Source organism: Anabrus simplex, chromosome 2 (assembly GCF_040414725.1).
Source record: "Anabrus simplex isolate iqAnaSimp1 chromosome 2, ASM4041472v1, whole genome shotgun sequence".
NCBI lineage: Eukaryota > Metazoa > Arthropoda > Insecta > Orthoptera > Tettigoniidae > Anabrus > Anabrus simplex.
This window is the reverse complement of record NC_090266.1, coordinates 5,001-863,260: the sequence shown is the minus strand read 5'-3', so window position 1 is coordinate 863,260 and position 858,260 is coordinate 5,001. Positions and strand designations below refer to the sequence as shown.

At 40.2% G+C, this 858,260-nt stretch overlaps 1 protein-coding gene and 1 long non-coding RNA gene across 2 annotated transcripts; one reads left to right on the top strand and one right to left on the bottom strand.

Moving 5' to 3' along the window:
- Positions 1 to 54,488: 54,488 nt before the first annotated feature.
- Positions 54,489 to 56,604, bottom strand: LOC136864959 (uncharacterized). Its single transcript, XR_011017869.1, has 4 exons — positions 55,032 to 56,604; positions 54,851 to 54,941; positions 54,672 to 54,762; positions 54,489 to 54,585 (listed from the first exon to the last, which is right to left on the bottom strand). It is a non-coding gene; the product is annotated as an uncharacterized lncRNA (long non-coding RNA).
- A 98,624-nt stretch (positions 56,605 to 155,228) lies between these two features.
- On the top strand, positions 155,229 to 785,109 carry LOC136863905 (acidic amino acid decarboxylase GADL1). Its single transcript, XM_068226511.1, has 10 exons — positions 155,229 to 155,366; positions 281,310 to 281,494; positions 319,489 to 319,595; positions 365,978 to 366,093; positions 366,185 to 366,436; positions 453,360 to 453,424; positions 556,472 to 556,550; positions 696,791 to 696,990; positions 781,931 to 782,075; positions 782,166 to 785,109. The coding sequence occupies exons 1-10, from the start codon at positions 155,229 to 155,231 to the stop codon at positions 782,346 to 782,348; spliced, it is 1,470 nt and encodes a 489-aa protein (XP_068082612.1). The 3' UTR covers positions 782,349 to 785,109.
- Positions 785,110 to 858,260: the final 73,151 nt, after the last annotated feature.

Below are 858,260 nucleotides of genomic sequence, written 5' to 3'. Positions count from 1 at the left end.
TGCTGCCATCTTTAGCTAGATACCTTTGAAATGTGGTGGCGGCAAATTGAAAAATTCCACGTGCTCTTGTTTGGAAACAAACTCACGTGCTTTTTTGACAGCTACCATCCGCCATCTTTAATCAACAGAGCATAGTGCTGCCCTCTTTAGTTAGATACCTTTGAAATATGGTGGCGGCAAATTCCACGTGCTCTTGTTTGGTAAACATAGCCATGTGCTTTTTTGACAGCTGTCATCCGCCATCTTTAATCCAGAGAGCACCGTGCTGCCCTCTTTATCGTAGTAGATGTAAATTCGTCACCTGTCATCCGCAGTGCTGCCATCTTTAGCTAGATACCTTTGAAATGTGGTGGTGGATAATTTAAAAAGAAAAATTCTACAGCAGCCCTCTCTCGACGCTAATTGCAAAAGATGGCGGCTATACATGACTCCTTAAGGGTGCTTACGGAAGATGGCTGCTATACACAGGTTCTTATGAGACTCCCTTGGGATGCTTGCGCAAGATGGCAGTTATACATGGCTCCTTATGAGATGCCCTAGGGATGCTTGCGCAAGATAGCGGCTGCTCTTATGGGACGGCTTAAGGGTCCTTGCACAAGATGGCTTGAGACGCCCTAAGGATGCTTGCGCAAGATGGCGGACACAAGATGGCGGCTATACACAACTCCTTATGAGACGCTTTAAGGGTGCTTGCGCAAGATGGTTGCTACTCTTATGAAGAATGCTAGCTTAGAGGCTAACGTGTCGTGCTAGTTCGATTCATTAAATTTAGGGCTTAAATGCAAAATGTTAAATATATCGAAAAGGGTGCACCGTAGAGCAAAACGGACAAAATTTTTCTGCCTAATACCTAGGTTCGCAGTATGAGGAACAAGAAAACTATAGTCTAATGATGGGATCAACGGTTCTGTTCCTACTTAGGCCCCTTGGCATTTGCTCTGTTTTAGCTTGTATTGAAGCGAGTCTTCGTAACATGATCAGGTCTAGCTATGGTAGAGAGTATAACGTACCGTGCTGGTTCGATTCATTAAATTTGGAGGCTTAAATGCAAAATGTTAAATATCTCGAAAACGATGCATCGTAGAGCAAAACGGACAAAATTTTTCCGCCTAATACGTAGGTTCGTAGTATCAGGAACAAGAAAAAACATAGTCTAATGATGAGATCAACGGTTCGATTCCTACTTAGGCCCTTTGGCATTGGCAGCTATCTATTTCTATAAGATGGTGGCTGCTCTTATGAGAAACAAGATGCCTTGAGACGTCCTAGGGATGCTTACGCAAGATGGCAGACACAAAATGGTGACTATACATAGCTCCTTATGAGACAGCCTAGGGGTGCTCGCACAAGATGGCGGCTACTCTTATGAAGAAAGCTAGCTTAGAGGCTACTGCGCAAGATAACAGCTGCTGTTATGCATGCGGTGGAGGGTAATTTGAAATTCTATATGCTTAATCAACAGAGCACCCTGCTGCCCTCTTTAGCTGAAATGTGGTGGCGGATAATTTGAAAAATTCTTTTGACAGCTGTCATCTTTAAACAATGGCGACTATACATAGGCTGTTAAGGCCTTATCATTCTCCTCCTCCTCCTTCTCTACCTCCTCCTCCGCCTCTTATGTCAAGGCATAGTTTATATCGAACAAGTTTAAACCTGCATCGCGAAGGCAAGCGTGTGCAGCGATAACATTATTGTGCATGTTTAGACTTTCGAAACATAAGAAGAGTAGAATCAAACGCTGTACTCCATACGACATGTGATCAGAACATTGATTGATGCGTTCAGAAAACAAAATAAGTGATCAAGACTAGAATCGAACACTGTACTCAATACATCATGTGTTTAGAATATGTCAGGGGATACCCTTGTTCTAAGAAGATCAGATTGAAACATAACAAGACTAGAATAGAACACTGTAATCGATGTTGTTAACTTCAACATGTGATCAGAACATTGATTGATGTGTTCAGAACACAAAATAAGTGATCATGACTAGAATCGAACACTGTACTCGATACAACATGTGATCAGAACATTGATCGATGTGTTCAGAACACAAAATAAGTGATCAAGACTAGAATCGAACACTGTACTCAATACAACATTGTTTAGAACATGTTAGGGGGTACCCTTGTTCTAAGAAGATCAGAATGAAAACATAACAAGACTAGAATCGAACACTGTAATCGATGTTGTTAACCTCAACATATGATCAGAACATTGTTTGATGTGTTCTGAGCAAAAGTACAATTTTGATGATTTGCTTAGTGTAAAATCAAAAACTATGGAAATACACTGTGCACATATCGCGTAGCTAACTCACTCAGTAAGCAATATTGCAAAACTACAACTTCAATGATTTGCATAGTGTAAAATTTAAAAACACACTGTACCCATACTGCGCAGCTAACTCACTCGGTAAACGATATAGCCAAAGTATAACTTCAAATTATTTACCTTCCATCATTCGTCTTGTGTGAAAATCAGTCGAACAAGTTATCGCATAAACATGGCTGAAACAAAATCGTGATAGGGTATGGAACCCAGGGGTTACATCTTATCAGAAGGGCAAAACGGATGAAAGGACTCTTCCTCCTCCTTACCGCACATTCCTTGTAGGGCTAATGGGCAAAAGGGCTAATGGGCTAAAGGGCTAATGGGCAAAAGGGATAATGGGCTAAAGGGCTAATGGGCTAAAGGGCTAAAGGAGCAACAACCTCATCGATCGCTATCAGCAAGAACGCTTGTACTTTGTTAAGTGTAGAAAATTAATCTTTATTGGTAAATGGTTTTATGTTCAGAACCAGGAATGGAACCTAGGGGTTACGTCTTACCTAATAAAATCCCTGAGGTGCGATTAGTTACGTTTTTCTAACTAGTGTTTAGAACACTGAACTTTTCAAGATGGCAAGAGTGAGGTTAGCAATGTTCTGTTGTTGGATTTTAAATTCTACGCTATAACATGCGTAAGGTGGCAGCCTTGAGGTTTACCGCCGTAAGGATGGCAAGAGTGAGGTTAGCAATGTTCTGTTGTTGGATTTTAAATTCCCCGCTATAACATGCATAAGGTGGCAGCCTTGAGGTTTACCGCTGTAAAGATGGCAGCAGTGAGGTTAGCGACGCTGTATTGTCCTCCAAAGTGAGGTTAGGGTTCGGCAAGGAGACAGCTGTCAAAAAAGCACGTGGCTATGTTTACCAAACAAGAGCACGTGGCTGTGACGTCACGGTCACGTAATCAATCCTTAGCTCTACGTCGTTAAGAGCAGCATTAGTATTAGCTGTGCTTAAAAGTCTTGGGAACAGAGCAGCAGTATGAATAGCCATGTTTTAAAGCGTGTACACATCACCTATCGATTTTACATGCATCGACTATCGTACTAAACTTCTTCCGCTAGATTGTGCTGCTATCTTAGCATAACCTATACCCATAAAGTTAAAGTACAAAGAATAGCCATGTTTCAAAGCGTGTACACATTACCTATCGATTTTGTATACACCGACTCTCGTATCAAACTTCTTCCGCTAGATTGTACTACTATCTTAGTATAACCTATACGCATGATCTTAAAGTACAAAGAATAGCCATGTCTCAAAGCGTGCACACATTACCTATTGATTTTACATGAATCGACTATCATGGTAAACTTTTTTCACTAGATTGTACTGCTATCTCAGCATAACCTATACGTATGAAATTAAGGTACAGAGAATAGCCATGTTTCAAAGCGTGCACACATTACCTATTGATTTTACATGAATCGACTATCAAGCGTGCACACATTACCTATTGATTTTACATGAATCGACTATCATAGTAAACTTTTTTCACTAGATTGTACTGCTATCTCAGCATAACCTATACGCATGAACTTAAAGTACAAAGAATAGTCATGTTTCACAGCGTGTACACATTACCTATCGATTTTGCATGCATCGAATATCATACTAAACTTCTTCTACTAGATTGTGCTGCTCTCTTAGCATAACATATACGTATGAACTTAAAGTACAAGGAATAGCTATGTTTCACAGCGTGCACACATTACCTATCGATTTTGCATGCATCGACTCTCATACTAAACTTCTTCCGCTAGATTGTACTGCTATCTTGGCATAACTTATACGCATGAACTTAAACTACAAAGAATAGCTAAGTTCAAAGCGTGTACACATCACATATCGATTTTGCATGCATCGACTTTCGTATAACGATCGCATATGTGTATTGCTAACGTACGTGTATAAAGGTAAACTTCTCCCGCTAGAGTGTACAACGATCGCATATGTGTATTGCTAACGTATGTGTATAAAGTTAAAGCACAAAGAATAGCCAAGTTCAAAGCGTGTACACATCACCTATCGATTTTGCATGCATCGACTATCGTACCAAACTTCTACCGCTAGAGTGTACAACGTTCGCAATTGTGTGCTGCTACCTATGTGCGTGAACTTAAAGCACAAAGAATAGCGTGTACACAACACCTGTCAATTTTGCACGCATTAACTCTTGTTCTAAACTTCTTCTACTAGAGCGTGCGATCATTGCTTGTGCATGCTGCAATCTTAACATAACCTATGTGCGCGAACTTAAAGCATAAAGAATAGCCAAGTTCAAAGCGTGTACACATCACCTATCGATTTTGCATGCACCGTCTTTCGTATTAAACTTTTTCCACTAGAGCGTGCGTCAACCTTATAACTATGCCGCTAACTTAGTATAACTTATACGCATGAACTTAAAGCATAAAGAATAGCGATGTATAAAAATCTTTTGAACATAGCAGCAGCAGTAAGAATAGCAATGTTTTTAAAGCGTGTACTAGATTACTAAACTTCTCCCGCTAGAGTGTGCTACTATCATAGCATAACCTATGTGCACGAACTTAAAGCACGAAGAATAGTTAAGTTTCAAAGTGTGTACACAACACCTATCGATTTTGCATGCATCAACTATTATACTAAACACATTCCGCTATAATGTACAACGTTCACATGTGTTTGCACTGCTACCTTAGCATGACCTATGCGCACGAACTTAAAGCACAAAGAATAGCGATGTTTAAAAATCTTGCGAACATAGTAGCAGTAAGAATAGCAAGGTTTAAAAGCGTGTACATATCACCTTTTGATAATGCATACATCAACTATCGTACTAAACAACTTCTACACGAGCGTTCGACTATCGTTTGTACGTGTGCTGCTACCTTAACATAACCTATGTGCACGAACTTAAGGAATAAAGAATAGTTATGTGTAAAAAATCTTGTGAACATAGCAGAGTGTTAACTACGTAGGTGTAGACATTGAACTTTGCATGCTGAGGCAGCATACTACGTGACCGTGAAGTCACGACCACGTGCTCTTGTTTGGTAAACATAGCCAAGTGCTTTTTTGACAGCTGTCTCCTCGACGAACCCTAACCTCACTTTGGAGGACAATACAACGTCGCTAACCTCACTGCTGCCATCTTTAAAGCGGTAAACCTCAAGGCTGCCACCTTATGCATGTTATAGCGGGGAATTTAAAATCCAACAACAGAACATTGCTAACCCCTAGGTTCCATTCCTGGTTCTGAACATAAAACCATTTACCAATAAGGATTAATTTTCTACACTTAATAAAGTACAAGCGTTCTTGCTGATAGCGATCGATGAGGTTGTTGCTCCTTTAGCCCTTTAGCCCATTAGCCCTTTAGCCCATTAGCCCTTTTGCCCATTAGCCCTTTAGCCCATTAGCCCTTTTGCCCATTAGCCCTACAAGGAATGTGCGGTAAGGAGGAGGAAGAGTCCTTTCATCCTTTTTGCCCTTCTGATAAGATGTAACCCCTGGGTTCCATACCCTATCACGATTTTGTTTCAGCCATGTTTATGCGATAACTTGTTCGACTGATTTTCACACAAGACGAATGATGGAAGGTAAATAATTTGAAGTTATACTTTGGCTATATCGTTTACCGAGCGAGTTAGCTGCGCAGTATGGGTACAGTGTGTTTTTGATTTTACACTATGCAAATCATTGAAGTTGTAGTTTTGCAATATTGCTTACTGAGTGAGTTAGCTACGCGATATGTGCACAGTGTATTTCCATAGTTTTTGATTTTACACTAAGCAAATCATCAAAATTGTACTTTTGCTCTGAACACATCAAACAATGTTCTGATCATATGTTGAGGTTAACAACATCGATTACAGTGTTCGATTCTAGTCTTGTTATGTTTCCATTCTGATCTTCTTAGAACAAGGGTACCCCCTAACATGTTCTAAACACATGTTGTATTGAGTACAGTGTTCGATTCTAGTCTTGATCACTTATTTTGTGTTCTGAACACATCGATCAATGTTCTGATCACATGTTGTATCGAGTACAGTGTTCGATTCTAGTCATGATCACTTATTTTGTGTTCTGAACACATCAATCAATGTTCTGATCACATGTTGAAGTTAACAACATCGATTACAGTGTTCTATTCTAGTCTTGTTATGTTTCAATCTGATCTTCTTAGAACAAGGGTATCCCCTGACATATTCTAAACACATGATGTATTGAGTACAGTGTTCGATTCTAGTCTTGATCACTTATTTTGTTTTCTGAACGCATCAATCAATGTTCTGATCACATTTCGTATGGAGTACAGCGTTTGATTCTACTCTTTTTATGTTTCGAAAGTCTAAACATGCACAATAATGTTATCGCTGCACACGCTTGCCTTCGCGATGCAGGTTTAAACTTGTTCGATATAAACTATGCCTTGACATAAGAGGCGGAGGAGGAGGTAAAGAAGGAGGAGGAGGAGAATGATAAGGCCTTAACAGCCTATGTATAGTCGCCATTGTTTAAAGATGACAGCTGTCAAAAGAATTTTTCAGATTATCCGCCACCACATTTCAGCTAAAGAGGGCAGCAGGGTGCTCTGTTGATTAAGCATATAGAATTTCAAATTACCCTCCACCGCATGCATAACAGCAGCTGTTATCTTGCGCAGTAGCCTCTAAGCTAGCTTTCTTCATAAGAGTAGCCGCCATCTTGTGCGAGCACCCCTAGGCTGTCTCATAAGGAGCTATGTATAGTCACCATTTTGTGTCTGCCATCTTGCGTAAGCATCCCTAGGACGTCTCAAGGCATCTTGTTTCTCATAAGAGCAGCCACCATCTTATAGAAATAGATAGCTGCCAATGCCAAAGGGCCTAAGTAGGAATCGAACCGTTGATCTCATCATTAGACTATGTTTTTTCTTGTTCCTGATACTACGAACCTACGTATTAGGCGGAAAAATTTTGTCCGTTTTGCTCTACGATGCATCGTTTTCGAGATATTTAACATTTTGCATTTAAGCCTCCAAATTTAATGAATCGAACCAGCACGGTACGTTATACTCTCTACCATAGCTAGACCTGATCATGTTACGAAGACTCGCTTCAATACAAGCTAAAACAGAGCAAATGCCAAAGGGCCTAAGTAGGAACAGAACCGTTGATCCCATCATTAGACTATGATTTTCTTGTTCCTCATACTGCGAACCTAGGTATTAGGCAGAAAAATTTTGTCCGTTTTGCTCTACGGTGCACCCTTTTCGATATATTTAACATTTTGCATTTAAGCCCTAAATTTAATGAATCGAACTAGCATGACACGTTAGCCTCTAAGCTAGCATTCTTCATAAGAGTAGCAACCATCTTGCGCAAGCACCCTTAAAGCGTCTCATAAGGAGTTGTGTATAGCCGCCATCTTGTGTCCGCCATCTTGCGCAAGCATCCTTAGGGCGTCTCAAGCCATCTTGTGCAAGGACCCTTAAGCCGTCCCATAAGAGCAGCCGCTATCTTGCGCAAGCATCCCTAGGGAATCTCATAAGGAGCCATGTATAACTGCCATCTTGCGCAAGCATCCCAAGGGAGTCTCATAAGAACCTGTGTATAGCAGCCATCTTCCGTAAGCACCCTTAAGGAGTCATGTATAGCCGCCATCTTATGCAATTAGCGTCGAGAGAGCGCTGCTGTAGAATTTTTCTTTTTAAATTATCCACCACCACATTTCAAAGGTATCTAGCTAAAGATGGCAGCTCTGCGGATGACAGGTGACGAATTTACATCTACTACGATAAAGAGGGCAGCACGGTGCTCTCTGGATTAAAGATGGCGGATGACAGCTGTCAAAAAAGCACGTGGCTATGTTTACGAAACAAGAGCACGTGGAATTTGCCGCCACCACATTTCAAAGGTATCTAACTAAAGAGGGCAGCACTATGCTCTGTTGATTAAAGATGGCGGATGGTAGCTGTCAAAAAAGCACGTGAGTTTGTTTCCAAACAAGAGCACGTGGAATTTTTCAATTTGCCGCCACCACATTTCAAAGGTATCTAGCTAAAGATGGCAGCACGGTGCTCTCTTGATTAAAGATGGCGGATGATAGCTAACAGAACTTTTCAAATTGCCCGCTACTACGTGCTTAAGGTAGTAGCCACAAAGAGGGCAGCATGGTGTCCTGTGGATTAAAGATGGCGGATGACAGGTGATGAAATTGTCCGCATGATAGCAGCACGGTGCTCTGTTGATTAAAGATGGCGGATGACAGCTGTCAAAAAAGCACATGGCTTTGTTTCCAAACAAGAGCACGTAGAATTTGCCGCCACCACATTTCAAAGGTATCTAGCTAAAGATGGCAGCACTGTGTTCTGTTGATTAAAGATGGCGGATGACGGCTGTCAAAAAAGCGCGTGAGCTTGTTTCCAAACAAGAGCATGTAGAATTTCCGCCACCACATAGAGGGCAGCACTGTTCTCTCTGGATTAAAAATGGCGGATGATAGCTGTCAAAAAAGCGCATGGGTTTGTTTCCAAACAAGAGAATGTAGAATTTTTCAAATTGCCGCCACCACATTTCAAAGGTATCTAGCTAAAGAGTGCAGCACTGAGGTTTGTGATGCAAGATGGCGGATGATAGCTGTCAGAAAAAAGCACGTGAGTTTGTTTAAGAGGGCAGCACGGTGCACAAAGATGGCTGCTGTCAAAAAGCATTTTTCAAATTATCCGCCACCACATTTCAAAGGTAAGTAGCTAAAGAGGGCAGCACTGTGCTCTATAGATTAAAGATGGCGGATGACAGCTGTCAAAAAACACGTGGCTTTGTTTACCTCGCGCTAGTTAGGTTAAGTTGGTAGCACTAAGGTTTAGACCCGACAAGATGGCAGCACTGCCGATGACAGGTGACGAATTTTGCAGCTACTGCGATATAGAGGGCAGCACAGTGCTTTGTGGTTTAAAGATGGCGAATGACAGCTGTCAAAAAAGCACGTGGCTGTCAAAAAAACACGTGGCTTTGTTTACCTCGCGCTAGTTAGGTTAAGTTGGCACTACTGAGGTTTAGGCCCGTCAAGATGGCAGTACTGAGGTTAGCGATGCGTTGTTGTCTGTCAAAAAGCACGTGGCTTTGTTTACAAATTCAAATCTCCCGCCAAAATTCAAATCTCCCGCCAAAATTCAAATTTCCCGCCAAAATTCATATTTCCCGCGCCGCGGGCGGCGGAGGAGGCGGCAGAACCCGCTTATTATACTACTAGTACTATCCCATACAATATATCCCTCCGTTCATTTGTTGCACGTAAGTTATTTTCTTTCCTTTTCTTTTCATTTTTTCCGTAAAGAATGGCTAAAGAGTGCAAGTGTAGGAGCTTTGCGTGTGGCGAGGCATTGAGGGGGTATGAGGGAGGAGTTGAGAGTTTGAGGGAGATCATTAGGATTCTCACAGAAGACAGCAAGGAAGATAGGCCTCCCTCAAACAATGTAAGGGTTACAGTAGGTGTACAAAAGAAAGAGGGAGGAAAGGGGGAGTTGTAGAAGACAGGTGGTCTAATGTTATAAGGGGAAGGAGATTGCAGGCTAAGGGCTCTATTCCTTAATTGAATTCAGGACAGGTGTCTGTGCGAAATCGGTACGAATCACTGCAGGTAGAACAAAAGAGGGAAGCAGTGAGAGAAGATAGGGCTGACCAGGAGGGGAGGGGATCAAATGAGGTGGGTAGGGTTGAGGCAATGGTCATGAGGGATTCCATCGTTAGACATGTGGGGAAAGTGTGTGGGGGAGAGGGAACCAGGGTACAGTCTTATCCAGGAATTAGGTTGAGGCAGATGTTGAGGAAAGTAGAAGAGAGGGAGGAGGGGAAGGAGAAGGTGGTAGTGTTTCACGTTGGTACTAACAACGTAAGGCAAGCTTATATAAGTACCAACATAGTTGGAGATGAGTGAAATCTGGTAAATGCAGCACACGTGAAGGTTAAGGAAGTGGAGATTGTTATCAGTGGAATATTGTGTGGGAGGGATACCGACTGGAGTGTGATTGGGTATTTAGATGAGACTATGGAGTGGGAATGTGGGAAACTGGAGTGAAATTTCTAAATTCTAATGGGCGGGTAGGAGATAAGGATCTGCGCTCAGATGGCCTTCACTTAAACCGCAGTGGTAAGTATAAGTCAGTAAATTTGTTTGGAAAGGTAATAGGGAGGTACATTCAGGGAGTCGGGGTTGTCTAGGGAGCGGTGATTAGTGTACAGAGATCTGGAAGTCAAGTAGGGATGACATACAAATGTTAGTGTTGAACTGTAGATGTATTGTAAAGAAAGGAATATAAATAAGTATTTTAATAGATATATATATTTACCAGATATTACAATGGGAGTTGAATCATGGATGAGAAATGATATAATTAATGCAAAATCTTTCTCACGGAACTGGAGTGTGTATCTTAGAGATAGGATAGGAATGGTGAGAGGGGGCTATTCATTCTGGTGAACGAATAAATTGTAAGCTACGGACAAATGAGAAACATGAAATTCTAGGCGTAAGGCTCATTTCTACAGATTTTAGGCAACTTGATGTCTTTGGAGTGTACAGACCGGGAATGGGTAGCGCTGACACGGATTCAGAATTATTTGATAAGTTAATCAGCTATGTGGGAAACGACGTGGAAAGGAATGTGATTGTAGCGGAAGATCTGAATTTACCAAATGTCAATTGGGAAGGAAATTCCAATAACATTAAGCATGACCAACAAATGGCAAATAAGCTAATATGGGAAGGACAGCTGATACAGAAAGTGATGGAACCAACCAGAGGGAGAAATATCTTGAATGTGATGCTGGTATAACCAGATGAGCTCTATAGAGAAATCGAAGTACGAGTAATAGATGGCATTAGTGAGCATGAAGCTGTTTTTGTCGTAGTTAAAAATAAATGTGTTAGAGAGGAAAGTCTCATAAGTAGGATTATCAGGCAGTACCATATGGCTGATAAAGCGGGCATTATGCAGTTTCTAAAAAGTAAATGACCGGTGGAAATGGCAAATAAGAATGTAAACCAACTCTGGGATGGGTTTAAAGCAATTGTTGAGGAATGCGAAAACAGATTTGTACCTTTAAAGGTGGTAAGGGATGGTAAGACCCACCTCATTATAATAAAGAAATAAAGAGACTAAGAAGAAGGTGCAGGTTTGAAAGGAATACAGTTAGAAACGACTGTGGATGTAAGAAGAAATTGGAGGAACTAACTAGGAAATTGAATCTAGCAAAGAAGTTAGCAAGGATAACATGATGTCAAGCATAACTGGCAGTCATACAAATATTAGTGAAAAATGGAAGGGTGTGTATAGATATTTTAAGGCAGAAACATGTTCCAAGAAGGACATTCCAGGAATCATTAGTGAACAACGGGAGTGTGTATGTGAGGATCTTCAAAAGGCAGAAGTATTCAGTCAGCGGTATGTAAAGCTTGTTTATTACAATAATAATGTCCAGATAGAGGAGGAGACTAATGTTAAAGAAGTGTTACAATTCACCTATGATAACAATGACATTTACAATAAGATACAAAATTAGAAAACTAGAAAAGTGGTTGGAATTGATATTTCTGGGGATATTCTAAAGACTAGGGGTTGTGATACAGTACAATGTCTGAAGGACTTATTTGAATATTGTTTGGTTGAAGGAGGTATACCAAATAAATGGAGAGTTGCTATAGTAGCCCCTGAGTATGAAGGAAATGTTGATAGAGAGATAAAGCTGCAAATTACAGGCCAGTAAGTTTGACATGTTTTGCATGTAATCTTTCGAAAGGCATTCTTTCTAATTATATTAGACATGTTTGCAAAATTAATAACTGGTTACAAGTAACTAATTTCATTTTGTTCCGTATTGAAGATACAATAAGTAAATAAGTGAATTTCAAATTTTAAGAAACCTACTCATTCACCCATAACTATTAAAGTTTCATCCTTACATCCTAAGACCCAAAAACCTGCTGCCTACCATAGTCTAATATACAGGGTGTTAAGTGTATACGTGCAGATATTAAACTAGTCGGCAAAGAAAAAGACTTCTCACAATATATGCTATGTACTTTTCATTTTGTCCTATTAGTTTTCCCATAACTGAGCCAAATATTTCAGGACCTAATGTGTTTTGAACGGCCGTAGCAGGATATGCCGGTTACGTCATTCTGTCCACGCGTAGTGGAAGTACAGTAGCAGAGTTTCGGGCTTGTTGAACCTGTTTCTTATCGCAGGCCAACACATGTTGCTGTGCACTTCCCCTAAAGGCTTGGCAAGTAGGAGAGGATGACTCACGTGCCAGGCCACTTGCTGTACTCGAAAACCGGTCTAGGGTACTCTGTGTGAAATGTACACAGGATCCTTACAGTGACCTCGAAGATACGCACCAGCACATACGTGCGAATAAAGTATTGTGTAGTTGTGTGTGATTTATAAGACGTCAATGGCATTACTCAGTGATCCAAGCTGACAAAATGAAAGGAAATAGTTAATAAGTAAATGAAAAATGAGCGCAAGATTTCTGTGCTCTTATTGCGACAGTCTACGATGAATTTCTGACAATAGACAATGCGAGTTGTCTATGCTTATTCATAAACTTTTCAGGTCAATGAAAGGATGGTGGACACTGAAAGAAAAGGCTGTAAGTATTCAGTCATATTGTTATTAATGAGACAGATGTCAAAATCCGTAGTTGCAACCATGCGTGAACATTGCTCGAAGGAAAAATAGCTACTGTGGATTTTTTTTGCTAGATGCTTTACGTCGCACCAACACAAATAGGTCTAATGGCGAAGATGGGACAGGAAAGGGCTAGGAGTGGGAAGGAAGCGGCCGTGGCCTTAATTAAGGTACAGCCCCAGCATTTGCCTGGTGTGAAAATGGGAATCCACGGAAAATCATCTTCAGGGCCACCGACAGTGGGGGTTCGAACCTGCTATCTCCCGAATACTGGATACTGGCCGCAGTTAGGCGACTGCAGCTATCGAGCTCGGTCTACTGTGGAATTGCCGCCGGGCATTTCTAATAGAATGCTTATTCTTCTTTTTCCTAATTTGTGTACCTTCCAGGGTTGGTTTTCCCTCGGACTCAGCGAGGGATCCCACCTCTACCGCCTCAAGGGCAGTGTCCTGGAGCGTGAGACATTGGGTCGGGGGATACAACTGGGGAGAATGACCAGTACATCGCCCAGGCGGCCTCACCTTCTATGCTGAACAGGGGTCTTGTGTAGGCCTTACGGGGGAATGGGGAGATTGGAAGGGATAGACAAGGAAGAGGGAAGGAAGCGGCCGTGGCCTTAAGTTAGGTACCATCCCGGCATTTGCCTGGAGAAGTGCGAAACTACGGGAAACCACTTTCAGGATGGCTGCGGTGGGAATCGAACCACCTCTACCCATTTGACCTCCCGAGGCTTAGTGGACCCCGTTCCAGCCCTCGTACCACTTTTCATATTTCGTGGCGGAGCTGGGAATGGAACACGGCCCTCCGGGGGTTGGCAGCTAATCACACTAACCACTGTACCACAGAGGTGGACAGAAGGCTAATTACTGGACAGTAAGTGCCGATAGGTAATGTAACGGACCCGTTTAATTAAAACGTCCGTAATAATAATGTTACTACTACTACTACTACTACTACTACTAATATCTTTACGTTCCACTAACTAATTTTCACGGTTTTCGAAGACGCTGAAGTGCCAGAATTTTGTAAAGCAGTACTTTTTTAAATGGAAGTAAATCCACAGACACGAGACTGGCGTATTTCAGCACCTTCAAATACCACCGAACTGAGAGGCCATCGAACCTGCCAAGGTGGGATCAGAAGACCAGCGCTCTATCGTCGAGCTACGCAGACCGGCATTGGAGCTTAGAGTAAGTTGATCGTGCGGTTAGGGGCGCGCAGCTGTGAGCTTGTATTCTGGTGATAGTGGGTTCGAACTCAACTGTCGGTAGCCGGGAAAATGGTTTTCCGTAGTTTCCCAATTTCACATCAGGGAAACGCTGGAACTGTACCTTTATTAGACTTCGAACGCTTCCTTCCCACTTGTATCCCTTTTCTCTCCCATCGTCGCCGTAAAACCTATTTGTGTCGGTGCGACGTAAAACAATTTGTAAGTACATGCTTCGGTAATTTCGGAGACATGTCTGCAATTATAATACTGTATTAATAATAATTCGGACCTGTTAAAAGTTCACTATTTTCTTTAGTATTTTCTGACAGATTTCGAGCTACGAAGTTTGAGTGGGGCGATTAACATTTATTTGCATAATAGTCAGTAATAATAGGCTAACGCAGTTTTTATAATAATATTGTTAGTGGCTTTTCGACGGATGCAAGCTAATCGCACGGCCAACTCGCCCAATAATAATAATAATAATAATAATAATAATAAATCTTCACGTGCCAATGGAGACGCGCGGTTTCGGAATTTTGCCCACTGGTATTCTTTAACGTGCCCGTAAATCTACCGATCAGAAGTGGGCGTATTTGAGCACCTTCAAATACCAGCGGACTGAGCCAGGATCGAGCCTGCTAAGTTCATGAAACCAGTGCTTGAACCGTCTGAGCCACTCAGCCTGGCAACGTTTATTTTGATACGTTGAATAGGCACTGCAAAATCAGCAGTAAGCTAGAAGGTTCTCATTTATATTTAAACATGTTTTCTTCGGTTGGAAGCACGAAAGGAAGGTACGTTTAATTAATTTATGTTTATAACATGTCCCTTACTGGTATGAAGTAAAACGTTTTGACATTTCAATTCCGATACTACTCACTTTGAAATTCTATCCCATGCATTCTTTCGTTGACGTAATAAACTTTATTTACGTACACGTCAACACGGGTTGTTTCTGCATACGGCGAGTTGGACTCCCAAAAGACCATGATATTGAAATCGCACTGTGGGAGAATATTCCACGTAAGCAGTTCGACAAAAGCACTAGACCTTTCACGTGCCGGTTGTCTGCTGTTCCTAGCGACGGGGATGTGGCTGGACGGGTTCCCCACCCCTACATGAAACCGGTCTGTCTGACCTTGACCTGAATAACAGCTGTCAGAGATGCGAATTATCGTCCGTACTAGTACGCGAGTTACTTCGTAGTAGTAGCGTCAGTAGTAGTATTTGAATAATGCCAGTGTATGAATACCACGAATACCATTATATGCTGCTAGTGTATCGTGTGGCAGAACAGAACACGGGTCGCCCATCATGAATCTATCGGGAAAGGCTTCCAGCAATTTATATTTTGTTTCTTATTCCCTACGAGTTAAAACAGAGGACACTTTGAGTTTTTAAGGGCCGATGACATTAAGACAGCAATCATCATCATCATCGTCGTCGTTGTCGTCACGTATAAATATTCAATAAAATAATCGTTTTATATTCATCATTACTGAAATAGGAACTATAAGTTAACATTTAACTTAAGAAGATTGCCTAGAGTGTTTTGTTAATTTACAAAAGAAAGTTTAACATTTCTTTTAATTCAATCTGTACGTTTTTTTCTAGACTGTTGTACTGTAATGTTTAACATAGGTACATTATGTTGTTCACAGGCGTTTTCGTGTACGTTCGTAAATCCGTACTTTTCTATTCCAGATAGTCTTGTTACCGTCCAGCTGGAATTACGGAGCCCGTACTGTATGTTAGTTCATTATTTTTCTAGAACAGAGTGTTACGAATGCGACTGTAGTTCCCGCGATCACGCCACTCTTATGTCTGTGTCACTAATGTGCACTTTGTTCAGCTGTGTGCTGCTTGACTATGAGGCTCTCGTTACCTTCTTCTTCCTCTTCTTCTACTGCAGCCTTATGTCTTAACAGGTATACTGTATTCTACCGACATCATCTCAACACGCAGTAGCGTAATCTGCTGGATTTACCGAGCTCGATAGCTGCAGTCGCTTAAGTCCGGCTCCATGGCTAAATGGTTAGCGTGCTGGTCTTTGGTCACAGGGGTACCGTGTTCGATTCCCGGGAGGGTCGGAAATTTAACCTTAATTGGTTAAATTTGCTGGCACGGGAACTGGGTGTATGTGCCATCTTCATCATCATTTCATCCTCATCACGACGCGCAGGTCGCCTACGGGAGTCAAATCACAAGACCAGCATCTGGGGAGCCGAACTTGTCCTCGGACACTCCCGGCACTAAAAGTCATACGACATTTCATTTCAGTGTGGCCAGTATCCATTATTCGGGAGATAGTGGGTTCGAACCGCACTCTTGGCAGCCCAGAAGATGGTTTTCCGTGGTTTCCCATTCTCACATCAGGCAAATGCTGGTGCTGTACCTTAATTAAGGCCACGGCCGATTCCTTCCCTGTCCTAGCCCATTCCAGTCCCATCGTCGCCATAAGGCCTATCTGTGTAGGTGCGACGTAAAGCCAATAGCTGCTGCGATTTGTTATTAGCACCATCATAGTAAAATGTAATATAGTTGTGGCGGAATCTGCTTAGATATGTTCGACATCTGTGGATTGTGTATAATTTGATAACTCATCTGTACTCATGAAAGCGACCGTCGGCCTGGCGTTCAGGTTAATAGCTACATGTCTCTAACGTGTAACCTTGTTTATGTTTCTTATATTTGTTGATGTGTATGTTTGATGTTTATACACAATACGATATTACAGCTGACTCATCCCCACGAGCTTGACCTGGTTCTCGTTTTACGCATAGTAATCTGTAGGTAACTACTGCGACCGATGCTAACTCACGTGACATACATTTCATCTTGTTTCCTTTTAAACCACGCATATTTTACTATTTTCCTCCACGTATTTCAGCCTTTAATGACCTAATAATAATAATAACGTTAAGTGCTTTACGTCCCACTAACTACTTCTACGGTTTTCTGAGACGCTGAGGTTCCCAAATTTAGTCCCACCGGGCGAGTTGGCCGTGCGCGTAGAGGCGCGCGGCTGTGAGCTTGCATCCGGGAGATAGTAGGTTCGAATCCCACTATCGGCAGCCCTGAAGATGGTTTTCCGTGGTTTCCCATTTTCACACCAGGCAAATGCTGGGGCTGTACCTTAATTAAGGCCACGGCCGCTTCCTTCCTTCCTATCTGTGTCGGTGCGACGTAAAGCCCCTAGCAAAGAAAATTAGTCCCGCACGAGTTCTTTTTATGAACCAGAAAATCTGCCGACACGAGGCTGACCTACAGTATTTGAGCACCTTCAAATACCACCGGACTGGGCCAGGTTCGAACCTGTAAAGTTAGAGTCAAAAGGCCTGCACCTCAACCGTCTGAGCAACTCAGCCCGGAAGGAGGCACGAAATGTAGGTACGTTTAATTTATTTAGTTGTATAACATGTCCAATATTCCTTTGAAACTAAACGTTCGATGTGTTTTGATAATTCAATTCCGATGCTACTCATTTGGGCATCCCATGACTGCTTTCGTTGGCGTAAGGACCTGCCAACTTTCTTCTACCTTTACGCAATGCACAACGGGGATCTACTGTATTTCACGTCCCGGCGCGCCTATCCCAACCAATAATTATATCACACGCTCGTACAGGTCCCGCACCGATTCAGGTTTTCAGGTCATTTCCATACTCACTAGACCATGGGGCTGATGATCACGCATATCCCAATCCCTTAAAGGACATAACAGCAAATGAACCATTATTAACGCTGAGAATTCGGTACATCTCCAGGGTCCGAAACCGATGACCAGGGTTGTCTGAAGCCCCTAAGACGGAAACTGAATACTGACAACTACGAAACCAGTCTGGCGAGAATGTAACGTAACAAGGCATACGCTACTGTAGTAGCCACTTTAAGCTGTTATCGTAGCTCAGTTGCTCTTAAACATAAAACCAGTTTGACAAGTATGTTACGTAACATCTCGTGCGTTGCATAAGTAGCGTTCAGCTGTTGTACGTAAACATAAACAGAAACCAGTTTGGCACGCATGGCGCGTGACTCGCCTGTTCTCAAAGGGAAGCTATTCATTCTCAAGAACAAGGCATACTACCTATTTTGAAAACATCGTATCTCTTTGCTCTCGAAAATAACTTCCGAGAATTACTAAAAGTTCGTCACATCGTTCTCTATTGCTAGAAGAAATATCTGCAGGTATACACCTAACATTCTGTATAGGGCACTAAAATGTCCTCTTTCCCAAAAAGTTTGGAAATAGAGTTAAATTACATAAGACAGTTAGCTCAGTTCAATGGCTTTAAAATAAATGTAATAAATCGGTTAATTCCAACCTAAGCCCAGAGAAATCGAAGAACAACAGCTACGCCACATTTACGTATAATAGCCCGGCTATCCATCAGATCACTAATGTTTTAAAAAACACAACGTTAACATAGCCTTCAGGACAGTTAATTATAACCAGAACATATTCCTCAACCACAATAGAGTCAACAACAACAACAACAACGTTTACACAGTGTCTGGTGTTTGTACATTGATTTGGTTCAAATTAATAATAAAAATGATAATCTTAACGACGTCATTGAAAACAAAAATCCGTTATATGAGGCAACTTCGAGGTTAATCCAAGCCGTAAATCAGAACAAAGTCCCCAGCATGTTTAAATCACAGCACGCATGCGCTCTAATAGCCACGCCTAATGCTGGGCCCGCCCAATCCAATTCAAGTAACGCCTCTCAAACAACAACACAGACGCATAAATTGAAACTCACTCCCCCTTCCACTCTACGCTCCACATCAATACATCACTAGAAGTAGTAAGGTTAGTCTTTCAGACGCAACCGGAACAAGTGTTTTCAGCTAACATCGACAAGACAAGTAAGTTCGTCCACTTTTATGGGGTAAACACTTTCACTTCACAATTATTATTATATTGGGCGCTACATTCAGCATTCTAAATTCCTTTTTTCTCTTATTCTGTTACAGACAACTCATAATTCATCCCAAGGTTGAACAATGCACCAATGGGATCGTTGATCGACAAGAATGGCACAATATTTCAAATTTTTTATCAGATGAGCACTAATGAACAATATCAACAATGTGCTTCGAACATACATGCTTTAACCTATAAAACAATACCATCCAGCCATGCTTCTTTCTAAAGGAATATTCAAACCCAATAGATCGGCTTTAACCACGGTTCCGGTTTTGTAACAATATACATACGGCATAGGTGAGCATAACCACCATTGAACGAACCAGCTGTAAAACCTTCAACTTAAAGTTCATCCATAAAGTTGGAGAAGCCCCAATTCATGCTGTGATCAATCTCTAGTCAATACAGTTGGAGAAGCCCCAATTCACGCTGTGATCAATCTCTAGTCAATATATACGTATTTGCATAAAGTTTCATCCATACAATAGAAGAAATACAATCTGCACTTTGGACGTTTTCTAGTCATTGTAAAACAAAATAATTTATTTGCTTCCTTGTTCACAAATTCTGGCTTTTAGTTAAAGTACATATTGTAAACTATGTATACAGATACCTGCAGATATTTCTTCTAGCAATAGAGAACGATGTGACGAACCACTATATATCAAACTTTTAGTAATCCTCGGAAGTTATTTTCGAGAGCAAAAAGATACGATGTTTTTAGAATAGGTAGTATGACTTGTTCTTGTGAATGAATAGCTTCGCATTGGGAACAGGCGAGTCACGCGCCATTCGTGCCAAACTGGTTTCTGTTTATGTTTACAAGCAAGTGTGCTACTGTAACACCTGAACGCTGCCAATGTATTGCACGAGATGTTACGTAACATACTTGTCAAACTGGTTTTATGTTTAAGAGCCACTGAGCTATGATAACAGCTGAAGGTGACTACTACAGTAGTGTATGCCATATTACGTTACATTCTCGCCAGACTGGGTTCGTTGTTGTCAGTATTTAGTTTCCGTCTTAGGGGCTTCAGACAACCCTGGTCATCGGTTTCGGACCCTGAAGATGTACCGAATTCTCAGCGTTAATACTGGTTCATTTGCTGTTTTGTCATTTAGGGGGTTGGGATATCTGTGGTCATCAGCCCCGTGGTCTAGTGAGTATGGAAATGACCTGAAAACCTGTATCGGTGCGGGACCAGTACGACTGATATAATTATTGGTTGGGATAAGCGCGCCAGGACGTGAAATACGGTACGATCCCCGTTGTGCATTGCGTAAAGGTAGAAGAAAGATGGCAGTTCCTTACGCCAACGAAAACAGTCGTGGGATGCCCAAATGAGTAGCATCGGAACTGAATTATCGAAACACATCGAACGTTTAGTTTCAAATGAATAATGGACATGTTATACAACTAAATAAATTAAACGTACCTATATTTCGTACCTCCTTCCGGGCTGAGTGGCTCAGACGGTTGAGGTGCAGGCCTTTTGACTCCAACTTCTGGCCCAGTCCGGTGGTATTTGAAGGTGCTCAAATACACGTCAGCCTCGTGTCGGCAGATTTTCTGGTACATAAGAAGAACTCGTGCGGGACTAAATTCGGGCACCTCAGCGTCTCAGAAAACCGTAGAAGTAGTTTTTTGCTATTTTGCTTTACGTCGCACCGACACAGATAGGTCTTTTTGCTAGGGGCTTTACGTCGCACCGACACAGATAGGTCTTATGGCGACGATGGGATGGGAAAGGCCTAGGAGTTGGAAGGAAGCGGCCGTGGCCTTAATTAAAGTACAGCCCCAGCATTTGCCTGGTATGAAAATGGGAAACCACGGAAAACCATCTTCAGGGCTGTCGACAGTGGGGCTCGAACCCACTATCTCCCGATTACTGGATACTGGCAACACTTAAGCGACTGCAGCTATCGAGCTCGGTGTAGTTAGTGGGACGTAAAGCAATTATTATTATTATTATTATTATTATTATTATTATTATTATTATTATTATTATTATTATTATTATTATTATCAGGTACCGTAATTAAAAGTTGAAATACGTGGAAGAAAATAGTAAAATACGCGTGGTTTAAGAGGAAACAAGATGAAATGTATGTCACGTGAGTTAGCATCGGACGCAGTAGTTACCTACAGATTACTATGATTAAGACGAGAACCAGGTCAAGCTCGTGGGGATGAGTCACCTGTAATCTCGTACTGGGTATAAACATCAAACATACACATCAACAAATCTAAGAAACATAATCAAGGTTACGCGTTAGAGAGATGTAGCTATTAACCTGAACGCCAGGCCGACGGTCGCTTTCATGAGTACAGATGAGTTATCAAATTATACACAATCCACATATATCGAAGGTATCTAAGAAGATTCCGCCACAACTATATTACATTTTACTATGATGGTGCTAATAACAAATCGCAGCAGCTATTGGCTTTACGTCACACCTACACAGATAGGCCTTATGGCGACGATGGGACTGGAAAGGCTAGGACAGGGAAGGAAGCGGACGTGGCCTTAATTAAGGTATAGCCCCAGCATTTTCCTGGTGTAAAAATGGGAAACCACGGAAAACCGTCTTCTGGGCTGCCGAGAGAGGGGTTCGAGCCCACTATCTCACGAATAATGGACACTGGCCACGCTGAAATGAAATGTCGTATGGCTTTTAGTGCCGGGAGTGTCCGAGGACAAGTTCGGCTCGCCAGAAGCAGGTCTTTCGATTTGACACTCGTAGGCGACCTGCGTGTCGTAATGAGAATGAATTGATGATGAGACAACACACACACCCAGCCCCCGTGCCGGCAAAATTAACCTATGATGGTTAGAATTCGCGACCCCGCTGCGTATCGAACCCGGGACCCCTGTGATCAAGGACCAGCACGCTAACCATTTAGCCAAGGAGCCGGCCTGAAAGCCGGTGATGTTGTGGTACATAAGCACCTGTATCCACGACCTGCGCGTCGTGATGAGAATGAAATGATGATGAAGATGGCATATACACCCAGTTCCCGTGCCAGCAAAATTAACCAATTAAGGTTAAATTCCCGACCCTGCCGGGAATCGAACCCGGGACCCCTGTGACCAAAGGCCAGCACGCTAACCATTTAGCCATGGAGCCGGACTTAAGCGATTGCAGCTATCGAGCTCGGTAAATCGCAACAGATTACGCTACTGCGTGTTAAGATGATGTCGGTAGAATAAGACATAAGGCTGCAGTAGAAGAAGTGGCAGAAGAAGGTAACGAGAGCCACATGGTCAAGCAGTACAGAGCCGAACAAAGCGCACATTAGTGACACAGACATAAGAGTGGCGTGGTCGTAGGAACTACAGTCGCATGAGTAACACTCTGTTGTAGAAAAATAACTACCATACAGTACGGGCTCCGTAATTCCAGGTGGACGGTAACAAGACTATCTCGAATAGAAAAGTACGGATTTACGAACGTACACGAAAACGCCTGTGAACAACAAAATGTACCTATGTTAAACATTACAGTACAACAGTTTAGAAAACAAAAACATACAGATTGCCTTACACTAAAAGAAATTCTAATTTTTCTTTTGTAAATTAACAAAACACTCTAGGCAACCTTCTTAAGTTAAATGTTAACTTATACTTCCTATTTCAGTAATGATGAATATAAAACAATTATTTTATTGAATATTTATACGTGATGATGATGATGATGACGACGACGACGATGATGATGATGATGATTGCTGTCTTAATGTCATCGGCCCTTAAAATCAAAGTGTCCTCTGTTTTAACTCGTAGCGAATAAAAAACAAAATATAAATTGCTCGAAGCCTTTCCCGATAGATTCATGAAGGGCGACCCGTGTTCTGTTCTGCCACACGATACACTAGCAGCATATCATGGTATTCGTGGTATTCATACACTGGCATTATTCAAGTAATACTACTGATTCTACTACTACGAAGTAACTCGCGTACTAGTACAGACGATAATTCGCATCTCTGACAGCTGTTATTCAGGTCAAGGTCAGACAGACCGGTTTCATGTAGGGGCGGGGAACCCGTCCAGCCACATCCCCTTCCCTAGGTACAGCAGACAACGGAATCGGCACGAGACACGTTTAGTGCTTTTGTCGAACTGCTTACGTGGAATATTTTCCCACAGTGCGATTTCAATATCATGGTCTTTTGGGAGTGCAACTCGCCGTATGCAGAAACATCCCGCGTTGACGTCTATGTAAATAATGTTTATTACGTCAACGAAAGAATGCATGGGATATGATTTCCAAGTGAGTAATATCGGAACTGAAATGTCAAAACACATCGAACGTTTTACTTCATACAAGTAAGGGACATGTTATGAACATAAATGAATTAGACGTACCTTCCTTTCGTGCTTCCAACCGAAGAGAACTTTAAATGTAAATGAAAGCCTTCTAGCTTACTGCTGATTTTGCAGTGCCTATTAAACGTATCAAAATAAACGTTGCCAGGCTGAGTGGCTCAGACTGTTCAAGCACTGGTTTCATGAACTTAGCAAGCTCGATCCTGGCTCAGTCCGCTGGTATTTCAAGGTGCTCAAATACGACCGCTTCTGATCGGTAGATTACAGGCACGTTAAAGAATACCTGTGGGCAAAATTCCGACACCGCGCGTCTCCATTGGCACGTAAAGATGTATTATTATTATTATTATTATTATTATTATTATTATTATTATTATTATTATTATTATTATTATTATTGGGCGAGTTGGCCGTGCGATTAGGAGCGCGCAGCTGTCAGCTTGCATCCGTCGAAAAGCGAGTAACAATATTATTATAAAAACTGTGTTAGTCTATTATTACTAACTATTATGAAAATAAAAGTTAATCGCCCCACTCAAACATCGTAGCTCGTAATCTGTCAGAAAACACTAAAGAAAATAGTGAACTTTTAACAGGTCCGAATTATTATTAATATTATAATTGCAGACATGTCTCCGAAATTACCGAAACATGTACTTACAAATTGTTTTACGTCGCACCGACACAAATAGGTCTTACGGCAACGATGGGAGAGAAAAGGGATACAAGTGGGAAGGAAGCGTTCGAAGTCTAATAAAGGTACAGTCCCAGCATTTCCCTGATGTGAAAATGGGAAACTACGAAAAACCATCTTCCTGGCTGCCGACAATGGAGTTCGAACCCACTATCACTAGAATACAAGCTCACAGCTGCGCGCCCCTAACCGCACGATCAACTTACTCTAAGCTCCAATGGCGGTCTGAGTAGCTCGGACGATAGAGCGCTGGTCTTCTGATCCCACCTTGGCAGGTTCGATGGCGGCTCAGTTCGGTGGTATTTGAAGGTGCTGAAATACGCCTGTCTCGTGTCTGTGGATTTACTTGCATTTAAAAAAGTACTGCGGTACAAAATTCTGGCACTTCAGCGTCTCCGAAAACCGTGAAAATTAGTTAGTGAAACGTTAAGATATTAGTAGTAGTAGTAGTAGTAATAGTAGTAGCAGTAGTAGTAACATTATTATTACGGACGTTTTAATTAAACGGGTCCGTTACATTACCTATCGGCACTTACTGTCCAGTAATTAGCCTTCTGTCCACCTCTGTGGTATAGTGGTTAGTGTGATTAGTTGCCACCCCCCAGAGGCCCGTGTTCCATTCCCAGCTCCGCCACGAAATTTGAAAAGTGATACGAGGGCTGGAACGGGGTCCATTAAGCCTCGGGAGGTCAAATGAGTAGAGGTGGTTCGATTCCCACCTCAGCCATCCTGAAAGTGGTTTCCCGTAGTTTTCCACTTCTCCAGGCAAATGCCGGGATGGTACCTAACTTAAGGCCACGGCCGCTTCCTTCCCTCTTCCTTGTCTATCCCTTCCAATCTCCCCATTCCCCCGCAAGGCCCCTGATCAGCATAGAAGGTGAGGCCGCCTGGACGGGGTACTGGTCATTCTCCCCAGTTGTATCCCCCGACCCAATGTCTCACGCTCCAGGACACTGCCCTTGAGGCGGTAGAGGTGAGTCCGGAAACCAACCCTGGAGGGTAAACAGATTAGGAAAATGTCTCACGCTCCAGGACACTGCCCTTGAGGCGGTAGTGGTGAGTCCGGAAACCAACCCTGGAGGGTAAACAGATTAGGAAAAAGAAGAATAAGCCTTCTATTAGAAATGCCCGGCAGCAATTCCACAGTAGACCGAGCTCGATAGCTGCAGTCGCTTAAGTGCGGCCAGTATCCAGTATTCGGTAGATAGCAGGTTCGAACACCACTGTCGGCGGCCCTGAAGATGGTTTTCCGTGGTTTTCCATTTTCACACCAGGCAAATGCTGGGGCTGTACCTTAATTAAGGCCACGGCCGCTTCCTTCCCACTCCTAGCCCTTTCCTGTCCCATCGTCGCCATACGACCTATCTGTCTCGGTGCGACGTAAAGTAACTAGCAAAGCAAATCCACAGTAGCTATTTTTCCTTCGAGTAATGTTCACGCATATTTGCAGCTACGGTTTTTGAAATCGGTCTCATTAATAACAGTATGACTGAATACTTACAACCTTTTCTTTCAGTGTCCACCGTCCTTTCACTGACCTGAAAAGTTTATGAATAAGCATAGAAAACTCGCATTTTCTATTGTCAGAAATTCATCGTGGACTGTCGCAATAAGAGCACAGAAATGTTGCGCTCATTTTTAATTTACTTATTAACTATTTCCTTTCATTTTGTCAGCTGGGATCACTGAGTAATGCCATTGACGTCTTAAAAATCACACACAACTACACAATACTTGATTCGCATGTATGTGCTGGTACGTATCTTCGAGGTCACTGTAAGAATTCTGTGTACATTTCACACAGAGTACCCTAGACCGCTTTTCGAGTACAGCAAGTGGCTTGGCACGTGAGTCATCCTCTCCTACTTGCCAAGGCTTTAGGGGAAGTGCACAACAACATGCGTTGGCCTGCGATAAGAAACAGGTTCAACAAGCCCTATACTCTGCTACTGTGCTTCCACTACGCGTGGACAGAATGACGTAACCGGCATATCCTGCTACGGCCGTTCAAAACACATTAGGTAATGAAATATTTGGCTCAGTTATGGGCAAACTAATAGGACAAGGTAAAAAGTACATAGCATATATTGTGAGATGTATTTTTCTTTGCCGTCTAGCTTAATATCTGCACGTATACCCCTAACATCCTGTATATCACCTAAAACACAACTTTGTAGGAAGCGTAAGACCATTGTATTTAATATTTAGCATTAACATAAGTTTAGTATTAAGTTCCAATGTTAATAGATTGAAGACTTGACCTTAAGATTAGTAATAGGCTAAAGATGCCCAAAACTAGGGCGAAATATGTCCCTAACTAGTGTTTATAATTTATGTAGAAAATAATCACTACAAAAAATCAATAACTGGTTCGGTAGAAGGCAGTTCGGTTTCAGGAAAGGTTATCAATCAATCAATCAATCAATCAATCAATCAATCAATCAATCAATCAATCAATCAATCAATCAATCAATCAATCAATCAATCAATCAATCAATCAATCAATCAATCAATCAATCAATCAATCAATCAATCAATCAATCAATCAATCAATCAATCAATCAATCAATCAATCAATCAATCAATCAATCAATCAATCAATCAATCAATCAATCAATCAATCAATCAATCAATCAATCAATCAATCAATCAATCAATCAATCAATCAATCAATCAATCAATCAATCAATCAATCAATCAATCAATCAATCAATCAATCAATCAATCAATCAATCAATCAATCAATCAATCAATCAATCAATCAATCAATCAATCAATCAATCAATCAATCAATCAATCAATCAATCAATCAATCAATCAATCAATCAATCAATCAATCAATCAATCAATCAATCAATCAATCAATCAATCAATCAATCAATCAATCAATCAATCAATCAATACTGATTTGCATTTAGGCCAGTCGCCCAGATGGCAGATTCCCTATCTGTTGTTTTCCTAGCCATTTCGTAAATGATCTCAAAGGAATTGGAAAATTATTGAACATTTCCCTTGGTAAGTTATTCCAACCCCTAACTTCCCTTCCTATATACGAATAATTCCCCAATTTGTCCTCTTGAATTCCAAATTTATCTTCATATTGTGATCTTTCCTACTTTTAAAGACACCGCTCAAATTTGTTCGTTCACAGATGTCCTCCCACGCCATCTCTCCACTGACAGCTCGGAACATACCACTTAATTGAGCAGCTCGTCCCCTTCCTCCCAAGTCTTCCCAGCCCAAACTTTTCAACTTTTTGAAACCCTACTCTTTTGTCGGAAATCGCACAGAACAAATCGACCTGCTTTTCTTTGGATTTTTTCAGTTCTTGAATCAAGTAATCCGGGTGAGGGTCCCGTACACTGGAAGCATACCCTAGTTGGGTTCTTACCAGAGACTTATATGCCATCTCCTTTACATCCTTACTACAACTCTCTCATAACCATGTGCAGAGATCTGTACCCTTTATTAACAATCATATTTATGTGATTACCCCAATGAAGGTCTTTTCTTATATTAACGCCTAGGTACTTACAATGATCCTCAAAAGAAACTTTCATCCCATCAACGCAGTAATTAAAACTGAGAGGCCTTTTCCTATTTGTGAAACTAACAACCTGACTTTTAACCCCGTTTATCATCATACCATTGCCCACCGTCCAGCTCGCAACACTATCGAGGTCAACCTGCGGCCGCTCACAATCTTCTAACTTATTTATTACTCTCTACAGAATAACATCATCTGCAAACAGCCTTATCTCTGATTCCACTTCTTTACACGTATAATTGATATATATGTAAGAAAACATAAAGGTCCAATAACAGCTGAATGGCGGATAGTGTATACTCACAAAACACGAGGCTCGTCGTTTGTGCGGCATTATGAGGTGAATTTTAGCAGTTTGACAGTCGTAAGTGTGTGCATTACTCTAACTTGTACAGTTATTCACGTCAGAGTGTTCGTGAAGTGTTCAATGAAACCTGAAGCGAAATATCTACAAAAGCAACCATGCCCCCAAAGATAAAGAGGTGTCAATGGAAGCCATTGTGAAGCAAGCAGTGCAAGAAGCGCTGAGCAGTAAGGAAACTCTCAGCACGCTTGCCAACCTCATCCAAGATCAGGTGACGAAGACGGTTGTAGAGCAACTGAAGGAAACCATAAATTTCAATGCGAGTGTGATCGAGGAACTAAAGCGTACGCTGGAAGGCGACCACGTTGAGATAGACGCTTTCGGACCCGCCAAAAGTCAGGAGCGAAATCCATCCATATCTCCGAAATCTATGATCGTCAGGAGATCATATTCGATTCAGTATATATTCCAAATGAGGGGATTAATTTGAGATAATTTATAATTTCCAGTTCGGAGTGCAAGTGCCGATTTGAGAAATCCGCCCCCCTCTATCTCAGACATGACGTGAGTGGAGCCACGTGGAAGACATTCACAGTAGTATAATGGGAGAGTTCGGCCGCCACCTCCACCTCAGGCTCCCAGTGGCCACCTCCACCTCCACCTCAGCCAGAGGCCTCCCAGTGGCCACCTCCACCTACACCTCAGCCAAAGGCCTCCCAGTGGCCACCTCCACCTCCACCTCAGTCAGAGGCCTCCCAGATGCCTCCTCCAACTCCCGCGGGAAATTTGAATTTGTAAACAAAGCCACGTGCTTTTTGACAGACAACAACGCATCGCAAACCTCAGTACTGCCATCTTGACGGGCCTAAACCTCAGTAGTGCCAACTTAACCTCACTAGCTCGAGATAAACAAAGCCACGTGTTTTTTGACAGCCACGTGCTTTTTGACAGATTTGTAAACAAAGCCACGTGCTTTTTGACAGCTGTCATCGACAACAACGCATCGCAAACCTCAGTACTGCCATCTTGACGGGCCTAAACCTCAGTAGTGCCAACTTAACCTCACTAGCATGAGGTAAACAAAGCCACGTGTTTTTTGACAGCCACGTGCTTTTTGACAGATTTGTAAACAAAGCCACGTGCTTTTTGACAGACAACAACGCATCGCTAACCTCAGTACTGCCATCTTGACGGGAATAAACCTCAGTAGTGCCAACTTAACCTAACTAGCTCGAGATAAACAAAGCCACGTGCTTTTTGACAGCCACATGCTTTTTGACAGCTGCCATCCGCCATCTTTAAACTACAGAGCGCTGTGCTGCCCTCTTGCGTCACCTGTCATCGGCAGTGCTGCCATCTTGGCGGGCCTAAACCTTAGTGCTACCAACTTAACCTCACTAGCTCGAGATAAACAAATCCACGTGCTTTTTGACAGCCACGTGCTTTTTTGACAGCTGTCATCCGCCATCTTTAATCCATAGAGCACAGTGCTGCCCTCTTTAGCTACTTACCTTTGAAATGTGGTGGCGGATAATTTGAAAAATGCTTTTTGACAGCAGCCATCTTGCATCGCAAACCTCAGTGCTGCCCTCTTTAGCTAGATACCTGTGGTAGCAGACAATTCCACGTGACAGCAGCCATCTTTAATCAAGAGAGCACCGAGCTGCCCTCTATGTGGTGGCGGCAAATTGAAAAATTCCACGTGCTCTTGTTTGGAAACAAACTCACGTGCTTTTTTGACAGCTACCATCCACCATCTTTAATCAACAGAGCACAGTGCTGTACTCTTTAGCTAGATACCTTTGAAATGTGGTGGCGGCAATTTGAAAAATTCTATGTGCTATTGTTGGGAAACAAAGCCACGTGCTTTTTTGACAGCTGTCATCCGCCATCTTTAATCAATAGAGCACCGTGCTGCTATCATGCGGGCAATTTCATCACCTATCACCCGCCATCTTTAATCTACAGAACACCGTGCTGCCCTCTTTATGGCTACTACCTTAAGCATGTAGTAGCGGGCAATTTGAAAAGTTCTGTTAGCTATCATCCGCCATCTTTAATCAAGAGAGCACCGTGCTGCCATCTTTAGCTAGATACCTTTGAAATGTGGTGGCGGCAAATTGAAAAATTCCACATGCTCTTGTTTGGAAACAAACTCACGTGCTTTTTGACAGCTACCATCCGCCATCTTTAATCAACAGAGCATAGTGCTGCCCTCTTTAGTTTGAAATGTGGTGGCGGCAAATTCCACATGCTCTTGTTTGGTAAACATAGCCAAGTGCTTTTTTGACAGCTATCATCCGCCATCTTTAATCCAGAGAGCACCGTGCTGCCCTCTTTATCGCAGTAGATGTAAATTCGTCACCTGTCATACGCAGTGCTGCTATCTTTAGCTAGATACCTTTGAAATGTGGTGGTGGATAATTTAAAAAGAAAAATTCTACAGCAGTCCTCTCTCGACGCTAATTGCATAAGATGGCGGCTATACATGACTCCTTAAGGGTGCTTACGCAAGATGGCTGCTATACACAGGTTCTTATGAGACGCCCTTGGGATGCTTGCGCAAGATGGTGGTTATACAAGGCTCCTTATGAGACACCCTAGTGATGCTTGCGCAAGATGGCGGTTGCTCTTATGAGGCGGCTTAAGGGTCCTTGCACAAGATGGCTAGAGACGCCCTAAGGATGCTTGCGCAAGATGGCGGACACAAGATGGCGGCTATACACGTCTCCTTATGAGACGCCTTAAGGGTGCTTGCGCAAGATGGCTGCTGCTCTTAGCTTAGAGGCTAACGTGTCGTGCTAGTTCGATTCATTAAATTTAGGGCTTAAATGCAAAATGTTAAATATCTCGAAAGCAGTGCACCGTAGAGCAAAACGGACAAAATTTTTCTGCCTAATACCTAGGTTCGCAGTATGAGGAACAAGAAAATCATAGTCTAATGATGGGATCAACGGTTCGGTTCCTACTTAGGCCCTTTGGCATTTGCTCTGTTTTAGCTTGTATTGAAGCGAGTCTTCGTAACATGATCAGGTTTAGCTATGGTAGAGAGTATAACGTGCCGTGCAGGTTCGATTCATTAAATTTGGAGGCTTAAATGCAAAATGTTAAATATCTCGAAAACGGACAAAATTTTTCCGCCTAATACGTAGGTTCGTAGTATCAGGAACAAGAAAAAACATAGTCTATTGATGAGATCAACGGTTCGATTCCTACTTAAGCCCTTTGGCATTGGCAGCTATCTATTTCTACAAGATGGTGGCTGCTCTTATGAGACACAAGATGGCTTGAGACGTCCTAGGGATGCTTACGTAAGATGGCGGACACAAAATGGTGACTATACATAGCTCCTTATGAGACGGCCTAGGGGTGCTCGCACAAGATGGCGGCTACTCTGATGAAGAAAGCTAGCTTAGAGGCTACTGCGCAAGATAACAGCTGCTGTTATGCATGCGGTGGAGGGCAATTTGAAATTCTATGTGCTTAATCAACAGAGCACCCTTCTGCCCTCTTTAGCTGAAATGTGGTGGTGGATAATTTGAAAAATTCTTTTGACAGCTATCATCTTTAAAAACAACGGCGACTATACATAGGCTGTTAAGGCCTTATCATTCTCCTCCTCCTCCTACTCCTCCTCCACCTCCTTCTCTACCTCCTCCTCCGCCTCTTATGTCAAGGCATAGCTTTATATCGAACAAGTTTAAACCTGCATCGCGAAGGCAAGCGCGTGCAGCGATAACATTATTGTGCATGTTTAGACTTTCAAACCATAAGAAGAGTAGAATCAAACGCTGTACTCGATACGACATGTGATCAGAACATTGATTGATGCGTTCAGAAAACAAAATAAGTGATCAAGACTAGAATCGAACAATGTACTCAATACATCATGTGTTTAGAATATGTCAGGGGATACGCTTGTTCTAAGAAGATCAGATTGAAACATAACAAGACTAGAATAGAACACTGTAATCGATGTTGTTAACTTCAACATGTGATCAGAACATTGGTTGATGTGTTCAGAACACAAAATAAGTGATCATGACTAGAATCGAACACTGTACTCCATACAACATGTGATCAGAACATTGATCGATGTGTTCAGAACACGAAATAAGTGATCAAGACTAGAATCGAACACTGTACTCAATACAACATGTGTTTAGAACATGTTAGGGGGTACCCTTGTTCTAAGAAGATCAGAATGAAACATAACAAGACTAGAATCGAACACTGTAATCGATGTTGTTAACCTCAACATATGATCAGAACATTGTTTGATGTGTTCAGAGCAAAAGTACAATTTTGATGATTTGCGCAGCTAACTCGCTCGGTAAACGATATAGCCAAAGTATAACTTCAAATTATTTACCTTCCATCATTCGTCTTGTGTGTAAAAATCAGTCGAACAAGTTATCGCATAAACATGGCTGAAAAAAAATCGTGATAGGGTATGGAACCTAGGGGTTACATCTTGTCAGAAGAGCAAAAAGGATGAAAGGACTCTTCCTCCTCCTTACCGCACATTCCTTGGCTAAAGGGCTAATGGGCTAAAGGGCTAATGGGCTAAAGGGCTAATGGGCTAAAGGGCTAAAGGGCTAATGGGCTAAAGGGCTAAAGGGCTAAAGGTGCAACAACCTCGTCGATCGCTATCAGCAAGAACGCTTGTACTTTGTAGAAAATTAATCTTTATTTGTAAATGGTTTCATGTTCAGAACAAGGAATGGAACCTAGGGGTTACGTCTTACGTAATAAAATCCCCGAGGTGCGATGAATTACGTTTTTCGAACTAGTGTTTGGAACACTGAACTTTTCAAGATGATAGCAGAGAGTTTAGCAATGTTCTGTTGTTGGATTTTAAATTCCGCGCTACAACATGCATAAGGTGTCAGCCTTGAGGTGTACTGTCGTAAAGATGGCAAGAGTGAGGTTAACAATGTTCTGTTGTTGGATTTTAAATTCCGCGCTATAACATGCATAAGGTGGCAGCCTTGAGGTTTACCGCCGTAAAGATGGCAGCAGTGAGGTTAGCGACGCTCTATTGTCCTTCAAAGTGAGGTTAGGGTTCGTCAAGAAGACAGCTGTCAAAAAAGCACGTGGCTATGTTTACCAAGCAAGAGCACGTGGTCGTGACGTCACGGTCACGTAATCAATCCTTAGCTCGACGTCGTTAAGAGCAGTATTAGGGTTAGCTATGCTTAAAAGTCTTGGGAACAGAGCAGCAGTATGAATTGCTATGTTTCAAGGCGTGTACACATGACCTATCGAATTTGCATGTATCGACTCTCGTACAAAATTTCTTCCGCTAGATTGTGCTGCTATCTTAGCATAACTAAGATGCATGAACTTAAAGTACAATGAATAGCCATGTTTCAAAGCGTGTACACATCAACTATCGATTTTGCATGTATCGACTCTTGTACTAAACTTCTTCAGGTAGATTGTACTGCTATCTTAGCATAACCTATACGCGTGACCTTAAAGTACAAAGAATAGCCATGTTTCAAAGCGTGTACACATTACCTATCGATAATGTATGCAACAAATATCGTACTAAACTTCTTCCGCTAGGTTGTGCTGCTATCTTAGCATAACTTATACACATGAACTTAAAGTACAAAGAATAGCTATGTTTCAAAGCGTATACACATTACTTATTGATTTTACATTCATCGAATCTCGTACTGAACTTCTTCCGCTAGATTGTGCTGCTATCTTAGCATAACCTATACCCATGAACTTAAAGTACAATGAATAGTCATGTTTCAAAGCGTGTACACATCAACTATCGAATTTGCATGTATCGACTCTCGTACTAAACTTCTGCAGGTAGATTGTGCTGCTATCTCAGCATAACTAAGACGCATGAACTTAAAGAACAAAGAATAGCTATGTCTCAAAACGTGTACACATTACCTATCGATGTTGCAAGCATCGACTCTCGTACTAAACTTCTTCCGCTAGATTGTGCTGCTATCTTAGCTAACCTATACGCATGACCTTAAGGTACAAAGAATAGCCATGTTTCAAAGCATGTACACATTACCTATCGACTTTGCATGCAACAAATATCGTACTAAACTTCTTCCGCTAGGTTGTGCTGCAATCTTAGCATAACTAAGACACATGAACTTAAAGTGAAAAGAATAGCCATGTTTCAAAGCGTGTACACATTACTTATTGATTTTGCATTCATCGAATCTTGTACTAAATTGCTTCTGCTAGATTGTGCTGCTATCTTAGCATAACCTATACCCATGAACTTAAAGTACAATGAATAGTCATGTTTCAAAGCGTGTACGCATCAACTATCGATTTTGCATGTATCGACTCTCGTGCAAAACTTCTTCAGGTAGATTGTGCTGCTATCTTAGCATAACTAAGATGCATGAACTTAAAGTACAAAGAATAGCCTTGTTTCAAAGCGTGTACACATTACCTATCGATAATGTATGCAACAAATGTCATACTAAACTTCTTCCGCTAGATTGTGCTGCTATCTTAGCATAACTTATACCCATGAACTTAAAGTACGAAGAATAGCCATGCTTCAAAGCGTGTACACGTCACCTATCGATTTTGCATGTCTCGTACTAAACTTCTTGCGCTAGATTGTGCTGCTATCTTAGCATAACCTGTACGCATGATCTTAAAGTACAAAGAATAGCCTTGTTTCAAAGCGTTTACACATTACCTAATGATTTTGCACGAAACGACTATCTTACTAAACTTTTTCCACTAGATTGTGCTAAAATCATGTAAGTGTGCTGCTATCTTAGCATAACCTATCGATTTTACATGCATCGACTATCGTACTAGACTTCTTCCGCTAGAGCATGTAGCAATCGCTTTTGTGTATCCCAAACCCATGTGCACGAACTTAAAGCATAAAGATGAGCTATGTTCTAAAGCGTGTACACATCACCTATCGATAATGTATGCATCGACTGTCGTACTAAACTTCTCCTGCCAGAGCGTACGAGTATCGCTTGTGTGTGCACGAAATTAAAGCATAAAGAATAGCAATGTATAAAAATCTTGTAAACAAAGCAGCAGCATTACGTATAGTCAAGTTTAAATGCGTGCACACATCATGTATCCATGATGCACATAGTACTAAACTTATTCCACTAGAATGTTCAAAGTTCGCATGTGTTTGTGCTGCTATCTTAGCATAGCCTATGTGAATGAACTTAAAGCATAAAGAATAGTTATGTGTAAAAAATCTTGTGAACATAGCAGAATGTTTACTACGTAGTTGTAGACATTAAATTTGGATGCTGAGGCGGCATACTACGTGACCGTGACGTCACGACCACGTGCTCTTGCTTGGTAAACATAGCCACGTGCTTTTTTGACAGCTGTCTTCTTGACGAACCCTAACCTCACTTTGAAGGACAATAGAGCGTCGCTAACCTCACTGCTGCCATCTTTACGGCGGTAAACCTCAAGGCTGCCACCTTATGCATGTTATAGCGCGGAATTTAAAATCCAACAACAGAACATTGTTAACCTCACTCTTGCCATCTTTACGACAGTAAACCTCAAGGCTGCCACCTTATGCATGTTGTAGCGCGGAATTTAAAATCCAACAACAGAACATTGCTAAACTCTCTGCTATCATCTTGAAAAGTTCAGTGTTCCAAACACTAGTTCGAAAAACGTAATTCATCGCACCTCGGGGATTTTATTACGTGAGACGTAACCCCTAGGTTCCATTCCTTGTTCTGAACATGAAACCATTTACAAATAAAGATTAATTTTCTACAAAGTACAAGCGTTCTTGCTGATAGCGATCGACGAGGTTGTTGCACCTTTAGCCCCTTAGCCCTTTAGCCCATTAGCCCTTTAGCCCTTTAGCCCATTAGCCCTTTAGCCCATTAGCCCTTTAGCCCATTAGCCCTTTAGCCAAGGAATGTGCGGTAAGGAGGAGGAAGAGTCCTTTCATCCTTTTTGCTCTTCTGACAAGATGTAACCCCTAGGTTCCATACCCTATCACGATTTTTTTTTCAGCCATGTTTATGCGATAACTTGTTCGACTGATTTTTACACACAAGACGAATGATGGAAGGTAAATAATTTGAAGTTATACTTTGGCTATATCGTTTACCGAGCGAGTTAGCTGCGCAAATCATCAAAATTGTACTTTTGCTCTGAACACATCAAACAATGTTCTGATCATATGTTGAGGTTAACAACATCGATTACAGTGTTCGATTCTAGTCTTGTTATGTTTCATTCTGATCTTCTTAGAACAAGGGTACCCCCTAACATGTTCTAAACACATGTTGTATTGAGTACAGTGTTCGATTCTAGTCTTGATCACTTATTTCGTGTTCTGAACACATCGATCAATGTTCTGATCACATGTTGTATGGAGTACAGTGTTCGATTCTAGTCATGATCACTTATTTTGTGTTCTGAACACATCAATCAATGTTCTGATCACATGTTGAAGTTAACAACATCGATTACAGTGTTCTATTCTAGTCTTGTTATGTTTCAATCTGATCTTCTTAGAACAAGCGTATCCCCTGACATATTCTAAACACATGATGTATTGAGTACATTGTTCGATTCTAGTCTTGATCACTTATTTTGTTTTCTGAACGCATCAATCAATGTTCTGATCACATGTCGTATCGAGTACAGCGTTTGATTCTACTCTTCTTATGTTTCGAAAGTCTAAACATGCACAATAATGTTATCGCTGCACGCGCTTGCCTTCGCGATGCAGGTTTAAACTTGTTCGATATAAAGCTATGCCTTGACATAAGAGGCGGAGGAGGAGGTAGAGAAGGAGGTGGAGGAGGAGTAGGAGGAGGAGGAGAATGATAAGGCCTTAACAGCCTATGCATAGTCGCCGTTGTTTTTAAAGATGATAGCTGTCAAAGAATTTTTCAAATTATCCACCACCACATTTCAGCTAAAGAGGGCAGCAGGGTGCTCTGTTGATTAAGCACATAGAATTTCAAATTGCCCTCCACCGCATGCATAACAGCAGCTGTTATCTTGCGCAGTAGCCTCTAAGCTAGCTTTCTTCATCAGAGTAGCCGCCATCTTGTGCGAGCACCCCTAGGCCGTCTCATAAGGAGCTATGTATAGTCACCATTTTGTGTCCGCCATCTTGCGTAAGCATCCCTAGGACGTCTCAAGCCATCTTGTGTCTCATAAGAGCAGCCACCATCTTGTAGAAATAGATAGCTGCCAATGCCAAAGGGCTTAAGTAGGAATGGAACCGTTGATCTCATCAATAGACTATGTTTTTTCTTGTTCCTGATACCACGAACCTACGTATTAGGCGGAAAAATTTTGTCCGTTTTCGAGATATTTAACATTTTGCATTTAAGCCTCCAAATTTAATGAATCGAACCTGCACGGCACGTTATACTCTCTACCATAGCTAAACCTGATCATGTTACGAAGAATCGCTTCAATACAAGCTAAAACAGAGCAAATGCCAAAGGGCCTAAGTAGGAACCGAACCGTTGATCCCATCATTAGACTATGATTTTCTTGTTCCTCATACTGCGAACCTAGGTATTAGGCAGAAAAATTTTGTCCGTTTTGCTCTACGGTGCACTGCTTTCGAGATATTTAACATTTTGCATTTAAGCCCTAAATTTAATGAATCGAACTAGCACGACACGTTAGCCTCTAAGCTAAGAGCAGCAGCCATCTTGCGCAAGCACCCTTAAGGCGTCTCATAAGGAGACGTGTATAGCCGCCATCTTGTGTCCGCCATCTTGCGCAAGCATCCTTAGGGCGTCTCTAGCCATCTTGTGCAAGGACCCTTAAGCCGCCTCATAAGAGCAACCGCCATCTTGCGCAAGCATCACTAGGGTGTCTCATAATGAGCCTTGTATTACCACCATCTTGCGCAAGCATCCCAAGGGCGTCTCATAAGAACCTGTGTATAGCAGCCATCTTGCGTAAGCACCCTTAAGGAGTCATGTATAGCCGCCATGTTATGCAATTAGCGTCGAGAGAGGACTGCTGTAGAATTTTTCTTTTTAAATTATCCACCACCACATTTCAAAGGTATCTAGCTAAAGATAGCAGCACTGCGTATGACAGGTGACGAATTTACATCTACTGCGATAAAGAGGGCGGCACGGTGCTCTCTGGATTAAAGATGGCGGATGATAGCTGTCAAAAAAGCACGTGGCTATGTTTACCAAACAAGAGCATGTGGAATTTGCCGCCACCACATTTCAAACTAAAGAGGGCAGCACTATGCTCTGTTGATTAAAGATGGCGGATGGTAGCTGTCAAAAAGCACGTGAGTTTGTTTCCAAACAAGAGCATGTGGAATTTTTCAATTTGCCGCCACCACATTTCAAAGGTATCTAGCTAAAGATGGCAGCACGGTGCTCTCTTGATTAAAGATGGCGGATGATAGCTAACAGAACTTTTCAAATTGCCCGCTACTACATGCTTAAGGTAGTAGCCATAAAGAGGGCAGCACGGTGTTCTGTAGATTAAAGATGGCGGGTGATAGGTGATGAAATTGCCCGCATGATAGCAGCACGGTGCTCTATTGATTAAAGATGGCGGATGACAGCTGTCAAAAAAGCACGTGGCTTTGTTTCCCAACAAGAGCACATAGAATTTTTCAAATTGCCGCCACCACATTTCAAAGGTATCTAGCTAAAGAGTACAGCACTGTGCTCTGTTGATTAAAGATGGTGGATGGTAGCTGTCAAAAAAGCACGTGAGTTTGTTTCCAAACAAGAGCACGTGGAATTTTTCAAATTGCCGCCACCACATAGAGGGCAGCACGGTGCTCTCTTGATTAAAGATGGCTGCTGTCACGTGGAATTGTCTGCTACCACAGGTATCTAGCTAAAGAGGGCAGCACTGAGGTTTGCGATGCAAGATGGCTGCTGTCAAAAAGCATTTTTCAAATTATCCGCCACCACATTTCAAAGGTAAGTAGCTAAAGAGGGCAGCACTGTGCTCTATGGATTAAAGATGGCAGATGACAGCTGTCAAAAAAGCACGTGGCTGTCAAAAAGCACGTGGATTTGTTTATCTCGAGCTAGTGAGGTTAAGTTGGTAGCACTAAGGTTTAGGCCCGCCAAGATGGCAGCACTGCCGATGACAGGTGACGCAAGAGGGCAGCACAGCGCTCTGTAGTTTAAAGATGGCGGATGGCAGCTGTCAAAAAGCATGTGGCTGTCAAAAAGGACGTGGCTTTGTTTATCTCGAGCTAGTTAGGTTAAGTTGGCACTACTGAGGTTTATTCCCGTCAAGATGGCAGTACTGAGGTTAGCGATGCGTTGTTGTCTGTCAAAAAGCACGTGGCTTTGTTTACAAATCTGTCAAAAAGCACGTGGCTGTCAAAAAACACGTGGCTTTGTTTATCTCGAGCTAGTGAGGTTAAGTTGGCACTACTGAGGTTTAGGCCCGTCAAGATGGCAGTACTGAGGTTTGCGATGCGTTGTTGTCTGTCAAAAAGCACGTGGCTTTGTTTACAAATTCATATTTCCCGCGGGAGGTGGAGGAGGCATCTGGGAGGCCTCTGGCTGAGGTGGAGGTGGAGGTGGCCACTGGGAGGCCTCTGGCTGAGGTGGAGGTGGAGGTGGCCACTGGGAGGCCTCTGGCTGAGGTGGAGGTGGAGGTGGCCACTGGGAGGCCTCTGGCTGAGGTGGAGGTGGAGGTGGCCACTGGGAGCCTGAGGTGGAGGTGGCGGCCGAACTCTCCCATTATACTACTATTCACCGATAAATATGAGCACAATGAACGCTCGGTACTTAGTTACTTGTGAAAGCTTGTTGACGCTAACTCGTGTAGTAGTTACTTCTGAATTCATGTTGGCGCTAACTCGTCGTGGAGCTTATTCTGAAATTTTACTTTGACGCTGAATTAACTTGCAGCTTGTACGAACGACCGCATGTACTTACATGATGCGCTCGTGTGTGGGCGAAGTGACTTGTATTATTTACGTCTTGTTCCAGTCAGTAGAGTAAATTTAAACATTCCGAATCATGCTACGATTTGAGACTTTGAGATTTATATTGTGTGAAGTTTAAATAGTAGATAGTGTTTCCAAGGAGAGAACATACTTTCTTTTACTAAAAACGGTAAATGCAGAGTTACGCTACTGTGTGACGAGCAGTACAAGGAAATAACATTAAATTAATGGAACCTGTACGATAGGAATCGAACCGTCATCTTGATAAACTCTTCAAGAGTACGACGTGAGTTGGACGGGCAAGACAACGCGAAGAGCGTCGGGCGTGTATATTAACACTCCGCCGTTGTATTAAGTCCTTTGTGCGGAAGGAGGACGAAGAGATACCAGTGTATATCAATTAAAATGGGTCCAGGATGATTAAGTGTTATGATAGTATTTCGGTGAATACCAACAGTGTTTATATTTGAAGTGATAAATGTGTAATAATTTAATAAGTATGGCGGAATGCCAGGAAATCACTTGTGAATACAACCAGCCATTATAGAGGGATAAACAGCAGAGAGGGACAGGTGGGTCTCTCATCTGCTGTGCCGCCAAAGATGACAACTACAAAGATGAGTACCAAAATGTAAACTTATTTGGGGATGTCATTATGATCCAGGGAAAGGTAATAATTTGATTTTGACTTGGTTACCTTACGTAACGAAATGGGTCGCTTCTCGATCCTATTCTAAATTTGTATAACGAACGGGATTAAATAATTTTAACGTAAATGTCGGGTCAAAGTATGGATTCATTTTGTTGTACCTATAATTTCTGTAGATATAGGATAGTAGTTAAGTCATGCATGTATTACCAGTATTTCATAGTCGAGATTTTTCGACAAGTTTTGATTTTGTGTAGTGTTCAATTCGACCCGAAGTTTACAGTTATGTTATTTCATTTGACGACAAGTTGTATAATAATCTTGATGGAAAATTCAGCCTTGTGTCAGGCCAGCTGTGTTTGTATTGTTATGTTAATAGTCTCCGTTTGACGTTAGTAGTATAATACAGGGATTCGGGCGCCACCGCCACCGCAGGCTCCCAGAGGCCACCTCCACCACCACCACAGCCAGAGGCCTCCGAGAGGCCTCCTCCACCACCACCACCGCCAGAGGCCTCCCAGAGGTCTCCTCCACCACCCGCGGGAAATTTGAATTTGTAAACAAAGCCACGTGCTTTCTGACAGCTATCCACGACAACAACGCATCGCTAACCTCAGTACTGCCATCTTGACGGGCCTAAACCTCAGTGGTACCAACTAAACCTAACTAGCGCGACATAAACAAATCCAAGTGTTTTTTGACAGCCACGTGCTTTTTGACAGACAACAACGCATCGCTAACCTCAGTACTGCCATCTTGACGGGCCTAAACCTCAGTAGTACCAACTTAACCTAACTAGCGCGAGTTAAACAAATCTACGTGTTTTTTGACAGCCACGTGCTTTTTTGACAGCTGTCATCCGCCATCTTTAAACCACAGAGCACTGTGCTGTCCTCTTTATTGCAATAGCTGCAAATTCGTCACCTGTCATCTGCAGTGCTGCCATCTTGGCGGGCCTATACCTTAGTGCTACCAACTTAACCTCACTAGCGCGAGATAAACAAAAATCCACGTGCAGCTGACATCCGTCATCTTTAATCTATAGAGCACAGTGCTGCCCTCTTTAGCTACTTACCTTTGAAATGTGGTGGCGGATAATTTGAAAAATGCTTTTTGACAGCAGCCATCTTGCATCGCAAACCTCAGTGCTGCCCTCTTTAGCTAGATACCTTTGAAATGTGGTGGCAGACAATTCCAAGTGGCAGCAGCCATCTTTGAACACAGTGCTGCCCTCTTTGTGGTGGCGGCAAATTACACGTACTCTATAAACTCACGTGCTTTTTTCTGACAGCTGTCATCCGCCATCTTGCATCACAAACCTCAGTGCTGCACTCTTTAGCTAGATACCTTTGAAATGTGGTGGCGGCAATTTGAAAAATTCTACATTCTCTTGTTTGGAAACAAACCTATGCGCTGTCATCCACCATCTTTAAACCACAGAACACCGTGCTGCCCTCTTGCGTCAGCTGTCATCCGCTATCTTTAAACTACAGAGCACCGTGCCGCACTCTTGCGTCAGCTGTCATCCGCCATCATTAAACTACAGAGCACCGTACCGCACTCTTGCGGGCAATTCCGTCAGCTGTCATCCGCCATCTTTAATCAAGAGGGCGCAGTGCCGCACTATATATGGTGGTGACAAATTCCGCATTCGCCATCTTTAATCTACAGAGCGCCGCGCTGCACTCTGTGTTGGCGGACAATTTGAAAAGCTGCCAAGAGAGCATCGTGCTGGTATCTTTATTCTTTGACATGTGGTGGCGGATAATTTGAAAAAATGCTTTTTGACAGCAGCCATCTTCAATCAACAGAGCACCGTGCTGTGCACTCTTTGTGGTAGCGGTAGACAATTTAAAAAAACATGTCAAGGAATACCTTTGTTCTAAGAAGATATTACAAGAGAAGTGATTAAGAATATAATCGAACACGGTACTCGATACAAAATATGATTAGAACATCGGTTGATGTGTTTACAACATATCTGGTGTATACCTTTGTTCTAAGAGAAAAAGTGAGACCAAAATTTTGAACAGCTTGCGTAAGATAGCAACTCTTATAACTTCCTTTACTTTGCTAAGGAATAGCTTTATCGAACATACAACGCAATCTTATGCATAAGGCAATGCACATATCGCGTACCTGCATGTTTATACTTGAACACATACTGCTGTTCATAGTTCGATGTTGTAGAACACTGCATTGCAAGACTAGAATCAAACACTTTTGAGGAAAAAAATTCTGTTCTCGACATACTTACCGAACTAGACGATACTATACTTACGAATCTGCTCAACACCTTCTTTCTTGCTTTTCTTCTATGAGTAATAAACAAAAACTCTATCTTGCATATAAGGAGCGGGAGGAAGGTAATACCTAATCTAAAATAAAAGAATATGCTAATTCTACATTATTTATTTACATCTTGTATGTACAAGTTTTATCTCGAATCGTTTTACCGTAGTGATGTTTGCGTACTTCTCCCTTCTCAACACAATTCTTGTATGTACAAGTTTAAACTTGAATTATTTGCTGTTCTATACTCTCAGCGTACTTCTTATTATCTTTATACAATATGTACAGTGAATTGTGATGTAAGACAGCTTAACGTATATATTTTACAAAGTATACACCTCTAGCATAATGTTTACACACACACACACATGCATCTGCTTTATGTAAAGTAGTACCGATCAATACTACTATGCCCCCAGGCTAGAGTGTTGGTAGAATTTGGAATGACAAACCGTTTGCAATCAACATTATTAAGGGCTACCTTACTAATTAAATGAGTGTACAACTGGTGCTTATTGCTTCTAATGACAGACATTTGCTTATGCAAAATAGGTGGATTACTTTTAATGCAATTGTTATAGTTTTCAAAACTTAGCTGATTCTCAACTACATTCTTTTTAATCCCCTTCAATCTCTTTATTTGTAGTTCATTTAAGAGTTTTATGCAATATGACTTGGATTTAGTACCTACAAATGAATCGATAATATTCCCAGCACATTCATCTTTCATTTTACCTAGGACCTTTTTGTTCACTAGCGGTAGATGATATTGATTATTTGCAGGATAGTTACTTGTATCAAACCTACCCAAGTCTGGCTTTATATCATTGTAATAGTCATCAGTTTTGATTTGATAAATAAACGAATCGGTATCTGTGTAGAGCAATTGCGCATTATGCGCGTACTTCTTCATCATATAATCGTAATGGAATTCATACATGAGTGTTTTAGCCAATTCAAGTACTGCAAAGCCGACGTAGGTAGGTTTGTCATACTTAACCTTAACACGATTCATCTGTATAATAACTAAATTCTCATGTATGATGGTGCAGCTGTGGAAATTTGGTTTACTTATTAAATAGTTAGCACAATACCTTTTCTTAATATTTTCCCAGTTTGTAATCAATTTTACATCAACGCGTTTGTCAACATTTTCCATAGCCTTACCAAACACGCTGTTATTCATGAGCTTGTAGAAATCTTTTTCAAACTCGTTAACCGCATTCGTTCTTAAATTATTGTTCAGATCGATATATGGCTTTAGCCACGGTGACTGATTAAATTCTAGTACGCGATGAATTTTGGTTAACTTCAAACCATGCTGCAAACACTGTTTTAAATTTCGGTAATGAATGATATACTTAGATTTATCACACAAATTAGCAATTAGCATTTTCGTCGTTGATGCGATGTACGGGGACTTCATATTTTCAGGGCAGAACGGTAAGTCATTATGAGAAGTGTGTAACTCTTTAAGATACTGTAAGTCAACTTCGAGGAAATAGCCTTTATCAGCTTCATCGCCTAGGGTGTGTAGCTGTAAAGCATCAATTTCGCACTGCGTTAGCCAGCGGAAACCACTCACCCGTAGATGCTGACTCATCGCCCACCCATACTGATTATTAGCATCGAGATAAACGATATACTGAGATTCCTGACTAGAATCGAAACTCGGCATGTACTTATTATTTGCCTTGGAATACCGCCCGCTGCACTGACTTAGACCGCCTCGAATAGATGATTTTATAAAGTGCACCATATCAATATCAGTTAGCAGTTCCAAATTCACCTGCGTGTATTTTAACATCGCATCCCAAATTAACCCAGGCGCAGTAAAATACTGACATGGGTCAAGGCTGTAGGTTTTCTTACAAACACAGCGAAAATTTTCAAAAACATCAGCTAACAAAAGTACATCCGTCTTTAAATATAAATCGGAGTATTCACCCAGCGTTTGAATGTGGAACTACTCCCAGATATGTTGTGCATGTAAATAGTCATCATCACTAATATCTGCTGAATTCAGCGAGCTGTAAAAGGATTGTTTCGATGGTAAGGCACGTTCTTCGAGGCGTTCTAAGCAGTCAAGATATTCATAACAAAAAACGCCCTTCCGCCGAAGTAAATTAAACTGCGCTTCTTCAGGAAAAATGCGTCGAATTTCCGTAAATTGTTCTGGCTGTAAATGACTAGAACGTTTATCGAGGCTACTCGCCATAAAGCGAAACGAGTCAAGGAATCTCAGTTTTATAGAATGCTCCGCATCTACTTTTACAGACTTTGCAAACGCAATGTACCGCTCTTTATTCTGAGGGATTATATCTACTTTTTCATCTGAAGCTCCAAATTGTGAAATGATGAAATGTGAGTCGTAACCAGATAAGTTATGAAAAATTACAGGGATAAATTTAGGAACTCTGTACTTAAGATTACAGCTATAATGAGCGGCACATCTGTAGAAACCAGTTAAATGATCATGATCAAAAACTTTAGGGTCATTTTCGGAAAATTCCCCATCACAAATGTTACACTTTGTAGCACGTTCATGATCATTTAACTGAATTCCGGTGAGTGGCTTCATAGGAATATTACTATTTAGAATACGACCAAGACGAACTGCATCACTTTCAAGTCTTTCTAAAAATACTTTAGCAGCATCATGTCCTCGATACAGCTCTAACTTGTTAAGCGTACTATCATAACTACACTTGATGTAATACGCGAAGCTATACGGGACATGCATGTGCGTAGTATTAGTGAAAGAGTTGTCAGGATTAGGTAAGCATGTGTTGCATGGCGTGAGGATGGCTTCAAAGTCTGCATAAATCACGAAAGGTACCCACATCTGCTTGTGAAAATTTGTAAATTTTAAAACATTATTGCCTGTAGTAGGTATCTCTGTACGTACATGATTGCAGTCATTCTTGGAATGCTTCGTTAACTGATCTTCAGTTTTAAAATACTGCAAACATCCATCACATAGCCACTCTTTACACCTTTCTTTGGACAACTGACTACCAACAAGTCTACTCTGATTTTTAATCCAGCAAAAGTGGCTATTTTCACTGTTTTCAATATAGAGTAAGTTAACATGAGTACTCTTCTTATGACATGTATAATACAGAGGACCTACTACAGACTTTTTCTCTACACCATACACATTAATGCTAATGTTATTTAGTTCCTCAAAGAGCTTAATATCCTTTATCTGCACAGGAAATTCCCTACTATCGAAATTTAGCTGCGTTGAATAGTGTGGATACGATGATGTTCTATTCGCTACATTCCGTTTCACAGGACTTAAAGCCGACATCACCGCCCATGCAAAACATGCCTCGTCATTGTTTTGGATGTTTACAACAGCTTCTTTTCGCTGAATCCATGTCGGCAGCTCGATGTACGATGAACCTCGCATGGGATTGTACTTATTGATGTTAACTTCTAGATACATTATTTCAACTAAAGCCCACCCTGATTCCTTTTCCTGAAATTCCTCGCTCTTAGTTGAAATAATGTTAGAGACATCCCTAAGTACATCACCAAAATTAGTTGACTGACTTATGACAAAATTCTTCGTATTAAATGATTTAATGTCCCTTATTTCGGATTGATCCGTGCTTTTAATGTACAAGGCGAAAAGTTCAAAATTAACTTTAAATAAATTATGATTGGACAAAGATTTAGCAAGAAGCTGTTGTACATCCGGTTGAACACAATTTAAAAAGTTTGAAGTGCTCTGAAACTTTTGACTGGTGCGAATTCTGTAACTAGAAATCCTACTTTTAAATGCAGTATTAATTTCCTCGATGTTTGCATTACAGCCACTTCTACACGCATTATTTTTATGTGCATTACTCCGTAAGTGTCCCTGAAAATGTGAAGATGGTACATCAGTGTTACAGTGCTCGCAGTGAATAGTTTGAAGATCATTTTTCCTAGGTTTTTTACTACTAGTACTTTCTACAGCTACATCAGTAGCTGCCCGCTTTTTCCCTACTACCTGAGGGCAAGTAGATATTTGTTGTACCTCTGCTAAGTGAGCCTGATATTGCTCTACATTAGCGAAGTACAGCCCGCAAACATCACATAAAGCGGATGTTATGCTAGGGTGTTTTGATTTAACATGACGCGTAAGGGTATCTACCCTCGTAAACGTCGCCTCACACTGCTCGCAGGAGAACGTATCGGACGCCTCACGATGTTTCGATTTTACATGACGCGTAAGGGCATCTCGTCTTGTAAAAGTAACATCGCACTGCGAACAGGGAAACATCCGAAAAGAGAACAACCAATAGAGATTAGCCTAAAGTTGCGATGATCAACTTATAGAGGTCGGACATGACTGTGAGTTTGAAATTATACTATTAACCTCTTCTATAGCATGCGGATTAAAGAAAAAAACTATTTATCAATAGACTAAAGTTACGATGTTTCAGAAGAAACCAAGTTTCAGCCTGTTGAGGTCAGACATAGCTATGTGTGCGTTTGAAATTATAAAATTAACCTCGTCTATAGCATGAGGATTGAAGAGAATGACTATTTATCAATAGACTAAAGTTACGATGTTTTAGAATAAACCAAGTTTCAGCGTGTTGAGGTCAGACACAGCTATGTGTGAGTGTTTGAAATTATAAAATTAACCTCGTCTATAGCATGAGGATTGAAGAGAACGACTATTTATCAATAGACTAAAGTTACGATGTTTTAGAAGAAACCAAGTTTCACCCTGTTGAGGTCAGACATAGCTATGTGTGTTTGAAATTATAAAATTAACCTCGTCTATAGCATGAGGATTGAAGAGATCGACTATTTATCAATAGACTAAAGTTACGATGTTTTAGAAGAAACCAAGTTTCAGCCTGTTGAGGTCAGACATAGCTATGTGTGTGTTTGAAATTATAAAATTAACCTCGTCTATAGCATGAGGATTGAAGAGAACGACTATTTATCAATAGACTAAAGTTACGATGCTTTAGAAAAAACCAAGTTTCAGCCTATTGAGGTCAGACATAGCTATGTGTTTGAAATTATAAAATTAACCTCGTCTATAGCATGAGGATTGAAGAGAACGACTATTAATCAATAGACTAAAGTTACGATGTTTTAGAAGAAATCAAGTTTCAGCCTGTTGAGCTCAGACATAGCTATGTGTGTGTGTTTGAAATTATAAAATTAACCTCGTCTATAGCATGAGGATTGAAGAGAACGACTATTTATCAATAGACTAATGTTACGATGTTTTAGAAGAAACAAAGTTTCGGCCTGTTGAGGTCAGTCATAGCTATGTGTGTGTTTGAAATTATAAAATTAACCTCGTCAATAGTATGAGAATTGAAGAGAACGACTATTTATCGATAGACTAAAGTTACGATATTTTAGAAGAAACCAAGTTTCAGCCTGTTGAGATCAGACATAGCTATGTGTGTGTGTTTGAAATTATAAAATTAACCTCGTCTATAGCATGAGGATTGAAGAGAACGACTATTTATCAATAGACTAAAGTTACGATGTTTCAGAAGAAACCAAGTTTCAGCCTGTTGAGGTCAGACATAGCTATGTGTGTGTTTGAAATTATAAAATTAACCTCGTCTATAGCATGAGGATTGAAGAGAATGACTATTTATCAATAGACTAAAGTTACGATGTTTTAGAAGAAACCAAGTTTCAGCGTGTTGAGGTCAGACACAGCTATGTGTGAGTGTTTGAAATTATAAAATTAACCTCGTCTATAGCATGAGGATTGAAGAGAACGACTATTTGTCATTAGACTAAAGTTACGATGTTTTAGAAGAAACCAAGTTTCACCCTGTTGAGGTCAGACATAGCTATGTGTGTTTGAAATTATAAAATTAACCTCGTCTATAGCATGAGGATTGAAGAGAACGACTATTTATCAATAGACTAAAGTTACGATGTTTTAGAAGAAACCAAGTTTCACCCTGTTGAGGTCAGACATAGCTATGTGTGTTTGAAATTATAAAATTAACCTCGTCTATAGCATGAGGATTGAAGAGAACGACTATTTATCAATAGACTAAAGTTACGATGTTTTAGAAGAAACCAAGTTTCAGCCTATTGAGGTCAGACATAGCTATGTGTGTGTTTGAAATTATAAAATTATCCTCGTCTATAGCATGAGGATTGAAGAGAACGACTATTTATCAATAGACTAAAGTTACGATGCTTTAGAAGAAACCAAGTTTCAGCCTGTTGAGGTCAGACATAGCTATGTGTTTGAAATTATAAAATTAACCTCGTCTATAGCATGAGGATTGAAGAGAACGACTATTTATCAATAGACTAAAGTTACGATGTTTTAGAAGAAATCAAGTTTCAGCCTGTTGAGCTCAGACATAGCTATGTGTGTGTGTTTGAAATTATAAAATTAACCTCGTCTATAGCATGAGGATTGAAGAGAACGACTATTTATCAATAGACTAATGTTACGATGTTTTAGAAGAAACAAAGTTTCGGCCTGTTGAGGTCAGTCATAGCTATGTGTGTGTTTGAAATTATAAAATTAACCTCGTCAATAGTATGAGAATTGAAGAGAACGACTATTTATCGATAGACTAAAGTTACGATATTTTAGAAGAAACCAAGTTTCAGCCTGTTGAGGTCAGACATAGCTATGTGTGTGTGTGTGTGTTTGAAATTATAAAATTAACCTCGTCTATAGCATGAGGATTGAGGAGAACGTCTATTTATCAATAGACTAAAGTTACGATGTTTTAGAAGAAACCAAGTTTCAGCCTGTTGAGGTCAGACATAGCTATGTGTGTGTTTGAAATTATAAAATTAACCTCGTCTATAGCATGAGGATTGAAGAGAACGACTATTTATCAATAGACTAAAGTTACGATGTTTTAGAAGAAACCAAGTTTCACCCTGTTGAGGTCAGACATAGCTATGTGTGTTTGAAATTATAAAATTAACCTCGTCTATAGCATGAGGATTGAAGACGACTATTTATCAAAAGACTAAAGTTACGATGTTTTAGAAGAAACCAAGTTTCAGTATGTTGAGGTCAGACATAGCTATGTGTGTTTGAAATTATAAAATTAACCTCGTCTGTAGCATGAGGATTGAAGAGAACGACTATTTATCAACAGACTAAAGTTACGATGTTTTAGAAGAAACCAAGTTTCAGCCTGTTGAGGTCAGACATAGCTATATGTGCTTGAAATTATAAAATTAACCTCGTCTATAGCATGACGATTGAAGAGAACGACTATTTATCAATAGACTAAAGTTACGATGTTTTAGAAGAAACCAAGTTTCAGCCTGTTGAGGTCAGACATAGCTATGTGTGTGTTTGAAATTATAAAATTAACCTCGTCAATAGTATGAGGATTGAAGAGAACGACTATTTGTCAATAGACTAAAGTTACGATGTTTTAGAAGAAACAAAGTTTCAGCCTGTTGAGGTCCGACATAGCTATGTGTGTGTGTGTGTTTGAAATTATAAAATTAACCTCGTCTATAGCATGAGGATGGAAGAGAACACCTATTTATCAACAGACTAAAGTTACGATGTTTTAGAAGAAACCAAGTTTCAGCATGTTGAGGTCAGACATAGCTATGTGTGTTTGAAATTATAAAATTAACCTCGTCTGTAGCATAAGGATTGAAGAGAACGACTATTTATCAATAGACTAAAGTTACGATGTTTTAGAAGAAACCAAGTTTCAGCCTGTTGAGGTCAGACATAGCTATGTGTGTGTTTGAAATTATAAAATTAACCTCGTCTATAGCATGAGGATTGAAGAGAACGACTATTTATCAATAGACTAATGTTACGATGTTTTAGAAGAAACCAAGTTTCAGCCTGTTGAGATCAGACATAGCTATGTGTGTGTGTTAGAAATTATAAAATTAACCTCGTCTATAGCATGAGGATTGAAGGGAACGACTATTTATCAATAGACTAAAGTTACGATGTTTTAGAAGAAACCAAGTTTCAGCCTTTTGAGGTCAGACATAGCTGTGTGTGTGTTTGAAATTATAAAATTAACCTCGTCTGTAGCATGAGGATTGAAGAGAACGACTTTTTATCGATAGACCAAAGTTACGATGTTTTAGAAGAAACCAAGTTTCAACCTGTTGAGGTCAGACATAGCTATGTGTGTTTGAAATTATAAAATTAACCTCGTCTATAGCATGAGGATTGAAGAGAACGACTATTTATCAATAGACTAAAGTTACGATGTTCGGAAGAAACCAAGTTTCAGCCTGTTGAGGTCAGACACAGCTATGTGTGAGTGTTTGAAATTATAAAATTAACCTCGTCTATAGCATGAGGATTGAAGAGAACGACTATTTATCAATAGACTAAAGTTACGATGTTTTAGAAGAAACCAAGTTTCACCCTGTTGAGGTCAGACATAGCTATGTGTGTTTGAAATTATAAAATTAACCTCGTCTATAGCATGAGGATTGAAGAGATCGACTATTTATCAATAGACTAAAGTTACGATGTTTTAGAAGAAACCAAGTTTCAGCCTGTTGAGGTCAGACATAGCTATGTGTGTGTTTGAAATTATAAAATTAACCTCGTCTATAGCATGAGGATTGAAGAGAACGACTATTTATCAATAGACTAAAGTTACGATGCTTTAGAAAAAACCAAGTTTCAGCCTATTGAGGTCAGACATAGCTATGTGTTTGAAATTATAAAATTAACCTCGTCTATGGCATGAGGATTGAAGAGAACGACTATTAATCAATAGACTAAAGTTACGATGTTTTAGAAGAAATCAAGTTTCAGCCTGTTGAGCTCAGACATAGCTATGTGTGTGTGTTTGAAATTATAAAATTAACCTCGTCTATAGCATGAGGATTGAAGAGAACGACTATTTATCAATAGACTAATGTTACGATGTTTTAGAAGAAACAAGGTTTCGGCCTGTTGAGGTCAGTCATAGCTATGTGTGTGTTTGAAGTTATAAAATTAACCTCGTCAATAGTATGAGAATTGAAGAGAACGACTATTTATCGATAGACTAAAGTTACGATATTTTAGAAGAAACCAAGTTTTAGCCTGTTGAGATCAGACATAGCTATGTGTGTGTGTTTGAAATTATAAAATTAACCTCGTCTATAGCATGAGGATTGAAGAGAACGACTATTTATCAATAGACTAAAGTTACGATGTTTCAGAAGAAACCAAGTTTCAGCCTGTTGAGGTCAGACATAGCTATGTGTGTGTTTGAAATTATAAAATTAACCTCGTCTATAGCATGAGGATTGAAGAGAACGACTATTTATCAATAGACTAAAGTTACGATGTTTTAGAAGAAACCAAGTTTCAGCCTATTGAGGTCAGACATAGCTATGTGTGTGTTTGAAATTATAAAATTATCCTCGTCTATAGCATGAGGATTGAAGAGAACGACTATTTATCAATAGACTAAAGTTACGATGCTTTAGAAGAAACCAAGTTTCAGCCTGTTGAGGTCAGACATAGCTATGTGTTTGAAATTATAAAATTAACCTCGTCTATAGCATGAGGATTGAAGAGAACGACTATTTATCAATAGACTAAAGTTACGATGTTTTAGAAGAAATCAAGTTTCAGCCTGTTGAGCTCAGACATAGCTATGTGTGTGTGTTTGAAATTATAAAATTAACCTCGTCTATAGCATGAGGATTGAAGAGAACGACTATTTATCAATAGACTAATGTTACGATGTTTTAGAAGAAACAAAGTTTCGGCCTGTTGAGGTCAGTCATAGCTATGTGTGTGTTTGAAATTATAAAATTAACCTCGTCAATAGTATGAGAATTGAAGAGAACGACTATTTATCGATAGACTAAAGTTACGATATTTTAGAAGAAACCAAGTTTCAGCCTGTTGAGGTCAGACATAGCTATGTGTGTGTGTGTGTTTGAAATTATAAAATTAACCTCGTCTATAGCATGAGGATTGAGGAGAACGTCTATTTATCAATAGACTAAAGTTACGATGTTTTAGAAGAAACCAAGTTTCAGCCTGTTGAGGTCAGACATAGCTATGTGTGTGTTTGAAATTATAAAATTAACCTCGTCTATAGCATGAGGATTGAAGAGAACGACTATTTATCAATAGACTAAAGTTACGATGTTTTAGAAGAAACCAAGTTTCACCCTGTTGAGGTCAGACATAGCTATGTGTGTTTGAAATTATAAAATTAACCTCGTCTATAGCATGGGGATTGAAGACGACTATTTATCAATAGACTAAAGTTACGATGTTTTAGAAGAAACCAAGTTTCAGTATGTTGAGGTCAGACATAGCTATGTGTGTTTGAAATTATAAAATTAACCTCGTCTGTAGCATGAGGATTGAAGAGAACGACTATTTATCAACAGACTAAAGTTACGATGTTTTAGAAGAAACCAAGTTTCAGCCTGTTGAGGTCAGACATAGCTATATGTGCTTGAAATTATAAAATTAACCTCGTCTATAGCATGACGATTGAAGAGAACGACTATTTATCAATAGACTAAAGTTACGATGTTTTAGAAGAAACCAAGTTTCAGCCTGTTGAGGTCAGACATAGCTAAGTGTGTGTTTGAAATTATAAAATTAACCTCGTCAATAGTATGAGGATTGAAGAGAACGACTATTTGTCAATAGACTAAAGTTACGATGTTTTAGAAGAAACAAAGTTTCAGCCTGTTGAGGTCCGACATAGCTATGTGTGTGTGTGTGTTTGAAATTATAAAATTAACCTCGTCTATAGCATGAGGATGGAAGAGAACGACTATTTATCAACAGACTAAAGTTACGATGTTTTAGAAGAAACCAAGTTTCAGCATGTTGAGGTCAGACATAGCTATGTGTGTTTGAAATTATAAAATTAACCTCGTCTGTAGCATAAGGATTGAAGAGAACGACTATTTATCAATAGACTAAAGTTACGATGTTTTAGAAGAAACCAAGTTTCAGCCTGTTGAGGTCAGACATAGCTATGTGTGTGTTTGAAATTATAAAATTAACCTCGTCTATAGCATGAGGATTGAAGAGAACGACTATTTATCAATAGACTAATGTTACGATGTTTTAGAAGAAACCAAGTTTCAGCCTGTTGAGATCAGACATAGCTATGTGTGTGTGTTAGAAATTATAAAATTAACCTCGTCTATAGCATGAGGATTGAAGGGAACGACTATTTATCAATAGACTAAAGTTACGATGTTTTAGAAGAAACCAAGTTTCAGCCTTTTGAGGTCAGACATAGCTGTGTGTGTGTTTGAAATTATAAAATTAACCTCGTCTGTAGCATGAGGATTGAAGAGAACGACTTTTTATCGATAGACCAAAGTTACGATGTTTTAGAAGAAACCAAGTTTCAACCTGTTGAGGTCAGACATAGCTATGTGTGTTTGAAATTATAAAATTAACCTCGTCTATAGCATGAGGATTGAAGAGAACGACTATTTATCAATAGACTAAAGTTACGATGTTCGGAAGAAACCAAGTTTCAGCCTGTTGAGGACAGACATAGCTATATGTGTTTGAAATTATAAAATTAACCTCGTCTATAGCATGAGGATTGAAGAGAACGACTATTTATCAATAGACTAAAGTTACGATGTTTTAGAAGAAACCAAGTTTCAGCCTGTTGAGGTCAGACATACCTTAAAATCTTCGCGCTGCAAACTGTTGCTCGGATGAATAAAATGCGTGCGTTCAAGCCTGAAACTCGAATGATAATATTCTGGTCGTACCTAAAAAAGAAGAAACATATATGAATGTAGTGTAGGGTACATCAGCTAGCCTAGCTATCTTTACAACTCAAAGTTCGAAAACACACCTTAAAAATGCACGTGTTGCAGACTGTTACTCGGATGAATAAAATGCGTGCGTTCAAGCCTGTAACTCGAATGATAATATTCTAGTTGTACCTAAAAAAGAAGAAACATATATACGAATGTAGTGTAGGGTACATCAGCTAACCTAGCTATCTTTACAACTCAAAGTTCGAAAAAATACCTTAAAAATGCACGTGCTGCAGACTGTTACTCGGATGAATAAAGTGCGTACTTTCAAGCCCGTAACTCGAATGATAATATTCTCTTTGTACCTAATAAGAAAAGAACAAACATATATGAATGTAGTGTAGGTTACATCAGCTAACCTAGCTATCTTTACAACTCAAAGTTCGAAAACATACCTTAAAAATGCACGTGCTGCAGACTGTTACTCGGATGAATAAAATGCGTACTTTCAAGCCTGTAACTCGAATGATAATATTCTAGTTGTACCTAAAAAGAAAAGAACAAACATATATGAATGTAGATATCTATTACCTAGCGTAGAAGTTGCTTTGCAAACAGTAACTAACAATTCTGGCTTACCTTAAGATAAAGGCTGAAGAATAATATTCACAGCAGACAGTACTTAGACGGGAGATGTGTACGCAATAATCGCATACAGAGAACTGTGAGCGCTTCACGCAGACTGCAATGAGTAAATATGTTCCTTGTTACCAAGCGGATATCAAGAATTGCATACGTTTGCGGTACAGTCGGAACGAAATGTTTATGCAACAAGAGCTCTCCTGAGTGCCTTACGCCGAGTTCTGCAGGCTGACGTATTTAAGCCGGGATCGAACCTGCTGTTGATGCCGATGTGTCAGAATTTAAGAGTTCTGCAGTGGATCGAGCCTTGGAAAGTTAGCACTTGATTGCAATGTTTGAGGAAAAAACTAAGTTTCAACATATAGAGGTCAGATATTGCTGTAAGTTTGAAATTACAAGATTAACCTCTGCCATGTCTACACCTTCTAATCCTAGAGTAGATATGTGAAAGTGAGGATCCTGGCACAAGTAAGTAGAAGCAATGTCAGGACAAAACTAAGGACCTCGTCATCAATAGAAATTAGCTAAATGTTACGATGTTCGGAAGAAACCCAGTTTCAACCTACTGAGGTCGGACATTGTCGTGAGTTAAGCTAAGTCTACATCCACAGTACCTCCCCCCCTACCTGTTAGCAACAACACGAAACGCTGAGGTACCGAAATATACAAGTTCTACAAGCAGGCGTATTTGTACTATGATTAAACGGGAAGGTTTGAGCTCAGCTCGAGAAACTGCTAATAATTTTAATGCGAACTGTACGCGTGTAGCGGACTTTGTACTCTGCTGAGGCAAACGCATTCCAGGTAGGAGCTGGCTAGCCGGATGCAGCTTGAGTGCGCGCGTGTGTGTAGGCATGCTTCAAAAACACATCCCAGATATTTTTTCTCGTTCTAGAGTCTGCTTATTCTAAATCCGGTGCTAGTACATAGCTACTCGTAAGGCATAACACCTGAAATGCACTAGGAAGCAGCTAGCCGCTGCTCTCCTCCTGTTTTTACATGAGATTTTAAATTGTAAGAACCTTTTTTACGGCCAGATGCCCTTCCTGACGCAAGAATCTGTTTTACTGCGGTTTGCCCTTCCTGACGCTGAAAGACCAGGATTTAGCCAGTTACCCTTCCTGATGTAACAAGACTAGGATTTATTTTTTAAGACTGCACTTAGCTAGAAATAGCCACACGAAATTATTATATAGAAAGAGAATTACCGGCTCCTACAGTTTGGTTTTGTGTGCTTGCCTCTCACCCGGCATTCTCGGGTTCGATTCTCTTGGGATTAAAAATATGTTTTACAGCCGAGTGCCCCCTCCTGACGCAAGAGTTTAAATCGCAAGAATCTGTGTCAATAAAGCATGTTGATTTGTTTCCAAACAAGAGCAGGTAGAATTTGCCGCCACCACATTTCAAAGGTAAGTAGCTAAAGAGGGCAGCACGGTGATTAAAGATGGCGGATGACAGCTGTCAAAAAAGCATGTTGATTTGTTTCCAAACAAGAGCACGTTGACTTTGCCGCCACCACATTTCAAACTAAAGATTGCAGCACTGTTCTCTCTAGATTAAAGGTAGCGGATGACAGCTGTCAGAAAATCATATAGGTTTGTAAAGCACGTGGAATTTACCGCCACTAAAGAGGACAGCACTGCGCTCTATAGATTAAAGATGGCTGGTGACAGCTGTCAAAAAATTCACGTGGCTTTGTTTATCTCACGCTAGTGAGGTTAAGTTGGTAGCACTAAGGTTTAGGCCCGTTAAGATGGCAGCACGGCGGATGACAGGTGACGAATTTGCAGCTACTGCCCACATGTCAAAGAATAAAGATACCAGCACGATGCTCTCTTGGCAGCTTTTCAAATTGTCCGCCAACACAGAGTGCAGCGCGGCGCTATGTAGATTAAAGATGGCGAATGTAGAATTTGTCACCACCAGATAGAGTGCGGCACTGCGCTCTCTTGATTAAAGATGGCGGATGACAGCTGACGGAATTGCCCGCAAGAGTGCGGTACGGTGCTCTGTAGTTTAATGATGGCGGATGACAGCTGACGCAAGAGTGCGGCACGGTGTTCTGTGGTTTAAAGATGGTGGATGACAGCGCATAGGTTTGTTTCCAAACAAGAGAATGTAGAATTTTTCAAATTGCCGCCACCACATTTCAAAGGTATCTAGCTAAAGAGTGCAGCACTGAGGTTTGTGATGCAAGATGGCGGATGACAGCTGTCAGAAAAAAGCACGTGAGTTTATAGAGTACGTGGAATTTGCCGCCACCACAAAGAGGGCAGCACTGTGCTCAAAGATGGCTGCTGTCACGTGGAATTGTCTGCCACCACATTTCAAAGGTATCTAGCTAAGGAGGGCAGCATTGAGGTTTGCGATGCAAGATGGCTGCTGTCAAAAAGCATTTTTCAAATTACCCGCCACCGCATTTCAAAGGTAAGTAGCTAAAGCGGGCAGCACTGTGCTCTATAGATTAAAGATGGCGGATGTCAGCTGCACGTGGATTTGTTTATTTCGCGCTAGTGAGGTTAAGTTGGTAGCACTAAGGTTTAGGCCCGCCAAGACGGCAGCACTGCGGATGACAGGTGACGAATTTGCAGCTACTGCGATAAAGAGGGCAGCACAGTGCTCTGTGGTTTAAAGATGGTGGATGACAGCTGTCAAAAAAGCACGTGGCTGTCAAAAAACACGTGGCTTTGTTTACCTCGCGCTAGTTAGGTTAAGTTGGCACTACTGAGGTTTAGGCCCGTCAAGATGGCAGCAGTGAGTTTAGCGATGTGTTGTTGTCTGTCAAAAAGCACGTGGCTGTCAAAAAACACGTGGCTTTGTTTACCTCGCGCTAGTTAGGTTAAGTTGGTACTACTGAGGTTTAGGCCCGTCAAGATGGCAGCAGTGAGGTTAGCGATGCGTTGTTGTCGATAACATCTGTCAAAAAGCACGTGGCTTTGTTTGAAAATTCAAAACGCGCGCCAAAATTCAAATTTTCCGCCAAAATTGAAATTTCCCCCCAAAATTCAAATTTCCCGCGGGTGGTGGAGGGACCCCTGGGAGCCCGGAGGAGGTGGTTGCGCCCGAATCCTTGTATTATACTACTGACGTTGTCAAAAGTTGAAGGGAATGCCACTAACAATAATCATAAATGTAATAATAATTCTTGAGATATCGTATTTCGATGTGAAGAGCGATTAAGAGTAAATTCTGTGTGATGATATGTTGAAATTATCGGGAGTCGTTAATGACGGACTTAATATGAATGATAATCTAAATTTGTGAATTAATAACTATGAGTAATGATATCGGTGCTAATAATCCTTATATGCTAACAGACGTATTGTTTAAATTACGATCCAAAATATTTTATAAATAAATGTCAGATATTTCATTTGCAAGTACTAACCGGAACACGTAGGGTGATGAATTACGTGATCATGATTTTCAAATGTTGGCAATATAATTCCAGGTTGTTGCGATGAATTTGTGGAGAATGACCTCAGAAATAAATCGAATGGGAAGAGAGATATTATAAAGATCACGCAGTCAGGATATAAAAATGTCGTACGATGCCATAGATGAAAAATATAAGTCAGTTGATAACTCTGTGAGAAATAAATGAATAAAAGAATGTTGAGATAGAAAGAGATATAAATTCCGTATGGGAAACACTTAGCATATTGACGAAGCTGTGTTGAAATAATATGATACGAGGAAATGTATGAAATTCATGATGAACACGGAGAAATGTGTGTAATATATACGCGCAATGTCACAGAGAAATACTGAATTGCGTAGCGGGCAGGATTCGAACCCGTGACAGCATTCACGAAATTAATAGACTGCGCAGCTATTCGTTGAAATACTACGGACCTAAAGATAATGAGAGGTTCAGATTCCACATAAATGATCGTATGTTGTGATAGTTAAAATAACGAGTGATGATAATAATGATACCGTAATAATAACAAATATTTCAGATCGAGAAGTTGGACCGTGTTAAATAAATAAACGAGAATAATTGTGTTAATGAGGAATATAACTGATTGTGTGAGACCGATATAATAGTAATAATAATAACGTTAGAACGGTGATAAATCGTAGTGATCAATATCATAATAATTATCATAAAATAATAATAATCACATTTGGTTTGGTGATCATAGTAGAGACGTAATGTAAGCGGTATGTTGAGATGTATGCGGACGTGACGAACGCGTAACCCATAATAATAATCATATGAGTGATATCATAATAATATTAATAATCACATGAGTGATAGTATAATAATAATAATAACAGTAATAACACTCGTGTTTTGCGTCCCGTAATAATGAAGATCATAATGAAACGTGGCGGTGTCAGGAATCATCTAATAATAATAATAATAATAATAATAATAATAATAATAATAATAATAATAATAATAATAATAATAATAATGGTTGTTTCCCCATTTTAACACCAGGCAAATGCTGGGGCTGTACCTTAATTAAGGCCACGGCCGCTTCCTTCCCACTCCTAGCCCTTCCCTGTCCCATCGTCGCCATAAGACCTATCTGTGTCGGTGCGATGTAAAGCAACTAGCAAAAAATAATGGTAATTTCATGGATGGATGATTATTCTAATAATAAGGAATTAAAGAATTGACGACGACATCATTCAGTTCGTGATATCGTCGGAGTAATAATCACATATTTTCCTCTAACTAGCTGGCTCAGGCATGAGTCATGTTACTGTAATGCTTGGTTTGTTTATTTTCTGCTTGCGGGGCGAGTGGAGTTCATCGGCCGGTAATTCTCAATACTCCTCATGTTATCTCGTTCGAGACACTAACCTACTGATACCATGTGGCCGAGTTGGACAGTATTTAGATTATGTGTAAATAATTTGTAGATGTTAGTTCCAGTGGCATAGCATCAGCTGGATATAAAATAGAACCCGTTCGTGATAATGCTTTCCTTTGATCATAGGACATTTTCCATCCTGAGTGCCGAGTCCAGGAAATGTAGATAGTCGGAGGTACGTCATCTAATTTAATACGAGAAGCCTACAATAAACATGGTTTATCCTCGGGCTCTCTAGTCTTAATGACATAGGTTCGATCCTCATGCGATCGATAAGTGAAATATACCCCACAACTGTCATTCTTTTCAAGGATGAACATCATCAGCATATTGTTACCACCATTCAAACATGTTTCGGCTCGTTTGAGCCATCTTCAGTGAAAAATGATGGGAGCTTTGAAATAATTTACATAATATAAGTTGAAAAATTCTAAAAAACATAATGAAGGAGCAAATGATAAAACAAACAAAGGAGAGCCTAGACGGAAACAAAATTAGTACAAATATACAATATTTACATCAATATGCGGAGCAAAAATAACTCACTGCGACAAAATTCAGTGAAAAGGTGTTAATTTAAAATAATAATTGAAACTAAAAACTGTGTTAACCTAAGAAAACAAAGGAATGAAAAACAAATGATGCAGACGGAAATGAACAATAGTAGGACATGGTGAGGCTGTGGACCTCATAGTTTACAAAATATTGTTTAGTAACAATAACAAACAGGTTGAAATCACTGTCGAAAATCATCCTTGTAGAAACCCATCACATTAAATTGGTCAGGAGGGGAGCGGGAGCAAACATTTTTGAGAAACCAAGCCTGATATGACGTGCAGGCGAAAAGCCTGTGACAAGGAAAAAACACCATTGAAATTTAAAGCTTTAGAAACAACAGCATTCTCAAAATCTTCTCAATCTAGCGGTCCCTTTCTTGATTATTGTTTCATGTTGGCTGGTATCTTGCCTTATTATAAAGGGTCGGAAGGGCCGCGATAAAAAGTTGAGAAGCTATGTTAGGCAGAAGACAGATGCATAGTAAACTGTAAGTGATCTAGCGGAAACCGTCCATGAAGCTCTAATCTGCAATGGAAAAATGAGGTTGTGTGAGAAACGTGGGGTGATAAGTAAAAAGTGTAGAATGGGTGTGAAAAAAGCTTACGGTGTTTAGCAGGTGGTTGTCCTCTCAAATGGCCTGGCCTCTCAAAGTAATGGTCTCGTTTGCGTGGTCGAGTCTATTGTTGGTTCGACTGTGTTTGCTAGGATGGAAGGAGCGGAGGGGGAAGGGGTGGTCCAGGGCTGGTGTGAGGAGGGGGGATTGGTGGTGAGTTGGAGAGATGGAGGTGGGGTTTGTTTGTGTTGTGGAAATTCTGACAAATATATGGAATGAATGTTTCAAGTAGAATGTTCTTTTTCTCGCTGACTTCATTTAAATTGTGAGAGGGGTTCATAAACTGATCTAAATCGATGTGGATGCTCTCGAGAACGTTGAGCAAGGTGCCTTTTTGCTCGTAATGCAAGATCTTGAGGTCTTTATCTATTGAAGTGTATTTGTGGCTGGATGCTTTATGATGTTCACTCATAGCTGAGAAACGATTATATTTGAGAGCGGTGCGATGTTCATGTTTACAATTGAGCTTTCCCCATTTTATTTTTAGTTGCCCCGTTCACTCCCGTGTTCACTGATGCCTCTATATTTATATATTTTATGACTTAAATAATGAACCGACGCCCCTGAGGTAAATGCAAGTCTGGGACTCGGGAGGTGGACGGGTACAATACGGGATGATGTGAAGTATACGGTGATATTGAAATTCCCCAGTGAGTTCTCCAGTTGTCCTGAATTCTTGTTCGTTGAGCTCATAATTCGCGGTACGAAGTGCTTGCTTGGTGTGGTATATTTTCCACCGAAGACTGGTAACATCACAAATCTAGAGGAAGCCCTACATGATCTAACACCCACATATGAGCATATGATTTTAATTGGAGGCTTTAATACAGACTTAAGAAACAAATCTACCTTAACAAAACGATTGACTGAGACGTTTTCATCCATTAATTTGACAATACTACCCCTAAACCCTACACACCATGTTTCCAACTCACGTACGCTCCTCCATCCAATAATTACTAATAATACCAACCGAATCCTAACTCATGGACAAATGCCCGTTCCCGGTCTCTCCCGGCATGACATTGTTTACGCTGCATATTCCTTGAAGTGCCCTAAATTCAAGCCGAAATTAATTACATATAGAGATTTTAAACACTTTAATGAAGACGCATTTCTTGAAGATGCTCTTAACACACCATGGCACAACATTCAGTTCATAAATGACATTGACGGAAAAGTAAATCATTTTAACGAACTACTTCTGAGTCTGTGTGACAGACATGCACCACTACGCACTCTTAGGGTAAAGAGACCTTCAAACCCATGGCTCTCCCAAGAAATACGCGACCAGTTGAAAATAGGGGACGCAGCCTATAATTATTACATGAAATATCCTACATATGACAATTTCGGAAAGTATAAAATACTCCGAAACAGAACAACACAGTTAATTAGAAATGCTAAATTACGTCACTCTTATGATATTTTAAACACTCAAAACTCTAGTCAGATTTGGAAATCTCTTCGGGAAATGGGATTATGCAAAAACAAGACAAATGACAACAACTGTAATGTACCACTAGCTGACCTAAACTCATATGTTAGCTCACGATCCTCTCAGATTGACGAATAGACTAAAGCAGCAGTAATTAACAGAATATCCTCAAAAGCAAGACATAATGGCGAGCAGTTCTAATTTTCTCATGTGACCCCCAGTGACGTTAGGGAAGACTTCAGTGAAATAAAGTCAGGCTCCACTGGCCGTGATGAAATCAACCTGTCTCTTTTAAAAATAATCATAGATATCATACTTCCAACGGTCACGCATATCACTAATAACTCACTCATGAATGGCGTCTTTCCTTCGAACTGGAAACATGCAATCATCCGAACTTTCCCTAAAAACAACAACCCAAACAGTCCCGAAGATTATCTTCCTGTAAATATCCTTCCTATATTCAGAAATTTAATATGTGAAGGACAGCTGATTCAGAAAGTGATGAAACCAACAAGAGGGAAAAATATCCTGGATGTGGTGCTGGTAAAACTAGATGAGCTCTATAGATGAACCTAAGTAATAGATGGTGTTAGTGATCATGAAGCTGTTTTTGTGGTAGTTAAAAATAAATGTGATAGAAAGGAAGGTCTTAACTATAAGGCAGCACCATATGGCTGATAAAGCAGCCATTAGGCAGTGTAGATAGAGACATATTACTCGCTAAACTTAAGGCGCTGACATTTTCTTACAGTACTTTAACCTGGGTACAGTCCTATCTTAGTGATCGTCAGCTGCGTGTATCAGTGGGAAACGATACATCTTCGTGGAAAGCCACTAAGATGGGCGTGGCTCAGGGAGGAGTATTGTCACCATTTCTGTTCTCATTGTACATGAACGACTTATCTGAGACGCTGACCAATTTTAAATATCACCTGTATGCAGATGATATTCGATTATATATTCACACAAAGCCTAATGACTTATGCAATTCAATCAATAAGTTAAACGAAGACCTAGCAATTGTTAATGACTGGACTAGCAGACATGGCCTGAAAGTGAACCCATCAAAATCACGGGCCATCATAATTGGCACGTATAAATCTCATGCTAAAATACAAAACACATATATACCCAGTGTTATGCTCAGTGGAATACCAGTAACATTTAGCGATCATGTAAAAAACCTTGGGAGTAGTACCTATTCGAAAAAATATTTAAGTTGGTCGGAACATGTCACAAAAATATGTTAAAGAGTATTATACTCATTACATTCTGCAAAAAGGATGAGGGACTTCCTTCCAAGAAACACAAGAAAATTATTAGTACAGAGTCTAATATTTCCAATATTTGACTACGGAGATGTAGTTTATAATAGCATGAGCAAAACACTTTCATGTCGACTACAGCGAGCCTACAATGCTTGTGCTCAATTCGTATTAAATATCCCAATACAAACTCATATTAGCCCTTTCCTCTCCCAGTTGTCATGGCTAAGATTGACTGAACGACGTAAATACCACGCTGTTTCCCTTCTCCACAGTATTCTGTAAACAAGCAAACCAGACTATCTTAGAACAGACTTTAAATACCTCTCCCCTTCCGATGGAGCTCCCTGAAAGTCATCCACTCTTTCCCTCTTGTCCATTCACATTCCCTACAGTAACTCGTACAACAACTCATTCATACCTGCTACCATACGTTCATGGAACTCAATCTCAGCTGAAATTAGAGGCATAAGAAATCCGAGGCTATTTAAAAGGAAATGTTTTATGTGGTACTCAAATATGTAAAAAGTAGATTTACGTAAAAACTCAAAAATTAGCTCTGAATTATCAATAAGGATACAAAATTATAGAGGTTAAGTAAATTAATTTTAGTGATTTTTAGAAATATGTGTAAAAATGATTTTATGTACATTATTCTGTAAATTGTGTAAAGCTGTTGTATAATATGGTTTGGCATAATAGCAGGCTTCATAGCCTGAGCCCCGCCATATAAGAAAGGCAATAAACAATAATACTGCCTTGAGGAATTCATCTGTTAATTATTACAGGGTCATATAAAACTTCGCCTACTCTAATTCTCTGAGTTCTATTTTCTTGAAATATAGCCACCCATTCAGTCACTCTTTTTCCTAGTCCAATAACACTCAGTTTTGCCTGTAGTTTTCCATGATCTACCCTATCAAATGCCTTAGATAGGTCAATCGCAATACAGTCCATTTGGCCTCCTGAATCCAGGATATCTGCTATATCTTGCTGAAATCCTACAAGCTGAGCTTCAGTGGGATAACATTTCCTAAACCCAAACTGCCTTCTGTCAAACCAGTTATTAATTTCGCAAACATGTCTTATGTAATCAGAAAGAATGCTTTCCAAAAGCTTACATGCAATGCATGTCGAACTTACTGGCCTGTAATTTTCAACTTTATGTCTATCACCCTTTCCTTTATGCTACTATAGGAACTCTCCATTCATCTGGTATAGATGCTCCGACCAAACAATTATCAAAGAAGTATTTCAGATATGGTACTATATCCCAACCATTGATGCAGCACGGGTGAAGTTTAAGAAAGCGGAGATTATTATTAGTGGAATAATGTGTAGGAGGGATACTGACTGGAGGGTGATTGGGGATTTAAATGAGACTATGGAGTGGGTATGTGGGAAACTGGGAGTGAAATTTCCAGATCCTAATGGGTGGGTAGGGGATAGAGATCTGCGCTCGGATGGTCTTCATTTAAACCGCAGTGGTACGTATAAGTTAGGAAATTTGTTTGGAAGGGTAATAGGGACGTACATTCAGGGAAACGGGATGGCCTAGGGAGCGGTGAAGAGGGAACAGGGAACTGGAAATCAAGTAGGGATGACATAAAATTGTTAGTGTTGAACTGTAGAAGTATTGTAAGGAAAGGAATAGAATTAAGTAACTTAATAGATATATATATTTACCAGATATTGTAATAGGAGTTGAATCATGGCTGAGAAATGATATAATGGATGCAGACATTTTCTCACGGCACTGCAGTGTGTATCGTAGAGATAGGATAGGAATGGTGGGAAGGGGAGTGTTCATTCTTGTGAAAGAAGAATTTGTAAGCTACGAAAAAGTTAAAGATGAGACACATGACATTCTAGGTGTAAGGCACATTGCTAAAGATAATAGACAACTTGATATATTTGGAGTGTACAGATCGGGAAAGGGTAGCACTGACGCGTATTCGGAATTATTTGATAGGATAGTCAGCTATGTGGGAAACGACATAGAAAGAAATGTGATTGTAGCGGGAGATCTGAATTTGCCAGATGTCAATTGGGAAGGAAATGCGAACGACAGGAAGCATGATCAACAAATGGCAAATAAGTTAATATGGGAAGGACAGCTGATTCAGAAAGTGATGGAACCAACCAGAGGGAAAAATATCCTGGACGTGGTGCTGATAAAACCGGATGAGCTCTATAGGGAACCTGAAGTAATAGATGGTGTTAGTGATCATGAAGCTGTTTTTGTGGTAGTTAAAAATAAATGTGATAGAAAGGAAGGTCTTAAAAGAAGGACCATAAGGCAGTACCATATGGCTGATAAAGCAGGCATTAGGCAGTTTCTAAATAGTAACTATGATCGGTGGAAAACGGTAAATAAAAATGTAAACAGACTCTGGGATAGGTTTAAAGAAATTGTTGAGGAATGCGAAAACAGGTTTGTACCTTTAAAGGTGGTAAGGAATGGTAAAGGCCCACCTTATTATAATAGAGAAATAAAGAGACTAAGAAGGAGGTGCAGACTGGAAAGAAATAGAGTTAGAAATGGCTGTGGAAGTAAGGAGAAATTGAAGGAACTTACTAGAAAATCGAATCTAGCAAAGAAGGCAGCTAAGGATAACATGACGGCAAGCATAATTGGCAGTCATACAAATTTTAGTGAAAAATGGAAGGGTATGCATAGGTATTTTAAGCAGAAACAGGTTCCAAGAAGGACATTCCAGGAATAATTAATGAACAAAGGGAGTGTGTTTATTTGGATCTTCAAAAAGCAGAAGTATTCAGTCAGCAGTATGTAAAAATTGTTGGTTACAAGGACAATGTAGAGATAGACGAAAAGACTAAGGCCATAGAAGTAATATTATTTGCATATGATAAAAATGACATTTACAATAAGATACAAAAGTTGAAAACTAGAAAAGCGGCTGGAATTGATCAGATTTCTGGGGATATACTAAAGACACTGGGTTGGGATATATTACCATATCTGAAGTACTTATTTGATTATTGTTTGGTCGGAGGAGCTATACCAGATGAATGGAGAGTTGCTATTGGAGCCCCTGTGTATAAAGGAAAGGGTGATAGACATAAAGCTGAAAATTACAGGCCAGTAAGTTCGACATGCATTGTATGTAAGCTTTGGGAATGCATTCTTTCTGATTATATTAAATATGTTTGTGAAATTAATAACTGGTTCGATAGAAGGCAATTCGGTTTTAGGAAAGGTTATTCCACTGAAGCTCAACTTGTAGGAATTCAGCAAGGTATACCAGATAGCTTGGATTCTGGAGATCAAATGGACTGTATCATGATTGACCTGTCTAAAGCATTTGATAGGGTGGATCATGGGAGACTACCGCCAAAAATGAGTGCAATTGGACTAGACAAAAGAGTGACTGAATGTTTTGCTATATTTCTAGAAAATAGATTCAGAGAATTAGAGTATGTGAAGCTTTATCTGACCCTGTAATAATTAAGAGGGGAATTCCGCAAGGCAGTATTATCGGACCTTTATATTTTCTTATATATATAAATGATATGAGTAAAGGAGTGGAATCGGAGGTAAGGCTTTTTGCGGATGATGTTATTCTCTATAGAGTGATGAATAAGTTACAAGGTTGTGAGCAACTGCCTCGTGACCTCGATAATATTGTTAGATGGACAGCAGGCAATGGTATGTTGATAAACGGGGTTAAAAGTCAGATTGTGAGATTCACAAATAGGAAAAGTCCTCTCAGTTTTAATTAGTGCGTTGATGGGGTGAAATTTCTTTTTGGGGATCATTGTAAGTATCTAGGTGTTAATATAAAGAAATATCTTCTTTGGGGTAATCACATCAATGGGATTGTAAATAAAGGGTACAGATCTCTGCACATGGTTATGAGGGTGTTTAGGGGTTGTAGTAAGGATGTAAAGGAGAGGGCATATAAGTCTCTGGTAAGACCCCAACTAGAGTATGGTTCTAGTGTATGGGACCCTCACCAGGATTACCTTATTCAAGAACTGGAAAACATCCAAAGAAATGCAGCTCAATCAATCAATCAATCAATCAATCAATCAATCAATCAATCAATCAATCAATCAATCAATCAATCAATCAATCAATCAATCAATCAATCAATCAATCAATCAATCAATCAATCAATCAATCAATCAATCAATCAATCAATCAATCAATCAATCAATCAATCAATCAATCAATCAATCAATCAATCAATCATTCATTCAATCAATCAATCAATCAATCAATCAATCAATCAATCAATCAATCAATCAATCAATCAATCAATCAATCAATCAATTTGTTCTGGGTGATTTCCGACAAAAGAGTAGCGTTCCAAAAATGTTGCAAAATTTGGGTTGGGAAGAATTGAGAGATAGAAGAAAAGATGCTTGACTAAGTGGTATGTTTCGAGCTGTCAGCGGAGAGATGGCGTGGAATGACATTAGTAGACGAATAGTTTTGAGTGGTTTTTATAAAAGTAGGAAATATCACAATATGACGATAAATTTGGAATTCAAGAGGACAACCTGGGGCAAATATTCATTTATAGGAAGGGGAGTTAGGGATTGGAATAACTTACCAAGGGAGACGTTTAATAAATTTCCAATTTCTTTGAAATCATTTAGGAAAAGGCTAGGAAAGCAACAGATAGGGAATCTGCCACGTGGGTGACTGCCCTAAATGCAGATCAATATTGATTGATTGATTGAATGCCGCTACAGTTGAGCACTAACAATTTTATGTCATCCCTAGTTGATTTCCAGTTCCCTGTTCGCTTAACACCGCTCCCTAGGCCACCCCGTTTCCCTGAATGTACCTGCCTATAACACTTCTAAACAAAGTTTCCTAACTTATGTGTACCACTGCGGTTTAAGTGAAGGCCATCTGGGCGCAGATCCCTGTCTCCTACCCACCCATTAATATCTAGAAATCTCACTCCCAGTTTCCCACATACCCACTCCATAGTCTCATATAAATCCCCAATCACCTTCCAGTCAGTATCCCTCCTACACAGCATTCCATTGATGACGATCTCCGCTTCCTTAAACTTCATCCGTGCTGCATTTACCAGATCCCACATATACCCAACTATGTTGGTACTTATGCCAGATTGCCTTGCGTTGTTTGTACCAACGTGAAAAACTACCACCTTCTACTTTCCCTCTTCCTTTTCTACTTTCCTCAACATCTGCCTCAACCTAATTCCTGGATAACACTCTACCCTGGTTCCCTTTCCTCCACACACTTTCCCCACATGTCTAACGATGGAATCCCCCATGACCAGAGCCTCAACCCTACCCACCTCATTTGATCCCCTCCCATCCTGGTCAGCCCTATCTTCTCTCACTGCTGCAGAAGCTACTTCCTCCTCCCTTTTCTCCCTCCCATGAACCTGTTCCACCTGTCTTTTCCTTTCCAGTACACTACATTTCCCTTTCCTACCTTTTTCCCTCCTTCTACTTCCACGCAGCTCAGCAACAGTTCCCTGTTCCTCATCTTCCCTCGGTTGTTGTACCTGCAGTGACTCGTACCGATTTCTCACAGACACCTGTGCCGAATTCTGATTCTGAACAGAGCCCTTAGCCTGCAATCTCCTTCCTCTTAAAACATTAGACCACCTGTCTTCTACAATTCCCCCATTTCCTTCCCATCCCTACTTTACACGTACTGTATCCTGTACATTATTTGAGAGAGGTCTATATTCCTTCATGTCCTCTGAGAGAATCCTAATTATCTCCCTCAAACTCTCCAACTCCTCCCTCATTCTCCTTAATGCCTGGCCTCACCCACAGTGCCTACAGTTGCACTGCTTAGTCATTATTAACAGAATAATGGGAAAAAAGGAAAAATAAAATAGCTCATTCTGTGCACTATTCCACAGAAGGTCAACTTGAAAGATCCCAGCAACATATCGCATATATCTTGGATTCAGGTTGTCAAATGGACTGTATCGCGATTGACCTGTCTAAAGCATTTGATAGGGTGGATCATGGGAGACTACTGGCAAATATGAGTGCAATGGGACTAGACAAAATGGTGACTGATTTGATTGCTATATTTCTAGAAAATAGATCTCAGAGAATTAGAGTAGGCGAAGCTTCATATGACCCTGTAGTAATAATGTACCTTTATATTTTCTTATATATATATATATAATGTTATGAGTAAAGAAGTGGAATCAGAGGTAAGGCTTCTTGCGGATGATGTTATTCTGTATGAGTAATAAATAAGTTCAAAGGTAGTGAGCAACTGCAACGTGACCTCGATAATGTTGTGAGATGGACAGTAGTCAGTGGTATGATGATAAACGGGGTTAAAAGTCAGGTTGTGAGTCTCACAAATAGGAAACGTCCTCTGAATTTTAATTACTCCGTTGATGGGGTGAAAGTGCCTTTTGGGGATCATTGTAAGTATCTAGGTGTTAATATAAGGAAAGATCTACATTGGGGTAATCACGTAAATGGGATTGTAAAAAAATGGTACAGATCTCTGCACATGGTTATGCGGGTGTTTAGGGGTTGTAGTAAGGATGTAAAGGAGAGGGCATATGAGTCTCTGGTAATAACCCAACTAGAGTATGATTCCAGTTTATGGGACTCTCACCAGGATTATTTCCTGATCAAGAACTGGAAAGAATCCAAAGAAAAGCAGCTCGATTTTTTCTGGGTGATTTCTGACAAAAGAGTAGCGTTACAAAAATGTTGCAAAGTTTTGGCTGGGAAGAATTGGGAGAAAGAAGACAAGCTACTCGACTATTTGGTATGTTCCGAGCTGTCAGCGGAGAGATGGCGTGGAATGACATTAGTAGACGAATACATTTGTGTGGTGTCATTAAAAGCAGGAAAGATCACAATATGAAGTTAAATTTGGAATTAAAACATACAAACTGGAGCAAATATTCCTTTATAGGAAGGAGAGTTAGGGATTCTAATAACTTACCAAGGGAGATGTTCAATACATTTCCAATTTCTTTGAAATCAATTAAGAGAAGGGTAGGAAAACGACGGATAGGGATTCTGCCACCTGGGCGACTGCCCTAAATGGAGATCAGTATTGATTGATGATTGATTGGTTGATTGTGGATGAGGAGACATTGGATGCTGACGAACAACTAAAGATGGTTTAATATCATCACTAGTTAATAAATCAGATACCATTGTGGAAGAGGCAATCTGACTCGATGAGGTAGGTGTGTTAGAAAAACATATTAGATCCGCAGAGGTAAATCTGGCGGGCGAAAATTCCTGTAAAATGGAGGGGAGGAGAGGTATGTTCATCCCCTAATGGGAAATTATCTGGAAAACTCGTTATAGTTACAGATTAATAATGTAGTATGTATAGCGAAAAAGCTATGAATTAATTATAATTAAAGAAATGTTCTGCTACCATGTGTCGGGTAGGATATCTAGAGGTGATAGCTGATTCCCTTTTGTTTGTACTTATTTACGCCTGCTAAGTTGGTGAGCAAATGAAGGGGAAGCCTTCTTGCCAGTAGAATAGAACGCAACCTCCTGTGTCATAGAAATCACAACATAATTTAAACACACTCACAGTAAAGCCAATAACGATGCGATACCATTCAAGAAACTCGCAAGCCTCGGCAGGACGTATGGATCGAGAATCGAACCAAGTGGACATTAGCACACAATTTTCCAGCGGAGTTCATTATGCGTAGGAAGAAATACTGTGGTACAGACCCAGGAGGTGAGGCCGTGGTGCAACAGGAGAAGAAAAAGGCCTTTTTGTTCTTGGACAACCAAAAGGCAACAACAATAATATTTTGAAAATACTTATAGAGAAATTTACAACAATTAGGACTAAAAGAAAAGATTTACAGTATTTTTCTTCTATATACCGGTAATGCTCGAAAACATTTTCACAACACCCAAGACCAACAGGTCCGTTCATAAAACGATAGCCACACAATGCTTAGGCATGACAATGAGTCGGACTAGAATATTTGCAGGCCTCACGCGTTATTGGAGCAAACATAATTTGCAATAAAATAGACGGTACACGAACAGTCAAAGGGCATGGCACGAAACAAAGTGGGAAATTTGAACAACAGTCAGTGCTCGTAATTTTATTTGGAGTAAATACGCGGTGTGAATTATTCTAAAGTGACATAAACCACCAGGTTTGCACGAAACATTTCTGAAGAACAAGGGCAATTTCAAATTCAAAGGCAGAGTAATACGCACTTCTCACATTAAAAAGTATAAATCGTGGTAAATACCATTAGAAATGGAGCAGCCACTAGGTTTGTACAAACATTAATAAGATATAGAAAAATTTTAAGTCAAAAATGGATTAGTAAGCCACTTTTCATAATTTCCACAATATAATCTCATTTCAAACCACTCGAAATAGAATGTCCATAAGGGCCATACAACTGATTAATGAAGAATAGGAACAATTTTTACAATCCACCCGTTTTTTACGAGAAATGGAAAGGAATGGACACACGAGAAGGGTGAGGAGGTAGGATTGGGAAATTCTGCTCAGTCAAATCCTGGATAGTTTCCAGTAGCTTAATAACGTACCGAAATAGGCACGACAGTCCCAAGATCTACGAGACACCCCTAGTAAAGTTGAGAGTTAAATGTCCGCAGTTGGAGATACAGCCGCAATACAGTTCAAAATGTAATATTCACGAGGCGATAAGTGCCTCAAAAATGGAGAGTTCAACTTCAAAATAAGTTTTGACGGGTTGAAGTTTTAAATATCAGGCCAGAGGGATGAGACCAATAGGTTTAACAAAACAAGTTTTTGTGCATGTTGGTCGCTCACCCACCTCCACGTACAAATAAGTCCCGTTGATGACTAGCAGTACAGTCCAGATGTACAAGGACAGACAATCCCTCCTCAAAAATATCACTCCATAACCCAACTCAGCGCTGATTACACCAACGCGAGCTTTTATAGGCCGGAGGTAGCGAGTGCAGAACATACGAGAAAGGTGACGTGAGCGGAGGAGGGAGGGAAGCAAAGTCATGAACAGTAAGCGTAGAGCCGGCCGGGTGAGGAGACGAAGCAGCTGACCAGATGCGTTACACAGCAGCAGGCGGCTCGCAGAATGTATAACAGCTGGATGACGAAATATGCAAGGTGGGCGAAGAAAGGCAGAGTCCAAGATTATTCAATGAAGCGGTGAGAGTAGATGACAATCTATTATAGTAAAAATAAAACAATATATCATTTTTGTATTATTCATTATCATCATCGTCATCATTATTAGTGATTATTTGGAAATTGCAAACAATTATTATTATTATTATTATTATTATTATTATTATTATTATTATTATTATTATTTTTACTATTTGTGATTTTATATAAATGTTATAATTTTTGAAAAATGCTTTACTTACTTATTATTCTTCAGAAATGAACATAGTTTTACATATTCAATATGTGATGAAATTAGAAACTAAAAAATAATTAAAAACACTTAGTGATTTTTGTATATTGCAGACATATATATAATTAATATAAAAATGATAACAAGTCTGATTTCTTTTTTAAATAATGCAGATAAATAAAGAAATCTAGGGAATATATATTTTACATAATTTTACATGATGAATATAGAAATAAAAGTAGAATTTTAAATTAAATGTTGATGTAATAATATTTTTTGTTTAATTCTTTTTTAATATTTTAGTTTATTTCCCCTTTATTTACACATAATCATTATAATAACAATAATGAATGTTTCATGAATATTATTTACATAAAAATTTATGGCATAATAAACAGCTAAATGTTTTTGTACCCCTATAGTATACTCGTAAGAGAATTACTTTTCTACTTACGTTTATTATGAAATGGAATTAATGAACATTTATTCTACTTTATAGTAAAACATGATGTCTGCGTGATTGTATTCTTATCTGCCTATGAAATGCAGATTTTTTAGATGGTAGTACATTACGATAGTGTTGAACATGTAAATGGCTAATTACACTTGAACGTACGCCTTTTGCCGTTTTTCATAGATTGTGAATTTTCTGTCACATATGCAAACATTTTGGTGCTAAACCAATACACTCTGTTATAATATTCTTACTACATTTATCTTTTATAAGACTAATGACTTTCTTATTAAGTGGCTTAATGTCAAATTGATTACATGGTAAAAAGTGTTGAAGTATTCAGAATGGATACGCATTACGTTGTAGACGTCTTGTAGGTAGAGATAAGGATTGTAATCTACAGAGTTAGTGTCGGCGGAGGCAATTATTATCACCGTTAATATTACTTATAATTTTGAATATTCAGGCCGCAGCGACGAAAGCTCTCTAAGAAACCCGCTGTTATTGCTCTTGTCTGCATGCGGTTGAAATGTGAAACTATACAATCTGACCATTTATTATAGTGTTTATTTCAAATCACATTATCTTTTATATTTTGTAAAAAAGGAGCGGAGTGTAGATTAATAAAAGTAATTAATGTTATTTGCTTTACGTCCCACTAACTACTTTTAAAGGTCTTCGGAGACGCCGAGGTGCCGGAATTTAGTCCCGCAGGAGTTCTTTTACCTGCCAGTAAATCTACCGACACGGGGCTGTCGTATTTGAGCACCTTCAAATACCACCGGACTGAGCCAGGATCGAACCTGCCAAGTTGGGGTTAGAAGGCCAGCGCCTTAACCGTCTGAGCCACTCAGCCCGGCGATTAATAAAAGTAAACATTGTTATGATGTAAGCATTGAATAAGGAAATGCAGGATTTACTATCTCAGGCTGCTTGTAGGTAGAGATAAGGATTTTAATCAACAGAGATGGTGTCGGCTGAGGGTCAGATCTTTCTTTCTTTATTCAAATCAGAAGTACAATAGAATAGTACTACATTTAAATGAAACAAACAATATACACAAATATATACAAGTATGTGTACAAGAATGCTTCATGTGCTTCCTTTAATTTGTCGTGACCTACCTGTCCTGTGAGACATTCTAGTAGGTTAGTCACCAGGCCGTTGGAGTTGGCATATTACCTGTCCTGCCGAGCGGTAAAGTAGGGAGGTAAATTGTAGGTGTGAACTCTGTCCCGCAACTCCCGAGATGGATTAACTTCGCTGTACTTTATTACCCAGGACGACTATGTACACTATTTACAAGTTCATTTACAGATTCTGAATAAGTCGGTCTGATGAAATGAAATGTCGTATGGCTTTTAGTGCCGGGATATCCCAGGACGGGTTCGGCTCGCCAGGTGCAGGTCTTTCTATTTGACACCCGTAGGCGACCTGCGCGTCGTGATGAGGATGAAATGATGATGAAGACAACACATACACCCAGCCCCCGTGCCATTGGAATTAACCAATTAAGGTTAAAATCCCCGACCCGGCCGGGAATCGAACCCGGGACCCTCTGAACCGAAGGCCAGTACGCGGACCGTTCAGCCAACGAGTCGGACAGTCGGTCTGATGAGAGCTTGCTTCGCAAGCCTACCCTACGGCTATGCGCTAATTCCGAATTCTTCCCTACGGCACTTATGTACAACTTCACTGTCACGACTGACTGCTCGAAAGAGCCCGATCCTACGTGTACGAATTACTGGTGAGAGAGAGCCCCGCGCCATCTTAGCTTGGGGTTTATATCTGCTCTCCTAGAAGCAAAGGTCGGTCCCTTCCCACTACCTTAGGGGTTGGGTCCATGGGCGTTACCTAGCTGCTCGCCTTGTAGGTGGTACCCTCAATTGCTATTCTGAACTAATTGTCTAAGTAGCTGCTGCCCTCCGGGCACTACTGTCTCTGTCCTACTCTTGCACTCTTGTTTCCTTGTATCTACTAGAGTACAACTGTACTGGCTTTGTGTTCTTTATCGGCGAGCCGCCCGGCTCCTATACCAACTATTAGACTCCGTTTGTCGATACACAATCAAGCAAACATCCGCTGTTGTAAACATATTTTCGTTGGCGCATTCCGCAAGCCCTCTGCACTCCACTGCTTGTAACTTCACTGAAAAGCTTCTTCATCCTTCTAATTACTAAATCTGAATATAATTACCGTACAAATATTCTGACACTACAAGATGTTCCGTATTACTGGTTATTATTACTCTGACACTGATTTATTTCCCTTGATATTCTGAGATCGAATCTCGGCTGCGAATCCCGGCTGCCGTTTGTCTGACAGTCCGCCGATTCGAGCCCTTGGGAGGTCGGTACACGACATCTCCCCCTTAGGGAAGAAATGGATGTAACCTTACGTTGCGTCCATTTCTTTCCTACACTATTCACACTCTGATGTCGCTTGTGCGCAAGGATCGGCGACTCTGTGCTGAAGGGGAAGGTTGTTCTCTAAACTGATTAAAACTTGTATCTATTTCTACTGCTTCTATAGACCTCACAGGCGTCCCCAGTAGGCCTGGAGTGTAATTCCATGATTTCATCGGACATCTCCGAGCGTCCCCGGACCCACCTGGGTTTTTGGAATATAGTTAAATCTTTGTCTGAAGTCTTAACCTTATCTCCCTTCGTAATAACCGTTTGCTTTACACAAGTATTTGGGCAATGAGCCCGTGCATCATCGAACCATCTCTGTGCTGGAAGCCCTAGTTTCGGACAGCAACAATTACAACAATAACATCCAAAAATTAAACCTATGATACTAATGACTATCCCCACACAATATATTTGTACACATTAATATGCTGATAAATCATTTGTCTTTGCATTTCCTCTTCCTTTTGTTTCACCATTTATTCCACTTCCTGTGTCTTATGGGTAGCCCATTTTAAATCGTCATTGTGATTTAACAGGTTATTCAATGACAGCTTATTCGTTTCAGGTATCTGTTCTAATTTGATTTCACTACTTATTCTTTCGCAACAGTCATAATCAAGCGTTAGTTCTGGTACAAAACCTTTACTCTGTGTAGTGTTCACTTCACCTATACCTTGTATTTTACTATGTGGGCCATATGCTGTACAGCCTGCACTTAAAACGAGAGTACCAGTGCCTGCTAACCTAATATCACTGGTGGTATCTTTACACATACCTGTTACCTTGGTTTCTTCCTGGGATATATATATTCTCTCTAATAGGTATCCACACGAGCTGCTGCACGGAAAGTACTTTTTTCACAATTATCTGGAATCTGACTCACTCCACTGATGAGCTTGACTGCGCAACTCTTTTGAGTGTACACTGTATTAACGGGGAATTTAACATGACATAATTTCCAACTGGGTGTTACTACTTGCCTTGTAGGTGGTGCCCTCAATTACTATTCTGAACTAATTGTCTAAGTAGCTGCTGCCCTCCGGGCACTACTGTCTCTGTCCTACTCTTGCACTCATGTTTCCTTGTCTATACTAGAGTACAACTGTATTGGATTTTTGCTCTTTGTCGGCGAGCCGCCCGGCTCCTATACCAACTATTAGATTCTTTTTGTCGATACACAAACAAGCAAACATCCGCTGGTGTAAACATATTTTCGTCGGGGCATTCCACATTTCTATTCTTATCCTTATCTAGTTGAACATAAGTTTGTTTTTCTTTGTCCATAATGATATAATCCTTGGTCTCTTGAAGATAAACAAAATGGCGTGGATTACTTTTCATATACGTGGGGAATGGAATCATGTGATATAACGTGTATGTTACTCTATCTGTAAGGGGTGTCTTGATGATATACACTAGATAATTCTTATTTGCGAACACTTCCACTGCGGCCACTTTGTAAATCAAGTAACCGTAAGCTGATTTTAAATCAAATGGCAGGGACAATCCTTTAGGGAAATCTCCCTGAGCTTTCTTATAACCTTTAATGATATCATCTGGTGAAATTATTTGCACTTGAATAACTCCTACCTGCGCATTCATTATACCTGACAATACAACACTGTGATGCTCATACAGTTGTATGAGAAGGCCTTCAACCTCAATCAAATGTCTATTTACTGAATTTTCCCATTCCATTTGTTTAATTGCTTCTGTAATCTGAAGCGTACTATTGGCAAGATAAGATCTAATTTATGCAACATCTGAGTTAATCTTTGCTCATTTGCTGTGACATCATAAATGGTGCTGTTCATAGATTGCAATGTTGATTTTACGACTATCATTTGGTCTTTTGCAACTTTCATAATTGATTGTTGTTCTTGTTCTAACTCACTAATTTTTTACTTATATTTTTCTGCATCTTCCTGACTTAATGTTCCAAATAACGCCATTGCGATGGAACCTACTGCGTTAAGTAAGCCTCGCTTTCGCCTAGTGTTATCAGTTTCCCCTATTGGTTTATTAATCCGCGTAATTAATTGATTTGATTGATTAATCTGAGTTAATCTTTGCTCATTTGCTGTGACATCATAAATGGTGCTGTTCATAGATTGCAATGTTGATTTTACGACTATCATTTGGTCTTTTACAACTTTCATAATTGATAGTTGTTCTTGTTCTAACTCACTACCGTCTGTTGATTAATTGATTAATTTGATTCCTAAATTCTCTCTAATTGTGAACTTAGCATTTTAACATCCTGCTGACACGTTAAATTAGTACTTCTTTCTAACTGTGTACATATTGACTGAGTCCAGTCTATGTGTCTTTTGACATTCGAAAGTACATCATTTAATTTATTTAGATTCACATAGGTAACTAGTGTCCATTCAGTATGGTATAATTGTATCTCACCCTGATTGTCGAAGTATGTCCCTGGAGTGTTCTCATATGGTGTCACCTGGACATCCAGTACTTCTCCGGTTATTCCATAGCAGTGTGACGTCACGACTATCACTGCTACTATGATGGAGAACAATCCTATCATTTGTGGCATATCTCGCGCCATGGTAGACAGAAGATCATGGCTACTTCTCTACTGTGGATACTTTTGCTTCCCAATTCCTATTTATCCATCCACAAATACAGCTTCAAACGGTTCTTATGTACCTTAACACTTTTTCCTTTCTTATTCAACTGTAGGGTGCAGTTCACCCCTGAAACTTCTACTATCTCGTAAGGACCTTCGAAGGGTGGGCTTAGCTTCCTAGATTTTCCTCTTCGCAATGCATCATTTCGCAAAAGAACCTTGTCACCTACCTGAAAGGTGATCTCATTCTGCTTTTTGTCATAGTGTTCCTTCTCTAATTCTTTTCACTCAATTAAGGTTTTCTCTGGTGGCCTCGTGATTTCGCCTGAGTTGTACCATCTGTTCCTCCACCACGTTCTGGTGTTCACTGTAACTCATCTCGGGTGGCTTTTGCAGCACACCTGGGATATTTGCTTTGCTTCCAAAAATTAATTCGTAGGGTGTGAACCCTGTACTCGTGCTTTTCGTGGTATTATACACAAAGCTAGTTGTGGCCAAATACTTGTCCCAGTCATTTTGCTCCCCTGAGCAGACATAATGCCTTAGGTAGTCCGTGAGCATCTTATGGGATCTTTCTACGCTACTGTTCGACTGCGGTCTAAAGGCCGTGGTATGCGTTTTTCGAATGCGCAGCGTTTTACACAGCGCTTTAAACACATCACTCATGAAATTACTGCCCTGGTCAGTGAAAATCCGCTCTGGTATCCCGTAGATACTTATCACATTATTGATTAGCGTCCGTGCCACGGTTTATGCTTCTTGATTGGGCATGGCACTCGCCACTATGTACTTTGACAGCTGATATCTTGGCATGTCAGAATGTACCTGTTTCCAGCCTCCGTCAACGGGAGAGGTCCAACCACGTCTAGGGATATCTTTTCTAAGACCGTGCTAGGACGTCTGGTCTAGTCCCTTTATTGTTTTGGCAGGAGGGACATGTGCGTACATAGCGCTCAATGTTCCCTTTCATGCCCTTCCACTGAATTCGTTCACGTACCCTAGCGTACGTGCGCGTTATTCCTTGGTGCCCTCCCACCAGGGAATCATGACACTCTTTCAGAATGGCTTCGTCTAATTCGTTCCCTTCCTCAGATGAGCTACTCTCGGAAGAAATTTCCTCTGCGTTAGCGTCCTCGGAAACCTCGCTACCGTCCGCTTCAAGTCCCTCTGCCATAGCGTCCTCGGGTTTTGAAGACAGTACCTCCTCTGTTGCGAACGACGAAACAACATATCGGCCGCACATAACAAAGTTCAGTTCCATAGGCGCACAAATACAATTTTAAAACAAGTCAGATGGAGGACCAGACTGCCCTAAACGAGCAGACACAAACACATCACTCAGAAGGTGATTCAAACATTTATTACACATGAATAAAAGACTGCATATTTACACCTATGTACAACAAATTCAGAGGTACACCAAAACACGTGTACTGCTGCCGGTTGCCATGTTCAGTGTGTCTGTATAAAACAAAAACGCAGCAGCACGGTGCCAACTGTATTAACTGTATTAAATGAAAATGCGGCAGGCGAGTATCAACACAAAAGCCGCAACACACTCCCCCTTTGAGGGATCTCAATACTCAAAATCAAAGTCAAGTATTTATGCTCATCACAGACAAATGAATAAAAAATCGAAAACTCAGATACAACACATACAAATATACAACTATACAACATCCTTGGGTAATGGACACAATTTCACTATGGCACGGAACAAAAGACCAGTTTTAGTCTTTACACTGACCAAACGAGTAATATTGACACAGCCAGGATGGAGCTGCTGGATTATACCAGTCTTCCAAACCAGAGGAGGAAGGTTATCCTCCCTTAGAAGCACCAAATCTCCCACAGTTGGAGTCCACTTCCCTACGGAAGACCATTTACGTCTTTGTTGAATTGATTGTATGTATTCCTTTGACCAACTCTGCCAAAAATTGTGACACAGCTGTTTCACTAAATTCCATTTAGTTAGATAGGAGCGGGAGCTGTTGGATATGTGTACAGAGGGGATAGAGGTCAATCGTCCCCTACTAGAAAATGTCCAGGTGTCAAATAGCATTGATCATTGGGGTTATCAATCATTGAACAGAGTTGTCTTGACTTCGACACAGACTCAATATGATACAACAGAGTACTCAGCTCTTCAAAATTAAGAATGCATTTTCCTAGGGTCCGCTTTAAAAGCGATTTTGTGGACTTTATTCCAGCTTCCCAAAGCCCACCGAAATGAGGACTGGAGGGAGGAATAAACTTCCAATTCACATTCAAATTAGATTAATATTCCTCTATTTCAGTAGAGCTATCCTTAATAAATCTTAATAACTCATTGTTGGCTCCAACAAAACTTGTGCCATTATCACTCAAGATGAGATTCTAAAATCCTCTACGCGCCGTGAATCTTCTAAATGCGGCGAGGAAGTCCTGAGTCGTTAGACTCTTCACCGTTTCAAGATGTATTGCCTTAGTGACAAGACAAACAAAGAGAGCAATGTACGCTTTAAACTTTATCTTACCTTTTATGATGACTTGGCCACCATAGTCAAGACCAACCTTAACAAAGGGTAACGATGGTTCAATTCTACATGAGGGTAACTGACTCATTATATGAGTGGTGAGTGGAGGTTTGCTCCTAAAGCACTTATAACATGAATGGATCACACCACGAACAACTGTCTTCCCACGTGGAATCCAAAATCAGTTACATAAGGAAAACAATACAGCCTGGGGGCCGGAATGCAATAGCATCTCATGATCATGTTTAACAATCAATTTAGTAACAAAGTGTTTCGGAGGAAGAATGATGGGGTGTTTTTCATTGTATTCCAACTGAGAACTCATGAGTCGACCACCGAATCTCAACAACCCGTAATCATCGAGGAATGCATTCAAAGTTTTCAATGAGCTCGAAGAGGCAACTACATTATTAGACCTCCAGTCATGAAGTTCCTTTCCACACTCACTAGCTTGCATCAGACTTATTATTTTCATTTCACTAATCCTCCGTTTTCAGGGGTGAGTGGACCAATGACTCGAGCATCGTTAATGGAGCGAATATTAGTAATAAATCTCAGAACATAGCTGTAAACTCGCTTAAGTTTGAGAAAGGACGAAAACTTCTCTAACTCCTGTGGGTGCATGTTAACTAGCAGGACTCTCAAAGAGGGTTTCGATTCTGCATTCACAGCAGATGGTGTGTTACTAGCAACAAAATCAGGGTACACTGGGGACAATTAGTGCAACTGGAAGGACCATGCCACCATACATCAATAGAAAACATTTGTGAGGGTAAAACACCTCGAGACAAGTGGTCAGCTGGATTGCTGTGGGTAGGTACGTGTCTCCAATCTGAGACTGAAGTGAGGGATTGAATTTCAGCAACTCTCCTAGCGACAAAGGTTTTCCAACAATTGGCGGGTTTCTGTAACCAACACAGAACTATCCTGCTATCAGTCCAGCAGTATGTGGAGAAAGGAATGTGCAATTTCAGTGATTCAGTGACCTTACTCATAAGGGGAGAAAGCAATGGAGCAGCACAAAGCTCTAAACGGGCAATATATTGCTGTTTTAATGGAGCAACTCTCGATTTAGAAGTCGACAGGATCACAGATACCTCATCATTATCAGATACTGTCCTAATTTATACACAAGCACCATAGGCAGCTTCTGAAGCGTTAGAAAAGGCATGGATTTCAATAACCTGATTCTTAGCAAAGGGCATTACATTTCTTTGCACTCTGAGTTCGTTAAGCAAGGGGAGCTCACTGTTGATAGCATTCCAGGTGGCGATTCTCTTCCTTCTTCTCGTACAGTAGAAGCTGAAACTGACAAAACAATTTTAGGAGGTGATCCGTACACACATGCGATGAATTTAGAGATGAAAAATACGTAAATTATTTTATGAAAATCTGACAAACTCGTTGATCCAAATATTAATGAAGGGTGACTGATTGTACTGCCGAATAATTAATCCAAGAAGAGTCTGCGTCGTGAATGTAAGAGCATCGGAGCAAAATAGCACGTCGAAGCACACGGCAGCAGAGAACGTCGAAGTACACCGCAGAAGAGAACGTTTCTTCTAGAAACTCCGGTATTCAAGCATATCCAGCACAAGGGGCGTGGCACTATAATTGTCCGTAATTGGCCGTCGTCTAGCGTTTCAATTCTAGAAAGTCCTTCCCTCTGAGAATTGACATGCGCGATTCATATCGAGGTGACCTTTTTTCTCCTCAGTAGGTCACGTGGTGACAGCTGACGGCTCAATAAAAATCAATTCATAGCTCCCTTCGCCAACAAGACCGGTTCTGTACAAGTGAAACCGTCTCTGTAACACAGGGCTGGAGAATATAGTCCGTGCTAATGAAATGATAATCTTACACTCGCAGACACAATAATTATTTATTGTGGGCCAAATTTGAAGGGGACAATATATCACCCCTATAGAGTCAGATAACAAGAACTAGGCTCAAAATATGCTAGAATATTTAATATTGGCTAGAACACAGTGACAGTTTTCATACCAGTTAACAATAATGTACAGAGCAGAAATTACATACAATTTTTCCAAAATGATAAGACCAAGGCTACTACATCGCAAAAGCCAACAAATAAATTTATGATCAAAATTTTGCAATTATCAATGATCAAGATACAATCAATTTATGACGGACAGAGCAGGCATGCACCTAGACCAAAGGAGCGGTGATATATTAACAATTAAATAATTAGGCGCTAATAGCGCAAGTGAATGTATGCACACTTCCCACGAACCGCAATCACATTTTCAAAATACGATGCTAACAACAACTACACTGTAGTAAGTTACTACACAGACATTAAGATTCACCGGAGGCATGAATGCAGAAGATTAGGTGCAGGTCTTGACACGTGGTAAATAATTCGCAGCCTACTAAGCAACCTCCTTTCTTGGACAGAAAAAGTAGATAAGGTCAAGAAGCAATGCCCAAAACACTCTAAAACAAATACAGTACATGAGGGAAAAAATTACTAGATTAAAATCACACCTCACCAGAATATTTACATAATAACCTAAAGGTAATCAAACAAATTTGCTCACTGAAATACAGTTCTCATCCGCAGATCCAAACCCACATTAACCTGATTTTAACTGGGATAGGTGAATCCGTCTAATCCTCTTGGCGATGGGGTCCCTCACCAGCACCGACACGTGAGATAAAAACTGTAAAATATTACAGGGATCTTGGTATCTAGGAGCAAGTTTAGCAGAAAATTTGCTAATGGCTTTGCTAACGGGATAGGACCTGACAAAAACTTGATCACCAACCTTCAACCTAGGTGACTTTCTACCCTTGTTACACTTAACTCTGCCTCTCTCATAGGATACAGACAATTTCTTCTTGGCTTCGTCCCAGATGTTCTGAACGTCATTGGGCTTAGACAAATCTGGAAGAAGATCATCAATAACCAGTACGTTGGACATAGGAGAATACGGGGTTTAACAGAACATAAGTAACATGGGGGTTTTACCATGAGATTCGTGTGTTGCAGTATTGAAGGCGTGGGCCAAGCAGTGTAGACTAGAATCTCACTTGGATTGGTTATTGTGATGATAAGCAATTAGGGCGGACTTTAGGTTCCTGTTCATTCTCTCGGCGTAAGAAGTGTTTGGATAGTATGGAGTAGTGGTGACATGGGAAATGCTCAACTCAAATAGGTACTTCTTAAACAAGTGGCTAGTGAATGCACTGGTATAATCAGAAACCAGAAACGTGGGGGGCAAAGGATCTAAAGATAGAATAAAGGCAACTTATAGACGTACGAGAAGTCGTAGATCAAGTGGGAATAATCCAGAAAAACCGAAAGAACGCATCAATACCAACAAAGATATGAGGGAGCGGATCTACAAAACCGATGAATAACCGTTCCATCGGGCGAGAGGCTTATGAAGATGATAATAAACCCACACGATTGTTAAGTTAGGTTTGCTGATAGCACACGTTTTACAGGACTTAACCATGTTTCGAATATCACCATCCATCATTTTCCAAATGAAGAATTGTCTAATTTTCTGCCTAGTTTTAAAGGTGCCTAAATGACCACCAATTGGACAAATTGATAGTACTTGAAGATGACTCGCACTAGGACTTTGGGAACAACAATTTTGAAATTAGCACCACTTCGGGCCTTAAAACACAGGACACGCTTCACCAGAGAATAAGGTCACTAATTTTGTCGATGATTTCTTTCAACTCAGAATCAGCTTTTTGATGATCGCCAAACTCATGGTATAACAAAAGCAGATCTGAAAGAATGGCACCCATTCTAACAGCATTGGTTTCATCAATTTCTTCGACTTCATATTTTGCATCAATGCCAACACTCCCATCATTCTACTCAAGCTGTCAGCGATGACATTCTCCGAACCTCTGATATGCTTAACTTGAAAACTGAAAGCGGAGATCCTAAGCGCCCATCTAGTGATTCTGCCCGTTCTTTTGGGTCGGTTCAAGACCCACGAGGGGGCCTGATTATCTGTTTCAAGGCCGAAATTTATATGTTCAATGAAAGGTCTGAATTTTTCGACTGCAAACAGCACTGCCAAACATTCCAACTCATAGATGGAGTACTTTCTCTCCAGATTATTGAGGATCCCAGACACATAGGCAACGGGTCTACGACCGTCCTCATGTTCCTGCAAGAGTACACCAACAACAACTTTTCCAGAGGCATCAGTTTGTACAATGGAACGTTTACTAAAGTCGGGTATGGTCAACAAAAGAGCATTCGATAAGGCAAGTTTCAGGGTTTCAAAGGCTTCTTGCTGGGCGGGGCCCCAAATGAACGCCTCAGACAGTTAAGTGGTGCGGTTACCTCCGCAATGTTGGGATACATTTGCGGAAGAAGTTCACCATGCCTACAAAGCGAGCAACCACTTTTACGTCCTTAGGTGGTTGGAGTTCCCTGATAGCCTGGGTTCTTGAATGATCAACTGAGACTCCGTCGGGCGTCACGACATGGCCAACAAAGGACATACTCGGTTTGGCGAAGGTTACCCTGGATAGTTTCACAGTGATAACGGCCCTTTTCAAACGCTCCAGGACTTCCCGGACATGATCCATGTGCTCTTCAAAGGTGTTCGAGAAGATCACAGTTCGTCGAAGTAATTAAAACAAATTTGAATGTTATATCCCCAAGAATAGAATTCAGTAATCTAGTCAAAACAGCTGCTCCGCACGATAAACAGAACGGCAAACGGAGGAACTCATAAATATTCCAGTCCGTGATGAAGGCGGTCAGGGGAATCGAAGCTTTAGAGAGCGGAATCTGATAATAGGCTTGAATGAGAAAATCTGGCTCCGGAGAACCACCCAAAACAAGTATGTAAATCAGTCAAGGGAATAGATTGCAAGCTGATCTTGCGGTTCAGGAATCTGTAATCGACAACGGCACGGTATCCTCCAGTGGGTTTAGGTAACAGAACAACCGGAGATGCGTAAGGAGAAGTGGACGGTCTGATGACCCCATCGGCAAGCATCTGGTCGATAATCCTTTTGAGTTCTAACATCTTAGGAGGTGAAAGACGGTAAGGAGGGGATCTAAGAGGTTGGTTGTCAGATAGTTCAATCTCGTACTCCAATACATCCGTCAGACCTAACTTTTTGGTGAACACCTCAGGAAATTTATGGAACAGGTTACGGACTTGATTAGCTTGCTGATAGTCCAAATGATTAACATGCAACTGATTTATTTCATTGTTCTCCCTGGTAACGACCTACCTACACAAGAAACTCTGAAGGTACCAGGGGGAGCATCAACAATATCAAATTTACAATTTGGGGGAAATTTAAAGTAGAATTTTCCGGTCCTTGTCAAGAAGTCAGTGCCTAAAATCATGCTACAAGCTAGTTTTGGAGTTACCAAACATTGAACCTTCCAAGTAAAATTACCAATACGCAATTTCACGTCAACAGATCCTAAAATTTCCATATTATCTTTATTAGCCGTGGCACATGCAACTTTGACTTTCTGCAACTCAGGCAGTTTACAAGGGGTCCTCATTTCATTATACTAACTGGTATCAATTAACGTGACGACACTACCCGAGTAAATTGAAGCAACAATCGGTTCATTATTCAGCTCAACCTTCGCGAAAGTGCTTTTAGACTCAACCAAAGCGGAGATTTTATTACATTCCTGCGTAAAAATAACTCTTTCAGAGTCTACAGAAAATTCAGGGGCAAGAGATTCGCAAGTTTTCTTATTAACGTTTAGTCATTGATTGCGTTTTTTGAAAGATGTTGGGCAATTATTCTTAAGATGCTGCCTCGAACCACACAAATAACAGCAAGGACCAGTACTACGCTTAACTGATGGGCACGCATTCCTAAGATGATCACGTGACCCACAACTGTAACATTTTTAGAGTACCACTATCCTCAGGTTGAGCCGAAACTGGGTTCACAGGAGGTGGAATAGCAGATAGGTCTAGCAGCATCCCCGTGTTTCACATCTTCAGCAAAGGTACAAGCAGCCTCTAATTCAACAAAATTAGTCGGACTCTTCGTGAGGGAGAGGAAGGACGGGTAGGCAGGGGAAATACCTTTCAAAATACGAGCCACCATTTCTTCTTCCGGCACAGAAATCCAAAATACTATGCAATAAATCCTCAAATCTAAAATATAGCTTAAAAGATTTTCGTTGAGCAGTTGGGTTCTAAAACAATATTGAGGAATCAAACTTTGCAATGCCAAAGAAGGGATAAACTTCGATAATACAAGCTAATGAAATTTCGTAATCTTTAAGTTTCTTGAAATAGCTTCAGAAATTTCACGTTTCAGTATCCCCCTCACATTGGGAGAACAGGGCACGGAAATTTTCCAAGTCATCGATGGAATATATACTACCAGACTCGGTCATTTCCACCAGGAACCTCAGAAATCTGGTACTTTCTTCAATTGAATTGACTGAAAATTTTAACTCCATTGAAGAGGTCCTTTAATGAGGAGTGAGAAGGAGTGGAATTTAAACGGGCTGACAGATTTTCTAAAACTGGGGAGACTGAACAACATGCACCTTGATAATTAGAGGAGGCATCAACAGGATTAGTAGCATTACTAAAGGGAGGAAAGGAGCAGCTTCCCCTTTCAACAACCGATAAGTTCTCCATATCCTTACTTGCTAACATTATGTCTAGTTCAGCAGAAATACTAGAAGCAATGATCAACAGTTTAGTACATTCAGAAATAAAGCTAGGATCAAGACTTATTAATTAAATCTTGGATGCTACCTAAATAATGCCACACCCTAGACTTAAGTCGGTTAATCTTCCCCTTTGTGGGGGAGATTTAACACGTTGAGTGCCAGATCGAATTTCATAGGACTGCCACCAAGTGCCGTGAGGTAACAACATCGAGTTACTCCCTAATGCCAAAACGTTCACAGGCTTAACCAAGCAAATGATCGCTGAAATGAGGATGTATTTATGATATATTAGGTCAACTTATTATATATATTAGGTAAAATATTGCGACCCTATATGGGGTCGTATTGATCATTACGAATTGCACACGAACACGCGCCCCCATATGGGGTCGCACGTATACAGTAGTTACTGTCCCGACGCTCGGTCATACTTACCTTTTCCTTTGCAGGGACGCGTTATATGCTGTTAATTATGAGAGATGTGTTAGCTTGTTCATACTGGAGCCGTAAAAATGTACGATCCCCGATTTTGGGTCAAAACATTTGTGTAAAAGGCGATCTTCCGATTTTAGGTTAGGAAATTTTCGTATTAAATGTTGTTAATATAAAGTAGTGAAATTCATATAAATTTGGTTAATTAGGATGTAACAGAATATTATTATAAGAAGAATTAATAGTTACGGAATGTTGAATAAGTATATAATTTTATTTGTATAAAATTTAATATGAGTAAGAGAACCTAGCGGCGATGATTGTGCAACATGGGAAACCAGTGACTATATCATAGTAGACGGTCATAATTGTTGCAACAGGTGTCTTGGAAACCTGGAATACATCAGCGATGTGTATGCTGAAGACTGTAATTTATCAATATGTATGAACGTGCGAGATAGCTATTTGCTCTCTACTGGCTTCAAAGTCACGGTAACTATACACTTCGTTTACATCATTGTCCGACTTGTTCGATATATGGTCGAGACTATCTGCACTAAGTATTTTACTGCTCGATTTACTAGTAACGACTTAAAAAAGAAAAGGAAACTCACAGCACTGCACACTTACATAAACAATTCGTGCGCCAGATATTCAATGTTTTTGTCACCCTACAAAGCACTCTTGACGTACCCGTATGGGGTCGCGCCAAAACAGGAATTGAAGAATGGAAGGTGGACTATGCACGTACTTAAATAGACGACCAGCAGATGGCAGGAAGAGAACTTACACAGCTTCGAATCACATACTTACTGCGCACCCAAATGGGTTCGCACAGTTCTCGATTTAGAACGAACGTACGACCCCATATGGGGGCGTGAAGTTCAAAAACTTGACTACTGTCACGTAACCATATGGGGTCGCTTGGCACTCAACGTGTTAAGTGAATTCCTCTCTAATTATCTCAATGTTAGTTAAGACATTAGCAATAAAATTCAATGACTCACCAAGTTTGCTTATCTTGACAAAATCGAGATTAATAGGAACCTGGACATGCGAGGTCAATAAACCAGCACACTCCGGGACTGTGTTAGCAGGTTTGACGCCCCGGATATTTAGTTCGTAAACTAACTCGGATTTCTTGAGCTGATGAGGATACAGAACCGCACTCGACATCGTTGTGGTACATGAAACAACAAGTTAGCACATTAATCCAAATAAAAGCGTTCCTTTCACAGGAAGATACGTTACAAGATTCAATTCTTACTCTCTTTGAATCCCCAACTAATTTAAAATTACACAACGACCGGCTTTTTAAAGGGACAATGCAATTAACCCACTGGTAGTCAGCACAAACAGAAAAGATAACAAGTTTAAAGAAAGGGTTATTAAAGCATATAGCACGCAGTTAGCTACGAGCACTGTAACAGCAAATGAATAAACCATAGCTCGGCTACCACTCACTGTAGCACTTAGCGCAATTAACTACTCAATTACTCTAAGTGACAGCACAAATTCTCTGACCATACCTAAAAGATACAGATCAGAGTTGTGGAAACGTACAAACCAACAAATATAAAAGAGAAAAGAACCAGAACTCACCGTTTAATGAACCGGTAACACAAGAGGGGTGGATTAAATGGAGACCTGGTCATCTTAAAATGTTTACCATTTAAAAATGAACACAACCACAAATTGGAAACAAAGAGAAATTTAATGATAAACCATAAGAAACTTACACATTAATTGAAAACTCCTCGCTGGAAATAAACTACAAACAAAACATAGCACTTAAAAATTGTTTTAAGAAAAACCTATGGTCGACCGATTTGTTAGAAGTCAATAGAATAAATAAAATTTATTAATTAATTAAAAAATTAATTAAGGCCATATGACATATTGAAACACTTCTTCCACCTCTTAGATATAGTGTAAAACCAATACACCTCACTCCAAAATTGATATTGCCATAATATACTTGATATGAATTTTAAGAATCGAGTTCACTTAATTGCCTTTTCTTTTTTTAAACGAAAATGTTATTTGAAGTACATCCCAACAAGCAGTTCCTACAAGGAAAGGGTAATGTCACTATCGAGTGTCAAGAAATGTTTTCCCCAAAATAAATATAATAATAAAAATTATGTCAGCGATACGGGGTAGGAAAACATGCCAACCGGGAGAGGAAAGGGCCAAATATAATTAAAGGGAACAGTTTGAACCACCCACAAAAACAATTTTATAACAGGAACATCAAATCATTTCCATCAACATCCATCAACAATTAGCACCCCCCATAACAACATTAGCGTTCCCATAGCAACGAACACAAGCTAGGTCAGTTCAGGGAAGGGGCCAATCACTGGCCGTCAATAAACAATAGGCAAAACATTTTGAGGGATAAAAGATAAACAGGACGCTGAAATACCAACAAAATACAAACCAAATAAATAATAATTTTAGGTTAAGAAGCCGGAAAATAAGTTAGAATGAATATAGAAAACGAACGTAAAACCCACATACTTGTAGTAACTCGCTTGGTTAGTAACCTTGCCCAAAACTTTGCGTTAACCACTGCCTATCGAGCCTAGAAAGGCCACCACCAAACGTTAAATTTTAAATTAACAACTTAATAGATATATAACAGTAGACGCAAGTCCTTAGTGAACAGAAGAAGTTGCCACACAATTACTTCTTTTTTCCTTTGGAATCCGAAAAGGAAGAATGTTTGAAAACCACAAGGTTAAAAAATTATAGAATTTATATGACACAAAGCTTCATTATGTTCCGGAGTGCACTCCACTTTTCGAAATTTTCAGTTCACCGTACGGAATCAGGTGAAAGGAGCGTAGTAAAACACTTACATGGTATCAGCTTGCTGCGGTAGAGAAGTTGTTCCAGAACAAGGTGTCACAATAAAATATACGTCACCCACCGGCAGAATCTACAAACACGGGCGGCAACAATCAAATGAAAACATCAGCATAATGGAAACGTCACGAGAAACACACACAAATTTAGCAGAAAAAAATAAATAATATAAAAAATAATTTGGGAAAAGTCCAAAACACGCCCAGAGTTCTACAGACATCACAATGCAAACACGCTGGCTCCAAATACAAGTCCCATTACGAAAATGAACGCACACACAAAATTTAGGAAAACAAAACCAGGAATAAATAAGATGCAGTACTTACATAAATGAAGAACACTAAATTACCAAATAATCCATAATGAACAGTGCACCAAGCAACCACCCGTCACACAACAAAATTAATTCTACATTAAACACTACATCCTTATCATCAAATTAAAATTTAACTACATATTCATATTCACAACTAATCCCTCAAAGGGATTCACCACATCACTTTATCCGATTCCCGTAGCAATGAAATACATCTTGCAATATATCGTAGACATTACAAAGCGTCTTACTCCAGTAAGTTCAAATAGCAGACAAGTAGACAATCGTTTGCGGAGCGCTCAGCGCAACAGCCGACAGTCCAGTGAGTCAGGCGCTATCTGTCTAACAGCGTTCACACTCACCTCAAGTTCCACTGCGCGCGCATAGATGGCGTTAACGTACACATTTCGGGCAGTTGAATACACAGCTACCAACATAGAAGTATAAAATGTGCCGTGCATATGGTCCAAGAACACATACGAAAAGCCCAAATATATTATGCAGATACACGAAAACGTACACCGCCAGATTTCAAGTTTATTTAATAATAACGCCTCAAGGGGATCAAATGAGGTGTGTAACGTTAAGGCTCTGCTCATAGGGGACTCCATGGTTAGATATGTGGGGAACGTGTTTGGAGAAAAGGGAACCAGTGTAGAGTGTTATCCAGGAATTAGGTTGAGGCAGATGTTGAAAAATGTAGAAGAGAAGGAGAAGGCGATGGAGAAGGTTTTAGTATTTCACATTGGTAATGAAACAGTACAATGTTCTGAACGGCTCATTGACAGCATCTGTGTCTTGCTACACTATTAAAATCATTTCAAAATCGCATCATTTGTAGCATGATGAGCAAAAGGGACATTCGCGGGACTCGAGAGCCGTGTGGCTGGAATGAGACCCGCGAAAGATCGGCTGAAAAACAAAGGAAAGGTGGGGCTGAAGCCAAGCCCTCGTGAAAAAGCCCTCTCAAATTGTAGACAGAGTTGGTGATACGACGCGACGCAATGATAGTCTAATACGCCCAGAGGTGTGGCCTATTTTCTCAGGGTTCCGCCCAACCAGAAGGAACTTCCGGTTTTTTAGGCACGTTATTACAACGTCGAATTTTGGCGCGTAAAATTACATGATATCTTGATCCAGATATAGGAAAATTATGGGAGGCACACCAATGAACAGGGCTGAATTTTCTGCATATCCCAGACTGAAAATATGGAATACTTTATTCAAGGGGCGACGCGAGGTCATCAGATGTCCAGCTGTAATGTATTACTAACACATGTGAATGTAGAGCGTCTCCCAAGCCAGGAAGTGCGCTCGAGGGATGTCTCCACCCCCAAATGGACCCGTGTTAGATAATTAATGGCGGGAGCCTAATTACGTAAGTACTGCCACCTGGCTCAAATGAAAAAAGGAAGTCGAGGGTTACAATTCGCACCCTTTAAATATCTTGAATTCCCGTGATGAACAGAGCCGATTTCCTTAATGGTGCGTGAAAGGCTTACACCCCCAGTCTTCTGGCGTGGAGACAATATAAGTCGGCCCGGCCCTCTCAGGGGGTAGTTCATAGTGGGAAGTTGAGAGAGGACAGTGTGTTACATTTTGTTACAGTTTTTACAGTTTATCGTCTATTGACTGCTTACAAAGACAAAGTTATTGTGTCCGTCGCGGCCGTGAATTATGAAAATCTTGTGAATTGTCGTTAGGAAGTCGAATAATGGCCAAGAGACTCTAGGAAAATGTCTCAGTGCCGCGTGTCAATTAATTAGGCTGCTAGAATAATTTGTTAACGAGTGGCGGGAGTCGGCTATGAACTGTGCGGGCCTAAATTAGTACGTGGTATCAATAAATTGTTGATATCCACTCCGCTATTCAGAGTCCGGGTACTCAAGTCCTATGAGCCACCCGAATCATTCTGTGAATGCGTGCCGCTTTTGATTACAATGACCTGCCTGCATAAGGAAGAATCTTGTGTAAATTCTGTGTGTGAGTCGCTGTAGACAGAGGAACGTGTGACGAGTTGTGGAGTTGACACCCCTTTTGGATTATTGTAAGATTGTAGCAGTGAATGAGCCAACCAGGATGGCGGACCCTTGCAGATCAGGATCGAAGTATAACACACTCGTCTCCAGCGCCGAGGTGCTGGAGCAGTAAACTCTACCATGGGTTTCCCGTGGAAGGAAAAACGGCCACCAGACATATGGGTTGATGTCATTTATAATCTCTCTGCACGATAAAGCATAACTGGGGTCATAGAATATGGTTTTTCTTTTGTAATACATAAATGTTGTAAATAATGCATGTCCTAATATGGAAATTTTATTGTTCTTTGTCATGACAACTAAATTCAAGGAAGCTAAGTCTCCGGACAACCCATTATTCCTTAGTGATTAGTTTTCTTGAGGAGTAGTTATTATTAATATGAATAATATCCTCGCAAGTATGAGAAACAACGATGGAAGAGCATTTTGATTTCCCCTAAGGCGGGTGGAAACAGTAGTATTGATGAGCCAGGAATACCATGTCCAAAGGTTGTTATTAAACGTCCAATGTGGCTATCGCATATGCTGGGGAGCTCACGGGTCAGTTAGACAATGCAGACTTACCTGATTCGTACAATTAAGGCATGAACACCTAGAAATAAGACGTCCTTACTGAGAGAGATACTGAACTGTGTTATTTAGGTAAATTATGTGAGGGGCAATATTCAGTTTCCCTTGATTTTGATTATTTGACCAGAATTTGTCTGGAGCGTTTTTTGTCCGTAACCAGTGTGAGATTCGGAGAGGCTGGAGGCTTGAAGAAATGGTCAGAATATTTTTTTGTTGTGATGAGCAAAGAGGAATAAGGATGGTCAAGAGAGGAATCATGAGAGCCCTATGCCCCAAGGAATTAGGATACACGATATGGGATGTAATGAGTGGGCCGAACGTAAAAAATAGTCTACAATGATATTCGAATTTTAAGTTGCCCCACACTCGGCGCTCAACGTGAAGAATGAGAGTGTAGAGAATAAATGAATTTTTCTTGGGAATTCTGCGGTAAAATGAAATAAATGGAATAATCAGATGAAGTGGGCAAGAAATATGTGTATCCGTGAAAGGTGAACTGGCCGTTATAATTGTGAAGGGTGAGGAACCTCGCGCAGCTATTGAATAATTTGACCCAGTCGCGCACAATGACCTTCCCTTTCGTTTTTCTCTCCCCTAGAAGCAGAGCGGCCTACCATGTTACTTAAGTTAAAGGCTCTGGACTCTGGATTTCACACTGTGTCTTGTTTTTTCAATCAAGATGATTTAGAGGGTAGTTAATAAATCAGTATATATCTTCCAATATCCGGTAGTATGAGGCCACGGATTGTCAAGGGACTTTCAGACATGTACTTCTCAGTCGGAAGGCGTCCATTTCGAGCCCAGATCAGTGTGGGTGGGCTTTTGCGAGCTTACATTGAGCTTGCGTTGGGGCAGAAAAATTTGGCAGCCATGTTTTACTTTCAGGACTTGCCCCATTTATACATGATGTGTACATATGACTGTGTTTAGTGTTGAGTGCGTAATTCTTTGAGTTAAAACAGAACCGATGTCCAACGTTGTCGGTCTTGGTGTCAGATTAGGGTGTCCAGGGAGTCGAGCTCAGTGGTGTGTGTTTCTTTGTGTGTTATGTAAATATTGTCTAATATGTCAATTATGTAGCCCACGGACCGGTTAATTACGTGCTAAGAATAGAATGTGTTACGTAAGGGGACATCTTCTCATATTACACGGTGTGATCGACAGAAGAATGAAATTAACGACAGAGGTAAGAAATTAATGAATGATAGATAGACGATATTAGTCGCCAGACCTCAATTATACCTGTGTGCCAATTGAAGCTTATGCTGAATGAGGTCAGGAAACGCACCCAGGCGAGTCAATATGAAGTGCTTATTTATTTTATTTTCCCTCCGTATGCGGAGAATTTATTGTATAGGGTGTTTTCTTTTATGTCACAATTCAGAATAAATTAAACTTTTGAGTCAACATATTCCTATTGACCAAGCTGGTTTTAGGCAGAATCGTAGATGTTGTGACCAAGTCCCTGCACTCACAACATGCATTGAAGCAGGTTTTCAGCAACAGTTGAAAACCTCTGCTGTTTTTCTGGATCTTTCTGTTGCTTATGGCACGGTTTGGTGAGAAGGGCTGCTGGATAAACTTCTTCAGGCATTACCATTCAAAACCACGGTACAATTAATTGGAAACATGCTTAATAATAGACTCTTTCAGGTTGTTCTAGGGAATAGGACTAGCAAGCTGAGAAGATTGAACAATGGTCTCCTCAAGGATCAGTCTTGGGTCCTCTCCAGTTCAATCTGTATGTATCAGATTTGCCACCAACGAAACCTATAAAATTTTGCAATGCTGATGATATAGCTTTAGCTACAAGTCATAGTAACCTGAAAGAAACGGAGAAAATTTTGACTGATTACATTTCCATTCTTAGTGACTATTTTCGGAAATGGAGACTCCAACCAAGCACCAGCAAAACTGAGGTGTCCTGTTTTCATCTAAATAAAAAAATGGCAAGTTGTACTCTCGAAGTGTCTTTTAACGGTAAGGTCCTCAGACACAATAATTACCCAAAGTATTTACGTATAACATTAGATCGGACACTCTCCTTCAGGCAACATCTAGTGAATACAGCAGCAAAGATTAGGAGTCGTAACAACATTCTGCAGACGTTGTGTGGTATAACCTGGGGTGCTTCTGCAACTACCTTGAGATGTTCTGCCCTTGGTTTAGTTTTCTCTGTGTCAGAATATTGTGCTCCTGTGTGGATCAAAGCTGCCATGTGAAACTTGTGGACACTCAACTCAACAACACAATGAGGATTATTTCAGGTGTAATAAGATCAACTCCTACCCACTGGCTTGAGCAACATTATGCCTCCTTCATTCCGTAGAGCACAAGCACTATTGAGAGAATACTCCAACATAAATGCGAACCGTGACTTGCCAATTCACTCTAATATTCCTGACCTTCAGAGGAACCGGTTGAAATCTAGACATCCGTCATTTAAGTTCGCTCAGAAGCTGACAGAAGACAATTTCAACCCCTATGTCCAATGGAAGGAAGATTGGATCTTAAAAACAGTTGAACATCTCTGGCCTTTCTTCCCACCTAATTCGAGGTCTGATCTCGCAAGAAGAACTTGGATCATCCTTAATAGGATTCGATGTGGTCATAGTGTCTGTGCTGCGTCCCTGTATAAATGGGGAAGATACAATCCCCCGAGTGAGACTGTGGTGCTCCTTTTCAAACCATCGAACACATTGTAAAGGAGTGTAGCAGAAGAGCCTACTCTGGAGTTTGGTTTGATTTTCTAGAGGCCAATACAGAGGCTCTAGAATGGATAACATCTTTGGACATTGCTTCCTTTTTTCTGTATATATATATATGCCATACGATAAATAAAAAAAATCAGAATAAATTAGTCTTCGTAACCCCGTTACATAATTCTTGTGATTTCTAATAGTGCTAAGCAATATCCAGTAGACAGTTGAACCCAGAAGTCCTACTTTCATATTAGATAATGCTCCTTCTTGAGCTTTCTTCTCCTTTCGAACGTACCCACCTCCCAAGTACTCGAGTTGCCGAGGCTAGCACAGAAAGTAGTGTAGGTAATTCGGGTCGCTCTTCAGTATACTCTCATCTGTGGTTGTTTACCAGGTTACGCTGAGGCATTATTATGCGTGGGTCTTCCATTCGAAGCTCGTTAGGGTACATTCTTGGCGTCCAGCGTGGTAGGCATTGTTCATATTTTGGACTGTGACCGTTCATGACATCGTCATATGTATATAGAGACATCCTGCATAGAGAATCTGCCGTTTTCCGCGCAGTTCTACATTAAATAGCTGCCAAACGAGGATATTCTTGACGGTTCCGGGATTCGAGCCGCCCCCGTAGAGTCGCGTGATCCTCCTCTCGTTGCGCGCAATTGAGAAAAGAGGGAGTACAAGCGCCCGTAAGTGGAGTTCGTTCTCTCTCTGAGCGAGAGAGCTGGAGCAAGCAAGATGTCACATGACTGAGAAGTGAGGTCACGAAACAGCCTCAAAGAAATCGTCTCAACATACGAGACGATATCAACCCATGTATTCCCCTAGATATCTAGTGGCACCAATGCGTAGCTGTCAACTGTTTCGAGGGTATTAACGTTAATAACTCGGAAATACATGATAGATAATTTCGAGTTACAGCTTCGGTGAATGAGAAGATTTTATGCGGATTTATCATGCAGAAAACCATTCTCCATAATGAGAATAACAGGAAGTACGCAGATAGTTGATGGCATGAAGAGAGTAAAACCAGATGCCCAATTCTGACAGGACCAGGAAAACAAAAATCCCCGGAGTCAGGCTCCACCTACTAAGAATTGATACTGACGCTTTGATGATTACAGACGAACCCGCGAAGGACTTGAATCGAAAATTGATCAGTGGAAAATGGGATGTACAGGCTTTAATTTGATATAAAATTCAACATGTAAATATATCTGCCAGCGGACCGATGTTTGACAAGGAGGCGTGGACTGATTCCCCTCTAGAAAATAAGGCTTTCCACTATAAAGGTGAGTGGCAAGAAGGCAGTATATTCCAGTATATCCAGTGCATTCGGTCTAATCAGCAGACCTATTCGTTAGTGAACAGTCAGTTTTAATATTCAGTGTTTCACATTGTGATGATTCCTTATCGAACAGTGTTATATAGTGATAAATGACAACACACAGTGAGTGACAGTGCGCTGCGTGCTAAATATTTGTTACTTCCTTAATGCAGTTTGCTATGACCTGGATGTGGTAAAATTTTACTTTGATTATGTGTCAGAGAGGCGCGGGATGGTAAAAAGAGGTGATCGGTTGAAGTAAATTATTACGTGCACAGTTACGAAACTGATTTAAGTGAATATAGTGGACTGTGTCGCATTATGGGAGATATATATAAACGATGGTATAAACGAGGTTAAATGAAGGAAGTAATCCAATAAAGAGATAGTTCGATCACAGTGTTACAGTAAGGCCTGAACCAACGCTAACAGCGAGCGGTTTATCAGCCATCATTTTTGTAGATCGGGCAGCACCCTCCGTATTCTCTCAAACGCAGTGAGTTGTACATCGTATCAATGATTAGTGAAGTGGAGTGGGTCGATTGATGACCGACAAATTTTTTAATACCTAATATTCATATCCTGTGAGTGCGACTGGTTACTGTGTGGTACTCCGAGATCAAACTAATTGTGGAGAACTAGTGTATGCAAATGAAGGTATCGATATCGGCTGCAGGACAAATACCGATATGGGGCTAATGTGCTTAAATTTATGAGTATCCTTAGTCATATCAAAGTTATAATGCATGACACAATTAGTGCATTTATAACAAATTAGTTCTTCCTCATTTGCATATTTGACCTCCGAGAGCTTCGATTTTGAAGAGAGCTGGTGAGCGGCCCGCCGTACAGTCACTCCATCAGGGATACTCTGGACCTTCTGACGCCAGCCGCGGATTCAACCAGCATGCAGGCGAACCGACATAGGACGACTCTGGAAGCCTTCGCAAGTGAAGACGTCCCGATGACAGTTTAAGGTCATGGCTGTACTCCGTGAGGAAAGCTGATTGCAAATACCTGAGTATTGAGTACATTTGAATTTCTTTGGCATGACAGTTAAAGTCACATTCATATAGATAAATGGCTTGTATGAAAATACTTTGAATATTATTTGAGTGTAACAAAAGTTTCAGAGGGATTATAGTATGTAAGACTTTTTCTGTGAGATTTTCTTCGTGGCTTGAACCACTCACTTCATTAATTAGGGGATATAGTTATAAGGCCCTTGTATAATTTACAGGCGATGTGACGTAAATAAAAGGGAATAAAATTTCGTAATATGATCTGATCGTCCAAGGATAAATTTAAATTCCCGATTAGTTATTCTGGAAGGCATGTCACCTAATGGTAGAAATTCCTCCTGTATAGATTTAAGACTGCATACTTCAAGACGACAAAAAGTCAACTGTGGGGTGCAATTGAATTACATAGATCGCGATTAACCATTAAATTTTTTTATCCTGAAGGCTAGAGTCTTCTATTTAAATGTGCATGGTTCCGGGATATGAGGATTGAAAGGACGGTACATGATTTGTAAGCTCGTGAGTATGAAAGTACAGTGGTGTTTAAATATGTGAATTCCCCTGTAGAACATATATTTGGGACGATGGATAATGCCGTCTCGTGAACAAGATGATTGAGGCCATATGTATGATGTTACGCTGATAGCGTTAATGAATCGCAGAGAGAGAGTTATTTTGCGATAATATGAATGTTTTAAAATACCAAGTAAAGTGAGAAGCTTTGCTTTGCGGGGAAGGAAAAAAGAAAAAAAGGAACGGGCGAGCCGACCCGTCTGACAGTTTTATGGCCTAGGGAGCGCGAACAAAGTTGGCTGACCACTTTGTAAGGAGATGCATTCAGTTCATTCTTTCTTTCCGTAGTAGAACTAAGGCATGCATAAATCAAGAAATTGACATCGTCGTACATATCTCAGATTTGACAAATGAATGAAATCCTCCCATTTTTGTTATTTTCTTTTATTAAAAATAATAGGGCTTCCAGGTTATTATGCCCCACACGCCGAAGTCCCTGAGTTCGAGTCCCAGAGTCTGGCGAGGATCGTTGCCCACTCGTGGCAAATGAGATGTGCCTTGCCAGATACTGCTCTTTCCATGGACATAAAGTGCAGAATATTATATCATTTCTTCAAGTGGATTTTCCTTCCACGTCATATAATGTAATGTAATGTACTGGTTATTGAGTTGCTGTATGTATTGTTTTTTTTAGGGACACCGTTGAAACGGAATGTCGCATGTTATATTACTGCATAGGCAATCCCAATGAAACAGGTGTTATGCGGGAGTTAGTACTTCACACGATAAGTGTGGTGAATTCATTAATGTAAACAATGTGACATAACTGTCATGTGTCATGCGTCAATTCATGTCGTGAAGAAGATATGCCTTTGTGGGAGATGTGTATAAAGTGTTTTTAATATAATATATGATTAGATCTTCCGTGTGCTAAGTAGTTCTGGAAGGGGACGCCCTTTCGATGTATTTTCAATTATTTGAAGGTTATGAAGCAGTAAAAGCTAATCTGATAAGAGACAGAAAAGGACATTCAAAGATCAAACCTAATTTATCAATTAATGTTATTGAATATGTAAATATCCTGGCATATCTGTGTCTAGCATGTTTCCTTAGCTAATTCAAGGTGTTTGTGCAAAAATAGACGATTTTTCCTCTCGTTAATGGTATGTTCGTATTCCTCTGATGTCCGAGCCTCTTTCCCCCTACTTATGATTAAAGAGTTTAAGCCCCTTTCCGGACATAGCACGTACCCAAGCTCTTGAGCAAGCCGAGGAAAGACTCAAGTAGGGGCGATGGACTTCGACTCCAGGGACTGTTAAAGGGTCTCGTCAACTAAATCCTTACAGCCACTTCGTAAGCCAGTCAAGATAAATTGTTATGCACTGGAACCCTGGACAGGTGCAGGACGCTGGAGCATTTTTAGTAGTAGATAGACCACCAAATGCCACGTGGAACGTCACATTCTTGGCGTCCCAATCTTAGGGTAGTATTGTTGTTTGTGGGCATATGTTATCCGCGTTCAACGTTACATCTAGACGCCCAACGGGAAGTATAGTGTGCTATGATGGATTCAAACCGCCAGGTTCGTGCCACAATCTGATTACACTTGGTATCGAACGGGATGGCAGTTAGTTGACTTGGAGTACCCGTCACGTAACCGAACGGATGGAGACATTATGCAGATGTCCGAAGTGCTAAGATTCGGACGGATAGGCTGAATACTGCAGTCGTTGATCAGATTGCGTGATACTTAGCATGATTTTCAAGGTTATCGTACGGGTGTGCGGAAGTCACAACTCGAGATGATAATTCACACGAGATGAGCCACGAGAAGGAGCGATGTGTATAATAAATAGGATGAAAAATTGACAAGAACAACAAAACCATGTGTCGAGTTTAAGGGGAAATCCACATGAGTGTTGCTCATAAATTAAAATTGATACCTGGGACAGACTTTGGAGTTGTCAGTTCTTTGGGAGACAATGTTATGATTCTCTCATGGTGAGGTTAAAACGGCCGGTAAAATTCTTCAAATTTCGCCAGCTACAGGTGTCAGCCAAAGATTGAGCGCTAAGGTATCAAACTTTGGTGATTGGAAATATTTTTTTCGAAAGGACATTTAGATGCCGCGGATGAGAGAAGAGTACCTCAAACCATGCGCTAATTTTCCTCAGTGACGGATGCGATGTTGCCAGTTTAAGACGGGTATTTATTTATTTATCGTTTGGTTTAAAATCACATCACAATGAATGTATTTTAAAATTATTTTCACGTCTGAACGCATTAAATCACAATGTCAGATTGTATCTCTAATATAATTTAAACCGTTTTGAGTAGCCATCAGGAACTCGACTGGATCTCCTGAGAAGGCTGATAGAGGGCATTCTTGGATAATATGCTGAACAGTTTGTCTTTCAGCACCACAACTACACTCGGGAGATGGAATTTTCTTCCATTTATAAAGGGAGTCTGCACATCTACCACAATTAGTTCTGATTCGGTTTAGAGTACACCAAAGTTTTCTGGCGAGCTCAAAACCTGGTGGCTTAGATGTGATGCGTGGCATAGCTTGCTGTTCTGGTGTTGCAGACGTCTTCCATAATTGCTTCCATCTGTCAATCATGTTGAAATTACTTTCAGCAAGCTTCCTTGCAGTATTCAATGGAGGGTGGCGAGAGCGAAGTATCTTCCTGTTAATAACAGGGAGGTCAAGATGTACAGGAAGAGAAGAATTGTTGCACATATTGTGGCAGTTTCAATAGGCCGGATGGCTTGAATATGTGGATGGAGTGGCATATCTTCGAACTAGTACTCTTTGGAGTCTCAATGAATTCACCTGTGAGCATAATAATTTTCGAATTAATGGTTTAAGCTATAAAACTGTATTTTGATGTCAAAGACTAGCAGTAACCGTCCAAGAAAGAAAAGAAGAAAGAAAGAAAGAAAAGAAAAGAAAGAAAAACAGAGCGCGCATCGCTAGCATTCGAGAAACTTACAGTTTCACACCGGTCATAACAAACCATATGAACGATTTGTGATACTATCAGAATAGCATGATAGAAAATTAATGTGTATGTCAAAATAACGATAATAATAATAATGATAACAACGCTCCTGAACATTAGTTTACAAATGAAACCAGTGTGGAAAATTATTACTATTGCTAACTTGACTAGAGTTCCGGCTCGAACGCGCGTGCGTGGAGTATCAAGGATTCCAACCGGTCAGTTGAGAAGAGAAGTAGGTTATTGGGTTAGTGTGTCTGCCAGTCGCCGGACTTCAGTGGAGCTTGACACGCTGTTGAAATAAGTCCTTGGTTCGAGAGCGGACGGCGATAATTAAAGTTTGAATTGTGGAAGTTGGACTGTATTAACTTAGTTGGACCATTCAAATATACTACTCAGAATATTATTCTTGTCAACGTACGTAACATAGCGGACGTCAAGTTAAGTTGAGCTGCCTACCGTGTGTAATATTTGAACGATATCTACAGGAAGTGTTGTGTGGTAAATTTACTAGTCTTTCTTGTACTAGTTTCAGCCTGAAATTCAAGAGGATAGTGATGAATATCATCATGGTATTGTCACATACTGCTATATGTGTTGGTGCTGAAATGGAATCTTAAACCCATGTGACCAGCTGACAGGCAACATGATGAGAGGAAGGCACCTATGACTATATTATTGCTGAGGACGACCAGTCATTCGACATCGTGAAGACGCCTTAAAGCTAAGTCGACACAATTGTCTAAGATAATCTGTTTGGTAGAAGTGTAGTTACGTAGTAGTAATTAGTAAATGGTATGGCAGTATATTTTAGTTATGTTGTTGTAGTACTTTACCATATTATAATGACAATAGAAGATCTTCACATAGCCTATTTATTCTTGTCAGATAATAAGGTGATATTGGAATGGCGTACACGGCTTATGTGTTATAGTGTGTCAGGTAGTGACAATTCTCGGAGTGTGTCTTACAGCTTTATTAGAGCCACGATTGGTGGGAATAATGTTAGAGCATTCGTTTATGTAAAATAGATGTTTCTGGATGTACAGTCATCGTACAGAGATGAGATTTAACTGTGCATGGTATCTATTGGGTGTATAATCGTAAAATATTGGAACTTAAAGTCTTAAAAGAGAGATGATTCCGTCATTTTGGATCAGAACCCGTGTAGATAATCCTGCGGAACAAAGATAGTTGAATCCAGATATGAGAACCGGTAGGTGGATTGAATCTTCGAGAATTATACACGCGTAGAACTTGTTATGTGATGTTAGATTGAGTTTGTGATATCCCGGGGTGGATCACAAATGTATAATTGTATAGTAGGAATCGTTATTGGAGATTTTGCTACGGTTAATGCAATAATTTAGTCTTCGAGAGAAGTGATATTATAACGAATAAGCGAAGTAATTCTTCGAGAGTAGAATCACGCCATATAGTTATTGAGGCAAGTGATAAGTTGATAGTGGAGTATGATAGATATTTGCGTGATTTAGGATATGGAACCTACGTCTGTTTGAATTTGTGTACGTTTTCGAAGAGGTAATCTTAATTAGATTTATTCCGAGTTCTCTATAATTCACGACTTTAATGTTCACGATAATTTGCAATGGTTCTAGAACTCCATTCGAGACTTTGCCTGAACTCGAGATTTTCCAGAATATTCGAGGATTTTCATTCAGGTCATCGGATTAAACTTTAGAAATTTCACGATACCTTCAGCTATGATAAACTTATACAATGACACTCTGACAATATGATCAAATTATTCAGTAATACTCTGACAATATGATCGTCTTTATGTAGCCACATGTGTAGATAGTGTAAAATAGGGTGTAAATAGTAGTGTAATTTTGTATTATCGTATGGTTATGGTATTTTGGAGTTAATTTTCTTTTGTCTCAGATATTGTTACACGATGCGGATGATGTTAATTTCTTCGTTATTTGCATTTAGTAGTTGTGATGTGGCATTGAAGAAATTGAATTTTGAGTTACGCAGACCATTTTGAATGTGTATTACATTTCCAGACATCAGTAATTTATCTATTTAATTTTGTTAATCCAGTAAGCGACTGGTAATGGAACAGATTATTATTTCATTGAGCCGACTCAGTTTTAAACTGAAATTGAAGCATCAAATTATGTAATTGTAAAGAATCGTAAATTTTTGAATCGATAAGTGGAAATTTAATGGGATTTTGAGCAAAAGTTAATTCAAATTTTTTCTTTTAATATTTCAGAGCTGATCGTCTGAATCCAGAACTTTCAATAAATCAAACGGAATCTGTCTATCTGATCAAAATATTAAATGGATATGTAATTATGATTTGCTAGGACAAGATAGGGTGTGAAATCATGTACCACCCCATTTGATTATTTCTTTTGTACTTCAAGAGATACATTTTTAATTCGTTAACGATCATTTACATCATCACAAGTTAGGAGGATGACAATTTGAGAGTATTTGGCTATTAATAAACCATGCCATATATTAATTTTATTCTGTATTTTATTTGTTATATGCCACAATTCAGTCATATTCCCTATGCATGCTACATCCTTCGATTTGTTATATGTGCGTCTAATTTATGAACTGAGCACACCTGAGGTGTCTCGGTGTTCTCCGACTGTAGCTTACGGTTGCAATATTATTGTACACCTTGAGAAGTGCTTGTTCTCTTCTCACGGATGGAGGTGGTATGTGACTTAATGATGGCAGCCAGTATGTTGGAGTACATCTGATTGTCCCTGATATTAAACGCACGGTTTGGTTGAGCTGAGTATCAACAAGCTTAACATGAGCGCTGTTTATCCAGATTCGAGCACAATATTCAGCCACGGGATAAACTAGTCCAACGGCAGAAGTCCGAAGTGTAGAAACTGTTGACCCCCACGTAGTGCCGCACAGTTTCTGCAGGATATTATTTCTGCTTCTGAGTTTGGCGGAAGTTCTGCTAAGATGTTCTTTGAAACTTAGAGTCCTATCTAGAATGACTCCTAGAAATTTTGGATAGCTGGTATGTGAGAGTAATCTGCCATCAAAGTGAACTTTCAGTTCTCTATTCGCTTGTTTATTGTTGAGATGGAACGAAGCAACTACTGTCTTTGCTGCGCTTGGCTGTAACCTCCAGTCACGAAAGTATCGTCCCATAGTAGATAGGTCTCTGGTTAGAATATCCTCGGTAACTTCGAAGTCTATATGCCTAACAGCAAGGGCCCAGTCATCTGCGTACCCAAACTTCCTAGACGTAGTCTCTGGCATATCTGCTATATATAAACAGAACAAAAGGGGAGCCAGCACAGAACCTTGTGGGAGACCATTATTAAGATTCCTCAGTGAGCTCATACTATTGCCAATTTGAACCAGGAAGTTTCTGTTACTGAGCATATTGTTAATAAGATTTCCAATGTGCAGGCATGGAATGATTCGTAGAAGTTTGAGAATCAATCCTTGTCTCCACACAGTATCATATGCTGCTGTTTGATCAACGAAGGCAATTGAAGTTTTCTGGTGTTTCTGAAAGCCTCTATGAATGTTGTCATAGAAAGGACCTGATCTGTACAGCTTCGGTGCGGGCGGAAGCCAGCTTGTTCAACAGGTAAGTTATTGAAAATGATATGGCAAATACAGTTATAAATAATTCTTTCCAGAAGTTTATAGATCATGCTAAGCAGAGCAATGGGCCTATAGCTTTGAGGTTCGTTGTTAAGTTTGCCAGGTTTAAGAGTAGCAATGATTTTTGCCCTCATTAATTCATGGGGTATATTGCCTGATAGAAGAATGTCTGTGAAAAATTTAGCTAACCATATTCTTACATTTTTACCACAGTTGAGAAGGAACTCTGGATGAATACCATCGAAACCTGGAGCCTTTCCTGCTTTCATATCTTTCAGTGCTATTGTAAATTCTTCTGGAGTGAATGGAGTGGAATATTCAGAATTCGAGGTGCATATTTTCTTGAGCTCTCTTAATTCCTTCTTACTTTGATCGTGTGTTGTTTATTTTGAGGAGCCCTTGAAGTGTTGACTATGTTGGACGCAATTTGATTTGGTGTAACAGCTCCGTTAGTACGGTGTGATGGTTTGCCTCCACCAAGCTTCCTAAGGAGAGACCAGGCCTTTCTACTTGATTTTTAGAAGTCCATGGATTCAACAGTCTCTGTCCATTTAGCACATCTTGCAGCGTCAAGTTGGCATAGCAGTTCATCAGCTATTTCTCGGTCGTTACTTGCACAGAATTCCTCATAAAGTTTCTCACATTTCTCAGTCCAGCCAGGGACATATTCCCTACGGTAGCCTCTTGGGACACATTTCTTTGACGTACTTATGATAGCACCAACAAATCGCTTGTAATTGGACTGGTAATTTCCTGCTAACGCCAACTTGCCAATCTCAAAGTGATAACATCCATTTGTGACTTGAATATACCATGTTTGCGGCATACGTACGATCGAGCCCACGATAGGTCGCGCGCGAGACCGACAAATTTATTACAAGTTAAGGGCTAAGGTATAATAATAATAATAATAATAATAATAATAATAATAATAATAATACATTTTAATGTATTATAATAATTATATTTTAATTATAATAATAAATTATTATTATTATTATTATTATTATTATTATTATTATTATTATTATTATTATTATTATTATTATTATTATTATTATTATTATTATTATTATTATTGTCGGCTTGATGTGATGAAATTTCCCATACACTGAAAATGTGATAGGAGGCATGACATAAGCCATTTGTATGCTCACTTTGGATTGATTTTTGGAATTTCAAATAAATATAGGTCACGCCGAAATTTATATTAAAACTTAAATGTATCTATGCTTTCTGTCGATCACCGGTGGTCAATTTTGTGCCTACGGGAGACCCACTTTCTCCAAGATCGAATCCAATATGGATGTGCAGGCATGATGGAGATGATGCGCCAATTAATGGCAGAACGCGTGGAAAGTGCAAAGGAACAGAGGGAACTTCTAAAGGAACAATTAGAAAGGCTGACAGAACGTGCGGATTAGCGGGCAACAGACGTTAAAGCGCAGTTCGAGAAGCAGGGGGAGCTTTTAGAAGAACAATTAGACCAGCAGACAGGTGTTTGCGAGGCTTAGGCTGTTACGAATAAGGCTTCGTTAGACGAGCTCGCAGATTATGTGAGATTAGGTCGTGACCGTAGCGACGAGAAAGCCGCGAGATTGGAGGCAAAGACGACCGAGGCGTTAGAGGGGAAGTTAGATGACGTTTTCCAGCAATTAAAGCAAGTGGAGATTAGGGTGACAAATAGGATCGACCTGACGGGCGCCATGGTAAGCGCATGCGAGGAAGAGATGGAGAAGGTGACCACTCGTGTAGAGGACGTTGCGAAGAGTGCATGATGCAAAGGCGGAAGTCCGAGAACTAAGGACGCAGACGGCAGAGTCCCTCGACAAAGTCGTGAAGCCCCGGAAGGAGATGACCGAATAAATGAAAGTAAAACGAAAGTGTCTGCGGAGCATGCAGCGAAAGGAGATAGGGACAAAGAAGTAGAGAAGGTGGCCACTAAAGGGGATTCCGAAATAAACGTATCCGAAATCCAGGGTGACGTCAAGATAGATGAATCTGACGTACGGCGACCACCAGGCTCGGAGATAAGTGACATGACTGGTGGAGTGTACTCAAGAGTGGAAAGAATAATGAAGGAGACGATAGATGATGTAATGATAAGCCATCTGGAGTCAAGGGAGGAAGTAGGAACTGAACTGGTAGGAGCAGGAACAGCGGGAACGGCTAATGACATAGAAACGACAGTTGATGGTACTGTGGAGTCGAACTCAAGACTAGAAGATATGGAGCCACTTGTACTTCAGGCAGAGATCGAACTCAAACCACAAGATTTAGTGGAAAGGGGTACGAACCCAGAAATTTCGAGACGAGAGGGTTAGATAATAGAGCCAGGGAGTGTGACTTACTAATGGACAGAGCAGTAGCCGTGGAACGTAGGGACACAAACTGTCGGGAGCAGGTAGTGAACTCCAAAGAAGAAAGCAAGTCATTGGGTCACCCGGGAGCAAAGCTGGAAGAAGGGGACGAGCGGACTTTAAGTACCCAGGCCATTCTGAATCGACAAAATAAGACAGGCGTATCCCAAGCTTTTAATAAAGAAAAGACCGCAAATGGGAATGTGAAGGGAGACGTAAACACGAACGCTAATTCTCGTGCGGAGCTAAGTGAACAGGTGCTGGAGAAGAAACAGTTTCAACCCGCTGGAGAGTCTAAGTGTGTACCTCAGCTTAGGTGAAGGAAGAAAGATGGTTCAGGGCGAAGTAAAGGACGATACCGCTACAAGTACGGATGGTTCAGTAGACGGAGAAAATTGCAGTTAAGAACAGAGGAGCGACGTTACTGAAGAATCATGATATGGCGACCAGTGCAGCGCACCTTACGTAATACCAGAAATCGGAATAAGGAGAACCGATGCAACAACGGGAACGTTAGCAAGGAAAGAAGAAAGAAGGGAAGAGTTGTGGACCTTACCGTAAGGAAAGCAGAGGCAGGGGTATCCAATTAGAGCCCCATGTCTCAGGTGACGGTCCCGCAGGACGAAGGGAGGACCTACAGGATTGATAGCGAGCTGTGGTCGCAAGTGGAACTGTATATTATGTAAATAAATTTCACCATGGTTGTAAGCATTTCCTTTGTCACACATTTTTAGGGGTCTCAAATATATTAATTATGCATCGGATGGAACTACGTTGGAAATAACGTGCTCCCGGAAAGAGTGAAACTGAACTTCGTGTGAGGGCAATTGTGCAAGATGTCCAGGCATAGGCCGAGAAGAGTATGAGAGCAAGGAATTGTTACCACAAGTTTGCAGAACTTTATATCGGGCCATGTAGGATAATCCAGAACCTAGTGATAACGCTTACAATGTGCAGTCAATGGACGGAATAACAGAGACCAATTACAATACTGCTAATATCAAACTTTACCACGCCCCAGGACAGCACCCTGAAGAAGGTCCGGAATAAGAAGAACCCGAAGAAGCCGAAGATGACGAGGAAAACCCGGATCCGGTGGAGGAAATGGAAGCCGATGAAGAAGATGACACCGTGAATCACATCGTGATGGGATAAGGGAGCGCGTCTGAGGCATCAGCCTGTGAAGAGTGTTCAGAATGCATTGAGAGGGCCGATCTTAGGAACTATTTCATCAAACTGTGTTACTAAGTCTAGCTCGAGCACACAGAGTTAACTGAGAAGGTCAGCAAGTTACGTGAACATCGCCGGCAACTACATTTGCGAGAGAGTTGAAACGGAAAGAAAAATCCCGAGTTCGTGATTTTTCTTTGATGAAGCAGGGGCAGTAATGAAACCGTACAGTGTCCTGTACGGCTCATTGACAGCATCTGTGTGTTGCTACACTATTAAAATAATTTCAAATGTCACGTCATTTGTAGCATGATAGGCAAAAGAGACATTCCCGGGATTCGAACGGCGTGTGGCCGGAAAGATCGCCGGAAAACAAAGGAAAGGTGGGGCTGAAGCCAAGCCCTTGTGGAAAAGCCCTCTCAAGTTGTAGACAGAGTTGGAGATACGACGCGACGCAACGATAGTCTAATACGCCCAGAGGTGTGGCCTAGTCTCTCAGGGTTCCACACTTAGCAGAAGCAACTTCCGGCTTTTCAGGCACGTAATGCCAACATCGAATTTTGGCGCGTAAAATTATATGATATTTTTATTCAGATATAGGATCTTTTATGTCACAATTCAAAATAAATTAGTCTTCGTAATCCTATTACATAATTCTTGTCATTTCTAGCAGTAGACAGTTGAACCCAGAAGTCCTACTTTCATATTAGGTAAGACTCCATGTTAAGCTTTTTCTTCTTTCAAACGTAACCACCCCCCAAGTGCTCGAGTTGCCGAGGCAGCACAGAAAGTAGGAGGGGAGCGGTTCGAAGCTCGTGTTGGTAATTTGGGCCGCTCTTCAGTATAGTTTCATCCGTGGTTGTTTACCAGGTTAGGCTGAGGCATTATTATGCGTGTGTCTTCCATTCGAATCCCGTTAGGGTACAGCATCAACAACGTAAGACAAGCTGATATAAGTACCAACATAGATGGGGATATTTGGGATGTGGTAAGTGTAACACGGGTGAAGATGAAGGACGCGGAGACTGTTATCAGCGGAATAATGTGAAGGAGGGATACTGCCTGGAGGGTGATTGGGGATTTAAAAGGGAGTATAGAGTGGATATGAGGGAAACTGGGAGTGAGATTTCTATAATATTTAGGGTGGGTATGAGATAGAGTTCTGCGCTCAGATGGCCTTCACATAAACAGCAGGGGTACGTATAAGTTAGAACACTTATTTGGAAGGGTTATAGGGAAGTACATTCAGGGAAACGGGGTGGTCTAGGGAGCGGTGATAAGGGTACAGGTATCTGGAAGTCAAATAGAGATGATATAAAAATGGTAGTGTTGAATCGCAGAAGTATTGTAAGAAAGGAATAGAATTAAGTAATTGAATAGATACAGTATGTACTTACCGCATATTGTAATAGGAGTTGAATCATGGCTGAGAAGTAATATAATGGATGCAGAAATGTTCTCACGGAACTGGAGTGTGTATAGTAGAGTTAGGAATGGTAGGAGGGGGAGTATTAATTCTAGTGAAATAAGAATTTGAAAGCTCCTAAAATTTTAAAATTACAAACACGAAATTATAGAAGTAAGGCTCATTTCTAAAGATAATAGGCAACTTGATGTTTTGGAGTGTACAGACCGGGAAAGGGTAGCGGTGACGCTAATTCAGAATTATTTGATAAGATAATCAGCTATGTGGGGAAAGACATGGAACGAAATGTGACTGTAGCGGGAGACCTGAATTTACCAAATGCCAATTGGGAGGGTAATGCGAACGACAGGAAGCATGACCCACAAATGGCAAATAAGTTAATATAAAATGAGTTTTATCTGTACATTGCTCAGAATTTAAAAAGGATGGTATTTCTGTATCAGTCGTGCCCACAGTAACATGGAAATGGACTTTTTACTTTTCCGTAATTTCTGTCTGTCTATCTGTCTGCCTGTCTATATGTATGTACACGCATCACAAGAAAACGGATGAAGAGAATTCAATGAAAATCGGTATACAAAGTCGGGTAATAAGTCGCTACAATATAGGCTATAAATAATTTTATTCACGCTGACTCAAATGGTAGTTTAGGGGAAGGCCTAAAAATAAATTCACAAATAGTTATGACATTAATGGTCATATCTTAATGAAAATCAGTATACAAAGTCGGGGAATAAGTCTATATAATCTAGCCGATACATAATTTTAGTCATGCTGAGTGAAATGGTAGTTTAGGGGAAGGCCTAAATTTAATCCTCAAATATTTGTTATTAATGGTCGTATCTTAACGAAAATCGGTAGGGGAAGTCGAAGAATAAGTGGCTACAATCTAGGCCATAAATAATTGTATTCACACCGAGAAAAATGGTAGTTTAGGGGAAGGCCTACAATGGGTTTCTCAAATATTTATGTTATTAGTGGTCCTATCTTAATGAAAATCGGCATGCAAAGTCGGTGAATAAGTCGCTATAATCTAGGCCATAAATAATTTTATTCACGCTGTATGAAATGGTAGATTAGGGGTAGGCATAAAATTTATTCCCAAATAATTATGTTGTTAGTGGTCATATCGATAAACACTACGTAACTAAAGTTATATAGTATTATGTTTCTGATCATTTATGTCTCATACATTGTTACCATACCGGCTATGATCACAGATGTTCATGAATTTGAATTTTTGTTACTAAGTCCTTATCAGCACCGAGTCATGAGAAAATGGGTAGACAGGATTTAATTAAAATCGGTATGTAAAGTCAGAGAATAAGGAACAACAGTCTACGCTATGAATAATTTTATAAGACGCTTTAAAGTAACAGAGTCGAGAGAAAACTAAATGTATAGGCCTACAATGAAATGGCCGGTAGGCGACCCGCGCGTCGTGATGAGGATGAAATGATTATGTAGACGACACATACACCCAGCCCCCGTGCCAGCGATATTAACCAATGATGGTTAAAATTCCCGACCCTGCCGCGAATCGAACCCGGGACCCTTGTGACCAAAGGCCAGCACGCTAACCACTTAGCCATGGGGCCGGACTAGGCCTACAATATAGAAAGCTCATAAAATTGATCAACAATAGCATTACATTGACCATTGATTGTTGTGAAGTGCTTTCTCTTCTGTTGCCACTAATCTCCGATAAATAGGATTAATGCTGCATGCCGAGTATTTTTCTTTTAATTTGCCTTACGTCACACCGACCCAGTTAGGTCTTATGGCGACGATGGGATAGGAAAGGGCTATGAGTGTGTAGGAAGCAGTCGTCGCCTTAATTAACGTACAGCCCCAGCATTTGCCTGGTGTGCAAATGATAATCCACAGAATAACATCTTCAAGGCTGCCGACAATGGGGTTCAAATTCACTATCTCCCGGATGTAAGCTCACATCTGTGCACCCCTAACCACACGGCCAACTCGCCCAGTCGTACGGGTGTAACAGTCTGCCTACATAGTTTCTGAAAGTAGCTGGGGAGTTAGGTAACTTTCTTCTTTAACATGCCATTCCTCTGTTTCATAAATTTTCCGATACTACTGGTACGTAACAACCTGGTTCATTGTAGCATTTGAGTTATTCAATCCCTACTCTGAGGCACTGATAGAAATCAGAAGTGTGAATATTTAACGGAATAATGGCAGAGAAGTGTTCACGGCTGTCTGCGGCCTGGTTAATCCAGCTCTGGAACATTGGACTGTTAGATCGACACCGTAGTACTGTTCGCTAAAAGTGAGAAAATGTGCAGGTTTTCATTTGATCGAGTATTTTATATGATAACATTGATTTTCATCGCTACATTCCTACTGACGTTTTTGTAATGACCTACAGTATATTGCCTTCAGTTAGGAAAATAACAAGGTCAGTCTCTCTGAGAATCCCGTATCGAAGCGTGGTGCTGGTAAAACCAGATGAGCTCATTAGAGAAACCGAAGTAATGATAGTATTAGTGTTTTTGTCGTACTTAAAAATAAATGTAATATGAAGTAAGGTGTTAAAAGCAGGACTACTAGGCAGTACCATATGGCTGATAAAGGAGGAATGTGGGAGTTTAAAAAAAGTAACTATGGTGGGTGCAAAAAGTACATAAAAATGTAAACAGACTCTGGGATGGGTTTCAAGCAACTGTTGAGGAATGTGAAAACAGATTTATTACCTTTCATGTTGGTAAGGAATGGTAAAGACCAACCTTATTATAATAGAGAAGTAAAGAGACTAAGAAGGATGTGCAGATTGGAAAGTAATAGAGCTAGAAATGGTTGTGGAAGTAAGGAGAAATTGAAGGATCTTACTAGGAAATGGAATGTAGCAAAGAAGTCAGCAAAGGATAATATGATGGCAAACATAATTGGCAGTCATACAAATTTCAGTGAAAAATTGACGGGTATATATAGGTACTTTAAGGCAGAAGCAGGTTCCAAGAAGGACATTCCGGTAATCTTTAATGGACAAGTATAATGTGAATGTGAGGATCTTCAAATGGCAGAAGTATTCTGTCAGCAGTATGTAAAGATTGTTGGTGTCAAGGATAATTTCCAGATAGAGTAACTGACTAACTTTAAGGAAATATTAAATTTTGCATATGATTAAAATGGCATTTATAATAAGATACAAAAGTTGAAAACCAGATCAGCGGCTGTAATTGATAATATTTCTGGGGATATACTAAAGACATTGGGTTGAGATATAGTACCATATCTGAAGTACTTATTTGATTATTGTTTGCATGAAGGAGCTATTCCAATGTAATGAGGAATTGCCATAGTAGCCCCTGTGTATGAAGGAAAGTGTTATAGACATAAAGCTGAAAATTACAGGCCAGTGAGCTGCGTTGCGTGTAAGCTTTTGGAATACATTCTTTCTGATTATATTAGACATGTTTGTGAAATTAATAACTGGTTCGATATGATGAATTTCGGGTTTAGGACAGGTCATTCCACTGAAGCTGAACTTGTAGGATTACAGCAAGATATAGCAGATTTATTTATTTATTTATTTATTTATTTATTTATTTATTTATTTATTTATTTATTTATTTATTTATTTATTTATTTATTTATTTATTTATTTATTTATTTATTTATTTATTTATTTATTTATTTATTTATTTATTTATTTATTTATTTATTTATTTATTTATATATTCAGGATCAGCAACAGCATAACGCCGAATTACAAAGATCTGAGCTATGTACAATAGATATGAATCTAAAATGAAAGATATAAATATTTACAAAGGACGCAAATATACACAATAAAACTGTACAATCATATATAATACATATTTACATAAACAAGGATATTAAAAAAGAAAAGTATATTTACAGTAAAAACAGGAGTAGAACGGGAAAGAACAAGAAGGAAAATTAAGTTATATTAGAAATATCGTGACAGAAGGAAGGAAAGGATACGAAGATGTCTAGGTTCTTGTTGATAGATAATGTATTAAACATTGCTGGATTACGTATAGAAAGGGACCTTTGGGTGAGAGAAAGCCGGGAGTAAGGAATATGGAATAGTGTCTTCATTCTGGTACTACGGGATGGGACGTGGAGAGGGAATAAGGAAGCTAAATCTGGAGACCCAAACAGCTGCTTTGTATAGCAGCTTTAGGTCGGCTACTTTCCTCCAAGCAGAAAGAATCTTGAGGTTCAGTTTCCCAAGCACTTGGATAGTGTTAAGGTTGAGACGTGCAGGGACCCTGGCTCTGACGATAGCACAGAAAAAAAGATTGTACACGGTCAAGGTGGCAGAGGTTTGAAGAAGCAGAAATGGACCAGACTGGAGAGGCGTATTCAACAATAGGTAAGATACAGGAAACGTAGAATGTTCTGAGGGCATTTACATCTGTGATGTCAGAAAACCTTTAGAGTAAACCGAGGAGTGACATAGCACGTGAGGTAACCCTGTTTATGTGCGAGACAAACAGCAATTTACTGTCAAAATGCACTCCCCTTTTTGATTGTCAACAAGAGCAATCGGTTGGTTCAGTAGGTGATATTCTTGTAGAACAGGGGATTTACGAAGTGTGAACGAAATGGTGGAACGCTGGGAGGGATGAGGTTTAAGACACGATGTAGTACACCGACCTGACAGTGAATCAAGTGCATTTTGCAATTGGATTGTATCTGTAGGAGAACCTATCTGCTTGAAGATTTTACAATCATCAGTAAAGAGAAGGATTTCACATGAATGGTGGGAAACAGTATCGATAAGGTCATCAATAAACAGGGCAAAAGGAAGTGGACCTAGGACACTACCCTGTAGGACACCAGAGAGTGTGGTGGTGGAAGAAGAACAGCATCCATCAAGGACCACGCGCTGTAGTCTTTCGCTCAGAAAGCTATTAATTAGAGCTAGGAGTCTTCCATGCACGTTAAACCGTTCAGAAAGTTTGTGTGCAAGAAGCGTGTGATCCACGGTATCGAAGGCCTTCGCGATGTCGATATAGCATACATCAAGTTGAGAGCCCGCGTGGATGGCAGACGTGACATGATGGAGGAAGATAGCCAAGTTAGTCACGCAGGAGCTTCCAGGAAGGAAACCATGCTGCTGAGGGGATATGGAATTGTAAACGCAAGCAAATGCTGATGTTCCTTTCACAAATGATTGATAAAGCAGGTACTATAGAGACCGGCCGATAATTTGCGATATCCGCCCTCTGTCCATCTTTAAGAACGGGTGTGATATAAGCAAGTTTCCATGAGCTCGGAAAGTAGCCGACTGAGAAGCTCCGATTGAATATCACACTAAGAGTTACTGCTGTATTCTTAAGGAAGATAGGAATGAGACCATCAGGACCAGTGGGTTTATTTTCTGACAAAGAAAAAAGCAGGGAGTACACTTCAGATTCAGTGGTAGAAATATTACTGAGGCTATGGGAAGTAACAGGTTCGATTTTAGGAAAATCAGCATACTGCACAGGTTTAACCAAATTAGAGGTAAAATATTCATTGAATAATTCAGGTCTGTCTGCTCCACTGGCTACAGATTGGTCCCAGGTTTCTACTTCCGGTATTCGTTTGTTGTCTCTTCTGTTATTTATAGGCGACCAGAACCTGTTACTGTTGTGTCTTACCTCAAGGCAGGCTCCGTTAATATATTCTGAGTAATCCCGCCTTAATAAATACTTGTGATGTTTGCGAAGGTCAGAGAATATTTTATAATTTCTCTCGGAGGGTGCATTCTTCCATTGTCTTCAGGCTACCGATTTTTTTATTTCAGCCCTTTTAGTATCACTCTTCTTCCATGGGGGGAATTTCCTGGACATCGAATGAGTAGGAATGAGGTCACGGATCACAGCAAGCGTCCAATCATAAAATAAGTCCACCACATCTTGAACTTCACCCACAAGCAACAAATGCCATGGTAAAAGGGACAGGGTACGATTCACAGTCTGCCAGTCAACTTTACACCACACAGGCACAGAGCTCCTAAGGACAGGTCGATGTCATCTCGGAGCACGGGGAGGGATGAGAGTGAAAGCTGCTTCAACAGATTTGTGGTTGGAATTAAAAATATTTCGTCCCACAGAAACAGATGAGGGCTCGTTATAGGAAAGCAGGTAGTCAAGAAGACTATTTTCGCAGGTGTTTTCCAAGACATGCTGTTTGAAGTTCAGTCCAGTAAAATAGTGGTCCATATACCATTTATCAAGGCTATTAGAAGGCTGACCTAATGAAGGGGAAATCCTGGAGACAGACAGATTAAAGTCTCCTAGTATGACAATGTTATTTTTGGAATGAACGGCTTTAAGCACAGAGGAAAGAAACGCTTCAGAATAGTTGAGATAAGAACGAGGTGGTCTATAGAAACATGCAAATAGATATTTTATGTTATGAAATGTAACTTCAACCCAAACAGCTTCACAGTCATTCATCAGGTCGGAGCGTAGGGTCGCATGCCATTTAGATTTGACAGCGATTAAAACACCCCCTGCCCGGGATCCATTTCTACGATCGGCCCTGAATAAGGAAAACTCTTTAGAGAGTGGGATTTCAGAGTCTAACACAAAATCCGTCAACCAAATTTCATTTAAGGCGATAACGTCGAAAGCAGCTAATTCTTGAACATGAAGTTCACAGTCTGTAATCTTATTTTTTATGGACCTGATATTTTGACAGTACACTGAAAACTCATTATTCGTTGTCGGCCCAGGGTTAATTTGCACATCACCAGACAGGAGTAACAGTGTTAGTAAGAAACTTAACGGGGAACGGCGCGCATGACAGCGTAATTTCAACGAATCGTGGGTCCATGTTGGGACCGTAAGAAAACAAGACAGATTAGCCGTCGGTAAGGAAGGAAAATAAAACTTACGATCAGAAGTTAACCAGTCTCCTGCCTGTGAAAGAGAGAGGGAAGTTTCCGCGTTCCATTGCGTACCTGCAAGCGGATCACTCGCAGCAGTTGAAGTGTGCGTAATCTTGTCACAGCCCGACCACGTGGCGCACAAACACAATCTCATTATATCGTCACAGATCGCCAACTCACTACACTCAACATCACCACTAAATTCCAACACAGTTCGAGACAGCAAATCCTTGATTAACCACACATATTACTAAAGTAGTACAGGGGATACCCACACTGAGACATACAAATGTGGGTATGTGAATGCAATTGGACTAGAAAAAAGAGTGACTGAATGCGTTGCTATATTTCTAGAAAATAGATCCAAGAGAATTACAGTGGCGAAGCTTTATCTGCCCTTCTAAGAATTAAGAGTGATTTCCTCAAGGCAGTATTATTGAACATTTATGTTTTCTTATTTATATAAATGATTTGAGTAAACGAGTGGAAACATAGATAATTCTTTTTGAAGATGATGTTATTCTGTACAGAATAATACATAAGTTACGAGATTGTGAGCAACTGCAAAATGACCTCGATAATGTTGTGAGAGGTACAGTGGGCAATGGTATGATGATAAACAGGGTTCACAAATACGCGAAGTCCTCTCAGTCTTAATCACGTCGTTGATGGCGTGAAGGTTGCTTATGGGGATCACTCTAGGTTTTAATATAAGGAAAGATCTTCATTGGGGTAATCACACAAATGGGATTGTATATACAGTGTACAGATCTCTGCACATGGTTATGAGGGTGTTTTGGGGTTGTAGTAAGGATGTAAAGGAGGGGGCATATAAGTCTCTTGTAAGACGGGAACTGGAGTATGGTTCCAGTGTATGGGACTCTCACCGTGATTACTTGATTCAAGAACTGGAAAACTCCAAAGAAATGCAGCTAGATTTGTTCTGGGTTATTTCCGACAAAAGAGTGGCGTAAAACAATGTTGCAAAGTTTTCGCTGGGAAGACTTGGGAGAAAGAGGACGAGCTGTTCGACTATGTGGCATGTGCCGAACTGTCAGTGGAGAGATGGCGTGGAATGACATTAGTAGACGAATAAGTTTCAGCGGTGCCTTTAAAAGTAGGAATGATCGCAATATGAAGATAAAATGGGAATTCAAGAAGACAAATTGGGGCAAATATTCGTTATAGGAAGGGAAGTTAGGGATTGGAATTACTTACCAAGGGAGCTGTTCAGTAAATATATAATTTCTTTGAAATAATTTAAGAAAAGGCTAGAAAAACAGATGGTGAATCTGCCACCTGGGCGACTGTCCTAAATGCAGATCATTATTGTTTGATTTGAATATGATTTACTATCATTCAAAACCGAGTGGTGTTGATACTGCAATTACTAAAATATATTCCGGTCTTGATCATCTTAGTGACTATGCAAATAAAAAGCGGTTTATTAATAAACCCAAATAAAACTCAAGTTAACATTATCGTACTAGTAAAAACGAATATCCCCTCAAGAACAGATCATATCCCCAATAAAATCATACCCTACTCTACTTCAGGGCCAAACTAAGAATTATTATGACTAAGACCCTAAATTGGACTTAACAGGTGATAAGAACATGTAGTAAGGTACACAAATGCTTATATCCATTGAAACGGTTCTGTAATGTTCCACTTAAAGTACAAATAATTCTCTCTCTGATACTACTTACATATTTGACTATTGTGATACTGTGTTGACTGAAATAACCTGCGACAGTACCCTGAACAGCTGAGTAGGATGTATCTTTAATCTTCAATATGATGCTCATATATCACCTTATTATAAGGAGTTGTGACTTCGAGTGCACCAGCGCCGTGGACTTCACATGTTATCTCTTCTGCACAAAATATTACCAACTATCTGTCCTCATCTTTTTCTTACCTGTCGTCCTATCATGACCACTATACAAGATCTGGCTCCTCCCTTGCCATAACTATAAATGTCACGCCTTTTTACAACCGCTCCTTTATAATCTCCTTGTCCAGGTAATGGAATTCGCTACCAGCGAACATTAGAGACTATCCCTCTCATCGCAGGTTTTACGTGGCTTGCCGCGGGAATTTGCTGAATAGGTCCCGCTGACTTGCTGGATAATTGCTGAGTGAATGATGTAATGAACGAATGAGACGAACGAATCGCGTACTGTAGTTGCGTCATTTAAGTTTACTTTATTTTGCGTATTTTTAACTTAAGGATTCTATCATTATTATTTTCATTAATATTATTTCTATTATAATTATTTGTTTTATTTGTATTTGTACTTATGTGGCTAAGTGTAAGAGAGGGTCTTGAGCTCACCTTCGCCACCAATAAAGACATTATCTAAGCACAGGAAATACTTACGTTGTGTATGAAGTTTTATATGATGATGCTGGATTTAGAATGTTAAACTAGTAGTATTTCTCGTAATAATATCTTTCCATGGAATTACTCGTCGCACTCCTGTTGTTTAAGTTGCTGTTGGGTACTTTACTTTGTTATCACTTGCAAAATTAAGCTGGTAGTAAGCCGTAATGTTAAGCACTGGATATTATTAAGAATGCTAAACCAGTAATATTTCTTGTAATATTTTCTTTCCATGGAATTGCTTGTTAAAATTTTCTTGTTGTACATTTGTTTTTATGTTGTTTTTGTTGTTGGGTAATCATTTTTAACTTAACCTCACATCACACTACTGCCAGTGGTCATTACCACCGGGATAATTCCGCATTGCGATGCATTTCTTATTATAATAATAGTAATAATAAAAATACGATTATAATAACACCTTATGTAGCACACATGGGGAACCATCATAGCAGTATAATTGGACAGTTCTGCCGCCGCCACCGCCACCGGGCTCCCAGAGGCCACCTCCACCACCACCACAGCCAGAGGCCTCTCAGATGCCTCCTCCACCACCACCACAGCCAGAGGCCTCGCAGAGGCCTCCTCCACCACCCGCGGGAAATTTGAATTTGTAAACAAAGCCACGTGATTTTTGACAGCTGTCATCGACAACAACTCATCGCTAACCTCAGTACTGCCATCTTGACGGGCCTAAACCTCAGTAGTGCCAACTTAACCTAACTAGCTCGAGATAAAAAAAAGGCCACGTGTTTTTTGACAGCCACGTGCTTTTTGACAGACAACAACGCATCGCTAACCTCAGTACTGCCATCTTGACGGGCCTAAACCTCAGTAATACCAACTTAACCTAACTAGCGCGTGGTAAACAAGGCGACGAGCTTTTTGACAACCACGTGCTTTTTTGACAGCTGTCATCCGCCATCTTTAAACTACAGAGCACTGTGCTGCCCTCTTTATCGTAGTAGATGTAAAATTCGTCACCAGTCATCGGCAGTGCTGCCATCTTGGCGGGCCTAAACCTTAGTGCTACCAACTTAACCTCACTAGCGTGAGATAAACAAATCCACGTGCAGCTGACATCCGCCATCTTTAATCTTTAAGCACAGTGCTGCCCTCTTTAGCTACCTACCTTCCACGTGCAGCTGTCGTCCGCCATCTTTAATCTATAGAGCACAGTGCTGCCCTCTTTAGCTACTTACCTTTGAAATGTGGTGGCGGATAATTTGAAAAATGCTTTTTGACAGCAGCCATCTTTGAGCACCGTGCTGCCCTCTTTAGCTAGATACCTGTGGTGGTAGACAATTTCACGTGACAGCAGTCATCTTTGAGCACCATGCTGCCCTCTATGTGGTGGCGGCAAATTCTACATGCTCTTGTTTGGAAACAAACTCACGCGCATTTTTGACAGCTGTCAACCGCCATCTTTAATCACCGTGCTGCCCCTCTTTAGCTACTCACCTTTGAAATGTGGTGGCGGTAAATTCCACGTGCTCTTGTTTGGAAACAAAGCCATGTGCTTTTTTGACAGCTGTCATCCGCCATTTTTAATCAACAGAGCACCGTGCTGCTATCATGCGGGCAATTTCATCAGCTGTCATCCGCCATCTTTAATCTACAGAACACCGTGCTGCCCTCTGTAGTAGCGGGCAATTGGAAAAGTTCTGTTAGCTATCATCCGCCATCTTTAATCAAGAGAGCACAGTGCTGCCCTCTTTAGCTAGATACCTTTGAAATGTGGTGGCGGTAAATTGCACGTGCTCTTGTTTGGAAACAAAGCCATGGGCTTTATTGACAGATGTCAGCCGCCATCTTTAATCAACAGAGCACCGTGCTGCTATCATGCGGGCAATTTCATCAGCTGTCATCCGCCATCTTTAATCTACAGAACACCGTGCTGCCCTCTGTAGTAGCGGGCAATTTGAAAAGTTCTGTTAGCTATCATCCGCCATCTTTAATCAAGAGAGCACAGTGCTGCCCTCTTTAGCTAGATACCTTTGAAATGTGGTGGCGGTAAATTCCACGTGCTCTTGTTTGGAAACAAAGCCATGTGCTTTATTGACAGCTGTCAGCCGCCATCTTTAATCAACAGAGCACCGTGCTGCTATCATGCGGGCAATTTCATCAGCTGTCATCCGCCATCTTTAATGTACAGAACACCGTGCTGCCCTCTTTATGGCTACTACCTTAAGCACGTAGTAGCGGGCAATTTGAAAAGTTCTGTTAGCTATCATCCACCATCTTTAATCAAGATAGCACAGTGCTGCCCTCTTTAGCTAGATATCTTTGAAATGTGGCGGCGGCAAATTCTACATTCTCTTGTTTGGAAACAAACCTAAGCGCTGTCATCCACCATCTTTAAACTACAGAACACCGTGCTGTCCTCTTGCGTCAGCTGTCATCCGCCATCTTTAAGCTATAGAGCACCGTGCCGCACTCTCGCGTCAGCTGTCATCCGCCCAGCAATTCTCTTTCTACATAATAATTTCGTGTGGCTATTTCTAGCCAAGTGCAGTCTAAAAAAATAAATCCTAGTCTTGTTGTATCAGGAAGGGTAACTGGCTAAATCCCGATCTTTCAGCGTCAGGAAGGGCAACCGGCCATACCGTGAAACAATAGTGTATGATGTAAAATCTAAGAAGAGCATCTAGCTGTAAAACCCCGATTCTCGGGTTAGAAAGGGAAACTAGATGTAAAACAGATTCTTAATCCCAGTTCTTTGACGTCAGGAAGGGCAACCGGTCGAAAACAATAGTGTATGATGTAAGAAGCTAGATACTACCAGTTTTGCGTCAGGAAGGGCGACTAGTCTTAAAACAAATTCTTGCGATTTAAAATCTTACTTTTGCGTCAGGAAGGGCATCCGGCTGTAAAACAATAGTTCGTGATACAGCTATTTAAAATCTAAGAAGTGCATCTAGCTGTAAATCCCCGATTCTCGCGTTAAAAGAGCATCTAGTTGTAAAACAGATTCTTAATCCGAGTTCTTTGACGTCAGGAAGGGCAACCGTTCGAAAACAATAGTGTATGATGTAAGAGGCTAGATACTGCCAGTTTTGCGTCAGGAACGGCAACTAGTCTTAAAACAAATTCTTGCGATTTAAAATCTTAGTTTTGCGTCAGGAAGGGCATCCGGCTGTAAAACAATAGTTCGTGATACAGCGATTTAAAATCTAAGAAGAGCATCTAGCTGTAAATCCCCGATTCTCGTGTTAAAAAGAGCATCTAGTTGTAAAACAGATTCTTAATCCCAGTTCTTTGACGTCAGGAAGGGCAACCGGTCGAAAACAATAGTGTATGATGTAAGAGGCTAGATACTGCCAGTTTTGCGTTAGGAACGGCAATTAGTCTTAAAACAAATTCTTGCGATTTAAAATCTTAGTTTTGCGTCAGGAAGGTCATCCGGCTGTAAAACAATAGTTCATGATTCAGCGATTTAAAATCTAAGAAGTGCATCTAGCTGTAAATCCCCGATTCTCGTGTTAAAAGAGCATCTATTTGTAAAACAGATTCTTAATCCGAGTTCTTTGACGTCAGGAAGGGCAACCGGTCGAAAACAATATTGTATGATGTAAGAGGCTAGATACTGCCAGTTTTGCGTCAGGAAGGGCAGCTAGTCTTAAAACAAATTCTTGCGATTTAAAATCTTAGTTTTGCGTCAGGAAGTGCATCCGGCAGTAAAACAATAGTTCGTGATACAGCGATTTAAAATCTAAGAAGAGCATCTAGCTGTAAATCCCCGATTCTCGTGTTAGAAGTTGTAAAACAGATTCTTAATCCGAGTTCTTTGACGTCAGGAAGGGCAACCGGTCGAAAACAATAGTGTATGATGTAAGAGGCTAGATACTGCCAGTTTTGCGTCAGGAAGGGCAACTAGTCTTATAACAAATTCTTGCGATTTAAAATCTTAGTTTTGCGTCAGGAATGGCATCCGGCAGTAAAACAATAGTTCGCGATACAGCGATTTAAAATCTTAGTTCCTGCACTAAGAAGAGCATCTAGCTGTAAAACCCCGATTCTCGTGTTAAAAAGAGCATCTAGTTATAAAACAGATACTTAATCCCAGTTCTTTGACGTCAGGAAGGGCAACCGGTCGAAAACAATACTGTATGATGTAAGAGGCTAGATACTGCTATTTAAAATCCTAGGAGAGCATCCAGTTGTAAGACAGATTCTTGTGATTTAAAATCTCGCGTCAGGAAGGGCAACCGGTCGTACCGTAAAACAATAGTGTATGATGTAAGAGGCTAGATACTGCTTTTTAAAATCCTAGAAGAGCATCCTGTTGTAAAACGGATCTTGTGATTTAAAATCTCGCGTCAGGAAGGGCAACCGGTCGTAAAAAATTCTTGCGATTTAAACTCCTGCGTCAGGAGGAGGCACTCGGCTTTAAAACATATTTTTAATCCCGGCCCTGCTACGTTATGAACCACATCTAGCTGTAAAAACAGGAGCTTCAAACATGTACAGTTTTAAGCTTTAGGAACGGGTTATGGGTAACATTTTTTGTTCTACTGCATAGAACACTATCTTTGAAGTTGTATCGGCACAGTCATTCAGAGCGAGGTTCGGAATGTATGTGTTGGCTGAAATTGTACACTCATATTCCGGCTGTAGTAACCTTGAACGAAGACACTGTGTGCTGATAAGCCACTTGTAACTCACGTAGCTCGTGTAAGTTCCTAACATAAAATATCATGATTGTACGGAGAGGTTAAAACACAGTGTGTGCATATAGCCCACTAATATCGAAAGAGCCTGCACGACGCCGGCATGTAGGCTACTCCTGTTGAAGGAGCCTGTACAAGGTTTAACACCCCTCCATCAACAGGCCTTACTTAACGCTGGCTTTTTGCACGCCCTCGAAACTACCTAAGAATGTAATATACTACCGTAGGGAGAGGGTAAAACCCGGTGCCGGTACATAGACTACTCCTACCGAAGAAGCCTGCACAAGGCTTAACGCCTCCATCCGACAGATAAATCACCCTCAACATCTTATACTCATAATCATTTTCGAAGGAGTCTGCACAAAGTTTAACGTCCCCATCAACAGCCCTTACTTAATGCTGGCTTTTTGCATGCCCTCGAAACTACCTAAGAATGTAATATACAATAGTAGGGAGAGGGTATATCCCGGTACCGGCACATAGCCTACTCCTACCGAAGAAGCCTGCACACAGCTTAACGCCTCCATCCGACAAATGAGTCACCCTCAACACTCTTGTACTCACAATCATTTTCGAAGGAGTCTGCATAAGGTTTAACGTCCCCATCAACAGCCCTTACTTAATGCTAGCTTTTTGCACACCCCGCCTCGTAGATCATACACCATAGTTTTACGACCGGTTACCCTTCCTGTCTAGGATTTTAAATCGCAGTATACGCGATAAATTTGTTGTAGCGGGTTTTATAACTAGATATCCCAGGGCCGGCGCATAGCCTACTCCTACCGAAGAAGCCTGCACACAGCTTAACGCCTCCATCCGACAAATGAATCACCCTCAACACTCCAGTACTCGCAATCATTCTCGCTACTTCGGAAGATAGCGGGTTCGAACTCCTACTGTTGGAAGCCGTGATAAATAGCAATTGCTAGGCGAGGGGCCTGCGCGATCGTCATAACGTGTAATTACATGATCTAGCTAAATGTAGTTTTAGCTCAATACCTGTAAGTGCCTACAGGTAAGGAATACCGCGGATGTAGCTTAGTACCCTCCCGTTTAAGTCCAGAAGTCGAGGATCGCGTGCTAACTTTCCAAGGCTCGATCCGCGGCAGAACTCTTAAATTCTGACACCTCGGCATCAACAGCAGGTTCGATCCCGGCATAAATATGTCAGCCTGCTGGACTCAGTGTAAGACCTTCAGGAGAGCTCTTGTTGCATAAACATTTAGTTCCAACTGTACTGCAGTTGTCAGCGACTTTCACATCCGCTTGGTAACAAGCAGCATATTGACTCGCTGCAGTCTATGTGAAGCGCTCACAGTTCTCTGTATGCGTTTATTACGTACACATCTCCCGTCTAAGTACTGTCTGCTGTGAATATTATTATTCAGCCTTTATCTTAAGGTAAGCTAGAACTGTTAGTTACTGTTTGCAAAGCAACTTCTACGCTAGGTAATAGACATCTACATTCATATATGTTTGTTCTTGTCTTTTTTTTAGGTACCGTTCGAGTTACAGGCTTGAAAGTACGCATTTTATTCATCCGAGTAACAGTCTGCAGCACATGCATTTTTTTAAGGTATGTTTTCGAACTTTGAGTTGTAAAGGTAGCTAGGCTAGCTGATGTACCTACACTACATTCATATATGTTTCTTCTTTTCTGTTTAGGTACGACCAGAATATTATCATTCGAGTTACAGGCTTGTAAGTACGCATTTTATTTATCCGAGTAACAGTCTGCAGCGCGAAAATTTTAAGGTATGTCTGACCTCTATACGTTGAAACTTGGTTTCTTCCGAACATCGTAACTTTAAGCTAATCATAAATAGTTGTTCTGTTCAATCCTCATGCTATAGCTATAGCAATGTCCGACCTCTATACGTTGAAACTTGGTTTCTTCCGAACATCGTAACTTTAGTCTATTGATAAATAGTGGCTCTCTTCAATCCTCATGCTATAGGCGAAGTTAATTTTCTAATTTCAAACACACACATAGCTATGTCTGACCTCAACAGGCTGAAACTTGGTTTCTTCTAAAACATCGTAACTTTAGTCTATTGATAAATAGTTATTTTCTTTAATCTGAATGTCATAGAAGAGGTTAATCTTATAATTTCAAACTCACAGCAATATCCGACCTCTTTACGTTGAAACTTGGTTTCTTCCGAACATCGTAACTTTAAGCTAATCATAAATAGTTGTTCTCTTCAATCCTCATGCTATAGACGAGGTTAATCTTATAATTTCAAACTCCCAGCAATGTCCGACCTCTATACGTTGAAACTTGGTTTCTTCCGAACATCGTAACTTTAAGCTAATCATAAATAGTTGTTCTCTTCAATCCTCATGCTATAGACGAGGTTAATCTTATAATTTCAAACTCACAGCAATGTCCGACCTCTATACGTTGAAACCTGGTTTCTTCTGAACATCGTAACTTATTCTATTGATAAATAGTTATTTTCTTTAATCTGCATGTCATAGAAGAGGTTAATCTTATTATTTCAAACTCACAGCAATGTCTGACCTAGGCAGGTTCAAACTTGGTTTCATCCGTACATAGCAACTTTAGTCTATTGATAAATAGTTGTTCTCTTCAATGTTTTATGCTGTAGAAGAGGTTAATCTTATAATTTCAAACTCACAGCCATGTCTGACCTGTACAGGTTCAAACTTGGTTTCTTCCGAACATAGCAGCTTTGGTGTATTGATAAATAGTTGTTCTCTTCAATCTTTCATGCTGTAGAAGAGGTTAATCTTATAATTTCCAACTTTCAGCAATATCTGACCTCTGTAGGTTAAAACTTGGTTTCTTCTGAACATAGCAACTTTAGACTATTGATAAATAGTTATTTTCTTTAATCTGCATGCCATAGAAGAGGTTAATCTTATAATATCAAACTTACAGCAATGTCTAACCTCTATAGGTTGAAACTTGGTTTCACCCGAACGTTATAACATTAGTCTAATGATAAATAGTTGTTCTCTTCAATCCTCATGCTATAGAAGATGTTAACCTTATAATTTCAAACTTACAGCAATGTCTGACCTGTACAGGTTCAAACTTGGTTTCTTCCGAACATCGTAACTTTAGTCTATTGATAAATAGTTATTTTCTTTAATCTGCGTGCTATAGAAGAGGATAATCTTATAATTTCAAACTCACAGCAATGTCTGACCTGTACAGGTTCAAACTTGGTTTCTTCTGAACATCGTAACTTTAGTATATTGGTAAATAGTTATTATCTTCAATCCTCATGCCATAGAAGAGGTTAATCTTATAATTTCAAACTTTCAGCAATGTCTAACCTCTATAGGTTGGAACTTGGTTTCTTCCGAACGTCATAACATTAGTCTAATGATAAATAGTTGTTCTCTTTAATCTGCATGTCATAGAAGAGGTTAATCTTATAATTTCAAACTCACAGCAATGTCTGACCTGGACAGGTTCAAAGTTGGTTTCTTCCGAACATAGCAACTTTAGTCTATTGATAAATAGTTGTTCTCTTCAATGTTTTATGCTGTAGAAGAGGTTAATCTTATAATTTCAAACTCACAGCCATGTCTGACCTGTACAGGTTCAAACTTGGTTTCTTCCGAACATAGCAGCTTTGGTGTATTGATAAATAGTTGTTCTCTTCAATCTTTCATGCTGTAGAAGAGGTTAATCTTATAATTTCCAACTTTCAGCAATATCTGACCTCTGTAGGTTAAAACTTGGTTTCTTCTGAACATAGCAACTTTAGACTATTGATAAATAGTTATTTTCTTTAATCTGCATGCCATAGAAGAGGTTAATCTTATAATATCAAACTTACAGCAATGTCTAACCTCTATAGGTTGAAACTTGGTTTCACCCGAACGTTATAACATTAGTCTAATGATAAATAGTTGTTCTCTTCAATCCTCATGCTATAGAAGATGTTAACCTTATAATTTCAAACTTACAGCAATGTCTGACCTGTACAGGTTCAAACTTGGTTTCTTCCGAACATCGTAACTTTAGTCTATTGATAAATAGTTATTTTCTTTAATCTGCGTGCTATAGAAGAGGATAATCTTATAATTTCAAACTCACAGCAATGTCTGACCTGTACAGGTTCAAACTTGGTTTCTTCTGAACATCGTAACTTTAGTATATTGGTAAATAGTTATTATCTTCAATCCTCATGCCATAGAAGAGGTTAATCTTATAATTTCAAACTTTCAGCAATGTCTAACCTCTATAGGTTGGAACTTGGTTTCTTCCGAACGTCATAACATTAGTCTAATGATAAATAGTTGTTCTCTTTAATCTGCATGTCATAGAAGAGGTTAATCTTATAATTTCAAACTCACAGCAATGTCTGACCTGGACAGGTTCAAAGTTGGTTTCTTCCGAACATAGCAACTTTAGTCTATTGATAAATAGTTGTTCTCTTCAATGTTTTATGCTGTAGAAGAGGTTAATCTTATAATTTCAAACTCACAGCAATGTCTGACCTGTACAGGTTCAAACTTGGTTTCTTCCGAACATAGCAACTTTGGTCTATTGATAAATAGTTGTTCTCTCCAATCTTTCATGCTGTAGAAGAGGTTAATCTTATAATTTCCAACTTTCAGCAATGTCTGACCTCTATAGGTTGAAACTTGGTTTCTTCCAAACATAGCAACCTTAGACTATTGATAAATAGTTATTTTCTTTAATCTGCATGACATAGAAGAGGTTAATCTTATAATATCAAACTTACAGCAATGTCTAATCTCTATAGGTTGAAACTTGGTTTCACCCGAACGTTATAACATTAGTCTAATGACAAATAGTTGTTCTCTTCAATCCTCATGCTATAGAAGTTGTTAATCTTATAATTTCAAACTTACAGCAATGTCTGACCTGTACAGGTTCAAACTTGGTTTATTCCGAACATCGTAATTTTAGTCTATTGATAAATAGTTATTTTCTTTAATCTGCGTGCTATAGAAGAGGATAATCTTATAATTTCAAACTCACAGCAATGTCTGACCTGTACAGGTTCAAACTTGGTTTCTTCTGAACATCGTAACATTAGTCTATTGGTAAATAGTTATTCTCTTCAATCCTCATGTCATAGAAGAGGTTAATCTTATAATTTCAAACTTACAGCAATGTCTAACCGCTATAGGTTGAAACTTGGTTTATTCCGAACACCGTAACTTTAGTCTATTGATAAATAGTTATTTTCTTTAATCTGCATGCCATAGAAGAGGTTAATCTTATAATTTCAAACTTACAGCAATGTCTAATCTCTATAGGTTGAAACTTGGTTTCTTCCGAACGTCGTAACATTAGTCTAATGATAAATAGTTGTTCTCTTCAATCTTTCATGCTGTAGAAGAGGTTAATCTTATAATTTCAAACTCACAGCAATGTCTAACCTGTACAGGTTCAAACTTGGTTTCTTCCAAACATAGCAACTTTGGTCTATTGATAAATAGTTGTTGTCATCAATCTTTCATGCTGTAGAATAGGTTAATCTTATAATTTCAAACTCACAGCAATGTCTGACCTGTACAGGTTCAAACTTGGTTTCTTCCGAACATAGCAACTTTAGTCTATTGATAAATAGTTATTCTCTTCAATCTTTCACGCTGTAGAAGAGGTTAATCATATAATTTCAAACCTACAGCCACGTCTGACCTCTATAGTTTTAAATTTGGTTTCTTCCGAACATCGTAACTCTAGGCTAGCACACTTACCCTTTTATATCCTATTATTACTATGTATGATGCAAGTGCTAACGCTACATTTATATATTTGTTCTTTTTAGAAAAAACCATGGAGAAGATTAACCAGCTAGGTCATATTTCAACTCCTACTACTAAGCCGTTAACAAGTCTACCGCTAAATGAGCAATTTAAAGTAATTTCACTACGAAGATTAAAAACGAAATTTGGAGAAAGGATTTTATGTGTCTGCAAAGACTTTCGAGTTTTTTACCTAATAGATTTAGCGTGCTAACTGATTTAGATATAGAAGAACTAAATCAACGTTCTATTTTCATTATATATCGCGGCATGGAGAACAAATCTTGTGTTATTAGTTTTACTGATGCGTAAAAGCATGTACATACAAGAATTACATCGAGAAAGCAAAAGAATGCAAACATCACTACAAGTAAAATCATTCATGATAAAACTAGTACATACAAGATGTAAATAAATACTGTAGAATTGGCATATTCTTTTATTTTAGATTAGGTATTACCTTCTCCTCCTACTCCTTCCTCTCACAGAAGAATAAGAGCAAGAAAGAAGATGTTGATTAAATTCGTAAGTATGTTATCGTCTAGCACAGTAAGTATGTTGAGAAGAGATTTTTTTCCTAAACAGTGCTTGATTCTAGTCTTGTAATATAGTGTACTACAACATCGCACTATAGTATGTGTATATATGTTTTTTGAACGGTAGTATGTATTCAAGTCTAAACTTGCACACTCTCGCTTTGCGATGCATATTCGATAAAGATGTACCTTGGCAGAGTAAGTAAAGGTAAAGGAAGTTATACACATCAATTAATGTTCTGATCACATGTTAAGGTTAACGACATCGAGTGCAGTGTTCGATTCTAGTCTTGATCACTTATCTAGTGTTTTGACCACATCAATTCATGTTCTGATTACATGTTAAGGTTAACAACATCGAGTGCAGCGTTCGATTATAGTCTTGCTATGTTTTAATCTCATTTCATGTTCTAATCACATGTTGAAGTTAACAACATCGAGTGCAGTGTTTGATTCTAGTCTTGTTATGTTTTACAATCTTGTTTTTTGCAATGCATGTTCGATAGAGGTGTACCTTGAAAGAGTAGGAAGAGTTCGATTCTTGTCTTGCTATGTTTGAACCTGATTTAATGTTCTAATCACATGTTGAAGTTAACATCAGGTGCAGTGTTCGATTCTAGTCTTGTTATGTTTTACAATCTTGCTTTTGCAATGCACGTTCGATAGATATGTACCTTCACTGAGCAGGAAGAGCAGCTCAGTAAGTATGTTGAGAAGATAATTTTTTGTTTTTCTAAACAGTGCTTGATTCTAGTCTCGCAATGCTGTGTTCTGCAACATCGAACTATACTATGCGATTCTAGTTGTAATAGGTTTCAAACAGCAGTATGTGTTCAAGTCTAAAAATGCATCACTCCAGTTACGCGATATGTATAAAGGTATTCTCAAACATGTCGTATCGTGTTCTATTCTAGTCTTGATCACTTATCTAGTGTTTTGAACACATCAATTAATGTTCTGATCACATCTTAAGGTTAACAATATCGAGTGCAGTGTTCGATTCTAGTATTGCTATGTTTTAATGTTCTAATCACATGTTGAAGCTAAGCAAACAATAGCTATCTCACGCAAGCTATTCAAAACTGTAGTCTTGTTTTCTCTTAGAAAAATCGATGTTCTAATCATATGTTGTATTGAGTACAGTGTTCGATTATATTCTTAATCGATTCTTTTTAAATTGTCCGTTACTGCTATCAAGAGCATAGCACGGTGCTCTCAGATAGCGGATGTGGAATTTGCCACCACCACATGTCGAAGAATAAAGATGCTAACATGATGTTCTCTTGGCAGCTTTTCAAATTGTCTACTACCACATTTCAACTAAAGAGTGAGGCACTGCGCTCTCTTCATTAAAGATGGCGGATGACAGCTGACGAAATTGCCCCGCATAGGGCAGCACGGTGCTCTGTTCATTAAATTATGGCGGATTACAGCTAACGAAATTGCCCATATGATAGCAGCATAGTGCTCCGTTGGTTAAAGGTGGCAGATGACACCTTTCAAAAAAAGCACATGGCTTTCTTTCCAAACAAGAGCACGTGGAATTTACCGCCACAACAAAGAGGGCAACACTGTACTCTGTTGCTTAAAGATGGCGGATGATGGCTGTCAAAACAGCACGTGAGTTTGTTTCCAAACAAGAGCGCGTGAAATGTTTCAATCTGCCGCCACCACATTTCAAAGGTATCTAGCTAGAGAGGGCAGCACGGTGCTCTCTTGATTAAAGATGGCGGATGATAGCTAACATAACTTTTCAAATTGCCCGCTACTACAGAGGGCAGCACGGTGTTCTGTGGATTAAAGATGGCGGATGACAGCTGACGAAATTGCCCGCATGATAGCAGCATGGTGCTCTGTTGATTAAAGATGGCGGATGACAGCTGTCAAAAAAGCACATGGCTTTGTTTCAAACAAGAGCACGTGGAATTTGCCGCCACCACATTTCAAATAAAGGGTGCAGCACGGTGTTCTGTAGATTAAAGATGGCGGATGACAGCTGATGAAATTGCCCGCATGATGGCAGCACGGTGCTCTGTTGATTAAACATGGCGGCTGACAGCTGTCAAAAAGCACATGGCTTTGTTTCCAAACAAGAGCACGTGGAATTTACCGCCACCACATTTCAAAGTTATCTAGCTGAAGAGGGCAGCACTGTGCTCTCTTGATTAAAGATGGCGGATGATAACTAACAGAACTTTTCAAATTGCCCGCTACTACAGAGGGCAGCACGGTGTTCTGTAGATTAAAGATGGCGGATGACAGCTGATGAAATTGCCCGCATGATAGCAGCACGGTGCTCTGTTGATTAAAGATGGCGGATGACAGCTGTCAAAAAAGCGCATGGCTTTGCTTCCAAACAAGAGCACGTGGAATTTACCGCCACCACATTTCAAAGGTGAGTAGCTAAAGAGGGGCAGCACGGTGCTCAAAGATGACTGCTGTCACGTGGAATTGTCTACCACCACGGGTATCTAGCTAAAGAGGGCAGCACGGTGCTCAAAGATGGCTGCTGTCAAAAAGCATTTTTTAAATTATCTGCCACCACATTTCAAAGGTAAGAAGCTAAAGAGGGCAGCACTGTGCTCTATAGATTAAAGATGGCGGACGACAGCTGCACGTGGAAGGTAGGTAGCTAAAGAGGGCAGCACTGTGCTCTATAGATTAAACATGGCGGATGTCAGCTGCACGTGGATTTGTTTATCTCTCGCTAGTGAGGTTAAGTTGGTAGCACTAAGGTTTAGGCCCGCCATGATAGCAGCACTGCCGATGACAGGTGACGAATTTTACATCTACTACGGTAGAGAGGGCAGCACAGTGCTCTGTAGTTGAAAGATGGCGGATGACAGCTGTCAAAAAAGCACGTGGTTGTCAAAAAGCACGTGGCTTTGTTTACCACGCGCTAGTTAGGTTAAGTTGGTACTACTGAGGCTTAGGCCCGTCAAGATGGCAGTACTGAGGTTAGCGATGCGTTGTTGTTTGTCAAAAAGCACGTGGCTGTCAAAAAACACGTGGCTTTGTTTATCTCGAGCTAGTTAGGTTAAGTTGGCACTACTGAGGTTTAGGCCCGTCAAGATGGCAGTACTGAGGTTAGCGATGCGTTGTTGTCGATGACAGCTGTCAAAAATCACGTGGCTTTGTTTACAAATTCAAATTTCCCGCGGGTGGTGGAGGAGGCCTCTGGGAGGCCTCTGGCTGTGGTGGTGGTGGAGGAGGCATCTGGAAGGGCCTCTGGCTGTGGTGGTGGTGGAGGTGGCCTCTGGGAGCCTGGTGGCGGTGGCGGCGGCAGAACTGTCCAATTATACTACTCATCATCATCAACAGGACAGCCAAAATAACGGCAATATGCTCGTTTAAAAGCTTTGTTAAAGGTCGACGCGAATTTTGTTATAGTGAGCTGCTCACACACGTAACAGAAATTATTTGGCGAATTTAGGCCTACACAAGCACGACGAGATTTCCTCATTGCAGAGAAAATAAAATAAAATATCACAACAGCAGCTTGAAACCAAACCACTTTTCATGTGCAAGATGAAGCTTAATCTGAATCTAAAATATAAATGTTTATAAAGGGACCTCACCATCTTGCTGATGTGGTGCCTAGAGGACTCATCCCTTTATCGTAAGCAAGAGAAGAACTTTTTTTGAAAACATCTGATGTTTTAATAACTTGATTTTTGCTTGTTTTGAAATATATTTTCGTGATTTCCAAGAAAATTGTGGGTGATGGAACATGTTCATATCTGTTAATAGCTCATAAATCTTGACTTAATATGCCCTATGTGACAAAAACCTTGTTGACTTATGTAATTAGACCAATCTACTGCAGGGTTTCTCAAACTTTTTTCGTTCGCGGCACACTGTTTCGCTATGTTGAATATAGCGCCACACTTCAACGTACAAGAAACTATGCCTGTTTTAGGGGAATTTCGAACACTACAGAGCAGTCCCGAAAGAATGAGAACCCTCGCGGAGGGTACATGAGCCACTGGAACGTTTCTAGATAAATATTTCGATCACCCCCGAACCCTAGTGGAGCATAAATTAACCAATCAACGCTCACCTGCAGTTTGTTCAGTACTTCAGTTGGACACGGAGAAATGTTTAAATGTAGTACACAACTTAGTGCAATTTGATTGTCGAAAAAGTCGCAATGTTCGGTGTTATTATAAAACTGAAGAAAATGTACAGATATTGTGTTGTAATACGGAGAAGTTTTTAATTAAACGCCAACGATTAAGCAGTATTGAAGGACATCATAGTGAAAACAGAACCAGTGAATCACCCGGATCTAGTTTTAAATGAGAAGCTACTTCAGTATCAGGATTCTTATTTAAGCTTCGGATTTACATTTACTGAATCTGTAAATCGCGAATTGCCTGAGTGTGTTTGAATGAAGGTTTGGTTCCAAGCAAACTAAAGAGACACTTCAAAACGGAACACAGTCACTGGAAAATAAAGATGAAGCTTATTTCAGTCCTTTACAATCATCTCAAATTAAGGAAGGCAATGCAATGAATAAAATACTTACAATTTCAGAAAAAGCGCTAGTGGGTAGCTATGAAGTAGCAGTAATACTTGCCAGGGATATGCAGTCACATACAGCAGCACAAACTTTGATTTTACCTACTTGTAAATATGGTTTGGTTATTTGTTTTACGTCGCTTCGACACAGATAGGTCTTATGGCGACGATGGGATAGGAAAGGATTAGGAATTGGAAGGAAGCGGCCCTGGCCTTAATTAAGGTACAGCCCCGGCATTTGCCTGGTGTGAAAATGGAAAACCACGGAAAACCATCTTCAGGGCTGCCGACAATGGGGCTGGAACCCACTATCTCCCGATTACTGGGTACCGGCCGCACTTAAGCTACTGCGGCTATCGAGCTCGGTTACTTGTAAAGAAATAGTTAAATCCATGTTACGAGAGGCTATATATCCAAAGTACCTTTATCAAACGATACAATTGTTGATGTTAGCGGATATTAAAGAGTGGAAAAATCACATGATGGTAAAAAATTTGCACATCAACTGTACGAATAAACATAAGTAGTATAATACAGGGATTCTGCCGCCGCCTCCGGCTCTCGGGAGAGCCCTCCGCTTCCCGTGGGAAATTTGAATTTTGGCGGGAAATTTTAAGTTTGGCGCGAGATTTGAATTTGTAAACAAAGCCAAGTGCATTTTGACAGCTGTCATCGACAACAACGCATCGCTAACCTCACTGCTGCCATCTTGACGGGCCTAAACCTCGGTAGTGCCAACTTAATCTAACTAGCGCGAGGTAAACAAAGCCACGTGTTTTTTGACAGCCACGTGCTTTTTGACACACAACAACGCATCGCTAACCTCACTGCTGCCATCTTGACTTTCCTAAACCTCAGTGGTACCAACTTAACCTAACTAGCGCGAGGTAAACAAATCCACGTGCTTTTTGACAGACAACAACGTATCGCAAACCTCAGTACTGCCATCTTGACGGACCTAAACCTTAGTGGTACCAACTTAACCTCACTAGCGCGAGATAAACAAATCCACGTGCTTTTTGACAGCTGTCATCCGCCATCTTTAAACTACAGAGCACCGTGCTGCCCTCCTTATCGCAGTAGCTGCAAATTCGTCACCTGTCATCCGCAGCGCTGCCATCTTGGCGGGCCTAAACCTTAGTGCTACCAACTTAACCTCACTAGCACGAGATAAACAAATCCACCTGCAGCTGTCATCCGCCATCTTTAATCCATAGAGCACAGTGCTGCCCTCTTTAGCTACTTACCTATGAAGTGTGGTACGTCACAGCTGTCATCCGCCATCTTTACTCCATAGAGCACAGTACTGACCTCTTTAGCTACTTACCTTTGAAATGTGGTACGTCACAGTTGTCATCCGCCATCTTGTATCGCAAACCTCAGTGCTGCATTCTTTAGCTAGATACCTTTGAAATGTAGTGGCGGCAATTTGAAAAATTCTTTATGCTCTTGTTTGGAAACAAAGCCACGTGCTTTTTTCGACAGCTGTCATCCGCCATCTTTAATCGACAGAGCACCGTGCTGCCATCATGCGGGCAATTTCGCTAGCTGTCATCCGCCACCTTTAATGAACAGAGCACCGTGCTGCCTCATGCGGGCAATTTCGTTAGCTGTCATCCGCCATCTTTAATGAACAGAGCACCGTGCTGTCCTCATGCGGGGCAATTTCGTTAGCTGTCATCCGCCATCTTTAATGAACAGAGCACTGTTCTGCCCTCATGCGGGGCAATTTCGTTAGCTGTCATCCGAAATCTTTTAATGAACAGAGCACCGTGCTGCCATCTTTGTGTTGGCATCTTTATTCTTTGACATGTGGTGGCGGCAAGTTCTACATCCAAAATTTGGGAGCACCGTGACGTACTCTTCGTTGTGGCGGACAATTTAAAAAAGAACATGTCAAGGAATACCTTTGTTCTAAAAGAAAACAAGACTAGGGTTCTGAACGGCTTGCGTAAGATAGCGATTGTTATAACCTCCTTTTCCCTGCTCGGTTAAGGCATAGCTTTATCGAACATACAACGCGATCTTACACATAAGACAGCATGCATATCACGTACCTGCAAGTTTAGACTTGAACACATAATACTTCTTATAGTTCGACGTTGTTGAACACTGCATTGCATGACTAGAATCTAGCACTGTTTAGAAAGAAAAAAGTTATCTTCTCAGCATACTTACTAAGCTGCTCTTTTTCCTCTATCAAGCTACATCTCTATCGAACACGCATTGCTGTAAAACATATTTTGAATCCCAAGAGAATCGAACCCGAGACTGCCGGGTGAGAGGCAAGCACACTAAACCAAACCGTAGGAGCCGGCAATTCTCTTTCTATAAGATAATTCCGTGTGGCTATTTCTAGCCAAGTGCAGTCTAAAAATAAATCCTAGTCTTGTTACATCAGGAAGGGTAACTGGCTAAATCCTGGTCTTTCAGCGTCAGGAAGGGCAACCGGCCGTACTGTGAAACAATAGTGTATGATGTAAGAGGCTAGATACTGCTTTTTAAAATCTAAGAAGAGCATCTAGCTGTAAAACCCCGATTCTCGTGTAAGAAAGGGAAACTAGTTGTTAAAACAGATTCTTAATCCCAGTTCTTTGACGTCAGGAAGGGCAACCGGTCGGAAACAATAGTGTATGATCTAAGAGGCTAGAGAATGCTATTTAAAATCCTAGAAGGGCATCCAGTTGTAAAACAGATCCTTTTGATTTAAAATATCGCGTCAGGAAGGGCAACCGGTCGTAAAACAGATTCCTGCGATTTAAACTCTTGCGTCAGGAGGAGGCACTCGGCTGTAAAACATATTTTTAATCCCGGCCCTGCTACGTTAGGAACCACATCTAGCTGTAAAGACAGGAGCTCCAAACATTTACAGTGTGAAGCTTTAGGAACGGGTTATGGGTTACATTTTTTGTTCTACCGCATAGAACACTATCTTTGAAGTTGTATCGGCGCAGTCATTTAGAGCGAAGTGCGGAATGTATGTGTTGGCTGAAATTGTACACTCGGCTTCCGGCTGTACTAACCTTGAACGAGGACACTGCGTGCTGATAAGCCACTTGTAAATCACAGAAGGTTTTCTTAGCCGTGTAGCATTTAGCTCGTGTAAGTTCCTAACATAAAATATTATGATTGTACGGAGAGGTTAAAACACAGCGCCAGAACATAGCCTACCCCTATCGAAAGAGCCTGCACGGCGCCGTCATATAGGCTACATCTTTTGAAGTAGCCTGTACAAGTTTTAACACCCCCCCGCCATCAACAGCCCTTATTTAATGCTGGCTTTTTGCACACCCTCGAAACTGCCTAAGAATGTAATATACTACCGTAGGGTGAGGTAAAACCCGATGCCGGCACATAGCCTACTCCTACCGAAGAAGCCTGCACAAAGCTTAACGCCTCCATCCGACAGATGAATCACCCTCAACATCTTATAGTCACAATCATTTTCGAAGGAGTCTGCACAAGGTTTTTAACGCCCCCCCATCAACAGCCCTTACTTAATTCTGGCTTTTTGCACACCCCGCCTCTTAGATCATACACCATGGTTTTACGGCCGGATACCCTTCCTGACGTTAAAGAACTAGGATTTTAAATCGCAGTACACGCGATAAATTTGTTGTAGCGGGTTTTATAACTAGATATCCCGGTACCGGCACATAGCCTACTCCTACCGAAGAAGCCTGCACAAGGCTTATTGCCTCCATCCGACAGATGAATCACCATCAAAGTCTTGTACTCACAATCATTTTCCAAGGAGTCTGCATAAGGTTTAACGCCCCCCATCAACAGCCCTTACTTAATGCTGGCTTTTTGCACACCCCGCCTCTTAGATCATACACCATAGTTTTACGACCAGTTACCCTTCCTGACGTTAAAGGACTAGGATTTTAAATCGCAGTATACGCTACCTTTTTGTTGTGGCGTGTTTTATAACTAGATATCCCGGTACCGGCACATAGCCTACTCCTACCGAAGAAGCCTGCACAAGGCTTATCACCTCCATCCGACAAATGAATCACCCTCAACACTCTTGTACCCGCAATCATTCTCGCTACTTCAGGAGATAGCGGGTTCGAACTCCTACTGTCGGAAGCCGTAAAAAATAGCAAATGCTAGGCGAGGGGCCTGCGCGATCGTCATAACCTGTAATTACATGATCTAGCTAAATGTAGTTTTAGCTCAATACCTTTAAGTGCCTACAGGTAAGGAATACCGCGGATGTAGCTTAGTACCCTCCCGTTTAAGGCCAGAGGTCGAGGATCGCGCGCTAACTTTTTAAGGCTCGATCCGCTGCAGAACTCTTAAATTCTGACACCTCGGCATCAACAGCAGGTTCGATCCCGGCTTAAATACATCAGCCTACAGAACTCGGCGTAAGACACTCAGGAGAGCTCTTGTTGCATAAACATTTCGTTCCGACTGTACTGCAAACGTCTGCAATTCTGATATCCGCTTGGTAACAAGGAGCATATTTACTCGCTGCAGTCTGCGTGAAGCGTTCACAGTTCTTTGTATGTGTTTATTACGTGCACATCTCCCGTCTAAGTACTGTCCGCTGTGAATATTATTCTTCAGCCTTTAGCTTAAGGTAAGCCTGAACTGTTAGTTACTGTTTGCAAAGCAACTTCTACGCTAAGTAATAGACATCTACATTTATATACGTTTGTTCTTTTCTTTTTAGGTACAACTAGAATATTATCATTCGAGTTACAGGCTTGAAAGTACGCATTTTATTCATCCGAGTAACAGTCTGCAGCACGTGCATTTTTAAGGTATGTCTTCGAACTTTGAGTTGTAAAGATAGCTAGGTTAGCTGATGTACCCTACACTACATTCATATATGTTTGTTCTTTCCTTTTATGTACGACCAGAATATTATCATTCGAGTTACAGGCTTGAAAGTACGCATTTTATTCATCCGAGTAACAGTTTGCAGCACGTGCATTTTTAAGGTATGTTTTCGAACTTTCGGTTGTAAAGATAGCTAGGCTAGCTGATGTACCCTACACTACATTCATATATGTTTCTTCTTTTTCAGTTACGACCAGAATATTATCATTCGAGTTTCAGGATTGAACGCACGCATTTTATTCATCCGAGTAACAGTTTGCAGCGCGAAGATTTTAAGGTATGTCTGACCTCTATACAATGAAACTTGGTTTCTTCCGAACATCGTAACTTTAAGCTAATCATAAATAGTTGTTCTCTTCAATCCTCATGCTATAGACGAGGTTAATCTTATAATTTCAAACTCACAGCAATGTCCGACCTCTATACGTTGAAACTGGGTTTCTTCCGAATATCGTAACTTTAGTCTATTGATAAATAGTCGTTCTCTTCAATCCTCATGCTATAGACGAGGTTAATTTTATAATTTCAAACACACATAGCTATGTCTGACCTCAATAGGCTGAAACTTGGTTTCTTCTAAAACATCGTAATTTTAGTCTATTGCCAAATAGTTATTTTCTTTAATCTGTATGTCATAGAAGAGGTTAATCTTATAATTTCAAACTCACAGCAATGTCTGACCTCTATACTTTGAAACTTGGTTTCTTCCGAACATCGTAACTTTAAGCTAATCATAAATAGTTGTTCTCTTCAATCCTCATGCTATAGACGAGATTAATCTTATAATTTCAAACTCACAGCAATGTCCGACCTCAATACGATGAAACTGGGTTTCTTCCGAACATCGTAACTTTAGTCTATTGATAAATAGTTATTTTCTTTAATCTGCATGTCATAGACGAGGTTAATCTTATAATTTCAAACCCACAACCATGTCCGACCTCTACACCTTGAAACTTGGTTTCTTCAGAACATCGTAAATTTAGTCTATTGATTAATAGTTATTTTCTTTAATCTGCATATCATAGAAGAGGTTAATCTAATAATTTCAAACTCACAGCAATGTCCGGCCTCTATAGGTTGAAACTTGGTTTCTTCCGAACATTGTAACTTTAGTCTATTGATTAATAGTTTTTCTCTTCAATCCTCATGCTGTAGAAGAGGTTAGTCTTATAATTTCAAACTCACAGCAATGTCTGACCTCTATAGGTTGAAACGTGTTTTCTTCCCAACATAGTAACTTTCGTCTATTGATAAATAGTCGTTCTCTTCAATCTTTGATGCTGTAGAAGAGGTTAATCTTAAAATTTCAAACTCGCAACCATGTCTGACCTCTATAGATTGAAACTTGGTTTCTTCCGAACATCGTAACTTTAGTCTATTGATAAATAGTTGTTCCCTTCAATCTTTCATGCTGTAGAAGAGGTTAATCTTACAATTTCAAACTTACAGCCATGTCCGACCTCTATACGTTGAACATCGCAACTTTAGGCTAATCTCTATTGGTTGTTCTCTTTTCAGATGTTTCCCTGCTCGCAGTGTAAGGAAACGTTCAGAAGACGTGACATCCTCACACGTCATGTAAAATCGAAACATCATGATGCATCTGATACGTTTTCCTGCGGGCAGTGCAACGTTACGTTCGCAAGGCGAGATAACTTTATGCGCCATATAAAATCAAAACACCCTACATAACATCTGATTTATGTGAAGTTTGTGGTGTGTATTTCGCTAACGTAGAGCGATACGAGGCTCACTTAGTAGAAGCACATCAGGTATCTACTTGCCCTCAGGTAATAGGAGAAAAGCGTAAAAAACGGATGTAGCTGTAGAAAGTACTAGTAGTAAAATACCTAGAAAAAGTCATGAACTTCAAACTATTCACTGCGAGCACTGTAACATTGATGTACCATCTTCACATTTTCAGGGACACTTAAGGAGTAATGCACATAAAAATAATGCATGTAGAAGTGGTAGTAACGCAAACATCGAGGAAATCAATACAGCATTTAAAAGTAGGATTTCTAGTTACAGAATTCGCACCAGTCAAAAGTTTCAGAGCACTTCAAACTTTTTAAATTGTGTTCAACCGGATGTACAACAGCTTCTTGCTAAATCTTTGTCCAATCATAATTTATTTAAAGTTAATTTTGAACTTTTCGCCTTGTACATTAAAAGCACGGATGAATCCGAAATAACGGACATTAAATCATTTAATACGAAGAATTTTGTCATAAGTGAGTCGACCAATTTTGGCGATGTACTTAGGGATGTCTCTAACATTATTTCAACTAAGAGCGAGGAATTTCAGGAAAAGGAATCGGGGTGGGCTTTAGTTGAAATAATGTATCTAGAAGTTAACATCAATAAGTACAATCCTATGCGTGGATCTTCGCACATCGAGTTGCCGACATGGATTCAGCAAAGAAAAGCTGTTGTAAACTTCCAAAACAATGACGAAGCATGCTTTGCATGGGCGGTGATGTCGGCTTTAAATCCTGCTAAATCAAATGTAGCGAATAGAACATCATCGTATCCACACTATTCAACGCAGATAAATTTCGATAGTATAGAATTTCCCGTGTAGTTAAAAGATATTAAGCGCTTTGAAGAACTAAATAACATTAGCATTAATGTGTATAGTGTAGAGAAAAAGTCTGTAGTAGGCCCTCTGTATTATACATGTCATAAGAAGCGTACTCATGTTAACTTACTCTATATCGAAAACAGTGAAAATAGCCACTTTTGCTGGATTAAAAATCTGAGTAGACTTGTTGGTAGTCAATTGTCCAAAGAAAGGTGTAAAAAGTGGCTATGTGATGGATGCTTGCAGTATTTTAGAACTGATGATCAGTTAACGAAGCATTCCAAGAATGACTGCAATCATGTACGTACAGAGATACCTACTACAGGCAATAATGTTTTAAAATTTACAAATTTTCACAAACAGATGTGGGTACCTTTCGTGATTTATGCAGACTTTGAAGCCATCCTCACGCCATGCAACACATGCTTACCTAATCCTGACAACTCTTTCACTAATACTACGCACATGCATGTCCCGTATAGCTTCGCGTATTACATCAAGTGTAGTTATGATAGTACGCTTAACAAGATAGAGCTGTATCGAGGACCTGATGCTGCTAAAGTATTTTTAGAAAGACTTGAAAGTGATGCAGTTCGTCTTGGTCGTATTCTAAATAGTAATATTCCTATGAAGCCACTCACCGTAATTCAGTTAAATGATCATGAACGTGCTACAAAGTGTAGTATTTGTGATGGGGAATTTTCCGAAAATGACCCTAAAGTTTTTGATCATGATCATTTAACTGGTTTCTACAGATGTGCCGCTCATTATAGCTGTAATCTTAAGTATAGAGTTCCTAAATTTATCCCTGTAATTTTTCATAACTTATCTGGTTACGACTCACATTTCATCATTTCACAATTTGGAGCTTCAGATTAAAAAGTAGATATAATCCCTCAGAATAAAGAGCGGTACATTGCGTTTGCAAATTCTGTAAAAGTAGATGCGGAGCGTTCTATAAAACTGAGATTCCTTGACTCGTTTCGCTTTATGGCGAGTAGCCTCGATAAACGTTCTAGTCATTTACAGCCAGAACAATTTACGGAAATTCGACGCGTTTTTCCTGAAGAAGCGCAGTTTAATTTACTTCGGCGTAAGGGTGTTTTTGTTATGAATATCTTGACTGCTTAGAACGCCTCGAAGAACGTGCCTTACCATCGAAACAATCCTTTTACAGCTCGCTGAATTCAGCAGATATTAGTGATGATGACTATTTACATGCACAACATATCTGGGAGCAGTTCCACATTCAAACGCTGGGTGAATACTCCGATTTATATTTAAAGACGGATATACTTTTGTTAGCTGATGTTTTTGAAAATTTTCGCTGTGTTTGTAAGAAAACCTACAGCCTTGACCCATGTCAGTATTTTACTGCGTCTGGGTTAAGTTGGGATGCGATGTTAAAATACACGCAGGTGAATTTGGAACTGCTAACTGATATTGATATGGTGCACTTTATAAAATCATCTATTCGAGGCGGTCTAAGTCAGTGCAGCGGGCGGTATTCTAAAGCAAATAATAAGTACATGCCGAGTTTCGATTCTAGTCAGGAATCTCAGTATATCGTTTATCTCGATGCTAATAATCAGTATGGGTGTGCGATGAGTCAGCATCTACCGGTGAGTGGTTTCCGCTGGCTAACGCAGTGCGAAATTGATGCTTTACAGCTGCACGCCCTAGGTGATGAAGCTGATAAGGGCTATTTCCTCGAAGTTGACTTACAGTATCTTAAAGAGTTACACACTTCTCATAATGACTTACCGTTCTGCCCTGAAAATATGAAGTCCCCGTACATCGCATCAACGACGAAAATGCTAATTGCTAATTTGTGTGATAAATCTAAGTACATCATTCATTACCGAAATTTAAAACAGTGTTTGCTGCATGGTTTGAAGTTATCCAAAATTCATCGCGTACTAGAATTTAATCAGTCAGCATGGCTAAAGCCATATATCGATCTGAACAATAATTTAAGAACGAATGCGGTTAACGAGTTTGAAAAAGATTTCTACAAGCTCATGAATGACAGCGTGTTTGGTAAGACTATGGAAAATGTTGACAAACGCATTGATGTAAAATTGATTACAAACTGGGAAATTATTATGAAAAGGTGTGGTGCTAACTATTTAATAAGTAAACAAAATTTCCACAGCTGCACCATCATACATGAGAATTTAGTTATTATACAGATGAATCGTGTTAAGGTTAAGTATGACAAACCTACCTACGTCGGCTTCGCAGTACTTGAATTAGCTAAAACACTCATGTATGAATTCCATTACGATTATATGATGAAGAAGATGTACGCGCATAATGCGCAATTGCTCTACACAGATACCGATTCGTTTATTTATCAAATCAAAACTGATGACTATTACAATGATATAAATCCTGACTTGGGTAGGTTTGATACAAGTAACTATCCTGCAAATAATCAACATCATCTACCGCTAGTGAACAAAAAGGTTCTATGTAAAATGAAAGATGAATGTGCTGGGAATATTATCGATTCATTTGTAGGTACTAAATCCAAGTCATATTGCATAAAACTTTTAAATGAATTACAAATGAAGAGATTGAAGGTGGTTAAAAAGAATGTCGTTCAGAATCAGCTAAGTTTTGAAAACTATAACAATTGCATTAAAAGTAATCCACCTGTTTTGCATAAGCAAATGTCTGTCATTAGAAGCAAGAAGCACCAGTTGTACACTCATTTAATTAGTAAGGTAGCCCTTAATAATGATGATTGCAAACAGTTTGTCATTCCAAATTCTACCGACACTCTAGCCTGGGGGCATAGTAGTATTGATAGGTACTACTTTACATAAAGCAGATGTGTGTAAACATCATGCTAGAGGTGTGTACTTACGTTACGCTGTCTTACATCACAATTCACTGTACATATTGTAGGGAGAGGTACGCTGAGAGCGTAGTACGGCAAGTTTAAACTTGTACATACAAGAATTGCGTCCAGAAGTACGCAAACATCACTACGGTAAAGTGATTCGAGATAAAACTTGTACATACAAGATGTAAATAAATAATGTAGAATTGGCATATTCTTTTATTTTAGATTAGGTATTACCTTCTTCCCGCTCCTTATTTTCAAGATAGATTTTCGTTTATTACTCAAAGAAGAAAAGCAAGAAAAAAAGTGTTGAGCGGATTCGTAAGTATGTTATTGTCTAGCTCATGTTGAGAAGAGATTTTTTTTCCTAAACAGTGCTTGATTCTAGTCTTGCAATGTAGTGTACTACAACATCGCACTATAGTATGTGTATATATGTCTTTTTGAACGGTAGTATGTATTCAAGTCTAAACTTGCACACTCTCGCTTTGCAATGCATGTTCGATAAAGATGTACCTTGGCAGAGTAAGTAAAGGTAAAGGAAGTTATACACATCAATTAATGTTCTGATCCCATGTTAAAGTTAACAACATCGAGTGCAGTGATCGATTCTAGTCTTTTTATGTCTCAATCTGATTTTCTTAGAACAAAGGTATCCCCTAACATGTTCTAAATACATGTTGTATCGAGTACAGTGTTCGAATCTAGTCTTGATCACTTATCTAGTGTTTTGAACACATCAATTAATGTTCTGATCACATGTTAAGGTTAACGACATCGAGTGCAGTGTTCGATTCTAGCCTTGCTAGTTTTAATTTCATTTCATGTTCTAATCACATGTTGAAGTTAACAACATCGAGTGCAGTATTTGATTCTAGTCTTGTTATGTTTTACAATCTTGTTTTTTGCAATGCATGTTCGATAGAGGTGTACCTTGAAAGAGTAGGAAGAGTTCGATTCTTGTCTTGCTATGTTTGAACCTGATTTAATGTTCTAATCACATGTTGAAGTTAACATCAAGTGCAGTGTTCGATTCTAGTCTTGTTATGTTTTACAATCTTGCTTTTGCAATGCACGTTCGATAGAGATGTACCTTCACTGAGCAGGAAGAGCAGCTCAGTAAGTATGTTGAGAAGATAATTTTTTGTTTTTCTAAACAGTGCTTGATTCTAGTCTCGCAATGCTGTGTTCTGCAACATCGAACTATAGTACGCGATTCTAGTTGTAATAGGTTTTAAACAGCAGTATGTGTTCAAGTCTAAAAATGCATCACTCCAGTTACGCGATATGTATAAAGGTATTCTCAAACATGTCGTATCGTGTTCTATTCTAGTCTTGATCACTTATCTAGTGTTTTGAACACATCAATTAATGTTCTGATCACATCTTAAGGTTAACAATATCGAGTGTAGTGTTCGATTCTAGTATTGCTATGTTTTAATGTTCTAATCACATGTTGAAGCTAAGCAAACAATAGCTATCTTACGCAAGCTATTCAAAACTGTAGTCTTGTTTTCTCTTAGAAAAATCGATGTTCTGATCATATGGTGTATCGAGTGCAGTGTTCGATTATATTCTTATTCGCTTCTTTCTAAATTGCCCGTTACTACGAAGGCTCTCAGATTGTGGATGTAGAACTTGCCGCCACCACATGTCAAAGAATAAAGATGCCAACACAGAGATGGCAGCACGGTGCTCTGTTCATTAAAAGATGGCGGATGACAGCTAACGAAATTGCCCCGCATAGGGCAGCACGGTGCTCTGTTCATTAAAGATGGCGGATGACAGCTAACGAAATTACCTCGCATGAGGTCAGCACGGTGCTCTGTTCATTAAAGGTAGCGGATGAGAGCTAACGAAATTGTCCCGCATGAGGGCAGAACGGTGCTCTGTTCATTAAAGATGGCGGATGACAGCTAACGAAATTGCCCCCGCATGAGGGCAGCACGGTGCTCTGTTCATTAAAGATGGCGGATGACAGCTAACGAAATTGCCCGCATGAGGCAGCACGGTGCTCTGTTCATTAAGGATGGCGGATGACAGCTAGCGAAATTGCCTGCATGATGGTAGCACGGTGCTCTGTCGATTAAAGATGGCGGATGACAGCTGTCAAAAAAAGCATGTGGCTTTGTTTCCAAACAAGAGCATAATGAATTTTTCAAATTGGCGCCACTACATTTCAAAGGTATCTAGCTAAAGAATGCAGCACTGAGGTTTGCGATACAAGATGGCGGATGACAGCTGTGACGTACCACATTTCATAGGTAAGTAGCTAAAGAGGGCAGCACTGTGCTCTATGGATTAAAGATGGCGGATGACAGCTGTGACGTACCACATTTCAAGGGTAAGTAGCTAAAGAGGGCAGCACTGTGCTCTATGGATTAAAGATTGCGGATGGCAGCTGCACGTGGATTTGTTTAACTCGCTCTAGTGAGGTTAAGTTGGTAGCACTAAGGTTTAGGCCCGCCAAGATGGCAGCGCTGCGGATGACAGGTGACGAATTTGCAGCTACTTCGATAAAGAGGGCAGCACGGTGCTCTGTAGTTTAAAGATGGCGGATGACAGCTGTCAAAAAGCACGTGGATTTGTTTATCCCGCGCTAGTGACGTTAAGTTGGTACCACTAAGGTTTAGGTCCGTCAAGATGGCAGTACTGAGGTTTGCGATACGTTGTTGTCTGTCAAAAACACGTGGCTGTCAAAAAGCACGTGGATTTGTTTACCTCGCGCTAGTTAGGTTAAGTTGGTGCCACTGAGGTTTAGGCCCGTCAAGATGGCAGCAGTGAGGTTAGCGATGCGTTGTTGTGTGTCAAAAAGCACGTGGCTGTCAAAAAACACGTGGCTTTGTTTACCTCGCGCTAGTTAGGTTAAGTTGGTACTACTGAGGTGTAGGCCCGTCAAGATGGCAGCAGTGAGGTTAGCGATGCGTTGTTGTCGATGACAGCTGTCAAAATGCACATGACTTTGTTTACAAATTCAAATCTCGCGCCAAAATTCAAATTTCCCGCCAAAATTCAAATTTCCCACGGGAGGCGGAGGGCTCTCCCGAGAGCCGGAGGCGGAGGCGGCGGCAGAATCCCTGTATTATACTACTAACATACAATAAAAAATGAGGTAATGAGTTATATGAGATTTTTAAATGAAGAATCACTTACTGAACAGTTCCTATCCTGCAAATAATTATCTCTGACGTCATCAGGATCAGATGTATATAATTCTACTACAGTGACATTGGAAGAAACAATTGACTTTCAGTGTGCACTGATGGAGCCCCAGCAAAGACTGGTCGAATGAGAGGTTTCACTTCACGGTTGAAGCAAGAGTTTTCCACACATTGGATCCAGGCATTGTTTTTACATCGGGAAGCATGTGTCAAAAACCAAAAATCGAAGCTTGGTGTTCCAAAGTTGCATAACTAGCTGATATCTTTGGACATTTGAATAATCTCAGTAGCAGTATGTAGGGAAGGAAAGAGAGCACCTGACAAGCTGAATGGGTTCTTAAGAAGAATTCAACTGTGGAAGTTGAAAACAGTGATGTTGAAATGTTTCTGTTCCAGTCTGAGTTTGGAACATCTTCCTTTCCTCAACGTTAACGAATGTCGTTACTGCTGACGAGGCATAAGAATTGGCTTAACTTCAAGCCGATTGAACTTTGAAGTTGAAATTTAGACCAGAAGCACTACTTCAGTTCTGGATTTCAGTGAAAAGAGAGTTCTCAGTGTTATCACAGTATGCCATATCTATATTAATATTTTTCAACAGCATATCTGTATGAACCAACCGGGATTTTCGGTACTGACCTACATTAAAGGGAAGAAACGCGAGCGACTACTGTCTGAATTACGGGAGTGTTTTTCTGCGATTCCTCCTCACAACGAATTAAACAAGCCCACATTTCCCACAAAACTGCAACAATAATGTAATATTATTGACAAAGCACGTTATTTGTTGAGTTCTTACCGCACGTAGACTTGCATTGCTTTACACCGACTTACTCTTAAGAAAAACGATCAGGTCTAAACATGCACAATGACGTCATCACAACTGCACGTGCTTACTCTAGCTTTCCCGATGCATGTTTAAACTTGTTCGAATTTACCACTATCACATTCCTTTACACCGACTTACTCTTAAGAAAACGGACAAGTCTAAACATGCATGATGACGTCATCACTGCAGCACGTGCTTACTCTAGCTTTCCCGATGCGTGATTAAACTTGTTCGAATTTACCGCCACCACATTTCAACTAAAGAGTGCAGCAGCGAGGTAAGCGACGTAAGATGGCGGTAGCTAAAGATGGCAGCACGGTGCTCTGTTGATTAAAGATGGCTGCTTGTCAAAAAGATTTTTTCAAATTATCCGCCACCACATAGAGTGCAGCACTGAGGTTTGCGATGCAAGATGGCGGGTGACAGCTTGTCAAATAGATTTTTTTTCCAAGGTAAGTAGCTAAAGAGTGTAGCACTAAGATTAGCAATGCAAGATGGTGGATGACAGCTGTGACGTAAAATTTACCCGCAAGATAGCACCACGATACTCTTTTCATTAAAGATGGCAGCTTGTTAAATAGAATTTTTCAAATTAACCGCCTCAAAGGTAAGTAGCTAAAGAGGACAGCACTGTTCTCTCTGGATTTAAGATGGCTGCTTGTCGAAAATAATTTTTCAAATTAACCGCCTCAAAGGCAAGTAGCTAAAGAGGGCAGCACTGTTCTCTCTGGATTAAAGATGGCTGCTTGTCGAAAAGAATTTTTCAAATTATCCGCCACCACAAAGAGGGCAGCACGGTGCTCTCTTGATTAAAGATGGTGGTTGACAGCTGAAGAGCGCGTAGAATTTGTTTCCAAACAAGAGCACGTGGAATTTGCCGCCACCACATTTCAACTAAAGAGTGCGGCCCTGTTCTCTCTTTATTAAAGATGGTGGATGACAGCTGTCATAAAAGCGCATAGGTTTGTTTCTGAACAAGAGCACGTGGAATTTGCCACCACCACATTTCAACTAAAGAGTGCAGCACTGTTCTCTCTGGATTAAAGATGGTAGATGGCAGCTGTCAGAAAAGCACATGGGTTTGTTTCCAAACAAGAGCACGTGGAATTTGCCGCCACCACATTTCAACTAAAGAGTGCAGCACTGTTCTCTCTGGATTAAAGATGGTGGATGACAGCTGTAAAAAAAGCACATGGGTTTGTTTCCAAACAAGAGCACGTAGAATTTGCCGCCACCACATTTCAAAGGTAAGTAGCTAAGGAGGGCAGCACGGTGCTCTCTGGATTAAAGATGGCGGATGATAGCTGTCAAAAAAGCGCATAGGTTTGTTTCCAAACAGAGCATGTAGAATTTGCCGCCACCACATTTCAAAGGTATCTAGCTAAAGAGTGTAGCACTGAGGTTTGTGATGCAAGATGGCGGATGACAGCTGTCAGAAAATAGCACGTGAATTTGTTTCCAGACAAGAGCAAATGGAATTTCCCGCCGCCACAAAGAGGGCAGCACTGTGCTCAAAGATGGCTGCTCTCACGTGGAATTGTCTGCCACCACAGGTATCTAGCTAAAGAGGGCAGCACTGAGGTTTGCGATGCAAGATGGCTGCTGTCAAAAAGCATTTTTCAAATTATCCGCCACCACATTTCAAAGGTAAGTAGCTAAAGAGGGCAGCACTGTGCTCTATAGATTAAGGATGGCTGGTGACAGCTCTCAAAAAGCACGTGGATTTGTTTATCTCACGCTAGTGAGGTTAAGTTTGTAGCACTAAGGTTTAGGCCCGCCAAGATGGCAGCACTGCCGATGACAGGTGACGAATTTTACATCTACTACGATAAAGAGGGCAGCACAGTGCTCTGTGGTTTAAAGATGGCGGATGACAGCTTTCAAAAAAGCACGTGGCTTTGTTTACCACGCGCTAGTTAGGTTAAGTTGGTACTACTGAGGTTTAGGCCCGTCAAGATGGCAGTACTGAGGTTAGCGATGCGTTGTTGTCTGTCAAAAAACACGTGGCTTTGTTTACCTCGCGCTAGTTACGTTAAGTTGGCACTACTGAGGTTTAGGCCCGTCAAGATGGCAGCACTGAGGTTAGCGATGCGTTGTTGTCTGTCAAAAAGCACGTGGCTGTCAAAAAATACGTGGCTTTGTTTACCTCGCGCTAGTTAGGTTAAGTTGGCACTACTGAGGTTTAGGCCCGTCAAGATGGCAGCAGTGAGGTTAGCGATGCGTTGTTGTCGATGACAGCTGTCAAAAAGCACGTGGCTTTGTTTACAAATTCAAATCTCGCGCCAAAATTCAAATCTCCCGCCAAAATTCAAATTTCCCGCCAGAATTCAAATTCCAAGCGGGAGGAGGCCGCCGAACTCTCCAATTATACTACTGACGGTGTTGTAATGTTAAGTTCAACCTATAGTATCGTAAGTCCAAGTTGTGATGCCTGATGATTTAATAGTGGACGAGCTGCTCGTTCATCAATCAATCAATCAATCAATCAATCAATCAATCAATCAATCAATCAATCAATCAATCAATCAATCAATCAATCAATCAATCAATCAATCAATCAATCAATCAATCAATCAATCAATCAATCAATCAATCAATCAATCAATCAATCAATCAATCAATCAATGATCTGCATTTAGGGCAGTCACACAGGTGGCAGATTCTCTATCTGTTGTTTTCCTATCCTTTTCTTAAATTATTTCAAAGAAATTGGAAATTTATTGAACATCTCCCATGGTAAGTTATTCCAATCCCTAACTCCCCTTCCTGTAAATGAATATTTGCCCTAATTCGTCCTCTTGAATTCCAAATTTATCTTCATATTGTGATCTTTCCTACTTTTAAAGACGCCACTCAAACTTATTCGTCTACTAATGTCATTCCACGCCATGTTCCGCTGACAGCTCGGAACATACCACCTAGTCGAACATCTCGTCTCCTTTCTCCCAAGTCTTCCCAGTCCAAACTTTGCAACATTTTTGTAACGCTACTCTTTAGTCGGAAATCGCCCAGAACAAATCGAGCTGCTTTTCTTTGGATTTTTTCCAGTTCCGGGGAGACCCTACTGAGTTTTTCAGTCAAAAATGGTCCAGAAACCGAAAATGAGATTTTTCCATCAGATGATATTTCATTCCTTGCCGCGCATTGTGATATAATTTTTTTGCTTGTACGGCCATTTTTAAATGCTCTGCGGGGGCGTTAAAGTGACACGTGCACTTCAGTTTGAATGGACACGCCCACTTCCCTGCAGATAAAGTGGCATAGCTCAAAGATTCTTTTGTGTTTCAACTTGATTCTTGAGCATGATGTTTAGGAATGGCCTAGTGCTGCCATCTGTTATCTTATTTTTGATGATTTGTTGAAGAGATGTATTAGGGAAAAAACTCAAAATCCAAATGAGAGTTTACAACCTGTTATTTGGCATAAATGCCCTAAACAGACCTTTGTTTCCAAAGCAAGGGTGGACATGGCTGTTGTAAATGCTGTGGGGAAGTTCAATATGGGTTCCGTAGCCTGTCAAAAGGTCAAAATGGCAGTTGATGGCAGACAATTGAGTGAAACCACTTACAAAGTGGGTCATGAACGTGACAGAGACAGGAAGCAGAAAAGTGCCATGAATAGTAAAGAAGACAAAAAAACTGTTAGCAAGAAGCAGAAGCTGTCAAAATCAGTTGCTGAAGAGAGAAAAAGGGCTAAGGAAGGAGAAACATAGGTGCTGGGAAGTTCTGATTAAGGTATTATTACTTGACAGATGTTTATTTATAAAAGTATCTTTTTCTCAGAACTAACAATTTCAGAAGTTTAAAACATTCCTTGCACAACAGTTTTTGCACAATTACCTTCAAACTGTGTCCACACACTCTACATTATAAGGTTCATGAAACTTAGTATCCGTTTTAAAATGTAATTTTAATTTTCAGAGATATTGGGTGTGAAATCCAAAATTTTCATAGGTTTTAACATGGTTATGAGGTGTAGCGAGAAAAATGGAAATAATTGGATAACCAATGGATTGTTTTGGAAATGAATACCAATTATTATTAAAATATGTGTTGTGACTATTGTAAGAAAGTTTCAAGGAAATATTTTCAAAAATATTGTGCATGGGACATTTTGAAAATGATGTACTTTTTTCAAAAAAATTGTTATAAATTGAAAAATATCCATTCAAATTCATTCAAATGTTATAATTAGCTTAAATTTACTTATCTCAATGTACTACCAAAATTTGGTGAAAATCAGATAAGAATTGTAGAAAAATTAAAACTCAGTAGGGTCTCCCCTTAATCAGGTAATCCTGGTGAGGGTCCCATACACTGGAACCATACTCTAGATGGGGTCTTACCAGATCCGAGCTGTCAGCGGAGAGACGGCGTGGAATGACATTAGTAGACGAATAAGTTTGACTGGCGTTAACCAATATTCATCGTCTTCAAGGTAATTAGATCGCCAAATAGGGGAATTGAATTCTTGAATTATCCAGCACGTACTGAGATCAGTTCAATTGTAATTTTCTTTCGAACCAACGTTTAGTTTATACCTTCTGCGGTTACACTGGATACAGTGTTGTGAAGGACGATTATTCCTGTGTTCACCATGACTTCGAGCTCAGCCTCACCCCCGGCACCACTCATATCACAGTCACAGTGGGAGGTATGCGGATAGTGTGCCTGAATGGGTACGATATCACGAGGCGCGGACGATGCTTCAGAAACACGTATAAATGAATTTTAATGGTGTTATTAGCTCTGAGATAAATGGTCATGTCATTGTGGCCCGTCTTCTAATCCCAATGGTGATAGTGGACTCTCTTCCCCTCCACACCCACTGTCCCGCACGGAGATAAAGGGAACCCGCATCGTAGCGAAGGTCAGCGACCACGAATGTTTATTCATTGTGCTGTAGCCATGGCTGAAGCTTGCAGCAGTCAGGATGAGTCTGGTATATTCCTTTCTCAAATATTGCGTATCCTGAGGGAGGAAGGAGCCATTGGAACACAGAGGAATATTCCCGTGGTAAACTTCAAGCATCCTGTCTCACTTCAGGTAGGTTGTTACTATGATGAGTTTTATTTAGGGTAAGGATAGGCCCTACATTAAATATCATCTGTCTACATTATATAGAAACTATATAATAACACGTGGGATGAAATGGATATTTAACTCCCGAAGTTTCACTTGAAGGGTAGAAACCACGGAATTACACACGTCTTATTCAACAGATGCGATGGGTTTTTCTACTTTGTTCCATGACATATACTGTATGAAATTTGTGATCAGTAGCAGTTCTGCATACAAAGAAATTAATCGTTAAGCATTCTTCAATTGACGGTGCTCGAAAATACTTCACTGTAAAGTGAATATTATTCTGGAGGTGTGTAAGATATATTTGGAATTAAGGAATGTCCAAACGAATGCTAATTTGTTATAGTCCAAAATATTGTACATCACGGGCACTAGAGAAGGAAACATTAAAGACTACAACGAAAAGTTCGTTGACCCCCACCTATATTGCGATAATAAATATTACAAATTAGTTACGCTACTTCCTATCAGAAATGAACATAACCGTGTCCATTAAGTTCTCTCTTGTATGGTTTCGCGAAGTTCAATCTAAAAATTATTATGTAATAATGAATTGTGGTTTTTTAGAGACGTATGTTCTGAGGTGTATACATGTATTATTGAAATTAGTTCATTGTTTAATATTAGACGTTAAATGAGTTATAGCCGTTTTAAAGACACTGGCGTTAACTCAACTTACACCAGACTTTAAGTGAAAACCTTTTCCTGCCACTTACCGTGGGTCAAGTTAGTGTTCAAAGCGCTGAATCAGGTGGCCGGTTCCCTATCACATGTAAACCTAGATTTTTCTTAAATGTTTTCAAATAACTTGGAAATCTAGAGGATATTATACTACGTTCTAGAAATACGTCGTATAAATGAATATTTGCCCCAATATGTACTTTTAAATTCCAAATTAATCTTCCTATAATGACTTTTCCTAACTTTAAAAGCTACGCTCAAGCTTATTCGTCTTCTAATGTCATTCAAATTCATGTCCCCACTGACACCTCGAAACATACCACTTAGTCGAGCATCTCCCAAGTTCCCAATTTTCGTAAACTACTGCTTTGTCGGAAATCACCCGGAACAAATCATGCTGCTTTCCTTTGAATATTTTCCAGTTCTCCTATCAAGAAAGGTAAATTCACAGAGGCTTGCAGACTGTACGCTGAAAGGCATAACAGTCTATAATGATTTTTTTTTTGATATTTGCTTTACGTCGCACTGACACAGATAGGTCTTATAGCGACGATGGGACAGGGAAGGGCTAGGAGTGGGAAGGAAGCGCCCGTGGCCTTAATTAAGGTACAGCACCAGCATTTGCCTGGTGTGAAAATGGGAAACCACGGAAAACCATCTTCAGGGCTGCCGACAGTGGGGTTCGAACCTACTATCTCCCGAATACTGGATACTGGCCGCACTTAAGCGACTGCAGCTATCGAGCTCGGTCTATAATGATAATGTATGTAATGTATGTATGTATGTATGTATGTATGTCCTGTCAAGAAGTCCTGGTGTGGGACCCATACTCTAACTGTGGCCTTACCAGAGACTTCTTCTTTACATACTTACCACAACTCGTAAATACTCTCATAACCATTTGAAGAGATCGGTAACCTCGTTAATATGATTACCACCGGGCGAGTTGGCCGTGCGCGTAGAGGCGCGCGGCTGTGAGCTTGCATCCGGGAGATAGTAGGTTCGAATCCCACTATCGGCAGCCCTGAAGATGGTTTTCCGTGGTTTCCCATTTTCACACTAGGCAAATGCTGGGGCTGTACCTTAATTAAGGCCACGGCCGCTTCCTTCCAACTCCTAGGCCTTTCCCATCCCATCGTCACCATAAGACCTATCTGTGTCGGTGCGACGTAAAGCCCCTAGCAAAAAAAAAAAAAGATTACCCCAATGAAGATCATTCCTTATATTAACACCTGGATACTTACAGTGTTCCTCACGAGGTACTATCACCCCATCAACACAGGTATTAAAACTGGAAGGACTTTACTTCTTGGTGAGACTTACAACTTGACTTTTCGTCCCATTTTATTATTATTATTATTATTATTATTATTATTATTATTATTATTATTATTATTATTAATTTTGATGTTAGTTTTCCCCTTCCTAACGAGTTTTTCTGTCTTGTATTTTTTACTGCTAATAAAGGAATACATTGTTGCGTCTTGCTGCGTGTAGGCTACACCGAAAAAGTATGAATAAATTTTAAGGAGCGAGTTGGGGGTTCGAGTTTGAATGCCACCGCCGACAGCTTTTCACCTTCGTTGTGTTAGTGAGATCGTTATTATAAGTGGGTTCATACTAAGCGCTCAGGAAGTCTAGAAGGCGTCCAATTAAAATATCTGCACACGGCATCTGCGGCTTTTTAACAATTTTAATTAAGAAAACATTTCATTACAAATTCTTTCACGTCGCACCGACACAGATATTCCTTATGGCGACGATGGGCTAGGAGGAAGAAGGATGCAGTCGTGGCCTTAATTAAGGAACAGTCCCAGCATTTGCCTGGTGTAAAAATGTAGGACCACGGAAAACCATCTTCAGGGCTGCCGACAGTGGGGTTAGTACCCATTGTCTCCCGAATGCACGCTCACAGCTTCGCACACCTAACCACACGGCCAACTTGCTTGGCGAAAATCATGTTAAATTAAACAATAGCTATAGGGCATTACCAACGAAATATACATTTTTTACGGCTGATACGATCCAAGGAAGGTTTAGATTTTTAATAATTTCGTAAGTCTGTGCACCATTTACATTTCTGCTAGCTATGACTCTAATTCATCCAGAAGGGAATGTGAGGAACGTAGAGTTTAGTTGTACCATACCAGCGACTTCGTTTTCGTAATTTGATAAAAGTAATCGTTACACTAAGACATTATCTGGAAAACCCTAAAGTTAAAAACTCACCGAAAAATCGAGTTTTATTTACCCCCTGAATCTCTTTGTAAACCACATCTGGGGTTACGTTGACCAGGTTACTGGCAGACCTAACTCTGGAACATGCGACATAGAACTGTAGGCTACATGGGAGGAACCCACCTCTGTAGTTGAAAGCAAAAAAAATACGTATTCATTTATTCTTCAATGAGAATACAAATACCTTAATCCTCGTTTGCAACATCTTCAGTTTTTGAGAAATAAGTATCCCCATAAAAAGAATTTAAGGCCTTTATCAGTCCCTAACCCCCACCCTGACACTTAACCTAAGTGGATTTTCTGAAAACAAAGAAATCATGTTCCTTCATTTTAAAGGAGATTTCAAATACCAATTTTCAGATCTGTAACATCTTTAGTTTTTTAGAATTAATTATATTCATAAATATAATTAAACTCATTCTTCACTTCTTTCCACCCCCACCCAGTTATGTGGACTTCCCGAAGAAAAAAGAATGCGTTTTTCTTTATTTTCAAAGGATATTGCAAATACTAATTTTAACGTATGTGACATTTTTAGTTTTTGAGGTGTAAGTGCCCTAATAAACATAATTCAACCCCTTCCTCACTTCTTTTCACCTCCTCACACTTAAGTCGATTTTCTGAACGCAAAAAATATGCGTTTCTTTATTTTTAAAGGAGATTCCAAATACCAATTTTAATGTATGTAACAATTTCAGTTTTTGAGATGTAAGTACCCTCATAAACGGAATTAACTCCTTCCTCACTTATTTTCACCCGCTTCCCCTTAAGTCGATTTACTGAAAACAAAAAATACGTGTTTCTTTATTTTTAAAGGAGATTCCAAATACCAATTTTAACGTAACATCTTCAGTTTTTGAAATATAAGTATCCTCTTAAACAGAATTCAACTCCTTCCCTTTTTTCACAACCCCCTCTTAAATTGATTTCCCATAAACAAGAAAATAAGTGTTTCTTTGTTTTTAAAGGAGATTCCAAATACCAATATTCACGTCTGTAGCATGTTAAATTTATGGGATATGAAGTAGATATACAAATTTTAAAAATTCATCCACTTTTAAAATGTTTTCAACCCTTAAGTGGATTTTCCGTAAACAAAAACTAGGTGTTTCCTTATTTTTAAAGGAGATCCCAGGTACCAATTTTTACAACTGTAACATATTCAGTTTTTGAGACATATGTATTCTCATGAAAAGAATTCAACTCCTTCACCTCTTTTCACCTCCCCCCCATTAAGTGGACTTTCCTAAAAACAAAAGTATATCTTAAATTTCTTAGGAGATTCCAGGTACAAAGTTTCATGTCTGGAACATCTTCAGTTTTGGAGATATAGGTATTCTCCTAAAAATAATTCAACTCATTCTTCACTCCTTTTCAGCCCCTACCCTTAAATGGATTTTCAGAAAACAAAAATACGCGTTTATTTATTTTATAAAGGGGATTCATCTTCAGTTTTTGAGGTATAAGTATCCTCACACAAAGAATTCAAAATTATTTACTCCCTCCCCCTTCTACCTCTAAGTGGACTTTCCGGAAACAAAACACATACATACATCTTCATTATAGACTGTTATGCCTTTCAGCGTTCAGTCTGAAAGCCTCTTTGTATTTACTAATTGCCGCCAAAATCCTCTATTTGTAACTAGTTCTGTGTCCTCGTTTAGTTCTGCACCTCTTAAATCATTGGAAACTGAGTCTAACCATGGTCGTCTTGGTCTACCTCTACTCTTCTTACCCTCCATAACAGTGCCTATTATTTTCCTAGCTAACCTATCTTCCTCCATTTGCCTGACATGACCCCACCACCGAAGCCGGTTAATGAGTACAGCTTCATCCATCGAGTTCATTCTTAACTTAGCCTTTATTTCCTCAATCCGAAATCCCACCTGCCATTGTCCCCACCTGCTTGTACCAGCAATCATTCTCGCCACCTTCATTTACGTTGCTTCTAGCTTATGAATAAGATATCCTGAGTCCACCCAGCTTTCACTCCTATAAAGCAATGATGGTCTGAAAACAGACCGATGTAAAGAAAAAATTCATGTTTCTTTGTTCTTAACGGAGATTTCAAATACCAATTTTCATGTCTGTAACATCTTCAGTTCTGAGATATAAGTAACCACATTATACGAATTCAACACCTTCTTCTGTAATTTTCACCCCCTCCCTTTAGATTGATTTTCCTGAAAGTACAAAAGTACGTGTTAGAGGAGATTTTTAAGGAGATTCCAAATTCAATCACTCACGTCTGTAACGTGTTACATTTTTATATATAGTGTAAATACACTCATTTAAAAAATTACCCTCTTTTTCAACTCGTTTTATCCCTTCAATTGGATTTTCCAAAAAAAGTACATATTTCTTAATTTATAATGGCGTTTCCTAATATCAATTTTTGCGTCTGTATCATCTGCTTTTGAGGTATAAGCATTTCAATTAAATGATTCTACCTCTTTTTCAGTCCTTTTCACCTCCCCACTCCGCATATGTGGATAATCGGAAGACAAAAATAATACGTGTTGCTTTATTTTAAAGGAGATTCCAAATACCAATTATTACTTCTGTAACCTGTTAATTTTTTAGATACACTCATTTTAAAAATTCGCCCACTTTTAACTTCTCTTAACACCCTTAAATGGATTTTTCCGAAAGCAAAAAATACGTGTTTATTTAAAGGAGATTACAAATACCAGTTATTACGTCTGTAACGTGTTGAGTTTTTTAGATATACTCTTTTTTAAAATATACCCATTTTAACCTCTGTTAACCCTCTTAAGTGAATTTTTCCGAAAGCAAAAAAATACGTGATTCTTTATTTTAAAGGAGATTCCAAATACCAGTTATTACGTCTGTAACATGTTGAGTTTCGTAGATCATACTCATTTTTAAATTCACCCATTTTTCACTTCTTTTAGTCCCTATAAGTGGATTTTCCGGAAGAAAAAAATGTTTTACGTTATTTTTAAAGGCAATTCGAAATACCAGTGTTTGCGGTTGTAAAACGTTCAATTTCTGTGATATACTCGTTCTAAAACTTCACCACTTTATCAATTCTTTGCGAAAACCAAAAATGTTTCTATGTTTTTAAAGGAGATTCCATGTACCAATTTTCAGGTCTGTAACATCTTCAGGTTTTGAGTTATAAGTATCCTCATAAAAAGCATTCAACCCCTTTCTCACTTATTTTTAGCCGTCTTACGTCGATTTTACGAAAACAAAAATACACGTTTCTTTATTTTTAAACGAGATTTCAAATATCAATTTTCACATCTTTATACTACAAAGTTCTTGATATATATTCATTTTTAAAATCCCTCCCCCACCCCGTTTTCACTCGCTTAGCGACCGAGTATCCAAAACTCCTTCTTTAGTGAGCACCTAAACTGTTAAAGAAATGAAATTTTGGGGATACATTTATATATGTCCAGTAGTTTCGGGAACGGAATGCCGTATCGACAAACGGATTGCGCCACCGGACTGTCCTTTTAGTATCCTACATGTTTGGTCCTAGGATATTTTCACGTATATTGGCGATTTATAGTATAGATAGAAGTAAACGTTTCGATCCGGGTCAAATTTCGTAGGTTTTTCACAAGTTGAGAAATTATTTTCGTCACTTATTGGACAGCTACAGTCTTGAAATTTCGGAGGGGCATCGAAGTTGAAACGATATATAATTTTGGTTCTTGGACGTTTTCTTGTATCTACATCGGGTACGCCTTAGATTGGTAGAATCGTAGATTAATCTTAAATTTGAGTAGAGTTTCCACATATACCTATTGTTTTTCCATACTTACACAGCAGTTAGAATCATGAATTTGGCTTGCAAATGGCCCACGTGCGTAGAAATGAGCCTGCCGAATTTTATGATCCTTTAAGTATTATAATAGTGCCAAACAGTATAATTAATTAATTAAGAAAAATGTTCAAAATTGACGTAATATCGGAAAATGCGGCTCTGTCTGAGGCATAAGTGATCGAGATACGACTGAAAGTCATAGCGACAAAGTTGTAGATCTCTTCACGTTCACTGCCGAATGTGTTTTCCGTTTCGCGATACGATTTACTTTTAGCCACAAAATACCTCGGAACGGTGGTCTGTACCGTCAGAAAAATTGCCTCGACATTTCGAAAAGGTAAACATAGGAACGTTTCGGATTTCTTTGTCCGTTGCAGACAGTTTTTCCAATTCTTCCAATTCTTCCAATTTTCAACTTTATAGCATACATTGAACTTTATGTCGGAAAATTTGTTTCAGGGGAGGTGGGTAAAATGTAAAATTTGAACTTTTTAAAATTGTTCCTTAGGTTACAGACTAACAGCTATTAATTTTCCAAATTTAAAGTTTCTACCTCAACAGGAAGTGGTGAACATTAATGTGAATGAGGGAGTGAATAGGTGATTGATATGATAAAGGAAGAAATGAATAGCGGAAGAATGTGCACGCATGATAGTACAGACCTACATTTGGAAATTTTCTGCGGCGAAATGGTAAGTTGTATCGACAAACAGTTTGCGACATCAGACGGCCCCTTTAGTGCCCTACATTTCTGGTCCTAAGATATTTTGTCGTATAGCGCCTTTTTATTATTTTATTTAGGCAAAATTTCGTACGTTTTCACAAGTTGAGAAATTATTTTGCCAACCTAGCAGACACAGCTAGTCTTGACGCTTGGCAGGCGAATCGACGAGTGGGAGTGATTGAAAATATATATAGTACTTCTAGCTTGATGAAACACATGTTCACGAACATATATCTGTGCATTTGTACATAGATAGGCGTCTGCTTGAGCGATTATATGAATCGAAATTGAAATTTGAATGAACGTGGCAAGGGGCCTGTTGAATTCTGTGATCCTACCTATGTGTTTCAAGTGTTTCGCAGTAAATGTCATATGGAAAAAGAACAAAATTGACCAAAAAGAGGAAAATGAAGCTCAATCTAAGGTAGAGGGAATCGAGATACGACAAAAAGTCATAGGACCAAAGTTGTATATCTATTCAGTCTAGGACTGGAAAGTGATATCCGTTTTCCGATAGAAATAACCGTTTAGCCACAAAATACCTCGAAACGAACGTCTGCACCGTCATTAAATTTGCCTCAGAATATCGATATTTTTCGGGGCTAAAAGTGAAAAATTTGATCATCATTGAATTTCCCCATGGTTTATAGGCTAAGAGTTTTAAATAAGCCCAATTGTAATTTTCTAGGGCACTGCAACATAGCGTCCACCATTTTGTTTAGAGAATGGGGGGGGGGTCTCCCAAAGCTGTTTCACGTAAGAAGTTAAAATTTAATGATGGTTGCTTCCTAGTCCTAAATATTACACAGAAGAGGGTATTAAAACATTTTCCCCAGTTGTGAAGTGAAGAGATCAGCTTAAGAAAGAAAAGGGACATCAAAGGTAATAAAATCAAAAGACACCTACTATCACGAAAACCCAGTCGCCCAGGTGGCAGATACCCTATATGTAGTTTTCCTAGCCTTAAATGATTTCAAAGAAATTGAACATCTCCCTTGGTAAGTTATTCATCCCTAACACCCCTTCCTATAAACGAATATTTGCCCCAGTTCGTCCTCTTGAATTATATTGTGATGTTTCCTACATTTAAAGACATCACTCAAACTTATCCGTCTACTAATGTCATTCCACGCCATCTCTCCGCTGACAGCTCGGAACATACCACTTAGTCGAGCAGCTCGTATTCTTTCTCCCAGTTCTTCCCAGCCCAAACTTTGCAACATTTTTGTAACGCTACTCTTTTGCCGGAAATCACCCAGAACAAATAGAGCTGCTTTTGTTTGGAATTTTTCCAGTTCTTGAATCAGGTAATCCTGGTGAGGGTTCCATACACTGGAACCATACTCTAGTTGGGGTCTTACCAGAGACTTATATGCCCTCTACTTTAAATCCTTACTACAACCCCTAAACACCCTCATAACCATGTGCAGAGATCTGTACCCTTTATATTCAATCCCATTTATGTGATCACCCAAATGAAGGTCTTTCTTTATATTAACACCTAGATACTTATAATGATCCCCAAAAGGAACTTTCACCCCATCAACGCAGTAATTAAAACTGAGAGAAATTTTTAGATTTGAGAAACTCACAACCTGACTTTTAACCACGTTTATCAACATAACATTGCCTGCTGTCCATCTCACAACATTACCGAGATCACGTTGCAGTTCCCCACAATCTTGTAACTTATTTATTACTCTATACAGAATAACATCATCTGGAAAAAGCCTTACCTCCGATTCCACTTCCTTACTCATATCATTTATACATATAAGAAAACATAAAGGTCCAATAATACTGCCCTGAGGAATTCGCCTCTTAATCATTAATCAGAGTAAGATAAGGCTTCGCCTCTCCGAGATCTACATCCTTACTACAATCCCTAAATACTCTCATAACCATGTGCAGAGATCTGTACCCTTTATTTACATTTACATTTATGTGATTACCAAACTGATCATCTTTCCTTATATTATTACCTAGGTATTTACAATGATCCCCACAGGGAACATTCACCCCATCAACGCAGTAATTAAATCTGAGATGACTGTTCCTATTTGTGAAACTCACAACCTGACTTTTATCCCTTTTTATCACCATACCATTGCCTACTGTCCATCGCACAACATTATCGAGGTTGCTCACTATCTTGTAACTTATTTATTACTCTGTACAGAATAACATCATCTGCGAAAAGCCTTATCTCTGATTCAACTTCTTTACACGTATCATTGACGTATATATATATATAGGTAAACATAAAGGTCCAATAATACTGCCTTGAAGAATTACCCTCTTAATTTTTACAGGGACAGTTAAAGCTTCACCTACTCTAATTCTCTGGGTTGTATTTTCTGGAAACAGAGCCACCCATTCAGTCACTCTTTTGTCTAGTCCAATTGCACTCATTCTTTCCAGTAGTCTCACATGATCTACCCTATCAAATGCCTTGGACAGGTCAGTCGCGATACAGTCCAATTAACGTTCTGAATCCAGGATATCTGATAAATCTTGCTGGAATCCTACAAGTTGGGCTTCAGTGGAATAACTTTACTAAACCCAAACTGACTTCTATCAAACCAGTTATTAATTTTGCAAAACATGTCTAATATAATCAGAAAGAGTGCTTGTTCATGAGAGTATTTAGAGGTTGTAGTAAGGATGTAAAGGAGAGAGCATATTTGTCTCTGGTGGGACCCCAACTAGAGTATGGTTCCAGTGTATGGGACCCTCACCAGGATTACTTGGTTCAGGAACTGGAAAAAATCCACAAAAAAAAAAGCAGCTCGATTTGTTCTGGGCGATTTCCAACAAAAAGAGTAGCGTTACAAGAATGTTGCAAAGTTAGGGCTGGGAAGGCCTGGGAGAAAGGAGACGAGCTACTCGACTAAGTGGTATATTTCAAGCTGTCAGTGGAGAGATCAAGTGGAAGAACATCAGTAGATGAATAAGTTTGGATGTTGTATTTAAAAGTAGGAAAGATCGCAATATGAAGATAAAGTTGGAATTCAAGAGGACAAATATTTATTTTGCCCTTTTGCTAGGAAGAGGTGCCCTTTTGCCTTTTTGTTATACGGATGAGGAGAATGAGGAAGAGAGTGGCTATGTTCCTTCAGAAGAGGAAGAGGCCATAAGAGCATATGTATAGTCGCCATATTGTGCAGTAGCCCCTGGGCTAGCTTTCTCCATAAGAGCCCGTGTATAGCTGCTATCTTGCGCAAGCGCCCTTAAGACATTTTCTAAGAGATAGAGAGGGAGAGACACATAGGGAAACAAGAAGCTTCTCATTCACAAATGAAGATATTTTCAGAGAAATCTAACTGCTTCAGCAAGGAAAAGCAGCAGGAAGTGATCAAATTACTGGGGAGATGTTAAAGACAATGGGGTGGTACATAGTGCCTTATTGAAAATTTATCTTTGACTATGTCATAATAGTGTAATACCAAAAGAATGGAAGGAATCTATAATAATGCCAATTTATAAAGGAAAGGGTGGTAAAAGGAAACCAGAAAACTACAGACCAATCTGCCTGACCAGTATAGTTTGTAAAATACTGGAGAGTTTAATAGCAAAGTACATCAGAGGGATATGTGATGATAAAAATTGGTTCACGAGGAGCCAGTATGGATTTAGAAAGGAATTTCCTTGTGAGGCACAACTGGTGGGATTTCAGCAGGACATAGCAGATCAGTTGGATTCAGGAGGCCAGTTAGATTGCTTAGCCGTAGATCTTTTCAAAGCCTCTGATAGAGTGGAACATGGAATATTATTAAAGAAATTGGAGGGAATAGGATTGGACGTAAGGGTTATACGTTGGATAAGAGCATTTCTAAATTCAAGGGTTTGGAAAGTCAAAGTAGGAAATAATATATCGCTGGAAGAGAAAGTTTGGAAGGGAATTGCACAGGGTAGTACAATCGGTCCGTTACTTTTCTCAATGTACACAAATGATTTAGGTAACAATATAACATAAAAATAAGATTGTATCCAGATGACAAAATTGCTTATAGGGAAATAAATAAAATTGTGGATTGTTCAGAATTACAAAGGTACCTTGAGAGTATCCAACAATGGGTTGAAGAAAATAATATGAAGGTTAATGGAGGCAAATCAACTGTTACAACATTTACAAACAGGAGGTTTAAAACTGAATTTGAATATACTTTGGATGAGATAGTTATCCCTAAAGATGGCAAGTGCAAATACTTAGGTGTGAGATTTGAAAGTAATTTGCACTGGAAGGGTCATGTTGATGACATTGTTGGGAAAGCATACAGATCGTTACATGTCATAATGAGGCTACTTAAAGGATGCAACAAAGAATTAAAAGAGAAAAGTTACTTAAGTATGGTTCGTCCATTATTGGAATATGCAAACAATGTTTGGGATCCTCACCAAGAATACCTAATAAAAGAAATATATAGCGTGCAGAGGAAAGCAGAAAGATTTGTAACAGGGGATTTCAGGAGAAAAAGTAGTGTATCAGATATGTTAGAGGAACTTGGGTGGGAAACTTTGAGTAAGAGAAGGGAGAAAACTAGACTTATAGGATTATATAGAGCCTATACAGGAGAAGAAGCGTGGGGAGAAAACCATGAGAGGCTTCAGTTGGAAAATAATTAAATCAGCAGAAGTGACCACAAGTATAAAATTAGAAGGAATTTTAGCAGAAGCGATTGGGGTAAATTTTCATTCATTGGGAAGGGCGTGAAAGAGTGGAACAGTTTACCAGGGGTAGTGTTTGATCCATTTCAAAAATCCATACAGATATTCAAGAAGAGAATAAACGGCAACAGAGAAAGTAAATGAAGTGTTAAAGGGCATTCGACCAGTGCAGGCTATTGTAAATAAAAAATCTGTGTGAAAAAAATTAATTACATCCCCTGGTCCATGGAGTTCGGACAGCCAAATTAGGGGACTGCCTGTAGGGGTGAAGTACAGTGGGGACTTCGAGGGCCCTGGGACCGCTACGGTAGCTGTGAAGGCCCTTCAGGAACTCTGAAAAGTGCTGGGAAAAGGGCTTTGGTTAAGACGCAGCAGGTCGTTATGCTACTTAGGTTCCAAAATGGGTAAAAAAGTAAATAAATGCAATGTAAATTTTAATATTATACCAGTTGCATAGTATTGTTTGAAGTATTCCACATACTGTACATGAGTTGGCTATGATTGTAAGTATAGGAGATATTATAAGTGGAATTTTGTAAACAATATAAATTTATTAAGGATGATATGTTTGTTTAATAGAAAAAATTGTTAGCGTAAAATGTATATTATTTTATTCTAGAAAAAATTATATTCTTCTCTTGTTAATTTAAAATTTAGTGCTTGACAATAATGTATTTTAGTGTACCATTTGCCACCGACGTAGAGACCTCATTTGCAAATAAATATATTTTGATTTAATTTTTTTGATTTGAAATCCAGCCGCCAACTTGCGTAGTAACCTCTGACCCAGTTTCTAGGCCTTAGCCTCATTAGAGGCTGTATATAGTCGCCATCTTGCGCAGTAGCCTCTAAGCTAGCTTTCTCTATATAAGCCTGTGTATAGACGCCATCTTGCGCAAGCGTCCATGGCCATCATCCTTCTCCTTAAGTGCCCATGTATACCCGCCATCTTGCGCAATCGCCCATGCCCGGCTTATTTCTCCATTAAGAGCCTATGTATTGCCACCATCTTGCCCAGTACCGGTAGCCTATAAGCTAGCTTGCTCCATATAAGGCTGTGAATAGCCGCTATTTTGCGCAATCGCCCATAGCCGTCTTATAAGAGCATCTGTGTAGCCGCCATCTTGCGCAAGAGTCCCTAGGCTGTCTAGTAAGAGCTTACGTACAGCCGCCATATTGTGCAATCGCCCATGCCCGGCATCTTTCTCCATAAGAGCCTATGTATAGCTGCCATCTTGTGCAAGCGCCCCTAGACCGTTTCATAAGAGCCCATGTATATGCGCCATCTTGTTCAATCGCCCATGGCCGGCATCTTTCTCTATAAGAAGCCGTGTATAGCCGCCTTCTTGCGCAAGCGCCCTTGAGCCGTCTCATAAGAGCCCATGTATACCTGCCGTCTTGTGCAATCGCCTATGGCCGGCTTCTTTCTCCATAAGACCCCGTGTATAACAGGCATCTTGTGCACTTGGCGTCGAGAAGGGCATCTTGCCGTAAAACTAAGGCCCTGTGTAGTTTAACTCCTCCATGTGCTTACTTATTATTCTGTGCCATAAAGAGTTGTATAAAGCGGCCATCTTGTAAAATTAGCGTCGGCAAGGGCATCTTGATGTAAAATTACTGCCCTGTGTAGTTTGACTCCTCCATGTGTTTACTTATTAACCTCTCTCATAAGGAGCTGTGTATAGCGGCCATCTTGTGAAATCTGCGTCGGGAAGGGCATCTTGCCGTAAAACTACGACCCTGTGTAGTTTGACTCCTCCATGTGTTTACTTATTAAGCAGTCTCATAAGGAATTGTGTATAGCGGCCATCTTGTGAAATTAGCGTCGGGAACGGTATCTTGCCTTGAAACTAACTTTAGCCCCCTTCAAAATGGCGGATGTGAGGTTAGGCTCGCTCTCTTATCCAAAATCCGCAAATTGTCTTTGCTCTTGTGAAGTAACAACACAAGCTAGTCTCCTTTTATTAACAATCCCCCAGACTCAGACTCTACATAAACACACACACACAGACGTTACAACAACCGCTAGATAGCGTGCGGTATCGCCTTGAGTCCGTCACATCTCCTCCCCACCCTGGTCGATTTCCAGAGGAACGACCAGCTGCACCGGTCGTCTGATTCTGGAGCCGTCTGACTGGCGTAGGATGATTCCATCTCTCCCTGAGAGAAGCTCCTCTATTCTCGCTCGTTTCCATACGCGGCGTGGCCTAGAGTCCTCCTGGAGGAGGGCAACGTCTTCGATCCTTGGCGAACCCTGTTGATTGTGTAGTATTTTCACCTCGTGGTAGTTTCGCAACTGGAGAAGATACTCTGCTTTCCAAAGTTTCCAAAAATCTTGAAGAACTCGCTGCCTCGTCTTAAATTCCGATGTCAAATTTTTCCCTATGGTGGGCTCTACTCCAAGCGGGATGGCTGTTAACCTTTTTTCGACTAGAAAGTGAGATGGGGTCAGAACATCGCCAGTGTTTGTGTCCTCGGTGATCGGTCTGCTGTTAAGGGCGGCTTCTATGCTGACAAGTGTTGTGTACAAGCCTTCCTCATCCACTGTGAGCGTCCTAAAACCTTCCTCAGGCATCGTTTGGTAGAACCGACCATTCTCTCCCAGAATCCTCCCCACCAAGCCGCCCGTGACGCGATGAACTTCCATTGGACTCCTTGGTGAGCACAGTAGTGATGCATACTGGGGTCTACCAAGACGTCTTCGAGGGCCATGAGTTCTTTATTCGCTGCAGAGAAAGTGCGTGCGTTGTCCGAGTATATGGTGTGGGGTATACCCCGTCGGCTAATGAATCTTTGCAGAGCCATCAGAAATTTTTCTGTTGACATTTCGGTTGATAGTTCTAGGTGGAGTGCGCGATTGGAGGCACAAGTGAACAGAACTATGTACGATTTCTTAACTTCTCTGCCCCATTAACATACGGGGGCCAGCGAAGTCCACACCTGTTACAGAAAATGGTTCTGTAAGTTGTACACGATCAAGTGGTAGGGGGGCCTCTATCTTGCTAAAGCGAGCGTTTCGAGCTATCTTGCATGGTAGGCATGAATGGAGTACTTTCTTAATTGTTCGTCTAGCTTGCAGAATCCAGTATTCTTGTCGTAGATCTCCTAATGCGATGCGAACTCCTAAGTGGTGCTGTCGTATATGGGTGTGTCTAATTAGCAATTTTGTGAGGTGGTGTTCACCATGCAGTATAATTGGTGCAGTATAATTGGGTCTTTCTGCTCATTGGTCAGCTCCGCACATTGGAGTCTCCCACCTAGTCGAATTACACCTTGTTCCATGAAGGGGTTGAAGCGTGCAAGCTTAGATGTATTGGGCAGCTGTACACCTCGCTCTAGTGCGCTTATCTCGGCAGGAAATTTTTCTCGCTGGAAGTTTTTGATCCAGTATGTTCGGGCGGTTTGCAATTCTGCGGTTGTCAATGCGTTAGAACGGGTTGTTTTATCTTTAAGAGCTTGGATGAATCGAAATACCCAAGCTGTGACATGTAGTTTTCAGTAAGCGCTGAACCTTAGTACATCTAGGACGGGTTCAGTAGTGGTGATTACGAACACATTTGGCAACTTTCTGATCTCTGGAAGTGGCAGGTGTTCCGTTTTTACGTCAGGTGGCCAAATATCACTGTGAGTAAGCCAGCAGGGACCACACCACCACATTTCTAAGGATGGTAGCTGGTCTGCGTCTATACCTCGCGTGAGATAATCTGCAGGGTTTTGGTCTCCAGGACAGTGTCGCCATTGGCTGGGAGTTGTGTGGCTAATTATCTCTGTTACACGATTGGCAACGAAGGTCTTCCAGTTGTATGGGTCGTTTTTTATCCACCACAACGTCACTGTAGAATCGCTCCACAGAGTGGCCCTGTTGAGGTCGAAACCTGTTTCCTCACAAAAATAGCGCAGGAGGCGAGTGCCTATAAGTGCGGCAGGCAACTCTAATCTTGGAAGCGTCATCTTCATCACTGGTACTAGTCTGTTTTTGCTGCAAAATATGCGAGCGTGTGTAGTATAGTCCCGTGTTGACGTCACATAAATAACTGCTCCGTATGCCCTGTCAGAGGCATCACAGAATACGTGCACATGCGATTCGTCATTTGTTTGCCCCATCCCGATCAATCTGGGAATGTTTCTAGATGATAGGAAGTGAAGTTTGCTAATCCATGAATGCCAATCCTTAGCTATATCCGGAGGTAGTAACTCCTCCAAAGTTAAACCTCTAAGTCAGGTGTCTTGAAAGATTAATTAGGAACAATTCCCACTGGTGCGAAAAGTCCAAGAGGATCGTAGAACTGGGCGGTGGCACGAAGAATGTTTCTCTTGATTCCTGGTTTGTGCATAAGATCGCTAGCAATCTTCTCCTTGTTGGTGAAGAGACAATCTTCAACAGTATTCCAGTCTACTCCCAGAACGGACGTCACTCTTCTTTCCTCCAGCTTTTCCTTGCGCCATAACGTCTTTAACGGTTCCGAGTTAGTTGCCTACTTGGAGTGTGGGAGTTTAATCTGTTGTAAGAGCGCGGTGAGTTCCTGATATATAGCGATTACCTTTGAGTCATCATTAACACTTGCAGTGAATTCATCCATAAACATAGATTTGTCAACTAGCTCTGATGCAACTCTATACCTGTCCCGATTCAGTGTGGCAGTTTCCCTTATAGTGGCCGACAGGAGGGATGGATTAGATGTCAGTCCAAAGGGCAAGCGTTTAAAGCGATAGGATATCAGCTCGTTTGATGTGTCACAGGTTCCGTCCTCCCTCCGCTCGACACGATACCATAGAAATCTCGTAAGATCTCTATCATCCTCATTGAGTGTTAATTGTAGGAATGCTTGTTGGCCGTCGCATATAATTACCTTGGAGTGTTTTCTAAATCTTAACAATGTATCTAGAATTTCCGGTAATAGGTTAGGGCCCATTTCCAGCACGTCGTTCAGTGATGGAGAGTCTCTTTCGTGGGAGGATGCGTCGAAGACGACTCTCTATTTTGTGCTATTCGCGTTGGATTTCTTCACAACGTGGTGGGGTAGCTAAAATACACCACCAGAACAGTTGTTGTGAGGAACAGCGTCTACTTGATCTCCCCGTATATAATCTAACATGTGTTTATGGTAAATGGACTTCATATTCATCATTCCTTTGTAGTCTATTTTCTAAGGATGAGAATCGCCTTTCTGCTGTGGTGAAGTTGGAGGAAAAGAGAACGCCCTCTTTCCTAGGCAGCGAGACGACTCTCCTTCCATCTTCCTTACGGTAGGTGTTATGGAAATCTTGGAGAATGGCGTGATCCTTGGGTGACAGTGCTCGCCCTTGATGTTCCTTAATGCCGATGGTTTCCAACTCCCAAAACTGACGTACACTGTCATCGGAGATTTCATCTACAGAAAATGAAATATGATGGACCAGTATCTGGTTGACTGTAACGACGGATCTGTTTCCGCTAACGTCGTATCCAAATATAGTAGGCAGTAGAACAAGAGAATGGGATACTCTCATTGGTTGTTTCATAGTCACAATCTTCCAGTAGTGGTCTGCGCCTATGAGAACTTCTATCGGAAGTTCTCTTTCGTCCTGCGGATCTGCTAGTTTGAGTTTGTTGAGTGAAGCTAGGACCGTTATGTCATGCGGTGGCGTCGGTTGTGGTGTATAGGTGTTGTGACTTTCGAAAACACCGACTGAAATACGAGCAATAGTCAAAAATCCCATCATTTCAAATGAGACGTTCCTTCTTGAAGTTAAAGTCCTAGAAAGTGATTCAAACGTGGTTAACTCCAATGTCTGGCTATGATTAACGTTGAGTTCCAATGAATCTATCAGAGAATGATAAATAAAGCTAGACTGACTACCAGTGTCCAGGACACAACGGGTAAGTTTCAATTTTCCTGTCGGTCCTTTGATCCACGTGCGAATAGTCTGAAGGTATGTGAAGTTAGAAGCGGTGACCTCTACTTTGCCAACGGAAGAAGGCAGGGTTTCTGCTTTACTGCAGATAGATACGTGATGGAGACCCTTACACTGGTTGCAGGATGCCTTTCCTCGTTTGAAACTCTTATCCTTATTGTGACCTTTACTGAGACACAGGAAACAACGTTTTGCCGTCTTAAGTTTATCAGTTCTAACCTTGGTGTCTTGTATTTGTTGACAGTCTTGGCCCCAGTGCCCTTCATTTTCACAATACACACAGAACGGTGCCGTTTCTCGCTTGCTTCTTTTCGCAGCATTGTTTGCTTTTGTGTTCACCTGAAAATCGGCGGCTGTAGGTATACGGGGCGCTGCAGGAAAAAGATCTCCCCGTATTTTTTGTGCGTTAATAGCACCTTCGACCTCTTCATTAAGGAATTCCATTAGTTTCGAGAGATTCCCTTCTTGCGTGTTGTGTCATTTGGCGTGAATGAGCCAACGGCGACAGATGTCTTCCGGAAAGGCACGCAGTAGCTTAGGAGCGAGTATCCTTCCGTATAAGTCCACGTCCTCTCCTAATACCCGCAAGGCTGGAATTCGCCTGTGACATTCGATGTACGTATTGTTTAGTATTTCCGGGCTCTCTGAAGCTGCAACCTCAAGATTTTCTAAGAAATCTAGATGTGACTGGATAATTCTATTTTTATCCCCATAGCGTGATATCAGAATCTGCTTAGTTTGTTCGTATGTGTCGCTTGTAACGGCTATCCCGTCGACTAGCCGCTTTGGTTCCCCTTCCAAGTATCCGCGCAGAAAGACGTGTTTATTTATTGCAGAGACTGATGGGTGTCTGACCACGGATGCCTCGAATTGTTCCCAAAACCGGGAACATTCCTCGATTTTTCCCGTGAAAGATTGTATTTTTTATCGTTGGTAACCTGACCTCGGGGAAAACGTTGTGAACCGTTGGATTTATAGAAGATTGGGTGGCGATATTCGTGCTATTTCCAACTTGACTCTGTTCAAGAAGATGTTTTGACCTTCTAATAGCTCGTTTGCTTTTGTCTGTGTACTCTTCACATGCTGTTGTATCTGCATTGTATTCTACGTCATCGAGCAGATCTTGAATAGAATCATCTAAGGCGAGTAAGTTGTCCAAAGCTTCGCGTAAACGTTCACTGAAGTGCTCTATTTCGTCAACAGGTGTGGAATGATCGAACGTATTTATTTGATTTATGAAGCGTGTGGCATTTGCTCGATGAGTTATCCGTTTACGTTTTAATTTTGAAAGATGCCATTCAATTTCAGTCACGTTGATACTGGATTCTCGTTTGTACGTAATTTAGAGTAGAAATGACGAATCTTCGTATTAGGTTTAGTTCCTAGAAAAGTGACAGATGGCAGCACCAGTCAAGATGACCAGCATGGATTTGTGGTATCAAGTCTTCTCTGTCACAAAATGGCGCCTTCGGAATCAAATGATGGGTTCAAGTACTCATACAACTAAACGCGTACCTAAACCAATCATTACGGTACTAAAGGGAAAAACAACTATTGAGCCAAGCCCTACTTGAATGTCAATAAGTATTACATTTGGCTAAGAAAGAGGGTGAAGCTTGTACGTATTCGTCGTGTTGAGGCTAAACGTGATGACGTGAGGTTAGTGATTTACCCTTTTCAATAATCCTTAAGGAGTGAACTTAACATCACCGCTTTCTCACAGAAACGACCAAATATGTTTCGGAAGCCGATAGTATTCGTGGTTTGTGTAAACTCTTAATATTCTCCCGGGTTTCGGCACCAAAATTGTGAAGTAACAACACCGTGTTTATTACAAGCTAGTCTCCTTTTATTAACAATCCCCCAGACTCAGACTCTACATAAACACATACACAGACGTTACAACAATCGCTAGATAGCGTGCGGTATCGCCTTGAGTCCGTCACAGCTCTACTACTATACTAGGGGTCAGTAACCTCGGGTTGATTATCGCGGGGTGAGAATCAGCTTAGGTATATTACTAGGGACAATGACTTCCCGTAGGATTCACATTTCTCGCGCCGATGGCGTCAGAAGTCACGTGACCCGCTCCGCAGCCTCTGATTGGAGGGCCGTGGAAGCCCAACTGTCCTACTACTACCCTTCAAATCGTGCGCACTATGTAATAACTTCAGTTTCCATTAACAAGCTGAACTATCTTCAACACGTTACGACTACAATGCCTTGTTGTATATCGAATGCTTGATAGTAGTAAAGGGTTAGCACCGATATCTTCTTTACATAGGCTTGTATAATTAACCTAGAACCGGTCAGTGAAACGCACTACTACATATTTCTCTCAATGATATTCGTAAGATCACTCTTTTGATAGAGAAACATCACTCTTCTTTCACAGCAACAGAACTTGGACTTGTATTCTGAAATAATATATAATTTGTTTAGGCAGGTGCTTCAAAAGGAACATTATATGTATAAAATAGCATGTCATATTGAATCTCAATTAATTTAACTGCCTATTTAGTGTTATTAAAATTGACGAGCTGTTTCCAATATAATTTACCAACCCAACCAGTATCTTACGAATGCTTGACGGAATTTGTAGTCCTAATTTTCTCCATGTGAGCCAGTAACAGATTGCCGATAATACTCGCCATGGAAATTCTAGTATTATTTCGACTGAATAGGGGGGGGGGGGGCGAGTGTGTTGATTTGATCTATTGACCTCTCACCCGAAAGGTTCCAGCACTAATGACTGACGAATTCGTTGCGTAAAGGAAATAGTTATCAATGAGCAGTCTCACGCTGCCGTTTATATTCTGACATACTTCCGATAACTTACAGGAAAAGTACAGAGTCTGTTTTCATAGACAAATGTTCTGAACTGAACTACTCACATCAGACGAGGTCAGCGGAAGATAACCATCGGCCGCACTTGGAGATATTGGAGAAGTTATTACTACTTCTGACTGAAGTCCAATGAAAGCTTATATATTTGGAGGACAGGCAAAACAAGGCGAACTGTATTATCAGTGCCTATAGTTTTCATCAGGAATATCGTGATGATTTCACACATTTAAATGAGTTCATGAATTATGCATGCCAGAGACGCAGGTTTCTCCATTCGAGAGAAGGTGCATCGCACAAGAAGCACTAATTCTTCCTAAATTTTAGAGCACAAAATAGTAACGAATCTCCGTCATCTACGTTTATCAGCTGTTGGCTAAATTAGTTCATCATAGTGTTGAACGATCTTTCCGTTTTATTTATATTAACATTCTCAACCAAACTAATTTCGCCTCGTTTAATACAGACTCTTCCTTGGCATTTGAAAATCTCCCATCTGTCATACCGTACGATGTTTGCATGTAAAAGATCTCATGACACATCTGGCGTTTACCCCACCAAATTCATTAAAACTCAAACGCCCAAGAGAGATTTGGCTTACTCTGCATCTAGTAGGCCTAGAGCAAACCCGAACGCCGAAATGGGCGGGCAGATAACCAGAAGGCGTCAAATTAATATGTCTGGACACGATTATTGAGGCTATAGGATTATTATTATTATTATTATTATCATTATTATTATTATTATTATTATTATTATTATTATTATTATTATTATTATTATTAGAAATCCCCACAATACTCCAACATGGAAATAATTAAGGAGCAAATAGGTTAAAGCAAGTACGCAGACATGAAGAGAATCAAATTGAGCTAGCTTAGTTCAGCAATTCTGAAGATATTCATAACTGAAGCTTCCACAACATACGATAAATCGTATTAGAATGACCGACAGTGTGGTACAGGCTGTACACTGTGTTGTTCTCGCTGATAGTGGATGAAGTATTTCAAATGGTTCCCACTCTGACAACAAGACTGAACAACAGTGGTGGAGTACAGAAGCCATTACAGTAGCTCTTGAATGGCTATTAGAGGCACGTTACGTCGCAAGATTCAAGTGTGTCTCCAATGCTTGATACAATTGTGGTCACTAAAGGAGATTCGTCAATCCAGAGGAATGGAATTATTTAATATGTTGTGCATGCTTACGGCCGTTGTTACCCATATCAGTGTATTGTACTCTTGAAAATCCTGGATGGTAGTGTCTCATTACCCGTGGCCTGTCACAGAGCAACCATTACAAACGTACATAAGCCCTGCATGAAGTCACCACAGATGAAGGTGTCGCTTTTCAGTGCATGAAACTTGTCCTCGTATCTAAACACGGCAGGAATAGCCTTTAAGACTGAACATCAACTGCCCACTATTCTCTGGTCCAATCAAGATGTCCTCTGTACCTCAATAACCGGTCAGTTTCGTGAGAAGTAGATGAAGGGAAACATTTCATAGGTTCTGGAGAGTGACCTTCGATATAGTGAAAGCGTCGGTACTCACAGAAACCCGTGGCTATTCAAACCAAAAACGTCCGCTGTACTATGATTGCATCGTCTTGTGTTCGGGCGAGAAATAATTGTCTCTTATTGTCCCACGCAATATACTGTATATTCAATACTCCAGTCTCTGAAAGAAGTTCCAATCGGAGAGAAGTATCAGTCGTTGAATGATGTAACTATATTAAGCCCTTAATCCACTGCCGTTTATATCTCGCAGCAATGAGCAGACTTTATGGCCGTAACCGCGTCAAACTTAGCCCACTGAAACAGTAACTCTAAGTTGTGGGTATGTTGTAATTTACAGATTACGCAAGTTGTGACACAGTGCTGTCTTTTAACAATAATACAAATATTAGCATGCTGCACTTCTGTATAATTGTATTTCATGTATTACATCTTATCAATCAATGAATACTGATCTGCATTTAGGACAGTCGCCCAGGTGGCAGATTCCCTATCTGTTGCTTTCGTAGCCTTTTCCTAAATGATTTCAAAGAAATTGGAAATTTGTTGAACGTCTCCCTTGGTAAGTTATTCCAATCCCTAACTCCCCCTCCTATAAATGAATATTTGCCCCAGTTTGTCCTCTTGAATTCCAATTTTATCTTCATATTGTGATCATTCCTCCTTTTATAAACGCCACTGAAACTTATTCGTCTACTAATGACATTCCACGCCATCTCTCCGCTAACAGCTCGGAACATACCACTTAGTCGAGCAGCTCTTCTTCTTTCTCTCAATTCTTCCCTACACAAAATTTGCAACATTTTTGGAACGCTACTCTTTTGTCGGAAATCACCCAGAACAAATCGAGCTGCTTTTCTTTGGATTTTTTCCAGTTCTTAAATCAGGTAATCCTGGTGAGGGTCCCATACACTGGAATCATACTCTAGTTGGGGTCTTACCAGAGACTTACATGCCCTCTCCTTTACATCCTTACTACAACCCCTAAACACCCTCATAACCATGTGCAGAGATCTGTACCCTTTATTTACAATCCCATTTATGTGATTACCCCAATGAAGAACTTTCCTTATATTAACACCCAGATACCTACAATGAACCCCAAAAGGAACTTTCACCCCATCAACGCAGTAAATAAAACTGAGAGGACTTTTCCTATTTGTGAAACTCACAACCTGACTTTTAACCACGTTTATCAATATACCATTGCCTGCTGTCCATCTCACAACATTTTCGAGGTCATGTTGCAGTTGCTCACAATATTGTAACTTATTTATCACTCTATAGAGAATAACATCATCCGCTAAAAGCCTTACCTCCGATTCCACTCCTTTGCATATGTCATTTATATATATAAGAAAACATAAAGGTCCGATAATACTGCCTTGAGGAATTCCCCTCTTAATTATTACAGGGTCAGATAAAGCTTCACCTACTGTAATTCTCTGAGATCTATTTTCTAGAAATATAGCAACCCATTCAGTCACTCTTTTGTCAAGTCCAATTGCACTCATTTTTGCCAGTAGTCTCCCATGATCCACCCTATCAAATGCTTTAGAGAGGTCAATCGCGATACAGTCCATTTGACCTCCCGAATCCAAGATATCTGCTATGTCTTGCTAGAATCCTACAAGTTGAGCTTCAGTGGAATAACCTTTCCTAAAACCGAACTGCCTTCTATCGAACCAGTTATTAATTTCATAAACATGGCTAATATAATCAGAAAGAATGCCTTCCCAAAGCTTACATACAATGCATGTCAAACTGACTGGTCTGTAATTTTCAGTTTTATGTTTATCACCCTTTCCTTTATACACAGGGGCTACAATAGCAACTCTCCATTCATCTGGTATAGCTCCTCCGAACAAACAACAATCAAATAAGTACTTCATATATGGTACTATATCCCAACCCATTTTCTTTAGTATATCCCCAGAAATCTGATCAATTCCAGCCGTTTTTCTAGTTTTCAACTTTTGTATCTTATTGTAAATGTCATTGTTATCGTATGTAAATTTTATTACTTCTTTGGCCTTAGTCTCCTCCTCTATCTCGACATTATCCTTGTAACCAACAATCTTTACATACTGCTGACTGAATACTTCTGCCTTTTGAAGATCCTCACATACACACTCCCCCTGTTCATTAATTATTCCTGGAATGTCCTTCTTGGAACCTGTTTCTGCTTTAAAATACCTGTACATACCCTTCCATTTTACACTAAAATTTGTATGACTGCCAATTATGCTTGCTATCATGTTGTCCTTAGCTGCCTTCTTTGCTAGAATCAATTTTCTAGTAAGTTCCTTCTATATCTCCTTACTTCTACACCCATTTCAAACTCTCTTTCTTTCCAGTCTATTGATATTAGGAGGTAAAATTGATTGATTTTGTGATTTTCCAGTCCTTTAATTCAGACATACAATTGGGTATGTGAAAAATATTCGGAAACCAAGCTGATTGTGACATTATAAAAAGTGAGACTCTCCTATTTAATGATTGTGATGAAGGAGAACACATTTACAAGAAACTGAAGAATTTTAAATTGAGTTTGTGGGCATCATTGCTATACCAGACATGCTATACTGCTATCGGTCTAGTAAGGATGGTGGGTTCAGTGGCGTTAGGTTTGGAGTTTAACGTTATGTGGTAGAATGCAGAACAAATTATGGGAGCTGAGGAACTTGTGCCCAGCATTCTCGCCTTGCCATCTAATATTTCGTGGATGCGTTGATCGCTCATTTTCATATCTATTTCTGTGATAGGTTTCCGATGTCAGTAGTCTACTCAATGGTTATATATCTACATTCATTTGGAACATTGCTGTACCAGATACTAAGTAATTGAATACCTCCCCGGAATGAGTGTAACTAACAAATGTTTGAAAAATGAGATTTCAGTGAAAACAGGGTGTATGCTGTGGTGTCATCTTAGTTCTTACATTTGAACTTCAAGCTGCTTTTGCAGCCAGCAGAACTTTGTCTTTCGTGGTGTAATGATGGAACATCAGTCAAGATGCTGGACAGTGCTTATGCTACTTCATCAGCAGGTGTATTGTCCGGCTTCATGGCTAAATGGTTAGCGTGCTGGCCTTTGGTCACAGAGGTCCCGGGTTCGATTCCCGGCAGGGTCGGGAATTTTAAGTTTAATTGGTTAATTTCGCTGGCCCGGGGGCTGAGTGTATGTGTCGCCTTCATCATCATTTCATCCTCATCATGACGCGCAGGTCGCCTACGGGAGTCAAATAAAAAAGACCTGCATCAGGCGAGCCGAACTTGTCTTCGGACACTCCCGGCACTAAAAGCCATACGCCATTTCATTTCATTTCAGCAGGTGTATTAAATCATATCAGTGAAGGCTATGGACGAAATCAACCCTATATTTTTAAACATTTTCTTGGTATTTTTAGTGTTATAGTTGTTACATTTATTGTTACGCTAATTTTATTTGCTATAATTTGTGTTCCTAGTGAATATAGAAGATTTCTCTTTTGTTATATACAAATGTAAGACATACCTGCAGATTAGAATAGAATAGAATATATTTATTTATTACCTACAGGTATCCCAATTACAGATGATATAGTAGAAAATTAAATAAAAATTAAATTAAAAATTATGTTTGTGGGTTACTGTAGTCACGTCCTAGTTCGTGAACCATGCGCAACGGCTGAGTGGCCTAGTAAATGGTCCTGAGAGTCGGGATACCAGTTGCTATGGAATGGGAGTGGGCATCTCGGACATATTCGGAGTCCTGGCCCTCCTTGTGCTCAGGCGGCTAGGACTATACAATCCACCGGTGGTCCGTGACCTGTTAGAGGAGAAATCCTCACTTGGACTATGTGCAAGTAGGGTAGCATACTGCTTCATGAATTTACCGAGCTCAGAACATGTTAAGCAAGCCTCGGACCTATGGGAGTAATGGAGTCCCACTCCCGTTTGACAGGCGAGGGACTCCTTGGAAACAACTTGGCGAACGAAATGGAATTCGATGGGGAGCTATCAATATTAATGGCTTATGGAAGAAAGAAAGTAGAACTGGCTGAGTCAGCAAAGAGGATGCATCTGTATGTGTTAGGAGAAAGTGATATCCGGATAAGGGGAGATAACGAGGAAGAGATAGGAGATTATAAAGTGTACTTGACCAGTGTTAGAAAGGGAAGGGCAGAGTCTGGGGTAGGGCTCTTTATCAGGAATACCATTGCACGGAACATAGGTTCTGTTAGGCACATAAATGAGCGAATGATGTGGGTAGATTTTCCCTTGGGAGGAATTAGGACTAGAATTGTGTCCGTGTATTCACTATGTGAGGGTGCAGATGAGGATGAACTTGACAGGTTTTATGAAGCATTGAGTGACATCGTGTTCAGGGTCAACAGCAAGGATAAATAGTGCTAATGGGCGATTTCAATGCGAGAGTTGGGAATAGATCTGAAGGATACGAAAGGGTGATTGGTAAATGTGGGTAAGATATGGAAGCTAATGGGAATGGGAAGCGTTTGCTGGACTTCTGTGCTAGTATGGGTTTAGCTGTTATGAATACATTCTTCAAGCATAAGGCTATTCACCGCTACACATGGGAGGCTAGGGGTACCAGATCCATAATAGACTATATCTTAACAGACCTCGAATTCAGGAAATCTGTTAGGAATGTACGAGTTTTCCGGGGATTTTTTGATGATACAGACCACTATCTGATCTGTAGTGAACTGAGTATCTCTAGGCCTAAGGAAGAGAAAGTGAAATCTGTCTGCAAACGAATAAGGGTAGAAAATCTCCAGGACGAGGAAATTAGACGGAAGTACATGGATATGATCAGTGAGAAGTTTCGAACAGTAGACAGTAAGCAGCTTCAGGATATAGAAAGTGAATGGGTGGCATACAGGGATGCTGTAGTAGAAACAGCAAGGGAATGCCTAGGAACAACTGTGTGTAAAGATGGGACAAGGCGAACATCTTGGTGGAATGATGAAGTGAGAGCAGCTTGTAAACGTAAAAAGAAGACTTATCAGAAATGGCTCCAAACAAGGGCCGAGGCAGACAGGGAATTGTACGTAGATGAAAGAAACAGGGCGAAACAAATAGTTGTTGAATCCAAAAAGAAGTCATGGGAATATTTTGGTAACAGCCTGGAAAGGCTGGGTCAAGCAGCAGGGAAACCTTTCTGGACAATAATAAAGAATATTAGGAAGGGAGGGAAAAAGGAAATGAACAGTGTTTTGAGTAATTCAGGTGAACTCATAACAGATCCCAGGGAATCACTGGAGAGGTGGAGGGAATATTTTGAACATCTTCTCAATGTAAAAGGAAATCATCCTGGTGGTGTTGTGAACAGCCAAGCTCATGGGGAGGAGGAAAATGATGTTGGTGAAATTATGCTTGAGGAAGTGGAAAGGATGGTAAATAAACTTCATTGTCATAAGGCAGCAGGAATAGATGAAATTAGACCTGAAATGGTGAATTATAGTGGGAAGGCAGCGATGAAATGGCTTCATAGAGTAGTAAAATTAGCATGGACTGTTGGTAAGGTACCTTCAGATTGGGCAAAATCAGTAATTGCACCTATCTATAAGCATGGGAACAGGAAGGATTCCAACGACTATCGAGGTATCTCACTGATTAGTATACCAGGCAAAGTATTCACTGGCATCTTGGAAGGGAGGGTGCGGTCAGTCGTTGAGAGGAAGCTGGATGAAAACCAGTGTGGTTTCAGACCACAGAGAGGCTGTCAGGATCACATTTTCAGTATGCGCCAGGTAATTGAAAAATGCTACGAGAGGAATAGGCAGTTGTGTTTATGTTTCGTAGATCTAGAGAAAGCATATGACAGGGTACCGAGGGAAAAGATGTTCGCCATACTGGGGGACTATGGAATTAAATAGAGATGATTAAAAGCAATCAAAGGCATTTATGTTGACAATTGGGCTTCAGTGAGAATTGATGGTAGAATGAGTTCTTGGTTCAGGGTACTTACAGGGGTTAGACAAGGCTCTAATCTTTCACCTTTGCTGTTTATAGCTTACATGGATCATCTGCTGAAAGGTATAAAATGGCAGGGAGGGATTCAGTTAGGTGGAAATGTAGTAAGCAGTCTGGCCTATGCTGGTAACTTGGTCTTAATGGCAGATTGTGCCGAAAGCCTACAGTCTAATATCGTGGAACTTGAAAATAGGTGCAATGGGTATGGTATGAAAATTAGCCTCTCGAAGACTAAATTGATGTCAGTAGGTAAGAAATTCAACAGAATTGAATGTCAGATTGGTGATACAAAGCTAGAACAGGTCGATAACTTCAAGTATTTAGGTTGTGTGTTCTCCCAGGATGGTAATATAGTAAGTGAGGTTGAACCAAGGTGTCGTAAAGCTAATGCAGTGAGCTCGCAGCTGCGATCAACAGTATTCTGTAAGAAGGAAGTCAGCTCCCAGACGAAACTATCTTTACATCGGTCCGTTTTCAGACCAAGTTTGCTTTACGGGAGCGAAAGCTCGGTGGACTCAGGATATCTTATTCATAAGTTAGAATTAACAGACATGAAAGTAGCAAGAATGATTGCTGGTACAAACAGGTAGGAACAATGGCAGGAGGGTACTCGGAATGAGGAGATAAAGGCTAATTTAGGAATGAACTCGATTGATGAAGCTGTACGCATAAACCGGCTTCGGTGGTGGGGTCATGTGAGGTGAATGGAGGAGGGTAGGTTACCTAGGAGAATAATGGACTCTGCTACGGAGGGTAAGAGAAGTAGAGGTAGACCAAGACGACGATGGTTAGACTCGGTTTGTAACGATTTAAGGAGGTATAGAACTAAATGAGGCCACAACACTAGTTGCAAATCGAGGATTTTGGCGACGTTTAGTAAATTCACTGAGGCTTACAGACTGAACGCTGAAAGGCATAACAGTCTATAATGATAATGTATGTATGTATGTATGTAATTAAGTTAAATAAAAATAAATTAAATAATATACATACAAATATATATATTGAAACAGGAACGCCCGTACTTCAGTTTTGCGGAGAGCATGGATAACGCCAAGGCGTGTACGGTTCATGCTTCAGAGAGTACGAGAGAAGGGTTGTGAACTGAGTTCATATTTAAAGTGGATCTTGCAGTTTATTCAAAAGAAATGCATAGAAATTATATCATTTTACATACGAATCGTTTGAATGCCCTTGAAGATGTGGAGGAGGCTTCGTTCTGCGGCGTCGACGTCGTCTCCCGTCGTCGGCGCCGGCGTCGTACCATGTCGTCGAAGTCGTCCCACGTTGTCGGTGTTGACCCACGGCTGTTGTCAGCCCTTGATGTTGACGGAGACCCGAACCTGGGGCGGTCGTCTGATGATAGTGCCGCTTGGAATAGTTGAGTTTGTATTCCACTAAGTCCCATAAAAGGGGCAGAGAAATGTACAACTTTCGCACAGAATGTCAGTGGAATCTGATACGACACTGCACTGTGAATTAAGGCGAGGCACTGTTTACTGGTAGAATAGGTTCCACTATAAATAGTGTTGGACGCACGTTTGAAAGAAAAGATGAATTCAAAGTCACAGTTCTGTGAGAATAATGCAATAGTCACTGTCGAACTTGAAGTGATAAGCAATGAAAATAATCTGGAACTTTCTGAGATTCCATGGTTTACCACTTCACTCAGTCTCAAAATAAAATAAATTAAGTCCTTCGGACACAGTCTGTGCACTGTCCTAGCACACACACTCGTAGAAATAAATTATAAAGTTTCTGCGAAGACAGAAAGAAACAGTTTATAACACAGTCTTGTGAAAGAGAACCAAATTCTGTTACGACTCAGTCTTAACAAAAATCACGTAACTTCTCAGAGGTAAAATTATCACTGAGGTACAATATTACACGTAAAATTAGACATAGTCTTTATGAAGAGAATTGACATAGTCACTCGAAAAGAAATAAAGGTACCGTATTCTACGAATCAGCACTGTCCTTGAAAGGAAATATCGGCACAGTTTTATGAACGTAAATATTAGCACAGTTCCGTGAAATGGATTGACACAGTCTTTTAAAAATGAAGATTGGCACAGTTTTATGAAAAGAAAATGTCGACACTGTTTTTCTCACGGAGTGATTGACACAGTCTTTGGAAGAGAAGTAGGCACTGTTCTTTACGAAATAAAGTGGCACTGTCCATAAAAGCAGTGTCCTGTCACAATTTTACGAAATAGCCTAACACAGTCTCTTGTAGAGGGAACAACTAAAGCACAGTCTTTATGCCCTAAGTCCTTTAAGCACCGTTTCAAAATGTACAGTCTCTTCACAAAACGAAATGAAGTTACACAGCTCGACAGACTGAAATTAACAAGAATAAGCTTTTGCTTACACGCGAAGTTAGAGTCCACAGAGAAGGCTTTCAACACTAGTATTACGTACTTTCGAACCCCGGTCCTAAGCCGGACAAAGTAACAAACCTTATCACATAGCGAGGCGACTGGTTCACGACGATGCGCTCGCTCGCACACACACTGACCCATCCAGTGACACACTGACACACTCAAGGCTGGCGACCGCCTTTTATTGCCCAAGGTCGGACGGCGAGACTGTAAATGTGAGCATCTTAAAAAATTCATATCTCGGCCATCCTTCCACCGATTTATTGAAATTTTGGGTAGTAGCATTTGTTGTCCAGGCCCACAAGGTGACGTTCTCAAAATTATGATTTAACCTTCCGTTCGTGATGAAATGTCATGGAACAGGAGAGAACTTTCGCTGTGACGTCACTTGGCCTTGGCTGGCACTCTGGAGCAGCGCGAGCTTGCATGCTGTCTCCCACAATACCTGCGCGCTCGGCGCTCGTTTTGAATGCATACAGCCGGGTGTTAGCGAATTCCCGTCAAGAAATACATGAACGCGAATGCTCGCAGGGCATTCCCGTTTCAATATATATATATATATATATATATATATATATATATACAAACAGATAAAAATCTTCACATTTTTTCTACAGATTATTTACATAATTTACAAAATTATCACTTTGCATACTTGAAAACAACTTTCCGAATTGCAGTGGAAGGGTGGTGAAAAATGTCGAGTGACCCTTCCAGCTGATTTATTGTCCTAAGGGCTTGCATGAGCCAAGCTCATGTGCAACCGTCCCACATTTGGGCAGGTGGAATGCACATTTCTGCCTTCTTCGTCTGCTTGGAACATGAAGTGGGATCAACCCCGCTATAGTCGGACAGTCCACTTTACTCTTCAAGCATTTAATCGCTAACATTGCGTTCGCACATTTTCGGCGCGTTGCCAGCGTATTCATACCAAGAATGTTTACAAATTCTTCATACATGCTTGAAGACTGTGGCATTCCCAGGAATACCAAACTAATCCACTTCATGGACCTTATTTGTACTCTCTCAGGATGGTGTATGTGGCCTTTCTGATACGGGAGCCACACATCACAATCATACTCGAGACAGGGTCTCGCCAGGGAACAAAACATAGTTTTTACACGTGCAATATTACTGAAAATTTTACAATTCCTTTTGACAAACTCCAGGAGTCTGAAAGATTACACCTAGATCATTAAACTCCTCCACACGATTTAAACTTTCTCCACTGATTTTATATCTATAAAATACAGGTGTTAATTTCCGAGTAAATGACATGACACCACACTTGAATTTATTCACTTTAAGGGACCACTTATCACACCACTAGCATATTTGCTTCAGATCCTCTTGTAGATAATCGCCACCACTGTCTTCTTCTATGACTGTATAGTTTCAAGTCATCAGCGTACAAGAGACATTCACTGCTCTGAACGACTGTAGTAATATCATTTAGGAACAAAACAAACAGAAAGGGCCCTAACAGTGATCCCTGTGGGACGCCAGATAAAGGTTCATAGGGGTTAGAGATCAAACCCTCGGACTTGACAAAGCATATTCTTATTGTCAAGTAGCTCTTTAGCCACTCGAAAATACTCCCGGATACTCAATACGCTGATAACTTTCTCAACAAGGCTTCGTGTTGTAAAGAGTCGAAGGCTTTGGAGAAATCAGTAAACATGAACCTGTTTACCTTTGTCTACTGCATCGGAAATTGAAGATAAATAAAGTGCCAGATTGGTAACAGTTGACCTGCCTTTAACAAATCCATGCTGTGATGGGTATATGTACTGACTAAAAGAGTCTTACAGGCGATTATATATAACTTTCTCCTCCACCTTCGATAAAAGTGAGAGCAGCACTACTGGTCTATAATTATCGAACAACACCTTATCACCTTTCTGAAAGATAGGGATTACGTAACACTTTTCCAACTCAGCTGGAAAACACCCACACTTAAATGATGTATTTATAATTTCACATAGTGGAATTGCCAGTTGGGAAGCGCATTCATGGAGGACGATGCCAGGTATCTCGTCAGGCCCACATGATTTGTTGATATCCACCGATGACAGGATCCGTGTCACCTCTACCACAGAAGTTTGAATAGACACTGGATCTATTGAAAATGGGGGGGGGGGGAGTTGAGTTGCAGGGCTCGGAGAATGGTACTTCGGGACAGTTTGCGCAAATTAGTTTAGAATTGTATCTTTTTCGTGGATTTCAGTTCCGTTTATTCGCATAGTGGGAGGCAGACGGGAAGATCTTCTTTTATTATTATTATTATTATTATTATTATTATTATTATTATTGTTATTATTGTAATTATGTTTTCAATTGCATCAATTCCTTTCACACATTATTTTAAAAATCTTAGTTATAACAATAAAGTAATTTTTAATAGATGAACTCATTTGTAGAATTTCATATGCAATAGATTCACATAGTGTGTACCATGAAATAAAACTCAAAAATAATTTTCTCCTCTCTTGAAAAATTGCTGATTATATGGTTACATCGTTCGGAAGGGGGTGGTCACAAATAACCTTCGCAAAGGTGTGCGCTCCAGTTTGTTTGTTTGTTTGCTCGAAAGTTTGTACATCTTTACATAAATACGATTATTTAAGGAAGGCTTTGGCAATGCATGTACGAGTTATTTTCGTGATTTGAAGGAATCCTCTGGCGAAAACAAAACTAACACCGGTCAGCACTTTGTTACAGTTATAGATATTTTAAATTAATGTCGATGCCTTCGACACGGACTCATCAAACGCTAACAGCAAGATTGAAGGATTAATTTTATTTGAGGGCCGCTTTTCATGGATGAGACATACACTCAGTTGTTGGAGAAACGTACTCAACGGAACTGTAAGAGCTCAATGCGTTCTTCTTCAACTGTATGTAAGCTTTGGGAAGGCATTCTTTCTGATTATATTAGACATGTTTGTGAAATTAATAACTGGTTCGATAGAAGGCAGTTCGATTTTAGGAAAGGTTATTCCAATGAAGCTCAACTTGTAGGATTCCACCAAGATATAGCAGATATCTTGGATTCTGGAGGAGAAATGGACTGTATCGCGATTGACCTCTCTAAAGCATTTGATAGGGTGGATCATGGGAGACTACTGGCAAAAATGTGTGCAATTGGACTAGACAAAAGAGTGACTGAATGGATTGCTATATTTCAAAAAACAGATCTCAGAGAATTAGAGTAGGTGAAACTTTATCTGACCCTGTAATAATTAAGAGGGGAATTCCTCAAGGCAGTATTATCGGACCTTAATGTTTTCTTATATATATAAATGATATGAGTAAAGGAGTGGAATCCGAGGTAAGGCTTGTTGCGGATGATGTTATTCTCTATAGAGTGATAGATAAGTTACAAGATTGTGAGCAACTGCAACGAGACCTCGAAAATGTTGTGAGATGGATAGCAGGCAATTGTATGTTGATAAACGGGGTTAAAAGTCAGATTGTGAGATTCACAAATAGGAAAAGTCCTCTCAGTTTTAATTAGTGCGTTGATGGGGTGAAATTTCTTTTTGGGGATCATTGTAAGTATCTAGGTGTTAATATAAGGAAATATCTTCTTTGGGGTAATCACATCAATGGGATTGTAAATAAAGGGTACAGATCTCTGCACATGGTTATGAGGGTGTTTAGGGGTTGTAGTAAGGATGTAAAGGAGAGGGCATATAAGTCTCTGGTAAGACCCCAACTAGAGTATGGTTCCAGTGTATGGAACCCTCACCATGATTACCTGATTCAAGAACTGGAAAATATCCAAAGAAAAGTAGCTCGATTTGTTCTGGGTGATTTCCGACAAAAGAGTAGCGTTACAAATATGTTGCAAATTTTGTGTAGGGAAGAATTGAGAGAAAGAGGAAGAGCTGCTCGACTAAGTGGTATGTACCGAGCTGTCAGCGGAGAGATGGCGTGGAATGACATTAGTAGACGAAGAAGTTTGAGTGGCGTTTATAAAAGTAAGAATGATCACAGTATGAAGATAAAGTTGGAATTCAAGAGGGCAAACTGGGGCAAATATTCATTTATAGGAAGGGGAGTTAGTGATTGGAATAACTTACCAAGGGAGACGTTCAATACATCTCCAATTTCTTTTAAATCATTTAGGAAAATGCTATGAAAACAACAGATAGGGAATCTGCCACCTGGCCGTCTGCCCTAAATGCAGATCAGTATTGATTGACTGATTGATTGATTGATTGATTGATTGATTGATTGATTGATTGATTGATTGATTGCAGAAGATAATTTCAGCAATATACACTGACTGATAGAGCAAATGCAACACCAAGAAGGAGTGGTCAGAACTTTATGCCAATTTCAGGGTAGACTGACGTCACTGAGGTATGCTCATGATGTGAAATGCGCCGCTGTACTGCGCACGTAGCGAACGATAAATGGGACACGGCGTTGGCGAATGGCCCACTTCGTACCGTGATTTCTCAGCCGACAGTTATTGTAGAACGTGTTGTCGTGTGCCACAGGACACGTGTATAGCTAAGAATGCCAGGCCGCCGTCAACGGAGGCATTTCCAGCAGACAGACGACTTTACGAGGGGTATGGTGATCGGGCAGAGAAGGGCAGGTTGGTCGCTTCGTCAAATCGCAGCCGATACCCATAGGGATGTGTCCACGGTGCAGCGCCTGTGGCGAAGATGGTTGGCACAGGGACATGTGGCACGTGCGAGGGGTCCAGGCGCAGCCCGAGTGACGTCAGCACGCGAGGATCGGCGCATCCGCCGCCAAGCGGTGGCAGCCCCGCACGCCACGTCAACCGCCATTCTTCAGCATGTGCAAGACACCCTGGCTGTTCCAATATCCACCAGAACAATTTCCCGTCGATTGGTTGAAGGAGGCCTGCACTCCCGGCGTCCGCTCAGAAGACTACCATTGACTCCACAGCATAGACGTGCACGCCTGGCATGGTGTCGGGCTAGAGCGACTTGGATGAGGGAATGGCGGAACGTCGTGTTCTCCGATGAGTCACGCTTCTGTTCTGTCAGTGATAGTCACCGCAAACGAGTGTGGCGTCGGCGTGGAGAAAGGTCAAATCCGGCAGTAACTGTGCAGCGCCCTACCGCTAGACAACGCGGCATCATGGTTTGGGGCGCTATTGCGTATGATTCCACGTCACCTCTAGTGCGTATTCAAGGCACGTTTTAAATGCCCACCGCTACGTGCAGCATGTGCTGCGGCCGGTGGCACTCCCGTACCTTCAGGGGCTGCCCAATGCTCTGTTTCAGCAGGATAATGCCCGCCCACACACTGCTCGCATCTCCCAACAGGCTCTACGAGGTGTACAGATGCTCCCGTGGCCAGCGTACTCTCCGGATCTCTCACCAATCGAACACATGTGGGATCTCATTGGACGCCGTTTGCAAACTCTGCCCCAGCCTCGTACGGACGACCAACTGTGGCAAATGGTTGACAGAGAATGGAGAACCATCCCTCAGGACACCATCCGCACTCTTATTGACTCTGTACTTCGACGTGTTTCTGCGTGCATCGCCGCTCGCGGTGGTCCTACATCCTACTGAGTCGATGCCGTGCGCATTGTGTAACCTGCATATCGGTTTGAAATAAACATCAATTATTCGTCCCTGCCGTCTCTGTTTTGTCCCCAACTTTCATCCCTTTCGAACCACTCCTTCTTGGTGTTGCATTTGCTCTGTCAGTCAGTGTATGAAGATGCTACAGCCAAAACTAATGCCGTATACCCACCTGATTATTGATGTAAGAGATGGTTTAAAATGTCTTCCTGGTCTATTTTGCCTAGTTTATTTTCAACATTCTGTAATCGAGAGGAATTCGAGTAATTGATTTTGTATCAACTTAGGCAGATTATAGAGTAAGTAATAAAACATTACATCAATATCAAAATGATAAGTAGTCTACGTTTTCTCTTAACTCTTCTTCACTCATCAGCAGCACCAGTGGGTGCGATGTCGGCCGGTAGAGATTGCATGTCGACTATTATACGTTACCTAACATTCTTCGTAATGTGACGTAGTTATCTTGTAATGCCACCCGTCTCTACTTCATTACATGAATTCATTAATAAAATTGTAGGGGAGGACATACAAGTAATAAGATGAAATAATTCTTGGATTGTTTGGAAAGATGCTAGTATATATTTAGAGAATAACGAAGTTAAATACGGGAAGGGAATGCTCCGTGTACAGTGTAATACAATCACGATGAAAATAAACGAGTATGTAATTCTTAAGATGTCTGGATTGATTAATTATCTCGACCAATAATGAACAGCTTCCTACGCAGCAACAATAGACTCGTCTCGGACAACAATTTAGTCTAAGAATTCCACTACATGTCCGGCTCGTAAGTATTCCAGTCATAACAAAATAGAAATAAATTCACTGTTTCAAATATTACTCAAATAACGATTAGAACATGGCCATTTAATTTAACATGATTCATAAATAATTTTGTTTAGAAGGTACCCATACCTTTCAGTGTCTATTTAGTTAATGTAACGTTAAAGATTTTCAGTCTGTCAAAAGCACAAGTTAAAACATATATAACACTGTAACAAACCTGTAATAAAATGAATACTCTTTAACGAAGACTGACATGCTCCCTTCTACAAGAATATCCTCAGATTCTGTCAAATCACTTTAAATCACGGGCATTTATGTACAATATTGTTTACGTTGCATAAACTAGTCAATGGTTATGATTTGGTGATTATATATGTATATATGAATGTAGTACTCCTCCACTGTACATCAGAAACTTATGGATATTTTCGGTACTTATCTTAGCTGCTATGGTCCGTTAACTTCAGCACCTCTATTTGGACTGCAGGCAGTTTCCTATCTTTGGTCTCGGTCATGGTAGGCAAGTAGGGGGTGAGGAGAAGTTTGTAAGTAACAACTCCGCTTTGTGGAGGAAGGCGGGAAAGCAGGTGGTGAGGGGAATATTGCTCGAATAGACTTAATGCATTCTATAGGGGAGTAAATGTAAGTTAATGATTCTGAAGAAATGAAAGTAAGGATACCTTGCAATACGATTACGTAATTCTTGAGATGTTTGGATTGATTCATTATTCATGTAGCGATAAATAGTAACTTACGTAGAATCTTCGATTGGCGAAAACGCTACGTAAATTCAGAGAATTTACTATATATAAATATTTCCGGACCTTAAAATCACTATGGGGTTCATTAAGCGCTAATGGATAACGTGTGAAATTACGTTCTGTGGCAATAATTTTGTTTACTTTAGAGAGGAGGGGAAGTGGGGGTTGCGGTGAAGATTGTTAGCGTTGATTCTGTTCAGCTATGTAAACAATAACACATAAATATAGCTAATATTTTCGTCAAAAATCTGAAGGTAACCTTTAGAATGAGCGACACACTGCAAAGTCGCATCAGCAAATTCAATCTAAAAAAAAAAATCCTTTTCTGCAAGTCCGGACTTTATCAACTCAAATGTCAAGAGCCAAACTTTAACGCCACATATGTAGGTCAAAGGAAACATAATTTCCACACTAGGTAGAAAGAACACAAAAATGCTGTTAGACACAATCGGCATTCAAATTTCAGAGAACACGTGTACGATAACCACAACCATTTCAAAGTCGTGGACACAGATCTAATAAGTTTACACATAGAAAATACAAGCAAATCTTTGAACATTAAGAATGCTAAACAAATTTACATCGCAAAAATCATAATCAAACCAACCTCAATAATCACACACATCAAAACACCTGATCCTTCTTCGCCCTAGTAAATTCTTTTACTGACAATCTTCTTCTTTTCCTACCGTTTTTTCCCACACTTGTGGGGTGGCGGGTGCGAACTGCGTCGCACATGTGGATTTGGCCCTGTTTTACGACCGGATGCCCTTACTGATGCCAACCCTACATGGAGGGATGCAATAACTATTGCGTGTTTCTGTGGTGGTTGGTAGTGTCGTGTGTTGTGTGAATATGACTAGGAGAGTGCTGGGGCGGTCATAAACACCCAGTCCCCGAGCCAGAATAATTAATCAGAAACGATTAAAATCCCCGACCCGGCCGTAAATCGAGCCCACGACCCTCTGAACCGAAGGCCAGTACGCTGACCATTCAGCCAGCAAGTCGGCAATTCATTTACGGAAAATAATTTAACTTTCTGCTTTAGTACTTATTGAAACCCACAGGAATAGGGTTAGGATATTCTCATCTATAATAAGTTCTCTAAATTCACGCAGCGTCTTCCTCAACGGAGACGTTTCGTAGGTTATTATTTACCACTAAAAATAAAGTCTTAACAGTTTCGTTCTAATTCAATTCCACATGTTACTTTATTATTTACCACTAAAAATAAAGTTTTAAAAGTTACGTTTCAATTCAATTGCACACTTCACTCCATCAAATTCTTAGACTTGCACTTACTACCTAATACACAAAAATACTCCTGTGCCGACAGTGTTCTCCTAACCCGGCGCTTGTTCTCCCCTTTCCACGAAACAGAGTTCTTGCCTACCAAATCCTTTCTCATGTCAAACTGGGCTAGGAAACTGGCTGCAGTCCAAACAGAGGCGCTGAAGGCAACGCACAAGGAGAAGTACAGACAATTTCCATAAGTCACTGAAGTACAGTGGAGAACTTCTACACTGATATATTTTTCGTATTTGTACAGTACATAACATCACAAATTCATAATAACTGAAGAGTTTACACAACTAAACACATTTTTATTAGATTACTGAAAATTATCGAGGCATCCACAGGGACTATGCATTACAAAGGCACAACACATGTGCTGATAGAAGATTGGAAACATTATCACATTATTATGTAGCAAATAAGCGATTTCGTAAATTCTCGACACATCTCTTAACTGCGAGGATTGCAATATAATTTGTGATATTATTAGGGATCCCCAGCATTTTTCAGGTCTTTACAAAAAGGCTAGGTATTGTTCCACGAGCACCCAAACTCCTCAATATATTCAAGATTGTACTTGTTTTTATGGTAAGGCACCGTAGGTTCGTAGATGCCCTTCTTCTAGTTGTCAAACTTCCTGTGGCTGGTCTGAATTCAATTCGAATTTAACGGTTGGATCTAGTATCTTTAGTCGGGTTTAAAGGCTGTTCGCCTCGTGCTCCCTTACGTCCTCATGAGTGGTGTATCTTCTCCTTTGAAAGAGTCGGCTAGCATGTAACGAATGGTGTGGTGAAGGGCATTGCGAATAGTTTCACCGTGCGGACAAACGCCAAGGACGTGTGGGAGGGTTTCGATCTCTCTGTGGCAATGCCGACAGTCGTTACCATCAGGACTTCTCCCTGGCACAGCTCGGACAGGAGCAACCTTACACGTCATATTGAGGGCATCCTCCCACATTGTACATATCTTTGGGAGAGAACAATAGTGACGTAACTCAAAATTAGCAGTTCTGAGAAAATTGCCTTCGAAGTTTAGGCATAATTTCAATCTTTCATTCCGCCGTAGTAGTAGGGCAGTTGGGCACCCACTCCCGGAAAAGAGTCACCATTTTTCTGCAGCGTCAGCACCAGAGGTCACTGATCCTGGGTGAGCACATGCTCTTGCTTGTAAACAAAGCCACGTGCTCTTGTTTGTAAACAAAGCCCGTGAATTTTTGACAGCTGTCCGCTGCCATCTTTAAAGAAGGGAGCACCGCTAAGCTCAATGCTGCCATCTTCACGGCGCTAAACCTCATGGCTGCTACCTTATGCACGTGGGCGCGCGAAATTCGAATTCCACCTGCTTTGTTGACAGCTGTCAAGGTGACAGGTGCCATCTTTACACAAGAGAGCATCGCTAACTTCAGTGCTGGCATCTTGAATGGCCTAAAACCTCATGGCTGCCACCTTATGCACGTAGCGGCGGGCAATTTGAAATTCCACGTGCTTTTTTTTGACAGCTGTCAAGGTGACAGGTGCTATCTTTAAGCAAGAGAGCATTGCTAACATCAGTGCTGGCATCTTGACGGGGCTAAAACCTCATAGCTGCCACCTTATGCACGTGGGAGACTACTGGCAAAAATGAGTGCAAGTGGACTAGAAAAAAGAGTGACTGAATGGGTGGCTCTGTTTCTAGAAAATAGAACTCAGAGAATTAGAGTAGGTGAAGCTTTATCTGTCCCTGTAAAAATTAAGAGGGGAATTCCTCAAGGCAATATTATTGGACCTTTATGTTTTCTTACATATATCAATGATATGTGTAAAGAAGTGGAATCAGAGATAAGGCTTTTCGCAGATTATGTTATTCTGTACAGAGTAATAAATAAGTTACACGATTGTGAGCAACTGCAAAATGACCTCGATAATGTTGTGAGATGGACAGTAGGCAATGATATGATGATAAACGGGGATAAAAGTCAGGTTGTGAGTTTCACAAATAGGAAAAGTCCTCTCAGTTTTAATTACTGCATTGATGGGGTGAAAGTTCCCTTTGGGGATCATTGTAGGTATCTGGGTGTTAATATAAGGAAAGTTCTTCATTGGGGTAATCACATAAATGGGATTGTAAATAAAGGGTGCAGATCTCTGCACATGGTTATGAGAGTATTTAGGGGTTGTAGTAAGGATGTAAAGGAGAGAGCATATTTGTCTCTGATGAAACCCCAACTAGAGTATGGTTCCAGTGTATGGGACCCTTACCAGGATTACTTGATTCAGGAACTGGAAAAAGTCCAATGAAAAGCAGATTGATTTCTTCTGGGCCATTTCCGACAAAAGAGTAGCGTTACAAAATTGTTGCAAAGTTTGAGCTGGGAAGACTTGGGAGAAAGGAGACGAGCTGCTCGACTAAGTGGTATGTTCCGGGCTGTCAGTGGAGAGCTGGCGTGGGAGGACATCAGTAGACGAATAAGTTTCGATGAGGTCTTTAAAAGTAGGAAAGATCACAATTGGAATTCAAGAGGACAAATTGGGGAAAATATTTGTTTATAGGAAGGGGAGTTAGGGATTGGAATAACTTACCAAGGGAGATGTTCAATAAATGTCCAATTTCTTTGCAATCATTTAAGAGAGGGCTAGGAAAACAACAGATAGGGAATCTGCCACCTGGGCGACTACCCTAAATGCAGATCAGTATTGATTGATTGATTGATAGATTGATTGGTGGTGGCGGGCAATTTGAAATTCTACGTGCAGCCATCTTGAAACAAGAGAGCATCGCTAACTTCAGTGCTGGCATCTTGGCGGGGCTAAAACCTCATGACTGCTACCTTATGAACGTGGCAGCGGGCAATTTGAAAATCTACGTGCTTTTTTGACAGCTGTCAAGGTGGCAGCTGCCATATTTAAACAAGAGAGCATCGCTAACTAAAGTGCTGATAACTGGACATAGCTAGGAGGTCTAACGCTGACCTTCTTATCCGCTCAAAGATTTTATTTATTTATTTTATTTATTTATTTATTTATTTATTTATTCATGAAGCACAAGATACAGCTACACTGAGCAAATTTCACTTGCACTGTCAACAGACTATTTAACAAACGTAAACTTTCATAATAAAATATAACAAACATAAAAAAATATAACAAGATCAGGTACACATCCTACTAATAACTGTCCAAATCGAAAACCATGAGAATGTCCATGTTCATAGCCAAGTCGTCGTGGGTCAAGATGGCGGTATAATCCCTTCACATCAACTTATCTTTAAGATACTACTGACACACCTCTCGAATACACTTTTATTTGATGCTATATCAAGCTCTTGTCTCCTATTAATATTGTTAAAGAGCGTAGGAAGGCGGATTAGGAAAGATCGTTGAAGTATTGAGTGTTGAGTGTGGGGAATGTGGAGAAGGTCTTTGGTTCTGGTGGAGCGGGAAGGAACGCGGAGAGAGAAGAGAGAAACAAGATGCTCCGAGCGGTAATGTCCATTTAAGATCTCGTGGAGGAAACTCAGGTCAGCTACCTGTCGCCCGATGTGCAGTGGTGACACATTAATTGCCATTAATACCTGCTGCGTAGACAGATTTCTGAGCTTGGGATTTCTGTTCCTTACAATTGCAGCAAAGAAGGACACTGCTCTGTCTAACTGCTTAGTATTGGAGGGGGTGGCTGTTGTCCAAATCGGAGAGCAGTAGTTTAAGAGAGGTTGAACGATCGTGAGGAAGAAGTAACGAAGAGGAATGGGGTCAGAAATTTCTGTGAAGCGATAGAGAATGCCTAGTAATTTCATAGCCTTGGTTGTATATGTTTCTATATGGGTCTTAAATTGTAATTTTGTATCGAATATTACACCTAGGTCGCGCTGTTGCGTGACCACGGTGATGGGCTTGTCGAGTAGGTAATATGATGTCGGTAGAGGAGATTTACGCAGTGTTATGGTCATGTGGCTGCGTTTCTGTGGATTGGGGATAAGTTTCCAAGTACGGCACCAGTTCGAGAGGGCATTAAGTGAGGACTGTAGCAGAGCTGCATCTGGTGGATTCCTGATCTCCCTAAATATCTTGCAGTCGTCAGCAAAGAGTAGGGTATTCGCTGGTTCGTTGAGTTCGGACGGCAGATCGTCCATAAACAAAGAAAACAGCAAGGGGCCAAGAGTACTGCCTTGTGGGACACTGGAGGTGACTGGTAACCATGAGGATGAAGTGCCTGATATTACCACTCTCTGCCAACAGTTATGTAGGAAGCCAGCAAGAAGGGTCAGAAGACTGCCATATATATTAAATCGTTCGGAGAGTTTATGGAGCAACAGAGTATGGTCAACAGAATCGAAAGCTTTCGAAATGTCTACGTAGCAGATATCCAGCTGTGATTTAGCTGCAATGGCGTGTGATGCAAAGCTATGCAGAGTGGCCAGGTTTGTTAGACAAGAGCCACCTGGTAGAAAACCATGCTGCTTGGTTGAGATATACGGCAAAGTGAATGCGAGGAGACGCTGGTATATACTTTTTTCAAAGATAAAGGATAGTGTGGGGAGAATAAAGATTGGTCGGTAAGATGAAACATTAAATTTGTTTCCTGATTTGAGAAGTGGAACAATATTTGCCTGTTTCCAGGTAATAGGAAAATAGTCCGCATCTGTTAAATAATTTAGAGAGAGGGACGCAAATAGTGCTGGCAGTATTTTTTAGGAAAAGAGGACCTATAGTGTCGGCACCGGTAGCTTTGTTGGTGCGAAGAGTTTGAAGAAGGTTATGAACACTTGGTGTGGTAGTTATGCTTGATAGGGTTCTGTTTGAAGCTGTACCAACGGGAGGGAGCGGTTGGTTTTGTAAGGGATGGGAGAAGTTGGAGAAGAAATACCTGTTGAACAGTTCATTGCGATCGGCGCCATCTGCTGTTGCATCGTTGTGGTTCACGCTGACAGGAATCCGCTCCGTCCTTCTCCGTGTGTTGATGAGTCTCCAGTAGCGCTTGGGATTGCTGCGGACGTTTTCAGTGACAGTGTCTACGTGTGTTTTGTAGTCTCTTCTGACCCTAAACCTCGCGTGACGGCGGATTTTAACGAAGGTATTGTGAGTGTGTGGGTTAGGGAAGTCTTTCCACAGACGCCAAGCTCTCTTCTTATTAAATAGTATCAGTCTGGTCTCTTGTGATATCCAGTGTTGATGTTTGCTAGTAGTATCCCGTTGTGCAGTTACGAAGTCTTTAATTGAAGCTTGCAGCCAGTCGTACAGCAGGTCAAGAGCCGATTCGATATCAGCTATTTCGAGCAGACTCCAGGGAAGGCATTCCAGGGCACGACACATTGTAGGCCAGTCGGCACGGCGCCAGATGTAGGTAGGGCGGTAGGATGTCATGCTGTGAGGCATTGAGGAGGGGTGGGGAAGGAGGAATGTAGCATCGAGGGACTGGTGGTCGCACAGGAAAAGGTTTCTGCCTGGGGTTATTGTTTTAAGTTCTAATGAGGAGAGTATGAAGTCCAGGGTGTTGGGTCCACGGGTTGGGTACATATTAAACTGTTTCAGTCCGAGGCCATTAATAAAACTGTCTATAAAGTATGTGTCACAATTATTAGCTGACAGTCCGGTAGTTGGAGAAGACCACTTTATAGACAAGTTAAAGTCGCCCATTAAAATTACTTCACCATGAAGGAGAGCTGCAATGACTGAGTCCAGGCACTGTTCAAGGTCACTCGAATGGGCTGTTTGGTGGTCTGTAGTAACATCCCACAAGTACAGGGCGTCGAGGAAAGAGTAGCTCCACCCACACTAACTCACAGTTCCGTTCGAGATCTGTCCTTCGTTTACATGGTAACGCACTGTTTACTGCTAGCATCACTCCACCACCTAGAGTAGCGCGATCACGACGGAAAATGCTGTAATTAGCGCTGAGTGGTAGTTCACTGTCACTAGCCCAAGAGAGCCATGTTCCAGTAAGTCCAATCACGTCAACTTCTCTTAGGTCTGGCTGGGATAGTTCACAATCAGACAACTTATTGTTAGGCAAATGATACCGTGGAGCCTAGTGCGTTGTCGCCTGAGCTAGTACTTTCAAGTTAAGAGCGCCTTCAATCAATCAATACTGATCTGCATTTAGGGCAGTCGCCCAGGTGGCAGATTCCCTACCTGTTACTTTCCTAGCCTTTTCCTAAATGATTTCAAAGAAATTGGAAATTTATTGAACGTCTCCCTTGGTAAGTTAATCCAATTCCTAACTCCCCTTTCTATAAATGAATATTTGCCCCAGTTTGTCCTCTTGAATTCCAACTTTATCTTCATATTGTGACCTTTCCTACTTTTATAAACGCTACTCTAACTTATTCGTCTACTAATGTCATTCCACGCCATCTCTCCGCTGACAGCTCGGAACATACCATTTAGTCGAGCAGCTCTTCTTCTTTTTCTCAATTTTTCTGAACCCAAATCACCCAGAACAAATCGAGCTGCTTTTCATTGGGTTTTTCCAGTTCTTGAATCAGGTAATCCTGGTGAGGGTCCCATACACTGGAACCATACTCTAGTTTTTCTTATTGTGTGTTTTTTATTCCTTGTTTAATAATGTGTATTTTTACAGGTATGTTATAGTGTAATATTGATATTGAACTCGTGTTTTTGACAAACTGAAAAGCTTTTCATTTACATTTATATTTCAAAATCTGAAGAGATCTTTTCCAAATCCTTCTTGAAGACACTTCTGTCTGACCGTATTCTAGCGTTGTTTCCTGAGGTGATCCAGAAACGCAGTTAATGTCGCATTTGTAGGCTGAGTGGACGTCTTGATGTTGTAGTGAATGGCTCCAGATATTATCCATTTTTTTATTGTCAACATAGTATATTACAATACATATAATTCAAACGCAGTATACAGTACTTCAAACGAGAAGATTGCTAAACAAAAAACACACACCTTTTGTGAGTCAATGACTAACTGGAGTATTCTATGCCAGCGAACACAATATACTGTACAATAAGTGAATAAAGGAGCGAGGGCGAGGGCAAGGGACCAATTTGTTTAAATCATATGATGTATGCTATTACAGAACTGGATGCCGAGTATCTTAATCTCATCAGTTACCTGCATCCATGAGGGAACAATTTCGGAAGTCCTGCTTCGATACCCTATCCGCATAGTTTTAGTTTTTTGGAAGTTGAGATGTGCACCGGAATAGTGTCCAAAAGTGTCAAGCTCGGTGAAAAGACGCTGGTAGTCAGCATTGCGGTCCAGAATTAATGTGACATTGTCAGCGTAGACAAAGACATCGATCATACCAGGGGGGAAGGTACGTGATATATTGACAATAAAGGGTTCCAAGGATAGCACAAAAAGCATCATCGATAAGGGACAACCTTGCCGTACTCCTCGTGTAATTTTGATAGGGTTTGAAAGGTAACCGTTCACAGTTATTTTAGAAGAGCCGCCATCAGAGTGGTAAAAGGCATAGTGAAACCTAATGCTTTAAACACTTCGATCAAATAACCATGGTTAACTCTATCAAATGCGTGATCAAAATCCAAAGAGAGCAGCTGTCGCCGTTGCTTCTCTACGAGTGACTTACTAATTAAATCGCGAATGGCACAGTCAGTGTTCAAAATACTTCTTCCCTGAACAGCTCCTGACTGTTGGCTGGAGGTTACGTCTGCTAAGAAGTTGTTGAGCCGTTGTTTCATGCAGCGAGTAAGTAACGTGTAATCAAAGTTGAGGAGTGTGAGAGGTCTAAAGTCGGCTGGGGTCGTTGGTTTCCCTTTCTTTGGAATTAGAACTATTTGACCTTCCTTCATCTTTGTAATGTTCCTGTCAGGTTGCAGGGCGTTATTTAGTATCAGCACAAGTTCAGCTTTGATGATGGGCCATAGCTGTACATAGAACTCCTTCCCCTGTCCATCTATTCCTGGTGATTTATGGGATGCGCTCTGCTTGATTGCTTGATATATTTCGTCTTCCGTTAACTCAGCCGTCAGACTGTCTTGTTCACGGTTCTGAATCCTTGCACGAATTCCATCGAAAAAAGTGTGTCGGTGATCAATATGGGTTACCTCGCCTTCTCCATACAAGTCTTGAAAGAAGTTTTCAAGTGTTGCCTGTATTCGTGGGTGGTCTTGAACAATTTGGCCGTCCTGGGTAGTAAGCTGATGAATATATTTCTGTCGCCCCCTGCGACATTCTCGAAGGAAGTGATATATGGAAGGAGCCTATTCGCTGTTATAATGGTTGTCTCGAGCGCGAATTTTCAAACCTTCTTGGTATCGCCTGTGCAGTGTCAATATCTGGGCTCGTACCTGCTTAATGCGCTAGTACGTTCGCGGGTTGGTAGGATCTGCAGTGTAGAGCTGCTGTAAACATCTGTAATAAAAGTCCGTAGTCTGGTTGAGTAGCCGTCGACGTTGGGAACTGTAGGCCTTCAATAACCCTATTGTTCGAGGTTTAGCATATAACAACCACCAATCTAATATATCTCGATATTGGTGTATATGGCGTTTCCATCTTTCCCGTTCTGTGGAGAAGCGGTCCTGTAACTCCTCTTCACGCAAAATATTGCAGTTTAACTTCCATGTACCCCTTCCACGTGCCGGCCCCATAGCCGGCTGTCTGACCTACAAATATAAGCACAGTGATTCGAAAATTCCACCGGGCATAAATCAACTTCACGTAGCTCGTCTTGTAACTGTGTACTTATGTAAATGCGGTCCAAGCGAGATGCTCCCGTGTTGTAAAAATATGTGTAGCCAGGGCTGTGGGGTTTCTTCAGTTCCCACGTATCTTTCAATTGTAAACCTTGTATCAGCGCAGCTAACGCAGGGCAGCCCTGAAAGTTACCTGTTCGGTCTTTAGGCGAAAGTACTGCATTAAAATCGCCTCCAAGGATCATGTTACCCTTAAATTGTTGAAGAAGGGGTAAGATTTCTGTCGTAAAAAAGGTCCTTCGTTCGAGTCTTGCGTTCGAGCCCGATGGTGCATAAATATTTACTATTAATAGATCGTTAATACGAATACTAATTCCGCGAGAGTTTAGAAGCAGAACTGTATCGGTGTATTGGATGTGATCTTTGATGTATACAGCAGTACCACGTTTGTCTTCGTTAACATTTAAGATTTTCTCATATCCAGGCATTGATTGCAGTTCCTCTGTAGCTACTTCTTGAAGAAGGGCAATATCAACATCCTGGTCACGCAGAAGTTGCCGGAACAGAAGTTGTTTACTAGGAGCATGGATACAGTTTATGTTAAGAGATAATATCGTGTAAGTCAGCAGCATGATCCTAAGAGGGGCCATTGTATGTCGTCTTCCTAGTAATTATGGGAAGGAAAGTGGCGAGTATTCGTCGCAGTCTTGGACGATTGTGTTTAGTGTTTACTAGCTGGCATCCCATTCAGTAGTGTTATCTTCATTGTATAGGTTGACAGCCTTAGCATTCGAGGTGATATTCCTGATAGGGCAAAAGAACAGAGGGGTGAGCTGGGGGGGGGGGTGTCAGGGAGAAACTATCTTCGTTCTACAATTCTACTCCCGTGTAGACGCGGATCTCTTGTCGTGTAGGGCTTGTGGGTTTCTTCCCGCGAGTGTCGTTGTGTTTTCAATTTTGGTGTGATTTTCGCCATGGTGGCGTCTTTTAGTGGTGGTTCATCGACCTGTATGCTTGCTGGGGTCCCTGACCCCGTGTCTTGAGTTTCCATAAGGGTAGAGGTATCGTCTTCTATTTCTGCAACCCACTGCATGCTAGTGGTCACTGGATCGGGAGTGGGGTTCTGACTCGGGGGTGGGACATTTATGTCCCCCTCCCCAGCTGTCTCTAGTACCGGAGCAGGCAATACACTCTCCATGTCAGTGTTGGTAGGTGCGCTGCTAGTTCCTTCTGGAATATTGTTTATAATCGAGCTGTCTGTTCCTACAAGGCTGTCTATCTGTGGCTGAGTATTGCCAGATGTTTGGTATTGCTCATGTGTGTCCAGCTTTGACTGTTGTGGTTGTGACTGTGTACATATTGCAGTTTGGGAGTCGACCCGGCTGACTGGTGTCTGCGAGCCGTGAGGTGAGTCATCCGTTTGTTGTTGTTCTGCAACTTGTGGTTGGACCGGGACCGGGTTTTCTACGTGTGTGTGGTACTTGTGGACATCCGCGGGAGTCGACCCGGCTGACTGGTGTCTGCGAGCCGTGAGGTGAGTCATCCGTTTGTTGTTGTTCTGCAACTTGTGGTTGGACCGGGACCGGGTTTTCTACGTGTGTGGTACTTGTGGACATCCGCTCTGACTCTAGTACAGCCAGGGAGTCACTGTGACATTCATTATCGGCAACTATCTCAATAAGCAGTCTAGGCCCCGATTTATTTACTTTCTCTCCGCGCCGTATGGGACAGTCCTGTCGAAAATGATCTGTAGCATTACAGAAAAAGCAGGATTTCGGTTGCCCTTCGTAAACTACCTGCGCCCTGTATCCCTCTATAGATACAATGGGGGTATGGCAGTTTTTAACTCTATGCGCATGGCCCTAATTCCACTGTATATATTATAAATATAGGTGGAGGACCACCTCTCATTCCGCATTTCTCTTACTTTGCCATACTTGCTAAAGAAAGACATTATTCTTTCATTTGGCTTTTCTATGGGGAGGTTCATTATTCTCACTAGTTTACTATCCACGTCTGCACATGTTATCACCACATCAGATATACAGCCATTAAATTTTCGTAACTGTGAGTGTCCATTGGTCGTGAGTAGGATCTTCTCCATTAACAGTTTACTGGTTAACTTGATGTAGACTGCCGTTTCCAAATTGTCCAGTTGTATGGCCTCCAGTTGGTCGACATTCAACTTTAAAGTTTGCTGTATCCACTCGTGTATTTCCGCAGGGCCGGGTTTATTTGCCTTGTCAGGGAAAGCACATTTAATTGTATTTTTCCGGATGCCGTTGGTTGCCATTTTCACTTTACGTAATTACACTATAGAATAAGAGAACACTACACGTCACACGCAATGAAGCAGAGTTGCGCGAACCGCCTCCTGCCACAGCTCAAGCCGGACTGATAGTTGGGGTCTTACCAGAGACTTATGTGCCCTCTCCTTTACATACTTATTACAACCCCTAAACACCCTCATAACCATGTGCAGTGCCCTGTACCATTTATTTACAATCATATTTATGTGATTACCCCAATGAAGATCTTTCCTTATATTAACACCTAGATACTTACAAAGATCCCCAAAAGGAACTTTCACCCCATCAACGCAACAATTAAACCTGAGAGGACTTTTCCTATTTGTAAAACTCACAACCTGACTTTTAACCCCATTTATCAACATACCCGCTGTCCATCTCACAACATTTTCGAGGTCACGTTGCAGTTGCTCACAATCTTGTAACTTATTTATCACTCTATAGAGAACAACATCATCCGCTAAAAGCCTTACCTCCAATTCCACTCCTTTACATATGTCATTTATATATATAAGAAAACATAAAGGTCCGATAATACTGCCTTGAGGAATTCCCCTCTGAATTATTACAGGGTCAGATAAAGCTTCACCTATTCTAATTCTCTGAGATCTATTTTCTAGAAATATAGCAACCCATTCAGTCACTCTTTTGTCAAGTCCAATTGCACTAATTTTTGCCAGTAGTCTCCCATGATCCACCCTATCAAATGCGTTAGACAGGTCAATCGCCATACAGTCCATTTGACCTCCAGAATCCAAGATATCTGCTATATCTTGCCGGATTCTTACAAGTTGAGCTTCAGTGGAATAATCATTCCTAAAACCGAACTGCCTTCTATCGAACCAGTTATTAATTTCACAAACATGTCTAATATAATCAGAAAGAATGCCTTCCCAAAGCTTACATACAATGCATGTCAAACTTACTGGCCTGTCATTTTCAGCTTTATGTCTATCACCCTTTCCTTTATATACAGTGGCTCCAATAGCAATTCTCCATTCACCTGGTATAGCTTCTCCGAACAAACAATAATCAAATAAGTACTTCAGATATGGTAGTATATCCCAATCCATTGTCTTTAGTATATCCCCAGAAATCTGATCAATTCCGGCCGCTTTTCTAATTTTCAACTCTTGTATCTTATTGTAAAAGTCATTGTTATCATATGTATACAAAAGCAAAGCTTACTTCAAACGAATAATATAGAACATAAATAAATCACAGTACCGTGTACAATGATTACACCGGGCATGTTGCTTCTTACATGTTACTACAGCGGACGAGCTGTGTACAAATTCTGTTGACGTGCAACATTCTTTACTGTGTATAATGTTTGCTCTGTTCCCACGGAAAATCCTTTCTAGACCTTGTACTAACTGTGAGATCTACGTAAGCATCTCTGACTTGGAGAGGAGTAGACTACAGGTCTACGAAAAAACCCCTGACTTCACCGTCACCCCTTACCCTTCTAAGCGACTCGCTGCTCAGCTGGAAGGCCTCCAGATTATGAGGTGTCGCACGAAAATCCTTTCTAGAGCGGGACCGTTAAATACTTCCGGTGTAGACCTTCTACTAAACGTAAGGTCGACGTAAAATTGCTGACGTAGGAGTAGACTACAGGTCAATGTAAAAATCAAGGGCTAAAACCTTATAGCTGCCACCTTATGCAGTGCTGCTATAATATGAGGTGTCGTGTAGTTAGCCTGATGAATCCTACTTGCTGTTATTATGGGCTTTTTAGACTGGGAAGCGGTAGATTTTTGATAAGCTAAGTAGACCTAAATAGAAAAGAGTTAGGGTACGAACCTAACCTTATCTTGGCAGAACATAGTTAGGGACACTGCTTGGTTTACTAAGCGACATGCTGCTCAGCTGGAAGGCCTGCAGAATATAAGGTGTCGCACAACAAATCCTTTCTTGGCATAGGGGCCGACTTAGCCTGGAATCGAACCAGGAATAGCTAAGTAGACTTTAAGTATACGTAAAAGTCCCTAACCTCGAACCGACTGTTAGGTGTACGTAAAAATCCCTGCCCTGGCTAGGAATCAAACTCGCAGCTTTCGGGTTGCTCGTTAACACACGTAAAAAATCTCGGACTTAACCAAGAATCGAACTCGGAATAGTTCAGTAGAATTTAAGTGTAGGTAAAACAATCCGTGATCACAAACCGACTGTTGGGTGTACGTACAAAGATCCCTTCCATAGCTAGGCATCAAACTCGGAGCTTTCAGGTAGGAGGCATCAACAGACGTAAAAGTTATAATCCCTGTTTTGGCTGAGAATCGATAAGCTGCGACAGAGTCTTACAGCAGCATGCCGTGTAACTTTCGCACTACCAAAATAAGAATGTCCACTTTGTAAATGCAATACACCGCTCTTTGTTCTGAGGGATTATATATATTTTAGCTCATGCGGAAAGTGAAATTAAACACAACGCCTAGTGCTATAAGAAATACATTGGTTACATTTAAGCCCCTAGCAGTCGAACAAATTGTCGGATTAACACGTAACATTAAACTTTTGTTCGGGAATATACTATTTGAATCTCTCGGCATATGTTATTTCCTTGTAGCTCATGCGGGAGCGAAATTAAACAGAACGGCTAGTGCTGTAAGAAATACATTGGTTACATTTAAGACCCTACCAGCCGAACAAATTATTGGATAAACATGTAATTTGAACTTTGGTTCGGAAATATACTATTTGAATCTGTTGGCATAGGTTATAAGCTTATAGCTCATGCAGGAGCGAAATTAAATAGAACGCTTAGTGCTAAAACAAATATATTGGTTACATTTAGGCCACCAACGGTCCAACCAATTATCGGATAAACATGTAATATTCAATTTCGGTTCAGAAATATAGTATTTGAATCTGTTGGCATAGGTGATAAGCATGTAGCCCATGCGAAAAGTGAAATAAACAGTCCGCGTAGCGCAACAAGAAATGCATTGCTTACGTTTAAGGCCATAGCAGTCAAACAAATTTTGCGCATGAACATGTATCATGGAATTTCGGTTAATAAATATATTATTTGAATCTGTTGGCATGGGTTATAAGAATGTAGCTCATGCGGAAGGTGAAATAAACAGTTTGCGAGGCGCTATATGAAATGCATTGCTTATATTTAAGCCCCTAGCAGTCGAACAAGATATCGCTTAAACATGTAACATGAAATATCGGTTCGAAAACATATTATTTCAATCTGTTAGCATAGGTTAATTAAACATGTAACATGAAATATCGCTTCGGAAACATATTATCTCAATCTGTTGGCGTGGGTTATAAGCTTGTAGCTCATGCAGGAGCGGAATAAAACAAAACGCCTAGTGCCTTGTGCCGACAAAATTCGTGCTACACACAATATAGGGAATGGAACATAGGGTTCACGTCTTATTGGAATGGCAAAATGGATAAAGGACTTCCCCTCCACCCCCTCCTTCCCATTCTCCTGCTTTTCCTCACCGCACCCTCATCCACCTAGGGCTAAGTGGCTAATGGGAAAATGGGCTAAGGGCCTAATGTGCTAATGGGCAAAAGGGCTCCACCTCTTCTTACCGCGCCCTCCTCCTCCTCCCCCTAGGGCTAAGTGGCTAAAGCGCTAATGGGGTAAAGGGCTAATGGGCCAAAGAGATAATGGGCTAAAAGGCAAAAAATGCTCATCCTCCGCCACCTCAACGCGCCCTCCTCTTTCCAGAAGGAGATGGCTGAACTAGGTTTATTTTTGACAGCAGAAACGCCCTTATCGATTGTTATCTGCAAGAGCGTTTTCACTTTGTTAGGTATAGAATATTAACCTCGATTAGTAAATGGTTTATCTCCTGTAACTTCAAACTCGTGACGATGTGTTACCTCTATTGTTCAACACTTAGTTTCTTCCGATTTTAACTTTGCAACTAGATGTAGACACGCTTACCGATTGTTATCTGTAAAAGCGCTTCTACTTTGTTAGGTATAGAATATTAATCTCTATTGGGAAATGGTTTATCTCTTCTAAATTCAAACTCGCGACGACGTGTAAGTTCTATTATTCACGATCAATGACTCTTCACAATGTATCTTACAGTAATGTAATCTATTTGTGTTGTGTATAACTGTGGTTATTCTTCAGTAAACAAATGCATTGAATGATCTACCAGACTTAAGGTCTTGATATAGTCCTTTTACTATGAATAGTTACAACCTAAACTGCTTAACATTTGTATTATTTCTAGTACAAGTAAGCGGAAAACTGATACTTGTCTCGCCCTAAAAACGAAAAGGTTACCGTACTAATGATCAAGAGTTAAAACTTTGTGTTCAAGACGGAAGAAATTCATGCTGCACATAACAGGGAATGTAACTCAGGGGTCTCGTCTTATCAGAATTACCTAATAACGAACAAAGTCCCCGAACTATTAGTTGTGCACTGAGATGCGTTTTTATAACAGAAATCAGTATTTCCTCGATAGTTTTTTTAATGTTTAGAACAATGATTTTAACATTTCATGCTTAATTGCCCGCCACACATACGTAAGGTGGCAACAGTGAGGTTTAGCCACAACAAGATGGCAGCAGTGAAGTTAGCGATGTTCTGTTGTTTAAATTTCCGTGCCCACGTGGTTAAAGATGGCAGCTGTCATCTTGATAGGTGTCAAAAAAGCACGTGGATTTTAAATTTTATGCGCCTACTTAGCTAGGATGACAGCTGCTATCTTAGCATGTCCTATCTATGTGCACTAACTTAACAACGTAGTGCGCGGAATTTAAAATCTATGTGCTTTTGACAAGTTCTAACTATGTGGGCGTGGATTTTGATCTTCGGATGCTGACGCAGCATACCACGTGACCGTGATGTCACGACCACGTGCTCTTCTTTGTAAACAATGCCACGTGCTTGGTCACGTGCTTTCTAACAGCTGTCTAAGCGACAAATGTCATCTTGACGGACCCTAACCTCACTTTTAAGGACAATATATCATCTCTAACCTCACTGTTGCCATCTTAACGGCGCTAAACCTCATTGCTACCACCTTATGCACGTCGTGGTGCGGAACTTAAAACCCACGTGCTTTTTTGACACCTGTCAAGATGACAGCTGCCATCTTTAACAACGTGGGCGCGGAATTTTAAACATCCGTACATCGCTAACCCCACTGCTGCCATCTTGACGGGGCTAAACCTCACTGTTGCCACCTTACGCATGTAGTGGCGGGCAATTAAGTATGACATGTTAAAATCAAAAGTTCATTGTTCCAAACACTAAAAGACTATCAAGCAGATACTGATTTATGTTAGAAAAACGAAACTCAGAACACCACGATTAGGTCGGGGACTTTATTCCTTATTAGGTAATTCTGATAAGACGAGACCCCTGAGTTCCATTCCCTGATATGTGTAGGATGAATTTCTTCGGTTCTGAACAAAAGTTTTAACTCGTGATCATTAGCACGGTAACCATTTCTTTTCTTAGGACGAAACAGTTATCAATTTTCCGCATACTTGTAGTAGGAATAATACAAATGTTGAGCAGTTTAGGTTGTAACTTGTCATAGTAAAAGGACTATATCAAAACCATAAGTCTGGTAGATCATTCAATGGAGTTGCTTACTGAAGAATAACCACAGGTATACACAACACAAATAGATTACATTACTGTAAGATAATTGTAAACAGTCATTGATCATGAAGGATAGAAGTTACACATCGTCGCAAGTTTGAATTTAGAAGAGATAAACCATTTACCAATAGAGATTGATATGCTATACCTAGCAAAGTAGAAGCGCTCTTTCAGATACCAATCGGTAAGCGTGTTTACATCTAGTTGAAAATTTAAAATCGGAGGAAACAAAGTGTTGAACAATAGAGGTAACACATCGTCACGAGTTTGAAGTTACAAGAGATAAACCATTTCCTAACAGAGATTAATATTCTGTACCTAACAAAGTAGAAGCGCTCTTGCCGATAACAATCGATCAGGGTGTTTACATACAGTTGCAAAGTTAAAATCGCAAGAAGCCAAGTGTTGAACAATAGTAGTTACACATGAAAAGACGAAGAAATAAAGGAGACAAACACTCAAATCCAACAAGCTGCAACAAGCTAGCATCATTCCAAAAGAGTTGCAAAACCATGCAAGAGTTTATTCACCAAATTGAGAGGAATACGCAGTTAATATAAATTCAATACATCCCTACACCAAAGTACCACCAATACATTATTATCACAATACAACAACATTAAGAATACCCAGAGAAATGTGTCAGCCCAATGGGGTAAAGGTATGACAACCTCAACAGCATGCTCCGTAGTCAAAAATTAATTCCCAATAAGTAATTTCTTGGTACTGTGCCATATCATATATGCCCAAAAAGTAAAGTAGGTATATGGTGTAATATTGTGCATTTAGTACAAGACGGAGTCATGGTGCAATATGAAAGTTGCGTAATGCAAGATCTCGGCAGCGCGTGCTATCAGAAATTTGTTATCTTCCATAGTAACAGCGTGCAGCTCGGGTATTTTATATCATTCAATCGGCGAAAGTAGTATAATACAGGGATTTTGCAGCCTCCTCCCGCGGGAAATTTGAATTCTGGTGGGAAATTTGAATTCTGCCGGGAAATTTGAATTTTGGCGGGAGATTTGAATTTGTAAACAAAGCCACGTGCTTTTTGACAGCTGTCATCGACAACAACGCATCGCTAACCTCACTGCTGCCATCTTGACGGGCCTAAACCTCAGTAGTGCCAACTTAACATAACTAGCGCGAGGTAAACAAAGCCACGTATTTTTTGACAGCCACGTGCTTTTTGACAGACAACAACGCATCGCTAACCTCAGTACTGCCATCTTGACGGGCCTAAACCTCAGTAGTGCCAACCTAACCTAACTAGCGCGAGGTAAACAAAGCCACGTGCTTTTTGACAGTTGTCATCCGCCATCTTTAATCCATAGAGCACCGTGCTGCCCTCTTTAGCTACTTACCTTTGAAATGTGGTACGTCACAGCTGTCATCCGCCATCTTGCATCGCAAACCTCAGTGCTGCACTCTTTAGTTTGAAATGTAGTGGCGGCAAATTCCACGTGCTCTTGTTTGGAAACAAAGCCACGTGCAGCTGTCATCCGCCATCTTTAATCCAGAGAGCACCGTGCTGCCCTCTTTAGCTACTTACCTTTAAAATGTGGTACGTCACAGCTGTCATCCGCCATCTTGCATCGCAAACCTCAGTGCTGCACTCTTTAGCTAGATACCTTTGAAATGTAGTGACGGCAAATTCCACGTGCTCTTGTTTGGAAACAAACCTATGCGCTTTTTTGTCAGCTATCATCCGCCATCTTTAATCTAGAGAGCACAGTGCTGCCCTCCCTATGGTGGTGGTAAATTCTACGTGCTCTTGTTTGGAAACAAACCCATGTGCTTTTCTGACAGCTGTCAACCGCCAGAGAGCACCGTGCTGCCCTCTTTATGCCGGTGGCAAATTCTACGTGCTTTTTGACAGCTGTCATCCGCAAGAGAGCACCGTGCTGCCATCTTTAGCTAGATACCTTTGAAATGTGGTGGCGGCAAATTCCACGTGCTCTTGTTTAGTAGACAAAGCCACGTGCTTTTTTGACAGCTATCATCCGCCATCTTTAATCAATAGATCACTATGCTGCTATCATGCGGGTAATTTCTTCAGCTGTCATCCACCATCTTTAATCTACAGAGCGTCGTGCTGCTCTCTGTAGTAGCGGGCAATTTGAAAAGTTCTGTTACTTGTCATCCGTCATCTTTAATCAACAAAGCTTCGTACTGCTATCTTTAGCTACATACATTTAACATGTGGTAGCGGATAATTTGAAAATTAAAAAACTTCCGTTAGCTATCATCCGCCATCTTTATTCAACAGAGCATCGTGCTGCTATCTCTAGCTACATACATTTAACATGTGGTGACTGCAATTTGAAATTCTATCTAGATGCCATCCTTAATCAACAGAGCACCGTGCTGCTATCCCTTTGAATTGTGGTGACGGATAATTTGAAATTCCGTTAGCTATCATCATTAAACATTAGTGCATTCGTTAACCTAACCTCTCATCTATCTTGAAGGAGATTATACGACACCCCCCCTACCACCTCCGCCTCCTCCTCCTCCTCTGTCAAGGCATAACTTTATCGAACACGCATCGCGAAGGCAAGAGTGTGCAGCGATATGCATGTTTAGACTTGCGGATTACGAAAGAAACATAACAAGACTTGAATCGAACCCTGCACTCGATGTCGTTAACTTCAACATGTGATTAAAACATTGTCTGGTGTGTTCAGAATACTACATAAGTAGAATCGAACGCTGTACAACATGTTAGGGGATACCTTTGTTCTAAGAAGATCAGATTGAAACATAACAAGACTAGAATCGAACACTGCACTCGATGTCGTTAACCTTAACATGTGATCAGAACATTGATTGATGTGTTCAGATCACTAAACAAGTAGAACCGAACACTGTACAACATGTTAGGGGATACCTTTGTTCTAAGAAAATTAGATTGCAACATAACAAGACTAGAATCGAACACTACACTCGATGTCGTTAACCTAAACATGTGATCAGAACATTGATCGATGTATTCAGATCACTAAACAAGGAGAACCGAACACTGTACAACATGTCAGGGGATACCTTTGTTCTAAGAAAATTAGATTGAAACATAACAAGAAGAACCGAACACTGTACAACATGTTAGGGGATACCTTTGTTCTAAGAAGATCAGATTGAAACATAACTAGACTAGAATTGAACACTGCACTCGATACAACATGTGATCAGAACATTGATTGATGTGTTCAGATCACTAAACAAGTAGAACCGAACACTGTACAACATGTTAGGGGATACCTTTGTTCTAAGAAAATTAGATTAAAACATAACAAGACTAGAATCGAACACTGCACTCGATGTCGTTAACCTTAACATGTGACCCGATACAACATGTTAGGGGATACCTTTGTTCTAAGAAAATTAGATTGAAACATAGCAAGACTAGAATCGAACACTGTAAGAACATATTTTGATGTGTTCAGAGCAAAAGTAGAACTTCAATGACTTACCTAGTGTAAAAATCAAAAACACACACTGTGCGCATATCGCATAGCTATCTCGCCTATCACTTGCCTAGTATGAAAATCAAAAACACACTGTGCACATATCGCATAGCTAACTCAACAACACTTCAAATGATTTGCTCAGTACGAAAATAAAAAAATCTATACCGCGTAGCTAACTCGTTCATCACACTGCTAAGACGCTTAGTAATTGCAAATACACTGATATATGTCATACGAAAATCAAGAAAGCACACTGCGTAGCCAACTCACTCGGGTCACTCGCTTAGTAATTGCAACACGACTAGAACACTGATACACGTTACTCTTTTTTTTCTCGAAACACATACACATATGGATAAGATGTTGCGAGATACTACATACTCACATGTTCTTTTAAAAAAATAGGGGGATGAAAGATCATAAATTATATGTACACATGTTGTCTCCTCGAAGTTGTAAGACGAAATAGACGCAGTACTGCGAGTTTCCGCTCTAGCTGGCGAACGGAAGTAGCATGATATCTCAGGAAAAAAATATGCGTGAGCTTGCATACACGCAAGTCAGACACAATGATGGATACCGCGATTCAAATCCTGGCAACTTATGCCGTCAGGAAGGGCATCCGGCGAGCACCTAGCTGTAAATCCCCTATTCTCATGTTAGAAAGGGCAACTTGTTGTAAAACATTCTTAATCCCAGTTCTTTGACGTCAGGAAGGGCAACCGGTCGAAAACAATAGTGTATGATGTAAGAGGCTAGATACTGCCAGTTTTGCGTCAGGAACGGCAACTAGTCTTAAAACAAATTCTTGCGATTTAAAATCTTAGTTTTGCGTCAGGAAGGGCATCCGGCTGTAAGACAATAGTTCGTGATACAGCGATTTAAAATCTAAGAAGAGCATCTAGCTGTAAATCCCCGATTCTCGTGTTAGAAGTTGTAAAACAGATTCTTAATCCGAGTTCCTTGACGTCACGAAGGGCAACCGGTCGAAAACAACAGTGTATGATGTAAGAGGCTAGATACTGCTAGTTTTGCGTCAGGAAGGGTAACTAGTCTTAAAACAAATTCTTGCGATTTAAAATCTTAGTTTTGCGTCCGGAAGGGCATCCGGCTGTAAAACAATAGTTCATGATACAGCGATTTAAAATCTAAGAAGAGCATCTAGCTGTAAATCCCCGATTCTCGTGTTAGAAGTTGTAAAACAGATTCTTAATCCGAGTTCTTTGACGTCAGGAAGGGCAACCGGTCGAAAACAATAGTGTATGATGTAAGAGGCTAGATACTGTCAGTTTTGCGTCAGGAAGGGCAACTAGTCTTAAAACAAAATCTTACGATTTAGAATCGTAGTTTTGCGTCAGGAAGGGCATCCGGCTGTAAAACAATAGTTCATGATACAGCGATTTAAAATCTAAGAAGAGCATCTAGCTGTAAATCCCCGATTCTCGTGTTAGAAGTTGTAAAACAGATTCTTAATCCGAGTTCTTTGACGTCAGGAAGGGCAACCAGTCGAAAACAATAGTGTATGATGTAAGAGGCTAGGTACTGCCAGTTTTGCGTCAGGAAGGGCAACTAGTCTTAAAACAAATTCTTGCGATTTAGAAAGTTTTGCGTCAGGAAGGGTATCCGGCTGTAAAACAATAGTTCGTGATACATCGATTTAAAATCTAAGAAGAGCATCTAGCTGTAAATCCCCGATTCTCGTGTTAGAAGTTGTAAAACAGATTCTTAATCCGAGTTCTTTGACGTCAGGAAGGGCAACCGGTCGAAAACAATAGTGTATGATGTAAGAGGCATCTTAGTTTTGCGTCAGGAAGGGCATCCGGCTGTAAAACAATAGTTCGTGATACAGCGATTTAAAATCTAAGAAGAGCATCTAGCTGTAAAACCCCGATTCTCGTGTTTAAAAGAGCATCTAGTTGTAAAACAGATTCATAATCCCAGTTCTTTGACGTCAGGAAGGGCAACCCGTCGAAGAATACTGTATGATGTAAGAGGCTAGATACTGCCAGTTTTGTGTCAGGAAGGGCAACTAGTCTTAAAACAAATTCTTGCGATTTAAAATCTTAGCTTTGCGTCAGGAAGGACATCCAGTTGTAAAACAATAGTTCATGATTCAGCGATTTAAAATCTAAGAAGTGCATCTAGCTGTAAAACCCCGATTCTCGTGTTAGAAGTTGTAAAACAGATTCTTAGTCCGAGTTCTTTGACGTCAGGAAGGGCAACCGGTCGAAAACAATAGTGTATGATATAAGAGGCTAGGTACTGCCAGTTTTGCGTCAGGAAGCGCAACTAGTCTTAAAACAAATTCTTGCGATTTAAAATCTTAATTTTGCGTCGGGAAGAGTATCCGGCTGTAAAACAATAGTTCGTGATACAGCGATTTAAAATCTAAGAAGAGCATCTAGCTGTAAATCCCCGATTCTCGTGTTAGAAGTTGTAAAACAGATTCTTCATCCGAGTTCTTTGACGTCAGGAGGGGCAACCGGTCGAAAACAATAGTGTATGATGTAAGAGGCTAGATACTGTCAGTTTTGCGTCAGGAAGGGCAACTAGTCTTAAAACAAATTCTTGCGATTTAAAATCTTAGTTTTGCGTCAGGAAGGGCATCCGGCTGTAAAACAATAGTTCGTGATACAGCGATTTAAAATCTAAGAAGAGCATTTAGCTGTAAATCCCCGATTCTCGTGTTAGAAGTTGTAAAACAGATTCTTAATCCGAGTTCTTTGACGTCAGGAAGGGCAACCGGTCGTAAAACTATGGTGTATGATCTAAGAGGCGGGGTGTGCAAAAAAAAAGCTAGCATTAAGTAAGGGTTGTTGATGGGGACGTTAAACTTTATGCAGACTCCTTCGAAAATGATTGTGAGTACAAGAGTGTTGAGGATGATTCATTTGTCGGATGGAGGCGTTAAGCTGTGTGCAGGCTTCTTCGGTAGGAGTAGGCTATGTACCAGCACTGGGTGTTACCCTCTCCCTACGGTAGTATATTACATTCTTAGGTAGTTTCGAGGGCGTGCAAAAAAAGCCAGTATTAAGTAAGGGCTGTTGATGGCAGGTGTTAAACCTTGTACAGGCTCCTTCAACAGGAGAAGCCTACATGCCGGCGCCGTGCAGGCTCTTTCGATAGGAGTAGGCTATATGCTGGCACTGTGTTTTAACCTCTCCGTACAATCATGATATTTTATGTTAGGAACTTACATAGGCTAAATGCTACACATTCCGTGGCAGAGCCGGGAATCGAACTCGGGCCTCCGGGGTAGCAGCTAATCACACTAACTACTACACCACAGAGGAGGACTATTTCAGTTTTACAGAACAGAATATTTTACAACCTTAATACGCTTATAATCTAGCAATAAGACGTTCTATGAGTTACAAGTTGCTTATCAGCACACCGTGTCTTCGTTCAAGGTTAGTGCAGCCGGAAGCCGAGTGTACAATTTCAGCCAACAGATACATTCCGCACCCCGCTTCAGACTGCGCCGATACAACTTCAAAGATAGTTTTCTATGTAGTAGAACAGAAAATGTAACCCATAACCTGTTCCTAAAGCTTACAACTGTAAATGTTTGAAGCTCCTGTTTTTACAGCTAGATGTGGTTCCTAACGTAGCAGGACAGGGATTAAAATATGTTTTAAAGCCGAGTGCCTCCTCCTGACGCAGGAGTTTAAAACGCGAGGATTTGTTTTACGACCGGTTGCCCTTCCTGACGCGAGATTTTAAATCCCAAGAATCCGTTTTACAATAGGATGCCCTTCTAGGATTTTAAAAAGCAATATCTAGCCTCTTACATCGTACACTATTGTTTTCGACCGGTTGCCCTTGCTGACGCGAGATTTTAAATCACAAGAATCTGTCTTACAACTGGATACCCTCCTAGGATTTTAAATAGCAGTATCTAGCCTCTTACATCATACACTATTGTTTTCGACCGGTTGCCCTTCCTGACGTCAAAGAACTGTTTTACATCTAGATACTCTTTTTAACTTGAGAATCGGGGTTTTGCAGCTAGATGCTCTCCTTAGATATTAAATCGCTGTATCACGAACTATTGTTTTACTTCGGGATGCCCTTCCTGACGCAAAACTAAGATTTTAAACCGCAAGAATTTGTTTTAAGACTAGTTGCCCTTCCTTCGCCAAACTGACAGTATCTAACCTCTTACATCATACAGTATTGTTTTCGACCGGTTGCCCTCCCTGACGTCAAAGAACTCGGATTAAGAATCTGTTTTACAACTTCTAACACGAGAATCGTGGTTTTGCAGCTAGATGCACTTCTTAGATTTTAAATCGCTGAATCATGAACTATTGTTTTACAGCTGGATGCCCTTCCTGACGCAAAGCTAAGATTTTAATTCGCAAGAATTTGTTTTAAGTCTAGTTGCCCTTCCTGACACAAAACTGGCAGTATCTAGCCTCTTACATCATGCAGTATTGTTTTCGACCGGTTGCCCTTCCTGACGTCAAAGAACTCGGATTAAGAAACTGTTTTACAACTTCTAACACGAGAATCGGGGATTTACAGCTAGATGCTCTTCTTAGATTTTAAATCGCTGTATCACGAACTATTGTTTTACAGCCGGATGCCCTTCCTGACGCAAAACTAAGATTCTAAATCGCAAGAATTTGTTTTAAGACTAGTTACCCTTCCTGACGCAAAACTAAGATGCCTCTTACATCATGCACTATTGTTTTCGACAGGTTGCCCTTCCTGACGTCAAAGAACTCGGATTAAGAATCTGTTTTACAACTTCTAACACGAGAATCGGGGATTTACAGCTAGATGCTCTTCTTAGATTTTAAATCGCTGTATCACGAACTATTGTTTTACAGCCGGATGCCCTTCCTGATGCAAAACTAAGATTTTAAATCGCAAGAATTTGTTTTAAGACTAGTTGCCCTTCCTGACGCAAAACTAGCAGTATCTAGCCTCTTACATCCTACACTATTGTTTTCGACCGGTTGCCCTTCCTGACGTCGAAGAACTCGGATTCAGAATCTGTTTTACAACTTCTAACACGAGAATCGGGGATTTACAGCTAGATGCTCTTCTTAGATTTTAAATCGCTGTATCACGAACTATTGTTTTACAGCCGGATACCCTTCCTGACGCAAAAGTAAGATTTTAAATCGCAAGAATTTGTTTTAAGACTAGTTGCCCTTCCTGACGCCAAACTAGCAGTACCTAGCATCTTACATCATACACTATTGTTTTCGACCGGTTGCCCTTCCTGACGTCAAAGAACTCGGATTAAGAATCTGTTTTACAACTTCTAACACGAGAATCGGGGTTTTACAGCTAGATGCTCTTCTTAGGTTTTAAATCGCTGTATCATGAACTATTGTTTTACAGCCGGATACCCTTCCTGACGCAAAACTAAGATTTTAAATCGCAAGAATTTGTTTTAAAACTAGTTGCCCTTCCTGACGCAAAACTGACAGTATCTAGCCTCTTACATCATACACTATTGTTTTCGACCGGTTGCCCTTCCTGACGTCAAGGAACTCGGATTAAGAATCTGTTTTACAACTTCTAACACGAGAATCGGGGATTTACAGCTAGATGCTCTTCTTAGATATTAAATCGCGGTATCATGAACTATTGTTTTACAGCCGGATGCCCTTCCTGACGCAAAACTAAGATTTTAAATCGCAAGAATTTGTTTTAAGACTAGTTACCCTTCCTGACGCAAAACTAGCAGTATCCAGCCTCTTACATCATACACTATTGTTTTCGACCGTTTGCCCTTCCTGACGTCAAAGAACTCGGATTAAGAATGTGTTTTACAACTTCTAACACGAGAATCGGGGATTTACAGCTAGGTGCTCTTCTTAGATTTTAAATCGCTGTATCACGATCTATTGTTTTACAGCCGGATGCCCTTCCTGACGCAAAACTAAGATTTTAAATCGCAAGAATTTGTTTTAAGACTAGTTGCCGTTCCTGACGCAAAACTGGCAGTATCTAGCCTCTTACATCATACACTATTGTTTTCGACCGGTTGCCCTTCCTGACGTCAAAGAACTGGGATTAAGAATGTTTTGCTGCAAGTTGCCCTTTCTAACATGAGAATCGGGGATTTACAGCTAGATGCTCGCCGGATGCCTTCCTGACGGCATAAGTTGCCAGGATTTGAATCGCGGTATCCATCATTGTGTCTGACTTGCGGGTATGAAAGCTCACGCATATTTTTTTTGCTGAGATATCATGCTACTTCCGTTCGTCATCTAGAGCGGAAACTCGCAGTACTGCGTCTATTTTGTCTTACAACTTCGAGGAGACAACATGTGTACATATAATTTATGATCTTTCATCCCCCTATTTTTTTAAAAAAACATGTAAGTATGTAGTATCTCGCAACATCTTATCCGTGTGTGTATGTGTTTCGAGAAAAAAAAGAGTAACGTGTATCAGTGTTCTAGTCGTGTTGCAATTACTAAGCGAGTGACCCGAGTGAGTTGGCTACGCAGTGTGCTTTCTTGATTTTCGTATGACATATATCAGTGTATTTGCAATTACTAAGCGTCTTAGCAGTGTGATGAACGAGTTAGCTACGCGGTATAGATTTTTTTATTTTCGTACTGAGCAAATCATTTGAAGTGTTGTTGAGTTAGCTATGCGATATGTGCACAGTGTGTTTTTGATTTTCATACTAGGCAAGTGATAGGCGAGATAGCTATGCGATATGCGCACAGAGTGTGTTTTTGATTTTTACCCTAGGTAAGTCATTGAAGTTCTACTTTTGCTCTGAACACATCAAAAATGTTCTTACAGTGTTCGATTCTAGTCTTGCTATGTTTCAATCTAATTTTCTTAGAACAAAGGTATCCCCTAACATGTTGTATCGGGTCACATGTTAAGGTTAACGACATCGAGTGCAGTGTTCGATTCTAGTCTTGTTATGTTTTAATCTAATTTTCTTAGAACAAAGGTATCCCCTAACATGTTGTACAGTGTTCGGTTCTACTTGTTTAGTGATCTGAACACATCAATCAATGTTCTGATCACATGTTGTATCGAGTGCAGTGTTCAATTCTAGTCTAGTTATGTTTCAATCTGATCTTCTTAGAACAAAGGTATCCCCTAACATGTTGTACAGTGTTCGGTTCTTCTTGTTATGTTTCAATCTAATTTTCTTAGAACAAAGGTATCCCCTGACATGTTGTACAGTGTTCGGTTCTACTTGTTTAGTGATCTGAATACATCGATCAATGTTCTGATCACATGTTTAGGTTAACGACATCGAGTGTAGTGTTCGATTCTAGTCTTGTTATGTTGCAATCTAATTTTCTTAGAACAAAGGTATCCCCTAACATGTTGTACAGTGTTCGGTTCTACTTGTTTAGTGATCTGAACACATCAATCAATGTTCTGATCACATGTTAAGGTTAACGACATCGAGTGCAGTGTTCGATTCTAGTCTTGTTATGTTTCAATCTAATCTTCTTAGAACAAAGGTATCCCCTAACATGTTGTACAGCGTTCGATTCTACTTATGTAGTATTCTGAACACACCAGACAATGTTTTAATCACATGTTGAAGTTAACGACATCGAGTGCAGGGTTCGATTCAAGTCTTGTTATGTTTCTTTCGTAATCCGCAAGTCTAAACATGCATATCGCTGCACACTCTTGCCTTCGCGATGCGTGTTCGATAATGTTATGCCTTGACAGAGGAGGAGGAGGAAGAGGAGGAGGAGGAGGCGGGGGTGGTAGGGGGGTGTCGTATAATCTCCTTCAAGATAGATGAGAGGTTAGGTTAACGAATGCACTAATGTTTAATGATGATAGCTAACGGAATTTCAAATTATCCGTTACCACAATTCAAAGGGATAGCAGCACGGTGCTCTGTTGATTAAGGATGGCATCTAGATAGAATTTCAAATTGCAGTCACCACATGTTAAATGTATGTAGCTAGAGATAGCAGCACGATGCTCTGTTGAATAAAGATGGCGGATGGTAGCTAACGGAAGTTTTTTTAATTTTCAAATTATCCGCTACCACATGTTAAATGTATGTAGCTAAAGATAGCAGTACGAAGCTTTGTTGATTAAAGATGACGGATGACAAGTAACAGAACTTTTCAAATTGCCCGCTACTACAGAGAGCAGCACGACGCTCTGTAGATTAAAGATGGTGGATGACAGCTGAAGAAATTACCCGCATGATAGCAGCATAGTGATCTATTGATTAAGGATGGCGGATGATAGCTGTCAAAAAAGCACGTGGCTTTGTCTACTAAACAAGAGCACGTGGAATTTGCCGCCACCACATTTCAAAGGTATCTAGCTAAAGATGGCAGCACGGTGCTCTCTTGCGGATGACAGCTGTCAAAAAGCACGTAGAATTTGCCACCGGCATAAAGAGGGCAGCACGGTGCTCTCTGGCGGTTGACAGCTGTCAGAAAAGCACATGGGTTTGTTTCCAAACAGGAGCACGTAGAATTTACCACCACCATATAGAGGGCAGCACGGTGCTCTCTAGATTAAAGATGGCGGATGATAGCTGACAAAAAAGCGCATAGGTTTGTTTCCAAACAAGAGCACGTGGAATTTGCCGTCACTACATTTCAAAGGTATCTAGCTAAAGAGTGCAGCACTGAGGTTTGCGATGCAAGATGGCGGATGACAGCTGTGACGTACCACATTTCAAAGGTAAGTAGCTAAAGAGGGCAGCACGGTGCTCTCTGGATTAAAGATGGCGGATGACAGCTGCACGTGACTTTGTTTCCAAACAAGAGCACGTGGAATTTGCCGCCACTACATTTCAAACTAAAGAGTGCAGCACTGAGGTTTGCGATGCAAGATGGCGGATGACAGCTGTGACGTACCACATTTCAAAGGTGAGTAGCTAAAGAGGGCAGCACGGTGCTCTATGGATTAAAGATGGCGGATGGCAGCTGCACGTGGCTTTTTTCCAAACAAGAGCATAAAGAATTTGCCGCCACTACATTTCAAAGGTATCTAGCTAAAGAGTGCAGCACTGAGGTTTCGGATGCAAGATGGCGGATGACTGCTGTGACGTACCACATTTCAAAGGTAAGTAGCTAAAGAGGGCAGCACGATGCTCTCTGGATTAAAGATGGCGGATGACAGCTGCACGTGGATTTGTTTATCTCACGCTAGTGAGGTTAAGTTGGTAGCACTAAGGTTTAGGCCCGCGAAGATGGCAGCACTGCCGATGACAGGTGACGAATTTTACATCTACTACGATAAAGTGGGCAGCACAGTGCTCTGTGGTTTAAAGATGGCGGATGACAGCTGTCAAAAAAGCACGTGGCTGTCAAAAAAGCACGTGGCTTTGTTTACCTCGTGCTAGTTAGGTTAAGTTGGCACTACTGAGGTTTAGGCCCTTCAAGATGGCAGTACTGAGGTTAGCGATGCGTTGTTGTCTGTCAAAAAGCACGTGGCTGTCAAAAAACACGTGGCTTTGTTTACCTCGCGCTAGTTAGGTTAAGTTGGCACTACTGAGGTTTAGGGCCGTCAAGAATGCAGCAGTGAGGTTAGCGATGCGTTGTTGTCGATGACAGCTGTCAGAAAGCACGTGGCTTTGTTTACAAATTCAAATCTCCCGCCAAAATTCAAATTTCCCGCCTGAATTCAAATTTCCCGCGGTAGGAGGCCGCAGAATCCCTGTATTATTCTACGGGGAATTTTCGAGAATGTTTGAGAGCGGCCAATTCAAAAGAGACCAATCACAGTCCTGGAAGCGAAATTGCGGAATGAATGGATATACAGAACTAATGAAGTCAGAACTACCAACTTCAGAGATTTACAGTGCTGCACTATTCTTGATGTAATTAGGCAATCTGTTATAAAGCCACACTCCACGTTCTTGATATGAAATAGAAGTATGTCATATATTAAAATCTACCTGTAGACAGTTACAGTACTTAATTCTGGACTAATAAAGTAATAAATATATTTCTATTGAGTCAGCCTTTTACCGAGCAAGCGGCTGAGTCATGGCGTCATCACATCAGTATGGTATTTCTAATGGTATGGTATGGTATTGTATTACTAATACCGGAAGTTTGGTGAACGCAGTAGCTTCAGGAGGTGGGACATTCATTCTGCTTTAACGTTGCATACAGCGTGGATCGGTGTATCTTATATTAAGTCAGTGCTATATGGCTGTAACATTAACAGTGACGATATTATCAACCAAGTAGACATACTTATTGTGAAAGTTGAAACGTTATTTTATGAGAATATGCATTATCTAAATGCAAGTGATATTATGTAATTACGAAAGTGTATTGTACAGTTAACAAAGCAATTACCTTTGATATATATAAGATCACGTATGATGTTGCAGTATGCCAGAGTGCGGTTTTGGCACGGGATTGTTAATAACTAAGACGATATTTATTATCCATATCTCCAAACCCGTGTATGGTATGTAATTTGCATCCGTATAGTGTAAATACTGTGATCGGTACGCGTCCGGTATCGCGAAGAACGTGTGCGAATCGTCGTATATCGTTTCGGCACAAATTAATCTTGTGTGCGAGGCACCATTTCTCAAAGATGATGGAAGAAGAAAAGACCAGCAGTGTATTTTGTAACGCCATGTAGTTTGTTGCAATAATGGCGTAATCTACGCAGACGTAGCGGCCTAGGACCAAGAGAATGCCCAGACGACACCAGATAAGTTTATCTTAAAAGTTATAGGCATGCTTAGATAAGAAAATTAGGCTAATTCGATCCTATTTAGTTTAAATCTAAATGTCAGTCCTTTTGTGGCTGAGCTATGTTTCCTTTCTGTAAAGTAATGTCATATGTCAGGGAAGATGCATGTTTGAACCCTGATGTTTGTTTATTATTTTATTCCCCTTATATATATATTTTATTAAACACATTGTGTACAAGGATGTCAGCTGTCGAAAAAGCACGTGGGTTTGTAAAGCACTTCGAATTTGCCACCACCACATTTCAACTTAAGAGTGCAGCACGGTGTTCTCATGATTAAAGATGACTGCTGTCAAAAAAGCACGTGAGTTTGTAAAGGACTTCGAATTTCCCGCCACCACATGTTAAAGGTATGTAGCTAAAGAGGGCAGCACGGTCCTCTCTTGATTAAAGATGGCGGATGGCATCTGTCAAAACAGCACGTGAGTTTGTAAAGCACTTCGAATTTGCCGCCACCACATTTAAACTAAAGAGTGCAGCACGGCGCTCTCTTGAATAAATATAGTAGATGACAAAAAGCACGTGAGTTTGTTTCCAAACAAGAGAATGTGGAATTTTCCACCACCGCATTTCAACTAAAGAGTGCAGCACCGTGCTCTCTTGGTTAAAGATGGCGGATGACAGCTGTCAAAAAGCACGTGGATTTGTTTCCAAACAAGAGCACGTGGAATTTTTCAAATTGCCGCCACCACATTTCAAAGGTAAGTAGCTGAAGAGTGCAGCACGGTGCTCTCTTGATTAAAGATGGCGGATGACAGCTGTCAAAAAAGCATGTGGGTTTGTTTCTAAACAAGAGCACGTGGAATTTGCCACCACCACATTTCAAAGGTAAGTAGGTGTAGAGTGCTGCACTGTGCTCTCTTGATTAAAGATGGCGGATGCCAGCTGTCAGAAAAGCGTTTCGGTTTGTTTCCAAACAAGAGCACGTGAAATTTGCCGCCACCACATTTCAAAGGTAAGTAGCTGAAGAGTGCAGCACTGTGCTCTCTTGATCAAAGATGGTTGATGACAGCTAACCAAATTGCCCGCAAGAGGGCAGCACGGTGCTCTGTAGCTTAAAGATGGCGGATGACAGCTGACGAAATTGCCCGCTACTACATGCGATCAAGAGGGCAGCACGGTGTTCTCTTGATTAAAGATGGAGGATGACAGCTGTCAAAAAAGCACGTTGATTTGTTTACCTATTCAAGTCCCGCGCTAGTTAGGTTAAGTTGGTAGCACTAAGGTTTAGACCCGTCAAGATGTCAGCACTAAGGTTAGCGATGCGTTGTTGTCTGTCAGAAAGCACGTGGCTGTCAAAAAGCACGTGGATTTGTTTACCGAATCAAAGCTCGCGCTAGTTAGGTTAAGTTGGCAGCACTAAGGTTTAGGCCCATCAAGATGGAAGTACTGAGATTTGCGATGCGTTGTTGTCTGTCAAAAAGCACGTGGCTGTCAAAAAGCACGTAGATTTGTTTACCGATTCAATCTCGCGCTAGTTAGGTTAAGTTGGTTCCACTAAGATTTAGGCCCGTTAAGATGGCAGTACTGAGGTTAGCGATGCGTTGCTGTCTGTCAAAAAGCACGTGGCTGTCAAAAAAGCACGTGGCTTTGTTTACCAATTCAAATTTTCCGCGGGAGGTGGAGCAGGCCCCTGGAAATGCCTCCCGGGTGGTGGTGGAGGAGGCCCCTGGGAGCCCGGTAGCGGTGGTGGCGGCCGAACTCTCCCATTATACTACTGGCTGTCACCTCGACAGCTGTCAAAAAACCACTTGGAATTTCAAATTCCCCGCCTCCACGTGCCTAAGGTGGCAGTCATGTGGTTTAGCGCCATAAAGATTGCAGCACTGACGCTAGCGATGCGCTCTTGTTTAAAGATGGCAGCTGTCAGCTGTCAAAGAAGCACGTTGCTCTGTTTACAAACAAGAGCGCGCGGCTTTGTTTACAAGCAAGAGCACGTGGAAATCAAATCTCGCGCGTATCGAATTCAAATTTAGCGCGCTGCTGACTCAGCAGTCACGTGACCCGCTGCGCTACCGCTGATTAAGGGGCTGTGGGACCCCCTTAGCCCTTCTACTGCAGGCATCAGCGTCAGGAGGCAGTGGTCGACCGAGGGGCCACAACAGCACGGGCAGACAGTGCGATTGTCATAACAGCTGTCACAGCACCGGAGTCATCGTTATCAACGACCCAGCGTGTGATCCGCACTCGTTTGTCCGACATAACCATCAACAGACGCCTGAGCGAAAAGAATTTGCGCTCGCGCCGCCCGTTACGCCGCTTACCACTCACGCCTGTTCACCGTCACACCAGATTACTGTGATGCCGCGCTCGAGCAACGTGGAACTGCGCTGGCTGGGGACGTATAGTCTTTAGTGACGAATCCCGTTTCCAACGGTGCCCTGACGACAACCACAGACGTGTTTGGAGAAGTCCAGGCCAGCCTTGGGTTCCTGCCTTGAATATCACACGCCACCCAGCCCCACAACGGGGTTGGATTATCTGGGGTACCATCTCCTTTGATAGCCGAACCCCTCTGGTAGTCATTCCTGAGACACTGACAGCACAGCGGTATGTTGATGACATTCTACTGCGGTTGTGTTACCATTTCTTCAGCGACATCCATGCCTTACTTTCCAACAGGTTAATGCCCGGCCGCACACGTGACATGTTGCTATGAACTGTCTTCAAGCTTGCCCTATCCTTCCTTGGCGAGATCTTTCGCCGGATCTTTGTCCTATAGAGCACATATGGGACGTCATGCGAAGGCGATTGCTAACATCCCGTAATGTCGCCGATTTAGCCCAACAGTTGGAGACTATTTGTCACGAAAGTTTGCAGGACACCATCCGAGAACTTTATCAGTCTATGCCACGTCGAGTGACAACTTGCATCCAGGCCAGTAGTGGACCAACACCTTATTGACGTCCTCACTTTGTAACGCTCTAATTCTGCAATATGTCATCCGATTACTCTGCAGTTTTGACCATTTGTTGTTCTATGTCTGCTCCCAACGTCCACCGACTTTTATCGCCATCGGACAATTCCTCCCTGGTGCTTCGTTTTTCCTTTTTTTGTTATACAGTGTAATTACTCCATTTATGTTATCAATATGATTAGGCCTAGGCGGAGAAATGTGATAACGGCTCAATGCATCTTCCCTGAAATATGACATTACTTTACAGAAAGGAAACATAGCTCAGCCACAAAAGGACTGACATTTAGATTTAAACTAAATAGGATCGAATTAGCCTAATTTTTCTTATCTAAGCATGCCTATAACTTTTAAGATAAACTTAACTGGTGTCGTCTCGGCATTCTACTATAATAGTCAAGTTTGTAAGCTATAGGAAAAGGAAGGAAGCCTTTCGTAAAAAGCGCAGGTTAGCAGGCACTGGAATCACTATTAGGGAGGACGTGACTGCGGCTCGCACTCTAGTATTAAAGGCGGCTGTAGGAAAATTTGGAGTGAGAAATGTCTGGACCATACAGGGACGCATTGTTGTAAAAAGAGGGAAAACCAGAGACAACATAACAACAATGGATGAACTGAACTCTCTCAAATAAATGAACAATACAATTGTGTAGTTTTTATCTCACCCTGTGTCTGTAGATTCTACTGTGAAATAGCTTTCTAGTTCCTTAACTGTTGTTTCCTATGTGATTTCTTCATTTGGAACAAATTCATAAAATAGTCATATGGCATTCACAAGTTCCACCCACATCTACAAACTCTTTCTCTTCTACTTATTTCGGAAATGCTCGCCGGCAGGTGCATTTAAAGCCTGGGGTACAGCACTTTAGCAAAACCCTACTCTAGACTAACTTCTCGACTGTATATTAGTGTAATTTTATGAATATCCTTATTCTATCCTTATCCTTAGCATTATGATTATTATTTCTATTCTTTTATTTGTCTATTGAAATGTTCAGACCTATGCTATGTGTATGTAATTATTTGTGTGTGTCTGCCAGTAAGGGGCTGCTCGGCTGAGGCGGTAAAGGCGTGCTCGGTTCGCCCGGAAGGACGTGGGTTCGAATCCCCGTCAGGAAGTCGTAAAATATAAGAAACGGGATTTTCACTACCGGAGGTGCATATGGCCCTGATGTTCACTCAGCCTACACCAAAAATGAGTACAAGTTTAATTCCTGGGGGCAAAGGCGGCCGGGTGTAGAGCTAACCACTCTACCCCATCACGTGGCGCGGTTAACACTGGTGGAAGCCTTTACCTTCCACTCCTCCAAGGGCCTTCATGGCTTGTACGGAGGTGAGTTTTTCTTTTTTTGTGTCTGCCGGTGTGAGTGTGCTATCAGTGTGTGTTCCAGGAATGTGTCACCTACCCTTTAAACATGTCTGCAGCTGATGTCCTTGAAACTACTGTTAAGGTAGATGAGGCATTCCTGAATGTCATTGATCCGAGTGTATTCCAAGACGAAAATAACCCTCGTGTACTTTCACCAACTGCCTCCAACCCTCAGCCTGCTGAACTGCTATTGAAACAACCTCTGTCTCAGTTCTTGCGAAGTCTACAGTGTTGCCATATCAATTTTCTCTCACTCCTCAGTCACATAGATGAAGTTCGTTCGATAATATCGAGCTGTAACATGCATATTATGTGTATTACTGAAACCTGGTTATCTGATAAAATTAGCTCTACCCTTGTAAATCTACAAGGATATACTCTCTATCGGCATGATCGCACTGCGAGGCGCGGTGGTGGCGTAGCAGTATATTGTAGAGATGATATAAAATGTAGAATAATTATCAAATCATCATCTGGCATCACCCCACATACCGAATATATGTTTGCTGAGACCATAATTAACCGTCAAAAAGTATTGATAGGAGTTGTCTATAAACCACCGAATGTTACTAATATCTCTGACCTTCAAGCTGACCTTCTCAAACTAGTACCAATCTACGAGCATATACTACTTCTTGGTGACTTTAACTCAAATATCTTAGCCCCGACTGGCAAATCAGAACGAATCAGCAACCTACTTACCTCCATCGACATGACGATCTTACCACTAGATGCAACTAATCATGTTCATACACTTAAATATACAAGCCATACTGGAATTGACCTCTTGATTACAAATAGCCCACATAAAGTACTGAAGTACGGCCAATTTCCTGTACCTGGCATCCCAACTCATGACTTAATTTACCTGTGTTACTCTCTACGTGTACCAAAACACAAAGCTAAATACATTAGTTATAGGGATCTGAAAACTATCAATCTACAACAACTCCAAAATGATGCGTACTGTTTACCTTGGGAAGATATAAAGCAGTTTCACGACACAGACATGAAAGTTACAAGATTTAACTCTCTACTCATAGGACTATATGACAAGCATGCTCCAGTTAGGCAAGCTAGAGTAGAGCATCACTAACCTCACTGTTGCCATCTTCACGGCGCTAAACCTCATTCCTGCTACCCTATGCACGTCTTAACGCGGAATTTATAATATAACAACAGAACATCGCTGACCTCACTGCTGCTATCTTGAAATGTTCAGTGTTCCAAACACTAAAAGCTATCAAGCAGATGCTGATTCCCGTTAGAAAAACGCAACTCAGTGCACCACTAATAGATCCGGGATTTTCTTTTATATGAGGTAATTCTGATAAGACGTGACCCCTGGGTTCCATTCGCTGTAATGTGTAGCAAGCATTTCTTCTTTTCTGAACACAAAGTTTTAACTCATTAGCACGGTAACGTTTTCGTTGTTAGGACGAGACATTTATCAGTTTTCCGCGTACTTGTATTACCAATAATACACATGTTTTGCAGTTTAGGTTGTAAATTCTCATAGTAGAAGGAATATAATAAAACCATTAGTCTGGTAGATCATCCAATGCAGTTGCTTATTGAAGAATAATCACAGATATACACAACACGAATAGATTAAATTAGTGAAAGAGACATTGTAAACATTTATTGATCATGAACAATAGATGTTACGCATCGTCGCGGGTATATATATTAATTTGCTACATCTAACAAGGTAGAAGCGTTCTTGCAGATAACAATCGATGAGGGTGTAGCTGCTGTCAAAAATGTACCAACTTCAGCTAACTCCATCTGGGAGGAGGTGGTCACGGTAAGGTAGAGGAGAAGGAGGAGGAGGAGCAATTTTGCCCTTTAGCCCTTTAACCCATTAGCTCTTTAGTGCAATAGCCCTATAGCTACTTAGCCCTAGGAGGATGAGGAGGGCGTGGTAAGAAGAGGATCTCTTTAGCCCGTTAGCCGAATAACCCATTAGCCCATTAGCCCTTTCCGTAGGAGGAGGAGGAGGAGGAAGCATTCAGGAGGCGGAGGAGCAGGAAGAGTCCCTCCATCCTTTTGCCCTACTGATAAGACGTGACGCTTGGTTTCCATTCGCTCTCATGTGTGTAGCACGATTATTTTTCAGTTCAGAATTTCGCAATCATCTTGCATAGCAGCCGTCTCCTGCACAAGCTACATGCTTGTAACCCATGCCAACAGATTGAAATAATATGTTTCCGACCTGAAATTTCAAGTTACATGTTCATCCCATAATTTGCTCGACTGCTGGGGACTTAAATGTAACAAGTGTATTTTTATAACACCAGCGTTCTGTTTAATTTAACATGCCGCATGAGCTACATGCTTATAACCAATGGCAAATGATTGAAACAATATGTTTCCGAACTGATATTTCAGTGTATAGCAGGTATCTTGTGCAATTAGGCAGCCGCCATCTTGCGCAAGCCTCCTTGGCCGACTAAGCCGACACTTAAGGATCTGTGTATAGCCGCCATCTTGTGCAGTTGGCGTCGGGAAGTTCATCTGGCCGTAAAACAGAAGTTAGGCCCCTCCATGCGGTTAGGTGTGCTCTCTTATTCTAATCTCAATTGCCCTACTACTCAAGATAACGTTTCGAGAATACCCATTGCCCTACTACTCAAGATAGCCTCAAGAAAGGCATCTGGCCGTAAAAATGAAGTTAGGCCCGTCCAAGATAGCGGATTAGAGGTTAGGCTTGCTGTAAATAGTAAGTAATGTTAACCCCCTCCAAGGTAGCGTGTGTGAGGCTAATCTCGCTCTTTTAAAGTCAGGAAGGGCATCTCGTCGTAAAAGTGAGGTTAGGCCCCTCCATGAGGTTAGGCTTGCTCTCTTACGCGTAAAAGGTAAGATTAAGCCCCTCCAATGGAGCGGATGTGATGTTAAGCATGCAGTCTTAGCTATTATAGAATGTCCTTGCCAGAGGTCAATGCGGCGGAGGGCTCTGCCGTGGGCCTATGGAGGTGGCGGCCGCCGAACCCCTCGAAAGTATCTACTGATGATGATGATGATGATGATGATAAGGATCAGCATGCTGATAATAATAGTGATAATAGTAAAGGAAGAAGAGAAGAAAAGGAGGAAAAGAGGATCTCAGTGTTTCTTTTCCATTAGATTTTTATGATTTTATTTAATTTTCTAAGCCTTCTACACGTTCTGTCGCCGTGCAAACTTTTAAAGAAGAGATACAAGATGAAGTAGAAGAAGATTTCAACGCTTCTTTGCTATCGAAACAAGTTACGTTTGTACCTGGAAGCGCTACTCAGAAGCACGTATTACATCACAACACGTTCCTTCACATCAACTGTCTGCATTCAGGCTCAAAGTTCACAACAAGCCTCTGTTACTCCATGTAGACGTAAGATAAAGTAAAGACCCGAACGTACTCGTAAAATGTTTGCAACTGCTAAGAGCCCTTCTAGATGTTGTTTACACAGAGTATAAAGCAGATATTATTGAAATAGAGCGTGAATTACGTCGTGTGGGTGTTATTGAGTAATAGCTCTTCAAAGTGAAGACCATACCTGTAATCTCTCTCTCTCTCTCGACAGTACAACAGCCTAAACACCATCCTACAATCCCAGCCCTCACCCACAGATTCACCTGTCATCCTTCTGTAGCATTTAATGGATCGAATAGCTATATTGGTACAGACTATTTTCCAGAATTCTCCCTTCCTGAGGGTGTTAACTCCACCTCTAGATGTAGAGCCGTTCTCAAGCTCGGATAAAGAGAGGAGAGGCACCCTAAATAACAAAAAAAATGTAAGCCTTTTTGCCCTTAAGCGTTTTGCCATTTTGCCCTTTAGCCCATTAGCCCTTTAACCCATTAGCCCTCTGGCCTTTTAGCCCATTAGCGCTTTAGCCCTTTAGACTACTAGCCGTTTACATCATTAGCCCTTTATCCCTAGGAGGAGGAGGACTAGGAGTAGGGAGGAGGAAGAAGAGTCCTTTCTTCTTATTGCCCTTCTGATAAGACGTGATCCCTGGTTTCCATTTCTTATCGTGTGTGTAGCACGAATTATTTTGGGTTCTGCATTTTGCAATCCTACACTGAATTAACTTTATCACTTCTAACAGATTATATTGTAAGGTTATACGAACATTGTATGTTTATCTTCACCTCATCATCCTTCCTCGAGAGCCCTAGTGCAGCTCTCCACTAGGATTAGTCCCATAAGAGCCTAAGTATACGCAAGGGCCCCTGCGTTAGACTGATTTTAGGAAGGGTATCCTGTTAGGAGGATTAAACCCCTGCATTACCCAGAACTCGAAAAGCCCTAGCATAATTCTCCCCCCATATTAGTGCCATGAAGCTCATGTATCACCAATAGCTCCTGTGCCAGACTAAAGTTATGAAGGGCAGCTGGTGAGATGGGTGAGCGATAGCCCATCTCCTTAAAGTTAGTCTATTATAACCAATGTACAGCGGCTATGTTGCCTCGTAGCCCACCTGCCCCAGTACCCCCAAAGTTAGGTGATAAAACTAATGGGTCAAAAGTTACAAGTTGTGAGTCCCCGAGGTAGCTCTCTACAGTTCGGTCCATGAGAATACAGTATAGCAGCCATATTGCACAGTAGCCCCTGCTACAGATCCCGAACGTTAGGCTTGTAAAACTAATAGGTTATATGTTACAAGTTGTGAGCCCTTGAGGCAGCTCCCCAGTTAGGTCTATATGAATAGAGTATAGCAGCTATCTTGCATAGCAGAACTTGCTTCAGTTCTCGAATGTTAGGCTGATAAATCTAATGGGTCATCAGTTATAAGTTGTTAGTCCCTGAGGCAGCCCACTTGTTAAGTCTAAACGAATACTGTAGAGCAGCCATCTTGAAAAGTAGCCCTTGCCTCAGTTCTCGAATGTCAGGCAGATAAAACTAATAGGTCATAAGTAAGAAGTGTTGAGCCCCCGAGGCGACCCTCTGGTTAAGGTCTATACGAATAAAATATAGCAGCCACCTTTCATGGTACCCCTTACCTCAGTCCCCGAATGTTAGGCTGTTAACAGTAATAGGCCGTAAGTTACAAGTTGTGAGCCCCTGAGGCAGCCCTATAATTAGGTCTATACGAATAGAGTACAGCAGCTATCTTGCATAGCAGCCCTTGTCTCAGTACTCATTATGCCTTTGCAATCACAGATCAAGTTATGAAAGTTGCTCCAAAACACAACATAACAGGCTAAAGCAGACCAAATATCAAAGAGTGTAAGCAGGAATCGAACCGTCGATCCCGATATTAGCTCACTTCTGCTTATGCTGTCATGTTCCAGACCGACCGTTCCAGCATATTAAGGGGTGAAATTTTGTCCGTTTTGCTCTCCGATGTACCGTTTTCGAGTTATTTGACATTTTGCTTTTAGGCCCCAAGTTTGACGAATCAGGGTTAGCTTTGAAGAGTTAGGGCTATAAGAACAATGTATCGCTATGAGCTCCTGGTCTATCTCCTTAAAGTTAGTCTTATATAACCAATATACAGCGACCATTTTCTACCTTCTTCTATATATTCTTTAGCGTTCTTAAGTTCGGTGCTAAGTGTATTGAGCTTACCAGGTGCACCCACTGTTCTGTAGTGTGAACTATTATTTCTTATTATGGAGACAAGCGGATGCCTTAGGACTAAATGGAAGCACAAAATACATTTAAAGTAAATACAGGCTTCTCAAATTATTATGGAGACAAACGGGTGCCTTAGAACTAAATGGAAGCACAACATACATTTAAAGACAATACAGGCTTCCCTAATTATCCATTGAACGAGATAATGTCATCAAAACAAAATAGAACTTGACATCCAAGGAATACAATCTATACGGACCTTCACAGTGTTCATTAGTTACACAAAGGAAAATGTGTGCGTTCTCAGGTTCAGTCTGGTCTTATCTATCACCTAATGGCTTGCTCACGACTAAAGATCACTTTCGCCGTGGTGATCACTTAAGGGGGCACGTGCAGCTTGTTATATGATTTTGTTATATGATTTTCGATTATAATATTCAGTGTAATTCCATGAGAGAATTACGTCAATATCTGAAATAGTTATTGAGTTATTGTGATCCCTGCAGCTCTGTGGCTAAACATAATCTGCATTATATAAATTATATTGGTGATGGTAGCCCAAATGTTGTAACCATCAGCCATATGGTTATCACAAAACTGCAATGTGTTCGTCATGTACAGAAAATAATGGGCACTCACCTCAACAAATTAAAGCAGGATTGGAAGGGGAAAATTTTGAATGATGGGAAGCCACTTTCAGAGAGGAATCGTCTGACAGATGCTATAATAAATACCTGACTGTTTACTATGGGAATGCTATCAGGGAAACTGCAATTCTGTAAATGAGATAATGAAGACTACTTGGGCTGTATGGTATCACAAAGTATCCTCAGATGGCAAGCCATACCATTAGCTCTGCCCAAAGGGACCTAACTCTTGGTGCTCTTACCAAAATACCATTATGGAACGGCAAGTTCAGGCTAACAAACACACAAGTAACATATCCTTTTCTATAATGGAGGTGGTCAAGCCTGTGTTTAAAGATTGTTTAGAACCGAATTTCTGAAGAGTTGTGTAGAAGGCCACAATCAGAACAATATGAATTCTTAAAATCCAAAATGTGGAAGGAACAAAGTGGTAGGTATAGCAGTAAATGATGCTGTTATGACCTTCAGTGATGATATGCAGAGTAGATTGAAAGTTCTTGAAGAGCTAGGACTTGTTCCTGCAGAGTACTGCTTCCAGGCTTTCAGCCATACCAATGCTCAACGAGTCACTTACAGCCTTAAATAGCTGAAATATCAACAAAGGAGGCTAGGAAAGTAAGGAGAAGACTAAGCATGGAAGAAGCATCCCAGAGAAACTCACAAGAGGGAATCATATATGCATCAGCGATGTTCTGGAGTTCATTCACTTCAGTTGAAAGTTTAACGCTCATTTATCGCAACTTGCATTTTGCAAAATAGAACTTGACATCCAAGAAATACAATTTATACGGACCTTCACAGTGTTCATTAGTTACACAAAAGAAAATGTGTGCGTTCTCAGGTTCAGTCTGGTCTTATCTATCACCTAATGGCTTGCTCGCGACTAAAGATCACTATCGCCGTGGTGATGAACTGTTTTCAAGATATGAGCAGTAAAGTTTGTATTTTACATCAATTTTTAGTGTTCTAGAAAGTGAATTAGTTTTGCAATAATACCATGGACAGATCCTTTTTAAAACATTTTTGGAAAAATCTCTAAAAGTTAACGACGTAAGTATTGTTTTAAAGATATTACTTAAAAATAATGTTTTAGAGGGCCAATTAATTTTGTTCCTAAATTTTTTGGGAGTATACAAAATTGAAAATTATTAGAATCGGTCCAAAATTGTTAACGATATAAGGGAAACGGTACCCTTGTGTTAAAAATTGCCAAATTTTAATGTCCAAAAACCTCCTTAACAATTTTAATTTTCTAAATATTGATAAATATTTACCTTTACAAGGACTTTGTATTTATGCATGCAAAAGCATAGCTAAGAAGCCCCTATGGAAGCTGTGAAAATTGAAATTGAATGTTAAGTATTTTAGATAGATTTGAGCTGTATGTGCCTTCTTAATGGTCGAAACTCAAGCAACACATTCGGGAACCATAAGAAATATATTCTTCACCCAATGTACCCTTATGTCTGCATAAGCTGGCGTCATCCGGATTCTTCTCTCAGCATCGGCGCAGTAGAATACTCACCGTTGGTGACTCGCTTCATGGTGCGGACCGTCCATTGGATTCGTCTTCTCGTGTACATGAGGTAATCTACTCCACGGGCTAAGCTACTATCGCTTACGTCCAAAAACATCTCATTACTCCTCTCGAACTCCTCCAAATTTAACCCTGCTAATTTAGATGTAATTAAAAATCAAAGTATAAAATTGATGGATAATTAAACGCTATGTTTACTACTATGTAAAAGATCTGATAGAATTTATTGTATATAAATTTAACTCTGGGTATCACTCTTCTCACTTAACAGATTTTGAAAAATTTACATGGAAATAAAGTGAAATATTAGAATGAGAAATTCACAAAACTTGAGATGCTCTAAGACAGTCATCTACAACCTTAGAACACACTCAATTTTGGAGTCAGTGCTCTCGTTACTGAACTTTATTGAGATTATTCGACTTGGACTCTGTGGCCTCTAATGCCTCATTGTCTCCATCGGACTTCATTGACCAGATCATAAAACACTCTGCTTACAAAGGAATCTACCCAAGCTAAGTCACATAAATAAATCCCATGATGCTGGTCTTCACTGAAGAATACACTCCTCCATGAATTTACAATGAAATTGTTAACTTCCTAACTTTATTAAGTTGCCATTCAATAGATGACGCCTGATATCAACCCATAAAGACTTTAAAATTATTGAAGCATCTCATACGTTCGATTAATACCATTTAATCAAATAATTGACATTACTTTAATTAATGTCGGAGACAGACAATTATCCACAACTTAATCAAATTGAAGAATTAATCATGAAAGTTACTGAACTATCTCGTGTGACATTCCTAACAAGTAATAATAATAATAATAATAATAATAATAATAATAATAATAATAATAATAATAATAATAATAATAATAATAATAATTTTCCAGAGACGACTGTACTTCGAATATGGTCTGATTAATTCTCTAACATGAAATCGCAATCTTACTGGTTAAAAAAACAATTATTACTTCTACAAATCTGAAAACATGATCAAGTTGAGAACACAAAAAATCACATTTACATCTGTAAAATAAGGCGATAACACTGTCAAAGGTGTGGATCAAAGCTCCACGAGCACTTTTTCATTCTCACACACTGGAAAGCACACGCAAAGTAAAATTTTACTGCATGCTTGCCTTTCAAATATCTCCTATCTTATTGTTACTGACTTTAACGATTTAACATTACCTCCATTACTTCCTGTAAAATATAAGTTAATCCCGAGACATATAATGCATCTCAATAATAGGCACACTGTAAAATATAAAGCAGAAAATCAATCAAAAGAAATTAAATAATTTACAAATTCCGCTAAACTAGCTAAACTACTCTCCGGGCTAAGCTACTTGAAATAAGGTAGACCAGACTGCTTTAAATAATTATTGTATTATCAAAAATTAAATGAAAATAAAGTCATTGAAATAACAGATAAAATCAGCGAAATAGCTTGAAAGTAAATGAAAATGCTGTGACTCCATGCAATAGTCATTATTGACTGTACAAATTTACAAGTTACATGAAAAATATACCCTACATTTAAAATAAGTTAGGACATCATCCTGCGAAGTATATCTATAAAACTAATAAAAAATTAAACTATTCCCTCAGCCATTAAGTAACGTTTACACTTCAGAAATTCATTAAAAGTTTGTACTCATCTCTGATGCCTCACCACTCCGGCTCTGGCTAGGGTGGGTCCATTGTTTTAGTGACGGAACATCATCACTGCGGGGTCAGCAAACAAGAAGATGAAGTTCCTGCGGGTCTCCACTTCAGCACTCGAAGGTCGATCCTTTGTCTTCTTACTGAGCCACGATCGCTGGTACTTGACCCATCTCATACAGCACTGAGATCTAAACTTCAGCGATCACCACCAACAGTCCTGTTACCCTTGACCTACTAAACCAGTTCACTGTTTACGTAACATAATTCCAAATGCTACCCACTTATCTCTCAAGTTCAAGTCTCGACTTCTCGACTCTAAATGACGTGTTAGTGTTCCATGACATTTACTCCGTTAGTCTGACACACTCGAGTTCCTTCCCACATCATTACCGCTTATTAATATCTAAGCAATTTTAACTGTCTGTTTGTTACTGATCTCTGCTTCGCAACACGGGCTTTGCTAACGAAGTCAATAGTTTCTCCCGTACATCCCTCGAGTTAACTGGTTTCTAACTCCCTCGATATTGAAAATTTGAAGAGAATTCCAGGTTGCTGGACACTTTACCCTAGCTTTACACTCTGGAATTCTAAGTAATTATGAACGATATTTCCATTACACTGATACAGATCGTTCACGAATGACTCATGCCTTCGGAAATACTAAGATAACACACGACTGAGAATTTATATCTGATCGACTTACAAGTAAGAAGTGTTAACACACAACCGACGACCAACAGTTTCACTTGAACCAATACTCTGAAGTATGCAGATGACTCTATTTCCCTATAGGGTTACATCCGATGTTCACACCAATCATCTTGGACCACGCCTATTCTAGCCTACCAGGCCTCTGAAATAGTAATCGTTGCCATCTTACTGGGTTTCTCCTCGTCTCGTCACCTAAACATGGACCAACGAATTCTGCACCTTTATCCTTCAAAGACCAAAGGCCTTGTTGTTCCATGCTCCCAGACAACTGGGGCCATGAGTTTCCGCTCACATTTCCTCGTATTTTACAGTGAGGAATGACATTATGAAGACTCCCAATAAATATAATAGTTATAGTCCCATTAAGTTAGTATATTAATTCACATGAGCACCGCAGTTACACATGTTATCAGACAAATCTTCGCACCTACTTAATTCATGTGGTTATTGACCTGCAAGGTAATATCTTGATCCAAGCATACCTGGGTGGGGCAATTTTTACCCATGGCAAAATTAATAATTGTGAATAGTTCTTGTTCTGGCAGGTATCCTGGTATGGCCACTAGCTGTAGATTGATGAGGTGAACGAATTTGTATTATAAAGTTTCTATTAAAGGACAGAATTACAAAATTGTTGATCAGGTCTACACCTCTTACGTTGAAATTATGAGTTGAAGAGGAATTTATACCTCCTCAGCATTTAGAAGATGTGGTTTCTTTTTGAAAATATTGTCCTGTAATTCTCGGTACGCAAGGACTCCGCAATTTACTAAAATTGTGCTTTAAATCTTGGAAGGTATAGTGGAAATACTTAGTAATAGCCCTCCGTGGGAATCGTCTGCGCATGTACGTACCTTTGGGCAATCGAGGGTGCAGCCTTCATCTGCACATCGTGCTACCCTGACATTAGAGTGTGTGGCGGTGGCTCCTTGCTCGCTCCATGACCGAAATGTTAATTCCTTGAAAAGTTTCAATACGCGTTGTGTGCTAACTCACGGCCAGCGAGTTGGTATCTGTTGTGTATGGAGATGCGGATTAATGAAAGTAATGTTTACTTCGCCCTTTGTATTCTAAATTTGCTCTAAAAATTGCTATTTTAAGTATCTTTCATAAGAGGGCAGCAGTGCCCAATATAGCGATTTTTTAAAACATTTTATTGTCTCAAAGTTTTGCTCCTTGACGGGGCGATTGGTGAGTTGTGTGGTGGGAAAGATGGAACTGTTACTTTGCCTCGTAGATTTCGCGGAGTATTACAATTTATTCCATCTTTTTAAACAGAGATGTACTATGCGATTCACCTTTGACGCTCGGATAATCTTATTTTGATTCATGACATTCAGGTAACATCTTATAATATGGCGTCTTCTGTTTTTAGCACCCATCTGATTTTCGGTGGTGTCTTGCATGTTTCGATGGAGGCTATTTAAAGTTTTGTTTACATTTTTCTCCTACGTTTTATCTAGGGGATTAGTCTGTCTATCCTGGCCTGTTTTATCTATTAAAGTTGTGTAAAGAATTGTTTGAAATGCCTTCCCTGTCGTACGGCTATATACGGGCTAACGTTGTGTGTAAAAATGTGTGAGTGTTTTGGGGTTACGAGTCGGTTTGTTGTTTTTCACACTATACTCTCTGATTCTGGGATGATTCTGCAGTGTTGATATTTGCGGAGCTTTATTATGATTATCCCTGCCGGCTGCTTCGAGTGAGAATTTCTCCACATCGCTTCGAGGTAAATTTCGTCGAGATGACGCTTATAAGTTGAGGTGTCTAGTGACATCTTTTTCCGATGACAAGAGTTGATTGTGCTCATATCTTTGTTAAAAGGGGACAAGGCTGCGGTAATCTCAAATCCATGAAATGCACGAGAGTTTTATTTTGCACCTTTCTTTGGTTCGATCGCCGGGTCGTTTTATGAATGGGATTGTGTGAGTGATAGGTTGTATGAATAATGTGCTTCCAAGGAGGCAAATTCCATTCATTTGCTTTTAAATTATTATTATTATTATTATTATTATTATTATTATTATTATTATTATTATTATTATTATTATTATTATTATTATTAGTAGTAGTAGTAGTAGTAATATTTTTAATCTATGTGTGACTTTGCCTTATGGATCCGTATTTTGTATTTTACCTTCATATTTATTACTACAGACGCCACTGGAAATTTCGCATGTGTCTTATTTTGTACTGTGCTAGTTTTCCCCTGGGAGAATTTTGGACTACATTGTGGGGATAGTTACACGCATCGCTCCGAATTATGTTTTGTAACGTTGAATCGCTCTGAAAACTACTGCTGCCTGGTATGCTTTGAGTGGGCGTATTGTACTGATGCACAATTACAAACGATGTGTCGTGTCGGCAGTCGGTGGGTTGCATTCGTGATTACCGGTGAAGGTAATATTAGCTCTGATTGAATTTTCCCTGGCTATTTACTTTGGTTTAATTTTTTTTTTTTGCTAGGGGCTTTACGTCGCACCGACACTGGTTTAATTTTAATGAGTGTTTAGTGGTCCAATTATATTCCTCTTTCTTTTGGTTTTAAATGAACCCCAAATTTAGGAAATAGCGGGTACAATTCCAACTGGTTCTCAGGTCGGTCTTGGTCGAATTACGAGGCCCAAACTTTGGTAGCCAGGTTACTTTATCTTCTCTCCCATGCTTCTGCTATTATTAATTTAACTGATTGCTTTCTTTTGGGGTTGTTAACCTATGGTATTTAGAGATTCCTCAGGCTACTCCTTGTTCTTACTTGTCAAGGGCATTTATGGGCTCCGTGCAGGTCTTGGTTCTATAGTTTGGTTTGGAAGTGATCTAAGCTTATATTTTGATGTGACTCAGACTTTAAATTTCACATTGTTCAGATTTAGAATTGTTAGTTGTTGCATTTTATTGCGAACTGCAGTGAACATGACATTCATTTCCCCATAGATACCTGGGTGGCTCTGCTAGGGGAGGAGAATTTTGTAGTATATACAAACATTCGTATAACGGTAAAACGTATAGCCCGTTTTTCTTTAGCAGAGGTACACATTATATTTACTTTTAGTTTGTTTGGTTACAACGGAAGTGTACCGTGAACAGGGCTTTTAATATTCGAAATACCTTATAACTCTGTGTTAAGCTCATTGTCTGCCACCTTCCCAGTCCTCTCCCCGATTACACACACACATATTAGTACAGTCACTATAGTTGCAAGGTTACCAGAAAAATCTTCACACCTACTGAGTACATTGGGTTGTACATTTTGCTGTCCGAAGCCCCGATCATTAAACGGCAACATTATATGTGCATTAATTTCTTCATACTGCACCTGTCCAGGGCTCCAGTTAATGGACAAATTACATACATACATACATACATACATACATACATACATACATACATACATACATACATACATACATACATACATACATACATACATACATACATACATACATACATACTTACATACATACATACATACTTACATACATACATACATACATGATGATGATGATGCTTGTTGTTTAAATGGGCCTAACATCGAGGTCATCGGCCCCTACATACATACATACATACATACATACATACATACATACATACATACATTATCATTATAGACTGTTATGCCTTTCAGCGTTCAGTCTGCAAGCCTCAGTGAATTTACTAAACGTCGCCACAATCCTCGATTTGCAACTGGTGTTGTGGCCTCATTTAGTTCTATACCTCTTATCTTTAAATCGTTAGAAACCGAGTCTAACCATCGTCGTCTTGGTCTACCTCTACTTCTCTTACCCTCCTAACAAAGTCCATAATTCTCCTAGGTAATCTATCCTCCTCCGTTCGCCTCATATGACCCCACCACCGAAGCCGGATTATGCGTACAGCTTCATCCATCGAGTTAATTCCTAAATTAGTCTTTATCTCCTTATTCCGAGTACCCTCCTGCCATTGTTCCCACCTGTTAGTACCAGCAATCATTCTTGTTACTTTCATGTCTGTTACTTCTAACTTATCAATAAGATATCCTGAGTCCACCCAGCTTTCGCTCCCGTAAAGCAAAGTTGGTCTGAAAACAGACCGATGTAAAGATAGTTTCGTCTGGGAGCTGAATTACTTCTCACAGAATACTGTCGATCGCAACTGCGAGCTCACTGCATTAGCTTTACAACATCTTGATTCAATCTCACTTACTATATTACCATCCTGGGAGAACACACAACCTAAATACTTGAAATTATTGACCTGTTCTAGCTTTGTATCACCCATTTGACATTCAGTTCTGTTGAATTTCTTACCTACTGAATCAATTTAGTCTTCGAGAGGCTAATTTTCATACCATACTCATTGCATCAATTTTCAAGTTCCATGATATTAGACTGCAGGGTTTCGCACAACCTGCCATTAAGACCAAGTCGTCAGCATAGTCCAGACTGCTTACTGCATTTCCACCTAACTGAATCCCTCCCTGCCATTTTATATCTTTCAGCAGATGATCCATGTAAACTACGAACAGCAAAGGTGAAAGATTACAGCCTTGTCTAACCCCTGTAAGTACCCTGAACCAAGAACTCATTCTACCATCAATTCTTACTGAAGCCCAATTGTCAACATAAATGCCTTTGTTTGATTTTAATCATCTGCCTTTAATTCCATAGTCCCCCAGTATAGCGAACATCTTTTCCCTCGGTACCCTGTCATATACTTTCTCTAGATCTACGAAACATAAACAAAACTGCCTATTCCTCTCGTAGCATTTTGCAATTACCTGGCGCATACTGAAAATCTGATCCTGACAGCCTCTCTGTGGTCTGAAACCACACTGGTTTTCAACCAACTTCCTCTCAACGACTGATCGCACCCTCCCTTCCAAGATGCCAGTGAATACTTTGCCTGGTATACTAATCAATGCACCGAGCTCGATAGCTGCAGTCGCTTAAGTGCGGACAGTATCCGGTATTCGGGAGATAGTAGGTTCGAACCCCACTGTCGGCAGCCCTGAAAATGGTTTTCCGTGGTTTCCCATTTTCACACCAGGCAAATGCTGGGGCTGTACCTTAATTAAGGCCACGGTCTCTTCCTTCCCACTCCTAGCCCTTCCCTGTCCCATCGTCGCCATTAGACCTATCTGTGTCGGTGCGACGTAAAGCAACTAGCAAAAAAAAAAAAAAAAAAACTAATCAATGAGATACCTCGATAGGTGTTGCAATACTTCATGTTCCCTTGCTTATAGATAGGTGCAATTACTGCCTTTGTCCAATCTGAAGGTAGCTTACCAACACTCCATGCTAATTTTACTACTCTATGAAGCCATTTCATCCCAGCCTTCCCACTATACTTCACCATTTCAGGTCTAATTTTATCTATTCCTGCTGCTTTATGACAATGGAATTTATTTACCATCCTTTCCACTTCCTCAAGCGTAAATTCACCTACATCTTTTTCCTCCTCCCATGAGCTTGGCTGATCGCAACACCACCAGGATGATTTCCTTTTACATTGAGAAGATTTTCAATATATTCCCTCCACCTCTCCAGTGATTCCCTGGGATCTATTATGAGTTCACCTGAATTACTCAAAACACTGTTCATTTCCCGTTTCCCTCCCTTCCTAAGATTCTTTGTTACTGTCCAGAAAGGTTTCCCTGCTGCTTGACTTAGCCTTTCCATGTTATTACCAAAATCTTCCCACGACTTCTTTTTTGGAATCAACAACAATTTATTTTGCTCAATTTCTTTCATCTACGTACAAATCCCTGTCTGTCTCGGCCCTTCTTTGGAGCCATTTCTGATAAGCCTTCTTTTTACGTTTACAAGCTGCCCTCACTTCATCATTCCACCAAGATGTTCGCCTTTTCCCATCTTTACACACAGTTGTTCCTAGGCATTCCCTTGCTGTTTCTACTACAGCATCCCTGTATGCCACCCATTTACTTTATATATCCTGAACCTGCTTACTGTCCACTGTTCGAAATTTCTCACTAATCATATCCATGTACTTCTGTCTAATTTCCTCATCCTTGAGATTTCTACCCTTATTCGTTTGCAGACAGATTTCACTTTCTCTACCCTAGGCCTAGTGATACATAGTTCACTACAGATCAGATAGTGAATTAGCGTGGATAAGAATGTTGTGGTTGGATAGAATATCTTTGATGTGACCTTCAAAAAAGCCCGGCGTCGAAGTCCCATCTCCCCTACTACAGTATGTCCCCGGCTGGGCTCTGGAAAGCAATTCGGGTCACTGGGCCGTCCGGAATGGGGCACTAAATTAATTATCTCTATAGCAGAGTAACCTTAACTTATGAGAGGAATACAGCTGCACGAAGAAATGAGAAGAATGATTCTTTCATAACATCATTTTGATAGCTATGGAAGCACAAGTATACTATTTGCACAGATATGCCGTACCATTTAAAATACATGAAATTATATACACTTAAATTCTCTTGAGTGATTCTGTGTCTCTATAGTCTCTTTCTAGATTCGCATTACACTCTGTAGCATTAGAAACCTGAGAAGGCGTCCTCTTTCTGACCATTAAACTATCGAAAGCACTTGTCACACTTTACAGTACACTTGCATCACTATACACAAAGATAAATAAACAAAGGCATACCTTGCGATGTTTCGTCTTGATTATATCGTGAACTAATTTAAATAACAAATTACCAAACATGTTGTCAAATTAATTGGACTGTATGGTAGATTTTATGAGTACATTTCAAGACACATGAAAGTCGTATCTCAGCATTCGCTTGGTAAAACATATCTGTATATCTAATACATCATCAATCTTATATTTCGCACGTTTCATCGGGATATCACTTTAATACTAATTCACATGCAGGACATTTACAACGCTGTTTCCTGAAACAACACATATAGTGAAACGAAACCAGTACAGAACATATTAAACATCACGTCCTGAAAATTAAAGACCAACAACAATAGTGCCTTTCTTATCCATTTAATGAATCATTGATGGTATAGTCCATTAGCATTTGACTACAGTGGGCGTGTCAACCACTGCTGCCTGGGAATGAACCATGTTCCTCTGACTACGTGGGGCGTGTAGTTCACCTGTAATACCTATACGCTTTGATATAGATCTAAATAAAATGAACGGACATCCTCTCATCTCAAGAACTGCAAATCTATCCAACGGCGGTAGTCTCTAAATGATAGAATGTGGTTTGTCATACCGTGAATTGAGAGCGAGCCGGCCTGCGAAATGTCCCCCAGTGCGGTAAAGCAAGCATTTCGCTCCAGCTGTCATTCTGACGGCCAGCCATAAATTAGACAGACTGCCTCCCTTTCTACTCTCCCTTTCAATATATAACGGTACACTGCAGCCTCTACTGGCAATTCTCTCGCAACTCATAATTTAATTCCTTTAATTTCCCGTGGATGCTATGGGCATCAAAATCGCATATCAGCTCTAATCTGGCCTTAATCATATTCCTGGTGCGGGATCCCGCTCGCAATGATCAATTATTAACTTGGGTAAAATTCATATTCTCACATAACATCGCACATAGACTGTAATCTGCACAAAAGCTCCGCCTCTCTACACGGTGAACCAAACACCTGCAAACTTAAAGAAGAAAATCCTATCCCTTCTGGACAAATGAACGTTAACACTCGGGGGCTGGTTCAGCAATCTTACACTACATGGGATGAACTGCCTACAACTTGTGTGAAGTGTAAAAGAAATAATCTCAGAATCTTTTGGACGTCATATGCTGATATATAAGATGATGTTAACTGGAGTCATTTTACTGAATGTCATGATCCCTCAAAGATATTAAAACGCTTCACACATTAATTTAACCTAAGGCCTTAGAAACATGCACTACATTTCCGTTATTGAATAAAATAAAATAGGTCATCCGACCAAGAAGAAAAATCTTTATAAACACTAATCGAATACCTATATCCCTCCCTTTGAAACAGCGAAACGCTAAACTACATTTTGAAGTATTTACATTCAAGTTAATGATTTTCATTTTAATAAATAGATACGACTGCATGCATATGGAACTTGAAATGGTATTCAACACTTTCTGTAATTACGAACAGCTATCCCGGGGAGGCACATCATGGATCTACTCGAACATCACGGAGTCTTCAGCGGCGCAGAGTCCAGGGTTCAGCAGCTGATGAGGTACTCGCATGTTGGCTGGGTCCTCTTGAATTCCAACTTTATCTTCATATTGTGATCTTTCCTACTTTTAAAGACACCACTCAAACTTATTCGTCTACTGATGTCCTCCCACGCCATCTCTCCACTGACAGCTCGGAACATACCACTTAGTCGAGCAGCTCGTTTCATTTATCCCAAGTCTTCCCAGCCCAAACTTTGCAACATCTTTGTAACGCTACGCTTTTGTCGGAAATCACCCAGAACAAATCGAGCAACTTGGGCAGCGTTTCGATTCTTCAACAAGTAGTAGGGCAGTGGTGATTCAACAGCCCGCTAATCTGAGGCCGCACAGCGGGTCAGGTGACTGCGCGCGGGGAATTTGAATACTGTGACGTCACTGCTGAGCCAGCACCCAGTAATATGGCGATGTACTTTTAAACGTGATGTCATTGACCCCTTAGTTGTGTAGTAGGGCAATGTACGTTCACGAATTTTGCGTAGGAGAGCAAGTCCAACCTTACAGTCGCTATCTCGAGGGGCCTAACCTCACTTTAACGGCTAGTGGCTCTTCCTGACGCGTAAGAGAACAGGCCTAACCTCATTGAGCAAGATGTCGGCTATACATAAGCATTTTTGAAACGGCCCAGGAGCGCTTGCGCAAGATGGCGGCCATACACAGGCTCTTATGGAGAAAGATGACGGCCATGGGCGATTGTGCAATCTGGTGTCTATACACGGGCTCTTAGTAGAACGCCTAGTGCCATAAGAAAAACATTGGTTACAATTAATTCCCCAGCAGTCGAACAAATTATCGGATAAACATGTAACTTGAAATTTCGGTTCGGAAATGTATTATTTGAATCTGTTCGCATGGGTTAAAGCATGTAGACCATGCGGAAAGTGAAATTAAACAGACCGTTTAGTGCCAGATGCCCTTCCTGACGCCTAAGAGAGCGAGCTTAACCTCACAGACGCTATTTCGGAGAGGCTTAACGTTACTTTTTACGCGCAAGAGAGCACACCTAACCTTACGGTCGCCATCTTGTAGGGGCCTAACCGCAGTTTTAGGGCAAGATTCCCATCCAGACGCCAATTATAAAAGATGGCGGCTATCTACAACTCCTTATGAGACGGATTAAGGGCGCTTGCGTGATATGGCTGCTGCTCTTATAAGATGGTCATGGGCGCTTGCCCAATATGGCGGCTATCTAATTCTACCAGATGGCTCCTATACATAGGCTGTTATGAGGCGGCTTAAGGGCGTTTGCGCAAGATAACTGCTATACGCGGGCTCTTATGAGACGGCCAAGGGCACTTGCGCAAGATGGCGGATATACACAGGCTTATATGGAGAAAGCTAGATGAGAGGCTGCTGTGCAAGATGGCGGCTATGCACAGGGTCTTATGAGGCTGATTCCTAGAACGTGGGTCAGAGGTTACTGTGCAAGGTGGCAGCTGCTCTTAGAGACGGCATAAGGGAGTTTGCCCAAGATAGCGGCTATACACATGCTCTTACGGAGAAAGCTAGCCAAAGGGGCTACTGCACAATTTCGCAGCTATACATAGGCTCTCCTCCGAAGGGACACGGTCGCCCTCCTCCTCCTCATCCGTATAGCAAAATGGCAGAAGGGCACCTATTCCTAGCAAAATGACAAACATCTATAAAGAACACAGTAAAACTTATCAAACAGCTAGACGACTTTGCACTTCAACCATATCACTCTTTACACTCATTTGACATCACTAACATGTATACAAGTATGAAACCAAAAACTCTTGCATATTATTCCTAAAAAGTTACGCACCCACAGTCAACTTAGTCAACTCGAAATTACTGACTTCATGTCTATTTCGAATCTCTTAATCAGTAATAATTACTTCACATTTGATAAAACAATATACAAGCAGGTCGGACTAGCCATGGGCTCACCTGCATCCGGCATCCTAGCAGAAATATACCTAGATTTCTTAGAATACACAAAAATAGACAGTAACGTAACTTTTAACAACATACATCTCAGGTCTAGGTATGTCGATGACGTATTCATCATAATGGACCAATGTTCCATAGACGCAGTTACTACTTTAGCACATTTAAACACTATCGATGCAGACATTAAATTTACATTAGAGTCCGAAGTCAACAAAACCATTAATTTCCTAGATCTTACTATCACTAGGCTCCCCTCTTCCTTCAAATATAAAATTTACAGAAAACCTACGCATACTGCTACAACAATAAGACATGACTCCATTCATCCCCTTAATCATAAACGGGCAACTTACAATAGTCTAGTATATCGAGCCTTCAACATACCTATGTCCAAATCAGACCTCAATAAAGAATTAAATACCATACGCAAGATAGCATTCTCTAACGGCTACAACAAGAGTTTTATAGAAAGTATAATTAGCAAGTTCAAATATCGCTAAAAATCTAACCTACTTAAAGAAACTACTAAATTAAAAACTTTTGCAGCCTTCGCCTTTGACAACAACATAAATCCAATTACAAACATATTTAAAAACAGAATATCAACATCTCTTTCAGAACCGATAGTAGAAACCTAGACATTCTACACAATTCTAACTCAATCAACACTTCCAACCCATTTGAAAAGTCAGGTGTATATAGATTTCATTATAACAACTGCCTCAGTACTTATCTCGGACATACCGGTAGATCATTCATAATTAGATATACAGAACATGTAAACGCTATCAAATACCGAAGATTCTCTGCAGTAGGACAACATATAAATGACTTCGAACACACATTTCAAGGCTTAGACCAAGACATAGACATCATCGAAATAATAAACAAAGGCCCTGCACTCGATTTAACAGAACAATTCTATATATCACTTGATCAGTACTATAACCCTGATTATAATCTCAATGACCTCTCTGAAAAACCTACGATCTTGTTTGACACGTTCATTAAAATTTTAAATAATCTAAAAATACCCAAAAATCAATCAGTCTTCAACACAATACATAACACGCTCAAGTACTACCCCTACCGCCCTCCGCGCCCACCTGATTATAGTCCCGCCTCTATCGCCCTTCCCCTCCCCCTCCCTCCCACTTAGAAACTCCGCCCTTCTCTGCACTCGTGCAGATCTGCCTTTACTTTCAGTTAGTCCGTTGGTTCCTCTCTGAAACACCTAATACTGGATTAGCATCCGAGATGAGTCTTCTAATATTTTATTAATAATATACATTCCTAGCTTACGTAATTCTAAATTCGCGGATTATATTTTCTTATAGGTTCCGTCTTGGTTCAAGATCTTTCTCGAACAACCTATGTACTCGCAACTCAAAGCACAAGAATCTCTTCAATATCATCACAATAGAACTGCACTTAATCCAAAATGATCTATCCACTAATATGATATAAACATACAAAATTAGAGTACAAAAAACTTATACATAGAGTCTACCAACGGACATCCTATATGCCAACATCAACGTGCAGTGACATCCAATCTAGTAAGTCCAAGCTCAAGCCACATTCGAATACTTTCTAGATTTTACTGTACATACTTTCATGTAGAAACACTCATAAATAAGCATGTGTCTACTTCTTTTATAAAGTTAAACATGGCTGCAAAGCCTTCATAAACATAACCCTACTGTTCAACAGACAAATATGTCACTAAAAGCTGATTATTACACTTCACTTTAAATACTTTCTCCTTTTTTAACTAAAATACTAAGGTGTACACCTTATAAAAACAATCTTTTATCGCACTGACTGTCAGCTTATATATGTATATACTTTTAATTATATTCATGTTTATATTCAATACTATTAATGTAATATTACTGTAGGAGTCACGATTAATGTAATATATCTTTGTATAGTTGTCCTGGCTGATGATGACATCAAACATTGTCGAAACCGGTACCAAATATAAATAAACGTGATGTTTTAAATGCAAACCTTCACGTAATATATTGTATTGAAAAGGTGGATATTAACTTTCCCATTTCTCTATTGTTTATCCGACAAGACAAAACGTGTTGACTACTAAACAGATACTTTTATCGGTACTGTGCTATATGTTTCTATTCGTCATGACAAGTTACACTTAGCACACACTAGAAATGATTGTAGAACAAGAAGAATCATGTTGGCTATCAGTGTTCAGAACAGAAAAACGTATAACGCAAAACATTATAAGATTAAATTCTCTGTTGATAAAATTTCACTTTTATGCAACCAGCGCGCACACATAGAATTTCAAATCTTGTATACTTCCATAAGACCTACTTCTTCCTAATCACTGCATATAAAATAATTTTACTACTTATCAGGGGATACATTTGTCCTAAGGAGATGCATTTTTGGTGGGATTCGAATGCATACAACAGAAAAAATCTGTACAGATTTCGAACTCTGATTTAGTTACAACAGAAGAAAACACAGGTTCAAACCCTGCTCTCTTATCGCAAACACAGAAGGTGAAATTATATAGAACGCCGGTGCTATGAGAAATACATTGTTACATTTGAGCCCCTAGCAGTCGAACAAATTAACGGATAAACATGCAACTGAAAATTTCAGTTCGGAAATATATTATTTCAATCTATTGGCATGGGTTACATGCATGTAACTTGTGCAGGAGAGGGCTACTATGCAAGATGATTGCATAATGCTAAGCCGAAAAAATTCGTGCTACACATATGATAGGGAATAGAACTCAGGGTCACATCTTATTAGAAGGAAAAAAGGGCAAAAGGACTCCTCCTCCTCCTCCTCCTCCTCTTCCTTCTCCTCCTCAACGCGTCCTCTTCTTCCTAGGGCTAAGTGGCTAAGGGGTTAATGGGCTAAAGGTGTAAAGGGCTAAAGGGCTCCTCCCCTTCCTGCCGCGCCCTCCTCCTCCTAGGGCTTAATGGGTAAAGGGCTAAAGGGCTAATGGGAAAAAGGGCTCCTCCTCTTCCACCACCTCACTGCTCCCTCCTCCTCCTAGAAGGACTTAGCTGAAATTAGTACATTGTTGACAGCAGCAACATTTCATCGATTGTTATCTGCAAGAACGCTTCTACCACGTTAGGTGTAGAAAATTAATCTCTATTGTTAGATGGTTTTGTGTTCAGAACCGAAGTAATTCATGCTACACATAACAGGGAATGGAACCCATGGGTTACGTCTTATCAGAATTACCTAATAAAGAATAAAATCCCCGACCTCTTAGTGGTGCACTGAGTTGCGTTTTTCTTTAACAGAAGTCAGTATCTGCTTGATAGTTTTTAGTGTTTGGAACACCAAACTTTTGATTTTAATATTTCATGCTTATAGATTTGAACTCTGGAGACTTTCAATTACCTACTGTAATGTTGAATTTATTTAAAGATTAAAACTTAACGTTCAGAACCAAAAACTCGTGCTACACAAAATATTGAAAGGGAAAAGTGGAGATCTGCATTTAACACACCCAGTCCATTCGTCAATACACGAAGTTTAAAATCCACGCCAAAGTGGTTAAGTTAGCTCACATAGGTCATGCTAAGATAGCAGCACACACACACACATGCGATCGTTGTAAACTCTAGCGGAAGGAGTTTAATATGATAGTCGATGCACTCCCTTACCGCTGCTATGTTCGCGAGGTTTTTAAACATCTCTATTCTTACTGCTGCTATGTTCACAAGATTTTTAAACAACACTATTCTTAGTGCTGCTGTTAACGACGTAGGCGCGAAATTTAGTATCTATGTGTTTATTGACGAATTCTAACCACGTGGCCGTGGATTTTGAACTTCGGGTGCTGACGGAGCATACCACGTGACCGTGACGTCGCGACCACGTGCTCTTGTTTATAAATAAAGCCACGTGCTTTTTTGACAGCTGACACCTTGACGGACCCTAACCTCACTTTTAAGGACAATAGAGCATCCCTACTTCATGGCGCTAAACCGAATGGCTGCAACATTATGCACGTCGTAGTGCGGAATTTAAAATCCACGTGCTTTTTAACACCTGTTAGCTGCCATCTTTAACCACGTAGGCGCGGAATTTTAAACTACAGAAAATCGCTAACTTCACTGCTCCAATCTTTACTATGTTAAATCTCACTGTTGCTTCCTTATGCAAGTAGTGGCGGACAATTTAAAACCAACGTAATCTTAACTAGCCACGTGCTTTTTGACAGACAACAACGTATCGCAAACCTCAGTACTGCCATCTTGACGGGCCTAAACCTTAGTGCTACCAACTTAACCTGACTAGCGCGAGATTTGAATCGGTAAACAAAGACACGTGCAGCTGTCATCCGCCATCCTTAATCCAGAGAGCACCCTGCTGCCCTCTTTATCGTAGTAGATGCAAATTCGTCACCTATCATCAGCAGTGCTGCTATCTTAACGGGCCTAAAGTGCTACCAACTTAACCTCACTAGCGCGAGGTATGAATCGGTAAACAAATCCACCTGCTATTTTGACAGCAGTCATCCGCCATCTTTAATCTATAGAACACAGTGCTGCCCTCTTTAGCTACTTACCTTTGAAATGTGGTGGCGGATAATTTGAGAAATGCTTTTTGACAGCAGCCATCTTAAATCCAGAGAGCACCGTGCTGCCCTCTTCAGCTAGATACCTGTGGTGGCAGGCAATTCCACGTGACAGCAGCCATCCTTAATCAAGAGAGCACCGTGCTGCCATCTTTGTAGCGGTGGCAAATTCCACGTGCTTTACAAACACTCGTGCTTTTTTCTGAAAGCTGTCATCCACCATCTTGAGTCACAAACCTCAGTGCTGCACTCTTTAGCTAGATACATTTGAAATGCGGTGGTGGCAATTTGAAAAATTCTATGTGCTCTTGTTTGGAAACAAAGCCACGTGCGTTTTTGACAGCTGTCATCCGCCATATTTAATCAATAGAGCACTGTGCTGCTATCATGCGTGCAATTTCGTCAGCTGTCATCCGCCATCTTTAATCCACAGAGCACGGTGCTGCCCTCTGTAGTAGCGGGCAATTTGGAAAGTTCTGTTAGCTGTCATCCGCCATCTTTAATCAAGAGAGCACCGTGCTGCCATCTTCAGCTAGATACCTTTGAAATGTGGTGGCGGCAAATTGAAATATTCCACGTGCTCTTGTTTAGTAAACAGACTCACGCGCTCTTTGTCAGCTGTCATCCGCCATCTTTAATCTATAGAGCTCAGTGCTACACTCTTTAGGTACATACCTTTGAAATACGGTGGCGGATAATTTAAAAAGAAAAATTCTACATCAGCCATCTCTCGACGTTAATTGCACAAGATGGTGGCTATACATGACTCCTTAAAGGTGTTTATGCAAGATGACCGCTATACATAGGTTCTTATGAGACACCCTTGGGATGCATGCGCAAGATGACGGTTATACAAGGCTTCTTATGAGACTCTCTAGGGATGCTTCCGTAAGATGGCGGTTGCTCTTATGAGGCGGCTTAAGGGTCCTTTGCACAAGATGGCTAGAGACGCCCTAAGGATGCTTGCGCAAGGTGGCGGACGCAAGATGGCGGCTATATACGACTCCTTATGAGACGCCCTAAGGGTGCTTGCGCAAGATGGCTGCTGCTCTTAGCTTAGAGGCTAAAGTGTCGTGCTAGTTCGATTCATTAAATTTGGGGCTTAAATGCAAAATGTTAAATATCTCGAAAACGGTGCATCGTAGAGCAAAACGGGCAAAGGTTTTCTGCCCAATACCTCGGTTCGCAGTATGAGGAACATGATAGCATAAGAAAAACATAGTCTAATGATGAGATCAACGGTTCGGTTCCTACTTAGGCCCTTTGACATTGGCAGCTGTCTAATTCTACAAGATGGCGGCTAGACATAGCTTCTTATGAGACAGCTTAAGAGCGCTTGCACAAGATGGCTGCTGCTCTTATGAGACGCCCTAGGGGTGCTTGCGCAAGGTAGCAGCGACAAGACGGTGACTATACACAGCTCCTTATGATACGGCCTAGAGGTGCTCACATAAGATGGTGGCTGCTCTGATGAAGAAAACTAGCTTTGCATCGTGCAGGTACCTTTACAGCACTAAACCTCATACCTTTGAAATGTGGTGGCGGGTAATTTGAAAAATTCTACGTGCTGTTTTATTAACAGCAGCTATCTTTAAATCATAGCGGTTATACATAAGCTGTTAAGGCCTCCTCTTATGTCAAGGCATAGCTCTATCGGACAAGTTTAAACCTACATCGGGATATCTAGAGAAAGCACGTGCTGCAGTGATGACGTCATTATGCACGTTTAGACTTGCAAATCACTAAAGAAACATAAAAAGACTAGAATCAAACACTCCACTCTACGCCGTTAACTTTATCATGTGATCGGAACATTGATTGAAGTATTTAGAACACTAAATAAGTGATCAAGACTAAAATAGAACACTGTACTCGATACAACATGTGTTTAGAACATGTCAGGGGATACCTTTGTTCTAAGAAGATTAGATTACCGCACATTCCTTATAGGGCTAATAGGCTCAAGGGCTAATGGGCAAAAGGGCTAATGGGCAAAAGGCCTAAAGGGCTAAAGGGCTTATGGGCTAAAGGGCTAGGGTGCTTCTCCCCTCTTTATCCGTGCTTGAGACCGGCTCTACAACTAGAGGCGGAGTTAACACCCTAAGGAAGGGAGAATGTTGGGAAATAATCTATACGAGTATAGCTACTCGATCGACTATATACTACAGATGGATGACTTAGGTGAGGTTAAGCGCTTACTTAATAATACCTACACGACGTAATTCATGCTCTATTTCAAAAATATCTTTTTTGTACTGTGTCCTTATCTTATATCTACATAGGGTAACAGAGTCTTGTTGTGAACTTTGAGTGTATATGCAAACAGTTGATGTGTAGGGACTTGTTTTGATGTAATACGTGCTTCTGCAGTAGCGTTTCAAGGTAAAAACGTAACTTGTTTCGTTAGCGATGAAGCGTTGAAATTTCCTTCTTTACCTTGCATCTCTTCTTGAGATGTTTGTACTGCGACAGAACGTGTAGTAGGCTTAGGAAATGAACTAAAATCATCAAGCTGTAATGGCAATGAAACATTAAGATATTCTTCTTCTTCTTCTACTTTCCCTTTACTACTGTTTTAATCAACATCATTATCCTTATTATCATGATCATGATCTTGCCTCTCTTTATCTTGAAGTTTGTGCTTAGTAACAGAACTTGCAGCAGGCCTAGACAACAAGGGAGAATTAAAAATATCTCGCAGATGTGTACTTTTTAAACATAAATCAGTGTTCCCTTGAATATGGTTGAGCTCTTTGTATTTTGTTCCCGATGAAGCTACATTACACGCGGCTTCATGACGTTGAGCGTTGTGTGCGTTCTTGAACTCTCTTCTACAATGTTTGCATTGAAAAATTGTCCTACATGATATCTCATGACGTCTCTTGTGATAGCTTCGGGAAAATGCTTTTCCACACTCTTCGCAAATATACCTAGAAATAGGTTTTTCCATGACGGACTTTTATCCTCTGCTAACAGATTCTTATTTAAATCTACTTGACATTTGTTACTCTCTACTTCGATGATGCGAACAGCTTAGCGATTAACAATAAACTAACGCAAAAGCGTATAACCAAGGTAGCAACAGTAAGGTTTAAGCCCATCAAGATGGCAAGAGTGAGGTTAGCGACGTTCTGTTGTTGGATTTTAAATTCCGCGCTATAACATGCATAAGGTGGTATCCTTGAGGTTTACCGACGTAAAGATGACAGCAGTGAGGTTAGCGACTCTCTATTGTCCTTCAAAGTGAGGTTAGGGTTCGTCAAGAAGACAGCTGTCAAAAAGCACGTGGCTATGTTTACCAAACAAGAGCACGTGGTCGTGACGTCACAGTCACGTAGTATGCTGCTTCAGCATGCAAAGTTCAATGTCTACACCTACGTAGTAAACACTCTGGTATGTTTACAAAATGTTTACACATAACTATTCTTTATGCTTTACGTTCGTGCACATAGGTTATGTTAAGATAGCAGCACACGTACAAGCGATGGTCGCACGCTCGCGTAGAGGTTGTTTAGTACGGTAGTTGATGTATTCATTATCAAAAGGTGATATGTACACACTTTTAAACCTTGCTATTCTTTCTGCTACTATGTTCGCTAGATTTTCAAACATCGCTATTCTTTGTGCTTTAAGTTCGTTCGCATAGGTCATGCTAAAGTAGCAGCATAAACACATGTGGATGTTGTACATTCTAGCGGGATGTGTTTAGTACGATAGTTGATGCATGCAAAATCGATAGGTGATGTGTACACGCTTTGAAACTTAACTATTCTTCGTGCTTAAAGTTCGTGCACATAAGTTATGCTAAGACAGCAGCACACTCTAGCGGGAGAAGTTTAGTACTCTAGTTGATGCATGTACAATCGATAGGCAATGCGTACACGCTTTTAAAACATTGCTATTCTTACTGCTGCTGGTATGTTCATAAGATTTTATACATCGCTATTCTTTATGCTTTAAGTTCATGCGCATAAGTTATACTAAGTTAGCAGCATACTTAGAAAGTTGTCGCACGCTCTAGTGGAAGAAGTTTAATAGGAATGTCGATGCATGCAAAATCGATAGGTGATGTGTACACGCTTTGAACTTGGGTATTCTTTGTGCTTTAACTTTATGCACATAGATTATGTTAAGATTGCAGCACACACACACACACACACACAATCGATGATCGCACGCTCTAGTAGAGGAAGTTTAGTACAATAGCTAATGCATGCAAAATTGACAGGTGATGTGTTCACGCTATTCTTTGTGCTTTAAGTTCACGCATATAGGTAGCAGTACACAATTGCGAACGTTGTACACTCCAGCGGAAGAAGTTTAGTACGATAGTTAATGCATGCAAAATTGACGGGTGATCTGTACACACTTTGAAACATAACTATTCTTTGTGCTTTAACCTTATACACATAGGTTAGCAATACACATGTGGAATCGTTGTACACTCCGGCGGTAAAAAAACAGTCGATGCATGCAAAATCAATAGGTGATGTGTACGCGTTTTTAAACATCGTTATTTTTTGTGCTTTAAGTTCGTGCGTATAGGCTATGCTAAGATAGGAGTACAATCTAGCGGAAGAAGTTCAGGGTGATGTGTACACGCTTTGAGACATGGTTATTCTTTGTACTTTAAGTTCATGCACATAGGTTATGCTAAGATAGCAGCACAGTCTATCGGAAGAAGTTTAGTACAAGCGTCGATGCATACAAAATCGATAGGTGATGTGTACACACTTTGAAACACGACTATTCTTTGTAGTTTAAGTTCATGCGTATAAGTTATGCTAAGATAGCAGGACAACCTAGCGGAAAAATTTAGTATGACAGTCGATGAATGAAAAATCGATAGGTGATGTGTACACGCTTTTAAACATGGCTGTTGCTTGTACTTTAAGTTCATGCGTATAGGTTATGCTAAGATAGCAATACAATCTAGCGGAAGAAGTTTAGTACGATAGCTGATGCATGCAGAATCGATAGATGATGTGTACACGCTGTGGAACATGGCTATTCTTTGTACTTTTAGTTCGTGCGTATAGGTTATGCTAAGATAGCAGCACAATCTTGTAGAAGTAGTTTAGTGTGATAGTTGATGCATACAAAATCGATAGGTAATGTGTACACGCTTTTAAACATGGCTATTCAGCGTACTTTAAGTTCATGCGTATAGGTTATGCTAAGATAGTAGTACAATCTAGCGGAAGAAGTTTAGTACGATAGTTGACGCATGCAAAATCGATAGGTGATGTGTACACGCTGTGAAACATGGCTATTCTTTGTACTTTAAGTTCATGCGTACAGGTTATGCTAAGATAGCAGCACAATCTAACGGAAGAAGTTTAGTATGATAGTCGATTGATGTAAAATCAATAGGTAATGTGTGCACGCTTTGAAACATGGCTATTCATTGTACTGTAAGTTCATGTGTAAAAATTATGCTAAGATAGCAGCACAATCTAGCGGAAGAATTTTATTACGAGAGTCGATGCATGCAAAGTCGATACGTAATGTGTACACGCTTTGAAACATGGCTATTCTTTGTACTTTAAGGTCATGCGTATAGGTTATGCTTAGATAGCAGCACAATCTAGCGGAAGAAGTTTAGCACGAGGGCATCGATGCATGCAAAATCGATAGGTAATGTGTACACGCTTTGAAACATGACTATTCTTTGTACTGTAAGTTCATACGTATAGGTTATGCTAAGATAGCAGCACGATCTAGCGGGAGAAGTTTAGTACGAGGGCAATGATGCATGTAAAATCGATAGGTAATGTGTACACACTTTAAAACATGGTTATTCATACTGCTGCTCTGTTCCCAAGATTTTAAAACATAGCTATTCCTAATGCTGCTTCTAACGACGTAGAGCTAAGGATTGATTACGTGACCGTGGCGTCACGACCACATGCTCTTGTTTGGTAAACATAGCCACGTGCTTTTTTGACAGCTGTCTTCTTGACGAACCCTAACCTCACTTTGAAGGACAATAGAGCGTCGCTAACCTCACTGCTGCCATCTTTACGTCGGTAAACCTCAAGGTTACCACCTTATGCATGTTATAGCGCGGAATTTAAAATCCAACAACAGAACGTCGCTAACCTCACTCTTGCCATCTTGATGGGCTTAAACCTTACTGTTGCTACCTTGGTTATACGCTTTTGTGTTAGTTTACTGTTAATCGCTAAGCTGTTCCCATCATCGAAGTAGAGAGTAACAAATGTCAAGTAGATTTAAATAAGAATCTGTTAGCAGAGGATAAAAGTCCGTCATGGAAAAACCTATTTCTAGGTATATTTGCGAAGAGTGTGGAAAAGCATTTTCCCGAAGCTATCACAAGAGACGTCATGAGATATCATGTAGGACAATTTTTCAATGCAAACATTGTAGAAGAGAGTTCAAGAACGCACACAACGCTCAACGTCATGAAGCCGCGTGTAATGTAGCTTCATCGGGAACAAAATACAAAGAGCTCAACCATATTCAAGGGAACACTGATTTATGTTTAAAAAGTACACATCTGCGAGATATTTTTAATTCTCCCTTGTTGTCTAGGCCTGCTGCAAGTTCTGTTACTAAGCACAAACTTCAAGATAAAGAGAGGCAAGATCATGATTATGATAATAAGGATAATGATGTTGATCAAAACAGTAGTAAAGGGAAAGTAGAAGAAGAAGAAGAAAATCTTAATGTTTCATTGCCATTACAGCTTGATGATTTTACTTCATTTCCTAAGCCTACTACACGTTCTGTCGCAGTGCAAACATCTCAAGAAGAGATGCAAGGTAAAGAAGGAAATTTCAACGCTTCATCGCTAACGAAACAAGTTACGTTTTTACCTAGAAACGCTACTGCTGAAGCACGTATTACATCAAAACAAGTCCCTACACATCAACTGTCTGCATATAGACTCAAAGTTCACAACAAGCCTCTGTTACCCTATGTAGATATAAGATAATGTAAAGACCCCAACGTACTCGTAAAACGTTTACAACTGCTAAGAGCCTACCATGATGCTGGTTACACACAGTACAAAAAAGATATTTTTGAAATAGAGCATGAATTACGTCGTGTAGGTATTATTAAGTAAGCGCTTAACCTCACCTAAGTCATCCATCTGTAGTATATAGTCGATCGAGTAGCTATATTCGTATAGATTATTTCCCAACATTCTCCCTTCCTTAGGGTGTTAACTCCGCCTCTAGTTGTAGAGCCGGTCTCAAGCCCGGATAAAGAGAGGAGAGGCACCCTAGCCCTTTAGCCCATTAGCCCTTTAGCCCTTTAGGCCTTTTGCCCATTAGCCCTTTTCCCATTAGCCCTTGAGCCTATTAGCCCTACAGGGAATGTGCGGTAATCTAATCTTCTTAGAACAAAGGTATCCCCTGACATGTTCTAAACACATGTTGTATCGAGTACAGTGTTCTATTTTAGTCTTGATCACTTATTTAGTGTTCTAAACACTTCAATCAATGTTCCGATCACATGATAATGTTAACGGCGTAGATTGGAGTGTTCGATTCTAGTCTTTTTATGTTTCTTTAGTGATTTGCAAGTCTAAACATGCATAATGATGTCATCACTGCAGCACGTGCTTACTCTAGCTATTCCGATGTAGGTTTAAACTTGTCCGATAGAGCTATGCCTTGACATAAGAGGAGGCCGTAACAGCTTATGTATAGCCACTATGATTTAAAGATAGCTGCTGTTAAGAAAAGAGCGCGTAGAATTTTTCAAATTACCCGCCACCACATTTCAAAGGTATGAGGTTTAGTGCTGTAAAGATACCTGCACGATGCAAAGCTAGCTTTCTTCATCAGAGCAGCCACCATCTTATGTGAGCACCTCTAGGCCGTATCATAAGGAGCTGTGTATAGTCACCGTCTTGTCGCTGCTACCTTGCGCAAGCACCCCTAGGGAGTCTCATAAGAGCAGCAGCCATCTTGTGCAAGCGCTCTTAAGCTGTCTCATAAGAAGCTATGTCTAGCCGCCATCTTGTAGAATGAGATAGCTGCCAATGTCAAAGGGCCTAAGTAGGAATCGAACCGTCGATCTCATCATTAGACTATGTTTTTCCTATGCTATCATGTTCCTGATACTGCAAACCAAGGTGTTAGGTAGAAACATTTTGTCCGTTTTGCTCTACGATGTACCGTTTTCGAGATATTTAACATTTTGCTTTTAAGCCCCAAATTTAATGAATCGAACCTGCACGGCACGTTATACTCTCTACCATAGCTAGACCTCAATATGTTACGAAGACTTGTTTCAATACAAGCTAAAACAGAGTGAATGCCAAACTGCCTAAGATGGCAGCACGGTGCTCTCTTGATTAAAGATGGAGGATGACAGCTAACAGAACTTTCCAAATTGCCCGCTACTACAGAGGGTAGCACCTTGCTCTGTGGATTAAAGATGGCGGATGACAGCTGACGAAATTGCCTGCATGATAGCAGCACAGTGCTCTATTGATTAAAGATGGCGGATGACAGCTGTCAAAAAAGCACGTGGCTTTGTTTCCAAACAGGAGCACATAGAATTTTTCAAATTGCCACCACCACATTTCAAAGGTATCTAGCTAAAGAGTGCAGCACTGAGGTTTGTAACGCAAGATGGCGGATGGCAGCTGTCAGAAAAACAGCGCGAGTGTTTGTAAAGCACGTGGAATTCGCCACCGCTACAAAGAGGGCAGCACGGTGCTCTCTGGATTAAAGATGGCTGCTGTCAAAAAGCATTTCTCAAACCGTTGATCTCATCATTAGACTATGTTTTTCTTATGCTATCATGTTCCTCATGCTGCGAACCGAGGTATTGGGCAGAAAAATTTTGACCGTTTTGCTCTACGATGCACCGTTTTCGATATATTTAACATTTTGCATTTAAGCCCCAAATTTAATAAATCGAACTAGCACGACACGTTAGCCTCTAAGCTAAGAGCAGCAGCCATCTTGCGCAAGCATCCTTAGGGTGTCTCATAAGGAGTCGTGTATAGCCGCCATCTTGCGTCCGCCATCTTGCGCAAGCATCCTTGGGGCGTCTCTAGCCATCTTGTGCATAGGATCCTTAAGCCGCCTGATAAGAGCAACCGCCACCTTACGCAAGCATCCCTAGAGAGTCTCATAAGGAGCCTTGTATAACCGTCATCTTGCGCAAGCATCCCAAGGGCGTCTCATAAGAACCTATGTATAGCGGTCATCTTTCATAAGCACCTTTAAGGAGTCACGTATAGCCACCATCTTGTGCAATTAGCGTCGAGAGATGGCTGATGTAGAATTTTTCTTTTTAAATTATCCGCCACCATATTTCAAAGGTATGTACCTAAAGGGTGTAGCACTGAGCTCTACAGATTAGAGATGGTGGATGACAGCTGACAAAGAGCGCGTGAGTTTGTTTACTAAACAAGAGCACGTGGAATATTTCAATTTGCCGCCACCACATTTCAAAGGTATCTAGCTGAAGATGGCAGCACGGTGCTGTCTTGATTAAAGATGGAGGATGACAGCTAACAGAACTTTCCAAATTGCCCGCTACTACAGAGGGTAGCACCTTGCTCTGTGGATTAAAGATGGCGGATGACAGCTGACGAAATTGCCCGCATGATAGCAGCACAGTGCTCTATTGATTAAAGATGGCGGATGACAGCTGTCAAAAAAGCACGTGGCTTTGTTTCCAAACAGGAGCATATAGAATTTTTCAAATTGGCACCACCACATTTCAAAGGTATCTAGCTAAAGAGTGCAGCACTGAGGTTTGTAACGCAAGATGGCGGATGGCAGCTGTCAGAAAAACAGCACGAGTGTTTGTAAAGCACGTGGAATTTGCCACCGCTACAAAGAGGGCAGCACGGTGCTCTCTGGATTAAAGATGGCTGCTGTCAAAAAGCATTTCTCAAATTATCCGCCACCACATTTCAAAGGTAAGTAGCTAAAGAGGGCAGCACTGTGTTCTATAGATTAAAGATGGCGGATGACAGCTGTCAAAAAAGCACGTGGATTTGTTTACCGATTCAAACCTCGCGCTAGTCAGGTTAAGTTGATAGCCCTAAGGTTTAGGCCTGTCAAGATGGCAGTACTGAGGTTTGCAATACGTTGTTGTCTGTCAAAAAGCACGTGGCTGTCAAAAAACACGTCGATTTGTTTACCGATTCAAATCTCGCACTAGTTAGGTTAAGTTGGTACCATTGACGTTTAGGCCCGTCAAGATGGCGTACTGAGGTTAGCGATGCGTTGTTGTCGATGATAGCTGTCAAAAAGCACGTGGCTTTGTTTACCAATTCAAATTTCCCGCGGGTGGTGGAGGAGACCTCTGGGAGGCCTCTGGCTGTGGTGGTGGTGGAGGAGGCCTCTGGGAGGCCTCTGGCTGTGGTGGTGGTGGAGGCCTCTGGGAGGCCTCTGGCTGTGGTGGTGGTGGAGGAGGCCTCTGGGAGCCGGTGGTGGTGGTGGCCGCCGAACTGTCCTATTATACTACTAGCCCTTTAGCCCATTATCTCTTTAGCCATTTAGCCCTAGGAGGAGGAGCAGAAGGGCACGGTAGCTAGAGAGGGAACCCTTTAGCCCTTTAGCCCATTAGCCCTTTAGCCACTTAGCCCTAGGAAGAAGAGGGCGCGTTGAGGAGGAAGAGGAAGAGGAGGAGAAGGAGGAGGAGGGGGAAGAGGAGTCCTTCTGCCCTCTTGCACTTCTAATAAGATGTGACAATCAGTTCTATTACCTATCATAGGTGTAGCACGATTTTTTTGGCTTAGCATTATGCAATCATCTTGTATAGTAGCCTTCTCCTGCACAAGCTACGTGCTTGTAACCCATGCCAGCTGATTGAAGTAATGTTTCTTCTTCTTGAGGCGCCTTCTCCTAGTGGAGGTTGGACGTGATGTTGCAGCATGGAAAGCATCTTCTGAAGTGCAGTTGTGAGATCTTCGGGTGTCCTTCAGCCATGAATTCTTCCTCCTGCCAACAGACCTTTTCCCCTGTATTTTACCATCAATGATGAGTTGTGATAGCTGGTACTTCTCGCCTCTCATAATGTGACCTAGATATTGGGTTTTTCTTTTTTTAACATTAAGTAATAGTTCTTTTTGTTTGTTCATGCGAATTGAAATTTTAAGTTACATGTTTATCCGGAAATTTTTCTTCTGCCAGGGGCTTAAATGTAACTAATTTATTTCTTATAGCACTAGCGTTCTGTTTAATTTCAATTTCCGTGTTTGCGATAAGAGAAGGGGGTTTGAATCTATGTTTTCTTCTATTGTAACTAAATCAGAGTTCGAAATCTGTACAGATTTTTTTCTGTTGCATGTGTTCGAATCCCACAAAAAATGCATCTCCTTAGGACAAAGGCGTAACCTGCAAAGTAGTAAAATTATTTTATCTGCAGTGATTAAAAAGAAGTATGTCGGATGGAGATATACAACATATGCAATTCTCTGTGTGCCCACTGATTGAATAAAAGTGCGATTGTATCAACAGAGATATTAATTTTATAATGTTTTGCGTTATAAGTTTTTCTGTTCTGAATACTGATAGCCAACATGTTTCGTCTTGTTCTACAATCGGTTCTGGTGTGTGCTAAGTGTAACTTGTCTTGACGAATAGAAACAGATAAAACAATAGTGATAAAAGTTTTATGTTTAATAGTCAACATATTTTGCCTTGTCGGGTAAAGACATACAGCATGTCAATTCTATATTTTTACAATTGCATTCTGTAACTAGATTGAACCTGTTTTGTCTTGTCGGATACAGCATTTGCTTATCCTACACTACTTTTGCGTGCTGAAGAATGTGTTACCTTCTCCTTGCCTACTCCTCCTACCGATTTCTCAACAATAAAAAAACTTATGCGACGAGGACAACGCTTCAATACGTAGTAGATTTGTTTGTAATGTAATGTTTAACTGAAGAAAGAATCTGTCTGTAAAAGGAGGGATGGAGCTAACCTCAGTAACTGTAAGAAGGAGTAATTTTGCTCCTTTGCCAGAAGGAGGAGCCCTTTTGCGAGGAAGAGGAGCCCTTTAGACTTTTTGCCAGGATTAAGAGCTCTTTTGCCATACAGATAAGGAAGAACCTTTTTGCCTTTTTGCTAGGAGGAGTAACCGTTTTGCCGTTTTGCCAGGAAGAGTACACCTTTTGCCCTACAGATAAGGAGGAAGTGTATTTTTCGCCCATTTGCCCTCTTGCTAACAGGAGGTGCCCTTTTTCCCTTTTGCTAGGAGGAGGTGTCCTTTTGCCCTTTTGCTAAGAAGAGTAGCCCTTTTGCCCTACAGATGAGGAGGAAGTGTTCTTTTTGCCCATTTGCCCTTTTGCTGTGAGGAGGTGCCCTTTTGCACTTTTGCCAAGAAGCTCATTGCCCATTTTTCAGGAAGATTAGCCCTAGAGATGTTCTTTTTGCCCATTTGCCCTTTTCTTAGGATGAGGTTCCCTTTTGACGTTTTGCTATACGGATGAGGAGGAGAAGGGCGGCTGTGTCTCTTCGGAGGAGGAAGAGGCCATACCAGCCTATATATAGCTGCCATCTCGTACAGTAGCCCCCTGGGCTAGCTTTCTGGATACGAGACTGTGTACAGCCGCCATCTTGCATAAGCGCCCTTAAACCGTCTCCTAAGAGCAGCCGACATCTTGCACAGTAAACTCTGACCAACGTTCTACGAGTCAGCCTCACAAGAGCCCCAGCTGAGCCGCCATCTTGCAAAGCAACCTCTAAGCTAGCTTTCTCCAAATAAGCCCGTGTATAGCCGCCAATTTGCGCAATCGCTCATAGCCGTCTCATAAGAGCTCATGTATAGTCGCCACCTTGTTCAATCACCTATGTCTGTCTCATAAGAGCCTATGTACAGCCGTCATCTTGCGCAAGTGCCCTTAAGCCGTCTAATAAGAGCAGCTGCCATCTTGCGCAGTAGACACTGAGCTAGCTTTCTCCATATACGCTTGTGTATAGCCGGCATCTTGCGCAAGCGCCCTTGGCCGTCTCATAAGAGCCTCTGTATAGCAGCCATCATGTGCAATTAGATAGCTGCCATCTTGCGCAAGCGCCCTTGGCCGTCTCGTAAGAGCCTACGTATAGCAGCCATCTTGCGCAAGCGCCCTTAAGCCGTCTCAGAAGAGCCTGTGCATAGCAGCCATCTTGTGCAATTAGACAGCCACCACCTTGCGCAAGTGCCCTTGGCCGTCTCATAAGAGCAGCAGCTATATTGCACAAGCGCCCTTAAGCCGTCTCATAAGAGCAGCCACCATCTTGTAGAATTAGATAGCCGCCATCTTGCGCAAGCGCCCTTAAGCCGTCTTATAAGAGCCTATGTATAGCAACCGTTTTGTAGAATTAGATGGCCGCCATCTTGGGCAAGCGCCCTTATGCCGTCTCATAAGGAGCTGTGTATAGCCGCCATTTTGTGCAATTGGCGTCAAGAAGGGCATTTTGCTGTAAATCTGAGGTTAGGCTCCTCCATGCTGTTAGGTGTGCTCTCTTATGCTAATCCCCATTGCGAGAATCGCCATTTCCCTACTACTCAAGATAGCATCGAGAAGGGCATCCGGCCGTAAAACGGAGGTTAGACCCCTCCAAGATAGTGACTGTAAGGTTAGGTATGCTCTCTTGCGCGTAAAGAGTAATGTTAAGCCCTCCGAAATAGCGTCTGTGAGGTTAAGCTCGCTCACTTAAGCGTCAGTGAGAGCATCTTGCCGTAAAACTGAGGTTGGGGCCCCCACGAGTTTAGGCTTGTTCTCCTACGCGTAAAAAGTAAAGTTAAGACCCTCCAAGATGGCGGATGTGGGTTTATGCGTGCAGTCTTAGCCAGCATAGCAATGACCTCGTTTGAAGTCAATGCGGCCGAGGCTTCTGCCGAGGGCCTGTGGAGGCGGCGACCGCAGAACCCCTGAAAAGTATCTACTCGTTAGCAATCGAACAAATTATCGGATAAACATGTAACTTGAAATTTTGTTTCGGAAATATACTATTTGAATCTGTCGGCATGAGTGATGATAAGCATGTAGCTCATGCGGAAGTGAAATAAAACGGGACGCCTAGTGAGATAAGAAATACATTGATTAATTTATAACCCTAGCCGTCGAACAAATTATCGCATAAACATGTAACTTGAAATTTTGTTTCGGAAGTATACTATTTTAGTCTGTTGGCATGGGTTATAAGCATGTAGTTCATGCGGAAAGTGAAATTAAATAGAACGCCTAGTGCTATAAGGAGTGCATTGGTACATTTAAGCCCCTAGCAGTCGAACAAGTTATTGCATAAACATTTAACATGGAATATCGGTTCGAAAACGTATTATTTCAATCTGTTGGTATAGGTTATAAGCTTGTAGCTCATGCAGGAACGAAATTTAAGAGTACGCCTATAGGAAAAGCTAGCCCAGGTGCCACTGCGCCTGATGGCGGCTATAGATAGGCTCTTATGGCCTTTTCCATCTTTGACGGGACACATCCGCCCTCTTTCTCCTCCTTCTCCTCGTCCGTATAGCAAAAGAGTAAAAGGGCACTGGACATATCTGCCGTGCTCCTCCTCCTTATTCGTATAGCAAAAGGGCAAAAGGGCATGTACACAACCGCCCTCTTTCTCCTCCTCCTTCTCATCCGTATAGCAAAGGAGCAAAAGGGCTCTTCCTTTTGGATATACATAGGCACTTATAGCCTGCTCCTCCGACAGGACGTAAGAGGGCAAGAGAAAACATGTTGACTATTGAGCAGAAAAAACTTATAACACAACAGTTACTGTGCTATATGTTTTTATTCAATAAGACAAGTTGAATCCTGTTACAACTAGCACACACTAGAATTTATTGTAGAACAAGAGGAAAAATGTTGACTATTAGCGTTTAGAACAGAAAAAAGTATAACGCAAACACTACAGTTACTGTGCTGTATTTATCTATTTGACAAGTTCAATCCTGTTACAATTAGCACACACAAGAATTGATTGCAGAAAAAGCTAATGCTGTATGTCTTCATCCAGCAATAGAAAACATGTTGACTATTAAAGAGAAAACTTATAAAGCAAACACCGTGATCACTGTGCTGTATGTGCCTATTCGACAAGACAATTTGAATCCCGTTACAATTAGCACACACTAGAATTGATTGTAGAACAAGTTAATACTGTATATCTTTATCCAACATAACAAAATAGGTTGACAAGTAATGTTGAGGACAAAAAATCTTTTAACGGCACTGTGCTCTATGTGTCTATTCGGCAAGACAAGTAACAATTAGCACAAACTAGAATTGATTGCAGAACAAGACGAAACATGTTTTCAATTAGTGTTTAGAATAGACAAAATTATAACGCAAAACATTATAAGATTAATCTCTCTGCTGATACAAACACACGTCTGTTCTAAGGAGATCGATTTTTCTGGATTCGAACACATGCAACAGAGAAAACATCTGTATAGTGATTTAGTTACCATTACAGAATAAAAATCGTACTATTGTACAGATAAAATTAGTAGTATAATTGGATGTTTCTGCGGCCGCCTCCGCCTCAGGGCTCCCAGGGTCCCTCCGCCTCCGCCTCACGGGAGGCCCTCCCAGAGGCCTCCTCCGCCTCCACCTCCCGAGGGGCCTTCCCAGAGGCCTCCCCCGCCTCCCGCGGGAAATTTGAATTTGTAAACAAAGCCACGTGCTTTTTGACAGCTGTCATCGACAACAACGCATCGCTAACCTCACTGCTGCCATCTTGACGGGCCTAAACCTCAGTGGTACCAACTGAAACTAACTAGCGCGAGGTAAACAAATCCACGTGTTTTTTGACAGCCACGTGCTTTTTGACAGACAACAACGCATCGCTAACCTCAGTACTGCCATCTTGACGGGCCTAAACCTCAGTAGTACCAACTTAACCTAACTAGCGCGAGATTTGAATAGGTAAACAAATCCACGTGCCTTTTGACAGCTGACATCCGCCATCTTTTATCAACAGAGCACAGTGCTGCCCTCTTTAGCTACTTACCTTTGAAATGTGGTGGCGGATAATTTGAGAAATGCTTTTTGACAGCAGCCATCTTGCATCGCAAACCTCAGTGCTGCCCTCTTTAGCTAGATACCTTTGAAATGTGGTGGCAGACAATTCCACGTGACAGCAGCCATCTTTGAGCACCGTGCTGCCCTCTTTGTGTTGGCGGGTAATTTTTACGTCACAGCTGTCATCCGCCATCTTGCATCGCAAACCTCAGTGCTGCACTCTTTAGCTAGATACCTTTGCAATGTAGTGGCGGCAATTTGAAAAATTCTTTATGCTCTTGTTTGGAAACAAAGCCACGTGCTTTTTTGACAGCTGTCATCCGCCATCTTTAATCAACAGAGCACCGTGCTGCTATCATGCGGGCAATTTCGTCAGCTGTCATCCGCCACATTTAATCCACAGAACACCGTGCTGTCCTCTTGCGTCAGCTGACATCCGCCATCTTTAAACTACAGAGCACCGTGCCGCATTCTTGCGAGCAATTTCGTCAGCTGTCATCCACCATCATTAAACTACAGAGCACCGTACCGCACTCTTGCGGGAAATTCCGTCAGCTGTCATCCGCCATCTTTAATCAAGAGAGTGCAATGCCGCACTCTATGTGGTGGTGACAAATTCCACATTCGCCATATTTAATCTACAGAGCACCGCGCTGCACTCTGTGGTGGCGGATAATTTGAAAAGCTGCCAAGAGAGCATCGTGTTGGTATCTTTATTCTTTGACATGTGGTGGCGGCAAATTCCACATCCGCCATCTGAGAGCACCGTGCTGCGCTCTTGATCGTAGTAGCGGACAATTTAAAAAGAACATGTCAAGGAATACCTTTGTTCTAAAAGAAAACAAGACTACAGTTCTGAACGGCTTGCGTAAGATAGCGATTGTTATAACCTCCTTTTCCCTGCTCTGTTAAGGCATAGTTTATCGAATACTTAAAGATTATATTACAAAAGAAGTGATTAAGAATATAATCGATACAACATATGATCAGAACATTGAATGATGTGTTTGGAGTGCACCTTCGTTCTAAGAGAATCGAACCCGAGACTGCCTGGTGAGAGGCAAGCACACTAAACCAAACCGTAGGAGCCGGCAATTCTCTTTCTATATAATAATTTGGTGTGGCTATTTCTAGCCAAGTGCAGTCTAAAAATAAATCATAGTCTTGTTACATCAGGAAGGTTAACTGGCTAAATCCTGGTCTTTCAGCGTCAGGAAGGGCAATCGGCTGTAAAGCATACTTTTAATCCCAAGAGAATCGAACCCGAGACTGCCGGGTGAGAGGCAAGCACACTAAACCAAACCGTAGGAGCCGGCAATTCTCTTTCTATGTAATAATTTCATGTGGCTATTTCTAGCCAAGTGCAGACTAAAAATAAATCCTAGTCTTGTTACATCAGGAAGGGTAACTGGCTAAATCCTGGTCTTTCAGCGTCAGGAAGGGCAATCGGCTGTAAAACAGATTCTTGCGATTTAAACTCTTGCGTCAGGAGGGGGCACTCGGCTGTAAAACATATGTTTAATCCCAAGAGAATCGAACCCGAGACTGCCGGGTGAGAGGCAAGCACACTAAACCAAACCGTAGGAGCCGGCAATTCTCTTTCTATCTAATAATTTCGTGTAGCTATTTCTAGCTAAGTGCAGTCTAAAAATAAATCCTAGTCTTGTTACATCAGGAAGGGTAACTGGCTAAATCCTGGTCTTTCAGCGTCAGGAAGGGCAACCGGCCGTAAAAACAGATTCTTGCGATTTAAAATCTCATGTTAGGAAGGGGCACTCGGCTGTAAAACATATTTTTAATCCCGGCCCTGCTACGTTAGGAACCACATCTAGCTGTAAAAAAGGAGCTCCAAACATTTACAGTGTTAAGCTTTAGTAGCAGGCTATGTGCTCACACCGGGTTACATTTTTTTGTTCCACTGCTTTTTTTGTTCTACAGTCTTTGAAGTTGTATCGGTGCAGTCAGTCAGAGCGACGTGAGGAATGCATGCGTTGACTGAAATTGCACACTCGGCTTCCGGCTGTAGTAACCTTGAACGAGGTCACTGCGTGCTGATAAGCCACTTGTAACTCACGGAAAGTTTTCTTAGCCTGTAGCATTTAGCTGGTGTAAGTTCCTAACATAAAATATTATGATTGTATGGAGAGGTTAAAACACAGTGCCAGCACATAGCTTACCCCTATCGAAAGAGCCTGCACGGCGCCGGCATATAGGCTACTCCTGTTGAAGGAGTCTGTACAAGGTTTAACACCCCCATCAACAGCCCTTACTTAATGCCGGCTTTTTGCAAACCCTCGAAACTGCCTAGGAATGTAATATACTACAGTAGGGAGAGGGTAAATCCCAGCGCGCGTTGTAAAGGGGATCCCGAGGTATCCCATGTTCTTAGTGTCCGGGAAAGGAATGAAGAATGTATATCTACATTAAGTGGACTAGATACAAGGCCGAGAGTGTAAAATTTGTGAGTAGAATTTAGGGTGGAAATTATTCCAGAGTGCAACAGTTATTTTATTTGTTTTCATTCAAAATGTGTAAAGTTGAAAAGGGTCAAGGATTAATTCTTCAGGCTGGCATGAATACCAGTGGAATGCAGGGCTAAGACTGGACGGGGTCTGTGCTTCTCGTCCGGCTTAGCAGACTACAAAAAGAGATGAGTAACCTTTTCAAATATTTGTAGATTGCTATCGTTAGGGGGAGGAAATCATATTATTTTATCATGGTAACGTTTCCGGCTCGTATAAATTCAAAGATGGATAGACAAAGGGACAAATTAATATGTACATGTTTAGATCGAGCACTCATCATAATTTTGATTATTAAATAGAGTAGAGGAGGATTGATTTGTTCATTCAAGTGCTTGAGTTGTTTGATATGATACGGAGCACGTTTCACGTAAGGATAATGTTAATATTCATTTTAGAAGTGCTTCCAAAGTGTTTTTCCGTTATCGGATGTTTTATAGACATTAAGGCATGTTGTTAAGATAATCCAGAGGTGGGGTTGCCAAGAGATTTAAATTATTGTGGGACGGAATGAAGTCCATTGATTTGTTTGTAAATATCGCGAAGTTCGCCAGTGGACAAAATAATAATAATCTGTACAAGTGTCGAAATAGTTACATTAATATTGGGTAATGTGTAAAGGCGTGTTTAATAATAATCTTTGAGAATAAAGTCACGGGCCTAGTTGGATAGAATGATTGCAAATCAAAGTAATTTAAATGTGGAGATATTATGTGGCATGAATATTTTATTTGGGCAGTGAAACCGATTTTAACACTAATTTTTGATTTAACGTTTTTGGGCTCCATAATAATCATAAATAAATTTGGTTGAAACGAGATAGGCATTTTGATAATATGGTCACGTCGTCGCCATAAGACCTATCTGTGTCGGTGCGACGTAAAGCCCCTAGCAAAAAAAAATATGGTCACGCTATGTTTGAGGCCCAGAGCGATGAGCCCTAAAGTTAAAGGTTGGTGTGTCCCGTTCAACCCTGTAGTACTGATTGGATGGCGCCCTTACATTTAGTTTGAGATGTTATATCCCAATATAATTGTTTTTGTTTATGAGTTGCGATAGATTCGGACCGTAACGCTCCCTGAGATAAATGCTGGTTGGGACTCAGGCTTTGAGCGGGTACAGTACTCTATATCACTGTATCTCGGAGATTAAAGAAAAATTCTCACTCATATTATCAATAAACACTTCAGTCAGTAACTAACATTCATAACGAACAAGTCTAAACATGCATAACAATGATGGCGTCAGCGCTGCAGATTAAATACAAAATAATAGCACGTGCTCACTCTAGCCTTAAGCATAAGATCGCGTCGTTATAGTAATGCATGTTTAAACTTGTAGGAGAGAGACGTAAAGCTATGCCCCGACAGAGCAGGAGGAGGCCATAACAGCCCATGTACAGACGCCATCTAGCGCAGTAGCCTCTGCACTATATTTCTCTATAATTGCAGCCGCCATTTTGTGCAGTAGGCCCCTGGGCCAGCTTTCCCTATAAGAGCCTGTGCATAGACGCCATCTTGCGCAGTAGCCTCTAGGCTGGCTTTCTCTTCAAGAGCAGCCGCCATCTTGCGCATTAGGCCCGTGAGCCAGCTTTCTCCATAAGAGCATGTGTATAGCCGCCATTTTCCGCAAGCGCTCCTAGGCCGTCCCATAAGAGTAGCCGACATCTTGCGCAAGCGCCCATAGTCCGTCTCAAAAGAACCTATATGTAGCCACCATCTTAAGCAAGCGAACCTAGGCCGTCTCATAAGAGCCTATGTATAGCCGCCATCTTGCTGACCGCCCATAGGCCGTCTCATAAGAGCAGCCTCCATCTTGCCCTGGCTTACATAAGCCGTCTCATAAGTGTATGTGTATAGCCGCCATCTTGCTGACCGCCCTTAGGCCGTCTCATAAGAGTAGCCTCCATCTTGCGCTAGCGCACCTAAGCCGTCTCATAAGAGCCTATGTATAGCCACCAACATGCGCAAGCGCCCGTAGGTCGTCTCATAAGAGCAGCCGCCATATTGCCCAAGCGTCCCCAGGCCGTCTCATAAGAGTCTATGTATAGCCGCCATCTTGCACAATCGTCCCTAGGCCGTCTCCTAAGAGCCTATGTATGGCCGCCATCTTGCGCAAGCGCCCCTAGGCCGTCTCATAAGTGCCTAGGTATAGCCGCCATCTTGCGCAAGAACCCGTAGGCCGTGTCATAAGTGCCTAGGTATAGCCGCTGTCTTGCGCGAGCGCCCTGAGGCCGTCTTCTTATAGCTGCCCCCTTGCGCAAGCGGCCCTTAGTCATTCTCATAAAAGCCTATGTATAGCCGCCATCTTGCACAAGCGTCCCTAGGCCGTCTCCTAAGAGCCTATGTATGGCCGCCATCTTGCGCAAGCGCCCCTAGGCCGTCTCATAAGTGCCTAGGTATATCCGCCATCTTGCGCAAGAACCCCTAGGCCGTCTCATAAGTGCCTAGGTATAGCCGCCATCTTGCGCGAGCGCCCTGAGGCCGTCTTCGTATAGCTGCCCCCTTGCGCAAGCGGCCCTTAGTCATTCTCATAAAAGCCTATGTATAGCCGCCATCTTGCGTAAGCGCCCCTAGGCCATCACATGAGGAGCTGTGTGTAGACGCCATCTTGTGCGATTGGCGTCGCGAAGGGCATCTTGCCGTAAAACTAAGGATGGTGCCTTCAAGATGGCGGATGTGAGGTTAGGCCCGCTCTCTTAGGCGTCGGAAGTTCAACTAGCCGTTAAAGTGGGATTAGGCCCCTCAAGATGGTGACTGTGAGGTTAGGCTCGCTCTCTTATGCAAAATCCGCAAATCGACATTGCACACCTGCTATACTAGGGGTCAATGACCTCTGGGTCAGAACCCGCTTAGGTACACTACCAGGGGCAAATGACCGTGGGTGTTTGCGCAGCAAAAGTGCTGACTCAAAGATTTAGAACTCTCATAACCCCACTGCTACGAAGGCATCCACTGCTAAGTAGTAAAATAATTTTATCTGCACAGTAGTATGATTTTTTATTCTGTTACGGTAAGTAAACAGATTTTCTCCCCTGTTGCATGTGTTCGAATCCCGCAAAAACCCATCTCCTTAGGGTAAAGGTATCCCCTGGTTAGTAGTAACTTAAATAATTTTATCTTCTGTGATTAAGAAAATGAAGTATGTCGGATAGAGATATAAAACATTTGCAATTCTACGTGTGCGCGCTGATTGCTTAGAACTGCGTTTGTTTCAACAGAGAGATTAATCTTAAAATGTTATAATTTTTTCTGTTCTGAACACTAATATCCAACATGTTTTGTCCTGTTCTACAATTACGGTGTGTGCTAATTGTAACTTGTCGAATGGAGACATACAGCACAGTAGCTTTAAAAGTTTTTGTGTTTAATAGTCAACATGTTTTGTCTTGTCGGATAAAGATATACAGCATTAGCTTATTTTACAATCAATTCTAGTATCTGTTAATTGTACCAGGATTGAACCTGTTTTGTCTTGTCGGATAGAGACATACAGCACAGTAGCGATAAGTGTTTTCTGCATAACAGTCAACATGTTTGTCTTGTCGGATAAAACTGTACATCATGTCAATTCTATATGTTTGCAATTGCATTCTGTAACTAATTTTGTCTTTTCGGATACATCATTTTGCATGTTCAAAAAAGTATTTCTTTGTCCTTAGCGCCTCCTCCTCCTACCGCTCCCTCCTCAATCGAAAAACTTATGCGACGAAGACAACGCTACATAACGTAAGTATATTTGTTTGTGACGTGACGTTCAATTCAGGAAGGTATCTGTCCGTAGGAGGAGGGATTGAGCTGACGTCAGTAACTGTAAGGAGGAGCCCTTTTGCCCTTCTGCCAGGAAGAGGAGGAGGAGGAGGAGGAGGAGCCCTTTTGCTAGTAGGCTTAGACTTTTGCTAGGAAGAGGAGCCCTTTTGCTTTTTTGTCAGGTGTGGGAGCCCCTTTGCCATACGGACGAGGAGGTGCCTTTATGCCATTTTTCCTGGAGAGGACCACTTTTGCCCTTTTGCTAGGAGGAGGTGCCATTTTGCCAAACGGATGAAGAGGAGCCCTTTTTCCCGTTTGCCAAACGAATGAGGAGGAGCTCTTTTGCCCTTTGGCCAGCCTATGTATAGCCGCCGTTTTGTGCAGTATCCTCTAGGTTAGCTTTCTCCATACGAGCCTGTGTATAGCAGCCATTTTGCGCAGTATCCTCCAGGCTATATTTCTCCTTAAGAGCCTGCGTGTAGCCGCAATCCTGCGCAAGCACCCCTAGGCTGTCTCCTTAAGTCATGTATCTCCCCGGTGCCAGCTATCTCCATAACAGCCTATGTACAGTCGCCACCTTTCGCAGTAGCCCCTGGACTAGCTTTCTCCATAAGAGTATTAGTATAGCCGCCATTTGCGCAAGCGCCTCTGGGCCGTCTGATAAGAGCCTACATATAGCTGCCATCTTGCGCGAGCGCCCCTGAGCCGTCTCATAAGAGACTATGTATAGCCGCAATCTAGGTCAAGCGCCTCTTGGCTACATCATAAAGGCCTAAGTACAGCCGCCATCTTATTCAAGAGCCCCTTGGGCGATCTCATAAGGGCCTATGTATAGCCACCATCTTGCGCAAGCGCCCCTAGGCCGTCTCATAGCCGCTATTTTGCTCAAGCGCCCCTAGGCAGCCTCGTAAGAGCAGCCGTCATCTTGCACAAGCGCCCCTAGGCCGTCTTTGTATAGCTGCCATCCTGCGCAAGCGCCCTCAGGCCGTCTCATAGCCGCCATCTTGCGCAATTGACTTCAGGAAAGACATCTACCCGTAAAACTGAGTTAGGCCCCTCCATGTGGTTAGGCTCGCTCTCTTAGGCATTAGGAAAGGCATCTAGCCATAAACTGAGGTTAAGTCGCTCTAAGATAGCGAGCGTGAGGTTAGGCTTGCTCTCTTATGCAAATCGGCACAATCGCCATTGTACACCTACTATACCAGGGGTCAACGACCCCGGGTCAGAACCCGCATAGCTACTCTACTAGACCTCATGTGCTGACTCAGCAGAAAAATTCTGGCTAGGGACCCGCTTTGCTCTACTACTAAAGCTCATTCTTTCATTTTCTCACTGGTCGATTTTCATTACGATCGCATCGTGGCTTTGTTTATAATTATGAAAGCGTCACCTGGTAGGCGGAGCCTCAACACGGGGAATTCTTGAGTTTCGTCCCGTAGCCCACTGTCAACACCTGGAAGTCACCTGGCTACAGCCTTGTTTACTTCGTACTCATTACTATTTCAATCATGTAAAACACTTCTTAGTGTTATAAATTAGAATAAAATTCACTGATTCTAATGATCTTAACTCATAAAAATTCATCGCGTATTTCACAATTATTATTATTATTATTATTATTATTATTATTATTATTATTATTATTATTATTATTATTACAAGTGAACTATGTAGCATGAGTGGAATGTAATTTTTTTAAGACTTTATTGGCGAGGTACTATATAATGTTTTATTTATCATGACCTAACCTGTACTGTCATTTGTAGAGCATACGATAATTTAATGACCTAACCTGTACTGTATAATGTTGTAACATAGGTATTTGTAAATAGTAGAATTCTGTCTATAGTTCCTGGAAAGATCCAGAAAGTTACATAACTTTTGTACAGGGTGTGTTACTTTGTGGGTATGTGTTCTAGAAAGTGTGTTCTGTCTATTCTGGAAAAATACGACTTTCGCGATCATGCGTATTCTAGAATGTTAGTCAAAGTTCGCGATCGAAAGTAAGGTTGTGATTGGTGAGTCTAGGTGGCGATAGGGAACACGTGCACGCTGATTGGTTGCCTCCAAGGCCAGTAATTCCTATATATAGTGAGCGAGGCAGTGTTCGAATCAATTCTGTATCCTGAATTCTGTCGGTCTCGGTTTATCTGTCTGTGAGCAGCCTATCTGGTTGACGTCCCCCGGCTTCGGGGATGGCACTCTAGTCGGGTATGCACTCTTGAATTCCGTTCCTGCTAAAATTTCCGTAATATTCCGATTTGCTTTTCATACAGGAGTCTGCCCTAACCTCGCCTAGATTCACCAAATTAGTTACTTATGACGCCTTAGTTTTTCTGCTGGACTTACCTGTTCCTTTCCGAGGCATTCCCGTTTTGTTTCACTAAAATATGTATATTGTAGTTTAATAGTATTTCCCTTGGGGTTTGCCTCTGATAGTTCTGTATCACTTTAGGTACGCTAGATTTTGGATAACCTGTAAATTGCATTGTACTACTGCATTGGTAACTAGATGTACAGTTGATTTGTAATTTGAATTTACAGTGCTACGAATAACCTATGTATATCACTGAACTTATAGCTCATATCTTGGAATGTATTTGTGGAATTATCTTGTAAATAATATTTTTAAAAACTAAGGATCACGGTGATTCATTTCGGAAACCGCTATCTAACCCATGTCCATGCGTTTGGTTGGTTCCCAGCCCTTTCCATCTTCCCGGTTTGTTGTTCACTAGTTGGCCCTACTGATGTTTACATACATATGTTTTGTTGGAGATCCGCGTAATGCCAAACTACTGTTGCGAGTGTGTAGTGATTTCTTATATTGTGTAGTTTGCTCTTACCTTCCGCTTTTAACTCTGTTTTGTGCCTTGTTTTGTGTTACCCCTGTAGTTGAGGTAACAATTATTTTTATTATTTCCAGAACCAGTTGATGATTATGGATTGGTACGAGTGAATATGCAGGAAAGTCTGCAGAGATATACTATTTCCAGTGTTTGAGGCTTAATTCCGTGACCTACATTTGCTGCTTCGCTTGGCGTGCCTCGTTTTCTCTTCGTTCCTCAGGGAAGGAGCATTTTTCAATTACTCGCTAGCGCAATACTGGATTTAGCTACTTGGGCGTAACGAGAGCTCGGCGTCTCGGGCTGTAGGCGAGTCACTCGCATCCCGGGACGGGTTAAAGTGCGCTGATTTGGGCACTATTTGTCTTAAAGTCGCATGGAAAACGGCATATTCAAACTGCAGGGAACAATAACATCTTCAGGATGATGTGATGAACGATCACAATATTAAGTTAAAAAAAGCCAGGGAAGGTAATATCCTTATCCAAGCGTCCGAGAACGCGGTGTATTTTCACCCATTTTAAAATGAATTGTGAATAATTCTTAGTCTAGCAGGTACTCTTCATTCGACCCTTCACTACCTCCCAAATGGACTCTTGATAAGACTCCATAAGTCTGTGGTATTCGAGCTGTTGACGCATTTGAATGCTGATTTCAGTGTCGGGTGATTTATATCCAGCGCATTTGCTAGTATGAGTATATAGAGGTCTAATTTCTATCATTCACTGTTCCCAAAGCGATAATTACTTGATGATGAAAAATATTATGAAATTTTCACTGGAAGTGACGAGTGACTTCTTTATGAAAGTGGCTATATAAACGATACCTACTTGAACATCTGTGTGTCAGACAACAAGGTTTTTCTTTCAATGAATCTCTTCATGGAGTTTAGAGGACTAAACCTCGTATGCTATGAGACGTAATATTCATAGACAAATTAACTTCTCAATGTGAGGTGTAAATATATGCTTAGGTAGTAATAGGGCCCATTGGCGTTGTAAATAGTGATTAATATTAAAATAAATATTGAAATAGCCCCTCTTATTATGTTTATGTTCCATCTGTCCAATATCAGTCTAAACGGTCGTTAACGTTGTTTATTGTGTCATCAATGGTATCCTAATTATGCATCTAACAAGTAGTATAAGTAGTTCGTGTGATAGAATGTTTTGTCTATTAATATAAATTACTCCTTACAAAGTTTCTACGAACTCCCTTGGGTGTCATGCAATGCAAGGATTTATGTATCGCATTAACGTCTTGCCCATGGTGAATTACTAGATTATTAAAGGTACGAATAGATATGGCATTTTACTGTTACAATTTAAAAGGTAGTGGACCTAATCTACAGGGCGTTTTACACTGATAAACTGCTCAGTAAAATTTACGGAGTGTGCGCTCATACGTCACATAAGTATGCGCGCGTCTTGAAGGGTTAGAATATCCTGCTTGTGGACCTTAAAGTATTTATTAGGCGTAACTGTAAACGTCAGCTGAATTGTGCATACGTAGTAGAAACTTTGTAAGGAGTTATTTGTTTTAATAGACAAAACATTCTATCACACGAACTATTTATACTACTTGTTAGATGCAACATTAGGATACCATTGCTGACACAGTAAATAACGTTAATGACCGTTTAGACTGATATTGGACAGATGGGACATAAACATAATAAGAGGGGCAATTTCAATATCTATACGTAGGTACATACGTAGTGGCTGAACACAACGTGTCAACAAGCGAGTTAAGAGGGAGCGAGTCGGGAAGAGAGAGGGAGTGCCCTAAGCATATCTCCTACCCTATGTAAATGACCACAACCCACCGGTCGCTCAGAAGGACGTTTACTAAGTGTTTGGACTATAACCGGTAATTTTATGTGTGTTCAATGATATGTGAAATCAAACGTATACTGATATTTGTTCTACATTTTCAGGATATTCTATCCTTGGATCTAGAAGAGAGAGGGTCTGGGGATGAAAAGCTCTTGTCACTGAGTCGTGAAGTCATTCAGTATTCAGTTAAGACCAATCATCCAAATTTTCATAACCAACTGTATGCCGGCGTAGATCCGTACGGCTATGCTGGTGCATTAATTACTGAGGCTCTCAATACCAACCAGTAAGTTAAGACAAAACTATATTGTTAAACATTCATGTCAGTTTTGATTAGTTATGATAATTGAAAGTGTAGCTTGAAGTATGACATTAGTTTTTGGTGTTATATATAGGTAAGAAGGGAGTGTGAAATAAAAAAAATTAATATAAATAAATTATGAATCCTGTAAAACAAAATAAATAGATTTTTGTGGTCCTAACCGTTTCAACCTTTCAGGCGGCATGTTGTTGTTGTTTGAGCCATTAGTCCATAGACTGGTGTGATGCAGCCCTCCATGCCACCCTATCATGTGCTAACCTTTTCATTTCTACGTAACTACTGCATCCCACATCTGCTCTAATCTGCTTATCATGTTCATACCTTGGTCTACCCCTACCGCTCCAACCGCACACACTTCCCTAAAAAACTGCACAAGTCTTGGGTGTCTTAAGATGTGTCCTATCATGCTATCTCTTCTCGTCAAATTTAGCCGAATCGATCTCCTCTCACCAACTTGATTCAGTATCTCTTCATTCGTGATTGATCTATCCATCTCACCTTCAACATTGTTCTGTAATACCACATCTCAAAAGCTTCTATTATGTTTCTGTCTTAGCTACTTATCGTCCATGTTTCACTTCCATACAATACCACGCTCCACACGAAAGTCTTCAAAAATGTATTTATAATTCCTGTATCAATGTTTGAAGTGAGCAAATTTATTTTCTTAAAAAAGGCCTTCCTTGCTTGTGCTAGTCTGCATTTTATGTCCTCCTTACTGCTGTCATCGTTAGTTATTTTACTACCTGAGTAACAATATTCATCTACTCCCTTTAAGACTTCATTTCCTAATCTAATATTTTCTGCATCAGCTGACTTCATTCGACTGCACTCCATTACTTTTGTTTTAGACTTATTTAATACCATCCTGTACTCCTCGTCCAAGACTCTGTCCATACCATTCAGCAATTTCTCCAGATCGTCTTCAGTCTCAGATAAGATAAAAATATCATTGGCATAAGTCTGGTTTTTTATTTCTCCTCCTCGGTCTGTGATTACCTTTCCACATTCCTTTCCGATTTCATATACTGCCTGTGGTATATAAACGTTCAACAGGACGGGGGCAAACTGCAGTCTTGATTCATTCCTTTATGAATTGCAGCTTCTTTTACAAAGGTCACGATGATTATCACTACCGACTGATATTTATAAAGATTGTAGGTAATTCTTCGTTCTCGATATACGATCCCGATTACTTTCAGAATATCAAATAGCTTGGCCCAATCAACATTGTCAAATGTCTTTTCTAAATCAACGAACGCCATGTATGGTGGCTTGTCTTCCTCAACTCGATCTTCTAAGATCTAATGTAAAGTCAGGATTGCTTCACGTGTTCCTACATTTCTTCTGAAGCAAAACTGATCTTCTCCCATCTCAGTTTCAACTTGCCTTTACATTCTTCTGTATAAATAATAAGTGTTAAAATATTGCAGGTATTAGATAATAAACTAATGTTGCGGTAGATATCACACTTGTCATCGCCGACTTTCTTGGGAATAGGTGTAACAATATTTTGCGATCATTTAAGAAAAGGCTAGGAAAACAACAGATAGGGAATCTGCCACCTGGGGGACTGCCCTAAATGCAGATCAGTAGTGACTGATTGATTGTCGAAAATCGGATTTCATGTCCCCTGTCTCATATATCTTACCAAATGGAATAACCTCGTCATGCTGGATTCTCCTTAAGTGCCTTGTTTCTCATTAGGTTTCTGGAACGTCTGCCGAATTCTGACCTCAAAACTGAGTCTCCCATTTCATCAGAATCAACAGCCTCTTTTTGTCCCAGAACCTTATCGTCCACGTGTTTACCTTGATACATCTGCTTGATATGTTCCTGCCATCATTCCGCTTTGTCTTCTTTTCCTAGAAGCGGTTTTCCATCTGAGCTCTTAATATTAATACACCTAGTTTTCCTTTCTCCAAAGGTTTCCTTGATTTACCTGAATGCAGCATGTACCTTTCCGAGGACCATATATCCTTCAACATCCTTGATCATCTTCTTCAGCTATACTTCCTTAGTTGTCCTGCACTTCCTATCCACTTAATTCTTTAATCGACTGTATGATTTCCTTCCCTCTAATTTTTTTGCATTCTTGTAGTTTTTCCGTTCATCAGTCAGGTCTAATACCTACTGAGTTATCCGTTGGTTCTTAGTTGATCATTGCTTTCTTCCTAACATTTCTTCAGTAACCCTAGAAACCACATGCTTCATGACTATCCGCTCTTCCTCTATTGTGTTTCCATCTGCATTTCCATTTAGTCCCCGTGCAACATGTTCCTTGAAACAAGCCCTCTCATTATTTTCTTTCAATTTGTCTAGATCCTATCTTCTTTCATTCAATCCGTTATACAATTCCTTCAACTTCAGACGGCATTTCCGTGGTCAGAGTCCACGTCTGCTCCTGTGAAAGTTCCGCAGTCCAACATATGTTTTCTGAATCTCTGCTTAACCATAATGATGACTATTTGATACCTTCTAGTGTGCCCAGGTCTCGTACACGTATACATCGCCCGTTTGTGGTGTTTGAGCCAAGTATTAGTAAGGACTAAATTATGATAGGTTCAGAATTCAACCAGTTTGCTTCCTGTTTCATTCCATTGTCCCTATCAGAATTCTCCTACTGTATTACATTCTCTTCATTGACCTACCACTGCATTCCAGTCTCCCATCACAATTGCATTCTCGTTACCTTTTACATATTGTACTAAATCATCTATCTCTTCATATATCCTTTCGATTTCGTCATCATCCGCTGAACTATTAGGCATATAGACCTGCACTATAGTCGTGGGCATTAGTTTGGTGTCTATCTTGACAACAATAATCCTTTCACTATGGTGATCGTAGTAGCTTACGCGCTGCCTTATTTTCTTATTCATTATTAAACCATCTCCAACATTTCCCGTGTTTGATTTTGTTTTGATAATTCTGTAGTCACCTGACCAAAAATCCTGTTCTTCCTGCCAACGTACTTCACTTATACTAACTACATCTAAATTTAGTCTATCCACCTCTTTTCTCAGATTCTCTAACCTACCACAATGATTCAAACTTAAGTAATCAACGCTCCGACTCACAGAATATCATTATCTATCTTTCTGATGATTGCCACCTCTCGTGTAGTCCACACCCGGAGATCCGAATGGGGACTACTTCATCTCCGGAATATTTTACCCGGCCGGAAGTCATCATCAGTTCATCATTCATACAGAGAGAGCTGCATGCCCTCGGGTGGTAGTTTCGGCTGTAGTTTGCCGTTGCTTTCAGCCGTGTAGGAGTATTAACAGAGCTAAGCCATATTGAGTATTATTACAAGACCAGGTCTGTCATTCATCCATATTGCCGCCCTTGCAACTTCTGAAAAGGTACTGTGCGCCTTCCGATGAACCATTCGTTAGTCTGGTCTCCTGACAGATATCCATCCGATATGGTTACATCTGCGGCTCGGCTATCTGCGTCAAGAGGACGGACAATCCTACCCATCGCGGCAAGGTCACAGGGCTCGCTGGGGAAGTAGAGCGTCATCTGTCTTTAAATTATTTCGAGCCACGCCTCCCACCTGCCTCCTACTAAATGTTGGAGTTTCTCTTGTATTTAAGATTTAAAATTGTCTGCTTACATTTTGTTTTAGCTGTAGGAAGGAATTGGCTATCCTGTGTTTTTCTTATTCCTGCGTTTGTTTGCTTATTTGCGCCATTTTGTTGGTTTAAATGTTAGATTTTGTTGTGAGATGGAGACTGCTTTATTTTTATGTCAGTGCCTGCTGTTTTGTAATGTTGTGTGGTTAGTTAAGAATGTCTAAAAGCAACTAAAAGCAATAGAGTATATTCGGAACATAAGTTTCGTGGGATTTAACACATGGATTCAAAGAACGTAACTAACATCCAATTTCTTTGAAATCATTTCGGAAAAGGCTAGGAAAGCAACAGATAGGGAATCTGCCACCTGGGCGACTGCCCTAAATGCAGATCAGTATTGATTGATTTAACATGGGTTGTAAGATCAGAATGTGAAAGTATAAATACCTTTTCTAAGAGAAAGCCATGTTATTTATAAAAGGAAAGTGAACAAAGCAGTGTAAATAATATTTTAAAAAGCCGGAAAGTAGTATCGGTAATGTAAATAGTGGTAATATTATGATGATTCCTGAACTTCTCTCTAGTTTCATAAACAATGATACCCCGAGCAGACACTTTAAAGCTCTTGGATCCTTGTACGTAGAAGGAAACACAAGTGGAGGACTGGGATTGGGCACTCACGTTACTCTAAATCGTACAAAGTGTAAACGAGTTTATCCTGACAGAACATTAGATAGTACCATAGCAATACTAACATAAGGCTTGTTCATGGTAAACTGTACTTTAGGAATGGGAAGAATTATTATGGGGAACGTTGAATTAGCTGTCATCACCACCTCCAACGTTTAGTACCTACACTGATTTAGTGTGTATTTGATACCTCCTAGTGTGTCCAGGTCTCGTACACTTATTAATGCATGAACGTTTGTGGTATTTGAACCAAGTATATGAAAGGCCTAAATTATGATTGGTGCAGAATTCAACAAGCCTACTTCCTGTTTCATTCCTTTGTCCCAACCCGAATTCCCCTACCTTCTCATAATACACATACACAGAACCAAAATTAAAGTTTTAATCATTGAGTTTGGGAAGCGGTACCAAAGAAGTGCCTGAATAAGGTGGAGCCAATGTTCGATTTTCGGAGGAACAGCAATAATACCATTGTCATAATGGGCTGTATATCAGGCAATAGCAACAATCATGGTAGTAAGGACATCACTGTTGGATCCTGGCAGAAGAGATGCTTCACTTCTCACCAGGGTCTTTGCTACTTCGGATGATACAGCTTAAAATCTGGGCGTGAACTGTTGATTAACCATTGCAGAATTTGCACCAGTAATGAAGGCCATGAACGTAATTATTGTCTAAGCTGCTGTGGGGGTATGGACTCTGCTGGGGCTGCAGAAATTATTACAGGGTCGGTTAGAGATAAAGAAGTGATGTATGTGAATTACGTAGGGGACGGAAGCTCCTAAGCATACAAAATATTTTGTGACAGGTTTGATACCTTACGGAACTGATGAGGTAATTGGAATGCTAGAGTATATCGGTCGCGTACAGAAGAGGTTAGGCTACAGAGTGAGGCATCTGAATACGGACACGAAGGGAAATGAACTGATAGAAAATTCCTCGATGGTGCTGGTCACCTGACAGATGGAGAAATTGGCACTGAGAGGAACTGCAACTGCTATGAGGTGAGCTGAGAGGGCATCCATTATTCATGAGACATCTACTGATGCGAGCCCTCATGAATAAATTGTACGTATTCGCCATACAACATGTGTAGCCGCCATCTAGTTTTCAAGTCAAGCTTCCACCAATCTCATTATCAAAGCCCCCTCCATTCCTTTTTTTCAGTAGCGGATTGAGCTGTTAGGTTACACTAGTCTTTGGTCCAAGAAAAAATATAGTATTCGATTGCCTGGTTATGTTCAGCTTCAGCCTACGTTTGCTAAATAATGGTTCTTAATTAAGTTAGACGTAGTAATTGTGAAGTATTTAAGATAACAAGTGACTCAGTGAAGTGCAATATTTGAATTGTATATTGCGAGGTTAAGTTGTGATAAAATCGATATATATATCGAAGAAGTGATTATACATATGTTGAGTGTATTAAGATAACTAATGAAATTATAATTATTTGCGAGAATGAGTGTAGATTTCACACAGTAGAATGAGAGTATTTGCGTGTATTAGATTTCTTAAATGGGTTTGGAAGCCGACCACGCTAATTAAGCGTGAGGCAAAGCCAACTCCTTACTCCATTAACATCATGTAATATTAAGCCTACACCCTTATGCGATTAGCCTCGGTATCCAACTTAGGCAGTAGTATAATTGGATGGTTCGGCGGCCGCCACCGCCACCGGGCTCCCAGAGGCCACCTCCACCACCACCACAGCCAGAGGCCTCCCAGATGCCTCCTCCACCACCACCACCACAGCCAGAGGCCTGACAGATGCCTCCTCCACCACCACCACAGCCACAGGACTCCCAGAGGTCTCCTCCACCACCACCACAGCCAGAGGCCTCCAAGAGGTCTCCTCCACCACCCGCGGGAAATTTGAATTTGTAAACAAAGCCACGTGCTTTTTGACAGCTGTAATCGACAACAACGCATCGCTAACCTCAGTACTGCCATCTTGACGGGCCTAAACCTCAGTAGTACCAACTTAACCTAACTAGCGCGAGGTAAACAAATCCACGTGTTTTTGACAGCCATGTGCTTTTTGACAGACAACAACGCATCGCTAACCTTAGTACTGCCATCTTGACGGGCCTAAACCTCAGTAGTACCAACTTAACCTAACTAGCGCGTGGTAAACAAAGCCACGTGCTTTTTTGACAGCTGTCATCCGCCATCTTTAAACTACAGAGCACCGTGCTGCCCTCTTTATCGCAGTAGCTGCAAATTCGTCACCTGTCATCGGCAGTGCTGCCATCTTGGCGGGCCTAAACCTTAGTGCTACCAACTTAACCTCACTAGCGTGAGATAAACAAATCCACGTGCTTTTTTGACAGCTGTCATCCGCCATCTTTAAACCACAGAGCACTGTGCTGCTCTCTTTATCGCAGTAGCTGCAAATTCATCACCTGTCATCCGCAGTGCTGCAATCTTAACGGGCCTAAACCTTAGTGCTACCAACTTAACCTCACTAGCGCGAGATAAACAAATCCACGTGCTTTTCTGACAGCTGTCATCCGCCATCTTCAATCTATAGAGCACCGTGCTGCCCTCTTTAGCTACTTACCTTTGAAATGTGGTGGCGGATAGTTTGAAAAATGCTTTTTGACAGCAGCCATCTTTAATCTAGAGAGCACCGTGCTGCCCTCTTTAGCTAGATACCTTTGAAATGTGGTGGCAGGCAATTCCACATGACAGCAGCCATCTTTAATCAAGAGAGCACCGTGCTGCCCTCTATGTGGTGGCGACAATTTGAAAAATTCTACATGCTCTTGTTTGGAAACAAACTCACGCGCTTTTTTGACAGCTGCCATCCGCCATCTTTAATCAATAGAGCACTGTGCTGCTATCATGCGGGCAATTTCGTCAGCTGTCATCCGCCATCTTTAATCCACAGAACACCGTGCTACCCTCTTTATGACATGTAGTAGCGGGCAATTTGAAAAGTTCTGTTAGCTGTCATCCGCCATCTTTAATCAAGAGCGCACCGTGCTGCCGTCTTTAGCTAGATACCTTTGAAATGTGGTGGTGGTAAATTGAAAAATTCCACGTGCTCCCGTTTAGTAAACAAACTCACGCGCTTTTTTGTCAGCTGTCATCCGCCATCTTACATCGCAAACCTCAGTGCTACACTCTTTAGGTACATACCTTTGAAATATGGTGGCGGATAATTTAAAAAGAAATATTCTACAGCAGCCATCTCTCGACGCTGATTGCACAAGATGGTGGCTATACATGACTCCTTAAAGGTGCTTATGCAAGATGGCCGCTATACATAGGTTCTTATGAGACGCCCTTGGGATGCTTGCGCAAGATGGCGGTTATACATGGCTCCTTATGAGATGCCCTAGGGATGCTTGCGCGAGATGGCGGTTGCTCTTATGAGGCGGCTTAAGGGTCCTTGCACAAGATGGCTAGAGACGCCCTAAGGATGCTTGCGCAAGATGGCGGACACAAGATGGCGGCTATACACGTCTCCTTATGAGACGCTTTAAGGGTGCTTGCACAAGATGGCTGCTGCTCTTATGAAGAAAGCTAGCTTAGAGGCTAACGCGTCGTGCTAGTTCGATTCATTAAATTTGGGGCTTAAATGCAAAATATTAAATATCTCGAAAGCGGTGCATCGTAGAGCAAAACGGACAAAAAATTTCTGCCCAGTACCTCGGTTCGCAGTACGAGGAACAAGAAAAACATAGTCTAATGATGAGATCAACGGTTCAGTTCCTACTTAAGCACTTTGGCATTCGCTCTGTTTTAGCTTGTATTGAAGCAAGTCTTCGTAACATGATCGGGTTTAGCTATGGTAGAGAGTATAACGTGCCGTGCAGGTTCGATTCATTAAATTTGGGGCTTAAATGCTAAATGTTAAATTTCTCGAAAACGGTGCTTCGTAGAGCAAAACCTGATACCTAGGTTTGCAGTATCAGGAACATGATAGCATAAGGAAAACATAGTCTAATGATGAGATCGACGGTTCGATTCCTACTTAGGCCCTTTGTCATTGGCAGCTATCCAATTCTACAAGATGGGGGCTATACATAGCTTCTTATGAGGCAGCTTAAGAGCGCTTGCACAAGATGGCTTCTTCTCTTATGAGACGCCCTAGGGGTGCTTGTGCAAGGTAGCAGCGACAAGACGGTGACTATACACAGCTCCTTATGATACGGTCTAGAGGTGCTCACACAAGATGGTGGCTGCTCTGATGAAGAAAGATAGCTTTGCATCGTGCACATATCTTTACAGCACTAAACCTCATACCTTTGAAATGTGGTGGCGGGTAATTTGAAAAATTCTACGTGCTTTTTCTTAAAACAGCAGCTATCTTTAAACAATAGCGGCTATACATAAGCTGTTAAGGCCTCCTCTTATGTCAAGGCATAGCTCTATCGAACAAGTTTAAACCTGCATCGGGATAGCTAGACTAAGCACGTGCTGCAGTGATGACGTCATTATGCATGTTTAGACTTGCAAATCACTAAAGAAACATAACAAGACTAGAATCGAACACTGCACTCTATGCCGTTAACTTTATCATGTGATCGGAACATTGATTGAAGTGTTTAGAATACTAAATAAGTGATCAAGACTATAATAGAACACTGTACTCGATACAACATGTGTTTAGAACATGTCAGGGGATACCTTTGTTCTAAGAAGATTAGATTACCGCACATTCCTTGTAGGGCTAATAGGCTCAAGGGCTAATGGGCAAAAGGGCTATTGGGCAAAAGGCCTAAAGGGCTAAAGGGCTAATGGGCTAAAGGGCTAGGGTGCCTCTCCTCTCTTTATCCGGGCTTGAGACCGGCTCTACGACTAGAGGCGGAGTTAACACCCTAAGGAAGGGAGAATGTTTGGAAATAATCTATACGAATATAGCTACTCGATCGACTATATACTATAGATGGATGACTTAGGTGAGGGTAAGCGCTTACTTAATAATACCTACACGACGTAATTCATACTCTATTTCAAAAATATCTTCTTTGTACTGTGTGTAACCAGCATCATGATAGGCTCTTAGCAGTTGTAAACGTTTTACGAGTACGTTGGGGTCTTTACAGTAGCTTATATCTACATAGGGTAACAGAGGCTTGTTGTGAACTTTGAGTCTATATGCAGACAGTTGATGTGTAGGGACTTGTTTTGATGTAATACGTGCTTCAGCAGTAGCGTTTCTAGGTACAAACTTAACTTGTTTCGATAGCAATGAAGCGTTGAAATTTCCTTCTTCTTTACCTTGCATCTCTTCTTGAGAAGTTTGCACTTCGACAGAACGTGTAGTAGGCTTAGGAAATGAAGTAAAATCATCAAGCTGTAATGGCAATGAATTTTCTTCTTCTTCTACTTTCCCTTTACTACTGTTTTGATCAACATCTTTATCCTTATTAACATAATCACGATCTTGCCTCTCTTTATCTTGAAGCTTGTGCTTAGTAACAGAAGTTGCAGCAGGCCTAGACAACAAGGGAGAATTAAAAATCTCTCGCAGAGGCGTACTTTTTAAACATAAATCAGTGTTCGCTGGAATATGGTTGAGCTCTTTGTATTTTGTTCCCGATGAAGCTACATTACACGCGGCTTCATGACGTTGAGCGTTGTATGCGTTCTTGAACTATCTTCCACAATGTTTGCATTGAAAAATTGTCCTACATGATATCTCATGACGTCTCCTGTGATAGCTTCGGGAAAATGCTTTTCCACACTCTTCGCAAATATACCTAGAAATAGGGTTTTCCATGACGGACTTTTATCTTCTGCTAACAGATTCTTCTTTAAATCTACTCGACATTTGTTACTCTCTACTTCGATGATGCGAACAGCTTAGCGATTAACAGTAACCTAACACAAAAGCGTATAACCAAGGTAGCAACACTAAGGTTTAAGCCCATCAAGATGGCAAGAGTGAGGTTAGCGACGTTCTGCTGTTGGATTTTAAATTCCGCGCTATAACATGCATAAGGTGGCAGCCTTGATGTTTACTGCCGTAAAGATGGCAGCAGTGAGGTTAGCGACGCTCTATTGTCCTTCAAAGTGAGGTTAGGGTTCGTCAAGAAGACAGCTGTCGAAAAAGCACGTGGCTATGTTTACCAAACAAGAGCACGTGGTCGTGACGTCACGGTCACGTAATCAATCCTTAGCACTACGTCGTTAAGAGCAGCATTAGGATTAGCTATTTTTAAAAATCTTAGGAACAGAGCAGCAGTCTGAATAGCCATGTTTTAAAGCATGTAGACATCACCTATCGATTTTACATGCATCAAATATCGCACTAATCTTCTTCCGCTAGATCGTGCTGCTATCTTAGCATAACCTATACGTATAAACTTAAAGTATAAAGAATAGTCATGTTTCAAAGCGTGTACACATTACCTGTCGATTTTGCATGCATCGACTCTCGTACTAAACTTCTTCCGCTAGATTGTGCTGCTATCTTAGCATAACCTATACGCATGACCTTAAAGTACAAAGAATAGCTATGTTTCAAAGCGTGTACACATCACCTATCGATTTTGCATGCATCGACTATCATACTAAACATCTTCCGCTAGATTGTGCTGCTATCTTAGCATAATTTATACACATGAACGTAAGGTACAGAGAATAGCCATGTTCCAAAGCGTGTACACATTATCTATCGATATTGCATGCATCAAGTATCACACTAAACTTCTTCCGCTATCTTAGCATAACCTATACGCATGAAATTAAAGTACAAAGAATAGCCATGTTTCAAAGCGTGCACACATTACCTATTGATTTTACATGAATCGACTATCATACTAAACTTCTTGCGTTAGATTGTGCTGCTATCTTAGCATAACCTATATGCATGAACTGAAAGTACGAAGAATAACCATGTTATAAAGCATGTACACGTCACCTATCGATTTTGCATGCATCAAATATCGTACTAAACTTCTTGCGCTAGATTGTTTTGCTATCTTAGCATAACCTATACCCATGAACTTAAAGTACAAATAATAGACATGTTTCAAAGCGTGTACATATTACTTATCGATTTTGCAAGCATCGACTCTCGTACTAAACTTCTTCCTCTAGATTGTGCTGCTATCTTAGCATAACCTATGTGCATGAACTTAAAGTACAAAGAATAACCATGTTTCAAAGCGTGTACACATCACCCTGAACTTCTTCCGCTAGATTGTACTCCTATCTTAGCATAACCTATACGCACGAACTTAAAGCACATAAAATAACGATGTTTAACAGCGTGTACACATCACCTATTGATTTTGCATGCAACGACTATTTTTCACCGCCAGAGTGTACAACGATCGCATATGTGTATTGCTAACGTATGTGTATAAAGTTAAAGCACAAAGAATAGCTATGCTCCAAAGCGTGTACACATCACCTATCGATTTTGCATGCATCGACTATCGTACTAAACTTCTACCGCTAGAGTGTACAACGTTCGCAATTGTGTGCTGCTACATATGTGTGTGAACTTAAAGCACAAAGAATAGCGTGTACACAACATCTGTCAATTTTGCACGCATTAACTCTTGTACTAAACTTCTTCCACAACAGCGTGCGATCATCGCTTGTGTGTGCTGCAATCTTAACATAACCTATGTGCACGAAGTTAAAGCACAAAGTATACCCAAGTTCAAAGCGTGTGCACATCACCTATCGATTTTGAATGCATCGTCTTTCTTACTAAACTTTTTCCACTAGAGCGTGCAACAACCTTATAAGTATGCTGCTAACTTAGTATAACTTATACGCATGAACTTAAAGCATAAAGAATACTGGTATATAAAAATCTTGTGAACATAGCAGCAGCAGCAGCAGTAAGAATAGCAATGTTTTAAAAGCGTGTACGCATTGCCTATCGATTATACATGCATCAACTAGAGTACAAAACCTCTCCCGCAAGAGTGTGCTGCTATCTTAGCATAACCTATGTGCATGGATTTAAAGCACGAAGAATAGTTAAGTTTCAAAGTGTGTACACAACAGCTATCGATTTTGCATGCATCAACTATCGTACTAAACACATCCCGCTAGAATGTACAACGTTCGCACGTGTTTGCTCTGCTACTTTAGCATGACCTATGCGAACGAACTTAAAGCACAAAGAATAGCGATCTTTGAAAATCTTGCAAACATGGCAGCGGTAAGAATAGCAAGGTTTAAAAGCGTGTACATATCACCTTTTGATAATGCATGCATCTTCTACTAGAGCACGTGACCTTCGCTTGTACGTGTGCTGCTATCTTAACATAACCTATGTGCACGAACTTAAAGCATAAAGATAGTTATGTGTAAACATTTTGTGAACATAGCAGAGTGTGTACTACGTAGGTGTAGACATTGAACGTTGCATGCTGAAGCAGCAAACTACGTGACCGTGACGTCACGACCACGTGCTCTTGTTTGGTAAACATAGCCACGTGCTTTTTCGACAGCTGTCTTCTTGACGAACCCTAACCTCACTTTGAAGGACAATAGAGCGTCGCTAACCTCACTGCTGCCATCTTTACGGCAGTAAACCTCAAGGCTGCCACCTTATGCATGTTATAGCGCGGAATTTAAAATCCAACAGCAGAACGTCGCTAACCTCACTCTTGCCATCTTGATGGGCTTAAACCTTAGTGTTGCTACCTTGGTTATACGCTTTTGTGTTAGGTTACTGTTAATCGCTAAGCTGTTCGCATCATCGAAGTAGAGAGTAACAAATGTCGAGTAGATTTAAAGAAGAATCTGTTAGCAGAAGATAAAAGTCCGTCATGGAAAACCCTATTTCTAGGTATATTTGCGAAGAGTGTGGAAAAGCATTTTCCCGAAGCTATCACAGGAGACGTCATGAGATATCATGTAGGACAATTTTTCAATGCAAACATTGTGGAAGAGAGTTCAAGAACGCATACAACGCTCAACGTCATGAAGCCGCGTGTAATGTAGCTTCATCGGGAACAAAATACAAAGAGCTCAACCATATTCCAGCGAACACTGATTTATGTTTAAAAAGTACGCCTCTGCGAGAGATTTTTAATTCTCCCTTGTTGTCTAGGCCTGCTGCAAGTTCTGTTACTAAGCACAAACTTCAAGATAAAGAGAGGCAAGATCGTGATTATGTTAATAAGGATAATGATGTTGATCAAAACAGTATTAAAGGGAAAGTAGAAGAAGAAGAAAATTCATTGCCATTAAAGCTTGATGATTTTACTTCATTTCCTAAGCCTACTACACGTTCTGTCGAAGTGCAAACATCTCAAGAAGAGATGCAAGGTAAAGAAGAAGGAAATTTCAACGCTTCATTGCTATCGAAACAAGTTAAGTTTGTACCTAGAAACGCTACTGCTGAAGCACGTATTACATCAAAACAAGTCCCTACACATCAACTGTCTGCATATAGACTCAAAGTTCACAACAAGCCTCTGTTACCCTATGTAGATATAAGCTACTGTAAAGACCCCAACGTACTCGTAAAACGTTTACAACTGCTAAGAGCCTATCATGATGCTGGTTACACACAGTACAAAGAAGATATTTTTGAAATAGAGTATGAATTACGTCGTGTAGGTATTATTAAGTAAGCGCTTACCCTCACCTAAGTCATCCATTTATAGTATATAGTCGATCGAGTAGCTATATTCGTATAGATTATTTCCAAACATTCTCCCTTCCTTAGGGTGTTAACTCCGCCTCTAGTCGTAGAGCCGGTCTCAAGCCCGGATAAAGAGAGGAGAGGCACCCTAGCCCTTTAGCACATTAGCCCTTTAGTCCTTTTGGCCTTTTGCCCAATAGCCCATTTGCCCATTAGCCCTTGAGCCTATTAGCCCTACAAGGAATGTGCGGTAATCTAATCTTCTTAGAACAAAGGTATCCCCTGACATGTTCTAAACACATGTTGTATCGAGTACAGTGTTCTATTATAGTCTTGATCACTTATTTAGTGTTCTAAACACTTCAATCAATGTTCCGATCACATGATAAAGTTAACGGCATAGAGTGCAGTGTTCGATTCTAGTCTTGTTATGTTTCTTTAGTGATTTGCAAGTCTAAACATGCATAATGACGTCATCACTGCAGCACGTGCTTAGTCTAGCTATCCCGATGCAGGTTTAAACTTGTTCGATAGAGCTATGCCTTGACATAAGAGGAGGCCTTAACAGCTTATGTATAGCCGCTATTGTTTAAAGATAGCTGCTGTTAAGAAAAAGCACGTAGAATTTTTCAAATTACCCGCCACCACATTTCAAAGGTATGAGGTTTAGTGCTGTAAAGATACGTGCACGATGCAAAGCTAGCGTTCTTCATCAGAGCAGCCACCATCTTGTGTGAGCACCTCTAGACCGTATCATAAGTAGCTGTGTATATTCACCGTCTTGTCGCTGCTACCTTGCACAAGCACCCCTAGGGCGTCTCATAAGAGAAGAAGCCATCTTGTGCAAGCGCTCTTAAGCTGCCTCATAAGAAGCTATGTATAGCCCCCATCTTGTAGAATTAGATAGCTGCCAATGACAAAGGGCCTAAGTAGGGATCGAACCGTCGAACTCATCATTAGACTATGTTTTCCTTATGCTATCATGTTCCTGATACTGCAAACCTAGGTATCGGGTTTTGCTCTACGAAGCACCGTTTTCGAGAAATTTAACATTTTGCATTTAAGCCCCAAATTTAATGAATCGAACCTGCACGGCACGTTATACTCTCTACCATAGCTAAACCCGATCATGTTACGAAGACTTGCTTCAATACAAGCTAAAACAGACCGAATGCCAAAGGGCTTAAGTAGGAACCGAACCGTTGATCTCATCATTAGACTATGTTTTTCTTGTTCCTCGTACTGCGAACCGAGGTACTGGGCAGAAATTTTTTTGTCCGTTTTGCTCTACGATGCACCGCTTTCGAGATATTTAATATTTTGCATTTAAGCCCCAAATTTAATGAATCGAACTAGCACGACGCGTTAGCCTCTAAGCTAGCTTTCTTCATAAGAGCAGCAGCCATCTTGTGCAAGCACCCTTAAAGCGTCTCATAAGGAGACGTGTATAGCCGCCATCTTGTGTCCGAGATCTTGCGCAAGCATCCTTAGGGCGTCTCTAGCCATCTTGTGCAAGGACCCTTAAGCCGCCTCATAAGAGCAACCGCCATCTCGCGCAAGCATCCCTAGGGCATCTCATAAGGAGCCATGTATAACCGCCATCTTGCGCAAGCATCCCAAGGGCGTCTCATAAGAACCTATGTATAGCGGCCATCTTGCATAAGCACCTTTAAGGAGTCATGTATAGCCACCATCTTGTGCAATCAGCGTCGAGAGATGGCTGCTGTAGAATATTTCTTTTTAAATTATCCGCCACCATATTTCAAAGGTATGTACCTAAAGAGTGTAGCACTGAGGTTTGCGATGTAAGATGGCGGATGACAGCTGACAAAAAAGCGCGTGAGTTTGTTTACTAAACGGGAGCACGTGGAATTTTTCAATTTACCACCACCACATTTCAAAGGTATCTAGCTAAAGACGGCAGCACGGTGCGCTCTTGATTAAAGATGGCGGATGACAGCTAACAGAACTTTTCAAATTGCCCGCTACTACATGTCATAAAGAGGGTAGCACGGTGTTCTGTGGATTAAAGATGGCGGATGACAGCTGACGAAATTGCCCGCATGATAGCAGCACAGTGCTCTATTGATTAAAGATGGCGGATGGCAGCTGTCAAAAAAGCGCGTGAGTTTGTTTCCAAACAAGAGCATGTAGAATTTTTCAAATTGCCGCCACCACATAGAGGGCAGCACGGTGCTCTCTTGATTAAAGATGGCTGCTGTCATGTGGAATTGCCTGCCACCACATTTCAAAGGTATCTAGCTAAAGAGGGCAGCACGGTGCTCTCTAGATTAAAGATGGCTGCTGTCAAAAAGCATTTTTCAAACTATCCGCCACCACATTTCAAAGGTAAGTAGCTAAAGAGGGCAGCACGGTGCTCTATAGATTAAAGATGGCGGATGACAGCTGTCAGAAAAGCACGTGGATTTGTTTATCTCGCGCTAGTGAGGTTAAGTTGGTAGCACTAAGGTTTAGGCCCGTTAAGATGGCAGCACTGCGGATGACAGGTGATGAATTTGCAGCTACTGCGATAAAGAGAGCAGCACAGTGCTCTGTGGTTTAAAGATGGCGGATGACAGCTGTCAAAAAAGCACGTGGATTTGTTTATCTCACGCTAGTGAGGTTAAGTTGGTAGCACTAAGGTTTAGGCCCGCCAAGATGGCAGCACTGCCGATGACAGGTGACGAATTTGCAGCTACTGCGATAAAGAGGGCAGCACGGTGCTCTGTAGTTTAAAGATGGCGGATGACAGCTGTCAAAAAAGCACGTGGCTTTGTTTACCACGCGCTAGTTAGGTTAAGTTGGTACTACTGAGGTTTAGGCCCGTCAAGATGGCAGTACTAAGGTTAGCGATGCGTTGTTGTCTGTCAAAAAGCACATGGCTGTCAAAAACACGTGGATTTGTTTACCTCGCGCTAGTTAGGTTAAGTTGGTACTACTGAGGTTTAGGCCCGTCAAGATGGCAGTACTGAGGTTAGCGATGCGTTGTTGTTGATGACAGCTGTCAAAAAGCACGTGGCTTTGTTTACAAATTCAAATTTCCCGCGGGTGGTGGAGGAGACCTCTGGGAGGCCTCTGGCTATGGTGGTGGTGGAGGAGGCCTCTGGGAGTCCTCTGGCTGTGGTGGTGGTGGAGGAGGCATCTGTCAGGCCTCTGGCTGTGGTGGTGGTGGTGGAGGAGGCATCTGGGAGGCCTCTGGCTGTGGTGGTGGTGGAGGTGGCCTCTGGGAGCCCGGTGGCGGTGGCGGCCGCCGAACCATCCAATTATACTACTTTAGGTCTGTAAGGTTAACGTCCTTGGACGTGGGATTGAACCTGGGATCGGCGTGCACTTTGTCGTTATCGAACTTGGGGTCTGTAAGGTTGAGCCTAGGATCAAACCCGAGATATGTAAGGTTAAGCCTGGACACCTAGACAGCGTAAGGTCATGTGATTTTAAGAGCGCGCTCTTAGCCAATATGGTTAAGGGCACGCTCTTAACCAGCAGCCCACACCACGCTGGACGTCATCCATCGGATCAGGCCTTGTCGACGGGCGGGTGGTTTTAGGTGGCCGCAGAACTCTCGAAAACACCCTAATGTAGTTGACAGCTGCAATCGGCTGACAGAGTCCCCTTGGTCTTTCAGTGCAGCCACAATAACACAGGAATGTCCCGTCCGTTCGCTCCTCTTCTAAACTGACTGGGACTTGGGAGACAACCAGATAGGCACATTGACATAACCACAAACAGCAGAAAATTTCCCCCAGACAAAGCGAGTCCAGTGTCGAAAGAAGTTTGAAGTTTAGCGAGGATTATTTGTTACATGAATACATTTATGAACGAAAAGTTCTCTTAGGTTTTTAATGTCTTTGTGAGATGCTGAGGAACAATCTATATTTATTTCAACGTTTCGGTATTGGCTCCGATTCAGCTCATGAGAACCTCACAACAATTTTCTTACTTTCTGAGCCCAGCAGAGTAGTATAAGTCAGGGATTCAGCCGCCACCACCGCCACCGATCGTCCGCAGAGGGCTCCTCGTAACGCGGGAAATTTGAATTTTGGCGAGAGATTTGAATTTTGGCCCGAAAATTGAATATGTAAACAAAACCATGTGCTTTTTGAAAGCTGTCATCCGCCATCTTTAAACAACAACACATCGCTAACCTCAGTGTTGCCATTTTGACGGGCCTAAACCTCAGTGCTGGCATCTTTACGGCAACGGGCGGGAAATTTGAATCCTAGTGCGAGATTTGAATTTCCACGTGTTTTCTTGACAGCCACATGCTTTTTGACAGCTGTCAAGTGGCTATCTTTAAATATCAACGCATCACTAACCTCAGTGCTGCTATCTTGACGGGGCAAAACCTCACTGTCGCCACCTTATGCATGTGGTAGCGGGTATTGAAAAAATCCACGTGCTTTTGTTTGTAAACAAAGCCACGTGATTTTTTGACAGCTGTCATCCACCATCTTTCATCGCTAACCATCGTGCTGCCATATTTAGGAACTACCTTTGAAATGTGGTGGCGGCAATTTGAAAAATTCCACGAGCTCTTGTTTAAAAACAAACCCACGCTTTCTTTTGACAGCTGACAGCAGCCATCTTTAATCAACAGAGCACCCTGTTGCTATCTTTACGGCACTGCAGCCAATTTGAAAAATTCCGTCAGCTGTCATCCGCCATCTTGCATTGCAAACCTCAGTGTGCTATCTTTAGCTACTACCTTTGAAATGTGGTGGCGGGTAATTTAAAAAATCTACAGCAGCCATCTTTAATCAACAGAGCACCGTGCTGCCATCTTTAGGTACATACCTTTGAAATGTGGTGGTGGGCAATTTCCACGTGACAGCTGTTATTCGCCATCTTTAATTAACAAAGCAAACAAACCCACGTGCTTTTCTGACAGCTGGCATCCGCCATCTTACATCACTTACCTCAGTGCTGCTAGCTTTAACTACTACATTTAAAGTGTGGTGGTGGACAATTTGAAAAATTCTACGTGCTCTTGTTTGCTTGCGCAAGTTGGCGGACACAAGATGGCGGCTATACACGGCTCCTCATGAGACTCCCTAGGGGTGATTGCGCAAGATGGCTGCTGCTCTTATCAAGAAAGTTAGCTTAGAGTATAACGTGCAGTGCTAGAAACAACGGTTCGATTCATTAAATTTGGGGCTTAAATGCTAAATATTAAATATCTTGAAAACGGTGCGTCGTAGTGCAAAACGGACAAACTTTTTCTGCCTAGAACGTAGGTTCGCAGTATCACGAACATGATAGCATAAGAAAAAATAGTCTAATGGTGAGATCAATGGTTCGGTTCCTAATTAGTCCCTTTGGCATTTGGTCTGTTTTAGGTTGTTATGTCGTGTCTTGAAGCAAGTTTCCGTAACTTGATCAGGTGTTGGTGTGATATAGAGAGTAACGTGCCGTGCAGGTTCGATTTATTAAATTTGGGGCTTAAATGCTAAATGTTAAACATCTCGAAAACGGTGCGTCGTAGAGCTATATGAACAAACGTTTTCTCCCCACTACATAGGATCGCAGTATCAGGAACATGATACCACAAGAAAAAAGATGTCTAATGATGAGTCAATGGTTCGGTTCCTAATTAGGCACTTTGGCATTTGGTCTGTTTTAGCTTCTCGTATCTTGAAGCAAGTTTCCGTAACTTAATCAGGTCTTGGTATGGTATAGAGTATAATGTGCCGTGCTGGGTCGATTCATTAAATTTGGGGCTTAAATGCAAAATGTTAAATATCTCGAAAACGGTGCGTCGTATAGCAAAACGGACAAAATTTTCCCGCCTAGTACGTACGTTCGCAGTATCAGGAACATGATAGCATAAGAAAAAGTAGTGTAATGATGAGATCAACGCTTCGGTTCCTACTTCGGCCCTTTGGCATTGGTAGCTATCTCATTCTACAAGACGGCGGCTATACATAGCTTCTTGACTGATAGAATTCTAGTACGCGATGAATTTTTGTTAACTTCAGTCCATGCTGCTAACACTGATTTAAATTCCGATAGTGAATAACATACTTAAATTTGTCATATAAATTAGTGATTAGCATGTTTGTTGTTGATGTGATGTACGGAGACATCATATTTTCAGGGCAGAGCGGTAAGTCATTATGAGGAATGTGTAGGATACTCTAAGCCGACTTCAAGGAAGTACCCTTTATCAGATTCATCGTCTATGATGTGCTGCTGTAAATCGACAATTTTGCATTGCGTTAGCCAGCGGAAGCCATTTAATGGTAGATACTGACTCATTGCCCACCCATATTGATTGTTAGCATCAAGATAAACAATATACTGCGATTGTTGACTAGAGTCAAAACTCGGCATGTACTTATCATTAGCCTTAGAATACCGACCACTACACTGACTTAAGCTACCTCGAATAGACGATTTTATGAAGTAGACCATATCGATACCTGTTAGCAGTTCCAAATTCACTTGCGTGTATTTTAACATAGCATCCCAACTTAACTCAAGCGCTGTAAAATACTGGCTTGGATCAAGGCTGTATGTTTTCCTGGAGATATAGCGAAAATTTTCAAAATCATTAGTCAGAGTATTCGCCTAGCGTTTGAATGTGGAACTGCTCCCAGATACGTTGTGAATGTAAATAGTCATAATCACTAATATCAACTGATTTCAGCGGGCTGTAAAATGATAGTTTTGGTGGTAAGGCGCGTTCTTAGAGGCGTTCTAAGCAGTCAATATATTCATAACAGAAAACACCCTTACGCCGAATTAAATTAAACTGCTTTTCTTCAGGAAAAACACGTTGAATTTCATTAAACTGTTCTGGTTGCAAATTACTTGAAAGTTTATCAAGGCTACTCGCCATAAAGCGAAACGAGTCAAGAAATCTCAATTTTATAGTATACTTCTCATCTACTTTTACGCATTTTGTAAATGCAATATACCGCTCTTTGTTCTGAGGGATTATATCTATTTTTCATCTGAAGCTCCACGTTGTGAAATAATAAAATGTGAGTTGTAACCAGATAATTTAAGTAAAATTGCAGGAATAATTTTTTGTAACTCTGTACTTACGATTACAGCTATTATGAGCTGGGCATCTGTACAAGCCAGTTAAATGGTCATGATCGTAAACATTAGGGTCATTTTCTGAAAACTCACCATCACAAATACTACATTTTGTAGCACGTTCATGTTATTGTAACTGAATTTCAGTGAGTGGTTTCATAGGAATGTTAGTATTTAGTATATGGCTAAGACGACTGCATCACTTTGAAGTCTTCCTAAAAAATACTTTAGCAGCATCAGGTCCTCGATACAGCTCTAAATTGTTAAGCGTACTATCATAACTACGCGAAGCTATACGGGACATACATGTGTGTAGTATTAGTAAATGAGTTGTCTGGATTAGGCGCGCATGTACTAAATGGTTTGAGGATGACTTCAATGTCTGCGTAAATAACAAAAGGCACTCACAGCTGCTTGTTATAATTCGTAAATTTTAAAACATTTTTGTCTGTAGTAGGTATCTCTGTACATACATGATTGCAGTCATTTTTAGAATGGTTTGTTAACTGATCTTCAGTTCTAAAATACTGCAAGCATCCGTCGCATAACCACATTTTATATTTTTCTTTTGACAACTGACTACTAACAAGTCTAGTCAAACATCTAATCCAACAAAAGCGACTATTCTCACTATTTTCTATACAGAGTAAGTTAACATGAGTACACTTCTTATTACTTGTACAATACAGAGGACATACTACAGACGTTTTGTCTACATCATACATATTAATGCTAATATTATTTAGTTGTTCAAAGCGCTTAATGTTCTTTAACTGCATAGGAAATTATTTACCATCTAAATTTAGTTGTGTTGAATAGTGAGGATACTATGATGTTCTATTCGCTACATTCGATTTCGCAGGATTGAGAGCCGACACAATAGCCCATGCAAAACACAACTCTTCGTTGCTTTGACGTTTACAACAGCTTTTTGTCGCTTAATCCATGTCGGTAGTTCGATGTTTGAGGTTCCTCGCAAGGGTTTGCACTTATTGATGTTAACCTCTATATACAAAATTTCAACTAAAGTCCACCCTGATTCCTTCTCTTGAAACTCTTCATTCTTAGTTGAAATAACGTTTGAGATATCTCTAAAAACATTACTAAAAGTAGTTGACTCACAAATATATTCTTAGTATTAAATGATTTAATATCTGCTAGTAGTATAATTGGACAGTTCTGCGGCCGCCTCCGCCTCAGGGCTCCCAGAGGCCCCCTCCGCCTCCGCCTCACGGGGGGCCCTCCCAGAGGCATCCTCCGCCTCCGCCTACCGAGGGGCCTTCCCTGAGGCCTCCTCCGCCTCCCGCGGGAAATTTGAATTGGTAAACAAAGCCACGTGCTTTTTGACAGCAGTCATCGACAACAACGCATCGCTAACCTCACTGCTGCCATCTTGACGGGCTTAAACCTCAGTGGTACCAACTTAACATAACTAGAGCGAGGTAAACAAAGCCACGTGCTTTTTGACAGCCACGTGCTTTTTGACAGACAACAACGCATCGCTAACCTCAGTACTACCATCTTGACGGGCCTAAACCTCAGTAGTACCAACTTAACCTAACTAGCGCGTGGTAAACAAATCCACGTGCTTTTTTGACAGCTGTCATCCGCCATCTTTAAACCACAGAGCACTGTGCTGCCCTCTTTATCGCTGTAGCTGCAAATTTGTCACCTGTCATCCGCATTTCAGCCATCTTGACGGGCTTAAACATTAGTGCTATCAACTTAACCTCACTAGCGCGAGATAAACAAATCCACGTGCTTTTTTGACAGCTGTCATCCGCCATCTTTAATCTATAGAGCACAGTTCTGCCCTCTTTAGCTACTTACCTTTGAAATGTGGTGGCGGATAATTTGAAAAATGCTTTTTGACAGCAGCCATCTTTAATCTAGAGAGCACCGTGCTGCCCAATTTAGCTAGATACCTTTGAAATGTGGTGGCATGCAATTCCACATGACAGCAGCCATCCGTAATCAAGAGAGCACCGTGCTGCCCTCTATGTGGTGGCGGCAATTTGAAAAATTCTACATGCTCTTGTTTGGAAACAAACTCACGCGCTCTTTTGAAAGCCATCATCCGCCATCTTTAATCAACAGAGCACCGTGCTGCTATCATGCGGGCAATTTCGTCAGCTGTCATCCGCCATCTTTAATCCACAGAACACCGTGCTGCCCTCTTTATGGCTACTACCTTAAGCATGTAGTAGCGGGCAATTTGAAAATTTCTGTTAGCTATCATCCGCCATCTTTAATCAAGAGAGCACCGTGCTGCCATCTTTAGCTAGATACCTTTGAAATGTGGTGGTGAATAATTTGAAAAATGCTTTTTGACAGCAACCATCTTTGAGCACCGTGCTACCCTCTATGTGGTGGCGGCAAATTCCACGTGCTCTTGTTTGGAAACAAAGCTACATGGTCTTTTGACAGCTTTCACCCGCCATCTTTAACCAACAGAGCACTATGCTGCTATCATGCGGGCAATTTCGTTAGCTGTCATCCGCCAACTTTAATGAACAGAGCACCGTGCTGCCCTCATGCGGGGCAATTTCGTTAGCTGTCATCCGCCATCTTCAATGAACAGAGCACCGTGCTGCCCTCATGCGGGGCAATTTCGTTAGCTGTCATCCGCCATTTTTAATGAACAGAGCACCGTGCTGCCCTCATGCGGGGCAATTTCGTTAGCTGTCATCCGCCATCTTGAATCTACAGAGCACGGTGCTGCCCTCTTGCGAGCGCCATCTTTAATATACAGAGCATCGTGCTGCCATCATGCGGGCAATTTGAAAAGCTGCCAAGGGAGCATCTTGTTATCATCTTTATTCTTCGACATGTGGTGGCGGTAAATTCCACATCCGCCATCTGAGAGGACCGTGCTGCGCTCTTGATCGTAGTAACGGATAATTTAAAAAGAAGCGATTAAGAATATAATCGAACACTGTACTCGATACAACATATGATCAGAACATCGATTTTTCTAAGCGAAAACAAGACTACAGTTATGAATAGCTTGCGTAAGATAGCTATAGTTTGCTTAGATTCAACATGTGATTAGAACATTGAAACATAGCAATACTAGAATCGAACACTGCACTCGATATTGTTAACCTTAAGATGTGATCAGAACATGAATTGATGTGTTCAAAACACTAGATAAGTGATCAAGACTAGAATAGAACACGATACGACATGTTTGAGAATACCTTTATACATATCGCGTAACTGGAGTGATGCATTTTTAGACTTGAACACATACTGCTGTTTAAAACCTATTACAACTAGAATCGCGTACTATAGTTCGATGTTGCAGAACACAGCATTGCGAGACTAGAATCAAGCACTGTTTAAAAAAACAAAAAATTCTCTTCTCAACATACTTACTGAGCTGCTCTTCCTGCTCAGTGAAGGTACATCTCTATCGAACGTGCATTGCAAAAGCAAGATTGTAAAACATAACAAGACTAGAATCGAACACTGCACTTGATGTTAACTTCAACATGTGATTAGAACATTAAATCAGGTTCAAACATAGCAAGACTAGAATCGAACTCTTCCTACTCTTTCAAGGTACACCTCTATCGAACATGCATTGCAAAAAACAAGATTGTAAAACATAACAAGACTAGAATCAGACACTGCACTCGATGTTGATAACTTCAACATGTGATTAGAACATGAAATGAGATTAAAACATAGCAAGACTAGAATCGAACATTGCCCTCGATGTTGTTAACCTTAACATGTAATCAGAACATTAATTGATGTGCTCAAAACACTAGATAAGTGATCAAGACTAGAATCGAACACTGCACTCGATGTCGTTAACCTTAACATGTGATCAGAACATTAATTGATGTGTTCAAAACACTAGATAAGTGATCAAGACTAGATTCGAACACTGTACTCGATACATGTATTTAGGACATGTTAGGGGATACCTTTGTTCTAAGAAAATCAGATTGAGACATAACAAGACTAGAATCGAACACCGCACTCGATATTGTTAACTTGAACATGTGATCAGAACATTAATTGATGTGTATAACTTCCTTTACCTTTACTTACTCTGCCAAGGTACATCTTTATCGAACATGCATTGCAAAGCGAGAGTGTGCAAGTTTAGACTTGAATACATACTACCGTTCAAAAAAAAAATATATATACACATACTGTGGTGCGATGTTGTAGTACACTACATTGCAAGACTAGAATCAAGCACTGTTTAGGAAAAAAAATCTCTTCTCAACATACTTACTGTGCTAGACGATAACATACTTACGAATTTAATCAACATCTTCTTTCTTGCTCTTGTTCTTCTTCGAGAGGAAGGAGTAGGAGGGGGAGGTAATACCTAATCTAAAATAAAAGAATATGCCAATTCTACAGAAGATTAACCTCTTCCACAGCATGAAAGATTGAAGAGAACAACTATTTATCATTAGACTAATGTTACGACATTCGGAAGAAACCAAGTATCAACCTATAGAGATTAGACATTGCTGTAAGTTTGAAATTATAAGATTAACCTCTTCTATGGCACGAGGATTGAAGAAAATAACTATTTATCAATAGAGTAAAATTACGCCGTTTTAGAAGAAACCAATTTTCAGCCTGTTGAGGTCAGACATAGATATGTGTGTTTGAAATTATAAAATTAACCTCATCTATAGCATGAGGATTGATGTGAACAACTATTTATGATTAGTTTAAAGTTACGATGTTCGGCAGAAACCAAGTTTCAACGTATAGAGGTCGGACATTGCTGTGAGTTTGAAATTATAAGATTAACCTCTTCTATGACATGCAGATTAAAGAAAATAACTATTTATCAATAGACTAAAATTACGCTGTTTTAGAAGAAACCAAGTTTCAGCCTGTTGAGGTCAGACATAGCTATGTGTGTTTGAAATTATAAAATTAACCTCGTCTACAACATGAGGATTGAAAAGAACGACTATTTATCAATAGACTAAAGTTACGATGTTCGGAAGAAACCCAGTTTCAACGTATAGAGGTCGGACATTGCTGTGAGTTTGAAATTATAAGATTAACCTCGTCTATAGCATGAGCATTGAAGAGAACAACTATTTATAATTTGCTTAAAGTTACGATGTTCGGAAGAAACCAAGTTTCAACCTATAGAGGTCGGACATAGCTGTGAGTTTGAAATTATAAGATAAACCTCTTTTATAGCGTGAAAGATTGAGGAGAACAACTATTTATCGTTAGACTAATGTTACGACGTTCGGAAGAAACCACGTTTCAACGTATAGAGGTTAGACATTGCTGTAAGTTTGAAATTATAAGATTAACCTCTTCTATGGTGTGCAGATTAAAGAAAATAACTATTTATCAATAGACTAGAGTTACGATGTTCGGAAGAAACCACGTTTCAACCTATAGAGGTTCGACATTGCTGTAAGTTTGAAATTATAAGATTAACCTCTTCTATGGCACGAGGATTGAAGAGAATAACTATTTACCAATACACTAAAGTTACGATGTTCAGAAGGAACCAAGTTTGAACCTGTACAGGTCAGACATTGCTGTGAGTTTGAAATTATAAGATTATCCTCTTCTATAGTATGCAGATTAAAGGAAATAACTATTTATCAATAGACTAAAGTTACGATGTTCGGAAGAAACCAAGTTTGAACCTGTACAGGTCAGACATTGCTGTAAGTTTGAAATTTTAAGATTAACATCTTCTATAGCATGAGGATTGAAGAGAACAACTATTTATCATTAGACTAATGTTATGACGTTCGGAAGAAACTAAGTTTCAACCTATAGAGGTTAGACATTGCTGTAAGTTTGATATTATAAGATTAACCTCTTCAATGGCATGCAGATTAAAGAAAATAACTATTTATCAATAGTCTAAAGTTGCTATGTTCGGAAGAAACCAAGTTTCAACCTATAGAAGTTGCTGAAAGTTTGAAATTATAAGATTAACCTCTTCTACAGCATGAAAGATTGAAGAGAACAACTATTTATCAATAGACCAAAGTTGCTATGTTCCGAAGAAACCAAGTTTGAACCTGTACAGGTCAGACATTGCTGTGAGTTTGAAATTATAAGACTAACCTCTTCTACAACATAAAACATTGAAGAGAACAACTATTTATCAATAGACTAAAGTTGCTATGTTCGGAAGAAACCAATTTTGAACCTGTACAGGTCAGACATTGCTGTGAGTTTGAAATTGTACGATTAACCTCTTCTATGACATGCAGATTAAAGAAAATAACTATTTATCAATAGACTAAAGTTACGATGTTCGGAAGAAACCAAGCTTCAACGTATAGAGGTCGGACATTGCTGTGAGTTTGAAATTATAAGATTAACCTCGTCTATAGCATGAGGGTTGAAGAGAACAACTATTTATGATTAGCTTAAAGTTACGATGTTCGGAAGAAACCAAGTTTCAACGTATAGAGGTCGGATATTGCTGTGAGTTTGAAATTATAAGATTAACCTCTTCTATGACATTCAGATTAAAGAAAATAACTATTTATCAATAGACTAAAGTTACGATGTTTTAGAAGAAACCATGTTTCAGCCTGTTGAGGTCAGACATAGCTAGGTGTGTTTGAAATTATAAAATTAACCTCGTCTACAACATGAGGATTGAAGAGAACGACTATTTATCAATAGACTAAAGTTATGATGTTCGGAAGAAACCAAGTTTCAACGTATAGAGGTCGGACATTGCTGTGAGTTTGAAATTATAAGATTAACCTCTTCTATGACATGCAGGTTAAAGAAAATAACTATTTATCAATAGACTAAAGTTACGATGTTTTAGAAGAAACCAAGTTTCAGCCTGTTGAGGTCAGACATAGCTATGTGTGTTTGAAATTATAAAATTAACCTCGTCTACAACATGAGGATTGAAGAGAACGACTATTTATCAATAGACTAAAGTTACGATGTTCGGAAGAAACCCAGTTCCAACGTATAGAGGTCGGACATTGCTGTGAGTTTGAAATTATAAGATTAACCTCGTCTATAGCATGAGCATTGAAGAGAACAACTATTTATGATTTGCTTAAAGTTACGATGTTCGGAAGAAACCAAGTTTCAAAGTATAGAGGTCAGACATACCTTAAAATCTTCGCGCTGCAGACTGTTACTCGGATGAATAAAATGCGTACTTTCAAGCCTGAATCTCGAATGATAATATTCTAGTTGTACCTAGAAGGAAAAGAACAAACATATATGAATTTATTGTAGGGTACATCAGCTAGCCTAGCTATCTTTACAACTCAAAGTTCGAAAACATACCTTAAAAATGCACGTGTTGCAGACTGTTACTCGGATGAATAAAATACGTACTTTCAAGCCTGTAACTCGAACGGTACCTAAAAAAGAAAAGAACAAACATATATGAATGTAGATGTTTATTACCTAGAGTAGAAGTTGCTTTGCAAACAGTAACTAACAGTTCAGTCTTACCTTAAGCTAAAGGCTGAAGAATAATATTCACAGCGGACAGTACTTAGACGGGAGGTGTGCACGTAATAAACACATACAAGGAACTGTGAGCGCTTCACGCAGCGAGTAAAAATGCTCCTTGTTACCAAGCGGATATCAGGAATTGCAGACGTTTCTAGTACACTCGGAACCAAATGTTTATGCAACAAGAGCTCTCCTGAGTGCCATACGCTGAGTTCTGCAGGCTGACGTAGTTAAGCCGGGATCGAACCCGCTGTTGATGTCGAGGTGTCAGAACTTAAGAGTTCTGCAGCGGATCGAGCCTTGGAAAGTTAGCGCGCGATCCTCGACCTCTGGACTTAAACGGGAGGGTACTCAGCTACATCCGCGGTATTCCTTACCTGTAGGCACTTAAAGGTATAGAGCTAAAACTACAGTTCGCTAGATCATGTAATTACACGTTATGACGATCGCGCAGGTCCCTCGCCTGGCATTTGTCATTTTTACGGCTACCGACAGTAGGGGCTCGAACCCGCTATCTCCCGAAGTAGCGAGAATGATTGCGGGTACAAGAGTGTTGAGGGTTATTCATTTGTCGGATGGAGGCGATAAGCCTTGTGCAGGCTTCTTCTGTAGGAGTAGGCTATGTGCCGGTACCGGGATATCTAGTTATAAAACCCGCTACAACTTATTTATCGCGTATACTGCGATTTAAAATCCTAGTCCTTTAACGTCAGGAAGGGTAACCGCTCGTAATACTATGGTGTATGATCTAAGAGGCGGGGTGTGCAAAAAGCCAGCATTAAGTAAGGGCTGTTGATCGGGGGCGTTAAACCTTGTGCAGACTCCTTCGAAAATGATTGTGAGCACAAGAAGTTGATGGCGATTCATCTGTCGGATGGAGGCGATAAGCTGTGTGCAGGCTTCTTCTGTAGGAGTAGGCTATGTGCCGGCACCGAGTTTTACCCTCTCCCTACTGTAGTATATTACATTCTTAGGTAGTTTCGAGGGCGTGCAAAAAAGCCAGCATTAACTGAGGGCTGTTGATGGGGACGTTAAACCTTGGGCAGACTCCTTCGAAAATGATTGTGAGTATAAGATATTGATGGTGATTCACATGTCGGATGGAGGCGTTAAGCTGTGTGTAGGCTTCTTCGGTAGGAGTAGGCTATGTACCGGCACTGGGTTTTACCCTCTCCCTACTGTAGTATATTACATTCTTAGGTAGTTTCGAGGGCATGCAAAAAGCCAGCATTAAGTAAGGGCTGTTGATAGGGGCGTTAAACCTTGTGCAGACTCCTTCGAAAATGATTATGAGTATAAGATGTTGAGGGTGATTCATCTGTCGGATGGAGGCGTTAAGCCTTGTGCAGGCTTCTTCGGTAGGAGCAGGCTATGTGCCGGCACCGGGTTTTACCCTCTCCCTACGGTAGTATATCACATTCTTAGGCAGTTTCGAGGGCGTACAAAAAGCCAGCATTAAGTAAGGGCTGTTGATGGGGGTGTTAAACCTTGTACAGGCTCCTTCAACAGGAGTACCCTATATGTCGGCGCCGTGCAGGCTAATTCGATAGGGGTAGGCTATGTGCTAGTACTGGGTTTTAACCTCCTCCCGCACAATCATAGTATTTTATGTTAGGAACTTACACGAGCTAAATGCTACACGGCTAAGAAAACGTCCCGTGAGTTACAAGTGGCTTATCAGCACGCAGTGTCCTCGTTCAAGGTTAGTACAGCCGGAAGCCGAGTGTGCAATTTCAGCCAACGCATGCATTCCGCACTTCGCTCTAACTGACTGCGCCGATACAACTTCAAAGATAGCGTTCTATGCGGTAGAACAAAAAATGTAACCCATAACCCGTTCCTAAAGCTGAACACTGTAAATGTTTGAAGCTCCTGTTTTTACAGCTAGATGTGGTTCCTAACGTAGCAGGGCCGGGATTAAAAATATGTTTTACAGCCGAGTGCCTCCTCCTGACGCAAGAGTTTAAATCGCAAGAATCTGTTTTACGACCGGTTGCCCTTCCTGACGCGAGATATTAAATCACAAGAATCCGTTTTACAACAGGATGTCCTTCTAGGATTTTAAAAAGCAGCATCTAGCCTCTTACATCATACACTACTGTTTTACGGTACGACCGGTTGCCCTTCCTGACGCGAGATTTTAAATACAAAGAATCTGTTTTACAACTGGATGCCCTCGTAGGATTTTAAATAGCAGTATCTAGCCTCTAACATCATACACTATTGTTTTCGACCGGTTGCCCTTCCTGACGTCAAAGAACTGGGATTAAGATTCTGTTTTACAACTAGTTGCCCTTTCTAACACGAGAATCGGGTTTTTACAGCTAGATGCTCTTCTGAGATTTTAAAAAGCAGTATCTAGCCTCTTACATAATACACTATTGTTTCACGGTACGGCCGGTTGCCCTTCCTGACGCTGAAAGACCTGGATTTAGCCAGTTACCCTTCCTGATGTGACAAGACTAGGATTTATTTTTAGACTGCACTTGGCTAGAAATAGCTACACGAAATTATCATATAGAAAGAGAATTGCCAGCTCCTACAGTTTGGTTTAGTGTGCTTGCCTCTCACCCGGCAGTCTCGGGTTCGATTCTCTTGGGTTTAAAATATGTTTTACAGCCGAGTGCCCCCTCCTGACGCAAGAGTTTAAATCACAAGAATCTGTTTTACAGCCGATTGCCCTTCCTGACGCTGAAAGACCAGGATTTAGCCAGTTAACCTTCCTGGTGTAACAAGACTAGGATTTATTTTTAGACTGCACTTGGCCAGAAATAGCCACACCAAATTATTATATAGAAAGAGAATTGCCGGCTCCTACGGTTTGGTTTAGTGTGCCTGCCTCTCACCCGGCAGTCTCGGGTTCGATTCTCTTAGAATGAAGGTGCACTCTAAACATATCATTCAATGTTCTGATCATATGTTGTATCGATTATATTCTTAATCACTTCTTTTGTAATATAATCTTCAAGTATTCGATAAAGCTATGCCTTAACAGAGCAGGGAAAAGGAGGTTAACATAATCGCTATCTTACGCAAGCCGTTCAGAACCGTAGTCTTGTTTTCTTTTAGAACAAAGGTATTCCTTGGCATGTTCTTTTTTAAATTGTCCGCTACTACGATCAAGAGCGCAGCACGGTGCTCTCAGATGGCGGATGTGGAATTTGCCACCACCACATGTCGAAGAATAAAGATGCTAACACGATGCTCTCTTGGCAGCTTTTCAAATTGTCTGCCACCACATTTCAACTAAAGAGTGCGGCACTGCGCTCTCTTTGATTAAAGATGGCGGATGAGAGCTGACGAAATTACCCCGCATGAGGGCAGCACGGTGCTCTGTTCATTAAAATATGGCGGATGACAGCTAACGAAATTGCCCCGCATGAGGGCAGCACGGTGCTCTGTTCATTAAAGATGGCGGATGACAGCTAACGAAATTGCCCCGCATGAGTGCAGCACGGTGCTCTGTTCATTAAAGATGGCGGATGACAGCTCACGAAATTGCCCGCATTATAGCAGCATAGTGCTCTGTTGGTTAAAGATGGCGGATGATGGCTGTCAAAAAAAGCTAGCGGGTTTTTTTCCAAACAAGAGCATGTAGAATTTGCCGCCACCACATAGAGTGTAGCACGGTGCTCAAAGATGGTTGCTGTCAAAAAGCATTTTTCAAATTATCCGCCACCACATTTCAAAGGTAAGTAGCTAAAGAGGGCAGCACTGTGCTCTATAGATTAAAGATGGCGGATGACAGCCGTCAAAAAAGCACGTGGATTTGTTTATCTCGCGCTAGTGAGGTTAAGTTGGTAGCACTAAGGTTTAGGCCCTTCAAGATGGCTGCAATGTGGATGACAGGTGACGAATTTGCAGCTACTGCTATAAAGAGGGCAGCACAGTGCTCTGTGGTTTATAGATGGCGGACGACAGCTGTCAAAAAAGCACGTGGATTTGTTTACCACGTGCTAGTTAGGTTAAGTTGGTACTACTGAGGTTTAGGCCCGTCAAGATGGTAGTACTGAGGTTAGCGATGCGTTGTTGTCTGTCAAAATGCACGTGGCTCTCAAAAAGCACGTGGCTTTGTTTACCTCGCGCTAGTTATGTTAAGTTGGTACCACTGAGGTTTAGGCCCGTCGAGCTGGCAGCAGTGAGGTTAGCTATGCGTTGTTGTCGATGACAGCTGTCAAAGAGCACGTGGCTTTGTTTACCAATTCAAATTTCCCGCGGGAGGCGGAGGAGGCGTCAGGGAAGGCCCCTCGGTAGGCGGAGGCGGAGGAGGCCTCTGGGAGGGCCCCCGTGAGGCGGAGGCGGAGGGGCCTCTGGGAGCCCTGAGGCGGAGGCGGCCGCAGAACTGTCCAATTATACTACTTCTGCTATTTCACTTTCATCTGTGCTCTTAATAGATAACGCAAAAATTCAAAATTAACTGTAAATAAATTATGATCAGACAATGTTTTGTTAAGAAGCTGTTGCACGTCCGGTTCAAGGGAATTTAAAAGTTTTCAGTGTTTTGAAACTTCTGACTAGTACGAATTCTGCAACTCAAAACCCTACTTCTATATGCACTGTCAATTACTTCGATGTTTGTATCAGGTGCAGTTCTGCAAGCGCATTACATCTTAAGTGACTTTGAAAATGTAGAGATGGTACATTAGTGTTCGCAGTGTATACTTTGAAGTTCTTTACTGACTTCAATTTCCTAGGTTTTTTTTACTACAACTTTCTTCATGTACATCAGTATTTACACGCTTTCTTCGCGAAGCCTGAGGGTTATAGTCGCAATTAGGTTCCGGAGACTGGTGATGTTACTAAGTGAGCCTGGTACTGTTCTAAATTAGCAAAATATTCCCCACAAACTTCACATAAAGCAGATGTTATGCTAGGATGTTTTATTTTACTATGATGTGCAAGGCTATCCCGTCTTGTAAACGTAGCCTGACACTGCCCGCAGGGGAACATAGTGTCACTGCGTTTAGCATCTTTATGTCTAACAAGAGCGTCACGCCTTGCAAAGCCCCTAATGCATAGATCACACTTAAACATAGTCGATGCTGATATAAGTGCTTCAGTTAACTGCTGCAGCTCTTTAAATCTCTTCGAAAAACATGTACATGAAATTTATTATTCGCAGGCTACCTTATAAAAGAGAACAACCATTTACTAATAAAGATTAAATGTAAGAGTAACGCAGACACAAATTGTTGCAATGTTCGGAAGAAACGACGTTTTAACCTATAGAGGACAGATATTATCGTCAGTTTAAAGTTAGAAGAGACAAACAATTTACAAATAGAGATTAATTTTCCATACCTAGCAAAGTAGAAGCACTCTTGCAGATAACGATCGATGAGGATGTTGCCGTCGTTGTTAAAAATGTGTCAACTTCAGCCAACTCACGCTCTTCAGTTGAATGTCCTCTCCATTCGCAAGGTTCAACAAATAGAAGAAACGAAAATTCAATTAATAAAGGTCATACACAGTAACCAGCTTGAAGTTTGAAAAGAAAAACAATTTATCAATAGAGATTAGACGAAAGAGTTAAGGGTTACGTATAGCTGCAATGTTCGGAAGAAACCAAGTTTTAATCTATAGAAATCAGACATTGTCGCGAGTTTGAAGTTACAAGAGACCAACCATTTACTAATAAAGTTTAAATATAAGAGTAACGGAGACACACACAGTTGTAAAGTTCAGAAAATACTAGTTTTAACCCATAGAAGACAGATATTATCGTAAGTTTAAAGTTAGAAGAGACATACAATTTACTAATAGAGATTAATGTTCCATACCTAACAAAGTAGAAGCACTCTTGCAGATAACGATCGATGTGGGTTTTGCCGCCGTTGTTAAAAATATATCAACTTTAGCTAACTCAAGATCTTCAATTGAATGTCCTTCTGTTGTGTCGCAAGGATAAACCTAAAAGAAACGAAAATTCGATTCGTAAAGGTTTAATACAGTAACGAGCTCGAAGTTTGAAGAGAACAACAAGTTATCAATAGATATTAAATGTAGGAGTAAAGAGTTAGTCGTAATGTTAAAAACCGTCAAGCATGATTTAGTAATAATAAACCGGGCGAGTTGGCCGTGCGTGTAGAGGCGCGTGGCTGTGAGCTTGCATCCGGGAGATAGTAGGTTCGAATCCCACTATCTGCAGCCCTGAAGATGGTTTTCCGTGGTTTCCCACTTTCACGCCAGGCAAATGCTGGGGCTGTACCTTAATTAAGGCCACGGCCGCTTCCTTCCAACTCCTAGGCCTTTCCTATCCCATCGCCGCCATAAGACCTATCTGTGTCGGTGCGACGTAAAGCCCCTAGCTAAAAAGTACTAATAAGAAGAACGTACCTTACCAAGTTTCCTGAGAGTAATAACTCACGCTGTTAATAACCCCGACTTTAAGTAGCACTCCAAAGTACAGACGTACGCATATTTCTTTCTTCATTCAGGCTGGACAATAGCATGTACAAACACCTGCATCTGAAACGTGAAACTTCCTGTCTGCTTCTCAGCATTAATTGCGAGTCTTTTAGTTGCAACACATTAACCGCTTTGCTGTCTAACAACGTATATAATAAACACGTCTTTATTCAAGATTTTGTAATTTCCAGCTTGGTTAGGAATGTTTATTTGATCATTCTGATAATACGCGACTCCTGCGATATTAAATTCTGGTAACAGGTTATTTTTATGTATCATGTTGAGTATTTAGTACGAAAGTGAGTTGGATCTTCTAAATTATTATGGTATGTGTGTATGTGTAAAGGAGCTGTAGAATAACACCGACGGTATCCCCTACCTGTCATAACAGGTGACTAAAAGGAGCCCCCAGGGACTTTGAAATTTGGAGCGTGGGGTTCACGTCTACGAGAGTCCTTAGATGAGTCCTGACATTGCTTCTATTTTTTCCCATCCTATCCGACCTTGGTTGTTCTTCCCCGACACCAACGGTCTAAGAAGATTTTTCACGCCTTTCGTAGCCCTTGTCTTTCTTTGGCAAATACCTTGCGCGGTTACTCAACACCCCAATCCACAAGATCGCTTTTTCCACCATCTCCCTGGTGCCATGTCAAGTCCTGGGAAATTAATGGGTGGTTAGCGCAATGTTAGGCCTGCAAGGGTATCGAGCATGACGTGTAGGTAGACAATACGCGAAATCCTCCAGCGCTAAATTCCTGCACCCACATTAGATATTCAGTATGATGATAAGCTCCTGCATGTATGTACCCAAGTCGCGAACTTGTAGAAACAATGAACTTTGTATTCCGTGTGTCAGCAAATACTTCCAAATGGCCTGTGCAGTATTGCTGATATGTGCATGCTAGGTTGAAAGTTAAAAAGAACCAATGAACTCGCTATTTCATGTCGCTACAAAAATGTCCTGACAAGTATTTTTCCTGTTACAACTTGACTTTAGCAGCTAAAATGTGCCCCCAACGAGACCCGATCTAATCTCTGTCTACGTCCTACTAAATATGTTTTAAAGTTGGAATCTAGCCCAGCAGTAGTTCAGACTCACTCTCCCCGTCAGCTTGTACCAATCTTGGCACCTAAGTCCCTGGATCATGTCTAGTTAGAATGAGCCTCAAACTTGAGAGTCTAACGTCCTTTGGCGTTAAATGTGTGGGTTAAGCTAGCACTCTTAACCATAATCACCATACAATACTTCCAACTGGCCTGTGCAGTCTTGCTGATATTTGCATGCTAGGTTAAATGACGGCTGACAGCTGTCAAAAACCACGTGGATATTTTCAAATTGCCCGCTACCACGTGCATAAGGATGAGGTTTAGTGCCTTAAAGATGGCAGCACGATGCTGTCTTATTTAAAGATAGCATAATAACCATAAACAGTGTTCACAACAGCAGCTTCGTAAGTATGCGAACAAAGTCTTAGATTGTTGAAAACAACAGCTTGGTTTAAATACTAAGTTCTCTGAAAGATGTTTCTCATGCTAAGCAGTAAACATGTTCTGAACAGTGTTCTGAACAGTGTTCTGAACGCCTGTTTTTCGATTCTATTCTTGTTGCAGTAAGCAATATATTCTTTTCTGTTCGAATCTGTCTACAATTGTATCTCTTGCACATGTTCTGGACACTTGATGTAGGCAACAGGAGCTTCGTAAGTATGTCAACAAAGTCTTAGAGTGTTGAAAACAGCATCTTGGTTTAAGAGCTAAGAAAATAGTATGTTGAGAAGGACACCTTGCTATGAGATGGCGGTGTGTCGACAAGTAGTAGCTTGCTTGCTTCTCCTGTTAAATTCCGCGCTATAAAGTTACTTCCATCAATATAGTAGCAAGCCATGTGCAAGTAGTTAAAGATGGCGGCTGACAGCTCTTAAAAACCACGTGGATATTTTCAAATTGCCCGCTACCACGTGCATAAGGATGAGGTTTAGTGGCGTAAAGATGGCAGCACGATGCTGTCTTGTTTAAAGATAGCAGCTTGACAGCTGTCGAAAAAGCACGTAGCATTGAAGAGCACGTGGCTGAGGTATAAAGTTTTGTGCCGTAAAGATAGCAGCACGATGTTGCCTTGTTTAAAGTTGGCCGCTGTCAGCTGTCAGAAAAGCACGTGGAATTTTTCTAATTGCGCGCTACCACGTGCATAAGGATGAGGTTTTTGCCGTAAAGAGAGCAGCACGATGCTGTCTTGTTTAAAGATGGCAGTTGACAGCTGTCAAAAAAGCAAGTGGAATTTCAAATTGCGCGCGACCACGTGCCTAAAGTGGTAGCCATGAGGTTTAATGCAGTAAAGATGGCAGCACTGAGGTTAGCGATCGTCTGTTGTTTAAAGTTCGTACCTGACAGCTGTTAAAAAGCACGTGGAATTTTTAAATTGCCCGCTACTATGTGCCTAAGGTGGTAGCAGTGAGGTTCAGGGCGTAAGGATGGCAGCACTGCTTGCGATCGTCTATTGTTTAAGGATGGCAGCTGACAGCTGTGAAAAAAGCACGTGGAATTTTTCAAATTGCCCGCTACTGCGTGCATGTAAGGTTCAGTGCCGTAAAGATGGCAGCATGGTGCTTTGTTGATTAAAGCTGACCACTGAAAGCTGTCAAAAAGCACGTGGATGTCAGCTTCGCAGCTTTCAATAAAGTAGGTAGCTTTGTTTACAAACAAGAGCACGTGGCTTTGCTTACAAACAAGAGCACCTTGCCAGAGGTCAATTGGTGGAGGCCTCTGCCGGTGGCCGGCGGTGGCGGTGGCGGATGAACACGTGAAAAGTATCTACTGATGACCTTAAACATGCCGTTCTGACGCAATAAAAATGATGATTACTTTTTCAAGGGAGAAACACTAATTTTATGGAACTGTACGTGTACTGATACTAAGAAGGATTGTTTTATTTTGTGGGCTTAAGATGAATTTCCTGAGAGAATGATGAATCATCCCAGATTAGTCCAAGTTTGAGACGAAGTGAGTTTGGGAGTAACTGTGTACGGTTAAGCAGTCACAAGAAAATGTGACTTATTGAGTACGGGGTTTAGTAACTGGTGACCTTATTTTCTCCATTTAATTACTATTTTTACAAAACAGGTCCAATGTTAATAAAAACCCTTTTTGAATATAACAAGCTGCAATTTTTCTTGTATTACTACAAAATTGTAATCAATTAATTATCTTTTCAGGTACACGTTTGAAGTTGCTCCTGTGTTCACGTTAACCGAGCATGCTGTCCTGAAACACATTCTTAAATTAATTGGTTTCTCTGATGGAGACGGAATATTTTCCCCAGGTATTCATTTACTGAGTATTATTTTTCGGTGAGAAGACGTACATTGTGTTCAAATACATTATGTGAATTTCGTAATTGTTAAGTAACAAAAATATTAATTTCAACCCAGTGAAATGCCAGAATTCATATCGCTTTGTTAAACATCTAGTAATTCCCTTCGTATTGTGAAGTAAACAAAATGAGATATAATTTTTAAGTAGAATTGATGAACTTGGCATATAATATGGACGAAATGTCGTCAGTTGCCATGAAACATCTCAAGAGGATAGCGACAAATTCCTCATTAAAACTCGTCAAAAGAGAGTAAAGGGAACATCTTTAATACTCTTCGATCTCACAAGGGAGGGGAGAAGCGCGTGAAAGCTGAGTGACCATGGAGGTTCCAGTAATAACTCCTGCAAATTAATTTCAAATTCATGGTATAATGAGCCATTTTGGTGCGGTTCACGTTTCAACTAATCTCGAAGCTTCATGGCTAAGATTACAATGTTTGTAGTCACGTAGAAAGGGGCTTCCTTTATTTTAATCTCTCAGTTTCGCTAACAAACACTATATTAGTGGAACAATCTTGATGTAAAGTAACTGCGTATGATTTTATAAGCAACATAAACTGGGTGACATACTTTTTGTATTAGCTTAGAAACCTATATAGCCCATTACGGCGCACTGGACTACAAGATGTTTGAACATGTTACGACGCATAGTCTTCAAATTAAGAAATACTCAAAATCGAAACAACTACAAAAATGGACTTTCGGAAGACTTTCATCTCAGTTTCCCCTTAGTTATCCCTTCTGTTTCAGTGTTGGTACTGTTTCGTTACCGTCCTAAATTAGTCTACCGGCGCCGTCGGTGAGCTGCGTGTTCGGTTCACAAAAAACAAGATCAGGGCTAAAATAAGTCAAAAATCTGAGGCTAAATATACCATAGGTATGTGAACAAGAAACAGTAACATAATTTCGTGAGTAAAATGCAAAATAGGGAGTAAGATAGATTTATTGTCTAAGAACATTATGGCAAATTCGCAAAATAAACAAATTAATCAGTAAAACGTTTAAAATGGCTCAAACAAATACCAAAATTACAAATATGTGCCGTGCACATTGTTAACAATTTATTAATGCTTTACATGAAAATATGGGCAATATTCCGTATTAATATAAAATATTCACAAAATAAATCTGGGAAAAATACACAGTTCGCTTCGATTCGGCGCATTTAAATTTATCTTAATAAATTCTGACGGATATCATTTCAATAAACGTTTATAAGACATACCGCGACAGAATAGGATTATACTAGATCCGATCCATATTATAAGTTATATTAACAACATTTACAAACAATTCACTTTGTTCCAGTGGTTCCTACTTAAAACTACACTGAATTTACAAAAGACCGTTCTGCTAAATTGGACAGCTTAAATAGCCGACTTCCCAAGAAAGTGAGCTTCGGGCTCAAATGTAAGAAACAAGTCTTTAACAACGATGACAATGACATACATCAATAACAGTATGACAGAAATCAGCATAAATGAAGAACTTCAAAAAGCCTGTAATTATCACGCAAAACATTATCCGAATAATACTGTGTACCCGCATGTCTCAAATAAATTTATGAGATGCTAAACTCCTTCTTATTAGAAATTACAAGGAAATCTTGGCTCAGTTAAACATGTTGAAGGCAGATCATCTTGCACGTTGTATCATACATTTCCTGACACTTTTAATTCTCCAGCTATGAGACAGCCTGCCTCGCAAGAGATGACATCAGCTAATTGGATTCTTAATTCTTGCCAGAGAGATTCTAATATATCGGGGGAACATATTAACGCCGCAAGTCACTGCTCTATTCATTATACAAACAATAGACCTCGAACTCAATGCTTTTTCAATACGCATTACTACGGCCTTAGTTACACATTTCAATTCAACACGGCTACTTTATATGACGCACGGCACATGTGGCCTAACACCTCGTGGTACAAGAGTTTGACTCTCGTAGTATCAATGAGCATTCTAGGCCAATCAAGCCTTTAACTATGCAGCTAACATCATTATATTTTCCCCTTATATTAATTAGCAGGCACATCCGTCCAGTCTTAGTACACATTTATACAAATCTCAGTTTAACAGGCTAATCTTGCCTTTCTCTCGTAGTATCACAACGCATTCACAATTATCTGGTCCTCTTTGCCTATCTGAAAGACACTAACTCAACGATGCACTTTCAAGCTGGTTATATCTGCCATGCAAACACATATAAGACATACTACAAGCCTTCAAACAAACTATTCCCTGCTAAAATTTATTCCCATATAACCTTTAGGCTGTGCAGCCTCCTTAATGAAAGAGTCTACATCTCGTAACATAAATTGGATGCCGTTATGCATCAGTAGACTAAGCGCCATTTGACGAAAATTGAGATTTTAGCGCCATCTTGTAGAGGAAGGCTTGAACTATTTATAAAAAATTCCCCACTGCATTACAAGAGGCCGTAAGTTGTTAATAAACAGAAAACCTAAGCGACAAAGCGGGAATCAGTAAAAATGTATATTGCATCAGTAGACTATGCGACGTTCCAGTTTGCATCATTGGACCAAGCGCCACATTCCTCACATTGCGCGCGGATGACAGCGAAGGAGCCCGCGTTTTCGATAGTGCTGACATTTTTACGTGCTGATACACTGAGTAGTTTATCAAGTGACGAAGTTCAGCGATGTATCAAGTACTTCCAAAAGTAAGGAGAAGGACAATGCTACTTCTGCAGCTTGCTAAGAAGGTTGAGTCTGAGAATCACTCTCTAGAATTAGATGGTGAATCTCAGGAAGTAAATCTAAATAAGTCAAGACAGAGACGACCACGGGAAAGTAGAGTTCCCTTTCACCAGGCATTAATGCCATTTTGGCCAAAAGGAAAACCTATTATCTCTGAAGCCAAACTAAGAGACTTTGGTTCGCTGATGCACCTAATACCTGCAGATGCCAAACAATTTTACCAGAATCTTCAAGCAGGTTCAGACATCGTGGATGACGTAGATAGGTTTAATGGATATCCTGATTTCGAAATTGAATGGACTGAGAGCAACAATATTATTGCCTATCCAGTGATTTGTGTGTATATATGGGAGAAAACATCTTTAATCACATTTTCTGTCTCAAGCAGAACAAAACAAGGCTTAAAAATATCACGTCAATAGTGTACTCTCAGAACATAATAGGACCATCGTGAAGGAAAATCCATTCAAAAATTGTACAGACTACAATGGCTCATGTCTTACCAATGTATTTGACTCAGATATGTTGAAATTCCTCAAATCAGTAAGTCGTTATAGCAACGAATTTAGAGAATAGCTTTCCTTCTAGAATTTCTCCATCTAAAACTTGAATAATGTACCGGAGTTGTGGCGCGGCTCGTGGTGGATCAAGCACTTAGCGGGCCTTTTCAGACAGTAGGAGATTCAGTTTTTAATCGTGGCTGCCGCCACGTTGTATTTTTTGAAGTTTTACTCAGTAGATACTCAACAGTTGAGGGTTTTCGGTGTAGCATCGTGATACATTATTCGCACTTGAGAAAAACCTTAAATTGCATCAGTAGACTAAGTGCCATTTCTTCAAGAAAATCTATGTAGTGCGAGTATAAAAATGTTGAAATTTGGTGAGAAGGTACAATCTATTATCCTACAACACCAGTAATACCATATTTAGTAAAATTATGTTCGCTCGAATTTACACATAGAACCAAATTTAAACGCGATTATCTCGCAACCAACTTTTGGCGCTTGGTCTAGTGATGCATAACGGCATCCAATTGGAATACACAGTAACTTCATGATAAACACATATTCTTATCTACACCTAATCATTTTCCTCTTTTCCATCTAATAAAGAGATAAAATAATAAGAAGAAAACTTCAGGGTTCGAACATGCATTTCCCCTGAAATATAACACAACTTTACAATAAGAAAATGATACCTCAGTTACAAAAGACTGACATTTACAATTAAAATACATTAGGATCGAACTAGACTAATTCCTCTATCTAAGCATGACTAAAATTTAAGATAAACTTAACAGGTGTCATCTCAGATTTCTTAATGGTCCCCAGGCCGCTACATCAGCGTAAATTACGCCACCATTGCAACTCACTGCATGGCGTTACAAAATACACTGATGATCCTTGTTTCTTCATCACCGTCTTTGAGATATGTGCTCCCGCACACACACCATTAATTTATACCGAGCGGTGAATAACGATACGCACACGATCTTCGCGATCACGGAACGCGTACCGATTACAGTTTTTGCACTACGAATGAAAACTGAATACGCGGGCTTGGAGATATCGATAATAAACACCGCCTTAGTCATTAACAATCCCGTGCCAAAACAGCACCCTGGCATACTGAAACGTAATACATGATTATATATAGCAAAGGTAATTGCTTTGTAAATTGTACTGCACACTTCCGTGACTAAATAATATCACTTGCACATACATAATGCAATAGATCGAAATTAATTACTGTTTCTGAATACAGATACTTTTAAATACACGAATTACTTCTTTTAATCTCAAAAACGTGGAGTATGGCTTTATAACAGATTGTCTAGTTAAATCAATGGTGGTGTAGCACTGTATAAATTGAAGTTTGTAGGTCTGAATTCGTTTATTCTGTAGATCCCTGCATTCCCCAATTTCGCTTCCAAGCTTGTGATTAGTCTCTTTTAAATCTGCCGCTCCCAAGTAATCTCGTAAATATCCCAATTGGCTCATATAAAATATGCGAACTGCTCGCTTTTACCATCGAAGATAACGACCTATTTTTAATGTCACGCGCTCCCGAGAGCTTGCATTGCGCAACTTCCTGTTTACTCCAGACCTTCCTTCTTGCAATGAGTCCACAGTATTACACAATATTACATATTTTACTGTTGGGGCATATGTAATATGGCACAGTACTACGTCATCTTTTACCAACCAGTGAATGACGCTAGTGAGCACACATAACTTTCCTGAGTGGAGTATTTCAATCGTAGCGGTTATTACCCTTGTTCGCAGAATGAAAGAAGTGTGTGGAATTGATTATCTGAACAAAGCATAAATCAGTGTTTTAAGTATTAATAACCAATTATGAACAAAAATATTTTCCTTCTGTTCAAAAAGAAGGTTAAAAATTAATCACAAGTAAATAAAGTTAACAGAGTAAGAGAGAGAGAGAGAGTCGGAGAGAGAGAGCAGGAAGTTCAGATAATGTGATAAGCATTAATTTTGAGTAATTATTACAATGATGTAATTTGTAATCTCAAAATTTTCGCAATAGGAGAGCTCGTAAACACTGAATAACTTACATTAGGGAACTCAGGATAAATTACATAAATGACCATGAAAGTCCAGAAACTTTAAATTTCAGGGGGAGGAGATTCCCGTATTTAATTACACGTTCAAATTTTTCTGAACTTGCAAGTCTATTTGAAAAGGAGGCGAGCATTTACAGTATTCAATGAGTATACTCAATACGAAAAAAGCGTAGTTTCTGCAACAATTTTACATAATACGGGTTTCCAATCCCTAGAGACCAAATGACATCTTTAAAAAACGCCCTGTTTTTCCTAAGTAGATTATGTTAATTACAATTGTGTGAACGCACAGACTCTTGAAACATAAGGGGCATCTTTACCAGATAGTAAGTTACTACCATTGGTACCCTCTTTGTTAGGGTGGATACACACAGATACATAATATACACTGGCAGAAGGCCCATACTATAAGACCATGAACGAGAACATCACTACTGAGGGTTAAGTAGGATAGGACGACAACCAAAATGAAACCGGGGGCGGAAATCAAGCATTCCAAAGAAAGAAACATACGATCCCTAATTGGGAATAAGGACCTCTGAAACAGCGGCTAAGCCTGGATACAAGGTGACTATGTTCTCGAAAATACTACATGCCGAATAGATAATACATTTTGGAAAGTTAGAAAAACTTAGTTACCTTAAATGAAGTCGGGAAAAAGTGATCGAGAGTAGCCACTCGTGCTTCCTTACATTTTACAAGTTCTCATAAGGTAAGTTGACTTTAAATTCCAAATACCGGCAAAGAAACCGATATTTAATTTAAGTTAGAAACGTGGAAAAACTACATTTAAATTTAAGAAGCCGAACCCTGGTTTTTACATGCTAAATGGGTACGTAGGAATCTTCCCTATGATCACACACAGAAAGTTCACATGTTTAATTTTCTTCCATAACTTGTTGAAATTGCTTCCTCATGCTGCCTTGCAGGTTCCTATTCTCTAGCACCTCCTCCCTAGGAGATCTCTCCTTCACGTAGCACACTCAATATTCTCAGAAAATCTTACTAGTTAAACAGCACACCGGCAGAGATATCCATAATAATAAGCTAGAATATTTGTGACTGGAAGATAGGATTTGAGTGTCAAGCTGTGTGTATGGTGGATCGATGTACAGAGATGGTGACAGCAAACAAATATAAGGCAGATTAAATAACCAACCTGACAGCAATAACTTTCTCGATTGTGGTTAGAGTTCATAAACAATAGGTTTCTCTAATAAACAGACACTGGAGACATCTGGAGACAGATGAAACTGCTGCAGTATGATAATTAATGTAGTAGAACACGGATTGCATCCTAGCAGAGGCTCGGCGCTAGATTTAACTCATGGTTCATCAATAATTGTTTGAAAACCACATACATTATGATGATGTATAAGGATAGCTCTGAACTGAACTGTACCTTTCAGCGGCCAAGAAAGGTAAAATACACAGTAATTTATTATTTGATCATTATCATTATGAAGAAGTGCATTAATTTCATGATATACATTTTCTTCATTGAATGAAGTTAGGTTTCGAGAATGCCAGACTAGTATGCTGGAAATCAGTTCTTACTTCCAGGTAATATGGTTTCTGCATGACGCTGAGTGTACATTTCAGGTTACTGAATCCTTTACACCGAAATCTTCATGGTTTAAATTAAAATGTTAGATGTTTACAAAAGTTGTTCATTATTCTAGGGCCGGAAATTAGACAAACTTATGTGACATGGAGTAACACACCACAAAATACTGACAGGTGTGAAGTGTGTTCATTAGTTGAACATTTCGTTTAAATTTCCTTTCTCTTGAAATAAATTTGCTCAATGCGTGTGAATGCAGAATTAACTATTTATTCTGCCTTTGGGAAACCGAGCCGTGAGACTTTTAACCAAAGTCATGTATTAACCGCCTTATGCCTTTCACAAGATGATACGAAACTGAGGAGTTTTTGGATCCCCTGGAAGAATGAGTGGGTTGTTCCACGTTAGGAAGCTGCGAAATTGAGAAACAAGACTTTCAGTTTTGCAGTTGCATATTGGCTTCACATTTAGTCAGCACCTATCATTAGTGAGCGCTGCGTTAACTCGTGATGATATTAAGGATGTAATACGTCAGCCTCGTGTCGGTAGATTTAATGGCACGTAAAAGAACTCCAGCGGGACTAAATTCCGGTACCTCGGCGTCTCCGAAAATCGTAAAGGTAGTTAGTGGGACGTAACGCCAATAACATTAAATTATTTTATTATTATTATTATTATTTATATTATTATCATTGTTATTATTACTATTATTATTATTATTATTATTATTATTATTAGTAGTAGTAGTAGTATCGGAATAATTTGTGAGAATAACACGAAACATTTTGAACAACAAAGGGTACCTAGAATGAGAAAAACAAAACATATTTAACAAAGCCATTCTGACAAAACTTGGTATGTGAAATATATCATGCTTTAGCAAACCATAACCTGCAATGCTCAAACATATCGTTGCTTGCCATTTACCTTTATTCCATTATAATATTGAGTAAAAGTATCATCTTTTGGTGGAATATGGAGCACATGAAGTACTACCAGCATCTGGAGAACAAAAAATTAGCAGATTTTGGACACACAAACTTTTGGCGTTTCACCGCAGAATTGGTGTTGAGGTTATTTCCAGATCTGGAGAGCTACATTCATCTGACGTTTGCCTAGCTCAGATCACAAATGTGTGCCAGAGTTACTTAGTTATGAAACAAAGTTGCTGAGTTTCCTTTCACTTCTAGAAAGACACTTTGGTCTGATATTCGTTCACCTCACATCGGAAATGATTTGAAAGCTGCTAAGTACTTATCCTACTTAGTTCTGAGATTCCTTCCACTTCCAAAGCGGAGGTTATATGTCACGTCTGTCCACCTCACATCAGATGTTAGCATTAGGGCTCAATACTTATCCCACTTAGTACTGAGCATACTTCCACACCAGCAAAGGCAAATGGAAATGACTCCATGTTAACCCATTTTACAAGAGGCTAACATATGTCATAATTATTACCGTTGTTCAGGTTACATACACAGCTCATATCAATGGTGTATCTAAGGGCTGATTAATGGCTGCGACGTTTATTCATCTCATAGAAGAAATGATTACGGGAGATGATTATTTTTTCACATCTGGAGTTGAGGTTACTTATATTTTTGAAGAACACATGCATCCGAATTCCTTGAGTTCATATAAGAAACCTGGTCTAAGTACATATCTTATTTAGTGAATAGCGTACCTCCATTGCAGGTTTCGCAAATGAGTCTGGCGTTTTATCAGATTATATTAGATGTATGACGGTAAAATGCACGTCAGTAGGTACAAAACGCGGATACTGGACCAACATCAACTTTTAAACATTCCCTCATAATTGCGCTTTTTTTTCTGGGAATATCATATCGTTTTCCAAAAACACACATTGTAGTAAAATTATCTAAAGTTAATATGCCTAAAAAATTTAAAAATCATCAACATTTTTAGGAAAAAAGATAAAAATAATAATGTTTTAAAAAAGTCGGATCCCGGACCACCATCACCTTTTAACCATTCCCTCATAAATTCGCGTATTTTTTCTCGGAATTACAATTTTTTCAAAAAAATCACCTAGTTTAGTAAAAATTACCCAAAGTTAATATTTCTAAAAATACAAATAAAAATCATCAAAAATTTGAGGGGAAAATTATAAAAATAATATATAAAAAAGGCCGGATCCTTGACCAACATCAACTTTTAACCATTCCTTCATAATTTCACGTATCTTCCTCGGAATTTTATATCTTTTTTTTAAAATCACCAACTTTGGTAAAATGATCAAAAGTTAATATTTGTAAAAATAAGAAATAAGAACATCGTCCCAAATTTTAGGAAAAAATTAAAAATAATACTTTTTAATGAAGCTGAATCCTAGGCCAACTTCATTCAACTTTTAACTTTTCCCTCACAATTTCGCGTATTGTTTCTAGGAATTTAATATCTTTTTCCAAAAATCACCAATATTTAGTAGAAATTACCAAAAGTTAATATTTCAAAAAAATAAAAAATAAAAAGTCATCAAAATTTTAGAAAAAATAACAAAAATACTACTTTTCACAAAAGCCCGAACCTGGACCAACATCAACTTTTAAACATTCCCTCATAATTTCGCGTATTTTTTCTCGGAAACTCATATATTTTTCCGAATATCACCAATTTTTGTAAAAATTTACAGAAGTTAGTATTTATAAAAATAAAACTAAAAAGTCATAAAAAGATTAGAAAAATCATAAAAATGATACATTTTAAAAAGCCGGATCCTGGACCAATACCAACATTCAACAATTCACACACAATTTTGCGTATTTTCCCAAATTTCATATCATTTCCCCCAAAATTACCCCCTTTTCGGGTAAAGTACCAAATTAATATTTCTATAAAGTAAAAAATACAAATAATTAAGAATGTTAGTAAAAATAATAAAAATACATATTGTAGTAAAAATCACAAAGGTCGATATTTCTATAAAATAAAAAAATGTAAAAATAAAAATCAAAACAATGAAAATTGTTGTTTTACTGTAATTATATTATATTTTTGTTGACGAAACGAATTCAAATTCGATTAATAATTATTGAATTAGCATGTATTTATCAACCATTTTCTCTAGCATAGTGGGAGGTAGTATCTTGAAACAGGAAATGACTCGCAGATATGAAGGAGCCTAGTAGGAGTGGTTTATATTGAATCACAAAATAATTCGCCGATAACATAAGCCGATAACATAAACAGACTCTGGGATCGGTTTAAAGCAATTGTTGAGGAATGTGAAAACAGGTTTGTACCTTTAAGGGTGGTAAGGAATGATAAAGAACCACTTTATTATAATAGAGAAATAAAGAGACTAAGAAGGAGGTGCAGGCTGGAGAGAAATAGAGCTAGAAATGGCTGTGGAAGTAAGGGGAAATTGAAGGAACCTACTAGAAAATTGAATATAGCAAAGAAGGCAGCTAAGGATAACATGATGCAAGCACAATTGGCAGTCATACAAATTGTAGTGTAAAATGGAAAGGTATGCATAGGTATGTCAAGGCAAAACAAGGTACCAAGAAGGACATTCCATGAATAATTACTGAACAAGGGCAGTGTGTGAGGATCTTCGAAAGGCAGAAGTATTCAGTCAGCGGAATGTAAAGATAATGTCCAGATAGAGGAGGAGACTAAGGCGAAAGAAGTATTCAAATTTACATATGATAACAATGATATTTACAATAAGATACAAAAGTTGAAAACTAGAAAAGCGGCTGGAATTGATCAGATTTCTGGGGATATATTAAAGGTAATGGGTTGGGATATAGTACCATATCTGAAGTACTTTTTTGATTATTGTTTGGTTGAAGGAGTTATTGTAGCCCCTGTGTATAAAGGCAAGGGTGATAGACATAAAGCTGAAAATTACAGGCCAGTAGGTTTGAGTGCATTGTATGGAAGCTTTGGGAAGGCATTCTTTCTGATTATATTAGACATGTTTGCAAAATTGATAACTGGTTCGATAGAAGGCAGTTCGGTTTTAGGAAAGGTTATTCCACTGACGCTCAACTTGTAGTATTCCAGCAAGGTATAGCAGATATCTTAGATTCAGGAGGTGAAATGGACTGTATCGCGATTGACCTGTCTAAAGCATTTGATAGGGTGGATCGTGGGAGACTACTGGCAAAAATGAGTGCAATTGGACCAGACAAAGGAGTGACTGAATGGGTTGCTATAATTCTAGAAAATAGATCGCAGAGAATTAGAGTAGGCGAATCTTTATCTGACCCTGTAATAATTAAGAGGGAAATTCCTCAAGGCAGTATTATTGGACCTTTATGTTGACTTATATATATAAATGATTTGAGTAAAGGAGTGGAAGCAGAGGATGTTATTCTCTATAGAATAATAAATAAGTTACACGTTTGTGAGCAACTGCAACGTGACATCGATAATGTTGTGGGAAGGACAGCAGGCAATGGTTTGTTGATAAACGGGGTTAAAAGTCAGGTTGTGTGTTTCACAAATAGGTAAAGTCCTCTGAGATTTAATTACTGCGTTGATGGGGTGATAGTTCCTTTTGGGGATCATTGTTAGTATCTAGGTGTTAATATAAGGAAAGATCTTCATTGGGGTAATCACATAAATGGGATTGTAAATAAAGGGTACAGATCTCTGCACATGGTTATGAGGGTGTTTAGGGGCTGTAGTAAGGATGTAAAGGAGAGGGCATATAAGTCTTTGGTAAAACCCCAACTAGAGTATGGTCCCAGTGTATGGGACCCTCACCAGGATTACCTGATTCAAGAACTGGAAAAAATCCAAAGAAAAGCAGCTCGATTTGTTCTGGGTGATTTCCGACAAGAGAGTAGTGTTACAAAAATGTTGCAATGTTTGGGCTGGGGATAACTGGCAGAAAGAGGACGAGCTGCTCGACTAAGTGGTATGTTCCGAGCTGTCGGCGGAGAGATGGCGTTGAATAATACTAGTAGACGAGTAAGTTTGAGTGGCGTTTATAAAAGTAGGAAAGCTCACAATATGAAGATAAAGCTGGAATTTAAGAGGACAAACTGGTTCAAATATTCATTTGTATAAATAGGAGTTAGGAATTGGAATAAATTACCAAGGGAGATGTTCAATAAATTTCCAATTTCTTTGAAATCTTTTAGGAAAAGGCTAGAAAAACAACAGATCTGCCACCTGATTAATTGATTGATTGATTGATTGATTGATTGATTGATTGATTGATGGATTGATTGATTGATTGATTGATTGATTGATTGATTGATTGATTGATTGATTGATTGATTGATTGATTGATTGATAAATAAATATAATTGCTGCCGATAACACAGTCGCTGCTGACATCTCACTGAAATAATAATAAACGTAAATGCGCCATCTGTTATTGAAATTAGAAACTGTAAGAAATGAGCCATCTATCGGATTATGGAGGAACTACTGAGTATTCCACAGATATCTCAATTCATATATCATACTAAAGCAGTTTTGCGGTAAGTCAGTGATAGACGAGTGGTTATAATATTAACTTAGTATTCTGTACATTGATGCTTCATGGTGTGGGTTACTGTAGTCATGTCCTAGTTCGTGAACCATGGGCAACGGCTGAGTGGCCTAGTAAGTGCTCCTGAGTGTCGGGATACCAGTTGCTATTGGATGGGAGTGGGCATCTCATACATATTCTGAGTCATGGCCCCCATTGTGCTCAGACGCCTAGGACTATTAAATCCACCGGTTGTCCCTAACACGTTAGAGGAGGGATCCCCACTTGGACTATGTGCGAGTACGGTAGCGTCCTGCTTCATGAATTTGCCAAGCTCAGAACATTTTAAGCGAGCCTCGGACCTATGTGAGTAACGGAGTCCCACTCCCATTTGACAGGCGAGGGACTCCTTGGAAACAACTTGGCGAACAAAGTGGAATTCGATGGGGAGCTAACAATATTAATGGGGCTTATGGGAGAAAGAAAGTAGAACTGGCTAAGTCAGCAAAGTGGTTGCATCTGGATGTGCCAGGAGTAAGTGATATTCGGGTAAGGGAAGATAACAAGGAAGAGATAGGAATTTATGAAGTGTTTTGACGGTTGTTAGAAGGAGAAGAGCACAGTATGGAGTAGTGCTGTTTATCAGGAATACCATTGCACGAAACAATCCTTAGTTTCTGTTAGGCACGTAAATGAGCGAATGATGTGGATATGTTGGGCAGTTGACGGAATTAGGAGAAGAATTGTCTCAGTGCATTCACCATGTTAGGGTGCAGATGAAGATGACAAGTTTTATGAAGCATTGAGTGACATCGTTGTCAGGGTCAACAGCAAGGATAGGATAGTGTTAATGGGCGATTTCAATGCGAGAGTTGGAAACAGAACTGAAGGATACGAAAGGGTGAGTGGTAAATGTGGAATGATATGGAAGCTAAAGTGAAAGGGGAGCGTTTGCTGGACTTCTGTGCTAGTATGGGTTTAACAGTTACGAATACAGTCTTCAAGCATAAGGCTCACTGCTACACATGGGAGGCTGGGGGTACCAGATCCATAATAGGCTATATCTTAACCGACTTAGAATGCAGGAAGTCTGTTAGGAATGTATACGGGGATTTTTCGATGATACAGACCACTACCTGATCTGTAGTGAACTAAGTATCAGTAGGCCTAGGACAGAGAAAGTGAAATCTGCAAACGAATGAAGGTAGAAAATCCTCAAGGACGAGGATATTAGACAGAAGTACATGGATATGATCAGTGAGAAATTTCCAACAGTAGACAGTAAGCAGGTTCAGGATATAGAAAGAAAATGGGTTGCGTACAGAGATGTTGTAGTAGAAAAACAAAGAGAAAACCTAGGAACAACTATGTATAAAGATGGTAAAAAGCGAACAATTTGGTGGAATGATGAAGTGAGGGCAGCTTTTAAACGTAAAAAGAATGCTGATGCAGGCAGGGAATTGTATGTAGATGAAAGAAACAGAGCGAAACAAACAGTTGTTGAATCCAAAAAGAAGTCGTAGGAAGATTTTGGTAATAACCTGGAATGGCTAGGTCAAGCAGCAGAGAAACCTTTCTGGAGAGTAATAAAGATTCTTAGGAAGGGAGGTGAAAAGGAAATGAACAGTGTTTTGGGTAATTCGGGTGAACTCACAATAGATCCCAGGGGACCACAGGATAGGTGGAGGGAATATTTTGAACATCTTCTCAACGTAAAAGTAAGTCATCCTGGTTGTTTCGCTATCGCCAAGCTCATGTGGATGAAGAAAATGATGTTGGTTAAATTACGCTTGAGGAAGTAAATAATGGCAAATAAACTCCATTTTCATAGAGCAACAGGAATAGAAGAAATTTGATCTCAAATTGTGAAGTATATTGGGAAAGGAGGAATGAAATGGCTTGATAGTGCAACCTTACCAGAAATGCACCAAACAACAATGAAAACAAAACACAATACTTACCATAAGGGCAGTAGGACCAAATACGAAGCGTGGAGGGCAAAATAGGGAGTGAAGAAGGCAGGATCTTACATTGACATTTGACAGGTTGGCAGGTCAACATTGTTAACTACTAAATGACAGACGAAATAAAGTTGTCAATAAGATGTTTACTTAAAGAGAAAAAGAAAAACAATTCATAGCATTTATAGTTAAATAAATACTTTCTTTCTTTTAAAAAAATATAAAGGGTAAATAACTTTCTTTCAAAACACTTAACATTTAAATAAATGAACTGAATTCATTAAAACTTACAGTAAGGTATTCCTACTTTCAAAACTTTAATAATTAAAGAAGCAATAAGGTTAATAAATGAATATAATATTACTAAATGTACTAACTCAGAACAGTAGCAGAATTATAATACAGAAGAGGTTTACAATCTCATTAACAAATCCCTTTTGTAAAAATATTATTTTTAATTTTAATATTAGACTTTAAACTTTAAGGTATACCTTAGTAAATTAATTACTGGCCATAGATAATTAACTTTTTGCAACAAGGATTCAATCTTCTTTTTGTCAATCACTAGGCAATACACACCATGCACACGAACCCGAAATATGTGGCAAGCAGAACCAAAATTACAAAATAAATTAAAGAAACGAACCAAAAGTTAATAACTAGGAACCAGAAAAATATTCCCCAAATTCATACAATATTACAAGGGGAGGAAAAAAATTATGTTCCACAATATAAACAGAACAACACTCGCTAAAGGTCAGCTAGCAACTCACGACCCAAGCTATTAAAATTTCATTTAATAATAGGCAAAGCCTGCCAAAATTTTAGCGTTTACCAGATAATAAATATTTAGGCTAGTGACGTAACAAAACTACGTAAGAAGAAGGAATGTGAGCGTTAATCACCTCGGAGTTCATGAGCCGGGCAAAGAAATTTCAGATTTCTACAACCGAGGAGTACTGACATGACTAATAATAATAATAATAATAATAATAATAATAATAATAATAATAATAATAATAATAATAATAATAATAAAATTATAAATACATATATCATGAGATTAAATTCATAGAAGGTGGCATTTCCAATAAGGAATAATTTTACAAAAGACAAAGATGGTCGTTATTAAATTAACTACGAGGTGGCCTTGGAACCACGACAATGAGCACATGAGATAAGACCGAACGCGGGAGATATCGGCAAGAAAGGATTACATAGCAACAAGACACAATTTGGAATATCACATGAAATCAGATACAATCAGAGTACGCATTTCAAAATCAGAGAAAACAGGCAGTGAGAGAAACACACGGTGCAATAATAATAAAAATAACCATACGGACAACCAGAACTATACGCACACCGTATATGGAGCAGAAAACAGAAAAGGTACAACAATCTCAATAAAGCAAGGTAGGAAGGACACAATGCACATATGCTCACCGTGAGTGTCCAATTAGCCTCGTAATTAAATTTACATATCACTTTTACATGATAATTTTATCAATAGTGATTTAAATTTTTCAGTCGGCTATTAAATTTCCAAATATCGGGTATAGAGTTCAGATTCAATTCACACTACATTGGGGATAACTCGAGGTAGGCCTAAAATCAAATAACAGTGATAACGTTGGTTCGTAAACGGACAAGATAATGTTTTTGAAAATTCCAAGACGACGGCTGTGAACAATAACTCCTCCAAGTAATCCACTGAAGTTGACGTTGCTCCAAAATAATTTTTGAATAAATATTACTTACATGCTGGTGGTTTTGTATCCAAATTAGTGTAATCCTTTATCACAAACTTACACCAGAAACATGTTTTCAGAGGTAATCTGCCTGCCTTGGCACGCAGGCCCACACTCAACACTCATATAGTAGAATTAAAAGAATCAGTAAAATACCAAATCACTATCACTAGAGGAACATAAGATTGAAAACGTATTTAGGCGTATTGCCTACTGTATCTCCCGCCTAACCGGGAGTATCCAGCTCCATTTCGTTACTTTTCAAAGTCTTTTAAGGAACAAGGCTAATGGCGTCCATCTCACAGCTCGCTCAGAACAAGACTCCTCGCTCGCTAGTTGACGAGACAGAAAAACAACTGCAGAGCGCTCCGTTTAAGAGAGACACTACGCATGCTCAAGTCAAGGATTAGCTTATTGGGCCAATAAGAAAAATCAAAATTATTGACGTAATAATGGATTTTAAATGCATTTTAAATAGCCACAGTACCGGCACATAAATTAACGGCAATGCAACAATACCCGATAATTGCAGATAAAAGCCCCCACACACAAATATATATGTTCAACAAATGAGGGTATCCTAAATTATTGTCACACATAGAGTAGTAAGATTAGCATGAAGTGTCGGTAGTGCACCCGCTCACCTCCTGAGTCCCAGACTAGCCTTAATGTAAGGGGTGATCAGTTCATAAAATATAAAAAAATTAAAAAAAGTCATAATATATATCGGCGCACCAAATGAACACAGGGATGAACAGGGCATGCAAATTAAGGTAACGGGGGACGGCTCATTCATGGACATAAATTATAGACTCCACAATAGGACTGGGAAGTGACAACTTAAATTTCATGGGCATACTGGACTAACTACGATAAAAAGATATGGAAACTGTTTCCTATTGAAATTGCAATAAGGAGCAATTTATTGACTTATTTTGCAAAACTGCACATGATGACAATTATTACATTGGGAAAATTCCATCCTGAAAAATAAATGACATAATACTTGGATTCACCTCACTACTCTGTTAGTGTACAATATTTGGTGAATTCGCTCCATTAGTTACTGCGGGTCGAATCCACATCCGTATGAGTGGACGTTTCACCGCTGGAGATATTGTTTCGGAGACGAAGGCATGAGAGTGACTATTTACTGTCATCTCCCCGTTCCGTAGGACATGAGTCACTTCCGGTATGTACATTCTGGTGAGCCGGATCCCCACCGTGGAAATGTTATCGTATCTAAAACGGGAATTTATAGAATGGTCAAACTCTAGCCTATTATTTCCAGATTCACGAACATGCCAGGTATAGCCCTTTAACTCAAAGCTTAACTCAATATTTACATTTGTCAATACGACAAGAACGTACAGAAAGGTTCATTACTATGTTCTGACAATGAAGACATGTGCCGTCCGTGGTTTAATTCGTATCTACCGCTAACAATCTCCCCCGTGAAAACCCAACATCTGGTTCTGACCAGTTCGACACATGACGACTGTCCCTATCATATCCAACTATGATTATTACATAATATCATTATCATTCTTTATCTGATCATTATCATATTCTTTGATTACCATCTATTAATTTATTATTATCATTAATTTCAATTATAATCCTATATTTGATTATTATCATTTGTCATCCGGGATGATTATATACTAACCCTTGCCGACGTTTCAAACGAAGGGTCGTTCTTCCTCGTAATTTATCCGCACGAATTAATGATCAGTTTCCTAATAAATTATTATTATTATTATTATTATTATTATTATTATTATTATTATTATTATTATTATTATTATTATTATTATTATTTCCATCAGTGGAGATTATCATTATCGCATCACTTATTCATCATGTGTTTAATTTTTTACATTGATCTCACCATAATTATTCTCAAATTAATCGAATAAATTCTTCCTATGATTGTTCCTCTTCATATTATTATTATTATTATTATTATGGTAACTCAATTTCACGTGTTACACTACCGTTAGCGATATTTATGGTTAAATGCATAAGATTTTACAATTTCGGTCTACTTTGGCACTAAGCAATTGATTTAAGACAAGATTCACTTGGATTATTATTATTATTATTATTATTATTATTATTATTATTATTAGTAAAAATGGAAAGTTGATATTTTAATTTCCACTCTTTAGAATTCAGTCACATATGTTAAATCCCGTTATGAACCACCAAGATCTGCTTTATGTCGGTTGGGACAACACGGTATTCAGGACCGTACCTTCATGTTCGTATTGCCGTTAATTTTATGGGGACACATGTCCTCCCAAGACACATCTCACAACCTATGGCACATCGCGGCTGGGCAAATACATCCAATGCCGGCGATTGCTAAACTATTCCTTCCAATTCATTCGAAGTCCATCTTTTTTATATTGGAATTCTTCAAATATTTAATTCGTAAATTAACCCTCGGTGCGTGGATTCTACCACTCATAACACCGGAATCGGCATTTTATATCATCCTAGGCCTTGAGATTCATCTATTTCATCATTGCAAACAGTACGGCTCAATTTTATTTCAACCCGGATTTGACTTCCAACTCTAAATATGGGCTCAAACCACTCTGGGATTTCCACATATCGTGACCATTCTAATTCACGTGCCTTTATCGCTATTAAACAAATTGTAATGGTTAAGATAAAGTCCAAAAACATGAAATCAACAATTTACGTAAAATCAAACTGACTACCTGAATTAAATTCTTTAACGCTATATGTCATCTCCACATTGATTATTATTTGCACTAGCCAACTCACGCAGCACTGTCATTATTATTATTATACTTTATCTTGCAAACGCACAAAATATTATTATTATTATTATTATTATTATTATTATTATTATTATTATTATTATTATTATTATGATTATTAATAATTTTCTTTCGTTTGCCAACTCAAAAACATTATTATTATCTCTCACTCGCAAACACACCCAGCAGGATTACTATTATTATAGAACTTGCGAACGCAGAAAGCACATAAAGCAGTATTATTATTATTATTATTATTATTATTATTATTATTATTATTATTATTATTATTATTATTATTATTATTATTATTATTATTTTGACCTTCCGTACGTAACACAAAATTTACTCTCTGGCACTTTCATAATCTGGCTGTCTGGTAACAAATATTCATACTAACATACAAATAATCACCGCAGTGATTGAAAATCAAATAAATGGGTTAGCACAAAAAGAAATCTAACACTTGAATTGAACTTAAATCAAAGTATACACAAACAGCACGCATTAATTGAAAGAAATATCCCATATTTACATTATATACAACAAACAAATACTCAATTAATTAATCTAACCAATTATTACGTTAATATAAATTAGTTCGTCCGTCTAACAAAAAAATTAGATCATGGATTCGGGAGGCGAACCATGTTAAGTAACCATAATTAATCTATATTGAACCCCGTTTATTCGCGATAACATCCCCAAATATTAAATTTGTGTACTCATTCCTATGTAGAAGTCCATAGTCTCGTAGCGGATGAGAAGCCTCATGGCCCCATGGTAATTTTACTCGTACTTCATATCGCACTTTATAAATTTTACACAATAAAACACTTATGGGCCACTAAACATGATTAATACCTCACTAGAGTATTTATAATTTATACAAGAGTAAAAAACACTTATAGGTGCCTCTAGACCCATTACATTTGCACAATTATTCTTCCTTGAGCCCGAAACACACGTCGTGACACATTGTTGGATGCGCTTGAGAACGGTTGGCTATTGAGAGAGCTCTTGCATTATTGTAGTGATAAAGTAGTGAAAACCTATTGAAATAGCTTATTTTTGTGTGAATCTGATTCATTTAGTGCTGTTTATTTAGTGGTGTTTAGTGCTTGTTGGTAGAAATTGGGAGTAGTGGTATTTATTTAAATTTTGTAACAAGTAATTCAGTTGGTCTTCAGTAAATTACGTTTTCTAGGTTAAGTACGCTAGCTAGGTGTACCTTGTTTCGAATTTAGGTTTAGGAAATACTTAGGTAATAATATTAACATTAAAAATATTTGTAAATATCTGTAGGTTCGTTGGTTATACTTACAAAGGCAGATTATCATAAGGAATAATACCGTAATTTCTGCAGCAACTTCTCCGGTATTTCGTATAGATATCCGTTCAAACTATCGCGAAGATAATAATTTCCTACATTAAAAAAATCACGATACGCCTGTAAACTTCCATTTAAAAAGAAGTTAAAGAGATTACACGGTAATAGTTAACAGTCGTGGTATTGTTATTGATTATTGTCGCTCCTCATATTCAAATATTACATTGTTGGCTACAGTCGTGAACAAAGGGTGTAGTTTAGTCAAGTAAATATAAATAAAAATCAGCTGACCTTGTATTCCATTCACTGTACTTCTGAGTAGGTAGTTAAAGTTTCCGTAATTTATATTTCGCTCCCTCGATCTTTCAGTATTTATGAGCGGTTAGCAAATAATAATAAAGTTCATATATCCCAGTAATTGCAGTTCATGTCCCTGGAGTAGTAGTAGTAGTTTTGATAGAAATATTTGAGAAATTATTGTAGACAACCTCGTATTTCTCAGTAGGCCTAATTAAGGACACATTTATTCCCCGTCCCGTGGAGTACGGAAAATAATAGTAACCCACAAAGCTGTAGTAATCACATAACCACATTTCAGTAGAACCGTAGTGAAGATAAGGTATAATATATTAGATAGTATCTTGCCAGTTATATTCGTGTTTCTCTTCGTGTACGGCAATCCTTTCGATACTTAAGCATTTAACCAAACGCAGTGTAGTATAGATACAGTATATTTAGATAGTGCCGTATCTTGCCTGCTATATTCCTGTGTTATCTTTCGTGTGTATCTATTAGACCGTAGTACTAATAATAATTTGTCTAAGCATTTAGCTTCGTTGGTAACCTTTGAGTACAGTAGTTCTTGCAAATTTCATTTCTGTTGTGTTTAGTAGTGACATACGGTACGGTACCGGTATCTTAATTAGGATACGTCTGAAAGTAGTTTAAAATTACTGTAGTGTACTGTACTGTAGTATTCGAGTAATATCCTATTAGAATTTAGTGTGATTATTTTATTATTGTAAAATATTTGTGTAGTACTGGTGTAGTAGAGGTATCCGTAGAAACTCTTACTAAAATACTGTTGTTGTAATTAGGATAGGCTTAATTGCAGTTTGGAATTGTGTAGTTCTTGTGTATTACCTTCGATATTCAGTAAATTACAGCAGTTTTTATCCTGTTAGGGGTTGTAGGATATAAAAAAATAGAGCAAGACTAGGTAGTAATGTAGTGTAGTCGTATATTAATTACCTTATTGTTGTGTACTATCCCAGACAATATATCCCTCCGTTCATTTATGTTTTGCAAATAAGATATTTAATTTTTAATTTCATTTTTCCCCGTAAAGGCCTAAGGAGCGCGAGTGTACTTACTGTGGGTGTGGCGAGGCGTTGAGGGGTATGAGGGAGGAGTTGGAAAGTTTGAGGGAGATAATTAGGATTCTCACAGAAGACAGGAAGGAAGATAGGACTCCCTCAAACAATGCACAGATTACAGTAGGTATACAAGAGGGAGGAGTTGTAGAAGACAGGTGGTCTAATGTTCTAAGGGGAAGGAGATTGCAGGCTAAGGGCACTATTCAGGATCAGAATTCAGGACAGGTGTCTGTGCGACATCGATACGAGTCACTCCAGGTAGAACAACACAGTTAAGATGAGGGACAGGGAACTGTTGCTGAGAGGTGTGGAAGTACGAGGAAGGGAAAAGGTAGGAAAGGGAAATGTAGAGTAGAGGATAGGAAAATACAGATGGAACAGGGTCATGGGAAGGAGAAAATGGAGGAGGAAGTAGCTTCTGCAGCTATCAGGAAAGATAGGGCTGACCAGGAGGGGAGGCGATCAAATGAGGTGGGTAGGGTTGAGGCTCTGGTCATGGGGGATTCCATCGTTAGACACGTGGGGAAAGTGTGTGGAGGAATGGGAACCAGGGCAGAATGTTATCAAGGAATTAGGTTGAGGCAGATGTTGAGGAAAGTAGAAGAGAGGGAGGAGGGGAAGGAGAAGGTGGTAGTATTTCACGTTGGTACCAACAACGTAAGGCAAGCTAATATAAGCACCGACATAGTTGGAGTTGTGTGGGATCTGGTAAATGCAGCACGGGTGAATTTTAAGAAAGCGGAGATTGTTGTTAGTTTAATAGTGTGTTGGAGGGATACTGACTGGAGGGTGATTGGGGATTTAAATGAGACTATGGAGTGGGTATGTGGGAAACTGGGTGTGAAATTTCTAGATCCTAATGGGTGGGTAGGAGATAGGGATCTGCGCTCGGATGGCCTTCATTTAAACCGCAGTGGTACGTATAAGTTAGGAAATTTGTTTGCAAGGGTAATAGGGAGGTACATTCATTGAAACGGGATGGCCTAGGGAGCGGTGATAAGGGAACAGGGAACTGGAAATCAAGTAGGGATGACATAAAACTGTTAGTGTTGAACTGTAGAAGTATTGTAAAGAAAGGAATATAATTAAGTAATTTAATAGATATATATTTACCAGATATTGTAATAGGAGTTGAATCAAGGCTGAGAAATGATATAACGGATGTAGAAATTTTCTCGCCGCACTGGAGTGTGTATCGTAGAGATAGGATAGGAAGGGTGGGAGGGGGAGTGTTCATTCTGATGAAAGAAGAATTTGTAAGCTACGAAAAAGTTAAAGATGAGACACATGAAATTCTAGGAGTAAGGCTCATTTCTAAAGATAATAGGCAACTTGATATATTTGGAGTGTACAGAACGGGAAAGGGTAGCACTGACGCGGATTCGGAATTATTTGATAGGATAGTCAGCTATGTGGGAAACGATATGGAAAGAAATGTGATTGTAGCGGGAGATCTGAATTTGCCAGATGTCAGTTGGGAAGGAAATGCGAATGACAGGAAGCATGACCAACAAATGACAAATAAGTTAATATGGGAAGGACAGCTGATTCAGAAAGTGATGGAACCAACCAGAGGGAAAAATATCCTGGATGTCGTGCTAACAAAACCTGATGAGCTCTCTAGGGAAACTGAAGTAATAGATGGTATTAGTGATCATGAAGCTGTTTTTGTGGTAGTTATAAATAAATGTGATAGAAAGGAAGGTCTTAAAAGTAGGACTGTTAAGCAGTACCATATGGCTGGTAAAGCAAGCATGAGGCAGTTTCTAGAAAGTAACAATGATCGGTGGAAAACGGTAAATAAAAATGTAAACAGACTCTGGGCTGGGTTTAAAGAAATTGTTGAGGAATGCGAAAACAGGTTTGTACCATTAAGGATGGTAAGGAATGGTAAAGACCCACCTTATTATAATAGAGAAATAAAGAGACTAAGAAGGAGGTGCAGACTGGAAACAAATATAGTTAGAAATGGCTGTGGAAGTAAGGAGAAATTGAAGGAACTTACTAGAAAATAGAATCTAGCAAAGAAGGCAGCTAAGGATAACATGATGGCAAGCATAATAGGCAGTTATACAAATTTTAGTGAAAAACGGAAGGGTATGTATAGGTATGTATAGGCAGAAACAGGTTCAAAAAAGGACATTCCAGGAATAATTAATGAACAAGGGGAGCGTGTATGTGAGGATCTTCAAAAGGCAGAAGTATTCAGTCAGCAGTATGTAAAGATTGTTGGTTACAAGGATAATATCGAGATAGAGGACGAGACTAAGCCCAAAGAAGTAATAAAATTTACATATGATAACAATGACATTTACAATAAGATACAAAAGTTGAAAAATAGAAAAGCGGCTGGAATTGATCAGATTTCTGGGGATATACTGTAGTAAAGACAATGGGTTGGGATAGAGTACCATATCTGAAGTACTTATTTGATTATTGTTTGGTCGGAGGAGCTATACCAGATGAATGGAGAGTTGCTATAGTTACCCCTGTGTACAAAGGAAAGGGTGATAGACATAAAGCTGAAAATTACAAGCCGGTAAGTTTGACGTGCATTGTATGTAAGCTTTGGGAAGGCATTATTTCTGATTATATTAGACATGTTTCTGAAATTTATAACTGTTTCGATAGAAGGCAGTTCGGTTTTAGGAAAGGTTATTCCACTGAAGCTCAACTTGTAGGATTCCAGCGAGATATAGCAGATATCTTGGATTTTGGAGGTCAAATGGACTGTATCGCGATTGACCTGTCTAAAGCATTTGATAGGGTGGATCATGGGAGACTACTGTCAAAAATGAGTGCAATCGGACTAGACAAAAGAGTTATTGAATGGGTTGCTATATTTCTAGAAAATAGATCTCAGAGAATTAGAGTAGGTGAAGCTTTGTCTGACCCTGTAATAATTAAGAGGGGAATTCCCCAAGGCAGTATTATCGGACCTTTATGTTTTCTTATATATATAAATGATATGAGTAAAGGAGTAGAATCGGAAGTAAGGCTTTTTGCGGATGATGTTATTCTCTATAGAGTGATAAATAAGTTACAAGGTTGTGAGCAACTGCAACGTGACCTCTAAAATGTTGTGAGATGGACAGCAGGCAATGGTATGTTCATAAACGGGGTTAAAAATCTGGTTGTGAGTTTCACAAATAAGAAAAGTCCTCTCAGTTTTAATTACTGCGTTGATGGGGTGAAAGTTCCTTTTGGGGATCATTGTAAGTATCTAGGTGTAAATATAAGGAAAGATCTTCATCGGGGTAATTACATAAACGGGATTGTAAATAAAGGGTACAGATCTCTGCACATGGTTATGAGGGTGTTTAGGGGTTGTAGTAAGGATGTAAAGGAGAGTGCATATATGTCTCTGGTAAGACCCCAACTAGAGTATGGTTCCAGTGTATGGGACCCTCACCAGGATTACCTGATTCAAGAACTGGAAAAAATCCAAAGAAAAGCAGCTCGATTTGTTCTGGGTGATTTCCGACAAAAGAGTAGCGGTACAAAAATGTTGCAATGTTTCGGTTGGGAATAACTGAGAGAAAGAAGAAGAGCTGCTCTACTAAGTGGTATGTTCCGAGCTATTAGCGGAGAGATGGCGTGGAATGACATTAGTAGACGAATCCGTTTGAGTGGCGTTTATAAAAGTAGGAAAGATCACAATATGAAGATAAATTTGGAATTCAATAGGACAAACTGGGGCAAATATTCATTTATATGTTGGGGAGTTAGGGATTGGAATAACTTGCCAAGGGAGATGTTCAAGAAATTTCCAATTTCTTTGAAATCATTTAGGAAAGAGGCTAGGAAAGCAACAGATAGGGAATCTGCCACCTGGGCAACTGCCCTAAATGCAGATCAGTATTGATTGATTGATATAGTGCCTAGCACGCGTTTTGTCTTGCTTCCCCATAAATGAGTGTAATATCAACGTTTTCCTCTGCTGGACACATGCTGGTAGTACGGCGAGAGTAGAGTACATACGCCATCCGGTTTGGTGTTTAAGACATTAATTACTGCATTGTTACCCAGTGTTCTGCATTGATTACCCTCTCCGTTACACCCGGTCATGAAGCACGAAACATTAACATAGTTACATTGTAAAAGGACGTTGCTACATGATTTCAAGGCGTCATGTTTTGCGAGCGGTGATATGACATTTCTCTAGGGTTCAGAATCGTGCGCTAAATGTGCTCACTGAACATTAGTACCTTACAGTACGCCTGCAGAGAATAGCACCCCTATATCCATGTGCACGTTAGTTTATTCATAATTTGCAAAGAATATTGCGATTATTTTAGAATCATTCTGTACGTCTTCTCTTGCAGAAAAGAGTTTACGTTCGTACACCCCTTCGTGGTTTACAATTCCATTACTCTATAACCGCTTTCGTTAGAAAACTGTTCTTTAGCTTAGTATGTTACATTATACCGGCTCTACATCTAAATATTTTGTTCGTATCTTACATACGTAATTTTCCAAGAATATGGTGAAGGTTCGGAATAAATCAGTATCAAATATATATGTACGGTATATAAACTCACCCTTGTTTATTATCAAAATTTGGGATAAAAATTAATCACTAGAACCGCTTTTGTTAGACAACTCTTTAGTTTGAAATATATCTAACATACTCGTTTAACGCTTTATATATATATATATAAACACACCCTTATCTGTTTTTCTTTTCAATTTCGGGCTAGAAATAATCTCCAACTTCAGAAAGGAGTCTCGGATTATACGTATTTTTACTTTTAGTGAAAAAACACGTTGGGGTTAAAGGCACCGCTTAACATAAAAATCCAATTATCTTCCAAATATATATGTATAAATTCACCGCTGTTTCCTTCCAGCCTTTCGGCTAAAATAACCTCCAACGTTAAATAGCATTCTAGCATTATACTTCAAATTACTCTTAGAGAAAAAATGCGTAGTTGGGTGAAAACATTCCTTAAGTTAAACATTCATTATCTTCCAAACTGGTAGTCCTAGAAAAGTTTTCCTTAGTTTAGCATATTACATTTTAACGGTTCTACATCCATTCGTAGCGTTTGTATACTTCATACGTATTTTATTAATAATGTGGTGTAGGGGTGCTAGAAAATGATCAGTTTGTTATACATTCTTGGTTTTGTATGTCTTTATGCATGCTCTTACATTCATTTTGTCTTGAAATTTTTTCGTAATGCAGATAATCGTGAGTTGACACTTTTACCTAGTTGTAAAAATAATATTGAGCAGAATGTAATAAAATAAATCAATATCAAAAAAGCAACAAATAATTTTATTCAAGCTTGCTGAAAAATGTCGAGGCGTCACTGGGCAGGAGTAAGTGGAAACCCATAGTATGGACATGGGGATAAAAGTGGAACAGGTTTAGTTTCCAAATATATCGCTGAAGATTGTCGTCTTTTGAATTATGCTTACGGGAAGTCTTATTCGACTGTTCCATATAGGTAACAGATTAATTAGTAGTGGACGTAGAAGTATCAGAAAATGGTGTCAAATCATTTCAAAGGTGTGGTGAATTAGGAAGACAAGGCACTGCACTATCCGGAGACCATGAAAGAAAGATAGTTTAATAATATTATTGGGCTAAATAGCTTTCTCTAAAGGCAGAGATAGGAATGATCCATCAAAGAAGAGAGACCGGACAATATTAAACACATAAAAGAAATATATTCTGATCCAAACACGACAGTTTTAATAAAGATACATTCTCTAAACCTGTAACATGACTAATTTCTAAATGAAATCTGTTTATACCATCAAAAGGATACAAGAAACGTTTCTAACTACCAGCGATCACAGTACATAATAAATAACAAGCCCTTTGAATAAAAATTGCTAATAAGAAGGAATGTATTAAATGACAATCAACTTTTTAAAGGCTAGGATAAACGTATAACATGATTATAGACGACAAACTGATCCCTCAAGTGGAAAACCGATAAAATACCTTCAAGCAAAAGTAAGACAAGATAACCACAAAATTATCTTGCCCCATATTACTTTCGTTAAACAGGAGCAGTACTTTTGGAACTGTAGTGAAGTACACTAAACACTGAATCCGCTTTAGCTACACTTTTATTTTACATCACAATTATCGTTACACAAATTTACTAAAAAACAGCTCACTCCATCTTTAATTTTTTCTGCTGCATTTCTCACTCGGCAATCTACGGTTTTTTAGTTCAGTCAATGTCGACTAGGGGCGGCCTACACCTCTCCCCCTCCAGTAACCAAGTTACGATTCAAAGACAATATAAACATAAACAAAATATACACATAATTACAAGAATATTAAATATATACATCATCTAAATGGCGAGTGGGAAACCTGACAGTCCTTCCACTACGTGATTTTGTTACCACTTTCTCCTTTCTGGGTTTGTCCTGGGAATCCGCGGTTGATCCATCAAGGTGGGGGGGCAGAGGCCTTACAAGATACCTGGTCGTTCCTCATGACGAGCTGTAGAAGTTTCATCATCTGCTGCTATGAATTAGGCTAGTTTCAGGCGATCAATGGAGACATTCACAGATTTATTTTTTATGGTAACCGCGAAATTTTTATTTATTTATTTATTTATTTATTTGTTTATTTATTTATTTATTTTTTATTTATTTATTTATTTTTATTTATTTATTTATTTATTTATTTATTTATTTATTTATTTATTTATTTATTTATTTGTGCCTTTATTAAGTGGCGAAGTTTTGGCAGTTACCAGGAAAGGACCTTCATATGGGGGTTCTAAAGGTTCTTTCACTCTATCAATTCTCAGAAATACATGAGAACATTTACTCAGGTCTTTATGGATGAACACTGTTCGGGAATGTTTGTGCTTAACTTCCACAGGCCTGAGTTGCTACATGTGCTGCTGAAATTTGGAGACAAATGTGTCTGGTTCGGTATGAGATGGAGGGTTATCAATGAATTCACCTGGAAGCCTAATATGCGTGCCATACACCATTTGAGCAACTGAACTGTTCGAGTCCTCACTGAGTGATGCGCGTAGACCTAGCAACACAGTCGGAAGGGTGTCTGTCCACTTTGTATAGGCGTGGGCTTTGACAGCAGTTTTTATTGTTCGATGCAGACGTTCAACTTAACCATTGCTCTGCGGATGCTAGGGTGTCGTAAGTTTAAGCTTCACACCACACAATTCGGAAAGATTCCTAAAGATCTGAGTTTCGAACTGTCGGCCTTGGTCAGTAACTATTTTTTTTGCTAGTTGCTTTACGTTGCACCGACACAGATAGGTCTTATGGCGACGACGGGACAGGAAAGGGCTAGGAGTGGGAAGGAAGCGGCCGTGGCCTTAATTAAGGTACAGCCCCAGCATTTGCCTGGTGTGAAAATGGGAAACCACGGGAAACCATTTTCAGGGCTGCCGACAGTGGGGTTCGAACCTACTATCTCCCGAATACTGGATCCTGGCCGCGCTTAAGCGACTGCAGCTATCGAGCTCGGTGGTCAGTAACTATATTTGCTGGGTCTCCAAATCGCTTCATCCAATGATCATAAAATAATTTTGTTACCGTCTCTGCTGTTATATTTTGCAATGGTATTGCTTCCATCCAGTTGGTGAAGCGATTTATACATGTGAGGCAGTAGGGATAGCCATCAGAAGGTGATAGAGGGCCAACAATATGTATGTGAACAGTTTAACAGTGCTGGACCTCTCATCAGGTTCTTGAAAATGACTGACTGGCGATTTGGTATGTCTTGTTATTTTGTTTTTTGACATCCCATGCAAGCTTGCGTCCATTTTCTGACGTCATTCTTGATACCAGGCCAGATAAACTTGGAAGTCATCAGTATAACAGTAGTCTTTTTCCCTGGATGCGCAATGTTGTGGATCTGAAGAAAGAATTATTTACGAAATTCTTTTGGAATGTATGGCCTTATGTTGTTTGTGGAGGTATCACACCACAGTAACTTTCCAGAAGGCAGTAGGTGGCTCTTGAACACGAGTGACTGAGTTTCTTCTTGAAGTTGTTTAAGTTCACTGTCTTGACGTTGGCTTTCAGCGACTGTGTCGTAATCGATGACAGTCATAGATTCAATCCGTGACAGGTTATCCGCAACGATATGGTCCTTGCCACTAATGTGTTGGATGTTTGTTGTAAACTGGGAGATATACTGAAGATGTCGCAGCTGCCGTGGAGATGCCTTCTCATTTTTCTGATTAAATGCAAAAGTGAGTGGTTTGTGGTCCGTATATATTATGTAGTCTCTTCCTTCGAGAAAATGTTTGAACTGCTTGACAGAGAGGTAGATTAAAACAGTTCACGGTCATAGGTGCGATATGCTCTCTGTGTATCGCTTAACTTCTTCGAAAAGAATCCAATAGGTTTCCATCCTTTTTCTTCATACTGTTGCAGGACACATCCTACTGCAAAGTCACTTGCATCTACTGCCCGGGCCAGCTGGTATGTTGGGTCTGGAAATGTAAGCAGTGCTGTATTTGCCAAGTCCTGCTTACATTTTTCAAATTTTGTGATAGCTCCTGGTGTCCTGTGAATTTGTCGCTACTGGGTTTCTGCTGCATCCTTGAGGTAACATCTGTAGGAATTAACGGTACCTAAGAATACACGAAGGTCAAGAACTTTCTGTGGTAATTTGTAGTCAACAATCGCTTTCACTTTATATGGTAAGGGTCTGGAGCCTTTCACGGTAATTAAGTGTCCCAAGAATTCCACTTGCTCTACACCAAGTACAGACTTGGAGACATTAATTCGGAGGTCAAATTCATGTAGCTTCTCGAACACAATATTAAGATGCTCACGATGTTCCTCTACTGATTCTGAAGCAATTAGGCAGTCATCAAGATATGGAAAAATAACGTCTAGGCCTCCAAATACCTCATTAGTGAAACGTTGGAAACTGCTTGGTACATTACGGAGTCCAAACGGCATCACATTAAATTCATATAACCCAAACGGAGTGATAATAGCGGTTTTAAGTTTGTCTTTCTCTGCTACAGGGATTTGTAAATATGCCTTGAAGAGGTCGAGCTTGCTAAATATTTTCTCATCCCTCAAAATATGTTGAAAATCTTCAATCCGAGGATTCGGATATCGGTCTGGGATAGTTTGTGCGTTCAGTCATCTGTAATTGCCACCTGGTCGTAAAAATCCATCATTTTTGAGGACCAGTTGGAGAGGACTAGCCCATTACGACTTTGATGGTCGAATAATTTCACTGTTTTGCATAAACTGGAATTCCTGTTTAGCAATGTGTAGCTTCCGATGATCCAGCTGCCTGGGCTTGCAATATACTGGTTGGCCTTCAGTTGGGATGAAGTGTTGAATGTCGTGTTTGATTTGAGTAGGTAGTAAATTTGGTTTCGTTAAATCTGGGTAACTGGATAAGAGATCGGCGAACTTTTGTGTATTTGACATTGTGCTAACAACATTATCAGCTGTGATGGCTGGTACTTCACTTATGACAGAGAGTTTAGTCTAGCCATCAATTAACTGCTTTTTATTTAGGTCAATAAGTAAGTTGAACTTCTTCGGAAAATCAGCACCTAATATGCCCTTGCCAATTTTAGCTACTATGAAAGGCCATTGGAATTGTCGACGGAGTTCCAAATCAATAATCAGTGTTCCAATTCCGTAAGTTGGGATTTCTGTGCCATTAGCTGCAAATAATTTAAAATCTGGGTCACAGCTTCTGTTAGTGGAAGTGACAGGGATTATTGAAACATCGGCTCCACTATCCACTAGGAAGTGCAAATGCGTGTTTTTGTCGCGTACAAATAAACGAGGTTTACAGCAATTCTTACTACTTCCAGTAGTAGAGCTTGCTGCCAACACTATTACTGTTTGGTGTTTTCCAAATATTTCAACGAGCATGGAGGCTTGCATTTGTCAGGGAAGCACTTATTTCCAAATCTGAAGTGATAGTAACAGTGCTTTCCGCTTGGATCTTACTACTTTTTGCTTCGGTTTCAGCTCGAACTCCGACTGCGGGGCCTAAAAGTGCGCATTGAAGCTATCTGTTTCTCTAGGGAGGCTATCTGTGCAGAGAGTTTCGTGATAGCGTCGTTACTTACGGACACATTAGTACCGCTATTTTCCACACTGTAAAGTTTACTGCAGGGATTCATTTCAATGATTTTGTCGGCCATAATTGCGATTTTTTCCAAGTTTTCGTCCGATACGATTAGAACATGTTCGATAGAGTCCGGTAATTTCTCAAGCCACAAGGTATGAGGCACATTTTCGGAAACATTCACGCCTTCTAAGGACTGCATTTTCCTTAAAAGGGTGACTAGGTTTCAGATCGCCTAATTCTAGGCCTGTTACCAACCGTTTTATTTGTTTATCTTCGCTTTCCTTGAAGATACTTAGAAGGCGTTCTTTAGCCGCGGAATATTTATTCAGTTCCGAACTTTTGATAATGCCCGAAATGTTTTCGAGATATTTAAGTTCGAGCTGTGACACGAGGTAGTTAAATTTAGTGTCCTGTTGGGTAATTCTTGAGATAGAAAACTGAGCTTCCACTTGAAAGAACCATATTTCAGGTTTTTCTATCTAGAAAGGAAGGACCTTGATGCTTACCTTGTTAGCTTCACCCACCATATGTCCTGAATGAGATTCATTTGCCGCTGGCGTACCCGTTGTGTTGTTTTCATCCATTGTTCTACACGCTTACACTACACTTACGCACTTCGTGATGTTTATTGCGCACTTCCGTCACTGAATCACGTCGGTGTCACCAATTATGTAGTGAAGTACACAACACACTGGAGCCGCTTTAGCTACAATTTAATTTTACACCACAATTGTTGTTACACAAATATACAAAAAGAGCTTTACTTTTTTCCTGCTGCTTTTCTCTCTCGGCAAAGAAGAGTTATCTACGGTTTTTTAGTTCAGTTAAAGTCACTAGGTGCGGCCTACAGAACAAAACCATATTTAAAACACCAGCTTCGTTTTAAAAGTAAAATAATTAACCAATTCATCAACATTTACCTTCAAAAGTATTTCGGGCACCGAAGCTGTTACTAAATTAGACATGGAAGGAGTTTGGGAACAGTTGTGTATGAAATGGGTTGGAACGCGAGCAATGGCACTGTCCCCTTCATTCAATGATGCGGTGTACATCCTTGAATGAAAAACAATCACCAGACAAACACCACCTTGGCGAACTGTCTTAAGACAGTAGGTCAGGTATGTTAACGATATTCAAGATGCTGAAGATTGAATTTTTATGATCGTAATCAGAGCCCACCTAGCTTGAAGAAGAAGAAATGCCGCCTGGAGCTTCTTCTCACTGGCACAGCGCTGTCAGAGTGAACACTTTGAACAAGCAAGCTTGAGGTTATGTACGGTTACCAAGGAGGCGGAGTCTAAATATGTCATCATAGATTGCCGTACAATACGTCAAATTTCAGCTTCAAGATTGTTGCACCTCCAGGTGGAAGGCGAAATCATCACATTAGGAGATTTTTTCAGAAGCCATTAGATCGCCTGATGGAAAAATGACTGTTTAATCATAGTTCCAGCCAGTTACAGGAAGTACAGCCGCCGGATGGGCAAGTGAATTTCCGGATGAAGCAGGCTGATGGTTTTGCTAATGATTAGTTCTGCCAGCAGGAGGTAATTGATGCGTGCAGGTAGGATGATCACTGCAATATTATGTTTCCCGTTAAGTTATTATAACCCTTTCCCAGTTAAAAATGGATTCAGCACATTGCGTAAGTCTACGGAAGTTTCCACATTGTACCAAGCGACCGTACAGGCAGCTGTAAGAGAAAGGCCATCATAAGATTTTCCACGCGCACGGAAATTTCTCAAAATATATCCAGTAAAAACACACACATTAAGCAATAGTTAGTCACGACGACAGTGTCTTCTTCGATTACAATATAACAGAATCAAGTACATATATTACTTCAGTTGAACACTTCCAATGGGATTCCAAAAACTCACACATACAAATAACTTCCCCATATTCGCCAAATGCATTATAAATATCCGTTTCTTGTGTAGTATCCATCCAATTCTGGGATCAAATTGGAGCTCTTTAATGTGGTCCTGGATCTCAAGGGCACCCAGTAAACAAACTTGTAGCATAGCCAGCTAGTCTTCATGCTTGCTCGCCCGCGACTACACGAAAAAAAATGCTTACCTTTCACTCACCTTTCACTGCACACAAGTGTGTACAGTCCACAAATGTACGGTAATGCGCACAGAAACGGACTCACAGTTACACAAACTATAAACGTTCAAAGTTGAAATTCAATGGTTGTGTATTACCTAAATATTATCTGTCCCGAATATAATAAAATTACTACCGGGTGGGCAAAAGAACTGGACGGAAAATATTTACAATGTAACTACAAAAATTACAATTGGGCTGATGCGGCATTGATTCTTGTCAATGAAAACCACAGAACAAGTCCAAAATTGTCACCATTGACATCGATACAGCGCTGTGCTTGATTTAGCAAACCCTGAGACACGCACGGCAGCTCTGCCTGGGGGACAGGAACAATAGCGTTTCAGTGTTCTGCTGTAGCTCTTCCAGTGTGTGAGAGTTACTGGTGTACACGTGACCCTTCAATGTGACCTACAGGTAAAAACTCACTGGCAGAGATATCAGGCAATTGGGGTGGCCAATTGATTGCATTGCCTCTGATTATTCTACTCTCCTCACCGAACACCACACGCACTAGTGACAAGTTTATCAAAGCGCTGTGTGCTCTTGCTCCGTATTGCTGAAAATATCCATACAGTCGTTCATCTTCTAGGAGTTGATCCACATATGGCTTAAACATTGTCTGCAGTACTGGTTGGCATTAACAATTTGGTGAAGGAATCGTGTTATGATGCGGACGCCAGCCATTGATCACCACATACTAGTCTTGAGATTATGAGCAGGGTAAAATAGGGGAGGCTGGTACAATGCTAATGCGCAAGATACCTGCTGCGCACAACAACCTCTGATAGTCTGAGGCAATAGGATGACGTCACTCTTTTCGCTTGCCTTCTCCGAGAACCTAGAAGAATGCGGTGTAATTGGTTTCACCAGATGACCATGTTGAAGATGATTAGCTTACTTTTCTAATAACCAGATGCTACCTAGCTTACATTCCTATATAAGGGTGATGACCTAGCAATTTTAACAACCAACAACAAAGTAGGCTTTTTATTCCATAACTGTATGAGTTTGAACGAGTCTAGACATTACAAAGTCTACAAGAGTACTGGAAAATTTACTGATAGGCTGATGCCCGTCATATGACTTTGAGGTGGTAAAGAGCGGAACATTTCAAAAGCGGGAGCGGGCGATTTGAAACGTAGGGCAGTTGGCTGGTTAAGAGTGCATGCTTAAACTAAAAAGACGTCATAACCTAACCCTAGCTACGTGCGAATGCCGGGTTCGATCCCAGGCTTAATGTCCTTAACCTAACAGACGTGAGTAGGATGCCTAAGAGTGCAAGATGGTGGCTCCACACTTTGTGTAACGTTGGAGCGCTAACTCAGGCACTAGCAGCTGAGCATGATGAAACAGTCGTCGTAGAAAAGTGAATTTTAGCCTAACATTTCCCCTAGGAGGGGGAAAAATTAATGACTTGTACAGTAAAAAATGCGTGGAGGTTGAGAACATCCGTTAAACAAAAATGCAATATATATTCAAGTAGTCATATTTGAAAATTGATTTTAAGTTTAAAATTGATCAAAAAATATCCTCTAACCGGTGAAAACCTTCCCTGTGAACCATGCGACCATGCCACGGTTGGGAGGCTTGCGTGTCCCAATGAAGCAGGTAGCCGAGTCGTAGGTGCAACCATATCGGATGGGTATCTGTCGAGAGACCAGACTAACGATTGGTTCATCGAAAGGGGGTACCAGCCTTTCGAAAGATGCAAGGGCGGCAGTCTATATGATTAACTGATATGGTCTTGTAATATTACTTAACTTGGCTTAGCTATGGTGATATGCTACATGGCTCAAAGCAACGGAAAAATACAGACGTATCTAACTCCCGAGGATATGCTTCGCTCTCTGTATGAATGATGTACTGACGATGGCTTTCTCCCGGGTAAAATATTCCGGAGGTGAAACAGTCCCCAATTCGGATCTCCGAGGAGAGAGGACAATTATCAGGAAGATGGATACCGACCTTCTGCGAGTCGGAGGGTGGAATGTTTGAAGTCAATCAATCAATCAATCAATCAATCAATCAATCAATCAATCAATCAATCAATCAATCAATCAATCAATCAATCAATCAATCAATCAATCAATCAATCAATCAATCAATCAATCAATCAATCAATCAATCAATCAATCAATCAATCAATCAATCAATCAATCCTGATCTGCATTTAGGGCAGTCACCCGGGTGGCAGATTCCTTATTTGTTGTTTTCATAGCCTTTTCCTAAATGATTTCAAAGAAATTGGAAATTCATTGAACATCTCCCTTGGTAAGTTATTCCAATCCCTAACTCCCCAACATATAAATGAATATTTGCCCCAGTTTGTCCTATTGAATTCCAACTTTATCTTCATATTGTGATCTTTCCTACTTTTATAAACGCCATTCAAACTTACTCGTCTACTAATGTCATTCCACGCCATCTCTCCGCTGACAGCTCGGAGATCATACCACTTAGTAGAGCAGCTCTCCTTCTTTCTCTCAATTCTACCCAGCCCAAATTTTGCAACATTTTTGTAACACTACTCTTTTGTCGGAAATCACCCAGAACAAATCGAGCTGCTTTTCTTTGGATTATTTACAGTTCTTGAATCAGGTAATCCTGGTGAGGGTCCCATACACTGGAACCATACTCCAGTTGGGGTCTTACCAGAGACTCATATGCCCTCTCCTTTACATCCTTACTACAACCCCTAAACACCCTAATAACCATGTGCAAAAATCCGTACCCTTTATTTACAATCCCATTTATGTGATTACCCCAATGAAGATCTTTCCTTAAATTAACACCTAGATACTTACAATGGTCCCCAAAAGGAACTTTCACCCCATCAACGCAGTAATTAAAATTGAGAGGACTTTTCCTATTTGTGAAACTCACAATCTGACTTTTAACTCCGTTTATCAACATACCATTGCCTGCTGTCCATCTAACAATATTATCGAAGTCACGTTGCAGTTTCTCACAATCTTGTAACTTATTTATTACTCTATAGAGAACATCATCCGCAAAAAGCCTTACTTCCGATTCTACTCCTTTACTCATATCATTTATATATATAAGAAAACATAAAGGTCCGATAATACTGCCTTGAGGAATTCCCCTCTTAATTATTACAGGGTCAGATAAAGCTTCACCTACTCTAATTCTCTGAGATCTATTTTCTAGAAATATAGCAACCCATTCAGTCACTCTTTTGTCTAGTCCAATTGCACTCATTTTTGCCAGTAGTCTCCCATGATGCAGCCTATCAAATGCTTTAGACAGGTCAAACACGATACAGACCCATTTGTCCTCCTGAACCCAAGATATCTGCTATATCTTGCTGTAATCCTACAAGTTGAGCTTCAGTGGAATAACCTTTCCTAAAATCGAACTGCTTTCTATTGAACCAGTTATTAATTTCACAAACATGTCCAATATAATCAGAAAGAATGCCTTCCAAGTGCTTGCATGTCAAACTTACTGGCCTGTAATTTTCAGTTTTATGTCTATCACCCTTTCCTTTATACACAGGGGCTACTATGGCAACTCTCCATTCCTGGTATAGCTCCACCGACCAAACAATAATAAAATTCGTTTGAATCATTGTGGTAGGTTAGAAAATCTGAGAAGCGAGATGCATATATTAAAATTAAATGTGGTTGGTATAAGTGAAGTATGTTGGCAGGAAGAGCAGGATTTTTGGTCAGGCGACTACAGAATCATCAGCACAAAATCAAACAGGGGAAATGCAGGAGTTAGTTTTGTAATTAAAAAGAAAAGAGGACAGCAGGTAAGCTATTACGACCAGCATAGCGAAAGGATTTTTTTTCAAAACAGACACCAAGCCAATGCCCTCCACAATAGTGCAGGTCTATATGCCTACTAGTTTAGCGGATGATGAAGGAATCGGAATAATATACGAACAGATAGAAGGTTTAATTCAGTATGTAGAAGGTGACGAGAATATAATTGTAATGAGAGACAGGAATGCAATGGTAGGCCTAGGAAGAGGGGGTAACATGGTAGGAGAATTCGGATCGGGACAAAGGAAAGAAGGAAGAAGGCTGCTGGTTGAATTCTGCACCGATCATAATTTAGTCCTTGCTAACACTTGGTTCAAACACCACAAACGACGGCTGTATACACTGAAGAGACCTGGAGACATTTGAAGGTATCAAATAGACTTCATTATGATTAGGCAGGGATTCAAAAACCAGGTGTTGGATTTCAAGACTTTCCCAGGAGCAAATGTGGACTCTGACCACAACCTGTTGGTCATTGAATGCCATCTGAAATTGAAGAAATTGATGAAAGGAACGATATTGGATCTAGACAAGATGAAAGGAAAAAGTGCGAGGGATTGATTCAAGGTGCATGTAACACAAATAGTAAATGAAAGGGCTGAAAGAAACACAGTAGAAGAATAATGGAGAGTCATGAAGAATGAGATCAGTAAGGCTGCTGAAGAGAAGATAGGAAAAAAATAAAGATCAACTAAGTAACAATGGATGACTCAAGAGATACTAGACCTGACTGACGAACGACGAAAGTATAAAAATGCAAATAAATGAGGAAGGCAGGAAGGAATACAGGCGAATAACGAATGAAGTGGATGGGAAGTGTAGGACAAATAACGACAAATGATTGAAATAGAACTGCAAGTATGTTGAAAGTTGTATGGTCCCAGGAAAAGTAGATGCTGCATAAGAAAAATCAAGGGAACCTTATGTGAAAGGAAAACTAGGTGTATGAATAATAAACGCCCAGATGGAAAACCACTTCTGTGGAAAGAAGGCAAGTCATAAAGATGGCAGGAACATATCCAGCAATTGTATCAAGGTATAGAAGTAGATAATAGTGTTCTGGAATAAGAAGAGTCTCTTCATGATAATGACACGGGAGACCCAATTTTGAGGTCATAATTCGTCAGAGCTTTGAGAGACCTAAGTAGGAACAAGGCGCCGAGAATTCATGACATACCTTCAGAATTACTAACTGCCTTATGAAAAACCAGCAAGGCAAGGTTATTCCGTTTAGTGTGTAAGATGTATGATACAGGAGAAGTGCCATCCGATTCTTGGCAGAATTTTGTTGTACCTGTTCCCAAGAAAGCCTGTGGTGACAAATGTGAAAACTACCTCACCAGTAGTTTAGTATCTCACCGTGGGAACACGTGAAGCAGTCCTGACTTCACGTCTGATCTTGGAGGAATTAAGAACGAAAAGGCAACGTACATGGCTTTCGTAGATCTACAAAAGTCACTCGATTATGTTGATTGGACCAAGCTGTTTGAAATTCTGAAGGTGACCGGGATCAGATACCGAGAAAGGAGAACTATCTAAGATCTAGACAAAGTCAGTCGGCAGTGATAAGAATCGAGGACATTGAAAAAGAAGTAGAAATCCTGAAAGGAGTAAGGCAAGGCTGCAGTTTGTCCCCTCTCCTTTTCAATGTTTACATAGAACAGGCGATAAAAGAAACCAAAGTGGATGTTGAAAAGGGAATCAAAGTCCAAGGAGAGGAAATCAAAACCCTGAGATTTGCCGATGATATTGTTATTTTATCTGACTCTGCAAAAGATCTGGAGAAATCGCTGAATGGCATGGACAGAGTTTTTGAGAGGGTGTACAAAGATGATAATAAATAAGTCCAAAACAAAAATTTAGGAGTGCGGTCGAACGAAGTCTGGTGATGCAGGTAATATTAAGTTACGAAGTGAAGTTTTATAGGAAGTAGATGAATATTGTTACTCGTGTAGTAAAATAACTAATGGTTGTAGAAGTAAGGAAGACATAAAATGCAGATTAGCACAAGAAAAGAAATTGTTCACCTCGAGCATTGATGTAGGAATTCGAAATATGTTTGAGAAGAATTTCATCTGAAGCGTGGCATTGTATGGAAGTGAAATATTGGCGATATCTAGCTCAGAAAGAAAGAGAATAGAAGCTTTTGGTATGTCGTATTACAGAAGAATGCTGAAGGTGAGGTGGTTAGATAGTATCACGAAGGAACGGATACTGAATCGAATTAGTGAGAGGAGATCGATTTGGCTAAATTTGACCAAAAGAAGGGATAGAACGATAGAGCACATCTTAAGACACCCAGGATTTGTACAGTTGCTTTTTGAGGGAAGTGGAGGTGGTAAAAATGGTAGGCTTAGACCATGATACGAATATGACTAGCAGATTAGAGCAGATGTAGGTAGTAGTAGTTATGTAGAATTTAAAAGGTTAGCACAAGATAGGGTGGTATGGTGAGCTGTTTCTAATCAGTCTATGGAATGATGACTCAAACAACAACAACAACGACGAGTGATGTACATATATTACGTCACCCCTAATTGTTTGTTTTCGAAGTTTCCGGGAAAAAATAACCTCGAATGGAAAAAATTGATTATACTTTAAATGCCAATTAGAGTGAAGAATCTAAAAGGAGCTAAATTATACTAGAGGGCTAACGGAATAAAGTGCATTAATGGGCTACAGGGATAAAGGACACTAAAGGGTTGGACGGCTAAATGTTACTAATTCATTTTCTCAAAACCAACAAAGTGAACGGAACACCTATGAACATCATTAAATCAAAACAACATAACATCTCATCCACTGAAATAAACACTATAGCGCTATCGCCCTTTGATGGTAAGATAACAATTGCAGATTATGTGATAACTACTTACGCTCATGGACACTATGCTGTCTCTACATTGAAGTGTTGAATGTAATTACGTAGAAAATATTTATATTGATGAACAAATGACGTTATCTCTCCCTTAGCATAATATAACACCTTAGACACATTCCTAACGTCTAATAAAATTTCCTCTCTTTGTGTGGCATATGATGTATCGAGTGGCTATATTGCCACAAACTATTCTCTAACCTCCTCCCCTTAGGGTGTTAACTCCTCCTCTAACTGTTGAAACAGTCTCAAGCCTGGAAAAAGGACGAGGGACATCTGCAAATCATTTGTTTCTTTAATTTTAACTATAATGGGCAGTGCCCGTTAACCCTTTAGTGCTTTCTAGCACTTAAGTGCCCTTTAGCCATTTAGCCTGTTATCCCTTTACCATCCTTTAGCCTTTTAGTGTCCTTTGGCAATTTAGTACGCTTTAGTGTCGTTTAGCCCTTTAGTTTTTACTCCAAAAGTCATTTAAAGTATCATCCGAAACTTTTTTAACGTTCGAAGTCATTTCTAGCTACAAATGTTAAACAGAAATAGTCGAGGGTGGGTTGATATATATTACTGATTGGAAGATAATATTTGATAAATATTAAGCTAAAAGTTATTTTTCTAGGACTATCGGTTTGAGAGATATTGAATGTTTAATTTAAGTGCGGTTTTCAACCCAAACCTGACACGAGTACATTTAACACACATCTATAGTTACTACAGTAGCTCAGGTTATCAAAAAAAAATCACATGCATATAAAAATTCAGCGACTAGCTACTGAGCATGATGAACATAATCCTTAAACTTAAAATAACTTATCTCCTCAACCGATCTTTGGAGAAAACTGATTTTTAGTCTAATATTTCCCCTGATATTTATCAAATATCTTCCAACCAATAATATCCACCAACTCACAGTGATATATATCACCGTGATGTTACAAAGCTCCTAATGAATCAACAACAAAAACTTAAAATGTTGGTTCGTTAATGAAAGAGCATGAAACCTTCCATATAGGTCATATATACAGCCGTCGTACCTAGTAGTCTTTGCGCCAGGAGCTACGAGATAACGTAGTGAAGAGCAACCGGTTAAGAATAAGAATAAGCAGAAGCCGCTGAACTGTCACCACTTGTCCCAATGTATAGCAACCCTCTTGCCTAATAGCCTTGCGTCAGTTCTGAAAACATAGTTCGATAAAGCTAATAGGTCCTAAGTTACAAGTTGTGAGCCCATGAGGTAGATCTCTAAAGTTAAGCCCAGTGTATAGCCGCCATCTTGTAGAGTTAGTTTAATGCGGGGGTCTAACCCGAGTATGTACAAGTCTGCACATTTAGCCAGCCGTCTTAATATTCATATCGCCGCCCTCACTATTCAAATTTCCTGTGGTTGGTCTGATCCCGTGTAGCCTATCTACTGGGTGAAACTCATACAGTAGAGGGCGAGTTGGCCGTGCGGTCTGGGGCGCGCAGCTGTTAGCTTGCATCCGGGAGATAGTGGTTTTGAACCCCACTGTCGGCAGCCTTGAAGATGGTTCTCAATGGTTTCCCATTTTCACACTAGTCACATGCTGGGGCTCTACCCTAACTAAGGCCATGGCCGCTTCCTTACCATTCCTACCCCGTCGTCGCCGTAAGAACCATCTGTGTCTAAGCGACATAAAGCAAATTGTGAAAAGAAACTCATACAGTTATGAACGAAATAGCTTGCAGAATTGGTTGCAGTTAAAATGGCTAGATTTTCAACTTTCCTAAAGGAAAGTAGGCTACATAGTATCCAATTATCCGGAAAAGTAAGCTACTCATCTACAAAATCCTTATCTGCTCAAAACAAGTCCCGGTATATCCTTTTGGGGCCCTGGGAGAAGGCAAGTGAAACCGATAACATCATCCTTTTTCCTCAGGGTATCAGGGATAGTTGCTTGTGGCCGCCACTGCGCCCGAATATACCATTTTACCCTACGAGTATCTTAGCGTCTGTAAAAGACGTTCTATTCTCAACCGGTCTCACTTTTGTTCTACGTCATTTATTCACAAATATATTCGAAGCGTTGTAACCATAATAATGTATTATTAATAGGCATTACTTAGAAGCGCAGGAGTAAGAAATATTAAAAATAGAACCGGACAAGATGGCGGCGTGTGCAGAAGTGACGCTGAGTGTTATGCGCAGTATTATTATATTTTTGGTGGTAAAGAGTGCAGTGCAATACTCCAAAAGTGCTACAATCGCTTCAGATAAACCTCCTGGATACCTGGAAAACATAATTCTATTGGAAAAACTATTGGTGAGTGAAAAATGTAGTCTTAACGGTGTGACGTGGTGCAGTGCTGAAAGTCTGGGGATGGCAGCCATAGGTCGGCCTCGGCGAAGGGACGGGAACGGTGTTGTCAGACTGCCTGTAGATAATCACCCACTGCTGTGCTTGGCACTTGCCCTAAGTGGGGACCTCGAACTAAACCCGGGTCCACAACAGTGCACAATTTGCGGAAATAGTGGTAGGAGGAACCAATTATTTGTCCACTGTAATAATTGCTCGCTAAAAGGCCATAGAACCTGCGCAAAAGTCTCAGTGTCTCAATTCAGAAAAATAAAGAACGGTTCCCGTACATGGTTATGCTGGAAGTGTGAAATGCCGCTGTTATCAGACTCGTTCTTTACAGTTACCAGTGATACGCCCAGTGACTTAGTGAATAATTCTAAATGTACATATGTAAATAAAAATATATCACTTTTTGCCTTCAATGTGCGCAGTATTATGCGACCTGGACGGTTATAAAATATCCACGCATCGCTTGAAAGCCTTGACCCGACCATCGTATGTGTCAATGAGACGTGGTTGTCCAGCAAAATTAATGACTCAGAAGTGTTCCCTGACTCGCTGATATTGTTCCGTAAGGACCGAACCCACCGCTCTGCAGGGGGAGTTCTAATTGCAGCCAAGCCAGAATGTAATCCAACTCGAGTTCATCACCTGGAGACAGCACTGTGGGTGGAAGTGACGTGCAACAAACGCAAATTCCTTATTGGATCAATTTATCGCGCCCCTAAGTCATCGCCGGAAATGAACGATGAACTAATCCTCTCTCTCGAGCGTGTGCAACTTGTGCAACAAAATTACGATGCCATTTATATTGTCGGTGATTTCAAATTAGAAATTACGTGTTCCAGAAATGCTGCACCTGTTCCAAATAACCCCCTCGCCAATAAATTCCTTTCCGCTTTCTATGATTTATTCCTTCATCAATTAATGTTCGAAGCCACGCGTATTACGCAAACAACACGTTCAACCCTTGATCTTTTCCTAAGTAACATACCACAGTCCGTCCAATCTCTTAATACGATTCCTGGATTCTGTGACCATCAGGCAATCCTCGCAACACTGACCCATATAAAACCATCCCCCAAACTCCATACCAGAACAGTTTATAATTTTTCCCGAACAAACTGGAACGATCTATCCACTTTACTATCCAACCGCCTCCCCGTTCTCACCTCAGATTTCACCGGCAGTACTGACATAAACAAGATATGGAACGATTGGAAGAAAATTTTCTTTCAATGCGTAGAAGAAACCACACCAACAGTAAATATAACCAGCAGACGGAAATCTCCATGGATTACCAAGGAGTTAGTGTGAGAAATTCGAAGAAGGGACCGCCTGTACCAGAAATGGAAAAGAAATCCAACCGATTATGAGTGGGAGAAATACAGGCTGGCTAGGAACAAGGCTAAACAATCAGAGATTCCTACGATTCTTACATCCACAGTCTCAACACCATCTCCAAGGAACTCTGGGCTCTTCTCAGAAGTAAAGGTTGCAACAGAGCTCCATCTGTATTTAAACATAACGGTACGGCAGTCTCCACACCACAAGAAATTGCAGACACCTTCAACAGGAAATTAAAAAGTAACTTCTCCGTCCCTACTGAGGAAGAGAACATGCTATAATCAAGGACAACATCTACCCCTCTCTTCCCTCTAACCAACCTGTATTTCTCAACGAATGAAGTAAAGGAGAGCCTTCTGAAAACAAGACCTCATGCCGCGACCGGGCCGGACCGAGTGCCAGCAAGAATTCTCAAGAATTGTGCAGTCGCCTTGGCGCCCTCGCTTTGCGCTCTCTTCAACTATTCCATTAATACCGCGTCTGTACCTTTGGAGTGGAAAGAAGCCAACGTAGTGCCAGTTTTCAAAGATGGAGATAAGGAAAACGTAGATGATTACCGCCCAGTTTCTATAACATCAGGGGTCTGTAAATGTATGGAACGTCTAGTTGCTAAATATATGTTGGATTTTCTCAAGGAGAGAAACCTGCTGAACTCAAACCAGCACGGCTTCATTCCGGGAAAATCCTGCACAACACTTCTAATAAAAGTCATTGATGACTGGCAGTTCTCTTTGGAGCAGACTGATGTCTCACAAATAGACTGTGTGACTCTGGACTGGAGCAAAGCTTTTGACCAGGTGTCACATCAAAGACTTCTATTAAAACTTAGCAACTACGGCATTCAGGGTAAACTGCTGTCATGGTTGAGGTCATTTTTGGTGGGTCGAACGAAATGTGTTGTGTACGGAGGAGCCAAATCAGACCAAACCACAATTACTTCTGGAGTAATTCAGGGCAGTGTGATAGGGCCCCTCCTGTGCACGATTTATGCTCTCGACTTACCGGATTGTGTAAATTCGACCATGGCCCAGTACGCCGATGACACAGTCATTTACAGAGCCATGAAAAACAGTGATGATATTGTACAATTCCAATCGGATCTGGATAGTATAGCTCTGTGGTGTGAGGTAAATAGATTGTATATAAATATTAAGAAGTGTAAATATATAAGACTAAGCAGAGCTAAACAACCACTCCAGAACCAACCTACTCTATGTGGAATCCAACTGCCGACTTCTAACTCCATCAGACTGCTCGGTATTCACATTACGAACAATCTGAAATGGAATAAACACGTGGAGGAAGTGAGGTGTAAGGCATACCGGGCGCTAGGTTTCGTCCGTAGATGTCTCTCGGGAGGAAGAAGTAAAGCCCTACGAACGACTTATATTTCCCTTGTGCGGCCCATACTATTATATGGCCTTCCTTCCTGGCATCCAACTACAACGGAAAATATGAAGAAACTAGAAGGTATCCAGCGACGAGCTGAACGTTTAATTAACAATCACATCCCCTTAAACACAGCCAGGTCATTGCCACCAGTGAACTCGTTATGTACACAAATAGAGGTAGCCTTCCTTAGGAAATCCCTGACAGATAACACACACCTCTCCCCTTTCCACCGCCTGCAGCTCAATTACCGCTCTGTTAAAAGAGGCCAAGGAGTTACTCTTGTCCCTCCCTTCGCTAGAACAATCTCATATTTAAATGGGTTTTATCCAAGGGCTGCTCGTACGTGGAACCTTATACCATCTGAGGTAAAGCTACTTCCTCACTTCCTCCACGAAGTAAAGAAAATGTATATGTAAATATAAACCTATATGTGATGTATATAACTTGTATAAATTAGAATTGCAAGAAGGATGGGTGCAAGTACAGGTGTATGTGGGCGAATGTGTATGCGTGCACGTGTGTGAGTGGTTGTGAATGAGTGTGTATACAGGGGTCTGAGTGAGAGTATAAATGGCTGGGTGTTCTTACTCTAATATTTTCAGGATAAATCAAGATAATTATTATTCTAAGGGTACAGTGTTTGTAGTGTAAATATGTAAATTTAAAATTGTCTACATAAGTTTGTATGTAAATATTCAGTAGAGTTTATGTACACATGTGGAGATGGAGGCACTTCCGTGTATGTGGGGCTTGCCCTTTCTCCATCTACCACCCCTAAATTGTACATGTACAATTTAAGGAAAATAAATAATAATAATAATAATAATAATAATAATAACCATAAAATTATTGTTTGCTTTCATACCAGGATATAAAATGTAACTTTCTTATTTTATAGGTGGCAGTGTCTCAAATATGTATGCTATGGTACTGGCCAGACACCGGACGGCACCTGATATTAAATCAAGCGGTTTATTTAGCAGACCCGCTCTAGTGGCTTTTGCTTCTCAAGATGTAAGTCGGCATTCACATTTACAACTTCACTACGTGTGTTTTATTGATATATTTCTAGAAAGTATTGAAATATTCTTTGTTTCTTCTTCAGAGTCACTACTCCGCACTGAAAGCTGCTCACTGGCTAGGACTGGGCATTGATAACATGATTCTAGTGAAGTCAGATAGAGAAGGTCGTATGATTCCAGAGGAATTGAGAGAATCAATTGTTAAAGTCCAGAGCAATGGGAAGGTGCCATTTTTTGTTACTGCTACTGCCGGGACAACTGTACTTGGAGCATTTGATCCTCTGGAACCCCTGGCAGATATCTGTTCAGAGTATGGACTGTGGTTCCACGTTGATGTAAGCAATTTTAATTATAAGAAGAAATATTTGTGTGAGAATTTCCTATGATGGTTTTTTGGGAAGGAGCATGAGTAAATTCTTGATTATGCCATTTTGAGTACTACGTACATTTAGCGCCTAGATACTGCACCCTTGCAGAGCTCCTTCGGTGTTGACTGGATTTCACTGTTGCCTCGGCTGCCCTAAAAAAAAAAAATACTTACCGAAGGTGGGTGAGATCCTCTTCTCAGGCGCGATCAGTCCCCGTCGTCGAATCAGGATGCATAGGGATAGTGCGTTTGGTAAACTATTCACTACAATGATTTATGACACAGACTGATTTCAGTTTTAAATATGTGTATAAAATTTTATTGATAAAAATCAAAAGAAGAGAAAAGTGTAGATAAATATTATAAAAAATGTAAAATAAGATTTTGTTAATGTTACATCATTACCTTATGAGACTGTACAACTAGAATTCTCACAATAACACACATGACCACCTCGTTTATCCATAAAGAAAAATATTTATAATTTATCATTAAATTTTATATCAAATGATATTTTCCATATTTGCTCATCCAATTACATGCTATCTGTGTAACTGTACACATTTACTAGGATAACTGCACTTATATACCAGGTGGATCAATTGAATAACAGTAATAATAATGAGAATATTTAATAATAATAATAATAATAATAATAATAATAATAATAATAATAATAATAATATCGATGTAAATAAAATTTTATGTGGCCAACCCAAGTTATTCATCGAAATACTACTTGCCATCAGTCAAAATAATCATAAGATACTTCTAAGATATTAAAATAAATAAAATGTTGATATTAATTAATTAATAAAATTACTTTGATATCACTGAATTGCATTGTGAACTATTTAAAAGGATTCAGAAATGTTTCCACAGTGCATCCTAAAGGCATATATAAAGTTTGGAAAAACAACCTGAAAATGTAATGCAATAATAATAATAGTAATAATAATAATAGTAATAATAATAATAATAATAATAATAATAATAACAATTGAAATAATACGACGATTTTGCGTAAATCAAAATTCAGAAATATCATTTATAACCCCCTCAAATATGTAAAATAAGTTTACAAACAAACATACAAGAAGTTACCGTATTAATAAAAAAGTTAATTAATTTTTACTAATTTAATTGCAATCAAATTTATTAATTACATAATTAATTACCTAATTGACTACTGGAAACCATTATCTTATGACTCAAATCTTCTAATATAGTGATATCAAATGAATTTGCAATGCATTGAGATGATAATAATATTGCAATAATAATAATAATAATAATAATAATAATAATAATAATAATAATAATAATAATAATAATATCATTTAATGAATATTATTATTATTATATTGGATATCATTAAATAAATCCTTAAGAATTAATATTTGCCTACCAAAATCCAATACTGTTGATAACCAAATCGTAGATAAATTGGATAAAAAAATATAAAATGTTAATATTTAATTAATTAATAAATCCACAATTGCCTGACACAAGTGATTAATATTATATTCATCAGGACTCCCTAATAGCCTGTGAAATGCACTGATAAAATGTTAAATAATAGGAACCAGTATTAATAATAATAACAATAATAATAATATTAATAAAAAATAATGATAATATTAATAATAATAATAATATTTTAACCTGACCTATAATTACGGTACTATTGATCCACCATCCTGATAAACCATAACGTGTTTGTGTCCGTCACCTTAGAACATTCATTTACCATAATTAACACCATTGGAATATAAACTTATTAACAGTGCTTATTGAGTTTTCTTCATCAATAGAACAAATAGTTGCCAGGATAGATTATAATTTAATGAAATACCTGATTCACTGTGTAAAGGCGTAACCATAAAATTCTCATAATAAAGCTCACCAATATTAATAATAATAATAACATTTCTCTGATCAAAACTGTTACTGACTTCCCATGTAGAATTTATAATTTCAATGTCCTCCTTCCAGGTGCAATAAACAATAATTTTTAACCTGAGAATTCAGTAACCTTTACTCACATAATGGACCTTGGTTGTTGTTGTATAAGAATCTAAAGCTCTGCTTTCATATATATGCGAGTGACCCTTACTTAGATACCGTAAATTATTCTGGAGAAGACAAATTCTCCTACTTAAAATAAAACATACTATAACTTATTCTACTATGTACACCAAGCGAGATAACACAGCCAGAAATCCTAACCTAATGCCTAAATTTGCGCTAATATACACATAAATGAACCTTGTCATATGCTCATACCACATTACTGGCTTATTTCAGCGTCCCAATATATTATAATTCGCTGAAACATAACCATGACCCAGTGCAAGTATTATTGTGGTCCCCACAAAATAGAATACACGGACAATGTACAGACAATAAAAGAATGTACCTAAAAAATGGCTAATAAGAGGCAAAAAATATATTTATAATAATAATAATAATCATCTGTTAAAACCAACGAAGGTAGTTCCTACTGGCAAGCATTCACACCAGCTCAGTTGGGTGATCCATGTTACCAACATAACTTTAAAATGTCACTCAAATGCGTACTATAACTTTTCTCTGAATAAAACGATATTGTGTCACGGCTAAACCATTATACGTATCATTTGGTCCTTCTAACTCGTACACCATCTTTGACTGGCCTATATTCTTTCTTACATTATTCATTTACGACGTCATTACCATTTTTATTCTGCATAAATTCTATCACATCTCAGCTATCACGCTGAATACCTACATTTCCAGTCATTTTTGAGAATATGTTCACCATACTCTTTGTTCTACCTACTTTTCTTCAGGTAAATAACATCATGTATTACCATATACTCTTAACTACGGACCTTCAAACACCTCAAACAAATTACCGTCACTCAATATCGTTCTTACTGCTCGACAACACTTCGATTTACCTGAGCCAAAAAAAATCCTTTTATTTAGCACTGTTCACCCAACTGTCTAATTATGGTACTTGCCATAGCAACAAAAATATATAGATGTATCAGTGTTACTGTCGCCCAACCAGAATTTTCGACAGTAACTATTTAATATATGTGTTTTCCCGTTAATTGACTACATCACTCATCCACCACGGTGTCTATGCTTGCGTCAAACAAATAAAATTCTGCCTAAATGAAATACTGACAATGCTACTAATAATAATAATAATAGTGCATTTATACGCAAACTGCTCATTATAATTGCCTCAAAAAATATGATTTGTTCGATACTGACAGATCAAATTAGTACACACGCGACTAATAATAATAATAATAATAATAATAATATTAACACTACTCATAAACAGAATTATCCTAATTTTCTGGCTGTGTACTCGGGTTTTATAGTTATACCATCGTCATTCGCATACCTATTTACATCAAGATACCATTATCAAAGGAAAGCTTTAGATTCTAATTTAAACATGAGGTTTTGTACTCACATTGATGGCATTTCGGGATCACCAGGACTTGAGGCAGCCATGTTGTCTTACAGATTCATGACAAACATATTAATATCGTTGACCATTCTTGCAGTATCCGACATTGGCTTATATTACTAATTTCCACTCTTGTTAACACTTTACACACGTTTATTTCCTGCTCATAATATTAATATGACAACTTGTTGTACCACTCGACATTAAACACTATAATATATATACAACACACGCAGTACTCAGATATCTTGTAACTTAGGCCTGATTTCACGTACTATGCTCTAGCACACAGCTGCTTCTAATGTAGCGAAGTCTTTCGTGGGCTCAGCAGCTCCCTTTGTGTAGACCAAGCTGCTGGGGAAAGCGTCTACCCTCACTTGACCTAAATATCTTATAGAGAGTAAAAGTATTTTCTCCGCTCAACGTTTCAAACACAACTAACAGCTCAGCTGTAGCAGGCAAATATTTTCCACTCCTACGGCTTACCAATACATATTAAACTGTCTGCGTTGCTCTGCGGGCTACCTATTGAATATGTGTCACATAAGATGCAACTACTGCATAATTCAAAGTTTCATTTTTACCCTGCGTAGACTGAACACTTGTAAAATCTGTTAATTTGTTAATCCACTCACTTACGTGGTTTCAAACACTTTACCAACTCAATTCCTGTTTATAAAACTTATTTCCATCTCCAATGCAGTAATAAATACACACAATTCTGTACATTTATACTTGAATACGGAGCAAAGTTAAGACACGTCTGACCGCCACTAGACTCTGGATGATGACTGACCCGTGAGAAGCTACTGCTCGGGGATGTTGGCGCACTTATCGGCGTAGGAACACTAAATCTTGCCACCTAGAATCCCAACTAAAGTAGTGCTGGGTAGCTCCAAAACAAAGTTACTAAAAACATGAAATGCCTTGTACACACACATTGCATAAATTCTTGTTACTGCCATGATGCACCGTGACTCTTGAATTGTTCATAATTACTCTGACAATATAGTAGGCGTTAGTTGGACTATATCTTCTGCCGCGCTGGTGAACCACTCTCCGCGCTGGCAAGGGGCTCCCACTGCTGTTGATATCAAACACCTGTGTACACAATATTCCAATTCATTTCCCACAAACCAGTAAGTTGGTCCAGAATTATTACAATAATTATTGACATCTCCTCTTGATATAATCTTCCTTAAATACTGACAGGGATTAATTATAAGCCACATAAAATTTGGTCGGGCTAATTTTGAAATTATTTAAATGCAGTAATCTGATTGGAGCGCATACTCCGATGTTCATCTGTATGGACGGGTCCATTTCAGAATAAGGGGATTCAGGTAGCTAGGACCACGATTCTCCATCTCAGTCACTCCTGCCAGTACTTTTCCACTCCTATTACGCAGTTTCGAAAGATGATGCAATAACAGGTGTTCCAGAGACATCAATTTATTTTTAGCAGAGAAAGAAGCGTGGGTTTCTAGCAAAGCTTCGTTCTCACGCACTGGCTACTAGAAATTTCTACTGCTGTCCTTTTGTTTCAATCCGCCGTGTTATTACTATTAATTATTAAATACAATTATTAAAATTTAGCCAATCAGACTCATCTGATGGGTGCAACACGTCAGTTATTAAAATTGTCCATTGGATATTTTTTCATAGTAATTTACCCTTCCAAAATTGTAATACTCACGTCTCAGTTTCTGTTCTTCTAACCGCTAATGACGAGCATGGTACCACCAACACAACAACTCCGGAAACCGTGTTATCAAATCTGCTTAATAGTATGTTCTCTTTCTTCATACGGGGTAGGGGATGAGGTGAAATTAAATTGTTTGGAATTTTTATGGCCTGGTAGCCTTCCTATCTCCAACTTCAGCTGAGGTTTTTAAGATAATTTTGGAATATAGGACACCTTGGGGAAATATTTATTTAAAGAAGGAGTCATTAGGACGGAATAATTTATTAAGAGGAATGTTGGATTAGTTTCCAAGTGTTCTTAAATCATTATAAAGGACTGGCTATACAACAAATAGAGAGTCTGCCCTAATTGTAGATCAATGTTGACCGATTGATGGGCGAATAAAGTAAAAATTAATGACTGAATAAAATTGCGAAAGGAGATGGAAGTAGTCTGGTAGGTCATATGAACATGAACTGTCCAGGCATTTGCTTGAAAGTAAAAATGTGAAACCAAAGAAATCAATTACGGGAGAGCCTACCGTGGGTACTCGGTTTCCGGATGCACAGTTTGTCTCCATAGCCTTAGCGTATAAAGACACACAGTTATCAAGTCAATGTAATTAATATTTGAATATTCTATTATGTCTGATGTATTAACGCAGGGGTAGCCAACCAAAGTGTGAGTCACTCGTGGCACCCAAAAGTTCTAAATGTAATACACGAAATTATGACGTATTACACCAATTTAATTAAATATTTTATAAAACTACTTGTCTGAAAAAACTGTTTCGTATATGCCCACAAGTCTTGTAATTGTTCTTTCCAAGTAGAACACCGCTCTCCTCCCCTCACCCTCTCTCTCACTCTCTATCTCTGGGATAGTACAGTGGGTTCGAATCGCCACACGAATAGAGAAAGACATTTTTAGTTATGACAGATGTCAAAAATCATTTAATGATCACTACTCAGTTATCATCATCTCAAAAACCTACTGCTTTTGGCAACATCATTCACGAACCACGAAATTGGTGAATTGATGAAAAACAAAACATCCAAAGTCCTCAGTAAGATCTAAGCTTCTTTGTTTTCATGTCAGTGCTATCAGTGTGAAATATGTTATATTATTTGTAGATATTTTAATACGTTACTATCTCACTCCTCACCCTGCCCAGTTCGCCTTAAGATCTAAGCTTCTCTGTTTTCATGTCAGTGCTATCAGTGTGAAATATGTTATATTATTTGTAGATATTTTAATACGTTACTATCTCACTCCTCATCTTGCCCAGTTCGCCTCATTGGTTTGTATTGTTTCCGTATAATCATGTAACCTTTGTTGGTGCAATTCTAGGATCAAACCATACTTCGAGCTGATTACCTAACAGACATATTTTTAAAGTTAATATATGCAAAATACTCAAATTTATACATTACATACATACATTATCATTATAGACTGTATTGCCTTTCAGCGCTCAGTCTGCAAGCCTCTGTGAATTTACTAAACATCGCCACAATCCTCGATTTGCAACTAGTGTTGTGGTCTCATTTTGTTCTATACCTCTTATCTTTAAATCGTTAGAAACCGAGTCTAACCATCGTCGTCTTGGTCTACCTCTACTTCTCTTACCCTCAATAGCAGAGTCCATTATTCTCCTAGGTAACCTATCCTCCTCCATTCGCCTCACATGACCCCAACACCGAAGCCGGTTTATGCGTACAGCTTCATCCATCGAGTTCATTCCTAAATTAGCCTTGATCTCCTTATTCCGAGTACCCTCCTGCCATTGTTCCCACCTGATTGTACCAGCAATCATTCTTGCTACTTTCATGTCTGTTACTTCTAACTTACGAATAAGATATCCTGAGTCCACCCAGCTTTCGCTCCCGTAAAGCAAAGTTGGTCTGAAAACAGACCGATGTAAAGATAGTTTCGTCTGGGAGCTCACTTCCTTCTTACAGAAGACTGTTGATCGCAACTGCGAGCTCACTGCATTAGCTTTACGACACCTTGATTCAATCTCACTTACTATATTACCATCCTGGGAGAACACACAGCCTAAATACTTGAAATTATCGACCTGTTCTAGCTTTGTATCACCAATCTGACATTCAATTCTGTTGAATTTCATACCTACTGACGTCAATTTAGTCTTCGAGAGGCTAATTTTCATACCATACTCATTGCACCTATTTTCAAGTTGCAAGATGTTAGACTGCAGGCTTTCGGCACAATCTGCCATTAAGACCAAGTCGTCAGCATAGGCCAGACTGCTTACTACATTTCCACCTAACTGAATCCCTCCCTGCCATTTTATACCTTTCAGCAGATGATCCATGTAAACTACGAACAGCAAAGGTGAAAGATTACAACCTTGTAAACCCCTCTTAGCACCCTGAACCAAGAACTCATTCTGCCATCAATTCTCACTGAAGCCCAATTGTCAACATAAAGGCCTTTGATTAATTTTAATAATCTACTTTTACTTCCATAGTCCCCCAGTATGGCGAACATCTTTTTCCTCGGTACCCTGTCATATGCTTTCTCTACATCTACGAAACATAAACACAACTGCCTATTCCTCTCGTAGCATTTTTCAATTACCTGGCTCATACTGAAAATCTGATCCTGACAGCCTCTCTGTGGTCTGAAACCACACTGGTTTTCAACCAACTTCCTCCCAACGACTGCACGCACCCTCCCTTCCAAGATGCCAGTGAATAGTTTGCCTAGTATACTAATCAATTAGATACCTCGATAGTTGTTGCAATCCTTCCTGTTCCCTTGCTTATAGATAGGTGCAATTACTGCTTTTGTCCAATATGAAGGTAGCTTACCAACACTCCATGCTAATTTTACTACTCTATGAAGCCATTTCATCCCTGCCTTCCCACTATACTTCACCATTTCAGGTCTAATTTCATCTATTCCTGCTGCCTTATGACAATGGAGTTTATTTACCATCCTTTCCACTTCCTCAAGCGTAATTTCACCAGCATCATTTTCCTCCTCCCCATGAGCTCGGCTGTTCACAACCCCACCAGGATGATTTCCTTTTACATTGAGGAGATGTTCAAAATATTCCCTCCACCTCTCCAGTGATTCCCTGGGATCTATTATGAGTTTACCTGAATTACTCAAAACACTGTTCATTTCCTTTTCCCTCCCTTCCTAAGATTCTTTATTACTGTCCAGAAAGGTTTCCCTGCTGCTTGACCTAGCCTTTCCAGGTTGTTACCAAAATCTTCCCATGACTTCTTTTTGGATTCAACAACTATTTGTTTCGCTCTGTTTCTGTCAGCTACGTACAAATCCCTGTCCGCCTTGGCTATTGTTTGGAGCCATTTCTGATAAACCTTCTTCTTACGTCTACAAGCTGCTCTCACTTCATCATTCCACCAAGATGTTCGCCTTTTCCCCATCTTTACACACAGTTGTTCCTAGGCATTCCCTTGCTGTTTCTACTACAGCATCCCTGTATGCCACCCATTCACTTCCTATATCCTGAACCTGCTTACTGTCTACTCTTCGAAACTTCTCACTAATCATATCCATGTACTTCTGTCTAATTTCCTCGTCCTGGAGATTTTCTACCCTTATTCGTTTGCAGACAGATTTCACTTTCTCTACCCTATGCCTAGAGATACTTAGTTCACTACAGAACAGATCATTGAAGAATCCGTGGAAAATTCGTACATTCCTAACAGATTTCCTGAATTCGAAGTCTGTTAAGATATAGTCTATTATGGATCTGGTACCCCAAGCCTCCCATGTGTAGCGGTGAATAGCCTTATGCTTGAGGAATGTATTCGTAAGATCTAAACCCATATTAGCACAGAAGTTCAGCAAACGCTTCCCGTTCCCATTAGCTTCCATATCTTCCCCACATTTACCAATCACCCTTTCGTATCCTTCAGTTCTATTCCCAACTCTCGCATTGAAATCGCCCATTAGCACTATTCTATCCTTGCTGTTGACCCTGACCACGATGTCACTCAATGCTTCATAAAACTTGTCAATTTCATCCTCATCTGCACCCTCACATGGTGAATACACTGAGACAAATCTAGTCCTAATTCCTCCAACTGACAAATCTACCCACATCATTCGCTCATTTACGTGCCTAACGGAAACTATGTTGCGTGCAATGGTATTCCTGATAAAGGGCCCTACCCCAGACTCTGCCCTTCCCTTTCTAATTCCCGTCAAGTACACTTTATAATCTCCTATCTCTTAATCTTTATCTCCCCTTACCCGAATATCACTTACACCTAGCACATCCAGATACATCTTCTTTGCTGACTCAGCCAGTTCTACTTTCTTTCTTCCATAAGCCCCATCAATATTGATAGCTCCCCATCGAATTCCATTTCGTTCGCCAAGTTGTTTCCAAGGAGTCCCTTGCCTGTCAAATGGGAGTGGGACTCCGTTACTCCCATTGGTCCGAGGCTTGCTTAAAATGTTCTGAGGTCGGTAAAGTCATGAAGCAGGATGCTACCATACTTGCACATAGTCCAAGTGAGGATCTCTCCTCTAACGGGTTATGGACCACCGGTGAATTGTATAGTCCTAGCCGCCTGAGCACGTGGAGGGCCACGACTCAGAATATGTCCGAGATTCCCACTCCCATTCCATAGCAACTGTTATCCCGACTCTCAGGACCACTTACTAGGCCACTCAGCCGTTGCCCATGGTTCACGAACTAGGACGTGACTATAGTAACCCACAAACGTTAACCATCTCAAATTTATAAGAGGGATTTAATAGCAGAGCTTTATATTTTTATGCAAATTTAATATTTTGTAATTCTCACGAACTATTCTATCCTCATTCTTCACTAAGGATTAGGAACATACAATAATAATGACTTATAGCATCACTAATGGAGGGACGGACATTGGATGGTGGTACGATAAAATGGAGTGGTGTATTCAAATCTCTGAACGAAAGAATTGGTAGGCTGTAATTTGCGGGATGGCCGCACTTGTACCATCTTCACTTTAAGCTTTATTTTGCTAAAATACTAAATACTAAAATAATTAAAGAGTTTATATTTCTTTATTCCTCAAATAATACCTATAAGCTGATAATTATTATTCTTTTTGTTCTCGGCTGCTCTTACTTCATTAGCAATTATAAACTGTTATATTTTCAACTATAATATCCGCAGTTAATATTTATTTATTCCTCAAATAGTACCTATAAACTGATAATTCTTATTCTTTTTGTTCTCGGCTGCTCTTACTTCATTAGCAATTATAAACTATTATATTTTCAACTATAATATCCCCACACGAACTAGTAAATATTTATTAAAAACGAAGTCTATTATGTGAAAATGATAAATAACCTCTTCTCCATTTTTCACCCTACGTCCAGCATTATAAATTTATTACTCAACTGATTAAGAACATTCCTTGGTCATCTAATATTACCCCTACTCTACTGGTTGATCCCATCACGAATTTCCATAACCTGATTTTCAATTACCCACACCCTTCACAACGAATTCAATACCATTATTGACCCATCAAGGCATAATGGAAAAACTTTCCTCTATATTTCATTATTTTCACTTATTATGTTTAATAACTTTCCAGGATTATTCCTTGTGTAAATTAGAGTGGTCAGAGTGGAAACAGACGCCATTTCGCGGCATTTTTTTAAATGCGTGTGAGATTGTCCATCGAAAGGCTGCATTCAACGTGTCATCTTCAAAGCGGGAAATCTGACACTTGGAGATGTCCGTTCAATCCACTTACAATCTGAACTATGCCAGGAGATTTGTGCAAAATTATTGGTTACTCCGAGTCTACATTCAATACCATGAATAATGGAGAATAGTTAAATTGATGTCACTGCAATTTGGCTTTGGAGAGCATGTCAAAGAAACTTTCTTAAAACATGTTATCCATTATGGTAAAATCCACGACTTTAAGCGATATCGTGAAGAATAATAAAGCTAGATATTAATAAATTAATTACTGAGGTATGGGCTGAAGTTACCAACACCTAACAAGGTATATCATAGCGACATGTAAGACAAACTACAGATTAATATATATAATTACTGTTACTTTGGCTTGTGAACGCTTCGATGCAAGCGGCGGATTATTAGGAGGAATTTAGTCACCAGTATGCAGGTATTGAAAAATTGTCAGCAATTTCTCGATTTCTTTCGGGGTGTTGTCTGTCACCAAAGTGCATGCAGCTCATCCCATCTACCAGCATCCTGCACAGTGGCCAACCCCATGAGCTGTTTCGATTACAGATGGCAATGTGCTTTAAAGTAAGATTTCCGTGACATCATCATACAGGCCGGTCTGGGCAGTGCTACAGTACTGTGGTAGTGCCATGGGCTGACTGCTTCAATGTGTACAGTGTACTACGTGTCGGCAGAGTGTGTTGCCTTACGGTTGAGTGGAGACAATCAGGTTCGCTGTGATTTTCTGCTTCAATTTCCCCGTCTATCCTGTTTTCAGAAATGCAAGCGGACAGCGGTTTCAAAGGAAAATAAAATAAACAATGGCAAGAAAACGTGAAGTAAAGGACAAAAGAACAATGGTAAACTTCTGAAAACCGAATCCAGACCTTAAAATTGATATTTGGCCGGTATTCTATACTGTTCGACGGTGATGGGAAAGACATTCATTTTGTTTGCTATACGATCTGCGGTGTCAACACACACTAAAGGGTGACCGGTACGACGTACATTTCCCGTCATGCATGCGTATCTTGCAACCATTCACCTCCCGTGAACGAAAATTGCTTTCCTAAACCTGCTCAGGATTTAAATGTTGTTATATATCATAGTATGTGGCTCTAGACGTAGGTTCTATTTGGACGTGCTCGCTTTCTCGATGTCTCTCAGACATTGGATGACACTGGATTAGGTACGGAAAACTGTTCGCAATAGATATCAGACCTCACCAAATAACCGTGTACCGAGACAGCCAGAAAGTGCCCAACGTCTACGAGATTCAATTGTGATGGAGTACTTAACCGTATGAATACAAGGGAAAGCGCAGCCCCCACCGATGGGTGGACTTGTAGCGGGAAAAGGAACAATTACGTAACATACACGGTTTCTTATTTAGTTGACTGGGAACATAAGTAGCGACGTGCAGGCAGAATGTTCACATTCTTTTGCTGAATGCAGTCCATCACTCATGTATTAGAGATTACATTTAAAACATGGATATGTAGGTATATAGTATGTACAAAAAATGCGATTCAGGTGTATAATTAATATTGTTGGGGCGCTGAAACATATTTACCACCGCGGTCGGGCAGAGCAGCGGTCGCTGGCTGCGCGGTTTGGTCACGTAGCTATCATCATGCATTCGGGGATAGCGAGGTCGAACCCCACTGTCGGCTGAACTGATGATGGGTTTCCGTGGTTTCTCATTTTCACACCAGGCAAATTCTGGGGCTGTACCTTAATTAAGACCACGGTCGCTTCAACTGCGCTGTTTGGGTCACCTAGCTATCAGCATGCATTCGGGGGTAGCGGGGTCGTACCCCACTGTCAGAAGCCCTGATGATGGTTTTCCGTGGTTTCTCATTTTCTCACCTGGAAAATGCTGGGACTGTACCTAAATTAAGACCACGGTCCCTCCCACCGCACGGTTTGGGTCAAGTAACTATCAAAATGCATTCGGGGATAGTGGGGCCGAACCCAAGTGTCGGCAGCCCTGAAGATGGGTTTCTGTGGTTTCTTATTTTCATACCAGGCAAATGATGGGGCTTCGCGTTGTTGTAGAGAAATAATAATCATATTTTATACTGTAAATTTCTAGTAGCATTATGTGTCAATGCCATTGCAACACGACTATACCGAACGTTATGACTACGCGGTCAGGATGTGTTCTTTTTCACGCTGTGTGGCTTTGTTAAAATTCTAGACACAATCGGGGATCGAATAACAAGCGTATGTTATTATCGAGAGTGTTGCAAGTCCCGAGGTTCGATTCGCCTGGAGTGAAAATGTAAAACTACGGGTAGCATAATGCCAATGCAACACACCTATGCCGAGCGAATTATCCTCGCACTTAGTGATGTGTAGCTAAAACTGTGTGTACTTTATATCTTCATGGTTCTTAGTCTACCAAGCGACCGCTGATCAGCGTAATAAGACAGAACAACATTGTTAAGTGCTGTAACATACAGTTCCAGCATTTTCTCAGGCAAGTTCGTGGGGCAACTGTACTTGACCATTTTTTATTCTTACAATATATCATTTTAGTTATGTTTTCAAGTAAGTACTGTGATGTGTGTTCACGTTCGAGAAAAATTCCGTTAACACAATATTATATGTCTACAACTTAGAATATTAGATTCTGGCTTATTCAAAGTGTATTTTTCTACTTTGACGGCCTAGGGCGTAATGCACAATATGGTGGTTTTCAGCAGCCGATTCCTGGCGAAGCCTAGGGATTCCTTCTTTTACGGTGACTAAATTAGTAGGAGATGAAAGTTCGAATCTATATCTGTAATACACATTTTCTGTTACATGTGCCAGTGTTCGAATCCCCCGCAAATCCATCTCCTTAACAAAATAGGATGTAGAATTATAGGTAGGACAAAGACGTTTTTATGGTATCCCCTGCTAAGTAGTAACTGAAAGCGTATAATTATTTTAATTATTTTTATCTGCGTAGTGGTTGTGATTATTGTTTTAGGAGGAAGTACAACTGTACACTAATCACACTTCTATTCCTCTCCATTTTCCTTCTTTTTATATAAAACTAGATTATATTTAGTTTATAAAATCCCATCAATCAACAATATACCGTGTCCTCCTCCTCCTATCATATAATCAATGTAAGTTTTTCTGTTCAGAACACGATAGGAAGTGTATGCTGTCTATTGAAAGCTTTACTCTAAGATAACAACGGTCCTCTCTAACAGGATTGAACCTGTACACATGGTCAAAATGTTTTGTCTTGTCGGATGGAGACATACAGCATATGACTGTCCTACAATCAAATCTATTTTTTCCGCGTGTGGGTGATTGCATATATAACTTAAGGAAGTGCGTTTGTTGCCTTTATACCAGCCTGTTTTAAACAAAGAGATTAGTGTTCGATTCCCATAATGCATGTATTAGAGATTATTTTTTCTAATAATTAGTAGAAAGGAAACATATTTCGAATCCCACGATCTTTTTTGTTCTGCTATGGTAACTAAAGTGTTTGCGTTATAATCAAGGTAAATTTTTCTGTTTGGAACACGATAGGAAATGTATAATGTCTACTTGTCAACAAGTTTTGTCTTGTCGGATGAAGATATACAGCACTGGCATGTACTTCATTCAATTCTATATTTTTGTGTGCGTGCTGATTGCATATACAACTGAAAGAAGTGCGTTTGCTATCATGTATAGCCTGTTTTAAACAAAGAGATTAGTGTTCGAATCCCATAATGCATGTATTAGAGACTTTTTTCTAATGGTGATTAGAAAGTAACAGAGTTCGAATGCTATTCTTTACTGTAAGATTACAGCAGTATGTTCTCTGTAACAAGATTGAACCTGTACAGGTGGTCAATACGTTTTGTCTTGTCGGATGGTGACATAAAGCATTTGCTTGTCCTTCATTCAGTTTTATATTTTTGCGTGCGTGCTTATTGCAGTCGAAAAGAAACATATTAATATATAAAAAACTGAAGAGGATAAAATGATATTACCTTCTCCTTACTGCATCCTCTTCCTCATTCCGCTCCCTCCTCAATCGGAAAGAATAAAAGGTTAAGTAAAAACGTACGCGTCACATCATATTAGGAGGTAAAAAGAATAAGAGGACAACGCTACACCATGCTTTCCATGTTAATACCATAATGTAAGTATATCTGGTAAAAGGTAATATTAACGATAAATATTTGACTAAATCTCTTATCCGTTATTCTTTGCAAACTAGACTAGGAGATCGTCATCAGTTAGCTCCTTAATTGTGTTATTAACAAACTTATAATTTCTAATGTCGAGAAGGACAGCTTGATTGAAAACTATAATCCTACCTCGAAAAATAGTGTCGGAAAGGGACCATGTCCAGAAGGGCAGCGTGCTTTACGTCTAGCGGGGCAACTTGCTTTAAAACTCTAAGGTTAAGTCCCCCTTTCTATGTCCCGTTAGCGATCGTTCAATTTACGCAACGTGGCTAAGTCCCGTCAACATAAATTTCAATTCCGCGCTCCTACGTGATTAAGGTAGCAGCAGTGAGGATAGGGTTTGCCAAGATGGTAGCACTGTTGTTAGCCACGTTTACTTGTTTAAAATTCTCGCCAGATAGCCGCCATCTTGCGCAATCGCCCCTATGCTGTCTCCTTAAATCCTATGTCTCCCTTAGACCAGCTTTCTCCATAAGAGCGTATGTATATCTTGCGCGGTAGCCTCTGGGCCGAATTTCTCCATACGGGCCCGACGCTCGAAGGGCAGCCTTCTGAGGAGGAGGAGGGAACTTACGTCGATCCAAGATAGCGATTGTCCGCGTCGGGAAGGACATTTGCATGTAAAACTGAGGTTAGACCATTCAAGATGGCAAATATCCACGTCAGGAAGGCCATCTTCCCGTAAAACTGAGGTTAGATCCCTCCAATATGGCGACTGTCCACGTCGGGAAGGACATCTGCCCGTAAAACTGAGGTTAAGCCCATCCACGATGGCGACTATCCACGTAGGGAAGAGCATCTGCCCGTAAAACTGAGGTTATACCCCTTCAAGATGGCGACTGTCCGCGTCGGGAAGGAGAACTGCCCGTAAACAGAGGTTAGCCCCCTCCAAAATGGTGATCGTAAGGTAAGGTTGGCTCTCTTATGAAAAATCCACGTCTGGAAGGCAAATTGCCGTAAATATGTGGTTAGGCCCCTCCAAGATGGCGTATCTGAGGTTAGGCTAGCTCTCTTATGCAATAATCCGCGAATGGACACAGCCATACTTCTTTACTATGGGTTAATAACCTTGGTCCGCAACCGGCATTGTTACACTACTAGCGGTCAATGACCTCGGGTGCTGACTCAGCAGAAAAAATGCTGACGCCAGAGATTTAGAACTGTCACAGCTCTATTACTCTCACGCAGGTGAGATTATGACTTCACGATGGAGTCTTAACCTAACATGCAACCGCAGACACTGGGGTACCTATGGACATTAAAGCTGTGTATGTGTTTAGAGCAAACCAGTGGCGGTTTCTGGTATAGCGCAATGGAGCAATGAACCTCCAGTTTATATCAAATTTTATTCAACTACTTAATATTCATAACTCCCTTGTCAATCTCGAAGCTCTTACTTAGCCCATCTATCCGTAATATACTCGTACTGGCTTTCAATTCATGCGAAATGCGCACGTTCCGTGGCTGGATACTTGTCTGGAATGAACCCCCTTGAAAGAAGATCTCTCCGTCAGTACCTGGGCGAAGGGAGTGGCGAGGTGCGGGGGGACATCGGCCGGCACGTAGACAAGACCAGGATATCGCAGAAACAGATATCCTTGGTTTACGCATGCGCAATATGCCACTCTCTCTAGTCGTGTTGTCGGGGGTGTTGGGGCAAGGTCTGTCTAAACTGACCTTGTGTTGGGGTAAGTATGTGCCTGCCATCTGTTGCCCCTACGCAGCAGAAAATAGTGCACATAATTAGCGCTAGTGTTGAAGAGCATCATTACTGCCAGCAGTCACATTAACCTGCCAAATTCTATTTGATGTCTTTTCCCAAATAAATCAATATTTACTAAACATTCTCTACATTTGCCTTCTTTGGAATAATTACTTTTTGGAGCGAAAATTAACTTAAAAATCACCGAGGCAAAGAGTAGCGGGAATGTAATACCAAGGAAACGCTAACTGCCTAGCCACAGGAGTTCTTAAAATTAAGTTACCAACAATGCGAATATACATCCCTAATGTTTACTCTGTTTTCAAGTGTGATGCTAGCGTTTACAACAGTTTGCAACAGTTATCATAATTCGTAATATTATTGTACGCTGTGCAAGCGTGTGATTGTTTTTCTGCACTGTTGTGCCGTTCAGAAAGTTAATTTTTAGGACATAAAGAAGTTACAATACTTTCTCCGTGTGTGTATTTTTGTACACTGTAGTTGCGTCCATAATTTTTGTTCCCGGGAAAGGTAAGGAGCTACATAATGAGTTTGAACAGTGATATGATACTTAAGAACACAAACTTTTCTTCTCTCTCTCTCTCTCTTGAGCGTAAACTTAAGAAAAAGATTAAGGATGCCGGACGCCCAATGCCTGATCTTGATATAACGAGGCATCCTAAAAGTAAAAGTAAGGAAATCGTGCGTAAATTCTGAATGGATTTATACCGTATAAAAGAATCGAGTGGATCTGTGGGTGCGAAATTACTAACATTTTGATTTGTTTTCCTTTTTTATGATTCATGAGTGATGAAAGCGAAAGAACTTGGACCAAAGTCGGAGTGGTAGATATAGGATATTTGTCCCTCCCCCACCCAAAAAAATAATAATAAAGAAACACAGAAGTTCTAAATCTCATATGCTTGCCCAGTTACAGTTCGATCTCCTGGGAAGACACGATAACCGTCAGTAATTTGACTGTGCTTACAGGTAGTCTGTGGAAAGAGACAACGACCAAGTACGGAAAAATCGTTATGTGCTGTGTAACGTTCTGCGGCGCGTTTGAGATGGCATTGCGTGGGCATGACGAAACAAGTGAATCATCGAATCCTGGCATATTTCGAGGCCTTGTCAATTTTAGTTCTCAAATTGACGTTGCATTAAGAGACCGTCTGTCTAAAGCTACTGTTTTCAAAGGCACCTCGAAAGACATTCAGAATGATTTGCTTTCGTGCATGTATGAAATCTGTTGTGATAAAGAAATCACTACAGCGCACTTCATTTCGGTAATCGCAGATGAGACCACCGATATATCAACTACAGCACAATTTGTTATCGTGGTTCCCAACGGTAAGCCACTTGAAAGATTCTGGGGTTTTCTCTACCCTCTAGTCATGATGCTAAGACAATAGCAGAGTGTTTAAAATTTTCTTTGAGCGAAGTTGTGGATAATAAATATAAGTTGATTTCACAAGGTTACGATGGAGCAAATGTAATGATTGGTCACCATTCAGGGTAGAAGTTCTCATCAGGGAAGATTTTAGGCATGCACATTATGTGCACCGTTATGCCCATTCTCTGAACTTAGTCATAGCACAGGTGACAGGGGGGAGAGGAGATATTGAAGGGGAATTTTTCCTTCCGTTGAACCCCCAGTGCCGAAAGTCACGCGCCACCACTGGAACAAACTCGGTCGGTTGTTATCTTACTTCATCCATACATTTCAAATCTAGACGTATTTTGTAATGGACAAGAAAGTTTCGAACAGTCCTCTCACAATCTCTTGTGTTCTGAACTGAAGAGAAGATTATGCTCGTAGAGGAAATGGTGCCCGATGTGAGGAGGGGGAATGTGGAGCGCAATTCTTACAGTGCACTCTAATGGGCGAGTGTGGAACAAGGGCCTTTCCAAGCTAACGCTGTATATCTTCGACCATACACCCGAATGCCCTTCCTGACACAAACCCTACAATGTAATTACTATCGAACAGAAACAAACCTAAGCTCCTGAGCCAGAATCATTGTCTTTATGTTACTTACGCGGTTTTCTGAGATGCTGAGGTGACCGAACTTTCCCCCAAGGAAGTTCTGCTAGTAAATATACCAACATGAAGCTGCCGTTTTAGAGCATCTTCAAATACCATCGGACTAAGCCAGGATCGAACGTGTTATGTTAACAACACAAGACGTCGAAGTGTCGGAATTTAGTCCCTCAAGAGTTCTACCGACACGAAACGGACGTATTTGTGCACTACCGGACTGAACTAGGATCGAACCTGCTACGTTGACACATGAGACGCCGAGGTGCCGGAATTCAGTTCCTTAGGAAATCTGCCAGTAAATCTACCGACACGAGGCTGAACCAACGGACTGAGCCAGGATCGAACCTGCTATGTTGGTGTCAGAAGGCCAGCGCACGATCCTCGAACTCTGAACTTGGGGAGCGTAGACGGTGCGCTGTACTGAGTTTTTTTGTAGAAGCGATCCTCGGGGCGCTGAGCTCAGCCGACATCTATGGTAACCCCTGCCTGTACTCAGGGAGCGTTTTCGGGGCGCTGAGCTGGATTTTATATATTGGAAGAACACTGAGCTGAGCAAAAAGAGGAGCCAACATCTATGGTATCCCCTGCCTGTTATCTTGAGGAGCGTAAACGGGGCGCTAAGCTGAGTCCTGTGTGTTTGAAGAACACTGAGCTCAGCATAAGGAGAGGGAGCAACAACTACGGTATCCCCTGCCGGGCCCTCAGGAGTTCTTTTTAAATCTACCGACATTAGGCAGAGCACCTTCAAATACCTCCGAACTGAGCCCGGATCGGACCTGCTGTTTTCGGAGACGTCGAGGTGCCGGAACTTGGTCCCTCGGGATTTCTTTGTAAATTTACCGAGCACCTCTAAATACTACCGGACTGAGCTAGGATCGAACTTGCTGTTTTCGGAGACAACGAGGTGCCGGGAGTTTGTCCCCCAGGAGTTCTACCGAGTAGCTTCAAATACCACCGGACTAAGCCAACAACACAAGACGCTGAGGTGCCGGAATGTTGTCCCTGAAAAGTTCTCTGTAAATGTACCGTGCACCTTCCGACTGAGCCAGGATCGAACCTGCTACGTTAGAAGGCCAGCGCCTAAACCGTCTAAGCTACTCAGCCCGGCAAGAGAGACCAACACTTTCGGACCTAAAGTCATTCTAGAGCTCTCTACTGCTGCTACTTATTGTACTGTTTGTAAGCGAGCAGTGGACTTCGTACCGGACGAAACTTGCTGATACATCGCATTCCTGCGAGTGTGCACTCGTGCTGGCCGACTCTTGCAGCAGCTTGAAGCTCACACTAAAAATATTCATACAACGTTTCTGTAAAACACATATCCGATATTGTTCTTGCCCTGGGGGCTTACGCATCTCTAACCCGGTGTCGGAACACCAGGATCTGCTCAAGTACTCATTTGAAACCTGATGCTGGCACATAGCCTACTCCCAAACCTTAACGCCTAAATTGCAGGGTTCGAACTACACTGTAAATGCTAGGAGGCGGATGACCGCTTCCCCACTCTTAGCCATTTCTTCTTAAGAATCCGTTTTACGACCGGATGCCCTTCCTGACGATACAGGTCTAAGGAGCGGGATTCTAACTAGCAAGAATCTGTTTTACGGCCGGGTGCTCTTCTTGACGGAAAGAATGGGATTTTAAATCGCTGAATCCACTGTCTTACTTCACGAACAACGTCATGTGCATTTTTTACAAGCAGTAGCAAAGAGCAGACTACATATGACTTATTCTACATGCATACTTCTCGCATCATGTTTGACTTAGAGTTCAGGTCTAAAATAATACGTTCTTACAGTTGCCGCACAAGAATAGTTGAAGCTTATTGTTGTTGTTTTACAGCCGGATGCACCTGCTGACACTAAAAAGTCTAAGGACCGGGATTTTAATTTGCAGTATACGCGATATAAAGTAATATACATATTTTGTATCGGGTTTTAAAACTGGATGAGTACATCAGTGTTCTGGACGATAACCCGTGTTTGATGTATTTGCAATCACTGAACGTGATAGCTGTGCGTTATGTGTGACCGAGAGAGTTGGCTACTCAGTATGGTTTTTGATTTTCGCATGACGTGTATACATATATCAGTGTTCTAGTTGATAATCCGTGTTATGATGTATTTGTAATCACTGAGCGTCTTAAAAGTGCGGTATGTGTGACCGAGCGATTTAGCTACGCCGTGTGGTTTTTCTAGCTTTTTATTGTCGCACAAGGCAAGGCAGATCCTTTGAAGTTTAATGTTTATATATTCATATTATCGTTTACTGAGCGAGTTGGCTACGCAGTATGGTTTCTTCGTAGATTTGCTTTCGTTCTGGGCAAATCATTGAAGTAGTACTTTTGCTGTACTCATATTATCGTTTACTAAGATATTTAGCTACGCGATATGTGCACAGTGTGTTTCCGTAGATTTTGATTTTCACACTAGGCAAATCATTGAACTTGTACTTTTGCTATATTCATATTATCGTTTACTGAGCGAGATGGCTACGCGATATGTGCACTGCCTTATGCATAAAATCGCCTTTTATGTTCGATAAAGATATAAAGCTATGCCTTGACAGAGCAGGAAGAGTAGAAGGAGGTTACAACAGCCGCTATCTTGCCCAAGCTGTTCAGAATTCTAGTCTTATTATTCTCTTAGAACAAAGGTACCCCTGTCATGTTGTATCATGTATCGTGTTCTGTTCTAGTCTTGTTGTGTTTTAATCACTTATTAGTGATCTGAAGACATCAAACAATGTTCTGAACACATGTTGAAGTTAACGACATCGAGTACAGTGTTCGATTCTAGTTCTATTATGTTTCAATCACTTCATTCGTAATATGATCTTCTTAGAACAAAAGTATCCCCTGGCATGTTCTAAACACTTGTTCTATCGTGTACAGTGTTCGATTCTAGCTTGTTATGTTTTAATCCCTTATTAGTGATCTGAACACATCAAGCAATGTTTTGAACCCATGTTGAAGTTAACGACATCGAGTACAGTGTTCCGATTCTAGTCTTGTTGTGTTTTAATCACTTATTTTAGTGATCTGAACACATCAAACAATGTTCTGAACGCATGTTGAAGTTATCGACATCGTGTACAGTGTTCGATTCTAGTCCTGCTATGTTTCAATCACTTCTTTTGTAATCTGATCTTCATAGAGCAAAGGTATCCCCTGACATGTTCTAAACACATGTTTATCGAGTACAGTGTTCGATTCTAGTCTTGTTATTACTTATTTCGTGATCTGAACACATCAAACAATGTTCTGAACGCATGGTGAAGTTAATGACATCGAGTACAGTGTTTGATTCTAGTCTTCTTATGTTTCAATCACGTCCTTTGTGATCTGCAAGACTAAACTTGCACAATAATGTTATCGCTGCAACACGTGCACATTCTTGCCTTGGCGATGCATGTTCGATATTGCTTTGCATTGACAGAGGAGGAGGAGGAAGAGGAGCAGGCGGAGGAGGAGGAGTACATAACAGCCACCACCATCTTGTTTAGTAGCCTCTAAGCGCTATCTTGTGTAATTAGCATCGGGAAGGATATTGTCGAGAACTACGGATATTCCCTTCAAGATGGTAAATGAGAGGTCAGATTCGCGATTGCATTAAAGTTTTTGTTGTTTAATGATGATAGCTAACGGAGTTTTTCAAATTGCTCGTCACCACCTGCTCAAGGTAGTAGCCGTAAAGATAGCAGCACTGTGCTTTGTTGATTAAAGATGGCCGCAGTCAAGAAAGCTCGTAGGAATTGCCTGCTACCGCATTTCAACAGTAGTAGCTAAAGATGGTAGCACGGTGCTCTGTTGATTACGGATGGTAGCTTGTCAAAAAAGCACGTAGAAATTGCCGTCACCACACATCAATGGTTGTACCGTAAAGTAGGCAGCACTGAGATTATGGATGCAAGATGGTGGATGACAGCTGTCAAAATCACGTGGAATTTTGAATTTGCCTCCACCGCATGCATAACGATGAGTTTTAGTGCCGTAGAGATGGCAGTACGTTACTCTGTTGATTAAAGATGGCAGATTTCCAAAAACGCACGTGGTAATAGCCGCCACCACATTCAAAGGTAGTGCCATAAAGAGGGCAGCACTAAGGTTAGCGATGCAAGATGGCAGATGACAGCTGCCAAAAAAGCACGTGGATTTTAAATTACCCACTACCACGATGAGGTTTAGTGTCCTAAAGATAACAAAACCCAAGTAAGCGATGCAAGATGGCGGATGACAGCTGTCAAAAAAGCACGTGGCTTTGTAAAGCATGTGGAATTTTTCAAATTACCCGCCACCACGTGCCTAAGTTGGTAATAATAAGGTTTAGCCCCGTCAGCACTGAGATTAGCGATGCAAGATGGCGGATGACAGCTGTCAAAAAAGCACGTGGCTATCAAGAAAGCACGTGGTTTTTATGAGGTTTAGCCCCGTCAAAATAGCGGCACTGAGGTTGGCGATGCGTTGTTGTTTAACGATGGGGGATGACAGCTGTCGAAGAAGCACGTGGCTATTAAAAATGCACGTGGCTTTGTTTACAAAGAAGAGCACGTGGCTTGCGGGGAAGGCCTCTGTGGAGGGACTTGTAGAGGTGGAGGCGATGGTGGCCAAGGCGGAGGGGCATGTGGAGGTGGAGGTGGCGGGGTCCTCTGCGGAGGGGCCTGCGGAGGCGGCGGCTGCCGAATCCCTGACTTATACTACTGTGTCGTATATCCCATATTTTTGCAAATATACGGATTAAGTGCAGAAACATTTTGCGAAGGTGTTGAACATGCAAAATGACACATTTTAAGATAAAAACAGCTTTGTAGGTTTTCTGGTTTGGTGGATGATGAATTTTTAATTTAAGAGCTGCTTTTACTCTAAAAGTGACATGAAGTGTAACACGTGACCGTGTTTTTAATGCTGGCGGTTTTTGAACCGGAATTTTGGAAACAGATTGTTTGAGATGGGTTTTGCTTATTTATATGGCTTTTGGTGCCAGAAGTGTCCGAGGACATGTTCGGCTCGCCGGGTTTCAGATCTTTCCTTGGTTGACCTGGGTTGCTGAATGTATAATGGTAATGAGGAACGAAGAGGGTGAAATCTGGTATCATCACGTAGACTACCCCTCTCAGATAACACCGAACAAAGGTTTATAGCCCCGTCCTATGGACGAATCACCATCAACAGCGTCATGTGGCCTCATTCCATTTGAACACTGCGTAGAGGTTTGGAATTTAATTGAGGCGTTTGGATGCAATCTACTGGTTAGAAAGTTCATATCACCACCTCTTCTTCCCTACCAGACAACATTGTGGTGGTTAAAAATGTTTCCACCAACATGACTCGAACCGGCTTACCACGGTTTAAGACCAATATAACTATCATGGCCACCAGGTGGGCCAGGGGTCAGTTGTTATATATTAACGGTTTACGGATTTCTTTACGAATTTTAAGCTGAAAACAGTTTTCTAGAGACTACCTGTTAAATGATAATGAATTCTTAAGTTACGGGATGCTTTTTACCCCAATGTATTTTTTAATTTGCAAATAATTTAAAGTAAAATCCGAGACTGTTTTTCAACATTGGAATTGATTTTTACTTAACATTTTTATTAGTTATGCTGTGAAGTATTTCTACAATAAGGAATACGATGACTAGTCCCTAGCAACAGAATAAATTTTCAAATAAACATGAAAGTTGAACTAGTGAATCGGGAAAATACCATTTGAATCACTTGGCATAAGTTATAATCTTGTAGCTCATGTAAATAAGGAAACAAGCAATGCCAGTTCTGCCATAAGAATTAGGTAGGTTACAATTAGGCTTCTAGACTGGAACAAATTATCTGATAATCATGACGGTCGAAGATGGGAATCATGCCATTGAATCTGTTGGTATAATTTACAAGAATGTAGCTAGTGCTTATAATGAAATAAGCAGTCTTAATTGCCATAAGAAAGGCATAGGTTATATACAGGCCTGTAGCAACTGAACAAATTATCGGTTAAGCATGAAAGTTGAAATATTGGATCAGAAACATACCCCTTGAATCTGTTGACACATACTATAAGCTTGTAGATAACGGGGATGAGAAATAAGCAAAGTCGCTTCTGCCATAAGAAATACATAGGTTACATTTGGGCTTATAGCAACTGAAAAAATTATCTGATAAACATGAAAGTCGAAATACTGGCTTCGAAACGTACCGCTTGAATGTAATGGTGTTATTGCTTTTACGTCCCACTAACCACTTGTAAGAAGACCACTTGAATGTGTTTGTGTAAGTAGTAATCTTGTATTTTATACGGATAGTGAAATAAGCAATGCCATTTCAGGCACGAGAAATACATAGGTTAAATTTAGGCCTCTAGAATCTGAAGAAATTATCGGAAAAACAGGAAAGTTGATAAATTACATCGGAAACGTACCATATGAATCCATTGCCAAAGCTCATGTACTTAGGCCGGCCGTCAATCGTGGTCCTTTTAGGTTAGCAACCCTATGAGGTTAAGCCTGAAGTCGAATCTATGCCTTTAAACATATACTCCCTCGTGCAGCCAATAACATACTTCTCAAATCCCCCTCCAAGTGATGTCACACGAACATCGCCTGCACACTTTTAAAATCTCCCGCCTGTGACATCATACATTCACCAGCCGATCAGCGCTTCGTCTATCATTGGCACGGTCCTCCTGAAATCGATGGTTACAATTTATAACCCATGTAATGATACACGGCGTAAGTATTATAAATTACTTCACTTATTGCATCATGTACTACGTATTGTTTACTAGGTTAAAGATTTTTCTCCGTACACAGATCGCGCTATCTACATTCACCTCATGTTATCCCCAAAACTTATATTATACAACGTCTTCTGGGATGCCTAGCAATCGCATTAGACGATTGGAAAAAGCGTCAGATTGTATAATGGTATTCCTCGAAGACGGAATAAATTTCACGTCATTTCCAGTACGGATGTGATTAACACAGAATGATGATATGGGGTCAAAAGACGTGGTTCATTGTGCCTGAGGATCTTAGAATATCTTCATTATAGTATGTTCTAGGTTAGAATACTATATTTCACAATTCAGTGACATTCCATTACTTTATTCCTTGCCTGAAGGCGGATTCAAAAGCTTCACGACGGTTATCATGACCTTTAGTTTCACGGTGTGGGTAAAATACGATTGCTACTTCATATGTTCTCTGCATAATTCGTTCGACTAATTTTTTGATATTTATATCCATAATTGTTCCGTTATGTCACATATGAGGTCCGATTTGATTAGATTCGATTGGATTATATCCGATTTATTACTGTGGCAAGGTTAGGGCCATTTGGCTCTCTTCCATCTAACCAGACGATAAGATACGATGCATATACAATTACACCAATATATAAATATTATTTACCATTATAGCTCAATGGAATACAAAATCGGATAATGATAATAATGAACTGGTAGGAGATGATGATGTGAATGATGTAATCACGAAGTAGTAAACAAATATATTAATGTATGAAACTGAATCCTTACAGCAAATAATCAGATGACTACGGAGAATAGCTACTGCTAACAATTTAAAATTTAAGAAATTTAGGTGTTGTTAAGAAGATATTGCTGACACTGTTTCCTGAGACTGGCAGGGGTGGCTTCTCTGACAGAGCTAGGTAGCTTATTCCACAGAGGACAAAAGAGTTTTGTGTAAGGTGTTGTATGATTGGGTGGTATATATAAGTGTGTGTCAGCTTTTGAGCGCGTTCCATAATTCTGTGTGGATGTAAGAATGTAAGAGATGGAGAGGACACAGAGAGAAATAGGTGATTAAGGCGTAGGACACAAAGATTACGACGCTGTTTTAGTATTAACCAGGCTAGTTCGCCATAGGCATCGGTGACAGGTCACCTCAATATGGAACGCAAGCATTTCGAGCGCCTTGGAATTTGTCAGCCGGAGTGGTAGTCAGGTCATTGTAAACTACATCACAGTAGTCAAATCGATGTAACAATAACGTACAGACAAGTCGCTCTTTCAACACCCGAGAAATCTTCTTATCGAGTTTAAAGCTGAAATTACGGTTCTGGAAATACTCATAATGTGCTGCTGTTTATATAGGATTATCCCTAGATCCCCGACCAATTCACGTTATTATAACCAAAATTGTTTCTGAAGAGGAAGCGAATTTGTGTGTACCAAATTATGATTAATTGAGATTTTTGTGTCATTTACTTTATACGTCCATCCGTGTCTATCCAGTTCCAGATATCTTTTAATTCTTCATAGAAAGTCTCAGCAGTGGTACAGTGCCAGTTCTAAATTCGCTGAGTCAGCACTTTTCCTGCTGCGTCTGCACCCGGGGTCATTGACCCACGGCCAAAAGTCATTGACACCGTGACGTCATGACCACGTGACGTCATGATCACGTGCTCTTGTTCGTAAACAAAACCACGTGCTTTATTGACAGCTGTCAGCTGCCATCTTTGAACAAGAACGCATCGCTAACTCCAGTGCTGCCATCTTGACGGCATTAAACCTCATAGCTACTACCTTAGACATGTAGTAGCGGGCAATTTGAAATTCCACGTGCCCTTTGACAGCTCTCAGCGGCCATCCTTAAACAAGAACGCATGGCTAACTCCAGTGCTGCCAACTTGACGGCACTAAACATCATGGCTACTACCTTAGACACGTAGTAGCGGGCAATTTGAAATTCCGCGTGCTTTTTGGCAGCTGTCAGCGGTCATCTTTAAACAACAGACGATCGCAAACTTCAGTGCTTTCCCGACGCCTAAGAGAGCGAGCCTAACCTCACATCCTTCAACTTGAGGGGGCTATTCTTAGTTTTACGACAGATGACCTTCCCGACGCCAATTGCACATGATGGCGGCTATACAGAGCACCCTATGAGACGGTCCGGGGGCGCTTGCGCAAGATGATGGCTATACACGGCTCCTTACAGAGAAAGATGGCGGCTATGATCGCTTGCGCAAGATGGCGGCTGCCCTCGTGAGACGGCCTAGACGCGATTGCGCAAGATGGTGGCTACACTTATGAAGAAAGCGGCGCCGAGGGGGCCTATTGCGCAAGATGGCGGCTATACACAGGTTGTTATAGCCTCCTCCTCATCACTTTCCTTGGCTCTTATGGGACGGTTTAAGGGCGCTTGCGCAAGATAGCGGCTCTACATTGCTTGTTATGACCTCTTCTTCATCTACCTCCTCCTCTTCTTCCTCGTCCTCACTATAACGACGCGATCTTACGCTTAAAGCAAGAGTGAGCACGAGTTACTATTCTTTCTTAACTTAAAGCCATGACGTCATCATAGTTGCACATGTATAGACTTGATCGTAATAAATGTTACTTACTTACTGAAGGCTTTATACATAATATGTGTGAGAATTTTTCTTTTTCGAGGTACACTGATAAAGAGTGTTGTACCGAGCTCGATAGCTGCAGTCGCTTAAGTGCGGCCAGTATCCAGTATTCGGTAGATAGTAGGTTCGAACCCCACTCTCGGCAGCCCTGAAAATGGTTTTCCGTGGTTTCCCATTTTCACACCAGGCAAATGCTGGGGCTGTACCTTAATTAAGGCCACGGCCGCTTCCTTCCCACTCCTAGCCCTTTCCTGTCCCATTGTCGCCATAAGACCTATCTGTGTCGGTGCGACGTAAAGCACCTAGCAAGAAAGAGTGTAGTGCTTTATTCAAACACGACGAGAACATTAAAGATTGATGTACAAGGCTTCAAAGTAAACGGCAACAAATTTGTGTTTAAAGAGGTGGCTGTGTTGGATTGCAGTGTGTTTTGGGCACCAGAACTTCCTAGTTAAGTATTTAGTCCACCTGTCCTTTACTGTTTGCAAATAGATGAAGATAAAAAGCAGACACAATGGATTGAAAAATATTTAGGTTTGCAGTGGGAAGAAAAAGGAATACCTTATCGTTTTCTATCTTTAATGATGAACGCACATTTGTCAAGAGCAGATCTTGTTCTTTTAAACGGTTGTGAAAAGAAGGAATGGTTGCGAGAGTATCTACCATCATCGTGTGAAATTATCGACACGCATGAATTAGGGTGTCCATCATTTAAAACTCGTCTGAAGGAGCAGTGTGGAGAAACAAGTAAGCAGCTTTTATAACATGTATGCATGGTCTTTGATTGGTTGTGTTGTAGTGCACTCCGGGAGGTGAACAGCATGTGTAAATTGCAGTGTCGGAATAATGTTAGTGTGAAAGAAACATTTGTAGAGTAAAGACATCATGTCATTTCTAAATGATACTAAGTGTAACGCTGTTGAAAAGGCCATCGTAAAGTTTTATGCAGACATAAAGAAACTAAACACTTTTACTGAAGAAAACTTAAATGCATTACCAATGGCATTTTTGGTTACTGTAGCTGCGAATGCTGTAAGGAAAATTTGGGGTAAAGTGCCTCGTGAGTGGATTCAAGATCCTGTTTTGTCAGAGCTTCAAACGTGCAGTTTACATCATGAACAAGTGAGTTTAGGTAGGAGACCTTCTGCGAGACAGTGTCGTACATGTCAACTGATTAAACTGTATCATAGACCTAAAACTAACGAGTTGTCTTCGCTAATAAACACTTATCATGGCTGCTAAAAGAGTAAATAAGAAAAAGGTTAAGAAACGTGCTGGGAGAAATGTGAGGAAGCATGCTGGGTATGGGCTCATCAATAAAGTAATTGATCTTCTTCCCTTCGAGCTTTATCTTCCTAGTTACGACTACTGCGGCCCTAGAATACGAATTAACGTTCGCATGGTACGTATTGTTCCTGGTTTCAATATGTTAAATGCTACCTGGCTTTTCGTCAGAACAATCCTGAACTAAGACGTGTAGCTGATGAAAATCTGCTTCGTAAAGCTATGCTGCGTGCGTCGTCTCTTAGTGCTTCACTTGCTGAGAAGATAGCAGCACTTGTCGTTGTCGGTGCAATAAAAGGAGAACTGTGACTAGGTAGTGGAAAAGACAGTAAAATAAAGGGAGGATAAAACATGTTTTCTTGAAGAAAAAATGTATATATTCTGAAATAAATATGAATTGTCAAAACATTTTACAGGTGTTGTTTAATATTAATCCTACAGCATGTTCTGATAATAATGTGGATGTGTATTACCTTAGAAGAAAGTAGTTAGAGGATCGAGAATTAAAAACACACACAAGATTTGAAGTACATCCTCTTTATTAATCCTTGAGTTAAAGCTGTCATTAAAACCAAGCCATTTAACATACAGTTTATTCCCACGACGTTCAATTGTTTTCTGCAGTTCTTCGATGTAGAATCCTCCTTCAATAGGCTGTCCTCTGAGGTCGCGAAGTAAATACGTAACTGGATTTGTAAGACTAACTGTACTGGTATGGAAAATTTCAGTGCTCCAGTTGGGAGTGAATCTTTTTGCAAAAATAGACTTGTGTTTGCTGATGCGAACAAAATCACCTTCTTTAAAGCGATCAGCTGTTTTAATTACAAGATGAATAGCATCTTTGCGAGGTGTACTCCTTGTAACAAGACGTGAATTTGTTGCGATAGTGCGAGGAGGCGCATCGTTGTAGGTAGATACAAGTCTAGGTAGCAGATAAATCCAATGATATGAACCTTGTGCTGTAAATTCTCGCCACATCACCGTTTTGAGTGTACGATTAAAGCGTTCTACAACACTTGCCTTGAGATTGCTGAACGTAGAGTAATGTTGAATGCCAGGTATCTTGAGGTAAGAAGAAAAATCCTAGTTTAAAACTCTTTACCTTGATCAGTCTGAAGTAGTGTTTGGCAGCCTTTCGATTCTTCAACAATATGTTTAAATCCTTCTTTGACTTGAGTTGCTGTCTTAGTAAGCACAGACTGTGCAAAAGCAAACTTCCAGTACACATCGATAACCGTAAGTAGATACTTACACCCTTTATTGTTAGAGGCATGTAGAATCATTGCCTATGAGTGATGTTATTAATGTTTTTACAGACACAGGATGTTTAAGAACTACTGCCGGTTCTCACAAATAGTATATCCATGTTCCTCTGTAATAATAAATTCGTGCGGGATGTGCGAATGTTGTTGATTACTATTCAAGTCTGTAATAATATTACAAGTAATGTTCGCATGATGATCATCAAAGTGTGTTATAGATTGATCAGACTCGTACGGTAGGAGCTCCCTTGGCTAAAATCCAAGCAATTGAAAACTCGAATCAGGTTGTGATTTGAAGTCAATCTTAAATGATGATTCAAAAACATTTATGTGTAATGTTGCTAACAGTCATTGAGAACTTTTAATTATGTTTACTAAAACTCTCTTCTCCAAACTGATCAATTAACGTACTTTCAATATAGTCACGAATGTCGTCTACTGAATAACTGCCTGATGATAGCGTTAGCACATACTCATCGTAATATGACTTGTTTACACCATCACGCACATTATAGATTTTAGCTTTAAACGATACTAGTCCAAGACTATGTAGCTGATAGCCAAGTTCGATCGGTGGATTAAAATTGACGGTTGTTCCAGGTCCATTTCCACTTACAGCAAACGTTCTTTCACTGTTAGTCATCACGTGCACACTAATGCTCTTTCTCTACTATCTGCGTTTGATATAAGAACATAAGGCATAATCGTCCGCACAAGCGTTTATTGAATTTTTGTACACAGTTTATATTGTAAACAACGTCTGCACTGCTTCCGAAATGACGCATGAGATCAAAGGGAGAAGGTAAGTCTCCATAGCTATCGAAATACCACACTTTAGATTTACGTTTTACATAAGCAACGTAATGAGTACCAGGTCCACGACGGTTGTCTAAGTTAATTATAGCACTTTCACGTTCACGTGGGCACGCTGATAGTTGATCGCGCATATACACACCTCTAAAATGACGAATTCCTGGTTGTTTAGCAAAGGAAAACCTTCTTCGTGCGTCAGAGCTCGATGTGGCAGTGCATTCAGTAGACATTTTTTGGAGGTATGTAGATGCCAAGTCCTCTTTTGTATGGTGCTAGCTTCATGTGTACACCTTTGCCCCGTAATTCAATTGCCTCCATCGTGTTGTTATGACATTCACTCTCTTTCAACTCTTGTTTCGCTTCTTCTTCAGCCTTAACAATTCTTGCTACATCACTAGCACCCCCAGTAATGATCCTAACGCTGCTAGTGCAGCAAACGGCGCTGGAAGAAATCCTCCTCGTTTTGGTACAGGAATAATTCGTGCACGTTTACTAAACATTGCTCTGCACTTTGGAGAAATTCTCGCTATTTCTGCGCTAAGTGCCTTAGTAATAGCTACACGCGGATTGTGTTCCACTCGAATAGTTTTCTGTGCCGCCTTTATAACATAGTTCCATCCCACAGTTTTCTTCTTCTTCTTCTTCATATCGTTTGGGTATCGTTTCACCATGCTGTACACGACTTTCTCGTCAAGAGCAAATTAAAAACTAACTGCTACCTCTTGTTTCGTTTAATATATATGTATTATATTACTCTTGCCTACTTTATTATTCAGTTATCATGAAGATTATAAGGCAGCAATATACACTACTTGTTAGTGACATTTTGCCACATCTCTTACCTAGTTCTAGTACAACTACAAAAAACGTCATGGAACGTTGTTTCCTTTTACTGTTCGATGTATTATATCAGGCCCAACGGCACGCGGGAAAACAAATCTTTTACTTACACTCATTACTTCTTCAAATGGTATACGCTTCGAGAATATTTACGTTTTCGCAAAGTCACTCTATCAACCGCTATATACTTTTCTACGAACTGTAATGCACGATCTCGTTAAATATGGAATGAAGTATTTTGGATTTAATTCACACGAGCAAGTACTTCCACCGGACGATGTGCTTCGTAATTCTCTTATGATTTTTGACCATGTCGCAACAGAACAGCAAAAGGTTATTCGTGCATTCTTTAGTATGGGACGACATAAATATGTTGATTGCATTTATTTATGCCAAACATATTCTCGTGTGCCTAAGCAGTTAATTCGCGACAACGCAAATGTTATTGTGCTTTTTCGGCAAGATGAGCGCAACATGCGACATGTGTATTACGATCATCTTAACACTGATATGACATTCAATGTCTTTAAACGTATGTATGCTACATGTTGGGCATCACATCATTACAGCTTTTTAGTTATTGATAAAGGAGGTGATGTTCAGCATAGACGATATCGCATAGGTGTCGATTATTTTATATGCATAAACACAGAATTACAGTGACTACTTGATCAAAAACCATCATCATGTTAATATCTAGCAAGGAGATTAAAAATATATAATCCATGCTCGAAACAATATTCGACGGAAATTTAAAGAGCTTAAACGTATTCAAGCAGATACGCATATATTTAAAAAATCGCAACTAGGTACACCACTCAAAGAAATGTTTAATTCTACTTCATTGCCGCAGTCTACTTCAAGTTTTGTTTCTATGCAAACATCATATGATAAAGAGAAGCATGAAGAAGAGGAGCATAAACAATAAAAGCTTATAGAAGAAGAGAAGCAGGATATGTTAGAGAAGAATCAAGATATGGATCAAGAAGAGGATGAGAAAGAAAAACTTAACGATATTTCACCATCTAAACGTATTCAGTTTTTAACTACAGATGTTGTTGCTGAAACACTTACTACATCAACACAAGATCTATCACCTTTATCTGAAGTTATGATCACGCCAGAGTATCGTAATCAGTTTAGAACTTCTATTCAAGATACCTGTGGATCTCTCTTTGCACATTATAAGGAAAAACCCTTTGCAGGACTAACTGACACCACCACTTACGGTAATCGATATGAAGACGACTGTTTCTGGATAGGAAATTCAAATGTTCAGATTAATAGCAACAAACGTACTGTAAAAGGCATTACCCATAAACCTACGAAAGGACTCTTAGAACTTCTTTTCTCACGAATACCTGACAAGGATATACATTTACAAAATGATCTTAAAAATATAAAGCAATACTTTTTGCTACTGACGCAACACGACGTAATTACAAAAGAACAGAAGCTGTAAATGCAAATAAGAGTTACAAGTACTGTGAGTTTATTTACAAGCTGTTTCCAAATGTACGTGGTCTTTATGTTATCTACAAGCCTTTGTTGCGTATGTAGACGTAAGGTACTGGAATGACCCAAACTTACTCGTTGAATGATTACAACTTCTAAGAGCATTGCAAGATGCTGGTCACAGAGGCCACGAATCAGAAATTCTAGAGATAGACAGAGAAGTACGACATGCCGGTATTATTTTGTAATGGCTCCTCAAGATAAGATCTCAAAAGTAATGTTAAACAGCGCACAAGAGTTACATAAACCAGCACGTCGCACCTATTGTCGCAGACGCGTTATTACAAGTGGAAAATATAATCTCTGGCAAGCAGACTTAGTAGAAGTGATTCGATGTGCCTCTGGCAGTAAAGGTTATAAGTGTGTACTTACTGTTATCGATGTTTACTCGAAGTTTGCTTTTGCACAACCTGTGCGTTCTAAGACAGCAGCTCAAGTCAAAGACGTATTTAAACATATTGTTGAAGAATCGAATCGCTGCCCAAGGATTCTTCAAACCGATCAAGGTAAAGAGTTATAAACTAAATTTTTTCTCCTTATCTCAATTTATTTGTCATTCAACACTACTCTACGTTCAGCAATCTCAGGACAAGTGTTGTAGAAAGCTTTAATCGTACACTCAAAACAAAGATGCGGCGAGAATTTACAGCACAAGGTTCATACCTTTGGATTAATATGCTACCTAGACTTGTGTCTACCTACAACGATACACCTCATCGCACTATCAGGGCGAAGCCTCGTCTCCTTACAAGAAATAAACCTCGCCTAGGTGCTATTCGTCTTTAAATTAAAACAGCTGATTCGCGCCGCCATCGCTTTAAAGAAGGGTTATTTCGTTCGCATCAGCAAACACAAGTCTATCTTTGCAAAAGATACACCTCCAACTGGAGCACTGAAAATTTTTAAGTTAGTAGTGTTAAGCTTACTAATCCAGTTACGTACTTACTTCCCGATCTCAGAGGACAGCTTATTGAAGGCGGACTCTACATCGAAGAACTGCAAAAACAAAATATCCTGACTGCTATTTTATTGAACGTGTTATTCGACGTCGTGGAAATAAACTGTATTTTAAATGTCTTGGTTTTAATAACAGCTTCAATTCATGGATTAATAAAGAGGATGTACTTTAAACGTTGTGGTTTTTTATATTCTCGAACCTCTACCTCACCTTTCTTCTGAGTCAATACACATTAACATTATTACTACTAGAAAATATAGGACATGCTGTAGGATTAATATTAAACAACACCTGCAGGGTGTTATGCAATTCATATTTTTTAGAATATATACATTTTTGTCATCAAGTAAGTCTGTTTGATCCTTTCTTTATTTTACTGTCTTCGCTGTTTAATGCCACTACCTAGTAACAGTTTCTTTTTATTGCACCGGCAGCGACAAGTGCTGTTATCTTCTCAGCAACTGAAGAACTAGGTGACGACATACGCAGCATAGCTTTACGAAGCAGATTTTCATCAGCTACACGTCGTAGTTCAGGATTGTTTTGTCGATAAGCAATGTCACGCTCTTTGCAGGCAGCATCTAACATACTAATACTAGGATCACTATGTGCCAAGCAGACGTCAAGTCGTGTTCTAGGGCAGCAGTACTAGTAACTAGGAAGATGAAGCTCGAAGTCTCTAGAACAATCACCTTATTTTTGAGCCCATGACCAGCATGCTTCCTCACATTTTCCCCGGCTCGTTTCTTCACCATTTTCTGTAACAATTTGTTTACTCTTTTCGCATCCATGATAAGTGTTTATTAGCGCTGAAAACTCGTTAGTTTTGGGTCCGTGATAAAATTAATGAGTTGACATGTATGAAACTGTCTCACTGAAGGTCTCCTCCCGAAACTCACGTGTTCGTGATTTTTTTCTCTCAAAATGTGAGGAGTATGCGTAACTGGCTTGCTGACTTTAATTCTGGACTGAGCGAAGTGTACTATGACTGTATTTGTATCAGCGAACGTTGGCTTAACGAAACTTTAGTTAATACCGAAGTATTGACGGACAGTTACATTGTATTTCATAAGGACAGAAATTCCGTGAACACTTCAATACTGGATGGTGAAGGTGTGCTACTAGTTGTGAAGCCTGACCTTGGACCAGTGCCGAAGCCTGAGCTTGCTGGGAATTTCGAGTGTCAAGTAGTGAAAGTCAATCCTCAACCCGGTAGTGTTGTCTTCATTGTGTGTTGCTACCTGCCTCCAGATGAAGTGAACGACCGGCTTAGCGACCTACGTCAAACATTGGGAAACATTACTTCTGTTCTCAACTCACGGGACACTGTTATTGTGTGCGGTGATTTTAACTTGAGCCAATTAGCTTGTAAACCTCATAAGTCGTCGAAAGTACAACACATTATCAAACAGAGAAGCGAGGAGCTATTCTTATTTCTAGAAATTATTAATGAATTCGATCTCAGTCGGATTTGTGATTTTCCTACTAGGAATGATAATTTTATAGACTTAATTTTAGTAGCAAACGAATTACTTCGGAGTGGAGAGTGCGTCAAAACTGAAAATGTAATTCACTCTGATCACTAAGCCATCGAAATCTTCCTGTCTATGCCAAGGACATTTCGCTTCAAAGCGCAAAACAAAGTCTTATTTGCATGGAAGAAAGCTGATTTTTCTTTAATGAGACACCTTTTATCCCTGTGCCCCTGGGATATGATTAAAGAATCCCACTCTGTGGACGAAGGTACGAGCACTTTTTATGACTTACTATATGCGGTCATAAAGACATCGTACCATTTCGAAAGATTACCATCAGAAAATATTCTTCTTCGTACGACTCAGAACTAATACTGAAACTGAAGGAAAAAGGGCGAGAAGGAAATACAAAAGATCAGGTCAAAATTCTAAACACATTTGCGCAAACTTTCGCGAAGTACCATTCTCCTTCCGAGCCCTGCAATGCACCTTTTCCTCCCCCATTCTCAATATATCCTTTGTCTATTCAAACTTCTGTATTAGAAGTGACACGGATCCTGTCATCGGTGGATATCAACAAATCATGTGGACCTGACGAGATACCTGGCATCGTTCTCCGTGAAAGTGCTTCCTAACTGGCAATTCCACTATATGAAATTATAAATAAATTATTTAATTGTGGGTGTTTTCCAGCTGAGTGTTACGTAATCCCTATCTTTAAGAAATTTGGTAAGGTGTTGTTCGATAATTGTAGACCATTAGTGCTGCTCTCACTTTTATCGAAGGTGGCGGAGAAAATCATATACAATCGCCTATATGACTCTTTTAGGCAGTACATAGACCCATCACAGCATGGATTTGTTAAAGGATGGTCAACTGTTATCAACCTGGCAGTTTATTTATCTTCAATTTCCGATGCATTGGACAATGGTAAACAGGTTGATGTGATATATACTGATTTCTCCAAAGCCTTCGACTCTTTACAACACGAAGCCTTGTTGAGAAAGTTGTCAACGTATGGTGTGTCCGGGAGTATTTTCGACTGGCTAAAGAGCTACTTGATAAAGCGAATATGTTTTTTCAAGTCCGAGGGTTTGATCCCTAACCCCTATCAACCTACATCTGGAGTCCCACAGGGGTCACTTTTACGGCCTTTTCCATTTGTTTTGTTTCTAAATGATATTACTACAGTCGTTCAGAGCAGTGAATGTCTGTTGTACGCTGATGACTTGAAACTATACAAAGTCATAGAAGAAGACAGTGATGCGATTATCTACAAGAGGATCTGAAGCAAATATACGAGTGTTGTGATAAGTGGTCCCTTAAGGTGAATATATTCAAGTGTGGTGTCATGTCATATACTGGGAAATTAACACCTGTATTTTACAGATATAAAATCAGTGGAGAAAGTTTAAATCGCGTGGAGGAGTTTAATTATCTAGGTGTAATTCTTAGTAACAGGAATGGCTTATCCTTTGAGAAACACATCGATGGTATTATAAAGAAATCTTTCAGACTACTGGGGTTTGTCAAAATGAATTGTAGAGATTTCAGTAATATTGCATGTGTTCCCTGGTGAGACCCTGTCTCGAGTATGATTGTGATGTGTGGCTCCCGTATCAGAAACGCCACATACACCATCTTGAGAGAGTACTGATAAGGTTCATGAAGTGGATTAGTTTTGGATTCCTGGGCATGCCACTCTCTTCAAGCAGGTATGAAGAATTTGTAAACATTCTTGGAATGAATACGCTGGCAACGCGCCGAAAATGTGCGAATGCAATATTAGCGATTAAATGCTTGAAGAGTAAAGTGGACTGACCGACTATAGCGTGGTTGATCCCACATCATGTTCCAAGCAGACGAAGAAGGCAGATATGTACATTCCACCTGCCCAAATGTAGGACGGTTGCACATGAAAATTCTTGGTTCATGCAAGCCCTTAGGACTATAAATCAGCTGGAAGGGCCACTGGACATTTGTTACCTCCCTTCCACTGCAATTCGGAAAGTTCTTCTCTTGGGTGGAACGTGAAAACTTTGTAAATTATGTAAATAACCTGTTGAAAACATGTGAAGATATATATATATATATGTTTATATATATTATTTAATTTAATTTAATTTTTTAATTAACTTAATTATTTAATTTAATTTAACTTTTTATTTAATTTTCTATTACATCATCTGTAATTGGGACATCCTGTAGGTGATAAATAAATATATTCTATTCTATTCTACTCTATTCTATTCTATTCTATTGTATAAACTACACATTTGAAGCTCTTACAGAACAGGATCTTGAGTCCACTCACAAGGCACTTTATCCCAGATGTCCTTTACAGCACTCGCAGCCACATTAACCAAAAATACCTTTGGTAATGCATTCAAATCTTCTTCAGTAAATGTGTTCAGTTTCTTTTTGCACGCATAAAAATTTACGATTGCCTTTTAAACTGCGTTATACTTTGTGTCATATAGAAATGACATAATGTCTTTACAAATGTTTCCTTCACACTAACGTTATTTCGACACTGCAATTTACATATGTTGTTCACCTCACGGCATGCACTGCAACACAACCATTCACAGAGCATGCACACATGTTGTAAAGACTGTTTACTTGTTTCTCCACACTGCTCCTTCAGAAGAGTTTTGAATGATGGACACCCTAATTCATGCATGTCGGCAATTTCACATGACGATGGTAGATACGCAACCGTTCCTTCTTTTCACAACTCTTTAAAGAACAAGATCTGCTATTGACAAATGTGTGTTCATCATTAAAGATAGAAAACGATAAGGTATTCCTTTTCCTTCCCACTGCAAAACCTAAATTTTTCTGTCCATTGAGTATGCTCTTTGTCTTCATCTGTTTGCAAACAGTAAGAGAAAGGTGGACTAAATACTAAATTAACAAGTTTTGGTGCTCACAGCGCACTGCAATCTAACACAGGCACCTCTTTGAACACAAATTCGTTGCCGTTTACTTTGAAGCCTTGTACATCAACTATTAATGTTCCCGTCATATCAGAATAAAGCGCTCTACTCTCTATCACTGTATCTCGGAGACTAAAAAGAAACTCTCACTCATATTATCTATAAAGCCTTAAGTCAGTAAGTAACATTCATAATGAACATGTCTCAACCTGCATTGGTGACGTCATCGCCGCAGGTTAAAAACAGAATAATAGCACGTTCACACTACTGTAATGCGTAAAGCCTTAAGCAAAGGATGTCGTCTTTATACTCATTCATGTTTAAACTTGTTAGAGCCTGAGTGTAGCCGCTATCTTGCTCAAGCGCTCTGAAGGGGTCTCATATGATCCTATATATGGCCGCCATCTTTCGCAGTAGCCTCTTAGCTAGCTTTCTCCATATAAGCCTGTGTATAGCCGCCATCTTACGCAGTAGGCCTCCTCAGCCAACTTTCTCCATAAGAATCTGTGTATAGCCGCCATATTCCGCAAGCGCCCTTAAGCTAGCTTTCTCGATATAAGCCTGTGTACAGCCTTCATCTTGCGCAGTAGGCCTCTGGGCAAGCTTTTCTCCATAAGAGCCCATGTATAGCCGCCATCTTGTGCAATCGCCCACGTCCGGCAACGTTCTCCATAAGTGCCTATCTGTAGACGCCATCATGCGCAATCGCCCTTAACCGTCATCTTTCTCCATAAGAGCCCATGTATAGCCGCCATCTTATACAATCGCCCTTGCCCTATATCTTTCTCCATAAGAAGCCGTTTATAGGCGCCATCTTGCTCAAGCGCTCCCAGGCCGTCTCATAAGGTCAGCCGCCATCTTGATCAAGCACCCCTAGACCGTCTCATAAGAGCCATCTTGCGTAAGTGTCCTTAGTCCGTCTTTGTATAGCCGCCATCTTGCGCAAGCGGCCCTTAAGCTGTCCCATAAGTGCCCATATACATCAGCCACCTTGCGCAAGCGCCCCTAAGCCTTCTCGTAAGAGCTGTTTATAGCCGCCATCTTCTGCAATTGGCGTCGGGAAGGGCATCTTGCCGTAAGAATAACAATAATCCCCTCAAGATGGCGGATGTAAGTTTAGGCTCTCTCTCTTAGGTGTCGGGAAGGGCAACTAGCCTCTAAGTAAGGTTATTCCCCTCAATATAGGGACTGTGAGGTTAGGCTCCCTCTCTTCTGCAAAATCCATAAATCGACATTGCTCACCTACTATAGTACGGGTCAATGACCACACATTGGAGCCGGCATAGCTACACTACTAGACCTCGTGTGCTTACTCAGAAAAAAGTACTGACTCAGCGGATTTAGAATCACCACAGCTCTACAACTCGTACGAGTAAGATATAGCTGCATGTTGAGCTGCTGAAGCATTTTGACCCCAGAGATCATACAGATTGATGTCCACACGAATGAAAGGGCCATATGATAAATCATGATCGTCACAATAAAAGTAATTTAGACCAATAATAATAATTCGTGCAGATTAATTACGAGGAAACATTGATCCTGTATTTGAAACGCCGGCGAACGTGAGCAACTGATATCCCGAGTGATAGATGGTAATAATAATAATAATAATAATAATAATAATAATAATAATAATAATAATAATAATAATAATAATAATAATAATAATAATAATAATAGAGACAATTGCCGTGCGTCGGATTGTTTCGGACCCGTAAATTGCGTTCCAGTTGTTAGCTTACTGGCAGTATGTGCGAATGACCACGAACGACACCTGTCATAATTATGAGAGCATAGTGTTTAACGTTACCGTATGTTATTGTCGTATTGACAGACGTAAACATTGAATGGAGCTCTGAGTTGATGAGCTATTCTTAGCATGCTCGTAAATCTGGTTATGAAGGCTAGGGTCCGTCCGTCAAATTAGTTCCCGTTTTAGATACGATAGCATTTCATTTATAGGAAGGGGAGTTAGGGATTGGAAAAACTTACCAAGGGAGATGTTCAATAAATTTCCAATTTCTTTGAAATCATTTCGGAAAAGGCTAGGAAATCAACAGATAGGGAATCTGCCACCTGGGCGACTGCCCTAAATGCAGATCAGTATTGATTGATTGATTGATATTGGGGATCCGGCCACCCTGAATGTAAATACCCGGAGGTGACTCATCACAAGGAGACGATGGTAAATCAAGTTTAATCTCGTGCTCACGTCTCCGAATATGATTTTCAGTGGTGAAATGTCTACTCATACGTATGTAAGTACGATCTCAAGGGATCAGCGGGTCAAACTCATAAAATGTTATCCACACTACCAGAGTAGAAGTGTGGAGCAAAATTTATGTAGGCCTACACTTTTCCAGGATGAAAATTGTAAGCTGAAATAATATTGTCTGTTACGGGATTACCCGTGGAGCATAAAGAGGTGAAAGAAGGTGCGGGCTTGAGTGGGTCTAACTACAATGTCAAAATTAATTTAAAACTTAAATTGAAGGTTATATTTTCAGAATTTCAAACTTAACAATTTTTTATAATAATGAAGCATCAGGTACAAGGACAATCTTAAAACAAGTCAAGGAAAAATACGAGATTAGTCAACGTGACAGATTTTGGGCTTCAAGCCCCTCGTTTTACAATTCTTGAGTTCCCAGCTCAAATTTACAAAAGAGCATAAATTTATTCTAGGGCAGAAATCCCCTAATTCACAGAGCACCTGCTCCCTAAATACAGTATCCGGTCTTCCAGAGGCACTCTTTACAGTTACAAAATTAAAAAAGAGCTAACAGGCTCTCCGTTTCTTTCAGCCTCCTCGAGGGAACATGAAAAAATCTTACACTCTCTGGCCTTCCATGGCCCAACTTACAATATGAAACAGGGGTATTTTGTACCCAACCTATAGGGCCTTTGCGGAAAAGAACAGGTTAAGTAAATGGCCCGAATCACAAACTGAATGGAGGCGTACTGCGCTCCAAGATAATGAACACCAAATAAACTAAAGGGCTCTAGGCCGATGAAGCGGGGGCTATTCCCAAACTACTGAGGTGACTCGTGTATAGAAATTGCATTAACACATTACAGTAGGAAAAACAGTTAGAGAAAAACGTAGTCACCCCAAACCAAGATGAAGGGGAGCTCGAAAGGGTAATTCACTCTCTATCCGCAATTTACAGTTAAATATTTTATGAATGTTTTACATTAGCCGGAAGAAAGTTACATTTTAGAAAAGCTTGTTACATAACTAAAGAGTTGGACCTTTCCCTCGGGTTAAACTGCGGAGGTAGCAAGAAGGAATGAGGTTATGTGGCCATTACCTTGTAGATGTTCTAGCTGCCGACGAAAGAGGCCGCCCGCCTCCTGCTTAACACACACAATCAGATAGACATCGATCAACTGACCAAGAAACGGGAAAAACTGCACTTTATAAACCCTCAGGGAAGGTTCGATATCATTCAAAGACTAAACCAGCCACACCCTCTCAATTTAATTGGTCAAATTCAAAGTTACACTCAGAATAGAGCAAGAAGCCTGTGGTAGGTTGAAAATTAATTACAGAAATATGGGATTGGCTAGATTCAAAACTGGCGGAAAAAAGGTAAATATTGCCAACTCAAAAATAAATGAACATCAATCAGTTACAAAAACCTAGAAGTACGAAACTTCTTTAAATTATAGGTCCTTTCACTTTGCAGCAGATGGCATGATCATAAATTTTTTGTAGTGTCATCTATGGGAGAATGTCAAAACTTCTTGATGAATGGCAAACAAAACAAGGAGAAATTCACTCAGTTTAGGAAACTGTACAATAACAAAAGTACATAATATTTCGGTGGTGACATCTTCTAGTTAAAGTTCCAATTTCCAGTTGTAGTAGTTGTAGTAGTACCTCCCGGTACATTGTCATTAATTGAAATTTGCGAAATGAAGTTAATAAATTGCTCCTTATTGCGATTTCAAAAGGAAACAGTTTTCATATTTTTATTATAGTTAGTCAATTGTACCCATTGATATTCATTTGTCACTTCCCAGTCCTATTGTGAAATCCTGAAATTTGTATATATGAGTGAGCCTTCTCCACCTTATAAAATTTTGCTTGCCCCGTTCATCCCTGTGTTTATTCGAGCGCCTATATTTATAGTTCAGATTTTTATTAAAAATTTATTAATGAACCGGACACCCCTGAGATTAATGTTAGTCTATGACTCAGAGGGTGAGCGGTGCAAACATATTGCAGAAGAATTGAAGCAGCATCACAGCAAGATCCACATTTTATCAGGAATATCCTGTGGAGCGATAAATGTTACTTTACGAATGATTCCATCATCAACACTCACAGTCTCCATTGGGCTACAGCAAACCCTCACTGGGTTCCAGCACAACATATGCAACTCCAATGGTGGTTAATGTGTGGTGCGGTATTCTGGAACACTACATCATTGGGCTTGCTTTATAGTACCTAGGCTTACTGGTAGGCTTTATCTGGAACTTTTAGAGACGAATTTTCAATGGAAAATATTCTAGAACACATTCCACTGCAACTAGTATTGTGACATTGGTTTCAGCATGATGGTGCACCACCTCACTACTGTCAAGCCGAAAAGAAATATCTGGATGCACGATATCCTGAACGGTGGATATTTCGGGATGAATCATGGCAGTGGCCGCCACAATCGCCGGATCTCACCCCTCTGGATTTTTCTATGAGGTATATCAAATCGAAAGTATCCGAAACTGAGCCGGAAAATGCTTAACAATTAAAACGAAGAATTCTTGAGGCCTGTGCTGCAGTGACACCTGAAATGTTGAGATGTGACCGCGCAGACACTGCGAGACGTGTTCAGCATTTACTGCACCACCAGGGACATGTTTTTGAGCATATCTATTATGAGTAGTTGTAGAAGGAAACTTTCTCGTAGATCCATGAGTGACATTCTAATTTTCTCACCTATGAAGCTATAGAAATAAGTATGGATTTGTTTCACACAAACAAGTTTTTATAGGGTAGAATGTCTGCAGCTGTATGCATTAATGTTATTAAATTGTCTTTTCTGAATATTTGACGTGCTTACACACAGTAGCAGCGATAAGGTGTGGGGGGAGGAGGGACAGTCGCCTCCCCCCACTTTGTGGAGTAAACATTACAATTTCATTCCAATTTAGCCAGCTGGAACTAGAAATTATTTTAAAAAGCTATTTGTACAAGCCTTTTTGTCTTATCTTCTAATTATTTCTTTTCTTTAATTATTAACATAATTATTGTTGGAAATACGCACAAAATGCTGTTCGTCGCTGCTAACCGATTTGTATAGCATTACGGCAAGTACTGGAGACTATGCATGTGATGTGAGGAAGGGTAGTAGGAGTACATATCTTTTTTCCAAGGACGTGGAGGTATAATTACCCGCTTGCCACGCTCATTCCCCAGTCTGGCAGTGTCTTTAGTGTCCGTTAATTTCTTAGTGTGTATTCAAATACTAAATGATTTTAATTGCGTAATCATGCCGTACAGCTATTTAATTGTACCGGGCGAGCTGACCGTGGTGTTAGGGGGGCGCAGCACTGAGCTTGCACCCGAGATTTAGTGTTTCCGAATCCCACTGTCGGCAGTCCTGAAAATTAAATATTTTTTTAAATTAGCTTTACGTCGGAGCGACACAAATAGGACTTACGGTGACAATGGGATAGGAAAGGGCTAGGCGTGGGAAGGAAGCGGCCGTGGTCTTCATTAAGGTACAGCCCCAGAATTTGCCTGGTATGAAAAAGAGGAACCACGGAGAACCATCTTCGGGGCTGCCGACTGTGGGATTCGAAACCACTATATCCCGGTTGTAAGCTCACAGCCGATTACAAATGGTTTCCTGTTCTAAGTCCAGATCAAAATGTACATGTCTTCTTAAATTATTGTATATACCAGTTGTAATTAGGAACACGTCCGCCTCCGTGCTGTAGTGGTTAGTGTGATTAGCTGCCACCACGGGAGGCCCGGGTTCAATTCCCGGTTCTGCCGCGAAATTTGAAAAGTGGTACGAGGGCTGGAATCGGGTCCACTCAGCCTCGGGAGGTCAATTGAGTAGAGGTGATTGTACCTAACGTACGGCTACGGCCACTTCGACCCGTCTTAATAATAATAATAATAATAATAATAATAATAATAATAATAATAATAATAATAATAATAATAATAATGTTATTTGCTTTACGTCCCACTAACTACTTTTACGGTCTTCGGAGGCGCCAAAGTGCCGGAATTTAGTCCCGCAGGAGTTCTTTTACTTGCCAGTAAATCTACTGATACGAGGCTGACGTATTTGAGCACCTTCAAATACCACCGGACTGAGCCAGGTTCGAACCTGCCACGTTGGAGTCAGAAAGCAAGTGCCTCAACCGTCTGAGCCACTCAGCCCAGCCCATCCCTCTTCCTTGTCTATCTCTTCCAATCTTACCAGGCCCCTGTTCAGCATAGCAGGTGAGGCCGCCTGGGCGAGGTACAGGTCGTCCTCCCAGTTGTATCCCCAAACCCAATGTCTCACACTCCAGGACACTGCACTTGAGGCGGTAGAGGTGGGATCCCTCGCTGAGTCGGAGGGAAAAAACCCACCCTGGAAGGTAAACAGATTAAGAAGAAGAATTAGGAACACATCAAACAGGTTATAGTTTATTAATCGGTAGAAATGGATCAACCTCAGTGTAGATTTAGATTAACTATGCAGTGTGATTCAGCAGCCCCTTCAAATATCGTTTGCTGGAGTCCAACTAACGCGCACGTGGTTATAGGGGTGATATTCCCCTGCAGGCCTACTGTACGGTACTAATATTCAGTGAGCACATTTTGCACACGATTCTGAAACCTAGCGAAACGTTATATCATCCCTTCGCAAAACATGAAGCCATGAAATCCTGTAGCAACCTCCATTTATCATGTAACTATGTTAATATGTCCTGCCTCGTGACCGGGTGTAACGAAGAGGTGAATCAGTGCACAAAACTAGGTGACAGTGCAGTAATTAATGCCTTAAACACCGAACCGGATGGCGTATGTACTCTGCTCTCCTCGTACTACCAGTATGTTTTGAGCAGTGTAGCGTAGCGGATGTGGTTAAGCGTTCGCCTAGCAATAGACCGAATGCGCCAGCGGCGGTTTGAATCCTGCGTCGTTCAAATATTGTTGCATCTGTGTGATGTTTGAATACGTAAACACTGTCCCACGTTCGCCACATTCAAACAGTAAAATGCCGCTGTTATAGATATTGTGCCCTGCGCATACTCCGCTGTTATTCACATTGTGCCCTGCGCATACTCCGCTGTTAGTCATATTGTGCCCTGCGCATACTCCGCTGTTAGTCATATTGTGCCCTGCGCATACTCCGCTGTTATAGATATTGTGCCCTGCGCATACTCCGCTGTTAGTCATATTGTGCCCTGCGCATACTCCGCTGTTATAGATATTGTGCCCTGCGCATACTCCGCTGTTATTCACATTGTGCCCTGCGCATACTCCGCTGTTATTCACATTGTGCCCTGCGCATACTCCGCTGTTAGTCATATTGTGCCCTGCGCATACTCCGCTGTTAGTCATATTGTGCCCTGCGCATACTCCGCTGTTATTCACATTGTGCCCTGCGCATACTCCGCTGTTATTCACATTGTGCCCTGCGCATACTCCGCTGTTATTCATATTGTGCCCTGCGCATACTCCGCTGTTATTCATATTGTGCCCTGCGCATACTCCGCTGTTTTGGGCCTTAATGTACTGTAATCTGTGCTGGCATTCGGCATGTTTTCCAAAGAGGAACACGTTGACAAACTCCTCATTGATGGGCAAGCGGGACAAAACGCGTGCGAGGCACTACGTCGGTTCCAGAAACGGTATCCCGACAGGCGACAACCGGCTGCTGCTACCTTCCGCCGTGTTGAAAGACGCCTAAGGACAACAGGCGTGATTTAAAAACAGCCACCAGTCCGCGACAGGCCCGTTATGTCGGGTGAAACAGAAGAGGCTGGACAATGATGCAGCATTCGTATCGCATTACTTGTTCTCGGACGAATTGCACGTCCGCAATAATGGGAACGTCAATGGCTACAACATTCACTATTGGAGTCCGGACAATCCTCACAGGGTGAATGTCTTGTGTGGAATCTTGGGATATCGCCTGATTGGATTTCATTTCTTTGAGGGCCATTGGACCGGCCCACGCTACCTGCACTTTCTGCGTCAGAAACTCTCACTGATGCTGGAGGATGGGCACTTGCACGATCGCTTGATAATGTGCTTGTAACAGGATGGAGCTCAACCAACATTCGAATTTGCCCGTTAGTAGTATAATAGGCGGGTTCTGCGGCCGCCTCCGCCTCAGGGCTCCCAGAGGCCCCCTCCGCCTCCACCTCACGCGTGGCCCTCCCAGAGGCCTCCCCGCCTCCGCCTCCCTAGGGGCTTTCCCAGAGGCCTCCTCCGCCTCCCGCGGGAAATTTGAATTGGTAAACAAAGCCACGTGCTTTTTGACAGCTGTCATCGACAACAACGCATCGCTAACCTCACTGCTGCCATCTTGACGGGCCTAAACCTCAGTGGTACCAACTTAAACTAACTAGCGCGAGATTTGAATAGGTAAACAAATCCACGTGTTTTCTGACAGCCACGTGCTTTTTGACAGACAACAACGCATCGCTAACCTCAGTACTGCCATCTTGACGGGCCTAAACCTCAAAAGTACCAACATAACCTCACAAGCGCGAGATAAACAAAGCCGCGTGCTTTTTGACAGGTGTCATCCGCCATCTTTAAACTACAGAGCACCGTGCTGCCCTCTTTATCGCAGTAGCTGTAAATTCGTCACCTGTATTGGCAGTGCTGCCTTCTTGGCGGGCCTAAACCTTAGTGCTACGAACTTAACCTCACTAGCGCGAGATAAACAAATCCACGTGCTTTTTGACAGCTGACATCCGCCATCTTTTATCAACAGAGCACAGTGCTGCCCTCTTTAGCTACTTACCTTTGAAATGTGGTGGCGGATAATTTGAAAAATGCTTTCTGACAGCAGCCATCTTGCATCGCAAACCTCAGTGCTGCCCTCTTTAGCTAGATACCTTTGAAATGTGGTGGCAGACAATTCCACGTGACAGCAGCCATATTTGAGCACAGTGCTGCCCTCTTCGTGGTGGCGGCAAATTCCACGTACGCTACAAACTCACGTGCTTTTTTCTGACAGCTGTCATCCTCCATCTTGCATCACAAACCTCAGTGCTGCACTCTTTAGTTAGATACCTTTGAAATGTGGTGGCGGCAATTTGAAAAATTCTACATTCTCTTGTTTGGAAACCAACCTATGCGCTGTCATCCACCATCTTTAAACCACAGAACATCGTGCTGCCCTCTTGCGTCAGCTGTCATCCGCCATCTTTAAACTACAGAGCACCGTGCCGCACTCTTGCGTCAGCTGTCATCCGCCATCATTAAACTACATAGCACCGTACCGCACTCTTGCGGGCAATTCCGTCAGCTGTCATCCGCCATCTTTAATCTACAGAGCGCCGCGGTGCACTCTGTGGTGGCGGACAATTTCAAAAGCTGCTACGAGAGCATCGTGTTGGCATCTTTATTCTTTGACATGTGGTGGCGGCAAATTCCACATCCGCCATCTGAGAGCACCGTGTTGCGCTCTTGATCGTAGTAGCGGAGAATTTAAAAAGAACATGTCAAGGAATACCTTTGTTCTAGGAGAAGAAAAGACTACAGTTCTGAACGGCTTGCGTAAGATAGCGATTGTTATAACCTCCTTTTTCCTGCTCTGTTAAGGCATAGCTTTATCGAACATACAACGCGATCTTACACATAAGACAGCATGCATATCGCGTACCTGCAAGTTTAGACTTGAACACATAATACTGCTTAGAGTTCGACGTTGTTGAACACTGCATTGCATGACTAGAATCGAGCACTATTTAGAGAGAAAAAAATTATCTTCTCAACATACTTACTAACCTGCTCTTTCTCCTCTATCAAGCTACATCTCTATCGAACGTGCATTGCAAAAGCAAGAGTGTGCAAGTTTAGACTTGAACACATACTACCGTTTATAGTTCGATGTTGTTGAACACTGCATTGCAATCAAACACTGTTTAGAAAAAGAAAAAATTCTCTTCTCCACATGAGCTAGACAATAACATACTTACGAATCTGCTCATCACCTTTTTTCTTGCTTTTCTTCTTTGAGTAATAAACAAAACTATCTTGCAAATAAGGAGCGGGAGGAAGGTAATACCTAACCTAAAATAAAAGTATATGCCAATTCTACATTATTTATTTACATCTTGTATGTACAAGTTTTATCTCGAATCATTTTACCGTAGTGATGTTTACGTACTTCTCCCATTCTCGAGACAATTCTTGAATATAAAGATTAAACGTGCCGTACTACGCTCTCAGCGTACCTCTCCCTATCTTTATACAATATGTACAGTGAATTGTGATGTAAGACAGCTTAACGTATATATTTTACAAAGTACACACCGCTAGCATAATGTTTATACACATCTGCTTTACGTAAAGTAGTACCTATCAATACTACTATGCCCCTAGGCTAGAGTGTTGGTAGAATTTGGAATGACAAACTGTTTGCAATCATCATTATTAAGGGCTACCATACTAATTAAATGAGTGTACAACTGGTGCTTCTTGCTTCTAATGACAGACATTTGCTTATGCAAAATAGGTGGATTACTTTTAATGCAATTGTTATAGTTTTCAAAACTTAGCTGATTCTGAATGACATTCTTTTTAACCTCCTTCAATCTCTTTATTTGTAGTTCATTTAAGAGTTTTATGCAATATGACTTGGATTTAGTACCTACAAATGAATCGATAATATTTCCAGCACTTTCATCTTTCATTTTACCTAGAACCTTTTTGTTCACTAGCTGTAGATGATATTGATTATTTGCAGGATAGTTACTTGTATCAAACCTACCCAAGTCTGGCTTTATATCATTGTAATAGTCATCAGTTTTGATTTGATAAATAAACGAATCGGTATCTGTGTAGAGCAATTGCGCATTATGCGCGTACTTCTTCATCATATAATTGTAATGGAATTCATACATGAGTGTTTTAGCCAATTCAAGTACTGCAAAGCCGACGTAGGTAGGTTTCTCGTACTTAACCTTAACACGATTCATCTGTATAATAACTAAATTCTCATGTATGATGGTGCAGCTGTGGAAATTTGGTTTACTTATTAAATAGTTAGCACCATACCTTTTCTTAATATTTTCCAAGTTTGTAATCAATTTTACATCAACGCGTTTGTCAACATTTTCCATAGTCTTACCAAACACACTGTTATTCATGAGCATGTAGAAGTCTTTTTCAAACTCGTTAACCGCATTCGTTCTTAAATTATTGTTCAGATCGATATATGGCTTTAGCCACGGTGACTGATTAAATACTAGTACGCGATGAATTTTGGATAACTTCAAACCATGCTGCAAACACTGTTTTAAATTTCGGTAATGAATGATACACTTAGATTTATCACACACATTAGCAATTAGCATTTTCGTCGTTGATGCAATGTATGGGGACTTCACATTTTCAGGGCAGAACGGTAAGTCATTATGAGAAGTGGGTAACTCTTTAGGATACTGTAAGTCAACTTCGAGGAAATAGCCTTTATCAGCTTCATCGCCTAGGGCGTGCAGCTGCAAAGCATCAATTTCGCACTGCGTTAGCCAGCGGAAACCACTCACCGGTAGATGCTGACTCATCGCCCACCCATACTGATTATTAGCATCGAAGTAAACGATATACTGAGATTCCTGACTAGAATCGAAACTCGGCATGTACTTATTATTTGCCTTGGAATACCGCCCACTGCACTGACTTAGACCGCCTTGAATAGACGATTTTATAAAGTGCACCATATCAATATCGGTTAGCAGTTCCAAATTCACCTGCGTGTATTTTAATATCGCATCCCAACTTAACCCAGGCGCAGTAAAATACTGACATGGGTCAAGGCTGTAGGTTTCCTTGCAAACACAGCGAAAATTTTCAAAAACATCAGCTAACAAAAGTACATCCGTCTTTAAATATAAGTCGGATGTACCTAGCGTTTGAATGTGGGACTGCTCCCAGATATGTTGTGCGTGTAAATAGTCATCATCGCTAATATCCGCTGAATTCAGCGAGCTGTAAAAGGATTGTTTCGATGGTAAGGCACGTTCTTCGAGGCATTCTAAGCAGTCAAGATATTCATAACAAAACACCCTTACGCCGAAGTAAATTAAACTGCGCTTCTTCAGAAAAAACGCGTCGAATTTCCGTAAATTGTTCTGGCTGTAAATGACTAGAAAGTTTATCGAGGCTACTCGCCATAAAGCGAAACGAGTCAAGGAATCTCAGTTTTATAGAATGCTCCGCATCTACTTTTACAGACTTTGCAAACGCAATGTACCGCTCTTTATTCTGAGGGATTATATCTACTTTTTCATCTGAAACTGCAAATTGTGAAATGATGAAATGTGAGTCGTAACCAGATAAGTTATGAAAAATTACAGGGATAAATTTAGGAACTCTGTACTTAAGATTACAGCTATAATGAGCAGCACATCTGTAGAAAACAGTTAAATGATTATGATAAAAAACTTTAGGGTCATTTTCGGAAAATTCCCCATCACAAATGCTACACTTTGTAGCACGTTCATGATCATTTAACTGAATTTCTGTGAGTGGCCTCATAGGAATATTACTAATTAGAATACGACCAAGACGTACTGCATCACTTTCAAGTCTTTCTAAAAATACTTTAGCAGCATCAGGTCCTCGATACAGCTCTAACTTGTTAAGCGTACTATCATAACTACACTTGATGTAATACGCGAAGCTATACGGGACATGCATGTGCGTAGTATTAGTGAAAGAGTTGTCAGGATTAGGTGAGCATGTGCTGCATGGCTTGAGGATGGCTTCAAAGTCTGCATAAATCTCGAACGGTACCCACATCTGCTTGTGAAAATTTGTAAATTTTAAAACATTATTGCCTGTAGTAGGTATCTCTGTACGTACATGATTGCAGTCATTCTTGGAATGTTCCGTTAACTGATCTTCAGTTCTAAAATACTGCAAGCATCCATCACATAGCCACTTTTTACCATCATGTTTTGACAACTGACTGCTAACAAGTCTACTCAGATTTTTAATCCAGCAAAAGTGGCTATTCACACTGTTTTCAATATAGGGTAAATTAACATGAGTACTCTTCTTATGACATGTATAATACAGAGGACCTACTACAGACTTTTTCTCTACACCATACACATTAATGCTAATGTTATTTAGTTCCTCAAAGCGCTTAATATCCTTTATCTGCACAGGAAATTCTATACTATCGAAATTCAGCTGCGTTGAATAGTGTGGATACGATGATGCTCTCTTAGCTACGTCTGATTTCGCAGGATTTAAAGCCGACATCACCGCCCATGCAAAACATGCTTCGTCATTGTTTTGGATGTTTACAACAGCTTCTTTTCGCTGAATCCATGTCGGCAGCTCGATGTACGATGAACCTCGCATGGGATTGTACTTATTGATGTTAACTTCTAGATACATTATTTCAACTAAAGCCCACCCTGATTCCTTTTCCTGAAATTCCTCGCTCTTAGTTGAAATAATGTTAGAGACATCCCTAAGTACATCACCAAAATTAGTCGACTGACTTATGACAAAATTCTTCGTATTAAATGATTTAATGTCCGTTATTTCGGATTCATCCGTGCTTTTAATGTACAAGGCGAAAAGTTCAAAATTAACTTTAAATAAATTATGATTGGACAAAGATTTAGCAAGAAGCTGTTGTACATCCGGTTGAACGCAATTTAAAAAGTTTGAAGTGCTCTGAAACTTTTGACCGGTGTGAATTCTGTAACTAGAAATCCTACTTTTAAGTGCTGTATTAATTTCCTCGATGTTTGCGTTACTACCACATCTACACGCATTATTTTTATGCTCATTACTCCGTAAGTGTCCCTGAAAATGTGAAGATGGTACATCAGTGTTACAGTGCTCGCAGTGAATAGTTTGAAGTTCATGATTTTTTCTAGGTTTTTTACTACTAGTACTTTCTACAGCTACATCCGTTTTTTACGCTTTTCTCTTATTACCTGAGGGCAAGTAGATACCTGATGTGCTTCTACTAAGTGAGCCTCGCATCGCTCTACGTTAGCGAAATACACACCACAAACTTCACATAAAGCAGATGTTATGCTAGGGTGTTTTGATTTTATATGGCGCATAAAGTTATCTCGCCTTGCGAAAGTAACGTTGCACTGTAAGCGGGAAAACGTATCAGACGCATCACGATGTTTCGATTTTACATGACGTGTGAGGATGTCACGTCTTCTGAACGTTTCATTACACTGCGAGCAGGGAAACATCTGAAAAGAGAACAACCAATAGAGATTAGCCTAAAGTTGCGATGTTCAACGTATAGAGGTCGGACATGGCTGTAAGTTTGAAATTGTAAGACTAACCTCTTCTATAGCATGAGGATTAAAGAGAACAACTATTTATCAATAGACTAAAGTTGCGATGTTCGGAAGAAACCAAGTTTCAACCTATAGAGATCAGACATGGTTGTGAGTTTGAAATTATAAGATTAACCTCTTCTACAGCATGTAGATTGAAGAGAACAACTATTTATCAATAGACTAAAGTTGCCATGTTCGGAAGAAACCAAGTTTCAACGTATAGAGGTCGGACATGGCTGTGAGTTTGAAATTATAAGAAGTAGTGTAAATTGGACAGTTCGGCGGCCTCCTCCTCCTCCCGCGGCGCGGGAAATTTGAATTCTGGCGGGAAATTTCAATTTTGGCGGGAGATTTGAATTTTGGCGCGTCATTTGAATTTGTAAACAAAGCCACGTGCTTTTTGACAGCTGTCATCGACAACAACGCATCGCTAACCTCACTGCTGCCGTCTTGACGGGCCTAAACCTCAGTAGTGCCGACTTAACCTAACTAACGTGAGGTAAACAAAGCCACGTATGTTTTGACAGCCACGTGCTTTTTGACAGACAACAACGCATCGCTAACCTCACTGCTGCCATCTTGACGGGCCTAAACCTCAGTGGTACCAACTTAACCTAACTAGGGCGAGGTAAACAAAGCCACGTGTTCTTTGACAGCCACGTGCTTTTTGACAGACATCAACGCATCGCTAACCTCAGTACTGCCATCTTGACGGGCCTAAACCTTAGTGGTACCAACTTAACCTAACTAGCGCGTGGTAAACAAAGCCACGTGCTTTTTGACAGCCACGTGCTTTTCTGACTGCAGTCATCCGCCATTCTTAAACTACAGAGCACTGTGCTGCCCTCTTTATCGTAGTAGATGTAAAATTCGTCACCTGTCATCGGCAGTGCTGCCATCTTGGCGGGCCTAAACCTTAGTGCTACCAACTTAACCTCACTAGCGTGAGATAAACAAAGCTACGTGCAGCTGTCACCAGCCATCTTTAATCTATAGAGCGCACTGCTGCCCTCTATGTGGTGGCGGATAATTTGAAAAATGCTTTTTTCACAGCAGCCATCTTTAATCACCGTGCTGCCCTCTATGTGGCGGCGGCAAATTCCACGTGCTTTACAAACCTATATGCTTTTCTGACAGCTGTCATCCGCCATCTTTAATCCAGAGAGAACAGTGCTGCCCTCTATGTGGTGGCGGCAAATTCCAAGTGCTCTTGTTTGGAAACAAAGCCATGTGCTCTTTTGACAGCTGTCATCCGCCATCTTTAATCACCGTGCTGCCCCCTCTTTAGCTACTTACCTTTGACAGCTGTCATTCGCCATCTTTAATCCAGAGAGAACAGTGCTGCCCTCTATGTGGTGGCGGCAAATTCCACGTGCTCCTGTTTGGAAACAAATCAACATGCTTTTTTGACAGCTGTCACCCGCCATCTTTAATCACCGTGCTGCCCTCTTTAGCTACTTACCTTTGTCAGCTGTCATCCGCTATCTTTAATACAGAGAGAACAGTACTGCCCTCTATGTGGTGGCGGCAAATTCCACGTGCTCTTGTTTGGAAACAAAGCCATGTGCTTTTTTTTGACAGCTGTCAACCGCCATCTTTACTCACCGTGCTGCCCTCTTTAGCTACTTACCTTTGACAGCTGTCATCCGCCATCTTTAATCCAGAGAGAACAGTGCTGCCCTCTATGTGGTGGCGGCAAATTCCACGTGCTCTTGTTTGGCACTGCATTGCAATCAAACACTGTTTAGAAAAAAAAATCTCTTCTCAACATGAGCTAGACAATAACATACTTACGAATCTGCTCAACACCTTCTTTCTTGCTTTTCTTCTTTGAGTAATAAACAAAAACACTATCTTGCAAATAAGGAGCGAGAGAAAGGTAATACTTAACCTAAAATAAAAGAATATGCCAATTCTACATTATTTATTTACATCTTGTATGTACAAGTTTTATCTCGAATCATTTTACCCTAGTGATGTTTGCGTACTTCTCGACGCAATTCTTGAATGTACAAGTTTAAACTTGCCGTACTACTCTCTCAGCGTACCTCTCCCTACAATATGTACAGTGAATTGTGATGTAAGACAGCGTAACGTAAGTACACACCTCTAACATAATGTTTACACACACATCTGCTTTATGTAAAGTAGTACCTATCAATACTACTATGCCCCCAGGCTAGCGTGTTGGTAGAATTTGGAATGACAAACCGTTTACAATCATCGCTATTAAGGGCAACCTTACTAATTAAATGAGTGTACAACTGGTGCTTCTTGCTTCTAATGACAGACATTTGCTTATGCAAAACAGGTGGATTACTTTTAATGCAATTGTTATAGTTTTCAAAACTTAGCTGATTCTGAATGACATTCTTTTTAACCCCCTTCAATCTCTTTATTTGTAATTCATTTAAGAGTTTTATGCAATATGACTTGGATTTAGTACCTACAAATGAATCGATAATATTCCCAGCACATTCATCTTTCATTTTACCTAGAACCTCTTTGTTCACTAGTGGAAGATGATATTGATTATTTGCAGGATAGTTACTTGTATCAAACCTACCCAAGTCTGGCTTTATATCATTGTAATAGTCATCAGTTTTGATTTGATAAATAAACGAATCGGTATCTGTGTAGAGCAATTGCGCATTATGCGCGTACTTCTTCATCATATAATTGTAATGGAATTCATACATGAGTGTTTTAGCCATTTCAAGTACTGCGAAGCCGACGTAGGTAGGTTTGTCATACTTAACCTCAACACGATTCATCTGTATAACTAAATTCTCATGTATGATGGTGCAGCTGGGGAAATTTGGTTTACTTATTAAATAGTTAGCACCATACCTTTTCTTAATATTCCCCCAGTTTGTAATCAATTTTACATCAACGCGTTTGTCAACATTTTCCATAGTCTTACCAAACACACTGTTATTCATGAGCTTGTAGAAATCTTTTTCAAACTCGCTAACCGCATTCGTTCTTAAATTATTGTTCAGATCGATATATGGCTTTAGCCACGGTGACTGATTAAATTCTAGTACGCGGTGAATTTTGGATAACTTCAAACCATGCTGCAAACACTGTTTTAAATTTCGGTAATGAATGATATACTTAGATTTATCGCATAAATTAGCAATGAGCATTTTCGTCGTTGATGCGATGTACGGGGGCTTCATATTTTCAGGGCAGAACGGTAAGTCATTATGAGGAGTGTGTAACTCTTTAGGATACTGTAAGTCAACTTCGAGGAAATAGCCTTTATCAGCTTCATCGCCTAGGGCGTGCAGCTGTAAAGCATCAATTTCGCACTGCGTTAGCCAGCGGAAACCACTCACCGGTAGATGCTGACTCATCGCCCACCCATACTGATTATTAGCATCGAGGTAAACGATATACTGAGATTCCTGACTAGAATCGAAACTCAGCATGTACGTATTATTTGCCTTGGAATACCGCCCGCTGCACTGACTTAGACCGCCTCGAATAGATGATTTTATAAAGTGCACCATATCAATATCAGATAGCAGTTCCAAATTCACCTGCGTGTATTTTAACATCGCGTCCCAACTTAACCCAGGCGCAGTAAAATACTGACATGGGTCAAGGCTGTAGGTTTTCTTGCAAACACAGCGAAAATTTTCAAAAACATCAGCTAACAAAAGTACATCTGTCTTTAAATATAAATCGGAGTATTCACCTAGCGTTTGAATGTGGAACTGCTCCCAGATATGTTGTGCATGTAAATAGTCATCATAACTAATATCTGCTGAATTCAGCGAGCTGTAAAAGGATTGTTTCGATGGTAAGGCACGTTCTTCGAGGCGTTCTAAGCAGTCGAGATATTCATAACAAAAAACACCCTTACGCCGAAGTAAATTAAACTGCGCTTCTTCGGGAAAAACGCGTCGAATTTCCGTAAATTGTTCAGGTTGTAAATGACTAGAAAGTTTATCGAGGCTACTCGCCATAAAGCGAAACGAGTCAAGGAATCTCAGTTTTATAGAATGCTCAGCATCTACTTTTACAGACTTTGCAAACGCAATGTACCGCTCTTTATTCTGAGGGATTATATCTACTTTTTCATCTGAAGCTCCAAATTGTGAAATGATGAAATGAGAGTCGTAACCAGATAAGTTATGAAAAATTACAGGGATAAATTTAGGAACTCTATACTTAAGATTACAGCTATAATGAGCGGCACATCTGTAGAAACCAGTTAAATGATCATGATCAAAAACTTTAGGGTCATTTTCGGAAAATTCCCCATCACAAATGCTACACTTTGTAGCACGTTCATGATCATTTAACTGAATTTCGGTTAGTGGCTTCATAGGAATATTACTATTTAGAATACAACCAAGACGAACTGCATCACTTTCATGTCTTTCTAAAAATACTTTAGCAGCATCATGTCCTCGATACAGCTCTAACTTGTTAAGCGTACTATCGTAACTACACTTGATGTAATACGCGAAACTATACGGGACATGCATGTGCGTAGTATTAGTGAAAGAGTTGTGAGGATTAGGTGAGCATGTGTTGCATGGCGTGAGGATGGCTTCAAAGTCTGCATAAATCACGAACGGTACCCACATCTGCTTGTGAAAATTTGTAAATTTTAAAACATTATTGCCTGTAGTAGGTATCTCTGTACGTACATGATTGCAGTCATTCTTGGAATGCTCCGTTAACTGATCTTCAGTTCTAAAATACTGCAAGCATCCATCACATAGCCACTTTTTACCATCATGTTTTGACAACTGACTGCTAACAAGTCTACTCAGATTTTTAATCCAGCAAAAGTGGCTATTCACACTGTTTTCAATATAGGGTAAATTAACATGAGTACTCTTCTTATGACATGTATAATACAGAGGACCTACTACAGACGTTTTCTCTACACCATACACATTAATGCTAATGTTATTTAGTTCCTCAAAGCGCTTAATATCCTTTATCAGCACAGGAAATTCTATACTATCGAAATTCAGCTGCGTTGAATAGTGTGGATACGATGATGCTCTCTTAGCTACGTCTGATTTCGCAGGATTTAAAGCCGACATCACCGCCCATGCAAAACATGCTTCGTCATTGTTTTGGATGTTTACAACAGCTTCTTTTCGCTGAATCCATGTCGGCAGCTCGATGTACGATGAACCTCGCATGGGATTGTACTTATTGATGTTAACTTCTAGATACATTATTTCAACTAAAGCCCACCCTGATTCCTTTTCCTGAAATTCCTCGTTCTTAGTTGAAATAATGTTAGAGACATCCCTAAGTACATCACCAAAATTAGTCGACTGACTTATGACATAATTCTTCGTATTAAATGATTTAATGTCCGTTATTTCGGATTCATCCGTGCTTTTAATGTACAAGGCGAAAAGTTCAAAATTAACTTTAAATAAATTATGATTGGACAAAGATTTAGCAAGAAGCTGTTGTACATCCGGTTGAACGCAATTTAAAAAGTTTGAAGTGCTCTGAAACTTTTGACCGGTGTGAATTCTGTAACTAGAAATCCTACTTTTAAGTGCTGTATTAATTTCCTAGATGTTTGCGTTACTACCACTTCTACACGCATTATTTTTATAATCATTACTCCGTAAGTGTCCCTGAAAATGTGAAGATGGTGCATCAGTGTTACAGTGCTCGCAGTGAATAGTTTGAAGTTCATGATTTTTTCTAGGTTTTTTACTACTAGTACTTTCTACAGCTACATCTGTAGCTGCACGCTTTTTCCCTACTACTACCTGAGGGCAAGTAGATATTTGGTGTACCTCTACTAAGTGAGCCTCGTATCGCTCTACGTTAGCGAAATACACACTACAAACTTTACATAAAGCAGATGTTATGCTACGGTGTTTTGATTTCATATGGCGCATGAAGTTATCACGCCTTGTAAACGTTACATTACATTCCTCACAGCAGGGGAACATCTGAAAAGAGAACGACCAATAGAGATTAGGTGGAAGTTACGGAAGAAACCAAGTTTCAACGTATAGAGGTCGGACATGGCTGTGAGTTTGAAATTATAAGATTAACCTCTTCTATAGCATGAGGATTGAAGAGAACGACTATTTATGAAAAGACTTAAGTTACGATGTTTTAGAAGAAACCAAGTTTCAGCCTGTTGAGGACAGACATAGCTATGCGCGTGTTTGAAATTATAAAATTAACCTCGTCTATAGCATGAGGATTGAAGAGAACGACTATTTATCAATAGACTAAAGTTACGATGTTCGGAAGAAACCAAGGTTCAATGTATAGAGGTCGGACATTGCTGTGAGTTTGAAATTATAAGATTAACCTCGTCTATAGCATGAGGATTGAAGAGAACAACTATTTATGATTAGCTTAAAGTTAAGATGTTCGGAATAAACCAAGTTTCAATGTATAGAGGTCGGACATTGCTATGAGTTTGAAATTATAAGATTAACCTCTTCTATGACATGCAGATTAAAGAAAATAACTATTTATCAATAGACTAAAGTTATGATGTTTTAGAAGAAACCAAGTTTCAACCTGTTGAGGTCAGACATAGCTATGTGTGTGTTTGAAATTATAAAGTTAACCTCGTCTATAGCATGAGGATTGAAGAGAACAACTGTTTATGATTAGCTTAAAGTTACGATGTTTTAGAAGAAACCAAGTTCAGCCTGTTGAGGGCAGACATAGCTATGTGTGCGTGTTTGAAATTATATGATTAACCTCATCTATAGCATGAGGATTGAAGAGAACAACTATTTATCATTTGATCAAAGTTACGATGTTTTAGAAGAAACCAAGTTTCAGCCTGTTGAGGACAGACATAGCTATGTGCGCGTGTTTGAAATTATAAAATTAACCTCGTCTATAGTATGCGTATTGAAGAGAACAACTATTTATGATTAGCTTAAAGTTGCGATGTTTTAGAAGAAACCAAGTTTCAGCCTGTTGAGGGCAGACATAGCTATGTGTGCGGGTTTGAAATTATAAAAGTAACCTCGTCTATAGCATGAGGATTGAAGAGAACAACTATTTATGATTAGCTTAAAGTTACGATGTTTTAGAAGAAACCAAGTTTCAGCCTGTTGAGGACAGACATAGCTATGTGTGCGTGTTTGAAATTATAAGACTAACCTCGTCTATAGCATGAGGATTGAAGAGAACAACTATTTATGATTAGCTTAAAGTTACGATGTTTTAGAAGAAACCAAGTTTCAGCCTGTTGAGGACAGACATAGCTATGTGTGCGTGTTTGAAATTATAAGATTAACCTCGTCTATAGTATGAGGATTGAAGAGAACGACTATTTATCAATAGTCTAAAGTTACGATGTTTTAGAAGAAACCAAGTTTCAGCCTGTTGAGGGCAGACATAGTTATGTGTACGTGTTTGAAATTATAAGATTAACCTCGTCTATAGCATGAGGATTGAAGAGAATGACTATTTATCAATAGACTAAAGTTACGATGTTTTAGAAGAAACCAAGTTTCAGCCTGTTGAGGACAGACATAGCTATGTGTGCGTGTTTGAAATTATAACATTAACCTCGTCTATAGCATGAGGATTGAAGAGAACAACTATTTATGATTAGCTTAAAGTTACGATGTTTTAGAAGAAACCAAGTTTCAGCCTGTTGAGGACAGACATAGCTATGTGTGCGTGTTTGAAATTATAAGATTAACCTCGTCTATAGCATGAGGATTGAAGAGAACAACTATTTATGATCAGCTTAAAGTTACGATGTTTTAGAAGAAACCAAGTTTCAGCCTGTTGAGGACAGACATAGTTATGTGTGCGTGTTGGAAATTATAAGATTAACCTCGTCTATAGCATGAGGATTGAAGAGAACAACTATTTATGATTAGCTTAAAGTTACGATGTTCGGAAGAAACCAAGTTTCAACGAATAGAGGTCAGACATACCTTAAAATCTTCGCACTGCAGACTGTTACTCGGATGAATAAAATGCGTACTTTCAAGCCTGTACCTCGAATGATAATATTCTGGTCGTGCCTAAAAGAAAAGGACAAACATATATGAATGTAGTGTAGGGTACATCAGTTAAACTAACTATCTTTACAACTCAAAGTTCGAAAACATACCTTGAAAATGCACGTGCTGCAGACAGTTACTCGGATAAATAAAATGCGTACTTTCAAGCCTGTAACTCGAATGGTACCTAAAAGAAAAGAACAAACATATATGAATGTAGTGTAGGGTACATCAGTTAACCTAGCTATTTTTACAACTCAAAGTTCGAAAACATACCTTAAAATGCACGTGCTGCAGACTGTTACTCGGATGAATAAAATGCGTATTTTCAAGCCTGTAACTCGAACGGTACCTAAAAAAGAAAAGAACATATATGAATGTAGATATCTATTACCTAGCGTAGAAGTTGCTTTGCAAAAAGTAACTAACAGTTCTACCTTACCTTAAGATAAAGGCTGAAGAATAATATTCACAGCAAACAGTACTTAGACGGTATATGTGTGTACGTAATAAACGCATACAGAGAACTGTGAGCGCTTCACGCAGACTGCAGCGAGTCAATATGCTGCTTGTTACCAAGCGGATGTGAAAATCGCTGACAACTGCAGTACAGTCGGAACGAAGTGTTTAAGCAACAAGAGCTCTCCTGAAGTCCCGCAGGCTGGCGTATTTAAGCCGGAATCGAACCTCCTGTTGATGCCGAGGTGTCAGAATTTAAGAGTTCTGCAGCGGATCGAGCCTTATAAAGTTAGCGCGCGATCCTCGACTTCTGACTTAAACGGGTGGGTACTAAGCTACATCCGCGGTATTCCTTACCTGTAGGTACTTAATGGTATTGAGCTAAAACTACATTTAGCTAGATCATGTAATGACGATCGCGCAGGCCCCTCGCCTAGCATTTGCTATTTTTTACGGCTTCCAGTTCGAACCCGCTATCTTCCGAAGTAGGGAGAATGATTGAAGAGTGTTGAGGGTGATTCATTTGTCGGATGGAGGCGTTAAGCTGTGTGCAGGCTTCTTCGGTAGGAGAAGGCTATGTGCCGGTACCGGGACTTCTAGTTATAAAACCGGCTGCAACAAATTTATCGCGTATACTGCGATTTAAAATCCTAGTCAGGAAGGGCAACCGGTTGTAAAACTATATTGTATGATCTCAGAGGTGGGGTGTGCAAAACAAAATCCAGCAATAAGAAAGGGCTGTTGATAGGGGGCGTTAAACCTTGTTCTGACTCCTTCGAAAATGATTTTGAGTACAAGACGTTGATGGTGATTCATCTGTCGAATGGAGGCAATAAGCCTTGTGTAGACTTCTTCGGTAGGAGTAGGCTATGTGCCGGCACTGGGAAATCTAGTTATAAAACCCGCTATAACAAATTTATCGCGTATACTGCGATTTAAAATCCTAGTCAGGAAGGGCAACCGGTCGTAAAACTATGGTGTATGATCTAAGAGGCGGGGTGTGCAAAAAAGCCAGCAATAAGTAAGGGCTGTTGATAGGGGGTGTTAAACCTAGTGCAGACTCCTTCGAATATGATTTTGAGTACAAGACGTTGATGGTGCTTCATCTGTCGGATGGAGGCAATAAGCCTTGTGCTGGCTTCTTCGGTAGGAGTAGGCTATGTGCCGGTACCGGGATATCTAGTTATAAAACCCGCTACAACAAATTTATCGCGTATATTGCGATTTAAAATCCTAGTCAGGAAGGGCAACCGGTCGTAAAACTATGGTGTATGATCTAAGAGGCTGGGTGTGCAAAAAGCCAGCATTAAGTAAGGGCTGTTGATAGGGGGCGTTAAACCTTGTGCAGGCTCCTTCATCAGGAGAAGCCTACATGCCGGCACCGTGCAGGCTCTTTCAATAGGAGTGGGCTATATGCTGGCACTGTGTGTTTTAACCTCTCCGTACAATCATGATATTTAACGTTAGGAACTTACATAGGCTAAATGCTACACATTCCGTGGCAGAGCCGGGAATCGAACTCGGACCTCCGGGGGTAGCAGCTAATCACACTAACTACTACACCACAGAGGAGGACTATTTCAGTTTTACAGAACAGAATATTTTACAACCTTAATTGGTACTGTGTTTTAACCTCTCCGTACAATCATAATATGTTAGGAGCTTACATGGGCTGAATGCTACTCGGCTAAGAAGACGTTCGTGAGTTACAAGTCGCTTATCAGCACACCGTGTCTTCGTTCAAGGTTACTACTACAGCCGGAAGATACGTGTACAATTTCAGCCAACACATGCATTCCGCGCCTCGCTCTGAATGACTGCGCCGATAGAACTTCAAAGACTGTAGAACAAAAAAATGTAACCCATAGCCTACAGTTTAGTTTAGTGTGCATGCCTCTCACCCGGCAGTCTCGGGTTCGATTCTCTTGGGAATAAAAATGTGTTTTACAGATTTTAAATAGCAAGAATTTGTTTTAGGACTAGTTACCCTTCCTGACGCAAAACTAGCAGTATCTAGCCTCTTACATCATACGCTATGGTTTTCGACCGGTTGCCCTTCCTGACGTCAAAGAACTAGGATTAAGAATCTGTTTTGTTTTAAGACTAGTTGTCCTTCCTGACGCAAAACTGGCAGTATCTAAGCTCTTACATCATACACTATTGTTTTCGACCGGTTGCCCTTCCTGACGTCAAAGAACTCGGATTAAGAATCTGTTTTACAACTTCTAACAAGAGAATCGGGGATTTACAGCTAGATGCTCTTCTTAGATTTTAAATCGCTGTATCACGAACTATTGTTTTACAGCCGGATGCCCTTCCTGACGCAAAACTAAGATTTTAAATCGCAAGAATTTGTTTTAAGACTATTTACCCTTCCTGACTCAAAACTGGCAGTATCTAGCCTCTTACATCATACACTATTGTTTTCGACCGGTTGCCCTTCCTGACGTCAAATAACTCGGATTAAGAATCTGTTTTACAACTTCTAACACGAGAATCGGGGATTTACAGCTAGATGCTCTTCTTAGATTTTAAATCGCTGTATCACGAACTATTGTTTTACAGCCGGATGCCCTTCCTGACGAAAAACTAGGATTTTTAATCGCAAGAATTACTTTTAAGACTAGTTGCCCTTCCTGATACAAACCTAGCAGTGTCTAGCCTCTTACATCATACACTATTGTTTTCGACTGGTTGCCCTTCCTGACGTCCAATAACTGGGATTAAGAATCTGTTTTACAACTTCTAACACGAGAATCGGGGTTTTACAGCTAGATGCTCAAAGCAGTATTTAGCCTCTTACATCATACACTATTGTTTCACGGTATGGCTGGTTGCCGTTCCTGATGCTTAAAGACCGGGATTTAGCCAGTTACCCTTCCTGATACAACAAGACTAGGATTTATTTTTTTAGACTGCACTTGGCTGGAAATAGCCACACGAAATTATTATATAGAAAGAGAATTGCTAGGCGGATGACAGCTGTCAGAAAAGCATATAGGTTTGTAAAGCACGTGGAATTTACCACCACCACATTTCAAAGGTAAGTAGCTAAAGAGGGGCCAGCACGGTGATTAAAGATGGCGGATGACAGCTGTCAAAAAAGCATGTTGATTTGTTTACAAACAAGAGCACGTGGAATTTGCCGCCACCACATAGAGGGCAGCACTGTTCTCTCTGGATTAAAGATGGCGGATGACAGCTGTCAGAAAAGCATATAGGTTTTTAAAGCACGTGGAATTTACCGCCGCCCCATAGAGGGCAGCACGGTGATTAAAGACGGCTGCTGTCAAGAAAGCATTTTTCAAATTATCCGCCACCACATAGAGGGCAGCAGTGCGCTCTATAGATTAAAGATGGCTGATGACAGCTGCACGTAGCTTTGTTTATCTCACGCTAGTGAGGTTAAGTTGGTAGCACTAAGGTTTAGGCCCGCCAAGATGGCAGCACTGCCGATGACAGGTGACGAATTTTACAACTACTACGGTAAAGAGGGCAGCACAGTGCTCTGTAGTTTAAAGATGGCGGATGACAGCTGTCAAAAAGCACGTGGCTCTCAAAAAGCACGTGGCTTTGTTTACCATGCGCTAGTTAGGTTAAGTTGGTACCACTAAGGTTTAGGCCCGGCAAGATGGCAGTACTGAGGTTAGCGATGCGTTGATGTCTGTCAAAAAGCACGTGGCTGTCAAAAAACACGTGGCTTTGTTTACCTCGCGCTAGTTAGGTTAAGTTGGTACCACTGAGGTTTAGGCCCGTCAAGATGGCAGCAGTGAGGTTAGCGATGCGTTGTTGTCGATGACAGGTGTCAAAAAGCACGTGGCTTTGTTTACAAATTCAAATCTCGCGCCAAAATTCAAATTTCCCGCCAGAATTCAAATTTCCCACCAGAATTCAATTTCCCGCCTAAATTCAAATTTCCCGCGCCGCGGGAGAAGGAGGAGGCCGCCGAACTGTCCAATTTACACCACTAAAAGATTAACCTATTCTACAGCATGTGGATTGAAGAGAACAACTATTTATCAATAGACTAAAGTTGCGATGTTCGGAAGAAACCAAGTTTCAACCTATAGAGGTCAGACATGGCTGTGAGTTTGAAATTATAAGATTAACATCTTCTATAGCATGAGGATTGAAGAGAACAACTATTTATCAATAGACAAAAGTTACGATGTTCGGAAGAAACCAAGTTTCAACCTATAGAGTTCGGACATTGCTGTGAGTTTGAAATTATAAGATTAACCTCTTCTATGACGTGCAGATTAAAGAAAATATATATTTATCAATAGACTAAAGTTACGATGTTCGGAAGAAACCAAGTTTCAACCTATAGAGGTCAGACATAGCTATATGTGTTTGAAATTATAAAATTAACCTCTTCTATGACATGCAGATTGAAGAGAATAACTATTTATCAATAGACCAAAGATATGATGTTCGGAAGAAACCAAGTTTCAGCGTATAGAGGTCGGACATTGCTGTGAGTTTGAAATTATAAGATTTTCCTCTTCTACAGCATGAGGATTGAAGAGAACAACAATTTATCAATAGAGATTAGCTTAAAGTTACGATGATCGGAAGAAACTAAGTTTCAACGTATAAAGGTCAGACATACCTTAAAATCTTCGCGCTGCAAACTGTTACTCGGATGAATAAAATGCGTGCGTTCAAGCCTGAAACTCGAATGATAATATTCCGGTCGTACCTAAAAAGAACGAACATATATGAATGTAGTGTAGGGTATATCAGCTAGCCTAGCTATCTTTACAACTCAAAGTTCGAATCATACCTTAAAATGTACGTGCTGCAGACTGTTACGCGGATGAATAAAATGCGTACTTTCAAGCCTGTAACTGGAATGATAATTTTCTGGTCGTACCTAAAAAGAACAAACATATATGAATGTAGTGTAGGGTACATCAGCTAGCCTAGCTATCTTTACAACTCAAAGTTCGAAACATACCTTAAAATATTCGCGCTGCAGACTGTTACTCGGATGAATAAAATGCGTACTTTCAAGCATGTAACTCGAATGATAATATTCTAGTTGTACCTAAAAAGAAAAGAAAATATATGAATGTAGATGTTTATTACCTAGCGTAGAAGTTGCTTTGCAAACAGTAACTAACAGTTCAGGCTTACCTTAAGTTGAAGGCTGAAGAATAATATTCACAGCAGACAGTACTTAGACGGGAGATATGCACGTAATAAACACACACAAATAACTGTGAGCGCTTCACTCAGACTGCAGCGAATAAATATGCTCCTTGTTACCAAGCGGATATCAAGAATTGCAGACGTTTGCAGTACAGTTGGAACGAAATGTTTATGCATCAAAAGCTCTCCTGAGAGTCTTACGCTGAGTTCTGCAGGCTGACATTTTTAAGCCGGGATCGAACCTGCTGTTGCTGCCGAGGTGTCAGAATTTAAGAGTTCTGCAGCGGATCGAGCCTTGGAAAGTTAGCGCGCGATCCTCGACCTCTGGACTTAAACGGGAGGGTACTAAGCTAAGCAAGAAGCTGACATCCGCGGTATTCCTTACCTCTAGGCACTTAAAGGTATTGAGCTAAAACCGCATCTAGCTAGATCTTGTAATAACACGTTATAACGATCGCGCAGGTCCCTCGCCTAGGATTTGCTTTTTTACGGCTTCCGACAGTAGGGGTTCGAACCCGCTATCTCTCGAAGTAGCGAGAATGATTGCGGGCCCACGAGTGTTGAGGGTGATTCATTTGTCGGAAGGAGGCGATCCCACTGTTACATATTACATTCTCAGGTAGTTTCGAATAACCAGAGCCCGTGCAAAAAATTTAAGTAAGGGCTGTTGATGGGGACGTTAAACCTTGTGCAGACTCCTTCGAAAATGATTGTGAATACAAGATGTTGATGGTGATTCATCAGTCGGATGGAGGCGATAACCCTTGTGCAGGCTCTTCCGGCAGGAGTAGGCTATGTGCTGGCACCGGGGTTCACCCTCTCCCTACTGTAGTATATTACATTCGTAGGTAGTTTCGAGGGCGTGCAAAAAGCCAGTACTAAGTAAGGGCTGTTGATGGGGACGTTAAACCTTGTGGAGACTCCTTCGAAAATGATTGTGTGTAGAAGATGTTGATGGTGATTCATCAGTCGGAAGGATGCGATAACCCTTGTGCAGGCTCTTTCGGCAGGAGTAGGCTATGTGCCGGCACCGGGTTTTACCCTCTCCCTACTGTAGTATATATCATTCTTAGGTAGTTTCGAGGGGGTGCAAAAAGCCAGCATTAAGTAAGGGCTGTTGATGGGGACGTTAAACCTTGTACAGGCTCCTTCGAAAATGATTGTGAGTACAAGATGTTGATGGTGATTCGTCTGTCGGATGGTGGCGATAAGCTGTGTGCAGGCTTCATCGGTAGGAGTAGGCTATGTACCGGCACTGGGTTTTACCCTCTCAATACCGTTGTATATTACATTCTTAGGTAGTTTCGAGGGCGTGCAAAAAGCCAGCATTAAGAAAGGGCTGTTGATGGGGGCGTTAAACCTTGTGCAGACTCCTTCGAAAATGATTGTGAGTATAAGATGTTGATGGTGATTCATCTGTCGGATGGAGGTGATAAACTGTGTCAAGGCTTCTTCGGTAGGAGTATGCTATGTGCCGGCACCGGGTTTTACCCTCTTCCTACTGTAGTATATTATATTCTTAGGCAGTTTTGAGGGTTTGCAAAAAAGCCGGCATTAAGTAAGGGCTGTTGATGGGGGTGTTAAACATTTTACAGACTCCTTCAACAGGAGTAGCCTATATGCCGGCGCCGTGCAGGCTCTTTCGATAGGGGTAGGCTATGTGCTGGCACTGTGTTTAAACCTCTCCGTACAATCATAATATTTTATATGAGGAACTTACACCAGCTAAATGCTACACGGCTAAGAAAACGTTCCGTGAGTTACAAGTGGCTTATCAGCACGCAGTGTCCTCGTTCAAGGTTACTACAGCCGGAAGCCGAGTGTGCAATTTCAGTCAACGCATGCATTCCTAACGTCGCTCTGACTGACTGCGCCGATACAACTTCAAAGACTGTGGAACAAAAAAGCAGTGGAACAAAAATGTAACCCGGTGTGAGAGCACATAGCCTGCTACTAAAGCTTAACACCGTAAATATTTGGAGCTCCTTTTTTACAGCTAGATATGGTTCCTAACGTAACAGGGCCGGGATTAAAAATATGTTTTGCAGCCGAGTGCCCCCTTCCTAACATGAGATTTTAAATCGCAAGAATCTGTTAACGGCCGGTTGCCCTTCCTGACGCTGAAAAACCAGGATTTAGCCAGTTACCCTTCCTGATGTAACAAGACTAGGATTTATTTTTAGACTGCACTTGGCTAGAAATAGCTACACGAAATTATTATATAGAAAGAGAATTGCCGGCTCCTACAGTTTTAGTTTAGTGTGCTTGCCTCTCACCCGGCAGTCTAGGGTTCGATTCTCTCGGGATTAAAAATGTGTTTTACAGCCGAGTGACCCCTCCTGACGCAAGAGTTTTAATAGCAAGAATCTGTTTTACAGCCGATTGCCCTTCCTGACGCTGAAAGTCCAGGATTTAGCCAGTTACCCTTCCTGATGCAACAAGACTAGGATTTATTTTTAGACTGCACTTGGCTAGAAATAGCCACACGAAATTATTATATAGAAAGACAATTGCCGGCTCCTACGGTTTGGTTTAGTGTGCTTGCCCCTCACCCGGCAGTCTCGGGTTCGATTCTCTTAGAACGAAGGTTCACCCCAAACACATCATTCAATGTTCTGATCATATGTTGTACCGAGTAGAGTAATCACTTATTTTGTAATATAATCTTCAAGTATTCGATAAAGCTATACCTTAACAGAGCAGGGAAAAGGAGGTTATAACAATCGCTATCTTACGCAAGCCGTTTAGAACTGTAGTCTTGTTTTCTTTTAGAACGAAGTTATTCCTTGACATGTCCTTTTTAAATTGTCCGCTACTACGATCAAGAGCGCAGCACGGTGCTCTCAGATGGCGGATGTGGAATTTGCCGCCACCACATGTCAAAGAATAAAGATGCTAACACGATGCTCTCTTGGCAGCTTTTCAAATTGTCCGACACCACAGAGTGCAGCGCGGCGCTCTGTAGATTAAAGATGGCGAATGTGGAATTTGTCACCACCACATAGAGTGCGGCACTGCGCTCTCTTGATTAAAGATGGGGGATGACAGCTGACGGAATTGCCCGCAAGAGTGCGGTACGGTGCTCTGTAGTTTAAAGATGGCGGATGTCAGCTGACGCAAGAGGGCAGCACGGTGTTCTGTGGTTTAAAGATGGCGGATGACAGCTGACGAAATTGCCCGCATGATAGCAGCACGGTGCTCTGTTGATTAAAGATGGCGGATGACAGCTGTCAAAAACGCACGTGGCTTTGTTTCCAAACAAGCGCACGTGGAATTTGCCGCCACCACATTTCAAAGGTATCTAGCTAAAGAGTACAGCACTGAGGTTTGTGATGCAAGATGGCGGATGACAGCTGTCAGAAAGCACGAGAGTTTGTTTCCAAACAAGAGCACGTGGAATTTGCCACCGGTACAAAGAGGGTAGCACGGTGCTCTCTAGATTAAAGATGGTGGTTGACAGCTGTCAGAAAAGCCATGGGTTTGTTTCCAAACAAGAGCGCGTAGATTTGCCACCACCACATTTCAAAGGTAAGTAGCTAAAGAGGGCAGCACGGTGCTCTCTGGATTAAAGATGGCGGATGATAGCTGTCAAAAAAGCGCATAGGTTTGTTTCCAAACAAGAGCATAAAGAATTTTTCAAATTGCCGCCACTACATTTCAAAGGTATCTAGCTAAACAGTGCAGCACTGAGGTTTGCGATGCAAGATGGCGGATGACAGCTGTGACGTACCACATTTCAAAGGTAAGTAGCTAAAGAGGGCAGCACTGTGCTGTATAGATTAAAGATGGCGGATGACACCTGTCAAAAAAGCACGTGGATTTGTTTATCTCGCGCTAGTGAGGTTAAGTTGGAAGCACTAAGGTTTAGGCCCGCCAAGATGGCGGCACTACCGATGACAGGTGACGAATTTACATCTACTACGATAAAGAGGGCAGCACGGTGCTCTGTAGTTTAAAGATGGCGGATGACAGCTGTCAAAAAGCACGTGGCTGTCAAAAAGCACGTCGCTTTGTTTATCTCACGCTAGTTAGGTTACGTTGGTACTATACAATACAATACAATAGATTTATTTTGTCTGGCAAGATTAAGGCCATTAGGCCCTCTCTTCCATCTAATCAGAAAAGACAGATTTTACATGTGCAAAATTGAAATAAGTACACTTACAATTGAAACATCTTGCAACTACTAAACAATACAATATTATGATTAAAAAAGGAAAAAAATAGGAGAATGATGAAGATGATGATGATGACGATTATTTATACAATTATGACATGATTAGCTAATTTCCATTATCCTTGGTAATAACAGTGGGATTATATAAAGTCTCTAGTTTGAGGGAGGCTAAATCTACAATATCTCCATAGCATTACTTAGTAGGTAGCGGTGACAAAGTTGCCTAAAACTAGCAGGCGAAGCTCCTCTGACAGAGATGGGCAGTGCATTCCATTGTCGTGCCGAAGAAATAACAAATGAGTTTGTGTATCGTGTGGTGCGGTGAGGTGGAATAGATAAGAGTGTATCAGATTTTGACCGTGTTCCAAAACTGTGACTGGATGAGAGGTGGTGAAATTGACTGTACAAGTAGGGAAGTGAGCATGAGGAGAGTATTCGACGAAGAAGGCATAAAGCATGAAGATTAAGGCGCTGTTTGAGTTTTAGCCAACCGAGTTCATCGTAGGCAGGTGTAACATGGTCAAAGTAACGTAGGTCAGATATATAGCGAACACAGGCGTTTTGCGCGCGTTGTAGTTTGTCGTTAAGAGTAGTAGTCAGGTCGTTGTACACGGCGTCACTGTAGTCGAAGTGAGGCAATACCAGAGTGCAAATAAGGCGTTCTTTTAATATTCGAGAAAATATGTTTCGGAATCTTCTAAGTGAGTTGAGTGTCGCAAATACTTTCCTGGAGATGCTGGTAACCTGCTGCTTCCAAGAAAGATGTTCGTCTATCATAACGCCGAGATCTTTGACAGATTCACTGAAATTAATGGGTGAATTTTGTAGGTAAAGTTTTGGTAAAGTGAATTTGCTTATAGTTTTTGAACAAAGCCGAGGATGTGAAATTATTATAGCTTGAGATTTTACGTTATTTAATCTAAGTCCATGCATGTCAGTCCAGTTACAGATTTCTTGTAAGTCTCTATTGAAATTTTTAATTTCGTCGGTTAGTCTTTCCGGTTCACCGTGCAAGTATAATTGTATATCGTCAGCGTACATGTGGTGTCTGCAGCTGTTTACCGACGACGTAATATCATTTATACAGACAGAAAATAGAAGCGGTCCTAGGACAGACCCCTGTGGAACACCAACCTCTACGGATCGCCAGGATGAATATTCATTGTTGTTGTTTCTTACACATTGCAGACGACCACGGAGGTATGAATTCATCCACTGAAGACTGTTTGTCGAGAACTGGAGTTTAAATAGTTTGGAAAGTAGTATGTCTATGTCAACAGAGTCGAAAGCTTTAGAGAAATCAAGAAGAGCTAGTATGGTAACTTGTCTTTTGTCCATCGCATTGCGAATGTCGTCTGTAACCTTAAGTAGTGCAGTAGTAGTGCTGTGGTTACGTCGAAAACCAGACTGGTGTTCGTCAAGAATATCGTGTATTTGCAAGTAGTTGGAGACTTGTTGGTGTACAATGAATTCTAGGGCTTTTGAAAGGACCGATAATATGCTCACAGGTCTATAGTCAGTTACGTCTTCAGGCGGTGATTTTTTAGCGAGCGGGACGACAACGGCAGATTTCCATAAGGAGGGATACGTGCCAGTCATTAGTGAGTGGTTAAATATGTGAGTTATAGTAGGTAAAATTATGTCAATTATTGTCTTAATAAGTTCTATTTCTATGTTGTCTATCCCTTTGGACTTCGATTTTATTCTAAATATGGCTTGTTTAACTTGCAAGGGTGTCACATGTGAAAAGTAGAATTTTTCTCTGTCAGGTGCAGGGCAGTTGTAATTGCTGTATAGTGTTCTATGTTTCCTTTCTCTGTCAATGGTATGTCCGGGAGTGGTAAAATATGTATTGAGGGAGTCGAGGAATACGTCAATAGGATGGTCGTCTCTTTGTTTACCTATTCCCATGTGTCTTAGTTCTTTCCAAGCCATAGCAGGTCTAGTATTTTTATTTAGCAGGGTATGTGCATGTCTAATTCTAGCGTTGCGTACTGACTGCGATGTTTTATTTCGTAGCCGTTTAAATGCGTCAAAATTGTCTTGTGTCGGTTGTCGCTTAAACTTTCTATGTGCGGCATCTCGTCTTGCCATTAACTCCTTTAGCTCTAAGTTTAGCCACGGTGCTGGGGCTCGCGTTACCCGTACTGTTTTCGGCGGGGCGTGTCGATCATAGAGCGCTGTCAGATATTCGTTAAATATGTTTACTTTAACGTCAATGTCGTCAACTGTTAGTATATGGTGCCATGGAACATCTAGTGCGTCTTCAGTGAACAAACTGTAGTCAATTTTAGAGAGATCTCTGAATGTAATAGTCCTTGGTTTTGTCTTTCGGGTCTTTAAGGAGTAGGATATGTATTGCACCCTGGTGGGGGTATGATAAGCGTCATGCAATTGAAACTATGAGGAATTAACGAGGAATATATATTTCATGTTCAGAATAAATAGTATCTTACTGTACAGACAGTAAGAACAGGCCAGGCCGAGATGGCAGGTTTCACCATACCACAGACTCTTGTCTCCAGTGAGATTAACAAACACAATGGGGGGACAGAATTAGGTTTCTCAGAATTTGTCACAACAAGGAAAGAGAGAGGCTAGCTTGTTGCCAAAGTTTTCCTAGCCCGGGGCAGTCTTGGTAGTAGCAACAGCGCAGGGAGCCGTGTGCAAAATTCTGAGAAATGATGGCGAGGTATCTCCATGTAACTAGCCGGAGTGGAAAACGGGGTTGGCACTAGAAGAAAAAAATGTGAGCCTTCCCGGTCACGTGGTCAAGGTGGACCAATGGAAAAATTCACTTGACCAAAGCAAGGTGACAACTTCGTATTGTAAGAAGCACTAGCGAGGCTAACTCCGTGGATTAAACTTATAAAAAAAGTCAAGTATCGATTCACAATAAAGTGGAATTTAGGAACCTTACTATACCATAAAACTGATATAAAGTTAATAATTGCGGGAGATTGCATGGTGTAATTCTGACAATTCATGGACGCTATTCGGTGATTGGCTGAAGGCAAAGGACGCCACAATAGAGCGCGAAACCCCGAGCCGGGTTACGGCAGCTAAATTCGCGATTATATCCATTACCAGCGAACGATAATAGTTGAGAATTGGTATAGAGCATTTGAGAACATAATTACATCATTGGATCATATATATAAGCCACCGGCCAAACTGCAAACTGTCGTATGAAGATATCGGGACTGTGCGTTCCAAGATGACCTCCGTTGAACTCGGAAGAGAGGGGATACAAGTATAAATATGAGGTCGTACACTAGGACGAGGGTACTTCTAATATCGTGTTCGAGCGGTCACCACGCCAGGGCTGCGAAAGTACTTCCGATATTGTGTTCGACCCGTGACCACGCCAGTGGTGTGCAAAAAGTACTTCTGACAAAGTGTTCGGGCGGATACCACGCCCGTGGTACGTGACTACTTTTGACAAAGCGTTCGAGCCGTGACTACGCCAGGGGTGCGAGTGTGTACTTACTCATGGAGTAGAGTTCGAAGTATTATATTGTTACATAGTACAGTGATTCATGACGTGATGTAGCTCATAGTACAGTATGGAGCAGTATACTAGTATGAAGTGTTTCAAATAGACAGGACTCAGTAAAGCATAACTTACGGAGTGTGAGATTCTACCAACATATTAGGAAGTGCGTTACATGAGAACGGTCACGAGTGTTTATGTCACCTAGTAAACAGTCGATTCTAAACTGATACCTGGTCAGATACACGAACGTGAGACGGGAAATTCAAGTGCGCGCACGGGCCGTTGTAAAGGGGATCCCGAGGTATCCCACGTTCCTAGTGTCCGGGAAAGGAATGAAGAATGTAAATTTACATTAAGTGGGCTAGATACAAGGCCGAGAGTGTAAAATTTGTGAATAGAATTTAGGGTGGAAATTATTCCAAAGTGCAACAGTTAATTTATTTGTTTTTATTCAGAATGTGTAAAGTTGGAAAGGGTCAAGGATTAATTCTTCAAGCTGGCATGAATACCAGCGAGATGCATTGCTAAAAACCGGAGGGGCTATGGCTTCTCGTCCGGTTTTAGCAGACTACAATGGCAGAGTTGAGTACCTTTTAATGTATTAATAGATAGCTATCGTTAGGGGGAGGAAATCATATTTTATCATGGTAACTTGATTGTGAAACGAGCCGTTACGGCTCGTATAAATTCAAAGATAGATAGACAAAGGGACAAATTAATATGTAGAGTAGATCAAGCACTCACCATAATTTTGATTATTAAATAGAGTATAGTAGGGTTGAGTTGTTCATTCAAGTGCTTGAGTTATTTGCTATAATATGGAGCACGTTTCACATAAAGATAATGTAAATATTCATTTAGAAGTGCTTCCAAAGTGGGTTTCCGTTATCGGAACTTTGATAGATATTAAGGCATGTTGTTAAGATAATCCAGAGGTAGGATTGCCAAGTGATTTAAATTGTTGTGGGACGGAATGAAGTCCATTGATATGTGTGTAAATATCGCGAAGTTCGCCAGTGGACAAAATAATAATAGTCTGTACAAGTGTCGAAGTAGGACATTAGAATTTGGTAATGTGTAAAGGCGTGTTTAATAATAATCTTTGAGAATAAAGGCACGGGCCTAGTGGGATAGTATGATTGCAAATTAAAGTAATTTAAATGTGGAGATCACCTGTGCCGTGAATAATTATAATTTGTGCAGTGAATCCGGTTTTAACACTAAATGTTTGATTTAACGTTTTTTTGGACTCCATAATAACCATAAATAATTTTGGTAGAAACGAGATAGGCACTGTTATAATATGGTCACGCTATGTTTGAGATCCAGAGGGATTTGAGCCAAAGGTTGAGATTTGGAGTTTTATGGGACAGAAATCCGGCCCCGAAATGAAAGTGAATTGTACTGGTGTTGATGAAGAAATAGATGGATCTTAAGGCCCACATAGAGGTTGTATTTATATACCGGTGTATTGAGTGGTAGAATAGAGTCCACACACCGAGGGTTAATTGGTGAAAATGTTTTGAAGAGTTCCAATGGATAAATGGACTTCAAAAATGGAAAAAGGAAGGAATAATTTAACACGTGCAGAGATTGGAGGTATTTGCCCAACTGCGAGGTGTTATGGGATTTGAGAATTGTCTTAGGAGCATATGGTCTCCATGAATTAACGGCAGTACGAAAATGAGGTGGCGGATTCGAACACTAGTATGTCCTGACCGATGTGAATTCGGATCTTGGTGATGTCTGTTTGGGAGAGAACGTATGTGACCAAATTATAAAGATGGGGAATAAAAATAAAGATTCTCGAAAGAAGTAATAATAATAATAATAATATTCCAAGTAAATCATATCTGGATTGATTAGTGCCAAAATAAAAAGGAATTGTAAAAGGGGTTATGCGTTAAACATATTAAGAGTGGACTACCGTGTAACAGGCGAAATTAAATTTTTTTAAAAATAATAATAATAATAATAAAATAAAAAAGTACTTTTTTTTGAAGATGAATTAAATTTTTTTTTAAATTTGGACATAATTATGATGTTGGGAGTTGAAATGAAAAATTTGAGATTTTTAACTAATAATAATAATAATAATAATGAGAATATTTGAAGAAGGAGAAGAAGAATAATCGATGAAGGTACTTTTATTTATTTCAGATAAAAATAAAATAAAATCGCGAAAAGTTGAAATATTAGTCCGAGGATGATTACGGGTTACGATAATCATGATCTCCACAGATAATAATAATAATAATAATAATAATAATAATAATAATAATAATAATAATAATAAAAATAATATTTAATAAAATATTTATTTTATTTTATTTATTTTTCTTATTATTTCGGAGGCTGATGATGGATGATACTAGGGAAGTCAGCTGGCGAATTAACGGAATAATGTCAATTGGTTGTAAACAATAAGTTAAGTTAATATGTGTAAATGAAGGCAAATCCCTACATCTGGACCATTAGGTTAGAGTCCCTTTGTCGTATTCCTTCAACTAACGATTAGCATATCTTGGTTAGGAACCCGGGAGAGTTTGTAGTTTCCCGGGTTGGTCTCATCTCAATTAAAGTAGAGGCGATAACATGGTCCATGTGATCGCGCCTACTTAGCCAACAGGTTCTCGGTCCATGATCAAATATGGTCATGGTGTTAACGAAGGTAAATCTGATACCTTCAGATATCAACGGTTCTACCACCAAAATGGAAGGGTGGTCAAAAGTGACAAATATTATGTAATCAATTTTCAGGAATAATTTGCCAAATTACCGGCAAATCAAGGGTCAACAGATTTTGATTGTGTGTAAAATTTCATTTGATTACTTAAATAAAATGCTCCTTTAGCATTTGCAAGGAAACAGCTCCAGGTTCTTGTTCTTGTAGAGTAGTAAACCCTTGGTGACCGTTTAAATATCCGCCCCCATTCCTAGGACGGAGCCTTCATAATTTCCCTTTGATCTGAATATATATATATAAATTTGTGTGTTTTATGATGAGCCTTAAAGATAAAGATTAGAGTGTCCCGTTCAACCCTGTAGTACTGATTGGATGGCGCCCTTACATTTAGTTTGAGATCTTATATCTCAAAACATTATATTTTTATTGAGTAGTAGTTGCGATGGATTCGGACCGTAACACTCCCTGAGATTAATGCTGGTTGGGACTCAGGCTTTGAGCGGGTACAGTATATTAGGTCATGAGCTGAAATTCCTGGTACAGATGTCTGTCCGTGTTGTTGTACTTTGTCTGTATTCTTGACAATCATTAAGTCGATTGTCGTGTGTGACGTGGCGGTGTGGTGAGTAGGGAGTGTTTGCAAAATGCTCATATCGCAAGATGTAGTCATGTTTAAAAGCTGCCGACATTCGGCATTGTTGTTTCCGGTGTCTGTGTTAAAGTCGCCCATGACAATTACATGTTCATATTGCGGTAGTACGCGTGACAAAGCATTTTCTACGTCCTCCAAATGTCCAATCGCAGGTGGCTTGTACACCACACAGACAGCACATTTCTGATGGGCTACGATTATTTCCAAGAGCAGGAACTCCGGTCTTCTATTGTATTCGCTATCTGAACATGCAATTATCGTAGGCTTTAAACTGGTTTTAACTATCACTGCTACACTTCCTCCCCTCTTTCCAGCTCTGTCGTTCCGAAATAAACAGTAGCCAGGTATGTTGAAAGTCTTCGAAGGGATCAGATCATGAAGCCAGGTTTCAGTGAGAAGGCAAACATCAAATACGTCCGGGACAAGTTCTTTAAGTTCGTGGAAATGGGCAGACAATGAATGTACATTTAGATGGGCTATATGGAGACCTTTCGGGAAAGAGGAAACTTTAGGTAGTAGCAGGTCTCTAGTTGAGTGAGAAGGAAGGGGGGTAATTCCAGGAGGGGTCAGTGGACAGTTGTCACAAGGTCGTGTTCTGTTTGTGGAGAGTGGAGGGGTGAGTGAGGCCTTGAACGGGATTGTGGCTGGGAAGGAATGTCCGGTACTGTCAGAGGAGAGTAACCCATTAGTGCTCGTTGCCACCTTATGAAAAAGTAATAATTATGCGAATGAGATAATCTAACTAAAGTGAGCTAATCTAATTACCTTATGAAAAATTAATAATTATGTGAATGAAATAATCTAAGTACAGTGAGCTAATCTAATTAAATTACACTAAGGTGGTATTTAAATAAAATGAAATATAGTAAATAGAGATCAGAACAGTCAAGTGAATTGTCCGTTTAGTTGCTATCTCTGTCCTCCGGTAAGTCACACAGCCGGTTAATGCGCACTTTGCCCCCATCGGGTTTCTTAATGATGATATCGCCGTCTGCAGTCCAACAGTTCGCTACATGGAAACGGTGAATGGCAGCCTTCAGTATGGAGAGTCTAGCGGACGTGAGATCTTCGCGGATGGTAACATGAGTGCCTTTTAGTCTCCTTTTGTTACGGAATACTTCTTGTCGTGTACGATAGGAAGTAAACTTGACAATGATAGGCCGAGTTTTCCCTACTGATTTAGGCCCAACACGGTGACTTCTATCAATATCATTGATGTTTATATTCACGCCTATATCTCTGAAGACGTTTACAGCAAGTTCGTCAGTATTTTCTTGTGAGCTCTCCTGCACTCCAAATATTCTAAGGTTATTTCTCCTACTATATTGTTCGAGAGAGTCGCTTCTAGCTTCGAATTCTGACCTAAGTGCCTGGATTTCCTTGTCCCTACACTCAAGTTTCTTCTTTAAATCCGCTACAAGTTCAGCATTGAACTGGAGAGATTTCTCTAGTTCCTTAACGACAAGTGTGGTCACTCGCTCCGATATCGCCTCTATAATTCTGTCCAGAAACTTACCCGAGCTGAGAGTCTCATTCAGGATCCTCGTGACGGTCTCTTCCACGAGGTTGGCACTACCGTTCGCTTCCTTGCTGTTGCGCTTGTTACTCCTGGTCATCTTGTTTTACAATGGAATATTTTAATGAACTGATAAAAATATGACCACAACAGGGAGACACTTTCACTTTAAACACTTTCAAACTATGTTTGCACACTTTAACACAACGTTTGATATATGTTACTAGGAAATAACACCTACTAATTCACTTTGACTGAGGAGCTGATCTCACGCACGTCCGTCAGCCATCAAGGTAGAACTCTGAGGTTTAGACCCGTCAAGATGGCAGTACTGAGGTTAGAGATGCGTTTTTGTCTGTCAAAAAGCACGTGGCTGTCAAAAAACACGTGGACTTGTTTATCTCACGCTAGTTAGGTTAAGTTGGTACTACTGAGGTTTAGGCCCATCAAGATGGCAGCAGTGAGGTTAGCGATGCGTTGTTGTCGATGACAGCTGTCAAAAAGCACGTGGCTTTGTTTACCAATTCAAATTTCCCGCGGGAGGCGGAGGAGGCCTCTGGGAGGCCTCTGGCTGTGGTGGTGGTGGAGGAGGCCTCTGGGAGGGCCACCCGTGAGGCGGAGGCGGAGGGCACCTCTGGGAGCCCTGAGGCGGAGGCGGCCGCAGAACCCGCCTATTATACTACTCCCGTTCGTAACCATCTGAACGGGGAACTGCCAGGGAAATGGATAGGACTAGGAGGGCCTGTTTCCTTGCCCACCAGATCACCGGATTTAACATCGTTAGATTTCTTTTTGCGGGGACATTTGAGGAACATCTTTTACACTCAAGCGCCGGAAAACCCGATCACCTCCGGCAACTCACCACGGACGCCTGCCGAGCAGTCACACCTGGAATGTTTCAGCGCACAAGACGATCTATTGGACACCGGGCCCGGATGTGCACAAACCAAAACGGTCACCACATCGAGTTTTCGCTACGATGAAACACTGACAGAGCAGTTTTGTTCCTATTATTTGCGGCCTGTACGTGTCCGGCCTGCTAACTAATTGGCCTTTCTTAGGCCACAAACACATTCATTCACACACAATTTGCATTAAAGCGGGCAATGAACTTGCATTGCGTGCGGTACATACGAAACAAATATTTCAAAAATTTGTAACCTTCATCCTGGACTCGTACCACTCACCTGACGTGCAAGCCCGCTCCGTTATGCCTTCACCAACTACACTATGGTTCCGTACGGCACAATGCCCAGCCTATAGCAAGTATTAGGTTTACTGCGTTCACAATATCAATTCAGTGCTTCGCCTACGTGTCAGGTTCATACGATTTAGAAGGCATACGCAGTGTTTAATACGAGTATAACATTACGGCGTCCTATCACGGTGAGGCGGTAAATACCAAAATGTCCGGTTGTGTTGTCTGAGCATACCGGAAGGGCAGATGTTTTCAGGACGGAATGAATATTGTGGGTTGCATGAAACTACACTGAAAGGGGCGGCTGAATCACGCTGTTTAGTACGTGCACTACAGTAACTACTTTCGCCTATACCGCAGTGGTACCGTATTTTCATCTATAAACATTTATAATTCGTCGCCGCGTAGCACATGAAGACAAATGCAAGTCGTCTTACAAAATTAACTAGTAGTAGTGTTCACCATGATAACTGGAGAGTGTATCTCGGTGGTTACTTCCTATTTTATGATAATTGAGATAATGTACGTGGTAGTGGTGCAAAAATGGTGCAATGACGTAGCTGCTAGCATTCCGTCTGGACAGCTGAGTTTCGAATCCCAGTCGAAATTATTTCAGAATTTTCCCCTGAAAACCCACTTGTCTCCAAGAAAGGCACCTGGCCTAAAACCAAACTGAAACTCAGTGGTTCCATAGATCCTAGAATTGTCTTGAATATACTAATAATAATTTCGTGTGCCTTTTTCTACCCGGGTGCAGCCCTTGTAAGGCAGACTCTCCGATTAGGGTGGGCGGCATCTGCCATGTGTAGGTAACTGCGTGTTATTGTGGTGGAGGATAGTGTTATGTGTGGTGTGTGAGTTTCAGGGATGTTGGGGACAGTACAAACACCCAGCCTCGGGCCATTGAAATTATCCAGTGAAGGTTAAAATCCCCGACCCGGCCGGGAATCGAACCCGGGACCCTCTGAACCGAAGGCCAGTACTGTGACCGTTCAGCCAACGAGTCGGACTTGAATGTACTGAAGAATACGCATTTCCTTGACTGTAAGGTTAGCGTATTGGCCATCGGTTCAGATGGCACCGGGTTCGGTTCCCGGCCGGCCCGCAGATTTTAAAAACGCCAAGTAAATTCTTCTATCTTGAGAACTGGGTGTCTGAGTTCGTCTTAATATTTATCCTCATAAACATACGAAATATCGTGCCCCGAACCACCACAGAAACATGCATACCTCCAAATAGTGTTGGTGCCGTGAAATTAGGCTTAATCTACATATTGTGCCGACCCCAACGAGCCTGTAAAAGGCGAGCAAGTTGAAGTGGGTGTTGAATTTTTATGATTGGAAAGCTTCAGCTATACCGTGTATTCCACACACATGTGAATTCATAAATGTTCTTTTCTTACATGGATTTCAAATCTTTATTAGTCTAATAAATAAAAGTTCAAATAATGTGCATATTAAATTAAGTGGCAAATGAATATAATATATTTATTCCAATGTTTTGTTTTGTTCTAGTCAAAACCAGTTAATTATAAAATGGTTGTACATTAGAGCTACTTCCACCTGCACCTAGAATTTCATGATCCTCATCCTTAACGTTTTCCCTAGTTTACATGTTTTTCTTTCACGAGAATAAATACACACATGTGAACTAAGAAGTACCTTTTCTTACACGGATTTCACACCGGTATGATAAACTGTATAGATACACACATGTGCATTAAGAAATATTCTTTCTTACATGGAATCCAAATCGGTGTGAAATGGAATGAAATGTCGTATGGCTTTTAGTGCCGGGATATCCCATGACGGATTCGGCTCGCCAGGTGCAGGTCTTTCTATTTGACACCCGTAGGTGACCTGCGCGTCGTGATGAGGATGAAATGATGATGAAGACGACACATACACCCAGCCCCCGTGCCATTGGAATTAACCAATTACGGTTAAAATCCCCGACCCAGCCGGGAATCGAAACCGGGACCCTCTGAACCGAAGGCCAGTACGCTGACCGTTCAGCCAACGAGTCGGACCAAATCGGTGTGATAAGTGAAGATTGAATCTCGGTGGTTACTTCGTACTTTATATTAAGTGAGATGATGCATTTAGAAGTGGAGTCACGTGGCTACTGTACGGGGAATAAAATGTTGACAGGTAAAAAGGGAGTAATGTATTGAATGCAGCATAATGTATGGCCTGACAGAACAGTGTCCTCCAGAAAAGTAAACAAATAAATAAACAAATATTTTCCTTCTCAGCCGTTTAGTGGATGGTTGTACAGCCAACCTCAGTCTTACAACGAAGTTCTTAATTCGTGTCAGAACGGTGAACCCACTACTGACCAAGCGAATGAACATTTAATCGGAACACGGGGAGGTAGCGTCTTGATCTTATATTTACGAGTTAAGCTAGAGTCGTCTCAGTTAATGGGTGTAAGCATTGGCATGATAATATAAGAATATTATGACATATTGAAATCTGTAAAGAAAAGGCAAATGGTGATGCTGGACATGTCACTCACTTCAACACTGCATCCATTGTCATAGCAGTGGCAAGTTTCTGGTGACTTTCTGTAATGTCCGTGATTTCAGTGATTTACTATGGAAAGACACTTTAGATGTCTTGATGTATACTCATCTGAATATTCCCACCAAAGGTTGTATTACGAGCATTTGCATACAGTCGAAACATTATTTTAAATTATTGTAATGTGGTATGGCTATTGTAGGGGGAATAAAAATCTTGACAGAATTTTCCTTTTTTTTTTTTTTTTTTGCTAGTTGCTTTACGTCGCACCGACACAGATAGGTCTTATGGCGACGATGGAACAGGAAAGGGCTAGGAGTGGGAGGAAGCGGCCGTGGTCTTAATTAAGGTACAGTCCCAGCATTTTCCTGGTGTGAAAATGGGAAACCACGGAAAACCATCTTCAGAGCTGCCGATAGTATGGTTCGAACCTACTATCTCCCGAATACTGGATACTGGCCGCACTTAAGCGACTGCAGCTATCGAGCTCGGTTGACAGAAAATAATAGAGTAATATCGTTAATGCAAAAGAAGCTATGGTCGGACAGAACAGTGTCTTTGAACGAAATAAAAAGCTGAATTAATTACTTAGTAAATAAATAAATAAAATATGAAGTACACAAGTGAATAACTAAATCTTCTTCCTCTTCTTCTTAGTCCGTTTACCCTGCAGGGTTGGTTTGTCGTTCGGACTCAGCGAGGGTTCCCAACACTACCGCCTCAAGGGCAGTGTCCTGGAGCTTGAGAAAACTGGGGAGGAGGATCAGTACCTCGCCCAGGCAGCCTCACCTGCTATGCTGAACGGGGGCCTTGTGAGAGGATGGGAAGACAGGAAAGGATAGACAAGGAAGAGGGAAGGAAGCGGCCATGGGCTTAAGTTGGGTACCATCCCGGCATTTGCCTGGAGGAGAAGTGGAAAACCACGGAAAACCACTTCGAGGATGTCCGAGGAGGGAATCGAACCCCGCTCTACTCAGTTGACCTCTCGAGGCTGAGTGGACCCCGTTCCAGCCCTTGTACCACTTTTCAAATTTCGTGGCAGAGCCGGGTTGGCAGCTAATCACACTAACCACTACACCACAGAGGCGGACGAATACGTAAATCGCGAAAGAAAATCGTTTCGAATTTAACTGTATTTCATGACTATTGATATATTCTTTAAACTTATCAAGTTCAATATAGTGAAAATGGGATATGACTTGACTTTCCTTCCCAACTGTTCACTGATGGTTTTACACCCAATCACAGTCTTACAACGAAGTTCTTTCTTCATGTCAGGATGGTGAATCAAATACTGACCAAGCGAACCGAACACGACGAGGTAGTGTATTGATCTTACAAACGGTTATATACTGACTGACAGAGCAAATGCAACACCAAGAAGGAGTGGTCAGAACTGGGTAGACTGACGTCACTGAGGTATGCTCATGATGTGAAATGCGCCGCTGTGCTGCGCACGTAGCGAATGATAAATGGGACACGGAGTTGGCGAATGGCCCACTTCGTACCGTGATTTCTCAGTCGACAGTCATTGTAGAACGTGTTGTCGTGTGCCACAGGACACGTGTATAGCTAAGAATGCCAGGCCGCCGTCCACGGAGGCATTTCCAGCATACAGACGACTTTACGAGGGGTATGGTGATCGGGCTGAGAAGGGCAGGTTGGTCGCTTCGTCAAATCGCAGCCGATACCCATAGGGATGTGTCCACGGTGCAGCGCCTGTGGCGAAGATGGTTGGCGCAGGGACATGTGGCACGTGCGAGGGGTCCAGGCGCAGCCCGAGTGACGTCAGCACGTGAGGATCGGCGCATCCGCCGCCAAGCGGTGGCAGCCCCGCACGCCACGTCAACCGCCATTCTTCAGCATGTGCAAGACACCCTGGCTGTTCCAATATCGACCAGAACAATTTCCCGTCGATTGGTTGAAGGAGGCCTGCACTCCCGGCGTCCGCTCAGAAGACTACCATTGACTCCACAGCATAGACGTGCACGCCTGGCATGGTGCCGGGCTAGAGCGAATTGGATGAGGGAATGGCATGGCGGAACGTCGTGTTCTCCGATGAGTCACGCTTGTGTTCTGTCAGTGATAGTCCCCGCAGACGAGTGTGGCGTCGGCGTGGAGAAAGGTCAAATCCGGCAGTAACTGTGGAGCGCCCTACCGCTAGACAACGCGGCATCATGGTTTGGGGCGCTATTGCGTATGATTCCACGTCACCTCTAGTGCGTATTCAAGGCACGTTAAATGCCCACCGCTACGTGCAGCATGTGCTGCGGCCGGTGGCACTCCCGTACCTTCAGGGGCTGCCCAATGCTCTGTTTCAGCAGGATAATGCCCGCCCACACACTGCTCGCATCTCCCAACAGGCTCCACGAGGTGTACAGATGCTTCCGTGGCCAGCGTACTCTCCGGATCTCTCACCAATCGAACACGTGTGGGATCTCATTGGACGCCGTTTGCAAACTCTGCCCCAGCCTCGTACGGACGACCGACTGTGGCAAATGGTTGACAGAGAATGGAGAACCATCCTTCAGGACACCCTCCGCACTCTTATTGACTCTGTACCTCGACGTGTTTCTGCGTGCATCGCCGCTCGCGGTAATCCTACATCCTACTGAGTCGATGCCGTGCGCATTGTGTAACCTGCATATCGGTTTGAAATAAACATCAATTATTCATCCGTGCTGTCTCTGTTTTTTCCCCAACTTTCATCCCTTTCGAACCACTCCTCCTTGGTGTTGCATTCTCACTGTCAGTCAGTGTATTACGAGCATCTGCATACATCATTTGATATCATTGTAATATGGTATGACTACTGTACGGGGAAGGAAATGTGGACAGAACAAGTTTTTGTACGTCACTTTGTTTTCTTTTCCCTCTCCGTATTTATTTATATCATTTATATGAAGATTATGTTAACTGATTACATTTGAGTTATTTTATTACTGAAGTTGACAGCACAACGTTCCAGAAAATGTCCAATGATTATAGCACAGTTTGGAGTAGTATTTCAGTGGACCCAGTGAGATCACATTATGCGTTCGGCCCTCAGGATCATAGATCTCAAAGGTTCTTCTGATTGGTAAAACTTTTCACTCCAGAAATTCCTAAATTGTTTCGTGTTATGCAGTCGAAATCTACGTTCAGCAAAAATTCGAATGTTTAAAATAATTTCCTTCATTCTTTCACCACTTTTATTCCTGTGTAGACTATTTTCTCATAATAATATATTATATTTGCCTTTATAAAACATTGTTCAAACAATGCCAATCTTTCTTGTTACATTACAGGCATGCTGGGGCGGAAGTCTCATATTGTCAAAACGGTATTCCCCTGTTCTCAATGGAATTAACAGGTGAGAAATTATTCCTAATACAGTGATTTGACTACTTCTCTGTAGATTTTTTATCCGCCTGTGACCCACGGAGCAATGGAATTGGTTGTGCAGTAAAGAATATCAGCTCAAAATGACCTAAGAAATGTGCTTATTTACAGATGAGATTTTAGTGTGAATATGTTCAACTATTACGTGACCGGAAAAGAGCATGTGGAAAATTAACTCGATCGCTATTTTTAAACAAGTACTGAAATATTGACGACGAAGAATTTTACATATGTCATGGTTAAACAGTATCCACTACCTTCATGTTCCAACCTAAAGATCTGTGACAGTACTCAATGAGAATATTTTGATTAACATAATAATTTAACTTGAATAAGAACGCTGCTACCAGCTTCTAGACGTATGCAGTATTTGGTATTACCGTGTGTCATAATGTTGCCATTTCTATAGTCCTCTAATGTACTGTAAAAGGAGTGATATTCTAATACAAACCATCATAGCCTTTCCGGGAAATAAAAAGGGAAATAATATTTAGGGGTGTAATTTATCATACTATAAGTGTTTTTGTGTTTCAGTAATTATTTACTATGTTAAAAATCAGTTTAGTACTGTACCTTTAGTTAGGGAATCGTTTGCCATACATACATACATACATACATACATCCATACATACATACATACATACATACATACATACATACATACATACATACATACATACATACATACATACATACATACATACATACATACATACATACATTATCATTATAGACTGTTATGCCTTTCAGCGTTCAGTCTGCAAGCCTCTGAATTTACTAAACGTCGCCACAATCCTCGATTTGCAAATAGTGTTGTGGCCTCATTTAGTTCTATACCTCTTTAAATCGTTAGAAACAGAGTCTAACCATCGTCGTCTTGGTCTACCTCTACTTCTCTTATCCTCCATAACAGAGTCCATTATTCTCCTAGGTAACCTATCCTCCTCCATTCGCCTCACATGACCCCACCATCAAAGCCGGTTTATGCGTACAGCTTCATCCATCGAGTTCATTCCTAAATTAGTCTATATATTCGCATTCCGAGTACCCTCCTGCCATTGTTCCCGCCTGTTTTTACCAGCAGTCATTCTTGCTACTTTCATGTCTGTTACTTCTAACTTATGAATACGATATCTTGAGTCCACCCAGATTTCGCTCCCGTAAAGCAAAGTTGGTCTGAAAACAGACCGATGTAAAGATAGTTTCGTCTGGGAGCTGTCTTCCTTCTTACAGAATACGGTTGATCGCAACTGCGAGCTCACTGCATTAGCTTTATGACACCCTGACTCAATCTCACTTACTATATTACCATCCTTGGGGAACACACAACCTAAATACTTGAAATTATCGACCTGTTCTGGCTTTGTGTCACCAATTTGACATTCATTTCTGTTGAATTTCTTACCTACTGACATCAGTTTAATCGTCGAGAGGCTAATTTTCATACCATACTCATTGCACCTATTTTCAAGTTCCAAGATATTAGACTGCAGGCTTTCGGCACAATCTGGCGTTAAGACCAAGTCGTCAGCATAGGCCAGACTGCTTACTACATTTCCACCTAACTGAATCCCTCCCTGCCATTTTATACCTTTCATCAGATGATCCATGTAAACTACGAACAGCAAAGGTGAATGATTACAGCCTTGTCTAACCCCTGTAAGTACCCTGAACCAAGAACTCATTCTACCATCAATTCTCACTGAAGCCCAATTGTCAACATAAATGCCTTTGATTGATTTAATAATCTACCTTTAATTCCATAGTCCCCCAGTATAGCGAACATCATTTCCCTCCGTACCCTGACATATGCTTTCTCTAGATCTACGAAACATAAACACAACTGCCAATTCCTCTCGTAGCATTTTTCAATCACCTGCCGCATACTGAAAATCTGATCCTGACAGCTTCTCTGTGGGCCATCAGGATTACTGCTTTCCAATTTCATATTAGGCATATTAGAGGATCCGAAAATGTGGTTGGGGATGGACTAAGGCGCATGTTTTCTCATGAAGTGGAGACGACTTAACAGGAAGATAGTTCTTCTCTTCCCACGCCCATACCTTCGTGTATTAATGTTATTCTAACTGATGCCCCTGTGTTATTTTGGGATATTGAGAAATATCAACATGGAGATCCTGTGCCGGCTCCTATTATGGAGACCCTTTCCTCTGGGTAACATGTCGTCCCTTATGTTGGAGAAACGGGGTTTTGTGTTGCCCTTCGAGGTATGATCAAAAGATGAAAGTAGTGATTCCAGCCGTGCTTGTGCCTATGATCTTCATGTACTATCATGAGACCCCATTAGGGGAGCATTTAGGCATCTTCAGAACTCGGGAAAAATCCGAGAATTATTCATTTTGAATGGTAGGGACGGTGAAATTAGAGAAATCGTAAAAGCAAAAATGAAACCTACAATTTCTAATGGGGAAGAGTTAGCCGAAACACGCTTTACAGAAGATGTCGTATGGTCCTGAAACCTGCAAAAGATTTTTAATTTAGAATACCATTCAACCGAAATAATGGAAATCACACTCCCTGAGTCTAATACAGCAGTGACGGGTTCACAGTTCACTTCAATTTTAAGGAATGGCACACATGCGAGGGTCTCTGCCGCAATTCTGAGGCATTATCTGGGGCCTTCAAATGATGAATTAGAAGACACTTTACCCTTACTAGAACTTTTACTGGGTTCAACAGGGGCTGAGCCTCGGGAAGGAGAACATGCTGACTCAGCCGATAGCACTGGTCATTTTATATTGTTAGAGTTCGCGGATGTTGCACCAGAAGTTGAGCAGGAGGGGGTCTCCTTAGCGACTCGTTAGGTGTCGGCATAACTTACTCCTTCGGCTGATACAGCCATAGCCTCTAACTATGAAACGGTTTGAGGACGAGACGCGAAACATAGGTAAGACCTATATGGCGGAGAGTTACCTACGAAAACAGTTTGCACTATTTGGTCTTCAGAGAAATGGAGTGCGAACACTATGGTGTAACATTTAATGTCTTGGATGAAGTCTGCAAGATTCTCATCCAATCGCTGCACTCTGAAATAAAACTTTTGTGTCAAAGATTACATAGCTCTCGCCGGAATGAAATTTGCCAGAAGGTCTGCGTGGAAGTCTTCTGTGGATAATCTATCGGCTATAGCTTCAACTATTTTGTCTGAAAGGGCGCCTGCGGAATATGGATACATAATTTGAAGTATTTGAGAATGAGAGAGGGAAGACACTAGGACGTGATCTTGAAATTCAACTAAAACCTTAGAAAGGAAATAACTTCATTAGTTTAGTTGACTGAAAATTTTGAAATGCCCTTCAGCAACATAGCCAATGTATGAGGCAGACTACTGAAACCGGCTGACCTAATTGGTGAAGGCATAGAAGGTTAAGAGGTCTCTAACACAGCATTATATAAAAAGAAATGTGGAATTTGTCTAGGATGATCAGGCTAAGTTTCCAATTGTGCAGAACTTCTTCGTTAAATTGCCACAGATTTCCTACTTTCGACGTCTTTACAAGAATCCTCCTCAGTAGGCAAGTTTATCAAACGGACTTGGTCCGTTTAGGGAGCAGCTGCCCCAGTCAACAATTGACTAACTCTATTGGACATATCTGAGAGATGTTCAACGAGATTACTAGCCTCCTTAGCATGAGCCTCCTTTAATTTGAGCGACAATAGTTCCCTAGCCCTTATTCTTGCTTCCGACTTTGGCCAACTGTGGACCGCGTGAAACTTAATGCTTTCTGGCCAGTCTTCTTATTTTCCCTTCCCAGAACTTCTTCGTTCGTTCAATCCTTATTTTTCTTTGCTCCTCAGATATTACAAATTTGAGTCTGTTCTTCTGCTGCTTTTCATGGAATTTGTGTTCATCTACTCGAGTTCTGAATTACTTTCTGTGGAGGATCAATTCTGGTGTTATTTTAATTTCTTCTACGTCCTTATTAACCTCCTCCACCCATTTTGTTGTCCTCCTCAATCCAATTATATATTTAAATATCCTTTTAGTTAGGTGGTTGTAATTCATTCTGACGAGATGTCCGTAAAATTTCAGTCTTTGTTTTCGCATTGTGTCCGTGATCTTTCCGGAATACTTGTCGAGATCCTCATTTCTCCTTTTCCTCCCTGTACCATCCGTCATTTTCTGAGGACCAAGAATTTTTCTCAGAATTTTCCTTTCCTTCTTCTCGATTTTTTCAGTTCCCCTTTTTTATTTAAGGTAAGGCATTCTGAACCGTACAGCCCCTCTGGTTTTACAACAACATTGTAGTTTTTAAGTTTGGCTTTGTAGGATATTGCCCGTTCATTGTACCTGTTATCGAAATGAAACAGTCTAGCCTGTACTCTCTTAAGTTGATTAGCAGATGCATCGCTTACTTAAAAAACTAACTACAGACGCTTGCTCGGTGGTGTTCTCAGTGATAGTGGACAGAGCCTCATCAATCAAAGACTGGGGTACAAGTAGCATTCTTTAAGTTTGGCAATATCTGTCACAACCGTGCCTTCAGATTGGAATTTTCTAATGAGTAACTCATAAATCAATTCCTCCTTGCGCAAGTACCCGGGAGCGAGGACTTCGCGAGGACCTGACATGTTGACAGAAAGTTACTAGTTTGAAAAAATTCCCAGCAACCGAGAAAATCTTAGAGTTGCGAACTGATCCAACGTTTAGCCGTCAAAAGGGCTTAATCTGGACCCATTCAACCACGCTTTGCTACCACTTGTTACCGTGTTTTCGTGGAGCAGAAAGAGGTGAAAGAAGGTGCTGGGTGGAATGGGTCTATCAGCTATATCAATGATTAACTTAAAACCTTAAAAATGAAGGTTATATTTCTGTCCAAATTTCAAACTTAACATGCTTCTTCACCAGGTGAAGAAAAGAAAGATCAGGTACAATAACAATCTTGATACTAGAACTGGAAAACCCAGAAATAGGGAATTCAACCGATTTGGGCTTCAAGCTTCAAATTTCCAACTTTAAAATATCACCAATTGGCGTTTACATAGACAAGGAGAAATCTCCCAAAACAAGAGCACCTTGCTCCAAATGTTACAAATACGGCCTTCCAAAGGTACTCCTCAATATTACAGCAATCTCAGAGAAGACCTTATATGCCCTCCAACATAAGGAGACTTCGCTCCCAATTTCTTACAAAAATCTTACAAATTCCTGACATCTCTAGGCCCATCTTGCAATTTTACAATTTAACACACAGGGGTAAATAGTACCTAAACTACTGGGCCTTCGTGGAAAAAGCAGGTTAAATTACTGGACCGAACGCAAAATGAATGGAGGCGTACCCTTGCGCCCTTAGAAAATTAAATGTAAAACCCTAATTGGGCTCTCGGCCCGTAGATGCAGAGGCTAATCCCAAGCTACTGAGGTGACTAGAATTAAGGTTAATTAAAAGCTTTACAGAAAAGAGAAACAGTCACAAAATCGTAGTCACCTCAAACTAAGTTGAAGGGGAACTCGAGAGGGTAACGCACTCTCTATCCCCGATTTACAGTTTAAGACTTTATGAAATTTTTACATTAGCCGAAAGAAAATTTACATTTTAGAAAACAGGTGATTACATAGTTATAATAAGCCTGCGGAGGTAGCTACAGAGAGATATGACTGGTGGCCATTGCCTTGGCCGATGAATTGCCTGGCGAAGAATGAGGTGGCCCGCCTCCTGGTTTAACGCACACACTCTCAGAATTTCGGCGATCAAAAGACAAGACAGCCAGATAGGCCTGAACTTATATACCCGAGGGGACGTTTCAAGAGTGTTCTGGGACACACCCTCTCATTTTTATTGGGTAAACCAAAAACCTACGAGAATCCAGTGATTGTCTGAAAAAAATTAACAGAAAATTAGTGATTGGCCAGATTCAAAAACTGGCGGAATGAGAACGAAGTCTTGCAGACCTGGAAATAACAAAATAAATGAAAGTTATTTAGTGGAGACAACATAACACAATACTTATTTAAATCATTAATTCTTTCACCTTGCACCAGACTGCATTACCTCCGTTTATTTAACGACATCTATGGAATAAATTTCACACTTCTTGACGTAAACCACAACAAAACCAATAAATACAGACAGTTTAGGCAACTTCACAATAACACAATTACTCCATAATTCAATGGTGACATTTTCTGGTGAATGTCCCAACTTAATGTTGTAGCTGTTCCAAGATTTGCATGAGAGATAGCGTTTTTAAGGCGCTTCTTTTAAATGTGTGGGGTTGAGGTGTACCTCCCGGTGAAAACTTTATCTTGAAATTCTCTAATAAAATCTTCTGATAATTTATGAACTACAGATATACAATTCCAATTAACTTTATCTTTAAATTCTCTTACAAAATATTCTGATAATTTTTGATATTGAGACATATCACGCGAATTAATGTTATCTTTAAATTCTCTTATCAAATCTTCTGATAACTGTTGATATTCAGTAACATAACCCCAACTAATCTTGTCTTTGAAATCACGCATAAAAAATTCAGATTATTTCTGATTTTCTGAAATATGACGCCTATCAATTTTATCTTGTAATTCACTCATAACACCTTCTGACGTTTTATTTTTACCAGAAATATATTTGCGATTGCGTCTTTTTATTCCACTTCTAATAACCTCTCGAACCTGAAGGTCATAGAATAAATTTATCAGATTTCTTAATGGTATATATTTCTAACTAATTTTGCTATCGACTCTTCCATTTATTAGAGATGAACTTTCAAAAATCCTGCAATATTTTCATTACCTCTTAAAAGCGTCTGGCAAACACCCTTTCCTTACCGATGTGTTTTTCAATTTATGTTGATAAAAATTCATATATAAATGGAAGCTGAACTAAACCGAAAGACAGTCTCCGAATTACAAAAGATTTGTAAAAAAGGAAAACAAAGGGTTTTCTAAGTTGAGAAAGAGTGAATTAATTAATCTAATATTACAAAAATCTGATCAAACAGAAGAACAAATAAGTGATAAGAAATAAGAGTATCAAGATGTTTGGGAAGTCAATATAAAGTGAAAAAATGAACATGAAAAAATCTGACCTCGTTAACGCAATAGAAGACAAAATAAGAGAACCTCCACAAATATAACAAGAAGAGGAGGAAGAAGAACAAGAAGAATTTCAAGAATTATGTGATATCTGTGGAAACAATACCATATGAAATAATAGATGTTTTACCTGCGAACCGGATATATAAAATAGTAAGCATAATACAATACCGTATAGACAAAATCGTTTTCATAAACATTTCTTAAATTCAATCAAAGGTGCTAATAAAAGAAATAAAATTGAACGATTATTTTCTACCTTTAAGAATAATTATAAAGGAAAATCAGTACCTGATAAATTTTTTATTAAATAGATAGCTGATTATTTAAAAATAATGAATAGTATTCATATCAAGGAAACTAAAAGGAATACTAAAATATGGAATGACTTTATAGGAAAAATTGAAATGGAAAGACGATTTCATGAAAACATTTTAAGTCCGATGAGACAGATGAGAAAAATTGCAGGGTTTTGAAAAGTTCGTTCTTAATAAATGGATAACGATTTTGAACGATTTGAAAGATTGTGAGCAACTGCAACGTGACCTCGATAATGTCGTGAGATGGACAGCAGGCAATGGTATGTCTATCAACGGGGTTAAAAGTCAGGTTGTGCGTTTCACAAATAGGAAAAGTCCTGTCAGTTTGAATTACTGTGTTGATGGGGTGAAAGTTTCTTTTAGGGATCATTGTAAGTACCTAGGTGTTAATATAAGAAAAGACCTTCATTGCGGTAATCACATAATTATTTATTTATTTATTTATCGTGTCAGAAGTACAAAGTAAGGGAGACAAAAATTAAAAAAAGAAATTTGAAACATTGGTTGACCAAAAATTGTTAATAAAGGGTACAGATCTCTGCACATGGTTATGAGGTATTTCGGGGTTGTAGTAAGGATGTAAAGGAGAGGGCATATAAGTCTCTGGTAAGACCCCAAACAGAGTATGGTTCCGGTGTATGGGACCCTCGCCAGGAATACTAGATTCAGGAACTGAAAAAAAAGAAAAGCAGCTCGATTTGGTCTGGGTGATTTCCGACAAAAGAGTAGCGTTACAAAAATGTTACAAAATTTGGTCTGGGAAGACCTGGGAGAAAGGAGACGAGCTGCTCGAATAATTGGTATGCTCCGAGATGTCAATGGAGAGATGGCGTGGGAGGACATCAGTAGACAAATAAGTTTGAGTGGTGTCTTTAAAAGTAGGAAAGATCACAATATAAAGATAAAGTTGGAATTCAAGGGGACAAATTGGGGCAAATATTCCTTTATAGGAAGGGGAGTTAGGGATCGGAATAACTTACCAAGGGAAATGTTCAATACTTTTCCAATTTCTTTGCGATCATTTAAGAAAAGGCTAGGAAAACAACAGATAGGGTATCTGCCATCTGATTGATTGAACATTGTCAGATCTGTGGAAGATCAAGTATATTAGATATTCGATGTTATATTTGTTATCCACCAAAAGTAAATCCTCATAACAAATATAATTATATGCAAAACGTCATAAACACTTGTTAGATTTAATAGATAATGCTTGTGATAGAATTAAAACTGAAGAAGTACTTGAAAGTTTCAATGAGTCTTATAGAAATAATTCTTTACATTAAAAGATTTTATTGCAAAAATAGCTGTATTACACATTCAGAATAATATTAATGTTATGAACTTTCAAAGAAGTATTGATTTTAGAATGAATTTTTAGAGCTGAAACCTCTAGAGATAATTGAAAATAATAACTGAATAAAAATATATTTTGAATCAGTTTCAGATGATGTAAGGTAGTCCTAAAATGGAACTGTTGATTTCTTGTTAAGAATTAACATTTCTTGGACGTAGTGCGGAAGAGACGTCCATAATACTGAAGATTTTATAGAAATGTTTAAATATTTTTTGACATTTTATAATGGAAAATTTTGCAGGATTTTGAAAAGTTCGTTCCTCATAAATGGAAGCTTAACTTCGAGAAAAGTACTCTCACTAACGAAAGTTTGATTTGATTAAAGTCATAACAGATAAAATATTGATAAACCACATCATGTAAAACATATAAAGGTCTATCTTAAACTTACAAAATCAGATTTGTTCGAATACATTTTAGATGAAATTGAAACAAAACCTTCATTTTTGAAAATCAGTAATGAACAATATCATTTAGAAGATAAAAAAAGGACAAGATAGATTTATTAAAAATTTTCAGGATTATGATTTCAGTAATAGAAATACAAGAATTAAGAGAAAAGCAACAGCATTCGAATAAAGGATACAAACATTTGATATTAATGATGTTGATAATATTGTAATGGTTCGTAGGTGTTGATGTTCTCTATGTTCGGATATTTTGTTGGGCTACCGACTGTTAATCAATCGGAGTACACGAAATTCCACTCAGGTGCGTGGCGTATCGACGAGCAATCAGTTACTTTTCTATATCATAGGCCATGTATTCGTCATGTTTAAATACTAACATCTTATTGACTAGTGAGGCTATCGCTACGATTTACAGTTAGAAATGACAACGTACAAATTTGAGCTTCTTTGGAAAGATAATCCTCGTTCAATCAATTAATGTGATCGTTAAAATGATAAAATTACTCATCATCAACGTGACTGACATGCAAATGAAGAAAAACTATTCATAATTATTAAAACATGAGTTTCGTTGGCTTCTGTGAAAATACATGGTTTTATTGGTGCCTAACTTACTCTTGTCTCCAAAACTATTATTTACAAAATCCGAACATAACAAGTGCTGGAGAGTTATTAAAATTAATTCCAGTTATAATTCATCATTTCACACGCTTTCTTTCTTATATATCCGGTGGTTTTATCGAAAATCGTATCTCACGCTAGACTATCTTTTCTCCTCGTCGTCCTAATAGCTGCCTATCTTGCAACTTGATTATCATTAGTATCTAAGGTGCATGGTATACCAATCATGACATCGATCTCAAAATATAGCAACCCAAAATTATCATTATAAGGAAACATTCCCTGCAACAGGTCAGCATCGTACTTCCATTACGATTGTAGCTGAAATAAATACACCATTTACTACATATCAATCTACAGATGTTCAAATAATGTACTGGTTTCCACCTCCGTCCGTAAACCTTCTGAAAGGATGAGATCCAATTCCTATCTATCAAAATCTAGCATCTACAAGCATCTACGCAACAAATTAAGAGTTGTGGCTTATTTATTAAATGACTCTGTCACGTCACGAATAGGACATTCCCGTATACTTGTACTTTCGTTTCATGTCTGAGGATCCCTACTATTTATCTGCAGTCTAATCCATCTTATCTCTACGAACTCGTTTCTGACGACCATCCGCATGTCTGGTCACTATTCTCCAAATTGACTTTATTCAAGGAAGCTTAGCACCAAATTATTCGTAATTTGTGATAAACCAAATACCAAGCAACCATTCCATAATAATTATCACTTCGAAGGCACATTGCGCACATAATACTCCAAACTCCAATTATCATCAACCGCATTCAATATTATAATATGTTCACGAAGGATCGATACCCTTAACGTGCAATTATACTCAACACCACATCATTCAAAACACACAAGCTACACAATAGTGAGTCATATCATCACACTTACACATGCGAAAGTAATCATATGTCATACCATTGCGTCGTCATTCTACAGAGATAATATGCAGAATGCCTTGATTCTAAAATCGAAATATTATTCTCAATACATGAATATCATCAACTACCGCCATAATATTATTCATTATAGTGCACCGTATAAACAGAAGATCGAATTTCACAACACAACGGACTAAGTCAACAAAATTCCGTAAGATTATAATTAAATGAACACACACGACATGGAAAACGCATATTAACTGGAAGTATCTAATCAAAATAAACGACCGACCTATCACTATACTGCAACGGTATAACACTTCATCGTAACTATTGATATTAATCAAGTTGTTGAAATTGAGGTCTACTCTACACTATTCAGCTACTAAATAGAATAGATAGGATATCATATCGATTTTTACTTATCATTTTGCTGGACAGCATATCAGCTCATCCTCGGTTTTACTGAGTTTGTTGGCCCGTTTTGCTCCTTCATCACTTCCATGTCTTTCAGGACACCCTGTCATGTTTATGCTTGCATCTTGATTATCTTAAACACATCCTTCGAATTATACTGGAACACCGTTAACTCCATTACCTGAACCTTAGAAATGACAATTAACAAAGAACCATACAAGTATTTGTATTCTTGCTATTTTAGTAAGACACTCGCCTTTTCTCTTTCCGACAATCTTATACGCGACATTTGGTTAATACCGTATTCTAAAACAATTATCCACCTAAGATGCAATTGGATCTGTAACTTTTACAATTCCGCTTCTTGGCTTTTTAACACGTCCTTTACAATATTCAGTCCAGACAGTTGCGACAGACGATAACATACCATTATTTGACAAGAATATGCAAGCCTGCTGTTTCGTGATCTGCGTAAATATACATGTTATAACATCTTTTCATTACATTTCTGTCATTTGAGAGTTACATATAGCTAGGTTATAAACATCGAGACTGAAAGTAAAGGGATAAGCTTCATAGAATATTTTATCTTCCAAAGCTGTTTATAATCGATTATTGCGTTCCTGCTAGACCACAGCAATATTTCACTTTAAGCTATTCCATGGCCGTGCCAGTATGTGACTTGCTAAACTCGTATATCAACGTTGTTGACATATTTCACCTTTCCGCCATTATACTGACATTCACATTCATATAATATATTCATATTACTTATATCAATTAAAATAGTACCATTATTCAACTACCATGAGGTCTCGAGCTTGACAATTTATCCGCATGTCTAAGCTTAATTCTTTCTGTTATTCAATTTGAGCAAAATAAGTAACTTATAAGCCTGATTGGACGTATTCGTATTGGATGTAAACTTCCCATATGATTTCCGTAGCTGCTTATTTCACGTAACCCTCAATGGCTTTTAACAGTTCTATTCCGGAGACCATTGGAAGCTTATAATATTGTAGAACCAGTATCATTTTTAAATCAAATTTAAGATATTGTTATTCATAAAATTAAAATTGTGTTAATACCCGAAGGATCTTTAAAAGTTAATATTATATTTTATTGTAGTATTATAAGGCATGAAGAAATACTAGATTTGAAGTTTAAAACAGAAAACGAAGTTATATTACGGTCAAATGATTTAGAAGAATATTATCAAAGATCTGGAGAAAAATTATTAATGGAAATACTAGAAATGAAGACAATCTGAATGGACTTTATATTCTATAAATAATTTGTAATTATGTATTAATAAACATAACCCAATTTATGGTTCTTCATGTATTGATTTACATTTAAAAATATAAGGATACGAAAGCTATAATTAATGTAAAAATGATAAAAAATGTTTTCTATTAGCAATAAATCACATTTATATCAACCAGAATGAATTTCCAGAATTAGATAAAATTTGTGAAAAAAATTGAGATTCAAGTAGAAACAACAAATAAAAGCGAATTTGAGAAGGAATCAAATATATCAGACAATGTATATACTAATAATGAAAATAAAAATTAGGTTGTATATCCATTTTATCATACTAAAAATAAACAAGAAAAACATGCTAATTTGCTTTTGATTAAAAATGAAACAACTCACATTATTGTTGGATTAGAGATTTATCTAGATTAGTTTCAAATGAAATAAACAAACATAAATCTAAAATTTATACTTGTGATAGATGTTTAAGATTTTATTAATCGCAAGAAAAAATTAATTATATTGCAAAGAACAAAATGAAGTGAAAATATATGCCTAAGAAAGATGAAAAAATAAGATTTAAAATTTGCAATAATTCGCTTAGAGTACCATTTGTAATTAGTGCTGATTTTGAGTGTATACTAACACTAATAAATACTAATAAATATCAAAACCATAAGCCCATTTCTTTTAGTTATTACATAAAAAGCTAATAGTGATCATAAATATCCAACTGGATATGTTGGTAAAATGCTCTTAAAAACTTGTAGAAATGTTTATAAAAGAATCACAATACATTTATGAATTACATAAATAAAATAAACCAATAATAATGACAAAAGAAAACTAACTAACTGTGTACTCAGTGAACCTGAATTTAACGAGTTTGATATCTTATGTTTCACGGAAATCTACAACCACTGGAACAGTAACCGACCCTGTGGACTCATTTATTTTGTATTTTGTCTAATTTCATAAACGGTCGTCAACCAGGACTTGTCATTACTCCCTTGGTGCTGGTTATCAGCTGAATATGACTGCAACAGTGCGGTTTTCCTGTTTGAGGATTTAATATTTACTACCATTAAACAGCATGTACCTTTCTCCAAACCCAGAACACGCAAATATCCCCCCTGGCTGAGTGCCGAAACTAAATTGCTACTAAAGAACAAAACCCGTGCGTGGTCACTCTGGAAGTCCATCCCCAATTCACACACGTATAATACTTTTAAACACCTCAGGACAATTTCAAAATCGCATCTTAAAAATGACTACAACCGACACATCACTTCTATAACTGGAAACCTTAAAAACGACCCTAAAAATTCTGGACCCTCATTTTATCACATAGAAAGTCACCCCGGATACCACTGAATCTTGAAATACATAGTGATGATGTTCCAACAGAATTAAGGTCTCATGCATCCGGGAGATAGTAGGTTCGAATCCCACTATCGGCAGCCCTGAAAATGGTTTTCCGTGGTTTCCCATTTTCACACCAGGCAAATGCTGGGGCTGTACCTTAATTAAGGCCACGGCCGCTTCCTTCCAACTCCTAAGCCTTTCCTATCCCATCGTCGCCATAAGACCTATCTGTGTCGGTGCGACGTAAAGCCCCTAGCAAAAAATAAAAAATAAAAAAATTAAGGTCTCAAAAATTCAATGAGTACTTTCACTCCACCTTTACCCCTCCTGCACCTCTCACAGAAGTACCACAGATCAATAGTGTTCGCAGTTACTCTCTGTCGCAAATTTCAACGACCCCTAACGAAGTTCAAAATATTCTCAGTAGTCTCCCAACAAACCGCTCCAGCGGGGCCCAATGATATTAGCCCTATATTCCTCAAAAATACTTCTGCATCTCTCTGTGCACCGTTATCTACAATTTTAAACATGTGTATGGCTACTGGTACGTTCCCCGACAGCTGAAAACAAGCTGATATCACACCTATTTTCAAATCTGGCAACAAACATGACATCTCATCATACCGCCCAATGTCTATCGTTTCAATACTATCCTCTGTCCTTGAAAGAATGATCCACCACCGACTCCTCTTTTTCACACAGCCGTACCTCTCTGAAGAACAACACGGATTGACTCCCGAAAAATCATGCCGCACTAACCTCACTGTTCTCAATCACCACATCAATACAGCATGGAAAATAAATCTCAGTTAGATGTAATCTATATAGATCTGGCCAAGGCATTCGACTCAGTGGATCATGCACTTCTTCTTCATAAGATCGACACCAGATTTAATATCCATGGCCCCGTCTTGTCATTGATAACATGTTTCCTCTCCGGCAGAAAACAAAGAGTGGTACTCCCTGAATCTGCCCCATCATGGTTATCTGTGTTATCAGGTGTATCTCAGGGCAGTATCCTAGGACCCCTACTCATTGTTCTCTATATCGATGACATAATTCTTTGCACCCAAAATAGTCAGTGTTCCCTCCTCTTGTACCCTGACGACCTGAAAGTCCTAAGGTAAGTGTCTACGCCTGATGACTGTGATGAATTACAGACTGTTCTCAATTCGTGTGGTGACTGGTTTAAGAAATGGAATTTTTCTCCCAATGTTAAGAAGTGCAATACAATCTCCTTTTCATTGCTAAAGCAAAGAATGAACACTGCATATACCATCCAGGGAAATACATTCCAATCGGCTTCTCAGGTATGAGACCTAGGTGTTATAATAGACTGTAAACTAACCTTCTCTGCTCACATTCACTCCATAAAATCCCGTGCTATGCGTACTCTAGACATTCTTTACAGGTTTACTGAAATTAATGATGTTAACGCCTTAAAATTATACTTTGTCTCGTATGTTCTCCCCATTATTGACTTTTGTTCCCCTATTTGGTCCTCATCTGCTATCACAAACATATCTCAACTAAATAGCATTTTTAAGTTTTTCACTTTCATTGTTAAGACTCGCAATCCTGTTTTTAAGAACAAAACTAAATCTGACATTATGAACTATCTGGGTATACTTGACCTGAGAAACCGTTTACCGTTCTCTGATCTATGTTACCTTCACAAAATAATCAATGGCTACACCAAATGTAATACTCTTCCGGCGTACTTACCTATACAAGATCCTCCCCTCCCTACACGCAACCGGCGCACTCATCATGTGCCCCATCCGCGCCTAACTTTACAACAACGCTCTATCTTCCACCGTCTCCCTACTGTTGGTAACTCACTACCCGATATTGACATATTCACACCTTTCGCATCCTTCACACAAAAAATTTGAAGATTCCTCTAAGTCCTCCCCAGGTTTTCACTTTCTTCCGTCCCTCCAACCCTCGACCTTTCTTCTTTCTAATTTCAGTAACCGACACTTGCCAGTTACCGTTGTCATTGTTGTTACATTGTTACTGTTAAGATTGTTAATTTATTGTTGTTACTTAATATTGTTGTTTATACCTTTGTTATCTTTTATACGTATTTAAACTTATTATTACTATTAGTGTAAAATGGCCCTCCATAGGCTGTATCTAATAAATAAATAAATAAATAAATAAATAAATAAATAAATTTAAAAAAAATGATTTATCTGTGAAGAAAAATTCGATGTTAGAGAAAAGAAAGTAAGAGACCATGATCATTTAACAGGAAAATTTGAGGAGCGGCCAATGAAAGTTATAATCTATATATATATAAAAGTCATTGTATGTATGTGAGTGGGTGGGTGGGTTTGTACCACATCTCCTCCCAAACCATTGGAACGATTTCAACCAAATTTGATACACTTATGACTTGGTATCAGGAGACAAACCGCGTGGGGGTAAGACATCCCAAACACCCCTGGGGGCGGGGGGGCGAGGGGGGTCATATATAAAAATAAATGAAAATAGTGTCGAATCCATACTTTTCGGGGTTGCTGAGATGAATAGTGACACTCCAATATTTTTAAAGTCCAAGTTCAGCCCCCCTTTAGGGTGGGGGCGTGGGGGAAGTGATATATACAAATAATCGAAAATAATGTCGAATACATAGTTTTCGGGGTCGCCAAAGTGAATAGCGACACTCCGGATTTTCAGTATCAGGAGACAAACCACGTGGGGGTAAGACACGCCAGGAACCCTTAGGGTCGGGGGGCGAGGGGGGTCATAAATAAAAATAAACGAAAATAGTGTCGAATCCACACTTTTCGGGGTCGCTGAGATGAATAGTGACACTCCGATATTTTTAAAAGTCCAAGTTCAGCCCCCTTGGGGTGGGGGCGACGGGGGAGTGATATATACAAATAATCGAAAATAGTGTCAAATACATAGTTTTCGGGGTCGCCAAAGTGAATAGCGACACTCTGGATTTTTTGTATCAGGAGAAAAATCACGTGGGGGTAAGACACCCCAGGAACCCTTAGCAGCGGGGGGCGAGGGGGGTCATATATATAAGTAAATGAAAATAGTGTCGAATCCATACTTTTCGGGGTCGCTGAGATGAATAGTGACACTCCGGTATTTTTAAAAGTCCAAGTTCAGCCTCCTTTTAGGGTGGGGGCGAGGGGGGAGTGATATATACACATAATAGAAAATAGTGTCGAGTCCATACTTTTCGTGGTCGCTTAGGTGAATAGTGACATCCCGGGATTTTTTAAATTCCAAGTTCAACCCCCTTTAGGGTGGGGGACAAGGGGGGAGTGATGTATAAAAATAATCGAAAAGAATGTCGAGTACTCTTCGGGGTCGCTGAGATGAATACTGACACTCCGGAGTTTTACTATCAGGAGACAAACCACTTGGGTTAGGGCACCCCAGGAACCCATAGGGGCGGGGGCGAAGGGGTGAGATATAAAAATCATCGAAAGTAGTGTCGAATGCATACTTTTCAGGTCGGTTAGATGAATAGTGACCCCCCGGGATTTTTTTAAGTCCAAGTTAATCCCCCTTTGGTGCGGGGAGCAAGGGGGGTGAGATATAAAAATAATAGTATTTAGTGTCAAATATACAGTTTTCGGGGTCGCCGAGGTGAATAGTAACACTCCGGAATTTTAATATCGGGAGACAAACCACGTGGGAATAAGACACCCCAGAAACCATTAGGGTTGGGGGGCGGGGGCTTGAGATATGAAAATCATCAAAGTAGTGTCGAATACATACTTTTTGGGGTTGCTGAGATGAATAGTGACACTCCAATTTTTTTAAATCCAAGTTCAGACCCTTTGGCGTGGGGGCGAGGGGGAAGTGATATATACATGTAATCGAAAATTGTGTCGAATACGTAGTTTTCGGGGTCGCCAAAGTGAATAGCGAAACTCCGGATTTTTAGTATCAGGAGACAAACCACGTGGGGATAAGACACCCCAGGAACCATTAGGGGCGGGGGGCAAAGGGGGGTCATATATAAAAATAAACGAAAATAGTGTCGAATCCATATTTTTCGGGGTCGCTTAGATGAACAGTGACATCCCAGGAAATTCTTAATTTCAAGTTCAGCCCCCTTTAGGGTGGGGGGCAAGGGGGAGTGATATATAAAAATAATCGTAATTAGTGTCGAATCCACAGTTTTTAGGGTCGCTGAGGTGAATAGTGGCACTCTGGACATTTAAAGTCCAAATTAAGGCCCCTTTTGTGGTGAGTGGTTAGGAAGGGAGTTAGATATAAAATAATCGAAAATAGTGTCACATCCATGGTTTTAGGTGTCGCTTAAATGAGGAGTGACGCTCCGGTTGTCGTTTAAGTCCAAGTTGATCCCCAATTGCCAGGCGGGTGAGAAAGAGTCAAGAACAGAAAATATCCAAATGACCGAGATTAGGGATGTTTTTTGTACGTTCCAGTATAACTGTCAGCAGAACTTAATGCAAATTTTACCTACTACCTGAAAAAATACTAAGGGGGAAAGACACCCCTTGAAGCCTTAGATAAGGGTACGAAATGTAATTAAGACTGGAAATGACCGATATTAGTGTTGAATCCATACGTTTCGGGACTACGGGAACAATTTCAAACAAACTTGGACACTTATGACTTATTATCAGGAGACAAAGTGCGTGGAGGTATGACAACCCTAGCACACCTACGACGGGATGAGATGTAGAAATAACCGAAAATAGTGTCGAATCCATTCTTTTCGGGGTCGCTGAGATGAATAGTAACGTTCCAATTTTTTTAGAAGTCAAATTTCTGCCTCCTTTCGCATAGCGGTGAGAAAAAGTGAAAAACAAAATTTCGAAAATGACCGAGAGAATGGATGCATGTGTGTATACTGGACCTACTGTCTGGAGAAATATACGCTAGGGGTAAGAGACTCCTAGCCTCTAAAGTAGGGGCGAAATGTAAATATTAACCGAAAATGACCAAAATTTGTGTCTAATCCATAGTTTTCGGGGTCGCTGAGAGTAACTGTAACACTCTGGATGCTGTTTAAGATAAAGCTCGGTCCTACTCGGCAGGCGGATGAGAACTGGCAAAAACTGAAAACGTCCAAAGGGACAGAGTTTAAGGATGTGTGTATGTTTTAGCATATCTCTCAATCAATCTTGGTATACACATGACTTACTATATAGAAAACATTACTGTGGGGGTCAGATACACTTAGCCCCCTCTGGTGTTGGAGAATGAGAGGGGCTGACTTGCAAAAATAAGGAAAATAACCAATATTAATGTCGAAATCCATTGTTTATGTGTCGCTGATACGAACTGTGATGCTGAGGATAGCGTTTAAGTCCACGTTCAGCCTCCATCGAGGTAGGAGCTGAGAAGGGCTTAAAAGTAAATAGTATAAAATGACCGAGATTAGTGTCTACTCGAAAATTAAATAATCTAAAACTTGAAATCAGATACATCTAAATAACTATAAAACTACATGATAAGTCGTAAAATCAACATCTCAAAAGGGACTCTATAAGCAGTCACTTCACACTCAACTAACTGGTAATACAAATATTAAAGGTAAACATTCAAAAACTATCCGGGCAACGCCGGGTACTACAGCTAGTATTAATTATAAAATTCAATCCTTTCTACCTGTTTAAGTACTAATGTAGCAAAATTATGATGTTCATTTAATCATAAAAGAATTAGCAATTGATAAAACTTATATGATTGCTATAGCAAATATTGAAGAAAAATGTATATCATTTAGTAAGAACAAATGGATTAACATTACGATTCTTAGATATATTTAAATGTGTGGCTTCTAGTCTAGATAAATTATCATCTAATCTAACGGAGGAACAATTTAGGGAAAGAGGAAAATATTTTAAATGTGAACTATTATATTTAAAGATTAAAAAGTGTGTTTATCCTCATTATTTTTCAATTGTGAAGAAGAGTTTAAAAAAAAGCAAAATTATCTAACAAATAATATTTTATTCCAAACTTTATAAATCTCATATACTTACTGAAGAATATCTTCATGCAAAACAAGTTTGGAAGAAATTTGATATTAGAAACCTGGAATAATATACGAGATTATATAATAAATTATCTAACAAATATTAGCAGATATATTTGAAAATTTTAAAGAACTTGTGTTAAAGCGTATAAAATAGATCCTACTTGGTATTTTACTGCTCCTAGTTTAGCTTGGGATGCTATTTTAAAAATGAACAAAGTAGGACTAGATTTATTAAACGATGATGATATGGTATTAATGGTTGAAAAAGGAATTAGAGGCGTTATGTCGCAAAGTATTAAACTATGTGCAAAAGCTAATAATAAATATTTAGAAAATTAAGATCCTAAAAAGAGTCAAATTATTTGGCCTATTTAGATGTTAATAATTTATATGGTTGGGCTTTGTCACAATATTTACCCTATGGCTGATTTGAATGGATAGAATCGTTTCATTTTAATAGCAAAAGTATGTGAAATACCTGATAATTATAAACATGGTTTTATATATGAAGTTGATTTAGAATACACAGAAAAATTTCACGATTTACATAAAGATTTACCTCAGGACCCGAAGGAGGAAACAAGCTATTAACAATTTTAAATAATAAACAAAAATCCACAGAGTTTTAGCATTTAAAAATCCAATTGGTTATAAAAACATATAGAATTGAATACAGGAATGAGAACAAAGGCAACTAATGATCTTGAAAAGATCTCTGTAAATTAATGAATAATTCCGTCTTCGGTAAAACAATGGAAATAATGAGAAATAGACGAAATATTAAAATAAGAACTGATCATGAAAAATATATATGTTTCTAATCGAATTTTAATCACACAACAATATTTTCTGAAAGTTTAGTTGCTGTTCATATGAAAAAATAAAATTTAATAAACCAAAATTCAAGTCCCCACGTGATCAGCGAACATAAATTCTGCCACGCACTCGCGTAAATAATACTCCTCTTGATGTAACCTGCACAGAATCTCGCCGAATAATAGGGTAGCTAGGCCGCACGCTCATCGCTTTTATTAATTCGTCCCCTTAGGCGCTGTTGTATCCTCGATCGGGGCCATCACTCTCATACAGAAATGCCTAGCCAAAATGAAGGTAACGCTATCAAATCATTTGTCCAGCACATCGCGCTCTTGATTGTATAACCCTTTATGGGGGTATATGCATATATATATTTATTTATAATAATACTGCCGAGGGAATCAAAGTATCGGTGACACCGAGTACTCTCAAGCGGTAGGTAGTAATATTATGCAGCGAGTAAAACGCCGTGGTAAAAAAAGATCTCCAATAAGCATTCCAGAATAACCTCAGATAGCACAGTGGAAAGCATGCTAGATAATATTAGAAAATTAAAAGAGAATGGGAGGAGAAATAAGGGACATGACGGGTGAAAATAGATGAGAAACCAAGATAAAATTTGGAAATAGATATATTAGAAGAATTAAATCAAGCTCTTACAATATTACATGGATAGAATTCTGTACAAATACGGAATTTTCCCAACCACATATAATACAAATTTGTTACACCAAGAATAAAATATCCAAGAGAATGAAAGCAAATAAGAGAATAGGCCTGGAGGGGAAAGGGGTAGACAAGAAAAGGATGAATACGGTACAAAGAGAAATGTCGAACAACGAGAATAAGAAAAGAATGTACACAGTTACAAGATTGGAGTATACCAGCATGAAGTCATCTAAGCAAAAGTCCAAATGTAATATGAAAGTCACCACCTCTTCAAGTATCACCCGAATAGGCACAAATGAACATTGTCATGCAGGGGTAAGTCACTGTATACTACAATGAAACAGTTTCGAAGTATGCAAAAACATAAATGGCGAAACACTGATTAAGCACAAGTGTGTATAGGAGTCGCAGAGTTGCCGATATACCACACGCACATTTGGAAAGAAAATTGTCACTAGTTAGTCAATAGAGGCTTAGATATTGAAAATACAAGTGAAATCTCGGCCTGGAAATGCACTGCTCCCAGTTAGAATATGCAAAGAAAATAGCTCCAAATGCAACATAAAAGTATTTACAATAAGGACATTATCAGTTTGTCATACCTCATCTTGAACCAAGTAGTTCTGCCCGAAAATGGAGAGTCCAGGGCACATGTCGCTAAGGACGGAGATGACGTTAAAGGTTCCTGCCTCCGCACAGGCCAAAGTCCATCTCAACACATTCAGAGGAAGGCCGGATATTTATAGCGTGGAATAATGAGAAATATGTCCGGAAGATTCCAGAGGTTAGTGGAGCATGCGTGACAAAGCAGGCGATGTCACATGACGTCAGGCGGCGAAAAGGAAGTTAGTTTATCGTAGATCGTAAAGGTGGATAGAGCAAGTTCATGCAAGGTGCAAATTCACATAAGTATGTAAGTTCCAGTAGGAGAGAAAATGCGGTTTATATCATGATGAGGGTAAGTCCATATTGATAGTAGAAAAAGGTTATGTGCGTGGCGAGGTTCATAACAGTAGTTGCCGGTGAAGTGAGGAGTCCGTTACATTATCCGCCGGGCACCAGAAAAAAATCCGAAGGATTTTTGTTGTTGTTGTCGTTGTTATTCTTGTTGTTGTTGTTGTTGTTGTTGTTGTTGTTGTTGAAGCAGTTGGAGTTAAATGAAGACTGCTGGTGGGAGACGAAAAGCGGAAGATACAGTTGAGTGGCGACGGCGAGGCCGCCCCAGGAACAGCAAGGGAGGGCCCTTCCATGAGCTGGAGCGGCGGTCGATAGCAGCCACAACGGTATATCAAAGAGCAAAAATACTGCAAAACAAAACAAAAGGCGGCAGAAAAATGTCCAAACACAATAAACATGCCTAAATAGAGAAATAGAAAATACAAAAAGGTAGAGGAGGAAGGGAAAAAAGAAAAGGGCTAACGCGTTAGCAAAGGGAAAGGGTAAGGAGAGAAAGGTAGTTATAAATTAACATAGAAATATATATATATATATATATAAACATCACAAACGACAATAAAAATTAAGAACAATTACAAAAGAGAAAAAGAATATGGTTGGGAAGATGTATGTACACTCCCATTACAACCTGTGCCAATTGGGCTGGGAGGGAGACTGGAGAAACCTCTGTGGAGGGATAAAAAAAGAAATTCCATAAAGGGAGAGAAAAGAATGGGGGGATGAGGTAGACAAACAACAAAGAAAAAGAAAAGAACAAAAAAGTAAGTAACACTGGGAGCAATAGACATTTCCAGACTAGATGGAGAATAGAGAGAAAAAAATCAGAAAGAAGAGGAGGTAATAACAAGAAAAGGAAAACACAGGGCAAAAGAAAAATGATCAAGATGTGAGAGTTTTTAAGGATGAAATCGCTCGAGCTGATTCAGATGAAGTTTTTTAGTGTCAAACAAATCAGTAGTAGATTGCAAACATACAGTGACAGGAGTAGGGAAAGACAAAATACGGTATGGTCCAAGCCATCGAGGAGCAAGTTTGGCAGAGGTGGCATTAATTGCCGAGCTGTGTGGATGATTAGCAACGAGGACTAAATCACCAATTTTAAAATTGAATGGCTTATGACGTGCATTATAAGCTTTTTTGTGGACCTGTTGGGCTTTTAGCTATTGATCAAAGGCGTCTTCCCTGAGTGATGAAGAGGATGGCTGATCAGAAGATTCAAGGAGGTTGTGCAGATCCCAGGTTAGGGAAAGAGGAGTTTGAAGATCACGACCAAGGAAGAGCTTAGCCGGAGTTTGAGCAGTAGAACTATTGATACTGGAATTAAAGGCTAACGCCAAAGAAGAAAGATGAGAATCCCAGTCTTTCTGGAAAGAACTATGAAATATAGATAAAGCAACTTTGAGATTACGGTGATACCTTTCCACGGTGTTGAACTGAGGGTGGTAGGCAGAAGTCAAAATACGTTTGATACCCAGTTGAAAGCACATATTAAAAAAACACTTGAAGTAAAAATAGAAGCATTATCAGAAGCAATATTAGCAGGCAAACCGGTAATAGGAAAGATTTGTTCAGTGAGTAAATTAATGATGATCTTAGTAGAAATTTTCCGTAAGGGTCGAAGGACTAGAAATTTTGAGAAGGCATCCAACAAGGTAAAAATATACAAGTTGCCACGAGAAGAACGAACTATGGGACCAACTAGATCAATGAAAAAGGTTTGGGCAGGATGAGTGGGTGGAAGGGCAGAATGAAGACCAGCAGACTTTATGTTTAAAGGTTTAGATTTTTGACACAATTCACAAGTTTGAACAAAGTTGCGAATAGACTTGCGCATTTGAGGCCAAAAGAAAAGAGAGGCTATACGGTTGTACGTTTTAGTGATGCCTAGATGCCCGCCCACAGGGGAGGAATGATAATATTGCAAGATAATGGTTTGAAGAGCCTGTGGAAGCACCACTTTAGGAGAAGCTTTCTTAGTGGGTTTGTAAACCAAGAGATCTTTAAAAATGGTAAAGGGACCCTGATAAGAGGGATCAGAGATGGATTGTTTGAGTTGGATGCAGAACTGATCGGTGAGCTGATGCGACTGACAGGATTGAAATGAAAGAGGAAAGTCTGTTAACGAAAAAACAGCATTAATGGAGGAAGATGAAGGCATCATAGAGACATCCGGGGGTAAATCGTCAGTTGTACTTGACTGAGGAGTGGAAGTGTCAAATAAGCGACTAAGAGCGTCAGCTACAGAATTCTCAGTGCTAGAAATGAACTTAAGGGAAAACTTGAATCTGGGCAATCGCATGAGCCATCGGCCAGTTCTACCAATCTTAGGTGCATTATGTAACAACCATGAGATTGCCTGATTATCTGTCTTGACAAGGAATTCTTTATGCTCCAAATATTCAGCAAAGTGTTCAATGGAATTTAATAAAGCCAGGGCTTCACACTCAAAGATAGAATATTTCCTCTCAGTATGAGAAAGAAGTCGACTGAAATAGGCGATAGGTAGAGGAACATCATTAACAACCTGAGTTAGAACACCAGCAACAGCAACATTGGATGCATCAGTATGTATTTCAAAAGGTAGGGAGAAATCAGGAAATTAAAGAATGGGAGCATGCATCAAAAGAGACTTAAGCTGAAGAAAGGCGTCCTGTTGAGATTGAGTCCAAATGAAAGGAACGTTTTTACGTTTCAGATAATTGAGAGGCTCAGCAATGTGAGAAAAGTTAGGAATGAACCGGTGGTAGAAAGAAACCATGCCTAAAAAGGTACGCGTTTGCTTGAGATTTTTGGGAGGTGGAATGGTAGAAATAGCAGAAGTACGTTCGGGATCGACAGCTACTCCATGAGATGACACAATGTGACCTATGAATTTTATAGAAGTTTGAGCTAGGGAAATTTTAGAGGGGTTAACTGTGAGCCCAAGGGAACGTAATTTGGAAAGAACTTGGTGGAGATGAGACATGTGGGACTCAAAATTTGGGCTAAATATTAAAAGATCGTTGATATAAGGATAGAGAAATTTATACTTAAAATCTGAAAATAGAGAATAAACTAATCTCTGCATAATTTGCGAGCCCAAGTTTAATCCAAAAGGAACTTTTGTAAACTGAAAAAGGCCATTTGGGGTGATAAATGCAGTAAGCCTGCTACTACGAGAGTCCAAGGGGTTTTGGTAGTAAGCAGAATTAAGATCCAAGAGAGAAAAATATTTAGCTTTAGAAAAAAAGTGAAAGGCGTTTTGCATTTTAGGAATAGGGTAAGAATCATAGAGTATTTTGGAGTTCAATTTTCTATAATCAATGACTAGGCGCGAAGAACCATCAGGCTTATCGACTAAAAATAGCCGGAGATGCGTAATTGGAAGAAGATGGGACAATGGTACCATCCAGAAGCATTTTGTCAATAATGTCATCCATTTTGGCCATCCGAGGAGGGCTCAGATGGTAAGGAGGCGAACGAACTGGTGTTTCATCAAGTAAATCAATGTGAGCCTGATAATTTACAAAAGAGCCTAAAGTATCTGTGATAACATCGGAAAATTCGGATTTCAAGGCCTCAATTGCATCTAGTTGGGGAGCAGTGGCATAAATATGCTGTTGACTGGATACGTGGTTCATAGGGAAATCGAGGGGATCTACCAAAGGAATTTGAACGTGCGGATTGAAAAAAAGGAGATAGAGGCCATGGCAGTATTATAAATAAGGCCAGTATGAGCAAAAAAATCATACCCCAGAATAACAGGAAGTGGGCAATTATTAACCACTTGAAATTCAAACGGCCAAGAAAATTGGGAAATTTTAACATTAAGTTTTAGTTGACCCATGATTTTAAGAGTGTGTTGAGATATGGAAAGACATCTGAGGGTAGAAGGGCGCAATTGAAGATGCGGATGCGTTTGTAAAAGTTGCTGAAAAAAGGAGAAACTGATCGGGGAAATTGCAGAACCTGAATCTAATAAAGCTAAGGAGGGAGTGTTATGTAACTGTACAAGAGTATACGACTGTGATTTAGTAACAGGCTAGAAAGGTGAGGAAACATAAAGCTGATTTTGCCCAAGAGGTCGTGAGCTGCCTACTGACGACGGGATTTGATGTTTCCCAAGGTAGAATTGGTACAATTTCGTGCTAAGTGCCCCATAGCCTGACACCGATAACAGCGAAGACGAGAGATATCACTCTGAGAAGGTGGACGAGTGGTAGAAAGCATGCGAGTTGTTGAAGTGTTAAACTGGGGAGGTGGAGTAGAAGAATAATAAGAAAAATTACTACGGGTATTTAGAATATCTAGTTGAGCAATGTGGTAAAGCCGAGGAATAGTAGTGGGTGGCGTAAAGGGATTGATGATTTGACGGAAAGCTGGAGAGGCATAAAATCGAATAAGAGAAATAATTTCCTGGGGATGTTGAGCAATAACTAACACATCAGAATAGCCGATAATAGCGTCAAGATAATCATAAGCCGATTCATCTGGACGTTGATGACGTCTGATATATTTGTTACTCAGCTGTTGTCGAATTTCATAAGGCAGAAAATAAGTGTGAAAAACCGAGCGAAAATGAGCCAAATCATGAGAAGACTTCATATACTGGAGCCAAAAATTACTAAGATGACCAGAGGTTTTTGGGTAAAGCAACGAAAGCAATTGGGAAAATAGAGCCAAGTCAGTCTGTAGAAATTTGCGAACTAAAAAAAGCCATTGTGTCAAAGTATCAGGGTCAGTAGACTGAATGAGGGGTACCTGGTCAAGACATTTAGTCAAAATATGGAAATTAAGTGGTTGATGTGAAGAAGGGGTGTGATGATATGGAGATTCATAAGAATATTGCTGAGAAGGGGATGGTGGTGGAGTTCGCAAATCGGGAGAGTAATGCTGTGCTGATTGAGTTTTATTGGGAGAAGGAGGAGGTGCCTGATTAAGTGGAAGTTTGGGTCAGCAGTTAAAAGAAAAAGATCAGGATAGAGAGGGGTGTTAGGTTGAGGAGGGGTTGGTAAAGGTTCCGAGGATGAACTAGAAGAAACAGTAGTAGTAAGAGTACTAGACGTGGAAGTAAGATCAGAATTACAAGTGAGAAAAGGATTATAAGACACATTAGTAAAAGGATTTGGATCAGAAAAATTGAAATGGGGATCAAACGAAATGTCAGAAGTGTCCGAAGGATAAGGAGAAAAATTATCAGAAAAATAAGCCATGTTGAAAGAGATGACAAAAAGAAAGGCAAAGTCTAGCGAGGAGAAACACTAAACCTCAGAAGAAAGAAATACAAGAACTAAGGCAGTAACAGGGTGAAGATTTAGAGTGGTAGTAAACTGCGACTTCGTACTCTGCTACCATGTATAACCCTTTATGGGGGTATATGCATATATATATTTATTTATAATAATACTGCCGAGGGAATCAAAGTATCGGTGACACCGGGTACTCTCAAACGGTAGGTAGTAATACTATGCAGCGAGTAAAACGCCAAATTGAGAATGGAGGCCGTGGTAAAAAAAAGGATCTCCAATAAGCATTCCAGAATAACCTCAGATAGCGCAGTGGAAAGCATGCTAGATAATATTAGAAAATTAAAAGAGAATGGGAGGAGAAATAAGGGACATGACGGGTGAAAATAGATGAGAAACCAAGATAAAATTTGGAAATAGATATATTAGAAGAATTAAATCAAGCTCTTACAATATTACATGAATAGAAGTCTGTACAAATACGGAATTTTCCCAACCACATATAATACAAATTTGTTACACCAAGAATAAAATATCCAAGAGAATGAAAGCAAATAAGAGAATAAGCCTGGAGTGGAAAGGGATAGACAAGAAAAGGATGAATACGGTACAAAGAGAAATGTCGAACAACGAGAATAAGAAAAGGATGTACACAGTTACAAGATTGGAGTATACCAGCATGAAGTCATCTAAGCAAAAGTCCAAATGTAATATGAAAGTCACCACCTCTTCAAGTATCACCCGAATAGGCACAAATGAACATTGTCATGCAGGGGTAAGTCACTGTATACTACAATGAAACAGTTTCGAAGTATGCAAAAACATAAATGGCGAAACACTGATTAAGCACAAGTGTGTATAGGAGTCGCAGAGTTGCCGATATACCACACGCACATTTGGAAAGAAAATTGTCACTAGTTAGTCAATAGAGGCTTAGATATTGAAAATACAAGTGAAATCTCGGCCTGGAAATGCACTGCTCCCAGTTAGAATATGCAAAGAAAATAGCTCCAAATGCAACATAAAAGTATTTACAATAAGGACATTATCAGTTTGTCATACCTCATCTTGAACCAAGTAGTTCTGCCCGAAAATGGAGAGTCCAGGGCACATGTCGCTAAGGACGAAGATGACGTTAAAGGTTCCTCCCTCCACACAGGCCAAAGTCCATCTCAACACATTCAGAGGAAGGCCGGGTATTTATAGTGTGGAATAATGAGAAATATGTCTGGAAGATTCCAGAGGTTAGTGGAGCATGCGTGACAAAGCAGGCGATGTCACATGACGTCAGGCGGCGAAAAGGAAGTTAGTTTATCGTAGATCGTAAAGGTGGATAGAGCAGAGTTCATGCAAGGTGCAAATTCACATAAGTATGTAAGTTCCAGTAGGAGAGAAAATGCGGTTTATATCATGATGAGGGTAAGTCCATATTAATAGTAGAAAAAGGTTATGTGCGTGGCGAGGTTCATAACAGTAGTTGCCGGTGAAGTGAGGAGTCCGTTACAATTGTTACTTCAAACGTATATTTCCAGACCCTGTAGCCACTCGCCGGGCCTCCGCAATGTTTCCCGTTAGTCTGGCCGTAAGTGTTCTATTGTTTCCTTCTTCAGCTTTGTGTACATCATGTCGAAATTTCTCCTTCTAAACTTAGCTGGCGAGCAAATATATCCGAGCTCCAACTTCCCTGCAGAAATTGCAGTATGGGCTGTCGAAGGTAGATGTTCTCGGCCAGTTACTAGAACTTAATAAAATGAAATCTTCTTTATAGGTTCGAAGAGATGACTAATTAAATGAGCACTTCAGTAATGGCTCCTTACCTGCAGCAAAAGTTCCCTTTATTTCGTTTATCTTCCTTGCGAAACGTTTTCTCACAGGTATCTCAGCTTTCTTCACTTTCTCAATATTTAGTCCTTCTCCGCTTGGAATAAATATTGACTGAGTACCATGATCTATTATATTTCAAATTCCTTCTCTTCTAAGATAGGAGTAAGCATACTGCATCCATTTCGTCGGGGTCACCAATACATTCGACCTAGCTCCATATATCGAAACCATTTACTTACGAAACTCCAAACACTCCTAATACTAATACGTGTATTTCGAGATAGATAACAGACTCTGTGTGGTCCTGGATAACTTACCTCACTCCAACAATTGCCATGAACACAATCAAAAAAGAAATCACTACCCAAATTAAAAGCAATTTAAGTATTACATCTTTGGTCAAATTAAATTCTCACCAATTCGGATTTGATAGGCCTGGACTGGAAGTACCTGTTGTATGCTCAGGACCAATGTCAATTTCAGAATCATCTGCCTTTCTCATTTTTATGAGCATGAGCGATAAAGTTTGATGAACGTAGAGAAGGTGAATTTTTTAGGATTTTCTTACATAAAATATTATATCCATACATTTCATCAATGATAGGAAGAACACTTATTAGAATTAGTAGGCCTATATCTGCAGGCCTGTGATTTCAATTGTTACTGCCCTCAGATTTAAGAAGCGTTCAGTCACCATTTTATGGAAACTGTTATTTTTCTCGTAAGTATAGGTTGTAACTGAATTCTGTTGCTAGTGTATAAAAAGAACGCTTTTTCATATTCACTCTGAATTAGATCAATTTCACGTGTTATAGGGTGTTGGTTGAGTACTTATAAAATCACCATTTGTTAATACTTGTCCATATTGTCACCAAACTATCTATCATTGACAAGTTTACGCAACGTAAACTGCACTGTACATATTTACTCATGTTTTAAGTGATTTGACAGAAACTGAGGATGTTCCTGTAGAACGAAACATGTCATTCTTTGTGTAATAATGTGTATTGTTTATAGCTATATTTACAGTGTTATAATTTTTATTGAAATCGTGTGTGTTTGACGGACTGGAAAGGTTTGTCCTAGTTGAATTATACTTATATCTAGAAAACAAAAGATGTTAAACACGTGAAAATTGGTGTTTGGAATCTCTTTTAAAAATAAATAAATACGCATTTTGGGGGGGGATTTGAACTGGGGAGAGGATGAAACAGAATTGAATTCTTTTTATGAGGATACATGTATCTCAAACATTGGAAATATGCTAATTGGTATTTAAAAGCTCCTTTATAAATAAAGAAACAGGAATTTTTTGCTTTTGGAAAATTCACTTAAGGGGGAGGGTGAAAGGAAGTAGAAAAATTTTAACTCATTCGATAGGGTGCTTTATATTTAAAACTGCAGGTTACTGACATGAAAATCTGTATTTGGAATATTCTTTCGAAGTAAAGTAGCACATTATTTTCTTTTGTAAAACATCACTTCGGGGGGATGTGGATGAATTTTAAAAAAATGTTCAAATATTTGTATTAGGGTATTTATATCTCAAAACTAAAGGGGTTTCAGACGTGAAAATTGGCATTTCGAATCTCATATAAAATTAACAAAACATGTATTCTTTTATTTTCGGAAAATTAGCGGATGGTGGCTGAAGTAGTTGAAGAACTAGTTGAATTGTTTGTATGCGAATAATTATTTCTTAAAAAATGAAGATGTTACTGAAGCGGAAATTGGTATTTGGGATCTCCTTTAAAAAAGAGGGAACATGTATTATTTTTTCGGGATGTCGACTTAGTGGGGGGTGAAATTATGCGACAAAAAGAGTTGAATTCTGTGTTTGAGGATACACAGGTATCCCAGCTTTCTTCACTTTCTCAATGTTTAGTTCCTCTCGACTTGGAAGAAATTCTGACTCGGTAACATGAGCTATTATATTTCAGATTCCTTCTCTTCTAATATAGACGTGAAAGTCGATAGTTTAAAATTTCCTTTAAATATAAAGAAACACGTATTTATTGTTTTCGGAATGTCCAATTAAGGGGTTACAGGGCTGATGAGGAGTGAAGAAGAAATTAAATTCCTTTTATGAGGAAACTTATATCTCAAAAACTGAAGATGTTTCAAACGTGAAAACTGCTGTTTGGAATCTCCTCTAAGAACAAACAAACAAACACGCTTTTCCTGTTTTCGGAAAATCGACTTAAGCGGTGAGAACATCTGAAAAAGCGGACAAATTTTTAAAATGAGTACCAGTATATCTACAGTTTATGTCCAAATCTTATCATGTTGCAGACCTTGAACTTGATATACAGAAAGCACATCTTTGTTCGGAAAAGGCACTTAATGTGGGAGAAAAGAGGAGAAAAAATAATTCAATTTTTATGAGGATACTTATATCCTAAAAACTGATGATTTTACAGGGGTAAAATTCAAAATTTGGAATTTCATTTAAAAATTAAAAAACATGTACTTTATTTTTTGGAAAATCCACGTAGGTGGTTTGGCGGAAAGGCTGATAAAGCGGTTGAATTCCTGTTATGTAGATACTGATGCCTCAAAAAACTGAAGATGTTACAAACGTGAAAATAAGTTTTGGAATCACATTTAAAAATAAAGAACCTTTTATTGGACTTGAGAGAAAGGTGTTTCTCACGTGTACAGTTCTATGTCGCATGATCATCTTGGCCCTAAAAGGCAATACTGAAAACGTGGTTTACAAAGTGTTTCTAGGGCAAATGAAACCCAGTTTTTTGGTGAGTTTTCATACTTCAGAGATTTTCAGATGTCTTAACACAGTACCGGAGAACGATTGCTTGTAAAAAATTGCAAAATCCACGCGAGTAAAGCCCCGGGTAACTGCAAGAATTTTTAATACATTACATACATGCATACAAGATCATTATAGACTGTTATGCCTTTCAGCGTTCAGTCTGCAAGCCTCTGTGAATTTACTAAACTTCGCCACAATCCTCGATTTGCAACTAGCGTTGTGGCCTCATTTAGTCCTATACCCCTTATCTTTAAATCGTTAGAAACTGAGTCTAACCATCGTCACCTTGGTCTACCTCTACGTCTCTTACCCTCCATAGCAGAGCCCATTTTTCTCCTAGGTAACCTGTCCTCCTCCATTCGCCTCATATGACCCCACCACTGAAGCAGGTTTATGCGTACAGCTTCATCCATCGAGTTCATTCCTAAATTAGCCTTTATCTCCTCATTCCGGGTACTCTCCTGCTATTGTTCCCACCTGTGTGTACCAGCAATCATTCTCGCTACTGTCAATGTCTGTTACTTCTAACTTATGAATGAGATATCCTGAGTCCATACAGCTTTCGCTCCCGTAAAGCAAAGTAGGTCTGAGAACAACAGATGTAAAGATAGTTTCGTCTGGGAGCTGACTTCCTTCTTACAGAATACTGTTGATCGCAACTGCAAGCACACTGCATTAGCTTTACGACACCTTGATGCAGGCTCACTTACTATATTACCATCCTGGGATAACACACAACCTAAATACTTGAAATTATCGGCCTGTTCTAGCTTTGTATCACCAATCTGACATTCATTTCTGTTGAATTTCTTACCTACTGACATCAATTTAGTCTTCGGGAGGCTAGTATTCATACCATACTCATTGAACCTATTTTCATGTTCCAAGATATTACACTGCAGACTTTCGGCTCAATCTACCATTAAGACTAAGTCATCAGCATAGGCCAGAATGCTTACTACATTTCCACCGAACTGAATCCCTCCCTGGCATTTCATACCTTTAAGCAGATGATCCATGTAGACTACGACCAGCAAGGGTGAAAGATTACAGCCTTGTCTAACTCCTGTAAGTACCCTGAACCAAGAACTCATTCTACCACCAATTCTCAACATAAATGCCTTTGATTGATTTTAATAATCTCTATTTAATTCCATAGTCCCCCAGTATAGCGAATACCTTTTCCACCGGTACCCTGTCATATGCTTTCTCTAGATCTACGAAACATAAACACAACTGCCTAATCCTTTCGTAGCATTTTTCAATTACCTGGCGCATACTGAAAATCTGATACTGATAGCCTCTCTGTGGTCTGAAACCACACTGGTTTTCATCCAACTTCCTCTCAACGACTGATCGCACCCTCCCTTCCAAGATGCCAGTGAATAGTTTGCCTGGTATACTAATCAATTTGATACCTCGATAGTTGTTGCAATCAATCCTGTTCCTTTGCTTATAGATAGGTGCTATTACTGGTTTGTTCAATCTGATGGTACCTCACCAACACTCCATGCTAATCTTGCTACTCTAAGAAGCCACTTCATCCCTGCCTTCCCACTATACTTCACCATTTCAGGTCGAATTTCATCTGTTCCTGCCGCTTTATGACAATGGAGTTTATTTACCATCCTTTACACTTCCTCAAGCGTAATTTCACCAACTTCATTTTCCTCCTCCCCATGAGGTTGGTTGTTCACAACACCACCAGGATGCTTTCCTTTTACATTAAGAAGATTTTCAAAATAATCCCATCACCTCTCAAGTGATTCCCTAATATCTATTATGAGCTCACCTTAATTACTCAAAACACTGTTCATTTCCTTTTTCCCTTCCGTCCTAAGGTTCTTTATTACTGTCCAGAAAGGTTTCCCTGCTGCTTAACCTAGCCTTCCCAGGTTATTACCAAAATCTTCCCACGACTTCTTTTTGGATTCAACAACTATTTGTTTCTCTCTGTTTCTTTCATTTACGTACAAATCCCTGTCTGCCTCGGCCCTTGCTTTGAGCCATTTGATAAACCTTCTTTTTACGTTTACAAGCTGCTTTCACTTCATCATTCCACCAAGATGTTCGCCTTTTCCCATCTTTACACACAGTTGTTCCTAGACATTCCCTTGCTGTTTCTACTACAGCATCCCTGTATGCCACCCATTCACTTTCTATATCCTGAACCTGATTACTGTCTACTCTTCGAAACTTCTCACTAATCATATCCACGTACTTCTGTCTAATTTCCTCGTCCTGGAGATTTTCGACCCTTATTCGTTTGCAGACATATTTCACTTTCTCAACTCTAGGCCTAGATATAGTTAGTTCACTACAGTTCAGATAGTGGTCTGTAGCATCGAAAAATCCCCGGAAAACTCGTGCACTCGTAACCGATTTCCTGAATTCGAAGTCGGTTAAGATATAGTCTATTATGGATCTGGTACCCCTAGCCTCCCACATGTAGCGGTGAATAGCCTCATGCTTGAAGAATGTATTCGTAACTGGTAAACCCACAGTAGCACATAAGTCCAGCAAACGCTTCCCTTTCCCATTAGCTTCCATTTCTTCCCCACATTTACCAATCACCCTTTCGTATCCTTCAGTTCTATTTCCAACTCTCGCATTGAAGTCGCCCATTGGCACTATTCTATCCTTGCTGTTGACCCTGACCACGATGTCACTCAATGCTTCATAAAACTTGTCAAATTCATCCTAATCCGCACCCTCACATGGTGAATACACGGAGACAATTCAAGTCCTAATTTCTCCAACTGCCAAATCTACCCACATCATTCGCTCATTTACGTGCCTAACAGAAAATATGTTGCGTGCAGTTGTATTCCTGATAAAGAGCCCTACCCCAGATTCTGCCCTTCCCTTTCTAACACCCGTCAAATACATTTTTTAATCTCCTATCTCTTCCTTGTTATCTCCCCTTACCCGAATATCACTTACTCCTAGCACATTCAGATGCATCCTCATTGCTGACTCAGCCAGTTCTACTTTCTTTCTTCCATAAGCCCCATTAATATTGATAGCTCCCCATCGAATTCCATTTCGTTCGCCAAGTTGTTTCCAAGGAGTCCCTCGCCTTCAAATGGGAGTGGGACTGCGTTACTCCCATAGGTGCGAGGCTTGCTTAAAATGTTCTGAGTTCGATAAATTCATGAAGCAGGAGTACAAGAAACAAATCCACGGAAAAATAATACAAGAAGTACTACTAGTTTAACATTCGAAATCCAGCAGGAAATCCCAACTTCAGTGTCCATCATTTACAACATACATATTTCACTTTACAATAGCACTAATGATCTTCTTCAACGGTTTGATACCTGAAGGGAGTTCTGCAGGCGTCAGGGAATTTTTAAGGTAGACCGGAATGGAGGGGATCTAATGAGTGTGGGATTGGGGCTCTCATCATGGGTGACTCAATTTTCAGGTATGTGGGGAAAGTGTGTGTGGAGGGAAAGGAACCAGGGTAGAGTGTTATCCATGAATCAGGTTAAGGGAAATGTTGAGGAAAATAGAAGGGAGGGAGGAGGGCAAGGGAAAGACGGTAATTTTCCATGTTGGTACTAACGACGTAAGGCAAGCACGAAATGGTTCTAACATAGCTGGAGATGTTTAGGATCTGTTTGCGGAAGTAGATGAGCCGTGTCTGTTCTGAAACAATTGGTGTATCGCCAGCATTTTCCCACGCATTTGTCGGGAAATTTGAATTTTTGCTGAGTCAGCTAAACATTGTGATGCTGGCGAGGTCATTGACCCCTAGCCCTCTACCTAGATAGATTGCTCTCTCTCTCTCCCAGTGGACTACCTCCCGTTCCTCGTCCAATAATAATGCCGGCTTCTTAACGAGGCATGGCCATCTTCTCTGCGGAAAGTGTGCCTGATCTCTTCTCCGCACTGGCATTTATAGCGTCGTCGTGCGGGTGGGGATGTGACAGGAGCGTGGGGGGAATGCTAGTGCGCCTGCGCAGTAAACGCTTTCTATCGGCTACTTGGAGAGTTACTCTGAATAAATGACTATCAGATACTACTCAGAGCGCTCCCTGCTAGTGCTCTAACGGTTCAAATACCGTTACAAGGTGATATCTGTATTATTATTATTATTATTATTATTATTATTATTATTATTATTTTATCTGCGAGATTATTATTATTATTATTATTATTATTATTATTATTATTATTATTATTATTATTATGATTATGATTATGATTATTATTATTATTATTATTATTATTATTATTATTATTATTATTATTATTATTATTATTATTATTATTATTATTATTATTATTATTATTATTGTACCGGGCGGTACACCTCCGCGCCACTAATTCAAACATTGCGCCTGTTGGAACTCCTCTACTGGAGGAAGCCTGAACTTTAACAACCATGTTAATTCTAAAGTTTCTCAGAAGATGTCTCTACTGTAAATTTTGAAGTGTTCTGAACTATGTCAATTTCGATTCGTGTTTGTCTGCTCCATAGCATGAACTTTGAACATTCTCTAACAGATGTCTCTACCAAAACTATTAACGCTCTCTAGTGTAAAGGAATGAACAATCCGGAAGAAATTTAACATTCATAAGTTATGTTTTTGCTAAATTTTGTTCTGTAGTTTGAGAGTTAGCAATATAATCCTTTCTTTCCGCCTGTTTTGTATGTAGCCAATCAGGAATTTCTGTAATTAATTTTCCACCAATAAGGTGTTTCTTCTTCGTCTAGTGTATTAGTTTTTGCTGTTATCCAATAAAATTTTGTAGGCGGGTTGTAATCATTCATGGAACGTCTCGAATCTTCCGCGAGGGTATATAAACTGCTGATTTTCTAGTTTCCTCGCCACTTCAGTAACATCTTTCCTTGTGTGATTATGTAGCAGTGGGCGGGAAGCGCCTTTTTCTTCGGGCAGCACTTCAACCATCAGGTAATAGCCGTTTTATAACTTATTATCTTGCTAGCTCAGCAGTTTAACCCTCGGGGCGGGTTCGAAACTTTCCTCATGTAAACTATATTTAAAATGTAAAAGACACTTGGTATAAATTCTGTTTTCTTAACTACAAATTGGGATAGAGAGTGCCTAACCCCCTCGAGCTCCCATTCATTTTGTGTTGAGGTGACTACATTTTTATAACAGTTTCCCCTCTACTCGTAATGTCATAACATTTTTCAATCGTGTCACCTCCGTAGTATAGGATTAGGCCTTGCATACGTAGCCTAGTGCCGAATAGGTTTTAAAGAAGTGTATTAGGAGTGCAGTTACACCTCCTCTCAAGTTAGTATTTTAGGAATTGCCCTGTTTCTTTATTGAGTAGGCCTCAGTAGGTTAGGTATTTTTACCCCTGTTTTCATGTGCTTGGAGGACAGCTTGAAGGTAGAGTTTGGTGTGGCCTTTGATAGGCTTGAACTTTGAGAGCGGGTTGCTCTTTCTTATACTTAGTTTTTGTGTGCCTCGAGCAGGCTGTACTGAGTAATAGGGAGCGAATGCTCCTGGGCATATTTAGGGTTTTCTGCCCCTTTGTTAAACGTCGTGTATAAGTAAAGTTAGGCTCATTGCTCAGGGATTGTGTTTCTAGAACTCGAAGCCCAATATACACTCACTGACAGAGCAAATGCAACACCAAGAAGGCGTGGTCAGAACTTTATGCCAATTGCAGGGTAGACTGACGTCACTGAGGTCATGATGTGAAATGCGCCGCTGTGCTGCGCACGTAGCGAACGATAAATGGGACACGGAGTTGGCGAATGGCCCACTTCGTACCGTGATTTCTCAGCCGACAGTCATTGTAGAACGTGTTGTCGTGTGCCACAGGACACGTGTATAGCTAAGAATGCCAGGCCGCCGTCAACGGAGGCATTTCCAGCAGACAGACGACTTTACGAGGGGTATGGTGATCGGGCTGAGAAGGGGAGGTTGGTCGCTTCGTCAAATCGCAGCCGATACCCATAGGGATGTGTCCACGGTGCAGCGCCTGTGGCGAAGATGGTTGGCGCAGGGACATGTGGCACGTGCGAGGGGTCCAGGCGCAGCCCGAGTGACGTCAGCACGCGAGGATCGGCGCATCCGCCGCCAAGCAGCGGCAGCCCCGCACGCCACGTCAACCGCCATTCTTCAGCATGTGCAAGACACCCTGGCTGTTCCAATATCGACCAGAACAATTTCCCGTCGATTGGTTGAAGGAGGCCTGCACTCCCGGCGTCCGCTCAGAAGACTACCATTGACTCCACAGCATAGACGTGCACGCCTGGCATGGTGCCGGGCTAGAGCGACTTGGATGAGGGAATGGTGGAACGTCGTGTTCTCCGATGAGTCACGCTTCTGTTCTGTCAGTGACAGTCACCGCAGACGAGTGTGGCGTCGGCGTGGAGAAAGGTCAAATCCGGCAGTAACTGTGGAGCGCCCTACCGCTAGACAACGCGGCATCATGGTTTGGGGCGCTATTGCGTATGATTCCACGTCACCTCTAGTGCGTATTCAAGGCACGTTAAATGCCCATCGCTACGTGCAGCATGTGCTGCGGCCGGTGGCACTCCCGTACCTTCAGGGGCTGCCCAATGCTCTGTTTCAGCAGGATAATGCCCGCCCACACACTGCTCGCATCTCCCAACAAGCTCCACGAGGTGTACAGATGCTTCCGTGGCCAGCGTACTCTCCGGATCTATCACCAATCGAACACGTGTGGGTTCTCATTGGACGCCGTTTGCAAACTCTGCCCCAGCCTCGTACGGACGACCAACTGTGGCAAATGGTTGTCAGAGAATGGAGAACCATCCTTCAGGACACCCTCCGCACTCTTATTGACTCTGTACCTCGACGTGTTTCTGCGTGCATCGCCGCTCGCGGTGGTCCTACATCCTACTGAGTCGATGCCGTGCGCATTGTGTAACCTGCATATCGGTTTGAAATAAACATCAATTATTCGTCCGTGCCGTCTCTGTTTTTTCCCCAACTTTCATCCCTTTCGAACCACTCCTTCTTGGTGTTGCATTTGCTCTGTCAGTCAGTGTACATTAATAAACTGTAATTGTACATTCTTATTTTGTTGCTATTTAACCAAGTTCCCGTTGTACTTGTTATTTCTTGATCTTGAAAAGAAAATATAACCTTGTTGAATTTTAAATTAACTTTAATTTCGTAAGTTGAGACCTGTTCATCCCAGCACCTTCTTTCACCTCTAACTACTACGGAGAACTCCGTAACAAGTGGTAGCAGAGCGTGGTTGAATAGGTCTCAATTTAGCCCATTTTGACGGCTAAACATTGGTTTGATTCGAACTCTAACAATTTTCTCAGTTGCTGGAATGTTTTGTTTATAGTTCTTTCTCAAAACATTTTGTCATCATGTCCGGCCCTCGTGAGGTTCTCCATCCTTTCTATTTGCGTAAAGAGGAATTAATTTATGAACTATCTATCCGAAACGTTCAATCTGGAGGCACGGTTGCAGTCGACTCCAATAAGCTAAAAGATTCCCTTGATTTGCCTATTACCTTCCCGACTTTGGGAGAAAAAGAGATTGACGATGCTCTCTCCACGATCAATAACAATACTACTGAGCTAGCATCTGTAGTTAGGTTTTTTGAAGTAAGTGATCCATCACCTTATCAACTCAAAAGAGTACAGGCTAGGCTGTACCACTTTTATAATAGGGTGTGTGATCTATTGTCTCTGAAGGTAAATGACCTTCAGGGTAAGGAAGCTAGTGCCCTTGCCGAAAACGTGTCCCAAATATCTAGTAAAGTTAGTCAGTTGTTATCTAGACCTGCCATCCCTGAAGTTGACCAACCTATGGTAGTAAATATTGTTAGTAGGGAGGATTCCTCTAAAGAGGAAGGACGTAGTACTGAGGCGACTACCCAACGTACATCTGCCCCATCAGAAACGATGTCCGATCGTCGCAAGTCCATTCCACCCTTCGTGTTAAATAATGCTCCTTCCGAATCTGCTTCTCCGCCACTTAGGCCCCTGCCTACTACGTCTCCGGTTTCAGCAGTTTGCCCCATCCTTTAGCAATGTTGCTCAGAGGTATTTCGAAGTTTTCTGTTAACTCTACCAGTGACGTAATTTCTTTCTTAAGGTTTTTAGTTGAGTTTCAAGATCATGCTCTAGTGTTCTCCCTCTCTGCTTCGCAAATTCTTCAAATTATATATCCGTATGCCATAGGTGTCCTCTCGGACAAAATTGTTAGGGCAATAGCTGAACAGTCATCGATTGAAGACTTTCATGCACACCTCCTTGCAAATTTTATTCCAGCTTCAGCTAGGTCATTTCTGATTCAGAAGTATTATTATAGAGTGCAGCGACTAGATGAAAATTTAGCAGACTTCATCCAAGACATTAAGTTTTACACTAGGGTATTTGCCCTTCATTTTCCCGAAGATCAAATTGTACAAGCCATTGTAGAAGGCATTTCCCCATCGTACAGATCATACTTGTGTTTTGCGTCGCGTCCGCAAACTTTCGTTGAGTTAGAGGCCATAGCTGTCTCAGCCGAAGGAGTTAGATACGCCGATACCTTGCGTGTCGCGAAAGAACCCCCTCCCTACTCTAGTAATTTTCGGCCTCCACCTCGCCGAACCGTCACTGCCCGTAAATGTTGTGTTTGTAGGTCGCCCGACCATCTCCGCGGTAAGTGCCCTTTAATTAAAGCTAGTAGGACAAGGAACGGAGCAGGGTCGTCTCAAGGTTGTTTTAAATGCGGCGCGTTTTCCCATATCGCCAAGAATTGCCCTAATGCTAACAGCAGCCCCTCCTGCTCAACTTCTCGTGCAACTTCCAAGTAAACATGTCGACATTTCAGGGAAAACTCAGTCTTCAAATGTATCTTTTGAAGGCCCTAAAGAATGTCTTAGGATTGCGGCGGATACCCCCGCACCTGTTCCATTTCTTAAGATTGAATTGAATAATGAGCCTGTAACGGCTCTATTAGATTCTAGCAGTGTTTGTTCCATTATTTCGGCTAAATAGTACTCTAAATTGAAAACAGTTTGCAAATTTCCTGATTTTTGTTCGACTTTAGTTCAATATGTTTCGGCTAATTCTTCTCCTTTAGAAATTTTAGGTTTTTTAATGCCAAAATCCGTATTTCTAAATTTACTTAGAAAGTTAAATTGTTCGTAGCAAAACACTTGTCTTGCCCCATTATATTAGGAGCCGACTTCATGTCCCATGCTGGTCTAGTGCTCGATCTTAAGAGCAAGTCGTGCACATTCAAATTTGCTTCTAATTGTAAAATCCCTTTACTTAAATGTAGTTCCGTGTCATGTTCATCGGTTTCGCCTACCCAGGATGAGATGTTGTTAGATCTTAGACATCTACCTGAGGAGCAGGCTAATAGTATTCGTAAGCTGTGTCAGTCGTTTCCAGAGGTGTTCTCTGATACTCTTAGTGTTACTGACCTTATCGAATACAAGATTGAGGTTACGGATTCGATTCGTGTCCGATTTCCACCGTATAGGCTATCTCCGCCCAAAATGAAGGCGCTGAAAGAAATCATTGATCAGATGGTGAAGGGCGGTATTATTCGGCCCTCTAAGTCGGCCTATTCTTCGCCTATTTTTCTAGTCCCGAAACCCCAAGGTAGCTTCAGGCCTGTGATTGATTATAGGGCTCTCAATCGGAAGGTAGTGTTACAATCTGTGCCCCTTCCAGACCTTCACTCGTGTTTTTCATAGCTTCGTAAGGCTATGTTCTTTACTATCCTAGATCTTAACCAGGCTTATAATCAGATACCGTTAGCAGAGGAATCTAAACACCTGACAGCGTTTGCCACGGATTAGAATTTGTATGAATACAACCGCGTGCCTTTTAGGCTCCCCACGGGAGAAGCTGTACTCACTAGACTGCTAGATAGAGTCTTCTCCGACATCAAATTCGAGTGCTTGTACCACTATCTTGATAATGTCGTCGTATTTTCGGAGACCTTCGAGGAACATCTAGATCATTTGAAAGAAGTTCTCAATCGCCTCCGTAAGGCTAGGTTAACTGTAAAGTTGTCCAAGGTTGCTTTCGCTAAGCCCTCCATGTCATTCCTAGGGCATATTGTGTCGCCCGATAGTGTCGCCGTCGATCACTCTAGAACACAGGCCATCCGTAATTTCAAGCCTCCCAAGGACATCAAAGGTATTGCTAGGTTCATTAGTATAGTGAATTTCTTTAGGAAATTTATTCCAAATTTCGCCAATAGAGCGGCGCTCTTGAACTTACTCCGTAGGAAAGGCGTCAAATTTGAGTAGGGACCTTCTCAACAAGCCACTTTTGAAGATCTCAAATTAGCTCTGTGTAATGCCCCTGTTCTAGCCATGCCCGATTTCTCCAAGAAATTCATCGTCCAAACTGACGCGTCGTCGTCGGCGGTAGCTGCAGTCCTTCTTCAAGAGACTGAACTAGGGAGGCGCCCCATCGCCTATGCCTCTAGGACTCTATCGGCTCAAGAAGCCAAGTATTCCATCTATAAGCTCGAAGGTTTAGCAGTCTTATTTGCCTTACAAAAGTTCCGTCTCTATCTAGAACATGTCAAATTTGACTTAGAGACCGATAACCAAGCCTTAAGTTAGGTCTTAGGTAAGCCGCGTCGTACTAGTCGTATAGCCCGGTAGGCCATCCGAATTTCGGCCTTCCAATTTGATGTTAGGCATATCAGAGGTACTAAAAACGTAGTTGCTAACGGACTAAGCCGTATGTTTTCTAATGATGTAGAGACGCCTGATCTAGATGATAGTTCTTCACCTCCCGTGTCCATACTATCTGAGGTTAATGCCATCTTAACAGATGCTCCCATGCTATTTAGGGATATTGAGAAATATCAACGTAAAGATCCGACGCTAGCTTCGATCATAGAAACCCTTTCTTCTAGGGAACATGTCGTCCCTTGTGTTTTGAGGAATAGTGTTTTATGTTGACCGTCGAGGCATGATCAAAAAATGAAAGTTGTTGTTCCAGCTGTTCTAGTACCAATAATTTTCAAGTATTATCATGAGACCCCATTAGGGGGCATTTAGGCATCTTCAAAACCCGTAAAAAGATTCGGAAAATGTTCATCTAGAAGGGTATAGACGGAGAAATCCGTGAATTAGTAAAATCTTGTAAATCATGTTAGCTTAGTAAACCCACTATGTCCACCAAGGTAGGTCTATTGTCTTCTCAGCAGGCGTCGCGCCCTATAGAACGTCTCTACATCGATTACGTAGGACCCTTTCCCCAGTCAAAGGGGAACGCTAACAAGTTCATCTTTGTATGTGTAGATAGTTTTACTAGATTTTCTTAGTTATTCCCGACTAAGCTAGCTACCGCTCAGTCCACCATTTCTTGTTTAAATTACATTTTTGCTTCTTTTAGTCCGTGTCAATACATTGTGTCTGATAATGCTAAAGCTTTCACATCCAATCTCTTTCGTAAATTCTGGTTTGATCTGTCCATATCGCATGTGACTACTTCGGCTTATTATCCTCAACCATCTCTAGCTGAACGGGTCAATCGCAATCTGAGGTCGGCCCTTATTGCCTATCATCACGATGATCATTCTAGGTAGGACACGTCCTTGCATTAGTTAGCTTTTGCTTTGAATTCAGCGGTTCATGAATCTCATAAGTTTACTCCAGCTTCCTTGATGTTCAAATTTGTTCCCAACACGCCGCTCTCTAACTGTTAGTCTCTTAGTAATATTCTACCTAAGACAATAGATCCAGATAATATTAAAGATTTTTAGAAGAAGGCTAAAGCCAATCTTAAAGTGTCTCATAAAAAGGTTAGGGAAAGATATGATCGTAGACGGAGACCCACCCATTTGAAGGTAGGTGACCAGTTAATAGTCAAGAACTTTGTTCCCACGGGCAAGCTTGCTCCCAGATTTCATAAGCCGTGCATAATTGTAGATTTTATCACGCCGGTCACGTTGTTGCTAAGCAATCCAGCCACTGAGAGGATATTTTGTGTTCACCTGTCCCAGGTGAAACCTGTGTAATTTCCGCACTAACTTAGCTTGTTTTATTTTTTATTACATTTTAGAAGAAATCTAGTTATATTTTAGTTTCAGTTTGAGGCCTTCTGCCCTTAGAATTACGTTCTTTGTTTCCTAATGTCCATTGTACAACCTGCCCCGACCAGCTAAACTGCTATCCTGTCCTTACCATAGCCATTACCATGCTCCCGTCTCCTGCTCAACAACACACAGTAGCTATTTAAAATGAAATAAATATTTCCAGGCCGCTAGCCCCTCAGCTCCACCACAAGTACTGTACCCGAAAATCATTATAGTCCAACAAATTATGCCGCCGAGATATTCATGTTTCAGTGCCCCCGCAGCCGCGCGGCGCCGTGCCTCTCCTAGAGTAGAGCACGGGCCCGATCTACTTCAGTAAGGACAACCAGTGTACGGCGAGCCGGAGCCCTCCTCCCGGCCAAGGCTGATGTGCGGCGCACTACCTGCTTCTTGCCCGCGGTCGGTAAACATTCGCCGCGTGTGCGGCGTGCTTCATCACCACTACCCCTCTCATAGTGCGGGCGAGCGGTATCTCAGGGTACTTAAGGGGTCCGAGCGGCCTCCTCTAGACACAAGCAGCGGCGGCTAGTCTAGCCGCCAAACTTAATCAACATTAAATGTACTCAATCAGCCACACAGACATTTCATATCAACAATTACTACATTTTTAGAATTCAATTGCAACATTTAGTAGCCTTAAAAAAATTCCTTTCAAGAATTAAAAGTTTTCATTATAAATTCAACTACTACAAGCATGAAGACATTACATCAAAGTTACTACAAAGAATTTTATAACTAGATCCAACCAATTTAAGAAACTTGTTTGTAAATCCTCCTGCAATTAATTTCTATATCAACATCATAACTTAGACCTTGTTTTAAAACAGAATCTGATGTTCTTCTAGGTTACCCCTTAGAGAGTCCTTTAGGAGGGGAGGTCTGTACCGGGCGGTACACCTCCGCGCCACTAATTCAAACATTGCGCCTGTTAGAACTCCTCTACTAGAGGAAGCCTGAACTTTAACAACCATGTTAATTCTAAAGTTTCTCAGAAGATGTCTCTACTGTAAATTTTGAAGTGTTCTGAACTATGTCAATTTCGATTCGTGTTTGTCTGCTCCATAGCATGAACTTTGAACATTCTCTAACAGATGTCTCTACCAAAACTATTAACGCTCTCTAGTGTAAAGGAATGAACAATCCGGAAGAAATTTAACATTCATAAGTTTTGTTTTTGCTAAATTTTGTTCTGTAGTTTGAGAGTTAGCAATATAATCCTTTCTTTCCGCCTATTTTGTATGTAGCCAATCAGGAATTTCTGTAATTAATTTTCCACCAATAAGGTGTTTCTTCTTCGTCTAGTGTATTAGTTTTTGCTGTTATCCAATAAAATTTTGTAGGCGGGTTGTAATCATTCATGAAACGTCTCGAATCTTCCGCGAGGGTATATAAACTGCTGATTTTCTAGTCTCCTCGCCACTTCAGTAACATCTTTCCTTGTGTGATTATGTAGCAGTGGGCGGGAAGCGCCTTTTTCTTCGGGCAGCAGTTCAACCATCAGGTAATAGCCGTTTTATAACTTATTTTCTTGCTAGCTCAGCAGTTTAACCCTCGGGGCGGGTTCGAAACTTTCCTCATGTAAACTATATTTAAAATGTAAAAGACACTTGGTATAAATTCTGTTTTCTTAACTACAAATTAGGATAGAGAGTGCCTAACCCTCTCGAGCTCCCATTCATTTTGTGTTGAGGTAACTACATTTTCATAACAGTTTCCCTTCTACTCGTAATGTCATAACATTTTTCAATCGTGTCACCTCCGTAGTATAGGATTAGCCCTTGCATACGTAGCCTAGTGCCAAATAGGTTTTAAAGAAGTGTATTAGGAGTGCAGTTACGCCTCCTCTCAAGTTAGTATTTTAGGAATTGTCCTGTTTCTTTATTGAGTAGGCCTCAGAAGGTTAGGTATTTTTACCCCTGTTTTCATTGCTTAGAGGACAGCTTGAAGGTAGAGTTTAGTGTAGCCTTTGATAGGCTTGAACTTTGAGAGCGAGTTGCTCTTTCTTATATTTAGTTTCTGTGTGCCTCGAGCAAGCTTTACTGAGTAATAGGGAGCGAGTGCTCCTAGGCATAATTAGGGTTTTCTGCCCCTTTGTTAAACCTCGTGTATAAGTAAAGTTAGGCTCATTGCTCAGGGATTGTGTTTCTAGAACTCCAAGCCCAATATACATTAATAAACTGTAATTGTACATTCTTATTTTGTTGCTATTTAACCAAGTTCCTGTTGTACTGGTTATTTCTTGATCTTGAAAAGAAAATATAACCTTGTTGAATTTTAAATTAACTTTAATTTCGTAAGTTGAGAGACCTGTTCATCCCAGCACCTTCTTTCACCTCTAACTACCACGGAGAACTCCGTAACAATTATTATTCAATTCTGCAATGCTTGCCGCTTGCGTGATTGTACTTATATATATGTGTGTGTGGAATAACACTAAAAACATGTACAGTAAGAGTTGCTGTATATCAGATGTGGATGTAGTATGTGCAATAACTTGTGACATTGTAACATTGCGAAACACTGCTGGCGTTACTGCCAAGTCATCGCAACGTCATCGTGAGCATTTAGCGGTGAGCTCACTTTCTTTGAGATAAGCAGGATGCCGCCGGCGGTTTCGCCATAGGGTGTAACATTTGTCGCGAGGTGGGAGTAGATCATAGGTATTCCTGGAGATTGCGTAGGTGTGTCAACAAAAGTCTATATAAGGTGGCTGTATATTGTAGCGTCAGTCATTATTCAGTTGGAAGCAGAGGCCACAGTTTGTCGGAGAGTGAACGAGATGGACAGGCCTCAGTCGGTCATTAAGTCAACGGGAGTCTACGGGAAGGAGATGACTCAGTGAGTCATTAGTCATTGGTCACTCAGAGAGTGAAGCCACAGTTGGTCGGTCACATAGTTGAAGATACGGACGGGAAGGCTTACCACGAAGTCATAGAAGGATAGACCGTTCAATCAATAAATACTGATCTGCATTTAGGGCAGTCGCCCAGGTGGCAGATTCCTTATCTGTTGCTTTCCTAGCCTTTTCCTAAATGATTTCAAAGAAATTGGAAATTGATTAAACGTCTCCCTTGGTAAGTTATTCCAATCCCTAACTCCCCTTCCTATAAATGAATATTTGCCCCAGTTTGTCCTCTTGAATTCCAACTTTATCTTCATATTGTGATCTTTCCTACTTTTATAAACGCCATTCAAACTTACTCGTCTACTAATGTCATTCCACGCCATCTCTCCGCTGACAGCTCGGAACATACCACTTAGTCGAGCAGCTCTTCTTTCTGTTAGTTCTTCCCAACCCAATCTTTGCAACATTTTTGTAACACTACTCTTTTGTCGGAAATCGCCCAGAACAAATCGAGCTGCTTTTCTTTGGATTTTTTCCAATTCATGAATCAGGTAATCCTGGTGAGGGTCCCATACACTGGAACCATACTCTAGTTGGGGTCTTACCAGAGACTTATATGCCCTCGCATTTACATCCTTACTACAACCCCTAAATACCCTTACAACCATGTGCAGAGATCTGTACCCTTTATTTACAATCCCAATTATGTGATTACCCCAATGAAGATCTTTCCTTATATTAACACCTAGATACTTACAATGATCCCCAACAGGAACTTTCACCCCATCAATGCAGTAATTAAAACTGAGAGGACTTTTCCTATTTGTGAAACTCACAACCTGACTTTTAACCCCGTTTATCAACATACCATTGCCTGCTGTCCATCTCACAACATTATCGAGGTCACGTTGCAGTTGCTCAGAATCTTGTAAATTATTTATTACTCTATACAAAATAACATCATTCGCAAAAAGCCTTACCTCCTATTCCACTCCTTTACTCATATCATTTATATATATATAAGAAAATATAAAGGTCCGATAATACTGCCTTGAGGAATTCCCCTCTTAATTATTACAGGGTCAGATAAAGCTTCACCTACTGTAATTCTCTGAGATCTATTTTCTAGAAATATAGCAACCCATTCAGTCACGCTTTTATCTAGTCCAATTGCACTCATCTTTGTCAGTAGTCTCCCATGATCCATCCTATCAAATGCTTTAGACAGGTCAATCGCGATACAGTCCATTCGACCTACAGAATCCAAGATATCTGCTATATCTTGCTGGAATCCTACAAGTTGAGATTCAGTGGAATAACCTTTCCTAAAACCGAACTGCCTTCTATCGAACCAGTTATTAATTTCACAAACATGTCTAATATAATCAGAAAGAATGCCTTCCCAAAGCTTACATACAACGCATGTCAAACTTACTGGCCTGTAATTTTCAGCTTTATGTCTATCACCCTTGCCTTTATACACAGGGGCTACAATAGCAACTCTCCATTCATCTGGTATAGCTCCGCCGACCAAACAATAATCAAATAAGTACCTCAGATATGGTACTATATCCCAACCCATTGTCTTTAGTATATCCCCAGAAATCTGATCAATTCCAGCCGCTTTTCAAGAAGTCATCAGATGGATACTTATTCGTCAGTGAAACAAAATGATACATCACCAAATTAGGCTTGATACATCTACAGCAAATACCAATTCAAAGGAATATGTCGTAATTACACTCAAAGTGTTGAAGGTACAGTCAAGTGAACCACTGAGGGATAAATTTCGTGTGTAATTGTTTAATGTCCGGTCAAGAAGAATTCAAATTCGTGCTACTTTCTTTCAGTTGCAATGTCATAATTTCATATTCTCATCTGTTTTAATCACAGCAGTTTTCACGATTTTTATTGAAATTATTTCAAGAATATATTTTGTTCTATCAAATTTATTTATTGTTTCATTTTTAGAGTGGAATCATATAACCTCAAATTTAATGAGGAAACCGAACGCCAATATCCTTTTCCCAGAACTTATATGGTATGTTTTCAAAAGTAAGCTTATTACCCCACACTCTAGAGATATTCAAGAATCTCATTCTCTTATTGTTGCACTGTGTTGTAGCTGGCGCTTTCAAATAATGAATGTGTAAGTAATGGGGTATGAACTAAGTGTGAGTACAAGGTCCAACGATTAAGTATTTTATTTAATGAATATTAATTTTCATAATTTTCATTTAAAATGCAATTTATATATTTTTAATTTAGTAAAGGAGTTACGAACATCTCACAGTGCGGAGAGGAGACTAAAGTGCAGTCTTCGTGGCGACATCGCGAGTTACTTTAAATAAATGGTTATCAGATCCCGCTAAAGAAATAACAGTGCGCTCTCGTTGCGATTTCGTGAGCTACAGTAGAAAATGTCTATCAGATCCCGCCAGAGACATATCAGTTCGCTCGCCGCGACTTCGCGACTTACTCTAAACAAATGACTATCCGTTTGAGCTAGAGGTATAACAGAGCGCCCTGAAGAAGCTAAGAAGAAGCGCTGCCTAGAATTTAGTTGCTAAGATGGTTCACAGTACGCACACCAGCGGTTAGTTCACTGTTTACCGCTTGACAGTGATTGCGGGCAAGATGGCTGGCACCCGCTTTTGTGTTTTAATCACGCGCATTCCCTGATTTTATGTTACCTTGTTCGTAAGAGAAGAGAGGTGTGCTTGGAGAGGGAACGGACAGCATGCGTTCTCTACTGAATAGCGGAATTGAACAAGATGGTGGCATGTCTGTCAATTTTGAATGCACGCAACCGACATTTTGTGTTTAGAACATGCAGTTTCGGATGTTACCTTGCCTTTATCATAAATTTCAAATCTAGACGTATTTGGTGATGAACGAATTTTTTTGAAAAGCAAGCATATAATCTCGTGTGTTCTAACTAGAAAAGATCATCTACATGTTTAATTTCGGTGAACGAAACTTACCAGTTTGACACTTCTAAGAGTGGACAGTAATTGGAGACACTTTGGAAAAGAGAAGATGTGGTTAGGTTAGCGTTTATAGGCAAGGTTAACACACGTATTGTCCTCACCTATGAGTTACCTTACGTATTCAACTCCTTCAAGGGGAATAAAAAATGATCGCGTAAGAGGTTAGGTTAGCGTTTCTATTAACAAAGTTAGGTTATAATATCATAACTCCATTATATCCACAACAAGACGTCATCAAACTGTTTGCGCTTTTCTAAGAGCAGACGGTTAAGTGCTTGTGTGCGAGGTTAGGTAAACACACGTGTTTACCTTACTTCCAGGTCACCTATCACCCTGCCTTGCAGCAGAAGTAGCTGAAGCCTACAAGAATTAAATTATTAAACTTATGCACAAAAAGCACTTACCAATCTGGTTGCTCTTCTTTTAACACTGACAGGTCTGTTAAACTTACGTCATTGATAAATTTCGAACTAGAGCATAAGCTTCAAACGTACATATGAAATATTAATTTCCAAAACATTTACTGTTAAAAAAAGCAATATAAAGCAAATGTTTGAAAATCGTGTGTTTTCACTGGAGTCGGAACCTACTCCTCATAGTCTTCCTCCTCCCTCGTTATATAATAAAGTCTATGAGGGGACAAGTTAGGAAGACTATGAGGAGGAAAGAAAGGTTGTAATACGCTACTATGTTTATCAGGAGGATGAGAATGAGGTCTACCTCCCTCCTTATAGAACTAAGTCTATAAGGGGAAAGAGAAGGAAGTCAATGAGGAGTAGGATTAAAAGTTGCCATACGTTACTAGTATTAACGCATTTTCCTTGAAGTATATCTCTCTTATGCAAGGAATAGCATATTGCAAGTAACCTTCGTACTTAACGCTCTTAATGCTATTTCCTTCTACTTCCTTTTCTCAGCTAAGTGAATATCCTCCTCCTCCTCCTAACAGAGAGGCAGTTGTAATCGTGCATGCGAAGAGGAAGGTTGTTGAGTGAGTGAGTGCCGACATGGGGATTTCAATAGAATTGTACCGGGCGACGATAGGTCGTTGGCACGGTAGAGGCAGGAATACGAGGCGCAATATGAGTGGCAGAACCGGACAGCAGGTGAGTTTGGTTTCAATTTTGATGGCTGCATCAGTGATGGCAGTGTTGTTGGTTATTGGAGGGGTCGAGATGAACCCTGGACCTGATCATGAGAATGTGGTTGGTTGGGAAGACATGGAGAAGATAAGGGAATTTGGTAAGGCCCAAACTGAACAAATGAGAGAGCTATTACGAGAGCAATCTAGTGATCTACGAGAAATGGTGAAAGAGGAGATAGGAAAAGTGACGGAAAGGGCGGTCCAAAATAATAAAGAAATATCAAGTTTGAGGGATAAGGTGAGGAGAATGGAGGAAGAGATAAAAGTGTTGAGATGGCAGGAGAAAAAAAGACAAGAGGAAACCCGAAAGAAACATATTTTTATATATGGGCTACCAGAGAACAATAATGAAGTCCTGGTATTCAAAGTGCTGGAGCTAATTAACGAGAAGATGAAGATTAGCTGGAGAGAGGCCGATATAGAAGAACTACAGAGAATGGGGAAAACAAAAGGCAATAGACCAGTGAGAGTGAGATTTGTATCAAACCTACTAGTGAGAAAGATTCTGCATAGTACAAGTCGGTTGAAAGGTGAGAACATATGGGTCAAACAGGAGATGGAAGAATAAGCCCTCAGGAACCAGGAAATGCTACAGTTTCACCTAGGGAAAGCTAGACGTGAAGGATTAAGGGCCTACATAAGGCGCAACAAATTAGTGGTGGGAGACAGTAACTAGACGAGGACCTGGGGAATAGAGCAGTTAAAGAATATGTACAATACAGCGAGTACATTGGCCGAGGAGGAAGGTGAACGTACGAGGCAGCTGAGAACAGCAGAATGCGGAGCAGCCAGGGACAACCAGCCAGCGATGCAACAAGGACAGAAAGAGGAAGTAACAGATGCTGAGACAACGAATAGCGAAGGCAGTCCAGGCGACCTTCAGAGGCAGCTGAGTGCAGACTCTTTGAAAGAAGCAACACCGAAACGCAGACGCGTATCAAGGACTTCTTGCTCAGAAAAGGTAATGCAAATGAGGGTAGCCTTTATAGAGAAGGTGTTAGCACTATAGATGAGAACACTGATGATCTAGGTGTAACAAGGATTACGAGGTCCATGAAGATCAGCCAGAGTGAGGGACAAGGGAGAAATACATAACTAGAGATAAGAGTAGGGTGTATAAACATTGAAGGCCTTAGGAGTAAGTTACAGAATGAAGCTTTTAAAGAGTTGTTAGATAGCTTGCACATTCTCGCATATGTGGAAACCTGGATTCCACCGAAAACTATTATAGAAATAGGAGAGTTCACAGTCTATTATAAGTCAAAAGAGAGACGAACCGAAAGGGGCAGATACCCGGGTGGGATAATGGTGATGGTTAGGGAGGATTTGCAAGCTAGAATAATTCAGATAGAATCAGAAATGGAGGAAATGATGTGGGTCAGAATAAAGATGTATGATGAAAATGAGTCAGACTTATGTATTGGTTTTGTCTACAACCCTCCTGAAACCTCGCCATTTGCGAAAATGGTTTTCTTTGATGAGTTGGCATTAGAAATCAATAGAGTACAAAATATTTTTGAGGATACAGGCATTCTAATAATGGGGGATTTCAATGCGAGTGTTGCAGACCAGAAGCCGGTATACGACAAGGAGACAGAAGCTGTTTATGTAAAAACGAGAGTGAGCCAGGATAAGGGTTGTAATAAAAATGGAGTAAAGTTGCTAGAGCTATGTGGTACGATAGAACTATATATTTTGAATGGATGGTGGCATGGCGACGAATCAGGGAACCTGACAAACATTATGGAAACAGGGGGTAGTAGCATAGACTTGGCGTTATGCTCCAGGAATGCGTTGCCTGTGATTAAAAGTATGGAGGTTAAGGAATGGGGTGAGTCACATCATCTCCCAATTATTGTCAGAATAAAAATTAGAGATGGTAAGACACCAAAAAGCAATATGATAAAATACAAGGAAACTATAGTCACTAAATATAGGTGGAGAGACGAGCTAAAAAACGAGTTTATGAATTATTATGATGGAGAAATAGGACAGATAGTGAAAGCTGGAATAGATTCAATGATCGAGAGTAACCAAACGAGTACAGCAGTTAAAATAATTGAAAATTCTGTAAAGATGGCAGGGGAGAAGATGACGATAAAGGAGGGACAGAATATAATGGGAAAAGGCTGGTACAATGACGAATGTAGGCATAAAAAGTATGAAGTGATGAAAGCATTGAAAGAGTTTCGGAAGCATGGGGGAGAAAACCATAGGATGGGATTCTGTAACTTGAGAAAAGAATATAGGGAATTACTGTATGCAACTAAGTCTGAATGGCAGGAGCAGAGAGTTGTCGAATTAAATAGTAATGCAAAACAGAATGATAGTAGAAAAGTTTGGAGTACAATTAAGGGGATTTGTGGAATACGGAAGCTGCCGCGGCAGACGGTAATAAGTCAGGCTATCTGGGTGGAGCACTATAAGAAACTATTAGAGGCTGAAGATAGGTGGAGACCGAGATTAAACGATACCGGTATATCGGTAGGGCTAGGGTGTACTGTGCCGGCATTAGATAAGGAAATATCGAAAGAAGAAATAAGGGAGGTACTAGGGAAAGCCAGGAAAGGCAAATCAGGAGCGATATCGGGTATCACTAACGAATTTTGGAAGCAGCTGGCGCAAAATAAGGATATCCTAGAAAGTATGGCGAAACTATTTAACAAAATATTTGAAGGAGGTGAGTTCCCAAAATCTTGGCAAGAGGGAGTGATCTGCCCAATCTATAAGAAGAAGAGAGATAACAATAACCCTAACAACTACAGGGGTATAACGTTGCTAGATACATTAAGTAAAATATATACAGGGGTGTTAGCAAAAAGGATAATGAAGTGGGCAGAGGGGGAATCGATTCTGGAGAGGCTACAAGCAGGTTTTAGAGAAAGGATGAGGACAACAGATAATATTTTTGTAGTGAAAACAATAATAGATAAGTATGTAAAAAAGAAAGGAGGAAAAGTATACATTACTACAATTGATTTGGAGAAAGCATTTGATTCTGTGAGCAGAGGGGCGGTCGTGGCCAAGATGAGAGTGATAGGGGTGTCCCAGAAGATGATAACAGCAGTTGAAAATATATATGCAGAAGTAAGGTGTGCAATAAAAACTAAGGAGGGCGTAGTATTTGGAGAAATATTCTCTAATGTAGGATTAAAACAGGGTTGTAAATTGTCAACAGTACTGTTTCTTCTCTTTATAAATGATATCTTTCAATCGAAAGGCTTCGAGGCAGGGGTTTACCCAAGTCTTGAGAACCGGGATATTCCGGGCCTCATTTTTGCTGACGACATCTTTCTGCTCACTTTGACACCCAATAGTATGCAAGGTAGTATAAATGTGGTGGTAAATTACTGTCAAGAATGGAACTTAAAAATCAATGTACAGAAAACTAAGGTAATGGTGTGTAAAAAAGGTGATAAATTATCAAAGAATGAAAAATGGTGGATGGGCGAGACGAGGTTAGAATTTGTCAATAAAGCAGAATACTTGGGTATGATTTTAAGTGGAAACGGAAAGTGGTCAAAGCAAATAAATAGATCAAAGCTAAAAAGCATGAGTGCACTGTCAGCTATTAGCATACTGGAGAAGAAGATGCCCAACACAGACTACAGAGTGCATAAAAATGTTTTTAATGCAGTAGTTGAATCTAGAGTGTTGTACGGAGCGGAAATTTGGGGAGTTGAAGAAAGGGTTGACTCACTTGATACAATTACGAGTAGATTTGGGAAAATAATTATGGGTCTACCCAGCTGTACAGCTAATTGTGGAGTGAGAATGATGTGCAAAGATATAAGTCTGCGAGTGGACATTATTAAAAGGATAATAAAGTATTGGTTGAGAATGAAGTTGCGAGAAGGGGCGAAATTCTACAGATAGCATATCAACACCAAATGAAACATCAGAACCAAGGATACTGGGTGGATGGGATACGGAATATTTTAGAAACGATTGGAATGGGATGTTACTGGGAAAAAGAATGTATAGAGAAATGGAAAATATGTAAAAAAAATAGTTCTAAGAATTAAGGATATTGAAAAACAAGACATTGATACACAATGTAGAAATAAGAGGTCATTAGAAGAATTTTGTAATATATGTGGGAGAATGAGAATAAATGTAGAGTTTATAACAAAAAGAGAATGAGGGGTATAATATGGTGGTTAATGGGGATACATAAAAATAAAGCATATAGAAGGAGCAGGGATGAAAATAAATGTTTAATATGCTCTGAAGAGATGGGATGGACACACCTTATAAAAGATTGCCCTATGACAAAGGAAATACGAGAAAAATTCATAGACGATGAGGATGTAAAGAAAATTGAGAACGAAAATCAATTGTATACAATTGTAAAGTTATTGAACAGAGAATGGATGCACCTGGATAGAATTGCAAAATTATTTAACATTATTAGGGGAAGGTGGAGCAGGAAATTGAAGGAAGGAAAGGATGTGATACATGTCAGCCAGGAACCGAATTGTGTCTAAGGTAAACTAGACAATATAACTCCGTTGAAGTCTAGAGCCATTAGGTACATAGGCTTAAGGGTTAGCATGGAACTACCTCGTTACATTAGTTCTACTAGTTTTATGTATTGTCTAATAATAATTTCCGTTTTCTCTCTTTTCTTAACAGCCTGCAAAGTCAATATTATCTTTGATAATCTGAAAAGATATCACTATAAATAGATGTTTCTTTTTCTGCCATAATACTATATATGAATGGAACTCCAACATTCAGTTTATAGTATTCTTTCTCTGTTCAATTTATATGCACCTGATTTATATGAACATTCATCGCATGTACCAATTATTAACACTATTCACAATAGTTATTTAAGTTTACTCCTTCTAATTTTGTATACGGCATGTATCACAAATTATGAAATTATGAAACGATTACAATAAACAATACCCTTTCCCTAATCTATGATTTTCGAGACTAAGGGAGACGGGTATCTTGAATCTTGAATCTCCTAACAGAGAGTTCTATCGTCCTAATGGAACTAGTAGTTTACCACTACCTCCACATAGACTCCGGCTTACTCGTCCCTCCTTCTTATAGATCTACTAACTCTATGAGGGGAAGAAAATAAGGATGAGGAGGAGTAAGTCTATGAGGAAGAGGATGAAGAGGTAATTATAAGCTACTAGTACTGTAAGGAGAATAGAACTCTCTTTTAGGAGGAGGAGGATATTCTGGTATGTGAAATAAGGAGGTAAAGGGAAGTAGTATAAAGAGCGTTGTCTACAAGTGTTACTTTTAACATGCTATATATTGCATAAGAAAGATAGATTTAAAGGTAATGCATTAACACACGTATTCACGTGAAAATCCATTCTACATATAACAGAGGGTTACTTGTTATTCTACTACTTCAGCAGCATAATGCTTGAAAGAATATCTCACTCTGGCGTAAAAAAGAAGAGAATAGAAATTATAGGAAGAGCATATTGCCTGAGAACACTGTTTTACGGTTCGTTAGACCAACGAGTAAATAAAAGTGAGTGAAATGTAAAATGTATAAATACTAAGTAGTAGGGCTAGGCCGGTTCTAAAACACTGGCGTCAGTATTTTTCTGCTGAGTGAGCACCCGAGGTCATTGACACCGGCCAAATGTCATTGACCACGGTCACGTGGTCATGACTTCACGGCCACGTGCTATTGTTTGTAAACAAAGCCACGTGCTTTTGACAGCTGTCAAGGTGACAGCTGCCATCTTGACACCATGTGCACTTGTTGAAAAAGTGATCGTCGCTAACTTCACTGCTGCCATATTGACAGACCCTAACATCACTCTTGCCGTCTTAACGACGTAGAGGCACGGAATTTAAAATCCACGTGCGTTTGACAGTTGCCATCTTGACAGGTCGTAACCACGTGCATTTGTTGAACAAGTGAACGTGGATAACCTCACTGCTGCCATCTTAACGACGTAGGGGCGCGGAATTTAAGATCCACATGCGTTTGACAACTGCCATCTTGACAGTTCCTAACCACGTGGGCACGGAATTTTGAACAAGTGAACGTCGCTAACCCCACTGCTACCATCTTAACATAACCTAAACTCAATGCAGGCAGGTTAACGAAGTAGAGGGCGAGGAATTTAAAATACACGTGCTTCTGACAGCGGTCATCTTGACGGGTCGTAACCACGTGAGCAGGGAATTTTGAACAAGTCAACGTCGATAACCTCACTGCTGCCAGTTTAACAGGGCATAACCTTACTGCTGCCATCCTAATAACGTGGGGCGCGGAATTAAAAATCCACGTGCTTTAGACAGCTGCCATCTTGACAGGTCCTAACTATGTAGGCGCGGATTTTTGAACAAGTGAACGTAGCTTATCTCACTGTTGCCAACTTGACAGTCCCTAACCTCACTGCAGCTATCCTAACGCCGTATAGGGTGCGGGAATTTAAAATTCACGTGCTTTTGACAGCTGTCATCTTGACGGGTATGGTTAGTTACATATTTATCGATATTACTTTTTTTTACCTATTTGGTGCAGATATACTTACGTTATTTCGTAAACTGGAAAGGATAGGTTTTACTTTTTACCTTTTCAAGTTTTACTTATTCATAACAGGTTTCTCTAAGAAATTATAAATAGATGGACAAAGGAAAAAGGAATAGATGAGTAATGAAAATCTATTTTGAAAAAGTAAAACAATATACTATCTTTGTTTTTTACTATCCATTATTATTGTCATAATAATATTTTTGTAGATAATCTTTCCCCATGTCTGCACATAAATATAATAGTTACAGTAATAAAAGTTTTATGAATATCACATCCATTTAAAGAATCATGGCATGACAAACAGCTATATGTTGTTGTGCCCCCATGGTACACTCGTAAGAGAATCACTATTTCACGCACGTTTATTATCAAATGGAATTAATGAGCATTAATACCGCTCAAGTTGTAAAAACATGATGTCTGCGTGATAGTATTCTTATCTGCCTACAAAAGCAGCATTTTAGATGCTAGTACATTGCCATAGTTTTGAAGGTATTGCCCCATTAATGCCCGGTCGGCTGAGCCGGAGAGCGAGAGTTCCAGACGTGGACCGTTCGCTGTCAGGTTTTGCTTACCTTAAAAGGGCTGGTAAGGCTTAAGGACTGACGACATTAAAAAACATTTAAACAATAGGTTTGACATTTATTACAACTAGCACTTCATATAACACAAAACAACAAAATTTAACAAATTAATCTTTATGACTTTGACTCACCTTCTTCTCCAAAAATTGTCTGATACGCTATACCTTCATCATCGAACCATACCGATGGTTGTATTTTACTGTAATATAAAACAAATAACCATTAACCCACATCTGGCTTGAATAAAAATGAAAATTATTGTGGGAGAACCTCCTCATAACACTGGCTGGAGTATCAGCAAATAAAAAATTAACCACAGTAAGTTATTCCAGGTTTCATAAACTATCCTAGGATATCGTGATAGCGTCCACCTTTACAGAGAAAAAATAAAAAAAATTAAATTTAGTGAAGAAAGTTAATTAATAATGGCGTAATTAAACCTTGGAAAAATCATCGTAATTATTACATCATTACCTTTCCTCTTCGTAGATAAATTAATTTAAGACGGTTTCGTCTTTCTGGTATGAATTCAGCTGGACTACCTTCTTGAAAATATTTCCACTACGTAATTTTACTGAATCATGTCTATTCAAGACCTTACCAAAATTAATTACATTCACAAGAATTATTATTTCCACGAAAATACTTCTAAACTGCTGGAATAATATCGAACATGGCTTAACTCATGTTACTCGACGCCTTGGAAATGAATTTCACAATATTTACAATTTTTATTGTTTGCTCATACGATTTTGAAATGATACGCACATATTCATTTTTGGCTGGTACCTTGCCGTCAACGTTGCGTAAAATTCAAATACAATTTACTGAAGGTGTTAATCATCTCAAAATAAGTCATCACAAACAACGCCGGAATAATCTGGGTCCAACATGATGAATACGTGGCCAGGTCAGAACCACATTTCAATAAGTCACATAAAATGTTACTAACTACTGGACTCATTCCACATCACACAAATGATACGCGATTATTATTTGCATATTTTTCAATGGAATTCTGGAATTTGAATATTAACTTAGGAATTTTATTCTCCTAATCATAGAATATTCAGATGACGGTATCGGATAAATAGTAACACACGACACTCATGGAAATGTGATTAAATCTGAGCCATCACTTGTAAAGAAGATAACAGAGTTATCACAACATTGATCATCGAGAAAATCAGCGATTCAATATTCAGACGAATTGGTCGACTAACAACACGCACATAAATATTGGTTAAGCATCAATATAATCGGATATATGGTTCATGAGTCGCGATAAAATATTATTACTCCTAAATCTCATCTACGTTATTTCACACATGCTCCAAAATTCGCAGAAGACACATACTTCCCAAATAAAATTACACAATTAATCCTTCAGGATCCGCCGTATTCCAGGCTCATAATCCCCCAATAGAGCACACACCGAACATAACACAATAATAGCAAATTTCATTTACCACTCATGACCAATAAATTTCAGATTAACCCGACCTTCAACTTTATTATTATTATTATTATTATTATTATTATTATTATTATTATTATTATTATAATTATTGCTGACTATTAAATTCACCAAACTTCTGAATTTGACACTGAGTCTGATGACACTACCTTGCATTAATCCAATGGAATGCTTAAGGTGAAATATACTCTGAAATTCAACATGTCAAATATGACGTAATTTTGTCCCACTCGAGTTCACACATTTGAAGTTAATCTCACATAAAATTGTCTTTTATCAGAGAGGTTGATGACTTTTAAATAGCATCCTACTTATTCGGAGGGACGTTTAGAACAATATCAGAAGACACTCACTGACTGACTACGCTAATAGGGTCCAGCAAATAATTCACACAAAACGTAACAACACTGCCATTACCCATAGGAAAGAAGATTTGAAATATTGTCAAAAAGCTCTAATCTAACAGAAATACCACCATCAATGAATAAGCTAGTACTATTTCAACAAAGATGAACACGAAAGGTACTTAAATTTCTGATGAAATTGGATCTCGCCATCGATGAATGAATCAGGTCTGCTTACATGGCATTCTGCATCCAGGTCGTTAACTCCCCCATGTCAGACAGTGCCTACATTTTAACACTGCATGTTGACAGCAAAGCCCATTTCCATATTCTCGTAGACCGCTCTTTCAGAAAATGGATGAGACATCCTGGTGAAGATAATTGCATATGTAAAGGTCCTCTTCTTTCTTGTCTTGATGAGAGCTGAAACTGACACACAAGTTTTTGAATGTGAACACACACGACCACGTGGGAATTATCGTAGAATGATACGTAACTTCTCCTCGAAAATCTGCTGCACTCTAAAAACATCGCAATAGAAAGGGCGTTTATTTCTGAAGCACATGTATTTATGCATTTACACCGGGAGGTGTGTCCTTATATCGCGTCGTAATTGGACATCGCACCTTCAGCTGATAGGTTCTCGTAGTTCGAGAGAGTACTATATCGAGAACATTCGCCACGCGCTATCAATCGGAGTGGATTTAGAAATTCCAAGTAGGTCACATGACTACAGCTGGCCGTTCGATTGAAAAATCAATACTCTGTCCACCCTACTTATTCAAAGTGGTTCTCTGCACTAAAACACGACTGAGTTGAAATGAACTTGTAACATGCCACCCTTAATGAAAGAATGATAACTTCCCTCTGCCACATACAATAAAATATTCATTAGAGGTCAAATTTGAAGGGAACATCGTCTTGGTTGGAAATAACTTATTTGGCAGATTAAATCATAATTTACACTATTTCAGTATAGGAATGTTCCTCAAAATTTGCATTCACTTACCTGGAATCACAGTATTTCTTTCCTGTAACCGGCGAGCTTGTCCTGCACGCAGCCTGGTATTATCTACTTCAAAAGCAGCACATAGCAAACGGAGTTTCCGTACTAAGGTGGCCTGTAGATCTTGACACTCCTTACATGTTTCTTCTGGCATATCCACTTGTGTTGCTACATGATGGTGTGTCGGAACCTCATTTTCCTCCGTCGACGAATATTCTTCGTCAGTGAGGTTCAATTGAACGGCTGTTGCCTGTCTTTGATGATAATAAATTTTCAAATTTGCAAATTAGCCGCATTAGTAGTATAAAAGTGGACATTTCTGCGGCCTCCACCTCCACCGGCCCTTCGCAGAGGCCTCCTCCACCTCCTCCTCCACACGCTCTCGGGAGAGACCTCCTCCTCACGCTGGCTAAGAGCGCGACACTAAACCTCACATCCGCCACCTTGGAGGGGATTAACCTAACTTTTTATGCGTAAGAGAGCTAGCCTAACATCATGAAGGGCCTTAAACTCAGTTATACAGCCGGATGCCCTTCCTGACGCCTAAGAGCGCAACCCTAACCTCACATTCGCTATCTTGGAGAGGCTTAACCTAACTTTTTATGCGTAAGAAAGCTAGCCTTACCTCACGGAATGACATAACCTCAGTTCTACGGCCGGATGCCCTTACTGGCGTCAATTGCACAAGATGGCGACTATACATGACTCTTTATGAGACGCCTTAGGGGTGCTTGCGCAAGAACTTTTTACATGCAAGACAGCAAGCCTAACCCCATATAAGGACCTAACCTCAGATGCCCCTCTCGACGCCAATTGCAGAAGATGGCGGCTATGTATGACTCCTTATGAGACGCCTTAATGGTGCTTGCGCAAGATGGCTGCTGCTCTTATGAGACGGCTTAAGGGTGCTTGCACGAAATGGCTGCTGCTCTTATGAGACTCCCTAAGGATGCTTGCGCAGGATGACTGACACAAGATTTTCGGCTATACACGGCTCCTTATGAGACGCCTTAAGGGTGCTTGTGCAAGATGGCTCCTTCCCTTATCAAGAAAGCTTGCTTAGAGACTAACGTGCCGTGCTGGTTCGATTCATTAAATTTGGGGCTTAAATGCAAAATGTTAAATATCTCGAAAACGGTGCGTCGTAGAGCAAAACGGACAAAATTTTCGCCTAATACTCGGGTTCGCAGTATCAGGAACATGATACCATAAGACAAAATAGTCTAATGATGAGATCAACGGTTTGGTTCCTACTTAGGCCCTTTGGCATTTGGTCTGTTTTTGCTTGTATTGATGTAAGTTTTCGTAACTTGATCAGGTCTTGCTATGGTAGAGAGTATAACGTACAGTGCTGGTTCGATTTATTAAATTTGGTGCTTAAATGCAAATGTTATGTATCTCGAAAACGGTGCATCGTAGAGCAACACGGACAAAATTTTTCTGCCAAATACCCAGGTTCGCAGTATCAGGAACATGATAGCATAAGAAAAAAGTAGTCTAATGTTGAGATCGGTTCCGACTTAAGCCCTTTGAAGTGACAGCTATCTAATTCTACAGGATGGCGGCTATACCTAGCTCATTATGAGACTGCCTAAGGGTGCTTGCACAAGATGGCTGCTGCTTTTATGAGACACCCTAGGGGTACTTGCGCAAGATGGCATCTACAAGATGGCGGCTATACACAGCTCCTCTTGAGACGGCCTATGGGTGCTCACACAATATGGCAGTTATACACAGGCTCTTAGGAAGAAAGCTAGCTTAGAGGCTACTGCGCAAGATGGTGGCTGCTGTTATGCATGCGGTGGAGGGCAATTTGAAATCCCACGTGCTTTTCAAAGCTACGTTCTTTTTGACAGCGGCCATCTTTAATCAACAGAGCATCGTGCTGCCAACTTTAGCTACTACCTTTGAAATGTGGTGGCGGCAATATCCACGTGACAGCAGTCATCCATCATCCTTAATTAACAGAACACCGTGGTGCCATCTTTAGCTACTACCTTTGAAAAGTAGTGGCGGCAATTTGAATAATTCTACGTGGTTCTGATATTTGTCAGCCGCCGTCTTTCAACAACAACGCATCGTATAGCTATCTTTACGGCACTAAACCTCGTAGTGGTGGAGGGTAATTTATAACATTCTACGTGCATTTTAGACAGCTCCCATCCTTAATCAACAGAGCATCGTGCTGCTACCTTTACAGCGATAAACTTCATACCTCTGAAATGTGGTGGTGGTTAATATAAAAATTCCGTTAGCTATTATCTTTAAACAGTAAAAGTTTAGTGCATTTGCGAACCTAACCTCTCATCTACCATTTTGAATGAGGCTATCCTTAGTTTACGACAAGATGCCCTTCCCGAGGCTTATTAGCACTTAGAGGTTACTACACAAGATGGTGGCTGCTCTTATGAGCTTCTCCTCTTTTAAGGTACAAGTTTAAACATGCATCGCGAAGGCTAGTGTGAGCACGTGCTGCAGTGATGACGTTATTGTGCATGTTTAAACTTGACCGTTTTCTCAAGAGTAAGGATGCAAAGAGATACAATAAGTATGCATCATGAAAGCAACAGTGTGCATGTGCTGCAGCGATGACGTCATCATAAATGTGCATGTTGAGATTTGCAGATTACAAAAGAAGTGAATGAAACATAACAAAACTTGAATCGAACACTGTATTCGATGTCATTAACTTCAACATGCGTTTAGAACATTGTTTGATGTGTTCAGATCACTAATAAGTAATAACAAGACTAGAATCGAACACTGTACTCGACACAACATGTGTTTAGGAGATGTCAGGGATACCTTTGTTCTAAGAAGATCAGATTACCGCACATTCCTTGTAGGGCTAAAAGGCTAATAGGCTAAAGGGCTAATTGGCAAAATTGCTATAGGGCTAAGGGGCTAATGGGCTAACGGGCTAATGGGCTATAGGCCTAATGGGCTAGGGTGCCTTTCCTCTCTTTATCCGGGCTTGAGACCGGCTCTACATCTAGAGGCGGAGTTAACACCCTAAGGAAGGGAGAATGTTGGAAAATAATATATTCAAATATAGCTTCTCATCGACTATATACTACAGAAGGATGACTTAGGTGAGAGTAAGCGCTGGGATTGTAGGAAGATGCTTAAGCTGTTGTATTGTCGAGAGAAAAAAGAGAGTTATTACTTAATAATAGCAACGCGACTTAATTCTTGCTCTATTTAAAAAATATCTGCTTTGTACTCTGTGTAACCAGCATCATGATAGGCTCTTAGCAGTTGCAAACGTTTTACGAGTACGTTTGTGTCTTTAGAGTATCTTATGTCTACATAGGGTCACAGGGGCTTGTTGTGAACTTTGAGCCTATTTGCAGACAGTTGATGTGTAGGGACATGTTTTGATGTAATACGTGTTTCAGCAATAGCGTTTCAAGAATCAAACTTAACTTGTTTCTATAGCTATGAAGCGTTGAAATTTTCTACTTCTTCATCTTGCATCTCTTCTTGAGATGTTTGCACTGCGACAGAACGTGTAGTAGGCTTAGAAAATGAAGTAAAATCATCAAGCTGTAATGGCAATGAAACATTGAGATGTTCGTTTTCTTCTTCTACTTTCCCTTTACTTCAATATCATTATCCTTATTATCATAATCTTGATCTTGCCTCTCTTTAACTTGAAGTTCGTGCTTAGTAACAGAACTTGTAGCAGGCCAAGACAACAAGGGAGAATTAAAAATCTCTCGCAGAGGTGTACTTTTTAAAAATAAATCAGTGTTCGCTTGACTACGGTTGAACTATTTGTATTTTCTTCTCGATGAAGCTACATTACACTCAGCTTCATGACGTTGAGCGTTGTATGCTTTCTTGAACTCTCTTCTACAATGTTTGCATTGAAAAATTGTCCTACGTGATATCTCATGACGTCTCTTGTGATAGCTTCGGGAAAAAGCTTTTCCACACCCTTTGCAAATATACCTAGAAATAGTTTTTTATGACGGACTTTGATCTTCTGATAACAGATTCTTCTTTAAATATGCTAGACACTTATTATTCGCTACTTCGATGATGCGAACAGCTTAGCGATTAACTTTAAAATAACACAAAAGCGTACACCCAAGGTAGCAAGAGTGAGGTTTAACCCCGTCAAGATGGCATCGGTGAGGTTAGCGATGTTCTGTTGGTGGATTTTAAATTCCGCGCTACGACATGCATAAGGTGGCAGCCTTGAGGTTTAGCGCCGTGAAGATGGCAGCAGTGTGCATGTCCGTAGAGGAAGAAGAAAACGAAGTTCGCAATGTTTCATTGCCATTACAGCTTGAAGATTTTACTTCATTTTCTAAGCCTACTACACTTTCCGTCGCAGTGCACATATCTCAAGAAGGGATGCAAGATGAAGAAGAAGAAAATTTCAACGCTTTATTGCTATCGAAACAAGTTAAGTTTGTACCTGGAAACGCTATTGCTGAAACACGTATTACATCAAAACAGGTCCCTACACATCAACTGTCTGCATATAGGCTCAAAGTTCACAACAAGCCTCTGTTACCCTATGCAGACATAAGGTACTGTAAAGACCCCAACGTACTCGTAAAACGTTTGCAACTGCTAAGAGCCTATCATGATGCTGGTTATACAGAGTACAAAGCAGATATTTTTGAAATTGAGCAAGAATTAAGTCGCGTAGGTATTATTAAGTAATAGGTCCCTCTCGACTGTACAACAGCTTAAACATCTTCCTAATATCCCAGGGCTTACTCTCACCTAATTCCTCCTTCTGTAGTATATAATCGATCGTGTAGCTATATTCGTATAGATTATTTTCCAGCATTCTCCCTTCCTTAGGGTGTTAACTCCACCTCTAGATGTAGAGCAGGTCTCAAGCCCGGATAAAGAGAGGAGAGGCACCCTAATTAGGCTTTTAGACCATTATCCCTTTATCCCTTTTGCCCTTTAGCCTATTAGCCTTTTAGCCCTACAAGTAATGTGCGGCAATCTGATCTTCTTAGAACAAAGGTATCCCCGACATGTTCTAAACACATGTTGTGTCGAGCACAGTGTTCGATTCTAGTCGTGTTTTTATATTTAGTGATCTAAACACACCCAACAATGTTCTGAACGTTTGTTGAAGTTAACGACATCGAGTACAGTGTTCAATTCTAGTTTTGTTATGTTTCATTCACTTCTTTTGTAATCTGCAAATCTAAACATGCACAACTATGATGACGTCATTGCTGGAGCACATGTAAACTCTTGCTTTCATGATACATACTTATTGTATCTCTTTGCCTTCTTACTCTTGAGAAAACGATCAAGTCTAAACATGCACAATGACGTCATCACTGCAGCACGTGCTCACTCTATCCTTCGCGGTGCATGTTTAAACTTGCACCTAAACTGAGGAGAAGGTCATAACAGCAGCCAGCATCTTGTGTAGTAACCTCTAAGTGCTAATTGGGGTTGGGAAGGGCATTTTGTCGTAAACTAAGGATAGTCTCTTACGAGATGGTAGATGAGAGGTTAGGTTCGCGAATGCACTGAAGTTTTACTGTTTAAAGATAACAGCTAACGGAATTATTAAATTACCCACCATCACATTTCAAAGGTATTATGTTTAGTGCTGTAAAGATAGCAGCACGATGCCCTGTTGATTAAAGGTGGAAGCTGTCAAAAATGCACGTGGATTTTTTTAATCACCCTCCACCTCGATGAGGTTTAGTGCCGTAAAGATAGCTGCACGATGCGTTGTTGTTTAAAGATGGAGGCTGACAGCCATAAAACCACGTAGAATTTTTCAAATTGCCACCACCACATTTCAGAGGTAGTAGCTAAAGATGGCAGCACGGTGCTCTGTTAATTAAAGATGGTTGATGACAGCTGTCACGTGGACATTGCCGCCACCACATTTCAAAGGTAGTAGCTAAAGATGGCAGCACGATGCCCAGTTGATTAAAGATGGCCGCTGTCATAAAGCACGTAGCTTTGAAAATTACGTGGAATTTCAAATTGCCCTCAACCGCATGCTTAACGGCTGCTCCTATCTTGCGCAGTCGCCTCTAAGCTAGCTTTCTTCATAAAAGCAGCCGCCGTCTTGTGCGAGCATCCCTAGGCCGTCTCCCGTCTCACAAGGAGCTGTGTATAGCCGCCATCTTGTCGCTGATATCTTGTGCGAGCATCCATACGGTGTCTCATAAGAGCAGCAGCCATCTTGTACAAGCGCTCTTAAACCGTCTCATAAGGAGCTATTTATAGCCGCCATTTTGTGTCCGCCATCTTGCGCAAGCATCCCTAGGGAGCCTCGTAAGGGCAGCAGCCATCTTGTGCAAGCACAATTAAGCCATCTCATAAGAGCAGCCGCCATCTTATAGAAATAGATTGCTGCCAATCCCAAAGGACCTAAGTAAGAACCGAACCGTTGATCTCATCATCAGACTACTTTTTCTTATTCTATCATGTTCCTTATACTGCGAACCCGAGTATTAGGCGGAAAAATTTTGTCCGTTTTGCTCTACGACGCACCGTTTACGAGATATTTAACATTTTGCATTTAAGCTCCAAATATTATGAATCGGACCAGCACGGCACGTTAGCCTCTATGCTAGCTTTCTTGATAAGAGCAGCAGCCATCTTGCGCAAGCACCCTTAATGAGTCTCATAAGGAGCCGTGTATAGCCGCCATCTTGTGTCCGCCCTCTTGCGCAACCATCCTTAGGGCGTCTCATAAGAGCAGCAGCCATCTTGTGCAAGCACCCTTAAGCCGTTTCATAAGGATTCATGTATAGCCGCCATCTGGTGCAATTGACGTCGGGAAGGGCAAATGGCCGTAAAACTGAGGTTAGGCCCTTCCGTGAGGTTTGGCTAGCACCCTTACGCATAAAAAGTTAGGTTAAGCCCCTCCAAGATAGCGAATGTGATGTTAGGGTCGCGCTCTTAGGCTTCAGGAAGGGCATCCGGCTGTATAACTGAGGCTGAGCCCTCCGTGAGGTTAGGCTAGCTCTCTTTCGCATAAACAGTTAGGTTAAGCCCCTCCACGATGGCGGATGTGAGGTTAGGGTCGCGCTCTTAGCCAGCGTGACGAAAAGGCCTCTCCCGAGAGCGTGTGGCGGAGGTGGTGGAGGAGGCCTCTGCGGAGGCCCGGTGGAGGTGGAGCCCGCAGGACTGTCCAGTTATATTACTCGCGTTGTGGATGGCTTCATAAGTCTTATCCAAACTCTGAATTTTGTAGATATTATTTCCAAAGAATGTAATAATTTTGTATGGCCCAGCCAAAAGTGGTGCAAATTTTGCGTAAATCTTACTAGTGGGTTCAGATACGGCCGGTTTCTTAAGTAAGACGTACTCATAAATCTCAATGGTCGATGAAATTTCGTATCGTTAATCCTTGTTTGACGTCTCTTAGCGTGCTACTGGATTGACTTAGTAGCCTGCTCGGTGCTCTCTCTCAAGGTGGACTTATGTTTCCCTGGATATTGACTAATATTGTCTCATGGTCTCACATGGTATCCGTCAAAGTGAAGAACAGGTGGAATTTGAGACGTAGCTTTATGAATGGTATTATTAGAATATTCGTTCATAAGAGGCAGTACATCTACCCATCCTAAAGTGCCTCGCCACAAAAATACGACAAAATTTTGCAAGCTCTTGCATGACTCTCTCAGCTGGGTTACTGGACGGGTGTCGCAATGAATTAAGGTCATATTTGATCTAAAACTAAAACATGGCCTGCTGAAATTCGACAGAAGAAAATTGGGATCCACGGTCTGTTAACAAGGCTGTAGGCTTACCCGTATGAGGGACAATATTACGAGTGCAGATTTAGAATTTGCCATTTGGATTGGGTACAGTGGGACATATTTTGAAAACACGTCAGTCGTAACAATGATGTGACGGTTACACCTTTTAGACGTCGCAATCTGGCCGGAAAAGTCCATGGCGTATAATTGTCTCGGGCCTGAAGATATTATTCGAATAGGGTTCTGTTGTAGCAGATGAGAGCTTGGTTTTACTCTCTGGCAAATGTCACAATTTCTAACTACATTTCTGACCAGAATTCTAAGTTTCCCACGTGAATTTTTCTTGAGCTGGTCTTTTAATCTTCCGGTATCCAGGTTCTCCACGTTTGAGATTACCTTCAAGAAAATTTAATATGGGCCTCAACTTTTTATCTCGCCTCTGAGCTTGCCTGAGATAACTGAGCTCACGCAGATATTCGTGATATTCTTGAATCAGTTCAATTTGGTTAACATCCAGAGTCTTGGCGTTAGGATTGCGGCTTAAGCAATCAGCTAATAAGTTTTTTCCCGGAGCAATGTTCTAATTGAAGATTAAACTGCTGTACAAACAGAGTCCACCGGAATACACGTTCTGAAGCCATAGTGGTCTTCATCATAAATATTAGAGCTCGATGATCGGTCCTAACAATTACAGGAAATACATAAATCAGTTTCTGCCAATACTTCAAATCCATATACAACATTTCCAGTTCGGTGACAGAGTAGTGCTTTTCATGTCTACGGAGTTTTCAACTGACAAACGCCAAATAGGTTTTCTTTTCAGGATTCTCAGCTTCCTCATGAAATAAAAGAGATCCTATACCAATGCCAGATGCATCCGTTAGGAGAATAAACGGTTTCTCGAAGTCAGGGTACCCCAGCTTAATGGCATTAAGAAGCATTTCTTTGGTTTTTGAAAACACCTGGTCACACTCAGCATTCCAGTGCCAACGAATTCCTTTCTTCAATAATTCCTGAATTGGTGCGACTGTTTGGGTGTACTGTAGACAGCGACTCGTGAAGAACTGACACATAACTAAAATTGCCGTACATGTTTTACGCGAAAAGGTTTCGTAAACTTGCTGATGGCTTCAATTTTGAGTGGGTTAGGCTCCATTCCAGCACCAACGATGGTATGTCCCAGAAATAAAATTTCAGGTTCACAGAAGAGAGATTTCGCGAAGTTAACATGAAATCCAGCCCATGCAGGATAATCAAGCAATTATTCGAGATAAATCAGGTGTTCGTCCAGGGTTTCCGTTGCAAGTAACAGGTCATCAATATACCTAGTGGTGAAGCTCTTTACCTCTTCTGTCAGACATCTCTCGAGTGCTCGAACAAGCGCTGCACCAGCATTACGTAAACCAAATGGTAATGCACAGAAAATATACTTCTCCTGGTCGTACATAAATCCTGTGAGCAATCTGGATTTCTCTTAAAGAAATATATAATAGTAGGATGATGTGAAATCTACCGATGAGAGAACTTCTTCCCATTAAACTTCCGAATTATGTCTTTTATTGTAGGAGCCTCTCCATCTCTGGAATAAGCTTTTCATTGACGGAATCGGCGTCCAAACATACGCATATGGAACCATCGGGCTTGGATACCACCACCAGAGAAATTAAAAAAGAGTTCTGGCTCTCATGATAATGCCATCCCGTTCCATCTCTTCAATAATTTTCCCAACTCTGGAATGAATTTTTTCTGGGATAGGGTATGGCTTCTTCTTAAATTATAGCCAGTTTGTTACTAAAAGTGAGTACATAAAGTCAGGGATCCTGCCTGGTTTAGCATCAAAATGCTTCTTACATTTTAACAGTAAATTTCAGAGTTGATTCTGCTCATGTTATGACCCTAAAGCTTGTTTGACCTTGTTGTAAATGAGGTAAAATTAATGTGCATTTCTTTCGCCCTCTTCTAGTACGTTATGTATGGCCTACTGAATCTCTTCTACGGCCTCCTGGTCTTCGGATTCCATCGGAGATGTGGTTTCTACCAGGTCTTCAGACTTATTCATCCAAGGGTCTGTTTGTAAAATTGTCCTCTCCTGACATCCATGGATGGTAGAAATTCCAGAATTCAGGCTATCATTTACTGGTTCATGCAGGTTTTTTAATAGCACCTTGGTTGTGCTCATCACTGCTGTAACTGTCTCTTCATTCGCACCGTTTCGCCTCCAGGTATTGCAGGCCTTCTGCTCCTACAGTATTGGGGTTGATGTCTTGCTCGTGGATTGCGCGTTTCGATTTACCCTTATCCTACGCGGATTTCTGTAGTTATTTTTATCTTTCTTCCTGTCGCCAATCCCCTTTCTTTCTTGGTTGGCGGAAGTTCGGATCTCTCCTCCATTCTCGTCGATGGTTATCGTACGTCCTTCTTCTGTTGTTCCCGTGAGAATATTCCCAATTTCGTCCATTTCTTAGTCTGGATACAGGTGATCGGTCCCGCGCTGAACTTTTTCCTCCTGGATTCCTCTTCCATTTCTTCCCTGATTATTTGGGATCCTTTCGTTCTGTTCTGTCGCTGCGATATGAAATACCTGTTGCTCAGAACGTCTATTGTGTGTGGTCGGTACCTTAGCTGTCATATCTAACTGCCTGAGTATCGCCTCCGCTTGTATGGCAGTTTGTACGTTCGACGCAATCATAATTCTTTGAATATCAGCTGGCAGCTGTCTGATGATAACCTTCACCAGTTTTGGCTCCGATGGAGGGGCATCCAGTTCTGTGAACTTTTAGAGCCCACTGGAAAATAAATCATAGAATTGAGTTTGGGTCGATGAAGCGTACTTCCGGGCGTATAACTCGGTTTTGAGGTTATCTTGGAGTCTGAATTCCAGCATTTTTCAAGGAATGCCCGTTTGAAGCCCCTTTAAATCATCAAAGGAAAATCTGAGAGCTTTGAACCATGTATGTACTGAATTCTCCAAGTAGCGCTCAGTAACACGTAATTGACATTGAGGCGCAATCTTCGCGTATCGAAAATAGTCCTGTATTTCGTGGTGCCTGATTATGTTCACGATGTGAGTTCGCCCTGTGGAATTTAGTTGGTTGGAATTATTATTATCAGAATTGATAAATGGATTAGTCGTACAGACAGGGTTAACTTATTCAGTCCTGCATTAATAATCGGAGTGGATGATTTAATCTCACCGGACATCGGTTTTTCCAACAGGTTTTGTTTTTCAAGAAGCAAAGCCGTAACTAGAGCAGTACTCTCGCTCTGTAGTTTGAGCATTTTCATTTACTGTATGAGATCTTGGATTCCCTCGGTGATTCTCTTCTGCAGTTCTCAGCCTCAGTTTTTGAGTCTGCTTTAGACTTCTCGATTTCCTGGGTAAGAATGGTCTTTACGGTATTGAAGTCTTCCTGATTAGCTTCTAATGCCTCATAAAAATAACGTATTCGCTCAGTGTTGGTAGCTTGGCCTAATCTGATTTCAGCGATAACTCCCTTTTCGACCTGGTTCACGCTCTCGTAAATTACACTGAAATTCCTCGCCCATGCGGATTTAGTTGCCGCGAGGTCTGCAATATTGTCAACTACTTTAGCTTCAAGGTTTTGGAAGTTCTTCTCGACCTCGTTCTTGTATTTGTCAAGACCTTGCATAATGTCTTGCTGTACATGTGACAACCTCTCCCTAAATTCGTTTTACGTTGGCCGACATCGATTTAGTGATGCTTCCCTGTATTTAGCACTTCAGATCGGTAAACCTTTGTTTTAATACCACCAGTTCGCGCTGAACAAATGCCAATTTTTCATTGAACAGTTTAAGGTCAGCATGGAGTTTCCCGATGCTTTCGTCAGTTCGTGTTTGCACTCCTTCTAAGGTACTAGTAAGTTTCTCTTTCAATCTACTCTGACCTTCATTAAATGTTTCTTCAAAACTAACTTGGTTTGTTCTAAGTCCTTGTTTCAAAGTCGCCTGACTTTCACTAAGATCCTGTTTTAAACTAGCCTGATTTTCACTCAAAACTTGTTTCAACTTAGCCTGATTTTCACTGAATTTCTGCCCTAAACTTGCCTGTAAGCTCGCAATAGCCTCCCGGTTCCTGCGATCCGTATCCGCTAAATAGCGCTGAAGCTGAATCTTCAGATGACGGTATCGGATAAATAGTAACACATGACACTCATAGAAATGTGATTAAATCTTTGCAATCGCTTGCAAAGGAAATAACAGGGTTATCACAACGTTGATCGTCGACAAATTCAGCGATCCAGTATTCAGAGGAATTTGTCGATTAATAACACGCACATAAATATTGGTTAAGCATTAATATCATCGCATATGTGGTTCATGAGTCGCGATAAATTATTATTATTCCCAAAACTCATCTATATTATTTAACACGTGCTCCAAAATTGCAGAAGTCATGGTTCTCTAGACGCATACATCCCAAATAAAATTACACAATTAATCCCTCAGGATCTGTCCAATTCCAGGCTCATAATCCACTAATAGAGCACACATCAAACATAACACAATAATAGCAAATGACATTTACCACTCATGACCATTAAATTTCGGTTTAACCCGACCTTCAACATTATTATTCATTCAAGCAATTTCGCTAATCGGCTAACTAGGGACCACGATAGGCTTCAGTTTACACTCTGGCATTTGTTCATTTTTCGCTGGATACATATCTTCTTCATTAGTTCACTGTGTTTAGCACGACGATCTTCTGTCCATTTAGCAGCAGTTGCCCGTTTTTCGTCCCGGAATGTCCCAACAGTCTTATGGATGCTCTGAAAAGATTTCGGTCTTGTGCATCTTCTGTTTGTAGGCCCAGTTCTTTCTTGACATTAACGTACCATGGCATTGCCGTTTTTGGTTTCGAGTCAAATATAGTGAAGATACATTTCGTCCATCGAGAGTCGATCATCCGTCTTATATGACCATAGAAGCGAACTCTGCCTTTACGCATTGTGTCCGTGATCTTGTCTATCATAGAGTATATCTCTTGCCTGGATTTCCTAATATAGATGCCATTTTTGTAGTTTCGACCAAGTATGGTGTGTAGAATGTTTCTTTCTTTCTTTCCTTCCTCTCTAAATCCGCAAGCAAACATTTCTCAGACAGGATAAGGCATTCAGATGCATACAGCGATACTGGTTTGATTACAGTGTTGTAGTGACGAATTTTTGTGTTCAGGGAAAAGCACTTTTCGTTGTATATGTTGCGGGTGGTTTGGAAAGTGACTTCCATTTTCTTGATTCATGCTGCTATGGCCACTTTGTATAGTCCATTTTGCTGAATCCATTCCCCTAGGTATTTAAATTTACTAACACGGTTTATCGTTCCATATTTCGTGTTTAGTTGTGCCGTATCATCTTTGATATTTGACATTACGTCTGTCTTTTGAAAGGAAATTTGTAAACCTGTTCGTTCTGCTAATTACTTCAACACATTGATCTGTTCTGTTGCACTTTCGAAATTTTGTGTCATAAGGACTATATCATCAGCGAACGCTAAGCAATCTATTTCCACTCCATTCTACTTTGTCCCAATCCTTACGGGCTTGTAAAGGTTTCTTTCTTTTAACTTCTTTCGACACTCCTTTATTACCTTCTCAAGTACGTAGTTGAACAAAAGAGGTGACAGCCCATCTCCCTGTCGAACGCCTGTCTTGATCTCAAAGGGTTCAGAGAGACATCCTTGGAATTTGACTTTGGATTTGGTATTAGTTAGTGTTGCCCTTATTATCGCCAGCAGTTTCTCATAGACTCCCATTTCTGCAAGGATGTTAAGCAGCACATCACGGTCGATGGAGTCGTATGCTCTTCTGAAGTCTACAAATGTAGATACATAGGTTCGACCTCTCAGCATATGGTATCATATTATGGTTTTAGGTTAAGTATTTGTTCTGCACTTGATCGCCGTTGGTATTCCCCGAGTTTGTATTCAACTTCCTACTCTAGTCTTTCAAGGATGGATAGTGAGAGGAACTTGTGGGCTACCGACAGAAGAGAAATTCCACGGTAATTGTTCACATCTCTTATATTTCCTTTCTTGTGTAAAAGATGGATCAATGCTAGTTTCCAGTCCTCTGGTAGATGTTATTTTTACCATTTATCTACAATAAAGCATTTGATAGGGTGGATCATGGCAGACTACTGGCAAAAATGAGTGCAATTGGACTAGACAAAAGAGTGACTGAATGGGTTGCTATATTTCTAGAAAATAGATCTCAGAGAATTACAGTAGGTGAAGCTTTATCTGACCCTGTATTAATTAAGGGGGGAATCCCTCAAGGCAGTATTATCGGAGCTTTATGTTTTCTTATATATATAAATGATATGAGTAAAGGAGTGGAATCGGAGGTAAGGCTTTATGCGGATGATGTTATTCTCTATAGAGTGATAAATAAGTTACAAGATTCTGAGCAACAGCAACGTGACATCGAAAATGTTGTGAGATGGACAGCAGGCAATGGTATGTTGATAAACGGGGATAAAAGTCAGGTTGTGAGTTTCACAAATAGGAAACGTCCTCTCAGTTTTAATTACTGCGTTGATGGGGGTGAAAGTTCCTTTTGGGGTTCATTGTAAGTATCTAGGTGTTAATATATGGAAAGAACTTCATTGGGGTAATCACATAAATGGGATTGTAAATAAAGGGTACAGATCTCTGCACATGGTTATAAGGGTGTTTTGCGGGTTGTAGTAAGGACGTAAAGGAGAGTGCATATAAGTCTCTGGTAAGACTCCAAGTAGAGTATGGTTCCAGTGTATGGGACCCGCACCAGGATTACCTGATTCAAGAATTGGAAAAAATCCAAAGAAAAGCAGCTCGATTTGTTCTGGGTGATTTCCAACAAAAGAGTAGCGTTACAAAAATGTTGCAATGTTTGGGTTGGAAAGAATTGAGAGAAAGAAGAAGAGATGCTCGACTAAGTGGTATGTTAAGAGCTGTCAGCGGAGAGATGGCGTGGAATGACATTAGTAGACGAATAAGTTAGAATGGCGTTTGTAAAAGTAGGAAAGATCACAATATGAAGATAAGGTTGGAATTCAAGAGGACAAACTGGGGCAAATATTCATTTATAGGAAGGGGAGTTAGGTATTGGAATAACTTACCAAGGGAGATGTTCAATAAATTTCCAATTTCTTTGAAATCATTTAGGAAAAGGCTAGGAAAGCAACAGATAAGGAATCTGCCACCTGGGCGACTGCCCTAAACGCAAATCAGTATTTATTGACGATGGTTCGGTGTAGGATGTCAATTGCTTCTTCCGGGGTATGTTCCACAGTTCCGGAGTCTTCACCAGGAGCCTTGTTAACTTTCAGTCTCTTTATGTGGCGTTTGATTTCATCGCTATTTTGTGGAAATGATGGAATGTTCTGGCTCACTGGTTTGTTTGTAAGGATGGGGTTGGCTGGTTTTTCACAGTGTAGAAGGTCGTTAACAATTTCTGAAATATTCACGGGTCTCACCGCTATGAAAGTCTTGCTTAATCTTGTCCAGCAGTTCCTTTTCATACTTGCGTTTCTCACTGCGTATTATTTTTGCTGTTTGTGCTTGTTGTGGTTTGTGCATCTTCCAATCTTCTTTTTTTTCTAGGTGTAATACTTTTCCCAGGCATTCAGACGATCCCCTAAGGTCTTCTCTCAGTTATCATTCCACCACGTGTGTTTCCTCTTCTTATTATTCTTATTCTTCCCATTATGATTATTACTATTACTAATAATAATGCTGACTATTAACTTCACCAAAAATCTGAATTCCACACTGAGTATGCTGTCACTACCTTGCATTAATCCAATGAAATGCCTAAGGTGTAATATATTCTGAAATTCAGTATGTCAAATATGACGTAATTTTGCCCCACACGAGCTCACACATTTGAAGTTAATCTCACATAAAATTATTTTTATCGGAGAGGCCTATGATTCTTAAATAGCATCCTAATCATTCGGAAGGACATTTAGAAGAATGTCGGAAGACACTCACTGATTAACTACGCTAATAGGGTGAAACAAATCATTCACTCAAAACGTAACAACACTACCATTCCCATAGGAAAGAAAACTGGAAATATTGTCAAAATGCTCGAATATAACAGAAATACTACCATCAATGAATAAGCTAGTAGCATTTATGCAAAAATGAATAGGAATTTGTTTATCAAAATGTAATTACATTTCTGATGAAACTGGATCTCGCCATCGATGAATGATTCGGCTCACATGGTGATCTGCTTGCATGGCAATCTGCATCCAGTCGTTATCTCCCCCATGTCAGTCAGTACCTACATTTAAACACTGAATGTTGACAGCATAGTCCATTTCTAGATTCTCGTAGGTCGCTCGTTCAGAAGATAGTTGAGACTTCCTGGTGAAGATAATTGAGTATGTAAAGGTCCTCTCCTTTCTGGTCTTGATGAGATCTGAAACTGGCACAAATGTTTAGAATGTGGCCACACACACGACCACGTGGAAATTATCGTAGAATGATACGTAACGTGTCATCGAAACTCTGCTGCACTCGAGGAACAGCGCATTACAATGGGGCATTTATTTCTGAAGAACAGGTATTTATGCATTTACACCGGGAGTTGTGTCCTTATATCGCGTCGTAACTGGACATAGTACCTTCAGCTTTTAGGTTCTCATAGTTCGAGATAGTACTATATCGAGAACATTTACCATTTATCTGTAGGAAATTGGAACTGCTTCCTTTGTGTGTAAAGTAAAGGGTGATAGACATACATACATAGAGTACATACAGGCATACATCTTCATTATAGGATGATAGACATACAACTGAAAATTACAGGCCAATCAGTTTGACATGCATTGCATTTAAGCTTCGGTAAAGCATTCGTTCTGATCAGATTTGACTAGTTGGCGAAAATCATAACTGGTTCGATGGAAGGTAGTTCGGGTTAAGGAAAGGTTACTCCACTGAAGCTCATCTTGTAGGATTCCAGGAAAATGTAGCAGATATCATGGATTAAGGAGGTCAAATGAAGTGTCTCGCAATCCACCGATCTAAGGCAGCTGATAGGGTAGATCGAGAGAGATACTGGCAAAAATGAGTTCAGTTGGACTACACAAAAGAGTGACTGAATAGGTGGCTACATTTCAAGAAAATAGAACTCAAAGAATTGCAGTAGGTGAAGCTTTATCTGATTTTATAATAATTAAGAGGGGAATTCCTCAAGACAGTATTATTCGACCTTTATGTTTTATTATATAAAAATTATATGAGTAAGGAAGTGGAATCAGAGATGAGGCTTTCTTCGGATGACGATATCATGCACAGTGTAATAAATCAGTTACAAGATTGTGAGCAACTGAAAATTGACCTCGATAATGTTGTGAGATGGACGGTAGGCAATGGTAGATGATGAATGGGGTTAAAAGAAAGGTTGTGAGTTACACAAATAAGAAATGTCCTCTCAGTGTTAATTACTGCGTTGATGGGGTGAAAGGTCGTCTTGGAGATCATTGTAACTACCTATGTGTTAATATAACGAAACATCTTCATTGGGTTATCATATAAATGGGATTGTAAATAAAGGGTCCTGATCCCTGCACATGGTTATGAGAGCGTTTAGGGGTTCAAGTAAGGATGTAAAGGGGTGGGCACATAAGTTTCTGACAAGACCCCAAGTAGAGTATGGTTCCAGTGTATGGTACCCTCACAAACATGACTTAATTCAAGAATTAAAAAATTATCGGAGCGTAAAAATAAATAGCGTATAACTTTTAGTGCCGCGAGTGTCCGAGAAAAAGTTCGGATCCCCAGATACTGGTCTTTTGATTTAACTCCCGTAGAAGACCTGAGCGTCGTAATCAGGATGAAATGACGATGGAGGTGACACATACACACAGCTGTGTCAGCGAAATTAAACAATTATGGTTAAAATTCCAGACCATGCCGGGAATCGATCCCGGGACCCCTGTGACCAAAGACCAATGACCTTACCATTTAGTCATGGAGCGGGACTCCAAAGAAAAGCAGCTCATTTTGTTGTGACAAAAGGGTAGCGTTACAAAATTGTTGCAATGTTTGGGCTGGGAAGACTTGGGAGAAAGGGGAGGTGCTGCTCGACCAAATGGTATGTTCCGAGCTGTCAGTGGAGAGATGTTGATGAACGAAATTTGTAGACGAATAAGTTTGAGTAGTGTCTTTAAAAGTAGGAAAAATCACAATATTGAACCCTTCACTTACCATTCCATCGTTGGTCGGCAACAGCTGCTACAGTAAAGCAATATTGAACTGTTAAATCTTGGGGTCGTTGCGGGAATGTTTCGGTCACGATCTTAACCAAACGCTGGGATTCCGAAGAGAGCCTAACTACTTGAAACGAGTAGCAAATATGTGCTTACTAACTTTTGTTAAACTCTTAATGGCACAAGAAAATTATTTATATAAATCCTTGATCAACAATTAATTATTAATTATGAAATGTTTCAACGCAGTCACATTGCATAGCGTCTATATTTTCTTTTACAATATCCAAGAATTTGCTTCGGTGAAAGTAGGAATATCATAAATTAGTGGACGGCGAAACTGAAAAAGTGAAAGGAAAACCTGAAAAATCGGGCACCTATTAATCCAAACGATAACGGAGAGTTAATCCACATGATCCGTGGAAAATCTGACCTTCAACAAGTAGAACGCCTGATTTACACTAAATTAAGGTTATCCACCAGTCGAATACCCTTTCGGATACGGAACACCCGCCGAATGGACCCTTAGTCGAACCAAATTGACTATCAGTTGCTTTACATTGATTGCGAAATATTATTGGAAAGCATGGTGTACACTACAAGTTAACAGCAGCATTCACAATTGAAACAAAATTCCACCATGTATTTGTCATTTCATGACACCCTTAAGTGATAAAATAAACCCAATGCTAAACGTGCATCACCCAAACAGCTATTCAGAAGGAACCAACAACAACACGATCCGAGAGGATCTTACGTTAGTCGTTGTGAAGGAACGAAACTGCGAAATGCAGGAAACACTTATTCACCACGCATTTAGAAAAAAATGCCAAACACTGAAGTTAATTAGGAAGTGGTAAATCACTTGAAAAATATTAGTATAAAACCGACTTTCAGGTTATGAATAGTTACGTTACGCTTAATAAAATTCAAAGTCCACAAAGAAAAAATACACTACTCAACTACGTATAAAAATGAAAGAACGACAAAGATAGAAAATAAAATATATTACTGGCTGACGAATCGAATCCACATTCGTAACTCAAGTCTCACACTAATACGTTGAGTGTCAACATGCACATTGCCAAAGCAAAAATAGACATTATAACGGCAAAACAATTAGGTCCGTAAAATAAAACAAAATACCGAAGTTATTTGAACTCAACACGCATGGAGAATTACAGTAAAATATTCAATCACCGTTAGCTCAGTACCCAGTGTTGGACAACCCTCATTATGCACGCCGTCAGTGATTATATAATCTTTAATAAACACCTTCCAGCTCTTGAGGGCTGCCCGCAAGTTTGGCCTCATTATTACCAAGCTAACAAATCTTCCCATTTCGTAGATTACTGCAGACACTACCTTTGATCAGGTCACTTCACAAAAGCATTTAGTCTAAGACTTGAGTATGTACAGCTGACCTCCGAGACCTGTCGTCGGGCCTACTTACCACCTGCACACCCTAACACTAACCTCTAAGTACACGTACCTTCCTAATTCTATCGTTGAGCGTGAAGTAGGACGTCTCATCATCAGTATTCTCCTAGGATAACATGTGACGTCCTAAATCTATTGTCGGGCGGAATATGGGTCGTATACGCTTCCCCTAGCATATCAGGCGAACTTGTAACTTCAAACAAACTCTGATATCTTTAGCTGTAAGTCTGATCGAGACGAATAACACACAACGAAACAAATCATGCCATAGAACGAACGCAAGTCGAAAAATGCAATAAGTTTCTATCTGTTACAAAAACATGAACTTGAAAATAAATATCGCGTGGCGAACAATCCACAACTCAAACACGATCCCAGCATGTGCAATGAAGTTTAGTAAAGAATAATATCTTCCAACACACGTCTAACATTTAGTGCATGTCGTCAAAAATAATAATCACACCAGCGCAGAGATCCCTACTATAATTTTAGGGAGAGGCCCTCCAATCGCCTACCGTCATTTTTCAAACATTCATATCTATGACTATCCAGTGAAACGAAATTCAATAAATTTACACAGCCAAAGATATCGCTTTAAAACGTTCAATATCTTATTTCACAAATGCTCCGATTTACTGATAAATTACCGCCTTGTAATATATGAACTTTACTAATTGGAAACTCGTAATTACAGTCAAACAACACCAACCATGTATTCAAAATGCTCTTTTATCCTTGAGGTCATATTATTCTAATATTCATTACTGACTTTACGTAACTAGTCACTTGAATTTTACTAGCAAGAGTTACCCACCAAAATCGTTTTCCACTTTGGATCTTATTTGACATTTACTGTGCTTCACACAATAATTATCTCGGACCGACCTTCTCCAGGTCCCAGCTTTTGGATTGTTAGCGGAATATACTACAGCCTGCCACATAAATCTCACATTTAATATACAGCCTGTCTCAAAAATCATTACTCGGCAAATATAGCCTGTCTCAAAAATTAATTCACGTCGCCTTCTCATGGCGGTATTACGTAAAATCCAGGCTCCCTCTTGCCTTCAACATTTCTACCACTCTCATCTCCACATATATAAATTCTTCGCTCTCAATCCATTTTTCTTATATTTCAAGATCTTTTTCAAATCTCAATCCTCTTGTGAAAAAGAACAACGTTTTAAAAAATGTACATTTCATTTTTACTGATATTACAACTTTCGCACCTCGAGAATATAACAACACACCGTGATTTTCCATATCATCGACATACACGATGTCACAACATTTTTACTTCCCATGAATAAAACAGCTTTATCGGATTATAATGGAATTTTCTAAACGCCAGTAATCCTTGTAGAATATACTTGTTATATCCACATTTAATATAGGTAAATTATATCCCGCGGTAGACATTATTATTATTATAATAATAATTATTATTATTATTATTATTATTATTTAGACAAGAAAATTCTGAATTCAAACGATATTCGAAATTAAGACATTCGCCACGACTACTTTATCATGATCACCTTCCTAATTTTCCTCACTTTTGACCATATCTCAAAGAACATTAACACAAGATTTAAACGTCGCATTTTTATAGTTCCTTGATGTGAAATTTTACAAAACTAACGATTTTCACACGCTGACCAAAATTATAACACTTTTTTTATCACTACAAAATATCTACGCGACACAGCAGTGATAAATTTGGTTGGGACAAACAACATTCTAACTACAACATTGATTAAAAGTTACAGACCTGTGATCTTAGCCGTCATCCTTGGAGTTCTGGCTTCATTTAGCCAGCAAACCTCTCGTCTAGCCTACCATAGCTGGGTTATACATTTTCTTTATAAATATAACTTAAATTACACAACACTTTCCAACGCACTTTCAAACGTTTAGCAAGCGACGAACACTCTGCTCAAATGACAAATTCTACTGCGTTCACAAGACTTTTCCCTTCTCGTCCGACTATGGCCAGGTGTTCCAACAGATAAGAAACCAGACACAGTAGCTAACTTCAAACTCTTCTTTGACAGACACACACTGAATATCGAGAGAAGTTCAATTACTTCTAAACTTTCAAAGTTTCATTAGCGGCAGCTCAGAAAATTTCTATCATCTTCCATTCCTAAGAGTAGATCTGAACCATAGCCACGAACAAGTAGTAAGTTATTTGGAGATCAAATTTTTACACTTTTCTGTTGAAGAGCGACGTGGGCTCCGCTGTTTCAGAAACCAGACAGACACTGAGAAATATACGGAGGGAGGTTTCTTTAATACTCTTTGGGGTGACGCCACTCACACCATTAAGCTTGGTTGTGTAATATGCTAAATCCGCATCCAATAGATCGATTTTTCTGAAATTTGTTCCAAAACTTCGGACAGACTTCAAATTTATTTCTGTGTTAATTTCATAATTTTCCCATACTCGCAACAGGCGAAATAAATTATTTCTGCCCGGGCGTTTCGCGGGTTTTCTTCATTCATTGACCTTGGCACGTGTAGGTAGTCCGTGGGTCGGACGCGGATTCGTCTCTAGGCTTGACTGCATTTATATTTACCCTGGGGGTTCTGCCTTCACGTAGGGTTTAAGAATAATTTAGATTCTTTATTCCAGGATTTACTGTGTTGCCAAAATCCCTCGTTACGAAGAATTCCTTGAATTTGAAAAATTGTTGAATATTCGAATTCCACCGAAGTGTCACGGTATTTCACGAGCTTGCGGCTCTGCTCGACACGGTGAGGTCGCTCCCACGAGACAGCCAGACTCAAGAAATGGCCGCTCTCAAACAATTAACTTTTATTTGAAATAAATATTGAGAAAATAAAAAATAATGTCCTCATCGTAGAATTATGGGTTCATAATCCACCTACAACGACGAAATGTTTACCCAGTAAGGGGAAATATTTATATATGAATTCCTTCAAAATTCTGAACTGTACAGATATTGATAGATATGAATCATGATTCTACGTAAAATTTCCCAGTCGACCTCATTCTTGACGTAGGGCTCTGTTACTTTCACGTATTTTCCTGTTTTCTTCTTCCAACAATCGAATTTCATTACATATGTCATCAACAAAATCTTCTCTTAAGAATGAACACTGTAACCATTCAGGGTCTCCCTCTTGATTACTGCAGCTGCTTGCCTGGCCTTGGAGTGGTGCCTCGACCTCTCTTGACGTGACGATCATATTTACGGGTTGCAGTTCTTCATCTTCGGTGACCATTTCCCCTGCTGGTTAGGCGGTGTCATCCTGTGGTGGAATTCTTTCTTCTCCTCTATGGTAAACCTTCAAATTCGCTGCATTGAATATAGCTTCTCTGCTACCATCCAGACTATGAATTTTAAAGGAATTATTCCTGAAACTTTTGATCACTTTGAAAGGCCCAACATATAAGGGAGCAAATTGAGCACAGAAGTTTTCCTGTGGTTTCGACATCATGGGTCTCCTAACAAGCACAAATTCGCCTTCCTCTAAGGGACGGTGGAATCTCCTGTTCCTCACCCTGCGTAACCGGCGGTCTGCCAGCCGACGTAGATGTTCTGCCGTACTCTGGATGCATAATTCCTGTGACGGCCGGGGATCGTTTGGACATTGGACCACACCATGCCAAGATCTCACAGGATATCGATTGAAATGCACGACAGAGGGAATCCTCCCAATAGATTCGTGCACGGTGTTATTTACAAAAGTTACTATTAGGGGTAGCACATCAACCCACTTAAAATGCTCTCGGGTGCAGTAAATTCTGCAGAATTTTGCAATCACTTATATTACCCTCTCGCTAGGATTTCCCTCAGGATGTCTTACGCTGCTCAGGATGTGATGGACTTCCATGTTTTGAATGGCAGTTTTAAATTGTGCAGAAGTGAACTGGGGACCATGATTTGTCAGAAGAAATTTCGGTGTACCAATTTCCGGAATGATATTACGAGAAATACACCTCAAGACAAGCTTAGTATTAGCTTTCTGCATTGGAAACAGTGTCGTAAATTTGGATAGGACGTCGATGGTTACCAGTACGAACTGGTTACCACGCTCTCCTTTCACGAGGAGCTCATAGATATCCATCGTGAACAGCTCTTTAGGTTGCGAAGGTAAGAGAGGAATAGGTGCCTGCCTGATCAAATAAGGGTTTGCCTTAACCCGCTGGCATGTATCACATGTGATGTTGATATCCCTGATATTTTCCCTCGAATTCACCCAAGTGAACGTTTCATGGACAGTCGACACAACCTTATCGATGCCTCCACGACCGATAACCCTGTGTACGTGCCAGATTAATCCCTTCTGAAGCTGCGGTGGTACCAAAATTCGGGATTTCACGTGATCGTTGTCCAAAAATTTTACCAAAGGGTTATTCACATACAAGTAATTGTTTGATAGCTTTTGGATGGCAAAGTAACGTGGATCATCAGCTGAAAGTGTCCCTCGGAGGAAAGAAATCATTCTTCCGCAGAAAGGATCTCTGAATTGTAAGTCTCCTAATTGCCTCAATTCTGATAGAAAATCCTGGTCTTCCTGGACAAGGTCTACATGATTCACGACATGCTCTTCCTCGTTAGGGTTTCGGCTTAACAGGTCCGCCAAGATATTCGACTTCCCGGAACAGTGCTCAATTTCGAAATCGAATTGTTGAATGAACAGGGCCCACCTGGCCACTCGTTCACTAGCAACAGCGGTTTTCATGATGAAGGTTAGTGCTTTATGGTCGGTTTTAATGATTATATGAAATCCATAAATCATTTTCCTCCAATGCTGCAATGCCTGAACAATAGCCAACATTTCCAATTCGGTCACGCTGTGTTTGATTTCGTGTGATCTTAACTTTCGGCTGTAGAAAGATAAATAATTCCTATTGTGAGGCTGGTCCGAACATTCCTGATATAGAAGTGCCCCGATTCCTACGGTTGATGCATCAGTCTGTACGATAAATGGTTTCTCGAAATCAGGATAACCTAGCTTGACGCTGTTTAGCAAGAGCTCTTTAGTCTTTCTGAATGCCTCCTCGTACTCGGGACTCCATTTCCATCTGTTGTTCTTGTGAAGCAAGCTCTGAAGTTGGGCCACAACCTCCTTGTAATTTAAGCAATGATCCGAAAAAAGTTGCACATTCCAAGGAATTGCCTGACGTTGTTAATTTTGAGTGGTCTTGGGAACTTGTCTATGGCTTATTAGAGTTTCACAGGATTTGGGCGAACTCCCTCACCATCAATGACATGGCCGAGAAACAGGACCTCTTTTTGACAAAAATGCGATTTCTTTAGATTGATTTTGAAGCCTGATGTCCTTAAATTCTCCAGTAGTTTCCTCAAATCCCTGATATTTTCCTCGAAATTTGCTGAAGCTAGCAAGATGTCACCGACAAAACGAGTAGTAGCGGGCTTAACTTCATCAGTGAGACATCGATCTAGGGCGCGTATGAGAGCTGCACCAGCATTCTTCAGTCCAAAAGGGAGACAATTGAAGACATACGTCTGCTGATCGAAAATGAAGCCAGTAAATAATTAAGACTTGTGTTCCAAACCGATGTGATGATACGTGGATGTCAGATCTACGCTAATGAAGCCTGATTTTCCTCTGAAATGTTTGATAACATATTTAATAGGAGGGGCTTGGTCATGCTCGGGGGTTAAGCGTTCATTGAGAGCACGCGCGTCCAAACATATGCGCAGAGACCCGTCCGGTTTTTGAACCCCGACCAGCAGATTTAAATATGGAGTGCGATGCTTCGAAGTTAATTCGTTCTCCTCCATTTCCTTAATAATCTTTGCAGCTTGAGCATAATATTTTTCCGGTATAGGGTACGGTCTCCTCTTAAACGGTGTCCAATCCGTAACAGCTAGAGCATAAGCGAAGTTAGGAATTAGACCCGGTTTGGAATCGAACACAGATATAAATTCCATTAGGAGAGCTCGAAGTTTTTCCTTCTCCTCTACAGTATCCGGACGTTCAGCGACTTTTAACCCTATTAAGGCCTCGTAATCGGTGTCAACCTCAGCCTCCAAGACGTCATGTACCTCCTCATGATGAATCCCTTCGTCCTCGATAATGTCACTTTCACCAGGGAATCCCTCTATTGAATTTACGAAGTCTACACATTGGGCATCCTCTTCGCCATATTCTAATGTTCTATCTTCTCCCAATTCCTCACTTAGTGTAACGACTTCTGCTTCCTCTTCTTTCCTGAACTTTATTTGGTTCCTGCTTAAATCAATGACTGCGTTGGTCTCACGAATAAAATCTGCCCCTAAGATTACATTGTAGTGCATGTTGGACATGACTACAAATGTATGAGCGAATGTGGAATTTCCAATCTGTACATCTAAATAGGTTTGTACCTTACAAACAGCAATTTTGTCAGTAATGACCCCTCGAATTTTCACATTTGACACCGGAATAACGGTTAATTTATTCCGTTGTCACAAATCGTCAAAAGGAGCTTGGGAAATGATGCTAATACTGGCTCCTGTACCCACCAAACTTTTGATCTGGAAATGGCAGATACGGACATTTATTAAAGGCAGTTTCTTTACTTGATTGCTCTCCTGTTTCAGGTGGTCTTCCACCAAGTCATCAGAGGTAATGATCCATGAATCTGTTTGTGCGACCACCCACTCATCTGACGTCTCCCCTTCAGAACCTGGGATTATAGAATCTGAAAATTTTCCTAGTGGGATTTTGAAGTTTTTTCTATCAAGGGCCGACATTGACTCTTGCTCAAAATTTGGCGCGAATGGATTTAAACCAGAATTCCGCTGGTCTTGCCGATGTACCTTCTGGAATTCCAGACTTTCAGCACCAAAACAATCGGTGTTAACTTCCTGGCGCTCTATGGCTCCCTTCCATTTCTCTCTTTCGTGGTCTTTCCTTAACCCATCGGTGTATTGAGCACGTTCGCGGTATCTTTCATCGTCATCACGGCGGAAGTTCTGAGTTCGATTACTTCCCCAGTCCCTGAGGTTGCTGTAACCATTTCTAAAATTCCTACGGTCTTCTCCGCCCCCATCGTATCGCCTCAGTAAAGGTTCCTCCTCTGCGGATAATTCCAATTACCCCTACGCCTTTTCCAATCCTCATTTCATGGATGCGGGGGTTCCCAGTTATAACGAAACTCACGCCTTCTCTCGGTCGACTGCGGCTTTCCCTGCTCAGGTGTCTCTTGACCACCGTCTGGAACCTGGCTATCGGTATTCACGTGCTGTTCGTGAGATCGTGCCCCTCTGTGTGCTAATTGATTGTGGGTGTGATCCAGCTGTCTAAAGATCATTTCTGCTTGTATGGGCGTCTCTACCTTTGATGCAATGAGCATCCTTTGCACTTCGGGAGGTAGCTGCTTTTGGAAGGCCTGGACTAACTCCTGCTCCGTGGGTGGCGCCTCAAGCTCTCTAAATTTCACTAATTGTGCTGTGAAGTACTCGCTGAACTTAGTAGGACCTATTGCAGTGTAACGACGTGAGTATAGTTCTAGTCTGAGACTTTGCTGAATTTCCGTGCTCCAGAACTTATTTAGAAACGCCCTTTGGAACTCATCAAAGGTGTCAAAGTGATATCGAAAGCCCTTGAACCACAAGAGTGGTGCCCACTCTAAGTATCTTTCAGCTACCCTTAACTGACGTTCTTCAGGAATCTTGGCGTCCATGATGTACTCCCTAAGATCCTTAAGAAATCCCTTTGGCGTGGTATGTGGACCTCCATTAAATTTCTTAGGCTGGTCCTCATGTAAGCTAATCATGTTGATAACATTCGTTACCCCTGAACCTTGATATCGACTGGCCTCAACATTCGAGCTCTGACCGCTGTTATTTACGTGACCGACATTTGGCAATTAACCACCAAAGTCAGAGTTAAGAGCTGTCGAGGTTTGGTTCAATACTTTGTCCACCTTGGACTGCATATCGACCACGCTGCTAATCCAACTGCTCACCTCGCTCTTAATGAACCCGACCTTCTTATCCGTTTCCTCCTGGGCTAACGTGATTTCTCTTAGGTCCTGTTCCATACTACTGTTCCTATCGTTGAACTCCCTGGTATGTTCATTTTTGATTTCGACAAACTCCTCTTGGATTTACTTAATTAAAATTTCAGAATCCTCATTAGCAACTTGGAGTTTACTGATTGCTTCTTCATTAATTTGCAATAATTTCTTCTCCATGGTTTCGGTTTTTTTAATAATTTGCTATCCAATTCCACACTAATTTTGTCTATCTTGTTATCCAGTGACTTAATGTCCGCAGATAAGATTTCACGTTGTCCTTCTACTATGGTTAGCGTTTTCCCCTTCTCCTTATCAATGAAATTTCGTATCTCTCCGACTTGTTGTGTAATGCCGTCCTTAAATTCGACCTGGCTGTCGTTCAGTTGTTTGTGCGTTGCCTGGCTTTCCAATAAATGATTGTCAAGTTCCTTCCTCATCTCTTCCTGACTATTGCATAATCTACTGTACATGTCATGGCTTTGGTCGAAACGCTTGTCCATATCGGTTTTCAAACTGTCATGGATTTTGGAAAACTGCCTATCAAAATCGTTCTTTAAATTGACCTGCACTTCCGCAAATTGTTTATCAATTTCATTCTTAATCTCCACTTGGCTATCATCAAAACGCTGGTTGAGTTTACCTATCTCACTCCAAAATTCCTCCTTAATTTCGGTGCAAATAGTGTGTGTCTCATGAACCACATCCTTTAATCCAACCTTCAACTCGTCACTAGACTTTTTACAACTAGCCTGGGTAACATCAATCCTACTCTTCAAATCGTCACTTCGAATTTTCATATCCTCCGTTTTACTATTCAAGTTCTCATTGGTCTTACTATTTAAACTCTCATTCTGGACTTTCGTATCCTCCATCTTACTATTCAAACCATCATTCATGGCTTTCATGTCCTCTCTCAATTTACTCCTCGAACTCTCATTCTGGACTTTCTTGTCTTTCATATTACTACTCAAACTATCATTCTGGACTCTCATGTCCTCTATCATCTGCATTAGCTTCCCCATGGTCGCCTGACCTTCCATCTCACAATATCACAAAAATACAAGAATGAGTACGCTGGCTGTTAATGCAACCAGAATACTCCATACTAGTAAGGAAAGAATTGACTATCTACTGCGTTTTCACATACAAACGCTATTATAATTTAACATTCCAACAATTGCCTTATTAAAATTTTATTTATGTGGCTTGTATCACAAATTGTTTTATAAAAGAAAATTCTGAAGTTAATAGGTTATTCTGGATAAATATCCTAAATAGTTTCGCTTCCATAAATTAATTAAATAAAGAACATGTTAACGCATCAACTTTGAATGTAATTCAGATTTACCAATTCCAAAATTTATATTTGTAACATGACCTAAGCTTCAATAAAGCTTTAAGTACTGGTTTCCTAAAATGCAACGTGACTGTTGATATTATTATTATCTACTAATTAGTCAAGCTCCTCGTTTAACTCTCATTGGGCATAATTAGTTTAACTGTGGCTCTTCCATAGTCCTCATCCGCTTGTATTATTTATAATGTGGCTCAGGCTTCAACATTATTTCATATTTTCCTAACATATTTTATCACTATATAATCTATTATCGTTATCGTGGCATCGTATCGTTATCGTGACTTAAAGCTCCTCATCGTTATTGTGACTTCGGCCCTTACGTTTGGCGCCACTCTTACTGAGGCCCAACGTGTAATATATCCTACAATTGGTCATCATTTTACTGATGTCAACCAACATGACTCGTAGTTCTTCCTTTGATGCACTTAGGCCCTCTCTTAAGCGACTTAAGCCACCACGTTGGCGCGACATTCTTACTGAACCCTTGACTTACCATTCCACCGTTGGTCGGCCACAGCTGCTACAGTAGAGCAATATTGCACTCTTATATCTTGGGGTCGTTTTGGGAATGATTCGGTCACGATCTTAACCAAATGATGGGGTTCAGAAGAGAGCCTAACTACTTGAAATGAGGAGCAAATATGTGCTTACTAACTTTTATTAAACTCTTAATGGCACAAAAAATTATTTATATAAATCCTTGATCAACAATTAATTATTAATTATGAAATGTTTCAACGCAGCCACATTGCATAGCGTCTATATTTTCTTTTAAAATATCGAAGAATTTACTTGGGTAAAAATAGGAATATCATAAATTAGTGGACGGCGAAACTGAAAAAGTGAAAGGAAAACCTGAAAAATCGGGCACCTATTAATCCAAACAATAACTGAGAATTAAGCAACACGAACCATGGAAAATCTGACCTTCAACAAATAGAACGCCTGATTTACTCTAAATTAAGGTTATCCACGAGTCGAATTCCCTTTCGGATACGGAACACCCGCCGAATGGACCCTTAATCGAAGCAAACTGACTATCAGTTGCTTTTCACTGGTTGCGAAATATTATTGGAAAGCATGGTGTTCACTACAAGTTAACAGCAGCATTCACAATTGAAACAAAATTCCACCATGTATTTGTCATTTCATGACACCCTTAAGTGATAAAATAAACCCAATGCTAAACGTGCATCACCCAAACAGCTGTTCAGAAGGAACCAACAACAACACGATCCGCGAAGATCTTACTTTACGTCGTTGTGAAGGAACAAAACTGCGAAATGCAGGAAACACTTATTCATCACGCATTTAGAAAAAATGCCAAACATTGACGTTAATTAAAAAGTGGTAAATCACTTGAAAAATATTATTATAAAACCGACTTTCAGGTTATGAATAGTTACGTTACGCTTAATAAAATTACAAGTCCACAAAGAAAAAATACACTACTCAACTACGTATAAAAATGAAAGAACTACAAAGATAGAAAATAAAATATATTACTGGCTGACGAATCGAATCCACATTCGTAACTCAAGTCCCACACTAATACGTTGAGTGTCAACATGCACATTTCCAAAGCAAAAATAGACATCATAACGGCAAAACAATTAGGTCCGTAAAATAAAACAAAATACCGAAGTTATTTGAACTCAACACGCATGGAGAATTACAGTAAAATGTTCAATCACCGTTAGCTCAGTACCCAGTGTTGGACAACCCTCATTATGCACGCCGTCAGTGATTCTATAATCTTTAATAAACACCTTCCAGCTGTTGAGGGCTGCGCGCAAGTTTGGCCTCATTATTACCAAGCTAACAAATCTTCACATTTCGTAGATTACTGCAGACACTACCTTTGATCAGGTCACTTCGCAAAAGCATCTAGTCTAAGACTTGAGTATGTATAGCTGACCTCCGAGACCTAACGTCGGGCATACTTAACATCTGCACACCCTAACACTAACCTCTATGTACATGTACCTTCCTAATTCTATCGTTGAGCGTGAACTAGGACGTCTCATCATCAGTATACTCCTAGGATAACATGTGACGTCCTAAATCTATTGCTGGGCGGAAACTGGGTACTATACGCTTCCCCTAGCATATCAGGCGAACTCTGATATCATTAGCTGTAAATCTGGTCGAAACGAATAACACACAACGAAACAAATCTTGCCATAGAACGAACGCAAGTCGAAAAATGAAATAAGTTTCTATCTGTTACAAAAAACCTGAACTTGAAAATAAATATCGCTTGGCGAATAATCCGCAACTCAAACACGATCTAGCATGTGCAATTAAGTTTAGTAAAGAATAATATCTTCCAACACACGTCTAATATTTAGTGGATGTCGTCAAAAATAATAATCATCACCAGCGCAGAGTTCCCTACTATAATATTAGGTAGAGGTCCTCCAATCGCCTACCGTCATTTTTCAAACATTCATATCTATGACTATCCAGTGAAACGAAATTCAATAAATATACACAGCCAAAGATATCGCTTTAAAACGTCCAATATCTTATTTCACAAATGCTCCGATTTACTGATAAATTACCGCCTTGTAATATATGAAATTTACTAATTGGAAACTCGTAATTTCAGTCAAACAACACCAACCATGTATTCAAAATGCTCTTTTATCCTTGAGGTCATATTATTCTAATATTCATTACTGACTTTACGTAACTAGTCACTTGAATTTTACTAGCAAGAGTTACCCACCAAAATCGTTTTCCACTTTGGATCTTATTTGACATTTACTGTGCTTCACACAATAATTATCTCGGACCGACCTTCTCCAGGTCTCAGCTTTTTTATTGTTAGCGGAATATACTACAGCTTGCCACATAAATCTCACATTTAATATACAGCCTGTCTCAAAAATCCTTCCTCGGCAAATATAGCTTGTCTCAAAACTTCATTGTCCTCCCCTTCTCATGGCGGTATTTCGTAAAATCCAGGCTCCCTTTTGCCTTCAAGATTTCTACCACTCCCATATCCACATATATAAATTCTTCGCTCTCAATCCATTTTTCTTATATTTCAAGACCTTTTTCAAATCTCAATTCTCTTGTGAAAGACAACATTTTTATAAAAATATACATTTTATTTTTACTGATATTACAACTTTCGCACCTCGAGAATACAACAACACACCGTGATTTTCTATATCATCGACATTAACGATGTCACAAAATTTCTGCTTCCCATGAACAAAACAAAACAAAACGCCCGCAATCCCTGTAGAACATACTGAATAAATTTCCAATTTCTTTGAAATCATTTCGGAAAAGGCTAGGAAAGCAACAGATAGGGAATCTGCCACCTGGGCGACTGCCCTAAATGCAGATCAGTATTGATTGATTGATTGGTTAAATCCACTTTTAATATAGGAAAATTTTTCCCGCGGTAGACATTATTATTATTATTATTATTGTTATTATTATTATTATTATTATTATTAATATTATTATTATTATTATTGTAATTATTATTATTATTTAGACAATAATTTTCTGAATTCAAACGATATTCGAAATAAAGATATTCGTCACGACTACTTTATCAAGATCACCTTCCTAATTTTGTTCACTTCTAACCATATCTCAAAGAACATTAACACAAGATTTAAATGTCGCATTTTTATAGTTTCTTGAAGTGTAATTTTACAAAACTAAAGATTTTCACACGCTGACCAAAATTATAACACATTTTTTGATCATTACAAAATATCAACCCGACACACGCAATGAAAAATTTGGTTGGGAAAAACAACATTCTAACTACAACATTGATTAAAAGTTACAGACCTGTGATCTTAGCCGTCATCCGTGGAGTTCTGGCTTCATTTAGCCAGCAAACCTCTCGTCTAGCCTACCACAGCTAGGTTATACATATTCTTTTATAAATATAACTTAAATTACACGACACTTTCCAACGCACTTTCAAACGTTTAGCAAGCGACGAACACTCTGCTCAAATGACAACATCTGCTGCGTTCACAAGACTTTTCCCTTCTCGTCCGACTATGACCAAGTGTTCCAACAGATAAGAAACTAGACACAGTAGCTAACTTCAAACTCCTCTTTAACAGACACACACTGAATACCGAGAGAAATTCAATTACTTCTAAACTTTCAAAGTTTCATTAGCGGCAGCTCAGAAAATTTCTATCATCTTCCATTCCTAAGAGTAGATCTGAACCATAGCCACGAACAAGTAGTAAGTTATTTGGAGATCAAATTTTTACACTTTTCTGTTGAAGAGCGACGTGGGCTCCGCTGTTTCAGAAACCAGACAGACACTGAGAAATATACGGAGGGAGGTTTCTTTAATACTCTTTGGGGTGACGCCACTCACACCATTAAGCTTGGTTGTGTAATATGCTAAATCCGCATCCAATAGATCGATTTTTCTGAAATTTGTTCCAAAACTTCGGACAGACTTCAAATTTATTTCTGTGTTAATTTCATAATTTTCCCATACTCGCAACAGGCGAAATAAATTATTTCTGCCCGGGCGTTTCGCGGGTTTTCTTCATTCATTGACCTTGGCACGTGTAGGTAGTCCGCGGGTCGGACGCGGATTCGTCTCTAGGCTTGACTGCAATCATATTTACCCTGAGGGTTCTGCCTTCACGTAGGGTTTAAGAATAATTTAGATTCTTTATTTCAGGATTTACTGTGTTGCCAAAATACCTCGTTACGAAGAATTCCGTGAATTTGAAAAATTGTTGAATATTCGAATTCCACCGAAGTGTCACGGTATTTCACGAGCTTGCGGCTCGGCTCGACACGGTGAGGTCGCTCCCACGAGACAGCCAGACTCAAGAAATGGCCGCTCTCAAACAATTAACTTTTATTTGAAATAAATATTGAGAAAATAAAAAAAAATAATTTTCTCATCGTAGAATTATGGTTGCAATATGAAGTTAAAGCTGCAATTCAAAAGAACAAGTCGGGGCAAATATTTGCTTATAGGAAGGGACGGTAGAGATCTGAATAGCTTACCAAGGGAGATGTTCAATATATTTCCAATTTATTTGCATTCATTTAAGAAAAGGCTAAGAAAACAACAGATAGGGAATCTGCCACCTGGACTAATGCCCTAATTGCAGATCTGTAGTGACTGAGTTCGTTGTAGAACAACTAGCTAACCTCGACCTTATAATTGAGATAACCTTTTCACTATCAATTTAATTTTTTTATAAATTAGGTTACATCTTTTTCATTTATTGGTCAAAGAACTTCTAATTAATATGTAATTTCAATATCTAATTAATATCTGATACTTTGTGGCTCTGAGGGGGTTGGGACATATGTGTCCCACTGGTATTTTTGTGTGCGACATATATGTGTCAATCAATCAATCAATCAATCAATCAATCAATCAATCAATCAATCAATCAATCAATCAATCAATCAATCAATCAATCAATCAATCAATCAATCAATCAATCAATCAATCAATCAATCAATCAATCAATCAATCAATCAATCAATCAATCAATCAATCAATCAATCAATCAATCAATCAATCAATCAATCAATCAATCAATCAATCAATCAATCAATCAATCAATCAATCAATCAATCAATCAATCAATCCTGATCTGCATTTAGGGCAGTCGCCGAGGTGGCGGATTCCCTATCTGTTGTTTCCCTAGCCTTTTCCTAAATGATCGCAAAGAAATTGGAAATTTATTTAGCATCTCCCTTGGTAAGTTATTCCAATCCCTAACTCCCCTTCCTATAAATGAGTTTGTCCTCTTGAATTTCAACTTTATCTTCATATTGTAATCTTTCCTACTTTTATAAACGCCACTCAAACTGATTCGTCTACTAATGTCATTCCACGCCATCTCTCCACTGACAGCTCGGAACATACCACTTAGGCGAACAGCTCACCTTCTTTCTCTCAATTCTTCCCAGCCCAAACTTTGCAACATTTTTGTAACGCTACTCTTTTGTCGGAAATAACGCAGAACAAATCGAGCTGCTTTTCTTTGGATTTTTTCCAGTTCTTGAATCAGGTAATCCTGGTGAGCGTCCCATACACTGGAACAATACTCTAGTAGGGGTCTTACCAGAGACTTACATGCCCTCTCCTTTACATTCTTACTACAACCCCTAAACACCCTCATAACCATGTGCAGAGATCTGTACCCTTTACTTACAATCCCATTTATGTGATTACCCCAACGAAGATCTCTTCTTATATTAACACACAGATATTTACAATGATCCCCAAAAGGAACCTTCACCCCATCAACACAGTAATTAAAAGTGGGAGGACTTTTCCTATTTTTGAAACTCAAAACCTGACTTTGAACCACGTGTATCAACATACCACTGCCTGCTGTCCATCTCACAACATTTTCGTGGTCACGTTGCAGTTGCTCAAAATATTGTAACTTATTTATTACTCTATAGAGAATAACATCATCCGCAAAAGCCTTACCACTGATTCCACTCCTTTACTCATATCATTTATATATATATATATATATATATATAAGAAAATATAAAGGTTATATAATACTGCCTTGAGGAATTCCCCTCTCAATTAGAGCTAATATAGACAGGGGGTGTCCACAGGGAGGAGTATTATCACCAACATCATGGTGACTGGTAGTGGATTAACTACTTACCAGGTTAAATGTTGGAAGAATTTACACCCAAGGCTATGCAGATGACATTAGCCTGATGGCGGTGGGAAATTTCCCCAGTACGGTTTCAGAGCTCGTGCAGAGTTCCCTACGTAGGGTGGAAAGATGGTGCCACGACACGGACTTGTCGGTTAATCCCGACAAGACGGTGCTCGTGGAATTTACCAGGAGGAGGAGGAGGCCAGGCGGACTGTCAGAGCCTGTCCTATTTGGGAAAAAATTAGTTAAAACAACCTCAGTTAAGTACCTAGGGGTAATCCTTGAGGCAAGACTGAGTTGGAAGGGACATATAGACCATACGATGGATAAGGCTCGCAAGATTATGTGGGCCTGTCAGAGGGCCAGCGGAAAGAATTGGGGCTTAGGACCTAAGGTGGTCCAGTGGCTCTATATTTCTATTGTACAGCCCATGACCACCTACGCATCTTTAGTCTGGTGGCCAGGTTCGGAGGGTAAAACTGTGACCACCAAGTTACACAGTGTCCAAATACTTGCGTGTCTAGGAATAACAGGGGCACTGGATACTACAACATTATGTGCAACGGAGGCCATCCTAGGTCTACGCCCCTTACATGTATATGTTAAGGAAATAGCGGGAATGAGTGCCTACCACCTCTGGTCACTCGGATGATGGTCCTTCAAGAATCCGAATAGAGGTCATGCCTCTATTCTTACAAGGCTTCACCAGACCTGCCCTATGACAATGATGATCGGGGACCTGATGAAGCCTAGTTTTAATTTGAATTATACGTTCACAGTGATGATACCCACAAGGGAGGAGTGGACCGCGGATGATAGGGCCCGTCTTAGGTCTAGGGGCTGTACATTGCACACAGATGGCTCGCGGACAGAGACGGGCACAGGCGCCGGGGTCTGGGGGCCTAAGAAAGGCTCTCCCTACCTAACAATCTCCGCTTTCTTAAACTTCATCCGTGCTGCATTTACCAGATCCCACACATCTCCAACTATGTTGGTACTTATATCAGGTTGCCTTACGTTGTTGGTACCAACGTGAAACACTACCACCTTCTCCTTCCCCTCCTCCCTCTCTTCTACTTTCCTCAACATCTGCCTCAACCTAATTCCTGGATAACATTCTATCCTGGTTCCCTTTCCTCCACACACTTTCCCTACGTGTCTAACGATGGAATCCCCCGTAACCAGAGCCTCAACCCTACACACCTCATTTGATCCCCTCCCCTCCTGGTCAGCCCTATCTTTCCTGATAGCTGCAGAAGCTACTTCCTCCTCCCTTTTCTCCTTCCCATGACCCTGTTCCACCTGTCTTTTCCTATCCTCTACTCTACATTAACCTTTCCTACCTTTTCCCATCCTCCTACTTCCATACATCTCAGCAACAGTTCCCTGTCCCTCATCTTCTCTCTGTTGTTCTACCTGGAGTGACTCGTACCGATTCCGCACGGACACCTGTCCTGAATTCTGATCCTGAATAGAGCCCTTAGCCTGCAATTAGAACATTAGACCACCTGTCTTCTACAACTTCCGCCTTTCCTTCCCCGCCCTCTTGTACACCTACTGTAACCTGTACATTGTTTGAGGGAGTCCTATCTTCCTTCCTGTCTTCTGTGAGAATCCTTATTATCTCCCTCCAACACTCCAACTCCTCTTTAATACCCCTCAATGCCTCACCACACCCGCAATTCGTACACTCGTGCTCCTTAGCCATTCTTTACGGAAAAATGAAAATAAAAGTAAAATAACTTATTTGCAAAAATAAATGAATGGAGGGATATATTGTCTGGGATAGTACACAAAGATCACACAACAATAAGGTAATTTATATACGACTACACTACAATACTACTCTATTTGTTGCCTACCACCCTAACAGGATAAAAACTGCTGTTAATTATTGAATATCTAAAGGAATACGCAAAAACTACAAAATTCCAAACTGCAAATTAAGCCTATCCTGATTACAACAACCAGACCAGACCCCACACGCTATTAGGTGACTATCCCATGACATTTGCTGTCAGTGTATTTCCTAGTGATCAGTGTCTGCTGCATTTATATTCTTCTCATGTCTGAGAATGACTAACCTTACACTGAGCAATGTAGACGAGCAGACTGCGAGGAAAATCTGCAACGAGACATCAATATAGTTTGATGACCTGAACATTTATCGAGTTCACATTTCCATCCACATTATTATCGAAATCATTTAGGCCTATATTGTTTACATTATTTCCACCGCAATTGTCGTTTCCGTCATCATCATCCAAACCTACAGAATCATTGTCACTAGACACGTAATTTGCGTCTGCAAAATTATCATCAGAGCTGAAGTCCGAAACTGACGCTGAATCTTCTTCATTGTGCCCCAAGTCTCTGACAGTTGGTCATCATTGGTTAGCATAATTGGCAGTCATACAAATTTAAGTGAAAAATGGAAGGGTATGTATAGGTATTTTAAGGCAGAAACAGGTTCCAAGAAGGACATTCCAGGAATAATTAATGCACAAGGGGAGTGTGTATGTAAGGATCTTCAAAAGGCAGAAGTATTCAGTCAGCAGTATGTAAAGATTGTTGGTTTCAAGGATAATGTCGAAATAGAGGAGGAGACTAAGGCCAAATAAGTAATAAAATTTACATATGATAACAATGACATTTACAATAAGATACAAAAGTTGAAAACTAGAAAAGCGGCTGGAATTGATCAGATTTCTGGGGATATACTAAAGACAATGGGTTGGGATATAGTACCATATCTGAAGTACTTATTTGATTATTGCTTGGTCGGAGGAGCTATTCGAGATGAATGGAGAGTTGCTATAGTAGCCCCTGTGTATAAAGAAAAGGGTGATAGGCATAAAGCTGAAAATTACAGGCCAGTAGGTTTGACATGCATTGTATGTAAGCTTTGGGAAGGCATTCTTTCTGAGTGTATTAGACGTGTTTGTGAAATTAATAACTGGTTCGATAGAAGGCAATTCGGTTTTAGGAAAGGTTATTCCACTGAAGCTCAACTTGTAGGATTCCAGCAAGATATAGCAGATATCTTGGATTTAGAAGGTCAAATGGACTGTATCGCGAGTGACCTGTCTAAAGCATTTGATAGGGTGGATCATGGGAGACTACTGGCAAAAGTGAGTGCAATTGGACTGGACAAAATAGTGACTGAATGGGTTGCTATATTTCTGGAAAATAGATCTCAGATAATTAGAGTAGGTGAAGCTTTATCTGGCCCTGTAATAATTAAGAGGGGAATTCCTCAAGGCAGTATTATCGGACCTTTATGTTTTCTTATATATATAGAAATGATGTGAGCAAAGGAGTGGAATCGGAGGTAAGGCTTTTTGCGGATGATGTTATTCTCTATAGAGTGATGAATAAGTTACAAGATTGTGAGCAACTGCAACGTGACCTCTAAAATGTTGTGATGTATGTGTGGTATGTTGATAAACGGGGTAAAAAGTCAGGTTGTGAGTTTCACAAATAGGAAAAGTCCTCTCAGTTTTAATTACTGCGTTGATGGGGTGAAAGTTCCTTTTGGTGATCATTGTAAGTATCTAGGTGTTAATATAAGGAAAGATCTTCATTGGGGTAATCACATAAATGGGATTGTAAATAAAGGGTACAGATCTCTGCACATGGTTATGAGAGTGTTTAGGGGTTGTAGTAAGGATGTAAAGGAGAGGGCATATAAGTCTCTGGTAAGACCCCAACTAGAGTATGGTTCCAGTGTATGGGACCCTCACCAGGATTACCTGATTCAAGAACTGGAAAAAATCCAAAGAAAAACAGCTCGATTTGTTCTGGGTGATTTTTGACAAAAGAGTAGCGTTACAAAAATATTGCAAAGTTTGGGTTGGGAAGAATTGAGAGAAAGAAGAAGACCTGCTCGACTAAGTGGTATGTTCCGATCTGTCAGCGGAGAGATGGCGTGGAATGACATTAGTGTACGAATAAGTTTGAATGGCGTTTATAAAAGTAGGAAACATCACAATATGAAGATAAAGTTGGAATTCAAGAGGACAAACTGGGGCAAATGTTCATTTATAGGAAGGGGAGTTAGGCATTGGAATAACTTACCAAGGGAGATGTTCAATAAATTTCCAATTTTTTGTAATCATTTAGGAAAAAGCTAGGAAAGCAACAGATAGGAATCTGTCACCTGGGCGACTGCACTAAATGCAGATCAGTATTGATTGATTGATCATCCGAAAAGACATCCTCCCCATGCCGTCTTTTTGAAGTCATACCAGCTTAAAAATACAAAACCTATTTCGTAAACCAGGATATAAAAGACCATTGTGACTATAATTTTGTAATGTTATTTGCTTTACGTCTCACTAACTACTTTTACGGTTTTCGCAGAATCCGAGGTACCGGAATTTAGTCCCACAGGATTTCTTTTACGTGCCAGTAAATCTACCAACGTGAGGCTGACGGATTTGAGCACCTTCAAATACCATCGGACTGAGCCAGGATCGAACCTGCCGAATTTGGGGTCAGAAGGCCAGCGCCTCAACCGTCTGAACCACTCAGCCCGGCATTGGGACTATATGTCCCAACGAAAACTACCAGTAGCTTATATGTGTCCCATTGTAAAGGAATTAGACATAACATTGCACTAACCTGATATAATAATATGTAAGATGCACGAAAGTAGTATTTATTATCGCTATGAACACCTATGTTTGCTACACAATGAATACAAGAATGCAACCTCCGTGAATTGGCGCGAAAACAGTGACCCTTACAGACATTCTCCCGTTCTGTGAAGAAAACTGAGATCAAGTGCCTTCTGTTGAAAATTTATGGCAATGATAAAGCTAACAAACGTATACATAACCAGTGGGACACGGTCCTATGCTATTATCATTGAATTAAATCCCAGTGGTATTGCTTGATGACCTTGCGGAACTTATATGTCTCAGTGGGAATGAAAGGGATAATGTAAAGAAGACATAAAATTTTTTTAGGATGGAAGGGCACGAAAGCATGGTTTAAGTTACATGAAATGTTTTACAAAATAATTTCAATTGAAGTACCTGGCTTTTCACTATACGAACTGACGTCATCGGGATCAATTGTTACAATTGTTACACATGCCTTAGGATCCATGAAAGCAAAATGAGTGAGACGAACCCACTCTGTGATAGATAATTCTAACTGGAGCTTAATTTTGTCGTCAGCTCCCGCTTGGAACGCTGTGCCAGCGCACAGCGAGCCGCCCGGTGATGAACGATCGTACCACGACAGCTCCAACGGTAAAGCGTTCTTAAATTCAAGCCCCCATTATTGTGGAAGACTTCCTCGTGATCAGCCAAGATTTTAGTACGAAGACGAGGGGCCAATTTTCTCAGCGAAACGTAATAATTTTGAACTTATTTCATTGACATTCCATAAGCCCAAAAGCCCATATGTGTTGAAGTGAGTTGAGCTCAGTGTCAGCTCAGTAAGTGGGCGAGTGTGACTTGAGTGCGGCAGTCTGTACGCCTGCTGCCGTATGGTGGTGGGTCTGATGGTCTATTTAGCTGCTGTGTGTGCAGCAGCGGAGTGGGGCTCTGAACGGAGTTCCACCGGAGTGCGTGGACCGCGAGACTGACGTGTGCAGGCTGTGAACTGAGTGAGACTCTACTTATAGTTAACGAACACTGTGCGAATTAGTGTGAATAAACAGCGAGAGTAAGTTAGAGCAAGGTCTGTGTAATTGTGTGAGTTTACGTTGTGATCTCGGTATACGTGTGTGTGTTAGTAATAAGATAATAAATTTTAGAAGTTTAACGGTACCAATTTCTGTGCTTATTTACCACCCCGCCTAATCGTTACAGTATTTCCCGTCAACCCCCTTGGTATTCTAGGAATATTTATTTCAGTTAAGAGCTGTTGTTGAGTAAATGTGTTGTATTTAGGAACCCGGCAGAAGTAGTATCATTCCGAAGATTCATGTATGAAAATTATTCAGAATATTGTGTATTCGGTGTTACTCACTTAACCGTTAGAACGTGAAATATTTCCAGCAGGTCGAACATAATTTATAATATAAGTGAACTATTGAGACGTGAAAACTTACATAATGTAGATTTCTTCCTGTCAGATATGTGTCTTAAAATTTCTCAAATGACATAAAATACAAAATGAGGAATGGAAAAATGTACAAGTTCCAAATGCAGATTTGCTAGCTTTAAAATTGCCACTCTATTGGTAAACAAAATTGATTGACACTGTAATACCCTGAACAATTGCCTAAGGACTGAAAGTCAACACTTATATTTTAATGATGGGGTAGGGTGCTGATTGTTGTACTAGTGGAGCGCGGTGGGAGTACAAATACCATGGATTATCCAACAAACTGAGTATTTGAATAACATCACAAGTGCTCAAAAGTTTATAATTTAGGCCTATATTACCGTTGGTTTTGATCATTTTCAGGACAGCAATTTACATTCACTATGTAATGCATTGTTCTTGTTCACTTATATTAAATCTGCACTTTTATTCCGTTCTTATTAAAATTTTAGTACAAAATCTGAACCTACTTCCAAAGGGAATCTTAAGTTTCACATGTTATTTGAGTCTATTAAAGGATTTCACGTATGCATATGACGTTTAACATAATTATATCGGCAAAATTCTTGAGTGTCATTAGGTACAAATTAACTTTTACACAAGAATGATATTTTAAAACATGAGCTAAAAAAGATCGTCTATAATGTTTGTATTCTTGTTAACTTTTCAGAGCTGATTCAGTTGCTTGGAATCCTCACAAGATGCTAGGTGCACCACTGCAATGTTCTGTTCTCCTAATCAAAGAAAAGGTAAAATTGATCCTCATGCAATAACTTACGAGACACTGTATACCTGTACATTTTGTGAAGTAAAGTCCTCGATCTGTGGCGGCTAATCCCGAGAACCACTAGATGGATTTTGTTACGGTTATCACCATTCTATAAAGCATTCTTCAAGAAATGCTTCTTTATGGAAACTTTCATCTATGACCAAAAGAAGCCGAGCAGTAACGACTTCAGTGATGCAACAAAAGAAAAATCACCTTCCGTGCTACTTTTTTGATAACGCTTGCTAAACCATTAGATATACATCGCTAATATGCGGGTAAAATTGTTCGGCATAAGAAGTTCTGCAAAGAAGTCCGCCATATTATACTTCTATCATTAACGCAGCCCACTATGTTACAGTTAGCAATAAAAATCTACGTAAAATTTTGAAACAGCATTTCAAATTAATCCTTACAAAGGCAAATTCTTCATTCACCTCATGTAACTAACGTATATTCAAGGGTCATTTATGGTATGAAATTTTCATCTCTACTTTATGCGGTATCTTCGTTTTCGTTTTTCCAATGGATCTCCTTTCTAAAATATGGAAATGTAACAATTTCGGTGAAGCAAGTCAAGGAAAAATCTGTCGCCCGTGCACCGTTTCAGCTGACGCTGGCTAAACCGTTAAATCTACATCTAAACCATGTCTCCAAGAGTTATTCAGCTCAAAAACTTCTACAATAATGTCCTCGACAACATATAGCTATCATTCATACATAGCCCATTATAACTGTTTCTATTTTACAGTTTGCAATAAAAAAACGTCAAATTTAAAAGCAGATTGTTTAAACACTTCAAGAAACTAATAATTTTGATTAAGATGTAATTTACGTACTTTCATCTATACTTTCGGAGCTAACAACGGCTTCCGCCTACAGAGAAGAGTAGATGTGAGGCGAGGTTCGCTATTAATTCGATTCACCTTGCCTTTCCTGTATTCCGTCTGTGAACATTTTGTCCCAGAGTTTGTTTGGAATTTACGTGATAGTTCGATGCATCTTGTCTTTTCTGTATTCAATCCGTGAACATTATCTTGCACAGGCTACACAGTTGAGTTGAGGTTGTTGGAGGGGTGTTGGTTCTGGAGTTTTGGTTTAACTTGCACCTCGGCTTTTTAAAAGACGGTTTGTGAATAATTCGTTATTCAGGCTATGATACAGTAATTAATGGTTTTCCAGTGTATTTCCGTTATCTATAACCAGGTTAATGGCCTCCAGAGAAGCTTGGTGCAAGTGTTTCGAAATGGGGCAGAAGTATGGGGGCTGGAGAAAATGACGGTAAATGAGTAAATATAGTAAGGCGGTGATGGGGCTCCCTCAATGCAAAGCGAATGCTGGGGTGGAATTAATGTGCTGGGACGAAATAGAGGGTGAGTGTGTGAAACGAGTAGTCAAATAGTGGATGAATTTGAAAAGAGGGGCAGGAGGGAGGCTGCTTCAGACTGCGTACGAACAACAACAACAACAACAACGACCGAAATAAGATCTGCTATGGCCAGCCGTGACCGTTGGTACAGACAATTCAGACGAACACGTGACAACGATGACTTTGAGCAATACAGGAAAACGAGAAACAAAGTTAAACAGCTAATTAGAAACAGTAAATGCCACTACTTTCAAAAATTAGCGGGAAATAACAATTTAAACCAATTTAAACCAAGCACATTCCCACCATATCTCTAGATACGTTAAATGATTACTTTTCTCAGCCTAAAGTCGGACCAGTTCCATTACCAGCTAACCCCACAAAGTCAGCATGCCGTTCCTAATGCGACCAGATATCTTTCCATACCGTTAGTGCAAACGATGTTAAACGTGTGCTGTACTATATCACCTCCGATACGACAGGTAATGATGGTATCTCAATAAAATTAATTAAATCATCATCGGGGCTGTACCGCCAATACTGACTCACATATTCAACTACTGCCTGACCAATGGAGTATTCCCTAACGTTTGGAAAGACGCACTAATAAGGCGAATCCCGAAAAACACTACCTTGGATTTTCCATCAGATTACCGCCATGTGTCCATCCTACCGCCCCTCGCAAAAGCACTCGAACGTCTGATTCATGCACAAATCACTGTATACCTGACCCAGTAATCCCTCCTTGACCCTTTTCAATCCGGCTTTTAAAAGGACATAGTACCGCAACAGCATTACTGCGGATTACGGACGATATCAGACTTGGAACAGACCAACGATATGTGACTGTAGCAACACTACTAGACCTAAGCAGCGCCTTTGACACAGTTAGCCCTGGGTTACTACTGCTAAAATTCCGTAGTCTCAACTTTAATGAGACATCTCTTAAATTTGTTAACTCCTACCTTACTAACCGTCGGTACCGAGTATCAGTGAGAACAATGTATTCAGGATGGCATAACAAGTCTATAGGTGTCATTCAGGGGTCGGTTTTGAGCCCACTTTTATTTGTTGTTAGTGTGAACGACATAGGGTTTTTATTGAATTATATCAAGTACCATATCTATGCAGATGCTTCACATTTATTACCACTCGTATCCACAAGACATAGATATAGCCACCGACGGAGTAAATTTTGACTTAAGATGACTGAATGACTATGCCAAAAATAACAGAAATCCTAACAAAACTCATACATACATACATACATACATACATACATACATACATTATCATTATAGACTGTTATGCCTTTCAGCGTTCAGTCTGCAAGCCTCTGTGAATTTAATATACGTCGCCACAATCCTCGATTTGCAACTAGTGTTGTGGCCTCATTTAGTTCTATACATCTTATCTTTAAATCGTTAGAAACCGAGTCTAACCATCGTCGTCTTGGTCTACCTCTACTTCTCTTACCCTCCGTAGCAGAGTCCATTATTCTTGTAGGTAACCTATCCTCCTCCATTCGCCTCACATGACCCCACTACCGAAGCCGGTTTATGCGTACAGCTTCATCCATCGAGTTCATTCCTAAATTAGCCTTGATCTCCTCATTCCGAGTACCCACCTGCCATTGTACCCACCTGTTTGTACAGGAATCATTCTTGCTACTTTCATGTCTGTTACTTCTAACTTATGAATAAGATATCCTGAGTCCACCCAGCTTTCGCTCCCGTAAAACGAATTCGGACTGAAAATAGACCGACGTAATACTCAGATTATTAAATTTGGTACCAAAAGAAACCTTAACTTGTTAAAAAGTAGACATGTACCCCCAATTATTTTAGATAATAATGTCGTGCCCTATTGTACGTCAGGAAGAAACTTAGGTGTTATCATTACTGAGACACTTAATTGGAATGAACAAGTGACATTTACACGCCGTAAAGTGTAGAAATCCCTTTTTTCCTCTCAAACGGTTCTCTACCATATTTCCAAAACATCTTAAAATACAACTGGTAAAATCCCTAATCTTACCAATTCTAGACTACTGCGATACTGTACTTGCGGACATATCTCAAGACGGTAACAAGATACTTGAATGGAGCTTAAACTCCTGTATACGTTTTATATTTAAGCTGCGATATGATTCTCACATTTCACCTTATTATAGGAAGTTGTCTTGGCTTCGTGTTCATGAGCGTCGCAGTATCCACACGTTGTCCCTTCTGCATGGAGTTCTAAATTCAGGTGTACCGAATTATCTCTCATCAAACTTAAATTATCTCTTCTCCTATCATAACCACGATACACGAACTGGCTACTGTTTAACAATATCTCTCAGTCACTCCAGGACTTACAACCGCTCCTTTGTAGTCACTGCCACTAGGGAGTGGAATACCCTCCCTGCTACCATTAGGGGGTTACGTTCTCGTAGAAGATTTAAGATGGATCGCCGAAATAGCTTGCTGAATACCTCTAGCTGACTTTTTCGATTTGCGTAGCGTGAATGTGTGCGTTAATGAGATTATTTTCTTAAAAATTAGAAGTGTATTTGTTAGTTATAGGTTTTTACTGTATTTCCTTCTCTTATTATTACTAGTGTTAGTTTTATAATTATTGTAGTGTTCATTTATATTGTCATGTTTTACATTCTATAATTATTTATTTTATTATTTTATCCATATTTGCTATTAGTACTAAGTTATTAAAAAGATTAGTTGTATTTAAAAGTATATGTATGTTAATTATTTTAAATGTTGTGCTTAAGTATATGAGCCCTAACTTCGCCACAAATAAAGACGAATTACTTACTTACAGACAAATATTCGGGGTGCTGGCTACAAAAACTTAAAGTATACTTGGAGATAGTGGGAATGGGGTACATGTGGGACGACGTTTGGAAGAAGAAGTTAGGTGACGGAGGGTGCTTTAAGGAGGATTAGAAATATTCACAGACAAAAACTGAGGGAAGAGTGCAGGAATAGTGGATCGCTTAGTGTTTATAATAAAGTAATGGAAGTGCCTGTGTTAAATATTAGGAACGTAGATAGGTTGAACAGAGGAGAATTACTACGGTGGCTGATGGGTTTATTCAAGAATAAGTGATGGACAAAGGGTAAAGAAAAAATAACTATGCGTATTATGTGGGGCAACAGGCCATGATCTACACTTACTCAGTAACTGTAATGATACTGAAAAGGTAAGACATAAACTTTAAGTAACAAAACCTGGAAGTATTGGAAAAAGGGGATGAGAAAAAAAGGATTATAAAATAATGGGAGAACGGGGGGGGGGATTAGACAGGTATTTATGAGTGGTAAGGAGAGATTGTGTAATAAAATTAAAACAAGAAGGTTCATAATCTTATTTCGGTTTAAAATAAGTTAAATGGCGACGGTGAGGTTTCTATTGTGCAGGCATGAACGTATAGACTAGAAAGTGGATGTGAAAGAAAGTTTAAGGAGCTAAGGGTGTGAAATGAGAATGAATTATGTAGTGTGTAAGAAAGGTTACTCAATGGTAAAACTCAAGCCTTTATAGATAGTATGAGTGTGAATATTTTCGAAAGGTGTAAGGAGGCAAAGGGAATGCAATAAGTAGAACATTTTGAATTTAATAAAATATTTAATGTATAAATATTTACAAAATTAAACAAACTACTACCCGTTATACAACAGTCTTGGTTATGCTGTCGACAAGTTTGCTGTACTCCTTAACAGCTTACTGCGAATTGGTAGCATGCTTCCAAAAATGTAATGCCCCCTGCAACATTCAAATTAAACAAAACATTTATGGTTTCTGAAATTATATTTACAGTAAATATATTATACTATGAATGTTATGCTTTACAAAGAAGTTAATGCAATTCCTACCTTGTTGTTATTCACGTGTTGTTATTCATGTGTTGTTATTTATGACGGGAAAAATTTCATCCATACTGTGTGCAGTTTTCAGTCTTAGGATTAGGTCCATCCCAAATATCCGAACAATGTCCAACACGTTGGCTGAACGGTCAGCGTACTGGCCTTCGGTTCTGAGGGTCCCGGGTTCAATTCCTGGCCGGGTCGGGGATTTTAACCTTAACTGCTTAATTCCAATGGCACGGGGGCTGGGTGTATGTGTTGTCTTCATCATCATTTCATCCTCATCACGACGCGCAGGTCGCCTACGGGAGTCAAAAAGAAAGACCTGCACCTGGCGAGCCGAACCCGTCCTGGGATATCCCGGCACTAAAAGCCATACATTTCATTTCATCCAAACAATTTTTACCTCGGTGCTTGTAATCACGTTGAAAGAGTCTGCATAAAGCAACATCGACTGACATCTTACTGTGGAGAGGAAGGATGTCCCAAAAAGCATTTACGAAAGGAGCAGCATACACAGATAATAATCCTGGTGGTAAACATTGAATCAGATGTTTTGGCTTCTGATATAAAGATCTATGTTTATAAAACATCTTAATAGCCTCACTTACATGTGTGAGATAAATAAGGTGTTGTGAATTAGCATGTAAACAGCATGCACTTTCACAGCTTTTTCTTTATGAAGACGATTGTCTGTAACCGTGTGGACATATTCTTCTTTCTGTTCCATAGTGTGCGATGTAGACGCACAAAATAATGATCATGATAAAGGGCTATCATTATTAATTGTATAGTAGTGTAACAATATTCGCCTCCCTGCGAACCATGTGGGGATGCTTGCGGGCCCCAATAAAGCAGATGCAACGATATCAGATGGGTATCTGTTGAGAGAACAGACTAACGAATTGTTCATCGAAAGGGAGTAACAGCCTTTCAGAAGTTGCAAGGGCGGCAGTCTAGATGATTGACTGATATGGCCTTGTAATAATCCTCAACACTGCTTAGCTGTGTTGATACTGCTAACTCCCGAGGACATGCAGCTCGCTCTGTATGAATGATGTACAGATGATAGCTTCCTCCCTGGTAAAATATTGCGGAGTTAAACTAGTCTCCATTCGGATCTCTGGGTGGAGACTACACGAGAGGGGGCGATCATCAGGAAGCTGGATACTGACATTCTGTGAGTCGGAGCGTGGAATGTTCGAAGTTTGAATCGTTGTGGTAGGTTAGATAATCTGAAAAGGGAGATGGATAGACTAAAGCAAGATGTAGTTGGTATAAGTGAAGTACGTTGGCAGGAAGAACGGAATTTTTGGTCAGGCAACTACGGAATTATCAACACAGAATTAAACAGGGGAAAAGCAGAAGTTCGTTTAATAATGAATAAGGAAATAGGGCAGCGGGTAAGCTACTACGACCAGCATAGTGATAGAATTATTGTCGTCAAGATAGATACGAAACCAATGCCCACCACGATAGTGCAGGTCTCTATGCCTACTAGTTCAGCGGATGATGAGGAATTCGAAATAATATATGAAGAGTTAGAAGATTTTATACAATATGTAAGAGGTGACGAGAATCTAGTTGTTTTGGAAGACTGTAATGCGGTGGTAGGCCGAGGAAGAGAAGGTAATATAGTAGGAGAATTCGGATGGGGACAAAGTAACGAAAGAGGAAGTCGGCAGGTTGAAATTTGCACTGATCATAATCTAGTCCCTGCCAATACTTGGTTCTAATACCACAAATGACGGCTGTATACGTGGACGAAACCTAGAGACACTGGAAGGTATTAGGCAGAGATTCAGAAACCGGGTGTTGGATTGCGAAACTTTCCCAGGAGCAGACGTAGATTCTGACCACAACTTGTTTGTAACAAAATGCCATCTGAAGTTGAAGAAATTGAAGAATGGAAGGAATGCAAGGAGATGGAATCTAGACAGTTTGAAAGAAAAGAGTGTGAGGGATTGTTTCAAGGAACATGTAGCACAAGGACTAAATGAAAAGGCTGAAGGAAACAATAGAGGAAGAGTGGACAGTCATGAAAAATTAAGTGAGTAGGGATGCTAAAGAAATGTTATGAAGCAATACCAATCAACTAAGATTCAATGGATGACTCAGGATATACTAGATCTGACTGTTGAAGGACGAAAGTAGAAGACTGCTAGAAATGAAGAGGGCAGAAAAGGTTACAGACGATTCAAGAATGAAGTGGATAGAAATTGAAAGGTAGCTAAGGAAGAATGGCTGAAGGAGATGTTCAGGGATATCCGAGGTTGTATGGACCTAGGAAAGGTAGATGCTGCATACAGAAAAATCAAGGTAACATTTAGAGAAACGAAATCTGGCTGTATTGCACCCGCTCACCTCCTGAGTCCCAGACTAGCATTTATCTCAGGGGTGATCAGTTCGAAAACGATAAAAAAATTTATATAAAGAAAATCAAAAAGTATATATGTCGGCGCATCAAATGAACACAGGGATGAACGGGGCATGCAAATTTAAGGTTACGGGGGACGACTCATTCATGGATACAAATTTTTGACTCCACAATAGGACTGGGAAGTGACAACTTAAATTCCATGGGCATATTGGACTAACTACAATGAAAAGATATGGAAACTGTTTCCTATTGAAATTGCAATGAGGAGCAATTTATTTACTTCTTTTGCATACTACACATGATGACAATTTTACATTGGGACACTTTAATCCTGAAAAATAAATGACATAATACTTGGATTTTACCTCACTACTCTGGTAGTGTAAAACATTTGGTGAATTCGCCCCAATTGGTTACTGGGGATCGAATTCACATCCGTATGATTGGACGTTTCACCGCTGGAGATCTTCTTTCGGAGACGAAGGCACGACAGTAACTTTTTACTGTCGTCTCCTCGTTCCGTTTGGACATGAGACACTTCCGGTATGTACATTCTGGTGAGCCGGACACGCACCGTAGAAAATGTTATCGCCTCGAAAAAACGGGAATTTATAATACGGACAAACTCTAGCCTATTATTTCCAGATTCACAAACACGCCAGGTAGAGTTCATTAACTCAAAGCCTATTTCAATATTTACACTTGTCAATACGACAAGACGTACGGAAAGGTTCATTACTATGCTCTGACCATGAAAACATATGCCGTCCGTGGGTTATTTACGTATCTACTGCTAACAATCTCCCCGTGAAAACCCAACATCTGGCTCGGAGCAGTTCGACACAGGATGACTGTCCCTATCATCTCCTCATATGATTATTAAATAATATCATTACCATTCTTTATCTGATCATTATTATATTCTTTGACTACCATCAATTAATTTATTATTATCATTAATTTCAATTATAATCCTATTTTTGATTATTATCATTTGTCATCCGGGATGATTATATGCCAACCCTTGCCGACGTTTCAAACGAAGGGTCGTTCTTCCTCCTAATTTATCCGCACAATATAATGATCAGCTTCCTCATAAATATTATTATTATTATTATTATTATTATTATTATTATTATTATTATTATTATTATATTCGTAACAATGAATCATCGCCCATTAAATATCTTAATTTCCTTTCATCGTAAGTATTATTCTCAAATGACTATTGCAAGTTCTTTATCTTCTGCTCCTTCAACTTTTCATTATTATTATTATTATTATTATTATTATTATTATTATTATTAATATTATTATTAATGGAAATCGTGATTATCGTAACCCGTAATCATCCTTGCTATAATACTTCAACTTCTCGCTCTTATTATTTTCATAAAAGAAGAAATTTAAAATAAAAAAAGTAGCTTCATTGGTTATTCTTTTTCTCCTTCTTCAATTATTTTATTTATTATTATTATTAGTTAAAAATCTCAAATTTTCCATTTCTACTCCCAACATCATTATTATGTCCAAAATATAAAAAAAAATTCTTCAAAAAAAGTAGCTTAGTTTTTATTTATTATTATTATTATTTTTTAAAAAAATAATTTCGCCTGTTACAAGGTAGTTCACTCTTAATATGTTTAACGCATAACCCCTTTTTACGATTCCGATTTATCTTGACACTAAGCACTTGATTTAAGACAAGATTCACTTGGAGTATGATTATTGTTATTAAAAATGGAAAGATGATATTTTAATTTCCACTCTTTAGAATTTAGTCACATATGTTAAATCCCGTTATGAACCACTAAGATCTGCTTTATATCGGTCGGGACAACACGGTATTCGGGACCGTACCTTCACGTTCGTACTGCCGTTAATTTTATATGGGGACACCTGTCCTCCCAAGACACATCTCACAACCTATGGCACATCGCGGCTGGGCAAATACCTCCAATGCCGGCGATTGCTAAACTATTCCTTCAAATTTGAAGTCCATTTCCTTTCATCGGAACTCTTCAAACATTTAATTCATAAAATAATCCTCGGTGCGTGGATTCTACCACTAATAACACCGGCATATGCATTTATATCATCTTAGGCCTTGAGATTCATCTATTTCATCATTACAAACAATACGGCTAAATTTATTTCACGCCGGATATTCGTCCCTCATGACTTCCAACTCTAAATATGGGCTCAAATCATTCTGGGCTTTTAACATATCGTGACCATTCTAATTCACGTGCCTATATCGCTTTTAAACAAAATTTTAATGGTTAAATTAAAGTCCAAAAACGTAAAATCAAAAATTTACGTAAAATCAAACTGATTACGCGAATGAAAGTCTTTAACGCTACATGTCATCTCCACATTGATTATTATATTTGCACTGGCTAACTCGCGAAGCACCGTCATTATTATTATTATACTTTAACTTGCACACGCCCAAATATTATTATTATACTGTAACTCGCAAACGCACAAATATTATTATTATTATTATTATTATTATTATTATTATTATTATTATTATTATTATTATTATTTTACTTTCCTTTTTCAACTCACAAACATGATTATTATTAGTATTTTAATGACCTTCCGTACGCAACACAAATTTTACATACTCTGGCTCTTTCATAATCTGGCTGTCTAATAGAAAATATTCCTAACTAACATACAAATGATCATCGCAGTGATTGAAAATCAAATAAATGGGTTAGCACAAACAAAAAGGAATTTAACACTTGAAATGAACTTAAGTCAAAGTATTACAAACAGCATGCATTAATTGAAAGAAATATATCCCATATTTACATTATATACAACAAACAAATACTCAAATTAATTAATCTAACCCATTATTACGTTAATATAAATTAGTTCGTCCGTCTAACAAAAAAGGAAAATTATGGACTCGGGAGGCGGACCATGTTAAGTAACCATAATTAATTTACACTGAACCCCGTTTAGTCGCGATAACATCCCCCAGATATCAAAATTGCGTACTCATTCCTATGTAGAATTCCATTGTCTCGTAGCAGATGAGATATAGGCCTTACGGCCCCATGGTGATCTACTCGTCCATCATGTCGCACAATACAAATTTAACACCATAAAATATTTCTGGGTGACTACCCATGATTAATACCTTATTACACTATTTTACACAAGAATACTAATAACAAAAAAAACAACACTTATTGGTGCTCCTAGACCCCTGACACTCGCACAATATACTCTTCATATACGCCCGAAACACACGTCGTGACACATTACGACGAAATGTCGTTCATTTGAACCGGCGCGTATCGCGTCTTCAACCGGCACTTCCTGGTTTATTTCTAAGCTGTCTTGATAATCGCCTAGCTCCTATGATTCCCTGCTCGGATAGTTATTCACCGTCTATCTTGAGGTGTTTACTTCAGGCTCCGCACACTGCCTTCCAAAGGTACTATCGGCGTTCCGTTAGTTATTTATTATTTAATCACATGACATTGATTAATTTCAACATACAGTTGTACTGATTAGTTACACTCGGTACTATGGATAATTTCACTGTTCGTATTCATTCTCCTAATAATTCACGCACTTTCAGCTTTAACTGACTTCGAATGCGTCCCGAGGTACTGACTTACAGAGTCAACGTGTCAGAGTCTCAACTACTTCATACGACTGACACGACTGGTGACCGATAACGACTGGTGACTGATAAGAACTGAGTGATGTGAGGTCCGCTACTGACTTTTATGGACGATATGATTTCCCGCCGGGGTCATCCGCGGTCAGCTCCTGGAGAGGGGGGTTGGTTATCCTAAATCGGCATATGCAGGTGGATTTGGATCTCTTGCTTTATCCTACTTAATACACTGGCGATACACATTCATGTGTCGTATTCTGAACTCATATCGTTCGGTGATCATGGAAATATCACTTAATTTCTGTCCTCCATCTTTCGCGCGCTAACTCGGCGTCCCTGATGGCGTGCTCATCTCGACCAATGGCGAGATAGCGTGGGTCATTTCCACGAATTCATTACTTTAATTTATTACGATTACAATTAATCAACATGGGAACGATATCACAAAAATCCCCTCTATTCAATTATGTGGTTGGAATAATTTAATTATTGTTATCGGAGAAGCTAACTGGAGTTCACTCTGAGTTTTTCTCATGTTGGTTTATCTGCGGGCCTGTGATAAATTTTCTCATTGGTCAACACCGCTTCGGTTAGTTTGAAATCTCTTCCTTGTAACGTTGACAACAACAAATGCCTCGGGCGTGCAAAAACTGGCACGTCACATTCTCGGTATTGGTGATACATCTGCTCGCCCTTGGTCCGAAATATATACTCTTTCACTTCCTCGAAGTCATTACTTCGTTGTTGTGAGCTCTAGCTTTAATCCTCTTATCTTCTGGCCAAGAAACATTTTCCCCTTAATGACAAGCTTACACTGTGGCGACGGACAGTCGCGATATGTCTAGCTATGTTGAAATTATCCCGTCCACACAAAACTGACACTGTATTCATTTAATATTCCTATTTATCTGTATTTCTCGTATCAAAATCAAATCATGAAAGATAGAGCCTATCTCATCAGGGTACATTTTCCTGTTGCTCGGTAAAAAAATCTTGTGATAATCATGAGATTTTTTTTATATATCCGCATCATACTTTCGTCATGATTTGATTACTGCTTTCGTTCCTTTTCGATGGTGACGAATTTCGTCCCGCAGATTCTGGTTATTGAGTCTCAATTCTTCATTCTCTCGTTGAATCAGGTGGATCCTGTTAACGAAATCTTGGACATCACTGTCGATCTCTCGGCATTCTGGGCATGGTCTTGCTTCTATTTGCCTATGGATCAGTTGGACTTCTTCTTCTCTTCCATCTTCTTCTTCATCATCCTCTCCTTCGTCCTCGTCTTCTTCTTGGTCGTCCTCTGCTTTATTGAAACTCTGTCGTTTTCCTCCTAGCACCGAGTTGTCGTTCGTCCTCGAATCTAGGGGCGTTTGGATTTAGCTGGCTACTATATTGAGAATATGACAACGGCGCGTTCCTTTCCCCGTTGCGACCACCATTAGCCTCCTTCTTCCATTTGTCTTCTAAATATTGCTTGGTCTCCTGATGTAGCTCCTCCATAGTTTGTATCGTCGCCTCTATGTATGGTTTCCCATCGTCTCGGTCCCAAACACTACATGGCTGGTCATCCTTTCGGTCATGATTTTGGATTGCCTCCTTCCATTTCCTCTTCTTCAGCTCATCGAGGTACTGCTGGGTTTCTGGGTGTCGATCATCCCCATTTCTACGGTATTCCTCCGTGTAATGCCTTCGGTTATTCTGATTTCTTCGGTGGTACGGCTGAGTTTCGCTCCTTCCATTCCGATATCCACGATATCCCGTTCCGTCATGGAATTTAACATGCTTCGTTTGCCAGTTGCCTTCCGCAAATCCTCCTCCGTGATTCCATTGTCGGGGTCTCCATCCTGGATCATACATCCTCTTGGGTTCTGGATCGGTACTCGTTCCTTGACTTCTAGTACTGATGGTTCTAGTTTCCGTCTGCCTCTCGACGTTATTTATCTGTTGCTCTCTAGGCCTGGGTTGCCTCTGATTAGAGTGATACGTGGTCTGATCTAATTGACGTAACAGAGCTTCCGCTTGTACTGCAGTCTGAATATTCGACGCAATCATCATCCGCTGGACCTCAAATGGTAACTGCTTCCCGATAGCGCTAATGAGTTCTGTCTCACTGACCGGATTGTCTAATTCCCGCATCTTATGAAATTGGGATACGAAATACTCTGAATATTTAGTTGGGGACGATGTTGAATAACGTCTAGAATACAACTCCAACCTAAGATCTTGCTGTTCTTGGATACTCGAGAATTTTTGCAAAAACGCCTGTCGGAATCCCATGAAATCCTCGAATGTGTATAAGAAGGCCCTGAACCACATTGCAGGTGCTTCGTCCAAAAACTTCTCTACAGTTCGTAATTGCCGCTCCGCCGGAATTTTATTTTCACTAATATAGTTAGTGATCTCGCGGATGAAGCCTTTAGGGGTTATATGTCCTCGAGCGTTGTATCTAGGTGGTTTGTCATCTGACATTTTGATGACGTGGACCACAGATGTCGGAAGGGCATTTGATGATGATGACGATCCGTCTCCTACTTCAAACTTAAGTCCGGTCGTATCGGCTTGTGACATGCCTTCCTTTTTATGAAAACCCTGATTGTCTGGGGTCTCGAACTCTCGGTACTGGAGATGGAAGTCCTGAACTGACCCTGGTTGTTCTAACCTGGCCTTGACCTGTTCCAGATCCTTTCTAATTTCTTCCAGCCTTTCGGTATTACTGTCTGACATTTGCTTGACCACTGAATTCTGCCCCGTGTGTGCATTAAATTGTTCCACTCTTCTGACCTCTGTGTCAGCGATCGTCTGGCTTTGTTCCGCCAACCCATCAGTCTTTCTGAACAATGCTATATTTGCCTCCTCACACTGTGTGAGTCTACGGCTACGATCTTCCGAATTCGTCTTTATATCCTGAATTTCATTTCTGAGACCGGCTACTAGTACTAGGGTACGAACAGTTTCACCTCGTAACTCATCGATTCCCTTTTCGTGCCTGTCCAAAGTATTTGCAGTATGTGCACCTTTACTTTCCACGTGGCTTCGGATGATATCGTTTTCCTTGCGACATTCAACCCTCACCTCTTCGATGTGCGCCTTTAAATCTTCGCGGTCGACCAACCTCTGAGCTGAAATCTCCTGAATACTGGCCTTTAATTTCTCCTTAATTTCGTTACGTTCTAGTAACGCCTCATCCCTGACTCGGTCAACCTTTTCATTGACACTAATAATACAAGAGTCGATATGCCCTTTCAATTCGTCCTTAGCGAAATGACACGCCTCTTGGACTTGGGTCATTCGGTCCCGTAATTCCTGTCCTAGTGATATACTGGCGGCATGAACCTCAGCTATTTGTTCTGTGAGTTTTATTTTATTAAATTCACACGCGGCCTGTACCATACCGAATTTATTTTCTAACGAAACGTTAGCGCCATGTATTTGTTCCGTCAGTTCCTGTCTATTAGTCTCAATTTTACGCTCTAGTGAAACACTCGCGGCCTGAATTATAGATGTCAGTTCCTGTTTAGTAGAAACACTAGCGGCCTGCATTTGTTCCGTCGTTATAGCCAAACCTCGCATCAAGTCTTCCAAAGTGAGAGCTTCCACCTCTCCCTGTCCTTCTAACCGTTCACCTTGGGGACGCTCCCCACCTTCGTCTGACATTATATCAAATGAGAAAAGAGGGTCGATCAGCCTCTCATCCTATCGCACACGATTACGACAATTGTGGGTCTAGGCCCTTATCATACGGTTATATCCTCGTTAATATTTTCTAGAATTTTTAATTTCCAAATTCAAAACCAAAACAATATTTTTCGCTTTCACATAGCGAATTATTATATATCGTAATTCAAATTTGCATGTTAATTGCCATCACGTGCTTATTATGCCTGAATTAGATATCATCAGTCACTCCAGACTATGACAATAACAACAACAACAATCGATAATACAACGATGGAAAACTTGAAGTCACCTGTCTTGAAATAATTTAAATTTAACTTACACAGTTCCATTATCTTTTTATTAATACTTGAATCTGGTTCTCAGTCACATTTTTACCAAATACAGTATTCCTAATAAATTTTGCCTATCTAAAATTCCTGCCCATGGATAGTTATGTTTATGTGCAGTCTCACAATAAATCACAATCAAATTTTAATTTCATAGAATACGGAATTATTAATTTAATGAGCCTTTATAGCAATAACTACTCTTGTATAATTATCAAGTCTAGCCCCGTTCGAAACTAACCTTACTTTAACATGAATTACTACTTGACATATCTAAAACCACTATTTAACTTAACCGTGATGCGGTCAAAATTTAATTAAATATCCCGATTGGGTTTACATTTAAGTTAAACAACTGGGCCTATCTATAATGCAATCGGGCACTGAGCTGGTCGCTAATGATATCGTCGCTAATACAACAAAAAGTTGAGATTTTTTTGCCTAAAAAATATAAAGTCACCCGTTGCACAAACATGATGCAATAGGCCCCACGTTGGGCGCCAGTATGCACCCGCTCACCTCCTGAGTCCCAGACTAGCATTTATCTCAGGGGTGATCAGTTCGAAAACGATAAAAAATTTATATAAAGAAAATCAAAAAATATATATCGGCGCATCAAATGAACACAGGGATGAACGGGGCATGCAAATTTAAGGTTACGGGGGACGACTCATTCATGGATACAAATTTTTGACTCCACAATAGGACTGGGAAGTGACAACTTAAATTCCATGGGCATATTGGACTAACTACAATGAAAAGATATGGAAACTGTTTCCTATTGAAATTGCAATGAGGAGCAATTTATTTACTTCTTTTGCATACTACACATGATGACAATTTTACATTGGGACACTTTAATCCTGAAAAATAAATGACATAATACTTGGATTTTACCTCACTACTCTGGTAGTGTAAAACATTTGGTGAATTCGCCCCAATTGGTTACTGGGGATCGAATTCACATCCGTATGATTGGACGTTTCACCGCTGGAGATCTTCTTTCGGAGACGAAGGCACGACAGTAACTTTTTACTGTCGTCTCCTCGTTCCGTTTGGACATGAGACACTTCCGGTATGTACATTCTGGTGAGCCGGACACCCACCGTAGAAAATGTTATCGCCTCGAAAAAACGGGAATTTATAATACGGACAAACTCTAGCCTATTATTTCCAGATTCACAAACACGCCAGGTAGAGTTCATTAACTCAAAGCCTATTTCAATATTTACACTTGTCAATACGACAAGACGTACGGAAAGGTTCATTACTATGCTCTGACCATGAAAACATATGCCGTCCGTGGGTTATTTACGTATCTACTGCTAACAATCTCCCCGTGAAAACCCAACATCTGGTTCGGAGCAGTTCGACACAGGATGACTGTCCCTATCATCTCCTCCTATGATTATTAAATAATATCATTACCATTCTTTATCTGATCATTATCATATTCTTTGACTACCATCAATTAATTTATTATTATCATTAATTTCAATTATAATCCTATTTTTGATTATTATCATTTGTCATCCGGGATGATTATATGCCAACACTTGCCGACGTTTCAAACGAAGGGTCGTTCTTTCTCCTAATTTATCCGCACAATATAATGATCAGCTTCCTCATAAATATTATTATTATTATTTTTATTATTATTATTATTATTATTATTATATTCGTAAAAATGAATCATCGCCCATTAAATATCTTAATTTCCTTTCATCATAAGTATTATTCTCAAATGACTATTGCAAGTTCTTTATCTTCTGCTCCTTCAACTTTTCATTATTATTATTATTATTATTATTAATGGAAATCGTGATTATCGTAACCCGTAATCACCCTTGCTATAATACTTCAACTTCTCGCTCTTATTATTTTCATAAAAAAATTTAAAATAAAAAAAAGTAGCTTCATTGGTTATTCTTCTTCTCCTTCTTCAAATATTTTATTTATTATTATTATTAGTTTAAAATCTCAAATTTTCCATTTCTACTCCCAACATCATTATTATGTCCAAAATATAAAAAAAAATTCTTCAAGAAAAAGTAGCTTAGTTTTTATTTATTATTATTATTATTATTTTTAAAAAAATTAATTTCGCCTGTTACACGGTAGTTCACTCTTAATATGTTTAACGCATAACCCCTTTTTACGATTCCGATTTATCTTGGCACTAAGCACTTGATTTAAGACAAGATTCACTTGGAGTATGATTATTGTTATTATTAAAAATGGAAAGATGATATTTTATTTTCCACTCTTTAGAATTTAGTCACATATGTTAAATCCCGTTATGAACCACTAAGATCTGCTTTATATCGGTCGGGACAACACGGTATTCGGGACCGTACCTTCACTTTCGTACTGCCGTTAATTTTATATGGGGACACCTGTCCTCCCAAGACACATCTCACAACCTATGGCACATCGCGGCTGGGCAAATACCTCCAATGCCGGCGATTGCTAAACTATTCCTTCAAATTTGAAGTCCATTTCCTTTCATCGGAACTCTTCAAACATTTAATTCATAAAATAACCCTCGGTGCGTGGATTCTACCACTAATAACACCGGCATATGCATTTATATCATCTTAGGCCTTGAGATTCATCTATTTCATCATTACAAACAATACGGCTCAATTTATTTCACGCCGGATATTCGTCCCTCATGACTTCCAACTCTAAATATGGGCTCAAATCATTCTGGGCTTTTAACATATCGTGACCATTCTAATTCACGTGCCTATATCGCTTTTAAACAAAATTTTAATGGTTAAATTAAAGTCCATAAACGTAAAATCAAAAATTTACGTAAAATCAAACTGATTACGTGAATGAAAGTCTTTAACGCTACATGTCATCTCCACATTGATTATTATATTTGCACTGGCTAACTCGCGAAGCACCGTCATTATTATTATTATACTTTAACTTGCACACGCCCAAATATTATTATTATACTGTAACTCGCAAACGCACAAATATTATTATTATTATTATTTTACTTTCCTTTGTCAACTCACAAACATGATTATTATTAGTATTTTAATGACCTTCCGTACGCAACACAAATTTTACATACTCTGGCTCTTTCATAATCTGGCTGTCTAATAGAAAATATTCCTAACTAACATACAAATGATCACCGCAGTGATTGAAAATCAAATAAATCGGTTAGCACAAAAAAGGAATTTAACACTTGAAATGAACTTAAGTCAAAGTATTACAAACAGCATGCATTAATTGAAAGAAATATATCCCATATTTACATTATATACAACAAACAAATACTCAAATTAATTAATCTAACCCATTATTACGTTAATATAAATTAGTTCGTCCGTCTAACAAAAAAGGAAAATCATGGACTCGGGAGGCGGACCATGTTAAGTAACCATAATTAATTTACACTGAACCCCGTTTAGTCGCGATAACATCCCCCAGATATCAAAATTGTGTACTCATTCCTATGTAGAATTCCATTGTCTCGTAGCAGATGAGATATAGGCCTTACGGCCCCATGGTGATCTACTCGTCCATCATGTCGCACAATACAAATTTAACACCATAAAATATTTCTGGGTGACTACCCATGATTAATACCTTATTACACTATTTTACACAAGAATACTAATAACAAAAAAACAACACTTATAGGTGCTCCTAGACCCCTGACACTCGCACAATATACTCTTCATATATGCCCGAAACACACGTCGTGACACATTACGACGAAATGTCGTTCATTTGAACCGGCGCGTATCGCGTCTTCAACCGGCACTTCCTGGTTTATTTCTAAGCTGTCTTGATAATCGCCTAGCTCCTATGATTCCCTGCTCGGATAGTTATTCACCGTCTATCTTGAGGTGTTTACTTCAGGCTCCGCACACTGCCTTCCAAAGGTACTATCGGCGTTCCGTTAGTTATTTATTATTTAATCACATGACATTGATTAATTTCAACATACAGTTGTACTGATTAGTTACACTCGGTACTATGGATAATTTCACTGTTCGTATTCATTCTCCTAATAATTCACGCACTTTCAGCTTTAACTGACTTCGAATGCGTCCCGAGGTACTGACTTACAGAGTCAACGTGTCAGAGTCTCAACTACTTCATACGACTGACACGACTGGTGACCGATAACGACTGGTGACTGGTAAGAACTGAGTGATGTGAGGTCCGCTACTGACTTTTATGGACGATATGATTTCCCGCCGGGGTCATCCGCGGTCAGCTCCTGGAGAGGGGGGTTGGTTATCCTAAATCGGCATATGCAGGTGGATTTGGATCTCTTGCTTTATCCTACTTAATACACTGGCGATACACATTCATGTGTCGTATTCTGAACTCATATCGTTCGGTGATCATGGAAATATCACTTAATTTCTGTCCTCCATCTTTCGCGCGCTAACTCGGCGTCCCTGATGGCGTGCTCATCTCGACCAATGGCGAGATAGCGTGGGTCATTTCCACGAATTCATTACTTTAATTTATTACGATTACAATTAATCAACATGGGAACGATATCAAAAAAATCCCCTCTATTCAATTATGTGGTTGGAATAATTTAATTATTGTTATCGGAGAAGCTAACTGGAGTTCACTCTGAGTTTTTCTCATGTTGGTTTATCTGCGGGCCTGTGATAAATTTTCTCATTGGTCAACACCGCTTCGGTTAGTTTGAAATCTCTTCCTTGTAACGTTGACAACAACAAATGCCTCGGGCGTGCAAAAACTGGCACGTCACATTCTCGGTATTGGTGATACATCTGCTCGCCCTTGGTCCGAAATATATACTCTTTCACTTCCTCGAAGTCATTACTTCGTTGTTGTGAGCTCTAGCTTTAATCCTCTTATCTTCTGGCCAAGAAACATTTTCCCCTTAATGACAAGCTTACACTGTGGCGACGGACAGTCGCGATATGTCTAGCTATGTTGAAATTATCCCGTCCACACAAAACTGACACTGTATTCATTTAATATTCCTATTTATCTGTATTTCTCGTATCAAAATCAAATCATGAAAGATAGAGCCTATCTCATCAGGGTACTGTATGAATATTAAGAGCTCAGATGGAAAGCCAATTCTATGCAAAGAAGGCAAAGCAGAAAGATGGCATTAAGATATCCAACAATTTTATCAAGGTAAAGATGTAGATGATTTGGTTCTGGAGCAAGAAGATGGTGTTGATGCTGATGAAATGGGAGACCCAGTTTTGAGGTCAGTGTTTGCAGAGCTGTGAGAGACCTAAATTGGAACACGGCGCCTGGAATTGATGACTTTCCCTCTGATTTACAGACTGCCTTAGGAGAAACGAGCATGGCAATGTTATTCAACTTAGTGTTTAAAATGTAGACAGGAGAAGTGCCATCCGATTTTTGGCAGAATGTTGTTGCACCTACTCCCAAGAAAGCCGGTGCTGACAAGTGTGAAAGCTACCGCACCTTAGTTTAATATCTCATTCCTGCAATGTTTCAACTCGTATTATTTACAGACGAATGGAAAGACAAGTTGAAGCTGAGATGGAAGAAGAACAATTGGGCTTCAGGTAAAATTTAGGAACACGTGAAGCAATCCTAACTGTACGTCAGACCCTAGAGGATCGAATTAAGGAGGACAAGCCCACGTACATGGCGTTCATAGGACTAGAAAAGGCATTCGATAATGCTGATTGGACCAAGCAATTTAAGATTCTGAAAGTGATTGCGGTCAGATACCGACAACGAAGAATTATATACGGTGTGTATAAAAATCAGCCTGCAGTCATCAGAATCGAGGGCTTTGAAAAAGAATTATCAGTCCATAAAGGAGAGAGGCAAGGCTGCAATTTGACCCCCTCCGTTTCAATGTTTAAATAGAACAGGCAGTAAAGGAAATCAAAGAGGAATTTTGAAAGTAAAGGATATAAAGGCCTTGAGATTTGCCGATTATATTGTTATTTTATCTGCCACTTGCAGAATATCTCGAGAAGCTGCTGAATGGTATGGACGAAGCCTTGGGTACGGAGTACAAGATGAAAATAAGTAAGTCCAATACCAAAAAAATGGATTGCAGTCGAACGAAGGCAGGTGAGGCAGAAAATATTAGATTAGGAAATGAAGTTTTGAATAAAGTAGATGAATATTGTTACTTTTGTAGTAAAATAACTAACGATGGCAGAAATACGGAGGGCATAAAATGCAGACTTGCACAAGCAAGGAAGAGCTTTGTTAAGAAAGGAACTTTGCTAACTTCAAGCATTTATATAGGACTTAGAAAGATATTTCTGAAGACTTTAATCTTTGAGCGTGGCATTATATGGAAGTGAAACATGGACGATAACTAGCTCAGAAAGAAAGAGAATAGGAACTTCGGAAATGTGCTGCTACAGAAAAATGCTGAAGGTGACACGGTTAGATCGAATCACGAATGAAGAGATACTGAATCGAATCGCTGAAAGGAGATCGATCTGGCTAAATTTGACGAGAAGAAGAGAGATAATGATAGGACACATCTTAAGACACCCAGGGCACTAGCGGACGTATTCTTTCTGAGAATACGATAATTGGAATTTACAAAAACGTCATTGAGCATCCCAAATTTATTTTTCTCAAAATTAATGTCGATGTTTTCGTATGGATTCGTAATTCCGTTGAGATATTGTCTAATATTTCTAAATTTACAGCGATCTTTCTCTGAACTGTCTTTTTCATGGTAGAATTTACGGCGGATTTGAAATCCAAAAAATATATACATATACAAAGGCTTTTCAGTAAAACGTGATGTTTTAACAGGCCAGATATGCTTGTACGAGTATATAGGTGGTAGCACAGTATATTCATGCAGCTCCCAACTTCGAAAACGTATAGGTAACGGTGTATCATTTTCTATAATCTTGAGCAATCGATGCTTTTCTCGATCAGATAATGTAACATGTGGAATCCTCCACAATATACGGTGAGGTGTATTTTTTCGAGTCTACTTGTGTTTCTGCTGCTTTAAGAGAATATTTTAATCACTTCGATCAGGGATCAGAATTAGCTCTTGTTATGCGTTGATTATAATACGTCTAAAGTCTTCTGCGAAGCCAATAATATGTTTCAATTATGACATACCTGTAAATGCTCCGTCCTGATTAATCATCCAGTTGTTAGTAGCTATTGGACACCATCCTGCCATCCGTAAAAGATTACCTTCTTCATCACAAAAAGAAGGGTAGAGTTTCAATGCAATTGTAATACCAACATTCTTCGATCTATCTATTTCGACAATATTTACTTCATATCGCATTTCATAAAATAGAAATGCTAGACCATGGTTGTTTAGTTGAGGTATGCTTGGTCCATTTCCATCTGACTTATCTAGTCGTCCTTTAATATAGATGTAGCTTTCGTGTGGTAGAGTGTATACATCTTGCTGATTAATGGTAAAGTGAATTTCATCATTGTTATTTAATACGTAAAAGATTGATAAGAATGAAGATAACTTCGTACTACACCTGCTTATGGTTATCTGTCACCTCGTTGAGTCTTTTCAAACATGTAGTATGTCTTCGGAATGTACACTGTGTTTCATAGATGATATTCATACTGGTTTAAGATGAAGTTTGTAAGCTACGTACGTGTGCTAATCTAAATTAGAAATCTAATTATGTTTATTTACAAGTCTAAGAGTGATGATATTAATGTGTTTTGCAGACACAGGGTGATATAGAACTACTGACGGCTTCTCACGAATAGTGTATCCACGTTCCTCTGTAATAATAAAGTCATGCAGGACGTGCGAATGTTGTTGATTACTATTCAAGTCTGTAATAATATTACAAATAATGTTCGCATGATGATCATCGAAGAGTGTTATAGATTTATCAGACTCGTAACGTACGTTCGGGATGAGCTCCCTTGATAAAAATCCAAGCAATGTTCCAAACGAATCAGGTTGTGATTTGAAGTCAATCTTAAATGATGATTCAATAACATATTTATGTGTGATGTTGCTTAGAGTAATTGAGAAATTGTGATTATGTTTACTAAAACTCTCTTCTCTAAAATGTTCAATGAACGTTCTTTCAATGTAGTAATGAATATCGTCAACTAAATAACTGCCTGATGGTAGCATTAGCACATACTCATCGTAATAGAACTTGTTTACGCCAACACGCACATTATGGGTTTTATTGTAGCTTTCAAACGACACTAGTCCAAGACTATGTGGCTGATAACCGAGTTCAATCGGTGGATTAAAGTAGACGGTTGCTTCAGGTCCTTCTCCGCGTACAGCGAATGTTCCTTCACCCGTATTCATCACGTGCACACTAATGCTCTGTGTCTACTGTCTGTGTTTGATATAAGATCATAATACATAATCGCACGCACATGCGTGTATTGATTTTTTGTTGTAAACAATGTCTGCACTGCTTCCTAAATAACGTATGTGCTCAAATGGAGGAGGTAAGTCCATAGCTATCGAAATACCATACTTTAAATTTAGGTTTTCGTAGGCAACGTAATGAGTTCCTGGCCCGCAACTGTTGTTTATGTTGATTACAGCACTCTCACGTTCACGTGGGCACGCCGGTAGTTGATCGCGCATATACACACTTCGAAAACATTGAATTCCTTGTTGTTTAGCAAACGTAAACATTTATTCATGGGATAGAGCTCAAAGTAGTAGTGCATTCAGTAGACGCTTTTTGGAACTAAGTATATGCCAAGCCTTTTTTTGTTTGGCACTAGTTTCATGTGTACGCCTTTGCCTCGTAATACAATAGACTCCATCGTCTCCTAATGACATTCACTCTATTTCATTTGTTGTTTCGCTTCTTCTACAGCCTTAACAGTTCTTGCTACAGCACTAGCACCACCCAGCAATGACCCTAAGCTGTTAGTCCAGCAAACAGCGCAGGATGAAATCCTCCTCGTTTTGGTACAGAAATAATTCGTGCACGTTTACAAAACATTGCTCTGCACTTAGGAGAAATTCTCGCTTTGCTGCGCATAGTGCCCTAATGATATAAACACGCGGATTGTATTCCCATCGAATAGCTTTTTTGTGCAGCCTTTATAACATCTTTACTTCCAACAGTGTTAGTTTTCTTCTTCTTCATATAGTTTGGATGTCGTTGTCTCACCATCCTGTACAAGACTTTACTCGTCAAGAGCAAATTATAAACTGTCAGTTACCTGCTGTTTCGTTTGAAATATATGTTACTATTTCCTACTTTAGTTTTAGGGCAATAGGGTTTTTGAATCTGCTGAATCAGATTCTGTTCTGCTGCGTCAGCACGCGAGTTCTAGTAGTGTAGCTATACCGCTTCCAATGCGAGGTCATTCACCCCTAGTATAGTAGTATGGTTAAGCCGATTCGCGAATTTTGCCTAAGAGAGCGAGCCTCACCTCACAATCGCTATCTTGAGGGGCCCAATTTCACCTTAACAGCTAGATGCCCTTCCCGACGCCTAGGAGAGCAAGCCTAACCTCATGGAGGTGGCTAACCTTAGTTACGGCTAGATACCCTTGTCGACGTGAACTGCCGTTATCTTGGAGGCGCTTAACCTTATAGGACGTACTTTTACGGTGAAATGCCCTTCCCAAGGCTATCTTGAGTAGTAGGACAATGATGATTTCTCCGACGTTGTATTATGTAGTAGGACAATGCGGATTCACATAAGTATGCACACCTGACCACCTGGAGGAGTCTAACTACACAGAGATGTAGTTTTACAGCAAGATGCCCTTCTCGACGCCAATTGCACAAGATGGCGGCTTTATACAGCTCCTTGTGAGTCGGCTTAGGGGCGGTTGCCCAAGATGGCGGCTGATCTTATGAGACGGCATATGGGCTTACTGCGCAAGACGGCGACCATACATAGGCTCTTATGTGTTGGCCCAGGTGCCTACTGCGCAAGAAGACTTCTATGCACACGCTCTACCGAGATGCCTAAGAGCGATGCACAAGATGGCGGCTATACACAGGCTCTTATTGGAAAGCCCATGGCTCTACTGCGCAGGATGTCGGCTATAAAAAGACGGCTTAAATTCGCTTGCGCAAGATGGCGTCTATACATAAGGTATTATGTAGAAAGCTAGCTGACGGCCCTAGTGCGCAAGACGGTGGCAATACACAGGCTCTCATGATACGGCCTTGGGGCGCTTGAGCAAGACGGCGGCTATGCACAGGCTCTTATATAGATAGATTACGGCCATCGACGCTTGCACAGGATGGCTGCTATACACGGGCGTTTTTGGAGAAATATGACTGTTATGGACGATTGCAAAGAGATGGCGGCTATACATGGGCTCTTATAGACAAAGATGACGGCAATGGGCGATTGAACAAGATTACGAAATACGCGGGCTCTTATGCTCCTAGGAGTAGAAGAAATTATCGGATAAACATGTAACTTGAAATTTCGGTTCGGAAATGCTCTATTTGAGTAGGCTGGCATGGGTTATAAGCATGTGGTTCATGCGGAAAGTGAAATTAAACAGAACGCCTTGTGCCGTAGGGAGTACATTGGTTACATTTAAGGCGCTGCAGTCGAACAAATTATCGGATAAACATTTAACTTGAAATTTCGGTTCGTAAATACACTATTTGGATTTGTTGACATGCGTGATAAGCATGTAGATCATGCGGGAAGTGAAATAAACAGTTCGCGTAGCGGTATAAGAAAAACATGGCTTACATTTAAGCCCCTAGCAGCCGAACAAATTATCGCATAAACATACTAAACGAAACATCGTTTCGGAGACGCACTATTTCAATCTGTTGGCATAGGTTATAAGCTTGTAGCTCATGCAAGAGCGAAATTACACAGAACGCCTTGAGCCATACACTGGGTACATTTAAGCACCTAGCATGTGGTTCATGCGGAAAGTGAAATTAAACGGAACGCCTTGTGCCGTAGGGAGTACATTGGTTACATTTAAGGCGCTGCAGTCGAACGAAACATCGGTCAAACATTTAACTTGAAATTTCGGTTCGGATATTGCCCCAATATAACTAGTCAGCAGCCGGAGAACACTGAGACACCTCAGGGGTGCAAGTTCGCAAATAGGACGCACAAGTGAAATATCCAAGGATATGGCATGCATAGGGATATGATCTTCAATTGTGGCATATAATAAAGAAAATACGGAATAAAACTAATATATGGCATGGTTTATTAACAAAATCAAATAATCTCAAATCGTCATCCTTCAGAACTGTGATAGTGGAAATGATCGCTAATAAAATTAAAAAATGTAGCTCTTGATGTACAAACGAAATAATCAAATGGGGTGGTACATAATTTCCTGCCCTATCTTGCCCTAACAAATCACAATTACGTGTTAATTTTAATAATTTTGTTCATGTTAACAGATTTCTTTTAGTTTACTGACAGCTCTGGATTCAGGTGACCCACTCTGAAATCTTAGAAGGAGAAAAAACTTTGTACTATAACCACATAAAGTTTACAATTATCTAACCAAAATTTACGTTTTATCATTACATAATTTGATGCTATAATTTCCCTTTAAAACTGAATCGATCCAATGAAATAATAATCTGTTTAATTACCAGTCGCTTACTGGATTAGCTAAATTAAATAAATAACTAAAGTCTGGAAATGTCGTAATACACATTTGAAATGGTCTGCCTAACACAAAATTTAACATCTGAAATGCCATATCACAAATCCGGGATGCGAATATCGAAAAACTTAACACTGTCCACGTCGTATAACAACATCTCAGACAAAATATAACAAAGTAAATTCAAAAATACCATAATCATATTATAATACTAAATCACATCAATATTTACACAATATTTTACGCTATCTACACATTTGGCTTCTCAAAAGATGACCATAACGTCAGGATATCATCGAATAATTCTAGGATAGCTGAGTGTACCTTAACGTTTCTAGTATTCAGTCAGATGACCTGGATGAAATTCCTCGAACATTCGGGAAAATCTCGAATCCGGACAAAGTCTCGAATATTGTTACAGAACCACCGTGAGTTAACATGAACATTACAGTTACAAATTACAGAGGACTTGGGATAAAACTAATTAAGCATACCTTCTCAAAGACGTATTCAAATCCAAACATACGTAGGTTCATCATCCTAAATCACGCAAATATTCATCATATTACACTACCATATTATCACTTCCTCAATAACCATCTTCTATAATCATGGCGTGACTCTATTCTCGAAGAACTATATAAATTATTAACTACAATTTAATTTCCCTCGAAGACAAAATTATTAAATTAATAATAATGAAACCTCTAATAATGACCAATATTATACAACGATACATTTTTTTGCTGGTTGCTTTACGTCGCACCGACACAGATAGGTCTTATGGCGACGAAACGATACATTTGTGATACACCCCGGGATCTCACAAATTCATTCATTCCAATAACATCACGCAGTAAGTCCTACGCGTATATAATTCTCGAAGATTCAATCCATCTACCTGTTCTCAAGTCTTGATTTAAATATCTCTGTTCCGTACTTACCATACACGGGTTCTGATTCAAAATGACGGAATCATTTTTTTAAGACTTAAGTTCAAATATCACACAATTATATTCCAACGGATACCTCATACGAGCATATATTCCTTCTGTGCGACGACTGTACATCCAGTAAAACCTAATCTACGTACACGAATGTTCTAATATCATGCTCCACCAATCGTAGCTATAATCTATATATATATAAAATAACTTGTCCTGACTGACTGATTCATCATCGCCGAGCCAAAACTACTGGACATAAAGAGATGAAATTTTGGGGATATATTCATATTAAGACGTAGGTGCTCGCTAAGAGAGGATTTTGGGATATTCCTTCGCTAAGGGGGTGAAAACGGGGGTGAAATTTTAAAATGAGTTGCTCTATATCTCAAAACTTTAAAAGTTTACAGATGTAAAAATTGGTATTTAGAATCGTCTTTAAAAATAAGGAAACACGTATTTTTTTGTTTTCAGAAAATCCCAATAGGAGGGGTGAAAAAGGGTGAAAATGGGGAAAATGGGTTGAATGCCTTTAATCAGGATACCGGTACCTATATCTCAGAAACTGAAGATATTACAGACCTGAAAATTGGTACGTTTGATCTCTTTTAAAAATAAAGAAACACGTATTTTTTTGTTTTTGGAAAATCCAATTAATGGGAGGGTGAAAAGGGGGTGAATTTTTAAAATGAGTGAATCTATATCTCCAAACTTTTAAAGTTTGCAGCTGTAAAAATTGGTATTTAGAACCTTCCTTAAAAATAAAGGAACACGTATTTTTTTGTTTTCAGAAAATCGCAATAGGAGGGATGAAAAAGGGTGAAAATGTGGGGAAATGGGTTAAATGCCTTTAATCAGGATACCGGTACTTATATCTCAGAAACTGAAGATGTTACAGACCTGAAACTTGGTACTTTTGATCTCTATTAAAAATAAAGAAACACGTATTTTTTTGTTTTTGGAAAATCCAATTAATGGGAGGGTGAAAAGGGGGCGAATTTTTAAAATGAGTGAATTTATATCTCCAAACTTTTAAAGTTTGCAGATGTAAAAATTGATATTTAGAATCTTCATTAAGAATAAAGAAACACGTATTTTTTGGTTTTTTGAAAATCGCAATAGGAATCGTAAAAATGGGTGAAAAAGGGGTTGAATGCCTTTAATGAGGCTACTTATATCTCAGAACCTGAAGATATTACAGACCTGAAAATTGATGTTTGGGATCTCTTTAAAAAATAAAGAATCACGTATTTTTTTGTTTTTCGAAAATCCAATTAATGGGGGGGGTGAAAAGGGGGTGATTTTTTAAAATGAGTGTATCTATATCTCAAAACTTTTAAAGTGTATGGATGTAAAAATTGGTATTTAGAATCTCCTTTAAAAATAAAGAAACGCGTAATCTTTTGTTCTCGGAAAATCCCAATAGGAAGGGTGTAAAAGGGTGAATAATGGGTTGAATGCCTTTAATGAGGCTTCTTATATTTCAGAACCTGAAGATATTACTGACCTGAAAATTGGTATGTGGTATCTACTTTAAAAGTAAAGAAACACGTATTTTTTCGTTTTTTGAAGATATAAATATTGGGGGTTGAAAGTGGGGGGTGAATTTTTAGAAATGAGTGTGTTTACATCTTAAAACTAAAAAATTTACAGATGTAAAAATTGGTAGTTAGAATCTCCTCTAAATATAAAGGAACACGTATTTTTTTGTTTCCTGTAAATCCCAATACGAGGGGTGTAAAAGGGTGAAAAATGGGTTGAATGCCTTTAATGAGGATACTTATATTTCAGAACCTGAAGATATTACAGAACCGAAAATTTGTATATGGGACCTCCTTTAAAAATAAAGAAACACGTATTTTTTTAGTTTTTGGAAATCCAATTAATGGCGGTTAAACAGGAGTGACAAATTGGGTGAATTTTTTGAAAGACTATATCTACAGAATATCTTGGAAACGTAAAATGTTACAGACGTAAAAAGTGGGTGTTTGGAATCTCCTGTAAATGTAAAGAAACATAGGTGATTTGTTTTTGGAAATCCACCTAAGGGGAACTCAAAAGTGGTGAAATTTTAAAATGAGAATTTTTACAGTATATCTAAAAAAACTTAACATGTTACAGAAGTGAAAAATGGTATTTTTTATCTCTATTAAACATAACGAACCGTGTATTTTTATTTTTCGGAAATACCACTTGGGTGGTGGGGGGTGGGTAAGAGTGACTGAAAATGGTGTTGAATTCTTTTAATTAGGCTACTGATATCTCAAAAATGAAGATGTTACAGACGTGAAATTCGATATTTGCAATCTGCTTTAAAAGTAAAGAAACACGTATTCTCGGAAAATCCAATGAGGGGGGGGGGGGGTGAAAGTATTGAAAATTTAATTGACTTAATTGTATGAGAATGCAAACATCTAATAAAAACTAAAGTTGTTACAGACGTGAAAATTCGTATTTAGATCTCCTTTAAAAACAAAGAAAAACGCGTTTCGGTGGGGAAACCATCTTGGAGGGTGGGAGTGTAAAGGAGTTGAATTCCTTTCATGACGACACATAAATCAAAAGCTGAAGAAGTTAGAGTCGTGATAATTGGTATTTAGAAGATCTTTTACTATTAAAGAAGCAAGTATTTTTTGCGGGAAAATTCACTTACGGGTGGGGGGGAGTAGTGTGAGATGAAGTGAAAAAAATAAATTATTTTTATGGGGATACTTATATCTCAAAACTGACGGCAATAGACGTGAACATTGGTGTTTGGAATCTCCTTTAAACATAAAGAAACAAGCCTTCTTTTAATTTTTTTTTGGGGGGGGGGGTTTGCCGGTAAATAAACTTAACGGCGGTGGGGTGTAGAAGGAGGTGAACCCATTGATTTTACTGTTCTTAATGTACTTATAAGTATCCTCCTTTGCTAAGGCGGCAGCGCGCGGGCCTCTCTCACAGCTGGGTTCCGTGGTTCAAATCCCGGTCACTCCATGTGACATTCGTGCTGGAAAAAACGGAGGTGGGACAGGTTTTTCTCCGGATACTCCGGTTTTCCCTGTCATCAGCCTTTCCAGCAACACATAATAGTAATAATAATAATAATAATAATAATAATAATAATAATAATAATAATAATAATAATAATAATGTTCCGGACCGTCGTCAAATGTGCGGATCGCGCAGGAAACGGCTCCTGGACGGGTAATGAATTAAGAATGCAGTCCGGCCGCGGGTTCAGTGCCGCCAAAGCACCCAATATGACACCACGCCGGATCTCCTGAAGGATTTTATACATATTAAAATGATTATAGGAAAAGATGGCAAAGATTTACGGAGCCAACTGACCGGGAGGAATACCTGAGCCTAGCCCGGGAAGTACGAAATCGATTGCTGGAAAGGAAGATTGAAAAATGGGAAGAAACGTGCCGTAATCTAATAGAAAACGAGTCAGATCGGGAATTTTGGTGGATTCTCACAGAAAACGAGTCAGATCGCGAATTTCGGCGGATTATATATCTAAAACAATAAGCATTCAATTATAAATTTCAGTACAATACCGTAGCGAAGCACGGGTATCTTGCTAGTAAATTTATAAGATGAAATCCTGAAAATTATTACTGCCTGATACACCTAGCATAATTCATAAATCATGTACACCATACAATATCACATTACGCCTACCTAACGGAGATAAATATGTGTGGATCATCTATTGTCACTATAATATGGCAAAGTACTACAACTATACAACTGAAACAGACTGCAAGACCATTTAACTACAACTACATAACTATCCACTACTGAACAGATTGTATTATACAATTGCGTCGACTTAGCTTTACGGTGTCTTCATGATGCTGAACGGCTGGTCGTCCTCAATAATACAATCATAGGTGCCTTTCTCTTAACCCATCGCTGTCAGCTATGGTCACATAGTTTTAGGCTTCCATTTCAGCACCCACACACATAGCGGTATGTGACATCACCATGATGATATTTATAGCTATCCTCTACTTGAATTTCAGGCTGAAACTGGTACAATACAGATTAACAAATTTGTTACACAACACTTCCTGGAAATATTGTTCAAATATTAAACACTGTAGGCAGTTCAACTTAACTTGACGTCTGTTGTGTTACGTGTGTTGACAAGCATCATATTCCAAATGATATACTTGTGGGATATCCGACTATGTTAAAACACAGTTCAACTTCGTCAAATCAATCCTCAAGTACAGCCGTTCGCTATCGAACCAAGTACTTGTTTAATTGGCGCGTCGAACACGACTCACATACGGTGATGCACACACTGACACAGTAACCTACTTCTCCCTTCTCAGCTGGCAAGCTGGAGTCCTTGAAGCTGTGCGCACGCGCGCTCGGACCGCAAATCTCGTCAAATGAACAACTGTAATAATTCCTCACATTGGTTTTAGTCGTAAGATAATGTTCAGTATGTTGTCGTTAATTTCATTATTATAATTGTTATTATAGGAACACATATTGCCTTTCTAGCACGCTATTTGATAGTATCACAAGTCGTTCACATAGTTAGTTACAACCGGTGTTGGTCTACAGGCTTATCGTACGCTAGCGAGGCGCGCTTTCTTTTTTTTTTTCTTTCTTTCTTTCTTTCTTTTCTTTCTTTCTTTCTTCTTTCTTAAACGTGTTCACTCCTAATAGACGACACCCGGATAAAGTCTTATGGCTTACACAATTAATTCGAAGACTGTTACATCCACAGGTGAAGTCAATGTGAATCCATAGAGTACTAATTCCAAGATATACCACTCAGTTCATATATTCGAGCCATCCGGCCGATCGAAACTGTCACATACACCCCTTGCTTCCACAAAATTTTATTCTAGGGATACTATTTTCCCATATAGATGAAATTACACGTGGCAGTTTCCAATCATATCTTCCTATTAGTACAATTGACGGCATTCACACATAACCTGATGAACATCATAAGGTCTCTAAATATGATTTGTTATTATTCATCTGGCATATGGTATAATTTAAATTTTTCCCAGTTGTAGATGAATTCATTCTGTCCGTCCAGACTCTGTATCTTATACGCATTGTTGTTGTAACTTTTTACAACCTTAAATGGACCCACATATAGTTTAGCGAACTTGCCATATACTCGGTCGGCAGGATTAGACATAATTGGTTTGCGGACTAACACGAGTTCAAATACTCTTAGTAGTCGGTGGAATCTCTTCTTTTCTACCCTCTTAAGGCGAATGTTAGCCCGTTTCCTTAAGTGTTCTGCTGTTAGTTCGATACATCTGTCATGTGGCGGTCTGACATCAGGTGGACACGGAAGGATATTACTCCGTGTTCGAACTGGGTAGCGATCATGATGAGTAATTGCCGGAATTTGGCCCGTAGATTCATGAATTGTATTATTGTGACATTCCATTAAGATGGGCAAGACTTTTGTCCAATCCCAATGGCGATCTCCACAATGTAGTCTGCAAAACTTGGCTATCTCCGCCATAATTCGCTTTGCGGAGTTTCCAGTTGTATAACGAGTTGAGTTAAACACATGCTTAATCCCAAGCTGTTGCATAGCGTTCCGAAATTCGTCAGACGTGAACTGTGACCCATGATCTGACAAAAGAAATTCAGATGTGCCCATTTGAGGTATTACAGTCCTGGCAATGCGTCTCAACACAGATTTAGCATTGGGCTTCTGGATAGCGCACAAAGATACAATTTTGGAAAATACATCGACAGTTACTACGTGTTTGTTGCTTTTAGCGGACCTGGACAAAGGTCCGAATAGGTCTATTGCGAATAGTTCTTTAGGCTTACTAGGCAACAATGGTATAGTTTGTTGCTTGAGTAGGTGGGTATTTGTTTTTACTCTTTGACAATGGTCACATGTCTTAAGAGTTGTCCTAACAGATTTTCGCATTTTTGCCCACGTAAATGTTTCCTGTAACGTGGCTACAACCTTGTCAATAGCAGCATGTCCTCTAGTTCTGTGCGCTAACCAAATAATCCCTTTCTGCAACTTTGCTGAAACGAATATCCTTAATTTACAGTGTTCTTTGTCCACAAATCTAAGCAAAACATCGTCTCTGAGCAGATAATTATGGGCCAACTTGTGCACTTCCATATAATCTGGATCGCCAGCTGTGATTTTGTGGTTGAAAAAATTAATCAATTTCTTGGTAAACTCATATCATCGCTGAGACTGACGTAAATGTCTAAGCTTACGAAGAACCTCTTTGTCTTCATCAACTAACTCTAATTGACATATTTGAGCCGTATCCTCATTCGGGTTTCGACTTAATACATCTGCAACGATATTGTCTCGACTACAGCAGTACTCAATTTCGATGTCAAACTGTTGGATGAATAACGACCAACGCGTTATCCTTTCACTAGTAAAAGAAGTTCTCATCACGAACGTCAAGGCTTGATGGTCTGTTCTCAAAACTATGGGGTGGCCATAGATGATTTTCCGTCAGTGTTGCAGGGCGTTAACTATCGATAACAATACCAACTCCGTGGTATTATAGTGAGTTTCATGACCTCTCAATTTCCTACTGTAAAAGGCTAAGTAGGTTCTCTTTGTACTGTCGTTCGGATCTTCTTGATATAGTACAGCACCTGTCCCCACGATAGAAGCATCAGTCTGAATAATGAATTTCTCCTTAAAGTTGGGGTATCCTAACTTGACGTAGTTACTGAGCATCTGCTTCGTTTTCTGGAACGCTTCGGAACATTCTTCATTCCAAAACCAAACGATTATTCTTCCGCAAGAGGTTCTGCAAAGAAGCTACGGTTTGGTTATAAGCCGGCCAATGTTCAGAGAAAAACTGACATAAACCAAGAAATTGTCTCACATGTTTGATTCTTCGCGGCTTAGGGAAGTTCTGAATAGCTTGCAAATTTACAGGGTTCGGTCTAATTCCATTTCCACCCACAACATGTCCCAAGAATAAGATTTCCAACTGGCAGAATTTGGATTTCTGTAGATTAATCTTAAATCCAGTGTCTCTGACGTTCTTGAGCAGTTTCTCCAGGCTGTCCAAGTGTTCTTCAATAGTTTTGCTATGCAGTATGACGTCATCCACATACCTGACAGCCTTACTCTTAAGTTCTTCTGTTAGGTTCCTGTCTAAAGCCCTGATTAATGCAGATCCTGATGTCTTAATGCCGTTAGGAAACCCGTGAACAGTCTCGATTTTTCATCCAATAAGTTATGGTGATAGGAAGAAATAAAATCTATACCGGAGAAATATGACATTCCCTGAACTTCCTAATTAGCTCTTTAACTGGTGCTACCTGATCATATTTTGGAATAAGGCTGGCATTTAACTGTCTGCCATCCAAACACAGTCGAAGAGACCCATTTGGTTTACGCAGACGGTGATAGAATTTACAAATGTTGTAGTTGCTTTGGCGATGATCCCCTGTGACCTCATCATGGTGTTTCTCTGGTATAGGATAAGGTTTAAGACGATACGGGGACCAATCATTCACCAACAGCGTGTATTCAAGGTTAGGGATGATTCCAGGTTTATCATAAAAACATCTCTGTATTCCAATAATAAAGAAAACAATATCCTCCGATCCTGATCTACACAGTTGGCCTCTTGAGTTTACTCCCTCACCAGTTTCTCCAAACTTTCTTCTTCGACTTCAGACGGTGTCGTCTCCATAGAAGTAAATATATTTTCTATCTCTTGCAAATATGCAGCACTGGAATTCCTGTCTTCAAGCGACAATCGTTCCATATCTGACATTGTACGGAAATATATTTCCTTCTCAGGCAGGTTAATGATGTTGTGTTCACTAACGAAGTCGGCTCCCAGTATAAGATTGAAATTAATTTTAGACATCACCAGAAATGCATGTGAAAATGTAGAGTTACCCAGCATAATATCGAGATAAACCTGTTCTTTACATATTACGGTCTTGTCCGGGATAACCCCTCTCAATTTTACATTCGGAACAGGTAAAATAGGAATATCACATCTCATTTTTAATTCTTCGAATAATGGTCTAGAAATAACACTTATAGAAGCTCCTGTATCCAAGAGAGAGTACACCTTAAATCCACAAACACGTGTGTCAATTATACATACATATTTCATTCCTCCAATTGACCCTATCTAATATTCTTATCCAGATTAATTCCTTAAACTCAGATTCTAACAGCTGTATTCTATCTTTTAAGTTGTTTTTGATAACCACGGAAATTCCGCCCGATATCCTTCCTCTATTGGATCTCCTTGATCCATATTGACTCCATACGATACACCCTTCTATCTTTAAGTTTTTCTTGCAATCAGCCCAAGTTTCTACAAGCCCAAGGATGTCCATTTCTTCCAGTAGCTCTTTAAAGTCTTCGTTACCTATTTTGCTCCATACTCCTTCAATGTTAACACATGATACCTTTAACTCTAGTTATTTTTTACTTCTATGTTCTAAACTTCCTGACTTACTTCTAGTTATTCTAGATCTTTCCACTTCCATTATACTTCCCTCCGGAGAGCAAATAACGTCCTTCTCAGATAGTTCTTCTGTGAGTTTTAATCTACTACCTGAACCCATCCCCTTCTTCTGAAAAAAGTCTTTTAGACTCACTGACCTACGCCTGGAAGTATCCTCAGCTCCTCCACGCGGCGCCGCTGTTGACATCCGGCTCGCCTCGTCGTTCCTCCCACTGTTATGTAACTCCGCTGGAAGATCTGACGTAGGCTGTTGAATCACCTGCCCGGGGTTATCAACCCGAGCATCGCACGTATACTCTGGAATCTCTTGTGTCATCACTCCTTCACCATGCACTTCCGCTGATGACCCAAACTGCTTACTTCGTTCCTTAAACATATCACCCAGATCACTGACCGTCCACGTTCTCGCCCAGGTATCTCCCATCACATGCAAGCGGTTTCCTCTTACAAATGCTCGTAGATTCGATTTTCTTGCTTGTCGTAAATGGAATTGTAGAACTCTTTGCTCTTGGAGGCTGTTTCTGTCCATATCCCTTTTTTATCCAAATTCTGCTGCCCTTCAAGTTCCTCGCACTATTCAAAATTCGGCTTGCCATTAATGAGGAAACAAACTTAATTCTAACGGGTCTTCTTCCTCTATTCTTTCCCATCCTATACACATCATCTATCTCCCTTTCGGTACACTCAATGCCTAATTTCTCTCTCATTAGCTTAAGGACTGAGCTCATCAATTCCATCTTAGATTCTCCTTCCGTTTCATCCAGTCCGTAAATAATAATATTTCTTCTCTTCTCCTCCTCCGTTCTTCTGCTATCTCGCCATTGAAGTACCTGTACTTGTTCTTCTAGCTCCTGTATCCTCTGATTTAGTATAGCTCTTTCTTCCTTGTCTTCTCTTATCTTCGCCTTTATTTCTGTTAGATCTCTGGTTATGCTTTCCTTCATCTCGTTGATTTGTTGGAACTGTGCTTCGAACATTTCTTTGGTCTGGTCAGCCTGAGAAGCATCGCGAACAACTTCCTTGATTTTCTCAATGTCCTCCCATGTCAATGGGCCTGGGTTCATCTCGACGCCTCCGATGACTAATAGAGTAGCCACTATAGCTGCCGCCATCAACAGTTCTGTCAGTCCTATTTCTTTATTAAATCCTGATTTACAGTCCGTCTTGATCCACTTGACCCGGTTGTGCCATCGCCCTATCACACTCCTATACTGCTGCACTGTTACGCCCATATTGCTTTTCCTGCACTTCCGCACCGTTACCACGCACGTCTGCTCCCTAGCTCAGCTCAGCAAAGACTGTGTGTCAATTATAGGCAGTCTGGTATATTTGTGTGTGGTAGCTGGTTGACAGTCCTCAATGAGGTCCTCCGATTTGATGTACCAGGAGTTTATTTGAACGATCGTCCATCCCTCGTGTAGCCTAGGATTTTGTCCGGAAATCTCAAACCCTGTTACAAAATCGGCGTTTTTCCACCTTTACCCTCTCCCGAGGTAGCACTATTGTGTTTGGTGGTTTGCCTTCCATTACAGCTTTCCGATACTTCTGATATTCCAATCCCTCTGCGCCTTCGACTCTATCCGGATTCACATCTTGATTAGTAATTGCCTGCCTCCATTTCTCTTTTTCTTCCTTCTCCTTTCGTAGTTCGTCCAAGTATTTCCTACTCTCTTGATAACGGCTTTCCCTTTCTTCTCTAAAATTCCGCGATCCTTGTCGAAAATATCTGGGTAGATCGTAAGGTCTAGGTCCTCGATTTTCCCATCGTTGACTAGGTATTCTGGTATTATTCCTGTATCTAGTGTTTCTACCATCTTCTCTTCCCCTATCTTGAAATCTTCTTCTGCGATCATCTCTCCTAACTTGAAATTGTCTCTGACGATCACGAACTCTCTGGGGTTGATAACCTCTTTCTTTCTTTGTATCCTGTGAGTCAACGCGTTGTTCACCAGCAGCATTCATAACATTAATTTGTGGATTATTGGTTCTAGGTAGTCTGGGTACAATTTGACTGTTAGTCGTATAATCCAGCTGCCTGAGAATAGCCTCTGCTTGAACTGCGGTGTTAACGTTGGCAGCAATTAAAATACGTTGAACATCTGGGGAAAATTGTTTAGCAAGTGCTTGCAGTAACGCAGTTTCTTCCAATGGTTCATCTAATTCCTTCATGCGTCGCAACTGTAAGGAAAAATAGTCTGCGTATCTGGTAGGTCCAGAACTTGTATACTTCCTCGAATATGGATCAAGTTGTAAGTTCTCTTGAAGTTCAACTCCCCAGTACCGTTGTAAAAATAAAGGTTTGAAGCTATCAAAGTCGTCAAACAGATAATGGAACGCGTGAAACCAGTTAAGAACATCACCCTCTAAGATTTTTTCTACCGTTCTTATGTGTCTTTTGGGAGAGATCTTATTATCTTTAATATATTCCTCCAAGTTATGAATAAAAAGTTTAGGAGAAATTTCTTGGCGGCCATCGAATTTTCTGGGCTTATCCTCACTCATTGGGATAACATTTATAACCTGCTGGTTTGCCTGTAGTGTTACCTGAATTGGGTTGCTCATGCTGACGCTTATTCACAATTACCTCCGAACCGACCATTCCTTCCTGAATAACATCTTCTACATGATTCTGCCTATCCTGTAGGGATTGTACCACAGCTCGAGTACTGCGATCCTGAAGTTTAATCATGCCAACTTCCTTCTCTAGTTTCTTAATAACGTCTGCATTTTCTTCGACTTTCTGATTACTAATTTTAATGTCTTCACCTAGATGAATAATCTGTTCTAAAATATCGGTTTTATCGTTTATCGTTTTCTCCCCTTATTTTAACATCCACAATTAACTTAGTTAACTCCACGTTTTCGGCTTATTTCCACGCACATCTTTTGTAATGACACTAATGTCCGCTTCTATTTGCGTTTGAAGTTCTTTAAGGTCCACTGCCAACTCTTGTTTAACTTCCTGAATTTTCTCGGCCATGTCCTTCTTCATAGAATCCATTTCATTCCTCACAGATTCCATAGTAGTTTTAACTATCGCCACGTCGTTGTGCAAGGCTGTTACTTTTCCTGTAAATATCTTATTTTCTTCCTGCAGCTGTGTGGTCAAGTTTCCAACCTTTTCTAGGGTTTTCTTTTGGTTCTCTCGACATCCAAACGATATAGTCAATCCTACACTGCCTTTACACAATTCTAGCTGTTAATTCGTCTCGTCCCTTCTTAGATTCTTCTTAGATTCTTCCCGAAGTACTGTTCCTACTATATTTATTCGTTGCTCTAACTGCTCCCGATTTCTCTTACTTTCTTCATTTATCTGTTCCCACGTTCTCTTATTTTCTTCATTTATCTGTTCTAACGTTCTCTTATATTCTTCATTTATCTATTCTAACGTTCCCTTATTTTTTTCATTTATCTCTTCTAACGTTTTCTTATTTTCTTCATAATTTCTTTGTCCCAATTGCCTACTTTCTTGATTGATTCTTTGTTCTCAATGCTCCACAGTTTTCTTACTTTCTCCACTAATCCTTTGTCCTGACTGTCCCAAGTTCCTCGCCTGCTCTTGCAATGCTTTCGTATTATCTTCCAATGCCAAAATAAAATCATTTCGTCCTCTAGTGGACTCCTCCCTCATGTCCTCTAACATCGCTCGCCATACTTCTACATCCATGATAATCCTATCACTTGTCAATTGAGCTACGCTAACAGGCGTCAAGGTTTCGAGTCCACCACCTATGATTGTACTATTGAAATCAATGCATCAATTATGCACCTAAACCAGATCTTTCACTATTGAAAGCCTCAAAAATCGGTTAAATAATAAGCTAATTGCCAAAATACGCGATATTTATTAGGGCCCTACCTACCCAGGATGACACAGTCACATATATATATTCATGCCAGAGTATGCCACATAATGCCACAGTAAAATGAAATCAAATTAATCAAATTAAACCATCTAAAATCCGGCTAAATGAGGCTTATCTAACATCCTATGCACGGGAAAGCTATGATCGAGCCCCACGCTTGTAAAGCTATTAATGCCCCAATATAACTAGTCAGCAGCCGGAGAACACTGAGACACCTCACGGGTGCTCAGTTCGCAAATAGGACGCACAAGTGAAATATCCAAGGATGTGGCATGCATAGGGAAATGATCTTAAATTGTGGCATATAATAAAGAAAATACGGAATAAAATTAATATATGGCATGGTTTATTAACAAAAGAAAATAATCTCAAATCGTCATCCTTCAGAACTGTGATAGTGGAAATGAAAGCTCTGGATTCAGGTGATCCACTCTGAAATATTAGAAAGAGAAAAGAAATTAAACTTTGTACTATAATCACATAAAGTTCACAATTATCTACCCAAAATTTACGTTTTACCATTACATAATTTGATGCTATAATTTCTCTTTAAAACTGAATCGACCCAATGAAATAATAATCTGTTCAATTACCGGTCACTTACTGGATTAGCGAAATTAAGTAAATAACTAAAGTCTGGAAATGTCCTAATATACATTTGAAATGGTCTGCCTAACTCAAAATTTAACTTCTGAAATGCCATATCACAAATCCGGGATGCGAATATCGAAAAATTAACACTGTCCACATCGTATAACAACGTTTCTAGTATTCAGTAAGATGACCTGGATGAAAGTCCTCGAACATTCATGAAAATATCGAATCCGGGCAAAGTCTCGAATATTGTTACAGAACCACCAAGAGTTAACGTGAACATTACAGTTATAAATTACAGAGAACTCGGGATAAAACTAATTAAGCATAACTCCTTGAAGATGTATTCAAATCCAAACATACGTATGTTCGTCATCCTAAATCACCCAAATATTCACCATATTACACTACCACATTATCACTTGCCTCAATAACCATCTTCTATAATCATGGTGCGACTCTATTCTCGAAGAACTATATCAATTATTCACTACAATTTAATTTCTCTCGAAGACAAAATTATTACATTAATAATAATGAAACCTCTGCTAATGACCAATATTATACAACGATACATTTGTGGTCCACCCCGGGATCTCACAAATTAATTCATTCCAATAACATCACGCAATAAGTCCTACGCGTATATAATTTTCGACGATTCAGTCCACCTACCGGTTCTCAAGTCTTGATTTAACTATCCCTGTTCCGCACTTATATACACGGGTTCTGATTCAAAATGACGGAATCATTTTTTTAAGACTTAAGTTCAAATATCACACAAGTATGTATTGCTTCTGTGCGACGACTGTACAGCCAGTAAAATCTAAACTACGTACACGAATGTTCTAATATCATTCTCCACCAATCGCAGCTATAATAAATTTATAAGATGAAACCCTGAATATTATTACTGCCTGATACACCTAGCATAATTCATAAATCATGTACACCATACAATATCACTTTACGCCTACCTAATGGAGATAAATATGTGAGGATCATCTATTGTCACTATAATATGGCAAAGTACTACGACTATACAACTGAAATAGACAGCAAGACCATTTAACTACAACTACATAACTATCCACTACTGAACAGATTGTATTATACAATTGCGTCGACTTAGCTTTACGCTGTCTTCATGATGCTGAACGGCTGGTCGTCCTCAATAATCCAATCATAGGTGCCTTTCTCTTAACCCATCGCTGTCAGCTATGGTCACATAGTTTTAGGCTTCCATTTCAGCACCCACACACAAAGCGGTATGTGACATCACCATGATGATATTTATAGCTATCCTCTTCTTGAATTTCAAGCTGAAACTGGTACAGCACAGATTAATAAATTTGTTACACAACACTTCCTGGAAATATTGTTCAAATACTAAACACTGTAGGCAGCTCAACTTAACTTGACGTCTGTTGTGTTACGTGTGTTGACAAGCATCATATTCCAAATGATATACTTGTGGGATATCCGACTACGTTAAAACACAGTTCATCTTCCTCAAATCAATCCTCAAGTATAGCCGTTCGCTATCGAACCAAGTACTTGTTTAAATGGCGTGTCGAACACGACTCACATACAGCGATTCACACACTGACAAAGTGACCTACTTCTTCCTTCTCAGCTGGCAAGCTGGAGTCCTTGAAGCTCTGCGCACGCGCGCTCGGACCGGAAATCTCGTCAAATGAACAACTGTAATAATTTCCCACATTGGTTTTAGTCGTAAGATAATGTTCAGTATGTTGTCGTTAATTTCATTATTATAATTGTTATTATAGGAACACATATTGCCTTTCTAGCACGCTATTTGATAGTATCACAAGTCATTCACATGGTTGGTTACAACCGGTGTTGGTCTACAGGCTTATCTTACGCTAGCGAGGCGCGCTCTCTTTCTTTCTTTCTTTTCTTTCTTTCTTTCTTCTTTCTTAGACGTGTTCACTCATAATAGCCGACACCCGGATAAAGTCTCATGGCTTAAACAATTAATTCGAAGAGTGTTACATCCACAGGTGAAGTCAATGTGAATCCAAAGTGTAGTAATTGCAAGATATACCACTCAGTTCATATATTCGAGCCATCCGGCCTATCGAATCTGTCACAATATATACTACTTGAATATGTTGGCATGGGTTATGATCATGCAGACCATGCAGGAGGTTCAATAAACTGTTCGCAAAGCGCTATAAGAAATTAATTGGTTACATTTAAGCCCCTAGCAGTCAAACAAATTATCGCATAATCATGTACCTTAAAACTAAGGGGTTCGTAAATATACTTTTTGAATCTGTTGGCATGGGTTATAAGCATGTAGCTCATACGGAAATTGAAATAAACAGTTCGCGTAAGGCTATAAGAAATAAATTGCTTACATTTAAGCAATATTTAAAAATTAAGAGGGTTCCTCCTATTCAATACAAAGAAATTTATTAATATGAAAGAATCACATATCGTTCAAATGAGGTACTAGTTTCGGCACCAGATATGTGCCATCATCAGCCACAAAGTCAAATCGGGCAAACACAATAAAACCCTAAAACAACTTTATACACACTATAACATCTGCATGGATGAATATGAAATATGACTTTAAAACAACTTTAAAAACACACTATAACATTTGCGCAGATGAATATAAAATAAAATATGGTAGATGAAGTTGCATTCCATTTTAAAATCCGTTAAAATGATGACACCGTTGTTGTATACCCATGGCGGTTTGTCCAGCTGGATCCAGCTCTGTCCGCCGATCACTCAGGCTGCTCAAGGTTCCTCAACCTATATTGAAGTGGGAATTTATTCTTTGGATCTTACCAAGTTCATGTTTATGTTTATTTTCCGGAGCCAAACTGCAGAACACACGTAGTGTCAACTTCATATGACAATAAACCTCACAGCATAATTTAACAGTTTTAGAAAACTAAGTTATGTATAAGCTGGACAAACCGCCATGGGTATACAACAACGGAGTCATCATTTTAACGGATTTTAAAATGGAATGCAACTTCATCTACCATATTTTATTTTATATTCATCTGTGCAAATGTTATAGTGTGTTTTTAAAGTTGTTTTTAAGTCATATTTCATATTCATCCATGCAGATGTTATAGTGTGTATAAAGTTGTTTTAGGGTTTTATTGTGTTTGCCCGATTTGACTTTGTGGCTGATGATGGCACATATCTGGTGCCGAAACTAGTACCTCATTTGAACGATATGTGATTCTTTCACATTAATACATTTCTTTGTATTGAATAGGAGGAACCCTCTTAATTTTTAATTTTTAAATATTGTAATCCCACTTCAATACGGATCATGAAATTTCTAAATATTAATTACATTTAAGCCCTTAGCAGTTGAAGAAATTATCGGATAAACTTGTAACTTGACATTTCGATTCGAAAATATACCATCTGAATCTGTTGGCATGGTTTATAAGCATGTAGCTCATGCGGAAAGTGAAATTAAGCAGAACTCCTAGTGCTATAAGAAATACATTGGTTACATTTAAGCCCATAGCAGTCGAACAAATTATCGCATAAACGTGTGCCTTGAAACTTACAGTAGGTTCGTAAATATACTATTTGAATCTGTTGGCATGGGTTATAAGCATGTAGCTCATACGGAAAGTGAAATAAACAGTTCGCGTAAGGCTATAAGAAATAAATTGCTTATATTTAAGCCCTTTACAGTTGAAGAAATTTTCGGATAAACTTGTAACTTGACATTTCGATACGAAAATATACCATCTGAATCTGTTGGCATGGTTTATAAGCATGTAGCTCATGCGGAAAGTGAAATAATTAAACCTTTGCTCATGTTTAAGCCCCTAGAAGTCGAACAAATCATCGGATAAACATGTAACTTGAAGTTTCAATTCGCAAAGATACTATTTGTATCTGTAGCCATGGATTATAAGCGTGTAGCTCGTGCAGAATGTGAAATAAACAGTTCGCGTAGCGCTGTAAGAAATAAATTGGTTCATTTAAGCCCCTAGCCGTGAAACAAATTATCGCATAACCATGTACCTTAAAATTCGGTTCGTAAATATAATATTTGAATCTTTTGGTATTTGTTATAGGCACGTAGCTCATGCAGGAGTGGGCTGCTATGCAAGATGGCTGCTATGCTGTATTCTCATGGACTGATCTCTAGAGAGCTACATTTGGGGCTTACACTTGTAACTTGTAGTCTATTAGTTTTATCACATAACTGTTTTGAACTGAGGCAGAGGCTACTAGGCAAGATACCTTCATTACATTGATTATATCAGAATAACTTTAAGGAGCTGGACTATCGCTTATCCTTCTAACCGTCTACTCCTTATAACTTTAGACTACCACAGGAGCTATTCGTGGTACATGAGCTTTATAGCACTAACTTGGGAGAGTTGTGTTAGAGCTTTTTCCGTATTGGGCTTGTTACCGCGTTTTGGTGGTAGTTATGCATGAAAGAAGGTGCTGGGTGGTGAATAGGTCTCAAGCTACTAAAGTGAAATTAATTTTAAAATTTAACAAGGTTATATTTTCTTTTCAAAATTAGGTAACAACAAATAGAACAGGTACTTAGTAGCCGAAACACGATTGAAAAATACATTTACATAGGTACCCCATTTGGGGCTTCAAAAGTCAGAAACAATTCTTGAGCAATAAGCCCAACCTTACAATGAACACCATACAACAAAGGGGCCGAAAACCCCCAAACATGCCAGAAACATTTGCTTCCAATTACACCCAAAAAGCCTCCTTGAGGCAGAAACACAATTTTCAAGAAGGGGCAACTTCCCCTTAAAATACAAGCCTATCATAGGCCACTCCGAACTCCACTTTTAAGCTGTCCTCCAAGGACGTATACACAGGGGTAAAATACCCAACCTACTGAGGTCTGTTAAATGACAAGAAGGTTAATACATGACCTCTAAAATACAATTTGAGAGGAGGCGAATTTGCACTCCTAATACACTTTGCTTAAGACCTACTTGGCACTAGGCCATTAATACAAGGGCTAATCCCATACTACAGAGGTGGCTTAATAACAATTTACATTACATTACGGAAGAATTGGTTGAGAAAAATAAGTTCACCTCAAGACGATGTGAGTGGGAGCTCGAGAGGGTTAAGCACTCTCTATCCCGATATGTCGTTTGAAAGATAGAATAGATACCAGTAGTTTTTACATTTTAAAGGAAAGTTACATGGTGGAAGGCCTAGAACCCGCCCCGAAAGTTAAACTGCTGAGCTAGCAAAGAAAGAATTTATTAATCGGCCATTACCTTATTGTTGACCGCTGCCGGAGAAAGAGGCGCTTCCCGCCTCCTGCTATGTACTTAATACACTGAAAGATGGAACAGAAGTGGCCCAGAGACCCAAAAATCAGCAGTTTATATCCTCTCGTGGAAGGTTCTAGGCGTTAGGGGAATGAAAACACCCGCCCACAATTATTTTATTGGCTAGGTTACAGAAACATATCCAAGTTGGGGGGAAATACATCGGATTGGTCGGAAATTACTAAAAGAAATTCGGGATTGGATAAATCTAAAACAAGGGGAAAAAGAGGGGTATACAGCCAACTTAAACAATAACTAAAAAAAATTTAGCAAAGAACAAACATTTGAAATAAAAATTTCTCCAAAAAAATAGTTCTTTGACTCCGCACTAGGTTGCACTATTGTTGATCTTCAGTAGTGTCCTCTAGAAGAGAAAGTTCACACTTCTTACTTCAAGTGAAACAAAACCACATCAAAAATGACACAGTTCAAAAACTCAAAATTTTCCACGTGGTGACATCTTCTGAGAAAGTAGAGAATTAATAGCGTAGATAAAGTTCAGACTTCCTCCAGCAGAGGAGTTTCAACTGGCGCACATTTTAAATTAGCGGAGTGGAGGTGTACCGCCCGGTACAGACCTCCCCCCCCCCAAAAGTTCCTCCCGGGGTGACACATGAAATTGTTTGCAAACATGGTCCAAGTTTTGATGTAGATATGGAGATTAATTGCCAAAAAAAATTATAAGGTTTTCTTAATTTGGTTTGATTTAATTTCAAAATTTTGTTGTTGCAGATGAAGAATAGTTTTTATGTTTGTAGAAGTTGAGTTCTGAAGATAAACTTTTAATACTTAAAGGTGATGAAAAATTTTGCATAGTCCACCAAATATTGCAGTTAAATTCCCAAGTGTAGTCATTACTTATAGTAACTGTTCATGTAGTTGATGGTGATGAAGTGGGATGGCCAGACCGGCCGTTGCGGCTTGCGTCCAAAGGAGGCCGCTCGGACCCCTCAAGTACCCTGAGATACCGCTCGCCCGCACTATGAGGGGAGCAGAGGTGTTGAAGCACGCCGCGCCCGCGGTGAACAAATACAGGCTGCGGGCAAGTAGCAGGTCGTGCGCCGCACATCAGCCTTGGCCGGGAGGAGAGCTCCGGCTCGCCGTGCATACGTCGTCCTCGCTGGGGCCGAGGGGGCCCGTCCTCTGCTCCAGTTGCTGCACGGCGCCGCGCGGCTGCGGGGGCACTGAAACATTAAAGCTTGGCGGCAGAATTGTGTTGGACCATCATCTTTTTTTTAAGGGCACAGGCTTGGTGAGGAGGTTGAGGGGTCAGCGGCGTGCAGATATCCATGGCATTTACTCAAATCAAGCCACAGTGTGTATTGAAGCAGGAGACGGGAGCGTGGTAATGGCCGAGGCAAGGACAGAATGGCAGTTTAACGGATCGGGGAAGGTTTTACAAGAGGCTTACATATAAGACAAAATATTATAGAAAGGGCAGAAAGCCTTAAAAGTTGAACTCAAAAAAAAATATAACCTTCATATTCCTTTCAAATTATATGAAGCAAGTTGACACAAAATTTACACTGGTTTCACCTGTGACAGGTGAACCCTAAATATCCTCTCGGTGGCTGGATTGCTTACTAACAACGTCACTGGCGTAAGAAAATCGAGAATGATGCATGGCCCATGAAATCTGGGGGCAAGCTTGCCCGCGGGAACAAAATTCTTGACCATTACCTGGTCACCTACATTCAAAGTGGTGGGCCTCCGTCCACGATCATACCTTTCCCTGACCTTTTCGTGAGACACTTTAAGATTGGCTTTAGCCTTCTTCCAAAGATCTTTAATATTATCCGGATCTATTGTCTCGGGTAGAATGTCACTCAGAGACCAGAGGTTAGAGAGCGGCGAGTTGGGAACAAACTTGAACATCAAAGAAGCTGGAGTGAAATTATGTGATTCATGAACCGCCGAATTCAAAGCAAAAGCTAACCAATGCAGGGACGTGTCCCACCTGGAATGATCATCATGATGATAGGCAATCAGTGCGGACCTGAGATTACGATTAACCCGTTCAGCCAGAGATGGTTGAGGGTAATAAGCAGAAGTAGTTACATGAGAGATGGATAAGTCAAAACAGAATTTACGAAATAAATTAGATGTAAAAGCCTTAGCATTATCAGATACAATATATTGGCACGGACCAAAAGAAGCAAAAATAGAATTTAAGCAAGTAATTGTAGACTGAGCGGTAGCCAGCTTAGTCGGAAATAACCACGAAAATCTTGTAAAACCATCTACGCATACAAAGATGAACTTGTTGGCATTTCCCTTCGACTGGGGGAAGGGTCCTACATAATCAATATACAGGCGTTCCATGGGGCGCGATGCTTGATGCGAAGACAAGAGGCCTACCTTGGTGGACATGGTTGGTTTACTAATCAAACAGGATTTACAAGCCTTTACTAGTTCACGGATTTCACCGTCCATACCTTTCCAGATGAACATTTCACGAATCTTTTCACGAGTTTTAAAGATACCAAGATGCCCTCCTAATGGGGTCTCATGATAATACTTGAAGATCATAGGTACAAGAACCGCTGGAATAACAACCTTCATCATCTTATCATGCCTCGAAGGGCAACATAGAACACCATTCCTCAGAACATAAGGGACGACATGTTCCCCAGAAGAAAGGGTTTCCATTATCGGAGCCAGCGTCGGATCTTCACGTTGGTATTTCTCAATATCCCTAAAAAGCATGGGAGCATCGGTTAAGATGGCATTAACCCCAGATAGTATGGACTCGGAAGGTGATGAACTGTCGACCGGTTCGTGGGTCTCGACGTCGTTATGAAACATACGGCTGAGTCCATCAGCAACAACATTTTCGGTACCTCTGATATGTCTAACATCAAACTGGAAGGCGGAAATACGAATAGCCCAGCGGGCTATACGACCAGTACGACGCGGCCTACCTAAGACCCAGCTTAAGGCTTGATTATATGTCTCCAGGTCGAATTTGACATGTTCCAGATAGAGACGGAACTTTTCTAAGGCAAATAAGACTGCCAACCCTTCGAGCTCATATATGGAGTACTTGGCTTCTTGAGCCGATAGAGTCCTAGATGCATAGGCGATGGGTCGCCTCCCTAGTTCAGTCTCTTGAAGAAGGACTGCAGCTACAGCTGACGATGACGCGTCCGTTTGGACAATGAATTTCTTTGAGAAATCAGGCATAGCAAGGACAGGGGCATTACAGAGAGCTAATTTCAGATCTTCAAAAGCAGCTTGTTGAGAAGGTCCCCACTCGAATTTGATGCCTTTCCTACGAAGAAGGTTTAAGGGCGCCGCTCTATTAGCAAAGTTAGGAATGAACTTTCTGAAGAAATTCACCATACCAATGAACCTGGCGATACCTTTAATGTCCTTGGGAGGTTTAAAATCACGAATGGCCTGTGTTCTAGAATGATCGACTGCTACACCATCGGGTGACACAATATGCCCTAGGAATGACATAGAGGGCTTAGCAAAGGCAACGTTGGACAACTTAACAGTTAACCCAGCCTTACGAAGGCGATCGAGAACTTCTCGCAGATGATCTAGATGTTCTTCAAAAGTCTCTGAAAATACGACGACATCATCCAAGTAGTGATATAAGTACTCAAATTTGATGTCGGAGAAGACCCTATCTAATAGCCTAGTGAGCACAGCTGCTCCCGTAGGGAGCCCGAAAGGCACGCGGTTGTATTCATATAAATTCCAGTACGTGGCAAACGCTGTAAGGTGTTTAGACTCTTCGGCAAGGGGAATTTGATTATAGGCCTGATTTAAGTCTAAGATGGTGAAGAACTTGGCCTTACGAAACCATGAAAAACAAGAATGAAGTTCAGGAAGGGGCACAGATTGCAACACCACCTTCCGATTGAGAGCCCTGTAATCAATGACAGGCCTGAAGCCTCCTTGGGGTTTCGGGACTAGAAAAATAGGCGATGAATACGCCGACTTAGAGGGCCTAATAATACCATCCTTCAACATCTGATCGATAATTTCTTTCAGAGCCTTCATTTTAGGTGGAGATAGCCTATAAGGTGGAAAACGGACAGGAATCGAATCCGTAACCTCAATTTTGTATTCAATAAGGTCAGTAACACCAAGAGTATCAGAGAACACCTCGGGAAACGACTGACACAGTTTGCGAATACTATCAGCCTGCTCCTCAGGTAGATGTCTAAGGTCTAACAACATCTCATCCTGGGTAGGCGAAATATGAGAACATGACACAGAATTACACTTTAATAGTGGTATTTTACAACTAGAAGCAAATTTGAATGTGCACGACCTAGACTGGAGATCGAGCACAAGACCAGTGTGAGAAATAAAGTCAGCTCCCAATATAATGGGGCAAGACAATTGCTTGGCCACAAACAATTTAATTTTCCATGTAAACTTAAAAATACGAATCTTGACCAGTAAGGAACCTAGAATTTCTAATGGAGATGAATTAGCCGAAACGTATTGAACAGGAGAAGAGACATAGTCAGGAAGTTTACAAACCGATTTCAATTTAGAATACCATTCAGCCGAAATAATCGAACAAACACTGCCTGAATCTAAGAGAGCTGTTATAGGCTCGTTATTTAACTCAATCTTAAGAAAAGGAACAGGTGCGGGGGTATCCGCCGCAATCCTAAGACATTCTTTAGGGCATTCAAAAGATGAATTTGAAGGCTGATCGTTCTCTGCATTTACAACTTGTTTACTAGGGGCTGAGTCTCGGGAAGATGGATTAGTCGACTCAGCCGAAGCCACTAGTCACTTTTTATTATTGGCATAGGTGGAATTTGCACCAGAAGTTGAGCAGGAGGGGTTGCTATTCGAGTTTGGGCAATTCTTGGCGATATGTGAGAAGGCCCCACATTTAAAACAGCCCTGTGCTGAACCAGCTCCATTATTTGCCCTACTACTTTTGACCAATGGACATTTATTGCGAAGATGGTCAGGCGACCCGCAAGCATAACATTTACGGGGTGTGACTGGTCGGCGAGGTGGAGGCCGAGTATTACTAAACGAAGGAGGGGGTTCTTTTGCCACACGCAAGGAATCGGCGTACCTAACTCCTTCCGCTGAGACGGCCAACGCTTCAAGTTCAGAGAAAGTTTGCGGGCACGCCGCGAAACACAAGTATGACCTATAAGATGGTGAAATGCCTTCTACAATAGCCTGTACAATCTGATCTTCAGGAAAATGAAGGGCAAACACCCTAGTATAAAACTTAATGTCCTGTATGAAATCAGCCAAGTTTTCATCCAAGCGCTGTACACGATAATAGTACTTCTGAATAAGGGAGGACCTGGCCCTAGCCGGGATGAAATTAGCTAGCAAATGGGCATGGAAATCCTCAATAGATGATTGCTCGGCGATGGCTCTTACGATTTTATCTGAGAGAATACCAATAGCGTACGGATAAATAATTTGCAAAAATTGACATGGAGAAAGAGAAAACACAAGGGCATGATCCTGAAATTCAACTAGAAATCTTAAAAATGAAATTACATCACTGGTAGTATTAACGGAAAACTTAGAAATACCTCTGAGCAACATTGCCAATGGATGAGGCAAGCTGCTAAACCCGGGTGACATAGTAGGTAAAGGCTTCAATGGCAAAGAAGTTAATTCAGAACGGATGTTACTCAGCGATGCACGGCGTTCAGACTCGTTGTCCAATGGGGCAGAGATAGTTTGAGCAGCAATGGTTTTCCTATTTACTTCTCCCTTAGCAGGTTCTTCCTCGCTACCTACATTCACTATGGTGGGCTGATCAGATTTGGGAGGAACTTCCCCAGTTAACAATTGAGTGACCTTACTAGATAATTCGGAAATATTTTCCAGGAGCGTACTAGCTTCTTTCCTCTGAACGTCATTCAGTTTTAGAGACAACAGATCGTTAACCCTATTCGAAAAATGATATAGCCTGCCTTGCACACGCTTAATTTGATTCGGAGACGTATCATTTTCATCAAAAAAACTAACTACAGAAGCTAGCCCAGTAACATTCTCCGTGATCGTGGAAAGAGAATCGTCAATTTCTTTCTCTCCCAAATTGGGAATGGAAATGGGCAAATCAAGGGACTCTCTAAGCTTGTTAGTGTCTACTGCAACCGTGCCTCCAGATTGCACATTTCTGATAGTTAATTCATAGATCAACTCCTCCTTGCGCAAGTAATTAAGATGGAGAACATCGCGGGGGCCGGGCATGATGACAGAACAATTTTGAAAAACTCAAAAAATTCCAGCAACTGGGAAAATAGTTAGAGTTCGGAACAAACAATATTTAGCCGTCAAAAGGGGCTAAATTGAGACCCATTCAACCACGCTCTGCTACCACTTGTTACCGCGTTTTGGTGGTAGTTATGCATGAAAGAAGGTGCTGGGTGGTGAATAGGTCTCAAGCTACTAAAGTGAAATTAATTTTAAAATTTAACAAGGTTATATTTTCTTTTCAAAATTAGGTAACAACAAATAGAACAGGTACTTAGTAGCCGAAACACGATTGAAAAATACATTTACATAGGTACCACATTTGGGGCTTCAAAAGTCAGAAACATAATTCTTGAGCAATAAGCCCAACCTTACAATGAACACCATACAACAAAGGGGCCGAAAACCCCCAAACATGCCAGAAACATTTGCTTCCAATTACACCCAAAAAGCCTCCTTGAGGCAGAAACACAATTTTCAAGAAGGGGCAACTTCCCCTTAAAATACAAGCCTATCATAGGCCACTCCGAACTCCACTTTTAAGCTGTCCTCCAAGGACGTATACACAGGGGTAAAATACCCAACCTACTGAGGTCTGTTAAATGACAAGAAGGTTAATACATGACCTCTAAAATACAATTTGAGAGGAGGCGAATTTGCACTCCTAATACACTTTGCTTAAGACCTACTTGGCACTAGGCCATTAATACAAGGGCTAATCCCATACTACAGAGGTGACTTAATAACAATTTACATTACATTACGGAAGAATTGGTTGAGAAAAATAAGTTCACCTCAAGACGATGTGAGTGGGAGCTCGAGAGGGTTAAGCACTCTCTATCCCGATATGTCGTTTGAAAGATAGAATAGATACCAGTAGTTTTTACATTTTAAAGGAAAGTTACATGGTGGAAGGCCTAGAACCCGCCCCGAAAGTTAAACTGCTGAGCTAGCAAAGAAAGAATTTATTAATCGGCCATTACCTTATTGTTGACCGCTGCCGGAGAAAGAGGCGCTTCCCGCCTCCTGCTATGTACTTAATACACTGAAAGATGGAACAGAAGTGGCCCAGAGACCCAAAAATCAGCAGTTTATATCCTCTCGTGGAAGGTTCTAGGCGTTAGGGGAATGAAAACACCCGCCCACAATTATTTTATTGGCTAGGTTACAGAAACATATCCAAGTTGGGGGGAAATACATCGGATTGGTCGGAAATTACTAAAAGAAATTCGGGATTGGATAAATCTAAAACAAGGGGAAAAAGAGGGGTATACAGCCAACTTAAACAATAACTAAAAAATTTTTTAGCAAAGAACAAACATTTGAAATAAAAATTTCTCCAAAAAAATAGTTCTTTGTCTCCGCACTAGGTTGCACTATTGTTGATCTTCAGTAGTGTCCTCTAGAAGAGAAAGTTCACACTTCTTACTTCAAGTGAAACAAAACCACATCAAAAATGACACAGTTCAAAAACTCAAAATTTTCCACGTGGTGACATCTTCTGAGAAAGTAGAGAATTAATAGCGTAGATAAAGTTCAGACTTCCTCCAGCAGAGGAGTTTCAACTGGCGCACATTTTAAATTAGCGGAGTGGAGGTGTACCGCCCGGTACAGGGCTAATGCGAGTATTTTATTCTCCTAACCGGATTCCCCTGTTAACTTCAGTATAGCGCAGTGGCTCTTGCGTGTACATAGGATCTTATGGGACTAACCCTGAAAGCATAATCAGAATTATGAGATGTAGGTAAACATAGAATGCTGTTATAACCTAACTTTGTTATCTTGTTAGAAGTGATAAACTTAATTCAGTGTAGGATTGCAAAACGCTGAGCCGAAATATTCGTGCAACACGTGCAGACTTAAGTGCAGTTTAGAATTGTGCAGACCTAATTCTTGAGTATTAATTTCGGTTTTCAGTAATTACCAGAAATATTCATTCTGTTAGGGTGTTGTAGAAAAAAATTCGTACAACTAAGTACAGGTAGTATTGTAGTGTAGTAGTAGCTTATATTAATTACCTTGTTGTTGTGTGATTTTTCTGAATTATCCTAGAAAATATTTATTTCATTTCATTTTTATAGGCAATATACTTTTCCTTTCATTTTTATTTGCACAGAAAATGTTAATTTATTTTTCGTTTCTCCCCATTATTCCGTAAATAATGGCTAAGCAGTGCAACTGTAGGAACTGTGGGTGTGGCCAGGCATTAAGGAGTAAGAGGGAGGAGTTGGAGAGTTTGAGAGAGATATTTAAGATTCTCTCAGAGGACAGGAAGGAAAGTAGGCCTCCCTCAAATAATGTACAGGATACAGTAGTTGTAAAGGAGGGATGGGAAGGAAATGGGTGAATTGTAGAAGACAGGTGGTCTAATATTTTAAGGTGAAGGGGATTGCAGGCTAAGGCTCTGTTCAGGATAAGATTTCAGGACAGGTGTCTGTTAGAAATCGTTACGAGTCACTGCAGGTAGAACAACCGAGGGAAGATGAGGAACAGGGAACTGTTGCTGAGATGTGTGGGAGTAGGAGGAAGGGAAAAGGTAGGAAAGGGAAATGTTGTGTAGTGGAAAGGGAAAGGCAGGTGGAATAGGGTCATGGGAGGGAAAAAAGGGCTGAGGTAGTAGCTTCTACAGCAGTAAGACAAGGTAGCGCTGACCAGGAGGGGAGGGGATCGAATGAGTTCGGTAGGGTTGAGGCTCTGGTCATGGGGAATTCCATCGTTAGACATGTGGGGAAAGTGTGTGGAGGAAAGGGAACCAGGGTAGAGTGTTATCCAGGAATTAGGTTCAGGCAGATGTTGAGGAAAGTAGAAGAGAAGCGGGAGGGGAGGGAGAAGGTGGTAGTGTTTCACGTTGGTACTAACAACGTAAGGCAAGCAGGTATAAGTACCAACATAGTTGGGGATGTGTGGGATCTGGTAAATGCAACATGGATGTAGTTTAAGGAAGCGGAGATTGTTATCAGTGGAATACACTATAGGAGGTATACTGACTGGAAGGTTATTGGGGATTTAAATGAGACTATGGAGTGGGTATGTGGAAAACTGGGAGTGAGATTTCTAGATCCTAATGGCTGGGTAGGAGACAGGGATCTGCCGCCCAGATGGCTTTCACTTAAACCGCAGTGGTACATATAAGTTAGGAAACTTGTTTAGAAGCGTTATAGGCAGGTACATACAGGGAAACAGGGTGGCCTACGGACCGGTGTTAAGCGAACAGGAAATTGGAAAGCAAGGGATGACATAAAATGTTAGTGCTCAACTGTAGAACCATTGTAAGCAAAGGAATCTAATTAAGTAATTTAGTAGATATATACTTACCAGATATTGTAATAGGAGTTGAATTATGGCTGATAAATGATATAATGGAGATATTGTAATATGAGTTGAATCATGGCTAAGAAATGATATAATGGAGGCAGAGATATTCTCACGGAACTGGAGTGTGTATCGTAGAGATAGGATAGGAATGGTAGGAAGGTGAGTATTCGTTCTGGAGAAAGAAGAATTTGTAACCTACGAAAGAGTTAAGAATGAAAAACATGAAATTCTGGGTGTAAGGCTCTACCCTAAAGATAATAGGCAACTTGATCTCTTTGGAGACGGAAGCGCTGACGCTGATTCAGAATTATTTGATAAGACAATCAGCTGTGTTGGAAATGATATGAAAAGGAATGTGATAGTAGCAGGTGATCTAAATTTACCAAATGTCAATTGGGAAGGTAATGCGAACGACAGGAAGCATGACCAACGAATGGCAAATAAGTTAATATGGGAAGGGCACCTGATTCAGAAAGTGATGGAACCAACCAGAGGGAAGAATATTCTGGATGTGGTGCTGATAAAACCAGATGAGCTCTATAGAGAAACTGAAGTAATAGATGGTATTAGTGATCACGATGCTGTTCTTGTCGTAGTAAAAAGCAAATGTGAAAGAAAGGAAGGTATTAAAATTAGGACTATTAGGCAGTACCATATGGCTGATAAAACGGGCATGAGGGAGTTTTTAAAAAGTAACCATGATCGCTGGAATATGGTAAATAAAATGAAAAGAGACTGTGGGATGGGTTTAAAGAAATTGTTGAGGAATGTGAAAATAGGTTTGTTCCTTTAAAGGTGGTAAGGAATGGTAAGGATCCACTATATTATAACAGAGAAATAAAGAGACTAAGAAGGACGTGCAGACTGGAAAGAAATAGAGTTAGAAATGGTTATGGACGTTATGAAAATTGAAGGAACTTACTAGGAAACTGAATCTAGCAAAGAAGTCAGCTAAGGATAACATGATGGCAAGCATAATTGGCGGTCATACAAATTTTAATGAAAAATGGAAGGGTATATATAGGTACTTTAACGCAGAAACTGGTTCGAAGAAGGACATTCAAGGAATCATTAATGAACAAGGGGAGTATGTATGCGAGGATCTTCAAAAGGCAGAATTGTTCATTCAGCAGTATGTAAAAAATTGTTGGTTACAAGGATAATGTCCAGATAGGGTATGTGAGTAGCACTAAAGAAGCATTAAAATTTACCTATGATAACAATGACATTTACAGTAAGGTACCAAAGTTGAAAACTAGGAAAGCAGCTGGAATTGATAAGATTTCTGGGGATATATTAAAGGCAATGGGTTGGGATATAGTACCATATCTCAAATACTTATTTGATTATTGTTTGGTTGAAGTAGCTATGCCAAATGAATGTAGAGCTGCTATAATAGCCCCTGTGTGTAAAGGAAAGGGTGATAGACATAAAGCTGAAAATTACAGGCCAGTCAGTTTGACATGCAATTTATGTAAGCTATGGGATAGCATTCTTTCTGATTATATTAGACATGATTGCGAAATTAATAACTGGTTTGACAGAAGGCATTTTGGGTTTAGGAAAGGTTATTCGACTGAAGCTCAGCTTGTAGGATTTCAGCAAGGTATAGCAGATATCCTGGATTCAGTAAGTCAATTGGACTGTACTGCGATTGGCCTATCTGAGGCATTTGATAGGGTAGATCATGGAAAACTACTGGCAAATATGTGTGCAATTTGGACTGGAAAAAAGAGTGGCTGATTGGGAGGCTATATTTCTAGAAAATATAACTCAGATAATTAGAGTAGGCGAAGCTCTATCTGACCCTGTAATAATTAAGAGGGGAATTCCTCAAAGCAGTATTATTGGACCTTTGTATAGAAGTAGAATCAGAGATAAGGCTGTTTGCAGATGATGTTATTCTGTACAGAGTAATAAAAAATTTACAAGATTGTGAGCGGCTGCAGGGTGACCTCGGTAGTCTTGTGAGATGGACGGTGGAACATGGTATGATGATAAACGGGGTTAAAAGTCTGGTTGTGAGTTTCACAAATAGGAAAAGTCCTCTCAGTTTTAATTACTGCGTTGATGGGGTGAATGTTCCTATTGGGGATCATTTTAGTACCTAGGTGTTAATATAAGAAAAGACAGATCTCTGCACATGGTCATGAGGGTATTTAGGGGTTGTAGAAAGGATATCAAGGAAAGGGCATATAAGTCTCTGGTAGGACCCCAACTAGAGTATGGTTCCAGTGTATGGGACCCTTAGCAGGATTACTTGATTCAAGAAGTGGAAAAAATGCAAAGAAAAGCAGCTCGATTTGTTATGGGTGATTTGCGACAAATGAGTAGCGTTACAAAAATGTTGCAAAGTTCGGACTGGGAAAATTTGGGAGAAAGGAGACGAGCTGCTCGATTAAATGGTATGTTCCGAGCTGTCAGACGAGAGATGGCGTGGGAGGACGTCAGTAGACGAATAAGTTTGAGTGATGTCTTTAAAAGTAGAAAAATCAAAATATAAAGATAAAGTTGGAATTCAAGAGGACAAATTGGGGAAAATATTCGTTTATACGAAGGGGAGTTAGGGATTGGAATAACCAAGGGAAATGTTCAATAATTTTCCAATTTCTTTGCGATCATTTAAGAAAAGGCTAGGAAAACTACAGGTAGGGAATCTGCCACCTGGAAGACTGCCCTAAATGCAGATCAGTATTGATTGTTTATTTGATTGATTGATTGATCGATTGATTGATTGATTGATTGATTGATTGATTGATTGATTGATTGATTGATTGATTGATTGATTGATTGATTGATTGATTGATTTATTGATTGATTGATTGATTGATTGATTGATTGATTGATTGATTGATTGATTGATTGATTGATTGATTGTTAGGGAATGGAACTCAGGGGTCACATCTTATTAAAAGGGCAAAATGGCAAAGTGACACTTCCTCAACCTCCGCCCTTTCCTTTAGATAAAGGGCTAAATGGATAATGGGCTAAAGGGCTAATGAGCTAAAGGGCTTAGGGGCTAATGTGCTAAAGGGCTAATGTTCTAATGGGATAAAAGGCAAACGGTCTAAATGTTTAAAGAACTAATGGGCTTTCATTTTTGTAGTATTTAGGGTGCCTCTCTTCTCTTTATCCAGGCTTGATACCGGTTCTAGAGCTAGAGGTGGAGTTACCACCCTAAGGAAGGGAGAATGTTGGAAAAGAGTCTGTACCATTGTAGGTAATCTATCTACTATATGCTATAGAAATATGACTTAGGTGAGGATGAATGTGAGGGATGGGAATGTAGGAAAGTGTATAGGTTTTTTTGCTGTCGAGAGAGAGCTTACAGGTAAGGTCTTTACTTAGAAGAGCTATGATTCAATAATACCTGCACAACGTACTTCTTGTTCTATTTCGAAAATACAGTATGTTTTTTATACTCTGTGTAACCAGCATCTTGATAGGCTCTTAGATGTTGCAAACAATTTCAGAGTGGGTTTGGGTCTTTACAATATTTTACGCCTACATGGGGTTACAGAGGCCTGTTGTGAACTTTGAGCTTATATGCAGACAGACGATGTATGGATTTGTTTTAATGTAATATGTGCTTCAACATTAACGTTTCTAGGTACATTCTTAACTTGTTTCGTTAGCAATGAAGCGACCTCTTCTTGAGATGTTTGCACCGCGACGGAATGTGTACTAGGCTTAGAAAATGAAGTAAAATTATAAAGCTCTAATGGCAATGAAATATTGAAATCTCCTTTTCCTTTTTCTTCTTCTACTTTTCCTTTATTATCACTCTTATTATCAACATCGTTACCCTCATTATCGTACTCATGGTCTTGCCTCTCTCTATCTCGAAATATATGCTTAGTAACAGAACTTGTAGCAGGCCTAGACAAAAAGGGAGAATTAAAAATCTCTCGCAGAGGTGAACTTTTTAAAAATGAATCAGTGGTTGCTTGACTACGGTTGAGCACTTTGTATTTTCTCCTCGATGAAGCTACATTACACGCGGCTTCGTGACGTTGAGCGTTGTATGCGTTCTTGAACTCTCTTCTACAATGTTTGTTTTGAAAAAATTGTCCTACAGTATATCTCATGATGTTCCTTGTGATAGCCTCGGAAATTTTTTCCACACTCTTTGCAAATATAGCTAGAAATAGGTTTTCCACGACGGACCTTATTTTCTGCTAACAGATTCTTCCTTAAAATATATAAGTTAAAGCTACTAGACTCTTGTACTCTCTACTTCGATGATGCGAACGGCTTAACTATTAACAGTAAACTAACATAAAAGCGCATAATCAAGGTGGCAAAATTTTGGGTTTTCCCCGTTAAGAAGGCAGCAGTGAGGTTAGCGATGTTCTGTTGTTTAAAATTCCGCCTCCGAGTAGTTAAAGATGGCATCTGTTATGTTGACAGGTGTCAGGAAAGCACGTGGATTTTCATTCCGCGCCACGACGTGCATAAGTTGGCAGCGATAAGGTTTAGCCCCGTGAAGATGGTAGCAGTGAGGTTAGCGATTCTCTATTGTCCTTAAAAGTGAGGTTAGGGTCCGTCAAGATGGAAGCTGTCACCTTGAAAGCTGTGAAAACGATACGTGGCGAAGCACGTGGCTTTGTTTACAAACAAAAGTACATGACCGTCACGGTCACGTGGTATGCCGCGTCAGCACTCGAAGTTCAATGTCTAAGCCCAAGTACTTATAACTTGCCAAAACACTTGGATTTTAAATGCAGCGCTCTACCTAGTTAAGTTAGTGCGCATAGATAGAACATGCTAAGAAAGCACCCGTCATGGTAACGACGGACACGCACGAACTTGAAACTCTACGTGCTTCATCACACGTTCTAACCACAACGGCATTGACTTTGAACTTCGCATTCTGATGCAGCATACCACGTACTTTTTTCATAGATGTCAAGGTGACAGCTGTCATCTTGACGGACCTTAACCTCACTTTTTAGGACAATAGAGCATCGCTAACCTCACTGCTACCATCTTCAAGGCTCTAAACATCATTTCTGCCACCTTATTCACGTCGTGGCGCGGAATTTAAAATCCGCGTGATTTTTGACACCTGTCATGATAGCAGATGCCCTCTCTAAGCACGTGGGCGGGGAAATTTAAACAACATATCATCACTAACCTCACTGCTGCCGTCTTCACCGGGCTAAACTTCACTTATTATACCCTGGTTATACCCTTCTGTGTTAGTATACGATAAATGATATGAAAGATATGTATTCGAATATTCCGATCGCGGAGACTATCAACACTGTCAAGGAAAATTTAAATACAAGGAGTCCGTTGAATAAAGTAGAAATTGATGAATTCATCAACTTGTTAAAGTTCACATTAGAAAATACCTTTTTTACTTTCAACAACAACGTGTATAAACAAGTTAATAGGCTGGCCATGGGATCACCAGCGTCTGGTATCCTTGCGGATATATTTATGGACCATATGGAATCTTATAAAATAGTCGGTAAAATAAAAGGATTAGACTTATGGTTAAGGTTTGTTGATCACGCGTTCGCTATCATTACTGAACAAGAACTCAAGCCAAACGAGCTGTTAGACCAATTAAACAACCTAGAAAAACACATAACATTTACAATCGAGTCGGAAGTTTATGAAAGTTTAAACTATCTAGACGTAACAGTAACTAGAGACAATAAAAACCTGATTTACCAAGTATTCAGAAAACCTACACACACAGATGTTGTTATCAGGAAAGACTCGAACCACGCAGGAGAACACAAGAAGGCGGCATTTTACAGCTTCATCAATAGAGCAGTAAGAATACCATTAAATAGAAATGATTTTAATAAAGAGATAAACATTATCCAAGTTATCGCCAGAAGAAACGACTACCCCAAGAGCTATGTCAATAGGATAAAGAGTAAGGTAGTGAATAGACCTAACACTCTACTTGTAAATAAGAAAGGAGAAAAAAGTAATTAGCTACATTCACTTATATTAATAAACAATCATACGGTTTGGCTAAACTCTTCTGGAAACACAATATCCATGTATCCTTTAGGACAGATAACAATAATTATAATTTATTGTTGAATTCGAATAGCGTAAACACCAACAGTGATGGATTGTTTCAAGGAACATGTTGGACAAGGACTAAATGAAAAGGCTGAAGGAAACACAGTAGAGGAAGAGTGGAGAGTCATGAAAAATGAAGTCAGTAGGGCTGCTGAAGAAATGTTAGGAAGGAAGAAAAATCAACTAAGAATCAGTGGATAACTCAGGAGATACTAGACCTGATTGATGAACGACGAAAATACAAGAATGCTAGAAATGAAGAAGGCAGAAAAGAATACAGGCGATTAAAGAATGAAGTGGATAGAAAGTGCAAGGTAGCTAAGGAAGAATGGCTGAAGGAGAAGTGCAAGGATGTCGAAGGCTCTATGGTCCTGGGAAAGGTAGATGCTGCATACAGGAAAATCAAGGAAAACTTTGGAGAAAGGAAATCTAGGTGCATGAATATTAAGAGCTCAGATGGAAGCAACTTCTAGGGAAAGATGAAAAAGCAGAAAGATAGCAGGAGCATATCCAACAGTTGTATCAAGGTAACGATGTAGATAATTTCGTTTTGGAACATGAAGAGGCTGTTGATGCTGATGAAATGGGAGACCCAATTTTGAGGTCAGAGTTTGACAGAGCTGTGAGTGACCTAAATAGGAACAAGGCACCTGGAATTGATGATATTCCCGCTGAATTACTGACTGCCTTAGGAGAAACCAGCATGGTAAGGTTATTTCATTTAGTGTGCAAGATGTATGAGACAGGAGAAGTCCCATCCGATTTTCAGCAGAATGTTGTTATACCTATTCCCAAGAAAGCCGGTGCTGACAGGTGTGAAAACTACCGCACTATTAGTTTAGTATCTCATGCCTGCAAAATTTTAACACGTATTATTTACAGAAGAATGGAAAAACAAGTTGAAGCTGAGTTGGGGGAATATCAATTTGGCTTCGGAAGAAATGTAGGAACACGTGAAGCAATCCTGACTTTACGTCTGATCTTGGAGGATCGAATCAAGAAGGACAAGCCCACGTACATGGCATTCGTAGATCTAGAAAAGGCATTCGATAATGTTGATTGGACCGGGCTATTTATGATTCTGAAGATGATAGGGATCAGATACCGAGAACGAAGAATTATCTACAACCTGTATAAAAATCAGTCTGCAGTGATAAGAATCGAGGGCTTTGAAAAAGAAGCAGCAATCCAGAAAGGAGTGAGGTAAGGCTGCAGTTTGTCCCCTCTCCTTTTCAATGTTTACATAGAACAGGCAGTAAAGGAAATCAAAGAGAAATTTGGAAAGGGAATCACAGTCCAAGGAGAGGAAATCAAAACCTTGAGATTTGCCTATGATATTGTTATTTTATCTGAGACTGCAGAAGATCTCGAGAAGTTGCTGAATGGTATGGATGAAGTCTTAGGTAAGGAGTACAAGATGAAAATAAATAAGTCCAAAACAAAAGTAATGGAGTGCAGTCGAAGAAGGCAGGTGATGTAGGGAATATTAGATTAGGAAACGAAGTCTTAAAGGAAGTAGATGAATATTGTTACTTGGGTAGTAAAATAACCAACGATGGCAGAAGTAAGGAGGACATAAAATGCAGGCTAGCACAAGCAAGGAAGAGCTTTCTTATGAAAAGAAATTTGCTCACTTCAAACATTGATATCGGAATTAGAAAGATGTTTTTGAAGACTTTTGTGTGGAGCGTGGCATTGTATGGAAGTGAAACATGGACGATAACTAGCTCAGAAAGAAAGAGAATAGAAGCTTTTGAAATGTGGTGTTACAGAAGAATGCTGAAGGTGAGATGGATAGATCGAATCACGAATGAAGAGATACTGAATCGAATTGGTGAGAGGAGATCGATTTGGCTAAATTTGACGAGAAGAAGAGATAGAATGATAGGACACATCTTAAGACACCCAGGACTTGTTCAGTTGGTTTTTGAAGGAAGTGTAGGTGGCAAGAACGGTAGGGGTAGACCAAGGTATGAATATGACAAACAGGTTAGAGCAGATGTAGGATGCAATAGCTACGTAGAAATGAAAAGGTTAGCACAGGATAGGGTAGCATGGAGAGCTGCATCAAACCAGTCTATGGACTGATGACTCAAACAACAACAAACACCAACAGTAGGTTCAGTAAGTCAGGAGTATACAAACTGTCTTGCCAAGATTGCGGAAAAAAATATGTCGGACTGTCGGGTAGAAGTGTGTTGGTACGGTATAAAGAGCATGTCAATGCACGAAGACATTCTAGATACTCTGCAATGTGTGAACACATGCTCGAAGGCAACCATCATTTCACCAATTTTGAACGAGACATGGCTTTATTACTGTACCGGGCGGTACACCTCCACGCCGCTAATTTAAAATGTGCGCCAATTGAAACTCCTCTGCTGGAGGAAGTCTGAACTTTATTGATGGTATTAATTTTCAAGTTTCTCAGAAGATGTCACTACCTGGAAATTTTAGAGTTTTTGAACTGTGTCATTTTCGACGTATTTTTGTTTCGCTTGTAGAAAGAAGTGTGAACTTTCTCTTCTAGAGGACACTACTGAAGATCAACAATAGTGCACCCTAGTGCAGAGTGAAAGAACAGTTTTTTTGGAGAAAATTTTTAATTCAAAAGTTTGTTTCTTGTTAAATTTCTTTCTGTTATTGTTTAAGTTGGCTGTATACCCCTCTCTTTCCCCTTGTTTTGTATCTAACCAATCCCGAATTTCTTTTATTAATTTCTGAGCAATCAGAGGTATCTTCCCCCAACTTGAATATGTTGCTGTATCCTACCCAATAAAGAGTTTGTGGGAGGGTGTTTTCATTCCCCTAACGCCTCGAACCTTCCGCGAGAGGATATAAACTGCTGATTTTAGGGTCTCCGGGCCACTTCTGTTCCATCTTTCAGTGTGTAAAGTACATAGCAGGGGGCGGAAGCGCCTCTTTCTTCGGCAGCGGTCAACAACAAGGTAATGGCCAATTAATAACTTCTTTCTTTGCTAGCTCAGCAGTTTAACTCTCGGGGCGGGTCCGAAGTTTTTCCATTATGTAACCTTCCTTAAAAATGTAAAGAAACTTGTATCTATTCTATCTTTTAAACTACATATCGGGATAGAGAGTGCTTAACCCTCTCGAGCTCCCAATCATACTGTTTTGAGGTGAACTTACTTCACAACCGATTCTTCCTTAACGTAATGTAAATTTGTTTCTTTCTTAAGTCACCTCTTTAGTATGGGATTAGCCCTTGATTTGCGGCCTAGAGCCAAATTAGGTTTTAAAAACAAAATGTATTAGGAGTGCAGTTCGCCTCCTCTCAACTTGGTGTTTTAGAGGTCATGTAATTATCCCTCTTTTCATTTGATAGACCTCAGTAGGTTGGGTCTTTTACCCCTGTGTATATGTCCTTAGAGGACAACTTGAAGGTGGAGTTAGGTGTGGCCTTGTGATAGGCTTAAAACCTTGAGAGCGGATCGCTCTTTTGCAATTTGTTTCTGCGTGCCTCTAGGAGGTATTACTGTGTAATTTGGAGCAAGTACTCCTGGGCATAATTGGGGTTTTCTGCCCCTTTGCTGAACCTTATGTACATGTAAATTCGGGCTAACTGCTCGAGAATAGGAAGTTCGGGGCCTGAAGCCCAAAACCTGTAAATACGATTGTTGCTCTTTGTTGTCTTGCTACTCTGTACCTGCCATGTTTGTTATTTCTTTATTTTGAAAGAAAAATATAACCTTGTTAAATTTTTAAATTAATTTTACTTTCGTAGCTTGAGACCTATTCACCACCCCGCACCTTCTTTCACGCATAACTACCGCAAAAACACGGTAACAATTACATTCATTAAACAAAGGTAAACAAATGAATGCCCTCGAGAAATTAGAAATATACAAGTTGCAAAAATATGATAGTGAAAACAGCCTAAATGAATACATGGCAGAAGACAATCAGTTGTTAAAATTGGTGACCCTATACCCTAGAAAGAGGGCAAAAGAGAATGAGATCATGCGCGTAAGGGGGGAAGTATGACTATAGTACCAGGGGCGGTACATTCCACCCCTCGTTCCATCCACCGCGCATCTCAAAATAATTCCGCAACCAGTTGCCGTACAACACCAGTTGCTTTCACATCTCTTCAACATATGCACGCCACACGTAATATTTACATCAACACAGTGGTAAGGTTTAATATTTTTGGCCCGTTGCATTCTCATTTTGTTCAGGCCGGAGCCTTTTTTTTAATTTCTATTTCCTATCCTTTTTACAGACCATTATAATTTTATTTCAACCTGGTTGCATAATACACCCATTAACCGATGATAATGGCAGGACTTCTAGTTTTAATGCAACTTCATTTATTCTTATACAAATGCAGTTGAAATTCGCAAGATAGTATTACAACTCCAAGGACACTGTAAACTCACGTCAATGTACGACGCTGTGTTCAATATTTTAATTCATATAGACATTATTTTAACACCTATATTCGGTGGATATCGGCAGGACTTCCGGTTTTAATGCAATTTCATTTATTCTTAAAATTCGCAAGATAGCATTGCAAGATCAAGGATACTGTGAACTCATATCACCATAAGACGTTGTACTCGATATTTAATCAGACATTACTATATTGTGTTTTAATTGTACATGACAAGATGGGATTTGAATTCCATGTTTTCTACCATCCAAATTTTTTAAATATTACATTGTAATGGTCTTAGTTTTGAATTTTTAATGGGGGCCCCCTATTTTAACAGGTCTTATTGTATACTGAATTTTAATCCACTAGCTGAGGAAGAGAATGCATATATATTCTCGAAGCATGTACTAGATGTAAGGTGAAAGTTAAATAATAAATAGTATTGACTAGGTGGACCATCTACCAACATATTTGCCGTCAATATCCTTATTGTCTACTCTGACCTGACGGTACATTTTTGTAATGTCTGCCGTCATCGCAATCTGATGTGCACGAAACATTGTCACAATTGATAGTAGATCTTGTTGAACAGTAGGTACAACCGCGAGAGTGTCATTGAGGGGAAACGCCATTGTCAGTTTTGCAGGACGCGTCGAATACAACCCGTGTCTTAGTAGTGGTACTCTCTGCCTTCAAAACTGCATGGTGTGGGTGATAGCAGAATGCTTCTTCGTACTTACATATGTCTGGGGCCAGCTTGATATGACCCAGGGTCAGGGTCTCATATTCCTCTATGAAGCTCACGTAATCAAATCGCAGATCAGGTCTCTTCTCAAGCTTCTTTTCCCTTAGTCTGAACCGTTTCTCCTGGAGTTGGCTCGGAATCGTTCAAAGAAAGGAGCGCGCTCCTTCGCTCCGCTCCCCAGATGGAGTCAGCTCCGGGGAGTCGTTCGAAGGAGCGGTTTGCTCCAAGCATCGCACGGCTCGAAGAGCCTAGCCTCTTCCACACCCCCTCCCTCATTCATTCGCTCCTTCGACACGCTCCAAACATTGTATCGCTCTTCCTTCCCTCATTTAAAGATGAGTGCGTCTGTGCCACTGCTGCCACCGACATTGTGAGAAGAAAAGGAAGGAAATGGTTGAAAATCTATGTTATTAATAACTACATTCTAATGTATGTCCTTGCATAGAATATTAGAATGATATAACTCCGAGAAGAATAATATTTTTTCCTGTTAAATATTTAAAAAACAAAGAAGACAAAAAATCTGTGTTGGTAGGCTGTACCCTTGTTCACACCCATCCCTTACTACAAACTGTGTTTACGACGTAATTCATCAAATAGCCAATAGATAGCATTGTAATACGGTTCTTCTCGAAGAATATCTTTTTTTGGAAACCCGACAAATTGTGAGGAATACATAAACAGGAAGAGACAGGGTATAAATATCTGTTAACCAGATGTGTCCCTCTCAGTGTACCTGCCCCTGCCATAAAGGCATTTTGACCAACTCAACCCGTAAACCATTCATTAATAAATAAATTCTCATAAATTCCTATATCTTTCTTAGTTATTTTATACTAAAAGAGAATGCGTCAAAATTTCGTGTAGACAACATTATCTGCTTTTTCCGTTTTATTCATTGGCACCAATGATCCATTGTGAACTGGAGTTTGTCTAATTTCGGTCTATGGTCAGTTTTGTCAACAGTGCTTAGTGGAAATCATGGCTTTAAGGCAGCAGAAAAAGAGTGACATTTGGAACTTTTTTAAAGATTTAGGCCATCGGAAAGCAAAGTGCAATTTTTGCTCAAAACATATTTCATATAAAAGTGGGAGTACGTTCATTTTCTCGCGCCACGTTCGAAATTTACATCCTACTATGTCGTTATCTATAGAACGGCTCACGCCCGCTCTTCCCTATTCAGAAGAAATTTTGGATGATCGTAGGTCAGGAGTGGCTTCGATTGCAACTTCTAATGAAGATGATTGTGCAGTCACACCAGCATCAGCTGAGCAAAGGGGAACGCCGCACCGGAATTCAGGTCAGACGTACATTAGTTCCTACATGCACCGACCTTTTTCCAACAAAAGGAATAGAGAAATTGATTTTTAAGTTTTGGAGAAAATTGTGGAAAACTACTTGCCATTCCGCATCGTTGAAAGTAAAAACTTTAGGACACTGATTCATAAACTCAATAACGCTTATAACTTGCCCACAGGAAAGACTCTGTCGCAAGTAATTCTTCCACAATTGTATAATATGGCGAAAGAATTTGTCAAAGAACAATTGGAGTCCGCAGTCTATGTGACATTAAATACTGATGGTCGTATTTCTATGAACAACAATTCCTACTTGCCATGACGGCTTATTTCTTCAAGGGAGTCCAGTTGGTATCTGTTCTACTGGAATGTTTCAAGTACGACGAGAAGCACGCGGCTCAAAACTTGGCTGAAGAACTCATAAGAGTTGCTCGTGAGTGGAAAGTGGCGACTAAAATCGTGTGTATTGTTAGCGATAACGCTTGGGGGATGAGTTGAAAGTCATGGTAAGTTCTCTTCACTCTCTCTCTTGACGCTCTCAGTATGAGCGAGTGTTATGTTTGAACGGTCCGCTCTCTTGAAAGGAGCGAGCGGGGAGTCGCTCCACAAATAGAGACGTTCATCAGTAACGACTCGCTCCTGAGCGACCCAACACTAGTTTCTCCGATATTTTGTAAGAGTTTTCAAGTTGCAGACCTTATGCCTTCGTAGGCAACCTCACAAAGAAACGTCCACTGCTGTCCCATTTGGTGTGAGTTATGAAATGCTCCTTGCACTGCTGCTCTTCCTTGGTTAGGGGCATTCTTCAAGTTTTCAATACTTCTGTTGACCAGAATTTTTCCTTCTTTCTGTTGAGGTCATCGTCCTGTCTGAGGAAAAATGATGACGTGGGTGGAGTTTCTGATTTCTCACTAGACTGAGCCTGCGACTTTATAGGACCTGATAGTATCCATCCTAACACAGTAATCTTCAAGATGGGTAACTCACCACAGTTTTTCCGCCAACCTTCTTGCAACAGCTGCATAAAAATCACAGCACCGATGAGCACATCCACTAGTCCTGGCCTGTTGAAGTGAGGATCCGCCAATGTGATATCCTCAGGCAGGTTCCACGATTTACAATTAATATGGTTCGCTGAAATATCGCGTGTTATGTGAGGGAGTATAGAACATGTTATAACAGTTTCAAATCTGGACACATTAAAAATGATACGAACGTCAACACTTTGAGATGCGGTGCCAGCAGTGTTATTTATACCACTAATTGGAATACAGTTTCTATGTCGCTGCAGCCTCAGCATAAGTGCAAGCGACTCGGTTATGAAATGTGTTTGCGACCCATTGTCAAGTAGAGCTCGGCACTGGTGAAATCGACCATTGTTGTCTGCAACTCCTACTATTGCAGTGAACAACATTACTTGAGACTGTGGCTTGAATTTAGTGTGCAGTAACTAGCATTACTTTGACCTCGTTCGTCGTCTACTAGCATAGGTACCATTGTTTGTAGTCGTTTGATTGCGTGGCACTGTCGAAGTGAATCAAAGTGTGATGTCTACGTTGTTAAGTCTTACAGCAATCAGATTTGCACACGTTGACACTATGATACCTAAAACAGTTAAGCATAATCCCTTTCTTTTGACGAAATCATACCGTTGTCTTGTGTTAGCTTGCAGAAATCCTTCGCACCGATGTAACGGTTGATCTAAGACACAAAATGTTACATTTCCCCCTTGTAGATACATTTGAGTTAACTCGAATTGGGCTTTCACTCTTTCTCACATGCTAGTGCTTAGGTAGATTTGCCGCGCTCCCTCCTTTTCCCGTGTTGCCATTATCAATTGTAACACTTGTACCCTCTCTTCCAGAAAGGTGGAAACCTCTGCAGTAGTATAATACGGGGATACTGCCGCCTCCTCCTCCTCCGGCTCTCAGGGGCCCGCTCCTCGGCCTCCTGCCGAGGGGCCTCCACAGGGCCTGCTCCTCAGCCGCCGCCCGGGAGGCCTTCCCAGGGGCCCGCTCCTCCGCAGCCAGAGGCCTCTTCTAGTGCTGCCAACTTAACCTTACTAGCGCGAAATTTGAATTGGTAAACAAAGCCACGTGCTTTTCGTGACAGCCACGTGCTTTTTGACAGACAACAACGCATCGCTAACCACAGTACCGCCATCTTGACGGGCCTAAACCTCAATACTGCCAACTTAACATCACTAGCGCGAGATTTGAATCGGTAAACAAATCTACGTGCTTTTCTGACAGCCACGTGCTTTTTGACAGACAACAACGCATCGCTAACCTTAGTGCTGCCATCTTAACGGGCTTAAACCTCAGTGCTGCCAACTTAACCTTACTAGCGCGAGATTTGAATCGGTAAACAAAGCCACATGCTTTCTTGACAGGTGTCATCCGCCATCTTTAATCAACAGAGCACCGTGCTGCCCTCTTTAGCTACATATCTTTCAAATGCGGTTGCGGATAATTTGTAAAATCCTTTTTGATAGCAGCCTTCTTTAATCGAGAGAGCACCGTGCTGCACTCTTTAATTAAAATGTGGTGGCAGACAATTCCACGTGGCAGCAGCCATCATTAATCAAGAGAGCACCGTGTTGCCCTCTTTAGTTGAAATGTGATGGCGGCAATTTGAAAAATTCCACGTGCTCTTGTTTGGAAACAAAGCCACATGCTTTTTGACAGCTACCATCTGCCAGCTTTAATCAAGAGAGCACTGTGCTGCACTCTTTAGTTGAAATGTGGTGTCGGCAAATTCCACTCGCTAAATCAGATTATCGTTTACCGAGCAGTATACTTTTTCTGTAGATTTTTATTTTCGCACAAGACGACTGATAGAAGGTAAATCATTTGAAGTTGTACTTTTGCTATATCGTTTACCGAGCGAGTGGGCTACGCAGTATGTGCACAGTGTGATTCTTTTTTTACACTAGGCGAATCATTGAAGTTGTACTTTGGCTCTGAACACATCAAACAATGTTCTGATCACATGTTGAGGTGAACGACATCGAGTACAGTGTTTAATTCTAGGCTTGTTATGTTTCGCAAGTCTAAACATGTATAATGATGTTAATGCTTCACACTCCTGCCTTCGTGCTGCAGGTTTAAACTTGTTCGATGAAGCTATGCCTTGACATAGGAGGAGGAGGAGGAGGAAGTGGAGGAGGAGGAAGTGGAGGAGGAGGAGAATGACGAGGCCTTAACAGCCTATGTACAGCCGCCATTGTTTAAAGATGACTGCTGTTAAACTAATTTTTCAAATTGCCGCCACCGTATTTCAAAGGTATGAGGTTTAGTGCTGTAAAGATACCTGCACGATGCTCTGTTGATTAAAGATGAGAGCTGTAAAAAAATAGCACGTGGAATCTTACAAACGAGAGCGCGTAGAATTTTAAATTGTCCTCTACCGTATGCATAACAGCAGCCGCCATCTTTCGCAGTAGCCTCTAAGCTAGCTTTCTTCATCAGAACAGCCACCATCTTGTGTAAGCACCCCTAGGCCGTATCAAAGGGAGCTATGTATAGTCACCATCTTGTCGCTGCTATCTTGCGCAAGCACCCATAGGGCGTCTCATAAGAGCAGCAGCTATCTTGTGCAAGCGCTCTTAAGCTGTCTCATAAGGAGCTGTGTAAAGCCGCCATCTTGTGTCCGTCATCTTGCGCAAGCATCCATAGGGCTTCTCAAGCCATCTTGTGCAAGCACCCTAAGCTGTCCCATAAGAAGTTATGTATAGCCACCATCTTGTAGAATTAGATAGCCGTTAATGCCAAACGGCCTAAGTAGGAACCGAACCGTTGATCTCATAATTAAATTATGTTTTTCTTATGCTATCATATTCCTGATACTGCGAGCCTAGGTATTAGGCAGAAAAATTTTGTCCGTTTTGCTCTACGACGTACTGTTTTCAAGTTATTTTACATTTTGCATTTAAGCCCCAAATTTAATGAATCGAACCAGCATGGTAAGTTATACTCTCTACCATAGCTAGACCTGATCATGTTACAAAAACTTGCTTCAATACAACAGAGCAAATGCCAAAGGACCTAAGTAGGAACCGAACCGTTGATCTCATATTAGACTATGTTTTTCTTATGCTATCATGTTCCTCATACTGCGAACCTAGGAAATAGTAATAAATTTTGTCCGTTTTGCTCTACGACGCACCGTTTTCGAGATATTTAACATTTTGCATTTAAGCCCCGAATTTAATGAATCGAACTACCACCGCACGTTAGCCTCTAAGCTAGCTTTCTTCATAAGAGCAGCAGCCATCTTGCGCAAGCACCCTTAACGTGTCTCATAAGGAGTTGTGTATGGCCGCCATCTTGCGCAAGCATCCTTAGGGCGTCTCAAGCCATCTTGAGCAAGAACCCTTAAGCCGTATCATAAGAGCAGTCGCCATCTTGAGCAAGCATTCCTAGGGCTTCTCATAAGGAGCCATGTATAACTGCCATCTTGCGCAAGCATCCCAAGGGCGTCTCATGAGAACCTATGAATAGCAGCCATCTTGCGTAAGTACCCTTAAGGAGTCATGTATAGCCACCATCTTGTGCAATTAGCGTCGAGAGATGGTTGCTGTAGAAGTTTTTAAATTATCCGCCACCATATTTCAAAGGTAGTTGCTAAAGAGTGCAGCACTGAGGTTTGCGTTGCAAGATGGTGGATGACAGCTGTGATGTAGAAAATGCCCACTACTACGATAAAGATAGCAGCACGGTGCTCTGTTGATTAAAGATGGCGGATGACAACTGTCAAAAAAGCACGTAGATTTGTTTCCAAACAAGAGAACGTGGAATTTGCCGCCACTACATTTCAACTAAAGAGTGCAGCACGGTGCTCTCTTGATTAAAGATGACAGCTTGTCAAATAGCATTTTTCAAATTGTCCGCCACCACATGTTAAAGGTATGTAGCTAAGGAGGGCAGCACGGTACTCTCCTGATTAAAGATGACAGCTTGTCAAATTGTCCTCCACACCATTTCAAATAAAGAGTGCAGCACGGTGCTCTGTTGATTAAAGATTGTGGATGGTACCTGTCAAAAAAGCACGTGGGTTTGTTTCCAAACAAGAGCGAGTAGAATTTTTCAAATTGTCCGCCACCACATTTCAAAGGTATGTACCTAAAGAGGGCAGCACGGTGCTCTGTTGATTAAAGATGGCTCCCGACAAAAAGCACGTGGGTTTGTTTCCAAACAAGAGCGAGTGGAATTTGCCGCCACCACATTTCAACTAGAGTGCAGCACAGTGCTGTCTTGATTAAATATGGCGGATGGTAGCTGTCAAAAAAGCTTGTGGCTTTGTTTCCAAACAAGAGCACGTGGAATTTTTCAAATTGCCGTCACCAAATTTCAACCAAAGAGGGCAGCACGGTGTCTCTTTATTAAAGATGGCTGCTGTCACGTGAAATTGCCTGCCACCACATTTCAACTAAAGAGTGCAGCACGGTGCTATGTCGATTAAAGATGGCTGCTATCAAAAAGCATTTTTCAAATTATCCGCCACCACATTTGAAAGATATGTAGCTAAAGAGGGCAGCACGGTGCTCTGTTGATTTAAGATGGCGGATGACACCTGTCAGAAAAGCATGTAGCTTTGTTTACCGATTCAAATCTTTCGCTAGTAAGGTTAAGTTGGCAGCACTGGGGTTTAAGCCCGTTAAGATGGCAGCATTAAGGATAGCGATGCGTTGTTGTCTGTCAAAAAGCACGTGGCTGTCAGAAAAGCACGTAGCTTTGTTTACCGATTCAAATCTCGCGCTAGTGATGTTAAGTTGGCAGCATTGAAGTTTAGGCCCGTCAAGATGGCAGTACTGATGTTACCGATGCGTTGTTGTCTGTCAAAGAGCACGTGGCTGTCAAAAAAGGACGAGGGTTTGTTTACCAATTCAAATTTCGCGCTAGTAAGGTTAAGTTGGCAGCACTAGAAGAGGCCTCTGGCTGCGGATGAGCGGGCCCCTGGGAAGGCCTCCCGTGCGGCGGCGGAGGAGGAGGCCCCTGGGAAGGCCCCTCGGGAGGAGGAGGAGCGGGACCCTGGGAGCCGGAGGTGGAGGAGGAGGCTGCAGAATCCCTGTATTATATTACTCTCTGCGAGTTTGGGAAAATCATCGCTGGGAGCTTTCATTTCGAACTCTCTACGGGTATTGGGATCTAATTTGTCTAACATTAGCTGCTGGAGTAAGGCTTCGTGTAAAAGAACTGAAAATTGAGGGTCTGAATAGCATTTAAATTGCTTACTAAGTGGTTGTTCAACTTCCTAAGGTCTGATGCTGTATATTGGTGACATGTAGGTAAAGACAATAATGCCTTGATATGCTGAACGTTTGATAGTTTTAAATTATCAACAATTAAGGCCTGAAAAGTGTCTTGAAAATTAGTCCAAGTCTCGTACTCACCATGAAATGTAGGGAGGTCAATGACGGGCAGTCGTGTCTCCATAGAATATTCTGCTTGCGGGTTGTGCTCTATTCTATCAGTGTAGTAATTGTCGCCTCTAAATCGGAATAGTTTCCTTCGAACTGTTCCCTATCCCGTTCATGATTTTCGTAGTTCCCGTCGTAATTAATCTCAAGTATACGTTGAACATGCTTATATTCTTCCCACAGTGAAGGCAATTGTTTCAAACTTCTACGTAATGCATTAATATCGGAGCCCGCCACAAACTTGTCTACATATTACTGATACGTGTCAGTGACCATTTAATGAACGCTCCTTGTTTCAATAAATTCCATGATATTAGATGATATTAGATGATGTTAGATATACAAAGATATAGAAACGAAAAATGAAAGGAATGACTAACCTCTGGTATACTGCTCTGACGTGCACTTATCCTTTCTCCGCCTAGTCTAGTTCAGCATGCAGCAGGGATGATGTTGCACGTGCTCCAATATTCTCTCCACAGGTATTCAGCTCTCGAAACATATACTCACAAATACCGGAGGACCACGTGATATTATGGCATTACGACACTTTCACGAATCCGGCCCGGTATGACCATGTTCCGACCTCATTCGGACAGGTACCTGAGAACACGTGATGCTAGGAACCACATGCTAGTTCATGCACATATAAAGATGAAATGTATTTAATTATACATATAGTAGGTTTATTACATTTTATACACATCGTGATACATTTGTTTAATCTGTCGCTCACGCAATGGTTTTGATAATTTCAGAAATTGTCCGAATAGCATATTTCACCATAGTCCGGAAGCCATGCTGCTTTTCAGTCACTCACTCGCTCACCCAATTGCACGCGAAAGTGCCCGACCACTTCCGATATAAAACAACCCCCGGAAGTGGCGCAGCGCCAATGCAGTTGCGCTCTGATCAATCACAAACATACCGCGACACCTAAATTTATCACCTTTAACAAATACAAGATATTTTGCATTTAAATTGAAGTCATAGTCATATATGAAGTTCTTTCACCATCAATACATATGCCGATACGAGACACACACAACTTCAAGCAATATTACTGAGCAAAATTGTTCACAGATGTTCAAATAATGAAACCAAAATAAAAAAATTCAAATCCTACAATAAAAAGTACAGCACTAAACACAAACAATGAAGGACACTGATCATAATTAAAACCTTACAATCAAGAGCAAAGAACTTAACACCAACACGAAATAAGGCACTGAATGTATTTGCAAATATCAGTATTGAGATGGCAACGGATATAACCTATGTACAGAATGCCTCAAAATTCCATTGCTCGTGCGAATTATAACCGTACGCACTCGTCCGTCCTTCCCAGGATAAGTTTCCTCGACCGATGCAAGTCGCCAAGGGAGAGGAGGAATGTTGTCGTCCTTAACTAAGACGATAGTTCCAGGCTGAAGGTTAGGCTAACTCGTCAACCATTTCTGACGCTGTTGTGAGCTACTAAGATAGTCATTAGACCACTGTTTCCAAAATGTCTGCTGCGGCGCCTGAATGTAATGCCATCTGGAAGTATAACAGTGCACACCATCACTAAGGTCAGGTTGAGGGAAGGATAGCAGGGGAGCTTCGATCAGAAGGTGGCCAGGAGAGAGGTATGGGGGTTTATCAGGGTCGTCTGAGAGACTAACGAGCGGTCGTGAGTTTAGGCATGCCTCTATTTGGCAAAGTAGAGTATACATCTCGTCATATGTCAAGCAGGCATTGCCAGCAGTTCCTCGCAAATGATGTCTCATGGATTTCACTCCAGCTTCCCACAGTCCCCCCAAGTGAGGCGAATCAGGAGGAATGAAATCCCAAGTGAATCCCCCTTGCGCTGCGTTGTTCAGCATTTCTGTCTTCCACTGATCCGACTGGTGCTCCTTCAACAATTCATTTCTAGCTCCTACAAAGTTAATAGCATTGTCACTATATAGGTTGGTGCACCTCGCCATCCTAAATGCAAATCTGCGTAAGGTGGTAATAAAGGCCTGTGTGGTTAACCCTAGACCGGGCGCGCCAATTTCTCTCACACTACCGGGCGCGCGGTTGACTTTGTCAACCAGTTACGTTTTCAGTTGTTTACAGGCTTCCAATCGCATAAACATTTCATTTAACGGCGTTTTATCTTATGTTTCAGTGTTATTCTTCAAATGAAGTCAAAAACATGTATTAGTGATTAATATGAATGTACTTAAAGCGGATAATCATGAGCACGTGAACTAATTCTGATATGAACATGAATACTGCGCCTATTTAAAATGAGTTAAGCAGTAGATACTGAAACCGTACAGTGTCCTGTACAGCTCCATGGGAATGATATGGGCTTTATACTCCATTAAAATTACTCCTAAAGGTCGCGTCATAGGTAGCAGTATGGGCGAAGGGCATCGAGCGGCGGCATGCCAGAATGGAACCCGCGAAAAGAGCACTTGCCAGACAATGGAAAGACAAAGGAACAGCCAAGCCCTCGCGGAAATACGCTCTCAACGTGCAGAGAGAGATAGAAAGGGGACGCGATGCTGGAGTAGTCAGATACGCCCCGAGGTGGAGCCTAGCTTCCCAGAGTTCCAAACGAACATAAGGAACTTCCGGTTTTTTATGCACATGTCACGGGTGCCAACGTCGCGTAAAACGGGGCGATATTTTAATCCAGACATAGGAAAATTATGTGAGACACACCATTGAATAGAGCGGAATTTTCTGCGTTCTCCAGACTAAAAATATGTAATAACTTATGCAGGGGAAGAAATGAGGTCACCAGCTGTCAAGATGTAACATATCGCTAACACATGTGGACATAGCGGCGTCACCCACGCCAAGAATCGCGCTTAGGAGATAGCTCCACCCCCCAGAGGACGCTATGAATTAATCAAAGGCGGGAAGCAAATTACATAAAAACTGCTGATCGGAGATCCGGCACGCCTGGCTCAAATGAAAGAGGAGACAGAGGGCTACAAGATGCACTATTCAAATATCGTCAATTCTTGGTACGAAAGGAGCTCTTGTTCTTAATGAACCGTGAACGTTGACGCCCCCGAGCTTCCGGCGGGTAAGATAATATAAGCCGGGCAGGCCATTGTAGAGACAGTTGTTCTTTCACGGGTCGTGAGACGGACACTGCGTCCCGCGGTGCTCCAGTTACAGTCAGAAACCCTTGTACAAAAGCCTTTGTGTAGTGAACGGGAGGCCAAACGAGCCTAGGTGAATCGTTTCTGTGCTGCGTGTCAAACTAGTAAAAACCGCGAGCATAATTTTCGAACAAGTATTAGAATTCGGCTGAGAAACTGCCGGTTTAATGAGTCAGTGAAATTCATAATTAGGTGTCACCCAAAGTGTTACTTCGAATCAGGGGCTCGAGTCTCGTGAGCTACCCGATTCTTACTGTGAACGCGGGTGTAAGCTCTGAAATAGAGGACGTGTGACGAGTGTAAAAGTGTTACCCAATTGGATTACTGTAAGATTTCAGCTGTGACGAGTTCCCCAGGATGTCGGACTTGAATGGACCAGGGATGAAGGACTGCACGCCCGCCACCTGCCGAGTGGTCATGGAGTACTAAGAACTTCACCATGGGTCTCCCGTGGCGGAAGAGACAACGGCCACCAAACAGATGAGTGATGTCCAAATTTAATTTCTAAGCATGACATAACCCGGGGATAGGATTAGCGTTCTTTTGTAAATATCAAATGTTGTAAGTTAATGCATGTCCTATATGGAATTTTTATTGATTTTTATAATGTTGAAGTAAAATTCAAGGGGCTAAATTCCCGGACGACTCATATTTCTTTCTTAATGATTAGCTTATCGTGAGGGTTATATTTTTAGTAAAATGTAGAATGTCCTAGCAAATATGGGAACAAGGTTAGGAGAATATTCGAGTTTCCCGTAGGGGCGGTTGGAAAAATAGTGTTGGCAAGCAGGGAAACATGTTGAAATATTGGTAGTCACTGTCCCACGAGGTTGTCATCTATGCCAGGGAAACTCATGGGTCAGTCAGATAATGCATGCCTAGCTTACAGATACAATCCGTGCATGTACATCAAGAATGAAGAAAATCCCGACCGGGAGAGGTACATACTGTGTGATCTAGATAGGTGTGAGGGACCATGTGCAAGTCTCCCGTGATTTTGATTAATTGGCCATAATGGTTTGGAGAGTTTTCTTTTAATCTATGGCCGGGGTGAGGCCCATCCCTAATCTTTGGTCAGAAGGTTTAAATATAAGTGTATTTATGTGGTATGAACGAGGAGCCATGAGAGCCCTAGGCCCAAGGGAATAAGATACGCGATATGAGACATAGTGGGACGGCTGAATGCCCGAGTAATTTACGATGAAATGAGTTAGAAATGATTGTGCCCATAGCCGGCGCTCAGCGATAATAATGAGAGAGAATAAAGGAGTATTTTATGGGAATTCCACGATAATATGAATAAACAAATAAAATGGGCCGCGGATGTGTCCCCGAGACGAGAGGGTGACGTTTGAGGGAGAGAAGAATCTGAATGGCCGTGCGAAGTGAATGACCGGCCTCCTTTATTTTTTTGTGAAGGTCTAGCTCTCGCCATCGGGACAAAAGGGTCCCGTCTCGCATTGTGTTAGGGTTTGGAGCCTGGTCTGCTCACGTTCTTTTGTTTGGGTTATATGGCTTAGCTAAGAATACTTGTATAATGATAATATCACGGTAACTTCTTTTAAAAGGTATTTAATAAATGAATAGGGATTCCCCCAGATATCCGGCGAGATGAGATTGTCGCTATTCTCGGTATCTACAGAAACCCACAGTACCTCTCGGTCGGGAGTCTGCCAGTTCGACGCCGGATTATGGTGGCGCCCATGAGCGAGCTGATTCACGCTTGCGCTTTGGGCCGGAGACAGTGATAACCATGTTGTTTCTTTCTAGGAATGGTTCTCCTGAGTGCATGAAGTGTATATATCCATATGTTTTGTGTATGTTTCGTAATGATGTGCACATATTTTTGAGTTCAAACAGAACCTATGTGCACGTTGTTTGGTTTTGGTAATAGATGAGGAGTCCGGGGTTTAGCAAAAATGGTATTTGTGTTTGTTTGTGCAGTATGCAAATGTGTCTTTTAAGATGATATTATGTAGCGTAGGCCCCGGTTATGTTCGTGCTTAGAACAGCTAGTAATATTTGTGTATTGGGACATCAGTTCATCTCACGGGGTGATCGACAGAATAATGTACAAATGTCATGAACGGTATGAATTAATGAGAAAAAAATGAACGATAGCAAGTCGCAAAACCTCAATCATACCGTTATGCAGACGACGCCCATGGGCGATTCGTATTTTAAAATGATTATTATTTTCTTTTCCTCCCATATGTGGAGAGTCATTGTATAGAGTTGTATCAACCTTTTTAAATTGTCATATTTGAATAAATTTGCATTCGTACCCCTATTAACTGGTTCTTGTCATTTGTAGCAGTGTTAAGCAGTATCCAATAGGCACTTGAACCCAGAGATCCTACTTTCATATTATAGACATAAGGCTCCATCTTAAGTATTGTTGTTTTTGTTTTCTTTCGAACGTACCGCTTCCCCAAGTGCTCAGGCTGCCGGGCCGGCACAGAAAGTAGGAAGGGGAGCGGTCCGAAGCTCGTTAAGCAATTCGACCCGCTCTTCAATCCAATCTCATCCGTGGGTGTTTACCCCGGTACGTGGAGGCATTCTTATGCGTGGGTCATCCATTCGACGCCCGGTAGGGTGTATATGAAATATAAACTTTGTTACCATTGTCAGGAAATCTTTCACGCATGATCCCCCGAGCAATGCCATAATTTCACTGCGGTTCGCAAATTTAGCATCACCCTTACGGCTGTAATTCACTTCCTACCGCTTCCTAGAAATGTACAAATTAGTCCAGTATAATAGTTCATCAACCATCTCAGCGTATATCACCTGCATGAGACAGTCAATTTCTGTTGATACTTTCATCGCCTCCCCTTCCGGTCCTGGCAGTATTTTTACAATATTCCTTGCTTTTATCCTCGAGTAAGTTTTGTAAAGTCCGTCGTGGACCACATTCTTCTTCCATCTTTCACGAAGATAAATTTCCTTTCGTTATCGTCTTCTCACTGATTCGATAGTTTATCATTTCCTTTTCCCCATTCAAAAAATCCGAAGTAGAGTCCTCTATTTCATCGGACAACTGGCTCAAAATGTCAGGTATGTCTTCATCATTGACAAAACGAGACCTAAAATAGAAATATACTACATGTAATTACGCCTGACTTTCGCTAATTAACCGAAAAGTACAGAGGAAAGGAAATTTTTAAGAAATAAATTTTACTTACATGATCAGGCGCGCGGTAGACTTTGTCAACCAGCTTCGGGTTCCAAGATTTCGCTCGAAATAATTACTTACGTATCGCTTCCGCTGTTGTCGAAATTCGACTGAACTGAAGGTCAAGAGTTAGAGCAAAGGTGTTAGTTGCAAGGTTGTGAAAGACTGACAGTCCTGGGAATTACGGCGTAAAATAGAGCGCTGGTTGACAAAAACAACCAGCGCGCCCGGTCTAGGGTTAAGTCACGAACTAATTCCAAGTATATCGCCATGGTGCTAAGGCAAATGAACAATGCTACGTAGCATTTTACCTTCACCTTGCTCCTGGTTGCACCCTGCTTAATGTACAACGGGCCAGCGTAGTCAACTCCCGTATTCAAGAATGGCGCGATGGAGTCACTCGAGGAGACGGTAGCTGCCCCATGAGATGCGTTGCTGTGAGGCTCGTAGTCTGAAATACTTCGCTCATTTGTGAATGACAGTCCGTACGACTATGTTTGTGCTCACTACCCATTATATGGACCTAAGGGAAGTTGCTACATGATTTTCACCAGCAAGTAGCAGCCGAATATGCTCGTCATTCACAATCAACTGGGTTACATTATGCGGCTGAGGTAATATGATTTGATGCTTTTGGGCAAATGTTTTCAAAGAGCTTTTTAAGCGTCCTCCTACTCGTAATACCTCATTCCCATCGAGGGATGGGTTCAGATTTCTTATTGAACTTTGCGGTGAAACTGATGAGTTCGACTTCGACTCATCTATTCCCTTAGGGAATGTCACACGTTGAGCAAGTTTGGTACATATCTGAAGTCCCATCGCAAGCTCTTCTGCAGATAATGGTCCCGATTTTCCTACGTTGTGTATTCAGTAATTGAAAACAAATCTGTTGCAATAAGCCACCACCCTCTGTAGACGACGAAGATTTGAGAACCAAATCGTGACTTCGTCAGATGGAGTGGCGCTAGCTAAACATTGTACCGTATGTCTTCTTTCTGGAAGCTCGTCTGCAGAATCGTTTGAATCCTTAGTGGGCCAGGTACTTGCGTCTTGCACCAACGATGCCGGTCCATGCCACCATTTTTCATTATGTTGTAGGCTGAGTGGTCCTTCTCCCCTTGAAAGAACATCGGACGCGTTGCCTTCTGACAAAACATGACCCAACTCGGGCCTTCCAGTCAACAGCTGTATCTCAGAAACAAGCAAACGTTTTCCTTCTCGTCGGTTCTGCTGCAAGCTACGAGAGTACCGTTGTCGAGTCAGTCCACAAGAATGTGTAGTCGATTTCCAGATTCAGGGTGTTGGTAATCTTATCCACCAGACGTGCCAAAAAAGAGCCCCACACAGATCCAATCTAGGAAGAGACTGTTGTTTCAGAGGAGCAACTCTGGATTTCGAACATACCCGATGTACCGAAACTTCACCGTGTTGATTGGTACTACGGTTATACACACACGCTGCGTAGGCGCGTTCAGAAGCGTCTGAGAAGCAATGAACTTTTATCTGGATGACTCTTCCCGTACAAAGAATCAACATGTCGACATGAATGTTGTTCAGTGCTGGAAGATCGGTAAGGATGTTAATACAGCCCTCAAGTAAAGGCGATGGCAGTGGTTCATCCCATGGTAGTTTTTCTTGCCACAACTGCTGCATGAAAATTTTACACATTACGATTACTGGACCAATCAGCCCTGGTGGATCAAATATAGAGGCTATAATTGGAAACACCTTTCGTTTCGTACGGCCTCCATTGTTCTCCTTTATGTGAACCTCAAACTGGAACATGTCAAGAATGGGATGCCACAGAAATCCTCGTGTTTTAATATTGTCTTTCTTATCAAATCTTAGGGGAAAATTTGATTCTCTCAGTTCTACTGGTATCGTCTGAACCACTTGCGGAGCGAGAAGCCTCCGCGTTGCAGCAACTCTTGTAGTTCTCCTCGCAGCTGTATAGCATTTCCCACTATATCTCTATTACACAATACATAGTCCATCTAAATGTCCCGCTTCAACACGCGAGATGCTGTAGGAAACACGTGGGCTTCTTCTTCAGCCAGTTGAGTTAGGCACCTTGTGGCTAGGAAGGACGCTGAGGATGTACCCTACGTTCCAGTCTTCAGCTGGTAGGTGCGTAGAGGCTCGGATGTATGTTTTGCCAGATTATGCACTGTACGTCAACATCCTTGTTGTCTACTCTGACCTGACGGTGCATTTTTGTAATGTCTGCCGTCATCGCAATCTGGTGTGCACGAAATCTTGTCACAATTGATAGTAGATCTTGCTGAACAGTAGGTACAACCGCGAGAGTGACATTGAGGGAAAAGCCATTGTCAGTTTTGCAGGACGCGTTGAATACAACCCGTGTCTTAGTAGTGGTACTCTCTGCCTTCAAAACTGCATGGTGTGGGTGAAAGCAGAATGCTTCTTCGTACTTACATATGTCTGGGGCCAGCTTTATATGACCCAGCGTCAGGGTCTCATACTCCTCCATGAAGCTCACATAATCAGCTCGCAGGTCAGGTCTCTTCTCAAGCTTCTGTTCCCTTAGTCTGAACCGTTTCTCCGCTATTTTGTAAGAGTTTCCAAGTTGCGGACCTTATGCCTTCGTAGGCAACCTCTCAAAGAAACGTCCACTGCTGTCCCGTTTGGTGTGAGTTATGAAATGCTCCTAGCAGTGCTGCCCTTCCTTGGTTAGGGGCATTCTTCAAGTTTTCAATTCTTCTATTGACCAGAATTTTTCCTTCTTCCTGTTGAGGCCATCGTCCTGTCTGATGAAAAATGATGACGTGGGTGGAGTTTCTGATTTCTCACTAGACTGAGCCTGCGACTTTATAGGACCAGATTTTATCCATCCTAACACAGTATTCTTCAAGATGGGTAACTCATTACAGTTTTTCCTCCAACCTTCTTGCAACAGCTGCATAAAAATCACAGCACCGATGAGCACATCCACTAGTCCTGGCCTGTTGAAGTGAGGATCCGCCAATGTGATGTCCTCAGGCAGGTTCCACGATTTACAATCAATATGGTTCGCTGGAATATCGCGTGTTATGTGAGGGAGTATAGAACATGTTACAACAGTTTCGAATCTGGACAAATTAGAAATGATACGAACGTCAAAACTTTGAGATACCGTGCCAGCAGTGTTATTTCTGCCACTAATTGGAATGCAGTTCCTATGTCGCTGCAGCCTCAGCATACGTGCAAGCGACTCGGTTATGAAATGTGTTTGCGATCCACTGTCAAGTAGAGCTCGGCACTGGTGAAATCGACCATTGTTGTCTGCAACTCCTACTATTGCAGTGGACAGCATTACACGAGACTGTGGCTTGAATTTTAGTGTGCAGTAACTAGCATTACTTTGACCTTGTTCGTCGTCTCTAATACCGGTACCTCTACTAGCATGGGTACCATTGTTTGTAGTCGTTTGATTGCGTGGCACTGTCGAAGTGAATCAAAGTTTGATATCCACGTTGGTAAGTCTTACAGCAATCAGAATTGCACACGTTGACACTATGATACCTAAAACAGTTAAAGCATAAACCGTTCCTTTTGACAAAATCATACCGTTATCTTATGTTAGCTTGCAGAAATCCTTCGCACCGATGTAACGGATGATCTAAGTCACAAAAGTCACATTTCCCCCTTCTAGATACATATAAGTTAACTCGAATTGGGCTTTCACTGTTTCTCACATGCTGGTGCTTAGGTGGATTTGCCGCGCTCCCCTTTTTTGCCGTGTTGCCATCATCAATTCTAACACTTGTGCCCTCTCTTCCAAAAAGCTGGATACCTCAGCGAGTCTCGAAAAGTCATCGCTGGGAGCATTTATTTCGAACCCTCTACGGGTAGTGGGATCTAACTTGTCTAACATTAGCTGCTGGAGTAAGGCTTCGTGTAAAAGGACTGATAATTGAGGGCCTGAATAACATTTAAATTGCTTACTAAGTGGTTGTTCAACTTCCTAAGGTCTGGTGCTGTATCTTTGTGACATGTAGGCAAAGCCAATAATGCCTTGATATCCTGAACGTTTGATAGTTTTAAATTATCAACAATTAAGACCTGAAAAGTGTCTTGAAAATTAGTCCAAGTCTCATACTGCCCATGAAATGTAGGGAGGTCAATGACGGGCAGTCGTATTTCCATAGAATTCTGTTGGGAATTACCGCAAGAATGCTGAGATAACTGATCGATATTCTGCTTGCGGGTTGTGCTCTATTCTATCAGTGTAGTAATTGTCGCCTCTGAATCGTAATAGATTCCTTCGAACTCTTCCCTATCCCGTTCATGATTTTCGTAGTTCCCGTCGTCATTAATCTCAAGTTTACGTTGAACATGCTTATATTATTCCCAGAGTGAAGCCAATTGTTTCAACCTTCTACGTAATGCATTAATATCGGAGCCCGCCACAAACTTGCCTACATATTACTGATACGTGTCAGTGACCATTTAATGAACGCTCCTTGCTTCAATAACACGTTTCTCTCATTAAATTCCATGATATTAGATGATGTTAGATATACAAAGATATATAAACGAAAAATGAAAGGAATGACTAACCTCTGGTATACTGCTCTGATGTGCACTTATCCTTTCTCCGCCTAGTCTAGTTCAGCATGCCGCAGGGATGATGTTGCACGTGCTCCAATATTCTCTCCACAGGTATTCAGCTCTCGAAACATACACTCACAAATACGGGAGGACCACGTAATATTATAGCATTACGACACTTTCACGAATCCGGCCCGGTATGACCATGTTCCGACCTCATTCGGACAGGTACCTGAGAACACGTGATGCTAGGAACCACATGCTAGTTCATACACATAGAAAGATGAAATGTATTTAATTATACATATACTAGGTTTATTACATTATATACACTTCGTGATACATTTGTTTAATCTGTCGCTCACGCGATGGTTTTGATATTTACAGAACTAGTCCGCATAGCACATTTCACCACAGTCCGGCAGCCATGCTGCCTTTCAGTCACTCACTCGCTCACCCGATTGCAGGCGAAGGTGTCCGACACCTTCCCGTATAAAACCACCCCAGGAAGTGGCGCAGCGCCAATGCATTGGCGCTCTGATCAATCACAAACAGATGTCCTTTCCGATGAGGGAGTGAGAGGGTGTGAAAACCTACTTTTTATCGAAATTGACCTTAACCCTTTAACCGCCAACGTCCGATTGATCGGACGTTCCGGTAAAAGTACTTTCCAAGTTATTTATTCTTTTTCATAATGTATGATACATGTTTTGGACTATTTTTGAATTAAATAAGACTATATACAAAAAGTTTAATTGAGGAACTTGCTGCCGAGTGGCTTGGTGGCCAAGCGACAATTCAGCTCCCGCGGGCGGGTAACGTACCCCTTATATTTTACCGAAAGAAGAAAGGAACGCAACTGTTCGGTATTCAGAAAGAGTAGTACTAGTCAAGGTGGTAAATTGAAAAAAGACCAGGTACGTTTGTAAACAGTGTAAGAAGAGTGTACACCCTTTATGCCTCCCTAAGCACATTTGCTAGAGCACGTCATAAACATGTGTAAATATTAGTAAATAATTTCTTGTATCATATTTTTAAGACAAAAAGTGAATTTTTGAATGTTAAGTATGTGTGAAATATACATTAGTAGTAATTTCTTACTTAAAACGATCCAGGAACTGCAGCATTTGCATAAAATGTACGATTAGAAGATTTCACGTTAATGTAATAATAATAAAAATTTTGTAACTGCAATATTGTACATAAGGCTCTATCTTTTTATATATAGCATAGGTAACTCCACATCTCTAAAATAATGCAGCTTTTGATAATACAAATATTTTTTCTTACCGGTTTTTGATCATGAAACACTTTTTTCAAATAAAGGAAACATGTATTTGAATTATCACTTCATAAAATAAAAATTTTGAAAATAAAGGTGCATTAATTTACATCAATAAAATGTCCGAAGCATTACCTTCGAAACAAGAAAATGCCCATCCAATTTTTATAAATTGAAAAGAAGTTATTACGAATAATTTACTGCAAGGTAAAAAGTGCTCATTAGGCCTTTTCGGTATAGGACATGGTCACTGCGTGTGAGGCTGGCGGTCAAAGGTTTAAACGTAAAAAATGTTGTGTTTTAACCCTGAAATTATGTTTAGACTCAAAATGTGATGGTTTTAAGTCATGGCGTAGTTTCAATCCCAACACAAAAACGGATACAGCTCCTTAACGGTTTATCCAAAAATTACGATCCTTTCACCTAATAAAATGTTTTAGGATACTCTTTTATATGAGGAGGTGAGAGGTTTGTAAGAGAGTGAAAACTTTTTTTTTCAAAATTGACCTTAAACGTAAGATGTTGTGTTTTAGCCCTCGAATCATGTTTAGACTCAAAATGCGATTATTTTAAGGCGTAGTTAGTAGTAGGGATAAAAATTATTTTCTGCTGCAGAGGCGAATATGCAAGATGGCGCCTATACATTGGCTCTTATGGGACTAACTCGGAGGAGCTGGCGCAAGGGCTAATGTGCAAGATGGTCGCTACGCAGAATCTACTTCTAGCTACGCGCCTCGACCTCTAACATCTTCAGATAATAGGATGTCGTTATCTTAAGGAATACTGTCGTAAGGGGCAAGTGAAACGGGCGCCTGACTTTAGACAGCATAGGGTAGCAAACTAGGGGTTTTAGCTGGTAATTCATTTAACTCTTCTTCAGTAATAGTGTTTAGTTTCTTTTTTGCATGCATAAAACTATACGATTGCCTTTTCAACTGCGTTACACTTATTATCAGATAGAAATCGCATGAGGTCTGTCGGGATATTTGATGTTTTGATGTTTTTCATGTTTTATTGTGAGCTGTATTTGTTGTAACCTTAAAACAAAAGAAGTGTAGATCGATCAGTCCTTGTAAAATTGTAGTATTTGTGAGTCTAAGTATTGCATTAAATGGATTTAAGATACCTAATTATTACACGACACTTGATAAGATATGTACAAAACATTATCATCTGGCGAGCGTGACAGGACAGTTCTGGTCGTGTAATATTCCTATGAAGGTAAATTAAGAGAAAACTTGCTTCGCGGTACACCTTTCGATTTCGAACGACGTAAAGACATGGCTGCTTTAAACGTATTATTGAAAGAAAGAACACATTTACGTCGTTTATGTACAAGAGCGTTTAACATATTCCAGAACAAGGTTGCTGAGGAAAATGTGACGCAGGAAGATGTTTTCACCAGTTTTAAGGTACTCGAAGATAAGGCCTATCGACTGTTTACACTTGATGAGAGAATCCATGAAGCTTGGCATACCAATTAAGGTACGGACAAAGATGTAGCTGCGGAATATGAAGTCGAATCATATCGAGATAAGTGGACAACAGTGAAATGTAAGTACGAGAAATTCAGTGGATGTCAAATAACGTGTGATGCTTCTTCCATAAGCTCGAGTGTTTCTCAGACTAGTAGATTGGTTAGTAAATTGCAGAAGTAATCGCTTGTGAATTCCTCGGGAGATATTAACCAGTGGTTATCATTTTGGGCACAGTTCATACGAATACACGAAAGTAGCGAGCTGGATGATGCAGAAAAGATTCTCTATCTAAGAGAATCCATGACTCCTGGGACAAGGGCTTATGAGCTTGTGAATGGTTTTCCACATATTCCTGAAAATTATAGTAAAGCTGTTCAGTTGTTAAAAACACGTTATGGTCGAAAGGATTTATTAATAGAGCTCTACGTAAGAGACATTGTAAATCTAGTGACTGAAAAACCTTCCCTGTCAGTGTTGTATGATCGAATTGAGGTTAATGTTAGGTCACTAGAAGCAATGGGTCTAACTACTGACAACTATGCTGCATTATTATTTCCTCTCGTGGAGTCTTGCTTGACTGATGAATTGATCCGTGTGTGGCAGAGGAGAGGAGATAATATGCAAGAATCTGGGTCACAAGAAAAGCTCAAAGGACTGTTAGAATTTCTGAAATCTGAAGTAGAAAATGAAGAATGCTTGCAGCTAACTAGGAAGATCAGTGATATTATTATGGGTATAGCTCAAACATCAAAATCTTTGAGAAAATCTGATGTTCCAACTCCTCAAGGTTTAGTTTACACTAGTGGTGTAGGTAATGCATGTGCTTTCTGTAAAGTAGAGACTCATGCTTCATCGCAATGCCAGGAGGTAAAAAATATGACTCTCGTAGAAAAGAAAGCTAGACTCTCCCAGAACGGTGCATGCTTCAAGTGCTTCAAGGTTGGATATGTTGCAAGAGAATGTTATGCTCGCCTCTCCTGCAATGTGTATAAGCGGCAACATTATCCGGTCATGTGTGATCTTTCAGAAAAAACTTGAGAAAGAGTCGCAGGCTTCACCTCCGTCTAGGTCAGTAACTAATTTCTGCATTAATTCCTCGTGTGTCTATCCTCAAACTGTCTTGGTTAAAATAGTGCGTGGATATAATCAGGAACTTGTGCGTGTCCTTCTGGACTCTGGTTCGCAGCGTTCTTACGTGAAAGAAGAACTGGCAGAGAGGTTAGGTCTTCAGGTGATTAAAAAAGTGACTGTGAGCCATGCTGTGTTTGGTGGTATTACTGGGTCTCCTGTAGAACATCGTGTATTTGAACTTGTTCTTCAGAATTTTGATAATTCTAATCAGTTGAGACTGACTGCTCTTAGCCAGCCTGTTATTTGCAGTCATGTTCCTCGCCTTACAGCAGAACACGTGATGAAGCTGGGACTGTCACACCTGGATGTGGGGAGAGATAAAGAAATAGAGATCCTTACCGGAACAGATTTCCTAGGGTCAATTCTCTGGAATGTGCGTAGAGTAGTGGGAGATTTGACGGCAATGTTGACTACATTAGGGTGGACGGTATTCGGCAGAAAGTAGCGCTCAGGTTGTGATGAGAGGGAAGCCACACCTATTCTGCTGAATATAGAGAAAGTGAATGACCTGTGGGAACTGGACGTTTTGGGGATAGAAGATCCTATCTCTGGAAAGAAGAAATGTCAACTGGAAGAAGAAGCAAGACTAGATTTCCTGAAAACCGTACAGATAAAAGAAGATGGTAGGTACGAAGTTCGACTTCCATGGCTGTAAGATCATCTGCCCTTATGTTTATCATACGAGACAGCAGAAAAGCGGCTAGAAATTACAAAGAGAAAGCTTGACAGCAACGGGCTCTTAGAAGAATATGCTAAGTTTTTCAAGGCTGGCTTGATGAAGGGATAATAGAAGAAATTCCGGGTGATCAGGCTGGAATCTGTGGGCATTACCTGTCATCAAGAATTCTGCAACAACACCAGTGAGGCCAGTCTTTGATGCTCCAGCGAGAAGAGGTAACAATCCTTCCCTCAACGATTGTCTAGAAAAAGGTCCCAATCTCATCAAACGGATTCCTTCTCTCCTCCTACAGTTCCGAAAGGAGTCAGTTGGGGGTTATTGCTGATATCCGTAAGGCGTTTCTTCAAATTTCAATAGCACCAGAAGATAGAGATTTTTTGAGATTCCTGTGGGGCAAGGAAGAAGTGAAAACCTATAGGCACAATCGAGTAGTTTTTGGAGTGACGTCGAGCCCTTTTTATTGGCAGCGGCGATTGACCACCTTCTAAACCAAGCCTTGCCAAATGCTCAAGATGAAAATAAAGTGACTGTTGGTATTATTAGACAGCGTGTCTCAAATGAGGAGGAGCTGGAACGATTTGTCAGCACTGCTCAAGAGGTATTTTCCCAACACATGTTTGAGCTCAGAGGTTGGGAGAGCACTGATCCTTTGCTTGAAGATGATTGTAAGTTGTCACCCGTCCTTGGAATAATGTGGAATCGCAAGGAGGATGTGCTTCGTTTGAATTGTGAGCCTCTGGAAAATATTTCACAAGAGAAGATAACTAAAAGGATAGTGCTGTCTACTGTCCATCGGATTTATGATCCAATAGGATTTTCGGTGCCCTTATGCTGCTGCCGAAGCTTTTACTACAGAAAATAAATGAGGTCTCTTGGGACACGGAAATACCTTTGGAAATGAAAACCGCATTTGGAAAATGGCTTTGTGAACTTCGAGAATTACATCAGTTGGAGATCCCCAGAAAATTCCCTGAGGTATATATAGAACGTAGCCTTCACGTCTTCTGCGATGCGAGTCGAGATGCGTATGCCGCAGTGGTATTTTTACGTACGCATACGGAGTCAGGAGTTTACGTCCAGTTCCTTCAAGCAAAATCAAGAGTAGCTCCTATATCCCGGCCGACCATTTCTCGACTCGAGCTCATGGGAGCAACAATAAGTGCTCGATTGTGGTCAACTGTGAGAAAAGATTTTTGACGCTGAGTCAGTTTACTTGTGGACAGATTCTACGACAGTGTTGACATGGATACAGCGTGAGATCCTTTGGTCAGTCTTCGTTGAAAACAGGGTTAGGGCAATAAGACAACAGATTCAAAAGGAATCTTGGAGGCATATGCCTGGTACAGTGAATCCTGCTGATCTGCCTACTCGAGGATGTGGGACAAGAGAACTTATAACCTCCAGATGGTGGGAGGGCCCATCCTGGTTGTACCTTCCAGCGGAAGAATGGCCTTCAGGTCGCAGCGTGAGGAATGAAGATGAAATTATGCACGAAAGAAGAAAGACTGCCACAAGCCTCGTCGTCACAGAAGATCCATTAAGCTCAGACTGGTACTACAAATATTTTTCTCGATTTCACAAGATAGTGAGATTGATTGGTTGGATCAAACGGTTTATTTTTAACTGTAAGTCTAAAAGGAGGAAAAGTGTAGAGCTGAGTAGTTCAGAATTGGAAGACTGCGAAAGAACAGTTATTAAACTTATCCAGAATGAGAGTTTTCGAGGAGCTGAGGATCAAAAGCTGATTTCAATTGTAGCAATCCTGGACGAACATGGCATTTTGCGAGTGAATACGAGAGTATCAGAGAGGGAGGATAAATTTGAGTTTCGTCAGCCCGCTGTCTTCCCGGGAGATCACCCTGCTGTTCAGCGAATTATTCATGGTAATCATGTTCAGAATTGTCATATAGGCCCACAGACTCTGTTGGGTATTCTCAGAGAAAATTCTGGATCTTGAATGGAAGAAGAGTCGTGAGATCATGTGTGCGAAAATGTGTTATTTGCAAGAGATATAAGAAAGAGAGACTAAATGTTTCTATACCACCTCTACCTCTCGATCGCGTGAGAGATGCCAAGATTTTCGAAGTAGTTGGTGTTGACTTGGCCGGCCCGTTGATAGTGAGAGGTAATAAGAAGATGTGGGTATGTTTGTTCACATGCGCTGTGTACCGAGCAGTACATTTGGAACTGCTCGCATCGCTATCTACAGACTCTTTTCTTCAAGGACTACGAAGATTTATATCACGCAGAGGAAGGCCTTTGACAATTTATAGTGACAACGGAACAAATTTTAGAGGTGCAAGTAACATGATGGCTAAGCTTAACTGGCAGCAGATGGAGTCTTATTGTAACATGCGAAGAATTGAATGAAAATTTAAACCTCCCACAGCCTCGTGGTGGGGTGGTTGGTGGGAGAGATTGATCGGACTGTTGAAAGACCTGCTTCGTAAAGTTCTGGGAAAATCTTACCTGACATGTGAAGAATTAATGACTGTTTTATGCGAGTGTGAGGCAGTTATCAATAGCCGACCCTTGACTGCAGACACAGAAAATCCTGAGGACTTGAGACCAATCACACCAGCGATGTTTCTGCAAGAGGCCCATGAGATAGGTGTACCGGATCTGGATGCGATGGGTGGACCTCAACTGAGGAAGAGAGCAGCCTATCGACTGCTATTGAGAAATGCACTTCGTCAAAGATTTCGAAAGGAGTACCTTGGCCAACTTAAGTTGAAACAGAAGCAGCATGACAAATTTAGCAAAGGAGATCTTGTGCTCATTGAGATGGACAATCTTAATAAACTAGAGTGGCCGCTGGGCATTATCGAAGATCTGTTACCTGCGAAGGACGGCCATGTAAGAGTTGTGAGGCTTCGTACGAAAAGAGGAGTAGTCATGCGACCTGTTCAACGTCTGATCCCGTTAAAATGTTCCCTGTCATCAGTTGAAGAGTCCGAACACAAAATTGATGCCTCGAAGAGAGAGGCAGACTTAGAGGTAGACCGTACTAGATGTGGAAGAGTGGTGAAGCGACCTGCACGGTTTCTGTAATGAATGACTGATTGTTGAAATTTTTTTGAATGACTGAAAATTGCAAGGTGGGAGAATGTCGGGATATTTGATGTTTTGATGTTGGTCATGTTTTATTGTGAACTGTATTCGTTGTAACCTTAAAACAAAAGAAGTGTAGATCGATCAGTCCTTGTAAAATTGTAGTATTCGTGAGTCTAAGTATTGCTTTAAATGGATTTAAGATACCTAATTATTACACGACATATGATATGATATGTACAAAATAAGGTCTTTACTCTACAAATGTTCCTTTCACATTGAAGTCATTTCGACACCGCAGTTTACATATGTCGTTCATTTCCGACATGCACTGCAACACAACCAATCAAAGAGCATGCACACGTGTCGTAAAGACTCTTTAATGTTTTCTCCACTATGCTACTGTAAAGAATTTTAAATGATGGGCATTCTAATCCATGCATGTCCTTAATTTCACACGTTGGTGCAGATATTCACGCAACCATTCCTTCTTTTCACAACTCTTTAAAAACAAGATCTGCTCTTGACAAATAGGCGTTCATGGTCAAAGATAGAAAGCGGTAAGTTCTTCCTTTTTTCTCACTGCACACCTAAATATTTTCAATCCACTGCGCCCGCTTTTTGTCTTCATCTCTTCGCAAACTGGAAGGGGAAGTTGGGCTAAATACTGAACTGACGAGTTGTGGCGCCCACAACTCAGAGCAATTCAACAGAGCTACCTGCTTAAACGCAAATTTGTTGCCGTTTACTTTGAAGCCTTGTACATCAAATATCAATGTTCTTCCTATGGTAGAATGAAGCGCTCTAATCTCTATCACAGTATCTCAGAGACTAAAGAAAAAGTCTCAATCATATCATCTATAAAGGCTTGAGTTTACCAGAGAGTAGCCTTGATAACGAACTCGTCTAAACATGCATAACCATTTCGACGTCATCGCTGCATGTTAAAAACAGAATAGTCTTAGAATGGCACGTGCTCAGTCCCGTCGGAGACAATCTGTCGGATGGAGGCATAAACTATTAAGTCTAAGATCACGTTGGCATAGTTATGCATATTTAGACTTGTCCGTCACTCTTGGTCGGAGACATAATGCTATTTGCTCCATCTGGTAGGATAATCAAAATGATAACGGGAAGGTCATCTGACCGTAAAACAGTGCCGTGTGTAGTTAGGCCGCCTCCAGGATGAGGGATGGGCATCTATCCATAAAACTAGGATAGGTCATATGTTTCTCAACCTATGTGAGGACCTAAATGGCGACGGGAATGTCCTCTGTCCGTAAAACTCTGCCCTGGGTAGTTACGCTCCTCCTGAATGGCGTCGGGAAAGGCATCTGACCGTAAAATTAGGCACTGTGTAGTTAGGCTCCTCCATGTGGTTAGGTGTGCTCCCTTATGCGAATCCCCATTGACAACTACTCAAGATGGCGTCGGTAAAAATCCCCGAATCCCCGTTGCCCTACTACACAAGATGGCGTCGGGACGGGAATCTAGCCGTAAAAGTGAGGATAGATCCCTCCATATCGTTAGGTGTGCTCTCTTATGCGAATCCCCATTCTCCTACTACTCAAAATGGCGTCGCGAGAATCCTCATTGCCCTACTACACAAGATGGCGTCGGGAAGGGTATCTAGCCGTAAATCTAGGCCCTGTTTTGTTAGGCTCCTCCATGTGTTTACATGTGCTCTCTTATGCGAAACCTCGTTGCCCTACTACTGAAGATAGCGCCGCGAGAATCCCCATTGCCCTACTACACAAGATGGCGTCGGGAATGGCATCTAGCCAGGAAAGTGAGGTTAGGCTCCTCCATGATGTTAGGCTCTCTCTCTTACGCGAATCCACATTGCCCTTCTACTTAAGGTGGCGTCGCGAGAATCTCCATGGACCTACTACTCAAGATGACGTCAGGAAGGGCATCTAGCCGTAAAAGTATGGTTAGGTCACTCAATAAGGATAGGCTTGATCTTTTACGCGAACCCACATTGCACTACTACTCAAAATGGCGTCGCGAGAATTAGCGTCGGAAAGGGCATCTAGCCCTTAAAGTAAGGTTAGTCCCAAGCAAATTTTGACTGTGACGTCGGGAAGGGCATCTTCCCATAAAACTACACCCTGTGAGGTTATGTCCCTCCAAGATCGTCACTGTCCACGTCGGGATGGGCATCTGCCCCTTAAAACTGAGGTTAGGCCCCTCCAAGATAGCGACTGCGAGGTTAGGCTTGCTCTCTTAAACAAGTACCGTACCGGGAAGGGCAAGTGACCGTAAAAGTGAGGTTATGCCCCTCCAAGATGGCGTCTGAGAGGTTAGGCTCGCTCTCTTATACAAATCCGCGAATCGACATAGCCCTACTACCAGGGGTCAATGACCTCGGGGTCAGAACCCGCATAGGTATACTACTAGGAGTAAATGACCTCGGGTGCTGACTCAGCAGACCAGCTGCTTATCGAAAGAAACGCATGGTTCTAAAAATGGGAGAACATGAGGGACGTTTGCATGCCCAGTATTACACACATTGCAGAAATGCGAACTGTCCTCATCAGAGGAAAGGACGAAACTAATGTGCCATTTCACCGTTCTATAGTTACTATATTTGGAACAAAAATGGCGCTTCGGCTATTAGCGGGTCAGAATAAAAATAATTAACAGCTGTATGAACTGAAGAGATGATAAATTCAACCGGCAATCACAGAAGGAATTTTTTTTTTAGAAGGCAGTGCGAAAGAATGACGAGAGCGGATTATTTAAATCCATTATTGAAAAAAAATCTTCCATTAGAGAAAGGATTCTTAATTGAGCACTACACCAAGAAAGACGGAATCGCGTAAAGAAACCCAGTAATAATTGGAGAGTTTAGTCTACTGTTAGAGATAAGATCAAGTCAACGATAACCCGCCGAACACCAGCTGTATTTGACATATACGTGAGATAAAAGACCAGCTGATAAGAAACGTCAAGTTGGAGCTTCACTACGTCACGGTTGGGCTCAGAACATTTTATTTGCCCGATACTGCATAACATCAAGAGAACTGAAGTAGACGGAACAGAGTGCAATCCTTAAAGCACATAAAATTCATAACGTTTCGGCGAGCAAGGCAGTTTGAAACAAGACGATATTTAGAGTCTTATAGGCAAATTAAGCGGAACAGAAAACAAATATACTGACCACATTAGCATTACTAAGCAGATTACCATGTATAAATCCACTAATGCCTTGTATTATTCTGTCCTTGATGCAATGGAGGCCGTCATGATGTTCTAAGAAGCTGAGGCGAGGACTACTCTGGCTATGGTAACGCTTGACGAGATGGATGATCCAGGAGGATAGTAGTCAGCTGTGATGACGAGATGATTCCTTGTTACTTAAGCCGAACCAGGGAGCAAGACCTACCATCCCATGACGATCAACAGCGAAATGGAAGCCAGATCCAATAAGCAAAGATAAGTCCCCATTTAAGTCGTATCGTAAGTAGAAAACCTTATTCTTTGGGTTAATGTATAATATATGTAGTAACATTTTGTGTGCGTAATTAATATACGTGTGTGTGTTCACAAGGAAATAGGTATTCATCCAAAGTTACCGTAAATTCCAAACATAGGCGTTAAAGTACCAGTGAAATGCCGTTCGTAAGTCTATCAATATGAGAGTGGAGAAGTGATTGATATTTTTCATAATTTGTTGTCAGTGAAATATTAGAGTATTATGAGGAACCTAATATTTATATGCATGATGGTTTTGACTAATAGCAAGCGTAAAGATCGTATTTAGGGAGTATTACAAGGAAATTTGATGGCACAATTTTAAGGTTACAGTGTACTATTTATTTGATACTATGACAGTAATGGTAATGAATATATATATGTGCAGGTGATAGTACATATGTTGTGTTTTGATGGAATGAGTGCTTCAATTATAAATGCTACGCGATAATGGAAGTGTAAAAAAATGAATATAGTTAGCATATGAGTTGCTAATGTATTTTGATGGTGATAGTTACTGTTATTTAAGGTGTCGGTCATAGTATTTCTTCGAGAAATGGTAGTATGTGTGGGTTGCACATGCTAAGGTGTCGGAGGTGAAACGTACTGTTTCTGATTGCTATTTTATTCCCTAATATATATATGATACAGTTTAGAATACGATCTTAATGCCATCACTAAAGAATTAATTGAATAAGTAGGATCTTCGAAGAGCCGAGAGATCACTTACATAAACATTTAGACTTTCACTGACATAACTACGACTGTTTTCATATATTCTCACTTACGGCAAGTCAGTTCACGATTTATTTATTACTCTTTTGGAGCAATATTAGACATCACTGGTAACTTAGACTTTCATATGTGGATTTTAGATGAGGATAGAGTCTTCCTATGTGTCAGTTTTTCCACACATGGTATTTCGTTGGAATATTAATCGTAATATACTTGGAAACGTTATGGTAAGTCATATACGCACTTTAGCTGAAATTTAACCATGAATTAAGGGAATAATTGAATAATTTAGCAATGTAATCCTTACGATGGGAATAATTTGAAAGTGCTTACGACTTAAAATGGACTTAGTTTTGCTTATATGGAGGCTAGTTGGTAAAAAATATGAAACATTGAACAAATTGAAACTTCGAATAGAGTAAATACCTAAGGATCAGACAGTAATCCTTTCACACGATTTTTTCTACTGTGCGTGGACATTGAGATGAACTGTTTTCAACCGAGTGATATACATTTCTGTAATTGTATGTGAATTTAATTCAGGCAATTGAATCTTGATGGTTTCGAGAAGCAACTTAACTTAATTTTCAGAGATTCCAGATCTTAATTAATTAATTAATTAATTGAGTCATTAATTATTGGCCATTTTCTTTGCGTTTTCCTCATTTTCCAATTGAACTTTAATTTGAATTGTATATAGTAGGAATATAGTTTATTTTACTTAGAACTTTCGGATGCATCCAAATAATTCTTTCATTACAAACATTATAATAATTATAATTATTGCAATTATCCAACTTTTACAATTATGATGAGTAATTTTACTTATTATATAATTTAATTATTTTTCTTTTCATTTGAGTCCCTTGGTAATTACTTAGTTATATTACAATTTTTCGATAGGCTAAGATTATGAGTCAGATGAATAAGGCCTAAGTTCATTTATTTATTTATTTATCAGAGGTTTTCCCAAACCTATTTCTTCAAGACAACATCTATATTATTGAGAAACTGAGTGAATAGGAAACCTGCTATACTGTATAAATGATTTTCAAGGTAATCAACGTTTATTCCAATTCATCCATAAATCAATTTATGAATAAAAACTGAGTAGAGTAATATTGAATTCTTTCAATGTCTACTTAGAATAGGTACTAGGTATAAGCTTGGAATGATTAATTTTCATTGCGATCATGATGATATCATGTACGGTGTTCTTGGCAAGCCACGATAATCTGATTTTTGCGATAAATTTTGGTATCAAAAATATACGGTAACCGACTAATAGCGTGTTGAAGACGTTCATTTACGTAGGTTGGTATTTACCGTAGGCCGTCGGTGTTTCTTTCTCACGCGGAACTCACAACCCAAGAATATTCGGCAGATGAAAGTATTATCAAGAGCTAGTCTGGAAACTCGTGTAGTCAACCTGGACGCGGGATGGTGCATGTAGTTAATTGGCTGCCCAACTGCGGGGCAATTCAAGAGAAAGACACCGTGGCAGTAAAGGGTCGCCAAAACTTGTAGTTAAATTGGTGCCATGCGAAATGAGGAAAAGGTGTACACGAATGGTCGCCAATTGTAGATAAATTGTCGTCCATACGTGTAGCAATTCAAGAGAAAGACACCGTGGGAGTAATCTGTAGCAAATATAGGAGGACACTGTGGGGCAAAATGTGGCTAAAACATGTAGTAATTGATGCCGCAATAGTGGAATAATTCAAGAGAAAAACACCGTGGGAGAGAGATGTTGGTTATCAAACCATATTCATATGATGTTACGTCATATTCAGAATGAAGAGAAAGATATTAAGGTCAAGAAGTGGAGTTGTTGAGTATTGTAGAATTACACAAACATGTGGCAATTTCAAATTTTACTGAGAGAGCCTTGATAAGAAGGAAAGGTATATTTTAGGAGTTGATTCACAGAGGATTTTGAATGTATGGACCAGATAATGGAGTGAAAATGGAGGTATCATGCAAAATTTAGTCATATCTGATAAAAAAAGTTGTCGTTTGACCAGATATTATATTGGGATCGAAGAAAGCACAGCAGAACAGTGGACTGTGAAATCGAATAGATGCCCAGTAATAATAATAATCAGAAGTAAAAGGGGAGAGAAACGGATGGATGAGAGGAAGAAAATATTTCAGGATGGCTGGAAATAATCGAATTTCTGTCCAGAGGAAGCTAAAGTAGAATATGAGGACTTTATAATTGTAAATATAAAACATTGTAAGTGAATGTAAGGGATGTTACTAACATGTTGGTCACCATTTATTATGAAATAACTTAGATATAGGAAGTAGATGATAAGTTGAGTTATTTGAATTTTTTTTTAATTATTTAGGCCAGAATTAGGATTTGGAATCTTAGTCATTAAGGTAAATGTTTCATATTTTGTGGAGTAATTGGGTCATCCTCGTAGGCAAAGCCTAGTCAGAGTAGTTAAGCCTATATTTAAGCATTGTATCAGTACAGTTGAGTGAGTAAGGATAAGAATATTTGTGAATATTGAACTATAGAGAAAGTAGGGCAGAATTAGAGTATTTTCTGAAATAATAGAGAATTCGGAGATAATACGTAAAAGTAAAGATGTCAACATTGAGTCAATTAAAAGCACAATTTGAAGAATACCAGAGAATACAGAAGGAGGAACAGGAAGAAAAGGAGAAGAGACAGGAAGAAAAGGAGAAGAGACAGGAAGAGAAGGAGAGGAGACAGAAAGAAGAACAACAGGGAATGTTCGAAATCTTAAGAGGAATGATGGAAAAGCAACAGCGAATGATGGAAGAAAACCGAAAGCGTGATAAGGAAGAACAGGAAGAGAAGGAGAGAAAACAGAAGGAAGAACAGGAAGAGAAGGAGAGAAAACAGAAGGAAGAACAAGAGGAGAAAGAGAGGAAGCAAGAAGAGAGATATAAGAGATTCATGGAAGAAATCACTAGTAGACAGGAAGAGAAACATAAGCAGATGATGGAGGAGATGAAGCGGATGAAGGAAGAAATCATTGGTAAACAGGAAGAGAAGCAGAGACAAATGATGGAGGAGATGAAGCAAGAAATGAAGCAGGAGATGAGGGAAGAGATGAAGAAAGGTCGTCAGGAACAGAAGGAAGAATTGATCAAATATCAGGAAAAGATGGAAGAGATAACTAGGGAACGAGAAAAAAAACACAGAATAATGGTAATGGAGATAAAGGAAGAAATCTTGAAAGTACGATCAACTGCGAACGAGATCATTAACACTATAGATGAATGGAGAGCCGAAATTAAAGGAGGAATGGAGAAGAAAGAAGAACATGAGAATCAACGGGGATCATCACAAGAAGAAGCTGAGAAACCGGAGGAGAAGAAAGAAGAAGATGTTGAAAACCGAGGAGAAAAACTACTGAAAATAATTGAACAACCGAAGGAGAAACAACGAGAACTATTCAGAGAAGAAATAAGAAGAGAAAAACCAGAAAAACCAGACATACGAGAAGAATGGCAACGAAAGCAGATGAAGCAAATTGCGAGAATGGAGGAGAGACAAAGAAAAAGAAGAAAAATGGAAACCAAGATAGTTCAAGCAGAAATTTGGCAGATGCAGAATCATGTAAACATGCATAAGGCAGATTTGCAAGAAGAAGAGAAAGAAATTCATTTACTTGAGGCTAGCACAGTACTGACCAAACGATTCATAAGAAAACCGAAGGTTACTTCAAAGAAATGGCAAGCAAATACGTATGAAGAGAAAGAACCATGTTCAAAGGTGAAAACGAAAGCAAGAAGAGAAGAAGACGAACGAAAGTGGACGTCAAGATTACCAGACGGAAGGAGAAGAATGTTAACTTATCTATAGAAAGACAAGGAGAATGTTGAAAACGCAATGAAAAATTCCAAAATTCATAGTTATTACACGAGTAGACTCGTGGGAAATCAATCCTTATATTAGTAAAGAAGCCAGCAATCTCAAACGTATCCACTAAAGTATTTGCAAAGTTCATACATTTATTCGATGGACCATTTGTTATACATCGGTCATTTGGAAACAACGCTTATGAAGTTCACGATCTGAATGGTAGAAGTAAAGGAATACACAATGCGGCAAATATTAAGTTATATTACAAGGAATAAAGGAATTAGGATCCATCAAATGACGTAGTTAAATAAGGAATGAGAAGTGGAATGGCTTATGAGAAGAACGAACTAATCCAATTAAAAAAAAAACTTACAGTAATGCTCTCAAAATTTTAACTATGAACAGTGAAAAGTCCCATTATGATCTTAGAAATATATAGGATAAATATATAGCAAGCAATATATTTAAGTCAACGTGGGAGGAGTAAATGTGCCATTTCACCGTTCTATAGTTACTATATTTGGAACAAAAATGGCGCTTCGGCTATTAGCGGGTCAGAATAAAAATAATTAACAGCTGTATGAACTGAAGAGATGATAAATTCAACCGGCAATCACAGAAGGAATTTTTTTTTAGAAGGCAGTGCGAAAGAATGACGAGAGCGGATTATTTAAATCCATTATTGAAAAAAAATCTTCCATTAGAGAAAGGATTCTTAATTGAGCACTACACCAAGAAAGACGGAATCGCGTAAAGAAACCCAGTAATAATTGGAGAGTTTAGTCTACTGTTAGAGATAAGATCAAGTCAACGATAACCCGCCGAACACCAGCTGTATTTGACATATACGTGAGATAAAAGACCAGCTGATAAGAAACGTCAAGTTGGAGCTTCACTACGTCACGGTTGGGCTCGGAACATTTTATTTGCCCGATACTGCATAACATCAAGAGAACTGAAGTAGACGGAACAGAGTGCAATCCTTAAAGCACATAAAATTCATAACGTTTCGGCGAGCAAGGCAGTTTGAAACAAGACGATATTTAGAGTCTTATAGGCAAATTAAGCGGAACAGAAAACAAATATACTGACCACATTAGCATTACTAAGCAGATTACCATGTATAAATCCACTAATGCCTTGTATTATTCTGTCCTTGATGCAATGGAGGCCGTCATGATGTTCTAAGAAGCTGAGGCGAGGACTACTCTGGCTATGGTAACGCTTGACGAGATGGATGATCCAGGAGGATAGTAGTCAGCTGTGATGACGAGATGATTCCTTGTTACTTAAGCCGAACCAGGGAGCAAGACCTACCATCCCATGACGATCAACAGCGAAATGGAAGCCAGATCCAATAAGCAAAGATAAGTCCCCATTTAAGTCGTATCGTAAGTAGAAAACCTTATTCTTTGGGTTAATGTATAATATATGTAGTAACATTTTGTGTGCGTAATTAATATACGTGTGTGTGTTCACAAGGAAATAGGTATTCATCCAAAGTTACCGTAAATTCCAAACATAGGCGTTAAAGTACCAGTGAAATGCCGTTCGTAAGTCTATCAATATGAGAGTGGAGAAGTGATTGATATTTTTCATAATTTGTTGTCAGTGAAATATTAGAGTATTATGAGGAACCTAATATTTATATGCATGATGGTTTTGACTAATAGCAAGCGTAAAGATCGTATTTAGGGAGTATTACAAGGAAATTTGATGGCACAATTTTAAGGTTACAGTGTACTATTTATTTGATACTATGACAGTAATGGTAATGAATATATATATATGTGCAGGTGATAGTACATATGTTGTGTTTTGATGGAATGAGTGCTTCAATTATAAATGCTACGCGATAATGGAAGTGTAAAAAAATGAATATAGTTAGCATATGAGTTGCTAATGTATTTTGATGGTGATAGTTACTGTTATTTAAGGTGTCGGTCATAGTATTTCTTCGAGAAATGGTAGTATGTGTGGGTTGCACATGCTAAGGTGTCGGAGGTGAAACGTACTGTTTCTGATTGCTATTTTATTCCCTAATATATATATGATACAGTTTAGAATACGATCTTAATGCCATCACTAAAGAATTAATTGAATAAGTAGGATCTTCGAAGAGCCGAGAGATCACTTACATAAACATTTAGACTTTCACTGACATAACTACGACTGTTTTCATATATTCTCACTTACGGCAAGTCAGTTCACGATTTATTTATTACTCTTTTGGAGCAATATTAGACATCACTGGTAACTTAGACTTTCATATGTGGATTTTAGATGAGGATAGAGTCTTCCTATGTGTCAGTTTTTCCACACATGGTATTTCGTTGGAATATTAATCGTAATATACTTGGAAACGTTATGGTAAGTCATATACGCACTTTAGCTGAAATTTAACCATGAATTAAAGGAATAATTGAATAATTTAGCAATGTAATCCTTACGATGGGAATAATTTGAAAGTGCTTACGACTTAAAATGGACTTAGTTTTGCTTATATGGAGGCTAGTTGGTACAAAATATGAAACATTGAACAAATTGAAACTTCGAATAGAGTAAATACCTAAGGATCAGACAGTAATCCTTTCACACGATTTTTTCTACTGTGCGTGGACATTGAGATGAACTGTTTTCAACCGAGTGATATACATTTCTGTAATTGTATGTGAATTTAATTCAGGCAATTGAATCTTGATGGTTTCGAGAAGCAACTTAACTTAATTTTCAGAGATTCCAGATCTTAATTAATTAATTAATTAATTGAGTCATTAATTATTGGCCATTTTCTTTGCGTTTTCCTCATTTTCCAATTGAACTTTAATTTGAATTGTATATAGTAGGAATATAGTTTATTTTACTTAGAACTTTCGGATGCATCCAAATAATTCTTTCATTACAAACATTATAATAATTATAATTATTGCAATTATCCAACTTTTACAATTATGATGAGTAATTTTACTTATTATATAATTTAATTATTTTTCTTTTCATTTGAGTCCCTTGGTAATTACTTAGTTATATTACAATTTTTCGATAGGCTAAGATTATGAGTCAGATGAATAAGGCCTAAGTTCATTTATTTATTTATTTATCAGAGGTTTTCCCAAACCTATTTCTTCAAGACAACATCTATATTATTGAGAAACTGAGTGAATAGGAAACCTGCTATACTGTATAAATGATTTTCAAGGTAATCAACGTTTATTCCAATTCATCCATAAATCAATTTATGAATAAAAACTGAGTAGAGTAATATTGAATTCTTTCAATGTCTACTTAGAATAGGTACTAGGTATAAGCTTGGAATGATTAATTTTCATTGCGATCATGATGATATCATGTACGGTGTTCTTGGCAAGCCACGATAATCTGATTTTTGCGATAAATTTTGGTATCAAAAATATACGGTAACCGACTAATAGCGTGTTGAAGACGTTCATTTACGTAGGTTGGTATTTACCGTAGGCCGTCGGTGTTTCTTTCTCACGCGGAACTCACAACCCAAGAATATTCGGCAGATGAAAGTATTATCAAGAGCTAGTCTGGAAACTCGTGTAGTCAACCTGGACGCGGGATGGTGCACTAACAAGAAACCTGTAGATTGCATTGACTAGAGTGTTTCCATGGGATGAGTCTACCTTCTTGATCAGTAATTCATTACATACTCCACAGCAAGGAAACCGATGAAGACATCTTACAAGAAATGTTTCGGCATCTTCTGGACCTCCTGGTATTCAATTCATTCATCACTTTCCGACAATATGCAGGAAAATTCAATCACCTGCAGTTCAGAATTCACCTCATTGATAAAATCCTTGAAAAGTACATAGGATCAGCCCCCTCTGAACATTTGCCTCTCCTTTTACTTAGACAGTGCGTGAGGTGCAAACTGTGTAAATAGTGTAAATAATATACTTTGTGCAATCGGTCCTGATGTGTAAATTTATTGTGATAAAGAAATAAATGTCGTGAGAATATGATTAGGACCAGGTTACAATATTGTAAGTGCGTTCGCACAGATTAATACTGAGACCAGTGGCGAAGCGTGAACTAAGAAAGTGGGTAGAGAGAACTTTTTATTTAAACTATTTTAATCACATTATATATGAAATTTTGTTTTCGGCTCATACAAATCTGAATTCAATATATGTTAATGACTCTGAAACTAAGAAAAACCCTATAATGCTACGTGCAACGGGAGTTGTCAAATAAAAGCATACCTTTAGAACGAAAATAGCAATATATTTCATTAATATGTAGATTTAATAAGATAAATAAGAAATAAATAGATTTTCGCACAAGTCACCCTAAACAATATTTTTGTAAATGAGTTCAATCCGCCTGGCCTCCATTACACCAAATATGTCTATTAGTCCCGTTTTGAAGTCAGGTGTCTCGCTAAGATACCACAGCAGTTCCTTCTCTATAGCTACAGTTCTCTAGTTAGACAGTCTCTGGTTGGTCATCGAATTCCTTAAATAGATTTTAATTCATAGCGCGTTCACTAGCACCTGACGTTAACGGAATATTCAGCATCAAATTAAGCAATTTTGTTGTTTCCGTACGCACACTCTGAAGTTCAGATGTTGGGGTTATAATACCGTAGCTAATATTGGCGGGTAAAGAAATGCATGTACTTTGCCGAGTTTTGATGCTGTCATTCATTTATTAGGAGCATGTTTGCTATATTTCGTATTTGAATATTATTTTATCTAAAAATAAAATAATATTCAAATTAATTACATTAAAAGCATGTCTGAGATGGTAGCTAATAAGAACACCTTTATAAACGGAGATCCAAATACTAGCCAATGACAGCAAGAAGAGACGCTGGTAAGTCTGTCTACTGGGCGGAGAAATCTCGCTATAGGAAAGTCCTAGTTCCACAGTCAGCTCCTACAGATAGCGTTAGTGTTGCTCTATCTGAAATCTTTGAAAATCAAAGGGAACATACACAGAATGGACAGCGTCTACTTTCGTCTACGTGCTTCGTGTTACTGACGAGAGCCCGAGCATTGCAGAAGTGAGAAGAAAATAAGTAAAGCGGAGAAAGCAATCATGTCATGAATGTGGAAATAATTAATGTTCTAAAAATAATTGAATTAACTAGACAATATTTCGTTCACAAAATATTAAGGGTACACGCTGTCTACCCAGTCTCCCCTGACGCTTCGCTCCTGACTGAGACTACAAACATTGCATGGAATGTTTCTCAACTGCGGTATTTATTTCAGAAATTTGAAGATTAGTTCATGATAAATTTTGTTTCCACTGCACATGTTTCATAATTTTGATGAAATTATTATGAAAATTAATGAATTCCGAGAATATTTGTAATATTCAGAAGCTAGTATGAGACTTAGGTCGCTTTTGCACCAAAAATAAGAGGCACAAGAAGATTAACAAACAGATGAAAACCAATTCCTATATCAGAATTAGGATATATGTAGCGATATTTACAAATAATTTCATAATTTTGCGGGTTTCTTGAGTTTATTTGATTTTTTCGTGTTACGAAAAGTCGTCCCCACCAGTGTGGAGTTACGCTCTCGCACGCTCCCCAGTCAACGGGTTAACATTGCAAAGGAAAATACTTGAATTTTGTTACTTTAACATTTCGGCTAGCGTGCTCGCACCATGCTCCTGGCTACGTTTTTATTAACTCTTTCGATTGTAGATGAGTATATATCCCCTTTCCTGCACACTTGACATTGCAGTGGGGGATGAAAAGACGTGTATTCATGCGGGTAGGGGAGACAAAATCTGTATATATAAAATAACTTGTCCTCACTGACTGACTGACTGATTCATCATCACCGAGCCAAAAGTACTAGACATAAAGAAATGAAATTTTGGGCATAGATTCATATTAAGATGTAGGTGCTCGCTAAGAGAGGATTTTTGGATATTCCTTAGCTAAGGGGGTAAACATGGGGGTTGAAATATAAAAATGAGTGTATCTATATCTCAAAACTTTAAAAGTTTACACATGTAAAAATTGTTATTAAGAATCTTCTTAAAAATAAGGAAACACGTATTTTTTTGTCTTCAGAAAATCCCACTAGGAGGGGAGAAAAACGGTGAAAAACGGGCTGAATGCCTTTAATCAGGATACCGGTACTTATATCTAAGAAACTGAAGATAATACAGACCTGAAAATTGGTACTTTTGATCTCTTTTAAAAATAAAGAAACACGCATGTTTTGTTCTAGGAAAATCCAATTAGTAGGAGGGTGAAAAGTGGGGTGAATTTTTAAAATGAGTGTATCTATATCTCAAAACTTTGAAAGTTTACAGATGTAAAAATTGGTATTTAGAATTTTCATTAAAAATAAAGAAACACTTATTCTTTTGTTTTCGGGAAATTCCAACAGGAGTGGTGAAAAGAGGTGAAAAATGGGTTGAATGCCTTTAATGAGGATATTTATATCTCAGAAACTGAAGATATTACATACATTCAAACATACATGCATACGTACATTATCAATATAGATTGTTATGCCTTTCAGCGTTCAGTCTGCAAGCCTCTGTGAATTTACTAAACGTCGCCACAATTCTCGATTTGCAACTAGTGTTGTGGCCTCATTTAGTTCTATACCTCTTATCCTTAAATCGTTAGAAACCGAGTCTAACCATCGTCGTCTTGGTCTACCTCTACTTCTATTACCCTCCATAGCAGAGTCCATTATCACCTAGGTAACCTATCATCCTCCATTCGCCTCACATGACCCCACCACCGAAGCTGGTTTATGCGTACAGCTTCATACATGGAATTCATTCCCAAATTAGCATTTATCTCCTCATTCCGAGTACCATCCTGCCATTATTCCCACCTGTTTGTACCAGCAATCATTCTTGCTACCTTCATATCTGTCACTTCTAACTTATGAATAAGATATCCTGAGTCCACCCAGATTTCACTCCCTTAAAGCAAAGTTGGTCTGGAAACAGATAGTTTCGTCTGGGAGCTGACTTCCTTCGTACTGAATACTGTTGATCGCAACTGCCAGCACACTGCATTAGCTTTACGACACCTTGATTCAATCTCACTTACTATAATACCATCCTGGGAGAACACACAACCTAAAAATGTGAAATAATCGACCTGTTCTAGCTTTGTATCACCAATCTGTCATAAAATTCTGTTGAATATCTTACCTACTGACATCAATTTAGCCTTCGAGAGGCTAATTTTCATACCATACTCATTGCACCTACTTTCACGTTCCAAGATAATAGACTGCAGGCTTTCGGCACAATCTGCCATTACGACCAAGTCGTTAGCATAGGCCAGACTGCTTATTACATTTCCACCTAACTGAATCCCTCCCTGCCATTTGATACTGTACCTTTCCAAGGCTTCGGTATATAAACAAGCTACCGTGGTTCACAAATATGACGTTAGAATGGGGCACGATCGGTGAGCCTCGAACTCAGCCCGGTCACAGAAGCCTCACCCTTCCCTACTAGCATGACGCGCCAGCTAAGCCGGTGTCGCATTTCGGGTCAGTAGACCGTCCGATGGGGCGGTAATTTCTTTAATAATACTCTCTATAGTAGGGGAATATTAATTATTAGAGGAACACTATTTCATTACTAATGAGAAGAGAAACTATATCTTGTATAACAACGTTTAATATATTAGGGAAACACACCTTATTTACAGGGATATGCCATACAACACTGTACATGTGGTATTGAAGGTTATCTTGACGTTAATGTTCGGTAGTCTCTCTCTACACTTCATCATACGTTCAATTATTCAAACTCAAGAGGCGTTCCCTCTTGAACTATTTACACTTAGACTTAGAGAAGGGTTTTCTCTCTGATTACTTCACTTTACACCTACACTGATCACTTTACACACAAATCTATTCAGTATGGACATACCCTGCTGTAATCCTGTTTATTTGCCGAGAATTAATATATTCAAACTATATCAGGTTGTGATATAGGCCTTCGAACACATATGAACTGAAATCAGAATATGTTTACTAAGTACACTCCAAACCCTTTGAAGATCGCATCACCTCACTTCCCTAAGTTCGTCATAGTTTGATAAGTAATATAATAAACACGCTCGTTTCAACAGGATTTTTATCAATATGCATAACAGATGGATATAGTACTTTTGCATCCATCTCTTGGCACAGGCCAGAGCAAAGTGTAGTTTCCACTGAAGTCCCAGTCTCATCCATGGCTGTGACAATATGGAAGCTGTTGGGGTATGGGTGGTGCTGATTAATGACATTCAGAGCACAACCAGTGTGTCTGAGTGTCCTGAAAGGTGTTGCTCATAGGGTTAGTTGTGCTACAATAGCACTGTCTGGCCCTGTGAGGAAGCAATGGCAAACTATCTCACTCCTCATCTTGCCTAGTACGCCTCATTTGGGCTCTGCCATTGGTTTTGTGGTTTCCCTATAACTGCATAGCCTTTGGTGATGCTATTTGAGGATCCAACCAGCCTCTGGGCTGATGACCTAACAGACAGACATGCATAACAGGACATTATTTATACAACGTTGCTATCTGTGAACACATCATAGAGCGACTTCAATACCAGACATCATAAACAGGGTATCATAGCACTACCTGCAATAAATGGACAAGAATATATACATTTCACACACTCACTCGAATCACAGATGGAACAAGCCACCCGCTGTTGGTCACAGTGAACATAAACTTTCACTGTCTCCTGGAACGAACCCAGGATCTTCTGAGACAGGGTATATCTAACCCGGAATTCCCTGCACGCTGTAAATAATTAAGAAAAGAAATTGGAGGGACACTTCTTTTAATGCACGTTGGAATCTGTGCGACGTTGGCAATATTTAAATAGATGCACGTAATCATTGTATCCAAAGGAAAGAAACTCGCCACTTGTAGCTGTTTCCTTTCACTGAAGGAGACACCTCTACTCCCTTTAAAGGGGGTCATATATCTCAGCTGTTCCTTGCCCGCGACACACTTCCAAGGAGTGGCCTGCCAGGTTTTCCCAGGCAGTTATTTCACGGCAAATAATCTATTCACTTCTCTCAATACTGGCCACAATGGCATCACAACAAATCCCGGCGTTATTCGGCCGTAATTGACACATCCATATCGCGATATCCATATCGCGTATCTTAATGACAGATTCCAAGGGAACTTCACATTTTCATTTCACACTGTGTATTATGGCTACAGCCTGTTCAACCATCTCCTTTCTCCTCACGGTACATTGACTACGATGCAGATTTATTGATGACCTCCTGACACAAGGGTTCAAATTACCTCACACACTCGAGAACTAAATAATTTAACAATATATACCCCCAATCTCATGTTTCCATCCGTAGTTTTCAGCAGCATTACTTACTAATAAGGAGGACTCCCTAATAGCTTGTGAAGTACAAAAAATCAATTACTGAGATATCTTTGAAGACTCCTATCGGCTACAGAAAGATGATAACTGGAGTTGTTTACAGAGAATAGTTAAGCCCTTTTTACTTGACAGTACTTCACACTTAATTAATCTAAGATCCTTAAAATTACATCATGCATTATCAAACCCTTATTAAAAAAATGGAAGTCAAATATGGTCGTTCCCAAACCATGAAGAAAATGTTCTATAAAAGACCCGAAATAAAAATGAAATTCTTATTATTATCCCTCTGAAATGGCATACTAGCAGTCTGCGTTACATCTATGTGAAAAATCTACATATTTGCAATGGGAAGCGACCTTCAAGGACATAAATACTTGGAAATGTACTCAGCCTTCATGATGCCACGTTCACAGCATTACAGGAGGGCACATCCATGAATTACTCGAAATCCATAATGTAGTCAGCGATATGAAGTTCTCTGGTGACTAACTGGCAAGTCACGGACACCATGGCTTGACCTCGTTCGACGTTCCAGATGATCTCCGCTACTCAGGCAAAATGTCGGCAAACAGCTAGATGACTCGTTCACTCTGGGACAAAGGCAGATCCTGGCATGCAGCTGGATATCCCGTCACTCCGACGCTCTTGTAGACTCCTTATGTAAATGAGGGGAAATTATCTCATGTGAGTGCGTTACTTTGTTACACACCACAATTTAAATACATGGTTGGATCTGCTCAATAGCACGGGCATTCCAACCCAATGCCGGTAATGTCTCTGACGCCCGACACTGTTCCCTTCTCATATACCTATTCTTTTATAAACAGCATACAGCTATTCAAGGCCCTGAATAAAGAATATCACTGGTTAGGCCACTACTGGGTTAAAATTTCTCGTCTCACACGACCGCACATCATGCATATTCTATTTCACCTAGTCATGCGTAAGTCAGGCTCTCAACTGCCCTTAATTATGCCGACACTGAGCCGTTCACTCACTTTCTTTATATCTCTCATTTATATCGAGTACACACACACACACACCCCACGCACTGAGATACTTGCCTATTTAGGTTAATTGAGCCGTATTAGTTTAGGCATATATGAGGCTCGACGCACGACCTCTTCCACACACGGACAGCGGTCATTACGGCTCCCTACTGTTCCTATCATATTAATTAGCGGCACGCTGTGCTCGCAAGCAGCTTGCTTAGATTGTGGTTATTTCCGCATATATTCACAGGCTTCAATGAATTACTGCGTTACACAGCTCACAAAAAATTTTTTCTTCATCAAGGACTCACACACAAATCACGACGAATCACTACCGAACTGGCGTTGCACTGAAAATGAACTGGTGGAGTCTGCCTCTCAGCTCTTGAGTATATAGGCGAGATACGCGAGAGACTCGGCTGCTTAGAGTGGGGGAAATGTGCAACACCTTCTAAGGTTTCGGTCCGGTAATATGCAACGTAGAGTGACGAACGGGGTATCAAAATGTAGCTCTTGTATTCCCATTTCCACTGAGTGACTTTTTTCAAATAGCTTCGTAGATTCTCAAGCAATCTTAAAAGCTTCCTTTTGTCTCTGTCAGTAAATGATGACGAGCACAGGGGATTCCTTGTGTTCGCTGGCACGGTTAGGGTCCAAAATCTGTTAGTTATTAAGACGCACCCTTGTTTACAGCGTAGTTACCCCTCTGTCAGATAAGTAGTGCACTTCTCGGTCTCATAATTATGCGTAAATTTCCCTGATTAAAATGAATGTTTGCACTTAATTATCCATTGAGTATCTTGCGATTTATAAAAATTAACAGGGAAAAACAGATGAATTCGATAAGTTGGCAGTGGTGAATGAGCGAGGAAAACAGGGTATAATGTTAGTTTTCACGTTGGATATACTCTCTGGGCTCAGCTTGTGACCTAGGTTCTCTGTCACGTGATAACGCGTCTCTTTTCACCTCGCTCGCGTTTGGAGTGAGAAAACTTCACGTACAAGCGCTCTTGCACTGCCTCGCTGCTAATTACCAGCAACTAGAGCTAGGTCGCGCGACTCTGGATACTACAAATCGAGTCCCGGAGCGGGTGGAAAAATTCTAACTTGGGCAGTTGTTATCGTAGAATGAAGCGGCAAACGGCATATTTCATCTCCTCGATATCATGACATACCATAGGTGACGTTGTGAGCTGTCACATCCCTACCCTGTTTAAAATAAGAAAAATCACAGATAGGGATTTTTCTTACCAATCACGTGGTTCTCGTATTATTAAATGTGAGTTATCGTTGATAGCATTTTCTTGTCTTAGTGAGTATCTGGACATGAGGATACGCAAGTATTCTTGGGTCGTGATATCTCGTCTTTCCGTGCGAGCTAGACAATCTTCATCTCCCAACTCGTCAGTGTTATCATCCATCCCATGGTGATCTTCTAGTTCCATGTAGTTTACTCCATCCCTTTTTCTTCAGGATCCTCTTCATCCGCGACGTCCACTCCGTTGTCGTCCTCGTCTTCTTCTGAAGGTTGTCCTTCATCTTCTAGGTCATCTGGATCGTTTGGAACCTCGTCTGGTAATTGTCCTGGCACATGGTATAGTTTTAGATTTGACGCGTTATAGATAGCCTCAGTTCTCCCATCAATGAATTGTACCTTGTACGCGTTATTTTCTAAATTTTGAGTTATTCGATAAGGCCCAATATACAGCTCTGCAAATTTGTGGTAAAATTTCCGTGGTGGATCGGAAGTTGCGGGACGTTTGACCAATACAAGTTCCCCCATCCGTAAAGGTCAGTGGAATCGTTTGCGTCGCAATCGTTGTAACCGCTTTTATGCCCGTTTCTTCAAAGATTCCAACGTATCTCTCAACCTCAACTCTACTGATGGTCATGGATCTTCTGGACATGGTACGACATCTTTCCATGGTCTCTCGGGATGTTCGTTGACGTGCACAACGCTAGGAATCTGCTCTGTCGATTCGTGTACGGTTGAGTTTATGCATTCCATGATGGTTGGAACAACATCTACCCATCGCCAATGCTGTCTCGGTCAATAGATTTTGCAAAATGTTCCGATCTCCCTCATAATCCTTTCAGACGGGTTCGATTCTGGATGGCGGATCGAACTCATGAGATGTTGAATTCCCATGTGTTCCATGTCTCTATGAAACGCGGCTGATGTGAACTGCGATCCGTGATCGGTTAAGATTTTATCGGGTTTGCCCATCTTGGGAATGATCTTATTCCTTATCTGGTTGCAACGGTACGCGTATTCGCTTTCTGTACTGGACACAGCATGACATATTTGCTGAAGACGTCCATGCGCACCAAAATGAATTTTGGAAGCGGACCATAGAAGTCCATGGAAAACAGTTCACGGGGCTTCTCAGGAATCAACGGCTTTGGTGGTTGTTTGAGTAAGTACGCGTTGGGCTTAATACGTTGACAGATGTCACAAGTCATTTAAACTGTACGAGTCATCCTCGTCATTCGCGGCCATGTAAAGGTCTCTCTAAGCGTTGCCATGACTTTGTCTACACCGCGTGTCCTATGGAGTGATGCGTCAGCCATATTAATTCAACCTGGAGAGCGGGTGGAACGACCACTCTAAGACGAGTATGTGCATCATCCACATATTTGTACAAAATCCCATTTATGGAGTTATAGTTTTGGGCGTGTCTCTCAGCGTCTTGATATTCTGGCGTTCCTCGTTGCAACTGTTTTCGCAGAAACTGAGTCTTTCGACGGGTCTCCGCCAACTTCCTTGTTCTTCAGGAATTTGTCTGAGTCGATCCAAGGTCTCTCGATCTTCCTCAACTAGCTGTAGATGATGTATGGCTTCGCCCTCGGGATCAGGATTTCTGCTAAGGGCGTCCGCAATGATATTTTCTTTGCCCGCGCAATGTTCTATCTCTAGATAAAACTGTTGAACGAACAAGGTCCAACGATTTACCCTTTGAGAAGCCATGGTGGATTTGAGCACAAGTGTTAAAGCTCGATGATCCGTTCGTAATAAAATGGGAAAACCATAGATGTATTTGCGCCAGTGATTTAATGCAGTTACGATCGCAAGCATCTCCAATTCGTTAACGGTGTAATTTTGCTCATGTCCGCGTAGTTTGCGGCTCATGAAGGCCAAGTAATTTATTCGTGGCTCAGCGTCCTTATTCTCCTGATATAACACTGCGCCGACACCAATCATGGACGTATCCGTCTGTATTATAAACTTCTGACTATAATCAGGATATCCTAATTTAACGCTGTTACTCATCAGATCCTTAGTCTTACGGAAAGCTTCCTCACAGGCTGTATCCCACTTCCATCGGTTGTTTTTCTTTAACAGCTCTTGTAACGGAGCAACCGTAGTGGTATATGACGGACAGTGATCCGCAAAGAATCCGCATAAGCCTAAGAACTGCCGAACGTGCTTCACTCTGGTTGGCTTCGGGAAGTTCTGAATTGCCTTGATTTTCACGAGATTTAGAGAGATACACTCGGCATCAATGACATGCCCTAGAAAGAGGATACTACGCTGAAAAAATGGGATTTCTCCAGATTAATTTTGAAATTGTTTCGGCCTAAATCCTCCAAAACGAGGCGCAAATATTCCATGTGTTCTTCCAACGTTTGCGTAGCTATCAAGATATCGTTTACATATTGGACTGTGATTTTCTTCACTTTATCACTTAAGCTGCGATCAAGTGCTCGAATTAGGGCTGAGCCAGCGTTTTTGAGTCCGAACGGGAGCCGATTATATAAGCGTATGTCTGCTGGTCAAACAGGAAACCAGTCACGACCTTTGACTCGGCTGACAACTCTACATGATGATAGGATGCTAGTAAGTCTACACTGGAAAAGAACTGCATATGCTGAAATTTCTTTAGGAGCTCTTTGATATTCGGTGCACGATCGTATTCCGGCACCAGTCTCTCGTTGATAGCTCGGGCGTCCAAGCAGACCTTCAGAGATCCGTTTGGCTTAGCCACAATGACCAATGGATTTAGAAATGGTGTTGGAGCCTTTGAAATGATGTCATTGTCTTCCATCTCCTTGATGATCTCAGGCACCTTAGGGTAGTGCTTCTCTGGTACAGGGTAGGGGTTTTTCTTAAGTGGTTCCCAACTAGTTACAACCATGTTATATTTGAAATTTAGAATCTTCCCTGGTTGAGATCCAATAACATCCTGAGAAGTTTCCAATATTTCCTTCAATTTACACTTGTTCTCGTCATCAATCTTCGCCTCGCACAATTTGACCTGTACAATATCCTCAAACTTCGGTTCTGCTTCTTCCACTTTCTCCAGGTTAGCAACCATCTCGTCGAATTGTTTTCTAATTTCCTCAACCTTCTGTTCGTCCCCATTCGGAAATTCATGGTAGTCATCCTCTACGTCTTGCAGCACTCGGGCTGTCCATATTCATTCTCCGTCCATGGTCTCTCGCTTATCATTCAATTGCACGTTCTCTTGAATCATGTTTATGTAGAACTTAACATGGTTTTCATCCATGTCGATGACTGCCTTGTATACAAATAAAAAGTCAGCTCCCAGAATAACGTTGTATTCCATTCGGTCCATGAACAGAAATGGATGTGCGAGTGTGGCGTTGCCTATTTGTGAATCCAAATACACTTGCGTATCACATACTGCCGTGCGATCCGGAATGATGCCTCGCACCTTCACCTTGGAAACGGGTAAAGTCGGAATTTTGAATTTTGACTTATTTCACGCACAAACGTCCTTGAAACTACGCTGACACTAGCTCCTGTGTCTACTAGACAGCGTACACGTAACTCTAGGACACGAATATAAATTACTGGAAGTTCTCGGATAATCTTTTTACAACATGGACTTGGTTCCTCTACCAAACCTTCAAGTTGAATTTCCCAGGAGTCAATCGTGAAAATGACTACTTCTGACTCGTCTCGATGGTTGCTAATGTTAGGAGAAACTATCTCCTCGCTACCTAGTTCTGCTTTTTTTTAATAGCTCCGCCCCCTGCGAAGTATTTTGACGCATGAGGGTTCGGCCGGTTTCCTCGTTCTTGTTCCCGTTGAGCTTGAAATTCGATATTCTCAGCTCCTGTAACTTCTTCAGAAGATGCCATCTCTTGGATAGGCCTTTGTCATTTGTCAGTTCTTGCGGGCTGGTTTCGGAGCTGCTCGACGTACCTCTTCGATTCAGCTTGTCGATACTTATTTGATTTTCCATATTCCTCGGTTTATCCCATGACCGTCTACTTTCTCCTCTCCATCTACCGTACGGCCTTCTGCAATGCTCGACCTGACTATACCTAAACCTATTTCTCCGTTCAGGTCGTCTTTGGTAGTCATAACTCCTGGAGTTCCACCCTTCACGGTGTCTGTCCCTTGGTTCACTCCATCTCGGAAGATTTCTATCACCATCCCTCGACGTTGAGTAAGTTTCCCTTGTCTCTTCGGTACTCATGCCCTGGTTTCGACGTTTCGGTGATCCTCCTCCTGATTTCACGTCTATCGTGTGCACCGTCTCATTGTGTCTCTGTCTCACATGTCCTCCACTTGTTGTCTGGTCCAGCTGGCGCTAGATGTGCTCAGCTTCTACGGCGGTCTTAACATTAGCTGAAATGAGAATCTTTTGGACTTCCAGTGGAAGTTGTTTTCCGATTGCGGAGATCAGCTCTAACTCTGACGGCGGGCTGTCGAGCACTTTCATGCGAAGAAGCTGATGAACGAAGTACTCACAAAACCTCGTTTGTCCAGTTGCTGAGTACCGCCGTAAGTACAGCTCTAGGCGTAACCCTTCCTGTGTCTCGATGCCCCAGTATTTCTCTAAGAACCTACGCCGGAATTCCTCATATCCGTCAAAGCAGTACTTAAATGACTTGAACCATATCAACGGCTGGTCCGCGAGGTATCTTTCAACTATTCGTAGGCGCCTCTGTGCGGGAACATTGTGGTCGGAAAAATATTGGTCCATCTCATTTAGGAACCCTTTCGGTGTCATATGGGCATTTGACCCGAATTTCTTAGGTTCATCATGACTGAGACGCAAAAGATTGTAAAATGGGATCGAACCAAGATCCTGTGGCGTTAAACTGCGCCCCGACATAAAGCGAGTTTGGTTATTCTCATGGGTTGGAACTGATTTTCCCGTCAAGTCAAATTCGTTGTGACCTCCTGACGGTTCCTGGTCCTTCTTGTCAGACTTGTCCAAAACGGATTTCAACAAGTCGTCTCCTCGAGATTCTTGCGTCTTGAGGTTGTCTACTTCTTGGAGTTCCAAGATTAGCCTCTCGTGGACATCTAATTTAATGGTAGCTTTATGAGCTTTCAGTTCAAATGTATCAATTTTATCCTTCAATTCCTGGACCTTTCCTTGTGTTTCCCGTTGTATTCCATCAACGATAACATTCAATTCAATCTTCGCTCGATCCACGTGCTGATCAATATATTCTTTGCATTTAGTCTATGTACCATCCCGAACCTGCGTTATCTGTCCTTCCATTTCTTCAGTCCTTAAAGATAGGTCCTCAAATCGGGCTTGTAAGTCTATCATGGCTTCCGTGCTGGCGTTAATCTTCGTTTCCATTCCTTCCATTTTGATTTCCTGAGCTGTCATTTTTATTTCTATTTCGGCTGTACACTCATCCAGACGGCTAATGGTTTGCTCTAGCTTCAACGTAAGAGAATCTATGCGTGTCGTCACGTCATCAATGCGGGAGGTAACATGTTCTTTAAGCTCCGCGGCTTGGGCTTTACACGACGCCTCGTATCCGTCTAACCGCGCAGTGAGCTGACCTACTCGGCTATTGTGCTTGTCTAAACATTCCTCAATTCTTGTGGTTGCCTGTCCTAGTTTATTTAATAGTTCTGCCTGCCTTTCACTATTGTGCGCATTAGCCTGTTCCAATTTCGCAAGACGCTCATTAAGCTTCGCACTCTGTTCCCTGAAAAGCTCTGCCTGCTTCTCACTTTGTTCGGCCAGTAAGGCGGCCATCAACTGCTTAATACCTTCCACATCCATAATGATTCAATTTATGAGAAATTTGTGCCCCCCTGAATTAAGCTGCTCGTGGTATTTCAGTTCATACGATTCAATTTAATAAACTTAGGAAGGAGTGCAATTTTTGAAAATGACGAAGTCGTTTAACGCCAAAATTAGCTTGAAAACAGCTGCGCCACACCTAACAATTACTTGTGTTTCCCTAGAATTTTCCTACGTAATTCATAAGCATTATCCCGACATATTGGTTTTCTTAAATAAATAAATTTATGCAGCCCTTTATTAAAATAAATATTACCTAAATCCGCGACCTAAATGGGCTCGGTACTTTACGTGTGCTAGAAATGTGGTGCACTTAAAAAACATTAGATGTTTTCAGCCTCGAGATTTGGAAGGTGCTTTAGTAGACAATTCCCCGTCTCGAACTGACAACATTGCACTGTTCATCTTGAAATAAAGTAAGAGTGATGAGGCTTCCACTCTTATCCGCGATTCCTATTCTGTTTACATGGGATGAATCCCCTAAATTACCAAGGCCTGCTACAAATGCATCGCCTTCGGCATGAACCTGTGACCAGAAGGATTTGAAGAACTCAATCCAGTCATTTTATCCTCAACAATGGGAAGGCCATTTTATTGCTCCCCTGAAGTTACACAACTCCATAACTTTTTTCAGGTCTGCCATACTTCTGAGAGACCATCGTGTATATTTCCACTTAACCTGGTACAAGATCTCTTCATTCTTCAGCCTACATCCGTTAAATGTAATTTATTCCAGTCACTCATTTAAATATCATTGTGCGTGACGTAACTGTCTATGGTAGCGGCTTACGCACTCCATCCGATACATTATTCATATTGACTATCACGTTCACACGCACTGATCCTATTTCATATTCCTCTCTCCCAACAAATGTAATATACGGGTACAGTTGGTGTTTCCATTCTTTCAGTTCTAACCTATCAAATTGATAATCCTACTATCTTAGGTACTCCTTTTATAGTGGTGGTATGCGAACTTGCGCCTTAATATTGGCTATATCAATATTTATGGTACCGCAGGGCTTTACAAGACTTGCCCCAAAAACCAAAATACTACACGTTACGGGACGCTAAATTATGCGTCGTGATAACGATATGGAACTCGCCCAAAACAACAATACCGCTACACGCTATTGGGCACCAAATATGTACCTTTCCAAGGCTTCAGTACATAAACAAGCTACCGTGGTTCACAAATATGACGTTAGAATGGAGCACCATCGGTGAGCCTCGAACTCAGCACGGTCGTCGAAGCCTCACCCTCCCCTACTAGAATGATGCGCTAGCTAAGCCGGTGTCGCATTTCGTGTCAGTAGACCGTCCGATGGGGCGGTAATTTCTTTAATAATACTCTCTATAGTAGGGGAATATTAATTATTAGAGGAACACTATTTCATTACTAATGAGAAGGGAAAGTATATCTTGTATAACAATTTTTAATATACTAGTAAAACACACCTTATTTACAGGGATATGCCATACAACACTGTACATGTGGTATTGAAGGTTATCTTGACGTTAATGTTCGGTAGTCTCCCTCTACACTTCATCTTACGTTCAATTATTCAAACTCAAGAGGCGTTCCCTCTTGAACTATTTACACCTCGACTTAGAGAAGGGTTTTCTCTCTGATTACTTCACTTTACACCTACACTGATCACTTTACACACACATCTATTCAGTATGGACATACCCTGCTGTAATCCTGTTTATTGGCCGAGAATTAATATATTCAAACTATATCAGGTTGTGATATAGGCCTACGAACACATATGAACTGAAATCAGAATATGTTTACTAGGTACACTCCAAATCCTTTGAAGGTCGCATCACCTCACTTCCCTAATTTCGTCATTGTTTGATAAGTAACATAATAAACACGCTCACTTCATCAGGATTTTTATTAATATGCATAACAGATGGATACAGTACTTTTGCATCCATCTCTTGGCACAGGCCAGAGCAAAGTGTAGCTTCCACTGAAGTCCCAGTCTCATCCATGGCTGTGACAATATGGAAGCTGCTGGGGTATGGGTGGTGCTGATTAATGACATTCAGAGCACAACCAGTGTGTCTGAGTGTCCTGAAAGGTGTTGCTCATAGGGTTAGTTGTGCTACAATAGCACTGCCTGGCCCAGTGAGGAAAGCAATGCCTAACTATTTCACTCCTCATCTTGCCTAGTACGCCTCATTTGGGCTCTGCCATTGGTTTTATGGTTTCCCTAAAACTGCATAGCCTTTGGTGATGCTATGTGAGGATCCAACCAGCCTCTGGGCTGATGACCTAACAGACAGACATGCATAACAGGACATTATTTATACAACGTTGCTATCTGTGAACAAATCAAAGAGCGACTTCAATACCAGACATCATAAACAGAGTATCATAGCACTACCTGCAATAAATGGACAAGAATATATACATTTCACACACTCACTCGAATCACAGATGGAACAAGCCACTCGCTGTTGGTCACAGTGAACATAAACTTTCACTCTCTCCTGGAACGAACCCAGGATCTTCTGAGACGGGGTATATCTAACCCGGAATTCCCTGCACGCTGTAAATAATTAAGAAAAGAAATTGGAGGGACACTTCTTTTAATGCATGTTGGAATCTGTGCGACGTTGGCAATATTTAAATAGATGCACGTAATCATTGTATCCAAAGGAAAGAAACTCGCCAATTGTAGTTGTTTCCTTTCACTGAAGGAGACACCTCTACTCCCTTTAAAGGGGGTCATCAATCTCAGATGTTCCCTGCCCGCGACACACTTCCAAGGAGTGGCCTGCCAGGACTTCCCAGGCAGTTATTTCACGGCAAATAATCTATTCACTTCTCTCAATACTGGCCACAATGGCATCACAACAAATCCCGGCGTTATTCGGCCGTAATTGACACATCCATATCGCTATATCCATATCGCGTATCTTAATGACAGATTCCAAGGGATATTCACATTTTGATTTCACACTGTGTATTATGGCTACAGCCTGTTCAACCATCTCCTTTCTCCTCACGGTACATTGACTACGATGCAGATTTAATGATGACCCCTGCCACAAGGGTTCAAATTACCTCACGCACTCGCGAACTAAGTAATTTAACAATATATACCCCCAATCCCACGTTCCCATCCGTTGTTTTCTGCATCATTAATTACTAATAAGGAGGACTCAGTAATAGCTTGTGAAGTACAAAAAAATCAATTACTGAGATATCTTTGAAGACTCCTATCGGCTATAGAAAGATGATAAATGGAGTTGTTTACAGAGAATAGTTAAGCCCTTTTTACTTGACAGTACTTCACACTTAATTAATCTAAGATCCTTAAAATTACGTCATGCATTATCAAACCCTTATTAAAAAAATGGAAGTAAAATATGGTCGTTCACAAACCATGAAGAAAATGTTCTATAAAAGACCCGAAATAAAAATGAAATTCTTATTATTATCCCTCTGAAATGGCATACTAGCAGTCTGCGTTACATCTATGTGAAAAATCTACATATTTGCAATGGGAAGCGACCCTCAAGGACATAAATACTTGGAAATATACTCAGCCTTCATGATGCCACGTTCACAGCATTACAGGAGGGCACATCCATGAATTACTCGAAATCCATAATGTAGTCAGCGATATGAAGTTCTCTGGTGACTAACTGGCAAGTCACGGACACCATGGCTTGACCTCGTTCGACGTTCCAGATGATCTCCGCTACTCAGGCAAAATGTCGGCAAACAGCTAGATGACTCGTTCACTCTGGGACAAAGGCAGATCCTGGCATGCAGCTGGATATCCCGTCACTCCGACGCTCTTGTAGACACCTTATGTAAATGAGGGGAAATTATCTCATGTGAGTGCGTTACTTTGTTACACACCACAATTTAAATACATGGTTGGATCTGCTCAATAGCACGGGCATTCCAACCCAATGCCGGTAATGCCTCTGACGCCCGACACTGTTCCCTTCTCATATACCTATTCTTTTATAAACAGCATACAGCTATTCTAGGCCCTGAATAAAGAATATCACTGGTTAGGCCACTACTGGGTTAAAATTTCTCGTCTCACACGACCGCACATCATGCATATTCTATTTCACCTAGTCATGCGTAAGTCAGGCTCTCAACTGCCCTTAATTATGCCGACACTGAGCCGTTCACTCACTTTCTTTATATCTCTCATTTATATCGAGTACACACACACACACACACCCCACGCACTGAGATACTTGCCTATTTAGGTTAATTGAGCCGTATTAGTTTAGGCATATATGAGGCTCGACGCACGACCTCTTCCACACACGGACAGCGGTCATTACGGCTCCCTACTGTTCCTATTATATTAATTAGCGGCACGCTGTGCTCGCAAGCAGCTTGCTTAGATTGTGGTTATTTCCGCATATATTCACAGGCTTCAATATATTACTGCGTTACACAGCTCACAAAAATTATTTCTTCATCAAGGACTCACACACAAATCACGACGAATCACTACCGAACTGGCATTGCACTGAAAATGAACTGGTGGAGTCTGCCTCTCATCTCTTGACTATATAGGCGAGATACGCGAGGGACTCGGCTGCTTAGAGTGGGGGAAATATGCAACCCCTTCTGAGGTTTCGGTCCGGTAATATGTGACGTAGAGTGATGAACAGGGTATCAAAATGTAGCTCTTGTATTCCAATTTCCACTGAGTGACTGTTTTTCAAATAGCTTCGTAGATTCTCAAGCAATCTTAAAAGCTTCCTTTTGTCTCTGTCAGTAAATGATGACGAGCACAGGGGATTCCTTGTCTTCGCTGGCACGGTTAGGGTCCAAAATCTGTTAGTCATTAAGACGCACCCTTGTGCGTAGTTACCGCTCTGTCAGTTAAGTAGAGCACTTCTCGGTCTCATAATTATGCGTAAAATTCCCTGATTAAAATGAATGTTTGCACTTAATTGTCCATTGAGTATCTTGCGTTTTATAAAAATTAACAGGGAAACAGATGAATTCGATAAGTTGGCAGTGGTGAATGTCTGAGGAAAACAGGGTATAATGTTAGTTTTCACGTTGGGTATACTCTCTGGGCTCAGCTAGTGACCTAGATTCTGTCACCTGATAATGCGTCTCTTTTCATCTCGCTCGCGTTTGGAGTGAGAAAACTTCACGTACAAGCGCTCTTGCACTGCCTCGCTGCTAATTACCAGCAACTAGAGCTGGGTCGCGCGACTCTGGATACTGCAAATCGAGTCCCGGAGCGGGTGGAAAAATTCTAACTTGGGCAGTTGTTATCGTAGAATGAAGCGGAAAACGGCATATTTCTTCTCCTCGATATCATGACATACCATAGGTAGCGTTGTGAACGGTCACAATACCTTTCAGCAGATGATCCATCTAAACTACGAACAGCAAAGCTGTAAGATTACAGCCTTGTCTAACCCCTGTAAGTACCCTGAACGAATAACTCATTCCACCATCCATTTTTACTGAAGCCCAATTGTCAACATAAATGCCTTTGATTGATTTTAATAATCGACCTTTAATACCTTAGTCCTCAAGTATGGCGAACATCTCTTCCCTCGCTACCCTGACATATGCTTCCTCTCGATCTACGAAACATAAACACAACTGCCTATTCCTCTCGTAGCACTTTTCAATTACCTGGCGCATACTGAAAATCTGACCCTGACAGCCTCTCTGTGGTCTGAAACCACACTGGGATTCATCCAACTTCCTTTAAACGACTGATCGCACCCTCCCTTCCAAGGTGCCAGTGAATACTTTGCCTGGTATACTAATCAATGACATACTGAACCCTTGAACTTACCATTCCATCGTTGGTCGGTCACGGCTGCTACAGTAGAACAATTTAGAACTCTTAAATCATGGGTCGTTGCGGGAATAAATTCGGTCACGATCTTAACCAAACGATGGGGTTCAGAAGAAAGCCTAACTACTTGAAATGAGGAGCAAAAATGTGCTTACTAATTTTATTAAACTGAAATAGCACGATAACATAATTAATTTAATAGGCATTCTTGCGGAGAAAAAAATAAATACTATAAATTATTGATTTTGAATGTTTCAACCACAGTCACATTACATAACGTCAATTTGTTTCTTACAATGCCGAAGATTTGCTTCAGAGAAGCTAATATGTTAGTGGACAGCGAAACTGAAAAAGGGAAGACCTGAAAACCGGGCACCTATTATTCCAAACAAGAACTGAGAGTTAATCCACACGATCCGTGGAAAATCTGACTTTCAACAAGTAGAACGCCTGATTTTCTCTCAATTAAGGTTATCCACCAGTCAAATACCCTTCACGGATACGGAACATCCGCCGAATGGACCCTTAATCGAACCAAACTGACTATCAGTTGCTTTGGATAGGTTGCGAAATATTATGGGAAAGCATGGTGTTCACTACAAGTTAACAGCATCATTCACTATTGAAATAAAATCCCACCATGTATTTGTCATTCATGACCCCCTTAAGTGATAAGATAATCCCGATGCTAACTGTGCATCACCCCAAACAGCTGTTCGGAAGGAACCAACAACAACAGGATCCGGGAGGATCTTACGTTAGATCGTTCTAAAGGAACAAAACTGCGAAATGCAGGAAACAATTACTAATCATGCATTTAGAAGAAATGCCAAACACTGAAGTTAATCAAAAAGTGAAAAGTCACTTGAAAATATTATTATTGAACCGATTTTCAGGTTTGAAATGGGTTTGTTATGCTTAATAAAATTACCAGTCCACGCTAAAATTTACTACAAATTTAAGGAATTCTTTCCTTTGAAAACAATGCTACCAGTAGAGATCTCTCTATTTACTGTCTGTCCCAACACACTACTTGTAAAGTGATTACTTACTTACTTTAATTATGAATAAGAATGAAAATATGACAAGATTGCAAATAAAATAAAATACTGGCTGACGAATCGAAACCGCATTCGCAACTCAAGTCTCACACTAATACACTGAGTGTCAATATGCACACTATCAAACGAGAACGGACGTCAATACGAGAAAACAATAAAGTCCGTAAAAATAAATTAACATCTCGAAGTCATTAACGCTTAACACGCACGAAGAATTACAGTAAAAATATTTCATCTATATCGAGCCGATATCCAACACTTGGACAGCCCTCATTTGTCAACAGCAGTCCCGTTATCTCAAGGAGAGCTTCGCACAGACCCTCTACAATAAATCATATCGTACTGTAACTGCTACCTTCCACCAGGTCGCTTCAAGAAACAAAACAAAAGAACATCTAAACTGAGACTTGAGTGTGTACAGCTACCATCCCAGACCTATCGTCGGGCTCACATTGAAATCTGTACACCCTAAACCTAATCATTATGTACATGATGCCTTCCAAATCCTATTGTCGGGCGTGACCTAGGACGTCTCATCATCAGTGACTCCAAGAATAACACGTGACGTCCTAAATCTATCGTCGGGCGTCAAAGTGGGTCGTACTACGTCTCCCTTAACTTATCAGGCGAACTCGCAATTCAAACAAACTCTGATATTCAACACTAAATTTGGTCAGACAAAATACCACACGACGGAACCAACGTCTCTATTATCAAAGGAAAGCAAGTCGAAATACAGTAAATATCTACCTCTCGAAAAATACAGTAAGTGTCTACCTCATTATAATATGTGAATTCAAAAATAAATAGCCGTGACGAACGATTCTCCACCTCGAACACAATCTCAGCCTGTGCACTGAAGTGTTAGGGAAGCAAATGAAAATTCCCAACACATGTTTACCTTTTAGTGGATGCCTTCAAAATAATAATCATCACCACCGCATTCGAAATTCTCAGATCGCCTATCATCAATTCCAACCATCTTATCAATGACTTATCCAGTGAACAAATTCAATATAACCCAACCGTGTGTCCAAAATGCTCGTTAATCCTTGAGATCGCACATTTTCTTAACAAAAATCACTGGATGTTTACTACCCAGACTTTAACATTTTACTAGAGTCGTTTTCACTTGGAATCGTTCTATAAATTTTACAATGCTTCACATCATAGTCATCTCAAATTTGGATTGATCGCGGAAAACAATACAGCCTGCCTCACACAGCCTGTTCCATAAATACTTCCTCTACAAAATACAGCTTATCTCAACACACTTTCTCATCGCTTTATTCCAGCGGTATCGCTTCTCTCTCATCTCCACGTACATATAAATCCATCGCTCTCAATCCCTTTTCCTTCAAGACCCTTTTTCATACTTCGATCCCCTGGTGAAAACGACAACCATTATTAAACACATCTCTTACTTTACTATTATTACGACTTTCGAACCTCAAGAGTCCAAGAGCACACATCGACCTTTCGCAACACTGGTATACACGATGTCTCAAAATTTCCTTCCCATTAATAACTGTGACTCTAACAAATTTTTATTGACATTATCTAAATATGCTTACGATCCTTGTAAATATAACTGGTTAAATGCAGTTTAACAGAGAAGAATTTCCTTATCCCGCGGTAGGCATTATTATTATTATTATTATTATTATTATTATTATTATTATTATTATTATTATCGACCAGCATTTCTGAATGCAACTGACACCTGAGATTAAGATATTCGCCACGACAAATTTACACTTATAACGTTCACAAACCGCACTTTGAATGATATCTCATCTCAACACAAAATTTTAAACGTCGCATTTTACCGTTCTTGACATGAATTTTACACACTGAAATTTTCACACGCTGACCAAAATTTACAACGCCTTTCGCCTGATAATTACGAATATCAACCCGACAAGCATCGGGAAAATTTGTTTAGGACAGACAGTAACTAACTAACTACAACATAATATAAATTAGACAGACCTGCACAATGGTGACATTCTCAGCATTCTGGTTACATCATCACCAGCAACCTCGTACTTAGCCACTCATTTTCACAGATAACATTTTCATCTTCAAAAGATCACTCATCCAAACACTACCCTCCACACATAGGAGATTAAAATTACCATACAAATAATGCACTTTCTCTGTAACTTGCACCACGAACTTCCCTCGTCCTGCAGTCGACTACAACTGTCTGATGCTTTCTCAGAGTGGTTTCTCTCTCCGTTGTTTCAATAAGAACAGGTGTTCAACCGATAAAGGGAGCAGAACTCCTCTGCGTAGCTTCCCCCAGACCCTCTTCACTTACAAGAGTACATGAAATGATAAAATATCAAATCTGCTGTGTATATTTCAACCAGCCTACACCTTCCCAGTTCGTCTGCAAACGTTCACAACTCCCAATCACTTTCTCTCCTTAACCAAATATATGGACCTTAGCCACGAACATGAATTTAGATGACGCAAGCTCCCGCGGCTCCAAGTTCCAGATCGACACTGAAAATCTACGATGGGGGGTTTCTTTTATAATTTCAGGAAGGACGCTATCCCCTCTATGAGGCTTGGTTGTGTAATCTGCCAAATTTGCTTCTAATAAACCGATTTTGATAAGACTTGTCCCAGAACTCCGGACAGACTTGCACTTATGTTCGATGTTAATTTTATAATTTTTTCTACACTCACAACAGGAGAAATAAATTGTTTATGCCCGTGCGTTTCGCGCGTTTTCTTCTGCCCATGACCTTGGCACGTGTAGCTGGTTCGCTGATCTCACGCTAACATGCACTTGGGCTTAACTGCATTTAAAGTTTTCCCTGGTGTCAGTAACTTCACAGAGGGTGTATGAATAAATTTGCTTAGTTATTTCTTCATTTACTATATTATCAAAATCCCTCGTTGTGCAGAATTCCACGACTTTAAAGAATTGTCGGGCACTCGAGTCCCACCGAGGTGTCCCGGCAATTCACGAGCTCGCCGTGAGGAAGAACCTTCCCACGCGACATCAGGCTCTTGGGAGCGCAAAATGGCTGCCCTCAAACATACAGTAGTTTCTGAATACCAAAAAAATATTTGAGAAAAATAAAAAATTTTCTCACCGTAGAATTATGGGTTCAATACCTCGATATTTGTTGCAATCCTTCCTGTTCCCTTGCTTATAGATAGGTGCAATTACTGCTTTTGTCCAATCTGAAGGTACCTTACCAACACTCCACGCTAATTTTACTACTCTATGAAGCCATTTCATCCCTGCCTTCCCACTATATTTCACTATTTCAGGTCTTATTTCATCTATTCCTGCTGCCTTATGACAATGGAGTTTATTTACCATCCTTTCCACTTCCTCAAGCATAATTTCCCCAGCATCATTTTCCTCCTCCCCATGAGCTTGGCTGTTCGCAACTCCACCAGAATGATTTCCGTTTACATTGAGAAGATGTTCAAAATGTTCCCTCAACCTCTCCAGTGATTCCCTGTGGTCTATTATGAGTTCACCTGATTTACTCAAAACACTGTTCATTTCCATTTTCCCTCCCTTCTTAAGATTCTTTATTACTGCCCAGAAAGGTTTCCCTGCTGCTTGACCTAGCCTTTCCAGGTTGTTACCAAAATCTCCCCATGACTTTTTTTGGATTCAACAATTTTTTTTTCGCTCTGTTTCTTTCATCTACGTACACATCCCTGTCTGCCTCGGCCCTTGTTTGGAGCCATTTCTGATAAGCCTTCTTTTTACGTTTACAAGCTGCTCTCTCTTCATCATTCCACCAAGATGTTCGCCTTTTTCCATCTTTTCACATAGTTGCTCCTAGGCATTCCCTTGCTGTTTCTACTACAGCATCCCTGTATGCCACCCATTCACTTTCTACATCCTGAACCTGCTTACTGTCTACTGTTTGAAACTTCTCACTAATCACATCCATGTACTTCTGTCTAATTTCCTCGTCCTGGAGATTTTCTACCCTTATTCGTTTGCAGACAGATTTCACCTTCTCTACCTTAGGCCTAGAGATACTCAGTTCACTACAGATCAGATAGTGGTCTGTATCATCGAAAAATCCCTTGAAAACTCGTACATTCCTAACAGATTTCCTGAATTCGAAGTCTGTTAAGATATAGTCTATTATGGATCTGGTACCCCTAGCCTCCCATGTGTAGCGGTGAATAGCCTTATGCTTGAAGAATTTATTCTTAACTGCTAAACGCATACTAGTACAGAAGTCCAGCAAACGCTTCCCATTCCCATTAGCTTCCATATCTTCCCCACATTTACCAATCACCCTTTCGTATCCTTCAGTTCTATCCCCAACTCTCGCATTGAAATCGCCCATTAGCCCTATTCTATCCTTGCTGTTGACCCTGACCACGATGTCACTCAATGCTTCATAAAACTTGTCAATTTCATCCTCATCTGCACCCTCACATGATGAATACACGGACACAATTCTAGTCCTAATTCCTCCAACTGACAAATCTACCCACAGCATTCGCTCATTTACGTGCCTAACAGAGTCTGTGTCGCGTGCAATGGTATTCCTGATAAAGATCCCTACCCCAGACTCTGCCCTTCCCTTTCTAACCCCCGTCAAGTACACTTTATATTCTCCTATCTCTTCCTCGTTATCTCCCCTTATCCGAATATCACTTACTGCTAGCACATCCAAATGCATCCTCTTTGCTGACTCAGCCAGTTCTACTTTCTTTCTTCCATAAGCCCCATTAATATTGAAAGCTCCCCATCGAATTCCATTTCGTTCGCCAAGTTGTTTCCAAAGAGTCCCTCGCCTGTCAAATGGGAATGGGACTCCGTTACTCCCATAGGTCCGAGGCTTGCTTAAAATGTTCTGAGCTCGGTAAATTCATGAAGCAGGATGGTACCCTACTTGCACATAGTCCAAGTGATGATCTCTCCCTTAACGGGTTATGGGCCACCGGTGAATTGCATAGTCCGAGCCGCCTGAGCACAAGGATGGCCATGACTCAGAATATGCCCGAGATGCCCACTCCCATTCCATAGCAACTGGTATCCCGAATCTCAGGACCACTTACTAGACCACTCAGGTGTTGCCCATGGTTCACGAACTAGGACGTGACTACAATAACCCACAAACATGAACCATATTACAGATATTACAGACCTGAAAATTGGTGTTTGGGATCGCCTTTAAAATTAAAGAAACAAGTATTTTTTTTGGAAAATCCAATTAATGGCGGGGTGAAAATGGGGTTAAGTTTTAAAACGAGTGTATCTATATCTCAAAACTTTTAAAGTTTATAGATGTAAAAATTGGTATTTTGAATCTCCTTTAAAAATAAATAAACACGTATATTTTGATTTCGGAAAATCCCAATAGGAGGGGTGAAAAAGGGGTTGAATGCCTTTAATGAGGAAACCTTTATCTCATGAACTGAAGATATTACAGACCTGAAAATTCTTATTTGGGATCTCCTTTAATAAAAAAGGAACAATTTCTTATTGCTTTTTGAATATCCAGGAACACGTATTTTATTGTTTTCTGTAAATCCCAATAGGAGGGGTGTAAAAGGGTGAATAATGGGTTGAATGCCTTTAATGAGGATACATATATCTCAAAAACTGAAGACATTACAGAACTGAAAATTAGTATACGGGATCTCCTTTAAAATAAAGAAACATTAAAAATAAAGAAACACGTATTTCTTTTGGAGAATCCAATTAATGGCGGAGTGACAAAGTGGGGTGAATATTTTGAAAGACTATATCTACAGAATATCTGAGAAACGTAAAATGTTACAGACGTAAAAAGTGGTATTTGGATTCTCCTGTAAGTGTAAAGAAACACATGTGATTTGTTTTTGGAAACTCCTCTTAAGGGAAACTAAAAAGGGGGTGAAATTTTAAAATGAGAATTTATACAGTACTGGTATATCTCAAAATCTTAACATGTTACAGAAGTGAAAAATGGTATTATTTATCACTAGTACAAATAAATATTTTTAGTTATCGGAAATACCACCTGGGTGGGGGTGGGGGTGAAAGTGACTGAAAATGGTGTTGAATTAATTTAATTAGGCTACTGATATCTCAAAAATGAAGATGTTACAGACGTGAAATTTGATATTTGGAATCTGCTTTAAAAGTAATGTTACACGTATTCTCGGAAAACCAATGAAGGGGGGAAGGTGAAGGAATTGAAAAATTAATTGTATGAGAATAATTACAACTAATAAAAACTAAAGGTTTTACAGATCTCCTTTAAAAACATAGAAAACCCGTTTTTGGGGGGAATCATTTTGGGGGCGGGAGTGAAAAGGAGTTGAAGTCCTTTCACGAGGACACATGAATCAAATACTGAAGAAGTTAGAGTCGTGATAATTGTTATTTAGAAGATACTTTACTATTAAAGAAACAAGTATTTTTGCCGGAAAATTCACTCGGGGGGGGGGGGAGTGTGAAAGGAAGTGAGATAAAGTTAATTATTTTTATGGGGATACTTATACCTCAAAACAGGAGGTAATAGACGTGAACATGGGTATTTAGTATCTCCTCTAAACATAAAGAAACACGCCTTCTTTTAATTTTTCTTTTGCGGGCGTGGGGGGTTTGGGTGTTAAATAACTTAACGGCTGTGGGGTGTAAAAGGAGGTGAGACCAATTGATTTTACTATTCATAATGTACTCCGTTGCCCAGGCGGCAGCGCGGCGGCCACTCACAGCTCGGTTCCCTGGTTCAAATCATGTGACATTCCTGCTGGACAAAACGGAGGCGGGACAGGTTTTTCTCCGGATACTCCGGTTTTCCCTGTCATCATTCATTCCAGCAACACTGTCCAATATCATTTCATTTCATTTGTCATTCATTAATCATTGCCCCAGTCGAGTGCGACAGGCTTCGGCAATCGGCACAATTCCTATTGTCGCCGCGAGATGGGGGCTTTATTCATTCCATTCCTGACCCTCTCGAATGACTGGAAACAGGCTGTAGATTTTCGATCTACTTATTCTGATCATAAACCGATCATTTTTAATCTTTCCTGGGTTTGTTTACAAGAGCCATCTTTTCCTTCGGAGAACGTTCTTAGATTACAGTAGATTCTCCTGGCATATAAATAAAAATTTAAACACATTTGAAATAAACGATAGGAATGAGATTGTCCGTCCAATTGTTCACCTCCATAATAAGGTCAATAATGCACGGAAGTACAGTATGTCATTAGTATCGCCGGAAATCCCACACACATTCCTACGCGCGACAATGGTGCTGGTCACACTGTCAACAATGACAACGGCAGCAGATGCAATTTACCGCAAAATAGCGGTCTTGCATCTTGCTGTGGGGTCCAGAACATCTATATTAATATTAATAATAATAATAATAATAATAATAATAATAATAATAATAATAATAATAATAATAATAATAATAATAATAATAATGTTCTGGACCGTCGTCAAATGTGCGGACTGCGCTGGAGACGGATCCTGGACGGGTAATGACTAAGAATGCAGTCCGGCCGCGGGTTCAGTACCGCCAAGGCACCCAAGACGACACCATGCCGGATCTCTTGAAGGATTTTGATCCATATTAAAAATGCTTACAGGAAGAGATGGCCAAGATTTGGGGACCCAACTGGCCGGGTGGAATACCTAGACCTAGCCCGTGAAGTACGAAATCGATTGCTGGAAAGAAGGATATAAAAATGGGAGGAAACTTGCGTAATCTATTAGGAAACGAGTCAGATCGCGAATGTTGGTGGATTCTCTCAGAAAACGAGTCAGATTGCGAATTTCGGCGGATTTTATATAAAACAATAAGCATTCAATTTTAAATTTCAGTATAATACCGTAGCGAAGCACGGGTATTTTGCTAGTAACTAATATAACTGTACAATAAATCAACGCTGAGTGGTAAAACATCCTACCAATATATACACCTCAATTGTTAGTAACCTCATGAGCACAACAAAACACTGTGGATCGAAACCACACACAATAAAATCACATAAATGGTAAATATACACAATCCAAGATTACGTCATATTTTCGAGACCTCAAAAGAAAAAGCATGCTGCATTTACGCAACCCTCACTCACTCACAGCCTCGATGGAAAATATAAGGAAATAAATTTACACTTTGAGCAAACGCTTCGTATTCAACGTAGGTTCCTGAAGTATGTTATATGACACAAAATCACTCAACTGGTGGGATTGACAACGGCACACATAAATCAAAGTGGACTCCTGAAGTAAATTAACATGACACAAATACTTGAATATAACAGAGTAGGCATTAATTTTCAACACATAACTCAACGTTGGTCTAAAACACAAACATACCTCACGACGGCCATATCATAAAAGTAGATGAAAATTAACGTCGCGATATTAAAATCTCCTCTACTGCAATAATTGAAAAGACATAGACAAAAACCAATACAATCAAAACGAAGTCTAGGACACTAAAACAAAACTCTCCTCGGTAGTCATCCACACAATCCTCACCAACCACAGGGCGGAATGACTCAGAAAGGAGATTCAGTCTCCCAAAATAATGCAGCAAATATCGAAAGCATACAGGTTCGAACCCATATCACACGCTGCTCACAAGTCTAACCAACGCAAGTTACACAAACATGAAAATGCAGGCCTTTGAAATGAGGAACGCGTCCTCTTTCTCATTATCACACAAAATATCACATGACTTAAAGTTGACAAAACCTGATACAAATTTAAAAGACGTCGTCTAACATTCGCTCTCAAAAAAAGAGACACCGCGCTGGTCAGAAATAAAAGCACTCGCGCTCATAAAATTAAACTAAATAGTAATGTGGCCAACTCTCTAATACCATAAATTGAAACTTAGAGATTGACCATATTAGAAAATTGATCAAGTCACAATTGATCAAGTCTGAAAATCTGAAAGTTAATGAAATATCTTCTTATCACAGCTCAAGAAAAGTACAAATGAAAATATTGAAATGGAACTGATTATAATCTTCAGAACATGGAATGCGAAAATGCGTTCGAGGAACTCTTGAATCAATCACTAATTTTCACTCATCTTTATATTAAAATAATCACAAACCATATTAGAAAATTGATCAAGTCACAATTGATCAAGTCTGAAAATCTGAAAGTTAATGAAATATCTTCTTATCACAGCTCAAGAAAAAAGTACAAATGAAAATATTGAAATGGAACTGATTATAATCTTCAGAACATGGAATGCGAAAATGCGTTCGAGGAACTCTTGAATCAATCACTAATTTTCACTCATCTTTATATTAAAATAATCACAAACATGACGCTACCAAAATTCGAGGATCCAACATCACCTTCTCACACGATCTCATTCACACTTCATGCAATAACTCCAAGTAAACGTGACTGCATATTTTAGTACATTTTGACTTCTATAAACAAATTAAATAGTCCTTTCTGACTTCAATTTAAATGATTTTTATTTACATTTAAGCCCCGAGACGTTCACTGCGTCTCAGACATCAAGGGAAACCAAATCAATTATATGGGGCTCAAGCAAGAAACTGACTTATAAAGAGTAAAGACGCCCACCACTCAGCCATGAAATCTGAATAAAATGGAAAACAAGCTTGAACCTCTTGCAATGGGTCGGCATGTACCTTACAACTATATACTTTTACAAGGTTTCTAACTGTTACCGTGCTTTTGTGGATCACAGCGGTAAAAGCAGGTGCGGTATGAATGCGTCATTAAAGGGCAATAAGACGATTGATTTCAAACTTTAACATTATGGTTATATTTCTTTCTAAGGACTCTTTGTTAATTATTTTCCAAAAATAAAATTTCACAAAATTCAGGTACAAAAGAACTTAAGATAGGATAACAATTTTAGAAAATTGAATAACTATTAATTAAACAATTGATTAAAAGCCTTGAGTTTGACGCTCCCTACTCATATATTTTCTATGAGCGCTGCGGCTCCTTTCAAAGAGCAGTCAATGAGAGAAACCTTCCAATTTTTTTTACAATGTTTCAAGAGCACCTTTTGCTCCACACAATTATCTGGGTGTCTAGGAGACTATTCTCCAAACATTCCACAATTACAGCCTTCCAAAGGCAGCCTTCAATATTTACCTTAACACCCAGAGTGTCTTCGCTCTATACAATTTACATTCTCAACCAAATGCCCAGGCCTATCGAAGGCACAACCTACGTTTTACGATTCCAACAATATTCATTGTCTTAGACACTCAAGGGTCTATCCTCATAACATAAAAGAATGAAATTGAATTTCACAGGGGTATCGAATACCCATTCTACCGTGCATTTGCCGGAACCAAAAACACAAGTTAAAGTTACTGGCCCAAAAATCAAAATGATGCGGAGGTGGACACTTGCACTCCTTGAAATTTACACTAAAAGATCAAAACACTATTTGGGCTTCAGGCCCTAAGTTACAGAGGCTAAGCCTATGCAATAAGGTGACTAGATGGAGGAAATTTAAGTTATAAAACTCCAGATAGAAAACGGTTACACAGTCATAGTCACTTCTAATTCAAATTGATATAGAACTCGAGAGGGTGTCACACTCTCTGTATCCGAATTACGGCTGAGTTTCTTAAGCTAAGTTTGAAATCTACATTAGAAAATGAAATTTACTTTATTGAAGATAGGAAATTTGAGGTTACATTTCAAATATTGGAAACTTTCCCCTCGAGATAGCTTTCAGAGGCTGTCATATAGTTATAAAGTGGCTGCCAGTATCTTAGTCAGTTGGTAACTTGATGGTGGACGAGACGCCTCCGCCTCAACTATTAACACACACTCAGTAGACTGGACGATCAGTAAGACAAAGGGACTCGAAAAAGTGCCAGCTTTTATACCGGACAGGATGTTCCTAGAGTGCTCTAGCCTAAGGGCCGACAGGCCTCCAAATTTTATTGGATAAGTAAATGGGTAGAAGATGAATATTATTGATGGAAAAATACATATACAACATTTCCTATTGTTCAATTTTGAAGTTGGTGGAAAGAGGTCGACAATGTGCCCTGTGTAGTTAGGTCACGCCGAAATGGCGAGTGGAAGGGGATTTGTCCGTAAAATTAGGCCCTGTGTATTTGGGCCCATCCATAAAATTAGGCATTCTCTCTTGTGCGAATCCCCCATTGCCTTACTAATCAAGATGGCGTAGGTAAGGGCATCAAACCGTAAAAGTGAGGTTAGGCTCCTCTGTGAGGTTTAGCTTGCTCTCTTACGCGAATCGTCATTGCCCTACTACTCATGATGGCATCGTGAATATGCCTAATGCCTTACTACTCAAGGTGGCGTCTGCAAGGGCTCCTAACATTGAAAGAGCAGTTAGGCCCCTACATGAGGTTGTACTTGCTCTCTTACGCGAATCCATATTGCCCTACTACTACTTAAGATGTCGTCGCGAGAATCTCCATTGCCCTAGTACTCAGTATGGCTTCGGAAAGTGCAGATGCCCAAAATGTGAGGTTAGGCCCCACCAAGATGGCGACTGTGTGGTTAGGCACCACCAAGATGGCCATTATGAGGTTAGGCTTGCTCTCTTATGCAAAATCCGTGACGGGAAGGGCAACTGTCCGTAAAAGTGAGGGTTGGCCCCTCCAAGATGGCGTCTGTGAAGTTAGGTTTGCTCTCATATGCAAAATCCCCATTGACCTACTACTATACTAGCGGTCAATGGCCTTATGCCCCCATATCCCCACTACTAGTGGTCAATGACCTCATATGAAAATGCTGACGCAGCACCCATCTTTTTAAAACATACGTTTCCCTACTACTTAGAAATTGCTCATGGTTGAACTTATATTTCTTTATCGATTTACAGTGAGCTTTCATTAGGAGGAAAAATGGGAAACGCCACAGGTCTATTTCTGTTTCAGAACACTAGATCCTCACCGGTTAGAGGATAATTTTCGATAAATTTTAAGCGGAAAATCAGTTTACTGGGACTATCAGTTTGAGAGATATTGCTTTTTTAACTTAAGGGTTGTTTACCGTCATACTATGTTTACTGTAAAAGTAATTTAAAGTATATTCCGAGACTGTTTGGGGTTAGAAGCCATTTTACCTAAAAACTTTGAACATGAACAGTTAGGGATGGCTTGATATTGTACCGGTAAAAGAGTCCGACTCCCAGATTATATTTTAAAGTAAGCAAGAATATAGTTCCCAGGGCTAAAACTGGGTGACTAGTAGCTAGGGCTCGGTACAGGAGGTAGGGTCCTATCTACAAGAAAACTTTGACTCTGACTGAATATGAATTTATTCATATGACATGAAATTGCACATCACCTCAGGTAGATATAAGTTGTCTTCCACATAGTCCTATAATATGGCTCGGATTCTCCAGTTCACCAAGCCGAGCAGGTTGGAGCACGTTCCAGAAGATTCCAGGGACTCCGTACAGAAGCGGCTGGACTGTCTGGGTTGGTAGAAGGTAGAGATGCCTCGAACTTGTGAGGCCCAGGTTGAACCCCGATGATCCTGGTGATATTGCAGATAATCATGTACTACCTCGGTCCAATGTGACTGAGAGGGTTGATGTCTCCAAGGTCACTCGCAGTACTGATAAATCTGAGTTCATAAAACCTTGGGTGATTAACCTATTAGCGAAGTCACTGGTTATTATTCGTCAAGACTTTCAAAATTTAACACTCGTAAAATGATATGTCTCTGTATACGAGGAAAATAAATAATTTCAGAGTTCACCACTAGCAAAAGTCTTCGTCTCTGAATAAATACTGGCAAAAAAACACAAGTCCCTTCTCATGAAACTATGACCAAATTTAAAGTTCATCACTGGCGAAGGTACATGTCTTTGAATGAACACAGACGAAAAACGTAAGTGCATTCACATGAAAATCTGAATAGATTTAAAGTTCATTACTGGCGAAATTTATAAAGTTTTGAATCAACACCGGCGAATGTACAAGTCTTTGAGTGAACATGTACGAAAAACACAAGTCCATCCATATGAATAAATTTACAGTCTATCACTGGCGAAATTTATAAGTCTTTGAATCAACACTGGCGAATGTACAAGTCTTTGAGTGAACATGCACGAAAAACACAAGTCCATCCACCTGAATAAATTTACAGTCTATCACTGGCAAAATTTATAAGTCTTTGAATCAACACTGGCGAATGTATAAGTTTATGCTTACGGGAACTTTGAGCACATTCAGAGATCATCACTAGCAAAGTTTATAAATCACTGTTTATTAGAGGAATGAGTCTCTTAACACTCGCAAATATTGCAGGTTCAATTTATGAAGAATTCGTTCTTTAACACATGTAAATAATACAAGCCCAATTATGAATTTAACACACGTAAATAATACAAGTCCATTTCAAGAATAATTGGAAAAAATTCCAGTCTCGAACACCCGTAAATATTGTAAGTTCAATTATGAAGACTTAGAAAATGTTCTTTAACACTCGAAATATTGCAAGTCCACTTGAGAGTACTTGGAAGAATTCGTTCTCCCACACTCGGAGAAAATACAAGTTCACTTTATGAATACTTAGAAAATTACAGAGTTCCTCGTCGGAACTGTCACTACACGACGATAGTAGCAGCGAGAGTGTCCACGCTGACTACTCAGCTGTAACTGAGTGAACAGGCTACAGTGGGCCCTCCTTTTATTCGATCCGGGACGTCTACGTCACAATACGGCTTGACTGAATATCTCCTTAATCCCTCCATAGATTTACTTGAAACTCGAGCATTGCGACGTTCAGGTGATCCCAAACAAGATGGCATATCGCTCAAGCCGCTAGCATAATTATTGCGGGAGTTACAAAAATTTCCCCGTCGAACAATCTGGAAGATGTGACGTGGAATTTAGAATATACGAGTCCAGGCTGGGAACACGTGATGTGACGGGCGGGCGGTCTAGCTAGCCCCTATGGCTACGTCACAGCTCACAGCTGTCCTTCACTCGCTTGCTTGCCCCGCTGACGGTAAACAAACCAGGCGTGCTCAGAACATCACGCGTGATAATTAAATGTTATTTATACTCAAAAAATACTCATGTACAGGTCGTAACCGGTACAATATACAGCACCGCTTAGAATGTAATTCGTCATAAATTTTAAGCGAAAAATCAGTTTTCTATGATAATATTTTGTGAGATATTGAATTTGAAAATTAGGGGATGTTTTCACCACATCCCCAATACGAGTACATTTGTACACAATACTACAGTTACTACAGTAACGCAGGTTATCAAACAAATTCTAACAAATAAGTACACCGGGATGATGACCGCTATGTTACAAAGCTCCGAATGAATCACCAACAACTTCAAGGAACGGTTCGTGAATGAGGGTGCATGAATCCTTCCATACAGGTAATGTGTATCAGCCATCTTGCATACTAGCCTTTGCGCCAGAAGACTTCGAGCTAGTGTAGAGGAGGGCAGCCGGTTCAGAAGATGAAAAGGAAAACGAAGCTGCAGAACACTCTCCTTTCGTCCAAAAATGTAATGTATAGAAGGCATCTTGCATAGGAAACTGTTAAGAATGGAGTCGAATTCTAGCCTGTACGGTTACGATTCCACAATTATGGCCATCGAACGTGGGTCTGTAAGGTTGGCGCACACTCCGTCGGCCTGGTAAGTCTTGTTCGGTTGATACACTTAATTCCAGAATCACCCAGCAGAGCGCAGCGCACGCCCACACGTGGCGCAGCAGCTGTCACTCACAGGTGCGCCTACTTTAAAAATCTCCCGAGTTTTGTGACATCACAGTCACATGACCGGCAAAAGCCAATCAGCTCTAGGTCCAGAATCGGTGTATATAATCTACTAAGTACCCTTTGATTTATTCCAACATACGTTCTAATTATTTTATTAATGAATACAGGATATTTAATTTCCGAAATCTATAATTGAGTATATGAGCAAACGTTATATTAATGCTACCTTATCTTTTACAGGGCTTGCTCCACAATTGCAACTCTGCATCGGCAACATATCTCTTCCAACAGGATAAGTTTTACGACGTATGTTACGATACAGGAGATAAAAGTATTCAGTGTGGACGGAAAGTTGATGCATTCAAATTGTGGCTGATGTGGAAGGCGAGGGGAGATGAAGGTTTTCAGCAGCTAGTTGATAACGCAATGGATTGTGCAAGGTGAGACCTCATGAAATATTAAGAGATACACCACAGCTGGAAATTCTCTGTTCAAATAGTACATTGTGGGATATAAATAATAATAATTAGTGTAACTCATTACAAAACATAACTACGATAAACAATCATATTTAGATATTGCTCAAGATAAAACTGAAGTATAGTTATTACCGTGATTAGTTGTCCAATTTATATTACATATTTCTATGTGTACTGTCTTTATTGGTTTTCTTAGGGTGAGAGAGTTAGTAACATGCTCCTTTTACCAAATGCGTACCGTTCAGATCGCACCGCGGACAGCAATTGTACATCCAACAGTCCGCTTTGGTGTGCGGTGCAATATTCTGAGCCTGAACAGAAATATTTTTAGTCTTCGTCGATAGTGAATGTTCCTCAGTATATGCAGTAGTTAATTTAATTTGGAATTTACATAGCTTTGTAAATTCTTAAATGCAAAACCTTAGAAACGAACATGAAATCATAACCGAGGAAGTGGTAGAAGGCTACAGTTAACAAACTACATATTGCTAAGAGCTACCGAAGTAAAATTGGATGCTATAAAACACAGCTTGAATGCAAATATTAGTACGGTAACTTACAGTGATAAGAGATATAGATAGAATTTGAATAAACCGACGACAGGCAGAAGCAGAACGGGAGCCAGTTTAGCAACAAGGGGACATTCACAATTTTAAATGTAAAAAACTACTTTCATGATGACACAACAAGACAAAAATTTTCGTACAATTTGGGAAGGGTGAGTTGACAGATGACAGAGGGCAAGTTGAAGGAAAATCAGACAGGTTTCCTCAAAAATTATTTATGACCGGGTACTCATTAACGAAATGAAAATGAGAAGTTCAATGGGATTATGGCACTATTACATTTATGTCATGAATTTTTACAGATGAAACCATTTTGAATACTCAAGTTATTCCCGTATATTAGGCAATCATGTGCTGTTAATATATAGCTTCGCACGTCGCCCATGGGTGTCAAAGTAAAAAGACCTGCATCTGGCGAGCCGAACTTGCCCTCGGACACTCCCGGCACCAAAAGCCATACGCCATTTCCATTTCAAGATATGGCTTGAACGGTAAGTATGGTGAAAATCATCTATGCTGCGGAGAGTATTGTAGTTTAGGATGAGTTATCGATTCAGTGGAGACAGTTGAGTCAACAAAGGCTAAATATTTAACAAGTTATCGGGTAAAGTCATTGACCAAACATAATCAGAAAGCTGTTGAGTACAAAATGATATATTAAACACCGAACGCCCAAAAGCCCAGGTTTGTGACCTCGCTGCGGTAGGAGGCCTGCGTATCCCAATGAAGCAGATAGCCAAGCCGCAAGTAAAACCATATCGGATGGGTATCTTTCGGAAGACCAGAATAACGAACGGTTCCTCGAAAGCGGGGTAGCAGACTTTCAGAAGCTTACTTGGCAGCAGTCTGGACGATTCACTGACATGGCCTTGTAATAATACTCAACATGGCTTAGCTGTGTTGATACTGCTACAGGGCTGAAAGCAACGGTAAACTACAGCCGTAACTAACTCCCGAGGACATGCAGATTTCTCTGTCTGAAAGATGTTCTGATGGTGGCTTCCTCCACGGTAAAATATTCCAGAGGTAAATTAGTTCACGATTCGCATCCCCGAGTTGGGACTGTGAGAGAGGTGGCAATCATCAGAAAGATGGATATTGACTTTCTGCGAGTCGGAGAGTGGAATACCAGAAGATTGGCGCGTTGTGGTAGGTTAGAGAATCTGTAAAGGGTGATGGATAGACTAAAGTTAAATGTAGTTCGTATAATGAAGTACGTTGGCAGGATGAGCAGGAATTTTGTTCAGGAGGCTACAGCATTATCAACACAAAATCAAGCACGGAAATGCAGAAGCTTATTTAATAATTAATAAATTAGGGCGGCAGGTAAGCTACTAAAACCAGCATAGTGAAAGGATTATTGTTGTCGCGATAGACACCAAACCAATGCCCACCACAATAGTGCAGGTCTGTATGCTCACTAGTTCAGCAGATGATGAAGAAATCGAAAGAATGTATGAAGATATAGAAGATTTAATACAATATGTAAAAGATGACCAAAATATAAATGTGAAGGGAGACTGGAATGCAGTGGTAGGCCAAGGGAGAGAAGGTAATGCAGTAGGAGAATTTGGATCGGGACAAAGGAAAGAAGATGTCGGCCGGTTGAATTCTGCATCGATCATAATTTAATACTTGGTAATGCTTGGTTGAAACACCAAAAACGACGGCTGTATACGTGGACGAGACCTGGAGACAGTGGAAGTAATGAAATATATTTCATTATGATTAGGCAGAGATTCATAAACTAGATGCTGGATTGCAGTAGGAATAAACCCCCGGTGCTGGACCATGCCAGATCATACCACTCTGCGCCGGCCCAACATTTTAACAATTCACAGATAATCTTGCGTCCTTTTTCTGGAATTTCATATCTTTTCACACCAAAATCACAAATTTTAGGGCAAAATATCAAAATTAATATTTATATAAAATAAAAAATAGTAACTCATCAAACATTTTAGTGAAATAATAAAAAATACGTATTGTATTAAAAATCGCAAATGTTAATATTTCTATAAAATCAAAAATAAAATATAAATCCGTTTTGCCCAAAGGTAGTTGAATCCTTCGTATTGATAGCATAGAGAGGAGCTTTTCGTACCTATGTCCCTTATTTATGTTGATAATATTCTATGAAATTTATTTTAATTTACAATGAGTCCAATTCAATTTTCTAATATACAACTAATATATAAATATTATGATAATCAGGACATAAAACTATTTACTACATTCAACAAAATAGAATTCGTATTTATAAGATCTAATTAAATGCATTGTTCCATATTGTTTTATTTTTTCGTTTAAGCATTTATTATAATCATCAAAAGTTATTTCATTTTTAAGTTTAGTACGATATTCTGTGTATACGTTAGTCGATGCAGACGTATTTGATTTCAAACTAACATGTCAGTAGTAGAGCAGTGGTGATTGACAAACATAGCTTCAGCACTTTTCTGTTGCGTCAGCACTCGGGGTCATTGACCCCAGCAATTGACCCCTGTCACGTGACCGTGACGACACGAGCACGTGCTATTGTTTGTAAGCAAAGCGACGTGTTTGACCACGTACTTTTTTTGACAGCTGTCAAGATGACAGTTGTTATCTTTAAATACAGAGCATCGCAAACTACAGTGCTGGCATATTGACGGGGCTAAACCACATGGCTGCCACCTTATGCACGTGGGCGCGCGAAATTTGAATTCCACGTGCTTTTTTTGACATTTGGCAATATTACAGCTGCCATCTTTAAGCACGTGGGCGCGTAATTGTAAGCATCGCTACCTTCAGTGCTGCTGTTTTGACGGGGCTAAACCTCATTGCTGCGACCTTAAGCACGTAATGGCGGGCAATTTGAAATCCGCATGCTTTCTGACAGCTGTCATCTTTAACCACGTGGGCATGGTGTTTAAACATGCTAACTTAAATAAATGTTTATGCTTTATTGAATTCGGGGGAGTATAGGGGCAAAAAGTGGTAGTCCATTTTTCCCTGTCTCCCCTTCCAAACATGGGGGATGGAGAGATGTACTCTCTCCCTAGAGGTCTACCACGTCGGTAGTCCTCTACCAAAGAATATTGCCCGGCTAAGAAGCCAGGCACGGCCACCTCTCTTCCGAGAGAGTGGCAAAGAATTCGCACTGTGTACCGCCTTTTTGTTGCATCGGCAAGCGTATGGGAGCTGCGCAGATCGATAGGCAGTGGATAGGGGAGGTGTGCGCGCATGTGCGATGGTTGCAAACTCTAGTAGAGGAGTTTAGTACGATAGTCGATGTGTATGCATATCGACAAGCGATCGATGCACACTTTGGTGGAAGAAGTTTGGTACGATAGTCGATGTATGCATAATCGATATGCGATCGGTGTACACTCCAGTCAAAGAAGTTTACAGTATTTCGATTGATGTGTACACACTCTAGCGGTAGAACCATCTTTAACCACGTGGGCGCGGAGTTTTAAACATAGCTAACCTCACTGCTGCTATCTCGACGGGGCTAAACGTCATGGCTACCACCTTATGCACGTTGTGGCGAGCAATTTGAAATCCACGTGCTTTTGACATCTGCTATTTTGACAGGTATAAACTACGTGGGCGCTGGAATTTTAACATTTTTAACCTCACTGCTGGCATCTTGAGAGACCCTTACCTCATGGCTGTCACTCTACGCACGCGGTAGCGGGCAATTTGAAATCTACGTGCTTTCTTGACATTTTTAAAGATGACAGCTACAATCTTTAACCACGTGGGCATGGAATTTTAAACTCCGTGCTACCATCTTAACAGGGCGGAACCTCATGGATGCTACCTCACGGCGCAGAATTTAAATTCATCTTGACGGCACATAGCCACGACGCGGAACGTAGCTAGGTGCGGGCTAACTACGGGCAAGCTGCCCCTCTCGACACTCTACCATCATACAGCAAGCTTTCTTTCTCGACATATTTGCCATCTTATTACAAGCTGCCCTTCTTGACATACTTACCACCTTAAGACGAGCTGCCTTTCTCGCTATACTTAAGGCGAGCTGCCTTTCTCAAGATACTGCCTTATTAATGTAAGCTGCCCTTCTCAACACTCTCAGATTCTACTTGAGAAGAATTGAGAGAAAGAAGGAGAGCTGCTCGACTAAGTGGTACGTTCCGAGCTGCCAGCGGAGGGATGGCGTGGAATGACATTAGTAGACGAATAAGTTTGAGTGGCGTTTATAAAAGAAGGAAAGATCACAATATGAAAATAAAGTTGGAATTCAAGAGGACAAACTGGGGCAAATATTCATTTATAGGAAGGGGAGTTAGGGATTGGAATAACTTACAAAGGGAGATGTTCAATAAATTTCCAATTTCTTTGAAAGCATTTAGGAAAAGGCTAGGAAAACAACAGATATGGAATCTGCCAACTGGGCGACTGACCTAAATGCAGATCAGTATTGATTGATTGATTGATTACTGCTGGAATTTGAAAACGTAGAGAAAGATGACGGCGCGGAATTTAAATTGATCTTGACGGGACATAGCCACGCCGCCGGACATAAGCTAGGGAGGGGCTAACCACGGCCAAGCTGCCCTTCGTGACATACTACCATCTTATAGCAAGCTGCCTTTGTCGACATTCTTACCATCTTATTACAAGCTGCCCTTCTCGAAATACTTACGAAGCTGCCCTTTTCGGCATACTTACCATCTTAAGGCTAGCTGCCTTCCTAAACTTACTACCATCTAATTGCAAGCTGGCCTTCTCAACACTCTCATACTCTAACCTTACTCTTATTATCATAACTGCGTTTTCTACGGAATTTGAAAATGTTGAGAAAGATGATGGCTATTTAAAAAGGAAACAATCTTGACAGGGCATAGTCAGGGGCCTAATTACAATAGACTATAGCTAGCTACCGTTTCCGACATAGTTTTAATGCAAGCTGCCCTTCTCGACATATTACTATTTTAGAGGGCATCCCTTCCCGACAGGAGGGGTCTAGGTTTTATAACAAGCTGCCTATCTCGACAACGTAACCTCACTGAGATCAGCTTATTCCTTCCTAACATTTACAGAGGTCAGCTCAACCCCCCCTTCTACGAAGGTGAGCTTGATCCCTCATCCTCCCTACATATTCCCTCCTTCTTATAGTTACGGAGGTTAGGTCAATCCCTCCTATGAGTTGCGGAGGTTAGCACAATCCCTTTCTCCTCTTTACAGTTATAGAGGTTAGGTGAATCCCTTCTCCTCATCCTTTTCCTCCCTGTACTATCGTTAAGGCTTTACGTCTGAATCCGATAAGACAGAACATGCTGACTAGGTTTAATCCTTATACACAATATACTGAAAAAAGCTTTACGTCTCCTAAATAAGATAAATTATATTTGTTACAGTAGATCGTAAAATGCAATGTGCGTGCAGTAACACAAAATACAGAATAAATGGATAGGATTTACGGGACACTTTCGAATAGCATTGTGTAGTTAGCACGTCCCCATTCAACAAACAAACAAACAAACAAAAAATGTATTATCATGGCTAACGACAAAGGTGTACAAACCAAGTATTGCCTCTCTACGTTGCTTACATTGAGAAATTAATTTGTTGCCTCTTCTATGTTCACTGCTCAATCACCAAACGCATTACTACGATTACAGAACATATTGAACAAAATACTAATACACTTACCTTTAAAGAAAAACATTTTTATAGTCGATATATGTATGCACGAATCGAACCCTCAGCCTCAGGAACTAGCTCATCGATTATAATTTTCGTTACTGCTGTGCAGTAGTATTTAATGTGAATAGCTATCATTCGAATAACATTGTGAGGTTAGCACGTCCCTATTCGACAAACAAAAATGTATTATCATGTTTAACAACATAGGTGTACAACCCTAGTATTACCTCTTCTATGTTGTCTACTTTGAGAAATTAATCTGTTGCCTCTTCTATATTCAGTGCTCAATCACAGTAAACGACACATTCCTCTTAAGACAATAATCACCACCACTACTAAGTAATAAGAACATTACATTTTGAACCATCTATGTTGCAATCTAGAGGCTAACACTCTACAGAGGCAGGTATTCGATAGTAGTAATGATTATTGTTTTGAGTAGCAAATTGTGGACTGAGCTAAGGGCACTGTAGTCGCTAACCCTACAGTCTAAAGTTATAACCCGATTCAAAAAATTAATTAGCGATGTCGCCATGCAAATTCTAGGGAGAGACCTATCTCTTTCGACTACACAATTACTAAGCTTAAACAAAAAAGGAATACAGAACATTAAACTCTAAAACTACCTTACATATTTTTCCTTGTATGCCTCTTCTGTGTTGCCAATAAACAGTGCTCAAATACTGTGACCGTTCGTGGGACGCCTAACTCGGAGATGATAATAAATTTTATAATTCGCTCAATGCTATACTTAGTTTGTTAACGTATTTAGGCCTCAACGTCTTAAATTTTATGAGCTTTAATTCGCATATAAGGGCTGAGCTCTCTATTGCTTCACGATCCTTTTGTGCCATACAAGAATTCATATTTAAAACAAATTCAAACTTCATTATTTCAATAAAAAACGAGGCTGCTTTTCATAAACTACATGACTACGATCCTGACTGCTTTATATCTGACTTTGACATTGAGGAAACGTTATCTTAGAGATTCACAAAGGAATGCAGGCTACCATTGTTTATTCTTCTCCACCTGAAATACGTCATACCACACGCCTGTTAGATAATTAACTGTATATAATTCCGGCTCAATCCATGGCCCCCTTGACGTCTGTTATACTAGATGTGATGTCTGGCCTATTTTCTTCTCAGCTGTTACTGCAAATATTTATTGATACCCGCTTGTGATTACACTGTTTTTCACGCGGTCCGATGTGTACCATGGGGTTCCGAGCTTGATCTATCGATTCTCATCCAAAAGATCTACTATCAATTCGCGAGTTGTGCCGGCTCATATCTTACGAATATATGAATTCGCCGCACATCAACAGTTTATTTTACCACCATGCCGTCCACATGCATTTATCATTCCTATGACCTTCAATGACTCCCTGACATGTAATTGCACGTCATTGGAAGGTCATATTCCCCCCTTACTTGGAGAAGAAATTTTGAACATAGGGAGAAATTTCTTATCATGTGATTCTGAATAACAAATTCCTTTTTCTTTTTCTTCTAATGTTACCTAATTCTAACTTCATGACCGAACAACTCGCACTTATCTTCCAGATCAGAACTTATCCATTCTTCTATTAACTCGTCACCCTTATCTTAGCGGTATCCATTGCCAAACTTAACAGGTGTCTTCTTCTCCGTCCATAGGATTGTCTTCACTCAGTTCGTCGTCCGTCGTACCATCTTCAAAAACGAGATTAGTTTCCTCTTCTTCTCTGGTGATAGGAAAGTAATATTGACGCAAATTGGCAGAATTGTATATTGACATGTTCTTTGAGTCCATACTTTGAATCCTATAGGCATTATTGCCTAAATCTTCTACGATCTTAAATGGTCCAATGTATAGGTGGGCAAACTTCGAGAAAAATCTTGCTTTGGGATCGGAAACAGCAGGCTTTTTAATTAAAACATAGGTCCCAATCTCCAATGGTTTCCGGAACTTCCTATATCTCATTTTCTTCGCTCTTTTCTCCGCTTGTTTTACCATGCGTAACTTTGCTCGTCGAACGTTATCTTCAGCTTCAGGCACTTCCTCTACAGGTCTTGGGATAATATCATCCCAAGGACGCCGAGGATGATGATTTAGATGAAGTATGCTGGGAATGTTGTCAATTGACTCATGCCAAGTATTATTCATGCATTCTGCGATCGTTGGTAAGTATGTCGCCCATGTCCAATGACGTTCCGGGCAGAAAATTCTGCAGTGCTTGGAGATTTCCCGCATAATCCTCTCTGCAGCGTTCGACTCTGGATGCCTAATCGAACTAAACCTGTGTTGAATGTTCATCCTTGCAAGCGCCTCAGCAAACTCTTTAGATGTAAATTGAGTCCCCTGATCAGTGATTACGCAACTAGGCTTTCCCATTTCCGGTATAACCTGTCTTTCTAACGCTCTGATGATGGATTTCGAGTTAGCCTTCCTGATTGGTTGTAACGATACAAACTTCGCCATGAGATCTAGGGTCACCAAGATGAACCGGTTACCTCGTTTACTGACTGGTAACACACCATATAAATCCATTGCGAAAATTTCTCTGGGGTTATCTGGTATTATAGGAATTGGCTGTTGGTGCAATAATATTGAGCTGTGCTTCACACTCTGACAGATGTCACATGTTCTAATTATTTTCCTAACATGTCTTCTCAATCCAACCCACGTGAACGTCTCACCAATTGTAGCTGCCAATTTATCAACTCCACCGTGAGCAATCATACGGTGTACGTACCATATTAATTTGCATCTCAGTTTATGCGGGACGACTACCCTTAATTTCTTCTTCTCCTTATCTATAAATTTATATAGCAAATTGTTATTGTAGACGTACTCAGCCGTTAGCGCATTCACTCCGTGATTATCTGGCCTATCATCGACTCTTTGACACTCTTCAATTGTTGATCTTAAACATCGGTCATTCATCTGCAACTCTGATAAGCGTTTCAGATCTTGGAGGCATTCCTCGTCCTCAGCTGTTATTTCTATGAGATTCATTTCTCGTACACCTTCCGGAGGATTCCTGCTCAAACTATCGGCTAATACATTTGACTTCCCAGGGCAATACTCTATTTGAAGGTCAAATTGTTGTGCATATAATGCCCATCTAGAGACCCTTTCACTAGATAAAGATGATTTTAGTACAAACGTCAGAGCCTTATGATCAGTTCTCAGAATGATTGGGTACCCATAAATAATCTTCTTCCATGATTGTAAAGCATAAATGATTGCTAACATCTCTAATTCTGTCGTGGTGTATTTTGTCTCATGGGAGTGCAGCTTTCGACTCACGAATGCTAGGTATGTCTTCTCACTATTCCCGCCTTCATCTTCCTGGAATAAAGCTGCTCCCATTCCAACAAGCGATGCATCCGACTGAATAATAAATTTTAGATTAAAGTTTGGGTAACCAAGCTTGATGCTGTTGATCATTAACTCCTTCGTCCAGCCGTACCTCCAATTCCTTCTTCAGTCGTAGTTTCTCGCAGGTCTTCTGAGTCATATTTCTCCATGATTTCCTCTGCTAACTGCATTACCTTTTCGGCCGAAATGTTCATGGTTTTATGTAATTCACATACCCTTTTATTTTCAATTCTAGCAGTAACATGCGTTCGTTCCTCATTATTGTGTCTGATCCGAATCTCCTCTCTGTTCAAATCGATAACGATGTTGTTTTCTCTTATAACGTCTGAGCCTATTATTACATTGTGTTGGATTTTATCCATTACCAAGAACGGATGTTCAAATGTGACCCTTCCAATCTCCACCGGTAGAAAGGTTTGCACCTTACAACTGGCAACTTTGTCGGGTATGATCCCTCTTATCTTTACGTTGGCCACCGGTATGACAGGAATTCGTGCTCTGCCTTGAAGTTCCGTGAAAAATACCCTTGAAATAATGCTAATGCTGGCGCCTGTATCTAATAAAGAATATACTCTGACGCCCAATATTGCTACCCAGATGATAGGAAGTCCTCTTTTTATTTCAACTTCGCCCGACTGGCGGTCTTCTAATAACTCTTCGGGCTCGAATTCCCAAGACTCTATATTGCTGATAATCCATTCTCGTTGCCTATTCAGCTGTTCATCAAGATCTATCTTATCTTCTCCAAATTCTAAATTGTCGTTGTTTTTTTTTCACCCCGTTCCTCTCTTTGGGATTATCCTCAAACGGAATTGCACCAGGATTGAGCGTTCTACTTAAAGCATCATTCCTTTGCTGTTGCTGGTATTGGAGACTTGTCGCACCTACACAGTCCGCATTCATTTCCTGGTTCCTAATTGCTTCCTCCCAACGCTTTGCTTCTTGTTGGTGTTTCAATTCTTCCAGGTATTTCCTTTTTTCCTGATCGACGTCCCCATTTCGATCTTCACTCCTCTGTCCTGGTCTTTCCTGGCTTCTGTTTCTCCGGTACGGCCATCTATCCCGATGATAGTTCCAGTGTGCCATTCTCCTAAATCGCGAGTACCTTCCATTGTTATTCTGAGGTGACGTCCATCCTCTATGTTGCTGGTTACTATCTTCGTTATCATATCTCTCTTGCTTCCACCTCTTCGCACAATGGCATTGATTATTTCCTCGACAGTCTTCTCGTTCCACTGGTGTAGCGACATTCACCGATGGCTCTACGTGTTTTATTATTCGGTTTCCAACCTGCGTATTCGTACTGTCAAGTTGTCTCAGTACTGCTTCAGCATGTACTGCAGATTGTACATTTGCTGCAGTTAACAATCGCTGAACGTCAGGCGGAAATTGTTTAATTATAGCTCGTACCATTTCTAGTTCTGTCGGCGGTGAATCTAACTCTTTTAGACGGTGGAATTGCATAGTAAAGTAATCTGAAAAGCAGCTTGGTCCACCGAGAGAGTGTTTTTTGAGTATAGCTCCAACCTAACATTCTGTTGAACATCAATTCCTCAAAATCTCTCTAAAAACGCCTGTTTAAACCCGGTATAATCCTCGAAAACATATCTGAACGCCTTAAACCATATTAGCGGCGCTCCGTCCAGGTGACGTTCTACCGCTTTGAGTTGTCTTTCAGGCATTATCTTCGCCTCACGGAAATACTCTTCAATTTCTCGGATAAAACCTCGAGGAGTCATTCCAGACTTAATGTTCCCAGTGAACTTCTTCGGTCTATACTCATTAGTGCGAATCACATGAATTATCTGGGTACAATTCCCGGTATGCATGACGCTGTTCTCGCTACCATCAGTATTGCATACTGGAATCTCAAATTGGCAATCTATTTCTGTCTTCCTTTCGTTATCCATTGACGATGATTTCTCTAAAGTGGTCAGTACAAGCCTCTTCGTTGTTTCGCTGTCAATTTTCATGTTTTGAATGTCCTTTTGTACGTTCTCAAGCTCATCGCTCAATTTCTTTATTTGTTGACCAGTCAGTGTTCGGTTTTTATCCGACTCGTCGATGATCAACTGGAACTTGCTACTGATGTCTTCTTTTGCTGTGTTCATCTCCTCATGAACACCTCTGTTGACTTCCTCAACATCTTCAGATATCTTTTTGAACTTGTCTTCCCAACTGATGCTCGATTCAACGATCTTTCCTTGTATAATTACTACTTCCTCCTTTAACTCATTTAGATCGCGGTCAACCTGTGCTTGGATATCGTTCACGTTCACCTTCAGCTCGGCCTTAAATTCGGCGAACATTTCATTGACTTCTTTCCTGTTTTCGTTTATGACCGTTGTAACTTCATTCCTTAAATTACTCATGTCCTCTTGCATGTCAGCCTGTATCTCGGACATTCGCGACCCCAGTGCTAGCATTTCTTCTTGCATTACCTTCGAATTCTGCTGGACAATTTCAGCAACAATCCGTTGGTTCTCCCTGATTTCTCTGTTGGTCGCACCTGCCTTTCCTGGTTCTCTTTTCTCATCTCCATTGCCATTGTTTCCTGTGCTTCTCTTATTTCTTTTGCCGTTGTCTCTTGCAATTCTCTCATTTCTTTCGCCATTGTCTCTTGCAATTCTCTCATTTCTTTCGCCGTTGTCTCTTGCAATTCTCTCGTTTCTTTCGCCGATGTCTCTTGCAATTCTCTCATTTCTTTCGCCGACGTTTCTTGCGATTCTCTCATTTCTTTTAGAGCGATTTCCTGTGATTCTTGCGCTTTCGTTACCCTTCCTGCCAGTTCTTCTAACAGTGCCTTCACTTGTGCCAACGACGCCATTATTAATGTTATGGTAATCGAACAGTAAATGTCTTTATTCTTCTACCGTTCCTCAAATGTCACCTACCTAACTCTACTCGCTATCCGCTAAGTATATCAGTTGACTATTTAGGCCCTGATGGACCCGAACCCGTACCGAAATGACTGATAGCTACCGCAATAAACATGAATGAACAAACAATCTGATCTTTGATTAACCGACACAACCTTCCAATTTCTCATTTGCCTAACTGAACCTTTGCTATCATATCCCGTTGCTTCCTTTTCAGGCCCCGCTGTTGGGTAGCCAAAAACTATAAATATACACAATGTGACCGTTCGTGGGACGCCTAACTCGGAGATGATAATAAATTTTATAATTCGCTCAATGCTATACTTAGTTTGTTAACGTATTTAGGCCTCAACGTCTTAAATTTTATGAGCTTTAATTCGCATATAAGGGCTGAGCTCTCTATTGCTTCACGATCCTTTTTGTACCATACAAGAATTCATATTTAAAATAAATTCAAACTTCATTATTTCAATAAAAAACGAGGCTGCTTTTCATAAACTACATGACTACGATCCTGACTGCTTTACATCTGACTTTGACATTGAGGAAACGTTATCTTAGAGATTCACAAAGGAATGCAGGCTACCATTGTTTATTCTTCTCCACCTGAAATACGTCATACCACACGCCTGTTAGATAATTAACTGTATATAATTCCGGCTCAATCCATGGCCCCCTTGACGTCTGTTATACTAGATGTGATGTCTGGCCTATTTTCTTCTCAGCTGTTACTGCAAATATTTATTGATACCCGCTTGTGACTACACGGTTTTTCACGCGGTCCGATGTGTACCACGGGGTTCCGAGCTTGATCTATCTATTCTCATCCAAAAGATCTACTATCAATTCGCGAGTTGTGCCGGCTCATATCTTACGAATATATGAATTCGCCGCACATCAACAGTTTATTTTACCACCATGCCGTCCACATGCATTTATCATTCCTATGACCTTCAATGACTCCCTGACATGTAATTGCACGTCATTGGAAGGTCATAATACAGAACCTTAAACTCATTACTATTGTTCCGGCCTAGCTATGGCTAGACCACCTAGTTACTCGCTACCACTTTAGGACAGATGGCAGCACCCTTCAGTGTGTACTTATTTGAAGACCCTCAGCCGGAAGTGGTGTGGATGGAAGGGGATGAGAGACTGTTATGCTTGGGTGCCTCGTGCGTGAGGGACGGGAACATGTGACTGACTGTTATCGAGGGCATCTGCCCATCAATACGCAGTATTATGTATTTATAATGTGTTATACTAGTGTCTTAAATGTAATAAATGTTGTTATTTAATCAAGTGAGTGAATTACGTTCAAAACATGGTCCAATTACCTGGCCGGATTATCTACACCACGAGGACCTCGTGAAAGCAGCGTGGCGTGTAGTATGGACGACTAGTTTCTACAGTAACATGGAAATACTTGGAAGTTCACTTCAATGACATCATCTGACAGCCCCAGGTTCGATGTTCCAGCACCAGATGTAAACTAAACTGAGAAGGCAGGTCAGTACTATTCATTTAAGACTCTCCTTTCCTCCTTGTTATTGTCTTACCCACTCCATCATGGAATCCTCAACAAGGCAAAAGCTTCTTAAGCAGAGGTCGCGATTTAAAGCGCAACTTACCCGCTCGGAAACTTTCGTTGAGAATTTCATCCGCCAACAACATTCGAATTCGCATGAAATTAAACTACGATACGAAGATATGAGTGCATTAATGTAGAAGTTTGATGACGTGCAGTCAGAATTAGAATTAGCAGAAGATGAAAACGAGCAAGCTCATGATCAGGCGCGTGCCGAATTCGAAACCAAATACTACAAGTTAAAGGGCGAAATGAGTAAAATAATAGCGAAACTTTAAGAGTCATCACGCGACACGATAGATTCAGGAAGAACTCAGGTCAGCAGTGTCGCGAGTTTAAAGTTACCGGCTATTAACATTCCACATTTCGATGGAAAATACGAAAACTGGCTCTCATTCGCAGACAGTTTTCAAGTTATGATTCACAACAACAATAATCTGCGAAGTGTCCAGAAATTTCACTACTTAGCATCTGTTCTCAAGGGCCCAGCCAGCCAATTAATTCAAAATTTACCCATCACAGAGGCAAATTATGAGGTAGCGTGGAAAATGTTGAAGGACAGATTTGAGAACAAGAAACTAATAGCAGCTACTCATGTTAAGGCACTCTTAACGTTAAAATCAGTCTCCAGTGAAACAGCCACAGAACTGTTAAGGTACTCTAACACTTTTAATAGTCATTTGAATGCACTCAAGGCCCTAGAACTTAACATTCCACTGCATGAAGTCATTTTGACTCAACTGTATGCTGAAGGACTTTATGCTTGTACTAGACGAGACTGGGAATTATCACAAGCAGACACTCGGGTTCCATCACTTGATGACTTGCTGTCACTTGTTGAGCACAAACGGCAAGCTCTGGAGAACTTCCCTAGCTCACAGCACACTGCACCATCGTACAGACAACAAGCTGACATAAATAAGCCTAAACCTCAAGGGGATACTCAACCACGTTACACTTACACCACCACCAGTCTCATAAAGTGTCCCTGCTGTCATGGTAATCACCCGATATTTAAATGAGAAGGGTTTGCAGTTCTGAGTGTGGAAGATAGACAAAGAAGGGTTAAAGAAATGGACTTATGTTTTAACTGTTTGCGTACACAGCATTCTGCCAAACAGTGCAAATCACTTGGCTGTAAATTATGTAGTAGGAAGCATCACACCTCATTACATAATCCATCAGGTAGAGAGGGAGGTACAGCCCATCAAACTGCATCCAACTCCCCTCACACATACTGCAATACAAGAGACCATGTAGGGGTTCTGCTGTCCACTTCCATGGTCAAGGTACTAGATTCTAGGGGGCAAATGCAGGTCTGCCGGGCACTTCTTGACAGTGACAGCCAGGTTTGCACTGAAAGTCTAGCACAGCGGTTAGGCCTTAAGAAAATGAAGAATCCCATACCAATCAGCGGCATAAATGATTCCATTTCTCAATCAAGGTACAGTGTTCAGTTAGAATTGCAATCCACTGTAAGTAACTTCACTATGAGTATGACTTGCTCTGTCTTTCCACGTATCACAGGTAACATTCCCAGTAGTTACATTCAGCATGAGCGTTGGAACTTGCCCACTGATTTGAAGCTCGCTGACCCCAAGTTCTTCCAGTCAGGGGACATTGAATTGTTAATAGGCGCAGAACATTTCTTTTCATTACTGAAACTTGGGCGCAGAACTCGATCACCAGATTATCCTATCCTTCAAGACACTGAACTAGGATGGATTATTGCTGGACACTACCATCAAAGCGAAGAGAAAAATCCTACTCTAACTACATGTTTCTTGAAGTCAGAGGACAGGTTAGACACCCAAATACAACGGTTCTGGGAAACAGAAGAGCTTACATCACGAGTCATGACAAGAGAAGAGAGAGCCACAGAAAAACATTTTACAGAGGATACTACTAGGAATGCTACAGGGAGATTCATAGTTCGCTTACCTCTCAAGCAGAAACCTGAGGTTCTGGGAAACTCCTTCAATAATGCCATGTCAAGACTAACTCAATTAGAACGGCGTTTCAGCAGGCAGCCCTCACTTAAGCACGAGTACTCTAACTTTCTTCACGAGTATGAGGCGATGGGGCATATGGTTAAGGTGGATACATCTACTCAGTCAGGGAATGAAGGTGGAAGCTATTATCTACCCCATCATCCAGTTTTTAAGCTTAGTAGCTCGACTACCAAAACTAGGGTTGTATTTAATGCATCTTCTAAAACTTCTAACAATATTTCATTGAATGATATATTAATGGTTGGAATGACAATACAACAGGATCTTTATTCTATCATTCTAAGATTCGGAATGCATTCCTTTGCCTTCACCGCAGATATTGCTAAAATGTATCGGCAAGTCATGGTTCATGCAGATGATGGGAAAATTCAGCGGATTATCTGGAGGGAATCACCTAGGGACCCACCCTCTCACTATGAACTGACAACTGTAACATATGGTACAGCATCAGCACCCTTCCTAGCTACCAGATGCCTGCAGCAACTTGCTGAAGATGAAGAATCGAGGTTCCCCAGAGCAGCACAAGTTGTTCGCAGAGATTTTTATGTTGACGATTTATTAAGCGGCTGTGACGATATCCAGGATGCTCTTCAGTTGCAGTCTGAAATTATTAATTCACTAGAGAGTGGAGGATTTCACCTCAGAAAATGGTGTTCAAACCACCCAGCATTACTAGAAGCAGTTTCAGAAGAGGACAGGGAAACCCAGCTGCCTTTAAGTCTTGATGAAGGCATTAGCGTGAAATCTTTAGGCCTATTATGGCATCCAGTTACTGATCATTTTCTCATTTGTGGCAGTCTGTATTCAGACTGTCCCTATCATGCTGACTCTCATGTAACTAAACGAAAGGTCTTATCTGTTATTGAATCAATATTTGATCCACTTGGGTTGGTCAGCCCTTTGGTAATTTCTTACAAGGTTTTTATGCAGAAACTTTGGCTAATCAATCTGAACTGGGATGACAGACTACCACCTCAACTCGTCAGAGAATGGGAAGAACTTCACTTTAAGCCACAGACAGTAAGAGAATTTTATATTGAGCGGTTAGTCACATGTAAGGGACCCCCTGTTGATATACAAATTCATGGTTTTTCTGATGCTTCAGAACAAGCTTATGGAGCTTGTCTTTATGTACGGTCTGTCGACAAAGGGGGACAGACCTGTGTCAGATTATTATGTTCTAAATCCAGAGTAGCACCGGTGAAGAAACTGACACTACCAAGACTTGAACTGCCGGGCTGAGTGGCTCAGACGGTTAAGGCGCTGGCCTTCTGACCCCAACTTGGCAGGTTCGATCCTGGCTCAGTCCGGTGGTATTTGAAGGTGCTCAAATACGTCAGCCTCGTGTCGGTAGATTTACTGGCACGTAAAAGAACTCCTGCGGGACTAAATTCCGGCACCTCGGCGTCTCCGAAAACCGTAAAAGAGTAGTTAGTGGGACGTAAAACAAATAACATTATTAAGACTTGAACTGTGTGGAGCGCTACTAAACTCCACAAGACGCTTCCAGCTTTGTCTCTGCCAGTCAGCAAGCTGTACCTATGGACGGACTCCACCATTGTCTTAGCCTGGATGGCATCTCCTGCTACTCGCTGGAAAACATTTGTGGCCAACCGAGTCGCTTCAATCCAAGAATACACTCACAAGGCTGAATGGAGACATATTCCTACCAGTTTCAATCCAGCAGATTTAATATCCAGAGGTGTTGCTCCAGGACAACTACGAGGTATGAACCTGTGGTGGCACGGACCATCCTGGTTAACTGAGCCCACTGAATCATGGCCAGACACAATCTCAACCCATGCAGAAGAGGAACTACCTGAGTCACGAAGCACACTTCCTGTAGTCATGTTGATAGGTACAAACTGGGATGAACTTATGCTGAAGTACTCGTCACTGTCCCGACTGACTCGAGTTACTGCATATTGTTGGCGATTTATTCACAATAGTGCCAATCCTCAAGACAAGAGGTTAGGGATATTAAGTGCACAAGAGCTGCAGATGGCCTTGCACTCCTGTATCAAAATTGCACAACAAGTGTGTTATGCTCAAAAGATAGCCAGTCTCAACTCTAAATGCTGCATTTCAAGGAAGAGTAAAATTGCAGATTTACATCCTTTCTTGGATGATAAGGGAATGCTAAGGGTAGGAGGAAGACTAGTAAGTTCAAAACTACCTTATGACACTAAGCACCAGCTTATCCTTCCTCCCCAGCATGCTCTCACAAACCTTGTTGTGATGGCAGAACACATTAGGCTTTTACATGCAGGTGCTCAATTAGTAATTGCATCATTAAGAGAAAGATTCTGGATTCCCACGGCTAGGGCAGTTATTCGAGGAGTCATCCACAAGTGCCTGACCTGTTTTAGATTCAAGGCGTCAACAGCTGAACAATTGATGGGACAGCTCCCTGTTACCAGAGTGCAACAGAGTGGCCCATTTCTTAATGTAGGAACTGATTATGCTGAACCTTTCTTCGTCAAGAGGGGAAATGTGAGAAGCAAACAGACAACGAAGAGCTACATTGCATTGTTCATCTGTCTGGCTACGAAGGCTCTTCACCTGGAGGTGGTGAGTGATCTCTCTACTGATGCCTTTATGGCAGCCCTGAGGAGATTCATAGCTCGACGTGGGAAATGCTCCATCATCTATAGTGATAATGGGACTAATTTCATTGGTGCCAATAGAAGAATGCAGGATCTCCAAATACTATTCCTTTCAACCAGCTTTTGTGAAGAGATAAGGAATTCATTAGCGATGGAAGGCATCACGTGGCACTTTATACCTCCCAGCTCTCCACACTTTGGCGGACTGTGGGAAGCAGCTGTCAAGTCCATGAAGTACCACTTGAGAAGAGTTTCGGGTAATGCCCTACTGACATTTGAGGAGCTATGTACCCTTACTACACAGATAGAAGCCTGTCTTAATTCTCGCCCCCTATCTGCCTCATCTAATGACCCCAGTGACCTTAATTATTTATCACCTGCTCACTTCCTAATTGGTGCCCCCCTTACAACCATTCCTGAGCCTAGCATTACTGACCTGCCCATCAACAGATTGTCCCGATGGCAGCGTATCCAGTCAATGCAGCAGCAGTTGTGGAAGAGGTGGTCTGCCGATTACCTGAACTCACTGCAGCAGAGGAAAAAATGGACCTGTCCCAAGGAGAACCTAGCTACTGGAACAGTTGTTCTTCTGAAGGAGGACAATCTTCCTCCTCTCTGTTGGAAGTTGGCTGTGGTGGAGACTGTTCACAATGGGAAGGATGGACTTGCACGAGTGGCTACCATCAGAACAACCAGTGGTTTTTTTAAACGACCTGTTAACAAGTTAATTCCATTACCTATTGAGAACTAAACAGGATTTTTGTGGCTAAAACATAATGTGCTTCATGTGAATATTTTTTCTTGTTCATTTCAGAGTGTAATTGGTGTTGTGTGTGTGATTTGAATTGAGAACTTATAGTGTGCTTAATTCATACTGCATAATAATGGATGAGGACACTGTCAATCTACCTTAGTACCTTCTGTTAACAGTGTGTAAATATTTTGTTGCTTGTGTTTCTGTTTTGCCTATGTTTATATGTATATTTTGTTGAATGATCAACTCATTTTGGTTACTGTACATGAACTCTATGTCAGTGCCTGTGTGATATTTGAACTGAACTCTCATGAGGGCATATCAGGCAATTTAATTCGGTTGAATCATGGTGATTCAACAGAGGGGAGCATGTTTCGGCCTAGCTATGGCTAGACCACCTAGTTACTCGCTACCACTTTAGGACAGATAGCAGCACCCTTCAGTGTGTACTTATTTGAAGGCCCTCAGCCGGAAGTGGTGTGGATGGAAGGGGATGAGAGGCTGTTATGCTTGGGTGCCTCGTGCGTGAGGGACGGGAACATGTGCCTGACTGTTATCGAGGGCATCTGCCCATCAATACGCAGTATTATGTATTTATAATGTGTTATACTAGTGACTTAAATGTAATAAATGTTGTTATTTAATCAAGTGAGTGAATTACGTTCAAAACAACTATGATCACAGAACACATTGAAGAAAATAAACATTCACATACCTTTAAAGAAAAAACAATTTTTTTAGTCGTTACATGTATGCACAAATCGAACCCTCGGCCTTATGAACTAGTTTATAGTAGGACTGTATCGATTATTATTTTCGTTACTGCTGTGCAGTAGTAGTTAATGATAATATCGCTAACTCCTTCCCGACGCACTAAAGTACAGAGACCTCCCTTCCTGCCTGCCTTTTAGTCGACACTAACTTACAATTATCATTTAAAATGCACAAAATTATCAAGGGGGTACAGCAACAAATAGTTGAGCCTTGCGTCAAATTACGTTAACGTTTAAGATGCACAAAATTTGACAACCGCTATCTTGGGGAAGCCAACCTCAGTTTTACGGGCAGATGCCCTTCCCGACTCAAACAGTCTCTATCTTGAATGGCCTAACTTTACTTTAACATCTAGATGCCCTTCCCGACGTGGCTAGCTATATACAACCACTACAGTTGTGAAATCGGTTTGCATTCTTGTCTTTAGTGGTAGAAGTTTCCCAGTTCGATTCCCGACATTGTCTTGCAAATACACACATTTTGATATTACTTTCTCAAAAAATGTGAAACTACGGAAAATGATCAGCACACGCACACAAAAAATTAATTGTAGAACAAGCCAAATGCTGTGAGCATACCCGCAAGTTCCCGAGTTCGACTCCTGACATTGTCTTGCAAATAATAATAATGGCGTATGGCCTCCGGAGAGGCCTGGTGCAGGTCTTTTTCTATTAGACAGCCTATTAGGTGACCTGCATGTCTGTGAAGATGAGGGCCCTACCTAGGATGACTTATAATGTTGATTACGCCACACACACCCAGTCCCCGAGCCATTGGAATTAACCAATTAAGGTTAAATTCCCCGACCCGGCCGGGAATCGAACCCGGGACCCTCTGAACCGAAGGCCAATACGCTGACCATTCAGCCAACGAGTCGGACGTCTTGCAAATGCACACATTAGATAATACTTTCTCAAATATTTAAAAAACTACGGAAAATTATCAGCACACGCTTACAAAAATATAAAATTCATTATAGAACAAGCAAAATGCTGTGAACATTCGCGCAAGTTCCCGAGATCAATTGTCGACTGGGTCTTGCAAATGTACACATTAGATGATACTTTCTCAAAAAATGTTAAACCACGGAAAATTTTCAGCACACGCACACAAAAAATAAATAAATCATTGTAGAACAAGCAAAATGCTGTGCGCTTACTCGTACATGTGTTTTAAATTCTCTGCGCGCGCGCGCGCACACACACTTGATTTACAGAAGTAGCAATTTCATTCTTAAATATTCATTACTTGAGACACTTTCATGTGAAAAGGCGATGGAAATAAATCATTGATTGATACATGCTCTTTGCTTGATGCGTTGGAAGTGAACAAGGTGACGTGTTTGATTCTGCTCGCAGCTCATAACCGGATGTGCGCGAGGTAAAATCTGCCGACACGAGGCTTTTAACTCCTCCTTAAGGGACGCAGTTTTACAGATAAATAGGCAGTTGTTATTTGTCGGTTTCAGTGTAAAACATCTATTATGTTTATTGTGATCTTTGTAGTGTGAATTTTTCAAGACTTGACAATCTCCAACGACATACAGCTGTAAACTTTAGATTATATGCTTGCAAACTATGTACTGCTGTATTCATAAGACGTGATAATCTCCCACGACATGTAAATTCGAAACACATTCGTTTACCAGTAGGACGCTTAAAAACTTTGACAAAAGATATAACATCGTCTCAGCTTACTGCTTCTAACCTCGCCCAACCAGATAAAGAGAACATGCACGAAGAAGAAAAATAAGAACTCAAAGTTCTAGAGCTTTTTCATTCTAAGCCGACATGTTTTGTAGGTGCGCAAACATCTCTAGATTCTTTTCAATCAAACCGTGAAGCACAACAAGTTCTTCCGCAACAACTGTCTAGAAAAACTGTTACCCTATGCAGATGTAAGATACTGCAAAGACGTTAACTTAATCGTTGAACGATAACAACTCCTAGGAGCCCATCAAGGTGCTGGATACACAGTGTATAAACGAGAGATTCATGAAATAGAATACTAATTACGTTGTAGGTGTATTATTGTGTGATTTTGACATTACATGTAGAAATCATAAATAAAATATTCTGCTAATAGCATTTCCTTGACTTTACCTTCTTAACGAACATGCATAACTAGAGCATCAATCAATCAATCAATCAATCAATCAATCAATCAATCAATCAATCAATCAATCAATCAATCAATCAATCAATCAATCAATCAATCAATCAATCAATCAATCAATCAATCAATCAATCAATCAATCAATCAATCAATCAATCAATCAATCAATCAATCAATCAATCAATCAATCAATCAATCAATCAATCAATCAATCAATCAATCAATCAATCACTGCTACTGATCTGCATTTAGGGCAGTCGCCCAGGTGGCAGATTCCCTATGCAAAGAAATTGGAAATTAAATGAACATCTCCCTTGGTAAGTTATTCCAATTCCTAACTCCCCTTCCTATAAACGAATATTTGCCCAATTTGTCCTCTTAAATTCCAACTTTATCTTCATATTGTGATCTTTCCTACTTTTAAAGACACCATCCAAACTTATTCGTCTACTGATGTCCTCCCACGCCATCTCTCCACTGACAGCTCGGAACATACCACTTAGTTGAGCAGCTCGTCTTCTTTCTCCCAAGTCTTCCCAGCCCAAACTTTGCATCATTTTTGTAACGCTACTCTTTTGTCGGAAATGCCCAGAACAAATCGAGCTGCTTATATTTGGATTTTTCCCGTTCCTGAATCAAGTAATCTTGGTGAGGGTCCCATACACTGGAACCATACTCAAGTTGAGGTTTCACCAGAGACACATATGCTCTTTCCTTTACATCCTTACTACAACCCCTAAATACTCTCATAACCATGTGCCGAGATCTGTACCCTTTATTTACAATCATATTTATGTGATTACCCCAATGAAGACCTTTCCTTATATTTATACCTAGGTATTTACAATGACTCCCAGAGGGAACTTTCACCCCATCAACGCAGTAATTAAAACTGAGAGGACTTTTCCTATTTGTGAAACTCACAACCTGACTTTTATCCCCGTTTATCATCATACCATTGCCTACTGTCCATCTCACAACATTATCGTGGTCATTTTGCAGTTGCTCACAATATTGTAACCTATTTATTACTCTGTATAGAATAACATCATTCGCGAAAAGCCTTATCTCTGATTCCACTTCTTTACACATATCACTGATATATATATAAAAAACATAGAGGTCCAATAATACTGCCTTGAGGAATTCCCCTCTTAATTTTTACAGGGACAGATAAAGCTCACCTATTCTAATTCTCTGAGTTCTATTTTCTAGAAACAGAGCCACCAATTCAGTCACTCTTTTGTCAAGTCCAATTGCGCATATTTTTGCCAGTAGTCTCCCATGATCTACCCTATCGAATGCATTAGATAAGTCAATCGCAATACAGTCCAATTGACCTCCTGAATCCAGGATATCTGCTATATCTTGCTGGAATCCTACAAGTTGGGCTTCAGTGGAATAACCTTTCCTAAACCCAAACTGCCTTCTGTCAAACCATTTATTAATTTTGCAAACATGTCTAATAAAATCAGAAAGAATGTTTTCCCAAAGCTTACATACAATGCATGTGAAACTGACTGGCCTGTAATTTTCAGCTTTATGCCTATCACCCTTTCCTTCATATACAGGGGCTACTATAGCAACTCTCCATTCATTTGGTAAAGTTCCTTCATGCAAACAAAAATCAAACAAGTACTACAGATATGGTACTATATCCCAACCCATTGTCTTTAGTATATCCCCAAAACGTTATCAATTCCAGCTGCTTTTCCAGTTTTCAACTTTTGTATCTTACTCCAAATATCATTGCTGTCATAGGTAAATTTTAATACTTCTTTAGTATTGGTCACCTCCTCTATCTGGACATTATCCTTGTAACCAACAATCTTTACATACTGCTGACTGAATACTTCTGCCTTCTGAAGATCCTCGCATACACACTCCCCTTGTTCATTAATTATTCCTGGAATGTCCTTCTTGGAACCTGTTTCTGCCTTAAAGTACCTATACATACATACATACACATACATACATACATACATACATACATACATACATACATACATACATACATACATACATACATACATACATTATCATTATAGACTGTTATGCCTTTAAGCGTTCAGTCTGCAAGCCTCTGAGAATTAACTAAACGTCGCCACAATCCTCGATTTGCAACTAGTGTTGTGGCCTCATTTAGTTCTATACATCTTATCTTTAAATCGTTAGAAACAGAGTCTAACCATCGTCGTCTTGGTCTCCCTCCACTTCTCTTACACTCCATAACAGAGTCCATTATTCTCCTAGGTAACCTATCCTCCTCCATTCGCCTCACATGACCCCACCACCGAAGCCGGTTTATGCGTACAGCTTCATCCATCGAGTTCATTCATAAATTAGCCTTTATCTCCTCATTCCGAGTACCCTCCTGCCATTGTTCCCACCTGTTTGTACCAGCAATCATTCTTGCTACTTTCATGTCTGTTACTTCTAACTTATGAATAAGATATCCTGAGTCGACCCAGCTTTCGCTCCCGTAAAGCAAAGTTGTTCTGAAAACAGACCGATATAAAGATAGTTTCGTCTGGGAGCTGACTTCCTTCTTACAGAATACTGCTGATCGCAACTGCGAGCTCACTGCATTAGCTTTACGACACCTTGATTCAATCTCGCTTACTATATTACCATCCTGGGAAAAAACACAACCTAAATACTTGAAATTATCGACCTATTCTAGCTATGTATCACCAATCTGATATTCAATTCTGTTGAATTTCTTACCTACTGACATCAATTTAGTCTTCGAGAGGCTAATTTTCATACCATACTCATTGCACCTATTTTCAAGTTCTAAGATGTTAGACTGCGGCTTTAGGCACAGTCTGCCATTAAGACCAAGTCGTCAGCATAGGCCAAACTATTTACTACATTTCCACGTCACTGAATCCCTCCCTGCCATTTTATACCTTTCAGCATATGATCCATGTAAACTACAAACAGCAAAGGTGAAAGATTACAGCCTTGTCTAACTCCTGTAAGTGCCCTGAACCAAGAACTCATTCTACCATCAATTCTCACTGAAGCCCAATTGTCAACATAAATGCCTTTGATTGATTTTAATAATCTACCTTTAATTCCACAGTCCCCCAGTATAGCGAACATCTTTTCCCTCGGTACCCTGTCATATGCTTTCTCTAGATCTACGAAACATAAACACAACTGCCTATTCCTCTCGTAGCATTTTTCAATTACCTGGCGCATACTGAAAATCTGATCCTGACAGCCTCTCTGTGGTCTGAAACCACACTGGTTTTAATCCAATTTCCTCTCAAAGACTGATCTCACCCTCCCTTCCAAGATGCCAGTGAATACTTTGCCTGGTATACTAAGCAATGAGATACCTCGATAGTTATTGCAATCCTTCCTGTTCCCTTGCTAATAGATAGGTGCAATTACTGCTTTTGTCAAATCTGAAGGTACCTTACCAACACTCCACGCTAATTTTACTACTCTATGAAGCCATTTCATCCCTGCCTACCCAATATACTTCACCATTTCAGGTCTAATTTCATCTATTCCTGCTGCCTTATGACAATGGAGTTTATTTACTATCCTTTCCACTTCCTCAAGCATAATTTCACCAACATCATTTTCATCCTCCCCATGAGCTTGGCTGTTTGCAACACCACCATGATGATTTCCTTTTACATTGAGAAGATGTTCAAAATATTCCCTCCACCTCTCCAGTGATTCCCTGGGATCTATTATGAGTTTACCTGAATTACTCAAAACACTGTTCATTTCCTTTTTCCCTCCCTTCCTAAGATTCTTTATTACTGTCCAGAAAGGTTTCCCTGCTGCTTGACCTAGCCTTTCCAGGTTATTACCAAAATCTTCCCATGACTTCTTTTATGATTCAACAACTATTTGTTTCGCTCTGTTTCTTTCATCTACGTACAAATCCCTGTCTGCCTCGGCCCTTGTTTGGAGCCATTTCTGATAAGCCTTCTTTTTACGTTTACAGGCTGCTCTCACTTCATCATTCCACCAACATGTTCGCCTTTTCCCATCTTTACACACAGTTGTTCCTAGGCATTCCCTTGCTGTTTCTACTACAGCATCCCTGTATGCCACCCATTCACTTTCTATATCCTGAACCTGCTTACTGTCTACTGTTCGAAACTTCTCACTAATCATATCCATGTACTTCTGTCTAATTTCCTCGTCCTGGAGATTTTCTACCCTTATTCGTTTGCAGACAGATTTCACTTTCTCTACCCTAGGCCTAGAGATACTTAGTTCACTACAGATCAGATAGTGATCTGTATCATCGAAAAATCCCCGAAAAACTCGTACAATCCTAAAAGATTTTCTGAATTCAAAGTCTGTTAAGATATAGTCTATTATGGATATGGTACCCCTAGCCTCCCATGTGTAGTGGTGAATAGCCTTATGCTTGAAGAATGTATTCGTAACAGCTAAACCCATACTAGCACAGAAGTCCAGCAAACGCTTCCCATTCCCATTAGCTTCCATATCTTCTCCACATTTACCAATCACCCTTTCGTATCCTTCAGTTCTATTCCCAACTGTCGCATTGAAATCGCCCATTAGCACTATTCTATCCTTGCTGTTGACCCTGACCACAATGTCACTCAATGCTTCATAAAGCTTGTCAACTTCATCCTCATCTGCACTCTCACATGGTGAATACACAGACACAATCCTTGTCCTAATTCCTCCCACTGACAAATCTACCCACATCATTCGCTCATTTACGTGCCTAACCGAAACTATGTTGCGTGCGACGGTATTCCTGATAAAGAGCCCTTTCCCAGACTCTGCCCTTCCCTTTCTAACACCCGTCAAGTACACTTTATAATCTCCTATCTCTTCCTCCTTATCTCCCCTTACCCGAATATCACTTACTCCTAGCACATCCAGATGCATCCTCTTTGCTGACTCAGCCAGTTCTACCTACTTTCTTCCATAAGCCCCATTAATATTGATAGCTCCCCATCGAATTCCATTTCGTTCGCCAAGTTGTTTCCAAGGAGTCCCTCGCCTGTCAAATGGTAGTGGGACTCCATTACTCCCATAGGTCCGAGGCTTGCTTACAGTGTTCTGAGCTCGGTAAATTCATGAAGCAGGATGCTGCCCTACTTGCACATAGTCCAAGTGAGGATCTCTTCTCTAACGGGTTATGGACCACCGGTGAATTGTATAGTCTTAGCCGCCTGAGCACAAGGAGGGCCACGACTCAGAATATGTCCGAGATGTCCACTCCCATTCCATAGCAACTGGTATCCCGACTCTCAGGACCACTTACTAGGCCACTCAGCCTTTGCCATGGTTTACGAACTAGGACGTGACTACAGTAACCCACATGAACCACTACTCCTCCATTTTTCACTAAAATTAGTGTAGCCACCAATTACGCTTGCCGTCGTGTTATCCTTAGCTGACTTCTTTGCTAGATTCAATTTCCTAGTAAATTCCTTCAATTTCTCCTTATTTGCACAGCCATTTCTAACTCTATTTCTTTCCAACCTGCACCTCCTTCTTAGTCTCTTTATTTCCCTATTATAATATAGTGGATCTTTACCATTCCTTACCACCTTTAAAGGTACAAACCTATTTTCGTATTCCTCAACAATTGCTTTAAACCTATCCCAGAGTCTGTTTACATTTTTTTTACCGTTTTCCCCCGATCATAGTTGCTTATTAAAACCTCCCTCATGCCTGTTTTATCAGCCATATGGTACTGCCTACTGTCCTACTTTTAATCTTCCTTTCTCTCATATTTATTTTTAATTACCACAAAAACAGCTTCGTGATAACTAATACCATCTATTACTTCGGTTTGTCTATAGAGCTCATCTGGTTTTACCAGCACCACAACCAGAATATTCTTCCCTCTAGTAGGTTCCATCACTTTTTGAATCAGGTGCCCTTCCCGTATTAACTTATTTGCCATTTGTTGGTCATGCTTCCTGTCGTTCGCATTACCTTCCCAATTGACATTTGGTAAATTGAGATCACCCGTTACGATCATGTTCCTTTCCTTATTGTTTCCCACATAGCTGATTATCTTATCAAATAATTCTGAATCAGCATCTGCGCTACCCTTCCTGTCTGTGTACTCCAAAGACATCTAGTTGCCTATTATCTTTAGAAATGAGCCTTACCCCTAGAATTTCGTGCTTGTCATCTTTAACTTTTTCGTAGCTTACAAATCCTTCTTTCACGAGAATGAATACTCCCCCTCCTACCTTTCCTATCCTATCTCTACGATACACCCTCCAGCTTCGTGAGAAAATTTCTGCATCCGTTATATCATTTCTCGGCCATGATTCAACTCCTATTACAATATCTGGTAAGTATATATCTATTAAATTACTTAATTCTATTCCTTTCCTTACAATACTTCCACAGTTGAGCACTAACAGTTTTATGTCATCCCTTCTTGATTTCCAGTTCCCTGTTCCCTTAACACCGCAGCCTAGCGCACCCTGTTTCCCTGAATGTTCCTCCCTATAACCGTTCTAAACAAATTTTCTAACTTATATGTACCACTGCGGTTTAAGTGAAGGTCATCTGAGCGCAGATCCCTATCTCCTACCCATCCATTAGGATCTAGAAATTTCACTCCCAGTTTACCACATACCCACTCCATAGTCTCATTTAAATCCCCAATCACCTTCCAGTCAGTATTCCTCCTACACTGTATTCCACTGATAAAAATCTCCGCTTCCTTAAACTTCATCCGTGCCGCATTTACCAGATCCCACACATCCCCAACTATGTTGGTAATTATACCTGCTTGTCTTACGTTGTTAGTACCAACGTGAAACACTACCACCTTCTCCTTTCCCTCCTCCTTCTCTTCTACTTTCTTCAACATCTGCCTTAACCTAATCCCTGGATAACACTCTACCCTGGTACCCCTTCCTCCACACACTTTCCCGACATGTCTAACGATAGAATCCCCCATGACCAGAGCCTCAACCCTACCCACCTCATTTGATCCCCTCCCCTCCTGGTCAGTCCTATGTTGATGTTATAGTTGTAGTGTAGAAGAGATTGTGCTGTTCTCTATAACGTTACGCAGTCGGTTTCAGAACTGTAAGAGAAGGAGGAGGAAGAGGGGATTGATGTTACCTCGTAACTGTAAGGAGGAGGAGAAGGGATTGTGCTGTCCTCTATAATGACACGCTGTCGGATACAGAACTGAAAAAGGAGGGGGAGGGGATTGAGCTGACCTCCGAAACTAACAGGAGAAGGGACTGTGCTGTTCTCTGTATCGTAAGGGTGTTAGGAGGGGGAGGAGGAGGCACGCGACTAAGCCTCGACAAAGTTAGAGGGATTAAGCTGACCTCTATAACTGAGGAGGATAGCCCAGCAAGGTTAGATCCCTCCAAGGTAGTTTCGAGGAGGAGGGATTGTGCTGCCCACTATAACGTTGGTGGATACAAAACTCTAAGAAGAGGGACTGTGCCGTTCTCGTTATCGTATCGCTGTTATGACGAGGAGGAGGAGGAGCAGGAGGAGGAGCAGGAACGCGGCTAACTCTCGACGGAGGGGGAGGTATTGAGCTGACCTCTATAACTGAGGCGCTGTCGAGACAGGCAGCTTGTTATAAAAACTTGGACCCCTCGTGTCACGAACGGATCCCCTCTAAGATAGTAATATCTCGAGAAGGGCAGCTTGCATTAAAACTATGTCGGAAAGGGCAGGTAGCAGGTAGCTATAATCTATTGTAATTAGGCTCCTGACTATGCCTTGTTAGGGTCGTTTCCTTTTTTCAAGTAGCCGTCATCTTTTTCTACATGTTCAAATTCCATAGACAACGTAGTTAAGCTAACATCAGTAAAGTTAGAGTCTGAGAATGTTGAGAAGGGCAGATTGCATTAAGATGGTAGTGTGTTCCGAAAGGCAGCTCTCCTTAAGTATAGCGAGAAAGGCAGTTCGCTTTAAGATGGTATGTCGAGAAGGGCACCTTCGTGAGTATGTCGAGAATGGCAGCTTGAAATAAGATGGCAAGTATATCGAGAAAGGCCGCTTGCTATAAGGGGTTGCTGTCATCTTTACAAATGTCAAAATTTAAGCACTTAGATTTCAAATTGCCCGCTACCATGTGCATAAGGCCGCAGCCATGAGGTGAGGGTCTGTTAAGTTGCCAGCAGTGAGGTTAGCAATGTATAAAATCCCGCGCCAACGTGATTTATACCTGTCAAAATAGCAGATGTTAAAAGCACGTGGATTTCAATTTGCCCGCCACCACGCGCATAAGGTGATAGCCATGAAGTTGAGCGCCGTCAAGATAGCAGCAGTTAGGTCAACGATGTTTGAAATTCTGAGCCCAAGTGGTTAAAGATGGTTCTACCGCTAGAGTGTGTCCACATCAAACGAAATACCGTAAGCTTCTTTGACTAGAGTGCACATCTATCGCCTATCGATTATGCGTAAATCGACTATCGTACTAAACTTCTTCCACTAGAGTGTGTATCGATCGCCTGTCGAAATGTACACACATAGACTATCATACTCTAGAGCGTGCAACCATCGCTGTGAGCGCGCATCTCCCCTGTTCACTGCTCATCGATCTGCGCACCTCCCACTCGCTTACCCATGCAATAAAAAGGCGGTGCACAGTGTGAATTCTTTGCCATTCTCTTGGAAGGGAGGTGGCCGTGCCTGGCTTCTTTGCCGGGCAATATTTTTGGTATAGGGCTACCAAGGCGGTAGATCTCTAGGAAGAGAGCACATCTCTCCATCCCCAGGTTTTTGGAAGATGACATTGGTAAAAGAGGATTACCTCTTTATGCCCCCTACTCCGCCGAATTCAATAAACCAAAAACATTTACTTATGTTAGACTGTATAAACTCCATGCCCACTTGGTTAAAGATCGCAACTGTCAGAAAATGATGTGGATTTCAAATTGACAGCCACCATGTGCATAATGTGGCAGCAATGAGGTTTAACCCCGTCAAGATAGCAGCACTGAAGTTAGCAATGCTTAAAATTCTACCCCACGTTGTTAAAGGTGGCAGCTTTAATCTTCACAGATGTCAAAAATCACGTGAGAATCAAATTTCGCCCACCCACAGTCATATGATGGCAGCCATGAAGTTTAGCCCCGTTAAGGTGCCAGCAGTGAGGTTAGCGATGCTCTGTTGTTTAAGGATGGCAGCTGTCGTCTTGTCAGCTGTCAAGAAAGCTCGTGGTCAAGCATGTGACTTTGTTTAGAAAAAGTAGCATGTGGACGTGTCGTCACGCTACGTTTCTCAATCACCACTGCTCTACTACTCATGTCCTGCCATTATTTTTCCACAATTTTCGTCTTCAAATTTTCCCAATCCCTTTCTATTTACTTGTGGTATTTCATTTTTGTTGTCTTTTCCATATTCGCTTGCATCAAATTAATTTAACATTGTTTTCATATTATACCTTAGTAGTATAATGGGAGAGTTCGGCCGCCTCCTCCTCCCGCGGGAAAGTTGAATTCTGGAGGGAAATTTGAATTTTGGCGGGAGATTTGAATTTTTTGCGCGAGATTTGAATTTGTAAACAAAGCCACGTGCTTTTTTGACAGCTGTCATCGACAACAACGCATCGCTAACCTCACTGCTGCCATCTTGATGGGCCTAAACCTCAGTAGTGCCAACTTAACCTAACTAGCGCGAGGTAAACAAAGCCACGTGTTTTTTGACAGCCACGTGCTTTTTGACAGACAACAACGCATCGCTAACCTCCGTACTGCCATCTTGACGGGCCTAAACCTTAGTGGTACCAACTTAACCTAACTAGCGTGTGGTAAAAAAAGCCACGTGCTTTTTGACAGCCACGTGCCTTTTTGACAGCTGTCATCCGCCATCTTTAAACCACAGAGCACTGTGCTGCCCTCTTTATCGTAGTAGATGTAAAATTCGTCACCTGTCATCGGCAGTGCTGCCATCATGGCGGGCCTAAACCTTAGTGCTACCAACTTAACCTCACTAGCGTGAGATAAACAAATCCACATGCAGCTGTCATCCGCCATCTTTAATCCATAGAGCACAGTGCTGCCCTCTTTAGCTACTTACCTTTGAAATGTGGTACGTCACAGATGTCATCCGCCATCTTGCATCCGAAACCTCAGTGCTGCACTCTTTAGCTAGATACCTTTGAAATATAGTGGTGGCAAATTCTTTATGCTCTTGTTTGGAAACAAAGCCACGTGCTTTTTTGACAGCTGTCATCCGCCATCTTTAATCCAGAGAGCACCGTGCTGCCCTCTTTAGCTACTTACCTTTGAAATGTGGTACGTCACAGCTGTCATCCGCCATCTTTAATCCAGAGAGCACCGTGCTGCCCTCTTTACCTACTTACCTTTGAAATGTGGTACGTCACAGCTGTCATCCGAAATCTTGCATCGCAAACCTCAGTGCTGCACTCTTTAGCTAGATACCTTTGAAATGTAGTGGCGGAAAATTCCACGTGCTCTTGTTTGGAAACAAAGCCACGTGCAGCTGTCAACCACCATCTTTAATCCAGAGAGCACCGTGCTGCCCTCTTTAGCTACTTACCTTTGAAATGTGGTACGTCACAGCTGTCATCTGCCATCTTGCATCGCAAACCTCAGTGCTGCACTCTTTAGCTAGATACCTTTGAAATGTAGTGGCGGCAATTTGAAAAATTCTTTAATCTCCTGTTTGGAAACAAACCTATGCGTTTTTTTTGTCAGCTATCATCCGCCATCTTTAATCTAGAGAGCACCGTGCTGCCCTCTATGTGGTGGTGGTAAATTCTACGTGCTCTTGTTTGGAAACAAACCCATGTGCTTTTCTGACAGCTGTCAACCGCCAGAGAGCACCGTGCTGCCCTCTTTATGCCGGTGGCAAATTCCACGTGCTTTTTGACAGCTGTCATCCGCAAGAGAGCACCGTGCTGCCATCTTTAGCTAGATACCTTTGAAATGTGGTGGCGGCAAATTCCACGTGCTCTTGTTTAGTAAACAAAGCCACGTGCTTTTTTGACAGCTATCATCCGCCATCTTTAATCAATAGAGCACTGTGCTGTCATGCGGGTAATTTCGTCAGCTGTCATCCACCATCTTTAATCTACAGAGCGCCGTGCTGCTCTCTGTAGTAGCGGGCAATTTGAAAAGTTCTGTTACTTGTCATCCGTCATCTTTAATCAACAAAGCTTCGTACTGCTATCTTTAGCTACATACATTTAACATGTGGTGGCGGATAATTTGAAAATAAAAAACTTCCGTTAGCTATCATCCGCCATCTTTATTCAACAGAGCATCGTGCTGCTATCTCTAGCTACATACATTTAACATGTGGTGACGGCAATTTGAAATTCTATCTAGATACCATCTTTAATCAACAGAGCACCGTGCTGCTATTCCTTTGAATTGTGGTGACGGATAATTTGAAATTCCGTTAGCTATCATCATTAAACATTAGTGCATTCGCTAACCTAACCTCTCATCTACTATCTTGAAGGAGATTATACGACACATCCCCTACCACCTCCGCCTCCTCCTCCTCCTCTGTCAAGGCATAACTTTATCGAACACGCATCGCGAAGGCAAGAGTGTGCAGCGATATGCATGTTTAGACTTGCGGATTACGAAAGAAACATAACAAGACTTGAATCGAACCCTGCACTCGATGTCGTTAACTTCAACATGTGATTAAAACATTGTCTGGTGTGTTCAGAACACTACATAACTAGAATCGAAAGCTGTACAACATGTTAGGGGATACCTTTTTTCTAAGAAGATCAGATTGAAACATAACAAGCATGAATCGAACACTGCACTCGATGTCGTTAACCTTAACATGTGATCCGATACAACATGTTAGGGGATACCTTTTTTCTAAGAAAATTAGATTGAAACATAGCAATACTAGAATCGAACACTGTAAGAACATTGTTTGATGTGTTCAGAGCAAAAGTACAACTTCAATGATTTACCTAGTGTAAAAATCAAAAACACACACTGTGCACATATCGCATAGCTATCTCGCCTATCACTTGCCTAGTATGAAAATAAAAAACACACTGTGCACATATCGCATAGCTAACTCGGCAACACTTCAAATGATTTGCTTAGTACGAAAATAAAAAAAAGTCTATAAAGCGTGGCTAACTCGATCATCACACTGCTAAGACGCTTAGTAACTGCAAATACACTGATATATGTCATACGAAAATCAGGAAAGCATACTGCGTAGCCAAATCGCTCGGGTCACTCGCTTAGTAATTGCAACACAACTAGAACACTGATACACGTTACTCTTTTTTTCTCGAAACACACACACACACACACGGATAAGAATGTTCCGAGATACTACATACTCACATGTTTTTTTAAAAATAATAGGGGGATGAAAGATCATAAATTATACGTACACATGTTGTCTCCTCCATGTTGTAAGACGAAATAGACGCAGTACTGCGAGTTTCCGCTCTAGCTAGCGAACGGAAGTAGCATGATATCTCAGCAAAAAAAAAAAAAATACGCGTGAGCTTGCATACATGCAAGTCAGACACAATGATGGATACCGCGATTCAAATCCTGTCAACTTATGCCGTCAGGAAGGGCATCCGGCGAGCATCTAGCTGAAAATCCCCGATTCTCATGTTAGAAAGGGCAACTTGTTGTAAAACATTCTTAATCGCAGTTCTTTGACGTCAGGAATGGCAACCGGTCGAAAACAATAGTGTATGATGTAAGAGGCTAGATACTGCCAGTTTTGCGTCAGGAAGGGCAACTAGCCTTAAAACAAATTCTTGCGATTTAAAATCTTAGTTTTGCGTCAGGAAGGGCATCCGGCTGTAAAACAATAGTTCGTGATACAGCGATGTAAAATCTAAGAAGAGCATCTAGCTGTAAATCCCCGATTCTCGTGTTAGAAGTTGTAAAACAGATTCTTAATCCGAGTTCTTTGACGTCAGGAAGGGCAACCGGTCGAAAACAATAGTGTATGATGTAAGAGCCTAGATACTGCCAGTTTTGCGTCAGGAAGGGCAACTAGTCTCAAAACAAATTCTTGCGATTTGAAATCTTAGTTTTTCGTCAGGAAGGGCATCCAGCTGTAAGACAATAGTTCGTGATACAGCGATTTAAAATCTAAGAAGTGCATCTAGCTTTAAAACCGCGATTCTGGTGCTAGAAGTTGTAAAACAGATTCTTAATCCCAGTTCTTTGACGTCAGGAAGGGCAACCGGTCGAAAACAATAGTGTATGATGTAAGAGGCTAGATACTGCTATTTAAAATCCTAGGAGTGTATCCAGTTGTAAAACGGATTCTTATGATTTAAAATCTCGCGTCAGGAAGTGCGCCCGGTCGTAAAACAAATTCTTGCGTTTTAAACTCCTGCGTCAGGAGGAGGCACTCGGCTTTAAAACATATTTTTACTCCCGGCCCTGCTACGTTAGGAACCCCATCTAGCTGTAAAAACAGGAGCTTCAAACATTTACAGTTTTAAGCTTTAAGAACGGGTTATGGGTTACATTTTCTGTTCTACTATATAGAACACTATCTTTGAAGTTGTATCGGCGGAGTCTGAAGCGGGGTGCGGAATGTATGTGTTGGCTGAAATTGTACACTCGGCTTCCGGCTGCACTAACCATGAACGAAGACTCGGTGTGCTGATAAACAACTTGTAACTCATAGAACGTCTTATTGCTAGATTATAAGCGTATTAAGGTTGTAAAATATTCTGTTCTGTAAAACTGAAACAGTCCTCCACTGTGGTGTAGTAGTTAGTGTGATTAGCTGCTACCCCCGGAGGCCCGAGTTCGATTCCCGGCTCTGCCACGGAATGTGTAGCATTTAGCCCATGTAAGTTCCTAACATAAAATATCATGATTGTACGGAGAGGTAAAAACACAGTGCCAGGAAATAGCCTACTCCTATCGAAAGAGCCTGCACGGCGCCGGCATGTAGGCTCCTCCTGTTGAAGGAGCCTGTACAAGGTTTAACACCTGCCATCAACAGCCCTTACTTAATACAGCCTTTTTCTTGCACACCCTCGAAACTATCTAAGAATGTAATATACTACCGTAGGGAGAGTGTAAAACCCAGTGCTGGTACATAGCCTACTCCTACCGAAGAAGCCTGCACACAGCCTAACGCCTCCATCCGACAAATGAATCACCCTCAACACTCTTGTACTCACAATCAGTTTCGAAGGAGTCTGCATAAGGCTTAACGTCCCCATCAACAACCCTTACTTAATGCTAGCTTTTTTGCACACCCCGCCTCATAGATCATACACCATAGTTTTACGACCGGTTGCCCTTCCTGACTAGGATTTTAAATCGCAGTATACGCGATAAAATTGTTATAGCGGGTTTTATAACTAGATATCCCGGTACCGGCACATAGCCTACTCCTACTGAAGAAGCCTGCACACAGCTTAACTCCTCCATCCGACAGATGTAGGCTACTCCTGTTGAAGGAGCCTGTACAAGGTTTAACACCCGCCATCAACAGCCCTTACTTAATATTGGCTTTTTTGCACACCCTCGAAACTGCCTAAGAATGTAATATACTACCGTAGGGAGAGTGTAAAACCCAGTGCTGGTAAATAGCCTACTCCTACCGAAGAAGCCTGCACACAGCTTAACGCCTCCATCCGACAAATGAATCACCCTCAACACTCTTGTACTCATAATCATTTTCGAAGTAGTCTGCATAAGGTTTAACGCCCCCATCAACAGCCCTCACTTAATGCTAGCTTTTTTGCACGGCCCGCCTCTTAGATCATACACCATAGTTTTACGACCGGTTACCCTTCCTGACTAGGATTTTAAATCGCAGTATACGCGATAAATTTGTTATAGCGGGTTTTATAACTAGATTCCCGGTACCGGCACATAGCCTACTCCTACCGAAGAAGCCTGCACAAGGCTTATTGCCTCCATCCGACAGATGAATCACCATCAAAGTCTTGTACTCAAAATCATTTTCGGAGGAGTCTGCACAAGGTTTAACGCTCCCTATCAACAGCCCTTACTTAATACTGGCTTTTTTGCACACCCCGCCTCTTAGATCATACACCATAGTTTTACGACCGGCTACCCTTCCTGACTAGGATTTTAAATCGCAGTATACGCGATAAATTTGTTGTAGCTGGTTTTGTAACTAGATATCATAGTGCCGGCACATAGCCTTCTCCTACCGAAGAAGCCTGCACACAGCTTAACGCCTCCATCCGACAAATGAATCACCCTCAACACTGTTTAATCATTCCCGCTACTTCGGGTGATAGCAGGTTCGAACTCCTACTGTCGGAAGCCGTAAAAAAACAGCAAATGCTAGGCGAGGGACCTGAGCGATCGTCATAACATGATCTAGTCGGATGCCCTTCCTGACGGCATAAGCTGCCAGGATTTGAATCGCGGTATCCATCATTGTGTCTGACTTGCATGTATGCAAGCTCACGCGTATTTTTTTTTTTTGCTGAGATATCATGCTACTTCCGTTCGCTAGCTAGAGCGGAAACTCGCAGTACTGCGTCTATTTCGTCTTACAACATGGAGGAGACAACTTGTGAACGTATAATTTATGATCTTTCTCCCCCTATTTTTTTTTAAAAAAAACATGTAAGTATGTAGTATCTCGGAACATTCTTATCCGTGTGTGTGTGTGTGTGTGTTTCGAGAAAAAAGAGTAACGTGTATCAGTGTTCTAGTCGTGTTGCAATTACTAAGCGAGTGACCCGAGCGATTTGGCTACGCAGTATGCTTTCTTGATTTTCGTATGACATATATCAGTGTATTTGCAATTACTAAGCGTCTTAGCAGTGTGATGAACGAGTTAGCCATGCTTTATAGATTTTGTTTATTTTCGTACTAAGCAAATCATTTGAAGTGTTGCCGAGTTAGCTATGCGATATGTGCACAGTGTGTTTTTTATTTTCATACTAGGCAAGTGATAGGCGAGATAGCTATGCGATATGTGCACAGTGTGTGTTTTTGATTTTTACACTAGGTAAATCATTGATGTTGTACTTTTGCTCTGAACACATCAAACAATGTTCTTACAGTGTTCGATTCTAGTCTTGCTATGTTTCAATCTAATTTTCTTAGAAAAAAGGTATCCCCTAACATGTTGTATCGGATCACATGTTAAGGTTAACGACATCGAGTGCAGTGTTCGATTCTAGTCTTGTTATGTTTCAATCTGATCTTCTTAGAACAAAGGTATTCCCTAACATGTTGTACAGCGTTCGATTATACTTATGTAGTGTTCTGAACACACCAGACAATGTTTTAATCACATGTTGAAGTTAACGACATCGAGTGCAGGGTTCGATTCAAGTCTTGTTATGTTTCTTTCGTAATCCGCAAGTCTAAACATGCATATCGCTGCACACTCTTGCCTTCGCGATGCGTGTTCGATAAAGTTATGCCTTGACAGAGGAGGAGGAGGCGGAGGTGGTAGGGGAGGTGTCGTATAATCTCCTTCAAGATAGTAGATGAGAGGTTAGGTTAGCGAATGCACTAATGTTTAATGATGATAGCTAACGGAATTTCAAATTATCCGTCACCACAATTCAAAGGGATAGCAGCACGGTGCTCTGTTGATTAAAGATGGCATCTAGATAGAATTTCAAATTGCCGTAACCACATGTTAAATGTATGTAGCTAGAGATAGCATCACGATGCTCTGTTGGATAAAGATGGCGGATGATAGCTAACGGAAGTTTTTTTATTTTCAAATTATCCGCCACCACCTGTTAAATGTATGTAGCTAAAGATAGCAGCACGGCGCTCTGTAGATTAAAGATGATGGATGACAGCTGACGAAATTACCCGCATGATAGCAGCACAGTGATCTATTGATTAAAGATGGCGGACGATAGCTGTCAAAAAAGCACGTGGCTTTGTTTACTAAACAAGAGCACGTGGAATTTGCCGCCACCACATTTCAAAGGTATCTAGCTAAAGATGGCAGCACGGTGCTCTCTTGCGGATGACAGCTGTCAAAAAGCACGTGGAATTTGCCACCGGCATAAAGAGGGCAGCACGGTGCTCTCTGGCGGTTGACAGCTGTCAGAAAAGCACATGGGTTTGTTTCCAAACAAGAGCACGTAGAATTTACCACCACCACATAGAGGGCAGCACGGTGCTCTCTAGATTAAAGATGGCAGATGATAGCTGACAAAAAATCGCATAAGTTTGTTTCCAAACAGGAGCATAAAGAATTTTTCAAATTGCCGCCACTACATTTCAAAGGTATCTAGCTAAAGAGTGCAGCACTGAGGTTTGCGATGCAAGATGGCGGATGACAGCTGTGACGTACCACATTTCAAAGGTAAGTAGCTAAGGAGGGCAGCACGGTGCTCTCTGGGTTAAAGATGGTGGTTGACAGCTGCACGTGGCTTTGTTTCCAAACAAGAGCACGTGGAATTTGCCGCCACTACATTTCAAAGGTATCTAGCTAAAGAGTGCAGCACTGAGGTTTGCAATGCAAGATGGCGGATGACAGCTGTGACGTACCAAATTTCAAAGGTAAGTAGGTAAAGAGGGCAGCACGGTGCTCTCTGGATTAAAGATGGCGGATGACAGCTGCACGTGGCTTTTATTTCCAAACAAGAGCACGTGGAATTTGCCGCCACCACATTTCAAACTAAAGAGTGCAGCACTGAGGTTTGCGATGCAAGATGGCGGATGACAGCTGTGACGTACCACATTTCATAGGTAAGTAGCTAAAGAGGGCAGCACTGTGCTCTATGGATTAAAGATGGCGGATGACAGCTGTGACGTACCACATTTCAGAGGTAAGTAGCTAAAGAGGGCAGCACTGTGCTCTATGGATTAAAGATGGCGGATGACAGCTGCATGTGGATTTGTTTATCTCACGCTAGTGAGGTTAAGTTGGTAGCACTAAGGTTTAGGCCCGCCAAGATGGCAGCACTGCTGATGACAGGTGACGAATTTTACATCTACTACGATAAAGAGGGCAGCACAGTGCTCTGTGGTTTAAAGATGGCGGATGACAGCTGTCAAAAAGCACGTGGCTGTCAAAAAGCACGTGGCTTTGTTTACCACACGCTAGTTAGGTTATGTTGGTACCACTAAGGTTTAGGCCCGTCAAGATTGCAGTACTGAGGTTAGCGATGCGTTGTTGTCTGTCAAAAAGCACGTAGCTGTCAAAAAACACGTGGCTTTGTTTACCTCGCGCTAGTTAGGTTAAGTTGGTACCACTAAGGTTTAGGCCCGTCAAGATGGCAGTACTGTGGTTAGCGATGCGTTGTTGTCTGTCAAAAAGCACATGGCTGTCAAAAAACCGGTGGCTTTGTTTACCTCGCGCTAGTTAGGTTAAGTTGGCACTACTGAGGTTTAGGCCCATCAAGATGGCAGCAGTGAGGTTAGCGATGCGTTGTTGTCGATGACAGCTGTCAAAAAGCACGTGGCTTTGTTTACAAAATCAAATCTCGCGCCAAAATTCAAATTTCCCGCCTGAATTCAAATTTCCCTCGGGAGGAGGAGGAGGCGGCCGAACTCTCCCATTATACTACTTACCTTATCCCGTCCATTTGCCTAGGCCTTGCTTTAGCGGAGAGATGGGTGCGTTGTCCGGTAATAAGAAAAGTGGGTGCAAATATATCCAGAATATTAACATCAAAAGGAGGACATAAGATTTACTTTAAATGAGAAGTCCGCGATGAAATTGAACCCAAAATCTTTAATAGATCAAAAGTGGTATGGTAAATATGTCAATCAACACTCGAATTTCATGAAGTTTTTTTTTTTTTTTTTTTGCTAGGGGCTTTACGTCGCACCGACACAGATAGGTCTTATGGCGACGATGGGATAGGAAAGGCCTAGGAGTTGGAAGGAAGCGGCCGTGGCCTTAATTAAGGTACAGCCCCAGCATTTGCCTGGTGTGAAAATGGGAAACCACGGAAAACCATCTTCAGGGCTGCCGATAGTGGGATTCGAACCTACTATCTCCCGGATGCAAGCTCACAGCCGCGCGCCTCTACGCGCACGGCCAACTCGCCCGGTAATTTCATGAAGTATACACTGTAATGAACACATTGGTGTCACGAATTGTGACCCTTCGGTGATGGGTAGAAGACTCAAAATAAATTGTCATATACGTTGGCGAGCACTGGGTTTATGTTTGTGCAGATTAAAAATTGAAATACGTTGAAAAAAGTAAATACAAATAAATTAAATTCGATCGACAAGCGGCAAAGCCTGACGGGAATTTTTATAAACAAAATGTCAATGATAATATATCATTCGCATTGCTACGCCCCATAATTACACATGCAAGTACTCCGAAATGTCAGTACACAAATACACTACGTCAGCGTTGTAACTGACGCCATTAACCCCAACATAACACAGAAGCTAAGATACGTATCGGCCGTATGCAAAAAAGAAGAAGACAAGACTTCCATCCTCGATAAAACACAGCCCGTGCTGCCGAATCCCAAATTACACACCGTTGATCAATATATATAAACAATTGACAACACCAAGGACAAATCACACAAATTAAACACAATAAACCCTGAAAGAAGACATGTAACATAGATTTGCACATCGCCTGGTACGATATACTGCAGCATTCCGGGACGTCGAAGTGTGTGTGTGCATGCCCACTTGACGTGGCTCGTGTTTACAAAACAAGCTCTCAGCTGGAGAGCAGAAACGACTGGACATATTTAGCGATGTTTATCACAGCTGACAAGACTCTCCCTTTGCTCAAGGACATACATAACTGGACTCCGTATTCCTACCCTCTGAGCGTTGGCTTTTCTACTCTGCCGTTCCATACAATTCGAAGCTAGCCTGCGTGTCTGTCGAAACCATTGGCTTCTTGCTCCTAAGCAAGAGCGAAACGTCCATAACACTTTACCTCGCAATCCATCTATGCGGCAATATATATGTGTACGTATAGGGCCATCTCCGGACCTCTTTACTACATCAACACTCGAATTAGCTCTCATGGCTACCATGAAATCTCCAACCTCACTCACGGCGCTTCACATAACGGTACACGGGTTCGTATCTTGGGCCTTCTCAGCCTCTCAATTAAATGACTCGCAATTCACCTATCTATTCAACACCACGGCAATGCCAATGCGTACGGCGCTTCTTGCCATCATCATGTGTCCCAATATAATATCGTATGTCCCTAAACTTAGTTTGGTCTGTCACGTGATATATAAACAAACTTGCCACGACGATGAAATGACACACTTCGCTCTGCTTCATGTCCAAACTGTAAATCATGCAAAACACCCTACTTTCTTGAACTAATTGCTAACCTGTCGTTGTGTCGCACACAGCTATGAGGTCTCATTACCTCAAAATTTAAATTATTTGAACATCTTTAACACCGCACCCGCAAATGATGCCATAAGAAAATACAAAACAGGACACAAAAATGTTAAGCTTGATTTCCCTCATACCAAACTATACACATCTAAATAAAACACACAGAAAAGATTGTCAGCCACAAATTCTGCTTAATTTAATTAAAACAACTTCATATACGAAAGGCATATAAATAAATGAAACTAATACAAACATTTACATGTTACATGAATAGAAAACGGGCTGAATCCGAAAGAATATGTTTTCATGTGAAAGGTAAATTGTAGATCGACTTATTGAAATTTTGCATCACCGCATTCCGGCCATCAAGCAGGGACTAATTGCCTGCTCAACCCATTATGATGTTTTCAACGTCTGGTCGGGAATACACAGTTTCTATCCTTGGTGCAGCCCCTGGCGAGCTATCCATCTTGTCTCTTGAGCTATCCCTGGAAAGCTTCTCTGGATCCTCTGGCTAGAACACGGACACACCGTTTCGGCCAATGCCTGACATGCAATGATCTGGGCGAGATTACTGTACTCAACCACTCTATCACTACATTAGTATGTTAAAGATTTTGCCCGTATTAATTTGACAACAAAGATCACAGTCTAGTCTGTTGAAGGCATTTATGCTTAGCGCGAACCGCACTTGAATTCCTATACTTTATTTTATACCGTTCTCTTTACGCTTCAGTTCAGGTGAGCTACTCACAGTCTGCAATTAATTATTTAGCGGTTTTCAGTCTATAACAGCGCATTTGAATAATTTACATCTTCACGTAAGTACTAGAACAGTTTTTGTTAGGCTGTTGTATGAGAACACGCAGTCATTACTCCGATGGATAGTTCACACGGCCCAATGAATATTCAACACAAAGGATTTGTATTACTACGGCGCGACTTGTCACGGACGTCCGGCGAAATCAACTTACAACGGCAGAATGATGATGCGTAAGGCCGCTCCCTCATATTGATTATATCTGGCTAGTGACGCCAAGCTCAGGGTATATCGCTACCCGTTCGAATTCTTCTTTGTGCAGCGACCGTTCCTAAACGAACGGATTTTCCAGTTTAAATGACATTCCCTCTAATCAAATTCCATAACCTGGAGGTAACATGACATGAAAGACAAAATTTATGTACTCATTCCTGGTCCACATATATGCTAATTAAAGCTACAGTGAATATAAATCAAGAAAAAGAGACAGTCTATTGACCCTGGGACTGCTCAGATTTGCGGGCGTGTTGTTGATACTCTATCCACTACGTCACGACATTCAAAGGTCTCTGTCTCAAGCATCAGTGACTCTCGCCAGTTTGGTTTGAAATTGTTTGAACTCAACGAGCTCGGAAACGTTGGTCTACCACACCCTTCTTTGGACCATTACCATGTTACTGCGTAGGCGGCACTCCCTAGTTCACCCAGTGCAAGTCTTACTCAGCTCTCTATTAACTAGTCAGGATGATAGAAACTGATGAATAAAAGAAATATAGATCCCATTGCTCTTACGGTAGTTATATTAATTGAACCGTGAACAGGTGACATGGTTCAATATCGCTATAAAATCACCAGTTCTCATATCATTAAATAAATTAATCGGTATCCATATAACACAAATTAATATTTTTCTGTATTTTGGTTTCATAATATTATAGTGAAAATCATACATTTTTATCTTTGAAATATCGAAAATACTCATTCCAATATAAATTGCTTTCTCAATTTTTATTTTATTTTCTGTGTCATATGAGCAGCAACAACATTTTCATAAAATTTTGTTGTGTGATTATAATTTGGTTTAGAAACATATTTTGTATATTTTTCTGGATCAGTTATTATTTTAATATTTCGTCTATTTATAATGTTTACGTAAACGTAAACGTAAATGTAAACGTAAACGTAAACGTAAACGTAAACGTAAACGTAAATGTAAACGTAAAAAGAAGGCTTATCGGAAATGGCTCCAAACAAGGGCCGAGGCAGACAGGGATTTGTACGTAGATGAAAGAAACAGAGCGAAACAAATAGTTGTTGAATCCAAAAAGAAGTCGTGGGAAGATTTTGGTAATAACCTGGAAAGGCTAGGTCAAGCAGCAGGGAAACCTTTCTGGACAGTAATAAAGAATCTTAGGAAGGGAGGGAAAAAGGAAATGAACAGTGTTTTGAGTAATTCAGGTGAACTCATAACAGATCCCAGGGAATCACTGGAGAGGTGGAGGGAATATTTTGAACATCTTCTCAATGTAAAAGGAAATCATCATGGTGGTGTTGCAAACAGTCAAGCTCTTGGGGAGGAGGAAAATGATGTTGGTGAAATTATGCTTGAGGAAGTGGAAAGGATAGTAAATAAACTCCATTGTCATAAGGCAGCAGGAATAGATGAAATTAGACCTGAAATGGTGAAGTATAGTGGGAAGGCAGGGATGAAATGGCTTCATAGAGTAGTCAAATTAGCGTGGAGTGTTGGTAAGGTACCTTCAGATTGGACAAAAGCAGTAATTGCACCTATCTATAAGCAAAGGAACAGGAAGGATTGCAACAACTATCGAGGTATCTCATTGATTAGTATACCAGGCAAAGTATTCACAGGCATCTTGGAAGGGAGGGTGCGATCAGTCGTTGAGAGGAAGTTGGATGAAAACCAGTGTGGTTTCAGACCACAGAGAGGCTGTCAGGATCAGACTTTCAGTATGCGCCAGATAATTGAAAAATGCTACGAGAGGAATAGGCAGTTGTGTTTATGTTTCGTAGATCTAGAGAAAGCATATGACAGGGTACCGAGGGAAAATATGTTCGCTATACTGGGGGACTATGGAATTAAAGGTAGATTATTAAAATCAATAAAAGGCATTTATGTTGACAATTGGGCTTCAGTGAGAATTGATGGCAGAATGAGTTCTTGGTTCAGGGTACTTACAGGAGTTAGACAAGGCTGTAATCTTTCACCTTTGCTGTTTGTAGTTTACATGGATCATATGCTGAAAGGTATAAAATGGCAGGGAGGGATTCAGTTAGGTGGAAATGTAGTAAGCAGCCTGGCCTATGCTGACGACTTGGTCTTAATGGCAGACTGTGCCGAAAGCCTGCAGTCTAACATCTTGGAACTTGAAAATAGGTGCAATGAGTATGGTATGAAAATTAGCCTCTCGAAGACTAAATTGATGTCAGTAGGTAAGAAATTCAACAGAATTGAATGTCAGATTGGTGATACAAAGCTAGAACAGGTCGATAATTTCAAGTATTTAGGTTGTGTGTTTTCCCAGGATGGTAATATAGTAAGTGAGATTGAATCAAGGTGTAGTAAAGCTAATGCAGTGAGCTCGCAGTTGCGATCAGCAGTATTCTGTAAGAAGGAAGTCAGCTCCCAGACGAAACTATCTTTACATCGGTCTGTTTTCAGACCAACTTTGCTTTATGGGAGCGAAAGCTGGGTGGACTCAGGATATCTTATTCATAAGTTAGAAGTAACAGACATGAAAGTAGCAAGAATGATTGCTGGTACAAACAGGTGGGAACAATGGCAGGAGGGAACTCGGAATGAGGAGATAAAGGCTAATTTAGGAATGAACTCGATGGATGAAGCTGTACGCATAAACCGGCTTCGGTGGTGGGGTCATGTGAGGCGAATGGAGGAGGATAGGTTACCTAGGAGAATAATGGACTCTGTTATGGAGGGTAAGAGAAGTAGAGGGAGACCAAGACGACGATGGTTAGACTCTGTTTCTAACGATTTAAAGATTAGAGGTATAGAACTAAATGAGGCCACAACTCTAGTTGCAAATCGAGGATTGTGGCGACGTTTAGTAAATTCTCAGAGGCTTGCAGACTGAACGCTGAAAGGCATAACAGTCTATAATGATAATGTATGTATGTATGTATAATGTTTACCATTGTTTTACCGAAGACGGAATTATACACTAATTTATAGAAATCTTTCAAAAGTCATAAGTTGCCTTCATTCTCATTTATGTATTCAAGTCTATATATTTTTGTAACCAATTTGATTGTTTGAAAGTTAAATCACTATGAATTTTGTTAACTTTAACCTGAGATTAAATTTTAAAATATTATATAATGTAAAAGTTGCTTTTTTATTATTTAAAGTTGTGAATAGTTTGCTTCCTCCTTCTGGTCCAAGAGGTAAATATTTTTTAAATCGTGTAATTGTTCTGGATATTCTAAATCAACTTCAAATATAAAACCTTATCTATAATTATCAGGTATTTAACATATTTCATTACTGTAGTTTGACAGAGCTGTGAGTGACCTAAATAGGAACAAGGCACCTGGAATTGATTATATTCCCGCTGAATTACTGACTGCCTTAGGAGAAACCAGCATGGTAAGGTTATTTCATTTAGTGTGCAAGATGTATGAGACAGGAGAAGTTCCATCCGATTTTCAGCAGAATGTTGTTATACCTATTCCCAAGAAAGCCGGTGCTGACAGGTGTGAAAACTACCGCACATTTAGTTTAGTATCTCATGCCTGCAAAATTTTAACACGTATTATTTACAGAAGAATGGAAAAACAAGTTGAAGCTGAGTTGGGGGAAGATCAATTTGGCTTCAGAAGAAATGTAGGAACACGTGAAGCAATCCTGACTTTACGTCTGATCTTAGAGGATCGAATCAAGAAGGACAAGCCCACGTACATGGCATTCGTAGATCTAGAAAAGGCATTCGATAATGTTGATTGGACCAGGCTATTTATGATTCTGAAGATGATAGGGATCAGATACCGAGAACGAAGAATTATCTACAACCTGTATAAAAATCAGTCTGCAGTGATAAGAATCGAGGGCTTTGAAAAAGAAGCAGCAATCCAGAAAGGAGTGAGGCAAGGCTGCAGTTTGTCCCCTCTCCTTTTCAATGTTTACATAGAACAGGCAGTAAAGGAAATCAAAGAGAAATTTGGAAAGGGAATCACAGTCCAAGGAGAGGAAATCAAAACCTTGAGATTTGCCGATGATATTGTTATTTTATCTGAGACTGCAGAAGATCTCGAGAAGTTGCTGAATGGTATGGATGAAGTCTTAGGTAAGGAGTACAAGATGAAAATAAATAAGTCCAAAACAAAAGTAATGGAGTGCAGTCGAACGAAGGCAGGTGATGTAGGGAATATTAAATTAGGAAACGAAGTCTTAAAGGAAGTAGATGAATATTGTTATTTGGGTAGTAAAATAACCAACGATGGCAGAAGTAAGGAGGACATAAAATGCAGACTAGCACAAGCAAGGAAGAGCTTTCTTAAGAAAAGAAATTTGCTCACTTCAAACATTGATATCGGAATTAGAAAGATGTTTTTGAAGACTTTTGTGTGGAGCGTGGCATTGTATGGAAGTGAAACATGGACGATAACTAGCTCAGAAAGAAAGAGAATAGAAGCTTTTGAAATGTGGTGTTACAGAAGAATGCTGAAGGTGAGATGGATAGATCGAATCACGAATGAAGAGATACTGAATCGAATTGGTGAGAGGAGATCGATTTGGCTAAATTTGACGAGAAGAAGAGATAGAATGATAGGACACATCTTAAGACACGCAGGACTTGTTCAGTTGGTTTTTGAAGGAAGTGTAGGTGGCAAGAACGGTAGGGGTAGACCAAGGTATGAATATGACAAACAGATTAGAGCAGGATGCAATAGCTACGTAGAAATGAAAAGGTTAGCACAGGATAGGGTGGCATGGAGAGCTGCATCAAACCAGTCTATGGACTGATGACTCAAACAACAACAACATCATACAAAACGATTCTATCCATTCAAAATAACCATAGGGTAAATATTGTGACACAGCCCAACCATATAATTTAAGAGCATCTAAGTAGGCTATATAATTTGGTGGTTTTTTGGAGAATAATATTCTCATTATTTATTTATTATTAGTTTTTGCATATCGTTTTATACTTTGCGATATACCAAAACTAATTCCTTTTTCAACCATTCATTTCATATCATAATCGTTTAATAAAATAAATTTGACACTAGTAATGTTTACATAGCATCCCAAGCTAATCTAGGTGCAGTAAAATACCAAGCGAGATCTAATTTATATGCTTCAATACACGTATCTCAAAAATTTTCATATAATTCTGCTAATATTATTACACCAGATTTATAATACAATCTCGTAAATTCTTCCTTGTTTTTAATATAAATTTATTTCCAAACTATTTTTGCATGAACATATTCTTCAATAGTTACAAGAAGAATAAAATATTAATCGTTAGGTAATTCTGCTTGTTTAAATTTTCCTTCATAATTCACGTAATCATAAGGATAAACACACTTTTTGATAATTAAATCTAATCGTTCACCTTTAAAATATTTTCCTGCTTCTCTAAATTGTTCCTTTGTTAGATAAGATGGTAATTTGTCTACACTAGAAGCCATACATTTAAATATATCAAAGATCTTTAATGTCAATCCATTTTCTACTTTTCTACTGAATGATATATATTTTCCTTCGTTATTTGGTACTCTGCATAAATATAATTTATATCAATTCCTAATTCTTTTATGTATAAATGAACAACATAAATGGATAAATTATGTAAATGAATACGTAGAAATTTTGGATTTTTACAATTAATGTTACAACTTCCATGGGCCAGTCCTCTAAATTTTCTTGTTAAATGATCATTGTCTCATACTTTCTTTTATCTATCTTCAAATTTTTCTTCACAGATCAAAAAAGATTTTTAATTTTTAAAATTCTTTTCTTCCTTTTTGCCATTTTTATTTCCTTTATATAATTTATAAGTGTCTTGTGATTCTTTAATATGCGTTTCTACAAATATTTTAGGAGCATATTTACAAACATATTCAGCTGGAGGTTTATAATCACCATTAAGACACTTTATATTGTAACCAAAAGTAATAAGCGAATGTTCTTGATATTTATTAGAATACCATCTTTCAGGTTTTGGAAGACAAGTACTAATATCTTTTAAAAACACTCAAAATCGGCACCAATTACAAATGGTACTCTAAGCGACTGATTAAAATTTTTAAATCTTATTTCTTCATCTCTTTGAGGCATATCTAGTTTTACTTATTTTTGTTCTTTGCAATTGTTTTCATGTTCATCTAGTTTTTCTTGCGAATAATAAGAAAATTTTAAACATCTATCGCAGGTTGTTTGATTTGAAATTAATTTAGATAAATCTTTAATCCAACAATAATTGTTATTTTTGGTTCTTAATCAAAAGTAAATTAACATGTCCTTCTTGTTTCTTTTTAGTATGATAAAGTGGATGTACAAAAAATTTTTCATCATAAGCATAAATGTTGATTGATATATTTGATTTCTTCTCAAATTTTTCTATATTTGTTATTTCTACAGAAATCCCAATTTTTCATTTTTTAAAAATTCAACTTATCTGGAAATTTATTTATATAATTACAAAGTCTATATACACGATCCTTTTGTTGATATAACGCTGATTTTATTGCATATAGAAAAGAAGAGACGCGTTATCACGTGACTGAGAATCTAGGTCAGTAGCAGAGCTCATGGAGGATATCCAACGTAAGAACTAATATTATACCATATATCCCTCATCCATTCATCACTGCCAACTCGCCGAGTTCAAATTTTTCACAAGACAATTAATACAACTCGCACAGTACTCAACGGATAGTCACGTGCAAACATTCCTTTGAATCAGAGAATTTTACACATAATCATGAAGCAGAGAAGTGCCCTACATAGTTGAAAGTACAGTAATTACGTCCTAACAACGTTGAGCATTAATGGTTACCAGATGTGGGTCTTGACCTCGGTAGGGAGCTCAAGGGTTCCCCTAGCACTCGTCACCGTCCATCGACAGAGACCAAAGGACGCTTTTAATATTGCTCGAGAATCCACGAAGCTATTTTAATAAGATTCCCTCAATAAGAATGGGAGTACAGGAGCTACAATTTGATATCCCGTTCGTTACTGTACGTTGCGTATTAGCGGAGCGCATTTTGAAAAAATGTCGTATTTTCCCCCTCCACCAGCTTCAGGGTGTCCTGCCTATATTTCGGAGCTGTGAAACAGGCATCATCAGTTCATTTTCAGTTAGTAGTATAATAGGACAGTTCGGCGGCCTCCTCCTTCTCCCGCGGCGCGGGAAATTTGAATTCTGGCGGGACATTTGAATTTTGGAGGGAGATTTGAATTTTGGCGGGAGATTTGAATTTTTAAACAAAGCCACGTGCTTTTTGACAGCTGTCATCGACAACAACGCATCGCTAACCTCACTGCTGCCATCTTGACGGGCCTAAAACTCAGTAGTGCCAACTTAACCTAACTAGCGTGAGGTAAACAAAGCCACGTGTTTTTTGACAGCCACGTGCTTTTTGACAGACAACAAGGCATCGCTAACCTCAGTACTGCCATCTTGACGGGCCTAAACCTCAGTAGTGCCAACTTAACCTAACTAGCGCGAGGTAAACAAAGCCACGTGCTTTTTGATAGCCACGTGCTTTTTTGACAGCTGTCACTTAACCTAACTAGTGCGAGGTAAACAAAGCCACGTGTTTTTCGACAGCCACGTGCTTTTTGACAGACAACAACGCATCGCTAACCTCAGTACTGCCATCTTGACGGGCTTAAACCTTAGTGGTACCAACTTAACCTAACTAGCGCGTGGTAAACAAAGCCACGTGCTTTTTGACAGCCACGTGCTTTTTTGACAGCTGTCATCCGCCATCTTTAAACTACAGAGCACTGTGCTGCCCTCTTTAGATGAAAAATTCGTCACCTGTCATCGGCAGTGCTGCCATCTTGACGGGCCTAAACCTTAGTGCTACCAACTTAACCACACTAGCGTGAGATAAACAAAGCCACGTGCAGCTGTCATCCGCCATCTTTAATCACAGTGCTGCTCTCTTTAGCTACTTACCTTTGAAATGTGGTGGCGGATAATTTGAAAAATGCTTTTTGACAGCAGCCATCTTTGAGCACCGTGCTGCCCTCTTTAGCTACTTACCTTTGAAATGTGGTGGCGGTAAATTCCACGTGCTTTACAAACCTATATGCTTTTCTGACAGCTGTCATCCGCCATCTTTAATCCAGAGAGAACAGTGCTGCAATCTTTGTGGTGGCGGCAAATTCCACGTGCTTTACAAATCAACATGCTTTTTTGACAGCAGCCATCTTTAATCACCGTGCTGCCCTCTTTAGCTACTTACCTTTGAAATGTGGTGGCAGTAAATCTCACGTGCTTTACAAACCTATATGCTTTTCTGACAGCTGTCATCCGCCATCTTTAATCCAGAGAGAACAGTGCTGCACTCCATGTGGTGGCGGCAAATTCCACGTGCTCTTGTTTGGAAACAAAGCCATGTGCTTTTTTGACAGCTGTCATCCGCCACCTTTAATCAACAGAGCACCGTGCTGCGGGCAATTTCGTCAGTTGTCATCCGCCATCTTTAATCCACAGAACACCGTGCTGCCCTCTTTATGGCTACTACCTTAAGCACGTAGTAGCTGGCAATTTGAAAAGTTCTGTTAGCTATCATCCGCCATCTTTAATCAAGAGAGCACCGTGCTGCCATCCTTAGCTAGATACCTTTGAAATGTGGCGGCGGGTAATTTGAAAAAATGCTTTTTGACAGCAGCTATCTTTGAGCACCGTGCTACCCTCTATGTGGTGGCGGCAAATTCTACATGCTCTTGCTTGGAAACAAACCCACGCGCTTTTTTTTGACAGCCATCATCCGCCATCTTTAAGCAACAGAGTACAGTGCTGCCCTCTTTGTTGTGGCGGCAAATTCCACGTGCTCTTGCTTGGAAACAAAGCCACATGCTCTTTTGACAGCTGTCACCCGCCATCTTTAACCAACAGAGCACTATGCTGCTATCATGCGGGCAATTTCGTTAGCTGTCATCCGACATCTTTAATGAACAGAGCACCGTGCTGCCCTCATGCGGGGCAATTTCGTTAGCTGTCATCCGCCATCTTTTAATGAACAGAGCACCGTGCTGCTCTCTGTAGTAGCGGGTAATTTGAAAAATTCTCTTAGCTCTCATCCGCCATCTTTGAGCACCGTGCTGCCATCTATATGGCGGCGGCCAATTCCACGTGCTTTACAAACTCACGCGCAGCTGTCATCCGCCATCTTACATCGCAAACCTCAGTGCTACACTCTTTAGTTGAAAAATGGTGGCGGATAATTTAAAAAGAAAAATGCTACAGCAGCCATCTCTCGACGCTAATTGCACGAGATGGTGGCTATACATGACTCCTTAAAGGTTCTTATGCAAGATGATCGCTATACATAGACGCCCTTGGGATGCTTACGCAAGATGGCGGTTATACAAGGCTCCTTATGAGACACCCTAGGGATGCTTGCGAGAGATGGTGGTTGCTCTTATGAGGCGGCTTAAGGATCCTTGGCTAGAGACGCCCTAAGGATGCTTGCGCAAGATGGCGCATGCAAGATGGCGGCTATACATAGCTCCTTATGAGACAGCCAGTACTCAATACAACATGTGATCAGAACATTGATTGATGTGTTCAGAACACAAAATAAGTAGAATCGAACACTGTACTCGATACAACATGTGATTAAAACATTGTCTGGTGTGTTCAGAACACTACATAAGTAGAATCGAACGCTGTACAACATGTTAGGGGATACCTTTGTTCTAAGAAGATCAGATTGAAACATAACAAGACTAGAATTGAACACTGCACTCGATGTCGTTACATGTGATCAGAACAATGATTGATGTGTTCAGATCACTAAACAAGTAGAACCGAACACTGTACAACATGTTAGGGGGTACCTTTGTTCTAAGAAGATCAGATTGAAACATAACAAGACTAGAATTGAACACAGCACTCGATGTCGTTACATGTGATCAGAACAATGATTGATGTGTTCAGATCACTAAACAAGTAGAACCGAACACTGTACAACATGTTAGGGGATACCTTTGTTCTAAGAAGATCAGATTGAAACATAACAAGACTAGAATTGAACACAGCACTCGATGTCGTTACATGTGATCAGAACATTGATTGATGTGTTCAGATCACTAAACAAGTAGAACCGAACACTGTACAACATGTTAGGGGATAGGTTCTAAGAAGATCAGATTGAAACATAACAAGACTAGAATTGAACACAGCACTCGATGTCGTTACATGTGATCAGAACATTGATTGATGTGTTCAGATCACTAAAAGGGTAGAACCGAACACTGTACAACATGTTAGGGGATACCTTTGTTCTAAGAAAATTAGATTGAAACTAACAAGACTAGAATCGAACACTGCACTCGATGTCGTTAACCTTAACATGTGATCCGATACAACATGTTAGGGGATACCTTTATCCTAAGAACCGAACACTGTACAACATGTTAGGGGATACCTTTGTTTAGATTGAAACTAACAAGACTAGAATCGAACACTGCACTCGATGTCGTTAACCTTAACATGTGATCCGATACAACATGTTAGGGGATACCTTGGTTCTAAGAAAATTAGATTGAAACATAGCAAGCCTAGAATCGAACATTGTAAGAACATTATTTGATGTGTTCAGTACAACTTCAATGATTTACCTAGTGTAAAACACACACTGTGCACATATCGCATAGCTATCTCAAATCAAAAAAACACACTGTGCACATATCGCATAGCTAACACTTCAAATGATTTGCTTAGTACGAAAATAAATAAAAATCTATACCGCGTAGCTAACTCGTTCATCGCACTGCTCAGACGGTTAGTAATTGCGTATACACTCATACGAAAATCAAGAAAGCACACTGCGTAGCCAACTCGCTCGGCTCACTCGCTTAGTAATTGCAACACTGATACACACACGGATAAGAATGTTCCGAGATACTACATACTTACATGTTTTTTAAGGGGGTGAAAGATCATAAATTATATGTACACATGTTGTCTCCTCCAAGTTGTAAGATGAAATAGACGCAGTACTGCGGGTTTCCGCTCTAGCTGGCGAACGGAAGTAGCATGATATCTCAGAAGAAAAAAATACGCGTGAGCTTGCAAGTCAGACACAATGATGGATACCGCGATTCAAATCCTGGCAACTTATGCCGTCGGGAAGGGCATCCGGCTAGATCATGTAATGACGATCGCGCAGGCTCCTCGCCTAGCATTTGCTATTTTTTTACGGCTTCTATTTCGAACCCGCTATCTTCCGAAGTAGTGAGAATGATTGAAGAGTGTTTGAGGGTGATTCATTTGTCGGATGGAGGCGTTAAGCTATGTGCAGGCTTCTTCGGTAGGAGTAGGCTATGTGCCGGTACCGGGATATCTAGTTATCTATTTAAAATCCTAGTCAGGAAGGGCAACCGGTCATAAAACTATGGTGTATGATCTAAGAGGCGCGTTGTGCAAAAAAGCCAGCATTAAGTAAGGGCTGTTGATAGGGGGCGTTAAACCTTGTGCAGACTCCTTCGAAAATGATTTTTGAGTACAAGACGTTGATGGTGAATCATCTGTCGGATGGATGTAATAAGCCTTGTGCAGGCTTCTTCGGTAGGCTATGTGCCGGTACCGGGATATCTAGTTATAAAGCCCGCTATAACAAATTTATCGCGTATACTGCGATTTCTCGCTGTATCACGAACTATTGTTTTACAGCCGGATGCCCTTCCTGACGCAAAACTAAGATTTTAAATCGCAAGAATTTGTTGAGTTGCCCTTCCTGACGCAAAACTGATAGTATCTAAGCTCTTACATCATACACTATTGTTTTCGACCGGTTGCCCTTCCTGACGTCATACATAGGCTAAATGCTACACATTCCGTGGCAGAGCCGGGAATCGAACTCGAACCTCCGGGGGGGGGGTAGCAGCTAATCACACTAACTACTACACCACAGAGGAGTACTATTTCAGTTTTACAGAACAGAATATTTTACAACCTTAATTGATACTGTGTTTTAACCTCTCCGTACAATCATAATATGTTAAGAGCTTACATGGGCTGAATGCTACTTAGCTAAGAAAACGTTCGTGAGTTACAAGTCGCTTATCAGCACACCGTGTCTTCGTTCAAGGTTACTACTACAGCCGGAAGATACGTGTACAATTTCAGCCAACACATGCATTCCGCGGCTCGCTTAGAATGACTGCGTCGATACAACTTCAAAGACTGTAGAACAAACCCATAGCCTACAGTTTAGTTTAGTGTGCATGCCTCTCACCCGGTAGTCTCGGGTTCAATTCTCTTGGGAATAAAAATGTGTTTTACAGATTTTACATCGCAAGAATTTGTTGAGTTGCCCTTCCTGACGCAAAACTAGCAGTCTCTAACCTCTTACATCATACACTATTGTTTTCGACCGGTTGCCCTTCCTGACGACAAAGAACTCGGATTAATAATCTAACACGAGAATCGGCGATTTACAGCTAGATGCTCTCCTTAGATTTTAAATCACTGTATCACGAACGATTGTTTTACAGCCGGATGCCCTTCCTGACGCTAAACTAAGATTTTAAATCGCAAGAATTTGTTGAGTTGCCCTTCCTGACGCAAAACTAGCAGTATCTAGCCTCTTACATCATACACTATTGTTTTCAACCGGTTGCCCTTCCTGACGTCAAAGAACTCGGATTAAGAATCTGTTTTACAACTTGAGAATCGGGGATTTACAGCTAGATGCTCTTCTTAGATTTTAAATCGCTGTATCACGAACTATTGTTTTACAGCCGGATGCCCTTCCTGACTAAGATTTTAAATCGCAAGAATTTGTTTTAAGACTCAAGTGTTGTTATGTTTCTTTCGTAATCCGCAAGTCTAAACATGCATATCGCTGCACACTCTTGCCTTCGCGATGCGTGTTCGATAATTGTTTTCGACCGGTTGCCCTTCCTGACGTCAAAGAACTCGGATTAAGAATCTGTTTTACAACTTGATAATCGGGGATTTACAGCTAGATGCTCTTCTTAGATTTCAAATCGCTGTATCACGAACTATTGTTTTACAGCCGGATGCCCTTCCTGACGCAAAACTAAGATTTTAAATCGCAAGAATTTGTTGAGTTGCCCTTCCTAACGCAAAATTGGCAGTATCTAGCCTCTTACATCATACACTATTGTTTTCGACCGTTTGCCCTTCCTGACGTCAAAGAACGCGGATTAAGAATCTGTTTTTCAACTTCTGACACGAGAATCGGGGATTTACAGCTAGATGCTCTTCTTAGATTTTAAATCACTGTATCACGAACGATTGTTTTACAGCCGGATGCCCTTCCTGACGCAAAACTAAGATTTTTAATCGCAGGAATTTGTTGAGTTGCCCTTCCTGACGCAAAACTAACAGTATCTAGCCTCTTACATCATACACTATTGTTTTCAACCGGTTGCCCTTCCTGACGTCAAAGAACTCGGATTAAGAATCTGTTTTACAACTTGAGAATCGGGGATTTACAGCTAGATGCTCTTCTTAGATTTTAAATCGCTGTATCACGAACTATTGTTTTACAGCCGGATGCCCTTCCTGACTAAGATTTTAAATCGCAAGAATTTGTTTTAAGACTCAATTCTTGTTATGTTTCTTTCGTAATCCGCAAGTCTAAACATGCATATCGCTGCATACTCTTGCCTTCGCGATGCGTGTTCGATAATTGTTTTCGACCGGTTACCCTTCCTGACGTCAAAGAACTCGGATTAAGAATCTGTCTTACAACTTGAGAATCGGGGATTTACAGCTAGATGCTCTTCTTAGATTTTAAATCGCTGTATCACGAACTATTGTTTTACAGCCGGATGCCCTTCCTGACTAAGATTTTAAATCGCAAGGATTTGTTTTAAGACTCAAGTCTTGTTATGTTTCTTTCGTAATCCGCAAGTCTAAACATGCATATCGCTGGACACTCTTGCCTTCGCGATGCGTGTTCGATAATTGTTTTCGAACGGTTGCCCCTCCTGACGTCAAAGAACTCGGATTAAGGATCTGCTTTACAACTTGAGAATCGGGGATTTACAGCTAGATGCTCTTCTTAGATTTCAAATCGCTGTATCACGAACTATTGTTTTACAGCCGGGTGCCCGTCCTGACGCAAAACTAAGATTTTAAATCGCGAGAATTTGTTGAGTTGCCCTTCCAAACGCAAAACTAGAAGTATCTAGCCTCTTACATCATACACTATTGTTTTCGACCGGTTGCCCTTCCTGACGTCAAAGAACTCGGATTAAGAATCTGTTTTTCAACTTCTAACACGAGAATCGGGGATTTACAGCTAGATGCTCTTCTTAGATTTCAAATCGCTGTATCACGAACTATTGTTTTACAGCCGGGTGCCCTTCCTGACGCAAAACTAAGATTTTAAATCGCGAGAATTTGTTGATTTGCCCTTCCTAACGCAAAACTAGAAGTATCTAGCCTCTTACATCATACACTATTGTTTTCGACCGGTTGCCCTTCCTGACGTCAAAGAACTCGGATTAAGAATCTGTTTTCAACTTCTAACACGAGAATCGGGGATTTACAGCTAGATGCTCTTCTTAGATTTTAAATCACTGTATCACGAACTATTGTTTTACAGCCGGATGCCCTTCCTGACGCAAAACTGAGATTTTAAATCGCAAAAATTTGTTGAGTTGCCCTTCCTGACGCAAAACTAACAGTATCTAGCCTCTTACATCATACACTATTGTTTTCAAACGGTTGCCCTTCCTGACGTCAAACAACTCGGATTAAGAATCTGTTTTACAACTTGAGAATCGGGGATTTACAACTAGATACTCTTCTTAGATTTTAAATCGCTGTATCACGAACTATTGTTCTACAGCCGGATGCCCTTCCTGACTAAGATTTTAAATCGCAAGAATTTGTTTTAAGACTCAAGTCTTGTTATGTTTCGTTCGTAATCCGCAAGTCTAAACATGCATATCGCTGCACACTCGCCTTCGCGATGCGTGTTCGATAATTGTTTTCGACCGGTTACCCTTCCTGACGTCAAAGAACTCGGATTAAGAATCTGTTTTACAACTTCTAACACGAGAATCGGGGATTTACAGCTAGATGCTCTTCTTAGATTTTAAATCGCTGTATCACGAACTATTGTTTTACAGCCGGATGCCCTTCCTGACTAAGATTTTAAATCGCAAGAATTTATTTTAAGAATCAAGTCTTGTTATGTTTCTTTCGTAATCCGCAAGTCTAAACATGGATATCGCTGCACACTCTTGCCTTCGCGATGCGTGTTCGATAATTGTTTTCGACCGGTTACCCTTCCTGACGTCAAAGAACTCGGATTAAGAATCTGTTTTACAACATGGGAATCGGGGTTTTACAGCTAGATGATCTTCTTAGATTTCAAATAGCTGTATCACGAACTATTGTTTTACAGCCGGATGCCCTTCCTGACGCAAAACTAAGATTTTAAATCGCAAGAATTTGTTGAGTTGCCCTTCCTGATGCAAAACTAGCAGTATCTAGCCTCTCACATCATACACTATTGTTTTCGACCGGTTGCCCTTCCTGACGTCAAGGAACTCGGATTAAGAATCTGTTTCTCAACTTCTAACACGAGAATCGGGGATTTACAGCTAGATGCTCTTCCTAGATTGTAAATCGCTGTATCACGAACTATTGTTTTACAGCCGGATGCCCTTCCTGACGCAAAACTAAGATTTTAAATCGCAAGAAATTTTTGAGTTGACCTTCCTGACGCAAAACTGGCAGTATCTAAGCTCTTACATCATACACTATTGTTTTCGACCGGTTGCCCTTCCTGACGTCAAAGAACTGGGATTAAGAATGTTTTACAACTTCTAACATGAGAATCGGGGATTTACAGCTAGATGCTCGCCGGATGCCCTTCCCGACGGCATAAGTTGCCAGGATTTGAATCGCGGTATCCATCATTGTGTCTGACTTGCAAGCTCACGCGTATTTTTTTTTTTTTTTTTTTTTGCTGAGATATCATGCTACTTCCGTTCGCCAGCTAGAGCGGAAACTCGCAGTACTGCGTCTATTTCATCTTACAACTTGGAGGAGACAACATGTGTACATATAATTTATGATCATTCACCCCCCTTAAAAAACATGTAAGTATGTAGTATCTCGGAACATTCTTATCCGTGTGTGTATCAGTGTTGCAATTATTAAGCGAGTGAGCCGAGCGAGTTGGCTACGCAGTGTGCTTTCTTGATTTTCGTATGAGTGTATTCGCAATTACTAACCGTCTGAGCAGTGCGATGAACGAGTTAGCTACGCGGTATAGATTTTTATTTATTTTTGTACTAAGCAAATCATTTGAAGTGTTAGCTATGCGACATGTGCACAGTGTGTTTTTTTGATTTGAGATAGCTATGCGATATGTGCACAGTGTGTGTTTTACACTAGGTAAATCATTGACGTTGTACTGAACACATCAAACAATGTTCTTACAATGTTCGATTCTAGGCTTGCTATGTTTCAATCTAATTTTCTTAGAACCAAGGTATCCCCTAACATGTTGTATCGGATCACATGTTAAGGTTAACGACATCGAGTGCAGTGTTCGATTCTAGTCTTGTTAGTTTCAATCTAATTTTCTTAGAACAAAGGTATCCCCTAACATGTTGTACAGTGTTCGGTTCTACTTGTTTAGTGATCTGAACACATCAATCAATGTTCTGATCACATGTAACGACATCGAGTGCTGTGTTCAATTCTAGTCTTGTTATGTTTCAATCTGATCTTCTTAGAACCTATCCCCTAACATGTTGTACAGTGTTCGGTTCTACTTGTTTAGTGATCTGAACACATCAATCAATGTTCTGATCACATGTAACGACATCGAGTGCTGTGTTCAATTCTAGTCTTGTTATGTTTCAATCTGATCTTCTTAGAACAAAGGTATCCCCTAACATGTTGTACAGTGTTCGGTTCTACTTGTTTAGTGATCTGAACACATCAATCATTGTTCTGATCACATGTAACGACATCGAGTGCTGTGTTCAATTCTAGTCTTGCTATGTTTCAATCTGATCTTCTTAGAACAAAGGTACCCCCTAACATGTTGTACAGTGTTCGGTTCTACTTGTTTAGTGATCTGAACACATCAATCATTGTTCTGATCACATGTAACGACATCGAGTGCAGTGTTCAATTCTAGTCTTGTTATGTTTCAATCTGATCTTCTTAGAACAAAGGTATCCCCTAACATGTTGTACAGCGTTCGATTCTACTTATGTAGTGTTCTGAACACACCAGACAATGTTTTAATCACATGTTGTATCGAGTATAGTGTTCGATTCTACTTATTTTGTGTTCTGAACACATCAATCAATGTTCTGATGACATGTTGTATTGAGTACTGGCTGTCTCATAAGGAGCTATGTATAGCCGCCATCTTGCATGCGCCATCTTGCGCAAGCATCCATAGGGCGTCTCTAGCCAAGGATCCTTAAGCCGCCTCATAAGAGCAACCACCATCTCGCGCAAGCATCCCTAGGGTGTCTCATAAGGAGCCTTGTTTAACCGCCATCTTGCGTAAGCATCCCAAGGGCGTCTATGTATAGCGATCATCTTGCATAAGAACATTTAAGGAGTCATGTATAGCCACCATCTCGTGCAATTAGCGTCGAGAGATGGCTGCTGTAGAATTTTTCTTTTTAAATTATCCACCACCACTTTTCAACTAAAGAGTGTAGCACTGAGGTTTGCGATGTAAGATGGCGGATGACAGCTGCGCGTGAGTTTGTAAAGCACGTGGAATTTGCCGCCACCACATAGATGGCAGCACGGTGCTCAAAGAGGGCGGTTGACAGCTAACAGAACTTTTCAAATTACCCGCTACTACAGAGAGCAGCACGGTGCTCTGTTCATTAAAAGATGGCGGATGAAAGCTAACGAAATTGCCCCGCATGAGGGCAGCACGGTGCTCTGTTAATTAAAGATGTCGGATGACAGCTAACGAAATTGCCCACATGATAGCAGCATAGTGCTCTGTTGGTTAAAGATGGCGGGTGACAGCTGTCAAAAGAGCATGTGGCTTTGTTTCCAAACAAGAGCACGTGGAATTTGCCGCCACAACAAAGAGGGCAGCACTGTACTCTGTTGATTAAAGATGGCGGATGATGGCTGTCAAAAAAAGCACGTGGGTTCGTTTCCAAACAAAAGCATGTAGAATTTGCCGCCACCACATAGAGGGTAGCACGGTGCTCAAAGATAGCTGCTGTCAAAAAGCATTTTTTCAAATTATCCGCCGCCACATTTCAAAGGTATCTAGCTAAAGATGGCAGCACGGTGCTCTCTTGATTAAAGATGGCGGATGATAGCTAACAGAACTTTTCAAATTGCCAGCTACTACGTGCTTAAGGTAGTAGCCATAAAGAGGGCAGCACGGTGTTCTGTGGATTAAAGATGGCGGATGACAACTGACGAAATTGCCCGCAGCACGGTGCTCTGTTGATTAAAGATGGCGGATGACAGCTGTCAAAAAAGCACATGGCTTTGTATCCAAACAAGAGCACGTGGAATTTGCCGCCACCACATAGAGGGCAGCACTGTTCTCTCTGGATTAAAGATGGGGGATGGCAGCTGTCAGAAAAGCATATAGGTTTGTAAAGCACGTGGAATTTTCGCCACCACATTTCAAAGGTAAGTAGCTAAAGAGGGCAGCACGGTGATTAAAGATGGCTGCTGTCAAAAAAGCATGTTGATTTGTAAAGCACGTGGAATTTGCCGCCACCACAAAGATTGCAGCACTGTTCTCTCTGGATTAAAGATGGCGGATGACAGCTGTCAGAAAAGCATATAGGTTTGTAAAGCACGTGGAATTTACCGCCACCACATTTCAAAGGTAAGTAGCTAAAGAGGGCAGCACGGTGCTCAAAGATGGCTGCTGTCAAAAAGCATTTTTCAAATTATCCGCCACCACATTTCAAAGGTAAGTAGCTAAAGAGAGCAGCACTGTGATTAAAGATGGCGGATGACAGCTGCACGTGGCTTTGTTTATCTCACGCTAGTGAGGTTAAGTTGGTAGCACTAAGGTTTAGGCCCGTCAAGATGGCAGCACTGCCGATGACAGGTGAGGAATTTTACATCTAAAGGGGGCAGCACAGTGCTCTGTAGTTTAAAGATGGCGGATGACAGCTGTCAAAAAAGCACGTGGCTGTCAAAAAGCACGTGGCTTTGTTTACCACGCGCTAGTTAGGTTAAGTTGGTACCACTAAGGTTTAAGCCCGTCAAGATGGCAGTACTGAGGTTAGCGATGCGTTGTTGTCTGTCAAAAAGCACGTGGCTGTCGAAAAACACGTGGCTTTGTTTACCTCGCACTAGTTAAGTTAAGTGACAGCTGTCAAAGAAGCACGTGGCTGTCAAAAAGCACGTGGCTTTGTTTACCTCGCGCTAGTTAGGTTAAGTTGGCACTACTGAGGTTTAGGCCCGTCAAGATGGCATTACTGAGGTTAGCGATGCCTTGTTGTCTGTCAAAAAGCACGTGGCTGTCAAAAAACATGTGGCTTTGTTTACCTCACGCTAGTTAGGTTAAGTTGGCACTACTGAGGTTTAGGCCCGTCAAGATGGCAGCAGTGAGGTTAGCGATGCGTTGTTGTCGATGACAGCTGTCAAAAAGCACGTGGCTTTGTTTACAAATTCAAATATCCCGCCAAAATTCTAATCTCCCGCCAGAATTCAAATTTCCCGCGCCGCGGGGGGAGGAGGAGGCCGCCGAACTGTCCTATTATACTACTTCAGTTCGCCCTCAGTTCGTTACCAGTTCGTTGCTACTAGTGTATAAGTTCTTTGTGAAGGAATCATTCTAAAGTGTGAACAGTACACTACAATGATGTATTAATGTTTGTGATTTTATGTGGAAGTAACCACACTCTGATTAAGCAATTTATGTGTACAGTGTAAGGTACAGTGTGCCGCTAACAAATCTAGTAGAACCGGTATGAAACTGTGATGACCGTTGTCCGTATGACGAGGAGGTCGTGGATTGAGCCTCATATAAGCTTAAACTAGCACGGCTCAATTAACATAAATAGGCACGTATTTAGTTAAGTGCGTGGAGCTGGTTATCAAAAACGGACGTGAAATATTTAGGAAAGTGAATGAACGGCCCATTGTCGGCAATGTATAAGGGCAGTGCCTCGTCAGGTAAATCCCTGACGAAGTAAAGAGCTCGACCTTCGTATGATTAAGTGCAGTGGAGTATGCCTGAATTATTGTTATGTAGTACGAGAGTGTTAAGACATTAGTAGCGTATCCAGTGACATTTATAAGTGAACCAGTGAAACTTCGGGGCCTAGAGTAAATATCAATAAGAAGGATAGGAAGGTGAGGAGGAATTAATGTCGGGCTTCAGAGACATAACCGTCATTAGGCTGGGGTGCTCGTGTCATTGAGCAGATCCAGCCATATATTTCTTCTGTGATGTGTGATATAAACTAACGTATTCACATTAAACAATTTCCCCTCATTTACATAAGGAGTTTACAAGAATGCCGGAGTGAACGAGATATCTAGCTGTCTGCCGGAATTTCACCTTGTATAGAAGAGAGAAGGAGACATCTAGCTGCCTGCCGCAATTTTACCTTGTTTAGCAGAGAGAACGGGACATCTAGCTGCCTGCCAGAATTTCGCCTTGTGTAGCATAGATTGTCCGGAACTTCGTTCGAGATCAAGCTCTCATGTTCGTGACTCACCCAAGGGCTTCACATCGCTGAAGGCATCATGAAGACCGAGTAAATATGTGGGTGTGTCCTCCTGTAGAGCTGTGTTCGTGGTTGCTGAAGGCTGAGTATATTTCCAAACTATTTTACTATTTGAATATCGTATCCAAATGTAAATACTAAAACAGTAAATTTGCACGCAGATATAACGTAGATCGCCAGTATGCTATTTCAGTGGGATGACAGTATTTTATTTGATGGGTTTTATCGGAGATATTTCTTCATGGTTGGTGCAACCACATTTCTTTTCTGTTTATATGTAAGAGTCTGTAGTGGATGACGTAGATTTAAGGACCTTATATTAGTTAAGGGCGAAGTGTTGTAAAATAACAGGGCGTAAATATTCTGTATAAATGACTCAAATCATCACCGATTCACTAGCTAACAGGAGTCATTACAAGCTTTCTCAGTTTTTTTATTTGACATTTCACATAATGAGATAGGAAAGCCCCCGTTTAGAATTTAAGACGTCGGAGCCAACGGAAAGAGATATGGCTTTGGAGTGTACATTGTGCACATATTTAGCTCGGGAGTGCTTGGAATAACTTGACTAGTGTAGTAGATTCATCCTCAATGTGGCTTGTATCGGCGTATCGAGGGGAGAAAGACAGCTTATTGTCCAGGCTGTAGCTCGGACATGGTATTGTGAAATATAAATTAATCTCCTTTGGAGTTACAGTGATAGGCGTGAAATGTATGCCGCGCCATTAATAAAATAATTAAGGCCAGATGTAGATACAAGGTGTAATGAGTCGTGATAGCAGCCAGGAAAGGAATGATGTATTTTTCTGCGAAGAAACAGATTCTGAAGGGACCCTGAAGGACGATCCGTTATGCTTGGAAGTGAATCAGACCACAGCTGGCTGAGATTTATGATACCTGGCAAAGACCACACGGACCGAGCTCTCGCTATGTTAGTGAAGGGTAAAGTAGTAGTATGTGTCGTATTCCCCTCGAAACAGTGGTTCCAAACTGTCATTTATTATTAACACTTTTGATTAAACTCCAGTGTTATTAGATGAGCGATCCCACCAGTTTCTTCTTTAACCATTTAAACCATATAGGGTTACAGGTTAACATATTCCATGTCTCAGGAGATCCAGGGTTCATTCCTTGGATACAGTGAAAGTCGGTGCTCACTGTTACTAGCGACAGATGGATTGAACCTTCTGTAACTTCATCTAGTGTATTTAAAGTGCATCTGTTTTTGTCTGACTATTACAGGAAGTGCAAAATTGTGTCTTCGTGAGATATCGGATGCTTGAAGTCGCTCTATTGTTCGTACACAGAATTACAACGTTGTATATAATGTCATGTTGGGTATTTGCTGGAATCCCAATGAAACAAGCGTGTGTATTTTATTGCATATTCAGCATTGATTAATTTAGGGAAATGACGTGATACGACCTTCAAATACTTGGAAATGTAGTCAAGTAAACATACAATTTACTTCAGTTCATCGGAGGTGAGAATACTGCAATTTGGTATATTCTGAATATATTAATTCTCTACAGATAAACAAAATTATAGCAGGGTATACCCATACTAATTAAATATGTGTAATTGTGATAGGCAATGCGCAATGTGAAAAGTGCAAGTGTAAAGTGTAAATAATTAAAGAGGAAACTCCTCTTTAAGATTGAAATAATTAAATATAGAATGAGGTGTAGAGACTACCAAACATATCCACGTGAATACGATGTATTTCACTAGTATTAAAGTTGTTATATAAGATATAGTTTATCGTCTCTGTAACCTTTACTACAGTGGTTACACAAAAACAAAGCACTAAACACAATAAGGGGGCGGAAGTAAGAGCAACTACACAATGTCAGAAAACACAACACACTCAGCGAAACATCAGCTGGACTACGCGGATCTCCGCCAACAACATAATACGTAAATATCAGTAGGGCTAACTAGTGGACAATAAACCAGGAAGGTGGAAGGAACTACTACCTACTGAGGGCATGGACATGGCTTAGGTTGCGGTTTCCGAAATAGTTCGCCGTGATCCTTAAATTTGAAAAATATTATTTACAAGTGAAATTTTTCAAATACATTCCGAAACAAAATCCACCAACTTGCAACTTATGAACTATGAGCTCCGTGATACACATATCTTAGAGGTTCTTTGATAATGACTTCACTAAAAGTTTCAAACATCAAACCAACTAAACATCTAATTACAAATCCAGTTGTACAGTGCAATTTAGTAGCTTAAAAGCAACGTAAAAAGCAATTACAATTTACAGTGAAGTGAACGCACTCTCCCAAACTTTAGCGTACATCAAGTGACACTGAACTACCAGAGGCAAACCCCAAGGTAAATATATTAAATTACAATCTACATACTTAGTGAAATAAGAAATGGGAATGCCTCGAAAACAAACAGGCAAGCCCAGCTGAAAAGCTAAGGCGTCATAAATAATTCATTTGGCGAATCTAGGTTAGGCTAGGGCAGACTCCTGTACGAAATAGCAACCGAACATTACGGAAATTTTAGCCGGAACGGAATTCAAGGGTGCTTACCCGAAGGTGGCCCATCCCGGTAGCGAAGCGTCGCACACGACGTAAAACCTCAGCCAGGCCAAGACAAGACCAAGACAAGTCTTAATTATCACGAACGCAGGTTCGCTCTCAATATATAGGTAAACCCTGGCCTTGGAGTAGCCAATCAGAAAGCATGAGTCCGCCCATCCCCACCCAGTTTCACCAATCACAATTCCTACTTTCAGACGCAAATTTTAACTAAACTTCTCGAATACGCACGTTCGCGAATCTTCCATTTCCAGAATAGTTAGAAAATGCCTTCTAGAACACATAACCAACAAAAGGCAACACACCCTGTTCAAAAATGCATGTAACTTTCTGGATACTTCCATTAAGTACAGAACTGAAATTACTATTTACACATACCATATGTTACAAATATTACACAGTACAGGGTAGGTCCTTACAGATAAAACATATTACCACACTTTACAAATGAAGTATTGAATAAACATTTTCCACTTCCACTATATTGTTCACCTGTGACATCTTCCTCCCCCGAAAGTCCAGCCACGCTCGACCATTAGCATATTTTCACTGGGGAGAAAGCGATAAAACGTTCTCACACAGTACAGATAGTAAATATACATTACTCTAACACACACGATTTCCTGAAGTTGACTTTCTAAGTAAACAAATCAAAACAAACCAAACTGTCACATAATTTTCAGAAATAATGAAGGTGTTCATAGATCCACCTATTCAATAAATATCACAAAACTCTACATGGATAGTCACATTACATCTTCAAAACGTCTTCTGAACCTTTTACAATTATTTAGACAATTTCTAGACAACCACCAAAGGATGTACAAACATTCTTTCTGCCAATGTTAGCCAGCCAGGAGCTTCTCACTTTGTTGCTAAACAGGGTTCAAAGACTCCTTATAGGCAAGATTACGGACTAAGTATTTTGCACCACTTCTCCACACCAGTCACAGTACAGCTAGGCCACAGGTTCTCGCTGATGATGCGGCTGCCGACACGGCCGTTTGCCGCCAGCCTTCATTCAAATTCAGTCCGACCCAGGTAGCTATGTAATTGCAGTCCAGTGGTATCTTGCACCAAATCGGCAGATGGGTGAGATACCGTCCAGTCTGACTGCCACCATTAGGATGTTTGCCACAGGATCGTGGTGCGTGATGGTAGCGCCCAAGGTACAGATTGCGCCTCCCACCTTGGCACTTCAGTTTGCCGTCAGAAGAAGATGGTCACTGCAGCCACTGTAACATAAACAAACCGCAGCAGACAGGGGATACTAATGCTGCTGGGCTCAAAGATCTTGCGCAGTTACCTAAGGGGTGGCTTAATGAGTATGCAGTAGGAACTCTCCCTCGCACACCAGGCATATTAGAGCACTAGCTCCGGGGTAAGCACTGCTATCTATAATTCATTTGACAAGATTATGGTGGAGGTGAAAGGAACCTATAGGAGTTTACCCTAAACCTGAAAGTAAGGGGAATATATTCCAAGGAGTGACCCTAACTAGAACCTACCTAACTTATAATACTAAATCTATTACACTAGAGGATATCTAAAGTATTCACCTACACAATTAATTACAACTAACTTACAACAAAACTTATTATTACCTTATAATTAAAACCTTATAAATACCTTACAATAAACTTATCATTAAACAACTAAATCTAAACTAAAAGCAACAGATAGGGAATCTGCCACCTGGGCGACTGCCCTAAATGCAGATCAGTATTGATTGATACATGGCCACCAACAATGTTATTTACCCTTCCCTACCAGACTTAACACGTTCAGTACCTGCTTCTGAGCGGGACACTTGAATGCCTGGACCGGCCATTTTGATCCCCGGCCCTCTTGACGTGCATCACTTAATACAATTTACGATTAGTTCTAAACTATAAATGTTAGAAAAATGATACTTTGTGCTCACTAGTAAATATTTAGGGTGTGATATCTGGTGTCACAGGTTTTAAAATACGTCTAATTTTATACAGCCTATCTGCATTTTCGGCATAATGATTACTGTCACGGAAGTGAAGAAATGAAAGAATATGAAGGAAGCGTATTCGGAACATTGTATTAGAAAATATCGGAGTATGAAAAACAGGGTCTTCGGTCCAGTACATTTTTATATCAGGATTTTGGACTAATCGGTTTCCACGATTATATGATCGAATTCTTTGTGAAAGGCCGCGGCGCCGCACTTATCACTTGACTCGCCGTATAGATTGGTCTGCTCACACACATACTGATAAAATTCGTCATTCATGAAAATACTCACGTAACTCAAAATATCCTGCTTATATTTTATTTGAACGTTTATACCTGAATTCTCTGTAAATGGTGGAACGGGTAGACAATAACTAGGATGATATGTATCAGGCACTTCACTTTTCTCTATAGGCCTATCGGATTCGGGAATCGGAATTTTCTCATCACTCTCACTTTCACTATCTGAGTCTATTTCAGGAATAAGTTCATCACCAGAATAATCATTGTGAACAATACTTAATACATTTTCTTCCGTAAGAAACTTTGTTTTATAAGCCATTATACTACACTCGGTAAGAACGACATGCACTGCATTGAAATCTCAAGTACCGTCTTGACGCGCGAGGAAGTGCTCAGATATTCCCGCTAAAACAACTAAGATAAACATAAGCCCACTCAACGCGACGGTTATCTCAAAAAGGTCAACCGACTTCCTGCTACAACCAGTAACGCTGACTAAGGTGTAAGAATGCATAGATGACGAATATAAACAGCATTGCTTCGCGCGGAACATTAAACGTCTTACGCCGTCCACGGCCCGCAGCATAGGAGCAAGCTTAAACGTCTTACGCCGTCCACGGCCCGCAATGAGTTAAGGTACCTTGATCTGGGAGAGGTGGACTCTGCTGATCCTTTTCCTTTCGGGTGCCCTTGTGAAAAGAACGGAGTACAGGTTAGGTTAGGACTAACGTTAGCCTGCAACGTTACGGGCGCAGACAACCTCAATTGAGAAAGGTTCTCACTAACCTGAGAGATCATTTGGGCATTAACCGGTTGTGTAGAGGTTATGCAACTTGATACCGGTGGCGCCAAGACAGGGGGTGGTTTTGCACCATTGCATCAGAACCGGATTGATTAACAATAGAGGGCAGACACTGAGCCTCAACAGAATTACCAGGTAGCACAGGAAAACTTGTACGGGTAAAAACATGCAAAAGAGATATATCATTAGAATGACTTACAGATGTCCTAATTCCAGACAATGAAACAGAAGATCCCAGGGCAGCATTATTCACCTCAGACTCCTGAATATTCCTAACACCAGCACTAGGTATCAGAATGCACACTTGAGCAGCAACAGATGCATCACCAGGATTAACACTTTCATTCATTTCAGATGGGATAGACACTTGAATTTCAGAAACTGTGTTATTTAACTTACTGCCTTCAAGCAAACCACTGATTCTGTCGAAAATTCTGGAAAACTGCTTTAGTAAAGCTTGAGATTTCTGCCGTCAAATTCCGGCAATTCGAGAGACAACAAATCCTTAATTCGGTCGAGATAATGGAGTAACTACCCGTTAACCCGCGCTAATTGGCCATGCGAGGGCTTAGAAGCACCAAAGAACACAAGAATGGCATTAAATTCAGGTAACAGTAGTGTAAATAGGACAGTTCGGCCGCCACCTCCACCTCTGGCTCTCGGGAGAGGCCTCCACCTACCGCGGGAAATTTGAATTTTGGCGGGAAATTTGAATTTTGGTGCGAGATTTGAATCAGTAAACAAAGCAACGTGCAGCTGTCATCCGCCATCTTTAATCAAGAGAGCACCGTGCTGTCCTCCTTCGTCAGCTGTCATCCGCCATCTTTAATCTACAGAGCACCGTGCGCCCTCTTTAGTTGAAATGTGGTGGTGGAAAATTCTACATTCTCTTGTTTGGAAACAAACCCTTGCACTTTTTTTGACAGCTGTCATCCGCCATCTTTAATCCAGAGAGCACCGTGCTGCCCTCTTTAGCTACTTACCTTTGCAATGCGGTGGCGGCAAATTCCACGTGCTCTTGTTTGGAAACAAACCTATGTGCTTTTCTGACAGCTGTTATCCGCCATCTTTAATCCAGAGAGAACAGTGCTGCACTCTTTAGTTGAAATGTGGTGGCAGCAAATTCCACGTGCTCTTGTTTGGAAACAAATCAACGTGCTTTTTTGACAGCTGTCATCCGCCATCTTTAATCAACAGAGCACCGTGCTGCACTCTTTAGTTGAAATGTGGTGGCGGCAAATTCCACGTGCTCTTGTTTGGAAACAAATTCTACGTGCTCTTCAGCTGTCATCCACCATCTTTAATCAAGAGAGCACCGTGCTGCCCTCTTTGTGGTGGCGGATAATTTGAAAAATTCTTTTTGACAAGCAGCTATCTTTAATCCAGAGAGAACAGTGCTGCCCTCTTTAGCTACTTACCTTTGAGGCGGTTAATTTGAAAAATTATATTTGACAAGCTGCCATCTTTAATGAAAAGAGCATCGTGCTGCTACCTTGCGGGTAATTTTTACGTCACAGCTGTCATCCACCATCTTGCATTGCTAACCTTAGTGCTGCCCTCTTTAGCTACTTACCTTTGAGGCGGACTATTTGAAAAAAAATCTATTTGACAAGCTTTCACCCGCCATCTTGCATCGCAAACCTCAGTGCTGCACTCTTTAGTTGAAATATGGTAGCGGATAATTTGAAAAAATCTTTTTTGACAAGCAGCCGTCTTTAAACTACAGAACACCGTGCTGCTATCTTTGTCGTAGTAGCGAGCAATTTAAAATCTGGATGCTTTTTTCTAACAGCTGTCATCCGCCATCTTTAATCTAGAGAGCACCGTGCTGCCCTCTTTGTGGTGGTGGTGGTGGTAAATTCCACGTGCTTTACAAACCCACGTGCTTTTTTGACAGCTGCCATCCGCCATCTTTAATGAAGAGAGCGCAGTGCCGTACTCTATGTGGTGGCGGATAATTTGAAAAATTCTTTTTGACAAACAGCCATCTATATTCAACAAAGTTACCGCTATCTTACATCGCTTACCTCGGTGCTGCACTCTTTAGCTGAAATGTGGTGGCGGTAAATTCGAACAAGTTTAACCATACATCGGCTTAACCAGGCTCAGTGATATTAAAAATACATTGAATATATATAATCGTGTTTGTAGGTTACTAGCTGTAGGTTAGGAGGGTTGAGCCTATTTTATTTCCATTTGTGGTGGAGGAACATGGTAAATAATCCTTCCTTGTTTTAATATGTGTAGTTTCGTTGATGGAAACCTTAAATATCTGTAGTTTTATAGTTCGAGAACTGTGAAACCGTCCATTAATTTCTTTCTTCAACCTTACAAGTGCTGTGCTCTAGAGCTGTTGCTGCTAGTTTTGGTCCCACCTCACAAAGTAATTCGATTGGACCATTGCTTGTATTTTCACCAAGAGAGCTGATACCGAACGTACATTACGAGGCTGATCAATCTATAACACTCTTCGATGATCATCATGTAATCATCACTTGCAATAGTATTACAGACATGAATAGTGATCAACAACCGTCACACGTCCTGCACGACTTTATTATTACAGAGGAAAATGGTTTTAAAATTAGTGAGAATCCGTTACCATTTCTTTATCATCTTGAGTCTGTAAACCACATTTTCAACATCACTCTTAGGCTTGTGGTTAAACATAATCAGCTCATTAACTTAGATCGCCACACGTGTGTAGCTTACAAGCTTCATCTTAAACCAGTAGGGAAAGGGCTATGAAACACTGTGTACATTCCGGAGACATCCTACATGTTTACAAAGACTCAAGAAGTTAACAGATGCTCATAAGCAGATTCTTCAAGATTTAGTTTATACGCTACTAAAACTAAATGGAAGAAATGTTAGACATAATGAACACAGTAGATATACATGCAGGTGTAGTACGAAGTGAGCTTCATTCTTATCAACCTTTTACGTTTGGACTGAATAACAATGATGGAATTCGCTTTACCATTATACAGCAAGATATATGCACCCAACCATACGAAAGCTACCTCTATATTGATGGACGCCTAGATAAGGCAGAGGGTAATGGTCAAAGGACATTTCAACTAAACAACCACGGTCTAGATCTTCTCTCTTCTGAAGCGCCTCATGGATAAATAAGGTGGGAAAATATAGGTCGAAGAATATTGGTATTACTAGTGCAATGAAACTCTACCCTTCTTATAGTGATGAAGAAAGTAATCTTTTACGGATGGCAGGATGGTGTCCGAAAGCTACTAACAAGCGGATGATTAATCCGGACGGTACTTTTCCTGGTATATTCTATTAAAACATATTCTCGGCTTTTCAGATGATTTTAGACGTATTATATTCAACGCAAAACAAGATCTAATTCTGATCCCTGATCGAAGTGATTACAATTCCCTTAAAGCAGCAAAAACATAAGTAGTCTCGAAAATTACACTTCATCGTATATTGTGGAGGATTCCGTATGAAACATTATCTGATCGAGAAAACTTCGATTGCTGAAGATTGTAGAAACTGATACAATATTAGCTGGGAGCTGCATGAATATCCAGTGTAACCACCTACAAACAAGCATACCTGGGCTGCTAAAACGTCACCTTTTACCGCAAAGCCATTGTATATTATTTGTATACTTCAAACCCCCTCCTCTGCGAACCATGTGACCTTGCCGCGGTGAGGAGGCTTGCGTGACCCAATGATGCAGATAGCCGAGCCGCAGGTTGGATGGGTATCTGTTGAGAGACCAGACTAACGAATGGTTCATTGAAAGGGGGGTAACAGCCTTTCGGTAGTTGCAAGGGCGGCAGTCTAGATGATTGACTGATACAGCCTTGTAATAATACTCAACATGGCTTAGCTGTTTTGATACTGCTAAACGGCTGAAAGCAACGGGAAACTACAGCCGTAACTACCTCCCGAGGACATGTAGCTCTCTCTGTATGAATGATGTACTGATGATGGCTTCCTCCCGGGTAAAATATTCCGGAGGTACACTAGACCCCCATTCGGATCTCCGGGTGGGGACTACACGAGAGCGGGCGATCTTCAGGAAGATGATACTGACATTCTGCGGGTCGGAGTGTGGAATGTTAGAAGTTTGAGTCCTTGTGATAGGTTAGAGAATCTGAAAAGGGAGATGGATAGGCTAAAGGTAGATGTAGTTGATATAACTGAAGTACGTTGGCAGGAAGAACAAGATTTTTGGTCAGGCGACTACCGAATTATCAACACAAAATCAAACAGGTGAAATGCAGGAGTTGGTTTAATAATGAAAAAGGAAATAGGGCAGCGGGTAAGCTACTACAACCAGCATAATTAAAGAATTATTGTCGTCAAGATAGACACCAAACCAATGCCCACCACAATAGTGCAGGCCTATATGCCTACTAGTTCAGCGGATGATGAAGAAATCGAAAGAATATATGACGAGATAGAAGATTTAATACAATATGTAAAAGGTGACAAGAATCTAATTGTGATGGGAGACTGGAATGCAGTGCTAGGCCAAGGAAGAGAAGGTAGTACAGTAGGAGAATTTGGATTGGGACAAAGGAACGAAAGAGGAAGTCGGCTGGTTGAATTCTGCACTGATCATAATTTAGTCCTTGCCAATACTTGGTTCAAACACCACAAACGACGGCTGTATACGTGGACGAGAACTGGAGACACTGGAAGGTATCACATAGACTTCATTATGATTAGGCAGAGATTCAGAAACCAGGTGATGGATTGCAAAACTTTCCCAGGAGCAGACGTGGACTCTGACCACAACCTGTTGGTCATGAAATGCCATCTGAAGTTGAAGAGATTGAATAAAGGGAAGAATGCAAAAATATGGGATCTAGACAAGTTGAAAGAAAAGGGTATGAGGGATTGTTTCAAGGAAAGTGTTGCACAAGGACTAAATGAAAAGGCTGAAGGAAACACTATAGCGGAAGAGTGGAGAGTAATGAAAAATGAAGTCAGTAAAGCTGCTGAAGAAATGATAGGAAGGAAGAAAAGATCAACTAAGAATCAGTGGATCTCAGGAGATACTAGACTTGATTGACGAACGACGAAAATACAAGAATGCTAGAAATGAAGAGGGCAGAGAAGAATACAGGCGATGAAAGTGGATAGAAAGTGCAAGGTAGCTAAGGAAGAACGGCTGAAGGAGAAGTGCAAGGATGTCGAAGGCTGTATGGTCCTGGGAAAGGTAGATGCTGCATACAGGAAAATCAAGGAAACCTCTGGAGAAAGGAAATTTAGGTGTATGAATATTAAGAGCTCAGATGGAAAGCCACTTCTAGGGAAAGAAGACAAAGCAGAAAGATGGCAGAAGCATATTCAAGAGTTGAATCAAGGTAAAGATGTAGATAATTTGGTTCTGGAACATGAAGAGGTTGTTGACGCTGATGAAATGGGAGACCCAATTTTGAGGTCAGAGTTTGACAGAGCTGTGAGTCACCTAAATAGGAACAAGGCACCTGGAATTGATGACATTCCCTATGAATTACTGACTGCCTTAGGAGAAACCAGCATGGCAAGGTTATTTCATTTAGTGTGCAAGATGTATGAGACAGGAGAAGTCTCATCCGATTTTCGGCAGAATGTTGTTATACGTATTCCCAAGAAAGCCGGTGCTTACAGGTGTGAAATCTACCGCACCATTAGTTTAGTATCTCATGCTTGCAAAATTTTAACACGTATTATTTACAGAAGAATGGAAAAACAAGTTGAAGCTGAGTTGGGAGAATATCAATTTGGCTTCAGAAGAAATGTAGGAACACGTGAAGCAATCCTGTCTTTACGTCTGATCTTAGAGGATCGAATCAAGAAGGACAAGCCCACGTACATGCCATTCGTAAATCTAGAAAAGGAATTCAATAATGTTGATTGGACCAAGCTATTTATGATTCTGAAGATGATGGGGATCAGATACCGAGAACGAAGAATTATCTACAATCTGTATGAAAATCAGTCTGCAGTAATAAGAATCGAGGGCTTTGAAAAAGAAGCAGCAATCCAGAAAGGAGTGAGGCTAGGCTGCAGTTTGTCCCCTCTCCTTTTCAATGTTTACATAGAACAGGCAGTAAAGGAAATCAAAGAGGAATTTGGAAAGGGAATCACAGTCCAAGGAGAGGAAATCAAAACCTTGAGATTTGCCTATGATATTGTTATTTTATCTGAGACCGCAGAAGATCTCGAGAAGTTGCTGAATGGTATGGATGAAGACTTGGGTAAGGAATACAAGATGAAAATAAATAAGTCCAAAACAAAAGTAATGTAGTGCAGTCGAACGAAGGCAGATGATGTAGGAAATATTAGATTAGGAAATGAAGTCTTAAAGGAAGTAGATGAATGTTGTTACTTAGGTAGTAAAATAACTAACGATGGTAGAAGTATGAAGGCCATAAAATGCAGACTAGCACAAGCAAGGAAGAGCTTTCTTAAGAAAAGAAATTTGCTCACTCCAAACATTGATATCGGAATTAGAAAGATGTTTTTGAAGACTTTCGTGTGGAGCGTGGCATTGTATGGAAGTGAAACATGGACGATAACTAGCTCAGAAAGAAAGAGAATAGAGGCTTTTGAAATGTGGTGTTACAGAAGAATGCTGAAGGTGAGATGGATATATGGAATCACGAATGAAGGGATAATGAATCGAATTGGAGAGGAGATCGATTTGGCTAAATTTGACGAGAAGAAGAGATAGAATGATAGGACACATCTTAAGACACTCAGGACTTGTTCAGTTGGTTTTTGAAGGAAGTGTAGGTGTTACGAACGGTAGGGTTAGACCAAGGTATGAATATGACAAGCAGATTAGAGCAGATGTAGGATGCAATAGTTACGTAGAAATGAAAATTTTAGCACAGGACAGGGTGGCATGGAGAGCTGCATGAAACCAGTCTATGGACTGATGACTCAAACAACAACTTCAAAACCATCATAAATTCAACCATGAAAACATAGCTCACAGTTTGAACACTATAAATTAAGAAATATTACACTATATCTCAACGGAATTCCGTATCCATTGGAAAACATGGACACTAATTTGGGAAAAACTAATTTGGGTTGTTCTATGACATGTTTTGTAAATTCCAATCATCGTATTATCAGAGAGAAGATCGTCTGCCATTTTGGCCTGAAGAATTTAAAATAAAGAACCGACTGTAGTTATAGACTGTTCTTATCATAAAGAATATATAAAAGATAATTTGAAACATCTGAAAATATTCCTGGTTACACAACAGCCTATTGTCTTATTATTCATATGAGTGATGCCACTTACCATCGACCAACGAATATTGTTGCAAGACCAAAAATATGGGTAGCCCTTTATCATAATCAATAGTGTGTGTTCACCGTACACTATGGAACATAAAGAAGAAAAAACTACACGGTTACAGACAATCGTCTTGATAAGAAACAGAACTGTGAATATACATGCTGTTCGCCTACCAGTGTAACTAATACGCAACATCTTATTTATTACTTACAATGAAGTGGGACTATTAAGATGTTCTATAAACGTAGAACCTTGTATCATATGCCAAAACATCTGATCATTGTTTACCAGCAGTATTTTAGCTACGTACGCTGCTCCCTTAGTAGATGCTTTTTGGGACATCCTTCCTCTCCAGAGTAAGATGTCAATTGATGTAGCTTTATGCAAACCCTGTCGACGTCATTACAAGCATCTAGGTAAAAATGGTTCGGATCATTGTTATGGCCCTAATCCGAAGGTTGTAAACTACACACAGTGTATGGATGAACATTTTCCCTTCTTTACAGTGCCTGATAATAATTCAGAAACGAAAAGAAACATGAATAACAACAAGGTAAGAACTGCATTAATTCCCTTTAAAGCATAACATAGATAGTATAATATATTTTGAAAACTTAAATTCATAAACAATAAATATTTTGTGTAATTTGAAAGTTGCAGGGGGTTACCATTTTTGATGCACGCTAAATCTTCGCAGTAAGCTGCTAAGGAGTACAGCAAACTTGTCGGCAGCATAACAAAGACTATTGTATGACCGGCAGTAGTTTGTTTAATTTTGTAAACAATTACACAATAAATATTTCATTAAATTGAAATTATTGTACTTATTACACCCCTTGCCTCCTTACAACCATAAAAGATATTCATACTTACACCATTTCTAAATGCTTGAGTTTACTAGTGAGTAACCTTGATAACGAACAAGTCTAAACATGAATACCCATGTCGACATGGTCCCTGTAGGTTATAATAAACCGACCTAAAACTGAGGCCAAGTGCGGAGGGAAGGGCATCTGTACGTAGAACTGGTCAAATCAAGAGGAGTAACAGTGCTATGGTGATGATGAGGAGGGATGGGCAACTAGCAGTTAGTCTACGCCAGATGAGGAGAGGAGGGCATCTGACCGTAAAACTGGGCCAGATGAGGAAGAGGGAAGAACATCAGACCGTTAAACTTGGCTAGATCAGCAGGAGTACTGTACTAGAGTGATGATCAGGAGGGAAGAGCAACTAGCCGTATTGTTATTTAGCTTATGATGCTTACAAGACAATAAGAATTACTTTAAATTATATTGTTACATATATACAATTTACAGCATTATGACCACTTTTCAAACGTGTATAGACAGGTCTGCAATCCATCTAATTCCTTCTGGAGATGCTGAGTGGAGTTCATCCAAAGAACAGGCATATGCTCGTAGAGGGCACTCCTGCACAATATGCTTGATGGTTTGAATTTCAAAACCGTAATCACATTAGGGAGCGTTTATCCTACTCCACTGATACAGGGCTGCACCAGTTCGAACAATACCACATGGAATCCTGTTTAACCTTGACCAGACTGTCCGAGCTAGATTAAAGCCAGCAAGCCTTGTCGGATTTGAAAGTAGGCCATGAGGTGTCGAATTTAACCATTCATCTCTCCAGGCATTTCGGAGATTGAACCTGGTTGACGTAAGATCTAGAGCCGTCTTGCAAGCTGGCTTTCTTGATTTCAGTCTCGATTTAGAAAGACGTTTGACATCATGATGAATTCGAAGAGCATCATTTTCCAAAGTCCTACAGCACAGGCTAACAAGAGCTTGCTATCTCCTAAGATGGAGCGATGTTACATAGTACAGGCAACCACTGGGAGGGAGTACAACGTAGAATACCAGATATGATACTCATTGTTTGGCGAAGTTGGATATCCACCAGATTGCAGTGAGAGCTCTTTAACCAAATGCCTGCACAATATTCAGCTGGGGAATATACAAGTGCCAAAGCAGTAGTCGTGAGTGTACTGGCGTCGGTACCCCATGATGTTCCAGCTAACCTACTAGGTATGTTGTTACTACTGGTCGCACTTAAGCGACTGCAGCTATCGAGCTTGGTAATTAAATGTTTATAACTATTGTTATAAAATCCTGTTCAAAATTACCACACCATCTCATTTTCTCTTTTGTATAAATAAAACAATCAAAACTAATAATTCGAAACTACTTTCCTCAAAGTTATCATAAGACGTTAATGTTGAACATTAAATCAAAATTAACACAGCAGTTCAAATGCTCAGGTCTTCATCCTCCTCAGTGGGATGATATAATTCGTCGTGGTCTCCATTTGTGTCTGAAATACCCTACGTATCATCTTTATAGAATGGCGAGCCATCCGTATTTTTCTGGGTCTATTTTTCAATAGCTGGGGTAAAAGGCTGCATGCAGGGTTCGTATCTTATATCCAGCATTGTCAAATCACCACAATCATAAACACACTGTTTTTGATTACGTCCAGGAAGATTAGTGACAGCAGTAAGCCTATATCTGAAAATAAATAAGTTAAAAGTAATCAATACTCATACTACTCGTGTTTTGTACTATTTATGCTAACCATTCAACTTACACGAAATTAGTTAAAGCTTTAGGACTTGCACCCTCGGAATTAAGAATTATTACCCTTACCTCTAATATTTCTCTTTGTTGTTCCTACATTTTAACGGATCATTTACTTTCTTTCGTCCTCCAATAAGAGGTAAGAGCAATCTAGCTTACACAGTGTCAGTAATTGTTGGGCCGGGAGGAGTGGCTCAGACAGTATCCAGTATTCCGGAGAGAGTGGGTTCGAACCCCACTTTCGGCAGCCCTGAACATGGTCTTCCGTGGTTTCCCATTTTACAACAGGAAAATGCTGGGGCTGTACCTTAGTTAAGGCCACGGCAGCTTCCTTCCCACTCCTAGACCTTCCCTCTCCCATCGTCGCCGTAAGACATATCTGTGTTTTTGCGACGTAAATCAACTTATAAAATTAAAAACATTGAATTTCAACGATAAATTAATGGTGGAAGCGTTAAAAGTACACTTTTTCAAAACTAATTTTATCAGAGAAAGAATATGAAGTAAATATTAATGAAAATGTTTAGCATTACAGTTTTTAACGTAGCACAAATTCACCAAACAGTTTCGTTTCACGCAATGCGCAATGTCTACAATGCGTCACCATGAAGTGCGGTCTGAACGGTCTGTTCATTTGAGTATGAAGTACAACCATGACTGGAATTAAGGCTGGGAATGTGTGGAATATCCTGGGTACTCGGGTAAACGAAATCGTCAACTAATCGCTGAACCCTGTTTCTGAACCGCAGTTTCAAATGTTGCTGTATTTTGCTTACATAAGGCAAAAGGCTTCGAAAGAACAGTGCATCTTCATTGTCGTCATATGTGCGTTCTTGTATGACGCGTTCCAACAAAGAAGCCTTTTTTCCTCAATCAGTATCACTTTCTGGTTATACTTTTGAACTTTGTTCGTCTCGCTTCCTTTTTCTTGGCAAGCCTATGGTTTAACCCTGCTGTGTTTCCTGAGCTGTGTGTTGTGTTTCCACTTCCTGAACACCCTCCGTAAGTTCAATTCCACACCCAGCAGCAGTGTGAACAACCATTTCAGAATGCTCATTTTCCTGATGAGCTGGAGTTTTACTGTTTTCCACGTTGCTCGATGTAGTTCTTGGGTTGACGATGCCCACTAAACACATTAGTGATTTAGAATATGGCCACTTGGATTCTGGATGACAGCCAGCATCACCTGAACGACAGGGAGGGGTCCTTCCCATTTCTATGGCGAATTGGTCTCTCAGATACTTTCACTTTTCCGCTGAACCCCATCTGAGACAACAAACAGAATTATTAGTTTTTGATTGATTATTTACTTAGCTTTATACTGTTAATAACTCGCTGATAATCTGAAGTCCCGTTCAAAAACTATTGAACCATTCGGAAAAATCTGAACACATATTACTGTGAAATGCAGTAATATTTAGTAACTACTAATATAGTTGTTTGATATAATAATAATAATAATAATAATAATAATAATAATAATAATAATAATAATAATAATAATAATAATAATAATAATAATAATAATAATAATCTTTAGGAGAACAAAACTTTAAGAAGAATGAAAGCAGAGAGTACTACAGAGCTTTCTAATGCAAACTCACTGGCTATAAACCACCATCTCTATGCTTTGAGCGAAAGGACGGCACATTGGTGACATCAAATGAAGAAAATTGTAGCATTCTGGCAGACTACTTCAAGAATTTACATAATTGCTCTAAACCGCAAAGCGCCATTGAGACCAAGAAACCCTTACTCAGGTACACAGATTCCAGACCACCCGACAGAGATGAAATCAAGCGCCACATTGCCCGTCTCAAAAATAACAAAGCGCCGGGGGAAGACTCAGTAGTAGCAGAACTATGGAAATATGCCCCAGAGGAATCACTTGATATCTTGCAAAAGCAAATAGAAGAAATTTGGAACAAGGAGACCCTACCCGAAGATTGGAAAATAGCTTTGATCCATCCATTACACAAAAAAGACAGCATGAAGAACATGGACAACTACAGGGGAATATCTTTGCTACCCGTGACTTACAAAATTCTATCACATGCCAACCTGGAGCGTTTGGAAGCACAAGTCGAACATCAAATAGGTGAATACCGAGGAGGGTTCAGAAAAGGTCGCTCAACAGCTGAACAGATCCAAAATCTCAAAACGATCATCAGATATTGTACACTAAGGCCCAAGCAGTATGTGTCTGTCTTTGTGGACTTTAAGAAAGCGTACGACTCCATTGACCGGGAAGTCCTGCTAAACATCTTAAATGAATTTGGAGTTGATTTGAAACTGCTGACATTAATTAGAGCCACCCTGACCGGTACAAAATCCAAGGTGAAGTTCCACGGATGTCTCTCGCATTCCTTTGACATCAAAACAGGAGTTCGGCAAGGTGATGGGCTATCCCCGATACTCTTCAACTGTGTTCTTGAAAAGATCATCAGAACCTGGCAGGTGAGATTACAGGAAACCAACTACAGTCCATTGAGAATAGGAACCAAATTCAAGGGGATCGCAACAGACTGCTTAGCATTTGCCGATGATATTGCTGTTCTCTCAAACGACGTAGAAACCGCTAGAGCTCAAGTTGAAATTTTAAAGGAAATTGCAGAACAAACTGGTCTGCAGATATCGTTTGAGAAAACAGAAGTAATGACTAACATCAAAGAGGCTCCACCAAAACTCCATACAAAATACGGGGACATCACCCGAGTAGACAAAGCCAAATACCTAGGTGAGATCATCATGAAAAAATGGACTGGACAAAGAAGCACTTCAGGAGCGAGTACGCAAACTGGAAATAGCCTACCAAACATCCCGCACAATCTACAACAAGAAATGCCTTTCCCAAAACACCAAGATACGTCACTATGAAACAGTTCTGAAGCCAGTAGTTCTATATGCAGCCGAAACCCTATCTCTAAATGCCAACAAAGGACTCCTTGAAGAACTGGAGGAAAGAGAACGCAAAATTGTGAGAGGAATCTTGGGATCAAAGTACAGAAATGGAATCCATCAAAAGAGATCCAACAAGGAGGTCTACAGCAAAATAGAGAAAATTACCGACACAATCAGAAAAAGACGGGCACGATTTTACGGTCATCTGAAAAGAATGGACGGAAGAAAGTTAACCAAAGAAATCTTTCACTTTTTTAATTCAAACCCCCAAACCACAATTCTCTGGTTTAGAAATACCAAAGACGACCTGGAAATGCTACATATCTCAGCTGAAGACGCCCTTAACAGAGATCTCTTCCGCAAGAAAATATTGACGAACGGGCTAAACCGAGACCAGCAACCGAAGAGAAGACACGGTGCCCCTTGGACAGAGGAGCGTAAGCAGGCCCACTCACAAAGAATGAGGGAAATTTGGGCTCTAAAGAAGGCCAAGTTCAGTGTCAAATGCAACAAGACTTAACGTCGTCCTTGATGGCTTCAGCGAATTATATATAATAATAATAATAATAATAATAATAATAATAATAATAATAATAATAATAATAGTAACATAACTGTCTATTTCTCACTTACCGTCTTCAGCAGCTATTTCCTTCCATGCTTTGTCAACAACGTTGGCATGGGCTTGCAACCTTTTGTCCCAAAGTACACCTTTCATAAATACTTTGGAGATTAAAATGTCTTTATCCGCTTCCATTTTATAAAAGCAAGAGTGAGAACAACGTGCGCAGTCGGAAGATAAACAGCAGACTGATCGGGCGTGTTGGGCGGTAAGCAGTTCAAGGGGGGAAAATAAATAATAGTAATTTCCAGTTAAAGCGGGTAGAAGCGGTTTGAGCTGGTTAACGCAGGTAGGCGTGTGCATTATGTCCACCCCAATCAGTTTTCACTATCTTTTCTTTCCCGCTCGCCCGGCGCGATAAAGCAGGAAGCGGGAAGCGGTGCACTATGGCCGTACCCTGCACTACCCTTATCGCGAACATGCAGCGGTACTGTAAAAGTAAGCACAATCCTGCATGCTCAGAGTGATAGATGTAATTGAACGGCAGGGGAGTATGCCATACGTCTCAAAGCAGCACTACAATATTTTTAAACACGTAAATCTCTTATGCTTGCTGACATACTTAAAGCGCACTGTCCTTACAGAGTAGCGAAAAAGTGAATTCAATTATATGAACTTCGGGGTGATTCTCTGTCTGTATGCAGAAAGAACACAGGACGTTTACATTTGTAGTTATTCTCCTCAACATAGTGCATATACCGAGCCTGTAGGAAGCATGCCTACATGCCAGACGTGGGCAACTCTTATACATTAAATATCATTTCGACTGCTATTTACGAATTTTACTGCACATAATTCGCGTTTTTCGTCACATTTCATCCAGTGGAATCGTCCTTTCTTGGCTGTTGAACCAAAACCTCCCCCACCCCTTATACTGTATAATGTACTGTACAAAGAGTGCTGCGCATTGCTGTGCACTGTACCACACATTACTACACATTTTCAATGTACCGCACTTAGCTATTATGTCGAAGGTAGCAGACCTCTCTTTACGACCGTAAATTTTATCGTGTGATTTTCAGTCAATGGATGCTCTAAGGAAGAGGTACGAATTTGGAAGGTTAGCTTCAGGAAACTAAATATATAGACGAGCCAGTCAGATTCATTCTCACTCAGCCATTGTATATATAAATAGTTTAAGTGTCATCATGAAGTGACCGGGCGAGTTGGCCGTGCGCGTAGAGGCGCGCGGCTGTGAGCTTGCATCCGGGAGATAGTAGGTTCGAATCCCACTATCGGCAGCCCTGAAGATGGTTTTCCGTGGTTTCCCATTTTCACACCAGGCAAATGCTGGGGCTGTACCTTAATTAAGGCCACGGCCGCTTCCTTCCAACTCCTAGGCCTTTCCCATCCCATCGTCGCCATAAGACCTATCTGTGTCGGTGCGACGTAAAGCCACTAGCATAATGAAGTGGACATGGAAATACAGATATTGGCCCTGGAATCATCCTGGTAATAGGAGTAAAAAACAACTACCTTACGTCCAACAGGCCTTAAGTAGTGAATTAAGGCTATATTTCATTTTGCTGTTTCATATAGCTCTTGAAGGCTATACCATTCATTTTAATCTAAAATGTAGGCATATGGAAACCTTAAATCATAGATTCATGACAATTATGCTGCTTATATGGTACTTAAATTTTCCATATATTTATTTTAAAACTTGTTAACTTGCAGGTACTTCAAGGAAACGATAACGGAAAGAAGAGGTTTCCGTCTGGTTATTCCAGATTTCCAGTGTACCAATGTATGCTTTTGGTACATTCCTCCGAGCTTCAGGAACCAAGAGGAGACACCGGAGTGGTGGGAAAGGATGCATACAGTAAGGAAAAATCACGTGATTCACTTTGCCCATGCATCTCTCTCTGAGACATTCATCCGACTAACATATATCTGATATTTGTCATTTCAGGTCGCTCCAAGAATAAAGGAGAAACTTATCCTAGCTGGCACTTTGATGATAGGATACGCACCGCTAAAGCATAAAGGATTAAAAAATTTCTTCCGCATGGTTACAACATGTCAACCCCCTCCAACAAAGTCTGATATGGATTTTGTGATTAAAGAAATAGAAAAATATGGTATGAATTTATAAATAGAGTGTCACAATACGCCTTAATGAAGATACTTAACTATGCGCATACGAGACACTTCTTTCCCATTAAAGTTATAGCCATGTAGAAAGTGAGCACAAGCATTACGTAATGTTAATTACCTGCTGTAAATTCAATCAATGAAATAGATTTCTGTCTCTTTATCATCACAAGCTTGAACTCTTGATACAAGAAGGATGTCTTATTTAAGAGTATATGTTTCTGGTTTCAGCAATAAACATAATTTCAAAGGTCAATGGACCAGCGTGGTTCTGAGATAGCAGATTACTTCACAATGGTAACAGATACCATACGTCTGTGAAAACATCCGAAGCATCTCAATAAACTTCTATTTTAAATTTTCAGTACTCTCTCGCCACAATTAAATGTACCTCTCACAAGCATATACACATAAATACGTACTTAACTAAATAACACTTAAATCCCCTGGCACGGTGAGTTAGAGAACATGGCTTTCAGTGTTGACTTAATTATAGAGAGAATCGGAAAACATTCCAGTCAATAGAATGAAATTCAATACATAAACGAAAATTCTAGACAAAGGTGCAAGAACGGAAATATGCAAATTGCGTCAGTAAAAATTATATGGTCTGCAACGTTGCAGTTGAGCGTGATGTACGGGAAATAAGAAGTTATGCGCTTGCCACTTGCTCTGTGGTCAAATTTGGACAAGTAATAGTACAGAGTTTAACTGCCACCGTATTGCTGAACACTTCGAGGTATACGGTCAACAAACCTCATGGTCAATTTCTGAGGATTTACAGCCAATGTTTGTGCTCAGTTAATGTCAGTTACCCTACGGTGCGTGGTGCCCGGGGAATCCTGTTCAGTTCAGTCACCTCCCCGCCATGTCTCACACGTGTTCAATGGGAGTTAGGCGCGTAACCAGATGGGCCATTGTGAAGTTCTGATGTGCAGTGCTTCCATGGAGATGCATGAAGTGTGAGTGTGAAACATCTCGTTTGCAATATTCGTCATCAGATTGACCTGTAAAAGATACTGTAATGTCGATCAGTCATGTTACCCTCATCAATAAGCAATTGTCATTTCACATTAAAGCCAATGGCTTACGAGACCACAATCCAGTTATCGGTCACATGTGACATTACGATCGGCACTATTACTCTCTCCTGTACGTGGTTGGACATGATTTTGACTGATAATTTTGTCCAATAGAAAATAAGTATTTAGCCACGTCAGCACAACTTTATCTGTAATGATTTCAGGCCACACTAATATATCCATATCAATGAGTCAATGGAACACTTGTTGAAGGGACGTGGATTTCAAACCAAACAGTACGCAGAAGACCTTACGCATGTCGTGCAATGCTAGATTGCGAGAGGTCATACAACTAACGCCTGGTTTATCCCACACTGTGTATGTGAATGTGTGATCATGCGTGCCTTCCTCTTCCTCTGTTGCCACTGCATCTATATGTCGGCCATTTCGTCCTGTTATATGCAGTTATATGGAAGGATTATCCAAGCCCTATCACACGTTGGCAGATTTGTGTCCCAGAGATAAAGAGAACAATGTCACAAATGTGCAATTTTTATGTAGAGCTAAAATAATGTTCTTCATTGCTCACTTCACCTATCAGTGTTTCATTGGAAGAGCTCCATAAAATTCTTATACAAGTAATACAAATATGCATCGACATTTTGCCACATGCTTCTCATATTGTGAGTTGTACTGTTATTGCAGTTATTGAAGTACACTGCGACTTAACTTCGGCATGGGATGCCAGTAGCCGATAGTATTTTGTGTCAAGCGAGGGACAGCAGTCAAGACTAAACATTTTCGAAACGTCACCTCCAAGGAAAATGGACACAGTGAAATTTACCACAGGTGCACATGGTTATTACTACAATTCGTCGAGATAAATAAGAGAGGGACAATTTCATTTCGCGGAGTGCAAATTAACTTAAATACACTAAACATTACTTTTAGAGATGGTTCTTCTACGACCAACCACGTATGGAATGCGGTATGAAAAAGTCCATTCTGCCCAAGAACCGATATTTTGTACATGAATATTTTATTACTTTACAATCAACACAAGCGATATATTCCTTTCTGACGAATACATTTTAACTTGAAGCATTTGCGAATTCTTAATATTTCTTTTTTCCATGTTACCTGTAAGTCATGATACTACGTTCCACTTGCATGTATTCAACCACGTTTCTCCAGATCACCAATCTATCAACAATAATTCGCAAGTGCATCAGGTTGTAATACACCCGTATAATTTCCAATGTCATTTAATTCTCGATGTGATGTCTGGAATGTGAAGATCGTAACTACCTGAATGGAGGGGACATGTACTTTTTTATAACCATCCCTTATCAGCTCTTGCCTTACTTTTTCCTTTAGATGAAAAATGAGCCCACACGTCAGCTAATATTTCACATTCTCCCAAGCAGGTAAATTGGCATACAGAAAATGATGACGTCTTACAATAAATTAGGAAAGTATTAATTACTAGGTAATCATTTAAATTTTAAACTTGCAATACGAAGTGTCTTCTTTCTTTGTACCAATAATGGATCAGATATTAATTTTGTTTTTTGAGTGTAACCATAAAACTAAATTATTGTGTTGTTCACAAACATCTTTCTTGAAACCTACAGTTTTACCAATCGGAGACTCCACTTCCAAAACTGTTTCCTTCAGTTTCAAATAAAATGAAGAAATAAATGTTTCAGTCCTTTCACCAAACTCTTCTAATAAATCTGTTGCCCATGCCATGGCTATACTTGCTCCTTCCTTGCGTAACTTAGCTTCAAAGATGACGTAATATTTCAAAATTCTCTCCCCTCCACTATGTATACCATGTATATTGCTCCTAAACTATGTCTTTCCCTACATGAATTACTTTAAGAACTTCATCAATCGATAAGCAAGATTACTGCTGGTTTTCTTTTTGGTTCCAAAATTCTCCCCACCCTTTCTTTAACTTTTCTTACAAGGTCAATTTAAGTTCATCTTTTCAAAAATTACTAATAATGAACTAATTAGTGTTATTTGATTTACGCCGCACTAACAACTTTTACGATTTTTGGAGAAGCCGCGGTGCCGACATTTAGTTCCCCAGGAGATATTTCACGTGCAAGTATATATACCAACATGAGTCCGTGTATTTGAGGACCTTCAAATACCACCAGACTGAGCCAGATTCGAACCTGCTAAGTTGGGGTCAGAAGGCCAGGGCCTCAACCGTCTTAGCCACTCAGCCCGGCCCAACAATTACTGACACTGTGTAAGCTAGATTGCTCTCACTTCTTAGTGGAGGACGAAAGAAACTAAATGATCCGTTAAAATGTAGGAACAACAAAGAGAAATATTAGAGGTAAGGGTAATAATTCTTAATTCCGAGGGTGCAAGTCCTAAAGCTTTAACTAATTTCGTGTAAGTTGAATGGTTAGCATAAATAGTACAAAACACGAGTAGTATGAGTATTGATTACTTTTAACTTATTTATTTTCAGATATAGGCTTACTTCTGTCACTAATCTTCCTGGACGTAATCAAAAACAGTGTGTTTATGATTGTGGTGATTTGACAATGCAGAATGTAAGATACTAACCCTTCATGCAGCCTTTTACCCCAGCTATTGAAAAATAGACCCAGAAAAATACGGATGGCTCGCCATTGTATAAAGATGATACGTAGGGTATTTCAGACACAAATGGAGACCACGACGAATTATATCATCCCACAGAGGAGGATGTGTTAATTTTGATTTAATGTTCAAAATTTTCCATAGCAAATGAGAAAAATCAGTATGATGTCACTAAGAAACGCATGCGTAATATTAAGAACACAGCTTGTGTTTCAGAAAGTTATTTTAATAGTTGACAATTTTTATGGAAATGATAAAATTATTTCAATTTCATGATTTCTGTTTCGAGGGATGCATGATATTATGATATCACTTTTTTCTAAACTGTAAAGTCACCTTCAAAACTCTCTCATTCTAGTGTACAATTCAAAAACCTTCTACATCCAACCAAAAATCTTCAATAACCTCGCAAATATCGAGCCTTGATTTTCATGATTATGACTGTAAAAAATGTGTGTTACTCCGGCTATTAAACTAAAAAAAGTTGGTCACTGCCAGGAAAATGAAAGGAGTCATTAGTTTTCCGCGATGTTTACAAAATCGGTAATTGATGATGTGGGCAGTTTTGGAAGTGGAGTCTTCAATTGTCCCATCTCATGGATTTCCATAAAATTAGCAATGGCTTCTTGAACAAATTTCATCTAACTTTCTCTAAATGAAATACTTATTATTACACTTATTATTATTTAGTGTAAAAATTGGCTAAAATATCAAGTTAATGTAACTCATTAAGTATTGCACTGTGGCTTGGCATTCCAAGTAAATATGTGAACACGTGAAATTCTACCATAATACACCTCTCACATTTAGTCAATTTAATTTTTTAGCCTTTCAAGTTCTTAGACAATGAAAGATTGGCTTAGAAATAATATACGTACATAAAACACAATACCCTTAATCATGGACATGAGGTCTGCAGGACCGCGGCAGAAATATAAACAAGTACTGATCTCCACTTGTGGCTCTCAGGGTATATTTAAAGTGCCTCCTTCCGTTTGTATGGTCAATCAGCTATGTTGGTCACTTTTTCCATAAGTGTCTCTGAAGCTGTGTTAATACGAGTAAGAAGCTGTGTTTTTTAGTGGCCTGTGTGACCGCATTTCCACATTAGTAGCACTCAATTAGTCGATGGTGTTCTGCGTAACAATAAAAGCCAGTTAGCAGGTACTCGGAACCGTTCGAATAAGTGATGCAATTTAAGAACGAACAATTACAAAGTGGACTGAAGAAGATGTGAGTGTGGTGGAAGATGTTGCTAATGAAATAGTAAGTGAACATAATACCGACACCCAAACGGAAGGCGAAAAGGGCGGAGAATGAGAAGTTCTATCACAACGGATTGAAATCTCACGATCTAAATATTATAAACAGATACAATGATAACATTCAGAAATTGTAACAGATGTGAGAGACCCGTGTGTTTGGATTGCCAAGAAATATCTTCTGTGAATGTGTTGTGACAGAGTAGTGGTGAAGTGTCCTTTGAATAGGAAAAAAGCAACAAGTTCGGTGCTTGAATTTGTGATTATGGGAAGTGATCACCCTTAAGTCTGTTTAACTTTATTTAAAGTGTCTAGTGAACTATACTATTACTCAAGTTTGCGCACATTTTACTTTTTCCGATGTGAAGGATAAGGTAATTAATATGAAAATCGGCCTCTTGCATTTGTTGAATATCAGTAACTGAACTGTAAAATTGTTTGAAATGAAAGTGATGATAAAATTACATTATTAGGTAGTTTACATACATACGAACAAGGATACATACATATATAATGCATACATCTTCATTATAGACCGTTATTCCTTTCAGAGTTCAGTCTGTAAGTCTGTGAATTTACTAGACGTCGCCACAATCCTCTATTTGGAACTAGTTTTGTGGCCTCGTTTAGCTTTAAAACTCTAATAAGATTTCTGGGGATATACTAAAGACAATGGGTCGGGATATAGTACCATATCTGAAGTACTTATTTGATTATTGTTTGGTCGGAGGAGCTATACCAGATGAACGGAGAGTTGCTATCGTAGCCACTGTGTATAAAGGAAAGTGTGATAGACATAAAGCTGAAAATTACAGGCCAGTAAGTTTGACATGGATTGTATGCAAGCTTTGGGAAGGCATACTTCCTGAATATATTAGACATGTTTGCGCAATTAATAACTGGTTCGATAGAAGGCAGCTCGGTTTTAGGAAAGGTTATTCCACTGAAGCTCAACTTGTAGGATTCCAGCAAGATATAGCAGATATCTTGGATTCAGGAGGTCAAAAGGACTCTATCGCGATTGACCTTTCTAAAGCATTTGATAGGGTGGATTATGGGAGAATACTGGCAAAAATGAGTGCAATTGGACTAGACAAAAGGGTGACTGAATAGCTTGCAATATTTCTAGAAAATAGATCTCAGAGAATTAGAGTAGGTGAAGCTTTATCTGACCCTGTAATAATTAAGAGGGGAATTCCTCAAGGCAGTATTATCGGACCTTTATGTTTTCTTATATATATAAATGATATGAGTAAAGGAGTGGAATCGGAGGTAAGGCTTTATGCGGATGATGTTATTCTCTATAGAGTGATAAATAAGTTACAAGATTGTGAGCAACTGCAACGTGACCTCGATAATGTTGTGAGATGGACAGCAGGCAATGGTATGTTGATAAACGGGGTTAAAACTCAGGTTGTGAGTTTCACAAATAGGAAAAGACCTCTGCTTTAATTACTGCGTTGATGGGGTGAAAGTTCCTTTTGGGGATCACTGTAAATATCTGTGTGTTAATATAAGGAAAGTTCTTCATTGGGGTAATCACATAAATGGGATTGTAAATAAAGGGTACAAATCTCTGCACATGGTTATCAGGGTGTTTAGGGATTGTAGTAAGGATGGAAAAGAGAGGGCATATAAGTCTATGGTAAGACCCCAACTAGAGTATGGCCCCAGTGTATGGGACCCTCACCACGATTACCTGATTCAAGAACTGGACAAAATCCAAAGAAAAGCAGCCCGATTTGTTCTGGGTGACAACCAACAAAAGAGTAGCGTTACAAAAATTTTGCAAAGTTTGGGCTGGGAAGAACTAGGAGAAAGAAGAAGAGCTGCTCGACTAAGTGGTATGTTCCGAGCTGTCAGCGGAGAGGTGGCGTGGAATGACATTAGTAGACGAATACGTTTGAGTGGCGTTTATAAATGTAGGAAAGATCACAATATGCAGATAGAGTTGGAATTCAAGAGGACAAACTGGGGCAAATATTCATTTATAGGAAGGGGAGTTAGGGATTGGAATAACTTACCAAGGGAGATGTTCAAGAAATTTCCAATTTCTTTGAAATCATTTAGGAAAAGGCTAGGAAAACAAGAGATAGTGAATCTCCCACCTGGGCGACTGCCCTAAATGCAGATCAGTATTGATTGATTGATTAATCTTAAAATCGTTAGAAACTGAGTATAACAATCGTCGTCTTGTTCTCCTTCTACTTATCTTACCCTCCATAGCAGAATCCACTATTTTCCTAGATATCCTATCCTCCTCCATTTAACATATTCAAAGACCATACTATAAAAGTACGAAGTTAGTTTTTGATTTTGTTTATAAAGTTAAATATTTCGTAGGGATTGAAATACTACGTAAATAAAAGTAAGATTCTAGATTTAGACGTCAATTTTTAAAACTTTACTATACTCACATTTGAATCTAAAGAAACTGAATTATGCTGCGTACTATCTGCAGTGAATAGGCATTGACAATTTCAGTGATGTCCATTGATGACACATTCGATGGTGAGGAGGTTGAGTTCGTGGAGTGTGTCGTGGATCGTAACATTTTGTAGGTAGTTGTTTAGAGGTTTGTTTCGAAAATAGTCGTTTTGCAGCAGTAATAACAATAATAAACAGTCCAAAATTTGAGATTTTGGAAAGAATTTTCACCACTTCTTTAATATTAACTTGACACAAATATTTGTGAGGGGGCGTGCCGCTTCTATTGAGAGAGTGAGCTCTCTTAAACTCAACACAATAACAGTAAATATTTCAGGCAGATGGAACCAAGTGGCAATTACTTTATACAGGGACTGTATATACCAACATATTCGCCCCATTCAGCAAACACACCACGTTGTCATTTTTCGCGTGCACAGTGGTATTCGAGTAAAGTTATTTATTCATTTATTAAATTTTCCCTCTAAAACATCCAGTACTCCTGCATTTTAGGCCATGCAGGACCCAACGTTACGCCGCTGTAGTTAACAAACAAATGAAATACACTATATTTAAATGCTAGTGCACCCCCGTTCGCTAATCCACACACACCATTACCAAACAGCAGAGATAACACGGAGAAAAACGCAAATGAAGAGATCGCTGTTATAAAAGGCGATAAACTATACGGTAGCAGATTCTAGTACGAGAGGGGCAATGCTGTGGAAAAGTATTCAGGCATGATAAGTCGTCGATCGGAGCAAACAGGGAACTGTTAAAAGTTGGACTCCTTCAGTCCTATATAATATATAAACCAAACTAACCCAAACTTACTATTGGCAAAGGAAGGAAGGAGATAAGACTTAAACGTGAGTTTATTAAAAATCAAATGTTCTAATTGAAGACAAATTCGTAACAAGAAAACGTCAAATCATAAATTCTTTTGGAGGGTACTCACAAATCATTGCGTATGAAGGCTGTCAAGATATCGCCTTCCTAGCGACCTTTATAATACAATTGGCGTACTTCAGTACCAGGAATGGGCAAGGGTCTCCACTCATTTTTTCATCAGATGAAAAATATCGCATAACATCCCGTTTACCTCGGGGATGATATATTTCGATATTACTAACTAATTTCAAAACAATATATAACGCACCGCTGATAAGTTACAGACCCAGGAGAAAAAAAAAGCTCCGCAATAATGACTTAAGTTAAAGAATAAAATAAAATAGGGCATAAATGCGTCACATGGACGGGTGTCAAATGATAGGAAATGAGGTAAGGATTCGTGCAGAAAAATAAAATGTCTATCTGCAAGAGAGCCCAAAGTGAAAGGATAAGGTTACCACTAGGTCCCATAATGGCACGACATAAATGGAATGTAAGAATGCTTCAGTAAAATAAAACATGAATCAATCAATCAATCAATCAATACTGATCTACATTTAGGGCAGTCGCCCAGGTGGCAGATTCCCTATCTGTTGTTTTCCTAGCCTTTTCCGAAATGATTTCAAAGAAATTGGAAATTTATTGAACATCTCCCTTAGTAAGTTATTCCAATCCCTAACTCCCCTTCCTATAAATGAATATTTGCCCCAGTTTGTCCTCTTGAATTCCAACTTTATCTTCATATTGTGATGTTTCCTACTTTTATAAACGCCATTCAAACTTATTCGTCTACTAATGTCATTCCACGCCATCTCTCCGCTGACAGCTCGGAACATACCACTTAGTCGAGCAGCTCTTCTTCTTTCTCTCAATTCTTCCCAACCCAAACATTGCAACATTTTTTTAACGCTACTCTTTTGTCGGAAATCACTCAGAACAAATCGAGCTGCTTTTCTTTGGATTTTTTCCAGTTCTTGAATCAGGTAATCCTGGTGAGGGTCCCATACACTGGAACCATACTCTAGTTGGGGTCTTACCAGAGACTTATAAGCCCTCTCATTTACATCCTTACTACAACCCCTAAACACCCTCATAACCATGTGCAGAGATCGGTACCCTTTACTTACAATCCCATTTATGTGATTACCCCAATGAAGATATTTCCTTATATTAACACCTAGATACTTACAATGATCCCCAAAAGGAACTTTCACCCCATCAGCGCAGTAATTAAAACTGAGAGGACTTTTCCTATTTGTGAAACTCACAACCTGACTTTTAACCCCGTTTATCAACATACCATTGCCTGCTGTCCATCTCACAACATTTTCGAGGTCACGTTGCAGTTGCTCACAATCTTGTAACTTATTTATCACTCTATAGAGAATAACATCATCCGCAAAAAGCGTCACCTCCGATTCCACTCATTTACTCATATCATTTATATATATATAAGAAAACATAAAGGTCCGATAATACTGCCCTGAGGAACTCCCCTCTCAACTATTACAGGGTCAGACAAAACTTCACCTACTCTAACTCTCTGAGATCTATTTTCTAGAAATATAGCAACCCATTCAGTCACTCTTGTCTAGTCCAATTGCACTCATTTTTGCCAGTAGTCTCCCATGATCCACCCTATCATATGCTTTAGACAGGTCAATCGCGATACAGTCCATTTGACCTCCAGAATCCACGATATCTGCTCTATCTTGCTGGAATCCTACAAGTTGAGCTTCAGTGGAATAATCTTTCCTAAAACCGAATTGCCTTCTATCGAACCAGTTATTAATTTCACAAACATGTCTAATATAATCAGAAAGAATGCCTTCCCAAAGCTTACATACAATGCCAGTGTAATATAAAAACTAATTGTGAAATAGATGTTTCTCTTCCGTTGTGTACCGAAATAGGATCTTTTCCAATCAACCGCACGACAAACATACAAAATCAGGCATCTTACAGATTCACAGTACCATGTAGAAATGCACCAAAAGGCAAAGTCACTCAATATAATATTTCTAGGATAATACCGTAGATTGGACCAAATTTCCGGTCTCGATATATACAAAATCATGACGTGCATAACCGCCACAATGTCTCAAGAAAATGCTTTGATGATAAATGCCACGTAGGCATTTACAAAGCAGACTTAGGCACCTAAGGACGTGCCAAGCATTGCGACATCGATGAAATCCCCGACAAGATATCCAAAATACCAGGTTGTATGAACGGAGATGTCAATCACACCAACAGTATTGGAATAGACCGTAGCGTGCCACAACTTTGAAGTGATACGTACCAATAAGGTAAGAAACAGACCCATAATTTATTAATTTACTTATTCTTTATTTATTTAATTATTAGATACTGCCTATATACGGCCATTTTACACTAATAATAATTTTAAATCAGTATAAATGATAATAAAGGTATAAACAACAATATTAAGTAACACCAATAAATTAACAATTATTAACAATAACAATGTAACAACAAAGACAACGATAACTGGCAAGTGTCGGTTACAGAAATTAGGAAGAAAAAAGTCGAGGATTGGAGGGACGGAAGAAAATGGAAACCTGGAGAGGACTTCAAAGGAATCTTTAATTTTCGAAAGGTGTGAAAATGTTGATATCGAGTAGTGAGTTACCATGAGTTGGGAGACGGTGGAACAAAGAGCGTTGTTGTAAGTGTAGATGCGGACGGGACACATGATGAGTGCGCCGGTTGCGTGTAGGGAGGGCAGGAACGTGTATAGGCAAGTACGCCGGAAGAGTATCACATTTGGTGCAGCCATTGATTACTTTGTGAAGGTAACATAGATCGGAGAATTGTAAACGGCTTCTCAGCTGAAGTACACCCAGGTAGCTCATAATGTCAGCTTTAGTTTTGTTCTTAAAAACACGATTGCGAGCCTTAACAACGAAAGTGAAAAAGTTAAAAATACTACTTAGTTGAGATATATTTATGATAGGAGATGACCGGGCGAGTTGGCCATAAGACCTATCTGTGTCGGTGCGACGTAAAGCCCCTAGCAAAAAAAATGATAGGAGATGAGGACCAAATACGGAAACAAAAGCCAATAATGGGGAGAACATATCAGACAAAATATAAATTTAAGGCGTTAATATCATTAATTTCAGTGAAACTGTAAAGAATGCCTAGGGTACGCAGAGCACGAGATTTTGTTGTCTGAATATGAGTAGAGAAGGTTAGTTTACAGTCTATTATAACACCTAGGTCTCTTACCTGAGAAGCCGATTGCAATGTATTTCCCTGGATTGATTGTATTGCACTTCTTAACATTGTCAGAAAGATTCCGTTTCTTAAACCAGTCACCACACGAATTGAGATCAGTCTGTAATTCATCACAGTCTTCAGGCTTAGACACTTCTCTTGCGATGTTTAGGTCGTCGGCATACAAGAGGAGGGAACACTGACTATTTTGGGTGCAAAGAATTATGTCATCGATATAGAGAACAAAGAATAGGGGTCCCAGGATACTGCCCTGAGATACAGATAACCATGATGATGCAGATTCAGGGAGTACCAGTCTTTGTTTTCTTCCTCAGAAGAAACTTGTTATCAATGAAAAGACGAGCCCATGGATATTAAATCTGGTAGCGAAGTTATGAAGAAGTGAGTGATACACTGAGTCGAATGCTTTGTCCATATCTATATAGATTACATCTTACTGAGATTTATTTTCTATTGCTGAAATGATGTGGTGATTGAGAACTGTAAGGTTAGTGAGGCATGATTTTCCGGGAGTGAATCCGTGATGTTCTTCAGATAGGTACGGCTGTGTGAAAAAGAGGAGTCGGCGGTGGATTAATCTTTAAAGGATATTGGGCGATATGATATCATGATTTTTGCCAGTTTTGAAAATACGTGTGTATCAGTTTGTTTCCAGCTGTCGAGCCATGTACCAGTAGTCATATACAAGTTTAAAGTTGTAGATAACCGTGCACAGAGTGATACAGAAGTATTTTTGAGGAATATGGGGCTAATATCACTGGGCCCGGTGGAGCCGTTTGCTGGGAGCCTATTGATAATATTTTGAACTTACTTAGGGGTCGTAGATATTTTTTACAGTGAGCGACTGCAAACACTGTTGATCTGCGGTAGTTCTGTGATAGGTGAGGGAGGGATAATGGTGGAGTGGAAGTACTCATTGAAATTTTGAGACCTTAATTCATCTGGGACATCATCACTATGTAGCTTAAGATTCAGTGGTATCCGGGGTGACTTTTTACGTGATGAAATGAGGGTCCAAAGTATTTTAGGGTTGCTTTTAAAGTTTCCAGTTATAGAAGTGATGTGCCGGTTGTAGTAATTCTTAAAATTCGATCTTGAAATTTCCCTGAGGTATATTATACGTGTGTGAATTGGGGATAGACTTCCAGAGTAACCATGCACGGGTTTTGTTCTTTAGTAGCAATTTAGTTTCGGGACTCAGCCAGGTGGGATTTTTGTGTGTTCTGGGTTTGGAGAAAGGTGCATTCTGTTTAATACTGGTAAGTACTAAATTCTCAAAGACGGAAACCGCACCGTGGACGTCACCCTCAGCTGAAAACTGGTTGACAGTTGACAACTAGCCAGTCCATATTACTCCACAGAGGAAATGATTGCCTCGCAGCGGGTGGGAAGTCTTTTATGTCGAAAAGCAGGTAGGCTGATTTCGACTGAGTCATGGTCAGGGCTAAGAATGTTTTTGCCAACAGATACACTAACTCTAGTTACTGTAGGGAAGAGGAGGTCCAATGTTGCCAGATTTCTGGTGGGTTTTAAGCATAACTGATGTAGATGAAAACCTTTTATGAAATTAGACAAAATAAATGAGTCAGCAGCGTCGGTTACTGTTCCAGTGGTTGTATTTTGCCAGGATGTGTGTGAAGTGAAATCATCGATTAGCACAATATCGTTGGATTTTTGCAGATCCAAAACCGTTGAATTAAAGCAATCTTCTAATGCACTGATATCACCGGAGCGTGGGCAGTAGAAGCAGTCAATTAACAAGTTGTTACTTCTGGGGATCGTAATTTCGACCCAGGTTATCTCACATTCGTTTTCTAGGCCGGGTGTTTGACGGTCTTTAAGTTTATTACTAACTGCTATCATTACACCACCCCCACGCTTACTGGTACATCTGTTTTTACATTACACGGAAAAGTTAAACGAGAATGAAAGCTCACTGTCCGAGACAAATTCACGTAACCAATTTTCGTCGAATCATAAGATATTAAATTCGCTAAATTCAGCTTCACTGAGTACACACCCAGTTAATTTGTGCTTCGGACTCTGGGTATTTTGGATAATAAACATTAAGCAGTCCTGGATTTAAATGAACGTCGCCAGAAAGGGAATTAAGAAAACGAACACAGCACGTGAAGAAGCATGGCAAACTTTCATCCTTTTACTGGAAGAGACAGGGGCATGGCGAAGTACAGAGAGATCAGAGACGAACAAAGCGGAGAAAATATAATGCCATTCAGTGAAGCACGATAGTAGACCTCTTTTAGAATTAGTAATCAATCAATCAATCAATCAATCAATCAATCAATCAATCAATCAATCAATCAATACTGATATGCATTTGGGACAGTCGCCCAGGTGGCAGATTGAATCACACGGCACTTCACTTGCTTCAAGGATAGTTGTAGATAGGAAAGCACAGTACGATACACTTCTATACACAAGAAAGGCTAAGAAAAGAAAGTAATATGTGAGCCATATATGCATGGCAAATTCCCAGTTATTACTGTTCGGTTATTGCCAATGGCATCTTGCGGCCTAACCGTGGATGACTTGATAACTTCCATGAATATACTAGAGAGGGCAGCTCCCTCGATGTTGGGCACTGATGGCCGTATCTTCCCGACGATATGTTAATTTTATCTCCTTGACTCGAATCGTTGGTTGTGGCTTTGAGAGAAGAATATAAAAATTGACGCCACGCATATCTGAGTAGCGTTTTTGACGTACAGAAAAGTCTTTAAACGCTTCAGACTTACCCTGTACTACCATCCTTCTCCTTTCTTTGACCGTTAATTTACTCCAAGTATGGGTGTTCTTTCGTAATATTTGTAAACGATATGTAGGTGATTGATATGTGTTGTTCGCTCCGCAGTATGAATAGACTGCATGTTTTTCCTTGTGATTGTTAGGATTAAGAAATGTTTGATGGTACGGTCTCATATTTCTAATGTGTATGTGCGCTACATGTTTATGTAATTCGCCATTTGATGACTGTTTGCCTTTTGTGTCGGTGCGGGCTTCCACTCGTGTCGTACGATGTGCGTACCTTGATGGGTTTGTTCATGACTGCGGGATTTCTCTGATCCCACTGCCGAATTCGTTTGACCTGTGCATGCAACTTCAGGAATAAATGAGACCTCTTTTTTGGCCTTGGGGTCATGTTATATGAATTCGGATTCGTCATTTAACTGACGCTGCTGCTCATAATGTTTGCCGAACCCGGCTGTGTCTGAATGTGTGCACGAGTGTTAGTAAGAGAGGGGAGTGTAACAAAGACGTATTAATCAGTTGAATTTGTATTTTGATCTTGTTTTATTATTTTATTCATGCATTTTCGTATGGTGGTATTTCTTTTGCCTTCGCACCTGTCCTGGCCCCTAATTTACTTATCGGGCCGCCATGTTTTATCTTTCGTTCATTTAGGGTATATGCATGCCTGGGATTTCCCCTTTGTGATATATTATCTCATTGGTCCAGAGTCATTTCTCTTTCATCCCGTACTGAAATACTACTTTTTATACTCTGGGTTTTCTTCTAGTTGCGTGGGAGTTGGAGGATCTGTGGTTATTGTTATTAATGATGGTGTTGTGTGGGCGTTGTTGAGTGGAAATTATATGGAATATACTCGTTGGAAAGAACGACCTATCTTTTGATCTGTTGCGCCATTTGAGGTATGTAAATACCGGCACCATTTGAAAGGGTAATATACTTAATTGAGTGATCCCGCCGAATGCTCACGGAATAATGTCATGCCAACAACTCGGTCTGTACTGGTTATGTATGTATGCGTTCTTTATCCTTTTTTATTTAAATTAATTTCCGTTCCCTCTGCATTCATTTCATGATTTGAATAAACCCTTACTTCCTGTACTTTGAATTTAGTTGCTTATAGATTTAGTCTCTTACTACAGTACTACTGTCAAGAGGCTTGTTTCCAGTTCAAGACTGTTTGCATTTAGGCCTTCCTAGTCGCGATCTGCGCCTCAACCTTCGATTTGTATCTTATTGGTACTAGAATTGTTTCCGCGTTGTAAAGGGGGTGTGGTTCATATGTCGGAGGTACAAAAACACGATTGTTGCCAGTTGCCGCCATCTTTGGTGAAATAATATGGCAATGCCTTCAAGGCATAGTGTTCTGCCGAACGGTAACGAAACTGCGACCGATAACGCAGGGTTAAAGAGGCACAGAATTAATCAAGGTAAGGTGCACTTAGTCGCAAACTTGCCAAATTAAGAAAAAATAAGGCATTTTAGATTCTGCGCGAATTTCCAGCATAACATCATTTGAATCTATATTAAATATTATAATATTGTAAGAAGGCCTGCATTGCGTGTCTGGACTCCTTTTTGCTTTTCTACGAAGTTCAAAGAAAAATATGATTAAGATACTTAAAACCAAGGATGTAGGAAAGCCAAAGGTACGAGAGCGCACACAATTGCCATCTTGTGACAATATGATAAACTATCAAGTGTAAGATTGTCAGGACAGAAAGAAAGCAAAGATTTCGTAGCATTTATAAAACATATGTGAAACTGAAGATAAATACAGACAGAGAAGCAGGAGCGTCTCAGAAGTGAATCAACAACGAGCAAGCTTAAAGACCAGAGTGCTACTTCCCGCAACTTCGAAAATTCCCGCTGTATTTCAAAATACATTTTTCTTTCTCATCTCTTTGGGGTATCAAAAAAATCGTCATGCCCTAAAAATTAAAACAACTGAAAACAATTTAGGTGATTAGTTAGGAATTGAATGCAGTCCAAACAACGCTACGTGCACTCCAAATAAGCCTATAGATTTAAACACCTACATAACCCATTATAGATGCAAAATTCGCCATGTCGAATGTTCTTTAGTGAGTGTGGTAGTGCTACTGTTCCAAGATCCGTTTCATCCAGTCATTGAAGGTGAGATGGCAAGTAGAGTTGCTGTCACTAAAGGGAACCTTGTCTAATTAACTTAACCGCAATATTACTGTTTGTGAAGGTTTATCTACGGATTCCCAGACCTAGACGAAATTTGTATATATTGGTAAGAAAATGATTTTTGAAAAGGTTAATACAGAACCGTCCTGTCTGTTTCATCATTAACTTTATGGAAGTGATTTGAGTGATTACCAAACTGTCAAGTTGAATTCGGATGGATATTAGAGACAAAATAAAATCGGAATCATGTGAATATGCTTGACGCAATAACTTGCATCTAATATACACCAAATCATTCCTATATTTTCTGTTCGTGGCCTTTAATTCCTACATTGACCGTGAACTTGGTTGAAATGAAAGTCAAGGGAATTCATGTAGTGTCATGTCTTTCGAAACATAATATTCTACTTATATTCCAGGAGCTAGACACAGTCCAAAAATATGGACCGAACTGCCCGTGTATGATCGGAAATCCACTGAAACATTACGAGTTGAGGAGAATGAAAACTTGGATATGGGATTACAGAAATCAACTACGTGAAGGGAAATTTTTAGAAATACCGCAAAATATGTGATAAATTTCAAAGGTGTTCAAGTGAAGGTAAAATAAGATAAATCATGTGACTACTCCTCAAAAACTGTTAATTATATGACTGAAAATGTTAGCAGAGTCTTTTGTTTTCCAAACTCTGATGCATGAACAACAATCAGATAAGAAGCAAGGGAAAAGCAGGCTGACGGTGAAATTTCACATTCGGAACTGCTCGTTTTTACTGAGTCAGCATTTTGGTTTGGTGCCAGTAGCAAGGTCAGTGGCTTCTGATGTCCTCATGACATCAACAATGTCATGATGTGATCATGACGTGCTAACCTACCCTCATAGGCTCCATGGCGGAGCCCATCGGTTAGGCCAGTGACCGGTGACACTTCCTCGTTCAAAGAAACATTATCGGCCTTTTCAACAGTACACCAGTCCCCTCCGCACTGACGCCCGAGAGTGGTGGACCACTGGGGAAACCGGAAGTTGGTGCTCAGTCTGAAAAGGGAATGCGGTGATATTGTGGAGCTACGCACTTTTGTATTTAGTGAGAGAAAGTAAGGGGCGGAAATGGGAAGGTGGAGGGGTATAGAGAGTGATAATATTTCAAGTTAATGGTATGCAAATGTGGACGATGATATACTGGGTGCTATTAGTCTAATTGGGCTGTACAGAAAGGCGGAGAGGGTACACAGTCCGTCACCTACACTCAGATGGCAGCACATATCTAAAAGACCACCACAACCTCTCAGTTTTAGGACTTGAACAGAAGCCTATTTTGAACGTTGACAGCTGAGAGAGTTCTTTAGATAGCTGATAGAGCACAGTCCGATTTATAGATGGCGGAATGAACCCAAGTTTTGAAACAGACAGTCTGTGTTTTGAATAGTGACGTCTGAGTGAGTTCTTTAATCAGCTGACGGAGCACACTTCCTGTCAAGGATGGCGATATGAACCTATTCGTTTGATTAAGAGTACAATGACAAGAGAGTGCTCGTTCTGAATGATGACAGCTGTCATATGAACAGAGTGTGTTCGCTTTCAATTTGGCATGCTAGAGAATGAATGGCGTGTTTCTGACAGGTTGAGACTCGTGGACAAGGTGATTCATTTAGCACACGATTTTAATGTAAAAGATAAACTTAGAGTACGTGCAAGAGAGTGTTATTTGTATCTGCCTGTGTTTCTCGACGATTGTGACTCACAAAGCTATCTCTTCTGGTGTTGACGTGACTCACTATCATGCAAGCGCGCCAAATCAAAGCCGACGTTTAGGCATGAATCAATACTTATTCTGACAAGAACACTCAGTTTATGACCTCAACACATGAATAATTATCAGATTAGAAATGTATGGACTTCTAGTAAGCTACAGTGATTATACACTTCTTGGGGATCGATCCCTTGTGTTCAGAACTCATTCATGTCTAGTTCAACAACCACTACTAAGTCGATATACATATGTAGACCATTCGGTAAGCCCACAAAGGAAGGAAGACCACTCTAATAGATCTGTCTACGTATGCGAATCAGCAGGGATTTCATAAGAAGGTAACTATGAGCAGGCGCTAGTAAGCAGGGTGCTAATAAGTAGGCTGCTAATGAGCACGGATTTTGTGAGGTGTCATACATTTGGAGGTGCTGCATTAGGGTTGTCATTTGTTTTAATTTTTGTTATCCTTGGACAGGGTTCAAAAACTGTCGTGACAACCAAATGAATAAAGAAATTGTTCTCTCGAAGTTAAACTATTCCTTATAGAAAATAATAACCTACGATATGCCGGTGAGAATAACCATAACATAATTGGTGACCGTGACAGGACAAATACCAAGATTTTTAAAATATAGAGACAACCCAACCTGAATTGGTGACGAGGACGGCGTTTTCCAGGCAATTGACTAACCTCAAAGTTAAAGTTTGTTACATCCAGATGAGAGCTGATGTAAAGAAAAGTTCAGGTGTCCTTTCATTACTTCGGAGGAAGAGTGAAGAGCTCCTGCAGCTGGATTGTAAGGTTCTAAATCTAACAATACGTCGGCTAAAAGGATCTGGATGATGCGTGTAGATTTTTCGATGGGTATCAATGTCATTTTCACAATATAACATTTTAACTCCAAAAGAATTCACTCAACACAACAGTGATTAGTAGTATAGCAAAGTATGTTCTAAAATAATGGGTGCTACGTCAGCATTTTCCAACGAGGTCATTGACACCTAGTAATGTAACTACGCCGGTTGTGACTCAAGGTCATTGACCCCTACTGTAGTAGTTGTGCATTGCCGATTCGAGGAATTTTGCATGAGAGAGCAAGCCTAACCTCACAGACGCCATCTTGAGGGGTCTAACCTCATTTTACGTCCAGTTGCCCCTCCCGACGCGGATTTTACATAAGAGAGCAAGCTTAACCTCACAGCAGCCACCTTGGAGTGGCCTAACCCCAGCTTTACGGGCAGAAGCCCTTCCCGACGCCAACAGTCGCTATCTTTGAAGGGCCTAACCACACTCTTAATGCTAGATGCCCTTCATGACGCAATCCTGAGTAGTAGGACAATGGGGACTGTCGCGACGCCATCTTAAGTAGTTAGGCAATGTGGATTGGCGTAAGAAAGCAAGTCTATCCTCATGCAAGGGCCTAACCTCACTCTTACGGTTACGTCATCTTGTATAGTAGGGCAATGGGCACTCGGCGGATTTTGCCGACGCCATCTTGAGTAGTACGGCAATGGTGGATTCAGATAAGGGAGCATGCCTAACCTCATGGAGTGGTCTTGCTACACATGGCCTAGTTTTATGGTCAGATTCCATTCCCGTCGCCACTTTGATTCTCCCATCGGTGGGGGCATATAGGGCCTAACCTAGTTTTACAGCAAGATGCCTTTCTCGTCTCGATCTTGGAGGTTTCTAACTACAGAGGTCCCAGTTTTACAGTCAGATGCCCTTCTCGTCGCCTTCTCGGAGTGGTGTAACTACACAGGGCTCAGTTTTATTGTCAGATGCCCTTCCATCACCATTTTGGAGGGGCCTAACCTCACAGGGTACAGTTTTACGGTCAGATGACCTTCCCGTCGCCATTTTTGGAGGAACCAAATCACGCCGTCGCCATCTTGGGTCCCGATTTTAAAGTCAGATGCCTTTCTCGTTGCCACTTTGGAGAGGCCACACTACACAGGGCCCGGTTTTATGGACAGATGCCATTCCCGTCACCATTTTATAAGAGCCTAACAACACCGTCACCATCTTGGAACCCGAATTTAAAGTCAGATGCCTTTCTCGTCGCCATTTTGGAGAGGCCAAACTAAACAGGGCCCGATTTTACGGACAGATGCTCCACCCGTTGCCATTTTGTAGGGGCATAACTACACAGCCGCCATCTGTGATTTTAAAATAGGGCAGCCTAAGGTCTTTTGTCTCCATCCGAAAAACTACTTAGTTGTACACCTGTGTTATCGAGTAGTCTGCTTATGGCTTTACGTTTCATCCGACGGACAAGTAACGTGACGTCATAGTCATATCCTTGCTCACGAGAGCAAGCCTAACCACACAGACGCAATTTTGAAGGGGCCTATCCTCCCAGACACAATTTTGGTGTGGTGCCTGAACCAGTTTTGCTCTGCTTAATGCTTACGTCTCCATCCGACGGGGAAATAACCTGACGTTACAGCGTGAGTGATTTTAAAAGAGGTCAGCTCATGGCATTATGTCTCCATCCGACAGTGACGAACAAGTCTAAACGTGCATAACCATGACGACATGATCTAATGCTTAAGGCTTTTACGCCCCCCATCCAAGCAGACTGTCTCCGACGGGACTGAGCACGTGCCATACTAAGATCATTCTGTTTTAACATGCAGCGACTACGTCGACATGGTTATGCATGTTTAGACTTTATCGTTATCAAGGTTACTCTCTAGTAAACTCAAGCCTTTATAGATGGTATGAGTGTGATTGTTTTCGATAGGTGTAAGGAAGCAAAGGGTATGCAATAAGTAGAACATGTTCAATTTAATTAAATATTTATTGTGTAATGATTTACAAAATTAAACAAGCTACTAACGGTTATTAAACAGTCCTTGTTATGCTGCCGGCAAGGTTGCTGTACTCCTTAACAGCTTACTGCGGAGAGGTAGCATGCTTCAAAAATTGTAATGCCCCCTGCAACATTCAAATTACACAAAATATTTATTGTTTATGTAATTGAGCTTTAAAATATAATGTACTATGTATGTTATGCTTTCGCAAGGAAGTTGTTGCATTTCTTACATTGTTGTTATTCATGTGTTAATGCAACAGTTAAGAATAATACAAACAGACTCATCGTAAAAGGTGTTAACTATAAACCTACCAAACGTCACTTAGAACTTTGTTTCTCACGAATGCTGACAAGGATACAATTTTAAAATATGATCTTAAAAGTTATAAAGCAATGCATTTGATACTGACGCAACACGACGTAATTACAATAGGACACAACCTATAAATGCAAATAAGCGTCACAACTATAGAGAGTTTATTTATAAGCTGTTTCCGTCATATCATACAACTGCATGCGGTCTTAACGTTATTTACCAACTTTTGTTGCCGTATGTAGATGTGAGATATTGGAATAACCCTAAATTTCTCGTTGAACGATTACAACTCCTAAGAGCTTCGCAAGACGCTGGTCAGATGGTCAAAATTCAGAAATTCTAGAAATAGAGAGAGAATTACTACATGCGGGTATTATTAAGTAATGGCTCGTCAAGATAAGACCTCGACTGTAAATATAAGCATCGCACACGAGTTACTTAAACTAGCACATCCCACCTACTGTCGTAGACGCGTTATTATAAGCGGGATAGATTACCTCTGTCAGGCAGACTTAGTCGAAATGATTCAATATGCCTCTAGCAAAAAGGGTTATATGTGTCTGCTTACTGCAATCGTTGTGTACTCTAAGTTTGCTTTTGCACAACCCGTGATTTCTAAGACAGCAGCCCAAGTCAAAGACGTATATATATATATATATATATATATATATTATTGAACAATCGAAACGCTGCGCAAGGTTTCTTACCAGAACAGGTGGAGAGGTGTCTGAATTAAAACCGTACATTAAGAACAACTGCACCTCGTATCATAATACTAAAATTAAATAAAGAACTACATGTCCTACCTAGTTAAGGAAAATATAATACACTTATTTCAAACAAAACAAATTAAATTAAATAGCATAACAGAGAAAACATCCGCCAATAAAATTAATTGACTATTTTGAAAAATGTTAAATGACAAATTGGAAGCATTAAACTTCCTAACGTGGTCGACCAACCAAAGAATAAAATAATAAATCATTAAATAAAGAAGCTAATTATATTAGAAAACTCAACTCTCAGTGAAACAAGATAAATCAAGATTTTTTCTTTTTGAAAGGGAAAAGTTCCTTGTAACTTATCCTTTAGAATTTACTTCACTTACACAACATAACACCACCATTAATCACGGAGTTCTCTCCAAGGGAGTCAGATACTGACTCCACACGTTACCATCAACCAAAAAAGTACTACCACAAGTACCAAAGGGAAAAATACAGATATATCCCACTCAGGATAGGGAAAATTCACAGGAAGGGTTAAATGCCAAATAACATGCTCCAAAAAATTCACAAGAGCAAGGGCCAAGTCATACAAATGTCATGAATTCCCCACAAACTCGTCAACAATCCCCAGGGAAAAAAAATCCTCAATGGCTCAAAACTTTACATAGTGGGGTGATTTCATATCAACCATAAGTAAATTTACACACTATCTTTCCAACATAATTGATAATAATCATAATTCAGTTTCACCCAAGGTAAATGTAACATGATAAGGTTTACTACGCTTTCAGTACACGATCTTTTAGCATGGATATCTCTATACATAATTTAATTTTACAAGGAAACCCGAATATGATTTGAGGTACAATCTTTAAAATTAAAAGCCGAGATAGTGTACCCTTATGGGCCTCGGATGGACGACCCACGCATAATAATGCCTCAGCGTAACCTGGTAAGCAACCACGGATGAGACTAGAGAGAAGAGCCACCCGAACTGCCTAACGAGCTTCGAACCGCTCCCCTCCTACTTTCTGTGCTGGCCTCGGCAGCTCGAGCACTTAGGGGTGGACACGTTCGCAAGAAGAGAAAAACACCTAAGATGGACCCTTATTTAATATGAAAGTAGAATCTCTGGGTTCAAATGTCTACTGGATACTGGTTAACTCTGCTAAAAATGAAAAGAATCATGTAATGGGAATACGAAAACTAATTTATTATGAATTGTGACATAACAGGAAACAAACCTATACAATAAATTCTCCGCATATGGAGGGAAACAAAAGGAAAGCAATAAACACTCTAAATTGACTCGCCTGAGGGCGTTCATTTAGCACAAAGGTATAATTGAGGTTTGGCGACTAACATCGTCTATCTTTCCCTCATTAATTTCGTACCATTTTCGTTAATTTTATTCTTCTGTTGACCACACCGTGCAATATGAGATGATGTCCCTCACATAATAAATTATATTCTTAGCATATAATTAACCGGCCCCTACGCTACGTAATTGACATATTAGAAAGATATTTACATAATACACAAGAAACAAATACCACTGAGCTCAACCCCCTGGACTCCCTAATCTGGCACCAAGACGAACAACGTTGGGCATCGGTTCTGGACGCCTGATCTATAATTATTTATTATTTATTACCTATCCTCTAAACCCTCGTGATATTATCATTTACACAAGTATTCTTAGCCGAACCATTGAAACACACGCCACAGTGTGAAATCCAGAGAACTGGTGGCCTTTAACTGAACTGCTAGGTGAGAAAAAACGAAGGGGGTTCCATTGTGTATGACTGGGTCACCCACTCATTGGCAGCGCGAGGTTTCTGACCCTTCACAATTACAACAGCCATTTCTCCTGTCCTGGATACACATCTTTCTGGCCCACTTCATTTATTATCCCATTTATTCATCTTACCGCAGAATTACCAAGAAATGCCCATTTATTCTCTACCCTCTCATTCTCATCTTTGAGCGCCGAATGGGGGCAACATAACATCCGAATTATCTCATCGTAAACTATCTGGTCATTCGGCCCTCTCATTACATCTCATACCGCGTATCCACTTTCTTTGGGGCATAGGGATCTCATGATCCTCTCTCAACCCTTCTCAGTTCTCTTTGCTCATCGCAAAAAATAAATATATATTCTGGCCATTCCTTAAAGGCTCCGGCCTCTCGTTATCTCACCCTGGTTACGAACAAAAAACACTCCAGACAAATTCTGGTCAAGTAATCAATAATCACGGGAGCTTGCATATTGCCCTCACATAATTTACCTAAATAACACAGTTCTGTATCTCTCTCAGTCGGAACTTCTTCTCTCTTTATGTTCGTGCCTTAATTGTACGTATCAGCTAAGCATGCATTGTCTATTGTAACTGACCCATGAGCTCCCTCAGCATATGCGCTAGCCATATTGGACATTAAATAACCACCCTTGGACATAGTATTCCCTGCTCATCAACACGACTGTTCCATCCCGCCTTAAGGGAACTCGAAATACTCTCCTATCCTTGTTTCCCATACTCGCTAGGATATTATACATATTAATAATAACTACTCCTCACGAAAACAAATCACGAAGAAAGAAATGGGTTGTCCGGAGAGTTAGCTTCCCTTGAAATTACGTTATCATGACAAAGAACAAGAAATTTCCCATATTAGGACATGCATTATTTACAACATTTATGTATACAAAAGAAAAATGTCATCCTATGACCCCGGTTATCTTTATCGTGCTAAGACATTAAATTTTGACATCACTCATCTGTCTGGTGGCCGTGTTTTTCCTTCCACGGGAGACCCATGGTGGAGTATACTGCTGCATCACCTCGGCGCTGGAGACGAGCGCGTTGACCTTTGACCCTGGTCTGCACAAGTCCGTCATTCTGGGCGGCTCGTTCACTGCTACAATCTTAAAGTCCAAAAGGTGTGTGAACTCCAAACTCGTCACACGTTCCTCTGTTTACAGCGACACACACACAGAATTTGCACAATAAATTTCCTTATGCAGGCAGGTCATTCTAATCACAAGCGGCATGTATTCACAGAATGAATCGGGTGGCTCACAGTACTTGAGAACCCTGACTCAGAGTAGCGGATTGGATGACACCAATTTATCGATACCACGTACTCTTTGTTCATAGCCGACTCCCGCTACTCGTTCATAAATTATTCTCGCAGACTAATTGATTGACACGCGGCACTGAGACACTTGCCTAGGCTCGCTTGGCTATTACTCGACTTCCCACCTACAAATCAAAAGATTTTTTTAGAATTAGAATTCACGGCCACGACGGACACAATAACTTTGTCTTTGTAAGCGGTCAATAGATTGCGGACGGTTGACTGTGAAAACTGGAACACAATGTAACACACTGTCCTCTCTCAACTACCCTCTAGGAACTGTCCTCAGCGAGGGCCAGTCAGGCTTATATTGTTTCTGCGCCGGAAGACTGGGGGTGTAGGCATTTCATTAAGAACATCACCTCCTTTCATCCCGGGAATTCAAGACATTTAAAGGGTGCGTATTGTAATCTTCTACATCCTCTTTAATTTTAGCCAGGTGTGATCGGACTGCGATTGGCAGTTCTCACGTAGTTAGGCTCCCGCCATTAATTATTGAACTAGCGTTCGCTTAGCTTGGGGGACGCTCTTCATTCTCATGTGTTAGTTATACATTACGGCTGGACATCTAGTGAACTCATTTCGCTCCTTGAATAAGGTATTCCTTATTTTCAGTCTGGGATATGCAGAAAATTCAGCTCTATTCATTGGTGTGCCTCCCATAATTTTCCCATATCTGGATCAAAATATCATATAATTTTACGTGCCAAAATTCGTCTTTGGCATCAGTGGAACGTGCATAAAAACCCGGAAGTTCCTTCTGATAGTGCGGAACCCTGAGAAACTAGGCCACACCTCTGGGCGTATTAGACTACCATAGAGTCGCATCGTGTCTCCAACTCTGTCTAAAAGTTGAGAGGGCTTTTTCATGAGGGCTTGGCTCCAGCCCAACCTTTCCCTTGTTACCAGGCGATCTTTCGCGGGTCTCGTTCTGGCTACACTCTGCTCGAGCCCCTTCGCCCATCACCCTACAAATGACGCGACTTTTGAACTGATTTTATTAGGGTAGAAAGGCACCTTTGCTGTCAATGAGGTGTACAGGACACTCTACGGTTTCAATAGGAAGATGGAATATTTTTACGAGATCTAAAACGCTTAAAGTCCGAAGGGTAGTTTCTCCAAATTGTCCAAATCAAAATGACCACAAGTACCAAGTCCAACCTCCCAAGTATCCAGCATGTAAAACTACCACCTTACATCAAACATTTAAGTTCTAGTACAATTTTTAAATCATGTCCAGCAATAATTTTCATAATGAACACAAGCAGATTTCATCAGTCACAATGCATTTTAATTTCCATGAAACACCATTTACAAGTTCGCACACACCATTTTTCTTCAGAAAGAGCAACATCACAAAGTACCCTAAGTTCCACGAAGATTACGGTGCAAGGTTTAGTTCAAAACATGTCTTCAAACTTAGGTGGTTCCAAATTAGTTTCGTCAATTTTGGTTATCGTAGCACACAGTAACGGCCACTCACCTAATTACGACTGCCGTCATCACGAACTCTACCTGTCTTGCTCTACTCACTACCATCAAAACTCATGTAACCGGCCTTGTACATTCACCGCCGTCTCGCCTTGCTCCCTTCCTGCTGAACAGCTCACTGCATACTAACCTACAACTGGATTACGTCACCCGCTGCGTCACTGTCTGATGTTTCTCGATGTCATGTTTGCTTTCTTCTCGAACTTTCTGTGGTGGTATACATCCGTCCGCCAATCGTTGGTCTTCAGTCCAGCGCTGATACCGAGTGAGGTTGAGGGTCGTCCTAGGGTTCCCAACAGAATACCACGCTCTGCTACCAAGACAATGTGTTTGGAGGTTTGTGCTTCTGGCATAATGTACAAGATTTGACCCAATCGAAGACATCCCTGCGCATATTGGGCCAAAAAATTGAGACGCTAACCGAGAAGAAATGTTGGCGTGCAAAAAGTCTCTCCCTGTAGGAGACCCATGATAATACTGGAAGAGTATAGGGCGTAAAAGGGAAAGAACGACAACTCTAGGGATGGGTTTAGGAGTTGGCTTAAAAACCAGTAAATCATATGAATAAGAAAAGGTCCATCATAGTTAGCAGCAGAAAGAGAAGACTGAATGTCTTTACAATAAGAATCAGTAGATTGATGTTGATGACAGGAATCAAAAGACAATGGAAAATCAATGAGAGAGCAGATAGTATTAACTTCATAAGGGGGAAGTTGATCCAAGGTTAAAGACGACGGCAGTCCAAATAAATGAGAAAGAGCATCGGCAACTGAGCTTTGATAGCCGGAGACAATTTTAATAGAAAACTTAAAACTAGAGAGGTGGAGCAGCCATCGCCCAATTCCGCCTATTTTAGGGGCATTATTCAGTAATCAGGATAGGGCCTGATTATCAGTTTGAACAAGAAATTGTCCATGGTCGAGGTATTCCGAAAAATGCTCAGTAGTAAGGATTTGCGCTAATGCTTCCCTTTCATAAATAGAATACCTACGTTCAGTAGGCGAAAGCAAGCGGCTAAAATAACCAATAGGAAGGAGCTTACCGCGTCGGTTTTGATTTAAGTCTCCTCCAACAGTAACGTCAAAGGCGTCCGTAGAAACTTCAAAAGGCAAGTCAAAATCAGGTATTTGAAGAATAGGTGCCCTGGTTAAAGCAGTTTTCAGAGAAAGGAATGTTGTGTGCTGCTGTTCTCCCCAGTGAAATTTCATACGTTTCCGTTTAAGTAAGTTAAGTTGCTCAGATATGTGGGAATAGTTGGGGATAAATTTACTATGAAAGCCAACCATACCTAAAAATGTTCGTAACTGTGTCAGATTTTAAGGTGGAGTAATACGATCAAATGCAGAAACACGATCGGGGTCAACAGAAATACCGTTACCTGAAAGAATATGCCCCAACAACTTAATAGATTTTCAGCTAAAACAATTTTGGAAACATTTACGGTAAGATAAACAGACCGTAAACGATAGAGTACTTCACTAAGATGTTTAATGTGAGTATCAAAGTCAGGACTAAAAATCAAAAGGTCATCTACATACGGAGATGGATACTGATATTTTATGTCGGCAAAAGACGGTCAATAAATCTTTGCATGACTTGTGAAACTAGATTTAATCCGAATGGTACTTTTGTAAACTGATACAGACCCGTGGGTGTAATAAAAGCAGTATACTTAGAGCTGCTGTTATCCAAGGGTAGCTGATTACACTCAGAATTGAAATCTAAAAGAGAAAAATGTTGTGCATTGGTAAAAAGCTGAAAAGCAGTTTGAACTTTAGGCATTGGGTAAGCATCGTAGAGAATCTTGGAATTGATTTTTCGATAGTCGACTACAAATCTAACGGACCCGTCAGGTTTACCAACAATGAACGCGGGAGAGGCATAATCAGTAGTGGAGGGCACAATAGTGTTATTAGTAAGAGCAAGCATTTTATCGACAAGTTGATTAAGGATTTTCATTCTAGGTGGGCTCAAGTGATACGGGTTAGAGCAAACAGGAGTGGTGTCAGTGAGATCAATATGAGAGTGGAAATTAGAAACAGTTCCTAGTTTAGTGGTTGCAACATCAGGAAACTCAATTAACAAATTAACAAGTTGATCAGACTGAGAACGATTACATTACACATAATCCTGACGAATAGGAGGAAGATGTGAAAGAGGGAAACCTGAATAATTTACGAATGGAATCCTAAATTCCTAAAAATTAAAACGAATAGAGGAATTACGAGAATCAATTACCGAACCAGTGTGACGAAAAGAATCATATCCCAGAATTAGTGAATATGATAAGTTTTCTACAACATTGAAAGAGTAGTGCCAAGAAAAATGTTGAATTTTTAGGTCAAGCATAATCTGGCCAAGGGTCAGTAGTACATTATTTGATGCAGAAGTAAGAAGAAGTGAAGACGGAGAAAGTTGAAGATGAAGAAAGGTATTCTGAAGAGATTGAAAACGTTCTAGACTGATTAAAGAAATAGTCGAATCAGAATCTAAAAGTGCAATAGTAGGAATATTGTGAAGCAAGACCACAATATGAGACATCCTGGGTAATGGGCAAAAAATATGAGAACCATATTCTACACTCTTAGTACGAGCGTTAATAGAACAATGAGGAGGCAGCCGAGTAGAAGAGGTTTTATGGTGAACTGTATTTGATTAGGCAGATTTATCCCTTGAGCTCGTCCACTGCCTACGGACGGGGATTGTAGGCGTTTCCCGGAATAGGAGAGGCACTATTTTTAGGTATATGCCAACTACATTTACAGTGGTAACAAATAACAGTTTTACTAACTGCAGCAGGACGAGACATTGGTAATGATATCGTTGACGGGGGGAGAGGTAGCGGAGGGAGATAAGACGGGTGGAGGTAAATGAGCATTGTAGGAAATATTGGCATATGAATAAGTCGTATGAGCTTGTGCTGCGGTATAAAATTTTAACGAGAATGTAGGAGGGGAATTAACATGAAGAAGCTGTCGAAAAGAAGGTGCAGCATAAAATGTAATAACCAATATCAATTCTGATGGGCTATTAGCGATGTTAAGGACATCACTAAAGGTAAGAATGGAATCTGACTAGTCGTGTAGAGGTTCGTCAGAACGTTGATGTCGGCGAAAAATTTCCAAACTTGATTTGTGACTTACTTCATAAGGTAGGAACTAAATATGAAGACAAGTTCGAAATTGAGCCCAGTCCAAAAAATGTGCCATATTTTTAGCCAACAATTAGTTAAATGTATAGTAGTTTTAGAGGTTAATAAGCTAATGAGCTGAAATAATGGGGTAAGTTGACCTTTTAGGAATTTACGAACGGAAAATAAACAAATAGTTAAATTTCGAGGAACTTTATCCGTTAAGGAAGGCACCTGTGATAATGATTGTTTAATCATTTCTAGATCAAGCTAGTGAGTAAGTGGATTTGAAGAAATAGGCAACGATGTGAATGGCCTAGATGGTTCAGGATGTAAATGATGAGTGGTGGTTAAAAGTTTTGGTTTCAAGTCATGGTCAAGTCGATAGGGAGTGTAGAATGCGGAGACGAAAAAATAGTGAATGAAGGGTCTAAGGATGAAATATCATCAAAAGAAATTCAATATGCACAAGGTGGATTAGGTAGAGACCGAAAAGCCGGGGGTGAAGATGAATAGTCATCAGAAGAATGTAACGGAAAATTATAAAAAAATGTTGCCATGCTCAGAAAAAAAGAACGGCTTTATAGTAAGAAGAACGAAACAAGATCAATGATTAAATACCAGAGGAATCGAAAAACGATAGAAAAGAATAATAGAAAGTCAACATTAAATAAATTGGACTAGGTTATCTGCTACCATTTTGTTACAAATTAGGAGAGTATATGGAATCAAACTTGTTTTAATAGTGAGTCATTCATGAAACAGCAGTTCATATGACGTAGTAATAGGTAAAGATTCATTGACAGGCTATCCAATGAGAAAAGGGCTGGGACCAATGAGTGGTCAGTGGAAGGAATACGAAGAAGAATAAAGTTTAATCGAAACTGTGCATTCTTTCCACTTGAAAGATAATCTAAATCACAATTTAGCATTCCTTAACACTGTACATTTATGAAATAATAATTCCGAATGACATATTTACAAGAAATCCGTAGACCATTTACAAAATATTGTATCAAATGAAACAATTGAAAAGGACATAGGGAACTGCAAGGCTTAACGAAGTACATGAACGTAGTTTCCAAAAGTGAACCAATAGAGAAGGCAGTAGGAACGGGGGGAGTACGGGCCCTCAACGGTGGGAATCGCCTAACCACTTTGAGATGAAGAGTACAAGATCAGTTCATATTAAAGGTTGTTGGGTGCAGCCCTCGTGTTCAACCATTCAAAACCTCTTGAGTCTATTAATTAATTGGTGGTCATATTTTGTTAGAAAGAAACACTCACTAAAAACCGGCCATGGAAACCAAAGTGAGTTTAAGGTGCTGGCTGCCAAAGTCCATTAGATAAACAATGGTGATAATAAATAAAGCACTCTGTTGCTCACCCAATTCAGTAGGAAAATATACGGAGTTTCCCAGCAGAATACTGGGAACCCCTTGGACGGCCCTTCAACCTCACTCGGTATCAGCGCTGAACTGAAGACCGAACGACTGGGGGACGGATTATTACCACCACAGAGTGTTCGAGAAGAAAGCACACATGACATCGAGAAACATCAGACAGTGATGCAGGGGGTGATGTAATCCAGTTGTAGGTTAGTATGCAGTGAGCTGTTCAGCAGGACCGGCGCAAGACGAGACGGCGGCGAAGTTACAAGGCCGGTTACATGAGTGTTGATGGTAGGAATAGAGCAAGACAAGAAGAGTTCGTGATGACGGCAGCCGTAATTTGGTGAAGGCCGTTACAACACCATCATGATCACTCGTTGAAAATTACTTTATTTTAAAAGTTTTGAAAGGTAATACACAACGCATCACCAGTAGTTCTTTCCTCAAATCCTTTCCAACTTTAAATACATTCGGCAGCACATTATAATAAAATTTCAGCTCAAATATTATTTATCGGGTTTCAAGTAGAAAGAAATGCAGTATCCTGTTTCGATTCCAAAGTGAAATAAATATAACAACTAAATCAAGGCAGCAAAAGAAGGAGGGAAGGAAACAAGAACAGGAAGATTAAATTGGTGAATGCATTTCTACAGGATAGCTAAGATCCAAATATCAGTTTTAGTTTAAAATTTTAAGCTACAATCGATTGAACGAGGGCCAGAGCATACCACAAAAGAACATACACCGAATATACAGTTACACAACCAGTGTACAAGAGAAAGTATAAAGGATGGGGAGGTATACCGTCAACACAGGAAGGAGAACAATCAATATAAGTGCCAACTCCTAAGGTTTAGAGAAGGTAGTAATTACAACACTCAGTTTAGTAGCAACCAATCACTCAGGTTTCAGATTCACCCCCGAACAATAGTCCATCACAAATTAGCATCGAACTCTACCTCATGGGGTAAATAATAGCACTCACCAGAAAGGTAAACTAAGTTAACACCTAAAAGCAATCTATATTACAAGTACCTTCAAAGCTAGGTCGAAACCGACCACAGCAAGATTAAGATAGCATTACCAGACGTTGATCAATGGAGACTATTTCTGGACTATTAACACGCTGCACTGGCAGACGCCCAAAAAGCAAACTTAATTTCAATTTTTATAACATAACAGAATCAGAACTCCGACTCGGTGGACAATTAAATTCTGAAATTCACAAAACAGCACCTAATTGAACAAGAATAATGACAAGAAACAGTTACTTCCATTAAATAATAACACTCCCCAATAATAAGTTTTAGTTAAATAAAGACATCCTTGGGTTTGAGGTAATGATGTTCAAGATAAGAATAACGTTGGCAACTACAGTTGGGGACCTAAAATTTAAATCAGATGGTGGGGCCCGGAAAGGGTTTTCATCGACAACCGAACTAGCAACAATACCGAGCCAAGAATAATATTAGGATGGAGAAGAATAAATACACAGGAACTCCTTCATTAACACCATAGGAATAACGGAATAGGAAATGGACAAAAGAAACTCAGGAGGGAAAACCAATCTGAAGTAATGTAACCTCCATCTTCATAGAATTAACAACAATATGACTTCACGCAGGACACCTGATTAAATAATAAAAGGCGATAGAATCCACCTCGAACCAGATGACCATCAGGAAATTCCGAGCAGTGACCCACTCAACATAATCTACAGGTTGCCTGTCAAGGCCTCGGCGATTATCCGGTCTATTAATATGTGACATCCACGTCACCCTGTCGCTACACAGCTAAACAGGTACATCCTCCACGCTCCCAGAAACCAGGAAAATAAAATATAAAAGGCAGAAAATGTTGTAGGACGTTAGAAAATGATGAATAGAGGAACCCGAGCAATAGATCCCATAATCCATCAGCTGTGCGACTTGAGTACCGCCTAACTAGTCCCATTGTCAAGAGACACTAGGAGATCCACTGAAGAAAAGAAAACGTCATAGAGTGACAGGTAAGCATTAACTGAACATTACAGGGGTACAATGAAACACAGGAGAACGTCAGATCAACAGGTAATGTAGAATACATGGGATGAAGAAACCAGAACGCACAAAATCAACAAAGGACTATTAACAAGGCTAGGAGATTCACTATGAGTTGCAGATAGATTCAAGAATTCGTTCCAGATCTACTCGGACACAGAGGTAATTTAATGGCAACACACCTCCCATGCTCCAAAACATTCACAAGAGCAAGGGCTAAGTCATAAAAATTTGATGAATTCCGGACAAACAAGTCAACGATCCACAGGAATAAAAAAATCGTCACCAACAACAACGAGTCGTCATGGCAACGAACGCACGCTATGGACATAAGCCATGACGAGTCAGTACAACCACAACAATGGGCACAACATTAAGGGGCAAAATCACAAATTTGCAAGTAATAAAAAAGGAAGGAACCAGGAAGAAATTAAGACAGTGAAAATTAAATTAAATTTCCGACCTCTTGGTGAGAACCAATATGGTTCAAAACTTACCTAGTGGGGTGATTTAATAGCAACCATTTTAACGTTACACTCTATCTTTTCAACGTAATTGATAATAATAATAATAATAATAATAATAATAATAATAATTCAGTTTCACCCAAGGGAAATGTAACATGATAAGGTTTAGTACGCTTTCAGTACACGATCTTTTAGCATGGATATCTATATACATAATTTAATTTTATAAGGAACCCCGAATATGTTTTGAGGTACAATCTTCAAAATTAAAAACCGGCATAGGAGACCTGAAACACTTAACGTCCAAATAGTAGTTTTTCCAAACTCGTAGCGGAAGTCACAAGACCCATTTCACTTGGGAACATAAATAACTTACATTTCTTCAGATGCTAGCAGAGACACTTTAGCGTCAGTTCACAGTACTCACGTCGACACAATAATCCAAGCGGATTAGAAAAACCAAAAATCCAAACCGTCTTGGGACGTTTGCACTAAGATATAAATGAGTAAAGATGCAGTGAGGGCAAGAGGGAGCCCTCTCACACAGTTTTTTATCCGTTATCTATGTGAACCGACATTTGGTCCAGCAAGAGACACCAAGCACGCCAGCGATGCATCTCACCCCAGCGACTAGACTATAATGGCGGCACACGCCCGCTAGATGATGAAGAGAGATCTAACAAGACAGACCGCCCTCACTGATTAAGGGGCGGAGGACCGCAGTCGAATTCTGCGTAGAGAGAGCAGCACATGCAAGGAACTTTTCATGCGTTAAGTGTAAACCATGAAAAAGGAACGCTAGGCTCCGGGAATATATGAATTAATTTAAACATGGAACGACTAGTAAAAGTGAGGAAGGATGGTTTGGAGAAAATTAGGATTGTAGGACACGAATTTCAATGGCGATTAGCCCACAACTAAAACGTCAGTGGAGAAGGTAAATGAGCACCACACAACTGTGTCACTACTTACAACGATACACCTTATCGCACTATCGGGAAAAAGCCACGTCTTCTTACAAGGAATACAGCGCGCTTAGATGCTATTCATCTTGTAGTCTAAACGGCTAATAAATCTGATATACTGTAAATCATGTGTTTTCTATTCTCGAAACTCTACCTCTACTTTCCTGTATGTCATACGGCAAATTAACCGTGCGACTAAACATAATTACCACTAGTTAATTTAGGGCATGCTGTAGCGTAGGTTTTATATTAAAAAATATACAACACCTTCAATATGTTTGAATATTCGTATTTCTTTTAGCAAAAATCTGTTCCCTCCTTTCTTATATGGATTATTTTACTGTCTTCGCTGTTTAATACAACTACCCAGTAAATTTTTTCCTTTCATTGCAACGGCGAAGATAAGTGCTGCTATCTTCTCAGCAACTGAAGCATTAGGTGACGACACACGCTGCATAACTTTATTATACAGATTTTTATCAGCAGGATTGTTTTGACAATAAGCAATATTGTGCCTTTTGCTGGCGGCATATAACATCACCAGCATGGCCACGTGCCAAGAGGACGCCAGGTCGAGTTCCAGGGCCGCAGTACTGGTAACTAGGAAGATGAAGCTCAAAGAGAACAAGAACAATTACCTTATTGATGAGTACACACTCATAATGCTTCCTCACCATTCTCGCTGCACGTTTCTTCATCTTCCTCTGCGACAACATGTTTACTCGATTTGCAGCCATGATATGTTTTTTTAACGAAGACATCTGCTTAGTTTTAGGTCCATGATACTGTTTATGAGCTGGCATGTACGACACACAGACGATATTATGTTGGGCCTAACTACACTGTCGCCACCTTCGGCACACTTTTACGGATATATGTTCTACCCGTCGCCATTTTGTAGTGCCTAAATACACAGTCGCTGTATTTGGCCCAGTTTTAGGGATAGATCAACTTCTCTTCTTGCAGATGCCATTTTGGAGGGGCCTATATATACAGTCGCCATCCTGGGCCACGTTTAAAGTCAGATGTCCACTCCTCCTCCTCTTCATCTGTCCTAACCCCTCTAGGCGTAGCAACAGAGCTGTGATGTAATACGCGCGGGCGATTTATAAATTCCGTATAAACTTGCAGCGATTATTGTTATGCGTGTTTAGACTTGTTCGTTATCAAGGTTACTCTCTATTAAACTGAAGCCTTTATATGTGGTATAAGCGAAAATATCTTTAGTCTTTGACATACAGTGATAGAGAGTAGAGCGCTTTATTACATCATGACAATAGCATTAATAGCTGATGTAGAAGGCTTTAAAGTAAAAGGGCAAAGAATTTGTGTTCAAAGAGGTGGCTGTGTGGGATTGAGCTGTGTTTTGGGCACCAAAACTCGTTAGCTTAACATTTAGCCCACCATTCCCTTATGTTTTCAAACAGATGAAGGCAAATATCAGACACAATGAATAGAAATTAAGTCTGCAGTGCGAAGAAAAAGGAATACATTATGGCGTTCTAACTATGATCAGGAACGCTCACTTGTCAAGAGCAGATCTTGTTTTTAAAGTGTGCTGAAGAGGAGAAATGGTTGCGCTAGTATCTACCATCAATGTGTGAAATTAATGACATGCATGAATTAAATTAAACAGTCTTTACGGCATGTGTGCACGCTTTTTGATTGGTTGCGTTGCATTGCAAGCCGGGAGGTGAACATCATATGTAAACTACAGTGTCAAAATGACGTCAGTATGAAAGAAGCATTAGTAGAATAAAGTCATAATGTCATCTCTATCTGATACTAAGTGTAACGCAGTTGAAAAGGCAATCGTAAGGTTTAATGCTGGTAAAAAGTTAACACATTTACGGAAAAAGAGTTGAATGCTTTACCGAAGGCATTTTTGGTTAATATAGATGCGAATGCTGTAAAGAAGATCTGGAAAAAGTGATTCGTGAGTTGACTCAATATAATGATTTTTCAGAGCTTCGAACGTGTAGTGTACATCATGAACATGTGAGTGTTGGTAGGAGGCTTTCGGTGAGACAGTGTCGTACACGACAACTCATAAAACTGTATCACGAACCTAAAACTAACGAGAAGACTTCGCTCATAAGCACTTATCATGGATGCGAAAGGAGTAAACCTGTTGTCGCAGAAAGAGGTGAAGAAACGTGCTGGGAGAGAGGTGAGGAAGCATGCTGATCATGGACTCATCATTAAAGTGATTGATTTTATTATTTTGGCTTCATCTTCCTAGGTACCAGTACTGCAAACCTGGAACAGGATTTGACGTCCGCTTGACACGTGGTGATCCTGATATTAAGTTGTTAAATGCTGCCTGCAAAGAGCATGACATTGCTTATCGTCAAAACAAACCTGAACCAAGACGTGTAGCTGATGAATATATGCTTCGCAAAACTATGCAGTGTGTTTTGTCACCTAATGTTTCAGTTGCCGAAAAGAAGGCAGCATTTGTCGTTGCCGGCTCAGTGATAGGAAACCTGTTAATAGGTAGTGGCAATTAAAATAGTAGGTAGTGACATAATCTTTGTAAGAAAGGACAGAACCGTTTTCTTGCAGAAAGAAAATGTATATATACTACGCTAAATACGAATTGACCGGGCGAGTTGGCCGTGCGCGTAGAGGCGCGCGGCTGTGAGCTTGCATCCGGGAGATAGGAGGTTCGAATCCCACTATCGGCAGCCCTGAAGATGGTTTTCCGTGGTTTTCCATTTTCACACCAGGCAAATGCTGGGGCTGTACCTTAATTAAGGCCACGGCCGCTTCCTTCCAACTCCTAGGCCTTTCCTATCCCATCGTCGCCATAAGACCTATCTGTGTCGGTGCGACGTAAAGCACCTAGCAAAAGAAAAAAATACGAATTGTGAAAAAGGTTGCTGGTGCTGTTTCATTTTTAATATTAATCCTACCCTACAGCATGTCCTCAATTATCTAGTAGTAATAAAGTTAACTTAAAAGTTTAATCTTGTCTAATGACGTAAAAGAAATGAGAGGTAGAGGTTCGAGAATAGAAAACACATGATTTACAGTATATCAGATTTATTAATCCATAAATTGAAGTTGTTATTAACATCAAGCCATTTGACAAACAGTTTATTTCCACAACGTCGAATACCACGTTGGATTAAATATTCATCAACATATTTTGTTTTCTGCAGTTCTTCGATGTAGACTCCTCCTTCAGTAGGCTGTCCTCTGAGATCCCAAAGCAAATATATAACTGGATTAGTAAGCATAACACTCCTGATTTGAAAAATTTCTGTGTTTCTGTTAGGGGTGTATCCTTTTGCAGAGATAGATATGTGTTTGCTGACGCGAACGAAATCACCTTTCTAAAATGATGGCAGCCCGGATCAAACGTTTTGATTTCAAGATAAATAACATCTAAGGGTGTTGTATTCCTTGTAACAAAACGTGGCTTTGTCCCGAGAGTGCGATGAGGTGTATCGTTGTAAGTAGACACGAGGCTAGGTAGCAGTTCAATACAACGATAAGAACCTTGAGCTCTTAATTCTCGCCACATCGTTGTTTTGAGTGTATGATGAAAGCATTCTACAACACTTGCCTTCAGATTGCTGTACGTAGATTAGTGATGAATGCCAAGCAATTTGAGGCAAGAAGGAAAATCCTTGTTTAAAACTCTTTTCCTTGATCGTTTCGAAGGAGCCTTGGGCAGCGTTTCGATTGTTTAACAATGTATCAAAAAGTGACTTTGACTTGGGCTGTTCTATTAGAACGCACAGGTTGTACAAAAGCAAACTTCGAGTACACATCAATGACAGTAGGCAGACACTTACATCCCTTATTGCTAGAGGCATCTACATAGGTTGAAAGTAAGTTGATACCTTCTGTTTAAGAATATGCTTTTAATAATGACATTTTCACTTAGCTTTTCGATCTCTGCTCTCACACCCTCTATATGGCTGCAGCGTCAATAAATCTACACAGCCATCATAACACGCTGGATGTGGTTACAACACAAATGAATACTGAAGTAATACACCATCATAGCGCTTGTAGAGAACACTCCTAGTCTAAATTAATATATGATAAATCTACATTTCCCCTCTTGTTTACGCGCACACTAATTAAGCAAATGTTACTTAACACAAATAATTAGAACAATAAAATATTGGTCTTCATTCAGAGTTAATGTATCACGGAATAGAACCCGTATCAGTTCGTACACAAGAGCAATGATCCAAACGAACGCACGCGCATTAACCGCGATCACGAAACGCAACTCGATAACGTTTGGCGTATAGCAAATATTAATTCAGTTCACGAGAATTATATCGGTATGCGCGGCAACAGTATTTATCATCACTCGAATTTTCCACATTCGCGGTGCTTATTGGCACGACAGCGTTGTGTCACATGGGCAAAGGTAATTGCCGCAATAGCGGACTTTGCACTCCCGTATTTACAAGACGTATGTCACACCAGGATGGTGCATTTTTACACAGTTTGCAATATAGCTTCACTGTCATTACATTATTCTCACAATTCTATTTGTAATAGCGTTACCGTTGAAACGGATAAGAGGGTAATAATATGGCAATCACGACTGACGTGGAGACTGCCTTCCGACTGTGAAACGAATAACGAATGACCGACCACGCTTCCCATGCTGCACCTGATTCAATAAATTCACTGGCCTTATTCAAAAGAGGGGGTTCCCCAGTAGATAATTGCTTGACGGCTCAACCGGTTTCTGGAGACAAAACGCACGACCGTTGGAATATAGCAATTCAGTACATTCTTTGAATATAGTCGAAATATGAAGAGATAAGTATCTCTAAAATCAACTGCAAACCTCTCTTCACATCAAAACCGTTTACCACAGGTTAAATAACAGACATCAACCGTAAGAAATTAGGAGGTCAGCACTGTGATAAATGAGGTTGGTAATCCGGAAAAATTGTCTTGGGGATCATCAAGACCGTAGACCACGCCTTCTCAGCTCGCGATTGGCTTACTTTAAACTCGCCGCACGTCAGGCGATTCTGCGACGCTCCATGCAGACTCGTTGATTGTTTCAAATAACTCGCCATTTCAAAGCTTGCTACAGACTTTCCTCTATCTCCGCACGGTCCGAAACCGTTGGCTAACAACCTCACAAGTAATCCTTCGGCAGTTGGTATAAGTGAAGTACGTTGGCAGGATGAGCAGGATTTTTGGTCAGGAGACTACAGAACTATCAACACAAAAATCAAACGCGGGAATGCAGGGGTGGTTTATTAATTCATAAGAAAATAACGCAGCGGGTAAGCTACTACGGCCAGCATAGTGAAAGGATTAATTGTTTCACGATAGACACCAAATAAATGCCCATCACTGTAGTGCAGCTCTATACGCCTACTAGTTTAGCATGTGAAGAAGAATTTGAAAGAATATATGAAGAGATAGGAATTTAATACAATATGTAAAAGGTAACCAGAATAAAAATGTGAAAGGTGACTGGAATTCAGTGGTAGGAAAAGGAAGGGGAAGTAATGCTGTTGGGGAATTTGGATTGGAACAAATGAATGAAAGGGGATTTCGGCTGGTTGAATTCGGAATAGATAATAGTTTAATCCTTGCTAATCCTTTTTCAGCACCACAATCGTCAGCTGGAAACAATGGAAGGATTCAAAAATATGTCATTAGATAGGCAGAGATTCAGAAGCTAGGTGTTGGATTGCAAAACTTTCCCAGGAGCAGACGTGCACTGACCACAAGTTGCTGGTCATCAAATGCCATTTGAAACTGAAGAAAATAAATGAAGGAAGGAAGGAAGGAAGGAACGCAAGGAAACGGAATATAGATAATTTGAAAGAAAAGAATGTGAGGGATTGTTTTAAGTAACCTTGTTGCACGAAAATTACATGAGAAAGCTGTAAGGAACGCAATAGGGTAAGAATGTTCAGTCATGAAGAATGAGGTCTCCAGTGCTTCTGAAGAAATGTTCGGGCGATTGGGAAGATCATATAAGTAGCAATAAATAGCTCAGCAGGTACTAGACCAGACTGATGAACGATTAAAGTACAAGAATGCAAAAATGGAGAATGCAGAAAGGAATACAGGTGATTGTAGAATGAAGTTGGAGGAATGTGCAGGACAGACAAGGAAGAATGACTGAAGAACTGCAGGGCTGTTGAAAGTAGTATGGTCCTAGGAAAGGAAGATGCTGAACACGGGAAAATCAAGGATACATTTGGAGTAAGGAAAACTATTTGAATTATTATCAACAGCTCAGATTTAAAACCACTTCCAGGGAAACAAGACAAGGCAGAAATATGGCAGGAACATATCCAAGAGTTGTACATAAGTATAGATATGGTTCTGGAACAAGAAGAGGCTGTTGATGCTGATGAAACGGAAGACCTAATTTTGAGGTCAGAATTTGACAGAGCTCTGAGAGACCTACATAGGAACAAGGCACCGGGAATTACTGACTGCCTTAGGAGATACCATCGTGGCGCAGTTATTTCATTTAGTGTGTAAGATGCATGAGGCAGGAGAAGTGCCATCCGATTTTCGGCAGAATGTTGTAGTACCTAATCCCAAGAAAGCCGCTGCTCACAAGTGCGAAAACTACCGCAACATTTCTTTAGTATCTCACGTGTTATTTACAGTTGAATGGAAAGAAAATTTGAAGCTGATTTTGGCTTCAGAAGAGCAGTAGGAACACGTAAAGCAATCTTCGCATTTCGTTTGATCTTAGAGAATCGAATTAAGAAGGATAAGCCGGCATACATGACGTTCGTAGATTTGAAAAGCTATTTGAGAATGCTGATTGGCCAAGAGATTCTGAATGTGACAGGGATCAGATAATGGGAACGAAGAATTATCTACAATCTTTACAAAAATCAGTCTGCGGTGATAAGAATCGAGGGCTTTGAAAAAGAAGCAGCAATCCAGAAAGGTGTGAGGCAAGGTTGTATTTTTACCCCTCCTTTCCAGTGCTTATATTAAAGAGGCACTAAATGAAATCGAAGAAGTATTTGGGAAGGGAATCACAATCCAAGGAGAGGACACCGAAATCCTAAGATTTGCTCACGATATTGATATTTCATCTGACACAGCAGAAGGTCTGGAGAAATTGCTGAATGATATGGACAGAGTCTTGGGAAAGATTTACAAGTTGGAAATAAATAAGTCCAAAACAAAGGTAATGGAGTGGACTGGATGGACGTCAAGTAATTCAATAAGTATAACATTAGGACATTACGTTTTTGGCATCCACTTAACGGACATCTGAAGCCCACGAGGTATACAGAGTGGTTTTTAGCCCTACAAGTCTTGTACGAAATATATGAATATTGTTATTCGGGTAGTAAAATAACTATCGATGGCAGAAGTAAGGAGAATATAAAATCTAGACTACGACAAGCAAAGAAGGCCCTTCTCAAGGAAATGGATATGCCAACTTCGAACATTGATATATTAATTAGAAAGGTGTTTTTGTAGACTTTCGTCTGGAGCGTGGCATTGCATGGAAGTGAAACATGTAACGACAACTAGCTCAGAAAGAAGGAAATGTGGTGTTTCAGATGAATGCTGAAGGTGAGATGGTTAGAAACAGTCACAAATGAAGAGATACAGTATCGAATTGGTGAAAGGAGGTTGATTTGGCTAAATTAGACCAGAACTAGAGGTAGAATGATAGGACATATTTTTAAGACACACAGGGCTTGTGCAGTTGGTTTTTGAGGGAAGTGTAGGCAGTAAGGATGGTAGGGACAGACCGAGGTATGAGTAAGATGCAGCAGTTACTTGGAAATGAAAATATTAGATCAAGATATGGTAGCGTGGAGAGCTGCACCAAACCAGTCTATGGACTGATGACTTAAACAGCAACAACAACAACACCAGTATGAAATTCCCTGAAATTAAAGCCTTCGTTTACGCCCAAAATTTCCATATCACCTCTTACGAAGGTTAATGCGTCATTTTGGTGGATAGCATGGTGCCGTTACCACGTGGAATGGCTCCACTACATGTTCAAACGAGTCTTTGCAGTATGGAGAACATAAGCAGCATAAACGTTTTTGGCATCCACTTCACATACATGTAAAGCCTAGGAGAATTGTAGAGTGGCTTTTACTCGTAGATATGCGTTAGTCAAGATCAAAGAGAGTGAACCGAATAAGACTGAGAATTGGACTACCACATTACCCGAGTAAAGAGAAATATGACTTTCAGTGATTAGCCGAATACTGCACAAATGTGAAGTGATATTGCGTTGAAGAGAAAAGATTTTTCGAAACTGAAGTGAGATTCGTAGAAATGTGTGACGATAACTAGAATTTGGAGCATGAGGTGATCTGCCTTAAATATTATTATCGTTATACTAGGAATAATACCTAATAGGTTAATGGTAAGTCCATTTGGTAACATATTATTGGAATGAATGGAAATTTCAACATAACGCCATCAATTTGAGTTATGGGAAGGTGCTCTGTAAGGTGAGCTGCCTCAAGTTTATTTCATTGCTCGTACTGCACTCCGTATTGACTGATCGCCAACGAACCATCTCAAATATGGGAAACAGTGTTCCTAGCTTGATTTGCAGTCAGTGAAGTGAACTGATCTCTCGAAAGTGCCTCAAACAGAGCATAATATTTCAACAACTGTCAGAGTTTGAGGGAATTTGAATGACAGGTTTGTGGGAGATTGGTTTGTACTATACCTGTTATTGCAGGCAGACTTTCTACTATAGTAAAATATCTATGAAATTAATCTGTTGTACACATGCCAATTGGCCTGCCATGGACGATCCTCATGGACGATTGTGTGGAGCGAAAGCCACACTATTCCCATGGCCCCGAGTGACCGATTCGTTGGTGCTAAGTTTTAAAACTGTGTCACCCCGCATATCGAGCCAAACCGTTCATAATAATTTGCGTCAGCAGGCTTACAGTCCTGTGCTACATTTGATCGATATAAGACACGACATGACCTATGGCATTTGCCTCGTTTCAGAAAAGACAACGCTGAGCAGACGGATGGAATATTGTCGCCTTTAGTAATGAGTTGCACCTTTGCCTTGGAAACTCTGACCATGAAAATCGATAATCGTATCTGCGACGAAAGTGAAATAGACGCTGGATCGGCCTTATTGTAAACAAAATGCAAGGGATCAGTTAGTGATTGTTGAGAACATTGAATTCATTGCAGTGACCATCCCTTTGATGTCGAACGTTACAAATTAGTTCTTGAGTCTATTAACTGGGATTTCGATGTGAGGCGATTGCTGTCTTTTCGTAGTGATAAAGCAGATATTTCGTAGTTAAGCAGATTATTGTTGTTGTGAGGAATTCCATTAGTTTAATAAGTATTGTGTGCTTGGTGAGTGTAAAATTAACCAGGCTTAGTGATATTAAAAATACATTGAATATATATAAACGTGTTTGTAGGTTAATTGCTGTAGCTTAGGAGGGTTGGGTTTATTTTATTTCCATTTGGGGTGGAAGAACATGGTAAATGATCCTTCCTTGTTTTAATATCTGTTGCTTCATTGATAGAAACCTTAAATATCTCCAGTTTAGTAGGTAGAGTACTCTGAAAGTGTCCGTCAGTTCCTTTCCTGGACCTTGCAAGTGCTCTGCTCTAGAGTTGTTGCTGCTAGTTTTGGTCCCGCCTGTCAGGAGGACGAATAAGATTCGCAAGGCCAGCCACTCTCGAACGTCTCCCTCACATACCTCTGGGACAGTGGCGCGCGGTGGTTTTGAAAAGTGGGTATGCTGTCCAAGGTAGGACGTACTAATTACCGGACGTAGGAAGTATAATTTAAAGTGCATCATTATATAAACGAATGTAACCAAGCTGTAACCATATAGACTTACCTGTGTGTAATCTCATGAAAATTGAAGAACTTCTAACCAGAGCTTACGGTATCATGTCAAATCCTTGGCTCTTCAGGAAACACAAAATAACTAGTGACATCACATCTATATATTTAAAAAATCAATATAATTTTTAAAGCTGCAATTAACTTATTGAGATGTATAGAAATAGTTTATTTATGCGCAATGACATTGCATAATCCGTTAAGAAAGGAAGACAAACGTGTCATTGTTGCGTTTTTGTATAGAAATTGTTATTTTATTCAGTTTCCTACATCAAAGTACATAGATTAGTAGAAATCACGTCCATTTCATGTCCCCTTCAAAAGTGGTAATATTTTATTAGAAAGAAAATGATTTATTTCATCAGTGTGTTGGGACATTATTTTAATCGGCAAGAGGGTGAGATTCCGTATTTCGTGCCAGTACGAGCTAGTCACTTCGCGAACCGGTTTTCCCGACCTACAGAGAGCACGAGGGAGCAGGCTGGAATTCCTGTTATGTGGCCTTCAGACACATGTGTGCGTACCACGTGACACGGCGAGCAGGCAGATCTCAATCGATCAATAAATGGAAAGTCAAGTGACGTAAAACTGGAGCAGCCAATAAAAGTGACAACCTTCACTGGAATTCAACTAATCCACCAATTAGATGTAATTAAGAGACACACCTATGTCTTACGACAGGAAATTAATGGTAATTCCAGAGGAAAATTTGGTAGAGGGTTTTATACTTCTGAACGCTAAATTTGAGCATTACTCTGACTGCAGCAACCGAAGAGACTGGACGTCATTTGCTTCATCGGAAGACTTTACATTGGAGAAGGCATCGAGGACTATATAAACAGCAATTCAGACACTCGAAAAATTTCACTACGATTAATTTAGGGTTGTTCTAAGATAAGTGTCTTCAGCCAGATTATAAAGCATCGAGAGTGAATCCTGGGCTATTTCTAAGACTTTTTGTTAGTTTCAGCTTTCTACAAGAACTTGAAAGAAGAAAGGTCCTGAGTTCGAGTTTACGGCAAGATGGTTATCCAGCTCCACGAAGAATACTGCAAGTTCCTGTACATCGTCAACGCCTCCATGAGTCACTAAACATGTAAGGCATCGGACATGGGCGAGACTTCGTTCGATGGAAGGTGATGTGACCACGTGCTAGGTCATCAGCCGCAATCCAGTTCACACCAGTCACATGAGTATTCTTTAAGAATTCAATTGCTTTCTATCTTTGTAAATATCTGTAAACGTAGCCTTACCTATTCCTTTGGATTTCTATTAGTTTTGCAGTAGTTTGATTTTTCATTCTTCTTTCTTTGGTGAGAGGTAGTTAGAACCCTTGGAATGAGTGTGTGTTTGCTCTATTAGTTAGAAATGAATGTGAGTCATCGAGAGAGACCTTAACTGTCCTAAGAATTTAGAAGACAGGTGAGATAAAAATTAAATGACCCCCACGTTAATTTTGATTAGTTTTGAAATAATTTGAAAGTTATTTAAAACAAATTAGGACAGTGTTCTAGTGTTTTTCTTCGTGTAGAATTTCATTCTACGATTGTACAACATGTTTATGGGTTCGAATTTATTTAAAGTCATCCGAATAACTTCACACGACAACTTTACGAATGAGATTATGCACGGTCAGGAATATAATAATAATAATAATAATGAGTAAAAATAATTAAAGCTAATTAAGGGCTAAAATGATTTAATAAGGTCATGAGTTTAATGTTAGTTATTTTTGGAAAGTATTATCGTGTGCTCACTTTATGTAAAGTAAGCCTGGAACATGGCAAATTCTCCGGACGGAGTATCGACGAATTATAGGTATATTTCTGCGCTATGAATTTGAGTATGACTTGCAGATGGGCATTATATTTTGAGTAATAATTTATGCACCCATTAGAGTCAATTTTGGGAAGAGATGTGTCACTGGACATGATTTCTTCGAGCTTCAGTGCAGAATAATTGAGAGCCACGACATTATGATGAATAAAAATAAATGCCGCAACTCATGTACCGTTAACGCGTATTCTATTATTTTGACCTGTGTTACAATTATTCTATTCGCTAAATTAGGATGATTTCTGTTCAAAATACTCCTTGAACATCGTTGTATAGTTAATTTCTTTGTATAAGTGATAACCTTAATTCTATCACACTCTGAATTGATACCTGGGATGTGTGTGATAGTGTCATCTGGAGAATGATTTCCCTAATTCGCAGTAAAATCCTAAAATTAATAATAATGGGTTAGTGTTCGTGTAAATAATGTTATAATAACGCCGTGTACCCCTGTGTGAATGTGTGATGTGAGATTTGATCCTATTTTGTGTTTTTTGGAATATTTCATGTACGATTTTGTGAAGGTAATTTTCATTATGTGCGTCAAAGTTTTGACCGACTTGTATTACTTCGCGTGTCCGTAATTGGATCAATTTTGAATCTTTAGAAGATTTTATCATAATTTAAGGTTGATTAGGGCCTAATTTACTAACTCAAAGTGAATAAGAGAAGGCAACGTCCGTGGACTGATGTCACGAGATTTAATTGTTAGATGTTGTACAGTCACTTTCTGCATAAAATTGAGCAAAAGTTAAGGTGATATAAGTTCAAGTAAAAGTTATTAAAAGAAGTTTATTCAATCAATAATTATATAAACGAAGTAATTGTTGAAAGGAAAGTCTAGGGAAGACTTGCTAATCATAAATTAATGAATTACATAATTTTCAATAATTTAAATAAGGAGGAGAAAATAGTCATTTTCTTGGAAAATAATTGAAACCCAGGAGGGAAGATTTTAATTTTAATAATTGGATTATCATCATAAGAGAAGGATATTAGATATTATTTTGTTTTCCAATCAATTTTTCAGTAAGTTAATGGTTTCTATATTTATTATTGCAGAAAAGAACAATCATTGAAAATTTATTTGAGCGAGATCCCTCACGAATGAAAGCACGAGGAGAAGATGTTTTTCAAGAATCCAACCCAGATTTTGTTAATTTAATTGTTTTCTTTAAAAGAGTGTTAGTTTAATAAATGTGTAAACCTAATTTAGTCTCCTTTCATTTGTCGCTAGTCCTTCATCTATCCCTGCCTTTAAAATTTTCTGCGCAGCCGATAGCGAACGGTCCACCACTGAGACCCTCGCTCTCCGGCGAGCTGAGCCCGGCATAAAGGGGGCAATATTTAAAAAATCAATATAATTTTTAAAGCTGCAATTAACTTATTGAGATGTATAGAAATAGTTTATTTATGCGCAATGACATTGCATAATCCGTTAAGAAAGGAAGACAAACGTGTCATTGTTGCGTTTTTGTATAGAAATTGTTATTTTATTCAGTTTCCTACATCAAAGTACATAGATTAGTAGAAATCACGTCCATTTCATGTATCACCCCTCACTATTCAGTTAAAAAACCCTTTGACCTCTTATGTATGTATCAGAAAACTCTCTGTCCTGTTACACTTTTCACCCTTCAGCATAGAAGCCAACTTGAAATACATTTGGCACTAATGCAACAGCATCATGCATATTGCATTGTACACATAGGCCTATCAAAAATTGATAGTAACTTATTTGCTACGTTTTTGTTAGAAGTTCTTCTATTGTCCACTGTATGCTCTACCACTAACACAACCCTGCATTAAGTTCCTCCACAAGATTTTTGGTTGCTTTGAGTCTACTTGAAGGTGAAATCTAGTCGTCTCTCTTTTTTTGTGAATGTTGTGATGACATTATAATAAAATGTGTCTGTGCTTTTCAGTTGGTGCAGAACATCCTTTTCTGTGGACAGAACTGCCAAGCCTGAGAGCCGCTCTTGACTCTGTGTTGACCTCTGATAAGTCTTAATCCTCCTGAGGGCTGAATACGATCTTTCAACTTACGCTGTTGTGCCTGGAACTGTTACTATAAGTACACCCAATTTGTACACTTCAGGCAGGGATGTAACTAATTGTTTGCTTTTCAGAGAACACACTAACTGATGACGGTGTTGACCATAAATTTCATCAAACGAATACAGCACGGTAAGTTCATTCTTCAATCGGATAAAATCAAACAAGTCTTTATAGGACAGTTTAAGACTTTCAAAAGCAGAGTGAGGAAACGTAGCTTTGTACGCTTCATACTTCAGAGGATCCAACAAGGAAGTACACTGTAATTGGTTTAATGACCCAAATCGTTCGTTTAATTGTACAATAATATTGTCAAAAATAGATTGGTAAAGGAATTTCCTTGACATTATTAGATCTTCTTCCCGACATTGTCGTTTAGTTGGTAGAAAGTCTTCGACACCATGATAGACCAGAGTCTCCCAAATTACGTCGCACTTTCTCCTGAGGTTTAGCATCTCTCTTTTGATTTCCTGAACTTTTTGGTAGCAATATAGGACGTCTAAATGCTTGGATTGAAGGATATTGGAAAGGATATCAGTGAAGGTGAAAATGTTGCTAACATCAGTAACAAAAAGGAAGTTTCAGTGCTGGTTAGAAATTTCATGGAACCTTGTGCCGCTACAACTGTTTCACTGTCCCAATTTGAGCTTTCATCTAAAACATTCCGAAAGAATTCAAGGAATGAAGTGCGATGTTCTTTCACTATGTGAATAAGGCGAAATGAAAAATTCCACCGTGTTGAAGCATTTCTAGGCATCCTCTTTGCGGTAAATACTTTCAGTTCATGAGATCGTTTAGAGGACTTGTGAAAAATGATCCTAATCCCATTAAGGTCTGCAAAAATATTCTACATTCCTTGGTACAGGAAAATGACTGTGACAAAATCAGATTAAGCTTGTGACTAAATAAATATGGATAAATATGGCCTTCGGAAAGAGTTCTTGTACTTGTGTGGCCGGCCATCACAGCTGCTCCGTCGAACGTTTGTGCAACCAACATGTAGTTTAAGTCAAACTCAGTAACAATGTTTTTCACATTTACAAACAAACCACTGGCTGTTAGATCTGCGCTGACATCAGTGAAAGAAATGAACTTTTCGTGAACTTTACCACTTTCAGAATCAACGTATCTCAGAGTGGTTGATAGTTGAGACAAACTCATAATGTCTGAAGTCTCGTCAAGAAGAAGGGCAACGAAAATAGCGTGTTTTATTTCTGAATTCACTTTTTCCAAAACGACATCACTGACTGCCCTTATTAAGTCATTTTGTATCCTGTTTGAAGTCCCGCGGAACACGGTCGATGTTTCTAGGTGTGTACTTGACGTCGCATCGTAAGTGGCGAGTAAGTTCAATGAACCCAAATAAGCACCCCTGTTCAAAGAATCTTCACTCTCAGAATGTCCACGGAATGGTAATTCGTGAGTAGCTAAATAACACACAACATCAATCAATCGCTTGTGCACCTTTCTGTTTTTCCGAACGGTCTCATTATATTGTACAGTGCTTGCACGCAATTGAGCATCAAGCTGAATATCAATTCTAGATTTTCGAAACGTAAGAGTGTAGAAATGTGTGACTGCGATTTCTCATGCTTTTGAATGGCATTGTGCAAGTTACTCAGATTATCATAACCAGTGTCAGACCAAACAGTTCGGTCTCTTGCAAAGAGAAAACATGGCCAGCAAACAGTTTATTAAATTTGGAACTTACAACAATCCATTCTATTTTACTGTACTGTGAAGTTTGGAAATGACGAGCGTACTCTTGACTTTTGTTTTTATGCGTCCCTTTAATTTTGGACATATCTGGAGAAGATTTTCTAGTTTCTCACATGGAAAATATTACGATAGTTGAAACTAATAAGAAATTACCTTACCGTATATTTCACTAATACTTCTACGTAAATACACAATTATGCACTCACGACACAGCACTGTCCACGTTTCATGTTATTATTATGAAAATTGTTAGAACGTACGCCCCTACAAGCACGCCACATGGTCCACAACATCGCTGGTACCTACTATATAGTAGGCAAGTTTTTCTTACGCTATTACACTTAAGAAAAAAACAATCTTCAATTCTAAAAAGAACTGGGTATTCATGCTTTTAAAACGTTCTTCACTGCTGTCAGTTATCACTTGCAAGAGCTGTTTCAGCAATAAGCCAAATCACAATAAATAAACGTATCATAAACCCGCACAAAGTTGCTTCACACTGCTACACTATGCGATCAAGCCGGGCAGCGTTGAGTTGTCGGGTTACCAAGCTCGCTTACTGGCGCGGTTACTACGCAAGCGTCACTTTGAACTCAACACTGGGCGAGACAAGCGGTAGGTGTGTCGCGTTCCGTCGCTAATGCAGAAGTTCGTACTGCAGAATAACCTTCCTGCATACTGCAGAAAACCATACTGCAGCAAATGCGCTTAATTAACAAAATAGTATTGCCAACTGAAAAGATAAAATTATTTGTTGCACTTACAGTTGCATTATTGCTTACTTTGCCTCTCAAGTCCAACAGGTAAGCTCGGCTTAGCCTGCATACCCCCAGTGCACGCCACTGCTCTGGGAGCATCTGTTGATTACTAGAAATCCCTGTAGAGCCGGCGACCTAGATTATTCCACTTGTGCCCAATTTCAGAATTGTTCTCGAACTCTTAAACCTGACGGTATAAGCCGGAGGGGCGACCAGGGAGTGTGTTAGTATCTGTGCTCAGTTCAGTTTGAAGTCTTGTTCAGTGTGTTGGATGACTTGTCAGACTACTGAGTGCTGTGTGTGCACCACCGTGGAGCACTAAGTACCACAAATGCACAGCGGAGCTTAGTACTGTACGGATACTGCCATGTGGAGCGGAGTACTGTCTGTGCACAGCCGTGTAGTACTGACCGTATGTGAATTTTTCAGCCTGTCTGTTGTCGCGTTGTCGGGTGAGTGTTTGTTCTGTCGTGGAGTTGGACCTCTCGAGTATGAATCGACAAGTGACATTGAACGAAGACTGTCAGAGTGTACTACCGACGGAAAGTTCTGGTGTCCATTAAGAGAGACGTGCAGTATTGATAAACTGTGTAGTGCATAATTGGAATTCGTCTGACTGTGATTTTGTCGGTAACTCTAACACCCGATGCAGCTGTCACGACGAAAATATTTTTCTGAAAAGTAAGTGGAACGATAGCCTTTTAAATTTAATAAAAGGAAGAGTCAAGAATATATCCGATCTTTCACTGGAGGAATTGTTAACATTGTTAGCATTGTAGGTTATTATAACTGTTCTGCTTATAACCATATAAAGAAGTGTGATGAAAGGTTTCCAATTATCACCGGCTCTCTCTAATTTAGCAGTCGAACCATATCTTTGAAAAATTATACGAAGTCAGTCTCTCACGTCAATATGGAAAACCTATACTCCAGAGCTACCACCATTAACCGCCATGGACTTGGCAAATTATACTGTCGTCATCAGATACACTGACTGACAGAGCAAATGCAACACCAAGAAGGAGTGGTTCGAAAGGGATGAAAGTTGGGGAAAAAAAACAGAGACGGCACGGACGAATAATTGATGTTTATTTCAAACCACTATGCAGGTCACACAATGCGCACGGCATCGACTCAGTAGGATGTAGGACCACCGCGAGCGGCGATGCACGCAGAAACACGTCGAGGTACAGAGTCAATAAGAGTGCGGATGGTGTCCTGAGGGATGGTTCTCCATTCTCTGTCAACCATTTGCCACAGTTGGTCGTCCGTACGAGGCTGGGGCAGAGTTTGCAAACGGCGTCAAATGAGATCCCACACGTGTTCGATTGGTGAGAGATCCGGAGAGTACGGTGGCCACGGAAGCATCTGTACACCTCGTAGAGCCTGTTGGGAGATGCGAGCAGTGTGTGGGCGGGCATTATCCTGCTGAAACAGAGCATTGGGCAGCCCCTGAAGGTACGGGAGTGCCACCGGCCGCAGCACATGCTGCACGTAGCGGTGGGCATTTAACGTGCCTTGAATACGCACTAGAGGTGACGTGGAATCATACGCAATAGCGCCCCAAACCATGATGCCGCGTTGTCTAGCGGTAGGGCGCTCCACAGTTACTGCCGGATTTGACCTTTCTCCACGCCGACGCCACACTCGTCTGCGGTGACTATCACTGACAGAACAGAAGCGTGACTCATCGGAGAACACGACGTTCCGCCATTCCCTCATCCAAGTCGCTCTAGCCCGGCACCATGCCAGGCGTGCACGTCTATGCTGTGGAGTCAATAGTAGTCTTCTGAGCGGACGTCGGGTGTGCAGGCCTCCTTCAACCAATCGACGGGAAATTGTTCTGGTCGATATTGGAACAGCCAGGGTGTCTTGCACATGCTGAAGAATGGCGGTTGACGTGGCGTGCGGGGCTGCCACCGCTTAGCGGCGGATGCGCCGATCCTCGCGTGCTGACGTCACTCGGGCTGCGCCTGGACCCCTCGCACGTGCCACATGTCCCTGCGCCAACCATCTTCGCCACAGGCGCTGCACCGTGGACACATCCCTATGGGTATCGGCTGCGATTTGACGAAGCGACCAACCTGCCCTTCTCTGCCCGATCACCATACCCCTCGTAAAGTCGTCTGTCTGCTGGAAATGCCTCCGATGACGGCGGCCTGGCATTCTTAGTTATACACGTGTCCTGTGGCACACGACAACACGTTGTACAATGACTGTCGGCTGAGAAATCACGGTACGAAGTGGGCCATTCGCCAACGCCGTGTCCCATTTATCGTTCGCTACGTGCGCAGCACAGCGGCACATTTCACATCATGAGCATACCTCAGTGACGTCAGTCTACCCTGCAATTGGCATAAAGTTCTGACCACTCCTTCTTGGTGTTGCATTTGCTCTGTCAGTCAGTGTATAACAATGTAGCCGCGATCGAATTCGTGAATCTATCCTCCATAATGTTTGGAGAAATCGGCCTCAATATTATTCCTGCATCCTAATGACCGAAAACGTAAAACGAATAGAGGTAATACGAGAATCAAGTACCAAACCAGTGTGACGAAAAAATCATATCCCAGAAATAGTGGATATGGTAAGTTTTCTACAAAATTAAAAGTGTTGTGTCAAGAAAAATGTTGAATGTTTAGGTTAAGCATGATCTGGCCAAGGTTCTGAAGTACTTTATTTGATGCAGAAGTACAAAGAAGTGAACACGGAGAAAGTTGAAGATGAGAAAAGGTATTCTGAAGAGTTTGAAAAAGTTATAGACTGATTAAAGGAGTAGTCGAACCAGAATCTACAAGTGCAATAGTGGGGAATATTGTGAAGCAAGACCACAATATGAGACGTCCTGGGTAACGGACAAAAAGTAAGAGAACCATATTCTACACTCGTGGTGCGAGGGCTAATAGTACAACGAGGAGGCAGCCGAATAGGAGAGGTTTTATGGTGAACAGAATGTATTTGATTAGGCAGATTTGTCCCTTGAGCACGTCCACTGCCTACGGACGGGAATTGTATGCGTTTCCCGGAATAGGAGAGGCATTATTATTAGCTACATGCCCCGTACCATTACAGCGGTAACAAAAATATGTTTACTAACTGCAGCAGGACAAGGCATTGGTAATGATATCGTTGCCGGGGTAGAGGTAGCGAAGGGAGGTAAGACGGGAGGTGGCACATGAGCATAGTAGGAAATATTGGCATATGCATAAGACGTATGAGCTTGTGCTGCGGTATACAATTGTAACGAGGAGGTAGGAGGGGAATTAACATGAAGAAGCTGTCGAAAAGGAGGCACAGCATAAAATGTAACAACCGAAATCAATTCTGATGGATTATTAGCGGTGTTAAGAACATCAATAAAGGTAAGAATGGTATCTAAATAATCGTGTAGAGGTTCGTCAGAACGTTGATGACGGCGAACAAATTCCAAACTTAATTTGTGACGTACTTCATAAGGTAGGAAATAATTATGAAGACAAGTTCGAAATTGAGTCCAGTCCTGAAAATGTGCCATATTTTCAAGCCAAAACTTAGTTTAATGTCCAGTAGTTTTAGAGATTAATAAGCTAATGAGCTGAGAAAATGGGGCAAGTTGAGCTTTTAGGAATTTACGAACGGAAAATAACCAAATAGTTAAATTTCGAGGATCTGTAGGCACTTGTGTTAATTATTGTTTAATAATTTCGAGATTAAGTGAGTGAGTAAGTGGATTTGAAGAAATAGGCGGTGGAGTGAATGGCCTAGAAGGTTCAGGATGTAAATGATGAGTGGTAGTTGAAAGTTTTGGTTTCAATTCTTAGTCAAGTAGATTTGCAGTGTTAGAATGCGGAGACGAAAAAATAGTGTATGAAGGGTCTAAAGATGAAGTATCATCAAAAGAAATTTAATCTGCACAAGGTGGATTAGGTAGAGACCGAAATGCAGGGGGTGAAAATGAGTAGTCATCAGAAGAATATAACGGAAAATTATCAGAAAATGTTGCCATGTTCAGAAACAAAGAATGGCTTTATAGAACGAAGAACGAAATCAAGAAGATCAATTATTAAATACCAGAGGAATAGAAAAACGATAGAATAAGAATAATAGAAAGTCAACATTAAATAAATTGGAACAGGTAATCTGCTACCATTTTGTTACAAATTAGGAGTGTAAATGGAATCAAACTTGTCTTAATAGTCAGCAATTCATGAAACAGCAATCCATATGGCGTAGTAAACGATAAAGATTCATTGACAGGATATCCAAAGAGAAAAGGGCTGGGACCAATGGGAGGTCAGTGGAAGGAATAAGAAGAATGATAACGTTTAATCAATACTGTGTATCCTTTCCACTTGAAAGATAACGTAAATCACAACTTAGCGTTCCGTAACACGATACATTTATGAAACAATAATTCCGAATAACATATTTACGAGAAATCCCTAGACAATTTACAAAATATTGTATCAAATGAAACAATTCAAAAGGATATAGGGAACTGCATGTCACGTCGTAACGAAATAAAAGAAGATAGTTTCCAAAAATGAACCAATAGAGAAGGCAGTAGGAAGGGGGGAGAGATTACGGGCTCACAACTTTGGCAGTCGCCTAAACACTTTGAGATGAAGAGTACAAGATCAGTTCATATTAAGGTTTGTTGGGTGCAGGCCTCGTGTTCAATCATCAGAAAACTCTTGAGTCTATTAATTAATTGGATGCCGTTATGCATCACTAGACCAAGCGCCAAAAGTTGGTTGCGAGATAATCGCGTTTAAATTTGGTTCTATGTGTAAATTCGAGCGAACATAATTTTACTAAATATGGTATTACTGGTGTTGTAGGATAATAGATTGTACCTTCTCACCAAATTTCAACATTTTTATACTCGCACTACATAGATTTTCTTGAAGAAATGGCACTTAGTCTACTGATGCAATTTAAGGTTTTTCTCAAGTGCGAATAATGTATCACGATGCTACACCGAAAACCCTCAACTGTTGAGTATCTACTGAGTAAAACTTCAAAAAATACAACGTGGCGGCAGCCACGATTAAAAACTGAATCTCCTACTGTCTGAAAAGGCCCGCTAAGTGCTTGATCCACCACGAGCCGCGCCACAACTCCGGTACATTATTCAAGTTTTAGATGGAGAAATTCTAGAAGGAAAGCTATTCTCTAAATTCGTTGCTATAACGACTTACTGATTTGAGGAATTTCAACATATCTGAGTCAAATACATTGGTAAGACATGAGCCATTGTAGTCTGTACAATTTTTGAATGGATTTTCCTTCACGATGGTCCTATTATGTTCTGAGAGTACACTATTGACGTGATATTTTTAAGCCTTGTTTTGTTCTGCTTGAGACAGAAAATGTGATTAAAGATGTTTTCTCCCATATATACACACAAATCACTGGATAGGCAATAATATTGTTGCTCTCAGTCCATTCAATTTCGAAATCAGGATATCCATTAAACCTATCTACGTCATCCACGATGTCTGAACCTGCTTGAAGATTCTGGTAAAATTGTTTGGCATCTGCAGGTATTAGGTGCATCAGCGAACCAAAGTCTCTTAGTTTGGCTTCAGAGATAATAGGTTTTCCTTTTGGCCAAAATGGCATTAATGCCTGGTGAAAGGGAACTCTACTTTCCCGTGGTCGTCTCTGTCTTGACTTATTTAGATTTACTTCCTGAGATTCACCATCTAATTCTAGAGAGTGATTCTCAGACTCAACCTTCTTAGCAAGCTGCAGAAGTAGCATTGTCCTTCTCCTTACTTTTGGAAGTACTTGATACATCGCTGAACTTCGTCACTTGATAAACTACTCAGTGTATCAGCACGTAAAAATGTCAGCACTATCGAAAACGCGGGCTCCTTCGCTGTCATCCGCGCGCAATGTGAGGAATGTGGCGCTTGGTCCAATGATGCAAACTGGAACGTCGCATAGTCTACTGATGCAATATACATTTTTACTGATTCCCGCTTTGTCGCTTAGGTTTTCTGTTTATTAACAACTTACGGCCTCTTGTAATGCAGTGGGGAATTTTTTATAAATAGTTCAAGCCTTCCTCTACAAGATGGCGCTAAAATCTCAATTTTCGTCAAATGGCGCTTAGTCTACTGATGCATAACGGCATCCAATTGTAGGTCACATTTGGTTAGAAAGAAACACTCACTAAAAACCAGCCATAGAAACCAAAGTATGTTTAAGGCTCTGGATGCCAAAATTCATTAGATAAACAATGGTAATAATAATAAGTAATGCACTCTGTTGCTCAACCAATAAAGGAAAATAAACGGAGTTTCCCAGAAGAATACTGGGAACCCCTTGGACGACCCTTCATCCTCACTCGGAATCATCGCTGAACTGAAGAAACTAACGATTGGGGGACGGATGTATACCACCACATCAGACAGTGACGCAGCGGGTCACCTAATCCTGTTGTAGGTTAGTATGCAGTGAGCTGTTCAGCAGGACGGGCGCAAAGCGAGACGGCGACGAATGTACAAAGCCGGTTACATGAGTGTTGATGGTAGTGAGTAGAGCAAGACATGTGGAGTTCGTGATGACGGCAGCCGTAATTAGGTGAGTGGCCGTTACAACACCATCATGATTACTCATTGAAAATTACTTTATTTGAAAAGTTTTGAATGATAATACACAACGCATCACCAGTAGTTCTTTCCTCAAATCCTCTCCAACGTTAAATACTCTCGTCAGCACATTAAAATATAATTTCAGCTCAAATATTATTTATCGCGTTTCAAGTAGTAAGAAATGCAGCATCCTGTTTCGATTCCAAAATTAAATTTACAAAACCTTCAACTCAAGACAGCGAAAGAAGAAAGGAAGGAAACAAGAACAGGAAGATTAAATTGGTGAATGCATTTCTACAGGATAACTAAGATCCAAATATCAGTTTTAGTTTAAAATTTTAAGCTACAATCGATTGAACCACGGCCAGAGCATAACATACAAGAACATACGCTGAATATACAGTTACACAACAAGTTCACAAGAGGATGTTTAAGCGATGCGTAGGTATACCGTCAGCAAAGGAAGGAGAACAATCAATATAAGTGCCAACTCCTAAGGTTTAAAGAAAGCAGTAATCACAACACACGGTTTAGTAGCAACCAATCACTCAGGTTTCAGATTCACCCCCAACAATAGCCCATCACAAATTAGCATCAAGCTTTACCCCATGGGTAAATAATAGCACTCAACAGAAAGGTAAACTAACTTAACACCTAAAAGCAATCTATATTACAAGTACCCTCAAAGCTAGGTGAAACCGACCACAGCAAGATTAAGATAGCATAACCAGACGTTGATCAATGGAGACTATTTCTGGACTAGGAACACGTTGCACTGGCAGTCGCCCAGAAAGCACACTTAATTTCAAAATTTTTTATAACATAAAAGACTCAGAACTTGGACTCGGTGGACAATTAAATTCTAAAATTTTCCAAAATTATCAAAGGCATTAAATAACTTTACAACATCTACTGGTTCAACACTCCAAATCACAATACACCATCTAATCGAACAATATTAATGACAAGAAATAGGTACTTCAATTAAACAATAACACACCCCAATAATAAGTTTTAGTTAAATAAAGACATCATAGGGTTAGAGGTAATGTTGTTCAAGACAAGATTAACGCTGGAAACTACAGCTGGAGACCTCAAATTTAAATCAGATTGTGGTGTCCGGAAAGGGTTGCCATCGACAACCGAACTAGCAACAATGCCGAGCCAAGAATAATATTAGGATGGAGAAGAAAAATACACAGGAACTCCTTCATTAACACCATAGGAATAACGGAATAGGAAATAGATAAAGGAAACTCAGGAGGGAAAACCAATCTGAAGTCATATAACCTCTATCTTCATAGAATTAACAACAATGTGTCTTCACGCAGGACACCTGATTAAATAAGAAAAGGCGATTGAATCCACCTCAAACCGATGACCATCAGGAAATTCCGAGCAGTGACCCACTCAACATAATCTACTGGTTGCCTGTCAAGGCCTAGGCGATTATCCGGTCTATTAATTTGTGAGATCCACGTCACCCTGTCGCTAAACAGCTAAACAGGTACATCCTCCACACTCCCCGGAAACCAGGCAAATAAAATATAAAAGGAAGAAAATGTGCAGGACGTTAGAAGATGCTGAAAGACAATGATGAATAGAGGAACACAACCAATAGCTCCCATAATCCATCAGCTGGGCGACTTGATTACCGCCTGGGGAGTACCAACCAGTCTCATACCTAACCAGTAACCCCACAGAACAGTAAGATGACTAAACAACCCTGTCAAGAGACACTAGGAGATCCACTGAAGAAAAGAAAACGTCCTAGAGTGATAGGTAAATATTAATTGAACATTACAGGGGTACAATTAATCACAAGCGAACGTTATATCAACAGGTAATGTAGAATACATGAGATGAAGAATCTAGAACGCATACAATCAACAAAGGACTAATAACAAGGCTAGGAGATTCACTAAGAACTGGAGATAGATGCAAGAATTCGTTCCAAATCTACTGGGACACAGTGGTAATTTTAAGGCAACACACCTCCCATAGCGAAGTGTCATACTAGTAGTATAATGCAGGGATTCGGGCGCCTCCTCCTCCCGCGGCGCGGGAAATTTGAATTTTGGCAGGAAATTTGAATTTTGGCGGGAGATTTGAATTTGTAAACAAAGCCACGTGCTTCTTGACAGCTGTCATCGACAACAACGCATCGCTAACCTCACTGCTGCCATCTTGACGGGCCTAAACCTCACTAGTGCCAACTTAACCTAACTAGCATGAGGTAAACAAAGCCACGTGGTTTTTGACAGCCACGTGCTTTTTGACAGACAACAACACATCGCTAACCTCAGTACTGCCATCGTGACGGACCTAAACCTCAGTAGTGCCAACTTAACCTCACTAGCGCGAGGTAAACAAAGCCACGTGTTTTTGACATCCACGTGCTTTTTGACAGATTTGTAAACAAAGCCACGTGCTTTTTGACAGACAACAACGCATCGCTAACCTCAGTACTGCCATCTTGACGGGAATAAACCTCGGTGGTACCAACTTAACCTAACTAGCGCGAGATAAACAAAGCCACGTGCAGCTGTCATCCGCCATCTTTGAGCATCGTGCTGCCCTCTTTAGATGTAAAATTCGTCACCCGTCATCGGCAGTGCTGCCATCTTGGTGGGCCTAAACCTTAGTGCTACCAACTTAACCTCAAGATACCTTTGAAATGTGGTGGTGGCAAATTCCACGTGCTCTTGTTTGGAAACAAAGCCATGTGCTTTTTTGACAGCTGTCATCCGCCATCTTTAATCAACAGAGCACCGTGCTGCGGGCAATTTCATCAGCTGTCATCCGCCATCTTTAATCCACAGAACACCGTGCTGCCCTCTTTATGGCTACTACCTTAAGCACGTAGTAGCGGGCAATTTGAAAAGTTCTGTTAGCTATCAACCGCCATCTTTGAGCACCGTGCTGCCATCTTTAGCTAGATACCTTTGAAATGTGGTGGCGGCAATTTGAAAAATTCCGCGTGCTCTTGTTTGGAAACAAACTCACGTGCTTTTTTGACAGCTACCACCCACCATCTTTAATCAACAGAGCATAGTGCTGCCCTCTTTAGTTTGAAATGTGGTGGCGGCAAATTCCACGTGCTCTTGTTTGGTAAACATAGCCACGTGCTTTTTTGACAGCTGTCATCCGCCATCTTTAATCCAGAGAGCACCGTGCTGCTATCATGCGGGTAATTTCGTCAGCTGTCATACGCCATCTTTAATCTACAGAGCACCATGCTGCACTCTATGTGGTGGCGGCAAATTCTACGTACTCTTGTTTGGAAACAAATTCTATGTGCTCTTCAGCTGTCATCCACCATCTTTAATCAAGAGAGCACCGTGCTGCCCTCTTTGTGGTGGTGGATAATTTGAAAAGTTCTTTTTTGACTAGCAGCCATCTTTATTCCAGAGAGAACAGTGCTGCCCTCTTTAGCTACTTACCTTTGAGGCGGTTAATTTGAAAAATTCTTTTCGACAAGCAGCCATCTTTTATCCAGAGAGAACAGTGCTGCCCTCTTTAGCTACTTACCTTTGAGGCGGTTAATTTGAAAAATTCTTTTCGACAAGCAGCCATCTTTTATCCAGAGAGAACAGTGCTGCCCTCTTTAGCTACTTACCTTTGAGGCGGTTAATTTGAAAAATTCTTTTCGACAAGCAGCCATCTTTAATCCAGAGAGAACAGTGCTGCCCTCTTTAGGTACTTACCTTTGAGGCGGTTAATTTGAAAAAATTCTATTTAACAAGCTGCCATCTTTAATGAAAAGAGCATCGTGGCGCTATCTTGCGGGTAAATTTTACGTCACAGCTGTCATCCACAAATTCTTTTCGACAAGCAGCCATCTTTAATCCAGAGAACAAGCTGCCATCTTTAATGAAAAGAGCATCGTGGCGCTATCTTGCGGGTAAATTTTACGTCACAGCTGTCATCCACAAATTCTTTTCGACAAGCAGCCATCTTTAATCCAGAGAGAACAGTGCTGCCCTCTTTAGCTACTTACCTTCGAGGCGGCTAATTTGAAAAATTCTATTTAACAAGCTGCCATCTTTAATGAAAAGAGCATCGTGTTGCTATCTTGCGAGTAATATTTTACGTCACAGCTGTCATCCACCATCTTGCATTGCTAACCTTAGTGCTGCCCTCTTCAGCTACTTACCTTTGAAAAATAAAAAATCTATTTGACAAGCTGTCACCCGCCATCTTGCATCGCAAACCTCAGTGCTGCACTCTATGTGGTGGCGGATAATTTGAAAAAATCTTTTTGACAAGCAGCCATCTTTAATCAACAGAGCACCGTGCTGCCATCTTTAGCTACCGCTATCTTACATCGCTTACCTCGCTGCTGCGCTCTTTAGTTGAAATGTGGTGGCGGCTAATTCGAACAAGTTTAATCACGCATCGGGAAAGCTAGAGTAAGCAAGTGCTGCAGTGATGACGTCATCATGCATGCTTAGACTTGTCCGTTTTCTTAAGAGTAAGTCGGTGTAAAGGGATGTGGTAGCGGTAAATTCGAACAAGTTTAAACATGCATCGGGAAAGCTAGAGTAAGCATGTGCTGTTGTGATGACGTCATTGTGCATGTTTAGACCTAATCGTTTTTCTTAAGAGTAAGTCAATGCAATAAGTACAACATTTTTGAATGCGATCAAATATTTATTTACAAATGTACTACAACCGTGTTCGTTTTTGCTGCTGACAAGGTTGGTGTGCTTCTTAACAACGTACGCTTCTGAAATGCCTCCTGCAACATTCAAATTAAACAAAGCATTTAGAAATATATTATACTAAGTATGTTATGCTTTAGAGAAGGAGATCATATACTTCTTACCTTGCTGTTATTCCTTTTCGGAATCATCATCATCATCATGAGGTACTAGAGAAAGTTCATTCATACACTGTGTACAGTGTTCAATCCTCGGATTTGGTCCATCCCAATCATATCACCATTTTCTCCTCGATGCTTGTAATGTCGTTCACAAGTTCTGCATAAAGCTACTTCGATTGACATCTTACTGTGTAGAGGAAGGATGTCCCAAAAATTATGCACGTAAGAGGCAGCGTACGTATATAAAAATCCTGGTGGTAAGTATTGAATAAGATGTTTCGGCATCGACGATCTACGCTTATAGAACATCTTAATAGCCTCACTCACTCGTGAAACATAAATAAGATGTTGCGTATGAGCATGCAAACAGCATGCACATTTACAGTTTTGTTCCATAGCGTACGATGTCGAAGCACACACTAATGAAAATGATAAAGATCTATTCTTATTTATAGTCTCGTAACAATATTCGTTAGCGGATGGTAAGTAACATCACTCATATGAATAATTAGACAATAGGCTGCTGTGTTAGCAGGAATGTTTTCAGATGTTTCAAATTCTAAACGAATATCAACTGGAGATTCTTTTATAGATTCTTCATGATAAGAGCAGTCTATAACTACAATCGGTGCTTTATTTTTAAATTCTTGAGGAGTAAATAGCGGACGATCTTCTTTCTGATAATACGATGATTGAAATTTGCAAAACATGTCATAGAGTATCCCAAACTTATTTTTCTCAAAGTTAATGTCGATGTTTTCGTAGGGATACGTAATTCCGTTGAGATATAGTCTAAAGTGTCTTAATTTACAGTGATCAAACTGTGAGCTATCTTTTTCGTGATTGAATTTACGATTAGTTTGAAATCCAAAAATAATGTACAAGGGCTTCTCAGTAAAACGTGATGTTTTAACAGCCCAGCTATGCTTGTTTGTAGGTGGTAACACAGGATATTCATGCAGCTCCCAACTTCTAAAACGTATAGGTAATGGTGTATCATTTTCTACAATCTTGAGCAATCGAAGTTTTTCACGATCAGATAAGGTTACATGTGGGATCCGCCACAGTATACGATGCAGTGTTATTTTCGATTCTACAGGTGTTTCTACTGCTTTAAGAGAATTGTAATCACTTCGATCACGGATTAGAATAAGCTCTTGTTTTGCGTTGATTATAATACGTGTAAAGTCTTCTGCGAATCCAAAGATATGTTTCAGTGATAACATACCCGTAAAAGTTCCATCCTCATTAATCATCCAGTTGTTAGTAGCTTTTGGACACCATCCAGCCATCCGCAAAAGATTACTTTCTTCATCACAGAAAGAAGGGTAGAGTTTCATTGCACTTGTAATACCAACATTCTTCGTTCGATCTATTTCAACATTATTTACTTCATATCGCGCTTCAGAAAAGAGAAAAGCTAGAGCATGGTTGTTTAGTTGTGAAGTGCTTGGTCCACTTCCATCTGACTTTTCTAATCGTCCTTCAATATAGAGGTAGCTTTCGTGTGGTAAGGTGTAAACATCTTGTTGATTAATAATAAAATGAATTTCATCATTGTTATTTAATCCAAACGTAAAAGGTTGATAGGAATGAAGCTCACTTCGTACTACACCTTCACGACTTTCTACTGTATTCGTAATGTCTAGCATTTCTTCCATTCTGTTGTAGTAGTGTATATCCTAAATCTTGGAGTATCTGCTTATGGGTATCTGTTAACTCGATGAGTCTCTGCACACATGTAGTATGTCTTCGGAATGTACACCGTGTTTTATAGATGGTTTTCATACTGGTTTAAGATGTAGTTTGTAAGCTACGTACGCGTGCTGATCTAAATGAATAAGCTGATTATGTTTATTTACAAGTCTAAGAGTAATGTTGCTAATGTGTTTTACAGACACAGGATGATAAAGAACTACTGCTGGTTTCTCACAAATAGTATATCCACGTTCCTCTGTAACAATAAAGTCGTGTAGGACGTGCGAAGGTTGTAGATTACTATTCAAGTCTGTAATAATATTACAAGTAATGTTCACAGTATAATCTTCGAAGAGTTTTATAGGTTGATCAGAATCGTAACGTACGTTCGGTAGGAGCTCCCTCGATGAAAATCCAAGCAGTGGTCCAATCGAATCAGGTTGTGATTTGAAGTCAATCTTAAATGATGATTCAATAACACATTTATGTGTAATGTTGCTTATAGTGATTGAGAACTTGTAATTATGATTACTAAAACTATCTTCCCCAAACTGATCAATTAACGTACTTTCAATATAGTGGTGAATATCGTCTACTGTATAACTACCTGAGGGTAGTGTTAGCACATACTCATCGTAATAGAACTTGTTTAAACCATCACGCACATTATAGATTTTATTGTAGCTTTCAAACGATACTAGTCCAAGACTATGCGGCTGATAACCAAGTTCGATTGGTGGATTAAAATATACGGTTGTTTCAGGTCCTTCTCCACGTACAGCAAACGTTCTTTCACTGTTCGTCATCACGTAGACACTAATGCACTTTCTCTACTGTCTGGGTTTGATATAAGAACATAAGACATAATCGTCCGCACATACGTGTATTAAAGTTTTGCACACGGTTTTTATTGTAAACAATGTCTGCACTGCTTCCGAAATAACGTATGAGCTCAAAAGGAGGAGGTAAATCTCCATAGCTATCAAAATACCATACTTTAGATTTACGTTTTACATAAGCAACGTAATGAGTTCCTGGTCCACGACTGTCGTCCAAGTTAATTACGGCACTTTCACGTTCACGTGGGCGTACTGGTAGTTGATCGCGCATATACACTCCTCGAAAATAATGAATTCCTAGTTGTTTAGCAAACGTAAAAACTTCATCATGCGTTAGAGCTCGATATGGCAGTGCATTCAGTAGACGTTTTTTGGAGAAATGTAGATACCAAGCCCTTTCTTGTATGGCGCTAGCTTCATGTTCACACCTTTGCCTCGTAACGCAATTGCCTCCATCGTCTTGTTATGACGTTCACTCTCTTTCAACTGTTGTTTCGCTTCTTCTACAGCTTTGACAGTTCTCGCTACAGCACTAGCACCACCTAGCAATGACCCTAAAGCTGCTAAGCCAGCAAACAGCGCAGGAAGAAATCCTCCTAGTTTTGGTACAGGAATAATTCGCGCACGTTTACTAAATATTGCTCTGCACTTTGGAGAAATTCTCGCTCTTGCTGCGCGTAACGCCTTAGTAATAGCTACACGAGGATTGTATTCCCCTCGAATAGCCTTTTGCGCAGCCTTTATAACATCTTTCCATCCAACAGTTTTTACTTTCTTCTTCTTCTTCATGTCGTTGGATATCGTTGTTTCACCATGTTGGACACGACTTTACTAGTCAAGAGCAAATCATAAACTAACCGTTGCCTCTTGTTTCGTTTAATATATATATTACTATTACGTACTTTATGATTCAGTTATCATGAAGATTATAAAGCAGCAAGACACGCTACCTGTTACCGACATTGTACCACATCTCTTACCTAGTTCTACTACAACTACTAGAAAACGTCATGGAACGTTGTTTCCTTTTACTGTTCGATGTATTATATCAGGTCCGTCGGGATGCGGTAAAACAAATCTTTTACTCACACGTATTACTTCTGTAAATGGTGTACGCTTCGAGAATATTTACGTTTTCGCAAAGTCACTCTATCAGCCGCTATATACTATTCTACAAACTGTAATGCACGATCTAGTTAAAGATGGGATAAGATATTTTAAATTTAATTCACATGAGCAAGTACCATCACCAGACGATGTGCTTCCTAATTCTCTCATGATCTTTGATGATGTCGCAACAGAACAGCAAAACGTTATTCGTGCATTCTTTAGTATGGGTCGGCATAAATATGTTGATTGCATCTATTTGTGCCAAACCTATTCTCGTGTGCCTAAGCAGTTGATACGCGACAACGCAAATGTTATTGTGCTTTTTCGGCAAGATGAGCGCAACATGCGACATGTGTATAACGATCATGTTAACACTGATATGACATTCGATGACTTTAAACGTATGTGTGCTAAATGTTGGTCATTACACCGTTACAGCTTTTTAGTTATTGATAAAGAAAGTGATGTACAGCATGGACGATATCGCATGGGTTTCGATCATTTTATATGCATTATCACAGAATTACAGTAACTACTTGATTAAAAACCACCATCATGTTAACATCTAGCAAGGAGATCACAAAACATATCATCCAAGCTCGAAACAATATTCGACGGAAATTTAAAGAGCTTAAACGTATTCAAGCAGACACGGATTTATTTTTAAAAACACAACTAAGTACACCACTCAAAGAAATTTTTAATTCTACTTCATTACCGCAGTCTACTTCAAGTTTTGCTTCTATGAAAACATCATATCATAAAGAGAAGCATGAAGAAGATACGGAAGAGAAGAAGCAGGATGTAGATCAAGAAAAGGAAGAGGAAGATAAGGAAGAAGAACTTAATGATACATCACCATCTAAGCGTGTTGAGTTTTTAACTACAGATGTTATTGCTGAAACACCTACTGCATCGACGCAAAATCTACCATCTTTGTCTGAGGTTATGATTACACCAGAGTATCGCAATCAGTTTAGAACTTTTATTCAAGATACCTATGGATCTCTCTTTGCACCTTATATAGAAAAACTTTTTACAGGACAAACTGACACTACCTACGGTATTCGCTACGAAGATGACTGTTTCCGGCTAGGAAATTCAAATGTTAAAATTAATAGTAACAAACTCATTGTAAAAGGTGTTACCTATAAACCTACGAAAGGACTCTTAGAACTTCTTTTCTCACGAATACCTGACAAGGATATAATTTTACAAGATGATCTTAAAAAGTATAAAGCAATACTTTTTGCTACAGACGCAACACGACGTAATTACAAGAGAACAGAAGCTGTAAATGCGAATAAGAGTTACAAGTATCGTGAGTTTATTTCTAAGCTGTTTCCGACTGCACGTAGTCTAGACGTTATCTACAAGCCTTTGTTGCCGTATGTGGATGTAAGGTACTGGAATGACCCAAACTTACTCGTTGAACGATTGCAACTTTTAAGAGCATCGCAAGAGGCTGGTCACACTGGTCACGGATCAGAAACATCGCACATGAGTTACATAAACCAGCACGTCGCACCTACTCTCGCAGACGCGTTATTACACGAGGAAAAGATGATCTCTGGCAAGCAGACTTAGTAGAAATGATTCCATATGCCTCTAGTAATAAGGGGTATAAGTATCTACTTACTGTTATCGATGTGTACTCAAAGTTTGCTTTTGCACAACCCGTGCGTTCTAAAACAGCAGCTCAAGTCAAAGAAGCATTTAAACATATTGTTGAAGAATCGAAACGCTGCCCAAGGCTTCTTCAAACTGATCAAGGTAAAGAGATTTACAACAAGGATTTTTCTTCTTACCTCAAGTTACTTGGCAAGTTACTACTCTACGTTCAGCAATCTCAAGGCAAGTGTTGTAGAACGCTTTAATCGTACACTCAAAACAATGATGTGTAGAGAATTTACAGCGCAAGGTTCATATCGTTAGGTTAGGTTAGGTTAGGTTAGGTTAGGTTAGGTTAGGTTAGGTTAGGTTAGGTTAGGTTAGGTTAGGTTAGGTTAGGTTAGGTTAGGTTAGGTTAGGTTAGGTTAGGTTAGGTTAGGTGAGGTGAGGTGAGGTGAGGTGAGGTGAGGTGAGGTGAGGTGAGGTGAGGTGAGGTGAGGTTAGGTTAGGTTAGGTTAGGTTAGGTTAGGTTAGGTTAGGTTAGGTTAGGTTAGGTTAGGTTAGGTTAGGTTAGGTTAGGTTAGGTGAGGTGAGGTGAGGTGAGGTGAGGTGAGGTGAGGTGAGGTGAGGTGAGGTGAGGTGAGGTGAGGTGAGGTGAGGTGAGGTGAGGTTAGGTTAGGTTAGGTGAGGTGAGGTGAGGTGAGGTGAGGTGAGGTGAGGTGAGGTTAGGTTAGGTTAGGTGAGGTGAGGTGAGGTGAGGTGAGGTGAGGTTAGGTTAGGTGAGGTTAGGTTAGGTTAGGTGAGGTTAGGTGAGGTTAGGTTAGGTGAGGTGAGGTGAGGTTAGGTTAGGTGAGGTGAGGTGAGGTGAGGTTAGGTTAGGTTAGGTTAGGTTAGGTTAGGTGAGGTTAGGTTAGGTTAGGTTAGGTTAGGTTAGGTTAGGTTAGGTTAGGTTAGGTTAGGTTAGGTTAGGTTAGGTGAGGTTAGGTTAGGTTAGGTTAGGTTAGGTTAGGTTAGGTGAGGTTAGGTTAGGTTAGGTGAGGTTAGGTGAGGTTAGGTTAGGTTAGGTTAGGTTAGGTGAGGTTAGGTGAGGTTAGGTTAGGTGAGGTGAGGTGAGGTGAGGTGAGGTTAGGTGAGGTTAGGTTAGGTGAGGTTAGGTGAGGTGAGGTTAGGTTAGGTTAGGTGAGGTGAGGTTAGGTGAGGTGAGGTTAGGTGAGGTTAGGTGAGGTTAGGTTAGGTTAGGTGAGGTTAGGTGAGGTGAGGTGAGGTGAGGTTAGGTTAGGTGAGGTGAGGTGAGGTGAGGTGAGGTGAGGTGAGGTTAGGTTAGGTTAGGTTAGGTTAGGTGAGGTTAGGTTAGGTTAGGTTAGGTGAGGTGAGGTTAGGTTAGGTTAGGTTAGGTTAGGTTAGGTTAGGTTAGGTTAGGTTAGGTTAGGTTAGGTTAGGTTAGGTTAGGTTAGGTTAGGTTAGGTTAGGTTAGGTTAGGTTAGGTTAGGTTAGGTTAGGTTAGGTTAGGTTAGGTTAGGTTAGGTTAGGTTAGGTTAGGTTAGGTTAGGTTAGGTTAGGTTAGGTTAGGTTAGGTTAGGTTAGGTTAGGTTAGGTTAGGTTAGGTTAGGTTAGGTTAGGTTAGGTTAGGTTAGGTTAGGTTAGGTTAGGTTAGGTTAGGTTAGGTTAGGTTAGGTTAGGTTAGGTTAGGTTAGGTTAGGTTAGGTTAGGTTAGGTTAGGTTAGGTTAGGTTAGGTTAGGTTAGGTTAGGTTAGGTTAGGTTAGGTTAGGTTAGGTTAGGTTAGGTTAGGTTAGGTTAGGTTAGGTTAGGTTAGGTTAGGTTAGGTTAGGTTAGGTTAGGTTAGGTTAGGTTAGGTTAGGTTAGGTTAGGTTAGGTTAGGTTAGGTTAGGTTAGGTTAGGTTAGGTTAGGTTAGGTTAGGTTAGGTTAGGTTAGGTTAGGTTAGGTTAGGTTAGGTTAGGTTAGGTTAGGTTAGGTTAGGTTAGGTTAGGTTAGGTTAGGTTAGGTTAGGTTAGGTTAGGTTAGGTTAGGTTAGGTTAGGTTAGGTTAGGTTAGGTTAGGTTAGGTTAGGTTAGGTTAGGTTAGGTTAGGTTAGGTTAGGTTAGGTTAGGTTAGGTTAGGTTAGGTTAGGTTAGGTTAGGTTAGGTTAGGTTAGGTTAGGTTAGGTTAGGTTAGGTTAGGTTAGGTTAGGTTAGGTTAGGTTAGGTTAGGTTAGGTTAGGTTAGGTTAGGTTAGGTTAGGTTAGGTTAGGTTAGGTTAGGTTAGGTTAGGTTAGGTTAGGTTAGGTTAGGTTAGGTTAGGTTAGGTTAGGTTAGGTTAGGTTAGGTTAGGTTAGGTTAGGTTAGGTTAGGTTAGGTTAGGTTAGGTTAGGTTAGGTTAGGTTAGGTTAGGTTAGGTTAGGTTAGGTTAGGTTAGGTTAGGTTAGGTTAGGTTAGGTTAGGTTAGGTTAGGTTAGGTTAGGTTAGGTTAGGTTAGGTTAGGTTAGGTTAGGTTAGGTTAGGTTAGGTTAGGTTAGGTTAGGTTAGGTTAGGTTAGGTTAGGTTAGGTTAGGTTAGGTTAGGTTAGGTTAGGTTAGGTTAGGTTAGGTTAGGTTAGGTTAGGTTAGGTTAGGTTAGGTTAGGTTAGGTTAGGTTAGGTTAGGTTAGGTTAGGTTAGGTTAGGTTAGGTTAGGTTAGGTTAGGTTAGGTTAGGTTAGGTTAGGTTAGGTTAGGTTAGGTTAGGTTAGGTTAGGTTAGGTTAGGTTAGGTTAGGTTAGGTTAGGTTAGGTTAGGTTAGGTTAGGTTAGGTTAGGTTAGGTTAGGTTAGGTTAGGTTAGGTTAGGTTAGGTTAGGTTAGGTTAGGTTAGGTTAGGTTAGGTTAGGTTAGGTTAGGTTAGGTTAGGTTAGGTTAGGTTAGGTTAGGTTAGGTTAGGTTAGGTTAGGTTAGGTTAGGTTAGGTTAGGTTAGGTTAGGTTAGGTTAGGTTAGGTTAGGTTAGGTTAGGTTAGGTTAGGTTAGGTTAGGTTAGGTTAGGTTAGGTTAGGTTAGGTTAGGTTAGGTTAGGTTAGGTTAGGTTAGGTTAGGTTAGGTTAGGTTAGGTTAGGTTAGGTTAGGTTAGGTTAGGTTAGGTTAGGTTAGGTTAGGTTAGGTTAGGTTAGGTTAGGTTAGGTTAGGTTAGGTTAGGTTAGGTTAGGTTAGGTTAGGTTAGGTTAGGTTAGGTTAGGTTAGGTTAGGTTAGGTTAGGTTAGGTTAGGTTAGGTTAGGTTAGGTTAGGTTAGGTTAGGTTAGGTTAGGTTAGGTTAGGTTAGGTTAGGTTAGGTTAGGTTAGGTTAGGTTAGGTTAGGTTAGGTTAGGTTAGGTTAGGTTAGGTTAGGTTAGGTTAGGTTAGGTTAGGTTAGGTTAGGTTAGGTTAGGTTAGGTTAGGTTAGGTTAGGTTAGGTTAGGTTAGGTTAGGTTAGGTTAGGTTAGGTTAGGTTAGGTTAGGTTAGGTTAGGTTAGGTTAGGTTAGGTTAGGTTAGGTTAGGTTAGGTTAGGTTAGGTTAGGTTAGGTTAGGTTAGGTTAGGTTAGGTTAGGTTAGGTTAGGTTAGGTTAGGTTAGGTTAGGTTAGGTTAGGTTAGGTTAGGTTAGGTTAGGTTAGGTTAGGTTAGGTTAGGTTAGGTTAGGTTAGGTTAGGTTAGGTTAGGTTAGGTTAGGTTAGGTTAGGTTAGGTTAGGTTAGGTTAGGTTAGGTTAGGTTAGGTTAGGTTAGGTTAGGTTAGGTTAGGTTAGGTTAGGTTAGGTTAGGTTAGGTTAGGTTAGGTTAGGTTAGGTTAGGTTAGGTTAGGTTAGGTTAGGTTAGGTTAGGTTAGGTTAGGTTAGGTTAGGTTAGGTTAGGTTAGGTTAGGTTAGGTTAGGTTAGGTTAGGTTAGGTTAGGTTAGGTTAGGTTAGGTTAGGTTAGGTTAGGTTAGGTTAGGTTAGGTTAGGTTAGGTTAGGTTAGGTTAGGTTAGGTTAGGTTAGGTTAGGTTAGGTTAGGTTAGGTTAGGTTAGGTTAGGTTAGGTTAGGTTAGGTTAGGTTAGGTTAGGTTAGGTTAGGTTAGGTTAGGTTAGGTTAGGTTAGGTTAGGTTAGGTTAGGTTAGGTTAGGTTAGGTTAGGTTAGGTTAGGTTAGGTTAGGTTAGGTTAGGTTAGGTTAGGTTAGGTTAGGTTAGGTTAGGTTAGGTTAGGTTAGGTTAGGTTAGGTTAGGTTAGGTTAGGTTAGGTTAGGTTAGGTTAGGTTAGGTTAGGTTAGGTTAGGTTAGGTTAGGTTAGGTTAGGTTAGGTTAGGTTAGGTTAGGTTAGGTTAGGTTAGGTTAGGTTAGGTTAGGTTAGGTTAGGTTAGGTTAGGTTAGGTTAGGTTAGGTTAGGTTAGGTTAGGTTAGGTTAGGTTAGGTTAGGTTAGGTTAGGTTAGGTTAGGTTAGGTTAGGTTAGGTTAGGTTAGGTTAGGTTAGGTTAGGTTAGGTTAGGTTAGGTTAGGTTAGGTTAGGTTAGGTTAGGTTAGGTTAGGTTAGGTTAGGTTAGGTTAGGTTAGGTTAGGTTAGGTTAGGTTAGGTTAGGTTAGGTTAGGTTAGGTTAGGTTAGGTTAGGTTAGGTTAGGTTAGGTTAGGTTAGGTTAGGTTAGGTTAGGTTAGGTTAGGTTAGGTTAGGTTAGGTTAGGTTAGGTTAGGTTAGGTTAGGTTAGGTTAGGTTAGGTTAGGTTAGGTTAGGTTAGGTTAGGTTAGGTTAGGTTAGGTTAGGTTAGGTTAGGTTAGGTTAGGTTAGGTTAGGTTAGGTTAGGTTAGGTTAGGTTAGGTTAGGTTAGGTTAGGTTAGGTTAGGTTAGGTTAGGTTAGGTTAGGTTAGGTTAGGTTAGGTTAGGTTAGGTTAGGTTAGGTTAGGTTAGGTTAGGTTAGGTTAGGTTAGGTTAGGTTAGGTTAGGTTAGGTTAGGTTAGGTTAGGTTAGGTTAGGTTAGGTTAGGTTAGGTTAGGTTAGGTTAGGTTAGGTTAGGTTAGGTTAGGTTAGGTTAGGTTAGGTTAGGTTAGGTTAGGTTAGGTTAGGTTAGGTTAGGTTAGGTTAGGTTAGGTTAGGTTAGGTTAGGTTAGGTTAGGTTAGGTTAGGTTAGGTTAGGTTAGGTTAGGTTAGGTTAGGTTAGGTTAGGTTAGGTTAGGTTAGGTTAGGTTAGGTTAGGTTAGGTTAGGTTAGGTTAGGTTAGGTTAGGTTAGGTTAGGTTAGGTTAGGTTAGGTTAGGTTAGGTTAGGTTAGGTTAGGTTAGGTTAGGTTAGGTTAGGTTAGGTTAGGTTAGGTTAGGTTAGGTTAGGTTAGGTTAGGTTAGGTTAGGTTAGGTTAGGTTAGGTTAGGTTAGGTTAGGTTAGGTTAGGTTAGGTTAGGTTAGGTTAGGTTAGGTTAGGTTAGGTTAGGTTAGGTTAGGTTAGGTTAGGTTAGGTTAGGTTAGGTTAGGTTAGGTTAGGTTAGGTTAGGTTAGGTTAGGTTAGGTTAGGTTAGGTTAGGTTAGGTTAGGTTAGGTTAGGTTAGGTTAGGTTAGGTTAGGTTAGGTTAGGTTAGGTTAGGTTAGGTTAGGTTAGGTTAGGTTAGGTTAGGTTAGGTTAGGTTAGGTTAGGTTAGGTTAGGTTAGGTTAGGTTAGGTTAGGTTAGGTTAGGTTAGGTTAGGTTAGGTTAGGTTAGGTTAGGTTAGGTTAGGTTAGGTTAGGTTAGGTTAGGTTAGGTTAGGTTAGGTTAGGTTAGGTTAGGTTAGGTTAGGTTAGGTTAGGTTAGGTTAGGTTAGGTTAGGTTAGGTTAGGTTAGGTTAGGTTAGGTTAGGTTAGGTTAGGTTAGGTTAGGTTAGGTTAGGTTAGGTTAGGTTAGGTTAGGTTAGGTTAGGTTAGGTTAGGTTAGGTTAGGTTAGGTTAGGTTAGGTTAGGTTAGGTTAGGTTAGGTTAGGTTAGGTTAGGTTAGGTTAGGTTAGGTTAGGTTAGGTTAGGTTAGGTTAGGTTAGGTTAGGTTAGGTTAGGTTAGGTTAGGTTAGGTTAGGTTAGGTTAGGTTAGGTTAGGTTAGGTTAGGTTAGGTTAGGTTAGGTTAGGTTAGGTTAGGTTAGGTTAGGTTAGGTTAGGTTAGGTTAGGTTAGGTTAGGTTAGGTTAGGTTAGGTTAGGTTAGGTTAGGTTAGGTTAGGTTAGGTTAGGTTAGGTTAGGTTAGGTTAGGTTAGGTTAGGTTAGGTTAGGTTAGGTTAGGTTAGGTTAGGTTAGGTTAGGTTAGGTTAGGTTAGGTTAGGTTAGGTTAGGTTAGGTTAGGTTAGGTTAGGTTAGGTTAGGTTAGGTTAGGTTAGGTTAGGTTAGGTTAGGTTAGGTTAGGTTAGGTTAGGTTAGGTTAGGTTAGGTTAGGTTAGGTTAGGTTAGGTTAGGTTAGGTTAGGTTAGGTTAGGTTAGGTTAGGTTAGGTTAGGTTAGGTTAGGTTAGGTTAGGTTAGGTTAGGTTAGGTTAGGTTAGGTTAGGTTAGGTTAGGTTAGGTTAGGTTAGGTTAGGTTAGGTTAGGTTAGGTTAGGTTAGGTTAGGTTAGGTTAGGTTAGGTTAGGTTAGGTTAGGTTAGGTTAGGTTAGGTTAGGTTAGGTTAGGTTAGGTTAGGTTAGGTTAGGTTAGGTTAGGTTAGGTTAGGTTAGGTTAGGTTAGGTTAGGTTAGGTTAGGTTAGGTTAGGTTAGGTTAGGTTAGGTTAGGTTAGGTTAGGTTAGGTTAGGTTAGGTTAGGTTAGGTTAGGTTAGGTTAGGTTAGGTTAGGTTAGGTTAGGTTAGGTTAGGTTAGGTTAGGTTAGGTTAGGTTAGGTTAGGTTAGGTTAGGTTAGGTTAGGTTAGGTTAGGTTAGGTTAGGTTAGGTTAGGTTAGGTTAGGTTAGGTTAGGTTAGGTTAGGTTAGGTTAGGTTAGGTTAGGTTAGGTTAGGTTAGGTTAGGTTAGGTTAGGTTAGGTTAGGTTAGGTTAGGTTAGGTTAGGTTAGGTTAGGTTAGGTTAGGTTAGGTTAGGTTAGGTTAGGTTAGGTTAGGTTAGGTTAGGTTAGGTTAGGTTAGGTTAGGTTAGGTTAGGTTAGGTTAGGTTAGGTTAGGTTAGGTTAGGTTAGGTTAGGTTAGGTTAGGTTAGGTTAGGTTAGGTTAGGTTAGGTTAGGTTAGGTTAGGTTAGGTTAGGTTAGGTTAGGTTAGGTTAGGTTAGGTTAGGTTAGGTTAGGTTAGGTTAGGTTAGGTTAGGTTAGGTTAGGTTAGGTTAGGTTAGGTTAGGTTAGGTTAGGTTAGGTTAGGTTAGGTTAGGTTAGGTTAGGTTAGGTTAGGTTAGGTTAGGTTAGGTTAGGTTAGGTTAGGTTAGGTTAGGTTAGGTTAGGTTAGGTTAGGTTAGGTTAGGTTAGGTTAGGTTAGGTTAGGTTAGGTTAGGTTAGGTTAGGTTAGGTTAGGTTAGGTTAGGTTAGGTTAGGTTAGGTTAGGTTAGGTTAGGTTAGGTTAGGTTAGGTTAGGTTAGGTTAGGTTAGGTTAGGTTAGGTTAGGTTAGGTTAGGTTAGGTTAGGTTAGGTTAGGTTAGGTTAGGTTAGGTTAGGTTAGGTTAGGTTAGGTTAGGTTAGGTTAGGTTAGGTTAGGTTAGGTTAGGTTAGGTTAGGTTAGGTTAGGTTAGGTTAGGTTAGGTTAGGTTAGGTTAGGTTAGGTTAGGTTAGGTTAGGTTAGGTTAGGTTAGGTTAGGTTAGGTTAGGTTAGGTTAGGTTAGGTTAGGTTAGGTTAGGTTAGGTTAGGTTAGGTTAGGTTAGGTTAGGTTAGGTTAGGTTAGGTTAGGTTAGGTTAGGTTAGGTTAGGTTAGGTTAGGTTAGGTTAGGTTAGGTTAGGTTAGGTTAGGTTAGGTTAGGTTAGGTTAGGTTAGGTTAGGTTAGGTTAGGTTAGGTTAGGTTAGGTTAGGTTAGGTTAGGTTAGGTTAGGTTAGGTTAGGTTAGGTTAGGTTAGGTTAGGTTAGGTTAGGTTAGGTTAGGTTAGGTTAGGTTAGGTTAGGTTAGGTTAGGTTAGGTTAGGTTAGGTTAGGTTAGGTTAGGTTAGGTTAGGTTAGGTTAGGTTAGGTTAGGTTAGGTTAGGTTAGGTTAGGTTAGGTTAGGTTAGGTTAGGTTAGGTTAGGTTAGGTTAGGTTAGGTTAGGTTAGGTTAGGTTAGGTTAGGTTAGGTTAGGTTAGGTTAGGTTAGGTTAGGTTAGGTTAGGTTAGGTTAGGTTAGGTTAGGTTAGGTTAGGTTAGGTTAGGTTAGGTTAGGTTAGGTTAGGTTAGGTTAGGTTAGGTTAGGTTAGGTTAGGTTAGGTTAGGTTAGGTTAGGTTAGGTTAGGTTAGGTTAGGTTAGGTTAGGTTAGGTTAGGTTAGGTTAGGTTAGGTTAGGTTAGGTTAGGTTAGGTTAGGTTAGGTTAGGTTAGGTTAGGT

Bases quoted from the DNA above. Each gene is read 5' to 3' on its own strand.
- LOC136863905 (XM_068226511.1), top strand. From the start codon at position 155,229: ATGGCTGAAGCTTGCAGCAGTCAGGATGAGTCTGGTATATTCCTTTCT. The intron at 155,367-281,309 runs GTAGGTTGTTAC...CTACATTTTCAG, and splicing joins AGCATCCTGTCTCACTTCAG to GATATTCTATCCTTGGATCT. The intron at 281,495-319,488 runs GTAAGTTAAGAC...TTATCTTTTCAG, and splicing joins GAGGCTCTCAATACCAACCA to GTACACGTTTGAAGTTGCTC.